General features: G+C 33.6%; 3 protein-coding genes, 5 non-coding genes and 1 pseudogene across 14 annotated transcripts; 4 read left to right on the top strand and 5 right to left on the bottom strand.

Moving 5' to 3' along the window:
• Positions 1-83,931: 83,931 nt before the first annotated feature.
• On the top strand, positions 83,932-89,322 carry LOC149423014 (uncharacterized). The gene is made up of 2 exons (XM_089632808.1): positions 83,932-84,012; positions 88,732-89,322. The coding sequence occupies exons 1-2, from the start codon at positions 83,954-83,956 to the stop codon at positions 89,036-89,038; spliced, it is 366 nt and encodes a 121-aa protein (XP_089488934.1). The 5' UTR covers positions 83,932-83,953; the 3' UTR covers positions 89,039-89,322.
• Positions 89,323-205,693: 116,371 nt separating this feature from the next.
• Positions 205,694-714,001, top strand: LOC149423011 (uncharacterized). 6 transcript variants are annotated; one of them, XM_089632424.1, is made up of 13 exons: positions 205,694-206,231; positions 619,555-619,872; positions 622,038-622,234; positions 630,420-630,466; positions 661,026-661,174; positions 700,718-700,879; positions 702,467-702,523; positions 704,764-704,830; positions 709,842-710,413; positions 710,502-710,697; positions 710,785-710,948; positions 711,103-711,481; positions 711,744-714,001. In XM_089632424.1, the coding sequence occupies exons 1-13, from the start codon at positions 205,803-205,805 to the stop codon at positions 712,526-712,528; spliced, it is 3,522 nt and encodes a 1,173-aa protein (XP_089488550.1). In that variant the 5' UTR covers positions 205,694-205,802; the 3' UTR covers positions 712,529-714,001. The 6 variants fall into 6 exon arrangements, with proteins under 6 accessions (XP_089488550.1, XP_089488552.1, XP_089488549.1 ...); XM_089632426.1 differs by having other exon boundaries at positions 622,014-622,234; positions 710,235-710,413; XM_089632423.1 differs by having other exon boundaries at positions 622,014-622,234.
• On the bottom strand, positions 541,974-542,092 carry LOC149423013 (5S ribosomal RNA). The gene has a single exon (XR_016302331.1). It is a non-coding gene; the product is annotated as a 5S ribosomal RNA (ribosomal RNA).
• On the bottom strand, positions 542,415-542,533 carry LOC149423012 (5S ribosomal RNA). Its single transcript, XR_016302358.1, has one exon. It is a non-coding gene; the product is annotated as a 5S ribosomal RNA (ribosomal RNA).
• Positions 714,002-755,884: 41,883 nt separating the features above from the next.
• Positions 755,885-756,003, bottom strand: LOC149423010 (5S ribosomal RNA). Its single transcript, XR_016302333.1, has one exon. It is a non-coding gene; the product is annotated as a 5S ribosomal RNA (ribosomal RNA).
• A 323-nt stretch (positions 756,004-756,326) lies between these two features.
• On the bottom strand, positions 756,327-756,445 carry LOC149423009 (5S ribosomal RNA). The gene has a single exon (XR_016302357.1). It is a non-coding gene; the product is annotated as a 5S ribosomal RNA (ribosomal RNA).
• A 66,544-nt stretch (positions 756,446-822,989) lies between these two features.
• LOC149423008 (glucose dehydrogenase [FAD, quinone]-like) lies at positions 822,990-826,039 on the top strand. The gene is made up of 3 exons (XM_089632422.1): positions 822,990-823,216; positions 824,173-824,343; positions 824,438-826,039. Exons 1-3 carry the CDS (start codon positions 823,012-823,014, stop codon positions 825,916-825,918), a joined length of 1,857 nt encoding a protein of 618 aa, XP_089488548.1. The 5' UTR covers positions 822,990-823,011; the 3' UTR covers positions 825,919-826,039.
• A 59,796-nt stretch (positions 826,040-885,835) lies between these two features.
• Positions 885,836-889,447, top strand: LOC149423007 (glucose dehydrogenase [FAD, quinone]-like; annotated as a pseudogene). Its single transcript, XR_016302299.1, has 4 exons — positions 885,836-885,914; positions 886,079-886,328; positions 887,303-887,473; positions 887,568-889,447. The product of XR_016302299.1 is annotated as a glucose dehydrogenase [FAD, quinone]-like (transcript).
• Positions 889,448-980,182: 90,735 nt separating this feature from the next.
• Positions 980,183-980,255, bottom strand: TRNAF-GAA (transfer RNA phenylalanine (anticodon GAA)). Its single transcript has one exon. It is a non-coding gene; the product is annotated as a tRNA-Phe (tRNA).
• Between the last annotated feature and the right edge of the window lie 20,860 nt (positions 980,256-1,001,115).

The following is a 1,001,115-nucleotide window of genomic DNA, read 5'->3' as shown; positions in this document are numbered from 1 at the left end:
AAATTAACTTTTGCTCAAAATACAAAACAAATTATTAAAAAGATTGCCAAAAAAATCTCACTGTTGGGAAGAATAAGAAGATTCCTTAACACAGTTTCCAGTAAAAATGTGTACAACGCAATTATTGTACCACACATAAATTACTGTAGCAGCATTCTATTCTTATCCAACGACGGTTTAATGAAACAAATGACAATTCTACAAAATAGAGCAATGAGAATCATATTGAAGAAAAATAGATACACAAAAATTAAGAACATGTTGAAGGAGTTAAATATCTTGTCATTTAAACAAATTATTTACTTTAATACCATATTTTTAATCTACAAGATAATCAATGGCCATACGTCTAGTGAATTCCTAAGAAAAATTGATAAACTGCAGAATAAACACACACATGAGACAAGGAAAAGAAATGAATTGAGACTCCCCTTCAGGAAAAAAACACAGAGTCAAAAGTCATTGATGTACGGAGCGTTGAAGATATTTGGAGAGCTACCAGAAGAAATAAAATCAGAAGAAAACATAAAAACATTTAAAATTAAATTAAGAAAATATGTGATTGATTCACTTTAAATATGTTACCATAATTATATGTATATGTATATAAGGATTGTATTAGGACATAGATAACTATGTACCTACTTAAAATACCACAATAAACAATAAACAATAAACAATCCAGTGACACTTCGGTTCTAACTGCCTTGTGCACACTTACATAGTTTTATTATAGTTTATAAGTGTTTCACGTACTAAATAACTACCTTCTGAAGTTTTACATAGCGTTAATATATATAGTTTATAAGTGATTTCACCACTTATAGTGAAAAATTGAAAAAAGTTTTACGTCCCTAATGTCAGTTCTTGAAAAATACATACTATAATAGTGCCAAATATCATCATATTTTGCCCGAAAACATAACAAATTGTGTACAAAATTCGTGATTATTAACACTTATACCATCTGGTAAAGGATCTCAGGAAAAAATAAACATTAAAACACTATAAAGCATTTATTTTTGTAAAGTTCACCGACCCAAAAAAAAACTAACCATAAACAATAAATCGCTTTCCTAAATCCAAAGAAAAAAATCACAGATACCAAAAACGGTTTAGACTGGTGACTACTCAAGGTCATCTAAACTTAACCATAGAATATCGGTAAATCTGAGTAAACCATAGACAAAATCTAAACAACTTCAAACAACAAACTTTCAGTCTACGAATATTCTTTGAAGTGCTTGACGGTATTTACTGTCACGGGAATAACAATTCATCATGTGCTCCTCTGAGTCTGAGGATGATTCAGCTAAAATATCACTCGTACTACAATCTCAACAAATTATAGCACAGCGACAGGAACTAGAGCATTTTCGAGCCGAGTTAGCGTGCACGAAAATGGATAACTCACTGCCTCGCGTAACTCACATACGATCGGAATGTCCTTTTAGGAGCCTCCATGGTGAGCGCCTGTCCAAATGAGCAAACCAATTAAGTGTCAACAATACGCAGGAGATGGAAAACCATTCAAGTGTCAGGTCTGCACCGAGTCCCACAAACAAAACTGAAGTTATTTTAAACCCCATCAATATTGGGATTGACACTGAAATGGAGACAAACCATTCTAATGTTATGAATGTTATGGATCCTATACTGCTTCAGATAGACAACGTCAAGCAAATAATTAATGAGGGAAAAACAAAATTAACAAAGAGGATCGATCTGCCATCAACAGTTCTCTAGAAAACATAAGGAAAATGGTGATAATAGATGCGATGGATAATACTGCGGCGAGCGCTAGAGCTTAAACTTTCTCAGATGTCCAAAAGGGAATTGTAGGAAAATTGGACAAGCTCATAGAAAAAACAGCCAATCTGCCAAACATTCCCACATTTGAGCAAAATCCTAATAGAAATACTTATGCAGGAGCAACTGCTGGTGCACCTGTATTTAAATCAGTAGTTTCTGCTTCAAAATCGATATCAATGAATGGTTATGAGAGAGAACTCCCTTCTTCAAGACCAAACATTCTATTTTCCCCGAATACACCAGAAGGGAAGACATCTGAGGAACTCCAGAGGAACCCAACCTCAATTCTAAACCCAAAAGCAGATGGATTTCAAGTGGTAAGGACCCGAAAGATAAAGGGCGCAGGAATTGCAATTCAAACAAACAATTCCGTAGGGGTGGAAAATATCGAAAAAGTGAAAGAAAAATTGAACGCCGAAAGGATCAAAATGATAAACCCAATGGGAAAACTCCCTAAAATAGTATTATATGATGTACCGAAAGGCGAACCCACGAGTGATTCTACACTATTTGAGGAAATATTCGACAATAATATAAATGGGAAATGCGACCTATCCAAAGAAAATCACATACATACGATGAGGAGAGTATCCCAAATTCGGCAAAAAAGACTTCGGCTCGATGAATATGATAATTACGTGTCATCCAGAAGCCAGAAAGGTAAAAAAAAATTATTAGGTAATAATTAAGGTATTAATAGATAGCGGCTTATGCTTCCTTGGGTGGAATGCCTGCCGCGCCCGCGATTACATAGGAGCCACACGATGTTTCAAGTGCCACCAGTACGGCCACACCAGAAAATTCTGCACGCAGAAATTTCAAACTTGTCGCCACTGCGCTCTAACCGGACATGATTTTATGGATTGCCCCAAGAAAACACAAGCTGCCATATGCGCGACTTGCATTCGATTCAAGAAACCAGCAAACTATGCCACGGGAGATAGAGTCTGCCCTGCACAAAAAGCCGCAATTGATATGCAAGTTAGCATGACTGATTATGGCTTGTAATAACTTCCACAATGTCTCCACATAATAATAAAAAAAACGTAGGCTGACTGTTGGCTTTTTAAATGCACAGTCACTTGGTATAGGGCTTGATGATTTATGCATCTATATTAGAAAACATGAAATTGATGTATTAGCCTTAAACGAAACTTGGATTGATGCGAGCAGAGGTACTACAGATAGAGCAATTCCAGGCTATACCTTATATTTTTCACCTCGCCCCAAACGAGGTGGTATTGTAGGCTTCTACGTACGTCGTGAACTGTCTAGCACTATACTGCCACACGAAAACAAATACTGAGAACAAATGTGGCTTAAAATTAAGGCCCCGAATATTAATATTTGTTTAGGTATAGCGTAAAGAACTAGTAAAAACAGCGTAAATGATACAATAGATTGTATAAGTGATAACATATCTGACATCATATTTCAGTGCGAAACGGTTTATTCGCTTGGTGATTTAAATATAAATATAAATAATAAAGAAGAACCAGATGCCAAGAAGTTGCAAGTATTTAATATGTCACCAACTGTAAACGAACCAACAAGTGTAACAGTCACTTCCTCGACACTTATAGATGTGGTATTCATTTATAAACCTGAAGTAGTTGCACATACTCAAATTTACCACTATTAATCTATTAGCGACCATGGTTTGGTTGTATGCGTCTTAAAATTTCCCAAACCAAAATGTATCCCCAAAACAATAATATATAGAAATATTGAAGATATAGACATGAATGAGTTAAACTCAGATCTAGCTAATGGGCCATGGCAACTCATAAACGCTTTGGTTGACGTTAATAGTATGGTTACACATTTCAATGCGTATGTATTGAATTTATATGACACGCATGCTCCAAAACAGACTATAACTATTAAAGAGAAATACAAACCTTGGATAACAGATTTCATTAAATACATGATGAAAATTCAAGATCGCGCGTATGCCAGGTATTTATATTCAAAATTAGAATCGCACTACACATATTATAAACAATTAAGAAATTTAGTAAACTCTTCTATGAAAAGATAAAAAAGCATTTTTCGAACATAACATTAATAATAATGTACATGACTCAAAAAAACTCTGGAAATCCCTAGAAAACTGCCTTCATATTAAAGATGAAGGCGGAGATATACCAATGGAGTTGAATAACCGAGATGCAATAAATAATCATTTTATAAACCACAGTCGAAATCTAGAACACAGTCCAATTCTACTCAATCATTACAATTCACAAAATCACTCTGTGTCAAACTCATTCTCACTTGAAACGATTGAGGAAACTACAATAACAAAACACATTCATAATATTAAATCAAAAGCCATCGGTTGCGATTACATAAGTATCACAATGATTAAACTAATCCTTCCTTTTGCACTCAGCACCATAACAGCAATTATTAACCAATCATTACGGACAGATACAGTCCCAGCAGTATGGAAAAGTGGTTTAGTAACACCAATTCCTAAAAAGAAACCAAATTCTAGTCTTAGCGATCTCAGACCGATCAGTATATTACCGGCATTATCCAAGGTACTCGAAAAAGTTGTGTTTGACCAAACAGTAGTCTACACTGAAACATGCGGGATTATACCACGTCATCAATCGGGGTTTCGTAAAGGCCACACCACTACGACAGCTCTGCAATGCATTTCAGACGATATTCTTGCCTCCACTGACGCAGGCAAAGCCACGATATTAGTTCTTCTGGATTTCTCTAAAGCATTTGACTTACTGAGCATTCCATTACTTGTTTCAAAGTTAAGATACTTCGGTTTCAATGATGAAGCAATAAAATGGTTTCAGAGTTATTTTAAAGACAAAACTCAGCGTACAGTCTGCAGGAATATCAATGGGGCTCTAAAATATTCACCTTATGTTAAAATAACGCAAGGGGTACCACAGGGATCGATACTAGGACCATTGCTTTTTGCCATATATACCGCTGACATAATGCAATCTATTAGACACTGTATGTCGCACATGTATGCAGATGATTCACAACTATATTTATCGTTTGAAGTATGTAACGCTCATCTAGCGGTGGAAATGATAAATAGTGATCTACGTAGAGTTTGCGCTTGGGCACAAGAGCATGCACTACTTCTCAATCCCAAAAAACTGTTACTTTGTTAATGGGAAGTAAACAAAAAATATCATGTGTAAGGAATAGAGGACATGATGTAAAAATAGGTGAAACCACTATTCCATTTGTTGAATCTGCGCGCAACCTTGGAATAGTGGTGGACGGTAAAATTGAGCTATTAGGAACATATTAAAAACAAGTCACAGTGGTGCTATTCGAGACTTCGTCTGCTGTATAATATAAGAGATCATATATCAATGAAATTACGAAAGATTATTACTGACAGTCTTGTTTTCTCAATATTGGACTATGGAGACACAGTATATGGTCCCTCTTTACTGAAAAAAAAACCCATAAACAAGTACAACGAGTCAAAAATGCATGTGTACCATATTGTTATAATGTCCCGAGACGGGATCATATCTTGCCTTGCCTCTATCGGCTTCAAATTCTAAATATGCTGAAAAGAAGGAAATTACACCAATAGTGTCAAATGTTCAATTTGATGAATTCAAAGGTTCCTGCCTATCTGTTTGAAGGATTGCAGTGGTCCCATGACTGTCATACACATAGTACGCGCCAAAGAAACTACTTACTCGTTCGCCCCAAACATAAAACTACTGTGTTTGAGGGTAGTTATAGTTATTCTTCGTCAAAGCTTTGGAACGAAGTACCACTGTCAATTCGAATATCGATATCGTTGCATTGCTTCAAAAAGCTTTGCTGCGAATGGTTGCTATCGTTACAATGAAGGGGATACTTAGCTACATGTGGTTGCGATTATTGTTTATTTTGAATTTTTGTTGCCTATATTATTAATTTGCACTGATTTGTATGCCCACTATTTCTATTTTTATTGTTATTTGTTTGTGTTGATTTAATTTTTTATTGTTAATATTATTCCATTCATTGTTCATTATTTTTTTTTTAACTTCCGATTTAGTTGTCCGAGTTAAATCTTCCCCAAAGGAAAAACTTAACCCTTCCACTCACTTTTCCACAAATGATCATCTAGTCAATCAACATTATATAAGCAAAATAAATACAAAACAATACAAGAACAACACGTCAACTCACCAGAGATCAAATGGGAAAATAATTCACCGACTCCAGATATTTTCATATCAGAGGGTTCGGCTCGGTAGAATTTTCTAACAGGGCCTATAAATCCTACTGATCCCTCAACATAAATATTTAAAAAATCTTTTGTTATCCTACATGTATTCAAAATGACCGACTTTTGCATCTTTATATATAATTTTTTTGATAGATCTAATACTTAAATATGTACATATTATTATTATTATTATTATTTTGGAGGCATTGCTGGAAACCAGCTGCATTCCCGGAGAGATCCGGAATGCATAACTGAGCACTCTGAGCAGTGACCTTTTTGTCAATAGAATTTATGTTAAAAAATATGTAAAATTTATCTATTGGCAAATAAATGTTTTTATTATTATTATTATTATGGAAATTGTACTACAATCGAAGAAATGTTGCATGTAGAAAAATTATTCCGTTAAAAAAGTGATAACGTGCCAATTTTCTGATAAAATATTAGTCATTCAGAATATATTGAGAACACGTGTTCTTTTCCCAGTAAATATCATGATGGAATGCGACAATTACAGTATGTCAATACCAATATCAGTATTTGTATGAACATGTGTTCCGCCGTCCTCATAAAACGAAGATTTTATTTAATTGATACTTTATTAGGAACAATAAGAGTCAATTCTTTAGTTAAAGGCCTACAGTCCAGTTTTTAACGGGAAAATTTGACCAAAGTTTTAATTAATTAACTGTATTTTATATATAATATTTTATCAGTAGGTTTTCTAAGTGTATATTCAATACAAAACCTATTTTTAATTTCATCTGCCATAACGCATTTACCTTTTGCGACCACTAAAGAATTATCTTCTATTATTCTCCTACCCCTTTGTTAATCTCGAAACATTTTAGAAAAAATTATTTAAATAAAGAATTTTAAGTTTATTTTTAAGAAGACTAATAATTTTTATAACGATTTAAAATATGTCATTTTCAATTTGCCGCCAAACAACGTGCACATTTTTATTTGTGAATATAGCGGCGTTGAAGTCACGTCGGGCAACGTTGGTGACAGCCGTCTTACCAGCCAGTGGCGTTTCCTAAGTTATAATGACGTTGTAACCAGTTGGAACCGATTCGGAATGTGCGAAATTAGATAGATTTTGAAATCAATAATTAAGAATGAAAATATTAAAATTTCATATTTTTTTAGTACGATAGATTGGCAATCATATTCAGAAAAATAAACTTTAAATCTCCAAACATTCTCAACGGTATTTAAAGTTAATGGAACTATCCCATTAACCAAATTTTACTTCTTCATCACAAGAAATTCACTTCAAAACCAGAGTGGAAGATACACTCAGTATCGCCCTGGTGTAAGACCACCATTCAAAATTGAAACGTTGCTTCGAATGGCTTTGGCTGTGTTTGGTGTCTAGATCTCCCATCCCTCCTCTTCCTCATATTCTTCCCCCCCCCACTACCTTCATTCTCACAATATACCCCAATTGGGTATGCCATGGTCTCATTGCTACTGGCTCCAGACGGTTGGGAGCAGTTGGGACTCTTGTGAGGTTTCACCTAAAAATAAAAATAAATATTTTTCCACCACGGTGAATTCATCACAGGTAATTTACTGTACAAATTATTAATTTAAAACACAGAAAGAAAAAAATCATTTCGTTACCGATGAAAAGGTTTTTTTCAATTTAATTTAAGGAACATTAGTAACCACGAGTGCGGATTTCGACAATACATCTACTTCGAAATTGAATCAAATCTTTATCCGCCGACGCGACGCCGGAAATGTACTTCTCGTCAATTCGAATATTCGGTGCAAGGGGACGTAATGACGCGTGGTTTTATTTTATAGCTTTAAGGCTTAAGGTAGGTGGGTACCTTACTTTACAATTTTGCGCCATTCCCCCATTCCGTTTAAATATAACGCCTGTCTCAGCGTATTTCCCGGGGCATTCTAGATGTGCGATCAGCGGCGTGGCAAGCTGTAGATCGCTAGGACCCCGAGCAATCCCTCTCGGTATGTACCTGTAAATTAAAAGCAATCAACATACTAATTTCGAATGTCGGTGCATGAGTGCGTGATGTGAAATATTCCTGTGTAATGCGGACAATTGTTCGAGTTCAATGAACTTTTAATTTTCAAAATTGAAACTGATAAGAGTGATAAGTAAAAAATCATGCCAGACAAGCGATAAAGCAGGTACCAAGATTATTTTTTTTTAAATTATTATTTTTTTAATAATGATAATGCTGTATTTGAAATGTGTATTTCTTTTGTTTACATTTTTAACCGATCTAAATTTATTCGCACTTAATCCGGTTTTATACCGAAAATCATTTTCCAAAGGACCCATTACCTGAACCAACATCATTGAACCTACCTTAAGTTCATTTTGATCGACCCGGAACCCAAGATGATTTCTCATGATTCTATACGGTCGCTACGCCAATGCTACGAGTCGGTACATAACTCTGCAAATTACTAAGGGGCCCTTGTGAGACAAAAACTGTTCTACGCTTTCCTTATGTATGAATAAATCTTTATTAGTCTGTATGAAATGTATGAAACAATTTAGCGGTTTAACAATTAATTGCGTCTGCGAGGGAGCCTACGGCAAGCACAAACGTTTCCGTCTGTCGTAGAAATAATACCTCATTGGTAGGAAGCAGGAAGTGTTTTAAAGACAATTAACTAGATGTTTTTTTAAGCGGGGCAACCATCACATTAAAATTAAGGTTTGTTTTCACCTGACTTATAAATTACGTGTTTGGAGGCAAAAGGTACGTTTTTATATTTACAAAAAATTACTTTTCAATGAGTTGAATGGTTGTATTTATTATTTTTTTAATGATAAAACTTATATTTATAAGTGCTTACTGTATATTTTATGGATAGCACAAAGGCTAACGAATTATTGTAAGCAATAATTACTCGCCTAAAAATATCCCGAGTAAAAATACCTTGTCTTATAAACATTAGTTTATCTTTAAAAAAGTAATAATATTTGACAAGTCAAAATATTTCACCAACATATGTAGATATAATATGTCTCGCCATCTAGTAGGAAATTCAGCACTAACAAAGCCTTTCGTAGATAAATAAAGTTGGTTATTTACATGTGAAAAAATATAGTAAGCAATAATTGTTGATTGAAATACTAGTACATATTGAATTATTTGACGGGTTGGGAATAAGCCGATATAGGTTAGTGGTTCAGAGTACCTGACCAGCAATAAGAAGGTTCTGGTTCAATTCCCGTCAGCAGCATTGATTTTTACTCGGGACATATTTTCAATTTGTATGGATATTTCAGACGAGTAATTATTATTATAATTTCTTATCTTTGGGTTATATTTATATTTTAAAATATAAAGTTGTTAACGGTAATTTACCAGCCTTAAGTCACATGATGGAAATGACATCTGAAAAAAATGCGTTACCGTTCGACAGTTTTTGCTGTTTCTGTAATTCTGCATTCTACATGCGTCGTTAGAAGTTGCTAGCTGTGCAAAACCATCCCCAACTGCCCAACAGGGTGGAGCCACAGTAGATTCTGTCAGGGATACAATGGCTCTGTTACGAGATATCTTCAGTGACTTCCATTGGTCGTCGTGTTCACCGGATTTAAACACTCCCGACTGTTTTATTTGGGCTTATTTCTAAGAACAAGTGTACGTCAATAAGCCTGCGACTATCCCCCAACTGAAAACCAATATTCGCAATAAAATCCGCGCCACTACCTCTGAAATTTAGAATTAAGTAATAGAAATTTAAAATATGTTCTTCTTCAATGATATATTTCATTGATGTTTATAACATTCAAAATAAGTTAAAGAAAAAGTTATTTCGTAATATTTAACGTTTAGGTCACTAAAAAAAATATTGTTTACTCTGTGTACTGGAATAAAAAAAATATAAGTAATTCAAACCATAAATGCAATTTTTTCCGTCACCTTCTTGCGAAACTACGCATTGTTAAATAATATTTTTTATCACCTCAATAAACATGTCCAATGACGATTTTTGAAACAATTGGCAGAATTATTTGAAACTTTTCACGTAATAAATCGTTGAATAATGTTTGAGGCTCACTTAAAAGCGTATTCCCAAAATGCATTTCCCACATCAGCCGGGCAGTAACAATGCCAATAACAGAAAATAATTCACCAAATGAAAATCGCGTACAAAACTGTATCATGTCCATTAATTTCCCGTCCGAAGGAGGCCCTGGGCATTTCAGTCGTCACGGGAATAGAGCATTTTCCATCCATTTGATTGTTTCCGACACAACCGTCAAAAATTTGCATACCAAAGCACTTTTGCACTTTCATAATAGAAAAGCATAGAGGTTCATGCATTTCATGTGAACGATTGCCTTCATGCTTGCCTGGTTGGTTAAAAAACAGAGGGTCCGCATTTTTACGTGGGCAGTTATAAAAGCTATAGATTTTTGATTCCTTTTTGTTGAGTGACTTATTTAAGTATCAATGACTATATAAGTTTCAGTGACTACATACGTTATTTAAGTACAAGTGACTATTTAAATATCAGTGAATAGTATCACCGAATATTTAAGAATCAGTAACGATTTATGTATCAGTAACCATTTAAGTACTGGCGACAATTTAAATATCAGTGGCTATTTAAGTATCGGTGACTATTTACGTATCAGTGACCATTTTTGCACTGAGATTAAAAACTATTTACAGAGAATAACGGTTTTTCATTACACTTTAACAATTTATGAAACCCATTGTGAATCTAGGTGCAATTTTTATTTGTAATTTTTTTTTGTCTTGCTAAACATCTATATACAACTACCGATATATTTAATGTACCTTCATACTCAAATAGGTATTATATGATTACTGAATATATACGCTATATACGCTCTCAATGTTGATTTGAATGGAAACCAAAGGCGCCACCGACATTTGGTTCTAGCACATTTAGCATGAGCGCTGCCTCTCTCACACTTTCCTGACATTGTATATCGCCACCCAATTAAAATTTTATAAGGATGATGAAACGCTGTTCTATATTTTAAATTTAAGAAAACAATCGTCACACTATTGGATCATGTAATACGCCCATATCGTATTTTTGTATTCTTCTTTATTAGATACATGTATTTACTCTTTCCTTTTATTTACTAACTAACTAACTAACCATTCCGCAGGGGTTGGAGTGATGACGGACCGCCAAACAACTCGGTTTTGGCACACTTTCCTTGCCTCAGTCACATTCATACATCGTCTCATAGGCACTCTTCTGTTATTCTTTACATTGCCAGACTCAATTATTCGGTTCACTTGATCGTGCGATGTCTTCATCGGGCGGCCCCGACTTCATCTACAATTCAAATTCGCGTCATATGTTCTCCTTACACTTTCTTCTTCGTTCATTCGCTCTAGATGTCCAAACCTTCTTAAGCGTCCTTTTCTTAATCTTACCTTTTATTTATTTCATATAAGGTTTTACAATTCTTTTTGTGAAAGTCGCTGTACCTTTCCAAAAAAAGCGCTTATGTTTGATGTAGAAAGTTTTTTTATACAATTGAGCTGATTTGAATTTTAGTTACAAAGTGTTATTTAAAAAAACTAATGAGTTAATGAAATTAAGATAATAGCATAAGCTCATGTTGTCTGAAAATTACTTCAATAAAAAAGATAATCGACACTAAGTTGTACTATAATAACTTTTATAAAAATGTTAATGTTTGAGTAAAAAACATTCTCAAGCTTTGCTTTAATTTTTTAAAGATAATAATTTTAATAAAATTTATTACTTTGTATACACCGATATTTAATTAAAAAGGATTGAAACATTTCACAACTAATGGTTTCTTCGTCAAGATAAATGTATATATAATAATGTTTGTTGTCAATGCAAAACTCTGTCTGCCATATAAAATCGTAGATACATCAATAAATTACTTAATTACTTAAGTGGAAAATAAAACATATTTAGCACTTGCACTACGACTTGAGGGAAATTCTCTATCTATGGAGTAGAGGCGCGCCTTGCTACAGGGCGACTACCTGGATTATATATATGCATTTACACCATAAAGTAAATTGATAATTATTGAGAATTTGCATCCTTTTTTTCTGTGGTCAGGTTTTAAAAGTGTTTAATACTCAAGAAAAGTTAGTTGTTTTGCATTTGCTTAGGTTAAATTTTGAGATTTTCAGGATATATATATATATATAGAATAGGTATTGATATGTTAATTAAAAAGGTACCTACATTAAATATGTTTGTAAAGAATTTGTAATTCCATATGTAATTATTTTTAATCTTTGAGAAGTAAGGAGTAATTTCTCTTGAAAATTAAAGAAAATAAAAAAAAGAAGACATTAAAAGCCATTCCGTATTTGCAGCTCTAAGCCACTAAGCTATTTCATACTTTTCAGAAATTTAAATGAGAAAACTTAATTTCTAATTAAAGTATTTTATTTTCCCGTCATAATGCCAGTAAAACTTGCGCAGCTTTGTCAAGCTTTCTCAAGACGGAATGCACCGCAGACTTTCCCGAAGGTTTTCTCAAATATTTATGAGCGCTCCTTCAACCCCAACCTTTGTCGTAAAACTCAGTAGGTACCTACTATCCTACTATGGCTTTATACTTATATTTAATATGCAAACATTTGAAAAAGACTATGATAATCTGACTCTCTAAACAGCTTGGTGTCTATGAAATTCGAATGCAATTAATAAATTATTTATAATCTTGGCCATCTTAAAAGGAAACTCTTCATCTTTTGAATGAGATTTTTTGAATAATTAACTATCACCTGCATTAACATTTCTTTTAAGCATACATAACTTTTTTTTTCAAACGAAAGATTTATAAGTAAATAAATATTAAAAAACAAAAAATCAAAACTGACCAAATCTGAAAAAAATAAAATTTTGCATTCAGCCGATGAACTTCGTATTTAACATGTAAGTAGAGCATTCTCTCATTTTCACATAAAAGATTTTTTTTAATATGAATATAAAATGTTGGCTAATGCCAACATTTTTTGTATTAATTTTTTTTTTTTAATTGTAAACCGCACAAGAATTCCAACTGTTCCGAACAGTCTGGACCCAGTGAGACTATGGCATCCTCAATTAGATGTCCTTAAGCAACGTTTCAATTCTGAATGTTGGTATTTCACCAGGTTATTCTGAGAACATTTTCCTCTCTGGAACATGTCGCAAATATACTTTGTTGAATTATTTTGAGAAATGACACAAATTGGACCCGCGATACAGGCTTACTTAGGCACACAAATTTACTGATTAACCTTTTTTTTAATAGGAAAAATTAAAATAGTTAATTAACCTGTGGAGTTTTGAAATATTCCATAGATTGTCAAAAATGAGAGAAAGGCGCCATATTGTTCTTCCAATATATTAAAGTAAAGTGTTCAATATGAAAAAAAAATTCTTCTTAATGATATTGGAACTCTCGCGAAGCTATGTAATAACCAATATGTAATATGCCAAGTAGTTAAAAAATACCTTACTGTATAATTTTATAATGTAAGAAAATCTTTACTCATTTTATTTTATTTCAAGGTGGGGGAAGATACGAACAAAATACAGAAAGTCGTGCTTGTTTAATTCAGTTTGAATCTTACGGATTTATAAAGATATGAAATTATGAACCTTAATTACGGTGAAATGAGAGCCTTTTCCATTTGAAGCCGCAAGAATAAATAATAAAAAAAACATTCGCCTTTCTTTCAAACAAAGTCTGGGAAAAGACATAAGAGGGGGCCGCGGTATGGAAGTGGAGATTATGATTTTTAGGTAAGGCCTTTAAAGTATGGATTGTCTTTTTAGGAAGGCAATTGATCGGGGAAGTCGGCAGGAGTATTTAAACGTAAGTAAGTATATTACCAATTACGAAAATTCGGTACATAAATATGAAGCTTCGAAGTGTTTAGGAAGCACTACGCTATATTATTCAATAAAATTTGCAAAGCCAATCAAATTGTCAGGTCTAAATAAGCATATTTTTTATGTGACATATTAGAAATATGGGTTGGTACAATGATATTCATAAAGTTTCTAGTACAGACGCGCTACGCTTGGTGGATTAGCAGGGGTTCCCGGGTTCATCGGTTGAGGTGTGTTCAAGATGCGCCTACCCACCAGTTGCGTAGCAGGCCAGATCGAGGGATGCTGGTTTGGGAAGACTCTTTGACCTCTCTAACTAGTCTCGCTCGACCCATCGCCTTGCATAGAGATAGATTCACACGTCCGTCACTCCTGGACAAACTGATCTCAGGGTTTCTACCCTCCTCTCTCACCTTTATCCCATCCCAGAACTTCCTCTTATTTATTTCCTTTAAAAGACTACCCAAAGATGACATACGCCCTTAGACAAATTATTGTCCTCAGGGCATATAGTTGAATTGTCCTGTAGGGTTAATGTAAAAAAATAAATCGTCAGATCCCTTTAGTTCACTATTTACCATTTAATTTTTTTATTATAGTTATTATTTATTATATTAGTGAATTTGAATTATTTCCTTTGTTTAAATTTGGACTTGAACACTTTATTTGATATTTTTATATCATTATCAAAGTGTAAGTTTTCCCATTTGTGAGTTTCAATTAAACAATAAATAAATTAAACTATTTACGACTTCTAAAATCTATTAATTTTTATTCAATGGAATACCCAAATCAGTTTCACCATACCCGTTCAGTGGGATGTACCTTTCCATCAATGGAAGGCCAGGAAAACTTTCATTTGGGATTCCTTTTAAATGCAAATGAAAACAAGCCTAATTCTTTCCTCCGCTTTCTTGAACTGCGCTCCACCGGCTTTGCACCCCTCTCCCTCTCACCACTAACCTCTTCAATATTTTAACCATTTTCTTTGTGCCTTTTGCTTTAAGACGTCCACCCTTGGCTTAGTATTTACACATTTACTACAATATTTATAGAAAAAGAGTAGTTACTAGTTGCTACTTACCAGTGAAATAGTTTCTAAGCTGTTTCTTAGAAAAACATTTTCATATTGAATAAATTGCAATTCGAGTTCATTATTAGGTATATAAGATAAACAATGTGCGCTTTATTTAATTTTTGATAGGGGTAATTAATATTTTAAATCTCCATGGCATATCGTTTGGGGTGGCTGTGCTTAAACTATTATAATCCTAACTCCATACTTTCAAAACACAAATAACGAGGTGGATCCTTACATCTGCAAAACATTTTGATCTTAATACCCATACATACTACACTATAACTACTTAAATACCCTTCTTGCATGCCTATCACACTTTCCCTGTCTTTTTTTTTGTTTAACTAAGGTATAAAATAGAACTAAACTAAACCAAACTTCACACTTTCAAAACGCAAAAAATTACGTAGTGGATCTTCACATCTACAATACATTTTAATCACAACACACATACATTCTACACTCTAACCACTTAACCACTCGAGGAATTTTTTGTTAAATGCATATATACAACCAATCACTCGATTAGTTAAAAACCCTTTACACATTCTTTATTTTATTTACTTTATTAATTATCGTATAAAATATTTACAAATTTAACAAAATTTTGTAATGCGAATAATAATTATTATCATTCATCAAATGAATAAATTCAATCTGTACACTTCACCCGCTATAATACTGAACATCCCTAGTATGGCGGATGACATGACACAAAAATGTATTTACCGTACATATTATTTTTGCATGAAACGAGTATACAAGTATTATATTGATGGAAACCCCGCGCCGTTGTGAGTTCAAAAATTAAGCCGGTAAAAACGAAACAACACACTTTCATCTCATAAACTTAATTTAAACACAAGTGTACCAATTCTACCGATTCGTCGTGGACATCACTCAAACATTTAAATTATCTTTAGATCGTCAACTCATCTCACACATGGACAAACACTGCTTCTTTTGTTAAACCATGGATATTGGAAATCAAGACCACCATTCAGAATTGAAACGTTACTTGAAATGGCTTAAGCCATTTTTGGTGACCGGATCTGAATATCCAGGTACTCCCCCACCTTCCTCTCCCCATCTCCTTCCCCTACCCACAACATAACCTAATTGGGAATGCCATAGTCTCACAAGCTCCAGACTTACAAAATAATTCCTGCAGTCTTTTGCCTAAGACCGCAGTATACTAAAGCTCACAATTATTATACCTTTATTCTACCAAAAGTGTAAATTAGTCAACAAACCTAGGTTTGTTAGAAAATCAACTATGGATCACATAGACTAAATAAGACTAGACACGGCATAATCATTTAAAAATAACCCCAACACAATTTTGGTTTGGTTCACGTGCACATTTATGAAAAGGTCCACACAGTGTGTCCCAATGCAAAATGGGCACTGTGCATTGCGTTTTACCTTTTGTTGGTCTAGATTAAGCTATTTTGCTTCTCAGCTATGCTGGGCAAGTTCATTTTTTTCAATCACAAAAATAACCCAGTTCCAAATATTTAAATTTGAATTATGTCCATATTAAAACACCTCTGACAACAAATTCTCCGTGGTTTCGCTTACGAGTTTGAACGCTTGTACAAGGAGTTTAAACAGAGTTGGGTTGTTAAGTTCATATCCATATTTTTGACGTACGCTACGTGGCGTTATTTTTAAAATAAATTTTACTAGACAGGGCTAATCTAGTATAATACATCAATGATGGATCAACTAGCTCACGTGTTACAGGGCAATGCTCGGGTTATGAATGGTTGGGAGTAACGTTTTGAGGTCGTGAATTCAAGTCTACCAGAAAACAGGGTGTAGTTTTAAAGAGGGAATAATATTATTTTAAAGAATTGAAAATTTTACTTATTTACCATTTACTACTGTATACCACATTGTTACTATTAAAAAAATTACATTATATCGACTTTTATTCGACTTCGTATCTTACTCCATTACAGAGATAAGTCGTATATATAAGCGTTGACTTCGTCGAGCGTCTTTGCCTTCTTCTATCATTTAAACCTAACACTAATAAGAACAAGTTGTTAAATTTTCAGGGAAATCGGCCCGGTAATTTTGAGTCTATAGAGGACAGACAAAGAAACATCCATTTTTATATATTTAGATTTATGGTAACTGTACTTTTAGCAAGTTACCGTCTCTCAGCTAACGCTACAAAACATCTGGCGTTTAATGTAATTGTTCTAAGAGCGGGAGATAGTTAGGCGAGCGATGATTTTCACAAAAGGAAAATATTACTCACTAACGAGTCGTGACGCTTTTGCGCTACAAATGTACAGACAGTAGTTTCGACCAAACTACTCCCAATGGTTTAATTAGAACTACTATACTAACTATGATTTACTGAGAAAAAGAGCAAAGGTCAACTATAATTAACATTATATTTTCTTGCGATGACAAAATATACATTCTATTCGTTATACGTGATTCACAGAAAAAAGTAACCGTCGCATCGTTTTAAGTTTTAAGTTCGTCATAAGTGGGATAAAAATAATCTCGTTGAATTTAATGTTTCAAAGACCCAATCCTGTCTGATTACGTCTAAAAGGGATCCAAATGATAATCTAGTCTCCTTCAACGGAAGCCATCTTCCGAACAGGCCTTCCATTGATATGCTTGGTGTAACTATAAGTGACCAGCTCAGGTACGGGGGCTCCATCGAAGCCAGAGTAAAGTTGGCCTCTCAGAAGCTGGGCGTACTGTACAGGGCCCGCAGATACTTTAATAGTACACAACTGCTGACCCTGTACAAATCGCAAGTGCACCCTATTGTCGAATTCGGCAGCCATCTCTGGTCCGGAGCCCCTAAATACCTGAAAAAAACCCATGACTCAGTGCAGAAACGGGCGGTCCGTTTGATTGATTCCCCAATCTTAACATACGGACTGCAATCTTTAGAGCACAGGCGTCAGGTAGGTATGCTGTCCTTGTTCTATCGGTATTACAATGGAAGATGCTCTGAGGAACTAGCGTCATTGATCCCTTCGGCACCGGTGCGTAGTCGGGATACACGCCAAACGCGCGCCCAACATTTGTACACGGTTGACATTTGTCACATGAGAACGGGTCGCTTCTACGATTCGTTCTTAAGCTCAACAGCTCGGCTGTGGAACGAACTGCCGGCCTCTGTGTTTCCTCCCTCCTACAACATGAGACTCTTCAAGACCCATGTTCACTCCTTCCTCTCCACAAAAAGACCCTCCACACAGCATCCCCAAAGATGACATAGGCCCTGAGGGAAATTATTTTCTTCAGGGCCTCCTGTGTGGAGTTAATATAAAAAAAAAACAAAAAAAATATGTGGGCAAGGAAGGAAAGTGGGAATTTCAACATTTCACCGAAAAACAATAAACATAGTAGGTACGATAACCGGACAAATCAAAACAGTTTTGAGAAGTGATATAAAGTTATGAAGGGTAAGGCTCTCGACTAGCAAGCCGAAGGTCGCGGGTTCAAATCCTGGCGTGCGCAAGTAAATTTTATTTGTGTTATTTCACAAGTTTTTAATTTACATTCATATATAGTACTTGTGGCACGTTCCAGAGTGGAGGATACTCTCAGTATCACCCTGGTGTAAAACCACCATTTTGAATTTAAACGTTGCTTGAAATGGCTTTAGCCGTGTTTGGTGTTCAGATCTGAATAGCCAGGTACTCCCCAACCTTCTTCTTTCCCATATCTTTCAACTCCACGCTAAATTCAACCTCAAAACATGCCACAATTGAGGATATCATGGTCTCACTGGAGTTATTGGGACACTTGTGCAGAAATAACATTAAAAAAGTGATAAAAAACTAGGTTAGATTAAGTCAGTGGTCGCGAGTCACGTGTGATTATTTAGTTACTTGAGTGCGGCTCTTTGACGAATTCTGTGTTCTATATCACCATTTCGCTAGGCATACAATCCCATACAGACATGTCACACCAGATTGATGAAGTGTTACACTTTTGAGCGTGGCGATGATGATATCTCGTGATCTGCTAGTCTGGCGATATTTGAAAAAGATGCGACCGCTGTGAAGGTTGACAGATTCCGCACAAAGAAATGATATTTCGCGACAGCTTCCCAATTGAACTGACTTCCTCTCCTGCCGGGCTTCATTACAACTTTGTGTGACACTACAACATATAATCTGTATAAGCCACGCCCATAAAACGCTTGATGCGTATAGCGTAGTATGACATTACCAGATACATTTTTTGATTTATGAAATGCTATTTATATTAATTAGTAAAATAAAATCTATTATGATGACATAATTCGTCGAAGAGCCGCTCAATGCGACGTTTTTATTCTTGAGTGTCGTCGAAGGTACATATTTACAAACGCCAACGTTAAAAGTCATTCCACTCGAACAACGAGTGGGTCGAACTACTCGTTGTTCGAGTCGAATAACTTCGTCGAGAATAGAGGCACTGGTCTGATTCAGGCATCTATCGAAAAAAATACTGTAAATAGGTACAAAATGGGTCAAAACATTCCTGTGAGAACGGTACTGTCCTCGTCTGCCAGGATGCGCTCTCAGCGGTTATTCTGGTACGCTTTTACGTAGGTAGGCGTTTGAAATTTTACATCATTTCTTTATTGTCGAGAGTTTTTTTTAGACATTTTAAATAGTGCGTAATTGGCGTTCCAGAATTAATTGCGAATCGTTGACAAATTGTCGTTATTTTTTAAATTATCGATTTCAATGAGTTAAAAAATAGAGTTGTTGATAATTTAATGTTATTTTGACAAAAATTACAACATTAATGAAATTTAATTTTTTAAAAGTAAATTGAATTATTATAAATAATAACAAACGTAGTTTTATTCAGTATAACTAATTGTAACCGACTTTTTAAAACAGGGCTGATGTAAATAAATTTGGCTCTCAAACTACCACTAAAAAGTTGACTAATGATACTTTTATCGATGACTTTTTTGACTAATCAGTTTGCCGACCACTAGTTTAGGTTAGCACGCAAGTTATTTTAATCGCTTTTAATGGCTTTATGTCGCCTTTCAAAAATGTCATGAAACCGGCAGGTGTCTAAATTTCCATTCTTTAAGCTATTCCAACTATTGTGCTTTAATCTATATCTCCTGATCCATACGGAAAAGTTTGAAAAGTGTATAAAAAAACATCATTGGAGTTATAAGACTTGGAGAGTCTTTGTTGTCGGTAGCTATTGTCTTTCACCGATGAAGTTTTCGTATATTCTTTGACATCCCAACACCCGTTCATCCTGCAGGTTTGTTGTGAAGAAGTATTCATCTTTGTTGTTTGGTGTTTAGTTTTCTATCCTTGCCACATATCCTATCCAATCTATATAAACCGTCCCAGTTTCAAATAACTTTTTTATTAACTAACGGCTCTAACAATGGGTTATGTTTTAATATGAGTATCTGTGCGATAATCGCGTAGACTATCGATACATGGGTTAGATTATAATGGTTATAATCTAGGCAGGTATGTGCCTTTGTAAATTAACGCTCCGTTCGCTGAACCAAAAATATAGGTATTCGTAAATGTGACTTACGGAAGGGTTGGTTGTGATGTTTGATGATATGGTTATTTTTGTAGCTCTTGTATGGTGGAGGAATTCACAGGCACTCGTATAAGATTGAGCTAATTATAAATTCGAATTGAAACATCGGTTATTTTATCGGTACGGTGGTTTTGTCAACTGTCATTGGATGACGTTTTCATTCCGGCGCGGGCGGCTCGATTCCACTAAAAGCAACACTGCGCAGATTCAAACCAGTAAAATTTGAATCCTAGCCTCCTTATTGGTTGGAACGAAAAATGCGTCAAAACAATTCAGCGTTACGAAACAGTATCACACAATAGTCCCAACTGATTCCTACTGTCCGGAGCCGAGAAAAAGAAAAATAATAGGTATACAATGTATTTTCCTAAATCTTTTTCCTATTTTTCGTGACAACATAGTCCAGATTCTGAGCTTAGAACTGGTCAATAACTAGTATCATGTTTCTACTCTACCTTTTCCCATACATAATATATTTTAATTAACAACCACTCATTCCCCTCTCAGTACCTAGCAGAACTATACAATATGCTATGCCATGAAACGCCTACTAGTACCTATATGTGGGTCCAGCACTGCGTGTAATAATTTTGGCAAACAACCAGCCCGCCACGGCCGCCGCAATCCGCATACAGCGTGCTAGTTCTAGTAGGTGCTAGCTGGTAGGTGCTAGGTGATGGTGCTAGGCCCACTACAGCCGCATCATGGTCGTATAAAGTAAAGCCGGTAATGAAACAGATCCCGATTTTACTTTATGATTCAACTCAAGATGATACTCCCTCCCAAAACACAATTATTATTTTTCTCAAATAGATAGGTATTAGTTAACATTACTGAAAAAAAAACAAAAAAAGATCACCTTGATCACCAATCTTCAAATAATAATAATAATACCATACCATATATGATTTAAGATTTTCACGGCCAAAATTATTTTTGTTATTTGTTTTTGGGGTATTATGCCGTGTTGCGCTAACTCCTTCTTTAGCCAACGTTTCGGACAGCATTGCAGTGTCCATCATCAGGGCAGATGTGATGATGGACACTGCAATGCTGTCCGAAACGTTGGCTAAAGAAGGAGTTAGCGCAACACGGCATAATACCCCAAAAACAAATAACAAAAATACCGTACCATATTTCTAAAAATTCTTCTTCAAAATATCGTTCACTAAACTTACCTCGTTCAAAATCAATCTTACTTTCAAAATACAGATTTAAAATTCTTATATAATGACTCAGAGCGGTAAGTTCCTTTGCTCTCAACCCAGTGGTTAGGATTATTTAAGCTGGCATTGAAATACGGGGTCATAAAAAAAAGTTTAGATCATGATATAACTAAGTGTACATTAAGACGACATAATACGCTAAAATCAATTCGGAATCTTAACGACGTAAGTGAAGAAGCCGTCTACAAAAAAAGGCGATGCGCGACCCCAGTGTATTGGGCGGACGTAAGGTCGAATTTGCACTGACTAATACTCTGAAACAAAGTGGGAATCTTAACGAGGTAAGTAAAAAACGACTACAAAATGAATTCTATATTTGAAATGTATATTTATTTTGTTTAAAGTTTTGACACATTTACTAACAAATCAATTTTGCAAAAAAATAATTTATTTCTTTCGTGAATACCCAACTCGAACACCTTTTCAAAAAAGTAAAGAGGGATGCAATTCCCTATTATTAGTTCCCGGGCATAATAGTTTTGTGGGCTTACGAAGTTTACAATGGAAAACAATAACCTCCGGGTATGTTACATATTTCATAGGCTTAATCCATACATATGGAGGAAAGTTTTTCCATAATCTAAACTGGGTCAAAGCAAAGTCAAACCTCTGTACCATGGAGTAATGTTTTCAATTCTGGGAAGGATAATAATAAAGAAGCATTATTGGGAACAAGCCAATAAATTTTGCAAACCTTTTTGAAAAGCAACGGACTTTTAAATTGAATAGGTCGCTTGTAAATGAAAGTATTGGTAAAAGTAGGTATGTGGGTGCTTGATATTTGATATCAGGGTCCATAAACAAAATGAAGAAGAAATCAAAGAACATAAAAAGGTAACGCTCGCAAGTTTTTTTTTCGTGTCTTCTTCTGTTTCATGCTTCTAATTATTATTAAGCAAAACTAATATAGTAAATAACATTCTTAACTAACCAGTACCGAAATTTTCTCGGGTTTCACTGGGGAGCTAGTCTTATTAACTAATAAATAATAATAAAGGAACAATATAATTTCTTAAAAAAAATAAAAAAAAAAAAAAAATTTAAAAAAAAATTTCTTAACCAAAAGCGAGCTATTTTCAAAAATAATTTAATTTCTGTAGTCACATTAGAACAGATTAAAAGAGAAGTAGCAGATAGATTGCAAAGGGGAAATAATTTAGAACAAATTAACACAAGTAACAATGTCATATCAGATGCATTGAATGTAGATAGTTTGGATAATATTCTAGTCGAAATGTCCAATGATATTACAGTAGATTCAAATAACTTAGCCGTTATTTATAATCGTAGGGAAATCAACATTGCAAATTTAAACTTTGTTGATGAAAATGTAGTAGAATTAGCTAACTTACTTCATAATAATATAAACAGATATATAGATGTAGAGCCAACAGTTAGACCAAAATTACCGAAATTGCATACGTCAAAGAAATTATCTAAATTAATTTTTGAATTAAATAACATAATTTTACCAAAAATCATATTTGACGAAATTAGTTTTTTAGATCTTCATACAATAGTATACGCTAGTGCGATTACTGTTTGTAATAAGTTAGGAATTAAATTATCATCCTCTGACGATAGATCATATAGTTATAGTAAACCAGAATGGCAGATCAGATTAGAAAATGATGTAGTATTTTTAAGAAGTAACATAGCTAGAGTAATAGAATATAAAAATGGAAATAGAAGTAGGAAAATTTTGAGACATGTAGATGAAATTGGTAGAAAATTTGGTTATAACATTGATAGTCATAATAATGAAAATATAATCAATGATTTATTGGATTTATTAAAACAAAAATTAGGCGTAAAAGCTAGTAGATTAAAAAGATATAATTATACGTATAATTAAAAAAATAATAATAGATTATTTCAGAAAAATGAAAAAATATTTTATTCCAAACTTGACGATAAACAAAATATTATTTCGAATAATAATATTCCGTTACCATCTGAATCAGATATGCGCGATTTTTGGACTAAAATTTGGAGTAAAGATATAAAACATAACGAGTCAACTCCATGGATAGAAAATGAAGAACTCAATTTTTCAGGTATTGAACAAATGAGTTTTTCTAATATATCGGTTGAATTGTTAACCAAAATTATTAAAAATACTCATAATTGGAAAGCCACGGGTTGCGATTGGATACATAATTTTTGGTACAAACGTCTGACTACTTTACATCCTCTTTTGGCAAAAAATCTTTCAAAATTTGTCAGTCAACCTCAAAATTTTCCAAATTTTCTAACTAAGGGTATTACTTATATGTTACCCAAAAGCGAAAATATTAATAATCCTTCTCAGTACAGACCCATTACATGTTTACCGACAATATACAAAATTTTAACCTCTTGTTTAACAGATTTAATATATACTCATTTAGATGAAAAAAATATTTTATCTGAACAACAAAAAGGTTGTCGCAGAAAACATATGGGATGTAAAGAACAATTAGTTATCGATTCTGTAATTCTAAAACAGATTCAAACTCGAAAACGTAATTTACATACTTGCTATATAGACTACCAAAAGGCTTTCGATAGTGTCCCGCACTCGTGGCTGATCAAAGTATTAAAAATATATAAAATTAACCCCATTATTATTAGCTTTTTGGAAAATATTATGTCCTTTTGGAATACCAATTTACTTATCAATTTAAAAGGTAAGAAAATAGTAATACCGGGCATTTCAATTAAAAGAGGGATTTTTCAAGGAGACTCATTGAGTCCTCTTTGGTTTTGCTTAGCATTGAATCCTCTATCTAAAATGTTAATTAAAAGCAAGTTTGGAATAAAAGTTAAGGGTAATACAAGGGAGAGTAGTACAATTTCGCATCTATTATTTATGGATGATATAAAATTATTTTCGAATTCTGAACAAAATTTAGAGAAAATGATCGAGGTAGTTAAAAACTTTTCAGATGATATCAAAATGACATTTGGTTTAGATAAATGTAGAACGATCCATATAGAGAAAGGCAAAATTGTAGATGGGGACGAGAGTATATTTAGAAATTTCCAAATTACTAGTATGAAAAGGGATGAGGTTTATAAGTATTTAGGATACCCACAATCAAATAGATTAGACCATAGTAGTATTAAAAATGATATTAGGATTAAATTTCAAACTAGGATCAGGAAAATTTTAAAATGCAATCTATCTGCTAAAAATTTAGTAAAAGCAATAAATACTTGGGCAATACCTCTATTAACGTACTCATTTGGCATAATTAAATGGTCTAATACAGATTTAGATAACTTAGAAAGATTAATTAGAACTACGCTAACAAAGTTTAATTGCCATCATCCAAATTCAGCTATAGAACGAGTTAATTTACCTAGAAATTTAGGAGGTAGAGGTATAGTCAAAATAACTTCTTTGAAACATAATCAGGTAGAAATGCTAAGAACTTTTTTCCATAGGAAAGCTCATAGCTCAAAAATGCACAAAATAATTTGCAAGGCAGATAGAAATATTACACCTTTAAATTTATACGATGAGAATGCCAACATTTTTATAAATCCCAACCAGGAATTATTAGATTCCTGGTCAAATAAAATTTTACACGCAAAACACTTCAATTATCTCAACCAAACGTATGTTGACAAAATTAAGTCAAACAAATGGTTGAGTATTGGAGAGTTGAGCGCAGAAATAGAAGGATTTATGCTTGCAATTCAGGATAGAGTCATTAATACTAAAAATTATAGAAAGCATATAATCAAAGATACAAATCAAATTGATGATTTGTGTAGAAAATGTTTGGCTTTTCCGGAAACTATAGAACATATTATATCGGGATGTTCTATATTAGCACCGTCCGAGTATACATTTAGGCACAATCAAGTTTTAAAAATAATTCACCAAAATTTGGTAATTAAACATAACTTGATTGACTGCCGTAATGTAGTACCATATTATGAATACGAACCAAATTCATTTTTAGAAAACGAATTTTATAAAATATATTATGATAAAACTATACTAACAGACCGAGCGATTAGTCATAATAGACCCGATATAGTTTTACATGACAAAATTAAAAAAATAACTTATATCATTGATGTCGCTATTCCAAATTCCTGTAATATTCAAAAATCTGTTAGTGAAAAAATAAGAAAATACACAGATTTAGGAAATGAAATAAAAAGAATTTGGCATTCTCAGACTATAAAAATATTACCATTCGTTATTTCGGCTACTGGCATTATACCTAGCTCTCTAATTAAAAATTTAGGCGTATTAGATCTATCAAAAAAATTATATATAAAGATGCAAAAGTCGGTCATTTTGAATACATGTAGGATAACAAAAGATTTTTTAAATATTTATGTTGAGGGATCAGTAGGATTTATAGGCCCTGTTAGAAGTTCTACCGAGCCGAACCCTCTGATATGAAAATATCTGGAGACGGTGAATTTTTTTTCCCATTTGATATCTGGTGATTTGACGTGTTGTTGTTCTTGTATTGTTTTGTATTTATTTTACTTATATAATGCACTTACATAGTGTTGATTGACTAGCTGATCATTTGTGGAAAAGTGAGTGGAAGGGTTAAGTTTTTCCTTTGGGGAAGACTTAACCCGGACAACTAAATCGGAAGTTAAAAAAAAAAAGTAGATCTAATTGTTGAGTGTTGTGTTGTCGGATTAAATATTTCATTTTATGTTTTCGTATTTATCATTTAAAATTAACTTCACTTTTCTTATCTCGATGTGTAGAATCCTTTATATAAAATTCGCGTCCGTGTGTCACCTTTCCTATCATCTTTGCTATGTATTGTCTGACTATGATACGTTTTGTCTATATGTTTTTATGTCAAAACAACTGGATTGGGTTAAAATGTGCAAATCATTCTCATATTCTGGTTTCATTACTTTTTCCAAAATTCGCTTTCATTTCTAGATCTAAAAGTCTTTGAGTTAACATTCGTCATCTAAAAGCCTCTGAGCTAACAACTAGAATCATAGCAAATTCATCTGAAATAAAACAATCTGTTAAAACATAAGTGTTAACAACCATCTCTCGCATCACCATCTATCTCTCTGTGCGTATCCCTGCGCAAATAAACGAAGGACTTCAAGAAAAGCATCTCGCCTTACAACCGACGGCAGAAGTCCTGGAGACATACGCAGGGACCGTCCAATAGTAGAAAATTTTTCCAGTATCTAAGATATTAGAAATATTGGATAATAAATTAATTAATAAAGTAAAAATACATACAAAATAGCAACAGAAAACACATGAAAATTACCCAGTCTGTCGATTTTTATTATTTATTAATAATATCTTCATTGATGGGTATATATAACCTTCAAAAGTTATAAAAAAAAAAAAATATCCGTCATCAAAATCTAGAAATTAAACAAAATTGAACTATTTTTTTTCATTTAAATTGTGAGACAGAGTAATATTGATTTTGGAACAAAAAGTTGATTCAAAGATGTGAAGTTATGTTGGAATTCCGAAAAATTACAATTTTCAATTTATATTTTTGACATTTTTTTGAAAAATGCTTGAATCTGCGCGCTTCTTCTATAGTTTTATTTAAAAATGCTTGAACGTCCACGCTTCTTCCACATGTTTATTTAGAAAAATGCTTGAACCTATGAATTAATGAATACCTATTTCCTACTGCTATACATACCTATGTATATGTCCCAACTGCTTCCATCCTTCTGCAGCCAGTGAGACTATGGCATCCCCAATTAGGGTATGTTGTGAGGCTGAAGGTAGTGCGGAGGGGAAGGAAATGGAGAAAAGTAAAGTGGGAAAGTACCTGGCTGTTAAGATTTGGCCACCAAACACGGTTAAAGCCATTTCAAGCAACGTTTCAATTCTGAATGGTGGTCTTACACCAGGGCGATATTGAGTGTATCTTCCTCTCTAATATGATGTGGAATCATCTCCTTTCAGGAATTACCACTAATATATGAATATTTGATAATTATTCGCTTGTTCTTTTTTTAAAGTAGCGAATGTTGCCATTAAAATAGTATAAAAGGAATGATGTTCGCCGCGCCTTCTATTTTTGTCAACAATTTCTCGACACTGTAAATGAAAATATTAAGTGGGTATATAGTTGGATATTTGACATCAAGGTAGGTTGATTACTTTTAATATTGTTAAGCCGATATTAAAAACCAACACCGTAAAGCCCCGACTAAAAAAGCAAATTTAATTAATAAATGCTGTAACAAAAAACCTGTCGATGAAATAATTACATTAGCTTTAACGAGATTATAAAACAGTACTTTTAATAATAGTATTGATAAAAAGCGTAAAATGGTACTTACTTAAAATAATGGCTTGGGACTTCGACAAAAAGCTGAGATCAAAAAGACTTTCCCGGTAATTCACCTCTGCAAAGAGAATAAGTAATTCACTTCTACAAAAATAATAAATTATACTTTAATATGTTTCGCTGCTCAGGGCAATAATGTGAATATTTTAATAACGATACGTAATTTGTGCAGTTTTCTATGTCTGGAAAATCTTAAACAACGCATCTAATTTTGGCTTCTCACTTTAGTTACACCGTGAGATATTTAAGGGTTGAAAATTGGGTGGTCGAGTAGTTGACCAAAAAAAACACAAACTTAGGATTGTGTGTATTGATGCATATGTAATCACTGACAATTAGGACCAGCCCTGTGCGTGCGCTATTGGAGCAGTCTGCTACTAACTACTACCTACTATCTGCTCCCTACTACCTACTACCTACTACCTACTACCTACTACCTACTACCTACTACCTACTACCTACTACCTACTACCTACTACCTACTACCTACTACCTACTACCTACTACCTACTACCTACTACCTACTACCTACTACCTACTACCTACTACCTACTACCTACTACCTACTACCTACTACCTACTACCTACTACCTACTACCTACTACCTTTGGCGTCCTCCGTTTAGCTCAGGGCCGGCTTTACCAACAATTTTACGCTTACTAAACGTCACTGAGAAACAGCCTTTTGTCTTGTTTATGCCTGCTGACCGTAATAGTATATCGATTAACATGTGTGAATTATGCTCTATGCAATCGATGCGTTAGTGTGAGTACTGTGTTTCAATCAACTCTAGTTGCTATGCTTGCACTACTAGTAATTAATTTTACAAAGATTTGTGATCATTTTTATATTAACTAGAATAAGAGATTTTAAAACATAGTTATCGCACATCCCATAAAAGACGTAAAGATTGTAATTTACTGGAACTATTTAGTTGGATTACTCAAAAAAGCCTTCACCGCAAACAGTATAACTTACCTCGGGACTCAGGACGTTAACCATGGGGTTAAACCACGAGACTAAGCTCTGAGCAGGTTGAATAATATGCACTCGTACCAACCCAAAGCGTTATTACCATTCCACAGAACAAAGTCAGTGGGATTATTCTAAACAAAGTGTTTAGTGTACAGTATTATAAAATGACATTGTTTCTCTTTAAGAGGAAGCTACAAGCCAAAAATGTGTATATTTTTAATATACCTTATATTGTAGGTAATAAGCATTAAAATCGCTGGACAAACGGAGTCTAGATACGTATGATTTCAAGCACAAAACGAGTTTTTATTTATTGTATAAATGATTTTATAATAAAGTAAAAAAGTTAATCAAGTGAAACTGTCACAGATAATTTTAGCTAAAATACTATATTTGGTTATAAGTTGTTTCCGTTATGCGTTCATAAATTTACATTGAAAATATATATTTTTTGGTAGTTTACATTTATATTTTTTATTGAGTAATTTATTTTTTTATTAGTATTCTACTCAAGCGAAACGATAGAAAAACTTTCACTTTATCTATTACATATTTTTTCGTATTTATAATGTATACCAATTTGTTATAAAGATTAATCAAAAAGTGATTTAGCATTAAGCTTCGCCTTAAATCAGCATAAATAATGATTATTATACCCTAATGATTATATTTCTCACCATGAGCAGAAAATTATGGGTTTAAAAATTTGGTTAAAAATAATTATTTTTGTATGCATTTTTTTTATACTGCTTAAAATAATGTGACCTTACAGGAGTACCCCGTTCTATGGTCACATTGTACATGGTTATTTCTGCGAATTATAAATTTGGTAATTTTTTTTAGTATCGATATCAATTTGTTTTTAGAAAAATATTTAATATTTTAATAGAACTCATTTCAAATAAACTTTTTTAGAAAGTTCACGGATAAAAGACCTCAAAAATTTATTTTATATTTTAATTTAAAAGAAATATACAAATTTCACTTTTTTAACGTAAAAATACATATTGAAAATAAAAATATTATTGCTTACTACCTTTTTATTAACTTACATAAATACATTTTAATTTTCATGTTATGTTATTTAGCGATTTTTGTTTTTCACAAAAAATTTAACCGCCGACTATGATGACGAACTGCTATCAATATATTTATTTTTATAAAAATACCCATCTAACTTAATACCTGTATATTTTAAATCCTTTTTATAGTTGGTAAAAATAATTATCAACGTTTCAATCTTCCAATGAACGCAAAAACGCCCGAAACGTCACAAAGAACCGTGTGACGTCACAAAAAGCTTACTTTTTGTATCAACAAGGTCAATTCAGTACTAAGCTGAGACAGACTCATAATATAGTTTTTATATTTCCTTTTGTATGACGGTGATTTATATGTTTTAAGCAGTATCAAAAAGAAATAATACCACTTAACTTACCATTCACTCCCAAATAATTATAATATATTTCAAAAAGTCATAGACACTAAAACTATACATGTTTGCGAAAGATTTGCCAAAGTTTGTGAATTTGTTAATAATTATTTTTATATGAAACGAAAAAAAGTCAAAAAACGATAACCTCTATAGTACGTTTGTGTAATTAAATATATTTTTGACTTTCATATAAAGATTTATTTCTACAGTTTACGAGAAAAAACAATAGGTAAACGACAAAACAATCGTAAAAAATTCCTCTGTATTTGAAATCAGAAATTTTATATTTGTAATCGCATTTTTCCGTTTGTAATATAAAAATCCGAAAGAGTCCTATATCGGCTTTCAAAATCAGTAATTCATTTCAGTTTACATTTAAACACAGCGAAAAAGATTAAAAAAATTCTAATAGAAAAACATAACATTTTTCATACAATATGCGGCGTAACTATAGAAACGGCAGATGCAGTGATACCAACCAAGCAGGGCGTTTGGAACAGCTATTATTTTATTCAATTTAAATAAAGATTTATTAATTCTACGTTTATGTAATAAAACCTATATATTCAGAATCGGCGTTTGTTGACCAATATGAATTAATATTTTTTAAGCCATAATATTTTTCCCTGGTGTTCTCCATATATTGTTATACTCGTACGCCGGTTCAACGCTGTTATGGTAAAGTTGGCCTAAAGATTGGTTTAAGTAGGTACGTTAAAACTATGCAAACCCCGTGGTAATAAATCAATTTTTCACTGTTCCGATCTTATGCGCCTCGTTATATTTACACCGCGTGTTTAAGTAATAGGGTTTTTATTTGAATATCCATGTATTTCCTCTTACTATTCCGACCTTATGCACCTCGTTATATTTACACCGCGTTTATAAGTAAGATGGTTATTATTGTAATATACATATAGTTAATTTTCACTATTCCGACCTTATGCGCCTCATTATATTTACACCACGTCTATAGGTAAGAGAGTTATTATTTTAACATTTATGTAGTTATATAGGTAAAAACATTGGTGGTCAGTGTTTTCCCATGTGACATATTTAATTTCTACGAAGGTATTAATCAAAAGAAAACATTTAGACTACCTGCCTCTAATATATATATTTTAAAACCTTTTTAGCTTAAAACAATGTTTTCCTAAATAAACGCCTCAAAAAAGGTAAGCCTGTTGTAACCATGTACATTTTTGATACCATTATTTCACAGCTTGCCGGTAGAACCTTAATTCAACGCTAATTTAACAATGTTTTTCGATATATTTTAGGTTTATTCATCACGTATATTTTCTGTAATTTTTTCTTTACCGTTTAAAATCAATTCTTTTGTCAGTCTCCGACATCTCTTAATATGTAAATTCCAGTTACCAAATAACGTTTTTAACCATGTGTATGTGTGTATATACGTAGCTACAAGTATATTTATATGTATAATAATAATAATAATTGGATAATTTGTAGAGCGCCGTTTTTGTGAAAAATCACCTCAAGGGAGTATGTTAGATTCTTTCTGGTCTTGTAAATCAGCCATGGGTTGATATTAAAAAAATCAACCCGTGAAAAACAAAGCTATTTTTCCTATTATTTTACTATGCATATAAATATACATAATTTTTTTTATTAAAGATTGAACCTTTCTCCCCAGGGACCGGTGTCAACAATTTTAACACCTGAGCAATATTCCAATTGAATTGTAACGAGATTTACGTCGTATATTAATTGCTTTAAATTTGTATTTATTAAATATAATGTCATCCGATTTCAGAAAAATACATGTGTATGCTCATGCATAATTGACAGAATTCATTTTTATCTGATAAACCTATCTGCCAAGTTTCAGCTCAATCGGATGTTGGGAAGTGGGTTAATTTCCTCTTCATTCATTCATTCATTCATTTATTCAGAAGAAAAATATCGAATTTCAAATAGATGAATTTAAAAAAAGAATTATAAATTTAAACTATCGCTTTTAGGAATGAATACATCCGTAAGTCACTGTGTTATCAGTATGTAAGTTTGAATAATAAGATCATCGTCGTTAAACTATGAAAATCAATCCGTGAAACAAATATTTATTTATTTAATTACGCTCGTAAAGCTTTTACATAAATCTTAAAACATTATATTAGTGCGTTGAAATAAACATAACAATAGAAATAAAAATATTATTATTTCATGTATGAAAGGGAAATGCAGTTAATTATTTTTACAAGCAATACTTATTAGCCTGAAACACTCATCCACATTGAAAAATCTCCTGATAAAAGATACATGACTCCAACGGGACTTGAACCCGTGTCCTTTCGATTTCCGGTCGACAGCTCTGACCACTGAGCTATGGCGGCTTATCACTTATCCGCGAAATAATTCAATATAAACTAGTGTTTCATTCAACAATTACTGCTTATTACATTTTTTTTTATAAAATAATATTTTCATAAAATAATAAAATAAAATAACAATATAAAAAAAATTGTTAACCTTTGTGCTTTGCATAAAAAATCTTGTCTTAAACATAAGTTTACCAAAAAAATAATAATGAAATGCAGTTAACTTTAAACAGGTTAATTTTAAATGTTTTTAGTACAAAACAATTTTTTATTTATTTTCGAAAATTATTTTTTTTGTATGAAGATTTAGAAATAAAATACAAAACGTTTTCGGCCACGATAATATTAATAATGCTATATTTTTAATATTAGCACTATAGAATACCCAAAATTCACGACGTAATCATTACTGGTAGCTACAACAAATCCAAAAACGAGAGAACTGATATTCCTGCCTAGAGCGAATAGATAAAAATAAATAACATAAACAAAAAAGTTAGATAAATATCAACCTAAAAATTAAAATACAGATTATATAATATTATATTACCGAACCAAATTTCTGATTTAAATTTTAGCATGTAATTAATGAAAATATCAACGAAACTGAATTTATTTCCCAGCCTATTCTCAAAGGCACAGTTTTTTGTAATAATTGTGCAAACATCGTGTCCACCATATTTACATATCTACCCAAAACAATCAAATAAATAAATGCCAAAATAACACGTTTTGATCGACTTTCATTCGTTCCATCGATAATGAACTCTTTGCAGTTTTGTTTATTTAAATGCACATATCAATTCATCTTTTTTACCAATTTTAGATGAATGGAATATAATAGGTGATTTAATACTGTTCGTCAAAATCTTACACTCTTTGGTAATTTACCGTGAAATTATTGCATTGTTAACATTTCAGTCTTTATCAGCTATTTAGATCCAGATAAAAAATATTTCTTCGATATTTCATGCACAGAATAGGTAAATTCGATGGAATTCCAACAAGAAATTAAAAAAATCACATTTATAAATTTGGTTGTTAACGATAAATCTTCAAAAGGACGGGTTGTTTCACACAAATGAAAAAATCATCAAATTCAAAGTTCAATTTCTATTAAAGTTCTGTTTTTTTTCATCGTGAGTTCTTTCAAAATACAGAGTATAATAGAACTTGAACAGGACATTCACGGAACATGAATTTTAATTTTGAAGTTTGATAAATGGTTCGAATTCTATGAATCAACCGTCCTATGTATACTCAATGAAGGCTCAGTTGTTTTTCAGAAATTTAAATAAAACATTGTCATCAAATGGCCATCAGCACCATTTTTTTCAAATTTGAAACTTCTCCGTAACACGCCGATTCTCTGTGAGTTTCACTTTTCTATCAAATTGTAATAAGCTGGCAACATGATAGTTGTCATCATTTGCTGATCACCGTTTGTTCAAAAGCTGAAACGGCATTTAAAGGGATCCTTTCAACTGTCAAAAAAATAAATGGCGCTGAATGGCCATTTGATGACTTTGTCACACATGAATTTCTGCGAAATAACTGGTCCTAACTGTGCCAATTGTTCTTTTTCGGTTTACAAGAATTGTCTAAATAAAACATGTTCGTGGCAATGAAAGATCCTTTTCTAAATTCGCCTTGCGTATTCGTGAAATGTCCCTAGTCATGGTCTCAGAGCGGCTGATCTCCTTGTGCCGGGTTCCTGCGCAGGGGTAGCGGTAAATTAATGTCGCGGCTAAGGGTTGTTCCCGGATATTTGTAGATATCTTTAATGACAAAACACCCACCCCTCTTCTTAGGCTTTGACCTAAACCCCGACGTCACGCCATATATCAAGATGCCCCGCAGAAATGGGCCTTCTCACTAATTACCAAATTTGGCCTCCTGATATTACTTCACAGGCAGTCGGCTTAAGTGAGAATGGGGATGTGTTTTTATGTGCCAGTCCTTAACTTAAGCATGTGTTTATTCATATAAAGATAAGGGATAGGCCATGTAGGTCATGTGGGTATGTTTATTTGTCTAATGTAATCTATTCTGGATGTTGTTTGTAGTTTGCTGCGTAATTTGATTTGTTTATATAACTTATTCCATTACGAAGTTCATCAATGTTAAAACTAATATTTCAGTAATTTCTGGTAACATTGGAATTCAATATAACATTGGACAAAACCTGAGTAGGTTTTTTTGCTGCTGGCTACATTGTAGTTATTGATGTTAATAACACAACATTCAATGGTGAATGTAACAAGCCATATTGAAATGTCAAAGTATTAAAAAAATCCTAACAGTGACCATAGCGGTGCTTTGAATTTGGAGGTTGTTTTAATTTTAAGCATTTCGTTTTATCACCGTACGCCAAAAAGGTTCAAAACTAGTATTTTATACTTCACTTCTAAAGATTTTCTGTTCAGTGAAACCATTCATATCGGGTTTCTATTGGTAATAAAGTAGTTGTAATAATCCAAATCATTTTGCCCTCAACTCGTTTGCCTCTATGATGATAAATGGTGCAACGAGTTTTCATTGAATTTAAAAAGACACTATCGTATGTTGGCAACACATCGCTATGTATTATTTCAGGTGCTTCGTCAGATAACAAAGCTCTTAACTTCCAAGTAACGCCATGTTGTTTATTAAATTGCACAGAGCATCTAAAACTATTTATTTGACATTCCTACAAATATTAGAGAGAGGCAACGTGTCAAAGTGTTCCTAAGCACTAGATTTGTGTTCTCAATGTTCTGTACCACGAATTGAAGCAACCGTTCTCTAAAACGACGAATTTAATATATATATATATGCTTTTAGCCTGGTAAATCGAAACATTGTAGTAAGTTAAATTTTGTGAAATTACGTTAAATATAATGATTGACAATAACCACCAATTTACAATGATTTGATACTCAATTTTTTACATATTTCATGGCAGTAACTACAAAATATTTTAATGTATCTCCAATTCATCTTCAATTTAAGTAAGCAGGTTATGGTGAAAACAAATAGACTTTCCTGTTGAAAACGTAGCACCATGATTTAATTTGATTTCAGTAAGTTTCTTATTAAATTTAACAAGAATGATAATAATAACATTACAGATAAAAAGTTTATTTAAGCTTTAGGGCAGCAATTCAAATAGTTATTTAGCCATAAAGTTATTTCATTCGAAATTAGTTGTTTAGAATGACCACCAATTCCATACTTTTTTAAAATATGTGAAAAATAAGTTCAAGAGCGATCCACCCTAATATAAAAATGAAGATTTTTTCTAACTTCGCCCCCAACATTAAGTAAATTTTCAAAAATGCTTTAATCTTCGTTAAAAACAGTTGACGACGTACGCTTGTCGTTCATATTAGGGGTCGCGCAAACAGCATGCAGAATTACCCTCATGCTTAGGCGAAGAGGAAGAAATTACCCTTGGGTTATTTAATTTAAATTCAAATGAAAGATCAACATGAGTTGTATCGTCTGCAGCGCAAAAAACTTCCCCAGAGATGCTCAAAAGGATGGAATGAGGAATATTCTCTAAAATGGGATAACTCACAAATGAAAAAAGGTAAACAAGATATGCAAGTCGCGGTTAGATTAAAGCAAAGTGCAAGTTAATCGTAAGTTTGCAGGCAATTTAAAATAAGTTTACACTCTTGAATTTTCTTTTGACGAACATCTAAGGGATTCCTTGGAAAATCTCATTGCTGTTTACTGAGACCTTTAACATGGCTTCTTCCATGAATAAACACGAAAAATTTTAATGAATGAACCATTCCTTCTAAATAGTACACTATTCAAAAAATATCATCTCATAAAAATCATCATCTAACTTTACTTCAGACCAATATCGAGGTTTTTTTTTAATAAAATGTTTGGTTATGTGTGGAACGAAATGAAACGTTTCACGGCCACTGCAGTAGATTGTAGAAAAAAAAATCCGCTTTATTTATAGAAATCTCGTTTTGGATGTTGAGATTTGGTAAAATAGAGCACTTGTTTCTAGGACATACTGTCACCATTAGGTTTTGCAAATCAAATTTGATTGCAGGACAGAATTTGGAAATCGTGCAGGATTTGCAGGATTTGCCGTATTTTCTTTTACAATGGGATTTGTGGGATTTTCATTAAAGGTGTAACATTGAAATGAAACCAACGTTTTTTTATTATTATTTTTATGAATAGCGCTACACAAACCATCCAATTATTATTATTATTGCAATTATTAAGAAAATTAATTATCATTTTCAAACAACTTTGGTACCAGCAATATTATAAAAAGACAATGAAAGGTACCATAAAAAATCATTTAAGAAGACTGAGATCCGACAGGATTAAAGATGCGGCATTCAAAACTCCGTGTAGGAATGTGAAATTACTTATGTCGAAATAATGAGATAAGAAGATCCGCAATTTTTTATGCAAATGATTACACTAATAATTTTTACCAAGATGGGATGCGTGCGCATGAGAAGTTATTTTAATATAAAGATTTGCTAAAGGTCACCGTGTGCCATTTTTTAAAAATAAAAATATTTGGGTGAGTTGTACAGCGCCGTTTTTGTAAAAAAACAATAACTTCAAAATCACACAATTTATGCAATATGCGTCAATATTATTTTTGCCTAAATTACACATATTTTCAAACTCCATGGGATAGTTGCAGGATATATTTATGTAGTAACGTAACTGTTATGTCTAGCTAGATAGTATGAGGAATATAATAAAAATACGCACTTCTTGTATAACTAGTACAATTTTATACGCAGGCACACCTATATATAATGTTAGTTTATAAGAACTCTTTGAATTTCGGTGGTGCTGAGCACGTAATATGTTCAAGTAAACGATTTCATTGTGTCGCATTGGTTAACTAAACGAAACGTTAAATTGAACACGCAAGAATTGACCATTATTTCGGTGTTTTTATTCGGCTCATTCGCCAAAAGAGCGTGCAGTTCGGTGTTCAATATAAACGGAAAATTTGTGGTCACCCTCGCACATGTCCCTGACACATGTCAACGATTCTCCCCGTCACGGAACTCCACCTGTGTGTGTGCACAAAAGCACCCTTCGCCCTCTGTGGGTACGGAGTATAATTAAATTTTTATACAAGACCCGGGGCGGTGCCGCTAATTTTATTTCTCGTTTTTCGCAGAGGGAGACTTCATTCATACGAAATCCCTCGGCTCGTTCCTCGTTATGATTCCGAGAGATGGCGTCAGAATGTGATTTTTTAAATCTTTTATGATGAATTCAAATATTTATTTAATTACCCCCGGGTGGGATGAACTGGATAGAACATCCATTTTCAGAAAATTTATGCTCACATTTGCAAGCCTCCTTAAGGCAAGGTGCTCTACGCATTTGAATTTCAATCTAAATGAAACGGGTTCGATTCCCTCGCAGCGAAAAAATAATTTACATGGAAGAAGAAGATAAGTATCACGTGGTAACAGCCAACTTAAAAAATCGAACGTCAGAAAAAACTTTTTTAAGACGGGAATCTCATGCGTCAGTCCGTCAAAATGCGACGTTTCCATCTCTTTCGCAGCCAGTTAAAGACATTTTTCATAAATAATTATTCATAACTGACCATATTTTTAACTAAAATACCGTTTACCGGTTGCTTTGCATATTAATTCATTTGTACAGTTCCAAAATACTAAAAAACACGTTTTAATAATATAATACATTGTTAAAAAACAGTATATTTACCTTTAAAAATTAAGCAATGTGTATTTATTACAAAATATCCCTGATAAAAGAAAAGTAAAGTCGATAAATTGTGTTAATTTTTTCACCTACGTACATATGTTGGTTACAATATATTATTTGGAGAGGCAATATAAAATGAAGGTTGTTAATTGATAACCGTAATGGTGGCCACAAAATCTCTATTAATTACGCACATTTTAATCAAGGTTGAAAGCTGTACACGTATATTATATTTCCAGTTAACGCGAAATTGATCAGACGACAGCAAACATTGATATATCTAGCGTGTGCCGAGTTAATTAATTCATCAAAAAGCAGGTCCCATTTTAGTATTTTAATAACATGCTGTCATTAATTTTATGATTATCAAGATACTTTGATGAGGGTTAGTTTTTTACCACATTATGAAAAAAATATTTACAAAATGATTAGGTAGCAACATGTAAATATTTTTTTAACTCAAAGTCTGGAGGATACTGCTTGAACTATATCATTTTGGAATATTAAATATGAAGAATTAATTATTTTTTAATTTACATAAGAGGAAAATTTCTCACGATTACTGTTGATTTTGTATGTAATGACGAAACTTTTTATCGAATTATTATAATGGTCCAAAGCTGATTTTAAGTTTAATTTATGGATTTGAATAAAAAATATATAATACTTAGTTTTAATATCTTTAAGCATATTACTATAATAATAATGACCCAACACTGACTTTAACATCAGTTTATTGATTTGTATCACAAAGTACGCTTTATTTTCAAATAATATTTAGTTTTAATATCTTCAAGCATATTCATATAATTAAATGGTTTGCTTTTCATTAGGTCAGTATTATATATAAAAAAACAAGCTTAAAATAATTGGATATAATATTTCAGAGACCAATTGCTTATGATGGAAATTTCGTTGCTGAAAATAGTTGCATCAATCTAGAAATTTCAAACGAAGCTGTGCAAGTGTTTGCCATTTTTAACTAAAGAATTGATTTCATGAAAAAAATTACACGTTATAGGTTACTGATTTTTTGTAAAAGCAAAACCCTTTTCGAAAACTGACATCTACCTTATAGCTAAGACATATTATAAGTATTTGTGTTAGATTACGTAAATCCGGTTTTCGCGTTATTTTCCATTTTTCAAATCAGATATAGCTAAAGGGGGGAGGGGTTTGTTAACGATAATAAATTATTAATGAATATTCTATCAATTTTTTTCAAGGTATTCTTTCATATACTCAATAATATTATCAGTTAATTTCCAAAAAAAAGTTACGCCTATCTCGCGTGATAATATTTCCACAGCAGAACTTGTTCATAAATAAACGGTTTTCTCCGTAAATAGAAAAAAATATTTTCAAATATATTTAAGAAAAACTTAAATTGAAAATTGAGTTCTACAAATTTAACTTGATAATAATTCACTCCATTATATTCACATTAAAATCAAAATCAAGAATTCTGTGGGTAGAAATTTGGTTTGAAGTTTGAACATGTGTTCACTCACTAATATGTGTTCATTCACTACATGGAATATAGCCTCGGGACATTCTTTCATGAGGGTGCCTGTGTACGCAGTAAAAATACTAAACATAAATTATTTTGCACTTAATCTAAGATTAATCATAAAGAAATAATAAAACCGCTCAATCGGAAATATTGCGCCCCCCCAATGCACGAGGGGGCTGTATTTAATTTTCCCTGCGTCGAGAAAACCTTCGACATAATATTTTCGTGAATAAATTTGTAGTAGGTAAGAAAAAGTATTTTTTTAAATCCTATAAACATTCTTCTAACATTTACAAGCTCCACGGCAGAGCAGTAAGCTCTCTGGCTTTGGAGTTGGCAAACTAAATGCTTTCTATGTGGGTTATTTTACATTTAAAATATGCTATCCATATCAGCCTGTTAAGAGACAACTTTTGGAATTTGAATCGTTGATGTTTAATCAGATTTTAACGTTATAAACAGTGCGACTGTCTGGACCGATGGTACTCGAACGCAGCACGTAGCGAATCGCGTTGAACATTAATTCACCTACATATTACCGCTAGCGACCGCCCTCTTTTCTTTCTAACATTCCACAGACATACAAAATATCATACTTTATAAACTCTTTTGAAATTTTCAACATTTTAGACGTTCCGACAATTATAAAATTTTATATCAGCAATCCTTCACCTATTTAAGTATAATCTCAGATTCCAAATAAACCACCCACAGACAAAGACATACGCTATTAAACTGTACAATCACATACCTACATCATTGAAACAACCCACAGATAATATAACAACACAACACAAAACATATACAATAAAATATAATGATTCGTTCTGAATAAAAACAAAAGGTACCGATGTTTTTGATAATTGAAAACCAAATTAAACACAACACAATGAAATTTACATAAAATACTTTTACTATTTGTAGTTTTTACACATTAAATATTGTTACAATCTTTAACCTTCCAGCGGGCGCGTCGAGAAATTTCCCTTGAGCGGGCGCTTGTCGTAAATTTTACGTCATCAAGTTTTCTCCATGTAAGTGGTGTTTTCTTTATACAAATGTTAGGGAATTTTTTTAAGGATATGAAGAATTTTAATAGGCAGTACTTAAAACAAAAACAAATTGACTTTCTTAAAAAAACGAAGCAACACTCAAAACATTTTAATATTTCAAAACAAAATTTGTTATCGACCTATTTAGTCAAAATCAATATTCCCATCCTTAAAATTGTTACAAACCACCTCAACTGAAGAATGGTTCTTGCATGTAAAGGACTGGCAACGGCAACACTTCATTGATGCTGAGGATCTTTTCTTATCCAGTGCACATAACCGACAAACACCGAGTTTTGGAAAGCTTATGTTTTCTTCTTCTGTCATCAGTTCAATAGCCCTACCGTAACTCACTTTGAGAAAAACATTTATATCTTGCGGTAAATGTTTGACATTTGATTTGACTCTAGCATAGCTCGAAGCTCGATGCTTACAACTAAGTGGAAAGAGTGGGGGAAGTCATAAAGCGCGTCTGTCGTAAATTTTACGACAGCGCGCCCGCTGGAAGGTTAACATAATAAATTCAATAGAATACTACCAATTATTATTTTCATACCAACTAATCCTCGCCACGCGTTTTTGTGGCTCGGTCTGTTTGTGCAGATAGAGAAACAGCAGCGCATTTTGCTTTTACGTCCAACAGTTGTTTTTCAAAAAAGCATGTTTTTGCCTGTCATAGTAACATCTATATAATGTAAAACACACAAGTATTCAAATGCAACGTTATGTAAAAATTTCAAAGCAATTGGTGAAGATCTTTCGGAGATTTAAGATTTTGAACAACCGAACATTTATATAAATTGTTATCGGATGAGTTGGCCTCGCGTACGGTTCCTATCCAGGCGTCGTGAGTTCAATTCCTTGGTTGGTTAAGTCTTCAATCATGATACGAGAAAAAAAATCCGCTTATTGTGATGGTAGTAGATTTTAAAATTATTGGTTATTTCATGGTTGTCGGGAATGTTTGTCGTTCTTTTTAATTTTAATTTTAATTTTAATTCTTTTTTAACTTAAATTGTTTACCATACACATAATTTAATTGAATTATAAAATATATATAAAAAAATAGTTTTTCTACATCCGGGTAGTTGGAGCTCGATGCAAGAACCCATATAATAAAGAAGAAAAGTGCCTTTTATACAAATTTAATGGAAACAAATATGATGTCAGTAAATTCACAATAATATCGGAACACGTGTTCATGCACCTGGGTGTGTCTTTATAATATATCAGGCAAAAAAAATGTTGATGAAATTTTATAAACACCGTGACAAAACATTGGTGTTTTACTCAAAATTTATCGGGATACCTATCAATTTATTCGTCAATGGTCCACAATCCCGTTTTTAACAGGAAAACGGAAAATTACAAGAGATTCTCAATAAATTATCAAAAATTTTTGTCAGGAATTTTTCTCAGTGAATTGACTTAGTACCCTTTCGTCTGCCCCTCTTACACTTGCCTGAAATTGTACATCGCCATCCCATTTCCATTTCGTAAATATAGTGAAACACAGTTTTATATGGAAATAAAGGCTGAATTGGTTTTATATTTGGTTCATGGAACACGCCCACAAGACACTTCTGATGTTATTTTCTATTATATGTACGAATCGCACAAAAAAGAAAACAAATAAGTTTTTATTTTTTACTGGTTTTTATTTTTCAATTCGGTGGACGGATGGCTACAGCGCGCTGCTCTAATAAGCATTTATTGGATAATCAACACCTCTGCTATATAGGTCACTCCAAGTGGTTCACTATGTTGACATAGCAGGGTCCATGGAGTCTTGATGGCGGATACACCTGTTCACCAACTGCGTGGTTTGGGGACACCTTTTGACCATTGATGTAATAATTTGGTCAATGCCTTTGACCTCTCATTCCTTTCCACAAAAGAAACACAAATCATTCTTTAATACATTGGCCCATGTAGACTTAACGAAAAAAAAACCATAAAACCCCTTTATTATGAATAGGAAATAAAATCGTTCAGTTCTTAGTTGATATTTTCGATTTAAAAATAGTATATACTCGTGTATATTTATTTCTTGTCACAAGATTGTATGGTTATTTGATAGCTTAAAAAAACAACGTGCTGAAATCTTAATTGCAAAGAAAATTATTTGTTATGATTCGTGCATTCCCGAATTATATATAATTTCTTCTCACCATACAAAATATCAGCAAAATATTTTTACTATCGTGTATCATGACCCTTGCAAAAGGCGTGTAAGTGATAATGCGTCGACTGACCATTTTCGTTTAGGGCCATTTAACATCCCTTGGTTTTTGGAATCGAGAATGTGCCAAAAATCATAAATTGCGATTTCTGTTGCGAGATTGACTGCCCCTAATATTGCCACCCTTCAGTAGACGAGTGTTGTCCGACATAAAATAAATAAGGGATGTTTTTGCCAGCCAAGGGTAGTTGCTAGTTGGAGTCGCATATTCTCTTAGGTGATATAAATACGCATGTTGGAGGAGAAACCAGAATTATAATTTGATACATCAAATAGCTGGTTTTTAAAAGGAGCTTAGAGTTTGATATCGTAATTCTTTTAGATATTATATAAAATACAATTAAGAAACGGGGTGTTAAGGGACTTACCTGATTTAATTTAACATTTAGCAATTTCTGAGCTTATTTAGAATTTAAAAAAGTAAATGGCATTTAAGTCTCTGGTGGCTTTTTTTTCACTTAAAATCCTAAAAAATCATTAAAATGGGTATTATTTGACAGTCAGGGGAGGGTGTTAAACCGGTTACTCGGCTCAGTTACCAGTGATGACGTGTGAATCTTTTTGTTTTTTGGTAAGGTATACCTTACTAAAAATACGTACTTACTAATACACATAAAAAATGCTAATTTCGGTTGTCTGTACATCCTGGTTCAATGAAATCGGATTTGCTTAGAGTATTTTTTTCAAAATAATTTCGTAAAAAATTCATACAAGCCATAAAGTACCAATCTATAGTAAAAATATTTTTACAGAAAATTATTTTTTTGTTAAAAATTTGAACTGATTTGTCCAGAATTTTAGATTGTCTCGTGATTTCTCACGCGTCTGCTCTATTGTATTAATTTGTGAAATTATTATAATAATAGTGAAACCTGAATAACAACAAAAAAACTTTAAGAATATCAACAAGAACAAGGACTAGCAATAATAATGAAACATATATGTAATAACCCCTTCATGCTGAATACCCATTTTAACTGTAACAACCATATCAGGACTGACTTATTTAGATACTCTTTAGTATTTTTCAATACTTTCTCAGAAATAATAGATGTGTTAAACTGCACGGATTTTAGTTAAAGGAAGGCTATAATAAAATTCCTCATAAAAATATCGATGTCAGCTTTTATTATTCTTTTGCATGAGTAACTATTTCATAATTTCTTTAATTATTTTTACTTCTTTGATAATGTTCCATAAAATTATTTTTATTACGTTATTTAATGTTCCACTAAATTATTTTTATCACAACTGCGTAAGAGCCCGTATGGCCGTACAATATAATTTAAATAAATATATGCCCTTATGAGATACAACCTAAAGAGATGATAATACATAGAAAATGCATGGAAATAGAAATAGTTTGCATTAGAGATTACTAGCTGACGTTTTCCCGGCTATTCTCTACTTTTTACAAAAATAATATGCTTGTATTATATATATAAACCTTTCGGAAATATTCTCTAAATGGTAGTGAAAACCTTATAAAAATCCGTTTCGTAGTTAAAAAGAACTATGCGCACAAACAGACAGACGCGGGTGGCGACTATATTTTAGTATAATAGAGATAGTCTGATACAAAATTTCTTTCGGCAAGCCAAGTCTTCAACATACGTTTTCGATTTCACATTAATTTTTACATTTTGTAAGTTCGTCAGGTAACATATTTAGGCATCGTAGCAAGTCATGTAGTCCAGCGTTTTATTTTTATGCGGTACGATTAGTTATTTACCAAACGTAAAACGAGTAATATAAATGCTCTCCAGCCTGTGTATATAATATAAAATCCACGAAAAGGCTGTAGAATTATTATATATTACATAGGGCTATTAATGTGTTGAAATATGATATTATACCACAGAATTGCTTTTACTGAAAGACTTTTGAGAATGTGATAAAAGTATGGATTGTTTATTATGCCTTTGTCAACATAAATTTTCTTGGGCTAATAGTATAACTGATTATTTTTCTACTGATTGCACACGATTGATATTTGTTTTACAGGAAAGTCGTAGAGGCTGTAATTCTGCCGTATAATATATTAAAGCAGACTCAGCTAATGGTAAAGAAATTATTAAAAGTCTACAGGTTATTGGAAAGCAGAATTTTATTAATATTATTAATGAATCTACTGGTTAAGAAGAGACAATACCCTAAAATAAAGTCGAAATCTTAACGACGTAAGTGAAGAAGCCATACACACAAATATGCGACGCGCGGCCCTGGTGTACTGATGATTTACGGTTGAATTCGTCCTAGCAAATCTTTAAAATAAACTGGGAATCTTAACGACGTAAGTGAAGAAGCCATACACACAAATATGCGACGCGCGGCCCTGGTGTACTGATGATTTACGGTTGAATTCGTCCTAACAAATCTTTAAAATAAACTGGGAATCTTAACGACGTAAGTGAAGAAGCCATAAACACAAATATGCGACGCGCGGCCCTGGTGTACTGATGATTTACGGTTGAATTCGTCCTAGCAAATCTTTAAAATAAAGTGGGAATCTTAACGACGTAAGTGAAGAAGCCATACACACAAATATGCGACGCGCGACCCTGGTGTACTGATGATTTACGGTTGAATTCGTCCTAGCAAATCTTTAAAATAAACTGGGAATCTTAACGACATAAGTGAAGAAGCCATACACACAAATATGTGACGCGCGGCCCTGGTGTACTGATGATTTACGGTTGAATTCGTCCTAGCAAATCTTTAAAATAAACTGGGAATCTTAACGACGTAAGTGAAGAAGCCATACACACAAATATGCGACGCGCGGCCCTGGTGTACTGATGATTTACGGTTGAATTCGTCCTAACAAATCTTTAAAATAAACTGGGAATCTTAACGACGTAAGTGAAGAAGCCATAAACACAAATATGCGACGCGCGGCCCTGGTGTACTGATGATTTACGGTTGAATTCGTCCTAGCAAATCTTTAAAATAAAGTGGGAATCTTAACGACGTAAGTGAAGAAGCCATACACACAAATATGCGACGCGCGACCCTGGTGTACTGATGATTTACGGTTGAATTCGTCCTAGCAAATCTTTAAAATAAACTGGGAATCTTAACGACATAAGTGAAGAAGCCATACACACAAATATGTGACGCGCGGCCCTGGTGTACTGATGATTTACGGTTGAATTCGTCCTAGCAAATCTTTAAAATAAAGTGAGAATCTTAACGACGTAAGTGAAGAAGCCATACACACAAATATGCGACGCGCGGCCCTGGTGTACTGATGATTTACGGTTGAATTCGTCCTAGCAAATCTTTAAAATAAAGTGGGAATCTTAACGACGTAAGTGAAGAAGCCATACACACAAATATGCGACGCACGGCCCTGGTGTACTGATGATTTACAGTTGAATTCGTCCAAGCAAATCTTTAAAATAAAGTGGGAATCTTAACGACGTAAGTGAAGAAGCCATACACACAAATATGCGACGCGCGGCCCTGGTGTACTGATGATTTACGGTTGAATTCGTCCTAGCAAATCTTTAAAATAAACTGGGAATCTTAACGACGTAAGTGAAGAAGCCATACACACAAATATGCGACGCGCGGCCCTGGTGTACTGATGATTTACGGTTGAATTCGTCCTAGCAAATCTTTAAAATAAACTGGGAATCTTAACGACGTAAGTGAAGAAGCCATACACACAAATATGCGACGCGCGGCCCTGGTGTACTGATGATTTACGGTTGAATTCGTCCTAGCAAATCTTTAAAATAAACTGGGAATCTTAATGACATGAGTGATGAAGTCGTGTAAAAACAATATTTTTGACAAGATCGCTTTAAAACATATACATATTATAATTACCTATTTGTCTAAATTAATTCAAATGTCAGCCAAAATCTAAACCCCGTTATTCTTGTATCGCCTTAAAGTTTGACATCAATGTATACTTACTTAGATATCTATGTACATCGATTCTTCTATAGCCAAAAGTTTATTGAATCATTTTGTCTATGAAAAAAAATCTAATCTCTTTTCACTTGGTGTAATTTAATTCATTTCATCCTTAGTGGCTTCACCCTGCTGCAGAAATCGTCATTCCGGAATATTTATAATAAATATGCGTTTTAAAAGTGTTCGGAATATATTTTTAGTTTGCAGTTGAAATAGTATACCCTCCTTTACGTGGTCTATAACCCTTTGTCTGGCGGTTTACATTATTTTTGAGATATTTACTGTGATTTAGAATTTTATTTTGCCTTAGGGTTGGTGCTTTCTGATCTTTATATTATTATTATTTTCTTATTTCTTTTAAGGTATATAATTTCCCAAGATACTATCAAATTTTATTTATTTCTATGGGTAAACAAGACGTGAAAAATTTTCTTTAAATTTGTAATCGATGCTTTCGTAAGCGTTAAACAAATTTGCATTCTGCAAAAATTATTCAGGTATGATTTAAGTGAAAAACTGTCCGTCGGTCGTGAAGCGGGGAAACTTTCTTATTTATAAGGTAAACTTGGTTATATGCTCATTCCTCTCGCCCCACATTTGTTACAATGATGGGGAACTAAGGAACTTTTTCATTTATTCGGTTTATCCTCCGCGGCAGACCAAATGGTTTGTTTGACTGGAGTTTTTTTATGAAGATGGAATGTTGAAAATGCGCCAACTTTGATATTTTTCGCCAAGTCCTCCTTCTTAAAAAGCAAATACAACACGGCAACACTAAGAAGAAGGAATACAATATAATAATTTAATATTTCAAAGAATTTCGACCATTTTCATCTGACTCGAATGCTGTTATTATTTCATAATCGAATGAGAGTGAAAATGTTCTTTTTCGAATGGAGTAAACTACGAACAAAAGTGGTCAAAAGAAAGTACTTTCAAAGAATGTTACTTTTTATTTATTTAATACCTTTGTCGATAGATGTCCCGTGACTCTACGAAAGTATTTTTGTCATGAGAAATGATGATAAAGCCTTCTCTGATAAAGGAGCAGCACAACTTTGCGTGATTGGTTGGACCCAGGCGCAAAACTATTAAACTATTTACTAACAAACGTGGACAACCTCGGACCATTCTTCGGGGTTTCTTTTATCATGTATAACGTAGAGGAGTGAGAAAATCTGTTAAATTTAATGGACTGTAATCGAAATCTCTTTTTCGTAATGCAGTGCTTTAATCTAGCAGGTTGATTGTCATCACAAATTTGAATTTGGAGGTTAGATTTCTGAGGTTGTCTAACACAGTTATACGATATACAACTTTTAGCAAAAATGTTCTTTTTTTTAATTTTCGGCTCCCTTATATCATGTTAAAGGTTGTACCAGTATCCTTTACATTTTTACATGATGGGTTTCAAAATGTATTTTTATATCATTTTCATACTTTAAAACATGGATCTAGTGATTTGTTTTTCGGAAATAAAAAGCATAAAATCATATACTTGGATTCTCCATTATATTGAGCAATTTTCCTGACTAATGTTTATTGGATTATCATGACATGTTTTTTTTTTTAAATTTGTCTTATTCTTTTTTATTAACGACTAATAAGGATAAATAGTATATTCACAGTCCTCCTGAGTCCTGTCAAGGGATTCCTGTTCCGATGCGGACTGTAGGATTGTATTGGTGTTAATCCATATTTTTATAACTCATCTTAATGTTTCATCTGAAAAAATATCACCTGTTGAGCGTGAAAGCATGCCCTTAACCAATGAATCGATAGGATTCAAGTTGAACTTTTATTAAAAAAAAAGGTATTAGCGCGACGTCGAAACAAGCGTTTATAAAAAAATATTATATTTTCGCATTTCGACATTATATATTAGCAGGGCAAACGCAGGTGAATTATTTTAACTGTTTATTTTTTTATAATGTTTTTTTTACATACATATAAATATATAAATTTTATATTAAGTAAAAAAGAAAGAACTATAATTTTTTATCTTTATCTGATATAAGATAAAAAAAATAATAATATAATTAAACAAAAAATATAGTACAATAATATGCATATATGTATAATATCGAAAAATATTCGACATATGCATCGTCAGTTCGTGGGTATACTTATGTTTTATGCGGTTAAGATTATAAAGTGTTACATTGTGTTTTAAAATATTAATAAAAAATAATTCCGTATTTACAAAATTATAATTTTTAAAAAACAAGTTAAATAAAAATTAAGTATTTGTAAAGTTACAGCAGGTAGGATGTTATAGCAGGTAAGTATTTGTGTCATTGGTAACGATCCAAGTCTTTATTACATTTTTGTAAACGCTGCGCGCTGTAAGACGATATATTTTCACATCTAATTTCTACAGTCTGATAGAGTGCATTGTAAATTTTTGGCGCACTGTAAAAACCATGTCTCTGCGCAAGCCTAGTTTTGCATAGGGGAACCTCAAATGCATTATTTACTCTACTGCTGGAGCGATTTTCGTTTTTTGTAAACTATACATTTCGTGAAAATATATATTTCAGACATTGCATACAGTAAATTTTTCTTATATCTAAGAGTTCATGAACACATGTTCATGTATATTCTGAAAGTACTAACATTTTATAAGGAAATGGCCTGCCGATTTGGATTGAACTTTGAGACAAAAACAGGATTTTGATAAATCAGCAATACTATTTTTTCCCGTGTGGACCACATTTTCATGTGTTCTGATTTCCTCTTCTTCGGGTTTGTTGTTTTCTCCACCTTCAAGTTTGTAGACCTCATCTTCATTTTGAGGTTTTTGTCTGTTGATTTCCTTATCTTTAAGTTTGTAGATATCATCTTCATGTTTGTAGTCCTCGTCTTCATTTTTATGTATGTATTTGTTGATTTCCCCACCTTCAAGTTTGTAGACCTCATCTTCATTTTGAGGTTTTTGTCTGTTGATTTCCCTATCTTTAAGTTTGTAGATATCATCTTCAAGTTTGTAGTTTGTAGTCCTTGTCTTCATTCTGAGGTATGTATTTGTTGATTTCCCTATCTTCCAGTTTGTAAGCCTCATCATAATTTTGAGGTATGTATTTTTGATCTCCCTATCTTCAAGTTTGTAGACCTCATCTTCGCGTTTGTTGACTGTAGGTTCGTAATATATTTTCCAAAAAGATTATTTATTAATAACGTAATATTAAAGCTTCCTCTTAACTAAGATTAAATAGGTATTGGAGGAGATACAACAACACATTCACAATAATCTGAAAATTAACAACAATATAATAGAAGATATGCTACCTATATGAAATATGCACTTCTTTCAAATACAGCAAAGTAATAATTCCTTTCATAGCCAACCACCCTTTTACAATTATTAATCTAAAGAGGGTGAATCGCTACAATATTAGCTCAGATGTCTTCAAATCCGGAAACCCCAAGAGCTTTGTCTGACCACTTCTCCGGTTGAATGTGCAAGTAATCGCTCAAAGAGCGTGCATCAAAATGCTGTTGGTCTTGCGTGTAGTGGATCGGAAAAATCGTACAATACCTACACACGTTATAGCCGGCCATAAGGTTCAGTATGCTGTGATTGCATTCGCATTATGTGGCTTATGCAAGGATGAGAGACCAAGAGTGGATGGCTTTAGTCTTATAGATATTATGAATACGGATAATCCTTTGAAGGGTACCTACCTACTAATCACTTAAAAATTCAATCTTTTTTCCAATAAAATATATTTTTCATTTTCCCAATGAAAATTTTTGAAAAAGGGTATGATTTTACTGTAACATTAGACATATCTGTATGCAAAATTATTCTGCTTACCTCTACACAACTAAGTTTAATTGTATGAATATTTTCAGAAATCTTGTAGTACCATTCATTTTTTTTGCATAGGCTGTTTGTTAAATAAAATAGTATGTAGTTTGAAACCCTAGTATTCTTTATGACTTGTTTTGCTAAAATAAATATAGGTATCGGTTATGTTTGTATACTAGTCCCAGGCAGAGATCGTACGCAAGTCATCAACGATCGTCCTAAAAGCCGTTCATAAAAATCTTCTTTCTCATACGTCTTGTATGAAAATGAAAAAGACAGGAGAAACCAATATGTCTAATATCTTTAATCATTTCCTTTAGATATTTCGCGAGCCAATGTTTCTTTTGAATCGTATACTTACTATGGTATTGTCAGCTATAAAACGAGCAAAAAAATTAAATGCTTCATTTCATAAGACGCACACGATGGTAATAAAATAAGTACAGGACGAGATAGCCATTTAACATTAATTATATTCCTATCCTTTAATAATTTTACCGAAAAAATAATATGGTATTGTCTTCATAAAGTTATTTTGTTAATCTTCAATATTAATAAATCACATCCGTGTGGATTCCTCTAGAAAAATATGACATTTTGGTAATACGTTCATCAGAAATAATTAAAATGTGAGCGTCAAGCAAACCACCGTTATTAGAGTCTTATGTTGCCTTAAGAGGTACGTCCCTTTCGAATGCGCCATTACCACGTGCGTACGAGCTTTGCCTGGGAATACTATAGAATGCGTTCCAAAAAAGTGCCAAATTAATTATGTAGATTATTAACAGTTTTCATAATAAATCGCTCCGGAGTCAGTAAAAATAGAACATAACGAATTGCAGGTGTAAATAAGTATATCATTCTAATACATTACAGAACAGGACTTATAGGTAGTAAGTTATGTATTTTAAAGGAGCGGAAAGACTGAATACCGATAGATTAAAATAACATAGCATCGTACCTGTTTCTTCTAAATGATCGGGAAACCTATTAAATAAACTTTAGGTAGATATCTAAGGATCCAGTTTAGGTGTGGCTACACAACAGCAATTGCTATAGTATTTTTTTATTAATACCAGCAAGTTCCACATCAAAACAACTCTACGGGGGAGATAAAACTGATTCTTTTCATCTTTTCTCTTCCACATTCGGTTTATGAAGCGTAAAATGAGTAACGTTGAGTGTTTTCGTTCCCCTCTTATCTCCAATCATGAATCACGAGTCTCCTCCGCGCATAATAAGGCCAATGGCTCTATTGACTATTGCAAGTCCGCCCGAGTGTAATAATATCTCAGGCTGGAAAATATTTTCATAAATGCATTTACATAAATACAATTGTATAGCTCACCCCCTAATATCATAGGGGCAGTTTCACATTGTAGGGAACTGTTACCAAATTATGACGATTACAGTTTGCTGCTCATTGAAGGGGATTCATCACAAATGAACTCATAAAACGAAGTTTATTTATTTAAGTGTGTAAATATTTTCATTCTTCGTCAATAGCACTTGTTACAGGTGGCTTTTTGGAATTGTGTTATATAACAAGCACACTTTGCACAAACCCACCTACTTAAACAACATGGATTACAGTTATACCAACACCGTGCACGGTGTATAATCTCCCTTAAAATGAATTTTTGTCACTGTCAGCATCACAGTAAAAATACCGTGCCGGCTGACTGTGACGTGTGTTATTAAATTATAGTGTTCAGATGAAAAGTCGACGTTAGTTGAAAACGGGATTCGCGGTCAGTTATATCATTAATCTTGTACAGTCAGCACATGTGCGATGGAGCATGGCATTCTTAATTTATTCATTTAAATCACACTACACATTGATATAATCCTTATGCATTGCTGAACTAATCCATCATGAAAGTTGTAAAGTAATTTTAAGAATATTTATTTTCTTTCCAATTGAGTTCCCTCTTTTATCCCGTCGACAAAGCAAAATGTCAAGAAAGCAGCCTATGTGATCTAGTTCTAACCCACTGTAAATTCAGGGAATTCAGGAAATTCAGGAAATGTATTAATTACCCGAGATATCAACATAATTTACTTTGAAAATATGTCTTTTTTAATTAATATTTCATACATGTGTACATAAAAATTTTTAAATGATCATTTTTGGACCTACAAACTTTTTAAATGTAAAATTAGGTTTAGTTTCAAGGCAAGAAAACATTTCATAAAATGATGAAAACGAATCAATTTTCTCTCATTGCGGTTTTTAAAAAAGCTTTGTTGTGTTTTATCTTTGATCATATTGTTCTCATTCTTCTCAGGTCTCGTCTCATAACTTACATGGCTCTTTGGACTTTCATCATACTCTTTTTATTTACATAGCCAAGAAATCGACACAACGAGCACCCAGAACCAAGACATTTAGGACTGGATTGCAATGAGGTCTTCTGGGGACAGCCCTAGACATCTTGGACCGAGGTAAAGTTAGGTCTGTTTAATTTTTTTATAAAATATCGTAACTTACTTCGTTCCATAGACTTATACGTAGACATTCAAATTAATAGACGAGCCAAAAAGCGAAACAACAAAAAATGTTTGCGGAGCGCGGAAGGCGGCGTGACCGTCCCACTTTCAGTGATTTGTCGGTAAATTAATCTGACAGTATACAGGCAACTCGCATTGTAATATCACCAATCGGTCCTCGAAAATAAAATCTGCTTACGATATGCTAATCCTTTTTACAATAGCATGCAAATTGCTGGCTGCCCATAAAATTATCCACATATCTCAAATCGGTTAATTTTGTTACACTAATTAGATAGACTCTTTAACAAGTGATTTATGATTTTACCACCGCACTCAATTTAGCGTTGCTACTCCAGACGATTCTTTTAAAAACTAACATTCAGATACTGCGCATAAAAGTCCCACAGAGGACTTTGTAGTTCAGATTCCACAATGGAATCGCTGCCGTGCTTTAGCGAACTTTACTTTTCTTCGCATGGTCTAGATATTTCAATGTGCTCTCTTCGGTGGTCAATGTACGACTGATGTCATAGTTTATTCAAAACATTCTCGAACCTTGCTGGTGGCAAAAATATGGTCACGTGGTTTACCTCCAGGCCGTCGAAATGGGTTCCATGATAACTCAACACAGTGACAATTCAACACACTTTTTAAACAAAAATTAGAAACGATGAAAAAAAAAAATTTTTTTACCTAACCTAACCTAACATACTTAACCCAGTTAATAAAGTTTTTGTTTCATAACTTTCCATGAATTTATATATCTTTTTAAAGATGTGATGAATTATCATTGTGACGATTTATCCGTTCACCATTTTAACCATAGAAGAAAATGGAACCAAACTCTGTATATATATATATTAGGGTGTCCCAAAAAAATTAAAGTTGTTATTTTTGAACGCATACCCTCTAATTTTATTTAAATAATGACAAAACATTTATAAAAAAAATTTCGTTTACTTTGGACAACTGCAACCCGTGCCGACTTGCATCGAAAGATGTCAGTACTTGTACATTAAGACGCCAGCGAGCAAACGTGTTGATGAGCTTGTAGTAACTTGCTATTTTGTTAGTAAACGAAAATCACTCGTTCATGCAAGATGTTGTTAGATTTACGCACTTCTAAAAATAATATATTTTTAATAGGAGTCGTAAAACACCAAATATCGGGTTCTAAACTGCCATCTAATGGACAAGTTCTAGAAGTTTTGTTATACAATATCCGGAAAGTGAATTTAACTGTCAATATATACCAAATATAGCCATAGTTGGTATTAAAAGCTGTTTTTGAAGTAAAAATCAGTCAAGTGACTACAAGCCCTGATATACCACTCTTCAAAAAATTTCGAGATAACTGTAAAAATGTTGATCCCGATAAAATTCAGTGCTACAGAGAAAATCTCATATTGCACCTAACCGCTTCTGAAATCGATGATTTGCTTGACTTTTACCGTACTGCACTGACAACAAAAATACTTGGAGATTACTATTGAGAGTTTTTAGAGCTCTGTGTGATAGTTTTAGGAGGAGATACAGCGAGAAAATTTAAGATTCGGCCTCCAGGTGCTCGATAGATGGCAAAGGCGCTTTATTCCTTGAAAATATCATTAATTTGTGCGCAATTTAAAATTACCGGTAAGGATAAGGCGGCACTTTTAGACGTTTGCCTGTTCATAGTAACATCCTATGTCAAGCCATGGTTACAATGTATTATAGCACTTTACCAGGACTTGTGCTTTTCGACATCGATGAAGGCTTAAGAAAAAATTGATGAAAACATCTCAATGGCAGCTTTATTTCTGTTCAGTAAGCAGTTATGGTATTTGACCGATGAAGGATCTATTTTATCGCTGTTTGACGACGCTGTGGATCAAACAACTAAAATAAAAATGACAAACGTTACATCCCATCGAAGGAAGATTTTGATGGTAAATTGTATGGTAAGTTTATTAAGTAGTTTAAATTATGTTTTGTATTGAGGTTCATATCATAATTTAATGACTTTTGTTTCAGAGAAAAATATTTACGACTTCATTTCAGTCAAGAGCAAGTATTTGTTTGATCATCTGAAAGCAGATGCCAGTTTTCTTAACGAATTCCCTACGATGTGGTCAAATAATGCTTCGTATCAAGAAGTCAGAAAGAAGGTGTCGCCGCTGAGGGTAGTGAATGATACAGCTGAAAGAACTGTTAAGTTAATGCAAGATTTTCATGGCCTAATCTCACGGTCGAAGAGGAACACAAATAATTTTCGTTACGATGCGTTCAGGAACACCGGAAGATTTATCCTGACTGTAAAAAACAAACTATGAAGAAAAAATTTAATCAATAAACCATTTTTTAATATAAAATACTACATAATTGAACATTTGTGCATTTTTAAATTTTATTAATCCGACAAAAATGAAAGTTGAAAATGCTTCCATATTAACTCTGAACCATATGTTTGGCATCAAGTCGGCACGGGTTGTCGGTGTTTAATCAAAATAATATTTATTATATGAGTTATTGGGATCAAATGGAATAAAATAAGAGGGTATGCATATTTAAATTCATGAAAAAAAAATTCTTCCTTATGTCCTGGGACACCCTAATATATATCCAAACCAAAGTAACTGATTAAAAAATAATGAGAAGAGTAAATAACTTAATGGAAATTATTTCACAAATCGCAATCTAGATCATAAAACAACACAAACAAAACAATTAATTACATACGATTCTCCCGTATAAAAAAAGTATTACCACAGATATGCCAAGAAAAAAGATTCCCGATGAAAATCAAGTGTGAACGAAGAAAACAGCGATAATTTTTTTGAAAAAATACAAAAAAAAATAATATAGTACGAGTAAAAAGTAATTCCAATTCCATTTAAAAATAATTTTACTTGTTTCTTAAATAATACCAATTCTGTTTTTTTTTATTCCTTCGGGAAGACTATTAAAATATTTTATCCCTTTGTAAATATAATTGTTGTGTAGAAAATAGAGGAATTATGATGTTATATTATTTATGTCTTAATTATGAATAAAGATTTAATTGTTTCAATGTATTATCTTTGAATACTTGTAATATTGAGTCATTTTTATAGATTTCTTCAATTTTTAGCATTAATTTCCAATTTTTGAACAATGTTGCTGAAGGGAATGTGGGTTGTTTCTCAAAATTACTTTAATAATTAGTCTCCATTATACCACCTTTACAGGATACATTTTTTCATACGCACCTCCCCATACAATAATTCCATATCGAATCAATGAATGATCTAGCGCGTAATGTACTTTTTTTAATTATCTTTCTTAAGAATATTTCTTAATTTAATAAATACATTCTCAATGCGCTTAACAAGATAGTTTCAGATGTGTTTGTGCCATTCCATATGTTGGTGTATAACTACACCGAGGTACTTTATTTCAGTTGTTTGGTTTAAAACGGTTTAATTTGTTTAAAATATCTGTGGTCTTTATGCAACAGAGACAATTCGTAGAAGACCGTTAAATAAGAAATTAAAAAAAGATAAACAAGTAAATTAAACTATGACACAACATCTACTGTTTTATTTGGTGAACCATCAAATGAAATATGTAATTAAAGGGGTTTTTTTTTTTTTTTTTATAGTCGGAGGCGGTTTACTTACGTTCCCCGCGAGCACTTAGGCCATAGGCCCATTGTACTATCTCCCATTTTACCTCATTCCCTTGCCAGTAACCCGGTCCCTTTTATGAAGTTCACCAGGGCTGTCATTGGATATGTGGCGATGTCTTCTGGTTCCACACTGTGTCTTCCCAGGTATCTGAGCCTTATTCCCAGCAGAGCGGGGCATTGGCACCATAGGTGAATTGGAGTCTCTTCCTCCTCTTCACATTTCCTACAGATGTTGGTGTTTTCCACTCCCAACAGTTGCATGTGTCTCCTGAGATGGCAGTGTCCCGTTAATAGTCCTACCAGTTCCCTCAGTGAGTTTCTGTCCATATCGAGTAGTTGCCTGGTTCGGTTAGGGTCCGGTCCGTTTATGAGTACTTTAGATTGCCTCATTCCGGGTGCCTTCTTCCATTCCTTCCAGTGTTGGGATTTGACCCACCTCTTGATATGTAGTTTGGTGTGGCAAGCTGCTACTCCTACGGCCGGCTCAGATCCCACAAGTGGTGCTTTCGCCCCTTTCCTTGCTAGTTCGTCAGCCCGCTCGTTGCCCTCAATACCTTTATGTCCTGGTACCCAGAGCAGGGTTACTTTATTGATGGTCGCCAGTTCTATTAGGATAGTCCTGCATTCCATCACCAGTCTGGAGTCGCATCGGTTACTTTCCAGTGCCATTAAGGCCGCCTGGCTATCAGAACATATGTTTATGTTCTTATTTCTGTACCCGATACTCATATTCTCCTGTGCGCAGACTAAGATGGCTTTCATCTCAGCTTGAAACACAGTGCAGTGCATTCCTAGAGGTATACTGAGTTCCCTCTTAGATCCCTGTAGACAGACCCCGGCCCCTGTTCCTTCCTCCATCTTGGACCCGTCTGTGAACCAGATTAGTTCCTGTTTGGAGTTTGGACCTGGGACCGTGTCCCATTCCTCCCTTGTGGGGTACGTCACTTTAAACAGCTGTCCGAAGAAGTATTCGGCTTGTTTGCCGTCCTGCTTCATCCCAGCCGTCGGACTAATTGCCCTCAGTCTTATTCCTATCTCCGTGTGACTGTTTCTGGGCAACTTTCCTCTCCATTGGCCATTGCAATGTAACCTGTAGGCTGCCGCCATCGCCGCCCCCTCTATTTCTATGTTTAGTGGGGGTAGGTTCAGCAGCACTCCCATGGCTAGTATTGGAGTGGTTCTCATGGCTCCTGTGATGCTTCTGCATGCAAGTCCCTGTATGTGATTGAGTGTGACCATCACTGTTTTCAGTGTTGTTCTCCTCCACCAGACCAGGGCTGCGTGCATGATCCTTGGTTTTACAACGGCTGTGTAAAGCCATTGCATCATTTTAGGTTTGAGACCCCACGTTCTGCCGCAGATTCGCCTAATTGCCCACATCAGAGCACAGGCCTTTCTGCCTACAGTTTCCACCTGGTTTTTCCAGCTCAGTTTGGCATCTATGATGACTCCGAGGTACTTAACCGTGTCAGAGGGTTCTAATTCCTTTCCATAGAAGGTTGGATTGCTCCATCCTTCTAGTTTCCTTTTACGCGTAAAGATTACTAGTTCTGTCTTGTCTGGGTTGACTGACAGTCCTGTTTCTTCACACCATTCTTCCACTGTTGCCAGTGTTGACTGTATAAGGCCTCGGGTTGTGTCTGCATCCCAACACCTTATTATGGCTGCAATGTCATCCGCATACCCTTGCGTATATAGGCCCCTGTTGTTGAGTTTCCGGATGAGGTTGTCCACCACCAGGCTCCACAGCAAGGGTGATAAGACCCCTCCCTGTGGACACCCTCGTGTCACCAGCACTTTGATGCTTACCTCACCCCTTGTCACCGTAAGTATCCGGCCTGAGAGCATGTTCCTCAGCCACCTTCTGGTGGTTTTGTCGAGTCCATGTCTTTCTGCCGCTTCATCAATGGATTTAATAGTGGTGCAGTTAAATGCTCCCTCTATATCCAGGAATAGCCCTACCGCCAGTTCTCCAGTCGCTTGTGCCTGCTCCAGTTTGTACACCAACCTGTGCAGTGCCGCGTCGACTGACTTACCTGCTTGGTAAGCAAACTGTAACTCGTGGAGGGGCTTCTCTTTCAGTGCCCCGTCCCTTATGTGCCTGTCCATTAGCCTCTCCATTGTCTTCAGAAGAAATGAGGTGAGGCTAATTGGGCGGAATGCACCTGGTTGGTCGTAGTCAGCTCTCCCCGGTTTGGGTATGAACACTACCCTTGTCTTCCGCCATGGTATGGGGATGTATCCGAGGGCACAGCATGCCCTCAGGATCTTCGTCACCGGAAGTAGGATTGTATCTAGGCCCCTCTGTAGAAGTGCCGGAAAGATTCCATCCTCTCCTGCGCTTTTAAAAGGGTCAAACCCTCTGATTGCCCATTTAACTCTGGAGGGAGTAACTATTTTAGCCGCAGTGTCCCAGTCCTTACCTTCCCGTGTAACTCGGGCTGGTGGTGGACCGGTATCATCTGCTTCTAACTTTTTGTAGCCGGGAAAATGTTTCCCCAGCAGTACCTCCAACTCCTCCTCCCAACAATTGGTATATCCTCCATCAGCTTTTTTGAATGGGCCTTTTGCTGCCCCTGGGTCTTTTGCAAGAATTTTTTGGATTCTTGCAGTCTGTGGGATGGTTTCCACCTCCCCACAGTATTTCTCCCAGGAGCATGTTTTGGCTTTCTGGATTGCCACCTTGTACTCTTTCTGGTATTGCTTGTGGGCATCCCAGTTTCCTGACTTTTTGGCCTTGTTGAAAGCTTGCCTTACTATTTTCCGTAGCTCCTGCAGTCTTCTGCTCCACCACGGTGTTTTGTCCCTGGTACTTGTCTTCAGAGGGCAGCTATTTTCGTATGCCCTTATCATTGAGTCCCTCAGTACTTCTACTGCGTCCTCAATTTCTTCGGGGCAATTAAAGGGGTTAAAAACCTACTTATTATTTATGCATTTATGATATAAATATAAAATATAATTACATTATATAAACGTAAAAATAATATTTTTTCGGGTTTGACTCAGGGCTGAACCTTCCTACCCAGTAACTGACGTTGACAACTCTACCTCCTTCGCTAAATGCCGATCGGGTCGGACTGACCTTTATTTCGTATATTAACTGCAGTAATGTCATCCGATTTGAGAGAAATGCGTATATGTACGTGTGTATGTGCATGATTGTCACCAATAGTTGATGGAATACATTGTCATAGACAAAAATTCAATCTACCGAGTTTTAACTTGATCGGATGTCGGGAAGTGGGTTAATTTCCGCTTTCAATATTTGCATTCATTAATCCATTCATACACAAAAACAAACGTGAAATTTAAAAAAGCGGCAAAATCTTTCCTCAGCTTCGGCTTTCTGAGATAGGAGTATGTATGTCAACGCAACTGTTTTTAGGTCTCTAAGTCAATCTTCTTACGGTCTAGAAAGGTCATTGAAAAAGAAAAACAGCCTGAAATTCGGACCAACCGGATATTATTTTCAGTTTATTTTACATTTCAAAAATAATTCCTAGCACAATAATATATTTTCAACCAATCGGAATAAGCCTATTCCGGGAAGGACAATATCATGAAAGCATTTTACATCCAAAAATATGAACAGATATTTATTATGAATATACCTACAAATAGAAACCGTATGAACCTATTGCATGGTAAGTATGTATATTCAAAAGAAATACGAAGTAAAAACAAAATACGGAATATAAATAAAAAAAGTTACATTTATATGGCATTTAAATATATTTAATCTGTGTTTTTTGATATTATTTTAGACAATGTTTAGGAGGAACAGTTGCGCGGCCTTTTCATACAAGTCTTTGGATTTTGGATTGGAGACCAAAATACCCAACCAAACTGAATAATATTTTTTTTATCAGAACGTCGAACAAATATGGTGGGAAAAATATTTAAGACGGACATGTGCTACTTTATTTATTTTTGCTATAAATTATAAAGTATATTCATAATAAAATATTTTATAATAAGCAACTCTAGCAATTATTTGGGAGTTAATATAATTATCTAAAAAAATGCTCTTAACTACTGTGCAAATATCTTTATATTACACAAATGGACCGTGTAGGCCGCCCTCTATCACGACGCGACGCCCACGCGGCGAACCTGAGAACTAAACTCAGTTACCGGCCACGTCGCGTCGCGCGTCGCTTCGAAACTCTCATTGCAGTGATGGTATGTATATCTAGGGAGAAGTCCCCAGATCTGGGGATTTTGAATTTCAAAGGGAGAAAGTCAGTTTTTCGGCAAAAAGTAAGAAAACTGGGGGATTTGATGATGAGGATTTTGTGAAATCATGCATATTGTTCAGTGGCCTCCTGTGAGCGATGTATTAAAGGCTGTAGTGAAGAAATGTAGTTTTCTGAAATGATTTGTGTCTATCAAATGTTACATGTAGATAAGGGGATTTCCAATATTTTCATAAACTAATATGGTTATCCTTAGCTATCATATGGCGATGGCCCGATATAAAAGATTTTTTTAGTAATACCTTTTAATTATATAATTATCTATTTTTTACCAGACAAACTTGACATAAATAAAATCCATCTCATAGCGAACATAAAAAGCAATTGATAATTATAAATAAATATTATAGAGTCAAAAGTTTTGACGTCAGTATTAACTATCATTTAAAAGTGTTGTTTTTCCAAAACATTATTTATTACAGAAAATATTCCCCCCCCCCCATATATTGCATCTTTGAAAGTTGAAGTACTGAATTTTTCGAATCTGGGGAGTTTTGGCCAAAAAGCTGGGATGATTTATTTTTTCGGCATACCATCACTGTCTCAGTGTTCAGGTTTTGTCTTGACCCACAGCACGCATCAATTGTGGAGGCGATTAACCACGCTCGTCGGCCCGCCAAAATGGCCGACGGATTTTTCCCCTTTTTGGGATTCTAACTACCCTTTGCTCTATTTAAGTAGACAGCTCCACACCACCTCGTCGGGGTTGCTCCCGTGTGCAATATACTAGTAATCTCAGTGCTGTTTACATTTCCTGATGAAAGTTGAGACCATGTAAACCCGGCCCACGCCAGGTAAATTGGTAACTTACGGACACCATCGGTAAATTGTAACTTACGTACTATGCAGAAAGAGAAACCTGTAGAATATAGCCAGGTTTATATGTTTAAACCTATGTTTAAAGTGATGAAATAAACCATGTTCTAATTATGCAAATATTTCCAACAATTAGAATAGAACCTTACTGTTTCTAGTGATCTATTAAGAGATCCTGCGTCTGTATTGCTTAACTATGGTGGAGTATCCTAAGCTACTTACTAAATACCGTTAGCCGAGGTACCGTGAACCAGTCACAAGAGCCAGATCTGTCCCCGACAGACCTGACTGGGCCCAAAAACCCACTAATTCTCATTACAGGTTCACCATGGAGCATGGATCCTATCGGTGCAGCACTGCTGAGACCGACGACCCTGCCAAGGTATAACGAGCATACCTAAGCCAGTGAGGTAGATTTTTCCCCAAACAACTTCCCTAAACCTAGCACTGGCACTCCATTCCTGGGGCAGAATTCTATGAACCTAGCGGAATATAAAATATAAATTACGAATAAAGCATTTCGAAGGTCTTTAATGTTAATTACAAATTACTCTTATTAGGAAATGGATACACAAAATGGGCACTCTAAAGCATTTCTATGTTATTCAGGTCAGTACTCCTAAATATTAAGCTAGCATTAACAATCTTCATCATCAACCAAAATATAAATACAAATGAATAAATGGGATCCTTTCTTGTGATTTTCTTTGTCAAATCCTTCGTGCTCACTCTAATTCACTTCCAAACTTAACTTAATTCACCAATAAACAAAATATGCAATCACGCGGTGCCATCCATGAGATCATCATAGCTCTGTTTTTTTATTGCTATAGAAGTTTCAAAAATCTTAAGCACCACTCTCCGTACCGCGAGAGCTTGGGGACATTAATATGTTAAAATGCAAAATCAAATATCACATTAAAATTGTAAAAATTAAACACGTCTTTTGACACAGTTTCAAAGTCTTTAATTAAGCCTGTGACAGACCACACTATAAGCGGGTTATATTTTCGTGGCTTGGCCTGAAATAGGCTAAGTATCATGGGTATAGCGTAATGTCTCACCTACCTTAGGTCAGAGGAGCCACATTTAGAAAAATAAATACACGGAGCGATCACAAAACACGACATGTCAGAACGAACCGAAGACCTACTCCCTACGTTGGAACATAAATTTTTATTTATTTTATATTTCGTTATATTCGCATAGAAGATTGGCAAGATAATTTTATATAATTAAAATAAACCAACTAAAAAATTTCTAAGTTGGCACTAAAATCATGAAAGTTTACTTATTTAATGGGCTATATTTTATAATTTAAGATACAGAAAAATAAAGTAGTACATATCCATATTAGATGCTTACTATTCCTTTTGATTGAAAAATAATTATTGAAGAAAAAGATTTAAAAAAAACAAATATAAACGAAACATAAATACAAAAATAAATAGATAACAATCTCAACTGGGAATCGAACCCAGGATCTCGGTCTTACCGGGACAACGTCTTTATTCACTAGACCAATGGGACTTTATTATTACTCGTCATATTTGTTGATCTCATATTTCAAATTCAGAATTAACAATAATATTTTGCAACTAATTTTTTTCCCTTATTTCGGCAGCCATATTTGAATGATCATGAAATTCTTTATAATTGGTTTGTAACCTAGATAGTATCTGGGATATATACCTAATTTCTATTTATATGAGATAACTGTTGACTTTTTCTAAAAGTCTAAATGAATATTAAATTTTTATTTTAAAAACTTTTCTTTACGTTTTGAAGGTTATACCCATAAATTTATTATTTCATTGAAGAAGAAGATAACACTAACAAATCTAAGCGAAACATGAAACAGAAAATAGGAAAAGAATTATTCAGTTTGGTCAAGCATTTTGGCCTCAAATCCAAATTTAAGAATCGCGTGAAAAAGGCCGAGCAGCCGTTCCTTTTACGAGGGTGGTTTGAAAAGTTTCCAACCTCAACGCAAAGACGGCGGTACTCGTCAATAAAAGCTATTGAATAGCATCTTTTGACAGTTACTCACCAAAGTTTCAGCCAATTTGGACGCGCAGTTTTTAGTTGACAGTCGTTTGAGTGAGTCGATGTGTGTATTTTTATGAAAATGAAAAAAATTGAATATCGAGCTGTTATTAAATTCTTATTTTTGAAAGGCAATACGCCTACGCAAATCAAATATAAGTGCGTGTGCCAAAAGTAATTTGTAATAATTGTGAAGATACTTGCCCGTGTACTTTATTGAAAAAAAATTAAGTTCCATCTATCCAAATAGTGAAAAACATAATATAAAGAAGATGTACGATAATATAAGAAACATTTTTTATCGAAAGCAAAAAACTTAATTTGAAGTCCAATTTTTTCATAGAATTTTTGTTTTAGATAATTATTGTCATGGTTATTTATTATATTGTTTTAAATTCGCTGAATTTTGGCCTAAATCGGGGTCAGGCGGTACAGAGAACTTTGCTAGGACCGAGCCCCAAAACAGCTGCCCTAGCAGACTACAGCTAGTGAGTACCTACTCTCATCTCCAGCGCATCGCTTCTTGAGGTAAACACAAAGCCAAGCTAGACGGTCTTAAGATTTTTTTCTTATTCTTACATTTTTACCATAGCGGTTTTTTAGTTCGTGTTATCATCGCCACTAGACGAGGAATGCTATTTATTCGAGCGATAAATGCGCAATTGGGGCAGGTTTGGATGGGCTCGATTCAGGGGGAGGGGGTCATTAGGCGTTTAGCTCTCCCTGCCTCAGCTGACAGGACCGAATCTGGACAGTAAGAAATACTGAAGAAGAAGAAAATATTAAAAAACCTAAACGAAAAATTAAACAGAATAATGAAAGACAAAAAATAAAAAAGATAACCGTCTGAATTCATTAATGTATTAAACTTACTTAAACTAGGTTACCTATTATGTGATTCAATTGAAAAGTTTATTTATTTATTTAATTCAGGCATTTTTTTTCTCGTAAGAATTTTTCAATTTTTATTCATGTTTCAGGCTAATAATTATTTTTAATAATAATTAATGATTTAATTGTTAATTTGAATCACACAGTAAGTAACCTAATCTTCAGAAATTTATTTTTTCACTACACCGATATGTGTGCATTTACCTCATTGTATTTATTACGTTTGCTTTGGTTTTTTGGTAGCTGATTCTAAGTAGAAATTCTGAACTAACGCAGCTAGATCTTTTTCCAGACTCAAAATCCTAAAAATTTAAGACTTAACCAACATGAACGTCATATTGCTGATCACAGTGTTGGTTATCCATTCAAGTATATATTGTCAATCAATAATTTATAATGGGAAAAATAAGATTTAAATAGTCTAGATAATATTTTAATATTCGTTGTTATTAGGGCATACCCAGTTAAACAGCGCAACTTTTGGGTAGCATGCTATTGGTACAGTGTGTTTATCATTCTTACATTTGTGAGTAGTTTCGATCAGTGTGTTTAAAATACAGTGTGTTTATCATTCTTACATTTTGGGTAGCATGCTATTGGTACGGTGTGTTTATCATTCTTATATTTGTGTGTAGTTTCGATCAGAAATATTACCAGCAAACGAATGTTGATGAAGCCAGACGCAGTCCAGATATTAAACTAAGATCGAACCTTCAGTTTTTCGCAGTAGCCTTGAAATAATAATATGTTGTATATATAATTTCAACATTTCAACAGAATTTAGAGCTACGAGTTAAAAAAGTTATATTAAAGACTAACTCTTGAGAAAATTAAATCCGAGAAATCCAGGAATCATTCTGGTTAAAAAAGGATTATAAAGCGCGCCCCGTCGCGCAGTGGTAATTTTTCTTAAGCCTTGGTGATGAAAAAGGAGCTCCGTAAATTTCTTAAAACGTTACTGACAACGCGCGTGGTTTCACTGAACTAGGTCCAGTGGACAAACTTGGGATTTACTGCATTTAGTATCGCACAAAAGTTTGTTGGTCAGACAAGCTGTCACCCGCTGCCATGAAAGCGTCGCAATAAGCTTTTTTTGTGAAAAAATGAGTTCCCGTGCTTTTGAGAATTGCACAAATCATTCTCGAGCAAAACCAAAATCTTCGAATTCGTATGTGCTCAAAAATCACTTAGTATTTCAATAAATACAAATATGTGCATGGCTATTTGTTACATGCTCGCCCGTCAGTGGACCGCCGCATACAGAAACGACGGAAAAAAACGGCGTTCATAATAATATAGCTTGTTTCACCTGTACACTCATATTCTTTGAATGGTTATCCCTTTCTAATGCATTCCGTTGCATGCTAGGCACGCTGTATGTAGATATATCATTTATTAACCTACGTTATTGGCTATTCTTTTTTCATGCGTTTCGTTATTTCGCTTTTCATCTAGAAACTGGAATGTCCCATATTTTTTGTTTGTTTAGTAGGAACATAACGCGCCTGTGTGTTTATATCAATCGTAAAATTCCGCTTTTTTGTTGGCAGAAAGTATTCATTTTTGGGACATTTTACATAGGGTAACATAGGTACCCCAATGTTTCAAATAAAATTGTTAAAGATTATTTATTTTGTTATGGACGCAATTAATCGCCGTTTAAAAAAAATTGCAGGTGGTACTTACAACCTACATAAATGATATAATGAATTATGGAAAAATATAACAATACAGTATTGCAACTTTTGCAGACATGGTTGATTATTTTCACGTAGGTACAATATGTTGTAACACCATTTTTGGATCTTCATGGCGATACCTTGAGTATTTTCATAAAGTTATTACATATGCTTATAGTAAGTAATAATTAAAACAAAAAAACGTACATAACATGTAATTTTTTCATAAAAAGTTTTATTAATAAAAGCAAAAAAATTGTATGTATCAACCAAAGAATGAATCGTGGCTCCCTTATTAGACACAAAAGCTCCACTTTTCTGACATGGTATACATGACCAAGAATGCCCTTAAATGTAATATTTTGAAAAATATATGTGTAAAATGAAACTTATATCTTATATTACAATAATTAATAACACTTTATTTCTATATAACCGTACACACGGCATATTGTATGTTACAGAAAAATGAAGGATTAATAAAAAAAACTAGCAATTTTAAAAGTAAGCTTAATATCTGTGTAGATGCTCTCTCTCACATTACTCTTGCTTAACATATTGTCTAATCGATTATTAGATATTTATTAAAATTGCTCCAAAATTAATGAAATTACGTTTGAAACAAAATGTCTATTGAAAAAGATGGTGCGATTTCAGAGCCACCCCTGCACATGATAATATCCATTGGCACTAGGTGCTATAGCTCGCAGAAGCGAGCTAAGAGCCGCTTCCGGCGTTTTACGTAAGACGTTATTTGATTAGTGAAGGCATAAATAACTGTGTATGATTATACACGAGCTCTCCGTAGCTACCTAATTATTGTTGACTAAATATACGAGAATATCGATGTTTGCAACATTTTTAAAACGCACATAGTAAACTACCGTTCAAAGTACTTGACTGTTTATTTGATACTTACTTTTTTTAATAAATTTTTTTAAGAGCTGATAGGTTCAATATTAAGATATTATTATCCGAAATAATATTCAAACGTGGTAGGTTCTTTTGAAAACACAAAAAAAAACAACAACAAGATTTGGATTCTTCCGAAATTATTGAACTTCATGATTTTTTGCCATGAGTGGAACACCACTCAACTCCGTTTTGCACATACTCCTTACTTCATTTACATTCATACAGCTCCACATAGACACTTATTTTTCTGACTTTTGATTCACTTGGCTATGCGACATCTTCCTGGGTTGCCTGGAATTCTTCTACCAATCACTGGTGCTTCATTAGGTTATATTCTCTTGACGCGCCATAATACGTTCATGCACTCTACGATCTCAACATGTTCATTTCTTGTATTCTTTTCTCAATATTGTACATTTTTTATCAATATTGTTTACGTCAAGTATTTTTTATTAATATTTGTACATTTCTTGTATTTTTAACACCTCGACTCCGGTGATGGGTCTGATTTGACCCAGTGTTTTTTTAAATAAAAGATTTTGCCGCAAATATCTCGTTTAGGCTAATTTCCTTTTGTCTATTCTTTCATCAAATATTTACCCACATTTCGACTCAAAAATGATTAAAATCGGACACATTTTAAAAAAGTTATTAGAATAATTGTTTATAAAAACACGCAAAAACTCCATTTCTTCTCAGTTGAATTCGAGCAGCCGACGAAACAGCATATCTCTTGCTCTGTCCTTCCGTCTTTGTCTCTCACAGTCCCGCGCAGATGTGATATGAGTTATGTTATGAGTTAATGAGGAATTACATAATATGTAACGATATGAACGAAAAATGCATAAAAAGCCTTTTAATTTCATCATTTCAGCCGGGTCAATCTGGACCCACCATCGCCGCATGTGTTTTATTTTGAACCTCCGGGTATTACGTGTTAATCAACTACCATCAGAGTTGACCCAAAACCATTTACCATTCAACAGTTGAGTTGACAAATGCATTCGGGTTCAATTTATCGACCAGCTAGTTCTCGATCATTCCACAATCAACATCTTTCATTTTTAATTAAGGCACTAGGAGGTATTCTAATATTGTCAAATTATTCTTAAAATGAATATATTTTGCGAGGGAGGTAATTATAAATCATTATGTAGAAATAAAAAATCCAACAACATTTTTCGAAATTTATTGTGTTTTTCCATATTGAGAAATATTTTTCCACTGAAGGATTTTTTTATGAAAAAACATTAATCTAACGTAACGTTTTACTCGTTGATTTTAAATTATCAACATGTATCTAGTATCTAGGTACTGTAGATTTTATTTTCAATTTAAAACATAATGATTCTTTTTTCCGAAAACATGAATTTTGTTTGAATTACCATACTTATTTTCGTATGATTAAGCCTGACAGTAATGCTCTATAGACAACCCATTACTTTGGGCTCTCCCTCTAGTCGTGTGAAATGATATTTTGAAAGGCCCGTCATCCATCAAGTGCTACCTACTCCATTGGGATATAGCTTGATGGATTAAAAATCCTTTATTAGTTCAAAAATAAAATGATCCCCCAATTAATTTTGTCTTTGCTATGAATTTGATCTAGCTTTACACTCGAGATTTTGATATATTTATTTCGGAAATCTTTTCTTTTATAATTAGTATCGTTTCTCGATAGAAGCCCGAGTAAATCTGGTTTCCAAGAAACTGAGCGTATTGCATAGGACTAGCAGATTATTCAATAGCAACCAGCTGCAAGCAAAACAAAAATTGCATTTGGGAGCCACCTCTGGTCTGGAGCTCCACAATACTTGATAAACCTACTTGATTCTGTGCAAAGGCGTGCAGTCCGTTTGATTACCAACCATTGTTAACAGACCGATTACCATATCTAATACACAGACGCAAAGTGTACATGCTGAGTCTGTTCCACAGTTATTTTGATGGAGCCTGCTCTAAAGAGCTAGCAGCATTGATAAAACTGTGAAACTCGACGTACATGAGTGGAACACCCGTTCGCAGTTAGTGTTCACAGTTAATGTTGGCTTCATTAGAACGAGCCGCTTCTTCGACTCGTTTATGTTTAAGACGGCTCATATGTGGAACGAGTTACAGGCTGTTTGTCTGTTTTTCCTCCTTAATATAATCCGTGCCTCTTCAAGACCCGCATTAATAAATCCCTTCCTGCAGCCCCTATCTTAATCCGCCTTGTAACGCTGCCCAGCCGGGTGGCGACATAACTCCCGTGCTTGTGAGGTGACCAAAAAGAAAAGTTACACTATTTTTTCAAGCTTTATGGCTAATGCTACAAAATGATGTTGAAAATGGTATTAAAGTGTAAAAGCAGTGCTGATTTCACGATGGCAGAGCTCACTTTTCGCGAGTTGAGATTGATAGATTGTGTCCTTGTTGAAAATACTAAGCTTTTGCCTTCATTTGTAAATTCATTCGCCATACGAGTTATTGTGAGAAATCATCTTGAAAATGTCTTTTTTATGTAAATTCCAGATTTTTTTTTATTTAAAGTAAGCAAGACAAAAAATATATATTACAGTAAATAATAAAATAAAATACAGAAAAAAAAACAGAAAAGTTCCAATAAACTACTTTTCAGTAGTTTGTCGATGGCAACTTTTCACATAAAAAATATCAAAAAAAGATAAAAACTTATTTTACTTAATGACAACAGTAATAACAATAAAAATTAACAAATTGTTTTAAAAATATAAAAAACATATACACAACAGTGATAGTATCTACCCATAGTTTGTATTAGACTCTAATACAAACTATTTCTTTCAGCGAGCCAATTTTTGATTGTAAACATTGTAACATTTAAGCACATATCAAGTTTTTAGTCATTGAATAATTACATTCCAAAAATATAGTACCTTCGACGAGATTTTCGAGATTTTTACGGTATGAATTTTGATGTGACGATATTTCGCAAAAATGGCGGCTAAGTATTATTATTCTTATATTCTTATATCTCTATAAGTCTATTAAATATTTATCACATTAACTCCCAATGAAATGGAATATTTTGTACGTATAATTAGTTCAAATTATTCTCTATTTTGAGCTTTGATTCGGTGCACCAGCGAAGTGTATGATTCATTTTATAGTGAAAACGGTCCAGAACACAGCATCCGAAAGCTTAATAGCAATATCTGGCTTCCATAAACCCCATTGCTCTGTTCGTATCGTGGCCCGCAACAGTAGTTCGGAATAGAGCAAAGTTAGATGAGATTATTGCTGGATTTTACTCAATTCAATAATGAAGCGAAGTTTAGAATTAACCATGGGTGAAGGAAGAAGCAATCGTAGAAATTCCGTTTAAATAATTTCATTTAATATCACAGTTTTATTGTATTTTAAAAGGTTTTTCGAGGAAATTTTAAAATTGTGTATGCATAGAACAAAGGATAACAATTTATTATAAGCAAGCCTGAAACACAATTTGAAAAATATATTTTCTCGAAGATTTTTTATGGGTGTGGTGTATTATGGGTGTTACGGACTAATCATTATTGCTTTTAATAATTTGTTATCCTTTGTTCCACTGAATTATTATGTACATATTATCAGTGATAAGATACATATATGCCATGAGTGGAACAACACTCAACTCCGTTTTTACACATACTCCTTACTTCATTTACACTCATACAGCTCCCTATTCACACTTCTTTTTTTACTTTAGATTCACTTGGCTATGTCACATCTTCCTGTGTTGTCTGGAATTGTAAATTAACATTAGTAAGTTAAGTTTTCTAAAATTTCCACAGACATTTATTTTTAATTTTAACCTAATAAACTTTCGGGTACTGAAAGGTTTCATGTGTATTTTATAGGTTATTATTAAAATAGTATATGAATGTGTAATAACTATATTGTATTTCTAATATTATCGGATAGTAACGAACAAACTTTGAGTTAGGATTATTGAAAATAAAGCAATCACTAGTCACACCCCGGGGGGCAGTAATAGTTACTTGCGACTGTTGACAATGACTTATCGACTAAAAGAGGGGTCCTGAAATTATAATAATAAACGATGTGTTTATTCCGAAATTTTTTGACATGGGAATATGACGAAATTTCATTAAATATTTGTATAAAGTTTGATTTCATCACGCACCACAAGAATACCAAGAGATGTAGAATACTAAATCAGAATTTTGACTAAACGAAGATAAATATTTTTCTCCGTTTAAAATATAATCAATCACATTTAATAACTGAAACATTCTTAAAGTAATCAGATACATAATTTATTTGTGAAAATTACTACAGTTTGTAAGAAAGGAGAAATAATTTCATTGGAGTATTGCGAAGATTAATGGATGGTGTCTACCTTTCGGCGAATTCTGATTGCTATAACTGTATTAGATAGAGTTTCGGGGTGGATTAAGCTAGCCCAAGACAGTTGGCTGGAAGATGTACAAAGATCCTTCATCAACCCCCCCCCCTTTATTCGTTGGATCCCAACCCCCGACTCCCGACCCCTAGATAGGGTCACAATTAATCGCTCGGATTGCTCCAGCTAAGTACGGCTACCTTGTTTTGTTCGTATACCCGCTTATAATACCGACGAGATTCGCTTTAAAATCAATTGATAAAGCAGGTCACCTCACAAAAAAACCTTTGCAATAGAGATGGTTCCAAAATTTATTCAAGAAATTCTTTTCACTCTTTGATTGATTAGTGTGTTTTACTGGACTAAACTATTTTATTGACTATCTTATTTGAAACAGAAAGCTACCTTGTTTTGTTCCGTCTTCCACTTATATTATTTACCGGGACACTCGGCACTAGGCAGTCTCATTTCTGATCTAATTCTTCAACTTTAAAGTGTATCTCTCGAACAGCTGCAAATTGTTACATCGACAGCATTAATATTAATTAAAACTTGTTATCTGTTATGTTATCCGATAGCATCCCCATAATGTGAGATTATAATTCGATGTGTTAGTAATAATTCGGAGTACGTAATGAAAGTACTATCTACATGATTGGTTAAGGCGTCCATTAATTAGGGAGTAAGTTTATCTACGAGAAATAAAACACCGATAAGTTCTCCCTAGAGAAACTCGACTAACGTACGAGTAAATTCGGTCAAAGTAAACAAACTAATAAATAAAAATGCTTAAATTGTTGGCATATTCAGGACTTTGAAAAACTACCATCTTCCACGCAGCATCCCAAAATTGTGTCTTCGTTGGAGTACCAAAATAACGACTAAATAGAATACCTGTTACCCTATTCTATATTCAATTTAGTAAACATAAAAATAATAATTTGGGATTAGCGGCAACACTCATTTAGTACCTAGTTTGTAGTAATATACTTACTATCTTTCGATTTTTATTTAAATTTTTATCGGAACCGATCAATTTGTAAGCTTACACTAACCCAACCATGGCATTTTTTATTATACGGAATAAGCAATTATGGTTGACCTTTTTATAAAGAAAAGTACTTTTAGCAGCGTTCGCTTGAATGGGTTTTAGAGAATGAGATTGATTTCAAAATGTTCATCCTTTTGGAATTTATTAGGTTACCATATTTTTGGGAGTTCTGCCAACCTAATTTTGCTTGAACATTATTAAATTCTTTTATCAAATTAGCATTCCAGGCAACAACATTTTAATAATTTACATAATTTTTATTAATATTATATATATATGACGCAAATTTAATATTTCTGCTATCTTCGATCTACAGTTTATACATAATTATGCGATGAAAAAAAATACATATTAACCAGCGCGTTAGAGAATTTTTTTCTCTTTGCTGATTCTTTGAATGCAAATTAATTAATTTCTGGATTAATACATTTTATTGATATAGTTTTCTCTTTATGTATCTATTCTTATTGCAGATACCTGTACTTTTTTATCCCAATTTTTATTAATCATTTTAAGTTTCTCGGTTCTTTTGCACGTGTTTCGCTCTTTAATAGTTGTAAAAATTCTGTAAAAAAAATTCAAGGACTTCTTCGTGTAAATTCTTCGTTTCGTAATTTCTTAAAATTAATAATCATTTATTTATTATCAGTAAATGTTACTTTTTTATATTTTGTGTTACGGTGTAGGTAAAATTATGTTGACTTACTTAATGCTACAACATTTATGTGTAGGTAGTAAGGTTATTTGAGTCTTAGTTATCATATTCACTTGCATAATTCATGACGCGACAACAGAATCTGAATCCGTTGCTTTGGGGAATTGAAAGATATTCAAACACTTACGCTTAAGTTCTTTATTAAATTTGTTCTGTGAAGTTAAAATTACATTGAAAATATTTGCATGCTTTCAATTCCTAAGTGTTTTGCGCAATTTATGTAATATTCTGTTATTTTATAATTTACTATATGTAACCCTTATTCTTTACTTTTCCAGTGGAACAATGACCTTCAATAATTTGTACGGATAACTTAATTATTAAGATTCTTGATACGTCATCATTTTGCGGAGCGACCCCATTGTAGAATTAGTGGAAATATAAATTAAAATTAGTCACTATTAATGTATTAACGCCCTATTTACTAACCGGGATCGGTGAAACTTTAGCATCTCCATTTTAGGGGTAGTTGTCGAAGGTACTGTTGGACGATGGAGAAAGAGAGAGTAAGGCCATTCGTACACGAGAAACTTACAAGCGACCAGAGTTTTGGTGCGTAGCATACGCGTCGCTAGTGAGTATCCGCAATACTATTTTGCCAGTGTTAGTATACAACGCAACGAGTGGTTTGACGTTAGTTAGGCGCTACTGACGTGCTGGTACAGTTGTTGCACCCGCATCTACTACAGTTTGACAGAAATGGTGACCGAGCATAAATTGAATATTAAATTTTTTAACTACAATTTACCGGAACACGTAAGAAAGGATTTAATGGAGAAGGCGTGGATTGATTTTGGAAAAAAAGTCAATTTTTCGTAATTCTCATGCAGTTCCTTGGCGGCAAAGAATGCCCTACAATAAATATTTATTTCGTTGTGTAGATGAACCCAAAATCTTCTTTTAAATTTTTTTTATAATAATTATACTACAGACAGAGAAGAACAATAGCGTGTTCATCGCTGAAGTCACTTGACATCGTGTTGCACGGTTACACGTAAAAAAGTTCAGTAGAATTTGGGTAGCGCCGTGTATAGAAAACCAGCTTTAAAGAGTAGCATATCTATATGCGACTTGTGGTGCTTGTAAGTATTTCTGTGTACGAGAGGCCTAGAGTCAGAAAGTATGTGAAAATACTATTTTTACATACTTTCTGACTCTAGGCCTCTCGTTATCGTATTTTCAAAATACGGATATGTTAACTAACTAAAGATAAAATCATATTTCAAACAAATCTGGGTGGTTTCTTACCAGATAAATTCTGAGAATATTATTCACTTTGGAACGAGGCGGTAAATTAAATATTTTGACATATTTAGTGTAGGATTTATTCCCGCAATCTCAGATTACAGAGAAAAGGAGCTTATTGTTCCTCCGCGGAGGTGAACAAAGTATGTAGCCATTTAGATACACGGGTTTAACACTAATACATTTATAAAAAAACTGTTAAGAAAAAACTAGCTAACTCCAAAGATTTAGTGTCAAAAAAAGTTCTCCTATGTATATTAACGTTTTTTTCATTTGCATGACTAATATTATAGTCGACAGGATACCTGCACTGGCCTGGCGTGCGGCTTTTTGTGCATCGAGTAGTTATTTGACATCATCGGCGAATAAAAAAATACCCCCCAAGAGATACCCTGGCAAAAATTAAATATGAAATACAATGCAGAATCGAATTTCGCGCATGTCAGCATACTCGGTGTATAATGTTTCTACTTGACGTAGCTCACAGCACCAAGTAAGTGAAGTATTTTGTATGAGATGCCCGTCTCCATCACTTGTCTGACCTTTCTTGTCTTTCTTTCTTTTTTATTCAAAATACATAGATGATGCCTCTCAAGTAATATTATTTTTCGGCGAGAGAAACACAAACATGAATTTGAATTTTGGCTCCTACCAGAGAAATGCACTGTTTGCACACATATTCGTAATTTTCCCTTCTTCTCCCTTTTATACCCTCCTCACGTGAAATAATTTAGCATGAATATTATTTATTTTAAATTTTAAATAGTCACAATATTGGACTTCTTCTAACTGTCATAAGTAATATGGGTGCCATGGTTTAATGTTTGCAAAATATGAAAATTAGTTATACACAACGATTATTTGTATTAAATAGTTTATACGGAATGCGCAATATAACCGCGTACTTTGATCCTCTTTCTCATCTTCTTCCATTATTACTTCCTTTCAGACTCGCAGTATTCCTCGTATTAGAAATGCCAAAATCAAATTGGCTGCTAGAAGTTAAAACATAAAGAAAAAGATGAATATGTAAAATTAATTACTTTTTTGAATTTTAATATTAGTAATTACAATAATGAAATTATCACCAAAATAAAATTTTGTATCGACTAGAAAAACGAGACGGTGCTACCCTTTTCTGTGACAATTTTGAAACGGATTATCAGGCTCGTACAACTATAAATCGACTGTTTAATTTTCGTAGTAGATTTGGGATTGTTGTAGATATGTTTAATGATTTAGTATTAGAAATGAAACGAAATCTTCATAATTACTTTTCCGAATTGTACAAATTGACCACTCCGTAGTGAATTTATATTTCTTTTTTATTATTATTATTTTTTAAATACTTATATATTGTTGTGTATCGGCGTGGGGCGCCAGTGTTAGGAACCATGTAGGCTTGGAGCTCAGAGGTATAATCAAGGAAATCAAATCATTCAGGTTAGGGTCGGCAAGGATGCCTTTACACGGGGAACTTTCAACAATCTAGACTCCACTTCTCTCGTCAAATGAAACTCCTATGGGAATGATAAATGGGTGTATTTACAGTCAACAAATGGGGACACAGTATACATCCTAAATTATTTCCTGGCTGATTGAATTGAACAACCTCTCTCGTATTTGCTCTGGCTGGCAGGCGTGTTTAACAGACATTAAAAGAAGGCACATAATAAGGCAAAGGTTAAGTAATACGCTAACATGAGCCTTCCCGGGAGATGCAGGAGTTGTGAGACCATGGAAATGTTACTCACAGTCATAGTGGACTAGTAACCAAGGTGGTGCTCGTCCACAAAACGCGCAAAACGTGCGCGTGCCAGGCTTCAATAAGGTAGCGGGCACTCCGCATCTGAGACCGGTTTTGTACCAAACCACACATATTGTTGAGACCAAGGGAGATCTTGACTGGCAATAGCGGCGGGAGGCTACAGAAAGCCGTTGGTGTTTGGCGTTGCTTGCGCTTTGTGTTGCCAAGATTTACGTTGAATTTTAGTGTCGCGGAGTTTTTAAAATGCGTTAGAGAGATCTGCTTCGTGACAATATATATTTAATCACTATGTATTTAATTTAATTTCTCAATTAAAGTAGTGATTTTTCTATATTATTCAAATGTGCTTAACTTATGCGTTGTGTTTTGTAACTTTACTTACTTTATAAATCAATACCATGACCTTTTTATTTATTGTTATTAAGTTTAATTGGAGTTAAAAAAAAAAAAAAAAAAAAAAAACATGACATTTTTTTACCATTGTAACAAAGTATTAGTATTACTTACATATACACTTATGTTAAATAAATTAATAACGTGATGAGATCATGCAAATACCTACTATGTTTTAAAAAGAAAATAGAACATGCTATATAATAATGTAAGAGAAGTCCGTCAGAGCACAAGAAATTGTGAATCGTTCTTTTTACAAAATGGCAGTCATTTGAAATATAATGGGTATTTAACCTTATTGTAGCCGTCTTTCCACTGCTAATTGGGAATACAATCGTATTTAATTGAGCGCGACACAGAAAGATTGAAGGGAGGGGGTTCTCTTAATCTAGCTATCGTCCTGCCGTTGAGTGCTCCGCTATAACCTCTCTTTCTGTCGTTTATGAGAAATAGGGAGAGAATGAAAATATCAGAGGAAATAGATTTGAATGCAAAATACTCGTACATGAATCATTCAAAGCAATTTTGTCATTTTTTTAATGTTACGATTTTACTGATTGAAAAAAGGTAGGCATAATTTTTCAATATTCCAATATTGTTGCAAGCCATATATTTTTTTACTGTTATTTACCTTATTTTTTAAAAAATTCAATAATATTACAACATATATTACACAGCATAAATTGTTCATAAATAAACGTTATTTTTGTAAATACAGATAAAATATAATGCTTTATGTGAACATGGTAATTATTTGTTTCTTATTTAATTTTTTTTAAATATTTTCATACAAAAACCTTAAACATAGTTTATACAATAAAAAATGCACTGCTGTAGATGAGTATGCTTGATATAACATATTTAAAATACTGTTCAAGAAAGAAAACATTTCATTTTGTAGGTACATAGTAGGAATTAATATAAAATTATAAATACAATTTGACATCTACAGTTATCGAAAGGCTTTTTGCAGATCCAGAGCTAAACAGTTTCACCAAATAAATCAGCTCACTAGATGAAAAAACCACCTTAAAGTGAAATTTTAATGATTATACGTTTTATTCTAGCATATACAATACTCAACCTACAATATCAAGTAAATACAATAATGGGAATACAGGATCTATATATTTCAAACATTTACACTAAAATAATTAAAAAAACAGTTAAAAAAAAATTTCTTCTAATTTTTCTTCATGCTTGGTTGCTAACTTTCACAACAGTTCTCATAAAATTCAGTTATAGAATTGTTTCGTACACTGTGACTGTAAGGCATTATAGCTATCATGTATATATACAAAATATCCCTGACAAAATTAGAAAAGTACCTATGCATTTCATTTCATTATTTATTTATTTTCGATGTTGAAATTTTTGAGAAGGTAAACGTTTTTCTTATGATGAAATTGAAACATTGAAATCGCAATCATTCCCACAACAATGGCGCACTGTGGAACCATTCAAACGAACGGCGTCATATGGAAACATTCGCGTCGTTCGGAAAATCCGCGAAAACAGCGCGGGGAAAGTACACGTCATAATAGCTCGCGAAATATTGTCGCAGCGACTGTCGCCCTGAAGTGGGGCGGCAATTAGTTGCACGTCCGGGGCCAGGTGGGGGCACTTCTGAACAATTTTAAAATGTTCATGTTATACGCTTTGTACGTTATACATTGATCGGGGAAATCGAAGCTCTAATTACGAGGGAGCTTTCGCCCTAAGCTCTAACGTTACTACATAGGACGTATTATCCTACTTCAATTGCAGTTATTCTGCTTTTGATTATGTATTTGACTAGTTATTGTCGTAATAAATTGGCTTAATTTTACCGTGTAACTTTTTGAAAACCATTACCAATCTGTTGGTACATTTGCTTGCTTAGGAAAATACATAAGTACAAAAAAAGTAATTGATAAACGTATGTACCTACTACTTTTGTTGTTCTGCATAAAATAATTTTACCATCGTTACCACCTTCAGAATGTTACCACCATTTAAAAGCAAGTCATACAGGTAAGTACCTACACAATTCATATATAGACATATCTACCTACTAATATTTTTATATACATACATTAGACAGTGTGGGTTCATTTTCTTTTCTATTGGTTTATTTTCTTCGGAAATATTTAAAACCGTTTTAAAGAAATTCCTTTTCAAAAGTTACTTTCTTTAAACACAACTACTTTTATAATATTTTAGATACTGGCTCGGTTCCTGGAGGTGAAATATTTCGGTTTCGCTACAATTGTAACTGTTTTATGTTTGTTGTTTTAAAACATAATACCGCTTACTTCATGATAATTCATTGTACGATTTTTTAGTTTATAAACAAAAATTATGTGGAATCTCATCGCGAAAAGTAACCTTCAAACTTAATACTTCTATATTAAGTTTGAATGTAACTGTGAATTTGTATTAAGTTCAAAGGTTGGTATTGTTTTACGATAGCCAGCAAAATATCGGTTTTTATTGTCCAGTTAAAATATTTTTTAGAGTTATTCGTATTTAGACAAGTAGCTGCAAAATGTAAACGGATAAAAATGAGTATTCCTAATTTATTAAGAACCTCTTCAAATTATTCGTTATCCGGTTAAAAACGGAATGGAGGCCCTCAATGAATGAATTGATAGGTTTGCGGTTAAGCTTTTAGTAAAAAAGGAATGTATTATCACGACATCGGAACACGTGTTCATAAATATCACTATATTTATGTATTTCGTCATAATATATTATCAAGGCAAATTGAGAATTTCAAATTCTCATGCATATGAGGAATTTGCTTAAAGTTTATCCGGAAACCGCCTGCAATCCCGTTTTTAATCGGATTACGAATAATTTGAAGATATTTATATTAGCATCAATCATGTAAGTAAGAGTCCAAAGTACGAAGTGAAAACCTTCATTAAAACCAAATGGTAGTACCTACGTACCCATTTTGGCAGTCGTAAAAAACGGCATAGCCGTAGAATAAACATAAAACTAAAACAAGGAATGATTTTTTTTTACTCCCACTTTCTCGGCAATTGCTTCCATCAAAGAGACGACTCTAAAGGGAGTCCGTGCTTTATACTTTTATTCCAGGGGCACGTAAGCAGTTGAACTCGTGAACTTCATAAATAATGCTGGCCATTACAACGAAAAGCTTAAAACTTGCAGACCCTCCAAGGTTGGTCGGTGGGCAAAGCCAGCGATTAGAACTAAACTCGCTAAGAATCGGATTCCTCGCCGATTTCCTAGAAATCAGTGGTTTCGTGGATGACATAAATGGCACCTAATCATTGATTTATTTTCTCAAAAAAATACCAGTCATCATAAACTTGAGTGATCGCGATGTTTGAAGCGTTCATAGAAGTCGGGGCTTGGATAAGTTGTCGATATTGTGCTAGTTATTTAATAGATTTATTTGACGAAAAGAGAGCTTTAAAACTTTTACTGTTCGTTGACGATTATTGTGATATTACGGCAAAACGTTTCAATAGCGCAATTAGAATATTTGCATCATCGTAAGATGTTGGATATTAGACCTGATATTTCTCAACAAAGCTTATGAAAGGGCAATGCGGTGTTAGTACCGAACATGTCAAGTGATAAGAAATGTTTGTAGTAAATGTTATTTATCATTGTTTTTTTTTTGAAGATTTATTATTGATAAAAAATATTTGCTTAAAAACAATATGTTATCCTTTGCGCTGTGAATAAAAACCCTGCCTCTTAAACATTAGTTTATAAATAAAAATAAAATTTATTTAAAAAATATTGTTTTAAACCACTTAATTGAGTTATATAGGTAGATCGTTTCGGTTGCACACAACACATCACCAGGACAGTGAAAATATAAACCAGTAAACTCAGTAAAGATTAAAACAAAGTTGTTTTTTTTTTCATTTGTATAATGTCAAACCACAAAGTGTTTCCTTTCTTCGGTAATTTAAAATTTATTCAGTGATGATAGATTTTTCTTTAGAAAAAATTCTAAATCTTTTATGGTTATTACTACTACTACACAACATTTTATTTTTATTTTTATGTTGTGCAGCTGAAGAAAACAAGTGAAAAAAGATGCGAAAGGTGAAAAAAATGAATTAGGTACCTGGTTTTTCATGTTGCAACAAAATAAATTGATTAACTAATAAATAACCTAAGCTTTTAAATAATGATATGCCTTAAAGATTAATTGTTTCAGTGAAAAAGTATCTTTCTGCTAAACTCAGTCACAGCGTTAGGTACTGTAGGACTGTGTTCAATGATTATTAATAAATTCGAGCAGAACGAGCCATATTCCAGCCTTTGCGGGACTTTATCACTTGGGGTGATCTATGACAGAGGTGTTTGTTATCCAATAATTGGTTTCCGGGGGCAGCGGTACACAAAACCTCGTCCCAAATTATAAATTTAAATAAACACAATATAATCAAAAAAAATAAGCGCAGTGAAGTTAATAGATAAATATATACTCTAGTAAATGAATTAAAAGTTAAAGAGAGCTATCAATTTGTTTGAAAAAAAAACTTTCTTGATTTTAATGAATTTAAAATGTTTGGATAACATTTTGTAAGTCTTTATAGTCGTTAAACAATAAAAATAAACTGTACACAAAGAAGTTTTTGTCAATGAAATAAGGAAATTAAATAGCTTTGAAGACAACATGAACAAATATTTTCTATATTTTTTACATAATTTTTTTTTAATTTTTTTTTATTTGCCGCTGAGTGAAAATGTAATTCAATTCGGTTTAACGTCTGTTGTGTATCAGCGTGGGGCGCCAGTGTTAGAAACCATGTAGGCTTGGAGCTCAGAAGTTTAGTAGAATCATGGGAATCAAATCATTCAGGTCAGGGTCGGCAAAGATGCCTTTACACGGGGGACTTTTAACAATCTAGACTTCACTTCTCTCGTCAAATGAAACTCCTATGGGAATGATAAATGGGTGTATTTACAGTCAACAGGTACATTTTATAACACAAATGGGGACACAGTATACATCCTAAATTATTTCCTGGCTGATTGAATTGAACAATCTCTCTCGTATTTGCTCTGGCTGGCAGGCGTGTTTAACAGACATTAAAAGAAGACACATTATGGAGCAAAAGTTAAGTAATACGCTTACATGAGCCGTCCCGGGAGATGCAGGAGTTGTGAGACCATGGAGGTATTACTCACAGTTATGATGGAGTAGTAACCAAGGTGGTGCTCGTCCGCACGCGCAAAAAGTGCGCGCGCCAGGCTTCAATAATGTAGCGGGCACTCCGCGTCCGAGACCGGTTTTGTATCAAACCACTCACACATTTTGTTGAGACCAAAGCTAGATTCGAAGTGATGGCGGCGGGCGGCTATCGAAAGCTGTTGGTGTTTGGCGTTGCTTGCGCAGTGAGATTTGCGCATGCCGCTTTGTGTTGCCAAGATTTACGTTGAATTTTAATTTTGCGGGGTTTTTAAAATGCGTTAGAGAGATCTGCTTCGTGACACGTCACAGGCATTATTATTTTGATAGGTCTACCAAATGCAGCGAAGTGACGTCTGTTTACTACTACATTTGAGGACGTAACGGCTGTCACAAAAAAAAATCATAAGAAAGTGGTAGTTTTGGTAAAATTCTACTGTTCAATAATTAAAATTATAATTACTGCAAGAAACATCTATTTATTTCGGGGTAGATAGAAAAACATGCATTTATAATATAATTATTTGCTAAAGCCCTTTACTAGCGGAATTTTTCGTTAGTGTTCAGACTTTAGCCAAGAATCAAACCAAACGAAAATGCCACCTGTATCTGTATTGAGTAATTGAAATATCCGACAGATGTCTCCCCTAAGGGCAATAATTCTGATTATATATACCAATACATTCAAATGAATTAGGTTATAAATAGGCTTGCAAGCCCATTTTCTTTCTCTTCTCTCTCTAAATAACGGATCAATAACAACCATGAAATAATTAAGGAATTCGAGGGTCGTTGTTTTTTGTTACCAGTGATGTGTGTTTCTAAAGAATAAAACTTATCAATTATATTTCTTGGTATCATTAATTTAACGAGGCCATTACTGTAACATATGGTCCTTCGAGCCGGATCGTGCACCAGAACGAGCCGAAATATGAACCAGCAAAAAATCAAGAAGATGCAGATCATCATCAGATAAGTATCCCAACGCCATCCTATCAAAACTGTGACCGAATCCCGAATCCTTCCTATTTCAAATTATCCCAAATGAAATATTTAAATATGCAACAAAGATTAAAAAAAATTATTGTTGTTTCTGATTTTTCAGTTGCATAAAATTTTAATAGCTACCTACATTGCAAATTGATACGATTATTGTTAAATGAGCATCTCAATTGTAAGAGTTTTGTCATTGGATTTATTTAATTAAAAATAATTCACGCGAATATTCAAAATTACCGGGTAAAATCTCGCTACAAAATAATTTCAGCGAATTTCTGATTTAAAAGGTTGTCAGTGGTGAGTGGTTGTTCCGTTCTGATTTAAAAGGTTGTCAGCCCTGGCACTGAGAAGCATTTTTACTAACACCGCCGTGTTTTCATTCGTAAACTGTCAGTTGTTTGAGGTTAAAAGTTAAATTGTTTATTATTTACCATTAAAGATGGAAAAGTTAAAGCAGTTAATCAACAAGCGTGGAGTTTTGAAAGCGAAATTGACAAGGTTTAATGATATTTTAAAGACACTCGATAAAACGGAACTAGAATTACGTTATCAAAAGGTCGAAAAATTGTTAGATGACTTTGAAAAAATTCAATCTCAAATCGAAGAACTTTCGGATGACGAGGCAGAACACGTAAGTCAACGTGAATCCTTTGAAAATCAATATTTCTCTGTACTTGCATTAGCAAAAGGTTTATTGAATTCAGTAAATCATGAAAAATATGAAATTAAATTACCAACTTTGAAACTTATTGAATTTCATGGTGAAATTACTGAGTATGCTAAATTCGCTGAGACCTTTAAAGCATTGGTTCATCAAAATAATATGTTAAACAATTCTCAAAAATTCTTTTATTTACAATCGTGCCTTAAAAAAGACGCAGCTAAATTGATTGCCTCCTTGACCATATCGCACGACAATTACGAATCTGCGTGGCAGATACTGCAGGAACGTTACGCGAATAAAAAAATAATAGTTCATAGGCATGTTGCATCTTTATTTCAGTTAAAAGATATGAAACAAGAATGTCCAGTCGCGTTAAGGCATATTATTGATCAGGCTAATATAAATTTAGAAGCGTTAAAAAATCTAGGATTACATGTTGATTCCTGGGACGCGATTATGATATATTTAATATCTAATAAATTGGATGGATCAACTCGTAGATTTTGGGAAGAGCAGCCAATAGATGGTGCACTCCCAACGTTGAAAGAATTTATTACATGTCTAACCAAACGTGTTGAGGTACTGGAGTTCACAAATTTGCAAGAAAAAAGGCCTACCTACAAGAATGTTACAGCACGTGATGATCGCAAGAAAGATTTGTCTGTCTCATTGATAGCAACCAAACACGGATGCATCCTATGTAAAGAAAATCATCCAGTGTATTATTGTAAAAAATTTCTCAAATTAAATATCCAGGGAAGATTAGAATTTTTAAGAAAGGCCCGAGCCTGTTTCAAATGTTTGAGGGTAGGACATTTTACACAAGATTGCAAAAATAAATTCAAATGTAAAATCTGTGCAAGTGATCAACATAATACTTTGATACATGTTAATGAATTAAATAGTGAAAACACGAATGAAGAGGCACACAGCTCGACATCAGTGGCAAATCATACGGTATTAAATAAAAATGAAAAGATAATTTTATTATCTACAGCGATCGTGAATATCGTAGGTAGCGACAACCGTTTACACAAAGCGAGGGTATTATTGGATTCAGGCGCCCAATCGAATTTCATAAGAGAGAGTTTTGCAAAAAAATTAAAATTAAAAACAGAAAAAATAAATATGCCGGTGTCTGGAATACAAAATCGCATCACACATATCAATCGAAGAGTTACAATTGACATGATAGCAGTGAATAGTGATTATAATAAGAAAATTTCTTGTTTAGTATTGCAGGCTATAACAACCGACCTACCCCAAATGACCTTCAGGAAACAAGAGTTGAAGATCCCATCTGGCTTGCAACTAGCGGATAAGGATTTCAATGTCACGTCTCCAATTGACATCCTGTTGGGTGCGGAAGTTTTTTGGGAAATAATGAATAATGATCGAATACGCTTAACGGAGGGCGGGCCAACTATTCAAAGGACTGAACTCGGTTGGATTGTTTCCGGAGCGATCGACATCATCACTAAAACAAGGCCAGTATCAATTAATTGTAATCTAGCCATTAATAAAATAGGTAACCAGATGGAAAGATTCTGGAAACTAGAAGAGGTGGATGCCATGAAACCTCAGAATTTTGAAGAAAAGGCTTGCGAAGTCAACTTTACAGAGTGTCATAGTAGAGACACGGAGGGCAGATTTACGGTAGCCTTACCAACCCGCCCTTGTATAGACCAACTAGGGAGTTCTTTGTCAATGGCTGAAAAAAGGTTTCATACATTGGAAAGAAAATTTTCCACCAATAAAGAATTGAAATGTCAATATAGCATGTTTATGAGAGAATATTTACAATTGGGTCATATGGAAGAGTGCCGAAAATCCGAATGCGATGCGAGATCATATTTTTTACCACATCATGCGGTGATGAAGGAGTCAAGCACCACTACTAAAGTTCGCGTGGTGTTCGATGGATCGGCAAAAACATCTTCTGGTATTTCCCTTAATGATGCTCTGATGGTCGGACCTAACATACAAAAGGATTTAAATATGCAAATTTTACATTTCAGAAAACATCCTGTAGTCATAACTGCGGACATAGAGAAAATGTACCATCAGATAAACGTGCAGGAAAGCGACCGCAATCTACAGAAAATTGTTTGGCGCTTTTCACAGGATGAAGATTTGAAGCATTACAAGCTAAGGACAGTGACTTATGGATTAGGACCGTCATCTTTCCTGGCGACAAGATGCCTGAAGCAAATAGGTATTGAAAATAGACTTTCATTTCCTATAGCAAGCAATGTCATTGAAAATGACTTTTACATGGACGACCTATTAACGGGAGGAAATGACGTTGAATCGTGCCACCTTCTAAAACAACAGGTAATCAGTTTACTAAAATCTGCAGGGATGAATCTAAGAAAATGGAGATCGAACGTGGCAGAATTATCTTCCGAACCAGGTCAAGATATGCAAGGATTGATATCTAAAGAACCCCAAGAAGAAAAAATACTAGGATTAATCTGGAACAGTGAGTTTGATTACTTTTCATGTGTAGTGAAAAAACCAGTATGTACCGTACAAAGCAAACGGCGGATATTGTCAAGTATCGCCTCAACGTTCGATCCTTTAGGACTGCTAGGACCAGTAACGGTTGTAGCAAAACTAATTATGCAGAGATTATGGATATCTAAGACTTCCTGGGACGAAGAAATACCCGAGGGAATATTAAAAGATTGGGAAAATTACATGAAAAATTTATCTCAAATAAACCTGTTGAAAATAAAGAGAAGAATCTTGTGGGGTCAAAACAGCCTACAAATCCATGGTTTTTGCGACGCATCGGAAAAGGCCTACGGAGCCTGTGCGTATCTAGTATCCAGGGACGCCGAGGGTAAGATGCACTCTCAGTTAATATCTTCCAGGTCCAGGATAGCGCCATTAAAAAACATATCCCTGCCAAAATTGGAACTTTGTGGTGCGGTGCTGTTAACGAAATTATTAAAAAACATCAAAGAAGCACTCAACATGGTTGAGGTGGATACATACTACTGGTGTGACTCTACCATCGCACTATGCTGGATAAGAGGACAGCCAGCTAGATGGAATACCTTTGTGGCCAACAGGGTTGCCGAGATACAAGAGGCCGGCGATCCCGCCCATTGGCGACATGTTTCATCGCAGGAAAACGCCGCTGATATTTTATCAAGAGGAGTTACAGCAAACAAACTATTACAAGCAGATATTTGGTGGAAGGATCCGGATTGGCTAATAAGAGAGGCCGATCACTGGCCGAAGCCAGAAAATTCCTGTATAAATCCTCCAGAGATAAAAACCAAGGCGGTATGCGTGTCTACTAATGTCACGGAGTGGGACATCTTTTCAAAATTTTCCTCTCTCAACAAGCTAAAAAGAGTAACTGCATATATATTGCGTTTCTTTAATAATTGTAACACAAAAAACTGTAAATTAACCGGGAGGTTAAGCGTGCCGGAGCTGGACAATACATTGCATCGTCTAATAGCAATAATTCAACGCTACCATTTTAAGGATGAGTTCAGGGCTTTGAGTAATAAATGTTCACTGGATAAACTTAGCGTTATTTTGTCGCTTAATCCATTTATAAATAATGGATTAATTTGTGTCGGGGGCAGGCTAACAAAGGCGAAACATTTATCATACCAGCAACGACACCCAATAATTTTACCAAAAAATAATAAGTTAACAGAATTAATTATTCGACATCTTCATTATGTACATTTACATGCAGGGACACAAACTTTGTTATCTCTAGTGAGATTACAGTTCTGGCCGATTGCCGGAAAAACCACTGTTAAGCAAATATTACATAAATGTATAGTATGTTTCAGAAAAAATCCAGTAACCAGTCAAGTTATCATGGGTGACTTGCCGGAAAACAGAATAACACCTAGCAGGCCGTTCGAGGTTACCAGGATTGATTACGCAGGTCCTATCATGATGAAAAGCGGTATCACCAGGAAGGCTCCATTGGTGAAATCTTATTTATGCATTTTTGTTTGTTTCTCAACGAAAGCTGTGCATTTGGAACTGGTAACGGACCTCACCACTGACAACTTTTTAAATTGTTTAAAACGTTTCATTGCGCGGAGGGGCAAACCCTTTAAAATATATTCAGATAATGCGACCAATTTTAAGGGAGCATATAATCAACTGAGAGAATTGTATGATAAGTTAAAGAAATCTGATGACAAGATTCAAAAATATTTAGCTGATTTGTCAATATTGTGGGGATTTATTCCACCACGGTCACCGAATTTCGCTGGACTCTGGGAAGCAGCAGTGAAATCCGCCAAATATCATTTAAAAAGAATAACCGATAATTCAAGTTTAACCTTTGAACAATTATATACTTTATTGTGTCAGGTAGAATGCTGTTTAAATTCACGTCCGCTCACTCCTCTGTCCAACGATCCGACTGACCTGAATCCTTTGACTCCAAATCATTTCCTGATTGGCGGAGGGATAGCTTCTATCTCTGAGAAGGATGTTCGGGAGATACAATATAATCGATTGAATCAATATCAAAAATTAAATGCACTGATTCAAACATTTTGGTGCAGGTGGAAACTGGAATATCTTGCAGAATTACAAAGACGTACCAAATGGAAGGAAGACAAGGGCCTCAGGACTATTGAAAGGGACGACATGGTCATACTAAAGGAGGACAACCTGCCGCCTAATATGTGGAAACTAGCCAGGATCCTAGCTACTCACCCTGGAGCTGACGGGAAAGTGCGGGTGGTTACCCTCAAAACCGCACAAGGAACATTTAAGAGACCTATCAGCAAAATATGTTTATTACCCATGGAAAGGGATTCAAGCATTGCTACAGGGACGCCCGATGTACCCCCCGGACTGAATAAATAAGTTCCTGCAGTCATAAACAAGAGAAAAATCAACAACCTACCTGAAGGATGACCTTGGACCATCAAATTTTTGCTAGCAGTCATAAAAAGGAGAAGAATTAGCAACCTACCTGAAGGATGACCTAGGAACATCGAATTAACTTGTTCATATTATGATTCTCTTATTTTAGAACTTTTTGTTCATATTCATCTCATGATTGTTTTTCAAATTAATTTGTCCATATTTATATTATGTTTATTTTTCAAATTATTTTTGTTTATATTATGGTTATTTTAAAAAAATTATTTTTTGTTTATGTGTAAAAAAAATAAATTCTTCCGTCCCCTGGCAGCATGTTCAGACTTTAGCCAAGAATCAAACCAAACGAAAATGCCACCTGTATCTGTATTGAGTAATTGAAATATCCGACAGATGTCTCCCCTAAGGGCAATAATTCTGATTATATATACCAATACATTCAAATGAATTAGGTTATAAATAGGCTTGCAAGCCCATTTTCTTTCTCTTCTCTCTCTAAATAACGGATCAATAACAACCATGAAATAATTAAGGAATTCGAGGGTCGTTGTTTTTTGTTACCAGTGATGTGTGTTTCTAAAGAATTTTTTTTTCAATTCAATTTCAGTGCCGGCAACCCGGGCGTTTATTTATTATTAGTTATGTACATACATGATTTTTCTCCTTACCCTCCTCACTAGACAAAGTCTGTTCTGAGGCTGGTAACTAACAATTTCTAATTACATAAAAACAAATAAGTGGTAAAAAAAGAAAAAAAAAGAAATATAAATATTATAGTAAAAATAATAATAATAAAATAAGAGGAAAATCAGAAATTAGAAACAGAGTAGAAAAATGAAAATATATAATTTTAGATATTAAGAATATTACTTATCTCTCTTCTTTCTTTGACATTCAACCAGTTTAAAAATCTTTTGAATACCCAATTCAAATTATTAGATGCGACGTAGGTCTTTGTTTGGGCTACAAACTTATTGAATATATGTGGTGCCAAGTAAGATTCATGTTTTTTGGCAAAATTTGATTTGATATATGGTACTTGTAATTGATTGTGTGTGTTTGCTCTTGTGTTTTGCGAGTGAGTTATGAAGTGTGGTGATATTTTTATGCAGTTTTTGTAGATGATCTTCTTTATGAATAGTTTATTTATGTCTAATAGGTTATTGTTGATCATTAGCTGTTCTGTCGGATGTTGATAAGGCTTTCTGAACATAATTCTGATTATTGTTTTATGATTAATTTTAAGTGATTTGAGATGAGTCTCTGCTGCTGCTCCCCATACTGAAATACCATACATAAGAATACTTTGACAGAGTGCAAAATATATATTTTTTAGCTGAGGTAGTGACATAATGTTTCGAATTGTTTTGAAGATGTAAGAGAGTTTCCGTATTTTTTTTGTAATTAGGTTGATTTGGAGATCCCATTTTAAGTTATTGTCAACAGTTAAACCGAGATATTTAATATTTTGCGCATAATCAATTTTGTCACAAACACAGCGTGAGTTAGTTAATGAGGTAACTGTGCAGGGGTGAAGATGAAGTTGTGGGTGACTATCTGGCTGACCAGCTAATGTTTTACTGAAAGTTAAGTATTTAGTTTTAGAAATATTTAGTGTCAGTAGATTATTTATTAGCCATCTATTTACTTCAGTCATCCCTGTTTCCGTGTGTTTGAAGACGTTTTCCCATGATTGGGCTTTGAATAAAATTACAGTGTCATCTGCATAACTGATTACTTTGTACTCTATGTTCCCTAAGCTTATCTCAGTTAGACTGTTAATGTAGATGAGAAACAGTATGGGACCCAAGACGCTGCCTTGGGGTACTCCATACCTGTTGCCTACTTTGTCACTTTCTTGATTATTTATTTTTACAATTTGTTGTCTATTTTCAATGTAGCTAATGAACCATTTTAGTGGTGGACCTGTTATGCCAATGTTTTTGAGTTTTTGTTGGAGTAATTTGTGTGAGATGGTGTCGAAAGCTTTTGCTAGGTCTAAGAACACTCCTAACACCTTTGAACCGCCATCTAGGTTTTTCACTATGTAGGTGGTTAGTTCCGATAAGGCGTCTTCTGTTCCCATTTTCGCTCTAAACCCGAATTGACGGGTGGAGATCAGTTTGTGTTTATCAAGGTATGCGAGCAGTCTTTTTTTCATAGTTTTTTCTAGTAGTTTCGATAGCGAATTTAGCAGAGTGATTGGTCTGTAATTTAAGATAAGCGTTTTGTCTCCCGATTTATGTATTGGAGTAATACAACCTATTTTTAGGTGATCGGGGACAATGCCGAGGCTGAAACTTTGGTTGAAAATATGTTGAAGTGGTATAAGTATATGTTCTCGGAGACTAATCAGTATATGATTGGAGAGGTTATCTGGGCCCACAGCGCAATTTGGTTTGAGAGAAATAATTAAATCTGAGATTTCCTTTTTAGTTATTTTGTGAGCATAAAACGAATGATTTGGTTGTATGGTAGAGGATAGTTTGGTTAAAGAGTCTTCTGTTGTGCCGTTTTTTAGAAGAATTTTTTCAGCTAAGTTAGATCCGACTTTTGCAAATTGGGAGTTAATAAAATTAGCTATTTTACCAGGTTCATTTTTTGTAAGAGTTTTGTTTCCATTTATTAACAGTACTTTGATCTTCGAGTCTTTTTTCGGATTGGAGAAAGTAATATCTTTGACGATTTTCCAGATTTTTTTGGGATCATTTTTGGCGGATTTTATTTCTTTTTTGTAGTACTTGTATTTGGCTTGTTTGATTAATTTATTACAAAGGTTTCTATATAGCAGGTAATTATTTTTTAGTTTGTCGTCATATGGGTTTTTGCGCACTTGCATGTGCATTGTGTCTCTTTTATGAATGCTGTTTACTAATCCTTTCGTGATCCAGGGTGTTATTTTTTTTTCTTTATGTGAGTAGTTTTTCGGGGTATTTTTTGTTGTATGTTTAGCAATGTAGGTTCCAACTGTGTTCATAAATGTGTTCAGCGCGTTGTTTGGGTCGGGTTCATTTATTACATTTGACCAAGATTCCTTATGTATGTCCTCTATTAGGCACTTAAAATTAATTTTGTCTTGTACGGAGTTGTTTTTTTCATCTTTTTGTTTCTCGTTATGATGTATGCTTAGTGTAGTAGTGAAATGATCTGTGACCGTTGATCGAATAATGGATGAAGATGTTTTTTTCCTAGTTTTAACAAATATATGGTCAATACAGGATTCAGAGTTTGACGTAATTCTTGTTGGTGAGTTGATTGTCGAATTTAATCCATAGTGAGTAAGTAGACTTAAGTATTCTGTGGTTATTGGTTGCCCGTTTAGTAAGTTAATATTCATATCCCCTGCAATAATTAATTGTTGTGTTTTTTTATTTTTTTCGAGAAGTTTATTTAAGGAGTTGAAAAAAGGTGAGAGATTGTTATAGCATGGGGGTCTGTAGACGGCAAATATGGAGATGTCTGTTCCGAGGGAGATTTTGATACAGTTTGCTTCGGTTAGGTTGATTTCTGTTATTGATGGGTTTAGTGAATCTTTGGCAAAGATTACTATACCGTCGTTTTGATTTAGATGTTTAGTGGAATGGAGAGTTGTATAGTCTTTTAAGTTTAGGTTTGTGTACGAATCGTCTAACCAGCATTCAGTCAAGATAATAATGTCGAAGCTTATGTTTATTTCGTTTAAGAGGATCGAGAAATTATCGAAGTTCTTTCGAATACTTCTAATGTTTTGGGAAATTATGTTTAAGTTGTGTTTTTCTGTGAACAGAGAATTAAATTCTGTCGCTTTGTCAAAAGTGTGTTCTGAGTTGTTAAATGTTTCTGTATCAATATTAAGTTGAGTGATCATGTTGCGGTTGCGAAGTTACATAAGTTGATCCATATAAAGTTCACACATTTTGCTAGTGGTGGTATATAATGAGTAGTATAGGAGTAAAAATTGAGAGTAAAATTAATCAAATACTTTGGATAATATAAACTTTTAAAAACATAAAATTTCATGGTAAAATAATTAGAATACTTTGGATAATAAAATAAAATCCTTTTAAACCATAAAATTCGATGGTAAAATAATTCAAAGAGTTTGGATAATAAAAAATATTTAAAACAGTTACATTTGATGTTAAAATAATAGCAGTATTTTGGATAATAGAAACCTTTAAAAACATAAAAATGGATGGTAAAATAATGAAAATACTTTGGATAATAAAAACCTTGAAAAGCATAAAATTTTAAAGGGAAATAATTTAAGTACTTTGAATAATAAAAACCTTTAAAACAACGAAATTTGACAGTAAAATTATTCAAATACTTTGGATAAAAAAAACCTTTGGTACAATATAATTTGATGGAAAAATAAGTTGAATAATTTGGATAATAAAAACTTTTAGAACAATAAAGTAATATGGTAATAATGATGGTAAAATAATTCAAATACTTAGGATAATTAAAACATTTTAAGCAATAGCATTTGATGGTATAATAATAAAAAAACATTGGATAATGAAAACCTTTTAAAACATAAAATTTCATGGTAAAATAATTAGAATACTGTGGATAGTAAAATAGAATCCCTTTAAACCTTAAAGTTTGATGATAGAATAATTCAAAAACTATGGATAATAAAAAATATTTATAACAGTAAAATTTGATGGTAAAATAATAACAGTACTTTGGATAATAGAAACCTTTAAAATCATAAAATTTGATGGTAAAATAATGAAAATACTTTGGATAATAAAAACCTTGAAAAGGATAAAATTTTAAAGGAAAATAATTTAAGTACTTTGAATAATAAAAACCTTTAAAACAATAAAGTTTGACAGTAAAATTATTCAAATACTTTGGATAATAAAAACCTTTGGTACAATCTAATTTGATGGAAAAATAAGTTGAATAATTTGGGTAATAAAAACTTTTAGAGCAATAAAAATTGATGTTAAAATAATTCAAATACTTTTGATAGTTAGAACATTTAAAACAATAGCATTTGATGGAATAATAATAAAAATACATTGGATAATAAGAACCTTTAGAAACATAAAATTTCATGCTAAAATAATTAGAGTACTTTGGATAATAAAATCCTTTTAAACCATAAAATTTGATGGTAACATAATTTAAAATACTTTGGATAATAAAAACCTTTAAAGGTATAAATTTGTAGGTAAAATAATTAAAATACTTTGGATAATAAAAAGGTTTAAAGGTATAAAATTTTATGGAAAAATACTTAAAAAACTTTAGATAATAAAAACCTTTAGAGCAATAATATTTTATGGTAAAGTGATTAACATAATTAGAGTAATAAAAACATTTAGAATAATAGAATTTGATGATAAAATAATCAGAATAGTTTGGGTAGTAAAGACATTTAAAATAATAAAATTTTATGGTAAAATAGTTAAAATACTTTGGGTAATAAAAACCATTGGAAAAATAGAAATTGAAGTAAAAATAATTAAAATACTTTGAAAGACCTTTAAAACAATAAAATTTGAAGGTAAAAATGTAAAGATAATTTGGGTTATAATTTGGGTTATAATTTGGGTTATAATAGAAAATGATGGTAAAATAATTAAAATAATTTGGGTTATAATAGAAAATGATGGAAACATAATTAAAATAATTAGGGTTATAATAGAAAATGATGGAAAAATAATTAAAATAATTTGGGTTATAATTGAAAATGATGGTAAAATAATTAACATAATTTGGGTTATAATAGAAAATGATGGAAAAATAATTAAAATAATTAGGGTTATAATAGAAAATGAAAGAAAAATAATTAAAATAATTTGGGTTATAATAGAAAATGATGGAAAAATAATTAAAATAATTTGGGTAATAAAAACATTTAAAACAAACAAATTTTATGATAAGATAACTTAAATAATTTGGGTAAAAAAAACATTTAGAATGATAAGGTTTGATGTTAAAATAATTAAAATGGTTTTGGTAATAAATACATTTAGAGCAGTAAAATTTGGTGTTAAAATAATTTGGATAATAAAAAGAATTAGAAAGATTTTTGTAAACAAAATCGGTAGAAATAATTAATGAAATGGGACTTGTAGGGGAATAATATAGTTGCAATGATTGCAATGTGTTAAATAATTCTGCCATTATGATTTATTGCAATACAGGAAGTTTATAATAGAATGCTCAGTTATCTACAGTTGAATCCCCATTTTTTTCAAATCATTTTCATGTTTTATTTCTATTATTTTTTCCCCAGTTGCTTTGCGGACAAGCAATTTATTAGATTTGAACCATACAAATTGATAAAGGGTTTCTTTGGCCCTTTGCTTCGTTTTCCACATCAGTTCCTTGAAGTAAGGAGAGAGTACTTCATTGATGAAGATAGGAGAGGTTGGGTTTAAGGTTTTGGCCTCTTTCTTTAGCGAGAGTAACGATTCCCTTGTTTTTTGGCTGTACAAGGCAATGTGTAGTTTGACCGGGGTGTTCCGCCTGCGATCTTGGGTCCTGGTCACCATGCGGATGTCTTGTAGTTGCAGGGGCAGTCCTAGCGAGCCAGCTACCCGAAGAACGGCCTCCGCGGGTTGTTCTCCCGTCCGTAAGTCCACACCCGCTATTTCCACGCTGTCGGAGAGTTTGACTTGTTCTAAATCCGCGAGTCTACTTTCCAGGGAAGAGATTCTGTTGTTTTTTTTTTCGTTTTCCTCACGTAGGAATTTAGATTCTTTATAAATGTCCTGTACTTGTTTGAGGTTTAATAGCATGTCTTCATATTGTTTACAGATGAATTCACTGCTTTTTTTGAGGTCATTAATTTCCTCCTCAAACATTTGTTTTATTTCAAAAATTTTGTCATCAAAATGTTTAGTGAGACGATTATATAAGGAGTCGGCTTCTGATCCGAATGTAGCGGACGATGTAGCAGGTGAGTTCGGTCTGCTTTTGCACTTTGGGCATTTCCAAATTTGTTTATTTTTTAATGACATTTTTTTGAAATTGATGTCTGTGATATTTAAGCAATTGTTATGGAAACCGATGTTGCAAGTGGCACACGTGAGCGCATGGTCATTTTTGGTGATAAGGTTTAGGCAGGCTTCGCAATTCATTGTTGGTTCGCTTTTTTAATTTTTTTTTAGATAAATATTCGGAATAGAGTAGGATTCGGTGGTTAGTGCGGCCTCTGTGTGGTGATCGAGCTAATAGATTTGTAATGTTTGTAATAATGTTCTTGTTATTGCTCGCAGACACAGATGGCGTTAAATAAAAACGAAAATAAATAAATAAAGGTTATAGTGAAATTTGCTTTTTTAACTTATTTAACTGATCTGGTATGCACTGGACATAACAATTTAATTTATTTCATTTATATATTTTAATTTTCACTGTCTTGATTTAAATATCTATAGGGAAATATTTTTATGTGGGTTGATTTTGTTACACTTTGTAAAATAAATGTCAAATGTCACAGTTTGAATGATGTTTTTAAATAGATCATTTAGAACAGATTCGTGTATTTTTGATTAGGGACGGCTGGATGAATATACGTAGGATAAAGCACAGTCGCCACTTTAATCCGTTCTGGGTTCACAGAACACTTTTTAACAAATATTTTTTATAATTATGTCGGGAGATGAGCAGAACACGATATCACTCTGTTGTATTATTATTGTAACTGAAAGAATAAAACTTATCAATTATATTTCTTGGTATCATTAATTTAACGAGGCCATTACTGTAACAGTTAGAATTGACGGAATATTTAGTCTTGTTAGTACCTATGATGTGACCTTTACCGGAAGTTTCAACCATATTAAATTGATTAAAATAAAACCCAACCTTTTTTATCTTTAATTCAAAATAGGTTCTTTGATGAACTCTTTTAAAATTAATAATGATGTGTCAAAAATTCAGACAAGTCATTAAGTAGGTACCTACCTGTTTAGTTTCGACTACCATAATACGGACAAGTGTCTAGTGTCAATTCAATTCTATATCAGAAATGTATATTTCTTTTGTTTTAATGGTAGTCGAAAAGCATGTAAAAAACTGTTTACAAATATATTTTACGAAAGAAAGAAAAAAAAATGTTTTAGTAAAAACAATTATAATTGTTGACTTTTAAATTGGAATTGATGTGTATCATGTCAAGAATTCAGACAAGCGATAAAGAACATACCTATAATATAATGTTTTAAACCACAGATTTATTTCAATTCTATATCAGAAATGTATATTTCTTTTGTTTTAATTTTTTAACGTTAATCTTGATAAAGTAAGATTTTTTTTATTTTTAAAGGTCTGTGATTTTTAGCTAACATGCAATTATCAATCCTACAATTATAATAACCGTGGTTTTCAAGGATAATTCATTAAAAGTGAGAAAGTGATTACAATCTCACAACGTTAATAGTAGGCATTTTTTCTTAATTTCATAATTATTATTTTTATGTTGAAAAAATGTGTTATTCGAGTAATTTCTACGTCGAATGAAACGGAAGAGAACAATTTATTTTACACAAGTTTTTTTCATGTTTTTATTTCAAAACTTTCCAAAAAAGTTTTCATTCCCCTGTAATAGGTACTGTTTTAGTATGCTATACTTCTACTGCATCTTTCGCCCAGCCTCCGTTATACTTCATCTTTCGTCATCTTATTGGCCCATCCCAGGGACAAAGATCCAGCCGAGACGGGTTCGAAGAGTTCCCTTCTCCCGGAAGTTTTAATCAGGCCGATGTGAAATATTAAAGCGCCATTAGTTTAATGAATCGTATCAGATTTGGCTGGCGAAGTAAAAGGGTGTTGTTAGTTTGCGAGCTTTTGTGAGACGGTGTCCTAAGCGTTTCTTGCATAGAGCCTTCAGTGAAAGCGGCAACTAACGAGAGATAGTAAACCCACGTTTTTAGCACCTTTTTTAATAATCATCATCCTAAGGTTTTAAAATATCCTTTGATTTTGATTATTTGGCAAATGCAGTTCGGTGTTAAAATAACCACTTTATCTTATTATATAAGTCATGTGGTAGTGATGATAGTGGGAATTTAAACATATATTTTATTTGGTTTGTTAGCTTGCAATCTTCGATTAAGCGGAATATGTATCAATGGAGGATTGACCTTCTGGAGAAATTGCTTTAGCTTATTGGTTGAAATTTGGAAAACATCATTAACGTCGGCGAATTTTAAGTGGATTTTTTAAAACATGAGTCTTTATTTATTTACATGGACATTCACAGTTATAAGTTTCTAAGTATTAAATTATACATAGTTAATGTACCTATTACTTACGCCCTTAAAATGTCTTGGTAATTTTGTCTGGGATCTGAATTAGTAATAATTACAAAAAATATTAAGGACGGTTTATTTCAAAGTAAATTTTTAAGTTGTATGAAAGTTCTATTATTATTTCATTCTGTTATTATTTAATTCTGTTACTATTTCATACTGTTATTATTTAATTCTGTTATTATTTCATGCTGTTAATATTTCATTCCTGTGAAAAAACTGGCCCGTTATGATATAATAACAGAACTTGAATAGAACTTTTACAGAATTTGAAAATTGTCTTTGAAATTTGATGAATTATTCAAATTCTGTGAAACAATCCGTCCTCAATCCGGAAGAATTTGTGTGGAGAGATGAAGAGAATTTACATTTTAAACCATTAATAAGTACACAAAGCTTACGTATTTGAATAGAGTTATTCATAATATTATATATCGAATAAAAACACAAAGGTAAGTTAGAAACTTGGGTTTGGCAATTAATGAAATTTTTTTTGAAAAATCTATCAGATTTATTGCGACATAACTGTAGTAATATGACGCTAACCGAAACTTCTACTAAAGATGTAGGAAGCGAAACACGGCATAATACCCTAAAAATAAAATACGCTATTACTTTTTGCCGTGAAAATCTATCAAATCTGCCAAAAGCTCCATTTTAACCATGGTCATATTTCCCAAGGCATTAAAATTGCTTCACAGGAAATTTGTTAGTTTAATATTCTTGCAATTATAATATTTTTGTTGAAAGCCAAATATGTTTAATTTAAAAGAACAAATAATATACTTAAATAGTTCACATATTATACATAACCGGACCTTAATATTGCTTAGTTTTTATAACTGCCTTAATTATTTTATTTTTATAAATTTACTTTACTTTACTTATTTTATTTTATTTCTTAACATTTCATTTAAATTCGTTTAATTTAGCATTTCAGTCCATTTTATTTACATACATATTTGTAGCACACATTTTTGAAATGGGGGCCTCAGCACGGTTAAAACACCCAGTGAGGCCTACATTACCAAATAATACTTTCTAAAAAAATACTTATAATGTATCAATAAATAAATAAATAACAATTTTCATAAAACGTTTTAAAGTTGATTGGCAAATATAATTATAAAATTCGGAAATGTTCATTTTAAATAATTTCTTAACTTATTTCTTTTTTTTTTAGGTTTGTCAACAGTGATTCATATCAAAGCTCTCGCAAATACAATTCCATTTAACATGGTTGATACTATCACTAATTACAGACAAGCACAACATTAATGAAATAATGGATAATATGCTTCATAGTATATTACAACAAGATCACTGTAAGTAAAGAATAATGTGCATTGTGCATGTATGCAACGTTGAAACTTATATATTAAATTAATGTGTTTTCATAAAACCAAGTGTTAATAATGATAAAGTAACCATGTTAAAATTAACATGTTCGCAACTTATTTATATTTAGTTGCGATAAACCTATTTTTCATAACCGTGACTTTAAGATTATTATCGTTTTCTTCAATAATATGTAACTTTGAAGTGTATTTTACCTTCTTAAGTAGTTACTTATCCCTGGTTCATATTTCAATCGTGTGGTACAACCTTCAAAACTTGCACATGCAATACCAGCCCCTGGATTTTATTCACATTCTGGAAGCTTATTGTTGGGTAGAAATAACATTACGATTTTTCAGTATTACAATGATTAGTTGTAATAATTCAACATACTAATTTTAACCTTCTGTGATGTGAAATATTTCTGCATAAGAACTCATAATACTTTGATTTTTCAAAAAATTGGAACTGATGATTGTTTGTAGACGAGTAGGTACTTACCTAGTCAGAAAAATATTTAATTAATAATTCTATACATGAAATATGAATTTATTTTGTTTAATTCTTTTACAAATAATTTACTAACGGTATTCATTCGAAATGTTTCCGACCTCTCCTATTTTAAAAAGAAAATTTGCAATATTTATTTATGATAGGCAATGTGATCCAGAGGCAAATATTCAAAAAATACTTTCTGCTTCACAAATCCCACAAATATAATATCCCATGATTTTATATGTGAATAATATTTTCATCGTTCTCTCCATACTTATTGCTCCCTTTATCAGTTTAACAAAGATAATATTATTATTTATCTATTGATTTTGTCAGTATCGCATTACCACTAAGTGTTACACCGGCATATATTATTTTCTGTGTCATTAAGCAAAGCAACTACGTAGATCGGAGATACATTTCATTGTTTTGTTTAACTTACGGATACAAAGTTGGAACCGTTATCCATAAATTCAAAATCACATAAATCGTTAGTTTTTTTTTTCTCCAAAAGCTAGACAAGCAAATTGCCTCACAATATATCAAGCTTTCTTACGGCAATTTAAAGTAAGTATACGATATAAGAAAAACATAAAGAACATTAAAAAGTTTTACTTATTTGCTGTAAAACTTTGAAAGTTTTAACAACTTATGATAAAAGAATGTAAATGTTTTGTTCTTGTTTTTATGATGTCCTTTGTGTGTTGTTTTTCAGATTACTTTGTACGACACAGGCAGAATCTGTCTTGAAACATATTTATAAAAGATTTGTGTTACCTAGAAGGCTACATATATTATATTTTCTTGGTGAAATACATAATAATTTGATTCGCAATAAAAAATTTAGGATTTATGGAAACGTTTTTATAGTAATTTTATATCTGTACGCTGTAGATTATTAATGTCATAAACAAAAATTGTATCTTATTTTGGCATGATGTATCAACGATGTTTTTATGTATTTCTGAAATGTAGGTATGTATCAATATAGCTGTTTTTAGATCTGAAATCATAATAAAAGAAAAAAAAAATCACAGATAGAAATCAAAAATTTAATATTATAAATATATTTTAAATGTTATTAAATGACTTGTGTAGTTTTTCCTTTGGAAATTGGTGTTTTTTTCAAAAAAAAAACAAATTTCAAACTCAAATATGAAGCAAAACCTCAATTCTGAATGTTCAATGCACATTTTTATAATTTTTGTAATAGTTCGTTTGTAAACATTTTTTGCTAGATATGAGCTTCCTCGCTACGAATTCTGCTAAAGAATGCTGTGTATAAATAAATCACTCCCAAGCTGAAATACGCAGTAAACCACTTCCTATGTATCGGTTTATTAATTTAAAGTTAATTGAAATAATGGAGAAATAAATGAATACAAATTTAGTGAACTGAGTAAAAATTGTACATTGTGGTGAATATGTGTTTTTCAATTTAATTTCAAACAAAATTCATCAATCTCTCAAATTTACAGTAAAAGATTAGGAACATATTTCATTAAACGGACCAGTCCCTTTCAACATGTACCTGCCTATTATTTGCGTTTTACCGGGGGATATTAATTTTTCTGTGATCTGTCCACAGGAATGTTAATGGCCGCCTCCGGCTGTAAATTTTTTGTCGGGAATTGACGGTAATGCGTGCACAATTAAAAATCCATTAGATATACTTCTTGGCATTTTGTTCAAAGTAATTACTGTTCACTAAAAGGCTGAGCGAAATAATGACGTCTGAACTCATTGTTAAAAATATTCATTATTTTAAATAGTGCTTTTAGCGTATCAATGACGCATCAATTTATTTACACCAACAAACCAAAGAAAACGTTCATGAAAAGTTATACAAATACCTAGCAGTTATGCATTTTTTTAAAGTTTTTTGTAATACGTCGTATAAAGCTAGTACTTAAAAGTAATTTGTTTATATTAAACAACGAAGTTTCTTCAACTATCTACGTAGATCTAATTAATGAGGGTTTCAAAAGTAAATGAATTCCGGTTTTAATTTAATTATATGCGTTTTAACCTATATTTAAAATGAGTTCAAACTTTAACAAAATACGACTTAGATTATAAGATGTTATATTCCTAGGTCCTTAGTAGCTGTGTAAAATTTTATTTTTTTATAACACGTTTATTAGTAAGGTTATAAGTGTATTTGATGATTTTTCTGCTTACGTCAGCAAAAAAATTCTATGTTTTTCTGAAGACGTAGTATTATATATAATGTTTTATTATCTTGTCAATAATATTTAGGAATTTATTTATGATTTACAAAAAAAAATATTTCTGTTTGGAAATGAAAAATTTACTGTGTGTTTTTGTAGATCTTATTATTTATGTATTACTTTATTAACGCAATTTTTAGGGGCTTTTACATATAAATAGTAAAAAATATGTATTAATACAGTACATATTTACTATCATAACTGAACTGTCTCAGTAAAAAAAAATCTATTTGTTAAGTGATAAATTAAAGATATTTAGTGACTCGGTATAATTATTTCCCTCCGTAAGTATTGTGGGTAATGAGGAATACATATGGTAGTTAGTACAAGAATTTTCGCACTGAAATAAATCCCCACTTCTAGTTTTACGCAGCGGAATCCGAAAATTTAGCAATGCAATTAATTCTGGACTATCAAATGCATAATTTAGAATTTTATATACAAATACAAAGTCAGTCAAAATCCTTCTGTCAGACAATTTAAGCATATTCATTTCAATAAATGAGTCTTGTAGTTCAACGAAATTTCTCAAATACCCATTTAAAAACTTATTTTTATTTTGTATTCTTTCAATAGCTAGATAAATATCGTAATGTCGGTTCAAGACGGGAGAATTGTATTCAAGTCGACTTTTACCAAAGGCAAAATATAACAGCTTAATACAATTAATACTGTTGAAATTTCTACTTAGCCTAGTTATGAACCCCAACATTTGGAAGCCCTTGCAGACATTTCCGTTATGTGGAACATAAAGAATGTAATGAATGTAATTAAAAGTGATGCCTAAGTCTTTTCTTTGTGTTAATGTCTTAAAAGTATCGTTTTGAAGGTTGTAATTAAAGATCACTGGATTTTTTTATCGAAAAAACATATGGCATTTGATATTTTGAGATATTAAAGTAAAGTCTGTTTTCATTGCATCAAATTATGTACAATGAAAGTAATCAAAATCCTACAGTATCTTTCTGAAAGCAATGGAAACAGTACCTACTCGCAGACTACTTACTAAACAAGGACTACTATGCAGACGTAGAGTTTTGTTGCAATTTTTTCTAAGTCGGATTATTTTTACTACTTAACTAATTTAACTAACGTATTTTTATATTATATTATACGAGTATTATTTCTACACAGATTTATATCCCCACTAGAATGAGAATTACTAAATTCTCGTTACATATATTTATTTATTTACCGCGCATGTTAGAGTACAATATTGTTCATTTCGGGGCCTATTTTGTGGTAGAATTTAGAGTATTATTACATTCTAGGATAATTCGTCCCGGTTCAGCCACATGCTGGCGGTTTATTTTATGAGTTATAAATCAGGGCCGAAGAATTTATTAGCACTAAACTTATCAAATGGAATGTACTGTTTCGCAGTTGTATCTTTGGTGGTATCAAAACCGATATTTGATATGCAGAAGGAATGGCCATATAATTTACCTAAATATTGATAATATGTTTCCACATTTTTATACATAGGTGCCTTCATATGTATATTATGAAGGGTATGCAACTTATATATATTCGTACCTACTTCTGGCTGTCATAAACTATTATAGAAACCATGAAAGTTGGTTCGATGCAGCAAAAATTCACGAAATGTAGTATTTGCAGTCGTGAATCTTCTACCGCTTTTTCAATAAAATTAATTTATTAAGAAATCTCTCATGTACCGTAGCATCCATCACAACATAAGGCCTGAACCAGGCCTTCCAATTGCTTAGCAAAATCCCAAAGCAAGTTACTGAGATTGAGATAATGTTTAAGTTTAAAGAGGAATTGAGAAAACATATTTTCCTCAAATACTAATCTTTGTTTTTTTGTGTCATAATATGTACCTATTTAAAGATCCATTGTTTGCCATTTACTATAAATTTTTATATCTATCTAAAACTATTAGCACACACGACGATGTGAGCTAACTTAATATTGATAATAAATGAATAAATATAGAAATTACTAAAAATCTTCACAACCGTGTTGTAACTCAGGCGAAACCGGGTAGTAGCTACTGTATTATTTAAAAAAAAAAATAAACATTCCCGGGTTACGAACCACCACAGAAAGCGGAAAATGTTGCTTGTATTGTGATGGAGGCAGCCGAGGAATTAAACACACTACGCCTGGGTGGTACCCAAGCGCGATGTCAACTCAGCCACCGACCGATCAAATATTATATATTATGTTTAAATAAAAGTTCTACAAGAACCAGTTCCCTAGACAAGTATCCTTACCACTAGACCGTAGACCACGGAGCCTAATGAATATATTTACAATTATTTATATATTAATTGTATATGTAAATTCATTGCAGTATATTTAAATTTTGTAATAAATTAATATGCGGCCTGCTACGACTGTCTTGTGCAGACTGTCGTAGAAGTACCAACCTTAAATATAAATAAAATTTATTAGTTTATTAAGATAATTATTATATTAGTGAATATTGAAAAATTAATGTTTTTGCTTTGGTATTAAAAAGAACCAATTTAAATTGTGTTACACGTTTTATGCAAACTTTGGTCACCCTCTTTTTCGATGAATATTGAAAAATATGAATGCCGTGTTGAGCGCAATAATTGAAAATTTAAATTTAAAAGCGATGATGAGTGCAACTCACAAATTTATCGAACAAACCAATCATTAATGTTTCAATAAGTTTCATTGAATTTTAGTGGGTACATGAAGCTCTTTTATTTCAAAATTGTGTTAAATTTGATATGTGTAAACTGAATAGTGACGTGCGGTCTAATTCATAACCGATGGCACGATTAAAAATAATATTTCTTAATTATCTTTAAGCAAAAACCAAATATTATATCAAATCAATTTTGCAGGTAAAATAGAGAAGAAAAATTATTAACTCGTGAAAATATTATCTTATCGAAACATGTTTTATTACTATGGCTAGCAATTCAATACCAAATAGGATAGATTTATAGAAATGGAAAATAAAAAGCAATTGGCACATCGATATTGATGGAAACAAACAGAGAATGGCTGAAATATCAGTATATTTTTATCTATAAAATCGATATCGAATTGAAGATTGGGAATGTCGTTGGTATTACAGTTTATAAAAATATATATTTTTTATATTAACGCCCTTTTTAGGGGTTTTTTTACAAATGAATGGTAAAAATTATAGAGTATTTATTATGCTGAACTGAACTGCCTCAGTGACAATCTTTTGTATTTGGCAAGTGATAAATTGAAGATTTCCACTGACTCGGTATGATTATTCCCCTCCATTAGTATTCTGGGCAGTCAGGAATATTTATGGTAGTTAGTCCCAGAACTTCTGCACTGAAATTAATTCTGGACTTTAAAATGCATCACCTAGAGTTTTATATATAAATAGCCACTCTGTGAAAATCCTTCTATCTGACAATTTAAGCATATAATATCGCTTAAAAGAGAGTTGTAGTTAAATAAAAATGCCGAAAAACCCACTTTTAAACATAGAAAATGTAAGAATTTATTTTGTACTCTTTCAATAGCTTGTATATGTATAATGTATTTTCGGTTCAGACGAGAGAATTCTACTCAAGTTGACTTCTAACAAAATATAACAGCACTACACTTAATTTTGTTAAAATTTCTAACTAACTTAGTTATACATCCCATCATTTGTAACATATTTTGCAAGCTGTGAATTGGTAAGTCTTGTTTGTCTCGAAAATGATGTACCTAAATTAAAAACTATATATTTTATATGTAATGCGTAGATGTGTTCATTTTTTCCTGCCAATGGTCATTTACATGCCTTTTCTATAGAACACAAGCCAATGACACCTACCTATCGACCTACACAACTATTTTGGTAGTATTTTATGATTTAAGGCAATCGATGCATCACCATAATATTATTTAATTTCACTTCACCTAACATAATTATTTATAACCTGCATTAGATACCTAACCTGAAACTATCACTTATAACCTGACGTATTGATGTTTACAGGATATAATACTGGACCCTTAATCTCCAGTATTATAACGAGGATAGGGATCTGGTAATATATATTATTGATAGTCGTAGATACAGATATACGGAGGTTGTTTAATCGGAATATAATAAACTGACAATACAAGTAACAAGTTGCCTGAAGGCCGCCTAGCGACAGAATGGCTTCCCGCCACCCGACGATGTAATCCAAGGCCTCTAGTAGCGTTCGGTTATCTTCGGTAGAACCCGAAGCTACCCGAGCGCAAACACCAAACACTACAATAACATACTTAACCTGAACAAATAATTTATAACCTACATAATGTACTTAACCTGAACAAATCATTTATAACCTACATAACATACTTAACCTGAACAAAAAATTTATACTATGTAACATACTTAACCTGAATAAATCATTTATAACCTACATAACATACTTAACCTGAACAAATCATTTATAAAAACATGAAATAAAATAATATTTGTTTTAAAACCACGAGTTTTTAATAATTTTTTGAACCGACCGGTTTCGCTTTACTCAAGCATCTTCAGGGTACAAATTATAACCGGTCGGTTCAAAAAAATATTAAAAACTCGTGGTTTTAAAACAAAAATTATTTTATTTCATTTTAAATATGTCAAACCACAATGTGATTGCTTTCTACAATAATAATAATAATAAAATCATTTATAACCCACATAATATACTTAATCTCAACAAATCATTTATAACTTGCATAACAAACTTAACCTGAACAAAACAAACATAACCATATAAATTTTTAATATGTGGACCTAAGCACAGGCAGATTGCAGGATGTTTTTTTTTTAATATTGATCAAATCAAAGACACTAAAAAATATCATTATTATTAACATTGTTTGGAAAAACATTACATTTGAAAAAAGTAGCCTACCCTCACAAAATTTTTGATAAAGGCTGACTGTAGAGCATACAAAAGAAAACCAACAATATTTATAAAAAAGAAAGACAATTTTAAGTAACGACACCTAAAGCCTGTCCAGTCTTAGAAATTCTGGAAGAATAAGAACATATAATGTACCACCAATTTAAGGCTTAAGTAACTTTTATATAGCAATTTTATTTAAGTTAATCTGGTTTAACAAAAAGCAAGAACTTTTTTTACGAGCAAGCATTCCTTTTTCAGTAAAAATTTCGCGTATCATTACTTTGTAAAAGTTTTCCCTTTCTCACGAGGAAGTCGGGTAAAATGGAAGAAAAACCTTTTGAAAAATGTTTCAAAGTTGTTTTCCTTAACAAAATGAACAACGCTTTCTATATTATATCACGAACAATAATAGGTAATATAATTAGGTATGCGATTCAAATAATTTTCTATAAAGAGCAATAATTTTTTGGTGTTGATGAAAATTTCTTGATAATCCTTTCGTCATCATTACTCTTTTTAGTAGTCCTTACAACAGTTAAAAAAACAACATTTACACTAAAATTGAGCAAATAAATGAGTGTAAGGAGAAAATATGATGCAAATGTAAATAGTAGCAGAAGTCGGAAACGCCCGAGGAAGACATGTCACGATCGAGTGAATCAGATACTTGAGTCGGGACATGTCAAGGGTCATATAATAGAAGAGTATATATGGGACGATGTATGAATGGAAATGAGGATAGGAGTGTGTGCCAAGACCGCGTTGTTTGGCGGTCCGTCCTCTCTGCCTACCCCTGCAGTAAACGACGTGATGGTTAGTTAGTTAGTTAGTTAATTTAACACAAAAATGATTTGTTTTTTAATGTAAATATTGATAAGAAGAATCAATAGCCACCATACAATAAATTCACCCTTTAAATCATAAGTGGTATTCTGCAATCCTACATGTACATATTTTTAAAAAATGCCGACAAAACGGCCTCAGACAAAATAAAGCACAGTTAATTAAACGGAAATGAAAAAAATACTGGAAATACATGAGAATCGTGTAATTGACTGAGCAAAGTCCTTTTTTTACTCGACTGTTTGGCATTTAATCTGTCTGTAAATTTTGTTTGTATGTTCCGTTTCAGTTTCGAAAATCTGCTGCATCCACTTAATGCATTTTATTTGCATTTATTTTGCATATTCTAGATGGCTAACTTTGACCAAGTAGCTGAGTTTTTCAGTATTACGGTACCTACCTACCTTAAGAAAGTTTGAAAATAGAATTGTCATTGAGATGTCGATATTTTTTTGGACAAATTTTTTAAGTCCGAATTTTATGATTTCGAGGCGAATTTTGGATTTGATTATTAGATAAAAAAAAAAATTCGACAATTTTTGGATGCAAGGTATAGTGTTCACATAACTACTAGTAAGCATTGAGCTTTATATTTATATACAGACCTCAATGCTTGTAAGTAGTATCACCATATACATTTAGATACAATTCAGTTGCTTTCTCATTGATTCGTTTCCCGAGAACTATATGAATATTGTATTACATGCATTTAATATTCCCTCTATCGTCTTCTAAATCCATCAAATAATATGACAACGAAATTGGGGCGCCGTGCAATTCAAACCAGAATGTATTTACTTTTCTCTCTGACGACGCACGTCATCGCTATATTAATCCGCAGTGCAAATAACGAATTTCATCGAAAATTTCGTAGAAGTCTGGATAATAATAGAAACTGAGGCTTATGCCCAACCCTTGAGTTAAGTACATATGCATATTAATATTATATGCAAGTAAGTTTAGTATTTTACTTATCTGTTTACTTGTGGTGTATGTAAATACCCATACAGATTAATAATATGTATACATAAAAAAAGCTTTTGATGATGCTGAATCAATTTGATTAAAATCCTTCCTATGTTTAATAATAACCACTTATCAATGAATTCGTAATGATTGATAAATTCTTTTTTCTAAGCAATGTCCATCAGGGTGTCCGGGGATAAAATTCACTAAATTCTGACTTTTTTTCCTTACAAAAAGTAATGACTTAATATGATTAAAAATCGTTAGTGTGAGGTACAAACTTACCCGATAAATTCGTTGTGAGCTTGGCGAGAACAAATGTGGCAATGTTGCATATTTGTGATTGGCCCGAATGCATGGAAATCGTACGTGAACAATAATAACATAAGACTGAAAGTGTGACATTTACAATTATTTTTTTTTGTTTTAAACCTTATTCAAAAAGAGAACTGCACTAAAATAACAAAATGTGAGCACCTTCATTTTTTTTCAATGCGCGCAGCCGTACATTTTCATCATGTACTCCGTAAACATAATGAATGTCCGATCGTTCTTCGTGGGTACAGCAAGCAGTGTCACAGTAAAACTAACAAAATAACATTCAAAAGTAAGTAATTTACAGTTTAGTAAGTCTACAACTAAATAAATACAATGTTAAAACTAGGTCTCTCGAGAATACACGCACTGAATAAAGATGTCATTTTAAGTAATTCATAAATACACACTAGATAAAGACATACTAAATTGACAAGTTTTGATTTAAAAAATCATTTTTTTAAATCAAACCTTACTTAAGTCCAGTCCATTAAATTATAAGACTTAATTCGTGAATAAAATAAATGTTATTGACAAGACGCACGACAAGTGACTATGCAATCAAATCCAACACTGACTAAAGCGGGACGCGAGACGCTAGATTTTGCAACAAAGCAAAATAATAATGCCAGCCGCACACAGCGGACCAATTTTACGTGTTTACCTGAAAATTTGGAATTTAGATAAATATTATTTATCTTTTTTACTTATACTATCATTTAGAATCACCTCCAGTAGTTAGTGCACTTTAGCCCCGTAAACCGTATATGTCACATAGCTTGTGTTAAAAGTCGACCGGTTTCGAACACCAAAGTGCATTTTTCAAGACAGTGTTTAAAAAAACCGTTGTTATACTGTCATGAAATAGAAAAGTTTATTCTGACTGAAACTATCTAACTATAGCCACACAAAATTAATATGTATTTATTTCATTTAAGATATTTGTGGAACATTGTTAAAGATTATCATATAATGCTTCGGGAAATTAGTACATTAGTACATTAGTGGCTTATATAACGTTCATGGTCCTCTAAAGGTGAAATATGAATATTGGATAACAATAATTGTATTGCAACCATAAATACGCGTGCAAAATGTTGTTTGTCTGAAAATGTACTGTACACTATTAAATTAATTTAATAAACTTAGGTTTTTATGTCTTCTAGTGGCAACTCACAATTTACTATATTAATCGCGTGTTTTAATAAAAAGGGAAAAAATAATTACTATCCGGATGATGTACGGATGGGAAAAAAATCATTAGGAACATTCTAAGGATCGTTAGGAACAGTTAGGAGAAAGACCTCCATTTAGAATTCAACGCAAGAACTTAAGGCGAAGCTTAATGCTAAATCACTATTTTGTTTAATCTTTATAACGAATTGGTGTACATTATGAATACCAAAAAATATGCAGTAGATAAATTGAAGGTTTTCCTATCGTTTCATTTGAGTAGAATACAAATAAAAAAATAAATGTAGACAGCTAAAAAATATTTTTTTTAATAGAAAAGTAAGAACTGGTAGTATCACTTGATTAACTTTTTTGCTTTCTTATAAAATTATTTTACAAAATAAATAAAAACCAGTTTTATGCTTGAAATTTAATGTTTCTAGACTCCGTTTGTCAAGCGATTTTAACGCCTACTACCTGCAATACAAAGAATACCAAGAATATACACAGTTTTGGCTTATAGCTTCCTCTTAAGTTAGTGTAATAATGGACCTAGGAACTAAACCATTACCATAAAGTATGTGCACAAATATTATTATAATCAACGCTTTAATCCCAAAGACGGCCAATCTCACATAATTAATTATTCTTTTAGCGTTTTACACTTTAAAATAATCGGTTTGACGGCCCCGATCATGCACTAATCTTACGCTGCAACTTCATTAGTATTATTTGACTAATTGTGTATATCACCCCTGCCAATGGGCGAGGGGCAGTTATGAAAGGGGTGTCACCCCCGTAAACAAAACGCCCCGCAGTTTGACCATTTGTGATGATAATAATTATCACGCAATGGTCAGTATGGTCACCTCACTGTATTAGAGGATATATAAAAAATCATTGACCGCTGTATAAAATATGAAAATAGAGCAAAAACAGTTAAGTTTTTGGTTTAGTTTGTTGTTTAATTTTTGAAGTGAAACTTCTTTACGCGCGTCATGCAATTTCGAGGACCGGAGTAAAACCGACTCATGACCGTCACGAAAAACCGTGATCATTTCGCTATAGGAGCCTAGCTAATATTATATACCTAGTTTAGGTCACTCTCCAAACTCAGCTTCGCGGTCTAGAGGCAGAGCGCCCGACTGTCGTCGTGAAGAACCGAGGTTCGATCCCCGCTTTAACAAAATTTTTGTTTCTTTTTGTGATTTTTTTTATACGAGGAAAAGTGATGAAATGCTCTCGTGCTGCGACTTTTAGATATTTTGACTATATGATATTTTGGTCGAAATATAGCTTACGAATCGAGCTGGTAGAGTCGCTCGGTATTTTGATTAATTATTTTTATTTTGAATCATTAACATTATTAATCAAGGCCGATAACGCGACTAATTACCCTCGCAGACGTGCGTGAAAAGTTTTTTTAGTAAAAAACACAGCCGTAAGTGAATTTTTCAAAATTTAGAAATGTTTTTCAAATTCAGACTCCATACGGGTATGAGACTGTTAAAACACGATAGATCTTTTCCAAAACGGACAAATATACGGAAATATTTTGAAAAACGACAGATATGACTTCACACTGCCGATATATCTTCGATTCAACCCTATATAAAGCGTTAACGAGATGTTATGTGATATTATTCATTTGCCGTGTTTAAAAAAGAAAATTTGCGCGGGACAAGTCAATTGAGGAGTACACGTTGTATACGCGGTTCTCGTCGCGCGAGATACCTCTTCTCGCGGTCTAGAGGCAGTGCGTTCGACACTCGTTATGCAGGACCCGGGTTCAAATCCCATATTTTTATAACTTTTAATTTTTTTTTATCACATGCTACTTATAAATATGTCAATAGACAGAAAAAAAGAGATAATGAAATGAAAAGAGAGAGAGAAGAATACTAAAAGTTTCACTTCCGTCGTGCGTAGGCTTGCCACACACTGTATTTTTTTAATTAAGAATCTCTATTAAAAAACTACAACCAAAGATGAAGCTCAAATATGTAAATAGGTGGATATTCTCAGAATTGCTTTGGTAAAAGACAACAATTTAGACTTGATATGACTTCACCGTGTTCGGTGACTAGAAGTAAAGAGCCGAATGCGTCACAACTAATCTCTTTCTTATCACCTTCCCATCTATCAGCCTCTCAGCATTCTTCGAATGGGGTTGCCATAGTACCTCTGTCTCCAACCGGTATGAACTTTTGTGCTGCATTCGTTCATAAAAATGTGTATTGAAGAAAGTTAGATTAATAATTATCTTGATGGTTGTATTATGAATGAGAAGATCTGGTGTTTATGCAAGGCTAATATTATGAAAAGCATGCTGATCTAGTTTTGGCACGTTCGAGATAATGGAGGAACGTAAATAAAACAAAAGGTGTAAAAGATGGGACAGATGAGTTTGGTTTTATAGTACTGCCTTCTTTTTCCTTATTTGGGTTATGGTTATTTATTAACAAAGGTATTTCTTGACTTGAGTGATCAAAATATACCTACAATATTTTGAAAAACTGCAAGACACACATTTTTACAAAAGCATTGCAATTTAGGTGAAAGGGTGTTTTTAAAATTTATTTCAATAACTTTTGTTTTCAGAACCAGTAAATAAACTAAATCTTTTTGATCAAATCTTAAGTTCCTCGCCCTTTGCGCCATTACTTACTATGAATTTATGTAAACAAATATCCCATAAATCAAGATTTCTGTCAGTTTAGCGTATAAATTATGTATTTAAACGCATGGGGGAAAAACGTGTACGTTTTTCATAAAAAAAATACTTATAAATGTGCGACACGTGACCGGTAGTTGCGTACTCGGCAGAGTACTGACTGGACAAAGCAAAATAATAATTAGTTTTCGCTCCCGTGATGGGACGGGGCCGCTCGGGGCTAATTTTCGCTCACCCCGGCTTTCGTTATTGTAGATAGGATATAAGTGCTGATTTTATAAGCGAACTGAAATCGTTTTCAGACCTTTAAAACTGCCAATAAATTAAATAAGTTCAGTAAAAGTGGTCTAATACCTACTGCAAGATTATTTATGCGACTGTAATCGAATTTTTCGATTTTTCGATATAATTCTTTTGAAGTAAGTAGATGAGAATGTAATTTAAATTCCATTTAGCATATTTTCAGGATGTTACGGTATAATTGTATGTACTGTTATATATCGACTTGGTGAGAGATCGCCATTCTTTAGCTGTGTTAAATGACCAGCTCTGAATAACCGGCCACTTCCCAACCTTCACATTTTTCGTTCCTTCACCTACTTCACTCGACCATACAAATAGAGATTTCATAGATTCATCTGCTCTTGGCGCATTGGATTCTGGTTCACGTTGGAAAGAGAGATTATGTAGGTACTTCAACATCTAACAAGAAAACATAAATATTTTATTTGTATTTTTAAATTGTTATTGGTTAGTATTTTTTTATTATTACATAAAGCAGCTATTATTATTGGATAGTGTTTTTTTGTCATATAAAGCACATATTATTATTGGGTAGTATTTTTGTTGTTTAACTTATAGCACCTATTATTATTGGATAGTATCTTTGTTGTTTAACATAAAGGACCTATTATTATTGGGTAGTATTTTTGTTGTTTAACATTAAGCACCTATTATTATTGGGTAGTATTTTTGTTGTTTAACATAAAGCACCTATGATGCTTAGGTGGCATAAAATTAAGTTTTTTGCAATGTACACGGAGAAAAGTTACTATATTTTTCCTGCATCGTGATAATATATTCGAAATTTAGTTAAATTTTATAAGGAAAGCTTTTAATTTATTTGTTAAGGGCCTGCCATCCCGTTTTGAACCGGAATATCAATAAATTGGATAGATTCTTAATAAATTAGCGGTATTCACTTTTCTCCGTGTTCGAAATGCGTTTGTTGTAATCACCTACCAACAAGAAAAAAAAATTGCAACTGATTTTTTAAAATCATTACATTACAGTGGTTATTCGTGCTATAATTTTTATTAAAAAAACTAATAATTTAAATTAAATGTAACTGCTGAATCCACACCTCATAGAAAAGGGTTGTTTTAATCAGTGGAATTGCTGTCAGTGACCAACGAGTTGATAAATAATAATTACAAATTTAGCCCTTGTTATGCGAACTTTTTAACTTTTAATGCTTTTGTTAGTTATTTACTGAAAGGGTTTAATTATTACCCAGACGCCGAACTAAGTAAGCACACTTTCATTTATGAGATTATTTTTGCGCATTATTAAGTACATTTTTACTGTTTCTGATGGAAAATTTCTTAGCAAGTACAAAGTGTTTTTTTCAGATATTTTAAAAGTGTTTAAAATACTAATGGGTAGGTTAGCTATTTATCAGCTGAAATCCAAGATAAATTTATGAAGCCAATAGATTTCATAATTTAAATATAATCTTAATGTTTTAATGCATGGTTCATGAACTCCATGAAGCAGTGTTAATCTTTTAGCTTCGGGACCCAGGTTGCGATTTCTAAAGCCAGTATGAGACAATATTTATGTCGTTTATTTTTTAAATATACAACATATTTTTTTGCATAGCGTCCCAAATTCACTTGGGGAATACCTTGCTATTTAGATCTGATCACTAAACGCGACTTGTACAATTTCAAGCAATGCAACATTTACTTTGTAAAGTTATTGAACATGGGGACAAACTCTTTATATGAAAGAGAGAAAGGTTAGGCAGTACCGGAATCTTCATATCTGGTTGCTTCAGACGACTAAAATCATGTCAAAGCTTTCACATAATATGCGTAAAACGACACTGTTAAGAAAATAACATTGACCGTAACATTGACAGTACCAGAATCTTTATATCTGGTTGCTTCAGACGACTAAAATCATGTCAAAACTTTCACATAATATGCGTAAAACGACACTGTTAAGAAAATAACATTGACGAAATGAGTGTAGAAAAAATCGCTTCTTATATTCTACTGTAAACCTCATCTAAGAAGCTGAGTAGAAATCTGGCTGCTGTTTGCTCTAATCGTCCTTCGGAGGATTGGGTTCCTTGCAATAATAATAATCGGACAAAACATTCATTCAGAACTAACAGTCGCCGGAACGACTCCCCGCGGACCTCGGCCGTTAGTACACAACTGCGTGAACATGGAATGATTGCGTGCCCTGTAATATATGAGCGGATTTGTACTCTACTGGGGTCAACGATGAATGAACTATTATTGCGGATTGAATTTTAAAGAAAGTCGAAAGAGCAGACTCGATTTTTTTTATTCGATTAGTCTTAATGTTTCCTAAAATACAGAGTTTTTTTTAAATATTAATAGTGTTACACCTTTTTTAGAGCAAACGCTCGTGTTAAGAATCAAAGAAACGTACATAGATAAATAACGTTTTAACATACATTTTTCATAAAGAGTTATTTTTTTTACTCTCTTGAGAAAAAAAAAGAAAATATAACAATTATTAGTTATGAAAATAATAGAAGAAATAAAGAAAAAGAAAATAAAAAGAAGACGAGATTACTAATGAGAAATATTATACTAATATTACAATGTACAATTATTGAGAAATGCTATATAAAAGGTTTTTTATTGTACTTATGAATTTTGTAATTAATTTATTTATTTAACACCCTATTGGGCTTTTACAGGGAAATCGACACCTTAATACAGTATGAGGGTGCGTTATGTAATATTTTGTATGTATTGGATTTGTTTCCAATCTTATATTAACCGGTTTTTGCCGAAACCATTACATTTAATATATTTCATAATAATATAATATATTTGTAAAATTGTTAGGCTGCGGTGGTGAACACGGGATAGTTATAGAGCCAAGAACATTTTGTTTATTGCTGTTCGAAAATGGTATTATGTTTTCATTGTTGAAACACTCTTTGTGGATTTGTAAAAGAGCCATTTTTGTAAATAATTTGTATTAAAGGGACTTCAACCCCTCCAGCATTTGAAGGTCATATACGACCGGGTGCCAATATTTTATAAAAGTTTTTTTTATCATGCGGAAAAACTTAATTTTTTTAATATTTTTATAAAATATTCTTTGGATGATTTCTAATGGCAAGAGCGAATTTTTGTGATTATTATTATTATATTTGTTTAGATATTATGGAATATTATCTTCAAAGTCTAGTTCTGCATTAGATTTTTTTTAATACTCTCCATTTTTGGATCAAACATGTTTTCGGCTCTTTTATTATAAAATTTATCATAACACAAAATAAGTTATTTTGTTTTCCGATGTATCATAACTCTCGTTTGGCATCATGAAATATATTTTACTAAGCGTAAAATATTAATTGTCCTGTCAATGAGTTAGATGAGACGCCATACTGTTTCGTCCATATTAATCAATCCATTAAGACAAAAAAAGTTTTTTAAATTTCGGGCGACGCGACGTAGGGTTGTTAGGCTTTTAACCTCTTTGCGCATATGAACGAAAAATTTCAATATGATAGGTTTATTCGCTTAGATTGAAATCGAAAACATTTTTTCCACAATTTAAAATTATTATTAGTTAAAACATCATATTTCGACTTTCTACCGATTAAGTTCTTTAATAAATAAATGCAACTTTTGAAGATAATATTTATACATTTTCCGAGATGAAAAAGTATTTACATGATATTCCACCAATAGAAAAAAATACGTCTTTTATATTATTTAACATGTTATAGGTATGCAAAATTCACAGTTTCTTTAAATGCAACTTACTACAAATTATTATAAGCAATAATTAGTCTCCTTAAATATCGATACTAATTGAAAATATCTCCCGAGTAAAAATAAATGCCGCCGACGGAAATTGAACCCGCATCTTCTGATGTCCGGTCAGGTGCTCTGGACCACTGAGCTACGTCGGCTTATTTCCAACACGCTACATAATTCAACACGTACTACTACTTCAATCAACAATTACTGCTTATTACGAGATTTACAATTACGAAATTTGCCGAGAGATTTTTGCAATATTTTAAATGTATGAGGCTTTGTTAAATATTTTCATTTACGTCTATCATTTGTAATCATTTTTTTTATATTAGCGCGCAATATTCTTAAAATTCGTATTTACATATCTAATTTCAAACCACCTTGTTCTACGGTTTGAACGCTTATTACGCAACATCAGTTTATGATTATATAAAAAAAAATCACTTCCCTGTACAGTTAAGTTCGCAAAAACTCAATCACCGATAGGATAATATTGTACATTAGGAGATGCTGTATTATTTCTTCTTATTATTATTAAGGTGACTGGCGTTTTGGATTCCTTACAAATCTACCCCACAAGCCCTGCTTAAGCTGAACAAAACGATATTTTTCCATGTCAATAGTTCTCACGCAAAGCTTCATTCTCCACTGTTATATTATAAGGTTAGAGAAGGTGTTTCTTATTCGGTACCTGCAATCCATTCTGAAGTCATTGTCAGGGTGTTATTTACTAGTCTCGATACTGCTGTAATTTAATCCCTTAAGTTTGCTCTTGAATTATACACATTATATATTATGTTATAAATATCCATCAACCTAAATAAAACATGAACATGCTTTGCTTTTATTCATTTATTTTATTTGTATCGCCTAAGGTTTATATGGCAAAAAAACAAAGGGGTTTTAAATGAACCTGAAAAAAATTGTATTACAATAATTATTATTTTTAAAAAGTTTTAATTTAAATTTAGAATTATGAAACAGAATTTATAAAAAAAATATGTGGGTCAATTTTACTCGTTTTGGAAATCCTAATCAAATTAATAAACTTTAACAGAAATAAATTATCGGCACTCCCGAGGAAGGTTCATTTCGAGAGTTAGAATATTATATGAGAAGATGTATGAACGTGGAACGTGCCAGTATGTTATTTGTGGAAATCATGCTTTTCATATTTTTCGTATGAAAATAAATTATTATAATTTACTCTAGATAAACATTAACTTGTTTTGAATCATTTTACTGATTATTTAACTTTTTGAAGTAGTTAACAACAATTTTTTGTGTTTATGTTATTATTATTAATATTATTTGTCACGTGAGAACGGATCGTTTTTTCAGCTCGTTATTGACATTCACACACTGTGGAAAGATTTACCCGCGACACAGCATTCCCAAAGATGACATAGGAGGCCCTGAGAGAAATCATTTTTCCTCAGGACCTCCTGTTTTTTTTTTTTAATTTTACGTTGGCAGTGCCCGCCACGCAGGAGGTGAGCCAACCCATCCGCCGCTAAGACATAGAAATACCTCACCCATGAACACGGTATTATTCATACCAACTAATGATATATAGATAACTATCATGAGAACAAATAAATAAGAGGAAGAGAGTAAGATTTTTTAAGCACAGTAAGTAGAAAAAATATGATATTAATTTACCACTGTATTAATCAAAATTACATTTATATGACTATCTACATATCCGTGCTGCGAGCCCCCGGGACTATTACATGTTCATTTCTCAGCGTCAATGTATCTTAACCATTTTTTATTCTTTTATTTTCTTCCCCTATTCTTTTCGGAGAGGGTTGAGAGGAGATCCGTAAGTTGGGATAATACGTTTTCTCCCGAATCTGCTTCCTTCTTATTGTTATACTTATGTTAAGAAAAGAAGTATAAGTACAATTTTGTGGAGGAAATTCAACCGAGTCTTTATAACGGAGACAGGTTTATACAGTCCAAACAGAAGATTTCAGAACCGCAAATTTTCCTGTAAAATTTAAAAAAATAAGAATGTTCTTTCTGACTTGTTTTGTTTGAGAAATAAAGTGATTCAAACACTAACGTAGGTATGCCTTTTCAGTAGTCAACCTTGGGAATTAAAAAAAAAATGGCAGGTAAAGGCTTGCTTATTCTTTTACTTCTTGTTCTGGTGCCATTTCATATCGGAGGTTAGTTATCATCAGGGTAATTTTTTGCCTCTGATGATGTGATAAAGATATTGTAGTTTTTTATACCTCCATTTGTATATAATCTCCATTTGTCCAGGGTATTTTGTGGACACGTCTAATCAACATTTCAAGAGCTTCCTGGATGAAAAGGCTAAATTTGAACAATAATCCATCAATGAAATTCTCTCTCATTTCGCCAGTTTGCTTTTTTACCACTAACAAGTGATAAAGATGTTAGGTGTAAAGTCACAATCAAAATGTTGAACTGTTAAAAATCCTGTAAATGTATTTCATATTTTAATTATTATTTTAAAAACAAAAAGACAAACATTCCCGGGTTACGAATAACCTGACAATATTTAAAAATCTCCTACTACCAACACAGTAAGCTGAAAATGTTGCTTGTGTTGTGATGGAGGACTAAGCCAGCCGAGGAATTGAACACACTACGCCTGGGTGAGACCAAAACGCGATGTCAACTCGGCCACCGACCGGTCATGTACATACATAGTCATAAAAAGGATATTAAGGTAGGTCCCTTTCAAATTTATTGATATAAATATTCGTTTGATAACATTTTTTAAGCCCTTTGAACCTACATTTATGTTCTCTTGCTACGCGTGGCTTTTTTCTCTTTTTATACCTCCTTATATATCTTAACACCCTTATTCAGTAGGTGGGAATGTGAGCACGCTTGTCTTTATCAAGATAATGTCATTATTTTTCCGTACAGAATTTGCCAAACAAAATATTCACGCAAAAACCTGTGAAGTTTCACTCTTGAAAATTATGTGATCAAACAAAATAAAATAATGTCATGTATAACATAGAGTGCCTAAATTTTTTTTGTATCTCCTATCTTTTATATGACACAAGAGCAGGGGTAATAACTGTAACATATTAAAAAATCTCTAATTCAATAATTATTTTCCTTATTTTGGAAAAATTGTATTAATTTCCGTTTAGAATTAAATTACAGCATTCGTAAAAAATATTTAGGTCGATTTTACTCTTTTAGGAAATCCTAATCATATTGATACAGTTTAACAGATATGAGAGACATAGCTAGTTGTTATAATTAGTTTTAGGGGACGCCCCAGGAAGGTTCTTATCGTGTCAGAATATTATATGAGAAGGTACATCTGCATACACGTGGATTGCATACCGGTTGTTCCATCATCTTTGACCACCTCTTCAGAGAAATGCCTTTTGTGTAGTATGGAAATCACATAGAATATGGACCTTATTCAAAGGGAAATCAGGTTGTACTGCATTTCAGCCTTGAATATCAATTATACCACACGTCAAGAGTGGAATAACAGTTTGAACGAGACGATAATTTGTGAAAAGGATTTGTATCAACGAGACAATATTCCCGGAATGCGAAAAACCTCAAAATATTTTAATTTCTCATTTGGCGTATTTGTCAACGCGGGCTATCAAACGTTCAAAATTATGTAGTTGAAAGTCCGTTCTCTCTACCTACTCCTCCAGGTAAATTGCGCCATAATTAGAACCTACTAAATAGCAATAGTTAAATGTTTATTCTATTTTATTCAATTTGACTATTTACATATTTTTAATCGAGAAGTTTCAAAAGATCTGGCTATCATTCACCATCTAAAAGTTGATATTTTATATCAATTTTGGTTAAGCTATATTTTTTAGAACAGAAATTGTTTGATGTGGCGAGGAACGCAACGTGTACATGGAAAAATAAAGAAAACAATCGAATAAAATTCATCGTATTGGGCTGTACCGAGCGTCCGATATCGAATGTTCCTAAGTAAGTCATCCCCTGAGCTAAAGAGGGATCTGTCATTGCCTTAGCAGGAGAGAAGTAAAGGTTGAAACTCCCCCCCCTCGCCCCGAACAGATCAGTGGCCGTCCTAGAGGGGGTGATGTCAGAATAGCCTTTGAGATAAACCAAATCCTAGCAGCTGTAAAACTACGATTCTTTGAAGGTAGATACAACTTTTGTTGGCTTATATTTATATTTTGTTATTAAAACCAATTTTATTTATCACTAGCTGTTCCCCTCTATGCGTTGCTGTGGCTCAATTTATCTATGCAGTTAGAAGAACAATAGGATCAATATATTAAATAGGTATACACAAACACACGCGTATTCGAATGCAACGTTGTGTCAAAATTTAAAAGCAATCGGAGAAGAACTTTCGGATATTAAAGATTTTGAACAAACGAACATTTAAATATTTATACAGGGACGGACTTGACTCGATAGTGATTCTTGACATTATTTGGAGTAAAAAATGTAAATAAAATTTAGTTCTCCGGTGACTAAACATTAGGTTTAAGAAATTAAGGTTCAAAAAAATTAAAAACACCCAAAATATTTTAATTCACTAATAACCATAACTTGATGACAGTATTATATGAATAATAATTTAGACTAGCAGTTAAAAACCCGCTCCGCGGGTTTTTTTCTGCTAGGCCCTGCGGGCGGCTCTTGCGTGGAATTCGCCCATTTTGAGTGATATTAACAACAGTTACATTTAATAGATAGATATTAGGACATTCACAGAGAGAGGGTGAGTATATATATATTGTTAAAACACGGAACAGGAAGGAGTTAATTAATAATAACATTCTAAATTTACGTATAATAAGAATGACAGTTGTTTAAATAAATGAAATCTTACGTATTTGTGATGGATTATTTCAAATGAAACACTATTATTGACTACATGTCTACAACTGATATTATTTGTTATCGTATCTAATATAATTAGCTCATAGAAGACTTGCAGTGCTTAAATATGTGTTACAACCGTCAATATCTATAAGTTGAATCAATATCGTTTAGTTTGTCACAATTAAAGATACTTATAACAAAGTTGACTTAAATAATAGATTATTACATATTGATTAATTGTACCCGTGTTTATGAATAAAATGAGGGTAATTGTGCGATGAGATTAGCAGTCGGTTTAATTAAAAGATGTTAATTTTACTCCAACTGGTGGTAATTCTTTACCTACAACTGTTACTGTATCTAATAAAGTTTAAAGATAGATTATATATACAACATCATCAGGAGAGTAAAAATCTATATATAAAGGAAGATTATTACAATATAGCGCGCCTGAGGTGATATCTCACAAAAGCGGCGCTATGCAAATTGTCCAATAAATAAATAAATTTTATGTTTACATTTTATTGTGTATACACCGAAGTCAAAAATTAAATATAGATTGCAATTGGGAAAGAAGAAGTGGAAGGAGGGGGGAGGGGTAAGAGTAGGCTGGGTTTATAATAATTAGGAATAACAATATCGTTATACGGGAAAGACCAGTTGAGTGGAAAAATATTTGAAAGAGAGTTTATAAAAAAAATCTTGTTAATTATATCTGCTTTTATATTAACATGTTTCCTAATTTCTAAAATTTCTAAATTATTTATAGTGAAGTATTTTAAGACCTGAAAAAAACAAATAGCATATAACCATAAAACAATATATTCATAAGACAAATAGCATTTAATAACGGTTATTCTAATAAATTTATAGTCGAAATACTAAATAAAAAAATTAAACATATTCTCTTCAAACGGTCTTTCTAAAGATAGAAAATAAACAATGGCGTAGAATTCTGTTTGTGGTTAACGATACTTCTAAAATTATATATAAAAACAATCCTGGTAGTATTCAACTGGCGTTTTACACTAATAACAATGAAGAAATATATTTTTAATAATGAAGATAGCAAAATTCAAACAAAAAAATCAGGAGTTTAAAAACTCGATTGGGATGACTGTAATTTCTTTTACAAAGGTAGAACCAATAGAAACTTTGAAGTCAGAACTAAAGAATATCGCAGGGCTCTAAATGGAAATAGTGAATCTGAGTTTGCAAATCATCTTTTGAATAATGATCACACTTTCGATAAAAAAAATCAGGTCTTAAAATACTTCACTCAGGATATAAAGCATCGCAAATAAATAATTTAGAAATTTTAGAAATTAGAAAACATGTCAATATAAAATCAGATATAATTAATAAACAAAAAATATATAAATAATAATGAAAAATGCCATTACAAAGTGATAAGCTTCCAGAAGAAATCTTATTATTAAACGCTTGTTAATCGTAAGTAGTCAAATATTGTGAGCTGTATATTTAAATATTCGCGCCATTCATTTGGTTCGTTTTTAAAGCGCCAGAGGTGCGCTCTGTCAGCCATCTATAGCTGTGCGTATCGGCCATTGAAGAAACGCGTGATTTTTTTATAAACGTCAAACATAATCACGTAACTGTGGATAATTTTCATTGTAATGTAATTAATCCAATAGATTATGAACTTTCTAAAACATATTTTCTTCGATATTATCCAAAAATTATATGAGAAGAAACGATGCTTTTGAAGAAATCTCGTATTATTATGAGGCGATCCTATTTTAGTATGAAATCGTGTCTTAATTTTCAAGTTAGCTGAATTTACCCGAAACAGACAATTTTAATTTGACCAATCAGAGGGCCTACATCGTCCAGACGCTAGGACATTAATACTATCAGATTTAAAATTTATTAAAAATAATACCAATATTATTATAACCTCAGCATTTGTACGAAACTGTTAACCGTCCCTGGGAAAGGAGAGGGTAAGGAAATTCGATGGAATAGAAAATAAAACCGTAGACTTACGATTCTCCGAGTAGTGATAAAGAATTTCCCAAGTACTCTCCGTGGGTCTGCGCGGCTGGATGTCTAGAAAGACTCTCACTAACAAGATGTTCCTAGCTTCTAGGAGTGCAGATTCCAGGTACCAGGTAGCACTCAAACAAACATATCTGCAGAGCTTATTAGATTTCAGGCTGTACGTTTGCCTGACAACAAATACTGCTGCGGCCTTTTTCACACAAATCTTAAATTTGGATCTGAAGTTAAAATACTCAAAAAAACTGAATAATTATTTTGTTAAACAAAATTTAAAGCAAATAACGATTTTTTATGTGCTACCTCACTAGAGCGCCCCTGTACGTACAGTGTAAGGGTAGCATTGTGAGGCGGGTTAAGGAAGAGGCTGTAGGAAGGGATTTATTAATGCGGGTTTTGAAGAGGCCCGAATTATATGAAGGAGAAAAAACACATGCCGGTAGCTCGTTCCACATACGAGCCAACATCAATTGTGAACGGGTGTTCGGCCCGTATACGTCGTGTTTTATGCTATTTTATTTATTTGTGTTTTAAATTATAAAATACAGGCCATTAAAGAATTCAAGTTCTCGTCATTTTAGGGGCAACTTTGACAATTTGCAATTAATGATTAAATAAATAAAAATTTGCTCTATTTATAATGCAAATATAAAGAAATACTTATTTAAAAGTGAAAATGGTTGAAAAAAAAGTTTTTATGAGCTTAATTTAAATAACAAACTTTCTGTTTACGTTAGAATACTAATTTGTAGTATATAAATTAAAATTTCTACCAAAAACGATTTTTTAAAGTGATTTATTTAATTTTTCACTATATTAGCACGATAGGTAGAGCAAGACTATTTTTTTTAACTAATTATATAAAGGAAAAAAATATTATAATTTTAGACAAACATAAATAAAACAGCATATATAATTTCTTGGTATTTGCTATTCATTGAGATTAAGATAATTACTATTCATTTTGGTTGGGTAATTTGGCATCAAACCGAAATTTAAGTTTTTAATTAAAAAGGCCGCGCAGCCGTTCCTCTTAATACGATAAATTAATGTGATGTTTTGTATTAAAAAGGCCTCGCAGCTGTTCCTCTTAATACAATAAATTAATGTGATGTTTTGTATACATATATATATATATTTATTTTTTATTTTTTTATTTTTTTATTTTATTTATTACTTGTAAATTATTTAACATTACAAATGATAACAATATGAAGACTTATATATATATTTTTTTCGTTATTTTTCTACTACTCCATAAGTTGAGCTCCAGTAGCTCGTGTTTATGGGAGGAGTATTTACCTTTAGAGAAAAAATTATGTTCTAATGATTTTTTTAAACAATAATCAGAAACTTATGATATAAATAAAAACATAATATTAACATAGGTACAAAAATTGGAAAGTGTTTTTTTAAAGACAATTAAAATAATATATCTTTTTACAGATTAATTAAGCGTGAGAAAATTAAGGGTACAATATATCAGGTACACAAATTAGGGAAATACTTTTTTAAAGACAATTAAAATAATATATCTTACTACAGATTAAGTAAGCGTAAGAAAATTAAGGGTACAATATATCAGGTATAAGTATAATATAATACAAGTATAATATGTCTTCACTTGTTTAGGGACTGATAAAAATCATTTAGATTTTTACTGAAAAAAAAACAAAGTCTTGACTTAAGTTGACAATTCTAAGCATTCTGGACAGTGGGGAATTATAACCATAATTAGTTGAATGGTGAATGAAGAATAAGAGCAGTTTATTATTTCTGAGTCTACTTGAGGAAATATTGAAAGGGTGAGTTGTAGTAAAGTAGACGAATCAATAATACAATTAATAATTTTGAAGAAATAGTAATTTCCTCTTTCTAATCCAAGCTTCCTGGCCATCCCTCTTTTGAACCGATATTGAACGGATTCAATTTGACGAATATGGACCAAAAAAGGAGACCAAACAACCAAAGCATATTCAAGATGGGGATGAACCAAGGACCAGTACAGACTTCTTAGGGACGTTATGTTTTTGAAGTCAGGAGTAATTCTATTGATGACACCAATTGTTTTGAAAGATATATTAACAATTATATTCATATGTTTACAAAGTTTGCTATCTAGAGAGACACCAAGGTCTTTAATAGATGTGACAGTTTGTTAGTCTAATATTATTAAGTTTATATTCCAAAACAATCGGGTTTTTTAATGCAGAACATTAGAATTGACAATTCACTTTTTTTTTGTAAAGTTGTCAGTTTATGTGTAGTTTGTTATATTTTTTACATAAATGTTTTAAAATTTTATTATGTACTTTCTATACACCACCAATTTCTATTCCACCATGTAGCTTGGAAATGATGAATTTGTGGCAAACGCTTTTACTCCCGATTTACTACTTTGCCCATCCCATCTCTCTTTCACCTGCGTTGATTACATTAGGTGCTTTTTACTTTCGTGGTCTACATAATTTACCACTGTTTTTTTTTATACAAATGTGATTTGAGATTTTCGTGACCGGGGCATTTCATCATCCTTCCTGCTCCAATGCTTTGCAGTTATTATATATTATTTTAGAAGCCAGGTTTGTGCATAAACTTTTTTTAACTTTTTCTTTATTCAGTGTTTTTTGGTTTTTTACAATTTTTGGGTGGGTTGAAGCCACCAAACTAGGCACATGCCCGTGATGTGGTGGTTAGGTTAGGTTAGGTTAACTGGTTGGTAAGTTACATATGCATACGGTAAAAAGTACATCTTAAAATAAAAATATGTCTTAATTGATTTTTAGAGCCCTCAAATTGACATTGAGATTACATATACTAGGAAAGTGCGAGAAAAACATGAAATTTATTAAGATTATATATTCATGTAGAATGCTGAATGCGTAATACGAGAAATCATTTGTGCCTCTCTCACAATATTCAAGCATTTAGAATTCACATGAAATACGAATATTTTAAAGGTACCCAATACTTTATGAATATAAAATTTCGCACTGTCGTAATCTATTCCTTACTTCATTTGAAGATCTTCCTAGTGCCTGCATTATTTCTTCCGTTTGTGAATATATACTTACCTAAACATACTTTCAAGATCTGAACTGAAAATTCGAATTCGTTGCCGAAATTGATGAATATTTAAGTTCATCAATCATAAAATAACACCTGAAAATCAGCCTAAGGAAATGGGGTAGATGTTTGAATAATAAATACCTAATTTTAATCTTAGGAGATGAAAACTCATAGTTAACCTTTGGTTGAATTAATAAATATTAATAATACCTTAGAAGTTGTGCTGGTATTAATACGGAGAAGTTTGATTGTGCCCAAGTATTCCAATTAAAGTAATGGTTTTCATAATGGATACTTAAAAATACTTGCCGGGATAAACGAAGCCTCGGGAAGCACATTTCCCTACTAATGAAAATGTTAACCCTAGATATATCACTCGAGAAAAGTCATACAAAGTGTAAAACACCGTATATACTCACATTTGCGCCACGCACATTTGCATCTATGCATTTCATTACGTGGAAGTAATGGCGTGCAACCGTTATAACAATGCTAATTACGTCGTATCATTTGAAACCATACTTATTTTACTTTTGACTAAAGCTGAAACGTGGAAAATCTTGGCATATAATAATTGTTGCACTTTAAAAGGCAATGATCCTGAGATAATTATTTTTTTGATAAATTATTTCAGTCTCACAAATCCCACAATCACAATATCAATGAATTTTCACGGTGTTAGAAATAGTAAAAATATTTGGATGATAAATGTAGCCTCGTTTTTTTATGAAAAACTACCCCAATTTTTTTTCAATGCTCTTTTCTACTACTAACTACAGATAATTTTTTTTTATTTCTTGCTAGAGAAATCCCGATGAGTTACAAAACTCATTGTAGGACGGAAGAAACTTACAACACTTAGGTGGGAGTTAATAGGTACAATTTTAGATTGGTATTTTGATATCAAAATTATAAGTTTCACTTACGAAACAGTAAAAAAATAGAAACATATCATAATTATAAGTTTCACATATAAAACACTACACAAATATAAAAAGGGAGGTTAAGTAGTACAAACAAGAAGAAACAAACAAGGAAACAGACAGGGATACACATAAGCACAGAGCCTAGGTAAGAATTTATGTTACTAATGTTCCAGATTACAAATACAGGGGATAGAAAAGGAGAGAGAGGGAAACAAAACAAAGAACCCACAACACGACAAGAATTACGTATTTTCGTTTTAATATGTTATAAAAATATATTATTTTAAAAATATATTATTTTAAAGCCTTACTTTAAATTTTAACAACTTATAACGTACTCGTAAGACAGGTTTCATCCAATCACCAGTCAATAACATAAAAACTACATGCACAAGGTGGACAGACATGTACTATATACTATAGATATTTTTGCTACGCATGTAAATCAGCACATATTTGTATGAATCAGAAAAACTTGCAAAAATCGTGCTCTATCGTTTTAAAATGTTTATGTTTTTCTATCTAAACTTTTTCAACGCAACAGTTTTTAGCGTGCAACATTTTCTTCGTTATTAAGTTATATATGCTATTATGCTTAGAAATGTTCACCTTTTGATTAAAAAACAAGACAATACACCGTATCTGTTCAATGGAGTATATGTTTAACGGTTCAATGAAAAAACAAGACAATACACCGTACCTGTTCCTTGGACTATATGTTTAAGGGTTCATTGAAAAAACGAAACAATACACCGTACCTGTTCCATGGACTATGTGTTTAAGGGTTCTTTGGAAAAACGGTGATGAAACTCGGTTGAAGCTGCAAAGTAAAACTATCAATTCATCAGCGTGAAAAGCTGACTATCTTTCCTATGTGCATATGCAACGTGTTAATTGAAATCGGGTATATAGCTTCTAACGGTGTTCAGAGGAATAGTAAAAAGGACTTTGATAATATGTTATTTCGTAACGTAGAAAACGAAGTAAACGTGATACGGCGAAGTCATCGCTGTTCTGTGTGATGTAATCTCCTCTCTTCTGCTTAATCCGCAAAGTTCCGCCCGGGGATTTTTTCGCAGGAATTAATTGAAATCTATTTAGGGCCGGCCGCGCCAAGCTTACCGAATTTTAAAACATTGTTTTACACTTGTTTTAATTAAAGTCTGGAAATTGTTTACTTTGTAACTTGCCTACAGAATAATCTGATCTCCAGCGCTGAGATTGCGACATTCTGGGTCAGTTTGTTTGGTAAATATGTACCCTACGGGTTTATCTGCCAAGTAATTAAAATGATTCGACTAACCGCGAGAGATTTATATTTTACATTAAAAATTTCGTCTAGGTTTTGAACTGAGAAATTAAGCGGAAAACTTGACACAAACACGTCAATTATTTATTGAAATGAGATTTTAAATGGTATACATACTTCATTTCGGTTCGTTTACCTCTTGTTGATGTTTCAGTTTGATGAAGCTGAAAGTATTTTCAAGCAATGACTACGACTTCCAATATCGCCTCTGTGCAAACTTTCATAAAGTTTTTGCTCTCAGTATTTATCTACTCATGCTTCAAGGTAGTATCAATGTTTTAACAAAGATTTCAGTGAATTTTCCATCAGTCATTAAAAACTGCGAATAAACAAAACATATTTTCATGTTTTATTTAAAACATTGTAAATTCATTGTTTCCAGGATTGGTAGAAACTTTACGACCACCTCGCATTAAACAGATCACTCTTTTATCAAAAGATAAAACTGACAAGGATGGGTGTTTAACGGGAACCGTTCAAATTTCAATAATTGTAAATTTTGACGATTTGATAACGACGAAATGTAACATGTGTTTGAAACTACCCAACTTTAAGTTACCGAATTCTATATACCTAATCAGAATTTTCTATAAGTTCGGTTTAAAATTAAAACATTAGAAACTAAAGGCACTGTTGGCCACTTTGTCCAGTCGAGCGTTGCACAAAGTTGACGCGAGAATGGAATTTATGCAAATAATTTCAATTTCGAATACTTAAGAGCTTAAAAACGTCGGCCATTTAAATTTCCATCGTCCTTTGCAGTAAGTGGTGACGCCGGTGGCGACGGCGTCGGTAGTGACGACGCTTGTTGGTAATGTTCCAATAGGGTGGCCACAAACTTGAAGCAGCTCCAACATTTAATTTATTATTGAATTCCTTACATACATAAAACAGTCCTTTTATTATGTAATAATAACACAAAAGCTCTTGAGTTATTTTGTTGTCATTTCATTTTTCATCATCATTTTTTTATCTTCGTGACCTTCAAATTCTATTACCGAAAATATATAAATAATACCCAGTACAATCAATCTGTCTACATAAAGCTGTGGAGTCATAAATAAAAGTCAATATTACCACAAACATCGAACCAAATGTTTGTGAAAATATAAAAAATTGGGGCAGGGCCATAATTTTTTTGTTTTCAGTGGTCGGTGGAAAACAAAAAAACGTTGTAGCCCCGACCGAATGTTTTTGTTTTTTTCTGATGTTTTGCAAATATTTGGTCGCTGGAGATCTAACTATAATACATATTTTACTGCGGGCGCAAATTGTCGCGAACAAAAACATAATTTTGCAGAATGCTACATTTTTACAGTTTTCATCAAGAGAGGGAAACTGAATCTTGGTTTTTTGACACATAATATGTATAAGATCTCACGATGCTGTACCTAGTATAGTTATTAGTAGTTGTTACACACAGCAGCCCCATTGACCTCCCCCGCAGGACTCTTCTCGGAACATCGCCTTACACCAGAGTGGGAGAGATGGATTCATACGTCCCTCCCGGATACACTGATCCCCAAATTCCTACCCACCCTCACTACCAGAACATCCTTTAATAAAAAGACCCTCCACACAGCATCCTCAAAGATGACATAGGCCCTGAGGGGAATTATTTTTCTCAGTGTCTCCTGTGTGAAATTAATGTAAAAAAAGGATTCGATTCCAGTTCGTGACACAAACTGCTACATATTATTTAATATGTATCATCATAATCGCTTGCATTACAAAATCTTTATCAAAAAACTTTTTTGGTAAATTCATTAATTTTTTTTTAAATATATCAGTTTTGGTTAATCCCGCTCAAAAGTTTGATGGTGGCTGGATGGAAATAAAATGTTAATGTGCAATTCTCGAAAACCGTACACTGTTCTGGGAAGCAAGGTAAGTAAAATAAGTTATTTTTAATAGGAATATTAAAGTTAACTTCGCGCTGTTTGTTTGACGGGCAGAATGTTTATCAAGGGTTGCGATACAGAGTTAAGAAAAATAAAATAAAAACTTTTTGAGAGCTTAAGTGCCATTCTTGTCTGTGCGAATGTCGTAGATGCACTTTGTCGCTCGAGCTAAAACGAAACGCTTAGAATTTTTAGTCGCACTAGATGTGCTTTGACCAGACGGCGGGGATATTATCATTAGAGGGTGTACGTTGTGATATCAAATTAACTAATAAGGATATATTGATAAACTTATTCCATTGTATTCAATTTAGTGTATGATTAATTAGCATAATTTGTTATGTACCTTCAATGCAACTTATTTTGTGTTTTGGATGGTATTTTCGGGGAAATCGCATAATATCTGAGAAGTTAGAAGTTTCCTTGTCAGAAACATGATTTGTTTCGAAAAGTGGCGTGAAAATGGCGAAAAATTATATAGATATTCGTATTAGATAGCCGTTCGTTAATCTCGGGTGACTGACAAAGGAAAATAGAACATTATAATGAGGGATTTTTTTAGATTTCTTTCTGATACACGGAGGAAAATTGGAGCGTTGCTGATTTTTTGAATTACTGTTTAAAACGGGATGGCATGCCATTTCCCAATAAACTTTGAGTACATTAATGATATATCAGAATACGTGTTCACGCATTTGCGTTTGTTCTGATACTACACGATATCGAAATTAGAAAATATAAGCATTTTTAATTAACACGTGACCGACATCGCCATAACACATTCATGTTTTACTGATAGTTTGTTAGGAAACCTGTAAACTCATTCGTTTGAGGCCTGCAGTTCCATTTCGAGCCGGAATACGAATAATTTGAAGAAATTCTTAATAAATTATTTTGAGCAATATTTTATATGAGTAAATTTTCTCAGTGTACCTGTTTCAAATAACCAAAGTCTCACAAAGAAACATTTAGCTTTCCCCCCAGATTTACTTGTAGATATAGTCATATGAAAATAATAATTTAGTTTGAGAAATTATCCGAAATTAAAAAAGATAAACATCAAATATTTTCTAATAAAATATTATTTATTTACAATAAATGTAAATTCATTACGATCACCAAATAACATTCATTACCCTCAATTAATACGAGTACCTAGTATCCAGCCACACCACGACAGTAAATTAGCGTTATTTTAACGGGTTTATAAAAACATCATAATAACGCGCGATAAAAGCTTGACCGTCATTATAATAACAGCCTAACACGAAACATTCAGTCAGTTACCTACTTCATAACGCACGGTTGGGAATAAGCCAAAACCCGCATGAAATTCTTATGCTCGCTTATGTTTGACAATAACTTAATACTAGCTCATTTTTATTCCACGACTTGACCAATGAATTGTATGAGATATAATCTAATTATTTTTGTGCTGAAAATGTAACATTTATTATTTTAATCACCGTCTTATATCTGTTGAAATAACGAGGTCACATGATTTTATCGAGCGACAGGTACTCTTACGTAATTTTCTTTCAGGAAATATTTTCACACTATTTTAAGCATGAAAATAATCCTTGATAATTTATATTTCGTTAGTTCCGTGCAAATCAACCCCAAGTGAGTTGAAAGTAAAGCATCACACATTTAACCTTTCCTTATCTGTTGTGTGTATTTACTACACATTGCTTCTAATAACTTTAATAACTCTATAAATATAATAAATTCTGGGTTCAGATTTAAGGTATTCCTCCGCTATACATTTATCCACTGAATTAAAAAATAAAATTTTACATGGTTTTCCAATTCAATTAAAAATCAGAGATTTTTGTTAAAAATCGGAAACAAATACACCAATACAATCAACCGTGTGACAATGCTACGCGAAGAGTGTGCGAGGAAATGACACGCTATTGATGTCCCGCTTTAGTTCGCTATGCGGGAACATGAGAAATCCACACGTCCGCAGTTGTATTTCGATTTAGACAATCGATAGCTACGACCGCATAGCGGTGTGTGTGCTAGCACTGCTAGCCGCCAGCCAGCTGGTTGCGGACCGTCGTTAGGTGTGGATCCCTCGCACGTTTTTTAGCATCTGCCGATGGTTTTTTCATGTTTTCAGCAATTAAATTACAATTATTATCATTTTTGATATAAAATATAATAAACATAAGCGATTAGCTATTAATAATCATATTTTTTCGATATTAAATCGTTTATTTTGAGATGTGTATTGACTACACAGCATCGGAAAGCGTGGATTTTTTTAGCACAGTAAGGCAAAGGTTCACTGAAGACCATAATTGAATAAATCTAAAGCATAATATTGGCACTTCGTTCCATAGTGAAAAATACTCATTTTAGCACCAGCGCCCAGTAGAGAAACCTCTTGTCAAAATCTAAACAGTGATTGATGACTTTAGGTGTTTTTAGTGATCATAGCCACGTACTTATTTCTCAATTTTCCCCTTCTCATCTCCGTCACCAACCCCAATTATAATAACAATATATCTTTATTGCATCTATAACAAAAAAATCATGTTAAGTGTGCATAGTGTTCATTTGTTGACAAATTAGGTAAGTAAATAAAATAAGCGATAGAAACTAATAATATGTATTTAAACAGGAATTTTAAGTAAATCTTTGTTATTGTTTCGAGTACAGCGAGTACTTAATCTTTTGCTTAGTAGTTGTGTGTTTGTATATAGACGAGTGAGAATTGCTTACACGATGAAAACTTACTGATATGATTTACAGTTAATTTATTAAAAATCTGGTCAAATTATACGTTTTCCTGTTAAAAATGGGACTACGGGCCTATAACGCACGAATTGAAAGTGTTCGTAACAAAGTATCAGTCAAAATCAAATGTTTTTGCGGACACGTGTTCATACAAATACTGACATACTAACATTGTAGGATTCCGTCGTGACATCTAATCGGAAAAGAACACGTGTTCTTGATATATTCTGAATGACTAATATTTTATCAGAAACTTAACATGCTGTCACTTTGTGTGCCAGACAGAAGTGTATGACACACAAGACTGTAAATAGGGCCGGTGATCCCAATCCGTGGAGGCAGAAGGCGTCGTCCTTCAGTGGCGTCGGGGCGTAGAGCGGGGCGTCTCTGTAGCCGTTGTAGCTGGTCCGATGCTGATACTCGTCCTTGCTGTAGAATCCGGGTCTGGTCGTAGGGGCAGAGAGGTCCGGGGTGAGGCGAGGGTCAGAAGAAGAAGAGAAGGCGAGTAGAGTCAGAAGTCGGAGCGAGGTAGAAGGCAGAGCAGAGAGAAGTGTAGAGCTGGTGGAGGTTGCTGGCTATCTGCCTTTCCAAGGGACTGTTGCCCGTTTTATAGGACCCCGGCGGCCTTCGCTGGCCGAGCGACGTTCACACGGGCCCGCTTTCTCTTTGATTCCTGGAATCGAGGCCCGTATTTGTGACGCGCTCGCGGCCCGCCGCCGGGTTGGCTACCGCCTCTCGGCCGGTAATTTCGGGCTCGCGGTCGAACGTGACCACGGCCTCTCTTTGTTCAGGCACGATCCTCAGAATCGCGCTCGTGGAACGTTCTGACGGCGAATCACCTCGCACGCCACGACGGCGCACGGCCCTTTGCTTCGGGCCGGGGCCGAACGTTCCCTCTCGTATAAGCACGACTCTAATAATCGTGCCCGAATTAAATGCTCTCATGATTTTACCAGCTCTAACAATACTTCTCTGCCCGTATACCTCTAGCCAAGCTCCGACGTTTCATTTATTGTTTACTTTTTACATTATTTCATACACAGTTACATTTACATTTCAGTTACATACATTTTATACATTGACATATTTCTTAATGTAGGATTTATTTTTATTCTATAATTCTATATTCTCTAAATTTATTTTATAATTCTAACGTGGGTGTCTGCGGCCGAGCTCGGAGCAGTACGTCCGTCACACTTTGTTAACAGAATTATTTTTTATTGATGTAATATTAAAGATTAAGTTCGAGTCTGTAATTAGAAGTAGTATAAGGATTATTTTTCTAATGTATTTATCCTCCCGCCTTGCAACATCCCTAAATGACGATGGCTTAGTTCCACTGGCTTTGGCCTGTTGGAAGTCTTGATGGTATCACATTATTTTCGTAAGATATGTGCCGAGTATGTAAAAAAAATTCTATATGCTTTCCAAAATTATTTTAGCTTATTTGTGTCAATTTATATCAATAACATATATGTAAGGCTCTCGACAAGCATTCCGGAGGTCGCATGTTCGAATTCCGGCTTGCGTAGGTAAATTTCATAGGATAAATTTGTGTTAGTTCACAACTTATTCATTAAAAATAATATATAGCATATTTTCAGCACGTTCCAGAGTTTAAGATACTTTCAGTATTGTCCTGGAGTGATACCACCATTCAGAATTGAAACGTTACTTGAAATTTATTTAGCCGTGTTTAGTGACTAGATCTGAATAGCCAGGTACTTCTCCACCTTCCTTCTCCCCATATTCTTTTCTTCCCTACCACCATCACGCTCACAACATACCTTAATTGGGGATGCCGTAGTCTCACTGGCTCCAGGTGATTGGAAACAGTTGTGACTCTTGCGTGGTATTCACATAAAGATTTTGTATCTGTTTATATTAAACTGTATATTTTAGTATTACCAACTAGATATTTGAAAAAAAAAGCATATCTACATATAAATACGTGTCCAAAAACAAACAAAAAAACATTTAAAAAAACCTCAATTTGCCTGGTATGGTGGTCTTCATTTTCTAAAATAAAAACAAACATTCTCAGAATTCATCATCAGAATGTGAGTTGGGTACCTATATTCATAAAAATTTATATTCGCACATGTAATATTATACAGGTTATCAATAATTAATAAATTTCATACAATATCAATATTTTCTCTTACATATTCCACAAGATCATTACTCATTTTATAAAATTTCAGCAATTATTTTTATGTGTAAGAGCTGTTTCGCATCCTAAAAGCAATATCATACTTCCTTCAGGAAGAAAATCAGCTGTCACGCGTAGTAATAATAACATTGCTGAACTTGTTAATAAATATCATAGACATATGAATATTAGTAGACCTGCCCTAAGTGATTAAAAGCGTATTATCCCCACTCCCCATACCGGTTCCATTGGAGCCGGCTGTGCTCGCGTATGGCCTCAAGTGAAATTTGAAAACGTGACGTCATCATTCTCGTGCGAACTATGGTCGAGGCATCATCGGTTCATTTTACGAAATAACACGGCAAAATGTTGACTAGTACTATGAAAACTTGTAAAAATAGATGTGAAAAAGAGAATAAACCCAATTGTCGTATTACATTCCATATATAAGCATTATTTTACTTTATTTTAAGCATATTCACATCGTATAATATGAATCAGTTGTTACTATCACATCGAGAAACGTCTGGACGCGAAACACAAAGCTGGTTGGTTGCTGGGAAGTAAATTATGAACATTTATAAAAGTGTCTTAACTAAATACTTAAACGAAATATTCGACTCTGAAAATGAACTGAATTTTTTTGCCGAATTTGGACTTCGCAAATTTGTTCATAACGTGGCGAGTAATTTTGCGCTCCCATGTAAAAATGTCTATTCATTCCAAAGCAGATTTTACTTTTAAGAAGTAAATGGTGATATTATAATGCGAGATGCCTATTTTTCTGTCAGATTGATTTATTGACAAATCACAGTCAGCTTCACTCCCTTCGTTCTTCAACAGTTGATTTTACCCCTCGCCATAAGGAAGATGAGTGAAAAATATTTTGACTTATAAAAAATATGTTCATGTAGATCAAAAAATATCGATTCTAAATATATAAATATATTTCTATATTATTATTCTTAGAATTAGTTAAACGTTCTTGAAAAAGCATTCAATAGCAATATACTGTATACGCTCCACGATTGGTCGAAAGAATTCTGTCGTCACATGTGTCGTGACTTGTACGTACAACGGAACACCTATGGTGCATCTCTTTCTATTACATGAGAGATGGTCGGTTTAGATGAGGGAGGTGTATAGGCCAAAGGTTTATTTGGGTTTGTCAAATATATGTACGTATTTGTTATTATTATTATATGAAATGGATTTCTAAAGATACATATTCGTATAGTGCTTTATAATAATATGTTGTTTATTGCATAACTTAGATGTTTTTATTATTATACATGTCACATAGCATGTGATACACTTCAGGCCGCCGGCCGCTCAGAAAAGTCTCACAGTGAACTGGGCTGTAAACCGTTATTTTACTTTTGGTCTCTACTTTTCTGCGCGGTGGTCCTGAATTCGCGCGGGGAACGTCAACAAGTAGCGACGGCAATACCGTACCGGGCGTGAAAAGCAAATATTCTAACTTAAAATATTAATTTAACTATCAAATCTTAATCAATTTTCTTTTTTTTTTAATAACATCAATTATAATAGACGGTTAACATTGGTAAAAAAATTACTGGAATTCCTTGTTGAAGAATTAAATTTTTTTCCATACATAATGCTTAAGCGACGTGGTTTTCACAGTTCTAATGACGTCACACTACACCCCGCCTGTTACCGCTCGGATTCCGCTCGTTTTGGCGGGCTTAATAAAATTTAAACTTTGAGAATTAATTTAACTATGAAAACAAACTTTAAAAAAAAAAAAAAAATACCAGTATTTAAGTTTGAATGCGAACATTGATAAAAAAAAATAAAAAATGGACTCAACTTCCTTATTATCTTCTCGTCTATTAATTCCTATGTCTGTGATAAATATATATTTTTAAGAAAAAAATTGAAATTAAATTGATAACAATAATTTACGCTTTTTTATTTGTACATTAACTCCACGCAGGAGGCCATGATGAAAATATTTTTCCTAGGGGTCTACGTCATCTAAGGGAATACTGTGTGGAGAGAAATAGGAAAATAAGGAGAGAAACTTCTGTGAAAGAGGTAATGAGGGGGGGGGGGTTACTACCTACCCACTGGGTAGGAATCTATAGTCAGTGTGTCCAAGAGTGACAAAAGTATGAATCCATCCCTACGACGCAAGGTAAGAGTACATATTTTTATAATCTATAAAATAATTAACCAATTTCATTGTCTGGGGACCCAGGCTTCAAATGGGATGTACAGTCATTGAGTTATATATAAACAGAGTCTACATTCCTTACAGTGTGAAATATTGTTCCCGTGCGAGAGGTATGGAGAGCGGTGTGGCGGCTGTCGATGTCGCCCGAATCCTTCCGACCGCGAAAGAAATCGCGTTCGAAGTCGAAATGCTCCACGAGTTTTTAACATTAATAAGTCAATTTACACGACTACTGATCATGGTAACACCCTATTTACCGATGAAAGGTACCATTGCTTTCCCTATATTTTCCAGTACGACTTGTGCAATATCTCAGCGTGCGTGTCGGCATTTTGAAGTTATCGCCGGAGACCTGTGCCCGGCGAGCGCTTGTAACCGACTGATATCAGTGATATATAACATCGGACAATGATCCGATATGCGTGGCCCATACTTACGAACGCCAAAACTGAATCTATCTATATACCTCAATGCTTTCAATGGCGATATCAGTTTTTTTTTATATATTCTGTTCATCGTCAAGTGTACTCAATGTACGCTCCTTACAGGTGAAGTACCTAGCATGATCATTTTAGGAAAAGGAGAAATGGTTTCGGCATAAAAAATTATAATTTGCTAAAAATATTACTTTTGATATCAGCATATATTATAATCAATAACTGAACATCCGGCACCTTTGCTAAGGGCATGACAAAAGTGTTGGCTATCCAATACATGATTCCTGTGTCGATGGTACCCATGAACGCCACCTAATTGAAATGCGGTCATAATTTGAGGTTGACATCTCTAAAACAATCCTTATAGACAAAAATGCTGGTAAAAAAGAGTTAAGCGAAAAAACCACCGAACAAAAAATATTACCGACAAAAAAAAAGAATAACTTCATTAGATGTTTTGGAAACACAAATAATCATATCATTATAATACAGTCACATGAGTGGTATCGCGACCTACATTAGTATCAAAGCCTCACAGACTAGGGTAGGTCAAATGGGAGTTATGGTGGTTAATTTGGTGGGTGGCGTTCTCCACTTTGGCGCTATTTGGTGAGTGATCGAATCGCCTCAACCGATACAACCTTCAAAGTATGGGGTTGTTTTGCACACACTCACGAGTAATATACAGGTTATTGGTGGGTTACGAGTATTTGTAGGAAAATTAGAAATGATTTGTTTTATAGCTAGTAAGGGTAGGTTTATTACTGTAAATAGGGGAAACGTTGTTTGGTTGGTTTTCTAGAACACTAATTTTTGTTCCACTAATTTGAAGCACTGTTTTCCTTTCAATTAATGGAAAAGTTATAATAATAATTGGATAAGTAGTACGAAACAGTTCTTTGTTTACATAATTTAACATTTGAATCCTATTTCAGAAAGTAATTATAATATGATGTTAGGTAAACATAAAAATGGAAAACATTTAAATAAAGCGGATGTCGCCATTGAACGTATCATTTGACGCCTAGGCCTTAGACAATGAAATAGATAAACTATTTTATAGATTATAAAATTTGAAGAAAGGGTAAATTATTGAGATTTCTCCTAGTACAACTGACGTACCGTCAACACATTTTCATATTTTTTCTCTTTTTTACCTAACGGGAATCTCCTCGCGATCAACGTACAACGTCAAGTTGGGAATGGTAAGGAGGTCGGAATTTAACTGACTCTCGGATCACAAAATATAGCTATGACCACTTTCAATCATTCTCTTCCTCGTTTTCTCTTTTCCTTACTTCCTTCAGCCTCGAAACATTCTTTATGTACATGAAATAGTCACACTAAATCCTGGTAATTTAGTAGAAAATTTAAAAAAAATATCTGTTTCAGTGAAAATTGCATTTTAGAAAAAAATCTGTACATCTTTTGATAATCTTATTTGCCGTCGCTGGGGGATTGTCAGCGACCTCCTCGCACAATGCCAATAACCAACCTCTCTGCTACAGATTTTGTGTTGGCGAGAACTGAAAATAATTATATCAATTAATTATTAATTTTTCACTTGTAGCAAACACTTTGTGGGTATACATAATTATAATAATTAAAATAAAATAACTTTGTTTAAATACCACTTTATTGTATATATTTATAACCAACCGGTTTCAGTTCAGCCCGAACCTTCATCAGGGTTAATAAAAACATATTAAATTAATTACAGAGGTGTATGGGTACTTATAGTTAAGCTGGAAGAGGGAGAGAGAACATCAACTCAACATCTTAACTCAAAAGATAAAGAAAATAATTTAAGCCATTCTGGCATCTATAAACTTAAATGTAACGACTGCGAAGCATTTTACATTGGTAAAACTGCAAGAAATGTTCAAACGCGGGTAGTTGAGCACTTGAGATGCTTAAACAACATAGGTTTTTCGGAATTTGCAACACATTTAATAGATAAAGATCACTCATTTGATAAGCCTTCAGGTGTAGAAGTATTACATAGAAACGGGATAGGTCTACGCCTCAACAATTTAGAAGCACTCGAGATAAAAAAATCCCTTAAAGTCAATAAAATCAATTTACTAAATAAACAATTAGATTTAACAAACAGCCCCATTTTAAATATATTTCCATTTCCTGCACCTATGTTTACCCCCTCTCTCCTACCTAAGTCTTCCACCCCCACCAAAGTTGATGTTCTCTCTCCCTCTTCCAGCTTAACTATAAGTACCCATACACCTCTGTAATTAATTTAATATGTTTTTATTAACCCTGATGAAGGTTCGGGCTGAACTGAAACCGGTTGGTTATAAATATATACAATAAAGTGGTATTTAAACAAAGTTATTTTATTTTAATTATTATAATTATGTATACCCACAAAGTGTTTGCTACAAGTGAAAAATTAATATCGGCGAGTACGGCCAAACAAGCAATAATGTATAAAAAATATTCAATTAAATACAGAATTATGTGTATCAATATCAACTTTTATAAACAGTGTATTAAAATGAAAGTGTTCCCCAATTATTTGACTTCAAGTTTTAACAATAATTTACCAGTGTCCTCTTCAATTCATAAAGCTAAAATGGCGTGGTTAAAACAAGATTTAATTAATGCATATAAACAAAAAAATAACATTAAATTAAAAGTCAAAATTTTACATATTGAATTAGTGCATAATCTCCACCCAGTTGAATGGGATCTCTTTGACGATAAAATTAGGAATTATGTTTCAATAGAATCATTCAAAAAACGTTTAATCCTGGAAAAAAAAACTAAAAAATCTCTGTAATTCTAAAACTAGTGATAACCAACCACCATCTTCACAACATACATTTTATGATCGGGTACAAAATTTATCTTCTGTACAGTTTACCCCAAAAGAGATTACATTACTCTCAAAAGGTTTAAAACACAACCTTCACTATACTAAAAATAATGTTAACAGTGCGATTGAAAATGTAGCAGTGGACATGCAGACAGCCTTACAATTCTTTCCAACTACATACCAATATAAGAGTGCTGAAATTCTTCAAGATTTAATCCCTAAATATATTCCAAAGTTTTATCCAGAAAATCAACAAGCAAACAATATTCGTAAAAAGTTAACTAATGAAAATTTAGTTTTAACAAAAGCCGACAAAGGCAATACAATAATAATAATGAACCGTTCGGAATACAACTCTAAAGTGCACAACTTCATCAGTAATGACAATTTCGAAACTCTACGAACTGACCCTACTAATAAGTTTCAACAACACATCAAAAACGCATTAAAAGTTTGTAAATCCCCAGTTTTTCAAGATCTGTCATATGATAATGTCAAATTCCTCACGAAAAACCCAAAAATCCCAAGACTATATGGATTCTTAAAAATCCACAAAACTAATAGCCCCATTAGACCTGTAGTATCATGCTGTAATTCCCCAAATTACAAATTAGCTTCCTTTGTGACTCACTTATTTAATAATTCAAATGTATTTTCCCCTGTGTATACAATTAAGAATTCTTATGAATTAGTCAATAATTTAAAAGATTTGTCTCTACCCAATAACTGTAAATTAGTTTCTTTCGATGTTGTAAATTTATTCCCAAATGTACCTGTACCCGAATGTAGAACTATACTGTCTAATTTATTAACAAATTCAAACCTACCAAAAGATCTTTCTGACGATCTTGCCCGAATGTTTAACATCTGTCTTAACCAAAACTACTTTAAATTTAATGACGCTATAGTCCAACAAAAATACGGACTACCCATGGGTCTTCCTACGAGTCCTCTATTTGCTGACATCTTCATGGATAACTTGGAAAAAAAATATTTTTAGTTCTAACTCACCTCTTTTAAATAACGTTTTTATGTGGAAACGTTATGTTGATGACATTTTTTGCATATGGAAAGGTACAGAACGTCAACTTAATTCCTTCTTGTCCCTCCTTAATTCGTTCCATAAAAATATTCAGTTTACAGTAGAAATAGGTACTAATTACAGTTTAAATTTTCTAGACCTATCCCTTTCCATTATTAATAATAAATTTAATTTTAATATTTATAGAAAACCTACTTTTACCGATACAGTCATTCATAGTACTTCTAACCATCCCATTTCCCATAAACATTCTGCCTTCCATTCTATGGTCCACAGACTTGTCACTATTCCGCTATCTAAAGTTAACTTCAATATTGAACTCTCTATAATCAAATCTATCGCCATAAATAACGGATATACCCATACCTTAATTGATAAAATCCTTGCAAAAAAACAACGACTCATATTTTGTAATAAATTCCTGTACAATAGTATCCCCAACATCGCAGTAAATAAAAACCATGGTTGGCGTAGAATTTTATACATTAATAATTTCTCGTCCTCATGTGTTTTAAAATTTCCAACAGAAATTAAAGCCGCTTTTTATACCAATAATAACCTAGGTAAACTTTTAATTAACTCAAAAGATAAAGAAAATAATTTAAGCCATTCTGGCATCTATAAACTTAAATGTAACGACTGCGAAGCATTTTACATTGGTAAAACTGCAAGAAATGTTCAAACGCGGGTAGTTGAGCACTTGAGATGCTTAAACAACATAGGTTTTTCGGAATTTGCAACACATTTAATAGATAAAGATCACTCATTTGATAAGCCTTCAGGTGTAGAAGTATTACATAGAAACGGGATAGGTCTACGCCTCAACAATTTAGAAGCACTCGAGATAAAAAAATCCCTTAAAGTCAATAAAATCAATTTACTAAATAAACAATTAGATTTAACAAACAGCCCCATTTTAAATATATTTCCATTTCCTGCACCTATGTTTACCCCCTCTCTCCTACCTAAGTCTTCCACCCCCACCAAAGTTGATGTTCTCTCTCCCTCTTCCAGCTTAACTATAAGTACCCATACACCTCTGTAATTAATTTAATATGTTTTTATTAACCCTGATGAAGGTTCGGGCTGAACTGAAACCGGTTGGTTATAAATATATACAATAAAGTGGTATTTAAACAAAGTTATTTTATTTTAATTATTATAATTAATTATTAATTGAAGTATGTTGAATTTTCTTAAACCTTATATGCTAGCTCGTAAATTTATACTGTAGTTATTCAGAAAAATGTTTTGAGCCTCATTGCAGACAGCTGAAAAATTAAAGTAGTCATACCAAAAGCTTTGACAATAATTACACCAGTTTTTTTCGTGTTAACATAAGTGCTCTCACTGCGTCCTTTGTAAATATATAAGCATATTGCTATAACATATACCTAACTATGTATTTTCAAACTTGACCAATTTGGTATTTATCCTCTTTAAAAAAGATCTCGTTACAAACACAATAAATAAAATTACGTTCTGTTTGAATTTCGTCAATTGTTTGCAAATAAGGCGTTTAAGCTTAGTTACAAAATCATACCGAAAATTCAAATGGAAAGTTTCAGTTCAGTGTTTAATGTTTATTACCTGTGATTGATGGGTTAAGAGGGCAGCATGGCCATGTAATTTAACCCTTGTATATAATGAGGGTAGTTATAGCACGAACCTTCAACCATACGAGTGTAAGGGATGGTTTCAAAATTTATATCAAAATTCATTGGACAGAATTCGTTTAAAAAACAATAAAGTATATTTTTATTAACGTTCATAATTCGTCATATAAAAATGTTCAATGGGAGCCTCAGCGCGGGTAAAGCACTCAGTGAGGCCCATATTATCAAATCATATCCTTTTCCAAGCACAAGAAGAGTAGTATTCAAATCTCTTAATATTCAAAAACCCAATGTAAATACGATTTTATGTGTCATTACTTTACTTTTTTAATAAAAAATAAATATAAAAAAAATAATTTTAACTTTCAAATTTAAAAACATCTTATTTTCACTACATCAGAGTTATCAAACTGATTTATAGAAGAGTAAAGATACATTTAGATGTGTAAAAATTTTATCTGTTAAATATCGTCCAACGATTTAACAAGAATAATTGAAATAATTGATGTTGAATTTTATTGGGTAAAACTATTTAGAGGTGTATAAAACTCATTGTAATATTCTTAATATTTTCTTCCCCGAAATGCATAAATAATATTACACTGAGGTTTATAAGCTTCAATAACTTTTCCCAAATTAAATTGAACATTCATTCTTAATTTGAAAAGTTAATAGATTGGAAAATTGAATAGGCATATCCGAGACGCCACCTCGATTGTAAAAATATTTGGGCAGAAACTTTGCAATCACACTAAAAAATATTGGAAACAATTGCAGATAATGTTAATAGTTCGAAAATGGAAGTATGAGTTTGATCAAAATGACGGAAAGTAACGAGACTTGCTGGTGACTAGTGGACCTGAGTTCGAGTCCCAGTTGCGACTGTTACCTTTTCATTTGTATTCTTTGTTTCGTTGGATTTGTTATTGTCTTTCTATGTTTGTTAGAAAAACATAACGGGTGGATTTATTCAAGTCCGCTACGGAATCCTTAAAAATGACTTTATTAAACACAAATAAGAATTAACCACATTTCAATGACAAACAAAATAACAAGAGCACAATAGAATAAAAATCAAAAAAATAATAACACAGATAAACTGACGTGGCGATGCCAGGGGATGATTCTTTATTTCTTTATTTTATGATGGGGTTCATTCCTTATAATTTTTAGTAGTTTAACAATTTGCAATAAAATTGTATTTGTGTTTCCATGTCAAATATGATTTGTGGGCTGTTTATTATTATTCACACACTCCTACTACAACTGCGTATTACACACGCATATTTATGACACACTTATCATAATTACTTCCTGAGTAATTAATTCTTTTCCTACGTAGCTATCTAAAAACCTCGGTAGCTATTTCATCATCGGCACGAACCCGTCCATAGTAAATGGTAAGCGGTGGTTAATTCCGTATAAATCCTGCATTGTAATGCAAACATCGAGACTTGTCGGGAAGCCATTAAAATGAGCCAGTTGTTTTGTGCATTAGCCCTCGCAGCACGAAATGTCTACCACTAATACTAATAGGCTGTCAAATAAAGGCTTTCTAAATTATACTTGGAGCCAACTTCCCTATATTCGTTTCACCCTAATATCCTCAATACTGCCTGATTACTCTGTGAAATTATTCGCCAAATTTTTTTAATCACCATATGTAACTCGCTAAGGTTACAGGTACATTTTTTCAAAATTTAATCACTAATTATTATTAATTATATCCAAAAGGACATTGTATTAAAGTGGAGTAAAGTTTTTCAGTATCGTACTGCTGCTTCGAGAAAAAGATGCTTGAAATATCTTTATTTTCCTTTCACCTTTTTATAGAAGAAAGTAATAAAAGTCTTTAAATCCACAAAAAAGTGATGTTAAAAAGGAAAATTCCATCCTAAATTCTATGGTTGTAATTTTAATAAGAGCTATTTTCTAGGGTAACAATGGCTCTCGAAAATTGAAAAATCCTTTCTAGATATCGAAAGGTTCTTTTAGAATTCGGTAGATAATCCAATTTTGAGGCAAAATTGCAAAATAAAAATATATATCTAAAAACTAACATTGGCATGTTTTAAATTAAAGGAAAGTAATTTTCTACTATACCTAAAGTTGGCCCCAGAAAATAAAAATATCTTTCTTGAAATTGACAGGTTCTTTCAGAATTAGGCGGAATCGCAAAAAATATTTAACGAAAAACTGACATTGATCCTTTTAGAAGCAAGCCACAGAATTAAAGGTTTCAAAATTAGAATCAAATATGAATGTTACAGTTATACCTAGTTCAATAAACAAAAAGGCCGTACTGATCAACGTGGTTTAAATTTTAGACCATACAGTTTACCATACAACAATGTATATGGGTGTTTATCAGATGCGTAAAGTTTTAAATATATTTATTTGCAAGAGGGTACATCCAACCCGTTGCCTTAAAATGTATTGTTACCAATTTAGTTCGTAAAAACAATGTATGTGGGTAGTGCGATTTTTTTCCCAATATGAAAAAGCTTATGTACCTACCGAACTCATATGTTTTTTTGTAAAGGGATCAAAAACTAAACTAAACACGAAAAATCATATAAAGTCATTAAAAGTGAAAAACACCTAACCCAACCTAACCTAGGTTCAACCTACGATTTTCATCACTTTTCATGAATTTATAATAACTTTTCACTATTGTTCTGTTTTGTCATGGTTCCACATGTTCCAGTTACATCTCTAAAGATTTCACAAATAAACGCTACTACCGCCTATTTATGTTTTTCCCTAAAATATATACGTATTGTATATATTTTTAATAATGCTGACCATGCAATATTTTAAATCGTGTTATTCATGAATACAATACGTAACTAATTACGGCAATCACGTCAAATCCGAAGTTATAACGGCGCTCAAACTCAGCCGTACCATAGAAAATTATTGTATGTTCGCATGTTGTAACAATTATAACAAAGCAAGACGTCAAATTTCAAATTACAACATGTCACATCGGCGTAGCAGGCAGTAACAGACGTCTAAATCGACGATTACTTGAGTCAGCCCTCTTCTATAATAGCACCCAACTTCTCCGGGATTATATTATTGGAAAGGATTCTTCTCCTGTCGTGGGCTGTTATTTTTTTTTGAAAATGCTAAAAGCCATATTGATTTTGTAGAATGTAAATACATTATTGAATAAATCAAGATACTAACTAACTAAATGGAAATGAGATGTGGACAGTGACCTTTCAGTTTTTTTGAAATATACAAAATTCATCAATCTCGGAATAAAACTGTAGATTTATATAAAAAACAAAGTCAAGTTTTATATATATCCATGGAAACTTTTGTGAATGTTTCAATGTGATGATTGCAAATAAAAAAAATTTCAAAACAAAGTGTTAGAGAGCTTTGCGACTTTATGTGTATATATATATATCATAACATCTCTCATCATTATAAATCACTTTACGAAGATGGGAGATGAAAAGGCAGGTGGAAAAATAATATAGTTTAGCTAATTACCATATTTGATATTTGCATGATTATGTTTATGCGTTTAAAGATAAAGTATATAACACGTTATGTTTGTCACATTGTGTGTATTATCAGCAACTCCTACAAAATCATTTTCTTACGTATTCACTGATAAATATCCAGTACATACTTCTTCTTCTTGGCAAAGATATTTACACGATGGTAGGGAAATGATTGTTTCGTAAAAATGTCATCAAATTTTTTTAAAACATCCGCCACCATTTATAACCACCAAGTACCTCGAATACGGAGGCAGCCATATTAGTTGACTGACGATATACATATAAAGATTTTTTTTTCGTTTTATCCACGTATACATATTCATATACACAATATCAAAGTGAACTTCCGGGAAGTAACAGATGATCTAATGGCCAACTTGTGACAAATAATAATGTAAACACTGCCTCCACAATTCTTCTAACACTGTAGCCTGTAATATAAAGCCTGTAGCTCAAACCGAACTTTCTCGTCAGTTATTACGACAACTATTACAATAATGATTATTTCCGTAAAAAGGAATCTACTTGTTGTTGTTTTCGTTTAAAACGAGACCCGAGAGCTTCTTGATAAGGCTCTTTGTAATAACAGTGCGTGACAACCTTACCTTATTGTTATGTTTAAAATTGATATGAATGGAGAGTTTTTAAATTTTTTTAACAAGGGTGCATATTTATCATTGACCTGCGATTGCTGGATATTTTTTTTATTTTAAAATTTGATGGTGCGAAAGTATGGAATGGTTTTACAATCCTTTTCAAATATTAATATTATTATAGCGTTATTATAAAATGAATTATTGAATATTGATTATAGAATAAATATACTGAATTTTCCGTGACTTAAGTAATTATAACATCGAAGTGACTTAATTAGCTATTTATCTAACCCTCACAATATCAGTTAACTCGCCACACCTGATTGAAATGTAAATATGTATTTATCCTTTTAGTAATTTTATTATATTTCATTCCACCACACGACGTGACACAAATATATAGGTGCTTACAGGCAAATCATTTCAGAGGGAACATTTTTTTTATGTATTTGTGCACACCGATATTATCGAAAGTTTAAAAAAAGTTTTTGGAAGTAGTCCGCCCGCAGTCCTCTCTTACCCCGGAAATGCTGGAGGAGGAGGATTTATTTGATTGTGTGAAGGCACAAACATTACATCATAATGAAAAACACTCAAATTTCCACATTTTAAAATAAAACCACATCGACTGCATTCAAGCTACATTTTTGGGAATGTTAGTTTTTAGTAGTTTCACATAAAATAGTTTTCAAAGTACAACACGGTACTGAACTGAATTGAATTGAATTACCAACATTGTCTTTATTTTCTCACCGCACATTTTTATTGACCGCTATCTTTATCTATGATCACAAAATTCAACCCAAACTAAATGCAATATAGATAGAGTCTTAAATAAATATTATTTTAATATGCGACATCTATTGACTTTTTCTGCAAGTCTAGGATGGATATTTTATTTTTGGAATAACTTAATGAGTAAAACATAAAATTGTAATATTTTAATAATTGAAGACTATATTAGCGACTCCTAAACGAAAATTTGGAACAGAAAAATAAGAAAAAGATACGGTCACATCTAGGACACGAACCCGGGACCCTTGCCTTACTGGGGCACTTTTTATAAGCCTGACGCTTAATTTTTTCAAGGCTCTTAAAAAGAGACTTGCGGTAAGCGATCAAATTTTCAAACCAAACTGTAATGTGATTTATAGATTCTAGCCACCTGTGCATTCTGTAGAACCGCAAACTGTATATTTATGGCGAATAAACATTGCGGAGGTAGTTTATCTCTGGTTAAGGTATACATCTCGGCTTAAATTAATAAGCAATTAATATGAGGAATTAGATATTTGATGGCCCTTCAGCTCTGGAATTATTATATGGAATAGAGCTCAACCAGAAGAACAGAAGATTGGTAGAGGTCGGTGGTCGAGGGATGCAATGCAGTGGGAAATTTATAGTTATGGCCATCCGGCGAACGGTGCGGCAACTTAAAGCTGAATTACGGACATGGTAGAGACTAACTTTTTTTTTCTGCTCAACCACGATGGTTACTATTTTTTGTTGATTTGACGTCCAGCCCTTCCAAATCTTTGATTGTTGAATGATAAATGTTGCGATGTTTGGAGTCGGTGCATTCTATAATGATCTTTTAGAAAGGGCTAAGGACCTTAAATAACCAGGATAATTGTTAAAAAATTTAAAATTATTAATTATTTCGAAGGAAGCAAATAATGGTGTGACATTATATACAATTTGTAAAACACCGCTTTTATTTTTGAATTAATAAAGATCGCCAACAGGGTTTTGGTTCTCCCAAGCTTCATCAGGGCTTATTATTTAATATAAATATTAGCTTATTACTAACTATATCAGCTTATTATTAACTATGATCAGTTAATAATAAGCCCCAACGAAGCTTGAGAAAAGCGAAACCAGGTTTGCGATCATTGTTAATTCAAAAATAAAAGTGTGTATTACAAATTGTATTTTATATAAATTAATCAAAATATCTAACTGTACTTATTTTTTCAGTGAATATTTTGTCAAAACGTTTATATTTTTTAAACCTCATTTTCATGAAAGCCCATTTGTGTTGTTGTGTAAATTAAATTTAATTGATTATTGTATTAAATTCTACTATTTTCATAATATAAGAAATAACACCCTCTCCGGAGGATAGAGAAAAAATAAATAAATGCAAATTTATGTACATAAGTACCTACAACTAAGGGCAGTAAAAGATTTCCCAAAAAATAATCGTTGTTTGCGGAGAAAATCTACAATAAAAGGTATGAAGTGAAAATATACGATGTTTGTAGCGTTAGTATGAATAAAATCACATTTTATTGAAGTTCCACATACTTACGCAGAAATATTTTTTAATACAACCAATCTCGGGGTGGTCAGATTTTTATTACATTGTGCAATACGATAGGACTTAAGATCATAGGGGGTATATTTCCAGCTTAAGGACTTTATCCTTGGTACGTTTCAAATGAAACAATTTTATAAAAAGGGGTAGCTTAACTTAAAGCACAGAATATATTATATTTCTCTACAATACGAAGATTGTAAGTTGGTAAGACCTTAATATTTGGATAGAAATATACAGCTCCCCGATAATATGTAATAGTAATATTTTGCCAGAAATTTTATTGAAAACCGTCAAGTAAGAAGCATTATTTGCTTTTTTGCTCTAAATATACCTACCTAATGTTTGCTTGTTAGTATTGTGCATGTAAGTGTACTATTTTAATTATGACAAATTTGAGAGTAGCCGAATCCATAAATATGAATTCTGATTATTGTTAGTGTAGCGCAACGATATCGAAAATCGCGATATATATATATATACACCGGGTGTCCGGGGGTAAAATGCACTAACTTCGGGGGGTGATTCTACTTAAAATAAATAACTTCTTCGAAATTCCAACGTTTTAAGGTACGTTTTATGTTAAAAAGTTGAATTTTTTCCAAGGGAAAATAAATATTCTTCCATGGAAAAATATTTTAGTATGGAAAAAAAGTTGGAATTTCGTAACGAGTAATTTATCTTTTTTACTTCTACCATCACGTAGAATCACCTCCCAAATTAAGTACACCTTACTTCCGAACACCCGACTACATTATTATTGTTGTTATATTCTAGTCATTTTATTTGTTCACGAAATATTATAATTTTTTTTCCATTTTTTCTTTCTGAAAATGCTTTACAAAAAATGTTGCAAAATTGACGGCCTCCAGGGTTGAAGGGTAAGGCTTTTGACTAGAAATCCAAAGGTTTTAATCCGGCATGCGTATGTAAATTTTATTTGATTCATCGGTGTTTCACAAATTATTCATTAAATATAATGAACAGTTTTTTTATATATTGAACAGAACGTTCGAGAGTAAAGATTCTCTTAGTATCGCCCTGGTCTAAGACCACCATTCAGATTAGAAACGTAGCTTGAAATAGCTTTAGCCGTGTTTGGTGACCAGATCTGAATAGCCAGGTACCTCTCCTCAACCTTCAGCCTTACCACACACCCCAAATGGGATGCCATATTCTCACTGGCTCCAGATGGTTAGGAGCAGTTGGAACTCTTGTATGGTATTCATCAAAAAATTGTATAGGTATTTTTACTATTTCATGGATATTTTAAAGCTTCGTTACTCATAATTGAAAATATTTCCCGTGCCCTAAACAGTCACAACAGAACTAAAACTTTAGGTTTCTATTGACATTTAATACAATGAGCAATGAATTAAATTATTTTTAATTTTGCCCTCTTAGTCCTTGTCGTTTGGCTTAAATTTAAAATTCAGGATTCTACGCACTTACAAATAACATTTTCCAGAGTATTAAATACTTCAAGCATTTCTCTGGTGAAATACTCTAACCGGGCTGTCATTGTCCAAGTTATTTTCAACAAAAAAGTGGTGTATTATAAAGTATGTTTTTTTCAATATTATAAAAAGCTTTAGGTTTGGTGATCAGATCTGAATAGCCAGGTGCATTCCCGCCTTCCTCTTCTAGTTCTCTTCTTCCTCTATAGTTTCACTGCCTTCGGGTAGTTGGGATTCTTAATATGTGTTTTTAATGTGCATCGATGTACTTTTCCCAAAGTATTGAAAAAGTTTTTAAGTAATCAAACATCCATATTCAGGATACAGATATAATCCCTTCTGCAGAAATAAAATTTTTGGGTTTCACTATGGACAATAGTCTTTCTCTTGAATAGCAAATTTCAAAAGCTGTGAGTTCTGTTTTTTTCCATCTAAGGTAGACAAAATCAATCAGGAGATGCCTTCTCACGTATGGACTATTGTAATAGTGCATATGCCAGCCTACCTCAGAAACAAATCAATAGAATCCAGTCAGTTTTTAATGCTGCGGCGAGAATGATTTTTGGTGAATCTAAGTATTGTCGTATAACCCCACTTCTTCACTGACTTCGATGCCCTGAAAGAATAGAGTTTAAGATCTGCTTAATGACCTTCAAAGCATTGCAAGGAATGACGCTAGCCTATATATCGGAACTATGTGTCCGACAAAACTTAAGCAATAGACAGCTTTAAGGTCAGCAGATCTAGATGTTAGTAATCGTCTAATGGAACTTTCTAGGTCAAATCGAGCCGTTTACTATGATCGTTCTTTTAGTGTAACAGGCCCACTCATTTGGAATAGACTACCCTCAGCTCTTACTAATCTCCAGAATTTGGCTGAATTTAAACGGGCTTTAAAAACAAAATTATTTAAAAAATCTTACCATTCATAAATCTTAACTTCTTTTTAATATTTTATAATAAGCCATATTCTAAAACTTTCGGTAATTGTTTGGTTTCGGTTGTCTCCTTATTGTACCTTTTTAAAATGTCTGATCAGAAGATTCTCATTTCTGAGCACAAATTGCCTCCTGTTTTGTATTATGTTTTAGTTTTAATATTCTTGTTTTATTCTGTCCTGCTGTTATTGTTATTCTAAGTTTTGTCATCAATTTGTATAAACCGTATATTTAATATTAGTATTGTATTGTGTAAGGCGCACTGTAGGAATAATTTAAGGAGCATGACCACTAATACAATTACCGATTTTAAGTTTGTTACAGTTAAGCGCACTTGAAGTGAAATGACACTAAACTGTGGCATATAAATGCCATGTTATTATTATTACTATTAATATTTGGTGATTAAAAATACTCGACAAACATGGTATTTTATCTAGTTTTTTATAATCAAAATGTAGGTGTTTTAATTTTTAATTTTCTAAAATAGTATAAAATGTTCAATTTTCGATTTGTCGCCAAAACGATGGGTTCGTTTTTATTCGTTAATTTGGCTGCTTTGCTACACTGGGCGACGTTGGCGACAAACTTCTTGCCAGACATTGTCATAATGACTGTGTAGCCAGTTGGAATCGTTTCGGAATTTGCGGCCTTAGACAGTTTTTTTAATTCAATAATTGTGAATGAAAATCATTATCCGTAAAATAAGTATAATAAACTTTAAATATTTCACACATTTTTAACGGTAATCATAGTTTTTGAAAATACCCCTTCATAGCATTAGGTACTTTAAGTTTCTGCATGGTAAAGTTTCCACATTGAATAATACTTTGAACATTAAGTTTGATATAGGTACATTACATACATTAACTTCTAAACACACGGGGACCGTTCAGCTAAAACTTTATATCAATTAAAATCCAAGCACTTTATTAATTTATTTTAATTACATTAAATAACTTTTGCCAGTTTTGATTGCGCGCCGCCATGGCTTCCAACCAGTCAGAGCCGTATGAATTAAAATTTTATGATACTTTCTACATTGCGGTCGTGTAAATATAACATTTAAGTGTTTTCTGAGATAAAACGGAATGGTATTTGCAGGTTCGCCCATTTCATAAATAAACTTTTATATTTTATGTGGAATTTGACTCTGTATCAAATCGTAAAGGGAATTAGGCTTAGTGGGAAATGGTAGAAAAAGTAGGGGGCGCCTGGGGAAGACATGGCACGATTTACTTGAATTGGATCATGTCAAGAGTCAGAGTAACATCAGAGTTTGTATGATGTAATATATGAATGTGAATGTAGCAAGGAGTGTGTGTCGAAACAGAGTTGGCATTCTGAATGGCAAAAAAATTTAGAATAATGATATCCACTATTATGTATTTGTTGATAAATAAGAGCTGTTTAAAACTACTGGAGCGCCAAGATATTTACGATAAAATGCGTTGAGCGCTGGAGATTTTCGTACGTTTCTTTTTGCTTTGAATTCTCCCGCGCTCATTAAATAAATCATTCCTCCAAATATTGTTACGAAAACAGATAAACTGTTAACTGTATTTTATAGCCAATGAATTTACCTATGTTTCGTAATATAACTTTAGTTTTTAGATTTCACAACATCAAAAAAATCATGAACTTTATAAAAGCGTTAAATTCGTCTGATTGTTTTGTTTAATTCATTTTAAAATGGTTCTTATTAAATGAAATTATGAAGTCATGTATTTTAAGATTAATAGAATTAAAAAAAGTTTAAAAATACATATTTATAACATCAGTATCTACTATTTCTTTTTTTTTTAAATCAGTGTATTTACGAAAACCGGCAAAATTCGCTTGTTCGCTTTTCACTTGACAAATAATTTTTCAATCGTAATTTATAAGACTAAAAATAATCGGATTATAAAAATTATCATAATTTTATATATAAAATTATGAATTACTGAATTAATAATACAAATACAAAAATGTGATATTACATGATTATCTAGAAACGGCACTGAAATATAACACATTTTCGCAGATGAAAAATAAATTTCACTTTCACGTGGTATTTTAAATTTTAGGACTTTTTTATAACATTAAATAGGCAGTGAATTTAATAACGAATACATTAGTGTACAAAATGTAACAGAATTTGTGTAAAATAAACATTCAAGGGAAATTTTACTGTGGGGATTATTGGAATTCAAAAATATTTTCATAATTGAAATATCTTCTTTTTATTGGAGCAGTGTACAGAGACGGAAGTTATCTATTGAAAAATATAGAAATCATTTGCTGGGTGAAACGATTATGTCAGCGAATATCGTAGTTACGAAGATACGTGAACTTTTGTAATATTTCCGAAATGTCTTCGCAAATCGCCCACATTTTGTGCAACGTACCTCGCGGGTGCTTGCAAATTGACTAAAATATGGGCAAATAAGGTCTAGTGACTGCAATAATATATTGTGAGTGTACTTTCGCTGTGTCCTTCAATGAATTTCGGGCTGTTTTTTGTCACTATGCAAAAAAATGTGGCGTAAATAATGTCCCTCCGTATTCCACGTTTTTCCTTTATATATTTCAATCAAATGGACAAATGATTCCTCCTTTCGTATATTTGTGATACAGTTACAAAAACATTGCATGCTGTTAACGTCAACCCCAATAGCTTAAATAAGCTTTGGCCTTAATCGTTGCTTAAACGTTTCAGTTTATTGGCAACTTTGTCAATTGCCTATCAAATAGAATGTCCTTTGACTTGAATCGTTGACCTGGCGTTAAGTATTTCCTGAACCTGAATAGTTTTTAAGTCATTTAACTTCAATATAAGTAGACATTTACAAAAACAGTATTGGAGTAGGATTTTTTCTTGCAAGTTAACGATAAAGACAGAATATCGTGGTATAACTTTATATTTTGCTATAACACCTGTGAGACAAACACCTTTTTCAGACCCAACTCTTACCTATGGGTCTTAATTTGACCTTTGTCCATTTCCTACATTTTTATGATGTTATGCAAAATGTATTACGAATATATTTAAAGCACTTATCAAGGTCAGTCAAGACTTGTCAAGATAAGTCAAATTTTCGGGTGCTTTATAAAACATAAAGGACCGTACAAACTCTTGCTGTTGAAAGCTCGGATAATTAATGTCTTTGTATAAATAATATTTCATTATTTACATAGCTGCTGAAAATGAAATTCCAAGAAACCAAACTGTATGAAAGCTCTGAAACATTGACCCAGAGCTGGAGGGTTTTTCAAGTCACCACTTGACCATTCTGAAAAGCTAACAAGACCCCTCTTCAAGTGAATGTGTAGGAAAATATTTATTTTTTCCGCCAGGAATCATACGAATATACAAACATAATTTGGAAAGAACTGAATTAAGAGTTAGTAAAAATCTCTGTATTATTGTGGTTAATTCAGTAGACACAAGATTTTAACCAGTGGCTTAGTTTATGTTATTTTGATATGATCAATAATTCCAACTGCTCGGATCCGATTGGACTACGTAATGCCTATTTATGAATTTGGTTCAGGAAAAAGCAATGGCCAGTATTTTATTATGCTTTGATGTTTGACAAACTATATTATCTTGTTTATTCTGTGATATGACGAGATAAGCTTAGTAAAAAAGATAATTTTTTCACAACTGTTCAGGCTAATCCTTTTTGAACATTCGACTCGTAATATATATTAATTTCATTTAGCAACTTATAGATATATTGGTTTTCTTGGAGTTTTTCTACATACAGTAAACTTAAAAAATAGTCACACTGAATCTAGTTGCATCTGCTTACTGCACTACGTGCGCTCAATCGACTAATTCATTAATTTATTTACTGGACAATTTGTATGGCGCCGCTTTTTGAGATATCACCTCAGGAGCGCTTTACAGTTGATGCAGGTATTACAAAAAATATAAATATTACAAAAATAAAGTGAAGTTAAGTAAAATAAAGAACAGGGACAGGTGACACGAAGATAGAAGATGGATACTCTGCAGCAAGAATCCAAGGTGGTGAAGAAACTGGACTAGCTGCAGCAGCGAGAATCTACCGCGTCCAGGTATGTGTCTGCTGCTAATAAAGGGCTGACACAATATCCTCACATAGATACCAGACCTTGGCAGCACCGCTGTGACATTCGGCGAGTCCATCATTCTAGTCTCTATTAATAACAATAATAATAACATTTGGATGATTGACACAGCGCCGTCCTTGTGCAAACTCACCTCATCTCTCGTAGTCATTCTCTCGCACTCATCTATTTTCGTCTCTCCTAGTCACTTCTTAGCTATTCATGCCACTTACTGCATCTTTTCTAACCTTTTAGGTTCGTCTTCTAGTCTATTACTATCTCTTCTAGCTAACTTCTTATCCCAGCCTAGTTTGCCTCTTCCTGGCTCTTATACCTAAATAAAATAAAAATCTAACAAAGAAATTAAAGATTACAATCAACTGATTGTTCGATTTAACGCTGTGTGTTACAGTGTAAACAAAAACATGTACTCTACTTTATCAAAAACATTGTTCGTTCTTCAGTTGAATTCTATTTTCACTTTCTTGCATTTCAACTGAGCGTGAAAAGCTTAAAAATTCATTCAGCAAATGAAAGTGGAACGATAATGGTAAAATAAAATTTTAATCTTAAACTTATGTAATTGGGCCGTTTTTGCAAAGTTGTGCCATTAAAACAAAACAGCTCAATTACACAAAGCCGGATTTCACCAGACCTTTTTTAATTTACGTGACAAGTTTGGGCCGTTTCGGTTTGATTTTTGATATCAAGATTTTTCTTTTCAAATCGCCATGCTCTCAACATTTTGAATATTCCTTGAATATCTGAATAGAAAGCATTGGTTTTGGAAATCAGCGATATTAATACAAAATTTTAGAAAATGTACGTATTTTTTGTATTTCCTTCGTTTTCCAAATTTTTGGTTAAGGACCTCCTGGCTTGAGCTGTGTTTACTGATCAGATCTGAATATCCAGGTCTCTACTTTCTCACCTTTCCCGTTTGCTTTTCCTCCCCTCATTTTTATCCTTACCACAACGTACCCCAATTGGGGATGCCATATTTCCACTGGTTCCGGGTAGTTGGAAATTTTGTGCGGTATTCACATTTAAAAAAAAAAGTATTTTGCACCATTGAATTTGCATCTTTGATGTTTGAAGGGCGAACCACAATCTTTAGAACACAGAAAGGCGAAGGTGCTGTGTTTGCTAAACTGGTATTAAAATTTACTAACGCCTCATCGGACTTTTACAAGATAATTGACACTTAATTACTGTATGTGAGCTTAACACACAATACAGTTGTACATACAGTATAACTATAAAGTGTTAATAAAAATACTAATACTATGATTAATATCGAATCCAAATAATAAGACCTAATATTATAAATAAAGCAAAGCATAAAATATAAAAGTAAGTATGTACATACGTATAGGTGAAAAATTATTCATGTTTATTGCAATCCAGTAAAACAAAATACAAGAAAATTATTTAGTAGTTACGTATAAAACAATATTGAGAGAAGAAAGTTTTACCCATAGACGTTGTACCTATGCAAATGAAAAATTAATACAAATAAGCAAAATTCGAATATTATAATTAATATTAAATTTTATATAAACAAAAGACTTGAAATAGTAAATAAATTAAAAAAATATAAAGCAAGTATGTTCGTACATGCGTACAATCATAAATACGTGTGTTAAAAATAATAAAATAAAAAGAGAATTAGAATATAGAAGAGACTATATAAGAGACAAAGTTAATTACTAGAAAATGTCTCCAAAATTAAATGCCTTTTTACAACCCACAAAATTGTTAAGACCGAATATATTAATAAGTTTACAATGTCTGTATGCAAGGTGAACAATTCTTGGAATTGATGAATTAATAGAACAGTTAGTATTAAGATTATTGTTATATTTAAAAGGGTCTTTGCTTCGGGTTTGCCTAGCAGGTATATGAATGAAAATTGATTTCAATAATTTAAGGCTGATTTCAATAATTCAAGTTTCATCAGTTAAGACTCTTCTGTCTAATAGTTTGAGAAGTCTGGTTTTGGTACGTAAGTTAGTATAATGTATAAATTCGACAGGAATTTCCATTTTAAAATTGATGCACCAAAGGAATTTATTTTGTATCTTTTCTAATGCTAGAAAATAGCCTCTGTAGGGCGGTGACCACACTATTGTATTCTAATTTGCTTCAACGTGCAATATTGTGATGAAAGGCTTTAAATCACAGTGAAAGAAAAAAACAGATAAACCATAGCTGCAAGAAAATATGCAAATTATTTATGAAAACGGACATGCTAACGACATCTGGCGGAGAAAGAATTGATCCAGCTTGCTTGCAGTAGACTCCTGTAATAGTTGAAATTATATCGAGGTTCTAAGACGAAAGCAGAGAGGTCGTAAAATCGTCTAGGACTAGACAGGGCTTCCCCTTTTCCTAGGCCTATAAATAAATATTGAATTTTGTCAACCAATAGATCTGAACAAAGAGCTATAAAATTTTGAGTAACCAATCAGTGAGCGGAGGGAGGTGTGTCTACGACGGACAAAGGAATAAACTTTGGATCGGGCAATGAAAAAAGATAATTAATGGCTTCTTCTTTCCCACAGAAATTAGAGGTGAACGCACTTTAGGGTCAACATCGACTTTCAAGGTGACAAACTCCTGGGAATGTTTACAATAACTGGGACATTTATGGGGTATCGAACCGTTGAAATCGAGTGCTTTGAAGATTTTACAAATTGTAAAGCGCACACACAAAAATGCAATGAAAAAAAATATAAACGCGATAGTATAAAAAAAGGACGGAAAAGCGAAGGAAAGTTACTGGCGGAATTTCAACTGTAGTGCAATTATTTATGATAGAAGGAGGGTGTCATGTTCGATAAAAATCGTACTAAAGAGAGGAGTGAGTGTTGGAAACAATGGAAATTAATCGTTATCAATTTAAGATGAAACGGACATATTGGTAAATCAATCTTGAATGAAAATCTCGCAAAAAAAATACACATTTTAGAAAAGTGCGGCGATCGAATGGAAGGTTAATACAGATATTTTGGACTGCTACGAAGGTCCTAGGGACGTGAAAATCGAGTATCAGAAGAAGACAGTAAAACTAAACATATAGCGATAGATTAAATTCAGGAAACGTAGACATTTTCATGATTATTAGGTTAGATATATATTAGAGTTACCCAATATTACGGAGGGATCGAAACAAGATAAAAGGTTGGCGGTTTCATGTATATTTTGAAGGATAAACAATCGGAATTTGAACATGATTTTTATTTACGTTAAGGTAATAAACGATTAGAAAAGCGATTAACTTTAACGTTGGTCTTATGAAGTATTTAGATTAGTCAAAAGAGATTAAAATTAATAGGTTTGAAATTAAACTAAATTTACGAGTCTAGTACCAAAATTTTAAACATAAACAGATGTAAGTGCATATGTTTTATGTGAATCCTGGTATGAGAAAGATAGAAAATTGGGCGGAGATTGGGTCAGGCAATAAAAATGACAGATATCCCAGAGTCTAATTAGGTATATCTCCCATAGAAGTGTGGAAAACTATATATTAATTAATAATAAATGAAGTATGAAATTTCCCAGCAGACCACACACATCGGGAAAAGTGGAGAAAAGATAAAAGGAAGGGTAAAGAACGGAGATAAAGAATAATCCAAGTGGAAAAAAGTGATACAATTCAAATTTATCCGTGAAATAAATAAATACGACTTGGAAAATGAGTAATTATAAGAGTTATGAGAAATGACATAAGAATCAAGAAGAAATTGTGCAAGAAAACGTCGCGGATAAAAATAAAATTCAAAGATAAAGGAAAAACTCAAATCTGCGTCATTAAGAGAGAAAGTACTGGTGAAAATGGAAAAGCCCATATAAGGGACAATAAAATTGAGTAGAATTTAGACGAATCGAAATTCAAAAATGCGTAGTAAAGATTTCAGCATGGATTTAAACAATTTCGCACGAGATGCATAAAATTGAGATCTATATATATGTTATTGAGGATGGACCTATCGCGAATTGAGAAAAAAAAGGAACACAAAATCATGAGATTTTAACTACATTTTTGTATGAACAGAGGACAAAGGGAGCTTGGGCGATTAACGCAGACTTACCTGATTCGGACCCTATCGATTTAGAATTGTGAGATGGAAACTGAACACCGCCTTGAGCCGGAAAGCAGAACATCTTATGTAGGAACGATCGATATTGATGGAAGGGGTGTTTGGATTTACGAGTTGATAGGAGATAGAATTAAGCATCAAGAGACATTCAGATACGTCTTTTGGAACCTGAGAGGGGTATAAAAGATGGAACTCATCAGTCAGGAGTCAGTCGCGCCGAGGGTTTGAAAAGTTGTTACATGGCAGTACTACGTCTATTGGTAAAATTCTAGTGAAATAATCTAAGTGTTAAATTCTGAACAAGTCCCTGGACTTAGAAAGTTTTGTAAAAAGTCTTAAATTCAGTTTCTAAATTCTGAAAACCCCACCAGTGAAGTTTTGTTAAATCAGTTTAATTTGGTTAAACAGTGAAAATAAATATAATTTAAACTCAGTGCTTAAAAGTGTTAAGTGAAGTGCAAAAAGTGAATTGTGAATTAATTAAAAATTTAAAAATAATTATTTCATTCAAAGTGAAAACATTCAAATTAAATTTAAGAGTTTGTTATCGTTAATCTAAAGTGAACGTGATCGCGTATTGATATTTAAAAATAGATTATAATTTAACGTCAATTTGGTTAAAAAATAATAATAATAGTAATAAATACTTCATCTTAGGTTAAAAGAAACACAAAACCAAAAAAAAAGGATTCGATAATAATAAACGTTAAACCTTTGTTCTAAAATTAATAGTAAGAGGAAAAAAATTTAATTTATTAATAGTCGAGTAAATTAAAAGTTTGCACAATTTGGAATAAATTTTCTTATCAATTTATATAAAAAGAAATTTAGAATTAATAAATTGTTCAATTAAAATCCATCGTGCGTATAGCGACAGTGTTAAAAGTGTTTGTCGTTTTAACCGGAATTTTAATCATCAGTCTATCATTTCGAAAAAGAATTTGAAACAGCTATCATTCAAAAGCCTAAACTAGAAGGGTGTTATTAAATCAACGGGTTTTCTGGATTAGGATTTCGTTCGGAAGAAAAATTAAATATCAGCTAATTTATATGATTCAAGCGAGAATAAAATATTAAATAGGAATAAATAGTCGAAAAGATTTATTTTGAAATTAGTTGAAAAATACAATTAATTAGGTAGGATTTCTTCATCAAGGTTGTTGTGTACTACCCGACCGGAAATACCTTGACGTGGGTGAGTTTTCCTTTTATAAATAATTTTCAGGTCCCAGGAGACACAGAAGGGCTGTGAAGTGGAAGTATATCAATTGAATATTAAATTAAAACAACAAAACAAAGAATTACACATTAATATATGTATATTGTATATTTGTATATATATTTATAAATATAAAATAAAATATTGTATATAAAGAATATATATATGAGTAATGTAATTATATATATGTATTTTATTTATTAATCGAAACATCGAAATGGTAGCGATTTTTAATACCTACCCGAGGACATATCTATATTATTGAAAAAGAAAATATGTATTTATTAACATTCAAGACCATGTAGAATCATATACCTTATATTTATTTATTAATATATGTAATCTTATTTAACGAATTTTGACAATCGAGATATGTGTACATATATATATATTTATATTATTTTCACCTAACTTCTAGTAAATTTACTAAATTCGGGAAATGAAATAAATAGCTTAACTTCAATAAGGGATTTAAAAATATTTTAATAAATAGTGCGCAATAAAAGTAAAGAGGCACAAATGACTTCTAAGGAATTTTAAAATAAACAAATCTCACATTTAGGTTAGTGTGTCAGGAGATGTTTATATTATTTGTTTACAAAACAAAGGATCACTGGAGAATTGGGTCAACCGCATAGTTTGGAAACGACCTTGGCCATAATTAGTTAGTCATATAGGATTTTATTAATTACCTGAAACAGCTGGAAGATGCGTGTTCCCAAATACCTATCAATCACAAACGACAATTGAAAAATCACGGGTTAGCCAGATTTATATCAAAAAATTACATGAAACATTTGAATACCATTGATTAGATAATCGCACAGTTTTATTAGTTACCTGAAACAGCTGGAAGCTGCGTGCTTACAAATACTTATCATTCACAATCGACAATTGAAAAATCACGGGTTAGCCAGATTTATATCGAATAATTATACGAAACATTTGAATTTTATTGATTGGGTGCTCATACAAAACCCCATCAGTTGCCTGAGATATTTGAGGGTCGAGTACTCTCTAATGTGGCAATCAACCACTTGAAACAATTGGAAAATCACGGGATAGGATGAACAAAAATTAATGTTGAACCCTGGAGGTAAAATTTAAAACAAATACAGTTCATCAATAGGAGGCAGTGGTCGCTCCTATAACAAGACCATTAACCAAATCCAATAGAGATGGCGATTCTCTTAAATAAAAACGTCAAAACCAAACAAACAAAAGCCTGGAGTTCGATAGCTCTCCAAAACAAACTATCAAATATGACCTTATTCTACTAGTATTTATTAGTATCACCTTATTAGTACGTATATATTCGGTTACCAGACCTAGAGCTTCGCAGAGTTCTTGGCGCGAGATCCGAGCTCGGGATGCGAGGTAGATAGCCTCGTATTGCGAGTTATAAACCTTTCCCAAACTGTATGTATACATATATTTATTCGTATGTACTGTTTACTGGAGAATGCGGACCTGCATACAGCTTGCATTTTAGGTCTTATAGACCACACTCGCATTTTCTCTTAAACGTGGAATGAGGATTCACGACCCGTAAGTCCACACCAACCGTGAGTATATGATTGTATATAGGACGAAACCGGTTCGCCCTAAGTAAATTGTAATCCAAGGAGGGGTCGGAATTTGGGGGTATCGGGACTCGAGGGGAAACTTGAATGCAGTACATGATGACGTGGAAGGCTTTTTGGGACGCGATAACTTAGGTATCAATCAAAGAGCCGTGTCAAAGGATTGTGCAAATTTCTTGTTGACTCACGATCATCTCGTTTACTTGCAGGAGGATTTGGAGCCAAATTATGCCAGCAAATGGGCTATTCCGAGTTCGTCAAATATGCAATTAACTAATTACATTAACCTACTAAATCAATCTTTATATGTACCTTATAGCAGCAGAATCATAAAGGAGTGGCGCCAAACTGACACAAGAGTTTACTAAAATCAAATTTACTAACAATTAACCATTTGAGTTATATTTAATTACCTGTCCAAATAAACATGTATAATATCTTTTATCAGCGTTTAACTACGACTTTGTTAGGGTGCAGGGAATCAGAATAATTACATTAGGAAAGTTAGCTCATTCAGGGAATTCATTTAAGTCTAGGTTTGCAATGGAAAGACCAATTAAATTGTGAAACTCAACACCTCGATCAGAACCAAGGGGGTTACCACAAAAATGAAGGTAATTAAAATCCTATATCATAAATCAAAAAAATTACACAACGTTTGATGGAATTTAATTACAATATAAATACGGAAATATTTGCGTTCAAGTTCGTAAATAACGTATTAATTAGTTGAGTACATATGTCTATGAAGATATATAGTACAAGAGAGCTTTAAGTAGCTTTCTGTAGATATCAAAGAAAAGGGTCCAATTTTCATGGAGGCTTATGTGTTGTAGGGGAGGAATTTTCCATCCCTGCGAACACATATGCAAAGCCTTAGAGAAAAAATTAAATATCGGTCATAGCCAAGAGAGAAGAAAATTTTATATTGTTTTAAACAAATAAAAAATAAAAGAAAATGGTGAAAAGGCGAAAACATTACAATATAGATGCTTTAAATTGAAATATTTTTTAACTTTGCCCCCATTCTAAAAATATAACCGAGCATTCTCATCGCTTGTAATTTCATCGATTTGTACGTTTAACTGACTCTCGTATTATAAAACACCAATATCTCGAATCTCCAATACTCGAAGAAGATTAGCAATACTTATAAAATTACAAAAATTAACACAATTTTAACTTTATAAAACTAATAATCTGGCATTTACTAATATTTAGTAGCAAATCATTTCCTGAACACCAAGCAAATAGTTTATTAAGGTTCAACTGCAAAATAGCGCGATGAGTAAACAAAATAATATTGGGCCCAAATGAGATCCCTGCGGTATTCCGCCCAATGCCGCAAATGTGTGAGAAGTAAATGAATCAACCTTTACCGCAAAGTACCTTTCCAATAGATATAGGCCATTATATAGGCTTAAGCCATTCCAACGTACTGCTTTTCACTCCCCACAATTTTAGTTTGGGTAATAAGATTCTGCGGTTTGCTTTATCGGATATATTTTCTGAAATCACTATATATGGTGTCAGTTTGATGTGATGCGTTCAGGGCATTAACGACATCATAAGCCTACAATATCAAATTGAAGTTGATCTTTCGTTAATAAATCCATGTTGAAGGGGTGAGATTACTCTTTTAATTTGTGAAATCAACTTATCTAGTACTAGGCTTTCAAAAAGTTTGGGTAAAGTAGACATTATGCAAATTGGCCTATAATTTGCTAATACTTCGCTCTTATTTCCTTTTTTGAAAATATGCTTCAAATAAATAAACTTGAAACAAATTTCAATGGACGGAACTCCGACAAACTAACGTAAGGAATAACACATACGAGTAGTTGACAATAAGGCATCAGAACGGGTCTTTTTTAAAACCTATCGTGCTCGACGGCTCGACCGTGAAAAATTTGTAGATTTTATTTCCTATGAGAAATTTTTTTTTTCTCTCTTCGAAACCCAGATTCATTCGTTTTATTTCTTAAAAAAAACTGCACAAGGCATCATCTAAAACGACATTGGAATAACCTCAGAGCCATCTACACATTTATGTGTAATTCATTTATATTTCAATATTTAATAATCAACACATACTCGTATATTATATTTTGCGTGACAGGCTGAAGTGCCCATTCTCGCCATTTTTCTTAGAATTTATAACATTTTGCCGTGAAAACGACTGGACACGAATCCTAAATTAATTATTTAATCAACTTTGGTCTGAGTGAATTCACACAGACCCACGGCTTCCAAGAAAAAAATGCTTTAAAGCACATTGTTACCGAACATATTAGTGTACGGCAAATATTAATCTTGAGAATTGTATCCCAAGGAAAAAACGGCTTATGTCGCTTAAATATTGTATGTAACACTGCTTTATATCCGTGTACAAAAGGGCATACGTCAACGGCACTCGTTTTCGCTTGATTATTGGAATACAGAGGACAACTCGATAGCGATTAGTTGAAAATACTCGTGTAAAAATAAACTATTTCGATTTCGTTAAGCAGTAAAACTTCCCGAGAGCTATGGCGTAACTAAATTTGAACAGCCTTTTCTGATTGGAATTGGATTGGAATTTCTGATTGAATCGGAAATTTCAGCTCACAGCGTCTTTTTTATATTGTTGCGATGATGTGATTATGTTGTCAAAATATATTTTTAAATGTTTTAAATTTCTCGGCAATTTAATTCAATAAAAAAGTATATTTGCAACTAATTCAATCTACAAGTATTTATAAAAATGACATAACTTGACTTGCCAAAATCAAAACCGAGACTTTTGGCCTGTACAGAATCACAAAATATGAATTGCTCTAATTTCATACATACATTAGTTGCACCTTTAAAATGTCCGTCAAATTTAATCCACTATTTTAAACGAACATTTAGAATAATGAAAAATTATAATCGTCTGACAAAACAATAATACCAAAAGGTATGTAGGTATTTTGCCTTTGTTTTCAATACATAAATCAGTTTCAAATTTTGAAATCGTTACACTCGTACGAAAGCACAAGAAAATTATTTTGCCCTTATAGGTACCATAAAAAACTGATTTATTTGTCACGTAGTCTAAAGTCTTTTCAGCCACATTGATTACTTCCACTTTTCTCCAAAAGATGGCGCTAGTGTCAGATATAGATTTGAAGATCGGAGGCCGCAATTTCGAAGTATTGAGCTTTGCAGAGTAGATTCAATGTAATATTGTCGTTGTTCACCGCTGAGTGGCCATTTACGATTCGTGAACATGAACATAGGTCTGCCATCTAGCGGTGGACTTCACAGTAAAAATCAATAGGATTTACCAATGCAATTAGATAATATTATGATCAATATCGTATTATAAAACGAGGCGTGAATACGAAAAGCAAGCCAGTATTTCAATTTAAGTGTGAATCTATAAAATTTTAATCTCCATTCAACTTAAATACCTGTAAGGTAATTGGGATTTTATTCGTTTTTAAATGAAGATTTATAAATTCTACATATAATAAAACTTATGTATTCTGAATCATCGATTGTTGATCTAGAGTCTAGACGAATATATTACTACAGTTCCTTAGTACTATTTTCTTCGCCTACATTTTTTATACGCGCATATAGTTACACTTTGCAATATTTTTCATTAAACCTTTTGCGCTTGCTAATTTAATTTATTTATTGAATTTTAAAAGTCCTGATGGGCTTTACAAGATATATATTTTCATAAATTTCAGTGACAACGAGAGTTTTTTAATGTTTAGATAAAAAAAAACAAACGTAATACACAGTAGATAACTAATTAACTAACCATCACACCGCTGTCCCGCAGGGTAGGCAGAGAGGACAACCCGCTAAACCACTTCGTTTTGGCACACACTCCTTGCCTTATTCACATGCATACATTGGATCTTACATAAGGTTGCATTTAAATGTATATAATATACAGGAAAAGTGAGAAAAGAGAATGAAAAGAAATAAAAATGAGAAACCACTTATAAAATTGCAGATGGCATGAAAACCAATAACCCAATCCGTTCGCAAGATCAGTATGGTTACATAAGTCATTTTGACTCCAAGGCACCAGATAGGCCAACGGAATTAATTATCTATTCAAGAATTTTTATCAATATTTGAATTTGCTTTGATCAATTTCACCAGAAGTATAAAATTGACTTTACTTATGGCACACAGACACGCCTCTAATCCACGTAGTATTTGACTGAGCATAGCGAAGTCCTTTTAGCATTTCACCTGTCAATAAATTTGTTTGAACTTTCAGTTTCCCTTTCAAAATGGTGGCCGTATGGTTGTGGTTCACTAAAAATACTTTTTCCAAATGTGAATTCGTTGTATTTATGTTTTAATTTCTTATTCGTATTTTTTTTTCATTTGGGAGACGGGTTTGGGCAACATTATTCATTGGATAACCAACACCTCTACCATAAGTCACTCCAAGTGGTTGGCTACGTATAGTTCTTTAGCAGGGGGGTGCTCGAGTTCATCAGTGAGGTGTGTTCACTGTTCAGGATGCGCCTGCCGACCACCTCCAGGGCGTGCCAGATCGGGAGAGGATGGTTTGGGGAGACCTCTCAAATTGGACTCTCGATCCATCGCCTTCTGTCGCTCCTGGACACACTGATACCTAGATTTCTACCCATCCCTCATACCTTTTTCCTTCCCAGAACTTCCTCTCCTTACAAAGAGCCTTCACACATCATCCCCAAAGATGACATAGGCCCAGAGGGGAAGTGTTTTCCTCCGGTTCTCTTGTGTGGCCAATGTAAAAAATAATAATAATAATATCACGGTACCTACCCGCCTAAAAAAGTTTGAAAAAAGAATTGTCATGACGCTTCCTTGGAAAAGGTATATATATAACATCCCAGTTTGTCAAACCTCTTATGGACAAAAAAGCTTTAAATACAATGCTATTAAGCTATTCAATTCTTTACCTATTGACATTAGAAACACACAAATCAAAACTTCATTTAAAAATAAAATCATTGATTACCTCCAATAAAAATATACATTGAACTATTTCATAACATACTAAAAATTGTGCCTACTGTGTATATATATGTATTATACGCCTTTTTGTCAAAATGAAACTTTATTAATTAATTATTTAAAATTATTATTGCTTCGCCTCCACCTTATACATTCATTCTTGAATTGTATTATTTTTAAAAAACTAAAAAATACTGATTTTATCTGGCATTTTCACAATATTGTATTAGCTAAAACCTAGTTAACAACCACTATGTAAATTGCCATCTCAAAACAGGCGTTACACACCTAGTGAGATGGGCAATACGTCACTACTGTAACTAAATGTAATATTAAAATAAAATATATAAATAGATAAACATATGTTCGATATATTGATATCTTGATACCTTGTTTGAAATTTAAAAAGTTACTTTAGCTGGTTTATAATTAAGCTAGTAGATATTTAAGAATCTGTTTACAAATTTTCTGATTTCAAAGAAAATTTTGGTTTATTAAATAAGAGAAAATTACAATCATACTTTATGAACGCGAGATCTTCAGTACTAGTCGTACTTCAATATTTTTCACCAATCAATGTTTTGTATGTATTTAGTATGTGAAAAAAATGATACTGTTTGTGCTTTGTTGAAAGAACAGGATTTCCATTGAAAATATACGAAAAATGTCCTCTCAAACGAATACACTCGAAATGAAATAATATATTAGGATCGGCGCATGTCATGTTTTTTTATGTGAATTGACAGATAGATACACAATTTTTTACGTGGACATATTTTGGATAGTTGATACAAATGGGATGCTCCTGGTTCTATAGATCTGTGCAGACCCATTGTCGTAGTTAAATGAAAGGGGAATAATCGGTATATTTCGAAACACGTGTATTAAGTGCGCTGAAAAAATTGAAAAGGCCGGGAAAATGCTGAATTGGAAGAATTGGTCGATATTTTTGATGTCATTTTTTGTAGGACGGAAATGTTTATCGGGTTTTTTTGAAAAGATTAAATTAATATTCCAGCATTTTTGTTGAACGACAATACTCTTTTAAATTAAATGAATATGATTAAATTGTCTGACAGAAAGATTTTCACTGACTAAGTATTTCTATATCAAATTCTAAATGATTCATTTGATCGTCCAGAATTGCTTGCATTAATAAGTTTTGGGATTCCACTAGGTAATACTAGAAGTTGGGATTTATTTAATTGTAGAAATTCTAGTACTAACTACCAGGACCTTATTGGAAAACCCTGTACTTATGGAGGAAAATAAAAATAGCGATTAAGTGGACATCTTTAATTTATCACTAAAAAAGATAGTTATTATTATTTATTTATGTATTTCTATTCTTTTTTACATATTGTTTACATAAGTTTTGTCGACACCTTACTAGGAAAACATGTGCTGAGGTGTTTGCATGTATTAGGAAAGTGTTATTATACCGCAGGATCCTAGAAGGATACTGTGGTTTTTTCCATGGTGGCAGTAATGTATACTTAATAGGTTAACAGTTGTTACCATTGATTAAGTCAACCGGTCAGTGGCTGAGTTGATATCGCTTTTGTGTCCCACCCAGGCGTAGTGTGTTCAATTCCTCGGCTGGCTAAGTCCTCCATCACAACACAAGTAACATTTTCCGCTTACTGTGGTGGTAGTAGGAGATTTTCAATTATTCGTAACCCGGGAATGTTTGTTTTTCTTTTCAAAAAAATAAACTAAATCATAATCTTACATAATAAAATAAAGATAAGGAAGATAAATTAAATGTACTTAAAGATAAAGTTAAGACGAAATGGGAATAAAAAAAAATAGATGATAATCAATAAAAGTAATTTAAAACAGTAATAAATAACTAGCAGTTAAAAACCCGCTCCGCGGGTTTTTTTCTGCTAGGCCCTGCGGGCAGCTCTTGGTTGGGCTTCGCCCATTTTAAGTGATATTAACAACAGTTACATTTAATAGATAGATATTAGGACATTCACAGAGAGAAGGTGAGTATATATATTGTTAAAACACGGAACAGGAAGGAGTTAATTAATAATAACATGCTAAATTTACGCATAATAAGAATGACAGTTGTTTGAATAAATGAAATTTTACGTATTTGTGATGGATTATTTCAAATTAAACACTATTATTGACTACATGTCTACAACTGATATTAATTGTTATCTTAGGTACCTAATATAATTAGCTCATAGGAGACTTGCAGTGCTTAAATATGTGTTACAACCGTCAATGTCTATAAATTGAATCAATATCGTTTAGTTTGTTACAATTAAAGATAGTTATAACAAAGTTGACTTAAATATTAGATTATTATATATTGATTAATTTTACCCGTGTTTATAAATAAAAGGAGGGTAATTGTGCGATGAGATTAGCAGTCGGTTTAATCAAAAGGTGTTAATTTTACTCCAACTTGTGGTAATTCTTTACCTACAACTATTACTGTATCTAATAAAGTTTAAAATTAGATTATATATACAACATCATCAGGAGAGTACAAATCTATATATAAAGGTAGATTATTACAATATAGCGCCCCTGAGGTGATATCTCTCAAAAGCGGCGCTATGCAAATTGTCCAATAAATAAATAAAATGTTGACATTTTATTGTGTATACACCGAAGTCAAAAATTAAATATAGATTGCAATTGGGAAAGAAGAAGTGGAAGGAGGGGGGAGGGGTAGGAGTAGGCTGGGTATATAATAATTAGGAATTACAATATCGTTAGACGGGAAAGACCAGTTGAGTGGGAAAATATTTAAAAGAAAGTTTATAAAAAAATTCTTGTTAATTATATCTGCTTTTATATAAACATGTTTCCTCATTTCTAAAATTTCAAAACTATTTATAATGAAGTATTTTAAGACCTGAAAAAAACAAATAGCATATAACCATAAAACAATATATTTATAAGACAAATAGCATTTAATAACGGTTATTCTAATAAATTGATAGTTGAAATACTAAATAAAAAAATTAAACATATTCTCTTCAAACGGTCTTTCTAAAGATAGAAATAAACAATGGCGTAGAATTCTGTTTGTGGATAACGATACTTCTAAAATTATATATAAAAACAATCCTGGTACTATTCAACTGGCGTTTTACACTAATAACAACGAAGAAATATATTCTTAATAATAAAGATAGCAAAATTCAAACAAAAAAATCATGAGTTTAAAAACTCAATTGGGATGATTGTAATTTCTTTTACAAAGGTAGAACCAATAGAAACTTTGAAGTAAGAACTAAAGAATATCGCAGGGCTCTAAATGGAAATAGTGAATCTGAGTTTGCAAATCATCTTTTGAATAATGATCACACTTTCGATAAAAAAATTCAGGTCTTAAAATACTTCACTCCGGATATAAAGCACCGCAAACAAATAATTTTGAAATTTTAGAAATTAGAAAACATGTCAATATAAAATCAGTTATAATTAATAAACAAAAAAATATAAATAATAATGAAAAATGCCATTACAAAGTGATAAGCTTCCAGAAGAAATCTTCTTATTAAACGCTTGTTAATCGTAAGTAGTCAAATATTGTGAGCTGCATATTTAAATATTCGCGCCATTCATTTAGTTCGTTTTTAAACCGCCAGAGGTGCGCTCTGTCGGCCATCTATAGCCGTGCGTATCAGCCATTGAAGGAACGCGTTATTTTTTTATAAACGTCAAACATAATCACGTAACTGTGGATAATTTTCATTGTAATGTAATTAATCCAATGGATTATGAACTTTCTAAAACATATTTTCTTCGATATTATCCAAAAATTATATGAGCAGAAACGATGCTTTTGAAGAAATCTCGTATTATTATGAGGCGATCCTATTTTAGTATGAAATCGTGTCTTAATTTTCAAGTTAGCGGAATTTAACCGAAACAGACAATTTAAATTTGCCCAATCAGAGGGCCTACATCGTCCAGACGCAAGAGTATTAATACTATCAGATTACACAACAGTAATTTATTTAGTAGAACTAAAAACATAATATCCATGCTAATTAAACTGTGTATATTTTTTGTCAGCTAGTTTGGTTATGTATAATAAATATGTACTGAATTAAGGCGATGCACTACGTCGTTTAATATTTTAAATGGAGCCGCTATCAATAACACCCCTTACGTAGATGGCGATAAGGTTTAAATTCCCGCTTAACACCATCCGCCTTTTTTGATTTATGCAAGAAAAAAACATGGCCAAAAAGTGCCTTTTATTTTATTTTGTGAATCTTCAGGCATAAATATTTTTAAAAAATCCGATCATTTTATAAATAACTTAATTTTCCACATTATACAATAAAATCGTAAGCGAAATTGGGTTCGTAAGTAGGAGATTTTGAACTTTAGAGATGTTTTCATGGACCTTATACATTATTTTTTTCTGGGCTTATAAAAAGCCCCTAAAAGGGCGTTAACAACTAAATAAATAAAAAACCCTTTCATCGAAAAACGAAAATAATATTATGTTATAAGGTTTTTTGTTACTAATAACACGATAGTAAGATATTATGAAATATTATAAAATTTTAAAAAGCTCCGTGAGTAGTTGAGAATATACCTGATTGTACTTCAACCATCAAATATTTAGGTTGAGTCATGTCAAGCGTCAGACTAAAAGAAGAGTGCTTCAGAAGCGATGTATGAATGTGAATGAAACTATGAGTGTATGCTAATACTGGATTGTGTGACGGTCACCTATATCTGCCTGTTCTGCGGAAAAAAAATTAATATTATTATTATTATGGTTAGTTACTTGTTTTTTTTAACATTTATGTTACCAGAAACGATAATAGATATGGTTGACTAATTGCAAAACATAACACAGAATTTGTCAAATTTATTCTAGGTTTGAACGTCTAAAAATGTATAATGAAATGTCAGATTTAAAGAGGTTTATAAATTTATGCTATTAAACAAAGTTTTATTATCACTGCAATTTTTGTTTTAATTAGCTATCGTGAAATTTCTCGCTATTTTTTGGCGAAATCCATGTTATTTTGGTGAAATTGTGTTATTTTCAATTTTAAAAAAATCAGTGATATTTTTCAGTAAAAGCCGCGATATTTTGATACAAAAGTTATATTATGTTAATTTTTTATTATTGTGAAACAAAAAGTTTTTTTACAAAATCAAAAATTAATGACAGTCAACTTCGTTCCATTTTATGGCTTTTACAAGCTTTTTCAAACCTTAGGCAAAGAATATTTACAATTATTTTCTTATCTTAACATACCTACCAGAAAAGCGCGTGAAAAAACGACAATTTGCGTTATTTTCAGATCTCTTTGTATCACTAAATATTAATTTAGTACGTGAATTATAATTTGAATCTAAAAAAATAATAATTTGAACTGATTATAAAATATTCTGACAGTATTTTAAATCAGACCAAACCACGAATACAATACGAAAAAGCTTTCCCAATCCAGCTTATAGCTCCATAAATAGTTTCTCCCGGCAACAAATTGAAGTTCCGCGATAGAAAAGATTTGGTACACACTCGTGCGATGGGCAAAGTTATAAAGTATAGCCACGCACTTTCCTTATGGCATTATGGAATGGAAGTAGGTAGCAAGAAGAGTATGAGATTATTGTGGGTTTTCCTCTCACGTCCGAGTATTTTTGTTAATACGTCAGGGAGTGCTTGGGGAAGATCTGAGCTGAATTGTTAGGGAGTGTTGATTGCTTCATGATTGACCGCGCGCCGATAATATAATCAACACATTTATATATATTATTTTATTCGTATTCATTTGACATATTTATTCGTCGGGAGCTAGGCATCTGAAATTATACCTAGGTCAGAAACTTTCATCTTCTTATTGAGTCGTTGCCTCATTGCTAAAGTTCGTTATTCTCATTTTAATAAGGAACTCGTTAATTAAAAAAAATCATTTATCTTTTTCATAGTTAAATAATTTTTTTAATTAAAATTTTTCGAATCTCGCTAAGAGGTTCAAATCTGACGAGGTACGCGTTTCATCAAACGTATCTCGGTTTTGTCGGTCAACATTAAGGCCATTCCCATACTGATCGACATGAAATTAACAATACCAAAATAAATGATAAGAAAAAAATAAAATACGGATACTTTTGAAATAATTTATACAGGACATTTATACGTGACCTGTGTGCGAGTACTGCGAGATGGGCAGGCGCTTCCTGAATACACCTCACCCGATGAACCTGGGCACCCCTCGCCATATAATCGTAAAGCCAAACGTAGTGAACCACTTGGGGTGACCAATAAATGGTTCCTGGGCGTTAATTCCAAGCCTGCCTCTCAAATTGTAAGGTGTAAGATGTTGTCAGCGCCTTGGCAAGTCGGCGCCTTGAGCGGATTGCTCCAATTGCGCCTGCACAGGTCCTCCACTACTCACGTTGTTGCCCTGAATGGAGAGTTGCGGAGACCGAGCGTCGTATGGGACGATTGTAATATTTGACCAGCAGGACGCATCGGTAATCCCCCTCTATCTATTTCTCCTGCCTTTCACTTTGCCAGAGACCAAATTTTCCAGGTTCGAGTTTTTAGTTTGGCTGGCAACATTTTCAAATCACTTTAGGATACAAAAAATCAAACTAGACCCATGTCAAAAATTCGTCTGTTCTTGAATGTGTAGGTAGTATGAAAAATATTTTAGTGAACAATAATACCCTTGTGTAACTTTTATTCTTCTAGTCTCGCCATCTATTTTATAAATTTTATAAAGCCAAACACAGCTGTCATCAGATGTCCCTTTTGCGTCTTTTTATGTGACTGTTCAGCTTTCAATAGTCTTCAAGACATTTCGAGGAATCTGAAGAGAACATTCTTCGCACCGAATTGATCAAAAATTTTAGGTAAATATTTTTTAATTGTTTTTATCTTTTTATGCTTAAACGTACGGATGGAATTCGTTGCCCATACCCAATGAGACTATGGCAAACCACTTTGATGACGATTGCTGTGAAATGAAGGAAAGCGTCGAAGGTGAATGAGAAAATTAAATTAAAGGAACCTGGTGACTATTGCGATCTGTGTACTATGAGTGCATATTTTTTCCCATCTCCAGCAGAATCGGAATAGGTAATCTATGCAAATAACTATAATATAATAAACTATTGCCAGGACTATAATGAAAGCATATTTCATACTCACAACCAAAGTACCAACAATTTTTACAAATAAGTAAGCAAAGAAACCCAATTTAATAAAAACGTACAAGCGCTCGAACAAAAGTATAAGTTTCGAATCCGTGATATCTAAGTAAAGAGTACTCAAAACTACTACTTCTCGCTCGTTTATTAGTGATTATTTTTATTATTACAACTAAACATGGTGTTCGGAAAGTGGCGGTACAAGTGCGAAATTACTGAATTTACGTCACATGTGGATTTTGTAGCTTAACAAGGCTTTCGTTCGAAGTTGGAATTATTGAAGTCAAATTTGAAAAAAATCAGTCGCTACGGGGTTTCTATAATTTTATCAAATTTTAGGTCGAAGCGTAGTCCCCGCTTCAAATGTTTTTAAATCCGAAAAAAAGAAAAAAATATAATTTATCCAAGTGCTCTAATCGAAAAAAATACATTTTTCGTTTTCTGTGTATGATGTTGAATCACCAGTTTCCTGCTTATACTTCTAGCTTCCAGACACCGTGCTTAAAATAAAAACATTTAAGGAAAATGTGTATCGGCGCACAGGTCCCGGCTCGCAATACGGTCCATGGCATGATGGATGAAGGCTGAGAATGAAATATTTGTTTCGTGTGATATAATATTTGAAGCGTTTTGTCTCACTCGCTCCCTCGCGCTTCTTCCCAACTAATGACGGTTGTACGTGTTATGAGGGCGAGGGTAGGGCAATCGGTTATGGAACTGGATAATTAGGTTCAGTATCTTACGCGTTTTTTTAGTTTGGCGCACATAAGTAATAATATAGAAATCAATATTGTAGGTGTATTCTCAACCTGTTCAAAACTACTAATTTATAAAAATTACATTATATTATCTTGAAATGGTGTGGGCAACGTAAATATAGTAATGTTTTTTTAAAGCATTTGGTTGAATCTGCTTTGTCAATCCTATTCATGCTATTTTTATGTAAAAATCGTATGCTAAAACTTGGTTCCGTAGAAAAACTTAATTTTTTGATATGTTTTATTTTAGGTGGGGGCTGGCGAACCTGGGTACGCCAATGTCCCTGTTTATCTAACATCGTTGGTTATGAACCATAATATGAAATAAAATTTTGTTTTAATTAGTTTAAAATGTCGATTAATATAAAATATCACGTAAGTGCGTACTAAGTGCTTACTAACAACATGGTTGGTACTTACCGGAATGCACCAAAATAGCTGAAGCTATTGTTTAATTTTCGGCGTTCTTTTATTGGCGGTTTGTCATTTGAATTTTGAATCAACCGCATCTCGGAAAGTTCATTTCATATTTTAAGATAAATTCATATGAAAAATAAATCATTTTTAAGGATTTTACTCAACGCTGCGTATAACTACTACAATTTATTGCATCATTATATAACCTCCTGTGACATTAGGGTGCCAACACTTTAATTGTGCAATATTATTCAATATATATTTATTACTGAAAAATAGTATTTTGTAACTGTGAAATATGCCACTATTTCTCATGGTGACTAGAATCTGCCTTCTATTCTTGAAGATGACGAGGTCGACGGTCTAAAAAGCTTCAAGATACTACACCATCGCATAAAAGTGACGCTGATCAAGGTTAGTAAGCATGTTGTAATCCTATTTTTTTAATAAAACGTCCTTCGCGCGACCTTCTTTTTTCTCCGAGTAGAACGCCCAATTTTTGTGTGGTTACACGCCCCAACAATTGTCCAGCTTTTACAGTTTTCTTAAACTTATAACTGAATTTTACTGAAACTAAGGTAATCTTTATATTTATGTTATGTCGCCTGTAATTCTAAAAGTTTTTTTAATTTGTACGTGTGTGATCGTTCTGAATTAGTCAAACGGTACCTAACTCAAAGATTTTATATTTATATTTATTATTCATAGTTAGATTTATAACATTGAATTGAAATAGTTTTCGAACGAATCATCTCCACAACACACGACGAATCCAGTAGTTCCTTCCATTACAAACACATCACATTCACAATGACAATACTCCTACTTAGGGCCTAAAATGTTCAACCTCATTCACGATGCATGGAAATTGAAAAGTGCTAGCGCGTTGCAAAAATGTGTTAGCAATTGGCTTCTGGACATGGGGAGAGTCGAGAGCAAACTCATGCTAACACAAATTCACATATCTATTATGATCTAATAAATGTTTATTAAAAAAAAACGTTAATTAAAAAAAACGTATTATTGTTTAATTTTTTTTTGTACTTATTTAGGTATTTAAATAAAAAAAAGTATAAAATAGCGTTTATAGTACAGGGCTTTCCAATAAGAGGTGTTATTTTGATATTCAATCGTAAAATATCAATGGTTTCGTTGCTTGTGTGGCACGTAGCGCCGTCTTGTTAAAAATAAACGTTGTCCAGATAAATACCATCCAATTCCGGCCATAAAAAATCATTAATCATCTCTCGATAGCGCAATCCATTCACCGTAACAGTTGGTCCAGCCTCATTTTCGAAAAACTAAGGTCCAATGACTCCGCCGGAACATAAACCACACCAAACAGTCACAAATTGACGATAGAGAGGCTTTTCAACAATAACTCTTGGGTTTTCCGAGCCCCAGATGCGACAATTTTGCTTGTTGACGAAGCCACCGAGGTGGAAATGGGCCTCATCACTCAAGATGATTTGCATTTGATTCACTCAAGTGAATTTTAATAATTTCAATGCGTTGTTGAAGCATGTATCGTTCCATTTTAATTAATGGCGTAGTTTTTATTTGCAAATGTTAAAAAAATGACAGCTTCTAAATTAACATCTACCGAAATAACGGGCTATTCAAAATAACACCTCTCATTGGAAAACACTGTATTAAGTTTAATTTTATTTTTTATCTTACAAAAGGCTATTTGATACTTAAGAGAGATAATGATCTAAAGTCACTTTATATTTCAAGTTTAAAAATGGTTATTTTTGTTTCTAATAACTTGATCTTCATTGTCGTTATTATTTAAATTTAAATTTACGAATTTTTTGCACGGTTTTATTTTGATTACTGTATAATAATGACTAGTTGACTAATGTATAATAATACTAATTTAATAAATAAAATAATAAATAATTATAATAATTATAAATAAAAATAATAAATAATAAATAAATAATTTAATAAATAAATAATATTTAAATTTAGATCTATCAAAAAATTTATATATAAAGATGCAAAAGTCGGTCATTTTGAATACATGTAGGATAACGAAAGATTTTTTAAATATTTATGTTGAGGGATCAGTAGGATTTATAGGCCCTGTTAGAAGTACTACCGAGCCGAACCCTCTGATATGAAAATATCTGGAGACGGTGAATTTTTTTTCCCATTTGATCTCTGGTGAGTTGACGTGTTGTTGTTCTTGTATTGTTTTGTATTTATTTTGCTTATATAATGCACTTACATAATGTTGATTGACTAGATGATCATTTGTGGAAAAGTGAGTGGAAGGGTTAAGTTTTTCCTTTGGGGAAGATTTAACCCGGACAACTAAATCGGAAGTTTAAAAAAAAAAAAAAAAAAAAAAAGATTCGAAATTTTGAAATTGGAAATTCATACCTCATACGGCATATATTCTGGTCTAGTAATGTGTAATTTCTATCACCTAAGAAATTATAAAAATATAGTACTATAGGATTCATATGTCTTATACTGATTTATAAATGTGGAAATTCTAACTATACAATTGTAAATTTTCTCCAAAATGCCCTGGAAACAATTTCAGACTTGTGATGTCCCGAAAGAAAGCATTTATCTGTTCTGAATGCAATTACTAATGCTATCCAAATTGACTCTGGTAATAAATTACATCTTTGCGATTCTTTCAAGGATAATGAAACCATCTTGTCACTTTGAATGCAATCAAAAATTTTCTAAAAATTTGTTTTGACTGCATCGCCATTCCATTGTAAGATTATTATGTATTAAATACACAATTTGGCTGTCCTGAAACGGGAATCCTTCCCAGTTCGACAGACAAAGGTTTATTTTGTTTTGTATTGTTTGTAATTTATATATATGTAAAAAAAACTAAATAAATAAACGAATAAGTAAATAGATCTAATTATTCAGGCATTCTGAATCATCTTTCCAATGCAAATTTATTTTTCAGCTTATTGTAATAATTATTTGTAATTCGTGGTGGAATGCCATTTTAATATTATCATTACAATAGTTTTAAAATAATGTTTGCGAGAAAAGAGAACGAAATTCTTCTTTGCCTAACTCCGATATGAAGCGATTCAACCAAAAATAAAAATTATAATGGCCATAACCGGGAACTGTTCTATCATCCAAAACTTCCGTTTCATACTTCATACCTATATAAAAGTAGTTAAGCTCGCAATGTATACTCGTTGCTAATTCGAACTGACGGCCTTGAAGTTAGAGCAGATTCTATGTTGTTTCCCTGTTAAATTGAAATTGATTTAATGGAAACGCGTTGGAATAATTACTATTGCCAGGGCAAAAGACGAGACGGAGGGGTGTGATAATTGTGTAAGAAAAGTTTCTTTCATACGGAAATGACTTTGCGAGATGGCGTAATATTATAATGTACATATTAATGTTGGATTTGTTTTACGCTACGGTTTCGATTCGTAATTGGTTTTGAAGAGGCGATAAAATCTCGATCTAACTAGATTCCAACTTGTTTTGAGTTGAATATTAAGAGGAAGCTACAAGCCAAAAATGTGTATATTCTTGGTATACCTTATATTGTAGGTAATAGGCATTAAAATCGTTTGACAAACGGAGTCTAGAAACGTTCGATTTCAAGCACAAAACTGTTTTTTATTTATTTATTTTTTATTTAATATTTGAAAACATATATTTTTACATAGATAAGTATACAGGATAAAAAAAGATATAAAACAATAGAAATTAAAGTAGCCTTTCCTCACCATAAAGAGACAATGCTCTTGTGTTTGGTGAGGAAATTCTAGTTCAATTATGTACATGTTAGTATTAAGATAAATAATTTATAAAGAAACAACACAAGATTTAAACAATATTACTTCCAGATGTAAGTAGTAAACGTATTTTGGACTTATAATAGTTTAAGGTAATTTTTTTAATGTGAAATTCCTGAATATTTTCGATATTTTTTTAATTTAATGGAAGGTTATTAAAATAAATTATGCCTAGATAAAGATAGGTATTTTGAATGAGCTTAGAGTTAAATTTTGGGATTTTAATAGTTTTCTGGTATCTTGCTGATGTATTGAATTGCAAGTTATGAGTATTTGACTGCATTTCTTTGTAAATTTGAAGTATTGAATATTTTTGATACATTTTGTCTATTGTAGGTACTTTGAAAATTGTAAAAAGAATTTCGGTAGAAAATTTTGATGGTTTTTTCAAAATTACTTTGATTACCAATCTTTGAACTACTTTAAGTGGGTTCAAAATTTTATTATATGTTCCTCCCCAACCAATAATACCATATTGTAATATAGATTGAACAATCGCATAGTACACTCTTTTTAGGTTTTCCAGTCTAAGAATATTTCTAAGTCTTATAAATATATAAATACATTTCCTAATCCGTTTGACGAGTTCACAAATGTGTGTTTTCCATTTAAAATATTGATCTATATATACACCAAGATATTTGATTTTGGATGTTGGACTAAGGATAGGACAAGTTTGATTGCAGTTAGTTCTGCCACATTTGTGTTGGTGTATTATAATGTTTAAATCTGGTTCTGATTTAAATTTATTGATTGAAAATGGGATAAATTTTGTTTTTTCTGTGTTTAGGGAGAGAAGATTTTTATCGAACCAAATTTTCAGTATATTAATATCAGCATTTGCCAAGTTATTAACAGTATTCCAATCCGTACCTTCGATTATTATGACAGTGTCATCAGCATACGATATTATTTTCCCGTTTTTATTTTGTAAATAATTTTATATGATAATCTTACCTATAATAAATACTGTATTTTAAAAGTTCTTTCCTTAACGCGTTCATACATTTCTATTGAAAACAATAATTTTTTAGTAGCTTACATTTATACTTTTTATTGGGTAATTTATATTTTTATATCCTATTCTACTCAAGCGAAACGATAGAAAAACCTTCAATTTATCTAAAGCATATTTTTGGTATTCATAATGTACACCAATTCGTTATAAAGATTAATCAAAATAGTGATTTGGCATTAAGCTTCGCCTTAAATAATTTATTAATATTTGTTAGTATTAAATATCTAAAAATACAGGACATAACGTAACATGCTATTTATAATAATAACCCAAAAATGGAATATTAAAATGGGTAAAATCTTTAACGAAGAGAATATTTGGAAGTCGTCAAAAATATAAAAATAAGCTCTCAAAGTCTCATAACTAATGAACTAACCATCACGCCGTTTCTCCACAGGGGTAGGCAGAAAGATTGAACCGACAAACTACTGGCCTACGGTCTAGAGGTGTAAGGCTCTCGACTAGCAAGCATTTATAATACTATACTAATAATCGTATACTTGCGGCACGTTCCATAGTGGAAGATACACTCAATATCGCATTGGTGTAAGACCAACATTTAGAATTAAACGTTGCTTCAAATGGCTTTAGCCGTGTTTGGTGACCAGATCTGACTATTCAGGCGCTTCCTACTTTCCTCTTCCCCATCATCTTCCACTTTTCACTCATTCAGCCATACAACTTGCCCCAGCCTTGGGGATGCCGGAGCCTCGCTAGCTCCAGATGGTTGAGAGCAGTTAGGTATCCAAATAATATATATTCTTTTAAATCATTGGCACATACTCCTTGCTTCATTCGCATTCATACATACATAAATATCCTTATTTTATCACAATGCCCTCGTAAATATCATTAGATTTATAATGTCATTCTTAAGTATATTTAAATATAAAATGATAAGAATCTTCGAAAGTAAAAATAATCAAAAGGTTTCTACTCAATTTCTGAGATCAATCTAAAAATTCATCCTCTCAACTACGAATGAAACTGGTAAGTGTATTTCTCACTAATATGAATGTGAATATATTACAATACTCTCAAATCTCATCCCTTAGGTATCGAAGATTATAAATCTCATACTGAGTCGTAAGTCGTAAGATAAATATTTTAATAATAGCATCCCTCACATCTGTTACGTGTGTCAACTTAGCACAAGTATTTTTGCCTTATTTAAATTTTTCATTAGAATACCAATATAATTTAACAACTTCACGTATATTAAATAATAATACTATAATTTCTATAATCAGACCCCAAGTGCGCTATTTTATATAAACCCAGTTCAGGAGTGCTCTTCTCACCTAAAAGTTTCCCACGGTGGTATTTACATCGTTTCAACATCCCAACACCACATAATCAAACTATTATGAAAATATTGAAGTTCAGCGTTGTTACCTACAGGTGTAACTTTTTGCAGACGTAAACGTAAAATTCTAAATGTACCAGAATACATAGAGATTTTAAAGTTCATTCAACCAGGAAATTATAAAGTTGAACAATAGTTGATATTATGTTGGTACGTGATAGTAATATTATAAAGTCATTAGAAAAAACCTTTGTTCCGGTAACGATACACCTTTATATTCATAAAATGATAAATGATAACTATCACGAATATTATAAACACTAGATCTCAGGGTCAAAGGCATATCCAAAAAACTATTAGAAAGACAACATTTGGGCAAAATGCTTTCTATATTAAGATAATAAACTCTACAAAAAATCACACTCTCAATCAAAACTCACAACAATATTATATTACAACATTAAAATCTCAAATAAAAGGCTGGATAAAAAAACAAAGTGAAATCAGAAATAGAAAATATATGGACATCAAATAGAAAATGAAACCGGAACCAACCAAATATACTAAAAAAACATCATGTAATATATTTAAAACTATTTCAGAAAAAAAACATTAAATAATATAAATATGATTTAAGATTTTCACGGCCAAAAGTATTTTTGTGATTGCACAGAGCGGACTATCTCTAAAAGGATTTCTGAACACTTCAGAGCTTGCAAACTCGGCCACCCTGACAAATCGGCAATTGCCGAGCATTACTTTGGATTTGTTCCTAAAATCCTGGGGAGACCCAAAACTTATAGAGCACGGCTGATTACGGAGGCCATTGAAATTCATAAAAATCCCGTTAACATTAATAGAGACGATGGAGCTAAGCTCAATAGTTCTTGGTAACCGGAAATTGACGGCTACACCAGAGCTAAACTAAGAAAACCACTTTAAATAAAAAATGATACGTTAATATTAGCTCAGAGGGTTGGAGCTGGCAACACGGTATCACAACCTCATACATAAGCTCACATTTTAACACAACCTCAAATAACACATCGTCCTGATGATGGACACTGCAATGCTGTCCGAAACGTTGGCTAAAGAAGGAGTTAGCGCAACACGGCATAACACCCCAAAAACAAATCACAAAAATTAAATAATATATTTATAATTACTTCATATTACTACAAACATATTATAATATATATTTGAAATTCTCGGCTCGGGAGATCTCAGTGAAGATATCATTATGTCTATTTGTTACAAAAAATAAAATACCATTTATTTATTTTTATTAATACAAATGAAAAAAACAAACAACGAAAATAGAACAAAATTTAAATAACAAAATACGAACAACAAGTAAACAAGATGTGGTTCATAACAATAAAAATGTGCTACTGTATAATAAAGACGATAACAATTATTCTTTCATCAGTATATGCCTAAATAATATTGTTATTATCATTGGATTAATTATTCTTCACAGGTATTCCGATAGCCTGATATTTTTTCCTAGATTTTATCCCAACTCCAATCGATACATATTATTTTTGAAAGCCTCAGCAACCTTCTGATTGGTGTATCACGTTTCTTGTCCGAATCAATCCATATTTTTTTTATTAATCTCTCACTCATCCTCCTAATCGCAAAATGTATCAATCATTATCATTATCCGAACCCTAAATCGATAAATCTATCAATGAGAATAAAAGTATTTGCTTTGAAAGGGATACTAGATCCAAAATCGAACAGAATACACTCAGGAGAAACACCTTTACTGCGCATGAAATATATTAATTGAGCCGTTTATCTTAATTATTCAAGAATTTAAAGACATCCGGCCGACTTCAGAAGATTAATCTATTTATACCATAGATATTCCGAACGTAAAACCATATCCGGAATAATTAAAAACATCAATTTATTTATGGCTCAAATATTTGAGTACCTACTTAAACTTATCTATGTATTTCTTTAATACGGGTTATAAAGAATTTATAATTAATACGTATTTTTTATCGTATTAATCACTAACGTCGTCTTCAAGGGCTATTTTGAGATCCACTTATCCGTAGAATAAATATTTACGTATTTATTTTTAATTAAGTTAAAGGAAATATACACATTTTACTTTCAACTTAAAAGTATCTACACGTTAAAAATAAAATTCCAAATATAATTGTTTACTATCTAACTTACAAGTATATTTTAATTATACTCGCTGATCTTAAGAGCAAACACTTTTTTTCTTAAATATATATATATATATATATATATTTTATTTAATATTAGAAAAATATATTTTTTACATACATAAATACAGGATATTAACAAGATATAAAACAATAGAAATTATAGCCTTTCCTCACCATAAAGAGACAATGCTCTTTTGTTTGGTGAGGGAATTCTAGTTCAATTATGTACATGTTAGTATTAAAGTAAATAAATTATTTAGAAACAACACAAGATTTAAACAATATTACTTCTAGATGTAAGTAGTGAACGTATTATGGACTTATAATAGTTTAAGGTAATTTTTTAATTTAAGGTGAAATTCCTGAATGTTTTCGATATTTTTTAAATTTAATGGAAGGTTATTAAAATAAATTATGCCTAGATAAAGATAGGTATTTTGAATGAGCTTAGTGTTAAATTTTGGGATTTTAATAGTTTTCTGGTATCTTGCTGATGTATTGAATTGCAAGTTATGAGTATTTGACTGTATTTCTTTGTAAATTTGAAGTATTGAATATTTTTGATACATTTTGTCCACTGTAGGTACTTTGAAAATTGTAAAAAGAATTTCGGTAGAAATTTTTGACGGTTTTTTCAAAATTACTTTGATTACATTACATTCATTCTATTTACTGATGTCAGGCTATTGGGAAGGAGATTGTATATGTGTACACTGTACACCCTCGTGGTCTGTTTCTTTTACCACTTTCAGTGTTTGATGAATGTGTGTATGGTTTATTATGTTGTCTTGTGTTGTTTTTATAAATGTTGTGTTCGTGTGTATAAATCCACTCGTATTTTGGATTTTGTAGATTGATAAGATGTCTTGTAAATATATTTGTACAGCGCCCTTGAGTTGATTTTTCACGAAAACGGCGCTATATAAATTAGTCAAAATAATATTATTATTAATATTACTATGTTATAATTTCGTTTCTTGGTATACTTTCTTGGTGAGAAAGTATCTGAATTATATGCTTAAAAAAGTTTTTTTATAACTTTATTCTGTATTATTTGTAGGTCGTTTAAATATATAATGTGTGTTTGCCCATATTCAATTAAATAATTTATATTTGACTTCGCATCGAGATGTTGCTGGTTAGATTATTTGCGGTAGTTTAAAAATCATCGGTGTCGACGTTCAATGTATATGTTTTTTTTATTGATTGTTAGGTTCAAATGAATCACATATATTTACCAGCTATTGCAAGGAATCTGGCTAAAACATCTATTACAATTGACATTTCGGAGAGTATAAATAGGTGATATGTGAAGATTTATTATGTTCAATGAAATAAGAGGTTGTATTGGAAGGTTCCACCTTGAACCTAATTTTAATTTGGAATAGTAGGTACCCGGCTCGCGATTACATTTACATTACAATAACATTTTGGACAGGATACGTTTAGAGCTAATTTCACATTACGTGCTTGGAGTTGTACCTAGTAGCTGTAGAAGTTGATGTAATTATTGTACCATTTAAGACAGCGTGTAATGTCAGGAATATGTTCATATCAAAGTGTTCAACTGCACTTGTTAAAGTGCTGGTTATTTAATCACTGCACCGAGTCAAAGGAACTGTGGCGCTTCCGAGGAGAATCCTGAAGGTGGAAGGAAATAGAGGAGGGAAGCAGAAAGGAAGGAGAAAGTAAATACGAAGGTTCGGAAGTAACCCACCTGGTTACATTCAATAACTCACTTGAACTCTCTCAAGGGCGACGCGAATGGTATCTTTCTTACCTTCTCTACAAATTGCACCTTGGAATAACAAGGTTCTATCTGCCATTTGTATGAAACTGAGATATTTAAGATCAAACTTTAAATTCCGAATAAAATACTAACACTTCACGATTGTAAAAAACTGAATATGAAGAACGTATTGTAACTGAAATTTTTGTGTTTGTTAACATGCAATGCAAACGCGCGGCTTTTATATATATATATATATATATATATATATATATATATATATATATATATATTTATCACCTTTTCATCAATATCGATTTTCATTTATATTCTTAGTTTCACGCAATTGATAAACGCCATAAACGTAATTTATTTAAAAAAAACTATATTGCAAAATTATCTGGGTGCTCACGTAGAAGTTTGCAATATTTTATATAGGTTTTTAAAAATGGGCCCGAATGTCACTAAGAACCTTGTTGGCAATTGGGTAAGAAATATATTAAAGCTAGGTAATCAAATTAAATATTTAAAAAAAAATCCTCTGCATAAAGCAGTGGTAAAGCCAATTGTCTAGTTTCGATGCTTTCTTCAGACCTACTACTGTTAACATTACTCTAATATATGTTAATGTACATATTACATTAACACCTGGAAGCATCGATTGTGCCGAATGTCGTTGACATTAAACAAAGGTAATGTTGTGCGTACGCTTTCCCACGTTCCGAACCCGCAACCTTAGGTTAGAGACAAGATTCTTCCTTTTCTACCCGCGGAGGTCACCAACGAGGTTCTCTTGCAGTTTAGTTCTACATTTGGAATTATTCTTATAAATTACCCCTATATTATGTCTATGTCGCGTAAATTGCACGTTCAAAACTTATACCTATTATAGTTTATTATACATTCATCCGCTTCTGTAACTCACTAATTCTTAAATATAACGATAAAATATAACGAAATGCCAATTTTAAAGGTATAGACTATATGGCTAACCATCCTAGTTGGTTGCCAATTGTAAAGGTATAGACTATATGGCTAACCATCCTAGTTGGTTGCCAATTGTAACGGTATAGACTATATGGCTAACCATCATACTTGTAGTGGCTCTTATTTTAAGATGGGATTAAGAAGAAGCTACAAGCCGAAAATGTATATATTCTTGGTATACCTTATATTGTAGGTAATAGGCATTAAAATCGCTTGACAAACGGAGTCTAGAAACATTCGATTTGAAGCACAAAACTCGTTTTTATTTATTTTGTAAATAATTTTATAAAATAGCAAAAAAGTTTATCAAGTGAAACTGTTACAGATAATCTTAGCTATAATACGGTATTTTTAAGTTGTTTCCTTTACACGTTCATATATTTCTTTTGAAAAAAAAAATTCTTAGTAGTTTACATTTATATTTTTTACTGAGTAATTTATTTTTTTATTTGTATTCTACTCAAGCGAAATGATAGGAAAACCTTCAATTTATCTAAAACATATTTTTTGGTATTCATAATGTACACCAATTCGTTATAAAGATTAATCAAAATAGTGATTTAGAATTAAGCTTCGCCTTAAGTTTCACGTGTAAAGCTAGTGCATTCTAATTTCAATTCTCACCTCCGACGTAGTTTAGTGCCACTAGTAACGGCATAAAGCAAGGAATGCTTACACTTATCTTTGAGCAGTTGCAGTAACTTTTGCAGTAAGTTTAATTATTGAAAGTAATTTTCACGTTTAAGGCTAGTTAAAAATATTCGTACTGCATCCGTTATATTGCGATTCATCAATGTTTCAAATGATCGCCCCTACCACGTGTAAAGTATATCCCATCTGCATTAAGGGTTAGGGATTCCGTAGTAATTCTTATTATAATTTTGATTTGTGCGCATGTTTCAACATTGCTCCTTGTATTAAATTTGTGTAATATGCAATGTGCTAATTGGATTTGGTTCGTTAGTAAATAAATAAACAAATAATTTTCATTGAAAAGTATTTTGGTAATGGGTTGTTTATTATTTTATGTATAAATTTCACCTTGTTCAAGGTCAGCATCTGTTTCACTGTTAGCCAATTTAGATTCTTTAACATTTTAGTTGCTTTTCAAAAACTCTTTCGCCTACGCATTATTTTGTTTTCTGTCACTACTTAAGAAAATCATCGCTGAGCAGTAGGTAAAATGTGGAGCAATAATGGAGTAGTGATTGCAGTTTTACTGATATTTTTTTGATGAAATCTTAAAAAAATCTTCTTTCCAATGTTTGTGTATACTCGTATGCTTGTTAAAGTTAAGTTTGGAATCTAATATAACTCTCAAATATTTCATATAATTGAAATTTTCAATAGTTTCACAATCAATTTAAATTTTGCTTTTACTACATTTATTTTATGCAACTTTCATCGCGGGTAATTTACACTTGTAAGGCTAGAACACCCCTGAGAAAGGGGATACTGTTCAAAAAGTGACTGCATGCTATGTTCCTGATAAAATATTAGTCATTCAGAATAGGTATATCAAGAACACGTGTGCTTTTACGAATAGATATCATGATGGTATGCTACAGTATAAGGATGTCAGTATCAATATCAGTATTTGAAAGAACACATGTGACATTTATATGATACTTTGTTACGAACTCTTACAATTCATTCGTTATAGGCCCGCTGTCCCATTTTTAAGAGGAAAATGAATAATTTGACCAGATTTTTAATAAATTAACAGTAATTAATATCCATACAGCATCAGCTTCCGTACCACATCATCTCGTTAATGTAATACAAGGGTTGGTGCCACTTCTGAGAACGTGAAACTAGTTACCCCGGCTGCAATGTAACTCGGCCCGTGCCATTGTCAGTTGGCAGTTTGGGGTGGAAGAGCAAACAAAATGGAGCGGCGCAATCACGAATCACGTCCTTGCTTAAAACTAACGAAGATAAGTTGACGCGGGCTCTCATACTGAAATCAGGAGTTACCCCTGGCCGCACGTCTCTACACGTCTCCGCGGGTAACGGGTAACGTACGTGAAACGTTAACTACTACTGGTGGTGCCGCACGCCTTATGTAACAACTGCTGTGGTGCTAGTCGGTGCTACTTAAGGGTACTTATTAGTTGGCGTGCGGTACTTAGTGTTAAATTGTAGACGTTGTAAGACGAACCGATAAAGTTGTGCAGGCAAATTTATCGATAAAACTGCATCTGAACATGCAATGCGCACAATCGACAAATCAAATTTATTGATAAAACTGCATCTGAACTTGCAATGCGCACAATCGACAAATCAAATTTATCGGTAAAACTGCATCTGAACTTGCAATGCGCACAATCGACAAATCAAATTTATCGATAAAACTGCATCTGAACTTGCTATGCGCACAATTGACAAATCAAATTTATCGTTAAAACTGCATCTGAACTTGCAATGCGCAGAATCGACAAATCAAATTTATCGATAAAACTGCATCTGAACTTGCAATGCGCACAATCGACAAATGAAATTATTTTATTTACAGGATTATGTAGGGGCCTTTTTAACAAATGTGATTTAAAACAACCCAATCCCAGCTGTTTTGCAGAAATTCAAATTAACATGGTCATCAGATGACTATTCATTGCAATTTTTTTTGACATTTGAAAGGTTCCGTTAAACGCCGATTCTAGGTGTGTTTCAGCTTTCTATCAAATTATTATATGCTGACAAGCTTAATAACATGATAGTTGTCCTCTTCTATCATATATTTTTCAAAAGCTGAGACGGACTTAGAATCGGCAAAACGACTGTCAAAAAAAAAAATATAAATAATATAACAATAATTACACTTGTCAGTAAAATCGTTTTAAAATCAACACCATTTCAACTGTATGGCGTTACCTTTATTCAAATCATAAGATATAAATATTTTTCCATTCATCGAGCAATCTTTGCTATTGCTCGATGAATGGAAATGTAGTTTTAAAATAGGTGGAAAAAATACCTAACCCTAATACGCTCATAATACTACGATCGCTGCCCCTTCCAAGTACGAAATAAAACACCCTTCGCAAGTAGAGTAAGAAAGCTGCAATCAACTGATCAACAGAACAAAAACAAAACTAATGATGATAGACAGAGAAAACACCTTAGTTAGAACAAACGCTTAGAGACGGTGGGCAACTTTCAATGTTTTTCCTTCGGGAACTAGTTGAAAATGGTCCAAGGCGTTCAAAACCGATTGTGGTCGAGAAAAGGTTATGTATTAAGAAACTCATTAGAATATATCGAATTTAAAGAAAACTGATGGTCATATGAGGAATTAATTAAAAAAACACTATTTATCCAAGTAAAACAAAGTACTGTTTTTCCAGTTCCTTATAGTTATAGTACTTGCTGAAATTCACTAGTTTAAGAAAATTGAGTTCAACTTTCAACTGAAAACGTTCAGTGAATTTATGATTTCATAGCAAAAATGTTTACTTAAAATCAGTTTAACCAGATTACAATAATTGACCAATTTACGAATATGTTGCAGAGCATTTTGAATTTCAAGAATTAAATCAGAAGTTTAGTATTCGCGGTAGGTACCAAACTTAATTATTAATATTTATTGTGTTTTCGGCATGACAATCGGACTAATTGATGTAATTTATTATTTTATTTATGTAGTGAACACTTTAAATTTCCCTTATTACGGAAATATACTAAGAAAATTGACAACTAGTAATTTATTTATTATTTTACGGGCAAGTAAATTGTTCATTCCCAATACACAAATGGATATTTTTTAAACTTTTTTCAATCTGTGGCAGGTACACGGAGAAAAATGATTATGGCCTTTTTTATCAAAATACTGTTAAAAATGTGACTGCATTACCATTTCCTAGTAAAATATTAGTCATTCAGAATATTTCAGAACACGTGTAAACGCAGGTGCCCTTGTCCGAATAATGTAAATATAATGCACAAGACCTCACCTCATAACAAATTCTTGCTATACTGATAGTTTGTTATGAAATTTGTCATATTATTCGTTATAATCCTCCAGTACCGTTTTTAACAAGAAAACGTATAATTATATCAAATTTTTGAATAAATTAACTATATTTCATATCAGTGAGTTTTCGACGTTTTCACAATAAGGAATTTAAGTAAAATATATTTTTACTTTTGAAAAATATGTTCATGTAGACTAAAAAACACCGATTCTGAATAAAGATATATAATTCTATATTTATATTCACAGAATTAATAAATCGTTCTTGAAAAGTGTTTTAATAGCTATACTCTACAAACGCTCACATGATTGTTCGAGCGAAATCTGACGTCCAATGTATTCAGTGTTAAGTTTGTACAGTGTAATAACTAAACATCTCTATGCATCTTTTTCTGTGACATGGCTTACTTTGCGAATAAGCGGGAAAGGTTGCCCGCACACATCCCATAGAGGGTATAAGTACGGATAGTATTTAAATCATAGGAAAATAGATTAATAATACATACATAATAATACACGCCAAACGCGCGCCCAACATTTGTACACGGTTGACATTTGTCACATGAGAACGGGTCGCTTCTACGATTCGTTCTTAAGTTCAACAGCTCGGCTGTGGAACGAACTGCCGGCCTCTGTGTTTCCTCCCTCCTACAACATGGGACTCTTCAAGACCCATGTTCACTCCTTCCTCTCCACAAAAAGACCTTCCACACAGCATCCCCAAAGATTACATAGGCCCTGAGGGAAATTATTTTCTTCAGGGCCTCCTGTAAGGAGTTAATATATATATTTAAAAAAATACTAAAATTCTAAATAAGATTAAAGCAGAGAAGCATGGGAATTCATCGGATCTAAGATTGTGGGAGCAAGTATCTTTCTCCAATGGTCTTCAATGCTCGATCCTGAAGTCAGACAGGATTCTATGATAAGAATATTTCTGGAATAGTTTATCCTTTCCCTCAGCCCTGCAATCCTGGTACTTAATAGAGCTGTAAATCCTGAAATTCGCCCTTCTGTAAACATTGAGGAGGCACTGCTGTGCCTGGGAAGTCCGAACATCAATCGGTATACGTTGAAATGCGGTTCTCAGATAATTTTTTGCTGTTGTGTTTTTAGTTTTATAGATGGTTGTGACTGAGATATTCATAAGTGTCCAATAATATACACAATTATATGAAAACGTGTTAATATAATGTAATTTTTATAATAATATTTACTTATTTATTTAATAACAACGGTATAAATATACCATGAACAATAAATCAAATACAATGACATCAAAAAGTATAAAATGATCAGAAACTCTAGAATGATATTGAAGTAAGAGATGCAGGTACACGCAAAACTTCTAAGTAGACTTTCTAGGTTTAATTAATATTTATTGAAAATATATGATATTATAGCCTTCTTGCAGTTAAATAGATCCGCCACATCTGCTTATCTATTACTAACTTCATGTAATTTAGGTATAAGTGAGTATTTTCAATGCTCAACCCTGGTATTGATACATTTAAACATTATTTTGGAACGAGTAACTCGCGCAAGTACATGAAATTCATTGAGGTTAAGTAAATTAGGGCTGCCTATACTACCAATTACGATTTTGAACATAAATATTAAGTCGGAGAATTTTAATTATTTTAATTCTTTCATTAAACATTATATATTTATTTATTTATTCACGTCTTAAATGCTTTTACACGCAAACATTATTGTAGGTAAGTTGTTCAGGAGTACGATAATGTAGGTACATTAAATTTATATTAGGTCAATGGTACGAAGGTCAAAAATCCTGACGACAAAGCAAGTCTAGTGACCTACATTATGTCGTTGACTGATAAAAACATTGATTTATAATTGGTTTCGAAACCACTACCTCTAGGGCCAGAGCCTAGGATTATGCCACTCAACCACAGATATAGTAAAATAGTAATTTTAAATATTTTTCTGCGAATTTCTCTAAAATAATTATACATCAATATATGAATATTATCATAATTTGTATAAAAAATGTTTTAAAAAATTGAAATTTTTTAGTTGGATAATTAGAGTATATGATAGAGGTTTCACATTTATGACAAATAGAAAACAAAAGAGGATATAAAAAGCAAACAGTTCACAAAAATACCAATTTTCTACGTATTTGACTTTTTACGTAAGTATGAGTAGACTTACATTTTATTGGTCATGATTTAAAACAGAGGTTCCCAAACTTTTTTGCAACGTAGAACACTTGCCAAATATTTTTTTTTCCGTAGACCCCCTGCCTGCCGAATATTGAATTTTCCTAAAACTATTATCGTCCCATGTCATTTATTTTTTTAGTAAAAAGAGTTCCTTCCCTTGTCTGCCCAACAACCGGGCGGCGGTATAGTTGCTCTGTCCCAGATGCAAAATCCTGTCAAATGATGCCCAGGTCTTTTTTTTTTATTTTTTTTTTATTTGTTTTTGGGGTATTATGCCGTGTTGCGCTAACTCCTTCTTTAGCCAACGTTTCGGACAGCATTGCAGTGTCCATCATCAGGGCAGATGTGTTATTTGTTAGATGCCCAGGTCATTAATTTCTTCGACAAAGGTAAGGGTTGAGTTATTAAGTTCATTTGAATAAATAATTGGTTGACTTATTTTGTAAAATCTTATTGATTGGCACTTATTTATATTGAGATATAGTTTATTTAGAGTGCACCAATTAATTAACCTGTTTAAGTTATTTTGTAGACTGATACAATCTTCAACGGTTTTTACTTTTTTAAATATTTTTAAATCGTCTGCAAAAAGTAATACATTTATATCGTTATCAAATATATTAACAATATCGTTTATAAACAGTAAAAACAATATTGGGCCTAAATGAGACCCCTGCGGTACACCACTTGTAGCTATAAATTGGTTGGAAAGGAATGAATTGATTTTTACTAGTAGAACTCTATCAGTTAGATAGCTTGCGAACCAGTCTAAAAGTTTTCCATCGATACCGAGCTTACATAGTTTGACGAGGAGAATTTTATGGCAAACTTTGTCAAATGCCTTAATAAAGTCCGTATATATGGAATCGACTTGAGTTCTATTAGCTAATGCGTTCGATATATACGAGTAGTTTTAATATAATGAGAGTTTTGTCAAAGTTGATCTGCCCGACAAAAATCCTTGTTGATTTGGAACAATCAGGTGGTTAATATAAGGTGAAATTTTATCAAGTAATAGTTTTTCAAAAAGTTTCGGTATTACGGATAGCTTACAAATTGGTCTATAGTTGGTTATATCACATGTATTGCCCTTGAATATAGGTGTCAGATAACAACGTTTCCAAATGTTAGGGAAGCAACCTGTATCAAGGGAATGATTAAAAAATACGCAAATCGGCTCAGCCAGTGAATCAATACAATTTATAAAGATACTGGGATGCACATTATCAGGTCCGGCCTTCTTGTTTTTGTCTAGGGATTTAATCTTAGTTTTAACGTCGTTTATATTGATATGTATGGCAGGGATATGTATGGTCTCGTTAATGGATGAAGGTGGGATGTAATTGTCTGGGATATCTTCGTCATAAACACTTTTGAATTAGTCAGCAAAATAGTTAACCTTTACTTTCATATCAGTACTAGCGATGTGTAGGTTCAGCCGGATTGAGTCCTTGAGCCCGAGTCCTTTGCGGGAAGCGGGTCCTACTCCCACTCCTTTTCGTAATCAACCACTCCCAGAGAACTCGGTCTGGGACTCGGACCCGAATGCCTCCAATCAACGACTCCCAGAGAACCCGGACCCGAGAATGCCTCTAAGGACTTGGACTCGGACCCGAATGCCTCTAATCAACAACTCCCAGAAAACTCGGACTCGGGGTCTCGAACCCGAATGCCTCCCTCCACCACCGGCCTCGCGAGTCCTGCAGTGAGTGGTAAGTTCTGGTGGTGAAGACATCTTCTGTTTACCTGCTTTACAGTAAGTGGATGTTTTGTTTATTGTTTAATATCTAGTACTTATTGGAGTTATTTGGGGTTATGAGTTGCTTTTCTAAACCGATGAGCTAATTAGTTAAATAATAATATCGACTGACATGTACTAATAAATCAATAATAGCAATAAATTATTTGAGTGATGTAAAAAAAAATAAGTTAAGTAATATTTAATTTAATTAGGTGTATAAAAATTAGGCTGTGACTGGGGTTTTCACTTTAAAAAAAATTGATTCTTACCCTAGTATTGTCGATAGTTTTATCAATCAATTCTGTTTCAGCAATCAATTCTGCCATTCGATACAATTAACAGCATTCCTCAAAATATTAGTATTGAAACAATAAGAAATGATTATTGCGGCTTATAGCCAATGAATTCACCTAGATTTTACCATTTTTCCAATATTTTTAGACTCACTAAGTACTCTAGGATGTACCTAGAGGTGCTACTAAGATATTGCAATACTTGCAAAAATTTGACGAAAAGCGCTCCAGTGGATGTTTTTATTTATCTTCTAAAAAACACAAGCCACTAAAAAGCATCTTGGCTATTTTTAATTTTTCAATTCGCAATTTAAAAAAAAAATATTACATTTTTTTATGTTCATTTTTTTTAATGTTTTATCTTGATTTAAAAAATTCAATACGAAGATATTTTGAGTTTATTTATGATTCTTTTGACTGTTATGCCTATTTGTACATTTTTTTTTTCGGATTCAGAATTTAAAAAAAAACTTACTGATGTATTATTTTTATGTTCAATTCTTATGTTTCTTTTGTTTCATGATCTTGTTTTAAAAATCAACACGTTGGCATTTTGAGATATTGCCGATTAGTTTAACGGTTTTTATGTAAAATCTCAATGATTTATCGCAATTCTTTGATGTTTTATATTTTTATTTTAGCCCCTCATATTTGTAGGCGCTAGGTACCTACTGTACTTAAGTAAAAATTATTGTTTTATTTTAAAGTTTTATTTTAATTATCGTTCACTATTTTTATTTTTTGTGTTATTAAAAATACAAATTTCAGTGGTGTCTGTCTGTGTATCCGTAACTCTGGTTCAATGAACTCTAGAATATGGATTTGCTTTGATTTTAAAAATTGGAACTGATTGTCAACTGGTATTGGAAAGATTCAGACAAGCGATAAATTAGGTACCAAGATTATTTTATTCAATAATTGTTTATTTAAAATGGCTATCTTTTGTTAAAATTTTTTAGCTATGTCGTAATAGTGTTCATTCGAAAGGCAAATTTCTGGCAAATGTTTATTTTTAATGATCCTGAGACATATATATGTATATATTTGTGAAACCAAAAGGAAAAATATACAAATCAAGTATATAATATACACAAATCCTACAATAATATATTGAACAAAGTGTGTATGTATTACAATAAAAAAAAATGGACTGGAATAAATAAAATAGTTCTTTTAAAAGGAAGCAGTCCTCGGATGCCTCCGGAAAAATGCAGAACTCACCCACCTCTAATCAGTACTACTCTTTTCTTTGAAATGCATTGAGATGGGTAAGCTTTGTTTGTTTTTTCTTAGAGAATTAACATGATTGTAAAAGTTCTGAATGTTGGAAGGTATAGAATTTTCGATTCCATTTATGTAATTAATATACGATATTTTAGACATTTTTTTACATTGAGATCTATAGTTTTGAAATATCTTGTCGTCGCTTAGGGATTTCGATTCTTTAAAGTTTTTGTTGGCAATTTTTTTACATATTACTAAGTTAATTAACTCTCCAGTGAACCATTTTGGGAACTTTGCTTCTTTGAAGTGTGAAAGTGGTACATATTTTTCAATGGCCCTGTTGATAATTGTATAATATGTTAGAGAACAGATTGCATATCACATTTTTTGCGTAAAAACTTCCTAAAACATCGATAAATTGAATCTTTAGACATAAAAATTAATAATTAGCATTATCACTTAACAATTTAGAAAGTTTTGTTAAATTTAAAGCGGTAATATTGAAGCTATTCGCCCACAACATAACACAAATTACAACGCGACCGCGCCTAAAATCGCCTACTCCTAAAATTATCGTTTTTGTAAAACGAATAAGTAGAAACTCATTTAAAATTTACGTAAAAGCAATGGTTTAACCCCACTGGCGAGTACATCTCAATCTGCAGCAAGGTAGGTATATGGATAATACCGTGTGAACCCCAATATCGCGCGATGAAACATGCGAGAATTACAAATTCTAACGTAAAAAAACAATATAATAATGAAATATTGATATAAAAAAAATATATATCCTTAATTTATTTATACGGTCAACATTGATTCGGGCAAAGAAATTATATTTATTTTGCGACGAAACTCCACAATATCCTTCCCCCTGATATGAAGCGAATAGAAAATTTGAATGATTACAAAGCAAGAATAAAAATCTGGCTGAAAGAGATTAATGAAAAAACTCTGAACAAAACATTAAAAACGACATAGAAAACTAATTATTTATATTTAACAGAAATTAATAATTTTAGTTCGCCTTAGCACAGGTCTAGTGCGGAGGACTGAAAAAACAACTTACTATACATATCTTTAACATTATATTTTGTATGTACAATGTTTAAATAGTCGCTATAATAAAAAAAAATAATAAAAGTAGTCATAGGTCTTAGTCGTAAGTCACTAGATATAAATCTTAGAGGTAAGTTACTAATTTTAAGTCAGTATTAACTATTTCTTAAGTATATTTGTACAGCGCCCTTGAGGTGATTTTTCTCGAAAACGGCGTCTTATAAATTAGCCAAATATTATTATTTCTATTAAAACATGACTTGAATTCCTTAATGAAGAATAAAGAAAATCTCCAAACAAAATTCCTACCCAGTACTAACCTACGGTAGAGGTGCAGAGCACAGATGACGTCACGCACCCATCTACCTCTTAACGCTCGGGTTATGGTCGTTTTGGCGGGTTCTAAAAAAATTCAAACTTCGATAATTAATTTAACTATGAAAACGAACTTTAACAAAAATACTGGTATTTATGTTTGCATTTGGATATTGATACGAATTTTAAAAAAATGGACTCGAAATTCTTATTGTAAAAAATAATCTTAACTAAACCATTATAACGGCCACCATCTTGAAACGGAACGCACGAACAAATTTACTGACGGATGAAATGCAAAACGGTGGAGTTCAATAAGCTCTGTCAATCATTTGCGGAACGACAATAACATTAGTATTAGTATTTGATTTAGTTCCTTTCCAATTTCACATACACATTCACACTGTACAGCAGACGCGGACTGAGACAGCTGGTAAACGATGATCACTGACTGTTTTTGGTGACAATTTTAAAAATAAGATAATTGATAATTCACAATGTGACAACTACACAAAATAATAATGCATTTAATACGTGCATATACGGGTATGATTAGACAGTTGTATCGTTATCTTCTAATTACCTTTAGTGTTAACTTTAAATTTACCTAATCTTTAGATAGTTATATCTTCTAATTACCTTTGGTGTTATCTTTCCTCGATCTATTTATTTAACAATACTTTGTACTAGAAATTCTACAAATATACTTATTCATACTAGCAACGTAAAAGCCATAACCAGTGTAAAGAAGAATGACGGCCTCTGTGATCGAGTGGTAAGGCTCTCGACTAGCAAGCCGGAAATTAAAATTTATTTGATTAAGTTGTGTTATTTTACATTAATTACTTATTACTCATTTAAAAATAATAAACATCTCAGTATCGCCTTGGTGTGAGAACACTATTCCGAATCGAAACGTCGCTTTAAATGGATTTGACCGTGTTTGGTGACCGAATCTGAATACCCAGGTATTACCCCACCTCCCTCTTCTCCTGCTCCTTCCGCTCCCCACTACCTTCAGCTTCACAACATACCACAATTGGGGATGCCATAGTCTCACTGGCTCCAGACATTTGGGAGCCGTTGGGACTCTTGTGCGTTTTCACATTAAAAAAGTTCGTCCCCTTTCAAATGTCCAATGCTGAACACGGATAGTAAAATATAATTTAAAAAAATAGAATTGACTGGAAGTTTTATAAATTAGATATAGTTTAAGAGAAGTATTTAAATATTATTAATATGTATATAGAAAATCTTTCGAATGACCCTCTGCAAAATTTGTTTTCATTGTAAAATACCTCCGTCATACTTCTCCCACCACATCCTTTAAGTCTATATTTGTAATTAAGTTTTAAGTAAACCTGAAGTGGTGAGCATTGTTTACAAAACATTTGTTGTACCTAAATAATGAAAGTGGTTAAAGTGTTTTTTTGGTTTTGTGTAAAAAATTATTTACACCCACACATTTTCCTGTTTTTTGTATAAAAGCAACGCGTATCGGTTTGTTAAAATGTGATAATTAATTAATGATCATCAAAATATTGTTACAGATACCTACAGGCACATTATTATACAAATTAAATTCCACATTACACTTTAGGCACCTACACATTTCTCTCTAGTGATATTGATATTTCAATAACATTGTTCGCATTAATTACACTGTCCATTAAAATTACAGAGTAGTGGCGGACCTAATCACCTCTGTCAAAAAGTTAATTAAAGTAATTGTTAGGTTTGTTATTTCAGTTGATTTCGATACTAATTTCATACGTACGATAAGATACGATACGATACGATTGTACCACCACAGGCAGGAGACTCCTGTCCCGGTACACCAGGGACACTGATTTCTTAGGACTTGGAACAAAATTTGGACTTAATGCTCTTTGCATTGGAAGGAAGTTGGAGTTTAATCGACCGGTATACATGGCAACCTAATAAGCCAATATTTGAATTTAGCATAGGCAGGAATAATTAGAGTTAATTTTTCTATTTTTTTGGCTTCTTTCTTCTTATATTTCCTTGACTCTTTTTGGCTCTTCCTGGTTCATCTTGAGCCTCTTCTCGGCTCTTTTTTTCTCTTCTCGGTTCTTCTAATTTCTATTGGCTCTTCTCGCCTCTTCTTGGCTCGTCTTGGGTCTTCACATATACTTTTTCATTTACTGGCCCTTTCTTGGCCCGTCTTATCTCTTCTTGCATATTCTTACGTCTTACTACCATCCCTTTTGTCTTTTCTAGTCACTTCTTGCCCCTTCAGGCCGCTTCTTCCCTCTTCTTGCATCTTCTCCTTTTTGGCTCGTCTTGTCTCTTCTTGCATATTGTTAGGTCTTACCTCCCCTTTTTGTCTCTTCTAGTCTCTTCTTGGCTCTTCTTGAATCTTCTCGCTCCTTTTTGGATAGTCTTGTCTCTTCTTGTCTACAATAATTTCATCGTAATAAACAAATTGATTTTAATCCGTCATAAGTAATCTTCCCAATATGCCTTCCATTGATATGCTTGATGTAACTCTAAGTGACCAGCTCAGTTTAGCCTCTCAAAAGCTGGGCGTACTGTACAGGGCCCGCAGATACTGCAGATTGTATACAACGGATGACCCTGCACAAGTCGTAAGAGCACATACTGTTGAATTTGGAAGTCACCTCTGGTCTGGAGCCCCAAAATACCTGAAAAAACCTAGACTATGCAGAAACGGTCGGTCCGTTTGATAAATTCCCATATCTTAACAAGCGGATTGCAATCTTTGGAGTACAGGTGTCAGGTAGTTATGCTGTCCTTGTTCTACCGATATTACAATGGAAGATGCTCCGAGGAACTAGCGTCATTGATACCTTCCGCACCGGTGTGTTGTCGCGAAATACGTCAAACCTATATACACGGTTGACACTTGTCACATGAGAACGGGTCGCTTTTACGACTCGTTCTAGAGTTCAATTTCTCGGCTGTGGAACAATTTGCTGTCATCTGTGTTTCCTCCCTTCTACAACATGGGTATCTTCAAGACCCATGTTCACTCTTTCCACTCCTCAAAGAGACTGCACAACATCCCCAAAGATGACATAGGCTCTGAAGGAAATTATTTTCCTTTGCATAAGCCTCCTGCGTGGTGAGGTAATGTAAAAAAAGGTTGATGCCACATTTTTCTATATTTGTAATACAATAATATAATCTAGGTTAAATAATTAACAGGTCAGACTTCGGATCACGGATCACATGCAGTAGATCAGGGGTTCCCAACCCCGTGCCCGCCACTATTCGACAGTGAAATAATTATTTCGTAAACATTAATTAAAAATGTGAATTATTTTTATTTATTTGTTAGAATTTTAATTTTTTTGAGTAGGTACCCAGGTTTATTAAATACGTTCGTATGTTTGCGATATTGTATATATGAGTGGTTCCTTTGCTGACAGTACTTGTCGCAACCTGTCTAGCGGCGAGCCAGACTGCACTCTTCACGCTAGCCTGGAACGGAGAGTACTATTTGCACATCACTCCTTGTATACGCAGAAAACCCGAAGTAAACGAACGCCACGAACTGAGCCAATGAACGCCGAAGGCGCCAAAACACATGGCACATGACTCTGCCAGCTCTGTCTGTCAGTGAAAGCAATAAACATGGCCCCGACAGCCAAACTGACAGGAGTCACGTGCTTGTACCGTCCTGATCGGTTCGGCGATCATCGGCTCACTTCGGGTTTTTGTCGTGCACAAGGAGTGATGTGCAAATAGCATTCCCCGCCTGGAACCGCGTTGTTGTAATTTTGATTGCGATTGCTGCCCCGAGTTTGTCGATTAAAAATAGGTGGTGCCCGCCACCGTACCGATATTTTAGAATGTGCTCTAGAGTACAAAAAGGTTGAGAACCCCTGCAGTAGATGAATAATTTAGAAAACAAGATTTTTGCTTACCGTCTTCCCTCGAGATTTTCTTTTTTTCAGTATATTTACCCACAAACTCCTTGTTAAAATTAAGTAAAGATCCAAACCAGAAGTTGAACCTTAGTTTGGTTGTGGTTCAGATAGTTTGGACTTTTAAGGACAGATGGCAGGTTGTCGTTTTTCTCCCTCCAACAGGCTGAGATTAATAAAACGCCTTGTAACGCCATTGTCATTCTCCTCTGCATTTTCACTTCACAATAAACAACATCTCAGTCCGTTGAGAAGAAACTAAAATAATTAAATACTCCTAATTAATGCAAGCATAATAATTTTTGTTTTTAAATATTTTCAGTACCTACCTAAACATGATGAGATTATGCCGCCATTATTAAAATAGTTTGTGGTGTAATAAATGGTCAGCTTGGTTCTCTTACAAGCATTTGGTAGGGTTTAGCTGTTAAAATTTTATTTTTTTATCTCAAACTAGCTGCCATGTACCCGGCGGCGTTGTTCGGGGACTTATAAATGGTTTGGGGTAAGGTTTTGAGGTTGTGAATTCTAGAACACCTGATAATTGAGAGCATTTATAAGGTGATTAATAGTATTATTGTTTGGTAATAAGTAGTTGTTTTAAATGGTGGTGATATGTCTTCCTCGGGCGTCGACGACCTCTTTAACAGTTTGCTTCCAAGTCATACATTTTCCTTACTCCTCTTTCTTCGCTAACTTACGTCTCATTTTACCACTAATAATTGGACTTTTTCTACTATTCTCTTCATTTAGTATCATGAAATCCAGTGTTACTTTAAAAAAACTACATTATGTCGACATTGATTCGACTCTGTATCTCATACCAGTGTAGAGATAATGCGTTAAGTCTTCTCGAGCGTTGTTCTAGTTCTTCCGAACGGTACATGAACGAATACAGAGAAAAATTTTTTTTTCAAATATATCGATAAAGGTATATTTAATATTTTGTGGATGTATTTTTACATTTTATTTTTTTTTGTATTTATGTGTTTAAAAATATGATTATTTTTTTTTCAGTTAATTGTAAAGGGTTTTCCAATAAGAGGTGTTATTTCGAATAGCCCGCTATTTCGGTAGATGTTAGTTTTGAAGCTGTCATTTTTTGACATTTGACAATTAGAAACTACGTCATTAATAAAAATGGAACGATACACGCTTCAAAAACACATTGAAATTATTAAAATTCACTTGAGTAAATCAAATGCAAATCATCTTGAGTGATGAGGACAATTTCCAACTCGGTGGCTTCGACAACAAGCAAAATTGTCGCATCTGGGGCTCGGAAAACACAACAGTCATTGTTGAAAAGCCTCTCTATCCTCTACGTGTGACTGTTTGGTGCGGTTTATGGTCCGGCGGAATCATTGGACCTTACTTTTTCGAAAATGAGGCTGGAGCAACAGTTACGATGAATGGATTGCGCTATTGAGAGATGATTAATTATTTTTCATAGCCGGAATTGGATGATATTGATCTGGACAACGTTTACTTTCAACAAAAAGGCGCTACGTGCCACACAAGCAACGAAACAATTGATCTTTTACGATTGAATATCAAAATAACACCTCTTATTGGAAAACCACATATATATATACCATGTTTTCAACTTATTCTCAGGTCAAACTGAGCACAAAAAGGAAAAAAATAAAAATTAACTAATCATTACGCCATTTCTGCAGGGGTAGGCAGAGGGACGGACCGCCAAACAACTCTGTCTGGGAACGCTTTCCTTGTCTCATTCACATTCATACATCGTTTCGTGCATACTCTTTTATTATTCTGACTCTTGACGTGGCCCGACTCCAGTATCTGATTCACTTGATCGTACCATGTCTTCCTCGGGTGTCACCAATTACTTGTCCATTCACATTCTAAATCATATTCTAAATACACGACACTTCATGGTACACCACAACTGAACTTTTATTTTCTATTTACTTTAAAATCATTTTTGTTAATTTTATAACCTTAAATATAAAAGTTACAAATCAATGTTCACCATAATATGTATATTTAGTTGTAATGTGTAAACTTTCCTAAATAAAGAGGTTATTATTATTATTACTTAAAATACAAGTAGGTACAATTTACTGAAGGTGTTTTTTTCCACTCGTCGCATTTTGATCCATCATCACAGTGTAATATGTGTATTTATCAGGAGTAGCATAATGTATTTTCTTCCTCGGTACTGCCTTAATTTTTAGTACCACTGTATTTGCATAATATAATGCACCGGGTAATAGAGACTGGCTTGATATAATTATCCGGTAAATAAAGTATGTATTTCATCTCAGAGCATGATGACCTTGACGAAGTTAATGACGACGAAAAAAATTATCGAAGGTATTCGTGCTGAAAAAAAAGAGTTTTCAACAAAAAGTTGTCAGCGCAAAGCGCAGGCTCGGGCGGCGGGGCAGTGAGGGGGTGGTGGAGAGCGGGAGAGGGGTGGCGGGGCGTTCGGGGCAAAACGGGTTCAGTCAGTGTTGTTCCGACCGTCGCGCGGGAGCTCGCGTTCGTCGCGGCACCGAGTCGCGCGCAAGTGCGTAAATTCAAAAAATCCGTAAAGTGAGTTAGTTACTTTCTTGTGAGAAAAAGTTCAAGGCAAGATGCCTTCCAACAGCAATATCGTGGTGGAGTGGCTGCGCTCCTTACACCTGGGCCAGTACGCTGAAAGTTTTATAGACAACGGTTACGACGACCTGGAGATCTGCAAGCAGGTTGGGGAGCCGGATCTGGATGCCATCGGGGTGCTGAATCCCACACACAGGCAGCGGCTGCTGGCCTCCGTGCGCACCCTCAGGGAGGAGGGGGCCGCCTCGGTGTACTTCACCCTGGAGGAGGCCGCCGCGGCTGTGGCCCAAGAGTGGCCCGGGAAGGAGCAGGAAGTGGTTGAGGAGGGAGCCAGGTACCGGGACGAGTACGAGGAGGGCAAGGCAGAGCTGGTGAAGATCCCCCGCGTCCAGCTCAGGGTCCTCCTCAGGGATCGCTTGGCGCAGGATGGCATCCGCCTCAGTCTTCAGCCATACTCTACAACGGTAAGTGACATGTCCAATCAACCTGCTAGCGCTCATTATACCCCTTCCTAGCCTCGTCATTCCCGCACTGTTAATTAGCAACATTCGCTGTGCCGATGCCGTTTCTGCTTTCCGGGTTCTAAAGGATACCGCATTTCTGCTGCCTGCTGCACAGTGCACACTGTCCAGCTCTTATCAGCTCGCCGACTGTCGCGATGTCGGCTTAAAATAAGCACTCCGCTGTTTCAGTTTCTCTTATTAATTTACCCCCGTCTCACAAGCTTTGAGTTTAGTATTTTATTTATTCGTGGTTTGCGCAAATAAATGTCAGTTATCGTACTGTCGTATTTATAAATAGGAACCTTACCTACCTCCCGAAAATTTGATACAATTTAAGCTTGACAGTTGCGTCCTAGTAGTTAATTCCGTACCCAAAAAATACGAGGGGTCGAAAATTTATCTATTATTAGGGACGTTTCCTAGTTACAATCACGCAGCTTTATCTAAACAATCGATGATTTATATATTGGTGTCATGCGATTTTATCCAATAAGGTATTTGTCGGCTATCGGGGCAAGTCTACACACGCCGCCCGCTATGGGCTGACATTCTGAAGTTAATTTAAAAGAACCATTTCTGCCAAAATATTCATTACGTAGTTTCACGGAATGTGTGATCGCTTTTTACGGGCGATTAGGTACGAAATAATAACAGAATTGTTTTGCTTCTCTGTTTCAATTGAATGTAATATTGTTTTTGTATTTATGTGTTCAGATACCTACCTTTTTAAGTGTTCGTAGATTTGATACAATCAGCTCGCTTTGTCAAAGGTTATCTAATTTACCGAATGGGAAAAACAGGAATAATTTATTCAGTTTCTTGGAATTCAACTTTTGCAATTTAATGATTTGTTCCGTATAGAGTGTCTAATAATATTATAGGTTATCTACTGTTGTTATTCTTATTAATCTCTTTTTGTTTTATTTTTTTATTTCATTATCGTGTGTATATAATTGTCAAGAAGACAAAAAATGCTTATTGGCATGAGGAATAATAGCTGACGATAAAATGTAATGTTTTAAGAGGAAGCTACAAGCCAAAAATGTATATATTCTTGGTATAACTTATATCGTAGATAATAGGCATCAAAATCGCTTGACAAACGGAGTTTAGAAACGTTCGATTTCAAGCAAAAAACTGGTTTTTATTTATTTTGTAAATAATTTTTTAAGAAAGCAAAAAAGTTAATCTAGTGAAACTGTCACAGATAATCTTAGCTATAATACAGTATTTTTTAAAAGTACGAGTAGTTTCCTTTATGCGTTCATACATTTCTATTGAAAAAATATTTTTTTTAGTCGTTTGCACTTATATTTTTATTGAGTAATTTATTTTTTTATTTGTATTCTACTCAAGCGAAACGATAGGAAAACCTTCAATTTATCTAAAGGATATTTTTTGGTATTCATAATGTACACCGATTTGTTATAAAAATTAATCAAAAAAGTGTTTTGGCATTAAGCTTCGCCTTAAGATGAAGTTTATTGGTGTGTTATAAATATATTAATAAGAGTGTGTTCATTAATTAGGTACCTAGTACCTACTCACAATGTGAATATGTATTATTTTACCAACATTGATCAATAGGTACCTGCATAGGATGTCTTAGGCGTGTTTCATATTAGAATTTAAGACATTTTGAGATTTTATTCCACCTCATAAAATATTGTGTAGGTACATTGATTGATTGGTGTGTTTTTTGCCGAAGAACAATGATGGATTAGCTTCGTGAAGAATATTTTGTAGGAGACTAGTAGTCGCGATTCAAGACAAAACAAGTGGATAAGTAAAATACACCAAGTATCCTTGTTGTTTGGTTAGCATTTACAAAGATTTTAACAATAGCAGGTAGTTTAACCATATTTAAACTTTCTAAAAGTTCCTTTCAATCTTCATACATTTTTTTCCGTTTGCCGGAAACATCAGTACTTTTTATAAGTTTATATTTTCTGCATATTATTATTTACGCCCTAGTAGCATTTTACATGATAAGAAAAATATAAAGTACCTATAACGCATGAGCTAAACATGTGTGAAATAATATAGAAATAGATTAGAAAATTAATTTAAATAAGCGATTGAATAAAATGTGTGAAATATAAAATAAAAACAGGATAATATTCACTACGGAACACAGTGGCGGATTTTGATGATTTGGCGCGACACCGCTCTCGGCGCTCAACCATTTTGTAATTCATTGTTGTTTGTAAGTGGTAAAATGAAAATCTACTTTATTTTTTAAAATTGACATGCTGTTAATGCTATAAAATAGTTTAAAAAACTTGTACGCTGGGTATTGCATATTGTTGAGTTATTATATTAAATATAAATGATAATCTAGTCTCCTTCAACGGAAGCAATCTTCCGAACAGGCCTTCCATTGATATGCTTGGCGTAACTATAAGTGACCAGCTCAGGTACGGGGGCTCCATCGAAGCCAGAGTAAAGTTGGCCTCTCAGAAGCTGGGCGTACTGTACAGGGCCCGCAGATACTTTAATAGTACACAACTGCTGACCCTGTACAAATCGCAAGTGCGCCCTACTGTCGAATTTGGCAGCCATCTCTGGTCCGGAGCCCCTAAATACCTGAAAAAACCCCTTCACTCTGTGCAGAAACGGGCGGTCCGTTTGATAGATTCCCCAATCTTAACAAACGGACTGCAATCTTTAGAGCACAGGCGTCAGGTAGGTATGCTGTCCTTGTTCTATCGGTATTACAATGGAAGATGCTCTGAGGAACTAGCGTCATTGATCCCTTCGGCACCGGTGCGTAGTCGGGATACACGCCAAACGCGCGCCCAACATTTGTACACGGTTGACATTTGTCACATGAGAACGGGTCGCTTCTACGATTCGTTCTTAAGTTCAACAGCTCGGCTGTGGAACGAACTGCCGGCCTCTGTGTTTCCTTCCTCCTACAACATGGGACTCTTCAAGACCCATGTTCACTCCTTCCTCTCCACAAAAAGACCCTCCACACAGCATCCCCAAAGATGACATAGGCCCTGAGGGAAATTATTTTCTTCAGGGCCTCCTGTGTGGAGTTAATATAAAAAAAAATTCAAACACAGATAGTAAAAAAAATAAGAAATAGATTATTTGAAGTTAAAACGTGAAAATTAATCTAAAAACAAATTTTGTTGTTTTTATAGAAATTATAAAACTTACTAAGCGTATAACATTAACTTAAATTATACTGGAAATTCGCAAATTGGAGGAGAATCCCAAATAATAAACATAAAATTATTAATTGTAGTACGTAGCAAGGAGGGATTTAGTATTTTCCAGACAGTGATGAATAACCACAAATACAATAGAATGCAGGGGATTAACAGATTAATAAACAGGGTTAATTACACACAATAGGGTTCCTAATAAAAAAAAACGTACAAACTTCGACTAATAGTGTATACAAGCAAATATAATACATTTACAAAAAATTGATAGTCTCCAGGTACTTAAAAAACATATTAGCAGAGCGTAGCACATATTTTGATTCGTATTTTTTTTAAATAAACGTTCTATTGATAGCAGTAAAAAATAAAACACATAAATTTATATTTCTTGGACGAGTTAAAGTTGAATATTAAAAAAAAATCATGTATTAAAAATGATATTGCGTGAGTAAATCAATTGAAATGGATGAAATATTTTGTACAAAATAAATAAGACAATAATCTTCTTTTAAAATGATCGTGAAGATTTGTAAAGATTTTTTCTACTCCGTTAATGACAAAAAATTGGAAAAAAAAGTTTGGACAAAATTGTTTTGCTTTGAACCAAGACAACACATGATTTTTTTATAAATTAAGAATATTATCCATCATTTCAAAAAAATATATTTTTTAAAGTACATAAGCAACTTGATTCTGCACACTTTCGAACACACCTAAGTACCACACCGTACATGCGCACCCCGTACATCTCTGTTCTACGACCCATTACAGTGTAATTAGGTTTCGCATGTAATTTGTAGCGACATTTTTAATGTCAGTGGTTAATTGAGGAACCATCATAAAAAAAAATCATTTCGGTAACATGCCGATCAGGTGGGAAACGTCGCGCCAGCGCTCAAACTTCAGCCACTGTGCGGAGTGGTAAACTCGTACATTTCAGAAAAGTATATATGAAGAATGTGTTTAATCTCTAATACGGAATAAAAAAAATAGTAATATTATTATCGCAGACCCGTGAAAAATCACGGAATATTATTATGGTAGAATTTATGAAGGTGAAAGCATATATTAAAAAAATATTTGCTTCAGGATCGTTGCATTTCAAAAGAAGAAATTTAACTATCGAATGTTAGTAAACTAGTCTTGTAATCACGATGGAAATGAACGAGCCGCGAGAGCATGGCCACTGGACATAAGTTCAGTGAAACCACGGTACGACGCACTTGGTCTCATTTACGTATATTCACTCATTTACGCATCTGTCAAGCATTTGAACAAAATAAATACGCATTTCGAATAAAGAGTTATTTTTAATTCTTCATAATTTGCTACCTACTTTATTGCTTTTTTGATACATGTTGAGAAGTAGTTCCAATTTTGAAAATTTAATTTTTAAGTTTATTCAACTTGAATAGTGTTACGCACTACGCAGTAATATTTCACATTACTTACCCATGCACCAACAACAATTCGAGTTGAGCTTTAGTTTCGTTCCTGGATTCATTTCGAATTCGAACATTTTGAAAGTTTATGTTTGAGGAACATCACAATTTAATGGGAACATTTGAATTGATAACTTCGTCGCTTCGGTCGCTTTGTGTTTTAATTATTTAGGAATGTTTTGGTTTGCAGATGTAGATTGAAATTGGAAGTACTTTCGTAAGCACGTGAATGAAATTTCAATTGAAAACAAAATGAGCACCCTAGTCAAGCATGGTAAATAGGTAAATAGACGGTTAAATAAATCAAATGCTCAATCTCATTCGGATTGTAATCTGCTATAAACGTTCGAGAGAACGAATGTTAAACAAGTCTTAATTACTTTGAATACCAAATAGCGTGGCAGCCTCGAGCAGGTCCCGTCTTCTGTACAGTGTGTACTGTGCTCAACTGCTCAGTAGTGTGATTATCGATTAGTCTCGCATCACTCGGGTATTGCGTACGACAAAAATAATCTACTGATTGGATCTCTGCTCTTTGAGCCGAATGCATTAGGAGAAAACGGGCTGGGTATACCTCTACCCGGCTGTGGGCCCCTGGTAGGAATACTGGTCCATTAGATAAGATGTCCGATTAGCAGCTCGGATCCCCCAGCCTCCCAAACAAAACCGATCCTATCCGAACGGATTTAAATTAAGCCTCATTAGTCGGATTCCTCGGGAATGTTCCAACTAACGAACAAAGTGTGGAGATTGAATTAGGAGCTTAGTCATCGGGACGACATTGTGGGGAATTTTTAGACATTGAGACCTCAGAACCCTTCATATTATATCGATCTCAAATATCCCACGATCGAGGGTTTTTTTCAAGCTCAGTTCGGGCAGGTAGAATGTAGCAGCCGAAACAACAGCGCTGTAGTCCGATTTTGTCGGCTGGTGGACCAATTATGAAACCATTAGCTGGCGATGCGTTACATCCTCTATAACTTCACGGACGGGTGCGAATTAATGATGTTCACATTATAGGATAGCTATAATCAACCAATAATACTCAGGTATTAGTGTAGATAATCTTAGAGGTGCAATTTTGTTAACATTATTTAAACAAACATTATCTTCCAAAAAATGTAGCTTTAGAAATCTGTACACAACAATCGCAATATGAACTACAAACTACAGACTCCGGGCCGCAACGTTTCAGAACGGTGGAAAAATTATAACTAAACTTTTGTCACCTGGGTGTAATGTCTACATTTGGAAAAAAAAACACTGTAGCTTGTAAAATATCCTACCGAAGATAATGCATGCTCTCCGAATACCTTGTACGCATTTAATTTTAATTTTTTTCTCTCAAAACCTTATTTCCATGTATTATATCCCTTTTGTTTGTATGCAAGCATTCAAAATATTTGCAAGAATCGTTAGCGGATCACATTAATCTCTCTATAATGTGCTCCACATATATCCCCCCAAGTGATTTCAATGACACATTATATGGCGACACTTACCCCCGTATTTGTTTACAATCTGAACAGTATCTGTAAATCGCGCTCCCTTTTGAATTGCCTAACAAAAAATGTGATAAGCACCGATGGAGGTTGCTACAGAATTGTTTAGAACTGGTTTTCAGCTGTCCGGTCTTGATCGAATCGGAGAAAGAGCCGCTCGAACGCTGGTCAAAAGGTGTGTATTGTAGATTTGTCACTCCGAGTACGATCAAAGGTACGCTTTTATTTTGTTGCTTTTCGCTGTTATTTAGTTGATGCTATTATGTGCAGTGGGGTTGTAGAGAACGTCCGTTGGGCCATGCGTGAGACGGGCAGGCTATCAAGGAGCAGCTTCGGAATGATGTCTGACTCTTGATAATATAAACTCGTTACTCCCAATGCACTAGCAATAGGCGACTGGACATTTATGGATGATGATCATGAGTATCATGACGTGGTCTTGAATGTTCTCTTGGTTGTCCTTAGTTCCCTTTATCTTAACCCTCTCAAATTACGTTCCTCGTGATTACTTCGTTTGTGGAGGTGCAATTAATTTTAGATAAAGAGAAACGCTAAGTGATTTTCTTGTTAGGGGAAAGAGGAACAAGTGTTTTCTGAGATTTCTTCACCCTAATAATCACAAGGAATCATAATTATATTAAAACATATTCATAATTAGTAACGCCCGTATTTATTTATTTAAAAAATATATATTATAACACAATAAAATCACTTGGGAATTCCTGTGTCGAGATGTGCCGCTTTGCAATTATTATTCCTAGCAAATAAATAAGAAAAATAATGTAAACTTCATATAATATTCAAAATATAAACCTACAAAAGTAAACACTACAGTTATTCAAACTAAACTTACAACTGGATAGTACGTTCAAAGTTGGCAACAATAACATTCTTCTGGCTAAATAACTATTACAAAGTATCTGTGGTGGCTTATCAGGCACAATCATAGTGTGACCATGCTGACAATGAAAAGAGGGATATTATGAATAATTATCAACAAAAATGGTAATAAATAAATTAAATTAAAATACACAAATTAAAGAATATCTATGTTTTAAACCACTTTATTACATTTATAGGACCGGAAACCGGTCGACGTCTATAAATGTAATAAAGTGGTTTAAAACATAGATATTCTTTAATTTGTGTAATAATGTCAAGCCACAAAGTGTTTGCTTCCTTCGATAATTTAAATTAAAATAGTAATCCTTATCTTCAGTAGCAATACAAAATACTTTCACAAAAACAATTTTTGGAGTTTTCAAATAAATATTAATAAAGTCAACGTGATTGAAAAGGCTGATTGATCCATTGTAAGTTCACGGTACATAAATTACTAGAGATCAGCTATTATTACATGAATCATTTACTTTCAATTATTATAAGAAAGCAAGTAGACCGTGTAACCTATTAGGGCATTGTGTTCCAGAATGGTTGAATAGAGACGGTCGTTTATAGTTCTGTTCTGACCAAAATGGTGTAATTTCTTCAAAGGAACGCATCGTTAAACGGCTCAGCTGGGTTCTGAGATTCCGTATGCCGAGGACTAATAAATAAAATATTTATTATGAAGTATTTTCATCTAGATCTGTGAATCTCTCGTGAGCAGAGTAGATCTTTTTTAAGTGCTGATTAATGTATTCGTTGCTAAGTTTAAATAACTGGTCTTTGGTCGGACTCGTCACAAAGTGGTTTTTTTTTTTTTTTTTTTATTGGTTTTCAAGTTACAATCTATTTGGTATTTGAAGTGGTGAGGATTAATTACATATACACGTCCAAATAACTTCGTGACTTTTAATCTGCATTTTATGGTTCGGTGGCTACTTTTTTATTATTAGTGGCTACGAACAGAAGCGGAGGAAATTATTAACCAACGTTCAATATTCTTAATTATGTATTTGAAGCTACGTAGCTTGTTTAAGTATGTATAAATAATCATAACAAAAAATGCTATCAGTTTCAAGTCCCAATGATATTCTAAGCATTACATAAATATAATTAATTAATTTTACGTGGTGTTGTAATCTCATAGGGAAAGAACTGATATGTCCGATCCTGCGATGAGTTTGATTTTTTTTTATTAGACTACTTTTTATTAAATTTTCAAAAATAAAATTTTTTCGCCCCAATATCTAGTTTTGCATGTAATAGAGACAATCATACTCTTTTCTGACTAATACATTACAACTTTTACGATCACTTAAAATTGAAGTTTTAAACTGAATTAATCAATCACGATTATTTTTTCAATCTTTGTCCCAAAAAAATACAAGACACCAACTTATTTTTTAATTGGGAAAATCCAATTTTTTATCCTTTTTTCTGAATCAAAGTATTCATAAATCACATAAAAATGCACTATAAAAGCTGTTATGTTAAATTTTTCATTAATTCTAAACAAATTTTGTTACCTTCGCAGGTACACTTTTTGTAATGATATTTATTTTTGATACTTACGAGAAATACTTAAAGAATGGTGGTCTTACACCAGGACGATACTAGGGGTATTCCCACTCATAATATTTTCATGATATCTTAGCTTGATAATCTTCAAAAACTGCTACCCGGCTTTGTCCGTTTTCGAAATTCTACTATTTTTTTCTTGTTGAATAAAAAAATGGCGTCCAGTCTTTATGTTTACAGTTTATTTTGATAATTCAATTCTCCCTATTGCACGAAGGAAACGATGTCGCGAGATAAAATAATTTATTTGACGAAGTAGATAAATGATGCTGTCTCTCAGATGGTACAATATCTGACATGGGATGTGTTACCTAATTGAGTTGAAATAATTCAAACAGAAGTTTTGAACATAAAGTTCTGCAGCCTTTAGTTATTTATCAACGTTGTGGTACGGAAATCGGGTATTTCTTGTTTGAGTATATAAATCAATACAACATGCCTTATGTGGTGACTAATTAAAAATCAAACTCAAAACTCGAAAACAACAATCCAGATTATGTCTGATATATTATACTGGGGACAGCTTACGCCAGTTGAGTACCTACCTAAATAGGTAGGCAGATATACTTTTAGCTTCTGTTTCGGGAGATTTATGGTTCGCGATTAGGAGAGTCCGACCAGTGCCAACGTTATGCACCGAAGCTTTGTACTCTATACAAAGTGCTTCTATTATTGGACCAACTATCCTTCCATGAATACTTTATTATTTGTCCCCGACAGTTCCGTGCGCAAATCCTGCCTTCCTGGGATTAAAATATTTTAAACACGGAATGTATACAATATTATTAATGTCCCGGCAATTTAATGTTATATTTATATTTGTAGATAACTCGTCATCAGAGGTATATGAGCTTATTTTAATTTTCTGCAAGGAAACAACGCAACGGTTGGAACAACTTCACTACCCAATTTTGGTTGAGATTTGGAATAAAAAATAATATTAATTGAAACAAAAACTTTGATGTTAACCATCAATTTATTTAAATTTATTCACCAACCGGTTTCTCCTTCGCAACGATTGAATCTCAACGAAAATAGTGTGTTCGTGTACTTGGTAATAGGTAATCCCCCTTTACTAATGCCCACACTATATTTTTGTTTATTTCAAATTGTTATCAAACTTATCAAGTTTAAGCCAAGCGAAACCGTTTATTCGATAACATTAAATAAATTAGTGGTTAAAAACATTTTTTTTTTAATTTCACTAATATGTAAAATGATTTTACTTTGAAGACACTTGACAAGATTTGCCGTAAATAGATGAAAATTATAAATGTATCTATTAGGCTCTGCCACACGTACAGTGTATACTTCGGCCACCATGCAGAAAAGTCTCTCAATGGACTGCGCTGTTAAATCGTTACCTTACTTTTCTGCGCGACGGTCTGGAGTGGCGTTTCGTACCGCCGGCGCCGCTCCGAAGTGTACGTGTTGCAGAACCTATTGTCTTTCTACTCGGCTATATAGACATTTATTTCAGTTTATTTATAAACACTATTTTTGAACATGTTGTAATTTTCCTATTTTTTCACAACAAAGTTAATATATCAAATCTCCGGTTGCGTAGAGTTATAAATTTCCGGCTAAAATAGCTGTATAAATGACATGACGCTAAAGCTCAGTTTTGCTGCTTCATATAAAAATCTTCCGCTTTTATTCATGTTGGTTTTTTTTTTGTTTGTGTGACCACGCTCTTTACCATTCCTTCAGTTCGCGTGCCAAATGTGCGCACCTCTGCTACATGCACGTAGCTTACGGCCAGATGTTCAGATAATAAGTAATGTGAACTTTGAATAGTGGCATGTGCGCTTATAAATCAGTTGTAAAGTTGACAAGCCGCTTTGTCACTTACTGCGACTATCATTTTTATTCTGTGATAGGTAAAAGACACGTTTAATTGCAACTTTTCTTGCTTCAAGGTGTTGAAATTTGAAATCTCAGATGAAATTATTTGGATTAACCCATTGAATTCAGAAGAGATTTGTATGTCTATGAATTAACCCCTTATTTTAATGAACGTTGTATTTCTGGCAGCTAGTCTAATTTTTCATTATATATTTTTTATTTATGTACATATGCGACCATAATTATTTATCTATCATGCTCGACGTGATGTCTAAGATAATATTTTATGCAATATTATTTTATCTTGCAGATAAATTAACTTGCACGCCATAACAGAGGCATGCCCAGTACGGCGGTTGAAATAATATTAAAAATGTATCATCCAATGTAAATTTTCTTTGAAATAAAGTTAATAATTAATTTTGTAAATTGTGGAGGTTATCGATAAAAATAGTTCTATTATTATTTCTTGTATTTTTAAATCTTTTTTAGGATACCTTTTCACGTTCAAACTTATTATTTCTCATGTTAAAGACCATTGGGGGTAAAATAAATAAATATATTATTATCTACGTTATATTACGAGTATATTGATCGAAACTTGTAATTCTCGCCCAGGTCTGTAAATTTAATTTTAAACATTACATTTTTTAATTCAATTCGGGCTTTGTTTATAATATGGGTGTACTTTTCTCAATACTTAAAACCATACGCACTTTCTGCTATTGGTTTTCATAATAATACGTACTTTGCTAATTTGTATGCACCAAATTTGTGAAATGGCACTTAACAAAGCCATAAATAACTTAAATTAAAAAAAACTACTTTTATTTTTATTTTTTAAATGAGTCCTTTTATCAATGATTTTCTTTCTTACAAGTTGTAACGTTTCCCAAATATTGCTATTTGATATTTTTCAAATATTAGAGCGCATTGACTTTTGCCGAAAGTTTATACAAATGTCAATGAAAGAATTGTCAAGTATTGTGTCAATATATAATTTATGAATTTGGCTTATTGCTGATACTAGGAAACTGATTGATTAGCTTGATGTTTAGTTGGAGAAAGGTTATAATTTTATTACTGGGAAAAAAAGTGATAAGTTATCTATTTCTTATCGTAATATTATGCAATATTTTTTATCGTGTTTGTATATTACTAAAAATATTGCATGGCAATATTAAATAGGGCAAAAACACATGTATAAACACTTGAAACCTAATCAAATCGTTATTGCTTTCTAATATAAACCTTATAATATAAATATAATATATACGCCATCACCAACGTTAATATCTCTATAAATATGCCTTAGTTATAGAGAGACATTGTTTCCATGTATTAGTTAGTTAGCGCCCTTCGTGGTAGCAGGACGCGTCCTAACGCGTCCTACAACCGCTTTGTGTTTTTTTAGTATTTTCAAGGGAAATGAGGAAATATCCCTTTGAAATTATTTTTAAAATCAATAAATCAATGTTTGAACTTAAATAAAAATAAACTTTATAATTATTAGAACTTTATAATATGTGATTTGAGTGCAGTGTTTTAAAAGTGAATAATCGGAAATTTGCTCAAAAATATAGGACATGCGAAACGAACGGCGATCGGTAAATGCACTCCAGATGTTTTCAACGTAATTCTCGGAAACTGGGGAAGTTTGGACCCTGGCAAGTTTTTTACTAAGCCCAGGGTAATTTATTATCCCAACTGTCGATTTTTATTGCGGGCAGAATGCACCACTTCAACAATTACCAGGAACAGGATTACATGGAGGTAAATGATGGACTTGCCGAACGTCACAGCGGTGCTGCCAGGGTCTCTTATCTATGTGAGGTGTCAGCGCTTTATTATTAGCAGCAGATACATACCTGGACGCTGTTGTTGGACGCGGTGGACTCTCTTGCTGCAGCAGCTGGTCCAGATCCTTCACCACCTAGGATTCTTGCTGTAGAGTCTCCATCTTCTATGTTCGTAGAACATCACAGCGGTGCTGCCAAGGTCTGGTATCTGTGAGAGGATAGTGTATCAGCGCTTTATTAGCAGCAGACACATACCTGGACGGATGACGAACCTCGTGCTGGCACTGTTGGTGGACGCGGTGGACTCTTTCGCTGCAGCAGCTGGCCCAGTTTCTTCACCACAAAGGATTCTTGCTGCAGAGTCTCCATCTTCTATCTTCATGTCACCTGTTCCTATACTTCATTTTACTTAACTTAACCTCACTCTATTTTTGTAATATTTATATTTTTTCTAATACTTGCATCAACTGTAAAGCGCCCCTGAGGTGATATCTCACAAAAGCGGCGCTATACAAATTATCCAATAAATAATAATAATAATAATTGTATTAACGTCAAAAGTATTTAATAATGATAATAATTACGTTTTATTTCGGCATGGTTGTGTACGAGTCTTCAATATACAACCTCCATACCAAGTCAATAATTATACAGTAATGTATACCATTTTATATATTTTTTCAATCAAAAATTTAACAGGCTAATAGATTTAGATTTATTTGATACTGTTAAGATTTTAAACACAACCTTAGAATAGGTACCTACATACGCACTTTAATTTGATGGGTTTTCTTGGTCTATTCAGTTTTACGCTCAAATTTGTGATAATAGAAGGTATTGAACGACTAAAAATACGTTTTCTTTTAGAAATCATATCAAAGCAGTCTTCAAGGGATATTAAATTTACAGGCAGGTACTTTACAAATAAATTTGCTTATTATCTGTTTAACAAAATTGTCAGATTTTGATTTGAATGGTATTTTAAAGATTGTACACATAATCTTTGAACCTATTTATCTTTATTGATTTTCCTTGCTTTATTCTGATTTACGCTCAAAATGAAGATAGTAGTTTTTGGATGAATAAAAATAACATTTCTAATTATTGAAGACAATATTAGCGATTTCTAAACGAAAGTTTGAAACAGAAAAATCAGAAAAGGATACGGTCACATCTAGGATTAAAAAATAAGTATTAATCCTATACTTGAAGGAAAGTCAATAGATGTCGCACATTAAAAATAAAAAAATAAGATAGGTTTATCTAAAAGACGCTGTCTAGATTTCATTTAGTTCGGTTTGAATCTTGCGATCATACATAAAGATGACTGCCAATAAATAAAAATGTGCGGTGAAAAAATGAAGAGAACGTTGGTAGTTCTTATTCAAAGTATGATACAGTTAAATGTGACCGAAGGGGATAGGGTCCCATTAGCTCAGTGGAAGAGCGGTTCCCCGGCAAGGCAAGGGTCCTGGGTTCGTGTCCTAGATGTGACCGTATCCTTTTCTGATTTTTCTGTTTCAGATTTTCGTATAGAAATCGCTAATATTGTCTTCAATAATTAATTATTACAATTAGAGGTTTTACCCAATAAAGTTATTCCAAAAAATAAATAATATTTCTGTTTCTGCGAAAATCAAATATGCCCAGTCAGAAACTATAAAATGTATTAACTAATTTAGGACGCTTTAAGTGAAGGCCTATATTAGCAAAATTACAGTAATATCGGCGAATGCGTGTTTTCCCAAATTGGCAAAGTCATTTCCGAAAACGTAACCCTCAATTTACTCTAATTGACTTTTAAAGACCCTAGACACTCGGTGATGCGTTGGATCACATTTGCTTTTTATGGCTCCAACGATCATAAGAAATATACACTTTTAATATTAATGTTTTGTGTGTTTTATGATTGGACTCATTTTTTGTAAACGCCTTATGAATTATGACGTGCATTATAAAAAGGTGTGCGCAACCTTTTTTACAAAAAAAAAACAATTTTTGCCTGACGAAAACATTCTACCGCATATTCTAATACTATCGCATATTACTGCCAAATTATTCAATTGCCCACATTTTTTTCATGTATTTATTATCGATCTATTTTTGAATCCGTTGATTCATTATGATATTCCAGTGTATGTGATTGAAAATATAATAAGGGTTTTCAATTATTTATTTGGGACCGGACCAGCTTAACCCTGTACTGGCATATTCAAACTGGTATATTCTTAAAGTTTTTTTCGTAATACATAAGTAGACATAAATATAATTGTACATAAGCAATATGTTTTTTGTCCCATCTGAGAATACTAAATGCTCGCAATTTAAAGACATCTGTGCAAGTAAAAAAATTAAAGTTTTTTCCCTGTGATAGCTCTAGCTGTTTATTTATTAATAGTTTGATTTATGTTACAATAATGGCTGTACAATGTGTTAAAAAAGTTACATATAATTATACTATTAAGAAGTTAAGAAGGACTATAGTTCTATGATTACGTGTTTTGTCAATTTTACAAAATGGCGACGATTATCCTCCAAATCATCCCGCATTTTCGTTCATGATCGATCGCAAATGTCCTTCGGGCTTTACCCGAACGCATTTTCTATTTGTTAAAAACAGTTTTCTATATCTGGCCTAAGATAAGGGTTCACCCTCAGGGCAGTAAGACGATTCTAGGGTTTGGTTGAACCGTCGACCCCGGCGGGGATAATTGAGTGGTTCAAGGGTACACGCACGCAACCCTTGTCCGGACCCTACCAACCTTACACCCCCGAGTAAAAATGATCAATCCTCAACTATCACAAATAAAAACTTGGGTATGATGCTTCATACCTCCGCATGTAGAAACTTAATTTTACCTGCTCTTTCCGAGTCTGAAGGTCAATCTCTATGGCGATAAAAATGTAACAAAAGTCAAGTAAAATATTCAAATCAAGGAAAAGGAACATTTTATTCATATTCGTATATTCACACAATGTTGAATAAATATACCTATTTTTACTATGACATAGGTTCCTAATGTTTTTTTACGCATTCTTACATGTGGGACTATTGGTAGGAAGTAAGAAGGTATTCGTATATAATAATAACAATGATTGGATCATTCCTAACTTAGTTAGATAGTTAGTTAGGATCATTACTATAGCGCCGTTTTCCTGAGAAAATCACCTCAAGGGCGCTTAACAACTTTTTTTATAATTTAACATATTTCCTACCTCATAGACTATAAATACGATTTATTACTACTGACTTATGACTAAGGACTCGTAAGTGACTTAAAACTATATATATATATATATTGTGTGTATTTAAATGATTCTGCTATAAGATATATATTATGTGGTGGGCGTAGGTGGCAAAATTAGATATTTTTTTCTAGAATCGTGGGGATGGACGAATTTTTTCCACAGTAGTCTAGAGACATTTATCTGAATATATATTTGAATATCTCTCAAATGAGATTTTTTGTGCTAGTTTTTTTTAATGGGAAATTGAGATCTTTCTTTACTATTTCCCGTGTAATTCTGTTCACGTACCGTGAGAAAAACGGTATTGAATTATTTTTTATTGAGGTTTCGTCTCAATCTTTTTTCTGTACGTAGGATTATTGTAGGACTTAATTTAGTCATTGATATTCATACAGTACGGTCGCGTCCTTCCATCATTTTTGTCATCAATTCTGGATCGAAGTTGCGTATTAATATTCCAAAACAGAAACATCACCACCCAATGCTCGAACGGCAAAAGTGGGCGCTTTTTCCAAACGTGGACGGAATATTACAAAAAAATATCGGTTACAATTCAGCGCTTTACCCTTCAATATACCTACATAAGTACGCCGCCATATGGCGACAGTTGATTTATACCCAAAAGTGGCCTTTTTTATAATGTCGCATTTGTTCCTCGCTTTTTATAGTGTTCGCAGTGTTCACACGCGGGTCCGTTTGGCGCGAGTCACATTAAGGGTGTTATATCTTTATGTGCCAGATATAGACAGGTAGTAGGTACTGTTTTTCATAACATTATTCCATTTCGCCTCAGGGGTACGCAGAGGGTGTGGAGAATCGCAGATAGCTGTCTTGCTCAGTTCCTGCGATATTCACATGTACACTTACGCAGTTGGCACTAAAAAAAATATCCAAAGAAGCGAAGCTAGCAGTCCACAATATAGTGCTGGTACCTATCCTGATATACGATGTAAGTGATGCATAGAACTGGCAGAAAAAGGATGAAAGTAGACTGGATGCTGTATAAATGAGATCCTGAGGCGTATATGTGGTAAAACCACGTACGGTCGTGGGAGAAATGTGGAGATCCGCAAAGAGTGCAAGACTGATGTAAGCTTAATGAGTAAGATCAAGAAAGGGACGCTTAGATGGTTTGGGCATGTAGAGCGAATGAGCAAAGAAATGAGTATAAGAAGAATATTCGATGCAAATGTGAATGGTAGACGAAGTCGGTGACACCCGAGGAAGACATGGCACGACCAAGTGAATCAGATACAAGAGTCAGAATAATAGAACAGTATGTATGAGACGATGTATGAATGTGAATGAGGCAAGGCGTGTATGCCAAGACCGAGTTGTTTGGCGGTCCGTCCTCCTGATAGTTAGTTAGTTACATTGTCCTCATCCCATGCGTACTCTTTCGTTATTCTGACTTTTGATTATCTCGATCGTGACATGCCTACCTATGCATATACCAATACTTTACCCTACCTTCATCTAACCTCTAACCATACTCTAAATTATATTTTATATGCGTAGGTACCACTATACAAAACATTTTTTTTCAAATTTGAAAGACCACTTAAAAAGAATTCAGTGTATAAATACGTCACATCAGTCCACTGTTAACTCTACGTATTCCATTGTTTTTAAATGGATGGAAGAAAATCATCTTCTACGACTGCCTAAATATTCAACATTCATAATTTTAAATATCTTTATTCCGAAAAAAAATTTCACACATTTCATCGCACATAATGTATCCTTCCAGGAAGCTGAGTGTTGAAACGGTTCCATTAGCAAATATCTACCCATTTTCACACATGGTGGACACTTTTTTTGCTTTCCACAAAACCCCGTAAAGCCGACCTGTTCTCATGAACGAATTATACCATACAAGTTCTCCTAGAAAAAACAAGGAATTCTCTAGAAAATAAATAATCGTTACTACGCATATTTTGCACACAGATAAAAAATAAACTTTTTGCTAGCAATTAAATCTGTGCTGGATGTTTTCATTTGTAAAATTCGAACACCATTGATATAAACTGTGGATTTGTGGGACCTTTTAGAGTGTTAGATACTCTACACCTATTCTCTTCAGCCTCAGACCATTTCCCAATTGGAAATGCCAAAATCCCACCGTCCTTAAACTGTCGGAAGTAGTATATGTATAATACTATACGCATATTTTTTTAAACATCCGTTGTAATATTTTATTCATAAATTTATTCAATTCATATCAACATGTATAAAATCACAATCCCTTACATAATTTGAGATTTGTGTGAATATTTACATTGTTCCTAAAGCGATTTATATGTTGGAGAGTTATGATGAAATTCAATCAAAACTTTTAATCCGAATAACTTACTGTGGCTTAGATATTTTAAATAATAAAAACGATTGAATTATTCAAGTAAAAAATAACGATACCTTATGCTGCGTTTAGACACGAGAGAACGCTCGAGCCGAGCTACGAATTACGGGAAGGGAACGAAGCAACCGTAAGCAGCGTTTTTTTCTTACAAGTCGTGATTCAGCTCGGCAGTTAGGCTCGCATGTTTATATGCACCCTAAAGAGCTAAAAAATACAATGTTTAATTTAACTAATTATACAAAAAAGAAAGGAAATATTAGACTAAAAAGATTTAATAAATAAAAAACTCGATTCAAAAGAATTGTTTAAGGTTATAGGCATCCAAATATATAGCTTAGTTCCCGATGTAAATAAAAGTGTACCTAGATTAAGCATGGTGACCGGGTATCTCATCAAAATGTCAGTTCAACACACCTGCAAAAAGTGATATAAAGTCATGAATAGTGATGAAACAAAAACTAGGTTAAATAGGTTACATAGGTAATTATTTATCCTAGTATTTGTTTCATCACTTTTAATGACTGTATATCTCTTTTTAAAGGTGTGTTCAATTGTTATTTGATGAAATATCATGAAACAATTGAGCATGTTTAAAGAAACAAACAAAGAAAAGAAAAAATTATATACGAGTATTTAATAACTGACATAATAAAAGGTTTTAAAACGCTTTTCCAGTATATTTAATTTTGAACGGAGCCTGTTCAAACGCGGAGAAAGCTTATTGATTAAATGTAATGCTAATTTATTAAGAATCTTTTCAAATTATTCGTAATCCGGTTAAAAACGGTATTTGCAAGACATCAACGAATGAATTGCAAGCATCCTGATAAAATTTTAGTCAAATATCATATAACTTTTAGTCAAAGTCTAATTTTTATGAACACGATGTCGGAGCACGTGTCACAGTTTGTGAGCACAAAGTATATACTCGTACATATTTATTTGCTTGTTTATTTTTCTGTAGAAAATGCTAGTAGTTACACGCTTTTGTGAAAACAGAGCTTTACTTACATTACTAAGAAAAGTTATGATACCATCGGGTAATGCACAAAGGCTAGACTACAGATAATCCTAAACCTCTCTTACACAAATCCGGCTACTTGTTTTTTTTCTACCCAAGTATCACCTTACAGATGTTGGGTAAAAAGTAAAACTCTCGCACAGATCTGTCCCGAATAATCTCAGTTCTTACTTTACTAAAGGTCAGTTCCATCATTCCTCGTGAAGTAATAATAATCCCGTGTACTACATGCATAATAATTGCGCCGGTTGAGTGCTTTGTTGATTATACTAAAAAAAGTTATCTTATTGCGCGCATTACATTTTCTTGATGTAAGCAGGTGTCATGTAACATTTCAATGAATGAAATCAACTTTTTAAATAATTAACCAATCATCACGTCATTTTCTCACAAGAAGTTGGTGGAATGCCACACGAATGTGTTTTGAAATACATTCCTTGCTTTATTTATATTCATACATCGTCTCATACATTCCCTTGTGTTATACTAACTATGTCTTAGTCATTAGTTTATCTTGTCATACGTAGAAACGTTTCTGTTATAGTGATTTTTTGGGGTATTATGCCGTGTTGCGCTACATCCTTCTGTAGCCAACTTTCGGACATGAATCTTTTGGCGCGCCAAGGGGATGAAACCGACTCAAGCGGGTGGTAAGACGGGACGACGCTCTTGCATGGAACGACGCTTCATTCGACCAGCCTCGTGACTCGTCGGCTGTTTTCGCCCGGCTACCAAAACCCTGTGCGGTGTATTTGTTCATATTCTCCCTAAAATTTGCGATGAATCTAGAACAACAAAAAATATTTTAATAGTAATAGTTTTACTATCAAAAATATAAAGACTTGTTTACTTCAATTTTCGTGACGGCTTTATACACATTTTATTTCAACGCTTTTGAAAAATATTTCAACAGCTCTTTTCCTGTGTTCATTAGTGCCCCGCTGTTACCTGCTTCATTCATAGTTGACAACCCCTGCAACGCGTCACACCAGAACATTATTTCTTATCCAATGCGCGCCTCAACAAGTCGTCGGCAACTTCTGTTGCACCTCTACTTACATACTATAGTATTGTTTTTGTCGTTCGGGCCATCTCTTTTCTTCGCCTAGGCACCCTAGTACAATACGTATCCATCCCTCTCCGTCGCACAGAGACCCTTTCAGTTATACGTCAGTTTTAATGGTCAGCCGGCAGTCTATTATCGGAGGTAATAATGACGTTAATCAGAAATAGCCATTACGGCGTTTTGTTACTTTAAAAAAGGTAAATTTATAGTAATTAAGCAGAGGCATGTTGGTTTAACGATAAAAAGTGACATGTTGTGTGAAAGTTAACGACGAAAAATTTCACGAATAAAACAATTAAGGTTGGTCTAATATCTAAAGCTGCATAAACATTTGCGAGCCGAAGCAACAGCAAATGGCGCGAAACGCCGCTTGCGTTTGCTTCTTCCTTTCCCATAAATCGAGGCTCGGCTCGCAGCGTAATATGTGGATCATTTTTTCACAAAATATTTAATATATTATTACTTTTAAAAAATATCACCTCAAAAGCTAGAAATTATGCAAAAACTATTGCTAAAATTGCTATAAAAATAAAAAAAACCGCTCAACTTAGGACGTCGTCCCATGGGTCGATAAGGAATCGACATAAACAAGCAATGTAAGACCCTGCGCCAAAACGTTCCAAAATAGACTGCTGCAGAACGTTAGCTTACTTTAGCGATTTTTTTTATTTTCTGCACAAGTTCTTACAGCACTCAGTTTATGTACATAGCTAGACTCATGGGACGACGACCTCAGATTTAAATATCCGAACGAAGTGATTGAAAAATTGGTATTTACCACAGACATAGGAATTAATTCATATGTCTATGGTATTTACATATTTTTTAGAAATATCAAGAGGTTTCAAACTTTTGAACTAATGACAGTGGGTATATTCCGGAGTTCCAATTAGTTTATTTTAATTAGTGCAAAATATAATAGTATACCATGTAATTTGGGTAGTTAGGCACTATTGACTTCCTGTGAAGATTATGTGTAGGTACTTATGGCAATGTATTCTATAGATTTTATGAATTATACCAATTGTACCCGTGAAAATTCACGGGATATTATAATTTTTTGCTTGATAATTGTACGTTTGCTAAATATCCTTGAAAAATCGCAAAATCTGACATAACTTTTCAAAATTAACCGTTAGTAATTTAAACGAATTAAATTCTAATTTCAAATATAGAATTTATCGTGAAATTTTTTTCTGGTTAAAAATTGTGAATCTTTTTATTTATTATTTTTTTTGTAACGTATGACTTTAATAATATTCGATTTGAATCATAAAATAAAAACAAATATTGCAAAGTAATAAGATATTTACAATTTATGTTTGGATTTAGTCTGTTTTGCAACCAACTGTCTTGGAATAAGCTGATTTTGAAACACCATATAAATGATAAAACACAAGCGACAGCCACATTCATGCAAATCAACGAGGCAGCCATTTTGTCACGTGACCAAATCTCTGTTTCTATTGGCTAAAATAGAATAAGCCTGTTTGTTGGTAACATTAGATGAAATATGAAAAGATTTCAAGAAACAGTATTTTTAAAAGTTATTTTTATATGGGAATAATTAGCTTTTGGAATATCGTATTGCAAAAATATTGTGTAGAAATTAATTTGAAAAAATATTGCATTCACACTTTCACATACCCCTCAATTTACACAAAAGAAACTTGTTAAAAAATGTTATCTATATGTAGGTAAACTATCGTTATATTTCAATCAGTTAAAATTTTGAAAATGACCATTAAATTCAAAGTAAATCCGTTTTTTAGAATTCATTGAACCCGAGTAACAGACAGATACACAACCGAAATAAGTATGTTTTAATAATGATGACTTAAGTAACCATTTTGTGGTTGTGCTTTGAATTGAATAAAAAATTGTGAATGTAAAACCGTGATAAATAAATAAATATATTTATATACTGTGGAGTGTTTCACTGTATCATGTGGCAGTCTCTTCCAAGCTTTAGAGTCTGATACTGCAATAACGTGTTATCTGAATTAAGTGTTAGGTTAGGTTAGGTTAGGTTAGGTTGGTTAGGTGTAAAACATTCCGAATGAATTCAAACTAAAATAACATGTCATCATTTTAAAGGTCGTAGAGGTAATCTGCTTTGGGTTTTAACCTTGCACAATTGCTCTTCTATATAATATTATTTATAATTCTGTTATAAATATATTACCCCCCGTTGGTAAATCTTTTGCTAATGTTGGTGATGTTTATAATATGCCTCTGTTGAATTATAAATCTGTACGTATTAAACACTCAAGAAGTGCACATTTTAACGAAGACACCATAATTTTTTTGTTTTCTTCTTCGTTGATTTAAAAATTATTATAAAAAATAATTAGTCGCCTGAAATATCAATACAAATTGAAAATATCTCCCGAGTAAAAATAAATTCCGCTGACGGGAATTGAACCCGCACCTTCTGATGTCCGGTCAGGTGCTCTGAATTACTAAGCTACGTCGGCTTGTTTCCAACACTCCAAATATTTCAATATGTACTAGTACTTCAATCAACAATTACTGCTTATTGTATTTTTTTCACCTGTAAACAACCATCTTTATTGATAGGTGATGGAGATATTTTCAATTAGTGTTGATATTTCAGGTGACTAATTATTGCTTATAATAATTTGTTATCCTCTGTACCATGCATAAAACCTTGTCTTATAAACATTAGTTTATCATTAAAAAATAAATTGATTTGATTTACTTTTTTACTAATGTTCCTTTTTATTTGATTTTGATTACTTATGTGATCAACCTTATAATTTAAATTTTCTCTCTTTATTTCAATATTCAATAATATTTGAACCAGAATTGTCAATAACTATCGTGTATGTAAATGCGCCATTAATTCTAAATAAATACATATTTAAAGTTTAAAGGGAGGTACTTATTGCCTACATAAGAAGTATTATGCACAAAGTTAAGCTGTCTGCGAAATTACCGAGAGCTTTTGAAAAAGGCGTCTAATTCGAGATTTTCCCACCTTTAAGCGGTTTATGTTTCTCCATAAAGTTAATAATTAATCCTTTAACTACTCCAGCCTTCCCAAAACTATCTATCTCTTACCCACTTAACTGTTTTAACTTTACTGGGTAGATGTGTCTATTGCCGCATATTAAAATAATAATATTTTAATCCTCGGCGGTAAGCTTTTGAAGATCATCCTCTTATTTTCCTTTATGTATATTTTTTGGATCTTCAATTTAATTCACCTATAGGAAACATTATCTTATTAGGTATTATTATTTATTATACAGCGAGATCAACCTGTACCAATGAATTAATGCCTGAACCTCGTGAACCTAGTGACAGAAATCCACGAACAGATTTTTGTCAACAGTTTTTACTCAGTGATTTTAAGTGATATGTTCTTCTATGTGGTGTTTATTTTTTTCTGTCATTTTATTACGAGTGTTGAAATATTCTTCCTCATCTTAAAATACATGACAGACTTAACCCCTGCCCAACCAGTGTCGTTTTTTAAAATCGAATACAGAAAATTTCGAAGTACGGTTGTATCTTTTGTGAATTTAGAAAACTGATTTTTAGTCACTAAATAAAAAATAGAAAAAGAATTTCAGTGATTCATTTTTGGGGTATATGTCGTGTTGCGCTACCTTCTTCTATAAAATCTATCACTGTTATACTTTTGGCCGTGAAAAACTCAAATCATACCAGGGAAATGGAAATTTTTACCATCATGTGAAAAATCTTTCACCTAATCAGTTTTGATTCACATTATATCATATTTTTTCAATAAATCCTCCATTATTTCTTATTTTATTTAAGATTATTGTTTCCTCTACTGAAAAACGTAATCATCTATAGTATTCCTTAAATCTAAGGAAAAACAAACACCTTTTCGCTTACTTATTTACAAAATATTTCGGGTAAAAAAGAGTTAACCACTCCAGTAGAATTATTCAAATATGTACATATTTAGTAGCGTCATAGAATTACACCAACAAACGCGTACTTCAAACGTTATTTCAAAATCATCGCCATATTTCAAATGCTGATGCCCGCGGTCATATTTATTTTTTCAATGAAAAGCTATTTGTAGGCGTTTATGGCGTGATGTTTTTGACACCGGCTGTCATATATGTATAGTGGTTTGGTTGTTTCTCTTATTTATTTTACTGCTCTTCAGTAAAAGTATTTGATTCCCACCTATCGATGTACCAATGTATCGATGTTCCCACTTATGAATCCACTATATAATATTATTATGACGGAAGTTTATATTTCGTTTCATTATTTGTTAACATTTAAGTCCTCTCAGAAGGCACTCTGATTTATCTCAGTGCTTATGATATATGATATATGTATATTTATAGAAGGTATTTTTAAAGAAAGTTAGGAGTAATCCTTAGTCTTGAAAAAAGCGTTCCGCAGTTTTTCAGTTTTATTTTTCCGTTTTTTTTCTTTTTTACTGTTTCATGCACAATGAGTACCATAATGTATTACATACTCACGCATTAGTACAAGAAGCAGTCGTAAAAACGACCCGTTGTAATGAACTAATTTTAAACACAGCAAATATTGAAGTCCGGGTCGAAGGTATCAATAGTGAATAAAATAATAAAATTTGAAATAATTTCTCTAAACTATTCAATATCATAAGAAGAGTGACTACTGTGTTTTAACTTCTTCTGAATGATTTGTAATATGTTATATATATGTTCGAACTTTTTAGACAATTTAAAATATCTACAAGAACGTAACTCCTATAAATTTTAAGTAACCTTTTGGCTTTCCTCTTAATCGTCCATTTATCTTGCGAATAGCTATGTTTCTGTGTATTGCCACAAACATTTAAAGCGAGCTTTAATGTCAGAATATTAACCGCTGCATCCTTATTTATACACATTTAAAATACCTAAGAGATTTAACAACGCTCTCTGGGTTTCAATCATTTTGCAGAATACTCCCTGTAACAAAGCGAAAGAAAAATATTCGTCTAGAAAACAACGTAATCGTTTTGTTTCGGATACGATCTATTTCATAAAGTTGGTATTCTTGATATAAATTACCTCCCCTCGGGTTGGCCAGTGGCGGCAAGGGAGTCGGCTCCTGAAAACCTCATAAATTTAATTCATGAAAATTTAAACACAGTAGCTGAAGCGAGAGGCAAGTGCAGTTGTTGGCGCGGGGGGGTGGGAAAGAATAATAAATTCTCATTTATTATCTCCAAACCGGGGTTTGTCGTTAGTGGGAAATGCGAGACGTCGGATTTCATAACCGAGGATACTACTTGCAGTATCGGTTTATGTTTGGAAAAGTGAATATTCGCCGCTCGGTACGTGTAGCGGAACCCAAACTCCTTAATCCGCTGTTCATTGCGCGTGACTTGACTTGAACTTTTATAATTTCATTTTAACTTTTCAAAGTAAAACAACATGAATTATTTGTCTTTATCTGCGAAAGATTTCTTCAAAATACGTACACGATCAAGTTATTAAAACTATCATTTATCACGACGTAGACAACCAACCCCGAATATTTTGTGGTTATTTTGTAGGTAAATATTTATTTTTCGCGAGTAGGGAAAATTTTTAATTAAAAACTGGAATATATTTCAGATAATCTGAAAACTCCATGAACTCAAGAACGTACTGACATAGCAAATAATTTATTTGTGTATCTAGGCTAGGCTGGTGTATAATTTCATTTGGCAAATAAGATTAAAATGGTTTAATCAAGTCAGTTCTGAAAAATGTTTGCTGTTAGATATACTTATCAGTCTGTCTCGCGAATGAACGATAGTAATATTGCTAACACTATTCTCTTTTATTTTAGCAAAACGGGCGTACTGAATATTTTAGAAAGCGGGGCATTCAAATAATAAGCTCTATCGTTGATACCGAAGCCATTGAAGGGAATGCAAGGCGTAAGGCTGCATAACTAGAGGTAGGTAATAAGCAGGAACCGGGTAGTTGGGCCGATGCTAAGGCGGGAAATCGTTACGCCACCGTCCCTCGTAAATAATCTGTTTATTTTACATTTGGCTCGTATTTATTTTTTCTGCTGGCAAGCTTAACGATTCGCGAAATCCTGCTTTGTTTGGCGGACGTGCCGTGTAATTATTAGGATCGTGATTGGGGTGGCCGAGATTGTTTAGGTCTACTCAAGCAAACATTACTCTGGCCGCGGCTATCTTCCCGGATAATAATATTTCACGTCATACCCAAGAATTTAGGAATTGCCTTATCTATGCTGGATACCGAACTACGCACAACTTCTAACTACAGTTTGTTCGGCCGACTTCTGAGACAGGGGTACATTATAATATTATGTTGGCTGAGTGATGGTCTGATACAATTTTATAGCTTGCTTTTATATATTCTATCAGCACGCGTCAGAACATATCATTGATTCACAATGAATAGCTTTGTAGAGTTTGATCTGTAAATAATATCATGTTATCTTGCCGAACAATTATGATCGAAAGGTTTTTATTTTTATTTTATTATTATTATTCAATCTACGAATCTACTTGATCGAATCGATTAGGCGTGCTTGAGTTTGTACCTGCTGTAGTAGACATTATTTCTTTATCAAAAATTGTCTTGTATCATGTAGTTTTTTTATGTAGAAAACGACTAACTTCTCAGTAGTGATAAAAAATACAATGCTTGGTAATATACGTAATGTTTTCTTTCATATTGAATTCAATAAAAGGATCCTTATTGTACATACCTACTATTGCTGTAGAAAGATTCCAAGCTTTGCATAAACTGTTGGCAACCATTCAACCGATATCTTCCATCTGGGGAAAAATTGGCTCTTTCAACATTTTTCACCATGTATTATTTACAAAATGACACTCCAATATTTGCCAACTTAATATTTCAAGATACGTCAACAAATCATTAATACTGCAACCTTTATCAAAAACTAAACAATTCTCAACAAAGTTATCAAAGAAACTAATACCTATCTTACTCGAAGTTGAATGGAAGGATTAATGATTTTACACCTTGGGTCCTAGGTCCTATAAGTACCTTCTGAAATCGGGCGAGGGTTGGATAAGTCTGGATTTGCGAAGGGTGAAAACTAAATGGGATGGGCGGAGAGGATGTTATGGACCGTTGAAAAAACTGGTTGGTCCTGCTCTTACGTTTTACAAGGTTGCCTGTACGTTTATCCTCGTATGAAAAACTAATATCAAACGAACCTAGTAATAATATTGTGTGATTTCTTGACCGGAAGAGAAAATGCTCCCCTATGTTTACATAATAAATATTCTTACATTTTAGTTAAAATATGATTATTTTTTATGTTTTATTTTTATGACAGCTATTCGCATTTCGAAGGCTGTATTAAAATAAGGAGCAATATCTATTTCATCTTTATAAATCGTATGATTTATAATAAGTGTATCTTCAGTTATAATATAGGTGTTATGAACTTCAATGTTTTTTTTCCTTCTAATAACACCAGCTTTTCATTTTAACAAATAAATCTCATTACTAAACATTGTAAAAGTTTTCTTTTACGTTCCAAGCTTTGTATTTGAGTACTATCAAATCTAATTTCCTAACCTTACTTCATCATAGGACCGCTATAAACCACCAAAGACCGATACCCTTGTAAAACCTATAGGATTCAAAACATTTTAGTAGTACTGTACATAAGTATAGTAGAAAAACATGGCAGAATTTAACCCTTCGTTTTTTAACGATTCTGTCTTCGGATGCTGTTTCAAGATGCTGGATCTAAGGGGTCCGTTGATGGATTGGGTAATTTCCGTAAATGTTCTCATTTTATCGTCCAATTGAGCGGATGTGGAAATTTTTTCCATGAGTTTAACGCCATGCGAAGGACGCTATCTCTCCCAACAGCCATAATTACAAGTGTGCGTAAAAACACGCAAGTTTGTCGGTACTATTATTTCAATCGTTAAATTAATGTTTGCCTACTACTTGAGGAGCCGCATAAACATTATGTTTCCAGTGATTGAATACTGCGAGGCCATTTATAGTGTTTACTCACAGGATACTGGAGGTAATTAATGAGGTATTGAGAGTATGTAATAATGTAGGAGTTCAATATTTAATGCTTTTCTGGTCTAAAAAATATTCAAATAAAAGTACCTATCTATGATTTCAGTTACTACTGCAATCGTGTGTTTTCATAGAAATTCCATTGTATTTGCATAATATAAATCTAGTGAAATCAATAAACCATGTTTCTAACAGCTCCCTTCAGAAATCTTCCGGGTTAAGAGTAATTATGTGTTGTTTTGTCATCATTTAAAAAAGAAATACATCGGAGGGTATAACCTATCGTGGGTCCCCCTCAATAATTGATGTCCCAAAATAATTATACAGCGTTTATTGAAATAGTAGGGAATGCGTAGGTACCCTTCGTGAGTGGGAGCTATTTTGGAAAAAAAACCAGTCTGGTTCAAATAGGAGACCCATTTTTTGTTTATTAAAGAATTTACCGTAAAATAATCGTTGGTACCACTTTTAAGTGGGTACATTTTTTGTTGATTTAATTGAAATTAAATTATTGAATGGAAATGACGGAAAAGAGTTAAGCACTAAGAAGTTAATAAGAGAATGTTTATTGAACTAAAAAAATATCATGAGTATGATATTTTGTGTGCACACATAAAATATGGTACCTGACAAGTTAAGCAAATTTTAATCTTAGCGAAAGACTTAACGATGATTACTCAATTACATTTCGTAAACACCTGCAAAGCGTTCACCTAATGCTATTTGCCAGCGCAGACCCGTGAAATATCACGGGATATTATAATTGTAGGATTTGTAAAACTGAAAGTATGTATTTTTAAAAAATACTACTACTAATAATATATTTAGGCTAAAGAAGGAGTTAGCGCAACACGGCATAACACCCCAAAAACAAATAACAAAAATCAACAGGTACTCTATTTATTTTAGTCCCCCAAAATATGTCAAGCAGTACTTACTAGGTAACTACCTAAATCAAATATTTAAACCCACATATATTATTTCAATATCAACACGAGTCAACACTTGCCGAGTAGACCGAAAACGATTTCTTCGACGTTTATCATAATGACGGGATTCAGTTTTTTATCGCTACTACGACTATCATCGTAAACTGACCGGCGGCACCGGCAATAGCCTTAGCCCTTTACCTGGTCGCGAGTGGCTAGCCCTTTACCGTGTTCCGTACAACATGTGCCGTATACCCTCGATTTAAAGGTTAAAATCATTACATGAACACGGTATCCGTTTATACAAAGGTTTGAATTTGAATGATCATGGAAGATTTTGTTTGTGGGAATTTTTAGGATTAAAATATTACTTTACGGGTGCGTAATTTGTACATATTTTTTTTAATAATTAAACGTGAAATAATATTTAAAAAATAATAAAAAAATAATATTATTACAATTTTAATAGTGATTTATTTTGGTTATTTTTTATCTCCTTCTGTAGCCAACGTTTTGGACAGCATTACAGTATCTATCGTCAGGGCAGATGTGTGCTAAAAAAGAAAGTATCGGGACACGCCTAACACCCCAAATAAAAATCACTATAAAAAAAAATTGCCGATAAAATTTCAAAGCTATTACAATTTTATCTTTATGTAAGTACCGCACAGAAGTCTCAACTGCTCCCAACCGTCTGGAGCCAGTTAGACTATGTGAGGCTGAATATAGTGGGGATAGGAAGAAGATGGGGTAGAGGAAGGTGGGAATGTAACTGGCTATTCAGATCTGGTCACCAAACACTTCTAAAGCCATTCCAAGCAACGTTTTGATTTTGAATGGTGTTTTTTTTTTATCAAGGTATGGAATGAATCTATCAGTTTGGAACATACCGCAAATGTGTAATGTATAATTTTAAATTACCAAATTGTGAAATAACTCAAATTTATCAATACAATTTACTTATACATGACGGGATTTGAACATGCAACCTCTAGATTAGTAGCCAAGTATGGTAACCGCGCAAGCCGAAAATGTATTGCAATTTTTCCATCAAAGTCGGTAGAACTAAGGCATCACAATTTTGGGGAATCTTTCGGGTCTAAAAGAAGTAGGGGAGAGGAAGGGGAAAGAGACAATTTGGCACAACATCTATTCGGATCTATTGGATCTATTGGATCGGACTATTCGGATCTTTTCAAATGTATATAGTTTTTTTGTCATGTTATTATCGAGGCTCTTGCATAAGGTTTGTCATTTTTTGCCTCATCTGTTTTTAAATTACAATATGATTGGTCCAACCTTTTCTAGCTTTTTAAAGCGCTAAACTAACTAACTAATCATCATGCCGTTTCCCCGCAGGGGTAGGTAGAGAGGACGGACCGCCAAATACCTCGGTCTTGGCACTCACTCCTTGCCTCATTCACATTCATACATCGTCTCATACATACAATTCTATTATTCTTGGAATGGCCCGATTCAAGTATCTGATTCACTTGGTCGTGCCATGTCTTCCTCGGGCGTTCCCGACTTCTGCTACCATTCACATTTGCATCATCATCTTTCTTCGCTCATTTGCTCTACGTGCCCAAACCATCTAAGCGTCCCTTTCTTAATCTTACTCATTACGCTTACATCAGCATTGCATTCGGATCCTTTTCAGATCTACACATTTCTCACCAGGTACCAGCACTCCATTGTGGACTGCTAGCTTCGCTTCTTTGAACAATTTTTTTGTTAGCGCCAACTGCGTTCAGTCCTCCATTAATGAAGTTACCTGCATTTACCCTTCCTTCAATATCTCTGTCAGCCTTCCCATCTCTCGTAAACATACTTCCTAAATACACAAACTCATACACCTGCTCCAAGTATTCCTCATTCAAAACTATATTGCACACTGTTTTCGTACTCTCTCTTTCAAACATCATAACTTTAGAGTTACTTACATTCAGCATTAACTCATTCTTCATACATTCTTCGTTCATCTTAAACACGAGAGAGTGTAGCGTTGTAGTGTTAAGCGCCCTCGGGGAAATATGACACAAAAATGACCCCATGAAAATTAGATAAATATCCACCTTTTATTATGAAAGCTATTTAAAGCAGGATTTATTTCTAATCCGATTTATATCTTCCATTCTTTGCTTTTAGTATTCTTTAAGAATAAATAAGTCGGGAAAACTGAAAGCCCGCCAAGCTCTTGTTTAGAAAAACCTTATAAAACATTGCTTTTTAGTAATTTTAATTGAAGTTTTCTATTGGTACGTAAGCGAAATTTGATTATCATTTATCAGAAAAAATATTACCTCCGTCAAAAGTGATCCCTTAATTCTTGATCTAATAAACTTTAAATGGGAAAATCTTCGGAAACAAAATTTCCTAAATTGGGGCAGCACTGAATGTCTGGGATAATTTGGGTCTAGGATCAATCAACTAAGTCGCAATTTGAGCGAAATAATCATTGGCTTACCCAAAATATCAACCCCCACCCCTTCGAACCCTTGCCAGTCAAATTTATGTTTACCTCTCCGTTCGGCTTTCTCCTTCATCTAAAACTAGAGGTTTTTATCAGAAATTTGTCAGATCAATGGAGTTTTTCAGATACATTTTAGATGTCTTTGATATTATCAATTAAGTTGTTCATAATGGCGCACAAAATATCTCTACCTATTTAATAATAGTCAAAAAGTTTTATTTTTCTTTGTAATTATAGCGGCAGCTACTAGAATAATTCATAGTACTTCGAACGCTCGAGACCTTTCAGAGCAGCGTGTATTACATCTTGTAGCAGAATGTACAAGAAGGTACTATGCAGGCAACCAGAACATTCCCGGCTGTAGTTAACGGGGGACCAGATATAAGCGCGCCCGCATCGCTACTGAGGCTAGTCGCTAGACGAACCACCGTACAAACTAGGGGGCGACCCCCCCGTTCTGCGCCCCACCATATTGAGCTCATCGTGCTCACATCACCAGACGACCAGGTCTATCGTACCTCCGGCTTTCTTACTTCACATTGGAGTATCTGGAAGACACATGGTCTTCACCAGTGCTGAACATCACCCACAAATCCAGTCTCCATCAACGCGGTGTAGAGCCACCGACATCATCGCCACGACCACCGTTCGTTTCCGCTTCATATGTTGTTGACCATCGGCCTGGGGGATTCGCCGTCGACCGATACGGTGTCTATCTCTGGCCTGGAAAATTCGCCACTGATCACGTCCACTTCAGCGTCGAGCATCGGCTCGGAGTCATCGCATCAACATCAATACTGACTTTAATAAACGCTGTGATACCACACAACATTTTTCATTCCTCACCCCAAATAATTAATAAAAATAAATCCTTCCAAACTAATTTTGTAGTTGTTTAAATGTACGGAGAAAACTTACTTATATAAAATATTGCTAATTTATTAAAAACTAGCTGTACCCCACCACGCGTTACTGTGGCTCCTTCCGGAACTTTCAAGGGCATTCTTGAACTTTCTAGACTAACCGACACACTTTGCCACTAAATTTGGAACCGTATAGTATCTTCTTGGACTTCCTCCTTTCAGAACCTTCTAAAGCATTCGAGAACCTTCATGAACTTTCTGGAACCCTTCAAACCTACCGACACAGTCGGCGGGCCCATTCTGAAATAATAAGCATTCCCATCACAAAGCACATTTTTGTCACCCACTCCCACCCACACTCAGCCACCCAAACTCTCTTACTTTCGATGTGACACCAAGGGTTATCTACAACCATAACCACCGGTGGGTGGCGTGCCTGGTTGTAAAGAAAAAATTAGGCGGTAGGGAAACACGGGTTTCTTTTTATAATATACTAGCGGGCATGGGCAGATGTTGTCCTGCCACAGACCGCCTTCTTAAAGGGAAATTAAAATATATGGATGTATGTATTTGAGGGTGAAAATCCGAAAAAACTTTTTTTAGTTCTCGATCTTATCGGGTCCAAAATAATGCTATAGTTGATGCTGGAACCATCCATACGCATTTACAAAATTTCATTAAAATCGGTTGGGCGGTTTCGGAGATTAGCGTGTGCGAACACAGTGACAAGTGATTTTTAAATATTCATTTTCCGTTCAAATTTGCAGATATAAATAAAGGATGTTAGTACGATAATACGCCACAAATATATTTTTTTGGTTAGTAAATAACATTTATTTACACAATGATAATCATACCGAAAAAAGAGATTTCTAGTATTTTTTCCATAACTGTTTTTTATTCTTATAAAATAATATCGCGGTTCAAGTCAAGAGAAAGCGCAGTACCAGCTCCACCAAGCTATCTTTTTTTCGGTTAAAATACCTTAGAGCATATATACCTACTAGGTATCTTTGTACGGAGAGCAGCGTTAAACCTTAGCCCAACTCTACGTCGATGTTTTATGAACGTAGTAAAGTTTTATGCCCTTTTTCACCGAATTGAAATAAGAATTCTATCTTTTGTAATGGAATTTTTTTTAAAAATATTTTGGTGGTAAAATGAAGTAACAAAAGTATCGAAAGTCATCTTATAGTATAGTTGGTTTGCCATATATTTTACATTCAGGTTTGTACCTGCTTATCATTTTAAATTCACGAATATATGTTTTTTTATTAGAAAGTTGAGATACTCGAGCGATTGGTTGTATTTACCATATTATTTAACTAATATCGTTCCTCAAAATATTATTACGTAAATATAACTAACTAACTAACCATCACGCCGTTTATCCGCAGGGGTAGGCAGAGGACGGACCGCCAAACAACTCGGTATCGGCACACACTCCTTGCCTCATTCACATTCATACATTGTCTCATACATACTCTTCTATTATTCTGACTCCATTGCCATGGCCCGACTCAAGTATCTGATTCACTTGGTCGTGCCATGTCTTCCTCGGGCGTCCCCGACTTCTGCTGCCATTCACATATGCATCGTATATTCTCCTTACACTCCTTTCTTCACTCATTCGCTCTACATGCCCAAACCATCTAAGCGTATCTTTCTTGATCTTACTCATCACGCTTACATTAGCCTTGCACTCTTTGAATATCTCCACATTCCTCACACGGTCATACATGGTTTTATCACACATACGCCTCAGGGATTTCATTTCAACAGCATTCAATCTACTTTCATTCTTTCTTTGCCAATTCCACGCCTCACTTTCATACATCAGGGTAGGTACCAGCACTCCATTGTGGACTGCTAAATACGCTTCTTTGGAATTTTTTTTGCTAGCGCCAACTGCGTTCAGTCCTCCATTAATGGAGTTACTTGCATTTACCCTTCTTTCAATATCTCTGTCAGCCTTCCCACCCATTTAAATATATGAGTTGCTTAGTGTGGGTTAAAAACAATAAATACACCTAGATTTTTCCGTTTATCCCATATTTTAGGTTCTATAAATATGGCACTTTATGACAAGCGATTGCTCAAAATGTTTTTGCAAACTTGCCATAATATGCCACAAATCGTTTCAGTGGTCAACTTGATTATATTATATTTCAAACAATCAAGTAAAGCGAGCAGCACCCATTTTAAAGTGGAATTTCAATGGACCCCGCTTGATTATCATATCTATTCAAACAATGTTCATCTCATTTCTAATTCAGTCGTCGCGTCGGCGGAAAAAGTATTTAACTGGCGGTTTTATGACACGGTTAACGCGTATATAGGTACCGAAGGTTTAATAACTAAGGAATTACGGCGCTAACCCCCAACATTTTGTAAGTAATCATTAAGGTTTGATGACAGGATGTTCACTTGACCATGATTCCCCGTAAATAGTGGGTGAAGTTGTGTGAAATGGAAAAAACGTCGCAACCCTTCGTATTTTACGCGATGTGCTTTCTTTGTAATCAAGATTTAGTTATTACTCTATTACATTCTGCGGTGACAGGAAATGGTTTTATCATTTCACAGGCAATCAAAGAAATTGATTAATAAATTTGATTTAGCGGGTGAAAATTTGTTTTTCTTAGCTGTCAGTGAAAAATCACAATATTGGAAAAACAATTTATTGTTTATATAAAAAGTTTTTATAACGGAGGTCATGCTTTGCGATACTGAGTTGAGACCGGAAGATATTCGCGGTCTTCCGTAAACCAGGCGACTATTCATAAATAATTAAATTTTCTAAAATAGGTATTGCTATTTATTCAAGGCGGATTCAGAAGTTGTCTAGAGATTATCAGTTCGGTGGTTTTTTTCGGTAGTAGGGACATGTATATATATATATATATATATATATATATATGTAGTAGGTACAACAACTATTCATGCTATTTCCATGTACGACTTACGTAGGTTTGTAAAAAAAAAATACTTCATTAAAGTGAAAATCTTACTTACACATATTAGAAAAAAAAATATATTTTACAGTTCTTGTCTAATATGTACCTATGTTGAAAATATCAAGAGACCCACAAATATCATTTAGCAGCACCATACCTCTTGTCACGCTATGCTAGGCCGGGACAGCCATTCTGCCATGTACAACTTATAGCAGGTCATGGTGTCAAGCCTGGCGGTAGTTGTTCGGCCAAACACCATCACTCCCGGGATACCACGGTGGCACAACCAGTTGGAACACCAAACCAAAAAAGCTCTCTATGGTGGGTACCTCACCTTGTTTCTGCTCTGTGGCCCCATGATTTTGTGGAGGACACATCATCGACGCGTGCCACCCAGAAACATGTAATAGCGTTGAATGGCGGCTCACGTGACGGTTCGACCGTGTTGTTCCAGTTAAAGAGGTGCTTGTTAAAGTTATTTTTTAATTATTTTAGCATTAAATGATATTTCATTAGTTAATGTACCTACAACTATTATTAACCATTAATGCGGTATTGCCAAAACTACAGTTTTTGTAAAATAATAAATTTTTGTAATAAATGTTTAAAAAACATTATGTTACTTTTAAAATACCGTTGCATATCGTGTTCATTCCATAAAAACTCAAATACAACACTCGTAAATTGGCTGACTCTGCATGAAGTTACTTCTATGTATCATGAATAATTTGAGAGGAATTTGGCAAGGCTACCAATTTCACTCGCTCAATGTCTACAGGCAAGCACCAGTACTTACTTGTATCCATACAGCCAATAAAAAGCGTGCGCTCTAATCGAGTGTTGGTAAATTGGTCCCTGAATCCACCTTTAGCTCCTCTTATTAGAACTGACAGCTTCCATTGAGCGAGCGCCAAAAAGCAAACCATGTACCATAATGTATGTCGGTATAGGTACTCTTTATTCGTTCCTTTCATCAAGGAACTGTAACTTTCTATTCAATTGACGGTGGCTAATTTCTGTGGAATGATAACCGGGAACGATGTGAGCAATACCCTCATACAATTTACTAGTAAGAGTCGCAAGTAGGAACATTAATTACATTATGAACACGGTATTGAATGTTAAGGAACACTTATTCAAAGGGAATGCCAAATAACTTCTGTGGAATGATAACCGGGAACTATGTGAGCAATACAATTATACAATTTACTAGTAAGAGTCGCAAGTAGGAACATTAATTACATTATGAACACGGTATTGAATGTTAAGGAACACTTATTCAAAGGGAATGCCAAATAACTTCTGTGGAATGATAACCGGGAACTATGTGAGCAATACAATTATACAATTTACTAGTAAGAGTCGCAAGTAGGAACATTAATTACATTATGAACACGGTATTGAATGTTAAGGAACACTTATTCAAAGGGAATGCCAAATAACTTCTGTGGAATGATAACCGGGAACTATGTGAGCAATACAATTATACAATTTACTAGTAAGAGTCGCAAGTAGGAACATTAATTACATTATGAACACGGTATTGAATGTTAAGGAACACTTATTCAAAGGGAATGCCAAATAACTTCTGTGGAATGATAACCGGGAACTATGTGAGCAATACAATTATACAATTTACTAGTAAGAGTCGCAAGTAGGAACATTAATTACATTATGAACACGGTATTGAATGTTAAGGAACACTTATTCAAAGGGAATGCCAAATAACTTCTGTGGAATGATAACCGGGAACTATGTGAGCAATACAATTATACAATTTACTAGTAAGAGTCGCAAGTAGGAACATTAATTACATTATGAACACGGTATTGAATGTTAAGGAACACTTATTCAAAGGGAATGCCAAATAACTTCTGTGGAATGATAACCGGGAACTATGTGAGCAATACAATTATACAATTTACTAGTAAGAGTCGCAAGTAGGAACATTAATTACATTATGAACACGGTATTGAATGTTAAGGAACACTTATTCAAAGGGAATGCCAAATAACTTCTGTGGAATGATAACCGGGAACTATGTGAGCAATACAATTATACAATTTACTAGTAAGAGTCGCAAGTAGGAACATTAATTACATTATGAACACGGTATTGAATGTTAAGGAACACTTATTCAAAGGGAATGCCAAATAACTTCTGTGGAATGATAACCGGGAACTATGTGAGCAATACAATTATACAATTTACTAGTAAGAGTCGCAAGTAGGAACATTAATTACATTATGAACACGGTATTGAATGTTAAGGAACACTTATTCAAAGGGAATGCCAAATAACTTCTGTGGAATGATAACCGGGAACTATGTGAGCAATACAATTATACAATTTACTAGTAAGAGTCGCAAGTAGGAACATTAATTACATTATGAACACGGTATTGAATGTTAAGGAACACTTATTCAAAGGGAATGCCAAATAACTTCTGTGGAATGATAACCGGGAACTATGTGAGCAATACAATTATACAATTTACTAGTAAGAGTCGCAAGTAGGAACATTAATTACATTATGAACACGGTATTGAATGTTAAGGAACACTTATTCAAAGGGAATGCCAAATAACTTCTGTGGAATGATAACCGGGAACTATGTGAGCAATACAATTATACAATTTACTAGTAAGAGTCGCAAGTAGGAACATTAATTACATTATGAACACGGTATTGAATGTTAAGGAACACTTATTCAAAGGGAATGCCAAATAACTTCTGTGGAATGATAACCGGGAACTATGTGAGCAATACAATTATACAATTTACTAGTAAGAGTCGCAAGTAGGAACATTAATTACATTATGAACACGGTATTGAATGTTAAGGAACACTTATTCAAAGGGAATGCCAAATAACTTCTGTGGAATGATAACCGGGAACTATGTGAGCAATACAATTATACAATTTACTAGTAAGAGTCGCAAGTAGGAACATTAATTACATTATGAACACGGTATTGAATGTTAAGGAACACTTATTCAAAGGGAATGCCAAATAACTTCTGTGGAATGATGACCGGGAACTATGTGAGCAATACACTTATACAATTTACTCGTATGAGTCGTAAGTAGGAATATTTATTAAATTAAGAACACGGTATTGAATGTTAAGGAACACTTATTCAAAGGGAATGCCAAATAACATATTGGCGTCTATCGGGGAATGTTAAGGTTCCCATTCTTTACAAATTAGTTTTTGCTTTTAATTTTATAAGATCTCCTACGCTAAACTAAACACGATTGAATTTTAAAAAATGTAGTAATTCTCATAAAAATCTTAATTGAACTTCTTCTCGAAAGAAGTTCAATTAATGTTTATTTAACTGGTAATAGGGAACTATATTGTAAGCATCTATATCCGTCTTTAATATTTATTTCGGATATTTAAATGTACTTTTACGGCAGACTGAAAAAGAAATACATTTTGATATGCTTATCCATCACGGGTGGAAGAGGAACTAACGTATACCATACATACATTTTCTAATATCCTTTCCACAGAAACGACGCCTTTGATTTTATATAGTAGTTGTTGGTAATCATAAAATTTTACTCAAATCCATTTTTTTTAAAATATGAAACCGTTCAAGAATACCAACTGCTACAACCGTCAGAGGCCAGTGAGACTATGGCACCCCTAATTGGGGTATGTTGTGAGGCTGAAGGTAGCAGGAAGGGAAAGAAGATTGGGATGAGGAAGGTGGGGATGAGGAGGGTGGGGATGAGGAAGGTGGGGAAGTAGCTGGTTCAGATCTGGTCACCAAACACGGCCAAAGCCATTTCAAGCAACGTTTCAATTCTGAATGGTGGTCTTATACCAGGGCGATACTTAGAGTATCTTCCACTCTGGAACGTGCCACAAATATACTATATATAATTTTTAAATGAGTAATATGTGAAATAACACAATTTAATAAAAATAAAAATTGTGCACGCTAGAATTTGACCCCTCCAACCTCTGATTGCAAATCGAGAGCCTTACCCCTCCACCACGGAGGGTGTCAAAAGATCGCGCAATATGACAGCTCAGCACAGCGATTTCGGATAGTTACCTAGTTGTTTTAAAGGTACAAATCCATCTTTTGTAAAATAAAATTAATTTCTGCTTATTACATTACTTCTTTCTAGCAATTTGCCTTATCGAAAGACAAAGAATCATTATTCCAAAGAAAACTGCGGGAACAAATAATGCGACTCCTTGAATTGAGCGTTATACTTTTTAAAATAATTTGAAGAAGATTTCATTAGTTTTCCGTTCGTTAGCCGGGGTTTTATTGCGGGCCCAGATGTCTCCGGATTACGGCGCCTGTTTTTGATTTTGATTGGTGCTTTCGAAAATATTAACCGCTCGAATGGCCACTTCAAGAATAGCTTATTTATTGTACGTCTGCAGTAGCCGCCATCTTTTTATTACAGAGGATTTCCTCAAATCTTTACGACCAGAAATAATGCGGTTATAATATTATTTGTTGCCTGATGGAGTAATGTAATAAATTTCAACTGATCTCCGGAATAAAAAAAATGTGATTTGTGGTGGCTGCGGGTAAATAGACTCATCTGCCTGGGATTTAAGATGTTCGGTCCATTCGTGAGTATGCGGGATAAGTTGATTATGCAGGTGTCTGAAAAAAATGTTCCCATTCTCGGACCGCCGTGTATTTTTTGATTGATCAATTTAATAATAGGCCTTGTGTTTATCGATCTTGTGAAATTTGTTTGTTTTGTGTGATTGTTTTCTCTTTATTATTATTTATAACTTATAAGTTCCAACTGCTCGGAGCCTGGTTTGACTATGACATCGCTGATTTAAATCAAGCAGCGTAACTACAGCTCTGCCGTAAAGGTTATCGTTGAGTTGAATCAAGTAGCATAACTATCGGTCTTCCGTAAGAGTCATCGTTGGATTGAATTGTGTAGGGTTGGTATGCCACCTCCCACCCCGTAGATATTGACCACAAATATTTTATAATCAAAATCTACTTGTAATTATTATCATTAGTGTTATAAAATGATAATTTGCATTCACACCATAGTGCCCAGCGCCAGTGAATCATGCGCATACAATATTGAAAACGCAAATTAAATTAAATTCGTGAAATTGTCGATTTGTTGTTTTATTTGGTCGGCATATTTCGTTCAGCCGACCGTCCCAATGAGGGGAATAGGATTATTCCGAACCGCAGTTCATTATACTTTATCTACCTAGCTAGAGCAACATATGGCCGTTTCATTGGGTCCATTCTCTTGAAAACATCAATTTGTACGGGAATGTTAATGAAATCACAGCGTATTTACGACTGGCCATGCATCATTCGGAATGATTTTTGTTTGCGAAGGCATGTACGTCACTTGCTATACCTCAAGATCTACCAAAAGCGCGGTTTTAATTCAGACTAGAATGGATCCACCCTTCGTGTAATGTGTTCCAACACATTCCTGATGCAAAATATTTTCGTTCCCATCCGGAATGTTCGCAATGAAATTTAGCTTAATTAATATTTATTTTATTTGTAAAAAAAATGTTGGTCTGTTGCGCCAAAATTATTTCAAACATTGGGGCGTGGCCAATGGTCATGTTCAATGTTTTGAAAACATTTATCACAGGAGACCAGCCTTTACAAAAACAATCTATAAAACCGTGCACTAGAATCAACGTATTCAGAAAGTAGTTTCTCGGAATTATTATTATTTGGTTAGGTACCTACCTATCTTTATTCGCGGTTTATTCATTAATCATTAGTATCTTTAGTCATTAGCAAAATGAGTATTGCTAATTTATTAAGAAACGCTTCAAATTATTAGTAATCCAGTTAAAATCGGGATTGCAGGCATTTAACGAATGAATTAATAGGTTTATTGACAAACTTTTAGTAAATTTCGAATATATTATCACGATATGTATATCTCCAACGATAGGCAAGATGCACTATAATTTTAGTTAAAGGTTAGGGGGGTAAGACAGTACATATAATTAGGTCAGATAGTTTGAACTAATATATTTGACATCTTTATTTTTTCAGTGGATAATAAAAATATATATTTATATATTGGATGGTGAAATTTTCATAAAATGATTAATTATAATTAATGATAATCACAACAGTTGCATTTCCTTTGTCGTTTAGGAGAACCAAGATTGAGACAGTGAGGAAATCCCCACTACCCATAGTCTAACTGGCTCCAGACGGTTGGGAACAGTTAAGACTTTTGTGTTTGCTCACATAAAAATAAAATTGTACCTCCTTCTTTAGCACACATATGCCCTGTGATGGACACTGTAATGCTGTCCGAAACGTTGGCTGAAGAAGGAGATAGCTCAACAAGGCATAATAACCCAAACATAAATTACCATAATACTTTTGGCCATGAAAATCTCAAATCATATCTATTTATTTTATGATTTTTTTTCCATTTCTCAAGGATGGTAGTGCATCCGAGGAGTAAAATAAATCTCGATGTTCAATTCGAAATATCAATGATAGCTTCCGATCAAAACTTGGATTCTCGGAATTATTCGTTGGAGTGAATTAATCAAAATTATTTTGAGTAGTATTTCGATCATTAACAAAATATTGTTAAATTTACTTAAAACTGCAATATATTTTAATTACAAAAATCATTTCATATGATCACTTGATTGTGTCTATCACTACAATAAAATATTTGTTTGGTTAATATTGTTTGTTAAGTTTTTGTATGCAGCCATTCAATGAACCAAAATGAAATAATATGCTTATTCATGGTCGTTGTTGGGCCTGAAATTATTTATTAATTGCACCATCGGCGTAGTTCATTAAATGTGTGACTAGTTTTAAATTATGCGCGCCCGAACGCCATAAACATTTCAGTGCGTTTTATAAATAAGTGAGCGTGTAATGCGAGTGTCATCCCGCAGTATTATTATGCTCATAGCCGGCATTTGATTAGTTTCTACCACTTAAGGCTTATCTTATGTACCAGTCCGACCAATGTTTATAACAGAGTACTATGTATATTTATAATCACGGCACAGTAAGAACATTCTAGCGATGGATGACTCATTTTTACTTACAGCAGGAGGCACGTTTCCAGCTTAATATTATCGTACGGCTCAAATAATCGACTCAATTGAACGGGAGCCGTGAGCTCGCCGAATACGGCTCCCTCGCTACTGCTCCCCCGCTACGGCTTCCCCGCTACGGCTCCCTTACTATGGCTCCCCCAATACAGCTCCCAGTGTAAGCGTATGAATGATCGTACGAGAAAAATAAGATTCTAGGTAGTCAGTAGGTGTAGCTACATATGTCCAAGTCTAGATATCAGACTGTCAGACGCTTTTCACGTCTCTGAGTATGTAATAACAATTAATACTTGGATAATTTTAATGGCGCAGTTCTTCTAAAATATCTCCGGATAAAAAAGAGTAACCGTTCAATTGAGCCGTTGTATGGTTTTCCGAGAGTCGTACGAATACGGCTCATCGAAAAGAGCTAGCTCAATATTGCGGCTCATTCATGAACGACTCATCGCTTCTACATTGTAGTATTAATATAATTCATGCCTGCAAACACCGCAAACAAATAAGATTATTTTTTTTCGTTCAATCTCCCGCAATTAAATAAACACACTCTTTTAGATGTAAAAAAAACCTTGGTAGACTTAGTTCCTACATTTTTTTTACTTCACCACCCTTAATTTACGTAATATATAAATTGCACTCTTCCTTTTTTAATTGAGTTAATAATCGGTAATTGATGTTAAATACAAATTAATATCCATCTTTTAGTCGATTATCTTTTCATCATGGTTTTTATTCAAGTTAAAATTTTTCTGTTTTTATTACATGTTTATGTTATCCACTCCATGGTAACGATCTACCAAAGTGGTTATTTAGTATTTAATGCTCATTTGATTACTAAGTATGTATTACAATTATTATTGGAAGATTTAACCAATGCTGATGATGATCTGGTGATGCAATAATTCAATTCGGAACAGTCAATACTTTCTTAATTCCTTATTACAGACACCTCCGTCCAGCGATCGTATTATAGAACTGACCTTCGGTACATATTTTGAGCCAATTTAATAATATTAAATGCATTTGCACATTAATCAAAATGCCTCCAGTCAAGATCTGGAGAAGATTTATTGTATAAATACAAAGAAAAGCCATATCTCATTCCGTACAAACATCATTACAGTTTTATCGCCTCTAGTGTTGAGGAATGTTTTGGCAATTTGTCATCACGTCCCGTTGATTTATTCCTTATTGCTCGAGATCGCTAAGTACATTTTAAACCTTTGGATAAATATTTTACTTGCCTGTATGAGCGCTTCTTCTTTACAAATCTATAGCTAAACACTGAAAGAAACCCCTTATTTAATGAAACTACTATATTTAAATATAAACAAGCTCGAAGTAAATTATGAGAAGAATTTTTATAAATTTTTCAAGAAAACATATTACTTAAGACAAAATATTTTTTTTCATTCAGACTAAAAGATCTTTCCTTTTACACGTGGCTAATTTTAAAATGGTTCAAAACATTCAGCAGATTTATGAAATTTTTCTACTTTTCTTAAATATATAACTATACGTATTTTATTATTATTATTTAAAGTAAGGCATACATTTCCGGGTTACGAATAACCTGATAATATTTGAAAATCTCCTACTACCATCTCAGTAAGCGTAAAATGCTGCTTGTGTTGTGATGGACGACTTAGCCAGCCGAGGAATTGAACACACTACGCATGGGACAGCATCCCCAAAGATGACATAGGCCCTGAGGGAAATTATTTTCTTCAGGGCCTCCTGTGTGGAGTAAATATAAAAAAAAAAAAAAAAAATATTATTTTTATTATTTTTTTTTTGTATTATTATTGGTACATAAATATATCTGTTAGATCTTTTTGGATGGTCGATCGTAGTTATCTAAACCTGTATTCAAATACGATTGTTTATTATTAACAGATACAACGAATGTTTACATATTATTCTGACAAAGGTACGAAGTCTTCTCATGATGAAAAGCAACTAATATTAAATATATTTTTTTATATTTAATTATTTGAATATTACATTTAATTACAGTAATGACTAATGACGTATTGCCCATCTGACTAGGTGTGTAAAGGCTGTGTTGAGATGGCAATTTACAGAGTGGTTGTTAACTAGGTTTTGTTTACCCCATAATGTGAAGATGCCAGATAAAATAAAATCAGTATTTTATTTTTAAATTATACAATTCAAGAATGAATATAGAAGATGGAGACGAAGCGAGAATAAATTTAAGTAATTAATTAATAAATTTTCTTTTTGACCAAAAGGCATAGTATACATATATATATATACACAGTAGGCACAATTTTTTAACATGTTTTGAAATATTTCTGATACATATTTTTATTGGAGGTAATCAATGATTTTAATTTTAAAGGAAGTTTTGGTTTGTGTGTTTCTAATGTCAGTAGGTAGAAAATTGAATAGCTTAAGGCGATGGACTACGTCGTGTAATATTTTGAATCGAGCCGCAATCAATAACACTCCTTATGTAGATGGCGATAAGGCTTATATTCCCGCTTAACACCATCCAGCTGTTTTGATTTAGGTGAGAAAAAAACATGGCCAAAAAGTGCCTTTTATTTTATTTTGTGAATATTGAGGTATAAATATTTAAATATTTTCCGTTAATTTTATAAATAACTTAATTTGCCACATTATACAATAAAACCATAACCGAAAATGGGTCCGTAAATAGTAAATGCAGTTTTCATAGACTTTATAAATTATTTTTTTCTGGGCTTATAAAATGACTTAGGTAAAAAATACTCGAATATTTCAAAGGCCAAGATGTATTATATTCGCGGTATTTATTTAAAGCATCTGAAACATTTCTAGGCGACCAAATTTTCAAACCAAAAACACATGATTTTGCATTGCTACGTAGTGCATCGCCTTAATAGCATTGAATTTAAAACTGTTTTGTCCATAGGAGGTTTGACAAACTGGGATGTTAAAAGATTTTACGTGTGATTGTCTCAAGGCTTTAGTGCTTATTCGTTCTTCATACATATGGGTATTTTTAAATTGATGAAGCAGGATGTAGATGCCAGGCAATTACTTTAATTACTTAAAAAACATATAATGCAGTTCATGACCTTGCCATTTAAAAAACTGCTTGCACTTCATCCACCACGATGCTAACATCTTAAATCTTAACGTTGCAAGAATTTTGATCATAATGTACAGTAGGCCAGAGGCCGAAATGGATTCGTTTTAATTACGAATTTCACGCTTGACTTTTCGTTTGCCCGTGATATTTGCATAAATATTGCTCGATCTCCCGCTTCTGGTGCTTACTTTTTTAACTGGTCGCTTTTGTAGCGGCATTGGATCCGTTCAAATTTTCATTTTACCGCAAATTTTCAATTTTGTGTTTTTTGGCTTCTGCGGTCACTCTATGGCGAATGGCTCGTACAATGTTTTCCATTTTGGTTGAAGTCGTTACACCGGAACAACCGCTGGCAGACCCGTGTTAATCATTTTAGCATAATATTGTTGTGAGATTTTCTGTTTAACAAATACAGCCAGGTACCTTCTTGAACAAACCTACCCACTAAACTTAATTACTTTGTATATTAACGCGTTGCTATATTATTTTCATACAACGGTAGACCATAAATTGTTATTATATGTTATTCAGGGCTTCTCTGAATAAATAAATGGTATTTTTTGATAATGAAATGAAATGCTGTTTGTGAACCTACACAATTTATTTTTGTAACAAAATTTTTTGGTCTTGAAATGTATTTTGTGAGCAATTTTAAATGGATGTTGTTTTCATTTGACTATGTTACTAATAACGCTTATGAGGTGATTTTGCATTAAAACGGCGCTATATAAATGATCCAAATATTATTTATTCATTATTAACTGCTGAACGTAATGAAAAATCTCTGAATGTGGTCTATATCTGCCCCCAGGGGTGAACAACATTATGTTTATGTTTAGATTAATATTAATAACATTGCTACAACTTTCGGCTGACTACAATACAATATAAACAACACATTACAGGCTTTGAAAAAAGCTCACCTAGGGTAAGTTACTCACTTTTACTATTTGTAATTGCCATAGACATTCTAATTGATAGACCGGCCAATCAGGGAAAGAGTAACAAACAATGTCGCGAGGATCGCAGGAGGACAGTAAACAGAAAACTCGAATTGTAATAATATTAATGATATTATCATTATTCATTCTCCGAAAAAAAATCTGCTTACGAATTACTAGTCCTTTTTAGAATGGCGCGCAAATCCCAAATCTGGTAAAAAAAAGTTCGGGCTTGTTTCCGAAATTCAATATTTTGGTACACTGTTTAGTAAAACACTTTTGTAAAAGTGTTATAATTTACCCAAATCACTAATTTTAGCATCCCTGCGCCAGGCAGTTCAGATCCTGCGTGGAAAAGTCCCATAATGTACCGCGCTACAAACCTTTGCCTTACTTTACCGAACTTTATTTCGCTTTTCGGCGATCACTGTACGACTGATGTCCTAGATTATTCAAAGCATTCTCGATCTCTCATGGTGTCAAAATATGGTCACGTGATTAGCCTTCAGCTCGTATAAATGATACCCAGATTTCATGTTAGTGAAAGTCTATAAATTTGGATGTCCATGGCTATTGCTAATATTGTTACTTCTTTATGTATATTTTTTACCACTATTTCTCATTTACTGTACCCTTTTTGTGTTCTACATCTTCTGTAATATCTCTTATATATTTGCGTACAACTGCTTTATGGAGACCATTAAAAATAATTAAAGAGTTAATATTGACATGACAGTAATTTATTGCACTCTGTCGTCATTTGACTCCTTATAGTTTTTGACTCTATACTCAATTAATTGCGTATTTTATTACAACAGTTTCTTTCGTGGTGAAATTCCTACACCATATTCATGCAGAATGAAAAAAATAAATAAACACGTTATAATCGGTTTTCAGACGTTTTTATTACGGCATCTAATGGCCATAGCGTTCACCCACGTGCTTTGAAATAAAACTTTAAAATTATACAATTTTAATTAAGTAAACATAGACGTTATACCACTACTGGGTTTCTCATGGCCCATTATGCGAATAATATGTAGGTTTTGAAGAATGTCTAGGCTTTATATTTTGTTTTTATTCCATTTATAATGTACACAACAGACAGAGGGTTCACTTAAAAAGTACAAAGAAATAGTAAATACCAACCATCCAATAACGGTATTCAACAATACGTAAAAATAAATTGATATGTACCTATTACAAAAAAAAATACAAAAATGTCAATCAATAAAAAAAGAAAATGTGATAATTAACCTATCTTTTCAAGGTGTGTCAGTCTGCCAAAATGCGACTTTGCCAGCTCTTTCTCTTTCCAGTTGAAGACATTTTCTTTTGGTAAGAACTTAAAACTGTGCTTGTACAACAAGGCTGATAATGTTAATTTGAAATATTCTAATATTACAGATTTATATCCAAGGATATTCAAGCTACATAGTTCAAAGAATTATGTCACAATGACCGTTCGTGGGTTTTTGTTCCTTTGGAAGAAAGCAAGCAAATTTTCTGCTGTAAGGTTAATATTTGCCGATTTCAGAATTTGAAAAATAGCTTTTAATTTTAATGGTAGCACGAACTTTAGTCCATGGAACGAACCAACGTAAGTTTCGATTGTTTGTCGACGAGTGGTCTAAGGCGTCGACTTTACACCCCGGTTTCGCTGGTTCGTTCCTCTTCAAGCAACATTGCGATAATACCAAGTTCAGCTTCTTACGATGTACATGGGGACAATTTAACGTAATATTGTTATGTTATTCGTAACATTAGAATGAACCTCCTTCTTTATTTTTATTTACTGTGTCCTCTTCACTTTTTTATCACTTTTCTCACCCAACCGCATGATTGTTTCACATTTGACATTCCGTGGCTAAAACAAAATATAAATAAAGCTCACAAACAACTTAAATAAAGTCATTAAAATATTTATAATGCCATCATAACAGACATTAGGCGGACGACTGGAGGGATTTCGCTATGGAATTTTTAGCTGTCTAACCCTTTATGATTTATCGGAGAAGAGACCCAAAATATTTTTTTTCTCTAATCTCATGGACACACGTCTGTAGCATAAACACAATGTTGCGTGGTATCTGTGGCATACAGATAAGCATTATCTCATCGTTCTGTTGGTCTTTCTATTTTTTCTTACAATTACTATTTTTTTACGATTTTACATTTTTATGCGATTTGCCAATTCTAGTTTGGGAATCTTGTGGGGGTAGAATAAATGCGGAGGTGTAATGAAGGTCTAGCATTACCTGCTTATCACCGGGGTACCCAAGTTTTCGCACATTTCGGAGCACCTCCGAAATCTTCACTGGCTGAAGTGTCCTGAAAGGATCCAGTACAAGCTATGCTGGATGGTGTTTAAAGCTATCAACGAAATGGCGCCACCGTATATTACTGAGCTATGCATTCCGGAAAATACTGGTCTAAGGCAGTCAAGTCTTAAATCAGCGACATCATCTGCAATTAGAAGGTTGAAAGAGCCTAAGCGAAATCCGAACACTAAGTTTGGTGATCGTGCATTCGGAGTATCCGGCCCTAAGGCTTGGAATAAACTTCCTATGGAATTGAGATGTATAACCAGGCCAACAGAATTTAGATCCAAACTAAAAACTCAATTTTTCAGACACTCATTTCCATAAATCCGTCATTCTATCCAAATATTTCTTTTTTTTCATTTTAGTAATTGTTACATTATCTAGCGATTCCGTTCATTCAATTTTTCTATTGACTTGCCTACCAATGGACAGTGGACAATATCAGCGGGAACATAACAAGTCAATTGGTTTAATTGTTGGCAGATGAATCATCTAAATGCGTTTAAGATTGACGATTGATTTTATTCATTAATATCATTCATTTAACATATATATCCAGCTAAAAATAAAAACACCCTAATATAATGGAACTTCCTTCTTCTTCTGGCGTTAGTAAGATTAGATTGTTAATATTTATTTTAGTTGTAAGTTGTTAAATATGTAAATACCCGTATATATGTCGTTAAGATGGTAGTTATAGGCCTTAGTCGTAAGTCACTAGATATAAGTCTTAGAGATAAGTCAGTAGTTCTAGTTTCTAGTATTAACTATTTACGAAATATATTTGTACAGCGCCCTTGAGGTGATTTCTCACGAAAGCGGCGCTATATAAATTAGCCAAATATTATTATTATTATTATTATCCATATCTGGTAACTGAGCACAGCCATTCCAAGCAAGTTCGATTTTGAATTTTGATCTCTCATCAGGCCCCTATTGATAGTACTATCGAATTTTGAACAAGGTTTAAATACATTTTAATTCTAGGACAAAACTTATGCATTTTTTAAAAATTATTTGCTCTCGTTGGGTTCTGAACCTGCCTTTTCTACATCCAGAGCCAAAGAGCTTACCACTGTGTCACGAACATTTTTCAGCAGAATTCTCTTGTGGATTAAAAATATGCAGCGGTTATTTGATCTAAATCGAAGGCTCCATTCAAGTGTTGATTTGGAATTGGAATTTTTGGCCGCACTGATTTTTTCCTTCATCTACAATGCGGTTGCATTATTTATAATCCCCGACCAACAATAATACAACCATTATCTACAGAAGCTGCGATAAATATCTAATAGCATCAATGGACGTTTGAGGGATTTTACCGCAGTGAGAAAACTGTTAGTAGGTAGTGGGAACCCGGCCGCGTGTATCTACCTGTGTACATGTAACTCTGTAATTCTGTATCTCTGTTGTAGCTTGTGTTGCTTGTGACTTGGTGGACCTACCACATACCGAGCTGGCTACATAAACCTGTTGTGAGATGTTTCGCCTCACAACTCACGGGTCTCGCGTACTTTCGCAGTCTCTTGAGTTCGCCTCGGGCTGTCTAGGATTGAGAGTTACATGACACTGTAAATAAACAAGCAGTAAAATCAATAATAATAATAAATTGATTAATGTGACAACGCTGTTTTTTGTAAAAAATCAACTCTAGGGCACCTTACAATAGGTCAAATGGCGAAACGAAACAAGAAATTGAGACTAAAACACCCTATGTATTATTTTATAACCTACCATCTATAATGATGAACATAAAGATTGCGACTTACAAGTTATTGATCATACGTAGATAATTAATTAACTTAGTCAAAGCAAAACTATCAATTGATATATTTTTATTTATGACGCAAATGTAAATGGTAGCAGAAGTCAGAGACGCCCAAGGAAGATATGGCACGATCAAGTGAATCAGATACTTTAGTCGGGCCATGTCAAGAGTCAAAATAATAGAAGAGTATTTATGAGACGATGTTTGAATGTGAATGAGTCAAGGAGTATCTGTCAAGACCTAGTTGTTTGGCGGTCCGGTAAAAGAATACAAGAAATGCCACATGGATTGTTTCGTCATTCAAATATTTGGCCAATCAAATAAATTTCCAATACAAAATTGAGTTTACGAAATTCAATTAGGATGGAGATCTACGATGTCGGGCGAGTGTAAGTGAGACAGAGCGCGTGCTAAGTGTGCTAAATGGAACATGTGTTACTATTCAAATTTGTTTCGACGGCACTTCTAGTTTTCTTCATTGTTCTATTATTTATTCCGAACAATCTAAATAGTTGTTAAATCACGATGAATTTCACCTGGAAAAAGGATATTGGATTAATTTTATATATTATTATAATTATGTCTCTGCGATTAAATTACTTTCTAAAAATAGTCTCGCCGATATTTTAAAGCACTTAGTATCAAAGGAAGTAATCTTAAACAATGAACATAAAAACAATAATAAACCATTTGTATATCTATACCAGAATGTCAGACGTGTATGAATGTTGCGCACGCATTTGGCGTGCTTCCTTACTATGCACAAATGCCAAAAGTATCAAAGATATTAGTACCTAGTACTTACCAAATACTTCAATATACCTTCCATTGAAGTATCGGTTTAATTAATGCAACATTCCAGCGGATAGCCAACGGGGAAATACAATATATTTTGCTGGCAAGGTATAAATAAATATTATACACAACATTTAAGTTTATAAAACGCCATTTAGTATACGTTCACGTTATGTCCCGTAATTTCAACGAATATTCTCTTATGTGATACAATCATTTATTCAGGATGATGAAGGAATGAACAGAGTGACATTACAACAACGTTACATAACCGATGTTAAACAATCTTAAAAATCATCTTACTAGCAACTGGTTGGACGTCGTACGATCAGATGAAATCTTAGGCATAGATCCTATCGCAAAGATGGTATATGGATAATGGACAGTGTATTAAATACAAGTTCCAATCTTAAGTTAATCTTATTAATATTATTTACATTAAAATTAAATTTCTATGCTTTAAGCGTGTAGAAATAGCTGATACTTATCTCTTAAGTAAACTACCTATTTAAAGTCACATCGCCATCGTTACGGTTATCATAATTATTAATACATAAATTAATGTTTATGGATATAAGTTATTATTAGGTAATGTTAAAGATAATGTCATTGTGTTTTTGATTTTATTTCAAAATTAACATTAAGCTTAAAATTAAGTTGGTTTAATTTTTTTTTTCGAGTTTTTATTTGTGACGGGCATAATCCATTATTTTTTTTTAAATAATTTTTTTTATTATTTAATATACACTATAGTACTCGTATAGTACATTATAAATACAAATCGTTCAATGATATTTAGAAAAGTGTATTCTTTTTATAATGCCCAACTAAATTGATAAATGATTTCACGTGTTTGAATTTGGGAGTAGCGCCATTATAGTTTAGGTAAAATAATAATTATTTGAATTATCTAAATATGGAATTAATAGCTTAATAATAATTAACCAAAATAATAAACATAATACAAATAACACCAGAAGATAATTACAAACTAAAAATAATAAACTCAAATAACATAATAGTTATTAAACTTTACAAAACAGATGAATAATACATTTATACCAGATACTAAGTTCGGTGAGCGTGCTTTCGCCGTGTCAGGACCTAAAGCCTGGAATGGACTGCCACATGATTTGAGAATGATCGCAGACTCGACAGAATTTAGGTCTAAACTTAAAACGCACCTTTTCAGACAGTCGTATCCATAATTTCAGAAACCTCCACTTTCACAGTCGACGGCAATTTAAATTAACAAAATGTAAAAAAAATATTTCTATTTTTGAGACCGATAATTCGTGGTGGAATTCCATTATAATATATTATAATAAAACAAATAAAAAACTTTATTCCACTTAATTTTATTTTGACCGTAACCGGTTTCAGCTCGTCAAAGCCATCTTCAGACTGGTACACAAAATTCTTAGTCTACGGTTTATATACACAACATATGGGGGAGGGGGGAGAGGGGTAGTTTATAGGGTTTTAATCAATTTTATTTGTTACTAAGTCGTTTAAGATTGTCGAATTTCTAAATATTTGGTAAATCCAGTAAGCTAATTACCTTGGGTTTGTAGCTCATTTCAATATTTATTAGGGAAAAAACCTCACAGGTAATATGCATTATTAATGACCTAATTTTATTGTCAAATCATTATTTATGATGGGATTATATTTGTTTTTTGAAAATATACATGTTTACATTTGAGAAATTATTATAGGTACTAAGAAAGTAGGGACTTAGCAACTAATACTAATAGCTTATTAATTACAAAGTTACTTATTGAAGGGGTACATGTTTACATTGAAGTAGGGATGGTCTAACCTAACTACATATTTTAATGTCGAAATTATTATGAAAATTATAATGGATACAAGAGCGGAGACTTGGCAAATGATTCTAATTGTTTATTCATTACAAAGTTAGGGTCTATTTTATTAATTAAGCGAGTAATTTCTAAAGATTCTAATCTATCAAGCTTGTGGCCTTTATTGCAAGTATGGAGGACTTTAACATCTCTGTCTTTATCAAACGAGTGTTTGTTTTCTAATAAATGTGATGCTACATTTGACAATTCGCCTTTATTATTTACCCAATTTGTAAAATGTTCTTTAATACGGGTTTTGAAAGATCTCCCTGTTTGACCAACGTAATATGCTGGGCAGTTAGCGCAGTTCACATGTACCCCTTCAATAAGTAACTTTGTAATTAATAAGCTATTAGTATTAGTTGCTAAGTCCCTACTTTCTTAATACCTATAATAATTTCTCAAATGTAAACATGTATATTTTCAAAAAACAAATATAATCCCATCATAAATAATGATTTGACAATAAAATTAGGTCATTAATAATGCATATTACCTGTGAGGTTTTTTCCCTAATAAATATTGAAATGAGCTACAAACCCAAGGTAATTAGCTTACTGGATTTACCAAATATTTAGAAATTCGACAATCTTAAACGACTTAGTAACAAATAAAATTGATTAAAACCCTATAAACTACCCCTCTCCCCCCTCCCCCATATGTTGTGTATATAAACCGTAGACTAAGAATTTTGTGTACCAGTCTGAAGATGGCTTTGACGAGCTGAAACCGGTTACGGTCAAAATAAAATTAAGTGGAATAAAGTTTTTTATTTGTTTTATTATAATATAGTAAAAAAAATACTAAAAATAAAATAAAAATAATAATTAAAAATAAATAAATAAAAATGATAACAACTAACAATTTGTAGGCTTTTTAAGACAATTAAAATATAGTTAAATTAAAATAAAAACTATAGCAGACTTAAGGCCATGCGATGACCAGTGTTTTTTTATATAGTGTCCTCTGCGTGCAGTTTTATCTTTTATAAGCATAAACTTTTTAATATAAGTGTGTTTGTCGGAAGTGACTTGCCAGGTAAGTATGTTTTAGTATCTTTTCTAAATAACAAATGTAGATCCTAGGAAATAAATTGTACAGCGCCCTTGGGGTGATTTTTCACAAAAACGGCGCTCTACAAATTATCCAATTATTATTATTATTATATTCGATTTGTTGAAATAATAAAAACTTACTAACTAATAAGAAAAACGTATCAAACGTATGATACGTAGGATCAAGAGGGCGAATAATCCTACTTGATTATCAAAAGTCAACTAATATAAAACATTCAACAATTTAATTAATTATCTTTCCATTAAAATGAGTATCGAAATCATGAAAATTGATCACGGCTTGTGACGTCTAAAAAAAGGTTTTACAAAATTGAAATTTAAAAAACTTTTTACTATTAAAAAAAAACTTAAAATTATTTTAAAAAGTTTGGTAATCGTATATGTGGATTAGTTATGTCCATCTCTATAATTACCGGTCCACAAATAGAAATCTCTTATTGAAATATGATATTATTGACGTAAGTTTAATTTGTTACAAACCGAATCAAGCAATGTAAATTAAGTTGTTTATCTTATCTAAATATTAATATCATTTTTTAAAATCTGATACGTTCTAGCAGGCGTTCGTTGTAACTAGTATCCTACACACGTGCATTATTACGGAGTTTTGTATTTTGGGTGGGCGACCGTCGCATCGCCCACTACCATAAATAAATAATCAACCATTGTTTATTCTACGCGCTCATTATGTCCCAGGTACAAAATTAATTTTGCATGGGAAAATAATAAAATGGAAATCTAACGGATATTATAATAGTATCATTTACAGTAAATAGTTAAAGGGGTCGAGAGTCACAGTTGGTTGATCATAGGAAATTAATGAAATAAAGTTATTTTAAAAGAACCTCTTTTTAAGAATCCTATATTGGCTATGACTTCTCTTTATTACCTGATTCTCTCTGTTATATTTAATTAACGGGCAAGTTAGGAGTCGGTTAGCTTTCATTGATACACTTTAAATCTTATATTTTGATAGATGCCTGTGTGCTATTTAGTTGCTTGTTGGGTAATGCAAGTGTAAAAATACTGCCAACTTATGCATCAGTCCAATAGATACCTTTCTGTTGGTAGTAGATCTGTCAAGCTAAGATCGACAATCAATAAGTGTGGTCTAACTTGAACTTTCCAAGCCACCGACAAATATATTGAAGAATTAGCAATAGGCTGAATCCTGAAGCCCGCTATTTATTTTCTCCCCGAGTATTATTGTTTTGTCGTAGAGGAGAGTATAGGTAGGTATATTTCTTCACGTTCTTAAACCCGTTTATTAACAAATAATTATAAGCAATAATTAGTCGCCCGAAATACTGATACAAATTGAAAATATCTCCTGAGTAAAAATATATACCGCCAACGGGAATTGAACCCGTGCCTTCTGATGTCCGGTCAGGTGCTCTGTATCCACTGAGCTATGTCAGCTTATTTCCAACCCGCCAAATGATTCAATATGTACTAGTACCTCAATCAACAATTACTGTTTATTATTTTTCCACCTGTAAACAACCAACTTTATTTTTGTAGGAAAGGCTTTGTTAGTGCTAAATTTCTCACTAGATGGCGTCGAGACATATGATATCTTCATTTATTGGTGAAATATTTTTGACTTGCTAAATATTATTATTTTTTTAATGATAAACTATTGTTTATAATACAAGGTTTTATGCATGGCATAAAGGATAACAAATAATTATAAGCAATAATTAGTCGCCCGAAATACTCTGTTTATTAACGTTTTAATATTTCAACTTTTTTTTTTTTAAATAAATTTAAAATAAATCAAATTTAATAATGTTATAATAATTTTTAAGTTCTGCAAGTATTAATAATAAAAAAAAAACAGCAATACTTGCAGAACATAATAATTATTATAACATTATTAAATTTGATTTATTTTAAATTTATTTAAAAAAAAAATTAAATGGAGTTCTATGAATTAAACACCAAAACAATAAATATTTCAACTGTCTGAAGATATCCCAAATTTGGGAGTTTCTGTAGAACTGAATACTAAAGAGCAAACTGATTAAGTATTATTTCAACTTTTGGATCGTGAATTGCTGTTTCTGACCAGGGCGATTATAATCTATCCGTCTTAAGTTATTTCAAACAGTAACGATGTCTAAATAAGCTTTGTAATTTGCTATTTAAATTTTGTAAACTTTTTCTTACCCTGTGTAAATATTTCAACAAAAATGCATGAAAATGACTGCATATTGTAAATAATACTCATATTTGGATGTATCGGTTTCCTCCGTTAACCTCTGCCTGTCCTACCGCTAACAACACTGTTTACTCCGCGTTTTATCCCGATATTATTTTTTGTCCAACGCTTTACACACTTTTATTTTATGAATGGTAATTTTTCCTCAGCGGGCAAACTCGGGTAATTCTAAGTTATTAGTTCTGCCCGCCGCCATTTGAGATTGTACATTATAATATCCAACGGTGGTTGTTTCGCTAAAACGGCAAATTATTGTTCATGGCTTGCTGGTAGGATAAACAGTATAAACACAGTTTACTGCGCCGACTGTGGAGTGCATTTTCATGTCATAATTCCGTGAGGACTCGTTCTCGCACTGTTACCTACTATCCGTAGCCGTTCCCGGGCGGACTCAAGTAAAAGCGTTCCCGTTATGTTTGCTCGTTTTAATTGAAATCTTTTGTACCGCACGGACCGCAGCTTCTATATATATGGGAACTGCCACTCGGGAAAAAAACCTTCGATTCTCCAAAGTAATCTAGATTTGTAAATGGACTGGATTTGATCTTAAAAGATAATATTTTATCTGTATAAATATCATAATATTTTACTTTAACTAAGCGGATTTGAGAGGATCGCCATGTTTCAACTAAATCCAGTTTATAAAATCACATCTAAAACGGAATAAAAAAATTCTTAAAAAAGGTGTAGAAGGTACCTATGTAGTATTTGTAAATTGAGTATTATTGAAGATAGATGATAAAATAAAAAAAGCTAAAAATTAAGTACTTTTCTTTCAAACAATTATGTTTGTGGTTATTTTCTTAGTTGGCTTCGGAGAAGAAGAATGATCACTTAATTTAGTGATCTGCTGCTCCTGAGAAATACCAGGAAACGTCACATAATAAATAATTTTATTATCTATTCAAGAAGGCAATAAAATTGGAACGGAGATCATTAAAATAATCACGTAATTAAACAGATGACATCAGCACTTTCTTCGTTCAATGCGAGTCGACTTTTATAACCGCGATATCGTTTAAAAACTAAGGGAAATTCTTGCAATTTATTGGCAATATAGTGTGACATCATCTCTTGATTGCATTTTTTTATACCCACGCTTACTTAAGATTACGTCGGGAATGCGTCCAGACTCAATTAAAGTAATTATTGTTGTGAATCTGAATTGCATTTCTTATCACTGTCACTTAAAATATATTAAAGTTGCTCCGGGGATGCTGTCACGGAGGGAGTTTTATCTGCAAAGTGTACTGTTAAGAGATAAGCATCAAACATTAAGATGTTGTCGCAATACTAACTTGGCAAAAATGATGAAAGAGTAGTTAAAGAAGGGATAATTCTTTCCTTTCAATATCTCTAAAGGATTTGAATCCAACGTGACATCGCGATCACCCTTTTGTGAAATCATAATTAGCAAATAAAATACATTTACCAACGAATACCATTCAGAAGTCGTTCTGATAATTAGGATTTTTCCATATTTTTAACGCGTTTTACTAATACGAATCTTTTTTTCTCTTGGTTCTATGATATCCATAAATAATTATTTTGAACAATATATACCATAACATATTATATTGCCGATTGAGTCGTACAAATCTGTACCCGAATTCGCCCGTGGGAAGAGCGATACGCTATTTAAATATATTAGATAAAAATTTAGACATATTCTTCGGAAAATTCAATGAGTTTGTAAGGTTTTTGGCGCTACATTCTCACTGTGAAAATGGTACTTTTACAATTAGTTAGATAAAATATCTGTAATCTTGTAAAAAATTGTGTACACAAATAAAATAAAAAAATATTAATAATTATTTATTTATTGCATCTCACTATACATAAAACACATTTTTTTCACATAGAAATCAACCTCACTAGGACTAAGCCTGTATCGAAGTTAACAATTTACATTTGAGTGAAGCAAACATAAGAGTATCACAAACATAAAGTAATTCTATATACAAACACAAAATATTTCAAAATTAAAGAAAAAATGCGTATTAGATGTGTTACCAGATGGGTAATTTGACAGTATATTATGCAGTGTAACATCGGATTTTAATCACTCGTACACATTAACAAGTTCTTGTTCCTCAATTTTAACAAAAATGTTAAATTATCACTATCGTAAATTATATATTTCGGACAAGTAAAGATATTTATAAGTCTACTTATTGCTTTTGTTTACATGTTTACTTATTATGCACCAAAATGAGTCATCTTTTATTTGCATTGTCTACTTTTCCATACTCCTAGGTTGGCCCCGATGCCATTGAGTGCCGTCAGGTTTACGGCACGCTAATATCTGGTATTTGTTCAATACTTCGTGCGGGGTGTGGAGCTACAGAACACGGAACATTTCATACTACGCCCTTACCACAGACTTATTCTTATCACGTATGATAAACCCTTCCCTTTTGTATGGTAACGAACGAGCAGCGTATAATTACCAGCGTCGGTGTTCGATATTTCATTGTGATTCGGTCGCTGCGTTCTATCTCTCCTGCACTCCGTTGTTTTGCCAATACGTTAAGGTCCCGACAGCGATTTTAACGCGTTTAATACTAGAGGTTACATTGTCGTATTGTGAAATAAGCGACTGAAAGCACGAAAGTGACAATACGTGATGCTTTAGATTACACAAATATTTGAAACCTGAGTGATATGTTTATATATATACTGATACCTTGTTTGAGAATGGACATACAATTTAGTTTTAATTGGAAATAATTATTATATATTGTTAGTATTTAAAATTCCACCACAATAATGAAAATTTATTCAATAATCTTCCCTCCACGTAGATGCTGTTTTTGGCACTGTATAGTAGGTATTGTCTCAAAAAGCCCATGTTCATTCATACGTCGTTTTGAGGTTATGATAAAAAGCGAGTTTAAGTTATGTTTCAACTGTATACTAACGGAGCTTTATTGTCCTGAACTATTTGAACCTAGAATCCCGTCTGCGCCATTGATGTTTATAGATAGAGCCAACATTGGCGTTCGAAGTACGGGCCACGGGCCGTACCTGGTTACAAGCGCTCGCCGGGCACAGGCCTCCGGTAACCAAATTAAATTAAATAACTATTTAATAACTAATTTAAATTGACTTTTTAATGTTAACAAAGTCTAGGAGCATTTGTAAGCAAGTTGGAGCGCCGGTAACCCAAATGCTCTGGGCCGTGGCACCGGCGACTTCGTTCTTTGAGTTCGTTCGCGGTCGGAAGGATTCGGGTGACATCGACAGCCGCCACACCCCCTTCCTACTTCCGGCACGGGAACAAAATTTTACTCGGATTTTGCAAGGAATGACTCTATTTATGTTTAACTCAATTGTCTGTATCCAGTGTTTCCAAACTATAGGTACTAATAAATAGAAGAAGCCACCCGCTTAGCCCTGAATGGAAAAGTAATTCTCTTCATCTTCTTCCAAGAAGACAAACCGTTATATTTTAACCCCTTTCTAATTGCAAGTAGGTACGATGACTTAATTATTGCTGCGTAAAATATACAGCTTTTTTTGAAACCCTTCGCCTTAGGTGGAATTTAAGAAGATTTTCGTGTTATTTATTTATAAGAAATTAGAAACACCTTGAGATGACACTGAGAAACGAGGGCAACTTCTGTAATTTAATTAAACATAAAATATTCCTTTACCCGACGAAGGCCCCGGACAGAATTCAAGGAAAAATAAGAAATTTAAGTCCTTTTGTAAACAACTTAACTAATATCGTCGGCAGCAATTTCACGAAACACCTAGATACCTTTCTATTCGAAAAGTATTTTTCAGTTTCACTTCAATATCCTACATAATTTATAAAAAAAGTTTTTTCCAGGTTCATTAACTTGAACCACAGAGAGTTAAATATATTACATATAATACGTATATTTATTTTATTTGTGGTTGAGGTTACTGAACTTTTTAATAGATTATGTAGGATATTGAAATGAAACTGAAAAAATATAAATGTATTATATCTAAAAGTTCGTAATTTCTTAAGACAATCAGTATGATCGAGAGAGCAAGAAGTCAAAACTTCATGGAATACTAAATGTTAAACGCCATCCAAATTATTATGGTACTGAAAGAGAAGAAGATTTACTGGTAAATATGATTTAAGATTTTCACGGCCAAAAGTATTTTTGTGATTTGTTATTGGGGTGTTATGCCGCGTTACACTAACTCCTTCTGTTGTTGTAATGTTATAAGTTATAAGTAAGGACCTGAAAGTTCAGCATTATTTTTGGTGAAATTAGCTTTATTATTTTGTTAAATTCGCTTTATTTCTGGGAAATTTGCGTTATTTTTCGGCAAAGGCTGTTATATTTTTCATCAAAAGTGACGATTTTTCTCTTTGTTTTTGTGTGCCTCTTTATGAATTTATTTAAATTTAATTCATTGTTATATTTTTTTCAAATTTATTTATTAATTTATCTATTTTATGTTTATTTTATTTTTTTAAAAACCGCAAAAGTACGACACTTAGTGGCGTTTTCGCCGCGAAGTGCTACATTCCAATTAACATAAAAATTAAATAGTAAATTAAAGAGTGTGACCGATTGGCCAATGTCTCTACATGTTACTCAAGTAAGTATATTGTGTTAATTACAGTCGCTTGACTATTATTACGCCATCAAAAAAAGTTAACAAGACAAAATACGAACATTACATAACTACCGACATTAGTTGACGATATTGCAGTGTTACATAAATCGCCTCGAAAACAATGATGTAAAAAGGAATATTAAATTTGTCCATTTTATCATCATTTTAAAAGTCCAGGTTTCTCAGTCACAAATAATTAAATGAAATAATCCTGTCTAATGATCTTTTTTTCCTCATTGGCGATTAATTTGGCTTGATGACGCATAACGGTGTTATTGTACGCAGTGCTAAAAATAAATATAATGGCCTGATTACATTATGATTCAACCGACAATAATTACATCAGAGTGAAAAACTTGATATGTGATTCACCTGTAGCTTAATGGTCTACATCTGATGGGAAAATATCGAATACGCTCGTTTAGACATTCTGGGCAATCCGAATTAGCATAATAATTTGTGAAATTCATCAAATCACCCATCGATATTTATTATACTAGATCAGCCTCCAACTAATAATACATATTATTTTTAACTAGTATTCGCTACGAGAATCATTATTATTGGTCAATTTTTATTGGACTCTCTTTTTACCATTGGTTTTAATTTTTTTGCCACGCTGACTCCGAGTCGCAACAGTAAATGTCAGCGCGTATTATGTCTGCAAGCGGCGTTTAGCGCTCTTTTGCGTTTGCTTTGTTCCTTTCCCATAAGTTGAGGTTCAGTTCGGCAGTGCGGCAGTTCGGCTCGCGTATGTATACGTAGCATAATATATCGATGATCAGAACCGTTGTGAGATAGTAGATTTCGCTGAAACAGACACTAATAATGCACAATATTTTAAAAATCTACACGGAGAAAACATTCTGATGTATTGCTAATTTATTAAAAATCTGGTCAAATTATTCGTTAAAAAAAGGACTGCAGTTCTTCAATTGACAGGTTTCCCAAAAAACTGTCGGTTAAACACGAATATGTTTAGAATGTCGGAAAATATTCTAATATTGTAACATTTCGTCTTTGTACCGAACACCTGCAAGAACACTAGTTTTGATATATTCAGAATAGAGTAATATTTTGTTAGGACATGGATTGCAATCACGTTTTTAACAGTATTTCAAAAAATCGGCTATGTTATTTTTCTCCGCGTATCCTCCTGGACGACACGGAGAGAGTCTTTCACTCTCAAACGAATTAAAATATACTTTTTTTTTAAATGAAACGAATCATAAATTGAATATATTATCTTTTTAATTTTTAAAATTTTAGTTCATTAATTTTTTTGTTTATTAAGTGTGTCTATTTTCATACACCTATTAAGAAAGAATATTTTCCAGATACATAAAGTAAAATGAAGCACATTTACTTGAGCGATGCGTGTTCGGTTTTCGATTTGGCCGTTCGATTTAATTAATATCTTTTCTCAAAATATTACAATGGAAATATAAATGAACTACTCTGTGGCTGAAAGCCAAGCTTTTATATAGATTTCACTGCTTATCCCATATTTTTAGGTTCTATAAATTTGTCTCATTATAGCAAGCGAAACAATATGCCAAAAACTAAAAAATAATCTTGATCATTCCTATGAACCATGATTTTTTTGCACTTGTCCAAGTTCTGAACCTGCGACCTTAACTGTGTACCTACTTAATTACGTGTCCGTAAGTCTTACTGTTAAAAATGTAGCGTTTTTTCATACATACATACCCATCTCGTGTGGCTAATCCCAATGAAGTCATCCCACAAAGTTCGGAATCATCCATTACCGTGAGTTTGGCCATGTATAAATAATGATAATAATGTGAGGCAACGCCAGTTCTCCAGTACGCCCGCGGCCATCTAGTAATTATTACATATTTTACCATTGTAAGGCGAGCTATTTACATTTAATGATATGTTCGACATGATTGTCCCATAAGATGGAAACTTGCACTCCTAAATTATATCACAGTACAGGATGCTTTGTGTTTATATCCACTTTGTGTTACATAGTTTTTGAAAGTGTTGTCAATAATTTAATAAGTCGTTTTTTTTACTGAAAATCATTGACCATCGTCAGTTTGATTTCAAATTTCCACCTTATTCTCCCCTCAATAAAAGCAGTAAATAGCTTTGTTTTTGTATTTATTTATTAAATCTTATATTTTTTTTAATTTTGGGGTTTGAAATAACATTTCAATCATAATTTTTCTTATTTCGGAGTGTCGGAACACGTGTTAATAAAAATCCTAACATTTTCGTATTTCATCACGATATATATATTTTTTTGAAAGACAAACAATCCCAGGTTACGAATAACCTGACAATATTTAAAAATCTCCTACTACCACCACAGCATGCGGAAAATATTGCTTGTGTTGTGATGGAGGACTTAGGGCCCGTTCCCACTTCCGTTTTCAAATCGGAGGCGGGTCCCGTTTTAAAAACAGACGGCCAATGGCCCTGTTCACACTACCGTTTTAAAAACGGATCCGTTTTAAAAACGGACCATACTCTACGAAAAAAAATAATTGTCGATTCAACAAAAACATGTTATTTGCTCATTATTCAGTAATGGTGCGCAATGGACGACGATGAAGCTCTTGTTGTCATGTGGTACTTATTAAATAGAAGGAAAAAAGTGAAAAGAAAATTTTGGGTACACCCAATCATAGCCGAATGATTTTCTGTAGGAATTTTCCAAGTGTTAATTGGTGAGTTGAGAAGTGATGAACTAAAGTTCTTTAATTATTTTAGAATAATAATGATTGGATTATTTATATAGCGCCGTTTTCACCATGAAAAATCACCTCAAGGGCGCTTAATGGCTTAAGAGAATGTCTATCACTTCCTTTAACCATCTACTGGAATGAGTTTCAGAGAGCTTAACATATCAAAATACAAAATTGAGAAAGTGCATTTGTCCTGAAGAAAGGCTATCGATATTTTAAAGTAAGAAAACAATAAACACTCAAATATTTTTTATTATGTGTTTATTTAACTAATACGCTCTTCCGTGCATGTCATTAAAGCTTTAAAATTTAAAAAAAGTAAACTTAAAAAAATAAAAATAAAAATTTTGATGTACAAAAGTTGTGTACACCAAGTGTTTTGTTTTTATTTAGTTAAAGATAAAATATTACCATACTCTTTCTTCGACCAGTGGTATTAAATTTTCGGGATTTATTTCCTTATCCATTATTGTAGTTTTGATTTATTTACTTAACAAAATAACCAAATACAAGCACGCTGCGTGCCTGCTTCCTTGCGACAGGGAGCGGGCGGGGAGGGGTCGGGGTTTGGCGGGGACTCTGCCGGAACGACTGGACGACAAGTGTGAACAGCTCCATACAACACTATGAGCGAGCGTGTGCCGACACGATTTGAAAACGGACGCGCTGCGTAGGCGAGCCATCCGACAAAAAATGTCGGATCCGTTTTCAAATCGTGTCGGACAAGTGTGAACAGCTCCATACATCCACTACAGCCACTAGGGCATCCGTTTTTAAAACGGGACCCGCCTCCGATTTGAAAACGGTAGTGGGAACGGGCCCTTAGCTAGCCGAGGAATTGAACACTCTACGACCCAAACGTGATGCCACTGACCGGTCAACATTATTAAGACTTACGCACGTGCATGAAAACGCGTTCCAATATTATTACGAATTTATTACACGTTTATCAGGAAGCGGCCTGCAGTACCGTTTTTAACCGAATAGAATAATTCTACCAATAATTTGAAGAAGTTTTTAATAAACCAGCAATACTCATTTTTCTCCGTGTAGATGTCCTGTGTGACTAAATGGATATTTCTCCGCCGAACTCATGTACTCTTACTCTACACCATACTTATTTTAAAATACTCACACGTAAAATCCTCCGACACGTTAAAGCTACTTTGCAAATTTTAGTAATATAAAAACATCGTGCAACGTTATTAATTTTTCTCCACGGCAGTTTGTAATTTATTGAATGTGATGCAATATGTTATGCATATCGCGAAACCTTTTCCTATTTAAAAAGTTTCGATGCATGCTTAGTTATGTTTAAAATTAATAGGTTGTCATTATTTTACAACTTACACGAACTACTTAAAGTTATACAACTCGGCATTCATTTGAAAAGCCGGGATGTCACCCGCCCACGCAACTCGAAATATGTAAACTTTGCGAGAAATATTCACTCGACAAGCAGTTTGTAGGCTCAAAGCATATTTACAAACTAAATCGAAACAGTTTTGCATACAATTAAAATACATTATTGCATAGTTATCACCCTGGTGCGGCGGTTGTACTTAATGCAAACACTTTGATAAATGTTTTATTTATAATAATATTACATTAATGATTTTTTTTATTTAAGCGCTTTAAGCTTTATTTTAAAATGGCTTTATGGTGACCGACCATCCTTTTTTAATTTATATATTTATTCATTTTTCGTAAATCAACAGTTTACATTTAATCAGTTTGTACATAAGTATTATATAGTACAATAAAACCAATTTTGGATTTCCTCCTTGTGACTTTACCTCTACTGAGACAGCATAATATGGAATAAGTTATTTAAATTTGTGAAAAAGGAATATGAATTAAAAAATTTATACAAAACAAAAGACTATATAAAACGAAAAATTTACAAAATAATACATTTATAGCCATGGAGAGAGGTTGTAGATATAAATCAAATCATAATAGAAATATAAACAATATAGACATAAACACTATTCACAAACCATCAGAGAAATATTATTTTATGGACCTCTTGTATTTGGTAAGTTTGCAACTGAAAATATCAACCTTGGATAATACGCTATTGTTCTTATTTTGGTGTCTGGTGGATACATTGTACCCTCTTGACCTTTTGGGTGATTTAGATCGAAGTGCCTACTACCTTCGCATTACTGTTGGTGGAGATTTTATAAATAATTCGTTCATTGTCAATCTGCACGCAGTACCTACGAAAGTGCCGTATGTGGCCACACTTAAAATATTTCCTAAGTTTATGGAATTACGTTATGGAATGGAACAATTCGCAAAATATATGTTTATTATTTATACCTACTTCCCGTTTTCAACATCTTTTTCAGAGTTTGTTTTGTGAGATCCAAACATTAATATTAATATCAAATGTTTACTGCGGTATTTTTTTTTTCGACAGCGATTAATCAATTTTTCGAGTGACCTAGTTTTCGTGAAGTTTTTTGGTCGGCTTTACTGTTTATTGGAATGTTTGTTCTTGAACATCCTGTGGTTATAAAGTTTATCGGGCGTGACTCAGCTGTCAAATGAATTTAGGATTTAGCATATTGAATTTTATAGTCGTACCCGTAATCGTATTTTATAGCAGTCACAGGAGTGATACATCTCCGCCATGGATCGAAGAAGAAGATAAATAGTAATTTAGATTAACAGTTATATTTGCGGTGAGAATGTTAGGTAAGCTTATATTTCTTAATTAAATTTCGATAACCAATAAATAAAATGATTTGTATAAATAATTTATTTTTTTAGATATACAAAAACTGCCCTACTTTCGTTTTATTATGTTGTAATATTCTTTGATTTAGATAAATAAAATCAAGGTTTATAGTATATAAATTATTTCTGGTAAAAAGCATCGCAAAGCAAAGTCTTTTACAAATTAGCTCTAAACTGTTCTAAATCGTTACCCGTTTGGCTTTTTCGTTTCACGTGAATTTCCTGAAATTTAGTCACGCAGCGCTACTTACTCTAAGCGAAAAACTTATAAAAAAAACACAAAATGAAATATTACGAATATTTCGTACGCACGACAGAAAACTTTGACATCTCGTTGACTCTAGTTATTTAACACTCGAAGGGGAAATTTTACTTTTCCTTGTCAATTTAAATTTGCGTGTCTTCCCTGGATTTGAAGGTACACTTTCATGCGCGGCGGTTTGCGTGACTAGAATAAATTCCTACCGAATATGTTATGTGACTAGAGACATGCTAAAGAATATTACTTTTTAAAGAAGAAGCATGCGGTGATTCTAAACCGAGAAAAATTGGCAAACCATTGACAAAATTGTAACAAAACGCCTAACCAAAGTTGTGAATAAAACATGATGGCTTCCATGGTCGAGAGGACATGGACTCGCATGCCGGAGGTCGCGAGTTTGAATCCCGGCACTCGCAAGTCAATTTTATTTATTTTTTCGAAGGAAGCAAATACTTTGTGGTTGGACATTATATATTACCTAAATGAAAAAACGCACTTTATAATACATCACTTTTACTTTTGAATTAACTCGTTACCTCAGTTAACGATAAGCCCTGACGAAGCTTGGGAATAGCAAAACCCGGTTGGCAATCTTTGTTAATTCAAAAATAAAAGTTTCGTATTACAAAGTGTGTTTTTTTTTATTTATTATACAATTTTATTTATTTAATGTGTGTTATTTCACAATTCACTCTGTAGTATTTTTGCGACACGTTCCGAAACGACATTATATAATATATTATAAAACTATTTGAACTAAGATCCAGAGAGGAATATACTCTCAGTATCGCCCTGGTGTAACACCACCATTCAGAATTAAAACGTTGCTTGAATTGGCTTTGGCCGTGTTTGGTGACTAGATCTGAATATCCTTCCTCTCCTCACTACCTTCAGCCTCACAACATACCCCAATTGGGGATGCCATAGTCTCACTGGCTCCAGACGGTTGGGATCAGTTGGGACTCTTGTGCGGTTTCGCATAAAAAAGTCTCACATGGAATTAAATAATTTATCGCGTTTCTGTAAAGTGGTGTCTGTTTTGACAATACTTGTATGTTATTGGGTTTATTAATAAAACCTGAACATCTTGATATTTGTTTGGTTACCGATTATGAATGGAATCACATTAAGACGAAGCTACAAGCCAAAAATGTGTATATTCTTGGTGTACCTTAAATTGTAGGTAATAGGGATTAAAATCGCTTGACAAACGGAGTCTAGAAACTTTTGATTTCAAGCACAAACTGGTTTTTATTTATTTTGTAAATAATTTTATAAGAAAGCAAAAAAGTTAATCAAGTGAAACTATCACAGATAATCTTAGCTATAATACTGTATTTTTTAAGTTGTTTCCTTTACGTGTTCATATATTTCTATTGATAAAATATTTTTTTGAGTAGTTTACATTTATATTTTTTATTGAGTAATATTTTTATTTATTTGTATTCTACTCAAGCGAAACGAAAGAAAACCTTCAATTTATCTAAATCATATTTTTTGGTATTCATAATGTACACTAATTCGTTATAAAGATTAATCAAAATAGTGATTTAGCATTAAGCTTCGCCTTAAACATTTGGTTGTTCCTATGCGTTACATTTTAGTTATACTGAATAACTCACAAAAGTGACAGTAAAGGATTGGTAGTTTCATAATCGTTATTTTGGCGAAAAGGAGAAGTTTTGTGTTATTTTATTTTTACATGTAATAATGTTTCAAATTTGAACGTCTCTTCATATCTTCTTCGAAAAAATAAATTTTGTTGTTGTTTTGAAACAATATACTAAGGACACATTGTTTCACAGAATTTGAACAATTCATCAAATTTCAACGTTTGTTTACTGATTCTGCGAAATTCATATTCAAGTTCTGTTAATATATCAGTATAGGCCAGCTACTTGACAGAACTGAATTTAATTTCTCTGAAACCCCGTTAGAGAACAGTATGAATTTTCGCTGTGATTTAAAAAATACTTAGAACGGGTTGTTTCGGAGAATTTGAACAATTCTTCACATTTCAGAGTTAATTTTCAAGTTCTGTGAAAGATTTTTGATGCAACTAGCCTACGACAATATAATAACAGAACTTGAATAGGACTCTCACAAAACCTGGAAATGAAGGTTGAAATTTGATGAATTGTTCAAATTCTCCGAAACAACCCGTCCTTAGGAATTATGGAATCATTATTAGAGGAATCTGTTGATTATATTGTTTATTTACTATAATTTTTAATGATATGCCACACCATTGGAGGAATAAAGATCGTACCCAATTTTTGTAATTACATGTTTTTGAGCTTGCCCAATTTTAGTCACTGTTTTAGACATGCCAAAACTTATTGGAACAAAGTTACACATTTTGAAGGCTTCGCATGTATTCAATCATCGTTGTATGGCAACGAACGATATATTCGTAAGTTCTATTGAAATTCAAGTGTCTAGAATAAACTTCTCAAATTATTTCATGTCAACCACCTGATAATATTCTATTTTTATACCCTGATTCGTGTTTGCTCGCACGTTGAATTAATTTTGCGAAGTGATCACGTACCTACTAACTCCCAGAAGGAATGCTATACATTACACATACCGACTTTCCAATTCCGCCAGGGGAAATGATGACTCCTTTGTTGGTCCTTCACCACACATAATAACTATGCAAATCATCCCAATATTTCGCTTGACTGATTCCCTTTCATGATCGATGTAGGTTTGTCGGAATCACCATTCACCGTGGAGCGAGGGCTCTTGAGTGAGTTTGCTATCTCCATACATATTCTGATTCCCGGTTATCTTCGGAATCGCGTGTACATTATATATTACATATCCACACCAACTCCATATTTTTTGTTAATATTCCGTATTTTTTCATACCTTTCCTGGTGGCTTATAATATACTATACTGTAATTCTACTTAAAATAATACCTAACGCCTTTAGCGCCTAGTGCATCCATGTTTTTTATTCCGTGTGCAAGTAACTGCATGGAGAAAACTTACTGAAATGAAATACTATTAATTTATTAAAAATCTGGTCAAATTATTCGTTTTCCTGTTAAAAATGAAACTGCGGCCCTATGACAAACGAATTGAAAGAGTTCGAAACAAAGTATCAGTCAAATACTGATATTTATACTGACACACTTATATTGTAGCATGCCTCTATTTGTCTATCATGATATCTATTCGGAAAAGAACACGTGTTCTCGATATATTCTGAATGACATTCTTTTTTCAGAATGCAGCAGGCTGTCACTTATTTAACAAGATAATTTTTATTCCATGTATTGACGATGCGAAAAGAAAACAGAAAATATAAAATACATTAAATCGGTAGTTTTAAGTATCATTGAATCTGTTATATAAGTTTCAAAACCTCAAATTGTATCATTACTCCTGTTCACTAGGTATGTAATGAAAATATTTTCTACGAAAGGCCCCATGAGCCTGAATTTCAGAATTATTTTTGTGTTTGTCAACATTTCGAGAACCTTAAAAACCATATTTACTACCATTAAACGCTTTTTCATTCCTACCACTAAAGAGAATGATTCAATAACTGTCCGATCCACGTGTCATCGGGGATGTTGGATTACCGCACACGTCACAAAACAAAATTGTATTATTCTCTCCTTTTCTTTCTATAGCCTTTTTATATATCAATAAAAATATCTGATGGTGTCATATTAATTTCCTCTGGGGTTAAGGAAAAAGGGACGTGACTGTATTAAGAGTTCATTCTTCATGGCGGATGTGTCTCAATGTTTCGTGGTTTTCGTATTAAAGCTTTTTCCTACGCTTTCTCCCCGTCTTGCCTCAAATACTTCCAAGGGTGAAATATAATAAACCTTTCCTCCTTACCGCGTAACCGTCCAATCAATGTAGACGTTTATGAACAATATTTCTTGATCTTACGCGTTAAAATCTTATCGTTTTTGCCAATAATATGAACAGAACCTCTTTAGTGAAAGTTCCTAATAATTTAACCCCGATGAACTTTGTTCATTAACCAATATTAAATGCGAATTCGAAAGCCATCTTTCTTCCACGATCTCTTGACGTTGTATAATACGATTGTTTCAGGTATATATAAATCCGCTGAGTCTAATTAAAATTTATGAACGCAATATTTCTTGAAAAATAAGACATTAATTTAACAATTCGGAAATCTTACATTATTTTTACGTTGTTTAACTGAAATTATGAACCAACATGAAAATGCAGAATTAAAGCCATCTTCATCTTTGATCTCCTGTCATTTGTATAAAATATAATTGTTTCTGGTATTCTGGAATACACATCAAATCTGAATTTCCTCAGTGGTGTAAGAGAACGAGAATTGCTCATTATTAATCTCCTCGTCTCTCGCATCTTAGCCCATAACTTTGACATCTAATAAAGAAAGTTGTTTCTGATTTGACAATAGTTACGCTAACAATACCTGTCGTGTTAATGGATTTCTGGAATCCGGGATGATATCGTGATTAATCTGAAGGTAGTAACTTCAGGTGGGTACGGACTACGGTTTTGTACCCATTGGTTACCTCACACTTATCAGAAGCGTACCTAACTATTATTTCGGGATAGAGGGGTAACTTCGTCCCGTGGGGTGGGGATTTATTTGTGAGCGCGCATTTGGAAATTAGTTAATTTAGCAGTTGCGACAGACGGCCGGCGATACGCGTTGTGATTTACAAGCAACATGGTTAAAAGTTCCGTAACATTCATACTTCTTTCCCGGGTAGTAGGCACCTTTTGTAATTATTGGATTTATTTTTCCTATTCTTTTCAAGTTATTTAATTACGACGTGTCCTCGTTGAACCATTATCGTTTGTGCTGTTATAAATGAATAGACCACAAAAAATGTCTCTTTAAAAACCTTTCTTTACATAGATCTTTTACAATAATTATTAATAATAGTAATACCTAAAGCCTTTCATGGTTATATGTATAGTTGTGAAGCAATACCTACCCCGATGACTACCACGCCTATGCTCTTGTTCCATGCGCAAGTACCTACACGGAGAAAACTTTCTGATATGAAGCACTGTTAATTTATTGATATTCTGGTAAAATTATCGTTTTCCTGTTAAAAATGGGACTGAGGGCCTATAACGAACAAATTGAAAGAATTCGTTACAAAGTATCAGTCAAAAGAATTTTTTTTTATGCAAACGACTGAACACGTGTTCATACAAATACTGATATTGATACTGACATACTTATACTGTAGCATGCCGTCATGCTATCAATTCGGCAAAGAACACGTGTTCACGATATATTCTGAATGACTAATATTTTATCAGGAACGCAGCATGCTGTCACTCTTTTAACACACCTGTTCACTAGGTATGCAAAGAAAATATTTTCTACAGATAAGCCCCATGAGCCTGAATTTTACAATTATTTTTCATTGTCAACATTTCGACAACCTTAAAAACATATTTACTGTCATTAAACGCTTTTTCATTCCTATCGACAAAACGATGCCTTCGTTGGGGCAGATACTATAAACCCTTGAAAATTATTAATAATTAAGTGGTTTGAATAGAGTTACTAATTTTCGAAGAAAATATAATTTTATCTCTTGAATTTACGTATGAACTAATAAAAATTTGAAAATGCGATATTTTTTACTGTGTATGTGATTAATTAAAAGTTTATTTATTGAGTTTTATCGAATGTCGGTCTTTTATTAAATTTAATGAAATAAATCAACAACGGAAAATAAAAATCACAGCGAAAAATAAAAACAATCCGGCCGTTATAATAAAAATTATACGGGCGATATATTATTTTCATTTTAGTATTCATAATAATTTTCGTTCGCTTTATCATGGCGAAAGTTCAAAAGAAACACTAAAACGAGCTATAAAGCTTTTATTGTGAATTTATTTAGCTATTTACTTTTGCCAGTTCACACTGAGGTAAAATTTAACACATTAGGTATTAATTTATTATTCTCTGCCATGTGTATAAGTCACTCTTTCCCCCTAACTCCTCCGGTTATTTATCTCCGCCTAACAAGGCAGTCGGCTTATTCCCACTGTGTATCGCCACATTTTATCTAAGTGTTTTTGATATTATTAATAATGTAAGATTATAAGCAAAAGTTATGTGCGTGTGTGCTCATGTTACATTGCGATATTGTTTATACTAAAGTACCTACCTACTCATGTAATCATATTGAAGCTCTGGGTAATATTTTTTTCTCGAAATTATACATACAACAATACTTTTTTTTGACTATGTTTACTATTTTTTAACCTTCTTCTCCTTGAGGTACGATCTTTTATCGGAGGTCGGCTATTATCGTGATATTTTGTACTAATTATACTGAAGCCCGGAACGACTTTTAAAAATACATCTGCAGGGTTTTCCAATAAGAGGTGTTATTTTGATATTCAATCGTAAAAGATCAATGGTTTTGTTGCTTGTGTGGTACGTAGCGCCGTCTTGTTGAAAGTAAACGCTGTCCAGATCAATACCATCCAATTCCGGCCATAATAATCATTAATAATCTCACGATAGCGCAATCCATTCACCGTAACTGTTGCTCCAGCCTCATTTTCGAAAAAGTAAGGTCCAATGACTCCGCCGGACCATAAACCGCACCAAACAGTCACACGTTGAAGATAGAGAGGCTTTTCAACAATAATTCTTGTGTTTTCCGAGCCCCAGATGCGACAATTTTGCTTGTTGACGAAGCCACCGAGGTGGAAATGGGCCTCATCACTCAAGATGATTTGCATTTGATTCACTCAAGTGGATTTTAATCATTTAAATGCGTTGTTGAAGCGTGTATCGTTCCATTTTTATTAATGGCCTAGTTTCTACTTGTCAAATGTCAAAAAATGACAGCTTTAAAAGTAACATCTACCGAAATAGCCGATTATTCAAAATAACACCTCTTATTGGAAAACCCTGTATTTGATTTCACTTTTGTTTTCGGCAATGAATTCGTGCAAATCTTTGAAGCGGAAATTAACCCTCTTCCCGACATCCAATCCAGCTGAAACTCGGCAGTTAGTCTCGTTGATGATGACAATGCATTCATCATTTCTATTTTGGTTGCAATCACGCATAACAACGCGGATATGCATTTTTTTTAAATGTGTATGATACTACAGCACTTAATACAAAATAAATGTCAGTCCTACCCGATCGACATTTGGCGAGGTTGTTAGCGCGGTTGACTCCAGTCCTTGGGAAGAAAGGTACAATCCTCGAAAATCAAAGTCAAACCATTCAAAAAAGATAGAATTTGTTAGTTCCTATTATTGTGTATAATAGTTATATCTGTAGCAGAAGTCGGGGATACCCGAGGAAGACATGGCACGATCAAGTGAATCAGATACTCGAGTCAGAATAATAGTAGAGTATGTATGAGACGTAATGTGAATGAGACAAGGAGTGTGTGCCAAGATCGAGTTGTTTGGCGGTCCGTCCTCTTTGCCTACCCCTGTGGGGAAACGGCGTGACGAATAGTTAGTTATTTATAGTTATGCTATTCTTATTTATTGTAATATTTTTGAATTATTATTGTGTATGTTTTATATGATGTGTGGGATTGCCCAAACCTCCCCACATTCCGGAATAAACTCTTTATTATTGTAACTATTTTTATTTTTTAAATGGATTTATTATAGCTAAAAAAACCAACAAAAGTGCCGACTACCCGGATACAATAGAACTGTGACATCCTGCGAAATGTTCTGAGGTTAGAGTAAGAGGATAGGAGAGACAGGGAAGAGAAGGTTTGGATGTATTTCGTATTATATTCACATCTAGAAACGTTTGCGTTTGGATTGGTGGTCTTTCACCTGGACGAACTGAGGTCATTTACTACTTTTTATATTGCTTTAGCAGCGTTTTGTGTCTTCTAAATAAAATATAGAGTAATTTAGTGATATTTTTTTATTCAACCATCAACGATCCAACACGAATTGATACTAAGCGGAAAAGCTTAATTTATGTTCAAAGTGATTCATATTCCATTCACATTACGCCGACGGATCACCTTTCGACCGTCGGTCCCACATAAAAACACCGGGATAAAGTTTTCCAGTGTTTTGCAAGAACGTGATGAAATTTTGATTTAGTGTTCCCAGCTCCAAGTCCCTTCGCCCCGTGAAGCGACCGACCCGGCCTCTGTTTAAGGGGAAAAGTTGGATGATTCGCTATGCGGTGTTGTATCGTTTTTATGGCCTCATCGTGAAATATGCGCGTAGCGATTATTTTTTCCGCGCCTGCCGTAATAAAATTTGAGAAAACTGGCTAGGCGCGGCCCGGCGAATTAATGGGAGACGTTAGCCTGTTTTATACTTTCCCTCTTATCATATTTCTTCGGTGGATATCGTTCTTTGTCGGTTTCTCTTTGTATTTACCCAACTTGTTGGTAATTCAACACTTTACTGATTTTTCATTTTTATTTCCACCTTTAAATAATCTTCCTAATTTTCCAGAGAAACCATTCATAAAATATAATTTTGATAAAAAAATGGCGACATCGGGTTGCAAAATAAAATACTGTCTGTTCATTTTGTAAGAATCTTTTCTTTTCTCGGGCTTGACTCCTGTTTGTATATAGTTGAACTGATATTTTCTCGTCAGAAGTAATGTATGTCTTTCCTTCGCCTGACGTTGAGTTGTCGCTGTCAATTTCGCAAGTGTCTGTTTTACGACAATTCATTTTATTTAACACAAAGCGAATCATGGTATCTCCCATCTTTATTTTTGTCGAAAAACTCCGTCGGGTCATAACGCCAGGGAAGATATACAAAAATAGGCTCTATCTACAAATGTGTTACGGCTTTTACGCCGTGTCCTACATTTCGGATTCTCGTATAACCCCTTATCGCCTTAACTCGATCTCCCGACAGAATGGGTTAGGTAGAAGCGCCGGGAAATAAATCCGGCGTATCAGTGTAAAGTTCCAGTAGGTTCTGCAGCCCGAAGCTAACGGTATTCAAATGCAAATACGCTTTTCAGCCCAGTTGGCTTCGGCGCTGATTCCGCCCTGCCAGATCCAAGAGGCTACTTTACCAAGGAGGCTGTTCTGTTCTGTGCTCTGTTTTCTGCTATAGGCACTTGTGGCATTGTTGGATTCATTTATACCAGGCGCCCAACTCTATTTGTTACAAGCTGCAGTGGCTTCATTTAAGACAGAGCTAAACAATGGCAAGCTTATTTATCATTTAACCTCATTCCAGAGTTGCTGTGTTGAATGAAAATAGCCACCGAAAACTACGTCGAGCTTTTCAATGTTTTGTTATTTGAACTTTGAAGTTATCGATTCCAGAAATGTGCAAGCATACAAATACAATTAAGGACTGATGCTATCTTATGCTTTCTGTCATGGGTTCCATGCAGAAACCTACTTTTTTTAAACTCTCTATATTTAAGATTACAAATATTTTTTTCATAACCTTAATGTTACAACTATTTTAAGAATTAAAATGTGTCAAAATTCTTTCCATGTATAATTTTTACAGTTTTTGATTTGAGTTATTAGTTTTTCATATTAATATTCCTTCACAGTTTCCAGCTTTCAGGTCGTCTTCTGCCCGCATTGCACCGAGCATTTTTTAAATTACTCTCATTTTACTATGAAATACAACAGCATAAAATGAGCGCAAGAGTTCATTGTAATTTTGAGAGTAAAACGTTTTTTTCTCGACCGGCGCGGGCGAGCAAATAAAATTGTAATAAACTAACTCCCTTACTAATAATATTTCTCTGTCGTTCCGTATAAAATGCAATAACTCCTCGCTGCGAAGTTTCATTGACATTCTGAATGCACCGTAAATGTCTTTCCTAATCGAGAAGACATTCTCATAAAAAAAGTTGCTCCAATTCATTTGACTTGTTTTGAAATACATACAACCACTGAGTTATATAAACCCTAAAGTTACCTACATTAATCAAGGAATAATTAATTTCTTTGAGCTTAATTTATTTGTTACTTTACACAGTTTTGTTGAATCAACAATCACTTTGAAGATGGAAAGACGTCGAAAGACGATGTAGAGAGACTAATAAATAATAAACCGAAATCTCGTAATCAGTGGCGTGCACAGAGATTTAAACCAGGGTAGGTAGTAAGAAAAAAACAGCGAATTAATTGACGTTAAAAAAACTTACCACACACACAGAGGTTTGATTGGGATTACAGCCACGTAAAATATCATTACCGCTTCAATTGAACGCGTAAACATGCAAATTAAAAGTCAAATACTGGATATATAAAATGTCTGTATTTCAATGAAAGTCAACATAATATCATAATAATAATTTAGCTGGTAATGTTGTAGGTACTAATTAATAGAGGTACCATCAGATGGCACTGATTGATACACTTGAGATTTGTACCGAAAGGCGGCGCTTTTTTGATACTAACACAAACACACATCGCACACATGTACGTTTTTGTTTACAATACATTTCACATTTGAATATGACATTTGCGTCGTTTTGCATAATTAGTTTTTGATTTTGAGATATTATACAGGGTGTCCGGAAACTCGTAGTACAAGCGGGAAACTGGTGAATCTACATCACATTTGGAGTCGATTTTGTAGTATATATTTTTTTTATTTGAGCTTTCGTTATCGAGTAAATCGAGTTTGAAGTTGATTTTTTTTATTTTTTTTTATTTTTTTTTTAATCAAATTGTTATAAATTATTACTGAAGATCAAAGTACCCAACTAATTAAAACTATTTGAAAGTAAAACAAATGAAGAAACTCGGATTTGAAGCATTATTTTGAAATCACCCTTCATTTAACCCGGTGTAATCATAAAATATTTCTGCTCTGCAGGGTTAAAACATCTGTTATTCAACCCTAAACACCAGAAAAAACTTTAACCCTAAAATAGCCGAAAAATATTTTTTTTTGGTTTTTTTTTTTTTTTTTTGAAAATGCGCAAATCAAAAAACTTTATGTTTTTTTGGGTTCCCCATGTGGTGTAGATTCTCCAGTTTCCCGCTTGTACTACGAGTTTCCGGACACCGTGTATATTAGGGCGGTCGGTGTCGCGCGCGCGGCGCTGCAATTCGTAGCTGGAGCTTCGCGCGTTTTTTAAAGTATGGATTGTTTTCTGCAATAATTTCAATAGTTTTAATTTAATTTATATTTTTATATGAGTAAGGTAGGATACCTAGCGGTTTTTTGCCAATATGGATTGCACGCCCCGACTCCTAATTTTCTGTATTTATAGTGGGTAAGCAGTAATTACTTTTGGGAAGCAATTCTTAATAAAGTTGTTGTGTATATTACATATTATTATTATTATTAGTAAGCCGTGCCTGCTATAATATTATTTATCATTTTACCTATCCTGCTAGTCGCGAGTAATAAGATTTGAAGACTTCGCTAAGCGGTATATTAAGCGTAAAAAATATATATGAAAATGGTTTGAATGCGTGATATGTTAATACGGATGTTAGAGGGAACGCGCTAATATTTCAAATTGATATAATTAGCGAAACACGACTCGTTTAAAATAGAAAAAAACCCTCGACAAATGCTTAAGTTTTATTTAAAGAAACCCTATGAGAAAATTTGTACACACCTATGATATGTTAATTAATCGAACAAAATGTGTTTTTAATAATTGTTGGAGCATATTTTGCGATATTTTTCCATCGATGGTATTTCGTATAATTACTGTTTCGGCTCTACAAATGTAAAGATATTATACTCAATTATTTTTTCAAAGAACTTAAAAACTTGGTGTTTAAGAGAATTATGGTATAAATCAGTAGAAATTCGAAATGCGGGGGATTAATGATAAATTATTTATGTTAATAATAGTAACTTACATATTCTGTAAAAGCTTTATATTTTTGACTACACTAATAACGTTTCCAATATTACAAAATTGCTGTAATGGTGGCTCAAAATGAGTGATTTATGAATGATTTCCATTATAAAAATGAATGTTGGAAAATTAAAAAAAAATCAGTAATTACTAATGTATTACCTATATTTCGCGTGGGAAAAAAATTAAACAACTCCTTACTTTTTTAATAAACCTCATTGGGTAATACTCAGATGTAAATCTTAACATACTTATTTACATCAATTTTAATATTCCCGCCTTGAAAATGTTAAGATCCTGCTTAGCAGATTATAGAGAGTTTTAATAACACGTCTCTAGCAGTACATAGTAATAACGCCGGCCAACAGCGTGATGAACTTATGTAGGTATATCCTGGGTATTCCGAGTTAACTTAGCGTATTAATTTATCATCTGGAAAGCCTACAAACAATTGAATAAAACATTTAACACTGTCAGTGAGGTGATTAATAACCAACGCTTTTAATTAAAATAGAACATGGAATAAACTACCGTATCTTTTTCATTTCCTCCAGCCTTCAATTACTGGGCATAAGAAGTGAACTATTGCTGTCTTGATTCGTGTTTTTTCAATAACAGACTTTTTGCGAATCGAAATCGTTGATTAAAGTATGAGTTTATTTGATTACATTTTAAATTTATCGGCGTTTTAATTATATTCATTTGTGTTTGTTACAGGTAAGTTACTTCAATTTCAAATCGACTGGGAGCAGACTATCGCCTCTTGTCGAGGAATGGGCGAATGGGCGTGTAGCCAGAACCACAAATCATAATAGAATGGTTTCGGATGTTCAAGTAAGCATTAATAGAATTTTGTTTAAACATCTTACAGATGAATATGGAGCAACTGTCCTACAAATTATCCATAAAAATGTCAACGTGTTTCATCTCTAAGATTTGTATCTCCCTGAAGATGTCTTGCTTCCTGCAACAATCTTTTGACTTTGGTATCATTTCGCAATTTTAAATATATATATATATATTTATTTTAGAGATATTAAAATATTTTTAATTTATTTATTTTAATATTTTAATAATATATATTAAAATAATTTCTAGTTGCGGTATTGTGTTATTTTGAATCTTCCATTTTTTCTCTTTTTCTTTTTTCATTTAAATGGTATTTCTTACCAGTTGGAACCTTTTTACAGCCCATGACGTGTTGAATTATGCATAATATAGTAGTGAAGAAAGAGGACTAATATACTTTTGACATCAGTGTTTAGCTGGCAGTGCATTATTTTAACAAAATTGGAGCTTTGTAGATTAGCCAAGTATTTCTCTTTCCTAGTTTCTTATTCTCCCAGATTTCCAAGATCATCCTACACGGGTATTACAACAATTGTCGTAAGTCAGCTTAGTTCTATGTTCGGGCTTGTAAAGGCCGCCGAATGGTTTTGTACTAGCACCATACTAGCTGTGAACTAGCACCATACAAGCACCTTAGAAGCACCATACAGCTAGCACCATACTACAGGCACCATTCTAGCACCGACATCGTACAGAAAACATGGGTGTTCTATCACGGCCATCTTGTATTGCGGAGATTCCACGTTCGAGGAACGTACGGTTTTAAGATTATGCAATTTACGATGTATTTGATAAATAACTTCTTTGTGAACATCGCTAAGTGCAATATTTTATTGAAGAATACTTGTCTTTAAATTCAACCGTTGCCTTTCTAAATATTTTATTGAAGAATACTTGTCTTTAAATTCAACCGTTGCCTTTCTAAATATTTTATTGAAGAATACTTGTCTTTAAATTCAACCGTTGCCTTTCTAAATATTTTATCGAAGAATACTTGTCTTCATAGTCAACCCTTGCCTTTCCAAATATTTTAAAATTGTCATTGAAGATGAAGATAAATACTAACAAATCTAAATGACACATGATTCAACAAACACCAACAAGACACAGAAAATAAAAAAAAGATAATGGTCTCAAATGGGAATCACACCCATGATCTCTGCTTTACCGGGACTACGTCTTTATCCACTCGACCATTGGGACCTGATTATTATACGTCTCAAATATGATTTTAGATTTTCACGCCCAAAAGTATTTTTGTTATTTGTTTTTGGGGTGTTATGCCGTGTTGCGCTAACTCCTTCTTTAGCCAACGTTTCGGACAGCATTGCAGTGTCCATCATCAGGACAGTGTCCATCATCATGTCCCTGATGATGGACACTGCAATGCTGTCCGAAACGTTGGCTAAAGAAGGAGTTAGCGCAACATGGCATAACACCCCAAAAACAAATAAAAAAATTATACGTCTCATCTGATATGATCAAATTCAATAATATTATCTTGCAACTAATTTTTCCTATATTTTTGGCAGCTATCTTTTTGTATGATCACAATTTTTTAAATTGCTCCAACGTTGAAACATCTCGATTTTAATGGATTTTTACTGACATCAATAACATCCATTTGGTATGGATACATCTGTGATGTTAATATATCTGTAATGCGACTTTTGTATTGTCTATAGAAAGTTATGATCAACATCACAACACCGTAACAAAATTTCATATTATCATCATATTTTTGCTCTACGCTACGGCACATACCATACTAGTAACCTCTTAACTCTTGAGTCATACGCCTAGATCATCACGTTTCAAATATAAATATCAAGAACTAGTGTACTTTTTTTAATCTAGGCGGGTTCATAAAGTTGATTCAACTCACAAACGTAATATTTTCAGACAACTTAACGGAATACCATTTCACAAAACGACACACTCTGTAATGCCGCTTTAATTTCAATGTGTTAATATTGAATACACCTTGCTGGTCTGGTTCGTATAGCCGGGGCTCCACGCTAAGCGTGCACAACCATTCTAAGCCCAAACCGGCACTCTGGGACTCTAGTTCTAGGCAGACAATCGCCGCATGAATATCATTTATCTTCTGGTTCTATGCGGAAAGGCCGCGGGATATTTATGATCTAAGTTGGGATCGAAATATCAACACGTTGTGTAATGAAGGCGAGTCTTCCATGAGCTCGGTACATGCTCATTACAGTACAGAGTACCTGCTGTGTACATTTGTACAGGGTGGACCATCATTTTTTTTCAGTATTTTTTTTTTAAATATTGTATTTTACATAAATCGAGCATATCAGTTTGTTTGTAAGAATTCTCGCATTTATTTTTGTTAATAATTGTAATACTTATCTTAATATTACGTATAATACGTTTCAACTTATGAGAAACGGCTATCACAGCTTTTTCATACAAAACATTAACCGAATAGTATTTTTTTAAATCTAATGGAATAACAAACATCTGGTACCGATATGTGGTACTTTATTTACTTATATTATAATAGTAATTATTAGAAAATAATCTTGCCTAACCTACTATGTACAGATAAAATAAAAACAAATTTTTCAGAACGGGTCGATTTCGCCACTCATTCTTGAGTTCAACATTTGGTTGTGGAACGATTTGCCGGCCTCTGCGTTTCCTCCCTCCTACAACATGGGTCTCTTCAAGACCTATGTTCACTCTTTCATCTCCTCAAAGAGTCCCTTCACACAGCATCCCCAAAGACGATATAGGCCCTGAGGGAAATTATTTTCCTCACGGGAGTTAATGTAAAAAAATTGCTTTCCATGTCCCAGGTCGAAATCTCCGATCACCGGCTTTTCTTTTATTAACTGCGCACAGAAGGCCATCTTTGAGAAATGAAATATATTCTTATAGATGCAAATGTAAAAATGTAGATCTATTGCAGAAATGCATGAGGGTACGGATTACTGAGGATAATTTTAATACTAGTTTTTTTGCGTACATGATAATAACATGAAAATAATTGGAAAGTTGGAAAAAACATTTATCTTGTATTTCGGAAGACCATGGTCTCTGGACCAAAGGGAAAGGTATAGGACCAAACGTATCGTGGAATATTTTTTCAATATCAGTATTCGAAAACTCAACTTTTGTGACCCATCAACATTGAAAAAATTGTTTTAAGGAGCCATCCTAGTAGATATGCAATAGGTACAGTACGACATAGTCTAGAATTTGCACCCAGCAGAGAGTAGGTACCTCCTACAAGGAATAAAGGACTTGCAGTACAACTGTTGGACCGTGTAGTGTTGTTGTTTGATGCGGTCTGGGTGAAACTTGGTACAATCTGCAGCTCTATAGCTGTACGGGATGCGTTGGAATTCTCAGTAATTTGAACACGCAGGTTTATTGTTGGGATTAACTTTACAACTTTGACTAAAATTGGTAGATCAAGGTGAGTAAGGTGTGGTCTTAAATACAGAATAAATACATTTACTGGTTGCTATATATTAAAGGGATGCTCAGATCTGACTTAGCTTTTTTCTCTATTTCAATATATCATCTCTATCTTGAGAGTTTTGAGCTTGTAGAGCTGATTATAGGAATGATAGTTAAGAGTTAATTTCTTTAGCGCAATTTTTGGCTAAAATCCTACAGTAACGCTTCCCAAAATATTTGTCGAAATGAAAGTTTGTCACTTCGTTGGGTTTACCTTCTATTTAGTTTGTTATAACTATGACAACTTTACCTTACACAAAAATTGTCTTAGAAAGTGAAAAAAAATCGTTTTTTTTTCTCAAGTTATTTTTATAATCACATTTAAAAGTATTTTCCTTTTTTAATTCTATTTTATATTTATCGTATTTTGAACTATGGCCACAGAAGATAATACAGTCGGTACTTATCACTCAATTATCATATATTACTTATTATTTTACAACAATTTTATTCTTACAAAAATATAACATTATTGTGAGTGATAATTCATATGTGTAATATATAATAACGTTTTTTTAAATCTATTTATTTGGTGATAGTATATTACAAAGTAATGAAAATAATATTCCCAGTTAGTTTAATCAATCTCATTTCGGGAAAGACAACGTTAATTAACATTAATTAAATAAAAGAAACTTATTATTACATGAGAATTTAAAAGGGAGTTCAATGAACAGTGTACGTAGATTTTGAAACAGACGAGACAGACTTAAACACAGTTAAATGGAAAATGTTCAAAGATATAAACAATAATAATATTTGGATGATTTGTGTAGCGCCGTTTTTTGCAAAATTACCTCAAGGGCACTGTACAAATATATTATACATTTCTACAAGTGTTTTAAAAAAAAAAAAAATTTTATTATTATTTAATAAATGTTTACATGTTAAAATTTTTTGACATTTTTTTAACTACCATACTAGGCTAATGCCCGTGTTGTGGTAGTTATACATGAAATAATAATAAAAAATAACAAATATATGTTATAACATAATATGTTTATATGTTATTATCATTTTGTTGGTAAATTACAATACAGTATAATGATAGTACCTACGATAATCATTTGGCTGGTAAATTTAATGTTTATCCATAATGCACCGGTCTCTTCTTTTGATTGTAGGTGCTTCCTGCGATCATGCTTTCAAAACATATTCCTCCCATAGATTGTAATTTTGAGTAAATTTTGTAAATAGGTATCTTAAATTCAAGCACATTTGGGCGAGTCCATTTTTATGAATTTTTAAATTCCTCTTCTCTTTTTTAGTCAGTTTTTTAAATATTTATGTTTCCATATTATTTTAGGACGTACCACCATAAAAAGCTACGTTTGAGTGTATGTGGGGGTTTTATCTTATTTTTTTTTTCTCTTGTTTTTTAGTTATAGTAAAAAAAACAATAATAAAATGATGATAAGTTTTCGTTGAACAGGTTGGTAACCAGAACGAGCTTTTTATTTAATATTATATATGTAATCCCATCCAATACTTTCACACAACTTGTAATCATAACATAAGTCAGTGGAATTAACCATCGTGTAACGAAATATGCGCGTTCTCACGGGGAATTTCAGCAGCATCCACGTACCGTAGATTAACTAGATTCAACAAACAACACCAGCCACATATTATGATTTAGAAGCGTGTGGGCGGCCGACCATCGGGGCTGGCAAGTGTGCATAATTCTCCCATGGGCGGATTCGCTAATAGGGCGCCGCCTTTATTCCAACCAGGGACGGGATAATCAGGTATCGGGTCCCCAGTAAAACGGATACACGAATATAAATATTGGTATTAAGTATTCAATAAATTATATTGTAATGAGATCCTTTGAAAATTGTGAGAAACTAAGTCGTATTTCTTCTCGTTGGTTACCTGTCTCGCACCCCATTACGCTATGGCGGTTTGTTAATCGATTTTCTGCATTCAACTGTTTTTTTATTATTTGTCATCACTTTATACAGTCTGTCCGAGGGTAAAGTGATAGTAGAATTAAAAAAGATGTAAACATTTTTTCTAAATTTCAAGGTTTTTATGTAGTTTTTCGGTTAAGAAGTTGAAATGATTGCATGGGAAAATATTTTTTTCTTCCATGGAAAAATATTTTAGTATGGGAAAAAAAAGTTATTTACCTTTTTTACTCCTACCATCATGTAGAATCCTCTCCCGAAGTCAGTGCACTTTACCACCAAACATCCTGTATAAATTTAATAACTTCTCGGGCTGCATCCTGTACATAGTTGATTTCTAAATTGATTGATTTGAATCCACTTATACATTTTTTTGTTATTTTTACACATTTGATAATTATGTATTAAGGTACTACCGAATATACAATACGGCATTTTATCTTTTATTGCGACAGTTAAATGCATATTTCAAAGCTATATCGCCCATGATGTAAGTGATGATGCAAAAATAATTACACTGGCCTGGAAATTCCATAAATAAAACCTGTGAAAATTTCACCAGGGTAAATAAGATTCGTTTTAACTGTTAACTTTATACATTTAAAATATTCGATAAAGTAGAATGCACCTCATCCTAATATGAGAACACAGAGAGAATAACTTTATTTTGTACGTATGTTACCTACTGACGATTTAGATTTTTCTTTGCGTAGAAAATAAAAAAAATGAATAAAATGTTTTGATGAATATTTTGAACCGATCTTACCCTATATTTGTTCAGTCTTTCAGTATTTGTTATCACAAGAAGCAACGTGCTTTTCTATACAATAAAAGCTTCTGGATTTCGATTACGTCGGTGAAACAATATTTTTTTAAAGATAGACGTTTCGATGCCTTAATTAGTTTTATTAACCTCCAACCCTACCCTCGTTGAACTTCAATAGGTTAACGACATCAAAGTAATGCTGACAAGAATTTCACTCCTTCTTACCGCGTTCGTTATTCAAATTAAGTTTTTTCCGTGCCTTACCTACAAGAGCGCCGTGTGTGCCTTCGATTCAATACAGTTGGTTTTTTTATTGAATTTGCAACACCAGTCGTTAAAGTCTCTAATGAATTTACAAATGAATTTACAGATTTACAGATTTACAGGCTTCAGTTTATTTAAAAGTATTCACCAAATTAATTTTGTGTTTACATAAATGTTTCTGGACTGAAATAGAGGTGTGTCGTACTGATACAATATATAGCAAACTTATTTAAAATCTGGTCAAATTATTCGTATTCCTGTTAAAAACGGGACTGCAGGCCTTAAACAAATGAATTTACAGATTTCCTAACTATCAATAAACACGATTGCGTTATGAGGATATCGGAACACTCGATCAAAAAATTCTGATATTGTCGCTTTTCGTCATTATATTTATCAGGATAAGCGCAGCTGCGTGAACACGTGTTCCGATATATTTTTAATGTACTTATATTTTACTAGGAAATGACTTGCCATCACGTTTTATCAGGATTTTAATAAATTAGTCATTCCAATTTTTCTCCGTGTATACCTAGAAAATAATTTGGAATGGTCAGTAAAATATTCTGCATCGCGGATTTCAAGATAAATAACTCCTTAAAAAATGTATGGCACACATTCGTTTTGTTTTTTTTTTCATATCGTTATTCCCATCACAGGTCACCAGAGATCTCTTCTAAGCTGAATAATCGTATCCAAGTGATATATTTATGTCTAGTGTACACTTGTATATTTAGGTACATTTGCGTTAAAAATTTGGTTCAAAACACTGAGACAATTCATGAAAACTAAATATGTGCTGGCGTGTTTATGGTTGTGAATATGTGAATGATTGTTGGTGTCTAACATAGACATATGAATATTAGTAGACCTGCCCTAAGTGATTAAAAGCGTATTATCCCCACTCCCCATACCGGTTCCATTGAGCCGGCTGGGCTCGCGTACGGCCTCAAGTGATATTTGAAAACGTGACGTCATCATTCTTGTGCGAACTATGGTCGAGGCATCATCGGTTCATTTTACGAAATAACACGGCAAAATGTTTACTTGTACTATGAAAACTGGTAAAAATAGATGCGAAAAAAGAGAATAAACCCAATTGTCGTATTACATTCCATATATAAGCATTATTTTATTTTATTTTAAGCATATTCACATCGTATAATATGAATCAGTTGTTACTATCACATCGAGAAACGTCTGGACGCGAAACACAAAGCTGGTTGGTTGCTGGGAAGTAAATTATGAACATTTATAAAAGTGTCTTAACTAAATACTCTGAAACTAACTACGACTCTGAATATAGAAGCTGCCTTACTTTGCCGAATTTGGACTTCGCAAATTTGTTCATAACGTGGCGAGTAATTTGCGCTCCCATGTAAAAATGTCTATTCATTCAAAGCAAATTTTACTTTTAAGAAGTAAATGGTGATATTATAATGCGAGATGCCTATTTACTGTCAGATTGATTTATTGACGAATCACAGTCATCTTCACTCCCTTCGTTCTTCAACAGTTGATTTTACCCCTCGCCTTTATCTTCTCGTCTATTAATTCCTATGTCTGTGGTGTCTAATCAATGGTAATATTATTGATATTACCTTTATTCAATGGGTGTTTGTATCCACTAAACTTGTGCCATTTACAACGTGCAAGATATTAAAAATAATAAATTGAAAGACATGTATTTTTTTAATAGTGAATATCCATACTTCCCTATGTACCATTCCACGCCCTTTCTAATTACAACTGCTATTAAAGTATGAACACGTGCAAATTCACCACAACTTTGTTCTATGGCAGACATTGCATGAACCAAACCAAAATATTAGAAAACATAATAATTTTTTTAGATCCGCAACTACGTACAAAAAGCACATCGCTAGTAAAATAATAAACATATATGTTGTTGAAGATAACGTCAAAGGGTGATTTACTGCTAATAAATGTCGCTACCAAAACAACAAAAGAAATTAATAATTAGTTATTCGTGCTTAGTAATAACACTAAATTTATCATTTTTGAACGCCATTTTTTGTGGAATAACTTCAGAGGCGCTTTACACCGATAAGAAACTGAAAATAATAAAGTACTGAAACGTTTTATTATATTTATTATTTAATTCATATTCATTGTTGTTGAAATGTCTGTAATCTATTTAACAGCAACTGATAGATAATGGTAATGACAATAGATAGGTTAATAATAATCATATCTTAAACGTACCTATTTGAATATATAATTTATTATTATCGTATTATCCCCACTCCCCATACCGGTTCCATTGAGCCGGCTGGGCTCGCGTACGGCCTCAAGTGATATTTGAAAACGTGACGTCATCATTCTTGTGCGAACTATGGTCGAGGCATCATCGGTTCATTTTACGAAATAACACGGCAAAATGTTTACTTGTACTATGAAAACTGGTAAAAATAGATGCGAAAAAAGAGAATAAACCCAATTGTCGTATTACATTCCATATATAAGCATTATTTTATTTTATTTTAAGCATATTCACATCGTATAATATGAATCAGTTGTTACTATCACATCGAGAAACGTCTGGACGCGAAACACAAAGCTGGTTGGTTGCTGGGAAGTAAATTATGAACATTTATAAAAGTGTCTTAACTAAATACTCTGAAACTAACTACGACTCTGAATATAGAAGCTGCCTTATTGCCGAATTTGGACTTCGCAAATTTGTTCATAACGTGGCGAGTAATTTGCGCTCCCATGTAAAAATGTCTATTCATTCAAAGCAAATTTTACTTTTAAGAAGTAAATGGTGATATTATAATGCGAGATGCCTATTTACTGTCAGATTGATTTATTGACGAATCACAGTCATCTTCACTCCCTTCGTTCTTCAACAGTTGATTTTACCCCTCGCCTTTATCTTCTCGTCTATTAATTCCTATGTCTGTGGTGTCTAATCAATGGTAATATTATTGATATTACCTTTATTCAATGGGTGTTTGTATCCACTAAACTTGTGCCATTTACAACGTGCAAGATATTAAAAATAATAAATTGAAAGACATGTATTTTTTTAATAGTGAATATCCATACTTCCCTATGTACCATTCCACGCCCTTTCTAATTACAACTGCTATTAAAGTATGAACACGTGCAAATTCACCACAACTTTGTTCTATGGCAGACATTGCATGAACCAAACCAAAATATTAGAAAACATAATAATTTTTTTAGATCCGCAACTACGTACAAAAAGCACATCGCTAGTAAAATAATAAACATATATGTTGTTGAAGATAACGTCAAAGGGTGATTTACTGCTAATAAATGTCGCTACCAAAACAACAAAAGAAATTAATAATTAGTTATTCCAAGAGAATTTGAACAATTCATCAAATTTCAAGGTTAATTTTGAAGTTCTGTGAAGGTTTTTTTCAAGTTTTGTTATTATTTTAGTTTTTTGAAACATCTGACCATTAATGATATAATAACATAATTTGAATAGAACCCTCACAAAAATTGAAAATCAACTTTGAAATTTGATGAATTGTTCAAATTCTGAGAAAAAACCCGTCCTTAGTAGGTATATTGTTTCAAAACAACAAAACAAAATAGTTTTTCTAAGAAAATATGAAGAGACGTTCAAATATGAAACATTATATACATGTACAAATAAATGAACATAAAACTTCTGTTTACCAGAATATTTTAAACTAAAGGTGATTTACATGAAATGTAGCAGAAAAACGACAGCATCGAAGTAAAATGCTCTTTACAAAGAGCGCCCGTTAATTGACACTGATAGCTGTTCCGGCTGCGCTCGAGAGCAATTCCTGAAAGGGACCTTTAATTTGATTGTGTACTACCATTTGAAGTGCACTTTCGACTTAAATGTGATTTGTACGACAGTATGGGGGTTCTAATACAGAGACGTATGGCTGCTATCGAATTATCTGTATGCATTACAATAACATTGACTAGTATAGACTGTATAAATCTTGGATTAGGAAGTTGGAGTGGATGCAGACTAGAGTTTAATGTATCCAAAGAAAACCTGTAAAATCAGAACTAATCAATTCTATTAGTACCTACACCACTAGATCAGAACCGTGAAAATCACTGGATAGTCTCAATTCTCGACACATCAATTTCAATTTAAAAAATGACAATTAAATATGTATTTTATTATTATATTGTGACTTGCTGATATGGCTTTAACCGGTTTTGACCGGTCAGTGGTTGAGTGGGCATAGCGCTTGGGTCTCACCCGAGCGTCGCGTGTTCGATTCCTCGGCTGGCTAAGTCCTCCATCACAACACAAGCAACATTTTCGGCTTTCTGTGGTGGTAGTAGGAGATTTTCAAACATTGTTGGGTTATCCGTGACCCGGGAATGTTTGTCTTTCTTTATAAAAAAAAAAAAAAAATGTTATACATATTTCGTGCAATATTCACATTAATTAATCAACTACCTTCTATTTATTATAGTGGCTGATTTTAAATCGCGTCTGGGTCTTACTCAGGCGTCTTGAGTTCAATTTCTCGGCTGGCTAAGTCCTCCATTACGACACTAGCAATATTTTCCGCTTACTAGTAGGAGAAGATTTTCAAATTATCGTCAGGTTATTCGTAACCCGGGAATATTTGTCTTTTTTTTTAAATTTTAAAAATAAAAATGTACATTATGTAGTATTCTACGGTCGTTTGATGTGTAGGTTCTTACAATCTCTTAGCTATGCATTGTTTGTTTTGGTATTCGTAACGCGTGCAATGAATTATATGTGGGTTCCTAATTTTCTCTCCATGTAAATGCCATCATTTAGACACCTTCTTCAAAAGAGCATCGCTAATTTTTTCAATAATCTCTAAAAATAATATTATATTGTAATATTACATAGGTAATGTATTACATATGTATACTGTACTGACATTAATGTTAAATTTGTATAAATAATGGTGCTAAGCAAGTTGGTTATTTTTATTTAATTTAAAAATAATTATTGGAGAAGTATAAAGCTGGATTTTGGCGTAAATAAACAATGTTAACTTGGTCATATTATTTAGAGATATTTAAATGTATTGAACAAAATAGAAAAAAATATTTTATAAATCTAACACTATGATAAATATTTTACATGCTATGCCTGCGCAAAAGAATCAAAAGAGTTGAACAGCAACTACGATACTAATTAATTACTCCTAATAACTAACTACCAATCCATCAATCAAATAGAAAATTATATGTGCATTGTAATTGAGTACTGAGTGTGATATTAGCCTCAACGACATAATTATACTCATAATTCTTCAAGCATTAATCTCAACGACAGTCAACAGTCCTCCATACTTTATCCATACTTTATCCCTTTTCTCCTCAACGACAGAAGATAATGATGGATAAAGTATGGAGGTCTGTTGACTATAATTGAGTATTAAGTGTGATATTAGCCTGAACGACATAATTATACTCATACTTCTTCAAGCATTAATCTGAACGACAGTCCTCCATACTTTATCTCCTCAACGACAGAAGATAATGATGGATAAAGTATGGAGGCCTGTTGACTTTAATTGAGTATTGAGTGTGATATTACCCTCAACGACATAATTATTTTTTTTGTTTTTATTCAGTAAAAGATTATACATTTATATACATTATTTAAGAAATGTTTTGACTGCCCAACTAGGAGGATTCCCGTTTTAGGACAGTCAAATTAGGATGAGTATTAACATTTTGATAAGTATAGTATTAAAATAATAATGAAATAATAGGTATATGTACTTTTAACTGGTGCCTAAGCCTATTCACATATTTTATATAAATATGAATAACAAAGAGAAGAAATAGAGTAAAATAAATTATCCAATTAAAGATAATGTTAACTGCTGCTTGGGTAGCATTCTAATTTAAAAGTACTAGGTAGGTGCATATATACACATAATGATAAAGATTAGAACATAAAGGTATCTTTTACTTGGTTTATTTTTGTTGGAGTTTTTGTTGTTGTTTTTGGTTTGTGTTTGATTTCATTTTTTGTGTAATAAAAGTTCACTCTCCTTTCTACCTAATTGATGAAACCAATTAGTGGTCAATTTATGAAGAATAGCTGTTATTATACTCATTCTTCTTCAAGCATTAATCTGAACGACAGTCAACAGTCCTCCATACTTTATCCATCATTATCTTCTCCCTCGAGTCAGTACTGATTTGATTTAAATGCAACAGCGGGCGTTAGTTAATCAAGTGATTGGAGTGCAACCACAAAATAGCAGTGGCGGTGGCCGCCTTGCTTTGCTTTCGAAACTCTTTCTTTGTCGATTGGTTATTGCATTGTAAATGTACGTGTTTCCTGATATCCGACTGGATTTTAGTAATAAATAAAGCAATATTTGTTGCAGTTGTTTTATTTGTGAAAGGATGAACGTTAATTGTTTGCCTTTCGAATATGTTAAGATATCGTATAGTGTCCAAATCCATGGTGCAAACATTTATCTGAAATTAAATTAGAAATTTGAAACTCTTGATGGTTTAAAAATATGAACTCGATTTTTCGGTAATTTTTTGTAATTTATTTATTAACGCCCCTTTTCGGGGCTTTTACATGTGAATATTAAGAAATATACATTGTTTATTGTACATAACTGAATTGCGCCATTAACAACATTTTATATTTATTTAAAGATAAATTGAAGATGACCACTGACTTGTATAATTGTTATGGTATAATTGTTTCCTTCCATTAGTATTCTGGGCAAAGAGGAATACATATGGTAGTTAGTCCCAGAATTTCTGCACTGAAATAAATCCTGACTTCTAGTATTACGTTGTGGAATCCGAAAGCTTATCAATTCTAGCAATACCGGACCATCAACTAAATCGTTTAGAATTTTATATAGAAATACCAAGTCAGTGAAAAATTTTCTGTCTGACAATGTGAGCATATTCATATAATTTAAAAGAGTGTTGTAGTTCAACATAATTGCTGGAATACCCATTTTAAAATTTATAAAACGTAAGAATTTGTTTTGTATTCTTTCAACAGCTTGTATATGTATATTATAATGTGGGTTTAATTTTTATTTAATTTTTAATTTTTATTTATTATTATTTTATTGTTATTGTTATTGTTATAAAAGTATTATTATTATTATTAAGGTATGATTTTTTACGTATTTGCACTCGTTCATATGCGAAAGATACTTTCAGAAATACCTACACACTTGAGTACGATAATTGCAGAATCGATACGTTGCTTGCAGTGACTTTATAATTTTAGCTATGTTTTATGAATAGCCAGGTTCTTCTCAACTTTCCTCTTTCCATTTTCCCTTACGTCCTGAAATCCTTCAACCTTACAACCTTCCTTAAATGGGAATTCCGCAGTTGCATTGTCTCCTGTCAGATTGAACTCTGCGGTATAACATAAAAACTAAATAAAATCGAATTGAATAAAATAAAAACAAAAAACGATAAACCGACCAATAAAATCCGATGAAGTTGGGAACACAATATATAGGTTATGTAAGGAAGGCACTTATTATTTAAGCGAACGCTTCGTATTCCATTTGAGGGATAAAACGGGAGAGATCATACAACTTACACATATCTTCTGGAGGGAATATCAAACAAAGACAAGTGGGCCTAGATTAGATTTATCTTTTCACAATGGTCCAAGTACAATGTAGTCGTAGGTGGTATCGCTGGATGTATCAAAACCCAGGCATCTCAGATTGTGGAACTGCGGATTCAGCAAAGCGATAAAAGTGTGTAACGAAAAATATCGTGCTTAGTAATAACACTAAATTTATCATTTTTGAACGCCATTTTTTGTGGAATAACTTCAGAGGCGCTTTACACCGATAAGAAACTGAAAATAATAAAGTACTGAAACGTTTTATTATATTTATTATTTAATTCATATTCATTGTTGTTGAAATGTCTGTAATCTATTTAACAGCAACTGATAGATAATGGTAATGACAATAGATAGGTTAATAATAATCATATCTTAAACGTACCTATTTGAATATATAATTTATTCACAGTAATTGATTAATGGGTGTAAAATTATTAGCAATGTAACACATTATCGTATTATTCACAACATAGCAGATCATTGAACATTTTGAAATGTTGTATATTTCCCGTTATATTTACAAATCAGCATTTTGTAACGAGATTAATAACATACTATTACAATAAGGTCATTCTGCTGTAAATGGCTATATGTAATCTTCACTGCATAATAGTAATAGATGTACGGACTTCATTCGATTTTGATTTCTACAATTAATAATTATGGATTGCTGTTGACCAAGTATCGGTACAAAATATAAGTTTTCTGAAAATGGTACGCCGTACGGTATTCGACCTTTCATATTTACTCGATTTTAATAACTTAATCTTCGCATTATCGTGATTTATTTTTGGGGTTATTTTGTCGTGTTATGTTTCCTCTTTCTTTAGCCAACGTTCACACCTGCCTGGAATGGACATTGTTAATGCTTTCCGAAACATTGGTTAAAGCAGAAGAAAACGCAACACTGCATAATACCCCAAAAATAAATCAGGATAATACTACGGTCATAAAAATCTCAAATCATATCTAATCTTCGGATGGTTTGAATTGCTAAAATCTTAGACATTGTAGGAAGCCAAAGCTGGTCACCAGAAAGATATTATGAAAAAAAGATATAGGTATCTCAAGGAAGAGAGATATTTTACATGTTCATGAATTCAAATCCAAATCAAAGAGGCCGTTAAATTATTTTCTCCGCTTGAAAAATATAAACCTGCCACCATTAAAGGCAGGATTTTTTTTAATGTAAGAAATTGCCTTTCATAATTGATTTTTATGTAATTCGATTTTTATCGAAAATGTTAATAAATTACTTTTACGTCGTTCAAATAAATAAATTCATTTAAATTAGTCGTCTCGATGTGGCATAACCACACTTTAATAAAGTCCTCTAACGCCGAAACAGCTGTTACAATACAGAACTTTATGACATCAAAAATTTTTATGTTGACATTAAGAAATATTTATGCAATTAAATATACATTTGCAGATGTTCGGCCCTAGAGGTCGTCCAATAATGTATAATACAACTTCTTTATTTCACTCATAGTATCACCGTATGTATCAAAACTCGGGAGTGTTTCCGCGATTCAAAACGTTGTTTATTTACATCTGGCAGATCAACGAGGATTGTACAGATAAAAAATACTCGAGCGAGTGAAACGGAATTGGATTATATATTCAATTGTAGGCGTGTGATCTTTTCGTATTTTCTGAAAATTTCTCACGCATAAAAAATGGAAAAGACAACAACTTAATTTTGTGCTTAAATTTTGTGATCTTGATAATATGCTGTATGGCCCCATTGGACGTAAAAAACCTCATTACATTATTATCTGCACATCAATAATGAGTTCATTATTCATAAGCTTCATTATTATTGTATATATTCACAAATCATATTAAAAAACTGCCGATTCGTGAGTTCGGTCGTGGAACTTACTAGGTTTTAATGCCTGAGATTTCTAGATTATTCCAATCATTTTCAGCTCTCAATATCTTTCCCCTATTGGTTAGCGAACTTTATAATACTTTAAATATGCGTATAACTGTGGAAAATAATAAATATGGCATGTTTCTATAATTGTTAAACTAGTTTTGTATCCTTGGTGGAAGTGGGTTGTATTGTTGGTTTTTAAATTGTATTTATTTGTTTTTTAATGGCCTGAAATGGAGCAGCATCATTATTTGATTAAAAGTAGTTCAAACTTTCTATTTCTGGTGAACGCCAGTTTAACAGAATTTATATTTCCTCCAAGAAGGAATATAACTTAATATATTAATTATATGCTTGGTTTCATATGCAGAACGGCGAGTGATTTCAAGTCACTTGAATGTTTGAAAACATTGTACACTTCTTTAGTAAGAAGCCAGGTAGAGTATAATTCGCCTATTTGGACCCCATTGTATAAAACGCATTCTGACAATATTGAAAGGGTACAGCACAAATTTCTAAGATTTATTAACTTTAAACTGAATATTCCAATTCAAAATATTAACTATTTTCTTTTGATGAAACAACTTAACTTAATAACGCTATCAGATAGGCGGATCATCTCTGACCTTGTACTTTTAAATAAAATTATTAATAATTCCATTGACAACACTGAAATTCTCGCCAAAATAAAATTTTACGTACCGACTAGAAATACGAGGCAAAGTGCTACTTTTTTTGTGACAATTTTAAAACCAACTATGAAGCTCATACACCTATAAATAGACTACATCATTTTGGCAGTAAATTTGGGAATATTGTAGACATGCTTAAAGATTCCGTATTAGTTATAAAACGAAATTTTTTTAATCAATTTACTGAGATGTATGAATTCACAACTCTGTAGTGAATACACCTTTGTTTTTATATGTATATGTTCCTTAATACATATTTAGCTTTCCGTAATCCACACTATTAATTTGAATTTACCTTAATTTAATCAAAAATCATAATTTATTGTAAACTATGTAACACAACTGTATTACTTGTCAACTACTTTTGTAAAAGCCCATTAGGGCGTAAATAAATAAATACTTAAAATAAGTATTACTTGTCAACTACTTCTGTAAAAGCCCATTAGGGCGTAAATAAATAAATAAATAAATAAATAACTTCAAATTAAAATGTTTAATGTCTTCACCCTCGAGTAAGCATGACTAAATTAGTTCAAAAATACGTGCATGTGTTGTCAGTACCCTCCGACCCTACACTTCCGTATAGTATATATATACATAATCGATTGGTTATTTCCCTCATTCTCATACATTGAACGGCAAGTTTATGCGGGAAATTAACATTTGCCGAAAAAGCGTTCTGCTCTTTGTCAAACAGCTTTTGACGTAATATTAGTGACACAAATAGTCATAATTTAATATCAGGAGCGAAGCCACATAATAACGGCATTACACCCCCTGTGAGCTTTAATGGGGAACTAATGTATCGAACACGCGTTGCCTAAGTGGAGAAAGCTCTCTAGTTAGTTGTTATGTTTGGATTATCTGAAAAATAACAAAAAATCCTCAAAGAGGTTCCCAAATTATAAATAGGATTACTGTGGAATTAAAAATTACTGCACGGGGAAAACTTACTGATATGAAATATTGTTAATTTATTAATTCGTTTTCCAGTTAAAAATGGGACTCCATAACGAATGATAGGACAAATTTCATAACAAACTGTCAGTAAAGCACGAATATGTTATGAGGATATCGGAACACGTGTTTTTTAAAATATTTATAGCTTCGCATCTCGTCCATTATATTTATTTGGACAGGAGCACCTGCGTGAACACGTATTCAAATATATTCTGGGTGACTAATACTTTATTAGCAAATGGTCATGTGGTCACATTTTTAACAGTATCTTGATCCAATACGTATTTAGTAAGATGTTGTTCTGGTTGTTCACTAAATATATTTTATCTAGCAGTGACATCGTACCAATGAACGTGCGATATTTTTAATTAAATAAATTCTTCAATACATTTGAATTACGCATGAATCCCATGATGCACAAAATTATTTTATCCCAAATTAACATACACATTTTGTATATAAAAGTTTATTATTAATATACAGGATATTTCTCTTGTTTACCGCGAACATTAAACAATTATGACACTACGCTGCTCTAATAATGACGACATTTTTAATGACCCGATTAAGACTTAAAGATGGTTGATGGTAAACGTTCAAAGATGGTTTTTAAAGGGAGATTCGAGTATGTAAATACGAATGTTAGAGGGAGGGCGCTATTAAAAAAACGAAAATAATTAAGCGATATTGGAGAAAATATTTCATAAAACACGACTCATTTGAAATATGGCAAAATCTCTCGACAAATTCTTAAGTTGCATTTAAAGATACACCGTGATTTTTTCAAACCTAAAACATATTAAATAATAGAACAAAACGTGTTTTTAATAATTTTCGGAGCTTACTTTGCGATATTTTTCTATCGATGAAATTTCATATAATTTCCGTTTCGGCTCTGCAAATGGGTTCCATGATAACTCAACACAGTGACAATTCAACACACTTTTAAAAAGTGATACAACATCATTAGAAACGATTAAAAAAAATTAAAGCTAAACTAACCTAACCGACTTAACCAAGTTAATAAAGTTTTTGCTTCATCACTTTCCATGACTTTATATAACTTTTTAAAGATGTGATGAATTATCATTTTGATGAGTTATCCGGTCACCCTGAAAATGTATAGATATTATTTATAAAAATAACAATTATTTCTTAGGAACTTAAAAACTTACGGTGTTATAGAAAAATGTGTAAGTAAATCGGTAGGAATCTGAAATGTGGGGGCTTAAATACTAAAAAAATTCTGCGGTTATATCATGCTGATCTTGTGATGAATCACTTTAGACAGTTGAGTTACCAAATCGGTGGGTCATTAGCACAGGTGCGAATAATAAATTGTTATATAACTACTTATTTATTTTATCTCTTACCCGTCTTGCTTGTCGTTTTTTGTTTAATTTAAAATAATCAATTATTATTATTCCAAACATTCATGTAAGTAAGTTTCGGTCTTTGTGCCTGTTTTATGTAATAAAATAAAGATTGTGAAGTTATCTGAATTATATTAAAAATAAGAGTGAAATCGATACGTAGGATTTAAGAGGCAACGCGAAGCTGTTAAAAATTCAACATTCTTTTATTTTCAGCCTTAATTACATTTTATATTCTTTCAAAGCGCAATAATGGTTCCCTGATATTTCATCAAAACGAAAATTCAACACACCTTTAAAAAGTGATATAGAATTATTAAAAGTGTAGAAACAAAAACTAACTTTAATAGTTACCTATGTAACTATTTAACCTAGTTTTTGTTTCATCACTTTTCATGACTTTTTCATCACATTTTGTAGGTTTTAATGTGATGGTGTTTTATTTGTTTTTTTAACGACGATTTGTAAATTCTACGCTTAATAAAATATAATTAAACATATATTCAGAATCAGCGTTTGTTGATCTCTGAATATGAATATATATTTTCTGGCCATAATATTTTTCACTGGAGTTCCTTATTACCTTGAAATTTTACAAATTTACCATTTCTAAAAATACGAGTAAGTATATTAATGTGAAACTGAGAAATAAATGCAACAAATTATATTTTGGTGGAAAGCTGTCACTTTTTTTTTAACATATTAATGAAATAAAACAAACACTTGTTCATAATCATGAATTTATTTACTGACAGTTTATTAGATTAATTTGTTCCCTGTTGATGCTTATATTAAGCGAAACCGGTCGGTCGTAATAAATTAATTTAATTCTTGGTTATAAACAAAGTCATTTGATAGATAATATTCGAACCTTTTTTCTGATATTGTTGATGTTTACAAGCGAAAGCATTTCAGGTTTTGTTTACATTTTTTTAACAAAGGGTGGCGTGTAGTTTGATCTGATGTTTCTTTTGCCACTGAAGTGCCGCTGTTTGGCTCCAATGCCAGATGCCGGTGGCACTGCCACGTGCCGTTAAAAATGCATAAACACACTTCTTTGCAGCTTTTTGAGCGGAGTAATTCAGGAATACGAACAAAGCTAGACTATCAAAGAGTAACTACATTTTTTGTGGCAATATCTACAAAGTTTTAACTTAGAACTGACCGCAATAAATTTTAAAATAAATACAGTATTTCCACTGTAATTTGTTTGCTATTTTCTTCTCTTGAACACAGTGAACGATTTTACGTAAATTTTACATTTCGATTTTTATCAAAGTAACCATTTCTTTTACGATCACAATGAAAATTTAATTTAGGAAATTATTTTCTAAAGACTGCGGCGTGAAATAATTGGGGCGTATAATCCTCGAACAATATAAATAGACACTTATTTTCAACTAATTACTTTCTCATATTTCGGGACTAACACATTTTGTGTTGGAGATTGGATGGTACCGAAAATGCCTTAATAGCTAATTTTCCCAATTTTTACGTTAACGCTCGGAGGAAAATTATTACGGCTTATTATTTTTGTAGTGACTTCCTCCAAAAAATAACCTCAAGAACAAGGTATGCATGTAACGGTGATAGGATATGTCATCAAAATGACAATTCAAAACACCTAGAAAATGTATGTAAAGTCATGAAAACTGATGAAACAAAAACTAGGTTTAATAGTTACCCGTGTAACCTATTTAACCTAGTTTTTGTTTCATCGCTTTTAATGACTCTATACCACTTTTTAAAGGTTTGTTGAATTTTCATTTTGATGAAATATCATGGAACCGCATGCAACAATTACTCAAATTATTACACCCATCAGACCTGTCTTTCATTCGTGTCCTCATATCAGTATAATACATAGTTCATGAAAGAGCCGCACAATTGAGCTAGCTCTTTTTGATGAGCCGTATTCGTAAGTAGACCATACTACGTCTCAGTTGCAAAAGCTCAAAATAGCGCCATCAAAATTATCCAATTATAAATTGTTATTATATTAAGACGCGAATGGCGTCTAACAGTCCAACAACTGGACTTGGACATAGGTATATGTATACATATTCTTATCATTTATACGCTTACGCTGGGAGCTAGGAGCCGTGAGAGCTGTAGCGGGGAAGCCGTACTAGGGGAGCCGTATTTCATGTGAATGCCTTACAAAACTGAGTTGTCTATTCCAAGTACTAAACTCATGTTCCTACTAATATACCCGTAACTTATAACCTACGCAAGTATCAATATTTTATCCTACATGATGGGTAGGTACTACCGAATTAAATATAAATCAAATATTAGTAAAATATTAAATAACTATTTTTGCTCCTTGCGTTGGTTCCGCGTGAGGTTTGCATCCTCGAGTGCACCATATTTGCATCCACATGTTGTCTGTCTAAGTCTACGGCCGTATCTACCTACCGGCTGCGCGGTGCACGCATGCCACGCCACCTGCATTCGTTGCACCAGCTGCATCCCATGCGGTTTTTTCATGTCCACATTGCACGAATAATGAGATATCTGCTCTGGTTGATAATGGTTGCGCGAATGAAGAGGTTAGAAATACTACGGCAATGATACAATGTAAGATAGAATACGATAAAAGACAACATAATAATTTCATACTCGTTTATATTATCTACCATACAATTTTAAATAGGTACCTACTTATGTATATACTTATCTTCTTGTTTTGAAATAAGAGACGAATAAGATAAAATAATAAAACAATAGAACATTCGGGTGTTAATATATCGTCTATAGTCGTTTACATCGTTTATCACAAAAATATATCGTTTTCTCAGGGATTTTCTCAAAGTTTCTCACGACTATTTATGTTTCAGATTCAATTTCCTATTTCCTTATTACCCGCATTAGAAAAAATATTAGAAAAATATATATCTATAAATTTGGATAAATATTTAAATAATTTGGGCATTATTGATGAATGTCAGTATGGCTTCCAAAAACAAAAAAGCTGTGATAAACTGCTCGAAAAATTTTCCAATTATATAAATTCAGAGCTTAACTCAAAAAAACATGTACTAGTATTATTTATTGATTTCTCAAAAGCTTTCGATACACTCAGCCATACACAATTAATCAAGGTACTCGAAATCATAGGAATCCGTGGTAAACTCCTATCATTTTTCAAAAACTATTTAACAAATAGAAAAATGTATGTAAAGATTTTGAATGTAATGAGTAATTTTAGATTTATTAAATCAGGGGTGCCACAAGGGTCAATTTTAGGACCAAAATTATACATTATATATGTAATTGCCATGTCTAAACTTTTTAAAATAGCCCGTAGATTTATTTTTGCTGATGATACTGCACTAGTTGTCTCTAATGAAAACCCTGAAATAGCTATTCAAGAATTACAAATTGACTTTAACGAGCTACTTAAATGGTCTCATGATGTAGGATTAATTATTAATGTCAAAAAAACTAAATGCATGTATATAAGATCACCGAGCTTGAAAATGTGGAACTTACCTAAAATAACTGCACATAATTTTGATTGTATACATAAAAAAATGGATAAGATTTGCTGCTGTGAAAAAATTGATTTTGCAAACGAATATACTTACCTTGGCATAATCGTAGACAATAACTTTAAATGGGACAAAAGTGTGATCAAAATTTGTAACCAGCTCCGATGTTTGGCGAGTAATTTTTATAAATTAATATTTGTATTGCCTCGATGTACTCTCAAACTTATATATCATTCTATGGTCGAATCAATACTTAGATATGGAATTCGAACTTGGGGACACTCGAGTAATATTAATATTAAATACATTCAAAATCTACAAACTGCTATAATTAAAAAAATTGTTAAACCTAGCATTTACAAACAAAGAAACAACTTAAAAATACTGTATGGCTCTGAAGGCCTACTCCCAATTAAAGGGCTTCTCTGGTTTATTATAATTATGGATAATGCGTGAGAAAATGCGTACAAAAAGCCATTGGTGCATAGTCACAAAACAAGATTTACTGAAAAAAAAGGCCTAAAAATTCCACTAATATCAAATAAGTATGGTAGCAGAACACTTGACTATTTGATACCTGTGATTTATAACAAATTTAACGAAAACTTTAACTTGAAAAATAATGAGGAACCTTGCCCTAAACTGACAAAAAAGTGGTTAATAAATGAACAAAACGTTTATCTATCCTAAACATTATATTTGGTATTTATATTTAAACTTAAGCTAATGTGTATTATGTTATAACATTAAATGGTAGAACCTACAGACAAGCTGATTGTCACAGCTTTGTGGGACTACCCATATCTTATATTGTATAAAATGTAAATATTAAATTTAATAAATAAATAAATAAAAAATAAAAAAATAGTGAGTACTTTTGTTCCTATATTATGATTTAAATTGAATATAGCACAATTACAGTGATTTCGCTACATATATATGAATTATTAATAATATTTTTACTAAATATTGATGATTCCGCAATTAAATAAATGTAGTAAAACAAACAATAGGTTTCCGACATATTTCATAGCTCTGATCGTCGGTTGTTCAAACTTTAAAAATGCTAGGATTTGTTAAGGATGTAAATTTAGTTTTCTTATAAATATTATTATTTAACTTGGTATAGTCAAACAATAAACAAGTATACTTTTGAAAACATTGGCGTGTTCACCCTCTTGTACATGTACAAAATTAATACGTTGAATTGAATAACGTTTTTGAATTCACTTCTTTGGAGACCCTCGAAAAAAAGCTTTTACGTCTCACTATAACGTTCAGTGTAGATGGTGTTATAGTTCTGTTGACCAAAATATATCTACCTGTGTTTTAACTAATGGATTTTTAAAGATGGACAGTATGTTTTAGTTCATTAGCCCGTCCCGTTAACTTTTCTAATCTAACTACTCGAGAGTCGTTTTAGAAATCGGGATTTCCTCATTTTAATCTCGTTCTGTTTGCTTATGTTCCGAGGTATTGTTAATTTGAATAATCCACCTTATTTCCATTAATTAGCATCTAAATTAACATCTCAGCGTTACAGTAATATATAGAGACGTTTTCGAATGGACCGAGGGATGGGTACGTCTTGTTTATAACTGTTTTACCATCACAAATTTGGAAGTTGAATAAATTACGTTAATCGCCATTAACGAATTATTTACTTTATTCTGATTCATAGGAATTAGAATAATTCATAGACCTTAAGACAGAGAGATTATGAAACTATTTGGGACACAAAATTGAAAAACAAACTTTAACTACGAGTAAAATATTTTACAACATTCTAAATCATTCATTATACCTTTCTAGGGAATCAAATTAGCAACAAAGTTATCGTTCTCTCGCCTAGTAGTAAAGCTTTTATTTTCAACGCGTAAGTTTAAATCTTTCTCGCATTTAGCTTGGTAGCTTTATTTTGAATCACGAGTTAAAGTTCAACAATTAACACTACATTATCATCTTTCCTTGGTAACCTGAGCCGACAAAGGTGGCATACGTATATTTCCTGGCCAAACAAAGCTTCTAAAGTTACCCGCATTAGCACTGGTAACTCCTGAAGGCAAGTGTTTTGTGTCCACTGTGTGCAACAGCGTGAGAATTGAATGCATTTGTAGCACCTGCAGACCACAGAACTGTTTTTGTTCACAGACCCGACGAGCGGCATGTGGTTGTCTGCAGTTAATGCATCTAGGGAGGTCAGCAAAACTAGTTTTTTCTGGCTTTTATTGTTGTATTGCAGCAATTTTTTTACTTGTCTACACATTCCATGGTAAGGACCCTACTGACTATTAAATATTCAGCTAATTTACTGAATAAACACATGAATCTTGGCCTTGATTAAAATTGTACCGAGCATTAATTATGCATCAACAACGCTGCTGATAATATGTGAACTCATGCCATATAAGAACCAATGGAAATATTAACATGAACTATGTAATATATTTGTACAGCGCCCTTGAGGTGATTTTTCACAAAGACGGCGCTATATAAACTATCCAAATATTATTATTATGAAATAAAGCAAATCATTTCACTTGGATGGTTGAAGTAAAGTTCGCTACGTGCCAAAAAATATTAATTCTAGGACGCATCATAATGAATAGCACATAAATTCTAGTGTACTTTTCTGTTTATATTTTCAGTATAGTTTTAAACGCGAAGCTTAACATGAAATTTTTGTTGTTATTTATATTTCGCGTACTTTCTGGTATTGACTTAATTTTTTTTTACTTTAATATAATATAATTTCACTTTGCATATTAAGAAAAGATACTTGGAATATTCGCTTTAGTTTTACAGTTCTTGTGTTTCCACACTCGTGCATCGTTGAGGGTAAACACTGTCGGGGCTATCTCTCTCCTTTGAGTGCGCTCGTTTCTCCATACATTATCTGATCTGAAACTTTTTAAGTATGGCTCCTGCATTACCGAGAATTCCATATGCAATATATGCATTGGAGGCGAGATCTTTGCAGAGCGCGTTCTATTTGTACGTACTTATGGAACTTGGAATATTTCTTCTGAAACCTGATGCATGACCAAAACACCATAATAAACACGGCAGGACTGAAGGTTGACACGATAGCTTGGATTTTATGTACTTTCAAAGCTGTATTTATGTATATTCACGAAAGTGATTTTGCGGTCTTAAAATAGTGGCCATGACCTATAAATTCGAGATGATAAAAGCTTTGCAGGTTTTATGACATTTTATGTTCAAGGGTTTTACGGTTTTACTGAAGTAAATATTCTGCTTTATGCTGAAAATATCTCACGAGAATTCACATAGTTAATTTTAACATAAGAGACCTCCTTCATTATAAACACCAATAGGGAAAGCGATACTACTCTAAGCCTAAACAAGTCGTCGAAAAACGTAGGTATCTGGGTTTTGAAAATGAATTTAGATTGTTTAAGCACCCGTAGTAGACTTTTCTTGGAATCACTAAAACCAGAAAGATCGACAATGAAAAAAGCTTCCTAAGGAATGAAGTTAGAAAAGCATATTCGTAGGTAGTGGCGATTACTTTAATAAGTACCTATCAACTTAAGTGACGAAATTATGATGTTAGAGTTATAGTGATTTATTTTTGGTGTAGTTGTTTTTGGGGTATTTATTTTTGGGTACCGTGTTCCGCTACCTCGTTCTTTAGTCAACGATTTAGATAGCATTACTGTGTCCATCATCAGGGAAGTTGTGTGATGTGAGGATGTAACGTAAACACTATATTACTTTTTTCCGTGATCATATCTGACGAACTTGGTAGGGCATTTATTATTATTTTTTTTATATTAACTCCACACAGGAGGCCCTGAAGAAAATAATTTCCTTCAGGGCCTATGTCATCTTTGGGGATGCTGTGTGGAGGGTCTTTTTGTGAAGAGGAAGGAGTGAACATGGGTCTTGAAGAGTCCCAAGTTGTAGGAGGGAGGAAACACAGAGGCCGGCAGTTCGTTCCACAGCCGAGCTGTTAAACCTAAGAACGAATCGTAGAAGCGACCCGTTCTCATGTGACAAATGTGTTGGGCGCGCGTTTGGCGTGTATCCCGACTACGCACCGGTGCCGAAGGGATCAATGACGCTAGTTCCTCAGAGCATCTTCCATTTTAATACCGATAGAACAAGGACAGCATACCTACCTGACGCCTGTGCTCTAAAGATTGCAGTCCGTCTGTTAAGATTGGGGAATCTATCAAACGGATCGCCCGTTTCTGCACAGAGTTTTTTTCAGGTATTTTGGGGCTCCGGACCAGAGATGGTTGCCGAATTCGACAATAGGGCGCACTTGCGATTTGTACAGGGTCAGCAGTTGTGTACTATTAAAGTATCTGCGGGCCCTGTACAGTACGCCCAGCTTCTGAGAGGCCAACTTTACTCTGGCTTCGATGAAGCCCCCGTACCTGAGCTGGTCACTTATAGTTACACCAAGCATATCAATGGAAGGCCTGTTCGGAAGATTGCTTCCGTTGAAGGAGACTAGATTATCATTTAGATCCTTTTTAGACGTAATCAGACAGGATTGGGTCTTTGAAACATTAAATTCGACGAGATTATTTTTACCCCAGGAGGAAATACTCTCGAGATAACCGTCCATTCTCTGCTTCAATGGAAGGTGAACACAACGGTGAAACATAATAAATGAATACTAGCCCCGACCCCGAAATATCTTTTTTTATAGGGAAATCTATGAATGAACATTAACGAGTGCCTAATTATTGCCTAAATCAGTTAAAATATTAATGTTTTTTTATTGATTATTTAGATTCATTTATTATCTTTGTTTTTTTTTATTGTGACTTGATTAAAGAATGCCGCAAATTGTCATTTAATTTAATTTATTCAAGTTAACCGCATTGGAAATTCTGAAACCAATTCCAATGTCCATAATCACCGAAGTCAAGAATAACGACTGTTGATTAAACAGACGAAAAGCCAAACACAGTTCAGGAAACTAATTACCATTAAGACCGATGTTGATGAGCCTAGAAAAGATACCTCACAATACGTCTGTGCATACTGAATAGATAAATCTGTAGAAGTGTTTTATGGGCGTGTCCGTATGCCTGAAGTAAGATCATTTTTTCATGCTTCAGGTGAAATTGATTAAAAAAAACTAATTGATCTGTCTGCTACTTATGAATTGATATGTCATGATGGTCTCTGTGGTCGAGGGTTAAGGCTCTAGACTAACAATCCGGAGGTCGCGGGTTCTGATCGCGGCGTGCGCAAGTAAATTTTATCAGATTCATTTGTGTTATTTTACAATTTAATCACTTAAAATAATATGTAGTATATTTGTGGCACGTTCCAAAGTGGAAGATACTCTCAGTATCGTCCTGGTGTAAGGCCACCATTCAGAATTGAAATGTTGCTTTAAAATTGCTTTATCCGTGTTTGGTGATCAGATCTGAATAGCCAGCTACTTCCCACCTTCCTCTTCCCCATCTCTTTCCATTTATCGCTACCTTCAGCCTCACAACATACCCCAATTGGGGATCCCATAATCTGACTGGCTCCAGATGGTTGGGAGAAGTTGGGAATCTGGAAACTGTTTTGCTTCAAATTGGTATAGACCACACTTCTAGGGGTTGCCTGTTCAGTGGACGCGGTCGATAGCCGGGTCTGCATGTAAAGCTCGGTGTGTATATTTCCATACTTTCTAAAGCGGCTGTGAAGCAAATAGCGAAGCACTTCATTAAATTCAAACACAAGAAGTTTCCCGACGAATGGCAAATTTGAACAGAAAACAATTCATATTTGAGTGGAGGCTATTACATGGCACGCATGCCAGTTGTTCCTTAATGATTTTCTGGTCACGTGGAGAAATTATGGCACAGTGAGTAACTCGCTTGACCACGAGCCAATTACGTGATATTACCATGGTTGTAATAAACAGGTAATAATAATGATATTATGAATTCGTTGCTCTTTTCTCTAGACTCTACTCTAGAGCCACATCATCTGTTTGAAAGAAAAGGAAATTCAAAAATTCGTAATGAAAACGCATGTATTTATTTTTGTACATAAAAATATTGATGATTAATCTTACACTTTTGCATTTTAAAAACCACTTAAAATAACAAAATAGTGACTTCCAAAGCATCAATCAATACAAAATAGTGACTTCCAAAGCATTAATCAATACAAAATAGTGACTTCCAAAGCATCAATCAATACAAAATAGTGACTTCCAAAGCATCAATCAATACAAAATAGTGACTTCCAAAGAATCAATCAATTCAAAATAGTGACTTCCAAAGAATCAATCAATTCAAAATAGTGACTTCCAAAGCATCAATCAATACAAAATAGTGACTTCCAAAGCATCAATCAATACAAAATAGTGACTTCCAAAGAATCAATCAATACAAAATAGTGACTTCCAAAGCATCACAATACAAAATAGTGACTTCCAAAGCATCAATCAATACAAAATAGTGACTTCCAAAGAATCAATCAATACAAAATAGTGACTTCCAAAGCATCAATCAAAACAAGGAAAAATGTTATGAAGTTGATGAAAAAATCTATAAAGCATGAGAATATGCAATTAGATATACAATACAAACAAAAATATTTGTAAGAAATAATTTTACTATCGTACTGCAATCCGTATCAAGTCAAATTTTAACGGTAAGTATTTTAGAACTAAAACTTATCGATATTATCTAAATTTTCAACAAATAAATATTTAAATATGACAGATTTCCGACAGTCGAGTTGATAGATACTCAGTATTGTATGACTTGTAAAATATAATTGTAATAAAAAACGACTGTTAAAAAATATTTTAAAAAATATATGTTTCTCGTACCAAGCAGTTTCGCATGACTTAAACTTCATCAGGATAACAAAGTTTGAAACTTAAACCTAACGAAACCGGTTTATAACAAGGTATTTGTTTCATTTCATAATATTTCAAATCACACATTGATTGCTTTCTATAAAAACAAAACACTGACACTATGACTTCTCGGTAATCATATTTTTCATAATATAATAATATTATTACTTGTTACAAATAAGCTAATATCATGCATGTATTTTCAAACTAATTTTACAACTAAAAAGTTTCATCCTATTTGGTTTTATAATATAATTATCTACGTCTACTTGGTGCTTATTTTTAAAAACTTTATTTTTTCGATTATTCTTATGTCTAACAAATTTTAAAAATATTCTCTATTCGAAATCCCTTACAGCCCATAACACAGCATAACACTTTTATCGGGAACAAGCACCCGTAGCCCGCTATGTTAGTTTGTAAGGCTTGCGTGATACGAAGGTCCTTTCACCATGAATATACGATTCCTTTGGCGGTTATCGCGCGGTTATATCATCAAGGATGAAAATTTCAATGTGGAATGCAGCCCGTGCGGTATATCTTGTCAAAAGTGTGAAATATTCAGCAGCGCGCCGGCTAAATTCTCAGGACTTAAAGTTAACATCCTTTCAAAGTAACTACGGATACCTAGGTATAGAGGTATTTTAATTATAGCACATCATTCTAACATAGACTAGATTCTATATTTTTTCGAAAGTGTAACATTTTCATCAGCGCGCAGACTTGAACACCTTTAACGTATCTCGTTAAAAATGCCAGTAAATATATTTTCAAAGTCTATAGCAAAAATACAGTAAGATACACATTGTTTAAATGAAAATGTACCTATCTAGGTACAGGTTCGTAGTGAAGTGTTTATGACACAAAAAAAAATTTCAAAATAGTTTTATTTTCATGGTAATAATATTTTTAGATTTTAGACTGCTCTATAAAAGAAATCCTAAAGCTCCTTATATACAGAAATTGAAACTTTTATATTGATATAGAGCGGTTGGGTGAGAACTCTAGTGTCGGGAGCTTATATGACGCCCAACTGAATAACAACAGAGAAAAGTGATCTTGTTAAAAAAGTGAGATCATGCCAATTTCCTGATAAAATATTAGTCATTCAGAATATATCGAAAACATGTATTCTTTTTCTAATACGTCATATCACTTTCAATATTTGTATGAACACGTGTTCCGCCGTCCTCATAAAACATTTGCTTTTAACTGATACTTTTTTAGGAACTCTATCAATTCATTCGTTAAAGGCCCGCAGTCACGTTTTTAACAGGAAAACGAATGATAAAACCAGATTTTTAATAAATTAACAGTATTTTATGTCAATAAGTTTTCTCCGTATAGTATTATAAGAGAAGATGTTTGCATATGTGCAAGCGTTTGCATGACAAAGCTGTGTTGCATTCCATCCTCTCTGCAGCAAAATGGCGTAATGGTTAATTAGTTAGTTCGTTGGCAAATAATATAAATGTAAACCCCGTTCTGTAAAAGTGTATTTCTATATTGCAGGTACACGGTGTTAGCATTAAGTGAGTAATTAACCCTAAAATACTTTGTAGAAGATTCGGAGGTGGAAGAGAATTTACGAGAAGTGACCATGGAAATGCAGCAATGCGGGACAAAGCTTTTTAATTTAGAAAAACGCACGAACGGGCACAATAAAATAAACTTACCGACTTATCCGGCTAAAAACCTTTGTAGCGTAAAGAATACGCTGAGAGTATAACAACATTATCCGGTAAATTTAATTTAAATATTTTAAAATAAGCTCTCATCTTGCGCGATAAACTCGGGGTTGGAAGAGGTATTCACGAGAGAAGCCTGAATTACGCTACTTGTCATTTAATTCATGTTAATACCTTCACATTAAACAAGAATTCGCATACTATTCCTTCTACTTTCTACCTACATGAAAGCGAAATTGGTTGTAAAACATCGTCGAGTAAATGTCACATAAAACTAAGAACCGTTTAAGACAGTACCCAGTACCTACGCAAGTAAAGAAAAGTATGTAGGTGTATTTTTTTCCTTCCATAATGGCACTTTTATCGTTAAGTGTTTCAATAGGGATGGGTAATAAATTGATCCATTATTCGTTCAATGTTCTATTGATGATGAGGGTTTGTAATTTTACCTTTGAAAGCGTTTGATGCACGTTGATTGCTAGTAGCCTTATTTAATATATTTCATTCGCCTTTCAAACAATTTACTGTTGCAATGAAACATTATTACTGATAGATATTAGATATCTAGAAACACTGGTTTTATATCGTGTAATCGAACAACTGGCACGCACACTACAATGTTTTTTACCTTTTTGTATTTTCGTTACATTTACCACAATATTTTTTTGACATTTTAAATTTCGTCTTTCAACATTCTTGCTAACACTGCTGATTGAACTTCTTTAACATGACCTTTAAAATGGCCAGCTTAAATCAATATGACATTAAACTTTTAATCGGTTGGAATGCGGTTGCAAGAAAGTAGCGTGGTTTTAAAATAAGGCGATCGCCTTCGTTGGTTTATCCTGGACCCGGAGGATAATTTTATATTGAATGCTGGGTGTAAATAATAAAAGCGTCGGGTGGTCCCGTCGATCTTGCCTTGTCCTTGAATAACGTTCTCACATTATGACTTTGTAACCCTATATGAATTCTTGGACCTTGTTTAAAACCACAACACAAAACAAAAAACAAAGAAGTCAACTAAAATTAACAGCCTACATCAAAAATACTCAAAAAGCCATCTTGTTAAATATGAAATTACGATATTTTTTTACATCGTGTCCGTAAACCCGATTTTACATTGTGCGTTAATATTCCGTCAGTATCTTAAAAAGGTCATGTTAGATGATCCATATGGTTTCGCAGGAATGGCATTTTCAGCACCTTTCTATTCGGTGCCCTTTTATTTAAAAATACATTCGTTTCTGGATTGCGAAGACGAAGCTTATGTACCAACTTGAGCTTGGAGAAAGAAAATAAAGCCAAAATCGTTGTCAAAACGACAGCGAGTTGACCACATTTATTTATCAAGTCCCGTTGGCGTCATGTATCTTTTATCAGGAGATTTTTCAATGTGGATGAGTGTTTCAGGCTAATAATTATTGCTTATAAAATAATTGTTACATTTATTTATACCACAATGATGCGAGAACTAAGGGAAATTGTTGGGTTAGTTATTTAAAGCAGGTATATTATATTGTTTACATACTTACCACACAAGAGTTACAAGCAAAATGTTAGCATGCCAAATGGCAACCTCAATTTGGGGAATGTTGTAAGGCTGATTTTACAACTAAACATAGAGCTATTTAAGCAACGTTCAGATTCTGAAGTCTTTCGCCAAGACAATACTGATCATATCCTTAACTCTTAAACGGTGTGCATATATGCTGTAATAATATGAACAGAATTAATTCCTGAGTTGAGATCACTGTGTGCACTGCCGCTTAGTTCAATAATAATGTATGTGCGTTATGTTACACAAATTATAGTTAGCAATAAACAAAATTATGGATAGAGAGAATATACGCAGAAAATAATTCAGCCGGTCATTGGCTGAGTTGGCCACACCCAGTTGGGTCCCACTCAGGCGTGGTGTGTTCAAATCCTCGGCTGGCTAAGTCCTCCATCACAACACAAGCAACATTAATCTATATATTTTTAGTTAATATCTCCATTCGTTTTTGTCGATTTTTATCCTAATCAGTTTCACGCCGCGACGGGAACCTTTGGTCTGCTACATTTTAAGCTTGAAAGCAATTAAATGTATGTATAACAACTAAGTCATCAATGTCTTGGCTTTAAGTATAAAATTTATCTGTTCGAATATGACTGTTGGATAAAACCAGTCCGGTTAGGAGTAAGCTAGTAAATAAACAAGCCTAAAGCCACCCCAAACAATCCCAACGATACGTCAGGTATCATGATAATATTATGAACTAAATACCGATGGCCTAGCGCACACGTATCAAGACGAATCGACAAGCCAAAAATGTGTATATTCTTGGTATACTGTATATTGTAGGTAATAGGCATTAAAATCGCTTGAAAACGGTATCTAGAAGCATTCGATTTCAAGTACAAAACTGTTTTTTATTTATTTTGTAAATAATTTTATAAGAAAGCAAAAAAGTTAATCAAGTGAAACTGTCACAGACAATCTTAACTATAATGCTGTATTTTTCAAAAGTTGTTTCCTTTACGCGTTCATACATTTCTATTGAAAAAATATTTTTTTCAGTAGCTTACATTTATATTTCTTATTGAGTAATTTATATTTTTATTTGTATTCTACTCAAGCGAAACGATAGGAAAACCTTCAATTTATCTAAAGCATATTTTTTGGTATTCATAATGTACACCAATTAGTTATAAAGATTCATTAAAATAGTGTTTTAGCAAAGCTTCGCCTTAAGTGCTATTTGAAAATTTCATTTATAAGAATACTCCAGTTCAATTATACGATGTAAAGCAACAAAATTAACGTGAATATCCGCCTTTTATCCATTCTAGTCGAAATAAGTAATGCAAATTTTCCACAAAACTTCTATTTACCAAGTTAGTAATCTTAATAAATTCTTTAGAAAACACGTAATTGTTTTTACTTAAAACTGCATTTAATACACGTGTGCGCTAGGGCATCGATGTGTATTCTTACCCTGGAACGCATATAAAAATCCATATGTTTTTGATGCTTTTTTATGTATGGTGAAAATACCGCTTTAAATGTTAATTAATGTTTTTTAATTGCCTAGTTAACGAATAAGGAATGTCTTTATTTATATTTCTCCATTCATACATTCATACCCGTTTGGCTTCCTTTTTTTACTACACAATCGCATGTCTTTTAGTGGCCACTGTGTTGCGAAGGCTTAGTTAAAAAAAATATTTCGCCGCTAGTCCGCTTCATTGTGAGGTTTTATGGATAGAATGATCCGTAATTGTTTCCTAAGCATAAAACCAAATGAATTATTGATGGAATTGTTGTCTTTTTACAATCAAAACTTGCTTTTTAATTTACAGACATGCGAACAATACACTGAAAAATATTTTTGTTTACCTATCTACCTCTTATATTTTGTGTCTAATAATTATTTTTTCTTTATTTCAGGTAAGTTCCAGATTCTACATTATTCATAAACCAATAAGCGGGTTGGTCAATACTTAAATGGTAGGTGGTTAAATATTAATTATTAAGGAAGGATTGTGTGCCAAGACGGAGTTAACAAAGGATATTTGTTTTACATTAACTCCACACAGGAGACCAAGAGAAAAATAATTACCTCGCGGCCAATGATGTCATACATCTTTGGCAATGCTGTGTGAAGGGTCTTTTTGAGAAAAGAAACTTTGTGTCTTGAAGAGACTCATACTAACTAACCGCACAAGAATCAACAACCGCCTGGAACCAGTGAATCCATGGCATCACCAATTGGGGTATATTGTGAGGTTTAATATAGTGGGAATGGGAAGGAAGTGGGGGAGAGGAAAGTAGGGAAGTTCCTAGCTATTCAGATCTGGTCATCAAACATGACTAAAGCCATTTCAATTGTGAATGGTGGTCTTACACCAGGGCGATACTGAGAGTATTTTTAAATGGACGAATTGTGAAATAACACAAATCAATAAAAAAAATACCTGCGCACGCCGGGATTTGAACCCGCGACCTCCAGATTGCTAATCGCGAGCATTACCCCTCGACCATGGATGCCTTCAAAAATGTCTTATATGATAATGTCAACAGTGTAAAAATGTTCGACATTTGGCATGTTTCCCGACTATGCACGTGTGCCGAAGAGATCAATAACGATAATTCCTCGAAACATCTTCCATTGAAATACCGGCAGAATAAGGATAGCATTCCCACCTTACGCCTCGAAAGATAGGGCAATTTATCAAACGGACCGCCCGTTTCTGCACCTTTTTCACATATGGTTTTTTGGGGCTCCAGACCAGAGGTGGCTGACAAATTCAGACAGTGGGGCGCATTTACGATTTGTATAGGGTCAGCAGTTTCGTCTATTAATGTTGGATAGTGAGAAACGGATTATTTTGAAGTGTGCCTATTTTTTAAACTTCCGATTTTATGTCCGGGTTAAATCTTCCCCATAGGAAAAACTAAACCCTTCCACACACTTTTCCACAAATGATCATCTAGTCAATAAACATTATGCAAGTGCATTATATAAGCAAAATAAATACAAAACAATACAAGAACAACACGTCAACTTACAAGAGAACAAATGGGAAAATAATTCACCGACTCCAGATATTTTCATATCATAGGGTTCGGCTGGGTAGAACTCCTAACAGGGCCTATAAATCCTACTGATCCCTCAACATAAATATTTAAAAAATCTTTCGTTATCCTACTTGTATTCAAAATGACCGGCTTTTGAATCTTTATATATAAATTATTTGATAGATCTAATACGCCTAATTCATTAATAATTAATAGGTGCATTATTATTATACGCAAAATTTATAATTGTTGTAGGTAGGTACTTTACCTTAGATTTCTATTTGTTTTGACGTAAATTCTAACATATTTTAGGAAGCTATAACGGTTAATGTTTTTTAATAGGAAATGGCGTGACGATAATTGGTTCTAAATCGTTAAATTCTTTAATAAACCCTTGTTGTTTAAAAAAAAACTGACCATCAGGCGAGTTACATAAATCAAAGGCGAAAATATGATTCATGGGGATTTTCACTGTCATTATTCCTGTTTTTGAATTACTCAAACGCGGCTTTATCAACGTTGCTTTTTTATTAGGGCATCGAGTAATAACCTTCTTTTTTTAAATTTGCTCTCAATAAACGTATTTTCGGGCATAACACAAAAATTGACTTTGCTAGATTTGAGATTTGAGTTGGAAATTTTTACACACCGTACAAGAACGTCCCGTCTGGGCTCGTTTCTAAGTACTGTAAAAAATCTATTGTTGTGATTTTATCTGATAAGAAACCCTTACGGTAATCTCAGTAGGAATTGTGTAGCTAAACGTTATATTCATTAACTTCAAAGTAAACACAGGAACGCCTGTGTCGAGTGTAGACGCAGAGATTGACCTGTCGGTTAACTAAGCGATGTTTACATTTATTTCCTCGCTTTGTTGCGAGTTATTCTTAAATGCATTTTGTTTGAAAGGAATCTAAAGCCGGGAATACACATACCTGTAGCTGGCACACTTGCATGCAAGCTCCTTGCACATGCCAGCTACTATCATGTGTATACGCTAACTTGCATGCCTGTACCTGCCTTGCAAGTAGATTGCACAACATTTGATTTACTGGCATGCAAGTTGAGGGAGGGGACGAGGGGGGCTATGAAACCGGCATGTGTGAACGTCGCGACAGGTACGGGCATCCCAGTAGCTTTTCTCTCATTAAATTAGCCACACATTGTACTGCCAATTGCAATACGATGATATTTAATTCACTTCGAATGTTTTCCATTGCCAAAAAGCTTGAGACTACTCAGTCTCAGAGTGATTTGAGACACGTACTGTCTAGTGACTGGCATGTGTATACGTCTTGCAAATACAGGCATGCAAGGACGCAACTTGCATGCAAGTTTAACTTGCATGTGTATTCTCATTGCGCCAGTAACTTGTACATGCCATTAACATGCATGCAAGCTACTGTTCCATTTTACAGGCATGTGTATCGCCGCCTTTATGTCAATCTGAATTTCAAGACCGTTCATTTACTGAGCCCTCACCTTTTTTCGTTTAGATACATTTAAATTAAGAGTTCTACATTATACAAAAGTCAAATTACACAAGCAGCTACATTAATATATCAAATTACAGTAGTAGGTACATTTTTTCACATGGTTTAACCGGTTAAACTTTTGGCCTAATGAAGGAATGGTTTCCTTTGAAACCGGTCTACATTTTATAACAATATAATTTTATAGTGTCGTTTCTATGAAACATCACCGAAAAATCTGGTGGCATTTTTATTTTTATCTCATGAATAAAACAATAAACATAGACAACCGATTAGGTAAAACAGGCTTCCTTTACCATGTCCAATTACTTTTAGAGATTTACGAACTTGTATTTATATTGTTGTATTGTAATTCGAGCCTTTCGTAGAATGTCAGTTAGTTAGTTTAAAAATATCTACGGCCGTCTGCTCAGTATATCCATATATTTCAACCTTTGAACTACATCACGTGGCCTATGTATAAAGTTCTGTGTCGACAATTTGCATATTTCTACTAAAGTGTTAAGTTTTCTAATTTATGTATGTACAGATTTGCAGGACTCCAAATGTTAGTTAATAATTTAATAAATTCAGTGAATAACCGATTTTCAAATAATTTATTCCTAATGTATATTAATAGAGATTCTATCTTTGATTGCACGGTTAGTGTAAATTTATTCGGTTTGTATATTCCTACTTTTTATTCAATTCATTTTTTGCGAATTTATATCAAACACGATCCGTGATATCATTAATGTTTATATTTGGCTTTATTTATTGTTCTGGCTACTTGCTAAATGTAACGCAAAATGTTTTACTAATTTCGAAACGTCCGCTGATTTATGACCTGCAAGATTAAATTTAATCTGGTGGCTGATTATAGTTTGTGTAAAGAAGATGATTGTTTTAGAATTTAGAGTTATGAGGTACCTAGTCGTAATTTCGTGTTCAAATGTTGAATAGAGAGGAAACACTGAAATGATATACAGTGGGTGACCACATTATTAATTAAACTAGCTGATGTGTACCCGGTTTTGCTGGAGAGATACACATACAGCATAACTGACGTTTATTTTAATGTACTCGTATCTCAAAATTTTTGCCAGTGTTAGTAATGTAAGCGCCCGAAAATATTTTTTATGACTTGATTACAAAACATCGACTTTTCTCTACTTTGTGTAGAGATAATATACATGTAGTATATATTATAAACCTTCCGAAAATAATTATCTAAATGATAGTTAAAATCATATCAATATCCGTTTTAAAATTAGTCGCTATCCGGCAGACGCTGATAGCGACTTTATTTTATACTACTATATTTATAAATACAGGGATTTCATACTTTTTAGGTAAATTGGGTATTTCTTATAAAATTAAAAATATATATTTTTTTTTTATTTAAAAAAAATTGAGATTATTATATACAATTTAGAAAAATCTTTTAATATTTCTAAGTACTTTCCTTGGCGTCAGCTACAGTTAGCAACTCCTTCGTTCATTTTCTCCTGTTTTCCAGGATGCCACGAATTAGCCGATCATTTCTAGGAGCAGTGAATCGCTTTCCTCCCCATTTTCTAGTTCTCTGACGCACTTTAGGTCGGCTTAAGTTGGAGGTAGCGCAACACGGCACAGTACCCCAAAAAAAAACCACTTTAAAATTTTTAACTTAAATTACGAAAATATGACCTCAAAAATATCACTTTAAAAATTTTAACTTAAATTACCAAAATATTTGATTTATGTATTCATTTAAAAAAAAAAATAATGTACCCATTTAAAATACCACAAATAAATAAATAGATTTATATGTGCATTAAAAGCCATTGATTTTTAAATAAAAGAAAAACTCTATTGTAACTAATAATTTGGTCACCCACTTAACATATTTTTTCTAGATAAATTAAATGGTTTTGATCCTTTTTGTATGAAAAAAGTTAAGTGAGTATCAAACTGGTCAAATCCTTGCTTTGTATCAGAGAATCGGCTTGTTTTTCATAGTAAAATCTTTCGAACGGTGAGCTCTGATGTGATAAAATTTGCATAAATTTTTATAATTTTTTTATGATCAATGCAATATTTCCATTTAATTTTGTTTATTTATAAACAATTCTTGGGCGACTCCGGTGGTAAAAATGTAAAAAGTATTATCATCATCAGCCATTTTATAAATCTAAATTTCGAAAACTTTTGAAATTTTGAAATGAAGGATGTTTTCACTCAAATAATATAATAAAAACCTTTCTGCATTTCTCTATTTATAAATAACGTATGTAAACAATATTGTGCATACATTTCAGCATAAGGACGTGACACATGATACTTTGTCATGAATAATCATTTCACTGCACAGGATCAGTGAGCAATAATTACTCCTCATGGTTTGTTGATGGCATTCTTGGTCCTCCCTAGTCACAGGAGATAAGCTTATTTATGTTGGCTCCCATCCGCGTGTGTTTCCGAAGAACGAATTGTTTTATTTGTTTTGACCTTTGTGCCCTAAATCATCCGCAGGTATGGGCCCCGGACCCCTGTCACTAAGGGTTATTTATGCCCGGTCATATTATTTGTTTATTTAACGGGCCACGAAAACGATTTGATTTTTGGCGTCTGTTAACAATAATAATAATAATAAATCTGTCACACGTTCGATGAGTTTACTTCATATGTGGGCCCCGTTTATACCACTCCCCGAGGGTCTGTGGAGTTTCAAACAAAATAATTTATTAATTTTATTTTAGCCATTTGAATAATATTTAATAATATTTGGCTAATTTATATAGCGCCGTTTTCGTGAAAAATCACCTCAAGGGCGCTGGTATATCTAAGTTTACAAATTATTACTAACTAGCTGTGCCCCGCCAAGCATTGCTGTGGCTCGGTCTGTCTGTGCAGATAGATAAACAATAGCGTGTGTTGCTTTGACTTCCAACAGATAGCAGTTTTAATTTTTTTTTTTTTTTTTTACTTGTCACAGCTGACATCTATATAATATAGGTGAAAGCAATCGGTGAAGAATTTTTGTAGACATAAGATTTTGAACAAACGAACATTTAACTTTTTATTTAAATAAATAGATTCACTGATGAGCTGGTGGATGCAACCTGTTTGTCTCAAGTTAAAAGTTGTTACAATCAATTATCTGTAGTTAGTATTGGGATAAAAAACTGTATATTATTATATAATTTGAAGTGACCTTCCAGGTAAGTATGGTCCTGTATATTATGTGCCCGTACATAATATATATAAATAATAATATGTATACATTTTAACGCAGCATCACATTCATTAATCAAATGCATTGTACTTATAGTTTTGTATACGTGTTCGATGAACTTGGTGGAGCCATAATACTTTGTCTAGTCTATTAGTAATAAGATAGTATTGGAGAATATATAATATATTTGTACAGCGCCCTTGAGGTGATTTTTCCCAAAAACGGCGCAATACAAAACATCCAAATATTATTTATGTACAATAAGCGTGACGCTGCATTTCAAAATTCATATTAAATGTAGATAATTATATTGTGTGGACCACACTTACATGCTTGTTGAGTATTGTAAGGTAGTAAGGGATTTTTGAAATACATTTTTACATTCAAGGGACATTATATTGGAAACAATGCGCATTGCTTGATATTGGGGATGTTATTTTTGATCCTGGTATTGAATTATTTATATTATTTTGGTATTGTTCGTTCTAAGGAAATGAAAAAGCCATTTTTACCATTTATCTCCATGTGTCTTATTTAGGGGATGCTTTGTGGAGCGTCTACAATCTCATTTACCTTACATAATGTATTTACATGGAAAGGCAGCAATCTATAGAATATGAACCACCAACCACTGTAAGACATTCCGTTTTTAAGATTTTGTTTATTTCGTTTTATCTAATCGTTTATTGATCATACCGCACAACACGATCGAATAAAACTTTAGTAATATTTTCATTTGAAGTCGCATAATTTGTAGTGGCATTTAATTATTAATACGATTAGACACGGCTCCCAACAAACAACATACAAAAAATGTACCTATTGAAAAAAACCTTTGAAACAATTAGAGCCGGTCGCCTGTTTGGAGTTCCTGATGGCTGTCACCTAAACTTCACAAATTAAAACCAGTCGTAGGTACCGGCGATGTTGGTTGTTAAACTATTTACACTACACGAACTCCGGAGTACACATAAATAGTTCACCCACATAAACGACTCTACCGCAAGACTATGAAGTATTATTTAATTACACATAAATAAATGTTGTATATTATTAAAAAAAATTCTTAACAAATCATTTTCGTTTTTGGAAAATAAGTCCTGTGGCTATTAATTTTATAGTTTAGATATACAGGGTTTTCTAACAAGAGGTGTTATTTTGAATAGCCCGCTATTTCGATAGATGTTACTTTTGAAGCTGTCATTTTTTGACATTTGACAAGTAGAAACTACGCCATTAATAAAAATGTAACGATACACGCTTCAACAACGCATTGAAATTATTAAAATTCACTTGAGTGAATCAAATGCAAATCATCTTGAGTGATGAGGCCCATTTCCTCGGTGGCTTCGTCAACAAGCAAAATTGTCGCATCTGGGGCTCGGAAAACCCAAGAGTTAATGTTGAAAAGCCTCTCTATTCTCAACGTGTGTCTGTTTGGTGCGGTTTATGGTCTGGCGGAGTCATTGGACCTTACTTTTTCGAAAATGAGGCTGGAGCAACAGTTACGGTGAATGGATCGCTATCAAAATATGATTAATGATTTTTTATGGCCGAAATTGGATGGTATTGATATGGACAACGTTTACTTTCAACAAGACGGCGTTACGTGCCACACAAGCAATGAAACTATTGATCTTTTACGATTGAATATCAAAATAACACCTCTTATTGGAAAACCCAGTAGAATAAATTATTATTTTGGTTGACTTATTTGAAAATTTACACCGCAGAGCTCAACACTTTCACAGCCCGCCACATAATATTATTATGTTAATTCTTTTTTTTCTAATCTCCGTAAAACAGTTGTACACCAAAATAAATATAACAAGGAATAATAAAAATGTAGAATACAAGAAAAAATGAGAAATGGTAAAAATGTTATCAACAATAATTAGCAGTAGCAATAAAAAATAGTTGAAGTAAGTATGTACATAGCATGTGTGCTTGAAACATTACTGAAGACAAAAATATCAAATAAACACGACGAGTTCGACGTTATTGTGTTGTTACCTCGGTACAACTAGACGAAAGGTTGATAGGAAATAGAGCTAAATATAAGTATAAAAAGGTCATTGGGGCAGTTTTACTATTTTGTAAAATACATCAAAAAACGGTGCTCAAATAGCATTGGTAAATGCAGCATCAAGTTGCTCTGTTGATTGACGCGTTCTGATAAGCAGACGTTTTCGGTTTAGGAGCATAAAAAGTGCATGGGATCTCCCACGAGTATAATTTATGTGCGCAAACATTTTAATACCACAAAATTTGTTTAATCTATTTTTATCGTGATTTTGTATTTAAAAAAAATCGATCAATATTATTATTAAGAGCTGGATTTTTCTTAAACTATTATTTTTTAAAAATTAATCTATTAAAGTTTTACTTATTTTGTCAGAGTTCCGTACAAGAGAAAGGCAAATTATATTGTGATCCACCTTTTAAGACCCCTTTTTAACACACTTTTGTGACACGTGAAAACAATTTATTTCTTGAATGGGAACAGAGATCATTAATAACACGAGCCCTTTTTCTGTTGATTTTTTATCCCACCTAAATCACGAGTTAAAGTAAACAAAACAATCCTTTTTAAAATTTATTAAAATTTCTTACCACCCAAGATTTTCAAAGGGGTGAAGGGCGATGAGGCAGCTAATCGCATCCAGTTGGAAATTAAATCATTAAATATACTTGTTTTTTTAAGTAATATTTTTGTTCATGGGAGTTTTATCGTAAAAAGTTAGTTTAAAAAGAAATAAAAATTATTGATTTCCTTCAAGTGGATAACTTGAGAAGCACATTCGTTTTCTTAAAAAAATAATGATCCGTACCAGGCGACCTGTTGTGCGAATTATTTTACGAGATTCCTAATTCTTAATAAGCCCAGCATGATACCTATTGACATGCCTGTTTGTTCAAAATTTACCAAAGGATAATAAACATTTTCCGTACTGTAATAACTTTGATGTTGTCAAATATGTGACTCTTTTTCCTATGTCATTTTCATATGTTTGTTTGGAATTATTTAATGTAATTTATTTTTTACGATAAATTTTAGTCTGCAATCGTTTTTATAACATTTTTTAATATGATATACGTATGGTATACCTAATCAAATCCGCACTTATGTTTAAGGACACTCGTTAAAAAGACGCAAAAAGTGTCACGTTAATAAAAGTAGCCTCGTACATAAATAACCAACAGAATGGTGATTTCCAAAATTTGTTTGGAAAAAGTTTTTTGTACACAACTCGTGTGGGTTTTATGTCACAAACAAATTTTATGGCATTCCCATCAAACTCAAGGAAAACAAAACAAAGCATTTTTCAATACGCTATAAAAGTAATATTATGTAGAAATTTTAATTTTTATCGGCGCGGCGTCTCGTAAGTGGGTATCTACATGTGTATCGACGTCTCGCAAGTAGGTATCTACAGTTTTATCGACGTCTCGTAAGTAGGTATCTACAATTTTATCGACGTCTCACAAGTAGGTATCTACAGTTTTATCGACGTTCCGTATGTAGGTATCTACAGTTTTATCGACGTCTCACAAGTAGGTATTTACAGTTTTATCGACGTCTCGTATGTAGGTATCTACAGTTTTGTAAGTAGGTATCTACAGTTTTATCGACGTCTCGTAAGTAGGTATCTACAACGTCTATCAATATACATTTTAGGAGTGTATTTGTTCGAATTCTGGAGAGACTTCATAACTTTTATGTTCACAGGTATTTACTTTTATTGTTGAAAAAAGATTTATATTACCAGCCCGGAGCATTATCCGATGAATTTGCCCCATTTAGTTGAAACATTTATGTGAGCCGTATAATTTCATGGACGTAAATTAATTCCTGACCGGGCTACTGGGGTTGTGGACTTGATAGTACCGTGATATTAAATCTAAATGTTGATATCGCAGTACCTACCTTACCACCGTGTATGATAATCTCCTGCCTTTACGGGCGTCCGTCGGGGTATTGTGTAGGGCCTCGTCAAAACAATTTATCGCCACGATATCCCATTAAATAGCAATGAGTTGTCGCCTTTGAAACTGATAAAATGAATCACTTTCGCGCACATCAATTGGATCGTCCCGTTCCACAATAGTCTTTGTCCTATTTATGTCACTCGTGTCCAGTCCGGCGGTATGTGGTCGATCCCTAATTCTGAACATCATCCCTTCCCCGTACTTTGGATGGCCCACTCCCTATTATGGTCTGTACCCTTGTTTGTTCTCCCCGTGTCCACCGTCAAACTTTTTGAGTAACTTAAGCCTTTCCCGTATGTGGTGGCTGCTCCATTAATTAAATATTTAAAGCCCTCTTTGTTTGAAGTATGTAACAGGAATTCCGGACGCCCATTGTCATGAAGCTTTGATGTTTTTAACTGTCTGATTCATAACCGTTCTTTATATTCATTTGATATGATAGAACTTGGGGGACTCTTGCCTCAGGTCTTAGCGATTTATTAATTATTTTACTATTTGCTATTACGAGTAGATTAAACCTATTGAATATTAAAAATTTATCAAAATCTTGTGGAATTTGCTTTCATAATAATGAGATCCATGAATTTTAAAGTAGCTTTACATTGCTATCGTTATTTTAATACAATTAAATAGTTTAGTTAAAGTTAAAACTGTATTGGTTTCCTAGATGATATTTTTAGGCCTGTTTTATACACGTAGAAATTACGTAGTACTTAATATTTCGTTTGCTTTCACTTAAGTTGGCTCCTATCGGATTAAACATGAAAGCTCACAAGATATTCAATGAATTACGCCGAGGAAATCTATCCTCTATTCCGTCAGTGTTTACCATGGATGTTTGCTTGCCTTCGCCTTTCTATTTATTTTACGTCATTCGATATGCTGGTACCGAGGCCATACTACTTGACTGTAATTAATCTATCTGACACTCTGCGCCACAATCGATTTTTCTAAAACATGATAATACGAGAACAGTCGTGACTTGGAAGAAAATCATTCATTGGCCTGAGCCAACAAATCATTGCGTTATTTCTGCTCGATGTGTCACTCTGTTTTATCTTGAGGCATTATTGTCTATTTTTTTGTTTTCATACCCACCTTTCAGTGACGTACATTGCTCTTTGACCAAGGGTAAGGGTTTTTTTTGGTAGCTGATTTGAAGTAACTATGAAACTTAAATTATTAGCGGATATAGACGAATTTATATTTTTTCAATATATATGTATATACATGAAATCCGATTATTAATCCCTTTCTCGTATGTATGCAATTGGTGAATTTCTCATAACTTCCCTAGCAATGCAATTTGTAACTGAAGGAAGAACAACTTATGGTTTACTGTTAGTTACGTTCGTTCTATACGATGCTTTAAGTTATTCTGAATCGGAAGGATTGCTTACTGAAGGTGCTCTCCTGTAGATCGGCTAACATCGGCTTCGTAACCATTCGGGCATTAGACCGAAATGTCCGACAGTTTTCTCTGTCATATGGTACTTCTACTGACACCTATGGAGACACCTTAAAACTACATAAGCTATATTATATCCTCGAAACTACACATTCTTTTGAGCGGTATTGAAACTACATATGTATTTACGAACACTAGACAACTATACACAGGTAAGGTATGTTTTGCCGTGTTAAAAGACGCACCTACTGACATAGATCAATATTTATTAATGTTAAGATTATGATCAATATTTAATGAAAATTAATACCCCGTAGAACTCCTGTAAAGGGACAACGCATTTTATGGACTTTTTAGATCTCGGAAAAGTAGGTCGAAGCCGGTGTACGTGCAATATAGTGCTAATTCAAGTAATATACCTACCATAAAAACAAGGTTTCCCCTTTTTTGTGTTATTTTCTCCACTTACGGGTCGTACGCCACTGCCGCCTACCATGTATGTATTATTACGTAATACATTAACATTTTATTTCGCATTCATTATTCGATATAAAGCACCAACGCTTGATGCTATTAATTTCACATTAACCTGAGGAATTATTGATTGTAAGATTCTAAATCAGTTAACGTGTTGAAATGATTACATTACGAAAGGTAATGTTTTTCAACTCATATATTTATGGCATATATTCGTGATGCCGAAAGTATCTCGCCCAATACACTCATGATACGGCGCACAATCGTCTGAATCGCAACATTAGACGGCCATAAATATTTCAGAAAAACATGAAGGCCCTGGACGGAGCTAGTCGAGAACAATTTAAAGCCGCGGAGTGAAGGGGAATATGTATGGAAAATGCCAAAACCTACTTAAAATAAGTAAAAATGTACCAGCATGATAATGTTTTTTGAACGTGCAAATTTTTTTAATGGTGATATTCTACAACACCATATATATTTAGTTGATAGTCCGGTACCTATTGCTAGAATTGATAAGCTTTCGGAGTCCACAACGTAATACTAGAAGTCAGGAATTATTTCAGTGCAGAAATTCTGGGACTAACTACCATATGTATTCCTCTTTGCCCAGAATACTAATGGAGGGAAAAAATTATACCAAGTCAGTGGACATCTTAAATTTTTCTTTTAACAAATATAAATTCTTTATAAATGAAGCAATAACATGTTATGTACAATAAATAATACATATTTCTAAATATTCACATGTAAAAGCCCCGAAAAAGAGCGTTCATAAATAAATAAAGAATCTTGAACACCATCTTACATTCTTTGTCCAGGTATTTCGCAATTTCGTAAACTTGCATATTTTTTTCTTTTAAACATTTCAACATAAGAAAAATACAAAAAATTACTATCCAGACGACTAGAGCTAGTAAAAAAGGTCCCACCGCTATTGTTACATTTGCATTTTTTATCGTATGGGTCTTCAGGACATAGTATATATAATATTATGTAGAAAAAGTAACGGGTTTGTGGTGTTGCCATTTCCAGAAAATCGTTGTAATTTTTTTAAAAAATACGTCATAATTTGATCGATAGTCCATACCTTGGAATTGAATGCTGTAAGTTGTTTGTACCAAACGTTTGGTGATTTGGATCAGCATAGTATGACACGGGGTATGGTGCTGCTAAATTACTTCTCCCGACATCTTAAACATAAAACTTGGAGGTTGCAAGAGACATGCAAGAGAACGTATTGCAAATAGCAATTATGATCCATATAAAAATTTTGTCCAGCTAAATTTGCGATTCGGAACTAAGTGCGGCGGCAGTGCGAGTAATCGTGTTTGCCAACCATTCCACTGTGGTCTTGTATGTTTTACAGCCGAGACTGCGCCCGACACGTATTACCTGTATGTAAAATTTTATTACAATATTTTTTCTGTTTTATTGCTGTGCCTAATAAAAACAAACACCTTTTGGTCCCTGATCCTGCTGCTTAATTGTCCCAGAAACACAATTTTCACATTTCTACCTGGGAACGTGAGCCGAGCATTAGTTTTAATGCTTGTGTATGGGACTTTTAAGTAAATCGCCTCAAAGTTTATGGTCCGTGTTTAAAAATATCCTTTTGATCCACAGATTTTATTTTTTTAAATCTCGTATCTTAAGGCGATACACTACGTCGTGTAATATTTTAAATTGAGTCGCTATCAATAACACCCCTTACGTAGATGGCGATAAGGTTTAAATTCCTGCTTAACACCATCCGCTGTTTTGATTTATGCAAGAAAAAAACATGGCCAAAAAGTGCCTTTTATTTTATTTTGTGGATGTTCAGGCATAAATATTTAATTTTTTTCCGATCATTTTATAAATAACTTAATTTGCCACATTATATAATAAAATTATAACTGAAAATGGGTTCGTAAAGCAGTTTTCATATGCCTTATACATTATTTTTGTCTGGGTTTATAAAATGAATTATCCAAAAAAAAACTCTATTATTTCAAAAGCCAAGATGTATTCTACTCGCAGTATTTAATTAAAGCATCTGAAACATTTCTAGGCGACCAAATTTTCAAACCAAAAACACATATACAAAATACCTGAAAAAAACCCTTGACTCTGTGCAAAAACGGGCGGTCCGTTTGATAGATTCCCCAATCTTAACAAACGGACTGCAATCTTTAGAGCACAGGCGTCAGGTAGGTATGCTGTCCTTGTTCTATCGGTATTACAATGGAAGATGCTCTGAGGAACTAGCGTCATTGATCCCTTCGGCACCGGTGCGTAGTCGGGATACACGCCAAACGCGCGCCCAACATTTGTACACAGTTGACATTTGTCACATGAGAACGGGTCGCTTCTACGATTCGTTCTTAAGTTCAACAGCTCGGCTGTGGAACGAACTGCCGACCTCTGTGTTTCCTCCCTCCTACAACATGGGACTCTTCAAGACCCATGTTCACTCCTTCCTCTCCACAAAAAGACCCTCCACACAGCATCCCCAAAGATGACATAGGCCCTGAGGGAAATTATTTTCTTCAGGGCCTCCAGTGTGGAGTTAATATAAAAAAAAAAAAAAACATGATTTTGCATTACTACGTATGGCATCGCCTTAAGAAAAATGCGTAGTATTATATCTACTACTTACATGATTTAAGTGTTAAATCAATATTAATTCAATTTTATTGCACAATTGCGTTTCTCGGGCTGGTTTTTTTGCATAGCCGTATCGCTTTGAATGCAATTTCAAAATGTCTAAAAACTCGTGCAGTGTTGAAATATCTTGAATTAATATTTTGATTTTTAGCCTGAAAACAGCTTTACTGAAAATATACATGTGTTAAAACTTGGCTCTACCTCTACCAAAATGGTTTTTGAAATCGTATTTTTTTATAGTCGTTTGAGACAGTTCATGATCACATTGAGATGGTATGCGCTGCATTGAGAAAGCTGTTTTATTTTGAGGATTGAAATTGATTAAAGACATACGCGGGTTTATATTTTTCATACTATGGAATAAGTTGGCTTAAGAGTGCGTTGATTATTTGAAGTTTACATGAGATCATGAGAATCAAGAGTTGTGATTTCTCTACATGAAGAAGTATGGCTCCGAACCGTAGTTCTATCCGAACAGCTGTTGGATAGAACCTACAGTTCTCTTGTACTTACACGTATTATGTGCTTACGTAAAATATGAAAATTTTGTTTTCATTTAATTTATTTTTTCTCTTTAGATTTTAAAGTTTATCGATTAAGGAGAGCTTTAAATTTTATCTTCCCGATGATTATATTATTCATACTGTTTATATTATTCATCTCCCGGCCTGTAGGACTAATTTATTTGCCTACGTTCATGTAGGTGGGAAGAGCTAGCAATCATTATGATGAGTGATACCTCTTCGGGTATCGATTTTTTTTGTAGGTGAGGTACACACTGGCATTAGATTACTTTGTGTTGAGGTAGCGATGTAAGAAAGTAATTTAAAATTTTATGAAAAAAAAATTGGCAGTTGACAATATATTTCACCAATTTAATTAGTTGTTCACGTAATTTCTTTTGAACACCCTTACTAAATAAATTTTTTAAAAATCACAAATAATGTTTATTCCATAACAATGTTATTTATAAATTAATTTTAAAAAAAATAATGAAATGCTCAGCTCAAACTCGAATAGGTAATAAAATGTTTAAAAAAATATTATAAGCAAACGTAGCTTTTGATTAAGTTTGTGTTTTCGGCCGTCAGCTTTGAGATGGATCCCGCGAGAAATAAAATAAGAATTCTTGAGCCTCGTGGTTTTAATCGCATCAAAGAAAGCCTACTTTATGTTAATATCCCGTCAGAAATATCAGTTAACCAAAAAAGCTGTCGTCTACACTTGACAGATTCTTTCGTATTTTGGGATGAATGTTTATTTCTCGGACGAAATTACAGTTTTATTGGGTTTCAAAAAATTCATTAAGGAAAAAAATAAATAAAAAACGAAATAATTTTTTCCCCGATTTTTAAAGCTCTCCTTTATTTCTGGAACAACTGTTTATATTATTATCATTATCTACTTTACTTTTACTAACAGGAAATCTATTTGACTTGTGAAAAAAATTGAGATGTGAGCGATGATTATGAAATTTGCACGCCTTTTTCTGTTTATCAGCATAAATATTTTCATAATCACAACCTGATTTCCATCACGGTGCAGGAGAAGTTCTGGGAAGAAAAAGGTTTGAAGGGTGGCTAGGAATCTGGAGTCAGTGTTCCCAGGATCGACGGACGTATGCGTCCATATGATAGAGATGTCAAAAGGTCTCATCACCAGTCTCTGCCGATCCGACCCACCACGCAGTAGGTGCGCAGACACATTCCTCCCCAAGAACTGGACAAACCACACCCCATGAACCAGGCAACCCCTACTAAATCATCAAACAAGCAAACCACTAGGGTTGACCAGTGACAGAGTTGTTGATTATTCAATAAATGGTTCCCGGGGCGGGAGTACCTATACCGTCTCCTAAATTGTAAACTGTGAATTGTAACCTTAAATGAAACGATTGGAACTGCCGGAATATGAACCATTTTTTGCTTTTTCAGTATGCCAATTTTTTAAATTTTGCATTGTGATAAAATTGTGTTAACACTAATATGTATTTAATTGAAATCAAGTATATTTGGTTATGTGACTTTTAAACCGACGCGATCGTGTGTCAACGAGGCGAATAAGGTCACAATATCAATGAACTGTTTACGTCGGTATAAATTTTCCACTCTCCGTGCTCCAGTTTTATTTTTATTTTTGATTCCTTTCTATTCGCCCCGAAGCCCTTCATTTGTAATTCCGTTTCCATGTTTTGTCGGTATCAGATAAATCAACAGATGTTGCCTTTTGTTTATTTAAAAATAAGAATTTTTGATGCGGTAATTTTGTTAGAGATTTCAACAATTAGAATAGGTACCCATCATTTGTTTTGAGTTTTGTATTTTTAGAAGTGACATCCCGAGACCTTTTTTATCATGTTAAACATTTAAATTTTAACACCCATTAATTAACTCAGCAGTTTTATGCGTTTCAATAGGTATCGCAGGGTATTTAATTTTCATTCTTATTTTAGTTGACTAAACCAACATTTAAAACCATTAAAAGTAAATCGGATTAAATATTACCTATTTTAAAATGTTCAATTTTGACTTAAATAAATACAATACTTATTTACTATTAAAAAAAAATCATAATTGCTCAAGAATTTCAACTGTCCGGAGCCAGTAGGGGAAGGAAAATGAACAAGTGGAAGGTGGTTCAGAATCTACCTATTCATATCTGGTAATGTATGTTTAATATTACTGTACAGCGCACTTGAGGTGATTTTTCCCTCAAGTCTTTCACTAAAGCTACATGAGAGCATGGAGATTTGTGAAATAACATGTAAATAAGTTCTTTAAATTTTGCTTTAAGGATAAACTTAACATGATATAAACCAAGGCTGCCCAACCTTTTTAACAGTTGGGCGAAATTGACGATTTTGAATCACTGGCGGGCCACTGAATACCTGACGGTTCCTATTTCCTATTTCATTTCGATAATATTGTCTATTTTCATGGGGGGGGGGGTTGTTAGAGAATTTCTATAAAACATAATTCCCCACAAAATGAGTGCTCCCCACAAAATATTTGAAATCCATGGGGGGGGGGGGGGGGGTTGTTACGGAACTTCGCTGAGAAAAAATTCCGCGCACCCAAAAACATCATATGTGATTCCCCACAACAATTTTTCGAATTCCATGGGGGGGGGGTTGGCTACAAGATTCCATTTCGGACGCAAAAAATATTATATCAAAAACCGGTGTATTTTTGTTTAAAAAATAAGTTCAACAGGTTAGATTTTTTCGTCGCTGATTCTTGCCTTCGTTGGCAACACTGGTGACCGCGCGCAAGCTGCATTGTTTGTTTTACCGCGGTCCCGCGACACTTTTTCAAATTGGCGGATTGGCGGGTTTTTTGAAAATGGTTCAAGCGGGCCACTTATAATTCGTTCGCGGGCCACATTGTGGCCCGCGGGCCTGGGGTTGGGCAGCCTTGATATAAACGATATATATTTTTAGGAAAAAATACGTTTCGCGAGTTATGCTTAAGTATTAAGATGAATTATTTGTTTGTGCCCGTACATACGCAATATACATGTAAAAAAATTGTCTTTTCTATATAAAAACTCAATTCTTTCACGAAAGGCATGTACATGCCAAATATGAATATGAATGAGTTGTTCTTTCAAGAATGACATACAATATTGGATTGAATCACCGATACAATATTGTATTTGTATGCCTCATTTATAATAATTGAGTTTTTTTGCGGAAAAAATATTTATACATATTCTTATTACGTATTTACATGCGCAAAAAAATAATTCATCTTAATATGTTAAAGCATAACTTGCGAAATGTGTTTTTCCTAAAATAATTAAATTAGCGCGAAGTTATAGATTATAACATATGTTCCGTTTACCCTTTAATAATTTTACATAATTTCCCTTTTTACCTTTCTACCTGTGTGTCCTGTGCCCAAGAGATTATAGCTCTTCCACGGAGGTACTCAAAGTTTTTAAAATAAATAATTCATTCACTTATCCTTCATTCATATTATAAAATATTGAAGAATAATGCTGCAATCACCTAATAGAATATTCATGAATAGTATCTTAAGTAGAACTTTTCCGACTTTACAAAACGCCGGGTCCCTAACTAGGACGTATCCGCGTAGCTTCTATATATTTAATATCCCCTTTATCGCATTCTTTACCGCCTTTGCTTTGTCCTACTGGTGGTTATTTATCGTCTGTGTCAGGCAATAAAATAACCAATCCAATTAACGGGTTTTTGGATTTTAGGAAATTGAATATTTAAGGTAGGGTTGCCATATTCTTTAGAGAGAGACTCGATCGATATTGGGGAGGTTAATAAAGCCAGTATTAAATCCATCCTAGTGTGTCTATATAATTAATTTTGGTGATTTTTCTGCATTCCCTTATTGTCATACATAACTTGTTGAAAATATACATGCCCTATATAAATGCAAGGTCTTTATAATGAACTTTATTTGTTTTTTATGTTCTTTTTATCTTGAAAGTAATGATTTTTCCGTTATGACCTCTCATTTTTTCTCACATATCTACAACACAACAGAAAGAGAAATTACAACCAAGTTCTCAGTGGAAAGACTAATAATAATGTTAATGTTATTGTTTGATTATTTCTAATTAAATATGGCACCTCTGAGACATAACGATCAGATATAGGTACGTATAAGTAGGTATCTACCTACAGCCTTCGTGGATTTGTCTAAAACGATTCGTATAAATTCCATAGTTACGTCGTTTTTGTTAGCTTTTGATTGATTGATTTTATACATACGAGTAGGAACATACTCGAGAATACGGTAGAAAGTGTCAACTAGCCACTGGCAACCCTATTAAAGCTCTGATAGGCGGCGACCAAACCTTTTGTCGCCCGATGACGTTTACCACCGGTACTACCACAAAGGTGGAATGCCGATTATCTCGTTTATTTCCGTTTATGTGTTTATTAAGGTGCCACGCCAAAGGAAATCTCAAATATTCTGGGCGGGAGCAATTAAGCCGGCCATTGTCGGGGAACTGGACAAATCAATTAGAACCGATAAGGACGCTTCAGATGGAGGAGAGGCAGACATTAAGTAGCGCTTATGTTCTGTGTGATTATTTTTTAAAGGTGCACCTCGATGATGTCCCTCGTAAAGTGGCATCCGTTGAAGTCCAAATTACCAAAGTTGGATAATAATATAAGATGTCATGCTGCATATGTTGGGTCTGAAATACGTAGGGACGAAGCCCGTTATTTTTCAGTGAGTTATAATGGTAAGATTGAAATTAAATCAATGATGTTGTAGCTGAAAAAATATTCGATTTTTTTTTCTACGAAGATTTTTTCAGTTTGGGGAAGCACAGCAACTCCAATGTCCTGAAAGAATCCTGATAATCTTCATACAACATATTTTTGTTTGTTTCTATCCATATAGTCAAACATAATGTTGAAGGTTTATGGGATTTTTTCGTTTTCGGTTTTTAAATAATTCGCTTTTTTAGAATTCAATTAAATTAAATAATTCTGCTCATCTTTGGTGGCTTTCCGAAGACGAAAATTATCGTCGTTTTGCTAGCCCTTGTCCATCGTTAGCACTTTCCTTCAAAACCATGACGATTGACCATTATTTTTATATCGGCTTTGAATGCTCTATCCAATAGATTCCCAGCATTCTTAATTGGGTTACTATACCTATCTGTTATGGAGGTGTTATTTGTATTGAGATAACCGGGATCTCTTGCATATGTGTAATAATATAATGTTTGCATGATTTGTAAATCGCCGTTTATGTGACCAATCAGCTCAAGGGCGCTGTAAAAATAATCAAGCATCCATCTAAACGTATATATGGACTTAGTTGTTATCCCATTCGATCCTTTAAACACGCAAGTACGCTCGTGATCATTACGTAATGCCCTGACGGGCATTAAAGTAGGTACTAAGTAGACCCGGAAAAAGTAGTTGGGTCCGTGACAAGGTCCTCGCTGACCGAGTGGTCCCTTGGGTCCTTTTCCCCGAACCAAACCATACCCAGACCCAACCACAACAAACTTCAGACTAGTGGTCACTGATCGTCTTCGCCCTTTCTCAGCATACTGCTTGTCGAATTTCTCACCTGATTTATACGCATGTCCAGTGTCCACAGATAATCATAGATTTCGAAATAAATCCATTTAAACAAACTAACTAACTAACCATCTTCACCTTGACACAGACTCCTCCCTTGACTAACGTTCATAAATCGTCTAACACGTCTTTTGTTATTCTGACTACTTCGGTAAATATCGTTTTATATAAAACTGATGAAATAACAGCCTTCTTAAAAAAAAACTTATTTTATTTGTATTATGAAAACAAAATCGTACGTTGGTTTCTGTTATGAAACAATTTATGCATAAATATTCCTTTTGATATGTTTCTTTGCAATTTGTAATGTCTTATTTGTGATAGGTGTGTTGAGTAATTACCGGGCGACGTGTGTAATGTGTAAGTTTGTTTGGGTGTGTTTTTAGGTGTGATAATGATTGGCCGTAGAAATGAAACGACATGTATGCTCTTTTTTATATCATTGACATGATGCTTCTTTTAAATGTGGGGAATGACTCCAAAAAATATATCTTTGTTGGAGTTTGGTCTAATATTATTGGAGGCACGAAAAGCACGGTTGATTGACGGATTTTCTGCTGAATTATAAATTAATACGTTATAAATTCATCAAGCCTATATATACGGTATGTAAAACGGTTCAAGATTATAGTGATAAGAAAAAATACTCCTTCCTGTAATTTGATACAAGATTTTGATACGCATCGTATTCGTAATTTGTTTTCATTTTCATAGGCAACAACTGAATTTTGGCAATCACAGAAAATTATTCATCTGACAAAAACAGTTCAGGTAAGTTCGAATTTCTAACACAATTTTATACAATTTAAAGAAGAGTTCAATTTTGCAATAAAAGATAAACAAATATAGTTTTAATCAGAAACCATGAACCAGGTGCATAAATAAAGTCCCTACTCGCTTGATAATTTTGCGAACAAATTATACCCACCGGATTAATACAAGTGTATTCACGACCTCGTTGAATTTAATATTTTTGCTACAACATAGGATTACCCAGGGAGTTGGTTTTCCTGTTCTATTTTGTTACTCGTTTTGTGCAGTTATGACTCGCATGCCATCATGAATTCTTAATGATAAGTAACGAGTTTACAATAAAAATTAACATGCAGTAAATATAAAATAAATCAATTTTGGCTTTTTATATCCTAGCAGTAAAATATTTTGTTCATAGTAGAAGTTAGGTATTCCTAGCAAAATGTTAAATCGAGTACCTCAAAAGAACTGGTAAAATTATTTTTTTATCCAATTACTTCGTTATGCCCACAGACATAGGAATTAATAGACGAGAAGATAATGGCGAGGGGTAAAATCAACTGTTGAAGAACGAAGGGAGTAAGGCTGACTGTGATTCGTCAATAAATCAATCTGACAGTAAATAGGCATCTCGCATTATAATATCACCATTTACTTCTTAAAAGTAAAATCTGCTTTTGAATGAATAGACATTTTTACATGGGAGCGCAAATTACTCGCCACGTTATGAACAAATTTGCGAAGTCCAAATTCGGCAAAAAAATTCGGTTCTATTTTCAGAGTCGAATATTTCGTTTAAGTATTTAGTTAAGACACTTTTATAAATGTTCATAATTTACTTCCCAGCAACCAACCAGCTTTGTGTTTCGCGTCCAGACGTTTCTCGATGTGATAGTATATGTTTCTAAAACTGATCTATATTATACGATGTGAATATGCTTAAAATAAAGTAAAATAATGCTTATATATGGAATGTAATACGACAATTGGGTTTATTCTCTTTTTCAAATCTATTTTTACAAGTTTTCATGGTAGAAGTCAACATTTTGCCGTGTTATTTCGTAAAATGAACCGATGATGCCTCGACCATAGTTCGCACAAGAATGATAATAATAATAATAACATAACATTTATATAGCGCATTTTTGTGTTGTTTCACTTCAAGTGCGCTTAACTATAATAAACTTAAAATAAAATTTCCTATTGTGTTCCTTTTAAAAAAAATTAATTACATAATATGAAATAAAGAATAAACGGTTTACACAAAAGCAGAGAAAATTTCACTTGAGGCCATACGCGAGCACAGCCGGCTCCAATGGAACCGGTATGGGGAGTGGGGATAATACGCTTTTAATCACTTAGGGCAGGTCTACTAATATTCATATGTCTATGGTTATGCCTATCTCAAAACATGTTTTGTTCAGTCATTCATCAAATTGACATTTTGTGAATGAATTTAAATCTTGGAAGTGGAAATTAACCCACTTCCTGTCATCCGATCGAGCTGAAACTCGGCAGATTGACTCGTTGTCAATGATTCATTCTATTATTCTATATTGGTGGCAATCACGCATACACATGAATACATATACGCGTTTCTCTGAAATTGGAATACGTTGATCAGTTGTTAGCGCGGTTAACCACAGTCAAGGAGGAAGGTTTAATCCTCTGTCAAACCATTTTTTTCAAGTTTTTAAAGTTCACAGCAGTTAAAAGCCAGTCCCTGGGGAAGAAAGTTCAATCAAACTAAAAAATCTGCAGTCAAACTAAAAAAAAGTATTCTTAAATACGTATTTTAATAAAAATACATTAAGGCGATGCACTACGTCGTGTAATATTTTAAATTGAACCGCTATCAATAACAACCCTTACGTAGATGGCGATAAGGTTTAAATTCCCGTTTAACACCATCCACCTGTTTTGATTTATGCAAGAAAAAAACATGGCTAAAAAGTGACTTTTATTTTATTTTGTGGATGTTCAGGCATAAATATTAAATTTTTTTTTCGATCATTTTATAAATAACATTATTTTCCACATTATACAATAAAATCAAAACCGAAAATGGATTCGTAAGTAGGAGATTTTGATCTTTAAAGCAATTTTCATAGGCTTTATACATTATTTTTTTCTGGGCTTATAAAAAGACTTATCTAAAAAATACTCGATTATTTCAAAGGCTAAGATGTATTCTACTCGCAGTATTTAATAAAGCATCTGAAACATTTCTAGGCGACCAAATTTTCAAACCAAAAACACATGATTTTGCATTACTACGTATGGCATCGCCTTAAGTAAAATAAAAAAAACTGCTTTTTACGATTTGAATTTTTACGGAATAAAGTATTTACAACCCATTCAGCTCAATATGCTAGGTATTCAAATCGTCTTGTACCAACGTAAATGATATTAAAAGCGAGTAAATTTGTAGGTCCCTAATCTAAGGTCAAGGGCGATTAAACTAGCTTCGTCGAGGGCAGGTCAAATGCGTAGAATATTATTATTTGAAAGGCTACCCCCGTAAATGCTGGAGGCTGTTGATATTAGCTCAAAAGCCCTACTCCAGTGTATTAAATAGTCCACAATGTTTTAATTCGCCAAATCATAACTTATAATCAGCACCTACGAAAATAACGGTTGCTCCATTTGAAAACAAATTGCACCTTCATTCATATACACGAAATAATGTAATAGGTAAGTATTGTATCTATGTATTTTTAGAGTTCGAACTCGAGCATAACGTAACATTTTTATGACTTATGAACAAAAAGTTTCTGTTACTATGATTCTGAAAAGAATCGGCAGAAGTCCGACATGAGCCTTTTTTACACGCGTGTGTTTTTTACCTTATCTTTTGCTGATTGGTCTAACCATAACCAATGTGTATGGCGGCTGCGAGATTGCTCAATGGACTACAAACTACATACAAAGTGTTGCTCCGTTATGCGAGATTCCTCCAAAGTCAATTGTCTGACCTGCCATCGCGATCACAGATGCCGTAAATTATTCACAGCTGATCCGTTCTCATCCGCCGAACGAAGAAGCGAGATGATAGGTGAATATTGTGATCATGTTTACGTGAATCCGGGATTCTTGCATCGGAATATTATGAGGTCGTTCGTGTTTTATTCCGTAAGATGTTTCGTTGCGCAAAGAGGGTGCGATATTATGTATTGCGAGATTTTACACATACGTCATTTAATATTGAAACGGATCTGAATAAATATAGAATGCAAACACGAGTATTCAATATTGCTCACCAAGAGATAGTACATTTTATTTGGAACTATATTTTCAAGACACTTCTTTCCTTACTGAACTAATATCAAACAAACAATGTGGTCGCGGCTTGTTTTGTATAAATGAGCTGGTAAATTAAAGTTACACCATGTACCCACAGTGTGCGAATACAGTGATAATCTTTTGATTTTACTTTACATAAATCTGTACAATCGTGATACAATGTAATTTTGCAAGTAAAATAAAATCTCATTCTATCCGAAAGATCGAACAGTGAAACGATCAAACCGCTGCATCCATGGCTTTGTACAGACGGGCCGTATATCGCACCTGAACTGCTTTCAACTTTCAAATAATTAATTAGTAGCCAAAAGGGCAATATTTATTATATATATAACTATAATAGTATATTAGGGCCTTCAAATCAATGTCCAAGTATTTATTAACTTACTTGCTAGTTGGGAGCGGTTCACGAGACTTGTGCGGGCCATCTATACGAAGCTAATGGCTAATGTACACGATCCATAATCAATTTATTGTCAGTCGAGTCAGGACTCTGAAGACAGAAGTTATGGATTTTGCAGCACCACCATTCGAATTTTGAATAATCGTACTGCATAATAATAGAAATTGCACGAGATGCAATTACATACATTTTTATCAATATTAGCATTGAAAGCTCACAATCTTGTCATTTTCGAAGATACCGAAAAAATAATTAACAATCAATTGCAAAGTAAATATATCATTTTTATTATACGCGAAATTTATGGTCTTTTTATTTTACTTTACTAATTGATATTGATCATCTTGGTGGCGCTTTATGTATATCATGTAACAGTCAATTCATGGAAATGGACCACAAACATTGCTTCTTGAAAATACCCTTCAACGCCGGGTACTGTCGTGTTAAATGTTTACCTGTTGTCCATTTTAAAGTTAACCGGGTGTTCAGTAATTTCAATCAACTCTGTAATTAGGCGATTTAGATTGGTTTTGGGTCTTCTCAGCACTAGACTCAAATACAAAGAAGTGACTATTGTGTATTTAGGAATCGTTCAGTTATTGGGGCTTACAAATGCATGCTTATCTATCGAAAAGTATATGGGTAGGTATTATTACCCAAAAAATGAAAAGTATTCAGAGAGACGATCAAAACGAATACTTTACGATTCGCGAAACTGGGCCTTGATTCTCGACAAAGTCATCGACGAGTGGTTCGACCCACTCGTTGTTCGAGTGGAATGACTTTTGACGTTTGGCGAATTATGAATATGTGTACCTTCGACGAGACTCAAGAATAATAATGTCGACCACGACCACTTTCGACGGCCACCCGCGTCACAAATACAATGTACCGGTTGGAAGATATTTACTATGCCTTGCATAAAAAATGCTTTGCGAATATAAGGTAGCCGACGAGAACCGACTGACCAAGGTTCGGACCTCTCACTATATGAGTAATAATAATAAAAAAGGAAGAAAGTGTGTTGAGAGAAGAGAAATTTTTAAATCAATAATTATGTGCTTAGTAATTGTAATTGACTTTCAATAAAAGTTTAATGAATTATTAAGTGTAGGTAGTTGAAAATAATTAATACTACACTAAGAAAAAAATAACATCGTAATGTTATGTTACTTGACATCAATTTAAGTAAAACATACGTAAGTACAATAAGAAATAATTTAATAGTAATAATCATTTAAAATTAAAAAAATAGTATTAATTTCATCTTTGTATTTCAGTAATCCTGATTTTAAAATATCCACAAAACAATATTTATTACTAAGGCTACGAAGTCTCTGTATAATTAATAACGGACAATTTAGAAGCAAAGTTGTGCCTTTTGGCATTGGGTTACTTAAATCCATAGAGTAAATAAGAACACTTAAATCATAACACAACACGACAATCGTACATCATACTAATTTGAAAGCTAATGTATTTAATGCACATACTCCAAACAACAGGACCCAAGACTGCAAAATCGCTTGGATAACATTAATTCAATGCAATTCAATTTATTGAAGTGCTTTTATCTTCGTAGTTATGCTACAAGACTCAGTGAGCGATAAACTCTCATAATAAGATAAATATCCCTTCATTTTGTGCCCTGGTTCGCGATGAATTAACAAGGTACGTGAGAAGAGATCACATTGCAGAGGTACTCGAGTCTAGGCACTTCCTCCGCGGATGCAGTGAAGTTCCTTCAGTCACGAACTATGTCAGACGGGGAAATGAAAGCTGTTTACAATGCCACTCCACCTCATTGTTATCAAGAGTGAACCGAATATCCAATTTCATAACAATAATTTATTGCGGGCTTAGGTAACGATTTTGTTATGAGAAACAACAATTTCAAATCTGTAAAATTGGTATCTGTAGTAAAAATAAATTGTTATTATTATCTATATATCTATCTCTTGTGTGTACTATGTGACAAAGTACACACAGGCCGTCATTAACACACTCTGAGTACAGTATAACAACGCACACAGGGCGCTGTTCGGCCTCCCTTGGCGATGCAGTGCCTCACAGATTTTCGCAGAAAGAAGGGTGCATGGGTTCGCTGCTTGATGCGCCACAGAGTTGCCAGGAGTCCAGGCCGTCGCCCAGTGGCAGGGCGCGCCCCTACACAGTAGATGGATAATTTCTCTCAAGCCACCGTAGTACAAGTGCTAAATATCTTTACCATTTTATTTTATTTTAATTTTGTTATTATGTAATTACACCGCTCTGTTCAGCTTAAATAAACAAACATTACAATTATAAATAACAATATTTGTATAGCGCTGGTGTTGTGCAAAATCACCTCAAGGGCAATGTACAAATATATAATACATTTCTACAATGATTATTATTATAAAATCTTGATCTGGTGAATAAATAGTAATGGTGCTCCATTCGTGGGGCTGAATTCCATATACATAGCACTGACACAATTGTATTTAGTCAATGACTGACACCCATTCGTGGGGCTTTTTTCCAGAACCTAGTATTCTCTTAAACATATATAAATTTTTACTACGTTTTTAGGTCAATTTCCTAGCTTTGTGGTGGTGTTTGCGTCCCCGGGGTGATGATACTGTGTGTCCAAATAAAATAATTTTTGTATATTAGTATTTTTATGATAAAAGTTTAATGTGTGTGATTTGTTTGAGGTGAACGTTGTTCGCTCCGTTGTAAGCTTTCCTTTTTTTAACAAAAATCGAGGTAACAACCGAACTCTCAGCGGCAGGTTTACTCCGTCCATTATAGTAATTTAAAAGGTTGTAAAACCAATCCGTTTAGTAAAGACGTAGAACTAATAAAGAATGAGTTTAATGAAACCAGTGCCAAACGCGGAAGGAAGTCATAAATTGTACAAAAGCAGTCAAAGGTTTAATTTTGGCTTGGAATTCTCACGACGTTTTTTCGTGGATCGAAATACCGTATAGTTTCGTAGTCTTAATGATAAGATATTACCGGACTCCTATTAAACTAATTACTGAAAATAAGGTAACATGGTTTGTTGTTAAAAAAGTGGTTTTCTGAACACATTCAACATAAGAATTTTTGTTGATACAAATTGGAGCTATTGTCGTTTTCTTTTAGTTTTTCTAATTTATTAACAGAATGCTAGGTTTTGTTTTATAGGGTGAGGTTAATACAGGTAATGCAGAGTATGCGTCGGGCCTTCAGGGATATTCCGCAGGGCCTTTTACGTGGATTTAATATCATAAAAAAAACATAAATAATAATAAATTGTGCTATCGATACTATTGTGTCTCATTTGAGACGATATCACAACAAAATTTAGCGGTGCAACTATATAAATTTGTTAATATATTGTATTGTTGATTTAATTCACCTTGGCGCTTTTCAATTAGTCAAATAACCCAAAGAAACTAAGAAATTAAATCCCCTGATAATTTACAATCTTTAATCTTTTGGTAGATATAACACGGAGAAAACTTAAATATCTTTTCGAATTATTCCCATTCCTGTTAAAATCGGGATTGTGGGCCATTAAAGAATGAATTTATAGGTATCCTGATAAATTTTAAGTAAAATACTAATGTTTTGTCACGATGTTCGAACACGATATTATTACGAATTTACCAACACTTTACCACGAAGCAGCTTGCAGCCCCGTATTTAACATGACGAATAATAATTTGAAGAGATTTTCAATAAATAAGCATAACTCATTTTTCTCCGTGTAATAAGTAGCGTGCATCTAATGACCAGTGACTTATAAATCTTATAACATTGATTAAAGCATATAAGTTGTTATTTAAATAGGATAGACTGCTTTTCAACTGTTAGGCTTGTAATAGACAATACTTATATTATATCTATTTTATTTGGAAATTATCAATAATTACAAAACTTTCTTTATTTATGCATACGTCTAAAAAGGTATTTTTTGCATAAAATCATACATGCAGTACTAGAAGCGCTTCAATGGGTCTTTTGCAAGCACTCTCTGCTGGTACTGCCTTCAGACAGAGATCTCTTACCTTCCTTGGTTTCTTCAAATACAATAGGCTAGATCTCAGACTAAAAACATCTTCTTCAATAGTTGAAAAATTACTCTGTGGCGTCATTTTAATTATATGAAAATGAAATACTTTGTATACACCACTTTTAATCGAAAATAATCTTCATGTTTCAAAACCCATGGCTTCTTCGTCAGGATAATGAAAAAATTGACGTTAATTTTAATTATCGTTGTAACTAGCCATTGGCTTTGAAACATGTATATTATTATTGATTAAAAGTGGTGTATGCATAATATTTATTTTTCATATAATAAAAATACAGTGTGTGGCAAGCCTACGCACGACGGAAGTGAAACTTTTAGTATTCTTCTCTCTCTCTTTTCATTTCATTCTCTCTTTTTTTCTGTCTATTGACATATTTATAAGTAGCATGTGAAAAAAAAAATTAAAAGTAATAAAAATATGGGATTCGAACCCTTATGCAGGCATAACGAGTGTCGAACGCTCTGCCTCTAAACCGCGGGGAGAGGTATCTCGCGCGACGAGAACCGCGTATACAAAGTGTACTCCTCAATTGACTTGACAAATTTTCGTTTTCAAACACGGCGAATGAATAATATCACATAACGTCTCGTTAACGCTTTATATAGGGTCGAATCGAAGATATATCGGCAGTGTGAAGTCATATCTGTCGTTTTTCAAAATATTTCCGTATATTTGTCCGTTTTGGAAAAGATCTATCGTGTTTTAACAGTCTCTTACCCGTATGGAGTCTGAATTTGAAAAACATTTCTAAATTTTGAAAAACTCACTTACGGCTGGGTTTTTTTACTAAAAAAACTTGTCACGCACGTCTGCGAGGGTAATTAGTCGCGTTATCGGCCTTGATTAGTAATTTTAATGATTCAAAATAAAAATAATTAATCAAAATACCGAGCGACTCTACCTACCTACCCTACTCCTACTTACTACTACTACCTACTCTACCGGCTCGATTTGTAAGCAAATTTCGACCAAAATATCATATAGTCAAAATATCTAAAAGTCGCAGCACGAGAGCATTTTATCACTTTTCCTCGTATTAAAAAAATCACAAAAAGAAAAAAAAAATAGTTAAAGCGGGGATCGAACCTCGGTTCTTCACGACGATAGTCGGGCGCTCTGCCTTTAGACCGCGAAACTGAGTTTGGAGAGTGACCTAAACTAGGTATATAATATTAGCTAGGCTCCTATAGCGAAATGATCACGGTTTTTCGTGACGGTCATGAGTCGGTTTTACTCCGGTCCTCGAAAATGCATAACGCGCGTAAAGAAGTTTCACTTCAAAAACCTTATAATTAGTGATCTCTCGGCTGCTGAAAATATCACGTTTTGCACCACGTAAATTTAATGTATTCTTTATTTTTTACTCTGGACAGATTATTTTAGACTATTTTGTATATTTAAAAAACTTTTCTTTTTTAATACTTTAGCAATTCAATTAATTATTTAAAATCACTAGATACGAGTATCATATTACTTTATTCTTTATTTTATTAACCTCAATTGTTTTGAAGTATTCAACATTATTCCTGTATTGTTTATATACTAATATATAATAACATGCATATTTAATTTTATATTTCATAACACTCAAAATGAAGTCGTAGACTACTTGCTACAACACGGCGCAAGCTAGCGAAGCAAGGAGAGAAATATAATAAAATATATATGTAAATACATCAGAAAATTTTACACCTAGTGAGGAAAATTAAATTATGTAACCAATTATCGTAAATAATAATAATTTAGGTAGATTTAATTACAGAGTAGGAACAAAACAAGTACATTAATACACTATAATAAAGCCACAGATACTAAAAGTACAATGAACAATAATAAAATAAAATGCAGTAAAACATTCATGTAATAGTTAAATATTCGGCCGTATTGAAAATAATTACATAATCAATATCTATTATTGTATATTTGTTTTAAAATATCTCTATTGACCAGAACAAACACAATATATCTTTTCATCTGCAGAGATTATTATTCTCGTCTGACGACATTCCAATTTGTCTCTCCGAAAGATAGTAGGTAAGTTGTGTAGATGCACGTCCGTTGATTGAACGTGTATGTTGTGAAACCGGTTTACTTTGAAATATGGGGCTTTATACGTAGGATTAGGACATTCGATACAAAGTATTATACCCAGTGAAGCCTACTACGCCGGATAGTAAAAAATCTCCGCTGGCCGGTCTTAATGCTAACCTTTCTGTGTTTATTTTGTTTTATTTACTTAGACACTGACATTTGGGATCGACCCAGAATGTGGACGGAGCACATCAAAGTCCGCGTTAGTAAACCGCACTGTTTTTGGGCCAGTTCATGTAACATGGTCTTACAATGATGTCATTAGTTCAGCACAATTAATTTTAAAATAAGTAAACGTTTTGTTGTTAATACTTATTATATATTTAAAGTAGACATTTGCAATATTTAATTATTAACGAATGGTCAAAGCCGACTAGAGTATAGGTAAATTACTAAGTCAGTGCTGTCGCTAAGTAAACATCACTGTATTATTTTGGTATTATGTGTATTATAGATAGCCCTGATTTACTAAGCCTAGTTACCTTTCAAATACAAAATTTAATTTTTGTTTAATTGCAACAACAATATCAGGATTGGGTAAACTAGATACTCGCTTGTACCTAGATTGCAATCCTTTCTTAGAAATAGTAGATGTGTTCAACTGCACGAAATTTTGTCACAAGAAGGCTATAATAACATTCTTAACAAATAAATATTGATGTTAAGTTTTATGTATTTTTTTTGCATGCGTTCTTTTTTTCAATTTTTCAACAAATTTTACTCGTTTAATAATATTTCACTAAATCTTTATACACATATTATATTACATGTTTGTAAAAGCTCGTATGGGCGTATAATATAAATAAAAAAAAATAGTCGAATCACTCTGTTTATCGCGTTAAAACAACACACAAATCAGCAGTAACAACGAGTATCTATCTACCAGCAACAATCGCCGCTATTTGCATACTGTCGTTGCTCGATGGTACTGACTTGATCACGTTACACTTTAAAATCCTTCGCGTTTCAAGGCATGTATAGGTCATCCCATCTCCTTCCCTTCCCCCACTACCCTCACTATCGCTATCTTTTGTATCAGCGCCCTTGAGGTGATTTTTTACAAAAAACGGCGCTTTACAAATCATCCAATAATTCTCATTATTATTATTTTCTTATATTTATATCTCTAAGCTCGTCGTCCCACTGGCTAAGTAACGGTACGAAGTCGACAAAATCCGGAGACCACGCACAGAAAAGTAAAGGTAACTACGGTTTACAGAGCATCTCTTGTGGGATTTTTTTGTGCATGTTCTCAGGTTTTTGACGATTACGTACCGTTACCCAGCGAGTGAATCAACGGGTTAAATAGGGTACACTAGAACTTGAAAACTGACCAACACGCGGAAATCCTTCTCATTGGTTTCATCGGCAGGAAAGCAAGAATTTTCTTGCAGCAACATGTACCTACGTGTTTTGGAGCACTTCACTCCGGTGCAGTAATAAATAATGCACGGTCAGTACGAGCACTGCAATGGCTTGCACGCCAGTACCGTCCCGTGACCCTTACAAATTACATTTTGCCGTGAACATTGAACGCTCTTATCCATACCGTAACACCTTATGAATTTTGAATAAGCTGTAAAGGTGCAGGAGTGTTTTTGAACGGGGATCATATTGATAGCTTAAATCTACTTTTACAAAATATAAATTCACGAATGAAATTTTAAAAATATTATTCTGGCTGTCCATTTGCTTCCCCTTGCCAACCCCTGCACACCGATGAAAAAGGCAGGAAGTATGAAGACATAGAGAAGATTAAAAAAAAGTAACGACAACGTTCAATCAATTCCTTCATATCTGCCCATTCAAAATTCCAATATTGGCTTATAATTTTGTAATGTATACCGGTCGATTGAACTCCAACCTCTTTCACATCCTCAGAGCACGTGTTTTGAATCCTAATAAATTAGTGCCAACTAGCGTTACTGGTCCAACCGGGAGTGCTCTGGCTGGGGTAGTAGATGTCTTCTTAACTCTTACTCTTTCCTTAACCCGCCTCACAACGTCGCCAAACTGGGTGGAAATATTGTCCCATTCTACATTGTGCACAGTACTGGTACCTTTAGGCAGGAGATATCTTGTGTCACATAAAAATCTTCGTTACAAAGTTGTAAATATAGTATGTATAACTTTACATTTACATATTTTACACGCGGAACCGCCACAAAGGTGTAGTGTTTCTTCTGGCGTACAAAAAATATGATTAATTCTGTTGTTTTTCAAATCTGAATACCCAAGAAATGTGCCCTTTAAAACATTACTTCGACCTTTTAATGCCCCATTTAGCTATCTTGCATAATAATAAAATGTATTTATTTTATTTTTTCGACTACTTTTTGCCATAGATGTACATTTCGACCGCAAAAAGCTTGCGTTGCTAATAAGCTTCCGTATTTTTTTATTGTCAGTTAAATTGAACGTAAAAACAGTCTGATATGAAACATGTTCCGTGACAATGGTCAATGTTTCATACGTCATACTTACCGACTAAGAAACTACCCGTTTAACTTCGTCATATCACGAAGATTGCATTTTCCACTTTGTTTTATTATTTAAATTATCAAAAAAAAATATCTGTGAATCAGTGGTCAACCTCAGCACAGGCTATAATAATAAACATTTTTCATTAGCATTTTACGATTGACACATAACTTTAATAATTAAGATGTTAGATTGAGATTATCAAATTCCCTCATTAATTCTTAGTTACTCACTCGTTAAAAATATGCGTCAATCAATTTATTTGTTGTGTAGTCTATAAATTACAATTAACGTTATTTAAAAAACACTTTATCATTTTGTTTCAACAAAGCGTGTAATTTTTTTCTACTCCAAAGACAGTTTTCGGGTCGTATGTTATCCAAAGACGCCTTAGCGACGTTTTTCCGATATCTCATTCCGGAGGATTTTGGCGTGACGTGATCTGTATTGTGAAATTTATGTCTCAGGAAAATGCGCCGTAGTGTGATTTCCAAACGGTTCTTTTCCCAAATCCCTTTATAGTGGGTAGACTAACTCATATTTAAGGTCACATCTTCTCAAAAACAAAGAGTTCTCTTTTGTACAGCCTTCATTTAATTCTTTGTACAGCCTTCAGTTAATTATTTGCGGAAGTCAAAATAAATTGTCTCGAGTTTCTTTAAACGCTAACTAATGTAACGTTAACTATTAAAATCAAGACGCCGAAAAACACACACGGGTATCTTTTCAACCGTGCGCAATTTATGCAAATGTGCTATTTATACAGAAATATACTGCCCATTATCAGGCATATTTGATTTTAAATCACCAATAAATTAAACTCGATGATTCTGTTTGAAATCGAACCATCTTTTCAATAACATCTCCATGTGACTCAAAGATATAAAATTAAAATGTCGTCTCTCACACTGGAAAGATGCTATCTGGCATCTTCGTCAATTTAAGTGGAATATTAATGAAGCTTTGATTATTTAGTGTTTCTTGGCTAAATTTCCTATTTAACCTAGCTTATTGAGCAAGATTTTGAAACTTATTATCTAATCGTTTCATCTTACGTAATATTCTCGTTCCGAGAGGAATACAGATCGTCTTTAATGAAATTTGAAACGGGCTTTGTTCTTTAGTAGGAATTTAGCATCGCTTCATTTTATGCGTGACAAAATATTGTAATATCTTATTTCATAATTTCTTTTATTTTATATGCGGATACAATGTAGAACTAAATTCTCATTGTATTACATAATTATACCTAGATTATTTTGTTTTTCACTCATATACTCATACTTAGGACGGGTTATTTCATATAAGTTAATATTCAAGTTCTGTGAAAGTCCTTTTCAAGTTCTATTATTATCCAAGTACTGTGAAACAACCGGCCCATGATGAATATTAAAAGAACTTTCACATAATATACTGTGTTAATCGCGTATAAATTTATTTATAGGAATGCTAATGCTATGGTCACCACAACTTGTTCAAGATACCACATGACAGAGCAGATGTTCTAGCACAGCATAGCATGAAAAGATGACTTGTGTTGTCGAATGAAATTTTTAAAACAGTACATATATTTTGCATATGTTTAATGACTATTTATAGGTACCTATCGTACCAAATGAAGAATGTCAAAATTAATAATCTTGTACTTTAAATGGATGATTACTAAAGACTACAGGGCTTGCAGAATTGCGCCATTTTAAGCGTTTTATTTAATTTCTACATTAACTTATTTTAATCGAACAGCTTTTCATGCAACGATGACTGTATAAATTCTATTAATTTCTGTTATTAACTCGGGGAATATGAAGCTAATTATAAGAGAATCGGCCTTAATATTATTTTTAATCAACACAAAATATTGGTTCTAGTGTTAAAAATTCAATCTAATTTTGCAACGGTTCAAGCTTTTCTAATGAGTGCTTTTTAAAGTTAATAATTTTGTGAAGTTTGATTGGTTTGTAGCACAAAGACGATTTTTTTGTTGAGAATACGGTAGATTTTAAAAAAAAGTTGGAATATGAAATAATAACTACGACAGGGTTTTTTTTAAATAAAAAAAACTATTACAGTTGATCAATGTCAATTATGTTGCAAATATCGACCAATATCAAATGTTAAAAATTAAAGTGATAAGGGGTACGCGAGTCTTAATAAAAATATAATGCCCTCTTTGAGCTTTTAAATGGTGAACTGTAAATATGGGTACGTGACATCCGGTGACCGGATAAATCATCACAATGATAATTCATCTCATCTTTAAAAAGTTATATTAAGTCATGGAAAGTGATGAAACAAAAACTTTATTAACTGGGTTAAGTAGGTTAGGTTAGGTTAAAAAAAATTTTTTTCATCGTTTCTATTGATTTTATATCACTTTTTAAAAGTGTGTTGAATTGTCACTGTGTTGAGTTATCATGAAACCGTGACATCCACATCCTTGCAAAAACAACCGCTTTTTTTAAAGATAGGACATACTTTACACTTTATATTTAGTTATATTCGATTCCTACAGTAGTAGAGAAACCAATTAAATAGTGGCATTATTTTTTAAAAGCTATTATTTTAGACTGTGAGTAAAAATAAACGCGATCTCGTGAACACTTCGAGGGGTTATTTTAATTAGTCGTTTGATGGACAGCGGCGCGGCGGTTTGTGATAGTCCATTTCATTACTGCGTTTGTATGCAAACTCAAAGGATGTAGCGATTAACACTAGTGGAAATAGTAAACGTTGATTGCAATGAATGCGATGTGTATGATAATTTGTGAATAAATTTACACATTTGTTTGTTAATGATGGGCACTCTTTGTGTGGAGTTTAAAAACATCTGTTTGTTTGGCATTGTTGAAAAAATTACATACACAAGATATTGTGATTGGGTCCATGCTTACAGCGAATATTTTTTGTATTTATTATAAAATAAATATCATTAATTTTGTCTGAATTCTCAAAGATCAATCATGTTATTTACCGGTTATTAGTCGAGTGGAAAAAAATCGTCGGGTTTCCAACCAGGTGTCGTGGGTTTAATCATCAGCTAGGTGAGTTCTTCACCTTTGCACAAGCAAATTTTTCAGCTTTGTATTGATGGAAGTTGGATAAATTCAAAGATTTAACACCATCATTGTGATCCTAGAACGTTTGTCTCATTAAAAAGAAGAAAACAATTTTAAAGAATTCATTAAAGTTATTCGTTCTAATTTGCTGATCATTACTGGATATTGAATGTCCTCTGATAATTTTAATGATTTATAATTTTGGAGTATTATGCCGTGTTTCGCTACCCCCTTCTTTAGCAACTTTATCATCACATCTAACCTGATGATGGACACTGTAATGTTGTCCGAAACGTTGGCTAAAGAAGGAGGGTATAATACACCAAAAATAAATCACTAAAATGGTTGTAAAACTCTTAAATCATATCCTTCGATCAATTTATTGAGTTGATTTGACTGTCATAAAACGGGAATTTCATAGTTGGACAGTCTATGCTTGTAATAAATGAATAAATAAAATAATTTAAGGAGGTCGATGAATGAACTGGTTCGACTAACATAGTGCAATATTAGTTATTGTGGATTTATTTGTATGTCCAAAGCAAATGTTCTTGTACAAACGAAACGTGTTTTTACTACCGGATTTGGGTAAACGATGATTTACATACCCGGTGCCTAATAATTGGTGTTTGCATTGGATTTGATTGCCCGCTTCGCTTAAAGTAAAATTTAATTAAACGCGAATAAATTCATTTAAATGCCACATGTCGCGGTTAAAAAATAAATTAAATAAGCTACTGGGACTGGATAATACTACTCGGACTGTTTACAAAAGAAAACAGTTTTTCCATTAGGTTCTGAAAGTTAAATCAGCACAGTATATAATATGTTATAACGATATTTCAATTAATTAATATTTACATATTTGTAGAAAGCATTAACTTTGTGGCTGGCCATAATTTAAAATATAAACAAATTTGTTTTTTAACCACTTTATTTTAATTACACTCAACCTTCATAATGAGAATACTAAAACATATAAGATATACAATACTGATATAATAATAATAATATGTGGCTAATTTATATAGCGCCGTTTTCGTGAAAAATCACCTCAAAGGCACTTACATATATATACATATTTCTAGGTGTTAAAGTGGGAGGTGAACATAGGCGAAGGGGTGATTAAGGGATTTCTTCGAAGAACAGAGAGGTTAATATGCTAAGTTGTACTACCCCAAAAATTAATCACTATAATTTTAAACCACATATTTTTATATTATGCGATCAAAGGACTTTAAAAATAAAGAATTTAGACTGAGAACTGAGAGTAAACATTATGGGAACCACTTCGAGGTATGGGTTTATTGTTCATTCAGAGGGGTTCACTGCATCTTATGCAAATCTTTATTTTTGTCCTTTGTGTTTGTTTGTGTACCAATTTTCTCCTCGTCTCGGGTTATACAAACGATGCCCGCAATTGATGGTGTCCGCCAAGCGACACCGGGCAAATTGGATTGAAACATTTTCTTCCTTTACTTATTTATTAATATAACTTGGTGGATTAACATTTTTAAATAATAGTTGCTTAAACCAAACTAACACCAAGATATCTTTCAAGTTCTTTCAATAATGATTATTATTGTAGTGAATAAAAAACGACATTATATAATATATTATAAAATTCTTTGAACTAACATCCAGAGTGAAGGATACTCTCAGTTTCGCCCTGGTGTAAGACCACCATTCAGAATTGAAATGTTGCTTGAAATGGCTTTAGCTGTCTTTGGTGACCAGATCTGAATAGTAAGGTACACCCCCACCTTTCTCTTCCCCATCACCTTTGCCTACATTTAACCTTCAGCCTCACAACATACCCCAATTGGAGATGCCGTAGTCTCACTGGCTCCAGACGGTTGAGAGCAGTTGGGACTCTTGTGCGGTATTCAAGTAAAAAATTAAAATATACATACCTCCCCCATATATAACAACAGGTGTTTATAAGCAGTTACGTTCACAGCTTATGCTTTTGCGGAGAAAATATTTGAAATATCAACGTCCAACACTTTCGGAATTGTTCGGTGATTGCAATATTATTGAAAGTTCTAAGACAACCTTATTGATATTTAAATTGTTTAGCATTGTGTAATACGAAAATATTACCTTTCCCTATTTCACTATGAATTTGAATATGGGCTTTATGTTCTCCGTTCGTTTCAATCCATTGCCTACCAATTTGTTTATAGCTTTTAGATCTGCTACTGATAAATCATAAGATAAGGCAGAATAAAATTAGGTTTGAATGAAAAATAAAAAGATAACTTTGAGTCGGTAATATTATGAAGTTGAATAGTATTGGTGCATTTCAATCGCGTACCCCGAAAGGTAGCGTTACATATTTGGCATAGGTTGCACGAGGTATTTTGGGTGACTTGTTTTCGGACGTAAAATAACCCTGGCTTCCCCAAAAGACAAAGGAAAAGATATTGCAAAGGCGGATTGGAATGTCATATGTCGAATCGTAGAGCCGGAGAAAGCTTTCTCCTTTCCTACTTACCTGAGTCTTCTTCCCTCGTTTTGGAAGATGCATTTACAGCTGTACGGAAGCTCTAGTCATTGATATGAAGGTGAAACCGTGTTCATGCGAGTCAAATACTTCTATATCTTTCGTTATCAATGTACAGTTTTTATGCACAAACAAAATATTTTTGAAAATATACATTATAATGTTTTTAGCAACAAGAAAAGCCTCAAGTGAAATTTGAAAACGTGACGTCATCATTCTTGTGCGAACTATGGTCGAGGCATCATCGGTTCATTTTACGAAATAACACGGCAAAATGTTGACTTGTACTATGAAAACTTGTAAAAATAGATTTGAAAAAGAGAATAAACCCAATTGTCGTATTACATTCCATATATAAGCATTATTTTACTTTATTTTAAGCATATTCACATCGTATAATATAGATCAGTTTTAGAAACATATACTATCACATCGAGAAACGTCTGGACGCGAAACACAAAGCTGGTTGGTTGCTGGGAAGTAAATTATGAACATTTATAAAAGTGTCTTAACTAAATACTTAAACGAAATATTCGACTCTGAAAATAGAACCGAATTTTTTTGCCGAATTTGGACTTTTGGAAATTTGTTCATAACGTGGCGAGTAATTTGCGCTCCCATGTAAAAATGTCTATTCATTCAAAAGCAGATTTTACTTTTAAGAAGTAAATGGTGATATTATAATGCGAGATGCCTATTTACTGTCAGATTGATTTATTGACGAATCACATTCAGCTTCACTCCCTTCGTTCTTCAACAGTTGATTTTACCCCTCGCCATTATCTTCTCGTCTATTAATTCCTATGTCTGTGATTTTCACCAAGGATTACCGCAAATAAGGAATTAAAACTTTGTGTGTCTTCGAAATTTTGCTTTCTTTTCGAAAAGTAAAAACAAATTAAACGCTTGAATAGTTACCTAATTCATCTTATAAGAAAAAATATCAACACGTCAGGGGCCAAAGATCTTGGGATCTCGAATATTAACAGACAAAGATAATCTTACCTGTATCTTCTCCATCACAGAGAAGAAGAGAGGGGATTTGAGCCGTGCTGGTTGATCTTTTTAGTAATGAGTATCGAAAATTAGCTACGTATGCCATAAATAAGAATCGCGTTTGTCAAGCTTTGAACGTATCCCTCTTACTTTAGGCAGACCCACGATAGAGCACAGCGCAGCGTACTATCTGTCTCAATTATCGTAGACTTCTTGAATTCATATGTCCGGTGCTCGACCGTTAGTCTAGTATTTTATGGTCTCCCCTGTACCGAGGTTACCGCGCCGCGCCGGGCTAAGCGCTTCTCTCGCGGACGGGTCACGTACAATCATAGTATAATTTTATTCCACCTATCGCAGCCTATAGTTTTCTCATTTAACGTCGATTTAGAGTCGATGGTACTTCTGAAGATCCGCTGCGTCATCAGCTATCGAAAGCTTGAAACCAATTCCAGTAGGTATAATATTTATATTCGGTTTCGGAGTACAATAAACTACCAAGTGCTCTAAACTCTAAATTATTTTCAATAAATTATAATATTAAATAAAATAAAAACTATGAAAAAAAAACGGAAACGTATGTAAGCCCTGCATTCCGAATTTCTACCGATTTATAATATACAATTGTGAATGAGTTGGAGCAAAGTTTTGAGGTTTTGAATTCTATAGTAAATATCGACTTTTCTCTACTTTTTATAAATATAATATGTAAGTATTATATGGTTAAACCTTCCAGGAGAAATTATTTGAATGATAGTGAAAACCCTATTAAAAACCGTTGCGCAGTATAGAAGAACTAAGCGCACAGCAGACAGACGCGAATAGCGACGTTATTTAATACTTTTTAGAAATTTCCCTTGTACACTATTAATTTATGATTATTTTTTAATACGCCTATTAATTATAATCATTTTTTTGTAATAGCGCGCTCTCTCTCTTAACATTCGTATTTACATATCTCCTCTTCAAACATCTTCTTCTTTTTTATTCTCGATTTCTACGCAACCTCAAGACCTACTCCGTAAATGAATATAATTAATGATTGTACTTATTTCTTCAATGAGTAGGTATATGGTGTTTTTTTTATTGCAGGACAGTATTTCTCAAAAATCTGAGCCCTTTATTATAGCCCGTGACTTTAATATGTAAATACCAGTTTAAGTTTGTTTAAGGTTATATAAATATTATCTAGCTTTATTACAAGTCCTTGAGATGCCAAGTATACCTACCTTATTATTTTTAATTAGTTACCTACCTTGGATAGCAGTAAATTTTAAAGTAATACTTTTTGTATATTATAATAGCCGAAATATTATACTTTTTAAGGCACAATCAATATTGAACGATGAACAACAATGGTTTGATTTAAATGATGATGGTATCAATCAAATTACGAAATATTGTAGTTTTTTCGTATATACCGGCCGTTATCAGATTGTCCGAAAATATATTTTTATCAGACATTTCCAATATTATTTAGTAGTAAACTATACACATTCATTTCGTAGAGTTAACGAGAGTTTATGGTAGTTTTTTTTATAATCAAACAACACGAAACAAAATAACTTTCATTTTATTTTCAACGATACAAAGACATGTTGTGATACGTTTCATTCTCCTTTTTTCGATTTATAATTTAGTGAACAGTTATCAATGAATACGACCACACAGTTGGAAGTTTCTGTTAAAACATAGGCAATTATTTATGGGAAATCGATTTCAGCCATGGTTAGGGGTTTTTCCAAGTCATACTATTGATTCAAAATATCAATTGATGGTTATTATTACTTCTTATTTACAAAGGTGGTGTTTTTTTATTGTTTTTTATTTTTTAAATGTGTGTTTTCGAATTTATTTTATTTGTGAAGTTATTACTATATTTTGGCAGTATTGTGTTGTTCCTGTAGTTTTGTACTCTGTATTCATCAAAATATGAACTATTGTAAAAACATGTCAAATAACCTTTGTTGGATACTATCGTTGAATACACTGAGTAATCGAAATCTAGATTACGATGCTTCGGGTTATAAACATTTCAATACTTATTACATGATATTAATCGCTGTAATTTTGATGAGGGTTTCACGTTCCCTACACCAGAGGTAAGTACCAATGGCACCACGACTCTTTTCATATCTCGCACTATCCATCAGAGTTGAACAAAGTTTGATAAGTCGTTAACGATGACATTTAAGGCACCAGCACTTCGATACTTGAGCTGTAGTACGTACCTAAAAGTTGTTGAGAACTTTGAATAATATTATTTTTGCCACCATCCACACTGGAGGTTGTAAGAGAGTATTTTATTGGCTTGGAGGGTTCAAGAAAATGCCGTGTCTCAAAAGTGTGCCGTGTTTTATATTTATGAACACCTTCATATTAAGCTAAATTTTATGTACATAGATGTTGAATTACTATTCTGAAAGGAAGTTCTTTTCAGCCATAGCGTCTGTGGTTGCGATGCACTTGGAATATTTCCAATTACCTCAGAAGAGACATTTTAAGTCTGCGCTTCGCGGATCAATGGCAAAGCAATTTTTTTCCTAAAAGATTTCAAACACAAATCATTGCATTTGTCATGATTTGCTGTTAAATTGTAAATTGATCAAAAACTGTTTATAGTGAACTAAATCGTCTGAAGCAATAATGCTCTACCATCAAAGCTGGGTATTCATTTAAAAGTGACGCTTGACATTTGAGATGTTAAAGACACGATGTTGACTTTTAGACCTGATGCATAATATTCTTTTGTCTCAGCCCGGTAGTATCACGCTCCGACCAATTATCGTAAGATCGCCCCAGCTCTAATGTCTCTCCGTAGAAAGTTTCTAGTTTCTACGAGTCGGGAAAGAGCTCATCGATTTAATGGCTTTTAGATTATGGGGGGGGGGGGAACTGTGGTGGATGCAACATGCGGATGAAATTATGTTAATAAAATCATTATTCAGTGATTGCGGCAATTCACTTTTACATTCAACAGAATCACGTAACTGAACTGAAATGCATAATTAAATTTTGATCAGTTTCAAAGATCTTTCGAAATTCAAAATTCATCGATATAAGTAATCTTTGGTAGATTATTTAAACAAGAGGATTGTTTAAATATACCAATAAAGCTGCCTTACGAAACTAGACAGAAAACTTATTAGCTATATTAAAATTACTTTCGATATATTATTTTATTTTAGTGAGATAAAAGTTGCTATCAAACATAGGAAAAACAGTATTTATATATTTATAGATATCGCGGGCTGGCAAGAGGTTCGAACTTGTTGGATAAATGCTAATTATTTTTCTGCAGATTCTAGTGACCAGCTAATGATAGCAGAACATGTTAATGTGTTCCTTACGAAAACTACTCTATGAAGAAAATGAGGTTTTCGTAATTCGTTCCTGAAATTTTTATTTATATTTTTCTTATGACCTGTGGCCAGTGAATAAAGATAAAAAAAAAATATTCCAGGATGTGGGAAGAAGGATGTGCTAAAACATAATATATAAGTGCATTTATATGTAAGATTGGGGTAGATTCAGAAACAATGTAAATCGCCCAAATATTGTTACTGAAAACTCTTGAATGTTATAAATCGGTTTCAACAAAATGCATTAAATACCCTCTTTAGTTCTTCCAACTGATAGATGGTTACAATATCTTTCATTCTTGCGGTTGGCAGGCAGAAATATTCGTGACCGCCGAATGGAGCTGATCTCATGAATATGTAACTGTTCGAATATCTCCTCTCGGTGGCAATCACGACTCTAATTACTGCTGAATCCAGATCCCATGGACCCGTTACTGTCAGCCTCCATCCGACCTGTGGACTGGGGACTGTGGATTGTGGATTGTGGAATGACCTGGGAGGACGGATGCCCAACGGTACGTGAATATAAATAGACGAATTCTAGTCAATCCGTTCTCTCAAATATCTCTAGTTATTCGCTTTTAAAAAATTACCGTCTTAATATACCTTTTTTAGGTGGTTTGTTTTTATTTCGCAGAAAAAACTTGCGGCTTAATAGATTTTGGAGCTTTCATTATATTTCTTTCAGATTCAAAAGGTAGGTACGCCGGCATAGTCCAGTGGTAACGCATTGGACTGCCATTCCGAAGGTCGCGGGTTCGAACCCGGCGTGCGCAAATAAATTTTATTTGATTAATTTGTGTTATTTCACAATTAATTAATTAATATAATATATAGTATATTTGCGGCACGTTCCAGAGTGGAAGATACTGCCAGTATCGCCCTGGTGTAAGACCACCATTCAGAATTGAAACGTTGCTCCAAATGGCTTTAGCCGTGTTTAGTGACTAGATCTGAATAGCCAGGTACTTCCCCACCTTCCTCTTTCCCTTCCCCACTTACCTTCAGCCTCACAACATCCTCCAATTGGGGATGCCATAGTCTCACTGGCTCCAGACGGGAGCAGTTGGGACTCTTGTGAGGTATTCACTATAAAAAAAATAAAAAAAAGTACACTTTATATCGTTGATACTATGTTGATTTATTTTTTGTTGGGTGAAGTGTATTTATTTATGCGTAAAAAACAAATATATTTTTCACAGTAGCAATCAGTTTTAACAGTGCCTTCGGATGGCTGAAAACTTCTCAGATAGTCTTTACGGATCAAATCCTTAAAAATGCTTACTAGTAAAAATGTCATTCTCTATGTAATGTACACATATTCATTCTGATTTTTCCTTAATGAAATGCGAAATAATAGTAAATAAAGGTTTCGCAACTCCACGGCTCAAATATTCTCTAATTTATACATTATTATTATGTATTACTGAAATGCATAATTAAATTTTGATTTATATTTATATTTTTTCATATTTATTTCTTAGGTGCATAGTAGGTACATTACTATTTACCTAAGTTAAAAATATTACTTCTGTATTGTTTAGTATTCTCTTTTTAATCATTTTTCACACACACTATGTACTTTATTACTTTTAATTAATTTCTAGCTTTTATAAATATTATAAATGGAACTTACCTGGTTTAAATCATGTTATTTTTTTTTTAAAACTGTATGTTTCCTAAATAAACTAATAAAATTTAAAAAAAAATTATCTCTTACGATGTGATAACGAAGGGACACTGGATAAACCATACCTGTTTATATACCAACAATTTTATCTCTCTTTAAAATTTTTTAATTTTTATGAACACGTGTTCCGACATCCTCATAACACATTCGTCTTTCACTGATATTTTATTAGGAAATATGCCAATTCATTCTTCAAAAGGCCTGTAGTTCCGGTTTATATCAGTTCAAGTTTTATGCGTGTAAATTCACCTACCGGTCTATTATCAGAGGCCATGACGCCATTTGCTCAGCAGTGACAGCTCTCCTCCGAGCTTGCTAGATGGAATGCCGGACAAACGGTGTAACTGATGTTTGAATTATTTTTATTGTTGTGTATACTTCTATTTTGCCTGTCACGCACAGACGTCTGCAGCATATTTCAAGGTGGTTTTTTGACCGGCTTCTCTGACAGTTCACGTATATTCGTTTGATTCGCCTTCGCTGATGTTATCTGACGGGGCCATTTAGTCATCATGGTCCGAAACTACTGACAAACGTTCTGCAAAGGTATTTTTTTTACGAAGGCCATTATTTTTTGTTGCCTGTAAGTTATTTGGCAGGTGTCTGAAATTGACCCGTTTATTTATTTCTTCTTGATTGAATCTACGTACGCAAATCATAAAGAAAACATAAATGCTTACGGTATAAAATCAGTTATTTAAATAGTCTTTGTAACGTATATCCATGTAAATAATATCATTAGAACTGTTATATTTTAAGAACAACTAGTATTAGTGGTTTGCAATCATTCGCTCAAGCCACCAATGATCATCACTTTTTATATATTTTTTAATGCGAATTCCGCACAAGAGTCCCAACTGTCCCAACAATTTTTACATTTACTTACCTAGTAATACATAATTATTTTGATTCTATTGGTATATAATTTTAAAAACTTCTTATACATATTTTTTTTTCTCCTTTAAATTCTTTACTTTTTACTGTATGTCTTATATTCTATACTTTTTTTAAAATATTCTATTATATTTCAATCTTTTAATATATTCTTTCAAATTATTTTAATCTATATACTCTTTATTTTCTTTTAAATTGTATGCTTTCAATATTATTTTAATTTCTTCTCTATTCCATATTTGATTTATTATTTTTTTTACTGTATATTTAATCAACCACCATAAAACGGGCATGTGCCTAGCTTGGTGGTTTTAACACACCTAAAAACTGTAAAAACCAATAAAAACACTGAATAAAGAAAAAAAACTGTCCGTAACCAGTGGGACAAAAGCATCCCTCAGCCTCACAAAATTTCCATTTGGGGTATTTCGTGAGGCTGAAAGAAGTGAATATGGGAAATAAATGGGGAAGAGGACAGTTAAAAAGTACCTGACTATTCAGATCTGGTCAAAAAATATAGCTAAATCCGTTTCAAAGAACTTTTAGTTTCTGAATGGTGGTCTTTCACTGGGACAATAATGTATCTACGACTATTGTATAATATTTGTCTTTTGTTTAAATATGAACTTAAAATTACACAATTTTCGAAACCTTCGTACCTACATTTATAATTAAAGGAGAAATTAATTAATTATTAATATGAAAAAATACTGGCCGTTACTAAAAAGTTATCCAATTTCGGTTAAAAAAAAAACCTTTTTCCTTTCATGTTTATTTTTTAATATTTCCCTTGGAGCGCGCGTTTTGCTGACGCGTATGTGTCTCCCGTGTACCTTTATGTCAATTTTGAATTTCAATATGAAATTAGTGACACCGGAAGGTATTCAGCTCTGGTCAGGGGGAGCTTGATCTGCGGGTGGAAGTGTTAAATTTCCCGTGGCGAGATGTTAATACAAACACTGGCGTAATTAACATAATTTACCTTTTTTGAAAAGGGACTTCAATGAAAGATAGGAGAATACCAGTGGGTCCACTATAAAATTTTGTGGTAATCTTCAAAACTAGCAGATCAGGCATAGTCTAGAAAGAAGTTACTGTAGAAGCCAGTCCTGTTGAATTAAGAGAATTCTGGCTACTTCTAGGATACTTCTCCGCTCCTATATATCTGTATCCTATCATATCTCCTTTCAGTTTCTTTAATAGGCCACTTTGCATCACATTAAAAAAATCGGTTCATGCAAAAATTTTCAAAAATCATTTTTAAATTTTTATCGCATTAAAAAAAAAAATTACGTAGAATTCCACACGAATGTCAGAAGGGAGTAGCAAGAATGAAATATTACATCTCTAAAATTATTTATATCCTTGATCCATCTTATTAAACATTGCAACATGACGTTATGGTGTTTAACTTCATTTTTAGACATACTCATTTTATATCGAAATATTTTACAATTAAATCAACTTATTATTTACATTAATAATATGTATTAATGTAAATAATAGAAAAATCATTACGAAGTTTAAAATGAGATGTCTTAAATGAAATGAAAAAAATAGAAAGGAAGGTGTATGAATACTATGAAAAGTATTAAAAACAAGTAAAAAGATTTACATAAAATGTATTTAAACCAATGACGTTTTTTGTAATGACTTTATAAGTAGCAAACGGTTTGTGTAGAATATTTTGAAAAGCCGAACATTATTTGTATTTCAACATACCTTAATCTTGTACCTCTTGTTCGATGTTAGATATTATCCGAATTTTCAGATTTAAATTATACGCCCATATTAATTGTATGATTTGATTTTGTTAATGTTTGCGCCCTTACAGTTATGCCTGTTAGCCGCTAAGTCGGAAGCCAAGGAAATGTTTGAACTTCACATAGTAAATTCTAAGAATACGAAATGTATTCTTATAATATTCCATTGATTTTGTTGAACTACAATACTCTTTTAGATGAACTGAACATGCTTAAATTGTTGAACAAAAACTTCGAACTGTACGTATTATGTGTCAAAAGTCAACGAAAGGCTCAGTGTTGCTATATTAAAAAAAAAAACAGTCTGGAATATTATTAAAACAAATAAACATAATCGTAAACCGGACATTCTAATACTCGAATAGTTACGTCACGAGCAAAAAAAAACGGTTTAGTGTATTTTAATTAAAAAAAAGTTTTCTTTACGTTTCTATTTTTTGGTTACATTTTCGTAATCTTGGTAGAAAGATCAATCGACACAATTTTTTGCTAATCATTACAAAAAGCATGCAAGTGGCCTATTCCAGAATGGTAGTTACTCTCAGTAGTTATTGCTCTCGTGAACAATTCCCATTCAGACACGAAAGGTGGTCTCACTGGCTCCTGGCAGTTGGGAGTCTTGTACGGTAATGTTACAAAACATACATATCCTTGGTCCTCGTTTTAGTCCCTGGTTGACTACGATCCCTTTTTCCGATCCTGCTATTTCTCTTTCATTTTAGCTAAAGTTCGGACTCCCGATACTCCTATGTCCACAGGTGTCCGGAGGTGATTCTACAAGGTAAAAAAGACGTAAGTAAAAAAGAAAAAAAAAAACTTTTTTCGAAATTTCAAAATTTTATGGTAGTTTTCGGGTACAATATTGGAATTATTTGTATCGAAAAAATAATATTTTTCTTTGGAAAAATATTTTTGTTTGAAAAGAAAATACAAAATTTCGAAAAAAGTTGTTGAAAATCATGTACATCATACCATCGCCTCCCGAAGTTTGTGCACTGATATTTGACCATAAAGCCTCCAGTATAGCCGTAAAGCAACATCAATCAATTAATTAAAAAAAAATTATACAAGCTGGAGCAAAAGTAATGTCATACTGTGAATATGCCATAATTTTTGCAAATGGCGTAATTTTTCATTGTGATTTGATATTTGTAGAGAATTAGTTGATAACAAGTAATGGAGCTATATACACCTGTATCGAACGTCATCAGCATCATCAATATAAAATGTACATCAATTATAAAAAAAACACAACAAAATGCCATCATATTTACCACTGTCGAAAACTATGTAAAACCTTCCATAAAACTAATGTTGATAAACCTGCCTTACATATAGGTAACTCATGTTTAAAAACCTGCCCTGCCGTTTAACGGTAAATTTTATCGCTCGGACCTAAAAGGCAGTTGTCTCGCTTCAACTCAAGCAACCATCTTACTCTGGCTAGGCAGCCGCTGATTGGCTAAGCACAAAACCTGCTTGAGCGACTCACGTGTATCCAAGAGATTTGTAAAAAAATACAAATTTGCAAGCCCTTCCTGTAATAATAGGAAACAATGTTAACTAAATAATTATATACAAAGATACTTATATGTTAATTAAATAAGCTCGAATAGAAATAAAATATGTTACACGTAAGATAATTATGTAATCAGCGAAACTCTGAAAATGTTACAGAGATTTGACCACTTATCTTGTAGAATATGTCTTATTATAACTAAATAAACAATATTGCGACGATGTGGTTTTGGCAGGGCGACAGAGGCAGATAAGGTCTAATATTATAAAATATTCCTATATTTCTGAGATAAACAGATTTAATCCTACAAACGTGGCGAGCTTCATAGCAAGAAAAAAGCAAGCTCGTTACGGGAATTTCATAATACAATCAAGGGTCGGAGGCGCGGTCCTATAGAATCTTATAAAGGCGCCGCAAAAACCGGTCCCTTCACCATTCCGCCATAAGCCCTGGACCGAGCAACACCTACCGCTGTCCGCTCTGCCTGACCCGCTTCGCTACCTGAGAGCAACACGCTGTGTTTGATTTCAACCCGGTTCCCCCCCCCGCTCCACTTCCGCTGTCAACTGCAACTGCCTGCTGCTGAGCTCGCTGCTCACCGACAAGCCAACGACGCCCAGACGTCGCGGCGCCTCTGCCTCGGGCTTCACTGAGCCTTCCCAACAGCCAGCCTCGGAGAGAGGATCTGCCATTGCCTACTGAACCAGCCAGCGCCCCGCAGAGCCGTTACCGACTGAGCCTGGAGGGATACAAGAAGTTGCACCCGCAATAAAAACCAACCGCTTTTATAAAAGCGTTCTTTTCAATATGCAAATTACAAATGTCGAATATATCGTCTTTCTCAAGACGCATTCATTTATGCAAACATACAAGAGTCGATATTCCCTGGATCGAGGGGACTGAACGTTGGCGACTGAGCCAGCCCGCCTGCCAGCCCGCCTGCCAGCCAGTCCCGGAGAGCCTTTCCTCCAGCGTGCGGTCCTGCTCACTGGCCCCGATGTCACAGAGCCGTTACTGACTGACCTTGGACGAATACAAGGAGTTTTATCCGCAATAAAAACAACCGCCTTTATAAAGGCGTTCTTTTCAAAAGCAAATTACAAATTTCGAATATATCGTCTTTCTCAAGACGCATTCATTGAGGCAAACATATTACAAGAGTCAATATTCCCTGCATTTTTATGATATTTTAAATAACTCTGTAATGGTTCAAATGAAATACCTCAAGTGCTTTATTTGAATCGTTACACAGGACAAAGGTAAATGTGTGCCGGTGCTTATATTTTTACAGTTTTTTCTTGTGCAGGCGACACGTCCCGTACAACACCTGAAGAACGCGGAATTATTGTTACTGCTCATTTGACCAATTTCCACTTTCTTGTTTTAACTCAGGTGGGGCAAAAGTAATGTCATAATTTGAATTAGCTACCATTTTGTTAGAAATGAAAAAAAAATTGGTTCTGTTTTCACGGAAAGTTTATTTGAAATTCACGCTGCATTAAAACAAATCTCAATCAATCAAGGTCAAATATGCAGTAACAATAATTCCGTAAGTGTCGCTTCATTGCTTTTTGTCAACTAATTCTCCATCTGTCTACAACATAAATGTCAAAGCACAATAACATTTGAGGCCATTTGCAAAAATTATGGCACATTGACATTATGACATTACTTTCGCCCCATCTTTTAATATGAGAAAATTCGAACGTTCACGTAAAATTAAAGCCGTCCACTGCACGATATTAATTAAATACGTTTCCAGTTATGAAAACGACCATTGTGGTAGCGAATTTTCAGGGCAATTTGGCCACATTGTTTGCTTGTGGAGTGGTTTAAATTCCATCAGAAATTCGAATCGGATCAATTTGTGTTGCCCGTTGTTGACCCCTGTTAGCGCAATGTTGCCGATTTTCGCGAAAGTGTGTTTTATGGGGAATTAAAATGATATGATCGGTTAATGATAATGGTTAATATTATAACTTCAATTTTGTACAAAATTTTACTTTCATTTACCATAGGCTGCATAATATATTTATAATTTAACACTTAAATAAAAATAAAGCACATCTTTAAATGTCTTACAAGCAGTATTGTTGTGTAGAAATGTGAAAAAATCTTTTTTGAATTTTCTGCATGTTATTTATTATACGGTAGACGTTCTTAAATACGCCTGTCTCAAGCGAATAGTGATATTAAAACCATGTTTTATTAATCAGCAATCACAATATTTATCTCGACAACCAATCTGCCGAATGAGCTCAAATTTTGTGTATGCTTTCGTATTTTTTTAACGTTGGTAACAGAATTGTTAACGTTTTGATTTTATTTTTTATTACACCAATAAGTGTATAAAGGGAGGAAAAATTGAAAAAAAAATTAGCATACCGCCATTTTGTCAAAAAATACGAATATGGTCGAATCCGTTACCTACGATGGCATAACTATACAGATAAAGAGTATTTATGTTTGAATTTTTGCTCAGGAACATACAACGTCTGGAAGACTGGAGAAACAGCTGTGTGGCTTTTTTCATAAAAAAACTTAAATTTGGATTTGAAGCCAAAATACCAAAATGAATAATCATTTTTTAAGAAAAAGGTGCAGCAAATATATTTTACATTTACATAGTAAGTAGGGTAAGATGTTTTTGTTTTACTATTAACTCATTTATTGTCAAAGTTACCTCTAAAACGATCACAAATCGGATTCTTTCACCGCCTATATTTTATAATATGAAACACAAATAAATAAAGTAGATCCTCAATAGATATTTGCTATACAATTGAAAAAAAATATTATTCAGTTTGGTAAAGTATTTTGGCTTCAAATCAAGTTTTGTATGAAAAAGGCTGGGCAGCCGTTTCTCTTAGCTCGTCGTCCCACGGGTTGGTAAGCAATCGACATAAACCAAAAATTGCAAGATCCTGCGCAGAAAAGTTTTATCCATGGGACGATGGGCTTAAATGGTGTTTTCTGCGCACTGTTTTATTTAAATATACGAATATGTCAATATATGTATTTTTTCTACAAAACTTTTACAAGTTCAAAAGTATAATTCAGTTAGGAAACTTGAATGGTTTCAAAATTTTAAAATCCTAGAAATCATCTTCAAAACAAAGTTCTACACTACAATACCGCCTAACAGAATATTGTCAGTGGAACGGCGTTATGAGAACTGAATAATTTATTCATAGTGATTTTGAACAGACTACTACATATTATTATTTAAATTTATTATTGTGATGGTCGATATTAAAGTTTTTATAACTCCAGATTTTTTTTACGTAACAGCTCTAAGTTGTAAACGAGATCAAGGAATCGAATATACATAAATAGCTGCAGATGCAAATTTGAGAATTGAGTCTTGTCTTATTTTAACTCCAGATTTTTTTTACGTAACAGCTCTAAGTTGTAAACGAGATCAAGGAATCGAATATACATAAATAGCTGCAGATGCAAATTTGAGAATTGAGTCTTGTCTTATTTTGAGAATCTGTTTTGTCAACAAAATAATAATAATAACATTGGAAAATTTGTATAGCGCCGCTTTTGTTAAATATCACCTCAGGGGCGCTTTACAGTTGACGCAGGTATTATAAAAAATATGAATATTACAAAAATAAAGTGAACCTAAGTTAAGTAAAATGAAGAACAGGAACAGGTGACATGAAGATAGAAGATGGAGACTCTGCAGCAAGAATCCTAGGTGGTGAAGAAACTAGACCAGCTGCTGCAGCGAGAGAGTCCACCGCGTCCATCAACAGTGCCAGCACGAGGTTCGTCATCCGTCCAGGTATGTGTCTGCTGTTAATAAAGCGCTGACACAATATCTTCACATAGATAACAGACCTTGGCAGCACCGCTGTGACGTACGACGAATATAGTAGATGGAGATTTTGCAGCAAAAATTCTAGGTGTTGAAGAAACTGGACCAGCTGCTGCAGCGAGAGAGTCCACCAACAGTGCCAGCACGAGGTTCGTCACCCGTCCAGGTATCTGTCTGCTGCTAATAAAGTGCTGACACAATATCCTCACATAGATAACAGACCTTGGCAGCACCGCTGCTGTGACGTTCGACGAATATAGAAGATGGAGATTCTGCAGCATTTACCTATTGCCAGAACTAATATAATATACGCCGACCAAACACAAGTCTTGCCATCCATTTAGACGACTGATCTTATAATGATAATGTGTATATCATAGACAAAATAATTAATAAAACCTTTAAAATCATTGATTGTTATTATTTTTTCGTCAAATATTATTACAATGATTGTGAGATAAATGTGCGAAATAATATCAACACATCTCATTACTGAAAATAGATCAGGATTTCACGAGTCGGGTGAAATATTCTGATGCTTCTGGTAATTTTACTGGCGAATGATTTATCTCGCTTTAAAAAAAAATCCTTGTTGAGTTTAATTTCGCAAAGGATTTACCTCTGTCACCCGCAGACTTTAATACGATGTGCTTAATATGATTGAGTACAGGGACGAACTGGGCTTTGAGTTGTGTAATGTTTTATATTAAAAAATAAACTAGAGACACTCCGTTTTTCATTCAAATTCATGCATATCAGTAGTGCAGCTAAAGCATTCACATAGGGTGGGTTCTAACCTAAGGGGGGGGGGTATGAAATTTTATTAGATAGTTTTTTGAGACCTCCATTTACCACAGCTTATTATTGTTAAAGTAGTGTTGTATTGGAAGGATTGTAATCTACAGGTAGTAAAATGACTGATATAATTTTTTTCTAATATATTAAGAATCTCTTCAAATTATTCTTAATCTGGAATTGGAGGCCATTAACGAGTAAATTGATAAGTTTCCTAGTAAACTTTTAGTAAAATACGAAATTATTATCAGAACGTCGGAACACGCGTTTATGAAAATCAGAATATTTCGTCATTGTATATTATATGCCTACATGTCTGCAAACATATGGATATGTATATGCAGGTACATTATACTCTTCTTTTCATATTATCATCCATTATTAGCATATTAATTTACGAATATAACATCTGGCCACGGGCCTCTACAAAATTTGACATCCAATTAACAAAATTTGGAATGAAGAGAAGTTATCCGTTTACAATTTTCAATATGTCGAGCCTGTCAAAACTTCGATGCTATTGGCTCCACGAGTGTGGCTTACTGATTATTTCATCACGGAGATGATTGAGTCAACGAGCCATCGATGACATGAAACGCTTGTCAACGCGTATTGCGAAATAATGAAATTTATTCTTTTGTAAGGAAAAATGTGATTTACATTTTAAAATTTCAAATGTGTTTCTCTAATAATAACGCGCGCAGTGTAGGGTTGTAGACCCTCTAGGAATATTTTGAATCTGTGGGTATCAACTTGAATATTACAGGAGTTACAGGTTCCATTATTGCTTAGGTTTATAAAATGAATGCCAATTAAAATTTGTAAATTCATATTCACTCAAAAATATGAATTCGCTTCTTGGGTATTAATCTTAACTGTAAATCAGAAAAAATCTCTGAAACAGTGAGTCCGGTGTCATGAAATTTGCAGTTATGTTTGTCTGGGAACATTACAGGAGGTCATTTACGAAATAAATGTCGGTCCTATCCAATTGGGATTTGGCTCAGTTGTTGACTCCAATCCCTGGAAAGGAAGGTTCAATCCTCAGTCAAATCAAAAAAAAAATTCATATACATATTTTTTTTTCTTTGTAATTCATCTATTAATAAAAATAGATGTTTAATAGTAAAAAAAAACTTTTTCGGGTTGATTTTTTTTAAAGATATTTTTAGTCCTAAATATCTACAAGACATTTTATGTGTAAATCAGAATAATCGACACAATGCTTGTTTTCACTTATTTACTTAAATTATTTATTAGGATACGATATTCTGAAGAGATTTGTAAATTCCTTTATTTTATCTTGAGTTATTCCTTATTCGTCCTATTTCAGGTGAGAGTTTATTCCAAGCTTTAGGGCCTGATACTGCAAAGGCCATAAAACCTTGTATTGGTCTGCCTAGAGACCTGGCATCAGGTGGTTAGGCTTCGTATACCGTATTAATGGACCTGACTCCTTCCCTATACTAGTCCCAGCGAGAGGTAGTACATGACGTCATCCTTCTAGTATCTTGTGTCTTTTTCGTTTTCATACAAGGCCTGTGAGAAAGAAGAGGATGATTGTCGATGATGCATGTACGGCTCTCGCTGGAAATGGTATAAGCATAATGTACATGTCCAATCCAAGCTGGTCGATTGGATCTAACGTCGCCGGTTATGAGGGTTAATGGGTCATGGTACTATTAAGTATTTATTACTAGCTCCTACGTATCCACTTTCATGTTGTAATAACTTGTAGCGGATGATTCAAAGGACTCTATTCTCTGATCAGAAGTTACGTTCTAGCTATTATAGGTTCGTTAATCCTGATTCTGTATCGTAGATGGTTACTTGCTCGGAAATGGAATCGTATAATTTAAGTTGCTTTTAATTCTCATATAACTTTACCTTTTCTATGGAAACTGCATGCACTTTGGTAATCGTTTTTCAAACCGTCCCCCTGTCTTTATTTATTTGTTTGGCCTTCCCGAGGTAAGTTTTTAATTGAATTTTTAAGATTTTCTACTGTGTTTTGTATATGAAAAATACAACAGTCATTTTATTAAGAATAATATACAATGATTTTACTAAGTATAATATATAGTCATTTTATTAAGTATAATTTGCAATAATTTTACCAAGCATAATGTACAATCATTTTATTTAGTATAATACACAATCATTTTATTAAGTATAACATACAATCTTTTTGCTAAGTACCTACCTATTGAATGAAAAAAAGTATACATCAGTTTGTCGTATTTATGATTAGTACTTATTGTAAATGTTTTCTACATTTTTGTCATATTATTGTATTAACTTCAATCATAATGATCATTATTCGAGAGCTAATCAATATTAAAAACCTATTTCAGAGCGCTCCGTACGAATCTTAATAAGCCTGCCTATGCCATACAAATCTACAAAAAGAGATTAACAGAGTTGCAAGTCACCGAAGAATGGTGATTCTGCGTTGATTGCTCTCCTCAACGCATCCTTTCCCCAGCGAGATTACACTGATGCCCTTAAGAGGCTGCATGAGGCGGTAGTTCTAATCCCTAGTGCCTTAATGCATTGATAACTCAGAACCGCCGAGGCATTAAACGCGTAAGACCCACAGCTCTAATGGAGGACATTAAGGGAATTATGACCGGTCAAGCCTCTTGTGTCTTATTTTACTCTTTCCTTTGATCCCCTGAGTTTGCGATGTCTAGCATCCATTAATGACGAGTTTTATAACCTTTTGGTATGAAAATGTACGTTCTTTTGGCAAACACACGTAAAACAAATTACAATACCTAATTAATTGTTAAATCAACAATGTTTTTTATGGATTCAAAGCAAACGTGATAATAATCTCAAAATGTGAAAAAATGCACCAACAGCACTCTGCAGAGAAAGCTTAATATTATTTCCATAATATAATATGAATTAGTTACAAATAAAAAATCGAACGCTCTCTAATAAATATCAATTGATAGTTTTTTCCCCCTTTTATGAGTTTTACAGTAAAAATACTAAAAGATAAACAGTTTTGAAGCACGTAAAGTGCATTGTATATGTACCTCAATTACTTTTTGATTCATTATCTTCCTATACCAATGTTTAAAGTAGTCGTTGTATTTACCCTAGGCAAATTAAATTTCTATTATTTGTTTTTCTCAGAGTTTTACAGTAAAAATACCAGAGGATAAACAGTTTTGAAGCAAGTAAGGCGCGTTGTATATGTACCTTAATTACTTTCCGATACATTATCTACCTCTACCAATGTTTAAAGTAGTCATTGTATAAATACAATGAAAACCCTAGGCAAATTAAATATCCAATATTTGCTTTTCCCTAGAGTTTTACAGTAAAAATACCAGAGGATAAACAGTTTTGAAGCGAGTAAGGTACATTGTATATGTACCTAAATTACCTTCCGATACATTATCCACCTACACCAATGTTTAAAGTAGTCATTGTATTTACCCCTAGGCAAATTAAATATCCAATATTTTTAATGGTACCGATTTACTTAAGCTTTTTTCAGCTTGAGTGTCCGTGCATTCTAGATTCCAGCGCACTAAGTGCCGGCTAGCGCCATTTACATAAACATCGTGGAAGAGAGCTATAAAATTGCGGGGATTATTACGTACGAAAAAGCAACCGGTTGGATATTCCTGCACTACTGAGTACTGAAGGCAAATCGATGAATATCGTCCAACCTTGGACCGTACTTTGTGACCTATTCATTATTTTTATACACCCTGCCACGGCGGGTGGAGTTTTGATCCAAATTACTTCTACGCACGGAAACAAATCGTAAAGGTGTTTATAAAGAGCATTTGTTCACCTTTAATCTGTTGTGATTTTTCCTTTCACGGAAAAATAGCCGTTAGCACATCTCGTAGAAATAAAATTCACAGAAACATATTTTAATAATATATATATATATATATATATGCATCTAATAACAATTCCTGACAGGATAATTATTTCAGACCTGGTTGTGTTACACAGAGTCGTTAACAACTTAATTGATAGTCCTGCCATCGTTGTCACTATTAAATTCCATGTGCCGACTAGGAATACAAGACAACATATAAAATTCTTCTGCAATACATACACGACCAACTATCAAACAAACTCACTGACCAATAGGATGCATGATCTGGGCAACAAGTATGGGGGTGCTATTGATTTATTTATTGACTCCATTTATAGAATTAATCATAATCTATACCAACACTTTGTCGAATCCTACTAATTAGAGTGGCGTTGGTAAATTAGTTTTAATGTTATGTCTTATATGTAATGTTGTTGTAATTTTTACTTTATGTTACTCTTATGTTTTACGAATATTGCTTCATATTTAGTTTTTTTATTATTGGCTTTATTTTTTTAATTATTTCTTAATATTTTCTCATTTTACTTGTAATCACAATTTTACAATTGTGTATTTTGTACCTACTTTAAAATGGATTACATCTATTTACTGTCAGTATCTCCTTTATAATACAGATATTCTCCTATGTACACTGCATCATGTATCACTTTTATGTAAAAGCTTTTTAAGCGTGTATATATATATATATATATCTAAATATATATATATACGCTTAAGAAGTTGATTTTTTTTTAGAAAATTTTTCCATGCTGCCGGCTTGCGGCATAATTATAGATCACAATATATTCGAGGAACGAACAAGGGTTGGGATAGCCGCACTTTAAAGGGCTATTCCACACAGATAGAGCATGAATGAAGTCTATGGCTTGTACAGGCAAATGCGAAAACACAATTCGTAAGGTTAATTCACAATCAACTTACCGGGTGGCGAATGAAATCTGCATCTCGAGATTCATCTGTCAGCACTGGAACGGTGATCGTGATATGGTAGCACTTGTTATTTTGAATTGGTTGCGATAAAATACGTATTAAGGGATTATTCCTATAAATAACCGGCGATAGTGTACACATTGGTTTTGACAGGACGAACAGTTTTTGTGCGACTGAACGGCTCACGGTACTCCGTGGTTATAGCTGACGTGTGCGAATTTAAACTGTACAGTTCAAATTCTGACCATACTATTGGTTAGCCCACGGCCTGTCAAAATCAATCGGCGTGACGGAACACAATATAATATGCAACAATATCTTGGCCTCTTCAAGATTTGGATTCGCTTTTTTCTTTCCTATAAAGTTTCCTCTGAGCAGCTTTGTCACTGGTGACATAGGCCTCTGGGGAACTCGGTTTGTATTAAGTAAAAAAGTACGACAACCTTCCAACTTTTTTTATGTATCAACAGAGCCTCTTGTTATAATGTATTCAAGGGAAAATTAAAAATTTAGGCCTCATTTGCCATTCACGTGGATGAAGAAAGACAGGATACACGAAAAACGAAACTGTCTCGTATGACGAACCGTAAAACTAGAATTGAGTGACTTTATGTCTAGCTATGTGCGTACATACCTATTACAGCTGCCTTCATCCAACACACAGCATTCCTTCGCTGTACCGAGTGTTCAGCTTTTCAACCCCTAGTTTAAAGGAGTAAACAACCCTTACAGACCTTGCACATTTCTCAGAGCAGAGAAAAACAGTAAAAAAGAGTTGAGTTGAGTTTAAAGAAATAATTGTTTTACAGACAGCTTAAATTTTCTTCAGTTTTAGTTTAGTAACTTTTTCACACTCCAAAATAATTCTTCTTCAATAAATGCAAATCCACTTTGTGGCGTCATTTCAATTTAAATGAAATAAATTTTCCACTTTTACGATTATTTTATTTATTTATCACCGCTCATCGTAACATTTTTGTCTATACTTTTTTAATACGTAAGGAACCATTGGTATTGAAACATCTCGATTCTTCTTTTTAAATAGTGGTGTATACAAAATTATTTATTTAATTTAAATACATAATAATATTAAATTAATTATTTCCATAGCGCCATTTTTGTGAATTATCACCTCAACTAGATTATTTTGTTCTTGTTGTCTCGTTTAGATCTACCTACTGGAATAGGAAGGAAACCAACATAGAAACTCAAACGTTTCGGGTGGAAGATACTCTCAATATCACTTTGAAAGACCATTCATAGTTCAGAATTCTAGACTTGGCTTGAGCCACTTGAGGATTGTTATATGACGAAATCTGAATAGCCAGATATTATCTAACATCCTCTTCTCTGTCACCTCCCCCTTACACCTTCCTTTCCACAAATTGGCGATGCAATAGTCCACTGACTATGACACTGACACTTAATATAAAGTGCAATCTTCATTCTTGCTCTCTTGGAAGGTAAGACCTTTAGAAATGGAAGAAAAAACAAGGGAAAAGGCAATTTGGGTAGGAACCGGAATTTTGGGATAGTCATAAAAATGTTTGAATTTTAAACATTGGTCGATATAAATTTACACCCTTGGCCAAAATTTAAAAAAAAACTTAGCTTGTGTGTTTTAAGACAAATTAATTTTCGCTTTGTAAAATAGTCTTCGAAGTCGTTCGCGATCTCTGACCCAGCATTTTCACGGGGGTAGGTATAGCTGGGGATGGGACCACGCGTTATGGAGACCTCTGCGGGGTGCGTGCTGAATTATTCAAAGCCGACAGTCGGCTGCGACGTGGGCGGGTAGTTACTCTGCCGAGGGGATGTCTAATAGTGACTGTTGCATAGGGCTGGCTGCGGGCTGTGGCCTCCTAGCTGCTGGCTCCAGTGGCCTCTTTATTCCTTCTGTGCGCGGCTACCCTTTCGTGGACATCATTCAATAGCGATAGATTAATTGATGGATTAAAATAGGTTTAGAATGGAAGTAAGATATTTTAGGTATCAACTATTTATTTATTAACGTTCATTGCGTATTATCTAGTTTTTAAATGTCAAATTCCAATGCATAGTTACACACCTTTTAGTTAGTTTTACAAAAGAGGAAAGAAGGGTGAATTCTAATCGTCTCTAAAAAAATAAAATTACCTTATACACGTTACAAATGATATAACATGTGATAATTAAATACTCATTAAAATATATAGGTATCCTAAAGAAGGTATATTTATTATTATATGTTGACGGTTGTTTTGTGTTTTTTTATCTTTACCAGCCATGAATTTATCAAAACGTAATATTTATTTTTGTGTTGTTACATTTTAATACCAGGATGGTTATCTTTTTAATATAATTAACCCCTCAAGGATCTGACCTACAGCTCAACTTACGTTTTTTGTAACTAGAATTACAGATAACGAAAACATACAAACGTTATTGTCACATAACTTTTTTTGTTTATACAAAAATTATTTATAATTTTTTTTTGTCAAATCAGTCGAAACCGTTAGATTCATAAAGGTGTGCATTTAATTTATTTGATTAACTTCTATTTGAATACAATAACACCGTTTATATCATATTTCTCACCATGACGTTAATAGAGACACCACGATTTCTATATGACTGGTTCCTAAAAGCGAACAAATTAGCGTGAGGGGTTAAATATATTAAAAATACATTAATTCGTGACGTTTTGAAGTAAAGCTGTATTAGGGTTGCTTATTATAAATGCAAGTTATCCACTTATGTTACCATAAAGAAAACATTAATGGCCCAGTTCGAGCGTTTTTACAAGTTCACTACTTCCTTCACCTTCCACATGCTATCCCTTATCGTCCACTAATTACCATAATTGACAAGCTAGTACAACATAAATTACGTACATCCCTAGAGTGTGGAGTGGCTACACCTTTGCAGCCCCTATTTTCTTTATACATTTCTCTTTCCCCTCCCCCTCCCCTAACACAACCTTCACGCCAATACCCACCGACGGCCACCCCACTCGAGTCTCGCCACCAAAGACGTGCCGTCCGGTATAGAAGGACATACACCTTTACCACAAAATACAAAACAGTGCAAGCTGTAGTTTAATAAGATTCAGTTAAGAATTCAGTAGGGAAATTGACGCAATGCAGATTGTTTTTATTATTTTCTATCTAAAAAGTAGCTTTGTACCTAACTTGGGAATCAATAGATCGTATGATTGAATATTTTAATTAATTAATTTGCCTATAACAGAGAAATAAGATTAAATTATAGCATATTTGGACTCTTATAGTAGTTTTAGGTAATTTTTCAAATTAAGGCGAAATTCATAAATATTTTCGATAATTTTTAGCTAGGAACATTGTTAAAATAAGGTATTCCTAGATATGGGTGTTTATTTTTAATGTGTTTGTTATTCAGTTTTAGAATTTTAATCTTATTCTGACATCTTGCTTATATATTAAATTCTAAGTTATTTACCTTTTTTCATTAATATTTTGTAGCATTGAAATTTTTTTATGCATTTAAAGTGTATTGAATATTGTGAAAAGAATTTAGGTAGAAAATGTAGTTGGTTTTCAAGATTACCTTAATTATCAAACTTTGAACCATTTTAAGTGGTTTTAAAATATTATCACATGTTCCTAACACAAGTTCACAAATATGTATTTTCCATTTAAAATCTGTATCTATACATACATAAATATATTTAATGTTGTAAGTTGGACTATGCGAAGTATAGAGCATGCTTGATTGCAATTTTCTTGTATAGTATATATCTTGGCAATTTACAAAATATTGAAAGAGTTATTGATTTTACGTAATATACCAAATATTCACGGTAATTTTCACCTTATGAAAAATATACCGCATTTAGATTTATGCCTCCTCCATACAGACTTCTTATTCAAATATTTGCGGTATGTGTCCCGGGTCCTACGAGTGTTATTACTTGAGTCGGTTTACTCTTGTTCTCGTTGACGTGAATTGTAGTATAATTGGCTCCCTCTTGTGGTGACTCTGAAATCTTGTACGGAAACTTCAAACTTCCGATTAGCAAATGAACATTGTCGCACAAAACAAATAATGATTATTGTCTACTGTGTTAGGTTATTTACACTAAATACTATTAGTTTCTTAATATATATGTACCTTTTGGGTAAATTAATAACATACCTCAATCACAATAATCAATGTCAGGAATGTGTTCTAAGTTTTTTCATCACTTTGTATAAACAGTGTATTTAGTGTTATTATATCTGTATTGGGTAAGGCACACTGTAGGAATAATTTTAAGAACCACTAATACTGAATTACCATTTTTTAAGTTTGTTATACGAGTAGTTAAGCGCACTTGAAGTGAAATAACACTAAACTGCGCTATATAAATGCCATGTTATTATTATTATTATATTCTTCTGCATGGCTCCTATTTCATATAATACATCTAAACTATTTACTTCAGATATCTCATAGTGTTAGCTAACATATTATGTATTATTTTATTAAAAATTTCTTATCCATAAGTATCGTTGAATCGCTGACAGCCCTGAATTGTTAATGCCAAGTTGCGATAGTAATAATAATAATAATTGGATGACTTGTATAGCGCCGTTTTTATGCAAAATCACCTCAAGGGCGCCTACTTAGCTATTCCAAGTACAATTCATTTTTTGTGTAACAATAAACTGACTACTGAGTATTATCATAGATACTTCGACTTATGACAGGTCATATACAAGCCTAGTATAAATTAGTTCAGCTATTGTTACACTGGTATATATTTCTTTTGAATTATGCATTGTCTTACTGCACTTAATTAATAACTGCATCATCAGCCATTTTATGGCGTTTGAATAAATAATTAAATAAATATTTCCAGTGGATTATATAAATATCGAAGTTAAGTTTTTACTCCAGTATGTTTATGTAGGTGTCCAAAATATTATATTTTTCCTGCCTTACAATATACAAGTGTATTGTTTTGTAAATTAATTAATTTTATTTCTATTTTTTCAGGTAAGTTCCAGTCCAAACTATCATAAACCGAGGTCGACCTTTCTATTTCTGGTGAGCAGATTATATTCAAGAAAAAATTATGATACCTAATATTTTTTTAAATAGCTTACCGATCTTTAGTCTTACGATACAGGCTTTTAGGAAACTTTGAAACACAAGTATGTAACAAAAGCTTATTCCCATGTTTTAAGTAATGTCATAATCTTCTTTGCGTACTTACGCGTCTACGTACCGACCAATGATTCAATACTCAATTTCGTTAAGTCTAAGAGTAAAGCAGGGATCAAATTGTTTGAAGCAGCTAAAAAATTTGGAACTATGAGCACTTGAGTCACGAAAATAGCACAGTTTTTTATTTTTAATTTCTTGTAATGCAGCGAAAGGCCTAAAAACGTAGTTTGTAATATATCTGAAAGCATAGTATCAACTGCGGCTAACAAACTAATCGGTGACAAAAACAAGGTTACTGTTTTAATGTCTGCCCTCGATGATACCGCAAAGTACTTACCGTTAACTTTAACCGTATACTGTCTTTTATTTTCCCATCTACTGGAAATCCAGCTATGTCATCCCAATATTTAAAAAATATAATCTGTATTACCTAAAATCTTTGACTCTCTAGTTCTGGATGAAATTTGATAAATGACAAACAACATTGCTACATTAGAGGTAGATCAACTACAACAAATTTTTTACTCTTTCAAAACTATATATTGAAGTATTTTTATAAAAATGAACAACTTTACTGTATTTAAACTGATTACACGAAGGCTTTTGATAATGTGACTTACAAAGTTCTGATCCGAAAACTTCGTGCTTTGGAAATCAGAGTAAATATGTTGAACTGGTTAAGTAGTTTTTTTTTTATTTTTTTTTTTTTATTAATTTTTATTTTAGTAATTTGTACATTAAAGTTTACAAATGACTAATTAATTTTTACATTTTAATATTCTATGTTTTTTCTTGTTTTATGTGGTTTCTACACAACATCTTGAATATTTCAATTGGGGCAGTCTTTACGTTTTCCGGTAGCGCGTTCATCCCTTTATAGAATATACAGTTCTGTTTATTCGCCTTGTCCTTTTTTGGTAGCCTGATTTCATTGCACGTCCTAGTTTTATGTTTGTGTATGTCCTTGTTGTATACAATTTTATTTGAAAAATATTTCGGTAGCAGGTTGTTTACTATTTTGTGTACAAATATCATCGTGTTCAAGGACAACATCTGTTTCACCGTTAGCCAATTTAGTTCGTTTAACATTTTATTTACTTTTGAATATCTATTTCGTCTGAGTATTATTCTCATTGCCCTATTTTGGAGAATTTGAAATTTATTTTGTTCTCGGTCGTTACACAGAAAAAGGATAGTTGAGCAGTAATTAAAATGTGGAGCAATAATGGAGTTATAAATGGTGATTGCAGTTTTTTCGGACAGTTTTTGGCGAATTCTTCCCAAAAAAGATATCTTTTTTACAATTTTCTTTTGGGTATATTCAGCATGTTTGTTAAAGTTGAGTTTGGAATCTATTACAACTCCTAAGTATTTTAATATGCTAGAAACTTATTTTTGAAAATGAAATCTTATATATCAAAAACATTTTCCGCTACTAGAGGCGTACCGCAAGGTAGACATATTGGCCCAGTTTTATTTCTTGTTTTTATAAACCACATAGTCAACTGCTTTAAAGATATCAATGTATTGCGTTCGGAAACGATAATAAATCATTTAAAGAAACAACCCTCTTCAACCATTGTCAGGTTCTTCATTCTAATATAGACATGCTTAAAAACAATTTATATTTAAATGTACATTTCGACAATTCAATAAATGAAATAAATTTAGATAGAGTAACGGAAATGCGAGATCTTTGCGTGGACGTGAAACTAGATTTCACGGCCAAATAAAAAAAAAAAAAAAATAACCAAATAAATTAACAAACTGTAAATAAGGGTATGAAAACAAGTTTATTTAAAGATTTTTATTTTTCGTATGAAGCAATTACTTTGTGGACATTATATTTATAATTAAATCAAACACTTTGTTTTAAATTAAAAACTTTGAATCGTAAAAATCATAAAATTGTTGTATCCTAGTTATACATAATTATAAGTGCGTCTAATAGAACGTAATTCCATAGCTTGGTCACTCTTCTATAAAAATCGTATTCGTAATGTAGAAAAAATTCAAATAAAATTTCTACGCTTCGTAAATATTAAACTTAACATCTCCTTAGAGCACATAAATTACCTGTCGTTTGTGAATATTTTAAATATTCCAACTTTAGAAGACAGTCGAAAATTAAAAGACCAGTCCTTATTATTAAAATTGTTTAACTCTAAACTCGATTGTTGAGAACTCCTGAATTTAATAAATCTACATGTACCTATACGAACAACTACATAAACAACATAATAAAATTTCAAATATATATAAATATACATATAATTCTAACTATAGTTTGCGTTCCCTAATACAACGTTTACGTAGTCTTGGTAACAAATATTTAAACGATATAGATGTGTAGCGGTTGCTACTAGAAGGTTCGGGAACGTTCATACATGCGACCCGGATCGTTTTGGAACCTATTAGTGAAACATCGTATGTACGGCGCATCTACCTACTCGCAATTTGCTGGTTTGTTCTCGAACGCATTTGCGCCTTTATAAAGCGGCTACGTCAAGGTACTTCAGTCAGTCGGTCAATAATTATTATCAGTTACAAGTGAGCACTCAGTAAGAGCGCTCGCCGCTATATGAATCGGGCGGCCGCTTCGCCTTCTCATGGGCCACGGACATACTACGCCCGGCGTTGCACGAACTCAAACGAGAGGCTACAAATAATCATTGACTCCTCGTTATTACAACAGCGCATTGTCCTTGTGATATCATCCTTGGCCTGAGCACTCCGCGCGTCTAAGCCCTGCAACATCTACGCTGGTTCGCGCACGCAACATCTGCCGACCAGGTCAACCATACTTTCGGCTCTCTTTCTTCACACTGGAGTACCAGGAAGACTCAACGTCTTCTCAGTGCTGAACACCACCTACAAGTCCGGTCTTCAATAACGCGGTATCGAGCCACCGACTGCTTCGCCTCGACCACTCAACCACCATCATTTCCGCTTAGGTATATCTGGTGTCGATCTTCAACCCGGGGAATTCGCCGCTGACTACATCCACTGATGCGGTTTCGATCTTCGGCTCTTGAATTTATCGTCGACTAATCCACCAATTGGGTGATCATCGGTCCGGAGTCATCTCTACTACACTGACTCAATAAATGCTGTGACCTCACTACCTCTTTCATTCGTCTCACCTTACTTAATCCTCAAAGATGTACGAATATTTGACAGTAATTTGAACTTGGCAAACTTCAAACGACATATGTTCGAACTATTTCTAACTAGTAGTAATTATTGTTAACAACAATTTTGGGCGTTTTTATCAACACTATTTTAAGATCACTATTTTCTTATTAAATACTCTAAAAATACATACATTAGAAGATAGACGTAAAATAAACGATTTAACGTTCTTATTCAAAATACTTAACTCTAAATTCGACTGTTGTGAACTCATGCAACTTATAAACATACATACACCAACAGTAACAACACGACAAAATACAATATTCTACAGCAGCACACATAGCGTAACTACATTGCCCACTCTCCGATACAATGACTTCACACCATGGGAAATCATTACTTGGGTGATGTTGACATATTCAATACCAACTTGGCAAGTTTTGTGGATCATTTAAAACATTTATTTCAACAATACTCCTAAACACATCATGTAAACATACAAATAGCTGTAATTTTCTGTTTTTGTTTCTTGTGTTTGTATGACTTGTTGCATGGCTTTTATCAAATGTAATTTTATTCTTATTTTTTATGTTTCAAAGTATCTGTCAAATTAAAATTATACTACCAACCATGTAAAACTCTGGGCGTTAAATAAATAAATAACTTATTGCCATGTTAATTATTCATACTTTATGTTACCTACCTATATTTTTAACTCTTATTTTTTTATATTACCTATATTTTGTTAACTGTCATATTCTACGCTTTTATTTTGATTATTTTACTATTATATTTTCATTCTAATTATTCATAAAAAGATGTACTGCATTCCATGTAAAAGCGCTTTTGGCGTTTAAAATAAAATAAATAAATACATAAATTATGTCACAAGAACGCTTTACTCTTATAATATATGCGAGCTTGGCCTGTTTCACCGTATCGCTTTTATTCATATTCCCATTGGGAATGTATGGCAAGCGATATGGTGAAATAGGCCAAGCCCACTTATATTATAAGATTACAACGCCCGTGTGAGACTAGTACAATGGTTTGTTCCACAACAATTTTTTTTAAATAAGTCATTTTCCTTAGCGAGATTCCTAACTATTTTTAATGTGCTTTAAATAAATGACTAATTGAATCGACTGTATTAGCATACCATAATGAAATTCACGGTCATTCAAATACTTGAAATACCCATCTTCAGAGTTCAAAGAAGCCCTTTGGTATTTCAAAGCAATGTTAACAGTATTTTAGGGCGTGTAACTCCCCATTTTGTCAGGTTTATAGAGTTTTAGATTACTACCCTCCGGTCTGCCCTCCGACTTTCACCCCCCGTAGAACTTTTTCCCATTTCGCCAATCGAACTGCCCCCCGATTTATCAAGTTTTTGTGCAGAACTAGTCCTAGGTATTCGAATACGAATTTCGCCAGTTTCTGGAGTGCCGGATTATGAAACAGAACTGTGGAAAAAGTTTTCGTTGAAATTTTGTAAGCTCCATAGTGCCAGCTTTCTAGCCTTTTTTTTACAAAGGTGCCTAATTTTTTATTCCATTTTGGTGTATAAAAGGGAATAGGTAAATGGAATGACAATGAAAATTTGAATAAAGCAAAAGAGGCCAAACCCGCCTACGTATAAATCGATATGTTCATCTCTGTAGTCGGGGATGTCGCCACGGTAGATTTTGGGGATATAAAAAAAATCTTAACAAAATTATATAAAATTAAAACTATTGTTTTCTTTGATCTGTGGGCTAAAATACCTTGATATCATGTTGCCATTAAATATACAATTGTTTTTATGTGATAACCGCGTAAGTGTTCCGACTGCTGAGGTCCAGTTGGTCTATTAAATTCTCAATTTGAGGAAAATTATGAGTTTTTTACTGTGTGTTTTTATTTAGTTATAAAAAATTACATTTTTTGTATCTAGTATAAACCTTTACTAACTACTAACAACTTATTTCTATGACATTTACATCTAAAACTATTTCTATATAGCATTTAGGCAAAACCCACCTTAAGTTTGAAGGAATCGGGAATAAGAAAGAGGTGGAGAAGAGACAAGCCAGAAAAAATCTACTTGTCTATGATTTAAAAGACGATTTTGAGATGCTTTCGAAAACTTTATTTTTTTATCTTCTTGTTTTTTGGAAGCATCAAATTTCCATTTCCTTCGTTTTTACCTTCTTTTGTAATAGGTGTATACGAGTAAGAATTGTCTGGAAAAAAATGTTTCATTCTTTTCCATGTTGAAAGTTGAAATTAATTATCTTGACCTACCGTTTTCCTCCCTCTGATCTCGCATGAACACAAGCGTCTCTCAATCCCCACCAAAGCACGCACTGACAATTCTTCATAAAAAGTCATTAATTTCTACCTTTTCGCCTCTCCCTTTGTCTCCGCAGAAGTTTTAATGCAAACTTTGTTTTAGGCGGAATGCCCGGGAGGCATACGCGCGAGAAGGGCAGCCGCCAACCCCCGAATGTCGGAACATATTTCACACTTTCCTGAGTCTCCCAAAACTCATTTAGCCGGCTAGATATTTCCCTTCTGATAATGTTTCCTATTTATTCGTCTTCCACTGTGTAATGGAGGTGACGCACGTCCTGGACCCTAAATACTCGCATAGCAATAATCTTGACATTGAAATGATTCCAGTTAGTTTTAACCTTACAGTTAGCTTATGGGTACCGTCTGAAAAAAATCACTCTGAATTAATTAAAAAACAATGACTTTCAAACTGTGAGCACTGACATCGTGTATCGCACAGCATCTCTGTCTGGAAGTTCTAGGTAAATGTAGATAATTCCAGCTCGCAAACGTCATTTCAATCATGAACTAGAGAGATTTTAAATATCTATTTATCTGTCAAAGTTCGAACATATGCCGTGTTATTTATACCGTGGTCAAATCTGGGTAGTAAATGCTAGTTATTTATAGAAAAAAAAACCATTTCTTAGATCAAAACCTTTTGCTTCATTCTATTTTGTGCCTGTTTGGTCAGTCACTCAATACACATTACATAGTACAAATATGTGCGGATTAAATTTACTTAACAAACCGCAAAGTACCATGGTATCTAATCGTCTTATGTTTGGTTTATAAAGCAGCTATATAAAATTACCAAACTTGTCTTTCACCAACCTTTATGAATACGGCTAATATACTTGAATGCCATAGTACCGAGTGTACCTTGTGCGTTGTTGATTGTTTGGCATTTTGGTAGGTATCGTATTATACAAATAATATGAACGCAAATGAGCCGTGGTGCAATTCGAACCCAGGTCCGGTTAAAATTACCCGCTGCGGTCGAGACACGCACCTATTCATCTCTATTGTTTGCATTATGCATATTTGCCGTATGTAATTTACCAGTGCGGCTAAATACACATCTATCGCTTTAACAACGGGCTATATATTTTAGTAAAGCGATCGGAGAGTAATGAGTATCATTCGTCACGTACGTACTCCATCCGTTTATGCGTGAATTTAAGTTGATTAACTCGGTAATCTAAACTATAATCTCTACGTGCAATAATTTGACTTTTTTTATCTCTTACATTTAGTGATTTTTAGTCCCGTAAAATATTTGAATAAACCATGCACAACTCAATTGTTGATTATTAATAAATGATCGAGGACTTCAATTAAAACGTGCAATAATTTGACTGATTTTATTGCTTACATTTAAAGTCCCATAAAATATTTAAAAAATCGTTGTTATAATAAATGAACGTTAGGTACCTACTTTTCACGAAAAAATATAAATATAAGTCATATTTGATGTCAACAACAAGAACTTTTGCAAAAATAATCTGCACTGTAAATGCACCCTTTTACACCAATGCTTTTTCAATAAATATTTGATGCAATTTTATGCCACATTTTGTGCCAACTCATAACCAAACCAACTACACGCTTCGCTCCGTTTTGCAACAATAACATTTCTTAGCCGACACCCTTTTTTTCTCACCCCTCTGAAAGTATCCTACGCGGTTGATTAGCCATAAAAAGCAGCCAGGTATTGTATGAAGGAGTCTATGTAATTTGGGCACGTCTATGAAAGGGGAGGAGCCATTCCGGGGGTTAAAATAATTTAAAGCTTTATTTTACGGACTCCTTTTTGAGTTGTCTATAAAAACACCCCATCCGTTTAAATACGGTGAAAGCGACTCTTAACAATTTGATATTATTTAAAATATAAAGGCGTCGACAGGGGAAACTTTTTCACGCTCGGCCAAATTAGGTACCCGCTCATTACCGGCATGTCGAAAATGGAATTTACCATTAATCCCATTAAATCGTTTTCGCGTCCATATTACCTTTCTAAAATAATACCGCATTTCCTACGACTCTTTCAAAGTCAAACATGTAATATGATATTTTATAAGTTTGACATAAAACAAAATACTTTCAGTCTCGGACAGTGAAAGTTTAGAGGTTAGACTTTAGTTCCCTTTGTTAAACATTGTCCCTGTTCTGAGAAACAACGTTAAACATAATATTAATTCTAACGAGTTATCGCTTTGTGTTACAACATGGACATTCATCTGTGCAGCAAAGCAATCGAGTAAAAACATAGTTATGGGTTAAGTACATTATTTCATCAAATTTTATGTGATACAGTCAAGCATTAAGTTTTAAAAACACTTGAACTGAATTTACCTACATACTTATTTCAGTAGAGCTTTGACTCATCTCTTTATTCTTTTCTCGCGCAGATACTATATTGGTTATTCACGGATCGTATTCTGACCTAGACTAGTAATTTCATGTTGGAAAGAGCTTCGGTTACAAATTTTCAGCATCACGTTTCTTTTTCAAATAGCAATCAATTTTATTCAAATGCATTCACCTAAACGTCCCTCGATCCTTTGAAGCAGCTGATGTGTGAAAGCCACAAAGCAAAGATTGCATCAAATTTCTCCCCCTTTATTTTATATACATCCATATTATTTTTTTGCGCAAAGCAGAAGAAAGAAGACATTCTTGTCTCAGTTTGCGTAAGGGAGGAAACTAACTCCATTTTCTCCCTCCAGTGGTGCATCAAGATAGGCGGAGAACCATTCGAAAGCTCGAATTTTTAAATAAATTAGAAGAACTCAATTCGAACCGGGGAACGTGTTATTACGGTAGCAGCTTTTATTTGCCATAAAAGGGCCAGTACGTCGACAATGGATGATTCTGATGATTCTGTTAGGCTGTTTCTTCGAAGAATCCAGTTTTATTTTTTATTTCTCTCCCCTAGTGTGTAGCTGCTATATGCTGCCCCTTTTTTTTCAGGAATTATTAACTTCTTAAGCACATGATTTAATAAGCCTGAAGGAATGACTCGCTCATACACACTAAGGACATTTTGCTGACAAAATACATTTGAATCGCTGAGTCTTCTCTTCCGTACGACGATCTGACATCCATTGATGCCGGTAATATGAAAACAATGGCGCATTCTAACGATAAAATAAAATCGAAGTTCTTTTCTTTTGGGCTTCTTTCGCGTCCACCTTCGTTTTATTATTCCTATTGCGCGACAAGCCCCATCTGCGGGGTCTATTATGTCGGCTGCCGACTTAATTGTACGTCCTCACCACGCCGAGGAATAAAGCGAATTACATGCGCGTAAAGTCTAATCTTCACCATCTCCCAAAAAACCCCTAACTTTAAAAAAGTTTCGCAAACTCCAATCATAAAATTTTCCCACCTTATAAATCCTCATAACCTTTTTACCCATGTGCTTAATTTATCAGTTCTTTGCTTGAATATCTACTGTTGATCTCTGCTTCTTCTCCTAGTCTAGTGTTGTCCTCTTTTATCGCACGAATCGTCCCATACGCGTTTCCTGCTTAGGTGTTCCACACGGCTCCCTGTGGGTACCGCCTGTAAAAGGTACTCCTGCATCTGCGGTCGTGGTCAAACAGATATACAGGGAAGAATTGATGTGTCATATTGTATTCCCGCAGTTGCCTGTGTGTGTACTGGCATTCTTAAAGCCGTCCTGGAATCACGGCCCATGTAGCGGGGCGTATTTATCGACCGTTTTTATTGCCCGTGTAAACTCAAAGATGCATTTTAGGTATTTACTTCGCCGATTGGACTGCTACTGAAAATGCGCGCACGCCACTTCATCGTTCACCGAAGTTTATGGGTAGAGATTTATTTTTGGACAAACTAGGTATTTTATGCAATGAATAAAAAGCAACGTAATTGGGTACGAGTTGATTAGATCATTATGTCCATAGGTACCAAGTATCTACTAGTATATTGTACCTACTACTAGAATATGGTACTATCTAGTAGCAGCCACCTTATTTCAACACTATTTTACTACACAACTAATTTACCAATCGTAGGTGTAGGCAAAGAGGAAGGACTACCAAACAACTCGGTCTTGGCTCACCTCGCTCATCCGCTATACGTGCCCAAACCATCTAAGCGTCACTTTCTTAATCTTACTGATTACGCTCACATCAACTTTGAAATATTGGCCAATTTCCACAAATCTCTTTATTATCTATTTACTGTCTCTTTACTATTTATTTATTGCATATTTTCCCTATTGAACATATGTTTCAAAATGATGTTGTCTGGTTTAAATTTTTATCAAATAAAATAATTAATTTTTCATATTGCGTGATGACAAAGATTTAGCGAAACTACAAAAGTTCATTGACCTAGATATTCCAGCACAAAAAACCGAGATTTTGCTTTGCGAAACTTTTAAATATTCAGATATTCCCAGGTAGAGACAAGACCAACATTAACAATAATTATGAATATATTTTTAGAGGTTAGAAATTCAGCACAAAACTTTTGAGAAATCTCTTATTATTTTTTGAGGTTCGTTTATTTGTTTTTTAGTGAAAATATTTTATGCCTATTTTTATCATATTCTTGTATACTTATGTGTTTGGTGTGTATGGGTATATGAAAACACTTACTATTTGAATTGATTTATTGGTTTAATATAGGGCCGGTTTCTAGGGAAGCACGTGTCTGCTAGGGATAAAGGTTTACATATTACATTTGGCTAATCATTCCGTGCAACCCCCCCGAGTATTATAACTAACTAAATCCCGCACTTTATTGTTTCGGCACCGTCTAGTCTCTGATATCTGTGTAATTCTGGTTCGCTTCTTGATTCCGAACGTCCCCAAATAATACCCCCATTGTACAACAGTCACACTCGCGCCGGCCAGGTTAAACAAAGGGATATTATAATTATGTGTAACGTTATTTGATTTTCAGGTTTTGTCCAATACCAGAAATAGACTGCTTTGCTATTTTGTCAATGTTTATTGTTTTAGGGTTTTCGATGAATGGTCTCGAATCTTCAATTCGTGAATTCGTGAGAACACTGCAACTTTGTCTACATAACTTTATTTTATAACAACATGCCACCCGATTTCAGCACAACCGTAGCTTTTTATGTTGTTATAAAACAAAGTAAATTTAAAAAAAATATATCTCATTGATTGCAGTGATTGCAGACTTGCAGTGATTCAATATAATATGCTCTATCATAAAGTAGCAGATTTTAAAAACTTACATTATATCTGTTAAATATGTTGTTGGCTCTTAATACTCTCAGTATCAACCCTGGTTAAATAACACTATTCTGCATAAAACTATGGGTACCTGAAATTGCATTTGCGGTATTAAATTACCAGATCTAACCATTCCCGATTTCTTCAGCCTCATAACGTACCCCAAATCGGGTATGTTTTATGTGACACCTCACAAGAGCGCCCCTGACTGTACAATGTAGAGACAGGGGAGCTATGTCGCCACCCGGTTGGGCAGCGTTGTGAGGCGGGTGGGTTTGCCATAATAGTCGCACTGGCTAATTCCGACTGTTGTTATGGTGTTTATAAATCTTCGATAAAAATAACTTTGCAGGTGTTACTGGTAATCGATATTTCAACATTGTTAAAAAAGTTTTGACAAGAACTTGTATCTGATCGCCTTTACTACCTGCTCCCCATGTCTCCTTCGCCTCTCGGGGCAGCCTCGAATGTGTGGGTATTTTCCCCAAGTTGTTTGCTGCAACCCTCCTCCCCTAATTGTCCAGCGTAGCCTACACCCGCCTATTGGTTTAGGCTGCAGAGCAGCGGATAGGGAATGTTAAATTAATGCATATAAATTAGACGGAGTGTGTCGTGGTAGGTAATTGTAAGTAAACATGTACTCGAAATCATTTTCCACTAGTCCTGGGTTTGAATTATTTATTATGTATCTGTCTTCCTACTGTATGTTGATATGTGTATTTCTCATGCTTCTAGATACACTATAGAAAATATTTGTTATCTTAATTGAATATATATTAAATAAATATTTTATTGAACCGGTGAAAGGCCATTTTTCAGAAACAATACTTGAAATTGAGGTGAAAGCTTTCTTCTTTCCCATATTCTTCACTTCCCCACACACTCTTTCCTCAAAACATACCCAAATTGGACCCCGCTGCCGTATTCATATATAATATAGAATTCTTACGATTTTTACAACTGTCTCGCTTACAATTATAAAAAATATCAAATTTAACTTCATGACGAAATAATTTTCCCTGTGATTACGAAAGTAATAAATCAGTCTGAAATGAATTAATTTTATTACGAATTAATAAATAAACTATTGACTTTCTATAATTTGTAAAGCCTTTTCCTCCAACTCTTGATCATTTGATATGGGTAACTCTTCAAAATGACAATTCAACACACTTTTAAAAAGTGATATAAAGTAATGAAAAGTGATGAAGCAAAAACCATACTAAGCAGGTTACGTAGGTTAGGTTTACATGTTAGTTATTTTTCATTGCTTTTGATGATTTTATATCACTTTTTAAGGGCGTGCTGAAATGTCATTGTATTGATTTAACCTTTAATATGATATTATAACTAATGTTCACCTACACACACACAGAAATATCTAGCAGAACTTTAACATTTCATTTGATTCGACAATCACATACAAATTGAGTTCTGCAAATTAATCATTTTGAATCAATGGTTTAAACGTATTATTTTACCATTTATATACCACCGGGTAGATATGTATTTATGATGTCTCGGATCGGACCGAACAGGTATTTCCAATCTTCTCTAAACGTTTGGCATTTATTTGATTTCTCGAATTTCCAACCCAGTTTCACGCTTTGACCGTGGCCGATTATCCCAAAAGCGATCATTAAAATATTACCTAGACCTTGACGTGAGAATCTAACCCGGACGTTAAGCTGATATTACTGATTGTGTTTGAGAAGGAACGAGGAATTGTTGGATTAATCGTGCCAATTTATCAGAAAGTACCGAAAAAAAAGAAATTAGTGGCACTACGATTACGATTATGATTTCGATGCATCGTTACCGCATTCTACAAGATTCCCTAAGATTATAAAAATTACTCTTTTGAAGTCACTTCTCCGATTGCTTTAATCAATAAAGAGCAAAACAATACTTCCTTTCATATATTCCCGTTTTCCCTTAAGACTAAGAATCTCATTTTCCTTTCCCTGATCTCAAGCAATGCCTTATTTTTATTGGAGCGTTTTAGAAGAAAAATTAAACCCATTGAAGGAAAAAAAATCATATTTTACCTGCTTGATATAACAATTACAAAAGGTTAACAATTTTAAAGTAACTGGTTTTTGTATTTTGTAATTTAATGATAAAATAAATTTTATTTGCTTTAAAAATTTAGATTAATCGCAATCGTCAAAATAACACAGGATTTCGATAGTGTGTTAATAACTCAAATTTACATTATTATCACATACTAGCTGTACCCCGCCACGCGTTGCTGTGGTCAGTATGTCTGTGCAGATAGAGAAAGCAAGTTTTACTTTTACCTCCAACAGATGGCGTTTTTTTTAAAAAAAGCATGTTTTACCTGCCACAGGTGACAAGTATATAATATAGAAATATAAAACACACGCTTATTTCAATTTTTTTTATGTCGATGATTTGTCGATGCATATTTCACGATAAATTCAAAGAAATGTATTTAGTAAACAGCTTCTATTGGTAAGTTCATGATTTCAAGTTCATATTTTTCGTTGCTTCTCACGCATGACATTTTTAATGATTTCTACCTCGAGTCCACGAACACGAAAGTTACGATTTATTCATAATTTTATATTGCTTTTTAATGTTTGTTTATTTGACTTGCTTATTTACCGAATTTTTACGCCAAATAAAACCATAAACTTTACGTACCCCTCATAATATAATTTGATAATTTATAGCTGCTATTGAAACATTATTGTATTCAAATTCTTTATTACCTCATACGCCGTTACCGTTTATAAAAATTATTGGAATTGTTTATTTTTCATTTCGCTGGCAATATAATTCGTAATAAACATGTCTATTGCATAGTACACACATAAATGATAATGTCGTTTATCGCAAGCTGAAAGTTGTTTTAAAAGCATTAAAAGTTTTACTTAAATTTAGTACAAAAATTACACGTTATTAATTATTATCTACGTTTACGAGTACCCATTCTATGTATATGAAGTTGGTTATGCCAATCCTGACTAACTAACTATCAGGCAGAGAGGATCGCTTAAAAACTCAGTCTTGACACACTTGCCTCATTTACAATAATATACTGTCTCATACATACTCTTCTATTATTCTGACTCTTGACATAGCCCGACGCAAGTATCTGATTTACTTGATCGTACCATGCCTTCCTCGGGCGTCAACGACTTTTACCATTCACATTAGCGTCATATATTCTCATTACACTCCTTTCTTCGTTAATTCGCTCTACATGCCCTAACCATCTGAAATTCCCGTTCTTAATCTTACTCATTACGCTTACATCAGCCTTGCATTCTTTGCAAATCTCCGCAATTCTCACACGATCCCTGGAATCTAATTTCTACAGCAAGATTCTAATTCTAACAATTAAATTAAAATAGGTATTTAATCTTAGGTAAAATTGTACATTATGTCATCGATTTAGAAATACCAACTGGTATACATATTATTACATTTTCCATAAAAATAATAATACATTTTCAGAAAACCTCAGCATCCGACCCACCCAGTTAACCTGTTTATAAAAAGATGAGACGCGCATGTATCGAATAATTTAAAAAGCCGTTCTCACTTATCAAACAATCTGACAGCTATCGCGGGTACATTAACAATAAATATGTGGAATGAATCGAGTAATGGCGAATTCAAATTTGTCTTGCACGAGAAATTAGCCAATCTTTCAGCCATTGCCAATAAAGCACGCAGCGTGGCGCACGGGGCCTGCCGCATGTCTCACGCATTGCTTCTAACCACTATTCCTCCAACTTTAATATCCCTTTCGATACACGCTTATACCAGGAATTAAAGAATTAATTGGATACTTATTATAATGAGGTAATAATCAATGGGTTTAAATAATTAATGTCTTTTATTGCTTCGTAAATTTATTATAATAATATTTGTCTACATACCTAACATAATTAGGGAGGTGCTATTTTCGGTTTGGATGTCATTATTATAATAAAATGAATGCTGTATCTATGATGTGTGTTATTGTCAGTAAGTCAATGTAAATTATAATCATTTCTAGCAGTGACTCTTCGAAGGCACATTAAATAAACAAACAAAAAAGAGTTTTTAGGAATAGGGATTATTTTCGGGATTATGTTATTTGGATCACAATGCCGTTCAAACACTTAGTTATAATTTCAAGTAGTTATTTCTCTCATCGAATATGGTTTATTCAACATTTTTTTGAGCCTAAAGGCTAAATTACACCTGCCGAGTCGGTTGCTTTGTTACTCGGCTGAGCTATTTATTGCAAAGTAGAGATGATCACATGTAGAAAAGACAGTGGGCGAGTCAGTTTATTGAGATTAGTTTAAAGTGCTTTTAACATGGTTTCGCGATGGAGGAAAACGAGAAAAATTATAAGAGTCTTAGAACAATAAACGTCATTTATTACAACACGCACTCCTGAAAAATTATCGCTAGCTAACTCGGCTGATCACACTGAGAGCCAGTCATTGGACCTTGCTTACATCCACTGTTTCGCCTGAATCACTCGACCGCTACTAGGCCGAGTACTGACTGTACTGGTGACATCAGCCGAGCACTGGGCAGCTGTAATTCGTACATTATCCAAAGAATAGCGATAGTTGATGTGTATCCATAAAATGTTAATTATTACGTAATTCAAACGAGTTCATCTTAAACTTTGGATGGAATGATCAGACGTGAATTTAAGGTATTATATTTAAATAATCCAGAAATATTTAAAAAAAACTATTAACCAAAAATGACTGCATCTTTCACATGCATACACGAACGTTCTGGTGCAATTATTTGGACCTGTGTGTCCAGTGACCAAAAAGAACATTAGGTACACCACTGCTTGGGATCATTTATGCTTTCACCAGAGATTTTGTTTCAATCAATATTATTGGCAGTCTGTGCAGTGATGCATGGAATATGCAGAGGAAGGATGAAAATAGACTGAATGCTGTGGAAATGAGATCCCTGAGGTTAACTGTGGTAAAACCACGTGTGAAAATTGCCAAGATTTGCAAGGAATGCAAGGCTGATGTAAGCGTAATGAGCAAGATTAAGATAGGAGCTCTTTGGTGGTTTGAGAGTATACAGCAAATGAACGAATAAATAGTATAAGGAGAATATATGACGTGAATATGAATGTTAGACGTCGCAATCACGATCGAGTGAACCATATCATTGAGTCGAGCTATGTATAAGAATAACGGTATAAATAAGAGTATGTATGAGACGATGTCTGAATGTGAATGAGACAAGGAGTGTGTGCTAATACCGAGTTGTTTGGCACTCTGTCCTCTCTGTCTACCCCTTCGTGATGGTTAGTTAGTTAGTTAGTATGAAACAATACGACGTGCACCACATAATAAGATGTTGCGATTCGAGAAGTCCATCTATATGCAACGTCAAAATGGCACCATTCTCCAACAATCTCTTTGAGGACCTTTGGGTCGGGTTGGTTAATATATCGGCGGTCGAGCAGCCTGGGGCGCCGCTAGCGTCCCGCAGGCTGTGGTTCGATTCCCACCCACGCTCAGTGTATCCGCATAGTTATGCAGAGGAGCCGGTAATTGTACGTGTGCGGTGTTTGGATATGCAATTATACGCACACTCGCAATTACAAGTTTTACTCGTTTAACACTGCTGCGGATGAATATTCATTATTTTTGGAGCGTTTGCATATAGTCAGGATCACCCAGGGTCGGCGACAGACGGGACTATTGTCACAACCCTTAACGTAACCCCCATAAACAACGTTACTAATGGAAGGTACTTATTTAAGTACTTCAAGAATACTAGCTTTAATAATATATTAGTATATATAATATAAATGGCACTCCCGCAACCACACTGCCACATTTAGCTACAGATAGTTTTATGTTGCCCTCCGCAGTGACAATAAAATTCTAGCACAAAAAATTATTGCGTAATTCATGATTCGATTGAAGAGTTCATTGATTCAACGCCAAAAGCTCTGAAATGCAGCTCCTCAACCATAACATAAATGCACGCTTACATCAATTTTTTGTTTTAATTTCTTATTTCTAATTTATACATTTTCGTTAAATACACTGTAATAAACATCTTAATCTTTTTCTAAATATGAAACCGCACAATATTCCCAACTGCTCCCAACTGTCGGGAGACAGTGAAACTGGGTAAGTGAGACCATGACATCTCCAATTAGGGTATGTTGCGTGGCTGAAAGCAGTGGGGAGGGAAGTACCTGGATATTCAAATCTGCTCACCAAATACGGCTAAAACCGTTTCAAGCAATGTTCCTATGCTGAACGGTAGTCTTACCCCAGGGCTATACTGAGAATATCTTCCTGAGAGAGTGAGAGTGTTGAGAGTGTCCATCATCATCTTTCCTGAAGGTGGACACTGTAACGCTGTCCGAAATGTTAGCTAAAGAAGGAGGTAGCGCAACTTGGCTTAGTTACCCAAAACTTGATTGCGATGAAAGTTTTTTGTTGTTTGTTTTCTGCTAAACATTCACAGTACGTAGTTATTTCGAGTTCTACACTTGTGATAGCAAATAACTCTAGATAACAAGATAACTCTGTAAAACAGTACTACGCATGTTTTCAAATTTTAACATGTTAACAATTTAAGTTTATATATCAACTTAAAACTTCATAAACCTTCAAATTCCACCTCATATCTCAGTTTAATGTATTTTGAGTTACGGCAGTCTGGTGGCGGGAGAGCGATATATGCCTGAAACTTATGTTTGTATCAAAATATAAGGAGGTTTATTCTTCATCCGGATATTTTCCTCACTTAAGACTATCGTTATTTGATAGATTTATCTTTTCTTTTGATATTCGTTATTATTGTCCGAGTCCTTATTAGATTCCTGAGGTCAAGCTAAGTAAATACCTCCATTAATCAAACAATAAATAACGAAACAATAACAAGTCATATTACTTACAAAAAGTACCTATATAGGTATTAGAGAAATTGAAATATGTATAATATTTTCCATAATATTATTTGCACGAACTCCACGATCCGAGATATTGCTAGTAAACTATTTTTTTTAAATAAAATCATCTTAAATGATATACGATATGGTAATCAGAGAGAAAACAGCAAATTGCATGACGCCAGCGAGCACCGAACCAGCGTTTTTCTTGTTTCGGAATGCAGACTAAATTTAAAAATTCAATTCAATTAAAGTGGTTGAATTTACGGGAGTTGGGATTTTTCTAATTATTTTATCCGATTATGTTTTCTATTGGTTCTAGACTTTTTTAATTGAACACAAATATCTTTGTGTACCGCAATTAATTCCTCCACACATACAATGCTCATACGTTCTAATTTCAAATATACGGGGTGTGATTATTTATCTTTGTCGGGGAATAAAACAGTAAGGGTAGGTAATAGGGGTATATTTGGGGGTAGGTATGGGGTGGTCCTAATGGGGTTGACCGCGTACCTTCGATAAATTGATGTAACGTAGTCCTATGCAAATACCCTTTATTATTTCAATGTGATTAAAACTTGTCGGAACCAACCGTTTGGGCTAAATTGGGGGACAATGTACGGATTTTAGAAATAGGACCATGCAGCAATATGGTGTATTTGGGCTAGAAATAACAAAATTTGAGCTTGTCGAGAAACACATGATGTTTAAGGGAAAAGATTTGCATACGAATGATAAAAAGTTTGCAATTTAAATACAGTTTTAAACTGTCTCAACAATTTTCATCGCCTTATGCCAGTAAACTAAATGTGCTAAAAATTTGATCCCTGTGGGGGATGTATGCTGAATAAATGTAAAGCCTCCCAACCTTTAGAACGCCTTTTTCTTCCTCTATCCTACTCTCTCCAACCTCATAACATTGCCCATAAAATGGATATGTCGTAGGCCCCCTGGCTCCAAATAGATAAAACTCCTTTAAAAAGGATGATGCAAGCATGATTAACATGTCAATACAGAGTAATGCAAAAAAATGTGTCTTTCGTTTGATAATTCGATCGCTTAATAATATTATAGATGCTATAGAACACATCTTTGAAAATCGATCTTTCCGTGGGGTTTATTTGAATAATTGCTGATGAACGTATTACGAATATCTCAAATTTTTCAAGAGGGATTCCACGAGAAGTTACTAATTAATTGTCTAGAAATATAAAATCTGATAATTATCGCTAATTTTATAGTTAAAAATCGTTTTATAAAATTTTCAAACCGTTTTACATAAAATATTTTTATTATAAGGTCCTGTTTTTATTAATCTTAAATATAAACAACTTACATCCGTAGGGATTCCTTTAGAAACATTTGAGATTTTAGTAATGCGTTCATCAGAAATAATTAAAATGTGAGTGTCGAGCGAATCCCCGTTATTAGTCTTATGTCGCCTTAAGGATGGTACATTTAGATGGTTTGGTCTAGTAAAGTGGATAGACGGAGAAAGAGGTGGCAGAAGTATTGCTCCAATGTACGAAATTTATAAACGACCCAGGAAGGTATGACACAACCAAGTACTTAAATTAATCTCAATAACAGAATAGTATGTATGAATTTAGTGAGTGCATAGTGTTCATTGTACCATTTGTTTCAGTATAATAACATTTTTACATACTGTGCATAAATGTACATAAATATAACGACTATAATTAATTTGTTCAAATAGCGTTTACCTTGAACTGTGGTCCATTGCGACCATAGTAACACGAGCTTTAAAGCTTCGTTCTTTCATCGCAGGGGGACAAAGCACTCATTCAATGGCTGTAGGTAACTACCTAACTAAATGCAAATGTTCCCAGTGCGGGAAATATAAAGGACTGTAGTGGGATATATTTTAAATTAAGTAGGGATGTTTAAAATTTAACCCGACAGCGCTTCCACCTAAATAAGGTGATAAAAGTTTGATTTCCAAGAAAATTGTTGTTAATTATAGTTACCCTCTACGTTATTTTAATGCTGATGTGCGTTATTTACGGGCTTACGCTTTAGGCTAAGTAGTCAGAGGTAAAGTCAGATGGGGAGGGTAGAATAGGGTAAAGAGGAGGTAAGGCACACCTGGCCTACGTGCATAAAATGCTGAACCGAATTAAGAGGAACTTATATCTCATCTCTTCTTCTGTTTCTTATGCAACAACTCATCTTTTGTATATGAGTTGTTATTTAAAACTACTACTTGATTTAGTTACGAATATTAATTTGATGTGCCTAATCACTAACTTAAAAAAATCAACTTTGACTTTGATACAATATTTTTGCTATTTATTGTTTTGGTGTTTAATTCGTAGAACTCCATTTAATTTTTTAAATAAATTTAAAATAAATCAAATTTAATAATGTTATAATAATTATTAATACTATAATAATATAAATACTTGCAGAACTTAATAATTATTATAACATTATTAAATTTGATTTATTTTAAATTTATTTAAAAAAAAAAAAAAAAAAATTTTGCTCTTCATTTGCTGAAATTTGTTGAAAATTACTTTGCTAGCTCAATAGTTGTAAATATACATGGAGCAAACTTACTGTTCTAAAATATTGCTAATTAATTGAAAATCTGGTTAAATTATTCGCATTCGTTTTTTGTTTTTACATTAACCCCACACATAAGGCTATGTGGAAAATAATTACCTCCAGGGCCTATTTCATCATTTGGGATGCTGTGTGGATGGTTATTTATTGAGAGACCAGTTGGACAGGTCAAAGGGTCTCCCCAAACCAGCCTCTCTCGATCTGGCATGCCACGCAGCTGGTAAGCAGGCGCATTGTTATCACACATTATCCGATGAACCCGGGCACACTGCTAAATCACGAAACCTAGCGAACCACTTGAGGTGACCTATTACAGAGGAGTTGGTTATACAATAAATGGTGCCCGGGGCGGCGGTACTCAAACCCGCCTCCCATGTTGTAAAATTCCTGTTGAAAACGGGACTGCAGGCCTTTAACGAATGAATTGACAGATTTCCTGTAAAACTATCTGTTAAAAAAATGTACATATACACGGTGTCCGGAAACTCGTAGTACAAGCGGGAAACTGGAGAATCTACACCACATGGGGAACCCAAAAAAACCTAAAGTTTTTTGATTTGAGCATTTTCAAAAAAAAAAAAAAACCAAAAAAAATTTTTTTTGGCTATTTTAGGGTTAAAGTTTTTTCTGGTGTTTAGGGTTGAATAACAGATGTTTTAACCCTGCAGAGCAGAAATATTTTATGATTACACCGGGTTAAATGAAGGGTGATTTCAAAATAATGCTTCAAATCCGAGTTTCTTCATTTGTTTTACTTTCAAATAATTTTAATTAGTTGTGTACTTTGATTTTCAGTAATAATTTATAAGAATTTGATTAAAAAAATTAAAAAAAAAATCAACTTCAAGCTCGATTTACTCGATAACGAAAGCTCAAATAAAAAAAAATATACTACAAAATCGACTCCAAATGTGATGTAGATTCACCAGTTTCCCGCTTGTACTACGAGTTTCCGGACACCCTGTATATAATTTCAATGTTTATATTTTTGTGAAAATATATATTTTCGCATTTCGTCGTTATATTTATAAGGATAAGCGCAGCTGCAAGAACACTTATACCGATATATTCTTAATTTACTGATATTTTGTTGGGAAATGGCGTACCGTCGCGTTCTTAACAGGATTTTAATTAAATCATCAGTACCTCCTCGTTTTTCTCCGTGTATATTTACTGCTGGTTTTAATTCGTTTTATGAAAACTTCAAAACTACATAGAGATGACATTGCAAACTGTAAATATGAATGCGTTTACGATGCAACAAAAAAGTGCGAATTGCCGTTCAACAGTTTTGTTGTTCCAGAGAATAAAATTTCTGGTTTGTAGTTATAATCAAATAAAATGTTCTCGCCTCCATTCGCTGCAATTACCTGATACTTTCCATATGCGAACAAGCCTAAAAGTAATCAATGAACCGAAAGATAATTGTACTGGGAAGACAATAAACTAAAAAGTGTAATAAATATATCTCACATTGTATGAGATGAACATTCTTGGGATTATTTATGGGTGGGATTAATCATGTGTATTGCGTTACAGAGTGTATGTAAGCTTTAAGATGTTGTGATATCATCAGTTTATAGGTTCTGAATGCGATTTATCTCACCGAAGTATAGGACGAGTCAAAAGTATATCAACAGTATTCGAGATTTTCGTTAAATTTATGTCGGGGTTACGAAGATTTGAGCATTTTTTTAACGCTAGATGCCGTGCACTTTTCCGCTGCTGATATGCACTGTACATTCTTTTATTGTATTCACCTTGCGAATAAAAGTGAGTTACCAAAGGAATTCCTTTTGAAAGCAAATATATATTATTCTTTCATTGACTCAAGAATATCTGCCCTTTCCTAACATAGACTTATTTAATCGTTTCCTTTTCTCACATAATCTTAACTTAACTAAGCCAAACTAAATTATGTTAGCCTAAAAGTTTCACAATCTAACCTATAATTAAAATACAATAAAAGAAAATGCTACAATTATTATTAAATTATGTAAACTGTTCATCAGATTGCTAAGCGGCACTTTCAAAATTACAAAACAAAATTGTTTCGTTGAAAGAGCAAACATAATAGCCCATAATTGCTTTCATTGATAAGCTTTCGGATTCCACCACGTAATACCTACCAAAAGTCGGGATTTATTTCGGTGCAGAAATTTTGAGACTAACTTCTACATGTATTCCTCTTTGCCGAGAATACTAATGGAGGGAAATAATTATACCGAGTCGGAGGACATTTTCAATTTATCATTATACTAATATAAATTATTGGTACTGAATCAGTTCAGTAATGTATAATAACTATGTTTAATTATTGACTATATATAACTATTAACTATGTATAATTATTAATTATGTATATTTTTTAATTACTATTCATATGTAAAAGCCCCTAAACACGGCGTTGATAAATAACTAAATACATAATCTTTTTAGCTCCATTGCTCCACACCAAAGCAGGTAAAAATAATGCTTGCTTTGTGACTGCCCGGCGACAGTTTTACATGAGCCTCTTCGTTACTTTGGCACCAGTCATGATCAACCAAAACCCGTTATACATGTGCTTTTTTTGTTGTTGTTACAGTTGGTGTATTTTTGTCGGTAAATAAACTTTTTGTTCAGGTTGTACAATGTTCATCCAGAGAACATGGCCTCGTTAGTTGGCCCATAAACATTTTAGTTATAAGTAAGTTATATGTGAACATTTTACATTCGTCGAAATTGGTTCGTGTGTACGAGTACATCATTAGCAATTTGTCATAACCACAATACACACAAGCAAAGCTTTTTATGGGGGATCTTTAAATAAAAAATATCTACATAAATAAAAACGTAAATGTTCGTTTGTTTGAAATCTTAAATCTCCATAGGTTCTTCACCTATTGATACAACGTTGCATTCGAATACGCGTATGTTTTTATATGACTTGTGATGGGCAATCATAGTTTTTTTCAAAACAACGCCATCTGTTGGATGAAAGAACAACACACGCTATTGATTATCTGTCTGCATTGACAGACTGAGACACAGCAACGCGTGGCGAGGTACAGTTTGTATATACATAATTATGAAAAATAATTGTTAGATGCCAATATTATTGTTACACGGAGTGAACTTGCTGCTATAAAATATTGCTAATTAGTTAAAAATTTGGTCAAATTATTCGTATTCCTGTAAAAAACGCTATTACAGGCCCTTAACCAATAAATTTATAGGTTTCCTGATAAACTCTAAGTAAAATACGAATATATCATCACAATGTCGGAAAACGTGTTCAAAAAGATTATAATATTGTAACATTTCGTCATTCTGAATAGACTAAGATTTTATTAGGAAATGGATCGAAATCATGTTTTTAACAAAAATTTCAATAAAACAGTCATATTCATTTTTCTGCCTGTATCAATTATGTTTATATTATTGCATAAATAGGTTTCTTAAAGAAAAAAAAAACTATGGGGAACGAAAGTGGTGTTACAACTATGTACACGAAAAATGGCACTCCTCTAGTAAATATCAAAAAATCAGGCCCATAAATCAGATTTTTAGTTACTTATATATATTGTACATACTTAATGAAACTTACGAATGCGATGATTTAATGTTTTCTTTTTCAATTAAGCGGTCAACCATCGATGCACCAGCTTTTAAGAATGTTGCTTATTTCGATTGGCAACTGTTGCAGTTTGCAAATTAGCTATATATTTTGTTTATTTATGGTTAAAATTCTGGTGATCCCGTACATACATACTCTACCTCCCCCCATTCACCTTTCACCTCAAAAAACTCCCACTTATTTGCGGTTCCATTATTTACATGTTCTGAGCAGTTGGGAATCGTGTGTGATCGCCACATAAAAAGTCTTTTTGATTGTACTTGTATACGAAACAAACATATAATAGAAGCTTGACCCAAGCTTACGGTCCGGATAAGAGAGGTCGCTTGATTGAAACTTTTTTAATAATGTGTTTTTTCTATTTATCTAACAATTAGGTATAGTTTTATCAAGTTTGGGAAAAAACTTACTCCTAAACTTGATGTCAAACTTAATATCAATGGTTAAAATCTTCCTATTTCCGCCTTCTTTGTAAGAATAGTGGGATATTATTTCCCGTGATATCGAAACAGGCCAAACCAGCGGCCAAAATAAATAATAATAATAATAATTGGATGACTTGTATAGCGCCGTTTTTGTGCAAAATCACCTCAAGGGCGCTGTACAAACTTATAATACATTTCTACAGTGATCTATGTTATAACTTAACTATTTATGGAGATAATATACAGTACAATACTTACCTGGTAGGTCACTTGAGATTAACACTTAAATAACATTATCTAATAGTTTATTAGCGAATTTTAGATACAGTATGTAGGACATAATTGGAAAATTGAATATAACTGGACTTTCTCTTAGGAATGGTATATTTAATTTAAGGGTACGACAGCTTACGTAACTTCCTTCATTTCAATGTGGTGATTTCACGTTATTTTTTAAAATTAGCTGTGTTTTCACATCAAAATGGTTCTTTAAACCCATTTAAAACCAATATATATATATTACAAAAAAACTCATAGAACATCACGCAGATATTAAATCGCATATTTTGGTCCTTTAGAACGTGGAAAGTCATCGTATTTTTCATGTAATAAATTTTCGGAATTGTTTTCTTTGGCCCGGAGTCCAAGGGTCCGGTACCATCATACCATTATTAGTCGCGTGTTGGGATAAAATAGCAACAGAGGATATTCTTGTATGTTTTTGCCTTGGTCTTGTCATTTGTGGTCTTTCCAGATGTTATAACAAATTATAGACTAGCTAGCACACATCACTCCCTCTTTTATCAACTTTCTCTCTCTTAGAATCTGCACCAAACCAATTGTTATTTTTTTGTCATGCAGTTTTACAGTGGTGGAGTAATAGGTATTTGAATTTACGAGTACAATCTTTGGATATGTAGCTTTATTTTAACTAGCGTCATGAAAAAAAAACATGTGGAAAAAACATGAGTAAATAACAAAGCAAATTGAGATCCTGTTTAAGTAATACAATATTGGAAAGAAAAAAAGTATATTTCTAGTTGAAAAGTTCTAAATGAGAATTGTGTAAATAATAAACAGCTCTTATGAGCGTTTATAACTTAATACAACACAGAAGATAAGAACACAATCAATGTAAATAAAAATGCTAACGGTGAGATCTTGTACTCTATACAATGATTAAAAATATATATTTACATTATATACTATGTAACTTACTTAAAATAAAGATGAGGAATATAAATATGTAGATAGATGCTAAGCGGTAGGTATATAATAGCTAAAATACATGTCAAGTTGATTATATATCACAAGACAAAAAACCAAATTTCCTCTGAAATTATGTTAATAAATGCATAACGTGTCTCAAATTTTAAACTCGTAAAAAGAGGAAAAAAAAGAAACGTTAGTAAAATAAATTTAAGATATTACATGTTGTAAGAGTTTTTTCTAGCTAATTTTTATTGTTTTGAAACATGTTGATCCTTTTTGATTAAATAGTGGTGTTTACAAAGTTTTTGATTTTATTTAAATATATATATTTTTTAAATTATGTTATGTGAGTAACACACACCTACTCCTAAATATCATATTCCAACTCCCCAAAATCCAATACCCAGCAGAATTAATAGTCTATCGCTATTCTAAACACAAACACATTTTTTGTTATTAGTATAATGTGATAAATAATAATAATGTCCAAAACTAGAGCTGATAATTTAGAATGTGTAATTCATTCCAATATATTGCCAAAGTATAAATTGTGAGACAATGATAGTTGAAATAATATATTTCTTTTGTCTTGATACTGTACAGTTGCGTAATCGGAGATAATATTCAGTAATCGCCTCGATATGGGAAATTCCCTAAATCGTCTGAACCCTGTCCCATTATCGGAGTTCGGGCCCTTTTGCCCCCGGGCCGCGACCCGCGCATCGTTAGTATCTGCCAAGCATAGCGATATCGGGTATTAATGCCCTTCGCCCTGTGCCATTGAAATACAATTCACAAGATTGAATTAAACGATAGAAAATTGGACATATGCAATATTCATCTCGTGTCGCACCACACTGATAGACAACTTGGTTCTTATTACACCGTAAATTCTGGACCTCTATCAATATATTACATTGTTCCTACAGCCCCTGTGCACACACAACGTGATATAACTTATCTTAGATTAGTCATGAACACAAATTAAGTTAGAAGATAACTCGTAATTGTAAAAAGCATTCACTTTGTGGCTCATCATAATTTATAATAAAAACACATAAATTTGTTTTTATTATTATATATAGAAGATAACTGTTTCATACCAATTAAAATTGGTAAAACTGGCTTTTCACTGGCCATAAAACAGCTAGCTCTTGGGTCATGATATTTGTACACCTATTTTACATGGTATATTTAGGACAATACAACTATTTACACCTCGAAACTTCATTTTGAGCTATTTGAGCATTCACTTGAAAATGGGATAGAACGTCATACCTTGAATGTTTTTACAAATTTTCAATAGGAAAGAATGTATCGACAAAACTATGTTGAAAACTTGGATGAAATTGTGGAGTAAAGCTATCACCTAAACGAGGGCGAAATTAGTATACACCTATTGCTTAAGCGATCAGAGTAGGTTCCATCTAGTAGAATCAGTAGTCTTTGTTGGTACTAGGGTGTTCTATGAACTATCTAGGTTTAGGTTACGATCTTGAATATTGAGAATCCGATAAGGTGAAGATTGTTTGAGCAGGTTGTGAGCCCATGTATCGACGTGACACATTAGTTTGGAATGCCCTTTTAGTGTTTACACAACTTCATTTCAAAGGGCTTTTGGAATAACTAAGTATCATCTTCAACGTGTCAGATACTCAATATTAAAATTCTTTTAATATTGAGTATCTGGCTAACTACTGGTCGAAAAATGTGTACATATCTAGGTAATGTTTGCTTTTCTTTATTAAGTGTTTAACTATTATATTCAACTTGTCGATGCTATTATACTCGCATACCATCTCTCAAATTCAACTCCTTCAAAATATGGTAATGTTATCAATATGAGATTTTATTCAAATTCCTTGGAACATTGCTAAATAATTTTAACGATTGCTACTTATTTTTAACGATTATGAATGTATTAATTTCCGTACGTGTCAGTAAGGCATAGAACTATCAAACAAAGTATGAAAGAAGATTTCATATTGTACTTAAATATTATACCTACGCAATACGTTTGTATATAAAGTAAACCATTTACTGTTTCCATTTACTAATGTATTAATAAAGATATTTTAAAATAATGCAAGGACATTATAAGCGTAATGAACAAGAATATTTGTGCGCTTTGATGGTTCGGATACAGAGAGCGGATTAAAGGAGAAAGTCAGAGAAGCCCGCGGACGATATTCCACCATCAAGTGAACTAATTAATTAGGTCGAGTCATGTAAAGAGTTGTAGTAATAAAATAAAATGAATTTCTGTGTGAGAGACGATGTGTGCACGTTAAGTGGACAAAGGAGTGTGTTCAATGTGGCGTTAAATCCTGTTGAAATTGTCGTGATTATTAACTTACTTACAATTCTTTTTCAATCACTTATTCTCATGTCTTCTTTTGCAGCTGATAATACTTGTCTGCTCAATCTGCAGAACGAAGAAAACGAAATTTCGCAAAAATGTTCTAGTCTGGGTGCCATCAAGCATTTAGTCAAGGGTGGACGCAAAGTGACGTCTTCCAACTATGCGATATTATACCAACACTGTATATTTCAGCGTACCCAGAACCTACCAACCCCCAGGCCTCAGCTCCCAGGCCTCGGGGCAGCCCTAATGACCACATGCGCTATGCCTCCATTATAAACCAGAATAGCCCAAACCACAGAGAGCCAGATAGTTCTGAATACGCACCGAGGCAAAAGAGCGTAAGTGTCGGATACGGGTTACATCTTTCTTTGGGAATGGCTGTGAAACCGTTTTCCACAAATTTACTGAATGTTTATCCTATAATTCCTACTAGAGCACCCACAAAAAATCGTATACCAGCTATTATATAAAACATTAGTAGAAAATATTACACGCATACAGCGTATAACCTCTCTTTCTGTCACATGATTGATTTTTTAGAAAGATGGAGAGAGCACAACGGATCTTTTAGTTGTGTGCCTATATCTCGGTTTTTACTTTTTCTATCTCTTGATATCGACCCATTTAACTAAAATGGAACTTTCAATGAAACTCCCTACGGCAAAATCATTAAAATTTTGTTTTTGTTTTTAATAATTTCAATATCGAGCGAAAATGTTATGATTAAAGTTTCCTTTGAAGAAATTTTTTTTTCTTCTAATGAAAAAAAATAGCACAATGATTGCATTATGGGATTTGGGAGGATTTTCTGGCGCTTACTATGTTTTGGTTGCATTACATTTTTTCTCTCCACCGAGTGCGTCATGCGATCCCTTTCGAGGGTAATAAATGATTATCCGTTTGGTCCGTAATTTAACGTCTGCTAAATGTTATTTCTCGGTCCATCATTAGTCCGGTTAATTTCAAATTTCCCCTTCAAAAAAATATATTTTTTAATTTTAACATTTCCATATTTGATCAGAGTAGGTTTCTATGTACTACTTACACAAAGTCTCTTAATAAAATAATTTTATGTTTTCTTAATAATATTCATTAATCATAATTTATATAAATACACAACTATGTAATGAAGTGAATACTTTAATCCGTTGGTGGTCCGTAGTAAATTTTTTTTGTCATCGTGAAGTAAAATTAGTTTTATATTTTTCGACAATATAACCAACCAATCAGAACCTTTTTACAATCCCCAACATTTAATGAAACAAAGCTAAAACTAACCAATTAGCTAGTTTTTTTTACCACAAAAAGGCTAGTTTATTCAAAGTAAAATAAGACAATATACGTAAACATATAAAGCGTCCTGGAGAGGATGCTTTGCAAATGCGATAATATACACAAAAATATACCATATTTATATCATGATAATAATATACCACATGTATATATTTATACAGTGAAAATAATATACCACATGTTTATATCTATATCATGATAATAATATACACATTTATATATTTACATCATGATAATGATATACCACATGTATATAACTGCATCGTGATAGTAATATACCTACAATAATAATATTTTTATATCATGATAATAATATACCACATGTATATACTTATATCATGATAATAATATACCACATGTGTATATTTATATCGTGATAGTAATATTCTACATTTATATATTAATATCATGATAATAATATTTCACAAGTATATATTTATATCATGATAATAAAATACCACAAGTATATATTTATATCATGATAATAATATACCACATGTATATACTTATATCATGGTAATAATATTCCACATGTGTATATTTATACCATGATAATAAATCTGTAGAAATATAAGCTTTTACTCTATTTTTTCAATATTATATTTTAATAACATATCAAATGGAAGCACAAACATCTCCGCCCCGATTATCTTTTAAAAACCGTTTTTTGTATTATTTCGTAAGCATTTTTAACAGCTGTGGATTCAGATCTTAATGTCGATCGTTTATTTTTATTGAGGTTTTCCATCGGAATGAATTTTGGCTCGATTCTCATATCGGGTTGCTCCAGATCATTCGCCCAGTAGTATTACGACATGGAATAAATATCTTAACGAAATCTTTCGGGTCCTCAATTATTTGACCTTTCAATTAATATTTAGCTCCAAGATCCGTTTTAATTCCAGCCTTTTCTTGTACTAATATTGGAGCGTTTTAGCAAAAGGTTTTATTTTATTTTTTATATGTTTAGTACCTTCAGAAAATATTGATTGACAATAATTATTGCAAAACAATATATGAAGATCTTTTCCGTTCTAAAACAGTCAAACCTGTTAATTTTAGATATTTCATAATACTTACTAAACTTTTACGTATTTCTTGATACTTTGTAAACTGCCAGACAAAAAAAATTAGTGTCGCTTTCACTTTTAGTATTCTTTCCACTCGTTTTTACTTACATTATAAGCATAGGCACCAACCTTCTATTTTATAGTGTCTTTCTAACACGATAGGTAGGTACCTACGTTTAATACCTTTCGTTTTACTTAAATATACATCTAAATGGTATTTTAATCGACGTTTGAGTCCTAACGTATTTTTCTATCTATTTTTAAGCGGTTTTTGATGAAATCCATTGTTGGAACCAACTTTTAAAGCTTTACCTATAATAATAAGAAGCATTCGTTGCAGCATTATTAAAAATAAACGACCATTATCAAATAAAATAAATATTAAAAAATACAATTTTTAATAAATAATATCAATTTGAAAGATATTATTTAATCGTTATTTTATGGAAAATCTTCAGCAGTAAAATATTGAATTATTATATGAGATACCCTGATTCATAAAAATTCCCAAACAGATGTTCCTATATGCGGTAAAACCGTGTCAAAAATGTGGAAAATAGAATTCGAGACTGACGCAAGCTTAATTAGTGAGATTAAAAAGGTACACTTATAGGTTTTGAGACGTAGAGCGGATGAATAAGGAAAGAAGCATAAGAAAAATTGCAATATGACGCGGAAGTGAATTGTAGAAAAAGTGGGGGAAGCCGGGGGATCAAATGAATCAAATCCTTGAGAGTTATGTCAAGACAGTAGAAAAGTATGTATGAGACGATGTATGAATGTGAATAAATCAAGAAGTGTGTGCTAATACCAAGTTATTTAGGAACAACGTGATGATTAGTTAGATAGTTACATTTACATTTCACTCGACTGTATTTAAGTTAACTGAACAAATAGTAAAAAAGCAGATACCTAATATTTTGTAAAAAAATTATTCAAACTGAATGGACTTGTGACACGTGGCAATAATATTTGTGTCCTTATTTAATAAAGGTACCGTGCAACATTTGTTTACAGAATATGAACACAACATGTTATTTATTTCCTTACAAAATAATAATATTGTCTTCGGCTCGCGAAATACGTCACGACAGCAATTATAATGTCAAATCGTTAGAAGATATTATAAATGTACGAAGCTTATACGATAAGAGAGCTTTTACAGTCGAAATGTTATTATTTCGCTGTATGTACAGACTCTGGAGCGGATTACGCGAAACATTGAATATTTACTACAAACTCACTTGACAGCTCTCGCTAATTCAGGGGTGGAACTACGCTATAAAGTTTAATGTTCTTTAAGGAAATACGGTAATAATTATTCTATTAATACTTTAATACCGCCGTTTCGTGTCGCCGTTGCGTTAAAATAGAGGTCTTTAAACAGATGTTATTTAAAATTAAGATTTTAAATAACATCAAGACAAAGAAAAATTTATGTTTCTTCGTTTGACAGACTCAAAAACTACTCGACCGATTTTGCTGAAAATTTCAAAGTTTGTTCTTATTAGTGCCAAAAATGTTTAGAGCGTAGTTTGAAAGGTAGGAGAAGTCGGAAACGCCCGAGAAAGACTTAACGCATTGTCTCTGCACTGTAATGAAATACGAAGTCGAAAAAAGTCGATACCATGTAGTTTTTTTGTAATAGTAACAATGTTGTATACAGTAGTGAATGGTGAAAGTCGTTGATGCCGAGGAAGACCTGACAAGATCAAGTGAAACAATAACTTTAAAATACAATTTTTTTTCAATTATTTGGAATAATATTTTTTCCACTTTCAAAATAGTCACAGTTTTCAGGTACAAACTATAGTATGTACAAGAAATACATAACCTCAAAACTTTACTCCAAATCATCCATAACCCTGATTATCGCCGGTTACAATAATTCAGCTAGTTATTAATATTCGTATTCTATAATAGTACATGAAGATCGGTAGTTTTCATAAATTCATTTCACACATTGCTTGCGTACACAATGCTTAAAAATACTGTCATGAAAACATGAAAAATTGCTGCAATCGTTGATCATCTTTCTTTGCTCAATTTACAATTTGATACACATACATTTACTTTACCCGCCTCACTTGACGGTATATGTTCTGAATTGTATGAGAGCTGCCTTTAAAAGTCTTTATTCGTATATTTTTATGCTGTTTAATATTAATAGTAGTAGGTATGTAAGAAGTCGGGGATGCCCAAGGATGACATGGAACGACCAAGTGAACCAAGTACTTGAAGCGGGTTATGTCATAAGTCAGAATATCAGAATAGTACAAACCTATGATTCAGAATATCAGAATAGTATGAAGCAAGGAGTATGTGTCAAAACCGAGTTGTTTGCGTTTCACCCTCTCTGTCTACCCATTCGGGAAGCATTTTAAGCAGATTTTATGGTAAAATTCTGATTTAAATGAAAAAATATTTAGATTTAAACCACTTTATTTTATAATTTAACAAATAGTCAACTAATTATTGAAGACAATATTAGCGATTTCTAAACGAAAATCTGAAACAGAAAAATCAGAAAAGGATACGGTCACATCTAGGACTCAAACCCAGGACCCTTGTCTTGCCGGGACACCGCTCTACCACTGAGCTAATGGGACCCTATCCCCCTCGGTCACTTTTAACTGTATCATACTTCGAATAAGAACTACCAACTTTGTCTTCTAGAGAGAGAGAGAGAGAGAGAAAAGGTCCTGAAGAAGGTTAGTTACAACGAAACTAGTAATCTATTTTATATGATTAAGATTTGATTTTGTACTCTAAATTGTATGATTAAGTCGTTTAATACTAATTAATTTTTAATTTAAATTATAATGTCATTCATCAGCGTAGGTACTACAAAGTTGTTGATCACCACTTATCAGCAATAGTCTTCGCTTATTCGCTTATTTGCATAATAAAAACATAAGTGTCGTTGCGAGGCGATGAGATTGCGGCGATTAAAAGATAACAAACCACACATGTTGCCAAAGTTGAGTCAATGAAAGCGCAGTTACAACAAAACCCCTCTGGATTATTATTCCAAAAAGTAATTATTAGTAACACCATTAAAGTAATCTTATCGGAGCTCTCGATGCAGAAATAGCGAAGGGGGTCGTACAAAGCCCATCCTATTATTTAGCTATATTATTGTATTGTATGTAGTTCCATCTGTACCATTCTCACTGCAGCCAGCCAGCCCCCTTGTGTCGGTTTCTCTAACGAATGGTTTTTCAACCCTAAACCGTAGAAGGGTAGTTTGATTTGATCGTAGACTTTTTATTTTGTTTGAAATTGTTATTTTTTAAACATTATGTAGTGTAAATCGCCGGGGGCTAAGTAGAACCCATTCGTGTAATCGTTTAAAGTCATTATCAAATTTCGGAAAAATGTTGTTGTTTTCGTTAATAGGTTAAATAGTGTTTCAATTATACCCTAAAATAAATATTTTCTTATTTAGATGAGTGAAGCATACCTTATAGTATAATTAATTATTTTTGTCAAACAGAGTTACATTTTGCTAAACTCTGTTCGTACTACGTAATCCCGATCGTACCCATTTCCTTGATAATCTGTTGCATATTTTAAATGCCAATCGATTAAACCATTCCATAGAATAAATATCTAAAGGAAACATGAAAAAAAACAACACACAGAAATTAAAAAACGGTCCCAACTGAGAGTCTAACCCAAGATCACTGTTTTACCGGGACAAAGTCTTTACCCACTCGACCATTGGGACTTAATTTTTATGACATATTTTTCGATCTCATATTTTATGGATATAACCTTCATAATCGAAGAAAAATTGATTAAAATATTAATTGAAATTACAGGATGAACCATTTCACAAGCTCCAAAAAATTGTTAATAAAGCTTCAATCAAAATTGTCATCGTTCGCCTTCAATGGGAAGTCTCAAAATAATGGCAACCTCTTCAATTGCCTATGTAAACTATCAATTAAGGGTCGCACAAATGAGCATTTTTGGGCGACGTTTATGCGAATGATATTTTAATTTAAAGAAAGTTTTTAATCTTTTCCACCTTTATTTTTTAATATCTTTTTTAGTACAGGTAGATTGAGTTCTTCCGTTATTAACCGAATTCCTAAGTGATTTATCTCCCTTTTAGCAATGAATCATCAGAAATTCTTCCACCTGATTCACGAAGATAATGATGGATCTCATAAATATTAATCTTGGGCATTTTTAATGATTTCCGAACACCATCATATTTATGGCAGTAGTCTAAAAACATCAGTGAATTAAGTGTAATTATAATAATACGTTTTGAAGGGCGCTGGACTGAGGTAGTTAAATTTAAAGCACGTACCAAATCCCCATAAATCAATCTAATTGTATGCTGTACGATCCAGGTTTGTAAGGTTTAGATTTATATTCTTTCCATAAATTTATTGGTTTACTTTAGAAAGGATGTTTTTGTATTCGTATTCGTTTTTGTATCAATTTGGTGGCGGGTTTAGGTACCGCCACACCGGGAACCATTTATTAGATAATCCACACCTCTGCCATAGGTCAGCTCAAATGGATCGCTACGTTTGTTGATTTAGCTCTGGTGCCCGTGTTCATCGGGTGAGGTGTATTCAGAATGCGCCTGCCCACCAGCTACGTGACGTGCCAGATCGGGAGAGGCTGGTTTGGGAATACCCTTTGACCTCTCCAACTGATACCTATCTATTGACCCATCGCCTTGCACAGCAGTGGGAGAGATAGATTCATACGACCAAAAGATCCTCCACACAGCATTTTCAAAGATGAAATATGCTCTGAGGAAAATAATTTCCCTCTGGGTCTCTCCTGTGTGGGGTTAAATGTTGTTATTTCTAATGCTTAGGTTTATTTAATGTTTATCGTTTTAAGGTATTCGACATAACGCACATGAGGCGTCCCCAACAAAATGGTCGTGTAAATAATGTTATGTATGTACTAAAAGTTGGAGCGTTTCGTTAATTTCGTACAGAATGTTTTGTTTAGTATTTAAACATACATGTTTCCATGAATCCATTTCATTAAAATAGAATGATTTCACAATGTCTAATTAAAGCTTTAAACTTTTTTTCTGCTGGTTGATTCCGTATCATCCAGAAAATAGCAACACAATAAAGTCATTTACAATTTTTGTGTTTTGAAATGCATCAAACATCTGATAGAAATACGTAAATGAAAATGCCATATTATCTACGACAGAGTTCGTCATATATTTTTGATCACCGCCGGAATAGATCGCATTTCTTGCACAAAGACTTTATTGAGGTATAATCAAGGTTCATAACGGTATTCCGATGGCATCCCTCCCCTACCCGACCCCACCCCCTGCGTACAACTTCCCAAGTAAGTCGATTAATATTCCGATCATGTTATCGACTCTTCTTCCACTTCTGATATCAATTGTTTTTTGTAAATTCGTTTTGGTTCCCCTTAGTACGTGCCCGGTGGCGAAAAGATGAAAGCATGATCGGTTTGTTGATTGCCATCTTTTAGGACCGTAATTTTAGTACTATCTTTACTCATATTGAATGTTTTTCGATAATACGTAAATTTCCAATGCTGTACATGTCAATTTACCGTCTCGTACAAGATACCCAAGACGAGAAGTTTGGTATTTCAAATTTAAAAAGCTTTTTTTTTGCGCAAAAACTCAATTTATTTCTCCCAATCAATCAAGAAAGCGTCTAAGAAATATGTCTTTTCGATATATACTATGGAAAATCTATCATTGGGCCAAAAGCTTTTATACCTTATGCATATTCGTGCCATTATTTTCTTTGGCTTTTATAAGAGCAGTAATCGTTGTTCCTTTGATCTTTATATTGATGAGTATGATTCCGTCAACGAATCTAACCTTATTTTCGTATTATTGTGTAAAAAATCGTCAGATAGAAGGGACGTTCCAGGAAGGTATCTAGTGAATCAAATACTCATGTTGAAAAAAACAGAGATATTGATAAATATGAGACAAAATGTGAATTTGAAATATGCAATGAGAGTGTGTATTAAGACGTGGGACGTTCCAACCTTTCTGCTTACCCCGCGAAATGACACGATGTAAGTTTTTAAAAAGTGTTATTCAATGATACAATAAAAACACCATGTAAATAATCTTCTTAATCATATTGTATGAGCTTCTACACTAGCGATCTATGGACGACATACACACAAGGCGTCATGAACGCACTCCGAGTACAGTACAACTACGCATACAGAGCCCTATTTGGCCTCCCCTGGCGATGCAGCGCCTCACAGATGTTCACCGAAGGAAGGGTGCATGGGTTCGCTGCTTTCATGCGCCACAGAATAGCCGGGATGAGTCAGCGCTACCAGAGATCGGACAACACTCTTGTCCAGGCCGTTGCCCAGTGGCAGGGAGCGCCTCTACACCAGAGATGGAGAATTTCACTCAAGCCACCATAAAGTCCTAATGTGCTCATCAATGTATTAATTTTTTATTTATTTCTTTATTGATTTCCTTTTTATGTATTAACTTAAATGTAAACTTTTATGGCAGGCAGAGCATTGGACGCACCGTTCTGTCCAGCTGAAATAAACAATATTATTATTATTATTATTTAAAGCCTATTGTCCCTGTAACACAAAAAGCGGTAGGTAATACATTTTATTTGCCAGGTAAAATTAATTATGTGAACTATATCGTTCCCCCGAGAACGCCTCAAGAACGATCACATAATAAATGCTTTATATTTAACGGTGAATCTTCAAGCGTAATCGGATTCCGTCTTTATTCCGTGATAAAATACGTTACATCACATAAATTCCATAAAAAGCATCCCATGTGTTAGATATGGGTTGAAAACATTATTATTTCCATTGAAACATCGCTACAGATAACGGGGTATCTTCCGGATTCTAAAAAGATTTAGCGAAGTACAAAAACATCGATAAAATGTAGGTTTGCCGAATTCTATTGATGTCGGGTATTACTGAAGATATTCCTGGCACACGTTTGTAATATCCACAAAAACTACTTTAGGTTGGGAGCGATCTTATTTATGTAGATACCTTGATATTATATTATTGTTTTATTTATTTTTTTAATTTAAAGAAAGACAATAATTTCCGGGTTACAAATAACCTGACAATATTTGAGAATCTCCTTCTACCATCATTATAAGGTTGCTTGTTGAATGATGGAGGACTTAGCAAGCTGAGAAATTGAACTTGCGACGATGTGGGAACTCGGCGGAAAACAACTGACAACTCGGCCACTGACTGGTCAATAGTACATTCAATCTAATATTTATTTTTATGAGCCATCCAATTGAATCCATTGTTTTAAATATGAAACCATACAATATTCCCTATTCGGGAAATGTTGTGAGACTGATAATCAATTTGAATCCCATATATTTGTTTACAAGTAGGTATATGTTGCGTATACAGTTTGCTAATACAACCTGCCCTAATAATTAATCTCCGTTCTCTACTATTTTTTAAAACACTTTCGTAAATATCGAATTGTTTTTTTTTAAATATATTTAGTTTTACTGGAATTCTCTGCTAATACGCTCTGAACGTGTATCAGGTAGAATTAGTTCTATCAAAACTTGTACCTATTAGCTAAAACGAACTCCATAACACGTGTATTAGATAGTCACACTAAAACTAGTCAACTCTTAATGGTTTATATTGGGCGGCCTGGGATATCCACAGTTTCCCAGTCAGCTATATCTACCGACGCCGACGTTATTTTCTTTTAGCATCGTTTTATGGCGTCCAGCAATCTCCCTCCACTTTCGACACCGAAGATTTCAGTCCGAAAAGGACCTTCTAACTTAAAATGATTCGTGGAGGCTATTCTAGACACGTAAACGTCTTGCGATGCCTTAGCGAGACCCTTCGAAAGGGTAATTTTTTATTTTATATATTTTTTAAGGTAATCAAATGAAGGATTTCACCATTCAAGTGAAAGGATTTTTATTCATGACATACGGATAGATGTTTTAAGGAACGATTTATCCTGTCAAATTCACTTCACTTGGTTCTATAACACCAGACTTTTTTGGTATTTTATTTATCTAAATTAATCTCTTATATGTTTGTATTTTTTTAATCTTCAATATTCCTACGCACCACGCACGTTAGAAGGTCCGTAGCCTGCTACTGAAACAATTGCATACAAATTCTTGCATGTCCGCTTTAAAATTTTCACACTTAACCCAACAATGTAACATTGTGCACACTGACTTAATCTATAAGGCTACATATAAACAAGAGAAATTTACCGCGGGCCGAGCCCCGAATTATTGGAAAGGGACGAAGGAATCGCAAACTCCGCGAAACGCCGCTTAACGTTCTCCTGTTTTCAGAGATTTTTCACGAATTGATTTTTCATAACAGCACACCAAAACTTATCAAATGTATTATGTATATCAACTAAATATAATCGAAATACATTTTTTTAAATCCACACGTGTAAAACAATGTGCTTTACTCTTGTACGTCTATTTTAATTAATCGATATATTTAAAAAAAAAAGTTTTTTTTTTTTGGCTTGACTGAGGATTGAACCTTCCTCCCCAGGGACTGAATCAACTGCGCTTTCACTTAAGTTAAATAAGAGATTTATTTCGTACTGCTGTAAATTTTTATAATGTCATTCAATTTCAGAGAAATGCTCTTGCCATCAAAAATTGATAGAATGCATCGTCATCAACAACAAGTCTATCTTTCAGCTAAATCGGTTGTCGGGAAGTCACTTCCGAGCTTCCAAATCATTCATACATTCATTCAAGAAAACAAAAGTGAAATTTAAATAGATGTATTTAAAAAGTCCAGCAAGGCTGAGAACATATATATGAAGCCTTTCTTCATGCGCATCGACCCTGTTTCTGCACAGCCTGTAATGTGATCCCAGAGGATGATGTTACTACTCGCCCTTCCACTGTCACCCCACTGACTCCCACTTTCCACCTACTGGCCTCCCCCCACCCCCACATGCCCACCAGCACTTGCACCAGTCACTCAAGCACCGTCTGGAGAGTGGCAAGTTGATATGAAAGCAGAACAAGTGATATTAGCGCTAGATCACCGATGCAGTGGACTCCATTCGACATCTGATGCGGAAACACCTCATTTAAGGGGAGGGAGTATTTGCACTGTATGAAATGGACACGTGGAGAGTCCTCAATTAATTCGTGATTTCGCATTTCGTACATTTCTGAAATGGGTTGACGAAATAATTTATTCTAGTAGTATATTAAAAAGCCGTATTCATTATGCTGTGTGGAATGACCACTATCTTAAAAAAACACACATTTTAATTAAAAACTCTTTTTTGGCAATTATTATACATTTTTCCTTGTAATATATTATTTTTTTTATTTTACCTTAATTCATAACGACATTCATCAATATGCCTAAGCTGATAATGATTTTGTAAAAAAATGTGAAATTTATTTCTGGTACCTAACTGAAAATAAACTAAAATCGTTCACTTGCACTTCTAGCACTTACCTGACCATATGCATTTGTAAATTCATTAATAATTGTGTGACAAAAGCAACGAATTTATTTATAAGTTATTCAACATTTTTTAGCAATTTTATTCTAATTTTTGCACACCCATTCAAAACGAAGCTTTATTATACCATTGTAAAATGATAAAATAAATAAATAAATGAATAAAATAAAATAAATTAAAATTTATTATACCATTTACCACCATAAAATAAAAATAATACCTACACGTAACACACAAAACCAATATAAACACACATCACTCACAAACACACAAGATTATATATTAAATGTATTATTTTATCTTATATTGTAGATTGTATATGGATTATATTTTCATATTATAAAATGAAGGCCTCAGCACGGGCAAGCCACCCAGTGAGGCCAACATTACTGGAAAACTTTGAAATGTAAAAAAAATATTGTACCAAATAAAAAAAATAAAAATTGTTGAATAAAAACGAAAGACATAGAATGTGAAGAAATTAAGACAATGGAGGTAGTAGGTATTTTATCTTGTTTGAAAATGTGCTCTTTATTCCTCTTTATTTTCATTCATCGGAATCTGTTGTTGAACTTTTCTATAATGCCATTTCAACTCCATACAATTCTTTAAAAAAACTACTTACATATAACTTTAAAAAAAAAAACTTTTTGCGAGCTTTTCTACAGAGTGCCAAATTGCCACCACTTGGCAAGTGCATTGGGTAGGTACTTACCCCATCACATCGCTTGTCTCCCGCTGTTAATTACCCAGTGAAAGGGAAAGTGGGCTTGTCATATGTCGGCCCATACATGCTCGTTCCTCGTCATATAACAACTAGGTATATGTGTATATTATACAGCATGCTCCACGGTTTTACTATGTATAGGAATTGCCCACGCTTTGCGCAGTGATGGAGCTTGCAGAAGAGGTTTTAAAAATAAGTGAGTATGAAGAGATTGAAGTTTTGATCGCGGTTTGTCAAGTTTTTACATAATTTAAGCTTTGTGTTTTCAGGCAGAAAAAACAAAAAAAAATCCTTTGCAATGAAACTTGAAAAAACATGTTGATGCGTATTGATTACTTTTGATAAAATATTGCAGCAAATCATTGAATATGGATTTATTTTATTTTCGACTCGGTTTGATTGAAAGTAGTTAAAAAATCTATGGTTTTTGCGGAAAATTGATTTCCGTTGCAGAATTTCCTATTTTTTACAAGCTTTCGCATCCAGAATTCTCAGAATGAAGAAAATTAAATACCTATTTACTTTATATTCCAGTGAGCGTCTGTCATGTTCATATTAAATGGTTTGCTTACAAAGCGAATTTCAAGAAAATAAATTAACTTCATATCATTACATAACATCTGTAATATTTCGAAGAGAAAATAAATTAACTTCTTTTATAAAAAAAATGCTCATTCTTTTAATGGAATCAATCTACATGTAAAGTGCGGTACAGCTTGACACATATAACGTTGTAGGCGACCAAAAGAGCAACGAACGAATTAACAAACTGCTTTCTATTCTATTGATTATTTTGTATCCACAAAAGCTACCTAACTGTAGTAAACCTTGTCAAACTGTTGGTACATCCGTATTAAAAAAATCATATTTTCAATGAATTAACTTCCCCTTAAGTATTTATTTTAAGGAACTAACTTCAATGAACTGTTTTATCATCGCTTTATCTTCTCGTATAAATTAGTACGTGTTTGGTTTGAAATTTATTCACAGAACTTTGCTCCACCACTGATTTTTTTGTGCATTTCCCAAACAATGGTACAAGCACTCCATTGTAATTCATACCTATTCGTGTCTTTACGCGAATAAATATCTTTAGGAACGTATCTAACCACCTAAGTACCTATCTAGACTGCATTATAATGACATATATGAATGAACAAGGAAAGCATAGTAGGTAGATAGGTACCTACCCATTTGCGATATGTATTGCAAGGAATGCTTTTCATCAAATAAGTGAGGGGAGATGCGTATTATGAGAAATGAATTAAGTACTCGGTCTACATTTCAATTAGGGTAAGTACCTAACTATCGGGACGATAGAACTTACGTGGAACTAAATTTTAGCAAAATATTCAACCGGTTTTAAAATAAGTAAATAGGTATTTATTTCGAATCATTATTTAATAAATACAATGTTTCGGAACCCGATCAATAATAATGCTCATCCCCAATTCAAATAATCAAAAATGTATTCATCGGGTAACTGACTAAATTGTTATGTTTCATATGATTCGATCGGATTGAATATAAAAAAAATTAATACAATTTTTTTACCTCGTAACATTTTAGAACTACTTCTATGAGTGCCAGTTTTTATTATACTTCAAATAAAATTGTGATCGGATTTCAGTAATGGGTTTTATTAAACCAATCATTCGTTGACCTAGTTTTTTCAATTATTCCGTTTGCTTCAGAGCTTTAAATTAATTTGATTATAGACTTAATCCTATAATAATAATTGAATCCTGCTAAAAATAATTTGCATTATTTTTTAACAAAAACTTCCATCCATTTATTATGGATGAAAAAAATAATTAAATAAAAAAAAATGTTTTTTTCCTCTTTGTACTTATTTGCCTATACTTTTCTACTTTTAAATTCGTTAACTTTCATTATCCTGACGAAGAAGCCATTATTATTAATTAAAAGTGGTGTATACGCAGTATTTCATTTTCATATAATTAAAATGACTCCACAAAGTAATTAACTACAATTGGACTATTGAAGAAAATGAATACTTTAATACTACATGTTGGAATTTTTGTTTATTTTAAAATAAATCATTTTCCATTATTTATTTGATTTTCCATTATTAGTTTTACATGAACACGTGTTCATGCACCTGCTGCTGACTTGATAATGTATAACGACGAAATACGAAAATATTAGGGTTTTTATAAACACGACATCATTATAATACAATCGTATTTTACTAAAAGTTTATCAGGAAACTTATTGATTCATTCTTTAAGGGCCTGCAATCCCGTTTTTAACCGGATTACTGATACTTTGAAGAGATTCTTAATTAATTAGCAATGCTCATTTTTCTCCGTGTACGAATGAATTTTAGTACTATATGAGTGAGCATTATAATATTATATGTGAAATATAATATGCAGGGTGTCCAGGGGTAAAGTGCGCTAACTTCGGGAGGTGATTAAAAAATATATAGCTTTTTAGAAATTCCAATGCTTATTTTCCCCTGCAAAATATTTTTCAATTAATAAATAAATAATAAAATATTATTACAATAAAATACATGAATTTTTTGATATTTTTTTAATAGAAAGACAAACATTCCCGGGTTACGAATAACCTGACAATATTTGAAAATCTCCCACTACCACCACAGTAAACGGAAAAAGTTACGTCTGTTGTGATGGAGGACTTGCAAGCCAAACCCAAACGTGATGCCAACTCAGCCACTGACCTGTTTGAAACCACTACTACTCGTATTACAAGTTCGAGTGGTACAACCCATTAAATATTATATGAAGCCTAAAAACAAGTAGTAAAACCTGACGGCTACAGATAGATCGTAATACTCGTAATTTCGAGCGCATATTGAATTCCATCCATTTCCATGTGTTTTTTGGTCCGATCTTCACCTCAGTGGTAGCCATTTACATCCCAGTGTGTACTTAATGTTCTCGTTTTGCCGAGAGGCGCTTTCAATGGGACCCCCGTCGGCTCCCGTGACTTTTATAAGCCCAATAGGTTTTGCATATTAATCATAATATCCGCCCAGATCGGATAAGGGACTTAGCAAATATCCAGCGGGGTCGGGCGGAAGCGGTCCGTTTGATTCCTACCCCTTAATCGGGCAAAGCGCTTTTTTCTGCGCCAAGTCGAATAATTCACAAAGGGTTGTTTCGGTGCGGGAGCTTTTTTAGATTGGTGATAAGCTCCGTGATGAATGACGCTTTCGGCACATAGGAATGTGAAGGAATGCCGCCCGATTCAATTGTTTGCTAATATTAACCGGTTCATGAGTTTGGTTTACTGAGTCAATAGTCAATTTTAAGAGAATCGTCAATTTCTTGTACGTTTTTAGACAACTTGTATCGTCTATTCCTGCAACTCATAGATTTCAGAGTACCTACTCGAGCAACTTAGCAAAATATATTATTCTGCAACAATAACTTTAGTACCAACTATCACATACATGCACCTATTTCTTGCTTTCACACACTTGGGAACAAATTCACCTAAAATATCGACATATTTAATATAAGTTTGCCTGTGTTCAAAAGATACCTGAGTGACATTTTTGTGTGGCATATTTAAAGAACGATTGCGTATATTTGTAGTTTTGTTGTAGATATGTTGTGAATTTAAAAAAATTGTTATTTTTGTGTTGATGTTTTAAAAATAAAAACCTTCTGTTTTCACTGTATTATGCAGTAAATTATGTAAAATATGTATAATGTTAAAGCCCATCAGGGCGTTTAAGTTAACAAATAAAAATGGATTTGTTTTTAAGATGTAGGTATTACTAATTTAACCCCTTGGCCTTGGAGGTCGTGGGTTCGAAATGAGACGTTAGCAATATGAATTTTTATCTGTTATTTCATATAAGTTAATAATATTTTTTTAAATTATGGTCTCCTCTTATTAGAGAAAATCTGTTTTATCAACCCTCTCAGTATTGCGCTGGAGGGACCAAGGTTGATAAGCTAAATGTGTAGGTTGAAATGGCTATAGCTATGGGTACTTGCCAACTTTTTTAGTCCCCATAATATTTCCAAATGTGGACACCATAGTTCCGCTTGGTCCAGATATAATTTCTCACCGAAGTTTTAGAACCGTTTTTCCGTGAAAACTCAATTTTAGCGAGTTTTTTGGAGCTGGAAGCAAACATGCAATCTGGTAGGTGTATTTAACTAGCACATTACACTTTCCAATTTATAGGAATACAGAACTTGCGTATTTTATTTAGAGCACGGTTTGCACCGTTCAAAATTTGCAAACATTCTAATTGTGTAAAATAGGTTTCCGCTTAACGATAAACCGCTTTCGCATATTTCGTTTGAACTGCAAACTCCGGTTCAAATGCAACTGCGCTAAAATGCAATCGCACAGAAATGCAACTGCAACTGCGACTGCTGGAGTCGTGAAATAAATGCATTTTATCCCGGTGTTGCAATAACAGCACCGCACACGAGGTGACTTGTAGAATTATAGAAGAAAGGGGAACGTTGTATGAGGATTTATCCCCGGCTTAACCGAATGGAGCTACCAGTCACAGTGCGCACAGGGCGCACTGAAAAAATAGTCACCAACTATTAAATAAACAATCGATTGTTTTTTTTTGATTTCGAAAAGGTATATTTTTCTCTTAGTATCTAACCTAACCTAACTTTTTCACTTGTTCTCATGAACCTCCACAAAAATTACTTTAATTTTTGTTTTTAAAAATAATGAAAATGTTTAAAAAATAAATAATATAAAACGATTTTTTTTGTAAGATCTCGTAAAAGTTGCGTAAAAGTGATCTAGATGGTTTTGATTGAAAGGTATTGTTCGTCGTTTTTGCAGCGTGATTCTAATAATTATGCTTCTATCTTTTTAAGTTTTCATCTAATCCTAATAAACAGTATTTCCACTTATATTTTATTATAAAATTGAGGTAGGCACTTCGTGATGGACACCGCACAGGCACGCACGGCACGCACGGCACGCACGGCACGCACGGCACACCGTGTGGAACCTTAGTTTTATATGACGGGCAGTAACAACAGTTATACCTATCTAGCGCTGTATTTTTAGATTGCCACAGTATAACTCAGTGAAATTGACGGACTCAGTATTCCACTGCGAAGCCTAGCCAAGGTAAGATAAGGGGATTTGGGGGTTATGTGGAAAATTATTAGGGCATTCCAGATATTATTCTTTATTTACACTTTTATGCTCGGGCTTGAAAAACACGGGGGATATTTTTTAATTCTCAGAGAATTCAGAGAAGTGACTGTATGTCATTAGAAAATAATTTACATTTGCTTACCTACGTAGGCCGGGTTGTTTAACCCTTTTGACGTGATTTAACCAAATTTATATAATGTAAAAACTTGAATGGTAGCAGAAGTCGGGGACGCCCGAGGAAGACATGGCACGATCAAGTGAATCAGATACTCGAGTCGGGCCATGTCAAGAGTCAGAATAATAGAAGAGTATGTATGAGACGATGTATGAATGTGAATGAGGCAAGGAGTGTGTGCCAAGACCGAGTTGTTTGGCGGTCCGTCCTCTCTGCCTACCCCTGCGGGGAAACGGCGTGATGGTTAGTTAGTTAGTTAGTTAGTTAAAAACTTCATATTTTGTGCACCGTTTTAATATTAAAAAAATATTTTTAACGGTTCAGAGTTCAAATATGAAATTTTCGCTGCAATGTAATATTCATTTGATTTAACCACGAGTAAAAGTTTAAACAACCCGTCTTTACTATGATTGAGTCGGAACACAGGAAAACTTTACACGATCAGGCTAATCAAATTCTTATATCAAGTCGTGTAAAATGTGAAGGGTCAGAATAACAAGGTCAGTTATGTGACTGGGGAAATTTGTAACTTGCTCGCGTGAATGTAAACAGTCATAATGTTTAACTTTGTAACTTGCTCACGTGGATGTAAGCAGGCATAATGTTTAACTCTGTAATTTGCTCACGTGGATGTAAGCAGTCATAATGTTTAAAACTGTAACTTGCTCACGTGGATGTAAGCAGTCATAATGTTTAACTCTGTAACTTGCTCACGTGGATGTAAGCAGTCATAATGTTTAACTATGTAACTTGCTCATGTGGATGTAAGCAGGCATAATGTTTTACTTTGTAATTTGCTCACGTGGATGTAAGCAGTCTTAATGTTTAACTCTGTAGCTTGCTCATGTGGATGTAAGCAGTCATAATGTTTAACTCTGTAATTAGCTAACGTGGATGTAAGCAGTCAAAATGTTAAACTCTGTAGCTTGCTCATGTGGATGTAAGCAGTCTTAATGTTTAACTCTGTAGCTTGCTCATGTGTATGTAAGCAGTCATAGTGGATGTAAGCAGTCATAATGTTTAACTCTGTAACTTGCTCACGTGGATGTAAGCAGTCATAATGTTTAACTATGTAACTTGCTCATGTGGATGTAAGCAGGCATAATGTTTTACTTTGTAATTTGCTCATGTGGATGTAAGCAGTCATAATGTTTAAATCTGTAATTAGCTAACGTGGATGTAAGCAGTCAAAATGTTAAACTCTGTAGCTTGCTCATGTGGATGTAAGCAGTCATAATGTTTAACTCTGTAATTAGCTCACGTGGATGTAAGCAGTCATAATGTTTAACTCTGTAACTTGCTCATGTGGATGTAAGCAGTCTTAATGTTTAACTCTGTAGCTTGCTCATGTGGATGTAAGCAGTCATAATGTTTAACTCTGTAGCTTGCTCATGTGGATGTAAGCAGTCATAATGTTTAACTCTGTAGTTTGCTCATGTGGATGAAAGCAGTCATAATGTTTAACTCTATATTTAAAGGTTACGGCTTTAATGCAATTAACAAGAAATGTTTCCCCATTCACTCAGATTGTCATACTTGTATGAAATAATAATGGTTCTTATACCGAGTGGTATCGAACTTACGGAAAATACGGCAATTTAAAATAATACTACGTATACTGATAGAGCTGCTGTAGAATAATTGCACACAGCCTATTAAGAAAACAATAAAAGCAACTCTCTAACACAACAAAACAATGTATACCTACAGGTATACAACTACCAGATGCTAAAGCAGCATATTAAAAGGAAAAAGAAATTTTATGATAAGAAAAATCTGCGACACCGAACCAGTTCATTTGATTAAATCTGTAACATGTAATTTAAATAGGTCTAAAGTACAGTGCTTTCATTTCCTGTCCAACCCGGATATTGAATTTCCCTACTGGAGCAAAACCCACGTTTATTTAACGTGGAAAAATGGCGATGCAGTGAACATTTTCTACGGTGGTTGCATTTAATTTCATTCGAAATAATGGAGCTACGCTCTGAGTTGGCCATGACTTGAATTAGGAAGTGACCTTGCTTTAAAAGGCTCCCGTAGCTTCAATCAGAGTTTCAAGAAATAATTTAATTCAAGTGGCTTGCATTTTGCAAAGAGGGTAAAAGCACTATCTCGAATTCATTAAAGCATTCGATCAAACAGATATTAATGTTCTAAATGAAAAAAAGTTTATATATAGAAATAATGTTAATATCATCTAGCATACTAAGGTTGTCTGTTCTGTGCGCTTGTTAGTCCTGCGTGAAAGCCTCAAATTTGCCTTGAATTTAAGTGTCAATTTTCCAAAATTGGAGTTGAATGTGTGAATAATTTAGATATGTGGTAAAGATCAGACCATGTGATTTTTCACTGGTCTGCGCTAGTGCTAACTATTTATTAAAATTAAGTTGTCAGGAAATAATTAATTGAAATGTAATAATTCTGCTTCTTTTCTCGCGTCTGTATACTTTAATAAATTTATTTATTATTTTTTATAATAAATAAATTTATTAAAACAATATTCAAAATAAAGTTGCACCGTTTAAAAATAACAAAAATCTTAGACAAACGTCAATATTTCCTACTCCTAAATGTAAAAAAAAAACAGAAGGAAAGTTCAACAGTTCAACCATGGTTATCTCGAAGTTAAATTTTTTAACTCGTTACCAGAAAAAATAGAAACATGAATGCAAATAGAAAAGAATTCAAAAGGCACCTTAAAAAGTATTCCGAACACTTGAACTTAATCATATCAAATTTAAACCAATATAACAACACCCCCCATACACACAAGCCCTACTTATTTATTGGGGTACATCAAATACTAATATTATGTAATTAATAACTGTATTATATTGTGTAAAGTAATTCGTGTATCTTTTTTTTATTAATAAAAAAAATCCCTCAAATAAATATTTTGCAGTGGTTACTGTGTTCTGGGTATTGCTTCCTCTGATTTAATTTGTGTGTTCTTTATGTTTTTTTTCCAATAAGTTATTGATCGGTTCATGTTTTATGAAACATCTAAGTAATGAATTGGATAACAGGCGGATTGGGCCTTTAATCCCAGCTGAAAAGAGTGTTTCTGCATCCATTCTTTCCGTCCAATTCTGGCTAGGTAGCTACCTATCTACATCAGTGGGGTTGTTTTTTTTATCATAGAATTTAGAATTACTTGAATAAGAAAGTGAAGGAATGTTTGAATGTTTTTGCTGAAGAATAGAAGATTGGGGGGCTCTTGTGGGGTACTAAGCACCCCCTCGCCGTTATAAAAGTGTGCAAATCACCCGAACAGGATTAAAGTTAAGTGCATTGACATTAATTGGATTCCGCGGTCTCTCATTCCTTATTCACGGCTTTTGTTTGGATCGAAGCGATGCTGCGTTGCAAATAGAATGATGCAAAATTTACTATGAAAAGCTCTGCTAAGATCTTTTCTGTTAGTAAGTAGCTTACATTGAATGTACTTAGTTTGTGAATTTTGTGTTGGTTAATGATTTGTCTTTAGTATTTGATCATAAAATATTAATAATGGTTTTATTTTCTTTTGTTTCAGGTATGAAACTTTTTATTAAGTTATAACATGAGCCGAACATTTACGACGTAGCTGATATTAATGGTTGGTAAGTTAAATAACGTTACTTATATAACTTTGTTATTTAAAGTTATTTCAGCGATGACTATTTTGATTATATATTTTTCTACTTTGATGGTTTCCGAAGACTAGTTTTCACCTGATATTGCTTCATCGTTAAAGGGATGACCAACAAAATAAAAATTATGCCAACAGTGTTATCGCTTTATATCTTGCTTCGACACACTTTTCAAATTAATAATATTCTCCCTTACTGCCTTATTAAGCTCAACCCAAACTATGATTGTATAGACTTATAGAGCACCAAAAAAAATATAGAAAATCTCACTAAAAATCTCTCGTACGGTAATTTCTGGCGCTATGAAGCTTTCGTATATTTTTAAAGGGTTCATCTTAACTCCATATTTTTCAATAAGAACACCGAGTGTTCAAACCCGTGCGAAGTCATTTGGTAACCACTAGTGATATACGAAACGTGTTTATTGTAATAAAAAGGGATATTATTTCTTATTTCTGACTCATTTTACTACCTTTTTGGCCTTATTTTAGCAGCAGGGGTTTGATTCCGGATAACAGGGATGATAAAATGAATATTCGGTTCTTAAAGGCGTTTTACCGCGGAATTTTATGTTTTAGATATAACACGATTTTCGCATCGCGGCATCTGATTATTGCGCCTGTTTATTTTATATTATAGTTATGTGCATCGTAAAGAGTGGTGTTAGCTACGGATTATTATATTATAAGCCCAGGATGTTTCTCTCCGGAGCCGGTGATTCTAGATTATATTAGACATTCTTTCGCAAATCTTTTACACATTTCTTATTAAATGGGTTGCTAAATAACCGGTACGTGTTTTATAAAAGATATGGTATATCGGGGGTGCTAAAACTTTATTTCTTTGCGAGAATTACAGTATATTTACAGTACAGTATATCTCCATAAAATAACAATGTTCACTAAAACTAATGCAAAATTAAAAATTAAGATTTGCAGATGTAGCTTTTAAAGATCTTATAAATTTTAAAATCGTAAGGCGAGGTAGGTATTCAAATATTTTTCACAATTCTTAATTGTTCGTAAAGAAAAATAGATTTAGAATTTTTTTTATAGTAACTCAGTAGAATCCAGATAATTAAGCTAATTTAGTAATTAACTTGTCTCTTCTCACTTTATTTATATGATTTATTGCTGATGTTTTTTTTTAATTTTCCAAATTATTAGTAATCCCGTTAAAAACGGGACTGCAAGCCGTTGACCGATAAAGTGTAAATTTATAATAATGTTCATCCATCTGCGTTTGTCTTAATAACATATCGTGAAGAAATGCAAAAGCGTTATGCTACGTATGTACACTTGTTTGGAAATCGTGACAAAACGATAGTATTTTACTTAAAGTTTATCAGGATACCTATCAATTCATTCGTTAATGGCCTACAATAAGTTTTTTCCGTGTACTTTCAACCGTATAATAGATTTATCAGTCATATATACATATACTTGAACAATCTTATAAATAGATGTTGCGCATCGATTAAATGAGTTATGCTTTTTATACTAGTTTTACTGAAAATTGGGGATGTTTTTTGAAACCGCCTTTCACAATCGAGTCTTTTGTATTGTAGTATTCGGGCCGCATGGCCAGTTGATTGTAGCTATTTAATAAGCGAACAAAGAAAATAAAATCAGATTGTCTCTCTTGTCGGTACAGGGATGCTGATGGGGCAGATATTCCCTCGTTCCCCCTGCTCCCCTAGTGGGTATACTAGGTCTTCTTACTTCTTACCCCCTGTCCCTTAACATTTCACCCCCAAAGCTTGGGAACTATAAAATAATCCCTAGAGTTCAGGGAAAGGTATCGAACAGCTCGATAAAGGTGGTTTCGCCGACTAACGAAAATGTTTTTAAAAATAATTATTAATAAACGAATATAATTTTTTTCCTTCATCTTATTCATTAGTAGATGACGTCATAATCAAAAATACTAATTTAGTTTTGTCGGCACGTCCTTTGTAACTCTGGTTCAATGAACTAAAATTTGCTTTTAATTTAAGTGTTATTTTCAAAATTGGAACTGATTGTTTAAAGAATTCAGTCAAACGCTAAAGTTAAAGTCTTTAATGGTATCTGTGCATTCTGCATAATTCTAGTTCAATGAACTCAAATTTACTCTGAAAGTGTCATTTTCAAACGTGCAACTGGTTTGTCAAGAATTCAGTCTGTCCTGTGATTTTTCGCTGGTCTACACTAGTACAATAATAATTATTGTTTTTTTAAATTGAAACACTTTTACATCATTTCCATTAATTTATTTAGTGAAGTAAATAAGAAATGAAGAAGGTTAAATAATTGGGCAAAGTTATTTTTGCTTGTTAAATTATTATTATTAAAAAAAAATGGTAAAATTTGGTAGGCAGTGGAATTATGGCATCCGAAATTGGGGTAGGTTGTGAGGTCGAATGAAGTAGGAAGAAGAAAGAGGCGGAAAAAGGAAGCTTGGAACTTACTAAAACACGGCTAAAGCCATTTTCAGCAATGTTAAATTTCGGTTCTGAATGATTGTTCTTCAACAGGGCTATACTGAGAGTATATACCAATAGTTGGTATGTATTTAATGTTTACCTGCATTGATCATATTCAGATCGTACCTATAGATTATTTCTACTGAAAGCTTAGATATTACCTGTTTTAGATACATTATAGTGTATGATATTGAATTATTATTAATTAAACATATTTTTACTTCTAATTAGGAATTTTTCGAAAGCCTTACTGTGGCATTGTTGATCATGGACCAATATTGAAAAACACACATTGAGAAAAATGAGCATTGTTAATTAATTAAGAATCTCTTCACATCATACGTAATCCGGTTAAAACCGCGATTGAAGACCCTTAACGAATAAATTGATAGGTTTCCTGATAAACTCTTAGTAACATACAAATATACAGTCACAATGTCGGAACACGTGTTCATAATGCTAATATTTTCACATTTTGTCAATATATATTATTCAGGCAACACGTATTCCGATGTATTAGGAATTTACTAACAGTTTATCAGGAAACGGCCTGCAATCCCGTTTTTAACCGGATTATCAATAATTCGAAGTCATTCTTAATAAATTAGCAATACTTAATTTTCTTCATATTTGAACAGTAAAAATGAATGCATAAGTAAACACAATTTCTAAAGGGTTAAGGGCTCCAATTTGGGAAATATTTCCAGATTTTTATTTTACGCGTTACTATTATGAACTTTTTCATTCACGTAATTGCATTTATTTTTTATAAAGGGTTTCGGGTGTTTGCACGTTTTTTAACTCGTGCTCAGCCGACCGTATGACTCAAAAAGTTTAATTAATTTAAATTAAACATTCGCAGTGCTCTAATTACTGTAATATCATTAGATTTTTTTTAATGAATTCCCAGTGGAAAAGTTTCAATATGCCGTTTCAATTTGTCGTCAATTGACGGTCAACTTGAATTTAATTAGGAAAATGGACAATTATAAAGCAGCTTACATGTACGTGGAAAACATCCAATAATACAAATACACACCAATTACTGACTCCCACGTTACAGCTACCTGAAAGTAATAATATTATACATTAAAAATATATCATTAGACATAATATATTATGATTACATGACTAAATTTCACTTCATGTTACCAATTTAACACTGCTAGTATTGTACTCAGACGGAACTACACATTGAAGTAATTACATATGGAAAAAATCGCATATTATTATTATTGTTATTATTTATTGGATAATTTGTATAGCGCCGCTTTTGTGAGATATCACCTCAGGGGCGCTTTACAGTTGATACAGGTATTACAAAAAATATAAATATTACAAAAATAGAATGAAGTTAAGTTAAGTAAAATGAAGTATAGGAACAGGTGACACGAAGATACAAGATGGAGACTCTGCAGCAAGAATCCTAGGTGGTGAACAAACTGGGCCAGCTGCTGCAGCGAGAGAGTCCACCAACAGTGCCAGCACGAGGTTCGTCATCCGTCCAGGTATGTGTCTGCTGCTAATAAAGCGCTGATACACTATCCTCTCACAGATACCAAACCTTGGCAGCACCGCTGTGACGTTCTACGAAGATAGAAGATGAAGATTCTGCAGCAAGAATCCTAGGTGGTGAAGGAACTGGACCAGCTGCTGCAGCAAGAGAGTCCACCGCGTCCAACAACGGCGTCCAGGTATGTATCTGCTGCTAATAATAAAGCGCTGACACCTCACATAGATAAGAGACCCTGGCAGCACCGACAGCATATGGAGAGAAGACTTAGTTATTGTTTTTATTATTTGAAATTTATTTACCACGCACTTAGGACATTCTTATTAATAACAAGTTCAAAATGTTTTTTTACCTGTAACTTTAGTAGATCAAATTTAAGTAGGTGTAATTCAGTCCGTGTGTAATTCTGGCAGTTTAATACTGATACGTGAAATTCACGTTTGTGTAATTTTATCTTGACGCTTACGGTCTCACTAAAACACGTGGTGAAAATTTTATTCAATTGATTAACGACCGTGTGTGTGAAAACCTTACTAATTGAAACATATAATAGAAACCGACATTAAAAGAGAGATAAGAAGCCTGAACGCAGTTGGCGCTAACAAAAAATTGTCAAAAGAAGCGAAGCTAGCAGTCCACAATGGAGTGCTGGTACCTACCCTGATGTACGGAAATGAGGCATAGAACTGACAGAGAAAGGATGAAAGTAGACTGAATGCTGAAATGAGATCTCTGAGGCGTATGCGTGGTAAAACCATGTATGATTGTGTGAGAAATGTGGAAATCCGCAAAGAGTGCAAAGCTGATGTAAGCGTCATGAGTAAGATTATGAAAGGGACGCTTAGATGGTTTGGGCATTTAGAGCGAATGACCTAAGAAAAGAGTATAAGGAGAATATATGATGCAAATGTGAATGGTAGCAGAAGTCGGGGAGGCCCGAGGAAAACATGGCGCGACCAAGTGAATCAGATATTTGAGTCGGGTCATATCAAGAGTCAGAATGATAAAAGAGTACCTATGTATGAGACGATGTATAAATGTGAATAAAGCAAGGAGTGTGTGCCAAGACTGAGTTGTTTGGCGGTCCGTTCTCTCTGCCTACCCCTGCGTGGAAACGGCGTGATGGTTAGTTAGTTAGCAATTAGTGCAATTTCACGTACAAGAACACATAAAAAAGTGAATGGAAAGATACATAAGATATATATACATTGCTTGTACTATTTTGTATTGTACTGTATATTATCTCCATGTATAGTTGTATATTATATATTTGTACACTGCCCTTGTGGTGATTTTGCACAAAAACGGCGCTATACAAATCATCCAAATATTATTATTATTTTCCAGTAACAGGGGGTAGTTTTTCTGTTGTGTTCTCATCGAATTTTCAAGGTATTTTAAATGTTCAATATATTACTTCATTTTGAAGATTTTGTAAATACAAATACCATTTAAGAAACTATATAAATTACCAATTAGATTTTGCATCTACAACCAACGAACAAGATTGAATACTGGGCATGTTTTTTATTATTATTTTTTTTTATTTGATCACGAAACCAATAACAAATAATACCAACGATTAAATAAATATGATAACAAAACTCTATTTAGATTAGGCACCTAATCTGATTTGTTAAATATTTAAATTTTAAAATAACATAATAAATGTATTACGTAACAACTTTTATTATTCACATATAAATTATTAAATCAAGAAAAACACGGATTATGTTTTTTAACTGTGAAGACTTTTAATATTAACGAAATAAAAAAACTAAGTCCTCAAAAGACAAAGTACACTATTATAAGGTGATTTAAAACAATCCTGTGTTTGTTGTTCAGTTTTGATAAATTCATTGGGTAAGTAGGTATCTATGTATAAAAATAAAAATATTTCTTTTCTAATACTGGCTTTTTAACATGATAGTTTATGCATACAATACACGATCTTACCACCAACCATTAATAATGCAATCACCAACCTTCCACGTTAGACATTCTAATATCCTAAAAAGGATACGAATCGCTATAATCCCGGTTAATCCGTCAGAAGCGTCGCGCCGATGATGAAATAGCCGAGTGTTGCAAATGGCTCTTTGTGTACGTAGGCACTGTATTGCCCCACATTTCTCCGATATAAAAGAACCACCCTTCTGGAATTTTCTTTTAATAAACCTTCACCTCTCGTATCCCCCTTTCCCCTTTCTTTAGCTACTGTGCTTTGATGCCCCTGCATTCTCCGCCCAAATCGATTGCTATATTGTTGTTTTGAAACAACTTTTAAAAGTATTTCAATATACATATTCCAAGTTTCTGATCGGCCGCGATGAGGGTGTGCAAGTGTATTGGTATATATTAGTCTGCGCGTTTATAAAAATTCAAAACTAGACTGATTCTTTTCTTATTCACATTGAAGTGGAAGTTTTTCGATAAAACTCGATATAAATAAATATTAACCTTACTTGTATAATGTGTATTTTATGCCTGGATTTCTTAACCATTGCCATTTTGCGGACCAATTATTCACACGTAAAATGAAACCAATTTTCCATATTCCGTTCTTCGTGTAATCACGTGCATTTATATCATTCGTTTTTATTAAACGGTCCGCTTTTCTGCATTCGTTTTTTTTTAACATTATAATTTGTAGTTACCACCATATGAGTTTCATTACCATATTTTTAACATACAGAACTTTGAAAACTAAAACTTCTTCTGACAGTTAAATAGGTATCAAAATAAAATTAAAAAACGTTTCTCGTGATATTAGTATGCGATGCGAGCACTAAAAGCGTTACCAAGAATTTCCTTAAAGAAAAATCTGTTAATATTTCCCGACCTCAGAGCTTACTGTTCAAGTGGGTTTGCCGCTTTCGTGTAATATCTACATCTCAATCAACAATATTTTAAAATTCACTGTACCATGAAAATAGTTTTATAACATTATAATGAAAGATCTTCAAACAATGAACAAGTTTTACGAAGTAGTACAGTATTTTTGTTTGCTGGAACTATCGCCTTATCTAACTCGGCCGCTGGGCATCTTTCGTATTGTTTTATTGCGTGTAACAAAGGCGAGCCGTATAACAATGAGAATAAAGCACCCGTTTTGTATGGCACTGACTTAATTATTGTCCCGGATTAGTGTTCAGCCATTAAGCTGGCTGCGGGTTGAGTCAGCCAATAGGAAGTACTTAAGACTCTGGATCAGTAGACTACGTCTGGCTTCAAACTAAATTGTCCTAAGTCCCACAACCCCTTGGTTTCTACTGTAGTACTACTATTCTACCGTACTAGTCCTCTACTGTACTAGTGCACTGGCTTCCCCCTTCTTACTAACTACTTACTACATGGCGTTTCTCTTGCCAAGTGTTTAGAGACGTTACCTCCGCCGTTCTAGGTTAACCTATTCCTCTTTTATATATTACTGTGTGCTGCTTCTTCCTTCCTTCTTCTTTTTCCTCTTCATTATTAATGAGATTCTTTACTTACCATTAGCCCGTATCTGCTGCAATATGTAGAGTAGATATTACTTACATCCATTACGCTCTGTAATGTGAATCAACTTTATCTGCTTCCAAATGGGTGGAACTTTTACTCGTAAGGAGCAGCACACATAGCAGCAGCAGCCAAAACATTACTCTCTTACCCAAATATCATGTACATCAGTTTTGAATTTCCTTTGTTTGGCGACTGCTAAGTTAAGCATGTCGAATTGTATATTAGTTATCTTTTAAAGACGTAATTACAATGAACTATTTTGTCTAGCGTCTTTTGTAATTCAATATCACCCGATAAGAAATAAAGTATAACATCTATAAATCCCAAGAAGGTCGTATATTTTTTTTGTTTTAAATTTAATTTGTTAAATTCTATTTATCTTTCTGAAATCAAATGCGAGGTTTCTTTTGCTGATATGCGAGTCTTTGGAAGACGAAATAACTGTTTCTAGTATGTTTACTCAGACCAATGATCTAAGACTCTAAGCATTGCCCTGGTGAAAGATCACCGTTATGAAAAAATGAGCAATCTCCCAAATTAGTTCAAAGTTTCCGCGTTTTAAAGTTATATTTTTTGATAAGTTATAAACAACGACTAATGAAAGATGGCCCGAAACACGCATTAAGACGCTAAACTAATCTCCCTCGTGGAACCCTTGGTGCCTTAGTCCACTTAATGACCATTTAGTCCTGCTAAGATTCCTTTCAGTATCGTCAGTAATTTTGCATTCCGACTTCATCCATTAAATTAGTGTTTACAGCACATTAGTCATTTCCCGATCCCGAGGGAAGTGAATAAAGCATGAGCGAAGTTTTGTTTCGCATTTAGACACTTTGGGTAATTACAGAGGTTGACCATGCACGCTTTTAATTACCTAACTCAGACTAAACTTATTCTTAATGGAGACACAAAAAGTTTTACAAGCATATTTCACATACACGGAGAAAAATAAGAAATCCCGTTTTTAACCGGATTATCAGTATTTTGGAGTGATTCTTAATAAACAAGTAATACTAATTTTTCTCCGTGTACCTTTATTGATACTTGAATAAAAAATTGGATATTTCGATATTGCGATGAATAACACATTTTTTTATCTATAAAATTAGAACAAAGAGTATAGCGACTTGACCAATTTATTTTGACATATGATTTGGAAATTTCAAAGTTCAGCTCATAATGGAAATTATTATAGTAGCTAAAGAAATGTTACGTTGACCTTGAATTTCGTTTTCTTAACGCAGAAAATAACTATTTAAACGAAGCAGCAAAATCACGAGAAAAAAAACATATGTTTTGAATCAGAGGTTTCCAAGCTTTTTTGCCCCGTAGACCGCTTGCCAAAAAACTTTTGTTTTTTGTAGACCCCTTGCCTGCCGAATATTGAATTTATCTAAACCTATTAACGTCCCATGTGATAATGATTTATTTTTTTCGTGAGAAGATTCTCTTCCCTTGCCTGCCCAACAACCGGTGGCGGTATAGTTCCTCTGTCTTTTCATTGTGCATTATGCTTCGCCCTTGTGAGGTATTCACCAATGAAACAGGATAAGCAACGGGAATTTCTTTCTGTAGTTAGAACTGCCCCTTGAGTTCTTTTTAGTGCTCATTCAGATTAGTTCTTGTTGTCATATATATCTCAGTCTATTAATAGTATTACGTAAATTGTGTTATTTGTGTTAGGTGTATTGTGTCATTTACGGAGCTCCTGAATGTTGATGACTTGGTGTAAATGGAGGTCCGCTCGTATGTACCCCCATTTTTTTTCTCGCTTACTTTGACCCTCAGCAAGCCGTTATCCACCCCTGGGGTCCATATACGCTACTTTGGGAACCTCCGTTTTAAACCAACGCCAGAATCTACTTTAATGCGAAGCAGGATAAAACAACTTTTATATTAGTATACCTGCCCAATTTCTTAATTTATTTAATAATATTACTAAACGTGTCTATATAAATGTGTATTAAATATCTTGTTTCATAAAAGTTCTACATCAATTTGACAAAAACAACGTTGTCATATCAATCAAACATGAGCAATGGACGGATGGTTGACTCTTTAGTTTTCAAATTTAAAACCAGAGTATTATCTAACCTCTTTTAACGAACATTTTAATATTTAAAAAAAACGATGTAATATTTTCGTTTTACGACTTCATATAATCCCTATGAACAAACTTTTTCAAATGAAAGACATTTTCTTGGATTTCCTGAACCTGTAGTTTGGGCTTATGTATGGTTATATAAGAATGTAAGTTTATCTATATCTCTACTAGAGTTGTAGTACTCTTTATGAATAATTACATCATTAGCTACCGGAAGGTTCCAGGAACCATAGCTCAGTCCAAATAATGTATCCAAGATCGAGCATTCAGAATATCTACTCTAAATCCAAAATCTTAAGATTTAAAAAATTTGATTTATTTTAAATTTATTTAAAAAAATTAAATGGAGTTCTACGAATTAAACACCAAAACAATAAATATACCAAAATCTTATTAAATTACCACATGAACCAGAATTTAAAGCGAAACTAAATAATAAATTTGAAAACCTTTCTTTTCAGAGCTACCTATGTACTATTTTCGTTTTTGCACTGCTCAGCATATGTTTGATCTTATTCAATTTTTTTTTGATTCTCGATTGTATTTCTTACAAACCTGAACCTATTAATATAGTGTATTTATACATCTTTATTTAACGGAAGCATGAAAGTGATAAAATCAATAGATGGAAAAATGTTGACGAATGAGGAAAAAATAAAAGAAAGATGGATGAATTATTTCGAGGAAGTCTTCGAAAGCGAAGTTAGTGACAGTGATTCCAGCGGCGAATCAGATATGAATGACGATGGAGTGAATGTTACCGAAATTAGCATGGATGAGATAGAAAGTTCGATTAAATGTATGAAGAACGGTAAGGCTGTCGGGTTTGACAATATTGTTGCTGAATATTTTAAAGGAGGTAGCCGTATAATTCTCACATGGTTGAGCAATCTTTTTAACCAATGTTTAAAGGAAGGTTATACGCCTTTAGATTGGAGAAGGGCTGTGATCATGCCATTATACAAAGATAAAGGGTCACGTATGGAATGTGGGAATCATAGGGCTATTAGCCTGCTAAGTTCAGTTGGCAAGCTGTATGGTAGAATTTTGATTTAAAGAGTAAGAAAGGAAACAAAAGATAAAATATGGGATGTGCAAGGTGCTTTTATGAGTGGAAGGGGGTGCATGGACCAGATCTTCTCATTGCGTATGCTCACTGAAAAGTTTCTGGCAAAAAACCAGAAACTTTTCTGTGCCTTTGTAGATCTACAAAAAGCATACGACCGAGTCAACAGGAAAAAGCTATGGAAGGTGTTGTCCAAGTATGGAGTGAATACAAATCTGACTCAGGCAATTGCGTCTCTGTATGAGGGAAGCGTTGCATGTGTTAGGGTGAACGGTGATTTTACGGGGTGGTTTGATATCACAAAAGGTGTTAAACAAGGCTGCGTAATGTCACCGTGGTTATTCAATCTATACATGGATAATTGTATGCAAGAATTGAAAGAGGTGGGATTGGGCGCGAATTTGAATAATTTGAAAGTATGTTGCCTGTTGTATGCTGATGATGCGGTGCTGATTGCTAATAGTATAGAAGATCTACAGTCCCTCGTGTCTAGGATGAACGAAGTATGCATGAAGAATGAGTTAATGATGAATGTAAGTAAGTCTAAAGTAATGGTGTTTGAAAGAGAGAGTACGAAAACAGTGTGCAATATAATTGTGAATGAGGAATACTTGGAGCAGGTGGATGAGTTTGTGTATTTAGGAAGTATGTTTACGAGAGATGGGAAGGCTGACAGAGATATTGAAAGAAGGGTAAATGCAGGTAATTCCGTTAATGGAGGACTGAACGCCGTTGGCGCTAACAAAAAATTGTCCAAAGAAGCGAAGTTAGCAGTCCACAACGGAGTGCTGGTACCTACCTTGATGTATGGAAGTGAGGCATGGAACTGGCAAAGAAAGGATGAAAGTAGATTGAATGCTGTTGAAATGAGATCCCTGAGGCGTATGTGTGGTAAAACCATGTATGATCGTGTGAGGAATGTGGATATCTGCAAAGAGTGCAAGGCTGATGTAAGCGTAATGTGTAAGATTAAGAAAGGGACGCTTAGATGGTTTGGGCATGTAGAGCGATTGAGCGAAGATAGGAGTGTAAGGAGGATATATGATGCAAATGCGAATGGAAGCAGAAGTCGGGGACGCCCGAGGAAGACATGGCACGATCAAGTGAATCAGATACTCGAGTCGGGCCATGTCAAGAGTCAGAATAATAGAAGAGTATGTATGAGACGATGTATGAATGTGAATGAGGCAAGGAGTGTGTGCCAAGACCGAGTTGTTTGGCGGTCCGTCCTCTCTGCCTACCCCTGCGGGGAAACGGCGTGATGGTTAGTTAGTTAGTTAGTTTAATTCATGAGTTCTAAACAGCTCACTTACATAACAGTTTTTAACAATAGTTTAAAGATTTAGTCTCTGGCTTATGCAATAATACTAATACGAATGAAAAAAACCAATACTCAAGTTTGCCAACAATAATTAAACATTGCGCTTTTCATTTAAAAAACACACTTTAAATCCAATTCATGGGTCCTAGAATGAATCACAGTAAAGTATAACCAGGGGAATATTTTTTCCTACGATTTGTATTAAAAAGCTAATAAAACTGGAACCGCTCTCAGTCGACGCGGCTGAGGCTCCATTCCCTGACGAGATTTGTCAGGCAGTCACTCAAAGTCGCTTTAAATCAGCATCCGTTCCGGGGATTGCCGATCCCTCCCCAACTAAATACACATACGCTCGAACTAAAGTATCGCTCTCCCATCCAAGCCTCGTGACCATCCAGATATCCACTAAGCTAGAAAATTCTATAGCTTTATTTTTCGATGGGGACTTGATCCAAGGTGATTTTGTAGTTTGAATTTTGGTGTCGGTGGTGCCTGCACTAGCTCGGTCACAATGAAATTAAGCTTCTTTCAATCGTGTGAACGCCGATTTAGTGGAAGCAGTTGACAACTTGGGTGACAGTGATGAGGGGGCTTACTCTTTATATCCTTCCAACTATTCCCTGATAGAACACACACTTCGGCGTTAATCTATTTTCACACGCTTTGGTCCTGTCGTTCAACCCGTTCGACGAAAGAAACGCTCGGTCAAATTGCCAATTTTCCTTGGAACTGTGAAGCGGAAAATCTGTGTTCTGACTGCTGAAGCAGCAAATCTTCTTGAACGATGAGTTCTAACATAATTTGTTCCGATTTGGTAGGCATTTTTAAGCTTGAAACCAGTGCATATCATATTTAAACGGTAATAATTCCATTATGATCTAGGGTGGTTTGGCACATCCAGTTAACTGTTAAAAACTTATTGCTGTATTCGGAGGAAAATTATTAAAAATAAATGTTGACATATTTTTTCAATCATTTTGACCTTATAAGTTTACCAATATTACTTTTCCAGGATCGCCACATATTTTATTCACATGAGCAAGCAGCGATAATAAGCGAGCCAAATTTCTATCCCCTCTTGAACCACACGACTTACGAAATTCTGACGTTGAATTAACTCGGACCATCGTATGAATGCTACCAGAAACCTATTTTAGTGTACCGTACTTATGGATGTTCTTAATTTGGGACAACTCGGAAAATAAACCTTCATATTTCACGACATCAGAATAGTCTTTAGAATGGGCGATTTCACATTTCTGATAGGATTTTCCCTCTAGATAGATTGTATAGGGATATACATAATATATAAACGCGCACAATAGCAACAGATGTTGGGAAGTGCGTATCTTCCGAGATACGAACAAGGCGATAGGGAGGCCGATAGCAAGCTTTAGATAAACATAAATTTCCCCTTTTAATCAAGGAATTTTGAAAATCCTTTAATAAACTTCTTTGTTTGATGAAGTATACAGATTCTAAGGCTAAATTCGCCCGAATAATTGTGAAATTAGTTTAATACCGCCCACAAAAATATTTTAAATTTCTTTCTCAAATATTTTATGAATATAATATTACCGCTTTCATGATTTTGAGTGTTCTTTTTTTCCATTACCAAAAATAATTACTCTTTCAAGTATATAATAAATTGGTCCATTTGTATTAAACGAAAACACACCTTTCGACATAAATCCATTGCTTTATTCACATTTATCCAGTACACTGTCACAAATAAACTCTTCAGTTATACCAGCTTTTGTCAACCCCTAACTCAAGTATTTAATATGTCGCAGGCGTTTCAGACTTCTTATCACAACCATTCACGCTTCAAAAACTTATTCTTCTAACACTTAGGTGACGATTTATTTTTCCTTCTTCTTAATAATCATTATGATTTAGTGAATTCATTCATTTATAAATTTTTGTTTCGTTTGTAATGAATGTTACACTAGCATAAATATTAAACAATGCATTGTACAAGTTAAGTCCAGCCGCAGCACAGCAATTTATATCCTTGACCACCGCACTGAAAGCGCATTCCATTGCATTTATCTCAGAAAGAATTGAATTAACTCGTCGTTCCCGTTCACAAAGTTGTTCGAGTAACTTGCATTAGGAACTGGATATGTGTATATCCCAGATTCAGCCATTGTTCCCGTATTCCGCACATAAGAGCATTAACTAGAAAGCTCCAAATCTCACACGCCTGGAAGCATTGGTAGCATCCTAATGTTTTTCAATTATTCTGGTTGTTTTGTCTAACAAAAGCGAGAAGTTCGTTTTCGTAAACTTTTAATATCAAAGTTTCCAGGATACCTCGGGACTAGTTATGCGAACTATTGTTTCTTGTTATATTGTTTCAGTTAAGCATGTGTTTTTTGAACAACTAACCTTGTTTTACAAATATTGATATATAAGTTTGCTTATGAATTGTGGTGTGAATATTTGAAAATTTCCATTTAATTATCTTACTAAAACGAGTTAACAATTTATCTACATGGAAAAATTATTTTTACTTGAAAATATTCAGAAATTTATGAAAAAAAAAAATTATCTTAGAAATTTCTTTAACGGTTCGTTTTTCTTAGGGTAGGTGTAGATTTTAAGCCTTGAGGACTATACGCCTCTGAAAAGTACGTATAGAGTATCTATTTTGGCTATTGTCGCACAAAAATACTTTTGGAATTTTTCACAATCCTCTATTTTCTTTGTTAATGGTCTCTTTTTTTCTCGCCGATATTGAAAAATGAAAGGTATCTCGAAAACCAATTAACAGAACGCTGCATCAATTATTTTTATATGCATTGCAAATATTACATATTCTGCTAGTTGAAAATTCTCTTCAGTTAAGTATTGACCACTTCCTTGCTAAGTAATCTATTATGCTTCGAATATTTTATTGCTAATCTTGATGATTTAATTTGAGCTGTTTTTTAAATTTCTTTAATACTTTTTCATATTATGTCTTTCCGGAACCTTTCTAGCACCTAAAATATGACGTTGGTTTACTAAACTTATTTTTATTTATTTAGATAAAATTACTGTTAAACAATATTCATTAAAACAATGAAGTAAACTATGACAACTACTGGTCCATCAAATTGATTCGTCGAAATGTTCACATCTCACTGAAGTGTTGATTTAAATAACAACTGCGAGCACGACCTTTATCTTGGCCGTTCTACATTTTAGGTTTAATCAACGATGAAATAGGAACAAACAGATCAATTTATTCGACGGTGGTAAAAGTAACCACCTACCGTAATAAAACACGGACATAATAAATGTTCCAAAATTATTATAAAACATTGAGTGTAAACCTTTTTACTACAGCATTGTGCCTGACTGTACTGCAATGATTGAAATGTTATAAATCAACGGTGTGAAAACGAGATGTTCATCTTTTATTGATTACAAGAGTAATAATTTGTTAACATTCTCAGTAGAGTCAGGCTAGATAATTGATTTGTTATGACGGTGTATATAATTTTACTGAAAGATCAAGGTGTAAAAACTAGAAACTTTACTATCTAACGTTTATATTCAACCAGATGAGATGATAAGATGGCACGTGACCCGGGGGAAACCCCAAGGTCACATGCGCGAGGTTATAAAAAGAAATTATGTATTAGAATAATTTGAGAGTAGTTTAGGAAAAAACGCAGAGAGACAGAAGGACTTTTGTCATAAATTGAATCATATTTTCATTTTAGAGGAATCAAAACGTATTGGCAAATAAATCGGTTTAAAATACTGAAATGCCTTGAGTTCATTTAAATTATTTTTTATTTGTTTTACTCTGTGGCTTCCAAATAAATTTGATTTGATTAGAGGACTTTGTTAACATCTGTCGTAAATGCAAATTAATTATTTACGCGATCATCAAACTACTTTTATCGCTTTACGATTTTAGTACTATTTTTAATATTCCATGACTATAAAAAGGCGTTAAAAATTATCTTATGAGCATTGTCATAAAAATCATTGAAGATTCTAAGGTAAATAAAAGGATCCCATAAAATAACAGGATTCTATTTGGATGTGTCTCTCTCAGAAAAAGCTACGATAAAAATGTTTTTTTCCAATATTGACAAAACCTTTGACCTTTAAAATAAAAGAAATGTCATTACACCTACCATGTTTTTTCTTAAGAACATTTTTTATTACTTGAACTTATCATCTATTTATCAATAAACTGAATGTACGAGAGTACAAATAAAAACAAATAGTTTATAAACATTTTTTCACTTGTTTGTAAAAATAAGAACAAATGGTTATAACCATTTTTTTAAATTGTAATAATTTCTTTGGGCTTTGTCTTATACACAAAAATAATCTTATTATTTAAATTTTATAATGAAAATAAGTATTTCATAATGCATGAAGTTTTATCCACTTGAATTCACTATCACCCAGACTGGGATTATTATTTTTCGTTATAATAAAATACGAAATTTTTCCGTGACCCAAATACAAAAATATAAATTCCTTATCTCTTTACATGATAAATATACTTTACCAGAATCGGTACAAAACAATTTATTTTGAATCATTTCGCAATAAATTTTGTTACTGAGCAATTATGATTCTTATTCTAAAGATCGTTTTATAATCGAATAATGAATTAAATATTAGTATTTTCCCTATGGAGATGTTCGTGTTCAACTGAGCCTCATAGAATCCGGTCCGTTCAACTCGATCCTACAATTTGGTGTGTAATAAATAACTCAGTCCTAGATTGCTTATGTCAATCTCCATCAACCAACGCCATATTGGTGCCCATAGCTTAGCAATTGGATTCATTCAGATAATAATCACTGTGATGTTGTTAAGTGTCAAATGAATTTGATTCTGACGACTAAAACTCATTATATGGGTTTGATACTTATACTGATACTTATATACTTATACCCAAGTACCAAAGTTATGTTTTGAGCCCTTGTGTCAGTTTTTAAGTGCAAAGGATCATCATTTTTCCCTTTTGCCACAAGCAACATCAATCGAAATCACCGTCTACTAAAAACCACGAAACTTTCCATATTCCTTTCCAAAGAATGAACTTAATTCTCAAACTCTTTTACGAATTGGTTCACTATATAACTTGCCCTGTAGTGGTAAGATTCCGGACATATTTAGTGATAGTAATTTCTTAAAACTCTAGTTTTAATTTGAATTTACTTACTTACAACTTGACTCAATTATTTTCTTTTTTTTACCCCAATTTTTTAATCATAAAAAATCTTAAATGAACAATTTATTCAAAAATCTGTGACTGAAAAGTCTGTATTTTTATAGCTGTTTGACTTCTAATTTACAATCATCCCTCGCACACGTGGTAATTTGGTTTTGTGAAAATCACAGAAATATTGATTTATTGTATGGTTATTGCAATTATAAGAAAACAATAACACGACATCGGTAAACAAATGCGTAAAAATTCCTCAACCATTCCAGGTTAAAAATAACCTGATAATGACAATATTTGAAAACCTCTTACCATCAGTGTTTTGAGAAATGACGATGGACTTAGGACTTTTCTAGGCAGTGAATTGAACCCGCGACGCCTGGGTGGGAACCCAATGCTTTGGGCCACTCTACCATATAACCGATTTAGTACCTATTCGTAACTGTTTTTTTATTGATGTTTTCAATCTTATCGCACTTTTATAATTTTATCTCTTTTTTTCGTTAGGTTTTTAGGTTCATAATTGTTTTGTTTAACTGAATTAAGGTTATTTTCATTCAATACAGACAAATCTAATATATTACGTATAATCGTTTCAGTCACACTACACAATCCTAATGCTGTGTTAAGTACACTGATTGATTTAGGGTCAATAAAGCCCCAATCGCAAGCGCGGACGATAAAATGATTGTTTACAAGGTTCACTCTATTAACTTTTCGTGTTCATAAGCAATCGTTTTATTTTCATTGTGTCATTGCCAAACCTAGTTTTCAATGGGAGATACATCCTCGTTTAGAATAAACTTTATAAATTATGTTATTATTGTTTGAGAAAATCCTAATTGGAATCACAGACTGCGACATTGTCTGACCTTTTGACCTTAGATAGAAAAAAAATAATGTCCATTAAAACTAATGAACAAGGGTTTACGTGAGTTTTTTTAATTTAGTTTTTATAATTTTTCAGAACTAAAAGTGAAGACGACGTTTTTTGGAAAAGTACATCCTTTTTTAAGTGTTCTTTTTAAAAGAAGAACTAAGAAAATATATCCTTCAACCTGAAAGATTATCTTTCGGAAGCATTTTACGTAGGTACACAAGGTTGAAATAAAATATAAATAAAAAGTTCTAGGATTTTAAAAAGGAAAGAATAAACAAGTCTCAAAGTCACGGCACACACTCCCTATTTTGTGATACATTTAAGTTGTTTTAGAAAAAAATTAAATGATTTCATTCGAATTATTCAGGTAGGATCATCTTTAAAGGCTGTCTTCTTACCTGATGTGATTCATAATAAAATGGTCTTGAGTGAGTGGTGTCGTCTGAAATTGCACTAATTGCTAACTAACTAACTAACTAACCATCACGCCGTTTCCCCGAAGGGGTAGGCAGAGAGGACGGACCGCCAAACAACTAGGTCTTGGCACACACTTCTTGACTCATTCACATTCATACATCGTCTCATACATTCTCTTCTATTATTCTGACTCTTGACATGGCCTGACTCGAGTATCTAATTCACTTGATCGTGCCATGTCTTCCTCGGGCGTTCCCGTCTTCTGCTACCATTCGCATTTGCATCATATATCCTCCTTACACTCCTATCTTCGCTCATTCGCTCTACATGCCTTAACCATCTAAGTGTCCCTTTCTTAATCTTACTCATTACGCTTACATCAAACCTTGCACTCTTTGCGAATGATCTGCACTAATTGTACTTATAAAATAAAATAAAAACATGTTACAAATATATTTTTTGTTCTTTCATGACGACTGTTGCTTGAATGTGAATATTTTCCACAAATTAAACATTATTTAATTTATGTAGGTACATTAAGAATTTTCGTACTCTTTACCTATGTACGTATATTTGCTAATAATGCCTACTTTATTATTGATTATCAATTTGTTTGGAGGTCCGAATGTTGTATGGTAGGCAGGTGCCTAATTATGCAGCCCTTAAAACCAGAGGCGTTCCAACCGCCTTTACAGAACCTACCTTAAACTTTACAGAACTCACCTTGAAGAATCCACTAACAATTTTTTTTGAGATTCACACATTAGTTTCTCTGTTTATGAACTGAATAAAAATTAATTATTCTCTAAATGTTTTACTTATTTTCTAGGCGAAGAACACCATTATTTAATATCACTCTCCAAATCTTTGACATTATTAGACTGGGTGCGTGGAATGTTTGAAAGCAATCATGACTAAAAACTAGAAAAACAAGGGCTATGATCACTATTTATGTAGACTTGTAAACCAATACTTTAGTACGTTAGAAGGTTTCTGGTTTGATTTCCAATAAGGAGCAATAAATGATCGCTTTTTTCAATTACTGTAGGTATGGTCGTTGTTTATTTTATTTTATTTAAACGTCCAATGTGCTTTTACATAAATTAGATGATCTACCAGAGCCCTCTAAATCAACGATAATATTAATAGAAACGTATAAAATTGTCATTAACAATAAGTTTCACAGGTAGAAATAGTTTGAAATTTAAAAATTATTGTCAAATGCACTAATATAATTTAAATTTTGTTTCCAACACTATTTAAACTTTTTATTGGGGAACGCAAACTATATTCGGAATGAGATGTATGTATATAAAATGTTAATGTTTATTTAGTTGTTCGTTTAGGTAAAGGTAGATTTATTAAATGCAGGAGTTCACAACAATTGAAATTATGGTTTGAATTTTTTTAATAAAACGATTAGGTTAGGTTACGACGGCTTATTTATGTGCTCTAAAGGGATTTTATTTAAAAAATTTATGAAACTTTGACATTTTCTTTGAATTCTTCCAACATTATTAATTTTGCAGGAGGGCGATCATAATATGGAGTTATGTTCTATTAGGTTTTTAACTAGGGTTATGTACAGCAGTTTTATGATTTGTAACGATTCCAAGTTTTGTTTGTTTTAATGATGTGATCTTGATAGTACATAATGTGTACCATCCTAAAATCATTAGATTTAAAGCTGTCCCATGGGAAATTATAAAATGATGTAAATAAATCTATAACATTAAACGTTTTCATTTGCAACCTCTCCTTTGGGATAGGGATTATGACAATACACCACTACTCAGTGCCCTTCACATGCACTTCAGTAATGATGATGAATTCACACTACTGACATGGTGTAATCTGCCTAAAGCTGCATTGTCAATTAGACGACACGGCAATTACGTGCGTGTACTTGTACGACAATATATGTACCTACCTAACTCATTGCTGATTGTTTCTTTACATTTTATCATAGGATTCATAGGTTTACATTCGAATTTTTAACCTCACGAGAGTAAGCCTGTTTTGAGGTTCATTAATTTGACGAATCAATTCAACTAAACACCATGATGAATTAACTATTTTTGGTGAAGACAATTCATTGATTAACTTAGTGAATGTAAGCTTTCAGTGTATAATAAACCTGTACGCCCTGCAATTTATTTTAACTATAAATTATATTTTCTGAGAAGGAAAAAGGTCGGTGCCTTGTGTGAGGGTCTATGGGCCCGACTGCTAGTCAAACGTCCTACCCACCGACATGTCAACCACTTTTAACAAGAACTGAATAGCCAGGTTTCCAAAAATATCCTCGATTCCATATTAGGAATGCCGTGATTCTGTTAGATCTGGACAATTGGGTCTGGGATGCGGTCACATAAAAAAAAATCTTATAGAAATATCATATTTGTTTATACGCCTACATAACAACATAATAATGCTGTCTCAATTTGACATATTTTATAGAAATATTATATTTGTTTATACGAACTTCTGCAACTCACAAACTTACGAATACCTACAATAACAAGACGACAAAATATACTATTCCACTGCAACACACATAAGCGCAATTACATTTCGAACTCCCCAATACAACGTTTTCACACTATGGGAAACCAATACTTAGGTGATGTCGAAATATTTAATATTAACTTTGCGAATTTTGTGGATTACGTAAAAGACTTATGTCAACACTATTCCTAAATGGAAATTATATTTTTGTAAACCTGTCAAATCGCTGTATTTTTTAATTTATGTTCTTGTTATTTTTTATTTTGTTTCTAGCATATATTATTTTTTAAAATAATTTTATTTTTATTATTTCTTTCTCATGTTTCAAAACTGTCTGTCATTAAAATTGTACCACCTGCATTTAAAAGCCTTCTGGACGTTAAATAAATAAATAAAAATAAATAAAATGACAACATAATAACGCTGTTTCTATTTAACATATTAATATAAATTTTATATTTGTTTATAATATTACATTTATTACGTTATAATGACATTATGTAGATATTTCCGGAAATAACGTTATATTAACTCTTTCGCCGTAAATAGTTTGCATATGATAATAATATACAACTAAAATAAAAACATTGCCTTAATTTATATTCATACAAAAATAAATACAAGACACAAGATTTTATTAGTGGTGGGCCCCCATCTACAAGACGAATAATAATAATACCTTTATTTAAAAAAAAATAACTTCACTGAAGATCTGAAAATTTACCTGTTTGCCCAAATTGCCATTCAAGAAACCCCAATTTATCAGTCTCCAAACTTATACAAACAACAACGACGCCACCTTTATTAAATTTACGTACATGTGGGTGTTCTTAGCTTATACGTACAGTGCAAAGTGGGCAGGTGTACGTGAATCCGTATATTGGTGCGAACCTTCCACGTGCACGGGTGCAATTAATTAAGCAGCACTGGGTTGGTCTTACCCTCGCACAACACGTCACATCTCCTTCAAAGATTCAATTTGGCGGCCGAAGGAGGCTGGAGGCTGTGGAATAGCCCCCTCCCATACCTGGATTACAGATTATCGTCTGTAGTGTGTACTGGGTGTTGTGTGTACGTTCTCCTTACCACTGTATGTGCTCCTGGGTCTGAAATCATTTTAGCTTAGGTATGGAATATTACTTAAAGGATTATGGGTAATTGAATTCACGCTTATGGTAATGTTATAAATCCTATATAATACGTTAAACTAGTAAGTCGTTTTCAGATTACTAGTTTGAAAAAGTTGTATTGTAGTGAGTTGGCCTATATTTTTGTGTTAGTGTATCTTGTTGTTAATAAAGGCACACAATTAGAATTGTTACTTTGAAATATTAGAAATCTCCAAAAATTTATCAATTTTCATTTAAATTATTTTTAATTTTCACATGTACGAGTAGCAAACACTTTGTGGATATACATAATAATAATAAAATAACTTTGTTTTAATACCACTTAATAAAATCATTTGTTATTATTGTGAACTGTTTATTTTATGACGTTTAAAGCTTAAGGAAAAAATCAAAACATGGGTGAAAGAAATTAATGCAGACATACTAGAAAATGTATTAAAAACATCATAGAAACTAAATAACAGAAAATCAAAGAAATCTACCAGTCCGCCTCAGCACAGGACTACCTAGTGAGGAGGACTAAGAACAAACAGATGAAATATTATAGATTATCATATATTGTAACTCTCATCAAACCTGTAATTAAATAGACACTAATAAAAAAATAATAATAATAATAAATAAATAAAAAGATTTCTTACTATTTTCTGTAAAAACCGATTAACTCAGTCTCGATAATTGAAAATATTCTATTATTATAATTATATTATTCAAAGTATTATATTTATTCTGGTAGGTATCAGATAAACTGTTATCTGGTAAGTATCACAAAGATAATAGTTATCTTCATAATAAAAACTAAGAAGAACTTAATATTATCATTATTAGTATGTTATTGGTAAACAGCTCCGCAAACTTTTATTTACCACTTCTCCTTAAGTAACTTCCACTAAAACATTTTTAATGACTAAAAACTATTTCTTGAGTTCTTCCAAAGAAAGAGCGACAATTAATTAGTGATAATAGCATTTTATTTAATTTTATCTTATATATCGATATAAATCTACTACGCCTACTGTAAAACTTGTCATAGATATACAATACAATTATTTTATAATAAATTCAAGAAAATAATGAGAATTAATGTATTTTAAAGATAAACGATTAAAATATACCCATAAATGTTTAACCATTAGTATTAATAAAATCTAGAGTAAAAAGGTATGAATATCTTGTGTAGCTAAATACTAGAGTGTTAGTATTACACTAAATTATAATTATGATAATAATGAAAATATATGAACCTTGTTGAGAGATAGTACTGAATGTTCAAGTATAATTCTTTCAAATGTCTCATTTTTTTCCCCCAACAAGTAGCCTATTAAGGTTTTCCCAAGCTGAAGTTAATGTAATAATCCTGTTGTATGCAAATTACACCCTAAACGCCAGAGTTCACAAGTGCTCTTCTGCTGTGTCTTCACATTTGGCATGGTCGCCTTTTTTGGGAAATTATTCTGGATGGAAATGGGAATCGGGCTAAATTGAGTGTCGCGTTCATTTTAACAGTTTCATATTATTTTGGACCAAGCACCGGAGATATTTTTACCCTCTTTTTGCTTTAAATACATTCTGTTTTAGAAGGTATTTAAAATAACGTCAGATGTACAAAACAAATGTTAAAAATAAAGGTTTTCCTTTTTAAACTTTTTCGCTGTTCTCATTTTAAGGCCGATTTTGGAGATAGATAGCGCAAGTGAATGATAAAATCTCGAATTCGCATACGAAACACAAGGTTAGGTAAATCAAAGACGAACACTTGAGACGGACCTTCTCAAGAGTCGATAAACGTATGAGACGATAAATTAATGTGAATTAAAGAAAAAGTATACTAAGGCAGCCTAGTAACTAACTACTATCTTCTCTGCCTATTCCAGATAAATGTTGCAATGAATAAAAAAAAGAAAATTCATACTCCAATTTCTTTTCATATCACTTAATTCAAATGTGACAATGTGACCATAAAACACGTGCTCTTCTAGATAATCTACCAAGATTAACTTGCGTTACATTTTTTTATAAAATATTTGGTAGGGGAGACCGGGGCTGGTAGGCGAACTTTTTAAGTTTCCATGATTAAAAGCTAAAAGAAATAATCAAAATTCAATGTTTGGTATCTCTTAGAAAGTTAAGAAATTTAGGAACAAGTTTTAATACCAATGAAAGACAAAGCTCTTCTTCTTTTATTTCTGGAATATTATCGCCTATTTACCCCCTTCCCGGGATTCGTTGGCGAAGACCACGGTGTAAGCTGGCGAAAGATTTTACTGTCAATAAAATACCCACGTACTATTTTTGTTTTAATATATATATTTTTAAGTGATAATATATTACAAAATAATAACAATAATATTTTCAATAAATTTTTAGCAATTAGTTTTGCAAATATAGTGTAACGGGTTTTTTTAATGTCTCTTTCTAAGATTTTGATTTCACTCCAACTATCATTAAAATATCTTTTTTGTCATTCAGTTTACGCTTTACTTTTGTTTATATTATGGATAATAAGTGATTGTTTTTTTCTTTAAACATGTTTTATTATTTTTTTCTACAAAATATTATTTTTAAATCATCTACGACTACCATAATACGAGCACGACCCTCGTTTGGTATGATGGAGACTGGTCTCTTGAACTTGAAGGATTTAAAAAAATAATAATGATGTTACATTAGTTTGTGCCAAATCGTAGTTGTATGGCAGTTCAACCAATATTACAACTCCTGCGTAAAAATGGCGTGATGTTAAATAGTATTTATTAATGCTTGCGAAAAGAATAATTTCGTTTTCAGCAGAAACAATGTTACGACAGCTCAGGGAAAAGTGAATCGGCGGAACCTTTTTTAAGAAAGTGTAAGAAACGCCTACCGTTCTCATATTCCTTTTTCCGCCCTATCGAGAGCATCGTCCTTCGGAGGAGGCATTCTGGCCCGGCGGGCTCTTTTCATTTCACGTAGCAAGTTTACACGGCCAAGCCGCTCTTTAGACTTAGAACATCCTAGCGAAATAACGGCCCTATCGGCCCTAATCGCATTACACGCCCCGAGTTGGAGTAGAGCCTCCGCACAGCGATAAGCAACCAACCCTATATAAGGTCTGCTCAACAAACACCTAATCTAAAATAATAAATAAATATGTATATAAAATGAACTGCCTGGGGCAACTGAGGAAACTTGGGTCAATAATAATATTCAATACGGTGAACCAACAGCTTGATTGACACTTACTTACTTTCAACCAAAACCTTAAAATAAATGCATACATTTTACCTATTGTAATATATTATATCATGTATCTATACTATCATATATTTCAATCAATACTAATCTAACCTAGTCTACCTATAAGTTTTGCATATACTTGTATCTTTAACTTTTTATATCCATCTAGAGTTTCTATTAATTGTATATTTTCTGATGTCACTGTTTATAATTTACTGTATATGGTATATTTTATACAGTTGATATTAAAAATAAATAAATACAACTACCTTTTCATTTTTTTTAAAATAGTTTCAACAAAAATCGATAAAAAATGACTACTCTTAATGATTTTCTACTGAACTAGCCACATCTAAAAACAAGAAATCAAATATGTTTGAAATTGAGGAAATATAAAAAAAAATTGTTTGTTCGTATGTACAACATATTTTTTTTGCGAATAAAATTTGTAACTACGTCCTGTTTAGAATTTTAAAACGGTGAGTTCTGGCTGCATGAAACTGGAGCAGTTATTTCTATCTTGTTTTTTTTGGGTCAACGCAATTAATAACTCGCAACTTAATTTCCGCCATGAGATTTGTATAATTATTTATATAATTGTCTAAAAAAAACTTGACGCCATCTTTATTAGACAAATTATTTATTTATAATTTAAATACGGTCATGGTCAGGAATGTCAGGATATGAAAGGTTTTATTTTTGAGAAAGTTTTGCAGGCACTTTTTTCTTGAATTTTATTATCGCTGCTGTATCGAATTTATAAATAGTTTTATTCACACATTTAGCATTGATCTAGTCCCACCTTATTCTTGTTTGCTTTTTCTAATGTTTTATGTTTGCCATTATGATGCCAAATTAAAATATAAAACGCTTCAAAGTGACTGGTTAGAGATCACTGAGCACAACCTGGTGTCCTAGCAGCTAGCAGGGTGGCGAAGTACCATCCCGGCGGAAAGGCCGGCCTAACACGGTTTGTCTATATTTAGGAGCACCTTTATTATTATTATCCCCAGACTAAATGAAAAATTTAACCGGACCGTGCAGCCACAATTAAAAAATCTAACATTTAACAGGAGATTGTTGATTATGAATTATGAATTATGAAGAGTTTTACTAACTAGCTTTCCTCGACGTTTCAACACTTTTTATTTACTTGAAAATTCTAAAAAAAGTTGTGCATTTTTCATGACGCCAGACCTCACAACTCGAGAGTTTAGTGGCTTCGGAAAATAGCTATTTTCTTTATTGTTTAGACATTAGAAAAGTTAGTCAGGAAGTCAAATCATGGAACCTAGAAGAGTAGCAGTTGATAGAAATTGGTTTCGGGCATCTAGCACGGTGGATTGATAAATTGATGTTTTATTGATTATGTCGGTAACTTGTCTCTTTTCCCGATAATGAGACAAGTTACCGACAGATCGCTAACGAATAAACAACGGCTTACAGCGACTAAGGATTCTTAATTTATTCGACGTCAACTGTTGTCTATACGTTAACGATATGCAGTCGCGTTCGACATTATCGATAAATCCCGTCATCGATCGACCGTGCTACATTACACGATTATGATTATCTAAGTCAAGTAAGGCTGAGAAACCCTTCAAAGATAAAGATTTGTACAGATCTTATGTAAGTCATGTACTTTGGTACTCGAACTTCAATGGAAAGTAGGGGCATTAGTAAAAAGGAGGGGTCAGCTTACCCCTAACATAAAGTATCCACTTATACTCGAGTGCTTTCATAAAAATCAATGATTATGTTTAGATATTATATCTGATTCGATCACCGATTCTATGGGGAAATGTAGAGAAATGTGACTTTCAGATTTATAGTTTATGACCATAATATTAGTGATGATACAATTCTAACATAATTTACTAAATAAATCTCTTATGATGATAGTGGGCTACTATTCTAGGCTTAGAACGATCTGCAAGATTTCTAGTACAATAGTATAATTAGACTTTCAAAGACATTTTCACCGCTAGCTGTGGTGCTTTAAAATATATAAATTTTGTATTATTCGATCACAGACTACCCTTTTGTGAACACTAGAAAAAATAAGCATAATTTCTTAACTTGAGGCGACACTAAAGGGGTTTTCTCGAGGTGCACATTTTAATTAATTCCGACGAATTCGTAAATAAATACATTTTTTTCCAGACGGATGACGCCCACAAATGTAAGTCATTTATATTTAAGATTATTAAAAACAGTACCTACCTTAATATAAAAATATTTTATTCAAAATGATTTGATAAATTTATAAAACGTTTTTCAATATATAATTAATGGTAAACACCATATTTCATTTTTTGGACGATGAATTATTAACTTACGAGCTATTCGTTTAGAAACATCTGAGATTTTAGAACCTTTATCAGAATTAATAAAGTATACCCCGCGGAAAGATCAATTTTCTAGTCCTGCTTAGGCAAATTCGACCGTAGGTCTGACCAATACGCCGGACCGCGCGCCGAGTAGGTACTTTTTTTCACGCCTTCTTCACTTATGTCGTTAATATTCCGACTTCATTTTAGAATATTGCATCTTAATAAGTCTTCGGTTTTGAGTAAGGTACGTACCTACTCATTCTAGGCTTTAGAACGGCCTCCACGATATGTAGTCCAATATTATAATAATGTTTTCGAGGGTCTCGAGTAAAACGTAGGTGTTTAATTATTATTTCACATTTAAATTAACAATAGCACTCACAGAAGGATGTTTGAAACAGTAATTACCAAAATGCCAAAAATAATAAGCCGAAACCGTTATGTTTAGGGGTGAATCAATTAAATAAACACAATTATGCATGAGGATAGTCTCTTCTTTGAATATTCTCTCAAATAAAACCAACCCGAAATATCTTTCACATTACTAAAAGCAATTTGAACCAGCCCAGAGAGGGTTACGAAAATGTTGGAGAATTTTTGTAGGAACTCTGAAAACCCTTGCACGTCTAATGTTTAAATTAATTTTTGCATCAAAAAATGAGCGATTATCGCTTGTCAGGTTTACGCTTATGAAATATATGATTATTTTAATTATTGCTTCATTAAATTCTATTAACAAAATAACATCTTTTTGCACAATTCTGGATTTTAGTTCCCCACACGGTCTTTTTCATACAAAGGTTAAATTTGGAGTTGAGGCCACATACTTAAAGCAAACTGAAAAACAATTTTTTAATCAAAAAATTATAGCATATATCCAGTTCGACTAAGTGCTACTGCGTTTTAAATTATAAATAAATAAAATTATAAAATATTCCTACACTTTTTTTGTGAGTTTAATAGAAATTATTAAAAAAAACCACCTTTCCCTTTTGTACCAAATATAATAATGAAATATAAAATTCACATCGTGTTTTCTTATCAAAATTTGAAATTTACTCTCGACAAACTTGTGTTGCATCATAAATCCGTAATTTTAAGTTAAACTTAAGTAAGTCAAAAGTTTTTTTTTTATCTTTTATATTATATTATGTTTACGTCGAAAGTAAGGTAAAAATATTTTTTAAATGATTATCATTAACTAAGTAATTCTTTAATGGACTATATGTTATTATTTCAAACACAAATAATTAAATTAGCACATATCTTTTGATTACAACAAAATATATATTTCAGTTTGGATTGGTATTTTGGCCTCATACCCAAATTTAAGTTTTGTAGGAAAAAGGCCGCCCATCTGTTCCTCTTAACCACTCGCCATAATAACACTTTCAAAATAGTATAATGAGCTTAGGTCTTGTAATGTGTGTATGAAAGAGGATGTGTGCAAGCAAGAAAGTATCATAGTTTATAAAATAAAGGAATGAACACGTGTCTCTATCTCTCTCCTACATTATCTGCTCCCAAATAAACGCCTGGATAAAACCTACCCACACGCTTAATTAAAATACCTCACAGATCTTATATATAATAATAATTGGAATAACGAACAGTCTTTTTGGTAGACACAATTATTATTTATTTACCTTAGTACAATGCTTGGCTTCAATGATACCGTGCCGCGAACATTTAACACATTACAAGTTATATAAAATTTAACGAAGGTACCTAATTAATATAATAATTTAATAGTGCTGCACGCCGAAACGGCGTACCACACAATCTAAATTATTTCCAAAAGCCGATGATCATAATAATATTTCTCACGGGTCACGGACTGTTTTTACTCTGGGTTTTTTCGTCGAAAAATTCAGCCGCGAAATTAAATTTGAATGACTTGCCGTATCTAGAATACTCTGATAGCATCTTTGTTCACTTACATTAGCATCGCTCTCGAGTAATTGAATTCTATTTATTTTCTGATCAAATTCTTATGTTATTGTGGATTGTTTTGTATAGTTGTTCTTTTTTGCATAAATATGCACACACTTGTGTATGTAAACTTCCTGATATCATAATCAATTATTTCCTTCTCGTAAAACCTTCAATAAAACCGTCTCATGCTTGCTCTAGAGTGGTAGATACTCTCAGTATTGCACTGGTGGGAGACCACCATTCAGAAATGAAACTGTATGCTGTGCTTGAAATGGCGTAATCGGGTTTAGTGACCTAATCAATCTTAACAAACGAATTGCCATGTTTACAAAACAGGCGTCAGGTGAGAATGACATCTTTGTTCTACCGGTATTTCGATGTAAGATGCTCCAAGAAACTAGCGTCATTGATACCTTCGGTATCGGTGCAGTCAGGAAACACGCCAAACGCCCACCCACTATTTGTACACCGTTGACATTTGTCACACGAAAACAGGTGGTTTTTACGACTTGTTCCAGAATTCAACAGCTCTGTGTCTCGTCATACAACATGGGTCACTTCAAGACCCATGTTCACTGATTTAACTCCTAAAAAGTCCCCACACATCATACCCAAAGATGACTCCTGTGTGGAGTTAATTTTTTTTTAAATTCCTCCTCGGCCATGAGAATCTTCAATCACAAAAAAATATTAAAGATTATGTATGTAAAATTTTATCAATAACGAAAAAGCAGTGTAGTTTTAACCACTTAAAAGACATTGAAAATATCACAACAAAATTAAGTACACCTTTCTGCTCTTGGCCAAAAAGGTTTCAATTACATAAGGCGTCTGGTGCAAGGCCCGGGGTCCGTGTATGTTATTATTTGCCGTCGCGCTCCATTGCCCGGACACAGGCCGGCTCATTGGGCTTGCCAAATGATGCTTGTCACAACTTTCAATCGCGCCACACCTAAAGATAACATCGGAACGAAGTGTTGCGCGCTTCCAAAAGAATTTACCAGCAATTTGGGGGTTATATTGAATAAACTTACTTGTAACACCAAATAAAGATAATAATAGCAATTTATGTAGGAAAATTTAATGATGCATGGAACCGACAGAGGATGGATGAAAGTAGACTCAATGTTGCAGAAATTAATTTAAAATATATATATATATATATATTTGTGAAAATGTACATTTGCATACACATTTTAACGTAATGCCTGTTTATTTGATGACTTGTTTGCTTCATCCAGTGAAGTTGAATAATTTTTTTTACAGAAATATGGAAAATGTAAATTTAGAAATATAAGAGACAACATAATTATTGATTGTGAATTTGTATAATGAAAATAATCATAATTTCGCAAACTTTGCTTTAACTATCCCGCAGCCTAGTGGGGGAGTAGGTAGTACCCAAAATTACTATCCTCCTTATATTAGCTTAAATACTTGACATAGAAGTTTAGTATTTTACGTATTTCGGCGCAAATACATAAGTTATCATTAATAATTGACTGCATAATTGGGATTTATATAGTTTGAAAACCCATAAGACAGAAAAATGCATGGGGTCGTCGGAAGACCCACTTGGTTACAAACGTTTTGCTTGGCATCTTGGCCTGTCAAGAGTTAAATAACCACTTTTAATAAAAATTATCAACATGTTTTCAAACCAAAGGCTCTTTTCATCAGGAAGTATAAATATACTTTGTACCAGAAATTTGGTTCATAATTTGGTTTTGGAGGGATATAATTTGCCTGTGACCGCATAGGATGAAAGTAGACAGAAAGCCGTAGAAATTTTATCACAGTCCGATTCATGCGTATGAGTATGTGTGATAAAGCCATCTATGACCCTATTACCAATGTAAAGGTCAGAAAAGCTGCTGTAAGCGTAATTAAAAAGACAGGGACGCTAGGTGGTTTAGGTGGGCGTAGAAGACATGAGAATGAATTGTCAGGAAAATGCACGACGCGCAAGCGAATGAAATAAGAAGTCGGGGACGGTTGAGGAACACAACGCACGATCAAGTGTCTATATTAATTTAGCCATGTCATATTTATATATTTTTTCGCCTTTATTTATTTATTAAATAACAACATTTTAAAATCAAATCTTTTTTTGTCATTTATAAAGGGTTAAAAAAATGCTTTCTAATACAATGGGATAATTTGTTTTTTTTAGAAATTATGCAAAGTGTTAATAGTTTTTTATATGAATGCAATAATTATTTTTATTTATTTTATGCGTCTGATTTATTTTACAATAATACCTCATTAATCAGCTTCTCTGATCGCTCATTGTAACATTTTTGACTTATTTGCATATCCCTAAATTATGTCTTAATTTTCAGAATACCTTGTATGCCGATGAAGAAACCATTTGTTCTGAAACATGTAGATAGTTTTTTTTAATTATAGTAGTGGTAACAAAATTCAATATTTAAATTTAATAGATTATATGTATCGGCAAGTACCCGACAAACTTTAACCAGCTATTCCTCAGCACATTTGGAGTAAAAAATGTTATGGGCGCTTTGCTGTCCGGTAACATTTTTTTTCCATTAAAAACAAAAAATAAATAAAAAAATCCACACTCCGTCACTGTCATTTGCATTGTTTCTCGTGTTCAACAGCTGTTATTGGCAAGTGTGTCAAAAAGTGTCCTCGCTCTTTCGTACACACTAAATAATAAGAGTTAAAAATGAGACGAATGGTGCCGTGCCATTTCGTTGTGATTGTGAAAGCGCGCCAACGTAGGTACGTACGTACATTATTCAACGAAACTCGAACAAAATATTACCAGACTGGTTTTCAAACTTTGGCAAAGGATAAAACATTGGTGACATGTGGTGAACATATGAATAGTAAATTTTTTTTTAAAAATGTTACCGGACAGCAAAGTGCCCATAACATTTTTTACTCCAAATATGCTAAGGAATAGCTGGTCAAAGTTTGTCGGGTACGTGCCGATACACCCTATATAAATTTTTAAAATGATATTTGTATGTGATGGAATACCCCTACATAACTGCATACCTCCTAGAATAAATAAATATTATTTTTTATCAAATCACGTTGGTACAAAATATGTGTGAGACGTTGTAGAAATGTGAAAAAAAATGCGAGGTTTAGGAGTTTAGTAACTAACTCATTTTCACCGTATCTATTAAGGCGACATACGACTCTAATACCGGGAGATTTGCTCGACGCTCACATTTAAATTATTTCTGATAAACGTATTACTAAAATCTCAAAGGTTTCTAGAGGGATCCCTAAGAAATTATTTATATTTAAGATAAATTAAAACAGGACACCTTAATATTAAAATATTTTATCTAAATAGGTTTGAAAACTTTATAAAATGTTTTTCAACTGTAAAATTAGCGGTAAACACCAGATTTTATTTTTCTAGACGATGTATTTGTAACTTCCCGAAGTATCCCTCTAGAAACATTTGAAGTTTTAGAAATACGTTCACCAAAAATAATTAAAATTGACCCCACGGAAAGATCGATTTGAAAGTCGTAGGGCAAAGTCGAACGTAGGTCCCTCCATTACGCCGGGCCGCGCGCCGAATATTTTTTTACTCGATTTCATCACTTACGTCGTTATGATTCTCACTTTATTTTAGAGATTTGATAGGGAAAATTCAACCGCAGGTCTGTCCATATTTTTGTGCATGGCTAATTCACTTACGTCGTTAAGATTCTGAATATATTTTAGGGTATTGTCTAGTCTTAAGATAGGTTATGCTTTAAGGGTATCCATAATCAGTAGTCATACATCAGTCATGCTTCCATCAAGTTATTACTCTGTTTGAAATTTTCAAATTTAACATCTGTCACGTGTAATAACAAAAGCAAACCTTTAGTAAAAGTAGGCGGTGAAACAGAGCGTAAAACAAATACACGGAAATTTAACGCCTTTGTGTGTTCTACATTATATTTTAAGCTTTGAAAGACCGTTATGACTTAATTATTGCTGTTTACAATTAGTAGGAGTAATATTTTATTATTAAAGAGCAGTGTTGCGCAAACTTCGTACTAACAGAGATGCAGAGATTTTATTCAAAATGCAAGAAGAATGAATTTCACACGGTGTAAATTGTTTAATTAACTTTTTTAAATTGCTGTTTTAAACTCCATATATTTCAACTCGTTTCAATTTTTTTACTAAAAAACGACAAATTGATTAGTTGTTGAAGAACCTTCCTCTTTACTATCTCCTTCTCCTCCCCACTCCATTATGCCTCACAGTATACCCAAATCGGGGATGCTATGGTCACACTGGCTCCAGGCGATTTGGACTCTTGCGTGGTATTCTCGTATCATAACCTAAAAACAATAGAAACAATTTGTCGTGTTAAAGCTATTATGTAGTTAAGTATAATTAGTATGGCAAGTCACAACGTAGGTGATTGCTTTATAGTACCGTTTTATTCAATCTATGTCTTTAATTTAATTTATTTAATTTCACTTAATATTTTCGTGAGTTTTCGATCAACCTCACAACACAAACATAATAATTGTCATTGTAATTAGATTTTTTCACAAGCCTAAAAATATATTGACACGCACAAATTCAATTTGGTGTGATTAGTTATTAGTCCTCCGGTGAGCGCAGCTTATTTGAATAATCGGAATTTGATTTTACGTACCCCTAAACCCACCCCTACCAGTTCAACACACAAAAAATATTGATTCCACTCTGTTGAAATTTTTTCCCTTTTAGAGAATTCTATCACAATTATGATAAATATTTATAGATATATTTAGCCAGGACTATTACGAATAAAATGAGATTTTTGTTATTGTATTATATCTTCGTATTTCATCATTTGATGTTTTGCTGATAATTTAATATTATAGTTTTGATAATATTATTAATTTTATCATCCAATCGTTCGAAGTCAAATTTGAAAGAGGCAATATATTAATAAATACATACTCGTGACTGTCCATAACATACCAAAATAAATAACCTTTCGGCATATTAAAATTATTATCAAAATACCATTTTTCGGTATTATTCGATACTACTAGCCTTTTTTATATGATATCTATGAATCAAGCGTAATGATGTTTTTATGAAATAATAACGGGTTGTTTTCATATTTTCACGTTAGTTATTTTGTGCATAGGTACCAGTTATTATTTCTTCCGAAAATGAATAAACATTTTTTTTATATATTGAGTGCATCAGTTCTCAACCAATATGACGTTTCCTGGTAGATGCAATAGAATTGACTCTCTGTCTTAGCTAACACTTCTTGTTTCATTCACATTAATACATTGTCTTATGCATACTCTTCCGTACCTAATTTATAAATTTGTTGCTAACCCGCATGTATATCACGACCAGAGATGTGCAAAATGGGTACCCAAAACCATTTGAAATGCAAAATGGAAATGGGTCAAAACTTTTCCATTTGAAAATGCAAAATGCAAAATGGTTTTTAGAAAAGCATTTCAAATGCAAAATGCAAAATACCTATTTTCAAAATGCATTGAAAATGCAAAATGGTTTCTCAGGTCAAACAATTAAAATAATTATAGAATTTTTAAACAATTTTGTCATTTAATACATCAATGTAGAAGAAACATATACATGATGGTAAATCCAAAAACACCACGACTACAGATTTTGAAACCAAAAAAAAATTGCGCGGCACTAATTCCAACGTAAAAACATAGAAACTGCTATCTAACATTTAATATTACAGCGTCATGGCCCCATGTTCAGTATTTGAATCAGTATTTTTTGTAATGGTATCACTCAATTGCCGGGGCTCCTACCAGGGAGCAACTGGACAAATGAAAATTATCTCTCATAGCGAGGTTGAGGACCGACTGATATTTGGGGCTTATGAAAAAAAGATGAGTGGAGATAGTAGGAAGAATATTGCAAAAAAGCATTTAAAATGGAAAATGCATTGAGGAAAAGCATTTAAAATGCAAAATGGTTTTTAGAAAAGCATTTAAAATGCAAAATACCCATTTTGCATTTCCATTTGAAATTGATTTATTTGAAATAAAGCACATCTCTGATCACGACTAACAGCAAAATGACTTAAATGAAATATATCAATTGACAAAGGATTGGTTTCTAAAACTCAATGTTGAAAAATGCTCTAATAATAATAAGAATATAGTGCAGTTAAGTGTCATTTCACTTCAAGTGCGCTTTACTAAAACAAACTTAAAAACAGTCATATTCTTAAAATTATTCCTACAGTACGCCTCACTTAATACAGATCTAATAATATTACACTAAATGCATAGTTTGTACAGAGCGATGACAAAACAAAGAATAATAATAACAGCAGGACAGGACAAAACAAGAACATTAAAATTAAAACATAATATAAAACACGAGACAGTTTGTGCTCAGGAATAAGAATCATCTGAGTAGACATTTAAAAAAAGTATAATAAGGAGGCAACCGAAAAGAAACAATTACCGGAAGTTTGAGAATATTGCTTATTAAAAAACATTGAAAAGAAGTTATGATTTATAAATTATAAGATTTTTTAAATAATTTTGTTTTTAAGGCCCGTTTAAATTCAGCCAAATTTATTTATTTATTTATTTATATATAATTTGTACATTTATTTATAACAATTACAGGTAATAAAGCCTAAGACGTTATAATTGTACCATTTATGCAGTGTATATGCAATGCCAAAAATCTCGCAAATGCGCTATAGGACACAAAAAAAAAATCTAATTTTTTATCTACCGCATTCAAAAAGTACGTAGCTCTCCCTACAGGTGAGTTCATTAATAAATTAGTGCGGCTTGCTCTACTATATAGAAGATTGTGATGACGTCCTCGAGAGTGAGACTCTGGTACAAAAAAATTTAATTGGGCCAGTATCTCATTATTAGATAAGTGACCGTTTATTAGTTGGAAAAAATATTTAAGCAAAGCAATACCTCTACGTGTCTCTAGGGAGTGGTAATTGGTCATGCCTAATATATAAATCGATGGGTAAAGCCAAGGGTAACGTCCATAGAGCCGCGAGAATAAAAACCTTAAAAATTTTTTATGGACTCTTTCAATGCGTAAAGTGTATGTTAATTCATGTGGAGCCCAGATGATCGAGTTTGATTCAAGTACACTTAGGACTAGTGTGTTATATAATAACGTCAGTGTTTTTGTGTTACGAAACGGATATGAGTTTCTAATTACGAAGCCGAGAAGCCTGTATGCTCTGCTTATTAAATCATCGATGTGTTGGTGAAAAGTTAGTTTGCTGTCGTAAATAACTCCTAGGTCTTTGATTTGGTTTAGGTGTTGGAGAATAATTTCATTGATTGTATATTCAAATACATGCGGTTTCTTTGATCTTGTATACGAGACGATATTGCACTTGGGTGTACTGAAGTTCAAGCCATTTATTTTGGCCCAGTTTGAGACGCAGTCAATATCACATTGAAGGAGAATACAGTCAAGATGATTTTTTATTGAGCGATATAGTTTCAAGTCATCTGCAAATAGTAAATACAGCGAATGTGTGATGACTGAACCAATATCGTTAATAAAAATCAGAAACAGAAGTGGTCCAAGGATGGACCCCTGAGGAACTCCAGAAAAAACTATGAATTCCAAAGAACTGGAACCATTATAATAAACAAACTGTCTACGATTTCGAAAATATGAAGCAAAAAAACAGAGTAGTCTTTTGGAAAAACCAAATGAAGCTAGCTTATTTAGAAGAATGTCGATGTCAACCTTGTCGAATGCTTTTTCCAGGTCAAAATAAGCAACATCCACCTGTCCCCGATTGTCGAGAGTTTGTGATAAGAAATCTGAGATGCATAAGAGGTTTGATGTTACTGACATCTGGGGTCTAAAACCATATTGACGGTCATCAAGAATTGGATTAACGTGATTAAGTATATATTTATGTAGAATTTTCTCGAATATTTTCATGATGGAACATAGAACGGCAACTGGTCGATAATTCCGGATATCGCGTTTGTCTCCCTTCTTGTAGATAGGGGTTATTTTAGTTAATCTCCAGATGTCTGGGAGAATCCCGTTTTTTAGGCATACATTGAAGAGATGACATAATGGTGGTATTAAAAGGTCGGAACAACCCTTTAGTATAAATGTTGGAATATTGTCAGGACCGATGGAGTGAGGTTTCTTTAAATTTGAGAGTGCCTCCTTAACATCTTTTTCTGAAATACTGACCAGGTCGAATGAGGGCCCAATCTGTACAGTGTGAAGGGTAGAGTCAATATTGAGAGTTGGTTGGACATTTTTGTAAACAGATGAAAAAAAGGTTGCAAAACTATTAGCGATTTTATCATCAGTAGTCAATTCCTCTCCGTCAAGAATCATAGACTTAAATGAGTTGTTGGATTTTTTTAGATCCTTAATGTACTTCCAAAACTGTTTGGGATCGATAGATAATTTTTCTTCCATTGAAGTTAAATGATTTTTAAAAGCTTCACTGATTTCATGTTTTACGATGGAGCGATAGGCTGAAAAATTAGCATAGTCCAAGTTGTGACGTGTTTTTTTCCATTGCTTATGAAAAATATGTTTAATTTTAATATTTGAAATGATACTATTTGTGTACCACTTAGGATATACTCTGTGTGTCGTAGTGCGAGGTGTGGAAATGGGTATACACTTGTCGAATATATTGTAAATTGAATTGTAAAAATTTGTACATAATGCATTTATGTCTGTTGAACTTTGGCAGACCGGTTGCCATGAGCATTTAGAAAGCAATTCATATAATAAGTGGAAATTTCCTTTGTTGAATCTCCATGCGTTTATGGTTCTAGCTCCGTGATAGGAGGGAACTTCTATTGGACTTGGGTTTAGACATGAACTTGAAACACCTGAGTGAGCCTCACTAATACTTATAGACAAAGCAGGGTGGTGCTTATCCTCGTTTGTAATAGGGTCATGACATTTCTCAACACACTTTACAAGATCCTTGGCATTACATAAAACTATATCCAGAGTGTTATTATAATCATTACATATCAAGTTATATTCTTGCAAACCGTAGAAACATTTAAAATAATTAAACATGTTCACAATATTGGAGTTACAGGAAGGGAGGTTCAAATCACCTAATATTAAGATATTTTTGTCACTGAGAAGATTATAATTACTTTCTATTTTTTCAAACATGTTGTAGTATAACGAAGTTGAAGAACGAGGTGGCACATATATCACACATACGAAAACAGTTGAAGATTTCAAGGATAGCTTCACCCACAGGGATTCAGTGTCGGGGAGGTCCATTGAAGAAATCCTCTCAGCATGGGTTACAGAATCAGCACGAACAGCCAGGACGACACCCCCCGCTCGTGTGAGGCGGTCACGACGAAAGACAACATAATTCTCTGGAAATAGCTCTGAATTATGCACACTTGGTTTCAGCCACGATTCAGTGATTGCTATTAAATCTAAGCTATCTCGAGCAAATAGGTTGTTTTTAAATACTGCCAATTTCGTATTTAACCCTCGAACGTTTTGATAATATATAGAGAGGTTAGAATTATTTCTCACTCTTAGAGTGTTTCGTTTTATCATTGGTTGCAACATTTCTCCGAAAAAACCACTCATTGAATGCAACATGATTTGGCCATATGTTCGGGTCCATATAAAACGAAAGCTTCGATTCCGGGACTCCGATCCGGAAAGAGGCGTAGTCAGCTTTGGCTGTCAATTTGACAACATCGTAAACAATTTCTTTGTTTATATTGAGAAGGAATTTTACAATATCCTCAACCGTAGTGTTGACATCGAATTGCCAGGCATGAATATACTTGCGCCTTTCAACGGCTATGAGGCCTTTAAATTATGGAGATTAGTAAGATCTGAGGAAAGTTTATTCCAATTATGAGTTTATTCCAAATGTTTTGTTACCCTAAAAGAGCGATCATAGTAAACGGCTCGTTTTGACCTAGAAAGTTCGATTAGACAATTACTTATATCTAGATCTGCTGACCTACATGTTGAAAAACCTAACCCCAAGCTTGCAAACAAAAACCTCTTAAAGCTGTGACGTTACAATAAGACCTAGAAGTTACCATATCATAAGACTTGAAATGGGAACCGCATATCGATAGGATTGTCATAAGAGTAAATTCAATAATATATTTAATCAGGAAAGCCTTCTTTGACCTAACACGGGACTTGATGTGAGACTTCTTCTGGAATATGCATTCCAAATATAATACATATTTTGTGAAGGATATAGATCTAATAAATAGAATACAGAGATGATTTACAAAGATCCAGAGAGCTTTGAAACACCGGCAATATGAAGATAAACCACAGGAACTAAGATTACCAACATTAATAGATAAAAGAGAAAGGGTGACTTGATTGACACCTTCAAAATTTTATTTGCACATTGTACTTGCCCTGGCATCCAAGTTATCTTTACCACCAATAAATTATAAATCTCCGTACACTCTCAAAAAATAATGAAACACCTAACCCTAGGAAACTTTTCCATGCAAATAAAAGTAGTGGATGTATAGAACAAACTTCCACAACATGTCATCGATTATGTAAACAAAATGGATTCTTATTTGGAGAGAAGAAGGGATTAACTTATTTTAAATTTAAAGCAACTCAACTACTTTTAAATCAGACGATTCAGGCGCATCAACAGAAATCATTACATTACATAATACATAATAAAATAATAATACCGTCCCTTGGGCATGGCATAATTATTTCTATTGTGTCCCGAATTCTTCTATTCGTTTGTGCGTCATATCCATTTATATTCCTGACATTATTTTATCCATCTCATGCACAAACAATCTAAGCGCTCATTACACTTACATCGCTCTTGCATTACTTTCAAAAATGCACATTAATGTATGATTTACCACATTATTATTAATTTTACTATCATCTGCCTAGTACCATTCGGAGTCTTTAATATAATGAGCTTAGCTTTCAAGGATTTTTTTTCAAAGAAATACATTTAATAGGATCTTCGTAGTTCTTATAAAAGTGACCCCATGTAAAGTCATTGACAACGTTCTTATTCCTGTACCTAGCTTTATACCATCACTTGCTTTTTAAGACCGGATTACGCGTTCAAGTTATTCCGGATGGAATAATGGAATAAATTATAGGCGCTGTTCGCCTTCAACATCGGAAATGAATAGATAACTGACAGTTATTCTAAACAAATACAATAGCCCCCGGTCTTACTTTACGACCGGTGGTCAGCTGAGTGAGAATATTCACCCGGTCAAAATAACCGCCTCCGTAATATGTGAGTGTTCTACTATTTTGCTTATTACAAAATATTGTTTTATTGTTAAGCTCTTTATTGTGCGTGCTAATAGAATTTACCAAACATTTGCATAATGCGTAAATACTTATTTAATACAAATTTTATTTTTGCTGTGTTAATCGATACGCGGTTTTATACTAGTAGTTCCGTGAAGGGTAGACCTCGCGTCCAAAAGGTGTGTTTCTAATTTTCATTTATTTTAAATCAAACCGCAAATACCTAGCTACGTAAATAATACATACGGCTATTTCACATTTGAAAACATTATCATTATAGAACCATTAAAACGGCCACCATCTTCAAACCATAACCGTAACGTATCAAACAAATTTACAGACAGATGTAATGCCAAATGTTCGAGTTGAAACTGGTCTTCGCTACGCTCAGTCAATAAAAAGTAGTAGTAGTATTTCGAACGATAGAAAATTGAAATCTTGTGAGTGTTATGTATGTCTCAATTTGTTTAAAGCCTTCGAAAGATTTATTTAAATTTATCAGCACGTTTAACTCTTTATCACAAAAGCCGGGTCGTTTCAAGAGGTTTAGCCTAAATTTTTACGTTCTTGCGTTAACTATCATCATTTAATTTTTTTTAATGTTTAACCTGTATTATCGTTGAGTGCTAAATATACCACGTATGAGTATTAATTTTGCTAACCACTTATGAAAGTGACCTGATATCATTTTGTTTTAAAGACCATATTTAAAATGTACACACTCGTAGGTATACATGTAACTAGTCCAAACCTTCTACCCGCATCGACAATATTCTACAAAAAAACAATCTCTCCCAATATCCTCTTTCCATACGTTGTTTTTTTTTTCAATAAGTATACGTACCAAAGAATGCTATGCTTGTCTGATAGATTCGCGTAGATAATAAATCCGTGTCACCAGGTCAAACCTACATAATGTGGCCCACCTTTTTGGGGATTTATTTTCAGAATCGATAAAAATCAAGACTCCGAATCACTGGTTTTGAATTCCGGTCACCGATTCGTAACGTTGCCTGATTTTACTCCGTTAATTTATGGTCTCCTGGTATTTCGCTCGATTTATTTTGCATTGTGATTATATCATTTGCGACCATACGGCGGATGGCGTTAAACCCATCGTGCTTTTATGAATTTTATTCTTCTTTTTTTCACGGTTCGATATAATATTCCAATTAGTCACAAGTTACAGAAATAAATAATAATAATGGGATCTTTTCTCACGTATAATATTGTCACAAATTCACTATGCACCAAATCTTTGGAAAATAGAAAAATATGCTACGCATGATAAAAATTGGTTTTAACAAGGATACAATTGATTAATTTTACAACCTTAGATTTGTCTCTACTTAAAAAATTAAAATCGAATTTTTTAGCTTGTGCAATGATAGAGAACTACTTCTACAAGAAGTAGAATTGAACCGGCGACTCTTGGATGCGTGCATGATGCTGTCATCAAAAAAAATTAGACAGTTTGTGTTACCCTAACCATTTTAAGCTCGAAACGTGTTATCTATCCTTACCGAGCTATTTTATATTTTGAACAAACTCCGTATCTATAAAAATATAAGAAAAGATGCCATAGTGTTTATTACCTGCACAAAAATTTCGATAAAAGAGTGTTGTGGCTTGCGTAAAGCCGAAAAGTGAAGCTGGCAGAATATAAATGAGTTGTGGGATTTTTACAACACTCCCTTAATAGATTTCAATTTATTTTCGAGACTACTGTTCCTGGATTAGAATTTTCGATCTTCTTTATATAATTTCTATTATAGGACGGTCCGTGTCACCAGAAAATAGCATTTCAAATAGAATTTAAATTAGAAAAATCTATTTCGCTTCGGCTTATATTTATATTCCTCTCCAATATTGCTTGAGAGCTACTTTATTTCAGTCCTCTTTATCATAAATGTAAGGGATTTACTAATTGCCAAACGCTGTTTCCGGGCTTGAAGAAAACGGACCCATTGTCACGTTAAAAGAGAAATGTAGGGCCAACTAGGCCAAAGTAATTAAGTCTTATTTCTTTTGTGTATTTTCTAAACTTTCGATTTTTTTTTAAATTAACGCGTGGGTTTATTTTGAAAGGTTTCAGACTGCAAAGTTCAATCACACGAATCGGAATGTTTAACTTTGTACGAAGAAAAGGTTAAATATTCATCACGATAAACGCATTATTATTTTGCTAACTGTATGCCTAACTCATTAATAAATATTACACCCGGCTTCGCCCAACTTTCATCTCTCTTTTTTAATATTGCATATTTTACAACTGAATATTTTTATCAATACTTGTCTTATTTTTATCCATATTAGTTCCATAGCTCATGACGGAACTTATGTTTAAAGTTGAAAAATCAAAATATTCCAAATAAAATATTTTGATAGCAAAATTAATCTTTATTTTATAAGCAATAATTATTAGCCTGAAACACTCATCCACATTGAAAAATCTCCTGATAAAAGATACATGACGCCAACGGGACTTGAACCCGTGTCCTTTATCAGGGGATTTTTCATTGTGGATGAGTGTTTCAGGCTAATTGCTTATAAAATAATTGTTACCCTTTGTGCTATGCATAAAAAATCTTGTCTTCAACATTAGTTTACCAAAAAAATAAAATTAATCTTTATTGAGAGATTTTGCTGCAACACGTCTTACATACATATACATAGTTGATAATCTGTTATAAAGGAAATATAAAGGATGCATATCATTTTATATCAAAAAATGTATACGTTTTCTTGTAAATGTGTTGAAACAACCCAGAAATTCTGAAATTTTGTCATTAGAAACCCATATTACAAAATCTCTCACAATCCATTTGTATTTGGCAAATTACTAAAATGTAATCAGTGATTCATTTAAAACGTCGGACCAAAACAACGACCCGCCACTGGTGATTATGTCGACGCAACGTATTGTCACTTTGATCGAAATTCAAATATTTCCCTTCAAGCAATGAAATATTTAACTCCAGAAAATTCATGTATTTGGAAAGATTCCGTTTCATGCTTTACTTTTGCCCTTCCGTGATGTAATTTTCCCACTAACTGTAGAACTATTCCTAATATAATTTTCATTTTTAATGACATAAAAATAATTCTTTAAAATTTATTTTTTATTCAGAATCTGTTTGCAATTTGGAGAAATCCATAAAAAATATATCGATGATTTTAAACTTACAAGAAGTTTTTGCAAAAAAATTCAGTAGTGATCTGTAGTTTTTTTCCAGTTTAGTTAGTTTTATTTATGGATTTTTTTAAACTTTGTTTATCTGAATTTTTGGCTACGCTTTGCTATGGGTGAGGAATTTATTGCATAAAAGCGGCGGAAATGGCTGGTAAGTGATAACATCTGATGGGCATGTTTATTTCAAACGTCCGACATTGCTTTTAACCATAGAATTTCAGGTGAACTGTCACCCTCGAAACACATAAATAACTCATTTCGTAAACGGAGAGGTGAGTGTTATAAATTATTTTCTTTCAATATTATAAAAATGAAATGAATTTGAACAGAAAGTTTTAAATAAACGTAGATAGGTTGGGACAGAGTCCAGTTGATAAACAACGACGCAGTAGCTTTTATATATGATACAGCAAAAGAATTCTAATTTCCCGGAGCCAGTGGGACTATCGCTACCACAGACATATGAATATATAGACTAGAAATTAAAGATGAGGGGTAAAATCAACTGTTGAAGAACGAAGGGGGTAAAGCTGACTGTGATTCGTCAATAAATCAATCTGACAGTATATAGGCATCTCGCATTATAATATCACCATTTAGTTCTTAAAAGTAAAATCTGCTTTTGAATGAATAGACATTTTTACATGGGAGCGCAAATTACTCGCCACGTTATGAACAAATTTGCGAAGTCCAAATTCGGCAAAATAAATTTCTTCTATTTTCAGAGTCGAATATTTCGTTTACGTATTTAGTTACAATTAGACACTTTTATAAATGTTCATAATTTACTTCCCAGCAACCAACCAGCTTTGTGTTTCGCGTCCAGACGTATTTCGATGTGATAGTATATGTTTCTACAACTGATCCATATTATACGATGTGAATATGCTTAAAATAAAGTAAAATAATGCTTATATATGGAATGTAATACGACAATTGGGTTTATTCTCTTTTTCACATCTATTTTTACAAGTTTTCATACCACAAGCCACCATTGTGCCGTGTTATTTCGTAAAATGAACCGATGATGCCTCGACCATAGTTCGCACAAGAATGATGACGTCACGTTTTCTAAATTCACTTGAGGCCATACGCGAGCACAGCCGGCTCCAATGGAACCGGTATGGGGAGTGGGGAATAATACGCTTTTAATCACTTAGGGCAGGTCTACTAATATTCATATGTCTATGATCGCTACGATTTTAGAAGTTTTGTAAGGAAGTGTGGAGGGGAAGGACGCGAGAATATTAAAGTTCATGGTTTTTAGATAGATTCAACTAACACAGCACAAGTCATTTCAATCAAGGTAACGATTCTGTTTAGTGCTCAGTCACCAAGGCAATTCTGGGAAAATCTTTGTGACAATAATCTAAACATCTAGGTGGGCAGTTTAATCATACTTTTTAAAGATTAATCTTTTTTCTATTTTTTTCATTTTAGACCGCGCCGGTTGTATCTTACTACGGACTACTTTAGATACTCGATTGGAACCTTTTATAAAACCTTTACATTGCAATCATTTCTCCCGCAACTGAGCAGTTTCAAAAATGTTTAGATTAGTTTGAAAAGTGAAATTCCATATTCCGATTTCTGTCTGTGTAAGATGCGAGATTCGAACCCGCGACCTCTGGTCCTCACACTCAAGGATTTGACCATAATGCCACAGAGGTAGTTATTATTCTCTAATTCCAAAACGCGCAGGTTCAGCAGGATGAGTTTGACCATGTCCCATCTCCCCTCATCGTTTTTATACGTGAAATATAATAGTGTAAGGCTACATAATCCGGGGATTAATGTCTACGAATGAATTCGGTGCTTTTTGTTTTGGTTTTCCTGGTCTCATCACCATAAATCCTATTAAGGGTACGCCTATACTACCTACCCACCGTATACCTCCAGTCCCTGCCTGATGAATTACTTGCTACACGGTGGCTATAATAATAATGTACAATTTACAGTACCGTGTGCCCGTTATTTGAATGCGCGTTGGTGTTTTTTTAGTCGCTTCGATTGAAAGCAATTTATGGTTTTTAGTTTTCATTAGTCACGGCTGAATGTCATTTGTATAGTGACGGTTGGAACAGATATATAATATTATCAGTTAGGTATGCCTATTTATAGATAATGATTGCAAAATAAATCAGCTCATGTCCTTATGCCGTTCTCCCAAACAAAATATGTTTTCAATTACTTCCTTAAATGTGCATTTTTGCTCGTCTTTGGTATGTCATTCATAATTTTATTAATATGATTTATTTCATTTTGTAAACGCATTTTTAAAATATTTATTTATTTCATTATCTTATGTACCTGTTTTATATTTCTCTTCATTTTTATTTAAATGAAGAAAATGTTAATAATCTTAAGTTTATTGTCTTTACTTTAATTTTTTCAAATGATATTTAAAGTAGACTAATAAGATTTATTATAACGCTTACGACTAATGATTATTGATATCTGTTTCAGAGTAGACATCCTCTAGTGAAGCGGTTATGTATATTCAATGTCAATAAACGTCTGGGATAGTGGCAAATAAAAAAAAAATAAGTTCGCAGTCTTTTCGCAATAAAAAAAATAATTTTACTAGGATTCTTTCCATAGTTATAGATTGGTGTTTCCATAGTCCCTTCCGTTCCTGGCAAAGCGTTCCGAATGGTATATTGTTGGTAAAATGCGGGATAATTCTCAACGCGCCCTAAAAATCTGTAAATATGCATCCTACGCTTTAAATGTAAAGGTTACAAGTATATTTAGAGAATCGAATTTCATTTTTCGCAAAAATATGAAACGCCTGGTACCTATCTATGATAACTAAGTTTTTTTTACTCTGTTAGACTTATTTCATTAAAAAACTTTATAACGTAGCTCATAAATTATAAGAAAAGTTCTCAAAAAAATATACATAAAAAAAATAAGTGGAACAAGGCTGATTATTTTTTTCTGTTAAATGGAATTCAATTCAATAGAATGTATAAGCAATTTTTTTCATAGCTCATAATGAAACTACAGCCTAAAAATATTTAAAATAACCTTATTAATCCTTCGGACATTGTAAACTGAAAGACGCCGCAAATATATCAATATAACCTAATATAAAAATATTTGAAGAGTTTCTACTTAATACGAATCCCTCAAACTCATTTAGTACTTTTCAAAAGTTATTTCCATAAATTGAATAAAATTGAAATTGAAATGACAAAAAATTCGAATTTCACTGCTTGATGTGTATGGAAAATTATTTTAAAATTCGCCCATTTAATTCGCCCCTCATTTTTCTTTTGAAATCATATGCCTCCAAAATTGTTTTTTGTCCAACGTTTCCATACTAAATTTACGTGAATTAGAATAAATAATAATACAATGAAATCCGCAGAATTCTGATCATATTAAATTTACATACGTAATGAACTGTCATTGAATCTTTTGTATAAAATTATTGATTATCTTACATGTTTTTATTTTAAATTTCTATATTTTTTTTTATTTTGTTTCAGGTAAGTTTCCTTTGAAGAACTAACATCTGAAGGATCAAACTCGTGTTCACCGAAAAATAATGGATTTGGTATGTAATTAGCAAGTAGCTATAATATTCAGAAATTAATTACTTGCATATTATGGTAGGAAAAATGTTACATGAAAATTGATTACGTCTTTGCCCTGAAATTCCGAAATCCGGGGTGAATTAATTAATCATCGGTCATGAATCTTTTTGCAATTTACGACCTTACGACGCGTTAATTTAAAAGAAAAATTAAAATTTCAGCTTGCTTTATTAAAAAGACGTCTTCCTTGATAAGATAACCTGACGATGAATGGTTCAATTTTGTTTTTTTAATTACGTTAAACTTTTGTTGTCTTTTGTAAATCTATCTTTGCTTTCTTCGAAGCTTTGGGCAATTTACTTTAATTTTAAATGGCGTTTTAATAAAAATTCGACGCACTCGCAGCAAAGAAGCTCTCGGTCTGCGCACTTTTATAATTCAAAACCTGTGTTATTTTAGCATTGGGCATTTGAAGGTGTTCATTGAATATTAAGTAATATTCATTTCTTTATAGGCGGTCACATTATTTACAAAATTTTCTCTCTCTTCTGCTGGTTATCTTTCTTTCCCGTTGGGGGTTGGATATCTTCTTCCCGTAGATCGCTGCCCAAAATAAAGGTGGAACTGCTGAAAAACAACCAAGCAATAGATTGTTTTAACCAATGGCCACAATGAAGTACTTATTTATGAATAAATTACGCGTCAGGAGGTTGCAAACTTTTATCTTCAAGCTCTAAAAATCTTTGTATAATCGAGTGTTTTATGCTGCGAGTGCACGTTGGCCCAATGCGCTTGCCCGACGTGTACAGGACTACTGCCGTTGCACGCGTTGGCCGCCAACGTTGGCCGGCCTACCCGATTATTATCGGTTTTTCGTATACACATCTAAGAATCATGGCGCCTCCCGCCAACGCGTCCACACGTTGGCTGGTTGGCGCCAACTTTGACCCAATGTGTTGGTCCAAGGTGTTCTGGGAAATTAAGGTGTTTTAACTTCCGTTAGCGTATTCAGCGTATATAGCGTTACATGTTTTGCTGTCGTAAAATAAAACTTTAATTAATGCCAAATATACATTGTCTAAAGCAGAAGTTCCCAACCTTTTCTGGACCACCTTTACAAGAAAAAAAAATTGCAATGCCCCCTCCTCTCCTACAATAGTTATATACAAAATACTGATTCTTGCACATTCACCATATTGAATCACAACGTAAAAATTTTGAAAAAATACCAACAAAGGTACTGAAAAAAAAACACAAAAATCAAAAAGCAATAAAAATAATATAACTCAAATAGTTATTTTTCTTAAATATACCGATCTATTTCATCACCCTTGATTTTGTCGCTTTACACGCGACATAAGTGTCTGGGGTGTGGGATGCATGCATTATGTATCAGATACACACCGCCGACGATGTACCCATGACAGCTTATCAAGGGGGACCCTTTCCTCTCCCGTGTCTATCCCTATGTCTATTGTAGACTGACACATATGGCAAGATAGTAAATTCATTAGGATGTTGTGTAGACCATTTCGATAACAATTATTTAGATATTATTTAATAATTAGATATTGTGAGTCTTAAACTACACCTTATTGGTGTTAATGATCGAGATTTCTAAATTATTACGAATGCCAAAGTTACGATTTATGCTTAGAATGCAAACATTGATCTCAATTTTTTGTAGACAATGTTTTTTGAACTTTATTATTTATTGTTAAAATATAGCACCTCTGATGAATAACAATGTTCCAAGATTATTTACAGAGGTATTTCATGGCACAAAAATATTTTTTTCCAACCGATGCACACGTTAAAAGTCAATATAATATGGAGATACAATACTCTATGCTAGGGGTCTCCAAACTACGGCCCGCCAGTGTCATCCATCCGGCCCGCGGCATCTTATGACCAGTGTCATCAAGGACCCGCGACAGCTAATGGCTAAGACCTTGCTCAGAAAGGGCGAAAACTCCCGCGAATTTTTTCGTGCGAATATATATGCTCGTTGGCGAAGTACTGGGCACCAATACATTGCGTCCACAAGTATTGCGCGAAAAATACGGGCGCAAACCGTGTATATATGAAGAGGATTTTTTTGAAAAATCGGGATATTTTCATCCCTGAAAATTCTATTCTCTAGTCCCCCCCCCCCTTCCCACCAGGGTGGACGAAAATATGGGTGTCTAGAAATTAAAACGGTTTTGGCCCTCTGAACTCACTGGAGTAGTCAATGTGGCCCTCCGGCTGAAAAGTTTGGAGACCCCTGCTCTAAGCCATTGGTAAATGTAATAAAAATTATGGTAAAAGTTCTTGTCGATAAAAAAACATTGTATGATTAAAATCGACCAATATGTTTTTAATATTATGATTTTTTAGTTAAGTTTTCTGCTGGTATACAAATACAAACAAATAAAATCATTGGAGTTAAATTTTTTTATAAATTTATTTATAGAGACTAATTTTAAAGCACTATTGATTTTTTATACAAATTATTCACTGTTATTTCAAAGTATAAATATTGAATGTTCTGGTAGTTTTGTTTTGGGTACCTATAAAATTAGACATATAAATAAATCAAGATGAAAGTAACTACTAAATGTGAAAATTTATTTGTAAATATAGTAATTACAAATAAATATGGCATGTTTGGGATGAAGATTTGGTATGAAAGAAGTAGCGTGTTCGCGAATAACATATCGCTTTTGATAATTGAGTCATTATTCGTTTTACTTTATAAGCGGAAACACATTCCCTTTACATCAACATGCATTATATCGTTACTTGTTAAATTTATAATAATTTGTTATTTTTAATATGGCGTGAGCCACCTCGCGAGGCTAATAATACGATGTTCTTACTGTAAACTGCGGCAAATAGAACCCTGTTATAATAAGGTCGCGACTTGAAGCCTGCAGCGACGTTGATTTAGCATCGCGACGTCCTCGACCATCAGGCGCCCCGACGTCAACGTCATAATAATATAGTTGTTTCGTCAACGGCAGTGTACAGTGTATCACGTTGTCTCTGAGTAGTTGTCTACATTGAAATAATTCATAATATACATAAAGGATATGTTAAATTAAAATTCAACTTGACAACTTGAGATCTCTTTTCTGCTTAACATATTATAGGTCTTATCATCATTTATTGTTGAGATATTATGCCGTGTTGCAATTCCTCATCCTTTAGCCAACGTTTCAGACAGCTTTACAGTGTCAATCATCTGCATAGTTGATGGACACTGTAATGGTGACACTGACGATATTGTCGAGCAAATCGTTCAAATCTGTATTTGATTTCGCCCATGGGGAGAGTGACCTGATATCTGAATACGGTAGATGACAAATTCGGTGCATTCTTCGAAACCTAGTTAGTTTAGAAGGTGTGTGATATTACGTACTAAATTTAAATGTTTCAACTCTAATCTTACAACAAATTAGGTAATATTTAACCTTTAATGTTTTAATATTTTGACTACCTCCTTGATCGAGAGGTAGGGCTCTCGACTATCAATTTGGAGGTTGTGGGTTCAAATACCGGCGTTTGCTTGTAAATATTATTTGATTAATGTGTGTTTTTTTCACAATTTATTCACCTAAAATAGGTAATATATTTGCGGCACGTTCCAAAGTACTCTCAGAATCAACCTGGTGTAAGACCACCATTCAGAATTGAAACATTGTTTGAAATGACCAGATTTAAATAGCCAAGTACTTCCCCACCTTCCTCTTCCCCACTTCCTTCTCCTAGTCACTAACTTCAGCCTCACAACATAACCCAATCGGTGATGTGTCATGGTCTCACTGACTCCAGACATTTGGAAGCAGTTGGGACTATTGAAAGTTATTCACATAAGTAACTTATGTGGCAAATCAATAAAATAAATAAATATTAGTCAATAACTCTTACCAATCTCAGTCATGTAAAATATTAAGTCATCATTGTACTGCGTCCTCAATATTTATAATCAAAGTTATCTTGAATCTCGGTGGCGAATATCGTATGCTAATTGTTGCATCAACACGCCGGGTGTCAAATTCAAACCCACACTTAAATGTGAATGTTTAATGAAAATACTCGTAACTCAGAACAATACCAACTTCAACTATGACTTTATAAATAGACGTGATAATTTTGTCACGCACCACTTAATTTACAGAAACAATTAAAAATGTTAGTGTCTATAAGCAAATTAAATATTATTTTCATTTTAACAAGATTTTTACCATGGACTACCGATGATTACCTAGTATGTATCTCCATTTGTACTCAAATAGTGCTTATTTTCCTGTTTGTTATTTAAAAAAAATGATATGGACCAACTGAGTGACTTGTCAAATAAACTTTGGACAGACATTGAAATAGATTGGCAAGTTTTTCATTACTTCGTCTATTTTTTTCGATAAACTTAAAAATACGCTTTGCTCGTAGCTTTTCCTATTAGGCGAAAGTAAAGTTGGGAGGATTTGCCTAGTCACGGAAAACATCTATTTCTGAAGCGCTTGGACAAGTTTGGAAACTAAAGGAACCACTTACTCTTTCCTTCTACTGGCATCTTCCGATACTCCTATGGCTGGGGTGGGGGTGGAAAGACGGGGTAGGGGAAGATCAAGGCTTAGGGGGGATTAGGGAACAGACATCTGAACTGAGCAAACATGCCATGATTAATTTGTAATAAGTGTTGACTTTAAGATATACGTCATATTTATTGAATCTGTAGTATAGGTGAATATTGATCCACTTCCGAGTGTTATTTTATAGTGAAACCCAGAACAGCATTTTAGTATAACCTTCTTAACAAGTAAATCAGACACAGCTTCCAAAGATTGGAAACGAGGCTATATTATTAATTCGTAAGTCAACAATTGATACCTTTGCTTATGCTAGTAAATGAGTGAGTATAAATTAATTTAGATTATAGCTTACGTGAAAAGGAGGATAGAATGTCTTCCTGAGGTGGTTCCGTTGCCTTATTCAGTACTTAAGTTTAACTTTTTGGCCTGTTTATTTATTTATTTATTTAACGCGAAATAATTTTGAACACGAGAAAGCAAAATAAAAAAATTAATTTACGATATAGGTAAACAATACAAATCTGAAATTTAAAAATACAAGAAACAAACATTTAAAATACAGTGATCAGATAGGTTTGCAGATTAGAGAAGGTTTAAGAATAGGTTGGAATAAGTATTTAAAATGGTAGTAAAATTACGAAATTACTTAAAACCATAAAATTACCTCAATTCTTTGACATTCTACTTGGGTTTATAAAGCTTTATTATAAATATTAACTGATTTTGAAGATTCTAAAAATACCTCCATCATTATAAGTAATCGTTTTAATGACATTCATGCTTAAAAGTTCAGAGTATTCTGCTTCTGCATTTCTCATTCGGGCGAACAGTGGAATCGAAATAGGAATAAGGGCGCTGTGATTAAAATATCAATATTTTAATTACCCCTCGGTCTGCAGTAGTCACGTCCCTGCGGACCTCGTGTCAGGGGTGCAGAGGGCAGGGCAGGGGTCGGCGCGGTCGGGGGCTCCAGTCCGGGGGTGGCCTCATTATACATTCAGGGAACATACCGACTGAGCTTTCGTTTCATCGCATGCAATATACCGGAATGACTGGGTACATTTATAATTATGACAGTGACGAATGGTAAGGAAAAGTTTAAGCTCGAGTTACAAATAATAATGATCGGTCCGCTTTAAAATATCCATGGAAAAGTTTACAAGTCGAGTCCATTTGGTTAACCGTGACGGCTGTTTGCGAGCTGCGAGTCCCCGTCTTCATCTTCGTCCTGGGCGCCCTAAACTTTAATCGGAAACTTTTCTCTTTGAAATTCTGAAAGGTTTCATCTTTACGAATAAATTAAATAATCTAACCCTCTCGGTGGTTTACGCTTTATATGTTGTTCGTTATTCATTTGGTGTCTTGTTTTAATCGGTTAAATTTTCTTTCTAAATGTAATGTCAATTTGTAGGCAGTCCCGCCTGCAAAACAATTTAGTAACGTAATTCGATTTTAACGTTTTCCTAACCTTTTCTTTCAATACATTACATGTTATTTAGTATGCGCACATGAATTTTAACACGTTGTAACTATTATCTTTGCAAATTTACAACAAAAACTCTTATTTAGAACTTGCCAATCGGAAAGCATCCGTGGTGCGAGTTTTTTTATTCAACCTTTCTTTTAATAGTGTGCGCGTACAAAACTCGCATGCACCTGATTTTTGTAATTGGAAGAGATGTGTAATGAAAAAAAATTATGTAATGAAACTGAAAGATGAAAGTAGAGTAGATAAAATTAAGATAAGCATTATTTATCGGAAATATTTCGTAAACAGGCAGCTATTAATTACGAAATACACCTAATTTGGAACGTTAACCCTTCTGTCGCGGCCTCCTCAAACTTGACTCCAAAAATGAACACATTATTCCTGTTCACTAGAGAAGCTCTTTCGTGTCAAACCGCCTGGTTGTTACTTTATCTAATGCGGCGACACGAAGATAAGTAGCTTATACATTTCGGTTCTGACACGTAGTTCGTATTCATTAGCACGGAAGCCCGCAAGCCAGTGATGTGATATTTCCTTCGTGACAAATGCCCGCCATTTTGTCACGTTAATGATTTACTCTTCCGCTAAGATCAGCGTTTGTTAAACATTATGACCACTTAAACTATATTTATGACCTCGTCAAGTCGATCCCGAGGCGGAAAAATAGAGCACGGCCGATTTCAATTTGAATTAAGGTTTTCAAATTTTATTTATGGCGAGCGTATTATATCTACTCGGAGAGTTATGGTGTCACATGATATGGGTGGTCTCGACTCCATGAAGATTTACACTCTCATATAATCTGCGAGGGCTATACTTGTAAAAATACTTGAGTAAATTATACTTCAATATATCATTTTCCATACCCTATAAGCTTCAAGCTCTTTGTTTTGTAAGCAATAGTTATACGAATGATTTTTAAATGTATTTATTATATTTAGGAATCAAACAGAATGAAATAAATATGAAGATAACATTTTGCAATAAACGGAAGATAAACCAATAAGATCCCATAAATTAAGCACTTTATATATTCCTACTGCATTACAAACAAAATAGAAAGAAACAAAAGAAATAAGATAAATTCAGTCTGTTTAACTCAATGTTTTTAAAGTATCTACAGAGTCTGTATCTATTTTCGTAAGGTATTGCACGTTTTGCAGATAAGTCCCATGGATTTTGCGCAATTTTGGATTTACAATGTGGTATAAAAAAATCGATCGATTTGGTGTGAAGTATTGTAAAGTTTGAATTTGAATTTGAACATTTTTTGCATATCGGGCATAAATTTTATTATTTTATTTTTCTAAAGAATTTTGAAGATGTCACGGAATCAAGAAAATACACAGCTTCATTAACTTTTTTGCATGCAGCTGTTTTAATTTTCTACTTCCCCTATTATATTTATTTACAGTGACAAATAATGCATTTTTTAAAGATTACATTCGTTCAAAAATAAAGTCATCAAACAAACTTGCGTAAAGTCATACCGCTGAAGTAACTATTGCCACATCTCCCGCTTTCTCATAAACAACGCATGTAATAAAAAGAGACGTTACAATAGGGATCTCAATGGCAAGGACATACCGTTAGTAACGTGTTTAAAACCTGGCAACGAAAATAGCTTTCCTTACAAAAACGCCCCCTAAGACGACCTTATGTGCGAAGTGTGAATCATTCCTTAATTGCGTGCAACAGAAAAACTCAGGCGTCAACGCTAAGCTGAGTCGTCACTCACATTGGCGCAAATGTCCCTAGACCTAGAACCACTCCACTGTGTTTCAACTTTGCCCCTTCGATATAAATCACGTTAGGATTTTCGTCACTGCATTTTCGACAGACAAAGATTTTTTCAGACGTGTTTCTCTTTACTGAGGGTCTTAAATTGTAAACCAACCAAAAATTAAGGAATCATTGATTAATTTTCTGTTTAATTTTAGAAAATAATAATACGCAGCATTTTTACAACCTTTTTTTTGGTTTGCTCGAAAGTTCAAATAGATGGAGACTATTCTTATGGATTTAATTATTTTGTATTAACTCCCGGCTTTGCCGCAGTTATAATACTATTTTCCGAGCTCAGTTTTCAGATTTAAAACTGCAACCGTATGAAAAAAACAACATTGTGTCTTTTCTTTATGGTTTGTAAATTCATGCATTTACTTGTAAGTGCCTGAATGAACAGTCTGCAAATATATTAGATCACGCCAAAGCTCACCGTTCGGGAGTTTTTCTGCATTATACACACAAACGTTATTCTATATTTTTATTTTTTTTATTTATTTAATACATGTTACATTATTATGAAATTTACATAAAGTAGATATAATGAATCACCATACTAGGCGGCTGCCTGTTTCATGGTGACCAATTGAGTGTAATTAATTTGTATGAAATATGAAATCTAGTGTAAACATATGAAATTAGTAACTATAGATGAAGCTAAAATTTTGGAAAAATTGTAATAAAAAGTAGAAGATAGAAATTAGAAAGGAGAAAGAAGCAAATTAGCATTAGATTGTAAAAATGTACATAATTGTTTATATAATTTTTAATATGTGTGCATGCAAGCACACATGTGTATATAGCAGCAGACATACCTATATGCATATAACAGCACATGTATACATACACCCATATGACGCATCCTCACGCATATAAACAATATATACACCTCTATCTGAGTACTTGGAATAGGCTACTAACACTATAACAATCACACATCAAAAAATCCCCGAGCGCTTTCCTGAAACTGTCGTATTTGGCTATTGATTTTATTTCTAACGTTAAATTATTGAATATTTTTGGAGTTATTAGTATTATTAGTATTAGTTATTCAAACTTTAGTTAAGACGTAATCTTTTACTTTTTATGTCGGACGATGGATATTTATATGTATGGGGGCTTAAAAAACATTTTTAGACCAATAATTCCCCTCTACCATCGCCGGGTGAGCCAAATAAACATTTCCCGTTTATCATATGTCTGGAGTGATTGATACGCGTGTTTGCCACAAAGATCGTCAAAGATCACAAAATACGATAAATAATGTGTACGAGTATTATGTTGTAATATTATTATAAGATTTATTACCTGCCTTGTACAAATATAGGTACCTAAGTAAGGTATGTACCTACTACCTTTTAAAAAAATTGTAGACCCTAAATTGAATTTAAGAGTTTCATTTCTTTCAAATACATAGCTATATAATTACGTTTATTATTTTAATTACTTACCAAATATGTTTAAAATATTTTTACAGCTCTCTTTCGCCCTTCAAATATTTATTTATTTATTGATATGTGTTGCATGATTCGACTAATATTAGATAATATTTAAAAATAACTTTTCCTAAACATTTACGTATTTGGAAGTATTTTTTGAGTGGGTGGGTTATCTGGGGTGAAATATCAATAAATTCGGTTTTTTCATAATTATATTTATGGTTCAGTCAAATTCAAAACAGCAATGGTGTTAAATAATATAATACAATAACATAATCAACTTCTGTTATTACGTGATACGTAAAAAAATACTAAACCATGATGAGAATTGTTGAAAATAAATGATAATCTTGCATAGTTGCAAGCTTAAATGAGTTTTAAAAAAACATACCACGAATCATATTTGCATCACAAACAATCCCCCGTTGCTTCTGCAATATTTATATTCAGCTTTGAAAGTGACAAATGACGTCACCAGCACGTGGCCCGGCTGTCACTGTGACAGATCATGAATGCATTGGCCTGACACATGAGGTGAAAATGTTGGTTGACTCGCGTGTGTCGGGCTTAATGATCGCTGACATTCCTTCCCCGTTGGCGTTGCGCTCTTATTACTGACAAATGCTACTAGGAAGATGAAAAAATACCTGAAAATTGTATTCAGTGCTATTTGTGGAGCTTTTGGATTGGTTTATTTATAGATTTATGGATAAGTATACTCTATGCTGGTGTCAAGTTTAATATCTTTATGTGGGGAGCAGTTATGGTAAGATTAAGTGCTTTGGATGTGTATAAACGTTGAAGAAGTGATTCAATTCAGATATTCTTAGAAACTAGATAACTACAATAATTGCCAAAAGGGTAATGAAAAACAAAGGAACGCCATCGCCATACGAAATATTTATAAAAATAAATCGTCTCAAAGTCGCTGTATTGCTAATAAGTACCTACTTTTTACACGATCCCACGTAATTATTTGGTCAATTTGTTCAGGTGTTTTCCAACTTTCTATCTACGTGCACTTTATATTATGTTCTAATGACATTCGTTGTCCCATCAATCTACTCTACAAGCCTAAATCATAAAAGTTTTTTTACTCTAATATTGGTTTCTGATTCCTTTCGGATCTATTTAGCCGACCACCAAAGAGTTCCATATATAATTTTTCCTGCAGGACGAAGGAGTGTAGGGAGACCCAAAAACAGTTATCTGGATGCAATGTAAAGACGAGCACTGCATCTTTCGGCTTAAGAAAATGAAAGGATACATCAGGAGACCGGCAGCGGTAGAGGCAGTTTATTGATACAGTAAAAATTATAACGCTATTAATGATTAAAATTAAGAAAAATAAAACTGAATATTCCATTTATCTAAGCACAGGAAATAAAATACATTTCGTTTAACCCGCAACAATTTCTTTTGTTCGAGACACAGCTACACGGTCCTCGTGCTTATTTATCATAGATTAATTTAATATTTACTGAACACTTTTCATGTTAGGGTTATTTTATTACTTTTTTCTCAGAAATATGTGTGAACACAGGTCAGAAAGGGTATTTTTTAAGCATTTTTTTCTATAAAGCGGGCCGAAATTAATCTAACGTAGTCTAATGTAAACATAATTCTGGTGAAAGCTACCCACGGACTATGAATTGAACTATATAATATATTCAAGAATACTTTAGTATTAACTAACAGAGTATATCATTTAGAAAACCACATAAAATTTCATTTTTACGGAAACCTTGTAAAGTAAAAACATAAATTACATGAATATGGAAAACTTCATACATAAGTTTTATCTTATTTTGCTTTAAAGCGACGCAACGGTGGCTTCCAGTTATCGCTATTTGATACTGCAAAAAAAATTAACAACTTTAACTAGTCTGCAATATAAATTTCCATTTATGCACATTGGAGAAGCAGTAGACTTAAAATAAGTATTTATATATTATTAAAATTAAAAATAGTGGACAGAATAGACATCTCTGGTCAGTTTTGTATAGATTTTGCTCTGCAGGTAAGTGATAATAAATTACAGTCATCTATGCATTAAGCAGCTGGATTCATCCGAATTGTATTGTTTGACAAGATATGAATGTGAATGAGGTATGAATGTGAATGAGGCAAGAAGTGTGTGCCAAGACCGAGTTGTTTGGCGGTCCGTCCTCTCTGCATACCCCTGCGGGGAAACGGCGTGATGGTTAGTTAGTTAGTTTAAAATATGTTGGTATTAGATAATCTATAAATACAAATATAAAAATATGTCGGTGTTAGATAATCTATAAATAAATATATAAAAATATGTTGGTATTAGATAATCTATAAATACATATATAAAAATTAATGTTTCGTTTTTTGTCCTGTATGCGTTCCTATACCATTTATCCGATTGCCATGAAAATTTCATTTTTTTTCTTCTTATTAGTGCCACGAATGTTTAGAGATTGGTTTGAGTGGTAGTAGAAGTCGGAGACGCCTGTGGAAGACTTAAATTCTAATTAAATTCGATAGAAGTAGTTTTTTAATATTAACAATAGACTATATAGTTGCGAATAGTAGAAAAAGTCGGGGACGTAAGACTTAGGGCATTAAATTTGCACTACAAACTCGTTATACTGTAGTTTTTTAACACTAACAATATGGTATACAGTAGTGAACTGTACAAAAAGTCGAGGACACCCGAGGAAGACACGAATCAAATAATTATTCGTAGTAAAATGAAGCGTAAGGAATGGAGGAAGAAAGATGTGTTGGGAGATTATATGATATAGAAGCAAACGCCGAAGAAGGGAACGCCCAAGGAATAAATGGCACGATCAAATTAATCAAATACTTATGTGTGGCAAAATGTTTGTGATGGACGAAGAAAGGCTTGTAATGAGATAGGTGGAAAAACCGTGCGGGTGTAGTTAGCGAATACATAAAATTGAATTGACGTCTAATCGCCCTTAGTGCAATAATAATAATAATAATAATAACATGGAATTTATATAGCGCAGTTTAGTGTCATTTCACTTCAAGTGCGCTTAACTACTCGTATAACAATCTTAAAATTATTCCTATAGTGTGCCTTACCCAACACAGATCTAATATTATAACACTAAATACACTGTTTATACAAAGTGATGACAAAACTTAGAATAACAATAACAGTAGGACAGGACAAAACACGAATATTAAAACTAAAACATAACATAAAACAGGAGGCAGTTTGTGCTAAGAAATGAGAATTTTCTGAGCAGACACTTTAAAAAGGTACAATAAGGAGACAACCGAAACCAAACAATTACCGGAAGTTTAGTGCAATAAGACATCACTTCCAATAAAACGTAATAGTTTAACTTAAAAAAATTAAGTACCTATGTAGGTAAAATATCATCAAATAGTAACTCGCAAGAGCAAGTCATCCCTAATTCCCATCAATTTTTCAGAATTTTTAGCAAATAACCATTTTTGTATCACCTGAACATTCACATCCATAATTCCTCCTCGCGGGATGGTTTATGACTACCGGATGGTTTTTGTTTTTACCCTTATTTATGCTTTTTTTATTTCGTAAGCATTTTTCTCGAAAGAAATCCCTGGATTTTGGCGTTGTATTTTTAAGCAAACAAGGGGAAGAGAAATGTTTCAAATACCTTTCACCTTGAAAGTTACATAAATCGTAGTTTTTTTGTTTGAATCTGAAAATGTTTAATATTTGGGAGTGAGGGGGAAACTTATCATATTCCCGATTGTACCTTACTTTCATTGATTACTTTTAGCAGTGTTTCATTAAATCAGAAAACTTTTTTGTTTGTTTAGTATATTGAATTTTTTCTGAGAATTTTTCACTTTATTTTAATAATATAAATTCACGAAGATTTTTTGCACCCAAAGCAGAAGCAATTTATATGATATTATAATTTCAAGGTTAAAACAAATATGTTCAGCTCGTAACGTAATCTTCATCGTGAGGTATGGAGCTTTGAAATATCCATATCATAACCTATCATAATGTGTTTAATACCATATCATAATGTGTTTAATACTCTGATGAAAAAAAGAAGTTCTTATCTCAAGGTACCTCTACTGGTCAAAACGTAGTGTAAGCTAAAAAAATCTTTATATTTGGATAGTGTCCGACAATAGTGCAGTTATTTTAGTGAAAAAACTGTATATAATCACTGAAACATCAACTGTGTGTAGCCTAGGTCAGTGATGGTCAACCTTTTTAACCGAAGGGCCAGTTTATTTATTTTCATTTTGTCCGCTCACTACAGAGGTTAGGATACATACAGCTTGACATAGTTTATGATCGGCGGTGTCGCCAACCTATTTTTATTTTCTAAAATGGTGGTTTTTGTATAAAATAATCACAGAACGTAAAAAGCTAAGCGCCGAAGGCGAAATTTTTCTTTAAAACACTCGGTTGACTCGGATCAGATGATTAGTCTCAGTTTGTAATATAAATAAAAAATGTATGGGCAATCGTCAATCGGGGAAACCGATCCGAAAAGAGATCCGTTGTAACCTCTCTTACTCTCTTATATTTTATTTATGGGAAAGAAGCAAAAGTTACCACGTAGCTATCAATGGTATGACTTCATCGATTATGATGATATAGTATGATTACGGTTCTGCCATTGAGAATTATTGTAACTTGTTACTTCTTCTTTTGTCACATGCGTCGTTTGTGACGCAACGCTGTAGAAACGAGATCCCTAGGCGTAAGTGTGGTAAAACCATGTATGATCGTGTAAGGAATGTGAAGATCCACACATCCGTATTGCAAAGCTGATGTAAGCGTAATAAGTAAGATTAAGAAAGACACGCTCGGATGGTTTGGGCATTTGGAGCGAATGAACGATGAAAATAGTGTAAGAATAATATATGACGAAAATGTGAATGGTAGAAGATGTTTGGGACGCCCGAGGAAGATATGGCACGATCAAGTGAATTAGATACTTGAGTCGGCCATGCCAGGAGTCAGAATAATATATGAATGTGAATGAGGCAAGTGTGTGCCAAGACCGAGTTGTTTGGCTGTCCGTCCTCTCTGTCTACCCTGCGGAAACAGCTTGCGTCGGCGTCGTTTGTGTTGAAATGAGTTAAGCTACAATGAAATTATCAACGTCTTTATGCCTCAGCGTCCTCAAGCAAGTAGTGTCTGCCAATGCGAATGTGCATCTGCCACTGAGATTTACGTTGATACTCTATTTCTGTTAAATACGTCGTTTATTTGAAAGAGGGAAAGGTTACAACAGAGCTAACAACGGCACACATGCATATTGCATACCTCAAGCGTGTGCCGGTAACGCAAATGTAATTATTGTATAAATTAATAACTTAAAACCTCTTTTTATGTAACAAACGAGTAGATCGTTAGAAAGAGAGAGAGGTTACAAGTTACGGCATCAGCGGTGTCTGTACCAGGTTGGCAGGAGACACAGGAGACAAATGCTTATTTAATTACTTCTGACGTCCCGAGCCATTCCGCTCGGTACGGAGAAATAACAATAATATTTTGACATTTAATTTTGCTGCTAGAAGATTGATAGAGTCCTCGCGCCAAATGGTCTTCCCTCCTTTCTGCTCAGCCCTTAGGGGCCGGTACATTTCTGTGAACTGGGTACAACACTGTGACCTCTCGTAAGAGCAAATTAATCAATACTACCTACTATCTTAACAGAACTCTTCAACGCTCTAGATATAACTTATTTTTATTATCAGACTAGGTTTACTACTCGGCTTTTTGAATTTAAAAATTGAAAACAAACAAATAACGTGGCATCATGCCTTATTTTGCGAAACTTATTATTCAACACGAAATTGGCAATTTATCGAACATTTCAGGACATAAACGAAAAAATTAACCGACTTCTTTAGAATCCAACAAATCTAGGAAATTTTCTCTACCCGCATCGCCATGTTTTTCCAAAATTAAGTTATTGTAGAATATGAAATAAGTAATATTGTCCTATTTTTTTAAATAATAAATATAAACTAAATAACTATCATGCCGTTACCCCGCAGGGGTATACAGAAAAGACGGATTGTCAAACAACTCAGTCTTGACACACTCATGGGCACATTCACATTCATACATCGTATAATACATAACATTGTATAATATATATCGGTGTTTCAAAGCTACCCATCCCATGATAAAAATATGAAGGCGGATATTGGTACCACCGCCACGGAAATAAACAGCATTAGATAACCAGGCGATAACTCTACCATAGGTCGCCCCAAGTGGTTCGCTACGTTTGGTGACTTAGTAGGGATGCCCGGCTTCTTACGTCGGATGCGTCTGCCCACCAACTGCGTGGCAGGCCGGATCGGGAGACACTGGTTGAGTGCGATATTTTTACCTCTCCAGCAATACCCTCTTGGAACATATACTTGCACCGCAGTGGAAGAGAGATGGATTCATACTTTCGTTACTGACACGATGACCTGCAGATTCCTACCCATCGTACCTTTTTTCTTCTCAGAACTTGCAACTTTCCTTTTCTAAAAATACCTTCCACACAGCATCCCAAAGAAGACATACGCCCTGAGAGAAATTATTTTCCTCAAGGTCTCACGTGTGGAGCTAATGTGAAAAAGGTTATGTTGAACTCGAAAATTGTAGACAAAATCCTGGCATCTCCAAACCTTACTCCTCTCCTCTCCCTCACTCTAGCTCCTTCCGCTTCAACATTCCTCCAATCGGGAATGCCGTAGACCCACTGGCGGCTGAGACTTAAATGTTCAAATAATGTCTTTCTGCTGTATCAGATTCTTCACAGGTTATATAAATGAATTGGCCCTTTAGTCCTTCGATGAACGCCGTCTTATAGTAGCTATATAGGAGCCGCCACTCTTGAGCATAGCACGTCACCCTTCATGCCGGTTTATTTCATTTCCCATGATGGAGTTATTTTTCACAGAATCATTAGCGAGCTTTCCATCCAATCTGAATGCACCATCAAACATGCGTTTTGATTAAAACAACATTTTTTCAATGTGTGAACTTTTAACTCCACATAAATATTAATTCAATGCCTTATGGTAAAATTATGTTAAAAATTGCACATTGTGCCATTTTTAACCTTCTGTGTTATGTAGGTACCTACCTATTTTTTGTAATTCTTTACATTTTCGTATTTCATTTTACCCACATAATCTAAGTGAAACGGCCAAGTATATTTTTATTATTTTATTTAATTGTAACCTAATTTTCTAAGTGAAACAGCCAAGTAAATTTTTATTATTTTATTTAATTGTAACCTAATTTTCTAAGTGAAACGGCCAAGTATATTTTTATAAGTATATTTTTATAATAAAAATTAATTTGTGTATATTTGTTGTCCGCTTCTCAACAAAATTCTAATAAATAATATATTTCTGAACCTAACGTATGAAAACTAAAATCTGATTTCGATAGGTGATAATAGATAAAATACGCTTACAAATTTTATTAATAGAAATATATATTTAATTTTTTAAATATATATACTCCTTAGTCAAACTTTTTTTTTAAAAATTGCACTTCTTAAGTTTTATCGCCTGAACACTAAACCAAAATTACTGATAACGAATAAACCCATATTTTATTAGACAAGTGATAAATATTGAATATAAATATTGCTGCCACCTCAATTTTTTGTCTTTTCATGTTAAAAAATCACAAAGTTTCAATACTTTTTCTCAAATTGTGGTCAAAATCTTAGGTTTCATAGAAGTGTACATTTTAATTATTCTTAACTTTTATATTTGAATATAAAGCTTAATGTTTTTTCTTTCTGACACCGTTTAGTTCATATTTCTAAATATGACGGTAAGGGAGACAACAATTTCAATAACACCATACGAGCTGTTCCGAAAAGCGAACAAGTTGACTTTTCGGTTAATAACTGTTTGTTTCCATAAACGAACAAATTAGCCTATAGGGTAAAGAGTCAGTTAGGTATTAGATATTATAATCATAGATAATAAGAATATGTATTCGTAATAATTCGAGAGAAGAATATTTGAAGGGAAGAAAGTTGTAAGTTGTAAATAGTTTTATAATGAAAATTTATGTATGTAATATGTAAAGCGTATGTTTTCCATTAAACAACGTTTTCCGGATAAATCTAGAATTACCCACCATTAAATCCCAAATCGCTTACCGCATCTCAGAGATTCCATCCAATAAAACTATTTCCACTGCCCGCGTAAATTATCGAACAAAAAATATTTGAACACGTGCTGCGGGAGTAGGTACTAACTTCCTTTTTCTGTCGGAAAAAAACCTTTTTTTTATATTTTAAGCAAATTTGCCGAGGATCCTCCGAAAATACAATAAAAAAGTTAACGATCCCCCGTTGAATACTAACAATGTACCTTTTACATCAGACAGGAAGTGAAGGCTATTCAGGGTTGGAGGAAGCCCATTTCGGAAATGGTTTATCTGTCCCACCAAGATGCTCGCTACCTGAACTAGGTGCCAGGGCCCCTAAATGTTTTTGTTATTGTTTGTAAGGCGGCCTGAGGAATGGACACCTGTTTGTCTTGTGACAATACACACTAACTGAATACATCACTCTGCTTTATATTCCGGTCGAGCTTTTACCCTGACAATGATATAATGCATAATTATTTGTTGTTTTATACCCGACTCAATTAGCTGTAGATAATCCCGGAAGAGGCACCGTGAGAATTGACGTTTAGAATATTGTAATTTATATATAAATCTATTTTAAAGATTTATTAAAGAAATAAGGTATGTACACATAAAATAGTGTTTACATTGCGTTAGTAAATATTGTGACATTTGGATACTACTCTTCCGTGTTAGTTTGTGGTTGGAATAGGAGTGTACAATACATTATTGTAGTTATTTGTAAGTAACTAATAATATGGTAGGTACATGTATTTTGAGACGTAGTAAGTAGATTGCAGTGAAAAAGTAAAAAAAATAATTATATTACTTGTTTGTTAAATATCGGTAAAATAATGTTAATAGTAATAAAGACATCTTATGTATATATTTGGAGAACAAATTATCACTTGTCACTTGGAAATTAATGAGAATTAGGTTATTTTTAAGATCAATTCATGTAGACACAGTTTTTTTTATAAGATTGTCTTCAAAACATTATATATAAAGCACCCTTGAGGTAATCTTTCCTAAAAACGGCGTTGTAAAGGTGTATCTTAATTTATGTAGCTATCTACATATTTATTTATTGTTTTGAAACATTTATAAATACACAATTATATTTATAAAAATAGCATTGGTGAGTGCATAAGTAGTAACAATCCAGTTGTACAATATGCTCGCAGGATGTATAGTTAAACACTAAACAATAAAGAGAAATTAAACGTTATGCATAATATAAAATACAAAGTACAACATCTTAGTATGTAGATGACTAATTTGCTTTGTAAAATGTGCCAGATTGTATATATATCTATATAGTCACATTCAATAGTATAATCATTATACAAACGACACATTCAAGTCAGTGCCAGTGGGTTGAAGTATTCAATATTGTTTTTAAACAATTCAAGATGTTATGTATTATGACTCCTCAAATTAGTCTAATAGTGAATATTGATCTGGCAATGAAAGGTTTGAAGCTTATTGTGAATAAAACGTATTAAGTTAGCAAATTAATGTTTGGAATAATTTTGTCATATTATATTACTTGTAAGTAGGTAGGTTCCCCTAAACTAAAGTATGTAAGTTTACAGTTTGTTTTTTTTCAATTTACGCCAGATTATTATTCTTTAAAGGGTGATTATTATTATTCACCCTCTAATCAATGGTAAAAGCCAATCCGATACTCCTAATAATATAATAATTATTTATGATTTGAGTTACCGGGAAGTAAATACTAAAAATCACCTTTTCAATTATTTACCCAATCCATTATGTCATCAGTTAAATTCACAGCTTGTTTGGAGGGATGAACGAATAAATTACGCTTCTCGCCCTCGGGCTTTTACGCGCGGTGTCAGGTAAAAGAAATAGTGAGGGACAAGTTCAGAAGCCTGGGAATGTAAATAAGACAAAAAATACCAGATATTAATACAAGAACCCGAAAACGGACCAATGGCAAGCCCGTATTGTGATTAATATTGTCTGATGACGACTGACAGTTACAAATGAGCCAGCAATCTCACCTTGCATCTGCAAAGTAGTTTTGCTTGTTTGTTTTTTTTATACAGACTTCTGTAGGTGGACCCTTAATTTGGTGCCTTTTTTCTGATTTGTTGTGTTCATTTCATTGAATAAGTTATTCAGCTTAACTTAGGCATTTAAATGCACATTCAGTCTCATAAAAGTCATAACGTATACCATTGTTGCAATCATTTTTGGAATACTCGTCAATTCAGAAGTTATTCTGTTTCAAAAACTGTCCGTTTTAATAATTCTACTACCTAAGTAGGTATGTTTATTTATGTTTTTTTGTATTTATTTATTTATCATAAAAAATAACAATGTTATAAATAAACGGACTATTCAAGGTAAAATTATATATATAAAAACAGTGATAGATAAAATGTATAATGGCACAATTATAATGAGAAAATAATATTAAAGTTGGAGATAACCTGTCTTACTAGGCGAACCTGTATTGAGGCAGAATTTGGAGCAACATAAATGGTTTCAGTGATGCTATATAACATATGAGTTCCTATAAAACCATTAATTACTAGTACAACGTGACTCATCGTCCAACGTACAAATAATTTTATACAAAATTCGCTAGACTTGGGTGAGTTCACTGGTTATTGCGCTAATACTAAGTACACGTTAGTCACAGTCAAAGACATGCGTGGAGTAATGTTACAAACTCTTTTTATTAAAAAATATATACCATAGTTTTTCTTTCCATAAGTATTCAAAATGATTTCTAAAGGTCATGCGATATTTACGGTTTTCAATTGTGCTAAGTGAAATGTGGATTCGTTAGACTTTCTACTAGATCCAAGTTATAAGGCGAAGCTTAATGCTAAATCACTATTTTGATTAATATTTATAACGAATCGGTGTACATTATGAATACCAAAAAACATGCTATAGATAAATTGAAGGTTTTCCTATGGTTTCGCTTGAGCAGCATACAAATAAAAAAATAATTTACTCAATAAAAGATATAAATGTAAACTACTGAAAAATATATTTTTTCAATAGAAATGTATGAACGCGTAAAGGAAACAACTTTTTTAAAAATACAGTCTTATAGCTAAGATTATCTGTGACAGTTTCACTTGATTACCTTTTTTGCTTTCTTATAAAATTATTTACAAAATAAATAATAACCAGTTTTGTGCTTGAAATCGAACGTTTCTAGACTCCGTTTGTCAAGCGATTTTAATGCCTATTATCTACAATATAAGGTGTACTAAGAACATAGACATTTTTGGCTTATAGCTTCCTCTTAACGGTTTTTCGAACTTTCCATTGCCACCCTTTCGTGCTTTCAATCATATCTGCAAATTTACATATAGATAATATTTTAGGTTTTTATTAGTAGGTACCGTATCCATTGTCTACACATTGCATTATACATAATATTTATGATTATTAATTTATATGTGTCGTACCAAGAAGACTTTGAAGAAATAACTACTATAGATATCACCAGTGGGAAGGCATTATAAATAGCTCCTTGCCATAAAGATTTGATCATTATTCATAATAGAGATAAACACAAATGACAGGACACTTTGTAATTGATATTCCTTTAGTTTGAATACATTGCTAACGATCCACCATTCAAGCAGTCCTGTAAATCACATATTTAATCTTTTGTTTAGGACTTCTTGCAATTCAGTTAGCGAATATTTATGGATATTGTTTTTAAATCGTATTAAGTTTATGGTTATTATTCATTATTTATTACAAGTCTTATTTATTTGAATAAAAGTATCCACTTTTAATTTTTTTTACATTTGTTGCAATCAATAAACCCCCCAGGTGTCAAATGTGCCAATTTTTCAGAGAATACCTTTATCTGTGTCTCTCAATTTGAGTGTGTGTAAGTAGGTTTCTATTGCAATAAAAATATGCTTTGATTTAGGTGCTGAGTGAAGAAAAAAAATCGATAGGTAAAAACACTTACATTATGGGTACATGGATAGAATAATGGTGAATATAGTAAACTCATTTAAAAAAAATTTAAAAAATTTACTCGGAAGTAAATGACAAATAATTTTGATCAACCACTTATTTTGTTTATCAATGGATACTTTGTGACATTATACCCAAATAGCGCTAATATATAGCTTTAAACTTAAACCGTAGTAAAATTTCCTACTGATCTTAATACCAATTCATATCCATGTTGACCTATGTATTATTATGAGAGAAACGAAAACGAAAAATCTCGTAATCAATGACTTACAATCATCATGATATAATATAATATAAATATAAATAATATAAATCATCTAAAAGCATCAATATTTCATTCTGTATTTTTAAATTGGCATAAATAATGTGTATTTGAATTAGCATTTTTTCATTCGAAACCAAAAAAATATCCAAAAACTGATTCACGGACTTATAGATGCGTTTATACTACGGAGTTTATTAAGATTTTTTAGCTACTCGAATAATATTATAATTGACAATTCAGCTTTCTATACAACATTGTATATAGTTTTTTAATTAGGTAGTTTCTGCAATAATTTGTGTTTATGCTCACCCCGAATGTGCTAATTTTACTAATTTGTCGTTTATGAAAGTAAAATAGTAATATATGATTTATGCTCGTTGAGTAAGTAATTTGTTTTGCATTATTGCATCTAAACGATTGGTATTTTAATTAAAAATTGAAAAAAAATACGTATATTATATTATAAAATCACCCGAGATAAAAGTTTATTGTCGAGACCGTGATTTAACTCTCAGACCTCCCGCTAGTTCGGAAAAAGAGTCTTAACCAATGACCTTTCGAGACAACCGTTCGATCTGCCGTAAATTATTATTACTAGTATTAATTTTTTTCGTGCCCTTTCCACTAGGGGTACACCACTTATTTATTCCAAATGAAGGTCTTTTAATAATTAAATGAGACGTATTCTGAGAAAAAATTTACAAAAAAAAACTATCTTTTCGTTTTCTACCTCAATGTGAATTTAATGAACATCCATCCATCCATTCGGTGGCAAAAAATTGGCGGAATTCATTTTTCTTAAAAAAAAACTTCATGCTAAATCTACCATTGTGGTCACTAATCTTCTTATATTTAGGTTTTTATAGCTGGTGTATTATAATGCATAAATATAGAAATAGTGCATATTACATACATTACCAAACCTTCATGATAACATGGATTACTGGTTGAGTTCTTTCAAATATCTAAAAGAGACTATTTCAATTGAAGATGTGTTGTTATATTTTTTTTATAAAACTTAGTAGTAATAGGTTCTTTTCTCACTCCAAAAAAAAAATTCTGTCATAAAATTGTTTTTGCATTATTGAGTATTCTAGTAAATATCATCCTCAAGCTTTCGTACATTCCAAAGTAGGTATTCTAAACCAAGAGTGTTGCATTGCAGATAAGCTTTAAGTTTCAATTCGGTTTGTACTTCCTCCCGCAGCCAATGGTTCCGCAGTGGCTCCACGTCAGATGCATCTGCAAATCATTTAATTTCCACAAAAACTTGAACAACTGGCCCATATCTGCCCGTTCATTCAATTCACGTCGACGTTACGAGTATATCCGGCGAACATGTTTTGAAACACGCTCCGCTCTCTGTTATCATGCAAGCAGATGTTGCGAAAACTTTTCGGTACTAATTTTAAAACGAATAAATAATTTTTGTTTAAAAACATAATACTTACCTACTTTATATGTTACCGGAAATGTATGATATCTAGGAATCGTGTACAACTCCTAAGAAATCTATTCAATTCCGAAGTTATTTAGGAAATGTATGAAATATTGTTTTAAAAATTATTTTATACTACATATCCTGGGAAATGCATACATTTCCTAGCAATTGTATATAATTTCAATATCGTATTAGGAAATGTATAAAAACATAACCTAACCTAACTGAAGAGTGCCCCAAGAAGGCACATGCATCAATCAAATTCAACTATCACAATTGAATGCAACCCCACACACCTATTGATTTCTTAAATGTTTTACATTTCCGATTGATATTTAGGAAATGTGTAATATAATTTATTTCACACATTTCCGGGCAATTTTAGGAATTACATACATTTCCTAGGAATTGAATACAATGACGGATTACATACATTTCCGTTAACATATACATATACAACGTTAGCTCAAATATCAGAGGTTATCAGTGAACAGAATAACGAAGTCTTAAAATTCTATATAAAGAGCATCTGTTAATAGAAAACTGATAAATTAATTACTGCATTTCTAATAATTCGGTAAAGCAAGTAATATTCCTTCTTGAGTATTTTTTTCGAAGGACACTTTCCTAGCATTACCGGTCCAATTAAGTTTCTACGTGTATACGAGTTGGTTATAGATATGTGGGATTTATTGCTGTTTTAATTGGTTTTGTGCTTTCTTATGCGATTCCGCTAAAGAGCTTAAACTACCCGTGTCCAGTTGAACTTTGGACACCTTTGTAATGCTGGTCAAAGTGGGCAATGGAGGTATTCAGTGTTATTGTACTAACATACCCAAAGCCATTTCAAGCAATGTCTAGATTCTAGGTGATCTCTCACCAGGATACTAAGAGTGTTACTAATGTTACTGTTGATACATTTTCACAAATATTGAAATAATTATTATTTTCAAAATAGTTTTTAAAATATTTAAGTCATGGTCACTTAAAATTTGGCGTACAACCGTCACCCTACTTCTATCGCTTTGAACGAAGCATAATGCTCCTAAATTTCCCAACAGTTATTGTTAAGTACAGTATTCGGACAACACGGTCCAGCCTAATTGATGCCCGCTTACGATATGTGACATGTTATATGGGCCCTACTGTAACCCGACAGAATCGAATTAGAAGAAGTTTACTCTGAAAATTTAATTTATTTCAACAGTTTTGGGAGCGAAATTTATATTTTGTGACATGTTTAATGGACTCGTGTTTAACGGACTCTTGTTCGACGGACTCTTGTGTGTATTCATCGGTGTAATGTAATTTCAAGTTTATAATGAAAGCAGTTCGTGTACAATGAGAGTGAACTTATTGGATAGAATGGTACATTTTGGTGTGGCATGTTTGTAATGTGTTGACTAGTACAGTTTGTACAATTCTACCCAGATAATTTTTTTTTGCTAATGTACCTGATGAAAACCTAGGTTAATAGAATAATAATAACAATAATTTCCCTTATATGTTAAAGAGCACAGTTAAATTTATAGTGAAATTACTGAGCGTTACTTCAAATTGCAAATTATATTACATATTTTATTACTTCAATTTCAGGTATTCTCTTCTTACTTTAAATTATTCTTACAATAGTGATATTATCACCGTCTGGAGCCAGTGAGACTATGGCAACCCCAATTTAGGTATGTTATGAGGTTGAAGGTGGGGGTAAGGGAAGAACATAGGGATTTTAAAGGTGAGGAAGTACTTGTCTATTCAAATTTGGTCCCTAACTAACTAACTAACCATCACGCTGTTTCCCCGCAGTGGTAGGCAGAGAGGACGGACTGCCAAACAACTCGGTCTTGGCACACACTTCTTGCCTCATTCACATTCATACATCGTCTCATACATACTCTTCTATTATTCTGACTCTTGACATGGCCCGTCTCAAGTATCTGATTCACTTTATCTACCATTCGCATCCGCTTGGTCAAAAGCTATTACAAGCAGCGTTTCAATTCTGAATAGTGATCTTGCACCAGGGTGATACTTATACTATCTTCCATTATAATTCCAGCGCATATAAAATTTATATTATTATAAATGAGTTAATTTGTGAAAAACACATGAAGATTAATGAACGACTCGCTCAACGTCACAGCGGTGCTGCCAAGGTCTGTTATCTATGAGAGGATATTGTGTCAGCGCTTTATTAGCAGCAAACACATACCTGGACGGATGGCGAACCTCGTGCTGGCATTGTTGGTTGACGCGGTGGACTCTTTCGCTGCAGCAGCTGGTCCAGTTTCTTAACAACCTAGGATTCTTGCTGCAGAGTCTCCATCTTCTATCTTCGTGTCACCTGTTTTTTACCTAACTTAACTTCACTTTATTTTTGTACTATTTATATTTTTTGTAATACCTGCATCAACTATAAAGCGCCCCTGAGGTGATACCTCACAAAAGCGGCGCTACAAAAATTGTCCAATAAATAAATAAATAAACGCACGCAGGGATTTGAACCTGCGACCTCCGCCTTGCTAGAAGAGACCTTTACCCCTCGACCACTGAGGCCATACATAAAATAAACAAACATTTATAACTGTAGTAATCCCAGGGAAAGGTCGACGATCGTGCTCTTACTTTCACACGTCTTATCAAAACGAAAAAAAAACAGAAGTCGTGTCTACTGTTCTTTTTTAGAGAATACACTAGAACGCTGACGTCCCATACGGCTGCTCTCTGGGACTACTATAGGGTGGATAAAAATGAATCAAACCTTTCGACAAGTAATTACAGACTTTTGTTTTTTTATTAATCGTCACATATGATTAAAGATGATCAACACAGTATTTTTTATGTTTGAAATGTTCTAGACCCAGCTTATGTAAATTATATCTTTCAAATTGAAAGAGTAAACGTAAAAGAATTTTTTATAGGTATATGTGGTTGAAGTTAAAATACATAATATTGTTTTAATAACTTCATATAAAGAAATTATTATTAAATAACCAATAAAACCAGAAATAACTGAAAAAAATACGAATGTAGCTACCTTTTTTATTGCACATTATTATGAAGAAACTCAATAATCTGACGCGATGATCTTTATCGCAGGTATCACCCTACCCTTATTGTACGCGGTGATATTCAAGGATTTTCAACACGGGCACTTTGATCCTGAATCCCTCCCGCATCCTTTACATTCCGTCTGCCGATCCGGAACAAATCTGTGTCATCCAGTCAGTATTATTTCATAACAAACCCATCCATTACTTTAGACACAGTACCGCGCCATGCGATAGTCGTTTAGCCACGTTATTACTACACATCATTGATCAAGCTCATTTTATTTGGTCATACATTTATGAATTCGTTCATACAAATATCGCGACAAAGGAACTATCAGAAAGGATGCGTTGCATCAGAAAGTGCCTTTCTATTGGTAGGTAGGTACTCATATATTATATTATACATCCCTGTTTATTTTTATTCATGATGTGGAGGTCAATCATATTTTTATTACTTTTATGTTTTGTTTGGTTTTTTACGTACTTCAAATTATTTTTGTTGATAATGATACTAATAATAATAATAATAATAATTGGATAATTTAGTCCCTGATATTATTATTCACGAACAGTAACCAAAAAAAATCTTACCTGGCAGGTCGCTTCAGATAAACACACTTTTATAAAAAAAATTACGACTTGCGCGCAGAAAGCAATTGTAGTTAAAACACTGGAATTTGTTTTTACATTTGCTATTTTACCATTCCTATTGATATTTATTAGTTTATTAAGAGATTATTGGCAAAAGTAGAGTTAATATTTATTTTCAAAGACTAGAGAATTTAGGACTTTATGAAATGACCTTAAAAATGCACATAAAAAACATTTATTTTTTCACCAACTTTTTCATTCAACGTTTTCTTAATTCCGAGGTTGCTAAACATATATTTGCAAAAATGTTTAACTTTTTTACCTAATTTATAAGTATACCTAAACAGGTTTAACCTAGTTTCACATTTTCACAAGGTAAACCTTAGTTTCACATTTCGAAATTGTTAAATTAATTATTTAAAAATAGAGAACAGAAATGCTAATATAATGTTTTAGCTTAATATAAATTTGGCAAAACAACATTAATGCTCGTAAATTTAACGAATAAATTCCATTGTAGGCATTTCAAGCATATTTAACAAAATAATTCGATAAAGGTGGGTAGTGAAAACTGTCGTAATAATTATGTTCGGTATATTAAACATATGAATATATATATATATATATATATATATTTATATAGTCTAAGAAATATTGGCCTTAATTTTCAAAGCTTGGTACGAATATTAATATTTTAGTCTGGTCCATATTATACATTTGGACCCTCTTGCGGCCGGACGGAATAATCGTAAGCCGTTCCCGCACTGCCACGGGGATAAATGGGATAAAATGCAGTTACCTTTACCGGCGGGGATTTTAGAGCCGGTCCGAGGAGGACCGGGGGTATAACGGTTTGGGAACACCTGTTAACGAAATCCGAATTAATGTCTGTCTGCCCGGTGCCCGGTGCCCGGCTGCTAAGATGCCTCTGCGCCGAAATATCTAAAGGTGGCATGTTTCATTAAGAGGTTTTATAGGCGACTGACAATTATGAATATTGAAGATATTTCGTCATTTGCAGGGTGGTTTTCATCTCGTCTCCCTTTCTTTGACGAGTGTATCAGATTGATTAAATATTATGATTAAAAACGAAAATCAACTTTTGCACACTAGTTTTTTTCTCTGGTTCAGTATCATCACGCAAAAATTTGACAATTGATTATATTATTAAATGTTATTTGAAGTGACTTCCCCCATGCTGTTCCGTTCTATCATTTCGCGACTTTGGGGATTTCATAGTACTATTTATTATCGATAGTTAGGTTTAACACAACTTCAGAGTTCGCTCGCTCAAAAGAATAGACATTTGTGATTTGATTTATTTCTGGAATTTTGTCTCTTTTCTTACAGAAGTCATTCTCGTACAGAATTCTCTTCGGTTTTATATTCTCATGGATACCTCCACATAGTTGCAAAGCTGCTGTTGTTCGGATGGCGAAATTCCCCTGCCGGACGAAATACGAACTAACGGCCCAGCGGAAAGAACGGAAATTGGATTCGACTATGGTTGGCTCTATTTGACATTTTTGCTTTGTTTTCACAAGGTTAAGCACTGGAAAAGAAGAATTCCTCGAATTGTTCGGCGATCGTAAGAATGCTTAGAGCAGTTCATTAATTTGAAAATAGCACTTGAATGAAACCGATCAAGAGCTTCCGACATTCATTGCAAACGAGACGGATTCATTGATAAAACCTAAACACTCCGTGCAGATTGTATGTAAAATTATATTTGAAATTAATAATAGGCAATAGAATAGACAATATTATATCATGTTAGTTACGAAATCTGTCAGATTAGAGATTTATTTACAAAAATTCCCGCTTGACAATTAATTAAAAAAAATTTGTACATATATATATTGAACTCGTTTAAATGCAAAGAGAAAACTTGTTTTTCTTCAATTCTCAAACTTTTCATTTAATTTGTCTGACCATAACACGAAATAAGATGGAAAGCGAGGTTGTATCATTAGGTGACAGATATGGCACAATGTGACTCAACAGCTTTAGATATTTCCTGATAAATTCAGCGCCATGTGACTCGAACGATTAAAGCATACACTGTATACGTTTAGAAAGACATGGTGTAGTATACAAAATTTTCCGTATTTTAAATGTGTCCTATTTAAAATCATTTTCCATATTTTAAATGTGTCTTCTCTAACATGATTTGCCTGTACCCATCCATCAAACTCGTTGATATACTCGTCTCAGATTTTCAACATAGCGATTCTATTGCAGCATTTAGTGTGCTACAACCATCTAAAAGCACTTTCAATCCACTATTAGCATCTTATTAAACAATTTCGTTAGAAGCGGAATGCTATTAGTTGTCTTCGTACAAGTCATTGCAATGCAACCCTTGAATAGTTATCGACTAAATGCAGCGTTAAAATCCATTGCGCATCGTTAATGAGACTTGGTGGATGCCATTCTCGTCTGGGTTCTGATCTGCTTCCAAACTGGAAATATTTCCTCGACCGAAGCGTGAATGAGTTAGTGGATACTCCCGATTTTTGGCAGCTGATCTTTGTTATTTTCTTTGTTCGTCGACTTTTCTCTCAGCTTTCTGGAATATGGGGTTGTGAACTTGCGTGAATTATTGTGGCGGATAGTAAAAGTTATATATTGAAAACCTAGGTCTACCGATTATATATTATGCAACAATTTTCTCCAAGCTTCTAATATTTTGTTTTCGAAAATATTGTTTATGCTTGACAATTAATCCGCCAATTCTGAAACTTTTTACAGCCTGAGGCATCTGTGAATTTTTGTTTTATTTTATTTATTTCGTATATATATGTGTATTTTGAAAGCCAAGTATTGGTACTCTGAACAAAAAGTTATTATTTAGAAATAATTTAATTTTGTTATTGTCAAACTTTCCGTATGAAATTATATGTATATTGTAGCTACTATTATTAAGTAATATTATAATTGTTGCAAATATTTGGAATAGAACACCGGATAAAATGCGCTACATTCAGATTTTCATTAATTTCAAGTAAGTGTTATTCTTGAGCAATGTGTTCGTTCTAGCACCCGAACCGATATTGGCCATTCTGGTATTTCAAATAACAAGTTTTCTTCTTATGCTGCCTTCTCCTATCGGAGGTCGGCTATCATCATGGCAAAACAACTTGAATATACTTGAATTCCCCACGTGTTATTAATTGACATTTAAAAATGTACAACGACTTATATCATCCAAATGAATGCGTTCGCCTAGCACAATTTGCGACCCCTGCCTGGGACGATGGCCTGGAAACTAGAACAGATAATAGCTAAATAAAACCAGAAACTATCTTTCCGAATGGTTTGTTTGCAGTTCAGCCAGCTGTTTGATCCATTTTTATGGGGTGTTATTGGTCTAATGGGATTAGAGAATTGTTTGTATCCGAGGCAGTTAAGTCTTCGATTCGCGGGCTGCGTGAATAAAAGTAGCTTAAAGAAACAAGAAAAGATATTAAGTGGCTGTCAATTCCGCTTCAAGGAGCAGTAAACACGACTTAAGTACTATGTGTTAAATTTGATATCTTATTTTAATTTTAAGTGCAAAGATCTTAAAAAAACGGAGGCAAATTTTATGACCCCGTTAAACATACCACTAAAAGTTATCGCCAGAAAATTTGAAACTTAAAATAAATGTTGTCACTTTCGATTACGTATAATTTTTTTTTATTTTAATTTTTCACCAAAGAGATGACTATAGTAATAATTATTACACCACATACTCATTCATATTACACACATCTAAACATATTAAAATGTCAAAATGATATCTTTTTTCAATCAATTACTCTGGTAAAACGTTAATGTCCAATTTATTATTTTATTTTTCTTAAAAATAAAGACAAACATTCCCGGGTTACGAATAATCTGACAATATTTGGAAATCTCCTACTACCACCAAAGTAAGCGGAAAATGTTGCTTGTGTTGTGATGGAGGACTTAGCCAGCCGAGGAATTGATCACACTACGCCTGGATGGGACCAAACGCGATGTCAACTCAGCCACCGACCGGTGTCTATATTTTTCATTATATTTTTTTATTCATAATCGTTTTTCCCGAGTTTCTCAAATAAGACTCGAGAAATTTAGAAGGTTTATATTGCTCTTAAATACCTCTTACAAGCGATATTGTTCTGCTAACTTTACTGCTTTTTCTAGCATCTACTCGTTCCTCAAACTAACAGATACTTTCCTCTCTCCCGCAACCAACAAATGAAAAGTTAAATATTTTAATTCCCGGTGCGCGGAGACATCGAAAAGATAGTCTAATGAGGCTTAAAAAGTTTCGTAGGTCTGACCGCCGCCACTTGCCGTTGAAAATTGAAAGCTTCTTTGCTAAGCTTTCTGCTGTGCTTTCATTAAAAGTTTTATCCCAAGGAATGCCGTTGGAAATCCCGATAAGTTGACACACTCTCGCCATTGGTCGGAATACACAAGCTGATATTTGCTTCCGTGTTTAGTTGGGATTATTTGGTAGACTGCGACGAGAAAATAAAACTTCTCCTTGGAAACAAATAAACACACGTGAGACATTATTCACTCCCACGTTCGAACAAATTTAATTAAGTTGGAATGTACCGTTCACAAAAAGTATTAAAAAATATTAACTGCGTACCCACATAATACATTTTTTAAATATGTCTCGATATTCTGTAGATCTTAAGGGTAAACGAAACATGTGTTACATTCTACAGACAGCGTTCGCAGACTGCGCTAATTTAATTATTTTAGGAAAAAACATGTTTTGCAAGTTGTACTTTAAAATATTAGGGTGAATTTTTCGTTTGTATATGAATATGAATAATTTGTTTTGTTCGTATAAAAACTCAATTCTTCAAGAATAATAAACAAATAAAAATGTTATCGCTGATTCAATCCAATATTTTATTTGTATGCCTCTCTTGAAAGTGTGTATAAATTATTTATTCATATTATAAACAATTCATCTCATTAAAAAAATATGAATTCAGTGTTCTGTAAAAGGTAATTTCTCCAATGTGGTGAATTTATTGTTATGTATTTATGTTGCATTACCTACTTCATATGAATTAAACCTATCAATTTGACTGTCATCAAACGGGATACCTTCCCAGTTGGACAGTCAAAATATAAATCTAAAGCAGAAACTTGTGAAAAGTGTTTGTTACTAAATAATTCAATTAAATTAGCGCCATCTATGAACGAATAGATTAAAAATGTATATTCTGTTTAACCTTTAACATTTATGAACATATACGCAGGTACCTACATACTTTACTTTTTATTGCTACAGCTTTATTCGAAAACTCTTTTTTTATCATAATATTTAGCGTTTGAAGTTATACATTGTATTAAAGCGCCCGCCAAAAGCACATACGTCACAAAACAAACATTAAAAAATGTTGTTGTAGATTGTGGATGGATAAAGCAAAGTTAAAGCAAAATTTGAAACTCTTGTTTGGTTTGTCTTTCATAGTTCCATGCTCATGGGAGCGTGAGCTTACTAAGTTATTTATCTCATGTGTCTGACCTTTGTAAATCATCGGTGTGATACCGCAAACTTTATGAATTTCCTCTTTATGACGCAGCTTCCACGGTGAATTTTAGAACGGATCTGAGGGATGCTTGCTTTCTCGTCAACATCACACTGAATTCTAGATGAGATGGGGTCTCCTGTTGTGCGAGTTCACAACAGTCCTTAGGCGATTGATATTTATTTATGATTTTTTATACATCACTACACCCCGCCTCAAATATCTTACCTAGAAGAACGTGTTTATAATCCGTTCATATGTATTTGATCGCGTGGTAGGTAACTGATTGAAAAGAGATTAATGTGACCAATAAATATTTGATTATTATAATTATTTTTGACAGATTCATTGAAAAGAACATTAACTCACAATCATTCACAAATACATTAGTACCTATTAATACCTATTATTAATACCTATTGCTGGACTTTTATTTTAGCATTTTTTAAAAGTGTTGTGCCTACAAGGGCGAAGCAAATTTTAGTTAAAAGTTTAACATAAATTCTTCCATAATCGCAAATTCATTTTAATTCAATTATAATAAATAATTACTGAAGAAAATATTAGCGATTCTTAAACGAAAATTTGATACAGAAAAATCAGAAAAAAATACTGTCACATGTAGGACTTGAACCCACGATCCTTGCTAATATTGTCTTCATTAATGAAATATTACAATTTAAGATTTTACTCATTAAGTTATTTCTAAAAATAAAATAAAAATAATAAATAACTTTTTATACACCACTGTTTTATCAAAATAGTAATTTTGTTTAATAAAAAAGTTTAATGTAATATAATATATTAATATTGATGTTAACGTGTACCTACTAGATTCGTTAGCACGAATTTCATAATATTTATTTATTAATTAAATCACCCGGAGAGACGCATGAATATTTACATAAAACCGCAGTGTGTGAATTAGGTCATTGAAATCGATTATAACTACATATGTTGTAGATAATGAAAACTTTTACTTATAAACCCACATTTTTGTGTCGTAATTGTATCCGAATAAGTTCAATTTGGGACAAAGAAGTAGTCCCAAGTCCCAAGTTGTAATTCAGACATCTCTCGATTACAATCTGAATATATCTTTTTCTATGAAGTTTTCAATTAAGCAAGCAAATTTCTCGTCCTACAAAAAGTTTTAAAAATCGTTATCTACATTGTGATTTTCATACAAAAACTAATTGTATCACATTCAAAAAGTGGATCGTTTTCCGATTATTAAATAATCAAAGTGTGAACACATCTATTATAACAGTGATTCTAAAAACAAAATCTTATTAGCGTGACAAGTGACATTTAAAGCCATAGACATAAACCTAATGAAATATTGTTCTGGCTGTCACTGAAACCAGAGACAATATTTTGAATTTGAATTGAAGTGGGGGCATTTTTGAACCCAATTTTCTTGTAAACTGTGAACAAAATGTCTAATACCCAAACACGTAGCAATAAATCAAACCTTGATAAAGAGGACAAACAAACTATGGATAAAATTTTTGATTATATCGACAAAAAGTTTGATTCTTTAAAAAAGGATATAATTCAAAAAATTGAATGTCAAAATACGGAATCTATAAAAAGTATTGAGTACATAAGTGCTCAATATGACGAAATTATTAAAAAACTGGATACAAATAATAACCAAAATAAATCAATCCAAAACGAACTTGAAAATATGAAAAAAGAGCAAGTGGGAAAAAACGCTACAATAAAAAAAATGGAACTAAGACTAGATGAAATTGAATATACATCAAATCTGCACTACCTAGAAATTGCAGGAATTCCACAAAAAAATGGTGAACAACTGGAGGAAATTATAAAAAAAGTCGCATCTGCAGCTGGAGTTCAAATCAAACACGCTGATATAAACAATGTGACCAGAACTACAGACCGAAGACTTAATGCTCCGCCAAAAATCCTAGTAAAATTTACAGAAATTAAACTAAAAGAAATCCTTCTATCTAAAAAAAAAGAAATGGACCTTAATTTACTAAAGGATTTGACAAACGAAAAAGTGTACATAGGTGAAGTAATAAGTCCCTACAAAAAAGAGTTGCTTTGGAAAGCAAAGCAACTAGCCAAAGAAAAAAATTATGAATTTGTTTGGATCAAAAATGGGAAAATAATGGTTCGTAAGGGTCATGATCAAAAAATTTTGTACGTAAATCATCTGGACGACCTCGATAAATTAATATAACAAATCACTTACTTGAACACACCAAACTGAAATACCTACTGAGAACATGGATAAGGAAACAATAACTACAAACAAACCAGATGAACTGCTAACTCTTAAAAACAATTTTAATATATTAAATAAAAATATACGAAGTATCAACAAAAACTTCGATGAACTTCAGATACTAATTAAGAATCTAAAAATTAATCTTGATATAATTATCCTCACTGAGTGCTGGATAAAGGATAAATATTCACCCTTGCATATTAATAATTACACCTCATATGCAACCAATTTGAATTACACAAAAAATGATGGTGTGATAGTGTACATTAAAGATGACACTAAAACTGAAGTCAATGAAATAAAATTCCCAAATGCAAACTGTTTGAAAATCAAAGTGGGTGATGAAACCACTATATTAGCTCTGTATCGATCACCAGCTACAACTAATATTAATCAGTTTCTTGAAACGCTTTCTAATGAACTCAATCTTCTAAAAAACAAAAAAAATGTCTTCCTCATCGGAGATATAAATATTGACATACTAGAAAACGGTCATCCAAATAGAACTGATTATCTGCAAACACTGGCCGCCCACGGACTTGAAAGTTTGATAAATAAACCTACGCGTGTTACAAATGACAGCAAATCTTGCATCGACCACATATTCAATAAGACTGTTAGACCAACCAACTCTATCATATTCACCTCTACTATAACCGACCACTATACAACAATTTTATCTATTACAAAAAGAAAATACAAAGATCGCAGCCCTACCCAATTATCGTGCAGAAGACAGAAACCATATGGAATGAAGTAAAACAACAATTAATAAATACAAACTGGATAAACCTACTGGAGAACCTTGATACAAATAGTGCCTGGAGTAAATTCATTGAATATATAACTCATACCATCATGTCAAATACCAAATCAATAGAAAAAAAGATTTCACATAAAAATCAACATCTTAAACCATGGATAACCCAAAGCGTTATAAATTGCATTAGGAAAAGAGATGAACTACACAGGAAAGTTAGATTAAATCCTTGTGATATTTTTATACAACGATATTATAAAAGATACAATAATATTTGCAAAAATGTTGTACGCAATGTCAAAGAAAATTATTATAAGAAAAAAATAGACGAATGTAACAATGACCCACGCAAATTATGGAAGATCATTAGTGAAATTACAAGTGCAAAATCATCCCATAACAAAAACATAGATGAACTAACAATTGAAAATATCCAAATCTCTTTCGAAAAGCATCCGGACAAAATTCTCGAATACGTAAACGAATTTTTTACAAATATAGGGTCAAAATTGGCAAAGCAAATCAGACATCCAAAAACTAGCATTTTACCAGAAGAAAAGGAAAGTATGAACCAGATAGATAAATTAAAGTTAACTAATGTAACCAATACTGAAATCAGAAACGCAATTGCATCCCTCAATGTTAATAAATCATCGGGAAATGATATAATCTCAAATAAAACAATAAAACAACTCCAAAATGAACTGACCTTCCCTTTGACATACTTGGTCAATCTGTCTATATCTACAAATGTATTCCCCTCATGCCTTAAAAAAGCAACAGTAATACCTATACATAAAAGTGGTAACAAAAAATATATATATAACTACCGACCCATAAGTCTCTTAAGCTCCTTTTCAAAAATCTTGGAAACTGTAATGAAGAAGCAAATTGTTCATTTTCTTGAACAAAACAAATTATTATCACCATCCCAATATGGCTTTAGGGAAAATCTAAGCACCAATGATGCCATAGAAAATCTAACAAGCATAGCCATAAAAAACATAGATGAAGGGAAAAAGTGTTTGGCTTTATTCATAGATCTTCAAAAAGCTTTTGACACAATAGACCATAAAATACTACTAACTAAGCTAAAAAATATAGGAATGGCCGAAACAACAATGAACTTATTAGAGTCATATATAACAGGGCGAGAACAACAAGTACAAATTGGCAAACAAAAGAGCAAACTACTATCTTTAAACTATGGCGTCCCTCAAGGAAGTGTACTGGGACCGATCCTATTCATTATCTATATCAACGATTTAACTAACCTTACCATTAAAGGAAACATAATCAGTTTTGCTGATGATACTGTTTTATTATTTCAAGAAGAAAATTGGACGGATACATTTAATGAGGCTGAAAAGGGGCTTAGTGCACTTCAAAATTGGCTTAAAATAAACTCGCTTACCCTTAATATAAGCAAAACAAAATATATAATATTTTCAATAAACGCAAGGAGCCAACCAATAAAATCACTAGAACTAAAACTACACGAATGCCATGGAAATAATATACAATGTTACTGCCCCGTCATCGAAAAAACACAAAACATAAAATATCTCGGAGTAATAATCGACGAAAATCTTAGATGGGACCTACACATCAAAGGTATTACGGAAAAACTCACAAGCCTTATATATTTCTTTAAAAATCTAAGAAACGTATTAAATAAAAAGGATATGAAAAAGGTCTACTACGCATTATGTCATTCTCGAATTGAATATGGAATCATAGGATGGGGATCTGCTACACATACGTACCTACACAACCTGAATACGATTCAAAAAGGAATCATAAAGACCATATTGAAAGTACCAATTAGAACGCCTTCAATTGAAATATTCAATTCCTTTGACGTACCAAATGTACAGCAAATATATGCCAAAAATATATTATTGAAGCTCTTCAAAAATAACAAATCCTCTACTAGACTGTGTATGCATAACACTAGATCGAACAAAAATGATATAAAAAATATTCCAAGTTATAAAACCACATTCGGACAAAGAAACTATACATACTTTGCAACAAAACTCCATAACATCCTTCCCCAAGACATAAAACTAATAAAAAATCCTAATGAATACAAATCATTAATAAAAATATGGCTGAAAGAGGTCAATGAAAAAACCCTAATGAAAACACTAAAAACGATATAGAAGACACTAAAAACGACATAGAAGACACTAAAAACGACATAGAAGACAAATAAACCATATTTAAATAACTTTAGTCCGCCTCGGCACAGGACCCCCTAGTGAGGAGGACTAAGAAATACAATATTTTATACTTAAATTCACCATTATATTTTGTATGTAACAATTATTTTATATAGTCGCTAAAATAAAAAAAAATAAAAAATAAAAAACTGAAATAATAATATTTGGAACCCTCGCCGGGGAAATAAAATAAATAGAATAGTTGGGCAGTGGGCTCAATGAGTTATATAATAAGCTTTGGTGTTTTGAATTTAGTGCTTTCCCAGGATAAAGAAAGCAATTTGGAATTGGGACCGTACCAATAAACTACCGGGTATTTACGATTACCTAAAGCTAAACAATGAGAAGCATCGCTGAAGGGATACGTTATATTTTGCGGTTTGGAACGGATATTGTTTTCCCAACCGCACAGTTAAGTGTACGTTTTGTCGGGGATCGCATTTAACCATGTAGAAATTATAGAAGATGGTAGTTACGAAGAATCCAGTCGATTCTGTGGTGTGCTTTGGTCTTCGTGTACCCGCAGAATAATAATGTATTTTTGTTTTAGTTTAATCTATAAAAATATTTTACCATGAGAAGCATGCTAAAATGAAAGTTTTAATGATGAAATTTTATTCGTTTTTTGTTTACAGTGTTTTAAATATAAATAAAAGTATTTGTGAACTTTTTTTAAGTAAGTATTTTGTTTAGGTAAGTTTACAAAAATTTGATAAAGTTAACAAAATATATAGTTATTTTAACAAAACTACCCATCTCAGTTAGAAAATCTATTCCCGTGTTTGAGATGGGGAGTAGTGCCAATTAAATTTAGTTAAAGTTCTATAATTGTATCTTTATATGCGCCACAATATATATTTTTTTAAATGTGTTTCAAATAAAATGGCGTCTTTTTTGTTAAAAATTTATACTATATTATTAAAAACTCCATGGCTCATGGTGGAAGTTACATTGCGTTGATCTCATCTAAATTTCAGAGCTTACCGATCTACGGGATCTTTCGAAAATAATAGCTAACAATAAAGTAACACTCGGTAAACCAACTTTATTGATATATCGAAGAGATTTATTAAAAAAAATCAATTCTCGCTTACGTTCATTCAGTTACAAAAAAGAAGTCCACATGACAAGCGAATAAATTGTCCGAGACAAATTTTGCAAATAACTAATCCCCTCATTATATTCGAACGGTCTGGCAACAATACTGCATTTATCTACCTATCTGGCAACCTGGTGTTATTGTCCGCGACGCAAGGGTGTTGGCGAATGAAATTTGTACGAAATGCCACCTTTGTTGGAAAAGGTCCGTGATGGGTACAATGTGTAAAGTACAATGCGGCCGTCATTTGTAAATAAAACGCCGTTTTATCAATTATTTAGATCCCAATCTTAATATTATTTGCGGATACGTTTAGATCTACGAGCCTCGATAATAATATGAATTAGTATTCGTAGTATTTTAGATAATAATTGTTATTTGTGACCTTATCGCGTGTTACCATCTTCTGTAAACCTGTGTTATTCAATAATGGGTACCTTCTTTCAAAATTTTAACGTTCATCATTCAAATTCTCGCACTTGTAAAAATATGTAGCAATACCTTTTTGTTTTGCAATAGTAAATTTTGTTGTGTACCTACTGAAGCAAGATTTGTGAGTAATATGTTCTGTTGACCTGATATTTGCATAGTTTTTTTTCTGTTAGGCATTTATTGGTCAAATCTCATGTTGAACTCGGTACATCAACTCCTCATATGTTTGTTCATATTTTTCGATTGCTTAGTAAGAAAAAAAAGTAACAAATGTACATTGTGAATAATAAAACTCATTAAAAAAACAAAAAAAAAATAAAAAAAATTGTTTGAAACCGGTTTGTAACTATAAGTATTTTATTATAACTTTTTGTGTAAAAAAAGCTATGTTGTGCGAAACAATAAGTTTTCATTTCTTACAAAACTTCCACTCTAAAAATATTTGTTCCAGATTCTACGTTATCGAAATAAATTCTCGTCATGCCACTGCATCCTAAACATTGTCATTTTTCATTCATTTTGCTTCTAAAATTGCGCCAGCTTTAAAGTTCAATTTTTACCCACGACGGTCTCCTACGTGATGACATTATCTAACTAAATTACACTGCATTTTTTATTACATAGATTGAAGGTACCTTGCAAACTAAGCAATCTCTTTGCATGATTGCACGTTCTATCTATCCGAACAGTTTATTTTGTTCCTGTGGGAAATTAGTTTAACATTTCTACCAACAGTGCTGAACTGGGACTAAAGTTAAATTTCATATTTCGCGTCATTTTGACTTTCACAATTTTATTGAATAATTTTCTAGTGATTTTACATAATTCATAAATTATTACACAGGATTTTATTCTAAATAGTACTCTTAATGGGAATGACACCGCTTGCTTAAAATATTTGCGTTTACCTATAATTTTCAAGTGCTGTGCAGAATTCACGACGCTAGAGCCCATTCTGTAGAATTTTAGCTGCTTTAGAAAGGTTATAAATTTTCCATTTCATAGATCAGATAAGCCAATGGTAAAAGAAATCGGGAAAGCCCGGCAAACGATCAAGTTGATCAAAAATTGAGTTCAAGAGTCCGATCAACAGAAGAATATGTAACTTTGAGATAGTGTTCAAATGCGAGTATTGTGATAATATATGTCGTGATTGTAGTTAGTAATACGCCTTCCAAGTGAGAGAAAACTGTAACACAATTTGAAAATTGGCATGTTTTAACAATTACGAAAAAATTTTTTTTATGAAATGGCACTGAAATAATACAAATTGAAAATATCTCAAATAATAATTATAATATTTTTTTATTCTTTGTGCTATGCATAAAACCTTGTCTCATAAACATTAGTTTATCATTAAAAAATATATATACACGGTGTCCGGAAACTCGTAGTACAAGCGGGAAACTGGAGAATCTACACCACATGGGGAACCCAAAAAAACATAAAGTTTTTTGATTTGAGCATTTTCAAAAAAAAAAAAAAAACCAAAAAAAAATATTTTTCGGTTATTTTAGGGTTAAAGTTTTTTCTGGTGTTTAGGGTTGAATAAAAGATGTTTTAACCCTGCAGAGCAGAAATATTTTATGATTACACCGGGTTAAATGAAGGGTGATTTCAAAATAATGCTTCAAATCCGAGTTTCTTCATTTGTTTTACTTTCAAATAGTTTTAATTAGTTGGGTACTTTGATCTCCAGTAATAATTTATAAGAATTTGATTAAAAAAAAAAAAAAATCAACTTTAAACTAGATTTACTCGATAACGAAAGCTCAAATAAAAAAAATATATACTACAAAATCGACTCCAAATGTGATGTAGATTCACCAGTTTCCCGCTTGTACTACGAGTTTCCGGATACCCAGTATATAGATGTAAAAAATTTAAAATAAGGGCACTTGAATATTTTTATTATAATTTCTTTTTATAATATTTTTTATGTATTTATTATTTTTAAATGTGTTTATTATTTGTAAATGTATTATAATTTTTATAATAAAACTCTGATAGTACAAGAGTTTTAACAATGACAAAAAAATCTAGTCACGAAACTGCTTCAACTTTGAATGTCTGAATAATTACGCTTGTAATGTGGGTTTCGATAATATCTGCATTCTTGCGCTTTGATATAGCTGCAAATTGCGAGTGATAGCATCACTAGAATGTCTTTACGATGCCATCAAAGGTCTGGGGCGGCCACCATTCGGCGTCAGGCCAAATTCTCAGCGGGGCTAATAAAGACGTGGGGTAACTTAGACGCCACCGGAAACCGGTGACAATAACTCACCGCGAAACCAAATTACGCGGGAGTCTACCCGCCTGTCCCCTTTTAGGGCTGGTCAATCTGTGGCTTTCAAATCAATCATTGGAATTACCTTTCCTTAGGATAATTCAATGAAAAATAATATTCATGGTGCATTTTTGCTTTGAGTTATCACACTTTTTGCTGATTTGCATTTATTTTACTAAATAAAATAAAATATTCATATTACAAAGTATTTCTTAGATTATTTTTATAGGTAATCATTATGGTTTTATACTAGTTATGATGAATGATGCAGGCAGCAGAAAATGATTTTTATTTCCCTTTTAAATCACTAACTAACATAAATATACACGAGAGCTTCACATCAGAATGCTAAGCTTTTTCCTGAAATTATTGACCATTTTAATCATATAGTTTACCTTTCAGATATGCAGATAGTCTTATTATTCATAAAACTTAAGAGATGTTATTTTAAACAAAAAAAATACATTTTATTTGTGTGTTACACTGACAATTATTATTATTTTTACATTAACCCACACTGGACGCCTTTAAGAAAATAATTTTCCACATCTACGAGCCTGTGTCGTATTTTGAGATGCTGTGTGGAGGGTCTTTTTTAATGAAAGGAGGGAGAGGAGTTCTGGGAAGGTATGAGGTTTGGGTAAGAATCAAGGGATCAGTCTGTCCATGAGTAATTGACACAAATGGTTCCATGATAACTCAACACAGGACAATTCAACACACTTTGACACAAAAGTGATATAAAGTCTCTTTTGAAAAAGTGATATAAAGTCATTAGAAACGATGAGATTTTTTTTAACCTAACCTACTTAACCCAGTTAATAATGTTTTTGTTTCACCACTTTCCATGACTTTATAAAACTTTGTAAAGATGTGATGAATTATCATTTTGATGATTTATCCGGTCACCGACATAAATAAATCTCTCCCACTGTGGTCGAGAGATCAGTTGGAAAGGTCAAAGGGTCTTCCCAAACCAGCCTCTCTCTTGATCTGTCACGCCGCGAAACTTGTGGACTTTGTATCATGAACACACCTCACCCGATGAACCCAGGCACCCCGGCTTATTCACCAAACGTCGCGAACCACTAGGGTGACCGTCAGAGGTTTTATTAATCCAATAAATAAAATCTTTCCTGATTTAAAATGTCCTCCATTTATTGACGTGTATAGTGTTATTTCCGAAGTGATCCAAGTTACTTTTAAAACAATTATTTTTCTGCGACTTTCATTTAGGAAGGTTAGTTAATTAATTACCGGTTGGCGATCCCCGCCTCCGCAACTGGCAATGAATGGGTCCAACTAACAAGAGAAAGGTCGCAAAAAAAACACGAAAAAGAAAGACGATTGAACAAAGCGAACATCCTGTCTCCTTCCTGCGAGATTCAACTGTCAGAATCGGCTTTCCTTTATCCCTAAAGCAGACCTGTGCAATTCTGATTTAGCCCAACAGGGACAAAGGGATGTTTAGCCGTCTGATCCGGTCTTTGGATGCATTTCTAGTGCTTTTTTGCGCTAATTATTTTATGTCTTACGACTGTTGGTTATCGTCCTAAAGTATTTTTTTCTGCAGATATTTTAAAGGTTTAATCTGTTTGCGTGATACACCTACGCATAATGCAATATATTATTTTTCAAAAATCGAAAATTAAGGTGATTAGATAGCAAATGGGTCATAATAAGTAATGCATCTACAACCAATATTTCCGCAGAGATCTAGTGGTTTAATTTAAATGTTCCTTGTGATATATTTCTATGATTCATTCTCACAAAATTCTCTAAAATCATATTAATGTAAACAAGCTGACGTGTACTCGGCGTTACTCGAATTTTCTCTGCTTTCTATAAATAAAATATGCGAGTGTTATACATATAAATCTTCTGGAATTTTTTTTCTAAATGATACGGACGCGGATAGCGAATTTCTTTTAGCATAGTACAGATCTGATGATACTGTCTAAACTTGTAATGTTCTTCTATATTTTGTAAAAATTATTGTTTCGCGGGACAACTGTTTCGCTCTTCGCCGAAGGTTCAAACTGTGATGAAAATGTGCTATGTTATTTGACTATTTTATTTGTAAGATCTTTACTTGTTCTACAACCATCACGCCGTTTACTCGCAGAGGCAGGCAGAGAGGAAGGACCGCCAAACAACTCTGTATTGGCACACACTCCTTACCTCATTCACATTCATACATACTCTTATGTGACAATGAATTATTATCACTCTTGACACGGCCCAACTCCAGTATCTGATTCACTTGATCGTGCCATGTCATCTTCTGTCATCCCCTACTTCTTCTACCATTCACATTTTTGTCATATATTCTCCTTACACACCTTTCTTCGTTCATTCATTCTACATGCATAAACTATCTGAACGTCCCTTTCTTAATCTTACTCATTACGCTTACATCAGCCTTGCGTTCTTTGCAGATCTCCACTTTTCTCACACGATAATACATAGTTTATCACACATGCGCCTCAGGGATCTCATTTCGACGGCATTTAGTCTACTTTCCTCTCTACAAGTTCCATCCCTTACTGCCATAAATTCGGATAGGTGCCAGCACTTCATTGTGAACTGCTAGCTTCGCTAATTTATTTATTTTATTAAACTGTCAAACTCAACACGAAAGATGGCTAAGGCAATCATGAGTTAGGAAAATATATTTAGTATAAATTCTATTCATTTTACTATTGTATATGTAACAACAATAATTTAGATGCAAGTATCTAGAAAGCTGTGTGAACATTATACATTGGTTGGTGGTTTCGTAGAAATCAATACTAAACCCACGAAGATCTTTTTGTGAAAGCTATGCGAACATTATACAATGGTTGGTGGTCTCGTAGAACTCCATATTAAACCCACGAAGATGTTTTTGTGAAAGCTATGCGAACATTATACAGTGGTTGGTGGTCTCGTAGAAATCCACATTAAGTCCACGAAGATCTTTTTGTGAAAGCTATGCAAACATTATACAATGGTTGGTGGTCTCGTAGAAATCCATATTAAACCCACGAAGATCTTTTTGTGAAAGCTATGCGAACATTATACAATGGTTGGTGTTCTCGTAGAAATCCATATTAAACCCACGAAGATCTTTTTATGAAAGCTATGCGAACATTATACAAAGGATGGTGGTCTCGTAGAAATCCATATTAAACCCACGAAGATCTTTTTTTAAAGCTATGCGAACATTATACATTGGTTGGTGGTCTCGTAGTAATCCATTTCAAACCTACGAAGATCTTGATGGTTTCCAATAAGAATAAACATAACCTAAGAAAGTTGGAAATTATGCTCACGAATTCTGAGAAGATTCACCTTAAGTTATTCCGCAATGGGTTTAGTTCATAATAACAATGTCAGAAATTAATTAGTTGTGAAGTATCTGGTAGTCAGAATAACAAGTAAACCAACATGTTATATACAACATGGATCATGGAATTGTTTTAAGCTTTGAGGCATTATAAAGAAGACCTTGATGTAACTCGGTTACAATAATTCTATGTCTGCCGGATGTTCCGTCACCTGATGTTTGTCTTTCGTGAAATAAGAAATAAACGTTTTAATAAAAGAAGAATAGCATGGATCACACGAGGACAGTACAATGTTGTCTTGTCCCAGCTCCGGACTTATTATCAAATTGTAAACAGTAGTTTGGAGAATAGGGCAATGAATTATACCCCCACTTTGCGTCGTCGTGTATCCATTTTCGCAGCGTTCCGCGTTTGAACTGAGGTAGAATTGTTGTATTGTGTCATTGTCCCGCCCTGCGTTGATTAGGTTGTTCACGAAACAGAGACAGGACAACATTGTATTGTCTTCTGTATTGTCCTCGTATGATCCTGGCATTACGCACCTTAAAATATTTTCAAGCCATTGGCATATTATAATATTCAACATTGCGTGCCCACATGAAAATATTACAGGTAGCAACATGCATTCTAAGATAATAGATTGGAAACGGAAACAGCAATGCAATGAAAAAAGTATTTGCTGTATTATTGGTGGTTAGTGACGGCCACTACCTTAAAAAACCTTTATTCTTTATTCCTTCACATAAATAAAAATTAGGTACTTCTACAGATTTTCAGTAAAATTACAAGTTTGGTCAAAAAAGCTAAAATATTGTCACGAAATACTTGCCGAACGGTGAGCTATTGCGTCATAAAGTTTGCACAGTTTTTGTTTGCGTCCAACAACAATTTTCAACTAAAGTCATATGTTATAAAATCTTTTTTTATTTTTGAAATATAAAGACAAGATGCTAAATTCTTTCAAGGGAGTAATTTAATCATGAGTGATATTAACTATACGTAAAAAATGAGTAACGTTAATTTATTACGAATCTCTTAAAATTATTGGTAATCTGGTTAAAAAAGGGAATTGCAGGAATTAAGAATAAATTAACAGGTTTCCTGATAAACTTTTAGTAAATTAAAAAATATTATCACATTGTACGTACCTTTGTTCCAAACGTGAAGTTGTTATATTTAGTGGCAAACCATGTGCTTTAGCGTTAACCATATTGGACGTTATTTTTCACATTTTACAATACCCATTGAGGAGCAGCTTTTCACAGATCCACGTCAACAATATTTAAAAACTAATCACATAATATTAACAGCTGACTTGAAAATTGTTTTTTTTTTAAGAAACACTAGCTCTTTATTTATTTGACCATTAAATGGAGTGCATTCCATTGTCCGTTCTTTAATGCATTTGCATGTTCACAATCATAAATGCAGTATCTAGTACAATAAAATAGACTTATGTCGTGTAATAACCATCCGGTGCAGCAGTCACAAAGAAATTTCCAACATTGGACAACAATCACACTACTTACATGGAAATATAATGACAAAGGCTACACTCGCATTAGTTATACAGGGCTCTAATATAATGTGATGCATGTCATGGTACCGAAACAGAAGGTTGGGTTTCTTAACCCGTTGTATGATACTTAACTGTTTTGACGTTTTTCAGTTTAAAAATCTTCCTAGATAGATACACGGAGAAAAATGAGAAAAGGATGTAAATAAGATTTTTAAATCCTTTTAAAAACGGGATAGCCTGCCGTCTCCTAATAAACTTGTCGTATATTCATAATATATCGGAACACGTGTAATACATCTGCGTTTGCCCTGATAATGCACAATGACGAAATTCGAAAATCATAGATTTTTTTATGTGTTCCGACATCGCCATAACACATTCTTGTTTTACTGATAGTTTATTAGGAAACCTGTCAATTCATTCGTTATAGGCCTGCGGTCCCATTTTTAACCGGAATACGAATAATTTGTAGAGTTTCTTAATAAATTAGCAATATTTTATATCAGTAAGTTTTCTCCGTGTAGATAGTACCTGTGCTGATTGAGATTGTGAGAATAGAAAAAATTCTTTGTTCAATATCGTTCGTTGTTTACGCCAATAATGGCTAATTGTTGATTCATAGAGACTTAGTTAACTGGCAATGAATTTTGTTCCCGATCACCCTTTCTTCTCCCCTTGAGACCTCTCCCCCGTGCCCGGGCTTTCAGTCCTAAACCAACAGCCGTGACGCAAAGTGGACATTATATTACCTATAACGCATCGCATATCAATCAGAAAATCGTCACAAACGCATCGCAATAAATAAAATTTGTTAAACCAAAACTATAGTGAAAGTAGCATCCCAACAAGTGAAGGTTCTTCAACGCCCGTTACTACCTTCTACCTTATATTCTTAAACTCATTGCCCAAGTAACGATATCAACATAGAATAATTGATTTGTTTATTAGAAGGTCCACAGCTTGAACATTCGTCAATAGGCCATAAGCATTTGAAAATAAGTTGGGTCAGTTTAATTTGGAAAGAACGCCCTCATTTGTATAAAAAAGCACTATGTTATATAGTTTTATTGAAAATGCTCATTTTAACGTGTATCACAAGCTTTATAAAACGCCACTCATTAATGCCGAAATCCCGAAAGCACAAATTACAAATGACAAATTTCCCGAAGCTCTGAAAACCTGACAAAATACTCGCACATACTACATGTTTATAAAATACCTATTTATAAAGTGATCTGTCTGAGGAATCTAAAATAACTAAAGGGTAAACCCACTTTATAACGATACTATTCCGAGATTTCTCCTGCCACGTTCCTCCCAGGTGTGCCGTATCTTTTTATCTTATGTAACCTCTCATACATGGTTTCACTTAGTTCAAATTTAAAGGGTTAATGTCAGCCACACCTGTGAACATCGAACATCCGCCATTTTGGTACCATGTTGTGACTCAAAACTTCAGCGTTCGCTGCCGCTCATAGTCCTGCCCACTGAAGATTTGGTTTGAACCCCAAATAAAACAAAGTCACATGGAAAAAATTAGGAAAATCTCAGTTCTAAAAAATCACAATTTTTTTATACGGCAAGTTGTGAGATCGATTCCCGAGCATTGTAAACATACTTTAACGTAGATTTTTTGTAATACGGGTTCTGAACGTTAAATTTTATGAGCAAAAAAATCTGAAACTGATCATTTAATTTTTTGTAGATATGCATTGGGGGTGGTGATAGGGGGTTGGATCATAAATTGGAAGCAGGAGCTGATGTCGTCCACGGATTAAATTGACTAGAAACGTAAAGACAATAATTACTTCTTTGGATGGGTAAGAGAACAACCAACAGCCGGCGAAACTTTACACTGTTAAAAATGTGACTGTGCCGGACAATTTTCAATTTCAAAAGTGTTATTTTACAGAACACATGTTCCGACTTTCACGTAACATATTCGTGCATTACTGATAGTGTGCTATGAAACTTGTGAATTCATTCGTTAGAGGCCTGTAGTCCCATTTTTAGAAGGAAAACAAATAACTTTACCAGATTTCTACTAAATTAACAATATTTCATAACAGTAAGTTTTCTCTGTCCATGTTGTTAATGTGTACCTAATGAGTGTTCTTTTTTGTACTTATTTTGATAGATGTTAAATATAAATATATTGACGAATTTTTTTTTTTTTTTTTTTTTTTTTTTTTTTCTTTATTCATGAAATATTAATGTGTACAGTTTTTACATGCTTTTCGACTACCACACTAGACACACGCCCGTATTATGGTAGTCGAAATTGAACGTGTTCTTCTCGTTGGCAGGATTATAATTCACTTGAAGTCCGGACAGCACATTTCCATAAGGCAGATTCTTCACGCCAACGCATTACGCCTGCTACAAGCTAGAAACCATTTGATCCCAAATTATTCAAATCACTTTGCCTCAATTCAAATTGAAGAATGAATGGGTTGTATAATCTTGCCAATAAAGTATACAATTAAATCATAGTTAGTGCCTTCCTGCATTGTAACGATATACAAAATATACACTGAAAATATTTCCCTGCGAGCACGAACGATTGGAACTCTTTTTCATAAAATGAAAATTTCAATGCTTTTGTTGTTAACTACATGGTGCTTTTAAACCTCTCAAAATACCAATATTTTCTTCGCCAATTAACACCCAGATGGGCTTTTACTTAAATCATTTTGTGCATGAAATAACTGACATAACAAATATAAATAAAATAAAAAGAAAAAACGTTAGTTGTTTTATATTTAAAAAAATAAAAAGAGTAGGTACTAACGTATGCAATATATCTAAAAACGAACGAAATGATTATATGTTTTACCTGTATTAATAAAAATATCAATGTCAGGTTAATAACGAAAATTGCGCTTCCTCAGTAGGTAACCCTTCGTATGAAATTATTTTTTTTGATCTGCATTATATATTTTTAAAATCAAATTAAAGTGTTTGTAACTATTAACCAGTGCCAACATAAAAAAATATATGTATTTTATGATCATGACAGTATAATAATGGCTCGGAGGGACGACTGTCACGCATCGTTAATGAATAACCTAGCAGCAATTAAGAACAACAAAATGTATAGTTATTGACATTAAATATTTTTAATTTTTAAACATTTCTGGGTGATTATTACTTGATATATTTTTTTGTGATAATGTATTCAACTATTTCAAAGATAAGTAGAAAATGAAGCTTAAAAAATACAGTGTTTTGTACTTGAAATACAAAAGGAAGTATAATAATTTATTACAGCCGTCAGATTAGCCGAGGAAACAATGAATTGTGATACGATATCTCTGAAATCTCATATGCATTTTAATAGGAAGACCATCGCGTGGGAAGGTTATTTATGATTTGGTTTGCTTTTGTACTAAATATTTATAATAATATTAATGCTCGTATATTTTAAAACATTTTCAATCCAGGTAGTAATAAAAGCTAACAAAACAACTGACATAAAATAGCAATTCGACGTTGTTTTAAATTTACGCACAGTGAATAAATCTTCTGTCGCCGATCGTTTGGATAAAGTTTAAAGGTGAAGTTTTAACCAAACGTCGATATAATTCGTGTTTACTTTGTAGTGAATTATTTATGTTTATTTGTATAAACAAATACAACACAATATGATACAAAGCATAGAAAGCATTCTCCACCAATATTATTTTATTTTGTTTTGAGAACTTCAATTTTTTTTTCAACTTTCTTTAACGTATATGCCGGTAAATTTCGATATTACTGTTCAAAAGAACAGTTCGAATTTTATATATTAATATGCAGTACCGATCCAATTGTTTTATAAAATGTTTGTTTAAATTTGTTTATCTTGCACAAAATTAAGTGGTAGTCTGCTTGCCATAACACGCTCCACTCTAGCATAGCTACTTGGGAAAATCAATAAAATGTTATAAAATAACGATAACACTCTCAAACTCTCGTTTTTAAACATTTTGTTCTCAGAATCTTCAGCATAATCATTTAAACGACATGTTACGAAAGCTATTTTATATTACAATCTGCAAATTGACCTTCAATGTCTACATTCTAAAAAAACACCCCTATAAGAATTAGCATTTTATTTTTATTTTACAAGGTTATTTTTCTTGATTCCTTGGTAATAGTGGTCTATCGAGACCCAGCCTAAACAGGCCACTCTTTCCTTCTCCGTTTCTTCGTCTTCTTCCTCGCTTCTTCTTCTTTGCCGCCACGCACTTTATTATAATGAAATATTTATTTTTCATTGCTAATGCAAACAAACGGAGCTTTCTTAATCCAAAAGCTTAACCCCCAAACGAACTCTGTTTAAAGAATAAACTAGAATAATTAGAATGTGAATTGAAATATCTACTTACTCGGAAAGTCCACAGATTTGCCTTGAAGATTATTTTTTGAATGGATGCGGGTCTGTTTAATTGTCTGCAAACAATATTTTTTCTTACATCAAATATTTGAAAATTGTGAACGTTTTTGCGAAACGATTTATCAAAATGATTTTCCCTAAGGTAACTTACGTCCGGGAATATGATATATACAGGTTGTTAAGATTGGTTTTGTATATTTTTTTCAGATTTTTTCTTAAAAATCAAACAAAATTTATTTCTTACACATTTTTTTTACATTTATCTCACACAGGAGAGACCCTGAGGAAAATAATTTCCCTTTAGGGCCTATGTCATCTTTTAGGATTCTGAATGAAGGATATTTTTTAAGGAAAGGAAGGAGAGGAAGTTCTGGGAAGGTAAAATGTATGTGGGTTGGGTAGGAATCTAGGGATCAGTGTATCCAGGAGTAACGGACATAAGAATATATACCTCAGACTGTGGCGCAAGGCGATGGGTCGAGAGACCAGTTGAAGAGGTTAAAGAGTCTCCCCAAACCAGTCTCTCCCGATCTGGCATGCGACGCTGCTGCTGAACCACACCTCACCCGATGAACTCGGACACCCCTGCTAAGTCACCAAACGTAGCAAACCACTTGGGGTTACTTGTGGCAGAGGTAATGGTTATCCGATAAATGGTTCCCGGGGTGGCGGTACCCAAACCCGCTCCCAAGTTGGGTTCATTACTTCTTCTCAACTTCACACCTTCACTGATCACCCCTCACCCAACCCTAACTGTCCAATGCCTACTGATTTTTTAAAAGTTTGATTGAAAAAAAATGTCACCGGAGACTAAAGTTTCATCTACATTTTTTAGTACAAATAATATCCGGAATCATTGGTTAAAGTAAGTCAAGTACGTCCCTTAACACCCTGTATATAATATGTACATGTAATTTAGGTTCAACATTGCCTATTTGAAAGGGGACGAGCCTTCTTCAAAGAATTCGGGAGTTCCTAACACTGTTTAAAAATAAGTTTTAACTATCATTTATTTAGTTTTATATTTATTTCTCTTTCTAATATTGTTTGACCATAACAATTTCCTTTTCCATCATGTTTTATTATCTCATGCTATACAAAAATCATGTACAACTACCATAATACGGGCATGAGCCCAGTATGGGATTTGAAACACACCAAATTATAATTTTTAAATATTTATAAAATTTAAAAAAAATAAATAAAGGTATTACTATACAATTTATGCAGAGATATAAAATGTAAGGTTTTAAAAAATATATATATTTCTTGATGAGTTACAAAACTCGTTGTAGGACTAGAGGAACCTACAAAACATAGGTGGGAGTTAATAGGCACAATTTTACATTGGTATTTTGATATCAAAATTATAAGTTTCACAAGTTTAAGTAGTTAATTACAAGTTTGATTTATTTTGATTTGAGTGGTTATTTCGCCGTGAAAACATATTTTTTGAGTATGTGGTGAATATCAGTTTGTCGTGTTTAACTTAATTAGTTGGGAAAATATTACCATTTTCATAAAATCATGTTTCTGCAATAAATTCTTGTTCCAAAGGCATACCGACAATTTGCTTTCAGTCCGAGACACGAAATCGTAAGTAACGCCATTACCAACAAACAATTAAAATTAATAAACCGTATTCACATTCACTCATCGTGTGGTCAGCGGCTAGCGGCTAGCGTGCTGGGTATCATGAATAAATAAATACCTCAATGTATTTTCCGAAGCTTAGTAAGAATTTACATCGCAGAGACAGCAAAGGTAATGAACTCCACCAGGCCTCGGTAGCTTAATTTTTAATTTCTATCAAATACATATATGAACGCTTTTTGTGATTGATTTTTTTGCATTTTTAGTCAGAACTTTGAAGGACAACTTTATTTATTTATTTATTAACGCCCTTTTTCTGAGCTTTTACATGAGAATATTAAGAAATATACATTATTCATTGTACATAACTGAATTGCTTCATTAACAACATTTTATATTTTTTTAAACATAAATTGAAGATTTCCACTGACTTGTTATAATTGTTTCCCTCCATTAGTATTCTGGGCGAAGGAGAATACATATGGTAGTTAGTCCCAGAATTTCTGCATTGAAATAAATCCTAACTTCTAGTATTACGTTGTGGAATCCGAAAGCTTATCAATTCTAGCAATACTGGACTATCAATCAAATCTTTTAGAATTTTATATAGAAATACCAAGTCAGTGAAAATTCTTCTGTCTGACAATTTGAGCATATTCATATAATTTATCAGAGTGTTGTAGTTTGCTGGACAAAATTGCTGGAATACCCATTTTAAAATTTATAAAACGTAAGAATTTGTTTTGTATTCTTTCAAAAGCTTGTACATGTATATTATAATGTGGGTTCCAGACAAGAGAATTGTACTCAAGTTGACTTCTTACATTGGCAAAATATAACAATTTAAAACACCTCATATTTTTAAAATTTCTTGTTAGTCTTGTTATAAATCCCAACATTTTTAAGCCCTTATTAGAGATTTCTGTTATGTGGTTATGATGATATATTGTTCAGAATGTTAGTAATGTTGATCGCTTGTTTTAAAATAACACGAACACAAGAGTTAATGTTAATTATTTTTCCGCATTACAGTTATTTGAATTGAATAAAATAATAGCAGGCCAGTGGAAATGCAATAAAATAGGAAGTAATTCCTCAACACCACCTAGAGACGAGGTTATCACGATAACAGGGGTAAGAGGCGGTTACAATTTGGGAGGCGGGTATGGTAACAGTCGCCCGGGAAGCATTTATTGAATAACCAACACCTCTTCCATAGGTCACCCTGTAAGTGATTAGCTACGTTTGGCGACTTAGCAGGGGTGCCCGGGTTCATGGGGTGTGGTTTGTCCGGGTCTTGGCGCCTGATGCGTCTGATGAGATTGGGAGAGACTTGTTGAGGGAGATCTTTTGACATCTCCAGCAGGTCTTTTTTGGAACATTGGGAGAAATGGATTCATATGTCCGTCACTCCTACACACGCTGACCCTCAGGTTCCTACTCACCCCCCATGAAAAATGAATATAACCGGATGTAGGAAAATCCTAAGTTAAAATGTTCGTAGTCTTACGATTTTAATACATTGATTTGATGATAACGATAATTATCTTCTGCCAAACTTTCCAATTACTCACAGTACGTATTAAATTCTTACTTTTTAAACCAACAATTCTACAATAATTAATAAACATGATACTTTTCAATTCTTCCCCGTGATGTATTCGTGGGCTTCGCTTTGAGGAACCCTTACTTGACTCTAAACTCTGTTTCCCGCATTGTATTCAATGCGTCAAGAGAAGTGTGCGTTATTAATATTTAACATTGCCTGCGTAGAATTCCTACATTTCTCTCAGTGCCACCATCTGCCAGAGCACGTAGAAGCCACTTTCAGAAATAATTAATTTACACAAATACGCATGTTAACGCATTTAGCGTTTTCAATCTTAACATATTAAGTCGAAACTAATACTTTGAAAATTCAAATCCATGTTTAAGTTGTATTTGGATTCGTAATCTACAAAAAAAGTAGAAATGCTTAGGAATTCGTAAATTCCTTTGTCAAACACTTAACTGTTTTATTATTTCAATAAGAGATGGGTCACACTCTTCTATTCAAATTTATTGGATATTTCAAGATTCAATTTCTTTAGGTAAATATCAACTTTCACGACTTAAATAAGGTTGGTACTAAGTACTGAGATTGCTGAGACAGTATATTAATATATTTTGTAGAAAGCAATCTCTTTGTTGTTCTAAGTTCTATTTATAAAAAGGCAATATTACATCATAAAAACAACAAATTTATTAAAATATTTTTGCCGTCTACCATATTATCTTTTTTCTAAGCTTCATCGAGGCAGTTTATTATCAACTTACTGATGTGAAATACTGTAATTTATAAAAAATCTGGCAAATTTTGCGTTTTCCTGTTAAAATTTTCCTGGGACTATACAGGCCTATAACGAATGAATTGAAAGAACTTCAAACAAAGTATTCGTCAAAAGCTAATGTTTTATCAAGACAGCGGATCACGTATTTATATAAAAACTGATATTGATATACTGATATTGTCGCATTCCGTCTTGATATTTATTAGTAAAAGAACACGTGTTTTCGATATATTCAGAATGACTAATATTTTATCAGGACGTTGGCATGCTGTCACTTTTTTAACAGGATCGTTTTTATCTGTCTGTAGGTGATAGAGCAGTATGCTACTTGAATTTGGACCGAAAGGTCGAGGGTTGTATAAAAAACCGGAGTGTTTTCAAATAGTTGTAAGAATTATTAAGTATCTATAGAATAATTTTAAATAATGAGTAGTAAACTTTGAATCTCATAAAAGGTTAGATTCTCTTAGTAGATGAGATAGTCTTTATTCCGGATCGAAACGTGTTTGAAATAGTTTGGTATTATCGTGATACACGTAAGGTTATTAGTTACTATGCCGTGTTGCGCATCCTCTTTCTTTAGATAATATTTCTCTAGTTAAAATTACCGCGTTACGCCGAATACCCTTAGAGCCGGTATTTCAGTATAAAATTAGTCCATCTCGTGTGGTTTTCGACGTTTAGTTTTGGTGTAGCCGTAAAGTAACGGATACCATAAATTATTAAGCTAAGCCCCGACGTCTCTATTCATATTGTGGATTTCAGTAATTAGGCGTCCTTGATGCATTTTAGGTCTTGCGAGGACTTTAGGAATAAATCTAAAGTAATGGCAATTGCCGATTTGTCAGGGTGGTCGAGTTTGGTCCTTTAGTTTTGTTCTCCCTTTACCTCAAATGGGAATACGACACTTCCACTGGCTCCGGGCAGTTTGAATTCTTTCTTCAGGTTCACTTTATTCAAATTTCACATAAAACATACAAACAATATTTTAACTCTTCTCTAAAACGTTTAAGAACAAATCAAAAATCTGACACATAGTTTATGTTAAATATTAAGGTAATAAATCGTTTTATGCTAATTCTGTCTCGGTTCCCCACGAGATATGTACATTGGACATGTGTGTGCTTCCATAAGCAGGTGATAAACAAATTGTCCTAGTGACACGTCGCGCAAAACCTAGAAACACCAGTACCCAGCGAATGCTGTTGTATCTCGTGTTTCAACACGGTTTATGCAAATTTACAATAGCCAAGAGATTCATCCACACATAGATTTTAGTCCTTTACTCGCAGAATTGTTAGCAATACTTAATTAGTTTTGATAGTGGATACGTTTGAGCATATTCTGCCTTGTACCCAAATTTTACGTGCATACCTTACGGGGAATCCGACGATGAAGGTATCAGGTATAAGATATTTGTGTTAAAAGTTAAAATATCAAGTTCAAAACTAAAACAGGTCACCTAGGTCCTAGTGGATCTAGTTGGACGCCTAATTATCATACATTTGTGCATGTATGAAATAAAACAGAATGCACTGTGAGGTTCTAATAAATAAATATTAAGCCCCCGCATACTCAATTTCTACCGATTTATAACATTTTTCACAAGTTTCTCGTAAACTCTTAAAGTTTTCAAGTTCAACAAATTTTTTTTTTAAAGATAACGTCTATACATTTGTTATGCCGAAACGTTAATTATATGAAATTCCCTCGATAAATTTTTTACAAAATAAATAAAAACCCGTTTTGTTCTTGAAGTCGAACGTTTTTAAACGCCGTTTGTCAAGCGATTTTAATGCCTATTACCTACAATATAAGGTATACAAAGAATATACACATTTTTGGCTTGTAGCTTCCTCTTAAGATGAAATCTGTAGAAATCTTTGATATGGATTGACTCATATTTCTCTGGCCAGACATAATAAATTACCGGCAGTTGTTGTTAAAATCACCAAACTTGCAATAACTCTTGCCGGCCATAAACCTGATGTCAATTGGACTGTAATAATTTTTATGACTTCCATTGAACGGATATTTTTATTATGTTCAAAGTTCGGTTAGTTTTCGAGGTGGAATAATAAATCTGGTCAGAAATATGAGGTGCTGATGAATTGTGATTTGAAGGAAATTTTTTTGACCGCGTTTACTGCCTTGAGTTTTGAAATTTATCGACATTATTCTTATGACTTCATCCCTGCTTATATTTTCATAGTTGACTTCTTGCAAATAAATTATAATTTTTCACTTGTAGCAAACACTTTGTGGGTATACATAATTATAATAATTAAAATAAAATAACTATTAACCCTGATGAAGGTTCGGGTTGAACTGAAACCGGTTGGTTATAAATATATACAATACAGTTTTATTCAAACAAAGTTATTTTATTTATTAATTAAATAAATAATACGCTGAATTGTCTTTTCATAGTTCAAATTTAGCATTGAATGAATATTTACAATTTTTTAAGCAAACTACTACAATCGTGCAGCAAGCTGATAGAGCTTACTGAAATTATGGGTTACCTTGTTTTCCAGAAAAAAACGATCAAATTTCAAGACGCCAAAGCTTACCGCTCAGATAAACTAATATTAAACAGATCTGTGAATAATTTTTTATTTGTCTGTTTGGTTACGTTTCCCGGGTGTCGGATATTTCGATATGCATATTTCGTTAAGCTAGAGCTGACTGTTTGAGAGTTTTTGCTGCTTTAAATATCACGAGGACGGAGTTATGCTGTATTATAGTTGCAATAAAAACTTAGTTCGTGTTTATATTGCCAGGCAGATAACACTATTTGTATAAATTTTTCAAATCAAACCTTCAACGCTCCCCTAGTATCTGCAACATTCACGTGTGCCGAAAAGCCTTCCTACGTCGTATTAGACATTCTTTCATAAATATTGAAATGCAACCCGATGCCATATTTCCTTTCCGTGTCTGCGCGGCTCTGCAGACGGTAAATTTAATTTTCATTCCTTCGACTGCGCAAAACACAAGACAACCATAAATATTTTTCATATTGACACGGGGGTAAAAAACGTGGGATAGATACTTGGGGATTGTGGGAGTTGGGTGTGGGTGAGAATGGAAGTGGGGGGGAGATCTGCGCGATGCAAATATTGATGCAACAGTGGCGGAGTGATGTTTGCCATCACCCGTTGTGTACACGAAGGGAGTTCCCAAGTGGGTGGCGAATACTTTGCTTTGTGATTGCGGTAACCTTCAGAAAGGATTTACATTTTTTTAACGCTGTCTTTTACACAATTCTTTATCTATCCTAATCTTATCCTGAAGGAAGCGTTTTGCAGGTAGTTTTATTAGAAATAAATACTGTACCGTAAAAGAGTTCTAACTTTTAAAAAAACTGTAATCATAGTGAATCCATTTGGGGAATGCTGTGTTGAAAAACGAGAATACTGGTAGGAAGGCTCGGAGCTTAAAAATTTTGAAGCAACATTTTGATTCTGAATAATGATCTTTCACAGGAGAAATACTGAATGTATCATCCAAATTTGCCTTTTATTAGTTTATTTAATTTCTTATCACTAATGTACGAGTTTATAAATAAATTAAAAAGTATTCACGCCGTATTTCAAACACACGACCCCCATTTCAAAATTTTGTAGACCTTACCGCTCTGCCACGGACGGTCTAATTTTTTTTTCAATCTGTATTCACTAGATGAAACCTAAGAATTACATGAATAAAAGTTTGGTTAAATTTTAATACTCTTAATTAGGGTTGCCAGACGTCCTTTATTTTAAAGGACGTCCTCTATTTCAGACCCAAAAATTGATCTTGTCCTCTAATTTAAAATCTTTAATAGAGGACAATACTTTGTCGTTTAATTTGGAAAAAATAAATGAATCAGCGTGATTTTGCGCGCTGTGATTTCACAGAAAATAGTAATTTCCATTGTTTGCAGCCGCTGACACTGACGAAAGAAATTAAGTTCCAGGATTTGTGCATCATGGTATCAAAACTACAGATACCTAATATTAAGCTTGATGCATTGTATGAAGAGTTCTGTATATTAAAGCCTCTCCTGACGAAAATTATAGACGATAAGAAGTGTGACAATGTTCTTGAAATTTGGATTCAGATTCTCAAATCTACGGATGAAAACAAGAATCTGCTAAAAATAATACAATACGTATTTTCCATCCCCGTTTCTAATGCCCAAGCCGAAAGGATTTTTTCCTTGTGTACGAATACGTGGACCAAAAACCAAAATAAGTTAAATATTGATACTGTAAAAGCAGAACTACAAATAAAGTCGAACTTCAACATGAAATGCAAACAATTTTATAATTTCATTATAGAAAACGAAGAAGCTCTTAGAGCAGCCAAAAGTAATACCAAGTATTAACTTTATTTATTACTTTAAATGCAAAATGACTATTTAAGGTCGTACTACTTACTTGGCTTCGATTAAAATGGTGTATTAACATGGTTTTTTTTATTAATAAATGTAACTACTGATACCATAACAGCATTTTATTAAAAAAATATTTATGTCCTTTATTTTCATCATATGTCCTTTATTTAATCGTATCAAATCCTCTAATTCATAAAACGAGAGCTGGCAACCCTACTATTAATACACTAAATGCTTACAATAAAAACATCAACATCAACTTTCACCAATTTGCCATCAGAATTCACGATTACTAGGCATGTACACATTCATGAGAAATGGCATTTTTGCGTTTATTTTTTTCTCAATGCCCCCATACCGCAAAGGAAATTAAATGCGAATGTTTCATCTTCACGTATCTAAGAAATTTATTTATTGTTATGCTTCTTAGAAAAGCTCTCAAAGGTCATGGAGCGTCGGGATATTGTTTAATATTTATACACTGGCTGCTCACCAATATTAACCACGATACTCCGAGAAAAATAAAACACCATTCAAGAATATTTCCCTACATTTCTACCGAGCTTTTTAAAGAAGTATTTTTTGAACTTCTCAATGGGAAAGTCTTCCATTATTGTAGGAAATCATTTGAAATAAATCCTGTCAATTTCTGTCGAATTCTGAAATATTTTACTTTCAGTATCCTTTGTCCTTTGCAGCATTTTTTCCGAATTAAAATTCAGTCGAGGCAATCATTTCGTTCGATTCCTCCTATAATCGCTTATCAATCCAACCGGAATAATTCCGCGGCTTTCATTTCATTACGTCAAAAGCCACAAATCCGCCGGTGGAGTTTTTAAAAGAAATCAGGTGCAAACACACCGCTCGCTGCGGGAAATACAAAATCTATTATGACAAAGATTTTCATTTACATTTCCCCCGTTCTGAATTCACTTCCCTCCGTTCTGTTTGCTCACACGAAATCCACGCCGACTCGCGAGATTTTTACATGTACAGATTGAAAGCTTTTTACACGGACATATTTTTGTACGGGCGAAAGCGCACGAGGTATTTTTTATTGCTCTTCGCGACTGCTTGCCATTACACTCTAAACCGATAGCATATCCTGCATTCCCGGGAAAGTGAATCTTATTCTGGCTCGCTTTAAGGATTATTATTAAATGCGGGCTTTCGGAAATGGAATAAATTTGTAAGATGAATTGAAGTACTCTTCCGCTGCAAGCAGAGGCGTCCTTCTGATGATGGTATCCTATTTTATTTCATTCAATATCTGACTGTATCCGTTGCATATCAATATAAAGCAGCCGATGCACACCGCAAACCGGCACTGCACAGCGTCTGTGCTATCACCGATCACTTCCCCTCCTCAAATGGTTTGCGCAAATTCGGATTGAGTTGAGGTGTGCCTTCAAGTGTATTTAAATATTTACCCACAGTTGCAATGCATTTCTCTGTGTTGATTTAGTATTTTGAAAGGTAATATCTTTTCAGAAATTCTATTTATTTCCAACACACGTGCATCAGTACACACCTGTAGCGTACATTTACACTTAGAAGTTTTCTATATTGATTTTAAACCATATATTTATTTAATTGTTTACTAGACCATATTATTTATTTATTTATTTATTTGGTACAATATTTTTTACATTTTAAGTTTTCCAGTAATGTAGGCCTCACTGGGTGGCTTGCCCGTGCTGAGGCTTTCATTTTATAATATGAAAATATAATCTACATAATACATTTAAAATTAAAAATACATAATACTCGAACATAATAATATATTTAAAATTAAAAAATAATACATTGAAAATAATCTTGTGTGTTTGTGAGTGATGTATGTTTATATTGGTTTAGTGTGTTACGTGTAGGTTTTTATTTTTGAAGTGAAACTTCTTTACGCGCGTCATGCAATTTCGAGGAGTAAAACCAACTCATGACCGAAACGAAAATGCGGGACCGATTAAAGTTCATTTGATGTAGTAAAAGTTTTGAAGTAAAATATAAATGCTTCTTAGCTCATCTCGACAACTGGCGTTGGTGGTGTAATGGTCAGCATAGTTGCTTTCGAAGCAGTTGATCCGAGTTCGATTCTCGGCCATGGAATATTATTTTTTTGTTTTTAAGGAATTTTTTTTTTTTAATGGTTGACCATAATATCAATCCACTAAGTAATATTTTAGGCCTGTAGCATAATTGAAAAGTTAAAGAATGATATAAAATTTTTTATGATGTTAACGATAAAAAAATGAAAAAAAACATAAAATTAAAATAAAAAATGGGCCAACGGCACGCGGTGTTCCCAAGCGGTCACCCATCCAAGTACTGACCGCGCCCAATGTTGCTTAACTTCGGTGATCGGACGAGAACCGGTGTGTTCAAAATGGTATGGTCGTTGGCAAAAGTTAAACAATATTAATTTCTATTCTACCTGCCAATAAATATATGAAAATTAGTATAAAAAAGCCCTAATAATATTGAAAAAATTAGCAAGGTGTGTGCGAGGTTGATAAAAATAATCATTACATACGCGCTTGAAAAAGATCGTAATTACATTAATAAGTTTGTAGGAATTTTTTTTTTCAATGGTTGACCATAATATCAATCCACTAAGTAATATTTTAGGCCTGTAGCATACTTGAAAAGTTAAAGAATTTTATGATATTATTAATTATAGTAATGATAAAAAAATAAAAAAAACATGAAATTAAAATAAAAAATAGGCCAACGGCACGCGGTGTTCCCAAGCGGTCACCCATCCAAGTACTGACCGCGCCCAATGTTGCTTAACTTCGGTGATCGGACGAGAACCGGTGTGTTCAACATGGTATGGTCGTTGGCAAACGCTAAACAATATTAATTTCTACTCTACCTGCCAATAAATATATGAAAATTAGTATAAAAAAGCCCTAATAATACTGAAAACATTAGCAAGGTGTAAATATTATATACCTAGTTTAACTCACTCTCCTAACTCATCTTCGCTGTCTACAGGCAGAGCGCACGACTGTGGTCGTGAAGAACCGAGGTTCGATCCCCGCTTTAACTAATTTTTTTTTTCTTTTTTTATAACTTTTAATTTTTTTTATCACATGCTACTTATAAATATGTCAATAGACAGAAAAAAAGAGAGAATGAAATGAAAAGAGAGAGAGAGAAGAATACTAGAAGTTTCACTTCTGTCTTGCGTAGGCTTGACACACCCATTTTTTTATTTTATGCTATGAAATTTTGGTAATATTGTCTTTTTTGTTCTTTAATCCACTTTGTAATTTTGTGTGTGAATTTATTTTTATCAAGTTAGTTATTCAAGTTTTACACTGTTCAAAGCTTTTATATCATGGTATTGGTAGTGTCTTTGTCCAAAGCTTGAATTTACTGTCGGAGTTTTTATGTTTTCTTTGTACGCTTGTCTAACTGGTCGGTTAGTGTTATTTTGTGTATGTTGAAATTTTTTTTTTGTCAAAAATATAGTTTAGTAGTGTTTTAACGTATAATTGGCGTATATCTAGTACGTCACAGCTGTTGAATATTTGGTCTGTATCAGTCTGTCTATATTTTTTTAGTATTACTTTTTAGATCGTTTTCTGTGCGGTTTCTATGTAATTAATAGCCGAGTTTGATGTTTATGTTTTTATGTTTAATTCTTGATTTTCTTTATTTTCAGGTGAGTACCTTCCATTCAGCTAAGAAACACTGTTGTGAGAAACTTAGAAAGCGACTGATTCATGATGGAAAAATAAGGTATATACAGACTTTTAATTATTAAATTTTGTATTTAATTTTCCGTATGTACCTTTCACCTTGTGGAAACAATAACGCGTAAGTATTATTTTATATGTCAATATATTTCTTCGTTCTAATACCTCAACCGAATAAAGTCTATTAGGTTTAATATTTAATGTGCAATAAATTGACTGCATCAATGCCACAATTGATTCCCCGATTCACATACTCTGGACGTAAACGGATTATTCCGAGAATAAGTTCCTGATTTATGTACTAATGTTTCTTGTGGACTTAAGAGTAATGGAAGTCTATACTTAGTGTGCACGGAGCTCTTAAATCTCTCGGATGGCTTATTGGAAGAACGGCGCAATAATTTATAACTGAGAAATATTTACTGTAGGTACATTTAATTTTAGAAAGTTCGTAGCTTAACCATCGTAAAATAAACCGCTTTCAATCTTAATCCTCGTTACTTTTCAGCGAGTCTAACAATTTTGTTTGAATGAGTGAATATTACAAGAAATTTTCATCTGGCAAACAAAAAAGGCGTTTTAAGGTGCTCTTACAAAAATAGTTGGGTAATTGGAAATTTTTATTTTAAAGCAGACAAAAAAATACGGCCTACCTTGAATTTTCATCACTGCGTTCGATAACACATAAAATTGGTTGAAAATGTTTTTGGTCGCGTCGCACTTTGGACGGAATGGAAAAAAAAAACGCGAATTAAGTGGTTTTTGCATACGTTAATTTTTTTAATATTTATATTTTTTTTAGTGTAGTACAATAGTTTCTGCATTTTATGTGTTAATTTAAATATGTCAATAGGGCTTGATGGAATTTTGGCAACGCTGCAAAGTGTGTCGTAAGTTGAATGTTCGGCATCGCGTTTTTCAGTTCATTCCTACGCGTGAGCAGAGACGGTTGTGTAATAAGTGACTTTTGGATATATTTACAAAAGTTTCTTATGACTGACATTCCTCAAGGTATTCTTAATTTAATTTACAAAATTATATATCAATATATCATGTGTGTGAGATTTGAACTAACATCTAATTTTACACTATTTTTGATTTTTTTTTGCTGTTAAAATGCATATTTCAATTAGCATTTAGAAACAAAACATCGTTTGTTCCCATTTATGAATATATAAGTATTGTAGACTGAAGTCTCACCTTTAATGTCATATATAAATTGTGATCATCTTTTGTCCTTCCTTGAACAATTTTGTTATTTTCAGGAAGGCCTATATGCATTCTCCAGAGAGAATTATTCGAGGCATTAAAAAAACGGGGTATATTAAATGCCACTTCTGAGAAATTAAAATAGTTTTTAATTAATTACGTAACACAAAAATACCACATAGCGGCAGGTTCTAACATTTTGAGCCCTACATTTTACAAAAACATTAAGAATTTTTCACTACAATTAATGACGAAATGGAGAAAAAGCTATTTATAATAATAAATTAATATTTTTACTTAAAAATATTTATAATTCATTAATAAGATTAAAAAAAATATTGCACTAATATTTAGCCATCAAACAATTAATTCGTGTTTTTTCTTCATTCCGTCCACTGTGCGTCGGTTACTCGTATTGTTCCACCTGTTTTATTCGTATTTTAAACGTACAATTTAATGAGTATGGTCCTGTAGGTACCTACAAAGTAATATCGGGTTCTTTATTTTATCAGTGTAGGTTCCTAATCTATAATAATTGCTTAGTTCATTTCGTAGATTTATATGGATGCATTACCTGCTTCAAACAGTCGTGTGCTATTTATATTTTTATTTTTTGTATGTTCGGTTATAACTTAATCTCAAAATTTTTAGAGAATATGGTAATCTATAATATGCTTTAGAATGTAAACATAAAATCTATAATATTCTTTAGTTTGTAAACACAAAATCTATAATATTCTTTAGTTTGTAAACATAAAATCTATAATATGCTTTAGTTTGTAAACATAAAATCTATAATATGCTTTAGTTTGTAAACATAAAATCTAAAACAAGTTTTAGTTTGTAAACATAAAATCTATAATATGCTTTAGTTTGTAAGCATAAAATGAGTAGGTATTTTAGAATAGTATTTCTTTTCTACTTTTTGTTATGAAGTTTTTTCCATCCGCTAAGTATTAATAAATAATTTCGTGAGAACTGTACAGAAGCCGATTAAAGAAAAACGGTTTAAAACAAACGTATCTCTTTTTATATCGAACGCGAAGCGATTTGGTGTCTTCCTCCATAATGTTTGATTAATAGCTACTGCAACGCCTTTTCAAATCTCTTTTTAATAGTTCCTTTGTGCCTGGCGCAATTATCTTCGGTGTCCTTTTCGTATTCTTATTCGTCATGGGATCCCATCTTTTGTGTTGATTGGATTTTACAGTTTGATTTAAAAGATGCAGCAAATGGATGAAACAAAACGTTAGGCATCATAAAGATTTCGTTATTTTAAATGACACTACATGTTTAGGAGAAAGCAATCACCTTTTGGTTTATAGTATCATAAAAGTTGTTATTATACTGTCATGATGAAGCTAAAGCTAAAGCTTTGAAACGGATAGGCTACAATATTCAGATTAAAACGGTAAGTACTTGTTTACTAGCGGTTACGCGCAATTAAATTGTGTTTTAATGATTCCAAAACTCTTGATAGAAATAACACAAAGAACTGAAAATATTTACACTGATCCAGAAATTCCAAAGAGGAAAAGCTGTGCAAATTTCATAACGATTTTTTAAGCTTCTGAAAATTGATTTCTACGTGGATTATTGGTGATGATATACTAATTGTAATGAAAACATAATGTTGGTAAAATAACATCAACGAAAAATTTTACTTGAAACTTTTTAATTTTTAAAATTCCCTCACTGGGCGAAATAGCTGCCATACATCAAAATACTTGCAAAGTACTGAATGTGGTTTCCCGAACAACTCTGTGGTTTATCAAAATATCAACTTTTAGATATCCTTTTTTTATGACAGCTTTTAAATAATTTAATCTATCATGAGAGCAATCAATTCATCTACTCATCCCTTAAATTCACTGTGATATGAAATAAATATCCAATATCACACATCCTATCCACTTTTACACCACCAGTTCTGACATTCCGAGCCAATTATTAGCATGAGAAAGAAACATCAATTACGTTGTAGGTAGTTTTTTCACATTTAACAAAGTTTGTCCGTAATTTTACGAAGAACGACGGTGTACAATGTACAAGGCAAAAGCAATTCATCATCTTCCAGACGTTCTGCTACTTAATTCGGTACATCTGTTTACATTACCTCGCCTGTCGGATCGGGAGATTTTTGTGCACTTAGTTGGGTTTTCGTATCTATTATCGTGTAGTATTAATGGCAGACTGCTTCCAATAATGATTTTAAATTTACTGCAGGACGATGATGGTAAAATATGTTTTTATGCACAATTAATATGCAGTACGGAAATTTTTACATTTTATTTTGGTACTCCTGAATTAAATGGGGAGGTGGAGAAACGGTATGAGAAAGTTATAGAACTACGTGGATGATAATAATAATCGACTTTTTATAGCGCCGTTTAGTGATCAAATCACCTCAAGGCATCGATGTATTATAGAGGGTTTTCCAATAAGAGGTGTTATTTTGAATAGCCCGCTATTTCGGTAGATATTACTTTTGAAGCTGTCATTTTTTTGACATTTGACAAGTAGAAACTACGCCATTAATAAAAATGGAACGATACACGCTTCAACAACGCATTGAAATTATTAAAATTCACATGAGTGAATCAAATGCAAATCATCTTGAGTGATGAGGCCCATTTCCACCTCGGTGGCTTCGTCAACAAGCAAAATTGTCGCATCTGGGACTCGGAAAACCCAAGATTTATTGTTGAAAAGCCTCTCTATCCTCAACGTGTGACTGTTTGGTGCGGTTTATGGTCCGGCGGAGTCATTGGACCTTACTTCTTCGACAATGAGGCTGGAGCAACAGTTACGGTGAATGGATTGCGCTATCGAGAGATGATTAATGATTTTTATGACCGGAATTGGATGATATTGATAAGGACAACATTTATTTTCAACAAGACGGCGCTACGTGCTACACAAGCAACGAAACCATTGATCTTTTACGATTGAATATCAAAATAACACCTCTTATTGGAAAACCCTGTATTTAGATGAGACATGAAACGAAAAGTTGGGTTCCACTTTTTACCTTTAATTGACTTAGAATGCTCCCAACGCTTGATTTAAAACTACCGAATCCGGCCACACACACGGCTTATCGCGTTCTAATAGTGGAACACGTTTCGACAAGATATTAGTACACAATAGCGCCTATAATTGCACAACACTTTGCCTCAAGGACGCTTATTGAAATATGGTTAACGAAAAAACGCTGTATTTCATCAGGACTACATACTGTGAGTGACTACCACTCTTCTTTTGATTGTTGTTTTTAGAACCTTGCAAACAAATTCTCAAGAAGATTGTAATAAGATAAATAAGTATTTTTGGACTCCTACTCTACTCTAGTACTCCTGGACACACTGATCCATAGATTCCTATCCAATCCTCATACCCTTTATCTTCCCGGAATTTCCTCTCCTTCCTTTCCTTAAAATTATGCTACACACAGCATCCCATAAGATGACATAGGCTCTGAGGGAAATTATTTACCTCAGGGCATCCTGTGTGGGGTTAATGTAAAAAAAATAAAATAACAACTCATAACTCAAAGCAAACGCATTGCATCCATCAGCTCACCAGTTAATAACATAGAACTGTAATATAGTATTTATTTTTATAATTATTACATATTATGTACAATGTATCACCAATGTGCGTGATGCTGCGTAAAATGTACATTGTATTTGTATTTTGTACAGGTAGATATTATAGGTACAGGATCTTACTTACCTGGGAGGTTGCTTTAGTGTTACTCACTTTCAATGTTTTTTAGAGAATTGCAAATACAGTTTTGTACGCAGAGGGCATACTATTGAAAACATATCACATTATCTATTATTGCCATATTTCATAATTTTCGGAAGGTCACTAGTAAATACCAACTGTGCACTGATTCATACTTTTCGAAACCTAACAATACTTTTTCATTTAAGCACTTCGAAACCTACATATATAATTCGTGTGTGTTTCTGTCTCGCGATCTCATTACCCCGACGGTAATAGCGGAATGTACCGACTGCCGACGAAGGGACCCCTGTCAACCCTTGCCGAAATAGCGGCCACTTAAATGTAGTCCCCGCTGCCGCCCCATTGAAACGCCGTTTTGTGTCCTTCGTCAAAGGACCTTCCTGCAATCTCTGCTGCCCTGGTACGTTTGTCTCCGACCGGCGGCTGTCTTCTTTATCCCGTGGAATTCTTAAATTTAATGTGTCAGGGAGATTGTCTTCTGCTTCCGTCACTTGAATACGATCGGACATCTTGTAACTTTGTGTATTTTAAAATACACAGAACTGTATTTTTCTGAAAATTGAAAATTCTTTCTGATTTTATAACTCTTCATTATATGTATCAGTTTACAAAGCTTTTCAACACACTGTCAAAAATTTCAAGTGAGTATAACGCTAATTGACGTTAATTGTCCGCATAAAATTTGGTTGATTAGAGATGGAATTCATTTGTACGTACTCCAAATATTTTGTATTTTACAAAATACAGTTGTTGATTAGAGTGTATGAATAATGTTGTAGAATCTAAATATTACGCTCAAAATGTAATTTTTTACACAAAATAAAGTTTAGACGATTAGAGATTGTTTTTTGAGGACATTACCATTGTAGTTTTAAGAAATATATTTACTCTACTCAGTTATTGCATGAAATGTGTTTATCGATTTCCCTTTCCTGTATTTCTCAAAAAGGGGTTTCCAATAAATTATTTTCATATTATTGTAGAAAGCAATCACTTTGTGGTTTGACATATTTAATAAAATAAAATACTTTTTTGTTTTAAAACCACGATATTTATTAATTTAAGAACCGACCGGTTTCGCTTTACTTAAGCATCATCAGGGTACAAATTAATACTGCAGTATTGTACAAGTACAGTATGGTACAAATTAATACTTGCAGTATTAATTTGTACCCTGATGATGCTTAAGTAAAGCGAAACCGGTCGGTTCTTAAATTAATAAATATCGTGGTTTTAAAACAAAAAAGTATTTTATTTTATTAAATTATTTTCATTTGCAGTTAGTGAGCGCCACGATGAGATTATTGTATCGATTTTTCATTTCTCCGGTAAATTCTATGAAAGGATTCCCAGAATTGGTTCCGCCCATTTGTCATCTGGGAATCTTTGGAAAAATTGCATTGGACCAGAGCCAGACTGAAGCGCCAAAGCAAAGCCAATCTGGGCTTCAATTTGTTTTCATACAATTTTGGCATTTGCTGATATTTGTTCGAAGTTTACTGGCTTTGTGAAAAACATCTAATATTACGCGAGCGTGAGTTTCTTTTGTATTTATAAGTCTGTGAAATACTTACGAGCATTAATAATATTGGCATAATAAGAGAATTGATGATTGAACTGTGTAATAGGATTTGTTTTGAAAAAAATATTTCTTATGAACAAATCATTTTGAATAATATGGAGGTTGGAAAAAATAGGTCATTTTGAATATTCCCCTTAAAAGTTTTCTTCAAAAGCTTTGAGACTATTATCTATTGCTAAAATCGCTGCAAAATATTCTTCTTGATTTTTGAGTACCGCTTTCTCCGCAAGGCAGTTTGATTAATTTTATCTGATCTCACTTAATTTGTGTAAAATAGTGTCTACTGAAAGAAGCTAAATAATTTGTGTAAGGAAACAATAAATTTTGATCTCCCAACTGACTTGCTTACTAGCCATTATATTTTTAGCTCTTCTCCGCCATGACAAACGAATATAACTAATCTAGTGTGTTCAGTTTCACCGCATACACGATGTGTACTTTCTTAAAGAACAATCGCGTCGTACATCAGTAATGTCTACATGGAATCATGATGGTCATCATCATCATCCATCTTGTGCAATCAATAGCAGTAGTTAGAACCATGGAATAGTGGGGTTGGGCGGACAAAAATCGTAATTACAGAACATTTCAAATTGCCCGTGACGGACGCTATCACGTACAGTGACATGGCATTTTACTTTGAAAGGTCTTTGGTGAACTTAAGACAGCCTCCGGTTTGGATTATCACAATTCATAGATGCTACCCTACTACATTATCAAAATCTTCTGCCTTATAACTTTTTGTCTTCTCAGGTGCAATTCGCAGTCAAATTATATTTATCTTTAAATAGTATAAAATAATGTCACTATTCGCCTCTGTCTGTTTGTACGCTTAGTTCTTCTAAACTACGGAGCGGATTTTGATAGGGTTTTCACTGTCGTTTAGAGATTTTTTTCCGAATGGTTTATATATATATAAAACATAGAAAGTAGAGAAAAATCGATGTTTTGTAATCAAAAAATATTTTCGGGCGCTTACATTATTAACGCTGGCTAAATAAACTCGATGAGAACCATCAAAATATATAATGTAACGGAATTGCACATCTTAAAATGGCCTACAGAAAAGTCCGTGATTGTATATGTCTATATCCTAAGGATAAACCCCATAAACGCGCATACATCAGCTGGCTAATTATAAATGTACATCATTATAAATTTGTGTCTAATGTCTTTCGGTTTTTGTATCTGAACCAGAGACTTAACGGATTACATAAAGGATTTTGTAACAAGGTGTATCCTTTTATCCATGGTTTCGGTATGTGGTACTTAAATCATTGAAATATTTACCATTGCGTATTGGCCATATTGCCAAAGCTGGATTTTTGAGTCGCTGCGGTCGCGAAACCTGCGAACAAACCACTGAACCTAGCAGTTAGAAAATGAGCAACGAACCATTATTCGCACCACAGCCGAGAGTTATGGGCATCCTCTTGGTTGGCGGACGATGAATCCACTCGCTATACTCGCCAGTATTTTAAACGGGAAACTTTATCCTTGGATATTTTAAATCGGAAGACATCTGCTCATCCTACGTTTTTTAAATGAAAAGACCTGAAGAAGGATTATTTTTGGGACCTTCTGTCTTCCGCCGCCGAATCTTGCAGGCCACGGAGTTCAACTTTAACATCGCAACGAAATTGATATGTATGTATGAATCTTTATGATCATACTTCTTTCATTCTGGTTGCAAAAAAACCAATCCCTTTTAGATTCAGTTGCATTGGAGTACTCATGGCTCTTTCAATTTGACAACTTTAAAAAACATTAGCTTTTTATTCGATAAAAATTGTATTATATTGTTATTACATAATCCCACGGTCAACACCTCTTGAATATAAGTATAAATCGTCTTTAAAAATATAAGTAGCATCAAAACGTATGATGATGACGGCTCACAATCTTTAGCTTTTTTATGTGAATACTGCACAACCGTCCCAACAGCTCCCAATCGTCTGGAGCCAGTGAACCTGTGGCATCCTCAATTGCGGTATGTTGTGAGGCTGAAAGTAGCGGAGAGGGGAAGGAGATGGGAAATATGAAGGTAGGGGAGTACCTCGCCATTCAGATCAGAGTCACCAAACACGACTAGAGCCATTTCAAGCAACGTTTCAATTCTGAATGGTGGTCTTAAGAGTATCTTCCACACTGGAACGTGCCGCAAGTATGTATTACATATTATTTTAAATGAATAAATAGTGAAATAATACAAATTCACCACATACCATTTAATGCGCACGCCGGGATTTGAACTCGCGACCTTCGAACTGCTATTTGAGAGCCTTAACCCTCAACCACGCAGGCCGTCTATAAAAAATTGTAAATTCTTCTAGAAAGTATTTTCGCACTTTTAGAAAAAAAACAAAATAATAATTTGTACAATGGTAATTTATTTTTCATCCAATGTGTTTTTTAACATTGGGATAAAGTTTTTATGATCTGCCATATTTCATTTTATTTCTGACAGCCTCCGGATAATGCGCGTAAGGCCTTGATCAAACATTTATTTACAGAACGAGCTTAAATTTCATTTGACCGTAGAGAGTAAATCGAGCTCCGATTAAAATTTTGACTGACAAGACCAAAGCTTCCGAACGAGAGATCATTGGCTGAGAGGATATTGGGGTCATCCAAGTAGCCACCATGCTCTTGCGAAACCTATACTCCTGGCGAGATTTTTGTAGCACTCAAATTTTGGCATTTCTTTCTTGTACCTTTATTATTTTTATTGTTTGTTGTTTTAAAGAGAAGCAATACAAATTCACCATCTTAAATTGAAAAAAAAGTAATCGAATGTAGATGTCCTGGATATCTACTGGAAAGAAGACCAAACAATGATATTGATAAAACAAGTAGTTTTTAAATAACCTTAGCCATATTTGGTGACCAAATTTGGATCATCCCATTCCATTTAGTCTCACAACGTACCCTAAAACACCCCCCTAGGAGGAGGGGGGAATTTTTGAAAAATATGTGTTTATAAACTAGGTCGAGTGAGAAAATACTGTATTATCTTGATAAAATATTGATAATATCGACGCGGGAGTCTCATTCTATTTAGTACGAATGAAAACATAGTAAATAATGCCTCATTCGACTTAGTTTGTTAACATCTATTTTTTTAAATTTCCCCAATCCTTCTAGAAGGGTGTTCAACGTATGACCAAAGTTTAATGAATGCACGAATATTGTCATTACCTATACTAGTTTAATGATTCCATTAATTTTCTCGGGAAAAAGTTTAGTATAAGATTTTTCCGTGCTTTACTAGTCTGTCGTTGGCAGATCTATATCAGCAGGCTCTTGATTAATGAAAGAAAACTGGTTAAAACAGATTTTCAAAAAGGTCATTATAAACCTATTCGCTTATATCTCATACCTAAGTGAAACTAAAACCAAAGATGATACTGAGAATTCAGGTAAGGTATCAACGTAAATTGATGTTATGCAAGCAGCAATGTAGACATATATTTTTTTTTAATTTTTCTCAATATCTTTCTGGCCTGATTATGTTATCCTTCCACAACACCTTTTCGAGGTACTTTTACATCCATTTTCATATCAATGTTGATGCGCCCTCCGCTCTGAAATACTTATTACCCCTTTCACAATGGAGGGTGCCTTTGAATGCACTATTCTATTCAATCGATTCTATTGTTTTAACTAGACCCTCCACTTGGTGCGATGGCTCTGGGCGGAGCTTGGCAATTTGAAGGCGTTGATTTTCAAGAGAAACCCTCAGACATTCCCCCATTTTTTCTCTAATTTCCTACATATTCAAATTCACTCTTACGTTCTCGCTCACGTAAATTATTTTATTTTCGCGAATTCCGTCTACTACAACGGTATTGTAAAAAAATGTCTCTAGAATTCTAATGTCGTGAAGTCAAGTCTTGCGGAAAATGGTTGCCAGAATTACTTTGGTCTCGAGAATTTATCTCAAAAATTATGTCAGTCTCGAGAATTACTTTTAGTTTCGAGAGTTACTATAATGTGGGGACATTACCATTATAATAATTACGGCCTGGAGATTACGGTTTCAACTTCCTTTTCATTATATCTGGTGTCGCGAAGCTGCGACTCCACTATATTTTTAGAGGTGCTGCAGAGGCTCTATGAGGCCCTATGCCACACGCCCAAAGGACCAGTCCCAAACTACACCGAATGCTAGGTTATGGGACGATTTTATGCATCCGACAAACCCGATGGACAGTGCAATAATCAAAGGTATAAATCTGGGCTTCTGGAGCACAAGATAAGCCCAGATTGGAATGCAGGAAAGATGGACTCACCCGTTGATGACTATCACACGTCTCCAGGAGTTTTGGTTGATTTCACTTCACAAAATATATGTATAATCGCCCTGTCTGATATTAATTACCACTCCGAACTCTGCAACTGACACCACTTGTCTGATTTTACATGTGTGGCAACAATATTTTTACTATGGTGACATTTTTGGGATGGGTAAAAGGGTAGGTAGGACATTTGCAGGATTTTGTATTGATATTACACTTGTCCATTAAGCCTGTGGATGCATACCTAACAATCCCGTATATATTGCGCGAACCATATCCAACAAAGCTTTGTTTTGGTATTTGTGTTCTAAAATAATTATTTTGAAAGCTTTTCTTTTTTTAAATCATAAAACCAAATAATTTTTAAATAAAATTTTCATAAAAGATTGCTTTCAACTGTTTCTATTAACCCTACGTACATTTACAAAACCTGTTTTCACTACGCAAAGTTGTAAAAGGTACTTTATTTGAATTTCAAATGTTACGAATACTTTAAAGTGTAGACTGCACAGATTGGTGGTTAAAATTATTTTTTGAATCAACTGTAAAAAGCTTTTATTTGACTCGGTTAAAACATGTTCCTACCCATAATATAATGTATCTACCGAAAATGTAATGCACTCTAGTCTAGTAAATATATTTTAGCTGAGAAGTTATGTGGGAATGTATGTACCTGCCGTATCCTAACCCGTAGGTATGTCAGGGAATCTGAAATTCAAATTTTCCGTTCTTTTTCATCTCATAAATAGCTGCGGAATTTACGTTATGTTTTTTATAATATTCTGCACGCCATGTTTTGATATTGTTTCTGTCCATTCTGAATTCTTTGAACACATTTCTTCATTCTTGTTTTGATAGTTTCAATTGGATGGATAGAAAATTTTGTCGAAAGATTTTTTTTTCAGTGAATTAATTTCTAAAAATAATATGCAAGTAAATGATTAATGTACTCCATATTTTTAGAAATATATCATGTTAAAATAAAGTGTCCTTAATTATATTGCAGCTGTTAAGCCTCTTTACCCAATAATAATGATATTTTTAGTTTATCTCAATCGGTAAGATGTAAACACGTTGACTACAATATTAAATATCCTGATATGCCGGAAATTGCTTCTCCGATAAATTCATAGTAGAAAAGATTATAACTTGCTTCATTGTGAATCTGTTAGTCAATATTTATTTTTAATCGCATTTTTTTGCTCTCTTCGAAGTAATGAAAAAATCTCTAATTTAATTTTCATTCGTTGCATTGAGCGAGATTAATATGAACCAACCTGACTTATGGGATTTTCTTCCTCTGCATACTGACGTTTTCTCAGTTAGATCCGAAATAAACTCGACATGCTTCATGTCATCTTCCTTACACTAGAAACTAATTAACCGTCTGCCACTTCTGTTCAGGGGTGGATAGGATGAAACGCCACATAACTTCGTCCTGGCACTCTCATTGATCGTTTCATGCGTTTATAATACCTAACCATGTGTCATTTTAGCGATCTTGTTCGGAACAAGTGTTTTACGTAGAAATAAAACCTTACTTATCTATTTAATTATTTAATTTCTATTCCAGCTTGAATGATATCAAATTATATATTTTATATTGAAATAGTAATTTAGTGATTTCTAGTTTAATATAACTTTTATGATTGGATGTAATTGATGTCATTTATCACAAGATGCTCAAGTCATAATGGATACGTCTAACTGAATACACGCGGATCAAACAGAAGACAGTGAGCCATTAGCCAGTGTTGCTCCTGGCTATATATCCTCTGAGCGAGACGAGTTCGGAGTTGTTCCCATTTCTTCGATTCTTCTACAGCCTGGCAAATAAACAAATAAACTGGAATAAAATTTGTCTCTAAAGTCGTTTATACTAAATCGTTATCCATTTGTTATTCAGGTTTCGTATAAAGATAAAATCTCCGAGCCGCTCTTGTACTGGCATTAGGTTTACGTGTTATTCATACATATTTTAATACAGAGCGAACACGTAATGTATCGCCTACATCTTTCTCTAAACCTAAACGTGCTCCCTATTTACTTATCCCGGATAAAATTTCCCTTTCTTGTGATATTCTGATTGTGGGGTCATTGATACGGTCTAGTTAGCAAGCGAGCTTACGATATACGGTCGTATCAAACGTTTCGTATTTTTTTCTATCAGTCACTCAATCTTAATGTCGAACATGTTTTTCTTTATGATTTAATTTCTGTACAATTATAATACCCATAATAGTTCTCGTATAATAAACAAACATGCAATTGTTAATCAGGAGAATCAGGTTGTTGCACGTTTCTGGTAAAATAATTCGTTTTAAATATGTTTTACACTATTATTACTACGTAGTTTTGGTATGATTCACGTTTCATCAGGCCTAAAATTAGAATAAGCGAAACCGATGGGGATAAAAATATTCATAACGATGTCATATAGGTGTTACTATTCTTAGTCCATTTAAATGTTGTAATTATATTTGCATGATTTATTCTTAGTATACTTCCTCTTGAAATCTGTTTAAATGCATCCTAGTAAAAACTTCTAATTATAATATAGGCCTAAGAATGGCGGAAACAGTAAGAAGAGTGCAATCATTTTCAATCGAGTATCGCGGGTGAAGACGAATATAATTTCCAGACACTATTGGGTTAAAAGTAATCACGTAGTTAGGTTTAAATGACAGGGAACCTATTCACTCAGGCTGATGATCTCGTGGGAACCACTTTGGTTGACAATGGTCTACATCTCAAAATACCAAGACAAGATAAGTCTTTGACGGTTGTTCTTAACCACCCACTCAACAAGTTTGGTTTTCATCAAACCTTTCATGTATTTCATTGTAGGCGTCTTAGTCTGTGCTTCTTACACAAGCCTTAAAACGTAGGTACATATTTTTTAAAGGTTTGAGATTACATCTAGAAAAGTCAATTTTATATGAGTCATACATTTAAGCACACAATTTAAAATCCCAGACTGCGATTCGTCACAACTTAACGCGCGTTCTATTAATCCAGTTATTTTGACGAGTTGCCTTCGTCAAAAGTATATTTCTATAAATATATTTTTTTTCTATTATTCTTTATTTTGTGATCTGATGATGAAGAGTTTTAAATTAGTTAGGATTATATTTTCTTTTTTTTATGTTTGATGTGCTTAGCTTATGCCAAATTCAATGAACCATCCTACAAGCATTAAGAAAAAAAGAAACATCTTCAATAAAAGAATAGAAATCGGCAAACCTTTTTTCGTGAGAGATTAGGTATAAAGTTTCTGTGCAATATAGTTTAGAAATAGGTAGGCAGTAGACTCTCTGTATTGCCTCTTATGATCTTCCTGTTTTAGTAAGATCATTTATTTAACTATTGCTAAGCGGATATAGCATTTGCGGCAGATTGCAGTGATTATAATATCGTAAGCAGCTCCTCGGTAGTGATTAAATTACTAAATTAGCCGTACCTGTTTTCTGTACGCAATTATACGGCTTATGGCCATACTCTCCATACTAATTCTTTTCAAAATTAAAAAGTGATCTAACTGGCGTTTATCACATCTTTACCCGGAACACCTATGTTAAATATATAGTCTAAGAAGAATCTCATAACAAATTTAGGTATCTTTCAATTCATTATTGGATCCAACACGATATACATGTTTCATAATTATTTCTAACTTATAAGACATGTTATAGTATTGCATTGAATGCACCTATAGCTCGGCTAGGTAGGTCCTTATATTTTAAAGTTATTGATTTCAAATGTGATTTTCTAGTCTTTTAATTAACTTATTATAAAATTAGAGACATATAACAATGATTTACAGACAGATAGATAAATGATGTTCATAATTTAAATTCACCTCGGTATTTATTTACAATATTTCCAATTATTTCCACGCATAATAAATACGACCTCTTTTATTTGACTGCTTACCTATATTACAATAATATGTGTTAAAAATGCTTGCTTCGTCACACCCACACGTATGTAACGTATCATATCTGTATATACTCTTGTATGCCTTAAAACTTTTGTAATCGTTATTGCGTTTCAAGAGAGCATTCACTATAAACCCCATTCTTGGCTGATATTACCCGCGACAACCTATTTATGTGGTGAAATTTCGCTGAGCAAACCTCCCATGGAGCTGTCTTAAGGCACAAACACACCCACACAAGTCTCCCTCATAAGATATAAGATTTATAAATATTCCGGGCAGAATGGACACGCTAACACAATTATTCCGCAATCAGTTATTTAAATCCAAAAATCAATTCAATTAAGTGACACAGCGCGCGGTCGTTTGTGGTTTTAATTAAAAAAACGCTTTAATGGCGTGTAGCCGGTCTTAAACCAAGAGGGAACATGACGTGAATTTGATGATTCGATAGTCTTCATCCCAAAATAAATTGAAAAAGAATTATTATACGCTTCAGCGGAACCGCAAAGAGACAACAAGTAACCCTGAAGTGGCGAATTATCATTTCGGAACACAATCAATTCACATTTAAATTATTGGACAGTTTCACCTCTTGAGACACTCATAGCTGAGGCAGAAATTGATATTAACAATATCAGCAGGAAATCTAAAGAGGATGAAGAAACACCAATTCAACTATGTTTCCAATGCCTTACTTTATTGGCAAGAGTTTGAGTCACGCTGTGGATCCAGGAACTTTTGTCAAACACTCAATCATCAGGGCCGGCCCTATGCGGGCACAAATGGAGAGTCAAGGAAAGCGCTGCTAACATCTACACACATCGCCTTTGAGAATATTTTTATGCAAACGGCGCTACGCAAAAATACCAATCATCCAAATGTTATTGATTACAGTTATAACCTACCTAGGCGTCTACCGGTTTTGCCTCAGAGCCGGTCCTGTCAATCACAACCATAGATATCTTCCAAAAAGGGACCGGACTTTTGTAAAAAGAATAAAGTGAAACATTGGAGTTAACATAAGTTGGCATAGGTACTGTAAAAACATTATTATTTACTTATACAACCATATTTGCGTAGGTACCTACATTACCTATTCACAGAAAAGGGTTGTCAATCACTATTGTTAGAGTTGACTGAAGTTGATAAAAGATTTGGCGTATTGTTTCTACGCCACGCCCGGCTGTGCATTGGCCATTAGCTCCCCGCTGTTATATTTTAAACAACACAACTATTGTGTGTGATTTGTAGATTCTCTGCTGGGGTCTACGAGACCCGTACGAATTTCCACTTTATTTCGCCAACCCGATCAGACGACGAGGGGCTAGAAGCCTCGCGGTCTTGCATATAATTCTTTTTTTTTTCAAATCTGTATTACTTCCTTCCCACACAGCACGTAACATAACCGATGATAATAATTCTTAGTATGTTTTATGCAAATAAGCAGTATACTCGTATTTAAACTTACATATTGTGTAGTCGGAGAGTCTCTTTCGTATGAAGATATACGAGTATTTGTTTGTAAAATCATTTATTTGAAAGTTCCTCTTTGCCGCCTAAGCATATTTAAAAAATAATTCTTTTCTCTTTTTATTCATAGTAAATATTGTGAATGTGGAGGTAGTTGTTAAGATTTCTATAATTTAGCCTTTTATATCACTTAAAAGTGGAAAATTATATACATGAAATGTTATATTTAAGGGGAAAAGTGTTTTTTCATGTGAATACTGCACAAGAGTCTCAACTGTTTCCAACCGTCTGGAGCTAGGGGGACTATGGCATCCCCGATCGGGGCATGTTGTGAGGCTGAAAGTAGCAGGGAGGGGAAGAGAAAGGTGGGGGAGTACCTGGCTATTCAGATCTGGTCATCAAACACGGCTAAAGCCATTTCAAGCAACGTTTCAATATATCTTCCACTCTAGAACGTAACACAAGATTACTATATATTATTTTAAATTAATAAATTTTGATATAACACAATTTAATCAAATAAAAATTTCTTGCGCACGTCGGGTTTTGAACCCGCGACCTTCGGCTTGCTAGTCGACAGCCCTCAATCACGAAGGCCATCGAATAAATGATTTAAAATAAACTTTTAATAAAATGTATTTAGTTTCACTTTAAAAAATACCCATTTTATATACATAACGACGTTAATCCGATAAAATTTCTGTATTTTGTAGTTTTGGTACTTACTTGCCTGGCAGTGATTCTAGCTCCCCGTGATCAGTCCGCGTATCACAACTACTCCCTGTCCTTACGATTGGTCCTCGCCATTAATCACGTGACATAACACGGCAGCAGGCTTTATTTCGGGGAGGGGTATTCTGGTATGGAGAGAGAGGAGAGGGGTGGCGGCCATTTTTCGTTTTATAAGCAGGGGCCTTAAAAACGATCTTGCGATCGCGGGGCCAGGCTTTTTTATGTGCGACAAAAATGGGCCCATCAAAAAATAAGTTTTCCGGAACGTGTGAAGTCTTTTTGTCTTATTTTTACTTCTGAACTACGAGAAGTAACGTTAGCACGATTTTATTAAAAGAGAAACCTTTGTATATGAAAAGTTAAATCCACTCTGCCTGCTTCGAGAAGCATTATTATTAAGTAAAAAGTATTGCTTCAGTAGGGAGGAATGTTTTAAACATTTTTAAAAGAATAGAATACCCATACAACTCACTTTTCAACGTCTTTAAAAAAATCGTGTATCTTTAGTCATGTGCCTATACTATATTTTACGAAAGATTGGTACTGAGTTTCTCATTTCTTTTATTTTTTTGTTATTTATTGATTATTTTAATGCTTTGGAAGCACACTATTTTGTTTGCTTGTTAGGATTGTTTTTTTTAAGCCCCCACATCATATTGTGGAATTAGTTCATTTGCACTTGAAGTGAATTAATAAAAACTGCGCTGTACAAATGTTATTATTATCACTATTATGTATGCATACGTTATATGTGAAATAGGTACTTTTTCATATATCATGTAAGCATTTGAAAATCTATTTAATCTTCTTTTGCTGTATAAATTTGTTATTTCAAGATGTGACTGCCCCGAAGCTATAAATTTGATATCTTTATATGTACCTACCTCCGAAACATACTAGATGAAATATATTATTTTACAAAAATGACTTAATTTTCAATTCTGTTATGGAGAGAACACATGAACTTGGCTAATAGATGTCGCTGATATAATACATTTAAATTTTGACATATTAAAAAAAGTTCAGCAATTTTTAGTTAAAGTAAATAACAAGTAATCATAATTTTAGCGTATATTTACTTAAGCCTTGATATTAAAAGATATTATCAATGCGTATTGACAATTTCAAGGGTTCTTTAGTCAATAACTTAACAAGTGTGTTTATTTGATGCTTTATTTTTTAAATGTTTTTATTTGGTTTAAACTGTTTTAATTTAATTTGTAATCGTTCCGTAACAGCCTAATAGGGCGTTAATAAATACATAAATTAATCTTAGAATGAACGTATATTATGTAAGCAATATATTTTAAATTGTTTTGAAAAGTAAAATCTATTGTTGTAATGCTTAGTAGTCCGTACAGAAGCAAAAATTCCTACAATTTTTGTCTCTATAAATTACAGAAGCAAAAATTCCTTCAGCTCTTTACTAAATGATGGCATTAGAGAATGCATTCATGTGAATGCAATTTTATGGAGTATTTCTTATGATTTTCCTATGCAATTAGCATTCAATCGTCGTCAGTCAAAAGGTGCATGGATGTGATGAAAATCAATCTGTCAGGACTGAACTGCAAGGTGCTCTATCATATTTGCATATCCTAAAGGGCCGACATGGGTCGTGTTTTTGTGTTAAAAATGTTAATTTTTCTGGAATGTTTTTACACTGCAAACCCGTTCTTTCAATTAGATTGCTAATTTTTGTACATTAGTATTCCAAAAAGGCCAAAGGATCGAGGAGATGATGAAATACATGAATATTATATATATTTTTAAAATCGTTATTGAAATAATTGTTTTTAAATAGAATTTGAGTTAGAAATTGCTATGATTGCTTATTTTTCTTCAATCCGTACATTTAAATATTCATTTATACATACAATTAGTACATCATTTAATTGTCACATAAAATGGTCCCAAAATTGGGTTCTTTATTTATTATTACAAAGGTAATAGATATTTTGCATTTTTTTTTCACAATATTTAATTTAAATTTTTTTTTATACATAAATATTTTTTTAAATAACATTCTGCTAAATCATTTTTTTTAATTTATAGAGACAAAAATTGTATTACAAAAGGTTATCACAATAGATCGCATTACGCTAAAATTTTTGGTCAGCCGGCAAAGAAAAAGCACATTTGTAAATTACGTAGATTCCCGTTAAAACTAAAATAAAACAATTTTAATTATTTTTCGAAGGAATTTTTTACCGTTGTTTGTATGTATCCGTATAAATCTAAATGTTTTCAATGTGATTTTTTTGTTTGTTATTGTACTTGATATTACACGTAAAACTGTATGTATGCGAACATGTCATATTTGTAAGTATACATACTTATCTACAGAAATAAACATTCGATTGTGTTTTGACTGCATCCCATCCGAGTATAAAATCTATATTTCAAACCATCGAGCGGTCCCTTTGAGAGCCGTTGGGGTTTGTTAAGGATTTACGACATAACATTACAATAATAATTTAAAATGTGCGTTTTAATGGACGCGCCGATTATTTATCGCCAAATTATACGATTTGTACTTCCCTTGATAAATAAAGACGATGGAATCCTTAGCCTGCAGTCCTGGATCCGAAACATTGAAGGCCGGCCTAACCATCTCCTGAAAGAGGACGGGTTCATTAATATTTTGACCATATCAAGATAAATTAGATGAATGGCAAAATGTACATTCTTTTTAAATTGCGCCGTGGTGAAAGGCTACCATTCAGAATGGAAGCTTTGCTTGAAATGACAACAGCCATGTTTAGTGACCAGATCTGAATAGCCAGGTTCTTACCAATCTTCCTCTTCCTCATATCGTTCCCCTCCCCCTTTCCCTTCATTTATGCCATATCATGATTGCTATAAAACTATTTTTTGTGTCAATAGCTTGCTTACTCTTCAATTTTGATCTGAAGTTGTAAGACCCGATACATTGAGAAAGTTTATTAAGATTACCATAAATATGTTTATAAATATTTAGGCAGTTTGAAATGGGTGGTGTTGTATTATATTTCTTACACCGATAAAATATTAGTTTGTAAATATAATGCCTATCTAAATTCCTTTCCAAATCTATCTGTTTTTGAGCAGGAATCATTTCAATCGTTGTGTTAAAAAAATAATTTTATTCAGTTCGAATCGCAGCCTTATTGAACTTATTTTCTCAATATATTTTTTAATAAATTGATGGTCTCATTGTATGCTAAGTCCTTCGAATGCGAACGAAAAAAACTTCTTATCCAAAACGATCGGCGGATAAGTTGGAGTAGTGGTAGTGGATTCCTGCCTAGTATATAGTCCCTTTAGAGTCGCTTTAAAATATTTCGCTAATAAAAATATATGGGCTTTGAGCCAGTCTGAGCGACAGCCCCTCAATGGTATCGAGTGTAATGAATTGAATCTTTGATCTGACTGACAGAGACGGATTGCTCCCTCTGTCCCTGTTCCTCGGGATAAGAGTAGCTCTGATTCGAATTAACGCCTTTAGTTCGGAATTAAAATAGTTAAAATAAAATAAAATCTAATGTTACAATTCACGTTGTCTGCGTTATTATGATTTTGGTTGGGAATTCAGACACATCTTACCTTTCTTCTTCTAAAACGTGCCTAGGTCTGATCTCTGTTAAATAATAGTGATGGGCTGAAAATAATTTCATTTCAAAGATGAATTAAAATATCCTGAATTCGCGATCGTGAGATTTTTTCCGTCTTACTGACCAAACTTTTTTTTTTCAATATTATAAAATTACTTTATGGCATCATTTTAATTGTATGAAAATGAAATACTTTGTATACTCCACGTTTAATCAATAGTGACGAAGAATGCATTGGCTTTTTTCATCGGTTATAGAATTACGCTTTCTTTAGCATAATATATCTTTCAACAGTTCTGGAAATTGGCTTAGGCTACGTCAACCTTTATTATTATGCAAACCAGAGAAAAAAGTGTATGTTGTGATCAGAAAAACCCTTAATGCCCTTTATTGTCGTAATAACTACACACTCCTTGCTCGGATTTTTATTAGAGAAATAAAGTAGGTACATAAATATAATATCTGGCTCCTCGCGTTTCATACCCAAGCGGTATAGTGACCAGTTCAAGGCAAAGAGCAGTTACCGCATCTATAAAATAATGCGACAGAAGTAGTATTTACTCTCACAATAATGGCGCCATGAAAATGTGAATTGCGAACTGCATCGCAAATCGCAACGTCTGAAGTTTAATTTTCATCTATCACGGTTAAGGAGTGGTAGTGTACCTGTCTGCACATCTCGGGTTACGGGTTCGATTCCCGGCGCTGTTCCGGTGCTCTGTCAATGTCCGGAGTATTCCCGCCTGACCAAACATTTGTTCGGCCAGAATTCTAAATTCATCTCGAGTCCCGCGCAGACTTCTGAGCTGTTATTGAGCTACTGCACGAGGATTTCACGGAAATAAATGGAAAAACTTCTCTTAAACTCTCTGCCAACGAGAAATAGGGTTTAATACGCATTGATCGCTTCGGTAAGATACCTACCTATGGGCATATCTATCCAAAATCTCACAATTCATAACCTATTACTAAATGTGGCGATGATCCATGATGTAGGTGAGCATCGTTTTATTTTTTCGAGGTACATAGATATGTCTTTTAAAGTTTACAACTTATTTCAAGGCTATTCCCTTGGACACCCTCGGAAGACATGCATGAAGTAAAATCAGTAATGCTGATTTATTAAAAATCTCCTCAAATTAATGGCAATCCTGTTAAAAACAATTTTTTAAAATACGCTTCACGGAGACGAATGAATTCCGAACTTTATTTCGTAGATTTTTTGCCCACAAGAGCGTAATTTCAACGTCATTATATCATTAACTTATATAATGTCAAAAAATTCGGCATTTTCATGAAACAAAATTGTCAACAACTCGATCCAAAAATATTTTTAGGCTGACTGAGAGCCTTGAGAGCTGTTAACGCTAAAACACAGATAAAAAAGCCTGTTCTGCTGCGTAACCAACGTGTAAATTTCCATATCCTCTACACAGCTGTAAAACATCCGTGTAGTCTATGTAACGTTTATAAGTCAGGTTCTTACATTAACGTTTGTTTATCAGTGGTGTAAAATTTAAAACACGTTTATTAGTAAGACTTTTAATCTTTAAAATAAACTTTGTTAAAACAAAATTGAGTTTCCAAACATTTTGTACTTCGCAACGACTGCTTCTGTTCGGGTTCCGACCCCAATCCCAGTTGTTATTTGTGGCCCGCCATTAATATACCGGTTGACACAAACTCCTGATACAGTGTAAAAACTTTGGTAAGTAAGGACGATTGCAGGCTGTGTGAAAACAGATGGTGCGGAACGGAACGAAAAACCATCAACGAACTACGAACACCCACGTAAAACGTTCTACTTAGTACCTTAAACGTAGCGGGTAGAACCTTCAGAATTTTCGCAGCTGTTTAGACATCTAAAACTAAGCACTACATGTTTCTTCAAGTCACATTTTATCCGATGGTCGCGATTTTTCAGATTGGCTAGAAAAAAACCCTTGACGGTATTACGTTAATTTTCTTGTTTTTCTGCAGAAAATGACACATTTTTTAAAGGTTATGAATGTACGCCACTGATTTTTTTGTACTCTATATAATTCCGTAAGTTTGTCGTCATTGATCATACATAGTTATTATTGTAACTGTATAAAGTCTTGTTCATTGAAATGAACATGAAAAAGGTGGTATTTATGTACGTTCCATCGATCATTCCATTTTTATTAATGTGTAGTATACATTACTTATCCTAATTATTATTGTATATTTTGACATTCATTTGCCAACAACCTCTGTAAAAGACATCTGTTTTTTAATACTGCTTAATGCAATCGAATAAGTAAGTGTACAATTAACCAATCAGAATTTAGTTTTATTTGAAAAAATTGTTCGATACTATCTGTCACAGGCAGAGCCCGGATTTAAAGCAAGCAAATAAACAAACTTAGGATATAATTAATATAATGAGTTGATAATCGAATACTTGATTTATTCGTAAACATGCATCCATTTAAGGACAACAGATCTCCGTACATCCATTTGGTTTATAAAGTTAATTTGTTGTATTGCCCCTTGTCCCAATGCGGACGTTTTGATCCCCAATGATTGACATTGCAATGCGATCCAAATCGTGTAATAAGATGTAAAAGACTGAATGGATCGATTGAACAAGAACACTGCATTATCCAATGAATTGTCCGATTTACCACGGAGATAGAAATATTTATTTAAAACGTTGTGGTTTTGAACTCGGCGAGTATTCAATAGTGGTTTGGGTGAACAGAGACGGGTTTGAGACTTTTACATAGTGGTTAAGTAAAAATTGTTTCTGATATCTTTCTACGTGATATCCATCTCCTGATTCTGCAAAAATATATGTTTTCTGTATGGCATTGAGATAAATAAATAATTTGGTCTCTGGCTGTCGAGAGGGGGTGATTAGAGACCAGAAAGGGGTGAGACAAAATGTGAGTGAATTGGAATTTAACTTGGAATTTCTTTAATATCGTTAATCCCTTGCTGTAGAATTTCTTAATTATGTTTTTATACTTCTTGCCTCGAGGATTTGGCTTATAAACACGTTGCATTTTATCAATATATAATTGGATCTTTTGGAAGAGGATTTCAGAAATTTACCGAACGATCATCGCTATTTAAATACATTTATATATACTTATAGTGTAATCATTGTGCTATTCCCCCGCTGCTTGTCTCTATTGATCCTTAAGACATCTCCGTTGATCCCCCTGGCAACTCTATTCACCTTATTCTTCTCCATTAACCTTGATGTATTCAGAAATCTTTAGAAACACATTAAAAAATAAAAATGCTATAATTAAGTGTACAATAAGCTAACGCTAGTGGGAAAAGAACTTATCAACCAAAACAATATATTTGACTCACTTATTTTGCAATTCGCAGCGAAGTTTTAGCAGTGTGAAAAAACCTACAACAATCTTAATTGAGTGTATTTCGCGTTCAGTTCTGTTTTATTGTTGGTCAGTATAGCCGACTCTTTTTCAGTTAGTATCACTTTAAACATAACTGACTAACCATCGCGCCGTTTCCGCAGGGATAGGCCGATATGACGGGCCGCCAATCAAGTCGGTCTTGGAACACACTTCTTGTCTCTTGGGTATCGAAAACGTCTCTTATATCCTTAAACTACGGCTAATTATTGAATTATTTTTGGTACATATAATAATTAATAATAAATACATGGTTACACTACAGGCACTACATAATCTGCATTTTATCTCAGTTCCCATTTATGGCAATTTTCTAAAGAAAACTACTTCGATCTCTGATAAGATAGTAGTATTGATTTTAATTATAAGTCCCGTTTAATCACCTGTTTAATTCGGGCCCTGTTTATTACCAAAAATTAACCCTTCCTAAAAAGGCGAACGCAGGTTTGACCCTTGTTTTGGGTTAAAAACTTGACTGTTAATTGATTCACCGAGCAAACCTTTTAAGGGCCAATACCCCACTTCCGGGCTGATCCTTTGAAATTGAATAGCGGCCAATCGCGGTCAACTTCGCCCTGAACCGGACATCCGGAATGGCGGGAAAGCTCCGGGGATTCTTTGCACTTCTCTTCCAACCTTTGTACTTTCTCATCTCTCTTTATGGCCACATTTACTATGATTTTTTTATATCCTCGTAGACTTAAACGTCGTTTAAGTTAACGATATGTTTTGCTGAAAATAAATTATTTTAGTTTCTTAATTCCTTTATTGCTCGAGGCCAAGTAATGTGTTTTATAGATGGTAACCCTTGCTCCCTTTTGGAAACTATTTATTGGTGTTTTTTTATTTTTTTTATTTCAGACTTGTGAAGATCATCCACAAAAGTAGTGAAATACTCTACTTCTGTGAAAGTACCTGTAAATCAAAATGTACCTAACGCCAAAAACCTAATATTCGTCATAAGTGAGAAAATTGTCCAAATGCTTAAATATTTTTAGGAGGCTCGTTTTGAAATGAAAGCTGTTTTTAACAAGGCATAACTCTGGAATTAATAATTTTAAAAATTGAATTTAATTTTCCATATTGAAATTACCATTACGAACATCTGAAAATCAAAATGTACCTACATATCGCCAAAAACTAAATTTATTTATTTTGTAAGAAACAAACAGCTTTTATATAATATACAATGATAGATATAAATATGCAAGTTAACTGAAGTCAAGCCACAGAAAACTCGGCAGAAGTGAAAAAACTGTCAAAAGGCCACGTAGTATTTAAGCGTTTAGAAAATAAATCTGATTTTTAACATGCGATAACTTCGTAATTAATGATTTAAAAAAAAATCCGAATAGAAATTATTATCATAACGCGCACCTAAGTGCGTAAATGGTGGTTTGGTAGGTTGACATTTTGTTGCATTTAATTCGAACACTTATACGACAATGACCAGATTTTTACAACTGTTGACTAGAATAAGTGTTTTATTTCAAAGCTTTAATAGTGTTTATTATTCGTCGTTAATATTTTATTTGAAAAAAATACGTAAACATTCTAGAATCTTTGTAAGAGTGTAGTCTTTTTTTTGTTGAAAGCGCTTTTTTCAAAATTAAAGAATATTTTTCTCCGTCACAAAGTAATATCATTACGTGGTCTTTCTGTGAAAAGATGGGGAGATGTCACGTAAGACCCGATGTCAGTAAAAGTGCCAAGTGATTTAGAAACCTATTATCTTAACGTTAGTTCTTCTTGAGTCGTTGCCGAGGATCGTGACTTCTGCTCCAACAGCCCTGATGAACCAGCACTCCTCATGGTTCTGCGCCACGTTTAGAGTTTTGGAAACAGATGTTTCGGACGTTTGAGAGACTCGGTCAGTCCGGTCCATCTGTTGCTTTTCTCTTGTTCATCTTACTTCCACTATTACATTGACTATGAGTTTATCTGAGCTTCAGCTTTCGGTTTGCTGAGTGATTCGACAAATATGTCCCTGGATTCGATTTAAGCAGTTGTCTCAATCCTTTTCTGGATGCCTGTCTCTGAATCAATTGATTCATTGATACACCCTTCTGTTCATAATTTTTTTTTCATATCTTGGTGGTAATATGTTTTTTTAGAAAAAAACAAGGTTTTAAGATACGTAAGATTAACCTTTTTCTTTAACATTTTAATCTTTTTTTGTTAGAGGAACATAAAAAAATAAAAATATATATTTAAACACCACTATAGTAATGCATAAGTTCATGGTCAACTGATTTAGACCATAAACTTACTTTCTTCTTAAGTTATTCTAAGAAAACTTTTTAAAAGCTCGAGTTAATTTGGGAAGCAAGTTTGGGTACCGCCGCCTCGGGAACCATTTATTAGATAACCAACATCTCTGCTATAAGTCACTCTTTGACCTCTCTAACTGGTCTCTCGACCCATTGCCTTGAGCCGCATTGAGAGGGATATATTCAAACATCCGTCACTTCTGGACATACTGATCCCTAGATTCTTACCCGACCCTCATATATTTAACCCAGAACTCCTTTCCTTCCTTTCATTAAAAAACCCCCCACTCAGCATCCCCAAAGATGACACAGGCCCTGAGAGAAATTATTTTACTTAAAGCCTCGTGTGTGTCTTCAAGAGAGAAGAGAGAGAGGTTCAAACATCTTACTTGTTAAACCTCTAGCCGCCATTACCACATACTGCTTTACTTTACAATAGTAATGATAATATTTGGCTAATTTATTTAGGGTGGTTTTCGTGAAAAATCACCTAAAGGGCGCTGTACAAATATATTTACTAAATAATAATAATAGAAACCTTAAGGTTATTTTGCACAAAAACATTGCTATGCAAATCATCCAAATATTATTATTATTATTAATAATAAATAATAGCTGGCTTACGACTAGGATTCATAATAACTAGTGACTTACACCTAAGACTTATTTTCTATTGACTTACGACTAAGGCACATAACCACTCACTAAGGCCTATGACTGCTGTTTTAATGACATAATGACTTCAGAAGACGTCCATGAAGTTTTCACTGCGTCATGTGTCGTACCGGGTGATATTCCTGTAGTCTTGTTTATCTGCAACCCCCTCTCCCCCCCACGCACCACTCTGCCATCCCACTACACCGCCGACCCCACCATTGTCTTAAAGAGCTCACAATCCAATGTGATTCGTCCACTTGGACACCCCGCTCTGATCAGTGGCGGCTCGTGACATTGGTTGTACTAGAGTGCTAATATTTTAAAAAAGGCATCATTGATGTGATTGTAGCTGAAAATGATTTTTTTATTTTTTTGAAATATTGAATTTTTTATGCAGATTTTCAGGAAATCCGTAAAATCGACGGACGACGCACGGTCAAACTGAAATTTCCTAAAATTCTTCATGCAAAAAATTGAATTTTAGAAAATAAATAAACAATCGTTTTCAGCTACAACAACATCAATAATGCGATTTTTTGTAATATTAGCACTCTATTACACCCAAAAGTCACGAGCCGCTACTGCTTGTGATACAGTCACAAAAAGTGCTTGAAGTAAAGTGAAAAAAAAAAAATTTTTTATATTTTCCGCTAAATATCGAAAGAATAATGTTGATATTTACATCTGCAGATTTTTCAGAAATCCAGAAAATTCCAGAGCGGGTATTGCAAGTCATGAAGTCATTGCGACTCATGTATTTGTGCACACCGATAGTGGTTCAAAACTTCGTATGGCAGGTAATCTAGAAATCTTTAAGCAGATGGCGCTAGTGTAGTTGGGGGTCATTGACATGACATGAAAGCTATTACAGAATATGGTTCAAAATAAATTAATTCAAGAATTAAAGGCATTTATTTAAAAGTTCAAAAGAGTTATAAAATTAATTCAGAAATACGAGTAGAAATGCAAGAGTAATTGTGAAATAAGAAGACCGACTAGTAAGATAAGTCGGTAAGGTAACCTATTTCAGATTTTTTTCTTATTATCGTATGTATGTACACATTCTTTTAACAGAATAAGGTCAAAAAAAAGTTTCGCTGTTTAATTTTAGATTGGCGGCATACCACAGAAATAACAATTTTCAGATGAGTTCCTCAGAAGAAGAATGTTATATGATTGATGCTTTTCACATTTAATGGTTACTTGATAACACATTCGCTAGTATTTAAGTGACATGCACAAATTGACAATTGGTTTCAGTAGACATCGTAAATAAGTTCATCCAAATCAATAATTATTTCCGGAAAGTGTGCAATTGTAAATAAGTCAACGTGACTTAATATGAGGTTGTAACATTTCTGTACTTGTACCTATTTATTTATTTAATGGTATTAAAATATCGTTTTTCCAAATCAGATAGCAGGTGCTTACCATTTTGAAGAACAGATTCCAGAGACATCACATATCCTATAGAACAAAATGTATATTGCGAGTGCTAGTATTTTCGTCGATTTATAATATTTATTTCTTTTTATAGCCGCAATTAACTCTATTCTTAACTATTCATTACTTGAAAACCTACGTCCAGACGTTCTCGAGCACAAATGCACCATAATAAAAGGCACAATAAAATATTAATTACAAAATGATTATAGACTTTCGAAAATTTTCGTCACTGCCTAGGAATAAACAAAGACAGAAAGCTGACATGACCCCCAATCGCATTAGCGAGCTACGAGCTTTCCAGTTTATCTGGCGTAAACGCCTGCAGCCACACTTAGTAGGCCTTCAATACAGTACACCACTACTCAATAAATAATCTATTATAGTGTACGTGCATAATTTTATTTTTATTTTTTATTCACATCTTGAAGGCTTTTACATGAATACATTGTTATAGATAAATTGTTCAGGAGTACAATAATAAGTGCATAGTATAGTACATAACATAATAAACTGAGTACGAACGATATAAACAGGTACAATACAAGCTATCGTAGAGAGTTCTGATATACAAAGGAGTTCAATAATTGTATATAATATAATACAAGAGCTAGTCGATCTAAAATTCTTTTTAATTGCAACAAAATTGTCAGGACTGAGTCATTTAGATACTCGCTTGTACCTAGATTACATGCAGTTGGCAATGTTTTCTCTGAAGTAGTTGATGTGTTCAATTGCACGGAATGTAGTTACAAGAAGGCTATAAGAACATACCTCATAAATACATATTAATGTTATATTAGTGCTAAATTATTATAATTATATCACATGTTTTTAAAAGCCACTATGGGCATGTGATATAAATAAAAAATTAATAATAACAAGAGTACAAAATGAATACTTGAGATACTATGAAAGTATTTACAGAACAATGCTTAGTAATTTTTTGTTTAGTTTGTTGTAAAGCATGTTTAATTTTAGAAAAATCTTTGGTTAAATAACGAAAATCGTCCACTTATACTGTACACAGGTTCCAATTTGTATAATTTTGTGATAACCTACTGTTACCAGCTCTGTACCGTTAAAGTTAAGTATATGTTATGTTTGATTTATTTATGTTACGTTATGTTATGTTTATGATGTGTAATCAATTATATTCTGTAATTGATTGTATTTGTTAATAAGAAAAATGTTAATTGTGTATGTCCAAGATCACCCATAATGGGTGAAAGCCAAAAAATGAATAATTAATAGTTAGTATTTGTTTATTTATTAGTATTTGATGAAATATTTTAAAATTCAAAGAAAATTTATACGGGTACCTTTTTATGTGTCTTCACGGGCCTATTACGTAATATTATACGCTACACGCCTTTTGTTTAAAAGCGATCATGTTTTTTTCTTCGCTTTTTCGTTGCCATAAATGTATATAATATGACTTCTGGAGTACAGTCATCTTGCCTAAAGGCTGAACAAAAGAAAAGCACACCCTCAAGGCATCTGGATTCGAATAGAGATCCTGTATATTTTATATGAAATGAGTGGTAAACAGTTTACAAGGTTTTAGAAATTATTTCAAGAATCGCTACCAATGGTACGTCTCTATAAAAAAAGTGGGTGTGTCAAGCCTACGCAAGACAGAAGTGAAACTTCTAGTATTCCTCTCTCTCTATTTTCAAATTTAATTTATTCCTCTCTCTCTATTTTCAAATTAACCGTATGAACCACAATCAATTACGTATTTCACTCGTATTACACTCACGACGCAGTATACTAACCAAGCAGCTGATGCTTGGCGTGGCGCAGTTCGCTGGTGTCTGAGAGAGAGGAAAGAAGAGAAGAGAGAGAACGTTCGTGAGCGGCTCCCCCACCTCAACAAGCGCATATGGTGAGAGAGGGACAGTGAACGGTGAGCGGTGGTGGGGGTACCCGCATTTTCGTGTCGATTCTGACTCGGTTTTACTCCGTCCCCGAAAATCCATTACGCGCCTAAAGAAGTTTCACTTCAATATCTGTGGAATGATTATATTATCTATTTTACCGCGTAGAGTTAGTAGGAAATAATCTGAGATAAATTAACGAGTAAAGGAAAACGATGTAATATTAAAAAAGTTCACATAGCACTCTCTTTAGGGTGAATTGCCTAATACAAAAAAAAAAATTGTGATTTACAAGTGTTATAAACGTGAATGTTATAAAGTTGGATTATCTTAATGAACTTTATAATTTACGAAAATATAGTAAATAATATCAAATAAATATAATCTTTTTAACTTTAAAATTCGTCGTATTTACAAAAATCAACTCAAGGGCGCTATACAAAATATATTATGCTCATTACTAAGAAAAGGTTAACAAAGTTAAACATGCATCATGCAAAATAATGATTGATCGTTTACCTACTTAGCAAGAGTCGTTTTTACAGAAAAGTACATATTTCCTTTAAGATTTATAAAATGTTTTTTTAATATATATTTGTGGATACAAATCATATACGTGCCAAAGCTGGCATATAGGTACCATTTAAGTATTTTTTTAAACTGATAATAATTCGTGATGCAACTCCATTGTAATTTTTGTAAACAATTTAAAAATTGTTTTAATACATTTCGTGAGCTTAACTATTAATGCAAAAATTGAAGCAATGTTTGATTTCTTAATGGTTTGTGCTCGGGTTGTTATCAAGCTGATTGTACTTCATACACACGAGTAGTTCTGAAAGTCGAGCAATACAAGAACAGGCATTATGGAGCGGCTCAATCTTCCTACGCCTCCGCATTGCGTGATGCATTATGTATTTCTGCAGTCGTATCGTCATTAATAAATAATTCTGGGAGATACAAGACAAAACGTCTGCAGGTGTGTATACTGTAGGTTTCTGATGCTCTCTTTCTGGCGGTGCCTTGTACGTGTAGGTACTACCTTCTCCGTGTAGGTGCCAAATCCCCGAAGACACCTATAACGTGTATGTACCCTGATCGGGTAGGTACCAGATAAGTTGAATCCGTGGATAATTAGTCAAGATACTTCTCCGTGCAGGAATCGTGCAGACAACTATCTCAACGTACCTATTATTTTTAGATGAAGATACCTCTAAACATATCACATGTATCCTATACAGATTCTGTAAGTATCTGATAGGATAAGTAGGATCTGTAAGTCATCAGTCATTGTAGGTAGGTATGAATATCTTTTCTATGTGGATAGTTACACCCTGAAGGAATTCAATCTGTACAAACTTGATTTCTGTCCTATATGTATTCAGTGTATACCTACGTTACTTACTCTATCTAGTCACATATTCCGCGTGCATAGCACCGTCTCTATTTTTATCTACTATTTAAGGAGAAACAAAAATATCTCCTAAATGATAGAGATATCTTTGTACAGTTTTCCGTAGAAAAATGTTCTGAAAATCGTTTCGCTTGTGCAAATTTCAACCAAAACCTTTTCTCTTTTTCTTTAAAATCGCGAATATCGGCAAAAAGTCACGGTACCCCAGTTCAAGAAGGTAATTGAATCCCAATACCTGTTTCCTGTGCCTTTTTTAGAAAGGGTGGTGCTTATTTATTCTTTTTTTACTATGTGGATAAATCTTTTCAATCGTCAACAGAGGTTACAACTAACAACGTACCCAATTGGATTTAGTAACCTTTCCTTACTTAACATGATGATATCGTCAGATCAGCAGAGCGGTGAGATTTTTAGATCAGGACCGTGAGGTCGTGGGTTCCAAAGTAGACACTGACAAATAATATTATTCGCTCTTCCTTCTCCTCAGTGTTCTCTTTCCCACTTCCTTCATCCTCACTACATTTCAAAATACCATAACCACATCGTCCAGGCCACTGTGACTCGTAGACTATGCAGTATCGTATAAAATCTTGGTCAAAACTCTTAATTGGGGGTTGAATTTATTGGTGCGACCATTATTAACAAGTACCGTTCTAAATTTTAAGCGCCATTTGGAGTATTCTCCGTGTCATTCTGTATTAAAATTGTTTCAGTATTTTTTTAAATATCAGTATCATGCGCAGATGCAGTACGCGGAACACGAAAAAAATACAGACTATAATTTATTAAGGAATCCACTGAAAACGCTACCGTCTAAGAGGCGTTGTATCATATTTATTATGACGTGTCGAAAATCTTAGCAGCTGCAGTTTAATTCAATGATTTTGTGCGAATTTCTTTCTGACTTTTTTACCAACTTAACTGAAAAAAAATCAAAATCATGGGGAATTGGTGATTAATCAAAAAATTTAAACTGCTGTTGTAATATATTTATTGAGATGCCTGAAATATTCTTGTATACCATTATTACAAATAAATCAAATGATTTTAAAAGTGATAAATAAATGGGTTTTACCTGTAATGGACGAAGTTGGCCATGATTTTCTAAGTTTTTCAAAGCTATTTTACGCTTTATCCTTGTTCCTGAAATCCGACCCCAATAATCACCATCGGTTTCCGAGTTTCTTAAGTTATGGTATGAAAGTTTAGCTTTTTCTAGTACTATTTGCACATATTTCTCGTTTCCTTTAATTTTATTAAATTGCTTTGAAAATCCGCACGTTTTAAAATGCACAAAACCTAACATTAAAACTAACAATCTATTTATTTTTCTTGAGAAAAAGCAGAAAACAATAGAACAATGACTCTGGCGTCATAAAATTTTATACAGATTTATTTGAGTAAACAGTTTTTTGTTTCGTAGAAATGCTTTAAAAATTACAAACTTGCAATGTGGTCTGCTATTTGCTGGTAAATCCCCTGAACTTACTGGCTATTGCTGTGGATTTGTCTGTATCAGGGGTCGCAAACCGACGAAGCTCGTTTTGCCATCACTGTCATTGCGAAATAAGATCTAGTGAGCTTAAGAATATCTCAAATAAAATATTAGATGTTGCAATGCAAGCTATTCGTCTTGACATTACATTAAGTATTTTCTCTTTCAAACCATTACTTTCTACCGTAAAATACTGTAGGTAGTCATAAACTTTTTGGTTTTTTTTTTATTAATGTACCTACTTGATCCTGGATTCATTATAACGACATAGTTTTTGATGATGATTTTCAGTAAAAATGATGGTTAATGTTTAAATGTTATACAATCTCACACCGCTCAAAGTTTTGAACTGTCCGAAACCAGCGTAACTTTGGCATCCCTATGAGATATGTTGTGAAGGTAATGGAAGCTGGGGAGGGGTACGCATAGTCACTTAAAATTAGCTACAGCTATTTCAAGCATATTTTCCTTTCTGAATGGTTGTATATCACTAGGGTGACACTGACTTTATCTTGAAACTAGGTGTAAATATGATTAAATATGTGATGTAAATGTGATAAAACCCTTGAAACAGGGATAAACGCTAAGTTTTCATCCCCTAACCTCATGATTCAGAGAAAAGCGAATCGCTCTGCCTGAGTTCATCTCATTATAGCAAGCACCACTTGACATAACGTTAATTAATTGATCTTGAGAAGCTCTTCAACATCACTGGAGATCACTGCTCTGTTGCATGAATCAAAGCTTAGTATTGTGTAAGGATTCCAAAAGATAATCTTTAATAATGATTCAGGTTACCAATATTAAGACAGTATGTTTTCCACCTCATAAAGTCACTGGTAAAAGGTGTGATGTCTATTATAGACTACCGTGTATAGGTAAAGAGAGGTACGTCTATTTCAACATTGCTCCACCAAGACAGGTCTCACCACACACGTAATTAAACGTCAGCTAAAGTAACATTTCCATCCACTTTGTTAGTTCACAAAAAGTTTTATAGTGCTGTGAAAATTTTCGTGTTTTATTGAAGAAGTTCACCGTTTATTTTCGCTTCGGAGCGTTGAGAACTTAATGTTATTTTTTACTGGGTTTTGAAGGGTGGATTATTTTTGTAACCATTTTTCAATTCATAAAAAATAGAAAAAAAAGTTTTAAAGCCGTTAACAATGTAACAGAAACTATATATTATATTTGTAGGTTACATGTTACCTACAAATATACCAGATTTTTGTGGGTTGTTTTTTTAAGTTAGGCAGCGGTATTTGGAACTTGTGACCATATTATGATTTAGCTTGTTCAATTATTGTTATTATTTCGTTGTTCAAATTTGTCTTCTAATTAATGATTCAGGGCTTGGAACTAAAAACAATTCGTAAAACTGTTTATCTTTTCTTTATCATAATAAATTAGTTTTTCCGATTTTTAATTGTATTTTTCTTCAAAAACTTAACTCGTTACATTTTAATAATATTATTTATCACGATTGACTTCCTCTACAAATATACTTCACCGACTCCGATTTGTTTTTACCATTTAAATAAATGTGTCTATCGAGAGCCTTAAGACTGTAAAAACAATTAATCATAAATGAACTAAACATTGATATAATTTCCTGTAGCTGAATCACAACTTCATCATGGTCAATCGGCAGCAGACTTTAAGGTAAATGAATGTATTTAAAATAAACGTTTTCCCTTGAATGCATTTGGCCATCATCAGTCCAGCGGTAAATAAACTCCCAGGTGAGATCTCCGGGTGTTAGTTACTTAAACCACACTTCCCAATAGTTAGACATTCCTGACTTGCGAGCTAACTCTCGATGAGCCTGTGTCCTGGAAGTTTCACAACTCTGGCGGTTTTATCACGAAAGCCATTGCAATTGCCCAATACCCTTACTCCCAGAGCCATTTAAGAAACCATTTAATTTAACTATGTTAAATATATCGAGAACTGTCAGTGATCACAAATAATTAATTGTATAATATATATTTTTTAATTTAAACCCATTCACAGCCATCTGTCATCAGCCATCATCCATCTGTAAATGCCTCCTACTCTTATTGGTATTCTGCATAATCTTCGGCCATTATGTTATTTTGATGAATAGGTCAAGGAATGTAGAAAAAATAAATACTAGAATTATTTCCTTAAAAATAGTTTTTTTTTAAATATCACAGCTTTTTTATTACACATCAAAGTTAGGTATGAACTTAAAAAAACTACTATTTCTAATAGGTATTTCGATAACACAGCAAAATGTGTGATCTTTTCCAAAGATAGGTTTCTCCATTGGTCATCAATGAAGAGCATTATTTATGTCAATCTTCGACTTGAAGAGCTAAAATCAATTAAGATTACAGTATTATACAAAGATAATATTATGTTGGTCAAATTGAATTCATGATTTTCCGGTCAACATTACAGTAAATTATTTCAAAGCTCCCGATGACGCCCGTTTATAGTATTTTGTTTTAATTACGACGCGTAGTGTTGACGGTTTGAGTTTTAATCTGCCATTACTGAATTTAATTGAATTACTTTTGATATAAATACGTCCTATTTAATGCTTTGAACATTCCTCCTACTTTCATAGAAAGTTTTATGGACCCATTAAAATGCGGCAATATTTACGTTTGCCATTTGATGTGCATTAAGGACAAGCTTTTGACCATTTCTTTTTCAGTGAGTAAAAGTATAGTTATAAAGTTTATAATTATTTTTATTTCTGACGTTTATTGGGGTATTACTTGGAATTGAATACCTCGTTAACAGTTTAACAGTGGACAGCCCTCGAGCGGAAAGATATACGTTGACTATTATTTTATGTTTTGAAGGCCTTTAAAACGTTGTTGATCTCATTCCGTGTTGCCGCCTACACATCTAGTTTATTTATTAAACCATATCTAAATTACTTGAAAAATAATCTGAAAATCTGACAGATGATTTTCCATTTATAATCATTTACCTGCATCTAACTTTCCTTAGCTTAAAGTCATATTGCGACAGTCTTCAACGAAGCGTAATTTGTACGTATTTCCCGAAAATAAGTGGCTTTTGATCAATTAGTCAAAAGAGTCACGCGATGCCAAGTATCCACACTCTACAAACATTCTCACCCCGCACGAAAAATCTCGAAAAATAATAATATAACTTACAAAAAAGCACGTGTAAATGAACTGCCTTTTTTTACTATTAGGTCTTGTTTTAGTGGAGGATGGGTGTTTGTAAGTGGGGGAAAGTTGGCAAAGGGTAGCGTGTGGCCACCCTGAGTTATGGGCACGTCAGTTGGGGAAATCTACTCTTACTAACAGTCATAATACGGGTACATCGCGTATACGGCGCATACCGGCTTCCAGTACGGGCAACGTGAAACGTGTTACATTAAAGTTAATCAGGTTAAGTTACAATGAATCTTGCTGAAAATTGCAAATTCCAGGAAAGTTCTTCAAACAGATTCTGTTTTATCTAGCCTGCATGGGCACTTAGTTTTCAAGGTAGAAATTAGAGATAAATATGTGTTACCTCTTGTTGAATTGTTACGACGAACATTCTGATTATCTTTATTATTTATAACTTTTACAGAAAGTAGTAGTAATCTTCATTACATTAACCACCGTATTCAACCACGTTATTATATTTGATATTTCTACTAGTCCTGTTCTTATTCCTCTTATAACACGATTGTTTTGCATTTCGTCTGTCTGTAAATTTATTTGTACGATCCCAGACGGTGGCCTTTTGAATTCGTCGTGCTTATTTGAACTTTCTTATTGGTATGTTTTCATTATTATTATACCTAGTACCTATCTGCCTGAATAAAGTTTGAAAACAGAATTGTCATTGAAATTGTGGCATTTCTATGGACAAATTGTAAAATTCCTTATTTGAAATAAATGTTACATAAATATAAAGTATATGATTTCAGAGGAAATTTTGGTTTTAATTTATTAGATAGTAGAAAATTAATAATATACTTTTTTGAACGCAAATTCAACTAATTGTTCAAAGAACTACTTGCGTAATGTATCCAACTTTCTTCTTATTTTTCTAATATATTTATATTTTTAAGTATTCTTTCTGCGAAACTTGTTTATGAATGTATTGAAAGTGTTTTAATTTGCATTTCATGCCTGTTACTACTACCGAAACCCTAACATTTTGTTAATCTCATTCACTTAATTTCCATTCGTTATGAAATGGGTACCTATGTAGTCAAGTGGTTTATACAATGCTTCTAGAAACAATATCTCTGCACAAATCTACGGACACGCAAGGGTCGGTAGTCGAAAATATGAATATCTAACATACGCTGTGTCGCTTTATCAATTCAAAGTTTTGAAAACAAGTTCACTAGCTATTCAATAAATTCAATTTAATACTTATCTTCATAAACGTTGCAACTTTATTTTAGTGGCTTTCATAGATTGCTAATTACAGGAACTTTGATAAAATATGAAAGTAAAAATTAAAAATAAAGAAACTCTGAATTTTTAGCAATAAAATTATATAATAAACTCCCTCTCAACATCAAACAAAGGAAAACGAAAAATAACTACATTAAAGACATCAAATCTTGGCTTAAGGAAATATCGGAAGAAGAACTAGCTATTATATTTAAAACATCATCTTAGTCGCTGAAAACGTATACTAACATATATAGTCCCCCTCAGCACAGGATCTCCTAGTGAGGAGGACTTCAATGATCTGTTTTAATTTTATATATATATTTTATTTCATGTGCCATACAAAAATGTACCTAATTATTTAAAAAAAGTAACTAAATAAAAAATATATGTTTTTGAATATGTTTCTCGACAAAGAATTTATTTTTATTTTTTTATTATTTTACTTTTAATAGTTTAAATATATTCATCGTAGCGTTATTGTAAATATCATTAAATCAATCATCCTGTCACGTCTATTGCTACGTTATGCATTATAATTTACAATGAAATATTAAATCTATTTCATCGGGAAATTCAGATACTTCGCCTACTGTGCAAATTTGCGTTAAGAAAGTAACATTTTATTGTCTAATGGCAATATAGTGATCTATTTTATCTGAAATTTATGGTATTTACCCTATATAAAAATACTGACATTTTCAACTTCTATAAGTATCTACTTTCTGATTAATAGTTGTAAAATTTAAACATTTTATTTCAGTGCAACTTTCGACTCTTTAATAAAATAAAACATTGGTTTGCGAGTACTACCTTTTCCACTCAGCGAGCAACATGATCCTGTCAAAATAACAATGATACTACATTATTTTTTTTAATGAATTTCAATAAAAATAGCTTTATAAATGTATTTATAATTGCTTTTCCCCCTTAGATCAAATCTACATTTTTTGTTATTGTGTTCGGTAGTTTAAAATTAACGTGAAGTGACAAATGACATTCCTGCCCGATCGGGGGAAGTGAGTGCCATTAAGTCTGAGTAATTATTGTTTGACTTCTTAAGATCATTCTGAGGGCAACCAAAATATACTAGATTATAAATTAGATTAAAATAACGTGATTGCCGTAAAATTAATAAGTTGGATGTATGGGGCTGTGCAAAGCATTTCTTGTAGAAAAAAAATGGTATGTTTATTGTAATTTTCGAAAAAAACGCTCACATTTTGGGAAGGATTTCATAAAATAGTCAGAACATACTTACTACATAATAATATATACTGTTATGGATATTTATATTTTCGGTTTCACCATACTTAAAAAAACAACTTAAATATTAAATAATCACTATGGCGTTTTAAAAAAAAAATATTCAAAACTGCGTAGCTTAGATGGAAATTAAGTAGTGATTTTAAAATTCTTGCGTTGCCTTGAAAACTCTTGTGTCTTTCACGAGCCAGATTTATGAGACGTAAAACTTACGCACATAATTTCTGCTCTATGATTCAGATAATACGTGTTAGTTTATATTGTGCAAACTCTAATTGAAGTCAGAAAAACAATGATATTATTAGGTTTTCAACCTTATCTCATAGTCAGTTATCGTCAACATAAGATAACCTACAATATGCGAAATTTGTTCACCCTACATGAACAAATAATAAAGGTTAAATCTATTTTCAAATTGAAAACCTACTTAATATTGTTACATGTCCCTCAAGGCCTGTCATCTTAGGCCCATTTTGTAGCAGGAAAAAACGTAGACAATTGTCGCGGTGTGGGTTTGTTTTAAAAATCTACAGTTTGATTCGACATTGGTGAATTTTACAAACTTAACCTTGAGAACATGTGAAGGTCACTGTTTTTATGATATTTCGAAACTCCGCACAATCCCCCTTTGCTCACCCCGTAAAGCAGAAGTTTGAAACTTCTCGATGAATTTTTGCACACTTTAAATGTCAAATCAAGAGGAAAACTACCGCCCACATGATATTTATAAAAACTCAGCTAGTGGTTTATAAATAAACATTGTTTGAAATCGATACTAAGATTTAAATATTTATCTAAGAACGAGACTTGAAACCATCGAAAGTTTTCATTAATAATTTTCTTGACACTTTCAAAGTCGCCGAGAGCGACTCAAATGATAAATCTTCCCATTCCGTCTTATTAATGAAATTTATACTCTTCGTATAACTCCATTTGATTCGTTCGATTTGAAGTAATTGATTGAATCTCTCTTAAAATTGTTATTCTTGTATAAGAAGTTTCAAAAGCGTTTTTCTTCAAACTTTAACGTTTTAATTTAGAACGTCAATCACTTGCACCTTGGGTTCGCGTTCAAAGAAAAGTTTCGCTCGATGTTTCTTTTTTGTTCCTTTTCTTCGCCGTCATGCATTTTTCATACCTGATCTGCATAAACAAATTAATTTGTTTACATTATTGATGGTGTTTCTAAACCTTTATTTAATTTCATTCTTCGAGCTACAGACATCGATTTGTAATATTTTTATAATTACCTAATCAATTTTGGGGTCTAATGTTTACAAAAAAAAATTATATATATATATATATATATATATATATGTAGAATAATGTTCTCGGTTTACCCGCGTAAAGTAGTCCTTAAAAGGACTTTTTAATTTCTGACGTTTCGGACAGATCTCACTGTCCATCTTCAGAGGCCTTATGTCCTGAATTTCGTCTCAAACTGAACGCTTTCGCGTGTCTGTTCGGTCCGGAAGTCAAGATACAAGTGGGTGCTTATCAATTCTTATGTCTAGGACGAAGTATGCGTGTTGATGGTGATTTGACGGTAGAGGGGGTGGGGGCGGGGTTGGCAATATCAAGCAGTATGTGTGTAGCGACCTGATTGGGTTGTTTTGAACTTGTTGGAAGTGTTTCTGAGAATTTTGGAAATGTCGGTTTTGGGTTATTTTGGTCAATTATAACTTTCCAGGTGTTGGGAATTCTAATTGAGTCGTTTCTGGTATTCATATTATTTTTATGTTTATGAATTTCAATTGCTTCGCGGTAAATTCTTTTTGGCTCATTGTATATGCTAGCTATTGTTGTGGTATTATTAAAGTCCATTTTATGACCTTCATTAAGGACATGTTGTACTATGGATGAAGTTAAGCGTTTATTAGTGACATCTACCTTGTGTTCTGCAATTCTACATGATATTTTTCTGTTACACCGTCCAATATACACCTTTTCACATGCCCCACAAGGTATTTTATAAATACCATGAGACTCAAGTGGAATGTGGTCTTTCGGACTTCTTAATAGAGATGAGATTTTATTTTCCGATTTATAAATTGTTTTGATTTTATTGCTTTTGAGGATACGACTAATTTTATCTGTTGAGCCTTTGATGTATGGGAGAATCGCTATAGAAAGGGGGGGTTCTTCTTCCGTTTTAGGATCAGTTTTTTTGCGTCTATTTATGGATTTGTCTATTAAATATTTGGAGAAGCCATTTGCTTGAAGAGCGCTGCTAAGAAGATCTAGTTCTTCGTGAATATGATCTTTGTCCGCTAGTCGTTGTGATCGGGTAACTAAGGTATTTATAACTGATGATAATTGAGATGGATTGTGATTTGAGTAAGCGTTTAAGTATCTATTTGTATGTGTCGGTTTACGATATACGGTATGGCCAAGGCTGCCGTTATTTTTCTTTTTAACTAAAATATCGAGAAATGGGAGACAACCGTTTTCTTCGATTTCCATGGTAAATTTAATATCTTCGTGGATACTGTTCAAATGAATAAGAAAGTTATTTAATTCTTTAATTCCGTGTTGCCAAATAATGAAGGTATCATCTACGTACCGACGCCACAGTGAAGGTTTCAGAGGAGCGCTCTCTAGTGCCTTTACTTCAAAGTACATCATATAAATATTAGCGATTACTGGGCTAAGGGGGGAACCCATGGGAGCCCCAAGGATTTGTTTATGTATTTGTCCCTCAAACTGAAAGTAGGTATTCTTAAGGCAATGTTCCGTCAAAGTGATAAAATCAGCAGGAACGTCTAGTTTTGTTTTAATTAACTCTAATGCTTCAACGATTGGTATTTTTGTAAACAAAGAGACTACATCGAAGCTAACTAAAATGTCCTGAAGCTAATTAAAAAGTCCTTTTAAGGACTACTTTACGCGGGTAAACCGAGAACATTATTCTACATCTTACACCCGTGAAAACCTTAACCATAACATATATATATATATATATATATATATTTTAGTATGTAGTCATTATATTTAGTGATGATATTTTCAAAAATAATTCAAAGGAAACGTGTGTTTCACCAATTTCAATTGAAATATGTTTCCAGGCCCACGCATTACCTAAGCAGGTTCATATAATTTTTGTTTTCCTGTCAACAATTCCCTCATTTATTAATTTTTAATCATTCTCAGTTATTAAATTTCATTGAAAAAAATTTAAAAGAATGCCTTCATGAAAAAATATCCCCGTATAAAAATTGTCTACGTTTACATTTAATAGTTTTTATAAAAAAATGCATGAAAAAATCTATATTTTATAAAGAGTGCTCAGCAACGAGTACATGTCAGGGATAAAGCAATCGAAACTCGAAACAGAAGATCATTATTTATACTACGTGATTGATTCTTCTTCAATAAGCGTCCGTAGCTGGAACTTCCATAACATTAATCAAATTCATCTAAGATAAATACATCAGCCGAGTTGATCATGTGAGAAAATTGATAAATTTTGAGTTTAATTTAAAAAAAAAACATTATTTCTGAGAATATAAATAGGTAGTCAATGACTTGACCTGCGAAGTGCCGAGTTATTGTTTATAAAAATATAACATGATATTAATGAAAAATGTTTTCTTTGTTTCAGGTATGTGATAAAACAACATTTACTCCTTCATATTGGGTCGCAGCTTGTTTGTAAGTCGTACCAACTATCAAATTAACCCTCCAGGAATTTAGTGACAAAAGTTTGTTAGGGAATAAACAATTTTTATCGCAAGTTTTCCCTTTAATGAGAAAAATATACTTTGGTATAGTTTCTTTGTGATTACAAAAACGATTAAATTTTTGTCGGGTTCAATCAATGTAAACACGATTGAAGCATCATTTATGAATAAAAATTCTGTTTTATAATATTCGTTTTGAAATCGATAAAGTAAGTGTTGAATTTCCAATTTTACCTAACGGAAGTAAGCTTGAATAAACAAAATGCTCCCAGATAGTGCACCTGCGAAACACTTTGCAAAGTTTACCTTACGACCCTGTACATTCGGGTCCAATTCCCCTGCAATTTAGTGCAGCAAGCTTCAAAATTTCATATGGGAGAACTTAGCGCCCTAAATTTACTATTGGCTGGACGCTTAATTGTTTGTAATAATATGTTGTTTCATAATCGATTATATCGAATGTATTCAGTGAACAATTAGGTGCACGATATGAGGGTAAACTGATCGAGTCTTAATTTCCGTTGTGTTCTATCGGTAGTACGAGCCAGGTTTTAACGATGAAGGACCATACTCCTTAGGGCATAATATCTTCGATTGGAGCTGTCTAAAACCGATGAAAGTTCATGTTCGTTATTCCACCTATGTGCCATGTTATACTGCCTCTAGCCGTAAGGGTAATCGGTCTGATTTGTTATAGAGAAAATCCCACTCGTCAAATAATCTTCTGAACAAACGGCTTTTTAACTATTGAAAGAGTAAGATATTAGGCAGACATTTAAGCTTTGGTAATTGAATAGTTTATTAATATAATTTTATAACTGTAGATGACCATTATACTTACTTCTGTCTATTTACGCGTAATCTGTGTAATTTATGTATCACTTCTACCATTTTTTTTAATACATGCCTAAAATAGCTTTCAAATACTGATTTTTCAAAGAATGTATCTTCTAAAGGCAGGTTTTTTTAGATTGTGACGACATTATTAATTAATCAAAATCAAATTACTTTGTTTTCGCCACTTTATTAGATTGAAAATCTAGATTTTTCAAAAACGATGTTCTCTTTATTAGTATGAGTCATATACAAGACTTACAAGATATTGGAAGAGGTTTAGATGGCGAGGACAAATCCAATTCGGCAGAATAATTGATTAAAATACTAAAAGTCACTCTCTTAACTTTCAGTTACCTACTTCCCTCACAGCATTTCTCATTGATAAAGGTCCCGCAGACTCCGGGCGGTTGTGACACAAAAACAATAGTCAATTAGTTCGTTAGTTTTATAAAACACAAAGTGCTTTATCGTGTTACGAAATAAAAGCTTAGCTCTAAACAAAGCTGGCTAACGATAGTAAACTGCATTTAGAATAATACATTCTTTAATTCCCTGGCTTTGTCGTAGCAAATCGGTCTTCTCTGCAAAGCCACTGGCTACGGTCTCAAGTCGGGCGTATAATGAAACAGAGAATATTAAAAGGGACGTGAAACTTTAAGCAAAACGACGAGTGAGAAGAATATATATGGTAGAAGTAAGAATGGAAAGAAAGATGCCATCTGCTGTAATCATAAACCGAAAACTATTTAATCACGTATTGAATATGCATTCATTCAAGTATTTTCGGTTTTACATTAAATATCAAAGATGGCAAAGCCCACCAAACTAACAAGGTACCGAAATTTACACCTAGTTTAAAAGTTTTTTGTATGAACTATTGCAGTTTAATCCAAACCTATTTCTCAAAAGTAGAAATATATTCAAAATGTTCAACAGGTTTCTTCACATTCTCAAACTAATTTCTAAATTCTTATGTTAATTCTAATTTCAAAATGTGAACACTTTTCCTAAATACGTTCTTCTCCCTCAAAATTTTTATTTCTTGATCACATTATGTTTAACGAAAAATACGACTTAATCCAACTAATATCCAAAGGAAAATTGATGGAATGTATGTTTTAAGTAAAAAAATGTCGTTAATAAATTATTGCTCATAGAGAATTTTATCAATTCCAAATTAGAATATTTTGTATTCGAAATGCTACATTTGTCAGTTATCAAAATACTACAAATAATATTAAAAAAACGGTTCAGGAACTTTATTGGATTCACCTGTGCTCTGTTTATCTGAAAACGTAAAACGGATGAATATTTCAGAACTCTAGGATTTATATATATATATAGACGATTTTTTAAATCATTTATCGTGGCAGCCTACGGTTTATAGCTTCAATATTTTCATTAATTATAAATTCAATGCACAAAATGTTATCAAAATTGTCCAGAAATATATAATGTTATTTTATTTATTTCAGTACATAAAATATGCAATATGCCCAAAAAATATACATACATGTGTTATACACAAAATGTGTTCAAAGTGTTAAAAAATGAACAAATGAACAAAAATTTTCAAGATATAAGATAAAATATAGATTTTTCCATTCCGCAAGCAATCAAGTAGCTTTATCAGTTACATCTTTAGTCTGTAGTACTACTGCTCGGATGCTGTGAAATAATTTTCTTCTCATTAAAATGAGACGTACCATTTGGTTGCCGTTTTCACAATGTCTCCTCTTAATCTTGCCTCTCCAATTAAAATATCTAAAATTTCCCGTTTAAATTACTTGGTGAAGGAGAAAGATAATTTTTTTTGGAAACGCATTAAAACGCGTCGAGATCAATACTTTGACAAGTTTCTACCTTTGATAGATTAATATCTCTTTTAATGTTCATTTTACTTGAAAAATGATTGGGATGAGTTAAGCATAAGTGAGATGAGATGAGTTAAGCATTAGGTCGTTCAAATCGCACAGAATTATTGAAATATACGTAAGACAGTATTTGCTGTAGAAATGAATCCCTGAGGCATATGTTTGGTAAAACCATGAATGATCGTGTAAGAAATGTAAGGATTCGCAAAGAATGCAAGGTTGATGTAAGCGTAATGGATAAGATTAAGAAAAGGGCGCATATGCGGTTTGGGCATGTACAGCGAACGAACGAAGTAAGGAGAATATACGATATTAAAGGTTGAAGTCGTCGGAGACGCTCGAGGAAGACAAGGCACGATCAAGTGAACCAAATACATGAATCGGACTATGTCGAGAGTCAGAATAACATAAGGATATGTGTAAGATACACATATTTTCTAGTTTGCATAAAATCTGATTTGTTATAACGGACGATAGGTCAGAAAAGAAATATTATTTATCGTAATTGCTTAATAGTCTTGTACACAGAGGCGGCTCTAGGGGGCCAGGTATGGTAGATCATTTCAAAAAAATGTTTGGCTAATCTTTATTTGATATTGCGAAAAATGGGCATGTATTATAATCGATATCAGTTTGAGGTAGGTACGTCATGAGTCCGCGACTCGAAATACAATTTATGTTAGTATAGTAAATTGGAAATAACTACATAATACATGTACTTACGGCAAATTATTTTTAAGAGATTACGTTTTAATGTAGTTGTGCACAACTAAAAAATAAGAGTTTGAAATGCCCGTCCGCAGTATCCAAGATACTGGATGCGAAGCTAAAAGTATGGTGGTTCCGTAGAGAGAAGCGATGCAACGTTTATCGATTAAATTTAAATTTAGACTTGCGATTCTATTTGACAATGATCTTTTACGTGTTTTTTTGTTTCATTCTTCAGCTTCATTCTACATCGACAACAACATAAAAAATATTCCAAACCTTTCCAGAACTGTCCAATTGAAAAACAACATTTTTTCCATACTAGTGTAAAATGAAAACCGACATATGTTTATGTCCCCATCTCCTTTAAACATATAATATTCATCGTCCTGTCTCCCTCACGGTCTTGACTTAAGCGTCCCTAAGCTTTCTTCTGTATCTAATTTTAACATAAAAATTATCTTCGTTTCATTTGAACGTGACTTCACCATGTGTTACAGTGAGAAAAGGTTTACAATTTAATTAAAATAATTATTATTATATTTTAGTCATAAAACGATGGTACACTTATTTATATTCATTTTCTCCATTTTCCTCGCCTTAAATTGTGTTAACGGCTCAATAAATAAAATTATTATTTGGATGAAACAATTTTCGGCTGTTTCGTTGAAAACACAGCCTGTTTTCGATGAGTAACAACCACTGTGGAATACGTTTGTCATCCTTAGGTTTTTATTGAACCCGTTTCGAAATCGGAGTAATTCAACCCTCAACAGTATAAACTTTATGATTATTTATTCTCATTTTAAAAAAAACAGTACCTTACTTATTTTAAAATTACTTAAAAAATATATATATACTACATTATACTTTGTTGTAATATTAATTTCTTATAATTAAATTATAATATGTAAATGACATCCTCAGCACGGGAGATCCCAGTGAGGATATCATTATATCTATGTGTTAATAAGAAAAGAAGACAATAAATCATTATTATTATTATTATTATTATTTTGGCCGACCCTCGAATATCGTCACAACTTAAACATTCGGGTAACATTGTATTCAATTATTCGCCAATAGTGTTATTCAGTACGAAAATCTCGTACACCTTTTACTTGTGATGCTAATATAGGTACATAATATACATTGTCTTTATGATACTAGTATACTTCGGTATAACTTGTACTTATCGTAATAATATTCGCTTACCTTTAGATGCTATATTCGTACGTACCTTTTCGTTTCCTGGTGTGTGTATGTAGTTTATACAATCTATAATACCTTGTTCCCTTTACGACTGTTTGTAAAAGACACCGCCAGGTGGCAGTAATGTTAAAGAGGCGAAACGTGCAAAGTAAACAAGAGACACGAAAATATCATTTTTATATTAAAAAATAAAGCAGACTTGATATTCAAAACGGGTGCAGAACATAAAGGGACGGATACTAACGAATATTAGACTACTGTGTTTCAGCTTTTCGGACGAGATAGTTGGTTTCAATGCGTATTTTCGTTTTGAAATCATCTCAGAAGACAATATTATACCAGATTGTTTATGTATCCTATTTTATCAATTTGATTTGAATAAAATATATTTATAAAGCAACAGCTACGTGAGATGCTTGAAACACATCGATATATTTTGAATCTTGACATAAAAAATTAATATACTTAATTTTTTTTTTGAAAAAGCAATGACTTTGTTATTATTATTATTATTATTATTTATTTTATAATTTGAGACATATTAATGAAATTAAACAAAAATTACTTTGTTTATAACCACCAATTCTTTCAATTTATTACGACCTACCGGTTTCGCTTAACACAAGCATCATCAGGGTACAAAATGAATCTGGTTTAATTTGTAACACCGTAATTTTTTACCCGGATGATGCTTGTAATAAGCGAAACCGGTCGGTCGTAATAAATGAAAAAAATAATCATTGTTGTAAGAATATTATTATAGTTTTATTTCATTAGAATAATCTCTTCATTAAAACTACCAATTATCGAGCTCACTGATATTATACAATATTATATAGTACCTATATATATTTATTATATTATATTATTATATATAAATATATATTTTTTTAATCTGATCACAGCTCGTACGGGGAAAAAACTTACAACTAAAAAAAAAGCTAATTTATTAAGAATCTCTTAAAATTATTCGTTATCCGGTTAAAAACAGGATTGCAGGCCCTTAACGAGTGAATCCTGATTTCCTGATCCTTGTTTCCTGATAAAATTTTCAGTAAAATACCAATATATTATCACGTTTTCGCATTTCGTCATTATATTATAATATCAAAACAAACGCAGGTACACGAACACGTGTTCCGATATTATTACGAATTTACTAAAAGTTTTACGGAAAACGGCCTGCAATCCCGTTTTTAACTGGTTTACCAATAATTTTACGAGATTCTGAATAAATTAGCAATACTCAATTTTCTAGGTGTAATGTTTCTGGTTTTTTAACTCGTTTTATCCTTTTGAAGTTCAAAGAGTAATACGGTTCTCTTATTTAAAAAAAATCGGCAAGCGTGTTAACAAAATAAATGCCAATAAACCTTACACATAAAATTAGACACTTGTAAAACATTTTTTCTTGGGTTAAGTCGTTACTCCACCCATGTCACCATTTTGTAATCAACTTAGTTGAGCCGTTCACTAAAATTCCTCATAAATATTTATAATATCCATATAATATATTAATAACACAACAGAATGAGAAAATGTTTATTTTTTGGATATAACAAGCTTTCTATCAAGTCAAAGTGAATGTGTATTTGAAACTTAATGTACCCGATACGCCCAGATGTTGAGATATAAAACGCTAAACGATTATGGTCTCCGGGGATAACAGTGCATTTTATGCCGTCGTGTGCCCCAAAAGCGATACACTTGCTGAAATAACTGCCATAATACCATAAGTGCACGAGAAACTTTAATCTCGATACAAATATGGTCTTAACGCAACGGCGGACTTTCTTCTTTGGATAGAGAACTCTCTTCATGGGATCATTAAGTGGTGTTACGCCAAATGGGGGAGAATATTAGCTTTTGAATTCACGGTTTAAAGTTTTAAGTAGGATCACACATCCTTTCGCTTCTTTCTTTTTCCTTACCTACGAACTTGTTGGGTTCGGATTTCTCATATATTTATATAAAAAAAAGCGTATCATCGCCATACAAGTGTAGTAAAACCGTGTTTTGAATAAACGAACGACATTTGAAAATCAATTCGAATTGTTTAAAGAAAAAAACACTACATCTTTTCAAAAGCCTTTGTTTTTTTTATAAATTTAATTTAGATTAAATTTGATAATATTATTATTAAGTTCTGCAAGTGTTTTAGTTTTTTATTATTGTGACAGCTGTTTCGGCTTACAAGGCCATTTTCAAACTGTTTGAAAATGGCCTTGTAAGCCGAAACAGCTGTCACAATAATAAAAAACTAAAACACTTGCAGAACTTAATAATAATATTATCAAATTTAATCTAAATTAAATTTATAAAAAAAATTAAATGGAGTTATACGAATTAAACACAAAAACAATAAATAAAAGCCTTTGTCTTTTGTTAGTTTTTGTTAACATAAAATTGACCGCATAGAAACATTTTCTTTAATATTAACATGTAATTGTTGGGTTATGTAATATAATGTGTATTTGCTGGATTAGCTGGAAGAAATAAGATGTACCCTATAATCTATACCCTTTGTACTCTGTATTTTTGTGCAGTAAATATTTTTTTGAATTTGATTTTTTTTTTAAATTTTCTATACTCAGAATTTAAAAATCTTACCCATTTAAACAGCACAAGAAAATGTGGGATTGTTTTTAACAAATGTATATTTATTTAATTAATGTAAGGTATTAATTTAAGGTGTAGTGACATTTGTTTAAAAGAAATGTTTTTAGCGATGATTTAAATTTAAGTATGTCGGTTATTTGTTTGATGCCACGTGGAAGGTTGTTATATACTTTAATGGTAAATTGTATTAAGCAATATAGAATAACGAATATTACAAGAAGTGCCTTGTGGGTGTGTTTCGTGATCCAAATATTTGCCTAATCGAAGCTTAAATTTATAATAAAAAACTGCGGAACCAAAAATCAAATGAGATGGAGATATACGTTGTTAGACGAGTGTGAGTAAGGCTGAGCGCTGGCTATTGGAACAATTGTTTCTATTCAAATCTGTATGGAAAACCCTTCCAGTTTTCTTCTTTATTGTATGTTTGGCAATATCTCGTGTACTCGTACTCGGTCATAAATCTTAAACTTAATCCATAAATAGATATCAGCCAATTTAGCATTATTTACACCACTATACCTGTACAATATAGGTAAATAACACGACTGTAATATTTTGTACACGTAATCTATAAATTACCACTCCAGACCTACCTTGATTTATTTTCTGAAGTTGTGTCTAGATGGAGCCGAAGATATAGGCAATCTACGTAGGTAGGCAATATTCAGTTTATTCCGATGCTGGGCCTTGTAAATTCTAAATCCTGGTACTCAAGTTATATTCAAATGCTGAATAAGGGCCGTGTTCTGTGTAGGTACTATTCTCCTGATGCGATCAGACAACCGTCAGTGATTTACATCCGACCCCAGAGGAGGTACCAAATTAAATCGGGCCATCCCTAAAACAAAAAATACAACACCAATTTCACAAAAATCTACTCACCTTTCTAGCATTATTTCACATTTAACCCTCTCTCCAGGGCCGCGCGCACTGTGCTGAACTAAGTAAAAATAATATGAAGGTATCTAGCAAATATTTATTAACCTCTCTCGAGTTTAAATTTTATGATAACTTTCAGTGTTTTTATGAAAACATTTTTGCTATTTTATTCTCTTTCACCTATTGAAGGTTTTTTCAAATTGCATGATTAGTACGGCTAAAGATCCAAACTTACAAATTTTCCAAATTGGTTGCGAACACGGAGAAAAATAATCTTGTTCAAAAAGTGATAACATGCCGATTTCTTGATTAAAGTCATTCACAAAATATCAAGAACGCGTGTTCTTTTCCTAATACTTATTAGAAAACGATTTATTTATTTATTATGAATATCATGACGAAATGCCAAATAAACGTATGTATGAATGCGTGTTCCGCCGTCCTCATAAAGCATTAGATTTTATCTGGTATTTTGTTAGGAATTCTGTCAATTCATTCGTTTCATTTTATAAAAATACGCTCTTTGCAAAGTATCGCTTTACAATATTAAGACAAATTACTTGTTTGCGCCTGTACATACGCAATATGAATATGAATAAATAGTTTTGTCCGTTTAAAAACCCTATTCTTTATATAAAGGCATACAAATACAAAATTAGATTGAATAATCGACACTTTGTATTTGTATTCCTTTCTCGAAAGAATTGAGTTTTTAACAGATGCAACAATTTATTCATATTCATATTGAGTATGTGTAGGCGAAAATAAATAATTTGTCTTAATATTGTAAAGCAATACCTTGCCAAATGCTTATTTTAATAAAATAATTTGATGAACGCCATCTATGAACGTGTAGAATATAACGAGCGTCGCATTTAACCTTAAATGCCTGCAGTCCCGTTTTTAACAGGAAACCGAATAATTTACCAGATTTTTGAATAAATTATCAGTAATTTTTCTGCGTGTAAGAACAAATTTTATTATAATATCATAGATACCTTACATTAAAGTAATGTAAAGTTTCTTGTCGAAGCTAACACATAGTTATTATAGGTGAAAATACAGGGTTTTCCAATAAGAGGAGTTACTTTGAATATTAATTAACGAATTAATGATTTTTTATGGCCGGAATTGAATGGTATTGATCTGGACAGCGTTTACTTTCAACAAGACGGCGCTACGTCCCACACAAGCAACGAAACCATTGATCTTTTACGGGAAAAGTTTCCGGACCGTGTTATCTCTCGAAGAGGTGATCACAATTGGCCACCGAGATCTTATGATTTAACACCTTGCGACTTCTTCCTTTGGGGCCACGTGAAAGAGGAGATCTACGCCAACAGCCCAGCGTCAATTCAAGACCTCAAACATGGAACTCGTGAGGCTATCGAGGACATCAGCCCGCTACTTTGCGATTTGGTTATGGAAAATTTCATGAAAAGGATATGGTCCTGTAGGCGTGGTCGTGGTGGTCATTTGACTGATGTTATGTTTCAGTATTAACGGCATACTTTCCTCTTTATAATGAAATAAACATTCGATCATTTATATTAAAAAATGGCGTTTTTCTTTGAATATCAAAATAACACCTATTATTGGAAAACCCTATAGTTCATTTTGCTTACTATGCATTTGAGTTATTTTTCAGAAACCAAATAAAGAAGTATTTATAAAGTGAAAAGGTGTGACAAAACCTGAAGCAGGCACAGTAATTTACTTTACGGCCTTTGTGATTGAGATTTGCAGTACAACTCAAGGAAATAATCAACACGAAGATAAGGATTCTGATGAGACTTTTTCGTTTGGGGAGTAATATATATATTTCTAGCATGCTTTCAAACAGCATTGGCGACATTTTGTTTGTGAATTGATCAGTGGTCATTTGGCGGGAAAGGATGCCGATAGCCTTTTGACTTTCAATATGCAGCGCATCTGCATCACTGATTCCAGTAACCATTCGTGATTCGTGTACCGGTTTGGCTGCACCCATAAACTTCCCGAATGAATTTGTCATGGTCCGAGTTGTTTGTCGCTCGAATTCCAAACACAATTTGTTTCGCCGGAATGAGACGATAGAAAAGGAAGACGCGCCTTGAAATGATTTAGGAACTTTTCCAAATCGGAATGTTGACAAAGGTTCGAAGACTGCGAGGCAAGCATTTAAATATTTATTTCCGCCGCTACCGCCATCTGTTAAGCGAAGGAGACAATGATATATGTGTTTAGAGAACTGATATGTAAATTGCTCCTCTTTTCAAATATGCATTATGGCGCGTCCAGAAAATTCACACGTTTGGCTCTGTCAAGAAATGAAGAAGGTAATCAATAACGTTAATACTTATCGTTTTGACTTTGTCTTCTTGATAGAATATGAATTTAATAATAATAATGTTTATTTCAGCTGGACAGAGCGGTGTGTGCAATGCTCTGCCTGCCATAAAAGTTTACATTTAAGTTAATAATACTTAAAAAATCAATAAAGAAATAAACAAATACAAAATGAATAAATTGATTAACATATTAGGACTTTATGGTGGCTTGAGTAAAATTCTCCATCTCTGGTGTAGAGGCGCTCCCTGCCACTGGGCAACGGCCTGGACAAGAGTGTTGTCCGATCTCTGGTAGCGCTGACTCGTCCCGGCTATTCTGTGGCGCATCAAAGCAGCGAACCCATGAATTAAGTCTGATGAATTTATGTAGTGTTGGACAGTCGGGGGGGCAATTAGAATAATTCAATAGTACCTATTATGTTTCGTTTTAAAAAATGTAACTACTGTAGTCTTGTCGTGAGAACCGATAATTCTCACCCTATACCCTCGACTGAATGAATTTTGACTATTCTGTTGAGGAACGACGATTTTCTTATACGCCTTCTGAATAATCAATAGTTGTTTATTATTAACACAGTAGTCATTTCTATAGATTTATGACTTCTTTATTGTAACTCCTGCAATAATGAATCACATAACAGGATCTATAAATAAGCACTAATTGTCAAAGGATACGTGTAGGTATTTATAGATGTAGAGTGTAAAGCATATTAATTAGATAATGAAATATTTTAGTCATCAAGTAAATGTAGTAGGTAGGAACTGGATAATTTGTATTGCGCCGTTTTTGTGAAAATTCAACTCAATTAGGTTTAGAGTTGAGCACACTTGGAGTTAAATATCACTAAAGTGCACTCGGTAAATGTGATATTACTTTTGTTATCAGTTCGTAAAATGTTCGCAAATACAAATAATTATTGTGAAAATATCATACCAATGATCGTTTTTTCTATGAAAAGTCACAAGAATCAGCATTATTGGAGCCGTTATCGCGGATAATCAATACATTGTATGTGTGAGTAAGTTGTGTATGCGAATTGACTCGCCTTGATAATAATAATTGTGCGCATTGATTGGACTCCATAAAAGCCTTAATACCACTGGGGATTTTACTGTCCAATTTGTAGAACCTACTGGTTATTATGACGCCATTCTCAAGGGTTTGCTCCCGGCTGATACGCGGACTATAAATAAGGAATGCAAATGCCTTGCTCGTACTGTACTGGTAATGAACCCAGTCGTAAATCCATCGGCCTTTACCATTCGCCCACGGAGCATCATCCAATACCCATACGTATTGTTATAACACGAAATGTTTAATGATGTCGTCATAATCAAAAGGAACAGTCGTAAATTACATGAAAGTGCTGGCACAAATGATCTAACACGAGGTTTCGTGTTACTTAATACGAATGTGGCTCAGAACCAAATTGGCCGCGACGTTCTTTACTTACTTTAACATGTTGTCTTCTTCATCCTGATCCGTTCCTTTTTCACAAATTTTTAAGGCATGGCTAAACTTCATCCAACCATTATCGAGGACATTTCCGTCATAGCTCACAACTATTTTCAAGTAGAATATAAGTTGATACTCATAGAACTCTAAAAATGCATTTGAATAGAGTTTGATGTTTGTAATCTTTAGTTTGAGAATCATAGGTATTACTGTAAAATCGTGAAAATTCGGGGCTAAGTAGTTACATTGTTATATTAATGTAAGCATGTATAATGTTTTGCCGATTAATTATTTTTTTTAATTGTCTCCGGGTTTCGCAAGGATAATTGAAGGGAAGGTATGAGCAGTGAAAACAGAACAGTTCACGGGGAACATTTTGAGTATGGGATTATCCAAAAACATAAATCAGTTGTATTAAAAAAATATTTCAGATGCTTTGAACAGCTCCCGGTTTTATACCAGCGACCTTTTGACCTAGACCATGCATGATATGCGCACTGCATGCGTTAATTTACGAGTATTATGACCCTTTCCTAATTCAATTACGCCAATGTCATCCATTATCCTACAATACACCACTGTCACACAGTGGCTTGAATCGGAGATGTTAGTACACTTGGGCTGTCGACTTTCATTAGGGAATGGTAATTGCCTGCATTAAGGACCTTTAGGGTATTTGATATTTCAGCACATTTTGGATAAAGAGCATTTCAATGGCGTGGTTAAAGTTCCATGTTGTATCAAGTCTAATCTTTACACGAATAATGTTTACGTAAGATAGTGATTTATAATAAATAATCCGTATTGTGAGTTAACGTTGTCCTATGTTTTAGCCCCATCACATATTTGATTGATTAAAATATGCCCAAAGTTCTCTATAATCTATACAGAAAATTCTTAAAAAAACCATATTTCAAAAGCTTTCCAGTGTAATATTTTTTTTTGTTTTTGTTTTAGAGGTTGTGTTTTATTTTGTCTTCTATTTTCTTTTTGATTTTACTTTGATTTTGTTTTTTAATTTTGCTGTGCTTATTTAGATGTTCTTTGTAATAAATAAAAAATACCGGGGGTGAAATTATAAATAAATAAACAAATTACCAGATATGTTGAAGAATGTATAGATATGTCATACGGATATTTACAAATAAACGTATTTCTGCCCTGTATTTAAAAAAAATTAAGAAATCTATTTTCAACAAAAACGGAAGTAAAAACATGATTTTTAATTTTATTGGGTATAACTCATTGAAGCTTAGATACATCATTGTAATATCTGTATGTAATCATTGACAAGATAATATTATAACCCTTTGAAAATATGAACACCGTTACCTTTTTTTTTGTCTGTCTGATTCATATGTTCATGGGAGTTATCGGTTTTATCTTTGTTAATGATTAAATATATTTCTTTTTTTAATTACAAAATAAATACGAGTAGTTACTAACTTGCTACGCCCGAAATTCAACATACTCTTCATAAATGGGTTTTCCCTTTAAAATAAAGCAGTAGCTCTATAAACACCACTTTTATTTTTTATAGCAATTGCCGAACAGGTTTTGCTGGCACCACAGCTTCATCAGGGCAGTATTAAAATACGCCAGTCTACAGTGGAATATTATTTATACTTCCCCGATGAAGTATTATATTCTTTAATAGAATATTATACTGCCTTAATGAAGCTACGGTGCTGGCGAAACCTGGTTAACAATAAAAAAAATTAACGTGTTTACAAAGTTTTTTTTCCTTTTTGATACAGAGTGGATATGGAATAATGGAACAAACCATGGAGATTACATTTTACCTTCTTGGAACTAAAAACATGGCATTTTGACTTAATTTAAGACTGTCGAATTGGTATCTTAAAGCTCCATATCTCATGTTGGAAAATACATTTTGAGCTGTGATAATTTCATGACGCCATAGCTAAAAATTCTAGAGTTCTGATACTTCAGATATCGCATTAACGGATTTTCTGCTTCATAGTTATGAAACTATTTTAAGCCCCCGCATTCCCAATTTTTACTGATTTATAACAAGTCTCCTTTTAACTCTTTAAATTTTTAAGTTCCAAAAATAAATGTTATTTATAATAATCAAATTCCCTCGATAAGCTCCGAAAATTATTAAAAACACGCTTTGTTCTGTTAATTAATATGTTATAGGCATGAAAAAATTCACAGTGTATCTTTAATGAAACTAAAGCATTTGTCGAGAGATTTTTGCTCTATTTTAGACGAGTCATGTTTTATTAAATATTTTCACCATTTTCGCTTAATTGCTATCTTTTTTTAATATGAGCGCGCTCCCTCTAACATTCATATTTACATATCTCCCTTTCAAACCATCTTTGAACGCTTACTACGGGGCCTTAACACATATGCTTATATCTTCTCATCCTGTGTGCGTGTTTTTTTTTGAGAATATTACTACGCGTGATCGTTATTTATACTCTGAATATGATAGTGTGATGTATTTTTTTACGACTTCCAACAAAATACCGCGTGCTTTTCTGTAGGTTTTTGTACACACGAAATTTAATTTGACGTGACAGAGTAACACAAAATCAACCGAGAGACAAACATTATTTTATAAGTTTGCATGTACCTACCTACCCCTACATCGGCAAACCTCTACAGAACAATTCTATGAACACCGTTTCAATTAACTCACCGGGTAATACTCACCGAACTGTCTTTTAGAAACATTATTTTTGTTCGTTTTAACCATAGACATATGAATATTAGTAGACCTGCCCTAAGGGATTAAAGCGTATTATCCCCACTCCCCATACCGGTTCCATTGGAGCCGGCTGTGCTCGCGTATGGCCTCAAGTGAAATTTGAAAACGTGACGTCATCATTCTTGTGCGAACTATGGTCGAGGCATCATCGGTTCATTTTACGAAATAATACGGCAAAATGTTGACTTGTACTATGAAAACTTGTAAAAATAGATGTGAAAAAGAGAATAAACCCAATTGTCGTATTACATTCCATATATAAGCATTATTTTACTTTATTTTAAGCATATTCACATCGTATAATATGAATCAGTTGTTACTATCACATCGAGAAACGTCTGGACGCGAAACACAAAGCTGGTTGGTTGCTGGGAAGTAAATTATGAACATTTATAAAAGTGTCTTAACTAAATACTTAAACGAAATATTCGACTCTGAAAATAGAACCGAATTTTTTTGCCGAATTTGGACTTCGCAAATTTGTTCATAACGTGGCGAGTAATTTGCGCTCCCATGTAAAAATGTCTATTCATTCAAAAGCAGATTTTACTTTTAAGAACTAAATGGTGATATTATAATGCGAGATGCCTATTTACTGTCAGATTGATTTATTGACGAATCACAGTCAGCTTCACTCCCTTCGTTTTTCAACAGTTGATTTTACCCCTCGCCATTATCTTCTCGTCTATTAATTCCTATGTCTGTGGTTTTAACCAATTTTTAGTAAAAGCTATTAGGCTAGAATTTTTTTCGCAAACTGTCTTTTTTTTCGCAAACTTTTTCTGTCAAATCATTTCACACTTCTTATTAAGTCAGAAATTGTCATATTTATTATAGATCCTTTCTTACCGTTGTACCTATGCTTAGTTTATTTGTAGACATTTTCTGTATTTTTATATTTAGATTTGTACATCAAAATTTATTTATTTGTCGTTGCTCCCTGCCATGTGTTTGTGTGAAAGCTTCATTGATCTAGAAATTCTATACAGAAAGAACAAATTTGATTACGCCAGATCTCAATGTTAAAGAGTTTTTGCTTCCAAACTTTCTGTTTTATGGTTAATAACATAGCGGAACCTGCGACTTTCAGATTCAAAATCATGCCTGGAACGCTGGGCACACATATTATTTTATTTAACCTACACATATATATCGTCATTTTACCTACACATACACAACTTTCTGATATATAAAATATTTGCTAATTTATTAAGAATCACTTTAAATTATTTGTAATCCGGTTAAGAACGGGACTGCAGGCCCTTAACGGATGAATTTATAGGTTTCCTGTAAAACTTTCAGTAAAAAAGAAATGTACTTTCGCTATGACGTAACATGTTTTCGTATTTAGTCATTTTATATTATTAGGACAAATGCAGTTGTATGAACACTTGTTCCGATATAGTAGGTACTAACAGGAAACGACCTGCAATCCCGTTTTTAACCGTGTAAATAATTTGTTATTGAAAAAACATCACTTTCATAGAATTCATATTATATTCACGCGGTAACAGATAATTTAAAAATAATATGTCCGAAATGACCTCCATTTTTAGAGACGGGAATCTCACGGGTTTCATTTCAGCAGACTGAATGCGACATTGCCATTTCTTTCAGAGCCCAGTTAAAGATATTTTTTTTAGTACCAACTCGAATCTAAACTGTTACAGTCTTTATACAATGTGTAACAAAAACACCGTTTAACTGTTGTGAAGTGCTTTTTTAGTAAGACTGTTAGTATAAGATTTATTATTTTTACACTCTTAACATTTGGGAAGATAGGTGTTTGGTTTTGAAATGAGAGTATGCTTAGTTCCTATCGGGATGTCTTTTATCCAGTTCTTACCTCTCCCTAAACATCACCTTGCTGGAAAAGTAAATGGAAGTTGGAACAATGGCAATAGTGCAATTTCGAGTGCATTTGTTTTGAAAACAGGATTGGGACTACCTTAGAAGAAAGTTTTTTCGTTTACATAATGTCGTTAAGTAAAAAGAAGGAAGCTGACTATCTTGAAAGTGCATAATATCGTTTTAAATACGCATTCGTTTTGTTGTGACGATAATTACCTCGAGGTATCGTGGTGGAACTCACTATATTGTGATTGTGTGGTGTCCTCTTTCTCAGCGATACAGTGTTAGGCGATTGTTCATCCCGTCTTCTTTCCATCCATACATTTTTCATTCCTACATAAATACTATCACCCAATTCCAGCAAACACCAAATCATTTCTTCTCGTTTAATTTATTTAGTCCATTTTTAAGTGGATCTAAAGCTGTAGTTTCCGCATTAGGTATACAAAAAATAGTTTAAGGTTATTTTTCGGGTAACTAAATATATCCACTGTTTTATAAATTTCATTCAATAGCACCATTTATTTTATCATGCTATGCTGTGCTAGAACAGCTGTTCTGCCGTGTCATATCTTGCACATGTCGTGATGACAATGCTGAAGTTTTAAAGGTAAGTTTGAGCAAATAGAGATTAAGTTTTAAACCTTTTATAATTTCTTATTCGGAAACACCTCTGTTATTAATGAGCAACTAATAGTGCATCTAATTACACTTTTCCAATTTGTTATTCTCGAAATCATCCGTGATGTGAATGATGATCTGACCGTATAACGAATTGAAATCGTGGATATCATGTATTGAATATTGATGTATTATAAAATTAACTACCGACATAACTTTTTACCCCCTAACTGTAGGGGGCCTTGTTAGTATGTACGTCTTGTTATTTGATCCCTGAGAGGTGTAAATCTTTTCTTTTGATGGTTTAAAAATGGTAATCGATGGAGTACCTACTCTATACAAAATGGTTATTACAAATTAATATTGCCCGTTGATGCAGCGTCTTTTGATTAATAATACATATTGTGTTTCTTTCGAAATCAATAGAACATAGAATCATTGATGTTATACGTTATGGAAAGTGTTATTATTGATATAAACAAGTTTTGAATCCGCTTCGTCTCAAAAATCGAATAAATTTGTTTTTTTAAAAATAGTTTTAAACAAAACATTGGATCGTAAAAAAAATCAATTTGAGGTTTTCGAAAATGTTAGAGGTCGTCTGTTTATCTGAGTATGCAATTAGGAAAATAACCTTTTTTATGTGAATTCTGCACAAGAGTCCCTTTTGCTCCAAACCATCTGGAACCAGTGAGACAATGGCATCTTCAATTGAGGTAAGTTGTGTGCCTGAAATTATTGGGGAAGAGGAGACAAGAAATATGAAGGTGAGACAGTACCTTCCAGGGGTGCTGCCAAGGTCTGGTATCTATGTGAGAACATTGTGTCAGCGTTTAATTAGCAGCGGACGCATACCTGGACGGATGACGAACCTCGTGCTGGCGCTGTTGGTGGACGCGGTGGACTCTCTCGCTGCAGCAGCTGATCCAGTTTCTTCACCACCTAGGATTTGACCTGTTCCTGTACTGTGTCACTGAAATGTTTAAAATAATGTAAAAAAATATTTTAACAAATTCTAATATGAAATAGGTTTGAACTGTTTTTTTTAGTTTCGTTTCGTCTCTTATTGTCAGGAAAATATGTGCACAATTCCAAAAGAACGGATTTGAAAGTTTGGTGAAGTGACACGAATGGAGTTGAGTAAGCTCATTGTATTGAGTTAATTCAACCTATTTACAATTATTACGTGGGCTTATGTCCTTTGTGAAAATGGAATATTTTCCAGATTTGGCGAGACGACATAAACGCCCCATTAGGTGACCGAGTATAATTCAACAGTAAACAGACAATGAATGCAGAGATAATGAGCTCCCCTATATTCAACAAACTCCGACGACGGAGAACTTTCTATCTTGGACCTGGAGCTTTTTGTTCGCAAAATCTTGACCCTAAGAACCATAGGCTGAGCTGAAGTCTCGGTAGTTAGTTAGCAGTGAGTTCATAATTTTTCTCGTTTATCTCGAGTATTGCCAACATAAATATCATGTCTGGAATAACTCGTTTCGTATGCACATTTCCAGTCGCCTTTAATTACTTCAATAAATAGTTGCAACCCTTTTGATCATTATTTAAAACTTGCAATTTATAAATCTTCACGATCGACGATAAATATAAGGTAATTATGCGGTTTATGTGTTATAATTTTCTCACTTCAATGAATGACCTTTAGTAGTACCTACGGTACAAAGCAATTAAACAATGAATACATTCGTATATGCACTTATTGTTCAAGGAAGACGTACTTTATAAATTTATTGCGAAAAACCTATAATTTTGTTATATATTTCTTTTAAAAAAATATTACTTAACGATTGAACTGCGATTGAATTGTAAATGCAATTATATATTTTAATATTGAAGACAATATTAGTGATTTCTAAACGAAAATCTGAAACAGAAAAATCAGAAAAGGAAACGGTCACATCTGGGACTAGATGTGACCGTTTCCTTTTCTGATTTTTCTGTTTTAGATTTTCCTTTAGAAATCACTAATATTGTCTTCAATATTAAAATATTACAATTTGAGGTTTTACTCAATAAAGTTATTCCGAACAGTAAATAGCAATTATATATATTCGTCTTCACTATCAAATATGTTATTAAGTGGAAATAGGGTTGTGTAGATCGATATATATATGAGGTTTTTATATCTATGGTTGTGTACATACAAAAACTGTATTTCAATTAATGGGCTCAATAAAGGTAGTATTATGTTAAAATTTTTTTTAAATAAATTAATGAGTAAAACCTCAAACTGTAGTATGTAAGCATTGAGCACAATATTAATTATATTTTTCCAAAAATAAAAATATTCATTCTAGACTTATAGTCAATAGATTTATGTAATAAAATAATAAAATGATATAATAATCCAAGTCACTATCTAGATTGCATTTAGTTTGGGTATTAATCAAAATATGTGTTTAGAAAATAGTAATATATAATAATCAATAATGTTGGTAGCTCTTAGTCGAAGTATGACAAAGTGAAAAATAACGTAAGTTGATATGGTCGAATTAGCTCGGTGGTTAGCACGTCCGAGGCAAGGAAGAGTTGCTGGATCAATTCCCATATGCACCAAATCTCTTTCTGTGGTGTCCGTTTCACATTTTTCGTTTGAGATTTATTATTATTGTCTTCAATGAGGTAATATTATAATATTGTTCATTTTTATAGAAAACGATAAGTCTATTTTTCTTACCGCAGACATCTCCAATATCACTGGGTGGATGTTAAACTAATGACTGTTTTTTTTTTTTTTTTTTTTTTTTAAATTAATAAAAATCAAATTTAATAACTGTGACAGTTTGAAAATAGCCTTGAAAGCCGAAACAGCTGTAAAAATAACAAAAGACAAAAAATACTTGCAGCAAAAACAATTAATAATAATGACTGTTTACCTATTCGCATCTTTATCAAGTCGGTGGGTCTCTCAGCCTCCCAGTCCTTAACCCTTTCCGCCTCATAAAAATAATCATTAGTGTGCCTTTTTTAAGGGAATCCCAAGTTTGATGTCATTAGTTTTTTGTTGTTAAACCATAAACTTTAAATCTTTTGTTGAATCATAAACTAATAAAAATAACCCTAAAACAAATTTAACTGCCCGTGTTTGTTATCAGATATCCTTATTTAACACTAAATGAATTTTGGAAATAATGATTAAGAGGAAGCTACAAGCCAAAAAGTGTATATTGTTGATATACCTTATATTGCAGGTAATAGGCATTAAAATCGCTTGACAAACGGAGTCTAGAAACGTTAGATTTCAAGCACAAAACTGGTTTTTATTTATTTTGTAAATAATTTTACGAGAAAGCACAAAAGTGAAACTGTCAAAGATAATCTTAGCTATAATACTGTATTTTTTTTAAAGTTGTTTCCTTTATGCGTTCATACATTTCTATTGAAAAAAATATTTTTTAGTAGTTTACAATTATATTTTTTATTGAGTAATTTATTTTTTTATTTGCATTCTACTCAAGCGAAACGATAGGAAAATCTTCAATTTATCTAAAGCATATTTTTTGGTATTCATAATGTACACCAATTCGTTATAAAGATTAATCAAAATAGTAATTTGGCATTAAGCTTCGCCTTAACCAACCTTTTGATATTCAAAAAAATATCAAAATTAGACAAATCAAAACTGAGTGAAATTTAAAGGTAGGACAAGAAAATATATTTTGATAGCTTTTGAGCTATCAAATCGCTTAACTTTGGCTAAGCAGAGGTTTAATGCTTGCATTTGGGTGGTTGAAATCCACCTCCAACTCTATTGAACGCAAACGAATCACGCTGACCGAAAATTACACGCGCATTGAGCATAGCAGGTGACGATCAATTTGATTGGTGAAAGCGACCGTAATTGTTGAGTCGAAACCTTCAAAAAACTCTTCTGCGTTCTTCACATGTATTTGTAGAAATTGATATTAACCTCAAATTATTCCTTAGATCATAGAGGCATTTAATTTCAACCAGTTACGATCACTTTTCAAAATCTTTCAACGGGAGGAACGAAAGAAAAGAAAAATCAAAATAACAAACTGTGACAGTTCTTTTGACTCATTGCTTATTCAAATGCCCGCATTTTATTTACCTTTTTTAAATGTTGATTATGTCCTTTGCGGGTTGTTCATTTTTAACAACCAAAATCAGGCTTATTTGTTTTAAAGGCATGACTGAGGGTTTTTTTTTAATTCTCTACCTGCTGACCTCAAACCTTTATAGTGGCCAGATGGTGTAACATGATTCTAAACGAAGGCTCATTATCTGAATAATTTATGCGTCGTGCTTTTAATAAGCTTTCAGCGATTCTCTGTTGGAGGAAGTGCAGCTTTAGTTTGTTTGTTTTTTCCGAAGGACCTTTGCTGGCGTTTTTAATTTTGATTTAAATGAGATCCTTCTATACTACTTCTTTTTTTCTCTGACTGAGTATTTAATTTTTTTAATCACGAATTTGATGTCCTGTGAAATTTTATTTACTAACTAAGGTAGAAGTTTATGTGCCTAATGAAGAATTATGTTAAATGCAGTTTTGTTATTTAGCAGTAACTACGCATTTCAAAAAAATCTAATTATTACATTAATTTTTAAAACATGTAACAAATTTAAAAAATAATTAAAAAAGCAACATTCAACTAGCGTAATAAACGCTGATTAAAGAATCTGTTGAAAAACTGCTACCTAGCAGTTTAACTCTGGCTATAGAACCTATTGACAAACTGCTACCTAGGAGTTTAACCGAACTTTTAGTTTTTTTTTTTATGTGACATTATTTGACATAAAAAGGATACATAAATAAACAATGATATCTCTTTCAATAGAGCAGTCTACTAAAGTACTAATGCGAATAGTTTTTAGTACTTACTGTTGGTATAAGAAAGGTATATTTTTATCTTGATTTAGCCGGTAAACTTTCGAATACTTTAACATTAAATGCATCATGGACGATACAGTACATCATCTATACCTACGGTGTATGTTAGCTATTCTAGCTTTTAAGAGTCGTAAATCCTCCCATCATTTCGTAGAGTACCTGTGTGAAAATATTCACATAATATGGGAAAATATGGCTTGTGCCTTATTTAGTAAAAATACGAAAGCACACCCTTAAAAAAATAATGCAAATCCTTTTTAAAACGATCTTGTTCAGTTTAAATTGAAGGACTTAAGTCTCCAAACCATCTGCGAGATGCGAGTGCAAGTTGCAGCCCCAACAGAAACACCCGATTGCCCTGTCTCGAAACAAGTCACTCGTACAAAACAAATCCAATCAATTGATCTGCGGAACATTTCTCCCTTCCCATAACTAGAAGAATTCTGGAGCCCCGAGGGGAGGGAAATTTCTTTTATCGTCGCGACAAAGCACCTTTAAAAGGATTTTCTTTAAATCCCGCCCGCCACCAATTGCAGTTCTCTTTGATAAATACGCGTCTTCTCATCCGATGTGACAGCGGGATGCAACGATCAATACTTAAGCATTCTCATCGGTTCTTATTCTTCTCCACCTACCAACTTATCCCACTCCACCGGCTATCAGCTGACAATATTGACAGCATTTTATTTCGTTCTTTGTTTTTAGATTCTTTTTGATACCGCTCAGTCGTATTAAATTTAACTGTGAACAAAATATTATTCCTCCAAGTTACAAAACGTATTTATTGAGCATTTTTCTAACATTTAAATTGTTTTTTTTTTTTTAATCTTGGGAGAGTAAACATTTTTAAAACTCAATAAAATTATGAAATTGTGACAAAATATTAATTTCGCTAAACAACCACTAAAAGGTGAAAATATTCCATTGCTGGTTTGGGCTTTGCACATGTGGAGAGATAGAGAGTCAAAATAAAATATCTGGCGTATAAATTAACAGAAGGCCAGAAAAGAGGCACGATCGAGTTACTGAATTCTTGTGTGACAGTACTTGCAAGAAGTGGGCTTGTGCAATTGAATGCTTGTGAATGTACGTGTGCAATGCACATGTCAAATCATAAAGTCATCAATCAATAGGTTGCATTACATTATCATAAAACTAAACCTTTTATCTAAGACTTTAAATAATAAACGCGGGGTAGGATTACTGTTTACAATAGCAATAATGGCCTGAAACCAGCAGCGTAAATTTGTGATTTTCTCCTTCATTTTAAGAAATTGAAATAAAATTTATAAATCAGCAATTGTTTGGCATTTAAAGCGCCTTTTCAACCATTTATAACTCAGATAAGAAATCTCCCGGTTCATCGTTAATTCATTTAAAATTTGCATTGCAAATAAAATGATAATAAAGAGGTCAATTTAGTTCAAGAAATGATTTTAAATTATCTAATTTAAAACAGTTTGAAAGATAACGCGATTTTGGCTTGGCTTTGGACCTCCTTCAAGTTAACTTTATTTCAATATGATTTCGTATTAACCCTTTCATAAACAAACAAAAGTATGCAGAACATGCTATTTTAATCCACTTTTGTGTAAAATTTCTTTAAAAATTAGTACAATTATTATAATATCGGATATAATTAATTTGACTTGGTTGCCATTGAATTCAAATGATATGATATCAAAAATCGTAATTTTTTTCAATGCGGCAGACCGGTATGCTCATCGGCTTTAGTCTAGAAATTACACACCTCTTTACAAAGTCAACGATACCGTCAGCAACTCTCTGGTAAGAGATACCAGGCAGTTGGAACTTTTGTGCGGTATTATGATAAGAAAAATGCCCTTTCTAGGGGTGCTTCCATCAATAGATAATGCTTTTATCTATTTGGTGAAAATAATAGACAGGATCTAAGTAACGATGCACGTGCTAAGAGAATAAACTTTTGCGCTTCAAAGACCGTGTCGCAATTATTATCCTCAACCTCCCCTTTCCTTTTAAGCAAAATTTCTGGTAGGGTATTCTCCCCTGCCTCCTCTAAACGTTTTGTTAAAATCTCTCCGGCGTAGCTTTCCCCTTTTTAAAATTTCACCTTTGTTTTCTATTTTCGAGTGAGACGTTACGGAGATGTCTCTGATAATTTGTTAGAATATTGAATGACATCAAGCAAACGAAATTTACTCGATAATCCATTTTTTGCGACAAATTTGTGTGTTTCTAAGAATGTTTTAAGCTTCAGAGTAGATCAGGAAATATCATTTTCAAAGCTTTACTCGTCACTCGATAAATAAATACTTCTGTTTCCAGGAAAATCGTTTTTCACGACATATTTTAAAAATTACTTGCTTTTTTCAAATTCTTATTACCAATCTAAGATTAAACTAGACTTTTACCACAAATGTATATGTTAATATTTCGCCGGTTTTAATTTAATTTTTTGTTATTTTAGAGGAAAATGAAATGTTGTTGCTATATTTTTTGTGAATAATTTATTCAAACAAAAATGTAAGAGCACCGAGGATAAGTTTTGTTTGTTTTCTCAGGGGGTAGAAAATTATTTACACTGCTAACATTGTTGAGATTGTTCGACACGTTTAATCGCTTCGCTTCCCGCATTGTTAGATGTAATTATATTTTCCGTTTTCCCTTTAGATCTCTTAGTAGTTAAAAAGGATTCCCTTGCATTTGGTAGGGGTGCACGAACTCATTGCAAAAACACTGAAAGTCTCAAGAATTTTAATCTAAGGGACGTAAGCCCCCAAAAGCTTCCGCATCTTCCGGGAGGCGGGTTTTTTAAGTGGATTAAGCGCCCGGCTTCTATAAATAGGTAAAAAGGGTAGCATCGGAAAAGATAGGTGGGAAGGAAGTCCCGTGAGGGGAGATTCGTCTACCACTTGACCCACCAAATGAACACCCGCCCCATCAACCCTCCGAACATGCTTAAGTCAAATTTGCAATGTAAATTGTTTTTTATTCAAATGCGATTGTAAAGGAATACAAAAATCGCATTTTGCCCGGCGGACGTGTTGGGGAGCCTTCATTGGAAAGCGGCACGCGATATTTTGCGCCAAACTTTGTTTTCCTTGAACAGTTTCCACCCCAGTTTGTTTATGGCTCAAACTTTTTTAGCCTCTTGACACATTGAGCATTCGGTTATGGATATTTTTCCTCGTACGTTTCTAGTGCTTTTTTTCGTTGAGGCTGATTTAATTTGTTTGCATAAACGATCAGTAACTTAAATTAAACTGAAATACAATTGAAGAAAATAATTTTATGTTAAAAATCTTAAATAACTTTCACAAAGATATTAATTTATAAATGTTGAAAATTAAAACCGGTTTTCAATAAACTGTGTTTTGCTATGTCTATTTTACGTTCGTCTCTAAAAATTTTGACAGCAAATTTGTATCTCTCCTCGTGCAATTGTGGTTTTCGGGTTTGGTATATCTATTAGATTTGCTTTAGTATTTTTACCTTCAAAGAGAAGATATTCAAATATGTTTTTTCATATAAAAATATAAATATATGAACAAAGTGTGTATCTTTTACCACGGAGACACATTGATTTTCTAAATGGATCAAGTTTGTTAAATGAGATGAGAACTTTTTAAATTCATATTAAGTCAAATAAATTTTTGGATGTCACTATTATAAGTTCTAACACGTTTTTTTCATCAACAGTCGAAAGACAGAGCAGTTGTTATGCAAAGAAATAAAATCAAATAGCAGAAATCAGCTGTTATAAAAAACATTTATTCGTAAGTAAATTATATCATAAACAGTAAAAAAATATCATGATTTTTTTTAGGTTTTAAATATCTTAAAGCGACTTCTCTACAGTTGGTTGAAGGTTTTCCTAGGGAAGTTAGCAGTGATTGTTAATACAATTTTTTATATCACCTTTATGACATTTTTTCGAAGCCAAAACGCCCGTAAGTATCCCTTCTATTATAAAGGTTTGAGGTGATTTCGCACAAAAACGGCGCTATACAAGTAATCCAATTATTATTATTATTAAAGGCATGATATAGTTTCCACAATTGAGCTGCTCCAGTGTGGACCATGTTAACTGACAAAAAAAAGTTTTGAGATAAAGAATTTTGAATGTTTGGACGCATCATAATAATATTGCCGTGATATTATTAGAAACAAAATAATTAAACTTGAAAAATGGGAAAAAAATTGTTTACCATCCTTTGGATGATTACACGAACCAATTTATAGTAAATATCATATTTATAATGTTTCAAATCCAATAAATGCAACAAAATTAATACTATTGCAAAGTATACGGTAAGCATATTGAAAGTGAAATTAAAGTCAGTTCAAAAACGACATAATTTTTTATCCACAATTAATCATCTGATAACATGTCATGAAATAATAACATTGTCAGGTAAACAGTGGCAAATGCATGTAGATACCATAAAACGCCCTTTTAAAAATTAAGCGTGTAAAACATTTTAAATGAAAACACTTAACAAGCTTTACACGAAACAGGTTAGAAATGCATCAAAATCTTATCGTTGTCATAATTTCAATTTTTGAAGAGTTTGCGTTGTTGTTTTAGGTAGAAAATGTGAGTGTGCTACACTGTCACTGTCAAAATAATCCGCAGAATTTACAATTTTTGCATTCACTTCGTCCAATCATTGTGATAACACAGAAAATAGAATGTGTTGGTCATCCGCCATAATTCATCACTTACCATTCTTTACATGAAACAGTAAGTCGGATACCACAGATTATACACCGTTTTCAAATTGTTTGTTAAAATAGTGCTACCACTACTAGAATGATTTACAGCTAAAGAAGACATTAAAAACATTTACAAACGTTTACACGAAAAAACCATTTTTAACAAATGTCACTTAACATGGTCTACACCCGAACAGATTAATTATTGCTGCGTCCGTGGCACAATTGACACTTGTTGTTCGATTCGATAAAACATGGAATTTTGGTGGTCATGGAACATGGGTATATTCGGAAAAGCGAGGAATTTGAGAAAAAGTTGTCTTTTTTATGAGAAGGTGCCTTACATTTTAATTATTTTTAACCAAACCTCAGGCAGGATTAAAAACATCTATTTCCAAACTACTCTTTTTTTCAGCTTCTTAAAATAAAGATAGGCAACTCCAATCTCCTTCCCATCCTCAGAGCACGTGTTCCAAGTCCTAACAAATCAGTTTCCCCTGGTTTACCAGTCGCACCGGGACAGGAGTGCTCCTGGGTGGGGTGTTACAATCGCATATTATCTTCTTAAATTATAGATAGGTCTAGGTAGGTACCTATATTAATATTTAGCATTATAAATATATCACAAATTCTAAAACTTATTGACCTGTTAATGCATTTTTCACGTAAAAGTGGAAATGCTTCAATGATTTTTACCTATAGCGTTAATAAAGATTTTCTCATGCGATACAAGTATAAAAACATATCAAGTTCCTTAAGAGTTCAATAAAATATTCATATTTATTCAGTAAAGAATTGTTCATTCGACATTAAAAAAAGCAACAAAGCACGATACTTCTTATGACTTATCGATATTGCGGGCCATTACATTTTATTGCCATTTTTATTCACTTACTTACGAAACTTCGAATAGGGTTCTTTTGACAAATAAATTATGCATATGATGCCATAAATCGTGCATGCAAGTGATACGCCCTCTCAAAACTTTTTAAAAAACAATATATGTAGTTCAATAGATGTAAAAATGTTTTCTTTGCAACCAGTGGAACACTGAATATCGAACGTCTTGGAAAATATGAAGTTTTAATACTTTCATACAAACCTATACATTTATTCTCTTGTACCTTACGGAACTATGGCATAACTGAGTTCGAGAATAGTGTGAGTTGTGCTGCTGAAGGAAATGGAGAGAAGGTAGAGGAAATCGAAGAAGACAGGATATCTAGCTGATCAAATCTGATCACTAAACACGGTTAAAGCCAGATCAAGCAAGACGACTTGTAGATACAGGTTGGCGATCCTTCACCAACGCGAAAGAATATATTCGATAAGAAATTACTCAACTGTTTTTTGCCCTTGCCGATTTTTGAATCCGAAAGCTCTCGCAGACAGCCTCGGAGTTCGTCATAAAATTTTAAATGTTAAATGAACTTAATTATTGGTGGCCACAATAATTAAACTATTTTTTAAAATTTGTTTTGCACTCACTTTTTTATATTTGAAAGTGCACAACAGTTCTTTCAAAGTGAACATTTTCCTATTTCCCATTCATAATAAATCTCCTCCTATATTTTGCACTGATTTTTTTGAAAAAAGAAGCTGACTGAAAAAAAGAAACCTAGCAGAAACTCTAGTATCTGTGTTTTCGCAATTCATCTGAATGCCTTAATGTTTTTCATTTTGTTTGCACCGCAGAATAAAGCAGCCCGTTCCTTCCTACTACCGCGGGAAATACTTAAGCTTCTTAGGGATGTACGAAGCAGATACTTTCTTGGAAAGCATCCACGATTCCTTCTCGTTATGCCCAATTATTTTCCCGACATTCAGTAGTTTACTCGGGGAAAATATTGAAGTGTCAGACGTAAATGAGGGTTGTGAAACACAATGAATTATATTGTGAATATTATTATTTTTGCATAGTAAAAAAACAAAATATCATGGTATCATTTAATTGATTAGTTAGGTCCACTAATTGACTTTACCCGTAGTTTAGATACTTGCAATAATCGTGTTCAATTGTGTTATTTTTTTAGCAATTGCAAGAAGCGAATGAACCAATATTCTGACCTCTTTTCATACATTGGAAAATTAAATGGATATTCCTTTTTTTAATAGCTTACTATCGGTCGATATTTATTTTTATTTATTTATTTAGGACACAAACAGTCGTACATTTAAGCTTAAACAATTATTATTCATATGGTATAAAGTACCAATCAAGTTCCATTAAGTTTAGTTATTGATTTAGTTTTTGCACCTTAACAATATATTTATAAATGACAAAAAAACATTATAAGGAAATACGTAATATTATAAAACAACAAAAATACAGTTTTCACATGATTATACTATTCAAAACACTAAAAATACAGTTTTCACATGATTATACTATTCAAAACACTAAAATACAGTTTTCACATGATTATACTATTCAAAAGACTAAAATGAAGTTTTCACATGATTATACTATTCAAAACACTAAAATAAACTACGGATAATGATAGTGTAATTTTCGCAAAATTAAAGTATTTTAAGTTATTAGTTTAGCGAGTTGTATTTTATATCATTTCAAATTACATTGTTCAAAGAGATTATTTTAAAAATTGATGTGGATTTCCCATTTGTGATATGTTATCAACGACATTTTTTTTGCCCTTTTCAAAATTTTATCTACCTGCGTCTAATAAAGCTTGATCAAAGTTTCTCTTTTTTTTATTTAGAGGTCAAAATAATCTCCTGGAGAGTTTGAGGGCAGCACTTCTTAACTCAATATTGACAGAAGGCGCTTTGTCCACCTTATTTAGTTCGCATCAAACTTTAGTTCATTAAAATTGAACGTGAGTTATTTACGAGCTTTGCGGTAACTTGGCGCTCTGAACTTGCTAGAAAATCCACAACTTTTTATACAGTTTGGACCTCCGAGTGCAAAGACACCTGCCGCTACTAACGACGTGCTCTCATAACGAACTTAGAAACAGAACTAAATTTCGTAAACAAGTGTTTGGCTTGAAGAAAAGTTTTTTGAACTACGCAAAAACAACATTTCTTTTATTAATAATAATCTTTGCGTTTTTCATTTAAGATATACCTTTCCATCGTCATAAGGGCTGCTTTTGTGCTTTGATCTTAAAACATCTTCCCAAAAATAAACTAGTTTTTCTTCAAATATGGGCCATGTTTTTTCTTACGTGGAGTTTATTTTTAAAGCCTTGTTGTTTTTGTTTAAATGGGCTTAGGTTATTTCGACTTAATACAAGTTTTTTTTTAACAAAAATATCACAGTTAATAGAAAAAAAACATCCTGGGATTCGAAGAAAAAACTCTCCAACTTTAAAAAATACGTTACATAAAATATGCATAGAATGCTCCAAGCCAAAAGGGTATAACTAATGAATAGTCTTTTCAGGAGAGAAAAAAATCAGTTTCTGAAAAATGTGCTATTTTTTTTCGTCTAGTGCTAATAGTTGGATAATACAGTTAGAAAATTTCCACTAATGTCGCTCTCTTGAAATGTAACTAATTACTTCGGTTAGGAGTTGGCTATATGTAATCCGTGTTTTGTGTGAGCAAGTATAAATTATGCATGAGCTGCACCTGTGCATTATTACATTCTTCGCATTTTCGATATCCCTTATCTCGACTTAATGCAAGACGCATCCCTTGAAACCTCGTCCGACGGCGCACCTGAAGTTTCATTAACGGGGTCCTAGTGGCGTCTGGCGTCGGAGCTGCGTCGCGGCGCCATTCCTCCCTACAGTCTGCAACCGACCTATCACCTACCACCTACACGTCTTGAAACTTGGAAGGCTTTGTTCTGGTGGCCAGTCGGGGCTAGGCTTTTATTCCTGTTACATTGGGAAATGAAACAATGCGCAATATATTAAATTATAGAGATATTTCCGGACAATCTTTAAACGTTAACTTTTTAAAAATATATTTTAAAATGTTTACTTTTATATGATCATACATAATATGTTCTTATAAACGAAATATTATTATGTGATGTTTGGTTTTTCGACAAAAAAATCTTTATTCATCTAAATTATCCTTCGTCAGTCTTATGAACTTCAAAAAACACTGTGAATTTCAAAAAACAAATAAAAAAGGTCATCCTTCCAATAAAAAAACCAAAATATATTCAAGCAGCTAGTGCATGTTGGCACTACATATTAAAGTCACAAATATTTCTTGCGATGGTAGCCAGAATATCATTGTCTCTCGGTTTAAAAATAAGCCCAATAATCATACTATCAACATAAAACCAAAAATAAATACATAAACTTATAAAAAAGAGAAAATTTACAAAATTAAACTGTGACTATTTGAATTACGTAGTCTGTCACCCTATATTCACAGTTAGCACGTGTGGGAGTTTGTTGGAAGCTTGAGGGCTGGTTCTCCGAAAGCAAGACCCCACAACATGGTAGCAATTCGCTTGGTTTCTTCAAACTTCCAAGTAATCTGCTTACGTCAAGTCTGTGAGGTTAATCTGCTTATGTTTTCTTGACCACTACTTAACCTGACCTTTACGTACCTGAAGGTAAAAGGGGGGGAGACACTAGGGTCCCCCATATATCGTGAATCGATCGTGTCCCTTAATACTATTTTTGTCCTATTCAGTAATATTAGTTTTTTTTACTACCTAACGTTTTAACCGGACAAATCCCATCTTTGCCCAGCAGTCAATCATTAGATAATGCAAAACGGTTAAAGTGGAGAAACAAAATCGAGCGTATCTAAAATGCACGTTTTTACTTCTGCACTCGCGGCTTGTTTGCGGTGAGGAATGTTTTAAAAAGTTATTGGGATCCCGGGGAGCGATTAAAATCTTTGGAACTGAATAGATATGTTTATATTCGACCGGTCAGTGGTTGAGTGGGCATAGCGCTTGGGTCTCACCCGAGCGTCGCGTGTTCGATTCCTCGGCTGGCTAAGTCCTCCATCACAACACAAGCAACATTTTCGGCTTTCTGTGGTGGTAGTAGGAGATTTTAAAACATTGTTGGGTTAATCGTAACCCGGGAATGTTTGTCTTTCTTTAAAAAAAAAAATATCTTAAAAAACAGTAAATGGATAATTTTTTTAAATACAGATTGACTACCGAATAGTTTTTTTTTAGTATTACCTGAATTAAAGAATATGTAATGTAACCCATTTAGAAACCTAGGGAGAAGATTCTCTCGCCTAATCAGTTTGGATTTCAAAACAACCTAAACACAGAATCTGCAATCTTAGACTTGACTGATAAGATCACTAACAGCCTGGATGAAGGCGATTCCTACTTAGCCATATTCTTAGACTTAGCCAAAGATTTTGACACGGTTTCCCACCCCATTCTTCTAAAAAGGCTAACTCAAATAGGTATTCGAGGTAGAACTCTTAACTTGTTCTCATCATATCTAACTGATAGATTGCAAACGGTGAAAATTAACAACAAAGCTGTAAGTAACCCTTTACCTATCCAATTTAGAGTCCCACAAGGAAGTGTCCTAGGCCCTATTCTGTTCCTCATTTATATAAATTAACTCTGTAACCTTCCCATAACCGGAAAACTAATATCTTTTGCAGATGACACTGTGCTTATATACCGACACAAAAACTGGAAAAGAGCATTCGAAATAGCTCAAAACCTTATAAAAAAATGGTTAGATGATAATCTCTTTACCCTTAATGCTGGAAAAACAAAATTCTTAACCTTCAGTCTGTCTGCTGCAACCCAACCTACCAACAACTAGAAGATAATAATTCACTCCTGTCTGAGAACTTGCTATTCCTGTATTTGCCCACTTCTGGAACAATTCACCCACATTAAATATCTGGGGGTCATCATTGACCAACATCTTCGTTGGGATCAGCACTTGGCCAGTCTAACCCAACGCATCCGCAAGCTCTCTTATGCTTTTCGAAATCTAAGAAATATCCTTACTACCTCAATTCTTAAAACTGTATACTACGCTCTCTGCCAATCCCTACTAGCTTACGGCATTATAATCTGGGGTGGCTGTGGACAATCTACCATCGAACCTCACCTAAAAGCCCCAAAAATGGTAATACGTGTCATTAACAAGCGACCGACAAGATACCCCTCCACTCGACTCCTCATAGAGTATAAAGTCTTAAACATACGACAACTCCACCTAAAATTTTCGCTAATACATTTCCTGTTCAAATATAAAAACAAAACGCTTTTACAACACAACTACACCACCAGAACAATAACCAACGGTCACTACAAAGTACCTTCACTACATACCACGTCAGCTCAAAGACAATTTTTCTTCCTAGCTCCTAAAATCATTAGCCTTATCCCTGAAAACCTAAAAACCGTGAGTCAACCCCATTCCTTTAAAAAACAAATTACGAAATGGATCCTTACACACGGATTACATTAAAATAACAATACCCATTAATTCTACACTCTATCAACTTAATCACCTTTCAGACAATACATAACTTATTATAACATATAATACATAATCATATAATACATAATAAACATATAAAACATAATAAACATATAATACATAACATTACATAAGTCTTATTCCCTAACTTAGCGGTATAGTATGTAAATAAACAATTAGCCTGAACTATTTACTCAAATTATTAGTAAATAGATCTTATAATCTTCTTATAATTCTATAACTTCTCCATTCTCTTGCAACCCAAACTAGCTTTTCATCATTTTTCTTATTTTTCTTTTTCATACCATAGTAATTTATAGATTCTGTTCAAACTGTAAAATTCACCCGCCATAACACAGGGTCATCCCTAGCATGGAGGGTGAAATATCACAAAAACCATATGTACCCTCTAAGTCTTGTATTAATAAAATAAATAAACTTAATATGGCACAAAAATCTCATTCGAGGAATGTGCATTACCCCCCTCAACAGGACAAATATATTAAAATACATGTTGAACGTGAATTCACCTTCTAAACAATATATTTGTATACACAGGATGGCGACCGAGGATATCTAGAAGGCCTCGCCTCCCGCTACGCCGACCTCTTCTCCACCCACTACGGCGACGTGCTGGACCACCTCGAAGAGCTGCGCCGTAGGGAGTGGGACGAGATGTCACCGCGCATCCGCGTGCTGGGCGCGGGCACGCCTGGCACCCCAGGCACGCCGGGCACGCCGCCGGGCACGCAGGGGCCCTCGGGCAGCTCGATAGGCAGCGCGGGCGAGCGGGGGCCCCTGTCCGGGCACTGCGGCCAAATGGGAGGGTTGACTACCTCGCTGTCGCAACCGATCTACGTGCCGGGGAAATATTCTGTGAGTACTGAATATTTTCATTTATGTGTAAAATGGTTATTATTTTTTGTAGTTTCAAGTAGTACGTGTTTTGTAGATGTGATAAAAATCTCTAATTATCTTTAAAATTACAAAATCAAGGAACCACTGAAAACTAACTGAAAATATAGAACCATTACTTTTTGATAAACATGTTATTTTAGAAAGTCTAATGTCTCTTTTTATATGAAACAACAATCTTTACTAACTTCATTTGTTATTATTTAGTATAAAAAGGTTAGATTTATTTTTCTTACAGGAGTACGGGAATTAAGCTTTATTGTTTTGAGTACTGTAATAATTAGTAATCAGTTTCTTATAAATAATCTTTTAGCTTACATGTTTTGTTTTGAAAGTTGACAATGCCGCAGAAGGAGCTGTTGGTGGTGTTTATATATAAGCAAAATAAAGCCTGATAACATATACAAGTTGTTATTATACCTTTTATACGTAATTGAATTAAAGTTCAGTTATTGCCGTCACATTTCACGTTACATCACATACCGAAAAGATATTTCCACTTATGTGCAATTTAATTTCGCAACGTCGAGACGCTGCCGTGTTTTTAATCTCCCTCAAAGTAGCTATGATGCTCTTAATGAAAACACTTTCAAGTTTCAAGACCTTGCTCTAAGGCGGCTTGCTGTATTCACAAAACAAACACCTCCGCAAAGGAAATGAGTGAGAATAGAAAATGCTCACCGCTCTTTAGGTATTATAACCGCCATTTAAAACGAAAGAACATCAGCTTATAGGGCGGAGGGAAGTAGATTTTCCAACTGGATTTGATTCTGCGAAGATTGTCGAGAAATAATATCGGTTCCATCTTGAAAATCACTGTTTTAGCAAAAGGTCAGGATTACGCGCGGTACGAATTGAGTTGGAAAATAAAATATCCCACCGTTCTTAAGGTATTACAATCACCATTTTAAACGAAAGAAAATCGCCTCAGAAAAGTGGCAAGATTTTCAAATCGCATTGGATTCGATTTTGAAATTCGATTGTGTTGTCGATTCGGTTGTGATACTATCCGGTAAATGTGATTAATTGTCGATTTAGTTGTGTTTCTATCTGGTAAATCTGATTGTGTTGTCGATTTGGTTTTTTTTTATCTGGTAAATCCGATTGTGTTGTCGATTTGATTGTGTTTCTATCTGGTAAATCCGATTGTGTTGTCGATTTGGTTGTTTTTCTATCTGGTAAATCCGATTGTGTTGGTCGATTCGATTGTGATTCTATCGGGTAAATCGCTGTTTTAGCAAACAAAATCCGATATGATTTTTTAATGATGTCTTGATTGCTTTAGCGATTACGCTGATTTTCATGTTTTTTGTTGTTGTTAGAACGCACAAAGTGATTGTGTTATTACACTTTCTATAATCTTAACCACTGAGTAAATAATGTTCTTGTGAACTTTTATTTCATTATAAGTGGCTTGTTAATTTTATTTTGACTGTTATTTCATTGGTTATGAATTTGGGTTACACATAACGAATAATCTTTCCAACCCCCCCCCCCCCACTTTAACCTCTTGTAAACAAAAGAACAGCAACCTGCAGTTGCCGAGCGATAAAAGCCTCGTGTTAAACAGTAATTACGATACCAATGTGCATGTTCGTATACTAACTGGCAAAACGGTTGTTTATTTATGCTTTTTGTTAGTTCGCTAACAGAAACTTTCAATAAGACGTAAATTGGCCCAAGACGTTTATTGAAATGCCGTGAAAAGGTTACACAACATACTTTTGTAGTAGTTCAAAACCATTTGATTTATGTTATGATTTTTTAACTTTTTTACCACGCATAATGTGCGTGAAACATCAGTAGAAACCTACCGAAATGTAAACATATGAAATATAAAGAGATCTGAAAATCTCTTTCAAAGAGAGTTTGTTGAGTGCTTTCACACTCGATATGATAATATATTATGTACCCGAACATATTATTGTAATTATCCTTTACCAAAACATTTAGTTGGAAAATATGGAACATCGTCTGGCGAGTGATAACATAAACCGGAATATAAAGCTTTGCACTTTGGTAAAGTGTTCATATTATTACTAGGTTAAGTTAGGTTAAGTAGATTCAATAGTTTTTGACACCTGTTTTAAAATAAAATTAAGAATATCCGTTCTCCCGCTCCGCAGCCGTCCAGTTGCTTGACTGACAAGGAAGAGGACGAAATCTATGGCTTCGGATATGGGGTCTTCGGAAGGAACATGGCAGCCAGGCAGCAACACCAGAGAGCTCTGGTCGGTTCGGCTCCTCAGCACATGCACCAGCCCCCCCAGCAACCAGGGCATGCGCAGCCACTGGTGCACCACCATCATCACAATTATCAAACGTAAGTTATCTCTTTCATACTTCTTTACTCCTGGTACTCAACTGATTTTGGACATTTCTGCATGAGATATCCTTCATATCAGAAAGTCCAGTTTCAGTTTATATATATATTTGTAACAGATGACGCTTCACAGTGTAAGACTTAGCCTTCTATACGACACACACTCGACATGTCACTCGTAAACCCAAATTAGCAATGGTCGTTTATCAAAACTTGCGCGCACACATTCGCTCTATCATTCTTTCATCACCTATCTCACTCTCATTTATTTACTGTCAAAAATGGTGAATCCAATTACATTTAACAAAACTTAAAAGTCATCACATACATTTATTAATTACACTTATTAATTGCATCAATTGAGAAGCAGCCTTGTGTTAAAAATATTTTTTTTTTTATGGAATACAGAAGGCAATGACGTTTAACTGAAAAATGTCTACCTCGTAAGAAAGGTGGTTTAATAGTGTAGCCATTCAAAAGACGTTAGCAGTTTAGTTAACAATTGCAATGGTGGTAGTAGTAGCACATAATCTGATCAATGGACACATTTGCAATCCTGATGTTCTGGAGCGTATCACGTTTTATGTCCTCGATAACTTTACCAGAGTTATGCAGCACAGGCTTTTTATTTTTCCAAGTCGCAGGCAGGACCAACCTAACAATGCTCATGCCTCTGGGGAGAATGACTACGCTTTTGAACCAACTTCCTTCTGAGCTGGACATGTTTCAGTTAAACCTCAATGAATTCAAGATTAAAATAAGTATTTTTTAACTGGATGGTGCATCGTAACTGATTTAATAAATGTATATAAAAGATTAATGAACTCGTAGTTACATGATTAATTGTAATTGTAAATGTTGTGAAATGTTATTCGAATCACTGTTTTTCACAAATAAACAATAAATAAGCTGATAGTGTTGTTCGCGTGGATGTTTTGAATACGCCAGCATCCATATTTTGTATAAACGTACTGAGGTTCTCGTAAAATAATCACAGATTATTGAAAATTGATGGTCCACGTGTTCGAGAAAGTTTAGGGGCACACAACGAAAATGTTTTGCTTTCTATTTGGTTTTAATAAGTTAACCATAGTTTGGTTATTTGAACAGCTTATATAACTTTGTTATGTAATAGGAAAACAGGCTTATTTATTCCTTATACTGGCGGAATCCTCGGCGTTGCCCTGAATTTTTCGAAATCATACTAACTCGATAGTAACGTAGTAATTTTCTTCTTATTTTGTACGTCAAGTGTGTAAAATTTCTTGAAGAATTATCAAAATTTTGCCTTAAGAAGTGGTAAAAAGGGACCTATTGTTTTGAAGTGTTCAAAATTTCATCAGTCTTAGAATAAAACTGTAGATTTGTATAAAAATCAGGTCCATCCACCCGCCACAGACACTCTTCTTTATATAAATAGATAGAAGACACATTTCGTTTGTATAATTCCACAACTTTTTGTATGTATAGCCAAAAATGATATATCCGTTTAATAAGCTTTTATACTAAAATATAATAATGTTTAAAAAACCTTTGTTCGGTTATCATCTAGCATTATTTTATTAAATATTTTTTTCTTTCAACTTGTTTAAATATGTATGACTACGGTTGATGTATACGATTTGATATCATAGAATGATTTATGAATTTGTCATTCCCTAAATTGCATGTGTTTGTTTTTCCCTACACTGTTGTCATGTTCATGCAAAATATACAACTTTCCAAGCGCAAATTACTAAAATCAACTGAAATATGTGGCAAAATATAAACCATTCTGCCAGCAAAGGGTAAATTGTTACTCAACAATGTCTTTGATTAACAATTCCTTTACAATCTCTACACTCTCGCCTACTTGTGAATCACTTCTGATTACTCAATTCATCTTTCATAACAATAACAATACCTTCCCGTGTATGTATTGCTTGTGTAATTTGCTTTTAAAACAGCTATAGGTCTACCTTGGCGTAGTGAAGTCAGGAATTAATCCTGTAACTGTTGTATTTAGTGCCTATTTGTTTACTCAATGGCTTCAATTATTTATGGCTTAAATTAACGAGTCGTATGATGATGCTGGTGAAAGCCTCGCGCGCTGTGGTGATACCCGCGTGGGATTACGTTTTCATTCCGGAATTGGAGCAAAACCGATCGATAAGGAGATTATCTGTGTAATCTCACGGCCGCCCTGTTGATTTTTAACCTCATTAGTTCTGAATCTGGACTAAAAGTTCAATTTGCCGGTTGCCGTCACTCGTAATGATTCAAATGTTTCCACGTCACTGGATGCTATATTTAAGTGCGAATTAATTAACGTTGACATTATATATATATTAGTATTGTGGATTATTTGTACAAAGATATACGTGAGAAGGTTATTGTTCTGTAACTGTTATTTATACCGTGTCATTAAATGGATGTGTAGTACCATTGTGAATACAAAGTGGGTGGATGAACATTCCTATCTAGATAAATTCATCCCATTTACTTGCTTGTATAAACAAGACAAAGCAATACACGTTCTTCGCGAACTTACTTACCTTCTTCAAACATAATTATTCTACCGAAAAAGCCGGCGTAGTTCAAAGGAATTGAAAAGAAATAAAAATATGGGTAGTATTAATGTGCTTTTTTTCAATTCCGAAAACGATGATTAAAAAAAAGTAATCCAAATCCTTTTGGCATGATTGTTTGTTGTATTGTGAGGTAGGTCCTTTGTATTTGGCTTCATCAACTCAATTATTTATACGTTGTGGCGTAAACCTAATTTTGGCAATTTTTACTTTTTAGAATAACGATGATTTTCATACTGTGCCTTCGAGCGAGCTTATTTGTTTGGATAATTATTCTTTTGATGGAGGTATCTCTATTCTACTTGGTATATATAGTGCAGATTGATACTGAACCCAATAACTATTTTGTGATTATGACGTTATTTACAGGGTATATATTTTTTCAAAGGTTTTATTAGTTAGATTAATTTAATCATAAATAAACAACATAATAATGCCCAATTTTTTTTGGCTGTCTGAAACGTTGTAGACTAGAATTATAATGAAAAATTCGAACTCTAAGATGTGCATCGATAAAATATATAACCATCTTGCTTTGCCGCTGTAGTAAAAAGATTTTAAAAGATTTACTACGTTATTTATTTACGTTAAAAGATTTCTCAAACAAACAAACATTTTTAAATTTACAATTTTTATCGGAACGACTTTTCTTTTAACTTTTCGAAAGGTATACCGATCAATGTAATATATAATTGAAGAAGAAGATTATACTAACAAATCTAAATGAAACATCAAACGGAACAAGACACAGAAAAAAATATAACCGTCTCAACTGGGAATCGAACCCAGAATCTTTGTTTAAATATTACTTTTGAATATATTCAACTTAAAATACGTTTCCAAACCCTTATTGGAAATACATTACCTGTTAGAATTTATTCAATTCACTCTCTAATTTATTTTATTTGCAGTACTACACCCTGCATTCAACGAGTTCCACTAACAAGTAACTGCATTAATTACATAATGTCATCCACCATTCATTTTTTTTAAGGTGTTTATGGTGGTAATTTCTATCTGAAGTTGATAGCTCTAAAAGACTTGTTATGTAAAATATGTAGATTTTTACCTCGATTCAGCCACTTTTCCTCTGATATCTTCCTGAGCAGAAATAGGATTTAATAAATGGGTTCCACGTACATAGAACCTCTTTCTCTCGCCTCCGGTATTAATCTCTCTTTAGGACGCTGAATTCAAATGTTCAGATCGGATTACCTATCGCGTGCGAGTAACTCGATTATAGGCTAGCTGGCTAACAGTTCTACTATGTATTAAATTCCTAGAATTCATAATTTCGCTGCAACTATGCATGTGCATCAGTCTGGAAGGAATCAGGGCTGAGAGAAAACTGTGTTCTTCAACGCTATTATGGAACGTTTTCTCAGGAAAAATCGTATTCCTTAAATTGAAGAGTCCTACAATTATTATAATTTTTTTTTAATTTACCAACGGATTGAAAGTTGTTAAAAAAATTATGTAAAATTTTTTTGATTATATTATTTTTGTATAATTCTCTTTCAACTTCTCCGGAATGCCAGCAAAACTTTACTTATTTTTGTGATTTGACCCTGAAAAATAGGATCAAGCAGCAAACGAACGTAAAAGAGATAAAATACATAGCCCTAGTGAAAATTGCCATTAAAAATCAAAACGTTACTTCAAAAAGTTTTAATCTTCCTCTTCCTCGTCTCCTTATTTATCTAGTTTCGTTAAAGATATCAACTAACTAACTATCACGCGTTTCCCCGCAGGGTTATGCAGATAGGACAGACTGCTTCACAACAACGCTGTATCGGTACACTCACCTTGCTTCATTCATATACCTTCCTTCATATACTACTTTTTTCTGGTTCTCCATGTAACCCGACATAGTTATTTGATTCACTCGATCATGCCATGCCTCCCTCAGAAATCCTCGACATTTTCTACATTAAGGTCTATGTAAAGCAACAGGTAACATCAACTTGAAAAGTATTTGAAATATATCACTCTCTTTGTGTACCTGAACACCTGTGTGTGTGTAAATATAAACATGCCAACCGGCTTCGGCACAGCTGTGCTTTTATTCGGGTATGTTTAAAATACAAATACCATGCACGTTAAGTACATAAATTTACAGAAAAATAATGGTAACATCGCTTCTGATTTTGAATCAGATTATAAAACTGCAACCCTATGTTATACTCCGTTACTCTATGGAGTAGAGTGTAGGTATTCGCTTGCCCGGTCATTCCGTGGCCGTCTGATAAAGTTCACGCCGCAATAAATTGCACAGTGCCTCCGCGGCAGAAAACGCGGCGAAGGCATTATTTGTTATAAGTGAACAATATCATACTACTTTCCTGTCGGTGGATTAACGGTACCGTATTACTAACAACACGTTACTGCAGTACGTCCTGTTTGCACGATTGCTAAATTTATATCCGTTTTAGAACACACAGGATGTTGTGTTCAATGTTCTTGTACATTTTGTTATTGGGTGCAGTGTTTGTATTCAATTTTGCGAGCTTTTGTGTTTTTAATCATTATTTATATTTATTTGTCTCTAATGAAATGTGGCTTGAAATGTGGCTTCTTGAAATGTGGCTTCACCGGAGAATACTCAAAGTCCCATGGACCGACATGATCACCAACACAGAAATTCTCAGGCGGGCTAGAGCAGAGAGAGAACTGCTTAGATTAATAAAAATCAGGAAAATTTCATATCTGGGTCATGTACTTCGAGGGGAGAAGTATCACTTGCTCCAGTTAATATTGAAAGGCAAGATAGAGGGTCGCAGAGGGCCTGGTAGGAGACAAATGTCTTGGCTGCGAAATATACGAGAGTGGACCGGCATTAGAAGTGTGGAGGAGCTATTCCGGGCAGCGCAAGACAAAGAGAGATTTTCAAGAGTGATCGCCAACGTCGGGGGGACCTGATACGGCACATAAAGAAGAAGATTTGTCTCTAAATAGTATAAAATAAAGTCGCTATCGGCGTCTGTCTGTTTGTGCGCTTGGTTCTTCTAAACTAAGTAACGGATTTTTATAAGGTTTCCGACCATTTTTTTTACCATTAAAATTATAAATTATTAATCCGCCCGTGCGAGTGATTGGCACTGAACCGATTAAGAAGGTCCTACTAGGTCAAACTTATGGCTTTTAAGCAGGTTCCTATAATTTTATTTTTACATATGGTTTATGTTTTTTAGTTTTATAATATTTATATACATCTACCTAAACTATTTATATCACTACTCATTCATATATATCTACCTACTTTATTTATATCACTGTTCATTCATATATTTACATATTGCCATTCAATCATCGTTCAATTTTCCATTACCAATCACATCATTAATGCCTTTCTTTCAGCCATTTTTTCAGTACATATTTAACGATGTTCCATACCTTAATTTTTTAACAATTATTTGGCGGTTAGATAAATATCTGAGGTATTGTATTCCAACGTTCAGAATTGAGTTACTGATTTATGATATTTAAAGTTAGAATATCTGATAAAATTCCCTTCAGAATAGACATTTTTTAAAGTGATGTCATTTTTAAACGTATTTTTATAATTTGGACCAAAAATTCCAGAATCAAAATAATGACTCGATAAATTTATTAATATATTTTTTTGAACAAATACAAAAAAAACATCTACTGTAAAATTTTAATTTGCATGATATAAATTAAAATTTAAAAAAAACATTTTTTTAATCAATAGTTTATTCAAAATTAGCCGGAGGTATATAATCTTAAAATGACCAAAATAGACATCTACCTAACTTAAATAATTGAAAAAAAAGACTCAATTTGAAATTTTTAAATTAAAAAAAAATTGTATTTTATTATTTTCAATCTTCTGCCGCACACCTTCCTGTCCATAATCTTATCTTCCAGAATAATTTGTTTTTGGATATTCTTAACATGTTCTAGTTTAAAGTGATTCATCAATATTGCTTAAATTAATTTTACCGATAGTAAACTAAAAATAATATAATTTTCATTCCACGTTCATATTGCTTAATCTGGAGTGAAATTTGTATGGCAAGGCCAATGAAAATGAGTAGGAGGCATCTCCAGGTTGTAGGCCGAGGCCGCTATTCCCCGCAGGATACGCTGTAAAATAGAGCCTCATTGACATTAATTGCGTTAATGAAGTGTCAGAACGCACGTTCATTTGCATTGAATATGACACGAATGGAAGGAAAGTTCTAGATAATTATTATTCCCAGGAGGTGCTGAAAACTTGTTTTACGGGAAAGGTAATCCTGTTCTGAAACAGTTTTAGTTCGTTATTGAAATCAAAACTGACGTTTTCATACTTAATCTGTTGGAAATAATTGTTTAAAATCATGCTTGTGCAAGATTAATTAAAAATACTATTTTCAAAAAATGTTATGTGTAACTTTTTTATTTAATTTTATATTTTCGGAATCACATTTTACGTAGTTTACAATAACATATCCTTGAAAGGCACAAAAACAATAATTCAGTGCTGCTGGAAGTAAAAATAAATAATCAACGTATTAAGTATACAAATAAAAATAAATCAAATATGAGAAAAGTTTCCGAAGTCGGGCCTCGTCCACACAAAAACAACATCATCTTTTATTTTTTATGTATTATTTTCGTACTATTTAAATATTGGATGATATATATATTTTGCAATAAATGAATGATGCAATGAAGCGTAAAGCTTTATTAAGCTAATTAAAATTTTACGTAAGTACGAATTTTAAATTATTACGCAGGATGTACTTTTTTAATGTTAATTCTGACCTATTATAGACATTATTAATATCTCAGCTTAAGTTTAAAATTTAGCAGTTAGTAAGTCAGGGTGAAACCGATCTAAAATAAATAACTGGAATTAAGCTATATTTTTGTATTTTTTACGAATAAAACAAATATGATAAGGATTCCGGGGACTGTTCGTATTTGTATTTCAAGTTAATTTAGGTAGATTTTATTTAAGCATTCCTTTCAACCTTCAGCAGGATAATTGTTTTTAATATTTGTCTTGCGTAAAATACTGATTTGAGTTTCACGAAGAGGAATAAAATACTGTAGAGATTTCTGCTTTTTCTGCTTTTTTTATTCGATTGAAATCGAATACGTGCCTAATAATCTCGAAGTAAGCAACAGATTCCCTAGACATCTAGACAAGCAAAGTTTTGATTATCTTTTTCTCTTTGATTACAAAAGTTAACGTTTTGTTCTCCGAGGAAAAGGTCACTACTAAGTTGGCAATAATTAATGGTTTTCTTATTGATGTTTCTAGAGTTTAGATTGATTTCAATGAATTACATTACAATCAAAATTTTAGGTACTTACTTAATAAATAAAATGGTTTGAATATCTATACGAATCTATTAATTATTTATTCAGTTACCAACTGTTATAACGTTCTCCAACTCGAAGTAGACAAATTTGTATATACGAGTACATGTTATCATTATTTGTATATTCGTTTTTTTATATTTATCTCGCAAACATGTATATCAAAACGAATACGTTTATTATTATTTTTGGTATGGAGGTACTTTCAACATAAAGTTAGGTTTATGCTTACATTTGTGCTATTTAAAACCATTGTAAACTAATCGATGCTTTTGTTTATTTTTCAGGTGCCTGAGTCCAAGATCAGCTTATTTCTATGAATTTCCTCCAAGTGGTAAGTGCAACAATATTACACAAAATATTTTAAAATTATTTCCTAATAATATAGATAATTTGTTCTGGGATTAGTGATCGTAGGTTTGAAACCCGGCGGAGGATTATTTTTGAAATGGAAAACATTCCCAAAATACTGAGGTTTTCATAATCCTAATCACTTAAAAAGGGTGTCTTAGCTAAATATCTAAAATATTTTACACTAAAACTCTAAAATTTATAAAAATTTACCCCAAAAAATGGTAGAAAACAGCTTAATAATCAACAAACTCACCTATACCATTTTATTTAGGTAATAATATATACTAGACCGTCTAGACGCTAGCGTAATAATACTATCAGATATTTTTTTAAATTTAAGTAAATCAAGTTGATAGCGTTTTTGTTTTGTTCAGCTGTTCCGGCATTCAAAGTCATTATCAAACCCTGGGTTTTGACCTAGAAAGTCGAAACAGCTCTCACAATACAATAACATTATTCGATTTACTTTAAATTATAAAAAAAATGAAAATGGAGTCCTACGAATAAAACTTAATATCATTAAATATAAGAATCTCTATCTATTATAATTTGCGATGAAAAAAACGTAAATTTTCATCTTAAAAATTAATTATTAAAATATTTCAATGGTTTATCATTCGGTTGACTAAATTAAAATAATACTATTTGTGTTGTTATCACATAAGTACACAAAAATCCCTCTTAAACTTTAGCACCGAACTTTCTACCTATTTTCTTCCCTTAAGTCAGCCTTTGAGACTTTAATAGGATCTAGCACCCACCCATCGCACATCGCAATGTCGAAGCGCCATTATGATTATGAGGAAAGTGCAGTGTCTGGAAAAACACTTTAATTAAATTAACCATAATTAAGATGGATTCTAGCGCTTAACGACGCGACGGCAGTTGCAGAATGAACCATTCAGCGGATCTTGAATTTGGCTGGTCTCAAATTGATTAAATTCTAAGTGGGTAATTTTCTTAGTTTGAATTATAATAATAACCCCACTCTTAGTCCGTAAAATAGTAGGTTTAATTTTATGATTTTTCGCAATAATTTATTTCTATTGCAATTTTGCCGATGTAAAATAAAAACAAATGTGTATTCTCTTGAGCACCTCCAATCCACTAATAGTTACGGTAAAGTTTAGTTATTATTATTTTCATTTTGTCATTTCATTTTACCAAGAATTTCCAAAATATTGTACATGCTTTTAGAATTAAATGTATCTCTTTAATAACTAGCTAAGCATCATTCTATTTCTAATCGAGGATGGACTTACAAAAAAAACCTCTTGTTTTGTCTTATATCCTTTTTTCAATTCACTTTGATTTTTATATAGTCTAATCCATGACGTTCTGTCAATTGATACAGTTTTTAAATTGATTTTGTTATTTTTCCGACATTATGTCCGGGTTAAATCTTTCCCACAGGAAATCCTTCCATACACTTTTCCACAAATGATCATCTAGTCAATCCACATTGTGCAAGTACATTATATAAGCATAATAAATACAAAACAATACAAGAACAACACGTCAACTCACCTGAAATCAAATGGGAAAATAATGCACCGACTGCAGATATTTTCATATCAGAGGGTTCGGCTCGGTAAAACTCCTAACTGTACCCATAAATCCTACTGATCCCTTACTATAAATATTTAAAAAAAAGTGGGTGTGTCAAGCCTACGCAAGACAGAAGTGAAACTTCTAGTATTCCTCTCTCTCTATTTTCAAATTTAATTTATTCCTCTCTCTCTATTTTCAAATTAACCGTATGAACCACAATCAATTACGTATTTCACTCGTATTACACTCACGACGCAGTATACTAACCAAGCAGCTGATGCTTGGCGTGGCGCAGTTCGCTGGTGTCTGAGAGAGAGGAAAGAAGAGAAGAGAGAGAACGTTCGTGAGCGGCTCCCCCACCTCAACAAGCGCATATGGTGAGAGAGGGACAGTGAACGGTGAGCGGTGGTGGGGGTACCCGCATTTTCGTGTCGATCCTGACTCGGTTTTACTCCGTCCCCGAATCCATTACGCGCCTAAAGAAGTTTCACTTCAAAAAAATATATATATTTTTGCTTTATTGAAAAATGCACTTTATTTTAATATTATAAAATATTTGTAAGCTAGTCTGTCTCGGCACAGAATTTCTAGTGAGACAGGCAAAGCCAAAAAAAATATATAAACCTTTTTATATAGATGCACATAATAAATAAAAATATCACCTGAAATAATCAAAACACAAATTAAATAAAACAGTATCTCAGAAAATTGACCAAAAATAATTTCCGGTACCGGGAATCGAACCCGAGCCTCCTGGGTGAGAGCCAGGTATCCACTATGAGAGCCAGCTAGCCACTAGACCATACTGGACTTGCGAAATTGTGCGAAAATACGTTATTTAACTTGTTTAATAATTACAACGAATTTTGTACACCATTTTTCTGAACGGTGAGCGGTGGTGGGGGTATATGAATATAATATGAAATAAAAATTTATTTCATACTACTGGAGCTAAAATACAATATCAAAAATATCCTTCCTTTGAAAAATAATGATTCTCCATAAAAAAGGAGTGCACTGCCCGGGAATCGAACCCGGGTCGCAAGAATGGGAATCTTGCATGATGTGCTTCCGCATTCCTAAAATAATTGTGAAATTATAAATACATCCCGGCTGCCAAAAGTCCATATTGAAAAATTAACAATTTTATGATTTTTTTCAAGTCACTGCTTGTATTTAATAAAATGAATTCTTAAAAATATCACCTGAAATAATCAAAACACAAATTAAATAAAACAGTATCTCAGAAAATTGACCAAAAATAATTTCCGGTACCGGGAATCGAACCCGAGCCTCCTGGGTGAGAGCCAGGTATCCTAGCCACTAGACCATACTGGACTTGCGAAATTGTGCGAAAATACGTTATTTAACTTGTTTAATAATTACAACGAATTTTGTACACCATTTTTCTGAACGGTGAGCGGTGGTGGGGGTATATGAATATAATATGAAATAAAAATTTATTTCATACTACTGGAGCTAAAATACAATATCAAAAATATCCTTCCTTTGAAAAATAATGATTCTCCATAAAAAAGGAGTGCACTGCCCGGGAATCGAACCCGGGTCGCAAGAATGGGAATCTTGCATGATGTGCTTCCGCATTCCTAAAATAATTGTGAAATTATAAATACATCCCGGCTGCCAAAAGTCCATATTGAAAAATTAACAATTTTATGATTTTTTTCAAGTCACTGCTTGTATTTAATAAAATGAATTCTTAAAAATATCACCTGAAATAATCAAAACACAAATTAAATAAAACAGTATCTCAGAAAATTGACCAAAAATAATTTCCGGTACCGGGAATCGAACCCGAGCCTCCTGGGTGAGAGCCAGGTATCCTAGCCACTAGACCATACTGGACTTGCGAAATTGTGCGAAAATACGTTATTTAACTTGTTTAATAATTACAACGAATTTTGTACACCATTTTTCTGAACGGTGAGCGGTGGTGGGGGTACCCGCTTTTTCGTTTCGATCTTGACTCGGTTTTACTACGTTCCCGAAAATTCATTACGCGGCTAAAGAAGTTTCACTTCAAAAATCTCATATTTTTAAAATGACTGATTTTTGCATTTTTACATATAAATTCTTTGACAGATCTAATACGCCTAAATTTTGAATGAGAGAGCTAGGTATAATGCCATTAGCCGAAATAACAAATGGTAATATTTTTATAGTCTGAGAGTTCCAAATTCATTAAATCTCATTTCCTAAATCTCGGTATATTCATGTTTTTTCAGAAACACATTTTTGAATATTACAGGAATTTGGAAGGCGACATCAATGATATAAGTTATTTTATTTTTATTTTAATATTATTCTTCGAAATTCCATGTATGATCACCCTAAGTATGTCGTTTCATAAGTATTTGTTAACTTTATTTTAGTAATTTGTATATTAAAGTTTACAAATTCATGATTAGTTATAACTTATATCCTATAATTGTGTATATAGGTTGCTTAATGTGGCTCCTACAATACATCTTGAATCTACAAATTGGTGCCAACTTTTAAGTTTCCAGCATCGCATTATAATGCTTCATCCCTTTATTTATTTTAACTATTTCGCGTATTGTTTGAAAAGTATTTTGGTAACAGGTTTTTTATTATTTTATTTATAAATATCATCGCTTTCAAGATCATCATCTATTTCATTGTTAATAAATTTAGTACATTTAACACTTAAGTTACCTTTGAGAATCTATTTCCCCTAAGTATTATTCTCATTGCTCCATTTCGGAGAATTTACTTATTTTTAATCCTTTACCGTTACACAGTTATAAGTTCCTAAGCTATATATGCCAGATACAAGGTTTATATCCATATATAAGTACAAAGAAAACTAATTTCAACGTTTTCTTACACGAAGTCCCGTAACCAAAATAACCTCTCCGTTTTATTTTGTGGTGAAAGTTTTATGTCGTCGTTTCATCTATATCCTTTATTATTATCGCCGAGAGAGATGCTCGCCGTGGCGGACACGGGCTGAGTGTACTTTTTTATTCATAAAAAACCAACGAAATCACACAAGTTGGCCATAAAACTGAAATAAAAACTTGGGCAGACGAAGAAAGAAATTTTCCCAATACTTAGGGCTTGTCAGTCGTAAAGCCTTACGCCTTGCCGGGCGGTGAAAGAGTTATACAGAATCTTTTATAAAGGTTGTGAGAGAATATAAGGCTTCCTCAAAGAGTTTTTATTAATTATCTCTTCAATACGACACGTTTTTGTAGACTTCGGATATTACGAGATAAGCCGTTAATATAATGTTTGAACTTTTAAAACTTTAAAATTAAGAAGTAAATGGTATGGATATTAGCCACATGACGTAATACATATAACCACAATATCCCTGTCCGATGACGTGCCGGGCGGTTCTTAGACGTCAGAATCATACATAAAACCACAATATCCCTGTCCGATGACATGCTGGGCGGTTCTTATGACGTCAGAATCATACATAAAACCACAATATCCCTGTCCGATGACATGCTGGGCGGTTCTTATGACGTCAGAATCATACATAAAACCACAATATCCCTGTCCGATGACGTGCCGGGCGGTTCTTATGACATCAGAATCGTACATAAAACCACAATCTCCCTGTCCAATTACGTGCCGGGCGGTTCTTATGACGTCAGAATTCGGCCAGATCGTTGATGTTATTTAATGGTTTTCTAGATCGATTTATTCATTTTACCAATAACCATGTAAGTATTATTTTTTTTTTGATAAATTAATGTTTTAAAGACAAGATTTTATTTATGCATAGCACAAAGGATAACAATTATTTTTATAAGCAATAATTGTTCGCCTGAAACACTCATCCACATTGAAAAAATCTCCTGATAAAAAATACATGACGCCAACGGGACTCGAAAAATGTAAAAAACAGTAATTGTTGAATGAAACACTAGCATATATTGAATATTTTCTCGGGTAAGAAATAAGCCCCCATAGCTCAGTGGTCAGAGCTTTCAGAATGGACACGGGTTCGAGTCCCGTTGGCGTCATGTATTTTTTATCAGGAGATTTTTTCAATGTGGATGAGTGTTTCAGGCGAACAATTATTGCTTATAAAAATAACCATGTAAGTACCTAGTAGTAAGTATATTCAGAAGAGATGTTTGGTGTTGTACATCAATATTTAAATTCAGTAGTATTGATGTACTTCTTTAAAATTCCTTACTAAAAAACGAAATAGCTACAGTAAATCTTCTTCCGAAATAAAGGAGAAATATACTGTATTATATTATTTAGTCGCATACTTCATATGTTACACGTCGCGTCGGTTCGAATCATCAGACATTCAGAGGTTATTCTCATCATCATAGTGAGAGAGACTGTCTGCAATCATTGTAATGTCGCCAGGGTGAGCTGTACAATTATGCCCCTAGGTGTATGCAAATGCGACCTATTATATACGAATTCCTTGATATAAGAACACTAGAAGATAGTGCGCAAGCATGAAGGGTTTCATCAGAATACAAGAAGACCTCAGTTTATTATAATCCTTTTGCCCCTTGTTCTCACAATTTCGAGGGTAAGTCCAATGTTTAATTTTGATGGTGCAATTGCTTTTATTGGTTTAGGACCGAACTCGATCGATTGTGACCATGGCTAGCTATTAGAAAAATATTATTAAGCTGGGTAAATGATATATTATATGACTAGAGGGATGTTCAAAACGATTTCGCACCAAATGCATAAAATGTGATGTCTACTTATGTCTATAAAAGAAGTCAACTGTTTCTTGGAATTTAATCGCATATATATAATCAATGATTTTGGTTAACTTACCTACAAATATTTTTTTCTAACGATACTTTATTTTGGCACTGTTCAGACTATTCAGTATTCACAATTTTGAGTATTGCTTTTCCCAAGAAAATTGATTAATAAAAAATGTAATTTTGGTACCCTTATTCATTTTATTTCAATAAAAAACATGAAAACTCTTTATTAATAAAGCTCGGGTCTGACAGGGATTTTTTATGGAGGACTAGAGCTACACTGTGAGTCGATATTGAGGTAGAAGAAGGAGTAACGAATGATGAAAGTTTCTACAGCTATTACTTAAATTTAACCTATGCGTTCTGATCACCAACATTTTTTTTTATTAATCGATATATTTCATAGTTCCACGAATATGTGTAGAAACTTATGTGTTTATTGTTCGCTTTTTGCAGGCTTTTAAGAGAACTCTCTTTTCGATTTCAACCGATTTAAAACATACTCGATTTTCCTTCAACATTTAAAATTTTTAAGATAGTCATTTGCCGATTCGAAAAGAAACTATACGAAATTCCCTCTATAAAAATAATTCCCTTAGTGTGCTCTGAAAATTATTAAAAACACTCTGGTTCGGTTATATAACTGTTATAGGTATGAAAAAATACACTGTTTTTATAAATGATGCTTATAAACTTTTTCTAAAGATTTTTGTTCTATGTTAAATAAGTATTAATTTTTATTTTTCGGAATAACTTTATTGAGTAAAACCTCAAATTGTAATATTTAAATATTGAAGACAATATTAGTGATTTCTAAACGAAAATCTGAAACAGAAACATCAGAAAAGGAAACGGTCACATCTGGGACTCGAACCCAGGACCCTTGTCTTTCCGGGACAGTGCTCTACCAACTGAGCTAATGGGACCCTATTTCCCTCGGTCACTTTTAACTGTATCATACTTTGAATAAGAACTACTAACATTGTCTTCATTTTTTCACCGCACATTTTTACTGGCAACTATCTTTATGTATGATCGCAAGATTCAACCCGAACTAAATGCAATCCAGACAGCGTCTTTTTAGATAAACCTATCTTATTTTTTTATTTTAAATGTGCGACATCTGTTGACTTTTCTGCAAGTCTAGAATGAATATTTATTTTTCGGAATAACTTTATTGAGTAAAACCTCAAATTGTAATATTTTAATATTGAAGACAATATTAGTGATTTCTAAACGAAAATCTGAAACAGAAAAATCAGAAAAGGAAACGGTTACATCTGGGACTCGAACCCAGGACCCTTGTCTTTCCGGGACAGTGCTCTACCAACTGAGCTAATGGGACCCTATTCCCCTCGGTCACTTTTAACTGTATCATACTTCGAATAAGAACCACTAACATTGTCTTCATTTTTTCACCGTACATTTAAGTATTTATTTATTAAATATTTTCGCTTACACCTATTACTTTTTTTTCTTTTTGAATGCGAACTACGGAACCTTGCAATAACCAAGTCCATAGTCAAATATCGTATTGCTATGTCATGTACGTTGTTATAATATCCGCTATTCGACCATACCGCTCGATCAATCGTAGCAAAGATGCGATTTAATAAAGTCCTTTAAGGAACACAAAGATTCTATTTAATATGCCCTGCTTCACTTATCATTCAAACATATTTTTGAACCTTAAAATTTTTTTTTTTTCTAAGCAATGCGACATATCACCAGATTCCTTCATCTTTACACGATTTCGTTTCAGTCAGTTCGTAGGTATATCGTCATCTATACAAATTACGTCTGGGCCGGCTCTCTCAGTGAATGTGTGTGCATGGTGTCTGGGATGACTGAAGAGCGTACTGTCATTTTTTTGACGCTTCCCGCCGAGCTACCTTTACTAGCGAAGAAATTAAAACTGAAACAAGTGAAGTGCGAGGTAGATCCAAGCCGGAATGGCGGATTCCCCGCGCACCGGAAGACTTGATTTATGATGATGGTTTTCGTGCATTTTGAAATTGGAATTTCGAACGAAAAACAGAAGATTTAAATTAAATATGGACTTAAAACGATTCTAGAAATATCTCAAGACGAATAAATGGATATTTAAATATACAAATAATTAAAAATTGCAAAGCCCAATGTCATCACCATCGTTCAATATTCTGCACTTGTAAACTCTCTTGTACCTATTTTAATATCTTATAATATTTAGAAGAATGCTACAGAGAGGGATGTACGGACAAAAAATTCTGATAAAAATATTGCTCATTTATTAAGAATCTCTTCAAATTATTCGTAATACGGTTAAAAACGGAATTGCAGGCCCATAACGAATGAACTGACAGGTTTTCTGATTAACTTTTAGTAAATGTATTGCTACGTTCTCTGAACACGTGTTCATGAAAATCCTAACATTTTCGCATTTCGTCACTATAGGTTATCAAGACAAACGCAGGTGCATGAACACGTTTTCTGATATTATTAAGAACATACTAAAATTTTATTTAATAATATAAACGGCCTGCAATCCCCTTTTTAACCGGATTACCAATATTTGAAGAGATTCTTAATAAATGAGCAACACTCATTTTTCTCCATTTAGTTGTGCACAAAGGACCTCTGAGCGACTGGAAAATTATTGGAACTTATTTTATTGTATGAGCAATTTATACAAACGGAAAAACATTTATGAATAGTAAATAATACCATATTTTAGTCAGCAGTTGAATTTTTAACAAATTGCTTAGCGTGAATGGGTCTTTTGATTTCCAAAAATCTACCAAACTGAATGATTTTTGGTTTCATTTTTCGACAAGCCAGACGCCCGCTATTACATTCTGGTTAATGAGCAATTCAAACTTTTAGTTTCAGCACCTATTCATTCCACTCGTCATATCCACCCCTCACCGCCCAGACTTTTTCAAACCTTCCTCATATCCTTGAACCTCCCTTTCGTCTCCCTTTCTCCTTCTCTCCTCCTACCTTTTCACCCTTTCATCTCCTTCATTCACACAGCCTCACCCATTCCACTTCCTCCCACGAGGCGCCGTCAAAAAATACTTATTAGATTTCTATCATAATATCATTAATTATTATTATTATTTTTATTTATTTTTAAAAAGAAAGACAAACATTCCCAGGTTACGAATAACCCAACAATGTTTGAAAATCTCCTACTACCACCACAGAAAGCCGAAAAATGTTGCTTGTGTTGTGAAGGAGGACTTAGCCAGCCGAGGAATCGAACACGCGACGCTCGGGTGAGACCCAAGCGCTATGCCCACTCAACCACTGACCGGTCTATTATTTAGGCTTTACTAGCATCCCTTAAACCCATTGATTGTGGGTGTCTGTTGGTTTGGTGGCTTTGTATATTAAATATATTTTATATTTGTTGAACTCTTTAGAGCTTTTACAAACATAATTCATTAGGTACATTGTACATTCAGATCCTAATTATATTTCCTTTGATGCCGGACGGTGAGGATTTGAATATGTCGAAAAAGTAGGTGTGTGGGTATTGGGAGTTCGATAAAAACGCACGCCTGTAGTAGTGGTGAGTAATACGATAAATTGAATGGCATTAATTTAATTTCCACAATGTTTTTTACACTATATTCACAAAATTTTTAGGTGTCTACCAATTTGAGTAGGATGGATATTTTATTTATGAAATTCCAGTATTTTGACGATATACCATCGTGTTTTTTTATATTTTGATAAATAATAAATTAACTTATATAAATAAAGCAGTTCATATTTTCTCAAATCTCTTTTTATCATCTACCCAAGGGACAATTTTAATGCCGAATTTCTCTAGTTAAATACTTTAAAGTTTGCATTTAAAAATGTTCGCTGTAATTGTGAAAATTGTCTCTTTTTTGGAGGCAGTTTTAATGTCTGCTGGATGAATTTTTCCACAATTCCCGCAGACATAATACTGCAGTGCTGTTTTAGACTAGCAAGTAGTTTGAGCTAAATTCCAGCGACATTCACACATGAGCTGAAATTCTTGCAACCTGCACGCTACAAAGAGCATTTATGTAGGTAATTCGTCTGGGACGGTTTTTTCCCCATCCCGCTACTTAGTTGAACAGTGAAAATTTAAGCTTGTTATAATAATAGTGCTTAGTTTTTTGTTTCATATTTATTGCTACACGTTATCATATATTATAAAACAAGCCGTGGATCTACTTTTACATAATTAACACGTTGACTGCCAACTACAAGATAACACGTAGATTGCGTTCTTTTCTAGGACACCGACTACGAGATAACTCGTAGTGTGTTTACTTGCCATATTCGCTAAAATACGATAAAAATCGTAGTATATCAGTGCTTTTTATAGTATGGATAGATGGCTTCTGGGAAGAGAACAAAAAATCAATGCTGACTTACAGAACAGAAAATTTATTATTCAATGATCAGAAAAATCAGAGTTTATAAATATGATTAATTGAAATTGGCGTTTTAGACCGGAATTCTGAAAATTACCGTGGCAGTCAACGTGTTAAGTAATTACCTACCAAATAAACCAGTTTTATGTTCTATGTAAGTTAGTACTACTGGCATTATAATTTTAAAGGTACGTATAAAGGGTTTTCTTGCTTCGTGAATTTTCTGGAATTCACGGTGTAACAGAACTGGCTGAAATGTAATTCCCGTTAAAAGATTGGAGAGTCTTATGCTTGAAAGGCGTATAGTACTTAGGGTTTGCGTTAAATATCCGTTTAATGCAAGTTTGCATTTTAGGAAGCTTGTTTTCCTTCTTTATTCCAGCGATTCTCAAAATACTTTCGTACTTAATCTCCTTTACAATTAGTAATTTTCAATGTTGTGAGCGTGACACGAATACAAGGTTCTACAGAGAAACGATGTAATTGTAAAAAAGTTGGTACGTATTTCAGCTATAATAGTCTATATTTAATAAAAACTATGTAAATTTTCAGGTGTTTTGGTTCTTTATTTTTACTTTTATAAATATTAGACCTAAATCAGTTATCATCTTTCTGTTAACCCAATAGTATTTTTTAAAGTCTGTTTTAAATTGTTTTGTTATTATTATTATTGGATAATTGATTGAAAGGCCAAACTGATCTCACATATAAAACATATAGCTTTTTTAGCCGAAGAGAATAATTATATATCTATATACGTATATTATGAAAAAAATATTCTTATTTTTACTTTATTCCGAGATTGATGAAATTTCGCACACTTAACTTTTAAAACAAGATAAAGGTTACTATGTGCATTAAATTTCGAAAAATAACCCCCATCCTCTTTTCCACAAACAAAGCCCTGGCAACGCCGGATACTTTATCTAGTTATTGCATAACTAATACGTGCAAAAATATATCTTTGAAATAGATTGAATTGAGTGCGTTATATTATTGTAGAAATATATTTTTCAAGGTAACCTTTCATTTAATTATTTTTATTCAATGATGTCACATTTTACATAGCTTATGCACGTCGCATGATATCTGTTCAATTCATCAGTTAAGTTGTGCTAAAAGAACTTGAAGCAAGAACACGAGCTTAACGTTTTAGCTACCACAGTTTTCCATATAGGTATACATTTCCCACTAAGCTCGACGAGATTCCAGTAAGTTCTTATCGTAGGATGTTGTAACATCTCTCTTAAAGTTTTGCGTCCATTTGTTTATGTCTTCATTAAGTTTAATGCCTCTGGAGAACTGGGCTTTTTTGCCTCCAGTAGGTTCAAAGCTTAATGTAAATAAACATCCCCAAATCCGTACCCGCTCGTCCGACTAGAAGCCAACCCAAATGTTTGAATATTTGCATTTACATTTCCCGCTGGCTAATAGTAGGTCGTTTAAAACATGCTGAATTAATGGCATTCGTTTAACGCTGCCTCCTTGATAGTTTGATATTCACTCTAATACTACATTTTAATGTACGTATCTATTTATTTATTAATCTAAAGTTTGCTCACATCTTTGTGTATGCTATTTAAAAAAATATATGTATTAAACTTAACATTATTTGTCAAACATAAAAGTTCTTTAAATTTGTTAAATTTAAACATATTAAAAAAACATATTTTTAATCTCAATAATTTCATTCGGGATTTTGTTGTAAAGTTGAACGGCCTGGTACATCAGAGTTTTATGGATGCTTGATTTCTTCCTTGTGGGCATCAAATCAAATTTGCTTTGCCTTTCTCGTCCCGTGTCTGTGTATCTCGTGATTGTAATTTATTTTTCCTTCAATATCTTGAGTCATCATCCCTATGTTTATCTTATTGATAAAAATAAATACATCCAAATACATTGTTTGCTTCACTGTCATAAAATTTATTCCTTTTAACGTGTCTCTTATCCGTGTGTATATATTGCGTTTCCGAATTATTCTCATTTTTTATTTTGTAGTATTTGATTTTTCTTAATTTTCTCTTCATTCCAAAGAAAAATAATACTTAAATATTACAGTAATTGAAGTGTGGTGCAATGAGTATTATATATTATCACACATGTTTCTATATTTACTTTCTTTTTGATGTATAGGAAACTATGATAAATAATTATTACCCAATTAAAAATATTTCACTTCTAAATTCTTAGCAATCAATATTCAAATAACTTTTAATTATTAGGAAATAATGAGAATTATGTTAAGCATTATTTAGGTAATAAAATCGTTTAAATTAAGAAAATAAATTTTATTACCACAGCGATGTGTGTTCGGTTTTTAATTTGGTCATTCGACAACTAATATCATTCCTCAAAATATTAATACATAAACGTATGAACTATTTACTGCGGTATAAAGCCAATGAATCCATCTAGATTTCACTGTTTAACCATATGTTTAGGTTCTTTATAAATTTGGCACCTTGTGGCAAGCGATTGCTCAAGGCGTTTTGTAAACTTTCCATAATATGCCAAAAATCGTTCTTGAAGGTTTTATACATTTGCCTGTGAAATAATATGCATTTACTTGGCCTATTTACTCCAAACAATTTTTTGAAAACTAAACTATATTTTTATTTATTTGAAAAATTATTCAGCCATTTGCGGTTAGTAGCTATATTTTAAAAATTATTTATTTCACTTACCTTTACGGGAAAATATTTATAGTGTTTCATGTAACGAGAGTCGTTACCGTGCTTGATAAATTATATTTTAATTATTGAAGATAATATTAGCGATTCCTAAATGAAAATCTGAAACAGAAAAAGATACGGTCACATCTAGGACTCGAACCCAGGACCCTTGCTTTGCCGGGGCACCGCTCTACCAACTGAGCTAATGAGACCCTATCTCCTTCGGTCATATTTTAACTGCATCATACTTCGAATAAGAATTATCAACATTGTATTCATTGATCATTGAAAATAATATTGTCAACCCTCAAACGAAAATTTGAAACAGAACCATAATTAAGATACGGTCGCATCAGGAATTGAACCCAGGACCTTAGCATTGATGCGATGTCTGCTCAATTCCTAGCGATGTCTGTTCAATCCCTAGGTGCGACTGTATTTTGTAATTTTTCCGTTTCAAATTTTCAATGATAAAATATTACAATTTGAGGTTTTACTCATTAAGTTATTCCAAAAATAATATTTTTTTGTATTTCTTTAGCATTCACTATGTAACAATTTCTAGACATTTTTTGTTTTTAATGAGTTTTATTATTCACAATGTACATTTGTTACGTATAAATTTTATTAATTAGCGACCGGTTTCGACACGTCCGTGACATTAACTAGCTATTTTAAAACAGCTAGTTAATGACACGAACGTGTCGAAACCGGTCGCTAATTAATAAAATTTATACGTAACAAATGTACATTGTGAATAATAAAAGTTATTAAAAACAAAATATGCTAAAAATAATATTTAAAAAAATCATTGATGTTACGTGGTAGAAAAAAATCTGAAACTATTTCCCAAGTTTAAATTTGTGAGACTTCCGTTTCCCAAAAAGTTGTATAGAGATATACAAACACATTCATATCCAATCAAGCAGCCGTTGAAAGCAATACGTGCGCGAAATATCCAACTGCTATTGCCGGAAAGAAAATGTATTTCAGCCCCTCCATAAACTGACTATCGAATTTATTGCTTTTCATTTTGACAGAACATGTTCTCTTCCTTTGCACCTGCGAATTTTTCGTGAAAATAGTACCGCGTTTGTACCTATTTTTTTAATGTTCAAATGTTGATCTGCGTTTTTAAAAACAATCATCTTAAGTGATGAATTTATCGAGGTAAATTTAACCAGTTATTGAAATGATTGGCTTCAATGACTGGTTTAATTTATTGAAACCAGTCAATGAAATGATTGTATTGCAGTCTTTAGTAAATCATTTTCTGTCACTTTTCTCATTTATTCGCGTTGGATCAGCTTTATGGCGGAGCGATTAGTTCATTGACTCGGGCCCCGAGGTTTCGGGATAAAATCCCGACGTGCGAATATTAGTTTTATTTCTACATACACGATAAGTTAGCAGGTCTTATTAATAAAACGCCAATTTAAGAATGTTTTATCGATTTGTATTGATAACGTATCATGACGATACAAAGAATTTTCGTTTTAATGCAAAATTTTTCAGATTTTCTTGAACATGAGTTCAGAAATCATGATACTGTATTCGTAATTTACAAAAAGCTTCCCAGGAAACCTGTTAGTTCATTCGTAAGGCCTGCAATTCCGTTTTTAACCGGAATAACCAATAGTTAGTAATATAATTTCACCCTTTTCCACGGTGAAAAATATCCTCAGGATCGCTCAAATCCTAGCGATGTCTGCTCAATTCCTAGCGATTTCTGCTCAATTTCTAGAGATGTCTGCTCAATTCCTAGCGATATTTGCTTAATTCTTTGATATCTTATTATAACTTTGATATCTCTGTTTTTCCAAAAAGCGTCAATCAAAAAATAAATGTGGCTGTGTTAGAAGGCCATTTCTAAAAATCGTTTTTATTTTCACGTCACGCCAAAGCTACACTGTAAGATACTTCAACGGAAAATATTATTTGATTGTTTTTATGTGCACATAATGGCACCATGAATTGTATGATTTTATTAATTTGTTCTAAATTGAGTTAAAAATAATAATGCTTCACTTAATAATATCCGTGATTATTGAGTCCCGTAATTCTGATTTAACCCTCTGATCCTGATGGGTACACATTGTTACATACTTACATATTTACTATGGTAGTCACCATTACTATTCATCTGCTTTGAAATATTCAACAACCATCTTCCCATTATAATTCGTTAGTGTTCGAATAGACGAGCAATGTTCATACCTATTATTTAAGCCATAATTACGAATTACACGTCTAATATTAATATTCGGAGGCACATTTAAATAAGCTTATTTCAAAATCACGAATATTCCTGACTAAATCCAATGTAATTCTCCTAATCGGAATAACAAACGTTTTGTTTGGAAATAATAGATTCGACTCATAGTATGTAAAAGAAATTATGAGTATATAGGACGTATTTAAGGTGGAAATAATCTTTAATACAGTTCAGCTGTTCGTATCGTAACATTTAATACGCAAACTTTGTCTTAATAGGTAGTTCGGAATTAAATGTATTTTATGTACCTACGTTAAACGTGATGGTTATCTGCGGATGTGTGTAACTAGAGTTTTTCTGATTCAAAGTTTCACGTCGTTACAAAACGAATGTTCCACACATTTAAAGCACCTTGGGGGCTTAGTTGCGAATATCCAAACTTGATGTGTCTAAACTTTGCAGACTAGCATGCATCATCACCGTACCCTCTGTACTCTGTCTCTGTTCTGTATACGCAGTACATACCTCAGTACCCAACACTTACATGGAGTGTGGTACCGTACTACTTGCGCTGGGGCATAAATGTGCTCAGCAACTTCAATGAGTTTAATTGTTATTGTTAGTACTTGTTATTTGAAGTGCTCTGTACTATTTTCTTACCGACTAGAAAGTTTCTTGAGAAATGATACACTTTAGAACTTGAATTGTATACTTCTTTCTGCTCTCCCCACACTCCGTACATTCAAGCTGCTTAAAGCAAATTGCATTTAACGAATATTTTTTTATAATGAAAGGCGTAAGCTCGGTTGGTAATATACAATTATATACCTACCATTTACAGGAACGTGTATCGATTATTCACCATTAAACATTCAAAATTCAAAAAAATACTTACTGCACAAAAATACAGAGTACAAAGGGTAGGTATAGCTTAAAGGTTACATCCTATTTCTTTCAGCTAACCCAACAAATACACATTATATTACATAACCCAACTACATGTTAACAAATGTATGTAAATAAAAAATAAAACAAACAGAGGTATTTAATTTATGTAAGGTATTCATTTTAGGTGTAGTGACATTTGTTTAAAAGAAATATTTTTAGTGATGATTTAAATTTAAGTATGTCGGTTATTTGTTTGAAGCTACGCGGAAGGTTGTTATATGTATACTTTAATGGCCATGTAGTGTGGTCCTTTTTGAAATATAGTTTTGTTTGCTTTTGGGATTAATAAGTTTTCTGTAAAGCTTGTAGCGTGTTTATGTGTTGAGTTTTTTTGTGGAACTTTTTTCCATTATATATATATATATATATATATATATATATATATATATGTGTCCGTCACTGTCAGAAGTTTGAGATATTTAAAAATTGGTCTACATGAATCCCGTTGATAAGAGTTTGTAATTTTTCGTTGGCACCTCTTTTTGATGATAAAACTATCTTCGGCGTTTACTGAGTTTCCTCAAAAAACTATTCCGTATTTTGTCATTGAGTTTACATATCCATGGTGTAATATATTATATCATTTAATAATAGCTGCCTGGGGTTGACTTCTCAAATAATAAATAAGTCTATAATAAGTCTAATAATTATCGTCATAATTTCAATTTGGTGTTTAGGAATTTACTCAATCCGACAAGATTAGTTAACCCCACAAAAGATAAAAAACTAACTTTATAATCCAATTACCCTACGCTTATTTCGAGAACAAGATTCCTTCGGAACTAAAATCCGTTTTTTAAAATGCCTCTTTCCCGGAGATGAATAAAAATATATTCGTTACACACGATTCCAGTAAATTCAACATCTTTCTAGAAAGAAATACAAATCATACGACCAATTTAGTTGATAGGAATCGTGGGCCAGGGCTTGCGTATCATTACGTTACAAATAGCCTCCCGTGGGTGAAAGGGGGCGGTTTGACGCCTTCAGCGGAGGGTAAGGGGTTTTATCACACTCTTCTACCACCCACAGACATGATGAAGCATCAGTGCGTATAATAAGATATACATTTAAATGCTCAGCCGCATGATCTCAATACTTACATTTAATGAAAAAACGGGTTCTTTGGATAGGCACTCTGCAAATGTATACAAGCTATATTAAGGGTTTTTTTAAATCGGGATATGGGAACTTAAATTTATCAAAAGATATCCGAGGATATGTCTGTAATATTCGATATATTTACTAAAAATGTGTATTTAATCTTTTTTTTAAATATTCAGCATGCATGTAATGCTCGACTCTAACTGAATAAATATACATAGGTAGATAACTATTTTTTTCATCGAAATGTGCTCTATAATATTATTCGATTTTTTTCTTGAATATATGTATTTAAATATTATTTTTTCTTGAGCATGTATATTATGCTTGATTTTAAAGTTACAAATACATATATGAAGCTACCTATGGTGTATTTTATTGCCATCGAACTGTAGATATGTAACTATATCTGTTTTCTATATTATTATACAACTAATAGTGTTATATTTGCGTTACTATGCAGATTGCGGTGTTGGGAACTCTTTTTAAAAACTAAAAGGTCCTTTATTAAAATTGTGTTTCTTTACGTTACAATTAATAGGACTGGATTTAGCTACACTGTTATTCCCAGGTTGGTAATTCTTTGGTTCGAGAAGCTTGTTCCCTGTCAATATCATCTCACAAGTACTTACACTCTAGTGACATCTGACGGACTCTGGAGTAAACTTTATGACTAGCACCATCTATCGCTTAAATACTCAACCTTATTACCATACATCACATTATATAATCATGTTTGTATTCCGCATCCATAAAAAAACTCCCTAAAATCATCTCATCTATGTTTTATTATTTATTTTTGGAAAATGTATCGCTCCTGTATCTTATCATCTCTCCATTTACCGAGGATATTATGGCATGAATTTAATCATAAACCTCTTTAATCTTAGTACCTTTTAAACTTCAATCTAACAACGTGTAATAAATGATACAATAAAAAAAATTTGGTCGACGCTGCACGTCTCTTGATCCCATCTGCCCAAAGATTTTGGAAATATTACATACGATTTGTACACTTAATCTGGCGGTGTGATCTCAGTATATCTTATAGGGTAACCAAACATTTTAAGACTTGGAAGTAAGTTTTTAACCCCGAATATTAAATATTATGTTGCTTCGAACCTCTGTAGCGGTACTTGATATGATACAAAATATATTCGAATAATCTTTTAAAACAAAATAACATTTTACGAATATTTTTTTTATAATAAGCTACAATCGACTTTCGAATATTTTATATAATTGTGTTCTGTTATTTCCTGTAGACGTATTCTATTAAAAATTTTATATGTGATTTCGCACATGAAATTTTTTTAATCGATTTTGACAACCATTTGAAATTGACACAAATTTTCTAAAAGTACACAAGCCACGCCCATGCCCCATCCAGTGTTAACCTTTAAAATGGCTTCAATGTTCGCAATAGGACTCTCTCTTTACATACATTTCGTCCAAGACTCTAACGTATAAATAAACAAACAACGGTAATATAATACACCCCCTATACACACAAGCTCAGCTTGCTTATGGGGTACATCTTAAATATTATACATATTATGTAATTTTTTTATAAGATTGTAACATATTTTTCTGTAAATTATTCGGCATAACTTTTTTGAATAAACATATATAAAAAAAATATCTTAATATACCTACGTAAATATTTGCAAAATTCCGAATTAATCCACGATTATCCATAAGTTGGTCACCCTGCCGAGATCCTCCCGCCTGGCATTGCACCGCCCACCTCCTCCTCCCCCACCTATAATAGATGACGTGAGATTTTTCATACAAACGATGATACTCCGGTCCCCTGGTTATTATTTCGCTGCACGGAAATCCGGCATCACGTGATCTCCTTGCCAATTTTTATAGTTATTTTTCCTTCGCCCATCAGCCCCTGATTGGGTAACATTTCACACGGAATTAGTTTCGGCGCCATTTTGCGGCGTTACCCCGCAGATCCGCGGGGTAAATTGTTTCACAGTCAGAACCATTTGTAACTTGTTAAATTAACAATTTCTCACAACCCTTGAAGCTTATTGCAAGTAGGAATGCGAACGGAAGATGAAGCAATCAAAATGTCGATGTTTTTCACAGAAAAAAAATTACATCAAAATTCTTCCTAGGTTTGTTTTTACAAATACTGCTTTCAATTTTCAAGTTTTTGTGAGGCCAATCCATTCGTTCGGTTTTTAACAGGCATTTTGTATTTTGTTATTTATATAGTCATGATTCAGTTCCCTAGAGTTAAGTTACGTATTCATAAACATTTCGCGATTCTATCCACACGCTTTATTTATGTAATGGTTGGATAACCTTCATTTTAAAACTCTACCGAAAATTAAACAATTAAGGCGATGCCATACGTAATAATGCAAACTCATGTGTTTTTGGTTTGAAAATTAGGTCGCCTAGAAATGTTTCAGATGCTTTAATTAAATACTGCGAGTAGAATACATCTTTGCCTTTGAAATAATCGAGTATTTTTAGATAAGTCTTTTTATAAGCCCAGAAAAAAATAATGTAAAGGCCTATGAAAACAGCTTTAAAGTTCAAAATCTCCTACTTACGAACCCATTTTCGGTTATGATTTTATTGTATAGTGAGCCAAAATTAAGTTATTTATAAAATGATCAAAAAAAAATTAAATATTTATGCCTGAACATCCACAAAATAAAATAAAAGGCACTTTTTGGCTATGTTTTTTTCTTGCATAAATCAAAACAGGCGGATGGTGTTAAGCGGGAATTTAAACCTTATTGCCATCTACGTAAGGGTTGTTATTGATAGCGGCTCAATTTAAAATATTACACGACGTAGTGCATCGCCTTAACTACAAAGTAAAAAAATAAACCGTATTGAATGAAAATAAAGTTAGTTTTGCTGATATATTTATTTCTGAACAACTACAGCTTGTTTATTCTCGTTAATACCTGGAATTATTTCAAACTACGATATTATATTCTTATTTCATAACCGATGATTTTATTAAGTCCTTGTCGAATTTTATTAAGTAAATTTCAAAATGGCAATGCAGAATCAATTAACTATTAATAGCCATCATAAAATAAACTTGATTTACATAATAAAATTATGTTAATTTATTATTTTCATTTACGTTAAGATTTCCTTCCTCGCGTGACCAAAAATTGCCGCTTGAAAAATTATTTCAATTAAAATAATTTGTTAACTGTGACTGAAGAGGTATACTCGCTTGATAAGCATCCTGCAATTTTTTACAAGTAAATTGATAACTTTAATCACGAAGCTGTGAAAAAAACGATGAATTTTGATTTGATAACGTTCACTTTAAATATTGCCCTAGACATGAAAGGTTAACCAATAAAATCGAAATGTAATAAATTTCAATTTAAAATTATTTTTATTAAATAATTAACTTCTAGACCGTTGTATGCCTGTTAACAAATTATTGATTTTTCCTTATTGATTGAACGACTTTTTGACTTTATATATATATATTTTTTTAAGGAATTTGATTGATCTTGCCGACTTTGCTTACCTGCTGTTCTGATGCAAACAAATGATATTATTAATATTGATGTATTGAATGTCACATCATTATAACTACTATCTACCTACTTTATAATTTAACTACATACTTAAAAATACTACACACTCACCCAAAAATCAATAGTAACCGTTCTAGGACTTAACCTCTTTTGTACAGCTTAATAGCGATTTAGTCAATATCGAATTTGTAACTACACCAACATTGCAACATGCAACAAAATGTTCAAATCGCTATAATAAGCGGCACAATGTTACTCAACTTATACATATAAGCCAACCTGCGTGTTGACGCTTCACCAACTGGCACCTTACAAATCGCATTTCTTTATCCATATAATCATATCCGACACCAGTTAGCACTAAACACCATAACCGTAAAGGGGTTTAATATGCACAAAAAATTCGTTAAATTCAAGTCTTTTGTTTGACTGGCTGCAGGTACCGCATGGTGTTAGATAGCAAGACACTTCGATAATACGAAATAACCCACAACAATGGGTGAAGGGAAAAAAACCGACAATGTTCAACATTTGATACATCCATTATTGGCTCTAGCGTGTGTTCTGTTCTAGTGGATAAAAGAGCCTCATTCGAAGCCTTAATTGCGATTTCGTGACTTCGACATTTTGCACAGACCCCCTTGGATGCGCATAAGCATTGTCGAATATCGCGAATAATTCATTTTCGCCATTATTAATGCTTTTTATACGGTACTACTTTTCATTTTAGGGTCAGTAGTAAAATTATTAATAAAAAGATTACTGTACAATCTTTCTAAAGATTTTTTTTTTACATTTGTTGAAAAGAATGTGACCTTACAAAGACCTAAGAAAAACATAACATTATACAAGAATTTTTTTTTATTTTTTTTTTTTTTTTTATATTTACTCCACACAGGAGGCCCTGAAGAAAATAATTTCCCTGAGGGCCTATGTCATCTTTGGGGATGCTGTGTGGAGGGTCTTTTTGTGGAGAGGAAGGAGTGAACATGGGTCTTGAAGAGTCCCATGTTGTAGGAGGGAGGAAACACAGAGGCCGGCAGTTCGTTCCACAGCCGAGCTGTTGAACTTAAGAACGAATCATAGAAGCGACCCGTTCTCATGTGACAAGTGTCAACTGTGTACAAATGTTGGGCGCGCGTTTGGCGTGTATCCCGACTACGCACCGGTGCCGAAGGGATCAATGACGCTAGTTCCTCAGAGCATCTTCCATTGTAATACCGATAGAACAAGGACAGCATACCTACCTGACGCCTGTGCTCTAAAGATTGCAGTCCGTTTGTTAAGATTGGGGAATCTATCAAACGGACCGCCCGTTTCTGCACAGAGTCAAGGGTTTTTTTCAGGTATTTTGGGGCTCCAGACCAGAGATGGCTGCCAAATTCGACAGTAGGGCGCACTTGCGATTTGTACAGGGTGAGCAGTTGTGTACTATTAAAGTATCTGCGGGCCCTGTACAGTACGCCCAGCTTCTGAGAGGCCAACTTTACTCTAGCTTCGATGGAGCCCCCGTACCTGAGCTGGTCACTTATAGTTACACCAAGCATATCAATGGAAGGCCTGTTCGGAAGATTGCTTCCGTTGAAGGAGACTAGATTATCATTTGGATCCCTTTTAGACGTAATCAGACAGGATTGGGTCTTTGAAACATTAAATTCGACGAGATTATTTTTACCCCAGGAGGAAATACTCTCGAGATAACCGTCCATTCTCTGCTTCAAAGCCCTCCGAGCCGTTGGAGTTTGTGTGCCCTTTGGGGGCTTGTCAAACAAAAAGCTATCATGAACTGTACTGTCATCCGCGTAACAATGAATCGGTGCACATGTCAAAAGGTCATTGATGTGCAACAAAAACAAAGTCGGAGACAGAACCGATCCCTGTGGGACGCCAGCATTTATGGAGTGCGAGGAAGAGGTGAAACCGTCAGCAACCGCCTGAATCGACCTATCCCTTAAAAAGTCAGCAATCCACGTACACAGGGATGCGGGAAGTCCGTAAGAATGCAATTTGTTGACAAGTCCTCGGTGCCAGACCCGGTCAAAGGCCTTGGATATGTCTAGTGCGACCGTTTGGGTCTCACCGTGACGTTCCAGGCACCGCCCCCAAACATGCGTCACATACGCGAGAAGATCACCGCACGAGCGGTTCCGCCGGAATCCGTATTGACGGTCGTTGATAATTTTGTTCTTCTCGAGGTATGTGAGCAGTTTGTCGTTGATCACACGTTCCATCACTTTGGACAGAACTGATGTGATCGCTATGGGGCGGTAGTTGGCCGGGTTGGAGCGGTCACCTTTCTTGGGAATAGGGTGAATTACCGCTTTTTTCCAACCAGAGGGCACAGTGCCACACTTCAGGGACATTTTGAAGAGCTTTGTCAAAACTGGAACTATTTCCGCAGCACACCTCTGCAATACCAGGGCAGGTATTCCATCAGGTCCACTAGCTTTGTTAACATCGAGCCCCCGTATGACGTGGAGTACATCCCGATGCCGGATCCTCAGCTTTTTCATATAGAAGCCGCAGTGAGGAACCGACGGCGGAACAGCACCCCCGTCGTCGAGGGTCGAGTTTTCCGCAAACATTTTCCCTAAAAGGTTTGCCTTTTCGGTGGCGGTGTTTGCTAGTGAGCCGTCAGGTCTGGTAAGAGGTGGCAAACTGGGTTTGCAAAAATTTCGACCTATTGAGCCCGCAAGCGACCAGAATGCTCTGCTGCCATGCGGGCAGGCAGCCAGCTTTTTGCTGATCTGCAGGTCGTGTTCGAATTTTGACCTATTGATGATTCTCTTGCATTCCTTTGCCGATTTGTTGTATGCTGATCTGCTTTCGGGCGTTCGAGATGTGTTGTAGGCTCGGTAAGCCGCGTTTTTTCGTCGAACTGCTTCGGAGCATTGTCGACTGAACCACGGCTTTGAGCCCACACCAGTTTCTTTAGTAGTCGATTGTATGAAGCCATCCATCGCCGAATTGATGACTTCACCAATATCCTGGGCACATCTTGAAGGGTCCGAAGTCCGAAAACAAACAGCTGACCACGGAAAAGCATTGAAATGGGCCCGCATACCGAACCAATCTGCTGACCTATAGTGCCACACTTTTCTCCTCAGCCTCTCATTGGTTGGTCTGAGGCTAACGGGGATTGATGTCGTCACTAGGCAGTGGTCAGATGATCCCAGAGGCGCTGTGACGTCAATCTTATAACCGTGTGGCACAGTAGTTAAGAATAGGTCTAACAGATTGGAGCGGTGAGTCTGGACATCAGGAACCCTTGTAGGCTCCTGAACCAATTGCTCTAATCCGTAGCAAATGGCAAAGGATTCCGCCTGTCGGCCAGCCGAGTCCGTTGGGCCTGAGAACTTCAACCATGGTTCGTTATGAACGTTGAAGTCCCCCAGAACAACAAACTCGGCCGAAGGGTAGCGGGGCAAGAGATCATCAATAGTATCGCTCAAATGTTTGAAGAGCTCGGAAGTGTCTGATTCGCTATGGTTCGGTGAGCGGTATAGACATGCGTAGAATCTTGCCGTACTGGCAAGATTGACGCGCACCCACATTACGTCGAATCTGGAGTTTTCCAGACTCAATAGTCGCACACAGTTGACGTCAGCTCGACTATAGAGGCAGACTCCTCCTTTCAGTCGGAATTTGCTTGCGAGGGTAAAGCCCGGGCAGTCCAGATAGGAGGAGTCTGGCGGCTCGGCTATCTGAGTTTCGGATAGGAAAAGAAGGTTGGGACGTTGGGACAAAAGATGGTGATGGACGGAATTTAAATTTGTGTGCAGGCCGCGAATGTTGGCAAAATTTACCAACAGTTTTGGCCCGCACCGGGGACGCCTGCTACTCGCCGCTGTAAAGATGTTATGTTTGTTTTTATGTATATTCATGATTATAATTTTTTTTTTTGTTTTTTTTTTTTTTTAAGGGTATGAAGTGAAAGGAAGGTCTGGAATGGAAAGGTGTGAGGGGTGGGTAGGAATATGGGGTTCAGGCTGTCCAGGAGTGATGAGCGTTTGGTTCCAGCCCACCCACTGCGGTGCTAGGCGATAGGCTGGGAGAGTCCGGCTGGAGAGGGCATCCAATGCGCCCCAAACGCTGCTGCTGGGTCCCCTCCGGTCACGAACCGGCACAACAGCAGTGGCGGGGTTTTTACACTCGCTGATGGGGCAGCCCACCCTTAGTCGTGAGCCTGAGGGTCGGGCCCCTGTACTATCGAGCGGCCCGGACAGCGGTAACCGGTTGTAAAGGGTCTCCCTCAACCAGCATCTCCCAACCGGCCCGCCACGCAGAAGGTGGGCCGACGCACCCGCCACCAAGACCTGGGCAAACCTTAACCCATGAACCCGGGCACCCCTGCTAAGTCACCAAACGTAGCGAACCACTTGGGGTGACCTGTGGCAGAGGTGTTGGTCATCCAATAAATGGTTCCCAGGGCGGCGGTACCCATTCCCGCCTACCAAATTGAAAACTGATACTGATAAATTATTGTTTTAAAACATACAGAAGAAAACATAACATAACGTTAATCTTTAAAAGGTTGCAACATTTTATCTATATTCTTCCTTCCCGTGTCCATAATCTATATCTTAGTACTTCTTTTAAAGTCGGTTATGTTTGTAATAGTTTTGGTTGCAATTTTGCAAATAGTTTTATAGAGAAATATTGCAAATTTCTTTGCCCAAAAGTCGTTTTAGTTGTAGGTTGGTGAAATGTATGTTTAAAAGTTATCCTGGTTTTTTAATGCATAAATTAAAATATTTTTTGAATGTAATTGTTTCAGAGACCTTACATTCATGGAATTAATAATATAGTCTGTCGGGGTTCTGATGGGACTCTTTGTTTAAAATGTGTCTAGTTGTTCTTTATTTAAAATGTTTCTTATTGTTTTGAAAAAACAGGTTTTTGATCAATAATTATTCCTAGGTCTAGGAATATCTAGTGCCTATCATTTGTATTTCATTCAATTTTGGGCAGTTGCAAGAATATTCTTGGTTGACGTTTAAACCATTTTTATGTTTAGGTTTGAATTGAGGTTATCTGTCTGTTTATTATGGTTTTTAAATTTAATATGTTTAGTTTTTGTGTCATTTAAGGAAAGTGAATTTGAATCAAGCCATTGTTTTACTTAGTACCATTGTTTTAAATAGTAGTTGTCGCAAACTTTATTCTGCTACATTTCATTAAATAGCACTATTTCTTTACAGATTTTTATAACATAAAGAAAGAAGATAATATGCTTTCATATTGCTGCTACAACAGACCACATAAAAAATAAAAATAACCTAATTTTAATCAATACTAGAAGAGCTCCGTTTCACCGTTTGTCAAATAGCGATGAACGCCCCTGGCACCTTTGTACTGTCTGTGTTATTTTAGACAATTGAATACTTATTTGTACAGAATTATGCAAAACGTGCCACACGTCACCGATGCTAATATGTTTACCCTTCTTTCATTTCCTTGATGGAAATTAAACGGAAGGCATTACTCTTTATCTCCCAAGCAGTGGCTTGTCTTTGAAAACGCCGAGGGGGCGAGAATACGGGTGAACACATATCTAATATAATAATATGTACGCAAATACATGTAAGGTATGCTCACCCACCGAAAAGGAGTAATAAACATGTATGTAATGGGACTTATAGCTATCATAAAAACGGAACATAAAAACATCACACCTCGACGAGCGTCTATCTTGTATTTTTTTCTTATTTTATAAAGGTACACAAGAACTCGCATGTATTGTAAGTGTGTGTGAAAATTGTATAGTGTACACAGTGGCACATCTCAAAGGGGCTTTATATCGGGGGTAGGAGAGTGTCCTAAACAACCCCACCGCAGACACAGATCCTAAAATGAAATAAAGTAAACCTTGTTTTTGTTATTTATTATTTATGCAAAGCGGCCGCCGTGGGGGTTGCGATTCCTACTTAATTCGAAAGAGCGTTATGATATAATATATAAACTTTCTTCCACTTTGTTTTAAAATATATTTTATTTGGAACTTAAACACTTACCCCCTTACTCATAAACGCGTAAATATTACGCGGTGCATTATGTTAGAGCAGTGAAAAATCTTACTAATTACCATGGCGTTGTTTGCTTAAAACTGTCTTAAACCAGGCTTAAGACCGGCTTTACAACACCAACGTTGAACCGGCGTGTAAGAATATAATTAGTAAGATGGTTACTATGTCATGTACCTTCCGAAAATTTATATGGCGATTTTCCTTCAGATCGCAAATATTACCGAGCCCAATCGCGCCAAGTGGTCTAACCCTTTGTGAGGTTTATTTAGTTATCAAAATAAAATTTGATAGTTTTTAATAACTTTAGAAAAAAAATTTATTTATATTAATTCAAAATCAATTAACAATCTTATTCATTTGTATTGTTTTCATTGGTAAAAATATTCTTCATAGTTAAAAGAAAATGAAAAGATCGTGTAGTTTAATTAAGCTTTCATGAATTTATTCTTGGCTTGGGTTTTTGTCCCTTTCTTATATGAAGGCAGTTTCACTGTCTTCAAGTGTATTATTTGTCTGCAATTGCTGATAAAACTCTTGCAGGATTGAGGCATACTATAATTATGCAAACTTATGCAAATTATAACAATGCAAAAATATCAATATTTTTCAGGTTAGGGGTTCAGGGGTTATAAAGATAAAGGTAGGTACTTCAAATTTGGAACTGTGGTTGGTGCTTGGTTCTCGGCATACTTAAGTAATGAATTATTATTATTTGTGACACGTTTCCTTATGCAAAGAACCCATTTTTCAATGGTTAATCCCTTTCTCCTTGAGGAATCATAACTGTTCTCGCGTTTATTTTTTACATGCAATATTTATACGACCCCTCCCCTTCTTCCACATGGGCTCGGGACGGCGCAGAAAAAGCTGGAAATTACTGAAAAAAGCTTTCGCAGACCCTCCGTCCGTTTTCTTTGCATTATTCACGAGATGTTTTGTGCTGTATGCGAATAACCAAAGGACAGCAAAACTACAAGATAGGAAATTAGTAAAACACTAAATTATGTTTATCGATGATTTTAATGATGTAAGAAAGTAAATAGCGGAAACATCGCAAAAAATAGTAAAATATGGAAATGAGCATCATTGCAGTGTAGAAAGTACAGGAAAAAAGTTATTGTAATCGAGTTAAAGCAATGGGGAATTGTCATTTTCCGGCAGCATAAAGCTTGCCATTTAAACGCAAAACGCTGATGCAAAAAATATCGATAACTAAAGCGATTTGATTTTACAATGGGTTTATTTTTCCCATAGGAATCCTTTGGCAAGTTAGTCCTGCAGGCCAGAAAACAAAAGTATATAGAGGCCATATAAATATCGGTTCAAGCATTTTGTTTGCAATTATTTTACCCCCCACTGTAAGTAGGTAGGATGACCGCCAGGTCGTATATAATATATTACGTTGCCTGCAAAATTTGTAATTTTATGTCATATCATAAATTTTAGTATTGCTTTGTCTGTTGACATTAAACTAGGATAAGTTGATAAGTCTCCAATTTTCAGAAAAATTGAAAATTCTTAAGAGATGTGTAATTTTTGTATCATATTTTGACTTGTGACGACAGACATATTGGTTTGGTCTTAATCGCCACGCTTACTTAGTTAATTAAATTTTCTTTGAGTTTTACTCTTCTATGCTGACCCATAGAAGCTACGAGATTCCTTCTACGCATTCGCACCACATTGCCTGGGACTCTACGGCGCGGTGTAGCGCAGCTTGCGTAGTCTGGGTTAATAAATAATTTCACACAGTTCATCCTTTCATCTTCATTCTTAAAACATACATGGGTACAATGGCAATACATAAAATATTAACCCATGATAATTTGACAAAGAAAATTTTATTTTAATTTCACTGTTTTTTCCATATTATATAAATTTATGGAATTTCTATGAATGTTTTTTTACTTTTATCATTACGAGTGGATAGCGATTATCTAAGTCAATATAATTATTTAAAACAGTACTAACATCCGTCTTTTCCAAAATCATTAAAAAATGTTTAGGTTGAGTTTATGGTATATGTAAGTATCCGGTTACTAACTATACAGATTTATGAAGAAAATTAATTAGTGTACTCAGTAAAAACTCTCAAATAGTGAACTCTGGTATAGTAAAATTTGAATAAGTACCTATCCATAAACCTAATCCTTTTAACCTAAACATAACATTATCAACATATTTTCTGATAAATGTTTTCGGACTTATACATTTTCTGTATTTGTTATGGCCAGGCATTAAACATTTCAATTTTTCGAGAGCTATATAGAATATATTTGGTTACAAGTTTGTGAATTACTGACGCGAAGGCTTCCTCTAACTTCCAGGAAAATGAGTATAAAGTGAGTGAACGAAAAGGAGATCATCTATGATTTATCGAAAGCAAGATTGAAACATAAAATCAAGCCGTAAACCAGTGGCGTCTGAAGATTTGTCATACTTGCATAAATACTCGAAGGTGTTCCGCCTTTCTGACGCTCTCCAATTCTCCATGCCTCACAGGCCAAATAAACCCTTTCCGAATAAATTCCGCCGTGCTGCCGCCAAGGAAATGCCAGCTTACGTGATGGGAATATGAATGGAAATAGAAAAAGGGTAAAGTAAGCAACGCTGGAAAGAAGAAATCCAAAATACTAGACTGGATTTAAAATAATGACGTAGAGATTTCTTAGTTTCATTAAAAAGTCAAACGAAATTTTTCAAATCCGTTAAATTTTGGTAGTGTTTTTTCTCAAAAGGTGGTTTACCCGAAAATACTCGGGTAATTGTTTTTGTTCTCAAACGATTCTGAAAACCCTTTCTTCTTGCAAATTTAACGAGAGTATAATTAGACTCATTTCGAATCTCTTTACGGTGGTAGTTTTGCGTTTTAGAAAGTTTAAACGGAATAAATTGTCACGTAAACAGCATCTGAGGATACCCTTTTTATGGTTCATTTGAATTTCACTGTAGACTTTTCTTTATATCTATCTCGGATAATATACCTGTCTATCACGTTTCTTTGTTAGAAATGCATGTAATTTATTCAATAAAATTTTTTATGTGGTCAATACAAAGCAAAAAAATAACTTTCCTGGAAAAGTTCCCTATAAAGATTCCAATAAATTAGTACTTTTGTAATATTTTCATCCTCTTTAATAATAAATCAGCAGACCCCGTACTTGCAGACTATGTACTTGTACTTGCAGACTATGTACTTGTTCTTGTAGACTATATACTTATTCTTGCAGACTATATATTTTTACTTGCAGACTATATAATTGTACTTGCAGACTATTTACTTGTACTTGCAGACTATGACGAAAATGTTTCGCTAGTTAAACTGTTGTCTCACATCCACCTTTGAAATTCCAGAAACCTGCCTCAGCACCGCAAAGAAGAAAGCCACAACATTTTCAAGACTGCTCCGAGGGCTGAAGACTTCGCATCGCAAAGAGAAACACGGAAGTTGTTCTCCAAAACAGGCAAGACAGCAAAGGACCCAGGGGATGCCTCCGCAAAGGGTGAGTTTTGCAACTATACTACGCACGTTTTACTTTGTATCTTGTTTATACCACCTTATTATCAACGAATTTATTTCATAAAGCTCCAAATATGTTGAAACCTACCAAGTTTTTTTACAGATTTCATTTTATAGAATATTATTAGATGATCGGTCTTGTGAAATCTCTTACTAAAAGAGTTGTTTACAATAAACTAACATCAAATAAATATTTTCATCTTTTCTTATGTTATCAGAATTCATTTTTAATTTTTTTTTTAAATTTACAAACACATTACTATAATTTACAAATGTAGATTATTTCAAAGCTGATTGCGAAAAAATAGATTTTTTTTATGAAACTGCCCAACTCTATTGAAAAATTGAGAATTGCATTTATTTTTTATTATATCAAATCACATAATCAATCAAAGTTCATGTGTGTATTTAATAAAAGTTTTTTTTTCTATTCTAATATATCTCTTCAACAGACAATTCTTTTTCCCGATCCCAAAGAAAAAGTTTTCTGTCAGAGGATTATTTCTTTATATTATTTTCTACGCGTGTAAAGTTTATGCTTTCGCATACATAGATGGCAGTAATAACACCACAAATTGATTTCCACTATCTCACTTATTTATAAATCGATGAAACCGATTAAATTGTAATCAAATGACTTGTTTTGGACCAAATCACCCGTAGGGGATATTAATGGGATATTTAGGGGATTCTCTTACCTTAACACTCCTATGGAATGTACTAATCATTCTCCATAATTTAATTTAACGTCAGTGCAATAAACGCAGACACCTTGAATTTATTCTTCTCGCGTTTACACGTAGGTATTCGGCAATTATCTGCGTATAAGAAGCAGGGTGATTGGAAAACAATGTACACTTTTACTATACTGCCAAAAAAAATCAAGTTAATCAAAATAGTAAAAATTCTTGGAAACTATTTAATTTTATTTAAAGTCATTTAGGAATCAAACAGTCATATTATTTTGTTTTCCTGACATAGTTGAAAATGTATGTACCTACACCTTTGCAGAAACGTCCCATTAATGAATTTTGCGCATACTTAATTATTAATTAGTCTTAATTCTAAAAACGACCAAGTAGTATACGTAGTAACTCGAAAAGTATCAAATGCGGCTCTACTTACTATTTTATACATGATAAGACCTGTTTAATCTCTGCATTAGCGTTGTGGTTGTTTATATTATTATTTTTAGTTGTATTTTTTGAGATTAGTTTTTTTATTATGTTGTTTACATTCAACGGTCGACAACAAAGGGCCACAGATGTTGTTTTATTGATATTTTATTATTTTATTTATTACAGTTTGTTTTATATCAAATATATATTTCAAAAACACTCTATAGATTAATGTATCAAATATATTGTATATGTTCGTGAAAATCTTTGACCTATCTCCTCCTTGAACATTTTTTTTTAACGTGCTCAATACGTTATTTAGTGTTAAGTGTTGGTAGTTTCTTAAAAACGTGTTACAACATTTTTGTTTGATATAAAACGTGTTGCCTTAAAAATATGTTAGGTTTTCAATTATCTTCCTTATTTGTTCTCGAATTAAGTTATTAGTTTCGATATTCGATTTACACACTTAGAACCAAACTTCCTGTAGTTACATATTATATACCCATAAGGCTGGGTTTATTGCAATCTTAACGACAGTATCTTACGGGGCTTCCGCCAGAGCGGGAGGATCATATCCCTAATGCGGTTGAGGGAGGGAGATGCTCTGGGGTTCCTGAGTAATTTTGCCATTAATTTGTCGCTCCCAATGAAACCTTCGCTTCAAGGCTGAGATAAGAGGGGTTGGGGTGCAACGAACGGAATATAAATTAGTGCGTACTGCACTATTACTGATTACTATTATTTCTCTGACTGTGATTATTATTATTTTTTTAAAGTAGTGTTGAGATTTAAAAAAAGTGTAATCACATCCTTCCTTTATAGTCTTCCATTAAATTCAATTTGTTTCTTCAAAAATGTTTTATACGACACAGGTGATCGAAATCTTAACATTCTTTTTTTAAATTTCTTATTTCAAAGTTTTTTTGACACATACAGGTACTTACCTAATTACATTAAATATAAGACAGTGAAAATAAAAACTCCACAAAGACGAAGCCTGTGCTTGGTTTTATAGTATGTATTATATAGAGCATATGTGATATAGAATTTCTATTTTTATCAGCTGCTTCCCGAATGTGTTCTACCATATTTTTGGAATTAATATTTATAATACGAAAATAATATTGAAAAACAAGAAACTCTCAAAAGCTGTCAATTACACGTGTATCGCATTAATCCGCGTGATTAATTTGTAGGTACAAGGTGTTTAAAGATTATGGTTTCATTGTGTTAAACCATTTGTCTTTTGTGTCATTTTTGACGCATTATTTGCGAGAGATAAATAATAAAATAAAAACGACCAAAAAAGGTATGCACTAGCCCATTTGAAGTGTTTACGCAAGTGCAAGGTGATTCGAAATTGACGCACAAAATATGGATACTGGGTGTTAAGGAATGTACTTGACCTACTTTAATCAGTGATTCTTGACATTATTTGAATTAAAAAAATGTAAATGAAATTTTGGTCTCCGGTGACATTTATTTTTCTTTTTCAAATAAAAACATAGAAAATCAAAATTGGCGGTTACTTGGTTCAGTGATCAGTGACAATTATTATTTTTTTAAATCAAATAAGTCACCGGAGACCAAAATTTCATTTTTTATTTTTTACTCCACATAATGTCAGGAATAACTGGTTAAAATAAGTACGTTCCTTCACACCCTGTATTTAGCAGGTGTTTTGTTGGTTATCTCCTTGTTGTTAACTGCTATACACACCGTCCTATTGGATTAGTTTCACGCGTGTGTAGCAGGTAGTTACCGATAAAGAGACTGTAAATCTTAACGATTTCTTACAATATTTATGCAAACCAAAATGCCCGTAATCATACGATATTTCTGTTCCATGACAAATCAGAACAATTTAAAAAAGTGATATAGTAAAGAAAACCTAACCTAACCTATTTTTTAATCACATTCCAAAAGTGTTCTGTCCGGTCACCGATATTTCGATAGATCTCGTCATGTAACAAAGAAAACATAACCTAACCTATTTTTTAATCACATTCCAAAAGTGTTCTGTCCGGTCACAGATATTTCGATAGCTCTCGTCATGTAACACGCAATGAAACGAAGAAGATACTGCTCGAATTTATATCACATTTATAGAAAACACACCTTCTATGATTGTATGCAAACAAAGCCCCCATAATAGCGGTTTGCTTGGGACATTAACCCAAGTTGTTCCTGTTTGTATTCGCCGATCTAAAGGTCAAGCAAGTTTATGTAATTTACAAGACCTCCGTAAAAAGCTATGTGCACACAAGACCAACAAAATATTATTCATAATGGCTCCTTTAGTTCTTTGAAATATAATGTCAGGTAATTTATCACGACGGTATTTTGAATACGCATCTTGGGTATAATTGATTTATAAATTATAATTATTTATGCAAATCTAACGATTCTCTATCGCGTCGTCGGGTATCCTGTTAATATTCTAAGAGAATAATAATTTAACACTGAGAGTCATCCACGTGAAATGTGTGCTTTCATAACCTAAAAAAATGCTTTCAACTCAATATTGTGTATTTTTGTCGGACAAATAACACTTTCTCAAAAAAGTGTTGCGCAAACGTACAATCTTCGAGTTTTTTTGTGACAAAAACAGTTGTGAATCCCTTTTCAACGATTTGTCAACTTTATTTATTTGTTAAGGCATATCTATACTGTGTATCAATTTTTGTTTTACTCGACGTTTATAATAATTATTATTATTCTCACGGAGAGAAACATAACATACCTACGTTTTAAATAAAATTCATGACATCTGGTGATACGATTAATTCTGGTAAAAAGCATCAGTTTCTAAAAAAATGTTATGTGCTTTTATTATACTACTGCCGCAAACCGGTGAAAAATCACAGGTTTTCACAATTGCGAAATTTGTGAAGATGAAAGTATTAATTAAATATATGCTTCAGGATTATAGCCTACCAAAACCAGACATTGTCAAGACGACCAGAATTAGCTTTCGATTGAACACTTTTTATAAACTTTAAAAATCGTTGGTGATTCAGATTAAGATCTGCTAATTTTTGATAAATTTAAATCTGTCAAACATCTGAACAAATGAAATACACATTGCAAATAAATAAAAATAACTTTGCTATCTACTTTATCGCTTGTCTGGTATGATTTATACTTGTAGTTCCAATTTTGAAAATTTAAACTTCTTTGCGCATTACACAGGAATATAATTTTCATTAAGCCATGCAGCGACAGCTGAAATAATAATTAGTACCTATTTATAGTAATAATATTTGGATGATTCGTATAGCGCCGTTTTTGTGCAAATTCACCTCAAGGGTGCTGTACAAATATATAATACATCTCTACAAATGTACATATGTTTTTATTATTATTTACTCATATTTTGTACCGGCAAATAATATACACTACCAAACATACCTAGTAGATGGCTTGAGATTAACACTGTTTATTGTTTATTGGGGAAATTTAGATACGGTTTGCACGCACGGGACATAATAGGACTTTCCGGTATTTATTTTAATAATATGTATTTATGTTCTATAATGAGCGTGTTTAGGAAAGCAAAAAGAAAATTATATCCGGTGCAAAATTTTATGCACTACTTATTATTATATTCTTTCTTCATCTTTTACCTCAAAAAAACTTAATTTTAAAACAATATATTGGTTTATAATATAGGTAGATGTATATTTTTTAATTAAAAAAAAAACGAACAGAGACCAGAACTAGAACCGACACTTATTTTATACCCCGATAACACAATATTTGACAAGTAGAATTCCGCCAAAATTAAGGGTTGGTAAATAAATGGTTTCACCACTGGCGAACGATTTAGCACGGACAACGTCTCACGTAGGGGTAGCCCTTACCAGCGAGAGACGTAAACAATGACTGTTTTATGAATTTTTATTTATTCGTTAATTTGGGGAGATTACGGAAAGGCAGATTAAATACTCAATTGTTAGAGCAGTAACCCAGATACTGAAAGCTTTCAGGTTCCAATCTTGGTACCTTTACGGCCTTTACTAGGATATCGAAGAACAATAATAATTATTAATATTTATACTAGTTTGGTATTCTGATTGTAACTCTAGTTGAAATTTACGTGTTACCAGTTCTACGAAAGTTGCTCCAAGACTCTAAGGACATTTTTACACGGATATTCTTCCAAGCGAATCGAGTTTTGAGCGCGTAGCATACTCGTTGCTCGTGAGTACCCGCAATGACCGCATTACCATTTTCCTAGTGTTCGTACATAACATTTCGCGTCGACGACGGGCTACGATAGTTGCATACGCATCTGCTACTCGTTTAACAAAAATGTGTTCCGAGCATTTGAATGTTAAATTTTGTCTGGAAGTTCGAAATATGTATGTTTATTTATATTTTTTATTTATATTTTTAGTTAGTTACATTTTTTATATTATAATTTTACTGGTCTTCCATTAAAAGCCTTAGCTTGTGGATGGAAGAAGAGTTAACATTTCACATATTATGTACAAATAAAGTCACGTGTACAGTTAATACAATGCAGTTAATACAGTTAATACATTTCATATAATTATAATTACTATTTACTATAATCATGTATTTCAATATATATGTATGTGTAGGTAATATAGACACATGGCAATCAGACCCGTTAACTAAAATATGTAAACATATATGTATTCAGTAAGAAGAAAAACAAGTAAGATTTTTAGTGTGACATTCTCTAAAATACTTTTTGATGGAGTTCAACAATTGAATTTTGTTCCTAATGCTTCTGATTTCTATTGGTAGGTTATTGAAAAAGAATTTTCCTTGGTGAGTATAATGGTGTTGTGCAAAAGAAGTGTTTAATTTGGGGCACACAAATACATGTTTAAGTCTAGTACGATTTTCAGTTATAAATGCGTATTTATCTTTTTCTTTTATAATTTGTATAATTGAATTTTTTATAAATAAGTTTTTAAATGTTGGAACTTTGAATTCTTCGAATATGCTGTCAGTTGGGAAGTCTGGAGGTTTTTTTAGTATAATTTTTATTATTAGTTTTTGAACAATTTCTATGGGGGTCAGATTAGTTTTGTAAGCTGCTCCCCAACTGATAATGGCATACTGAAGAATAGACTGTACTAATGCGTAGTATATTGAGTATAGGTTTTTCGTTGATAAAAAGTTTCGTATCCGTAAGAATATATGAATTAACTTCCTAACTCTTTTTATTGTATGGTCGATGTGATCTTTCCATTTTAGGTTTTTATCTATGATTATTCCAAGATATGTAATTTTATCCGCTATTTTCAGAAGTGAACATTTTTGTTGGCAGTGATTAGTATCGTGTTGTGCGAGAGAATGATTATGTAAGAATATTTGAAGATTTGGAGGTACAATGTTAGTGTTAATTTCGAAAGGAATGACATATGTTTTATCACTATTTAACGACAAGAGGTTATTGTCAAACCATATTTTTAGATTATTTATGTCTTCTGTAGCTTTTAGATTAATTTTTTCCCAAGTTTTTTCTTTTATTATAAGGACTGTATCATCAGCGTAAGAGATAATTTGGCCATGCAATGGTTGAATAAATATGTCGTTTACATACAAAATGAACAATATTGGTCCAAGCACGGTGCCCTGTGGGATACCAAAATTTGATGTTTCTTGGTCGCTAGTTTGGTCATTTATTTTAACAAATTGTGCACGATTGTTCAAATAACTTTCTATCCATTGGACGGCTTTATCATTGATGTTATTTAATTTCAGTTTTTTGATAAGCTTTGCGTGTGAGATACTATCGAATGCTTTTCTTAGGTCTATGAATATTCCTGCGCATTTATTTCCTTCATCAAGTGCAGAGTATATAAATGATGTTACATTTGCTATTGCATCTTGTGTGCTTTTTGTTTTTAAGAATCCGAATTGATTGGAATGTAATATTTTATTGTTTTCTAGAAAATCAACAACCCTTTTTTTCACAATCTTTTCAAATATTTTTGCTATATTCGATATTAGTGATATCGGTCGATAATTTGAAACATTTTGCGGGTCGCCGGTTTTAAAGATAGGGGATATTATAGATTTTTTATAATTTGTTGGGAATATGCCTTTAGTCAGACTGAGATTGATAAGGTGGTTTAGTGGTTTCAGTAGATACATTTTCATTTCTTTAAGAATTTTCACAGAAATGTGGTCAAAACCTGGAGAGGATCCGTCTTTCATGCTTTCTATTACAAGTTGTATTTCAGTTTCGGTAGTTTTTTTAAAAGTGGATAGTGTATTTTGTTTTTGGGTATTAGTTGTTATAGTTTTTGGTGTGTGTACAGATTTAGTGATTTTATCAGCGAGATTGTTTCCTACTTTAGAGAAGTAAGAATTAAAAATGTTTGCTGTTAGTTTTGGGTCTTTGGATACATCTATGATATTATTTTCATGTTTTAAATATTTTATAGAATTATTTTTTTTCTTATTTTCAATTGCATAATTTACCGTTTTCCAAATAACTTTTAGATTGTTTTCTGAAGTAGAGATTATTTTTTTAAAGTAGTCGTCTTTACTTTTTTTAATTAAAGCTGTTAATTTATTTCTATATTTTTTGAGAACTATCTTAGCATTTTCATCGTGTGGATTTTTAATTGTATTTTTATATAGCCTTTCTTTTTCTCTGATAGATTTTATTAGGCCACAAGTGATCCAAGGTTTTATACGTCTGAATTTTGAATTTGTGTATAATGAGACCTCTGTTGTGGAGGTTTCAATATGATCCATAATTTGTTTTTCAAACATATTTGAGCATTGTTCGACATCGTTAGATTGTAGTATCGTACACCAAGTTTCTGCTTTCAATTTTTTCTCTAAAGTGGCAATATTTGTGGTTTTTTTAATAGTAATTGGAGCCTTAATTTGTGATTTTATTTCATTATCATACAATAATAAGCAAGTGTGGTGGTCAGTAATATTCGTTTGCCAAATCATTGTTTTGATTTTATATAGGTTTTGTAATTTTATGTTTATCCAAATATGATCTAAGCAAGACGATTTTTGTCCGTGTATTTCTCTAGTATTTTTGTTTATGCATGATTTAAAATCTAATTCAGTCATACAATTTAGGAACTCATTTTTGAAAATATTTTCTGATTTTTCGTTAATGTTAATATTAAAATCACCCGCGATAAAACAGGTTTTATTTTTAAGCGGTAGTAATATATTTTTCAGTTGAGTTATAAAATGTGAAATATTTGATTCGTGTGTTCTGTAAATGGCAATTATGTGATAAATATATTTATCGAGTTTAATTTCGATTTGAATACAGTTAGTCAGTAATATTGGGTGTTCTAAAGTCGTGACAATACTGAATTTGGTGTGAACGAATATTGCGATTCCACTATTTTTATTGATATTTATTTTAGTTGGGATGTATGTATAGTTAGGAAGTTGAAAGGCTGGTGACTCATCATTTGTAAATGTCTCTGTTAATATTATACAGTCTGGTTGTAATATTAGATTATTGATTTTAATAATAAATTCATCAAAATTTTGAAACATACTACGAATATTTTGGTGTAATATGAATAGACCGTTAAATTTGTGTGGGAAAAATTCATTACATGTCTCTGTGCTTGCACATTCGTATTCATGGATTTTGTAGAAATTTTCTATTTGGCTAGCTATAAAATCATCCATTTAAAATTAATTTTAATTCATTTAGAGCAATTGATAGCACATACATCCATAAGCTTGCCAAAACTATGAAGAATTAAATTAAAAGAATTACGCTCCGTTATTATAATTATATCGGTATCGTGTCTATTAGTGAATAAAGTGTACTTATATCTGTTGCGAATGTATAACATGAGCATATAAATAATACATAACATAAGCATATAAATAATATAAAATATAAGCATAAAGAGAAAATAAAACATGAGCTTAAAGAGATTAAAAAACATAAGCATATAAAGAAAATAAAACATAAGCATATAAAGTATACCAGTGATATATGGATTTGGTTGTTGCGGATATTTAACATAAGCGTGAAAAGTATGCATAACATTGGCATAAGTATACAGAGTATGCATATAGTTGTTGCGGGTATATATCACGAGCATATAAAGCATAAGCTTATAAAGCATTTAAAATATAAGTATATAGAGAAAATAAAACATAAGCATAAGCATGTAAAGTACATAGGTGTTATAGGGATTTAGTTGTTGTAAGTATTTTACATAATTATAGCAGGCATATAGTGTAACTATGAATTGAAGATACATAGTACAAGATTTATATTGGTTAATGCTAAAACTAAATGTAGTGTTTGGGTAAAGAGATAAAAGAAAACTAGAGAAATACAAATTAAATAATTTAAATTCCCCCCTGTAACCATATACCTGTGCCCTTCTGTTTCATATGATAGGTTGAGATTAATAGTTAAAATAGTGATGTTAATGAATTTTGAGTAAAGTAAAAAATATTTTATAAACATAAATACAATAGTTACAGTTCTTTTACAAGTTATTGGGTGTGTGAGATAAGATGTGTTTGTTTTTGTCATTGATAATAATGACTGGTGTTCCAATATCTCTACGGACGTACACTTGCCCTCCACGGGTCCAGGCGAATTTATATAAGTTTTCCCGTGTAGCCTTACGTGCAAGGAACCATAAGTGTTTCGCACGAAACGTCAGGTGTTCCGAGACGTATATGTGAGAGCGAGGTCCTGCAATTCCGACGAGGGTGGTGTTGAGTTTTTCTTCTCTATTGTTAGCTTGTTTGTTGAACTTTTTTATGTCTGATAGGAAAACATCACGGTCAATACTGGTTTTAAATGATATGATTATGGGCCTACATTGGTCTTTAGGTATTTTTTGGGAGATGCGGTAAGCTGCTTCAATCTTGTTCATTTCCACGTTTGAATTAGTAGTTTTTTGGATGTTGAATATGAGGTTATTTAAGTTTTCCCCATTATTTTCCGGGATCCCCCTGATTTCAGCGTTTTTAGACCTATTTAGCCTGTCTATTTGCTCCATTTGGTTTTCTAATACTTCAATTCTTGCTTCGAGGCCGGTGTTCTTTTTCTCAAGCTTGTTATTAGTGTCCTCAAGCTCGTGGACGCGAAGAAGAATGTCTTCATATTGCTTGCTCATCCCCGCTAGAGTGGCAAGAATTTGCGTGTTTTGTTCGAGTAGTTTGGCGAGTAGTTCACTATCAATAAGTGAACTGCCACTGGGTTTGACAGTCGGTGTGACACAAATGCATTGTTTACATTTTATGAGGGCACGCCGCTCCTTAGAGAGGCGACGGTAGGTACTTTCCGTCACACCTCCACATTGCAGATGGAATGTCTCCTTGCAGGTTACGCACACAAAAATAGACTCGTCTGAAAGTGTTGGTTCGGAACATTTTTGACAGGTATTATTCATGTTGATGATGTATGATATGTTGATGATGTTTCACTGTTATTCTATGTTATTTGTAATAGGCAGTAAAAGTTTTGCTATAAGCAGTCACAGTTCTTAGCACAGATAAACACTGGATTGAACTTTCACTGTCAAATGTCACTTGATCGAAAATTAAGAAACTTGTAATCGCTGTAGAATTAATGAATTATAACCAAGTTTGAAGTTTGTACACTAAATGTGACCCAAGGAATCACCTCCAATACATTTAATTTTCAATATGACGGTTTTAAATATAGATTTTATGATTTTATCGGTAGAGCAAATATCGTGGTATACACTGTTTATTGTTGTATTGTTATTCATTATGTAACTATAATTTACTGGATTGATGTTGTGAAAAAGTCAATTTGAATCTTTCTCATGTAGTTCCTTGGCGGCGACGAATGCCCTTTGAAATTTATTTATTTGTATAGGTGAACCCAAAATCTTCTTCTAGACCGTTTTTTATGCTTAAAATAAAGACAGAAAAACAATATTGTCTTCATCGCTATAGTGACTTGACATCGTGTTAACTCTACTGCCGCACGTGAAAATATGATCAAGTTCTGTTTAATTCGGGGTTCCTATAGCATATCGGTAGGCAACTTGTGCTTGCATCACAGTCACGTAACTTGTAAGTAGCTCTATGTATGAAGGGCCTAAGCGTTCATCTTTTAAAATTCAATTGGTTTCCGCCTCACGACTAGCTTTTCCACATCTCTCTCCAGCCTCTGAATTATTGGAACTCTCGCGTGGGCATAATTTGAAAATAAAAATAGTGTTATCTTAAATACCCTTCAATTTCGCATGCTCCATGTTCTCATGTTACCCTTTGTCCTGAATAATACACTGCCATGTAGCTTTCTCGCCGAATCCGCCGAAACACCATACTTGTTGTACATAGAAAGTACTCCATACAGTGTTACTGTACTCCGTACGCGGCGTGTCCCCCCCCCCTCTCACTCCCCTATCCCCGCTACCAGCTCAGTCTGGGAACAATATTCTTCCTCACCGCAGCCGTTCTTCACGTGTTGAAGAGGCAAGGGAAACCACAATGCGGTCCCTAAATGAACATAAGGGCAAAGCTTGATAATACGACACATCAGCGAAACGATATATAAACTAAGACCATTATGTAGAAAATGACTCGCATTCAAAGCATTATAATAGCTCGCTCAAACAAATGAAACCGCTTTTACGTGTATGCGTACGAATTTCACTTTCACATCATGAATATTTTGATTAGATGGGTAATTAATTTTATAGGCAGAAGATCCTTCTGCGTACCTTTGTTTAAATTGATTACATAGTTGGTGTAATTATTTATTCCGTTATCGGTTCTACTACAATTGAGAATTTATGCAAAGTAAACGCTGAACTGAAATAAAATTGAGAAATGTTTCTTTTCTACGAAGTTTTTCATCGTTTCAATAAATTATCAACTTACCTATTTTATTTGAGTTATCAAACAGTATGATAAAGGGCATTAGCAAAATGAAAAATGATGAAAAAATATTTTCTTTTGTAAGTCTTGCTTATTAGGTGTAGCTTGTTGATAGTTCCCTTGTGCATAAGTTCCTCCACTTTCTCTTACTTCCGATCCATTCAGATCCGCTTGAGATGAACCCCAGGCATTATTTGCGCTCTATTCTTCGAATTTGTGACCACAAAGTACCGCCGGGAGCCCCGCGAGGGAAATTTTAATGCGAAATCTATTATTTATCGCTAGAGACGAGACGGCCTGGGAACGAAAATGGAAACGAGTCTTGAAACGGGAACAAGGAACGAACGGATTCGGAAAGGAAGCGAAAGAGACTACACCACACCAATTATTTACACTCCTAGACGAATCCAGATTTGAAGAATATGTAATTTTGCAGTTCGATTAATGACGGTTTTCTTTGTGTAATGTACACGAGTATTACAAAGTATAATTTTACTGGTTACTTACTAATTTATATCGATTACTTTTGAAGGATATTGATAATGTAGCGAAAATGTTCATATTGCAAATAACTTAAAAAAAATATTAGTCAACCAGAAATTCCAGAATTATATTAATATTTACAACAACGTGATGTAAATGTGAATGGTAGCAGAAGTCGGGGACGCCCAAGGAAAACATGGCACGACCAAGTGAATCATATACTTGAGTCGGGCCATGTCAAGAGTCAGAACAATAGAAGAGTATGTATGAGACGATGTATGAATGAGAATGAGGCAAGGAGTGTGTGCCAAGACCGAGTTTGGCGGTCCGTCCTCTCTGCCTACCCCTGCTGGGAAATGGCGTGATGGTTAGTTGGTTAGTTAGTTAGTTAGTTAGTTAGTTAGTTAGTTAGTTAGTTAGTTAGTTAGTTAGTTAGTTAGTTAGTTAGTTAGTTAGTTAGTTAGTTAGTTAGTGATGAAAAAAAGACAATCTTCTTATTATATACGCCCAAGAGTCCTGACTGCCCGGATATATTATAACTGTATCATTCCCAATTCGGGAAATCTTTTGAGACTGATGGATGTGGGACTGTAAAAGGAGAAGTAAAGATGAAGGTACATCAGTAAATATTCAGATATTGTCACATAACACATGTGATCCAATTCTGAATGGTGATCTCACCGTTCCGCTCTATGGCCTAATATTGTATCCATTTAAAGTGAGTTATTTTTTCCTTAAATAAAGAAGATACAAAAAAAAATTATTATGTTTAATAAAATCATGAATCATGAATAATCGTATTGAGATATAATATGAAACGCCATGGTGTGATAAATAAATTTGACTGTATCTATTTGAAGTCACGATTAGCCGAGCTTTTACGACGTTCCATAAGTCAAGCTCCATACGCCGTTAAGGTGAAAGTCCACGGCTGACTAATAAAACCCCGGGGTGTCTCAAAGACTGAACTATGTATCTTTTCAGTTAATCTCTAAAGCAAGCTCCCTCCCCGCGTCCCCAGTCCTGTGCCAGGCCAAGTGCGCGAAGAAACAACCCGGCTTTGTATCGCGAGAATAAAGATTTTTCATCTACGTGTTTTATTTGGATTAAAATAAATGTACAAAATATAGATGGGGTGCCTGTCGCCGAAAAAAATTTTCAAATTTTTACCATATCAATTTTCGTGGAGACTTTCGACATTTCTGAAGACTGGTGCGATTGCTCAGTTTGTGGGGTTCATGATCGCTAGCGAGAGACAATATTGTACTCGAGCCCAGTGATACCAAAAACCTTTTTATGGATTTAGTTTTTTGTTATTTGTATATTGTTTTCAATAAATTAATAATAAATCAAATATCTTTTTATCTGTAATCTGTGAGTTTTCTTTCTGGCGATAAGACAGATAAATATTTCAACTACGCTTGTAAACTTTTCTCTTAGCTTATCTCCGTAAAAAATGCTATGAAGATGTCGAACTTTGATTCCTGTTTGTTGACTGTTTTGATTTATCAGCACTTGTCGTTACATTTTTCAAAATTGCTTACACAAAATTATTCCATAACACTAACGGTACCTATATATATATATATATATATATATATATATATATATGTATGGGAATAAAGCAGAAAACGTGAGTGCTCTTTCAGCAAAACTGTCAACGGTGAGTTATGGCATTATGAAATTATGAAATCACTTGAGCTTGTACCTACCTCCTGGCTTTATTTGCAATTTTGTAAGTCATTTTTTTTTGCTCAAAGCTTAGTATAATATAATTTTAGCTCGCGGTGACTTTTCAATTATAAGTTATGGAAATTAAATTTTCATTCATTTAAAAAAAAATTTACGTTTTTTATTATTTTATCCATTGTGTAGTTAGAAAACAAGTTGCTGAAACTCGGTTAAAGCCTGGTAGCAAAAATGATACCTAATTTAGCAATATTCTGTGTTATTTTCACTGTTTTCCCTTAAAAGTGGGTTCGCTCACTATCAAAAATACGTATAAAAAAATCTTGATAGGATTTTGGGCGCCCTGTTCCATGTGCAATAACTATCCCATCTGAATCTATCCCACTAATTGTCTTACGAGAACGAGCTTTCATTGAAGGATGCCAGCTTTCAGTTTCGTGTCATCCATACCGCGAGCTTCAAGGAGCATCACGAAGGCACAAAACTTCGCTAAGCAATCGACGGTCTGAGATTATTCCACTGCGGATGGATTGTTTCACAACTTGTCTGTGGATTGATTCACAACCTACTCTTGGATTGTTTCACAACCTGTCCGTGGATTGATTCACAACCTACTCTTGGATTGTTTCACTAGCCTCCACTGGGGGTTCTTCAGGGCTGGAGCTCTATTGTCATCACTTATTGAAGCGAGCGGAAAGTGTTGGACTGGAATTTGTCGCACTTGATCATTTTAGAGAATATGTACCTAGTTAGACGCATATCAACGTTATAGCGAATAGAGACTGATTTTACAAAACAAAATAATAAAAAATTAAACACTTTTACATTGCGTATATCACGATAATTTACAACAATGCCTAATATGGTGTCTTCATCACAGAAGATATTAGCGGTTTACTAGAGTTAAAATCGGCCTCGAAAAATATTGAAATGTTGACGCGTTGTTGTAAAATAAAGATATATACCTACTTACATAATAACGTTTCCTTTAAAAAAATTATTTCTTAATAACTACTAATTCATGAATGATAATATTATCATTTGAACCATTAAAGTTTATTACGTTTTCCAGTTAGAACATCCGTTCTGGGATTCTATTTCTACGGATTGTTTATTTAGGACACTTAAGGTTTCATCTCTGCTATTTTTGATGTTTATGGAGTCATTCGGCTGTATTTTATGTTGTTCTAACGTTTTTAGTAAGTATCATGGCAACAGTTTTTCAACTTTTCTCTCTTATGTTTGATATTCCGAGTTCTTGCGAAAAACATCTAGCCTTGACATTTTAACGTAACCTGCGATGTTTTTACAGCTTCATCACATTTCTCCGTTGTTATTGCTGAAAATTGTCTGATAAAAACACGCTGACGTCACGAGTTGCGTCTCATGGGCGTATCCTGGATGATCCTAAACAGGTTCAAAGCACCCCCCTATTTTGTTACACCTCCTCCCTCCCACCCCATTCTGTAAAATATGCTGACTCGGTTGGTACGTTTCGGTTCTGCCAACCACTCCCCAACAATAGCTACTCGATACAAGGCGAAGATTTCGCGGGTCGACGGTCGCTTCCGCTCTCTTCAACTCCGACCGAAATTCGTTCTAGAAGGAAATTACGGTTATAAAATTTTCCGAAAGATTTTTCAAATACACATTTAGAAACCGATTTATTAACTGCACCAACACATAAGGAAGACTTAAACTATTATCTTAGCGATGTTTGATCACAACTACCGTTGTGACATAATATTATGCGCCCGTGTAATGACAATATGCCTATCACCAAAAGGCTGGTTTTGAGATAAAAACTTTAACATTTTTTCGACATTTTGTTACATTCCCCTCAAATTAAAACCAGTTACAATTTCAAGTTTGGTGAAAGGTTAGATGTATACGTGTTATATTTGTTTTTTTTTTTACATTTCAAATTAAACTTTTCAACAAATTTTTATTTATTACTATTGGTTTAGCGAGGAAAAAAACAAAATGTCCAAAAAGTTTAAAGTAATTTATCTCAAAACTACCTTTGTGGAGATACAGCATATTGACATATCACACGACGCGCATGTGGCACGAATAGCTGCCGATACGCAAAGCCAATATACTGTAACACAAACATCCTATCTCCCGCAAGGCAACGGCGTTGTAGTGGCTAAACAGAGCATGTGTAGGATTGTCCTGGCAGAATGCTGTATTTTAGGTTGCAATGTTCTGTCATTACAGAGAGTGTTCTTTTTTGCAGTTACAAACATTGTTCCATCATTCATTCCTTGGGAAGTAACTACAATAAACAATTGAAAGTATGTTCGTTTGTTGTGATTCAACGAATTGAATTGATTGCGCGGTGGTAATCCAAAATGCTGTATCTATAGATACGGCATATTGCCATAACATGGTCATGTATATTGATATCATTCTGAAAAATAAATTATTGTAAGATAAGACGTGTGGCATCGTAGAAGAAAAACCAAGTAATTTATATACTTACATTTTCTACTTTTCCCTCCATTAATATAGATATTACATTTATTTGAATATTTGTGACAAAAGTAGTTGATATTTATTTTAACAGACTGGAAAATTTAAGTTTGGGCATTTTTTTATGAAATCACCTTAAAAAGCTTTTAAATTCTCAGTTTACATTTTATTCACATTATTTGTTTACATTGTCGCGAACTGTGATGGTGAAAGGTTAGTTTACAGTTCATTCCAGGCTAGTTCAATATCTATAGTACCTAACAAAACACGGCTAATACCATTTCAAACCATGTTTCTACGCTGGATGGTTACCTCTCATCAAGGCGATTCTATGGCGATACGATATCTTACTCTGAATCGAACTGAAAATATGATATTTTAAATCGAATAACTTTGTTTCCTTCTGAAGCTTGTACCTATCAATGTAATATATCATTGAAGATTATAATAATAATACATCTAAACGAAACACGAAATAGAACAAGACACACCAAATATGTCATTTTTGTCGATCTTATAAATCAAATTCGGTATTATCAATGTTATACTCGACTAATTTTTCGCAAATTAAAAAAATAGCAGCCAAAAATATGGGAAAAAGTTGCTAATATTAAGGATAATATTGTTAATTCCGAATTTAATTTATGAGATCGATAAAAACAGCTTAAAATAATTAGTTCCCAATGACCGAGTGGTTAGAGGCGTTGACCCTGTAATACAGAAATTATGCATTCGATTACCAGTTGAGACCGTTACTTCTTTTATTTTCTGTGTCATGTTCTGTTTCATGTTTCGTTTAAATTTATTGTTATTTAGAATTTAAAACGTATAATCCCGGAACCTTCCACCCAATTTGTAGATTGAATGATCTCGTATATTATTATATCTAAATGTACTCTTTACCCAGTTAATTGAACAAAGGTTGACATTAATGATTGCACCTTTATATTCTTCATAGGAATCAACTTCAAAATAATATGATGTGCTTGTCTCGCGATGTCGGCAGTTTAGAATGCTTCCTTACTTTGCCAATTTTTCGACGCAAATTGAAAGGGTCCTTTTATGTTTAGGCCCTCCTCTCCTCCCTTTGCCCCGGGATAAAATCTCATTGGCAGGGAGGAAGGGTACTCTGGCTTTATTTTGAGCAGGCGCCCTTTCACATATTAAGAGTTTGAAAGCTTTTTACACTGTCTTGTCTTCACTCCGTTGAGTGAAGTTTTAAAAACGTTTATAATATTGAATTATATTTATTTCAGACTTTAACCTTTTAAGACTAAATAATAATACGCGATCAAAGTTTTAAAGAAAATATCAGACTTTGAATATTCGATTTGCGATTTCCATGATTTTTATTTATTTACTTTAAAATTTGTCAAATACGAATTCATAGTCATTTTATAAAAGTGATTTTCTATTTCAACTTTATATCGTAAAAAAATAGTTTTTATCATTCATGATGGTGGTACCTAAAGGTGCATGTTAATGTATTGAAACTCACATATAGATGTAATTACAAAAAAACTAACCAGGCACATATACTTCTTTAGAAACATTCGCAATATCCTCAATATAAACGATATTAAAAAAGTATACTATGCTTTGTGTCAATCACAAATAGAGTACGGAATAACTGGATGGGGGTCTGCCTTGAGCACTCACACAGAGCGGCTCAATATAGCACAAAAAGGAGTATTAAAGACTATACTGAAAGTTCCGCTTAGAACTCCGACAGAAGAAATATTCAAAAACTTCAATGTTTACAATGTACAGAAACTATATTCAAAAAATATTTTATTTAAACTGAAAAAAAACATATCCGAATACTCCACTGCCCAACATAAATACACAACCAGGGCAAAAAGCGAAAATATCCTGATTACTCCCAGTTTGAACACATCCTTTGGACAGAGAAATAATAAATTCCATGCTATAAAATTGTTCAATGCTCTACCAAATGAAACCAAAAAAATAAACGAAATGAGTATATTTAAAACAAAAGTCAAAACATGGCTTAGAGATCAAAGTAATAATCAACTTACAAACATTATGAAGACAATGTAAAGACAATTCAAAACTAAATACAATAATTTAAGAAAAACTACAGGCCGCCTCAGAACAGGAAACCCTAGTGAGGAGGACTGTGAAAAAAATACAAAAAATATACTTATATTATACTTTAAACCTACATAATGTACAAATTTTGCTATTGATATTAATAAAAAAAAAAAAAAAAAAATGTAATTAATAATTATTTTTACTTATCCACTTGGGTAAAATGAAAGTTGGCTCGTTTTTGTCAAGGATACAAGGGATGATATATGATAATATTAATTTTGTTTTAGTTTTTAATCTAGCAGGACTGGGAGGATAGTCCAATCCCGGCCTACCATGTTACATGAGATATATACAACTGTTGTATTTAAATGGAAAAATTAAAAACAAAACATTAACAGAAAAATTATGTTTTTATTGTCTCTGAAAATTGTGTGATATTTTTAAATGACGGCATGGAACAAGCGTACTATCCATAAATCTGAACCACTGAACCCAAGCAAAACTCTTCACATTGATTCCGAAAAATAGTACCTACGGTTTATGGTTAGAATAATACCTTATTTTAAACGTTAAACTCCCACAATTTCTTCAGAACTGATAGTGATAATATATTTGCGTCGCAAGGTTCTATTATCGTTTTTCTTTTCTACAAAAAATGTAAGTCAAAGCGGGCGACGTAATACCATATCTCGTCTCCTAAAGCGCCAGACAGAATAGTGTCGGCTCACAGAATGACATAATACTGAGAGATGTTGGCGAAAATTACCTCCATCTCGTAATACTAAAAGCTCAGGGCTTTCAAATATTTTCTCAATCATCTTTTTTCAAATTAAAATCACGTTTTATGTTTGCTTCTAACTTGACTTGGGATATTGTGTATTTAAAGTTTGCTTCCTTGGACGAATTATTTCAGGTGACTATTTAATTTTTTTTTTAAATATCATTCTTATCACAATTCTGAATTTGTGACAGTTAAAAATACTTACTTCTTAGACGTCTTATTTATAATTACCAAATTATGTTGCCATTACCTGCACTTATCCAATTATCAACACACTTTTTAATATTTTTTTTCAATGTTATCATAATTTTTATTTGTTGTACGAGTATATCAAATAACTTTTTTTCAAAACTTCTTAGCTCAAATGAAATCAAAATTAAAAGCTCATCATAGTAACATTGATCTTGAAATTGAAAACAAAAATGATACCACGATGACGATACGAATGAATAATTATTTGTATTAGTTTTTTTCAAATCTTTTTGTTGCAAAATTTTGATTCAGATTACTTTATTCATTTAATACAGCCAATATATTATCATAAGGAGCAACATTTTTTTTGCTGATTTTAGATCTTAGAGGTTTCTTTTGAGACTTTATTGAAGAAATCGATGCGTCTCAAAACGCGTCTTATTCAATAATTATTTTGAATAATTCTTCGAACGCCGACAGCAGTTGACATTGTACAGACGTTGTACAGACATGTCTGACATTGTACATCCAATTTGAAATTTACATTCGCCGTCTCTCCGGCATGCGGGTATTCTCTTTGCCGACATCACAACATCAAAAGACGGCCGGCTACACGAAAATATCTTCCATCGCTTGAAACATTATTTAAGGCGAAATGTTGACAGAATAAGGGAGGATTTGATGTAACCGTCATATTACTTAGCAACTTGGAGTTTACTCGACAATGTTAATTGTTTTGTGAAAGTTTGAGGAAATGCCTTCAAATAATTTGTGATTTATAGTGTTTATTGATGTTTCTAATTAAAATACCTACCTACCTTATGTAGTAATTCTCGTTTGCCATCATATTTATGCTGAATCGAAGCTTTGATAGATACGCAGAACTATTAAATACTTCTGAATATAAATATATATATTCGTCCCCTATTGTCTCAAAAACTTTCGTTGAAAAATTCAATGTTTATTCTTATTAGTGTCGGGAGTGTTTAAATAGTAGTTTAAATGTAGAAGAAGTCGAGGACACCCGAGGAAGACTTACGAATGTATGCAGGGGTGTTGTGGTGCAATGTTTTTAAATAATTAATCAAATTACAGTATAAAATAATTCAAACAGTAAGTTTTCACTGCTTTTGATTTTTTAATGTTCCTCTTCTATAGATGCTGGTGCTTGTGTCTAGAGGAGTAATGAGCATCAGGATTAAGCATATTTAGTGATTGTAATTATAAATATTAAAATTTATAGTTAATTAAAAAGATAGCTTCATCATTTTGGTAAAATAATTAACCTATTATGGCATTACTTTGTATAGTATACGTACATTTAATACGAATTATTTCATGAGCATCATTAGAACTATCTTCACTACTGGGTACAGGAAAGATATTTATTATTTAGACCAATAGTTATTTGTTTGCACTCAGCGGCAAAATTCTGCCTTAAGACCTTCCAGTTCCCCTGAAAACATTAGAATTGAGTGTGTAAAACTACAAAGCTCTCAAATCGGCATATTTTAAAATTGAATTCTCGCTTTAACATTTATCTCAAAGAAATTATTTATCGCAGCCTTAAATTTGAGAAATTCCGCCCGTTACCCGTACCGTCTACCAACTTCTAACCGCGGAAAAAGCATAATATCCTTGGATTGCTCTACTAACATTTGCCTATTCAGATTCTCTTATCCGGAGCAATATCGATATCTGAATGGAGCATCTCTTCCGCTTCTGGCAGTTCCACTCCTGCTCTCTAGAACGTATCGGGAAATCGGCACACTTGGAAAGTAGTAAAAATATTAACGTATCTTGCATCTTAGAGGACAATATTCAAGGTTTTTTTTAACTCTAAGTAGGGCGTAAAGTTTCACTTCTATAGTGATACATAATACATTTATGTTTAGTATTATATCCACAACATGTTTTAATTTGTTTTTGTGAACGTAATTTTACTCTTTTAATATCCAATAATAGTAAATAGTTAAATTTCTAATTTTTGTAGAGAATATTCCTTATCTTAAATTTTACGTTTGTGAATCTAAGTACCTACCTAGGCTACATGTAAATGTAGACTTAATGCTGTTTTTTCAAATAAAGAGTATATCATGTAAACCTTATTTTATTTATGCTCACTGAATTTTAATGGTCTCTCGAACGGTGTGTCATATCATTTGTAAACTCCAGCGTTTTTGTGGCAGAATAGCATACCGTGGAGATTTGTCCTCGCTCGCCTTGTATGTATTTATCGGGACCTTACGGTTAGTTAGTTCCCCAGTTGTGCCCGCCGACTCAGCACGGCAGATAACAAGATACTGCTCGGATGTGCCGGCATTCCTGAAACTCCTGAAACGCATTTATTTTTATTTAAAATCTGCTCACGTGCAGAGCTTTTATTTAAATCCGTTAAACTCAAACTCACGCGGACAAGGTCTCGACTAAATCCTTTATATTCCTTTGGCCACGTGAGAAATGGCTGGCGGGGTATACATTTCATTTTGTCAAATGTAAAACTTTCGGCACTCGTGTAATATCTATACGACCACTGAACAGAAAGCTAAAATAAATTAGATCCATTTAGAAAATATCTTTTCTTTTTTTTTTTTAAAAAGAAAGACAAACATTCCCAGGTTACGAATAACCCAACAATGTTTGAAAATCTCCTACTACCACCACAGAAAGCCGAAAATGTTACTTGTGTTGTGATGGAGGACTTAGCCAATAATAATACTTAACTACTACAGATGATGATATTTGATAATGTTTTGTAAATTTCTCCCAAAGTATTAACAAACAAATCACTACACACCAACAATAACCAGTCTTCTGAGATGCCAAATCTAACAACTGTCATGACAATTCTATATCGAAAGTCTCTTGTTATATTGACTCTTCCATGTCCCGAATGAGGTATTTAATTCACTTGCTCGTGCAAACTTCTTAAAGCGTTCCGAATATTCTCGTAACAAAACAGTTTTCTTCAATACATAACAGTTTAGCAGGATAGATGATTTTCAGTCGATTTATTGTTGTTTATTACAGGATTTTTAGTTCTCGTGAGATTTCGGAAACCCATTTCTTATGTTAATATGATTAGTGTTTTTGTAATAACCATTACGAGAGTTGAATAATGTAATTATAAACTTCCTTAAAGTCTCCCAGTAGTTAATTTCAGTAGTTAATTTAGAATCCTCTTATAAGAAACCAAATTCTAATCTCATTGGAATACCGTAGCGAAGTATCCCGATGTTTGAATTTTAATTGCGCGCCAAACTTTCAACTAATTTGGTTTTTGTTTGATCTGAAACTCCGAAGATGTCTGATTCTATCATTGGCGCAGATTTACTCTCTCCGAGTCATTACCGCGGGGCTAAAATCGGTTCTTGTTCGCCTTATCTTAAATTACTACAAATACTCCAATACCTCCAGAAGCTTCTGTACTCCTTGTATTTGATTCGGGTTCTGAATAATACATTTACTCCTAATTATTATTCTTAAGTAAATATTTCCGAATATAGCTTAGAAAGTTTCGACGTCGTCTGATATTTGCATATTTTTGACCAAATACAAATTCAAAGAATTTGCGGTTTGAAATATTGTCTGCTAATTTCAATCAGTATTCTGAATTTCGTTTTTCTACTTTATTTTGATGAAGATGAGAATATTTATTTTTGACGTTGAAATTCATGATTGAAAAAATGCGTAAAACATTCTTGAAATATATTTATTAGCGTATTTAATTAAAATTCCTAGTCAAGATTTTCTTTGGGCTGCTGTCGGCATTGTCATTTCATTCAACTATTTTAATACGATGTTTTGAAAATTACTAACCAATGTTAGTAGATTTGCTCTCTAGTGTTATGCGCGTTATATCAAAGTCACAAAGAACACCCCGTTATTAATTACCCCATTAACTAAATAATAGAACTTAACGATCGGCATGCATCTTCCTTCATTATGAACCTTTTGTGTAAGTATGAATTTTGTATATATTCTTCTTAATTATCCTAAAGATAGGTGACTATCTAATATGTACTATGTACGTAGTACATCGGTGTTTTCAACAAATATTCTAATTATAGTCTATACCATACTAAATGTCTTCCCAGTTTAGATTCACGCGATAAGCGCTGTACTGAAAACTCATTCTCAAAGACAAGACACATTGGAAATTTTCATATTCACTCTACGGTAATGACAGGACACCAACACCTACAACAGAAGTAACTAACTCTCACTCTGTTTTCCCGTAGGAATTTATAAAGAGAAGTGAATGCTTCACATACTCTTTGCTTTTTTCGCATGATACATATTATAATGTTGTTCCGACTGAACTTGAACAAACGTACAAATGCAATAATATTGATTTTTAAGTGTTCTCGAGTAATATTTCCCTACACTTACGCACCAGAAACAGAGAAAATTACGACGTATATAATATATAAACGAACTTCAAAGCTGTATTCTCTTAACGCATCAATAAGTATCGGTGAGACAAATCCTCTAAGCGAGAAAATATTTCCATCATTAATTCAGTAACGGCGATAGATGGCGGGCGTGCGTGATCGCTAATAGCGTCACGACGCCTATCTGTAGCGACGTCGGCGTCGGAATACTAACGCCTCGTTACACATTTCAGGGAAACAATGGTGAATTCGCCAAATTAAATGCTACTTTGGGAATCAATATTGAGAATGATAATACCATGTGAAAAAGCCTACAATTTTCCTTCACTTGTAATCTTCTCTCGTTAGTTTCTCTGATAAGTGAATTTCGTTTTCGTTTATATTTATTCTTCCTAGTTTTTTTAGTCCTAGCTGCTCAGAGCTTTTGGAAATATGGGGTCTCTCTTTTAGGAATTTATCGTACCTTTAAAAACAAATATTAAATATCCACAAATGCTACGTTATATTAATTATAAACTTTTTATACCAATCATTGTGTATTTTGCTTTTTCTATTCATGGAATATACATATATTTGTAACGTGAACACCACACAAGAGTCTCAATCGTCGAGAGCCAGTGAGACTATGATATTCTCAATTGGGTATGTTGTGAGGTTAAAGGAATTGGGGAGGTAAAGGATACGGGGAAGACAAAAGTGGAGATCGTACCTGGCTATTCAGATCTGGTCACCAAATACGGTTAAAGCCATTTCAAGCAACGTTTTGAAAATATTTTTTTTTAATTCCGAATGGTAGTCTTACATTAGGTCGATTCTGAGATTATCCTTCACTCTGGAACGTGCTGCAAATATGGTATATATAATATTTAATGAATTATTCGTAAAATAACGCAAATTAATTTTACTTGCCCACGCCTGCGATCTCCGGATTGTTAGTCGAAAGCATTGCCCCTCAACCACGGAGGCCACATAGACTGAAGAGGTCCCTATTGAAGAGGCAGATTTTTCCCTACCTTTTTCCCTTTCTTCCTTCAGTTTCACAACATTTCCCAACAGGTAACCCCTTTACATGTACGTTTCTGCTAGCATTCTATTTCTTGTTAGATGAAATTAAACCTAGAAGAAAATGTGCTCAGAAATACATATTCATAATATTATGTATCTATGTAGAATATAATTAACCTTTGAAATAAATATGAAGGAACTTGAGTAAAAATATTATGGCTTTTAAACATATATTCATATAAATCAACAAAGGCCGATTCTGAATATATAAGTTTTGGTATATACAATTACAAGTTGAATTAATAAATCGTTTGTTAAAAACGATTAAAACCGTGGGAGAGTGAAGTGGTCTGCGGTCGGAACACCGCGCGTCTAGATTGCTCCTGGCTCGTTTTACAAATAACTAGTGTTTTACTCAAGTTATACATCTGAAATTTGTCACACATTCGTATTTCCGATGTTATCACTATCGGAAAAGAAGAAATGTACGATTTAAGGGAAATGCTTTAAAAATAATCAAATTTTTGTTTGAATTATTCATAACACATAGATCAAAGCAAGGATACGTCGCGACAACTCAAGTGGTGCAAAATGTGAAGTTGCAAGAAAGGGAAAGAAGGGGACAAAAGAGCCGAGAAGAGACAAGAAGGTGCGGTAAGACTTAAGAACATGCAAGAAGAGACAAGGCGAGTCACGCAGTCGTGAGAAGATGCAAAAATGTGCAAGGAGACCCAAGGCGAGCCAAGAAGAGGCGAGAAGAACCAAGGGAAACCAGAAGAGAAAATAAGAGCCAATGACAGCCAAAATATAAAAGACGAACTAGGAAGAACAAAAAAGAGACAAGAAAATTTAAGAAGAGCCAAGAAGAAAGAAGAAATAAAGAAGCAAAAAATAACGCCCAGTTAATTCCTTTATTCCTGTCTATCCTGAAATCCAATCTTGGCTTACGAGAAAATTGTGAAAATATATTTTTTAAATACCACTCGTTTAAAGTAGGACAAAAATCTAGACACATGCCTCAGTTATATTTAAAGTTACCCTGCGAATTTGTTCATACCTATAACATGTTACAGAACAAAATGTGTTTTCAACATTTTTCGAAGCATACTTGTCAATTTTTTTCTTTCTAGGAAATTCGTATAATTACCGTTTTGGCTCTACAAATGTATAGATATTATTTTCAAAAACAACGTGTATTTTTTTGGAACTATTCATAATTTAATTAAAATAAACATTTGCCTATTATTTCTTATTAAGAAATACATTTAATACAATATCAATCGTTCGGTAACCATTCTCTGCCGCCTTATCGCATATTAAACTTTTAAAAGTGGAAGTGTTCCAACCTGTCCAAATCGCTACCTTATTTCGGCTGAGGCTATTTGTCAAGCGGCGGCGGGTCCCGGGTCCCGGGACCCAGTCTCGGCTGATCAATGGCTCTAGTTTCGCGTGGTAGGGCCGACGCACTTTCCAACTGTTGTTACGCTAAAAGAAAAATCGACACACGGTGATGGTTGACTGCCAAATCGCGGTTCTTATAGCCCAGCAATTTGTCAACAGGATTTGGAATCTTTGTACACATAGGGTTTCACTTTGAAGTTGAAACGCAAAACTTTTACTACTGCTTATTTGGCGCGGGTAAAAAAATTCAGATTTCTTTTTTTTTATCCATGGACTTACCGTATGTTGTGCGTAGACGTGTATAGGGTAATTTGTTTATCTACTGACTATCCGTATGTTATGTGTATACGTGTAGAGGGTACTTTGTTTATCTACTGACTTTCCGTACATTGTGTGTAGACGTGTAGAGGGTAATTTTATTGTTGATAAATTGACATATTTTATTAACACGTACGTTGCTTTATTTTATACCGTATACGAGTTTCAAATTTCCGGAGTCAAAATATGTCATTAACTGTGTGAAAATGGAAGTATGGGAAGTTTAGAAAGTACCAGAATATTCATATCCGATCACTAAACATAGTTCAGGCCATTTCAAACAACGTTTCTATTTTGAATTTTACATTATTTTGTTTTATTTTTTATTAATGTTTACTCAGAAAAATAACTTTACATAATTTACAGAAAATAAATAAATCATTTCACCTAATTCTTTACAAAAGATGAACCACCATAATAAAGCTAAGCGGACGGGGATGTGTCATTTTGTTAGTTATTTTTTTATTTATATGCCAAAGTATTCAGTTTATATTTTCAGTCTGTTTTTTTAACGTGAAGTTTAAAATCTTTAATTTTATTTATATTTGGGATAACTTTTGATAATAAGTTTTTTTTTAATTAAACCAAGATATTTATAGTTATATTTCTCCATTGTTTTTTTTTTACATTTTTGAGTTGGGAGATTTGAAGTTTGTCCGGGTAATCTATCGTTTCTAAATAGTGTTGTGTTATTTAGAATATTATCTTTACAAATTTGTAATAATCTATGGTAAAAGTATAATGTATTATGGATGTAATTATTCTGTGTTTTTTTTAAGAAATTATTTATGTAGGTAATTTTTGACTAACACGGAGATCAAATTGATGAAAACTTGAACATATGAATTTGTTTTAAACCACACACATCCCACACACGTTTTATTTTCACACATCTCTACCGATTTCAGAAGTGCCCTTCCTTCATCATGAGATATCATCAATATGATGCATTAATTTACCTTAGATTTATCGGTTGTGCTGCCAGTACCATTTCCTCTGCTTCTTTTTATATTTAAAGCATCGTTCCTCAAACATATCACGAATGAAACTCATGTAAACATGTGCTGTGAATCACGAACGTTAAACATTTTTTTTGATTTTTATAATATCATTACGAGAGGGAGATAAAAAAATCCCCACCTCACGTGTAACGCTTAAATCCTCTTAAATTATCCGTATCCAGTGATCTACGGGATTAAACGAGATCATGTTATGGAGCGCATTATCGCAATTTGTGTATGGAGCTAAGCACTCATTTGAGCCAGTGAGAATCACAACCCTTATATTAGAACCTACGGAATCCGGTATTAGCAAATCGTCCCTAATAAGTCAGGAGCTACGTGCTCTGAATCCATACTGCGCCACTACCTCTCTACTACATGTTGAACTAGCTTTTGTATGGGAGAAGTAAGTACCGAATGTCAGCTTGCCTTTTGAACCGTCTACTGAAAAGTTTTGTGGAAAAGTCGCGACCGAATTTATGGAAAGTTGCCATCAAATGAACGTAGGTTTTACCAGCGTCACATGTGAAATGGATTCAAGTTCTCATGGAGAAACGGGTGCACAATTCATTGTTTTATTTCAACGAAGTGTGAAAAATTACATTTGATTTAGAGATACCATTGTTGTCCGTGCTCAGATTAATTATAATCCGATATTTCACAAGCCTTTTTGTATTTCAGTTATTTTTTTGATAATTTTGATGTGATTCAAATTGCTTCAATATTTATATTCCAGGCTTAATATTTTTCTTCTTCCATTTCATTTGAATACATTATATCTACTCGTACCTCATAAACCAACAATGGTAAAGTTAAATAGAATGAACAAGGGTCGTGAATATAGACCCATTTAATTTGCCGTTTTTAACGAAATATCCTGTGTTTTTTTCGTTTTGCGTAGAATTATTCAAATGTTTACACTGACGTCGTCTTATTGCGTCGAGTAAAAATGTGTTTGCAAAGCAACATGGCTCATGGGGTCTGAAGCAGAAATTGGTTGTTTTCTTTTTCTCCAATTGACTTTTCTAGGTGTAAAAGCGTAAATATACGTTCAAAGTGTTTTTTTTACGAACTTTGTTTGTCATCCCCCCGGAATACGATCATCTACCTTATTTTTGGTCGGGTTGTTTTGAATAATATTCAGATTTTGGCAGAACCCAACAATTCACCTCTTTCTCCGTCTCATAATAATAAAATAACACGTTTGAATATTATTCGTCTGTGAATTAAATTACTTAAACAAAATAACTTTATCCGTTCGAGCACTAAGAGAAAACAAATCACAAAAGGAGTTAAAACGTACCAACGTACAAACAGGTAGGAATTCCAGATCGGAGGATTTATGATTTCTAAATATATATATATATATTTTTTTTTTTAAAAGTCAAACATTCCCGGGTTACGAATAACCTATTTGAAAATCTCCTACTACCACCACAGTAAGCGAAAAATGTTGCTTGTGTTATGATGGAGAACTTAGCCAGTCGAGGAATTGAACACACAACGCCTTGGTTGGACCCAAGCGCGATGTCAACTCGGCCACCGACCGGTCAATCTATATTGATTTAATATAATTATAATATTGCGTAAATAATGTTTTTCCTTTCCCATTGTTATGACATAACTTCACACTTCACTGTACTCGGTTCGATTCCACAGCAGTGTCTATATATATATAGACACTTATAAATACATATATTATATATGTGTTGTGCTGCTTCTTTTTTTTAACGTTGTCCGAGAGACCCTTGGGTTTCCTTTTGGAACTATGTCAACTTTAGGATGCTGTGTTTAGGAAGGTATTTTCAAGAAACTAAAAGATTTTACATACTGTGTGAAGGCAATGATCAATGCGATTTCTTTAAATGATCAAAAATCTTTCATGGGTTTTAAAAAACTGCTTCTTGCACGTGAAGTGCGAGCAAATAATTAAACCGAGCAATTAACTACATCCAAATCTACCAGGAGCACAGAGCGGGTAAGGGGGTTCGTCTCGAGTACTTTTCTCACCTGTTCGTCGGGGCTCCTTCGCTCCCGCCCACCTCACTCCCGGTTTTTTATGCGCGAGAACAAAAGGCCGCGCCGGGCCGTCTGGGACACTTTTATCTCCCTGATCTAATGCACCTTTGTGGTGCCCCGCTTGTGGGACGTGACTGCCGGGAAGCAGCCAACTTAACAGAATAAGGGAGATATTGTTTCAAACGGATTTTGAGGTTTAAAATATCCCATTACTTCTTCTTTGGTTACTGTGGCGGTTTTCTATATATTGCGTCTGTGCGGTGAACCTCCACTAAATAGATGAGAAAATTTATTTATTTAAGACAAAGTTGCATATCAGCACATTATAGACAACGCGCCATTAAAATTCAGCCTTTAAAATCCAAGTGAAAAAAAAACCGGTTGGAGTGCAACCCATGTTTTGGTGCGTTATAGAATCAACACAAAATACTTCATGAAAAAAAAACCGACACAATCTCCCTGACGCAAAACTGAGCAAAACCTGAGCCAAATTAAGACTAGCGTTATGCGCCGCTAATCGTCCTCCGGAGATTGACGATGTCAGCGAGATTACCCGAGATCTGTCGCGGCGCGGCCGACTGGCTTTTCACAATAAGGATACAATATTATGTTATGGTATTTAACTTTCTATAGTAGTTCTAGTAAATTTTGTAAATTTTTATTTTCATGTGCCTTCATTTCTCTAACCGTTCGCTTAATGGTATTTGTAAATCTACTTGTAAAATGAACAGATTTTAACGCATCTATACTTATGTTTTCGTGTTAAAAATTCAATCCTCTCTGGGTCTAACCATATATTCCTTAGCTACTTTTCAGAAAGTTTGGCATTTTCCGTATTTTCTAAGTCTCTGGCTATGCAATATTGTGCTTTAATATATTTTCTTTTATTGAGCTTTCTCAAGTATTGTTTCGGGTTTGAAATTGAAAGCAGTTATGTTTATTGATTGACGCGAACATTCTTGTCATAACCGTGTTCCCGATAGCAGAATATAGATTTGTGTACATAAAAAATAATTTCCCCGTAGTAGGTACCCTTCTATCAACTTCACTCAAATGAAGTGACTGCCGTTGTCCTGACCTTACAACAACAGTACATCTTGATTAATACCATGAACCGCCACTGTTCGGTAAGAAAATTCTGACCGGATTTACCGCTTTTTACTATTTATGATTTTTCTCACGATAAATCACGTTATGTGCCCTCTAAGGGTGAATTATCTTATCTCAATTATTGGATTTCCATGAGCAATCACTTATAGATCAGAATTTATTATGGTACTTTATTATGAAAATATGATGTCGTTAAAGCTGTCCTTGGCCCAGTAGAACTATTTACTAAAAACCGTCATAACATTTCGGCGGTAGGCGAATAATAATAATAATAATAATATTTGTATAGTGCCGTTTTTGTGCAAAAACCACCTCAAGAGCGAAAGTATGAACCTCCAAACAACTCTGTCTTGGTACACAATCCTTCCTTTGTTTACGTTCATACATACTCTCTGCACACCGGCACAAATATATTTGCTTCACTTGAGAGTACCGTGTCTTCCTCGGGCATTACTCTTTGATGACCACAAAATAATACATGAAAAAATCGCAAAATTATAGATACACGGTTTTTCCTAAATTCATATTTTTTCTTTCCTTTTTTAGAGTACGCAACCTATAAAAACTATACGTTGCTGATCGGTAGCTAATTGGTTGCTGAGAGCAACTCAATGCGCGTTACAATACTTAAACCTTTTCATAGTAACACCGCGGATTCGCACACATACACTGATCATGATTAGTTTAATCAAACACTGTCTTAAAACTTTTCCAAAACGTTTGATCGTGATTTGCACATTCAACAAGACTGAGACAGATTAGTAATTCAAAAATTATCATATTTCATGGGTCAGTGACGTAAGTTACGACGGCGAACAAAAATCAAATACAACAAGTCTGAAAATCTTAAGTTATCATTTTTCACGGGGCAGATCATAATCCATCTCGGGATAATCACCTGGAGCAATGAGCTGCGCTGACATCCCAGCCTAGAGTAAATCGACAGTCATCTGTCAGGCCCTCTCCTCCCCTTTCCACGGTCCAGCAATGAGAGGAAGGGAGATGGAGGGATAACTAATTTGGGACAGACCCCGTTTATTTTATTTTTCAAATCTCCCCCCAGCTCGTTGATATGACAAATTACGCGAGCTGTGCAAAGAAATGTTTTTTCAGTGTCGACTTACGTATGCATATTTCGGATTTAAAATCATGACAGTATTACCCTTAACGACAGGGTTTAAAAAACTCACCCTATCCACTTATAATTGCATGTTATGTGACTCGATAGAAATATGTAGATGGAGTGAAATGCATTAATAGTTCAACAAGTAAATCTATTGAGAATTTATAACATTAATAATTCTGACTGCTACACACACCTCTTCTGATAAACTCTACGAAAATATGGTCCACCCTATCCATCTCTAATATTAAATAATAACAATAACGTTGTTTCCAAAACATCATTTACTCTCCAAATTATGTTTGCGCCGAACGAAGTCACAAGGCTAAAGTATTTTCTAAGATCGAAAAATTAATTTCAAAATACTTTGTTACAAAGATCGCTATCGTTAGGTTTTATTGATGAACTGAAATATGTGTATATAAATATGAAATATGTGTGATCTATTAATACATTCTAAAATCATCACAACTTATCTATGAATACTAAATGTCCTAAAATATCGATGGTAGAGTTGTAAAACATATTATTACAAGGATCGTTAGTGTTAATTTCACGCAACGTCACATTTTATTTCCGAGATTTTCATCAAAATGGTAATCATTTGTCGTGCCATTTATGCTTTGGTAATGAAAATCTGTACTTCTAGAAACGAAAGAATTATACATTCCTGATCCCCCACCTGGATATTTTTTAAATTTCCTCTATACTTTAATAAAGTCGGCAAACATTAATCATCAATAATTATTATTATACTCACCTTTAAAATTTGTAACTTTTTTATTTTTCCTTTGAATCAACAATATGCGTTATTGACTTACTTCATGGTTTCTATTATAAAACTCAACTTTTTAAATTGAATTTAACTTGAATTAGTCGAATGACCGTTAGCATCTCTGATTAGCGTTAAATTTATATGTTATTATGAATGGTGTGTATAAATATAATTTATATGCATAAAATCACTACATAATATAGAACGATTTAAAATAATTAGTAATTCTATTAACCCCTCAGGCCTCCGGCATATTTCTGCTTTGCAATAAAATCTAAATAATTGGAATATTTCCGAACGTATCTAAAACTATAAAACTGTTTTTGAATGGTGATTTTTATTAGAAATAAAAATATTTTTTAATACAAGCATGAAAAAGTTTTAAAAACGGCCCACCTTACATTTTTTCAAACTAAAATGACTGATAACGAGATAAGTACAATCACATATATATTTGATTAAAGTGTATTGTACATGGACATTACTGCCACCTCACTTTCTGTCGTTTCATGTACAAATAATGAGAAAAAAATCGCAAATATTTTTTTTTCAGATAGCGGTCGGAAACATTGTATTCGTAGATGGTACATTAAAATTTTGTTGAAAACTTTTCTACATTAAAATTTTTCTGTGGTTAACTATTAGATTTTGATATAAACCGTGGTGTTGTCTCTTACTAACACCGTTTAAATCATATTTCTCACCATGACAGTAAGGGACACACGACGATTTGATTTGACGAGTTGTTAAGGTTTCTGCTCTCCAACATAAACGATATCGAGGACCATTCTGTATTTTACTAAAATGGACACAATATTTTTTTTAGTCAGTTGGTAAAAGATTAATCGAATTTATACTTACTTATTTATATGAGAATACAAGTAAAGTATTCGCATATAAAAGGAACAATATAAAACATTTAAATCTTAGTTGTAAGCCTTCGGCTTAACAGCTTATGGAGTACTTACAGACCTCTTTATTTACATCCAAGCAGTCGATAAACTGATCACCAAATCAGTAAGCATAGGTCATCCTTCTAAAAGCTAACGAACTCTAACATCGTCAGCATCCCTAACGTATTTCGCCGGAGATTGATTCCATCTCCTTTCATCTCCCTCCATCTCAAAGCAATTTGTCTTAAGTGACCTTTAGCTGATTGGTAAGGTGAAATGTCTTCACTAGGTCCTCATTTGTCACCGGATCCACGTTCGTTAAACTGCCTCGGAGGTTTTATTACAAGTTGTACGTCAAACAATCTTTGATCTTTATCCCTCGGTGTATTTTTACCGCCCCTCCTTCAAGAAAAATATAGTAAACCCCGTTCAAGCCAGAAGCAGAATCCTTTACTTATCTGACCGACATTCGTTCTTGGTTTGTATTGGAAGTTTGATCATAACTTGGAAAATATTTTGTAGCGTAATAACATTGACGTGAAATATAACTTGTCAATAGATCCGCACAAAGTAAAGATCCACACAACACCCAAAGTAAAATAATTTGTCACACCACAAAAGTTAGGTATTATGATTAAGTTTAGGTGTTTTTTAAAAATATTTATGTAGTAACTTAAAAAAAATAGTGTGGTTTATTTATTTTTTTATTCTTAAATGTTTAGTCCTCAAATTTCATTAAAAAAAATCGTAATCCTCGACGTAAGTGGGTAAATTAGGGTTTTTATTTGTTTTATCTGTGTGAATTTTTAAAAACTAATTTAACATTAACCTGTGAATGTATTATTGACTCTTCAGTGCCTTTTAGGTAATACGTAAACTGAGAATTATTAAAGATAAGTATATGTATGTTTAAAACATCAACTTATTTAGTTTTAACTCATATTTATAAAATCTTCCCTTAACATCGTTTAACTTTCACCCTTGAAGGCTACATCACACCTCTGCTACGGTTGATCATTTATTAAACACTAGTGTGAATCCGTGCGATCGATAAACATCGCCCAGAACGAACTAAGACATCTCCAGCACACCCTTTCTTTACTTAATTCATTTACCAATCGAGTTCAAATTCCAGTCTTTAAAAGGGTTGCTTCATCCTCAATAAAATCAATAAACATCTCTCAAAAGCTCTCTGCTTTTCTACGGTGAGCTTGTAATTTATTGAGGTTCATTTGATCTGAGAAATGTTTCGGTTCTATAATAATTTCACACGTTCAAACTCACCTCTCCAAACCTTTTCAGCCTCGAATACTTAATCCAGATATGGAAAACTCATCAATTCTAAGTAAGTTTTACGATGTGTAAAAAGGAGACATAACAATAACTTGGTGTGGTTTTAATGGTGGTTCATTGAGACACTCTGGTTTACGAAGTGCCATGCACTTCGTTTGAAACATTAGAGAGACTTAACAAGGGCTTTGGAATGATAGGACACGCTCGGCCACTAGAACAGGACGCTCTTATCCTTTCATGGGATTTCACCCCCTGCTAACTGAAATTGTTAGGAGCGTATCCCTACAGTTTCATACACAAATGCATTCTAAAATAAAACTCAAACATTTTTCTTCTACCATAAAATAATTGACCTTTGGGGGATATATATTCACAATGACAAAACTTTTTTTTTCAATTATGTATACATTTCTAATCCGCTTTTTAAGTATCAATTATAAAACTCTGACAAATTTATTTTTAGGTGAGGTTTATTTGATTTGTTATTTAATATTTTCTTGAACATCCCTGAATTAAGTCTTGTTGTAAGTTTGATAAATTCGTTGTTTTGCATTTTACCCTTTAATTGCTTAATGGTTGCGTCCCTCTGCCGAGAAAACAGCCCTACACCCGCTAAGCTACCCCGGCTTCCAGAGGTGGTGGCTTCTGATACAAGGTTTAGGTCTAATCCTCAAATGGCATACACTTTTACACCCGTGGACCAGCGAGAGATAAAGATATCTTAGCCTGGACACAGCATAAAACTGCTCCACGAACACAGAGTAAAACTGCTTTATGAACATAGTGGTATGTCTGGATTAACTTTGAGAATTGTCAATTCAATGGTCGAGATTTCAAGGTAGTAAAAATAATAACATAAAATTGCACTCCCTTTAAAGATAGTCCGCCAGATTTTCTTTTCGTTTTATGGGATGAATTTGTTTGTGTCACAATAATGTAATATAATATATTTGTCCCAAGGAGTGTGAAGTAGGTAAAGCCAACCAGTACCTTGTATTGTTTTATGCTTTGACAGATTAATTTTTTTGGTACTTACTGATTTAATTACAATGTGACATAGTTATTAATATTTACAAGAGCGCGAGTAAATTGTTAAATTATTAAAAAATAGCACTACCTTGTTACTTTCATCTTACTGTAAAAGGATCGACGTTGACTAAGTAATATACATTTAATAACGAAAGACGAAAAAAATTTCTATCTAGGACAAAATCATAATTGGTATCAAGAAAATTATATCAATTCATCCGTATTATTTCTGTATTATTATTACAACATTACAGGCTTGATTTACCAAATATCTCAATTTTGTTGATTTCATTTAGACGAATCAATGTTTTATTTTCGACTTTTCTTTTTTTAACATTTAAAGATACTTTTATCTTGTTTTAAGGATAAGTTCTATCGTTATAACAACGTATTAATTTATTCTGTGAGTGTTGATTTGACTTTTTAAAAGTAAAGAAGGTTTTCTTAGTAAAAACCTTGAAGAATACAAAATATCTGACAAAATTAGTTTTATTTTGTGTCGAATACATTCTCCACGATACCATGAGACAACTCATCTCTTGTAATTCTATGAATGAATGACCATTCCCGTTAAGGATAATAATTCAAGATCTCCCCTCTAAACTTCGTGGAACACGCGTTCCCTGAAATAACTGCAGAGAATGTCAATGAATTCTTAAGGAAAATGCTAAAAGTACAGTCAAAATATTTGCATTTCTCAACATGAAGATGTTGTATCTCGTGTCACTAGCAATTAGGTACTACTACCCGGTTTTCCCTCTCAAGTTTCAACTCTCTTTTCCAACATATTTTTTTCATATTGGACAGTTCAAAATTACTGAACAAACCACACGCCTTCTTGTTTTTTTTTATTATAAGTTAAATTTTTATTTCATAGCTTCTCGTACATGGCTTAAGAAGAAAAAGATGCCAAGAGCTTAACATTTTACCAACTAAAATATATCAATTTTTTCTGCAAAATACGTCTTCTGACTTCATTGTACCAGTCCTAGATGTATGAAACCAGTCCTAACCTTAATAAACAAGAGGAACAAAGTAGTAAAGTTTTTTAATCATAATATAACAACATATTCTCTTTATTTATTTGGTAATTGCGCGTTTCTGTACCTTCAGATACGTAAGTACATACACGTGATTTGTATTTCTTACTGTCACAAGCGTAGCCCGCTGAAACTTCTCGTAGCGTAAATGTCCTTGATATGAGCTTTATGGCGCTCCGAGGCGCTTCCAAGAGATGGCGTTTTGTTTATGGGACTTCTCGCACTCGCATTACGTATTACTCGCAATGCAACGACCAATTTCAAAGCAATGAGAAAAGAAACTTATCTTCGCCAAGGTACCTAGTTCTTGAAAGCTGTGACATTTATATGCCCAGGTACACACTATTCATAAATACAAAATCAGTGGCGGTTTGCTCCTTTTTTTGCTAGATTAATAAAATTATTGAAAAAAATCTTTTGACGCAGTTGGTATTTTGTATTTATTTCGTTTTCCCTTACATGATTTTCAGGTTTATACCTACTTTGAATTATTACGAACAACATAAAATAATCCAACCCACAACATACTTGTTTTTGTTTTCTTTTACCGCTAAAAAGACATCAGCCGCCAAATTATATAACAAAGATAACAACTGAGATATAAATTATATTACAAAGATAACAACTCAAATATAAATTATGTTACAAAGATAACAACTGAAATATAAATTATATTACAAAGATAACAATTGAAATATAAATTATATTACAAAGATAACAACTGAAATATAATTTTTTATTTATTTTTCGGAATAACTTTATTGAGTAAAACCTCAAATTGTAATATTTAAATATTGAAGACAATATTAGTGATTTCTAAACGAAAATCTGAAACAGAAAAATCAGAAAAGGAAACGGTCACATCTGGGACTCGAACCCAGGACCCTTGTCTGGCAAGGGTCCTGGGTTCGAGTCCCAGATGTAACCGTTTCCTTTTCTGATTTTTCTGTTTCAGATTATCGTTTAGAAATCACTAATATTGTCTTCAATATTTAATTATTGAAATATAAATGTTTAAAAACATCCATTTACTTAGTACAACTAATATAATATGTTTATTAATATTTATATTTTTATGAATATTATTTAGTATTTATATTATTCAATAATTTAATAATTATATGTATTGCATAATAATAATATGTAATAATTTAAGTTAATTTAATTTGTATTTTTATTACATTCAATGTAATTAGTTATTAATAATAACTTTCTTCGGCCCCTACTGTAGTGGTACCTAGTGTCTGTTTTAGATAAACAGACAATTGAACCCAACGGTATAGTCGGTTTCAATGTTGGTTAACATTATTCAAATAATAGATTTTCAATTGCCCAACGATAAATACTACGTAGAAAACGTAACAGTCTAGTATGTACTTGATTGATCAGGAATTTATAAAACAGCCTTAAATTTTATTCTCAATATCTAGCAGATATCAATCATCACGGAGACTATTCTTACTCATGAAAAGAACATAAAGGGTGCCTCATATTTATAACCATATGCGATTTTATTTTAATGATGTTTATTTTTGGTCAAACTCTATTATCCGGAAGCTGGAACCGGAGATACATTGAATATGTGTGCAAAATTCCAGTGAATTTGTGTAACTTTTCCAGTTTTGTAATGCAACGGGCTGCGTAATGGTTATTTATAACGTTGTCAACTCCGGTAATTACCATATATCACGACGGTGGCACCATTTCACAGTTCACTGTTGGTGTAATAAATTTCTTCAATAATAGTTACGGTGGCAATAACATACTGCAATTGATTTCGTGCCGGCAAATGTCTCGTATGAGGAATTGTTGTGCGTGGTCACTGTGTACAGCTCTGTGATTTGATGCCTCACATTTAAATCGGAATATGTTATCATTACTTTTATTTATTTTGTTGAAATCACTTTTTAAGCTATCGAAAATAAATCCTGTACATCACTCATTCAATTATTCTGAAAACATTCCTAATATTCACACATATTAATAACAGATTGTGCTGTACGTCTTTCTGTATCTTTTATTATACGCAAATCACGTGCACAATAAATATGAACTTTTATAATACAACAGTCAAAACATTGGTTTGATTTTCTCCCTATCAATATTGTTGTACTGTTTGACCTTTGAGTTATTAAGTTGCGGACCTTCCTCTTTCTTGAGTCAACATTTCATCAGCATTTCAGTGTCCATTATAAAAGTAAAAACATCTGCTCCTCTTGATGTACCTTCCAAATCGTTGGCTCAAGAATGAGGAAGCAGAAAACATGGCTCAGTCCTCCAAAATATAAATAAGAAAAATACATGGGAGTCAAGCAAAATAAATCTCAAATTCAACCACGGTGCGTACGTTGTACCCACAAGTTTTGAAATTTTACTTAATGCATATTTTTCCAGTGTCACAAATCAAAGCATTTATGAATAGTGTTTATCGAAACATCGTCCTAAACAGCGACTTGCTCTCCTTACCTCCAGGTGGACACCCCAGACAGCGTCCTTCAGAGCGGGATGCTGGGGTTCTGCCCTCCAGGCGACACCGCGCTCAGGTCAATGGTGGACCCCAGGGATTACGACCGACTCCGATACTTCCAGATGAACGGGGGAGTGCCCAACACCTTCGAAGAAACTATTCATAGGGTGAGACGTCGAAACGCACCCACTTCCACCAAGAATTGCTTGATCTTGGGTTTACACTACTTGTTGCAAATCTGCTAGGGTTTTGGTCATGTGCAAAAATAAATTTTGGTTTAAGGATATTTTATTTTTTTTGTGAATGTTGGTTAAGAAATTTTCGCATGTTTGCTTGATGTTTTGGTCTGTTCTTCTTGGTTCATTGGTCATTTTGTTGTTATTTTCATAGGTTTGGGCTATTTTTATCTTGATCAGTTTCTTAGATGCAGAGTTTTATTGCGGACCAGTTATGCTATGATACTGGTTTCAATCAATGGTTATTTCTTGCACGAGGCTTTCTTTGTTTAGTCACTTTATATCGGAACTATGAAGTTTTTGTTCAATTACATTGTTTCTCACTTACACTATAGCAAATGTAACATAAAGCACTTCATAAAAATATTTTCTTATTCACCAGAAAGCTTTGCACATAAACAATATGAATTGTCACTTTTTTCGCACTGAGATGCACTTTTTTTAAACGATGTTCTAAAAAAGAGGGCTTACAGAATGTATATTTTTATAACAAGGGGTTGAAGTTTTCTTTGTAAAAACGGTGATGAGTGGGTTTTAGGAGGAACGGTAATTATTTTTTTTTCGAAAGGGTAAAGAATAAATTTTATACCATTCATAAACAGCGTAAATTTAATTAACTGTTTTATTAAAGCAAATTTATGAAGCCTTGCCAAAAAATCAGTGGACAAAGAATGAAATTCAAAATCCAATCAAAAATCCTCTAAAATGAGAATACTATATTACACGGACCATAAAGCGGCCAGATCCGTAAAATGGTTTTACGACATATATGATTATCGCATGAGCATGAGACTCCGTTATCTGCTGCCCAGTCGTTGCTTTGTGTGTCCACATCGTTAAGTCATAAAATATATGACGCTTAAAGCGCTCCTGAGTCTGAAACTATCTCTCTCAGATTCCTAAAGAGACAAAGTAAAGAAAAAACTAGAAATATTTTCTATCTTAAGGGGTACGTTGCTCGCTTTGTTCAAGCTTTCAGGTCAACTCTTTCAACCCTGGCGATTTGGTGGGGTGATCATTTGTTTTCTGCTTAGAAGTTTATTACCACGAAGCATATTTAAATCCTCAATTCAGCTTATTACGAATTGCGCTACAAGGTTTAGCTTCAAGTAATCGAATTTATTTTATTCTTGTCTATTTTTGTTATTTATAGTTTGGCTTACCTAATTATTTTGGTTCTCAGAGCATGACTTGCATGGTTCAATATATTCGAATAATGTTATACTTTATATTCCTGGAATGCCTTTTACTGTGCTGTCTTTTAGATTAATGTGAATTTTTTAGCATTCAGTTCTATTTCAATTTTTAAGCATTAAAACCCGTGTAATTTTAATTAAAAATATTTGTTCTATGATTTGTGAACATTCAAGATTCCAATTATATTTTCTTGAGTTGTTCATTTTAATGGAATAAGATCTAATCTCCTGCAAATGACAACTTGAGAAAACTTTTTTCGTAAAGACATAAGCATTCTTAGACACGAATTCACAATCTAATGTGAAATGTATTTTGTTTCAGTTAAAAGTACAGGAAGCGATGAAGAAAAAAGAAAAATTTCATAGAGAACATGAAGAGGTATGGGCAAATAATTATTTTCAAAATTTTATAATCTTGTTGGTATTTCTTGGAAATACGCAAATGTTTGGCACATCACATCCAACCGATGAGGGACCGATTTAGATTTTTCTTCTGTGTTTTTCTTTAGGGTTTTGGTTAGCATATCTTTCAGGTGATTTGTTTTTGCTGATCAACATGACTGAAATATAAACTTCAAAGTATGGAAAGCGATTCCGTGTAAGGTTTCTAGGATGGATTTGTTTACCAGGAAGCGTGTTTAAATGCGCGATCACTTAGCGAATGCAGCAAATGTATACAATACAGGATCAGCCTAAGAATCCCTAGCTATGGTTACTACTGAGTAATCATAAGGTTTATTTTTTACTTACTTCCTGATAGTAGAATTAAGAATTTTATTAAAAAAATCCAGAATCACACCATTATTCCACTACTATAATATTTGATATGGTTTCTTACAAACTTCTTCAGAATAATAAGAGTGTATATAGGTAGGTTCTCTACACGAGTGTGCATACGAAAAGCAGATGTCGAGGAGAGCCCTCCGTGCCTCTGTTTACATAAACATACTTCCACAAATGCCTTTTATAAATTGCACATAACTTTAGATCAAATATTGCGGCAGTTAGTTGTGACGAATCCTCTTTGAAATATGAGTTTACCGTTGTAAATTGCATTATAAGCCTCGGTATAGCGGGGAGAGTGGGACATTCCGAAACTTTGAGTGCCTTATTACCGTAGAAAACTTTGGGATTGAGGATAATAATGTTTCTTCAGCGTGTGTTTCCTGCTTTTTAAGTGAAATTTGTCGAAACAAGTTTTGTCGCGGACGTCCTCTGCATTAAGATCCCTTCGGAGATGAACAAAGTCAGTAATACGAGTTGGAAACTTTCCTTTTCACTTGTAATTTCTTCTTTCGGCTTTGTTATCAATGTCACGGTTAAATTTTGTGTTATGGTAATAATAATATTTAGATAAACATCTGTCTGTTTCATATGATAACTAAAAAAACACACATCACCTTGCTCTTAATTGGTTTATTTACTTCAGAAATACTTTTAAGTGGTATTTTGAAATATTGAAAAACTTTGACGTACGACTATGACTTCCTGACTTTTAAACCATATAAATCTGTATAATCCATTTTTTTAAGTATCCCAGTGTAGAATTGTAGGTTTATTTGCTAAACGAATCTACGGTTTTGTTTCGAGGTTAACAAAATTTCTAAAACCAGTTTACCTTCAAAACATGAGGAAGGTCTACATGAGATTTCGAAAAACCATCCCATACCCCTTGTCCATCCATTAAAGCAGAGTTTTGATAGTTCTTAAAGTAATTTTCATCAGTTGATGCTCAAAATAAGAAGAAAATTAGTGTCTTCATCTGATTCCGAAAAACTGCATGTAAAGCCCGGACAACGCCGGGGACTTTAGCTAGTATATAAAAAAAAACTTGATAATTTATATGATATATTTTAATTTTATTAAGATTTCCCCTATACCATGTAATTTTATATCGGATTTATAATATTAAATGGAGTGCATATTTTCCTTCCAGAGAAAGTTAAGATGGCATATCTACAAACTTAATTCGTATTTTCGTTTAGCTGTCAAATTTCTTTTTTTCCATTTCGGCATATTATTTCATATCGGTTCGCTTTTTCCAGTGTCTTGTTCTGTTCTCCTTCTATTTCGTTCGCCTATAATATTTTTGGTCACGTGTTTTACTGGTGAATATTTCATGCATCAAAGCGCCATTTTATTTATTACTTATCGAGTTTCTATTTCAAAATGGGAAAGCATTTTTCTCCGGGTGACTATTATTGCCGTTATGGTTCCCGCACGCAACACCGAAATAATTTCTCAATTTTTGTAACGGTATAAAAATGACTTTATTTATGTGCCTCCCTTAAATAAAACCGCTTATACATCTTTGTTGAGTGTGCGAATAAATGAATACCATAATATTTTTCCACATTCTAATATCTGGAGTGAGTGAGTTCTATCAGAACGCCTACAATATGCCCTTGTAACAATTGTCTCAAAATAAGATATTGAAATGTCATCAGTACTAGCGTATAGACTTCTTTATCCTAAGAAATAATAAAAAAAAGTCTAGTTTGTAAAATAGATAAATGTTGGTGTTTTCACAAATCCTAAAAACATCCTACGTACCATATTTCATTTTAAAGATGTATTTTGATGGCCTTACTAATTTGATATATTTACCTTTGTTTTCAGATCTTACGAGACATTAGACACGGCCTACTGCATCTTGGGAGAGAGGGGGGTCGTGGACCAATGGGAGGTAAGAAGATGACCGCCAGCTATTATCTAATTAGATTTATTATATATCCCTTACTATTAATAATATATTATTATCAGTTTCTACATAAAGTATTGAGTAATAAAATAGTTAGCTCTGAATTGCTATCCGTAATTGGTTTAAATGTTCCAAAGAGACGTACCAGCACATTAGGCTTCTTCACATGGAAGCCAACAACACTAATGCAGCAAATAATCATCAATTACTCTCGCAAAATATACCCACTGCGAAAAATTACTACACTTGAAAATTGTTCATAATTCCTTGCTAACATACATAACTAATTTATAAATTATTTTAAAACCAATTACCCTTTATTTTTCATAAAACTTTTATTAACTGTCGATTAAAATTCGTAAGCATATAATTCTTGATTCCAGAACTTCTCTTTATCTCTCTAACATTTTATTCCAATTTATTATTATTACTAAAATAGTCATTAATTACTCCCCTGAAATATCCATACAAATTGAAAATATCTCCCGAGTAAAAATAAATTCCGCCGACGGGAATTGAACACGCACCTTCTGATGTCCGGTCAAGTTCTCTGGACCACTGAGCTACGTCAGCTTATCTCTAGTAGTACAGAGCACCTGACCGAACATCAGAAGGTGCGGGTTTAATTCCCGTCGGCGGCATTTACTCTTAATCGGGAGATATTTTCAATTCGTATAGATATTTCATGCGAGTAATTAATGATTATAATAATTTGTTATCATTTGTGCTATGCATAAAAACCTTATCTTATAAACATTAGTTGATCATTAAAAAAATACTAATATATTTATTAGTTAAGATTAAGAACCATTCTCATCCCAGGCGAAATAACTGATATGGTATTCATCTACGTAATGCGTACTTTAACCGTGTACAATTTAATTAATTTGTATGTTTCTTAAATAAAAAATTAACAATAATTATGTATTAGCCTTAATTTGCTTCACATAATACAAAGATACTCCATATTGTTAGCTTAACTAGATAACTATTGTTAGCTTAATTAACTAGCGCCAACGCTACTTGCAAATACCGCATAAAAACACTTTGTAAAAGATATGAATCGAGATTTTTGCCACTAACAGTATTACCGTCGTATTTTTTGGGTTTTCAAGGTGTTTTACGCTTCTTCCTGCAAACGCTGTCCGAAACGTTGGCTAAATAACGAGAAAGCGCAAGATGGCGTAATAACCCACAAATTAATCACGATAGTTTGTAACATCATCGAACTGTCTGTGAAGGCATTATCAAAATCTCCCTTCAGAAGGCAAAACAGCTGTCACGTGTAGTAATAATTACACTGCAGAACATGTTTAAAATAAACTGTTTATCTATGCACTATTACCAGCGATATATTGAAAAATTAGTTTTGATAGGCTTTTTAATAAGCTAAAACCTATATAGATTATATTTTAAGTTCCATTTTTTTTTCACTTAAAACCAAACAGTAAGGATTCATAGTTAAAGCTTAAATTCTAACAAGATATCATCACAGTTCCTACTCCTTTATAATAAAAAGCTTTGCGAACTTTCATATTTCATTTTTTCAAATTTATCGCGTAAAGTCCAAGCAGGAACCTAAAAGTATTGCTTCCATTTCAAGATTAAACTGCGGGATATTAAGACAGAAAACGTGGCCGGGTTAGGAGAATACGGTAAAATAGGCGAATAATTATCACGGTGAATTTTATTCGCGATTGTGAGAGTAAGCGCCTATTTGCGAGGTGGCAATAATTTTGAGTTCCTGGTTAGTATCCGGATAAGAGACTAGCTTGAATGTGTGTACCGCTGATACTTTGGTTGGTAGATTGGTTGAACCCAGACGGTTATACAAACCCTACCAATGCAAAAGTGTTGAAGAACTATTGGCTCTCAATTGTCTTCTCATTTTAAAGTTGCCCAACCTATACCTAAAAAGACTGATCTTCAAGACTGCCATCGATTTAAATTTTAAGATAATTAACTCTTTCAGACCGGAATTTAAACTTGCAGTACAAAAGTTATTTTAAAATTTTCGATTAATTTTTTATTTTTTAAGTTATTGCTACTTTCATTATATATACCAAAAATTTAAAATTTTGTTCAATTTAAAAAAAAAAATTAACTTTGAAAAAATATCTTCAAAACTTATATCACAGAAAAATTCCATTGAGATTAAAAACAAAAATCATCTTTCAAAATATAAAAATGGTCACCGCCTTATGTAGTAGTCAAAATTTAAAGAAAAAATTGCGGGTAGATCCAGTTATACCAGCGATTGGAAAACTAAAACCGCTAATTTTTTTTCCTCTAGTTTGTCAGGAAAAAATTCTGAAATATATGTATTTTCGGTTCCATGCTAACTCAACACAGTGACTATTCAACACACGATTGAATTAAAAACGATGAAAAAAATTTTAACCTAACCTAACCTATTTAACCCAGTTAATAAAGTTTTTGTTTCATCACTTTCCATGACTTCATATAACTTTTTAAAGATGTGATGAATTATCCATTTTGATGATTTAAAAGGTCACCGTATTTTCTTATATAAACCGGTCTGAAAGAGTTAACAGTCCCATTGCTAACGATGGAAACTATCCCACTAATGTAAAATAGTTTCGTTGGGATAGAAAATGCTGTGCCATCTTCATAACGCCAGACCTTGCTGTTCCAAGGATTTGTATAGCTTCCATACATACAGATTTGCCGCTTTATGTTTTAAGATTAAAATACTATTATTCTAATTGCAAGAATCAATATCATTGTCTCGATTCCGATATAGGTCAAAAGCATTACAAGATTTATGATTTTCGGAACAAATATTTCAGCATGACGTACTTCCATAAATTTATCTATTCACGATATTCAGTCACGTGAAGTGGCAATTTAACTTATTTTGAAATTTTACTCGCAATAAACAACATGGCTATGGGAGCTACCTTCCCAAAATCATCTTCCATTTGAATAATGTTCCCTTGGCGTGTTTCATATCACTACCAGATTTAATCCAAATTCGAGTTAAAATCATTAAAAGACTTGTTTTCGTGCTACGAGTAACTCGTGAAATGAATTAAGACCCAATAGTTTTCGGTGTTTTTAAACTATCTTTCCGTTATTTTTATACTTTAATTTATCAACCACTTTGATGGTTTTTCTTTTAATCATGCCTTATACAAAGGTAAGTATGAACTCATAATCCTACATAAAAAAAGGAATCTTTAAAAAAATGTTATAAAGTAATAATTTTAACTAACATTTTTGAAGACCTTAAAATAAAAATAATTTCTTTAAAGGCTTCTCTTTAAGTATCAATTTTTTTTATTTAAGATATTTTTAATATATTATATAAGTCATCAGTTGTTTTTAGGTCTACGGCCTGTCTCATATCTGGGTGATCTGTGCGTCTCTCTCCCGACCAAAAATAACATCCGATGCTATTTTAATTCCAACGGTCATCATATAACGTACCCAGCATGGATCCACTTTAGTTTGAAGATTATAAAAATATTGTCGGCCACTTTAATGTGTCTATTCCTAATCCACTCGTTCATTTTCCAACACGCAAAGAGATACCTAACATGGCGCTTTCCGCGACTCTCTGTTGTAATCCAAACACAAAAGTACGCGTAAACTATTCATTTTAAAATAATCGCGTTCGTCCGTGTTATTGTTACTTCGTATTTTACTTGTAGCTCGTGAGATTTTCTGATAAAATTTAAGAATTACTTTGTGATTTCTATCAGATGATCGTAGTAATTGAATGTCCCCTGTTGACTACCCCTGCCATTGGCAAGTTGGTTGAACGTTCTGTTAATCGGCTTAGCCCTCGCCGCCGTTCTAAACCCATCGATAATATTTGGAAATTACAACGCTTCGGTATTTTTTCCGCCAGTTTACTTGTTCGATATTTGAATATTCGTTTCGGATTCCATCCGGCGATTTAAAATTCCATTTGTCAAAAATCCAACACACGGATGGGTAAAGATAAATAGACTTGCTGGATGAAAAATATCCCTGTATATTCCCCAAGATGAGTTTTTTTTTTTCATTTTCATGATTGGATTCGAGCCGATTCAAATGATCGCTATGGGATTGAAAATTATGATTTTATAGTCAAATTAGATTCATTGTCAATTTTTTACAATCGCCGCCGATCGTATTCCAATAAGCACATATTGCACGTACAAATATTCCTTATGTAGATTGTGAGTTAAATTCGTCACAGAATGTATATTATTTAGTGAAAATATACTATAACTATTATGGTTTCATATATTTGAGTGCATACTTTCAATGTTGAAATTATTAAAATCAATTTTACGTATTTTTAATTAAGAAACCATTTTAAGTAAATAAGTGGATAAGAGTTATAAATGTTATTAATCATAAATACATATTACTATTATCTTCATAATATTTAATGTGCGACCATAATCTTTTAACCCTAAACGATCCATTTGACATTCTGTTAAATTTTGCGTTTCAGTTTAACATTTCAATTGGGATTAACTTTAGGACGTGTATTTTCTCTTCCCGTCATGCGCTGACAATACAGAATTATTTTCTAAAACGACTTTCCAAGTACCTTTTGGTGTTACCAAGTTTTAAATTAGTTTACAGAGAGAGCTCTGGAGCCACGATAAAACTTTTCAAGTACATTAAATAGAAAATTCCATTTGGCGGCTGTCTTTTGTGTATCAATTGGTTTATTCTTATGGTAGAATTTACTTTGTTTTGTTTGTTTTACGTTAAAAAATTGTTATTTAAGTAATATTGTTGAAATGATCTCCCGCTTATTATTTCCTTAATATGTTTCATTTAAGGATTTATTTTATAATGTTCCCCAATGGATTCGGTGGAAGAAGGATTTAAGTAATTATAGTCGGATTAATTTTAAGCAAGAAAAACATATGAATAATACTAATATAATAATATGACACGATTCACTGCACGACTATTGATTGGTAAAGGATTCCACAGCAAAGCATGTTGGTAATATGCGCGTCTTTTCCAGATGACACCTACATGTATGACGAGGATGCTCGCATGATGGGCCTAGCTCCCGGCCACTGGTACGATGAGCCACCATACGAAAGTGACCCCGAAGATTTCCTCATGGGAGGAGGTCCCGTACCGACAGCTACAATCCAAAACGGCCGAGTTTGCTTTACTCTCAACATGAGAAACGAGCCTAGGGGAGAAGGGGTGATCTCTCTGAGAAGCGCCGGAGATATTTCCCTACCCAGAGAAAGCTCTCGGGGGGCCCCTAGAAGAGGCCTTATCCTACCTCAGTCTGGTCCCTATCCACCGACGATCATTCCTCTGAGATCCGCTAGAGACAGGGAGAGCGGAGACTATGCAGGATCAGATATCCAATCAGTAAGCTCCCGTTTATCTGGCCTTTCAGTTGAGACCGGCCGCTCGGAGCTAACGGACGGTGGACAGAGAGGGAACCAGGCGGGGTACAGGCAAATGGCTGCTTACAGAATGAGGAGGCCAGAAGACGGACTCTCGCCGCACAGTTCAGACTATGAGGACCAGGAAGAGAGCGAGAATGATTCCCAGCACGTCGCTACTGTTCACAATGTAAGTTCCACAGTCTTGCTTACTTTTTAAAAATGGTGTTCAAAATCATCAAATTTTAGCAAATTTTTGACAACTTTGTTATTTTCAGTCAGCAGAAGATTGCGAAGGAGTATCTGGATTAGTTGGAAGAGTACGAGGACTGAGACAAGATGTTCAAAGAAAAATTTCTCGGTTAAGGCTTGAACAAGGAGTGGACCAGCCCCAAGGCAGACGACCAAATAACGACCAGGCATTCCCGTGTTCCAACAGCTCATTTGAAAGCCTCCCTAGTGGATCGGGAAGTAGTAAGTACCCCCTCTATCAGCAGCTTAAAATGGTTTAATCGCTTACTTTGTTTGGAATCATGTTGTAATGTGTTGTACTTTTTTCAGGCACACAAGCCCTTGTCAGAGCAGGGAGCAATCATTCATCAATATCAGCAGAGGATAATCGTGAACTCAGTCCAACGGGTCACGGCCCACAAATACTTTGCAGGGCGAGGGCTCTCGTTGATTACAATTCTAGTTCTTATGACAAAGATGCTTTAAGATATAAGGTACATTTTAGATTATTATACTTTTGACTTTAAAAAAAAAATCCTATGTTCAGTAGTTGTATGTAATCGTGTAAAATAATATTTCTTTCTTTAATATACCTTAATATAGTATATCATATTATATAATGTTAACAATACATTATTTTCATTTCAGAAAGGAGACGTTATCGACGTTATCAATATGAATGCGTCTGGCCTTTGGAGAGGAATAGCACACAATAGAGTAGGACATTTCAAATTCGTTAACGTGGAAGTATTATCAGATCGGATAATTAGGAACAGCGCCAGTGCCAAATGGCTTCACAAAAACGCCGCTCTGTATGGATTCCACAAGTCAAGACCAACAACTGTGGAAGAACTGTTGCACAGGATAGGAATGCAAGAATATTCGTCGATCTTTATAATGAACGGATACGAAGATCTAGAACTCTTCAAGGAAATAGAACCATCAGATCTGGACTATTTAGGAATTATGGCAGCGGACCACCGAGCAAAGATCCTGACAGCGGTTCAACTGTTGCACGACTTAGATTGTAAGTAATTTTATCGGCTATACTTTTTTGGTCTTTCTTTTTTATTTGCTGTGATTCACTTGATTTATTTTCACACAAAATAAACATGCTTTTGAATCATTTGTCTTTTATTGCTTACAACACACTCACAACACAAACATCACATGTAACGATCATCATTTTGTGCTTTTTTACAATTTGTTTTTTGAACTTTGCATGAAATTAAAAATGTTATTTGTTTTACTGACTTTGTTCCAACATTTAATGTATTATTGTTCAACAGGCAGCGAAGGAGATATCCATGGATCCAGCTCAGAGGGAGATGACTCCAAGAGGGGAATGACTCAACAGGTAGAGTCTCCGTTTGGAAGGCGACAATTCCCGAGGGACTCCGGCTGCTATGACGCGCCCCTTCACATCAAAACATCTCCTCTTATTCACCGCTCAGACAACTCTGATCATGAACAAAACAGCAGCGACAACACATCCAACAGTCCCAACAACTTGGATTCCGTAGTGCAACAGTGTAGTAACGAAATCCTCAAGAGGGTAGAGTCGCAACAAGCTCACAAACTTAATACAATTAAAGACGATAGAATCGAACAATATCATCCGAATATTCCAGTGCCAAACAGTATAGTTTCTAATGTTAATAATGAAAAGTGCGTTAGAACCATGGATTCTTATGTGATCGCCAGAGGGCAAACAGTTTCGGTGGAGCCTTCCAGGTCGCGATCGAACATCATGAATAAATCCGCGTTGCGTAAGAACGCGATGCCTTCGCTTTTGAAAAACTCTTCAAGCAACGTTAGTTCTCGGTCTGCGGCAGCTCAACAAGCTGGCGTTCCGCACTCTTTGGCTGAAGACATTTGCGAGTCCGATCACAAGTTGAATGTGGTGAAGTACATAGTAGGTGGAGTCAACAGCGCGAACAGTCAAGAACCAAGTAGCGGTGGCTCGGGAGGAGGGTGCTTGTCGGAGAAGAGCAGTGATTCCGGAGTCAGCAGTAGCTCGCTCAGCTCAGCCCCCTGCACGAGAGAGTCTTGTTCCAAGCCCCAGCCTCTATGAAATTCACTTCAGACGGAGGTGGTGAGGTCTTTACACAAAAAGAAGTTAACCAGTCCGTTGATTTGTGACAAATAATCTTTTTCTTGTAATTTTTACAAATTATTCACTATTTCAAACAAAATCCTTCGTCGTGGAAAAACAAATAATCATTTTTAATGAAACATGTGATTGAAAATCAAAAGAGCTATCAAAACTCTATAAATTTTATATGTGTATACAGTTTTCCCACATTTATTGAATCTTTTGCCTTTACTTTTGAAAATCATTTTGGAAGACACATATAGGTCAGTATTACATGAACCCTCTCCATTATCAATATTATATCTTTATTTGAAAACAGACTACATAATATTATGTGTAACTTTAACTTGCATCTCTGCTAATACGAATTTATTTTGCACAACTCACATCGTGGGCCTAAATGATTTGTGTACACTGTCCATTAAACTAAGTTTTATATTTTCATAATTAAACTTAATCTCATTTTAAAATCTGCCCCCGAGTATCAAACATCGTATTTATTAAGTGTATATTTAAAAGTAAATCTCGTACAATAAATGTTAATTCTTTTTTACAATAAGTAATGAAGCAATAAAGAAAACCTAGGTAATTTACATAAAACCAAATTCTTGTTAAGAGTGTAAATTATTATAAAAATTGTAAATAAATAGTTAGATACCAATTTATGGATAAAGCATGCCATTTATGATTAAATTTAACTGGCAATATCAAATTACAAAGATTTATAATCAAACCTTATTATATTACTTGTATATACCAAGATGTCCTAATTTAACATTACTGAAATGCCATCAGGTGACCACAAAGTCCGCAAAAATTCCACCATTCAAATTAAACATTGATGAAATGCTATCGGGTACCGCAAAGTCCACAAACATTCAACCATTCAAATTAAAAGTTGCTGAAATGCCATCAAGTGACCGCAAAGTCAGTGGAATTCCACCATTAAAATTAAACATTGATGAAATGCCATCGTATACCGCAAAGTCCGCAAACATTCAACCATTCAAATAAAACATTGCTGAAATATAATCGGGTCCTACCGCAAAGTCCTCAAACATTCCATCATTCAAATTGTATTACTTCCTGCTAGTGTAATTGCAAATCTCAATGTTCGCCTTCCGTGTGTAAAATATCGATGTAAATTCACAGTAAATTTCATTTTAGGTGATAGTAAATGTCGACTGGATAACCTCCATTTAATTATAAAAAAGACATAACTAGTCTACGAGATTGTACATACATTTTTTGTTAAATAGTTTATACATGTAACCATTTTTCTATTTAAATATAAATAATTTATATTATCTGATAATAATATAATTAATTTATTAAATCTTAACATTGGCATAAGTAGATATATATTTATAAAAAGAAAAGCGATGTATATTAATAAATATCACATTCACTTTACTAATGTAGATATTTCTTGCCAATCTGTTTTATTTAGAATAAAGGAGTTATGATTTTTTTGTATTATTGCTATGAAAGATGTGTACGAGAGGTTAATAAGATAATAAATTTATCAAATATTGAAGTGTTGTTGTTATTATTTTTTTTAAATAACCACGACTTGTATTTTATAAAACACACTAGATGAAATATCACTAAACAGCTCTACAAAAGATAAATATATATGTTATGAATATTCATCTTTGTAACACTGAAACATTGAATCAAATATATTTTTTTCCTGACAATCAACGGGATACGAAAGGTAATAAAATTAAATTGTCATATCTAGTGCCTACCTACATCATAGGCCAGGGGTGGAGAATAATATTTTTATCTTAATTTGAATATCATAATACAAAAAGCAGAATAGGAAACCCGCAACCCTTCAACGGATGCAACATAATTTGCAGTTTGTGAATTTATGAAATTAGTATTATTTATAAAAATAATACAATATTTAGATTCTATGTACATGGATAATAATATGTAATATTATTGTGATGTAATCGTATGGTAATAAGTTGAGTATTGAAGCGATAGATGGCGCTAGTCATAAAGCTTACTCCGGAGTCCGACAGATGTCGCTAGAGTGTAACAATAACTTGTGAGTTGAGATTGACAGGGAACAAGCTTCTCGAACCACAGAATTACCAACCCTCGGGTAATGAACAGTGCAGCTAAATCCACACATATTATCTGTAACGCAAATAAACACAATTATAAATAGAATATTACTTTTAAAAAAGAGTTCCCAACACTCAAATCTGCAAAGTAAGGCATATATAACAATTATCATCTTCGTAAAGCTCCCACGACGAATGATTGGGGAACTCAGACCAAGATCTTTTTTTTAATGTAGCCGTTATTTAGATAGAGGGTGCAGCAAAACAGGCAGTGCAGTTTTGAAGGCCTATAAAAAAAACGGCGCACATTATAGAAAAGGAGTTTATTTTATTTTATTCTGTAAATTATGCCGTTTTATGCAAGTCCTGAAGATGACATCAGAAAGATGATGCCCCCCAGCAGCGATACATTGATGAAAGCGATTTCTGAAATTTTCGGCCACATTTTGGCACATCTCGACCGGGTATAGCGGCGATTTCCACTTCGAGAGTTCTTCTAAAAAGTGAGGCCGATGTTAAAAAACATTTTTCTTCAGGTAGGGCCACCCTAGAGACGAGCGGACGGCGAAGCCCCAGTGACAAAACCATGGCAACGACTGAAAACGGCACGACCCTCCCGACACAAGAGACCCATCCCAGGTCCGTACCCTATCCACACGGGATTATGGTAATTCAAAAATACTAGTAGATATTTCAAACTTGCTCAACCTAAATTGGGAAACCCACGTTGTATAAATCGTAATCAAAATTAACGCATCTCTTTAAAAATAATTTTGTTTGTTGGTTCTGAAATGTGAAAACTTCAGCGATATATATTATCATGCCTTACGTTATCTATAGTTCTACAATAATTTTGGTGTCACATTTAAAAATGTATTATTTTAAACTTCATACAGCTGCATTAAAAAAGTGGCGAAATAAATTTCTGAACAAAGAAAACACAGCTTCCCTTGTAACTCTTACTATTATTTATGTCTCTTGTTGCAGCAGTAGTTTCGCGTCCTGCGGTTGTCTCACTATTTAAAGTCAGAGCATTTCTTTATTTCCATTTATTATGCACGAGGAGCTTTGTTTACATTGAAATATTTTCCAGGAAAGCAAGGCAGTCTAGATGTTTCTCAGTTTTAGTTATATTTTCTCGTCATTCCGCCATCTTAATTGCATTTTCCTCGAAGAAAAAACTGTTTGTCCTTAATTACCTATTTCCTCGAGCTTTCTACAGTTTTTCTTCTGTTTTCTCTCAACTTTTTCAAGTTTTTCTATGAAATATCAGAGCAATAGAAAGGGGTTACCAGGATTTACACGCAAAGAGTACCTTCACATTTTTATTTCATGATGTCTAAGTTTTTTTCTCAATATGTATTTGTAGAAACGAATCAAGAATATTTAATGGGAATCCCGGCTGACATGGCTTTAATATGAGTAAGTTATTAAAGCCATAACAACAATATATTATTATTTAAACTATTTGAATGTACAGCATTTCCACATAAACTAACCTGTAGGAAGTATATATATAAATCGAATGTTGTTTGGTAAAACCTTCGTGCCACAAAATGAAAACCTTACTACAAAAACGAATATTTACAAATTCGCAGAACAATAAAATCGTTAATATAAGAAAGTGTTTATTTGTTTTTCAAAATTTAGATTTGAAATATTGCCATTCAACTTAAAAGCGATATGAGGGTTGAATAATTTCATCTACAGTTTTCGGAAAAGTAACATTTTCAATGAGAGTGGCTTGAAGGATTTTACCAAAACACAGTGGGTATATATATACACATGTGTGTATTGTACATGGTGATCGTTGATTCAATGTGAATTAATAAATTATACGAATAGAGGTGCTCATAGCAGAGTGAGTACGACGCTTGAATGGCAGTCGGAAGGGCTAAGGTCGGTACTAGTGATGGGCATTATCGAAACATTTACAATATCGAAATATGTTGATCACCACATCAAAAAAAACGAGTTATTAATCGATTTAATCTGTTGGAGTTCCGCGGGAGCAGTAGCTGCGTACAGAGGCAGATTTATGTCGGGGTGTGGAGGGGGAGAGGGCACATAAACAAAGCATGGTACATTGGTATGGCAACATTTTGGTAGGTAAGTATGCATTTGCAAAAATGGGCTAAACCATTTTTTTCATACTGGCAATATTGTTTATTGTTTGGCAACTTAACGATCGTAATATTATTATAATGATGTGAATGACTACGAATTTATATGCGTTTCATGTGACGTTAAATTTATAATATATACATTTAAACGGAATAAATAATACGAATACGTTTTGTACCTACTTCTAATTGTAAGGAAATACCACATACTTGAATATTCCTACTGGAGGTTTGAAATCTCCGCATATTTTTCACTATACCGTGAAATCATTCCCACGCATATAAAAACCTTGACCGAATATATGTTTTGTATATAGGGTGTATCGGCACGTACCCGACAAACTTTAACCAGCTTTTCCTTAGCACATTTGGAGTAAAAAATGTTATGGGCACTTTGCTGTCCTTAACATTTTTTTTCAATTAAAAACAAAAAAATTATAAAAAAATCCACACTCCGTCACTGTCATTGGCATTGTTTCTCGTGTTCAACAGCTGTTATTAGCAAGTGTGTCAAAAAGCGTCTTCGCTCTTTCATACACACTAAATAATAATAGTTAAAAATGAGACGAATGGTGCCATGCCATTTCGTTGTGATTGTAAAAGCGCGCCAATGTAGGTACTTACGTATATTATTCAACGAAACTCGAATAAAATATTGCCAGATGGGTTTACGGTTACCGGACAGCAAAGTGCCCATAAATTTTTTTACTCCAAATGTGCTAAGGAATAGCTGGTTAAAGTTTGTCGGGTACGTGCCGATACACCCTGTATAGGGCCGATTGCATCTTTCACATAGAATACATACATATCCTTAAAATACATTCAATCTTTATGGAGCGCCCTCGACGTGATTTTTTACAAAAACGGCCTTATAAAATGTATTAATTTATGTTTATTTATAACCTTCCCAACCAACTTTAAGTCAGAATGCCAATTTTTAAACACAATAAATTCACGGGCGTCGTAAATCCCAACCTAAAATATCAATGAATTGGTCTTCTGGCACATACTCGTATCTACTTTGTTCGGTAGATTATATCCTAATTTAACATGTGACAATTAGCAAAGAATAATAGTGTAATCCCAGTTCCCAGTGGATATCAAATCATACTAGGTTGTACGTAACACAATGTACCTACCATGGGAATAATTTCTCGTATGTCAAGCAATCCGAGATATTTTTGACGTTTCCCGGAGTTGGGAATCGATTTACGTTTTCGAGTGAATTCGGTTCCATGATAACTCAACATAGTGACAATTCAACACCCTTTTAAGAAGTGATAAAAGGCATTAGAAACAGTGAATTTTTTTTAGCTAACCTAACATACATAACACAGTTAATAAAGTTTTTGTTTCATAACTTTTCATGACTTTATATAACGTTTTAAAGATGTGATGAATTATCATTGTGAAGATTTATCCGGTTACCATTCCTACCACATATCTTACAGTACCTACCTATTTATATTCTGTAAAACTTGACATAATTTTTAACTCAAATCACGGTTTTTCTCAAGTTTTTAACAAAAACGTCTGATCCTTCCTTTCAAACAATGATATCATAAACTTTTCTTATCAAACCACGTATGTTCTTCTCAAACGTTTATAGGTGCAATAAGGACAGTTAAATGCGTACGCAAAACCGAGCACACGGACAGAATGTCATTTACCAACTAAATAATACCCCTTGACTAGTGAGACAATACAGCCGCGCGAACTGAACACGTTCCGCGAGACAGTACAGTGACAGAACGCATTAAACTAGTTGTTCGCTCCTTATAAATATGGGATCCTGTTAGGTCTTCCCGTAAGAACAATGAAAGATCCCTCCTTCTCTCATTATCTCCGGATATCTGGAGAAGCAAGGTCTCCTAAATTGCTGCGGCTGTCCGGAGAACAATGCTAGATGCTTCCGATGATTGTAGAGATGACAGATTAATGGTAGTTCGGAGTCTGTGCGAACGGACTATAAATATGAAGTGATAACGATACCAAAGAGATGATGCGATTTAACGTTTAATTTAAATGGAAATGGGTATTTTACAGCATTTCCCAAATTTATATAGTTCGTTAAGGGACGACTTTACAGTAAAGCACATGACAGGAGGTTAAAGACAATCAAAATGCATTTGTGATAACTAGCGTGACACATTGTATCGGTAGTTATTACGTTATTTAGTTGATTTCAGAAAAACAAAAATCTACTTATAAATAAAAAATTTCTCAAATCCACGAAATTCTCGCGAGAATATTAATACCGATTAATAAACGAAATAATTAGAAACAACATTTGCCAAATTGATTTTCGCACTTCACAATTGATATCGCATGAGTTTAAAACTCTCCGAAATAATCATGTTCACTGATTTCCTATAGAAAACCACCTTTTCTACCCTCTTCTATACTATTTTTTCCTTCCCCACCCTATTGTATATCGCGTCTTGATGATAGATGACCTTCTACTTCAAAGCGCTACTAAATCCAATAGATAGTTGTATTTCTTACAATTTCTCTGTAAAGAGAGATTTAATCTCCTCCGTGGCCTAAAAAGGTCTTTGGACAAATTAAAAGTTTGAAACGAACCGGTAGGCATGGTGAAGTCTTTTTGGCGAGTGAGCAAACTTTGCAGGGGAGCTTTAATCGTCTGTACATTCAAAGTATTTTATCGCCCCGTAATGCAATATTTCCACTCCGTGTCCGGCAGCCCTGCCCTGGATATGAATCACACCTTGCAGGGCTGACACATTAATCAAAAGTTTTATAATAATTTCAATTTACGAATTCGTATAGGTAGATAATACTTATATTTCTGTTTTTTTTTCAAACGTGACACTCAGAAAGTTAAGGCGCCGATAAGTAAAACTCTGAAAAAAAAAATTTTTCTCGGGAGTTAGTTTTTAAACCCAGAAGATTTTGGATCATTTTTTTATTACATTAATTAAAATGTTAATAAATAACATTATTTACAGAAAACGAAAAAAATCAAGTAGGAACCTAATTTAAGTAAAGTAGTAGGTACAGAAGTAAAAATTAATCCGTTAATAAAATAAATCAAACATGAAAATAATAACAATTCTCGTGTTCATACAGCTTTATGTAAGTTTATTAACCTAAAGGAATTCAACATTTAATTTGTTTTAGTGATCTAAATGAGTCCAATATTTAATTTGTTTTATTATTCTCCCAATAGATTAACCGAATTTTTTTATCCACTTTAACTGTTACCGGCACAAAGCACTCTTTTCAGGGTGAAATGCCTAAAACCAAAAAAAAAAGTATTATTTATATACCTACCGAGGATTTTACGGATTATATGCATAAAAATGTTACGTTTATTACCTACTAGAAGCACGTGACATTTCCATTCGAATTCATGGTACAATGATGGTCCCATAATGGGGGAGTTTGAATCACGACTCATGATGAAGTATTCACTCGTACCAAAGTATTCACGTTTAGCAGTTCAACTTTATGCCAAATAGGTACCTAACTGTGGCCTCTACACAAGTGAACCACCCAGTGACGGCCTCCGTGGTCGTAAGGTAAGGCTCTCGAATAGCAAGCTGGAGGTTACGGGTTCAAATCTTGGCGTGCGCAAGTAAATTTTATTTAATTAATGTGTGTTATTTCACAAATTACTCATTTAAGATAATATATAGTATATTTGCGGAACGTGCCAGAGTGAAAGATACTTTCAGTATTGCGCTGCTGAAAGACCACCATTAAGAATTGAAACGTTGCTTGAAATGGCTTTGACCGTATTTGGTGACCAGATCTGAATAGCCAGGTAATTTTCCACCTTCCTCTCCCCCATCTCCTTCCCCTCCCCACTACCTCCAACCTCACAACATAACCCAATTGGGGATTCCATTGTCTCACTGGCCCTAGACGGATGGGAGCAGTTGGGACTCTCGTGAGGTATCACATAAAAAAAAATTTAAAAAAGTGAACCCACATTATAATTTTTTTACAATAGCTCCTCACAGGTGACCCTAAGGAAAATATTTCTCTCAAGGCCTGTCATCTTTGGGGATGCTGTGTGAAGGGTATTTTAAGAAAAAGAACCTCACCAAACGAACCCGAACACCTCTGCTAAGTCACCAAACGAAGTGAACCACTCTGGGTGACCAATTTCAGAGGTGTTGATTAGTCAATAAATGGTTCACAGGGCGGCAGTACCCGTATCTACCTTCCAAATTGAAATGTGATGATGTTTATAAAAAAGATATTGTGTAATGTAAAAAAAATAATGGTAAGTGTTAGAAATCTGGAATCTTGAGTACAAGTTCAGAACATTTATTGTGTGGAAACCCTGTTTAATGCAGGGGCGTACGCAGGGTCAAGTGTACCTTCCTGCGGTGACGTGTTAACTAGGGCTGCCCGGAATAGGAGCAGAGTAGGTAAATCGTGTCAGTATCCGTAGAGGGCGCTACATACTACGGCCATAACTTAGGAGGAAAAGCAGAAATGTGGTCTGATTTATATTACGTGTAAGGGAATTAACTGGAAAATGTGTGTGCAACACTTCAACGAAAAAATCGAATCAATTTTATTTAACCTTTTTGTCAAATATTATGAATTTAAATCGTAAGAATAATTATTTACATATGAAAGGTCCCCGTTAAATGTTGATTCTAGGTGCGTTTTAGCTTTTCCATAAAATTGTAATAAGCTGACAAGCTCAACAAGTTAGAGAGGTCAAAAGATGACCGTCATCCAGTTTCCGATCTTGCCCGCCACGCAGTTGGATCTGGCCCGCCACCCAGATGCATCTGACGCCAAGATAGGGACGAACCTCGCCCCGTGAACCTGTGCACTCCTGCTATGTTACCAAACATAGCGAACCACTTGAGGTGATCTATGGCAGAGTTGTTGGTTATCCAATAAATGTCTCCCAGGTCGGCGGTAACCATACCCACTATAACCAACTCCCAAATTGAGCTTCTAGATCAACGCAACTACATTTAGCTAACAATGACCTTTATATTATTACATTAAGATTTCTGTTATTCTGGCATCAATTGTGGATGAAAATGAAAGTTGGAAGACCCCGAAAGTAATCGGTTACGGTGTGGGTAACCCAGTGGAACCAAAGACGAAGAAGAGATGGATAGACTGCGTGGAGGAAGATTGGAGCAAGACAGGAAGGACATATGACTGGAGACGATTGGCGAGGGATCACAACTGGTGAACCCTGGGATGTGACACCCAAATGATGATGATGAGCCAACAGTTTAAATTATAGGTATTTTATTTTAATTGATTTTACGTCCTGGTCCTCGATTCTCGACGAAGTCATTCCAAACGAAGACCCACTCGTTGTTCGGGTGGAATGACTTTTGACGTTTGGCGTATGCAAGTGTCTACTTTCGACGAGACTCAAGAATAAGATTGTCGACCAATGTATGTATTTTCGACGGCGATTGTGAGCGGCATGAATTGGAGAATAGATACCCTGGGCTTTAACATAGTCTATTATAACAGAACATACCTAATGAGCTATCGAAAATTATTCAAAAAGTTTTTAAAATGTGCAGTAATGTAAAACTGATGAACCTAATATGAAAAAAATATAAGTGGAACATGTAAACTATATAAATAAAAATTTAATTGTTCGTTTGTTCAAAATCTTAATCTCCGAAAGGTCTTCACCAATTGCGTTGACATTTCGACACAACTAATTTGACGGCCGAGAGGTAAGGCTCTCAGCTGGTAAGCTGGAGGTTGCGGGTTCAAATCCGGCGTGCGCAAGTAAATTTATTAGGTTCAATTGTGTTATTTCATAAATTTCTCATTAAAAATAATATGTTGTATGTTTGTCCAAGTTCCAGAGTGGAAGATACTCTCAGTATCGCCCAATTGAAACGTTGCTCCAAATGGGGCCGTGTTTGGTGACCAGATCTGAATAGCCAGGTACTTCCCCACCTTCCTCCTCTACATTTTCTGCCCATCCTCCTAGCTAGCTCTAGACGGTTGGGAGCAGTTGGGACTCTCGTGCCGTTTCACATGAAAAATAAGAAAAAAAACTTTGCATTCGAATACGCGTGTGTTTTTATATTTTATATAAATGTCACCTGTGACAGGTAAAAACAATCCTTTTTGTCACCTGAGAGAGATATTTTTTATTGTTTATTAAACAGCGCCATCTGTTGGACGTAAAAGCAACACGCGCTATTGTTTCACTGTATGCACAGACACTGCATTGCGTGGAGGGGTACTGCTAGTAGTAGCATAAAAACATAAAATAAAAACTAAAACAATAGGTACTTATAGGAAAAATCACTAGACCTACATTACCTACGCTACTATATGTAATTTGTAGGATTCAGTGAAGCGCTGGTATAATTAAATTAATCTTAATTCTATAAATGGAGTCATGAAATATATCAATAGTAGTTACTCCAAACTTGTTGCCTAGTTAGTTAGTGTGTATGTGATAGTTGGTTGTGTATGTGTTTCAGAAAAATGGAACATTTTTTCTTCAGTTATATACATATCCAAAACCGAGTAGTTTATCTGGTAGAAATGAATAAAAAACATATATTCTTAAATTTATAATTTTACAATGGACTAGATGAAACACCCGTAAATTAGCGTAAATTTAAATCTAAGGAACATTGCCTAGTATAATACCATGCATGAAATACAATTGCCATCACCCTGTTAAGTAGATTTCTTTCACGAACCTCCCTCACATGATAGATATCAGGTGAACGTTTTTAGGCTACCTACCTTTTTTTCAGAGCTTTCGTGTTCCACTGTTCTTTAAACACGCAATGGCCTGCGAGTGGGATATCTATGGAAATGAGTTGAGCTGTGCATTCCTGTCAATAGGTAAGCGGAAACATCACGGCAAATGGACAGTTGGAAGGCCGGGCTGCGCTTCGCTATAAATGGCGTAATTAAGGAAGATCGGTCAAATTATGGAAAGGTATTGTTATCTTTTGACCGCTGTTACTGTTCAGGTGTTTTATAACTGTATAAACCTTTTACTTCTGAGAATGATAAAATGATTGATCCATTCTCTGGAAGGTACACATTAACCTCATATTTACCATTTATATCACACAAACTTTTTAATTGATTAATTTTTTAATTGTTTATTTTTAAGAGTATCTAATATAGGTGTTGATATTGAATAAATTGTGTGATTCTTCCACTAGGAGCTCAGTTTTGGAGTCGTTTTTCTAGTGCATGCGTCTTTTACGAGAAACAGGTAGAGGTTAAAAGTTGAAAGTTGTAACGGCTCCCTTAACTTAACTTACAACACAGTTTGAAATTCAAAATAAAAGTGTGTTTCATAGTTAGTCAAAGGTAAATACCTCAATCATCGTTACGCCCATTACATACATGTGATTTATTTGTGAATATTTTGTAGAAATCATCGCTACGCCCATTACATACATGTGATGTATTTGTGTATCTTTTGTAGAAATCATCGCTACGCAGATAACATACATGTTATTTATTTGTGTATGTTTTCTAAAAATCAATAATTAATAATTTAGCTTTGAATATACTATATTTGGTTAATAATTTTTACTTAGATATACTGTATTCTATACTTCTCTATAAATATTACATGTTAGTTATCAACTTTAATCCACAGTTCATTTTATGTCACTATATTTTGTACTCTGATGGACACTAACCCATCGCCTACATCCCCTCCTGGATCAAGATCCGTATGGCCCTAAGGCAGTGGTGCTCAACCTGTGCCCCGCAGAACTCTGATTTTATTTTTTTTTTTATTTTTTTTTTATAGTGAATACCTCACAAGAGTCCCAACTGCTCCCGTCTGGAGCCAGTGAGACTATGGCATCCCCAATTTGGGGATGTTGTGAGGCTGAAGGTAAGTGGGGAAGGGAAAGAGGAAGGTGGTGAAGTACCTGGCTATTCAGATCTAGTCACTAAACACGGCTAAAGCCATTTGGAGCAACGTTTCAATTCTGAATGGTGGTCTTACACCAGGGCGATACTGGTAGTATCTTCCACTCTGGAACGTGTCGCAAATATACTATATATTATTTTAATTAATTAATTGTGAAATAACACAAATTAATCAAATAAAATTTATTTGCGCACGCCGGGTTCGAACCCGCGACCTTCGGAATGGCAGTCCAATGCGTTACCACTGGACTATACCGGCCGTCAAAATGTGATGCACAGTGTTCCATTGTCTATAACCCCTGGATTGAGAGCATCCATTAAATTTAACGGAAGACAAGCTCAATACAGAGGACTCTCAAATGGGCTTCAAAGATGGATGCTCTACTGATACGGCCATATATAGCATGAAACAAACAATCGAGTACTATAAAGCCAGAAAAACAACGGTGTACGCATGCTTCCTAGACTTAAGCAAAGCCTTTGAAAGGGTTTGTCATAATGCGTTGTGGAAAAAACTGCCCGAACGACAAGTTCCACCACAAATTGTTAATATATTGAGAACATGGTACAACCAACAGGAAAACTTTGTCAGATGGAATGAAAGCCTATCAGAAGCAGCCAAATTAAAGTGCGGCGTTAGACAAGGAGGCTCAATGTCCCCAGTGCTTTTCAACGTGTATATGGATGAACTTAGTAAAACACTAAATACGACAAGAATCGGATGCCATATTGCTGGGGTATGTATGAACAATATTAGCTATGCAGACGACATGGTCATATGAGAAAACTTCTGGCAATATGCGAAGCTTACTTTGATAGTCATGGGCTGATGTACAATGCTAAAAAGTCATCCCTGCTGATATTTAAAGCAAATACTGGTCCCACTGTCATTCCACCCATACGTCTCGGCGGGACCAACCTGAAAATTTGCAGCGAAATCAAATATTTGGGGCATGTCATCACCGATGACCTAAATGATAAAAAAGACATAGAACGTCAAAGAAGAGTACTGAGTGTGCGAGCTAACATGCTTGCCAGAAGATTCAACAAATGTAGTCCTCCGGTGAAGAAGCAACTTTTCCAAACATATTGCATGAGCTTCTACACTAGCGAGCCATGGACGACATACACACAAGGCGTCATAAACACAATCCGAGTACAGTACAACCACGCATACAGAGCCCTATTTGGCCTCCCCTGGCGATGCAGCGCCTCACAGATGTTCATCGAAGGAAGGGTGCATGGGTTCGCTGCTTTGATCCGCCAAAGAATAGCCGGGACGAGTCAGCGCTACCAGAGATCGGACAACACTCTTGTCCAGGCCGTTGCCCAGTGGCAGGGAGCGCCTCTACACCAGAGATGTAGAATTTCACTCAAGCCACCATAAAGTCCTAATGTGCTCATCAATGTATTGATTTTTTATTTATTTCTACATTAATTTTATTTTTACGTATTAACTTAAATGTAAACTTTTATGGCAGGCAGAGCATTGCACACACCGCTCTGTCCAGCTGAAATAAACATTATTATTATTATTATTATAAAAATGAAATTTGGTGCTAACCGCTAATTTTATAGTTGAAAATCGTTTTACAAATGTTTCAAACCGTTTACGTAAAACATTTGAATGTTAAAGTACTGTTTTTATTAATTTTATAAAAAGGGTGTCTGGGGGAGTAAATTGCGCCTCCGGGAGGTGATTCTACATGATGAAGATTTTCAGGAAATTCGTGCGGGGCACGGTCAAACTGAAATTTCCTGAATATCTTCATACAAAAAAAAACGAATTATCAAAAAAAAAAATCGTTTTCGGATGCAACAACATCATTAATGCCATTTTTTTAATGTCGGCACTCTAGTGCACCCAAAAGTCAAGAACCGCCACTGCCGGACACCCTTTATAAATAACTTACATCCATGTGAATCGGTTTGAAAAAAAAATATAGTCTAATTCGTAAAAAGTATTTTAAATATGAGCCTCGAGTAGACTATATACAGTCTTGTGTTGGCTTAAAAGTCAAAATAACAGAAATATGCGGCCAAAACGAAGTTATATGGCATTCCACCATTTCTGTAAAGAAGGTTAGGTGCTTAATTAGTTAGGATACAGATAGATAATTTGCACAAATTTCTGTGATAATGGATGTCATGAACTACTACTGTTAATGATCCGAGCGTTTTATGAGAAAGTTAATCTCCCATTAATTGAAATGTCTTGATTATAACATTTATGTAATTTATCATGACAACCATTCAAAGGATGATAAATGGTTATGGAAACAGAGAGGCTTCAAATGCCTTAAATATTTCGGCTCCTACAACAAAATGTCATAATGTACCTATAATATTATTTGCGGATGAATTCTTTACTCTTTAGAATTACTTATTTTGTAGCATGACTCTAAATATCAGAAGGTTTTTCGAATAAAAGAAGATTGAAGTTCACTGAGTTTATTTAAAACACATCGTTACCAGTTATACGCGACAATAAATTAAAATGGAAGTTTCTAGAATGTAGACGGTCTGAACCAAAAGACACCACCAGTCGAGGCAAACGGGAAATCAAGAATCTTTGGGCCAGCGGACTTACGTCCGCTGCCCGCTGTGGGTACCATTTACACGGTACCTGTCCAGAATGTTGCCATAATAGGGAAATAATCTTTTGTGTTATTCGCTGGTAGGTACCGTCTACAACTCCTTAAAAATAACGGTAACTAGTACCTACTTATGTACTAGCGCAGACACGTGAACAATCACTGGGTATTTCTAATTCTTGATAAACCAGTTCCATTTTTGAAAATTACACATTTAAAATACTTTTCTGCTAAAATATTATCTTATAGGTAGGTACTTTATTGTGTATCTTAATTCCTCACGCAATCAGTACCTATTTCAAGAATGACACTTAAATTCATATTCATTCAAAGTAAATAGAGTCATGGTACCAGCATTACACAGGACGCACAGACTATCAAAATTAGTATTTTATTAAATTATCAATTATTAATCAATTAGTATTGACTGTGAAGTAAAAAAATACGTGACAAACACAGTCCACTAACGAAATAATAAAGTGTGCATGGCCACCAGTGCTACGTCTACTTTAGAACTGTTGAAATTCTTTTCCCTTTATATTTTGGTATTGCCAAAGCGTGGGTTGTCATAGTATTGCTGAAGAAAGTCCAGTATCAGATAAACTTGTCATTTTGGGTTCTGCGTGCCAGGGTCGCATTACGTGTAAGAAGATCATGTTAAAACAGGGTTCCCTAATCGTTTAACTGACGTGAGTTATTTTTTTTACATTAAGGATATCGGTTCCTTTATTTCGTATTGGTTTTTCTAGAATCAATGGGAAACCGATAGATTGAGTAGGCGGAATAATGCTTTGGTTGGTTTCTATTTTAGAGTTTTGGTCGTACCCACTTTCGATGAACAGCAGAAGTAAACCTTACTAAAATGACGTTAGTTTAAAAAATATAAGATATATATTTCTATGTTGTATGAACGAATTCTTCTTTCATCTTTGTAACTTTGGAATATCAATTAGTTTATATTATTTATTTTTGGAATAACTGAATGAGTTAAACCTTATATTGTAATATTTAATTGTTGAAGACAATATCAGCGATTTTTCTGTTTCGTAATTTGTTGCCTCTTATAATGTATATTATGCTTACTGCTTGATTTAGTGTCCAGGTTGCTTTTTGTTAGTGGATGCCCATTGCCCATGTTCCTAGCTTGAAGATGGAACATAATCAATCCTTTAAAAATAAGTGTATAATATCAAATCAAACCTAATATCAAAGATTTTCTAAAAAATCACCTTTCTTATGTCATAGTGTTTTTCACTGCTAAAAGTTCAATATATTATAAATATAATAAAGATTTTTTTATTGACCCCTGTTGATATTATTATTTATGGACATTATGTTTATGGTCACCATTTCACATTTATTATTTTACTTTACAAAAGTGTTTCTGGAACAATAATATAATACCGTGTAGATTCGTATGCAGTGTCCAAGCCAACGTGGCACATTTCTCACTCTGGTCTGACAGATGCGCAGTTTCCGTTGATAGCGCCGCCCATACGGATGCGACCGCGTGTCCAGCGACGGAAGACCGCGAAATATTGCCAGATCCAGCCGCTCGCGCTGCCACACTATTGTGCACGTGATATACACGTGTGGAAGACAATGACTTGCCTGCGAATAATAATGTTTCTCGCTTCTCTGGAGGGCTTATTGCTGAGAGTACCTACCTTTTAAGCATTTGATTGTAATTTTTTCAGTGATTTTTGGAGAATCAGTTTATTTTTCTTCTGGTGCCATCTTCAATCGGGGGTCGACTATCATCAGGGCAATTCATACTATATACCGAAATAACTTTTTTTACGTTTGCTCCTAACAGGAGGTCCTGTGGAAAATAATTTCCCTCAGGGCCTATGCCATCTTTGGGGATGCCGTGTGAAGGGTTTTTTTAAGGAAAGGGACGGTGGGAAAGAGTAGAAGATCTGGAAAGGAAAAAAAGGTGTGAGGAATGGGTAGGAATCTGGGGATCAGAGTGTCCAGAAGTGATGTTTGTATCATCCCTCTTACTGTGGCGAAAGCCGCGAAAGGCTAAGGGTCGAGAGAGACCTGCTGGAGAGGTAAAAATATCTCCCTCAATCAAATCCGGTCCGCCATACAGTAAGTGGGCAGATGCATCCACCGCTAAGACCTAGACTATCCACACCCCATGAACCCGGGCACCTCTGCTATGTCACCAAACGTAGCGAACCACTTGTGGTGACCTAGTGGTTTGCTATGATAACTGCGGACAAGTGTTTTGTTGGGTCGTAATTTACCCAAGTTTAATCTAACGTGTCTGCTTTATATAAAGGAGAGCGGGTGTGGCGGTCGGGCGGTCGGCTGCGTGGGGGACACCGGGCGGGCGGCATGTTTTTGATTTTTGTACATATCTACAGTTCTATTTCGAGATTGATGATTTTTTGCATAATTGACTTTCAGAAAAAATGGAAGGTCGCTGTATATATTTGAATTCGAAAAAATCTGTATAAAGTCCCGGCAACGCCGGGGATTTCAGCTAATCATACCATAAGCTTGGGCAAAAGGGTGAGAGTAAAGCGCCCACGGTTGTTTGTTACTGTAACCGGGCAACTCAGTGACAATTCAACACACTTATTAAGTGATACACAAAACTTGTTTAAACACGTCAGGTTTTTTATGATTTTTTTATCACTTTTAATGATTTTTTATCGTTTTTCAAAATGATGTTGAATTTCCACTATCCTGAGTTGCTATTGAACCGTTTGTGACATTACTTAAATATTAAATTAAATCGTATGTTTTTTACACGTGAATCCAATGTTAGCTTGGCATTAAATTACTTTTATAAGGCATTCTATACCGCGAACGTACTGAAATCTAAAGTCTCCTTAGATTTCTTCGAACACTAAATCACATAATACTCTTCGCTAAAAGCACAGTCCAGCTTAAACACTTAGCTGAACATACAGAGACAATTAGTCTGACATGATTAACATACTGCTCTATACGTACTTACTCCGTTCTGCAAGGCGCGGCGCGGGGGAATAGACTCTAAGTAAGTGGTTGAAACAACATCCCCGTTTTCGTATCTCTGTAATTGCTCTCGACTTGTGAGCACCTGGAATCTCTCTTAAGGCGTAGTACAATGAGAATGCTAGATTATAATAGACTTCTCCTAGCCGCAGAGTACTCCCGACATTTTGGTGTTAGCTTGTATTGTTAAAACATTAACCCTGCAGTGGAAAGCTTTCATCTTTGGGACAAGCGTTTAATGATTCAAATTAGGCTACGACAACTTGAGAGCATCGTTTAAAAGCAAGAAAGAATAGGATTTAGATTTCATAAAATAGGTATTAGAGAAGACAAATATTATCAAGATAATTTTGTATGGTATTTAATAATATCACGGAGTGAACTTTTCACTAGATAATATTTTTATAATTTCAAGAGTTTCATATAGATCTTCCATCCCTTTGCATCGTTTCTTAATACATACATGTTGCACTTATAACGCACTCTTTCTATTGTGACATCAGAAGAGTTTAGTATGGAATAATTCAATCTGAATGATGCAAACACTGTACGTTAATTTTTTTACATCAACTCTATACAGTAATTTCTGTCATGGCCTATGTCATCTTTGGGATGCTGTGTTGTGAGTCTTTTTAAAGAAATAAAGAAGAGGAAGTTTTGGAAAGGAAACAGGTATGAGGGGTAGGTAGGAATCTGGTGGGGTGACCATGTCTAGGAGTGACAGATGTATGAATCCATTTCTCCCACTGCGGTTGCAAGGCAGTTGGTCGACTGAGCCCTGCTGGAGAGGTCAAAGGTCTCCCTCAACCTGTCTCCCGGTTCGGTCCGCCGCGCATTAGGTAGGTTGAAGCATCCCATGAACACTGGCACATTTGCTAAGTCACCAAAAATAACGAATCACATTGGACACAGAGATGTGTGGCGTTTATTTTTCTCTATCAACCCCAGCCGAGAAACGGCCTGATGGGTCTCATCAGGCCTGCGAATACATGCGTATCTATCACTATCAGTATTAGTTTTTTGTTTGTTTTTTAAGTGATTATATTAATAATGTTCAGTTAAGATTGTGTTTTTTTCCTAATAATAAATACGTAGGTTAAGACAAGCGCGCTTTTTGTTAAATTTATTTTAAGAAAACAGTAAAATGTTGGTTTCAGTGTGTTTCTTAGCTCTAGCAGCAGGTCCATGGGTGGTCTCATAAAAAAAGAGTTGATGACCTGAAAACAATAATTTTGTGTAATATTCTGGGGCGGAAATATTGAGGAAAAATTTAACGGCACATAGCACTCTTTTTAGGGTGAATTGCCTAATACAAAAAAAAAATAGTTAATGTAAAGAAGATTTGGAAGTACCAGACTATTCATAAATAATCACAAATGAAATAAATGTTTGCAATTCCATTGGTTTATCTGAATACATTTAAAAGTCGACTATATAATAAAATAGTGTGCTGAAGACATTTTCGTTGGTAATTTACACAGATTAAAAAAATGTTGTGCTATTTCTCAAAAATGTGTTATATTAGCAAATTATATAACTTAGGTATCACTTGTGTCTCTCTTTATGCCTCTTGTGTATCGTGTGTCTCTTGTGTCTCTTCTATCTCTTGTGTCTCTTGAGTCTCTCGCGTCTCTTGTGTCTCTTGTGTCTCTTGTGTCTCTTGTGTCTCTTGTGTCTCTTGTGTCTCTTGTGTCTCTTGTGTCTCTTATATCTCTTGTGTCTCTTGAGTCTCTCGCGTCTCTTGTGTCTCTTGTGTCATCTGTGTCTCTTGTGTCTCTCGTGTCTCTCGTGTCTCTCGTGTCTCTCGTGTCTCTCGTGTCTCTCGTGTCTCTCGTGTCTCTCGTGTCTCTCGTGTCTCTCGTGTCTCTTGTGTCTCTTGTGTCTCTTGGGACTCTTGTGTCTCTTGTGTCTCTTGTGCCTCTTGTTCTTTTGAGTATCTTGTGTCTCTTGTGTCTGCCTCTCTTTGTATTATTTGTCATTCTGTATATAATCTTCGCGAAATTATGTAAATGTGTAATTATATGTAAATATTTGTATAGCATCGGATTTTTTATAACTGGATTTTTCTCACGTAAGTAAAAATTACATCTCTAAGAACCCAGTATAAATAAATTAATTGGAACCCACGTTTTGTTTCTAAGAGCTACATGGTCTCTGACTAATATTTTAAAGAGGAATTTCTAAACTAACTCAACTACTCATTTCTAGTCACTTATCCAGGCTAAAACTATTTCAAGCATCGCCATTTAGATTTTGAACGTTAGTAACTCACACTGGGAAACATTTTTTAGGCTCTTAATTGAGGTGGATTAATAATTTAAAACGTATTAAATGCACCTGTAATCTCTGGCCCAGAGCGAATTAGATGCTTGCTGTTGTGCCACGGTGCATGTGTGTACCTATATCCTCAGGGTTTACCTTTACCTTAGGTCTCATCTAAGACATACATGACGTAAGATATCTTAGTACATTGAATGCTCAAGCGTGGCTATCAAAATCTCTGATGCTCCAAGTTTGAGGGCACGTAGGTATTTGCAATCGCTGTCCTCGGGGACAAGTGAACTTTGACAATTTTTTTTCCATAATCCTCAACCTCACCAGCATAATTCTTTTGAACCAAATGAAGAAGATATTATCATGAGACATTTTTTTCTTAAAATTGATCATGAATAATTTATCTCCTAAATAGAGAAAATTAATTTATAATATTAATAGTTTTTATTTTATTTTATAAATAAAACTGTTAATTTTATATCATGAAGATACTTGTATTAAGCGAAACCTGTCGGTTAAAGTAAATTAAATAAATTCAAATTCGTGTTTATAAACAAAGTGATTGTTTTATAAATGATTTGTTTTGTTTTAAACCACTTTATTTGAGTTATATAGGTCGACTGGTTTCGGTTGCGGTCAACCTTTTTCAGGACAATGGAAATATATCAGTTAAGAAAAATCAAGTTTAAAAAAAATATTTATATATTATCAAAACACAAAGTATTTGCTTTCTTCGATAATTTAATTGTTTTTTTATCAATGATAGTATTTAATTTTATTCGAAAATCGGAAAATTCTGATAAATAAAATTGACTATTTGTGTCGTATTTACGTCAAATTCCATCTGAAATTATGACTAGAGTCGTTTCAATATAACTAAGTCCCAGTTATGACTGCATTCATTGTAATATAAGTAAGTCCCAGTTATGACTGGAGTCATTATAATATAACTAAGTCCCAACTGTTAATATGTAACATTGTCTTCAAATGGCCATTTAGCGTTATTTTGTATTTTTTTAACATTTTAAATGTCCCATTTCAAATCTAATTCTTGGTTCGTTTCGGCTTTTTTTGTGTGAACACTGCACAAGAGTCCCATCTAGAGCCAGTGAGACAATGTAATCCCCAATTGAGGTGCATTGTGAGGCTGAAGGTAGTGGGGAGAGGAAGGAGATGTTGGAGAGGAAGGTGAGAAATGTCTGGCTAATCAGATCTGTTCGCTTAACACGGCTAAAGCCATTTCAAGCAACGTTTCAATTCGGAATGGTGGTCTCACAATAGGGCGACACTGAGAGTGTCTTAAATAAAATTTACTTTTGCACGCGGAGATTTGCAACGTTGACCGTGGGATTGCTAGTCAAGAGCCTTACATCACGATCCCGAAGGCCATCGAGTAAAACCAAATGAAAACAGCAATCTGTTTTCGGCATATCAAATATTGTCTCTGAATATTAAGGGAACATCTCTTTTATTTTCATTTTATTAAAAAAAAAAATGAAAGGGAACATCTCTTTTATTTTATTAAAAATAAAAATAAGAGGGAACATGTCTTTTATTTTTATTTTATTAAAAATCTTCACCAAATGAAACGATGGGCCGAACGCAGAATATTGTTTTTATACGACTTCATCGCTTATGATTAATTATTACAACATAACAAAATACACTCTTCTACTGTAACACACATAAGCGCAATTTTTTTATTATTTTTTTATTGTGTTTATTTCTTGTTAGAGCAATCCCGATGAGTAACAGAACTCATTTTAGGACAGGAGGAACTTACAATTCATATGTAGGAGGTAGTAGGAACAATTTTACAACGGTATTTTGATATCAAATATAAGTTTCACATTCAATACAGCATAAAAATTAAAAATTAAAATAATGACACGTTAAGTAGAACAAACAACAATAGAAAACAAGTACAGAAAGAAAAAAAAACATGGATAAGATACAACAAGAAATGACAACACAGTTACATATTTTCATTTTTAAATGTAGTTTTATAAATAAAAATATTCTTTTAAAGCATTGCTTTGCAATTTTTTATTATGGTGGATGTGTTTGTACATATCTGGAAGCGAATTATATAGTGTATAGGCAATATAGTTCAGTGATTTTAACCCATATTTTGTAGTGTGTGTTTGAGGAATGCGGATTTTATTGTTATTTCGAGTATTGTGGTTGTGGATGTCTTTTTTTAATTTTTCAATTAAGTCCTAAATCCTGTATCTAAATTTCGCCAATAAACAATTAGATAATGTTAATTAAGTGTTAATCTCAAGTGACCTATCAGGTAAGTATTGAACTGTATATTTTCTCCATAAATAGTTAAGTAATAACATAGACCACTGTACAAATGTATTATCAGTTTGTACAGCGCCCTTGAGGTGTTTTTGCACAAAAACGGCGCTATACAAGTAATCCAAGTATTATTATTATTATTATTATTGATTGTAAAGTGGCTTGATGTTGGTGTGAGTTGATTTTTGGGTAATTTGTAGGATGGTGCTTGTGATTTCATATTTAGGAAGGATTGTAATTGGAAGGATACCAGAAACTGAATAGATGTCCCTAACATGAGTGTCCCATGGAAGTTCAAACACATTTCTGAGAGCTCGGTTTTGAACCACCTGCAGGTCAGCTATCAATTTCTTTGAGGCAAAACCCCAGATACAGCAGAGATAGGAAAGGTGTGAATGTACCATGGCATAGTATAGTTAGTAAAGGAATGGGTAGTAATCCTTGAAGCCTATATAGTACACCAGTTATAGGGGTAATTTTCTCTTTTATATGATTTATATGGAGATCCCACGAGAGTTGGGAATCTACGATCAGACCCAAATATTTTGTGTTCATTTTCTTTTCGAGGCAGTTGTCTCCAATTTTAATATGGAGGCAGAAATTTTTCTTGTTACCGAAAAGTATATAATGGGTTTTTTTTACGTTAAGAGTTAGTTTGTTTATTCCCAACCAGTTTGTGAGATGGGAAATATCAGAATTCATCTCCGTTTCAAGCTCCGCTAGGTTGAGTTTATTGTAAAAAATTACCGTATCGTCAGCATAAAGTTGTATAGTTCCTTTAATACCCCACTTTGTTATGTCATTCACGTAGATTAGGAATAGCAACGGTCCAAGAATTGATTCCTGTGGTACTCCACATGTTATTTTACCTAATTCACTCATTTCTCCTCCAAATTCTACTGCCGAAAAGCGATTTGATAAATAAGATCGGAAAAGCTCCAGAGGTGTACCAACAATACCCAAATGCTTCAGTTTTTCGATCAATACTTTATGATCCACCGTGTCAAACGCCTTCTTTAGATCAATAAATATTGCCGCCGTAAAATCACCGTCATCTTTATGTTTCTGGAGATTTGATATAAAATCGAAGGCTGCACATTTAGTGTTAGATCGTCGTCTGAAACCATATTGTTTTGACGTGAGAATTTTGTTGTGTTCGAGATATTTCAATAGTCTTTCTTTAATGACACATTCAAAAATTTTAGAGATAGCTGGAAGTATAGAGATTGGACGATAATTTTGGACATTTTTTTTACATTCATCTTTATATACAGGAATAATTTTTGCAATTTTTAGTTTATCTGGAAATATACCCTTTGATAGAGAGAGATTTATTAAGTAAACGAGGTCATCCACCAGTTCACCCTTGCAGTTACATTGCGAACTCCCCAATACAACGATTTCACACTATGGGAAACCAATACTTAGGTGATGTCGATATATTTGATAATAATTTTGCGAATTTTGTGGAAAAATATTTATTTCAATACTATTCCTAAATGGAATTTGTATTTTTGTAAACCAATTAAATCGCTGTATTTTTTAATTTTGTTTCTTGCATTTATTATTTTTTAATGTAATTTTATTTTTATTATTTCTTTCTCGTGTTACAAAATTGTCTGTCATCAATTGTACCACCTACGTGTAAAAGCCCTCTGGGCGTTAAATAAATAAATAAACTTATAATATTCTCCTGACGAAGGAAGGGTTCTTCCGAAACCGGTAGAGTGAAAATAAAACTATAGTGGTCAAAAACAAATTTATGTGTTTTTATTGTAAATTATGATGAGCCACAAAGTGAATGCTTTTTACAATTGCGAAATAAACTTATATCCTTAATATTGTCTGTCCAATACACCAGGGCCGCGCATTGTATATTTTTGTTCATGCCTTTTTCATTTACTTCATTAACCCCCCGCATACCCAATTTCTCACAACAAGTTTAAGCTCTTTAAGTTTTTATGTTCCAATAAATAAATTTTACTTTTGAAGATAATATCTATAAATTTGTAATGCCGAAACGTTAATTATACGAAATTGCCTCGATAGAAGAAAATCGCAAAGTAAGCTCCGAAAATTATTAAAAACACGTTTTGTTCTGTTATTTAATGAAAAAATTCACAGTGTATCTATAAATTCAACTAAAGCAATTGTCGAAAAACCTTTGTTCTATTTAAAACGAGTCGTGTTTTGTTAAATATTTTCACCATTTTGCCTAAATTATTATCGTTTTTTATACTGACGCGCTCCCTCTAACATTCTTATTCACATATCTCCCTTTCAAACCATATTTGAACGCTTACTAAGGGCCCTAAGATTCCGACATGATTTCATAACATTGTCTCGCCTTAACAACATGATAGTTTTCTTGTGCAGATCACACGATCGGTTCAAAAGCTAAAACGGACTTAGATTTGGAATTTGAAAAAAACAAAGCTTTCAAAAAAACAAAATGGCCATTTGATGATTTTGTCATACATGCATTTCTGCAAAACAACTGGACATATTCAATACGAACGTCTAAATATAGTTAAAGAGTGAAATGTTAGATAAAAGCATGAAATAAATAAGTGCAACAATTCAAGACTGCTAGCAAAACTCATATAGCTCAACCAGAGTTTGATGACAAAAAAATACAATTTTTATTACATTTTTGTGTATACGATATTAAAATAATCTATAAAAAAAGCCTGCAAAGCAAAAATATTTTCTACCATCAAGAGAATAAAAAACACATCAGCACACCAGTACGTCATATTGTTTCCTAGAAAAACGTAGCTCTTTAAATCACGTGCTTGCTTATTCGATCTCCTGCGCCATCAATCTAACTCACCCCTGACAAGTCACTCCCTCCTACACGTAACAAATTTGCACGTCAAAGTTGTCAGTTTTACCTGCAGAACGTGAGCCATTCCAAACGAAGATCTTTGCTACAAGTGACACTGATTTACTAAGAGAATAATGAGGAAAATGTCTTTCCGTATTGTATTTGTGTAAAATGGGTGTAATGTGTCAAAATGTAATATTTTTTGAAATTTTATTTCTCCATAAATTATATTACAAATTACAACATTCGTGGTTTCATAGTAAAAACTATCTAACATCACAATAAAGCACATTTCATTGAACTGGTGTGGTCGAATATTGTATTCTCTACGCCCACGTTTTTTGTACCTTAATAAATGGAATTAGTTGAAACTGGAATAATGATTAAATAATATGAATATTATTTATATTCACACAATATAATATTAGATTCCTTTCTTATATACTCATATTTTGTATCGTGAAACTGAATTCCGTAAACGTCACAAAAACACATTCAATTAAGATTTTAATTTAAATAGTATATCGAACTAAAACGTATGTAGAAACCACTGGAGGGTAAAAAAATGTTAATTTATAAATTCAGATTGTTCTTTTAGCTGAAATTTTAGTTCCTGTGCAGAAAAAAAATTGCACAAAACAAAGTGTCAAAATTGTTTACCTACCGTCGTACCGTCTAGAATACAGTGAAACACGCTCCGCATTAAAATTGCCTAAACGATAAGGATTTACAAGTAAATCTAGTACAACGTTTTTAATAATTGAAATCACTTGGTGTTCGACGTTTACAGTCAGTTAGATTTGTGAAAAAAAGTGTATAGTGAGCTGTGTAGTGATTAATAAAATAATTATAAAAACATTTCTTACATCTTAAACAGACTAAACACGCAGGCGCTAATATCAAGTGCTGTCATTATATCGCCATTGGTCGTAAATGTCGTCATCTATCTCGCTATTGGCCGAAAGTGTCTGATTTTGGAACTGTGCCCTATGGATTACGGCAAACAGGCGCTAGTCTGACAAGAGCAACTTATCTATTTATCAACTAAACATAAATAAATAAAAATTATAAAATTTATTATTATTCATCGTCATAAAAAAAACACGCATAATGTTTAATTGTGAAGGATGCCAGCTACAAGCAAAAAATAATGATGTAATGACATGCTGTCAATGCTCGCTGAGTTATCATTTCCAATGTCTGGGAACAACGAAGGAAAATTACCTGAAGCAATCTAAGAATTACAAAGCAACTTGGAAGTGCCCAGAATGTAAGGTGAAACAGCGGTCTACAGGAAGTAATGCGGAAACCCCTGTTCGCGGTAATAGTTCCACTGCACATAGTATGACCCTAAGTGATGAATCTAAATTAATGATGTCTCATATAGACCGTAAGTTAGATGACGTTTTAAAAAATCTTAAAAACGAGCTATTTGTATACCTCAACTCACAAATAGTGGAAGAATTAGGGGACATCAAGACAAAGTTAAGTCATTTCGATGAACTCAAAACATCCCTAGAATTCTTCTCCACGGAGTACGACAGACTTAACAAAATATGCAAAGAAAATGAAGCAGAAATTAAAAAACTTAATGCTGAGAATTTTCGTCTACAACAGAGCCAAGAGGTACTTATGAATAAATTTAATGATATCGAGCAGACGAACAGGAACTGCAATGTGGAGATCCAGATGGTTCCTGAAAAGAAGGATGAAGTTATCAAGACGTCAGTGCTAAAATTGTGTACTGCTGTCAACTACACATTAAAGGAAGATGATATTAAGTCCTGCCACCGAACACCTCATCATCCGAATGCCGTTCCAGGTTCTCGACCTAAAAATATTATTCTAGCTCTACCCAGCCCTCGTATACGCGACGAACTACTATCAGCAGTGAAAGCTTTTAATCGTAGGAATGCTGATAACAAATTGAATCGCCAACATCTTGGATTCCCGGACTCTTCCCCCATTTATGTATGCGAACATCTATCTCCACACAACAAGGATATACACGCAGCTGCTAGGCGCGCCGCCAAAGATCTTCGCTACAAGTACGTGTGGGTCAAGCATGGGCGCGTTTACTTAAGAAAAGATGACACTTCTGCTTCAGTACTAGTAAAAAACAAGGATTCACTCCTTAAACTATCTCAGTAATCCTCCGTGTTTTAACTGATTGTATACATATGTCTTATAAAATACAAAATGGATCTGAAAATTTACTACCAAAACGTTAGGGGAATTAAAACTAAAACAAATGACATAAAAAATGAAGTTATAATCAATAATTACGATGTAATCTGCTTCACTGAAACTTGGTTAAATTCATCAATATTCAATAATGAATTGTTTGACGAGCGTTACCTGGTTTTTCGAAGAGATCGGGAATCCACTAACTCTACATCTAGAAAAGGTGGGGGGGTATTAGCAGCAGTCAATAAAAAAATAATAACAATTCATAAATCATCTTGGGAAAGTGGTGGTGAAGATTTATGGTTAATGATAAAACCGCATGAAAATTCGAACTCATTCATCTACATGTGTGTACTGTACATTCCCCCTAATCTATCTGTCGATGATTACTGTAATCGAATCAAAAATATTCAGGATATTTATTTGCAACACATTAATCCCAAATCTCAATTTATAATCATTGGTGATTTTAATCAACCTGAAATTAAATGGACACCTGACATAGCATATTATAAAAAAATACTAGCTCCATCCAATTACTCTAGTCACAAAGCTCACTGCCTTGTCAATTTGATCTCAGTGTGTAACCTTCACCAATTTAATTATTTACTTAACAAAAATTTTAATATTCTCGACCTTGTTCTATCCGATAAAACCAATATTGATATTTCAGCCACAGCTAACTTATCAAAAATCGATCATCATCATCCCTGTTTTGAAATAAATGTAAATTTAGAAAAAATGCAATACTTACAAGAAAATCACTCTCCTGTCAAACATAACTTCAAGAAAGGTAATTATGAAGGATGTTGTCAGGATCTAACAAATGTGAATTGGACCTCACTTTTCAGCAACTGTCATCTCAACAATAAGGTACAGTTATTCTACAATATTCTATGGGAAATTATAGATAAACACATTCCAAAAAAAAAAACTCACATAAAAAATCACTATCCCAATTGGTTTAGCGAATCTCTAAAAATGCTCCTCAAAGAGAAAAATAAGGTTAGACTACGGGCTAAAAAACACAATAACCCAAGAGACTATGCCGAGTTTGCTACTCTTAGAAAAAGATCAAAAAAAATACTCAAAGAATGCTACACAACCTATATTAACCTAGTTAAGCAAGGGATAAAAGATAATGTAAAGACTTTCTGGGCGTATTCTAAATCATTGCGTAATACAAATTCTATTCCAAAAATAATGTATATGGATTCAATGTCTGCAAATAATGGACAGCAGATTGCCAACATGTTCTCTAATTACTTTGGATCAGTTTATACTCAGTCGAATCCCACATCAAATACTTTCGGACTAAATGCTGCTCTATTCAACCAATTTAGTCTTAGTAAACTTAATGTAAGCATGGAATCAATCAAATCCTGTTTAGAAAGAATTGATATACATAAAGGCCCAGGACCAGACAAAATACCTCCTCTGTTTGTAAGATGTTGCTCTAGCTCGTTGATTAAGCCACTTTTCATTATATTTAACGAATCATTATCTACAGGAACTTTCCCAGATTTATGGAAAAATGCACATATTGTTCCAATACATAAATCTGGTGATCAGTCTTTTGTGAAAAATTACCGACCAATCAGTATTTTATCATGTTTTGCAAAAGTCTTCGAATCTATAATGTATAATTTCATATTCACACACTTTAAACCACAATTATGCATTAATCAACATGGATTTGTTCCCAACAGATCTATTAATTCTAATCTTCTTGACTTTTGTGATTACGTTTGCAGTGCTTTTAACGAAAGAACTCAAGTAGATACCATTTACACAGATTTTAAAAAGGCATTTGATAAAGTAAACCATTCTATTCTACTACAGAAGCTTGATCGTATAGGTATCCACGGTGATCTATTAAGATGGCTTAAATCTTACTTGGAAAATAGAACACAGTTAGTACTTATAAATGGGTATGAGTCACCTCCCATAATTGTAACCTCAGGTGTACCTCAGGGGTCCAATCTTGGCCCTCTGCTTTTTTTAATCTTTATTAATGACCTTGGCCCCATGTTACGCTGCCATTTTGTTTTATTTGCTGATGATCTCAAGATTTACCGTAATATTTCCACTGATTCTGATCAAGTTATGCTACAAGAAGATCTTTGCACACTATATAGCTGGTGTACTCAAAACGATATGTTTCTAAATATTGATAAATGTTACATTATAACCTTCACTCGTAACAGAAGACGAAAGAATCATGCATATTTCATTAATAATGTTCAATTAAATGCAGTCACCACTATTAGAGATCTAGGAATCACACTTGATTCAAAATTTAAGTTTGATGTACATATCAGTGATATCACGAGTAAATCCTTGAAAATGATTGGTTTTATACATAGAATATCGAAACCATTTAAAAATACCCAATCCATTATAACCTTGTACCACTCGTTGGTCAGAAGCAAATTGGAATATGGTAGTGTTATCTGGAACCCTCACTACTTGAAATATTCAAAAACTATTGAATCTGTACAAAAAAAATTTCTAAGATTGTTATCGTTTAAACATGGACTAAGTTCCGTACTGCAGTCTTATGAGGAACGACTCCAATACTTTAACTTTACGACCCTGGATAAAAGAAGACAATTTGCTGACTTAATATGTCTACACAAAATTATTCATGACAAGCTTGAAGCAACTCAATGTGTGAGCAATATTCTTATTAAAGTTCCCAATAGACGTAATCTAAGGAATCATAATATATTCCATCTAGAATTATTTAAGAACAATATTGCCTACTTCAATCCATTATCTAGAATGTGTCGTCTGTACAATTCTATTGAGTGTAACTACATAGATATATATGCAAATAGTCTCACTTATTTTAAAAAGCAAATTAGCAATAGATTGTGAATGTTTGTTGTTTTTTTTTTATTTACTCTATTTGTTTTCTGTTTTATTTTTGTTTCTCTTGTTTTTTTGGATCATATATTTATCTGTATGTTTTGTTTCTGATATCTCCTTTTTTTGCCTTTGCTCACGTTTTGCTGTTTATATATTTTTTGTTAATACATAGTGTATAATGACACTTAATCTGTGCATGATGTGAACATTTTTAAGTGGACTGTTGACATATACGTTTTTTTTTTGCAGCGCTTATCTAATGATTTTTTTTCATGTTAATAGTCTGTAAATGTTCCTAAACAATAAATAAAAAAAAAAAATAAAAAGTGTAAAATTTCATTAGTCGGAGGTGAGAGCGGGTCACGTACGAGGAACCGTACTTCATGTCGTTCTTTCTCATACAGTTCTATAACTAAAACAACAACCTGGGAAAACCCGAGTGAATTAAATTAACACATACATTATACCAGGAAGGTATTTAAACTCTCATTGGGTTCGTTTTATACAGATAAACTACTAAATAAGAACCATAACTAAAAAGTATGGGGTTTTTTTTTCTCAAAACGCTATTTATTTATTCTTCCTCTTATTTTTAAATACATAGACAGTTATTAATTGTCGAAGGAAAATATTTGGAAAATGATCCAAAAATACTTTTCCATTGCTGAAGGTTTTTTTATAGAAACAAACTTAATAGTTTTCTTTGCTAGCAAAGCATCGTGTTGTTTGTCTAAGCAAATACTCACTAACTGTAAGCTTTAGAATTATAGAAATGGTCACAGGTTTTTCTGTTTAAAATTTTAGGATTAAATCAACTATTTTTCTGTAGCTTCGTCAATTCCATCCAAGTTTTGAAAAAATGCATTCTTAAACTCCTCTTCATTTATTTCATATACATGGTGAACCATAGTAAAAAAGTTGTTGTAACTTGTTGAAATTTGTTGAAAGCGTTTTCGGATAATACTGCCACTTATTTATTTGTATACAAGACACGGAATTATAATTTTTATAACTGGTTTTTGTTAACCGATATTTAATTCCATAAAGATATAAATATTTTAAAAGCATCAAAAAAAGCAGTCTCCGTCGGACTTCATTCAAAGGGGTCATATTTGGGATTCCTAATGTGTTACTCTGCCATACATCACTCTGGCTACAATTTACGTCACGGAAATGATAGCGCTCCTGGCGGGAAATGATAAACTACACTGCTCCTTCTTTGTAACTAATAATAATATTTAATAATATTTGGCTAATTTATATAGCGCCGTTTTCGTGAGAAATCACCTCAAGGGCGCTGTAACAACTAACTAGCATCTAACAATTCCACAAAAATGTATGTGCTTAGTGTATCTATTAACAGATTAATTATAAGGATAACATAGAGTTAGGCTAGTAAAGAGTTAGATTTAAAAAATTATAATAAACTTACGCTGTGACAATAATAATAATAAATCTGTCCCACCCAAAAACGATTGCAATAGCGTTTATGATAATGATAACGATGACGATGATTAACGATGATTAACGATGACGATGACGATGACGATGATTAACGATGATTAACGATGACGATGACGATGACGATGACGATGACGATGACGATGATTAACGATGACGATGACGATGACGATGACGATGACGATGACGATGACGATGACGATGACGATGACGATGACGATGACGATGACGATGACGATGACGATGACGATGACGATGACGATGACGATGACGATGACGATTTTAATTACCGTTATTTTTAAATAATCTTACTCCATGCAGACAAGACTGGTTCAATCTCTTAAATTTTCGGTAGTTCGGTATTCAACTCGGCAGGTATAATTCAAACCGAATTATACCTGCCGAGTGCTTGGCCAAGTCATTCATTTTGTTATTCGGCCGAGCAGGATATTGGAGAGTAGAGGCGTAGGCGGAGAGAGTAGAGTCACATATAAAATAAACAGTGGGCGAGTCAGTTTATTGTGGTTAGTTTAAAGTTCTGTCAACATGTTTCGCCATGGAGAAAAATTAAGAGTGTTTTACTACAATAAACGTCACACACTCTAAATTTAGATTTTTTCCCCTAGTGGAGCGTGAATGAAGCGCCAAGTTGATTATGCAGGTGGAGGATGTTCTTACTCGACCGAGTCATTAGGCCTTACTTCTATCCACTGTCTCGCCTGGATCACTCGTCCGTTACTAGGCCGAGTATTGACTATACTGAACACATCAGATGGGCACTCGGCCGAATGCACTGTCTCGGCCTGGCACTTGCTTTGCTTTCGATTTTAGTTATATATATTTGTAATGCGATCCTGAGGTGATTTTTCTCAATGTATGGGCGCCAGTAATACGCAAAGGACTCCAGTAATACGTATAGAATTACATTACATACAGGAATCGTTTATTGACATTCACTAACATTTGCATGGAGATACCAAATTCCAGCACTCCACGATGCTGTCTCGGTAGCTCAGTGGTTCGATGGTAATCTCTTAATACATCAGTAACGTGGTTTAACCTGGTTCACAATGGGCAAAATGGGAAATGTATCATACATCAAATAACACAGGGGGCTAGTCGGGGACATGGTATATTATTCAATAAAGTTTCATATAACCATTTATTGAGTCCCCGCGTCGCCCGTTTGCGCAACACCCCCGCATCTGCGCATTCTTGTTGAAAGAATGCGCGCGCGAGTTCGAACATCCTCTTTGTATAAATTCGCTACATAACGGAATATAGAATATATTATAAATCAGCCAAGTATTGGTATTATTATTAAAGAAAGTTAAAACGTGTTGCAGTATTTTTAGGATAGTGAAAGAGGATTCCATAAAAAAAATCTGATTTATGTCTACTGTTAATTATTTATTTTAATTGATTTAACTGTTTCGATTAAATTGACAATTTTAAAATTGTGTCTACCTACCTTTCTACTGTTACTGTTTCAATTTATTTGCAACAGTGGCAAAGCGGAGCAAAAAATAATTCCAGTGCTGAGGTGATGCTTTATAATGAATCAGATAAATAAATGCACACATTCAATTTTATACATTAGATTACATTTTTCGGCCTCCGGACAGATAACGTTGAATTAATAATTCTAATAAAATATTTATAGCGCATTTTTGTGATATTACATTTAAACTGCGCTTCACTAATAAATTTAAAATAATGATTTAGTATTAAATTGTCATTTTCTTAAAATTACTCTTGCAGTGCTACTTATACCTACTCTGTAGTATTTCGTATTGTTTTTTATTTAAAAAAAAAAACACATAATATTGACTCCAATTCCGCATATCCCTTCAGTGCTAAGATAACGTCTTAAATGAAAAATAGATACACTAATCTAAGTTTATACATGTATATTGCAAGGAATGGCGCCAGCCTATATTTCGGACCTTGTATCCGACAAAACTTGAGCAATAGACAACTTACTCTAAGGTCAGCAGATCTAAATGTTGGAACTTTCTAGGTCAAATCGAGCCGTTTACTATGATCGCTCTTTTAGTGTAACAGGCCCGTTAATCTAGAATGGACTTCCCTCAGCTCTTACTAATCTCCAGAATTTGGCTGAATTTCTTCTTTTTTGGAGGAACAACAGAGGGCACATTGTACATTGTCGCTTATTTCGTAAGCTCCCGGTTTCCAAGATTTATAACAGTGAAATAGTGTGCAAATCGAAAAGATTTTGTTGTTGAGGTGCAGTATTCTTCTTGTTTGTTTTCCCGGTACTCCACCGGGAAATGCACAAAAAGTGATTTTTATAAAGAATTTGACATTAAGTGTACCTATGATATTATGAACTGGATAACTAAATATTATGAAGTTTTTGTCAATTCGTAAAAAAGTTAATTCTAAACTAATTTTTAATGTGAATTTAAAAAAATTAAATCAGTGTTTTTATTTGTGAATTATGAACAGTTAAATTTTACTAATAAAAAACATCTACTACATACAAATTTCATCTACTAGTTACCGCTACTCGTCAATAGATGGCAATAAGTGCTACATTCTAAAACAGAACAGAATACAAACGGAATACTTTCTATAGCTACTAGTCAACAGATGGCAATTAAGTGCACAAATTAAAAAAAAGGTAAAATTAAAATTATTTAAATAAAATGAACCATTATTAAATAATTTTCGTGAGTGAAAAAAAAAAAAAAATTTTTTTTTCTATATTAATGCATCCATCAAAAAAACGTCCGCTGGACCCAACGATGTTTCCTAATACTGAGGAACATGGAGGAAAGTGTGTAAAAATCGAGGATGTAGAAAAGGACATATTATCCGATACGTCATCCCATTGCTCGGACAACAATGAAACAAAGTTTCCAAGCGCCTCTGGAGTGGATGTGCTCAACAAAGCCCAAGCTCATCTGACAGCTCTTCAGGAAGTTTTAGCAGAAAAACAGTCAAAGGTCTCGAAGGAACAGCAGTTGAAGATCTCCAAGAATGTCTCCGAAGTTTTCAGAACAATTTCCCAGCTTTTTTTGGAGCGCAAGACGATGCGTGCTGATTTAGCCACAGTGACTGCCCAACTCAAAATGGCGGAAATCAAAATTCGCCATGAAAAAGAAGAAAAAACGCACTTGGAACAGAAAATTACCCAGTTGGAGTCTGACCTCGGACCTGTCATGCGAAGAGTGGCTATAGCAACGGAGGCCAGCCTTTCTTTTGCTGACATTGTCCGAAAGCAGTCACATGTTGCCCACCAACCCCCGCCAATCACAAAATCTGGACAGCACGTTGGAGCACCAAGGCCCGCAATCTGCATCTTCCCAAAAGACGCAGATGCCACCAAGGACAGCGAAGAAACAAAAAAAAAATCCAGAACTTAATTCGGCCATATGAATTAGGTGTACGAATTACAGGAATTAGAAAGATTCGGAATAAAGGTGTCCTGCTTAATATAGAAACATTAGCTGAACAGGATAAATTGCTAAAAGCACCGTGTTTTGACAATTCGGGTTCCCTTAAAGCTCGATTTCCCACAAAACGACTCCCGAGAGTAATATTCTTTAATGTCCCGCGGGAATTGACGGACGATGAATTCTTGAGGATCGCCCTGACGGGTGTTCCTAATGTACAAGACATTGAGGGATCTTTATTGACCTGCAAGCTAAGTCACCTGGCCGGCGCTCGCACTGGAACTACCTGTCATCGTGTTTACGAGATGCCCGCAACATTAAGGAAAATACTGGTGGAACAAGAGAAAGTCTTCGTAAACTGGACTGTGTGCCGTGTCAGGGATTTTATTGGACTTACTGTCTGTACATGATAGGGAACTCTTACAAATATTGTAAAGATACGAAATCTACATGTGGTCACTGTGCTCAACAAAACCACACCCGTGAGTCTTGCCCAAATGCCACCGTAAAACCAGTTTGCGCGACATGCACTAAATTTGGTAGACCTGCTGATCACTCAACTGGTGACAGGGATAACTGCCCGGCGTACATAGCGGCCCTTAAGAAAGACCTTGCTACAATTAACTATGGAGTGTTATATACATGAACGAATCGAAAATGAAATGCAAAATATTATTGACATAGACACACTTAATTTTCTCGACGCCTCAAAAGTATCCACGCATTTTAAAGGCAATTACTGCTTGAAAATACTAAATCAAAATATCAGAAGTGTTACCAAAAATATTGATAATTTATTAGTTGCCTTAGAACAAATAAAAATAAATTTTAATGTCATCATCCTTACCGAATGCTGGATTAATGACGACTTTATTGCGCCCAACATACAAGGCTACGATGTTTTCTCATCAAAAAACCACAAAAACCGTAGTGATGGAGTGATAGTTTACACAAAATATTCTATTTTTGGCTCAATGATTCCCACTACTATATTAGAAGCAAACAGTGTGTGCATACAATGTCTTGATTCTGTTGTCATCATCGCTATCTATCGGTCTCCTTCATATAGTAACATATCAAAATTCCTTATCTCACTGAACGAAAACCTTCAAAAACATAACAATTTAACTAACTGCATCATAGCTGGAGACCTGAACATTAATATAATTGGAGACAGGCATCACCAAGCTGACGACTATGAATGTCTTCTTGCAGGCTACGGTCTTCGTTCTGCTATCAACTTACCTACCAGAGTCACGCCTGTATCGCAAACATGTATAGACCATATTTATGTCAGGACAAAATTTAATATCTTTGCAACTACTATAATAAAGACGACAGTAACTGACCACTTTGCTACAATGATAGCCTTTTCCAAGAAAAATAACGACAAAAACGACAATCAAATCAAAATCAGGACAAAATTTAATATCTTTGCAACTACTATAATAAAGACGACAGTAACTGACCACTTTGCTACAATGATAGCCTTTTCCAAGAAAAATAACGACAAAAACGACAATCAACTAAATAAAACGCAACTGAAATACACAGATTATGACGCTATTAGATCATCTCTTGATTCCATAACCTGGGCAAATATTTTAAATGAAACAGATGTTAATGTAGCAATGAAGATTTTCACAGAACAAATAAATATAAATGTGATAAAATACACAACCTTCCGAACGCTGGTCCACAAAAATAAAAAAATTAATCCTTGGATCAACGAAAACCTGGTGAAATGTTTACATAAGCGTGATAAACTACAAAAACAGGCATCAAACTCGCGGGATAACATAAGGCTCCAAAATTACTACAAAAAATACAGGAATATCTGTCGTTCGATAGTAAAACGAACCAAAGAAGAATATTATAGACGAAAAATTGAAGAAAACAAAGAAGACCCAAAGATATTATGGAATGCTGTAAAGGAAATTAACAACATAAATAGGAAACCAGCAGAACAAATCAAACAAATAAAAGTTAATGATACAATAATAAATGACCAGACTGATATTGCTAACACATTAAATAATTACTTTGCAGACATTGGTCAAACATTAGCCCGAAAAATATTGAATAAAATGAACACTGATGAACATACACTTGCTGACAAATACAACACGATTGCCCCAGATATCAATACATTTAGAATTAAAACATTACAAACCAAAGACATAATACATCATATAAACAAACTGAGAAACAATTGTGCGACTGGACTCGACAAACTTGACACGAAACTTATAAAATAAATAAAATATCAAATTGCTCTTCCCTTCACATACATATGTAATCTCAGTATCGCTAACGGTATATTCCCCAGCCATTTTAAAAGTGCAAACATAGTGCCTATTTATAAATCTGGAGACAAAAATAATACCACAAACTACAAGCCTATCTCACTTTTAAATGTGCTCACTAAAGTACTCGAAAATCTAGTAAAAATCCAACTTGTAGACTACTTAGACAAACATAAAATCTTATCAGAAAACCAGTATGGTTTTCGAAAGAATATGGGAGCACAAGATGCAATATTAAAAGTAACAGAGACCATTCTAAAAAATGTTGACCAAAAAAAAAGTTGCATTGCGGTATTTCTGGATCTGAGCAAAGCTTTGGATACAGTGTCCCACAAAATCCTCCTTAAAAAACTGGAAAATATAGGTATTAAAAATTCAGCTTATAACTGGTTCAAATCATATATAACTGACCGCAGCCACTCACTAAAAGTAGACAATATAACAAGCCCAAATAGATACATAACTTACGGAGTTCCCCAAGGAAGTACATTAGGACCCATCCTGTTCTTACTATATATCAATTCCTTATGTCAGCTTGACATAAATGGAGATATTATTTGCTTTGCGGATGACACTGTTCTTGTTTTTACTTCGGATTCTTGGACAAGTGTATATAAAAATGCAACTGAAGGAATAAACAAGATTAAATATTGGTTAGACAATAATCTGCTGACACTCAATATAGATAAAACAAAGTACATGACATTTAGCATAGATCCCAGACGACAACCAAGACTAGATGAAAACTTAACCATTCATGACTGCACATCTAAAAACAACTGCCTATGCAACCCATTAACACGAACCCAGGTAATTAAATACTTAGGCATTTACATTGACAACTATTTTAGATGGACAGAACAAATAAATAAAACAGCGGGTAAAGTTAGAAAACTGATATATTTCTTTAAGAACATACGAAACATAATGCAAACTAAGACTCTAAAAACAATATATTACGCACTAGCCCAATCAATTATCACTCACGGTATGATTGGTTGGGGTGGTGCTGCTAAAACTAATATGGACCCTCTTGTCAAAGCGCAAAAAGCCTTAATTAAAGTTATCACAAAAAAACCTTACAGATTCTCGACAATACAGTTAATTAAGGACTTCTCCGTACTGAACATACAGCAACTATACATAAAAATTATAACTCTATATTACCAAAAAGACAAAATTAACCATCATACTATACAACACAATTACGAAACAAGAAACAGACATCAACACATGACCCCGAAGATAAATACCACCTATGGACAAAGATATTTTCATAATCTGGTCCCAAAAATTTTCAATTTAATGGAAAAAGATATTAAAGACCTGGCAACAAGTGTAAATATAAGACACAAAATCCACACATGGATAGTCAACAAAGGCATTGTATACTGCGGACAGATAACATCTACAATGTCCTGTCCTTCTATTATTGTTATTCATATATATATATATATATATATATATATATATATATATATGAAAAATAATATAAATATATATATGAATATAAGTTTTGTCATCACTTTGTATAAACAGTATATTCAGTAAGTATAAATAAATATAAATAATATTAGCTCTGTAATGGTTAAGACACACTGTAGGAATAATTTTAAGAAGATGACCACTAATACTGAATTACCGTTTTTAAGTTTATTATAGTTAAGCGCACTTGAAGTGAAATGACACTAAACTGGGGCATATAAATACCATGTTATTATTATTATTATTATAAGATTACAACTCTTTCTTCAAAATAAATAATAGATTTTGCTTCTTATATCCCTGAAAGGAGAAGCCAACTATTAGTTTTTTATATGATCCATTTCCGACATAAGAAAGGTTGCACTTGATACTAGAAAGGTCTACCGGACAAAATACTTGGCCCCAAATGGGAAAACTCTTTGTTGGAAAACCCTAGAACGTTTTCAGTACTAATTACATATATGTTTTGTAAAAAATGTTATAACAATAAAACAAATCAAGCAATTATTTAAATTCAATAAAAATAATAAATAAATAATTTAATAATTTATAAAAAAATTATATTTTTTAAATAATCTAATGGGTTTCTGCTTAGCTGATTTCTTATTGCATTGAAGATTGTTAGACATCAATTGTTCGGATACATAATTATTAGGACACGCTATCACTGTAGTAACACCAGTGGCCGTACTCTAGGGAAAAATAACTTAATTTTTAAACACAAAAAATGCATAAAACATAAGAAACACTTTTTTAGATCACTTTCAGGTATCATGCGAGGAGTGTGTTTTTTAATTTATTTTTTTACTTCATCTGTAGTAGTGACTCATCAGACTGCGACGATCTGTAGTGTATTTCAATTCAATGGCGTAAGAATAAGATTCATTTCACCCCACGCAAGCGCGGGTATCACGTCTGACTATTTTATTTACCTCGCTTGAATTTTAAATACGAAAAGCGCTTTTTTCCTTGGTACCTAAGCTTTAATGAAGTAAAATCAAAGCTCTGCTAAGACAAGATATGATTTCCCAGCTCAGCGGTGGGATATTTTTACTGCTTTATTTGTCTAGGTTTTCTGTTTCGTATTGCGGCTATTATACCAGGATCTACAACGTAAATCTTTTGTGATTTCGTATTATTTTGTTCTGGCTTTCCTTTATGACGGATGCTGGTTGTTAATAGAGAAAGGAAAATGTTATTTAAAGCCGAATCAGCAAAGATCAAATTGCCGAGTCAGTCAATTAAAATAAAAATAAAATATTTTGCAGAAACAAACAGTACATAATTACAAAGAGGACAATAGTTACAAAGTTATACAAGTAAATACACTAATTGGTACCAATGACATGTCACTGACATATATACATTTGTGGTATATTTTACATTTTACTTAAGTTAATGTAGTCAGTATGTTAGGGAAGGAGAGAGGTGTGTGGAGTGTTTGTGTGTGTATGCGTGCGCATGTGTGTATGTGGATGTGTGTGTTATGTATGCGAATTCAGCGTGCTAAAATGTTTTTCTTAAATAGAGGGAGAGAATCAAAAAATAAATCGGTATTTGTGCTTGTTTGAATTGAGTTGAATCTTTGAAGGATGCGAGAAATGGGGAATTGGCTGCAGTGTCTGTTTTATTACTAGTTGTGTAAAAAAGGTTGGTGTGGTGAGTTCTTTTAGATGGGATGTTAAAGTTTATTTGGGATATAAGTTCTGGGCAGTCTATTTTGTTGTGTACTATTTTATGGAGAAATGTCATGACAGCTACCGTCCGCCTGGATTTCAGGTATTGGACAGTGCAGATTTAATTATTGTTGTATTTATAACAGAGGTACTTAATACATTTATTTTGTTTGCACTCTATATTATTGACATAATAAATGTATTTAGTATTCCAGACAGGAGATGAATTTTCCAGTGTACTTCTAATTAGTGAGGAATATAGAATTACTAGCGTACGTGGATTTTTAAATGATTTACTCAGACGCAGTATGAAACCTAACATTTTGTAAGATGCAGTGATTGTAAATTTACTCTTTATATTTATAGTCTTTATATTATTTTTTTGAGATCACGGGCTCATCGGAGAGTGAATAGGGAAAGTTCATTATATGCTTGTTTCTAATGAAGGATATGGTGTTTAGAAATATTGAGGTCCAAGTAGTTAGCTGTGAAATAGCTGCAGAGCCTATCTATAGTTTTAGCTTTCTACAGTTCGATAGAGAGCTGACCGTTTTATAAATTTTCATATCATCTGCATACATAAAAAATTTGGAGTGTTGGGAACATGAGCCTATGTCGTTTAAGTATGTATTAAAGAAAAGTCCGCCCTGGGGAACGCCCGAGGTTGCGTTGATAATTTTGTATAAATCGCCATTTATTGGGATTACTTGACTACAATTACTAATATATGACTTAATCCATCTAAAAAAGTCACCGTGTATTCCAAGACGAGTAAGTTTATTTAAAAGAATTGAGTGAATAACGCGGTCGAAGGCCTTTGAGAAATCGGTGTATATAGCAGATAGCTTCGTCCTGTACCCTTCGCCAATATTGCTGTGCAAATAGTTAACAAATTGGGCCATGTTAGATGTTGTAGACCGGTTTTTCTTGAATCATTGTTGGTTCTTTGTAATTGCTGTGGCGATATTCGGGTGAAGTTGTTGGGCCTAACGTTGATAATCAATAACATATCAGACATAATTAATATCTAACGTTGGGCCTCAGTGTAAGGGCAATGATACAGGCCTCCGTGTTCTTGCACGGTGTTACACGATGGGTGGCAGTACAATAATGCATTGTGATATATTGGATTTCCCAATTACATGTACTTAAAAGAAAAATGTGCCGACAGTATCGAAGGTATAGTTAATCTCTTTGCTGATTCATTTAAAAGTGTTTACGACACCGATATTCGTGTCAATACGATTCCCGATATTTCAGTGGAAGAGTTATTAAATCTAAGCCAATGTTTCATCAAAAAAGAATCTATAGAAAAAGTAATAAAATAATTAGATAGCAATAAATTTGCTGGACCGGATGGTATTCCTCCAATATTTTTCAAAACCTGTGTTAGTAGTCTGATATATCCTCTTTATAAACTCTTTAACAATTCTTTAAGTTCTGAGTCTTTTCCAGCTCAGTGGAAAAAGAATTATTTAATCCATATTCATAAAAAAAGCGATAAGAACGATATATCAAACTATAGACCAATTTGTATAATGTCTACTTTGCCGAAAGTTTTTGAGAAATTAGTCCTAGATATCATTGTAAAACCTATCAACAACATTATTGTTCCTAACCAACGTGGCTTCATCACAGGTCGCTCTACCTTAAGTAATTTAATGATTTCTGAAAATAACAAATCTGAATCTCTGGGTCTCAAACAACAAGTGGACAGTATATACATTGACTTTAGTAAACCTTTTGATAAGGTTAGACATCACATACTTATATATAAACTTCGATTGTTTGGCATCAAAGGTAAATTATTGAGTTGGATTGTTAGTTATATTAGGCATAGGGTGCTTAGTGTAAAGATTAATTCTGTACAATCTTATATATTTTATTTTTATTTTTTTTAAGAACTTGTTGAACATTTATACATATTTTTGATAATTCAACCGCCATGCTAGGGATGTCCCTGTGTTATGGCGGGTGATATTTACAGATTGGATTTATAAAATAAGTTAATTATAAGTTATAAAGTTATGCAATTTAGATTAAAATATAAGTTAATTAGATTATACAATTAAATAATAAGTAAGTAATAAAAATATACAAATTAAATTAAATTAAAAGTTATTAAATTATACAAATTTTTTTGAATTTTTTTTGAAGTGAAACTTCTTTAGCCGCGTCATGCAATTTCGAGAACCGGAGTAAAACCAACTCATGACCGAAACGAAAATGCGGGACCGATTAAAGTTCATTTGATCTAGTGAAAGTTTTGAAGTAAGATATAAATGTTTTTTAGGTAATCTCGACAACTGGTGTTTGTGGTGTAATGGTCAGCGTAGTTGCATTCCAAGCAGTTGATCCGAGTTCGATTCTCGGCCATCGCATATTAATTTTTTTTTTTGGTTGAATGTTAATTTTATAACTCATTGTTTGTAGTCATTGTTCTTTGAAATTTTTAAATTTTTAATCCATTGTAATTTTAAACATTATTTATTTTTCATATTATTTTTTTCGTCATTTAAATTATATTTTGTACTGGGGTGACATCTATCGGCAGAATATTTTTTAATTTTAAATTATATAGTTTATGGGGGTGACATCTATCGGCAGAATATAAATATATATTTTTTAATCTATTTAATTATATTGATTACGGGGGTGACATCTATCGGCAGAATCTTTTAATGTTTTTTGTTTTTAACGCCTTTTTTTTTTTCAATGGTTGACCATAATATCAATCCACTAAGTAATATTTTAGGCCTGTAGCATACTTGAAAAGTTAAAGAATGATATAAGATTGTTTATGATGTTAACGATAAAAAAATAAAAAAAACATAAAATTACCATAAAAAATGGGCCAACGGCACGCGGTGTTCCCAAGCGGTCACCCATCCAAGTACTGACCGCGCCCAATGTTGCTTAACTTTGGTGATCGGACGAGAACCGATGTGTTCAACATGGTATGGTCGTTGGCAAACGCTAAACAATATTAATTTCTATTCTACCTGCCAATAAATATATGAAAATTAGTATAAAAAAGCCCTAATAATACTGAAAACATTAGCAAGGTGTGTGCGACGTTGATAAAAATAATCATTACATACGCGCTTGAAAAAGATCGTAATTACATCCATAATTTTGAAGGAATTTTTTTTTTCAATGGTTGACCATAATATCAATCCACTAAGTAATATTTTAGGCCTGTAGCATACTTGAAAAGTTAAAGAATTTTATGATATTATTAATGATAGTAAAGATAAAAAAATAAAAAAAAACATGAAATTACCATAAAAAATGGGCCAACGGCACGCGGTGTTCCCAAGCGGTCACCCATCCAAGTACTGACCGCGCCCAATGTTGCTTAACTTCGGTGATCGGACGAGAACCGGTGTGTTCAACATGGTATGGTCGTTGGCAAACGCTAAACAATATTAATTTCTACTCTACCTGCCAATAAATATATGAAAATTAGTATAAAAAAGCCCTAATAATACTGAAAACATTAGCAAGGTGTATGCGACGTTGATAAAAATAATCATTACATACGCGCTTGAAAAAGATCGTAATTACATCCATAACTTTGCAGGAATTTTTTGAAGTGAAACTTCTTTACGCGCGTCATGCAATTTCGAGGACCGGAGTAAAACCGACTCATGACCGTGACGAAAAAACGGGATCATTTCGCTATAGGAGCCTAGCTAATATTATATACCTAGTTTAGGTCACTCTCCGAACTCAGCTTCGCGGTCTAGAGGCAGAGCGCACGACTGTGGTCGTGAAGAACCGAGGTTCGATCCCCGCTTTAACTAATTTTTTTTTTCTTTTTTTATAACTTTTAATTTTTTTTATCACATGCTACTTATAAATATGTCAATAGACAGAAAAAAAGAGAGAATGAAATGAAAAGAGAGAGAGAGAAGAATATTAGAAGTTTCACTTCTGTCTTGCGTAGGCTTGACACACCCATTTTTTTTTTCTTATTATTTCTGGCTTTTACCCTTCAAGGGTGTTCTTGGCCATCATTTAAAATTATTGAGAAATGAAAGGTGAATTTAAATATTAATTTTATTTAAATTGGCAAATTTCAAAATTATAATGAAAATTGGAGTCGAGTTCAGACTTAGAAGAGATGAGATGTTGAATGGAGGGGAGGCAATTTTAGATAAGGCTTGATAGAAGAGAGGATATTTGTTTAGAGAGGGACAACCAAAAAATATGTGATCTAAAGTTCCCACTTCTAGACCACAGAATGTACAATCTGGGGAGTCAACAACGTGAATTTTAAAAAGATGGGAAGGAACGGAACAATGTCCGATCCTCATTCGAATGAGTGAAGAAATTTCTTTTTTGGAAAAATGAGGGAATTGCTGAAACCACGGTTTTGATGGAATAGTCCTTTGTATTGAGGCAAAGCAGGCTCCCTTGGATTGACTAGCAATGTGCCAATACTCTGACCAAACATTGCGGGATCTATCTTTGATGATGGAAAAAATGTCAGATAGGGGAATGTGGTTTACGAGGGTAACAACAGGGTTGGACGCTCCTTGTTTTGCCAAGGCATCCGCAATATCATTACCCATGATACCAACATGTCCAGGAATCCAAATCAGAGTTACAGTTTTACCAGAGCTTTGAATGGAGGCTATCATCTCTCGAATAAGGCATACGTGGCCGACGTGGCAGACGGCCGGCGTGGTCTAGTGGTATACGCTTTTGACTACAGATCCGAAGGTCGCGGGTTCGAACCCGGCGTGCGCAAATAAATTTTATTTGATTAATTTGTGTTATTTCACAATTAATTAATTTAAAATAATATATAGTATATTTGCAGCACGTTCCAGAGTGGAAGATACTCTCAGTATCGCCCTGGTGTAAGACCACCATTCAGAATTGAAAAGTTGCTTGAAATGGCTTTAGCCGTGTTTGGTGACCAGATCTGAATAGCCAGGTACTTCCCCACCTTCCTCTTCCCCATCTCCCTCCCCTCCCTAATGCCCTCAGCCTCACAACATACCCCAATTAGGGATGCCATAGTCTCACTGGCTCCAGACGGGAGCAGTTGGGACTCTTGTGCGGTATTACTGTAAAAAAAAAAAAAAAATACAAAGTGATCATCAGGATGAAGAAGAGGACTGGATTTAAGTTTTTGGAGGGAACTGAGAGAGTCAGAGAGAACGAGGGAATGTTCAAAATTATTTTTGATTATATATTTGAGAGATTCTATTATTGCAATGCACTCGGCTGAAAATATTGAAAATTGATTTGAAATTGAATGAAATATTCTGTCATTAGAATTATTGTGGTAAACGTTAATACCTATACCACAGTTAGGAGAGTCGGGAGATTTGGATCCATCAGTAAATAAAAGAGAAAAGTTGGGCCATTTAGATGAAATAATTTCATTGAACATATTATTGACAGTTCGGGCCGGGAGATTGGAATGACTTTTAAGGATTCCGATCCCTTCTATTATTGTTGGGGATAGGGTGACGTGACTATATTTTAATTTGTATAAGGGAAGTAGATCATTTTGGATAATGTGAAGCTCTGAGAGAGACTTAAAATTTTTACAGATGTCAGAAAGAGGTTTAGTTGAAGCTCTGATTGTAGATGAATGGGTTGAGTCAATGAACAACGAGACGCTGGGAATAACCTGATGACATTTAGAATTTAAACATTTAAGAACAAATTTGTCAGCAAATAGTTGACGCCTTAAATAAAGAGGAGGATCAGAACATTCTACTTGAAGGGAATTGATGGGTGACGATTGCATCGCTCCAGTTATAATTCGCAAAGATTTAGATTGAATTTTGTCTAATTTATCAAGTACATTTTTTGAGGCAGTACTAAAAAGTGGGCAGGCATAGTCAAGATGGCTTCGAATAAGTGCGTTGTAAAGCAACTTAATGCAAGTAGGGTGAGCTGAGCACCCCACCAAACGCCAGATAATGATCTGATGATATTTAAATTTTTTTCGCATTTAGTAACTAAATTATTAATATGGGAAGACCATTTAAGTTTCCTATCAAATGTTACTCCCAAAAATTTTACTTCAGAAGCGTTGGGGATTGGAGAATTTTTAAATAAAATTTGAACGGGGGGGTTTTTATGGCGGTTTGAGAAGGTGACACACTGAGTCTTTTGGATTGAAAGTTCAAGACCATTTAACGTGAGCCATGTGCAAAGGGCATTCATGGCTTCGTTAAGATATTTGACGGCGAGAGGGATGATTTTGGATGATAAGAAGAAAGCTATGTCATCTGCGAACTCAATAGTACCACTAGGCCTAATCATCCAAATGATTCATGTTTAGATCACATATTCCTCAAATCAAATAAAAGTTACCCACATAGATCTGCTACCTTCGAAATTGACATAACAGACCACTATCCGACCTTCTATGGTCATTGTACTGAAAAATTACCTAACATCTCTAGACATCTCACTAACAGCCGAAACATGGGTCTCAGTGCTTTCTAATGATGACACAAATATATTTCTAAATAACTTTTATGATATAATCCAAAACCATATTGAAAAATGTTATGAACCATTAGCAGCACCAAAAAGTAAACACAGACACATAAAACCATGGATTACACGTGGATTAATAATCTCAATTCAGCATAGAAATAAACTGTTCAAATCTTATAAAACTCATGAAAAGCATTGCCTATCCACAAATGAAGCACAAAATTACAACAAACGTTACCATTATATTATATATAGAAATTATCTAAATATAAAAAAATGCAAACACCAGTGTTACTCTGAACAACTACAAAAAGCACATAACGACTCACGAAAAACATGGAACATCATAAATGAGATCTCAAACAGGAATCAAAAAGAACACAAAATTCCTCAAAAAATTATAACTGAAAATAATATAATCTTTGATAATCCTAAAGATATTGCAACCAATTTCAACCACTTTTTTACAAACATTGCCTCTACCCTAATTGACAATAATCCTTCTCTTAGCTTGCACTCTGAGCATGTACCCCCAGACTTTCTGAAGACTAAAAATTCTACCTTCGAACTATCCGAATTTCCCGAAATAACTGAACTTGAAATCACAAACCACATTGACAATCTAAACGCTACAAAGAACAAAGAACGCTCTAAAGACAACTTAAGTAACACTACAATTAAATCTATAAAAAAACATATAATCAAACCATTACACCATATATTTAACGCATGCATCAGAGATAGTATTTTTCCGAATAAATTCAAACTAGCTAACATCATCCCAATACACAAATCAGGACCTAGATGTAAAACAGACCAATCACATTAACTTCTCAATTGTCTAAGATATTAGAAAAATGCATTAAAAAACGTATCGTCGATTTTTTTGAATCAAACTCACTCCTTTCACCTAACCAATATGGAACTAAACTAGGTACTGATGATGCTATATTTAATTTAACCAAACATATTTATTCTAACCTGGACTCAAACATCAAAACTTTAACCATTTTTTTAGATTTAAAGAAAGCCTTTGACACAGTCAACCATAGAAATTGTGATGAAAGGCTTTAATCACAGTGGAAAACAGACAAACCATAGCTTCCCACTTTGCGGTTTAAAAATATACAAATTATTTTTGAAAACCGTCATTCTAGCGACATCTGTTGATTTAAAATTGATTCAGTTTGTTTGCAGTAGGCACCTGTAATAGTTGGAATTATATTGAGGTTCTAGGACGAAAGCAGAGAGGTCGTAAAATCGTCTAGGACGACTAGGATTCCCCTTGTCTAGACTTAAAAATAAACATTGAATTTTGTCAAACAATAGATCTGAACAAAAAGCTATAAAATTTTGAGTAACCAATCAGTGAACGGAAAGGCGTGTCTCTACGAAAGACAAAGAAATGAACTTTGGACCCGGCGATAAAAAAGATAAGTAATGGCTTCTTCGTTCCCACAAAAATTAGAGGCGAACGCACGATAGTGTAAACAATCGACGTTCAAGGGAAAAAATCCTGGGAATGTTTAAAATAACTGAGACATTTATGAGATAGCGAACCATTGAAATTGAGGGTTTTGGGACCTTTACATGTTGTAAAGCACACACACGAAAATGCAATGGAAAAAATTATAAACGTGATAGTATAAGAGAGGGCGGAAAAACTTAGGGAAATTACTGGCAGAATTTTCAACTGTAGTGCAATTATTTATGATAGAAGGAGGGTGTCGAGTTCGATAAAAATCGTACTAAAGAGAGGTGAGAGTGTTGGAAACAATGGAAACTAATCATTATCAATTTAAGATGGGGCGGGGATATTAGGAAAACGATTAGGAATGAAAATCTCGCATTAAAATAGACATTTTAGAAACAGTGCAGCAACTGGACGAAGGGAAAATACAGAGATTTTGAGCTGCTACAAAGGTCCTAGGGACATGAAAATTGAGTATCAGAGGAAGGCAATAAAACTAAAAATATAGCGATAGATTAAATTCAGGAAACGTAGGCATTTTACATGATTATCAGGGTAGATAGATATTAGAGTTACACAAGACTGCAGAAGAAGTGACATGAGATAAAAGGTTGACAGTCTCATGTGTATTTTGGAGGATAAACAATCGAAATTCGAACATGATTTTTGTTTACGTTAAGGTGATAATCCATTAGAAAAGCGATTAAGTTTAACGTAGGGCTTATGATATGTTTATATAAAGCAAAAGATATTAAAATTAATAGGTTTGAAATTAAATGAAACTTACGAGTGTAGTACCAAAAGTTGAAACGTAAACAGATGTCAATGCGTATGTTTTATGTGGTATTTTGTATGACAAAGATAGAGAATGGGGCGGAGATCGAGTAAGATAATAAAAGTGACGGATATCCCAGAGTCAAATTATGTATATCTCCCATAGAAGTGTGGAAAATTACATATTAATTAATAATAAATGAAGTATGAAATTTTCCTGGAGAGAACATACTTCGGAAAAAGTGGAGAAAAGATAAAGGAAAGGGTAGAGAACGGGGATAAGGAATGATCCAAGTGGAGAAAAGCGATACAATTCTAAGTTATCCGTGAAATTAATAAATACGGCTTGGAATATAATTAATTATAGAGTTATGAGAAATAACATAAGAATAAAGAAGAAATTTGTGTAGAAAAACGTCTGAATAAAGAAAATTCAAGGAGAAAAAGGGAAAACTCAAGTCTGCGGCATAAAGAGAGAAAGAACTGGTGAAAATGGAAAAGCTCACATAGGTGACAATAAAATTAAGTAGAATTTAGACAAATCGAAATTCAAAAATGCATAGTAAAGATTTCGACATCTATTTTATCATTTTTCGCACGAGATGCATAAAATTGAGATCTATATATATGTTACTGAGGACGGACCTATCGCGAATTGAGAAAAAAAAGGAACGCAAAATCATGATATTTTAACTACATTTTGTATGAACCATGGAACAAAGGAAGCCTGGGCAATGAACGCAGGCTTACCCGATTTTGACTCTATCGAGTTAGCGACGTGAGAGAAAAACTAACCGCCGCCCAGAGCCGGACAACAGAAGATCGTATGTAGGCACAATCGAAATTAGGGAAAGGTGTGTTCGGATTTACGAGTTGATAAAAGATAGAATTGATTATCAAAGGAAATTCAGATACGTCTTTTGGAACCTGAGAGGGGTATAAAATACGGTGCACACCAGTTTTGGGAGAGTCAGTCGAGGTTTTTTGAAAAGGAGGATACGCCGCAGTACTACGTTTCTTGGTAAAAATTAACAGTGAAAAATCTCTAAGTGTTAAATTTTAAATAAGTCCCTGGACTTAGAGAATTTCGGGAAAAGTACAAGTGCTAAAATCAGTGAAATTTTAATAAGTCAGTTTAATTTAATCAAACAATGTTAATAAATAGGTAGAGTTTAAATTAAGTGCTTAAAAGTGTAAAGTGAAAAGTGCAAAAAAGTTACTAGTGAATTATTTAAATTTTAAAATAATTATTTCATTCAAAGCGGAAAGAAAATTCAAATTCAATTGAGAGTTTTATCGCTAATCTAGAGTGAATGTGTTCGCGAATTAATATTTAAAAATAGATTATAATTTAGTATCAATTTTGTTTAAAAATATTAATAGTAAATACTTACTTCTTAGTTTAAAAGAAGCACAAAACCAAAAAAAGGATACAATAATAAACGCTCAAACCTTTGTTCTAAAAGTAACAGTTCAAAAAAAATAAATAATTGTGGATACGTTAAAATATTGGTGAAAACAATGGAATTTAGAAGAAAGTTTTAACAGATATTTGATTTATTAAGAATCGAGTTAATTAAAAGTTTGCGCAATTCGGAATAAATTTTCTTATAAATTTATATAAAAAGAAATTTAGAATCAATAAATTGATCAATTAAAATCCATCGTGCGTATAGCGACCGTGTTAGGGGTGTTTGTCGTTTTAACCGGAATTTTAACATCAACCTTCCATTTCGAAAAAGAGAATTTGAAACAGCTATCATTCAAAAGCCTAAACTAGAAAAGTGTTATTAAATCAACGGGTTTTCTGGATTAGGATTTCGTTCGGAAGAAAAATTAAATATCAGCTAATTTATATGAATCAAGCAAGAAATATAATATTAAATAGGAATAAATAGTCGAAAAGATTTATTTTGAAATTAGTTGAAAAATACAATTAATTAGGTAGGATTTTCTTCGACAAGATTTTGTTGTGTGGCACCCAACTGGAAAAATCTTGATGGGGGTAAGTTTTCCTTTTATAAATAATTTTCAGGTCCCAGGAGGCACAGAAGGACTGTGAGGTGGAGGTATATCAATTGAATATTAAAATAAAACACCAAAAAGGAATTACACATTAATATATGTATATTATGTATTTATCTATATAAAAGTAAAGTAATATATTGTATATAAAGAATATATATATGAGTAATGTATGTACCTACGTGTATATGTATATATATATTTATCATTTAATCGAAGCATCGAAATGGTAGCGATTTTTAATACCTACCCGAGGACATATCTATATTATTGAAAAAGAAAATATGTATTTATTAATATTTAAGACTATGTAGAATCATATATTTTATATTTATTTATTAATGTATATACTCTTATTTAACATATTTTGACAGTCAAGATATGTGTACTTATATATATATATATATATACTTATGTCTATTCTTCACTAAACCTCTAGTAAATTTACTAAATTCGGAAAATGAAATAAATAGTTTAACTTCAAAAAAGGAATTAAAAATATTTTAATTAACTATGCACAATAAAAGGTAACATAACTGAATTATAAGGAGAAGTAGAGATTTTCCTTAAATAAACAATCTCACATCTAGGTTAGTGTGTCAAAGAAGGTGCTTACATTATTCGATTTGTTTATAAATAAAGCGTACACTGGAGAATTGGGTCAGTTACATGGTTTGAAATCGACCTTGGCCGCAACTAGATAATTACCAGGATGTCATTGTACAATGTGCAGCTATTTTGCGTATTCACAAATACCTATCATTCACAAACGACAATTGAAAATCACGGTTTAGCAAGATTTATATCGAAATATTACATGAAGCATTTGAATACCATTGATTAGATAATCGCATAGATTTTTATTAGTTACCTGAAACAGCTGGAAGCTGCGTGTTTACAAATACCTACCATTCACAATTGACAATTGAAAAATCACGGGTTAGCAAGACTTATATCGAAATATTATACGAAACATTTGAATATTATTGATGGAGTGTTCGCATAGATTCCATCAGTTGCCTGAGACAGTTGAGAGGAGTGTACCCTCTTATGTGGCAATCAATTATATGAAACAGTTGAAAAATCACGGGATAGGATGAACTAAATCTAATGTTGAATCCTGGGGAAAGAAAAATACAGTTCATCAAATAGGAGGCAGTGGTCGCTCCTATAACAAGACCATTAACCAAACAAAATAGAGATGACGATTCTCTTAAATAAAAAAGTGGGTGTGTCAAGCCTACGCAAGACAGAAGTGAAACTTCTAGTATTCCTCTCTCTCTATTTTCAAATTTAATTTATTCCTCTCTCTCTATTTTCAAATTAACCGTATGAACCACAATCAATTACGTATTTCACTCGTATTACACTCACGACGCAGTATACTAACCAAGCAGCTGATGCTTGGCGTGGCGCAGTTCGCTGGTGTCTGAGAGAGAGGAAAGAAGAGAAGAGAGAGAACGTTCGTGAGCGGCTCCCCCACCTCAACAAGCGCATATGGTGAGAGAGGGACAGTGAACGGTGAGCGGTGGTGGGGGTACCCGCATTTTCGTGTCGATTCTGACTCGGTTTTACTCCGTCCCCGAAAATCCATTACGCGCCTAAAGAAGTTTCACTTCAAAAACGTCGAAACCAAACAAAAAGCCTGGAGTTCGATAGCTCTCCAAAACAAACTATCAATAAGATCTTATTTTACTAGTATTTATTAGTATCACCTTATTATTATGTATTTATTCGGTTACCAAACCTAGAGCTTCGCAGAGTTCTTGGCACGAGATCCGAGCTTGGGATGCGAGGCAAGTAGCCTTGTATTGCAAGTTATAAGCCTTTCCCAAAACGTATGTATACATATATTTATTCATATGTACTGTTTATTGGAGAATGCGGACCTGCATACAGCTTGCATTTTAGGTCTTCTGGACCATTCTCGCATTCTCTCTTAAACGTGGAATGAGGATTCACGACCCGTAAGTCCACACCAACCGTGAGTATATGATTGTATATAGGACGAAACCGGTTCACCCTAAGTAAATTGTAGTCCAAGGAGGAGTCGGAATTTGGGGGTTTCGGGACTCGAGAAGAGACTTGAAGGCAGTACATGATGACGATGGAAGGTTCTTTGGGACGCGGTAACTTAGGTACCAATCAATGAACCGTGTCAAAAGATTGTGCGAATTTCTCGTTGACTCTCGATCATCTCGTTTACTTGCAGGAGGATTGGAGCCAAATTATGCCAGCAAAGGGCTATTCCGAGTTCGTCAAATATACAATTAACTAATTACATTAACCCACTAAATCAATCTTTACATGTACCTTATAGCAGCAGAATCATAAAGGAGTGGCGCTAAACAGACACAAGAGTTTACCAAAATCAAATTTACTAACAATTAACCATTTGAGTTATATTAAATTACCTGTCCAAATAAACATGTATAATGTCTTTTATCAGCGTTTAACTACGATTTTGTTAGGGTGCAGGGAATCAGAATAGTTACAAAAGGAAAGCTAGCTCATTCAGAGAAATCATTTAAGTCTAGGTTTGCAAAGGAAAGACCAATTCAATTTTGAAACTCAACGCCTTGATCAGAACCAAGAGGGTTACCACAAAATGAAAGTAATTAAAATCCTATATCATAAATCAAAAAATTACACAACGTTTGATGGAATTTAATTACAATATAAATATGAAAATATTTGCGTTCAAGTTCGTAAATAACGTATTAATTAGTTAAGTACATATGTCTATAAAGATATATAGTACAAGAGTGCTTTAAGTAGCCTTCTGTAGATATCAAAGAAATTAAGGGTCCAATTTTCATGGAGGCTTATGTGTTGTAGGGGAGGAATTTTCCATCCCTGCGAACACATATGCAAAGCCTTAGAGAAAAAAAAATTAAATATCGGTCATAGCCAAGAGAGAAGAAAATTTTATATTGTTTTAAACAAATAAAAAGAATGGCAAAAAAGATGAGAATATTACAAACTCTCTTAAAGAAAATATCCAACATTGGAATTAAACACAAATGTCTCATGCTGTTACAAAATTATATATTGAATCGCCAACAATGCACAAAAATTGGAACATATTTGAGCAATTTTGATTTAGTAAAACATGGTGTACCACAAGGAACTGCATTGGGGCCGTTACTCTTTCTAATATATATAAATGACTTATGTAATATTAAAATACCTGGTAAAATTTTCTCATTTGCTGACGATACTGCAATAACAGTCCAAGGAAAATCATGGGAAGATACTACTAATAAAGCTAACAAATGTATTACTATTGTCAAAGAGTGGCTAGATAGAAACCTACTTACCCTAAATTATGATAAAACTATTTGTATTCCTTTCTATAACACACAGAAGTCGGCTCCTAAAACCAATCATAATTTGAAGTTTCATAACGTAAATTGTAACCCAAACACATTCTGTAACTGTGAGGAGATGAAATCTGGAAAACTTATTAAGTATTTAGGTGTAACTATAGATTGTCAAATTAAATGGACCAGCCATATTGAAAAAAACTATTAACAAATTGAGATACCTAAAATATATTTTTAAAAGAATGAGTAATGTAGTAAATATAAAAACCATGAAACTAGTTTATGACTCACTAGTTCATTCATCTCTTTCCTATGGAATAATTGGCTGGGGCGGAACTTTCAACAATCATGTAAAACCACTAGAAATCGCACAAAAATCAATTACTAAGATAATGTACCAAAAGACTAAATCCTATCCCTCTAAACAATTGTTCCAAGAAACTGAAATTTTGGACCTTAAGCAGACCTATAGTGTTCAATGTCTTAAATTTATTTATACGCGACCAAACAACTTTATTGAAAATTCAAATCGTGCCAGCCAACGACATGGCGCTTGTGAATATGCTGTGCCTCACTGCAAAACCAGGTTGGCCCAAAGGCATATTAGTTTTATTGCTCCAAAAATGTATAATTCTTTATGTACAACCTTTAAAAGGGACACGTGTGTAAACCTTCAATCTTTTAAAAAGTACATCAAATCTTGGCTAAAAAACACTGAACTAGATATTTTTTTCTTATAAGTTTTAGCAAAGCTATCTGTAACATTTTTATGCATGTATACATTATTTTTTTATTATTTCACATACACACAAAACAACGGATATATTTTATTGTTTGTAATGCTTTGTCTGCTAATTCATTTTTTAAGATGTCTTCAAAAACTAGTATTTACCTTATTTTTTGTGTTATTTTAAAACTTTTACATGTTACATGATTTAGTTTCTTGTATTGCATCTCTACAGTAACTCTTTTAAAATAACTTAAATTTATATTTAATATTGTATCTTCACTTAAACCATAGAAATAAGATAAAAATACTTATAATACCCACTCTCAGGCTTCGCCTTCGTGGGATTTTTTTTAATTATGTACATTTATTTCAATATTTTTTATACATTTTTCAATATTTTATGTAACTATGTATGTATAAAAAAAAATTCAATAAAAAAAAAAAAAAAACTTTTACTTGTGGGGGAATAGCGACATGCATATCATATGTGTATATATTATACAGTAAGGGGGACAATACATCGCCTTGTGGCAAACCCTTCCAAATAGACCTACTTTGAGGAAAAATATCTGGAAGATCAATGAAAATTTTTCTATCTAGAAATAGATTAATAATAGATTAATAATAGATTGGACAAACATGGGGGGAAGGCCAAGGCCTAGAAGTTTTTTTTTCAAGATTGGGATGGAAACATTGTCAAAGGCGCCTTCTATATCTATAAAGACGGCAAGACAAACTTCCTGTTTAGAAATTGATAAATTAATATCAGTACTGATGATGGCAAGGTTATCTTGAGTGGATTTTTTTTCCTAAATCCAAATTGAGATGGAGAGAGAAGCTGTTTACTCTCGACAAAAAATTCTAATCGGTTTTTAATTAATTTTTCATAAAGTTTACTGAGGGTGGATGAAAGAGCGATTGGCCTGTAGTTCTATCCAGAATTTGGTGATTTGTTTGTTTTTAAAATAGGGATGATTATTTGACAACTCCAGTCATCAGGCATTATACCAGTCTGGAAGATTTTATTTAAGATGCTTAAGAAGTGGTTTAGAACATTATCATTACTATTTTTGATTGTGCTGTAAGGTATACCATCTCTGCTTGGAGATGAGTCCTTGACTGTTGATAAATAATTTTTAAGCTCAATTAAGGTGAACGGAGAGTCTAGCCAATGATTAGACATAGGAGTATTATAGATGGGCGTTATTTCATCTAAGTTAGGTACAGAAGGGGGGGAAATTTTGTCCAAAAATTCATCGATCCATTTAGAATGAGACGCTCGAGGAGATGGTGAACTGAAGGAGGATCTAAATCTTCGGATCATAGACCAAACTTCCGAAATTGGAGTGTTCGGAGATACTGAACTGCAGAAGTTGTACCACCCGGATCTTTTTTTTGACCTCAATACCCTTTTGGCATTGGATTCAGCGTTTTTGTATATAAGATAATTCTCCATAGTCATATTGTAACGATAGGAAAGAGATTTAGCTTTCCGAATTCTTACCACTTTGGAACATTCCTCATCCCACCAGGGAGTTGGAGGGAGTTTATTGAGAGATTTAGTTTTAGGGGGAGGATTTGATTTATTTATTGCAGTTATGAGCATTGATTTGAAGTTATTATAATCATCTTTGACGGAAAATATATCGGTGGCGGGTGAATTTAATAGGAACCTGTCCATATGAGAGTTAAATTCATCCCATTTGGTGTGTTTCGTTTTAATTTTTGTCGAAATATGAGACTTGTCTGATCGGAAAGAAGTTTGATAAGTAATGGTGATCGGGAAATGATCACTGGAGCAAGGGTCGGGGGACACCACCCACGAGGAGAGAGAAGCCAGGCTAGTAGAACATATCGATAGATCCACTGCACTGGGGTTTGTGCTGGGGCGTGAGATCCTAGTAGGAGATCCGTTATTCAAAAGGAAAAGGTTGGATTGATCTAGGAAATCCATCACACTTCGACCATCTCGGTCGGAGAAAGCAGAACCCCAGACGGGGGAATGGGCATTAAAATCGCCTAATATAAAGAAAGGAGGGCTTAGTTGACTTACAATTTGCAACCAAGTTTGTTTATTGAAGTGGGCTGTTGGGGGAAGATAGTTTAGAGTTTTAAGAATTTGCTAGAACATCTCCGCTTACCTTCATCGGAGATATTCAAGTTCTCTAAATAATCAGTCACGGAACTTAGCTTATAAATCATAACGCTGATTGATTGTTAGAGTTATATTTTATTTAACACAAGAAGGTGAGATAATACAAGGATTCTATCCGCGACAAAATTTTGCGTAATTAATATAAATAGCTTGCTGGCGAGAGGAGCGTTTGAGACGGAATGCTCATCGAAGTTTTTTCCACTCGCGAGCTCAGTTATGTCGTCCGCGCATCTCGCTGCGCAGGCAAGTGTTGCCAGACTCAAGGTGACACTTCGCTCAAAAACAATAATAATCGCGGTGCCTACATACCTCCTCCCCAGCATTTCATGCGACAAACGCACATATGTAAAAAAAACTTAAAATTAAACAAAAATTACATATATAGTGTTCGATGCCCCTTGGTTATTTTAAATTAACACAGTCGGACAAATTGGAATACTGGATCAACCAGTTTGTTGTAAGAGCGAGAAAAAAACCAAAAGTAATAAACTTTACCTATGTATCTAAAAAATAATCAAGTGGGCTTGACAAACAATGCTGACCAAAGCAACCCAGTTTGAGTGCAATAAGAACTTACTGTTAAAAAAGATAAGTGTTAATTAAATTATTGATTAATTAATAAATTTTTATAAGTCTCATAAGCTACGGAAAGGGGGAACCACATCGTGCTAATATAAAAAAGTAACCTGTTGGCTAAGTTAAATCACTTCAAATCTATTAAAGATGAGTGAGATGTGTCTTCATTATAAACATGTAACCAGAAATAAAAATTAATATGTGAAAACTTCACAAAACTTATAAGTCAAGAAAGTAAATACATAATGGGTATCACACTTCGTAGGGATAAGGAAAGGGGGCAACCACGTCATATCTATACGAGGTATGATATTCACCGCATAAGTAGAATGGTATCATATACTTGAGTACTTAAAATTAATAAAGTTCATTTTTTTTATGTATAGAACATCAAGAATGTATATAAATATATAAGAATATTAAACGTATATAAAAATAAGGTGAACTATATATTAAGAAATGTGTTTAGACATATGTCTCGTAGAGTCGTGGGATATCATAATGAGAAGTTGTAACCTATATAGATCTAAATTTATGAGTAACTAAAATTATATACATACATCATACATTAACTAGTATGGAATACTACACGTAATAGTTGGTATTATAATAAGGTCATGCATTTCTGGCATCTAAAATTACATCATGCCTTTATTAGCATGGAAAAACGAATACAATAGCTTGTATTATTTTTAGATCATATTATTTATGTACATCATGCCTTTATCAGCATGGAATAAAGAATACATCTCAAGAAAAATCTTGGAAAGTTACTTCATGTTATAACATGGTATATCATCTTATGATAATATTTGAAAAGATTTTTCATGTTTACATTTTGAAAAAAAAGAAAGCAGTTGAAAAGATTTTTCATGTTTTGACATTTTATAAAAATAGATGAATTTTTTTTTAATGCTTTTACAGGTGTACATGGGTGGTCTACGTCATACATTTATAAGTACGGAAAGAGCAGTACAAAATCTACCTATAAATACATGATAACAATATGCTTCACGTTTTGACAGGTGTGGGAAAGGTAAGCAGCAGTCATCGCACACCTATCAAAACATGGTAATATAATAAGGAAATGGAGAAGGCAGTGCATTGTACCTTCTACACATATTTGAATTTTCATACTGAAAACGTATGGCAAAACTACATCATGTTTTCCCAGGTATTGTGGAATGATACATCACATACCTACAAAAACATGGAAAACACACATCACACTTTTGTAAGTGTATGGAAAAATACATCATACACTTAAAAAAGCGTGGGAAAAACGAAACGACACATATTACATGGTATTTTGTTATGTATAAATATACATGTCGACATCATCTTCTATGAACATGAGATTAAGACAGGATTATTGAACATATCAATTATGACGATGGTTAAACAAACCTAGAGTTCAATTTCTATCCAAAATTGTAGTCTCTAATTATTTTCATTATATAGTGAAATCGTGTTCTATGAACATGGAGATTTAAAAATAACCCTTCCTTAAGACAATGTTATCAAATATGTAAAAGAATAACATAGTTAAATAAACTTAGAGTTCCAACTTCCATCAAAAGTTGATGTCTCTAGTTATTTGTAGTTACAGTAATCTTTAAAAAAAATACTACCAAAATTTATGTCAATAATGTGGATTACTAATGAGATATATATCTGTGAATCGAATTTGGGAGTGTATAGTGATTTTATATCGGAAAAAAAAAAAATTATATGGAAAAACTATGTCTCTGTCAGCATTTTTTCTAATGGGCCTGGTACTTGTCTGGAAAATGCACTCTTCTACCGAACCTTGTAGTGTTAATTTTGTCCGGGGTCTGTTCTGCGACAGGTTCTTCGATAGTCAACTTCTCTTCGGAAGGAACGAAGGCTGGTTTCAAGCGATCAATAGAGACGCGCTTTGGTTTTCCATTGATGATTATGACGTATGTCTTTTCGTTACGTTCTTCGACTTTGTAAGGTTCATTGTAAGGGAGTTGAAGCGATTTTTGTGCGGAATCAGTTCTCAGAAAAACGTGAGTAGAAGAAGGTAGATCCTTATGTATGAAAAACTTTCCTGAACCGTGATTACTGGCAGGAGTAGATTTTATATTTTCAAATCTTCTTTGTAGTCGACCGACGTAAGTATCTGGCTCTTCGCGAGGCGTAGGGGTGAAGAAATCACATGGTAACCTCAGCGTTCTACCATAGGTAAGTTCAGCAGGCGAGCATTTTAAATCATCACGAACTGTTGACCTCAATCCAAGTAGTATAATAGGGAGAGTCTCCAACCAGTTCGGGTCGCCGTTAGCCATAAGTGCCGACTTGAGGGTTCTATGCCACCTTTCTATCATGCCATTAGCTTGAGGGTGGTAGGCGGTTGTCCGCGTATGCTTGATTCCGAATTTTTCCGTGAGTTTCTTGAAAAGACATGACTCAAACTGACGTCCCTGATCTGTCGTAATAGTTTCGAGGACACCATGCCTTGAAATCCAATGCGTTGTCAGTGCTGTAGCGACTGTGTCTGCTGACATATTCTTTAAGGGGACTGCTTCAGGCCAGCGAGTGAATCTGTCAATCATGGTGAGCAGATATTGATAATCACTACAAGCGGGCAGGGGTCCAACCAAGTCGATGTGGACGTTCCGGAAACGGTCTTCAGGCAGAACATACGTGGCTCTTGGCGCGACTGTATGTCTGGAGATTTTGGCCTTTTGACAATTTATGCAATGTTTGACAAAGAACTTTATATCCTTCGTCATGTTGGGCCAAACAAATCTCAATTTAATACTGCTGACAGTCCCATTAATGCCTGGATGACAAACATTATGCACATTTTCTATGACCTCTTTTCTCATATTAGATGGTACAAAGGGTCTTACATGACTGGTAGAGATATCACACCACAATGAAGAATTAGTTCCAGGAATCACCATTTGACGTAGGGAGAGGGAGGAGTCCTCAAGTGCCTTAGTAATTTCGTCGTCGTGACTCTGCTCTTGTCCCATTCTCTCATAGTCAATTGCAGAAGGGCTATTTATCTCTTCAATGCGAGAAAGAGTATCTGCAACTGTATTCTGGTGTCCGGAAATATGTTTGATGTTGGTGGTAAATTGAGATATATAATCTAGTTGTCTCTCTTGACGCGGAGAACTTGAGGCACGTTTCTTGTCGAAAGCGAAAGTGATGGGCTTGTGGTCCATGTAAATAGTAAAATTTAAACCTTCTAAGTTGCTCCTAAAATACTTAACTGCCTCGTAAACACCGGTTAATTCACGGTCAAACGTACTGTATTTACGCTGTGCCGGGGTAAATTTTCTTGAAAAAAATCCTAAGGGTTGCCAAGCTGTACCTTTATTTTGTTGTAATGATGCTCCCATAGCTAGGTCGGATGCGTCCACCATAACTGCTAATTCAGCGTTTGGGTCTGGGTGCGCTAACAATGCGGCAGAAGCGAGATGTCGCTTGCATTGGTTAAAATCCTCCGTTAATTCCGGGGTCCAAGTAAGGATACGTTTGTCATTCTTTTTATATCCAGAAATGCAATCAAAAAGTGTTGTTTGGGCGCTGATAGTGTTGGGTAAAAATCTTCTATAATAATTGAGCATTCCCAAAAAACGTCTTAATCCATTGGATGTTTTGGGGAGAGGAAAATCAATAATAGTTTTCACTTTCTCTTTAATTGGAGTCATCCCTTCCGGTGAAATGGTATGACCTAGGGAGTCCAAATTGACATTTTTTAATGTTAATTACCAATCCATTATCTGCTTATCTTTTAAATAGAATATTCAAATGCTTTTTATGCTCCTCTTCATTGCTGGAGGCTATAAGGATATCATCAAGATAAACAAAGCAAAAATCCAGATCTTTGGTTACGGCATGCATGAAACGCTGGAAGCTTTGAGCAGCGTTGGATAATCCAAATTGCATAGTCGTAAATTCAAAAAGGCCAAATGGTGTTATAATAGCAGTTTTGGGTATATCTTCTGGTTCCACAGGGATCTGGTGGTATGCCCTCAGCATATCTATTGTTGTGAAGATTTTTGCTTTTGCAAGTTTATGGGAGAAGTCCTGGAGCTGCGGAATGGGGTATTTGTCTGGAGTCGTTTTGGCGTTGAGACGACGATAATCACCGCACGGTTGCCATTCCCCATTAGGCTTCTTCACCATGTGTAAAGGGCTCGCCCAGTTACTCTTGGACGGCCTGCAAATGCCTTGCTCCATAAGGTAATTAAATTATTTTTTGGCTGCTTCTAACAGTTTTGGTGCGAGTCTGCGAGCTCGTTCGGTTACAGGTGGACCCTTGGTCTCTATGCAGTGCGTCACTGTATGTTTGTTGCTATTTAGAGCTTGCATATTCGGTCGCGTCAGGCTTAGATATTTACTTAAAATCTCTCTGTATTTTTGTGATGAGGAAATACTGGAGATACCGGATGAGGGTCCATTGGATGTTGCGCCTTGAATCCGTAAGCCTGTAGACTGGTCTGTAAGTGTACCCTTCTCTAGGTTGACCGACAAGTTAAAATGATGGAGAAAATCAGCACCAAGTATGGCTCTATTCACGTCAGCCACTATGAAACGCCATTTCATTGTTCTCCGTAGGCCGAACTTAAGCTCAATCGTCCTTGTGCCGTAGGTTTGGATGAAATTCCCATTAGCTCCGTATAAAGTTGTGGGGCATTTGTCGGAAGTTATGTAATTCTTCGCTATTTTCGAAGTCTTCGGGATCACAGAAACATCTGCACCTGTGTCTACTAAAAACTTCTGGCTTGTTTCTTGGTCATAAAGGAAGGGACGACGAGTCTGAGTAGGAATTTCGCATGTCTCTACTTGTGGAATTCCTCCGTCGTTTCCCGACCTCTTCGAGCGGAAGGTGCACGGTTGTTGGCATCGGTAGGCATTTTCACCAAACTTGGCATGTAATCTGCAGTACCCATTCGGTGCTCTGTTGGGCGATCTACCGCGGGACTTGGAAGTGGTCTTCTAGCAGGATTCTGATGATTTCTCTGTCGACGTGGGCTCTGGATTTTGTGCTCGCTATAGGTAGATGGGCGGTCACGATTATGGACCTGCGACATCTTCAAAAGCTTTATCTCTCGGGTAAGAGCTGCGACCTGCTCTTTAATGTCTTGCATTGATTTATCGATACATTCGGATCTTGAAGTTCCGGGTTTGGTGTCGTGGTCAACCGCGCCACATTCGGTTGTCTGGTACACATCAACTATCTTATCGGCAGCTAGTGCTAGTTGGTTTAGGTTATTGTCCGGAAGTGCTGAAATTATAGCTTGTACTTGCTGCGGAAGACGTTGGAGCCATAGTGTTTTTACGATAGCGCTCTCCGCTAGTGTTGGTCCAGCTAACTCGAGCATTTGTCGTAGAAGTCCTGTTGGTTTGCGGTCTTCTAATTGCAATCCCGTCAATAATTGTGTTATACGCTTCTCTTCGGAGTCTTGAAGTCTGTCTATCAGCGAAGTCTTGAGTAGGCAATATTTGTCCTTCACTGGCGGGTTTATCACTATGTCGCTAACGCATTGTAATGTTTCAGCGTCTAAGGCGGCGACTATGATGTTGTATTTAGTAAAATCTTCCTTGATGCGGGAGTTAGTAAACTGGGCCTCTGCCTGAGCGAACCATAACGCAATATTAGTTCTCCATCTGGCTGGTAACCTCACAGAAACGTGATGGATGGATGTTTCCGAAGAACAGCTCTCGTTGTTTGATTCCATGTTTGGTGTTGGGGGTTCCTTATTCAATATTTCTTCTGTCTTCTTATTTACGTCGCTTGGTTCAATGGAGGGTGTCTCTCCGGTAGATGTCATTTATAAGTGCAGACAATTCAGGCGAGACAAAAATATGAAATACCCGACAGTGAAATAAACTCCTTTGTGATAAAAATAGTTATAATTGAAATTCTGAATTTTTAAATTAAAAATAAAAATCCACACTAATGCCTTTTTTCTTTCAAAAATTTTCAACAATAATTCGGATAAAAATAAGTGGAAATTATATACCTCCACTATTCATTAGTTGATTCAATAATTGTTTAAAAATTATAAAAATCGTTAAAATTGTTAAAAAAATTTTAAAATCGTTGAAATTTTTCTAAAATTTTATTGTAAAAATTTATTAAAATTTTTGTTGTATAGATAAACTCGTTTTAGATGATAAGAAAGAAACCTTAAAAAATGGTTAAAATATTTCAGAACATGTGCGATTTGCAACATTATTGTATTGTTCTGACCTCAAGAAAAAATATGGCATCATTGTCGTTAAAAGTATGTCGAACCAATTTTATCCGGCGACCATTCTCAGATGAATTCTGGATGCTGGTCTCCCTGATGTACCCTGATGACGGATTCAGGATCCCGCGTTCTCTGGCGGAAATTTCAGGATTCACGTTCCCTGGTGATGAACTCGGGATGCCTCGTTCCCTGGTGATGATCACCTACAGTCATCGTTGTGACAATCCGTTCTCACTGAAATAGAGATTAACACGCACTTATCATTCAGGAAGGAACAATGTATTTTAACAAAACATTTAGCGGGATAATAATGTAAAACGCACTTATTATTCTGGAAAAATGATTATGTTACTAAAACATTAGTGGGATAGTGATGTTTCAATAGATAATTAGATGTAAAACACGTGTTTGACTTGCACAGGTAACAATTTTATCGAAATAACACTGTCGTGTATTTATTAAAAATTACTGGAATATTTATTTCTACATTCGAGGATCCCACCACTTACCCGCCCTGGTATAGGTAACTTATGGTTAACCCTTCAGGGCTCTTGCAAGGACGCTAATTTTTTTGTTAAGAGCGACTCTACATTTAATAAGAACGAAGCTAAACCTCGAATATCCCCGCATACGTTTTTAGGGAAGCAGTCTGCGAGTGCTTACTGTGTACAATGTTAGTTTGTTAGTAGAGTACTTGCCTCTGTTTCTATGTTAGTAGAAGGGGAAAAAAAATAAATACAAAAATAAACACAACTGGTGTGGACTGTTTGTCTACATAGTATGTGCATAGTAATTTAGATAAAACAAAAGTACAAACGAAAAACATCTGGTGCTGGTCCGGAGAGGAATAATCCACATTCTTTTCGGCGGTCCCGAGGCGAGTCAGTTGGTGATTGGGTTGATCGGTTACGAAGTCAGGGGACCGCTCCCCTTAGCCGATTTCTCGGTGGTGCCCTGAAGAAAGTGTAACTGGGAGATGGGGGAGTGGATACCCAAAGACCCTAGGGAGAGATGCGTCGAGTCGTCGGAGGCGGGGAGGAAGATTCCTTAAGGTCGACCGACCATCCCTCAAACCTGCTACTGTCCTCGGGGGAGGCGCGGTAGGTTTGTGGATATCCTGTTTCCGGGGTCTGTCCTTTGGCCGTATGAGGGGACGAGGTTTATCCACCCCCTTGTGGGGAAAATGGACATTGACAGAACATTGATGTTCAGTTTCATCCCGGACTCGTGTTGCCCCTAAAGGTTTCTTCTATATGGGTGTATAACCTGAATAACAAAATATAAGAAAAGAAAGCAGAAGAGAAATGTGAGGAAACTATAAAGAAAATTATGAAGCAAAAATAAAACAAAAGTATGAAAGAACGGAGAATCGGTAGAAGCTACAATTTTCATAGCAAAAAAAATATATATATATATTATTTGTCATTCCAAGGTATCCACAAAGATGGGAGCTGCTGCTGCTGGGTCTGGTGTTTATCATCTGAGCTGGGTGAAGAACAATTATCAGCAAAATTTGGCGAGGGTGTAAAAGAGTATACAAATCATGGTCAAGGAAGTCAGGAGCAAGTACACCAGGTTATGATTGATTTTACTCTAGTCAGCGACTCTCAAAGCTGGCCATCTCTCAACCCATGACTTAACATACTTCCTCAGACATTCGAAATTTGTCTTGTTCGAAACGAGATCGGCGTTCCAAACCGGTCTCGTGATTACATCTAAGCCTCTCAGTAATTCATCCCTCGCATCCGTCATTATCTCGCAGTGCGACAGAATGTGCTCGGCGGTTTGGTCCGTATTGCCACAGGCGCAGTTGGGATGGGGTGACAGGGAGAGTCTGTGAAGTCTCCCCCTGAATTCCCCATGTCCGGACAACAGTTGAACCATATAGTGAAATTGATGAAAGCCCCTTCCATTCTGAGTTTAATTGATGGGAAGAAGGAGAAGGTCCATCTTCCCATATTCGACCTATACCACCGAGATTGCCACTCTTTGAGTGACAGCTCTCGCATTTGTTTAAGTCGACTGGGTAGGGTCCCGGCACCGCCTGGTGTAATAATTACACCGAGGTGGTTGGCCGGGAGGCCCCTAGTCAGCTTTTTCTTTGTAAGCACTTCCCTAATCTCTAGGATCGATTGGCAGGACACCTGCCAACACTGGAAGTGCGTCCGAAGCGACTGTTCTATAGGCTCCAGAAAGTGCCAACAAGGGAGTTCGCTGGCCCCTCTTGAGAGCCAGAACTGATCCCTGTGGGCAACCCATGTCCACCTCACGTTCGATGACAAAGTCCCCAAAGGTGAGGATTATGGTTCTATTATTGAAAAAGTCTGAGCAAATTTTAAAAAGCCACGGAGGGCAGCTTCTACTTTTGAGTTTGTTGAGCATCATCGGCCACCACGCATGATCGAAGGCACCTGTGATATCAAGAAAGATCCCCACGACATACTTCTCAGGTCGAACCTTCACCCATTCAAGCGCATGCATAAGGGCATGCTCTGTAGATTTACCGGGAACAAAACCGAACTGACACGGGGTGGGAGGGGTGAGTGTTCGGCGCAGGCGTTTTCTGATTATTTTTTCCAGTACCTTACCCATTATAGGCAGCAGTGTTATCGGACGGTACGCCTTGGCATCAGAGCGTGGTTTGTCAGATCCCTTTGGTATAATCTTGAGCATACCCCTCTTCCATACCGAAGGGAAAATTCCTCTTCGCAAACACGTCTCCATGACCTGCAGGAACTCCTCCTGGGCATAGAGCCATACTTTCTTCACGATTATACCGTTGATTCTGTCATGCCCAGGTGCCTTCTTAGGACCCAAACCCTTAATTATAGTATCCATCTCTTCTCTAGTTATTCGCATCTTATCCTCCTGGGAGAGGGTTCTCGATGGAATCCTTGACAGATTTTTTATCTGTTTATGGTGGTCGCTTTCCCCAATTACTGAGTCTAATGGGACTAACTTTCCCAGAAGTGTATTGAGAGTGGTTTCCACGTCCACTGTCTCAACGTCCCTACCCTCAAAATTTGAAATTACACTGGACAGATACCGTTCAGAGCCTTTTCCGGATTCTCAACGGCGCTGTGGATTTCCCACGGGTTGGCGTTCCCTATATCTTTAACCCAATTATGCCAATTAGCTCGTTTTGCTGAGAGGACTGCTAACTTGAAGGTTCTACGTGCAGCCCTGAGGCGCTCCATGCGAGCAGCGATCTCCTCCTCCGTAAAGCTGCCTCGTTTGGTAGCGCCCAAGGCCCTGTAGGCCTTCTTGTAGGCTCCCTTCAGCAGAGTCAGCTCAGGCGACCACCAAGGATTCCTTGTAGACCTCCTTGGGTTTGCTCTTCCCAAAGAGGACTTGGCAGCTGACACTACGGCTGCATTGAAAAAGTTCCCCAAGTTTTCTGGATCTCTTGCTGCTACGTCATAGAATCCCCTTAAAGTGTAAAGCGCCTCCCCAAATTTATCCCAATTCGCCATTGCGGTTTTGAAATTCCAGGAGGATCTCGGAGTTCGGGTCTTTTTGACACCCACAGTAAAGGTAATGAGCCTATGATCGGAGGCTATTGCGCATTCATGTACCTTCCAATGCGATATCTTGGCCGCAACAGATCCAGAGCAAAGAGTTAGATCTATGTTGCTCTCCCCGAGGGTATTCGAAAAAGTGTATAGTGAGTTAGGCTCATTTAATACAATAAGACCTTGCGCCGCAATTAGATCTTCTACGGCGTCTGATCGTTCCGTCCTATAGCTTACAGCATGATCGAACCATATCGGGGAGCGAGCGTTAAAATTTATTTCTACAGTGAATTTACTTTAAGTTATGCTATAAAACAATAGAATTTACTTACTTGCTGTCCAGGACTCCGTCTCGGCACGTTTCTCCTCCCGCCAGCAAAACTAATTCTTTTAGTCCGGGGTCACCAGTTTTAGAGTTTTAAGAATTTGCTAGAACATCTCCGCTTACCTTCATCGGAGATATTCAAGTTCTCTAAATAATCAGTCACGGAACTTAGCTTATAAATCATAACGCTGATTGATTGTTAGAGTTATATTTTATTTAACACAAGAAGGTGAGATAATACAAGGATTCTATCCGCGACAATAATTTGCGTAATTAATATAAATAGCTTGCTGGCGAGAGGAGCGTTTGAGACGGAATGCTCATCGAAGTTTTTTCCACTCGCGAGCTCAGTTATGTCGTCCGCGCATCTCGCTGCGCAGGCAAGTGTTGCCAGACTCAAGGTGACACTTCGCTCAAAAACAATAATAATCGCGGTGCCTACAATAGACTGAAATACAGGATGTGTCCTTTATTTTAGCTGCAACCATTTGGAAGTCAGCATTGGGGGGTTTGATATTATTTGCAGTGTCAGGAGATTGTCATCTAACCAATTCTTTACAAGGCCTATGTCGTGTTGAGCTATGTCAAATGCTCCTTTCCAGTTTTTATGACGAGCTATGAGCACAGTGTCACCTGCAAAGGATATTAGTTTTCCGGTTATGGGTAGGTTACAGAGTTTGTTGATGTAAATGAGGAACAAAATAGGGCCTAGGACACTCCCTTGTCGGACTCCGAATTGAATTGGTAGAGGGTTACTTTCAGCTGTGTTGTTAATTTTTACAGTTTGTGATCTACCAGTTAGGTATGAGGAGAACCAGTTAAGAGTTGAGTCCCGGATGCCTATTTGAGATAGCCTTTCTAGGAGTATGGGATGGGAAACCGTGTCGAATGCTTTGGCTAAGTCTAAGAATATGGCTAGACAGGAATCGCCTTCATCCAGGCTATTAGAGATGTTCTCAGTCAAATCTAAGATTGCAGATTCTGTACTAATTTTTTTTTGGAAGCCAAATTGATTGGGCGAGAGAATCTTCTGGGTTTCCAAATGGGAGATAAGTCTACTTTTGAGAATTTTTTCGATGATTTTTGATAGGAAATAGGAAATATTTAAATGATTTTTGATAGGAAATAGGAAATAGGAAAAATAATCTCGTCGAATTTAATGTTTCAAAGACCCAATCCTGTCTGATTACGTCTAAAAGGGATCCAAATGATAATCTAGTCTCCATCAACGGAAGCAATCTTCCGAACAGGCCTTCCATTGATATGCTTGGTGTAACTATAAGTGACCAGCTCAGGTACGGGGGCTCCATCGAAGCTAGAGTAAAGTTGGCCTCTCAGAAGCTGGGCGTACTGTACAGGGCCCGCAGATACTTTAATAGTACACAACTGCTCACCCTGTACAAATCGCAAGTGCGCCCTACTGTCGAATTTGGCAGCCATCTCTGGTCTGGAGCCCCAAAATACCTGAAAAAAACCCTTGACTCTGTGCAGAAACGGGCGGTCCGTTTGATAGATTCCCCAATCTTAACAAACGGACTGCAATCTTTAGAGCACAGGCGTCAGGTAGGTATGCTGTCCTTGTTCTATCGGTATTACAATGGAAGATGCTCTGAGGAACTAGCGTCATTGATCCCTTCGGCACCGGTGCGTAGTCGGGATACACGCCAAACGCGCGCCCAACATTTGTACACAGTTGACACTTGTCACATGAGAACGGGTCGCTTCTATGATTCGTTCTTAAGTTCAACAGCTCGGCTGTGGAACGAACTGCCGGCCTCTGTGTTTCCTCCCTCCTACAACATGGGACTCTTCAAGACCCATGTTCACTCCTTCCTCTCCACAAAAAGACCCTCCACACAGCATCCCCAAAGATGACATAGGCCCTGAGGGAAATTATTTTCTTCAGGGCCTCCTGTGTGGAGTAAATATAAAAAAAAAAAAAAAAAAAAAAGGACACTTAGCAAAGAAATGGGTCTGTAGTTTTCGATATTTGTTTTGTCGCCACTCTTATAGATTGGGATAACCGTAGCATGTTTTAGTTGGTTTGGGAAGGTGCCACTTTTGAAACTTAGATTAACAATGTGTTTTAACGGTGTGGTAATGAAGTGAGCTATGTGTTTTAGTATGTAAGGTGAAATTTTGTCATTACCTGCAGCACTATTTGTTTTTATAGAGAGTATAGTGTCAACAATTTCTTTGGTGGATGTGGGGGCTAGGATAAGTGTGGGATGTAGAAAGTTCTGTTGTCTTACCCTTGAAGCTAGAAAATTTTGGGTTTTATTTGTGGCTTTCAGAATTTTGTTGGCTAAGTTTGTGCCGATATTACTAAAATAATGGTTGGCGTGATCAGCTAAGGTTTCTGGGTCTTCGTGAACTTGGATATTTTTCCCATTTATAACTAGTGATTGAATGTTGAGTGAGGTTTTTTTTATTTTCTGATATGTCGTTGACTACGTTCCAAATAACTTTGCTGTCATATCCTGATTCTTCAATTTTTTTCTTATAATATTTTTGTTTGGTTATTATTATCAGGTTATTGCAAATGTTACGATACTTTTTATAGAATCGTGAGAATTGGGGGTCAGGGTTATTTAGTGCTTGTTTATGGAGTCTGTCTCTTTTACGTATGCAGAAGATAAGGCCGTTCGTAATCCAAGGTTTCAACTTCTTGTTTTTGTTTGAGGCTGTTTTGGTGGGGAAAGACGCGTAATTAATGTGGGCAGTTAGTGATGCAGAAAACGTTTCAAGAGCTGTGTTGACATTTTTAGAAAGCAGGGTAGACTCCCATTTTTCTAGTTTTACTGCCTTTATCAGATGATCCATATTTACAATTTTATGAGTAGGATTACTGGGCTTAGGGGGAGGAGATTTTGAATTATGTAATTCTAGGATGGTTGAGTAGTGGTCTGTTACAGTAGATTCGAACACAATTGATTTAGCAGATCGCTTTGTTCTAACCATGATGTGATCTATGCATGTCTTAGTAGTGAGTGTGAATCGGGTAGGTATGTTGATGTATGGTATAAGGCCATGCAGGCCCATTAGGTTTAGGTATTTTGTTGTATGAGGGCTGGCTTCGTTTAGTATGTCTATGTTGATATCACCTATTATGATGAGATCTTTAGTTGAGTCTTCGATTTTTTTTTCGAGTGAGTAGAGAAAAGGGGAGACATTATTGAGCTTAGGGGAGCGATATATGGCGAAGACATTTAAGTTGTCAATAGTAACTTTGAGGCAATTTGCATGGTCAACTGAAATTTCAGACACTATAGGGTTTAAGTGAGATTTGACATAAACTATGACCCCATCGGATTGGGACATGTGCCGAGTTGTATTGAACACGGAGTAGTTGTTGATTATTTTCGGGATATAATTTGCATTTATCCAGCACTCTGACAGCACAATTATATCAAATTCATTCCCTAATTCAGTTAGGAGTACAAGTAAATATTCAAAGTTTTTATTGAGGCTGCGGATATTCATGGCAAATATTTTTAGTGCTTTAGGTGTGGAGATAATTTTTTTATATTCATTTATATCATTTGTCGTTTGAACCGTGATATTTAGTAGGTTATCGATAGGGTTATTTGGGTCCATTATAAGCGTCTGTGTATGGCGGGGGCTCGAATTCATCAGTAACATTGTGAGTTAAGTGGATGTATAAAGATAAAGGAAAAGGAAAACCATAGAAATTGATAATTAAGATGTCTTTTTGCAGATGTTTAGTTACTCTAGTGCTTAGTAGAATTATATGAATTAACGGAATTAGAACAATAGGAAGAGTGTTAAAACAGATATATATAAAAATAAAAATGGAACAATTTAAGTTCATCGAAAAGTAAGAGACACTGAGATAATCAAAATAGTTAAAACAGGTATTTAAAAATAAAAATGGCACAATTTAAATTCATCAAAAAAAATATGAGGCATTGAGATAATCAAAATGGTTAAATCAGATGTATATAAAAATAAAAATGGAACAATTAAAATTCATCGAAAAATAAAAGACAGTGAGATAATGAAAATAGTTAAAACAGATATTTATAAAGATAAAAATGGAACAATTTAAATTCATTGTAAAATAAGAGACAAATAGATAATCTAAATTGTTAAAACAGATATTTGTAAAAATAAAAATGGGACAATTTAAATTCATCAAAAAATATGAGACATTGAGATAATCAAAATAGTTAAAAGAGGTGTATATACAGTTTAAGAGGAATAATTTAAGTTCACCGACAAATAAGAGACATTGAGATAATCGAAAAAATTAAAACAGATATTTATAAAAATAGAAATGGAACAATTTAAATTCAACGAAAAATAAGAGACATTGAGATAATTGAAAAAATTAAAACAGGTATATATAAAAATAAAATTGGTATAATTTAAATTCATCGAAAAATAAGAGACATTGAGATAAACAAAATAATTAAAACAGATGTGTATAAAATGAAAAATGAAACAGTTTAAATTCATCGAAAAATAAGAAAAATAAGTGACACAATAATCAAAATAGTTAAAACAGATATCACGATTTAAAATAATAATGCATAGGAATTGTTATAATTATAGTTCATGCGGCAGTTAAGAGAATTATAGAAGACTTTAGTTATTTGGAGAAGTAGAGTTTTTAAAATTAATAGTATAATAATTACCAAGGGATGTAAAAAAATTAATAAATATACCACATTTAAGAGAATTAGCAAAATTAAAATTATTAAGAAAAGTGAAAAAAGTGCAAGAATAAAAACAATCACTAGGATAGACGGAATCAAGTGGTTTGAAATTATGAAATTAATTAGAATAGTTGTATCCAATTTTTGAATAGCATTATTAAGAGAAGTTAAGTGAGGTAATTGATTTAAGTAAGATAATTTTATTTGATGATATGATAGGATTAGGATTATCATGGAAATATAAGGAGTTAATTTAGTTGAAATTATTTTATAATTTAAAACAATTGAATGTATCACATGTATCACATAAAGTAATTGAGAAATTAAAAATATTTAAGTAAATTAAGTTTGGTATAATAATTCGATAAATTAGCACAGTGGAAATAAATGGATGAATTGGAATAATTGTAGAATAGAATATAGAATAGAACATAGAATATATATAGAAAAGAATATTTGAGTGATTTAAAATGATCAGATAAAGGGGAATTATGGAGCAAGTTACGATAAATATTTGAAGCAAGTTGATAAGTTTAGTAAGATTATTAATAATTATAGATAGATTTGTGATGTGAGCAAAGTTGACTGAGAAAAGAAAATAAATAAAAATTATTGAATTATTACAGATAAGCAGATTAGTTAATGGATTTTTTTTGTTGACTTCCAGTCACATTTTTTTAATGTCCGATTCATACGAGATTCTAAGGATTTTAGAGTCCTCAGATTTACGAACATACACCTGACCATTTTTTGTCCATGTGATATATTATATATATATATATATATAAACATATATATATATATATATATATTTATCCCCTCTCGTACTATGTTGATCTCGCGCGACGGTACGCCAGGTATATGTTGATCCGTTTGCATTTGTTGATCCACCCCGGATATGTTGATCCACTACCCAAGCTGGCATACATATGTAAATCCCTACAGATCAACTTGTGTCATCGAGATTTTGCTGTAAGCCACGCCCATTTTTCGGTCGCATATACATTTTACACGATTTATTTTGTTGATCTATATATTTCTGACAAACTTGACCGCTTGCATGTGTTGTAACTTGTAACCGCCAATTTCGCGCGCGTTGTGGTACTTTTTAGATTCCGTTAGAACATCCATATTCTATGAAAATGACTCTGTACTTAAAGAGGATAGACTGCCTCACGCGTATTTATATTGAAATAGAACTTTCAAAAACGTCAAATCCATGCTTAAAAATCTTTTGAACTTGATTAAACAAAAATGTAATTTTAATGCATCATTTACTACGTTTCGTGACTTAGCAGGGGTGCCCGGGTTCATGGGGTGAGATTTGTCTAAGTCATTTTATAAGAGAAATTTTGAACATTGATTGAATAAAATTTTATTTTAATGTATCTTTTACCATCTCTCCCGACGTAAGTTTCTTGTAATGATTAAGTTGAAACAAAGCGTAATATCCATAATATGTGCCTATTAAAATTGCGGTGATTAGATTGGTGAGAATTTAATTTTTCAAATTTTAAATTGAAATTGCTGAAAAATTTATTCCAATTTGTTTTTTACTAAACATGGCTAAAGTCATTTCAAGCACCGAGTCCAACCAACGATGTTTTAGTATATGTTCGTCAATCAACAGGAGCCATAATGTCTGTACATCAGAGCCCTCGAAAATTATTACAATTATGTGTACCGCCGCCCCGGGAGCCATTTATTAGATAACCAATACACCTACCATTAGTCACCGCCAACGGTTTAGCGAGATAGTTGTTTATTTTTTGTATTTTTTTACATCGTCTCCACACAGGAGGCCCTAAGGAAAATCGTAACTCTCAAGGCCTATGTCATCTTTGTGAATGCTGTGTTGGGGGTATTTTGAAAGAAAGGAAGGTCAGTGAGTTCTGGGAAGGAAATAGGTATGGATGGGTGGGTAGTATTCTGGAGGTCAGTGTGTTCGAGTGATAAACATAAGATTCCAACTCTCCTACTGCGTTGCAAGGCGATGCGTTGAAAGAGGATTAATCGATCCGGCCCACCACGCATTTGGTAGGCAAGTGCATCCGCCGCCAAGAACCGAACAAACCTCACCCCATAAACCCGGGCACTCCTGCTAAGTCACCAAACATATCAAACTACTTGAGGTGGCTCTCGACTAGCAATCCGTAGGTCGCGGGTTCAAATAAATTTTATTAAAATTAATTTGCACTATTTTACAATTAGTGTTTGGTTATATCTGAATAGCCAGGTACTCTCCCACCTTCCTCCTCGTCATCTCCTTTGAGGTCACCTTTGAGGATGCCATAGTCTCACTGGCTCCAGACGGAAGTTTTTGTAAGTCTCCATATTCAAATTCGGCGGTATGATTTTTTTATGTGACACCTCTCACTAGAGCGCCCCTGTCTTTACACGTTAAATACATAGAAACTATGTCGCCAACTGGTTGGGCAGCGTTATGAGGCGGGTTAAGGTAGGGGCTGTAGGAATGAATTTATTAATGCGGGTCTTAAAAGGCCCGGATTATATTGATAGCTCGTTCCACATGCGAGCCGACTTACGATAAAACGAGTCGGAGAAACGACCCGTTCATATATGTATAGATAACATCAACTTAACTGTGAACGTGTATTCCGCTCGGTCCGTCGAGTATCAAGCACGTGCACGGTGCACCGGGGATCAATGCTGCTAGCTCCTTTTAACAGGCTGTAATAAAATATCTGTAGAATAGACACAGCATACGCACATTTCGTCATACATGATTTTATCGCACATATGCCTCAGGTATCTCATTTCTACAGTATTCTGTCTACTTTCAGCCTTCTTCTGCCAATTCCATGCCTCATTTCCATATAGTAGGGTAGGTACCAGCACTACATTGTGGACTGCTAGCTTCGCTTCTTTGGACAGTTTTTAGTTAGCTCTAACCGCGTCCAATCATCCATTAATTACCCATTATAACCAAGAACCCGGCCTCCCCTACTAAGTCACGAAGCGTAATCAGGAGAGATGGTAAAAGATACAAGTTCAAAACTTTCTACATAACATTATTCCTTTTGCCGCCATTTTGGATTTTTATGGTCGAAAGGTATCCCTCAACCAGTTTCTTTCGATCCGGCCCGCCACGCAGTAGATGGGCAAACGCATCCGCCGCCAGGACTTAGACAAACCTCACCCTATGAACCCGTGTACCCCTGCTAAGTTATGATTTTTTTATGGATTTGTTTTTGCGAAATTTTCGTTTCAATCTAAATACGCATACATTTCTTATAAACAATTCAAGAAACACACGTCATTTTGATTTGAAACGGTACCATCTCACAGTCATTTCATGCGATATTCGACTCTAGAGACTAATACTTTGAGTTCAATATCACAAAAGATTACGGAATCACATAAAACCTTGTGATGAACAGTCCACCGATTGCCCCCTTGATTGGTTCATTTAGTAAAACCATATATAGGGACACAGATCAACTTTGTCTAATAACTTCTTACCTGGATCAACATACTTCGGGAATAGATCAATATATATGAGATCAACAAAATCTTTTGAACTTGATTAAACAAAAATGTAACTTTAATGCATCATTTACTACGTTTCGTGACTTAGCAGGGGTGCCCGGGTTCATGGGGTGAGATTTGTCTAAGTCATTTTATAAGAGAAATTTTGAACATTGATTGAATAAAATTTTATTTTAATGTATCTTTTACCATCTCTCCCGACGTAAGTTTCTTGTAATGATTAAGTTGAAACAAAGCGTAATAACCATAATATGTGCCTATTAAAATTGCGGTGATTAGATTGGTGAGAATTTAATTTTTCAAATTTTAAATTGAAATTGCTGAAAAATTTATTCCAATTTGTTTTTTACTAAACATGGCTAAAGTCATTTCAAGCACCGATTCCAACCAACGATTTTTAGTATATGTTCGTCAATCAACAGGAGCCATAATATCTGTACATCAGAGCCCTCGAGAATTATTACAATTATGTGTACCGCCGCCCCGGGAGCCAATATATTAGATAACCAATACACCTACCATTAGTCACCGCCAACGTTTTAGCGAGATAGTTGTTTATTTTTTGTATTTTTTTACATCGTCTCCACACAGGAGGCCCTAAGGAAAATCGTAACCCTCAAGGCCTATGTCATCTTTGTGAATGCTGTGTTGGGGGTATTTTGAAAGAAAGGAAGGTCAGTGAGTTCTGGGAAGGAAATAGGTATGGATGGGTGGGTAGTATTCTGGGGGTCAGTGTGTTCGAGTGATAAACATAAGATTCCAACTCTCCTACTGCGTTGCAAGGCGATGCGTTGAAAGAGGATTAATCGATCCGGCCCACCACGCATTTGGTAGGCAAGCGCATCCGCCGCCAAGAACCGAACAAACCTCACCCCATAAACCCGGGCACTCCTGCTAAGTCACCAAACATATCAAACTACTTGAGGTGGCTCTCGACTAGCAATCCGTAGGTCGCGGGTTCAAATAAATTTTATTAAAATTAATTTGCACTATTTTACAATTAGTGTTTGGTTATATCTGAATAGCCAGGTACTCTCCCACCTTCCTCCTCGTCATCTCCTTTGAGGTCACCTTTGAGGATGCCATAGTCTCACTGGCTCCAGACGGAAGTTTTTGTAAGTCTCCATATTCAAATTCGGCGGTATGATTTTTTTATGTGACACCTCTCACTAGAGCGCCCCTGTCTTTACACGTTAAATACATAGAAACTATGTCGCCAACCGGTTGGGCAGCGTTATGAGGCGGGTTAAGGTAGGGGCTGTAGGAATGAATTTATTAATGCGGGTCTTAAAGAGGCCCGGATTATATTGATAGCTCGTTCCACATGCGAGCCGACTTACGATAAAACGAGTCGGAGAAACGACCCGTTCATATATGTATAGATAACATCAACTTAACTGTGAACGTGTATTCCGCTCGGTCCGTCGAGTATCAAGCACGTGCACGGTGCACCGGGGATCAATGCTGCTAGCTCCCTTTAACAGGCTCTAATAAAATATCTGTAGAATAGACACAGCATACGCACATTTTGTCATACATGATTTTACCGTACATATGCCTCAGGGATCTCATTTCTACAGTATTCAGTCTACTTTCAGCCTTCTTCTGCTAGTTCCATGCCTCACTTCCGTATATTAGGGTAGGTACCAGCACTCCATTGTGGACTGCTAGCTTCGCTTCTTTGGACAGTTTTTTGTTAGCTCCAACCTCGTCCAATCATCCATTAATTACCCATTATAACCAAGAACCCGGCCACCCCTACTAAGTCACGAAGCATAATCAGGAGAGATGGTAATAGATGCAAGTTCAAAATTTCCCATATAACATTATGCCTTTTGCTGCCATTTTGGATTTTGATGGTCAAAAGGTATCCCTCAACCAGTCTCTTTCGATCCGGCCCGCCACGCAGTAGGTATTTTTTATGGATTTGATTTTTGCGAAAGTTTCGTTTCAATCTAAATACGCATACATTTCTTATAAACAATTCAAGCAACATATATTAGGGTAGGTACCAGCACTCCATTGTGGACTGCTAGCTTCGCTTCTTTGGACAGTTTTTAGTTAGCTCCAACCGCGTCCAATCATCCATTAATTACCCATTATAACCAAGAACCCGGCCTCCCCTACTAAGTCACGAAGCGTAATCAGGAGAGATGGTAAAAGATACAGGTTCAAAATTTCCTACATAACATTATTCCTTTTGCCGCCATTTTGGATTTTTATGGTCGAAAGGTATCCCTCAACCAGTTTATTTCGATCCGGCCCGCCACGCAGTAGATGGGAAAACGCATCCGCCGACAGGACCTAGACAAACCTCACCCTATGAACCCGTGTACCCCTGCTAAGTTATGATTTTTTTATGGATTTGTTTTTGCGAAATTTTCGTTTCGATCTAAATACGCATACATTTCTTATAAACAATTCAAGCAACACACGTCATTTTGATTTGAAACGGTACTATTTCACAGTCATTTCATGCGATATTCGACTCTAGAAACTAATACTTTGAGTTCAATATCACAAAAGATTACGGAATCACATAAAACCTTGTGATGAACAGTCCACCGATTGCCCCTTGATTGGTTCATTTAGTAAAACCATATATAGGGACACAGATCAACTTTGTCTAATAACTTCTTACCTGGATCAACATACTACGGGAATAGATCAATATATATGAGATCAACATACATAAGTATGCCAATTTGGGTAGATCAACATACTACGGGAATAGATCAATATATATGAGATCAACATAAGTATGCCAATTTGGGTAGATCAACATAAATTATGCATCCGATTTCCATACAAATTTTGAAAATTTTACTAACAGTATATCAAATGGTTTTTCTGGCAAACTGGCAACATTGATAAGTATTGTACCACTGTTGTCAATTCATTCAGATGTATTCCATAATAGCCAAGTTATAGTGTTTAAGGTGGATCAACTTAGTCTAACAACTTCTTACTGGATCAACATAATACGGGAAGAGGACAATATATATATATATATATATATATATATATATATATATATTGTCCTCTTCCCGTATTATGTTGATCCAGTAAGAAGTTGTTAGACTAAGTTGATCCACCTTAAACACCATATAACTTGGCTATTATGGAATACATCTGAATGAATTGACAACAGTGGTACAATAATTAGCAATGTTGCCAGTTTGCCAGAAAAACCATTTGATATACTGTTAGTAAAATTTTCAAAATTTGTATGGAAATCGGATGCATAATTTATGTTGATCTACCCAAATTGGCATACTTATGTTGATCTCATATATATTGATCTATTCCCGTAGTATGTTGATCTACCCAAATTGGCATACTTATGTTTGTTGATCTCATATATATTGATCTATTCCCGTAGTATGTTGATCCAGGTAAGAAGTTATTAGACAAAGTTGATCTGTGTCCCTATATATGGTTTTACTAAATGAACCAATCAAGGGGCAATCGGTGGACTGTTCATCACAAGGTTTTATGTGATTCCGTAATCTTTTGTGATATTGAACTCAAAGTATTAGTCTCTAGAGTCGAATATCGCATGAAATGACTGTGAAATGGTACCGTTTCAAATCAAAATGACGTGTGTTGCTTGAATTGTTTATAAGAAATGTATGCGTATTTAGATCGAAACGAAAATTTCGCAAAAACAAATCTATAAAAAAATCATAACTTAGCAGGGGTACACGGGTTCATAGGGTGAGGTTTGTCTAGGTCCTGGCGGCGGATGCGTTTTCCCATCTACTGCGTGGCGGGCCGGATCGAAATAAACTGGTTGAGGGATACCTTTCGACCATAAAAATCCAAAATGGCGGCAAAAGGAATAATGTTATGTAGGAAATTTTGAACCTGTATCTTTTACCATCTCTCCTGATTACGCTTCGTGACTTAGTAGGGGAGGCCGGGTTCTTGGTTATAATGGGTAATTAATGGATGATTGGACGCGGTTGGAGCTAACTAAAAACTGTCCAAAGAAGCGAAGCTAGCAGTCCACAATGGAGTGCTGGTACCTACCCTAATATATGTTACTTGAATTGTTTATAAGAAATGTATGCGTATTTAGATTGAAACGAAACTTTCGCAAAAATCAAATCCATAAAAAATACCTACTGCGTGGCGGGCCGGATCGAAAGAGACTGGTTGAGGGATACCTTTTGACCATCAAAATCCAAAATGGCAGCAAAAGGCATAATGTTATATGGGAAATTTTGAACTTGCATCTATTACCATCTCTCCTGATTACGCTTCGTGACTTAGTAGGGGAGGCCGGGTTCTTGGTTATAATGGGTAATTAATGGATGATTGGACGAGGTTAGAGCTAACAAAAAACTGTCCAAAGAAGCGAAGCTAGCAGTCCACAATGGAGTGCTGGTACCTACCCTAATATACGGAAGTGAGGCATGGAACTGGCAGAAGAAGGCTGAAAGTAGACAGAATACTGTAGAAATGAGATCCCTGAGGCATATGTGCGATAAAATCATGTATGACGAAATGTGCGTATGCTGTGTCTATTCTACAGATATTTTATTAGAGCCTGTTAAAAGGAGCTAGCAGCATTGATCCCCGGTGCACCGTGCACGTGCTTGATACTCGACGGACCGAGCGGAATACACGTTCACAGTTAAGTTGATGTTATCTATACATATATGAACGGGTCGTTTCTCCGACTCGTTTTATCGTAAGTCGGCTCGCATGTGGAACGAGCTATCAATATAATCCGGGCCTCTTTAAGACCCGCATTAATAAATTCATTCCTACAGCCCCTACCTTAACCCGCCTCATAACGCTGCCCAACCGGTTGGCGACATAGTTTCTATGTATTTAACGTGTAAAGACAGGGGCGCTCTAGTGAGAGGTGTCACATAAAAAATCATACCGCCGAATTTGAATATGGAGACTTACAAAAACTTCCGTCTGGAGCCAGTGAGACTATGGCATCCTCAAAGGAGACCTCAAAGGAGATGACGAGGAGGAAGATGGGAGAGTACCTGGCTATTCAGATATAACCAAACACTAATTGTAAAATAGTGCAAATTAATTTTAATAAAATTTATTTGAACCCGCGACCTACGGATTGCTAGTCGAGAGCCACCTCAAGTAGTTTGATATGTTTGGTGACTTAGCAGGAGTGCCCGGGTTTATGGGGTGAGGTTTGTTCGGTTCTTGGCGGCGGATGCGCTTGCCTACCAAATGCGTGGTGGGCCGGATCGATTAATCCTCTTTCAACGCATCGCCTTGCAACGCAGTAGGAGAGTTGGAATCTTATGTTTATCACTCGAACACACTGACCCCCAGAATACTACCCACCCATCCATACCTATTTCCTTCCCAGAACTCACTGACCTTCCTTTCTTTCAAAATACCCCCAACACAGCATTCACAAAGATGACATAGGCCTTGAGGGTTACGATTTTCCTTAGGGCCTCCTGTGTGGAGACGATGTCAAAAAATACAAAAAATAAACAACTATCTCGCTAAAACGTTGGCGGTGACTAATGGTAGGTGTATTGGTTATCTAATATATTGGCTCCCGGGGCGGCGGTACACATAAATGTAATAATTCTCGAGGGCTCTGATGTGCAGACATTATGGCTCCTGTTGATTGACGAACATATACTAAAACATCGTTGGTTGGAATCGGTGCTTGAAATGACTTTAGCCATGTTTAGTAAAAAACAAATTGGAATAAATTTTTCAGCAATTTCAATTTAAAATTTGAAAAATTAAATTCTCACCAATCTAATCACCGCAATTTTAATAGGCACATATTATGGATATTACGCTTTGTTTCAACTTAACCATTACAAGAAACTTACGTCGGGAGAGATGGTAAAAGATACATTAAAATAAAATTTTATTCAATCAATGTTCAAAATTTCTCTTATAAAATGACTTAGACAAATCTCACCCCATGAACCCGGGCACCCCTGCTAAGTCACGAAACGTAGTAAATGATGCATTAAAGTTACATTTTTGTTTAATCAAGTTCAAAAGATTTTGTTGATCTCATATATATTGATCTATTCCCGTAGTATGTTGATCCAGGTAAGAAGTTATTAGACAAAGTTGATCTGTGTCCCTATATATGGTTTTACTAAATGAACCAATCAAGGGGGCAATCGGTGGACTGTTCATCACAAGGTTTTATGTGATTCCGTAATCTTTTGTGATATTGAACTCAAAGTATTAGTCTCTAGAGTCGAATATCGCATGAAATGACTGTGAAATGGTACCGTTTCAAATCAAAATGACGTGTGTTGCTTGAATTGTTTATAAGAAATGTATGCGTATTTAGATCGAAACGAAAATTTCGCAAAAACAAATCTATAAAAAAATCATAACTTAGCAGGGGTACACGGGTTCATAGGGTGAGGTTTGTCTAGGTCCTGGCGGCGGATGCGTTTTCCCATCTACTGCGTGGCGGGCCGGATCGAAATAAACTGGTTGAGGGATACCTTTCGACCATAAAAATCCAAAATGGCGGCAAAAGGAATAATGTTATGTAGGAAATTTTGAACCTGTATCTTTTACCATCTCTCCTGATTACGCTTCGTGACTTAGTAGGGGAGGCCGGGTTCTTGGTTATAATGGGTAATTAATGGATGATTGGACGCGGTTGGAGCTAACTAAAAACTGTCCAAAGAAGCGAAGCTAGCAGTCCACAATGGAGTGCTGGTACCTACCCTAATATATGTTACTTGAATTGTTTATAAGAAATGTATGCGTATTTAGATTGAAACGAAACTTTCGCAAAAATCAAATCCATAAAAAATACCTACTGCGTGGCGGGCCGGATCGAAAGAGACTGGTTGAGGGATACCTTTTGACCATCAAAATCCAAAATGGCAGCAAAAGGCATAATGTTATATGGGAAATTTTGAACTTGCATCTATTACCATCTCTCCTGATTACGCTTCGTGACTTAGTAGGGGAGGCCGGGTTCTTGGTTATAATGGGTAATTAATGGATGATTGGACGAGGTTAGAGCTAACAAAAAACTGTCCAAAGAAGCGAAGCTAGCAGTCCACAATGGAGTGCTGGTACCTACCCTAATATACGGAAGTGAGGCATGGAACTGGCAGAAGAAGGCTGAAAGTAGACAGAATACTGTAGAAATGAGATCCCTGAGGCATATGTGCGATAAAATCATGTATGACGAAATGTGCGTATGCTGTGTCTATTCTACAGATATTTTATTAGAGCCTGTTAAAAGGAGCTAGCAGCATTGATCCCCGGTGCACCGTGCACGTGCTTGATACTCGACGGACCGAGCGGAATACACGTTCACAGTTAAGTTGATGTTATCTATACATATATGAACGGGTCGTTTCTCCGACTCGTTTTATCGTAAGTCGGCTCGCATGTGGAACGAGCTATCAATATAATCCGGGCCTCTTTAAGACCCGCATTAATAAATTCATTCCTACAGCCCCTACCTTAACCCGCCTCATAACGCTGCCCAACCGGTTGGCGACATAGTTTCTATGTATTTAACGTGTAAAGACAGGGGCGCTCTAGTGAGAGGTGTCACATAAAAAATCATACCGCCGAATTTGAATATGGAGACTTACAAAAACTTCCGTCTGGAGCCAGTGAGACTATGGCATCCTCAAAGGAGACCTCAAAGGAGATGACGAGGAGGAAGGTGGGAGAGTACCTGGCTATTCAGATATAACCAAACACTAATTGTAAAATAGTGCAAATTAATTTTAATAAAATTTATTTGAACCCGCGACCTACGGATTGCTAGTCGAGAGCCACCTCAAGTAGTTTGATATGTTTGGTGACTTAGCAGGAGTGCCCGGGTTTATGGGGTGAGGTTTGTTCGGTTCTTGGCGGCGGATGCGCTTGCCTACCAAATGCGTGGTGGGCCGGATCGATTAATCCTCTTTCAACGCATCGCCTTGCAACGCAGTAGGAGAGTTGGAATCTTATGTTTATCACTCGAACACACTGACCCCCAGAATACTACCCACCCATCCATACCTATTTCCTTCCCAGAACTCACTGACCTTCCTTTCTTTCAAAATACCCCCAACACAGCATTCACAAAGATGACATAGGCCTTGAGGGTTACGATTTTCCTTAGGGCCTCCTGTGTGGAGACGATGTCAAAAAATACAAAAAATAAACAACTATCTCGCTAAAACGTTGGCGGTGACTAATGGTAGGTGTATTGGTTATCTAATATATTGGCTCCCGGGGCGGCGGTACACATAAATGTAATAATTCTCGAGGGCTCTGATGTGCAGACATTATGGCTCCTGTTGATTGACGAACATATACTAAAACATCGTTGGTTGGAATCGGTGCTTGAAATGACTTTAGCCATGTTTAGTAAAAAACAAATTGGAATAAATTTTTCAGCAATTTCAATTTAAAATTTGAAAAATTAAATTCTCACCAATCTAATCACCGCAATTTTAATAGGCACATATTATGGATATTACGCTTTGTTTCAACTTAACCATTACAAGAAACTTACGTCGGGAGAGATGGTAAAAGATAAATTAAAATAAAATTTTATTCAATCAATGTTCAAAATTTCTCTTATAAAATGACTTAGACAAATCTCACCCCATGAACCCGGGCACCCCTGCTAAGTCACGAAACGTAGTAAATGATGCATTAAAGTTACATTTTTGTTTAATCAAGTTCAAAAGATTTTGTTGATCTCATATATATTGATCTATTCCCGTAGTATGTTGATCCAGGTAAGAAGTTATTAGACAAAGTTGATCTGTGTCCCTATATATGGTTTTACTAAATGAACCAATCAAGGGGGCAATCGGTGGACTGTTCATCACAAGGTTTTATGTGATTCCGTAATCTTTTGTGATATTGAACTCAAAGTATTAGTCTCTAGAGTCGAATATCGCATGAAATGACTGTGAGATGGTACCGTTTCAAATCAAAATGACGTGTGTTTCTTGAATTGTTTATAAGAAATGTATGCGTATTTAGATTGAAACGAAAATTTCGCAAAAACAAATCTATAAAAAAATCATAACTTAGCAGGGGTACACGGGTTCATAGGGTGAGGTTTGTCTAAGTCCTGGCGGCGGATGCGTTTGCCCATCTACTGCGTGGCGGGCCGGATCGAAAGAAACTGGTTGAGGGATACCTTTCGACCATAAAAATCCAAAATGGCGGCAAAAGGAATAATGTTATGTAGGAAATTTTGAACCTGTATCTTTTACCATCTCTCCTGATTACGCTTCGTGACTTAGTAGGGGAGGCCGGGTTCTTGGTTATAATGGGTAATTAATGGATGATTGGACGCGGTTGGAGCTAACTAAAAACTGTCCAAAGAAGCGAAGCTAGCAGTCCACAATGGAGTGCTGGTACCTACCCTAATATATGTTACTTGAATTGTTTATAAGAAATGTATGCGTATTTAGATTGAAACGAAACTTTCGCAAAAATCAAATCCATAAAAAATACCTACTGCGTGGCGGGCCGGATCGAAAGAGACTGGTTGAGGGATACCTTTTGACCATCAAAATCCAAAATGGCAGCAAAAGGCATAATGTTATATGGGAAATTTTGAACTTGCATCTATTACCATCTCTCCTGATTACGCTTCGTGACTTAGTAGGGGTGGCCGGGTTCTTGGTTATAATGGGTAATTAATGGATGATTGGACGAGGTTAGAGCTAACAAAAAACTGTCCAAAGAAGCGAAGCTAGCAGTCCACAATGGAGTGCTGGTACCTACCCTAATATACGGAAGTGAGGCATGGAACTGGCAGAAGAAGGCTGAAAGTAGACAGAATACTGTAGAAATGAGATCCCTGAGGCATATGTGCGATAAAATCATGTATGACGAAATGTGCGTATGCTGTGTCTATTCTACAGATATTTTATTAGAGCCTGTTAAAAGGAGCTAGCAGCATTGATCCCCGGTGCACCGTGCACGTGCTTGATACTCGACGGACCGAGCGGAATACACGTTCACAGTTAAGTTGATGTTATCTATACATATATGAACGGGTCGTTTCTCCGACTCGTTTTATCGTAAGTCGGCTCGCATGTGGAACGAGCTATCAATATAATCCGGGCCTCTTTAAGACCCGCATTAATAAATTCATTCCTACAGCCCCTACCTTAACCCGCCTCATAACGCTGCCCAACCGGTTGGCGACATAGTTTCTATGTATTTAACGTGTAAAGACAGGGGCGCTCTAGTGAGAGGTGTCACATAAAAAATCATACCGCCGAATTTGAATATGGAGACTTACAAAAACTTCCGTCTGGAGCCAGTGAGACTATGGCATCCTCAAAGGAGACCTCAAAGGAGATGACGAGGAGGAAGGTGGGAGAGTACCTGGCTATTCAGATATAACCAAACACTAATTGTAAAATAGTGCAAATTAATTTTAATAACATTTATTTGGACCCGCGACCTACGGATTGCTAGTCGAGAGCCACCTCAAGTAGTTTGATATGTTTGGTGACTTAGCAGGAGTGCCCGGGTTTATGGGGTGAGGTTTGTTCGGTTCTTGGCGGCGGATGCGCTTGCCTACCAAATGCGTGGTGGGCCGGATCGATTAATCCTCTTTCAACGCATCGCCTTGCAACGCAGTAGGAGAGTTGGAATCTTATGTTTATCACTCGAACACACTGACCCCCAGAATACTACCCACCCATCCATACCTATTTCCTTCCCAGAACTCACTGACCTTCCTTTCTTTCAAAATACCCCCAACACAGCATTCACAAAGATGACATAGGCCTTGAGGGTTACGATTTTCCTTAGGGCCTCCTGTGTGGAGACGATGTAAAAAAATACAAAAAATAAACAACTATCTCGCTAAATCGTTGGCGGTGACTAATGGTAGGTGTATTGGTTATCTAATAAATGCCTCCCGGGGCGGCGGTACACATAATTGTAATAATTCTCGAGGGCTCTGATGTACAGAAATTATGGCTCTTGATGATTGACGAACATATACTAAAACATCGTTGGTTGGAATCGGCGCTTGAAATGACTTTAGCCATGTTTAGTAAAAAACAAATTGGAATAAATTTTTCAGCAATTTCAATTTAAAATTTGAAAAATTAAATTCTCACCAATCTAATCACCGCAATTTTAATAGGCACATATTATGGATATTACGCTTTGTTTCAACTTAATCATTACAAGAAACTTACGTCGGGAGAGATGGTAAAAGATACATTAAAATAAAATTTTATTCAATCAATGTTCAAAATTTCTCTTATAAAATGACTTAGACAAATCTCACCCCATGAACCCGGGCACCCCTGCTAAGTCACGAAACGTAGTAAATGATGCATTAAAATTACATTTTTGTTTAATCAAGTTCAAAAGATTTTTTAAGCATGGATTTGACGTTTTTGAAAGTTCCATTTCAATATAAATACGCGTGAGGCAGTCTATCCTCTTTAAGTACAGAGTCATTTTCATAGAATATGGATGTTCTAACGGAATCTAAAAAGTACCACAACGCGCGCGAAATTGGCGGTTACAAGTTACAACACATGCAAGCGGTCAAGTTTGTCAGAAATATATAGATCAACAAAATAAATCGTGTAAAATGTATATGCGACCGAAAAATGGGCGTGGCTTACAGCAAAATCTCGATGACACAAGTTGATCTGTAGGGATTTACATATGTATGCCAGCTTGGGTAGTGGATCAACATATCCGGGGTGGATCAACAAATGCAAACGGATCAACATATACCTGGCGTACCGTCGCGCGAGATCAACATAGTACGAGAGGGGATAAATATATATATATATATATATATATATATATATATATATATATATATATATTCGAGGCCACAAGTGAGGTTCCTCAAGGGTCCCACCTCGTCCCAATATTTTTCTTATTATTCATCAATGACATTGTTGACCAATGTAATGATGTAGAAGTTCTGCTATTTGCTGACGACTTAAAAATACATAAAAGAATACGAAATGTATACGATTCTCAAATTTTACAGACTAACTTAGAACAGCTTCATTAATGATGTGAACAAAATGCTTTATTTTTGAACATTCAGAAATGTCAAGTAATACAACTACTACTAATACCAAAAACCAACACATCCTTTGGACAAAAACACTACACATTCCAGGCTATAAAACTATACAATTCACTTCCAACACAATATAAAACATCTAATCTTACAGAATACAAAAAAACACATATGGAACTGGCTACAATCCTTTTAATATTTATTATTTTATATTTCACTTTTTTTGGAATAACTATGAAAAAACTACTGTTATAACTATGGAAAAATCGATTTTATATTTTAATTTTTAATGTTTCTCTGTGTAACCAACTCCACTGTATTGTTTTAGAATTATATAACTTTACAATTGAAAAAGTCCTCCACAACACAGGTGAACTCCTAGCGTGGAGGACAATATACTATACCATTGTATAACAAATATATTAAGGAATAAAAAATAAAAATAAAAAATAAAAAGTGTGTTTTCATGTTTCAATATATGTCTGTGAAAAAAAAAATAACTTTCTACCACAACACATAAATACCTGTCACCCTTAATCACAAACACGTTAACACCTCAGCACAGGTTCTCCTAGTGAGGTGTTCACGTAACATCCAATATCACCCACACACAGTTTTACAACCTATGTTCTTTATTTTTATACCTTTTTTCTGTACTTTTTTCTCTATACTACAATATAAACCTCTGTAATCATTTGTAAAATGTGTATTCAAGAATAGACATAAATAAATAAATAAAATTCATAATAAATCATAAAGGTAGCGTGCTCACAAGGCTACTTAGTAGCTGAGGTTAAGTTTCCTTTAATTCAGGATTGATCTTTGTAACACCTCCCCCCCCTTTCTCCACCCACTCTTTATCCAAATAAAATAAAAGTAAGATCAATTGGTTCAAAAAACAAGTTCAATTTCATTAGTACATATTTATAAAAATTAATAACCTTTTACAAATTACAAGCATTTACCTAAAACCATTTGTTTTGCCTTATTAGTTATATAGTTGATGTGTGCAATGAATGACAAGTTTTCATCGAATATTACACCCAAGTCACGAATTTGAGACACTTGTATTAATTTAATATTATTTAATGTATATTCATGTAAGATATTATAACGCGTTTTGGAAAATCGTATTACTTGACATTTCTGAATGTTCAAAAATAAAGCATTTTGTTCACATCATTAATGAAGCTGTTCTAAGTTAGTCTGTAAAATTTGAGAATCGTATACATTTCGTATTCTTTTATGTATTTTTAAGTCGTCAGCAAATAGCAGAACAAATTCGTGACTTGGGTGTAATATTCGATGAAAACTTGTCATTCATTGCACACATCAACTATATAACTAATAAGGCAAAACAAATGGTTTTAGGTAAATGCTTGTAATTTGTAAAAGGTTATTAATTTTTATAAATATGTACTAATGAAATTGAACTTGTTTTTTGAACCAATTGATCTTACTTTTATTTTATTTGGATAAAGAGTGGGTGGAGAAAGGGGGGGGAGGTGTTACAAAGATCAATCCTGAATTAAAGGAAACTTAACCTCAGCTACTAAGTAGCCTTGTGAGCACGCTACCTTTATGATTTATTATGAATTTTATTTATTTATTTATGTCTATTCTTGAATACACATTTTACAAATGATTACAGAGGTTTATATTGTAGTATAGAGAAAAAAGTACAGAAAAAAGGTATAAAAATAAAGAACATAGGTTGTAAAACTGTGTGTGGGTGATATTGGATGTTACGTGAACACCTCACTAGGAGAACCTGTGCTGAGGTGTTAACGTGTTTGTGATTAAGGGTGACAGGTATTTATGTGTTGTGGTAGAAAGTTATTTTTTTTTTCACAGACATATATTGAAACATGAAAACACACTTTTTATTTTTTTTTTTTATTTTTTATTCCTTAATATATTTGTTATACAATGGTATAGTATATTGTCCTCCACGCTAGGAGTTCACCTGTGTTGTGGAGGACTTTTTCAATTGTAAAGTTATATAATTCTAAAACAATACAGTGGAGTTGGTTACACAGAGAAACATTAAAAATTAAAATATAAAATCGATTTTTCCATAGTTATAACAGTAGTTTTTTCATAGTTATTCCAAAAAAAGTGAAATATAAAATAATAAATATTAAAAGGATTGTAGCCAGTTCCATATGTGTTTTTTTGTATTCTGTAAGATTAGATGTTTTATATTGTGTTGGAAGTGAATTGTATAGTTTTATAGCCTGGAATGTGTAGTGTTTTTGTCCAAAGGATGTGTTGGTTTTTGGTATTAGTAGTTGGTGTGCATGTCTTGTTCTGGTATTGCGAGAAGTTTGTGAAGTTTTAAATGTGTTAAGGTTCTTGTAAAGGAAAGTAATAGTTTATATGTGAGTGTATGTATTTTTGGATAATTCTTGAAGAACGTGTATGATATTTAAGTTTACTTATTACATTTTGGTTATGTTTGGTTTGGAATTATAATCTTTTGAATAAAGTGAATATCTTGATTTTTTATCCAGACTTCGATATGTTTTTTCATAAATTTTGTAGATGTGTTTGTAGTCAATAATTGTTGCAGAGTAATGGGCATACTGTTAAAAAGTTTGGTTGCGTAGTATTGAAAGTGTCTTTGTCCGTGTGTGGTGTGTGTTATCGGAATGTTCAGTGTTTCATTTGTTGAGGACCTGGTTTTTATTATGGCTTATGCTTGATTTGTAATATGAAGATTATTATGGATGCTTCACACCTTCACACCAATACTTCACACCTTTAATTCTAAGAGTGTCTTTTCAATGCACTATATTACATAATATGGCCATATCTCCACCTCACTCACTTGCAAAGTCGTACAACTCTGTACAACTGGAAAATCTCAACCGTAAGCATAAAACAAATAAAATGTTCTTTCACTCTCTCCATAAGGGGTCCTTAGAAAGTATTCCTGATATAACCTCACAATTTTTTTAATAAATATTTTATTTTTACTGTAAATAGATTTTCCAAAACTTTATACCCTTATTTAATATGTGCTGTTTTTGATATCCCACCACCCGAATTTATTTTTTTATGGAATGAATAATATTTAAGTATGGAGCTATCTAAAAATTCAGAGTTCAAGAAAAAGTACTTTACAATAAGTAGCTTTCGAAATTTTTTTATGAAAGCCTGAATGATTAGTATTTCTAATCAATATTTTATAAATCAACAGAATTAAGACAAATTAGTTGCGACTTTATTTGTACTATAGGCTCTATGGCAGATGAATTAATTAATATTACTGACTGTAACCCGCCACACATTGCTGTGGCTCACTTTTTCTGTGCAGATAGAGAAACAACAGCGCGTGCTGCTTTTATGTGATGGCGCTGATGCCATTATCTCAGCTCAGCATTTCAAAAAAGCATGTTTTTACCTATCACAGGTGACAACTATATAATACAAACAATATAATGTTTGTATTATATAGTTGTCACCTGTGATGTTTTTACCTATCACAGGTGACAACTATATAATACAAACTATATAATGTTTGTATTATATAGTTGTCACCTGTGATGTTTTTACCTATCACAGGTGACAACTATATAATACAAACCATATAATGTTTGTATTATATAGTTGTCACCTGTGATGTTTTCACCCATCACAGGTGACAACTATATAATACAAACTATATAATGTTGTGTCAAACTTTCAAAGAAATTGGTGAAAACTTACGGATATTTAAGCTTTTGTACAAACGAACATTTTTATTTTTATTTATATAGAAAGATTAAAATTTATTGCACCATATTTTTCTTTCTGGGTCTTATCTTCTGCAAGTTGGGATGTTTTTGGAATTTGATGAAAAAAAATCGGATCTACATATTTTGTATATTATCTACTTATTTCCAGACGAGATACAATGGTATACTATCGTAATTAATGAATTATCTTTTAAAAACATTAATCATAATTATTATTTTGGATAGGTTATTTTCAAAATTAGCTACTGCTGCCTTCTGCAAGCGAAAGTCTTAAAAATTAAATGTTTTGAACTTGAGACTAAATCAAGTAGTTTTCCAGTTGATGAAGAGGTAGAGTTCTACTCAAGTCTCACAAGAAAAATCATTTTTTTATTTATTTGGAAAATATCAACTTATCTTTTATAATAAATCAGATGTGTTTGTTTGAATGTTTCTTCTTCCATTATCAACCGCCGAGCAAGCAAGGTCCTCCCGACTACCTAAGAGGCACCGGGTTTCTGTTTAGTGTATATATTAACAATTACCATGTGATTGTTCCATTATAAATAAAGTGAATATGAAATTGAAGAGACTTGAAAACAACAGTTAAAAATAAAATTCAAGTTGAAGAAAGTAGTGCAAGTGTCACTGCGTATTTTCAGCCAACTCTCGGTCGCTCGTTAGTCGGCCGCTCACGTCCTCGGCCCATCGCCTGCAATGGATACCCCGAGCGGAAATCGAAGTATCTGGCCCCTTTCTGGGAATCAAGTAGCTAAATGCCACTACCACCAGAAAAAAAGAACAAACCACGGATATATCTACATACATATAAATTTCATCTATTACGCCGTGCTTTATCGTTTTTAGTGAGTTATTTGGTAAAGTGATCAATGGCGAAGGGTGATGACATTATTTTTTTTGTTTTAAATGTTAATTTTTTTACACCAAATAATCTAGCGTGTGCGTCTTGATCCACCCTGTACCAGAAAAAAATCCATGGAAAAAAATAATATCTACTTATAATATTTCCCCTCCATGTCATTTTTCGACAATCGATTATATTCACATACCGGGCTAAGTGCATATAATTTCTACTGTTAATTATTAAAGTTACGTCATTTAATGATAAACGGTGGAAAATTTTCTTACTAATTTTTAACAGTAATATATTTTCTTTTGTAGTATGTTTGTATTTTTTTCAATTTCACATTACTTAGTGGTGTTTGTCTTTGTCAGATCAGATCAGTTGTTAAGTAATACGTAACTTATATGCATGGATATAATAATAAAACATTAATTTGCCAATAGATACATTTTACATATTTTTTAACATAAATTATATTGACAAAAAGGTCACTGCTCAGCCATACATTTCGGAACTCTCCGGGAATGCAGCTGGCTTCCAGCAGTGACTCCAATATAATAATAAAAATATATACATCTTTAGGTATAATAATGAACAATGAAATAATTTTACCAATAAAAACTCAAATCAACACCAACAAATAAAAATTGAAATACTTGCTATAAAAATCAGTGCAAATTAATAATATATTCAACGTTAGTTACAAAGTAATATGCGTTACCTACGAATGTTGGTGGTGGAATACAATTATTTATAATAAAGATGTTACAAATAGAGTACACCGCTTAAATTCCAACTGTCCTGTAGCAGTTGTGGCATCCCGGTGAGGTATGTTTTAAGGCTGAAAGGAGTGAGGAGAGGGAGGATGACTACTTTCAGAACTGATCACAAAACACACTTTTCAACAAAATTTTGGTTCTGAATTAGTATTTCACTAGTTGTACACTGAATGTAAGGTATATTTGTATATTAGCTTGATTTATTCTTATTTTAAACCGAAACCCAATTTATGTACGAGTATATTTTCAATAAATAAATCTATCGCTTGACATAGAAACCATTGCAACTGCTGTTGATCAAGTTTTATACTCTGACGTGATAAACATGGTAAAAACAAAAAAAAAATCGTATAATTCAGGTCTCTACTCTCGACGAGTTCAACGGACCAGATCTTGTCTCACCTTCGGAATAATCCACACAGGAGCACTTGACCTCTAAATTACAGTTCAATAATATTACCGAAATGAGTTTTTTCATTAGAAATCTCATTTCATTCTCATTTTTACAGGTGTGCTTATGAGCATGCTAGTATCGAGTATTGTAGGGAACTGACCCTGTTTTGATTATTAAAATATTTGTATTTGCTTGGAATGCTTTTTGGTCTAGAGCCTGCATTTAAATGAACACGCTCATTCAGGAATGAAACAAGTATGCCAAACACAAGCAGATATGCATATTGTTCTAGTTTTAAGAATGCTTATTTAAGATTTACGTTCTACCTGGTGTTTTATGAAAAAAATGTTTGATAACTCATAACACTTTCTTTTTCCCAACAATTCACAACCTCTTCCCTCTCAGTTCTTTCACCCTGACAACCAATTGGAAAGTCACAATTCCACAGAAGTTCAATCTTGCGGAAACAAGCGGAGTACAAACAACCTTAAGATCTCGATGTATTTTTTTTAATATTGATTTGGATCATTTGTACACAATTTTCTAATTCAATGATCTGGCATTCTAACAATTTTGTACTTTGACTCAACACAAAATTATGTTTTTTTGCTCAATCGCCTTTCTTTCCAATACGCACACAGAAACATTCATTGTGCGAATGTAAGTAGTAGTTAAGTAGGTTTATTAAGAATTATTAAACAATGCCAAATCTTGACAGCATAAAAATGGCGTAGATAAATTTCATGCAGTTGAAAATACACTCACAATGAAAGTAATAACGTCATTTCCCTGCACGTTGCAGAAAATAGAAGTAATCTCTGTGGGGGTAATTTCATCTTCAAATGTCCATCATTAGACGTAATTTCCTTCTCAAATTGTGCCATTTCGCGTGTACGCTATTGTCGTTTAAAATGTTGGGGTTTTCCTACGTCGTTTGAATTTGTCATAAAAATAGGGGAGAAGCTACCCCTGATCAAAGTAAGTTTTGATTTTGCTGTTAGAAATATCATTGGTAGCTTAGATAATAGAATATTAAAGTCCGTCACGAAGAAATTGATGAAAACTTTGTCATATACACTTGTAAATTTCATTATCCATCATCTTTAGTCTATGTCCATCATGCATTAATTTTTCTTCTGGAAGGTACCGGGAAAATTATTTTTTTGCTCTAGAAAACCAATAGTACTACGATTAGTATGATTTTCCTAAGTAAACATTTAAAAATACGAAACAAGTATAATTACTTCTTCATCGGCTTATTTTACATGAAAATAGTTGCGTTGACCAAAAAATTTTAGAAACAATGAAAGAGATACGATAGCACTTTTTTTCATAGATAAACATTTTTTTGCTGTAGATTTATTATTATCAACTTGAACATTACACAAGAGTGACACGAGAATGCTTCGGTAGTGATCGTAAATAATTACTGAATAATAAATTACTGGATGGGCATGAATGACTTTCAACATGATCATAAAATATTCGTCATAATATTAAACAAAAGTGTTTTAGGTGAAGTGCACCAAGAACGGTAACAATGATAAAATTATGGTATATGAATGATTGTTAATAATAACAATAAAAAAATCTGAAAAGCCAGGAACTTTCCCACCTTCCTCTCCCTCATCTCCTTTCCCTCCACACTACCTGCAGCCTCACTACATATCTACAACTGAGTTTGCCACTGTCTCACTGGCTCCAGATGTTTGGGAGCAATTGGTATTCACATGAAATAAGAAAAAGTCTATAAAGGTAGATGCTTGTATCAAAAAATATTTTAACGCCCCCGTAGTCGAAGGCTAAGGCTCTAGACTTGCTAGCCAGAGGTTGTCGGTTCAAACCCCAGCATTTGCAAGTATATTTTATTTTTTGTCATTTCACAATTGTATATTTGTGGTACGTTCCAGAGTGGAAGATATTCTTAATATCTCCCAGGTGGAAGACCACCATTCAGTGCTTGGTGACCAGAACTGGAGAGCCAGGTACTTCCACACCTTCCTCTCCCCCATCTCCAATCCATCTCCCGTATGTCATAGTCATACTCTCAATTTTTGTTTTTATTTAATAAAAATATAGATCAATACATGCTTTAGAAACTTTATAGGTGCCCAATGCCGGGCCTACAGCGACAACATACCACAAATATTGAACCAAATATTTGTGCGAACCTGAAACGATGGAAAACAAAAACGTCGTGGCCCAATTTTTTTTGTTTTTTGTCTTATGTTTTTAAAACTTTGGTCTCTTTTATGGAGTTTGTGCATATTCAGCCTTACTTAAATGAAATCACATCCCAACGGTTAATCGGTGTTTTTGTTTCACAAAGTATAAAGACCGAAAAAGTTTCGATTCGAATTTGTACCAATAAAAAAGAATCTATAACTTTTTTAAAGTCAGCAACGACTCCACGCATGCGCGTTATGTGATTATTTTACGGGCAGCAATTTATATGTTTTGTAATATCTTTAAAAATTGGGTTTTTGTTCATAAAATGCTCAATTTACTATAATATTTGTACAATTCAATATATTTAAACCTTATTTGTGTTATTTTTCTTTGCTTTTAGTAAAATAAAGTCCCTGATTTTAAGTCAGTAGTTTTAGTATTTATTATTTAAAAAATATATTTGCACAGCGCTCTTGAGATGATTTGTTACGAAAATGGCGCTATGTAAATTAGCCAAATGTTATTAGAATAATTGCGTGTTGTCAAATGTACCATTAAAGTGATGTTTTATTATAACATAAATACCTAATGCCAGTAACCATGTATCGAAGAAATAAACATTTTAAGATGTGCAGGTATTGCGTTCAAAATTTCAGCTTATGCGGTCTACTCACCATTCAATTTGGCAGCACAACGGCTGTACAGTAGGGTGTATCGATTTTTAACTTTTTTTTTGTTTTCAAATTCCAAGTTGAAAAAAAGTTGCTACTAGATTCCACAACTTACCACAAAAAATTTTGGATTTTTAAAAAAATGTTTAAAGCCAGTACAAAACCTCTGCAAAGGATTAGAATTTAAGTAATTTTTTTTCGACTATTTTGTAGTTATAAATAATATGTACACAAAATTATAAAAGTTCATCAAAATTAACAAACTTTAGGGCTTATGCGGGAGACCTAAAATCCAGTTTTTAATAAATAAAAATCGTTTCTTACTTATTTTTATGCCCTAATATTACTGTTTTTTAACTTGGAATTAACACAAAAATTACGATTTAATTTTTTTAAATTTAAAAAAAAATTGAAATGTTTTGAAATAAATTAACACTTTAGGCCTTGTGCGGGAGACCTAAACATTTTTTTTTAAATCCAAAATTTGTTGTGGTAAGTTGTGGTACCTAATAGCAACTTTTTTTCAACATGGAATTTGAAAACAAAAAAAAAAAGTTAAAAATCGATACACCCTACTGTACAGCCATGCTAGGGGGAAGTTGGGTTTTGCCTACACACCATCTGATTTGGCAGCGTGGTGATTGAATTCGCTCCGTGAACACGTGCTGCGCGCAAACATGTCATATCTCCGTTACTTTCTAAATGTCAACGGATCGGATAATCGTTGGATTTATTGACCAAAAACAATAAATCATTAGTAAAAGAAAATGTTGGGAAAAAAGTGTCAATCGAAAGGCGTAACTTATCCACATAAACATCGTCTCCGTCGATAACTTTATATCTATTAATATTTACATTACTTGATTTCGGATATCTCGTTGCAAATAATCTTTGGGAAACATTCCACAAGCATCAAAGATCCTTGTAGAGATAGAAAAATTCTATCCAAACTTCTCTTTTACATATGAACATGATGCAATATAAAATAATAATCATAGGTAAAATGCTCCCGTAATGATGAATGGTGTGTTTTGTTGGAGTCTTGCCTACTCACGTTCCAACTTGGTTTTGGTTGGAGGTAAATTAAACCAACCGCCCAGCGGCAGAATAATAATAATTCGGCTGTCGGTTATGTCTACTCACCATCCAATTTGACAGCCGCAGACTTGCTGTACAGCCGTTATACTGCCAAATTGAATGGTGAGGTGAGTAGACCACATTATTTTTGTTGTCTTCTGGGAATTTAAAACAAGTTCAAATTTGTAATAAATTGTATACAACATGTAAATATAGTTTTATTGACTATATATTTGGAAGGTTTTTTTTATAAACACTGTCGTTTGTCATTGAATAAAATTTTCATATGTTTTCACATTTTTTTAAAGTAAGATAGGTTTTTTAAAGTAAGTTGATGATTGTTCTTAAGTGTTCCGTAATGCGAAGTTCACTAACGTGTGCATTTCAAGAAAAGCAATGGTAAATAACATTTACAAAAATTGGGAATGGTAATGGTAATAATGTTGATGTCAGTGCTCCAGCTGAGCTAATAAGATAAGCAAAATAAAGAGTTTGACTGAGAAAAATTAGATAAGTAAGAAAAATAGTACAAACACAGCGCTCCTTAAGAACAGAAATCGTAAAAAGGAAGTTTATTAATATTCTCAATCTTTCATCCTCATCCCTCTTTTCCTTGATGTTTTTGTGCAAAGCCGTTCGTCTATTACTCAAAGATCAACCCCCTTTACTGCTGAATTAAGCAATTTATTTGAATCCTTGGAGTTTACTTCATTGAGAAATTAAATTATAAAAGTCTTAACTCAAATATGTTTAAGCTGGACGAAACTTTTAAAATATACCCAACGTTTTGTTAAAAAGTTACATTGACCTTTTATATTCTATTTATCTACATGAATTTTAGTTATCCAAAGTAATTTACAATGTTAAAACGTTCGCACAGGGTAGTCTAACTTTGTGATAAATTAGTTTAAACTAATTTCATTTTCAAACGATTAATGCCATAATAATTAATGTAAACATCATTGAACTCATAAATCTATTCATAATCGACAACACACTTGAATTGCGATGACTTTTTTGATATCCAGGTCTGAGAAGGTAGTTACTTTCCAACCTTCTCTCTATCCAAACTCTCAATTTTTATGGGCTGCAAATATTTTGTAAAAGAAATCTTAATTTCTTTCTCATCTTCTCAACATCCCTCCTGGGGTCCAGCTTTATATTTAATATGTTCAATAATAATTATCATGACATGCCGTGTGTTGCAATCGTCCTTGTATTTATGTTTCTAACGGTGGCTCCTCTGGATTAATGTCTTTGAAAATGTGTCAAAAGGCGTGTTTGAAAAATGAAAGCTTTACAATTTTATTGTGACCTTTGATTTTGTACTGTGCTAATAGTGGTAAAATCGGGGTTAAAGTTTGCAAGTGAATTAGACAGGAGACAAAAGATTTCATTCCACAAAGACATCTACAAGATAAGACACTCATATTTTATATTGTTTATTGCTTGACGATTTATTTATTTAGCATAATTATGTCCCCAAACTCTCACGGTCCGTACAACGGTGTTATGCGAGATATTTGAAGTTATGTCGATCACACGGGTGGCGTCGCATAATTGCGTATTTGGTGCATGGCATTCTAGCAGTTTTCTTACAAAACAAAATAAATAATACCATTTTTATGTTTTTCAACCGGTTCAATAAAAAATTATGCATGGAATTTGTATACAGATAAGATATTTTATTTCGTTGGTTAAGTTTTTATTTTATTTAGTTACCACGGATACTAGAAGTCTGGTTATGTAAGAAGCCGTTGCAACTGGGAAATAGAGCGAGGCGGTGTATGGGTGTGAATGGGGCGGGCTGCGTCTGCGACGGAGAGGTGTAGTGGCCCTCTGCAGGAGGATTAGTTAGTAAGATCCAACAAGATTCCAGAAGAGTAAAAAAGGGACAAGGTGAGCCAAGAATGACGCGAGAAAATGCAAGAAAAATCCAAGAAGAGACCAGAATGCCAGATGCTATAAGATATAAGACGAGCCGAGAATAGACAATAAGTTTCATACTACAATAAGTAAAAAGGTTTTAGAAGAGCCAAGACGGGATGAGAAGGGACGAGAAGATGCAAAAAGAGCCAGAAAAGCCAAGGTAAGCCAAGGAATGCCAAGAAGGGGCGAGAAGAGCCAAGATGAGCCAATAAAAGCCAAGATGGGGCTAGAAGATAAATATAGTCTAGGCGAGCCAAGACGAATAAAGGCGAGCCACGAAGAAAAAAATGATCCAAGAAGAGTTCAGAAGAAATAAAAATTTGACAAGAAGGATCATAACAGGGAGCCCACCGCTTTCCCAACGGCGTAAGTGTAAGAAATACTAGAAAGAACTATGAAAAACAAGAAAATTCATGGAAAGATTCTAGAAAAAGGGTGAAGCCAAGATGATCCTAAAAGTGTCAAGAATAGCCAAGAAGACACAAAAGGGACCAGGAAGAAACATGAAGAGCCAAAAGGAGGCAAGAAAAGGAACAAGGAAAAGGTAAATTATTATGTGCCTGAAATACCCACACAAATTGAAAAAATCTCCTGAGAAAGAATAAATGCCACCGACGGAAATTGAACCCGCAGCTTTCTGATTGCCGGTCAGCCATGGTCTAACCATGCTAAGTCAGCTTATTTCAATCCCGCCAAATGATTCGACCGGCAATCGGCTGCGGGTTAAATTGCTGTCGGCGGCATTTATTCACTCTCGGGAGATCTTTTCAATATTTCTGCTTATTTTAGGCGAATATTGCTTTTAATAATTTGTTACATAATATATTATATTTATGGGTAAACAAATATAGATGATGCAAACAAATATAAACATGTTATGTAAATCAAGAAACAGTAAAATATCACAAATAAGTAAAATAAAAATATAATATATGTGTTATTATAAATGCACTCTACTGTAAAGTGAGAGTTCCTTATTTTTTTTATCTATTATAGGTACATAAATTAAAATATATTTAAGATACAGACGGTTCCCAAAGCAAACCACAAAAAGGGTAAAATTTCTTTATTTGACAAACTCAACTCGAAAGGGAGAACTGCAGTAAAAAGTTCAATAGAGGTATTCAATTGTGATATTTCCTTTCATTTATACAACCTACCTGTGTATTTATTCAATTTTTTTTTCACCTATATGCTTAACATATTATTATAAAAATATATTATTAACAATTATATGTGTAATGGATTTGCACAACTAACGATATCATTTAAATGTAATAATTAAATGATATATTATTTAATATGTTGCGGACTGTTTTTTATATTGATAGAGGTCTTTTCAGATGTCTATGTTAATGAAATGCACTGACAACATGGGCAGTACATAATAACACTATTTATTGGTAAATTTAAATAGTATATACGTCGGATATCTCTAGTTTTTGGCCATATTTTAAAGATATACTGAAGCAGTGTTGTGTTCCCATTCTGTGATAAAAGAACTTGCATAGTTTTAAGTAAGTTATTATAAGTCTTAGTTGTAGTCACTAGTTATTAATCTTAGTTATAAGCCACCAGTAATAAATTAAATGTATTAGGTGTGTTGTAAAGCGCCCTTGATGTGATTTTCTCACGAAAACGTAATTTACGCACGTCGACATTGTCATAATATTCATTAGTTCAATTTTCATTAACCAAACCACGATATTGATTTGATTTTTTTTTGTTTTCTTTCAACTCCGACTTTTGAATCACTTTCTTTTTCAATCTCAATTGGAAGTGTGTTGTTATATAGCTTGGTAACATCCAACTTATCGAAACCAGCTGCTCGCCGATTGGCATAATAATAACAAATACCTATGCCATCGTCTCTCATCTGTAGAACATCTATGATAGAAACTAGGAAGCTACACAATCTTCCGGACGATTTGGGATCTTTGATCGATTCGTCCGGTCTTGAGGGAACGACCAAAATTGGACATTGAATATCAATTCGGTTAGTTACGCTCCATATTCAGATTTCGGAGCACGCTTACCCATGACTCGGAGATGGGAAGAACCCAGATGGCGCCCTGTGTTGCTTCGCTTGCAATATTATCATATAATGATCTTAAAATATATAAAAATATTTTTTTTTAGTTTAGAGATAGTCAAACTTAAAAATGTTATTATAATTCAGCAGATTTAGTTTTTTTTATAATTGTGTCAGCTGTTTCAGCATTCAAGGCCATTTTCAAACTATGGTTTTGCCATATTTAGACAGCTTATTTGTACGATGTTTAAAATAATTTTAAATTTATTTTCTATAAAAACCGATTTACTTAAATTATCAATTGTTTTTATTATTATTATTATTATTATTATTATTTATTTATAATGTATGTAATTTATGAAAAGTTATCACTTCTGGAACAGTTGAATGGAGTTCTAATAATTAAACGCAAAAACAATAAATACATCAAAATGTAGTAAAATATTTTCTAGTGTCTTTTAGTGCCGAAATCTCTGAATATTACTCAGGTTGATTAAGTCGACTTAGATTACGTCGTAAGTGGAAGATGGAACGAATCAAAGCGTGGGCGTATTCCAGATATTATTAAGTTCAGAGAATTTTTTCCTAAAGACTTACTGAGATACTCCACTCGATCCAAGCGCATAAAATACTTTTCAGAAAAAACTTATCAATAAAGTTGATTTGAGATATCAATAATGTAAAATAATTATCTATAATAAACAATATATTATGTAAACGAAGTGTGGTGTATACTAACTTATCCACATTCAGGAATAAATAATAAACAAAGTTCATTTTTTTAATGTTCATACCGCAAGAGTTCTAACTGCAGTATGTTGTGTGGCTGTAGAGTATATACCACTATTATTTTACTTCAACACCACATAATTATATTTTATCATAGCTTTTTTGCGTATTTTAAGAATCCGTGTCCCTACAGAGAGATGATATAAATTGAGTGTAAACTGTTTTCCATAATATGTAATTGTCATTATAATTACCTGAAATATCAAGAACGTAAGACAACATAACTTTACTTAACATACATTCTAAAGCTTACAATGTATTGACATTTAACTATCTCTCCACTAAATGGCCTAACTCCTCTCTTTTATTTACTGATGGCTCCGAATCTCCAGACTCTCCTCACTGTGGTTTGGGTACTAAAATTTACCACAATAATTTTAATTTTCTTTTTCATTAATTTTGAAAATATTTTTCAATATTTTCAGCAGAGTGCATCACGCTAATTTAATCTCTCAAATAAACAATCAAAAATAAAATAATTTGAAACATTCTTTTGTTCTCTCTGATTCTCTCGTTCCCTCCAAAAACATTAATCCAGTTCTCATCCTGATGATCACTTTGTATGCCTTATTCGATTGCTGATAGCCTCAATTGAAAGCTCTGGTAAAATCGTGACTCTGATTTGAGTTCCTGGACATGTTGCCATAGGTAATGATATTGTGGATTCCTTGGAAAAACAAGAATCATCCAACCTTATTGTTACCCTCGTAAACCACATTCCCTTCCTTGACATTTTTCCATCGTCAAATATAGATCCCTCAATCCTTGGTCAGGGTATTGGCACATTGCTAGTCAATCCAATGGATCCTACTATGCCGCAATACAAAGGACTATCCCATCGAAATCATGGTTTAAACAATCCCCCATTTCTCCAAAAAATAAATTTACTCACTTATTCGAATGAGGATTTGACATTCCTTGACTCCTCAGATTGTACATTCTGTGGTCTAGAAATGGGAACTTTAGATGACATATTTTTTTGGTTGTCTCACAAATATCCTCTCTACTATCGAGTCTTATTTAAATTGCCTTCCTTCCATTGAAGGGTGAATGCCAGAAATATTTAAAAAAACTTTCTATCCAAATCGACGCTGATTGGCAAGACAATAAATAAAAAAATGACTTAAAATACAAACAACTAATGAAAAAATACTATTAAATTATAATATGTTTTGTAGAAACATATATTTAATCATCTAGGTACCTATTCATTGCCTTGTTAACGTATAAGCGGAAATCATTATAATTTTGGATGAAATGCGGAAGAAAACGTGTTTTAGTTGAAAAAGCTGCTAAAAACAACATTGTCAAGGTGCATAATATACCGCTACGTCAGGCGTTCTGATCAATACGATAAATTTATTCAATAAAATATCCCCAGTACGTAAATGGAAAATTTATCATTTCTTTTAAAAACGAATAACATGCCTAAAACAGATGTTCAAACAAACAGTTAAAATATTAACACGTCGAATCCAGTGCTGGTTCAGGAGAGACTCAGTCTATGCAAAAATAATTATAACCCCAAAGATATTTCGTTGAGGCCACTTTCCCATAGTCCAATATTTCAAAATAAAGTCGGAATATTAACGATGAAAGTGAAGAAGGTGTTTACAAAAATATGAGACCTAAAATCGGAGACGTACAATAAGACGGACCTACGGTCGAATTTGCACTAGCAAATACCCTCAAATAAAGTGGGAATCTTATCGATGTAAGTGCAGAAAACGTGTACACAAATATTCGGAGCGCGGCCCGGCGTATTGAACGGGACCTACGGTCGAATTTGCCCTAGCAGGCCTAGAAAAAATATCTTTCAGCGGGGGTTTATTTTAATGAATTCTGATAAACGTCTTTCCAAAATTTCAGATATTTCCAATTGAATCCCTCGGAAAGTAACTAATTCACTGTCTAGAAAAATAAAATCCTGTGCTCACCGTTAATTTTATAGTTGAAAAGGTTTTATAAATAATTTTTCACATCGTTTTACGTAATATATTTTAATGGTTAGGTATTGTTATTAGTCCCGAGTATTGTGGCGCCTTACAGGATAATTTAGAATTTGCAAATAATCATGTAAAATGAAAAATGTGGATACAAATTGCAAGAAAAGCAATTTTAAATTATATTCTTATGTGGGTCTATCTGTACCCATAGCCGCTGCTTATTTTTTGGATGACCCACTTAAATTTCGGATTACTAAAAAATACAAATTTGAAAAAAAAATTTAGAAAAAGTTCAGGTTTCAAAACAATTTTATTTAAAAAAAAATCACTATGCAAAGAACTAAAAAAATAATAAAGTCAACTTGATAATTATTATTGGTACCTTCTTGGATATTGAACTATTGTTATTTATTTTTTTAATTAATGGAAGCGTAGAGTACCCGAGTTGTGTATCGAAATACGCGTCTCGATATATACATGGTTGTACCGATTGACAATTTGCTGTTTCACAGTGAACAGCCTATGTCAACGTCACGTTTGATGAAAACATCACCATAAATCTCAGTAACCTTTCTGTTATACAAATGATCACAAGTAATTTTGAAAAGAAGAGGTGAGCATTTACGACTTTTCAACTTCCAGGTCAGGTCTGAGAACCGACCCTTGTTGACAGCCCATTTCATCATTACGTATGATGAAAACAGCTCAATAACCTTTCTGTTATTCAAATGATCACTAATAATAGTGAAAAGTAGAGGCGTGCTTTTACCACTTTTCAAGTTAAAATCATCGACCAACAAATTTTAAAAAATAAATCATTCAGGCATCATTAATTTTTGTCTTGGAACAGGCGATGAGCACATGCCTATAGATGCGATAATATATCATAAAATCATTTTATTTAAAAAAGCTAATAATTTTTTTATTTTTTAAAATTATTTTATGTACCCATGCGTTTTACATTTTTGGCTAATTTTTGTTGCGAAAATACATATTAGCGAAAAATACAATGGAATACACCTGTGAAGAATAATTCACTTTTTATAAATAAATGTTCACTTCATTGTGATGATCACTTTTCAGTACAGTGATGAATTTAAAGCTGTTCAAACATTAATATGTTTAAACATACTTGATATGCCTATAATGACAAATTAAAATTGATGAACGTCTTGGGACACATTTTACAAAAAAAAAAATAGGAAAGTGTGCAGTTGTAACGAACCAGTGATGTATTATTACTAATCCATCAAACTATATAACTACTTGCCACCTAATCTGAACCTGCTGATAACCTGCAATATGCAAACAGAAAAAACAGAATAAAAAATAAAGGTACAACACTTTTCCAAAACATACTCACTCCAAACCAAACATAACACATTTTAATTAGCATCTATATTATGTTTTTTTTACTAAATAGATTATTGTTTTATTGTTATTTGGTAATGATTTAAATTTCCTGGATTTTAAATACTTGCATTGATTTTCATCTACTTCTGATTTATTTTATTCTCTTTCGTCTTTACCGTATAAGTATACATCATGCAGTAATCCTTTACTTTGTGTGAAACTATGACTTTGTAATGTGTAACATTATGATGTAACAACTGTTTACCTATTATGTATACATTACTTCCGCCATTAATGAAAATTATCATTTTTGAGTACCACAAGGACAATAATGTGTTTTTAACTATGACGGCAAAATAACTCTTTCTCAATACAGGTTCAGCTAGTGAGGTGTTGACAAAACTTAAACTGCATGTAAAAGAGAATAAAAATAAATTAACTCTTTTTTTTAAGCTTACCTGAAATAATGTGTATTTCTTCGTCATTACGTATGTAACAATACCTGAAAGTTTTGTTTTTGAAGAGTTTTATTTTCATTATTTACACACTTTATATACTCGTCTCCCAAGCTCCTACGGCCACGTTTAAATTCAGCTACCCAAAATTTCACTGTGGTAAATGATTGTGCAGAGTCTCCATACACAGAGTGCAACTCATCTTTGATTTGCGTAGGCGTATTGTCTTTCAAAAGCAAATATTTAATAACAGCTCGATACTCAATTTTTTCATTTTTACAAAAACACACACATCGACTCACTCAAACGACTCTCATCTAAAAACTGCGCCTCCAAAATGGCCGAAATTTTTGTGGGTAACTTTCAAAAGATGCTCAACTATATTCACAAGCTTTTATTGACGAGTACCGCCATCTTTGCGTTGAGGTCGGAAACTTTTCAGACCGCCCTAGTATATATTTTTTACAAAACACATCCGTATAATTAACTATCGTTTAAACTTACTTAGAATTATATCTACATAGGTTGAGAAGAGCGGACGTGATTTAACCGCTCCGGTTTGTTTAATCCTTTCAGTAGGTTTACCTCGCTAAGAGATTGCTGAAAAGTGTTCACCATCCTAGTTTTATATAGTGCTTGTCATCTTATTTCACGAAATGCGCGTAACTTTTAAACCGATTAAATTTGGAAAGTGAATCCAGAACGAAGACTTTCAATGCAGTCGGAGATTTTATACCTGACCCCTCAAGTGTCAAGTGGTGTCATTAGTTCGGGATTTACGGGACCTCTTCAACCGAGGATATCTATCTATTTACCTAGAAAACAGATAAGCCATATTTTATTTAACATTTTTGTTTTTGGTTTTTGTTTTTTGTTTCAGATGATAAACATACATTATCTTCACTTTGCTTTTGGTTCAAGATTTTGTTTATGATAGCCTGCGATAAGATAGTTCTCTAAGTCTGAGACAGAGGTATGAAATCGTTGGACAACGACACAATAGAAAAAAATTGTATTTTTTTTTTTGTTGGATTAAAATAGGCTAAGATAGTCACCTAGAAGACATGAAAAAAGACTAGAAGACAAACCTTAAAGGTTCGAGAAGATGCAGTAAGTGGCATGAATAACTAAGAAGTGTCTAGAACAGACTAAAAGAGACTAGGAGAGATGAGGTGATTTTGCTCAAGAGCGGCATTATATGGATCATCCAAGTGTTATTATTATTATTATCAATCGAGACTAGATATGATGGACTCGCCGAACGTCACACCGGTGCTGCCAAGGTCTGTTGTCTATGTGAGGATATTGTGTCAGCGCTTCATTAGCAGCAGACACATACTTGGACGGATGACGAACCTCGTGCCGGCACTGTTGATGGACGCTGTTCCAGTTTTTTCAACACCTAGGATTCTTGCTGCAGAGTCTACATTTTCTTCTTCTTTTATGTGAGGATATTGTGTCAGCCCTTTATTAACAGCAGACACATACCTGGACGGATGACGAATCTCGTGTTGGTACTGTTGGAGGACGCGGTGGACTCTCTCGCTGCAACAGCTGGTCCAGTTTCTTCACCACCTAGGATTCTTGCTGCAGAGTCTCCCTTTTCTATCTTCGTCGAACGTCACAGCGGTGCTGCCAAGGTCTGGTATCTATGTGAGGATCTTGTGTCAGTGTTTTATTAGCAGCAGTCAGATACCTGGATGGATGACGGCCCTCGTGATGGCACTGTTGGTGGACGCGGTAGACTATCGCTGCAGCAACTGGTCCAGTTTCTTCACTACCTAGGATTCTTGCTGCAGAGTCTCACATATTCCTTTTCTTCAGTTTACTTAAATTAACGTCACTTTATTTTTGTAATATTTATATTTTTAGTGATACCAGCATCAACTGTAAAGCGCCCCTGAGGTGATATCTCACAAAAGCGGCGCTATACAAATTGTCCAATATTATTATCATTATTACAGAACCACTTATAAATTGTAATGTGGGGTTAGTGAGTGGAGATTTTAAGGGGAACAGTAAGAGAAGTCAAAATAGGGAAACATGGTTAGCAATGGTGGATTACAGGATGGTGGATTACAGGTGGCCCGCGTACTTTTTTTCTTCCTTTATTGAAGCTTTGGCCCGTTACCATCAAATGACACGTAAGCTCTAAAACAAACTTACCAACAAATATGGTTTTAATATTACGAGGCGCGTAAGATCAGAACAGTGATAAAAACTTGACTTATTACCATGGAGTTTGTTTGCTTAAAGCGGTGTTAAACCAGGCTCAAGGCCGGCTTTACCACACCACGTTGAACGGACGTAAAATAATGTAATAAGTAAGACGGTAAATGTTTATTATTTCATTCATTTTTTATTTTTATTCAGAGTTCATATCCTCTGATCAATTTAATGAACGATTTGGGCATTTTCAGCTTACACCGTTTTTTCGTCGTGTCTTACGATTTTCATTGAATATCGCATAATTATGCATCACAGAATATTTGAAAGTTATATATTTTTTAACATGCAAGTTTATTCATTTACTTTATTGTGCCTGTTTGTATACATTTAAAATTATTTATTTAGATCAAAGAAAGTGTTTTTTGTCATGTTACATTTGTACATTTGATTAAACAAAGTCTTATTTCGTATTTAATTTTATGTACGTTAGATTATTTTTTAGTGTCCTTAGTATCTTAGCTGGCTTAACATTTTTTTTTTAAATTACACTATTTACGTAAATTTGTACATACTGCGGAAAAAGGAAGTTTAAAATTTCTGGTTAAGAATCAGTTACAAAGAAATAGTTGATTAAATTATATACAATGTTCATACGAAGCAGGTATTTTGTGATGTTACATTATAATTTAAAATACTAACAAAACTTATTAAAAACCATTTTATTGGTATTTAGAAAGTTAGAGTTAAATTTAAATATATTTTGGATTTATTAAGTGATAAATTGAAGATTTCCACTGAAGAACCGATGTTATTACCCTCCGTTAGTATTATGGGCAATGAGGAATACATATTTTGGTAGTTAGTCCCAGAATGTGTGCACTGAACAAAAAATACAAATTTTCCGAAGTCTTTTAAATTTTTTAATATATCTGGTATTGGTGGAAACTTTAAAATTAAACGTAATTACGGAATAAAAGTATAAAAATGATAAAAAGTCTACAAAATTTGGCGAAAATTACTATTCACAACAATTTATTCTGAGGTCCGAAACTGAGATAGAGTAGATCTCCCTTTAAGGTCAATAATTGATAAATTTGAATATTAGTTTAATAACTACGCTTTTTTGGTAAAATATTGAGGATGGGTTGTTCCGCAGAATTTGAACAAATCTTTTCATTTTGACTTCAAAATTTATTTTCACGCTCTTTGAAAGCCTTATTCTTATTCTGTTACTGCCTAAATATTGTGAAGTTACCGGCCCGAAATGAAATAATAACAAAACTTGAATAAAATATTCGCATAACTTGACTTTCAACTTTGAAATTTGATAAATTGTCAAATTCTGTTAAAAAACGCTTCCTTACAATTTTCGATAATAAAATGAATACAATGTTGATATTTCAAAATTGTTTTTTTTTCTTATGTAAGACGTGAAAATGACATTCAATTTTTTTTGTGGCTAAAAATATTGTTTTGGAAATATTGCATTTTATTAGGTTGACGATCCAACGATCGCTCTCTATAAATTGGTTAGCACATTTACGTGAAAAGGTAAGTGTTCGCACTTTTTCTTAATAGTTCATCGACCATAAACACGGACCAACAACTAAGGAAATGTAGATCTATATGTATTTTTTTCATGTTCTTTTCTAAGATTACAAGGAATTGTCATTTTTTTTATCTCTTGCATTGTTTATAAAGTAATTATTTTCAATTTATTGAGGTAATGTAATAATTGTTTACACCAAAAAACCTTTTATTCGTTTATATTGCAGCTTGTGAGCAAGTTTCTGCTGTTCAACTTTGGGTAAAAAATGAGTACAATCACAGGGGTGATCAGCACCCTCGGGTTGACATCAACAACGGGTGTTGCAGTATCTTGGATATTGGGGGTCATAATCACCACCACGGGGATTATACAGTACAGTCTTCTGGAACCAGACAGCAGAGTTTCAGACACATCCAACTTCGAGCTTCTTCCCGAATATGATTTCATCGTTATAGGAGGTGGTTCTGCAGGTAGGTACATTGTATGTGTTTGAAGAGAATTAAACTAAGCGGAAGCTCAAAATAATCATAATTATAATGTATCCTGAATTAATATAAGGTTTTAAAGTGTGTGCCTCACTAGATGTTTTACCCAGGCAGGGCCCAGTTTTACGGTTTTTATAACACACAGTGAATTAAATTATAAATGTGACGTGTAAGAAAAGTTGGGCAATACATCATAAGATACGAAAGTTTCTTGTGTATGCTAGTTTTTGTAGAATAGTTTTTTTTAAATTTTCTTTGACAATTTTCATTAAACCAAATCTTAACTTTGAATGTAAACTGTTTTCCCTCGTTTATGCATAGAGTGTAAGATAGTTAAATGCCTTTATTGTCTTGTATTTATGGTGTTTTTGTCCAAAGCTTGTGTCTTTAAGTTTTTTTTTTTAATTTTTGTGCCTAAGCTTTTCTAACTGGTCTATTTTTGTTAGTTTGAGTTTGTTGAAATTAAGATTTTTTGGTCGAAAATGTAATTTAGTGGTGTTATTATGTAAAGTTAAATGTTGATTATATGGTCTGTCTCAGTAATTCAACTATTTTTTAAGTAGTATTTAAAAAAAACTTATCTGTGCGATTTCAATATGATCGATAAAAGAGTTTGTTGTCCTTCCCAAACAATGATTTTGTATTCTATTATAGATTGACAAAGTGCAAAAACAAAACATATTTATAAATGATTTTCATACATATTATAATTATTTTGTTTACGAAAATGTGTATGGGTTTGAGGAGTTTATTTCTTTGATGTTGTCTTATGAGAATAGGGTCAATCATGAATCCTAGATATTTTAGGAAAATTATGTCAATGTTACATTTATTTCTGTGTTCTTGCAAGGACATTGTCAGACAATAATGATGATATTTTATACCTTTTTAAATGTCGGGATAAGTTAGTGAATTTTTGTAAAAAGTGGTTAATTTTACAGGAGCTGTTATAGCCAACCGTCTGTCTGAAGTGCCTGAATGGAAAATATTGCTACTGGAAGCTGGACTTGACGAGACTTTTGTCAGCGATGTACCAGTATTTGCTGGTTACCTTCAGAAGACTAGTATAGACTGGCAATACAAAGCTGAACCGCAAGGAGATACTTGCTTAGGTAAAAATATTACATACAAAATGATGAGTATGTTCTTTAAAATTAACCTCGTTGGTGATGTTTATTGATTACGAATATTCTTTTTTCATTTCAGCAATGGTAGATGGACAGTGTCAGTGGCCAAGGGGGAAAACGTTGGGAGGTTCGTCTGTTCTCAATTACATGCTTTACATCCGAGGGAATTGGAAAGACTACGATCTTTGGGAGTCTGCAGGCAATCCGGGATGGGGCGCAACCAGCGCGCTTACTTATTTCAAAAAATCTGAGGACAACAGGAACCCTTCCCTTGCAAATACTCAGTACCACAGTTCCGGTGGTTACCTGACTATATCTGATCCACCTTATCAGACTGTTCTTGCTCAAGCCTTTGTTGATGCAGGAGTAGAAAAAGGTTATCCTGCCGTCGACGTGAATGGAGCTAACCAAACTGGTTTCATGGTAGCACAAGGTACTACGAGGGATGGTAGGCGATGCTCCACAGCCAAAGCATTCCTAAGACCAGTTCGTGAAAGGACCAACCTCGACATCGCAATGGGTGCATTTGTTACCAAAATTGTGATAAATCCAATAACTAAGACTGCAACTGCAGTAGATTTCATTAAAGACTTAATACCGCGCAGAATAAAGGCTAGGAAGGAAATCATTCTTTCTGGAGGTGCCGTCAATTCTCCTCAGATTTTGATGTTGTCAGGAGTAGGACCCCAGGCGGAACTTGTTAAAAATAGTATTCCAGTAATTAAGAACTTGCCTGTTGGAGAAAATCTCCAAGATCATGTATGCCTTGGAGGGTTGGCTTTCTTTATAAACGATACGGTATCTGTCGTCGAGAGCCGGTTGCTATCTTTATCTAACTTTTACCAATACACAAATGGAACTGGTCCATTAACAATTAAGGGTGGAGTCGAAAGCTTTGGTTTTGTAAATACTAAATATGCAGACCCTTCAGGAGATTTTCCAGATATTCAATTGCAATTTCAACCTGCAGCAGTAAATTCAGACGGTGGCGGACAAATAAAGAAAATTCATGGATTAACTGATGACTTCTACAATACTGTATATGCGCCGTATAATAATAAAGATGTTTGGAGTATAATCCCAATCCTTTTGAGGCCGAAGAGCAAAGGTTCAATTAAATTGCGTAGTAAAAATCCATTCGACAAACCAAAGATTTACGCGAACTACTTCCAAGATGTAAGAGATTTGGAAACTTTGCGAGAAGGTGTCAAGATTGCGATTTCCCTCGCAAATACGACGGCTTTCCAAAAGTATAATTCTCAAATCTTAGCGACCGCGTATCCGAACTGTCCAAGCCGCCCACTGTATTCAGATGACTACATAGACTGTATGATTCGGCACTATACCTTCACATTATATCATCCGGCGGGAACATGTAAGATGGGCCCCTCTACAGACCCTACTGCTGTGGTAGATCCAACATTGAAGGTACACGGAATTCAAAAACTGAGAGTTGCGGATGCTAGTATCATGCCCAACGTAGCAAGTGGGAACATAAACGCCCCGGTGATCATGATCGCTGAAAAAGCAAGCGATATGATTAAACTAGCTTGGCAGTAAGTTTTCACAAACATCACTTTATTGATTTCTATGTTCAATTGTGGGTTTGCATTTATTTGTCACGGGACAATCGTTTGTTTAGTGATGTTATAAATCCAAAATTTTGTTTGTGTTTAAACACTTTATTATAGATAACTTGTACGCTGTCCTTAAAATATTTCTTCTTAACTCCAAACAATTACTACCACACTATGGATTTTAATATACTATTTGAGGTTTTCGCTCAAATACACATATTTAATATGGTGAATAGTGACTGCGTTCATTTACTAAATACATTAATGGTACAAAAATGTTAAGGAAGCCAAAAGCCTCACAGCTTTTCGTACGTTATGTCTCAATGTTGTAAGGTCTGGTATATACTCGATATAAAATGTAAAATTATGTAGCTAAATAAAATAAAATATGAAAAAAAGAAGTTAAGAATAAATATTTATGTCTCCCGAAAATTCCTAGGTTTATTTTGAAGATATCAAGTGATGTATTAGTTATTTTATTTATTTGCGTTATAAACAGTGCAATAAAGGTAACCCGGCGTAATCTAGCGTTGGGTCCCCGTGTGAGGCGCCAGTGCAATAATACAGGCCCCGTATCCGTGCAATACACGATGGGTGGCAGTGCAAAAATACAGCGTGATGTACGTAGGATTTAGAATGCAAGTCGATCGAAATGGTAAACATTACAGATACAAAGTATACTCCTATTTAATTGTGTTCTCTCTCTCTAAATTTAAGTCATGAAATCGGCACTGAGTTTAAGAAAGCGTATGAATAAGAATTATAATAAAAAGGAAATGTAATAATAATAATAATACTTACTTGCTCGATCGAATGTTATTTTTTAAGAAAGTTATTATTTAGTGATAATAACTTTATTAAAAAATAGATTTATGTTCGTGAACAAATCAATGTCTGAACATTATCAATGAACTCTTAACGGACATCTGAAATTTATATTTTGTAATAGGTACGGACTATCAATAAAATTATGAATTATCCTATAAAGCGTTACTTGGTCTCTAATATCTCGGAGTTGATCAAGAGTTTTAAGGATCACAGTTTTCAGCATTTCGCATGCGATAAGAAACGTATTTCAAAAACTTTTTCTGAACTCTTTCTACGATTGATTTATATGTAGAATAGTGAGGGTTCCACAGTGTTGAAGCGTACTCTAGATGGCTTCTGACGTGGAATATGTAGAGGATATTAAATGTTTGTGGATTTTTGAAAACCTAAATAAACTTTAGCAGAACCATACCCCGTTCCTTGCTGTACTGGGCCAAGTCTGTTCTGTCACGTGGTATAAATATCAGATTGTGGTACCGCCCCTGGCATAAACAACAAACAAAGCAATAAAATATGGACCTTGACTGGAAACTTTCTTAGTGCGTCTAAGAGCAAATCTTCAGGATGCAAAAAAAGGATGCAACTCCACTTTTCAAATTGAAGTACTGTTTACGACTCTCATTTTTGCAAATTTCAAGTATTAGCACCACGTTGTATGCAATGTGCATATTGGCATAAATAAATTCGTACGTGCCCTTAATCAAATTTTGTTGACCAAAATACAAAAATAGATCTAAAAAAATAGTTGAATAATTTGAAGATATCTATGTGTAGTTGCAATAAAGACAGAATTTGGTAACGGCTTTAATCACCACCATCTTTATTAATACAGACTTCCTGCACTGGGTTTAAACAGGGTTTAATAGTAGGCCTACCAAAAACCTGCCAAATCCTGTGCAAGTCCTAAAACAGGTCTTTTTAACTGTATACAGTATGACAATGTATTTTCTCTAGCTCGGACGGTATTAATAAAGATGGCGGTGCTATATGAACACATTTTTAAAGTCGAGGTTTCGTCGGTAACAGCAATCATCTATCAAATTTGTACAATTTGCCTTTGTACAATTTTGTCTAAGAATGTTCGATATTCACAATATTTTAAATTTATTAAAATTCTGTTAAAAAGCTTATATTATTATATTTATTATTTTCCTTCACAACGATGTTTTAGGTTTGTTAATGGGACAGTATGACACTATTGTTATACACAATGAAATAAATTAGATAACTGTTAACAGTTATTATTTAGCACGTTGTGGAAAGTTATAACACTCCAGGTAAGGATTTATCTGCTGATGCATTTTGAAGGAAACCATTCTCGAGGGGAGGGGAGTCGAAGATATCTATTTGCAGACACATTTGTTTATCCATTTTTTATTCTAAGAACTTTTATCCGGTGTGAAATTAAGTTGTTATATATCGAGTATTCGACCCCCATTTCAAATTAAATTGAATTAATATCTTAAATACTATGAATAATTAATGCACAGCTAAGCTATCAAACCAAAAATATCGACTAACCACAGTTTGAAAATGGCCTTGTAAGCCGAAACAGCTGTCACAATAATAAAAAACTAAAACACTTGCAGAACTTAATAATAATATTATCAAATTTAATCTAAATTAAATTTATAAAAAAAATTAAATGGAGTTCTACGAATTAAACACAAAAACAATAAATAATACATTGAGTTTTCTGTGTTGCTAGGTGCCCCACTGAACAGAGATCTTCTATCGACGTGGTTACCAAGTTCTCCTGTCCGTGATTATCTTTTAACTTTAACTTTAGAGAGTCGGATTTTTTCCAAAAGCTTAAAACGCTCCCACTCGATCCAAGCGGATCAAGCGGATGAAACAGAACAAGACACAGAAAATAATAAGAAAGTGATCTTAACTGGGAATCGTACCCAGGATTATATCTTACCAGGAAAACGTTTTTCTCCACTTGACCAAAGGCACAATCAGATATATTTCAAATTCAGAATTAAATATCTTATCTTTCATTTTTTTCCCATATTTTTCGGCAGCTATCTTTGAATTATCACAAAGTTCTAAGGAATCGGTTTGTAACTTAGATAGTGTCTCGGATAAACATGTCCGATTTTATATAGACGTTGTCCCGTCAAGACAGATATCCTGGGTTCGGTTCCCAGTTGAGACTGTTATCTTTTTATTTTCTGTGTCTTGTTCTGTTTCATGTTTCTTTCAGATTAATTAGTATTATCTTCTTCTTCAATGATATATTACATTGATATATAACCTTGAAAAGATGAAAAAAAAGTTGTTCAAATAAAAATTAAAACGCTTTATATTACAATAATCTCTAGATAAATAATGTTAAACAACATTTACTTATGTACATGAAAAACACCTTTACACACATCCAATCCATTACGACACGCTTCGTCAAGATAATAAACAAACACGTGCCTCAAAACACAAACGGGTGATAAACGGGAGATACAAAATATTATTATATTAGGTTTTGTAAAAACTAGAAAATATCTTAAGTAACGTAAGTATTTGACCATCGTTTTGATAACGTATATGTACTCGGATATTCATATCATGAGATCGTTATGTGTTTTGTTAAAGGAACCCCAAGGCCACCAGTGCTAAGTTGCTAATGATAATTACCACACTAATCGATTTTCTCGATGTACCAGTTCGTAACATTTTTATTTTATTTTGAAAAGAGTAACCATTTAGACATTTTCAATTTCCGACAAATATTTTTTAGATAGGAGTGATAGTATTAGAAACTGGGGTAATACGGAAGAACATGCGCTTTGTGAAAAAGCTGCTGAAAACTACACACCTCAGTGGGATGCATAAAACCGATGTTCCACATTAATTATACCTACATAACCTTATAACGAAATAATATCAAACAATAATTATTATTCAACATTTTCGATCTCCTTAAAAATTGCGAAATGTCACGAATTTTTTGTCCTAGAACAGGCAATAATTCGATTAATTTTTCAAAGATAATCATTTATTTTATTTACTTTTACCATAATTTATTTATTTATTGACGCCCTATTGGGCTTTTAAGTACATACAAATTTTAATTTCATTTTTAAAAACAGTATAAAACAAACAATAGAAAATCTAAATAAAATATAATGATTTCTCATACATTATTTACATTTAAAAAGTGGTGGACTAATTTGGCTTTAAATGTTTTGAAGTTTAAATTAAATATGTCAGCGACATCACTTAGTTCATTGCCAAATATATAGAATCACAATCCAAAGTATGCGCACTTTACCTCCGGACATCCTGTATATTTTTTAAATTATATGTACCGACGCATCTTACATTATTTTCGCTGCAAAAGCAAACATTAGCGAAAAACTAGGTTATATCAACTTTAAAAGAATAAACTTACTTATAAATAATGTTTTATTTTTCATTGTACTGACGAAGAAGCGATCGAAGAAGTCAACAAAGTATTTAATTTTCAAGCTATAAAATATATATTGACTTTTTTTTATTTCTTTAGTCACTTATTCAGTATCTATAAAGGTCATAGCGTTCATTTAATGTATTTAAAGCTGTTCAAACTATAAGGTGTTTAAACAAACTTAATAATTTGCCTGAGGGGAAGGTTGCCATCCATGATTATTATCATTGAATCGGCACAAGGAATTGACTACTTCATAATTTTTTTTAAGTCTTTTTTAATACTGGCCTCATTACTGAACCGATCCTTCGGTGATTACGATTTTTTCGCGTTTTCAGTATTTTGATTTTTTTGTATGTCAAGTCACGAGTGAAATTTTTTTATTTTAAAAATTAAAAAATATTACAATTTCGGTGATTTTCTCAACTACCATACTAGCCTCATTCCCGTATTATGGTAGTCGTATATGATTTATGTAAGAATAACAATTATAAAATATAACGGAAAAAAAAATTATTATGGTAAAAGAAAAATTTAAAAAATGCATATTATTATAGAAACCATATTAGAAATAAAATAAAGATAAAATTAATTAAATGATAAAATTAACTATCGTCCGAATTTCATTTAGTGAGTATGTAAACGTGGTGATATTGTGTATGTTCGGAGATCTGTATATAGTCAGGATTGTTAGATGATTATCAAGTTGGAGTTGAAGACAGTTTGCATTTTTAATTGTTACCTCCTTGACTGAATATGTGATATAATTTTTAACGTAGATATAGATTAGTCATCGAACTACGGTAGTGGATAGTCGTGCTCTGTGTTTGACGAATTGCCTACCTGCTGTCGCGGACTTCGTACAGATAAGAAATTATTGTTACATTTTTGTTTTCTATTATTTGTTTGTTATATTTAAGTTTTGATAAATTCGTGTGTACAGTCAATCAAATAGACTGTATTATTGTTTTTTTTGTTAATTAATTTATAAATATGGAGGAAGATGAAGATCGACCTCCTGACCCCGAGTCCATATTTAATATTGGAGATGAGTATGAATTGGATGTTTCTATAATACTCCCTTCCAGAAAACGAAGACCATCGCTCTGTGTTAATGTACCACCCAAAATTAAACCTTCGCAATCCGATGAAACCTCAAACCCTAAGGAAATTCGTAAGGATACCATATTATCAGAATCTAAAAATACTGAACTTAGTTATTCCCCATCCTCCTCGGCTCCATTCATTGTCAATGTCCAAAGTACTGAACAAGGAAAAATTATTCATCCTCTAGATTTCGGGAAATTCATTTTTAGTTCAAAAAACAATAACCTTGGCATAGTTAACGGATCTATTAAGCCGGAAGGCCGCTATAAGTTATCCCTAGAATTTAAATCCGCAAACTTTGCAAATGAATTTGTCCAAAAAATTGATACGCTTTCACACCACAAATTTAAAGCTTATATTGCAACTTACAACCTTACTAGAATGGGCCGAGTGAGAGGTATACCAACCGATCTCTCAGAATCTGAAATTGTTGATGCACTTAATGATTCTAAAGTGACCCCTAAGGTTTTAAAAGCACGTAGATTAAATTACAAAGATACATCTAATGGAACCACTACATGGAAACCCTCACAATCGGTTGTTATTACTTTTGAAGGCCAAACTTTGCCATCTCGGGTATTTATTTATTACAACGCACTCCCTGTGGAAGTATATAAATTCCCGACGATACAGTGTTTTAATTGCTGCCGTTTCGGACACTCTAAACCCATATGTCGTTCCCCTCCACGTTGTTTTCATTGCGGAGAGGACCACCCCTTTGATCTTTGCCAAAAATCATCGAATGATCCACGTTGCATTAACTGCAAGGGAAATCATACAGCGGTTAGTGTGGCCTGTCCAGAATTGACCAGACAAAGGAATATTAAACAATCAATGGCTTCAGACAACATTTCCTATTTCCAGGCATCAAAATTATTCCCACCTGCAATAAAATCGTTTGCAGAGGTAACATCTACCTCAATTCCTTGCAATCTATCTTACTCTAAATCTCCTCCATCATCTTCTCACAGGGAAACAATTTTTATACCACTAAAACCAAAACCAAAATTTATTGCTTCTATTGATAAAAATCAACATAATGATATTTTGTTTTACCCAAATGGGAATTATAAATCTCAGACACTCAATGGGAGTGCTTTAAATAGTTCCCAATCTTCCCCTAATTTAGGGAAAGTGGTGAATGAAAATTCTGCTTTCATTCAGACTTTAATTACCCTCTTAATTTCTATTCTTTCAAACAACAATAATATACCGTCCAACGCTGCCGATTGCATTAAATCTTTACTATCCTGTCTTCCTAATGTCTCCGAAACTGAACAGAATTCTTCAGTGGAATATCAGAAGTCTAATCTGTAATAAATTTGAACTTGTAAAATTACTCGATGAACATGAAATTTCAGTTGCCGCTATTTCTGAAACGTGGTTTAAACCCTCGTATCTATTTAAGATTTCGGGATATAATTGTCTTAGACATGATAGACTGGATGGTAAAGGTGGCGCTGCCTTAATCATCCATGACTCTATCCCTTTCAAACCAATCATGTTTCATACTCTCTCTAACAACATACTCTCTCACTTTTCAGATAGTAGCAGCTGTTGTATGTGATATTACAATACTATCAATATATGTCCCTCCCTCCACTATTTTTGATGAAAACGAATTGTCATCATTTATGTCTCAGATCCGTCCCCCGTATATGCTACTGGGCGACTTTAACGCTCATTCTACCTCTTGGGGTAGTGAATTAACGAATCGTTCTGGCCGTAATCTTTTAGATTTTATTGATTCCCATAATTTATGTATTTTAAACGACGGATCTCCAACCCGATTCACCCCCCCTCAACAAAGGAAAAGTGTTGTTGATTTATCTCTCTGTTCATCTTCGGTGATACGTAAATGTTCTTGGAACATACTTAAAGACCCCCTTTCCAGTGATCATTTCCCTATTATAATCCTCTTTCACTATCTAACCATCTCGCATTCCTTTACAATTAACAATAATTTTAAATTTAAAACGAAAGATGCGAACTGGAGATTTTTTTCTTCTGTATTAGACTCTCTTGTTCACTCTGTAAAATCTTCTCTTGGAAACATCAGAACACAATGTGAATTATTTCCTAGTATAGTTATAAAAGCAGCAGAAAAATCCATTCCAAAGCGTAAAGTTAACATTAAAACTAAACATTCGACTCCGTGGTGGGACGAAGAATGCACTCGTGCTGTTAACTCTAGAAAAAAAGCAGTTTCCATTTACCGCAAATGCATGTATTTTGAAAATTTCTTATCAGTGAAACGCGTCCAATCAGAAACTAAACGTATTTTGAAAAATAAAAAGCGGTCTGGATGGCGAAAATTTTGTGAAAACTTGTCTCCTGAAACTCCCCAGTCATCTGTTTGGACTAATTTAAAAAAATTCGGTTCGTCATATGCTCCGGAGCGTACCAAACATATTCCGGAGGAAATTATTATAGGTTTTGCTGATAAGATTGCCCCTCCTTCAGTTGCCAGATGTGAAGAAATGCCCTCTTTTATTTCATATCCATCTCACTCTAACTGGCTAGACTTTCCTTTCTTAGTTAGTGAACTAAAACGAGTAATTAAATCTCTTTCTGACTCTTCTCCGGGTCCTGATGGAATATTATATAGCTTCTTTAAAGCATTCTCCGACATGTCGGTTGAATATTTCTTATCCTTAATTAATAACATGTTTGAAACAGGATTTATTCCGGATGTCTGGAAAGTTCAAAAAATCCTCCCGGTTTTAAAACCAGGGAAAAATCCGTCCGAAGTCTCATCCTATCGTCCTATTGCTCTTTCGTCGTGTTTAATTAAAGTAGTGGAACATTTGATAAAGAACAGATTAGAATGGTTTGTTGAAAATCACAGTATTATCCCTCCTAATCAATACGGCTTTCGGAAAAAGAAATCTACTATGGATAATTTAAGTTTGTTAACAACAGATATCCGTATTTCTCAATCCCTTAACTCTTGTACATTGGCCACATTTCTAGATCTTTCTTCAGCTTACGACGATGTATTAATTGATGTTTTGAAGGAAAAATTAATTAAAATAAAAATCCCCTTAAAATTAGTTCAATTTATTATCAACTTGCTAACAGACAGATCCATTAGATCCATTATTATCCACTCTTCCTCAAACATATTGAAGCGCAAACTTTGGAAAGGGCTACCCCAGGGGTCTGTAATCAGTCCATTATTATTTAATATTTATATGAGTGATTTAGACATTGTAATCCCTTCGTCTATTAAGCGACTTTATTTTGCGGACGATTTTCTCATATATTTATCTCACAAAAATTTATCGCATGCTGCGAAGGAATTAAATTTGGCCTTACATAATATTAAAGTTTGGATGTTGACAAATGGAATGAATTTAGCTACCTCTAAAACTAAGGTAGTGGTTTTTACTCGCAAAAGAAAACTGCCTCACTTTACAGTCTCTTTTGATAATTTCCCCCTTCAAATCGTTAAGCAAATAAAATTTCTTGGCCTGCTTTTGGACCATAAGCTTTCCTGGCTCCCGCATATTCAGAACGTTTCTGCTAAGTGTGAAAAGGGGCTTAATATGATGCGAGCTGTTTCCAGAGTATGGTGGGGATCCCATCCTACTACTCTTAAACTAATGTATAATTCCCTCGTTCGAAGTCACTTGGATTATGGCACATTTCTTTTCGACCCACTTCCTAAATATCTGGATAAGAAACTTGAAAGAATCCAATCAAAAGGGCTCAGAATGATTATTGGGGCAATGCAATCTTCTCCAATTAATGCTCTTCAGATAGAATGTGTAGATCCTCCTTTATTTTTGAGAAGACAATACCTCGCGGATAGATATATCTTCAAAGCGTTATCTTTATCGCGTCACTCATTGGAACAGAGTCTCGATCGTTTGTTCAGTATTTTGAATAACAGAAGGAGGGTAATAGATAGAGATCGGTTCCCTCTCTTATTAAAAAGTTTTCTATCATTTAGATTTCTGTCTTCTAACCTTCAAAATCTACAAGATGATCCAATCCTTCCTATTTACAGTACCCCGTTTAAAACTATCAATTTTATCCCAAACGTAATAATTTCTGACTTCCGGACGAACATTTTTTCATCAGCTAATAACTTTCAAAATGTTGAAGAACATTTTAAAAACTTTATATTTTCAAAGTTTCCTGGATTTTCCCTCATATACACAGATGGTTCCAAATCCGACCACAAAGAATGTGGCGCATCGGTATATATTCCTGAATTCAATGTTAATCTGTCTTATAAATTGCCTAAAGAAATTTCCATATTTACTGCAGAATGCTTCGCAATTGAACAAGCTTTAATTCAAATCCAACTCCTCAATATTCGTCGAGCCTTACTGTGTACTGACTCTCTAAGTGCAGTATTAAAAATTTCCTCTAATATCGTTCGAAGTCCAGAAGACTATGTTATTTGTAATATTAAAAACATCCTCGATTCTTTAAACGAATCTATGTTTGAGACAATACTGGTTTGGGTGCCTGGCCATCTAGGAATTGAGGGTAACGAGCAAGCTGATTCTCTCGCTAAACTTGGAACTGTATCTGGTTCTATTCCTTTAGATTTTAAAATTCCTGTCTCTGACGTCTTCTCTATTCTTAAATCCAACATGTCTCGTTCTTGGGAAGAAAATTGGACAATCACGAAAACTCAAACTGGATCTTTCTATGCTGGAATACAAAATCATATTCCAAGTAAACCCTGGTTCCACGGAATAAAATAGTCCAAAAGATTTATTTCCTGTATCTCGAGAATGAGAATTGGCCATTGTTATATAGCAACTCATTTGTTTAAAATTCGGGTACTCGAAAGTTCATTATGCCAGTGTGGTGTGGAGGATGAGACTCTTGACCATGTCTTCTTCAATTGTAAAAACCATTCTTCTTTCAAGGGCATGTATCGATTGCTTATTAAAATCACCCACCAGTCTCCCCTTAGTATTCCATATTTGCTGTCTCTCAACAACTCTCGCGTATATTCTATTCTTTATAAGTTTATAGATTTAAATGACTTTAATATATGATATGTCCAGTTATAGATAATTCACATCAGTTTAACCATAAATCTTAACCCAATCGGCACAAAGCACTCTCTTTAGGGTGAATTGCCTAATACAGAAAAAAAAAAAAAAAAACGTAGATATACAATAATGCCATCGTTTTGAGCTTGGTTATTAAGTGTTTTATAGTGAGTTATTTATCGTTTAAGGAATAAAATGTTCTTGAATTCAGCATTCGCTCAAAACAATTACATCAAAATCTGAGGCAAGGTCAATGAGAAGAATTAAGAGTTCATCAAAATTTTTGTTTACACTCCTGATATTCATAGAGAATACCTTAAGGATAGAATTAACTAATAATAATTAACGCAATACATTGGAATCATTAGCTGATGTACATGGTATTGGTCTAGCAAGTCTTCCATGGAATGGAACCAACATGCGGCTGGCATTGCCTCATAGCCAATTTGATCTAAACCCAGAAAGTCGGATATGTACAATACCGAAGGCGACATTTAAACGAAGACGAATGAAGAAGAAGAGAAATGCGTTCTTTTACCATCTAATTTACAATTTTCAAATTTTTTGATTTCGCCTGCATTTTTTATGCATATTTTTTTTATGATGCACATCAAGAAAAAACGAAATGAAAACGTTTGCATTACCTGTAATGTGTCGGCAATATACACCAATTTTTTAAAATAAATTGTTTAACAAAATTATAGTGAATTTTTACGATGCTTGCAAGTTAATGTTTATGGTGTTTCATTTTTAATGTTTCTTTTGACTGCAAAAGGAGACAAAATGCCTATTTATGAAGGTATATTTTTACTACCTAATGCTTAGACCGACAATCGATGGCCAATCTAAGAAGTATTACAGGGATTCATTTTTGTGGTACCGTCTTACGTTACCTCCATCTTTAGCCAACGTTTTTATAAGCTCAGCTGTTCAGATGTGCCAAGGTTTATGTAGGCCAGACAGAACGAACGATCTCCAAAACAATATCAGAAAAATTTCGAGTATCTAAGATCGGCTTTCTTGACAAATCAGCAATTTTCGAGCATTTAATTGAAACAATCAAGTACCATTTGTTCTTGGGAAGACCCAAAACGCATTTAGCACGTCTAATTACGGAGGCAATTGAAATTCACAAATATCCCATTAATATTAACAAAGACGACGGGGTAAGCTCAATAGTTCTTGCTATCCGGTAAATGACGGCTACACCAAAACTAAATGCAAGAAACCATTTAAAATCATAGTGCAACATGGCATAATACCCCAAAAATGAATGACTATAATACTTTTCCCCTTGAAAATCTCAAATCATTTCAAAACTCAGTATTTTATTTTAATTGTTGTCACTACATTTGTTCTCTAGTTTTTTTATTATTGAACATAAGAATGTTTTTTTTTATTATTATTAAAAAAGTGATCCTAACACGGCGATAGAAGTTCAAATAATGAAACAATTTTTTGCTGGCCGTGTTCCTAAATTCGGTGATTTATCCTTTTATTATATCAATAAAAGGTTTTTTCAATGAATCAATCAATCCATTCTACGTACCAAGACAATGAAGCTGCATGTGTCGAAAGTTATGTAGTCCAATCTTTGCAACCTTACCCTACATGAATTAAATTCTGTGTAACATTACTTCAAAAAATATTTTACTAGACGCTACAATAGCAATAATTTATATTGTGCGGTTGTAACGAACAAGTGGTGTATTAACTCTTTTTTCTAATACCTGCCCATAAGATATATTGAGACCGCAAAATGTTTTATTTTTTTTGATCCGAAGTAAACGACAACACAGAAAGTATATTGTTCGTTAGATGTTTGCTTCACTTCACTTTTTTCCAACACACACATTTGTAGAATAAATCCATGCACTTTTTTATTTTTTTATAGTGAATACCTCACAAGAGTCCCAACTGCTCCCGTCTGGAGCCAGTGAGACTATGGCATCCCCAATTGGGGGATGTTGTGAGGCTGAAGGTAAGTGGGGAAGGGAAAGAGGAAGGTGGGGAAGTACCTGGCTATTCAGATCTAGTCACTAAACACGGCTAAAGCCATTTGGAGCAACGTTTCAATTCTGAATGGTGGTCTTACACCAGGGCGATACTGGTAGTATCTTCCACTCTGGAACGTGCCGCAAATATACTATATATTATTTTAATTAATTAATTGTGAAATAACACAAATTAATCAAATAAAATTTATTTGCGCACGCCGGGTTCAAACCCGCGACCTTCGGAATGGCAGTCCAATGCGTTACCACTGGACTATGCCGGCCGGCTTGGTTACATAAAAGTAATATTTGCATACATATATTATTATATTTTTGTTATTTATTACATTTTCTTTTTTTAATATGGCTGCTACAATCCAGCTTGAATCTATCAATTGTTGAAGAATTTATGGTTTCCATTGCATTGCTTTGTATAGTTAACTATTTTGAGTATTTGCGTTGTCCTATTTTGGTAGCCTAATTTAATTTCAAGTTCTCGTGTTATGTCTGTGAATGTGCTTGTTACATATAAGATTAACGGATTTAAAGTATCGATTAATGAACCGCCGCATGAAATTGCACACCGAATTACTTCTGCTTTCGGAATAAATTTAGAACCAGCGGACAAATTCAAATATCTGAAACCAATCGATACAAAACTTCCACGTCTAATACTTAACATTAAAGAAGAAAACAAAAAAAATGACAATGACGAGTGCCAAAAAAAGCAATGTCTTTTTCCAAATTACAGAAGGTAATAAAAAACTTTATGTAAATGAAGCCCTGACGCCATATTACAAAAATCTTTTATGGAATACTAAAATATGGGCGAAGGAGGAAAATTTCAAATACTTTTGGTTCAAAAACGGAAAATTACTGGCACGTAAATCTGAAGACTCACGCATAATTGAAATAAAAATCACAATGAACTGCAACATGAGATGATGTAAACAAACCATTGTTTCTATTCCCATCTACAGCAAAATGGACGACTTCATAAGCACGCAATTGGAAAGCAGCTTCAAAATCAACAAATTCAAGAGTCTAAGTGCAAAAGAGTGCAACAAAATCACCACAGATAGTTTCTCCTGTATAGAAATACTTCATCTCAATATACGGAGCCTTCAAAAAAATATTGAAGAATTTTTTCTCAATTTAAATAATCTACAAGTAAAGCCGGGCGTTATAGTGTTAACGGAAACGTATACAAATAGTGACTCTCCGCATTATAATTTATGTGATTAAACTTACATTCAAACAAACACAAACATTAATAAAAACAGTAGTATCGCAATATTCATTAATAACAAATATAACAACATTGTATCAATATTACAACACAGTTTAGATTCAACTAACTGCACAGAAATACAACTCAACTACAATAAAATTAATTGTTATTTAATAGCAATCTATAGAACTCATAGATCCAACGCCAAATTATTTATCGTTCAAATACGACAAAAATAATATTATTTTATGAAAAGTATTTTGTTAAAAGGATGTTTATTATTTTATGTATAAATATACCAAATACAAAACATACTTTTCGAAAGCATCCAATCCCGTAACCGTTTTAGGTTTTTTGTAGTTTTTGCGAGGCTGTAAGAATTTTACTTCTATGTGTACTGAAACTGATAAGATTCCGACGACAAGCTTCCAATGTTCGTTTGTTCAGCTTGAGGTCGCAAGACTCTACTGCCAATAATTATAATTGCATGTGTTCAAATATCTATGCATATAAACCACAAAGATAAGAAAAAATGATGTCAAGAACGCGGGTCAAGCACACGTCGAATAATACGTGAAAACACTTCGTATTACGGAAAGCGTCAATAATAATTGTTCACTTTTATAAACACGATATAAATAACAAATAAACTCCGGTAAGATCCAGAAGCCCAATTGACGGAAATAACTGCCATCGGACGTTAAACTGTTTTTAAATGTGTAAGAGAATTTTATCAAATTTTAGCAAATTTCATCGTCTATCTGAAATGGCTGGCTGGAAAATATTACTGCTGGAAGTTGGGCTTGATGAGACGTTTGTTGGAGATGTACCAATTATGCCTGGATACCTTTAGAAGACTAGTAAGACTGGCGATACAAAGCGGAACCGTAAGGAGATAATTGCCTAGGAAAAAAATTACCCATAATAACAGTGTATGTAGTCAAATTAATCCCGTTGATGACGTTGATCGATTCTGACAATACTTTTTTCATTTCAGCCATGGTGGATGGTCAGTGACAATAGCTAAGGGGGAAAACCTCAGGAGAGTCGTTTGTTCTCAATTAAATGTTTTAAATTCGAGGGGACTACGATTTTTGGCAGTCTTCCGGCAATCCGTGTTGGAGCCACCAGTGCCCTGAGTTAATTAAATTAAATATTTGAGGACAACAGGAACACTTCCCTTCACAATAATCAGTGCCACAGTTCTGGTGGTTACCTGACTGTATCTGAATCTGACCCACCTTATCAAACTGTTCTTGTTCAAGCCTTTGAAAAGGGTTATCTTGCCGTCGACGTGAATGGAGCTAACCAAATTGTCTTCATGGTGGCCCAAGGTATGAGGGATGAGGGTCATAAGGGATAGTATGCAATGCTCCACAGCCAAAGAATTCCTAAGACCAGTACATGAAAGAACCAACCTCGACATAGCAATGGGTGCATTCGTTACCAAAATTTTGATAAATCCAATAACTAAGGGCTAGGAAAGAAATCAATTTCTTTGGAGGTATAAATCTTCGCTGTCCGGAGTAGGACCCCAGGTAAAAGATTATGTATGCCTTGATGGGTTGGCTTTCTTAATAAACGCTACAGTATCCATCGTTAATAGCAGGATGCCGACATTATCCAACTTTTACTGATAAACAAATGGAACCGTTCTACTAACGATTAAGTGTGGAGCCAAAGGCGTTGGTTTAATAAAAACTAAATATGCACGCCCTTCGGGAGATTTTCCAGATATTCAATTTCAATTTCAATCTGGAGCAGTAAACTCAAACGGCGGCTGATAAATAAAGAAAATTTATGTATGAACTGATAGCTTCTACAATGATGCATGTGCGCCATAAGTATAACTTCAATTCTTTTGAGGCCGAAGAGCAAAAGGTTCAATCCGCTCGACAAACCAAAGATTTACCCGAACTACTTCCAAATTGTAAGAAACTTCAAAACATTGCGAGAAGGTGTCAAGATTGTTATTTCTGTTGCAAATACGACGGCTTTCCAAAAGTAAAATTCTAAAATCTTACCCACTGCGTTTCCAAACTGTTCAAGCCGCCCTCTGTATTCAGACGATAAATAAATTGTATGATATGGTACTATACCTTCACTTTATATGTATCATCCGGCGGGACATGTAAGATGGGTCCCTCTACAGACCCGACTGCGGTGGTAGATCCAACACTGAATATATATTAATCCATTTTTTGTAAGAGTGTAAACACCATATTTTATGCAACGGCATCACTTTTTTTAAATTCAGGTTAATTTTTTTATTAAAAAATATAGCTAAATTATAAAATATAGCTGATGGCACTGCACAGATAAAAATAGAACTATGAATATAACCTATATTATTTTGTAATATATATGTGTATTGACAATAACGTAACGTATTTTTTTTGTTTTTAAACTGCTTTGTTTAAAATCCTGTCCAAAATCTTATATTACACGTTTTCGTCAAAATGTTTTAGATTCTTTGATGTGAAAGTCAGACACTAATGGCGAGGAGAAGGCAGTGTTGTTTATGAAGATGATATCGTGGAAAACATTTATTTCGAATTTATAAGTAAAAAAAATGTTTTTTCATCGTCAAATTGAAGGTGTGGAAATTTTATGATTTAGTTCGAAGAAGATATCCGTCCATTTCGGAATATTTTACATCGCCAAGTTTAGTTCTCACAAAGTTGATTCCATGTACACGGTTGGCGAGCCACTAATGAATTTTATTGCCAATCAGAATGTTTAGGTGTTCGTTAAAACTTGTACGCTCCTTGAAAGCCCAAACTATGCCAAACCTTTGCTCGGTTCATGGGAACTGAGTTTGTTGCAACATTATGAATCGATTCTAATTATTGCATCATGTAAATAGTGGTCTAAAACCAAATACTCTATTACTTTTTTTTATTTGTGGAAACCATTTCATTTATAAGTACTTTTAATAAAATAATTAATTTGTTTAATTAAGATTACGATGCGCAGTTATTTTGTATTATTGAAGAAATTATTAAAGTATAATCATTTTCATTGAATGCCGAAACAGCTGTCACGCATACTACTGTCTAACTCAAACCTTAAAAAAATGTTTTTTTACTACTTTACATCTTTGTTTATTAACAGACGCATTTAAAAAAAAATTGTATTATTACTTATATTTTATTTGGTTTGACTGAGGATTGAATCTTCTTCCCCAGGGACAAGAGTAAGCGCGCTAATAACTGAGTCCAATTCCGATTGGGTAGAACTGAAATTTATTTCGTATTTGATTATTGAAGACAACATTAGCGACTCTCAAATGAAAATTTAACAACCAAACCTAAGGGTCGGATTAGCTCAGTGGTAGAGCAAAGCCCAGCCAAGGCTGAGATTCTGGGTTCAATTCCAAGATGCGACCGAATCTTGTGCGGTATTCACATATAAAAAGTAAAAACACCCTGAATTCCGAGTTTTTTTTAATACCTACTTTGAAATATATATTTTTTTATTGGTGCCCTTTTTTACTCATTTAAAGTACGCTCTAGCGTGTTTAAATCGCACTTTATGGAACGCGCGTTTTTTAAAGTTACCATGGCAACATCAACAAATCAACAAAATGTGAAGTCATAATGATATAATAACAGAACTTGAATTGGACTTTCACAGATCCCAGAAATGAACGGTGAAATTTGATGAATTGTTCAAGTGCTCCGAAACAACCCGTCCTAAATGTCAACTTTTAACTATAAATCCAACTATTAATCTTATGTGACAGAGTGCAAATTAATGTTTGTGTTTTTCATTTCCATGAGAACAAGATATTGTGATGTCACATCACGAATTCATTAATAGTTCTTATTTCCAAATTTTTAATAATAATATCCATATTTATGTTTTCAAAGTGTACCAATAAAAAAATAGCGTAAAGTATTCGTGGATAACTGGTCTTTAAAACACTTGCTTTATTTCGAAAAATCGCGCGTGTTTTAAAGACCTGTTTATCCACTTATACTTAAATATACTATTCTAGTTCGAAATATTTTAAAAAAATGTTATAAACGGCCGTACATGCATCATTCTTGGTTTTCACAATCAGTCACCTGGTAGTGTGAAAGAAGGGAGCAACGGTTAACTAATTTACTTTTTATTGAGTATGACAGCAATCGGATGTAATTTAGTAACAACTTGCACTGAGAGGTGGGTTTGCGTGGCAGCAATTTGCTAGGATGTATCTCTATTGATTACACAAGCACATTGCACCATACAGTCGTCGTTACTTCCGATTAGCAATTTATAACTTCCAATATTATATAAATATGTGCTATTTAAGGTAAACGGCGCTGTATGAATTATCCATTTATTATTATTAATCATAAAGAACTAAATATATTAACTACACAGATACAGTTCACAGATGACATTGATTTAATAATTTAATAATTTCACGAAAATACACTTTATGCAAATTATTCTTTAAAATATAAAGACGAATTATTTGTTTGCGTACGTAATATGAATAGGAATAAACAGTTTTATCCGTGTTAACACTTATTATTATTTTCAAGAAAGGCATACAAATACAATTGTCTCGGTGATTCAATCCGATATTGTATTTATCAATTATGTGTGTTTACATTCTTCAGTTTCACAAATCCTTCAATTGTTGGAGAAGCAGTAGACTTAAAATTAGAATTTGAAAATTAAAATTAAAAATAGTGGACAGGATAGACATCTCTGGTCAGTTATTGTATAGATTTTGCTCTACAGGTTTTTTTTATATTAACTCCACACAGGAGGCCCTGAAGAAAATAATTTCCCTCAGGGCCTATGTCATCTTTGGGGATGCTGTGTGGAGGGTCTTTTTGTGGAGAGGAAGGAGTGAACATGGGTCTTGAAGAGTCCCATGTTGTAGGAGGGAGGAAACACAGAGGCCGGCAGCTCGTTCCACAGCCGAGCTGTTGAACTTAAGAACGAATCGTAGAAGCGACCCGTTCTCATGTGACAAATGTCAACCGTGTACAAATGTTGGGCGCGCGTTTGGCGTGTATCCCGACTACGCACCGGTGCCGAAGGGATCATTGACGCTAGTTCCTCAGAGCATCTTCCATTGTAATACCGATAGAACAAGTACAGCATACCTACCTGACGCCTGTGCTCTAAAGATTGCAGTCCGTTAGTTAAGATTGGGGAATCTATCAAACGGACCGCCCGATTCTGCACAGAGTCAAGGGTTTTTTTCAGGTATTTTGGGGCTCCGGACCAGAGATGGCTGCCAAATTTGACAGTAGGGCGCACTTGCGATTTGTACAGGGTCAGCAGTTGTGTACTATTAAAGTATTTGCGGGCCCTGTACAGTACGCCCAGCTTCTGAGAGGCCAACTTTACCCTGGCTTCGATGGAGCCCCCGTACCTGAGCTGGTCACTTATAGTAGTAGGTAAGTGACAATGAAATACAGTCATCTGTGCAAGCAGCTGGATTCATCTGAATTATATTGTTTGACAAAAGAGGGCACCACTATTCCTGTTTGGTCGATTTAAGACAAAAAGATTTTTGTCACAAGAAAGTGACAGTACTTTTTGAATTACAATGTGTTATTTCAATTTTATTCTAAATTCTACTCTCTTGAGAGCTTGTCGTGGTAGATCATTATTTCATGGTGCGAATGCAAGTTTTATTGTGCTGATTGCCGTCCGCTGCCGAATTTGGAGATTAAGGAATTACTGCTAATCTCAACGCGAGTGATGTATTCGGTGAGTTCTCTGTTTTATGTATTTGGTGGCTTGATGATAATTTGTTACGTCAATTTTGTAATCAACATTTTTTTCATTGGGAATTATTTATTCCCTGATGGTCTGTGTTGTTTACAAACCAGATCATCACCAATTGTGATGATTAATTGACGTGATTTTTTATGGGTCTGTGCTAGTTGTACACAATTATATGTAGTTACTGGGATTTTGTTTAATGGAAGTTGTAGATATTGTATTGGAATTGCCCATTTAGTCTACTTATTAATTTATGCACTGAAGTGTTAACAAGAGTTCGAAGATTACTACCTTTTCTGAATTAGTCGCGTCGTATTTTCCACACATTCAAAATGCGGACTATAAACACGGGGTATAAAAGTACCCCTAACTTATTTACGGCCCCCTTTATTACAGGCAGAATAAATTTTCCGAGGTAGCACACTTAGGATGAAAATAGGCAGACTAAAAACGTTTTTATAATGCACATATAAACCAACTTTCAAGAAATGTGCTTTTAAGTTTTTGTATAATCCAAAGATTTAAAACATATAATATTTATTTATTTATTTATTTATTTATTTATTTATTTATTTATTTTTCATGTTCTCCGTAAAACGGTTATTCACCAATACATTATGGAGAAGATTACAAATTAGACAAAAAGTATAGCAAAACACATAAAAAGGTCAGTTTCACTACTTTGTGACATACGTCAAAAGATAATGGTTAAACTGCCTGTAGGTTACGTTAAAAATGTCGATGGTCAATGCAGACTCGTTGAGCAGTTCAGTCGCTCTGTTGACTGGGGCGTTCTGATAGGCAGAAGTCCTCGCTTTTGGAGCATAAAAAAGGGTATGGGACCTTCCACGAGTATACTTGTCTGGGACATATAAGTTAATCTCTTTCAAAATAGGTGGATTATGTATAGTTCCAGAAATTATCTTAAAAAAATGTTTTCCTAAAAATATTTTTCGGCGGGCTTCTAATGTATTAAGATCGAGCATTCCTGCTAAGAATAAGGATATATACAGGAAAGGGTAGTACATATATTCCCTCATATATAGGTAATGCATGAATCTCTTTTGTACTTTTTCTATTTCGAAAATATGGTTTTGCTCAGAAGGGGCCCAAATAATGGAGCTATATTCCAAGATACTACGAACAAGTGCTTCATACGTTCTTCGGATTGCGATTCCGTTGGTAAATGATCTTGAATTACGAAGAACAAATCCAAGCATTTTGTTGGCACGGGAGACAATATCAGATATATGGGATTTGAAAGAGAGATTTGCTTCAAAAATTACGCCAAGGTCTCGAATCTCATTTTTACGTGTTAATTCATGTTTATTAATGTGGTAGGGGAACAGGAATGTATCTTTGGACCTTGTAAATGTAACGACACTGCATTTCTGAATACTGAAGGGTAAGTTGTTCAGTTCCGACCATTTGACAAGAGAATCAAGATCGTTCTGCAGAAGAATGGAATCGATTTTGATTGTTTTGAAAAGTTTTATATCGTCAGCAAAAAGGAGATATTTTGAGTGGTTTATAGTGTTGCCAATGTCATTGATGAATAAGAGAAAGAGAAGGGGTCCTAGATTCGATCCCTGGGGAATCCAGGAGTTAGTTTTGTATTCGTGAGAGATATGGTGTCCGTAACTGACATACTGACGACGATTTCGTAAGTAGCTAGCCACAAAAGCGAGGAAATTCTGAGAGAATCCGATGTCACTTAATTTTTTTAATAAAATATCATGGTCGACTTTATCAAATGCTTTCTCGAAGTCTGTATAAATCACATCAACAGGTACAAAATTTTCAAATGAATTATTAATATAGGTAATGAGATTCATAAGATTCGTTGAAGGTGACAGTGTGGGACGAAATCCGTGCTGATTTTCGGTGAGTGCGTGTTTTGTTTGGTTATATATCTGTGAATAAATTATGGTTTCTAAAAGTTTTGCGGGTGCTGACAACACAGCTACAGGTCTGTAATTATATATTTCTGACTTTTTTCCTTCTTTATGTATAGGCGTTACTTTCGTTAGTTTCCACATTTCCGGAAAGATATTTTTGCGAAGAGATAGGTTAAAAATATGTTTTAGAGGTTGAACAAAATAACTTGCATATCTTTTGAGGATTATAGGTGGAATACAATCTGGGCCGACGGAGTATTTAGGTTTTAGCTTATGGAAAGCTGTAATAATATCGTCATCGTTAATTTCATGAATTTGTACAGGTAAAGATTTAAATGACGATGAAGCTATAGAGGATATGTCAAGTTTGGGGATATTGTCGCTAAATACTGATTGAAAATAGTGTGCGAAACCTGCGGCGATCTCAGACGATCCATCATATTTATTGTCTTTGTAGTCCATGTGGTTAAGTTTGTCACAGCCGCGGCGTTTATCGTTAGTGTAAGACCAAAATCGAGTTGGGTCTGTTATTATACTGTTCTCGGCCTCACGTGTAAAGTCAGTGTAGGCCTGACCAATTAACCGTTTGATTGATTTTCGCAAAGTTTTAAAGTTAGCTAAGGCATGTTCGGATTTTGTTTTTTTCCAAAGATAGTGCATTTTAGTTTTTTCTCGTATGAGGTGAATGATTTCCCCACTAAACCATTTCGGATATTGTCTAACATTTTTGAGCATACGTGTAGATCTTTTCTTAAAACAAATGTTGAAAATATTATTGAGCTGTTCATAAAACATTTCGACAGCTAGATTTACGTCAAGGCAATCGTAATGATTCCAGTGATGTTGTTCTAAGGCATTCTTAAGTGTGTTATCTGAGCTTTCGTGGAAAATCCAACCCATGTTTATGTCTGGAGGCAATGTGTCTGTTTGTATATGTGATTGAGTTGTGTAATCGAATGTGAATGAAAGTGAAGGGTGATGAATATCCTCTCTGACTAATGGGGAGTCATGGCGGCAGATAACAGCATTTTTAGAATTTACATTACTTAATACTAGGTCTAACATGTGTGCATTTATGTTATAAACAGTGTTGAATTGTGTTAAATTATAAAAAGAACAAAAGTAATCGAAAACGTCAATTGGGTTTTTCCCCGAGGGAAAGTTAAAATCACCGAAAATAATAATATTTTTTGATTGTAACTTTACACTTTCACTTATAGTTTTGTCGTAAAATAATTGATACTGTTCAGATGTTGTATTTGGAAGAAAATATACAACACATATATAAATGATGACATTTCTATGCGATACTTTCACCCACAAGTCTTCACCTTGGGTTTCTATGCAGTCCATTCTTTCCGCGTGTGAGTGGCTGTCAGCTCGGAGGGCTAGGAGAATCCCTCCTCCGCGACTGCCTCTATCCTTCCTGAAGACGTGGTATAGGTTTTCGAATAGCTCCGACGAAAAGGTGCTTGAAGTTAGCCAAGTTTCGGTAAGAGCAATCAGAAGTGGTTTCTGGCACATTACGTTTGTCATGAAGTCGATAATTTTATTATTCAGACTTCGAACGTTCTGGTATACTCCACTAATGTCTATCTTTTTCGGACGTCGTATCGACCGTCCTAGTTTGGGGTCGTGGTCTCCGAAATGACCATTCGTTGAAGGCCACGTTTTCAGGCCAGATCGTGGGGTCCAGGAAAAAGTGGAAGTAATTTTCCGGTATGCCTATTTTGAAGGCAGCATAACGTTCATGCCTCGTAACCAGTTTTTCGACAATGTAAATTAAATCCGGCTTCTTCTTTTTTAAGAATGAAGATATATTTTCTTCTGTGGTATTCGGGTGAAACATGAATACATGCAGATGTAGGTTTTTGGGAATAGTGACCAAGCTGTCGTCGATAGACCCTGTCCCTTTAAAGATTGACCGAGATCGTCGTCTACCGTTGACGAGGGCATCGCTATACGATGTTATTGGCTGGGTTGGCAGCTTGGGCACAACAGGCTGTATTGTACTCTGTGGTTGTGGAGGAGAAGACGCCGCTGCAGCAGATGTGGAAGCGGAATGTAGATCTTCCTCCGGTTTTCCTTTTTTTAGCAGTGGATCTTGTGGTCATTTTGCGGGTAGTGAGCGGCTGGACGCCGCTAACGGGAAGGTGAGTCTGGCCGGCTAATATGTATATGTTTTGATATATATATGATATATAAAACATATACTGTTTATGTTAAAAGGTACGTGGGTACATCAATTGAGTTCTAGTCTGATTTATTTTCGAGGTATTATGCCATGTTGCGCTACTTTCTTCTTTAGCAAACGTTTCGGACAGCATTACAGTGTCTAACATCAGGGCAGATGTGTAAATGTTTACATATCTTATGGACATTGTATTCTTGTCCGAAACGTTAGCTAAAGACATGTTAGCTAAAGTCATATGCGAATTAATATTAATTTATAATATTGAATATTCATTTACACTTTAAAAAGAAATCAATGTGAGACACTATCTATATCTGGGTTACAAATTAATTCGTTGGAACTTTATAATCATTCAGAGATTTGTGAGTATTATTTTCTATTTTAATGAATGTATATTAAATAAAATACATATCACAATTTCAATACAAATCACAATGCAGGAAAAAAAAATCCTAGAAAAATTTATATTCTCGGAAGAAATCTTCGTTCGTATGGGACAAGAAAATATTTAGAAACAGAACTATCTTACGTATTTAACTGCGAGCAAATAATTAACATTTTCTTCAATATACATTTTATGTTTCCGAAACCAAGAAAGTCCAAAAATATTATTATTTCAGAATAACCCAAATTGACAGTGCGCCCGGTCAGTGTGAAAATACTGTATTAGAAATTATCCATGTTTACTTACTATTATGTACTTATTATTATTAATAACCTATTGCTATAAACATAATTTACTTATTATCATTATTAATTTATTATTATAAACATAATTTACTTATTATTATTTACTTGTTAATTATCTACTTAATTTACCTAATAGTATCTACTTAATATATGTACGTATTATTAGTTACTAATAATTATTTTCTTTTTATTATGTACCTCATTTTCGTATATTTATTTCCTCATTATTATTTACTCAGGTAGTATTTACCTATTTTCATTTGTTTATTGTTTATAATTATTCATACTGTCCCTCATGTATGATCATCCAATGACTTTGACTGATTAGCCAGCACAGGTACTTTTTAATACTTGTTTAGTCAGTAGAATGTTTTATATTTCCAAATATAAACGTGCTGTTCAGCTAAAATTTGTCTGTAGTATTAATTTTTAGGTATGTATTTTTATACATGTTTTTAAAAATTTTATTTACTATAATTTTTAAGCTGCACATCTCGACTCAGAGATTCCCTAGAAAGATGAGCGGCTTATTCTTTTATGTATATATAATATTTTTTAATAAATAAATAATTTGTATAATTTTACTCGTATTAACTCTTAAACCCTACCTGGGGTACTGGAGTACCCCACTGATGTTTAAAATATCAACAATTTCAACAATATTGCACTGTTGCAAAAATCGCTCTAGCTAATCTACTCTCGATAATTGGCGCGTAAGTACGTCAGTAAGCCGTAACCGCCCGGCAAGTGTTTTCGCGTCCACAGGTGTTCCGGGGTACCCCAGTACCCCGTGGTAGGAATAGTGTTAGTTCTTCCTTCCAGTTATACTTGAAGTACTGAAGTTGTTTTTCGACATTTCTCTGGTAAGTTTACACATTATTTATGATTTACTTTACTTTGTGATAATGGTTAGAGTACAGTGTTGATAGACAGGGCTTGCGCCCAATAACGAGACATTCATGGACTAATAATGTGTTATGAATGTAATGAGAGTGTATGCAGTGTAGAGAGGTATTGTTTTCAGATATGGCATCCCAGACTCGAAGTCTTGTGGGGGGGGGTGAAATTGGAGCCGCTTTGTTGGTTTCTGACGACGAAGAGCTAAACCTAGGAGAAGATTCAGAAGATGAGCCCGACGGTGTTCAAGGATTTCCGGAACCATTTTGAAGTAGCATCTCACGAAGACGGTGATCAAGATAGTGTAGAAGAAGATGAAGAATATTTAGTGCCTGACAATGACGGGGCTGGTGTGCTAGATTATCCATTAGTTCTGTACGGAAAAGGTCATAATAATCGACATAAGTGGACTAGTGTTAAGCCTTCTCGCTCAATAATGCCTCGCCGCAATATTTTGTTGCACCCACCTGGTAACGTCTTAACAGAAACCTGACATGTGACAATTGGTTCACGTCTATACTCACAGCCAAGAAGTTACTGGAAAAAGGTATAACATTAGTTAGAACTGTAAAGAAGAATAAACGAGAAATTCCTCCTGTTTTCTTGGACACTACAAATTGAGAGAGATGCACATCAATGTTTGCCTACGACAGACCTCTCACACTTTTGTCGTATTGTCCTCTGAAGTCAGCTAAGAAGAAAGTTGTAATCATGCTGTCCACCATGCATGACAGCCCTGACAAGGATTATTAAGTGTACCTTCCATAAATAATACTGTTCTATAATAAAATCAAATGCGGGGAAGATGTGTTCGACCAACTTTGTAAGAAGTACTCGACGTCCAGGAAGATCAAAAGGTGGCCCGTGTGTCTCTTCTATGGGTTGCTAAATGCCGTTGGTGTCAACTCTTGGGTCTTATTCAAGCTGTCAACTAACATTGATAAAGAGAAAATAACCAAGCGGCGTGAATTTCTTAAGAGTTTGTCAATGGCACTCATAAAGCCTCATAGGAGAGCAAAATTACAATAGCCAAGTTTACCCCGGGATATCGGAGAAACTATACATGCAGTCTTGAATATTCATAATGAAGATCATAGGGCGGTCCCTGATAATCCCAAACCTGGTTGCTGCTGTTTTTGTCCGCGCACAAAGGACAGAAAATCTCGATCTGACTGTAACACTTGTCGCCACCATATTTGTGTTGACCATCAATACAAAATCTGTCCTTCATGCAACAACAAAAATGTCTTTTAGTTTTTATTAATAAATTTTATTGTCTTTTCTTATTACTTTGCCATAATAAAAATAATTTTCAAAAAAATATCAAAGAATTTTATTTTATTAATTTTTTTTTGCGCGGGGTACTTCAGTACCCCGTGGTAGGAATAATTACATTCCCAGAGTGGTAGGGTTTAAGAGTTAAGTACAAGTAACATCTAGTTATTTTTACATCAATGGGACCCTTACTAATAATTGTACTAAGCTTAGCATACTTACCTACTCGCTCTATATCTAGGACGAAGAAATAGAGGATGAACAAAACGGAAAATGATGTGTGTACAAAGATTTTGCTGAGTCAAAAAGGAAACGCCATTAGATAACAGGACGAAAACAGAAAACGCAAACATCCACTTTTTATGTTTAAATTCGCTGGGTTATTTTAAGCTTGAAATTTTATTCCTTCTCTCGATTTAATATTTTTGTTAGATGAATATAATTAAAATATATAAGTGTATGTATGGTAAAAGTTTAACTGTTGGGTCATGAAATTTTCTTAAATTTTCTGTCTGGAATTTATTCGTCAACGCAAACTTTACTCAGCTCGCTACATTATTGTTATCATAGGCTATGAAGCTTTGACTTCAACATACAATTCAGTATTCTTAATTCCATGTTTTTTTAACACTTAAGAATAGGTGTAATAAGGAGAAAAAAATTCAATGAAGATTGTTAAAAACTCAATAGAAGCCGAGAGTTAGAGCTGGTTAAAAAAAAACATATTTACAATCGTGGTGTAACTACTCGTAAGTATTTATTATTTATTAAAAAAACACGTCCACAAAAAAAGCAGTGTCGCAAGCAAAATATTATTCTTCTTGCATGCTTCAAGCCTACAAATAGAATTCGTTTTGTAACACCTCATTATTGTACTCGATGCATATCGGAATTAAAATCCGGTCGGCTTTCACGTGGCGGGGTTACTTTCACGACACATACCTTCCACAGACAGTGACTGTCTCAAGTGAGTCTAGCTCATGAGAACCACCCCATCCCCACCCCAAACCATCCCTACCCAAACAACCCACTCACCAATCCAACCCTTCACAGGTGAAACAATAAAAAATACCACCCCAAAGCTTCTAGCATTTTTTCCTCATTTTACAACAGCGCTGCACTAGACTCGACTACATTTGACTTAATTTCAAAGTCAGTTTTAAACCACTGTATAATAAGGTACAAGAATATAGCCCTACATGAATTTAACAGTTAAACACCTTTTGAAATTTAACCAAATCTAAAAAAAATTCTCACAGTTTTGAAATATCCCCAGAAATATTTGTGGGAACAACGAAACTAAGGAAGTGCAAATGATGTAGGGATGTTATGCATTTATTATATCGGATGTATTTTTTCTGGATCATTCTCCCATTCACCCAAGGGTCCCACCCATGTCCGCTAATGTTCAATATTTATATAAATGACATTGGATCATGTTTAAAAAATTCCAAATATGAACTTTATGCCGATGACTTGAAAATATTCACAGTTTTTCGTTCTCTTTCTGACTGTGAAGCGTTACAAAGTAACCTAGATAGGCTTTGCAAGTATTGCAAAGTTAACTGCCTAGATATCAAAGTTTCTAAATGTCACGCTATGAAATTCACCGGAAATAAACACCTAATTAAGTACTCCTATTCACTTAACAATGCACATATTATAAATATACGCGCCAGTCATTTGGTTCGTTTTTATACCGCCAGAGCGGCAGAGTGGTCTAATTTTGCCTGCAGACCTCCTTTCAGGATGCTTCCCTCCCCACTACCTTCAGCCTCACAACATACGCCGATTGGGGATGCTATAGTCATCCATAGTGGGGATGTCATAGGCTTCAAATGGTTGGGAGCAATTGGGATTTTTGTGTGATAATACCACACTCTCGCGTAAAAAATAATAAAAGAAACAGATTATATTCGGCGGTGATTTATTCATGATTTTAGGAAAGAAACTGGTAGAGGCATTTTAACCCATTACCTCCATGATTTATTTTTTATTTTTATAAACTTGAATCATCATTTTAACCCGATAGTATAGACTTAAAGGAGAGCCCAAAATCAGTTTTAGAATTTTCCGCCCGCCCACCCTCTCACCGGAGCGTCTAGAAAATTGATGCCTAAACGCAACGCTTGGAGGTAACCCCCCTAAGCAAAATTTACGTCAAGTATGGGTAAAATGAAGTAAACTGTATGATTTATATTGATAATTTAAAATAAATAATTGCCATTGTTTATAATTCAATGAAAATACAATTTATTAATGGAAAATACACAAAATAACAAAAAAATCAATATTAGGAAAAACCTTCTAGAATGAGAAAAACTGACCAAATCTAACCAAATTATTCTTTAAGTAATACCGTTCGAAGCATTCGAGGATCCCACCACTTACCCGCCCCGGTATAGGTAACTTATGGTTACCCCTTCAGGGCTCTTGCAAGGACGCTAATTTTTTTGTTAAGAACGACTCTACATTTAATAAGAACGAAGCTAAACCTCGAATGTCCCCGCATACGTTTTTAGGGAAGCAGTCTGCGAGTGCTTACTGTGTACAATGTTAGTTTGTTAGTAGAGTACTTGCCTCTGTTTCTATGTTAGTAGAAGGGGAAAAAATAAATACAAAAATAAAGGCTGGTGTAGACTGTTTGTCTACATAGTATGTGCATAGTAATTTAGATAAAACAAAAGTACAAACGAAAAACACCGTTCGAAGCAGTCAAAATGAAGGGCGCGGTTGCAGGCCCGGCATCGATAGACTGCTGGATTTTTTTTACATAGAGCACAATGAATTCGAGATTCGCCACGATATGTCAAATGAAATTCTTGCATTCGACGCACACGATTCCCATCTTCTGCGTCATGGCCTTCTTCCTTCACACGAGAATCTACGAATTCGGCATTGACCTGATTTGGAAAAGACAATAAAAGAGTACGGGTAACCTCCACACGGAATGCCTTCTGGGAAGGTTTTCTCTGTCGCCTAGTCATCTGGTTTCCCATATCATGCTCGTACTTCCTAAAGAAGCATAGCAACTTCCATCCATTTAAAAGAGTGCTGCTCAGGCAAAATGCAAATAAAGGCCAGTACCACTTCTTTGACCGACTGTTGACCCGATAATTTTGTACACCATTATCATGGAGGTCTACCCCACCCATTCCCAAATTATAATTTCGTGTTGGCACGCTGGGCAACCGATTTTTTTTGGCATGCTTCCTTCAAAACTTTGCCTTTTTTGTCTTTCTTCAATTTCTACCAACTCTGCACTTGACTTACTGGCTCCATTCGATCATAGTTCGTGGCCACTGTTACTTCACGGTTGTCCTAACCAACGGCATACGAGGATTTGGCTTTCTACGTCTACCACCGCATCAAATTCACCTGCTAGGTAAATGTTCGCTATGCGCAAGGGAAATATAGAAGAAAATGTTACCTTTAGGCAATTACTTTCCTGTCTTCAACTTGCCTGAAGCTTCAAGGTTAGGGAAGCGAACTGGCTTACATATGCCAGTAGCGCACATTCTCTTATCCTTCAGGATACACATCAAATGGTGAGATGTGAAGAAATTGTCTATAAATAACTCATGGCGTGCGGGAAACTCTATATATTCCATCATAGACAGTACGAAGGATAATCTTTGACCTAATACGGGGTCATATGTATCAGATGCTCAGGAATATGGCATTGCTTGGAAACAGGTAGCCTTCGAAGGAAGCAAGACACCAAATCTCGTAGCCAACTTTGATTGGCTTATTCTTAATGTACATCTTGCAATAATGTCGACCGAAATATGGCACCATTTGCTCTTCGATGGAAAGTTTGTGTGCAAAAACATCAAATACAAATAAAGATGGAACGTTAGTCATTATCATACCTTGGCCATTCTGTTGGTTATATCTAGATTGTTGTTATCGTAAAAATGTATATAGCGCTTTATAAGCTCGAAATGTGGACGTTGGTTCCTTTTTTGATGACGCTTACACCCAAGGTCGGGTCAGACGAATAATAATCTGTGGTAGATGGCAATGTATTGTAGCCGGTCAACACAGAAACCAAGAAAACGCTTCAATTCGTATATATCTTACTGGAATTCGGTATTGGTTTTAAATCGAGCGTATTTGATCATCCTCTCAAGAATAAACTGAATCACTTTGGAGAAGCATTAGATTTAAAACTTAATTTAAAATTATTTTAATATACAAACATAATTAATTAATTAATTTTTTAAAAATAGAATAGATAAAAAGCGACATCTCTTGTCAATTTCGCATAGTATTTTCTCTGCAGGTGAATGATAACCAAATTGCGGTCACCTGTTACATCTGTTCAGTAGATTCATCTGAGACATGATATTTCGTCAAAAGAGGTCTCTTTAAGATAAAAATCATTAAAATATATATTTTTGACAAAATAAAATGTCACAAATTCGACACTGTGTGTTACGATGAATGTGCTGATTCATCTCTATCATTAATAATTTTTCTCTCTTGTGAGCTGGTTGTTCCTTATAACCTTTTCGAGTGCAAATGCAAAGTGATTGCTGATTGCTGCCTGAAACCGAAGCTGATGACAGAAATAGAAGACCTCCATTTGTGAATGCCATTCTTGGGTGAGTTTTTCTGTTCATTTGTATTTTGGTGACTGGTTTGTTATTTTTCTCCCTGCAGAGATAGTTTATTAATCCACAATATATTTTTCATAGGGAAATATTATATTCCCTGGATGATCTGTGCTACCTACACGCCAGATCATCAACCATAAGTTTGGTCCTACGTAGCTCGGATATATTGCTAGCGAAAATTGATTAATATTTAGTGATTTAGATTTGGAAACATGATAAATGGATGTTCTATTCACGTAATTTTTTTGGTGATTTAAGAAGTACCTATCAGTACCAATTTCTAGCATACATAAATAATTTTTCTAGCATTAGAAATTTGCGTATTTTTTGGTAAATTTCATTAAAGCTCAAATTACTTAATATTATTTAGGTATAGTGAATTTAGTTTCGTTTTTTTACGTATTCTTTGGTAGATTCGAAACATATAATATATTGGAATTGTCGTAATTTTTGGAGAATTCTAATTTACAATACTTACAACATTATTGTAAACTTTTTTTGGTTAAGAATATTTTGTCATCTCATTAAAAATGCCGAGAATTGCTGAAGAAGTTTCTGGAGATATTCAGGATAGAACGTTGACTCTTTTGACGGCAAAAAAGGAAAATCTTTTTTTGCGGATGAATGAATTGTATAATTTATCAAATAATTTAAATACCTTCGAGTCAAGAAAAAATGAAGACTTCATGACAAAGTCGGATATGATTGAAGACTTGAGAGTTCAGTTTGAAACTGTTATTGACAAACTTAACGACCGTCAGTTGACTTTGGACGATTCATTTAAACCGGATTTCCAACAATTAAATGCATTTGATGATATTTATTTGAAGGTCAAACGAAGTCGATTTAACCTTCAAAACGCGTCACGCAACGATTCGCGGGATCATTGTATTATTAAATTGCCACCTTTGGAATTACCATCATTTGATGGTAAAATGGGAAATTGGCCTACTTTCTACCAAGCTTTCAAATCTAATGTACATAATAATAGACAGTTAACCGACGCCCAGCGTGTTCAATATTTAATTGGTAAATTGACACACGGCGCTTTAAAGGTTACTTCAGGCATTGTACCTGGAGGTGACACATACAATATAATCTGGAATGCTTTGGTAAACAAATTTCAGAATAAACGTGCACTAGGCACACATTATTTAAATAATATTCTTGATGCAAAAAATTGTACAAATACATCTGGCAGTCTTGACTTTTTTATTGAAAATTTTTCTGCATCAGTAGCAGCGTTAAAACAATTAGAGATTGAAAATTTAACTGATTTTATCTTATTTCATTGTGCATTTAGAACAATTGATTTCCACATCGCACAGATTTTCGAGCTGTCAGTCAGGAATAAAGAGATTCCGACATATGACGATTTAGTCTCGTTTGTTCAAGATCAGGTTAAGATTTTAGAACGTTTAAGCAATTCAAATGAAGCCGGTAAAAAACTGCCCACTACGTCGTCATTTCGTTCTAATAAAAATTTTAAATCGTTCCTTGCTAGCAACGAGAATGTACCTCGGTTTACGGCTTCGCGCACAAATTGTTGTCTTGTTTGTAATAAAACTAATCATACAATTAAAGATTGCGTTAAATTTAAAAATATGAGCTCTTCACAGGCGCGTTTTGAATTTATAAAGTCAAAACATGCTTGCGTAAATTGCCTTAGTGGAGGGCATACAATAAACGCGTGTAAATCGGTTTTAACTTGTGAGTTTTGTAAAAAACGTCATCACACTTTGTTGCATTTTGGCAGTGCTGATGACAATGCTAAAACTCCATCAAGTACCCACGCACACACGTCGCGAACATCTACAGGGACATCTGAAAATTGTGATACACAATTAGAAGAACCTCCGCTAAACATAAATAACTCATGTTCCCTTTCTGTGAAAGCGACACATAATACGATTCTATTATCAACCGCGCAAGTATTCGCAAAGAGTAAAAATGGAAATAAAGTTATTGTTCGGTGCTTAATGGATAACGGTTCACAGAACAATTTAATTACTGTTGATTGTTGCAAGATCCTCAACTTACCAATAATTCCTTTAAACAATTCCTTTGTAAAAGGAATCGGTTCAGCATCCAAACCAATTTTGGGTTACGTTTATTTGGACATTGAGTCCCGCGTGTACCCGAATAATAAATATAATATTTATGCGCTTGTCATTGACAGTATTACAGATCAGCTACCTAATCACTATATAACCAAGGGTGATATGAGTTACTTAAAGGGTATACCTCTCGCTGACTTAACGTGGAATATTCCTGGATGCGTGGATATAGTATTAGGTGCACAACTGTTCCCATATATTTATTTAGGGAACAGGGTTGAATCTGGTAACGGCGAACCTCCGGCATTAGCAACAGCTTTCGGTTTTGTGTTAATGGGTGACTACCCTAGTAATGTGCTTAATACAAGTACGTCATTTTCAGCACTTGCGCTTAATGACTTAGTACAAAAATTTTGGCTGTTAGAGGAAATACCCAACATGCAATTTCTAAGTCCGGAAGAGACGGAATGTGAGAATTTATTTATATCATCCATTTCTCGCACCGCCGACGGAAGGTATTCTGTTGCTTTACCTTTCTGTAAAGACCCGAAGCAATTGGGTAATTCCCTTGCTACTGCTCAGCGCCGATTTATGGCTTTGGAGCGAAAATTTAAACATTCACCGGCTTTGCGGGAGAATTATAATAAAGTTATTCATGAGTACATTGAAAACGGTTATTTAGCAAAAGTTTCAAGGTCGGATATTACCGATGACGGATATTACATTCCGCATCACGCTGTCACTCGCCCGGATAAACCTATGCCTCGGATTGTACTTGACGCGAGCGCTAAGACACATACAGGATTGTCATTAAATGACGTGATTTATACTGGTCCGAATTTGCAAGCCGATCTTTTTTTGCTTCTGTTAGACTTTCGTCTTTTTCCCATTGCTATTACTGCAGACATAAAGCAGATGTATTTGCAGATTGAGGTTCCAAGCAAGCATCGCAAATATTTGAAAATTCTATTTCGATTCGCGGACAACGATCCCATACAAACCTTTCAATTCAATCGGGTCCCTTTCGGACTAACAGCTAGTCCATACTTGGCAATGCGCACTGTTCGACAGTTGGCCCAGGATATGAGACAACATTTTCCGGACGCTGCCAATGTGGCAGAGTCTAAGTTGTATATGGACGACCTGGTATATTCTATTGTAGATGAACCCAGTGCCGTACGTCTGTCGCGAGAATTGATCTCGTTGTTTAAGTCCGGTGCCTTTGATTTGGTAAAATGGACTAGTAATTCTTCAGTGGTACTTGAGAATCTTCCAGATTCTCACCGAAGCCCAGTGGACTTTACTGTTGGTTCTAACAATGCCGCTAAGGTGTTAGGCCTTTCGTGGGAACCAGCTGATGACAGCTTCTTCTTTACGTCTTCTTATGTTCAGGAGAAGTGCACGAAGCGGAACATACTCTCCATAGTAGCCCGCTTGTTCGATGTTCTCGGCTTGGTCGCCCCTGTCATTCTGTATGCGAAATTACTTATTAAGGAGCTATGGCTGTGTAACATTGGTTGGGATGATATACCCCCTGAGAGCGTTATTCAAAGGTTTTCGGCTCTCACACAGGAATTTCCTTTAATTTCGACAGTAAAAATCCCCCGCCATGTTGGCGTCCTAAAGGACAGTACAGTGCTCGTTGTCGCCTTCTGCGATGCGAGCATGAATGGTTATGGCTGCGTGATTTATTTGCACACCACTGATCTCTCTGGAAATATTTCAGTGAGGTTATTGTGTGCAAAATCAAAGGTTTCTCCCACGAGAGTGACAACTCTCGCTCGTTTGGAGCTTTGTGCCGCAGTTTTGATGTCAAAATTAATACGGACGGTTCAAGAGAGTTATCGTGCGCGTCTTTCTATTGCAGGAACATACGCGTTTTCAGATTCTACCATTGCGCTCTCCTGGATACATTCCTCACCGCATCGTTGGTCGGTGTTTGTTAGCAATCGTGTAGCTCAGTGCCAGGAAAATTTGTCTCCGGAAAATTTTTACCATGTCGCCGGTATTGAAAACCCGAGCGATTGCCTTTCTCGTGGCATGCTACCCTCTCAACTCGTTTCACATGATTTATGGTGGAACGGCCCATCATGGATTCGCCACCCACCTTTGGAATGGCCAGTAAAACCGTTTCGCCCCACCAATACCGGTGAAATGCCTGAACACAAAGTTAATGTGCTCACTGCAATGGTTCTGGGTGAACAATCGGTTCTGGGTGAACTGGCCCAGCGTATATCCACTTGGGATAAACTACTAAGGAGTGTCGTTTATATTCTCCGATTCATAAAAAAGATATCACCTTCCTCTGGAATTGTCAATAATCTTGTGACTGCTGAAAAGGCTGTACTTCGTTCCGTGCAAAATGCTCATTTTTCAAAGGATATTGCTGCACTTCAGAAAGGCAAATTCCACTCCAAAAGGCTTCAGGGTTTGTCTTTATTTCTTGATGAGGACAATTTGTTACGTATCGGGGGACGCCTTTCTAAATCGGACTTACCTTTTGAGGTTAAACATCCGATATTACTACCTAAACATGACTGTGTTGTAAATCTTATCATAGATCACTTTCATGTCATGAACTGTCATACCGGTCCAGGACTTCTTATGTCTGTATTAGGTACGTCAGCGCTATTGGATATTAGATGCTAGGACGGTTATTAGGGCAAGGGTGCGGAAATGCAACTGCTGCTTCCGCTCAAATCCATCACATCCTACCCCAAAGATGGCAGATTTACCTTCATATCGTATTACTGAAGCAAAAGCCTTCGTTCACACCGGTGTTGATTACGCGGGTCCTCTACGTATTACGCTGGCTCGTCGGAGAGGACAACATTCGCAGAAGGCATATATTTGTCTGTTTGTATGCCTTGTGACCAAGGCCATTCATATTGAGTTGGTCTCTGACTTAACTTCAAATGCTTTCCTGGCTGCTTTCAGCCGTTTTATTTCACGGCGTGGCCCTGTGTCGTGCTTGTATTCGGATAATGGTACCAATTTTGTGGGTGCAAAGGCACAATTGGATGACCTTTACAAGTTTTTAGTTGAATCGGAATATGAGCCCGCGTTAAAACGAGAACTCGCCAAGCGTCGTATCGAGTGGAAAATGATTCCACCACGCGCACCCCATTTCGGAGGTATATGGGAGTCTAACGTGAAAAGCATGAAAACTCACTTATACCGAGTGATCGGAACTCAGCTTCTCACTTATGAGGAGCTTCAGACTGTGTTAGTGCAAATAGAGTGCATAATGAACTCTCGCCCGCTCACAGCCGTATCTTCCGACCCTGATCCGGAAATCATAACACCTGCGCATTTTTTAATGACTACACCATTACAATACTTACCTGCATCTATCCCGACGGGCAGTAAAATTAATTTCGCTCAGCGCAAACGATTATTGGATAGTATGGTTCAGTCTTTCTGGAAAAAATGGCGTGTGGAGTATCTGCACACTTTGCAAGTCAGGCAGAAGTGGGCTACCCCTGATCATCCGATTGAGATCGGAACTGTCGTTCTGGTGGGACAGGAAGATTCCCCTCCATTGAACTGGCCTTTGGGTGTAATCACTGAGGTCCATCCCGGATTGGACAAAATTGTTCGCGTTGCGACGGTGAAGACACGATTTGGGTTCTTCAAACGACCGGTTATCAAGTTATATCCCCTTCCGACTCAATAATTTGCTTACTTCTATTTTTTGTTTTTATTTTTTGTTATTTTTTTTGGTAGTTCAAATTATCTCCGACTATGCCATGATATTCCGTTACAGTTAATTGTACTCTTGTCAGTTGAACTTTATTAAGTTTATACTTTTCGTTCTGTTGAAAGCTTTTTTTTGGTGACCTTCCGACGTAATTCTTGGATATTATATGTGAATAGAGTCACTTGAAATGATTTGACGTTTATTTATTTGTACGTTGTTCTCTTACTTCTTTGCAAGTTCTGAGAACTTCCAAGGCGGGGAGTATGGAGAAGCATTAGATTTAAAACTTAATTTAAAATTATTTTAATATACAAACATAATTAATTAATTAATTTTTTTAAAATAGAATAGATAAAAAGCGACATCTCTTGTCAATTTCGCATAGTATTTTCTCTGCAGGTGAATGATAACCAAATTGCGGTCACCTGTTACATCTGTTCAGTAGATTCATCTGAGACATGATATTTCGTCAAAAGAGGTCTCTTTAAGATAAAAATAATTAAAATATATATTTTTGACAAAATAAAATGTCACAAATTCGACACTGTGTGTTACGATGAATGTGCTGATTCATCTCTATCATTAATAATTTTTCTCTCTTGTGAGCTGGTTGTTCCTTATAACCTTTTCGAGTGCAAATGCAAAGTGATTGCTGATTGCTGCCTGAAACCGAAGCTGATGACAGAAATAGAAGACCTCCATTTGTGAATGCCATTCTTGGGTGAGTTTTTCTGTTCATTTGTATTTTGGTGACTGGTTTGTTATTTTTCTCCCTGCAGAGATAGTTTATTAATCCACAATATATTTTTCATAGGGAAATATTATATTCCCTGGATGATCTGTGCTACCTACACGCCAGATCATCAACCACACTTCGTCATCAAAGAATAATGAAAACACTTGAAAAGCATTATAATACTTCAGCTTTTCGTAAATATCTTTATGCACCATATTCAGCGGTTCAGGAACGCAACAGTTTACTGTAGTTTTAATTTTTTGGCTGGTGGTGCATTTGAAATAGATATTGGCAAGGTATTACGACTCGTACCAGAGGATGTCGAAGACTGATTCCAGTCAAGTCGTGATATGCCATCAAATCATCGTCAATCAGCTATTCGTCCGTCTGTTCATCAACATTCTCTGTTTAAAAATATCCAAAAACTGCAGACTAACTATTATTTTTAATAAAAATCACACATAAAAACACAACAAAACCGTATTATTTGAAGGCAAGCTAACCAAAAACATGAAAACACTGTCACAGCTAACCTCCAAACGTTGCGCGCAGGCATCACCTGATTTCAGTGACATCCAGCGGTCATCTTATGCATATAATACTATGTTGAAACAGTGTTGTCGACTATTTCATCTTTTGATAACAATATGTGATTCACACATGTTTTTTTTTTCCGTTTTAATTTTTTTTTTTTTTTCAAAATGGGTCTATTTTCAGGGCTTTAGTAAAAAAAATATTAAAAATAGAATAATTAATAAAATTTATTAAATAATTATAATTATTGAAAGCTAACATACCAATCTGTAAATGCTGCATAACAACTTGGTGGGATTTAGCTTTATTCACAGTGAAAAAAAATCATACTTTTCATCTATTTTTTGATGCCTATAGACATCGTCATGGAGGTAATGGGTTAAAATCAATATTTTATATGTTGGAGCCAGTAGATATACAAAAACATATCCAATTTCACTTATTGTTATTTTCATTACAATTCAATAGAATAATGTTGCATGGTTTATGGAAATGGGATAGTGACAGGATAATTAAGGAAAGAATGTTAGAGTAACAAAGCATTTTTATTTTATTTACTCTTCACAATATTTAGCTTACTACACATAAGAATACGTGTTAAATGCGTATTGCCTGACGGCAATTTTTACCAACCAACCAATGCATAAAACTACTAAATGTATGGAACAATGCCACTGCTGTACGGGTATACGCTGTAAGTAAAGTATATCGTGGCTGCATCCGAGTGGCTCAAGTCTCCTCTTACCCACTTAATAGAGATAGATAAAGATGGTGAGACAACCTCCCTGATGGACAATCCTTTTATTTTGATTTAATTTATTTTTTTCTTATTTGTTTGACTTTTTAATGATATGTTATCATTAGGTGTATACACCAACTTATAAATTTTTAAAGTTTTTTTTTCTCTTTAAATGAAATAGTTGCATATATTTTTATCAAAATATTATAGCAGATTGAGAGAACTCAATCCTGCTGGATTAAAAAGTTAGGTAATCAAATAAAAATCAAATAACAAACCTTTCAGGTAATGTTTCGACTTTGAACTGTGGTAATTTTCAGCATCGTGAAAATAATTAAATGTATTAAAACAAATTATTATGAAAAAAATAAAATAACGTGAAAAATGTTTTATATAAGGAGCATATGGCGTACTTGAAACCACCAACTTCGTTCTCAAAGACCCAGTCAGCTGCACCGAGAAAAATGAGTATTACTAATTTATTTAGAATCTCTTCAAGTTATTCGTATTCCTGTTAAAAACGGTGTTTTCCGTGTGAGCTCCTTTAGTAGATTACGCGATTATAATGAATTCTTACAGTTGTATGTAATGTTACTGTATACTGTGTTATGTAAGCACCATAATTACATATTGAGGAAATACAAAAGTATACCTCAAACAAAAACAATACAACGATTTTCGGATAAAATTCATCACCTTTCCATGTGAATGTCAAATAGTGCGGAGTTGCAATCATTCAATGTATCTGTAATCGCCGTTAGAGACGATGCACTACAGATGCCCAAATGAAAATTTGCAATCACCGCTGCAGGTTAATTATTCCCGGTATAATTGCGTATCAAAGGCAACCCTTGTCATAGGGAAATTATTGCAACCCTCCCCGGAGCGCGTCGGGTTGGTTTAAAACGCTTTTGCAAAGGGTTGATGACGAGTATGAGCAGATAAACGGATTAAAAACGTTCTTCAAAAATATTAATGAAGAGATTTTTTTTAATTATTATGCTTCACAGTGGTAATTTCTGTTTCATTTATGTAATTTCACATCAGATAATATCGAACTGTCTCTCTCTAATTGGCTAATATTTGTGTCGTGCAATAAAAAAAAACTAAAATAAGAATCCGACTAGCATATTTTAAACCTACCCCACACGAAAAAACTTAAGAATATAAAATTATTCCAATTAAAAATAATCCAGTTAAAACGGGACTGCAGGTCTTTAACGAATGAATTGACAGATTTCATAATTAACTATCAGTAAATTTCATAAAAATTCTAATATTTTGCATTTCGTCATTATATAATAATAGGATAAACGTAGCTTCATGAACACTAACTAACTAACTAACCATGACGCCGTTTCGCCGCACGGGTAGCAGAGAGTACTGATCGCCAAACCACTCCTTGCCTCACTCACATTCATACATCGTCTCATACATACTCTTCTAACATTCAGTCGTGACATGGCCCGACTTAAGCATCCAATTCACTTGATCGTGCCATATCTTCCTCGGGCGTCCCCGACTTCTGCTACCATTCACATTTACTATGAAAGTACTAATAGCTTATTAATAAATTGCCTGCTGTCATCTTTTTATTTTATTTATTTGGTATAATTGAAACAAACACAAAGTTACAGAGATGAAACAATCAACAGGAATTAGATATTTCATGTTGGGTACCTATGATAGGTTTCCTTGTAATGTCTGGTAAGTGGTATGTTTATTCATTAATTACCAGGTGACGTGTGTAGTATATCGGTGTGTGTGTGTATGTGTGTGTGTGGTGTGTGTGTGTGTGTGTGTGTTTGAATCATACTATTACACGTCGCAACGGACCACGTGTTAGGTACGCGCTTGTTTCGTATGTACGGTACTGCTGGAACGAGAAGGAGTGCATATCACGTAATGCGCTAGGTTATACCGAGTGGCGATGTGTGATAGAAAATCATGTTTTTTGTTTTTAATTGAAAAAGTGTCATCGGACGGCAAAATGATGTCCAAATTTTTACTCCAAATACTCTTAGGAATCGCTGGTAAAAACTGTGTGTTTTTCATTTGTTTTTTTAGTTGTTTTACTTTTCTATTATCTTCTTAAAAGTGAAATGTTATATATTTTCTTAAAGATTTCATTATTTTATTATTAATAGGAACAGAGCGGTTGTGACAACCCCCAACATTGGCCGAATGTAGCGATTCCTAAGTGTGCTCATCGTTGTTTACTGGGAAGTAAATTATGAAACATTTATAAAAGTGTCTTAACTAAATACGTAAACAAAATATTCGACTCTGAAAATAGAAGAAATATACTTTGCCAAATTTGGACTTCGCAAATTTGTTCATAACGTGGTGAGTAATTTGCGCTCCCATGTAAAAATGTCTTTTCATTCAAAAGAAGATGCATATATACTGTCAGATTGATTTATTGACGAATCACAGTCAGCTTTCCCCTCTGTGTTCCCCAACTGTTGATTTTACCGCTCATCTTTAAGTTTCAGTCTATTAATATTCATATGTCTGTGCTTTTTCCCGAAATTGACATTTTTCAATCGAATCTCAATCATTTCAAGAGCGAAATAATGGTATTCTTTAGCACCTGTCATTATTAATGTACCTATTATATTATATAATTGATGTTATTATAATTAAGCTATTGACTAAAAATTGTGGAATGTAATTGGTTATATATATAAACTGTTTTTCAAAATAAAAATAAAAATAAAATAAATAAAATAATAAAAAATCATTATTTTTTGTCTTGGAACAGGCGATGAGCACATGCCTATAGATGCGATAATATATCATAAAATCATTTTACTATCAAAAGCTAATATTTCTTTTTGTTTTTTTTTTAGGTTATTTTATGTACCCATGCGTTTTAAATTTTAGGCTAATTTTTGATGCAAAAATACATATTAGCGAAAAATACAATGGAATACACCTGTGAAGAATAATTCACTTGAAATAAATAAATGTTCACTTCATTTTGATGATCACTTTTCAGTACAGTGATGAATTTAAAGCTGTTCAAATATTATCTATGTTTAAACATACTTGATATGCCTATAGTGACATATTAAAATGGATGAACGTCTTGTGTCACATTTTATAAAAAAAATTAGAAACTTCGAAAAAAATTATATCAAGTGTGCAGTTGTAACGGACCAGTGATTTATTATTACTATTCCATCAAACTATATTGTAACGTATGCAATGTTAGGTAGGTACATTCCAATGTTTAAAAGGAAACGGTAGAGCTGAGATGTCCATCTCATGATTGTGGGATTAATTTCCTGTCAAGTAAGTTAGGTGATCATAAATAAAAAAAAGGAGTGAATTCTTAATGGAAGATATATTGAAACATCAAAAGCAACTACAAAGGAGTACAGATGATAAACATGTAACCATAGAAATAAATATAGGCACATACCCGATGGACTCTTGAATTAAACTAAACTAACTTAACGTGAAACGAAAGAACGACAACGAATGGCGAACGAAGACTTGCTCTCGGCAGCGGGGAACGGACCCGAGTCGAAAGCCAGGACATCCTTCTCTTGGTGGCAGCGGGAGGACAGCAACTCCCTCAATGGACGCCTGCAGGGGCATCAGGCCTGCAGCACGTGGTAGTCGACCAGACTCTTCAACGGAGCCACGACAGCAATCCGTTTTCTTAGTGGCAGCGGGACAGCAACTCCCTCAATGGACGCCTGCAGGGGCATCAGGCCTGCAGCACGTGGTAGTCGACCAGACTCTTCAACGGAGCCAAGACAGCAATCCGTTTTCTTAGTGGCAGCGAGACACTCCGCCGAGAACAACCAGCCACAGCCAGGACCAAACCAATCTCGGTTTCAAGTCCGAAACACGAGCACTCCGACATGACCATCGGCCAACACTCAATAAAAGCGGATAAACACCCCGCGCCTTTTTTAAAAGAAATTATAACTCCTATTCACATGATTAACTCAGATTCAAGCCCCTTTAAAGGAGAGTGACTGGATCCACCGATCAGCAGGCCTGGCTGACCGGGGAGGAAGTGACCATAAACAAAACTCTACTTCCTTCCTTCAAAATATTGCCAAAGTTCGAAAAAAATACCCATAGACAAAATAAACCCAATTAAGCAAGAACTTCTCTTGTCACAAATATTTATGTGACAATTCCCCCCTTCCCACAAAATGTTTGCCCTCAAACATGAACAACTAAGACCACTAATAAACTAGACTATGAGTCCATCAGGTGTCTAGAAAAATGAAAACATAAACAATAATTAGTAGTTAAAATAACAACTTAGAATTAAGTTTCTTAAAAACTAAATTTCTTAAAAATAAATTTCTTAATAATAAAGAAAAAAAACAAGATCACTTTTCCTTGCACAGGAAATCAAGGCCAATTTGGCTTCACTTTAGGGTGGTTAAACAGCCCTCACTTACACTGAATTTACGCTATAATTAAATAGCAAAATGAGAAACCTATCTAACTAAGTCCATCCGGTTTAACAGTCTTATGACAAAAATCTTATGACAACATTCTTATGACAAAACTTAAAATTAAACAATACTTAAAATTAAACAATCATAGATAATGAAAATATCTTTATAGATATACATTTTTTTTTTACAATTCAGAACAATGGAGTTCAAAGTAGGCAAAATTAGTACACAAGAAAATACTGTTCTGTGTTATTAGTAGTATAGAATCAGTTTACAAACTGTCTATTAGACGTGACCAGAGTAGGGGTTTGTATTGGATTATTTATCCATCATTTTTTTTTTTGTTTATCGTTCGTTATTGAATCAGGATTTACAATTCCGAAGAAATACCAATAAGTAACAGAGTCGTCAAACAAGAATAATATTCAAATTATTCTTTTTGCGAAAGTCAAATCAGGTCAGGTTTATAAAACTATAAATACCTGCCGATCAAGGTGGACAGAATAGGGTTTACATAACACAATACCTATCTATTTATCAATCAGTTCATGACCAAAGTCAAATGGTACTAAAAAGCAAAACAGAAACTAGTAAGTTAAGCTCATACCTTAGGATATACAAAAATCCATATAACAACCTGCAGCAAACACTCCACAGAGTGACATTGTTTGTAAAAAAAATGAGACCAAGGCAATACCCAAGCTGGCATTCCTTAAAAAACACTCCAAGTGTAGACAAAACGTCAGCATTTCTTGTACAAACAAAAAAAAATTGTGTGATCAACTATGGCTTTCAGTGAGTTGACACTATTCGAGGGGTGATCAATCCAAAATTTAATGAATGACACTAGTAATACTTAATTTATAGTCTAATACTGGTATTAACAGTAAGACTCTAATGTTTATCACATTTAGACTTAAAAACTAAACAGAAACACACTTTCCTGTATTAGAGGCAAAGTGATAATTCCAAAGGAATTAATTCCTAGTTAAGCACGCCAAAGCAGTACTAACTTCGTTAGAGACAAAACAACTCTCTTATGAACTAAGACTTATATAAAGAACTTTTTTAGGAAAGCTATACCATACTTAAAGTTTATGAAATACAAACTAACAATAATAGACTTAACAGAACTTTTGTGCATCAGAAAGTAGCTCAAGTCTCTGAAACACAAAATTCAAAGATATACATTCTGAAGTTCCCTGGAGGTTCAATGGGCCAGTAAAGGGGCCTCCAGTGAACTAAAGAAAGAAGGGCATAAACTTAAACATAAAAGCATTACAACATAATCCGTTATACAGACGGAACCAAGAAATAAATCAATGTGTGTGCATGTATGTAACTAAGTGTATTATAACCAATATAATCAAATATTTGAAACTACCAAAATCCCGAAACTAGTGTATGTTATTAATAACAAGAAAAAAAACATAGTAACGAAGAAAGAAAGACTTAACTAACAAAATTTGGGCGCCAGTGACCACAAGGATCACGTTCCAGTTTACCGAGGGTAAATAAACGGTTTATCGTCAATAAACTAGATTTTAGTGTCCGTACTGAGCACAAGAAATGAAGGTACCAAACTCCAAATCATGAGAACAGAACAGTCACAAAAGAAACAAATGCCATAATGTGAAGGGTTGGTAGGCCTACACACTAAAACATTGGCTTCCTTAAAGAAAAAAAACAAAACTAATCTACCCGAACAATATCTTTTACGTGAAAGTTGCCTACAATTTTACCTTGCATATCTGCCAAGGTGTATACTAAATCTGAAACTTTATTTTTTATAACATTACGCACGAATCTTGGTGCCAACTTATGAGAAAAGTAATCCGGACCACTGGATTGAACAAAATTCTTCCTCCAAACGACATCACCTATATCATAAACCACGGATTTACGGCGTAAATTATAATGTTGGGCATTCTTTTTAAAGGCCTGTACTAATGCATTTGAAACTTGTTCATAAATAGGAACTAAGTCTTCCAACTTCTTTGCAAAATCGGCTCTAGACTGATCTAAAGGTATGTCCGTGGGACTAGAAGAAACATTAAATTTATGTAAATTACCGTCAATAATTTGTTCCCTGCCGTGCATGAGGAAAAAAGGCGTGAAGCCTGTAGCAAAATTAACAGAATTATTCAAGGCTGACTGTATCTGAGGCAGAAATCTAGACCAATTACGATGGTCAGACTCGGTCAAGATAGACAAAGCAGTCCCGACAGTTTGGTTATATCGCTCGACTACATTGTTTTGCGGGGTGTAATACGCGTTATAAAAAGGCATAGGAACATTATAATCGGACAACAATTGTTTAAACTCTTTTGAAATAAATTGTTTACCATTATCACACACAAAGGTTTGAGGAACACCGTGAACCAGAAAAATGAATTGTTCAACATTTTTTACAATGCTTTTAGCAGTAGCATTTCTTAGCGGTAAAATCCAAGTGTATTTCGAAAAGACGTCAACAACCGATAAAATATACATAAATCCCGCGTAACTACGTGGAAGAGGACCAACAAGATCGATAGACAATATTTGCATCGGTCTGTTGACTATTTTAGGATTCGTAGAAATACCCGCCGGCGCTGATGTATTTATTTTATGTGCTTTGCACGTTTTACACTTATTAACAAATTTTTTGACATCATTGTACAAACCCGGCCAAAAATAACGTAGTTGGACTTTTTTATATGTTCTGAATACACCTGGGTGGCAAGAATTAATAGACTCGTGTTCTTTACTTAAAATTGCGTTACGGTCCTCAAAAGGCACAACCAACTTCCAGGCTGTATCCTCCTGCAAATCGAAACGAGATTTAGAATGTCTAAATAAACAATTATCTTTAATTTGGAAATTATTGAATCGTTGTGGATTATTCATACAATTGGAAAACAAATTATTATACCAACTATCAGAAATTGTAGGCGTAGAATCTAAGGCAGCAACGGTAAAATCATCTTTACGAGAAAGAACATCTGGAACAGTATTCAATTTTCCTTTTCTGTGCACCACATCAAAAGAATACTGAGAAAGACGCGTAGACCAACGAGCTAGTCTACCAGTTGGATTGGACAACGAAACCAACCACTGCAAACTGGAGTGATCCGTTACCACTGTGAAATGAACTCCTTCTACGTAAGGCCTGAAATGATTCACCGAGTCTAACACCGCAAGGAGTTCGCGCTCCGTAACGCCATAGTTTCTCTCGTGAACATTTAAACACCTAGAGAAAAACGAAACAGGATGTTCTTCACCGTCGAACACCTGGGTAAGCACGCCGCCGATTCCAACGTTGCTCGCGTCGCAATGTATAGTGAAGGGCAAAGAAAAATCTGGGTAGCTAATAACGGGAGCAGAAGTAAGAGCTTTTTTTAATTCTTTAAACGCGTTTTCTGCTTCTGGAGACCATGAAAAATTACTTATTCCCATTCTAGAACCAGTGAGTTTAATCAACGGGGCCGCAATAGTAGAGAAATCTTTAATAAAACGCCTGTAATAACCGCACAGACCTATAAAAGCTTTAATTTGTTTAGAATTTTGAGGGGTAGGGTACGTTCGAATACGTTCTAATTTAACGGGGTCTGTACGAAGACCTTTCGCGTCTACGATATAACCTAGATACTTCAACTCTTCTTTACAAAACTCACATTTTTTTAGGTTAACTGTTAGGCCCGCATCTCTTAAACGTTCATAAATTTTAATCAAAATCTTCAAATGTGATTCAAAATTCTCTGAAATAATAATCAAATCATCGAGATAGCAAAATACGTTCTCGTCGAACTCAGGACCAAAAAGGGCATCCACAAGACGCTGCAATTCGCTGGGAGCATTCTTAAGACCAAATGGCATCCTCACAAATTCAAATAAACCGTGGCCTGGTACAACGAAAGCCGTTTTAGGACAGGATTCCTTATCCAAGGGAATCTGCCAAAACGATTTGGACAAATCTATTGATGAAATAAAACGAGCACCCCTAAGTTTATCTAAAATACGTGAAATATACGGAAGAGGATAGGAATCAGCCAGAGTAACGCTATTCAAGCGCCTTGAGTCCAAACAAAATCTGACAGAACCATCCTTCTTAGGGACAATCAAAACTGGGTTTGACCAAGCCGAACGAGAACGACGGACAACACCTAAATCCAACATTTCTTTTAATTGAGTTTCTAGTTGCTTCTGACGAGTTTGAGACAAAGGATAGTAACGCTGCTTAATAGGATCCCCTGTTGTCTTTATTTTATGACGTACCAAATGGGTTTTTCCTAAACCTCGTTCTTCGAAAGAAATCGACTTGAACTTAAATATAACCGAATTTAACTTTAGATTGTCTTGAGGGGACAGCAAGGAAGCTGATGTTAATTTACGAACCTCACTGACAACATTCCCAAAATCAACATTGCTGTCAACTTTTGGAAACAACTGAGGAGCCACGTCAAATTGCTTCCAAAAGTCAACTCCCAAAACAATTGAAGAGGACAGAGACGGAATTATAAAAAAATTAATATATTTTTTAATATTATTATAAAATACCAATACTCTCATGGTACCAATTATATCCTGACGTTTGCCATCCGCGGTGGTAACGTAGGAATCTAATTTCTTTAACTTAAATCCTAGACTTATGAAAAAATTATAAACAGAACCCCCGAAACAACTGACAGATGCTCCACTGTCCAAAAGTCCTGAAAAAACCAAATTCTTAATTTTAATATTAACATGTGGTCTAACATCTTGTCCACAATCAGATAACGGCAAACATGCGTCCATGTTGCGCGTGGAAAACTTAAACTTAGATTTATTACTAGAAACTGCCGACGACCCTTTAACACCCCTGTACATAGAATGCAAAAGATCGTTGGCTAGTTTTTTGAATTATACTTATTTGCGTCGTTATGCTTAAAAGAATCCCTTTTCCATTTTTGACAAAATTGTTTCGTATGTCCCTGTTCTTTACAGTAGAAACAATTAAAAGTTTTCTTACTATTAGAAGAAGAACTTGATGAAGATGCGCGTGGAGAAAAGGAAGCCTGATTATACTTAACACGTGGAGAAAACGACCCTTGAGCTTGAGGCGAATACGACGGTTGAGAACACGGAACCCGATTAGAATACGACGATTTAGGAAACGAAACTCGCGGAGAAGGATTAAAGTGTGGAGCGGGTTTTTCTACCGAAAGTTTATCAAATTTACTGCACACACTTACTAGGGCTGAAAGACTCTTATCCGAGAAATAAGCAACGGCCAAGGCGTATTTAGGTAGGAGACTGTCACAGACTAAGTCTACCAATTGTTCTTCCGAGAGCGGAACATCCAACCTCAAGTTTGCTAATTGAACATCTTCAACATATTCCACCACAGCTTGATTAAACTTTTGCTTCATAGCGAACAAGGCTTTTAAAGCTTCCGTTTGGTTGGTACAAACGTCAAAACGGGAAATGAGGAGCTTTTTCAAAGTTGACCAAGACAGAGAGTCGTCAAAAATAGTCCTAAACCAGTAAAGAGCTCTTCCCTCTAGGAGGTCAGAGAAAGCGGTAACAACCGAGGACAACTCCACCTTCCGGCTTCTAGATAGTTCTTCAATTCGTAAAATGAAATCTCTGACATCCGAAGACCCAGAAAATTTTAAACCCCAAGAATGGACAGAAGACGAAGTTGAAGGAATAGCCGACTGATAATAATTATTAATTATAGTTTTAGTATTTTCTGAAGAAACTGTATTATCATCCCCCACATCTATATTAGAACCACCCCCAACTTTCAGACTTTTATTAAAGGAGCGAGCCTGTTCGCGCATACTGGATAGAGTAGCTTCCAGAACGATGTTACGATCCGATAACAATTTAATCATTTCCTCCTTCGTCACCCCATTAATATCCGAAATCGCCATCCTTGTTAAATAGGAGAAAATGATAATTAGAGATTAAATAATTATTCTTTAATAAGAATAATATCTTAAATGTAATAATGAAATATAAATAATAATTTATCTATAACACATCAATTACCAAACCCCCCGTACAAGTCAACTCGACAAGTATAAATTGTATACATTAACACGAGACACAACAGTACCGCCAACGTATCCTCCTAATATTTCAGTGCTCACCAGGCGATGATATACGAGTACGATTATATACCAGTACTTTAATCAAAAAAAAAAAAATTTATCCAAATTGTTATAATAATTGAAAAATAAAACAATTATCCAAATTATTATAATAATTGAAAAAGAAGAAGAAGATGCTCATTAATAGAAATAACACGTCGTTAATTTCGATTAAATAACCTGCAAAACAGTTGTCAATGTTTGTAAGCAATGAAGTAATTACTAGTACCTAATGTCAGATGAGACCACAACAACAACATAATCAATAATGACAGAAGTGCGCTGTCATTGAAAAATAACCATGAAAAGTCTCGTTACAGTTTTTGTATATGAAATGGTAATATCATATAAAAGATTCTTTGAAAAAGGTATTTCATTATAAAATAACAATATTGAACATTATTTGCATGTTTATGTTTCATCATGATAGATGACAAATGTCAATGTACACATTTTGACAGATAGTATTTTTAGAATGTAAACAAGTTATTTGTTTTGATAGTAATTGTGATAATAATAAGGTAGGTAATTTTTTTTTTGACAAAGTCGTAATTTAAATGTGTACTGGATTCATAAAAACTTGAATATTACTGTGCAAATATATTTAAAAAGTAAGTATTGTACGTATGTTTGTACCTTGTATGCATTGCAATTACAAATAAACTGAATTTTAATATCACAGTTGTTTGTATTGATATGAAAAATGTACCTCCGTATTGAATATAAAAACATTAAGATTTTAACAAATGCATGTTAATTTTTAAATTTGATTCGGTATTATTATTCACCATTCATAAAAATACAATAGCTTTTGATTGCTGTAATCATTTGAAAGTGTAAAAATACAACACTCGTTTTGACGTTTAACCTTTGTTTATTTTGACAACTAATCTTGTTCATAGATCAACAAGAGAATCATAGACAATCGATATTATATTTTAAGAAAAATAATAATTAATTTACTCAAACATTCGAAAACTTCTAACTTCATCAGTAATAAGTTGTCTATGATCAAACAATGAAAAGTTCTTTGCAATACAATGACATTTCGAAATGCAAACAACATAATTATTATAGGTTATGTATGAGGATACATGAACATAACATTGAATAACATTAAAATTAAAGGTCAATAGTAGACATTATGATGTGAATGTAAGTATTCAAATGCCAAGTGCACACACATTGATTCAACTCTAATATTATCAACTAGTATTAATGAAAACCCAACCTGACATGACAGAAAAAAGGATACTGCACCGAAAATGAAATATTTTAAACGTTGAGCGCCAAATGTAACGTATGCAATGTTAGGTAGGTACATTCCAATGTTTAAAAGGAAACGGTAGAGCTGAGATGTCCATCTCATGATTGTGGGATTAATTTCCTGTCAAGTAAGTTAGGTGATCATAAATAAAAAAAGGAGTGAATTCTTAATGGAAGATATATTGAAACATCAAAAGCAACTACAAAGGAGTACAGATGATAAACATGTAACCATAGAAATAAATATAGGCACATACCCGATGGACTCTTGAATTAAACTAAACTAACTTAACGTGAAACGAAAGAACGACAACGAATGGCGAACGAAGACTTGCTCTCGGCAGCGGGGAACGGACCCGAGTCGAAAGCCAGGACATCCTTCTCTTGGTGGCAGCGGGAGGACAGCAACTCCCTCAATGGACGCCTGCAGGGGCATCAGGCCTGCAGCACGTGGTAGTCGACCAGACTCTTCAACGGAGCCACGACAGCAATCCGTTTTCTTAGTGGCAGCGGGACAGCAACTCCCTCAATGGACGCCTGCAGGGGCATCAGGCCTGCAGCACGTGGTAGTCGACCAGACTCTTCAACGGAGCCAAGACAGCAATCCGTTTTCTTAGTGGCAGCGAGACACTCCACCGAGAACAACCAGCCACAGCCAGGACCAAACCAATCTCGGTTTCAAGTCCGAAACACGAGCACTCCGACATGACCATCGGCCAACACTCAATAAAAGCGGGATTCCATATTCCCCACTAAAATAATAACAAACACGAACTGTACGTGAATGGATAAACACCCCGCGCCTTTTTTAAAAGAAATTATAACTCCTATTCACATGATTAACTCAGATTCAAGCCCCTTTAAAGGAGAGTGACTGGATCCACCGATCAGCAGGCCTGGCTGACCGGGGAGGAAGTGACCATAAACAAAACTCTACTTCCTTCCTTCAAAATATTGCCAAAGTTCGAAAAAAATACCCATAGACAAAATAAACCCAATTAAGCAAGAACTTCTCTTGTCACAAATATTTATGTGACAATATAACTACTTGCCACCTTATCTGAACCTGCTGAAGACCTGCAATTCACAAACAGAAAAAACAGATTATAGAATAAAAAATAAAGGTAAAACACTTTTACAAAACATACTCACTCCAAACCAAACATTTTAATTAGCATGTATATTATGTTTTTTTACTAAATACATTATTGTTTTATTATGATTTGTAAATGATTTAAATTTCCTGGATTTTAAATACTTGCGTTGATTTTCATCTACTTTTGATTTCTTTTATTCTCTTTCGTCTTTACCGTATAAGTATTTATCATGCAGTATCCTTTACTTTGTGTGAAACTATGACTTTGTAATGTGTAACATTATGATGTAAGAACAATTTACCTTTTATGTATACATTACTTCCGCCATTAATGAAAATTATCATTTTTGAGTACCACAAGGACAATAATGTGTTTTTAACTATGACGGCAAAATAACTCTTTCTCAATACAGGTTCAGCTAGTGAGGTGTTGACAAAACTTAAACTGCATGTAAAAGAGAATAAAAATAAATTAACTCTTTTTTTCAAGCTTACCTGATATAATGTGTATTTCTTCGGCAGCTACCCAAAATTTCACTGTGGTAAATGATTGTGCAGAGTCCCCATACACAGAGTCCATTCATCTTTGATTTGCGTAGGCGTATTGTCTTTCAAAAGCAAATATTTAATAACAGCTCGATACTCAATTTTTTCATTTTCACAAAAACACACACATCGACTCACTCAAACGACTGTCATCTAAAAACTGCGCCTCCAAAATGGCTGAAATTTTTGTGAGTAACTTTCAAAAGATGTTCAACTCTATTCACTAGCTTTTATTGACGAGTACCGCCATCTTTGCGTTGAGGTCGGAAACTTTTCAGACCGCCCTAGTATATATTTTTTTACAAAACACATCCGTATAATTAACTATCGTTTAAACTAACTTAGAATTATATCTACATAGTTTGAGAAGAGCGGACGTGATTTAACCGCTCGGGTTTGTTTAATCCTTTCAGAAGGTTTACCTCGCTAAGAGATTGCTGAAAAGTGTTCACCATCCTAGTTTTATATAGTGCTTGTCATCTTATTTCACGAAATGCGCGTAATTTTTACCGTTTAGCCGGAATTTGCAATTTTTATAACATTTAAACCGATTAAATTTGGAAAGTGAATCCAGAACGAAGACCTTAATTTTATACCTGACCCTTCAAGTGTCGAGTGGTGTCATTAGTTCGGGATTTACGGGACCTCTTCAACCAAGGATATCTATCTATCTATCTACCTAGAAAACAGATGAGCCATATTTTATTTTACATTTTTGTTTTTGGTTTTTGTTTTTTGTTTCAGATGACAAACATCACTGCCGTCTCTATTACAAGCCGTGCTGTAGATTTGGCGGGAAGTCAAATTTCAAAGTAAAGAGGCCTATTTCCCCAAGAAGCAAAAACATCATTCCAGCTCTGATTTTAAAGGTTCTAATGAATTTAATTTAAAGTGAAGGCATGGATATTTCATATTTATAAATACTTACCTATTTTACCTATGCAAATCGTTTTGATTCATATTAATGAATACATACTCACCTAAATCCTATGGGTAAAAAAATATTTTTTTTTTGTGGGAAGTAGATATTTTAGAATTTCATGGATAAATAGTAAAAGATTTTTTTGTACAAGTATATATTTTATTACATTATACACAATACAATACAATTTTTGATGGATAAATAGTAAAAGAATTTTTTGTACAAGTATATATTTTATTACATTATACACAATACAATACAATTTTTCATGGATAAATAGTAAAAGAATTTTTTGTACAAGTATATATTTTATTACATTATACACAATACAATGCAATTTTTCATGGATAAATAGTAAAAGAATTTTTTGTACAAGTATATATTTTATTACATTATACACAATACAATACAATTTTTCATGGATAAATAGGAAAATAATTTTTTGTACAAGTATATATTTTATTACATTATACATAATACAATACAATTTTTGATGGATAAATAGTAAAAGAATTTTTTGTACAAGTATATATTTTATTACATTATACACAATACAATACAATTTTTCATGGATAAATAGTAAAAGAATTTTTTGTACAAGTATATATTTTATTACATTATACATAATACAATACAATTTTTCATGGATAAATAGGAAAAGAATTTTTCGTACAAGTATATATTTTATTACACTATACACAATACAATTATTTTCAATATTTGTATTATAATATATGGATAGGAACATTGGAGGGGATCCACCATACAAATATCTGAGTCCATAAAAATAAAGAAACAAAACACAGGTTACATAAAATGTTACAAAAGTAGGCAACGTAGAATATAAATTATTAAGTAAAATAGATAAACTGCTAATATCCTTCAACTCAACAATAATATTGATAAAAAATAAAGATGAACACTAACTATAATATTAACTAATTACAATATGTTTTAAGTTTTCTTGTATTACTTTTTTTATTTGAAGAGATACGATTGTTTTGCATTTTGCTATAATTATTAAGCAAAATATTTGATAGAGTTTTCACAATCATAGTGTAAATTCTGTGATTTGTCATCCCACAAATACATTTTGAATCTAAATCTACATAAAAAGAACCAGATCTTAGGCTTAAAAATGTTAATGTTAATAATATGTCCTTTTGGTGTCCATGTTCCAAAAATTTATGATGTAACTCTTTTTCATTGACAATGAATTCAAATATGGAACATAAATGAAAATATACAAACCTTACAGACTCAGATGGGACAATCAAACCTCCTCTTTGTAAAAAATCAAAATATTTATCGTTAATTTTAGTTCCTTTGCTATCGGACACCAAATTCATACATGCGTTACAATTACTCGCTATCTTTTTTCTAACACCAAGGGCTGCATAACCACAAACATAAATCTGTGACGATTCGTCATTTTCGTATGTTTCAAGGTAATTAGATTTCAATATATGTATAAATTCAGTTACATCTATTTCTAAATTAGTTTCTTTTTCCAAAGGTGTAAGCGAGTTTTTAATATCGGTTAACGTCTCGGATATATTTTTAAACCTAAACAATTTTCTGACTCTAATTTTTTTCTCTGACTCTACAATTTGTGAATATGAAATATGGTAATTTGTACCCGATAATCTTCTATACAAACTAAATCGCTCTTCGAGCTTGTCGGTTTGAAATTTTCCTGACAAAACATAGGAAATTGTAAAATTGGCAAACGAAAATTCTATTAATTTTATGAAAGTTAAAACACTGCCATATAAGGCATTAAAAGTGTCCCTTGAAAATAAAGTACCACCTGGCAAATTGTTCCATTTATCTAACCAAACAGCAAATTTTTTTAAATGCAACAGTTTCTCATCATTTACCCCCAGTATGGGTGTACAAAATTCATTTCGTTTTATTTTACCCTTCATTGTAGTTTTAACATTCAAAATATCCCACCAATTTCTTATTATTTGTAAAAACATAGCCGTTTCTTTAAATTCGTCAATATTATGCAAAGCAGCAATAGTGGTACAATGAAATATATTATCAACTAAAATCACCTTCTGCCTTTCGAAGCATGTTGGATAAAGAGATTTATAATTTAATTTGAATGCCTTTTTAATTGTACTGTTGCTTTCTATGGTATATATATCTCTCAGATCTTGAAATTGGGCATGTCTTATTATTGAGTTGTCGTCAAAATCTGGATATGAGAATGATTTCTTAAAATCTTTTAAATTGATCCAATTATTTCTAATATTTTTAAATATGTGCACAAAATCATAAAACATAAAAATTGGCAGATTAGTGTGTAAAGGATTAACAAAATTATCCAAGGGAGATATTTGTTTGAACATATTTTGGTTCACCCGATTATTGTCAGTAATAATGCAAGTGACCGTAAAACCAAGTTTTTGAACAAAATTTAAAACATTTAAGGTGATTGTTTTCAAATCACTGCCAGAAATAGAACTAACTGGCATCAGTCGAACGACTTCTTTTAAACCACCAAAACATGAAGTGATCATAAAACATTGCACTGTTTTTGCTATTTTTGAGGAATCATTTGATGCATAACCTGTAAGTTTATTGGATTTATAAGTAATACAACTACTTATGTAAATTTCATCAATCAATAAGGAAACAAACTTTTCACGCTCCGAAAGCTCCTTTACTATATTTTTAAAATATAAATTATTTGAAGAATCAGGTGAAACATCAAACGACGAAGAAATGCTTTGTAAATACCTTTTATGTGGCAAAATAAAAAAATCTTTAATTAATCTGTAACATGTAGGAGACCTCGAGTAAATCATGAAAGCAAAGATTAAAGTGGTAGTACTATATCGTCTCCTTTTTGATGTTAATAAACTAACCTGATCTAAAAGTAGTTCTAAAGAGTTTTTAAATTCATATTCAAGACTACTGGCAGCGTCTAGTGCGGACTTTAAATAAATATGAGCTTTTAATAAATGATTATTTACAGTATTCTGACTCTTGTCTTCATAATTAACATTGTCATCTATATTAATATTATGATATCGTACCAACAAATTTTCTAATTGTGACCATAAACTCAATATCATAGTTTTGGGGAATAACCACTTCAATTCACTATGAGAAAGTTCATTTGTTCCGACAAATACTTTGATATTCAGATTATGGTCAACTACAACTTGAGAACTTAAATATAAATGTTTATCTACATTGTCAAAGTTTGTGGTGTATAAATATGTTATGTCATTTATAGTTTTTACATTCCACTCACCGAGTTTAATTTTTATTTGCATATTTCTAACAAAATCACTATAATTCACTATTGTGTCACTTTGAAAGAAAAGTTCAACTTGTTCCTCGTGTCGGTGTTTTATTTTTAACTTCCTATTTTCGGGATTCACTCTATCCAGTGCCTTTTTCTTTGTTAAATAACTTGGCAAACCTTTAAAAATACTTGGTGTAGCTCCGATGGCCAATTTTGGTTTTTTAGGGTGCGATATAATATCCTTTTTGTCAAAATGATTGATGCAAACGGCAGCGAAAGCACCTGGAATCCAATTTTTGCGAGGAATGGCCCTGATCCATGACTGTCTGCGTTCTTCCTCCGCTGGAAATTTGAAAATGGTAACAGCTCCTTCCTTCTTCAGAGAACTGGTGTAATTTGCTTTGCATCCGGGAACACAGCACTTATGAGGCATCTGAAAATAATATCCACTAATAAATATATTACGTATTTTCAAAACAAATCAAATTTCACTTTGAAAACAAATCAACAATCGAGTTGAAACGAAGTATCAATTCCAAGTGCCTACTAAAAACGTGGCGGCTTATGAATTACCCTATTATTCTCTCAGAAAGCTCTACACATGTTATTACATAGTACTATTATGAAGATTATATTATATTATGTAGATTATATTATATTATCTAGTAAATTACACCATTTCTAATGATAATCTGTACAGATCCAAAGCTAAGCGTCATCCGCCATTATGTAAGTTGTTGAAAACATTATTTACTACGTTAAAATTGTAAATATATTTAAAATTTCTTACCTTGACGATCGTATATAACCACCAACCTATTGTTTTACAAAAATGAAGTATAAATATTGCAGAAACGTGATGTAAAATGTAAAATAACTGCTTAAATCAGTTGCACACACTTTCCAGACGCCTACAAAATCCATACTGGCGCATAGAAAAAAGCTAGCACGAAGTCCGAAAAACAGGACTCTTTGAATGTCAGTTGGTTTTCTACAGCACGGCCTGTGTACAGATGGCAGTGCAAACATACATTATCTTCACTTTGCTTTTGGTTCAAGATTTTTGTTTATGATAGCCTGCGATAAGATAGTTCTCTAAGTCTGAGACAGAGGTATGAAATCGTTGGACAACGATACAATAGAAAGAATTGTAATTTTTTTTTTGTTCGATTAAAATAGGCTAGGATAGTCAGCTAGAAGAGATGAAAAAAGACTAGAAGACAAACCTTAAAAGTTCGAAAAGATGCAGTCAGTGGCATGAATAACTAAGAAGAGACTAAAAGAGACTAGGAGATATGAGGTGATTTTGCTCAAGAGCGGCATTATATGGATATGGATCATCCAAGAGTTATTATTATTATTTTCAATCGAGACTAGATATGATGGACTCGCCAAAAGTCACACCGGTGTTACCAAGGTCTGTTGTCTATATGAGGATATTGTGTCAGCGCTTCATTAGCAGCAGACACATACTTGGACGGATGACGAACCTCGTGCTGACACTGTTGATGGACGCAGTGGACTATCTCGCTGCAGCAGCTGTTCCAGTTTTTTCAACACCTAGGATTCTTGCTGCAGAGTCTCCATTTTCTTCTTCTTCTATGTGAGGATATTGCGTCAGCGCTATATTAGCAGCAGACACATACCTGGACGGATGACGAACCTCAAGTTAGCACTGTTGGTGGACGCGGTGGACTCTCTCGCTGCAGCAGCTGGTAGAGTTTCTTCACCACCTAGGATTCTTGCTGTAGAATCTCCATTTTATATCTTCGTCGAACGTCACAGCGGTGCTGTCAAGGTCTGGTATCTATGTTTTTGTAATATTTATATTTTTAGCAATACCTGCATCAATTGTAAAGCGCCCCTGTTATTACAGAACCACTTATAAAATGTAATGTGGGGTTAGTGGGTGGAGATTTGAAGGGGAACAGTAAGAGAAGTCAAAATAGGGAAACATGGTTAGCAATGGTGGATTAAAGGATGGTGGATTACAGGTAGCCCGCGCACCTTTTTCTTCCTTAATTGAAGCTTTGGCCCGTTACCAACAAATGACACGTATGCTCTAAAAAAACTTACCAAAAAATATGGTTTTAATATGACGAGTCGCGTAAGGTCAGAACAGTGATAAAAACTTGACTTATTATCATGGAGTTTGTTCGCTTAAAGCGGTGTTAAACCAGGCTCGAGGCGGGCTTTACCACACCACGTTGAACAGACGTAAAATAATGTAATAAGTAAGACGGTAAATGTTTATTATTTCATAAACAGAGTTCATATCCCCTGATCAATTTAATGAACGATTTGAGCATTATCACCTTACACCGTTATTTTGTCGTGTCTTACGATTTTCATTGAATATCCGATAATTATGCATCACAGAATATTTGAAAGTTATATATTTTTTAACATGCAAGTTTATTAATTTACTTTATTGTGCCTGTTTGCATATATTTAAAATAATTTTTTTTACATCAAAGAAAGTGTATTTTGTCATGTTACATTTCTGCATTTGATTAAACAAAGTCTGATTTCGTATTAAATTTTATGTACGTAAGATTATTTTTTTTATTGTCCTTGGTATCTTAGCTAGCATAATATATATTTTTTTTTATTACACTTTTTACGTAAATTTGAACATTCTGTGAAAAAATAAAGTTTAAAATTTCTGGTTAAGAATCAGTTACAAAGAAATAGTTGATAAAATTATATACAATGTTCATACGAAGCAGGTACTTTGTGATGTTACATTATAATTTAAAATACAAACAAAACTTATTAAAAACCATTTTATTGGTATTTAGTAAGTTAGAGTTAAATTTAAATATATTTTGGATTTATTAAGTGATAAATTGAAGATTTCCACTGAAGAACCGATGTTATTACCCTCCGTTAGTATTATGGGCAATGAGGAATACATATTTTGGTAGTTAGTCCCAGAATGTGTGCACTGAACAAAAAATACCGATTTTCCGAAGTCTTTTAAAAATTTTAATATATCTGTTATTGGTGGAAACTTTAAAATTAAACGTAAAAATTACGGAATAAAAGTATAAAAATGATAAAAAGTCTACAAAATTTGGCGAAAATTACTATTCACCACAATTTATTCTGAGGTCCGAAACTGAGATAGAGTAGATCTCCCTTTAAGGTCAATTATTGATAAATTTGAATATAAGTTTAATAACTACACTTTTTTGGTAAAATAATTAGGATGGGTTGTTTCGCAGAATTTGAAGAATTCATTTCATTTTGACTTCAAAATTTATTTTCACGCTCTTTGAAAGCCTTTTTCTTATTCTGTTACTGCCTAACTATTGTGAAGTTACCGGCCCAACATGAAATAATAACAAAATTTGAATGAAACATTCGCAGAACTTGACTTTCAACTTTGAAAATTGATGAATTTTTCAAATTCTGTTAAAAAACGCTTCCTTACAATTTTCGATACGAAAATGAATACAATGTTGATATTTCAAAATTGTTTTTTTCTTATGTAAGACGTGAAAATGACATTCAATTTTTTGTGACTAAAAACATTATTTTGGAAATATTTTATTTTATTAGGTTGACGATCCAACGATCGCTCTTTATAAATTGGTTAGCACATTTGCGTGAAAAGGTAAGTGTTCGCACTTTTTCTTAAGAGTTCATCGGCCATAAACACGGACCAACAACTAAGGTAATGTGGATCTATCTGTGTTTTTTTCGTGTTCTTTTCTAAGATATGGAGGAATTGTCAATTTTTTTATCTCTTGCATTGTTTATATAGTAAATATTTTCAATTTTATGAGGTAATGTAATAATCGTTAACACCAAAAAACATTTTATTCGTTTATATTGCAGCTTGTGAGCAAGTTACTGTTTCTGCTGTTCAACTTTGGGTAAAAAATGAGTACCATCACAGGGGTGATCAGCACCCTTGGGTTGACATCAACAACCGGTGTTGCAATATCTTGGATATTAGGGGTCATAATCACCACCACGGGGATTATACAGTACAGTCTTCTGGAACCAGACAGCAGAGTTTCAGACACATCAAACTTCGAGCTTCTTCCCGAATATGATTTCATTGTTATAGGAAGTGGTTCTGCAGGTAGGTACCTTTTCGTAACTTGTATGTGTTTGAAGAGAATTAAACTAAGCGGAAGCTTAAAATAATCATAATTATAATGTATCCTGAATTAATATAAGGTTTTAAAGTGTGGGCCTCACTAGATGTTTTTCCCAGTCAGGGCCCAGTTTTACGGTTTTTATAACACACAGTGAATTAAATTATAAATATGATGTGTAAGAAAAGTTGGGCAATACATCATAAGATACGAAAGTTTCTTGTGTATGCTAGTTTTTGTAGAATAGTTTTTTTTTTAATTTTCTTTGACAATTTTCACTAAACCAAATCTTAACTTTGAATGTAAACTGTTTTCCCTCGTTTATGCATAGAGTGTAAGATAGTTAAATGCCTTTATTGTCTTGTATTTATGGTGTTTTTGTCCAAAGCTTGTGTCTTTAAGTTTTTTTTTTTAATTTTTGTCCCTAAGCTTTTCTAACTGGTCTATTTTTGTTAGTTTGAGTTAGTTGAAATTAAGATTTTTTGGTCGAAAATGTAATTTAGTGGTGTTATTATGTAAAGTTAAATGAAATGTGTTGATTATTTGGTCTGTCTCAGTAATTCAACGATTTTTTAAACAGTATTTAAAAAAAACTTATCTGTGCGATTTCAATATGATCGATAAAAGAGTTTGTTGTCCTTCCCAAACAATGATTTTGTATTCTATTATAGATTGACAAAGTGCAAAAACAAAACATATTTATAAATGATTTTCATACATATTATAATTATTTTGTTTACGAAAATGTGTATGGGTTTGAGGAGTTTATTTCTTTGATGTTGTCTTATGAGAATAGGGTCAATCATGAATCCTAGATATTTTAGGAAAATTATGTCAATGTTACATTTATTTCTGTGTTCTTGCAAGGACATTGTCAGACAATAATGATGATATTTTATACCTTTTTAAATGTCGGGATAAGTTAGTGAATTTTTGTAAAAAGTGGTTAATTTTACAGGAGCTGTTATAGCCAACCGTCTGTCTGAAGTGCCTGAATGGAAAATATTACTACTGGAAGCTGGACTTGACGAGACTTTTGTCAGCGATGTACCAGTATTTGCTGGTTACCTTCAGAAGACTAGTATAGACTGGCAATACAAAGCTGAACCGCAAGGAGATACTTGCTTAGGTAAAAATATTACAAACAAAATGATGAGTATGTCCTTTAAAATTAACCTCGTTGGTGATGTTTATTGATTACGAATATTCTTTTTTCATTTCAGCAATGGTAGATGGACAGTGTCAGTGGCCAAGGGGGAAAACGTTGGGAGGTTCGTCTGTTCTCAATTACATGCTTTACATTCGAGGGAATTGGAAAGACTACGATCTTTGGGAGTCTGCAGTCAATCCGGGATGGGGCGCAACCAGCGCGCTTACTTATTTCAAAAAATCTGAGGACAACAGGAACCCTTCCCTTGCAAATACTCAGTATCACAGTTCCGGTGGTTACCTGACTATATCTGATCCACCTTATCAGACTGTTCTTGCTCAAGCCTTTGTTGATGCAGGAGTAGAAAAGGGTTATCCTGCCGTCAACGTGAATGGAGCGAACCAAACTGGTTTCATGGTAGCACAAGGTACTACGAGGGATGGTAGGCGATGCTCCACAGCCAAAGCATTCCTAAGACCAGTTCGTGAAAGGACCAACCTTGATGGGTGCATTTGTTACCAATATTGTGATAAATCCAATAACCAAGACTGCAACTGCGGTAGATTTCATTAAAGACTTAATACCGCGCAGAATAAAGGCTAGGAAGGAAATCATTCTTTCGGGAGGTGCCGTCAATTCTCCTCAGATTTTGATGTTGTCAGAAGTAGGACCCCAGGCGGAACTTGTTAAAAATAGTATTCCAGTAATTAAGAACTTGCCTGTTGGAGAAAATCTTCAAGATCATGTATGCCTTGGAGGGTTGGCTTTCTTTATAAACGATACGGTATCTGTCGTCGAGAGCCGGATGCTATCTTTATCTAACTTTTACCAATACACAAATGGAACTGGTCCATTAACAATTAAGGGTGGAGCCGAAAGCTTTGGTTTTGTAAATACTAAATATGCAGACCCTGCGGGAGATTTTCCAGATATTCAATTGCAATTTCAACCTGCAGCAGTAAATTCAGACGGTGGCGGACAAATAAAGAAAATTCATGGATTAACTGATGACTTCTACAATGCTGTATATGCGCCGTATAATAATAAAGATGTTTGGAGTATAATCCCAATCCTTTTGAGGCCGAAGAGCAAAGGTTCAATTAAATTGCGTAGTAAAAATCCATTCGACAAACCAAAAATTTACGCGAACTACTTCCAAGATGTAAGAGATTTAGAAACTTTGCGAGAAGGTGTCAAGATTGCGATTTCCCTCGCAAATACGACGGCTTTCCAAAAGTATAATTCTCAAATCTTAGCGACCGTGTATCCGAACTGTCCAAGCCGCCCACTGTTTTCAGATGACTACATAGACTGTATGATTCGGCACTATACCTTCACATTATATCATCCGGCGGGAACATGTAAGATGGGCCCCTATACAGACCCTACTGCTGTGGTAGATCCAACATTGAAGGTACACGGAATTCAAAAACTGAGAGTTGCGGATGCTAGTATCATGCCCAACGTAGCAAGTGGGAACATAAACGCCCCGGTGATCATGATCGCTGAAAAAGCAAGCGATATGATTAAACTAGCTTGGCAGTAAGTTTTCACAAACTTCACTTTATTGATTTCTATGTTCAATTGTGGGTTTGCATTTATTTGTCACGGGACAATCGTTTGTTTAGTGATGTTATTAATCCAAAATTTTGTTTGTGTTTAAACACTTATAGATAACTTGTACGCTGTCCTTAAAATATTTCTTCTTAACTCCAAACAATTACTACCACACTATGGATTTCAATATACTATTTGAGGTTTTCGCTCAAATACACATATTTAATATGGTGAATAGTGACTGCGTTCATTTACTAAATACATTAATGGTACAAAAATGTTAAGGAAGCCAAAAGTCTCACAGCTTTTCGTACGTTATTTCTCAATGTTGTAAGGTCTGGTATATACTAGATATAAAATGTAAAATTATGTAGCTAAATAAAATAAACTATGAAAAAAAGAAGTTAAGAATAAATATTTATGTCTCTCGAAAATTCCTAGGTTTATTTTGAAGATATCAAGTGATGTATTAGTTATTTTATTTTATTTATTTGCGTTATAAACAGTGCAATAAAGGTAACCCAGCGTAATCTAGCGTTGGGTCCCCGTGTGAGGCGCCAGTGCAATAATACAGGCCCCGTATCCGTGCAATACACGATGGGTGGCAGTGCAAAAATACAGTGTGATGTACGTAGGATTTAGAATGCAAGTCGATCGAAATGGTAAACATTACAAATACAAAGTATAATCCTAATTAATTGTTTTCTCTCTCTCTAAATTTAAGTCATGAAAACGGCACAGAGTTTAAGAAAGCGCATGAATAAGAATAATAATAAAAAGGAAATGTAATAATAATAATAATACTTACTTGTTCGATCGAATGTTATTTTTAAAGAAAGTTATTATTTAGTGATAATAACTTTCTTAAAAAATAGATTTATGTTCGTGAACAAATCAATGTCTGAACATTATCAATGAACTCTTAACGGACATCTGAAATTTTTATTTTGTAATAGGTACGGACTATCAATAAAATTATGAATTATCCTATAAAGCGTTACTTGGTCTCTAATATCTCGGAGTTGATCAAGAGTTTTAAGGATCACAGTTTTCAGCATTTCGCATGCGATAAGAAACGTATTTCAAAAACTTTTTCTGAACTCTTTCTACGATTGATTTATATGTAGAATAGTGAGGGTTCCACAGTGTTGAAGCGTACTCTAGATGGCTTCTGACGTGGAATATGTAGAGGATATTAAATGTTTGTGGATTTTTGAAAACCTGAATAAACTTTAGCAGAACCATACACCGTTCCTTGCTTCTCTCTCCATCTCAATTTGGATTTAGAAAAAAAAAATCCACTCAGGATAACCTTGCCATCATCAGCACTGATATTAATTTATCAATTTCTAAACAGGAAGTTTGTCTTGCCGTCTTTATATATATAGAAGGCGCCTTTGACAATTTTTCCATCCTAATCCTTAAAAAAAACTTCTAGGCCTTGGCCTTCCCCCCATGTTTGTACATTCTATTATTAATCTATTTCTAGAAAGAAAATTTTTAATTGAACTTCCAGATATTTCTCCTCAAAGTAGGTCTATTTGGAAGGGTTTACCACAAGGCGATGTATTGTCCCCCTTACTGTATAATATATACATATATGATATGCATGTCACTATTCCCCCACAAATAAAAGTTATTGAGTTCGCAGATGACATAGCTTTCTTCTTGTCATCCAAAATCATCCCTCTCGCCGTCAAATATCTTAACGAAGCCATGAATGCCCTTTGCACATGGCTCACGTTAAATGGTCTTGAACTTTCAATCCAAAAGACTCAGTGTGTCACCTTCTCAAACAGCCATAAAAACACCCCCGTTCAAATTTTATTTAAAAATTCTCCAATCTCCAACGCTTCTTAAGTAAAATTTTTGTTAGTAATATTTGATAGGAAACTTAAATGGTCTTCCCATATTAATAATTAAGTTACTAAATGCGAAAAAAATTTAAATATCATCAGATCATTATCGGGCGTTCGGTGGGGAGCTCACCCTACTTGCATTAAGTTGCTTTACAACGCACTTATTCGAAGCCATCTCGACTATGTCTGCCCACTTTTAAGTACTGCCTCAAAAAATGTACTTGATAAATTAGACAAAATTCAATCTTAATCTTTGCGAATAATAACTGGAGCGATGCAATCGTCACCCATCAATTCCCTTCAAGTGGAATGTTCTGATCCTCCTCTTTATTTAAGGCGTCAACTACTTGCTGACAAATTTGTTCTTAAATGTTTAAATTCTAAATGTCATCAGGTTATCCCCAGCGTCTCGTTGTTCATTGACTCAACCCATTCATCTACAATCAGAGCTTCAACTAAACCTATTCCTGACATCTGTAAAAATTTTAAGTCTCTCTCAGAGCTTCACATCATCCAAAATGATCTACTTCCCTTATTCAAATTAAAATATAGTCACGTCACCCTATCCCCAACAATATTAGAAGGGATCGGAATCCTTAAAAGTCATTCCAATCTCCCGGCCCGAACTGTCAATAATATGTTCAATGACATTATTTCATCTAAATGGCCCAACTTTTCTATTTTATTTACTGATGGATCCAAATTTCCCGACTCTCCTAACTGTGGTATAGGTATTAACGTTTACAATAATAATTCTAATGACAGAATATTTCATTCAATTTCAAATCAATTTTCAATATTTTTAGCCGAGTGCATTGCAATAATAGAATCTCTCAAATATATAATCAAAAATAATTTTGAACATTCCCTCGTTCTCTCTGACTCTCTCAGTTCCCTCCAAAAACTTAAATCCAGTCCTCTTCTTCATACTGATGATCACTTTGTATGCCTTATTCGAGAGATGATAGCCTCCATTCAAAGCTCTGGTAAAACTGTAACTCTGATTTGGATTCCTGGACATGTTGGTATCATGGGTAATGATATTGCGGATGCCTTGGCAAAACAAGGAGCGTCCAACCCGTTACCCTCGTAAACCATATTCCCCTATCTGACATTTTTTCCATCATCAAAGATAGATCCCGCAATGTTTGGTCGGAGTATTGGCACATTGCTAGTCAATCCAAGGGAGCCTGCTATGCCTCAATCAGGGACCGCGGAAGTACTCTATGACGGAGGGGGCTAACTTGTTTAGTCACCCTCTTCCTTCAGTCTCCTCTCCAGTCAATCAACTAGTTATAAATAAGACAAAACGGAGATGACTAGGTCAAACAGATAACAGGTTCAGTGAATAAATTTTTTTTTTTTTAAATATTGCTTTATTGCATTCATTGAACGATACCAAAAACGTTACGTTTTCAGCCGTCTTTGAAGCAAATTCCCTAAGAATTTCATTTAAATCTAAACTAAATGTTTCCGTATTATGCACGTGCAGTACGTTTCTTGTATACAACAACCACTTTTTCATTTATGAAAAAAAGCACTGTGAAGGATACAGATAATCTTTACCAGCACAGATAATCCTTCTTTACCCAGGTAGTAAAATTGGAGGGGGCGCGGCCCCCCCCCCATTTAATTTTAGGGGGGCATTTGGCCCCCTCTGCCCCCCACTTCCGCGGTCGCTGGCCTCAATACAAACAAATGCCTGCTATGCCTCAAATCAACGACTCACTTCGTTGACTCCCCAGATTGTACATTCTGTGGTCTAGAAGTGGGAACTTTAGATCAAATATTTTTTGGTTGTCCCTCTCTATAAACAAATATCCTCTCTTCTATCAAGCCTTATCTAAAATTGCCTCCCCTCCATTCAACATCTCATCTCTTCTAAGTCTGAACTCGACTCCAATTTTCACTATAATTTTGAAATTTGCCAATTTAAATAAAATTAATATTTAAATTCACCTTTCATTTCTCAATAATTTTAAATGGTGGTTAAGAACACCCTTGAAGGGTGAAAGCCAGAAATAATGGAAAAAAAAGCCGGCCTCTGTATTCAGACGATAAATATATTGTAAGATATGGTACTATACCTTCACTTTATATGTATCATCCGGCGGTACATGTATGATGGGTCTCTCTACAGACCCTACTGCGGTGGTAGATCCAACACTGAATATATATTAATCCATTTTTTGTAAGAGTGTAAACACAATATTTTATGCAACGGCATCACTTTTTTTTAAATTAAGGTTAATTTTTTTATTTGCTCTTCATGAAAGTTTTTTGACCAAAATATAGCAAATGGCACTGCACAGATAAAAATAGAACTATGAATATAACCTATATTATTTTGTAATATTTATGTGTATTGACAATAACGTGACGTATTTTTTTTTTTAAACTGCTTTGTTTAAAATCCTGTCCAAAATCTTATATTACACGTTTTCGTCATAATGTTTTAGATTCTTTGATGTGAAAGTCAGACACTAATGGCGAGGAGAAGGCAGTGTTGTTTATGAAGATGATATCGTGGAAAACATTTATTTCAAATTTATAAGTAAAAAAAATGTTTTTTCATCGTCAAATTGAAGTTGTGGAAATTTTATGATTTAGTTCGACGTAGATAAAGATATCCGTCCATTTCGGAATATTTTCCATCGCCAAGTTTAGTTCTCACAAAGTTGATAGCAAATTATCTTTCAGACGGCCCAAACTCGGGTTCCCTAATCACAACTCAAACTTAAGCCCGAACTTCTCAAGGGTGGCAATACTTCCCATCCCACTGTTTACGGGATATATAGAGTTTTCCCATGTACACGGTTGGCGAGCCACTAATGAATTTTATTGCCAATCAGAATGTTTAGGTGTTCGTTAAAACTTGTACGCTCCTTGAAAGCCCAAACTATGCCAAACCTTTGCTCGGTTCATGGGAACTGAGTTTGTTGCAACATTATGAATCGATTCTAATTATTGCATCATGTAAATAATGGTCTAAAACCAAATACTCTATTACTTTTTTTATTTGTGGAAACCATTTCATTTATAAGCAGTTTTAATAAAATAATTCATTTGTTTAATTAAGATTACGATGCGCAGTTATTTTGTATTATTGAAGAAATTGTTAAAGTATAATCATTTTCATTGAATGCCGAAACAGCTGTCTAACTCAAACTACTGTCTAACTCAAACCTTAAAAAAAGCGTTTTTTTACTACTTTACATATTTGTTTATTAACAGACGCATTTAAAAAAAAAATTGTATTATTACTTATATTTTATTTGGTTTGACTGAGGATTGAATCTTCTTCCCCAGGGACAAGAGTAACCGCGCTAATAACTGAGCCCAATTCCGATTGGGTAGAACTGAAATTTATTTCGTATTTGATTATTGAAGACAACATTAGCGACTCTCAAATGAAAATTTAACAACCAAACCTAAGGGTCGGATTAGCTCAGTGGTAGAGCAAAGCCCAGGCAAGGCTGAGATTCTGGGTTCAATTCCAAGATGCGACCGAATCTTGTGCGGTATTCACATATTAAAAGTAAAAACACCCTGAATTCCGAGTTTTTTTTAATACCTACTTTGAAATATATATTTTTTTATTGGTGCCCTTTTTTACTCATTTAAAGTACGCTCTAGCGTGTTTAAATCGCACTTTATGGAACGCGCGTTTTTTTTTATCATTATGACTTCAACAAAATGTGAAGTCATAATGATATAATAACAGAACTTGAATTGGACTTTCACAGATCCCAGAAATGAACGTTGAAATTTGATGAATTGTTCAAGTACTCCGAAACAACCCGTCCTAAATGTCAACTTTTAACTATAAATCCAACTATTAATCTTATGTGACAGATTGCAAATTAATGTTTGTGTTTTTCATTTCAATGAGAACAAGATATTGTGATGTCACATCACGAATTCATTAATAGTTCTTATTTCCAAATTATTAATAATAATATCAATATTTATGTTTTCAAAGTGTACCAATAAAAAAAAAAAGCGTAAAGTTTTCGTGGATAACTGATCTTTAAAACACTTGCTTTATTTCGAGCATTCGGCTACGCCGTCGTGCTCGAAAAATAGCGCGTGTTTTAAAGACCTGTTTATCCACTTATACTTTAATATACTATTCTAGTTCGAAATATTTTTAAAAAATGTTATAAACGGCCGTACATGCATCATTCTTTGTTTTCACAATCAGTCACCTGGTAGTGTGAAAGGAGGGAGCAACGGTTAACTAATTTACTTTTTATTGAGTATGACAGCAATCGGATGTAATTTAGTAACAACTTGCACTGAGAGGTGGGTTTGCGTGGCAGCAATTTGCTAGGATGTATCTCTATTGATTACACAAGCACATTGCACCTTGCAGCCGTCGTTAATTCCGATTAGCAATTTATAACTTCGAATTATATAAATATGTGCTATTTAAGGTAAACGGCGCTGTATGAATTATCCATTTATTATTAATAATCGTAAAAAACTATAGTATATTAAAGAATAAGTGGATAAACAGGTCTTTAAAACACGCGCGATCTCTCGAGCACGACGGCGTAGCCGAGTGCTCGAAATAAAGCAAGTGTTTTAAAGACTAGTTATCCACGAATACTTTACGCTATTTTTTTTTATTGGTACACTTTGAAAACATAAATATTGGTATTGTTATTAAAAATTAGGAAATAAGAAGTATTAATGAATTCGTGATGTGACATCACAATATCTTGTTGTCATGGAAATGAAAAACACAATTGACATTTAGATTTCACATTTTGTTGATTTGTTGATGTTGCCATGGTAACTTTAAAAAACGCGCGTTCCATAAAGTGCGATTTAAACACGCTAGAGCGTACTTTAAATGAGTAAAAAAGGGCACCAATAACAAAAAATATATTATCTACGCGTTCACAGATGACATTGATTTAGTAATTTAATAATTTCACGAAAATACACTTTATGCAAATTATTCTTTAAAATATAAAGACGAATTATTTGTTTGCGTCCGTACTTACGTAATATGAATAGGAATAAACAGTTTTATCCGTGTTAAAACTCATTATTTTCAAGAAAGGCATACAAATACAATTGTCTCGGTGATTCAATCCGATATTGTATTTATCAATTATGTGTGTACATACTTCAGTTTCACAAATCCTACAATTGTTGGAGAAGCAGTAGACTTAAAATTAGAATTTGAAAATTAAAATTAAAAATAGTGGACAGGATAGACATCTCTGGTCAGTTATTGTATAGATTTTCCTCTACAGTTTTTTTTATATTAACTCCACACAGGAGGCCCTGAAGAAAATAATTTCCCTCAGGGCCTATGTCATCTTTGGGGATGCTGTGTGGAGGGTCTTTTTGTGGAGAGGAAGGAGTGAACATGGGTCTTGAAGAGTCCCATGTTGTAGGAGGGAGGAAACACAGAGGCCGGCAGCTCGTTCCACAGCCGAGCTGTTGAACTTAAGAACGAATCGTAGAAGCGACCCTTTCTCATGTGACAAATGTCAACCGTGTACAAATGTTGGGCGCGCGTTTGGCGTGTATCCCGACTACGCACCGGTGCCGAAGGGATCATTGACGCTAGTTCCTCAGAGCATCTTCCATTGTAATACCGATAGAACAAGTACAGCATACCTACCTGACGCCTGTGCTCTAAAGATTGCAGTCCGTTAGTTAAGATTGGGGAATCTATCAAACGGACCGCCCGTTTCTACACAGAGTCAAGGGTTTTTTTCAGGTATTGTGGGGTTCCGGACCAGAGATGGCTGCCAAATTCGACAGTAGGGCGCACTTGCGATTTGTACAGGGTCAGCAGTTGTGTACTATTAAAGTATTTGCGGGCCCTGTACAGTACGCCCAGCTTCTGAGAGGCCAACTTTACCCTGGCTTCGATGGAGCCCCCGTACCTGAGCTGGTCACTTATAGTAGTAGGTAAGTGACAATGAAATACAGTCATCTGTGCAAGCAGCTGGATTCATCTGAATTATATTGTTTGACAAAAGAGGGCATCACTATTCCTGTTTGGTCGATTTAAGACAAAAAATTTTCGTCACAAGAAAGTGACAGTACTTTTTGAATTACAATGTGTTATTTCAATTTTATTCTAAATTCTACTCTCTTGCGAGCTTGTCGTGACAGATCATTATTTCATGGTGCGAATGCAAGTTTAATTGTGCTGATTGCCGTCCGCTGCCGAATTTGGAGATTAAGGAATTGCTGCCAATCTCAATTCGAGTGATGTATTCGGTGAGTTCTCTGTTTTATGTATTCGGTGGCTTGATGATAATTTGTTACGTCAATTTTGTAATCATTTTTTTTTTCATAAGGAATTATTTATTCCCCTGATGGTCTGTGTTGTTTACAAACCAGATCATCACCAATTGTGATGATTAATTGACGTGATTTTTTATGGGTCTGTGCTAGTTGTACACAATTATATGTAGTTAATAGGATGTTTTTAATGGAAGTTGTAGATATTGGATTGGAATTTCCCATTTAGTCAACTTATTAATTTATGCACGGAAGTGTTAACAGGAGTTCGAAGATTACTACCTTTCCTGAATTAGTCGCGTCGTATTTTCCACACATTCAACATGCGGATTATAACACGGGGTATAAAAGTACCCCTAACTTATTTACGGCCCCATTAATCACAGGGAGAATGAATTTTCCGAGGTAGCACACTTAGGATAAAAAGAGGATGACTAAAAACGTTTTTATAATGCACATATAAACCAACTTTCAAGAAATGTGCTTTTAAGTTTTTGTATAATCCAAAGATTTAAAACATATATGTATTCTTGTCCGAAACGTTAGCTAAAGACTTGTTAGCTAAAGTCATATGCGAATTAATATTTATTTATAATATTGAATATTCATTTAGACTTTAAAAAGAAATCAATGTGAGACACTACTTATATCTGGGTTACAAATTAATTCGTTGGAACTTTGTAATCATTCAGAGATTTGTTAGTATTATTTTCTATTTTAATGAATGTATATTAAATAAAATACACATCACAATTTCAATACAAATCACAATGTAGGAAAAAAAATCCTAAAAAAATTTATATTCTCGGAAGAAATCTTCGTTCGTATGGGACAAGAAAATATTTACAAACAGAACCATTTAACGTATTTAACTGCCAGCAAATAATTAACATTTTCTTCAATATACATTTTTATGTTTCCGAAACCAAGAAAGTCCAAAAATATTACTATTTCAGAGTATCCCAAATCGAGACAGTGCGCCCGGTCCGTGTGAAAACCCTGTATTAGAAATTATCCATGTTTACTTACTATTATGTACTTATTATTATTAATAACCTTTTACTTTAAACATAATTTACTTATTATTATTATTTTTTTTAATGCTTCCGATTTTTTTGTCAGGGTTAAATCTTCCCCAAAGGAAAAACTAAACCCTTCCACTCACTTTTTCACAAATGATCATCTAGTCAATCAACACTATGCAAGTGCATTATATAATCAAAATAAATACAAAACAATACAAGAACAACACGTCAACTCACCAGAGATCAAATGGGAAAATAATTCACCGACTCCAGATATTTTCATATCAGAGGGTTCGGCTCGGTAGAACTTCTAACAGGACCTATAAATCCTACTGATCCCTCAACATAAATATTTAAAAAATCTTTCGTTATCCTACATGTATTCAAAATGACCGACTTTTGCATCTTTATAAATAAATTTTTTGATAGATCTAATACGCCTAAATTTTTAATGAGAGAGCTAGGTATAATGCCAGTAGCCGAAATAACGAATGGTAATATTTTTATAGTCTGAGAATGCCAAATTCTTTTTATTTCATTTCCTAAATCTGCTTATTTTCTTATTTCTTCATTAGCAGATTTTTGAATATTACAGGAATTTGGAATAGCGACATCAATGATATAAGTTATTTTTTTTAATTTTGTCATGTAAAAATATATCGGGTCTATTAAGACTAATCGTTCGGTCTGTTAGTATAGTTTATTAATTTATTATTATAAACATAATTTACTTATTATTATTTACTATTAATTATTTTCTTTTTATTATGTACCTTATTTTCGTATATTTATTTCCTCATTATTATTTACCTATTTTCAGTTGTTTATTGTTTATAATTATTCATACTGTCCTTCTTGTATGATCATCCAATGACTTTGACTGATTAGCCAACACAGGTACTTTTTAATACTTGTTTAGTCAGTAGAATGTTATTATTTCCAAATATAAACGTGCTGTTCAGCTAAAATTTGCCTGTAGTATTAATTTTTAAGTTTGTATTTTTTATACATGTTTTTTAAAATTTTATTTACTATAATTTTTAAGCTGCACATCTCGACTCAGAGATTCCCTAGAAAGATGAGCGGCTTATTCTTTTATGTATATATAATATTTTTTAATAAATAAATAATTTTTTATAATTTTACTCGTATTAAGTACAAGTAACATCTAGTTATTTTTACATCAATGGGACCCTTACTAAAAATTGTACTAAGCTTAGCATACTTACCTACTCGCTCTATATCTAGGACGAAGAAATAGAGGATGAACAAAACGGAAAATGATGTGTGTACAAAGATTTTGCTGAGTCAAAAAGGAAACGCCATTAGATAACAGGACGAAAACAGAAAACCCAAACATCCACTTTTTATGTTTAAATTCGCTGGGTTATTTTAAGCTTGAAATTTTATTCCTTCTATCGATTTAATATTTTTGTTAGATGAATATAATTAATATATATAAGTGTATGAATAGTAAAAATAAGACTGTTGGGTCATGAAATTTTCTTAACTTTTCTGTCTGGAATTTATTCGTCAACGCAAACTTTATTCAGCTCGCTACATTATTGTTATCATAGGCTATGAAGCTTTGACTTCAACATACAATTCAGTATTCTTAATTCCATGTTTTTTAACACTTTGTGTAATAAGGAGAAAAAAATTCAATGAAGATTGTTAAAAACTGAATAGAAGCCGAGAGTTAGAGCTAGTTTAAAAAAAACATATTTTTAATCGTGGTGTAACTACGCGTAAGTATTTATTAAAAAAAACACGTCCACAGAAAAAGCAGTGTCGCAAACAAAATATTATTCTTCTTGCATGCTTCAAGCCTACAAATAGAATTCTCTTTGTAACACCTCATTATTGTACTCGATGCATATCGGAATTAAAATCCGGTCGGCTTTCACGTGACGGGGTTACTTTCACGACACATACCTTCCACAGACAGTGACTGTCTCAAGTGAGTCTAGCTCATGAGAACCACCCCATCCCCACCCCACACCATCCCTACCCAAACAACCCACTCACCAATCCAACCCTTCACAGGTGAAACAATAAAAAATACCACCCCAAGGCTTCTAGCATTTTTTCCTCATTTTACAACAGCGGTGTACTAGACTCGACTACATTTGACTTAATTTCAAAGTCAGTTTTAAACCACTGTATAATAAGGTACAAGAATATAGCCCTACATGAATTTAACAGTTAAACACCTTTTGAAATTTAACTAAATCTAGACAAAATTCTCACAGCTTTGAAATATCCCCAGAAATATTTGTGGGAACAACGAAACTAAGGAAGTGCAAATGATGTAGGGATGTTATGCATTTATTATATCGCATGTATTTTTTCTGGATCATTTTCAAATGAAATTTTGAATGAGAATTCGCACATAATTTTTAAATACTTGAAGGGGTTATAATCTTGACTATGAATCCGTATATGCAGGCTTAGAGTGCACTTTACAGGGTTTCCGGGGGTAAAGTGCGCTAACTTCGGGGGGAACGTTTCCTTTCAAGTGGAAGTTTCCTCTCATCTATAAAACCGGTGATAAGCATGACGTTAAAAACTACCGTCCAATTTCCAAACTTCCTATTTTAAGCAAAGTTCTTGAAAAAATTGTCTTTGATCGGTGATTACATGCAGCTATTTCCACAAACATTACACCGAATCAACCGATTTTTGAGAGATTGGTCTACGACATTCAACCTGGCCCTTTTCATTTATTTTTTGCGTAGCAAGATGGACAAGAAAGAGCAAGTTGATTAAAGCTTACAATAGTAACCGTAATCAGGTAAACTTAATCAACGGTGTCTTCTCAAAATCTATCGAGGTAAAATCTGGTGTCACCCAAGGGTCCCACCCATATCCGCTAATGTTCAACATTTATATAAATGACATTGGATCATGTTTCCAAAATTCCAAATATGAACTTTATGTAAATCATATGAAAATATTCACAGTTTTTCGTTCTCTTTCTGACTGTGAAGCGTTACAAAGTAGCCTAGATAGGCTTTGCAAGTATTGCAAAGTTAACTGCCTAGATATCAACGTTTCTAAATGTCACGCTATGAAATTCACCGGAAATAAACACCTAATTTAGTACTCCTATTCACTTAACAATGAACATATCATCTCTACAACGAAAGGTAAAGACCTCAGCGTTTACCTTGTTAGCAAACTTATATTTTATAAGCAATGTGCAGCAAATTAAGTGCATTGTTAATAGGCCATTTAACATGCTTGGTTTTGAGCTAAATGTAAGTAAAGTATTCAGTAATCGTTGTGTTATATTTCACATTAATCAGAAGTCAACTGGAATATAATCACCAATTTGGAATCCACAATATATACTTTACGTAGATGGTATAGAACGTATCCAAAACAAATTTATAAAATATTTTACCTCCAAATTCAACAACAACTTTGAATGTACATTTCAAACTTTAAACAATTACATCGACTGTATCCAACTTTTGTCCTTTATTAATTTTAACATACCTTTGAGATGTACACGACATTCAGTGCTATTCCACACGCTTAATTACAAGACAAATGCAGCATCCAATCCGTCAACCAACCGAGCTCTTCATACTCTAAATAATATTCGTTTAAACTCAAACTTTGACATTTTGTGGGATTCACTGCCCAGATTCAAACGTGGCATCATGTCAATAATATAAATTGTTCAATGCGCATACAAATACATATACATATATACACACACACACACACACACACACACAAACACACCCTCACACACACACACACACACACCCTCACACACACACACCACACACACACATACACACACACCTATATACTACACACGTCACCTGGTAATTAAGGAATAAACATACCACTTACCAGACATTACAAGGAAACCTATCATAGGTACCCAACATGAAATATCTAATTCCTGTAAATTGTTTCATCACTGTAACTTTGTGTTTGTTTCAATTATACCAAATAAATAAAATAAAAAGATGACAGCAGGCAATTTATTAATAAGCTATTAGTACTTTCATAATAAATGTGAATGGTAGCAGAAGTCGGGGACGCCCGAGGAAGATATGGCACGATCAAGTGAATTGGATACTTAAGTCGGGCCATGTCACGACTTAGAATAATAGAAGAGTTCGTACGAGACGATGTATGATTGTGAGTGAGGCAAGGAGTGTGTTTAATTTGGCGATCAGTACTCTCTGCTACCCCTACGGGGAAACGGCGTCATAGTTAGTTAGTTAATGTTCATGAAGCTAGTGTTCAGTTAGTGTTCATGAAGCTGCGTTTATCCTATTATTATATAATGACGAAATGCAAAATATTAGAATGTTTATGAACACGTTTTCTGACATCGCCACAACACATTCGTGCTTTACTGACAGGAAATTTTATATCCTTAAGTTTTCTTCGTGCGGGGTAGGTTTAAAATATGCTAGTCGGATTCATATTTTAGTTTAGTCTTTTTTTTAATCGCACTACACAAATATTAGCCAATTAGAGAGAGACAGATCGATATAATCTGATGTGAAATTAAATAAATGAAACAGAATCTACCACCGTGAAACATGATAATTTAAAAAATTTCTTAATAAATATTTTTGAAGAACTGTTTTAATCCGTTTATCTCCTCATACTCGTCATCAACCCCTCGTAAAAGCGTTTTAAACCGACCCGACGCGCTCCGGGGAGGGTTGCAATAATTTCCCTATGACAAGGGTTGCCTTTGATACGCAATTATGCCGGGAATAATTAACCTGCAGCGGTGATTGCAAATTTTCATTTGGGCATCTGTAGTGCATCGTCTCTAACGGCGATTACGGATACATTGAATGATTGCAACTCTGCACTATTTGACATTCACATGGAAAGGTGATGAATTTTATCCGAAATTCGTTGTATTGTTTTTGTTTTAGGAACACTTTAGTATTCCCTCAATACGTAATTATGGTGCTTACATAACACAGTATACAGTAAAATTATATACAAATGTAAGAATTCATTATAATCGCGTAATCTACTACAAGGGGTCACACGGAAAAAAAATTGTATTTCTAATTTATTAAGAATCTCTCCAAGTTATTCGTAATCCAAATAAAAATGGTATTGCAGGCCTCTACGAATGAATTGATGGGTTTCCAGAAAAAAGTAAAAAAAATTTAAAACTAATGTATTATCACAACGTCGGAACACGTGTTCATAAAAATCCTAAGATTTTCGCATTTCGTCACTATATATCATCAACTCAAATGCAGAAGCATGAAAACATGTTTCGATATTTTAAGAATTTACTAAAAGTTTATCTGGTAACGGCCTGCAATCCCGTTTTTAACCTGAAAACCAATAACCTGAAGAGATTCTAAATAAATTAGTAATACTCATTTTTCTCGGAGCAGCGTAGTGGGTATTTGCGATCGAAGTTAATGGTTTCAAGTACGCCATATTCTCCTTATATACAACATTTTCACGTTATTTTATTGTTTTTATAATAATTAATATTAATTTATTTCATTATTTTCACGATGCTGAATATTATCACATTTCAAAGTCGAAACATTACCTGAAAGGTTTGTTATTTTATTTTTATTTGATTATCTAACTTTTTAATACAGCAGGATTGGGCTCTCTCAATCTGCTATAATATCTTGATAAAAATATATACAATTATTTCATTTAAAGAGAAAAATTAAAATAAAAACTTAAAAAATTATAAGTATGTGTATACACCTAATGATAACATAACATTAAAACGTCAAACAAATAAGTAAAATTAAATAAAATTATAACTAAAAGATTGTCCATCGGAGAGGTTATCGCACCATCTTCATCTATCTCTATTAAGTGGGTAAGTGGAGACTTGAGCCACTCGGATGCAGCCACGATATACTTTACTTACAGCATATATATACTCGTACAGCAGTGGCATTGTTCCATACATTTAGGAGCTTTAGGCATTGGTTGGTTGGTAAAAGTTGCCGCCAGGCAATAAGCATATAACACCTATTCCTATGTGTAGTAAGCTAAATATTGTAAATAGTTAAGAAAATAAAATTGCTATGTTCAGTTCAGTTCAGTTTCAGTGCCGGAAACCCGGGCGTTTATTTAATTTCATGGTTGTTTACATTGTTTTCTTTTCTTTTTTTTACCCGCCTCACTAGACAAAGTCTGTTCCGAGGCGGGTAAATCACATATTATATTTGTTCCAAAAGAAATATATGTATTTAAAAAAAATATATATATATATATATGTACGTAAAAAGACAAAAAGATACAATTATGTGGTGGTATATTAAATATTTACATACATACTTTTTTTTTAAAAAAATTTTTAAATTTTATTTTTTTTATTTTTTATTAGTTACATTCCATGAGAAGATTGCCTATGTAACATAGATAAAAGTAAATTAAATTTTGTGACAATTGAATATAGATATAGCGGTTACATGATAATTAGTATTGCAAATTTGCAGTTTCTCGCATTTGTTTTATTTGAATATTATATAATTTCGTGAGAAATTTATATAATTTCGTGAGAAATTGTATGAAATGTTATTTATTTAGAATATTTTGAATATCTGTTCTTTCCTTTTCATTCAGCCATAATACAAATCTTTTGAACAGCCAATTCAAATTATTTGGGGTGACGTAAGTTTTTGTTTGTGTTAGGAAGGTATTGAAAATGTGTGGTGCTAGGTAAGATTCGTGTTTTTTTGCAAAAGTTGATTTGATATGGGGAACTTAAAAGTGCTTATTAATTTTTGCTCTTGTGTTTTGCGAGTGAGGTATGTGGAGATGTGAAGTTTTGATACAGTTTTTGTAAATGATCTTCCTTATGAATAGTTTATTTACGTTTAGTAATTTGTTTTTGATCATTTTCTGTTCCGTCGGATGTTGGTAAGGTTTTTTAAACATAATTCTAATTATTGTTTTGTGATTTATTTTAAGAGAATTGAGGTAAGTATCTGCTGCTCCTCCCCAAACTGATATTCCATACGTTAAAATACTTTGACAGAGTGCGAAATATATATTTTTTAGTTGATTTAATGACATGATGTTTCGTATTGTTTTGAAGATGTATGATAATTTTCGTATTTTTTTTATAATATATTAATATGGAGATCCCATTTTAGTTTATGGTCAACAGTTAAACCTAGATATTTAATATTGTCTGCATAAACAATTTTGTCACAAGTACAGCATGTGTTATCTGACGAAATATTGGTGCAGGGGTTAAGATGTAGTTGTGGTAGGCTATGTGGTTGACCAGCCTTTGTTTTGCTAAAAGTTAGATATTTTGTTTTTGAAATGTTCAGTGTTAGTAGATTATTTTGTAGCCATTTATTTACTACAGTCATCCCTGTTTCTGTGTTTTTGAATACCTTTTCCCATGATTTTGCCTTGAACAAAATTGCAGTGTCGTCTGCATAACTGATTACTTTGTACTCAATTTTTCCTAGGTTTATCTCAGTTACTCTAAACATCCTTTCCTTAATTATCCTGTCCCATTTCCATCCACCTTGCAAAATTATTCTGTTGAATTGTAATGAAAATAACAATATGTGAAATTTTATGTGTTTTTGTATATCTACTCCAACACATAAAATATTGATTTAAAAATTCCTGTAACAGTTTCGTTACTAAAATCATGAATAAATTAATGCCGAAAATAATGAGGTTCTTTTATTATTTTTTTATGCGAGAGTGTGGTATCATTACACAAGAGACCCAATTGCTCCCTACCGTTTGAAGCCAGTGAGACCATGGCATCCCCAATCGGCGTATGTTGTGAGGCTGAAGTTAGTGGGGAGAGGAAGATGAAAGCGAGAATGTAGCTCGCTATTGAGATCCGGTCACCAAACACAGCCAAAGCCATTTTAAGCCCAGATTCCTACCCACCTCTCATTCCTTTTTCCTTCCCAGAACTTACGATCCTTCCTTTTCTAAAAATAACCTCCACGCAGCTTCCCAATAAAGGATATAGGCCCTGAAAGGAATTACTTTCCCTGAGGCCTCCCGTGTAGAGCTAATGTAAAAAAAACTATTCAATTCTGAATGGCGGTCTTACACCAGGGCGATACTGAGAGTATCTTTCACTCTGAAACAAGCCGAAAATGTGCTAGATATTATTTTTAAATACCTAATTTTGAAATAACACAAAATAATCAAATAAAATTTACTTGCTCACAGTGGGATTTGAATTCACGACCTAAGGATTGCTAGTTGAGAGCCTTTGGTACCCCTCGACCACGGAGGAGAGGAATATAATGAAAATGATAAATATCTTGAAATATATATTTATTTAAATCTGAAAACACGAACGATTTCAAATTCACGTGAAGATCCTGCTTCGTTTCAAAAACCAACATTACGTGAAGGGGTAGTCACCCTTGCAATATCACGTCCATCATTGCATTCGAAATAAATCCAGCCTGCACACGTGTCATATCACAAAACTGTTCTATTAGGAGTTGGAATAAATCTAAATTATTACGCATTCTAACATAAACCTCCCTACATTTTTTAAGAATAAATAAAAAACAAAATCATTTTAAAACCACACATTTTTAATTTAAAATACATGTCTTGGTGCAGTATCAATTTTATACGCCAATATTCAAAGTAACAGCGTAATTTTCAAATACATTCATGCATGAGTACAAATAAATGCATGTCTTGGAAGTGGATTTTAATCAACTTCCCGACATCCGATCGAGCTGAATCTCGGTAGATAAACTCGTTGTCGATGACAACTCGTTCTCTTGGTGCGTACACACGCGAACATATACGCATTTCTCTGAAATTGGATGACATTACAGCAGTTACAAATGAAATAAATGTCGGTCCTAGCCATTTGGGATTTGACTCAGTTGTTAACTATCTTGACTCCAATCCTTGGGGAGGAGGATTTAATCCTCAGTCAAAGAAAAAAAGATTCTCTTCTAGCCGACCCAAAACATGGGGCAAATTTAGGTCGAAATTTGAAAATAGATGTATTATAGTTAAAATAAAATTGCTTTTACGGGTAGGTACATATTGACAACATTGGATATAAACAAAAAAAAACAAACATTAATTAAAATAATGATCATAGTAAATTACTTAAAACAGCACAAATATGAGGAAACAATAAATATGTATATTTAAATATATTATTTTTAAGTATGTTTCGAAGTATTCGAAGTTTAAAAAGGAAACGAAAAGCAAAACTAAATAAATAGTTTCAAGACAAAAGACTTATACATTATACACAGATAAAATAAATTAAAATATAGAAAGCATAAAAGGCGAGGGCAGAAGCATCAGAGGAGAATTTCATTAAATAAATAAATAATTTTCTTATTTTTTCAAATTAATTTAAAATGAAACGAACAGGAAATTAACACTTCTCGCTATCTAGAATTCAAAAGCCAAATTAAAAAGACTCGTTTTTCCTTAAAAGAGGATTTATGAAAAAAATAATCTTCCGTAATTCGAATTAATTTGAAATGCGTGGTTTAAGTTTAAGCCATAAGTGGGAAATCGCCCAACAAGATACGTCCGGTGTGGACCGTGCTTTAGAATGTAAATCCGGATACGTGCCCTTAAACCGCACTCGTAGTACGCCTATACACATGCCTTCATAATAAATTATTTGTATGTAGGTATGTGCCAGGGACCCTCGCGGTCAGAATTCATTGGGGATAAAAGGCCAGAAGGCAATGTGGTCTACGGCTAAGGGAACATGTTGCAAATCGGTTTATTTACATTGATTCCGAATCAGAAGTGACTTCTTACGTTTACATCATCAGATATAGTAAAAACAGTTAAATACTACCAGTCTACGACCAAGGTGTGAAGATCATATGAAAATACATACGGCAAATTATATTTCAATAAATTCAATATTACTTGGAATCGAATTTCTATGTTTGAGTAACATAAACATTTTTAAATGTATTGAAGTCGTTGTAGTGATTAATAGTAATTTAAAGATTGTTTTATAGTCTACTGATCCAAAAATAACAGAATTTTTCCTACTTTAAAAAATAACAGAAGAGAATTGCATAACTTGATGTTTTTTCGCTGATAAATTATAGCAAGCACAGATGAAAAAATAGTTTCTGGGTGCAAAATTTTTATTTCAATATTATAGTTTTTAGAAAATATGTATTCACATTTGGGAGGCGGGTATGGGTACCACCGCCCCGCGAACCATTTATCGGATATCCTGCACCTCTGCCACGGGTCGCCCCCAAATGGTTTGATGCATTTGGTGACATTTACTGGGCGATGGGGAGAGACTTGTTAAGGGAGACCATTTGATCTCTCCAGCATGAATCTCTCGACCCAATCGTGCACCGCAGTAGAAGGGATAGATTCATGCGTCCGTCACTTCTCAACCCAGTGACCCCCATATTCCCACCCTCACTATAATACCTTTTTACTTCTCTAAACTTACTTTCGTTATTTTTCTTGAAAAGAACATCCATCCCCAAAGATGGCATAGGCTCAAACAAGTTAAGTGTTTGACTTCTGTGTGAAACATATATCTATGTATAAATAAATAAAAAATAAAAAATTCAATGAAATTGCACCAAGTCTGACTTAATGCCATTTCACAAGGTACGTTACACGGCATAATATAGCCAAGGAATATGCATGAAGTCCCTTGGTGCTCACTTGTTGAAGATTTATGCATCATTGACTTATTTCAGATAATTACTCGAAAAATATTTTAGATATGACATAATAATAGTAATAATATTTGGATGATTTTTATGCCGCTGTTTTTGTGAAAAATCACCTCAAGGGCGCTGTACAAGTATATAATACATTTCTACTATGTTATTACTAACTATAATGGAGATAATATACAGTACAATACTTAGTAGACATAGACATAGTGCACATTCGTATCCTAAAGAGAAGCCACATAACAATACTACTGCATCATTAAGTCAGATAATTTTTGACTTAATTCTTTTTTCAGAATACCCATGATTGGTTAAAATACGAAAAAAGTTATTTTATATCAAGAAATAAAACACTACTCGAGCGATTCTATGAATATTATGCAAAGTTTGCAAAAACTTTTTGAATGATCGCTTGCCATAATGTGCAAAAATTTATAGAATATAAATAAAATACCGGACAAGTGTTGACATTTAGGTGGATTCATTGGCTTTTAACCGCATTTATCAGATTCATTGTGTGTTATGTTTCCATATTAAAATTTTGAGGAATGGTACTTATTAAATAATATGGTAAATGTGTATATATTACACCAATCGCTCGACTGGTTAAACGCAAATAATAGCACATAAAATATCTGGTTTCATAACATCAAAACTTGGGATATTTATGATACTATAATTGAAAATACAGCAATATGGCAATTGGTGTCTAGTGTCTTTTGAGTGTATTAAAAAAGTAAATTTTTAATAGAAATGGCATTTTTGATGTTGTTATAGCCGAAAATTTTTTTTTTAAATTTGGTTTTATATATGAAGATTTTCAGGAAATCGGTGCAGCGCGCTGCCAAACTGGAAGTTCTTGAAAGTCTTCATGCAAAAAAAAGAATTATAGTAAAGAAATTGTTTTGGACTAAACAACACCAATAATGTCGAATTATTCCAAAAAAAATTCTCTGTCAAGTCACGAGCAGCCACTGTTTATGACTATCCGATGCAACCATTTAAAAGGCAACAATGGCGAGTCACCCTTTGTACAATTATTGTAATTGACGTTTACAGAAAATTTATTTTACTAAAATACGTTTGGCAGTGATATAGGACACACAGGACAAGAATGGCGTAGGGTTTAACAATAATAAGCAGGTAATCTTCTAAAAAAGCTACTGTTTAGCTTCCAATAAACACATACGTTCTAAAGAAATAAAATATTATTATTATGTTATTCGATCAATTTCTTTTAAAATTTATAAAGGATTTCTTAAATGAAATATATATTTTTAATAATCTACGTAATTCCAAAATACGTTATGTTTTGAAGTATTGTTCTCCTCATTGCGAATCACATTTATCACGTCACCTCACGTAATTTTTTTGACTTAATTAAATAAATGAATTAGAAACACGAAGCCTGTATGCATAATATGTTTAATATAATTTGTATTTTTTTTTAATTAGTGACAAATAGTTATTTGGAATTTAATATGGATTCTTACTACGGTATTGGACCCCATCTAGTGAATATTATTGGAATAGCCCCTGATTCCCAAACAATTCTGGGTCTGTTTTCGGTGACGGATCTCTTTTCCTATTTTTTTCCTCTTTTCGAAGTGTTTTCGTGAAAGATATTTATCACCTGAGATATTTTCTTTTCTTCTTTGTAAAGGGAACAATACCAAGATTTCGCATTTATGCTTTTACATCTCTTAATCTGTGAAAGTGTTTCTCATTTAGCCTAACAAAATCATATTTATAATGATCCTAGCTTAAATTATAGGATCATTCTTATAATTAATAAATTTTTAATTATTTAAAGTTACATTGATTGTAATTTAGTAATGATTTTGTATGATTAATGCAATTGTCTGTTGTTTTTTAACTTTACCGTGGCAGTGGCTTATTAACAAAAATTATAAATTGAAAAAATACTGCCTTAATGTTTAAGATTCTGTGGACGACAAAAAATCAGCAAATTTGTCGACGTAATTATATTTAATGTATTATCGAATCCCGAAGGGATGCTTTTCAAGAATAAAATTTTCACAATACTTTTTACGTATCAAAAAGAAATATTATTATTATTTTTTGGAAAAATTTAATGAGTGAATTGTAATATTTAATCAATGTAGACAAATTTAGCAATTTACAAACGAAAGTTTGAAACAGAAAATTCAGAATTTTCAAAAATCGCTAACATTGTCTGTAATTATTAAATATTACCATTTCATTTTTTGCTCATTAAGTTTTTCCAAAAATAAATATATTCAACATCAACTTGCAGAAAAGTCAATGGATGTCGATCTTACCGGTGTGTGGGTAACAAATCAATTTGAATTATTTTTAAGTGAAAAATATTTTTGGAACTGAAATAGCTACATTTTTATTTAAGCACCTACAGCAAATTCTTAGCAAAATTTTACCTGGTACATGAAATGTAATTAGACACTTCTTCATGTCAACCGAAAATATCATATTCACTATCATAAATCTATGAAGAAAAACAGAGGAGAAACATTCCCTAAGCCCCAATCGACTACCGTTAAACATTGGAAGCTCTTTAAAACGCCATCATTAAATATTGAAAAACAATTTACCTAACCTCTTCATTTCTATCCACCGTGGCTTTAAATGCATTCTCATCGCTTATGCAGCGCATTCTCCTGCAGCGTAGCGGGCAGGAAGCAGAAGGCGGTGTGGTGTTGCTTAGTGCATTATTGTAATTTAGCAACACCTTTTGAATACGAAATGCAAGAAATGTTCTAGTTATAAATAAATAGAATTATCTCCAGCTTTAAGTGCATAACTCAGACAATAATTAGAATGAACCAAGTGAATAGTTTTAATTGTAATAAGTTCTACGTTTACCTATCTTAGAATTAATACAATTCTTAGGAAAATAAATTTGAACCCGTATCGATTAAATCTATTGCCTCTTAAAAAAAACTAATACTTGGTGGTGGTTTTTGTTTCTCGAAAATATTCGGAAATATCATGGGGCTATTGTAAAAAATTACCTAGAGAGCGTTTTGAAAATACCAAATAATGTAAGTGATACATTTTTAAAACAAAATCAATCTGTTTTTCTAACATTTATATTATAGGTTATTACATATATTTTTATTATATTATAGGTTGGTTAGTATCATCTACCTCCGAATAACTATTATTATTATTTTTATTTTTTTTTGATTTAGTCAAAGATTATACATTTATATACCTACATTCTTTAAGAAATGTTTTGACTGCCCAACTAGGAGGATTTCCGTTTTAGGACAGTCAAATTAGGATGACTATTAACATTTTGATAAGTTGTTTGATTTTGTAATTCGATTACCCGGTTGCTAGGACGCTCGGCTAGCAATCGGGCGGATAGAGAACGATGGTCAAAGATGGTACCAACTGATTGCAAAAAACAACCCATCAAACAGAACTGTACACATTTATTTTGTATAAAAAAAACAACCCATCAAACAGAACTGTACACATTTATTTTGTATATATACCTGATGAAACACTATCGATTGATTTATTTATTTATTTATTGTTTGTTTGTAAATATTACATAATACAATTAATGAACTTAAAATGTCCAACTAGGCGATTGCCCGTTTTAGGACATTCCAATATGATAATGTTTTTACATGTAAATTATAGTAAATTATAGTGTTGACTATTCTGTTGTTAAAATAATACATATGTATATTCATATTCTAGAATACTTTCAGTTATACCACGACATATTTTACTATTTTTTAGCTGACATAATAAACTAAAAAAATATTAATAGATAAAAACAAGAAAATGAAACTGAATTCAAGAAATTTTGTTGGTAAAGTAATACAAATGTATATTCATAATCTAGTATACTTTCAGTTATACCACGACATTTTTTTTTTACTATTGTTTAGCTGATATAATAAACTAAAGAAATATTAATAGATAAAACAAGGAAATGAAAAATAAAAAATAAAATAAAAAATGAAAGTAAAGAAGGAACTTTTCCTTTAAGGAAAAATATCACGAAGAATTGAGCAATTTTCGAACTTTCTTTATGTAAAAATACAGTTCCTGTAATGCTAATATAATACCAATATAAATTAAAATGTAAAGAAGAATGTAAAGAAAAACAAAATTTACAATTCAATTACTGTTTTTTAGCATATTCTCGCATTCAGCTTGATGTAGATGTTTCTTGATTAGATTGATGTAGTTGTTTCTTGAACCAAAATTTTATGTGACGTTCTACTCCTTAGATGAGAAAAGTTTACTTAATCTGAAACCTACGAGCAAAACGAAGAGGGCATTTAGTAGGCACTTTATAACAGTACAATACCAATTTTTCCACATTACAGGGACATGCAGTATTGCAAAGGGGTATCCCTTCTGATCTCCGCAAAGGGAAAGTTCTAACAAAAGTACGAACATAAAAACAAACGTTACAATAAAAGCTAAGTGTCACCTCCTCGTGGTTTTATCACCCTCGAGGGAGAAAGACCGGCCGATAGTATTTGCATACTCACCCCTATTCTGCCAGTGGCCAACCCTTAAAAAGATACAGGTCGTTCTAGATCAAGCGATACAGAAAAAATGAGTTTCTTTAAAATATGAAATACTTTGAGAACCTTTTAAGCAAATATTCTTTTTCTTGGTTTATCTATTCCGGTGAACCCGTTTTATTATAGTTAAGCACGTTATGTTATCAATACCGACGGATACTTTTTTACTTCATTTATTCCATACGTAATATACCTACCTAGATTTGTAGGTGAAAACGCACAAGAGTCTAGATCCAGTGAAACAAAGGCAGTAACAGAAACAGTATTTGGAGAAGTTTAAAGGCTAAAGGAATAAGAAAGAGAAGAGGAAGTACGGCCATTCAAATCTAGTCAGTTGATTAAGCCATTTCAGATCTGGTATATAGCATTTTGAAGCAACTTTTCGATGAATTCCAGAACCACCAAGGTATCAGTGTACAAAACACTAATTAGACCAGTGCTTACGTACGCAGTCGAGACGTGGGTTCTAACTAAGAAGAATGAGCGAGCACTGGATGTTTTTGAAAGGAAAATTTTGAGGCGCATCTTCGGACCGGTTCTAGAAAATGGATTTTGGCGCAGACGTTATAACAATGAGCTCTATACTCTGTTTAAGGAGCTAAACGTCACAAAATTCATAAAACTGGGAAGACTTCGGTGGCTAGGTCATGTGGAGAGAATGACCGAGCATCAAGAACCAAAGTCCCTGCTGAGCTCAAGACCGATAGGCAGAAGGAGCCTGGGAAGGCCAAGGTTAAGATGGAGCGACAACGTCCTCAAAGATTTGTCTGCCGTGGAGCTTCGAAACTGGAGAGAGCTGGCGCGGGACCGAGATGAGTGGAGGAAGACTCTTGAGGAGGCCAAGACCCACCAGGGGTTGTAGAGCCAAAAGTGATGATGATGATTTCGATGAATTGAATTATATTTGAATATTAGTATTTTACACATTGTACGCAACTGTTTTTTTTTATATTCTATCGGCCAAAATTCTTGATTGAACGTAATTTTTTAAACATTCCCAGGTTACGAATAACCTGACAATATTTAAAAAATTTCTACTACCACCACAGAAAACGGAAAATGTTACTTGTATTGTGATGGAGGACCAGCCGGGGAATTGAACACACTACGCCTTTGTGGCACCCAAACGCGATGTCAACTCACCCACCGACCGGTCAAAATGGAATTTTTTTTTTTTTTTTTCTAATTCGGAAATATGAAGATTGGTTCAATTATGTGTGTTGGATTATTGCTTATTAAGATTTAAGAAGTTTTGTCAAACTAGAATGTATTCGAAACATATTGAGATACTGAGTAATACTGTAAATTTATTACAGTATCATCGCCGGTAATAACGGGAGTTTTTGAAGTATTTTTAAACAATTTATTTTCTTTACCAGCTTCAAATGTTGGTTCTCTTAACATTTTTCTAAAATGAAAATCCCAGTATAAATATTACGATGTAGGAAATAATTTACTGTTTTACCTAAACCTTTTTGCATTTCCTCCGTCTGTAGTTTTATTTGCAAGTTCCGTTAACGGTTCAAGATGGTGGCCGTTTCGATGGTTCAAATGTGAAATTGTTATGTTTTTTGGACTTTGTTATTCGCATTATTTCAATATTAAGGCATTAGATAGTGTTGTGTCTTTAGGCATATAATGTGAATAATTTGTATTGTTCTAGTTTATATTTTATTTTACGTTACTGCTACATGTTTTACTAATATTGTTAAACACAAGGTATATTCTGTTCTGATAATCCACGTAAAATCCACCTGGGCGTAAAACCAAATGAAAAACAAATCTATAATAATTATGATTATTGCATATTATTTCACAAATCTATAATAATTATTGTTTTTTTTTGAGGTGTATAATAAGGTAGGTAGGTATTTAATTACCTACTTTCTTGAACAGAAGGTCTACTGTTATTATTGATTGTGATTTTTGTTTTAAGTATTATGCTGTGCTGCACTTCCTTCTCCTTTTAGCCAATGTTTCGGATAGAGTTACAGTATCCATCATCAGAGCAGATGGCAGAACATCTGCCCTGATGATGGAAACTGTAACGCTGTCCGAAACGTTGGCTAAAGAAGCAGGAAGCGCGACATGGCATAATATCTCAAAAATAAACCATGATAATACTTTTGGTCTTGAAAATCTCAAATTGTACCACTAATAAATATTGTACAAGTTTTGGTATAATCAGTATTACACAAATGTATTTTCGGAAATCTTCTAACGAATGAAATGCACAATCCATAAAAATACAAGAAGATTCACATATTTTTCTTTTTATGAAACTGAGACAGCATTTTTCCTGCGTTGGTCTGGTAAATGTTTTTCTAACCCCACAATATTGTATGTATTCTGCGAAGAACTGTTTTGATAAATGAAATATGCGATTTCTCTTATGGGAAATAAATATTTTATACCGTATCATAGAAAGACATTGAGATTCATGCTTTGTAACACAAAGAATAAATAAAATTATATTATATACGAATCTCTTTATTTGTTTTTTGGTTTATTGATTTTTAGATCTTGGTAAAATAAATATTACAATAAATTACTTTAGTCTAGTCAATTGAAAGGTATTTTAACTAAAAATAAAATTTACGTATACAGGGAGTCCGGGGGAAAAGTGCGCTAACTTCGGGAGGGGATTCTACATGATGTTCGAAGTAAAAAAGATGAATAACGTTTTTAGAAATTTCAACCTTCTTTATAATACAAAAATATTTTTCCATAGAAGAATATTTATTTTCCCATGCAAAAAATTCAACTTATTAACCTAAAAACTACCTAAAAGCTTTGGAATTTAAAAAAAAAATTGTTATTTACTTGTACTGTAACATAGAATCACCCCCAAAGTTAGCACAATTTCCCCCCGGATACCCTGTATAAATAATTCAAACACTAAACTAGATGATGATGACGTTACAGCAAATTGTTATATGTTTAAGGCATAGATTTAGGTGTGTTCGGTAAGTGATTATAATATAATATATGCGCAACATATGTTCTTACCATCAATCATAAAAATATAACTCTGCATTCGGGATGGAAGATACGCTTCCTGCCGTCCTGACCAGAAACGCCGTTCAAAATCGAAAAGATTCTTGAAAATGCTTAACTATGTTCAGTGGCTAGCTATGTCTAAACTGAGATGTACCTACCTAAGTAGGTACATCTCAGTTCAACACTTTCTTGTCTCTTTTCTCTCTCTTTAGCCTCAAAATCTTTCCCTCAAACCTCAAAAAGTGGTGATGCCGTAATCCCACGGTCTCCGAGGGATTCAGAGCATGTCCGCGGAGAGCAGACTTTGGCGTCCAGCGTCCAGCATCTCTACTCTCAATACGCTTACGCTCCGTGAAGTCGATTTGTATCCACGTGTTTGCCGCTGTCCACTGCAAACAGATCGGTAATGAATTCCCGAATGCAATTTAGGGAAGATTATTTATTATAATCAATAAAAAAATATATATATACGAGTGGCTTGTTGAATGCTATGTTTTTTGCTCTGACAGGAGCATGATTAACGTTTTACATGTAAAAAAATATTTATGTACTCGTATATATAAATATAAAAATACACGTCAATAATTAAATCACTAGCAAGGTCATCAAACATCCCTAGAAAACGTGAAAAAAATCCCTAGATTTTAAGCTGAAAACAAAACTACTTAATGTCCGAATTTTTCGTGTTTATGATTTTATAATTATATTTTTTGATAAGAAGCAATAGTTAGGCATTATATTATTAAATTAAAAAACACATATTCAACCACGAACTTTATTATTTTATTCGTCGACCGATTTAGTAGAAAGATTATTATTATTCCTGATGAAGCTTGGTTCAAGCGAATCCAGTCAATGCATACATAGTTCCTAACAGCCTTAACAATAAATACGGTGACTGTTTATTTCTATTGATTAATGAAGTATGTGAAATCATTACTAATATTGAGACATTATTTACACATCCGAAGAGGGTGGTTTAACTGTATTAACTTGAAATTTCTCATCGAATTTCAGAATATTTCCAAGGTATTTTAAATGTGCTAGATAATTCTTCCTTTTGAAGTTTACGTAAAAACAAATACAATTTTAAGAAACCGGATAAAATTACCTTTTAGGTTTACGTATTTGAAATATACATGTAAAAAATGCGAAATTTTAAAAACACATAATTTAGTGAATCTGCAAGAAAACTGTCTCCTAATTTTTTTCTCGTTCATACATTAAAAAATATTATTATATTTCCCAGAGAATAACAGTAAAAAAATGAGATTGAATAGCGCAATATACACGTTGATTTTTTACCTTTTTTTATGTTCACACCACACAAGAGTCCGTACTGCTCCCAACCGTCTGGAGGCAGTGAGACTATGGAATCCCCGATTGGAGTGAGTTGTGAGGCTGAAGGTAGTGGGGAGGGGAAAGAGATGGGGAAGAGGAAGGTGGGAGAGTGCCTGGCTATTCAGATCTGATCAGCAAACACGGCTAAAGCCATTTCAAGCAACTGTTGCAGCAAGCAGCAATTTTGAATGTTTGTCTTACATTAGGGAAATACTAAGAGTAGGTACCTTCCACTCTGGAACGTACCGCAAGTATAATAAATATTATTTTTCAATTAATAAATTGTGAAATTACACAAATTATGCAAATACAATTTACTGGGCACGCCGGGATTTGAACCCGCGGCCTTCTGCTTGCTAGTCGAAAGCCTTACCCCTCGACCACGGAGGCCGTCACATAAAAAAAAAACATTGTAGTTATTAAAAACATCACTTCCATAGAATTCTTATTAAATTCACGCGGTAACAGTCAATTAAAAAATAATGCGCTGAAATAAACTCACTTACTCACGAAATGCAACGTTGCCAGTTCTTCCAGAAACTAGTTAACCTTCCAGCGGGCGCGCTGTCGTAAAATTTACGACAGAAGCGACTTATCGCTTCCCCCACTCTTACCACTTAGTCGTCAGCATCGAGCTACGAGCTATGCTAGAGTCAAATCAAATGTCAAACATTTACCGCAATATATAGATGTTTTTCTCAAAGTGAATTACGGTGGGGCAGTTTAACCGATAACAGAAGAAGAAAACAGAAGCTTTCCAAAACGCGGTGTTTGTCGGTTATGTGCACTGGATAAGAAAAGATCCTCAGCATCAATGAAGTGTTGCTGTTGCCAGTCCATTACATGCAAGAACCATTCTTCAGTTGAGGTGGTTTGTAACAATTAAAGGATGAGAATATTGATTCTGACTACATAGGTCGATAAAATATTTTGTTTTGAAATTTTAACATGTTTAGAGTGTTGCTTCGTTTTTTTTTTTTAAAAAGTCAAATAATTAGTGCCTATTATCATTTTACATATCCTTAAAAAAATTCCCTAACATTTGTGTAAGAAAACAACACTTACATGGAGGAAACTCGATGACGTAAAATTTACGACAAGCGCCCGCTCAAGGGAAATTTCTCAACGCGCCCGCTGGAAGGTTAAAGATATTTTTACTAACTAACCATCACGCCGTTTCTCCGTAGGGGTAGGCAGAGAATCTTGGCACACACTTCTTGCCTCATTCACATTCGTACACATGCTTCTATTATTCTGACTCTGGACATGGCCGGACTCAAGTATATTATTCATTTGATCGTGCCGTGTCTTCCTCGGACGTCCCCGACTTTTGCTACCATTCGCATTTGCTTCATATATTCTCCTAACACTCCTTTCTTCGCTCATTTGCTTTACATGCCCAAACCATCTAAGCGTTCCTTTCTTATTCTTACTCATTATATTTTTAATCAGTATATTTTCATTAAGTAGTAAAAATTTAAATCTAAACATTTACAGTATTTATTCAATGTGTAACACCGTTTAACGGTTGTGAAGTGAATTGAATTTTTTTCGTAAGGCTGTGACATCGCAATATTAAAGATAACCTCTTCAGTGACGGGCGAGCATAGTCAGGTATGCCCCTGTTCGGCCTGCTGCTTGTCGTCCTCGGCGAAGGACAGACGAGCCGAGCAGGTTCGCCGGACAATTTATTTAATCCACACCTGCGGATAAGCTCGCATGACATCATGCTCGGACTGCTCGCCATGGACATGCTCGCCCGCCACACAGTGGCCAATTTTGATGATTTGGCGCGACATCGCTCTCGGCGTTCGACCATTTGGCATCATTGATGGTTTTTTAAAGTATTAATAAGAAATACCACTTATTTTTTGTTAATTCTTATTAGTTGAAATGTTGATAATGATTTTAATGCTTTTATAAAAAGTAGCGTGTAACTTGGGCGCTAAGTTTGTATTTTATAGATTATAATTCTTTAAGAAAACGGATAATAAAAATACAGTGAACAATTTTGTACGTTATAATAATTTAAAAAACTAGATAATAACATATTTAAATAATTTTTTTAAACTTCCGATTTAGTTGTCCGGGTTAAGTCTTCCCCAAAGGAAAAACTTAACCCTTCCACTCACTTTTCCACAAATGATCAGCTAGTCAATCAACACTATGTAAGTGCATTATATAAGTAAAATAAATACAAAACAATACAAGAACAACAACACGTCAAATCACCAGATATCAAATGGGAAAAAAAAATTCACCGTCTCCAGATATTTTCATATCAGAGGGTTCGGCTCGGTAGAACTTCTAACAGGGCCTATAAATCCTACTGATCCCTCAACATAAATATTTAAAAAATCTTTTGTTATCCTACATGTATTCAAAATGACCGACTTTTGCATCTTTATATATAATTTTTTTGATAGATCTAATACGCCTAAATTTTTAATTAAAGAGCTAGGTATAATGCCAGTAGCCGAAATAACGAATGGTAATATTTTTATAGTCTGAGAATGCCAAATTCTTTTTATTTCATTTCCTAAATCTGTGTATTTTCTTATTTTTTCACTAACAGATTTTTGAATATTACAGGAATTTGGAATAGCAACATCAATGATATAAGTTATTTTTTTAATTTTGTCATGTAAAACTATATCGGGTCTATTATGACTAATCGCTCGGTCTGTTAGTATAGTTTTATCATAATATATTTTATAAAATTCGTTTTCTAAAAATGAATTTGGTTCGTATTCATAATATGGTACTACATTACGGCAGTCAATCAAGTTATGTTTAATTACCAAATTTTGGTGAATTATTTTTAAAACTTGATTGTGCCTAAATGTATACTCGGACGGTGCTAATATAGAACATCCCGATATAATATGTTCTATAGTTTCCGGAAAAGCCAAACATTTTCTACACAAATCATCAATTTGATTTGTATCTTTGATTATATGCTTTCTATAATTTTTAGTATTAATGACTCTATCCTGAATTGCAAGCATAAATCCTTCTATTTCTGCGCTCAACTCTCCAATACTCAACCATTTGTTTGACTTAATTTTGTCAACATACGTTTGGTTGAGATAATTGAAGTGTTTTGCGTGTAAAATTTTATTTGACCAGGAATCTAATAATTCCTGGTTGGGATTTATAAAAATGTTGGCATTCTCATCGTATAAATTTAAAGGTGTAATATTTCTATCTGCCTTGCAAATTATTTTGTGCATTTCTGAGCTATGAGCTTTCCTATGGAAAAAAGTTCTTAGCATTTCTACCTGATTATGTTTCAAAGAAGTTATTTTGACTATACCTCTACCTCCTAAATTTCTAGGTAAATTAACTCGTTCTATAGCTGAATTTGGATGATGGCAATTAAACTTTGTTAGCGTAGTTCTAATTAATCTTTCTAAGTTATCTAAATCTGTATTAGACCATTTAATTATGCCAAATGAGTACGTTAATAGAGGTATTGCCCAAGTATTTATTGCTTTTACTAAATTTTTAGCAGATAGATTGCATTTTAAAATTTTCCTTATCCTAGTTTGAAATTTAATCCTAATATCATTTTTAATACTACTATGGTCTAATCTATTTGATTGTGGGTATCCTAAATACTTATAAACCTCATCCCTTTTCATACTAGTAATTTGGAAATTTCTAAATATACTCTCGTCCCCATCTACAATTTTGCCTTTTTCTATATGGATCGTTCTACATTTATCTAAACCAAATGTCATTTTGATATCATCTGAAAAGTTTTTAACTACCTCGATCATTTTCTCTAAATTTTGTTCAGAATTCGAAAATAATTTTATATCATCCATAAATAATAAATGCGAAATTGTACTACTCTCCCTTGTATTACCCTTAACTTTTATTCCAAACTTGCTTTTAATTAACATTTTAGATAGAGGATTCAATGCTAAGCAAAACCAAAGAGGACTCAATGAGTCTCCTTGAAAAATCCCTCTTTTAATTGAAATGCCCGGTATTACTATTTTCTTACCTTTTAAATTGATAAGTAAATTGGTATTCCAAAAGGACATAATATTTTCCAAAAAGCTAATAATAATGGGGTTAATTTTATATATTTTTAATACTTTGATCAGCCACGAGTGCGGGACACTATCGAAAGCCTTTTGGTAGTCTATATAGCAAGTATGTAAATTACGTTTTCGAGTTTGAATCTGTTTTAGAATTACAGAATCGATAACTAATTGTTCTTTACATCCCATATGTTTTCTGCGACAACCTTTTTGTTGTTCAGATAAAATATTTTTTTCATCTAAATGAGTATATATTGAATCTGTTAAACAAGAGGTTAAAATTTTGTATATTGTCGGTAAACATGTAATGGGTCTGTACTGAGAAGGATTATTAATATTTTCGCTTTTGGGTAACATATAAGTAATACCCTTAGTTAGAAAATTTGGAAAATTTTGAGGTTGACTGACAAATTTTGAAAGATTTTTTGCCAAAAGAGGATGTAAAGTAGTCAGACGTTTGTACCAAAAATTATGTATCCAATCGCAACCCGTGGCTTTCCAATTATGAGTATTTTTAATAATTTTGGTTAACAATTCAACCGATATATTAGAAAAACTCATTTGTTCAATACCTGAAAAATTGAGTTCTTCATTTTCTATCCATGGAGTTGACTCGTTATGTTTTATATCTTTACTCCAAATTTTAGTCCAAAAATCGCGCATATCTGATTCAGATGGTAACGGAATATTATTATTCGAAATAATATTTTGTTTATCGTCAAGTTTGGAATAAAATATTTTTTCATTTTTCTGAAATAATCTATTATTTTTTTTTTTATTATACGTATAATTATATCTTTTTAATCTACTAGCTTTTACGCCTAATTTTTGTTTTAATAAATCCAATAAATCATTGATTATATTTTCATTATTATGACTATCAATGTTATAACCAAATTTTCTACCAATTTCATCTACATGTCTCAAAATTTTCCTACTTCTATTTCCATTTTTATATTCTATTACTCTAGCTATGTTACTTCTTAAAAATACTACATCATTTTCTAATCTGATCTGCCATTCTGGTTTACTATAACTATATGATCTATCGTCAGAGGATGATAATTTAATTCCTAACTTATTACAAACAGTAATCGCACTAGCGTATACTATTGTATGAAGATCTAAAAAACTAATTTCGTCAAATATGATTTTTGGTAAAATTATGTTATTTAATTCAAAAATTAATTTAGATAATTTCTTTGACGTATGCAATTTCGGTAATTTTGGTCTAATTGTTGGCTCTACATCTATATATCTGTTTATATTATTATGAAGTAAGTTAGCTAATTCTACTACATTTTCATCAACAAAGTTTAAATTTGCAATGTTGATTTCCCTAAGATTATAAATAACGGCTAAGTTATTTGAATCTACTGTAATATCATTGGACATTTCGACTAGAATATTATCCAAACTATCTACATTCAATGCATCTGATATGACATTGTTACTTGTGTTAATTTGTTCTAAATTATTTCCCCTTTGCAATCTATCTGCTACTTCTCTTTTAATCTGTTCTAATGTGACTACAGAAATTAAATTATTTTTGAAAATAGCTCGCTTTTGATCTGCTAATCTTTGTTCGCTTACTTGGGCAATCGGATAATTTTGTGAGAAAAGTAAATGTAATTTTTTCCTATATAACAACATATCTGTTTCTACTTTGGTTACATAAAAATATGAACGAACAATGAACATATTGACATCGTTCGTCCATTTCATACGCTGTCTAGGAATACCTGCTTTTGTTTTTTGGGGTCTTAGACTATCCATGTTCATCTGTACAGATGACATAATAATCCCCTGTTCATCTACGTTGGTTGCAAATGACATTGTTGTCATTTTGCAAAACAACTTGGAGATGATTGTATCTTTACTACTACATTCCAGTAACCAAATCAATAAATAATTTTCAATGTGACCAAATTAAATATTTTAATCAAACTACCTTTCGACATAACAAATCTATAATTTCTAATTCAACTACCTTTCAACATTACGAATCTATGATATATTATATTCCAGAAAAACGTTATCAACATAAAAATATATTTTTATATTTTTCAAATGAATGTCAAATATTGTTGTTTACCTTGGTTACTGGGGTCCTCAAATAATTTTTTTTTTAAATCCTATTTATTTACCTAAATATCCTATGGCTTACTGGCAGTTTATTTAATGCGTTATCTGATATACTCTTCTTTAAATATTTTAAGGATTATTATTCTTTATAAAACAGATAATAAAAATACAGTTATTACTAAATGATTTTATGGATTATAATTCTTTGAAAAAACGGATAAATTATGTATTGAAAACTAAAGATTTATTACATAATTTAATAAAAATACAAAATGTGATTTCTAGAAGTAACCCTACGTTTATAATTATATGTTCGCCCTTATTATCAGAGAAAGCGAAGTCCTGTTTTAAGTCGACCCTTTGGCATTTCACGTTTGTATTTTTGGTGTGTTCCGTTTCCATTTTCGAGTTTCAACTTTGACTATGGTTTAGTAAAGATACTTTTTCAAATTTGAAATCGTCATATTTATTTCGACCTTTTTTGTTAACAAAACTACTAGTTATGCAAAATCTCGTAATCCATCTCCGCATGGTTTTTTCAAAATATTTTTAATCAATCTTGTGATTATAATGTCTGCTACTTTGCGCACAGTATTGCTTCTTGCGTGACAGCTGTTTCGCCATTTGAAGCTATTTTTAACTGTGGTTAGGTAAGGTGCAGTCCAAACATACATACATAATCGGTTCGAACGCCGAAACATCTGTCACGCTAGGAGCAATGCTATAAATATGCGCAATAACAAAATAAAATAATCACGTTCCATGAATTTTGATTTGGTTAATATTATACATTAAAAAAACATAACGAAGAGTATTTAGAAAATTAACTGGAGAGATATATATAGGTACCTCTCCATCGGTACATACAAAATGGTTGCATGGAAATATTATTTGATGTTTTAAAATTCTGAGTAAATTATTCATCATATTAAATGTATTGGTTTGAGTTTCAAGTAGACTTCGTGAGTGTATTTATCTTAAAGCGAGACAATATCCTTAAAAAAGTCAGTGAAGAAGCCGTGGACAAAAATATGCGAAGCGCGGCCCTGGTATATTGGACAGACTTGCGGTTGAATTTGCCCTAGCAAATCTCAAAAATAAATATTAACGACATAAATTATGAAGTCGTGTAAAAACAATATTCCAGCGTAATGGATGGACCTATGATCGAATTTTCCTTAGCAGGTCTAGAATGTTGATCTTTCATTGGGGTTTATTTGATTTATTTCTGATCAATGTTTTAATAAAACCTCAGATTTTTGTAGAGGAATCTCTCGGAAAGTTACTAATTCACCGTTTAGAAAAATAAAATCTGATGCTCACGGCTAATTTTATGGTTAAAAACGTTTTATAAAATTTTCATATTTACATTAAATATTTTGATGGTACGGTACTGTTTTTATTAATATTAAATATAAATAAATTTCATCTGTGGGGATCGTAATAAAATGTATACAGGGTGTCTGAGGGTAATGTGCGCTAACTTCGGGAGGCGATTCTACCAAATTTTAAAAGTAAAAAAAATAATTTCTTTTTAAAATTCTAATTTTTCCAACATATATATATATAAAAATTAGTATACTATTATCGTTACGAATTCGTCAGAATGAATTAAAACGAGTGTTGTTTCGCCTTAACATCTATTCTCAGGAAACAAGACGGTGTATATTCGCCCCTTGCAAAAATGTCACGTATGGTCCTTCTGTGCTGTGTAACAAAGAGCTATTTTATCGTTCGTAAAATATGACAGTCATAAATATGGCTAAGTTATATGTAAAATATGAAGCACAAAGAGAAGGGAAGAGAATAATATTATGAACTGCCCCACTTTACTTATAAGATTTATTAATGGGATAAATTTAGTCCCTTAATATTAAAAATAATAAAAAATATAAAACGACTATACATTGACGTTGTCGCCATTTTCCCTCGGTGCATTTTTCTAATACTTTGTTGTACGAAACATTTATTAGATGGTGCACTGTAACTTTGTGTAACTTATTTTATTTAAAAAAAATGTGGTTATGCAATGAACCGGCGTGTTTGTATCCACAATCCAACTTTCCAAGTGTTTTATCACAGTAGAAATATTTATAAATTCATTATTGTTTAAAGGGTTAATTTACAATGCTTGTCACAAAAATGAACTTATTTTGAACTTACTACTCACTAAGGATGGTCTTGAAAAATCAGTAAATCCGTGAAAATCTCATGCATTTGAAAAGTAGGTAATATTCATAAAAGTTGAGTGAATCACATTTCAGCGTGCAGATGCCGCGAAGAGCTCGCAGAAGCGAACGTTTGCACTTTGCAAAGCAAACATAAAGATTTCCGTGAAAGTTTTGCGAGTTCTTCTCTCATACAATTTGTCAAACCAGAGGAAGTCCTCTCTTCGATGAAGTCTCCTGCCCAATGGAGTTAACCAAGTCATATATGTGCCTCGGTGCAGGCTACACTTTACACGATGTCAAAAGTTCTTTCCGAGACTTGCTGAGTTTGTTCCACAAGTAATGATTGCCTTTTCATTTCCTACAGATGGAAACGGTTAAAACTATTGTCTTGGCGCTTTTAAATGAAAGGAATCAACAGTTTTAACATTGTTATTTTTATGTCATGATTTCAATTGATTGAAAACCATAATATAATTAACAATAATTAAATTGCTCATTTATAATAGGTAAAATTATTTTAAAAGAATAAGAAGAATATTTAGTTAATTTTTTTAGAATATCTTTACAAATCGATCGTTGTTTGAAATATGTTATCCTTTTGACACTAAAGTATTATATTCTTACTCCTATTAAATTAATCAGAATAAACATTTTTAACACTATTTCTGAATATTTTTACAGTCCTGAATTATTTCTACAAACTTTGTTTTTCCTGTAAAATATTTTTGCGTGAGGAGAACAATTTTTTTTTCGTTTTTTAAATAACCGATAATTTGTTAAATAAGCTTGGAATGTACGAAAGATACATAATTAACAAAGATTTCGGATTGATTTCGAAACTTTTCACGAAGTCAAAGATGGTAGTTTTACTTTATTTTTCTAATCTTGTAGCAAACAAAATCCATGAGGTACTATTATTTACAAAATCAAGTCGATAAAAGCCTTCCAACAATGCACAATTTTGAGTGATATTCGATATGGCACGCTCCTCTGAGAGTTTACCGACACAAATTTGGACGCTTCTTTGCAAATAGAGTTTTCTTTCCGGTGGAAGTTCTATGTTTGATCGCGGAATGCAAGTTCGGGCGCGGGGAGGGAGTAACCTCGAATAGTGGGGTTACCCAACAACCCCTAACTCAGAGTTTCTCAACCAGTGTAAATTATCACACTACTTCAGCAGTGGGTTTTTTTAAATTAAATTCATACAAGACCCTTTTTGAGAAACTTCGTGGACAGTACTGTGATAACTGATTCGGAACTACACAACTTATAGGAGAGAAGAATCAATATCTGTTTCAGATGTAATGCAAAATTACTTTAAATTAATAATGATCCACTTCTCAAACTAAAGCTATATTGCAAATTTGAATTAATCAGAATAAATAAGAAAATTATGAAAATACTCATGTTAATCAACGTTGTGGAGAACACCACTGCTGTAGAAAATAGAATTACACTACTTTTAACTGACATTCACTATTAAGAATAGAATTTCAGTTTTATTTAGTATTTCCTTAATATAGTGAGTTGTAAAACCATTTACGTAAACCTTAATTATTGTCTCTTAAATAATTTAGTCTTATTTATTTTTTGATCAGTTTGAGAGTCATTTCCGAGATTGATCATCTGGTCGGGAATCCTCAGTAAGCGTACCGGGTCTGCGCAAACATCACAAATACCGAAGTACAAATACCGGATGGATTTCAATCATAACTGAAATCTTCTTCTACGTGCATATTATCGATATTTCCTCCAATTTTACAGGAACTCTTTGAAAAAACATTATTTGCTGATATTATTTACTATTTTCACATACTGAGTAGAATTTGTTTAATGATATGTGTAGATATTTTATCTGGAAAAAAAACTCTGAAAAAAGGGGAAATCTAGGAAATTTTTAGATTTACCCATATTATTCAAAATACCTTGGATTTTTATTGAAATTTACTATCTTTATAATGAAACATTGTAAAATGAAGTATAACGACTGCGTTCACAAACGACTTTCTAATTTTAGAGGCTAAGGTACTTAATTTCAACACAAATTTTAGAGACTAAGGTACTTAATTTCAACACAAATATTAGAAGCTAAGATACTTAATTTCAACACAAATTTTAGCGGCTAAGATACTTAATTACAACACAAATTTAAGCGGCTAAGATACTTAATTTCAACACAAATTTGAGAGGCTAAGGTACTTAATTTCAACAAAAATATTTTTCTTGACTTTACTAAGCTACTTTTAATTAAAATTTTTAACAGTCCTTAGTTGAGTTTTCGTATAAAATAACAATAACGGCTAAAGGCATGAAAATTAATTAAATTTCCTTAACACGTGTTGGTTAGTATGGAAATTGATATTTGCACATAATATCCATAAATACTAATTAACTTCATGTTTGGTCGGTAAATTTATGGGCTCCGTATCCGCACATAATTTCCTTCATTTAAATGCAAATCTACATCCAACAAAACGGAACACAATGCGACATAAATTTCTCGAATCTTCAAATACAAGCAGGCAGTGAAAGAAGAAACCATAAATCTGTTCCCAGATGGAAGACTCTGCGGACAAACAGTCTGGACCATGGGGTTATTTGTGGACCAATCTTTACTCTAAGGCCCGTCTACATGGAAGGGTTTTATCGCTTTACGAAGGTTTCAGATCTTCCTTTCCAGCAAGATAAATTTATCAAAATGTTTGTCAATTAAGGGCATTGTTGTGGAGTGATTGAATGGGACTGATTTCTTCCGTAACCTAGATTGAATGTGGTATCAGGTTTGAAATGGTAAAAATATGATGACCTTAAATTCAGTTTTGATGATGAATACATCAAGCATTTTTCAACACATAAACTAGATTAATTCATTTTCGCAATTTATAAAAAGATACAATTTTTTGTTACCATTATTAGAATAAATTTAACAAATTCGTTGACCCATACAACTGATTGCTTCATACTGAATTGATAAGTATTTTACATTTCATAATTTATATAAAGTAAGTGGGTGAAATGCATTATTGAAAATGATTCGTTCAATTTTATCGAGGGAATATTTCGTTTCTAAATTATTATTCATTAAACACAGCATTCTAAAAAAAAACCTTTTCGGAATTAATTTCCACTTTCATTTTCTCGCCCTCATATTAAGTTTTAATTAATTAAGTTTGTTATGCGCGTGACAAATAATTTTGAGTGGGCAGAAAATATAATCGAAACCGTCCTTATGCAGATTTTTTTCTCCCGTATATATAGGTACTGACATGACCGACGATATGCATTATTTACCTTGAAAGGTGGTAATAAAATCGCGCCCTTAACTTCTTGTCGTTTATTTGAACAGCCGCTTGAGAGGTATGGGTGTGGGTGGGATCGGGATGTAGGCCGACTCAAGGGTGTGACGAGGGTATATTTGCTATATGACTTTTCCATCTACCCCTAGGAACGTGGTCGGCCTCCACGAAAAGAATTTGGCGGCGCGAAAAGCAAACCGACCCGATGCGTCAATTTTTTGAAGCGGACAGAAGGTGTGAACCGGGGAATATTAATAAGCCAGTGGGATGTGTGGAATGCGTGGGAGGAAATACCACAATCGCAAACACGACTGTTGTCTCAATCCCTTATGAAATTGACAGGAATATTATTTTTTATCAATTATGTTTAGTTTTCTCCTATCCTAGCAAAGATGGGTTTAAAACGCTAAAAATAAGAACGATATAAGTGGGTTATTGAAGTGTATCTGTGTTATCTCTGTAATTCATTATGATTATAACAAATAATTATAAGCAATAATTCGTCGCCTGAAATACTAATACAAATTGAAAATATCTCCCGAGTAAAAATAAATGCCGCCAACGGGAATTGAACCCGTGCTTTCTGATGTCCGGTCAGGTGCTCTGTAACCACTGAGCTATGTCGGCCTATTTCCAACCCGCCAAATGATTCAATATGTACTAGTATCTCAATCAACAATTACTGCTTATTATATTTTTTCCACGTGTAAACAACCAACTTTATTTTTGTAGGAAAGGCTTTGTTAGTGCTAAATTTCTCACTAGATGGCGTCGAGACATATGATATTTAAAAAAATAATAAAATTTGAAAAGTCAAAAATATATCACCAATAAATGAAGATTTTTATCGATTTTTTTTCAATTTTGACTAATGGTAATTGTGAAAATTTTTTTTAGAATATTTAACTTGTGATAGCTAATAATAATAATATTTGGTTTTTTTGAGAAAAATCACCTAAGGGCGGTGAACAAATATATAATATATTTCTACAATGATCTATCCTATTACTAACCATAGGGATAGACAGACTATTGTCAACTTATGGCTAATAGATGGCATCTGCCAGTTCGTCAATCACTAAAACAAATCGATATGTACTTTGTGTTCATTGATCACTTTTTAGTGATTTAAAAAAAATGCAAATTCGTCTTTTCAACCACGTGACAAATTCAAGGCAAATTTAAAAAAGTCTAAATTCCCAATCTTCTTGAAATTTGTATTGCATTCAAAAAATATTATTTGCGGATAATCATGTCCAGAGTACGCGTGTGTTGTTCTGCGCCAAAAGATTTATTTTTGACGTGTGCAAATCTCAATCTTTCAACAATAAACAGCATATCTTTTATCACTCTTCTGAACCTTATACATACGTGTCCAGTGTCTAGTTTCCAGTATCCAACTCCTTACCGGATTGATAAGGCACTACAATGTGTTTTATTTGGAAGCATTAGTAATAACCAATCTAATGATATTGATATCATTATTGAACACATATTGTTTGTAGAATCATCGAATCATAACTTCCTTGTACTTGTGATAATCGCACAAAGTATATCATCAAATTTTCTTTTGCTTCATAGCAGCTCTGAATATATTTTGTCGTTGGTATTATTAATACTTACATGTCATTTGGTGATTATACAAGTTAATGATTTTTCAAAGCGTTAAAAGTATTTTGACACACGCATCCAGGTAGTTGGATACCTTAGAGCCAGATCTATAAACTATTCATGAATAGGATGTTCATTGTGACGTGCGCTCCGGAAGGGGCTAATAGCGTTATTCCGGTGGGAATCATCAGAGTCACCTCCGACCAACTAACTCTCCAAGTGTTTATCATAATACTTAGAATTGTTCAGCGATACTAATGCCATTGAGTGTGACGTTTTACCACTGAAGTAAAATATTATAATCCCACATATTCCATATGCGATGGTGAAACTTAGATACATTTTCACTTTATATTGATTAACTTTGTCAAATCAATGGTCAAAACTCGAGCATTGGGCTAGGTTATTGGCATCCTGTTAAGTGAGAGTCTATGGGTTCTAAAAGCATAAAGTTTTAGATCATCTGTTGTAAAATTGATGATCACCATATAATAAATCATGAATTTGACCATTGGTCCATGTTATAAGTTAGTATCTATTAACTTAGTTATAAGCCACAATTAATAAGTTATAAGTCATAAGAATGCATTAAATGTATAAACTAAGTTGTTAAGCACCCTTGAGATGTTTTTTTTCACGAAAACGGCACTAAACAAGTAATCTAATTATTATTATTACTATTCATGAGTCGGTATCGCCTATTTTCCGGATACGTATTTTCGAATCAACAGTATCGCCTATTTTCCGGATCTGTATTTTCGAATCACCAGTATCGCCTATTTTCCGGATCTGTATTTTCGCATCACCAGTATTGCCCATTTTCCGGATCTGTATTTTCGCATCACCAGTATTGCCTATTTTCCGGATCTGTATTTTCGAATCACCAGTATTGCCTATTTTCCGGATCTGTATTTTCGAATCACCAGTATTGCCTATTTTCCGTATCTGTATTTTCGAATCATTAGTAACGCCTACTTTCCGGATCTGTATTTTCGAATCACCAGACGATTCAAGTAAAAAAATGTCACATACCTACTTTATGTTACCGTACAAAAACTCTTCGAAAGTGTGTACCAAATGCGATTATTAGTAATCTTAGTAATCTCTTACTGTGTACTATCGAATTGCATGACTTTTAAAAGATCTTGGGTTTTTAAATTACTCTCTATTTAACAGATCGAGGTTTCATTAAGCCACAATCCATTCTCCCCGAGTTGGATCGCCCGGTACCATCATTGGGCGTGTTTGATCTTAAGACTATTTACCTGCATACCGACCGCTAATGGAACTCGCCCTTAGATTATCAATAAATCCCACGGCGGTAACAAATAATTCCTAACGGAGATGAATTCCGAAATACACTGAGATTAATGGAACTGGGTTTGTCAGTTTTCGATCGGCAAAATATCAAACACCCATATCTATTGTGTTGAAAACATGTAATTTTTATATCAAGTGCTAAATTGTACAATCGTATTGTAATATGAACAGAGTGCGATATTATTTATAACTATAATGGATATCCTATTGCAACCGAGTTACAAGTCAAATATTTCATTTTTGTACCTTTGTTCAAGGTAAATGAAGAAATCAATATATTGTCATATCATATTTTTTGACACTTAAATTAATATTTCAAAGCTCTTGATCGATTTGTCGTTGAGTGCTTGTTCTTAATTGTTCTTAGAACTCGACCCGATAGAAAAACTGTTCAAACTTGATGGTGAGAGATTATCGTGCAAGAGTTTTGCCGTTTTACGAAACATGTTCCTACATTATAAGATTTTAACGTCCTTTCTTATAAGTAAGTATAGAGATAACCCAACGGATAGAGTTTCAAACTAACAAAGATTACCGACTTCACTCCCTAAGCAGAATAATTTTCGCCTGTACTTAAATAGTTTTTGCTTTAAAAAAAGCTATTTTGAAAAGGTAAAACAATCACGCTGTTAACAAATTGTGATTTACTGAATTAATTTATTTATTAAAATAAATATTTGCACCTGAAAAAGGATTGTACTCTGAAATCAGTTTGCTATTATTACATGCTTTAAAAAATATTTACTTTTCTCGTGGCAGAAACAAATGAAAATCTTCCCTCTAATTCTATATTTATCCAGACTAGAGAATATTGTGTGTACTCGCTAAATCCACTTCTTCTCGGTTTATCACTGTATTGTAGACTTGTTTGGTTAGAGACAGTTGTTGTTGTATGACAAGAAAGGTAGTTATTTGAACAGTCGAGAAATTGTTGACTTGGTAATTAGCCAACAAGTTCGATAGGAAACTCGAACACACTGCAAATAATGTTTGAGTGGACTGACTGGACAGCCCTCGGTGGACAAACAACTAAGTTAGCCCGCTTCCTTTGGTCAAATAACTGATTGAGAAGTTCGGTCAATTATAACTATTGAACATTATTATGAATTGTTTCTTGTTCTGATTGGTTAAATGTGCTATGGGACAGTCTTCTATCACCGCCATATAACCAAAACAGAATAACCAAAAAACTAAAAATTTTAAATCATTTTCGAAATATATTTGATTAATTTCTTTTTAAAACTAGAACGACCGGGTACTGCTCTATACCTATAAATACCGCGAAGGTATTTTTTGGTAGATTTTTTAAAGAAAGACAAACATCCCCGGGTTACGAATAACCTGACAATATTTTACTATAATATCAAATATTCTACTACCATCACAATAAGAGGAAAATGTTGCTTGTGTTGTGATGGAGGACTTAGCCAGTCTTAACTCAGGTCTTTGTTGGTATAAATCGTATAATTTCAAATAATAAATAATATACGTTCCTGTTTTTTTCACCATTGTCGTTAAATCAAGAAACATTAATAGTAAAAAAAATCAAATGAATACAATAAACTTTAAGTAAAATATCGTCACATTACATCGGACTACGGTCTTTCTATTTTTAAAATGACCCTCTGCATATCTCGTAAGAATGGATAAGCATAAAATAATAAGCACATGCTATTATTATCAAACTAATAAATTAAGAATCTTGATTGGAAGAAATGGCCAAAAAAGCAAAACCTTGGCAAATCAGGTCAACGTTATAATACTATATAATTAAATTGCATTTTAAAAATAATATGTACCTTCGTGGAGTGTCAAAAAATAATCTAAGCATCTTTTTAACAGTTCGCGCTGGGAAAAGGTATGTTTTAATGAACACGATTTTTTTTGTCTTATTTATTTGGTTTCCAATACATTTCAGCTTTTCCAACAAATTTTTACGACGACAATAAGATAGTTAAAGGCGAAAACAGCTAAAAACGATATTAATTGAAAACTATAAACAGCACTAGGCCTGTGCTTAGTATTACATAAACTATTTTACTAAGGCACTGACATAATAAAACGAAGCCTTGCACTTCGCGCTGAAGTAAAGGGATAAAATCTTCCCCGTACAGTGAACAGATCCTCCCCGCTGAGAGACATAATGGCTCTACAGCGCGGCCTTCACTTGCATCCCCTGTCCCCAAATGTCTAGTGAAATATATGCCCGCATCTACCCGTGATAATATAAAGGGATATTCATATCAAAATCACGCGGTACACTAAGTTTTGTAAGGGTAGGTGAGGTTAAGCTTAATTCTACACTGGGATATTATTTTGATTGTGCCTTCCTACAATGATCTTGTACAATTTATTTTATATCTGTTTACCTGAAGACGTTCTGGTGGACTGGTGATAAGTGATCAATTGAAATATGTGTTAGACAAACGTTTTTCCCTGGATTTGATTTTAAAGATATAAAATAGCAAGATTGAAAAGTAAGCATGCCTATGAATACCCAGCAATGGATATAAACTTTATGGAATGATTTGATTTTGATTTTTAACGTGTTAAATGTGTGGCGTCGAGAATAATCCATTGAATAATTAATAATAAACCGCTCGACCTACTTAGTACCTACTCCCGAATTATGTACCTGCAATCCAAATCGCATTGTAAACAGAGCAACCTACGTACTTCAAGTACCTACCTGTCTATCGACGACAATAATACTGCAGTCCGTCTGGGATACTACGAGAACTCGCCAGAAGGTTCGAGTCTACGGCCTATGCATAATCGCCGCAATGTCGAAGGTTCCCGAAACACACAGTCCGAGCGAGTGGTCTCGATTTAATTGCAATTTACTACCTACTGTCGCCATCGGCCGTGTAGTATAAATAAGCCCGACGCAGCGAGTCAGTCAGTCAGTCATCATTCCGCCGTCAGTCTACAAGGATCAACGAGTGTTAACCCGCGCTACTAGCGCAAAGGACAATATTCCCGGCTTCGCCCGTACCATCATGGACTCTATCGGGACACCATCATAGCGCCTCGGCCACGTCCATGGCCAGCGCTACTCGGATTACAAGCGCCCTGGTTCCAGTGTCTCTGACCAGCGCTTCTTCCACGCTACCATGACCACCACGAGGACACGCAGCATCCTCACTAGTCACGCCGTTCCCGTTCAACCGCCTACAAGGTCCGCCGCACCTTCGGCCGTCTCGTCACCACTGGAGTGCCTGAAGACCTACGTTCTTCGCCAGTGCCTGACCTTAATCGAGTCCCGGTCACCAGCGCCCGGCGTCGACTCACCGACCCGCGCTTGACTCGCCATCACAGCCAGCATCCGGTGTATTCTTCTGTCCAGCGTCAACTCTCGTTACGGCTACACTGACTCACCAATAAACACAGTGAACTTCACGACACGCCTTTCATTTCGTGCCTTCACTCCTGATCCCCAAAAATGTACAACATTTCATATTTAACCCCGTTCTAAATATAAACTATCAATTACATACATGCATAAAAAATTGTAAACTTTTGAAATAGATTTTTATTTACTTAATGAAGAATACGTATAAAAAATGCAACTAGTAACTAATACAATATCATATAAGGTTTATCTTTGTCAGAATAAAAAATATGGTTGTAGATACGTCGCTTTAAATTCTAACAACGTTGATGAATTGGCATATTGAAAAATTAGATTTAAAAAAAAAAATCATATAACAAAAAATCATTAACAATTCATCCACTTGAATTTCGTTCGATTTTCCGCGATGGACGAGTTTTATTGGTAAATAGTCAATTGACTTGCAAATCGACTGATCTGCCAAAAACTAAATTCTCTTTTTTTCCAATACAAATCTCGCCCAAACTACAGCGGGCACAATGCACAGTGAATTTCTAGTCTAGCCGTTTTCTACAAACACCCTTAAAATACAACACGAACAGTTTTTCCGAGTTGTTCCGTTCAAAATAAAAGCTAATTTTTATTTTTGGCTGTCCTGGCCACCAACTTTTGGTATCTACAATATTTCTACAAAGATCGACAGGTAATGTGCTATGACCTTCTTGAAATGCTTCATTAAAGCGGGAAGCAGCACTCTTCAAAATCTGAAATTAAAAAAATGTGCAAACACGAATAATATAAAACTGCACGGTTTTTTATTACGTTATTCTAAGATATTAATATTCATGTATTAACTCTTCGGGCTTATCGATATCTTTGCCCAACTTGAAACTTTCCGATGTTAATTATTTCATTAATAAAATGGTGCCACAAAGTGAATTTTCAAATTTTGAAGAAAAAACTTTTAAATTTAAACCTTAACTTACATATATGTTGATGGTGCGAATTGTGACTTTGGATATTATATTCTTGACTTTGGATATTATATTCTAAGGATTTTATTAATGGCTTCCAGTGTACACATTAGAGGCAAACTATAAATGAATTTAAACATTGAAGATTTTACGACTATCCTACGACAAATTGGAAGCAAAAAAATATTTGGTTGCATCTAGGAATTAAACCTATACCTTGCCGGGGCTTTGCTCTACCACTGAGCTAATTCAACTCTTTTAACTTCAGTCATATTTAACAGTATAATAATTCGACTAAAAACCATATAGCCATTTTTATTTTAATGTGCCACACCTATTGACTTTTTCTACAAGTCTAAAACCTCAAAGTGTAATATTTAAGTAAATGCGTTTTGTAGAAATCGTAATATTTATTTTAATAGTTAGCAGGTAGTCTGACGGAAGTGGGAAGGATAAGGAGATGGGGGAGTGGAAGATTTAAAAACACTTTGCCATTCATGTCTGTTCGATAAATACCGTGTAATACCTGTCGGCTAAAGAGCCTGAAAGTAACTATTTCACTCTAAATGGTCCTAGTCAACCACCAGTACTGAGAGCTTCTATCAATATGGAACCTATTGAAAATATGTTATTTTAATCATTTCAATTTTAGATATAATTTATTTTTGCAGTCACCAAGGGATAAATTAAATTTTAAAAAAAAATAACGTTAATATTAATATTCTTCGCTAAATATAGGAATAATAATTTTGATGTTTAGCATAAGAGGTATTATTCTTTTTATATTCAAGGTGTTCCGAACAGTTTCTCGTGACTTTTTCCAAATTCCTAAGCGGGTTTTGCAACTCCACGACTCAATTGTGACGTGATTTGCAAGATTCGAATAGTTTGGTTATTAGATGGTTAACCGGTTCATCTTCATTTCTGACACGATTTGTTTTGCTGTAAGAAGGTTAACGGTTAACCCCTTAGAAATTCACAATAGTAATTATTTGATTCTATATATAGCGTCTTTTTCATGGGAAAATTACCAAAAGGGCGCTTTACAACTTAATTTATTTAACAAATAGCTTATCACTTATAACTTGTAACTTACAGCTAAGATTTATTACTAGTGACCTACAACTAAAATTTATAACTAGTGACCTACAACTACTACTTATAGCTAACATCTGGCAAATAAATACTGAGACTTAAGACTGGGTATGATCACAATACAATAGGCATTATCCTTTTTACGGGGGGCTCCAACTGCCAGCATGATAACTGTACGATTTATAACTAGTGTCTTTCAACAAAGACCTATAACTAGCAACTAAATACGACATATGACAAGGTATCATCATTACAATTCGTACCATCCTTCCAAGGGAGGGATCTTATTTCCACCATGATAACTGTAGGATTTATAACTAACTAGTGACTTACAGCTAAGACTTAAAGCTAGCTTCAAAATAGTGAGACTTGACTAAGTATCGCCATTACAATAAGTATCGTCTATTCCACGGAGAGATCTAATTTCCACCACGATAACTGTAGGATTTATAACTAACTAGTAACTTACAGCTAAGAATTATAACTGGCTAAAAATATTGAGACTTATGACTAAGTATCAGCATTACAATAGGTATCATCCTTCCCGGGGAGAGCTCCAACTTCCATCACGTTACAGTTCAGTTCCCCCAAAAGTTTCCCAAACAAAGTTATTATATTATCTGTACGCATCCAATTATTTTAGTCCTGTCGTAACCAAACATGCAATGAAATGTCTCTTACACTCAAAAGCCTGGTGCTTACTGACTCGAGGAAACTAACATTTTGACTGAAAGTACAACCTGCAATAATTCTTATTATGTTATCAAAATATTGTGACTTAAAATATTCCTTAATTTGATTCTTTAGAAATAAAGTTTATTTAAAGCTGTGGCTTCAGAAAATGTTATTAAATATTGAAATGTTAACCACCTCTTCGTTTGTGTAACTCAATTCAAAAAGGTTTATTGCCTTTTATAGACCCTATTGAAAATTTGAAAACGGCTTATAATATGCCAAAAAACCCCTACTAGAAAATTACTTCTCATCTTCATCTCTAGTGAATTTTATTCATTTTTTAATGTTTTTACATATCGCTATTTTTATTCATTAATTCGTGTTTAGTTCATCGTTTTTATCACAAATCCAAAGATTCGGTTATTTTGGTTTCATGGGGCTTAGAGAACGGTAGTAATATCCGACCCAAAGGCTCGCAAAAGTCATACAACTTGACGCGTTAGCTCATGTATTTGGTAAACACGAAAAACTATTTTTGTTGTTTTTTCATACCTATGTGTTTTAAAGGGCCTTTCTATCAATATTATTTTGAAATTTTAGTAAAATAGAGTTTGAGCGTATAAAAGCAATTGGTTTGTTTGTTGTAAGCAATATATATTTTTTTAATTGTCACTAATAATTCGGTACATCTTGTTCATAAGATATATAAAATTAATAACACTGTCACATGTAGGACCACTAAACCGAATTAGAGCCAACCCCAATAGGAGCCCGAGACCCCAACTATCTCGCCCCGACACCCTCTTCGAACCGCAGTATGCCAATCAACCCCCATCCTTCAACTAGCCAACTTCCACTGCCACCCTTCGGAACAACTTTCCCGAGACACGCGCAGGGACGAAATTAGTTGTGCGAAACATCGTAAAGTAGAAATGCATCATTTACTAGATAGTAAATGAGCGGTAGATACCCAGTGTTTTTAGGATCGCCTAGAATCGAATCGATGATGCTTTGAATGTATTTAACTATGATCAGTCCGATAGACAATAATCTGAACAAGGTGTGGTAATTTCCAACCATACTCTTCAACAAACTCCAACTTTCTGCAGAATGAAAAAAATCCGTGAAAATTGCAAATGCCGTAAGCTTTAAATTTAAAACCGATAGAACTTTGTACACTTCAGTTATATTAAACTGGAATTCAACCATCAACCTTTTGATTGATATTTATCAAAAATCCCAAATTATCAAGAATCTAATAATACCAGCAATAGATACTTGCCTGACTATTGCAAATGTGTGAAAACAATTCAAATAAGGTATTTCCTAAATAAATGGTTGATTAATTTATCAAACCAACGCAATTATGCCTGATGGTAATAACCAAATAATTGGAAACTCAGCTGTGAAACACGACACAATAAGGAAGATGGGAAAATCCATATAATTAGCACACCCCTATTAACCACCCTTCCTAAAAAAGATATGTATATAAACCATAGTTTAAAGAATAATCAGTCTGAAGATGGTAAAGCTCAGAAATAAAATAGGCGGAGAAGAAGTTTAAAATGGTTTTAATTTATCATAGTAATGGGATTCCACCACGAATTATCGATATCAAAAACTGAAATATTTTTTATAACTTTAATAAAAAACGCTAGGAAATAATATAATCACAAATAAAAAATATTTAAAAAACACCACAATAAAGCGTTACGTTTTTTATCGATTTGTTGTGGGTGTTTTATGAGCACCACATTTTCAAATATTAAAACATAATAATGAACCCGAGTGAAAAATTTATATGGCTAAAAAAACATGTATTCATATAGAATATATATCAACAAATGCTGATTATGAATACAACTGTTTTGTTATATTTAATTATACTTAGAATTCGTAAAAAAGGATTAAAACCGTAAGACCTTTGATTGGCCAGCCGCGTGTCCACTCACTTTTTGCAAATCTTTTTAAATATTTAAATTGGGAATTGTTGATTTCACACCAACCCGAGTGGGATTGACCTTACTGTTAACTTACAAAACTGAGGTACGTATGACGTCACGTGACAAATTTCGTGACATTTTAAATCAAATTTCGATCGTTTTGACTTTTGAAAAAAAACTTGTATTTGAGCTGACAAAATTGACTGGAATTCCGTATTCTAAGCAAAATTTCTACGTATAAAAACATCAACTTTAAATAACCTGTCGCAAACATCGGTATCGATATCCTTGATATCGGGGGTTACAGCGTCTATACACTGTCACATCCCTACGCTTTCCTAACACCCAAGACAAATTCAGCGCTTTGTTTGTTTCCGAACAGTGTTTTGTACTATTAAATTATTCATGAGTGAAGCAAACAGACTTCCTTAGAATCTTGTAGTCTGAGCGGACAAGTCCCGGTCTAGCCCAGCTCTGCCCTGTGGGAGGTGACAATATTGACTTAACCGTATTGTCAAATTATCATAACTCTTCGGATCTTGTCTTTTTACCATGGTAAGTGTGAGATATATGTTTTTATTTATTCATGTTCTCTAAAATAACGGCTATGCACCTATATATTACGGAAAAGATTACAATTTTGACATAATGTATGTATAAAAGGTCATGGGTGCAGTTTTATAATGTTGTAATATAGATCAATACAGAACCATTAAGCATTTGGCTCTGGTGATTGGAGCATTCTGATAAGCAGAAGTCCTCGATTTCGGGGTATAAAAAAAGTTTACGAGATCTCCTGTGAGTACACTTGTTAGGCACATATAGTTATAGATTATGTGGATTAATTATAGTTCCAGAGATTAGTTAAAAACCACGTTTGCCTAAAAATATTTTTATAGTGCTTCTAAGGTTTTGAAATCGAACAAGGATGGATACAGGAATGGATGGTACGTTTATTCTCCAATATAAATATAGGTTACGTAAAAACACATGTCGGGTGAAATATGTTTAAATAATTAATATAAAAGTTATGAAATACATTTAAAAAAAATTCATTGACGTGTTTGTTTGTTTGCACATTAAACATTTAAACAGAACAGTAGATTTTTTTTATAAATTGATTAGAACTCATATATGTATGTGGTTTATAATAATTATTATTACCTTAATATATCTATTTGCAAGGCAATACGAAAACATAAAATGACCGATAATGACGGCTTCGTGGTTGCGGATTCAAATCCCGGAGTGCGCAATTAAATTTTATTTTACTGTTTTGTGTTATTTCACAATCAATTAATTAAAAATAATGTACAGTGTACTTTCAGCACGTTCCAGAATGTAACATACTCCCAGATCGCCCTGGTGAAAGAACACCATTAATTTATTTTTTATTTGGTACAATATTTTTTACATTTTAAGTTTTCCAGTAATGTAGGCCTCACTGGGTGGCGTGCCCGTGCTGAGGCCTTTTTTAGATTTTAGTTTTTAGATTTAGATTCTCGAAATAGCTTCAGCCGTGGTGGGTGATCAGATCTGAATAGCCATGAATCCCCATTACCTTCAGTCTCACAAAATACCTCAATAAGGGATGCCATAGTCTCCGGCTCCAAGCGTTTATTTTGTTTATTTGAGCCATTCCAACTTCTTCTTCCCGAGGTATCCACGAATTCTTCCATACGCTTTCATGGTCCTTGTATTTTTTTTTTGGTTTTCCACATTAATAATACGGTTGAACGTCTCTCTCTTTATTCAGTACCTACGTTCTCGTCTCTCCTCTGCTTGTTCCAAACCAAACAAGAGTCCCCGAATTCTTCCATACGCTTGGGTAGGCTTTCATGGTCCTTGTATTTTTTTGCTTTTCCACATTAATAATACGGTTGAACGTCTCTCTCTTTATTCAGTACCTACGTTCTCGTCTCTATTCTGCTTGTTCCAAACCAAACAAGAGTCCCCGAATTCTTCCATAGGCTTAGGTACGCTTTCATAGTCCTTGTATTTTTTTTTTGTTTTCCTCATTCATAATATGGTCGAACGTCTCTCTTCATTCAGTACCTAAGGTATCATCTCTCGTCTGCTTGTTCCAAACCAGACAGAGACGGTATTAAAAACCGACTGCGGACTGCGCTTTTTTCGACCGTTTTATTAGCGACTACTGCATTGTTGCAACTGTTGCAACAAACAACATATTAATTACATTCATATTTTCCTCAGTGGTCACATGTTGGTATAAAGGTTTCTTCATAAATCCTGTTAATTAAAATTTACTAAATTATCTTTAATACTCTATGCACTGCTTAATATAATGCAAAGATTTCATTAAAACAAAAACTTTATTACACCATTTAAGAACCGTAACAATGTATCGCTGCACTTCTTTTGCGGGAGAAATTTCACACAGAATATACTTCGGAACCAGTTAAAGTCGAGTAAAGTTATCGTTATTAGTTTTCTTTTATATTTTAATCTCTAAGTTAAACTTTCATATTTTGTTTGAACGGGAGCAAGTTCTCCGAACTGCCGAGATTACGTAAAACTACTTGGATTGCTCGGTTAAAGTGCTCAACAAAAAAGCTGTGTTAAAGTTTGCAAATACTATGGAACAGATTTCCCCCGTGACCGAAGATACCAATCCTATTTATTTTTATAAGAAAACACTTAGAAGAAGTTTATAATAGGAGCTTTTGCAGTCATCCATAACTACAAATCTCTGGGACTAAGAAATAATTATAACTTTTCTTATGGCTTTGGGTCAGAGGAACAATTTATTTTATTGCGATGAGGTATTTTATTTTAAACCCAGTTTAGGTGCGGACTAGTAAAAAAATAGCTTTGCATTTGGTCAAGCCTTTTTGTTTTTTTTTTTATTTTTTTCTTTCTTCAGTAACATGGTTATTAAAATTATAAGCTATGTTTAGACCACCAAACTAGGCACATGCCCGTGTTGTGGTGGTTGATTATATGTATAGTACATAAAAATAATAAATCAAGTATGAAATATAGAAGAAATTGAAATGAGTATAAAAAGTATATAATTTAAAAGAAAATAAGGAGTATGAAGCTTAAGAGAATATTTGGAATATACACATTTTTTTTAATGTATATATATATATAAATTCAATTAACGAAATCAATGTAGCAATAATAAAAAAAAAATTAACTGATGATATTTTATATGTGTGAGTTTTATATCAAAAGATTGAAACATAAAGGAATTAAAAAAGTAAAGAATTTAACACATAATAAGGAGAAATTTAAAAAAAATATATATATAAGAAGTTATTGTACATATATATAGCATCAAAGTGAGTATGTATTACTAGGTAAGAAAATATAAAAATATGGTAAACTTTTATTAGTATGTGCGAGTTAAAGTGACATATGTGGATACATTATTCTTCAGCATTTTTTGTACAGATTCTTGTTTAAGCTCCGGTTTATAATACTAGAGTGAAAAAATTACTGTCACAATATTGTTCTTAAGGCGAAGCTTAGTGCCAAATCATTATTTTGATTAATCTTTAGAACAAATTGGTGTACATTATGAATACCAAAAAATATGCTGTAGATAAATTGAAGGTTTTCCTATCGTTTCGCTCGAATAGAATACAAATAAAAAATAAATTACTCAATAAAAAATATAAATGCAAACTCCTAAAAAAAACATTTTTTCAATAGAAATGTATGAACGCATAAAAGAAACAACTTAAAAAAAAAATAAAGTATTAAAACTAAGATTATCTGTGACAGTTTCACTTGATCAACTTTTTCGCTTTCTTATAAAATTATTTACAAAATAAATAAAAAACAGTTTTTTGATTGAAATCGAGCGTTTTTAGGCTCCGTTTGTCAAGGGATTATAATGCTTATTACCTAAGATATAAGGTATACCAAGAATATACACATTTTTGGATTGTAGCTTCCTCTTGAGAAATACTGAAGCGACTATAAAGTACATGAAACGTATCAGTGGTGTCACACTATTTTTAATAATTAATGCAAAAAATAATTAATCTTTCTGCAAATATAATTGTTATTTGAATATGAAAACTTTTAGTGGTGGCATATATTCATATGTTCATTAAACATGTTGATTGTTAAGTGTCAATGAAAACACAACTATCCTAAAAGATCTGACGAACCAATAAAATAGAGCTAATAAAACAGCAAAAAACTTAATTAAAAAAACGATTTTACGCAATTAATATGTATTTATTTTGGTAGCAATATCATTAAATTTTTATTTTCGTGAAAAAATATGGAATGGTCTTACAAATCAGTTCCAATTTTTAAAATGACTCACATTTTAATTAATTTCGCTGAATTCGAAATGATAATAAATATTTTTTCAGACCGATACACGGATTTAAATAAGCTTTAATAACGATAAAAAAACAGTACCTCAACATTAAAATATTTTATGTAAAATTATTTGGAAAAATTATAAAACGATTTCATAATTTTAGCGGTAAGCACCAGATTTTAATTTTCTAAACGATGAATTGGTAACTTCGAAGTGTTTTCATCTATCGAGTTAACATACCCATCAGCGTCAATCTTTTCGATTTATGCAATTCATCACCACGAGGTACCCTGTCTGTAATGTTTTTAATATAATTCATAAATTATTAAACTAACTAATTTCGGTTGTCCATGATGTGAGATATGTTTGCATAATGAACTCAAATTTTCTAATTTTTTTTTTAAATATGGAACTGTCGATTGTTTGAATTGGGTACACGGAGAGGAATCGATTTATTTGCCTTAGAATTACCAGGACTCTTAGGATATTCGTGTTTGTAATGCAAAATTTTTAAGATTTTGTATCAATTTGGTGTCGACATCGCGAGCCTACATTAATAATACATTAATACTAATAATCCACGTCCTAATATTTATTAGGCCGCCACTTCTCGTTAATTCGTTGGTAACGCCTAGAATTCCGTTTTTAACTATAATAACGAATACCTACTTAGAATCCCGAATTAACTAGCAATACATTTTTCTCCGTGATAATTAAATATCTTACATGAATTCATGTAATTATTTTATTTTCATTTAATCAATAATTATATATTTGAAATGTTTTCTTTTGTTTAAATTTTTTTTGTTTAAATTTTTGATGGACGATGTTTCAAGTTTATTTTATTAACAGGAATGTATTTGACGTTTCCCTAATTTGTCAACAAAAAAATATAATACATAGGTTAGTAATATTTGTTTTTAAAAGGAAATAAATATTTTTGAAGCATATATTTTATAAAGCTTTCGGCTTCAAAAATCCTACAATTATAATATCCTTTGATTTTTCAAGGATCTGTGGTAGTATTAGATAAAATGTGAAAGAACCGAAAAAATACATCTAGCCCCGCTTTAAATTTCTGAGTTTTGCATTTGAACTGACACCGCAAGTTGGCAAGAAAAATCCTCAGATTTTAATTAAAATTTTAATTAAAGCATCGATAGTTGTGGTGGGAATGTTATTTTCCGTATTTTTCTTTTTCCAGCTTAATTATTTCCGCCCTCATAAGTGAGGCAGACGGGAAATTATTTCAATTAGAGTAAGCCTTGTCATTCTCCACTATTTCTCAGGCCCACACTAGAGGGGCGCAGTGTGTTAGGTGACAATGCATTCGGATTGGAACAACCAAACCAAAAAAAGTTGAAAAACACCGAAATAGAAGTAGAAAATATTTTGTTTTTTATAAGAATCGTTTTAAAATATAATTTATTACAAAAATTTGCTGTTTGTTAAAATGTGAAACAGCAATAAAAATAAAAAGTTCAGCCGTTGTAAAATTTGCACAACTTTTAAGCTTGGGATTCTTAGTTTAGCTTTAGATGCCGTCAAACTGACGAAATGGTAAGGGATTATACGTCAGTTGTTAATATTTTTTTATTCAAAAAGGAAAAAAAAAATTAAGCACAGTGAGAGAGGTGGGGGTAATTTTTTGGTGAAATTATGGTATTTTTACTGTGTTGTATAGTATGTATATTCCAAAGGTTTTTAAGATTATTTCCTATACAAAAAAGAATTCATCGAACACTATATTCAATATATATACTACATTATATATTGATTCTTTGAGTGTGCACAGCCTGACTTCTACATAACTATGGACATAGATGAACCCATAAAAAAGGACACTGGAATTTTTCTTGCATGTAGTTTTCCACTTTCCACTCAATAAGCAAGTCCTAACTATCAACTAACGTTAAAAACTCTAAAATGTGGACTAAATACGATAGACTCTGTTTTTACGAAAACCTCGATAGCCATTTTTTTGTGATATTTTTAACTAAGATATTAAATCAACAACTATGTGTAAAAATATTTTAATCTAAGAAGCATTAGTTAAATTCACCACATAGGTATGCAGAGAGGATTGGTCGTCGTGCGAAGCTGTCATGCCACACAATCCATTATCCGTTTAAATTTCTTTGATGGGCGGACATAAGAGTATAACTGCAAAAGTGTAACTTTTCAGGAGAGCAAAAAAACATTATTATGAACCCAATTATCTCAAGTATTTTAAGTTAGTTTAATAGGCACAAAGTTGTTTATTTATGTTTTGAGTACTGGTGTAACTATACTGTTAATACCATTGATGCCGGCATACACAAGACACATTTTCTCATATAAATCGTTAAATGGTCAAAAATGCAGTTATACTGTTATGTCCGCCCATCAAAGATTTATGCTTTTGTATTATTCGGTCACTTGATGATCCAATAATGACAAAAAACATTATCATATAGGTCAACAAACGCTGATTCTGAATATGTTTAAATCATATTATGTATAATGTATATGTATAAATCATAATTTATAAACGATTAAAACCGTAAGAGAATTAAACGCCCTGTGATTGGTCAGCAATAAGAATGGTGCATTAAGAATGCCAACAATTTTTTGCCAAGTTGCGCTTCTAAGGCTCACACGGAGTCGTCCGTTGCGAAAGTTTGCTAAATAAATAGGGATTTGTTAATTTCATACACACCCGAAAGGGATTTATTTTAATGTTAACCGACAAAACCGAGATACGTATGACGTCACGCGTACCCCGCCAGATTGCGATAGTTTTTGTGGGGTTTGAAACATGCAAACTTTGAAAATTATTTGAAACATAAAATCTACATTTGTAAGATCATATCGACTTTCAAATTTGTTTTCATCCACTTACCTACTCTTTCTTATTTTGTACTTAGCTGGCTTTTGGAAATGAAAGCAGAAAACTTTCCACTCCGAGACGAAGCTCAGTATTCAATAAATAGTTGCCAAATAAGTTATAATCTTTAAAGGTTGACATTATGAATCCTTTCCAAATAAGCTAAGCAAAGCGTGACATTAGCGAATAGATTTAACAAATGATTATGTGTATGCCAAACAAAAATGGAATTGAATATAAAACAAAAGGCACCACACGCCGCTGGCTGTGTATTTCGCCCGCGGCTCGACGCTAGCATTATTTTTTGTTTCGCGCGCTTTTGGTTTTTGTTTTCTGATTTAATTTTTTTGCCTAATTATTTTCATGCAACGGTGTTTGCCCCGCGAAAAATCTGCAAAAATTAATTGCTGTAGTTTTTTTTGGGATTGTATTACGTCGTATACTGCGGTGACTTTTGAGCTGGGTGCAAATAAAAAAATATCGTTTCAGTCTGGAGGATTCGTAGGCAATGGTTCATACGTAATAAATAAAGGTATTTTTTTTGCAAAGAAAGGGTGAATGGTGAATTTTTTACGGGGAGTATAAAAATATTAAATAAATAATATTAAATTAAGACTTTTGAGGTCCTTTCAAAAACATGTGTGTTTTTTGAAATGGTTAATATGATACATTTTTAAGAATTTTTAGAATGTTTTCAAAAGATCATTTAATTATGTTTGAAATATTTATATTTTTTCAAACTCAGCCGGCAAAGTTAAGTGATGGTGAAATTGAAAGATTTGTTGAGTGATGTTTGATATTCCGTTTAAAATTTAAACACAATTAAAAACTCACTAGATCAAAGCAAACCGCAGCTAAATAATTAGCTCAAAATGCTACAAAATAATTTCAGATATTAAATCTGGTAAATTTCCAAAGGCGGAAAAGTTTATTATGCCTTTCCTTTTATGAGAAGAATGCCAAAGTTTGTCTTCATCTTGGGAATAAAATCCAGTTAACATCTATCAGCTGGCGGTTTGATGTACTCCCTTTACGGTTTATCACACAACGACTCGGTATGGGTATAAGGTACATGTCTGAGCTATATTTTATTATTGAAATTATAATTTATGAAAGAACGTTAAACTGATATTATAATATAAAAAGTGCTGTACTGGACACTTACGCCAGTGACATCGACTGTAAACGCCGGTTTTCCTCTGGGGGGTACCTTAGGTAAGGATTTTCAAAGAAACACAACTTGCGAATGTCGTCGGACAACTGACTGATTGTGGCAGTTGTTTGCATATTTATTGAGTTCGAATTGAACACGTGTTAATGTACATCAAATATTCTTATCTCTAAACAGGATGCATGAGAGCATTAAGGAACCAAGAAAAATAACCAAATTTTAATTACTACGGTTAAATCCCATTTGACACATGATACGTGTCCGGTGATAAGCTTCATAAGAGATTCGGCATCGTTAATTGCATGATAACAGTAAATATTCATTTCCTTAATTATTTTAATGATTATGTCCATCCGCCTGCTGTCCGGTACACCCCCAACGTGAAAAAGTATTTTTCACCAAATAGTTTCCTCGGACAGCAAGGTATCTTCTCAAGGTGTGAAGAACAATGGTTTTCACAGCAGGTGTGTTGGTATCTTCCAAGTGTAGATATTTGTTGAAGTTTCTGTCGTTGAGAGGTACTGCTATGTTGTCTTCAATTTCAATTAAAAATCCGTATCTTTTGACGGCATGAAGTGATCGTTAAAGTAATCAGCTTTCATATTTCAGCAGAATGAATGAACGAATCGCCTGTTAAGTAAAGGGCGGCCTTCGGTTATGTGACCCACATGTCAAGTGTTTACACGTGTGGTATTTGTTTATAATAAACAAATCTTTCGTTTGTAGTTCAAGTTCGTGAATCAGTGTTATTGTTTATCTGAACCTTATCTGGTACCTTATTATTTATTCCAATCTTTATTTCAATTACGCTCTGTGTAGTTTTATTCCTCGGCTCAGAGGATAAAGTTAGCAGCTTGTACAGCAACAACCTTTTTCTTAAACGATTTCCACTCTCGTGCCATTTGGGTTACTTCAGCGGTAGATTTGGAGTGGAAGTACAGGAAAACACAAGGACTATAAGTATTTTCAGTAGCGTCGGAAAATTCACTTTTTCCATCTGGCGTGCCAATGAACTTTGATTTCGTCATATTATATGTGCACGGTTCTTCCAGGTGATTCTCCCCCGGCAGAAATAACCTTTTCTGGTATTCTGTTTTCATTTCCACCTGGAGAAATATTTCTTTCATGTTTGCAGCAACGGCAATTCTTTGTCCCGTATCTAGGAACCGAGTTGATTCTCTCCATTGGAGCGCCGTGATGGGCGCAACATAAACATTATCTTCATTGTTTTCTCGTGTAACAAAGCTGTCACCATTATCTCGTTCGATTAATATTTTTAGTGGATACACTTCTTGTGCCGCTAGTGTTCCGATTTCACATGGATTAATTTGCTGATAAGTATCATTCGGCAGATTTATTAATTTCACAATTTTCAAAGATGTCACAATTTTCACAGATTTCACTATTTTTACAAATCTTGAATCGTCCTCGTAAATGGTGTTTTCGGGGCACCATACGCTTCCAGATGATAGTGCAGCATAATTAATTTCACTTTCCATCAGCGCCATATTATGTGCCTGGTTGTCGACCCCTTTCCTTGCGAGTCGTTTCTTTTCGCTAACATTATTTAGCGACAATGTTTCATAATATTCTTCATTTTTATGAAGCTGCCGCACAGGGTTTAACGGTAGCTGTGGCCTTTCTATCACAGCCGTGGAATCTTCTGGCGGATCCTGAGGCGGGAACGGTGTCTCCGGTATATCCTCAGGCAGTAGTGTGAGGGTGGACTTCCAGCCACCCTGACGAGTTGCACCGTGTGCATTTTCATTTTCTTCATTTTTATGAAGTAGCCGCACAGGGGTTAACGGTAGCTGTGGCTTTTCTATCACAGCCGTGGAATCCTCTGGCGGATCCTGAGGCGAGAACGGTGTCTCCGGTATATCCTCAGGCAGCAGTGTGAGGGAGGACTTCCATCCACCCTGACGAGTTGCACCGTGTGCATTTTCATTTTCTTCATTTTTATGAAGCATCTGCTCAGAAGATGACGGTAACTGTGGAATGTCCATCACAGCCGTGGATCCATCTGGCGTAATCTGCTGAGGTGAGAACAAAGTCTGCAGGTTATCCTCAGCCAATATTGTGAGGATGGACTTCCAGCCACCCTGGAAATCTGCAAACAGTGCATCCAAATACCGTGCAGTCTCCTCTTCTTGTAGACGCTGTGGGCGCCCATCTTCTTCAAGTTGACGTTGTAAACGCCAACCCTCTTCTATTTGGCGTTGTAAGCGCCAATTCTCCTCCTGTAGTACTCTAACTGTTTCCCAAGAAGAGCGTGAGTTGCCGCTGTCTTCGGGTGCCGGCACTAATCCTCTCCTGGAAGCAGGTGCTTCTGCGCCTTTCCAGGAGCGCAGTGACGGTGTCATGTTTCTTAATTTCTGAGGAATATCCGGCTCGAAGGACCATAAATGTACTGGACACTTACGCCAGTGACATCGACTGTAAATGCCGGTTTTCCTCTGGGGGGTACCTTAGGTAAGGATTTTCAAAGAAACACAACTTGCGAATGTCGTCGGACAACTGACTGATTGTGGCAGTTGTTTGCATATTTATTGAGTTCGAATTGAACACGTGTTAATGTACATCAAATATTCTTATCTCTAAACAGGATGCATGAGAGCATTAAGGAACCAAGAAAAATAACCAAATTTTAATTACTACGGTTAAATCCCATTTGACACATGATACGTGTCCGGTGATAAGCTTCAAAAGGGATTCGGCATCGTTAATTGCATGATAACAGTAAATATTCATTTCCATAATTATTTTAATGATTATGTCCATCCGCCTGCTGTCCGGTACAAGTGCCTCAAAGACTAAGCCGACAGCTTTATTACATATAATTTATAAACCTTCGTAATATTAAACCGTAATTTTATACTTTGTGGATTACTTTTAATAAAAGCCTAGATAAAGATTCAATTACTTGTAATCTTCTTAATCAACCAAAAAGTGATTTTTATCAAAACCAATTTTTTTTCACTGAAGAAGAATATAATAATAATCAATCTTAATGAAAAACGAAATAGAACAAGAAACAAAAAAAATAAAAAGATAACGGTCACAACTAGGAATCGAACCCAGTATCTCTTGTCTTACCGGTGCCGGTGAGAATATTGGAAAAAATTGTTACAACATGATATTTTTATTTTCCATCATTACCCATCATACCTACGCCACACCAATTTGGGCCACATGCAACACTTAATGACTGGAAACCCTTCAAAATGTCTTGCTTAGAAGATTCACCAGATTCACAAAAGTCCTTGGTTCTTCTAAAACAGCATTATTAATTCCGGCACGAAACTCCCTCCACTAAAAAAATACTTAGTAGAACTAGCCAAATCATTTTTCTCCAAACATCCTTCAAATCCAAACCAAAGCATCTTATGCCTCGGCCATTCAAGTCCCAAAGATAAACCCCTCCACCGCCCACCCATATCCATCCTTCACCCCCCTTGATGCGCGGGCTATATTAAAAAAATCTTTTGTGTACTTACATGATAATAAAAATGCATTCAAATATATATTCATTTGAATGTGTGTGTGTATGTGTGTATATATTTATATTCTGTGTTTACCACATAATAATTAAAGTGGGTATAAAAAATACAAAGAGGTTAAGTTCTCCCTGTAACTTGCTTAAAAACCAATGGATACCGATATTATAATGTTATAATTTTTTTAAATTCTTATTCAAGATGTTTGTTTTGATCATTTAAAGTTAGAACCAAAATAATGTAACATAGATAGTTAATTTTAAAATTTAATATAAAATTGTAAACTAGCACTTAAAAAATATTTCTTTTCAATTTTTTTGTGAAATGATTTAACTACAATAAAAATTGTTTGATTGAATTAAATATAACTATTCTTAAGACGGGTTGCAGCACACAATTTGAACAATTCATCAAATTTCAACGTTAATTTTCGAGTTTTGTTTTTTATTTCAGTTCTGTGAACTAACTGCCCCGTAGTAAAATATTAACAATACTCGAAAATTAACTTTAAAATCGGAAAAATTGTTTAATTTCTGCGGAACAACCGCATTAAAATTAAGTACTTGGTATTAATTATTTACATAAAATTTCTATTTAAATTTGCGTTCCTGTAAAATTAGAATTCTACATTTCGTTACGTCATTCTGATTCTGAACCGTCGTTTATATATTAAAGTCAGTAATATGTTTCTAATTACAGTTTTCATTCTATAGCCCGTCATAAACTTCACCACTTTTGAAAAGTGAATAAAAACCTTTATCTGTCTTTTACTTAAACTTTTACCACTATTTCTTATACTGCACGTGAATTCACAGTTCAAAACACATTAGAGGGGAAATATATTACCCAAAGCAAGGTAAAACTAACATAAAGAGTCCTGTGATGAAGTTTATCTTTGTACAATCTTTCAAGTGCACGCTTGCTCACTTCCAATAGGAAACTATTCAACTATGAAAATAATGACCAGTCAGATGTTATAACCTTGTTGGAAATATAAGGAAAACAGAACCTGCTTCACTGCTTTAATGTTTTTCTTACTGTTTAATTGACGTGCTGTTGAAAAAATAAAGGTTTTGCTAAAGAATGGAATATCTTTTGGAAGTGTTTACATTATTTCTCTTCTTGTTAGATGACGTTTAAACATGTAAGCCTTGAATTTTCAAAAAATTTTAAACGTAAACACTGTTTTGTTGCATTCATTAAAATAATGTCGATTTACAAACTAACAATAATAAAATAAAACGATGTATAAATATTATTTCTTATTAACCAACACTCTAACCGATATATTGAAACTTTAAAACTCCATAATTGAACTGGCGTAGATCTTAAAACAGCTGAAAAAAACTTTACCAAATTTCTGACTTCGGAGCTCACTTATTTATAGTTTTTCCTGCTTTATCTTAGAGTGAGTTCAATTTCACTAATTTTCTTCCCTTCCCTTCTGAACTATCTTTCTTGTTCAAATTTTATGTCTTCAAACTATTCAAGAGTCACAATAATTAAAATTTTATACGGCTTCGAATATTTTTTTCTAATTATTAAGTTAATTATTCATTATAAGCACCCGCTAAACTGCTAAAGCAGTTTGTCAGCAGGTAATGTTCAGAATATTAATTATAATACTTAAGCATACATAAGCCACAATATAGAAGATAGATACAGAATAATAACATTTCAAGTGACTACAATACAAAGACAATATGTGTAGGTCAAAGATATTAGAAGAACGAGATATGCTATGTTGGCCGCCGGACCGTAGCCGGAGTACTACCTAATTAGGGTACTTTGAATACTATCGGGACGTATACGCACAGAAATCTGTTCTATGTATTAGTGCAGATACCTTAGCGCAAGCGAAGGTGTGCAGTAGTATTGGTGAACAAAACCGGCGACACTCGGCAAAACAATTCCACTCAGTACGAACTGCTCATAGCACATCTCGTTCTTCTAATATCTTTGGTGTAGGTAGATAGATACAATACACTCAACATACTCAAAGGCACACAACACACTTAAACCCTCTCATAGGCATGTTTATACAAATAAATGTATACACTCTATAGAAACTGACGTATTTATCAACAATTGCAATATAGAAAATCTTGACGAATGAATCATTTTTGTAGTTCAGTTGTTCGGGTTGATTCGCTTTTTATATCCATTGGCATTTTATCAAATATACAAGGCACAAGGTAAGTAAATGTTCGCTGGGCGTATTAATTAGAATTTTTTGGGATGGACATACATTCATTTTGTAAAAATCTTCTGTTGGGTGTGTGATTAATTTTTATTTTTCGGAAGAACTTTATTGAGTAAAACCTCAAATTGTAATATTTAAATATTGAAGACAATATTAGTGATTTCTAAACGAAAATCTGAAACAGAAAAATCAGAAAAGGAAACGGTCACATCTGGGACACGAACCCAGGACCCTTGTCTTTTCGTGACAGTGCTCTACCCATGGTTTCGTTAAATTATTTTTAATATTTTCTACGTTGACACTGATGTTCTGCTTGTTACTCTTCTTATTCTCACGTTATCCGCATCATTCTTAATCTCAATCTCTCAAAGTTAACCAACTTGTTTTACTTCTCGTGGAAAGTTTAATACAAACATCCAAATCAATAAAAAAAATGTTTTTTATCATTATGATAAAGTAAATTATATTGCGAAATAACATTGTTTGTTTATGTGACCGTTTCATTTTCTGATTTTTCTGTTTCAGATTTTCGTTTAGAAATCACTAATATTGTCTTCAATGATTAATTTTTCTTTATATATGGAAACCGGCAATAGGTTTTGGCATAAAATTTTAAACCACAATATTCCTCGTCATAGTAATACATTAATTACCTCATATAATAATTTTATATCTCTTCTTTTTGAATCAATACTTTTTCTTACCAAAAGCTTTGTCATAGAGTTTTGGATTGTTTGAATGTAACCTATATTTGTCTGTCGAGAGTTTACCGAATACGTTATTCCGCATCTAGTATTATATAGATTCCGCTAGTGACGAAGAGTTTATTTTAAACGTACTTATTGGCATGAAATATTTAATTTTGTAAATTTGCCCCGCAATTATTATTATTATTATTATGTAATGAGCAGGCAGCATTCTGCTGATGCGCTCATATCTGATTTCACAACAAGTTTGACAGTAATTGAGTTGTTGTTTTTATGTAAGTATGCGATGTCAAGTGCGTGTCTACAGTTATCCCCAAATATACATACGTCTATACCAGTTCAATAAATAGTTCCACATTTACAGGGCTGTATAAAATTGTGTATAAACTCTAATGTACCTATGTGACTTTATTAAAAGCATGATAGTATATTTGACATGTGGATATCTTATATGCATAATTTTTAAAAATTTATTATAAAGCCACAATCGTGTGACCATTTCCGTAAAAAAAATCGTGCTGCTTAAGGTTTTTTCTATATTTTTTCATTGCGATATGACTAGCGCCGCATCATCAGCATATACGCAATATTTAATGAAGCTGAATATTGGATGACAAATTTACTTGAAGTTGTACAAAGATAGTTGATAAATAATAAACCGAAATCCATTAAGCGCTTTGTTATTACGACCACTATGACATCGTGTATGATATGTTGGCACATTCCATTCTAGATGTTTTCTTTTCTTCCTGGGTCTTGTTCGTACTTGCATCTAAGATAGAAAGTTTGATTTACCCTCAATAGGAAAAGGGCCACCTAACAATGAACAGTGACTTATGTGTCTGGTTTGGTCGATTGAACACTTCACTAAATACTGTTCTGTCTTGGCAGAGAAATGGGCATTGGCAACATTAGAATTGGTAAATAGCACTAAACTATGTCTAGACGGCATTTTTAGATATTTTCAACACAATTGACTGAACAAATACCATTTATTTTGATATGGTTGCTTCAAAACAACTTTTGACAGAAGGAAGCATTAATTTTTAAATTTATTGGAGAAATAATGATATTTATCGGAATAATATTATGTCTGGCACACTTTATCATTTACCATTATACTCATTCGTCAAAATATAACAAAAATACTGTTAATGGCTAAATATATGATTTTTTTGAGATTTTTTTTTTAAATATTTCAAATTTTATAGGTGATTTTTTTTATTAAAATTGATGGTTTCGGTAAATTATTTTTAATATTTTCTATGTTCTGTTCTGATGTTCTGGTTGTTACTCTTCTTATTCTCTTGTTATCCGCATCATTCTTAATCTCAATCTCTCAAAGTTAACCAACTTGTTTTACTTCTCGTGGAAAGTTTAACACAAACATCCAAATCAATAAAACAATGTTTTAATCGTTATGATAAAGTAAATTATATTGCGAAATAACATTGTTTGTTTATTGTCTCATATGCATTCTTGAAGCGGCTATCGATTGAATTGTTTGTGTTCACGCTGTTGCATTGTCAATGCAATTTGTACACAGACAATGCAGCTGGGATGCTCACGGAGGTGCACCACCTGCAGATGGTGATTACATTATTGCATGATATGGTATCTGCATAACAATTAAGCAGGTCGTTGTGATAGCATCGCAAACATTTCATTAGTTACCGCCGGTCTTCTTGCATTAGAACTTTGTTGTAAAGTTTTGATGACAAATTATTGTGTAGTGGCGTGCAGTTTGTTGAGAGAGGGTTGGAAATCATATTTATTTATTTTATATATATATATATATATATAAAATAAATATATATATATATATATATATATATATATATATATATATATATATATATATAATTACAAACAATACAAAATAAAATGAACCTTAATCTGTCTAACTGGGAAGGATTCCCGTTTCAGGACACCCAAATTGTGTATTTAGTACATAATATTCTTACAATGGAATAGCGATGCTGTCAAAACAAATTTTGAGAACATTGTTGATGCATTCGAAGTGACAGGATGGTTTCTTTATCCTTGAAAGAATCGCAAAGATGTAATTTATTACCAGGGTCAATTTGGATAACATTAGTAATTGCATTCTGAACAGATGAATGGTTTCTTTCGGGACATCACAAGTCTGAGATTCTTTCCAGGGCATTTTGGAGAACATTTACAATTGTATAGTTAGAATTTCCATATTTATAAATCAGTATAAGACATATGAATCCTATAGTACTATATTTTTAGAATTTCTTAGGTGATAGAAATTACACAATACTAGACCAGGATATGTGCCGTATGACATATGAATTTCCAATTTTAAAATTTCGAATCTTTATTTATTAAATGGCTTGTCATTATTATACAGTAATCGAAATAAAAATATAAATTTAAATAGTAACAACAATGAAGATCAAGTATTAGGAACAAAACACTTATTAGTTCATATTAGATATGTGAGTTTGTGATAGCATGAGTTCGCAGTGACACTGCAAACATTTGACACTAGCATTTGTCTTGTATGTGATTTATTATGAATTACTAGGTATATCTTCTCTCAGTAATTTCATAAATATGTAGGAATAGATTTTTAGTTACTGATTTTTTTTAGTTATTTTACAAACGAATTATTTTTTCATTTGTTTGTGGATGCTTTACGGTTCTCTTATAATAAGATAAGAAAAATGAGCATTGCTGATTTATTAAAAATCTCTTTAAATTTATTTATTTATTTATTTAGACGCCGTAAAAGGCTTTTACAATATACATGATTTATGTTTACAGTGGTTCACAGGAGCGAAACAGTATTATGTTAAACAGAATAATTACTGAGAAATTATGTTGAAAATTAAACAAAAATAAAATCTGGTATACATAGGTACATTAGCATTTTTATTTTCAATCTGTACAGTAGTTTAGTATTGAGGTTATTGTTACCTTCAATATTGAATTTGGTTGAATTTGCTGAGAACTAAGAGTTAGCTCTATTGAATCAGGGCTGTCAGTAAGACATCTCATAACAATTTTGGGAAAAATTATAGTTTTGATTAAGTATATAAAATTATTAGATAACACACTTCTGTCTGATATCTGAATATAAACGAAATGAAATATCGAACCGTCGCCTCGGACGCTTTGCCAATTTTGGCTGGTGTACTACCAATTGATCTAGAGATTAGGGAAGTGTTAGCGAAGCAGCGATTAATCCGAGGATCCCCGGCAAACCATCTTGGTGTCGTTCTGACACCGGGTGGACCAGGAACTCTCCCAGGACTGCTCCGAACGATGAGGGACCTGTCGCTCAAAGAGTGGCAGGTCCGTTGGGATAGGTCGAGCAAGGGAAGATGGACCTTCTCCTTCTTCCCTTCAGTTAAACTCAGAATGGAAGGGGCCTTCCTCAAACTGGACCATCACGTTACGCAGCTCCTTTCAGGACATGGGGAATTCAGGGGAAGGCTTCACAGCCTTGCCCTGTCCACCCACCCCAATTGCGCTTGTGGCAATAATTACCAGTCGGCCGAGCACATTCTGTGGCACTGTGAGATTTTGAAGGATGCCAGAGACGAAATGATAGAAGGTCTGAATGTCCCCATTAGACCGGTGTGGAACACCGATCTTGTTTCTAACAGTGTGAATTTCGAATGTTTGAGGAAGTTTACTAGGATCTGGGTTGAGAGATGGCCTGTGCTTAGAGTCGTTGACTAGTGTAATAATTGGGAACCCCCGGTGTACTGCTCCTGCTCCATGACTTATTCTTTTACAACTCTTTCATTATTGTATATGCTATTCTGTTTTTCTTATTTTACTATTCTTATCTTATTTCTTTTTCTTACTGTACCAGCTGTTGCAGATGATTTCCATTCGTTTATATTTTGTTTTTTGTTTTTTTTTTTATTAACATGTCTTGTACTTTTAATTCTTATTTTCTGTTTTCTTTTCATATGTTTCTTTTTCCCTGTCTAAGGATAACACACTGTTTTTCTTTTTACAGACACTGTAAGCACTCTTATATATTTGTGTTTACTAATTATCTCTCTTACTTCTTATTCTTATTCAATACTTACTGTCCTCTCTACAGACCATGCAGATCTTATTTTTACACCTTTACTTTTGTTTTTACTTATTTACCGTTGCCCTTATGTGGCACTTTTTGGATTGATTATTGTTTTTCATTTTTCCTCTTATTTTCTCTTCTTTTTGCATGTATTTTTTCCGGTTTTCTTTTCTTTTTTTTTTAGTAACAGCAACGAGTTTACAGGCGAGAACTGAACTCCGTTGTCTGTTTTGTTTTGTTTATTTTCCCCATTAGGGGTTGGATAACGGGCCTCGTCCCCGCATGCACGACTGGAGCTTCTTATTATTCTTTCTTACCGGGGGACTCCGCCAATCACCTGCGCCACCCCTGATGAGCGTTGGTGGTCAGAGGGGTGACTGTGCGGGCTGGGGTAACCTCCACCCTGCCTCCGACCTCCTGACGCTTCTTTCCCCTAGGTTCTTTAGGGTTTTATCCCTCTTTTTCCAATACTTATCTTCAGGGCACCACCGGGTGGTCGGCTAAGGGGTGTGGAAGTCCTGACCTGCACCAGTCGCCCCAACCACCACCAATTTCTCAACAGGACTGCCAGTCGTGGTTCGGCGAAACTCCCCCGTCACTCTATTGTTTTCTTTACTTTTATGTGTTTACAGGTACTGGAGTGTGGGTCCCCTCCACCAACTATCTGCCTGACACTTGAACTTGATTGTTTTGTTGTTTATTTTTCTGTGTTGTCCTTAGTTTAGTACTTGTAAGCGCTTGCATACCGCTTCATAACACCGTATGCGGGGACATTGAAGGCCTAGCTTCATTTATATAAATTGTAGAGCCGTTTATTCAAAAAAATTAGATTCATGCGAGAGCTCCGAAGGGGTGACCATAAGTCACCTATACCGGGGTGGGACAGGGTGGGTGTACCTTCAATGATATCTGATGTAAGTGCATAGTTTAGGTTCTGTGATAACTTATGAATAGAATGGTATTATGCCTAATAACATTGATAATTACGACAGAGGTATGTTATTATAGCCTTCTTATAACTATATTCCGTGCAGTTGAACACATCTACTACTTCTGAGAAAGCATTGCCAACTGCATGCAATCTAGGTATAAGCGAGTTTCTAAATGATTCAGTCCTGATATTGTTATTGAAATTAAAAAGAATTTTGGATCGAGTGGTTCTAGTGGGTATATGGAAGGTAATTAGGCTTAATATATCAGGGCTGTCTATAATACCATTGACAATTTTAAAAATAAAAGTCAAATCGGAAATAAGTCTTCTATCTGAGAGTTTAAGTAAGTTTAATTCTTTCATCAAGTGATTGTAATTTATTGATTCTATAGGTAGACCGAGTTTATAGTTAATGTATCTTAGGAATTTATGCTGAATTTTTTCAATAGAATCGGAGTGGATTTTAAAGTAAGGACACCAAATAGGAGAATTATATTCGATTTGACTTCGAACAAGTGAGGAATATAAGATTTTTAGTGTTGAAATATTTTTAAAGTCTCTGCCATTTCGGAGAATGAAGCCGAGCATTTTTAATCCTTTGTTGGTGACTGTTTCTACATGTGAAAGAAAGTTAAATTTTGAATCGAAAATAATGCCGAGATCGTTAATTTCACTTACAGAGGCGAGAGAAACATTGTTAATTTTGTATTGATAGTTAAGGGGTTGTTTTGTTCTGAAAAATCTTATAATATGGCATTTACTAATATTGAGATAGAGTTTGTTAGTTTTGCACCAATCTTGAAGTTTATTTAAATTTATTTGAATGTGAATACAGTCAGTTATTGTTTTTATAATTTTAAATAGTTTAAGGTCATCGGCAAAAAGTAGCACTTCAACATTTTTATCAAATACAGTAACAATATCGTTTATGAAAAGGAGAAACAGTATTGGGCCTAAATGTGACCCTTGGGGTACACCGCTAGTAGCTATGAATTTGTGTGAAAGGTTAGAATTATTTTTTACTTAAAGATATCTATTTGTTAAGTAGCTATTTAACCATTCCAATAGTTTACCCTCAATTCCGATTTGACTAAGTTTATAGAGAAGAATTTTGTGGTTAACTTTGTCAAACGCTTTTACAAAGTCTGTATATATTGAGTCGACTTGGGTTTTGTTTTCGAGTGAACATGCTATAAAATTTTCATATAAGGAGAGATTTGTTAGTGTGGATCTGCCTGGCATAAATCCATGTTGATTAGTTACAATGATGTTGTTAATATGTATGGAGATTTTATCGAGGATAAGTTTTTCAAACAGTTTGGGGATAGTTGAGAGCATGCAAATGGGTCGGTAATTAGTGACATCATGAATATCGCCTTTTTTAAATACAGGTGTTAGATAGCAATTTTTCCATAGGTCGGGGAAGCAGCCAGAATTTAATGATTGGTTAAATATATGACATAGTGGATTGGCTATTATTGATGCACAGTTAATTAGAAAGGCAGGACTAATTTTGTCAGGACCCGCATTTTTCTTTAAGTCGAGTGTTTTTATTTTGCGTATAACATCAGGAACATTTATATGTAAAGCGGGAATGTGGACGGATTCCTTTGGATGAAAGGGTGGAAGTTGAACATTTGGGTATCACTACTACTTTTCCCTTCGAAATACATGTATGTTGGTAGGCTAGGTTTGTTTTTTCTTAGTGAGTTTACATGTGTAAAAAAGTTTTTGGTATTTGAAGGAATAGACTTTTCTGTGTTGAGTATGTATGTTTGATATAATTTTTTGGAGAGCTTTTTACAGTCAGTTCTATATTTATGAAATATTTTGTAGTCTGAGATAGAGTTGCTCTCTTTGAAATTTTTGTGCCAGATTTTTTTGTTAATTATTAAGTGTTTTAAGTCATTATTAAACCATTTGGGGAACTTTGATGGTTTGAATTGAATTAAGGGAACATATTTTTCAATAGCCGTGTTGATGATGGAGTAAAAAGATTCAAGATTTTGGTTAACATTTGTGTTTTTGTCTAAAAAGGACCAGTCTGTACTTTCTAAGTATTTTGTTATCAGTGGATAATTTGCCCTTGCAAAATTGTATGAATATTTAGGAACACTATTAGAGTAAATGTTTAGGAAGTTGTTAGTAATGGTGATGTTTAAGGGAGGATGGTGGGAATCTTCGGGAAGAAGGGGGTCTATGGATTTACATAATTCTACTGAAGGATCGCTACTAAATGCAAGATCTAGTAAGTGGTGATTAGAATTGTATACGTTATTAATTTGTTTAAGACCTAGGAAATTTGACATATTTATAATTTCACGAGCATTAGCAGATGTATTAAAATGAGTTGTTGAGTTATCACTATGGGTAATCCAGTCTATATTGGGAGTATTGTAGTCGCCGATTAGCAGCATTCTAGCTTCCGGATATTTGAGCTTGAGGGCCTCTACATCTTCAATGTGGTTTACTTTTTTGTTTTTTGTTTAAATTATTGGTAATACGGTTAAAAACGGGACTGCAAACCGCAGTAAATACTTAATAATATCGAAAACCGTGTTCATGCACCTGCGTTTGTCTTAATAATATATAATGACGAAATACGAAAATGTTATCATATTTTTGAAACGTGTCCCGATATCGTTACAATTCATTGTTAATTAGTTTATCTGGAAACCTATCAACTCATTCATTAAGGATATGCCATCTCGTTTTTAACCGGATAACGAATAATTTGAAGAGATTCTTAATAAATTAGAAATATTTTTTATCATCGAGTTTTCTCCGTGTATTATTGTATGCATGGTCGCTATAAAAAAAAACGTTATGTAATATTCTTTTTTTGAAATATTAATATACAGTATAATCTTATATTGACGTCCTAAAAAACCTAAACAACAAATGATTAATTAATGAATCATGGGTTATCTCAATCATACTTACACCTTCGTAACGTCATTTCTATAAATAAAAGTAAATTATAAAAGAAAGAAGGAATGAAAAATATTTTTTTTAAATCTAGAATGTAATAATTATGACTACATCTCAAATCAGAACTACCTTCTAATAAATTATCTACACTTTCCGTTTTTGTTAGTTTATCAATGATGCATAGAATATGTGAAAATCATCTTTGGAAACATTATTTATACAGCGCATGAGAGGGATACATTGTTATTAAACAATAGTTTTACGGTAATATGAATACTATCCACTGAACAATACAATTAGAGGCGCTATTGCGTACTAATATCTCGTCGTTGTTCCACCATTCCAACGCGAAAAGCGGTGCGCATAGACCGGATTCGATAATTAAATAGCAGTAGAGCGTTGGGAGGGTTAGAGGTCAATTGTAGGTAATAAAGTGGAACCTATTTTTTCGTTTCATGTATCATCTAAATATAAATACATTAATGATTAAAAATATATTTTATATTTGTATAGATCTGTAGATTATATTGATGATAATATTTTAATACACATTTTAAGGATGGTTTGTTTCACAGAATTTGAACAATCGCAATCGTCTTCAATTTCTGTGTTAGTTCTATTCACGATCTGTTTTTATAACAGTTTTGTGAATCAATCTGGCTTATAATGATATTAAACAGAACTTGAATAAAATTTTCACAGAACTTGAAAATGACATTAAATTGGATGAATTGTTCAAATTCTGTGAAACAACCCGCCGTTAGTGTATATCAGTTTATTTATAATTTTTTTTTAAGATAATGATCATATTGTTACCTATTTAAAGATGTATGTAGGTCAAATCATGCAATAAAAAGCCACGTGACTGGGTTCGTATATTTATTTAAATGCGAAAAGCCCCGGAACCTTCTAATTTAATTTACTAGGGGCGTTTAGTACAAGCTCGAGATTCATTTGCTTTCATTCAGGCGAAGCCCTCGCGCCTCTCCCGCGAGAATTTGCACAAAACATCAATAAAAAGGTCAAGCAATTCTTTAGCCTCAACATATTTCTCATCAGATGGTCTTAGGCTACAATTTAAACATCGTAGTTGGATTTTATTGCAGGCAATTAGGTAAAAGGCACGAGAAAAACACGAAACTAAAATAGAGTTGTAATAATTAATTAGCCTTGGAAGGATTCAAACTTAAAGTTAAAGCGCCAACGCGGCGTGTGCATAAACTGTGCGTCCAAAATATTGAACTGCTTACAATGACATCTCATGACGATTTACAATTGAATTATAGAAGATACAGGGGATGCCTGGTAAAGGCAAGTCACTATCAATAAAATCAAATACTTCGAGTCAGATCATAGCAAAACTCTTGTGAAAGAAGAAAGGAAAATATTGCAAGAAGTGTGTGCGATGAAATACATGTGTGGTGGGTCATTCTCTCAGCCTACCTCTGCGGAGAAATTTCGCAATAATAAACTCCAGTAAAAAAACATTATGGCTTAAAAATATTTATTCATATAGATCAACAAACGCCGATTCTAAATATATAAGTTATATGTATATATATATGTTTTAATCTTTATCATTATGTGTATATATTTACCTACCTATTACTTTTAAATTAGAATGCTACCCAAGCAGCAGTTAATCTTATGTTTAATTGGATATTTTATTTTATTCTATTTCTTCTCTTTGTTATTCATATTTATACAAAATATGTTAGTAGGCTTAGGCACCAGTTAAAAGTACATATACCTATTATTTCATTATTATTTTAATACTATACTTATCAAACAACTTATCAAAATGTTAATACTCATCCTAATTTGACTGTCCTAAAACTGGAATCCTCTTAGTTGGACAGTCAAAACATTTCTTATGTATAAATGTATAATCTTTTACTAAATAAAAAATAAAAAAGTTTTATTGTGTGTTATTATACGTAGAATTTATAAATCGTCAATTAAAAGAGAATAAAACGCATCTAATCTCATTGAAACACACCATTTGGTTGGTACGACTAGAACTGATTATTCATTAGAACAAGTCTAGGTGAGTAATATATCTATGGTCTACAACATCCACACCAGAGTTGCCAATACATGGAGAATTGGGAAAATTGCTAGGAATTTCTAAGATCTTCAAGAATTGGGTTTTTTTCCGGGGAAAACATTTTTGTGAGGAAAATGCAGGGATGTGTGCAGATTATCCAACCATATTGAAAAATAATAGTTACAATAATTGTGAGAACGCTCTACTTTTCTAAAAAGAGAGAATCCAAAAATGACTGGATAATAAATAAATACTTATTTCAATAGAATTTTGTTTCATTTTGGAGGTAAGATTTGTGGGGGTTTGGTGGGGAATTTTAAAATCTCTTCATGTCTTGTGATTATTTTAGAACATTATATGCTGAGGAAACCTGCCTCATTTGCTTACATTCTCATTTACACCGATGAAATTATTTTAATGCAGGTTTTTAAATACCGGTAGATTGTAATGACATATAATATAATGACGAGATACCAACATTTTATTTACTGTTCTGTTATTATAAAAAAACGTCTAACTCCCATACGAAATACATCGCACGGTATTTAGTTTCATACAAGCGAGACGGTCAAAACTCTCTAACTATTTTATATTTTTTATAAGACGTATAAATATAAATAACCTTTTATACAAATTCAAAATTATTAATTTATGCGCATTTTTGGTCATGAACCCAGAGTATTTACAAGTTATCAGAAAAATATACATTTGAAGGTTAAAGTAACTTACCTGTACAAATACTTTTTATCTGTTTTTCTTCACTTACACTGAGCTTTTCATGTTCAAATATACGTAAAGTAATAATATACATTTCCTGAAGCCTTTCTATCTTCGGCAAACTGGGCAAACTCCTCCACGTCACGAACTTTCTGCCTTGAAATATTGTAAGTCGTGCCTTTAAAATGACAAAATTACTTTGATAAAAGATCGTGGGTAAAGATATTGAAAATGATCTGAAACTATTAAAAAAAAAGATAATTATCGTGGGATTTCGAAATACTCTCCGAAATAAATTCTTGTGTAGTAAGAAATGAAATAATTTTTAAACCAAAATAAAAACACATTAAATATTATTAAAAAACTTTAATTGTATCATACGTATCCAGACCTCCAGAATATTTCAAGAGAATTCATATTTACGCCAAAATATTTTATTTTTTTTATTTTCTAGATTCTTATATTCCATGAAGTGGTGAATCATTTAAATTTACTGAATTTAAAGTTAATGTTCTTTATACAAATAGAACGGCGTCATTATGCGCCTCACAATTTTTACCTCATATGGGTTTATTCAAATATTACCTGGCTTTTATAGACTTAGAGGCCTTGTATTTTCTCGGTAGGGAAAAAATTTGTTACCTAAAAACCCTACTAAAATTGCATGTATCATCATCCAGCATCAGCACCAGCAGCGACCTACAGCGGCCATATACTACATACGTGTCTGTTTGTGTTGTGTTGGGAATAGGGGGAGGAAATTTTGGCTGCGCCCTTTTGTTGGAATCCTTCCGCATTTGCCGTTGGGAGTAAGGAAAATCGCAGAAAACCTTACCCAGGAAGGAGCGGCCGAACGTCAACTTGAAACGTTTGCGGCCTTCAGTAACATCGGTATATGATGTCCTGCATTTTTGAGATGTGTGTGTGTGTGTCTGTTTTTATGTAAATATATACTTATGGGAAGATAGAAAATAAACATACATATACATACAAATTATAAAATATTATATAAATATATAAATAGATATATAAACGTTATATATTTAGGAAGGGAGTCGGGAGTTCAGGAAATACCTACTGCTCGCTATTCGTCCGCGTCTAATTCTGGTATGTGCCATATGTGGTCATGGTCCATGAGGATGTGTTTCGGTAGTCTATGTGTGTATCTGAATGTCAAGTCGCTCGGAGCATTGTATTGTCCTATGTCTCGTATAAGTTGATTTTTACTAAGTGTGAGTGATTTGTAAAAGCGTTCAGTCAGTCTGTGTGTGAATTCGTATAGAGTTGGAATTTGTTCTCGTTCGTGTAATCTCTTCAAGTTTGTTCTGAGTCTTGTGTTGTATGTGATTTTAATGCAGAGATTTTGAAGTGTCTGTAGATTCTTGTGGTCTGAGTGTGAGATGCTGCTCCATACGGGAATCGCATAAGAGAGTACTGGACGAATGAGCGAGTAGTAGACGAGGAGTTTGGTTTTGGGAAGTAGCGGACTCCGTCTATTGAAAATTGGCTTCATCATGCCGATCGCTTGTCGCGTGCGCGTGTGTATCTTCGCTTGGTGAGATTTCCAGTTGAGGCGGGAGTCCATGGTCAGGCCCAGATATGTCACTTCATCTTTCCATTCTATGCTGTGTCCTCCCATTTCGATGTTAAAGTCAGGTGTTCTGTTTACACGTTTTCTCGTGAACATGATGGCTTCAGTTTTCGCCTCGTTCGGTTTCAGGCGCCATTTTTTGTAGTATTCTACGAGCGCATCGAGCGCCCTCTGTAGGTAAATAGCGGCCATATTCGCTTTCAGCGAGGAAACGTATAGTTTGACGTCATCAGCGTAGATAGACAGATTGCATCTCTCGTCTCGGGGGATGTCGAAGGTAAACAGAATGAAGAGAAATGGTCCAAGTAAACTTCCTTGCGGCACGCCTTTTGGAATCTCACGCATTGAAGATAGCACGTTCCTTATGAACACTCTGAACGATCTATTCTTTAGGTATTCCTGTATCAGTCTCGTTAGGTATATGGGCGTGTTAGTGCGGTGCAGTTTATGCACGAGCCCGTCAATCCATACTGTGTCGAATGCCTTCTCTAGGTCGATGAGCGCAGCGGCGGTGAAGCGATGTTCGTTAAATTTTCTTGCGATAAATTCCGCTACTCTGGTGAGTTGATGGGTCGTGGAGTGCCTCTTTCTGAAGCCGAACTGCTCGTCTGGCAACGTTTTGTTGTCGTCGTGGTGTGGTACAAGCCTGTTGAGTATAATTTGTTCAAATACCTTGCTCAGCGTAGATAATAGGCTAATCGGCCGGTAACTTGTCGGCTGCGTTCTATCTTTATTCGGCTTTGCGAAAGGCAGCACGGTCGCCGATTTCCAAATCTGGGGGAAATGCCCGGTCATGAGGCAGGCATTGAACAATTTTGTTGTGTAGATGATGGCTTTTTGAGGGAGATGTTTGAGTAAAATGTTATGAATTTGATCGCTTCCCGGCGCCTTGTTTGTTCTCAATCGCCTGATTGTGACTGCAATCTCGCTTGGCGTAGCAAAGTGAATATCTTCAGCGTTTGTTTGCTCTGCTTCCCTCAAGTCTCGTAGAGAGTCTTCTACGATCCGGTCTGTAGCCGGGTCGGAAAGGCCGTCTGTAGCGGCGTAGGCTCTCTCGAACCCGTCGGCGAGTGTTTCAGCTTTTTCTTGTAGCGAAAGCGCCGTCCCGGGGCCGTTCAATTTCTGTAGCGGGGGGATGGTGAAGTCTTTATGTCGCAGCGCGCTTGCCATTTTCCATAGGGAATTATCCTTCGGCGTGAGTGATGCGACTTTTTTGTCCCAAAGTTCGCGCTTGAGTTCTGCGATTTCGGTCTTGATTTCCCTCTGCAGGCAGTTATACGCTGTCTTGAAATATTCGTCGCGTGTGCGGTGAAACATGCGTCGCAGGCGATTTTTCTCCTTGATGAGCGATAGAACGTACTCGGGAAGCTTGATCGTGTATGGGTGTATTTCTTTGAGAGGAATGTGTGTATCTTGTGCTGTTTGAAGAATCTCTGTGAGAGTGCTTGTAGCTGCGTCGATTTCTTGTGGCGTGCGCAGAGTTCCCGAAGTGAGATGAATTCGTTCGTTGACTTCTTTTTTGAATCCTTCCCAGTTCGCATCCTTGTAATTGCGCTGTTTTCTGGGGGTCCTTGAAGTTGTGCCGCCTATAGTAAAGCTCACGGGCAGGTGGTCCGAAGACAGTTCGTCTAGTGTGCGCAGTGGAGATATTGTCTTGACATTTTTCTCGAGTACTATGTCCAGTGTACTCGGATATCTAGATCGTTGCGAGTAGTACGTAGGTCTGTCGGGCGCCATTATCGAATAGGTATTTGTCTGCATGTGTGTAAAGAGCGTATTTCCGTTCGCATTTCCTCTGTAGTTATTCCAATAGTTGTGTTTGGCGTTCAAGTCACCTCCCATCACAACAATCGGTCCCAGATTGAGCAATTTATTGAGATCTTCTCTCACTAGGTTACTTTGGGTGCAGTATACGGAGATGATGGTATGCGCTCTACCCTCTATGGTGACTTCGATAATCGTGGCTTCAGCGTGCTTCAACTTCGGAGTAGGTATTCTTGTGGACGTCATAGATTGCCGAACGAATATTGCGGTTCCTCCGCCTGATCTTCCTTGTCGATCGTCACGATAAATCTCGAAACCTTGCACTCTCAGCGGTACGCTTGGATTCAAGTGAGATTCTGATAGGAGAATAATGTCGGTGTGTAATTCATTTGCCAAAGCGAGCAGTTCGTCTGTCTTGTTGCGCACGCTAAATGCGTTCCATACGAGGACTTTCACCGTCTCGGTATTAGGCATCGAGGGTGTCTAGGAGCTCAATCAGGATGACGAGCTTGTCTGCTCTTGTTGCGCAGCGGGCGAGCTGTGATCGCATCCTCAGGAGGCCTTGGAGTAGGGCCATCAAGTCCAGGTTATCTTCAGAAGAGGTGGACGCGCGCACGGGCTCCTGCTGTGGGCGGGGTTGTGGGGGCGGCGCGGTCTCGCGCTGCTCTTGGGCGGGGGCGGTGCCTCCGGCTACGTTGGCCCATGTGCGTCCATCCGTCCTCGGCTGAGGAGGTGGCCTGCTCGGGTTCTGTTCTGCCGGCGGTCGTTGGGCCCTTCTGGCAGGTCGCTGCTGTATTGAGGCGACGTATGCTACCCGCTTGGGGCAGCCTCTGTAGTTGGCGGGATGCGGGCCTGAGCAGTTGCAGCATGCGGCGGGCTCATCTCTCGTCTTCTTGGGGCATTCTGCCGAAGCATGCTCCAGTAAGCATTTTACGCACCTTGCTGTGTGCGAGCAGTTTCGGGACCCATGCCCGAAGTCTTGGCACCTGTAGCACTGGGTGCCGTGCTGTAAATGGTTGCTCCTGTGCTTCTGGAGGCGAATGCGGCAGTGGCACAGGTATTTGACGGCCGCGCGCAGCTGTCCCATGTTAACTTCCTTGTTGAAGTGTGCTAAGTATAAGGGATACTCGATTGAGGCTGTCATCTTGACCACCTTCACAGCTGGGAATCCCTGCGACTCCAGATCCGCCGCGATGTCTTCCACTTCGACGAGCGGCAGGCCCTTGATGACGGCCTTTTTCATCTTTTCTGCTTCGGCCGTGAATGTATGGAAGCCGCGAGCCTCCGCCCGCAGTCCATTGGTGAGGGCGCGATGGTCCTCCATCGTGCGCACGAAGATGTTGGCCGTGCCGCCCCTGTTATACCTGAAAGTAAAATGCTTACCAGCCCCCAGATGTCCTTGCACCGCAGCTGTGATCTGCGCGTGTGTCATGTTCCCCAGGGTCATCACGACCGGGGGAACGCGGTCTCTCCTGCCGGTACCTGCGGGAGAGAAATTATTATTAGTATTGGCACGCTTTATACGCGGCGCGCCGGCGCCTTCGCTTACCTCGGGCAACTCATCAAATCGGTTGCCACACTGGAGCGGTTGTGGTCCCCGTGGGGACATGGGCCTCTTCACGGGGTTGGACGGCCTCGTCCAGCCTCCATCCTGGGGGGCAGCCGTCTCCATCGGCTGCTGCGGTCTCGGGGGCGCCACGTATGCCGACGCTGGGCCTATCGGGGGGCGCGTGGGGGCAGGACTGGGTCCTGCTGCCCAAGAGGGGCCTGCTGCGGGCTCCGTCATCTCGGTGGCGTCGGGCGTCGTGGAAGCCGTGGTGGTGGATGGTCTCCGGGTCCTTGGGTCCTCGGGGCGGGGCTGTGGTGCGGGGACCGTATAGCGCACGGTCCCGGTCTTCTTACGCAGCGCGATTTGATGAGCGCCGGGCGGTACCACGACCGGGGAGTCCTCGTGGTCTTCAGGTAGCATCCTCGTCGGGAACATCTTGACATGCGGAAGTCTGTGTCTCCTCTTAAAAAGAGAGCACGTCTCGGGTGCTTGCGGGCGGTTTGTAGGGGCCAGCGTGGATTTTTATGTTGAGTAATACTTTGCGTGAAGAAGTGTTGCCTTGAGAAAGGCAGTTGGGGGGCGCGAGCGCCTGCTCAGTGGGCCGGCGGGATTCCTCCGGCCGGCAAAAGTAGCGGGGCCTGGCTGAGTACACAAGCCAGACAAAAACGATTCTGTGGTTGTGTCACAAACCACTTTTTCCATCAATCTATCTATCCAATATATCCTATATCTTTACGCCAAAATCACAAAAACACTTCAACCCCGAAACCGCTTGATACCGTGTCGCCGACACATTTGGAAATCTTTACATCAAAATAACTCAATCAAATGATGTATTATATGTGATTAATCAAGATAATTACATAGCAATATAATAGCAGAACCTGAAACACATCTGAAAATAATCATCCAGCACCTCCCTCGTACACACCAACCCACGAAGTGACCACGGCTAGGAAGGCTACTCAGTATTTACGTAGGACCCCCCTCCACTACTCCCCGGATGGAATTCCATGATGGCTGCCGTCTCCAACCAATCACAGCCCAGCATATCACCTTGACTTTCTTATCAAACACTGATAACAGATTCAAATGTGATTAATTGTGATATCATCAGACTGGATTTACGGGAAAAAGATGCAAGATATAACTACGAAATAAATACCAACATCAAGAAATGATTATATACTAATACAATAACATGAATAATTATATCTAACTATATTTGTTACCCTTTGGGAAATGTTCAAAACAAAGATATTTATCTTCAAACCCAATATGAAAATTTGTATAATTATTTATAAAATAAATAAACGGGACTGCGGGAGATGGTTTTGGTAGATTGAACTGACTTGGTTAAAGGTATCATATTAAAATATAACTTTCCTCTCAACTAGATAATTGCAGAGAGGAAAAATACCTAACCCCTTTACTCCTCACGAAAGAGGATAGAACGCCTCCGAGAGGGTTCGATTTGAAAACGTTCTATAAATAGAGAACCGAATTCCATACAAAGTCAGTTCAACAGCTACCTCTGAGAGGGAATCCTCTCTCCTGAAAAACCATCTCCAAGTCTCCAAAGTCTCAAGAAATATTTTCAAGTGTTTTATTCAGTAGTAAATTCAGTTTTTGCCAGTAATAAATTCTTTTCGTCAGCTCAGATCTGGAAATAAATTCCTCTCTGATCGTGCCTTTAAACTCCACCACAAAACCTCTACAACATCTACCAAGACTGAAAACGCTTACAAGTGTACCCAGCCACCTTCGTATCTACAGTTATTGTACGGACAGTATATTGTCTCGTACAATAACGATTTACATTAAAGTGTAATTTATAAATTATTTTTATTTTAGCCATATCTAAATAAAAGTTTACAAATGACTAATTTATCACTATCTACGTACATGTTTTATAACATGTTCATTATTTAGTGCACTTATTTTTTTTAATATGGCTCCTACAATCTTGCTTGAATCAATCGGTGCAGACTTTGTGGTTTCCGGCAACGCATTATAATAATATATTCCGTTGTACAGTAAACTATTTTATGTGTTGGCTTCGTCTTTTAATAGAAAAAAACGGTTCCATGATAAATCAACATATCGACAATTCAAACACCTTTAAAAAGTGATATAAAATCATTAATAACGATGAAAAAAAAATTTAAACCTAACCTAACCTACTTAACCCAGTTAATAAAGTTTTTGTTTCATCACTTTCCATGACCTTATATAACTTTTTAAAGATGTGATGAATTATCATTTCGATGATTTGTCCGGTCTCAATTTTTTAATGGACTGCAGTTCCTCATTGTTAGTTAGAAATGGTTTGTCGCGTTTCAATTATTCGAATGAAGCTTTTTTATTACTCGAATGATATCTGACAAAGCAAATTGTATAATATTTTTCATCGAGCTGGGTTGTCATGTGACAGCTGTTCGTAGTACTCTTGTTGTACGTGACATCGCGCGTGATTGAAACTCAAAAATAGCCTTTGTTGCATTTGATGTAAAATAGTCAAAGCTCTTATGACTTCATACAAGGTATCATATTTTTCAAACTCTCTGAGAATAACATTACCTTTCTATAACCCAGTATCCTCAAATGACGATGTGCGAGACTTTATGAACAAATTTAATCTGAAATACTGGCCCTTGCACGACACTATTTTTGGCATGCATACTAAATCTTTTTATAGTTGGTACCTACTTGTTTCTATAGTTGGTACCTACCTGTGTGGCCACCTCGCTGGTAAAATCTGTGCTGAGGTGTGCGCGTGTTTTATGTTTTGTGTCGGTTTTTGTCTCTTTCTCATTTATGGAAGGAAATGCAAAGTAACACCAGCAAGCCTTCTGTAAAAATCCATAAAGAAAGTATATTTATTATAATTTATGTTTCACAAATATCTTTTTTATTTAAATCACAGCATTTTATGTAAATTCTTAGATATCTACCGTGCGTTCGCTTGAATACGGTTAATTTAAGAATTAGAAGAAAAAATTGTGTTCATGCTCATAGATAAATTTATAAAATACGTGTATAATCAATCAAACCAAATCAAATCTGAATTTAGAACTCACTATGCGGTGTAAACACAGCGCAATAAAACTAGCTGCTGTTTTGTTTTATTTTGTTCCCATAAAATCGTATGGAAAATTCCAAACTTCACATCCCGACGGCCGCTCTCGGTAAATGACGTCATGCGCGGCTTTTAACAAATCTGCGCCCGGTGGCGGGCTAACCATCACTTTATCAATGTATTCTCGCCACGATTGGAGCGCGCGAAACCCACCACAGCTTCGCCATTCGCAATTAGCCTAAAACGTCAGGTTCAAATGTTAATTTTCTTCGGTAGTCAATCAATATTTCACTCGTGTTTCGAGCGGCTTTGTTAACTTTCTTGCGGTCGGAGTGATAGCGGATTGCGGACAACCGCTCCTGCCAGCCTAGCTGCCCCTGGAAAGCAGTAGATACAGAAGGACTACCAGGGGCGCTGCATCCTTATGCGCAGTGAGTGTGACGCACACGGGCGGCTATACCACGAGCATCACAACCAGTGGCGGCTCGTGACTTTTGAGTGTGATAGAGTGCCAAGTATAAAAAATTCAAAATTATTGATGTTGTTTTATCCAAAATAATTTTTGATTTTTTCAGTAAATTCGATATTTTGGTTGAAGATTTTAAGGAAATTTCAGTTTGGCCTCGCGCCGCACGGATTTCTTGAAAATCTTCATACATTAAAAAAAGAAAACATTTTCGGCTACATCCACATCAATAATGCCATTTTGTAATATTAGCACTCTAGTACACCCAAAAGTCACGAGCCCCCCCTGATCACAACTCGATGTTACGTTTTTTACGACTGTATTATCATATATGGAATAAAACCGTGTGTATTACCAAAGCACTAATGAGGAGGTACGAAGGCGCGATATAAAAATGGAAGAGAGATGCAAAGGTGGTTTGAAGAAATTATTTTAATCAAATTCACTATGCGAATTAATTTCTTGATATCGGTAGGAATTCCTTTCATTTGAAAGCATTGATATACATACAATTTTAAATTATTTCCAGATCTTGGAATTTTGTCACGGCTATATCATTCGTGAGTGCATATGATACCAAAAACAAATAAATATTTATTTGAGACTATTAATTTCTATCAGCCATAATATAGTGACATCCTTATTATGGCGAGAGTTAATTACACCACAGTGCGTACAATAATAAAAAAATGAATGGTCTGGTTACAATTTTTCAAACATAAGGCGAAATTACACCTCGCTGCGGCCCATGGTAAGACCCACCACAAACAATCTCTTCCTTGAAACTTAATTAGTTGATTAAGACCAAGTCGTGTTGAGTGGTTATATTCTTAGAAATACGAATTACAAGGATCGCCATTAACGAAAGGGTTAAATATAATTGAAGTACCCACGTACCATTTTTAAGCAATCAAACTTTTATGTGCTTTACATTGAAGGGATCCAAGGTGTAGAGTTAAACTCAATGCTGGAAGCTGCGAATTGGTCCAGCTGTACTATAATATAATATGTTATGGTTGTTCTCTCTGGGGACACTTGACTGCAGTGGTACGCGGATTTCAGATAACTATATCCTTTTGATGAACGAGGTTTCTATAGTTACGAATTCGATTTTCACTCACCGTAGAAAATAACTTTGGCTGATTTATTAAAAATCTCTTTAAATTATTCGAAATCAGGTTAGAAACGGGTTTCCAGGCTATTTTCTGATAAACTTTTAGTAAATTTCTCAAATATCGAAACACCTGCTAAAGCACCTGCATTTGCGTTGATAATAAATAATGACGAAACGAGAAAATATTATGATTTTTATGAAAACGTGTTCCGACGTCTATGAATTACGAATAATTTGAAGAGATCCTTAATAAATACCCGTTTTCTCCGTGTTGTTGGTGATCAATTTACGATATTTTCAATGAGAGTGAAAAGCAATAAAAAAAATGCCATTATTATTATGGATTGCATAGGTTGTGCATAAGATTTAAAGTAATATACAAAAACACATTGAAGAAGAAGAAAGGTGAAAAGAAAAGTGCCTTAAAAGTTATTAAATAGAAAAATATTACGATCATAATAATGTATACAACATTTTTTACACTATTTTATACCTAGATTCAGAATAGTGATAATGTCTACCTGTTTGGAGGCATTGGCTACGTGTTACAAACTTGGTTAAAGCAAATATCCAAATTTCTCAGTTCTGATATTGTTGTTGTGTTCTCTCGGGTATATGGAATGTGATGAGACTTAGTAATTCAGGGCAGTCCATTTACAATTTCGACACGAAGAGGTGAGTCTAATAATATAAGTATTCTCTATCTCAGAAGAACGCAAAAAAATACAAGATTAGACAGGTGTTCACTTTTTACGGAGGCACGTGGCTTAGAAAATTTCCGTCTCTATCAAATAACCAATTCCAAGCACCGCGTGCACCGCACAGGTAGCTGTGACACTGAGCTTTCGATATCTTTGTCTCAATATTCAGTGAAAAAAACTCTCCTTCGGCCAAGGTTTGATCTTACAGAATAAAAATAATAGAGTTTCTTTGTTGTCACTTTGAGCATAATGGCGATAGTCAGTAAGGTATATAATTTATTTAATTTGACAGACCAGTGTAAATATTAGAAAATATTTCAGATATGTATGGCTTTGCGTAAACCGGTTGTTTTACAAAAAATTCGAAATTTTAAAAAAGTAGGTGAGTTACATGATTTGATAAAATATATATCATTTCTCTACTTAGAGGTAGAAGATTGGCAACCAGCCAAATTTTGTTTTATTTTTTAACACTGACAACAATATGTTGCTGATAATGACTGTCACATCGATAAACGATATTATGTTAAAACCAAAATTAATTTAATATCATGTATTTATTTATTTTATAAAATACATCGGACCTAATGTACTTTGTACTGTTACATGTCGAAATAACACTGGCATGAATTTTGAGTACCAATATTTCAATTGTACGGAAATACACTTGAGACGAAATTACACATGGAAAGAATTACATATAAATAAATTACATCTACAGGAATTATCCACGTCAAAGAACTCTCTAACAAACTTTTTTTCCAATATGAAATTTATTTAGCATGTTTGAAATTTGAAGCGTTAACATTAAAATTTAAACATGTTAAAACTGATTTTTGTTTGCTTAGAATCAAACCTGAATTTAAAGTTTATGTAAACCTGCTACTATAATATTGTTAGTAATAAAAAAAACCTTTTCAGTGCCGGTGTATTCAAAATATGATACACAGGATTTTATTTTCAGGATTACTTCCCCGGACAGCGTTATTTATTATTTATGAGCAGGAGAGTCTCGTAAGATGAAGTGCACATAAAGGATATCCTAAATACATATCGTAGCGGGACTGCTGTGTCCCATCGGCGACACATTTCAATGTTTATCCGAACGGGTGAACACAGAATAAGCGTGTTAAAATTCGCTTGGGACATGTCGCAAGCGCAATGCTTTAGGGAGAATATTGTCAAGTAAAATAAAACGATGTTTATTTGCTAACTTAGTTCAAATGTTCATCAACATTATACCTTCAATAATAATTAACGAATTGTATGATTAACGGTCTAATTACAATTGATTCAATAAAATGCAAACCATAATTCATTTATATTTTCCTGCGATGATTCAAACACGTCCCTAAAATTGAAGATTGCAATAAAAATTCTATACCGTGAACTATGACTGTACAATAATCTACAACCTCTCTCCATGTCTATAAATGTTTTATTTTGTAAATTTTTCGTTTTCAATAATCTTTTGTTTCATATAAATATTTGAATTCATAATCTTTCTTACAAATTTAACTTACTTATTCCTTACTATGCTGTCTCAGTAGAGGTAAAGCCGCAAGGAGTAAATCCATAATTGGTTGTATTTTGGCTATATAATACTTTTGTACAAACTGAAATAAATGTAAACTGTCGATTTCCCGAAAATTAATAAATTAACAAAAAATGATAAAATAGAAAAAAACACTCTTCCCCCATCCCTATTCACGCCTTCAACACTAATATAATTTTTTCACCCATAATTTTATAATATTTTTCATGTTAAGATAGTATTTATGTATTTTATCCTATGAAAAAACCAGTCGGCTTGATAAAAAAAATATAGTTTAAGCAAAGCTATAGTATTTCATTCATCATTGTTAAAAATATATCTTCATATTTCGAATACTTACTTCATAATTTAATGCTATTATAAAAAAACGTATATAACATTATTCTTCTTTCACAGTTATGTCAGATACTTATACTATAAAATCATTGTTTTAAATACTTAAAATATATATTTTTATTCTTCTTTCACAGTTATGTCAGGTACCTACTTATATTATAAAATCATTGTTTCAAATAAATAAATTCTTGAAAAAGAAGAAAATATTGTTTAATGAGTTTGTTGTAATCTAAAAAGAATAAAATGTCTGGTAATATAACTTAATTAACTATCTATACTTGAATAAAATCATATACATTTAACTTTTCACTCTTTAATTTAATGACAACATTATTTTTGACAGTGATAATTTTGGAGTTAAGTTAAATTATTTTAATAAATCGCACATTCAGTGTAAAACTTCGATTCAAGAGCAAAAACGTATTTATTTTTTTACTTTAATATTAAATAACTACTGTAGTTGGTATATTCTTGACAGTTCAATTTGGGAGGCGGGTATGGGTACCGCTAACCGGGAACCATTTATTGAATAACCAACACCGCTTCCATAGGTCACAACAAGTGGTTCGCCACGTTTGGTTAAATAGCAGGGGTGCCCGGGTTAATAGGTGAGGTTTGTCCTGGTCTTGGCGGCTGATAAGTCTGCCCACCAACTGTGTGACGGGCCGGATCGGGAGAACTGGTTGAGGGTCACCTTTTTGACCTCTTCAGCAGGACTCTTTCGGAACATCACCTTGCACCGGAGTGGGATGGATTCATACGTCCGTCACTCCTGGACACACTGACCCTCAGATTCCTACTTACCCTTCACACCCTCTTCCTTTCCAGAACTTCCTCTCCTCTTTATTACCTACAAAGACCCTCCACACAGCTGACATGGACAGCCCAAAGATGACATAGCTAACATACATGCAGCTATTGTAAAGAAGAGTTCGATTAAAATGCAGTTGTAGTTATGGAAGTAAGTCACACAATTCTATCGTATCACTTGAATTGTAAAGTATCACGTAATTTGCTAATCAACCAAGTGTTGCAGTTATTGATGTGTTTTTCCTGCTACTCAGAGTGCAATAACAGTAATTGTATTACATACATTATAAAGCATTAATTTACGATACAATATTTTTTTTATCGTTCCAAAAAACGTTCAAACGTTAATTTTAAACCGACCATGCTTGAATCCTTTCGTTCCTTGGAGTAAATAAATACCTCGGGGCAAAGCGGGACACTGCGGAAGCACGTTACGCGCCTCGTCACCATTTCCCCTAACGGAGTAACGCAATTTAACTTTTGCATCCATTTGTCATCGTGTCCCGACCTCCCCCGGCTTCCCCTCTTTACCCGATCCACCCCTGCTGTCCGGGCTTACCCCTACTTACCCTTTCACATTTTTAGTATGGTCTATAAGGAAAATTGTTATCGTCTCAGTTGAATAATGACTTACTCCTCTGAGAGTGGAATACATTAAGATTACTTGATTAAATAATTCCACTGCTGAATTGAGTGGTTCTAAATTTTATTATGAGATCGTTTTACTTAAAAATAAACACCTTCTAAATTTTGCACCCAGTGCAGGTTGTATTTTTTTTCCTAAAAAAATCTCGTGCCGAATGTTTTTGATTAATTATTTTACAGACCTATATTTTGAATATGGTAATTAGTTAGTTACTTTGAGACATGAAATAAACAATGGGATAATATTTTTTCTTGCATTATTTGACTGTCCAACTCTGTCCTTGAAACTTGTTCGATTGAAGAAAATATTGTTTTGCTTAAATAATCATAGAAAAGGGCGTAATTTTTCTAGTGCGTACATATTATGTATTTAGTCCTAACAACGAATAAACAAAAAATTAACCAACGGATTAAACCTGAGACACTGAACGTTTGGATCTTCATACTAATTTCATATGTTTTGCATAAATTTGAAGTAGGTACTTCCTCAGATAAAATCACCGTTATAATATTTAAGTGTAGGCTCAAATTTATTTTTAGATTGCACCGGACACAATTATTTTTTTTAAATTTTGAAAGAAGGGATTGAACCTTCTCCCTTTAAATCTTATTTATCCATACATTTCCTTTAAAGATGAATACTTTTGAAAATTTTACAATGAATGAAAGTCACCATACCGGAAAATGTAATATTTTTAATTTAAAATTTTCTAAAAAAATGAACCATTTTCGTATTATTTTTAAAATCCATCTGATATATGAAGAACTATTAAAATTGCATCAAATAAAAATAAAAAGATAATGCCGAAACCAGGGATCGAACCAGGGACCTTTAGACCTTCAGTCTAACGCTCTCCCAACTGAGCTATTTCGGCTGATGACGTGTGCGACTAGCATACACTCAATAACACGTTACGTACCTGCCTGAATTACGTAAGGAATGAATTTGATAAGAGTTGCATAATTTGTATAAACAATTTTTACAATATATAATTCAGTGCAATCAAAAAATTTCTTACATTTTTGAAATATTAAAATTTATTATTATAATCTTATATTTTTGTTTTTAAAATATCTGTTGAAATTCAGATAATTTTCTTGATTGAATGAATAAAGTGAAATCTTGGAAGTGGAAATTAACCTACTACCCGACCATCGATCAAGCTGAAACTCGGCAGATAGTCTCGTTGTCGATGACATTGCGTTATATTAACTTTTGGTGGCAATGCACACCCCCACGCGCACACATGCGTGCGCAAGAGTTTTTTTTCTGAAATAAATGTCGGTACTATCCATATGGAATTTGACTTAGTTGTTAGCGTTGTTGACTCCAAGTGTTGTTGGGAGGAAGATTCAATTCTCAGTCAAACAACAAATTAATATTTAATATGTAATGTCAAAATGATTGCCACCACAATGTTTAATTATTTATAACTTGCTAGAACCTTCTGAATTAATTTCTTATAAAAAAATATATTTTAACCTCCACAGATATTATCGCATTACCAATCCAATTTCAATGTATCGCTTTTGAACTCGTACTGCAGAAATTAATAGAAAAACATGAAAAGAAAAAACTGCTTTTTGCTGTCCAAACCAAAAAAATGTGTATAAAACTGGGGAAAATTTAATTATTTGAAAATAAGGCATTTTCAATTCTGAAAATGCAGCGATTTTACCCATTTTTCTGCTGCTTGCACTTAGAACTTTTGTTTTTAGAAAGTTGTTCACAAAAAAAATACATAAATTAATATTGTAAAATAAAAAAGAAGCGTTTCAAATAAAATATTGAAATCACAATATGTATGTGTGCGTGTATATTTATGGTGTATGCATGTATATGTATGTAGGTATGTGTTTATGTCGTCGGGTCGCTGACAAAAGTTGGTAACAAAAAAAAACATGTTTGGAGTTAAATCAACTTTAAAGTTAGATCTTCACTATGAAGATACGGTTTTGGGAAATAATATTAACGTTAATTTGAAAAAAAAATACAAAAGTTTTATTTCTTAAGCAAAACTGCTACTTTTTCAAGTGTATAATAAAAAAGGAAACAACAACAAAGTCGCAAAGATTTGAAAAAAAAGCTACTCCTTTTAAACCTACCTAACGACATAAGAGGAGGACCAGACAACTCCAAAAAACCAAAAAATGTAGTTACCAACTTAGTGACCCACGATATACTTACACACAGCGCCTTAGAGGTGATTTTTGACAAAAACGGCGCCATACAAAATATAAGTGTGTATGTGTGTGTTTGTGTGTGTGTGTGTGTGTGTGTGTTTCTTGAAGACATTCCTCGGTAGAGTATTTAATAGGTAGAAGTAAAATAAATACTTTTTTTTATTCGTGCCATTTTTTACTCATTTAAAGTACGCTCTAGCGTGTTTAAATCACACTTTATGGAACGCGCGTTTTTTGAAGTTACCATGGCAACATCAACAAATCAACAAAATGTGAAGTCTAAATGTCAACTTTTAACTATAAATCTGACAGGAATATTTTAAACGTCAAATAAAATTTTGTGTTTTTCATTTCCATGACAACAAGATATTGTGATGTCACATCACGAATTCATTAATAGTTCTTATTTCCAAATTTTTAATAATAATATCAATATTTATGTTTTCAAAGTGTACCAATAAAAAAAATAGCGTAAAGTATTCGTGGATAACTGGTCTTTAAAACACTTGCTTTATTTCGAGCACTCGGCTACGCCGTCGTGCTCGAAAAATCGTGCGTGTTTTAAAGACCTGTTTATCCACTTATACTTTAATATACTATTTTCGAAATCCATTGTTTTTTTCCCATACAAATATGCTTTTTGTAGAAGAATATTTCTTTTTCTAAACAACTAATAATATTTTTTTACATGAAAACTACCTTAAAACGTTATAATTTCGAACCACGAAGAATTACCCCCCGAAGTATGTGCACTTACTTTCTCGGACGCCCTTTCTAATATATAATCGGGGAACGTTATGTTTGCAAGAACAGATCATTTAGAGAAAAATATTATTTTAATTTAATTTACGTTATGGGTATTACTTTTATTACATACTCGCTGTACCCTGCCACGCGTTTCTGAGACTCGGTCTGTGCAGATAGAGAAAACGATAACGCGTGTTGCTTTTGCGTCCAACAGATGGCGCTGTTTAAAAAAAAGCAGCATATATGTTCAAGAAATGGCGCTGTTTTAAAAAACGGAAGATTTGTTAAAGCAATGGCGCTGTTTTTTTTTAAATGTTTATACTTGTCACAGGTGACATAAAACTAGTGTGCACGGGAAGACGTTATCCTGCCACAGACCGTCTTCTATGCAGGGAAGTTAAAAATTTTGGTTGTTTTATTTTTGGATAAGAAATCTGATTTACAGTGATCTAACAGCGGCACGTGATTTTATATATTAAGATAATACATGAAATTCAGAGGGTTTTTCGAGTTTCGTTAAATAATAAATCAACATCGCTTTTCATATGGGTGCCTTTATACCGATTTAAGTTGGTTAGCTCAGTTCTGCGAAACGTCCTTCAATCAACAACGAAAGGCCCCTTTTATATCACCCTGACGAAATGTTTGAAAATAATTTACATTATTCGCCACAAATTTAATGAACAGTTTGGGCAGAAAGTCACTTCGCAATTTTTTTTCAGTCATTTAACTTCGAAGATTCCAATATGGAGCAATACACTATTAAAGAGCAAACAAAATGGTAATTCCGTAGTAGAAGTCTTAAGTTTTTTTTAATTGTCATAATTTAAATTTAATTATTTCAAGTAACTGATAAAAAAGAAAAATTAATGTCAAATACAATGAAAAGGGCCGATTCGTAGAAACTTAAGTTATTTACTCGTATATTAATATACGAGTAATACACTTATTTAAAAATTATTAGAGTTGTACATCGGAAATGAACTTTTTGTCCATTCTGTATCTGCCATTGATGTAGATTTATTAGATAACCCTATAAAACAAATAATTTTATTAATTTAACTCAACGTTAACTTCCTACTTAGTTTTTTTGTCTAAATAATTATATATTATGTTCTTAACACACGCAAATCCCTGAGGGCAATATGAATAGCAATGGAACCATAATAAAAATATATATTTTTCTTATATATAAATAATCTATATGTCAAAGGTGTGGGATAAAGGATTTTTCAAAGTTTCTACAGAATTCATTAAAATTATGAACGCTTTTCTAAGGTTTTTCTTGAAAAATTGCCTCGATCATAACAAATTATTGATCATCGACAGGTAGTATCGTTAGCATCTTAAATAACATTCTAAAAATATGTGTTTGGCATGTTTTATGATAAACGGCCAATCTGACCCTTCTGTATCACTGGCACAACTCAATTAAAGTTACACGGTCTCCAGGCTCCCGTATAGAATTAACTAAAGGACAATTTCGTTATATTATTTTGTCTCAAAATGATATTTTCATAAATGACTCTTAAACTTTTTCGCTATAACTTTTCCACCCTCTTCGCTTAGGGAGAGTGGCGTTTCGATGCTTCCATTGTGGAACTTTTCCATTGATCAAAGTTGATTGCCATTGGTACTATGGCGATCATCTGATAATTATTATCTTTACTACTGTTTTGTTAAAATCCATATTTCCAAAAAGGCAGAGATTTTCATTGAAAACTTGTTAATTGAACCTTTTAGCTCCACTTTAGTAACTGTGTTGACTGATTAAGTTATTAATTTTGATCAATAAACTAATTAATAAATAAATTAATCGTTTATTTTATTAAAAAATAGTTAAATAACTAGCTGACTTATACCCGGCGTTGCCCGTGGTTGAATGAATGATTTGAAGTAAGGTTTGAGGTTGGTCTATTTTTAAAGTGGAAATAATATTATTCTATAAGTTTTTAATTCACTTGATCGTGCCGCTTCTTCCTCGGGCATTGTTACTATTAAAAAACAACATTATATCGACTTTTATTCGTATTTGTATATCATTATAGTTCAAAAATAATGCATCTTTTACGGTCGTCTCCGACTTCTTTCACCTTCAATTACACTCTTTAAATTTCTGGCAATAATAAGAAGAAACTTTGAAATTTTCAGCGAAATCAGACTACTAGTTTTTGAGTCCATAGGGAATTAATTTATTAATTTTAATACAGGGTCCGTCACGAGAATCGCATGCTTAAAAAAGATTTTCATTTATGAAAAAATATACTGTAATTTGGGAATTTTTATTTTTGACAAAACATACTGTAAGTTGGAAATTTTTATATAAACAAAACATACTGTAAGTTGAAAATTTTTATATAGACAAAACATACTGTAAGTTGGGAATTTTTATTTATGACAAAACATAACGTAAGTTGAGAATTTTTATTTACGACAAAACATACTGTAAGTTGGGAATTTTTTATTTATGACAAAACATATCATAAGTTGAGAATTTTTATTTATGACAAAACATACTGTAAGTTGGGAATTCTTTATTTATGACAAAACATACTGTAAGTTGGGAATTCTTTATTTATGACAAAACATAACGTTAGTTGAGAATTTTTATTTACGACAAAACATACTGTAAGTTGGGAATTCTTTATTTATGACAAAACATACTATAAGTTGGGAATTTTTTGATTGAATTATTGCAGCCGGTCCCGAAACTAATGTAACTATTTTTTCATTTGAGAATTTAAATCAACTTTTAGTATCGATATTTTTTTTACATTTATCCAGATATTTATTTTAAGTTGTGTCCTGCCATAAGTAAATTAGATCATAAATAATTAATGAGTGGATAAAATGTACTATGATTTTTTAACGCAATGTTTATTACCAGTCGAATTCATCACATCTTTAATACTGTCATAATATACATATTTATAAAGTTTAATTAATTTGTGAACCGAATACCCTTATTGTAAAAACAACCCATTTTAACCTGTTCACATTTTTATGTCCTGTATGTAATAATAAATAATATGTAAATTTGTGAACCAGACAATAAAATCTCCCTTTTCTCGCCCTGAAAGGTACACGACGAAAAGAAACGAAATAATGCGGATAAAAGGATAAAGTCTGAAGGATTTATGGCGAAAGATGGAACTTTCAGAAATTTATATCTCCTTAAATTTTCTGTAGGCATTTAAATTTTTTCAAAAAAACGAGACTGAATAAAATAATTTAGATTTTCCGTTTTGAATGTTCACACGTGTTGACTCCTACATTGAATTTGTATTACTGTCTGTGTCTACCCTCGCACCCATTCGTTCAACTTAATATTAAACATGTCACAAAGCTATAGATTTTAGCTACAAAAGACATGACAAAAAATGAATGGCATTATAAATTATGAAAAAGAAACATTAAAAAAACGGAGGTATGTGTTGTTCCAGTGGCCAAAAGAAATAACAAAAGATTTGGGTAGAATTCTAAGGGCTATTTCATGTTATTTAATGAATCAAAGGTTTTTGAAAAATTCCTTGGTGGTAGAGCTTTAAGCTACTCTGCTATAAACTATCTTAAGCGGGTTGCAATAATGCCTGCTAAAACATTTAAAAAAATACATATTCCGAAAAAATGTGTAATGTGCCCACTGCCCATTACTGTATATTGTATTCGTCGATATAATTTTATTTATTAAAATAACTTTGTTTACACCACGATTTAACAAAAATACTAAAATTTAATAAAAATAATTACACGTTTCAAAACCAATGGTTTTTGCTTCAGGATACACTGTTCTAGATATTTTTTTTTAATATTACGCCACAAAGCGATTTTCTCATTATTGAAGAAGATTTTTGTTGAACTTACTAATAATCATAATAATTCATGTGGAAGTGGGTGGAACGTCACACAAAGCTACGTAATTCTTGCTTAATTTACATTCTTACATCTTCTCGCTATATACCCGATATCTCATTTATTAGATCTTAGCTCCCCGGGCATGTCGTCGACTCCCCTCTTATGCACTTGAACGTCCTACATTATCCTGATACCGTTTTTGCTGTCCATCTGCTGTACGTGTCCAAACAAAACACTGGTTTGATCGTTTACGTGTCAAGATGTCAAACACAAAATAAACAAAGACAATAATTAAATATTACCTTGCTACAGCTTTCAATAGAGTATTTTCTATTTGATTTTAAATTTTGAAACTATTTTAAAAATAGATAATCATTTATGTAGGCATTAGACAACGGAAAAAAATATTAAACGGTTTCGAATTCAACTGCTTAATTTCCAGTATCTGGATGAAAGAACAAATCTGTTGAAGAATCGCACCAATCATATGCCTGATTTATTTCTCCCTACAAATTATTGTTTGTGAAAATATTTTACATTGTTTCAACATTCTTCCGCGATTGGTGGAATCATATCATGAAACTGTTTGCTTCGTTTTTAATTATTACATGCTTTATCCAACTATCAACAAAAATATTCAGTCACAATAAACGACAACACTTTACGAATTCATCCTGATTCACAACCGTTTATTAATTAATTAATCAAAACCCTTGTAAAAAAAACAACACATTAACTAATACCTAAAGTGATCACTTCCCTAGTTTTAATCAAGCAATTGTAGCAAAGACCCGCTAGGGACGGTGAGTGTGGAACAATTCATTTCAGTTCATTCCGTTTCATTTCTCTCATTGTCTCTCTTGACGTGAAAAAAATGAAACGATCAATCTTTCTCTGATTTTTTTTACTCATCATAGGGAGTTAAGTGGATAACGAGAGGACTTATTGTCCCGGGAAGATGGTGCGAAGTTAAGATAAGGGGATTTACGGGAGCGAGTGGGAGTTGAACTGCTATGCATTTTTTAAATTAAATCAGAAGGATTTAATCCAAATTCAACCCTTGCATTGCGAATTTCCCACGCAATCTACTTGGACTTATGTTGAATTTACATAAACAGTGTGATTGTTTAATGAAAATAAAATAAATTATTAAGGGATTTTTCAAATAATAGATTGGATATAAAATTAAGACTTTTTCTAATAAATATTCTTCTAAATTAATTTTATTAGCTCGTACATTCTAGATATAATGAAACCTTTTTTAATACTCATAAAAAAATCAAACAATATATTGTAATTTTTTAAAGTAATTCTCTATCCAGAAATAGTGAGAGAGCACCATTTGGTAATTAGTCGTTGATTGAAATGGCTTTAGCTATGTTCATTACACCTTAGAAATATTTTAATTTCCAGTGATGTGTCACAAGATCATCAATTTCTGTTATATTTGCAGCACGTTAAAAAATGGAAGATATTGTCAGCATCGCCCTTGTATAAGACCACCATTCGGAATCGAAACATTGCTTGAAATGGCTTTAGCTGTGTCTGGTGACCAGATCTGAATAGCAAAAAAAACACAAAAAATGTGTTTTTTTAAATTCTAATTGATATTAATCAATCATCAATTTGAAATCATTTGTAAACGAATATTTCTTCCATCAGCTTTGATATAACTGCCGTGAATGGATATTAGGAAAGTTTTGGACATCATCAGTTAGCAAAATGAAATTTCCCAAAATGACAACAGCTATCAATATTCCGGAGAAGATCATCAATTAGATTCTCAAACTTTAAAACTCCGCGATAGTCAAATATCGATCATATGAAAATGGTTGTCAAAAATTTTGATCGTAAACAAATGAACACATTTTCCGAACAAATAATAATAATGATAAGTAAGATTTATAAACTTCCATTTTTGTAAAGGAAATCATCTCTAGGTACTGTTCAAACTTTAGTTTATCTAGATTGTAAAACTATCTTCATTACTATAGTATGAAGTTAGTAATAATTATATAATGTAAATTTCCAAAAAATATTCTGTGTGTACGTACTACTCTACCATCAAATTTTATAAAATGAAAATAACTTTGTTACCAAATTGGTAAACATGTAAAGTATTAAAGGACGAAAACGTATTCTAGAAAAAAGAACTGAATTTAGAAACAAGTTTTCATGTCTCTCAATAATAATTAAGAAAAAATAATTTGTTAGAGCCTACACACAAACTACCACATATACAATACTACCATTTTGTTAGGTAAACACAGCTGTAATGTCTTAAGAAATAAATGAATTGATAATATGTATTTTTTTTATTAAAAATACTTTTCATCATTTAATTGTGTTATTATTTTTATCTGCAAAATAAATTATTATTATTGTGACACCTATTTCGGCGTCATTATCAAAATAGACAAAAAAATAAATGCAAAAGTAAATTAAATGAAAATAACATACCTACTGTATAATTTAAAGGATCGATTTTTATAACGATTTTAACATTTTTTGTACAGTTGAGACTTCTACAAATTTTAATACTAAAGAGCACCTTAGGTGTTTGAATAATAATTGCTATTCTGAATTTGCCGACCACATTTTGAAAGGAATCATTCTTTTGATATAAATTCGTGTGAAAAATTTTAACCCTGTATTTATATCAAAAGAATGATTCCTTTCCAAAATGTGGTCGTCAAATTTTAATACTGGGACTAAGGAGCACCTTAGGTGTTTGAATAATAATTACTATTTTGAATTTGCGGACCACATTTTGGAAAGGAATCATTATTTTGATACAAATACAGGGTTAAAATTTTTTCACACGAATATAACGGGTTTTCAATTACATAACTTTGAAATATTAAAAATTATAAGAAGTATTAATATTCAATTAAACATAAATAATTACGATTTTTTCTTAAATAGCCATCCCTTATTGTTAGTTTATAAAAGTTTTTGCTATATGTATGCTATATATAATACATAAATGTAGTAATTAACTATTTTATGGTAATTTATTATCTTTTATAAATATATATATATATATAATAATATAATATTTATTTTTATATATATATAAAAATATTTAATAATAATACCTAATTAATCATCTTTCACTGTAATATTTTTGTTTATGAGTAAGTATTTATTTTTCTATTCTTATCCATTTTTAAATTTTTGATGTAATTATTCCGACCGAGAAACCATTGATTTAGAAACATGACGATCTTTTTGATTAAATAGTGGTGTATACTAATTATTCTATTTTACTGTAATTTTGAATTAATTGAAGAAGAAAAATTAATATTTTTGTTATTTCTTATTTACTGACTACTTTCTTTTTCTTAAAAAGCCATCCCTTATTGTTAGTTTATAAAAGTTTTTGCTATATAAATGTAGTAATTAACTTTTTATGGTAATTTATTATCTTTTATAAATATATAAATATTTAATTATAATACCTAATTAATCACCTTTCATTGCAAAATTTTTGTTTATGAGTATTTATTCTTTTATACTTGTCCATTTTTAAATTTGGTAATTTTTGATCTATTTATCCCGACCGAGAAAATATTGGTTTAAAAACATGTCGAACTTTTTAATTAAATAGTGGTGTATACTAATTATTCTATTTTATTGTAATTTTGCATTAATTGAAGAAGAAAATTTAATATTTTTATTTCGTTCGATGATTTCGTTTTATTTCTTATTTACTGACAAGTTTCTTTACATAGCTTATTAATTTTTAGTGCTTTAAATCCACTAAATCACTTAAATTATGAAGTGCCAAGTCTAGTTGCAACGAAATTACCCGGAGCTTAGTAAAAAACACAACTTTAACGACCATAAGAAGATTAGGGTGGAGATGTACGAGCGGTTGTATTAAAATTTGTGGAAAATAAAAAATGTAAGAAAGCAAGTCATTCCAGGGATGGGTCCATTTGCATTTTTATGAAATGCTTTCGCGATAAGAGGAAAAAAACTCCGCCCTTAGGGCGGGTTTATATGGCCGTACATCTGCGAGTGTTAAATCGCCATATGCTACCTGCACAATTTGAATTTTGCGCTTGAGAAATTGTGCTGAGATCATAAACTGAACAGTTTGAAGATTTTGGAGATTTGAGTGAGATAATGCATATTTTATGGATTGAAACGGGAATATCGCACGAAAGTTGTGGATAAAATATTATCATGAACTCGAACTTTTGGATTGTCATAAAATGAGATAATTATTAAAATAAATCACACAAATAGTATCGAGGAAAATATGTAGTAAATAATTTGGAAAACGATGAAGAAGAAAATAGACAAGTTGGTTAAGCACCATAAAATAATTTATTTTTGTTTGGGTTAGTTAATAATTTCCTAATATTTTAACCTCAAAAGTAAGTACTTCAAAGATTGTGTTTCATGCCTCTAAGTAGTTATAATGTGCACTAATCTGGTAAGTACTTACCCGAATGCATATAAAATGGTTTTAGTCTACGCTTTAAAAATATAACTACTGTAATTGTGTTTTTTCGGTGTTTATTGTCACTTGAAATTTGGCATCTGCGTAGAGTTTGAATAATTTTCTTCTCCTAACAAATTTATCAACGTGCCGCCTGTTCAAATTGATCAAATCTGCTACGCATATTGCATGGGCCAGACGAAACCTTACGATTGCACGAAGAGATCTACAACAGGTTAGTGCACGTTTTTTTAATATATGTTTAGGCAATTCTTGACTATAATTTTTAAGGTGAGAATAATTTATCAGTTTTACTTTCTTGTGTTTAAAGCCCGTTTGTTGTTGGGGTTATTTACTCGCTCCAACACAAGTAATGCACGAAAGAGAAGTTTAAACGAATAATGTTAGACTTTTCCCTGTATTTTATTGCTTATGATTGATCATATAAAATAGGTTAATTGACGTGTTACAAACGTTTCTATATCCCTGAAGATCCAAACGTTTCTATTGAAATGAAAGTCACAACGAAATAAGGTACCAAAAAAGAAAAATCCTCATTTTTAAAGTGGAATGCAACTTCCAATTTTAATGAGATATAAAAAGTAAGCGGTCATAATTTACCCCTTTATAAACCATAAAACAAGCTCTCAACGACAGCTATAAATTATCGTAAAATTTAATCACAGCAATATTCTCCTTTACCCATCCTTTAAAAATAATCGCTTCTTTTTTATAATAAATCCTTCTTACTCACAATTTCTTTAAAAAATTCAGAATTTGGTTATTAAATGGACCAAAAAATAATAAATTTTAATTACGAAGTCTCACTACTATGAAACCACAACATTAAAATGAATATTTACCCTAATCTTCCATAATCGCAATTGATATAATGTAAAACTAGGATTGAATTGCTATTATTGAGTATAATAGCAGTTAATAAATTATTGAGTATATTTCTTTATTTCCTGCCAAGTTCTCAGTGTCCGTCGTATGGTCAAAAGAGGCAATGCTTTCATCCGGCGTTTTATTTTCACTTGACACGACGACCTGATTAGCATAATCCTGTCAAGGATTTCCATCCCTATCATTGGGGCGATAAACAAGAAGTAATTAGTCTGGAACAACTAACTTCCCTAGCCCTAGCTGTGTAGCACGGCGGTAGCAATATTACTACTGTGTTATGATTTTTTATTACACCCTGAGGTGATTCGACCACAGGATGGGGTGGTATGAAAGAAGTTCTATGTAGAATAGGAGTTTTACCTTGCTAGTAAAAACTTTGTTAAAATTTTTATCTGCACTATAATTTTATGACTTATTTTGTCTGTCCCGAAAGTAAAAGTTCGTGCGCAGCAAACGAATTTCTAATTAGCTCTATTTTTTGCTTTATATTTCTCACTCCTGTTCTAACTTATAGGTCTAACAACCAGAAGTATAACATTCATTTTAAGTTGTCAGTTAAAACAGCAACTTGATTCGTTCAATAATTACAAAAAACCAATAAGGTGTTCCATATATTTGCAAAATATTGTTTTTAAAAGAGAAAATAAAATCATCAATATTTTACGAAGACTAATGTAACTGAAATCTATTTTAAAACATATGTTTACGATGTGTTATAAAACGGTGTTGAGAATTCAAGAACAAATTGCTGAAGACAAACAAAACAATTACATCAAAAATATTCTTTAAAGATACATATTATGGAGATAATTATAATTGTATAAAGATTCCAGTTTTACCAAAACCACTTAGCTGTTTTAGTATACCTAGAAAAAAAAATTAAATTGAATCCGAGTGTAATTAGTAAAATTATAAGATGTATGACAGACTTCACCGTTTTTCTTTAAGGTAAATATTCGGAATCGCTGGACACGGATAATACGAAATATTTTTTTAATAAAACCTTCTGATTTACCTTAATTACTATAAAAGGAATCTGACTGCATTTGGGATATTTTTAATTTTAGCATTTTAATTTTTAATTACGTAAATCGAAAATTCACTTTCGTTGTATGGGATGACAGGTGGAATAATTTCTGTTGATGATATTTTCTCTTGTTGGTGTTCCTGATACGAGTGGCTAGAATTTGAATCATTTCTGAATGAAAATTCTAGTTAGGTACTGTTTTGGCCAAACAAGAAAAATAAAATATTTTTATGTTAATTAAAAACTAAAATTATTTATATTTAGGTATTCTTATAATTATTGTTTAATTTAACCTTAACTTTAATAACCTAACCTATAATAATCAAACCTAAACTAACCTTACCTAAATCCTAACCTAACCTTTATCCTAACCTAACCTATAATAATCCAACCTAACCTAACCTAACCTATGTCCTAACCTATATCCTAACCTAACCCAACATACCTAACCTAACCGATAATAATCCAACCTAACCTAACCTATAATAATCCAACCTAACCTAACCTAACCCAACATACCTAACCTAACCGATAATAATCCAACCTAACCAAACCTATATCCTAATAATAATCCAACCTAACCTATAATAATCCAACCTAACCTATAATAATCCAACCTAACCTATAATAATTCAACCTAACCTAACCTATAATAACCTCACATTTTTTAATTTTTCTATTTCATAAAACAAACCTAAATATCTTTATTTTATTTTTCGAGTTTGGCTAAAATAGTACCTACCTAGTATTTGCATATGGTTAAAAAATCTAGCCACTCGTATCAGGAATACCAACAAGAGAAAATATCATCAACAGAAATTATTCCACCTGTATTCCCATACAACGAAAGTGAATTTTCGATTTACGTAATTAAAAATTAAAATGCTAAAATTGAAAATATCCCAAATGCAGTCAGATTCCTTTTATAGTAATTAGGGTAAATCAGAAGGTTTTATTTAAAAATATTTCATATAATCCTTGTCCAGCTATTCCGAATAATTACTCTCTTTTATTATGTAAAAACTTTTTTTCGTCATTTACTCATTAAATTGGACTTTATTTTGCTACTACATTCCATTATTTTTCTCCCTCGGCGAAAAATTGCACAATTTTCCACTCTGAAAACCGTTCCGTCGTTTATTTATGAAATTAAACAACACGTACGAGACATCACGGGCCCAGCCTCAAAGCAAACAAAACAGGAGGGACAAGCAAACCGTCGTTATTATTATTGTCACAAGCAAAAATACCATTGACCTGACTTCTCTCATAGCGGGCTACGACTATGGGCAATGTGTGGTGGGGGAAGCAGCCAATCAATGTTGCAACAATTCTAGCTAGGCCATTTCCCGCGCCGCCGGAACTCCTTTATGTAGCGTCGGCATAAAGCTAGGACAACCAAACTATTAAGGATGAGTTACTTAAAATACATTTCAATTTTAATTACTATCTAGAACAGCTTCATAATTTTAAATTTCATGCATTTCATAAATATTGTACGTGGACAATATTTAGACGCGATATTCTTTGGTTTCATAATCGCCAAGCTTAGCAAAAATGCCAAAATAAAATTTACGAACCTTTATAACAATTTTAAAGTATACTTTCAAGTTGGAAGCAGCTCAGCGCGTTGTGCAATCGTCACGTGGGTGGAACCATTGATTTTTCTTTCCAGCATATTTCAGATGTTTCAAAATCTAGTTGCACTAGGTACCAAAAAGAAGTTATCTTATACATGTACGAATATTAATGAAAGTTTGTTTTTGTCCCCTATGGACTCAAAAATACGAAACCGACTACGATGAAAATTTTAAAAAAAATTGTATTATTGTCGGGAGTGTTTAGATAGTGGTTTGAATGATAGAAATAGTCGGAGACGACCGTGGAAGACTTAAGACATTATCTCTACGCAGAGATACGGAATTGAAATAAATTCGATATGATGAAGTAGATAGTATGTAGTTTAATAGTAACAATGCGGTATACAGTGACGAATGAAAACATCGGGGACACCCGAGGAAGACCTAACGTATTATCTACACTGGAATGAGATACGTAGTCGATTTAATACCAATATAATGTAATATTTTGACAGTAACAATATAGTTTACAGTAAAAAACTGTAGAAAGAGAATATATGACATGAAAGTAATGGTTGAAGAAATAGGGAACGCCCAAGGAAGACATGGTACGATCAAACGAATCATTTACTTATGTATGTCGTAATATTTGGCGTTTGTGATGGACAGAGAAAGGGGTGTAAAGAGAATGTATGACATGGAAGTGAATGGCAGGAGAATTCGAGGATGTCCGAGGAGGACATGGCACGTTCAAGTGTAAACTACATACAATTATTACAATACAGTAATGTTATTTTCACATTAAAAATGCCCCAGTTTTCAGGTGCATTAGAATTCAAAACCTCAAAACCTTACTCCAAACCATTTATTACCCCGTACAGCGCCGGGTACACGTCAGCTAGTTAATATATTATTATCAATGTACATATCCATAGTGTTAAGTGACCCCAACTTCAATGAGAATATAGGATAAATTTTATAGAGCATTTTTAGGTAAATGTGCATTCAGAATGCGCCCAAAAATAATCGAGGATCGAAATAATGAAGCAAGAGTCTTCTGAAAACATTTAGGTACAACTAAACCAGTAAAACAACCAAAATCATCTATTTTTTTCTAAACGGCGTTCAATAAAAATGTTTGGTTATTATACTTATTATTAATTATTTCTACTTCCGATTTTATGTCCGGGTGAAATCTTCCCCATAGGAAAAACTAAACCCTTCCACTCACTTTTCCACAAATGATCATCTAGTCAATCAACACTATGCAAGTGCATTATATAAGCAAAATAAATGCATATCCGGGAACTCGCCCCTCCGTGAACATACGGGAAGCGCTGCAGTATCTGGGGAGACAAAATATTGTGCGGAATGCGTTGTTGTATTGGACCCGTAGTCTTTCTATACTACTCTTTTTGTAGTTTGCCCATAGTTCGCACGTGTACAACGTTGTGCAGAAGGAAAGGAAGAGCGTCCTTTTTACTGCGGCACCACAAAAGCGAAATCTTCTATTGAGCATGTTTGCTTTAACGCTGAGAGCTCGCCTTTGTCTATCGATATCATCATCGTCCATCAGACTACTGGTCAAGGTATTTAGTTCCTTCGGTCACCTTCAAGTTCACACCGTTCAAGGTAGCTGGAGGAATAGTACATATGTTTATAATCCTATAATGTTTTTGATAATTAATAAATAAAAACAAATTATTTACAAGCCCGTTATACAGTGAGACCTTCCCACACTGGAATATTGTGGTGGGCCTACATTTTTTTCCTCTAATTAGCAATCCGCTTGGATATCGAGAGATTTCCACAACACTTCGGTTCGTTCTGAGATAACGGGTATGTTTACTATAGTGACATATTTACAATGAATATCTTTAACAAATGTCGGTTTTATAGGATGCTCCATAAATAAGCAAGTCACTAGGTTATTCTGAAGCGGGGAAAACGTTCACTGCAATGCTGGCCTGTAGATCGGCTAGCATCGACTATCTTCGTAACCATTCGGGTATTAAACTCAAACGTCCAATAGCAATCTTTATCATGTGGTACTACTACTGACACCTATAGAAACACCATAAAACTACATACACTATATATTTCATAACTTGAAACTACACACGCTAACTACATCTGTCTAGCGGCATTGAAACTACATAATATTCATACACATTTCTTTTTTTTACTACGAAATATTTTTTCTTAACTTTCAAAATGTTACATCTTATATAAAATATTTATTATTCATGTCTAAAGTATCAACATCGAAATTTTCGCTATTATCGTAAATGTATATTATTATTATCTTACAATTATGTTAATTAATCAGCATAATTCGACAACCATTCTGTTGCTTTTCGAATCCACAACATTCGTATAATCTTAGCATAATAAAGCGGCGCTACCGTCGCGACGCCTAGCCTACCATACCGTCCCACAAGCGACGGCGAGCGGTAGTCGCCAAATGACAATTCTATTATCGATACAATGAATGTTCCAATGTACACGTTATTAGGATTATTGATTAGTCATATCTCTTATTGATTTATGTATATGTTATGTGGATGTTTATAATATATAATATAAAATAAGTGCAAAAACTGGCGTCCTGTATTAGAATCTTTATGTGCCGAAACATGCGCAAGTATTTTTGATATTATTTCATACATAATCTGATATTAAAACTATAAAAAATAAAGCGAAATTAAAAAACCATGGATCTCATATGCCTTGATCATATCTATTAGAAAAAAGAAGATTTACATCTCCTGAAAAAAAAATCCCCTAGATAAAAAACAACATGTATTGTAAAAAAAATTAGAAACAAATAACTCTTTTATTAAAACAACTACATAAAACGTTTTCAAAAATTAAATTAACCTGGCTAAACAAAATGTAAAACATATTTGAAAAACAATAAATTAAATAAATAATAGAAAAAAACATGAAAATTCAAATTGAAAAAAAATATTTTGAAAAAAAAATCTATTGACACCACCAGGGAACTGACCAAATGTGATAGTGCCTTTAATAAATATTTTGCTAATGGAAAAACCTTAGCCACACGGTGCGATAAAAATTATAAAATAATTATTAATAATTATTTATTTATTTTGTAAGAAACGAACAGCTATGTAGATAATTTCGAAAAGGACTGTCTTAAACAAAATAATCTGTCCGTTTTCCAAGTGGTAACTATAAATGATATTGAAAATATTATAAATGATTTAAAAGGTAGATCTGCACCAGGATTTGATGGAGTCACGGTAGAAATATTGAAACGGTACTACAATTTATTAAGTACTCCAATTACTATTCTAACGATTCTAACAGTAACAGTGTTCTCTGACTGCGGTGCAAGGCGATGGATCGAGGGAGCCCGGCTGGAGAGGTTAAAGGGACTATGCATCTCCCGGTCCAACTCGCCACGCACACGGAGAAAAAAGAGTATTGCTAATTTATTAATAATCTCTTCAAATTATTGGTATTCTGTTTAGAAACGAGATTGCAGGCCCATAATGAATTAATAAATAGGTTTTCTTGTTAAACTTTTATTAAAATACGAAAATATTATCACGATGTCTGAACACGCGTTCGTAAAAATGGTAACATTTTCGCATTTTGTCGTTGGATTTATTATCAAGGCAAATACAGGTGCATGAACACGTGTTCCAATATATTATGAATTTAGTTATAATTTTAACCGGATTTCCAATAACCTGAATAGATTCCTAATAAATTTGCAAAACTCATTTTTCTCTGTAGAGTTGGTGGGCAGACGCATTCACTTCCAAGACCTGGAAAAACATCACATCGTGAACCCGGGCACTCCTACTAAGTCACCAAGCGTGGCGATCCACTTGAAGTGATCTATGGCAGAGATGATGGCTATTCGATAGATGGTTTCCGGGTGGTGGTACCCACACCAAATTGAGGATGCCATAATCCCACAGGCTGCTGGAAGTTGACACCCTTGCACGGTGTCATATTTAAAAATAACACGACCGTTTATAATTTCTATCATGCTTAAAGTGGACCAAAATCGTGAGCACATGTAAATGCAAATATACATTGTATCCTTATCAATGTAAGCTATTTTCCTAGAAACCTACCTAGAACTGCTAAATGTTATTATTTTTGGAACCATGTTGTGATAATTCTCATTGGCTCATATAACTATTTTGTAATTATTCTTAATGGCTCAAAGAACCATGTTGTGATTATTCTTATTGGCTAATATAATTCCTAAATAAACACTGCTATTTTACCTCACTTTAAAATCGTTGGATTCAAAAAATGTAATAATCACTTGCTCGCCTGAATACTTTTTCACAAAGGTAGTAATCAATTTGTACATTCCATGTGTATAAAACAATTCCTGAAAAATTATTATTTGTCTCACGCAAGCCTCCGGGAATTTAATTTTTAAAAAAGTTTCGTCATTAGACCTCAATGGTATTTGAAAAGTTTTACGTACTCGCAATCATAATAATAATAATACTTCGTATTGCCGCCTTTATGCCCTAATCCAATTTAGGAAAGTGGACATAGCTATATCGCTTACTTTTTCACGGAAAAGCTCGATTCCCTGGATGATTAAATGAAGGATGCAGAACAACATTGCGATTCATCACAAAAATAACGAATGTCAATTTATCCAGGAAGGAATTAAAATATTTGTGTAATTAATGTCAGATGTTTCGGATCAAATCATAAACGATACACGAAACATTATTAAAGGTTATAAATGAGTTACCAGCGACGCACAGTGATTCGCCCTATACAAGCTAGAAGGTACTATATAATTCAATATGGAATTTTTGAACCATGACGTCATGGAAGAATTACCAGGTAGACAGTGTGACAAATGCATTCTTAATTGGGGTTATCAATACACGGGTTGACTAATACCAAGTCCAAAAGAGTGGTAATCAGTTTATGAAATCTTTAGACGCATTATTTGGTTTCTTATGGCGCGATGTTTGTTGAGCTTAAGGTGTTGTATTTTGGTTCAGAAAACAATAGAGTTTACTTTGGAAGGTATGTAATATAATTTTTATAATACTTTAATATTAACCATTATTTTTTAAGGAAATAACTGGTGTGTTTTTAATTGTTGTGATAATTTATATTTATTTATTATTTTTTTAATTTTCACTTATTTAAATAGAGAAACTAATTTCCTATTCAAATCATTTTCGATATTTTCCCGCATTCAAGCTTATTTTTTTTTCACAGGCATCACATACAATGTATATTTTAACTTTAAAAGGCGTGAAAAGCAGTAGAAAAGAGGAAGAGGGCTTACTTTAATATTTTTTTTTTAAATCCGAAAACTTGTAATGTGTATATAAGCGTATTATAATAAAAAAAGATTTTGTATTTATTGCTTACCACAAATTTTCTTAATTTTAAGATTAAACACTCCCCACGGGTAGGTTAAAAGTACTTGAATGGGGTGAATTTTCACCGTCTGGCTTGTATGAAACGAAACTCAGTACGGAGTTACTATTAATTACTTTGAACGTGTAGGCAAAATGAAGAATTGCTTTTTTCCAAGACACATTCAGTTGCATTCATTTCAATCATAAAATTTGATTATTCGTAAAATCTTCAACTCGTAAACTCCGATCCGATGATAGGACGTAAACCCAAATGCATTTTCGAATTCAGAGTGGAATTTATTATTCATAAGGTATAAAAAAAAAATTCTTTCGAAATCAGCAGTAGGCATCATTTTTCCTCTTATTTTAAACGTCAAATGAGCAATATTTCATCAAGAAGTATCAAAACTCTGATTTAAGTGGTGGGAAAAGTGGGCGGGGTTGATTTTAAATCTCAAGTAGACAACGACCTCAAGCGAGCAAAATTTCATCAATCGCCAAATCTACAATCGCTAAATCCTCTACGATTGTTCAAAGAAACGTCAATGATAATTATTTAAAAAAAAATTCAGGCAGGTAAGTACCATAATAACTATGTCAAAGTAAGGCACCTAGTTAACGTTGGCTATCTAGTAAAAGTTTTCACCTAGTCAAATTTAACTACCTAGTCAAAGTTAGCTATTTAGTCAAAGAAAAGCTTGCTGGAATTCAGAAGTGTGAAAACGCAAATCAGTCAACTATCGAGCCAAATTAAGGTTTGCTTGACTAATAAAGTAGATTTCAAAAACCGGAAACGGATCATACAAACAAATTTACAAATGACAGATGGAATGCCAAATGGTTCCAAATAGAACTTCGCTACGCTCTCTAACTTATTTTTCCACACACAAAAGATTGATTTTTTGTGTGGAATTGAAGGATTGTTATTTATTATATTAAAAAAGAAGAAAAACCTGCTGTAACATATCCCCTGCTGACCGTGCTTTACATACACATATACAGCCATGAGCAATAGCAAATACGGTGGTTTTATTGTCTTCTATGTTTTTTTAGACGGAAGCCATAAAATAATGTAATGGTTTATTTGAGTATTGAATTCGGTGACAGGATTATTTATGTTTGCTTATTCGGGGAATACACGTATAATTATATGACCAGAATGCCAGCAGAAAATCTGATGTCCGAAATATTCATTACAATAGATACACTAGAATATTCATTTCACGACGCACAAAGATATTAATTTCAAAGCGAAAAAATCTGATTTCCTTTGTCACAGAGCTACAATTTTTCAGAATGTTTCTCTGAATGTCATTCGGGTTCTCCATAAAATCGTTGCTCTATTACTTGGACATAGACAGTAGTGTTTAGTGTTAAAGAAACCTTCAATAAGCTAAAAGCCAACGGTTTTCACTTCTCAGAAACTTAATTTTCCTCTAGGAAATGCATGCCGATATCGTGTCACAACAAAAAAAAACTTACGTAGCAGCGCGGTTAAATCCATGTCTCTGGGCTCAAAAGTTGAGGGAAAATTGTTTATTTTTCTGCAGTATTTTACAAAAAATATATGTTTGCCAAAAGGGACTTCAGTCAGTTTTCAAT

This window comes from Hesperophylax consimilis, chromosome 6 (assembly GCF_061612785.1).
Source record: "Hesperophylax consimilis isolate HC1 chromosome 6, BYU_Hcon_1.0, whole genome shotgun sequence".
NCBI lineage: Eukaryota > Metazoa > Arthropoda > Insecta > Trichoptera > Limnephilidae > Hesperophylax > Hesperophylax consimilis.
Note: the sequence above shows the minus strand (reverse complement) of the source record. Positions and strands in the feature narration are given on the sequence as shown.

What these genes read in the sequence shown, in the direction of transcription:
- LOC149423008 (XM_089632422.1), top strand. Translation starts at nt 823,012, where the DNA reads ATGAGTACAATCACAGGGGTGATCAGCACCCTCGGGTTGACATCAACA. An exon ending in TATAGGAGGTGGTTCTGCAG is followed by an intron (nt 823,217 to 824,172) that starts GTAGGTACATTG and finishes TTAATTTTACAG; the next exon opens with GAGCTGTTATAGCCAACCGT. An exon ending in GCAAGGAGATACTTGCTTAG is followed by an intron (nt 824,344 to 824,437) that starts GTAAAAATATTA and finishes TTTTCATTTCAG; the next exon opens with CAATGGTAGATGGACAGTGT.
- LOC149423014 (XM_089632808.1), top strand. Translation starts at nt 83,954, where the DNA reads ATGGAAAAGTTAAAGCAGTTAATCAACAAGCGTGGAGTTTTGAAAGCG. An exon ending in TTGAAAGCGAAATTGACAAG is followed by an intron (nt 84,013 to 88,731) that starts GTTTAATGATAT and finishes ATTTTGGTGCAG; the next exon opens with GTGGAAACTGGAATATCTTG.
- LOC149423011 (XM_089632423.1), top strand. Translation starts at nt 205,803, where the DNA reads ATGCCTTCCAACAGCAATATCGTGGTGGAGTGGCTGCGCTCCTTACAC. An exon ending in TTCAGCCATACTCTACAACG is followed by an intron (nt 206,232 to 619,554) that starts GTAAGTGACATG and finishes TTGTATACACAG; the next exon opens with GATGGCGACCGAGGATATCT. An exon ending in CTATGAATTTCCTCCAAGTG is followed by an intron (nt 630,467 to 661,025) that starts GTAAGTGCAACA and finishes TTGAAATTCCAG; the next exon opens with AAACCTGCCTCAGCACCGCA.